Genomic DNA, 1,153,433 nt, shown 5'->3' with positions numbered 1-1,153,433 from the left:
GTAGGCACTTTGGTGCGCTTATGCACGCCCCTTACAGACCTCTTAGGAATGGGGTGAGGTCAACAGTAGATAGTCTGAGGTTAAAGTTTTGGGGGTTTTGGGGAAGAAACCACAGGGTCAGGTAGTGCATTCCAGGCATTGACCACTCTGTTGCTGAAGTCATATTTTCTGCAGTCGAGTTTGGAGCGGTTTACCTTACGTTTATATCTATTGTGTGCTCGTGTATTGTTGTGATTGAAGCTGAAGTAGTCATTGACAGGTAAGATATTGTAGCAAATAATTTTATGTACTACGCTTAGGTCAGACCAAAGGCGGCATAGTTCTAAGTTGTGTAAACCCAAAATGTCAAGTCTAGTGGCATAAGATATTCTGTTGCAAGCAGAAAAATGGAGGACACTTCTCGTGAAATATCTCTGGACTCTCTCAATTGTATTAATCTCTGATATTATTCCTCTTATTATATTCCTCTTATATGGAAGATTTATACCCTCTTTTCCCTTTTTCCTCTTTCTTCCATTTATTGGTGAAAAAAGCCACAACAAAAAAGTAAAAGATTTACAAATCCAGCCTGCCTTGCTCCGTGGCTTTATTGCAAAGCACAGAATGTTTCTTAAACATTTGTGGTGATATGAACACAAGGCCATTTGTAAAGCAGTATCATAGGAACCAGCTTATCCTTACTGATGTCCTCATGATTCAAATCAGGCATTCTTTTTAATAAGCTAACCAATGTTCATTTGTAATGAAAGTTTTTCAGCCACTTTTCTCCCCTGGGTTTTAGTTTTCTAAAGGGAAGGAGGAGAAAAATTTTAAAAAGGGGAAATTTATCACAAAGTAGTAATTTACAAAAACCCATTATCTTGCATCCCATTCATTTTCATTTAGTTTGATGAAAGAGAATTCTTATCTGGCCTTTTTTTCCCCCCAAGAAAAGAGAATTTCAGTGGCTATGCTGTTTTTGCACTTGTTTAGTAACGAGACACTCAAGATACATGTTTTTGCGTTTGTGTCTCGGTGCCCATGTCCTTCAGTGTATAAGGCATCTTGAATCTCCTTTAGCTTCCCATATTTTGGAAATCTTAATGACAGAATGTGTTAATTCCTCCTACTGAGTTTTAGATTAGAACTCAATTAGAACTGCTAGGTTGGCCAGAGCTGAGGCGAGGATAGGAGCTCATCCCATTCATTGGTGCTTGGGTGTCGAACCTGGGATGCCAACTTTCCAGCTGACAAGCACAGTGTCTTAATCACTGAGCCACTCTTTGGGATAAGATTCCAGAACAAAATATGAACAGCCAAGGAGACTTCAACATGATGAAAAAGTTTGTAACAATAGGACTTTCTGTGAACTCCCACACAGAAGTATAATTGAAGCCACCAGTAAGAGAAATTAAAAATAAAGTCTTAAACATACTTCAAACAATCCTGATGCAGCCCTCAGTGAAACTGAGTTTGATACCCCTGTTCTAACATATCCTGTATCAAGACCCTAAGACCCCAACATCCTCAATTCCAACTCTCTTAATGTCAAAGACTGGTGATCTTCATCTGTCCTTCATGGCATCTGTCCCAGAGAGGGGAAACTAAGTCCCCTAAGGCACCAGCATTAATGCTCAGAGCCTCTAGGGTATCAATAACCACCTTCCCCATACTTATTACTTTAGAAATTAGAACCCATCTTAATTTTAAAAAATCCAAGGGCTCCAACTTTTGGTATACATTCATTCAATGGAGCAGAATCTTTACTGATGATGGCATTCTATAACAAGTAATATATAAATTTAATAAATAAATGATTCAAGGCACAATGGGAAGCAAGTGTTTTTAATGACCTAGTTATATCCTTGTGGCTAGTTGCTGGATAATAGGTATATATAAATATTGGATCTGGAAGAATCTCAAGAAAGGTTCTTGAGAAAAGAAGAAAAGTGAAAAGATAGAAAAAAAGAAAAGGAGATATATAAAAGATCACTCCTCCTTTCTTCCAGACAAGTACAAATAATTTGGATTTAACTTAACATCTTCTCTGGTACTTCATTTTTTTTTTTTAAAAAAAAACTTTTCTTCTCATATGTCATCCCTGATCAATAACCAAATTGCAAAAACACATCATTCAGTCCTAAACAAAAGTCTACTAAAAGCTGCCAGATATATTAACATATTAGTCAATCCATTAGTCAATCTATTAGTCAATCTTATTAGTCAATCTTAATCAAAAATTCAATTTTGTTATCCAAATTTATCACTTCCTCTAAAAAATAAAGCAAAAGAATGATCTCCCCACTTATACATAGATCTTTTAAAGCCTTGTCATTCAGTCTTGGTCAAAAGGAAATCCAATTAACAGCTACCAGAAACCACAACATACATACTTTAACCCTGATCAAACAGATTCACTTTATAAACCTTTTTAATTTTATAAAGCTTGATCTTTAGTCCCATCAGTTATGAGTTCTTATCTTTTGTCTTTGCCTCCTTTCAGAAACTCCTTGACTAATTCCTCTTTATCTCCTTCCAGGCAAGAGTTTCCTTGGTTTCACACATTCCTTCTATAAATCCACGCTTTGCAAATCACTTGTCTGATTTATTATTTGTATATCCTCTTAATGATTAAGATATTAACTTGTTTAACTCCTACCCTCAAAACGAAGCTATAGAGCACTGCACACCAGAACAACTAGAACAAGAACACCTGAACGCCATCATTCTGCTAAACAAATAATTCCCTCAACACTGTCAAACTATTTACTAAGTCTGTATTACTATTAATCTTCTCATGGTTCCTATTACCCATCTCCTCCCACTTATGACTGTATGACTGTAACCTTTTTTTTTTTAAATTTGATTTATATGCCGCCCTTTTCCGGAGACTCAGGGCGGCTTACAATGTGCTAAGCAATAGCCTTCATCCTTTTGTATATTTATACAAAGTCAGCTTATTGCCCCCACAACTGGGTCCTCAATTTACCTACCTTAGAAAGGATGGAAGGCTGAGTCAACCTTGAGCCTGGCGAGATTCGAACCTGCAGTAATTGCAGGCAGCTGGTCTTAATAACAGGGTGCTTTAGACCACTGTACTACCAAGGCTCCTCAAACCTTGTTGCTGATATCCATAAGATTTATATTGACTGTTTCCCTACGACTATCATTAAGTGTTGTACCTTATGATTCCTGACAAATGTATCTTTTCTTTTATGTACTCTGAGAGCGTATGCACCAAGACAAATTCCTTGTGTGTCCAATCACACTTGGCCAATAAAGAATTCTATTCTATTCTATTCTATTCTATTCTATTCTATTCTATTCTATTCTATTCTATTCTATTCTATTCTTCTATTCTATTCGTAAATCCACTTTGGCATAATTTTCTGTGTTATAGTCTGGCATTTTAAAATCCATTTTCAGATACCCAGCAGATTTTTCCATACAAACTTTTGTAATCCAGCATTTTTAAAAATCTGAAATCCATGTTAAAGTCAATCTCAGGCTTTGTTTTATCCAATAAAATATGTTGTTCTTCTATATTGATTGCTATCATATCTAACAATCGTGTAAATAACTTCAGAGTAACTTATTCCAAAAACAACGTTATTTCTTCTATAGCCAAATAATATTGCTCATTGTATTAAAGGGTTTGTCCTCTAAGAGTAATATTTTGCCCCCTCTTATTTTCCAATCAACAAAACTTTCCCCCAGGAGAATTTCTTACAATTTTAGAGTTCATATATTTTTAAATGATTTTTAAAGATCCCACAGGAAATGTTTTTTCAAGTCCATCTAGCCTAGATCATTTTCCAAGATCCACATTTTAGTCCCCCCATTTGCTATTTTTCAAAAAAGTAAAGCTTTTCTTTTTAATCATTAGATTTGCGTTGGAGCTTTTATTCATTCAGGGTAGAAGGAGGTTTTCCTGCTGATGTAATACAGCTTGTCCTCCAGAAGGTTCTTAACTCCAAAGAAATATGTAATAAGCAGCTTCCTAAAGTAGTAAAATGAGGAAGTATCCTCATGTCTCTTTTGAAAGTGTTCTGACCTAGGCTTCCCGAGTCAGTAAAACACACAAGTAGTCCCAAACACCTCTTTTATTTTAACAGCTGTGAATTCTGTTCATTCACAGATGAGTCCCAAATAGTTGTAAAGAGTCCTTCACCCACCTTTATCTCCCTTGACACACTGCCAAAGACCTAATTGGCAAAGCCACATGGAGTTCAGAATCAAACAGAGCTTCAGACTTTAAACTGCACAGAAATAACAATGTTGCTTCCTGCAAAGGCCCACATGCCTTTGCTCCTCTTTTAAGTCTTATGGGAGGGGCCAATCATCTCCAAGCCCTACTCCTGAGCCATCCCTTTTGTTTTAGCTGTTCTGGCATCTCTGCGCATGCGCACACTGGGAACAGGCTCCCCTTGTTCCTCTGCCTTGCTGAGGTCCGACTCTGGAGGCTCCGGAGGCAGCACATTCCTCCCAAATGGCCCTTTCTCTGCCTCTGACGCATAGCCCTTGTCTGAGCCTTCCCCAAACTCCAGGACTGGCCCATGTTCCTACCCAGCCTCCTCACTGTCCAACTCAGCAGGCTGCTGGCGGACTACAACAAAAGATGCTGAACCATGATTTATGCAAGATGAATATTCCCCAATCCCCAGACCTCTCAAATCTGCCGGAGTACAGAGTTTTATGATCTTTTTGCAGGGAGATTCTGTATGGAGACAAACTTGTCTTCTTGTCCTCTTCTTAGTCCAGAGAGGAATTCTGATGAGCCAATCCTGACTCCTATTTTGGCCATGTTAGCTCTGCAAAGAGTTGAGGCATGCTCAGTTCACCATTGCTATCCTGGAAATTCTTATAGTAGCCTCTTTGCATAATTGCCCTTTTCCTACTTGTCTGATATTTAGTATATCAATTCCAACAGAAAGGACAGTAGTTCTGCATATATTAACAAATTTTGTCCCCTAAAGTACATAGTATCAAGAATCCAAAATTGAAAGAAGCCTAGCTTGAAATTCCTGCTTCAGTATGAAGTAAGGTAGGCAGATTTGATCCCATCATATTTCACATGCCTGGATATTTCATGGAATTTGCAAGGAAGAGATCTAGGATTCTCTAGTTATTCTTGAAAACCCTGTTTTCCAAGGTTTTCTTAAATACTTATTACATTTTCTAAAGACATTAATCTCCATAGGACAACAAAATTATCTTTAAAAACGAAGCATAAAAATATGTTTAGGGTTAAGTTAAATTTAAATTTATCTGCATATGGGAGAAAGCTGATTTTAAATAAAGTGTGCAGCAAAGTAAACACATATGTTGTATCTTAAAAATACAAAAACGAATACAAAATCCATATGGCATAAAGTAGTCTTACAGCACTGGAATTTGTTCTGGGTTTTCGTTTATATTTGAAAGTATATATTTCATAAAATTGTTCATTTTTGCATATACTGTTTGAATAACAAAGCATGAGGAATGAGGAATGCCTGTGTTTGTTTTAACTGATTTAAGGAGAATGGGAAATGTATACTGAGCTGGGCAATGCTAAATGAAAAAGATCTTGAAATTAATAGTTAATCACAATGTGAGCCAGCAGAGTGAGATGTCTGCAAAAAGGACATATTTTTAAATTACACCAATTTTGGGAAGTTAATAATGTTCCTCTGTTGTTGTGGGTTTTTTTTTTTTTTTTTGTTGGTTAAAATAGATTTTGATTAGTATGTCCACTCCAGGACAGGGTGATGTTTCCCTTGGACAACTCCTCAGATTCTTCCTCAGAGGTCAGCTCAAGGGAGGATGAGCTCATTCCTGGCATACCAGGAACTGGGTTAATTAATGACTCTGAACAGCCGGCCAAAAGAGATTTACAGGAGGCTTCATCTGGGGACAGCTTGCAGGGGAGGTTGGTCAGTGAAGAGGAGGAGAAGGAGCTGCCTTCCATGGTGGATCCAAGCGCACCCAGGGCAGGGAAAAGACAAGAGCAATGGAGATCAGCCAGATTACTCAGGAGGAGGTCCATCTGTCTTCATGGGCTGCACTGGACTATTGGCCATTGCCTTATGGACTAATCTTGGTCTGCTTGTGGATGGATTTGTTTGGGACAATTCTGAGGCTGGGTGAAGGGAATTGTTGGGGAATATTAATAAGAATATGGCTGAGAGAAGGCCATATTCCTACATTCCTGTTTCTCCTGGTTGAAAAACACCAAGACAACTTAGACAAGTGCCTAGTAGTCAAACTACCTAGGTCCTAGGCCTTTTGTGGCATGTTTTTAGACTGTAGCCACCACAGGAAACAAGCTGGTGTCAAAAATATTTGAGGAAAACCATGTATGTGCCTCAAGCAACCTTTCTAGCAGCACTCTGTCTAATTACTTACTGAATCTGTATGAACTAGATTTTTTAATCCTGGAGAGATTTCACCCTATGACTAAGAGCAAGATTTTGTTTTCTTTCTTTTTCATTCCGAAAGCCAGGTGCTCTTCTAGGAGAGATTAAAAAAGGGGGGGGATGGTGGAAGCCTTTGCCATACTCATCTTTTTGCTATTTAACCTCAAGGGGAGTTAGTCAATTTTCCAGAGATAGAAGGGATTAGGCTACAGCTAAAGTGTGAGTGTGTTGCTACATAACAAGGATTTCTAGGGAATGGATTGCTTAGAGGTACCTATTACAATTTTAGCCATGAGAAAAATTGACTAAGGAGATAATACAATTGTGCTATTTGAGTCAATAAAACAGACTTGCTATGTTTTAAAAGCACTACAACTAGACTGCAGAAATCTGGGTGAGCACTACATAGCAGCAAGAAGTCAACATTTTCCATATCTCTTTTTCCTTCCATTATACAGACGTTTGCAATTCAGATATGGTAACCCTGTAAATTCATATGGCACAAGATGCCCAATTGGATAGGTGCATTATGGCTTAACATGGCTGTAAGATTCTTTGCTTGTTTGCTTTTATGAATGTTCATGCAGCATGCTAAGACAATGGCTGGTTCTTCTGCTAAACAGTTAACCATTTATCTTAATTTTGGCATTGTGTAATGCACTGTGTGCACCATTAATTAACTTAAGGATAATCAGAGAATAAAGCCATGAAAACAAAACGCACTCTGCAACACAAAACAGGAACCAATTTACAGAAAGGCATGTTCCAACTGAATGTTATGAAAGAGCAACAACAAAAGAGTTTGATAATTGAACCAATTCCACAGAGTTGGTGGAATGCATGTGATCAAGGAGAAGTTGGACAAAGCTCTGTTAAAGACACTTTAATTTGGATTTCTACATTGAGCAGGGAAGTGATTGGAATAATTGGCCTAAATCGCCCTTTCTTTTTCTCTGATTCTGTGATCGGTTAAACACTGACAGTACTCCCCTTTCAATTAGTGCGAAGGCTATCCATTTAAAAGAATAAAAAGAGACTGTTTTCTTTTTCTGAAAAGTAACTCAGCTTTTATAAATTACTAGTTGTGAGTGCACACTGGACCAATTCATTCTGATGTGTGGTGTCCTTGGCATTCTCTGAGACTGCTTGTGGACATTTCGTGACCTAAACCAGGTAACATTTTCAATGTTAAGAGTGGGGTTTGCTCTCTGTTTAGTAATTTACCCTGTCAATATTGAGTTGTGCTCAATATTGGGGGAGTCAGTTGTTCTCTCCTTGATTAGGCTGTTGTTTACTGCTTGATTGTTTGAGTTGGTAGTTCCTTGTTTAGGATATTGTTTACTGATTGATTTTCTGATGTTAATCCTAGTGTTAATCCCTGCTTATCTGGATGTTGATTGCTGGCAAGGAGATATTCCGGTCTTTTTGTTTCAGTGAGGCTATATATAAAAGCCCAGAAATTATCAATAATCCTGTGGTTTTTTACATCATCTCAGTTATCATCCACCCTTGATAATAGTATAATTAGATTTGTAAAAAATCAAAAGAAGCAGATGAAGAAATGCAATTAGTCTGATAAAAAGTGGGAATGCTGGATAGTTCAACCAAGTGGATTAAAGGGAGAAGAAAAGGTTAATTGGGAGCAAGAATAGAAGGAAAACTATTAGTGAGGAGCTGGAATTATTTAGAACAGTGCTAGAGTCAGAAGCCTCCGTTGTACAAAAAGGGAACAGGGGACTGTACCTGGAAAAAAAAACAATAAAGAGAGAAATTGACACCAATTGAAAGATACACTGGAGAAATGTAATAGAGTAAAAATATATTTTTCTTTACAAAATGGTGCTTAAAAATGGCAGCCAACTCTTGTCTGGCAAATCTGCAGCCAGAAGATCATTAAAAAGATTGTGAAACTGGGATGATTAATTGGGACACTCACACATTAACATACTGAATTAGAAATAGAAATTGAGAAAAGATTTGTGTTTTTTTCCTATTGCAACATGGCAACCATTACTGAATGGATTCAGTTTGTGTCTGTTTTTCTTGGTCACAGAGATACAGATACAAGATGTATCTGGGGATTAAAATGTACGCTTCAAAAATCTACATTTAATTCTCCATCTGGGAATTTTGCATATCAAAGATCGGTGTCAGAAATAAAACATTTTTTAAGGGTATATTGGGGAATTCATGTTAATCATAGCGTACGCTGCTACAAAAACTCAATATGAAGGGACAGTTGTAGATGAACATGGATGCAAATTGAATTTATAGGTATTTCTTAAAACTGCCTCCCTCCCAACGGACTAGAATGCTGTTCTGCTAAACATAGATAATAGAATGAGACACGTCAATATTCATTGATTTTATTAGGGCCACTCCCATAGTGAATATGTTATTAAGCTGGTCTATGACTGTAATAAAGATTTGATTTATGTTCTGATATAATATGTAAGATTTCTATAAAAAATAGGGGAATATGGAGTAATTGTCCTAAACCCGCTACATGGAGACTATTCCCCATTCAGAACCTGGTTGAATGTATTTGAAATGATCAGAGGGACCAATACTTTTCATTCAAAGGAGAAAGCCTGCTCAATGAAAAAATAATAATCTCAAAACATTTCACTACTTTCCATTTAATCATACCTTCTGTTGCTTTCAATGGTATGTATATTTGTGTGTGTGTGTGTACGTTTGTGTCTGAAGATGTATATTGTATTTTTTTTTTATTAGCTGCAAGGTCACATTGTAAAAAAAGATTAAGTAAAACTATCCATAGTTTATATCCAAAGCTATCCATAGAATAACTAGAGACAAAATGTCAGCTCAGACATCCTTTTCAACCTTACAATTTATACATGTGGCTCTCTATACATGTGGCTCTCAATTGCATTGTTTGATTCAAAAGGAGGTCATTTTATGTGATGCCAAAGTTCTGATCATACATAAAACATGTTGGTCTGAAATGTGGGTCCCAGTGAGTTGTTCATCTTATATATGGCTCAAGGTAATGCTCTGTTTCTGTGCTATACATCTGGCACTGAAATAATATATATTCTATAGCCTCCGTGTTTGGTACACCACAAGTATGTGTACCTTTATGATAAGGGACTCGATTAAATCTTCCATATCTCACCATTGTGTCATGCAGCTCAAATCTCATATAGGTAAATAGCTTCCTAAGATACTTGGCATTTTAGTAATTAAATATTTTTTCAATTTAAAGTTACATTTATAGCAACTCATCCATGTCAGCATACCAGCCTTACTGGTTATAGGTTTTTCTGTCTTGAGTTTTTATATCAAGGATTTTCTGTGCAACAATGTCTTTACTGTTGAGCAGGTACTGCTAAACAAGAGACAGCAAACCCATAATTCCCAAGGTAATTTGCAAATTGTACTATCCAGGAAGAATTTAATTGATCTTAGTCTGTTCTATCAAGCACGATTTTGGGAGTCTATCAGTTTCCATAGAAATAAGTCTCCATCAATAATTATATACTCTAATGTTTGAGTGAGCCCAGAGTATATATATTCCCAACTCTCACTGTGGCAATTGGTGTCCTTCAGAGACCACGATAAAGGATGTTAAGGGTTTGGGCATCAAAATTGCAAATGTTATTAAATGTGAGCAAGTGTAAATTGATGCACATTGATGCATCAAGATGAGTAGTTCGCGAAAATGCGAACTACTCATACACATTATTATTAGGGGCAGTGCTAACAGTAACTGATGGGGAAAGACATCTTGGACTAATGATAAGCATTTTAATGAAAATCTTGACACAGTGTGCGTCTGCTGTAAAAAAAGATCACAAGCAGGTAGATTATGAAATGGTAGTGAAACTAGAAATGCTAATATCATGATGTCCTGATACAAATCAACAGTGTGACCAGATCTGGAATATTGTATTGAGGGGCAAATTACATGGGTTTTGTAATTTGTTAACTAACATTAGTTACTTAGTATTTTAATTTGATTTATTTTCTCTCTTTTAAAATGATGTTCAGGTTTATTAGCTTTTAACATTCCTAAACTGATAAACAAGCTGTACACGAGCGCCAGATAAGAAAAAGTTTGGGGTCTGGTTTATCTCTTTTGTAAACCCCAAACAACCTTTTTCTTTACAATTACGCCCCCTTTCACGTCAGACCTCATTTTAATGAATGTGTGTGATATTATGGGATGCAAATATGTAACATATTTGACTTCATGTAATTGATTGCCTATGCAAAGGGGAGATTACTTTTACCCTGTCCAATCAACTTTCCTCTTGCATTTTCTTTGTTCTGTTAACTATAAAAAGGAGGGAAACATGGGGTTCGAGGTTCTCTCTCTTCGTTTTGCTTATTGGGAAGGAGAAATGACTTCTATGAGAAAGGACCATATTCCCATGACAGAATATCATATTGCTAATGTTGACAATGTTCCCTTATCTATGGAAGAAGGTTAGATTAAGTTCCTTCTCTAGGTTAAGTTCCTTTATCACCAGGTAATAGTGTTTTGATATGTGGAAACTATCATATTCTTTGCATTACATGCCAGAAAGAACATGGCCGAGAGAGAGGGAGGGAGGGAGGGAGAGAGGGAGGGAGGGTATCAATGAATTAAATATGCTCCTTGTGATTGTTATCTACCTTCTGCCAAATCAATGAACTGTACTCATTTACCATAAACTCCCCCCGCAACCCCCCACACACTTACTAAGGATATATGTTAATTAATCAGGGATATGATAGAAAGATGTTTAGAGAGAGCATGAATTTAAGATTTAATCTCCATGATCAACATTTAGCAAGTCTATTTTTTTTTCCGTTAGGAAGCCATTTGAAGGAGCCTCTAACACTCACCTTCTGAGCTCTTGCTGAAAGTTCTGGAAAGTCAATAGTTGTGAAAGCATTTTAATCCCCCAAAGTATTTGTTCAGTGATCATTTTGCAAAGTGGCTCAAATATTAGCAAGTAGAGAGGAAGAGAGATTTCTGGCTTTTGGCATATTGATTTGAAAAAGAGTCTCAGAACTGTTCCTTCATTTATAGAGGGCATTTCTTAGATCTCGTCTGCAACACTAGAAAATATGAGGCTGCATAATTAAAAAGCTATGTCTTTGACATAAGTAATGTGAGAAGTTTCTTTTCCTCTCTCTCTCTCTCTCTCTCTCTCTCTCTCTCTCTCTCTCTCTCTCTCTCTCTATATATATATATATATATATATATATATATATATATATATATATATGAAACATATTCTAATAATTTGCCTTTTTAAAAAATGACAACTGCATTCAGATTCATTTAATATCTATATAGTTGCAAGAAACCAGGTGGGATCATAGTAGGAAAGATGGCTGTTCAGGTAGTTTGGAGTTTTCATAGATCATAGAATCATAGAGTTGGAAGGGTCGTTGAAGGTCTTCTAGTACATCCCTCTTTAATTTAAGATGGCACCTTAAACTGTATCTGATTGTGGGAGATACATTGGGAACTTTGCCTAACGCCAATTTACAGCCTGCTACATCTTCCCATTGAACAACTCTTCTGCTGTTGTGACCAGCCATCTTTTCACATATGTGCATACCAGGGGTAGGTTCTAAATTTTTTTTACTACCGGTCCTGTGGGTGTGGCTTATTTTGTGGGTGTGGCTTGATGGTCATGTGACAATTATTTAGGATTTAGCAGAGGTACTGGTCTACCAGGCTTTTAACTGCTTGCAGAGCTATACCGATCTACCCATTTATTTTTGCAGGCACTGGTCTACCCATTTATTTTTGCAGGCACTGATCTACTACTGTATTTTTGCAGGCACTGATTTACTCATGTATTTTTGCAGGCACTGGTCTACTCATTTGTTTTCTTTTAACACTGATCAGCTGTAGGGCGGCCCTTTGAAGCCCAGGGCAAGAGTTTAAACAGTTTTTTTTCCCCTCTAGCCATCAGCTGGGACTCAGGAGGCAGCAATAGATTGGGGGTGGGGCCAAATAAAAGGTAAGAATAACGTGGGGGGGCGGGGGGGCAGAACCGATTCGGTGACATCATATCGTCACCGCTACCAGCTCGGCAGAACCGGGAGGAACCCACCACTGGTGCATACACACATAAACACACGCACACCACACACATATGGAAATAATATAACTTATACAAAAACATCAAGTGCACGAATATGTGAGCACGTATATTTTTCAAGTAACCATTCCTTCTTTCTATCTTGTTCAGCTCTAATAGGTTTTACACACCTGTTTAACAATAGTGCTGCAATAATACAGTGGTTAGGATATTTATTTCCTAAAGGTTGCTAATTTAAAACCTGGCAGAATTTTTAAATTGCAATTTTCTTTTCCTGAATAGCTAGCTTTGCCCTGCAACTTTTAATTTATTTTTATTTATGTATTAAATTTATATGCTGCCCATCTCCCTGACAAGGCAACTTTTTTTTTTTTTACTTTTACATATTTTTATTTTATGACTTGTAAAATAGTTAAATGGTGCAGTGCTTCAGATTTGAGAACAAAAAAAAAGTGCTTCCGAGCACACAGGGCATAAATAACATGCTTCTTACAGCAGTCACCACTCCTTATTGCAGGAATGTGAGGCTGCTATTTCCATACACAATTCTGGTTTTTTCCTGACTTTACCATTCATGGTGACTAAATGGATTAGAAATCAGGATAGGTAAAGGTAAATGTTCCCCACATGCATATGAGCTAATCGTTCCTGACTCTAGGGGGTGATGCTTATCTCCGTTTCAAAGCCAAAGAGCCAGTGCTGTCTGAAGACGTCTCCGTGGTCATGTGGCCAGCATGACTAAATGGCAAAGGCGCATGGAACGCTGGAACCTTCCCGCCAAAGGTGGCTCCTATTTTTCTACTTGCATTTTTTACGTGCTTTCGAACTGCTAGGTTGGCAGAAGCTGGGACAAGTAATGGGAGCTCACCCCATTACGCGGCACTAGGGATTCGAACTGCTGAACTGCCAACCTTTCGGTTGACAAGCTCAGCATCTTAACCACTGAGCCACTGCGTCCCTTAGAAATCAGGATACCACCTCCCAAACTTCCTCACACCCTCTCCGTTGGGCTGTGTAGACTTTTAATTGGAGAGGGGTAGATATTTCTTTTATCATCCTCTCTTTCTTTATGACTGCAAATTAAAATTCCCAGCTGCCAAGTAGAGGGAGTCATTTAGGCAGAGCAGAGAATTAAAGCTGACTTTTTAAATAGTACGTAGGGATGATCTTGGGAGATAGGAAGAAGAGCACTAGACAACCATCATGCAAACAGTAATCAGCCCAAAGAAGGAAAAGAGAAGCAGGGAGCATCTCAGATGGGATTCTCCTTAGTTTTCTGGAACGTAGAAGTAAAGGAGGGGAGAAGTGCTTTCAGACATGCAAGATTCTGTGCTGTAACCTTACAGATTTAACAGATTAACAAAGTTGGAAGGATGGACTAGATGACTTTGTACTGTAGTTCATCTAGTCCAACCCCCTACCCAAGCAGGAGACCCTACACAATTTCTTTTTTTTTCCAATAATTTTTTATTTTTAAACAAAAATAAAACATAAAAACATCATCATTCCATACAGTTACAAACAGTATATTGATTGGTTTGTATCCTTTTGTGCTCCCTCCTCTCTTCAAAATATCACTATTTTAAGGTTATTTTCATATATAAAAAAAGAGAAAGACCCTGCACAATTTCTGACAGATGGCAGTCCAGGCTCTTCTTGAAAGCCTCCAGTGATGAAGTTCTGACAATGACCGAAGGCAACTTCTGTTCCATTGGTTGATTGTTCTCACTGTCAGAAAATTTCTCCTTATTTCTAGGTTGAATCTCTCCTTGATCAGTTTCCATCCATTATTCCTTGTCTGGCCTTCAGGTGCTTTGGAAAACAGCTTGACCCCTCCTCCCTGTGGCAGCCCCTCAAATATTGGAACACTGCTATCATGTCTCCCCAGGTCCTTGTCTTCACTAGACTGGCCATGCCCACTTTCTGCAACCATCCTTCATATATTTTAGTCTCTAGTCCCCTAATCATCTTGGTTGCTCTTCTCTGCATTTTTTCTAGAGTCTCAACATCTTTTTAATAGTGTGTTGACCAACACTGGATGCTGTATTCTAGGTGTGATCTTACTAAGGCTTTATAGAGTGGTATTAGTATATCACTTGATCTTGATTGTACCCCTCTGTTAATGCAATTTAGGATTGCATTGGCTTTTTTGGCTGCCTCCGCATACTGCTGGCTCATATTTAACTGGTTGTCCACTAAGACTCCAAGATCCCTCTCACAGTTGCTGTTATTAAGCCTGGTTTCACTCAGTCTATATGTGTAATTTTGCTTTTTCTTGCCTAAGTGTAAGACTTTACTTTTCTCTACATTGAACTTCATTTTGTTAGAGAGGCCCCAATGTTCAAGTCTGTCAAGATCCATCTGGAACTTGAGCCTATCTTCTAGGGCCGTGATGGCGAACTTATGGCACATGTGCCAGAGGTGGCACGTAGTGCTCTCTCTGATGGCATGTGAGCCGTTGTCCCAGTTCAGCTGTGCTGCGCAAGTGCTCGTGCCTCCCACCGGCCAGCTGGTCTTCGGATCTCTGTCCTGCATGCGCAGGGACGGAGTGCGTGCATGGGTGACACACATGCATGCACAGGAGGCGGAGAGCATGCAGGGGGGGAACCGCATGTGCATTGCATTTTTGGGGTTCAGGCGCACTTTGGGCACTCGATCCGGAAAAGGTTAGCCATCACTGTTCTAGGGTGTTGGCTATTCCTGCCAGCTTAGTATCGTCCACAAATTTGGTAAATTCCCCTTCTGTTCCCTCATCTAAGTCATTTATGAAGATATTGAAGAGTATTGGGCCCAGGGCAGAACCTTGTGGTACCCTACTGCTTCCTTAGTTGTTATTCCTAGTGTTAATACTCATGGTTCCTGTACTTCTTGTCTGTACCTCAAAGAGCTGAAAGTTTCATAGCAGTGTGGAGAAGTCAAGGTGCTCTTTGTTCCTTATGAACTGTTTTTTTCAAGGAGGACTGAGCTGTATGCATGCAAGGCTATCCCCTTGGGTGCAATAAAAGATAAAATAAAAATTACTGTAAATGGTTTGTGTACCTTGTAATGCATTTGTGAATATATGCCACCTTGCCTTTGTTTCAGGCAACAAAATGTCTTAAGCCAGCTCTGATAAATATCCACAGGCCAATAATAATTTTGCTATTAGCATACAGGATATGTTTTAACTGCTGCACTTCTTTCAATTACTTAAATGGTTCAGTGCCCAGTTTAAGCATCCTCTGAAAGTTATGTAGCTTTAGCTTTGTATTCTATTTTGTTGTTGTTGTTGTACTTGGTTTATTCACTAAGTTTCCATTTACAGCTCTTCTCCACATTTACTTAGTATTTTATGCTTTGTTCATAATTCTAGGATGCACACAGCTGATGTTAACTTTGCACTTTGTTTTGTATCCTAATTGTTATCCCATGCTACGCTGTTTTAACTTGGCTATTTTGTACATCTTAAATCTGCTCTTTAGTTGAATTATTTAGTTATGCCTTTCAGTGCTTTAATTTATGTGGCCTCAATTAGCTTTTTTTTTTCCTATTTGGATTTATCTAATTGCACATCCAATTAGCCAGAAGATGGAAATGAAGCCACTGTCACATCTTGCATCACCCGGTAAGAAAATATAGGCAATCCAGGGTCTCTGTGCAATTTATGGAGACCCCTCTAGCTTCCAAATCCCATTGCTGAAATGTGGTGGTAAATCATAAAAATAATTTTCTAGGAAGAAAATGATTGACATACTGTATAGTAGCTGTTAATATTTTTGTAAACAGTTTCCTGCAAAAAATAAGAGCAAAAGAAGAACATTCAGCTATATATATATATACAGTATATATCCTAAAATCATATCAAATATCAAAAATGGCCTGTTCCTGCTGTAAAGCCAAAGGGACTATTATTGTTAACAGCCTGATAAGGCTTTTCTGCATGATAGTTAAATGCACTTTTCATGCCCCCTGTTAGTACGTAATATTTGCCAGTTTCTTTTAGACTCAACTAATTCAGCTATGCCCTTATGTTTATTTCCTCTTCCTGCTTGTCTAATCTTATCCCACTTTCTGATATAGAGTTATCCTACCAGCATCTTTCTGAAACATGGCTACAACTTCAGAGAAGGGCAGCTAAGATGATCAAAGGCCTGGAGACTAAAACATATGAAGAACGGATTTGGGTTTGGCTAGTCTAAAGAAAAGAGTTAGGGGCGGGGTGGGCTTCAAAAATTTTATCAAGGGGTTATCTTCCCAGTTGCTGGGTGGGTGTGACCATGGTGGGCGTGGCCTGGTTGGCCTCCTGCACCACAGCAGTGGGGGCGTTTTTGCCCTCCGTTTTTGCCTGGAATATCTTCTTGAGCCTGCGGGAGGGTAAAAACGGTCTCCTCAGGCTCTGGAGGCCATCTGGAGGCTGGAAACAGGCCCATTTCCAGCCTTCCCAAACTTCCAGTAGGCCCATTTTTCACCCTCCCTGAGCCTCCTCGCGTGCCCTGCACTTACCTGCATCCAAAACAGGTCATGTGGGAACTCCTGGGAGGGGCGGGGCGGGATGGGCAGGGCCAGCCAGAAGTGGGATTTGGGGGTTCTCCAAACTGCACAGAATCTTAGCTAGAGGTTCTCCCAAACCCCTGCAAACCCCCAGCAACCCACCCCTGGTTAGGGGTGACATGACAGCAGTATTCCAGTATTTGAGGGGCTGCCACAAAGAAGAGAGGGTCAAATTATTTTGCAAAGCACCAGAGGGTAGGACAAGAAACAATGTTTGGAAATTAATCAAAAAGAGAAACAACCTGAAATTAAGAAGAAACTTCCCAACAGTGCGGACAATTAATGACTGGAACAGTTTGCCTTCAAAAATCATGGGTGCTCCATCACTGGAGGTTTTTAAGAAGAGACTAGACAGTCACTTATTTGAAATAGTATAGGTTCTCCTGCTTGAGCAGGGGCCTGGACTAGAAGACCTCCAAGGTCCCTTCCAGCTCTATTCTATTCTAATTAATTCCAATTCCAATTCCAATTCCAATTCTAATTCTAACTTGGGTTAGTTAGTTGCCATTGCACAACTATTCCAATTCTGAGCGGACCTGGCATTGAATATCAAGCTATCATCTGAAGTACTGAAGTGATTCAGGGTGGTCTAGATGCTCCTTGATGGTTCAGCCTTTCTTGATTTACACCAGCATATGCAACCTTGACAAGCATATGTGTTTGAGCCATTACAAATTTTCTGTCCAAATGATCTTTGATGGATCTTTGCATCTTGCCTCCTACTAAGTGTGGCAGCCATCAACTCACCAGAGTTGTCTATATAAACCAACCCAATGTTAGCAGGAAAAAGTGAGGAGATTATTATGTTTTATGTTGTGCTTCTTTCTAGTAAGTTTCAGTTTAGAGTGATGGATGCTCATCCCAGAAGGAGTAACTTTCTGAACAGGAAATGTGAACTTATAGACTTATAGGCTGCTTAAGAAATTGAGTTTGAGTAACAGATGGACTGGCTTCACTTTCATCATGATTCTGTTTGCAAACTTTACAGGATATTAATTCCATTGCTTCCCTTCCTGTTCCCAGTCAGTATGATAGTTATCAACCTGCAGATCAGTCTCAGTACAGAAGTCCTTTTTTTTCTATTTTCATCCTGGAATGGATTAAATTTCAAGATTTATAAGAGATAAATCTATCTCAGCATCTACTTCTGTCCTACTATTGCAGCACCATTGAGAGTGTCCTGACATATGGCATTCTTGCATGGTATGGGAGCAGCTCTGCAGCAGACAAAAAAGCTCTACAGAGAATCATTAAAACTGCCCAGAATATCATCGGACTCCAGCTACCAGCCCTGGATGACATCTTTGAATCTTGTTGTTTGAGGAAGTTGCATAACATTCTCAGAGACTCTTCCTATCCTGCTTACAATCTTTTTGGACTGTTGCCTTCTGGCAGAAGATACAGAACAATTAAAACTCGGACCACAAGTTTTCTGAATAGTTTTTATCCCAGAGCTATAATTGCACTCAACAATGAACTAAAGGGCCACCTTCAGTGAGCTGTTGGACAGTATTACTTGGTCCATTGTGTGGATGTTTGGGTGGTTTAGGGGTGGGGAATTGTGGTGGGTGGGAGTGTGTTTGGGGATTGTTATCTGTGTTGGACCTGGTCTTTGGGTGTTAAGTGAATTTTGTTGTATGGGTATGCTGTACAGTATATACACGTACAATGACAATAAAGTTATTATTATTATTATAAACATCAGTAACTAGTTATGTATCAATATTTTATCACTCTCTCCACCTTTGGGCCTCCTTCATAAGATAGGTACAGTCCCATTGGACTGTGAGCTGTACTATGGACAGAATGGATGCCCACTGGAAAATAAATCACATCACATTCTTACCTTTTCTCTGTGTTAAGCCGTTGAAATTATCTGTCACTGTTGTAAAACAACCACATTTTCCTCTGGAATTGTATTTTTAATCTACATTTAGTAACACTTTGATGGGCAATTCATGTTGGATGGATTTGCCCAGATGGATTTGTTTTTCAAGTTGTTTCCTTTTATTTCTAGTTTTTAAAATTATTTTGTGATAACTCCATTAATAAGATAAAAATATTAATCATGACTCTGTTTATGGAATTGGCACTTAAAAAGTGAATTGAGAAATATTGTTCTACTGGGTTTTGCCATTATGTCTTTTTTTTTTTTAAGGAAGAAAGCAGACTTAAATTAATGTCATTTAACCTCTAAAGTGTATAATTGAAGTCTTTAACATTTCATGTTTGTTTCATAAACAAAGACTTGTTCCAACCTGCATGGGACCTCAGGTCTAGAATTCACACTAGAATTAATTCACATGTTGTTTCCAGAATCTAAACCTAAAATATAATTAGTATTCTCTTTTATGAAATGTTATCAAACTTCCATTTTGGGATCTGGTAGAACAATCTGTAGAGCATGTAGGAAGTTAGCACCCACCCCTTTCCTGGAAGAGTGAAATATTTTAGGAAATATGAAAAAAGGCAGAATATTATATTTCCCTGGATGAGAAATGGAGAAGCATATTTTACAGACAAAGCAGCTCCCACCTTCCTGCCCTCCACCCTTTGTCAATGGGCCATTAAGGCTTGGGCCAGTCTATTCTACATAACAAAGATCTACCTCCTTCAGGCAGAGCCATAGTAGGAATTGCCAAAGATCCAACAAAGATAGGATTAGCCCTCTACACAATAGCAGCAGAAACTCACCATATGTGACCTGGGAAGCACATGTGACCATCAGCCAGCAAGGCTAGCTAAGACCCCCACCCCCTGGGAGTCTGACAACCAATCAGGATACTCTTTCGGGGCCCCAAGAAATGCAAAGCCAGAAAGAGCATAAAAACCCGTGGACTCGCTGTATTCCTTCCTTTTCTGTTCAGGAACTCAAGCCATGTGATCCTGTCCACCATTAAACCATCTTTCCAAGCAGTCTCCATGTTTCCAGTGTCTGTTTCCCCACTTGGAGCAGAACCCAGAAGGATGTTTCTTCCAACAAGCACAAGTACAGGAGCCCTTCAGGTTCGGTTGCATTCCATCCCTTTTCATCCTTGACATGATGACCAGTTGTCAAGAATGAAGGAAGTTGTAGTCCAAGAACATATGAAAATAGTCCAAGAACATATGGAAATAGTTTCCAAATAGAACATATGAATTCTACACCTTTGGCCTAATGGATATGATTAACCCAAGGGTAAGCAAACTGCTATCCTCTAGATCTTTTCAATTATTGTTCCTATAGTCCTTTGCCAATGGACATGTTGCCAGGGATTGAATTAGTTGATATTATAAAGGAATTATGGACTCAGAAGATTGTAAGGGCTGCCATATGGGCCACAAGTTTTCCAGATTCTTTCCAGCTCACCCATGTTACTGGACAGCTCAGTTTTGCTTTCATTGAAGGCATAATTACTGGCAACAAAGATGGGGAGGTCACAAAAATGTTTACCATGGTACAGAACTTTAGTACATAAGTCACGAGTCTTTCCAGGAACTGTAGGAGAGGAAGGCTAGGAATTCTGACTCCATTTTAGTAAATGTTTCGTGATGATAAGAACAGTTTGATAGTAGAATTAAAGATCTAGGTGTGATCAAGTTTGTGGGGTATGTTTAATTAGAGACTGAATAAATATTAGTTAAGATTCTTTGGTTTGGTTCTTGCATTAAGGAAGAAGTTGGATGTAGGTGACTCGGAGGCCTTTTCTGTGTTTTGTCCAGTGGTGGGTTGCCTTCGGTTCGGACTGGTTCGCAAGAACCGGTAGTAAAACCGGCAGGAGGCTCTGCCCACTGACCCAGACATCATCATAGGTGATCTGTGCATGCACAGAAGAGCACGTGTGGGGCGATGCGAACCAGTAGTAAAGGTAAGTAGAACCCACCCCTGGTTTTGTCCTGTTAGGAAACTTAGTCTGAACAATGGTGGTTTGTCTATGGGGCCTCATTTTGGTTGAATAGAGATCCTAAGCTTTGCTGTTTGCAATGAAACCTAACTTTACTTCAGATCAGGACTATTTACTTAATAAGCTGCATAATTGGTTTGAATAAAAGAGGGCTTAATAAGCAATCTTCTTTCCTCTAAACCAGGGGTTCCCAATCCCCAATCTGCAGCCCAGTGCTGGGCCATGGGCCATTGGGAACTGGGAGGGTGGATGAGCACAAAGCTCCATTTGTGCAAACAGCAGGTGTGCCCACGAAACCATCCCCCTCCCTCCCTGCTGCCACCGCTGCTGCCGCCAGTCTGTAAAGCCAGAAAGCTTGGTGTTGTGGCCCGCCAGCGGCCTCTGCGGATTGTTGCTGATCCTGACGATGGGGAGGCTGGTGTGGTGTTGCGCCAGCAGCCTGTGCAGCCAACGCTCGAGTCAGACAACGAGGAGGCTGGAGAAGATGTGATGCCAGAGGCAGGGATTCAACCAGGGCCTTCAGAACCTCCAGAGGCTCCTTTAAGTGAAGAGGATGAAGTGGAGGAGCCTCTTCTCAATGCATGGGCATGTAGAGCTGCCAAAAGGCAGGAGTGGTTACTCAGGAGGAGGTCTCCTCAAGAGTAAGGCTTGGGGCTAATTGGCCACTCCCTTAGCCTATTTAAGTTTGCACAAAGCTTGTAAAAAGCTGCAGGAAACAACGTTCGTTCGTTTTCTGATCATTGAGTTTGAATTTCCTTTGCAAACATTGCTTCTGGGCTTTCTGCCAACTCTAGTAAGACTCTATCTTATCTGTGGAATTTTGGGCAGGTTGTTAAGAACATTTTATTAACAGCCTGCATTTGCAAAAGACTGTGTTTTGAAGTAAACTGAGTTTTGTTCGGAGGTTGTGTGTGCTACATTCTTTGGGATCCGTAGCTGGGGCAGAACAGTTGGGGACCGTTGCTCTAAATAAATACATTCTTACATCTGTTCAAAGACCTGTGTTTGCAATAATTTTTTTCTGGTGGGAATTGTGTCCAATAATGTATGCTCAATAATTATGATTTAAATATAGTTCATGTCATTTATTTGATTTGATTCTGTCAGGCTCCAATGACTCTAGATGGTTCACAATACACCAAAATAATAACCAGAAAACAAAACCAGACTCAGACAAAAAAAAAGGAAGAGCAAATGGTGAACCTGGCAAACTCCCTAACATTTCACCAGCAATTGATTTCTGACAAGGGACTACCAAACCCCATAACCCAGAGCCTTGGAGATCAATCAGATCTGTATGGCTCCTCGAAACATCAACCATCCACATCTCTTGAGGAATCTCCTTTTAGAAGGCAAATGATGATACAGAAAAGGTGTACTTCTGGGATCCTGATAGATAGAACTGTTTAATCAAAAAAATCTAGAACATGACAACACTGTCAGTTCAAATCAGCTGGGCAGACAACCACAGCTGATAAGCAGGCTCTCAAATAAGGAGGTCCTATGCCATGTAGGACTTTACAGATCATAACCAAAATCTTGAAATGTGTCATGAAGCAAACTGGTAACCAGTGCAATTTGCAGAGCAGAGGTGTCAGTTGGGCACACCAAGGTATACCCATAAACTGCTGCATTTTGTTCCAGTTGAAACTTCGGAATAGTTTTCAAGTTTAGTTGTTAATATCCTCACTTTTTCATTCTGGCAAATGAAAGGAACTTTCAGTCTGTGTGCGCATGCATGTGTACGCACATGAATTGGGAATATTTGCTACATAAAATTTAATGTGAAAGAGATAATTCAATATCCTACAGCAGACCTTGGAGCAAACAATACCTAAATCTTTAAACGTGGAATGGAGATGAATGCTGTGCTGTGCTAATATTATTTGTCTATATCTCTTCCATCTCACCCTGGTGCAGTCTTTTCCGCTGCAAAATGAGCTATGAATCCTTTGATTTAGCCATTTTGGGAAGCAACCCATAAATTATAACTTAACTGTGGCCTTCCGATTGAAAATCCATACCAAATCTATTTGCAGATTTGGATAGATTTGTAAGTTTGGATGGTGGAAATGAATGAATGATTCCAATTCATCAGTTCCCAGCAGGATGAAGAGCTCTGTCTGGCTACTGCAAGTTTCCCAGTGATTTCAGTGAACAGAGAGCAAAGTGAAGGAGATGAGCAGGCTGAACTCGAGGGAGGGGTCAAATGCATCATCAGTCTCAAGTCCCTTTGCATCCATAAGAAATCTAACTCCAGCCCACCTTAAATTTAATTGATTTTTATCTACCGTCAACTCGCTTTGACCATTAGTAGTTCAGATTCTTCTAGAGAGCTTTCGCATACAATAAACCAATAAAAAGTGCAGAGAAGAGCAACCAGGAGGATTAGGGGACTAAAGACTAAAACATAGGAAGAATGGTTACAGGAACTGGGCATGGCTAGTTGGAAGTTAGGAAGCAAAAAGGAAAACTTATCACCTATCATCACTTAGGCCAACCTATATTGCACTCAGTGTTGTGGTCCGCCGGCAGCCTGCGGAGCTGGCAGCAGAGTTGGACAGTGAGGAGTTTGGGGAGGAACATGGGCCAGTCCTGGAGTCTGGGGAAGGCTCGGATGAGGGCTCTGCATCAGAGGCAGCGAGGGGGCCAGAGCCTTCTGGGAGTTATGTGCTGCCTCCGGAGCCTCCAGAGTCGGACATCAGCGAGGCACAGGGGGAGCCTGTTCCCAGTGCACACATGCGCAGAGCTGCCAGAAGGCAAGAACAGTTAAAACAAAAAGGATGACTCGGGAGTAGGGCTTGGAGATGATTGGCCCCTCCCATAAGACATAAAGGAGGAGCAAAGGCACATGAGCCTTTGCAGGAAGCAACTTTGTTCATTCTGGTCGGTTTAAATTCTGAAGCTCCGTTTTGACTCTGTGCTCCGTGTGGCCTTGCAAAGCTAATTGTCAATTAGGTCTTTGGCAGCGTGTCAAGGGAGATAAAGGTGATGCTTATCAGCCTTATCCTGAAGGACTGTGGCAGACTTCTGTCGGACTCTTTACAAACTATTTGTGACTCATTAAAAGCTGTGACTGAACAAAATTCACAGCCATTAAAATAAAAAGAGGGTTTTTGGGACTAACGGTGTGCTTTTTACTGTCTCAAGAAGCCTAAGTCAGAACACTCAGGTTCTATACGTTTGATCTCCTTTTTCCCCACTCTTAGCTGGCTTCTCTAATTTATCAGGAACATCTGAAAAATACTAATTACCTGAATTAATTTTATTGGGCTTTCTGAGGCGATGGGACTAAAACTGGCTGACCTGGTGGGTGGCTTAAATGGGTAACCAAATGTAGCAAAATAGTCTATTCATTCTTTGATACTTTTCCTTGGCTTTCAATACAAGCAAAGATAGTATTCTTGCTGATTGCTTCGTGTGAGAGATTGTGGGGAGGAGAATAGAGGGAAGAGCTAAGTCGGTTGACAACTTATCTCATAAATTGCAACTCAGTTCAGGTGGGAAGAAATCTGGGGAAAAGAATCTGAAAGTGTTCAGAGAGTCTCCGCGTTAATTAACTCATAATAAATAAGGCTGGGAAATTCCTCTTACAGGTTCCAAGGTTGTTGTATTTTACTCTAGATGAGCACTAAAGATACTTTATTGAAATCTGTGAAGTTGTTGCTTGCTTGGTCTTGCCTCATTGGACAGAGCTTGATAGTTAGCAGGAATGGGACTTTGTAGTATTATTGTGCAATGCTTTCAGTTCTTGGACATCATGTCCAGAAGGCTGTTGGGTTATAGCAGTGTTTCTCAAGCTTGGCAACTTGAAAAGGTGGGTCCAGTTCAACTCCCAGAATTCCCTGGCTAGACTTGTTGAACTTCGCACATCTTAAAGTTGCCAAGGTTGAGAAACTACTGGCCTATAGTTTCTATCTTGTTTTCTAAACAAGATTCAACAGCGACTGAGAAACCGTCTCACTATTACATTAGCCAGCTTTGATTCTGGCTTACTTTTTGGAGATCAGCCAAGATTGGCCAATTACCATTACTTACTGACTTCTTTGGGAAAGTTAGAATTATGTAAAGTGCAAAGTGAAGGTTCATGGGGGCTTAATGTACTTAGTGAATATTTTATTCAATAAAAATGTGTAAATTAATTTCAAATAGTGCAAATGAAAACACACATATGTTACATTTTTTTTCATTGAAATTCAATAGCATGAAACTCAGAGACTTTAGAGATCACAAAAATGAGGCTGTGGGATTCATTTTAGTCACAGGTTACCCCCTATTCCTATCTACATGACTTTGATTTTCAAGTGACTCCAAACTACTGGTGACATCTAGCTCCAAAAACTTAAGTCAATTCCCTTTTCCTAAATCTGATAATGGGTTGGAGTCAAGTGAACAAACTCAAATCACAACAACTTGATTGTACTGGCTACAGGAAAGCAAACTTATGTTGGCTTGGGTCTGAATGAACATAAAGGGAGGTGAAATAGACGCTCTTAAAGATTTCAGGGACCGTTTCTTGGGGACCTTGGAGAGAACAATGAATAACATCTGTCTTGTATAACTCTGAAAAATGTTTCTTTCATCTTGTGTTCTTCTAGACATTTTTTTTCACTAATTCATGTAAATAGGAACAACGCAGTGAAGATCCTGAGTATGACTGATAACTGATTACACCCCAAAGCTGAAAGCAACAATTTATAATGCAACAATTTTAAAAGGCATAAATTCCACTAAACAAAACCATGTCGGACTTTTGATATTACTTAAAGACCATTCGGTTATGGAAATATCTCTCTGCTGATCTAATATTCCTCTCGTACAAGTAGTAACAAATAAATATTTAATGATGTATTTAGCATGCTCCTTCCTTGAGTAATGAATGGAATAATGCATCACCTACTCCAAAAAGCCATGTGCATGTGTACACACACTTTGCTAAAGGCTGCTGACAGTGTGGAAAAATTTAGAAGGAAATTGCAATGGGGAGTACATCTGCTTTAGGGTAAAATTCAGAATGAATGAATGTGTGTGAGAGGAGGGTGTATAATGAAGAAATTACCCATGGGTGCTCCCTGTGGCCCAAGGCTATGAGGGAAGCAGAATTTCCCACTTTGACATGCTCAACCGCAGTCTTAAAGAAACTGAGTGAAGAACAAATAATTTATTTGGAGAAGACAGAGAATGACTGGGGACATTTTTTTTTTTAATTTGATTTATATGCCGCCCTTCTCTGGAGACTCAGGGCGGCTTACAATGCATTAAGCAATAGCCTTCATACTTTTGTATATTTATACAAAGTCAGCTTATTGCCCCTACAAACTGGGTCCTCATTTAACCTACCTTAGAAAGGATGGAAGGCTGAATCAACCTTGAGCCTGGTGAGATTCGAATTTACAGTAATTGCAGACAGCTGGTGTTAATCACAATGCTTTTAGTCTGCTGAGCTACCAGGCCTTGCTATTGGCAATTTTGCTAGATGTTGTGAACTGGTCATCTGGATCATTTGGCTAACCAGGGAAGACTTGTGTAACTGATCTGAAATTCAGGGAAGCCAAGAACATGTAAGGTTCTTCTCCCTATTGATAACAGCAATAACATGGCTAACTCACCAGATATTTACCTGGCCTTTAAGATAACTGTTGTGACCCAGGCAGTGGTGGGATTCAGGTAATTTAACAACCGGTTCTCTGCCCTAATGATTTCTTCCAACATCCAGTTTGCCAAACTGCTCAGAAAGTTAACAACCGATTCATACTGGTTGAATCCCACCACTGGACCCAGGCCCAAGTAGATATTATCAGACGCAATCAGTTCTAAACAAACAGACTTTATTAGAACAGTTGAGAATTAACTCATTCTCAGCATAGTCCAAACTAATTCAAAACAAATTCTTCATAACACAATTCTTCAGCCTTATCACCAACCTTGGTCTACTGTGGCAAACTGCCAAAGGCTTTTCTTGGCAAAAATTCAGAAGCAGAAGATGCCGACAAGAAATAAATGCAGCAAGACAAGAAACAAATCTATCAACGTTGTTTTCTGACAAAGAGCCCAAGAGCCATTACTGGTCTTTTAAGCCTTATGGGACGGGCCAATCATCTCTTGGCCTTACTCCTGTCGTCCTTTTTGCTTTAGCTGCTCTTGCCTTCTGGCAGCTCTTCTCATGCGTGCACTAGGAACAGGCTCCTCCTGTTCCTCTGCCTCTCTGCTGTCAGCCTCTGGAGGCTCCGAAGTCCTCATATCACACCCAGATGGTCCTGGCCCCATCTCTACATCTGGCACAAAGCCCTCATCCGGGCCTTCCCCAGCCTCCAGGACTGGCCCATGTTCTTCTTCAGCCTCCTCACTGTCCAACTCTGCTGCCAGCTCTGCAGGCTGCTGGTGGACCACAACAATAACATGCAGTTTGAAAAATAGTTACTTATATTTTGCACAGACTTCTCATGAAACCAAGAAGTTACTTGGTCAGGTCTATTTAGTTTAATTTCATATGACTATCAGTCCAGGGTATACTATGTTGGCCAAGAACATGAGCTCTGGGGCAGGTAATATATTACCTAAGTCATGATATTAATTGTCTAAAATATTTAGAGAAGGCAGCATATAAATGTACACACAAATAAAATGAGCAAATAATAAATTACTTAAATGCCTTAAGCATGCCATTGTAGGACAATACCAAGCTCTCTTATACCCAAGGGGATATGCAGCAAATGGCACTGAAATGATCATGAACTTGCAGTGATATTGTCACATACAATTATGTACAGGTAATTCTTGATGTAGAACATCAGTTGGGGCTAGAATTTTGATTGCTAAGCAACGTCATTGAGTCATCATATGACTAGACCCAATTTTTATGACCATTTTTACCATGGTTGTTAAGTGAACCACATGATTGCTAAGCTAATCACAGACTTCAGAGGATAATTAGATTTGCAGAAAAAACAATTATTATCAACCTGCCTTCCATTGAGGATCTGTATACTGCACGAGTCAAAAAGAGGGCTGTGAAAACATTTACAGACCCCTCACATCCTGGACATAAACTGTTTCAACTCCTACCCTCAAAACGACACTATAGAGCACTGCCCACCAGAACAACTAGACACAAGAACAGTTTTTTTCCTGAATGCTATCATTCTGCTAAACAAATAATTCCCTCAACACTGTCAAACTAGTTACTAAGTCTGCATTACTATTAATCTTCTCATCATTCCTATCACCCATCTTCTCCCACTTATGACTGTATGACTATAACTGTTACTTGTATCTTTACGATTTATATTTATATTGATTGTTTCCTGATTGCTTATTTGTACCCTATGACTATCATTAAGTGTTGTACCTTATGATTCTTGATGAACGAATCTTTTCTTTTATGTACACTGAGAGCATATACACCAAGACAAATTCCTTGTGTGTCCAATCACACTTAAAATAGAATTCTAGAATAGAATAGAAAAATTATATTCTATTCTATTCAAATCCAGCTTCCGCAATTGCTTTTGCTGGGGAAAAGCCAGCTGAGGTTGCAAAACATGTCAACCATTGTAAATGCAAGCTAGTTGCCAAGTGTCTGAATTGTGATCAAGTGATGCAACAGTGGTAACTTTGAGGACAGCTCTTAAATAACTTTTTCTGAGGCTGTTGTAACTTTAAAGCATCATAAAATGAATGGTCATATCTGGAGGACTATGCATTATTGTGCCCCAATGTCTCATGCGAGGACATATGTTTTACCATTTGTGTGATGATGTCCTCAGATATTACATCACTCCCTCTCACAACTGGCCACAGCCAAGTCATCGCAGGGTAAGAGTTACACTAATATCAAAGAAATGATGAAAAAGAATCATTAAAGAAAGGATGCAAAAGGAGGCACAAAATGAAATGTGAACGATCAAAATAAAAATTATTTTAAAATTATTTTAAATAATTAAATTGAATTGTTGAATTCTCCCATGGAAAATTGTCACGTAGCAAGTTGGCCACAATGAGTTGCCCCTTCGCATGTTGTCCTGGGCAAGTTAGCCTCAGTGAGTTGGCTGTGCCGAATTGGCCATGGTAAATTGTCCCATTCCATTCTCTATTGATGCTCATATTACACTAAGCCGGGCCTTTGATCCCATCCCTTCTCCCTCTCCCTCCCTCCCTCCCTCTAATTAGAGGAAACTTGCAAGATTGATATCAACACCATTAGACAAGCCAAACAAAGACATCAACTCCACAGGAAGACTAAAACAATCTTTATTGAGATTGGCTATATTTTATGTAGGTTTCCTAGATTTATTTATCCTAGGAAAGTATAATTAGGGAAGAGGCAATTTTCTTGCTACACTAATGCCTAATTATAGGTGGGATTAGAGAAGTGCTCTGTGGATATTTTAGGTTGATGTGGTGTGGTCTCTGGTAGCTATTTCAGTTGTCGGTTTGCAATACTCTCCTAAAGGAGGAGGATCTAATAGCCTGTACAATATAAAAACAAAACCAAGTAAAATATCTGGCACGTACAGTTTTGTCACCAAGAAAAGAACATGGACTTGTTCATGTTGTTAGCAGAATTCAAACTGAGTTTGGAAGAGACTTGACTATTTAAATGTGACTGGTACAGGCTGCGGCTTTAACACAGAAACTGCTCTGAGTTCAAGAGCTGATGTCCTATGGCAGGGGTTCCCAACTCCCAGGCTGCAGTCCACCATTGGGCCATGGCCTATTCAGAATTGGGCAGCGTGAGTGGCTGGCCGGAGCACACATGCAGCTCAACTTGTGCAAGCAACTGTCCAGTGAGCATTCGCACCCATGCATGCTGGCTTGCCACTCATGCAAGTTGAGCCATGTGCATTCATGCCAGCCCACCACTTGCACAAGGGGTGCATCAGGGGTGAAATCCAGCAGGTTCTGGAGAACCGGTAGCAGAAATTTTGAGTAGTTCAGAGAACCGGCAAATACCACCTCTAGCTGGCCCCAGAGTGCAGTGGGAATGGGGATTTTTCAGTATCCTTCCCCTGGAGTGGGGTGGGAATGGAGATTTTGCAGTATCCTTCCCCTGCCATGCCCGCCAAGCCACGCCCAGAGAACCAGTAATAAAAAAAATTGGATTTCACTATTGGGTTGCGTGTGCGTGCATGCACTGGCCTGCTATTCACATGACCCGTTCCCCTCCACCCCAGCTGGACCACCAAGGTTGGGGACTATAGGATCTCCTGGCAAGATCCCTTCAGATCCTATCCAATTCTCTTGAAATAAGTCATCTGTCAATTCTTCCTTCAGCAGCAATAAAGAGGTTTTTCTGTTCAATTCCGGGCCATTCAGTCAGAAAAGGAAAGGAAAGGAAAGGAAAAACTCTAATGGTAAATACAGCTTTTTATTATGCCTTTCTTATACCTTTAAGACACGGCATAAAGACACTCAAACCCATATAGCAATAACTTTAAACAACATTAAAATATTGAACTCTACATGATAATTCTCCTAGTAGCCAGCTGGGACTTATTCACTAGTCTTCTTTCATACACAGAAGATTAAGTAGCCTCTTTAAAGCTGTGATATGTTTTAGAAATACAGTTCATATTTAACTAAATTACAATAACATTTTGTCTCTATAAAATTTCATTCAGTAGTTATCCTCTCTTCTAGGTGCTTATTTTTTTTCTTCTGGGCTGGAGCTTCCCCTGTCTGGCTCATCTGAATCTCTCTCACTCCATCTCCGTTTCTTGACCTACCTACCTTGATTCTCTCCCTGAGTCATTGCCTCACTGATGGAATTGCCTGCCTCTGTCTATCTGGTTGACTAAGGTTTCAACAGCTCTAAAAACTTTTCTAGATACAAAGATAGGAAGATGCTATCTGCTTTTGTTAGATGCAGGAAAGAGAAATCATTAATGGATAAAAGGCTTTGGGGAGAACTTCATTTATACACCTTGCTTACTCAGAAATATATTTTGAGCAGTGGTGGGATTCAAATAATTTAACAACCGCTTCTCTGCCCTAATGACAGGCTGGGTGGGCGGGGCCATGGTAGGCGTGGCCAGGGGGGGTGTCAGGCAGCACTCAGCCTCCTGCACCCCCATGGGAGCAAAAATGGGTTGCAGGGGGGGCACCGCCCTCCCATGCCCCGTTTTGGGCCTAATAGGCCACCCTGCACCCCCCCTGGGAGCAAAAATAGGCTGCGGGAGGCCACATTACACACCCCGTGCCCCGTTTTGGGCAAAAACAGGCCTAGAAAGCCTCCATGAAGCCTCCTGGGAAGCAAAAACGGGCCTAGGAAGTCTCCCTGAAGCCTCCTGGGAGTGAAAATGTTTTGGGCCTAGGAGGCCTCCCTGCACTTACCTGGAAGCCAAAATGAGGCACATGGGGACTCCTGGAAGGGGCGGGGCAGGAAGGAGCGGGGTGGGGCCAGCCAGCAATTTAGCCACCGGTTCACCCGAACTGACCCGAACCGGCTGAATCCTACCACTGATTTTGAGCCAGAAAAGATGAGCCCTTCTCAGTGTTAGTTCCTAAACACTTTTCCTTTTTTCTGTCTCTTGTGCCACATTCAAACATGGGGCCCCTTACATTACTCTTAGATGGATGACCACCTATTCCCTAAATTAGCCTTTTCTCCTTCCATTAGTTCCTCCTTTCACTATCTGATCCGTAAACGAATAGTTAAACTCTAATTTTAGAAGTCATCCAGCCGTTCAATTTAACACAGCAATTGCCTCGGGGTGCATCAACTTTTAAATTATTTTATTTCTTCAAGTCTCTTGCCACCAAATGGGTTGAATAAATATAAACAGCAGGTTGGTACAGAGATAGTCATTATTATTATTATTATTATTATTATTATTATTATTTATTTATTTATTTATTTATTTATTTATTTGATTTGTATACCGCCCTACTCCTGAAGGACTCAGGGCGGTGAACAGCCAAACAATAAAATACATAGATATAAAAAAATTAAAAACCAGATAAAATCGAATTAAATAGTTTTGGCCCTGACAAATTAAAACACCCCAATAATTTAAAACAAATTAAAATTTACATATTAAAAAAGAGGGAAAGGATTAGGCCAAGCCCGCCTGGTGGAATAAAAAGGTCTTCACAGCGCGGTGGAAGGTGCGCAGGTCCGGGATCCTTCGTATCTCCGGGGGGAGCTCATTCCAGACAGTAGGTGCCCCCACAGAGAAGGCCCTCCCCCTAGGGGCCGCCAGTCAACATTGTTGGCTGACAGCACCCGGAGGAGTCTCTCTCTATGAGAGCATACCGGCCGGTGGGAGGCTGTTTGTGGTAGTAGGCGGTCCCGTAAATAACCAGGTCCTAAGCCATGGAGTGCTCTAAAGGTGGTGACCAAAACCTTGAAGCGCACCCGGAAGACCACCGGGAGCCAGTGCAGCTCACGCAGGAGAGGTGTCACATGGGAGTGCCATGTTGCTCCCATAACCACCCGCGTGGCCGCACTCTGCACCAGTTGGAGCCTCCGGGTGCTCCTCAAGGGGAGCCCCATGTAGAGAGTGTTACAATAGTCCAGGCGGGAAGTGACGAGGGCATGAGTGACTGTGTGTAGGGAGTCCCGATCCAGAAAGGGACGCAACTGGCGAATCAGGCGAACCTGATGAAAAATCCTCCTGGTCACGGCTGTCAAATGCTCTTCTAAAGACAGCCGTGAGCCCAGGAGGACACCCAAGTTGTGAGCCCTCTCCGTGGGGGCCAATGATTCGCCCCCAATAGTCAGCAATGGCGTCAACTGACTATATCGGGACATCGGAAACCACAGCCACTCGGTCTTGGATGGGTTGAGCCTGAGCCTGTTCCTCCCCATCCAGATCCACACGGCCTCCAGACACCAGGACATCACTTCAAGGGCATCACTATAGTGACTGCTGTATCATTATACTGCTGTTGTTCACTGTAACAACATGTTCTTTCCTGGTTTTACAAAAGGCTGAAATAATGTACTAAATGCGATTCAGATGAGGGAATAGAATGGGAACTCATCAAATTTTCAGGCAACACTAACCTGGCAGGAAGAACCTACATCCCAGGCACAAGATCCAGATGGATCTTATAGACTTGAACACTGGGTCCTATCCAACAAAATGAAATTCAACGTAGCAAAGAATAAGGTCTTACACATAGGCAAGGAAAACCAAAAGTACAAGTACAGATTGGCTCAGCAACCTGGCTCAGTATTAATAACTGTGAGAGGGATCTTGGAATCCTAGTGGACAATCATCTCAATATGAATCAGCAGTTTGCAGAAACAGCTAAAAAAGCCAATGCAATTCTAGTTTGCATTAACAGAGGAGTCAAATCAAGATCATGTGAAGTTCTAGTACTACTTTACAAAGCCTTAGTAAGATCACATCTGGGATACCACAAAAAGATGTTGAGACTCTGCAGAGAAAAGCAATGAAGATGATTAGGGGCCTGGAGGCTAAAACATATGAGCTGAAACAACTTGACTTCAGAAATTGTGGGTGCTCCATCACTGGAGGCTTTAAGAACAGACTGGACAACCATTTGTGTGAAATGGTATAGGGCAGTGATGGCGAACCTTTTCAGCACTGAGTGCCCAAACTGGAATGTACATGCACACATGAGCACGTGCGCATCGGAGCTCCATATACCCGAAGACCAGCTGGCTGGTGTGCATGTGTACGGAGCAGAGATGGTATTCAGCAGGTTCTGATCAGTTCTAGAGAACCGGTAGAGAAAATTTTGAGTAGTTTGGAGAACCAGTAAATACCACCTCTGACTGGCCCTGCCCCCATTTATTCTCTGCCTCCCAAGTCCCAGCTGATTGGAAGGAAATGGGGATTTTGCAGTAACCTTCCTCTGGAGTGGGGAGGGGATGGAGATTTTACAATATCCTTCCTCTGGAGTGGGGAGGGAATGGAGATTTTACAGTACCGTTCCCCTGCCATGCCCACCAAGCTATGCCCACCATGCCACACCACACCCACCAAGCCACATCCACAGAACTGATAGTAAAAAAATTTGAATCCCACTACTGGCGCAGAGGCCACCTGGTCTTTGGGTTGGGCAAAGAGGCATGAGCCTAAGACTCATGCATGCGTGCTGGCCAGCTGGTCTTCGTACGTGCTGGAGTGCCAGAAACCCAAAAGACCAGGTCTTCGGGTTTACGAAACCAGAATAGCAGCTTGTGCAATGGCACATGTGTCCACAGAGAGCTCTGTGTGCCACCTCTGACATGCGTGCCATAAGTTCACCATCACGGGTATAGGGTCTCCGGTGTGAGCAGGGGTTTTTGTCTCTGCAAAATCTTATACAATAGTTATCCTCTCTCTTTTTCTTCTAGGTTTTTTAATTCTTCTTTCTGGATTGGACCTTCCCCTATCTGGCTCATCTGAATCTACTCCATTTCTCCTCCTCTTGGCCTACCTACCTTGATTCTCTCCTTGAGTAGTTTCCTCAGATAGGAACCAGGAGGTCTTTGCACCTATGCCAATTTGTATAAATTTCCTGGAAGGTAAATAATAGATTAAAAAGAGCTGGAAATAATAGTAACAATAAATCTGAATAATTAATTCCTAAAAGTTCAAAATTTAAGAGTTGGGATGGAAACAAAGATATATTAATAAATAAATGAATTGACCAAAGCATCATATCCAATATTCAGAAAGCAACAATACTTCTTTTTTTCACATCAGAAATACTCTAGATAGATTGCAACCTTTAAGGAAATTTCTGAAAAGGAAATTGCTGGATGAAGAAAATTATTCAGGGAATTCAGTTATTGATTGCATTGAAAAAAGCTCCCTCTCTCATTTGTAGTGATTTTTAAAATGCTTTTTGTGAAAACTGTTTTCTTGTGTTGCCTCACCTTTGTTTAGTGAAGTAATTTACTCCATCCAGAATAAATTAGCAAAGTCATTATCACACCAGTGAAAACTTGAGCACAAGATTTCCTTTGGAAAGGATGCAAGTTTTGAGCGCTATTAAATCTTTTTCTAGCATAGGTGCTAATTAGATGTTTCTGCTGTTTACTCTGGAGATATTATGGCATCAAAATAAGAAGTCAGGAACTAAATGTCTATGGAGATTCTCAGTCATCCAGGTCATGGTTGTCCCAACGATCTTTTTTAAAGAGACAACTGGACTTTGTTTTTCTTTGAAGACGTGTTGCTTCTCATCCAAGAAGAGCTGAAGAAGCTTCTTCAATGAAAAGTGAAACATCTTCAAAGTAAAACAAGAAATTCCAATTGCCTCTTGAAAAAGCAACTTTGGGAGAGCCAGGAACTAAGAGACATTTGGGGAAGAGCAGTTGTAGTTAGTGAACCAGGTCTTTGGAGAAATGTCAAATACCTTAGAGCTTCTTCTCACTACTTTTCATCCTTTTTGCAGATTAATTCACTGATTGCTTCTATAGATAATCCAGGACAGAAGAGACAAACTGTGGATCGGACTGTTGGGACTTATAACTTAATGACATCTACAAGCTTCCAAATTCTGATCCTTGTTCTACACCAAAGGTCTCCAATTGCCTAAGGCCCATATTAACTGAGGGCTCTTGTTATATCTACCTTGAGATATCTAAATCCAGTTTCTGGATTATGATACTACTTTAATATATTGTTGCTTCTGGACTTGTCAGGACTGCTTGCACTTTACCTCCCCTCAAATATACTCCTCTTCTTCTACAGTTCACAGAGACATAGCAAGTTCAGATTTATTGCAGGTTCCTTCAATTTAGGAATAATAACAATAAAAAGGCATTGAGAAGCCCTAACAAATTCTTCCTTCTTCTCCCTACTTTGCATTGTTTTTCTTTTATAATTGTATTCCCCTATAAAATATTTGTTTGCCTAGAAGAAAAAAAAAGTTATTGCTACTGCCTGTTCCCTTGAGTTAAGCAGCCAAGCACAAAGCTTTTAATAAATTTATACAGATATAATTTGTTCCCAATTTCAAATACATTCTGACATTCCTCTTCCCCTCTGCAGCAAAGGACCAGCATTATAGAAGATTTACTCCAGGAAAAGCCAAGAAGCAAACTTTATAGAGACTTTTTGGCCACGAGGGATTACTCAACTCCCCTAATCCAACCTCTCTTATCTCCAAAACCATGGAATCATAAATTATCACCAATCAGGAACCAATTGGGGATTGTCAAATGCTGCTGTTAATTGATTCTACCAATTAACACTTTATCCAACAATTCTGATAAAGATTCCGTAGCTAATCAATTATTTTTTTTTTGATAGTGGGCATAGTACAGTTTCTAAATGAAAAGCCTGCTTTTTCATTTTAGTCTGCACTAATTAACAAGTTCCCCACCACCACCAAAATGCCCAGAAGAGAGAAAAAGATCTCTCCTTGTTTTTAATTGCCTTTTGACCTCCTCGGTTCTGCTATCTTCAAAGTTTCCTCATTCACTAGACAAATTAAAATGCAGTTGATGCTTGAGAGAGAGGGGGGGGGAGAGAAACTTTTTTCTTGCATTACTCCAGTTGTTTGGAGGAATTCTTCACTAGGCAATGATTTCAGTCTATTTTGTGCTTTCCAGTTAATATATGTAGGTGAAGGCATCCCAGGTGACCCCCGTGAAAAAGTTATTTAGTAACTACAGCCTGCAAACTCAGCATATCTGCCAGTTGTGATCTCTCTCTCTCTCTTTCTCTCTTTCTCTCTCTCTCTCTTTATCTCTCTCTCTGTTGCAAAGCAAAGAATTAACTGAAGAACCAAGGAGAAGCATTTTTGCAACCTACTGTGGTTTTTGTGGCTCTTTGATCATGCCAGGTCAGACCTAGATTCCCTGCTCGACACTTTCTAGGCAAGACAAGTAAACCAATCATAACAATCATGGTGGTCTCAGTGGCACCCCCCCCCCCAACATTTCATCCATGGTGAGTTGCACAAATGAGCGATTAAGATCTAGTCTTGTCTGAGACAAACTTCACTCCTGTGATTTAATAGATACAATAGTGTAATTTCTTGGCAAAAGTATGCCTTCTGGGTTTTTTTTAAAACAAAACTTGGGTTCAAAAATCAGTATTTCTGTAAGGTAGAAAAATGGAGACATTTGCTGTGGGTTCCTTGGTGCTCTCTGAGCCTAGTTGTTTTCTTGCAGATATTTCATTACCAAACTAGGCAAACATGGTTAGTGCATGGTTAGCAGGGAATGGCTAGGTTGCTCTCTTTTTTATATACTAGTCAGTGGTGAAATTCAAACATTTTCCCTACTGGTTCAATGGGCGTGGCTTGGTAGGTGTGGCCTGGTGGTCATATGACTGGGTGGGTGTGGCTTGGACATGTGACCAGGAAAACCAACTATCATACTTTACACCAAAAAAACCCACAAAAGTTATACAACTGACTCACACACAATGCAAAAGCCCAAAATGGCCCCTGCAACAAGCAGGAACCTCACAGAGTCAGAGAGAGCTCAAAAACAAACTATCACACTTTACACAAAACTAACACAAAAGCTACACAATCGACTCACACACAATGCAAAAGCAGCTGGACTTCACACAAAATGGCCCCTGCAACAAGCAGGAACCTCACAGACTCACAGAGAGCTCAAGAACAAACTATTTACTCAAAACTATTTACTATTTACTCAAAAACGAACACTTTACACAAAAATACCGGTTCGGGCAATAAGTAGTAAAAAAAATGCTTTAAAAAGGAAAAAAAAGTGCTGACAATCATGCGGCACACTTGATTGTCATAGCTGATTGTCGGAACCTTTTTAAAAAACTTTTTTAAATCATTTTTTTACTACCTATTGCCCGAACCAGTAGTAAAAAAATGCTAAAAAAAGTTTTTAAAAAATGTTCAGATGATCAGCTGTGCCACGTGAATGAGGGAACCTTTTTTTTTACTTTTTAAAGAATTTTTTTACTATTGGTTCGGGCGAACCAGTAGCATTTTCACTACCAGTTCGAGCGAATCGCCCCGAACCAGTAGCATTTCACCCCTGATACTAATGGCTTATCCTGTCAGTGTATGGAGTGTTCAAGGTGGTTGCTTGAGTAGGCTGTTTGTCTGAGTTGATAGTTCCTTAATGGTTTACTTCTTGATTGTTGATTTACTAGCATTAATGATGGTGTTAATCTCTGCTTAATGTTTATGGCTGGTGAGGAGGTGTTTTGGTCTTTTTGTTTCCTTTTTGGCTTTTTGATTGTCTCTTTTGCTTAGAGTTAATAACCATTATGGATACAACACAGTGGCAGTTAGTTCAGCTTGGAAAATGGTTGGTGCATATTTTTTTTAAAACAATTAATACACATGCTTATCATGAGTTCATTATAACTGAGTGCAGAATTGCTTGACACTTGCCTTATAATCAATAATGTATTTTCAATTTGAGTTGTCATAAAATTCTGTGTGGTTCAAATTAAATTAAATTCAGCCTCTATTTTAATTTATTTTTGAAACCACAGTCCTGGTTAGTTTTGCTTTGGTTGTTTTAGAAATAGTGTAGAAATTTATTATTTGAAACTCATTATCTTCTGGCCAGTTAATTTTATATCAACTTGACAAAAACTCAGTTGGATAGAATATATGAAGAATGTTGATGGGGAGGTAATATAGCAATAATTAACATAGGGGTTGGGAACCATGCTTTCTAGGTTTGCTGGGGATTTAACAACATCTGGAGGAGTACAGGTGCTCATCCTTGGTTGGTTTCCTCTTATCTTCCAAATCAATTCCCTGATATGCTTATTGCATGAAATTCAGCTATATTTGCAAGGTTACAAACTGACTGTTGACTGTTGATAGGGCTTTCTTTTAATTTATGAATTTCAGCAACATCTGGACAGCCGTGGATTGCTCACTTTGGGTAAGCCTTGTTCCAATCTTCCGAAACAATATGCTGTTTTTGTCCTACTGCAGTACATCAGTGTGCCTGGGAGTCACAGAATGATACAGGCAGTCTTCTGGTCCATACAGATGTGCAATTTCCTAATAATGAATTGAATGAGTGAAATACGTAGACAATTCACTGCAACTTTCATTTTTTTTATAAAGCAAACGGTGATATAATTTTCAGTATCTCATTGTCAGGCATTCATTGTTTCTTTCAAGTGTTTGAGTTTAAGTTTTCAAGTATGATAGAAGAAGTCGCTTGGTAATAACTGTTGTTGGATCACCAAATCCTAGACCAATTGGCAAAAATGTACAGCATATGTGCTAAGATATAGCTACACGCTGTCCCTTGATTAAGAATGTCCAATTTAAGGACAATCCTGAGATAAGAACCAGCTGCCTATTACCAAAAATGGTGGACGGCATTCTCTTTTCTTGAGCTGCAAGACTGCTGAAGTCATGCAATGTTTTCCACTGCACACCTTTAATATACAATCTGTTTTCAGTGGTTTACAATGATTCCTGAAAGCATTGCATGTCCTTAGCAGTTCATCAGCTTGAAGGAGAAAGCTGCCCACCATTTTAAGTAATAGGAGCCTGTTTGGAAGTATGAGTTCCAACTTACATAGAAATTTGAGTTAAAGACAGGGTTAGGAACAGAACTTGCTCTTAGGCCTGTGTAAGTAAGATGCCCCCATTGTTGGCTGCTATTTTTTTATGCTTATAAAGGAACAAAACAACATCATGAATGGAGTTTGGTAATTAAGGATGTGGATCTGGTCTGGGGAGATCAGACTGAAGTACTCACTTGATCACAGAAATTATTGGGTTAATTTCTCCCAATCACTCCCATAGGAGCTTCATAGGATCAAATTAGGAACTGTACTGTATATGCCACCTTGATTTTCTATAGAAAATGGAGGATGAAAAAGGAAGAAATATTATGGACATTAAAATGCAATCATCAAGAGACACTTTACAAAATCACTTTATTGAGGTAGTAGGTTCTCTGTCTCTGGAGTTGGTTAGTAGAAGTTGGATAGCTACCCACCCCCCTTCCATGGATAGTTTAATTAATTTTCCTGATTTGCAGAGAATTGGACTAAATCAGTGTTTCCCAAACTTGGCAACTTTAAGATGTGTGAACTTGAAGTCCCAGAATTCCTAGCTCACTGGATGGGTAATTCTGGGAGTTGAAGTCCACACATCTTAAAGTTGCCAAGTTTGAGAAATACTGGAATGGATGATCCTTAAGAAGAGCCGTGGTGGTGCAGTGGTCAGAATGAAGTATTGCAAGCTAATTCTGCCAACTGCCAGCAGTTCAATTCTCACCAGCTCAGGATTGACTCAGCCTTCCGTCCTTCCGAGGTCTGTGAAGTGATATATAAATCTAAGTGCTATTTCTATTGCTATTATGGTCCCTTCCAACACTGTTATTCTGTGATAATGTTTCTGTGTCAGCAAGGTGATGTGGACTCTTAGTGCTTATAGATTTTTTTTCTTACTCAAGTCACCCCCACCCTACCAGAATCTCAAGGAAAGAAAAGAAACTGTAGTTTGATCCTCTTGTATGATCCTTCAGTACACAGTGTCCTTTGCAGCCCAGGTTTCTCTACTCCAAAGTCTTTTTTTCCCCCTTACTTTCTGGGACTATGTTATCGATTTAAATTACTAAGAGACATAAGCCAGCAGGGGGACCCTTGTCTCTATTGCCCGAGGACGATGGGGTTATGTATTATAATGCATTGGGAAGATTGCAGATTTTATTTTATTTATGTGTGCAATTTGTATCCTCACTTTCTGCCTATACCGAAAGACAAGTTTCAACCTCTAGGTGATTTATAGTTCTCTCCATTTTCTCTCTCCAGCTCAATGTATGATTCTGTTGCAAGTGCCTCTAGAAATCTGCTCTTTTCTTGCCTCTTTTCTCCCTGTGCTGGAAGCCTCCAGCTGACTTTTAGTACCTCTTAACTTTCCATCATCACCTGCTCTGCCTCATCTTTTCTCCCCAATTAACCTTATGTTATTTTGTTCTCAGGAGCCAAGTAACCTTGTGCTGCAACAAAACCTCCCATCTGACGGTCTTCTTCCCTAGCATATGTATTTTATTAAACTTCCATTTCCATTTTTATAGACAGGACCATCTCAAGTTGTAAATTAAAAAGGCAGCTGGTAAAAAAAACCTTATAAAACTCTCATAATGTTTTTATGCATCAAGCTTAATTCTTATTGATTTTCCAAGCAGTGAATGGCTGTAAGCAAAAATCAGTTGCCCTGTTTTTTAATGAGTTTTTTTCCCCTCCCCTGCCTTGCAGCAATAATGTCCTGAGCCTAGGAATTTGCGTGGAACGAACAAGATTTTTTAAAAGTGTTGCAAATAATGTTTTACGCATTACAACCTTTTAATGAATCCTTGAGGTTGAATTTGAGCCATCTTGTGAAAGAGCAGCGCTTGTACAAAAACTAGCAGGCTAACTTAGCATAGCAGGAAGGCTAAAAAAGTGTCCACTTGATGGCATTCTTTCTTAGATGGCCAACGTGCATCTGGCTTTGCCAACTCAGCCTGTAGTTTTGGGCTGCCACCGCTAAATGAGATATTGCAGGATCCAGTCTGGGTCAGTCACCAGGACCAGGGGTTTAGTCTTCCAAACTTTCAGACTTATGCTGGAGCCCATCCTCAGGGAACTTCACTCTCAGAATGCACTCCAGCACAAGTCCGAAAGCTCAGAAGACTAAACCTCTGGTCCTGGTCACCAACCCAGATTGAATCCTGCAACAACATCCTGGGACACCTATATTCACCGTTAAAAAATTCTATTGGTTCTAGTTCAATGTTTTTCAAACTTGACAAGTTTAAGACATGTGGATTTCAACTCCCAGAATTTCCCAAATAGCAATTACAATGTTTAAGAAACACTGATATAGATGGAAGTTGTTTTATTTGCAAAGAAGAACCAGAGAAGTCTTATCTGGAATCTGCCATACACAGGTTGGTTACTTTGGTAAGAACTAAGGAATTTTAGGTCGGCAGTTCAGCAGTTCAAATCCCTAGTGCTGCGTGAAGGGGTGAGCTCCTGTTACTTGTCCCAGCTTCTGCCAACCTAGCAGTTCGAAAGCACGTAAAAATTGCAAGTAGAAAAATAGGGACCACCTTTGGTGGGGAGGTAACAGCATTCCGTGCACCTTAGTCGTGCCGGCCACATGACCACGGAGACGTCTTCGTACAGCACTGGCTCTTAGGCTTTGAAACGTAAATGAGCACCGCCCCCTAGAGTCAGGAATGACTAGCACATATATGGGAGGGGAACCTTTACCTTTACCTTTTAAGGAATCTAACCAATATACATAACTGTTCTTTGAGGATGCTCTTCACTCATCCTGCATTCCTTTGATTTGTTTTAAAGAATGCTTCAGTTTTCAGATGCAAGGAGTTTACCTGAAGATGCTTTGGGTGGATGAGATTTGGAGGAAGGAGATTAAGGGATTAGGACCAATTTAGTTGAAATGACTCACAAAAATGGTGAACACAGCCTTATAGTTACTTTGTTTTAAGGAATATTATATCGGTTTTCTCTTAGCATATAATAACAGTTCAATGATAGTCTTTTTCTTAGTAGTGATGTGGGAGAAAAGTGCCCAGTTTGCATAATGTGAATTTATCAGGTTTGTTCAAATTGATATGTGAGTCAAAATAGAATTATCCTTCCCTATCTGCATCCTTTCAGAATTTGTAATGCTTCTTCAAGAATTTGTAATACTTCTACAAGTATTGTATTTATAATACAATACTTGTAGTACTTGCAAGCACTTGTATTATATTATATTATAGAAAAATAACATATTCCCCAAAAATTCATAAATATTGAGATACATAAACATGAAAACAATTTTTTCTGTTTTGTAAAAAACCTCAATAAAGTTTCTATAAAAAAAAAACATGAAAACATATAAAAATGAACGTTGCAAGCAGATATTAGAATGAATGAGTTTAAATTTGGAGAAATGATTTATTTATTTATTTATTTATTTATTTATTGGTTCGATTTATATGTCGCCCTTCTCCGGAGACTCAGGGCGGTTTACAATGCGTTAAGCAATAGCCTTCATACTTTTGTATATACCTGCTTAGTAGGGCTTTGCCCCCCCCCCAAAGCGGTGTTCTTTTTTAATACAAAGTCAGCTTATTGCCCCCCAAACCGGGTCCTCATTTTACCTACCTCGAAAAGATGGAAGGTTGAGTCAACCTTGAGCCTGGTGAGATTTGAACTTGCAGTAATTGCAGGCAGCTGGTGTTACTTAACAGCACTTTAAGTCTGCTGCACCACCAAGGCTCTTAATTTGTTTGTCACTTAGGTACTTGAGACCCCAAAAGAATCTCTGGGAAAGGATCCCAGAAGTTTAGGTAACCAGAAGTTCTAATGCCAAACATTTTTTGAAACAGGACATCAATCTAGGGCTGGAAGGGACCTTGGAGGCCATCTAGTCCAACCCCCTGCTCCAGCAGGAAACCTTATATGTCTGGATTATTTTGGTGGAGTACATTCAGGTATGTGGACTTTAACTTCTAGAATCCTCAGCAATGTGAATGCTGGTAGAGGAATTCTGGGAATATTTAAAGTGACACATCTGGAAGTTACAAGCTTCTCTCTACTGGCATCTAATGATTATCCAAATTTTACAAGTCAGATCTGGTAACCCTGGGAGATACTCAGAGGTGGGTTTCAGCAGGCTCTGACCAGTTCTGGAGAACCGGTAGCGGAAATTCTGAGTAGTTCAGAGAACCGGTAGTAAAAATTCTGACTGGCCACGCCCCCATCTATTCTCTACCTCCCAATTCCCAGCTGATCGGGAGGAAATGGGGATCTTGCAGTAACCTTCCCCTGGAGTGGGGTGGGAATGGAAAATTTTACAGCATCCTTCCCCTGTCATGCCCACCAAGCCACACCCACCAAGCCATGCCACACCCACCAAGCCACACTCACAGAACCGGTAGTAAAAAATTTTGAAACCCACCACTGGAGATACTGCTGTAAAAACAAACTTCAAAATTTAAACAGTATAACTGTGAGTACAATGGCATATTATGCATTATCTTTCAATTTAAGCAGATATGCCAGATCTGAGCTAGGAAAAAAAAATCTCAAATCATTAGCTAGAAGCAACAAATATTTTCCATTATTAACTCACACCTGAGGACTTTAAGATTACCCTCATTTAATTAGATAGTATTGACATTTTTGCTTCATTTCATTTTCCCCCCTGCCTTTATTTTTGGTCAGCACAAAGCAGTGTATATATCCAATGTTCCCACCTCCTGTTTCCCCAACAATTGCAATTCTAGGAAGTGGATTGGGCAGAGAGAGAGAGAGTAACTAGCCCAAAATCACTTAGCTATTTTTCATGCCTAAAAAGGACTAGGCCTCACAGTCTCCCTATTTTTAACCCAACCCTACATAAAACCAGCTTTAAAAATGCATTGATCTTTGGTTGTAAGTTTTTTTAAGCACCACTTTGTAATCAAATTTAATATATTTTCAGTGCTAATATGCAGGAGCTAATACCACACTCATAAAACAAAATCAGGATCTAAGAAATAAGTTAAACAAATAAATAGAAAATAGTTGCTAAGATCTTAAAATGAAAACACCCGAAAACTCCTTTGAGCCTACTCATAGCCATTGCAAACAGATTCTATGATGAGGCTCTGTAAAACTATGATCTGAAATAAATGTGAAATATATTAATCCTAATATAACTTTGCATAATTTGAAATTAAATTTTCTGTGCTTTTAACAAAAGGTCCCCGAGTTTGACTTTAGTGGTGGGAAGCTCTGTTTACTGAATGTGTGACTGGTGGTTAGTTTAATGAAAGTAAACAATTTCTCCAGATAAACTTTTAAGAGAGATTGATACTGTAGAAAGTTAGCACTCACCTCTCCTAGAAGAATGAAATATTCTGAGAAATATTTAAAAAGCCAGAATATTATATTTCCCTAAAGGAGAAACATGTTTCTAAAGACAGAAACTCAGAGCCCCAGTTCCCTGCCCCCAAGCAGCTACTAAACTGAGGCCAGCTTTTAGAAATACAGATTTGGTAATCCATTACTCCCTGCAGCAAGGTCTGGGATTAGCCCTCAACCACAATAGGTATTGTCCAATAAGTCCCTTCATTGCATTAGCACACTTCAACCAAACTTGACCAAGACAAACATGACCTCACATGGCCCCATGGGAGTCTGACAACAGCCAATAGAATATGTGTTCTTGCACAAGGCAAGAAGCTCAAGGCAAGAAGCTCAAGGCAAGGCCCAAGAGAAGGTATAAAAACCACTCACTCTCAACTCCATGTGGTCAGTTACCCAGAATCACACATGCTTGGTGGTTCTGCTTCATCAATAAATGGACCCTTTTTCCAATCAGCCTCCAGCTTCCATTTTGTCTCCAGTGTCTTTTTCCCAGCTTGGAACTGAACCAGATGAAGATTTCTTCCAACAATTTGGCACCCCAAGCTAACCTGACCAATGGATCTGGTCCGGGTAAGCCTCCCTTGCCGGCAGTAGATCCATTGAGTCTCTGGATGACTCTGGGAGAAGGATTAGGACCATAGCTATATGCAGCCAAGATGATTTCTTGGCATTCTGGTGTTCATCAGAATTTTTTTGCAGCTTGGAGATGGCATCCATACTAAGATCTCATATTTAAAACATTCATTTCTTCGTTTGACATTTTATCTTTCCATTGGCTGACCAGCCAGGGGAAGTTAATGTCATTTCTTAAAAATGCAAAAAGAGGGATGATAATGATTTAAAGAGATTTATCCTGAAAGTTCTTTTAAGGTAAGAGAGAAAAGAATCGATGAATATTTTAGTATTGATCCTAAAAATTATTCAAGTATCTATTTCACAGCCTAAATCCACAAGGAGATAGTGACTTGTAATCTTCCCTGATCCTTGGTCATAGATGACAATCACAAGATCATGGGGTGGTACAACCAATCATAAGTGTGAGCTGGCTGCCAAGTCCCCTAATCACATGATACAATTTTTTTTTTTGTATCTGTGTATGTATTTGAACCTAAATTTTTTTGGCTTTTTTTTATAAGTCCACCAAACATAATACAATGACAGTTACTTCCATGCCATTTTTTTTGACAAGGTAGTTTGCTGTTGCTTTCTTCCAGAATGTTTTTTCAATTTATTGGGAGCAAATGTGGATGTTACAGAGCATAAAAAAAGGTTAGCAGGGCAGAGATTGAACTTACATTCTAAAACTGATGAAGTAGTAAAGGCATCTCTTTTTTCATTAACTTTTTTTAAAGCTCAAAAATCTTAAAGCAACACTTTCTTCTTTGAAAAACAGAATCTTGTTCTCAGGTGCTTCCTGACATAGCTGTTACTACGTGCCATTCCAATAAATGATGAGGAACAAATATTCCTTTCACTATACTTAAAGTAATTAAGGACAATTGCAATCTGTTCTTATACCCAAGTGGAGAAGTTTCCAACAGATTTTTATTTAACAATTAATATAACAATTTGCCAGATCAGAAATCTACCTGTAAAAGGATACAATTAAATGGAGTGGTCTACTCTAGTCCTTTAATCTCTAACTAATAGAGCTGAAAACTTAAATGTCAGTTCAGAATATTTATTTCAGATAAATGCTCTGATTATTTGCAGTATCTCTATATAGGTTCTGTCCATCTTATAAACCCCATCCCATTAGTTGTGTAGCACACCCCAAATTTTATTTCTTGGTCACACTCAAGTAGGACAGAGTGTTTCCACCTGGATTATAAATATAGAGATCACCTTCTAAAAGTGACATTACCACCAAATGTGCTTCCATTTTTCTCCAGCTTTTTGAGCTTGAAGGTTATGCTCCTGCTATAGTTTAATGCTTTTTTCCCCCAAAAGAGGGGGCTTAAAAACCCTCACCTTTTCCCTCTCTTAAGCTATAAAAGCTTATGCTATCATGATTTTCTTATTGCAAGCTCTGTGATTTTTTGGGGGGAGGCCATTAATAATGGAAGGAATCTCCCGAGAATAGCAATAAAATCATGAAAAGTTGGCAGGCCTGCTCACTCCTGTGGTGGTCTCGTTACAAAGTTTATCAGGCAGAGAGAAAGGTAGCTGCCGTTTCTTATCAAGACCCTGGAGAGGAGAAATGCAGATATTCCAGTGATGATTCCAATGGAAATCCGCCTTGAGTCAGGTGGAATAAGAAATGTAAATGAAGATTGGTCCAGTGAAATTGACCTGTTAGTTGGATGCTGCTGAAATGCCAAGCTTTGCTGAACCAGAGGTGGAGCTTAGCTAGATTAAAGGTACCTGATTGCCTGTTTGGTTAATGCTAAACAAGATAGAAACAAGATCCTACCCCAATGAGAGGGATCTTGGAGTCCTAGTGGACAACCATTTAAATAAGAGTCAGCAGTATGCAGCAGCTGCCAAAAAAAGCCAATACAGTTCTAGGCTACATAAAGAGAGGGAAAGAATCAAGATTACATGAAGTGTTAATACCATTTTATAATGCCTTGGTAAGGCCACACTTGGAATACTGTATCTAGTTTTGGTCGCCACAATGTAAAAAAGATGTGGAGACTCTAGAAAGAGTGCAGAGAAGAGCAACAAAGATGATTAGGGGACTGGAGGCTAAAACATATAAAGAACGGTTGCTGGAACTGGGTATGTCTAGTTTAATGAAAAGAAGGACTAGGAGAGACATGATAGCAGTGTTCCAATATCTGAGAGGCTGCCACAAAGAAGAGGGAGTCAAGCTATTCTCCAGAGCACCTGAGGGTAGGACAAGAAGCAATGGATGGAAACCAATCAAGGAGAGAAGCAACTTAGAACTAAGGAGAAATTTCCTGACAGTTGGAACAATTAATCAGTGGAACAACTTGCCTCCAGAAGTTGTGAATGCTCCAACACTGGACGTTTTTAAGAAGATGTTGGACAACCATTTGTCTGAAGTGGTGTAGGGTTTCCTGCCTAAGCAGGGGGTTGAACTAGAAGACTTCCAAGGTCCCTTCCACCTCTGTTATTCTATTCTATTCTATTCTATTCTATTCTATTCTATTCTATTCTATTCTATTCTATTCTATTCTATTCTATTCTATTCTATTCTATTCTATTCTATTCTATTCTATTCTATTCTATTCTATTCTACCTTACCCTACTCTACCCCACTCCATTCCACTCCACTCTAGTCCATTCCACTCCATTCCACTCCATTCTAAGATGAGATCTCCAATAATGTCTTTGTTTCAAGAACATCTACAGCATATCTGTTTATGGAAGATTGCAGTAGGGCTTAGGAACAATATAACTGTAGGTTTGGCTAGCATAAGTTTCCTTTCATTTGCTATCTCTCTTGGCATTTGGGGAAAGAAGGAGAACCAATAAACTGAAAGGTAAGAGGTCTCTTGCAATTGCCCATTCCCTAATTGGTCTTTCTTTGCTGACCAAGCTAAAGTTCAAATCTGTGGATGGCTCTGAATCAGAGCTTTGTTGCCAATGGAAATTATACTTGGGTGTGCTGAGCAGAGATTTCACATGTGCTGACTTAGCCGTTGGGACTCTCTTGGCCTCTTATCTGGCTCTCTTTCTGCAGAACCGTTTGTGAAATGTTCAATAATCTTGGGCTGCAAAGCTCTTGTCAGCTATGGCTTGCACACATTCTAATGCCAGCTTTGGTAGGCATTAACAATGAAGCTGGCAGGGTGGAGGGGGAACTAGAGACGGGGCCTTGTCAGCAGTTAATTAGGCAATGCTGCACACAGAGGAGCTCTGATCAGCTCCCAGAGCCCCATGAAGAGCTTCCCTTCCTATCGCAGAAAGCTGTCACTGCAGACAGCAATCTGTCCACTATGTTGTCAAGAGAAACCCTGGATACAAATGCTCACAACCTTTGCAAATTGCTCAGATCAAAATGATCTGGCAAACTAGAGGTTTTTGTTTGGTCAGTAGACTTAGGAACATAGAAACAAAGCTGAATGAATGTTGCTGGGCAGCAGTGGAAACCGAACACAGACATAATAGGGGCATTCAGAAATTCTTCCGTAGAATAGATGATGATGATAGATACTGTAGAAGCTCACCCTCTCTTACAATTTTTTTTTTTAAATTAGAATTCAAGATCATCCATAGAAATAGAATGCAGGAAGATTGAATGAACAGAAAGAAATATGTCATGACTCAATTATGGAGTTTGCTGCCAGCAGCTATAGTCGTGGTAGCCAATTCGTTTTGTTTTAAAAGGCACTGGACAAATTAATGTAGGATCAGGCGTTCAATGGGTACTAATATTGATAGTTGTTTATAGTCTTATCAGTTTATAGCAGACTGCCTTTGATGTTGGTTGCTGAGAAAGAAAGAACAGCAATTCTCCAGACCAGAATTGAGAATGTCCTACATACTGCCAGTAAGTAAGTAAGTAAGTAAGTAAGTAAGTAAGTAAGTAAGTAAGTAAGTAAGCAAGCAAGCAAGCAAGCAAGCAAGCAAGTTTATTGCTGTAATTATAGGTTATAACAGTGAAGGCTAACCTTTTTGCCATCACGTCCCAGGAGAGGGGGGGCGGGGGAGGGTCACACACGCACTTGCCCACATGCATGTGCACGCAACCCCACCCACCCCCACTCCTGGCACATGATGGCCTGATAGGCCCATTTTTCTTTCTTACCTGTTTCCAGATCCTCTCTATGCATCTGGGAAGGGCGAAAACAGCCTTTCCCACTCCCTTGGAGGCCCAGTTCCCAACTCCTGGTAGGACAGGAAGTGACATTTTTTGCTGTTCCCAGCCTCCAGAACCTCTCTAGGAGTCTCTAGGAGCCTCTCTAGGAGTCTCTAGGAGCCTCTCTAGGAGTCTCTGGAGGCTGGGGACAGGAAAAAAACATCACTTCCTGTCCCACCGGGAGTCGGGAAATGGGCCCTTTCAGCCTCCGTAGGGCCTCCAAGGGAGTGGGAAAGGCTGTTTTCTCCTTTCCCAGATGCATAGAGAGGATCTGGAGCCAGGTAAGAAAAAAAACCCGGCCTTCCCCACCACCCCCGAGGCCCTCCGGAGGCAGGAAACAGCCTGTTTCCCTACTTCTGGTGGGCCCAGAAGGCCTGAAAATCAGCTGGCTGGCACGCGCATGCGCCCCAGAGCTGAGCTGGCGTGCCCACTAATATGGCTCCGCGTGCCACCTGTGGCATGCATGCCATAGGTTCGCCATCACGGGGTTATAACCCCGTGATGGCAAACTGAGGTGGCATACAGTGCTCTCTCTGATGACATGTGAGCCGTTGCCCCAGTTCAGCTCCTCTGCGCATGCGCGCACGCCTCCCGCCAGCCAGCTGGTCTTCAGGTCTTTGTTGTGCATGTGCAGGGGGCGGGGTGCATGTGCAGCGGCCGTGCACGCATGCGTGGGAGGGCATGTGAGGGGGGTGGCTGCGCACATTGCATTTTGGGGGTTGAGGTGCTTTGGCCACTCGGTCCAGAAAAGGTTAGCCATCACTGACATATACCATAAAAATACAATAAAATAATAGTGGAAAAGTAAAATGCAGGCAGTTGACCAATATGTGACACATAATGCTGGATCAGACAGGCATATAACCTGTCTGATCAGGCATATAACCTGATCCAGCAAAATAATTCTAATATGCTTATTGAGTTATTTAGATTGAGGGCCATGCTTGACCTTGAAATGGTCAGACCAGAGGTCAGGTTTCAGGAAAGTGAAAAAAGACAAAGGCAAAAAAAAGTAGTTGGGATCAGAACAAAATAATTCTTAATTTCATGCAATGGAAATAGAAATGTAATTAAAATTATTCTGGTTGAATAGAATGGATATCAATATAGGTAGTCCTCAGCTTATGACCACAGTTGAGCCCAACATTTCTGTTGCTAAGTGAGACAGTTAAGTGAATTTTGCTTCACTTTACAACCTTGTCACAGTTGTTAAGCAAATCACTGCAGTTAAGTTAGAAACATGGTTGTTAAGTGAATTTGGCTTCCCCTTTGACTTTGCTTGTCAGAAGGCTGCAAAAGGTGATCACATGACCTTGGGATCCTGCAATCATCATAAATATGAACCAGTTGCCAACTGTCCAAATTTTGATCATTTGACAATGGGGATGCTGTAATAGTTGTAAATGTGAAAAATGGTCATAAGTCCATTTTTCAGTGCCATTGTGACTTTGAATGGTCACTAAACGAATGGTTATAAGTCAAGAGTACCTATATTCTCCATAGATTTGTTATTTCTTTTACTTATTGGCACATTTAAAATTATAACTGAATGTACATCCTACATTCAAGATGGACAGGAACAAACTGCTTATTATGCAGCAAATTGATGGGATGAGCCTCCACTGAAATTGCACTAGTGATGTCTAATTCAGCAATGATAAGGTAAAGGTTTCCCTTGCACATATGTGCTAGTCATTCCTGACACTAGGGGGCGGCGCTCATCTCCGTTTCAAAGCCAAAGAGTCAGCGCTGTCCGAAGACGTCTCCATGGTCATGTGGCCGGCATGACTAAATGCCAAAGGGGCACGGAACGCTGATACCTTCCCACCAAAGGTGGTCCCTATTTTCTACTTGCATTTTTTATGTGCTTTTGAACTGCTAGGTTGGCAGAAGCTGGGACAAGTAACTGGAGCTCACCCCATTACTCGGCACTAGGGATTCAAACTGCTGAACTGCCGATCTTTTGATCGACAAGCTCAGCATCTTAGCCACTGAGCCACCGCATCCCTCAATCAGTAATGATATCTATGTATTATTTGCAAATAACGGAAAATAAAAGGTATTTTTAAAGAAGCTGAGGAAGATGACAGCATTTGAAATACTTATAAAGAATCAAGATAATGTATTAGTACGTATTTACAAATTGCTACTTAAATATGATACAGAGACAGAAAAACTAAGCTAAAAAACCTGTATGATAAATGGGGCAAAACTTTCTAAAAAGCAATAGCAATGGATCAATGGGAAGACTTATGGGGGGAAAAAATCAATAAAATTCAAACCAAGTTACAATCTGAGGGAAAATAAGTACAAAATGCTATATACTGTAATTCCATCAACAATTGCAAAGTTATATAAATCACACAACAGTAAACACTGGGAATGCCATAACAAAGAAAGAACATTGATCTTCTTCGGAATATATTTTAAAAGCAAGTTCTCTTTGCTCAAACAGAGCAAGAAGCAGCTTAACAAAAGAAGGAGAAAAAATTGTTTGCCCAGCGGTATTGTTTTTTTTTTAAAAAAAATAACTATTTCCTCCTGCTAATTTTCCCACAACAGCCCTGTGAATGAGTTGGACTAAGAGACAATGACTGGCCCAAAGTCACTCAGTTGGCTTTCCATATCTAAGATAGAACTAGAACTCACAATCTTTTGGTTTATAGTCTGGTGCCCTAATACTACCAGACCAAACTTGTTTTCAAGATTAGAAGTTATGACAACTTTCCTCCTATAGGCACCTCTGCTATATCCACTGATGATTTTGCTGATGCAAGATTGGGGATGATGGTCTTTATTTCCGCTACTCAGGGAGTGCATTGTGGTTTTTTAAAAATCAACTTCTGAATTGGGCTACAATCGTTCTTTCGTAGAATCAGATGGGGTTGTTTTAAACGTTTAAGCTGAAGTCTTACGAAAAAATTTCTAGCAAAAGTTTAGCCCGTTTCTGTTTAAAGATATTGAGCAAGAAGATATTATACAGGAAAGCTATTTAGAAATATGGTAGAAATTTCTGTTTCATTCTATAGAAATGATTGGAAGCAGAGGATTAGTACTGTATATAGCCATACAGATTGGTAGCAGAGGATGGTTACATTAGCCATGAAAATCAAATAAAGTGTACAGTGTACACAATCACCAGGGGCCTAGCTACTTAATGGTTTCAACTGTCACAGGAAACTCTCCACAGAACATAAAAGGAACCATAGATTATAACCATAAAATGAAAAATAAACATGCCATCTACTGCAGGAGTGAAATGCTCCCAGTTTGGACCGGATCGCCCGATCCAGTAGCGATGGTGGTGGGTAGTTCAGAGAACCGGTAGCAAAAACCCCTCTTCGGCTGAAAAAATGCTTTTAAAAGTAAAAAAAAAACAACCCTCTGATGATCGCCAAAGAGGTTGTAGAAAAAATGACTTTTAAAAGGCTCTGACGATCCCAGCTGAGTTGCCTGATCGGCAGAGCCTTTTAAAAGCATTTTTTACAACCTCTTTGCCCGAAAAGATTGTAGAAAAAATGGTTTTAAAAGTAAAAAAAGAAAAAAGTTGACCACGCCCACTCAGTCACATTACCCCCCCACACCAAGCCACGCCCACAGAACCGGTAGTAACAAATTTTACATTTCACCACTAATCTACTGGCTGAATAATGCTGCAGTTGTTGCAGGGGTGAAATTCAGCCAGTTCTATCCGGCTCGGGTGAACTGGTAGTGGCGGCTGTGGGAAGCTCCTCCCACCCGCATGGACATCATTACATCACTTTTTTGCAACATTTTAAGCCTCTGCACATGTACAGAAGGCCTTGCGCATGTGCTAATGATGGCGTGTGCACATTTGCGAACCAGTAGGGAAGGTAAGTGAATTTCACCCCTGAATTGTTGCAATATAAAATATATTCTAACATGTATTCCAACAAGAGAATAACAGAATAACACAGTTGGAAGGGACCTTGGAGGTCTTCTAGTCCAACCTCCTGCTCAAGCAGGAGACTATTTCAGACGAAGAGTATTTGTAATGATTGAGCGCAAACCTGAACAACTCATCTTTCCCAGAATTTTGAAAGAATTCCATTGAAGGTAGGAGTGTGCAGCATTTTTAGAACTGATCTCTGTGGAATATATAAGGAATTGCATGAAGGATGCAGCTGGCTGTGGTTAGGTTAGAAAGCAGGTGTGACCAACATATATCTACATTTTTATAAAAGCTATTGGCTATGTAAGGATTCCCAGGATCAAACAGATAAAACACACAGCATTCAACCATCTTCTCGTGACATTTTAAAGATGGATGATAATTAGCTTCTCTGAAAGTTTAACTTTTACAGCTAGATTTGAGCAGCATGAAGCTTATCTGATTGCCACATCGTGGCATCTGCAGTATGCAACAAGTTAAACTGCTTTAAGACTCTAATTGCTTTGGCATTCAATGGCTAACTATTTCCCTGTCTGCAAAATAATGGTTCTTCGGATACTAGTGAAACTTTCCTTAGATAATGTTGTTTGTATAGCTATAACTACATTCCCCTTAGAGTTAATCAAGATGTTAAAATAAAACTTAGCTGGGAGTCTCTTGGTTAGCAAAACATTTATCTTCTTGTTTCGTCCTCTTTTTTTAATGAAAATATGCACAGGAAAACTAATCCTTCAAAGCATCCCCCACTGATAATCTTCAATAATGAACTACCAGGAACCCTGATTAGTATTCTTAAAACTACCCAAAGCTGCATATCTTCAGCGGTCTGAAATTGTCAAAATCCCACTTATTTTATCAGCCCTCATTATTTCTACCTCTCCAACTGCAACCTGCCAGCTTCTTAAGTTATTTTGGCTTCCTCCCCTTCTCTGTGAAAAACTGCATGCATAAAAATCTTATTTGTTTGTATACCAACTAATTCCCTAGAATTCATCATATCCAAACAAAGGATATATGTCAGGGAGATCACATGATAATCGTATCTAATCCTTATCTGCTCCATCACACCTATCATCCTTTTTCATATCCTTCTTCACCTAGCATCCTGAAAAGGAAGAGATCCCTAGAAAAGGAATATGCTCCATTACAGTGGTGAAATCTGAACCGGTTTGCTACCGGTTCGATGGCCACGCATGTGTGCTGCGTGGACGTGCACACATGTGCAGTACGCACCAAAAGGTGGCTTGGGAAGGTAAGTAGAACAGCAAGGGGGAGGGGTCATCTGTGCCATGTGATTTAGCTTAGCTAGAAAGTAGGATTTCCTGCTTTCTAGCAAAGCTAAACCGCACGGCACAGCTGATCATCGGAAATACCTATTCGGAGGAACCAGTAGCTTTTTTAAAGTACCAGTTCGACCGAACTGGTAGCTAACTACCAGTTTGACTGAACCGTTAACTTTTTAAACTGCTAACTACCAGTTCACCCAGACCGGTATCTTTTTTTTTTATCTCTACCGGTTTACCCGAACTGGAGTGAACTGGTAGCATTTCACCCCTGCTCCAGTCTCTCTCTTTGTAGTGTAGCTGTTCCAGACATAAGCCAGACAGTGAATAAAAGAAAACCTTGAGTTTTCAAAAGCAATACAAAATTAAATCCACTTTGCACAAAGGCCATGGATAAAAACTGCTATAAACAGATGGTGGGAGGGAGGTTCAAGCTTTAAATATTAAAAGATCCTTATTGAATCTGGGCACATGTTCATGTTGCTCTGTATCTTCTCTCATGGAATAGAAAATAAAAAGCTCCTTCTGGGATGTTCAGAAACATTTGTTTTGCCAAGTGTCAGAAGAGGGATCAGGTATGCCGGCACTGGGTTTTGTTTTGTTTTTGGATTCAAAGGCAATAAGCACAACTGTGAACAAGAGATTTTAAGCTTTACTATTCATTTAAATAAATAAATTTAAAAGCATAATGTAAAAAGCATACATACCGAGCAAGATGATATCCAAAGTTCTCATATGCTGTTCAGGTAAAGATAAAGTTGATGATCAAGAGTAAAAAAGGAATTAAGGTAAAGTAAAGGTTCCCCTCGCAAAGATGTGCTAGTCATTCCCAACTCTAGGGGGCAGTGCTCATCTCAAAGCCGAAGAGCCAGTGCTTCTCTGAAGATGTGGTCATGTGGGCAGCATGACTAAACACCAAAGGGGCATGGAACGCTGTTACCTTCCCACCAAAGTGGTCCCTATTTTCCTTTCGAACTGCTAGGTTGGCAGAAACTGGGATAAGTAATAGGAGCTCACTCTGTTCCACGGCACTAGGGATTTGAACTGCTGATCTGCCGCTCGACAAGCTCAGTGTCTTAGCCGCTGAGCCACCATGTCCCATATGCTGTTAAGAGCTCCTTAATAATGACAACAGAGATGCCTCAGTGCTCAGATCTGTGCAGGAGATCCCAACAGCAACAACCCCAAGGTTTTAATCAAAACCTGGCAGCATGACTTCATGGCCCTGCTTCCATGGTAATTAGATTACAAGATCTGACCCTGACTGGGTGGCACCTGATTCTAGGATGGGAATCAAAAGTCTGAAACTTTGACAGATTATGAAGATACCATCCCCCTCTTCTCTTTTATTCAGTAAACAAGAGTGAAAAACAAGCAGGTTAGCATAGAATGAGCTCTAAACTTCTAGACATTTCTTAATATGAAGAAGAAATCAAAATATGCCACTTAACGCCCCAAAATAATAACGGTCTTCCGCATGGCCACCACAAAATTATAACCACAATTTACAGCATTTCTCACACCCAAATCCTGTACTGATGTTCATCCACATTTTTCTTTCTTTGCTATATGGTTTGATTGCCTTTTTGTTATTTGAGAGATTGCTTTGTCGTATATATATATTGATACTAGATACCTTCAGCATTTTGAATTGAAGTGAAAAGACAAGATGGATGGATGGAGTGACACTTTAAACAGTGCTAGAAAGACAGAAAATGGAAAATCAGAGTTAATAGTGAATAAAATCTTCCAAGACAAATTCAACTGTTTTCAGCTGATGACAACAATCGTGATTAAATGAACTATGCTTAAAAGTGAAAGAAAAGGCCGAACAGCAGGGGTGGGTTCTAAATTTTTTTACTACCGGTTCTGTGGATGTGGCTTATTTTGTGGGCGTGGCTTGGAGGTCATGTGACTGGGTGGGCGTGGCTAGCTGGTCATGTGACCGGGTGGCCATGGCTATGTGTATAGGGATTAATCAGAGGGCTGAAAAAAGTCATTTCTGACAGGTCCTCGCACTTTTGACTGGTCCTCACACTTATGACCATCCTCACATTTATGCCCGTGCAGCATTCTTAACAACCATGTCACTCATTTCACAACTGCTTCTCTTCACCATGGTGACAAGATAGGGCAAAAAACGTAAAATGTGAGGACAGTCGTAAGTTCGAGGACTGGTCAAAAGTGCGAGGACCAGTCAAAAATAATTTTTTCAGCCCTCTGAGTAGTCCATATGCACAAAAGGACAACCCCCAGAGGGCTGAAAAAAGTGATTTCTTACAGGTCTTCGCACTTTTGACCAGTCCTCGCACTTATGACTGGTCATCATTTATGCCCATTGTAGCATTCTTAACAACCGTGTCACTCATTTCACAACTGCTTCTCTTCACCATGGTGACAAGATAGGGTGAAAAACATAAAATGTGAGAACAGTCGTAAGTTTGAGGACTGGTCAAAAGTGCAAGGACCAGTCAAAAATAACTTTTTCAGCCCTCTGAGTAATCCATATGCACAAAAGGATACAGCAATAGAGAGGGATGAAGGAAGGAGAGGGAAGGAAGAGAAGGGAGGAAGGAAGGGAAGGGAAATTAGAGTAGGAGTGAGGGTAAGAGAGGAAGAAAGAGAGGAGGAGAAGGAGAAAGGAAGAGGAAGTAGGGAGGAGAAGAAGAGGGGGGGGGGAAGAGAAAGTAAGAAGGAAAGAAAAGAGAGAGGTGGTAGGTTTGAGGAGAAAGATTGCTGTACAATAAAAAAGATGATAGGGAAGAAAGGCAACCCCAAACAAATATAAAGATATTAAGATAAAGAATGAATTGTTAAACTTTAAAGAATAAAAGAGAACAAATATGAATAAATGACAATAATTAGAAACACACATACAAACATACAATGTATTTTCTTTGAACAGAGTATTTGGCCGGTTTACAAACTTAAACAGTGTTTAGTCATTTCAATTAAATTTACAATTTCTATATTTTCTTTTTGCCATATTTATTCCTCATCTATTTTTTTAAAAAACCAATATTATCCTTCATCCTCATCTCTAATCTTAATCAAATTCAATTTTTCCCTTCTATTCTATATTATACCCCTTCCTATTGTCATCTATTTTTATATCCATCCTCACATTGGTTAATTATGTAATATTACAGTTGTTTAATACAAATTCAACATTTTAATATAAATCAATTAGTTACATAACTATCTTTTTTGTATATTAATCAATATGAACATGAATATTCCAATTATTTCCATGCAATCCAATTTCTTACAAATCAATTAATTATATTTACCAATAATAATAAACCAAATAATTTCCCCCATATATTCCTCCAAACCACAACTTAACATTTCTGCTTTCAACACAATATACAATGAATAGTATCTCAATTATTACAATTCCCTAGTTAAATAGAGCTTTTTTTCTTTTGTGTTTTAAAATCTTGAACTCTCCTCTTTTGCCCTAAATTTCCCATTGTTTGCACCTACCTTTTTTGGTGAGCAAAAAGAAAAAGAAATCTCTCCCTGCCTCATTTTGTCATGTTGCAGCAGAGCCTGCTTTACTTTCAGTTTCATTTTTTCCCTAGCATAGCTACTCATTTGTTTTCTTTTAACACTGATCACCTGTAGGGCAGCCCTTTGAAGCCCTGTGGCAAGAGTTTAAACAGTTTTTTTTCCCTCTAGCCATCAGCTGGGACTCAGGAGGCAGCAATAGATTGGGAGTGGGGCCAAATAAAGGGTAAGAATAACGCGGGGGGGGGAGGAGGGGCAGGGGGGAGAACCGGTTCGGTGACATCATATTGTCACCGCTACCGGCTCGCGGGAACCGGTGCGAACCGGGAGCAACCCACCATGCTGAAAAGCAAATATTAATAGAATATGAGAGACAGCAGTGTGATTATAGGCACTCAACAGATATAAATGAGTGAGATTACAGAAGGATTCTATATGGTCAATCAGTGACAGTGCATGGCCGCCATTTGCTCAGCTATAGACTTTTTTTATGGTACTTATGGAACTTATGGCCACTAGTGGTAGTTCTTAGCAGCCTCCCAAGTAGACCAGACAGAAAACACAACAAGATGAACAGTTGGCAGTTCACTTCCATCCATTGGCAGTTCACTTCTGACTATCCGGGACATAGCATATAAGCGATGCTTGACCAGGGTGTGCAGCATTGTCTGGGACACTACACATTCTCTTCACAACCTCTTTTCCTTGTTACTTTCTGGAAGGAGGCTTCGTGGTATCCGAAGCAGAACATGCAGATTCATTCACAGTTTTGTTCCATATAGTATCAATCAAGTTTCTTCTTTCCGATATATATTCAAGATGGACAGTGATTTATGTATATATGTAAATGTATTTATATGTTTATTATTTTAATGTGTAATTGTCTGCCCACGGTAAAAAATGACAAATATGTGTCTGTCTGTCTGTCTGTCTGTCTGTCTATCTATCTATCTATCTATCTATCTATCTATCTATCTATCATCTATCTAATTCTACTTTAGTGTAAGGCTACATTAATGGAACCTTGCACCAATTCTTATACCAAGATCTGGCATAAGGGATATTGCTTTTGCTACCAGGTGAGTCTTCTATTGCAACATTGGGTTACAAGCTAGGAGAAAAAAGCACAGAATTCTCACTGTAAGTCATGTAGTGCTAATTTCAAGGCCACATAGGGTTGGCTTTGAGATTTCAACAGAAGCTATAGGTAGTACTGGATTGCTAAAATGGCAACTTAACCAACAATGCCTGAGGCTTTGTTCAAAGGAGGTGCACTACGCCATCATTCAAGAGAAGATATTCTCAATTCAAACCCCTCAATTATGGAATTCCCTTCATATCCAGCCATTATTGATTCTGTGTCAACTATTTAATTTTCAGCGCCAGCTAATGACCTTCCTATTCTTTGAGGCTTCTGGCCAAGCTTATGCTGCTGGGTTGTTTAATATCTTGCTGACATTGTAATGAGATCATTTTGGGTTATAATTTGGGCAATTTTGTATGATTTGTATTGATCTATTTTCTTATATCCAAATATAGAATGAAAAGTAGGCTGGCTTTTTATCAATTAAAAAAAATGGTTTAAGATTTGCAAATTAGCTGTGAGATCAAAACCATTAAGCTGGAAAAATGCTAGATAGTAGTTAGAAGTCTGATCATTTAAGTCTTTGATGAACTGCCAAATGTTAGAACAGATTAGAAGAAAGAGAGAGAGGGGGGGGGAGAGAGAGAGAGAGAGAGAGAGAGAGAGAGAGAGAGAGATCTGAAGACTGCATTATATAAAGTGAGTGTATTTTTTAAACTCATGGATTTAAATTTACAGGAGAAAAGAAAAGGTTTAAGCACGCACACACACACATAGATATATCCAATCTAATTAGAGTCAAGAAAAAGGTGATTGAAAAGAAATGACATCATTGCAAATTGCCAGTGAAATGTATCCCAGCTTAATTTTGCTTAAGTAGTGTGAAAGCTTATCCACAAGACAAAAATATCATTAATTTACCAAGTACCCTTTGCAATGGATAGAGAAAATGTTCCTTTTGACTACAGGTTTCTTACCATGATGGGATATAATGTATATTGGAAAAAAAAAATGAATCTAAGCTTGTCTGCTTCTCTATGGCTGTAGTATATGAAGATCAGAATTGCTGGGGAAGTTTGGGCAGTAATGGGCACAGACTATTTTGGAAACACTAGTTTTATAATGTATGATTTAGCTCACAGAATGCCCCAAGTGTAATCTCCAAGATCTTTATTTCAAATAAATGTGGAGAGCTTGCATGAAAACAGCAACACACAAAAATAAAAAAGATAACTGGACATGTGACCAACTTTATTATGAAACAGCAGGTTTGAAAAGAGCAGACTAATCTGTCTGAGATTCCAGACAGCTATTGTAGCAAAGACTATATGGATTTCATAATTCTTTTACTAACTTAGTTCACACATTTTAGTAGCATTCTGTTCCCAGAAAACAGAGAACCTGCTAAGAAAATGACATTGCCTTCTGAGCCAAAGAAAGAAGCTGAGAGCCTATAGATATAATAATACCACCTTCCTTCATAGAGAAAGATTGGTCTAGTAACCAAAAAAGATCCACCAAAACAAGAAAAATATATAGCAACAACAACCAATAAAAAGGGGAGACTAATTAATACAGTTGGGTCTGGTTAAGAAAGCCAAAAGTGTTGGCTCCATGGTCACTGCAGAAAATAGCTGGCTAAACTAAAAAAAATATTAAAAAAAATGGCTGTGTGCAGGGGTGGGATTCAGCCTATTCAGACCGGTTCCAGCAAGCCGGTTGCTCCAACAATCAGCTGAGAGTGAACCAGTTCGCTCCGACGATCATGTGGGCCTTCCCGCCTGCCCCTGCGCTATACTGACCTTTATTTTCTTTTTCTTTTTTTTGAGGCCCAGCTGATAGGTGTGGCAGAGTGGATTGCCGTGCCTCAGCTGTTTTGCTCACCGGGGCTGCAGTTGAAGTTAAGTTTTAGACCGGTTTGGAAATGAACCGCTTGGGTGAGTGAAGCGAGCACACGCACTTATTTGGCGCGCTCAGCGAACCGGTTATTACACGGGTTGAATCCCACCACTGGCTGCATGGGTCAGAGAAGGTACATGAGGAGGCAGTGTGACACTGAGAGAAGTGTGTGGGGGGGGGGTGCACAAGTGCAGGGAAGATACATGGGGTGGCATGGGTCAGGAGCATGCATGGGAGCTGTACCATGTGGGTCAGGGAAAACATATGTGGCAGACAGCACAATTCAGGGGAATGTGTAGGGCCTGGCCTTGGCCAGGAAAGCTATGTTGGCACCCTTTCCCTTTCCCTTCCCTTCCCTTCCTTTCCTTTCCTTCAGGCAGATATATGGTTGCTGCTGAGTAGGGGAGGGAGCGGGGCATTGCAAAACTGGCTAAGAAACTGTCACAGAACATTGAAAATGAAGATCGCATGATTGCAGCAAAGCCAACAAGCACAGCAACAGCCAGTAGCAATGAAGCAACCACAACTTCCCCAAATTTTATTCCTGTAAGAATCATGGATTTTGGACACATTTTAAAAATTAGCCCATTTGAGGTACCTTGGTTCAAAAATTATTGCCATATAATGTGCCTTTTCACCCAGTTAAAGGGCATGACAGTGAGAATTTTAATAGTATATAGATAGATATTACAAGGAACTATTAATAGAGGGATTATATATATATATACTAGAGCTATTACAAGGAATCTTTTCTGAGCACCTTTAATACATATCGGCTTGCATATTTTGCTTCCGACTGATGTAGAAAAGGTTGGATCAAACTGACCTGCTAAGGGAAGGAAAGAGACTGATGGTAACTCTTCTTTTCCATGGCAGAAATGGCTTTTTGAGCCACAGATAGAACCGAGATAAACTTATTCTCTCTTGTATATTTCTCCAACGCATAGCTCAACATTTTATCTCTCCTGGCGGCTTTCCAGCTGCAGTCTCTGCTTCATAAAATTCCATGGAAGCCATTCAATTATATGGGAGAAACATAAAGTGATATTAAGCTTAATGGCTAGTGGACAGGATACAAAAACTATTCCTGGTTTCTCCTGATATTTTAACATCTCTAAAAGCTGTTCGCTCCTCTTGCAAAAATTGAATTGGCTGGTCTATCCTCTGGGGAAAAAATTTTCACCCTCTTCAAAGCATTTGCTGAATGAAGAATGGCACAGGTAACAAGTCTGTTGTGTGAGCTGCATGGGGTGCTGGTCTCTTCTGGTCCAATTCAAGATGTTTCATAAGTTTCATAAGTTTATTTGTCAAATAAATTTTTATCCCTTATGCACGCCCCTTACAGACCTCTTAGGAATGGGGTGAGGTCAACAGTAGACAGTTTAAGGTTAAAGTTTTGGGGGTTTGGGGAAGAAACTACAGAGTCAGGTAGTGCATTCCAGGCATTGACCACTCTGTTACTGAAGTCATATTTTCTGCAATCGAGTTAGGAATGGTTTACCTTGAGTTTGTATCTATTATTTGCTCATGTATTGTTGTGGTTGAAGCTGAAGTAGTCATTGACAGGAAGGACATTGTGGCAGATAATTTTATGTACTATGCTTAGGTTAGACTGAAGTCAACATAGTTCTAAGTTGTCTAAGCCCAAAATTTGGAGTCTGGTGGCATAAGGTATTTTATTGCGGTTAGAGGAATGGAGGACTCTTCTCGTAAAATATCTCTGGACTCTCTCGATTGTATTTATGTCCGATATGCAGTATGAGAATACAGACAGATGAGCTGTATTCAAAAATTGGTCTAGCAAATGTTTTGTACGCTCTAGTTAGTAGTACAACATTACCAGGGAAGAAGCTACGCAAGATTAGGTTAACAACTCTTAATGCCTTTTTGACAATGTTGTTACAGTGGGCTCGGGCACTACATGGCATAGGGCCAGGCTACTTATAGAATCATATTCATCCTGTTACACCAGCTGTTCCCATTTGGTCAGGAAGGGAAGGTATGTTTCAGACCCCATCAGCCAAAGTACTCTGACCTCAGGATCTAGGAAGAGAGCCTTCTTTTGTCCCCACCCTCTGGAACACTTCCCCCCCCCCGCCCCAGAGGTGAGGCAGGCTTTCAGGAAAGACATGAAATATGGCTCTGCGGCCTTGCTTGGGGCGGGGGGGGACAGAGTGGTGTCAGTGGTGGGAGTCAGCAAGTTTGGGCCGGTTTGGCCGAACCAGTTGCTAAATTGCAGGCTGGCTCTGCCCTTCTCCTCCTCTCCTCTTCCAGGAATCCCCACACACCCTGTTTTGGCTCCCAGGTATGTGCAGAGAGACCTACTAGGCTGAAAATGGGGCACAGGGGGGTAGCACAGGCCCCCATGGCCCATTTTTGCTCTGGGGGTTGTGCAGGAGCCCAAGTGCTGCCTGTCACACTCCCTGGCCATTCCCACCATGGCCACGCCCACCCAGCTGGTCATTAGGGCAGAGAACCAATTGTTAAATTATTTGAATCCCACCACTGGCCATACTGTTCTTGTAGCTTTAATATTTTATTACATTCCGCCCAGAGTCTCTCTGTGAGGGAGATGGGCTGACAGATAGATGAGGGGGTAGGGAAGAGATAGAGGGGGGGAGAAAGAAAGAGAGAGAGAGAGAGAGATGGTAGGCAGATATTAAATATATAGAATTCTGTCTTCTTTCACATCAGATTCAATGTCTATCTTTCTCCACAGTGTATCTGCAATTCTTTTACACATAAAGAACCCAAGCTAACTATATGTATCACCAGAAAGGCCTGAGAATCTACTTGTGAGATCAGCTCTATCAACTGTAGACCAAACTAGCAAAGAGTAAACCTTAAGCAACCTTGGAAAGAAAATGCGCTTATTCTGATTTCTTTTCCAAAACAATTAACACAACAGAAGCCTCCAAAGCTACATGCAAACTGAAACATGTTTTTAGACCAAAATCTTTTTAGAATTTTACACATTGTCCACCATTTGGAACAAAACAGAAATGTACATTTAATGGGGAGGGGGGAGTGTACTTAGAAAAAAAAGTATTTATCTGCACTTTGCTAGATAAATAATTGTGAGAAATGTACCTGAAAATACACAAGTGTGTTTCAGTAGATTTTTCTTTTTCCTTTTTCCCCTTCTGGTTGAATTTGCATGTTGATGCAGAAAGCACTGGTCAAAAAAAAAAAAGAAAAAGAAAAAAAGGGGGGGGGAGGAAATTGAATAAAAGAATAATGGACAGATTCACTTGTTTCCAGCCAGATGACTCATAAATTGATTACCCGTAAAATGTCACATCAAAAACGAGAGAGTAATTTTTCCACACCTTCCCCCTCCTTCTATAGATATATGTGAAGGATGAAATACACAAACAGTGTGATTTCAAACCTGTAGTGTGGTCATACAGCTTAGAAAAGGCAGATAAAATTCTGCAGAATGGATGGCTTCTTTTGGTCACTCACACTGACAGAATGTCCAAGTCCATAAAAGATCAGTAGGCCTGATCTTCAAACCTTGTAAGAATGCATTTCAAATGAGCTGGAAAAGCTAATGGTAGAACACTTGTTTTAGACAATCTGAGGTAACCTCCTGCGGTAAATGATAATGTAGCTTGAGTCAGGAAGGGTGCATGGTCTGTCCAAGAGGTGCTGTGTGGGTCCAGGAGAAATGCATGTGGGGGTGCCACGTGAGTCAGAGAAGGCACTTGGAAAGGTGCCTTGTAGATGAGGAAGGATGCATGAAAGAATGGTGCATAGTATGAAGGAAGGGTGCATGGAGTTCAGGTGCTATGTGGGTCAGGGAAGAGTGTGTGGGGAGTTAGCATTGGGTCAAGACGCATGGCACAAGAAGTGCCATGTGGATAAAAGAAAGCATGCAGGAAGGTAGAACAAATTGGGGGAGCATGTGTGTGCCAACGTGGGTCAGGAAACTTTCCTTCCTTCCTTCCTTCCTTCCTTCCTTCCTTCCTTCCTTCCTTCCTTCCTTCTTTCCTTCTTTCCTTCTTTCCTTCCTTTCCACGGATATACAAATAATTTGACCTGATGTTTACTTGCAAATCTTGTACAAATTCATTTCAAATAAGCTGAAAAAGGCCACAGCTAATGCCGAAACGCTTGTTTTAGACTAGAGGTGTCAAACTCAAAGCCCGGTGCTGGATCCATCCCACAGGGTGCTTAGATGTGGCCCATGGGGCCGCCCTGAAAACAGCGAAGGCTCAGTCTGCAATGCCTCTGCCAGCAAAAATGGAGCTCAGGAGAGCCATGTGCAGTCCTCCAAGGCTCCATTTTCAGTCATTCTCCCTCAGGGCCCCATTTTCAGCCAGGACAGCCTCCTGCAGCCCTCTGCCAGCAAAAACGGAGCTCAGGTCTCTGCTTTTGCTGGCAATGGGTTGCAGGAGCCTGTCCTAGCCAAAAACACAGCCCCTCTGAGCTCCATTTTTGCTGGCAAAGGGCCATGCCTACCCCATCTCAGCCACACACCCCACACACCCCAGGCCACAATCCTGATGTGGCCCTGAATGAAACTGAGTTTGACACCCCTGTTTTAGACAATCCCAAGCAATCTCCTGCAGTATCACCATGTAAACAATCATAGATCAATTGTCCATAAAGGCTTCTCTTTCATTGTAAGAATAAACTGGACTGGGGAAGATGGTCTGATTCAACAGGAAACAGATTCAGGTGTGTCTCTTTGAGCTTTACCTGCAGACAGGATCACTGGAGTAGCCAGATTAAAGGACAAAAGGGCTTCCAAGTGAGAACAGATGTTTCTAGGGAGTTTTGCAGCTGGACATCGTTTAAAGCAAAGCATTTCTACCTAATATTTATGTCCATGATGCCAAGAAAAAGTCTTCCTCCCCTTTTCATTGTTTCTTTTCCCCATCCTCTTGCTCCAGCAGACTCCTAAATTACTCTTTATTCCAAGCTGATACTGATAGGTTTAAGGCAGGGAAGATACATTGCCAAGCAGAGTTACAGATCCCATGACCATTTCCCCATAATCCAGAGCAGCTGGATATCCATCATTTCATTTTTCTTTTTGGTTTTTATTTAAAACAACAGCAAAACAAAACAGAAACTCCCAGCACATTCCTTTTTTTTTTTAAAGGGCAAAAAGTAATCTCAGCTTGGCCTGTGTTGTTATCCTTTTAAAAGCATTAAGTGCCCAATATAACATAAGAAAAATGGTCGTTGTACACTTTTCTGTAAATCCTTTGGCTGTTAAAAGGGAGTAAAAATGATGGGTTTCAAGAACCAAGGCATTGGTTTCCATTTGTATTAGGATCATTACTTTTATGGGGGGGGGTTACTACACTTTTTGGGGCACAGCCAAATCTTTTTGCCTTCCTTGTCTCCAGAGGGAGCTGAGTGTGACTTAACTTCTGCACTGAAATAAATACTGCAGGTTGTGGAAACAAAAGTTACAAAGTATAAACCTCAAATCTTGGAAATCACAGATGAGCAAGAGTAAAAAAGGAATTAAGGTAAAGTAAAGGTTCCCCTCGCACATATGTGCTAGTCGTTCCCGACTCTAGGGGGTAGTGCTCATCTCTGTTTCAAAGCCAAAGAGCCAGCGCTGTGCGAAGACATGGTCATGTGGGCTGCATGACTAAACACCAAAGGCGCACGGAACGCTGTTACCTTCCCACCAAAGCTGGTCCCTATTTTTCTACTTGCATTTTTTACGTGCTTTTGAACTGCTAGGTTGGCAGAGGCTGGGACAAGTAACAGGAGCTCACCCCATTACGCGGCACTAGGGATTCGAACTGCTGGACTGTCAACCTTTCTGATCGACAAGCTCAGCGTCTTAGCCACGGAGCCACTGCGTCCTCCCCAAAAAAAGGAATTACATAGTGCCAATTTTGTTTTTTAAAGTGAGCAGGTCAGGATCGACTTTCCCCCAAATGCAATTAAATATAAACAATTCACATTAATTAAAAAAAATACTCTCATATTTACAAGTTCCAAAAATAGAGCAGCAATATATTTAATTTTGAAAAGGGGGAAATTTAAATTCCTGGGGTCAAAGGTCCAAAGCTATTGGGCTTCATACTTGCGGGAAACGTGATCAGAACAGACCCTCCAAGTCCTCAGCAAGTCCTCATTTTCTGTAGGACTCAGAACTCAGAACATTTTCAACACATCTGTCTGTGTCAAATATTGACTGCCATCAAAGATCTGAGGGGATAGAACTTATTTCATGTTCCCTTGTTAATATGCTGTACATTTCTCTATTCTTCATGGCAGCCAAAGCAAAGATGAGAGATACCCTAGATTTGATGATACCAGAAAAGAACAGAGAAAAAATGGGTCGTAGAACCTCAAATACATAGTATAGAAGATGAATGGTGGGAATTCAACATCTACTGAATTTTTCAGTAGTATAAGTAGTATATTTTTTGGAGTATAAGATGCACCTTTTTCCCCAAAAAAAGAGGATGAAAATCTGGGTGCATTTTATACTCCAAATGTAGCCCTGCCCAGCCTTGCAAACGGAGATTTCAGAGGCTGAAAGAAGCCTCTGAAAGAAGCTTCAGAAAAAAAGCCTCAGAAAGGCTTTTATCTAAAATAATATGACAAGCAACAAAAGAAGAATCAGTAGAGGTTCTAACCAAACTATGATAACAAATCTGGAGAATGACACAATAACCAATAGATCGGAAGAGATTAATCTACATACCAATACCAAAGAAAGGAAATTGAACAGAGTACAGATAGTCCTTTAGAATAAAAGCCTCTGAAAGAAGCTTCAGAAAAAAAAAGCCTCTGAAAGAAGCTTCAGGAAAAAAAAGCCTCTGAAAGAAGCTTCAGAAAAAAAGTCTTTTTTCCTGAAGCTCTGTTTCGGAGGCTTTCAGAGGCAGAAAAAAACGTTTTTTTCTGAAACAGAGTTTTAGAAGTTTCAGAGGCAGAAAAAAAAGCAAGGCACAGAGCTCACAACCAACCAACCTGTTGCTAATATTCACCTCTGAAAACAGCTGATTGGGGGTATTCCAGGAGGCCAACCCACCCACCAATCAGCTTTTTTCTTATTTTCCTCCCCAAATACTAAAATCTTATACTCTGGTGCGTCTTATACTCCGAAAAATACGATATTTCTGCTCATAAGTTGTTCTATCCTGAAAAATCTTCTTTGCAAACTCTAACTTTCCTGTACTTTATTGTGTGATTTTTAGATCTGTTTTAGACCCCGAGATGAAAGAAAGAAATTGATTACTAAAGCAAATGTTTATGGAGATTCTCAGTCATCCATCCAGGTCATGGTTGTCCCAAAGATGTTTTTGGACTAATACTAAAGCAACTTCTCCTAATCAGGTGCCTTCTGGATATGCTGGATATCAGCAACAGGCTTGAAATTCTGAAAAGTCCTGTTGTCTCTGGATAGAAAGCATTGGATTGGGCAAAAGTCTCTTCATGCCTGGAGAAAGAGAGCTTCATTGAAATAAAGTGCATAAGGGAAGGAACGCAAAGAGATGAAAATCGCAAATCCCAAAGATCAAGAAAACGAGAAGAAGGCACCAAGGGATTGAAAGCTACCTTGAAAGGAAAGTTATGAATGATAGTACGATATCACTACTATAGATCAGTTTTATAGCCACATTCTCCCACCTAAGTGTGTTGGGTCTTGGCTTAAATGGCTTTAAAAGGTGATAAAACAAAGTCATGGAAGAAGGATCTAGTAATGTATTATAAGTCCTGATGTTTCAATGGAACCCCTACATCCTGAGACAGGGTAGATTTGAATGCTAATTGCTTCATTCATTGCTTGTGTATTTTACAGACCTAGTTGCCCATTCACTTTCGTCAAAATTACTGAAACATTCTTTAGTTCTCATGCACATATTCTTTGTTTTGTACTGAACTCATAATGCCAGTTATGCTATTTCTTTATTTTTATTCCAGTTTGCTCAACTCCTGAGAAGCCGAGTTCTTGGAAAATTGGAATATTCCTTCTTCTGAAGCAGGGCAGTGGGCATTCTCTGCCATGCTTCTTGTCTGTCCCTTTCAAGATTACCAGTCATTCCCTTTGGGGATCTAATATTCAGCACTGTTAATACAGGCGTTCATTTTGAGAGAAGTGCATTCGTTCAGATCTACTAACGGGATTTACTTTCCTTATAAACAGAATATGGCCGGTAGATAAGGAGGTAACTCACAGAAAATTCAGAGCAGCCAGAACTGTTTTAATCAGAATGGATGTGCGAGGGAACTTTGGGAGAAAAACTGGAGTAAAAACTGGAAGGGGAGATTAAGTCAGAGCTTTATTTGAAGGGGTGAGTGTAATACTGAGCCAGACATTTTCTTTGGCAAATTCTGACTTGAAATCTTGAGACTGGTGTAAAGAGACCAGACCTATCCCTGTTCCTCCTGATATAATAATGCAAAGTGGGATTATCACTCGGCAGTAGAGCAAGTACATGTCGTGCAGAGTCCCAATTTCCTGAGGTATGCTACAAAATTGAATGCTCACCAACTGATTTCTTTTCTTCCAAACTGGTGTCCTTTCAAGTCTCTCACACAAATATTTCCATAAATGGCTATAAAAATGCAAAACAACATAAAATAAAGGAGTGCAATATTACATTCTCTTTTTTATTCTCTCTCTCTGCTTAAAAATAATTTAAAAGAACGTAATGCATCATTTTGGAACTTCATGGAAGAGTGGTGGGGGAGGCTACCTTCTCCGAGATTTGTTTGATGCAGATCAGAGCAATAAACATCAGACTCCTTGTTCATTGCTGACAACTCAACACTTTTTGAGGAATCAAAACAAATTAGAAATCAGATTTTCGAGTTCTCTTGCATCTCCTGACAGTTCCTTGGGGGCATTTTTTCATGTATAGCCAAGGAGAATGGAATAATAGCCAAACCAGAATAGCAGGGTCAAACCAGAGATGAAGATAATTGTTTTAGAGTTTAATCTGGCAGAGGCAGGCATAAAAACACAGCGAATTGTGTTTTTAATGGAAAATCACTGGAACCTGGAAGCCCTAAAACTGAGAGACAATCTTGCTAAGGTTGATCTCAAGCTTATACTTTCCCATCCAAGCTTATACAGCACCTAGGCATGAAGATAGAATCTCCATGATGTTATTTGGTCAGTTAGGAGTGAAGATATAAACAGAATAATAGAGATGGAAGACTCTGGGAGATCTTCTAGTCCAACCCCCTGCTCAAGCAGGAGATCCTATATCATTCCAGATAAGTGGCTATCCAGTCTCTTCTTGAAAACCTCCAGTGATGTAGCACCACAGCTTCTGAAGGCAAGCCACTCTACTGGTTAATTGTTCTCACAGTTAGGAAGATTCTCCTTAGTTCTAAGTGGCTTCTCTTCTTGATATGTTTCCATCCATTGTTTCTTCTCTTGCCTTCTGGTGCTTTGGAAAATAGGTTGATCCTTTTTTGTGGCTGCCCCTCAAATATTGGAACCCTGCTGTCATGCCCTAAACATGCTGGGTATCACCTGCATATTGATGATACCTCAACTTGTGCTGTCACCGAGTGGTTTCAAGTAAACAGAAGTGGGGAGAGTTCTGAGCCTTGGAGCAACCCCACAAAACCAGAGTCATGGGCTATCCTCTCCTCCACATCAACACTGGCTGGAACTGGCTCTAGAGGAAGGTACATAATACAAAACAGTGCTGCCATTCCCAATCTCCAAACTTGACACAGGAGGATGCCATGAATGTTGGAGATCAGACAAAAATTGTTCCCCATGGTTGGGTCTATCAATGGCGTTTTGAGGTTTTGGGTGTTCTACTGCCTCTTTAAGGGATGGCAGAACCATCCTCGCTCTCAAAGAATATTTCACCACTGCCAGAACCCAACTACATATCACATCCTGGGAAGCCTTGGTCAACCAGGTGAGACATGGGTCTAAAACACAGGGGGGAAAACTAGTAGCCCCAAGAACCAAGATACCAACCAAGAACTGGGTTGGTTATCTATGGATGCTATAAGGTCAGACAAATGCTGAAATTTATCATGCTGACTGCCACAATGTAAGTCCTATTAGTGGTTTTAATTTGAGTTCTGTCAGCTTAACTCTTTGTTCATTCGTTTTCCACATTCCATGTCTCTCTTCACCTGTTACATTTCCTTCAGCTCCTCCATTAATCAGAAGAGTTTTGGGATCCATTGTCAGAATCTGAATCTAAGAGCCTTGGTAGTACAGTGGTCTAAAGCACCCTGTTATTAAGACCAGCTGCCTGCAATTACTGCAGGTTCGAATCTCGCCAGGCTCAAGGTTGACTCAGCCTTCCATCCTTTCTAAGGTAGGTAAATTGAGGACCCAGTTTGTGGGGGCAATAAGCTGACTTTGTATAAATATACAAAAGGATGAAGGCTATTGCTTAGCGCATTGTAAGCCGCCCTGAGTCTCCGGAGAAGGGCGGCATATAAATCAAATTAAAAAAATAAAATCTGGGCTCAGATTCAGAATCAGAGAAGGGGACCAACAAAGGGCAAACAGTGCCAGAATCAGATTCAGATGTGCTGACAAATGACGAGCAGCCATCTCCAGCTCTACCTGACCTGGCAAAAGAAGGAGAGCAAAACAGCAAACAGCAGACACAGTTGCCATTGCTCTCTAAAGAGGAGGGCATGAAATTACTACCCTCCCAACACAAGAGTTTGGTAGGCTGCAAAGAGAGTACAACAAAGGATGACAGATTTCTTATATGCAAAGAGTCTCGCCCCACTAAATTAGCTCCTTCTATTGAGCAGCAAGCACAAGCTTTTCATTGATGATAACCACCTGTTAACTCCCACTCCCTGTGCTTTGAATTGCAAACCTTGCAATCTTGAGCCTTTGACCCTCAGATTCTGCCTGAGATTGGAATCTATTCTTGAAAATTTATAGATACATACCAAGGCTACCAAACAAGCCTCTAGCTTGTTTGAATGTTTGTTTGTTTTTCCTTAATTTTATTGCATTTCTTTTTAAAAGTACATTGCTTGAAGGACCATAAGTGGACAGAAAATCAATTCATCAATACTTTTCATTAATAAAATGACTGAAATCCATTGCTCAGTCTCGTTTTATGTCAAATGTAAACATGTGTCAAAAAACCTCATGACTCTTCCTTCTCAGCAAAGCAAACATGGGACTGAATATTTTGATGGAAAGAAAAGAGGTCTTTCCTCTAACTATATTCTTCTGCTGCAGTGCTCTCCAGTTCATAGGTGACTTCAACACATATAGATTTGTGTGTACTTATACATGTACACACAGACTTAGAAATGTATGAATGCATAAAGCAGGAACTAGGGGGTGAGCAGCAGAGATAAGCAACCCACCTACCTCCTCATGCACAAAAAATCTCCACCGTACCTGCTTTGTCTAAAAGGAATGGTATTCAAGATTTTATTAGTCTTATGTACAAAGTTCATCCATGTTACTTCTATGAAAATAATTGCATCTTAAATGCCATTCGTTATAATGTGAGATTTTTTTTATATTAAAAAAATGTTGAGTTCAAACAACTGGCTTGAATACTTCCATCAGTGGCTCTGTGGCTACTTCATCCTTCTTCATGGCTCTCACACTATAATAAAGTCCTTTCAGTTCAGATGCTGATGTTATCTATGCTATCAACAGGAACTCAAGGAAGGAGCAGTAGCGTTTTCTCAGAAATAATACCCAGAAAGCCCTGTAAAAATCATGAGATACATTACCAAAAACTACAATGTAAACAGAGGAGAGCATGGACAGAGAAGATATCAAACTTCTTCAATGCCATAGTTTGATTTGCTAAATGAAGATTTTAATTCACTATGACGAATTGTCTAAGATAACCTAGGAAAATAGAGGAAAGTTGCAAAAAAAAAAAAAGATCTCAGGCCAAAAGAATGGGAGAAGCATGAGAAAGAAACTCAAAGCAATTCCACTTAATTACACTATATATAAGTTGGAGAACTGCTTGGATAGGTTTTGATTTATTCTCCTACAGGTAATACAGATCTTCCCAGAAATCCCAGTGGTTCTTATTTCCTGAGCATGCCAGCCTTGCAAAGCTTGACACTAACTAAGCTTTTGAACAAGCCTCTTTGAACTCATGGGAAAACAGTATGCCCAAGAGGACCGTGAATCTGAGCACCACAATTTATTCTATGTTTAGTAAATGAAATGGAAAGAGGTAGGCTGGCTCACAGAGAGATTGACTAGATCACTGACAGCATACGTCTACCTGAACACAGTGCAGTCATATGAAAGTACTGTCAATAGAACTTCCCATGTTCCTACAAGGGCATTATCTACACCCTCTACAATAGAATATAATTCTTTATTGGCCAAGTGTGATTGGACACACAAGGAATTTGTCTTTGGTGTATATGCTCTTGGTGTATATAAAGAGAATAAAATGCATTCATCAAGAATAAAAAGATACAACACTTAGTGATAGTCAAGGTTACTAATAAGCTATCAAATCATACTAGGAAACAAATAAAAACAATATAAATTGAAAGATACAAGAAACATGGTTATAGTAGTAACTGGAAAGAGATAGATACTAGTAAGGAAGAGAAGAATAATAGTAATACAGTCTTAGTAAATTATTTGACAGTATTGTTTATATACAACCAATAGGTTGGATTTCAAGTTATAAAATGTTTACCTAGCAAGAGGAGTTGGAGAGTAAGAGAACTAGAAGGCTGTTGCAATTAGTACAATTCAGAGCATTCCTAGCAGATAACTTTCTGCTTTGTGTTAGGCCCACTAAGTAGACCAGACCAGGAAACCAATTCCACAGAAAGGCTAACATTATTGTTGTTCAGTTTGGCTACAACAATAGAATCTTTGCAAATCTGATTGTGCTGTACCTCCTTCTCTTTATAGTTCAGTGAATTAGGAAGGATTCTGCCTAGGCCAATGCTATCTTGTTCTGGGCTTATTGTTCCCTTATGTACTCCCAAGAAACTATTGTCCTCTAGTGCTCGTGCTAAGCTGATCTTAATGTGCATTCTCAACCCTCCAGAAGTTCAACACCATGCCCATTTTTAGGTCCTTCATTGGACCCGGTTTGAGACTTCTGAGAAATTTAAGATGAAAGACCTTTAGACCTTCCAAGGGCAACCACATTTCCTCTCCTTCTTTTGGAGTATTTATGACTTCTGCCTTTTAAACTCGTAAAAATGAATGATGAAACTGAGAAGTAGGAGGAAAGCAATAACTCAGTGCTCAAAGATTACATGATCTTTTATTTTTATGTAAATTGGACTGCTCTCCCTCCAATGACGAAGAGGAGAAAATGTAAATTTCACATCAATTGCCTAAGAAATGTCAACTACCTTAAGGGCAAACCAGCTGTCTGCAGTATTCAACCTGCTGCCAGATTCTTGCAGGGAGCACATAGAAGTCCCTGGCTGATGAGGTGTGGAATCTCTTTGGAGCTTAACATCTCTCTTTGATCATTATTTTTTCTTTCATTCTTCACTTATATTGGAAAATCCCAGTGCTAAACTGTGGAATGGAAGCAGGATTGAGAAAAAAGAACAACAGTTTCCCACAAAAGAGTTGGCAAGAAATTAAAGATCTATTAGCTGATTGCATAGCTTTAAGCACATCCACTGATAAAAAAGTATTTGCTCATCATACGGTGCTCAAAATGATTTTAAAAAACAGTGAAATTACAGTTATCAAATATAACATAATAAACATTTTAAAAGCCTAAATTGAAATCTGCTTCAAGAGAAAGAACAAAAACTCCATACTGTAGATGCAAGATAGATCTCCTGAGACAGAGAATTATAATCTACAGTTTTCAAATGGACTATCTTAATTTAGATGTATAACTCAGTGTAAATTATAAACTATAGCTGTGAATTTGCAGATTATAGTAAAATATTGAGTTGTTTAGCCTTTGCACAGAAACCCTAAGAACCCTATTCCTATCTAGGCAACCAGTGTGATAACCAGAGTGAGATAGGTTCAAAATCAGGGTGCCCTTTTTCTGATGTGAATGCATGTCTTGTTTTACCTGTCTATATGTATCATTCCAGAGAGCCAGTTTGGTGTAGTGGTTAAAACACCTAAGTAGAAAAACAGGAGACTATGGGTGAAGTCAACTGAGTGACCTAGGGCCATGCACAATTTTTCAGCCCTAGAAAGAAAGTAATACTGAACACTTACAAAAAAACCTGTCAAGAAAAATGTAGAGACCCATACAGGCTGACTTGAACATTTTATATTTATTTATTTATTTATTTATTTATTTATTTATTTATTTATTTATTTATTTAATTTATTTATTTATTTATTTATTTATTTATTAGATTTTTATACCGCTCCCTCTCCCGAAGGACTCGGGGCGGTGAACAGCCAAAGTTAAGAACATACAATATAAACAATTAAAATACGTTTAAAACAGAATTAAATCTAAAATGGCTCCCCAATTTAAAATGCCTTATCCATACCCCTATAAAAAGACGAATTTAAAATTTAAAAATTTAAAATTTCCACATTTAAAAAGGGGGAAGATTTAGGCCAGGCCAGCTTGATAAAATAGAAAGGTCTTAAGCGCGCGGCGGAAGGTGCGCAGATCCGGGATCCTACGTATCTCCGGGGGGAGCTCGTTCCAAATCGTAGGTGCCCCCACAGAGAAGGCTCTCCCCCTAGGGGCCGACAGCCAACATTGTTTGGCCGACGGCACCCGGAGGAGCCCCTCTCTATGGGAGCGTACTGGCCGGTGGGAGGCTATTGGTGGTAGCAGGCGGTCCCGTAAATAACCAGGTCCTATTTATTTATTTATTTATTTATTTATTTATTTATTTATTTATTTATTTATTTATTATTTATTTATTTATTTAATTTTGTCGAGTACATATTAGATAATATATATAAATATAAGCATGAATTGAATACATAAAATGAGTACAATTAAAGGGAACATTAGGACAGGGACGGTAGGCACGCTGGTGTTCTTATGCACGCCCCTTACAGACCTCTTAGGAATGGGATGAGGTCAACAGTAGACAGTTTTAGGTTAAAGTTTTGGGTGTGCCAATGGTAGTTTGTTGAAATGACATAAAGATCACTCAGTGATATTGTTTTTATAATATAGGTAGTCCTTGAGTTATGAGCATGCATTCAGCAACCATTCAAAATTATAATGATGCTGAAGGAAAGGACTCACAGACAGTCTCAAAATTTAATAAGACTTTCTAATAAGTGGCTTTGGGTAATGAAGGAAAAGTTTTGGAAGCACAGTCAGCTCACTGCTGAATGAAGAACAATGATGGAAGAACATCCTTGCAGGAAATTCTCTTTGACAGCTTATACTTTGGCCATTCCCATAACCTGTCTCTTGACATCCTGAAATTATTAATTAGCTTTATTTTTTTTTTAGAACTCATACAGCAACTACTATTGCTTTGGATAAATGTTCCATATTCCCAAAGGGGAGGATAGTACTTTATAGTGTGTTTTCTTATTGTCTTTAGAAAGTGTGCAGAGAAGAGCAACAAAGATGATTAGGGGACTGGATGCTAAAACATATGAAAAATGGTTGCTAGAATTGGGAATGTCTAGTTTAATGAAAAGAAGGACTAGGGGTGATATGTTAGCACTGTTCCAATATCTCAGGGGTTACCACAAAGAAAAGAGGGTCAATCTATTCTCCAAAGCACCAGAAGGCAGAACAAGAAGCAATGGATGGAAACTAATAAAGGAGAGAACCAATCTAGAACTAAGGAGAAATTTCCTAACAGTGAGAACAATCAGTGGAACAGCTTGCCTGCAGAAGTTGTGAGTCCTCCATCACTGGAGAATTTTTTTAAAAAAAGATTCGATAACCACTTGTCTGAAATGGCATAGGATCTCCTGCTTGAGGAGGGGCTTGGACTAGAAGACCTCCAAAGTCCCATCCAACTCTCTTACCAGTATTATTTTTTCTGTTCTGAGCTGTGGTGGCACAATGGTTAGAATGCAGTACTGCAGGCTACTTCTGCTGACTATTGGCTGCCTGCAATTTGGCAGTTCGAATCTCACCAGGCTCAAGGTTGACTGAGCCTTCCATCCTTCCAAGTTGGGTAAAATGAGGACCCAGATTGTTGGGAGCAACATGCTGACTCTGTAAACCACTTAGAGAGGGCTGTAAAAGCACTGTGAAGCATATATAAGTCTAAGTTCTATTGCTATTACTATTGTTCTCTTCTCCTTTTTTGGTGTGTGCATGTATGTACACAGAGACATGGATACATACAACATCTCCCACCTATTTCAGGCCCTCCATGTGTCTCAGATGAAACAAGGGACATACTGTAGCACTCTGATTCCAACACTGAATATTTCTTCTTGAAAATTTCTTCACTGCTACTGCAATACTTTTACATACAGCTTAATGCCCTTTGTATAATAGTTATATCTGACCTATAACAATTTCAAAGGAAAGGGAGCCTTTCTTTTATTAGTTAAACATATGCTAGAAAAACATAATAACTTGTTGGAGTGCTTTGTATTTAGAAGAAGCCAGCTCATTCCCCTGCCCAGGCAGCCTACAAAATCAGTCCTAGAGAACTCCTGTTAGTTAGAGCTGATGAATCTGGGTTAGATGGATCGATAATCTCAGTATAAAGCGATTCTCTTGGTTGCTATAAGTTTTTATGAACAGTTTAAAATGACTCATATCGGTTGTATTGTGAATTAGCAGACAGTGCATGACCCAGGATTTTAATGTTCATGTGTATGCAATTTATATGCATGTGCATAAAATATATGATTCAGCTTCCTTCATCCAGACATTTGAAGCATATTAAATCTGACTTTTAAAATCAAGCTATTCTAAGAGAGAAAAGCAGAGATTTCTCACTTCCTACACTTATGCAGGATGATTGATAAAACACAATAAAAAGCACACTCAGTGGAATCGCATCAGCAGCCTGTGGCACCCTCTTTGTCACCTCTGTTTGGACCAGAAGACAAAATTCTTGTTACTCTAGAAATTATGTTCAATTTGAAATGTGTGCCTCCTTTATCAAAACAAACTATTCAGTATCCAAAATGGACAAAAGCAGACTGAGAAATTGTTCTGTTGAGGCAAAACTTTCTAAGAGAAGTTTATAGCATATATGCACTTAAAAACTTTTCTGTATTGAAAAGGACATGTTAGGAAAATAAATTGTAGAAACTATAAAAAGCAAAGAATGGGTTTACAGTAGTGTTTATATTCACTGAACTTCTCATATAAATAAATAGTAAAGACACTCTTGAGCCAAGCCTGATTCTTCAATAAATTGGCAGCATTATGAAAGTAGTTTGCCACTATATATTTTTTTCTGGGATTTATTTCTTACCAAAATAGCCAATAGTTCTGGTGCTCCAAAGAGGTTCACATCTAATCCCTAACCAGAACCAACTCTTCTTATCTTCTCAGATTAGCTAAATTCAACTAAAATATTGGATATGTGACTTTAATTCAAGCAATCATGAAATGTCTCCTTCTGTTGTTCTGCATAAATTTGTGACAATATTGTAATTCTTGGAAGGGTAACTTAAGGATAAGGTAGTAAGTGAACTGTTTTCTAACTATTAGATCTCTGTCTTGCTTATGTTACTTACTAGAGGCATCACTTGAATGGAAAAATTTACAGAATTAATCACTGTATAAACTCATAGTAGATGCAAAGTCAATGGATTAAAATGAGGCTTGGCCAAAATCAGGAAGGATAGAAGTAGATTGGTTTTTGACCATTTTATATCCCTAAAACAACAATCATTCTATTTGTGCCCTCATTGTGTCTTTCTAGGCATTTTTCTTTGGCTATTAGTTCATTGATATTTCAATTTGTGTCCTTCTGACATTGAAGGATTGGCCAGTTTCTGTGCTAGCATAATGCTAGGATACTGTAAAAACAAAAGCTCAGCCATGATCATTTCATTGTGTGACCTAGTGGGTTTCTATAAACATTTTCATAACTCCATCCACTTGGAATACCATTGCCCAATAGCATGGATAGTACTGTTAGACACACAATGGACAATATGGAATGGCCTTCGGGCAAATTAGCTTCTCAACCATTATGGCAGTCAGCAGGGCACCAAAAATTTTATAGATGAGGGGCTTACGTCATGTGTATTGATTCTAGACTACCGTTATATGAATTCTCTGTTTGATTTGGAGTCAACTTTGTATTTATAAGCTTTCTTTCTTGGCAAGTGCATCCAACAAGCTCATTTGATTAAAAGAGTTTGCTTTCAGCTCATCATGTTGGCACTTGCTCATTAGTGCCACATGGCTGTTGCTCAAATGTTGAGCCAGGTTTCTAAATCCCTCTTCCCCAGCCCAGGCATGGCTGTGTAATTATTTCTCTCTTTCAAAAGTTTAGAAAGTTTTTGAAACTGAATAAGCTTGTTCCTCTATTGGTCTCAATAGCAAGCAGCATTCAGTGCTCAGTGTAAGAGCACTTACCTGTAAATCCAGAAGTATTTTCTTTAAAGAATTCATGGGAGCAGGTTCATTTTTCGCTTTGGGAGGCGATAGTGGGGTTTTCTTCCCCTCTCCTCCTGCTGTCCTTTCTCTTTCTCTTTTTAATTTTTCAACAAATGCAAACTGGCTTTTCACTCCACCACCCTGAATGCTTGGGGACAATGCTATTTTCAACTGTGTGCATATGCATACAGATGTGCAATAGTGGCCAAAATTGTGGAAACCTTTTGGGAAAAGTGTATTTTCTAAACACCAGGGGGTTTTTTTTTTGGAGTAGTACCATAAAATTATATATCAATGGAAAGATAATTTAATCAAGAATGTAATGCAATAACTTTTATGAAGGATTTGCTATTAGAATAACAGTTACAGCATAAAGAAGAAAAGTGAAACACGTAGAAAAAACAAGATATACAAAAATTATCACCTCAACTAATACTTAGTTGGGTAACCTTTAGCATGAATTATGGCCTTACACCATCTTCCCATGGAGTGAACCAAGTCTTTTAGTTCTGCAGCTGTTATAATGTGAAACCAAAATTGAATGATTGAGTCTATTAACTGGGTTTTATTGCTGGGTCACTTCTGACTAACAAGTTTCTTTAGTCGGCTCCATAGATTTTCAATTGAGTTAAGGTCTGGGCTATTCCCAGGCCATTCTAGCAGTGGAATATGATTATCTTGAAACTCCAAACAAACAAACAAAAAATGGTGTTATTATGCATCAAACCTCAAAAATACACTTTCCCAAAAAAGTTTCCCATTTTGGGCACTACTGTATGTGCCCTGGATGCCATTCATCCTCAGAATATCCTGTAATAATGATACATATGGAACATTTCTGGGGGAAAGCACTGCTCTTCAGTATCAAATCTGTGTTATACTAAAGTAGTGGTAAACCAACCTTTGAATCATCTCCAATTTCAGAGTCTCTTTTTACTCTGATGTGAACAGTCACCAAAAATCAAGGAGAGCCTCAATTGGTTCATGCAGGAGGAAAAGACCCACGGGATCTCCTTTCTTAACCCGCTCATACGAAATGAAATTATTAGGCGGAGAAGAGCTGAATCTCTAAGCAGTGGCAGACTTGATGAGCACATTACTTTACTCCCAAACTGCATTTGAGGTCAAGCATAGTGGATAGGAGGGAGCCAATGGGAGGGGATGGAGGAAAGTTTATATAGGAATGGGAAAGCCAACCCAAAAGCACAAAGATGGTGGACTGGCTGAACAAGAGAAGATGCTGTGTGTAAACTGAAGGGATTTGTTAAGACTATGTGTGCAGGGAAAGATGGTCCACCCAAACAGCTGTCCTGAAATAGTCAGGCAAATCATTCCTGACTGCTCAAATCATAGTGACCTTGAGAGTGGTGGAATATTGCTGGTTTAACAACTAGTTCGGTGAGAGCGCGCTTAAGGTGCCTGCATGCAGTGCTGAAAATGGAGCATTTAGAAGCTCAGCTGCTTATCTTCCAAGTCAGCAACGGTAAGTAGACCAGTGAGGGGGGAGGGAAATCAGCTGTGCCATGAGATTGAGATGAGTTACAAAGCAGGAAATAAAGGACAGGATAGATTGGGGGTGGGTGGATGACCAACTGATTGTCGGCGCTACTGGTTCGCATGAACTGGTCCAAACCAGCTGAATTCCATCTCTGGACCTTGACAACAAAACAAATTTTGCATTTCTACAAATAATTTAACATTCTGGACCAAAGGAAATCTTCCTCGTCATGGAAGGATCAAGAATTGGAAGTTTATTCATAGATGCTAGGGCTTTCCTATCTGGTTTGCAAATATCTGGATGACGACTTGATGGTGAGATGCAGAGAGATGGTGGCATCTAATGACCCTCTGGATCTTTGTATAAGGTAGCCCTAATAAATATGTCAATATAAGTTGGGCAAATTTGAATATACAGAAATTCATCAAGTAACAGATGATACAAAGTTGGTCTTTGTGTTTAAGATCTGAAAGGGCCAGCACCATTTACAGGAGAGAATATTGAACTAGATCTTCAATGATAACTCAGATATGATCTCTGAGCTTCTGTTTGGCAGCTCCACAATTATCTTTCTGTAGACTATTAACATTTTGTGATCAATGGCATGATATTAAACCTCCACCCTAGTTCAAAGACGATGGAAAACTATTATACATTCCCATCCATTTACATAACTTATGAGTTGCATTTTCACTCAGTTTGCAACCTAATCCATTGTATCTACTGGAGTTCAGTACTGTTCTGACCTAGGCTTCCTGAGACAGTAAAAAGCACACAATTAGTCCCAAAAACCTTCTTTTTATTTCAACGGCTATGAATTCTGTTCATTCGCAGCCCATAATGAGTCACAAATAGCTGGTAAAGAGTCCAACAGAAATCTTTGGGATAAGGCTGATAAGCACTCACCTTTATGTCCCTTGACACGCTGCCAAAGACCTAATGGACAATTAGCTTTGCAAGGCCACACGGTGCACAGAGTCAAAACGGAGCTTCAGAATTTAAACTGACCAGAATGAACAAAGTTGCTTCCCGCAAAGGCTCATGTGCCTTTGCTCATCCTTTATGTTTTATGAGAGGGGCCAATAATCTCCAAGCCCTACTCCCAAGTCGTCCCTTTTGTTTTAACTGTTCTTGCCTTCTGGCAGCTCTGCGCATGCGCACACTGGGAACAGGCTCCCCTGTTCCTCTGCCTCGCTGATGTCCGACTCTGGAGGCTCCAGAGGCAGCACATAACTCTCAAATGGCCATGGCCCCCTCTTTGCCTCCAATGCAGAGCCCTTGTTCGAGCCTTCCCCAGACTCCAGGACTGGCCCATGTTCCTCCCCAACCTCCTCAATGTCCGACTCTGCTGCCAGCTCCGCAGGCTGCCAGCGGACCACAACAAGTACATATGTAAAAGGGACAGGGCTTCAATTGTGTGATAGGATCCTCATTTTGGTTATTTTTTTAATTTCCATCTTTTTTTCTTTTTTTTATTTGTTTATAATTTAAAATATACAAAAGAAAACAAGGGAAGGACAAGGGAATGAAAAAGGGTAGGGCAAAGGAAAAAAAGAAAGAAAAGGCATTGACTTCCAACTCCCTTTGGTGCAGTAGAATAAGGGAATAGCATCAAACCTCAACTTTTTATTTTTACATAGTAATATAAACTAGCCATTTCAATAACAACAAACCTATCTAATCGGTAAAACCCAAAATCAAAGTTTCATTTTTTTCCTATCTCAACCACTAAGTCCAGAAGTGGTTTGCAAGTAGAAACAAAAGTAATTGCGGGTTTTTTTCCCCTTTAATCAGTCATTTTAGCCATCTCTGCTAACTCCATAAACTTTTGCAGCCATTCATCCATTGTGGGAATTGAAGGACCCCATACATTTTAGCTATTTTAAAGCCCCACTTGCAAATGACCAAATGCAGTAGTCTCCGATGCTGAATCAGGCAACGGAAAAGCTCCTCATTATCATATATTTACCACAAAATAGTTAATATTCATAGCAGGAGTGTCAAACTCAAGGCCCACAGGCCACATCCGGCCCATGATGTGGTCGGATCTGGCCAGTGGGGCCGTTCTGGAAAATGTAAAGGGCCGACCCACATCGCTTCAGCCCAGTCTACCCAGTGCAAAGAAGAAACATTGGGCCAGCATGGCTTTGGCCTGGTCTACCCAAGGTGAAGAGGAAACATCAGGCCAGTGTGGCTTCAGCCCAGTCTACCCAGTGTGAAGAGGAAACATGCCAGCAGTTTGGGGAATGGTGTCAAGCTGGCCACACCCACCCAGTCAGCCACACCCACCCAGTCAGCCATGCCCAGTGAGTGGCGTCAAGATGGGCACGCCCACCCAGTTGGCCATGCCTGCCCGGTCCCCCAAGGTCAACCACAGCCCTGATGCGGCCCTCAATGAAATTAAGTTAAACACCCCTGATTTACAGAGAAGAGTTACCGAGGATTAACCATACATTCTAAAATTCCCCACAACATTCTGAGTTTCTGTGACAGGGTGAATCACAAACTAATCCATATGGTTGGAACTGCATGACAGGCTAGGCTAGACATTTGGATAGTTTGTGCCTCAGCATGTCATGCAAGCTTGGCTAATCCTTCCAGTTAAGCCATTTCCATAGATGTATCCCGTGTCTTCTTCCCGTAAACCTTCAATCTTTCGGTGAGCTAAAAATAAAGCTCTGGGTTAGTGTTCTTCTGTGGACTCTAGCTGTGTAAATTCATTCATTATGAAGACACAAATGTTAAAATATCTGAATGAAGCCTGACAATTTTTCTGCAACTGGTTGCTACCCAGAGAATGGTGCAGATCACTAGAAAGTGCCAGGTTTATGCTGGGATGAAAGAGTGCATAGGAGAAGGAAATATGGAAAACTGGACATTTTTGCAAAAAAAAAAAAATCAATGTGACTATTGAAAAAAATTAAAGGTAAAATGGTAAAATGAAAACGGAGTTCAAGGTATGCCAGGTAGCCTCAGGAAATGCCAAAAGCAAACTACAACATGATTCTTATTTGTTATATGAAAAAGTAAAGATACAAAAGATGTCGTTAACTTCACTGGTTTTCCCCCATCAACACAGTGCCTTTCTACTACTACTTGATATCTGCTATCCACTCCTTAATAGTGCCCTTTGTAATGATGATGTTTCAATGTAGTATAATGCCACTGAATTTGGCATTGAACTACCACCTTAACTGAAAACTGACCCAGCCCCAATGTGCAAACATTGCAAGCAAGATCACTGTAATTAAGGTACTGGTGAAGTCTGGCATGCAAACCTAAAACTGTGCCATCTATTACTTCCGTGCCATCCCTAAATCCCACCCCCCAGGAGTTCAGCAGTAGCCTGGCAATAATGGTGATCTCAGCCAAATTCCAAAAATCATATTATGTGTATGGGCTCTTCCTTTGAAGTACATGTAGCAATGGAGACAAATGGATTTGAGCTGCTGGGAAGTCCAATTTTCTGTTTCATCCGGGCTCCATTCAGCACTATTGCTGAGCCTGGCCCTCTTTTCTCAGCCTTCACTGATAGCAATAGCACTTATATACCACTTTACAGTGCTTTACAGTACTCTCTAAGCAGTTTACAGAGTCAGCCTGTTGCCCCCAACAATTTGGGTCCTCGTTTTACCCACCTCAGAAGGATGGAAGTCTGAGTCAACCTTGAGCCTGGTGAGATTTGAATTGCCAAATTGCAGTCAGCAGGCAGTCAGCAGAAGTAGCCTGCAGTACTGCACTCTAACCACTGCGCCACAGTGGCATGATAGTGAAATGTTCTCTGATAGTCCTGGCCTAGAGCCCAAGGTGTTATTTCCTGAAACTAACAATTTCCCAAGAAAAGACCATTCTTGAGCGGTCATTGAATTGCTTGGTATGTAGCTAAGTACAAGTTCATTTCCTACTGTTTACACTTCAGTGATCTACTATAATGGTATGTGGGAATAACCTTGGGAGGCCAGGGAAAGAAATGCTGCCTAGGGAATGAACAGATAAGAGGAAAAATACCCCACGGCTACATAATGGGAAGAGCAAGAGGCTCGGGTGGAGCCCTCCCTGCATAACCAGGCTGTAAAGGTAATAAAAGAGAGTTGTGCTTTCAGACTTGCAAGATTTTACTTTACAAGATAGTAGAATCAGCTTATCTATTTGTGTTTTCTCTCTGGTCTATCCATAAGGTTGACACCAGTCTTGCAAGTCTTATCTGACCCTTCCCTAGGCAGCATCTCTTTGCTAGGTTTCACAATTCCCACATAGCAATACAATTCCACACACCACTTCCCTAAAACAATGCTCACATTTTAGGTCACACAGTTCACAATTTACCAGGCCAACTGATTTTTCTATACCCCATTTTTTTCTTGCCTTTGACTAGATAAACAAGAGGTTGTCCAGTGCAAACTACACACATAATTAATGGTCACCATTTTTTGTTTTTTAGTTCACATCTGGTTCAACTGAACCAGTACTAGAAAATGCTTTAAAAAGTAAAAAAAAAGTTCCGACAATTGCACGTCGCTCAGTTGATCATCAGAACTTTTTTTTTTAATTTTGAAGCATTTTTTTTACTACCGGTTCTCTGGAACCAGTAGTTAAAAATGCTTTAAAAAGTAAAAAAAAAAAGCAGGAAATCCAAAAGCGCACATTTGGTGTGGATTGCGCATGCGCGCGCAGTGTGCATCTGGCATGTACTACACATGTGTGCATACCACACATGTGCGGCAGCAAACCGGTGGTGACTGGCAGAGGATTTCACCACTGTTTTACGGGTTGAATGGTCTATGCTAAAGGAACCCACAAACTGATGATCTTTGCTATCATGAACTGGCTATTATGTGCCGCATGCAACTCAGCCTCCATCTAGTTAGCCTACTGGCCCATAAACAGAAGCTGAAGCCTTTTTCATCAGGCTTTCAAATGAAGATTGAATGTGTGGTGAAACAAATGAGACAGTTTGGCCAGGATCAGGTTGGTCAGTTCAGAATTTCCCTTGTCATGTCTCAGGATCAGCCTCCCTGCTTGCTTCATCAAATACAGAGCCAGGACATCCATCAAATTCATTGAAAATTCCAAAAGTGCCAGACCTAAAACAATGCACACAATTAAAGTTACAGGAAGACTTTGTACTTGAGTATGATTGAGCAAAGACAGGAAATACATTCATGCCATTTCCTTGTCAGGAATACAATGACAGCAAATACATAGCTTGGCAATAAAGAAAGGAAACTGATTCCATATGCTAATTCCATTATAACATCATATCATTGGGAATTAGCAATCACTCATAATAAATGGATTTATGTTATTTATTGAATGTTAAAATTTAAATTGACCAACAAAGAAATAAAGGGAGACTAATATAGCTATTTCAAGCAATGGGTGGAAGCTAATCAAGGAGAGAAGCAACTTAGAACTAAGGAGAAATTTCCTAACAGTTAGAACAATTAATCAGTGTAACAACTTGCCTCCAGAAGCTGTGAATGCTCCAACACTGGGAGTTTTAAAGAAGAGATTGGATAACCATTTGTCTGAAGTGGTGTAGGGTTTCCTGCCTAAGCAGGGGGTTGAGCTAAAAGACCCCCAAAGTCCCTTCCAACTCTGTATTCTATTCTATTCTATTCTATTCTATTCTATTCTATTCTATTCTATTCTATTCTATTCTATTCTATTCTATTCTGTTTAGTTATCTTCAGCTAGCCATACCCTTCTGGGATTCGAACCCAGGATTCTGAGATTTGAACAGCTTGAAATCCCAGAAGGGTATGACTAGTTGAAGGCGAAAGGAGAAGCAGTATGATCTGTCCCGTATTTGGGTAGATCAGATTGTCCTGATACACCAGTCTCACCGGAAAAACACTTATTTATTGAATGTATTACAAGGGTTCTTCCATAATTTTAATATGACAACAAAATCCTGGGAGGTGGATTGGGCTGTGGGACAGTGATTATATTGTTTTTTGGGGTCCCAAGGATGGGCCTAGGAAACAGATACTGTATGTACATACATGATAAATGAATAGATGCAGACTATCAGTCCTCCAGAGTAGACCAGTCAGGAAACACAACCAGATGAGTTAATTCTGCTTTTATGGTAAGGCTAAATTAACAGAATTCTGAAAGTCTGAAAGTTCAAATCTCTCACAGTCGCTTTTAACAGTCTGATCAATTAGAGTAAGCCCTTCCTAAATTTCTTTTTCTGACTGCTAAGCCAGTGGGGGCTCTTCTCTGATCGTTCCCTAAGCAACATCTCTTCCCCTTGTCCCTCAAGGTCATTCCCACATACCATTAAACAGAGAGATACAGAGATATTTTTCTATAAAAAGGACGCCAGCATGATTGAGCCTGGCATTGGCAATATAGGTTGAGTAATGAATTTTTCTTTTAAACTGTTGAGTATATTTATTAGAAGACTATCTGATAACCCGGTGTTGCCCAGGTATTTATTTATCCCAATCCTGTATTAGACAGGAAGAGCAACTTCACCCTGAGACCTGATTTTGGTGAGAATTAAATTAGATAAAAATGTTTACCCTGTGCCCCCAGAAGCGTCAAGTAAACTGATACCACCTTGTTGTTTTGCTAGCTGATCCATGTTCATTTGGTGTGCTTTTTTCTGATCTTGATTTAGAAGCAGCTTCTTGTCTGTGATATATGCACTAAGCTGTTCAACATTGTAGTTCTTTTCTCGTATGTAATCTGCGTGAAGTACATCATGTCGGCCTCATAGTGGTGCAGGCAGGGAGAGTTGCAGTAATGTTTTATTGATCATGGCCATACTTTTGTCCTCAAGAATAATCAAAGCCTTGTTGAAAAGGCTGGACCAAACATAATTGCTAATGTTCGATTTTTCCCCTTACCAGAGGAAGCCCCCTTGTGGAGTACTGTGAAACCATTACCATAGCAACTCCACTGTGCTGCACAGTAGAAGCCATTTTAGGGCAGTACAGCAGAAGCCATTTTAAGGCACAACAAGCTGTATCTTAACAGAACACCCCCCCCCCGAGAGGTGTTAGGGGTGTCTTACCCCCCACAGTATTTTTTTCCAGAGAGTAAGTGATCTGTGTACCAAGTTTGGCTGTAATTGCTCAAGGCATTCCAAAGTTATGCTGGAACATACATACATACACACACACAGCCATTTATAGATAGATAGATAGATAGATAGATAGATAGATAGATAGATAGATAGATTATAGTTACATATATTTAACATAGTGAGGGCTGCCACTCTTACCAACTCAGACTGATAGTGAAGTTTAAGACCAGATAGAAATATTAGCACTGAACACTTCATTCCAAGCAGCAGAATTCAACAAGCTGGCAGGAGCTGGCAAAGCCATTTCTGTTGTATGAATTTGAGTGAAGTTTCCAAGTATTCCCATCAAGATTTGCACAAAATCATTAAAAACACTCTGTCTATCGTTTGGTTATCCTGTTCAGTAGAGCTGGCCGTGCATTGAACACAAATTAAAACAAGTGCTTTGGATTTTGCATGAGCACATATCTCTTCTATTCATTAAAGTAACAATCTAGTCCAGGTTTCTCTATAAGCTTGAGAAAAGGTGTAGTTGCCTTAAGGAATCAGTTCTTTAAGTGAATATAACTTTTATTATAGACCCAACATACCCGTCCCCCCAAGATTCATATAGAAGCTTGAAAAAAGAAAAGTCTGCTTTAATCTATGCTATGCTATGCTATGCTATGCTATGCTATACTATGCTATGCTATGCTGTGCTGTGCTGTGCTGTGCTGTGCTGTGCTATTTTTCCATTTATTTATTTAAAAGATTTGTATGGCTGTCCATCTTGGAGTCCAACTCTGGATGGCTCCTACATTACTTGCATTTGCCCTAGATCTGAAGTGCTTCTTCTGAATCATCTACAGAGTGGTTGAAGCCCAATTGAAATGGAGAGGCCTAGCTTGATTCTTTTTCATAGTCCCCATTAAATATTTCTGGAAGTGAAAGCTTTCAGAGGATCACAGGATACCAATTGTTTTAGATCCAGATGGCTACAGAGCAACGCTGTCTTCAAGGATGATTACTTCAGGGTTTGGAAAAGCTATGCAGTCAGTACAGCCACTGATGAGGGTTAATTGTGTAATTGTGTTTCTGCTGAAGTAAGCTTTCAAAGCAAGCAAGGAAGAAACAACTAGAGCCAATCCAGAAACCTAGAGCAATGAGATAAAGCAGCAATTGGCACATAAATCACGGTGTGCAGTGGTTAGACTGCAGTACTGCAGGCTACTTCTGCTGACTGCTGGCTGACTTCAATTTGGCAGTTCAGATCTCACCAGGCTCAAGGTTGACTCAGCCTTCCATCTTTCTGAGGTGGGTAAAATGAGGACCCAAATTGTTGGGGATAATATGCTGGCTGTAAACCACTTAGAGAGGGCTATAAAGCATTGTAAAGTGGTATATAAGTCTAAGTGCTATTGCTATAAGAAAAAATAAGGATTGAAAAAGATGTTGGGAGGCAGCACTGAAGAATAACCTAGAACTTGGAAGATTATTTGGGGATGAAAGGAGAATTTAGGAAAAACCTTGCCACTATAGAGCAAGGACAATTTGATACATGAAGTCCTTTTAGATTTCTTTCTGTAGAGATGGCTTAAATAGTTGTCTGAGGCTCAAGATACTTTGCTGGGAAGCTTCCCTCTGAAGTTTAATGACTTGCCACATGTACCACAGCTTGCCACATGTTCCAAAATCAATAAGCTGTTTTTAAAAGCTTACCATGCAAGCTGCACTCATAATGCATAGGTTTCTTTTTCTGAAAACTGGGATGGATGAGATAGAAATGATGTTCCAGTTGGTTGCCAACAATAGAAATTAGATCTTTTTTCTCAATGAACCAGATGACAGAGCTGAATCTGATTTTAAATTACAAGAGCCCAAGGCAGTTGGTGTCTGAGGCCATGAAATCTAGGACCCTTTACTGACAAGGGTCAAAACAGATCAAGAAGTCTCCCAGTGATGTCCTCTTGAAATGAATGGGAGATATGCAGGAGTTCTCCCCAGTTATTCTGCTGTTATTCTGCCATTTTTCAGAAGAATACACAGAAGGACTTCTTGGTGGATTTTGCTCTGTGGTGCATTGAACCCTATAGTACAGAACTGTTTCCCAATTCTGCTACCTTTATTTTTATTTTTATATATTTTATTTATAACACAACACAATATATCAAACACAAAACACAACTGTTTTGTTTACAACTGTTTACAACTGTTTCTTAACTACCCTGTTTCCCCCAAAATAAGACATCACCTGATAATAAGCCCAATCGGGCTTTTGAGTGCATGCACTAAAATAAGCCTTCCCCCGAAAATAAACCCTCCGCAAAATTATTTAAACACAGAGCTGGAAATCGGGTAAGACAGCAAGAGGAGCCCCATGTTGTTCCACGTGCCCCAAAATAATAAGACCTCCCTGAAAATAAGGCCAAGTGCTTATTTTGAGGTTCAAAAAAATATAAGACAGGGTCTTATTTTCTGGGAAACACAGTACCTTTATTGCACCAACCTGTACTGCTTCCTTACCCTTGCCTCAAAACAGGACCACTTCTGGATTTAGATGAAATATTAGCAAGTGACAACTTGCTTCAAACATCAGAAGAGACTGACTCACGTCAGACATATTGATTGGGTCTGCAGAGTTATCTTTTGTTGACAAAACATGTTATTTAATCTAAAATACATCTGACAGAAGACAGCTAAACAAACATTGGTGAAATTGGTTTTAAAATTTCTCTGGGTTCAAGGGTTAAGATAGGGATTTCACAAAAGAACAAACAGAGCAAGGGATGCCACAGAACTTATCTATTCATCTAGCTATGGCAAATTTCATTATGCCAAGGCCATTTTAAAGTTTATTGTGAAATGTCTGCAACCAGGAGACCGAGAAAAGCATTGAGAATTTTAGTCAAACTCTTTTGAGTTCTCTTGCTGTTTTACAGAGTGAATAACTTCACAGAAACCTAGAAAGGGATCTCAAATTAAGTCATGCCATTGGACTATTTAGTTTCCAATTGTTCATTCAAGGGCAGTGCAACTGTTTTCAAATCTTAGCCTTGAAGTGGCATAAGGGGACATGATCCAAAATATTGGATCTGATAAAAATTAAATTGGATATAATTTAAATATAATCACACTTAATTTAACATGATTATTCCCTTTTTTTAAAAATTATTTAATTTAACTTAATTATTATTATTATCTTGTCTTTGTTATAGGAAGTATTTCAAGTCAGGGGCAACTGGATCCCTTAAGGCAGAGGTCTTCAAACTTGGCAGCTTTAAGACTTGTGGACTTTAACTCCCAGAATTTTCCAGCCAGCATAGTCCACAAGTCCACAAGTCTTGAAGTCCATAAGTCTTAAAGCTGCCAAGTTTGAAGATCTCTGCCTTAAGGACTATACCCCAGGTTTTAGGGGCCATATATAACACTATAATGTAACCTGACCTAAACTGATTTCAAATAGCAGCCCTTCAGGATTTCAGACAGGGATCCCTTCTTCATCTACCCTGTTTTCCCCAAAATAAGACATCCCCTGATAATAAGCCCAATCAGGCTTTTGAGCGCATGGCGATAAGGCCAAGTGCTTATTCCAGGGTTCAAAGAAATATAAGTCAGGGTCTTATTTTCAGGGAAACACAGTACCTATAGAATCTGCACTGAATAAAAAATAGCAGTGTTTAAATTCCTCTTCTTCACATTCCATTCCAAGCATGCACCAATTCAGTACATTGGTGGGACTGTCGTGGTAATGTAGCAAGTAACTGGAGCCTCACATAGGGCAAAATAAGAGTTTAAATAGTACCCCTCATCGAGAAGAAGTTTTGGGTGACAGCTATTGGTAAGTGAATAAATTTGAGGCAGCTTTCATTATTGGTATTCTAGGTTGACTCAAAATGTAAGGAAGGAGGTAAATATGAATAACTTTTTTCAGTACACATGGGATGTTTTTTCATTATGTTAAAAGCCTAAGAGGCAAATTCAAAACCTAAAGAGGGTTAAATGGCATTATAAACATTCATTTTCTTATTAAGTGTTAAGTCCCTGCCAAATTGTTATTCAGTGAGAGAAAGGGTGGGTGGGGGAGAGAGACAGAGAATATACTGTTTAATACATGAAGCTGGCTAGATGTTCCCCAGAGTTAATTTCCAAGAAAAGAGATAGCAGTGTTTAGAATCAAGGCCATCCGCAAACTGCCTGACCTTGAAATTCTTGTCTATAAGGAACTGACTAAATAATTCTTCACTATTTGTTTCAGGATTTATACCAGAACCTACAGTATTAATATTGTCAAGGTATCTAATTATAGCATACAACAAAACAATAATCAAAGAAATCAAAAACATGTTGTTGAAAGTACCCTGGTTTCAACAAGATGCTGATTCCAATTCCAGTGCTAAACAATAGAACAACCAATTCAGAACAATTTAAAGATATGACAAAGGAATAAATAGCATTTGTCAGGCATTGAAATGTCTATGTTACATCTCCCTGGGAAAGGCATTCCTTAAATGGAACTTATAAATAAACTATAAACTTTTTTAATGCAACAATTGTCTGCTCCTCACCTAACAGAGAATAATAATAATAATAATAATAATAATAATAATAATAATAATAATAATAGACCTAGGCAAGCACTTAAAAACAATTGGTGCTGACAAGATCACCATTGGTCAGCTGCAGAAGGCCACTGTCGAGATCCGCTCGACACCTCGACCTGCTGCCGGGATCGAGGATCCAACCACTGTGACAGGCCACAGGAGTCAACTACGGGGGGGGCAGCAACGGGAACACCGGGAGCTGTTTGCGCTGTTTACACTGGTGACGGGGGGGTGTTTAGTGTAAGAATAGGCGGCCGGACACGGTGGCGGCCGGGAAAGGAGTCAATGTTTGCTTACCGCTGTAGCGTTTCCGAGGGCGGTGGCTCAGCAGCGCCTGCACGAAAGAACCCGGAAGGGCGGTGGTTAGCATACTTTGCTGGCGCGCTGTTTAAAAGGCGTTGGGAGGCAGCCACTCCCAACCCCGACTTTGTGTATTCCGCATACCGTCAGCTTTGCCGTGCAGCGTGTGAAGGACTGTGTACAATAAACCGTTGCAGCAAGCCGTGGCGACGCGTGTTCCTTTCACTCTCACACGGACACGCAACGCATCCTGACAGCCACCTTATTGGGATCTGCTCGCATAATCCGCCGATACATCACACAGTCCTAAACGCTTGGGAAGTGTTCGACTAGCTGGTTAATAGCTCAGCAGCTCGAGTCCTGATCAAGGACCTAGGAACTGTTAAGGTATCGTTGGAGGATGTAAGCTGTTCCGAGTAAGGTGGTTTTTTGTAAAGTCAAAATGCTCAAGTCCGGTAAATAATAATAATAATTATTATTATTATAATTATAATAATTATTATTATTTGGTTTATTGATATTGCTGTACCAGGAGATACCAAAGTCAAAGAAAAAGAACTGGAAAAAATCATGAAATATTGCGACCTGGCCATTGAAACTACACAGTTATGGATGAAACATTTAACAGTGATACCCATTGTCATCGGGGCACTTGGTACCATGTCCAAGAATTTTACAAAAGACATCAAGAAATTGCAGCTTCCTGCAATAACACCAATGGGACAGCAAAAAACTGCGCTACTCGGAACATCGTATATTTTAAGAAACTACTTTGCTGATACCTAGGACGCTGGCAGCAACCTGTATCAACCATTAGCATCAGTCAATGGTATTCATGATACATTTTTAAATGTTCAGTTGACTTAGTTTCATGTTTAATGAATAAAAGATATAATAATAATAATAATAAACCCCACTAAGAACATAAGAAGGACCTAGATGGATTCAGGCCAGGAAACAACAAATGCTTTTTCTGAATTTATTTATTTAGCATATGGTATAAAATGTTAAGGAAATCTACATACATAATAGACACAATGCAGTCCTGACAGCATGGATTGCTAGTTCATTATGTTTGGCGCTTGCTTGCCCATCCTTGGTGCAGAACAGGGGGCAAACTAACTTTATACCAGCTAATTAGCTGCACTCAGTTTGCTGGCTCTTCTGGGCTCCTTCTCCAGTCTCACCTCCCACCTCACCTCATGTCTTGATGCCTTGCATCCGAGAAGGACCAGCACTGGCTTCTGCTGTCTGCATATATGCACACAGCTAGATTTTTCCCACCAAAGTGGTACCCATTTATCTACTTGTAATAGTGCATATTTTTGACCTGCTGATTGGGAAGATGCTAGGAAGTGAGCAACGTGAGTTAATTCCATTTTATTGAGTTAGTCTTGAAATGTCGGAGTGCAGATCATTTCTGGCTGGTAGTTCCAGTATCATTAAGCTACTACACCACCACATCCCCCCCTCACTTTTTCTAAAATTGCCAGAGAAGTCACACGCACACATACACAGAGAGAGAGAGAGGGAGAGAGAGAGAGAGACAGACAACTAGGAAAAGCTTTCAGAGCAGCTCTACTGATAATTCTAGAGGATGCAGCTGCTTTAATGCCTTAAGAAGTGGGTTTCATTCATGACAATATTTTTCCCCAAAAGCTATTTCATATGCTTTGCATATTCCTCATAAAATAGCAGTCTTTAGCTTAACTTCTGCTTCTTGTGATTCAGAGTTTCTTCTTTGTTACCCAAAGGACTGGCCTGTTTTTCTTTTATTCGCTGCTTAGGTTCATATTTCACAACAGCCATCATGGATCTCCATTAACTGTCCACCCTCTAAAGGAGATACTTCTGACAAGCCCAAGGGGAACTGCAATTCCATTTTTCTTTCCCCCGCCCCCATACACACACTATGGAAGATGACTGGATTAGTGAGAGAAGCTTCATATTTTTTCAGCCTCTTCCACAAAGTTGTCTGCAGTGATTAAATCCAATCCATATTATTCTATAATTGAATAGTAGCCTATTTTTATTATAATTTATTATTATTCACTCACCAGTGAATAAGGCAGGTGATTTAAAGGCATTTTATTGCCTTAAAATATTGTTACTCAAACTCATCAACTGATAACTGATTCCACAAATCAAGACAAATATACATGCCCCAGGATAATGAAGAAGGCACAGAAGAGGCTGAAAACACTCAGGAACAGGGGTGAAATGCTCCCGGTTCGGACCGATCCGGTAGCAATGGAGGCGGGTGGTTCGGAGAACTGATAGCAAAAATCGCTAACCCCCCCATCATGCCCAGCTGAGCTGCACGATCATCAGAGGCTTTTTTTTTTACTTTTAAAAGTATTTTTTCTACAACCTCTTCTGACGAAAAAATGCTTTTAGAAGTTAAAAAAAAAAGCCTCTGATGATCGCGCAGCTCAGCTGGGATCGTCAGAGGCTTTTCAAAGCAATTTTTTCTGCAACCTCTTGGCCGAAGAGGTGGTAAAAAAATTGCTTTGAAAAGTCTCTGATGATCCCAGCTGACTTGCCTGATCGTCAGAGAGGCTTTTCAAAGCATTTTTTTAAAAAGCCTCTCTGACGATCCCAGCTGAGTTGCCTGATCGTCAGAGGCTTTTCAAAGCATTAGAAAAAATGCTTTGAAAAGTTAAAAAAAAAAGTTGGCCACGGCCACCCAGTCAATTTACTCCCCCCACCCCCACCAAGCCAAGCCCACAGAACCGGTAGTAACAAATTTTACATTTCACCCCTGCTCAGGAAGATAAATCTATCTCAGCATCTACTTCTGTCCTACTATCGCAGCACCATTGAGAGTGTCCTGACATACGGCATTCTTGCATGGTATGGGAACAGCTCTGTAGCAGACAGAAAAGCTCTACAGAGAATCATTAAAACTGTCCAGAATATCATCGGACTCCAGCTACCAGCCCTGGACAACATCTTCGAATCTCGCTGTTTGAGGAAGTTGCATAAAATTCTCAGAGACTCTTCCCATCCTGCTTACAATCTTTTTGGACTGTTGCCTTCTGGCTGAAAATACAGAACAATTAAAAGTCGGACTACATGCTTTCTGAATAGTTTTGATCCCAGAGCTATAATTGCACTCAACAATGAACTAAAGGGCCACCATCAGTGAGCTGTTGGACAGCATTACTTGATCTGTTGTGTGGATGTTTGGGTGGTTTAGGGGTGGGAAATTGTGGTGGGTGGGAGTGTTTGGGGATTGTTATGTGTGTTGGACCTGGTCTTTGGGTGTTAAGTGAATTTCATTGTATGGGTATATTGTGTATATACGTACAATGACAATAAAATTTATTATTATTTATTTTCATTATTATTATTATTATGTTGTAGGATGCAATTTGCATCAGTCACTGGGACCAGAGTTTTAGTCTTCTGAGCTTTCAGACTCGTCCTAGAGTCTATCCTCAGAGAACTTCTCTCTCACCAGAACGTCTGCTTTGGGCTATTCTATGGGACCTGATTCCCCCATTCCATGGGGAAAGATTATTGGATTCCTGTTCTTGGCAATGCATACTTGGTGACCTAAAACATTTTTTTTATCCTTCCAGCAGATGGTGATTGATGCTCTCCCCTATCCTTAGTTAGCAGTTCTGCCTTTCCTTTCTTTTTCCCTAGACAAGGAAAACGCAGATGCATCCCCTAATAATTCAGGTAGACATCCTGGTTGAATTTAACCTCTGAGTTTCAAGAACAAAGAACACAATGACAACAACCTTGAAAGAAAAGCAACTCAGAATGATATATAAAATAAGAGGAAACAAAACTGACCCAGTAAAGTAGAATCAGAAAGCAGCCCTTTAATGAATTTATTTCAAAGAATTTTAAGTCGTTAATCATAGACATTCAAACTAATTTACAAACTAAAGTAGACATATAGCATCCAATAAAACACAACCTTTCTCTACATACCATAGATTTATATAGTTGAAAGTTGAACCTTCTCAACAAACATGTATCAAAATTCTAAAGCCATCTAAAAAAGGATGATTGCAGGAAAACAGGAGTTTTAATGGAGAAAGTGTTCTTGAACAGACTTTGAGAGCTATGAGACTGTCACCGATAGTGACCTTTATTTATTTATTTAATTAGTTTGTTGAACATGTACAAGATAGCAGGTATGAATATGAATATGGACATGAACTAGGGAAATGAATACAAATAAATGGAGACAGTAGGACAGGGATGGTAGGCACACTGGTGCACTTATGCACGCCCCCTTTACGGACTTCTTAGGAATGGAATGAGGTCTATGGTAGACAGTTTAAGCTGTGAGGGTTTGAGGATGTAACAATGGAGTTGGGTAGAGCATTCCAGGCATTGACCACTCTGTTGCTGAAGTTGTATTTTCTGCAATTGAGTTTGGAGCGGTTTACCTTGAGTTTGTATCGATTGTTTGCCCATGTATTATTGAGGTTGAAGCTGAAGAAGTCATTGACAGGTAAGATGTTGTAGCAGACAATTTTGTGTACTATGCTTAGGTCAGACTGCAGGCAGTGCAGTTCCAGATTATCCAAGCCCAAAATTTCAAGCCTGGTGGCATAAGGGATTCTATTGTGAGTAGAGGAATGGAGTACTCTTCTCGTTTACCTTATGAAAGAGAGGTCATATCAAGCAAGCAAGAGGGTGGATATGATATAATTGAACCCCCACCACTTTGTAGTTGTATTCAATATTGTTGAGTGTACAAAAGGCTTCCGTGACCACCCTCTTCCCTCTTTCAAGCCCCTGTAGATATCGTTGGCCACAGGTAAGACCTTTTCCTTGACAATTGATAAACATTTTATATGAACCTGTCAAAAACAGGATTTCTTCAGAAGCTCATAAATTATTCTTGGGGTGGTGTGATACTTCAGTGTAATGGCCAAAAAACCATGTCCTTGTTGATAGACATCAACTATGAGAGCATAAGAGGCAGTATTGCATCCCCACCTTCAGTTTGTCATACTTTTGAATTATTAGCCTTTTTGAGAGTCCAAATCAGCACCAAAGCTTCAGGAGTCAGCCCTGTCAAGGTACGTCAAGCTAAGAAACAGATTTCTCAAGAATGCCTGGACTCTGCTTTATTGAGACAGGGTTAAAGTAACAGAACATTAAAAGTCTGTGTCCTCCCTCCCTCCCTCCCTCCCTCCCGCCCTCCCTCCCTCCCGCCCTCCCTTCTTTCCTCAAAGAGAGTTAAGGTGAGTTAATTCCTTTAAATTTCTTTCTAATGTCTTCTTCTCTTCCCAGGTTTAGTTTATGTTTTGCTAATTGCTGTTGCCTTTCTTCTCCAAGGTCCTCTCTGTGGACCTCTACCTCAAAATACTATTGATCAGTAAGCAATCATATTTCTATATGATGCTATCTTAACAACCCCTCACCTGACTTTTGGGGGGGTTTATTTCTAATCTGAAAGCTCTTTGTCATCACTAAATGATTGCCATAAGAAAACATTAATACTACTCATTTTAGCCATTATTAGAATTAGAACAGAATGGAATAGAACTGGAAGAAACCTTGGATATTTTCTAGTCCAGCCCCTTGATCAATCATGAGAACATATACCATTTCAGACAAGTCCAGTTGTCAGCCTGGTTACCCCCCCCGGGGGGGGGGGTAATGTGACTGGGTGAGCGGGGCCAACTTTTTTTTTTACTTTTAAAAGCATTTTTTCTACAACCTCAAGAGGTTGCAGAAAAAAATGCTTTTAAAAGCCTCTGACAATCCCAGCTGAGCCGCACGATCATCAGAGGCTTTTTAAAAAAAAAACTTTTAAAAGCATTTTTTCGGCCAAAGAGGTTTTAGAAAAAATGCTTTTAAAAGTAAAAAAAAAAGCCTCTGATGATCATGCAGCTCAGCTGGGCATGGGGGAGGGGGCAGGGATTTTTGCTACCAGTTCTCCGAACCACCTGCCGCCATCGCTACCGGATCGAGCGATCCGGTCTGAACCGGGAGCATTTCACCCCTGGTTTTGCAGCTTCTAAAATTGTTGGCTGAGCAGGGACAAAAATAGCCAGGGAAATGATTGAAGCCTTGAAATGGGCCGCTTGTCAGTCAACAGGACTGATAATTTACTACCAGCTTATCAAGTATTTAGGAGCCAAGGGCTTGGCAACACAAGGAAACCACAGAAATATACACATAGAATATAGTCCAAAGCACACATTCTGCTAGACAGAAGTTCCAGCATGACTCCAAAAACCTAAAAGATTAACCCTGTGGTCCCAGTGATCGACCCAGATTGTATCTATGCAGAATTGCTTAAGATAGTCACTCATATAAATCTTTTCAATAAATAAAATAAATAAAAATAAAGTAAGTATCAACTTATAATACTCTATGCAAGTAATTTTAATATGTTTGTACACACACACACACACTGTTTCCCCAAAAATAAGACCCAACCATAAAATAAGTCCTAGCATGATTTTTCAGGATGCTCGTAATATAAGCCCTACCCCCAATATAAGCCCCAGTTAAGATTCTCAGCTAGATGGATGCATTTAGTACCATATTTCCCCAAAAATAAGACCTAACCAGAAAGTAAGCCCTAATGCGTCTTTTGGAGCAAAAATTAATATAAGACTTAGTCTTATTTTTGAGGAAACACCTTATATTTTTCGGAGTATAAGGCGCACCTTTACCTCCCAAAAGGGGGTGAAAATTTAGGTGCGTCTTATACACCGAATGTAGCCCTGCCCACCCACTGGCTCCCACCCTTTGGCCTGTGCCTCCAGCAGTTACCTCCTTGCAAGCAAACAGCAGGAAAAAACAGCTCCTTTCAGCTTCAGCATAGGTTAATTAGCACAAGTTGATTAGATCCGCCTCCCGATTCTCAGCTGATTTGCTCTCAGCTGTTCTGCTGCAGGGCTCTGCTGCTTGCTGCTTGCTGGAATAGATTTTTTTCCCCCTAGCTATGCTGAAAAACGAAACTGAAAGTAAAGCAATCTTTTTGCTCCAACATGGCAAAATGAGGCAGAGATTTCTTTTTCTTTTTCCTCACCAAAAAAGGTAGGTGCAAACAATGGGAAACTTAGGGCAAAAGAGGGGAGTTCAAGATTTTAAAACACAAAAGAAAAAAGGCAAAAATAAAAATGGGAAAGGAGAAAAAGAAAAAGAAAATGAAAGAGAAAGATGATATACATATTTAGAATTGAAATATGAATAGTAGTAAGAAATAAATGGGAAATCATGATTGTAAAAATGAAATGAATAATAATTGGAATATTTTTCTATATGGGCAAAACTTTGGGTTATTGGTAGAGTTTAAGATGTGAAAATGAGTAACATAAAGGGGAAAGCTCTATTTAACTAGGGAATTGTAATAATTGAGATACTATTAATTGTATATTGTGTTGAAAGCAGAAATGGTTAAGTTGTGGTTTGGAGGAATATATGGGGGAAATTATTTGGTTTATTATTATTGGTAAATATAATTAATTGATTTGTAAGAAATTGGATTGCATGGAAATAATTGGAATATTCGTGTTCATATTGATTAATATACAAAAAAGATAGTTATATAACTAATTGATTTATATAAAAATGTTGAATTTGTATTAAACAATGTAATATTACATAATTAACCAATGTGAAGATGGATATAAAAATACATGACAATGGGAAGGGGTATAATATAGAATAGAAGGGAAATATTGAATTTGATTAAGATTAGAGATGAGAATGAAGGATAATATTGTTTTTTTTAAAAAATAGATGAGAAATAAATATGGCAAAAAGGAAATATGGAAATTGTAAATTTAATTGAAATGACTAAACACTTTTTAAATTTGTGAACTAGCCAAATGCTCTGTTCAAAGAAAATACATTGTATGTTTGTATGTGTGTTTGTCTAAAAAATTTAAAAAAAACATTTTTTTAAAAAAAAACAACCAAAAAAGGCAGGTACGTCTTATACTCCGGTGCATCTTATACTCCGAAAAATACAGTATATATATATATCAGGGGTGAAATGCTCCCGGTTCGGACCGGCTCGGGCGAGTAGGTAGTGATGGCGGCGGGCAATTCAGAGAACTGGTAGCAAAAATCCCTGCCCCCGCCTCCCATGCCCAACTGAGCTGTGCAATCATCAGAGCCTTTTTTTTTTCTTTAAAATGGCTCTGACGAGCCAAGCTCTGATGATCCCAGCTGAGTTGCCTGCTAATCAGAATCATGTAAAAGAAAAAAAACTTTTTTCCTTTTAAATGGCTCTGACGATTGCTTACCTTAGCTGCTGGTCGCAACGCCTTGCTGTAATCCCTGCAATCCATTGCATCAGCAAGCAACTGAATCTCCCTGCCTGCAATCAAGCAGGCAGGGAGTTGTGGATTTCAACTCCCAGAATTCCTCAGCCAGCAAAGCAAAGCTGGCTGAGGAATTCTGGGAGTTGAAGTCTACAAGTCTTAAAGTTGCCAAGATTGGAGACCCCTGTTCTATTGGGTAAGTTTTTTCCCCTTTGGGAGCTTTAAAAAAATAGTTAATTGGGGTTTTTTTTAGTTGTTCTTTTTTTAGACCTAGACATTTAAAGTTTAGGAAGTTTTAAATTTAGCTGCTTTTATATAAAAATAAAATAAAATAATATTTGTGCAGCTTTCTGAGATTTTGTGTGTTTCTGTAGTGTTTCACTCTAACTACACAAACACACAAAATCTCACAAAGCTGAATGTGGAATTTTGTGTGTGTTAAGTATGAAGGTTGGTTTTTTGGGCTTTTTGTGGCTGTGTGAGGTTCCTGCTTGTTGCAGGGGCCATTTTGGGTCTAAACAGCTGCTTTTATATTGTGGGTGAGCCAGTTGTGTTGTGTTGTGTTTTGTAGGTTAAAAAAAGGCAAAGAAGTGACATTGACTTGGCCACGCCCACCTGACCAACAAGCCACGCCCTCCCAGTCACCTTACCACCAAGCCCTGCCCACTAATTAAGCCACGCCCACAGAACCAGTAGCAAAAAAAATTTAGATTTCATCCCTGATATATATATATATATGTATACACACACACACACATACAGAATATATATTCTCATCTTGGGTGTTCTATAGTTCGATAAGTGAATAGGTTATACTCTGGAGAAAGTTTCCACAATTATTTTAAACATTAAATCTTAGTAAATAAAAAGATAAATATGAGAAAAAAAGCATAATCTTTACAAGATAAAGTTTTATTTTATTAATTTACTGTGTTATTTTGAGACGTGATTATATATGTTGAGGAGGCACATGCTATAAGTATTTATAAGATATAAGAGTGATGTTGGGTCACTAGTTCCCCTCCTCATTAAGCACTATTAATTAAAACATTCATTTATAGTCTTCAAGAAATGTCAAAGTTACTGAAGAAATGGTATAGAATTTTTTAAAGAAAAAAATAATGAGATCTAATTAAAATCTTTGAACTTGGAAACAAGCACAATCTTCCCCTATTCCTTTTTCATCTATCTTTTCCTGTTCATAGCATTTCTTTCAGGTGCATCATAACAGGCTTTGATCAAACTGATTCTTCCTAGTTGATTGTGTACATATACATATACATACACATACATACCAGGGGTGGGTTCTATTTACCTTTACTACCGGTTTGCAGCAGAACCACGCATGTGCGCTCACTTCACTCACACGCATGCTGTTCTGCACATGCGCAAAAGCGTTTTGATGACATCAGGGTCAGTGGGTGGAGCCTCCCACCGGTTTTACTATCAGTTCTATAGAACCGATGCGAACCGAGGGCAACCCACCACTGATACATACATACATACATGCATACTGTACATACATCCCCATTAGCATAGAAACTTGATTTGCTATATATTTATGGAGCAGATGAGAGAGAGCGAGAGAGAGAGGAAGAGAATAGAATAGAATATTGCTTATTGCTTAGCGCATTGTAAGCCGCCCTGAGTCTCCGGAGAAGGGCGGCATATAAATCAAATTAAAAAAAAAATGCTAACAAATACACTAAAGCAGGTCCATTGATCTAAGAAATCCAAGAGGCAAATTTTGGAAACCGTATAATGCAGGAATTGTGACCCAAACAATATCTATATTGTTACATGGGTTCCCATAGATACAAAGATTAAGTTATACAGATAACTGGAATGATAGAATGTCTTCATAATCTATATCCAGCCATGCAGTGGTGGATAACCAGTGGCCCTAGGGTTATATATGGACCTTGGAGATATTTTCAATCAATCAATACAGAGCCCTTTATCACAGTGAGCTGTGCCTTCATCTGGAAAAGGCTAGATGAGGAGGTTATGGAAAAAAAAGAATTCTGGAAGGAGAAAGGAAGAAAATAGAAAAGGGGAATCATAAGGAAAAGAAGGGATGTCAGGAAGAAGGAAAAGGGGTTGCCAGGTCATTCTTCCCACCTACAGTTTGCTTCAGCCTCAGTTATCAATTGGCATGAAACCCTTAATAAATATCACCCATCCCAAGGGAATGTATATCTTCATATTTAAAAAAGTCCTCATTTTACTGACCTCGGAAGGATGGAAATCTGAGTCGACCTTGAATCTGTCAGGATCGAACTCCTGGCTGTGAGCAGGGTTAGCCTGCAATATTGCATTCTAACCACTGTGCCACCACGGTCCCAAGGATTTCAGTTTGCCAAAAGGTCACACTTTATTTTATGACTAGTCCCTCCTTGGCCTTCCACTGACTCAGAATTTGGAAGTGTAGGAAAAAAGATACTGAAGGCAGGCTATTAGTGGTCGTAGTTGGATATGCACACACACAAACACAAACACACACACACAGAGATATCCTTTCATGGTGCTTTGAAAAGCCAAATTCAGTGTTCTGGATCTGCTTGTTTTTCAAAGATGGATTGACTGATCGATTATGTGCTGTCAAATCATTGTTAATTCTTAATGACCACATGGATATATTTTCTGCCAGCACTGGAACCTTCCTTACAGAGTTTAGTCTTCACATAATGTGTCTGAATTGTAATAATTTGAACTCCAATATTATTGAAGCTAAATGTGCAAAATAGATCATATCTTGGATAGGATGAAATAAATAATATGGCATTGGATTTCTCAAGCCATTGCTTCACCAGTCATCAAACTTTCATGTACATACAGGTGTGTGTTCAGGGTGATATAACACCATCTAGGGCAGTGTTTCTCAATCTTGGCAACTTTAAGATGAGTGGTATCCAACTATTAGAATTCTGGGAGTCGAAGTCCACACATCTTAAAATTGTCAAGGCTGAGAAACAGTGCTAGGCAGAATGCAAAACTAGCTTATGGTAGGTACAAAAGCAAACAGCTTAATGACCACAAAAGGCAGCAAGAGGTATGGAAAATTATCATTCTTTGCTGCCATCAAGTGGTGATCCAGATTTATGCAGTCTAGCTATCAAAGCCCTGCTTTTTTCTGCTTTTTTCATTGATTGATTGTGGTTTTAAATCCGTCTTGGTTCCTGGCAATATTTTTCAGAAGTAGTTCACCATTGCCTTCTTCCTAGGGCTGAGAGAAAGTGACTGACCCAATATCACCCAGTTAGATTCATGCTGAAGGCAGAACTAGAACTCACAGTTCCCTGGTTCCTAGCCTTGTGCCTTTAACCTCTACCCTGTTTTCCTGAAAATAAGACATCCCTTGATTACAAACCCTATCGGGCTTTTGAGCGCATGTGCTAAAATAAGCCCCCCTGAAAATAAGCCCTCCCCCCAAATAAGCCCTTTAAACGTGTGCGCAGTCGGTCCCCGCCATTTTCTCTGGTTAGGGAGACAGAGCTGGAAATCAGGTAAGGCATCAAGAGGAGCCCCGTCTTGCTCCACACACCCCAAAATAAGACCTCCCCAAAAATAAGGCCAAGCACTTATTTCAGGGTTCAAAAAAATATAAGTCTTATTTTCGGGAAAACATGGTATACTGAAAAGTTCATTGTCACATTTCCCATGTGAAGTACAAAACCAGATTTGTTTGACAGTCTATTTATCTTGATCTGGCAGTCTGATTATTTTAAACAACTTACACTTCTTACTATCGCTTTATCTATCTCTTTCTCCCTGTTTCATTTCCTAAGAAAACTGATGATGTACACAGCCAGGATTCTTCATTCCTTCTAGCTGAGATAGAATTGAAATCAGCTTTCGTAGATTGTGCTCTGAGATGCAAACTGCTTCTCCTCCACTTCTTCAGCTGTTAAATACGAAAGCCACACAAAGCACCAAATATATGATTAATGACTAGGAATCTTCAAGCTGGCAACATAAATTAGAGTGTTGGGCAGAACAAAACTTTGTCACAAATTGATTATCCGAGCCCCGCTTAGAGGCTGGTGGATGGAGCGAAAGCAAAGCCGTCCGGGTGTTAAGCAGACCGGCCGTGCGTGCATGTAGGGCCAGAAATGTTCATTATGTGACTGCTCAAGTGATTATCCACCAACAAAACCTGGGACTATTCCATTACTGTCAAACAGCCATAGCAGGCAAAAAAAATGCATTATGTATAAGCAGAATGTCAAGGTTTTCACTTGCACAAATCATCTGGAGGTATTTGCTTGGCAGCTCCTAGACTGTGATAGATCTGCTTTGTAGTGTTCAGGATTGTACCAGTTGAGCTGTGGGTTGCTGAAAGAGGAGCAGGATATCACTACAACTTGGATTATGTTGGCTTCTGGAACCCTTCTCATTCCTTGCTTCTAAAACTGCAGCATGAAAGTGTCGTCTTATGTATTTTGGGATGAGGTGTTTCAATGGTTTTTAATCATCAAGCAATTGTACTATAGCCCTTTAAGGAAAGCTGGCCAATAGAAATGCTGAGATGTTTGCACAGGCATGTTTGTCACCTGATAATAGCGGTTTAATTAATTAAACTTGTCAAAGTACGAACAAGCGATCATAGATCAGCTCAAGGTATTTATTTAATAATTAATCAGATTTATATAGCCAACAATCTCACTGAAGGTGACTCTGGGCTGTGCACAACAAATGGATAAAAACACATATACAACCCCTCCCCTCCCCCGATATAAGAAATATATAAAATTACATTGAAAGTAAATATTATAAATGGGGTGACAAACCTTTGGTGGATAAAAATAGCCAGCTCAACAATGGTGTCATCTATACTGTTTCCCAACTCCCTGGGACATCCAGGCCTGATAACAAAATTAGGTCTTCAGGGCCTTATGTCAGTATTAAAGGGGATAGAGCTAATCTAATTTTAGGGGGGGAAATGTTCCATAAGACAGGTGCCATGACAGAGAAAGCACATCTCCTGGGACCTACCAAATTTAGGCCCCATGTAGCACCAAAAATAGCAAATCCAGAGCCACTTAGGCTGATCAGGCTTCAGTTGAAGCCTATTGTTCCCCATCCAGACCAGAGGTGGGTTTCAGCAGGTTCTGACCAGTTCTGGAGAACCGGTAGTGGAAATTTTGAGTAGTTCGGAGAACCGGTAGTAAAAATTCTGACTGGCCCCATGCACATCTATTTCTGCCTCCCAAGTCCCAGCTGATCGGGAGGAAATGGGGATTTTGCAGTAACCTTCACCTGGAGTAGGGTGGGAATGGAGTGTCCCACCCCACTCCAGTATCCTTATCCTGCCACACCCACCAAGCCACGCCCACCAAGCCACAGCACGCCCACCAAGCCACACCCACAGAACTGGTAGTAAAAAAATTTGAAACTCACCACTGATCCAGACCCACTCAGCCTCCAGAAACCAGGATAAGATGGTTTCACAGCATTGCATCAATTTTCTGTCCCTCCAATCTTAGCTATTGATGATGGTAATCATGTGCCATCCAGCCAGAGTTGACTCTTAGTGACCATATAGATTTTCTTCAGGATGATTGATCCCTAACCTTATCCTTGAGATGTTCCAAAAGTGAACTTAACATTGCTGTAATAAAAGCAGTAAAATTAGCAATAATAAAAATTAATTGCAGATTAATTGCAGACTCGGATGTTAAATATTCTCTGTCTGTATATATTTTGCTAGGTCATATTTTGCATAAGCAGGGTGTCACAAGTAAATGCCTTATTCTCCAATATGTAAATAGTATATGAACGGGATATCAGGGGTTAATTTATTCTTCACTTCTTAATGTATTCATACTTCACCACTCCCATATCTAGCTCCACCCATTGTATATATAAGGAGCTGAACGCACCCATTCTTCGCTTCTATCTGTGAATATTCAGTGAATATAGAATGCCTTGTGTAAATAAAGAGAGATATATTTGAACTATTAATTCTTAAATGATTTATTGAGTCTGATCCTGAAAACATTGCAACAAGCTGGTAGCAGAGGATGGTTGAATTGACTCAATAAAAACTTAAATATGTCTAAGAGAGATAGGCCCAACACCAGGGCATACAGCAAAGAAATGGAAACGGATCAAGAAATAATCGATGAGTCCACAAATGCGATTTCGAGAGAATCTGAAGAATACACCACTGAAGACGAAGAAATAATAAATGAAAATGATGACCGAGAGGAAAACAAAATAGAAAACAACGAACTCAGGTCAGAAATAGTAAAACTGTTAAAAAGCCAGAAGAACGATGAAAGCCTCATCGCGAACCTCCAAGATATGCTGAAAAACAGCAGAGCAGCGAGAGAGAAGCACATCGCTACTGAAAAGCCAAAAGATTCAAAAATAGTGAGTGATACGATTACAGAAAAAAACGCTGTGAAGAAGAAAAACGGTGATCCCGCGCAAAATTTCGAATGGCAGCCATCTTGGTTTCAACAGACCTCCAGGGTGAGCGAAGCAGAGCCAATCAGAAAACTTGATTCAAAATTTCTGGCGCGAAAGACATTACTAGATAAAGAAAATGAAAAAGAAAAGTCAAACACCTCAGAAGGATCAGAATCGGAAAGTGAAGGTGATCCAACAGACACACAAATAAAGTCAGCAATGAAAACGCTTTTTGCTGCATTTGGACCGAAACTAAAGATTACCAAAAAATCAACTAGAAAGCAAGCGAGCAAACCAACGCCTCAAAATCTACCCGCTCCCATCCTGACGACGAGAGCACTGACGCCTGAACCCAGAGAGCCCTGCAGATACCGCCCCACACCGCAGATCGATGCAAGCACCAACGCTCTCAAGAGAAGAAAAAGAACAACCGCCATCATCAGGACTCCCAAGATCGAGCCGGAGACCGATTCATCTGAGGAGGAGCAGAGCGAGCGAGCCGCAACGACGAGAACCTCTCACGACGACTCCAGGAATGAAATGAGCAACGCGCATGCGCAGGACTACGCAGACGGTCCAGGAAGACATGAGTTGCTGAAAGGATCGTGCAGACTCGTTGCGAGCATCCCCACGCCGTTTTGTAATTTCCAGCATTTATGAGACCACGGACTACCCCCGGTTGTAAGTAATGGACCCAATAATGTCGGAAACTTGCCCAGTGACTTCCCAAAGCTGAGAATAGATGGCATTAATTTACAAGAATGGTATCAGCAGCTCCAGGTTGTCTTTATGAAAGAAAACTTACTGTTTTTTATCACTAATCCCCCCAAAAGACCTTGGACTCTAAAGTTAGACTGCTTACACCATAGAGCATTTTTCTTATTAATTTCTAGTGTATCTCCTGCAATGTATCACAGCATTAAGCAAAATCTGACTGTCTCAGAAATTATTCAATGCATGTTCAATTTATTTCACAGTGATAGTGTAGCTACTACCACAAGAATGTCTAAAGATTTCTTTTCTTCTAGGATAAAACCAGGGGTTTCCATAAGTGAACATTTAATATCTTTAAACAAAATTAGAGCTGAACTGCATTTAAGGGGGGAGGTGATTTCAGACCAAACGATGAAAAGTGTTATCATCAACTCACTTGACCCATCATGGGATAATTATATGTCACATTTAGACACAATCAATCTAGGGTACTTATCCATAGAAAGTCTATCCAATAAGTTAATAGCTGAAGACAATTCAAGGAGGAGTCGCTCTAACAACCACATAGAACACAAACCATATAGAAAGGTAGCTTTTCAAGAAAGATATCATGAAACATTTAAATGCCACAACTGTGGATCCAAGAAACACAATAGGAGAGATTGCCCCAAAATTCCAAAAGAAAGACATAGGTCAGAACACAGAAATAAATACAACTATAGACAGTCTTCCATTGATAGACATAGATATAGAAGCCCACCAAATCATAAAGAGCATAGAGGGGGCAGAGATAATTCAAAGGATAGAAAATCTGGTTCACTGAATGGACTAAACAAACAAGACAACACTAACATACAGCAAACTGAGAACAATAATTGGCTTATTGATTCTGGGGCAACTAATCATACCACTAATAATAAAAGTATATTATCTTCATTTGTAGAAGATAAATTTGTAATAAAGGTAGCTAACCAAGAAAAGGTCCAAGTAATAGGTAGAGGAAATGTAACCTTACCTGGCCTAGGAAAAATAGAGGGGGTATTACTAATACCTGAAATACCTCATAACATACTAAGTGCCATAAAACTAAGCAGAGATTCTGATATTAATATTGTGTTTTCAAAAGGAAAAGCGACTTTGGAAAAAAATAAAATAGATATAGGTACAGTAATGATTAAAGGAGGCCTACCTTATTTAATAACAAAGGAGAAATGGTTACACAACATTGATTCAAATATGGAAGATTGTATTGAACTCGATAATGGAAACATTAGTAACAGTGACAATGATGAATGTAAAGTAGCTCATAATCACAAGGATGCACATAATGAGAAAAAACCAAAAATAGGTAAGCCAATTCATGATGAGTGTGCTCATGTTTTACATAGGAAGTTAGGACATGCCAGTTTTCCTGTAGTACAAAAAATGACTGAACACGCAGAAGGTGTTAAAATAAAAAATTGTGAAAACTATTTGGAATGCTCAGTATGTAAGTCTACAAAACTCAAAACTAGTCCCAGGCCTAGAAAATCAACAAGGTCAACCAACAAAATTTTTGATTTAGTACACATGGACCTGGTTGGTCCACTAACTCCATCAATCACTTATAAAAAACGTTACTTCTTAACCATTGTGGACGATTATAGTCGTTATGGATTTGTTTACACATTAAAACATAAAGATGAAACTTTTCAGAAATTTAAAGAATTTTACACACGCGTAGAAACTCAACACAATATCAAAATAAAACAAATCATGACAGATAGGGGATGTGAATTCATGTCTAAGGAATTCTCCCAATGGCTGAAGGACAAAGGAATGTTACATTACACATCTAGCCCATTTTCTGCATTCCAAAACGGAATTGCAGAGAGAAAGAACTCAACATTACAAACCATGATTAGATGCACATTGGAAGATGCTGGCTTAAGCAAACAATTCTGGTCAGAAGCCCTACAATATTCCAATTACACACAAAATAGAACTTGGTCCAGCATTGTAAATAAGACACCATATGAAGTGATGTATAATAGGAAACCAAAATTAGCACACATGCACATATTTGGAGTCACTGCAGACGCACACATACCTAAACAATTAAGAAGAAAAGGAGAAAATGTGTCTAGAAGACTTAGATTTATGGGATATGAGACAGGTACAAAAGGATACAGATTCATTGATAATAATAACAAATTTATAGTTTCCAGAACAGCTGTGTTCCATGAACAGGCCAACTGGTCTAAAATACATCTTAATGAAATATTCCCAAGCAACAACACAGATACAAAACCCCAAGAAAAAAGAACTATAGAAAAGCAAAATGACAACAAACATAGAAACAAAACCAAAACATGGACAGTCAACACAAAATAAAGACAGATACATTAACAAAAAAGGAAGCAAGATATTTGCACGATAATAATAGTAAACCTGAAAAAACAATTAGAAACACCAGAAATCAAATGCCAAATAAGTACAAGGATTATATAATGCATATGAACGGAGAATCAACGACACCTAATACATATGAGGAAGTGTTAAAACTTCCTCCTAAAGAAAAAGAAAAATGGGAATTAGCAATGACAAAAGAGATGGAAAGTTTACAAGGATTAGATGTATTTACACCTGCAATTGCACCAAAGGACAAAACTATTATTGGCACTAGGTGGATATATAAAATTAAAAATTTAGAGGGAGGCAATACTCTATACAAGGCTAGATTAGTTGCACAAGGTTATGCACAGAAATATCCCGAGGATTATACTGACACATACTCCCCCACAGTAAGAACTGAGAGTGTCAAAACAGCTCTAGTTGTAGCATCAGCACTCCATCTCGATGTATTCCAATATGACATACAGACTGCGTATTTACACGCAAAATTAGATAAGGAAATATATGTAAGAGCACCTCACAGTCAATACACAAACAAGAATGAGACTTGGTTATTAAACAAAAGTTTATATGGGTTAAAACAATCTGGTAAACGATGGTATGATTGTTTAGTAAAAGTACTAAAAACTATGGATTTCAGTGCTACTACTGCTGATAACTGTTTCTTTGTTAAAAAGGGTGATGATTACATAGAATTTGTATTGATCTATGTGGATGACATTTTGTACATAGGTAAACATAAAGAAAGAAGAGAAACATTTGTAACAAAGCTAAATGAACATTTTTCACTGAAATCTTTAGGCAAAGTAAATAAGTATCTTGGTGTTCAAATTAGTAAAACTAAAAGGGGATTCAAGCTTTCTCAGAGAGATAAGATCATAGAGCTCTTGAACAAATGTAATCTAAGCGATGCCAAACCCTGTGACACTCCTATGCAGACTGACTTTCTAAGAAATGCAGATGAATCATCCCCTGAGTTCAAAGATAACACATTCTATAGATCAATCATAGGCTCCCTTCTTTACATTTCCAATTGGACCAGACCTGATATCGCTTTACCCCTCAATTTATTGTCCAGACATGTCAGCAAACCAACAATGTACCATTGGGAAGCTGTCAAAAGGATATTAAGATATTTAAAGAATACCTTAGATTTTTGTTTGTTATTAGAGCCTAATAATGTCAAGGAGCCAAACCTCACATGTTACGCAGATGCAGATTGGGCTGGAGACACTTCATGCAGAAAAAGTACATCTGGTTATATATTCCTCCTTAACGGTTGTCCAGTTTACTGGTACACTGGCAAACAAGATTTAGTGGCCACTTCAACAACAGAAGCAGAATATGTTTGTCTATCTAAAGCAGCAAATAACCTTGTATGGTTTAATGACTTAATTTCTGACATTTGGAAAAAACCTGCCTTGCCTTTTGTCATGCATGAGGATAATAAAGCGGCTATCGAAATATCTAGATCTGACGCCATTGGACAAAGGTCCAGACATATAGATATAAAATTTAAACATGTGAGACAGTTATCTCAGGATGGATTTATTAAAGCGGTGCATTGTGAGACATCAGAACAATTAGCTGACATATTAACAAAACCTTTGCCATCTAAGCAACATAAATACCTGACTTCTAAGTTATATGTTTTGTATTGTTCTGAATCTGAATGTAATTGGTGTAGCATATCGAATCGGCATTTAGAGGGGGATTTGTCACAAGTAAATGCCTTATTCTCCAATATGTAAATAGTATATGAACGGGATATCAGGGGTTAATTTATTCTTCACTTCTTAATGTATTCATACTTCACCACTCCCATATCTAGCTCCACCCATTGTATATATAAGGAGCTGCACGCACCCATTCTTCGCTTCTATCTGTGAATATTCAGTGAATATAGAATGCCTTGTGTAAATAAAGAGAGATATATTTGAACTATTAATTCTTAAATGATTTATTGAGTCTGATCCTGAAAACATTGCAACACAGGGTTTATTAAATAAACCACAATTGTCTGTGTTTGCATAAGATGTCAAACCATAAACTGTCAGGAAGTGTGAAGTCAGCGTACCTCTGAAATATTTTATCTCTCAGAAAGAGAATGCCATAGGAAGAAGAATTAAGCAGACACATAACCAAAAATGGTTATCAAATGGTAAATCAAATAAAAAAAAATGGATGTCTGCAAGGGGTTCAAGAAAGCAAAATGATAAGCCATGTGTGATGTCATAATCACTCAAATGATGCAATTTATATACTTGTGCCAGATATCCCAACATAAGTATGCAGTGACATTTATTATCTAATTATGTTATGGCATATATGTTGTGGGCATCATTGCAATTTTCTGGGATTACATAAATTAAAGATACCTTGAGTTACTTTGTATGTGTGTGTCAGTGTTGGGTTGCCCCTGGTTCGCACCGGTTCTATAGAACTGGTAGTAAAACTGGCAGGAGGCTCCGCCCACCGACCCCGACGTCATCAAAATGCTTCAGTGCGCGGCCCCACTGAGAACTGGTAGTAAAGGTAAGTAGAACCCACCCCTGGTGTGTGTGTTTGGAAAACACCAGCTGGGAGAAAAGCATTTTTGTTATTGTTGCTGCTGTTTGGTTCTTAAGTAGCTTCTGACACTTTGTGATCTGATAAACTTCTAGGGTTGTCTATCAGGAACTACTTTGAATATTTATAAGGTCATACCTGCATCATCAATGGTTACTTGCAGAATTTGCTATCCATCTCACAAGACCTGACAACGTGGAGATGCTTCAGGTTCCTTCTATGAGAAAATGTCATATAATGGATCTAGGACAGGGGTGTCAAAACTCACATCGTCACGGCATTGTCACATGACGTATTTTCCCCTTCACTAAACCAGGCATGGGCCGGGAGCTTGACAGCTCTGATCTAGGAGATATCCTTCTCTGTTGTAGCACCTGCTTTGGGGATAACCTCCTCCTAAACTTTAGATGGTTCAACTCTGTTACCCTTTCATGAGGCTTTAAAAAATTGGTCAAGATATTAGATGAACCTGGCTGGAAACTGGGGAGGTTGATCATGTCATATTTTGTCTTGGTTTGTGGTGCTAATGAGAGTCAGTTTTCTGTATGGTTTTCTGTAGTGCTTAAATTGCTGGCCTAAAAACCAGGTATGTTTATTGCCGGATGAGTTTCTACTGTCTTCTGACCTTGAATTTATTCTTGTCAGATAAGTTTCCCTTGTTTTTTGACCCTGAATTTATTCTTGAATATTGGTCACTTTAGGCTTCTTTTCTGAGGAAAAGTAAGGGATAAATAAATGGCAGTGACTGGATCACAGCAATGAATTCAAAACAGCCATCAACTCCTTTCACATCAGGGAAATGAAATAGCTACCGAAGACGCTCATGTAGTCTGTAGGGCTTTGAAAGTAATTTGGGAGAAAAGAAACCTATTCTCTGTAACAAGCCAGGCCATGGACATTACTTGATAGCAGAATCACAGTCCCAGAAGGACATGAATCCAGTTCTTGAAACCAAATTAAAGAGCTGTTTGCAATTCTGCAGTAGCATACATTGGAGAAAAAAAGATTTTTAGTTGACGTTAAACATTTCTTAGATTTTATTTTTTAGTAACCCTTATAGCTTTCCTGTGGAGGTCACAATATTGAGCTCCATGTTACTTAGACAGGAATGAAACCGACAAATGACTGTGACTTATCAAATTCTTCCAAATTAGGCAAAAAAATAATAATTCACAGGTCCTCATTTTAATATATGGCCCAGAATTCAGACACTACTCTGAATTTGAAGAAAATGCTCCAGCAGAACCAGTGGAATGTCAAGCTCAGAAGAAACAAAGCCAAGAATCACCTGATATGGATCAAAAACAGGCACCTCCTGAACAGCTGGAACAGTTAAATGATGATGACATCAGGCCTCTCATCCCCCACACCTGGTATGTAGATCAATGAAAAGAGCAAAGACATTCTATCAGACTCCTTGCCAAGCAAGGGTAAATCTCTTGATTAAAGGCAGGTAGCTGCAGCATGATTTAAGAGGCAGCTCTGACCCATGATCTTTTATTGGAATCAACTGACTCATCTGTGGCTCTTGTGTGAATTCTGTTTCTGAAATTTTGGGCTGGTTGACAACCCTGTCTTGGATCTTGGAACTCTGGACTGGATTTTGACTATTCTTCTGTGTGTTCCTCTTGAAAGCAAAACCATCCAAGCAAGTTCCTTTCGGAGATTCTATTTTGCTTTGTATTTCTTGTCTGTGGTTATCTTTTGACCTTGAGTAAACTAATTTCCATAGCATCTATGCATGTGAGTACATAATTGAAAACAGAAGCAGGACAATATTCATGGTTTCAGTTCCATGGCAAGCTTCATTTACTGATCTTTGATCAATCTTATGAAACACAAATGCTTAGCTTCCCTCTTGTTCCTTGTGATAGCAGGATGGTCGGGTCATCTGTGTAGGTTATATGACATACAGGGAGGATTTTTACCTCCAATCTGCAAGGAAGGACAGATATTCAGTTCTTTTAGTTTACATATATAAATATATATACATATATATCTAAGTCAACATCTATAATAATTTATTAAACTCAAAAAACATATCAGGGAAATGCAAATCAAAAGAAGCAGGAGAGTGATTGAGAAGGCTAGGTCCCAGAATTCCTGGCAGGAGGCATTCCATAAAGCAGGGCTGTCAAACTCCCAGCCCATGGGCCAGATGCGTCATGTGCTGGCCACACCCCATTTAGCAAAAGGGAAAAAAGTCCCACTATGTCACATAATGCTGCCATGATGATGTGAGTTTGACACCCCTGCCATAAAGGATAGGGCCTGGAGGGACAGGCAGAGACCACTAGGGGAAGATGATCCAGTCAGTCTCCAGAATCTGAACCAAGAGGAGCTTTAAAGGTGATAAGCAGCACCATGAATTGCATCCAGCTCAGCTGTTGGAAATATCTATTACATGATTGGTAGATATTCTGCTCCCAGTCATGTGGCTTACACAATAATTAAATTTAAATCTACAGACATAATGTCAAGGACCTTAGAGTACTCATCTCTAATGATCTAAGTGCCAGAGCCCACTGTAACTACATTGTCAAAAAGGCATTAAGAGTTGTTAACCTAATCTTGCGTAGCTTCTTCTCTGGTAATATTGTATTACTACCATGTTTTCCCGAAAATAAGACCCTGTCTTATATTTTTTTGAACCCTGAAATAAGCGCTTGGCCTTATTGCCATGCACTCAAAAGCCCGATTGGGCTTATTATCAGGGGATGTCTTATTTTGGGGGAAACAAGGTAACTAGAGCATACAAAACATTTGCTAGACCCATTCTCGAATACAGCTCATCTGTCTGGAACCCGCACTGCATATTGGACATTAATACAATTGAGAGAGTCCAGAGATATTTCACAAAGAAGAGTCCTCCACTCCTCTGTTCACAACAAAATACCTTATGCCACTAGACTTGAAATTTTGGGCTTAGACAACTTAGAACTACACTGCCTTCGGTCTGACCTAAGTGTAGTACATAAAATTATCTGCTACAATGTCCTACCTGTGAATGACTACTTCAGCTTCAACCACAACAACACACTAGCACATAATAGATACAAACTTAAGGTAAACCACTCCAAACTCGATTGCAGAAAATATGACTTCAGCAACAGAGTAGTCAATGCCTGGAATGCACTACCTGACTCTGTGGTTTCTTCCCCAAACCCCCAAAACTTTAACCTTAGACTGTCTACTGTTAACCTCACCCCATTCCTAAGAGGTCTGTAAGAGGCGTGCATAAGCGCACCAACGTGCCTACCGTCCCTGTCCTAATGTCCCCATTTATTCGTAACCATCTCATATATTCACAATCATGTTTATACTTTTATCTGTAATCTTATATATGCTTGACAAAATAAATAAATAAAATATAATAATAATAATAAGAGTTACATTTTGGGAGAAGCAGGTTCCTTTTCCAAAGCCTTTTCTCCTGAGAAACCAGTTGTCCACTGTCACTTTACATTCTGTTGTATTCATTCATAATTTCTTTTTATAGATTTTCTTTAAACAGAAGCATTTAACAGGAAAGTCATGTTTTTTTCCTCCCTTCATCCAGCCAGAGCTGAGAAACTACACACACTAGAAGCAATTTAGCATCTTGTTAAAGTTCTTTTTTTTTTTTAGAAAAGAGGGCAAGAGGGATATTTCCTAGGTATCTACTTCTCCTGGTGTCCTCCATCCAAGGGTGGGAGTCACATAATTTACCTACCGGTTCACCCAGCACTAAAAATGTGAGCGCTGGCATGTGCACGCTTGCTTCCATTGCATGCACCACCACCACACATGCACATGGCCTTCCACGCATGTGCTTTGCTCGCACAGACGGCTTCCACGCATGTGCATGGCTTGAAAATGTGGCTAAATAGGACACCATAGTGCCAGGGCAGGTGGGCAGGGGTGGGGGTGGGCGGAGGTGGGCGGGGGTGAGCCCCCCACAAGTTTTTACTACCAGTTTGCCCAAACTGATCTGAACCAGCTGAATATCACCTCTGCCTCCATCCCTCTTGAAGCTTTGTGGGATAAGGTGTCTTTGGTTCCTTCGGAGCAAAACATCTATTGGGAAATTTTCTATTGTGTATGAAACTTCACCTCTGTATTTGGAACTGGAGTCCTCCTGGATTTTCTTTGTTTGTTTGTTTGTTTCTATGACCTGCAGCTTTCCTGTCTCCTACAGCACCTTGGAAAATTTTGTATGGCTCAGTATGCAAACAGACAATTGATGGGAGAGTCTTCAAACTGAAGAGCCATCAAGATAATTACCTGAGTTTTTTCAGCATTCAATGACTTTTCTTCAGTTGGGATTGCTGTAATGTAGGAGTCTTTCCTGCCTTGCTTTCTCTCTCCCTCTGTTTTTCTCTTTTGAGAACTACCAGGAAAAATGCCAAGGCTTCATAAAGCTCTGTTATCCAACTATTTGAATTCTGTGAAACTCACTTTTTGAAAGAGCAAAGTGAGTTAATAAAAGAAAATGTGCACCTTTTGCCGCGCCCTGAAGACCCTCTTGTTCCAACAAGCTGGGCTGACCTAACATGAATATGAATTTTAATAGGTGTATGTCAGTTTTTAATTTGTGGGCCAAATTTTTGTATATTTGATTTTAATGGTTTTTAAATTTTGTAAATTTTATGTGTTTTAACATGGCTGTACACCGCCCTGAGTCCTTCGGGAGAAGGGCGGTATAGAAGTCTAATAAAAATAAAGTAAAGTAAAATAAATAAGTGGCTTGGATACAAACAGCTATTAGTAACTTTTTCAGAATGGGCTGTCTCTATCTACCTTTTAACATAATAGCAGAATAATAACAGAGTTGGAAAGGGACCTTCCAACTGTTCAAGCAGGAAACCTTATAACATTTCATACAAATGGTTGTCCAATCTCTTCTTAAAAATCTCCAGTGAAGAAGCAGTGGTGGGATTCTGCTGGTTCAGGCCAGTTCAGGTAAACCAGTTGTTAAATTGCTGGTTGGCCCCTCCCCTCCCCACCTTCAAGGAGTCCCCCCACAGCCCGTTTTTGCTCCCAGGAGGCTGCAGAGAGGCCTACTAGGCCCACATCAGGGAGCCGGGGGGGGGGGAAGAAGCCCAGCCCCTCATGGCCCATTTTTGCTCCCAGGGAGTGCAGGAAGCCAAGTGCTGCCTGTCACACCCCCTGGCCATGCCCACCATGGCCACACCCACCCAGCCACTCATTAGGGCAGAGAACTGGTTGTTAAATTATTTGGATCCCACCACTGTGAAGCACCCATAGCTTCTGAAGGCAAGCCATTACACTGGTTAATTGTTCTCACTGTTGGGAATTTTCTTAGTTCTAAGTTACTTTTCACCTTGATTAGTTTCCATCCAACTTTATTAGTTTTATTCCAACCATTTCCTTTTCCAAGCATCCTGAATAGATCTGATTCAATGGATCCTTCTCATGCTGCATTTTGATGCTGTTGAGGGTCAGACTCCCTACTGGAAGAGACGTGATAAGCATTTTCTGGATGAACATGAGGGAGAATCATCAACCTTATTTACATTGTGGTAAATGCATTCTAAATACTAGAATTCTTTCAACCCTAGGCAATAAAAAATGGTTATGAATTAAAATTGTACATGCCTGTGGTAGATTTATGCATAATTTAAAGCCAACACAACTTTTGGAACTTGATTTGGTATTTCTCACTATATTCAAGGCCAACCTTCATGTAAGGCCAACCTTCTCCAAACAATAAAGGAGAGTAGTTGAAATGTTGAAATGAAATCAAGGTTGAAATGAGGGGGCTCTTGGTGTTCTCTGAGCTCGGTTATTGAAACGTCTGCAAGAAAACAACCAAGTTCAGAGAGCACCCAGGACCTCTCTTTTCCAATCAGGCTCTCTTTTATTTTTGCAGCTTTCAAAATTTCCCACCAGCATGGCCAAAGGGAAATTGTAATTCTAGAGTATCAGGCATCAGTTAGGCTTAGGCTAACCCTAAACTGAAAATGAAATAAATGACACTTTTCTATTGAAATTATATGCTGCTGGTAAAGTACATGTTTGGTATAGAGAAGTTCTTAAATTCAGTTTCCACAACCAACAATCATCTATATGAGGCATAGAACTACATCCAATTAGGATAAACAATACTGACTTAGAGAACATAAAAAAGGAGAAGAAAGGAAATGAAAAGGAAGCAAGAGACAGAAAAGAGGAGTGTGGCTTTTTCCATATTTGTCTTTGGTGGGGGGTTGGACTAGATCAGCAGTGTCAGACTCGATTTCATTGAGGGCCGGATCAGGGTTGTGTTTGACCTTTGGGGGGCCAGGGTGGGTGTGGCCAGGGCAGGCATGGCTAGCTCAATGTCATCCGTGTCAGGGGCACCTGTGGTGGCCCAAGCGCTCTGCCAGTGAAAATGGGCTCCTGAGCTCCATTTTTGGCTGCAACAGCTTCCTGCAACCCTCTGCCAGTGAAAACGGAGCTCGGGAGGGCTGCAGTCCTTTGATGTTTCCAGGGTGGCCCTGGCGGCCAGATTCAAGCACCCCGCAGGCCAGATCCAGCCCTCGGGCCTTGAGTTTGACACCCCTGGACTAGATGACCTACATCTCTGTTAATCTGCCTAGGGCTCTTCCTTGTTGCATCACTGGATTCAGGCCCCCCAATGAATCAACCCCACGGTCCAATCCCCCCACCCATTCATGTCTTAGAGAGCTACAGCCACAGTAGACAATACTGGACTAGATAAATTGATTTGTTGGAATAAATTGTCTGTGAGGTTATATATTATGTTCAATAAGTTTGTTTTCAAGAAGAAGCAGAAACATCAATATGAGGGCCAGGGTTTGAGACTGTTCTGCAAAGAAGAATATCAATATGGATGATATCAAAAATTGCCAAGAGAGCCATTATTAAAGACTGAATGAGCTGTATGCCTTATGTCCCCTTATTGGCCATGACTTATCTTGCCTAAGTAGCAGGGCACAATTTCAGTGGTAGACCCACTGCAAAGTCCAACATATACAGTACGTATATATTTTGTTTGTGCACATAGGTTTTATTACTTTTTTTTAAATTTATTTCACAATCATAAAGACCTTGGAATGAAACAGAATAAAAATGCAAGCAAGCAAGCAAGCAGGTCTTGCTCCTCCCTCTCCATTTTTTTTTGAAAGAGATCATAAAAACATGACCTTGCTTACAGAATCATCAAAAGGTAAAGTTTTGTAACGGGCAGAGAAAAAGCAGTGAATTGCAAACAGGGGGAAATGCTTGTCGCTACTTTATCTTCATCTGATAATTCACTAGCCTATTTCAGCATTTGCTTACTGAAAGACAGGACATATTTGCTACCTCTCAAAGGGATTTTTTAAAAAAATTCTTGGATTTGCTGAATTATCTGCAGATGCAACTATAGGTGTGGAAAAACCTTGAGAAGCACAGTGAAGAGATGCTGCCTAGGTAAGAAGGGATGTCTTAGCCCACAGCGACATAAGAGGCTCAGAAAGAAGGTAGATTAGATTGGATTAGAATTCTTTATTGGCCAAGTGTGATTGGACACACAAGGAATTTGTCTTTGGTGCATATACTTTCAGTGTACATAAAAGAAAAGATACATTCATCAAGAATCATAAGGTACAACACTTAATGATAATCATAGGGTACAAATAAGCAATCAAATCATACTGGAAAACAATCAATATAAATTGTAAGCATACAGCAACAAGTGACAGTCATACAGGCATAAGTGGAAGGAGATGGATGATAGGAATGATGAGAAGATTAATAGTAATAATAATACAGACTTAGTGAATAGTTTGACAGTGTTGAGGGAATTATTTGTTTAGCAGAGTAATGGCGTTCAGGAAAAAACTGTTCTTGTGTCTAGTTGTTCTGGTGTGCAGTGCTCTATAGCAACTAAGGCAAAGGTAGCAGAAGGGACCCTAACTTCTCAGACTGTAAGGGAAACAATGAAAAATTTGTACTTTTAGCTTTGCAAGATTCTGTTAATGTAGTATTACAATAAAGGAAGAAGTAGCTCATCTGATCTGCTTCCCGTCTGGTCTACATGGGAAGACTAACCGCTAGCAAACTGCCCATTTGGGTAAAAGAAGACACAGTGCAGTGTCTCAATTAACAATAGAGGCTGATTGAAACAATGTCATTCCAAGGAAGTCTTCTTGGAAAGGAAATACTTGTCCTTTGAAGAACATCCCTGATGAGCTTTATTGAAGAAGAGTGTCAAGGAATATGTATTGATCTCTTTTCTGAGAAGGGCTATTGGCTAATCCAAGTCTCTTTCTAAATAAGGGTGATGTTGGTGATTAGGAGGGTGACTTATGGGATTCATTAACAGAAGGATAGAATCAAGAACACTTGAAGTGTTAATACCACTTTATAATGCCTCGGGAAGGCCACATTTGGAATACTGTATCCAGTTTTGGTTGCCACGGTGTAAAAAAGTTGTTGAGATGCTAAAAAAAAAGTGCAGAGAAGAGAAACAAAAATGACTAGGAGACTGGAGGCCAAAATATATAAAGAACAGCTGTTGGAATTGGGTATGTCTAGTTTAATGAAGAGAAGGACTGGGGAGACATGATAGCTGTGTTCCAATTTATTTATTTATTTATTTATTTATTTATTTATTTATTTATTTATTTATTTATTTATTGCGATTTATATGCCGCCTTTCTCCCTAGGGACTCAAGGCGGCTTACAAAATGACAATTTCAATACAAATCACAATACAATACAAAATTAAAATCAGTAACCCAATTAAAAAACAATTTAAAATTATACCAATGTACCCCCAAACGGATCAGTTTAATTGGCGGAAGAGCCACGTCTTCAGCTCGCAATGGAAGGAAAGAAGGTCGGGGCTGTCCTGAGCTCAGTGGGCAATCCATTCCAGAGGGTCGGGGCTCCCACAGAGAACGCCCTTCCCCTGGGGGTCGTCAGCCGACATTGTTTGGCCGACGGCACCCTGAGGAGGCCGACTCTGTGAGAGCGCACAGGACGATGGGAGAATGGCTGGAGATGGTTCTGCAAATACCCCGGGCCTAAGCCATGAAGAGCTTTATAGGCACCTTGAAACGTATCCGGAGTGCCAGTGCAGCTCGCGCAGGAGAGGTGTTACATGGGAGTATCTAGACGCCCCCATAACTACCCGGACAGCTGCATTTTGGACTAGCTGAAGCCTCAGGACATGGGCAGCCCCATGTAGAGGGTGTTACAGTAGTCCAACCTAGAGGTAACAAGGGCGTGAGTGACCGTGGCGAGGGCATCCCGGTCTAGGAACGGGCGCAACTGGCGCACAAGACGGACCTGTGCGAAGGCTCCCCTGGTTACGGCCGTCAGATGGTCATCTAAAGACAGCTGAGGATCCAGGAGGACACCCAAGTTGCAGACCCTATCAGAGGGAGCAAGGGTTTCACCTCCGATCATTAAGGATGGGACCTCCAGATCCCGGGATGCCGGCATCCACAGCCACTCAGTCTTGGAAAGGTTGAGTCTAAGCCTGTTCCTCCCCATCCAAACCCGTACCGCTTCCAGGCAGTGGGACATCACGGAAAGGGCATCCCTAGGGTGGTCAGGGGTGGAAATGTACAGCTGGGTATCATCAGCATATTGATGATACCTCACCCCAAAACCACGAATGATCTCACCCAGCGGTTTCATATAGATGTTAAAGCGCAGAGGGGAGAGAACCGAGCCCTGAGGCACCCCACAAGTGAGAGGCCTCTGGGAGGATCCCTGACCCCCCGCCCAAACAGACTGCAGATGGCCCGAGAGATAGGAGGAGAACCACTGTAAAACAGTTCCTCCTAACCCTATCCCCCTGAGCCGCTGCAGCAAGATACCATGGTCGATGGTATCGAACGCCGCTGAGAGGTCAAGAAGGACCAGGATGGAGGAGCAACCCCTATCCCTGGCCCGCCAGAGATCATTTACTAGGGCGACCAATGCCTTTTCCGTGCTGTGGCCAATGTGACCAATATCTCAGGGGTTGCCACAAAGAAGAGGGAGTCAAGCTATTCTCCAAAGCACTTGAAGGCAGGACAAGAAGAAATGGATGGAAACTAATTAAGAAGAGAAGCAACCTAGAACTAAGAAGAAATTTCTTAACAGTTAGAACAATTAAGTGGAACAACTTGCCTACAAAAGTTGTGAATGCTCCAACACTTGAAGTTTTTAAGAAGAGATTGGACAACCATTTGTCTGAAACAGTATAGGGTTTTCTGCCTAAGCAGGGGGTTGGACTAGAAGACCTCCAATGTCCCTTCCAACTCTATTATTCTATTGGATTGTATTCCTGCCTTGTCTTGTCATCCAGATCTGTACATCTTAACCTGACTGTACAAAGAAGTTACCTTATCAAGGAGCAGTGCTGCTGAGTGTGACCTCACCAATCGCTTATTTATTTATTAATGAAATTTGTACAGCTGCCCATCTTACCAAAGGTGACTCTGGGTGGTGCACAAGAATAGATAAAACAGCCAATATAAAAACAGGTACAAATCTAAAAGGCCACAGTAATAAATACCATAAATATTATGATCTGATAAACCTGACCTGGCAGGTCCATGAAACTGATACATGGGACTGTACTTATGCACTGTCAATAAGCAATGTGGAGACTGATCAAGGGTATTCTTAGCTATGACTCCTTTGTCGTTTATTTTTTTCCTGGTCGCTATGTATATGGCATCAATTTTGCATATTAGAGAAAAATCAAATCTTTTTTGTCATAATACTTCCTCATTCTTCTGTATACTTGTTATTGTTGGTTTTTTTTTTTCTTTTTGTATTTTGTATAGGTCTTGGAAACAAAATGAGTAACACAGGTACCTTCGGTATTTCTAAAAAGCATTGTCTTCCATTACTCTTGTACTAAATTAGTCTCTGGTGCAGTTTGCACCTGCTGAATATAAATTCTCACCAGCCAATGGATGAACTGGATTGGATCCCTTTTCATTATTGGAAACAAGCCTGTACAGTTAAAGGGAAGGGAACAAGAGGTAAGCAACTGTGAATTCTAATTGTGTAGGGTGTTTTGGCAAACATGCAGAACTGGCTTGCCATTGTCTTTTGCCCAGATATTTCCCCCCCCCCCCCCAATTTCCCAGTCTAGCTTATACCTCTGATATGTTCAAGTGATTCATGATCCAAGTCTTTCTCAAATTCACCCCTACTTAGTCTTTCACGATTACCCAAGGTAACAATCTTTTTTAAGCATTGGAAAAAGGAGGGAAATGAATGTACAAATTGTATTGCTGGATTGCACTACTATTAAACAGTTACAGAGTTGGAAGGGATCTTGGAGGCCATCTAGTCCAACCCCCTGCTCATGCAGGAGACCTATACTAGGGATTCGAACCACCAGACTGCCAACCTTTCTGGTCGACAAGCTCAGTGTCTTAGCCACTGAGCCACCTAGCCAAGCTACAGCAGGGGCATCAAACTCATGTTGTCATGGAGGCATCACATGACATATAACGACTTTTTCCCCCTTCGCTAAATCGGGGGTAGCTAGTGCGCGACACATCCAGCCCGCGGGCCGCAAGTTTGACACCACTGCACTGAATTTTTCATTGTATCCTGTTTCTAAGGGTGCCAGAGAGGGAGCCCACAAAAGGGGCAAAATATAAATCTTTTGATTTATATTCAAACAGGTACTGCCACTGAAGATGGAGGTTCCATTCCATTGTCATCAAGCAATCTCACAGCTCGACTCTAATAGGCTATGGTTGAAGGTATATAGCTACACATTGGACAAGGCAAAGAAACAGGACATAAACCACAAGAGGTAGAGCAAAGCTGCACCACCTTCAGGATATGAATATGTCTAAGTACCTATATAAGCCTGGCTGTCTAAGCAAAACTCTCTCTTCCCAGGAGCAGATGATTATTTCATTTCAGGAATTTATTTATTTCACATAAATGCAAGTAGTCCTTGACTTACATTTAGCAACCAAATTTGCAATGGACCTCCCAAAAGCTACTTAAGATCTAATTTCAAAATTAAGATAGGCCTCCCCAAAGTTGGCCACATGGTCTAATTTTGGGCAATTGGCAACCAGGTCACCTTTTCCAGTTGTTTTCAGCATCCCACATCATGTGATTACAATTTTTGATGGTTTTTTTTAACCATTTCTGATGTTAACTTCCAGTTTCCACCCATAAATGCCTATTGGGGAAAATTGAGTCACTTAATGAGTGTCACATTTACTTAACACCTATGCTATTTGCTTAATGACCATTGCAAAAAGTGATGAAGTCAGGTTATGTGGTGACCAGTTTAAGAATTGTAATGACTTGCAATCATAATTCCAGACTCTGTTACGGTCTTAGGTTAAAGACTAATTTTATTGCTGTAATTCTGATACAACTCAATTAAACTGTATTAAAAATGACCATAATAAGCCAATATTGGCATATAGGCATTCTTTTCTCTTTGCCTTGGCCAACAAATTAACCTTTAAGTTTTCCCATCCACTCCTATAACTTTGCAAGAAGAAGCCAAAGAGGATGGGTTCAAACTGATAGTTTGAATGGATCAGGTTTGGCAGGGATCTGTGGGCAATCTTATAGACATAGCTGAAAGAAGAGGTTTGTCTCTGGCATATTTACTGGCATTTTCTTTTATAGCTGGGGATTCTCAAAGTCCAGATTGCTTTGAGAATGAATATTTTGGGGAAAAGATGTAAGGATATTTAGGCTATAACTCAAGAAAACCCCCCATGTGGTATATATCAAGAGTACACAACATTTTTCAGATCAAGGACAACACCTATCCTGTCTACTAGGGGCACACTACACAAAGTTTGTAGTGCTGGGGCAAAACTACATTTCATTTAATTTCATCTATATCTAATTATACATTTAGAGAGGCAGTTTGGTATAGTGGTAAAGACAACAGGCTAGAAACTGGGAGATTTTGTGTCTAGTCCCATCTTGGGCCTGAAGCCAGCTGGGTGATTCTTGAGCCAGTCACTTTCTCTCAGCCCTAAAAGCAGGCAATGGCAAACCACTTATGAAATCTTGTCAGGAAAACTGCAGGGATTTGTCCAGGCAGTCCCTGAGAATCCTACAGGATGGAAATGAATAAAAAAGGGAAATTAATTTAGTTAAACATAATTAATATAATTGCTTCACAAGAATTTAATGTGGCCTTTTTTTTTTTTTTTTTGGTTGTGATACAAGAAATAATATACAAGAAGGGCTTTTTGAGGTTCATAATTGTGGAGGAATTATATGTTCCCATGGGACCTTAAGATAGGCACACCTGTTCTAGGGAATGTGGGGCTAGTAATTACAACTTTTCCTGCATGGAAATGAGGCTAATTTTAAATGATAACTCATTCAGTAGCCTAATAAATACATTAAGAAATAATATCTTACCCAGACAATGGTAATAGCCACTTGTTCCTAACATTACAATCAGCCAAATATTGTTCCTAACAATCCCAATCAGCCAAATATTACATTTTCATTTCTGATTTCTGGGTGCAGCTAACAGTCTCTGGGAAGTTTCCCTGCCCACAATTCGATCTCCTCCCAGCCAACAGTGTCACAACATTGTTGTTACTCAAAGAATGCCATTCTCTCTGAGGATGTCCTTTGCACAGACTTAAGTGAAAAAGATAGTGTGGAGTCCCATAACATATGTCAACCAGAATGTCAAACTAAAAATTGTGATGATGCATTTTTCATGGCCTGGAAATGTGTTGATGGGGATAAATGACACAACTGTTCCAGGGGAGAATAGTTACCCCCAAAATAAATTTTTGGGTGTCATAAGGCTTGCATGGCAACTTCCATATCTAAATCAGGATTTCTCAACCTGAGTCAAGATGTGTGGACTGCAACTCCCAGAACTCCTCAGACAGCAATCCTGTCTGGGGAATTCTGGGAGTTGCAATTCATACATCTTTAAGTGACCCAGATTGAAAAACCATTTAAACCAATCTTCTGTCTTCCACTGATTACAGATTAACAGAGTTGGAAGGGATCTTGTAGGTACTCTAGTTCAACCCCCCATCCAAGCAGGAGACCTTACACCATTTCTGACAAATGGCAGCCCAATCTCTTCTTGAAAGTCTCAAGTGATGAAACTACCACAACTTCTGAAGGCAAACTGTTCCACTGGTTGATTGTTCTCACTGTCAGAAAATTTCTCCTTATTTCCAGGTTAAATCTCTCCTTGTTCAGTTTCCATCCATTGTTCCTCGTCTGGCCTTCAGGTGCTTTGAAAAGTATCTTGACCCCTTCCTCTCTGTGGCAGCCACTGAGATATTGGAACACTGCTATCACGTCTCCCCTGGACCTTTTCTTCACTAGACTAGCCATGCCCAGTTCCTGCAACTGTTCTTCATGTGTTTTAGTCTCCAGTCCCCTAATCATCCTGGTTGCTTTTCTCTGCACTTTTCTAGTCTCAACATCTTTTTTATAGTCTGGTGACCAAAACTGGATGCGGTACTCTAGGTGTGGTCTTACTAAGGCTTTATAGAATGGTATTAGTACCTCACTTGATGTTGATTGTATCCCTCTGTTAATGCAATTTAGAATTGCATTGGCTCTTTTGGCTGCCGCTGCACAGTGCTGGCTCATATTTAGCTGGTTGTCCACTAAGACTCCAAGAAAAAACTGATTCATTAGCAGAATGGAAGTAAAATTCTCTTTTCAGTCTCTAAATTCCTTGTCTACACATCACCTCACCATCTGGTGGAAGAAGATTGGGACTTGGCATAATAGAAAGCACCCACTGTTCTTCAACTGATCTTTTTTTGGGAGGAGGAGGGAAGGTTGATGCAATTCCCTTCCCCATATGCACCCAATACCCTTGTTGGGTATTGTCTTAAGTAGCTGAGCATCAGATGCATTCCCTGTCTAAAACTTCCTTTCACATGTTAAAATCCATGCAAATGTATCATAATTAAAAAGCTTTGCATTTGTCACAACTTATATTTAGCTTGTGGGTTGTTCTTTTTTTCCTCCTGCCAAACTGACTTCTTTGATCAGAGAAAAAACAATATCTTTGTTCAATCCCTTATGGACTTTGTATAGTGCAGAGGAAAAAATGCACTAATGATTTATGATTTTGATGATTAGACAGGATAGATTATAGAAAGAAGAGAGTAATGATATAACTTTAGAGAAAAAGATAAATGTGTCATTGTACTTATAGCTGCTGTAAAAGAAGATTGCAAGCCTTTTTTCTTTCTTTTGGTTGTTCTTTTACCTTTTTTTTTCTTTTCTTGCAAGATTTCTTTCTTCTTCCTTTCCTTTTCTTACTTGATACTAATTTGCAATAGGTTTTATCTTCCTTTTAAACAATTTTTAATTATATGTATATGTATATATTGTAAAACAAAAATATCATAGTAAAAGCCACATTAAGAGGTACTGGCTGGCTGCTGATAGAGTGTTTTAGTCTGGCAGTCAAGTCTCCAGCTCGGTGTTTGCCAGATTGTCTTCATGGTGGGTGGCTGAATAAGAAAACAGCCGGCTTAATGCTTTGAAATGCTTACAAGCAGGGATGATGGCCTTCCTTGCTATTTGCCTTCTACATTTGCTGCCCAGGGATATATGCCGGCTGTATGAGGAGCTTCCATTTAGCTATCACTGTTAATAGCTATTGAAAAATCTCCTGGACCATTACTTTTTCTGATTTTTTTTTAAACTATCTTTTCCCATCTAATCAGCTGTTAATGTCAATGACACACACACACACGCATATTTTTTCGTGATATCCATGTTCATTTGAACATTGGGCGTTATCTAACAAAATGAAATTTAATGGTGAAAAAAGTAAGGTTCTGCATTTAGGCAAGAAAACCAAATGCACAGGTACAGTATAGCAATAGCTATAGTACTTAGGCTTATATAGCGCTTCAGAGTGCTTTATAGCCCACTCTAAGTGGTTTACAGAGTCAGCATATTGCCCCCCCAACAATAGGGGTCCTCATTTACTGACCTCCGAAGGATGGAAGGATGAGTCAATCTTGAACCAGTGAGACCAGAACTGCCAAAGTGCTGGCAGCTGGTGATCAGCAGAAGTAGCCTCTCTAGGAGTCTCTGGAGGCTGGGGACAGCAAAAAAGTCACTTCCTGTCCAACTGGGAGTTGGGAAATGGGCTGTTTCAGGCCTCTGGAGGGTCTCTGAGGGGGTGGGGAAGGCTGTTTTCGCCCTCCCCAGATGCATAGAGAGGATCTGCAGCCAGGTGAGAAAGAAAAACGGGCCTTCACCCCCAGGCCCTCCGAAGGTAGGAAACAGCCTGTTTCCCTACTTCTGGTGGGCCCAGAAGGCCCGAAAATCAGCTGGCCAGCACGCGCATGCATGCCAGAGCCGAGCTGCCATGCCTACTGATATGGCTACGCATGCCACCTGTGACATGCGTGCCATAGGTTCGCCATCATGGATATAGGTGATACCTCGCTCAATAGTAGTAATTATGAGAGGGATCTTTGAGTCCTAGTGGACAATCACTTAAATATGAACCAGCAGTGTGCTACAGCTGCCAAAAAAGCCAACACAGTTCTGGGCTGCATTAACAGAGGGATAAAATCAAGATCAGGTGAAGTGTTATTACTTTATAATGCCTTGGTAAGGCCACACTTGGAATACTGCATTCAGTTTTGGTCACCATGATGTAAAAAAGATGTTGAGACTCTAGAAAGAGTGCAGAGAAGAGCAACAAAGATGTTTAGGGGACTGGAGGCTAAAACATATGAAGAACAGTTGCTGGAATTGGGTATGTCTAATTTAATGAAAAGAAGGATTAGGGATGGCAAAATAGCAGCTATTCTTCAAAGCACCTGAGGGAAGAACAAGAAGCAATGGGTGGAAACTAATCAAGGAGAGAAGCAACCTAGAAGTAAGAAGAAATTTCCTGACAGTTAGAACAATTAATCAGTGGAACAACTTGCCTCCAGAATCTGTAAATTCTCCAACACTGGAAGTTTTTAAGAAGAGATTGGATAATTATTTGTCTGAAGTGGTGTAGGATTTCATGCCTAAGCAGGGAGTTGGACTAGAAGACCTCCAAGGTCCTTTCCAACTCTGTTATTCTATTCTATTCTATTCTATTCTATTCTATTCTATTCTATTCTATTCTATTCTATTCTATTCTACACTGTAATATTATGTGCTCTCTTTGGTCACTCTTGGATCTGCTGCTTGTATGTTTTGATGGGATGATCCTAAATTCTTCCATTGTAAAAGAAAGAGTAGGTTTTATTTCCCTTCTTTTATTTTATTTTTTTTAAATACCCCATCTGCTGCTGTCCTCTCATTAGTACTTTTATTTTTGTGTTTCTTGGTTATTTTTCCATCTTTGCTGTGGCTTTATAGTTTAGTGTGATTTGGACTGCAGCCATAGACTAGACGTTAATGTGTGTTTCCTTGGGAGTAATCTCCAGTAATCTCAATGGATAAATATATGTAGCTATTGGCTGATGCATAAATTGTCCTGTTTGGTGCACTCTCTATATTTTTAGTTCTATACCTATCTTCTCAAAAATTAAGCCCCATTAAGTTCAAAGGCACCAACAGCCATGTGTTTAAAGACAGTAGCCTAAGTCTATAATGATCTGATGGTGCAGTGGTTAAAGTGCAGCGTTGCAGGCAAACTCTGCCCACAGCCTGGAGTTTGATCCTGATGGGGCTCAAGGTTGACTCAGCCTTCCATCCTTCGGAAGTTAGTAAAATGAGGAGCCAGATTGTTGGGGGCAATATGCAAATAATACCAAGAGCCAATTTAGTATAGTGGTTCAGGCATCTGGCTAGAAACTGGGAGACTGTGAGTTCTTCTCCAGCAATAAATACTATGGCAGTCACATGACCTTGGGTCAGTCATTCTTTCTCAGTCTTAGGAAGGAGGCAATGGCAAGCAACTTCTGAGGAACCTTGCCAAGAAAACGGCAGGGACTTGTCCAGGAGTCAAGACTGACTTCAAGGGACAAAAGTAAAAATAAAAAAGCAATCTAAACAATGAATAACCTTGGACAAAGAAACTGGGACTGCACATAACATAATTCTAACCATTGATTGAAAAAAAAATTAGATGCATAACATCTATACATCCTGTAAATAGTACCAATATATCAGGGGTGGGTTTCACTTACCTTTACCACTGGTTCGCTGCACGCATGCTGTCCGCACATTTATTTATTTATTTATTTATTTATTTATTTATTTATTTATTTAATTTGCATATCGCCCTTCTCCAACAGGACTCAGGGCGGTGAACAGCCATGGTAAACATGTGCCGGGGCTTCCGCGCATGTGCTTTGCTCGCATGCGTGCCTTCCACATATGTGCCTGGTCTCGAAAACATGCCTAAATGGCACAACTTGGAGCTGGGGCGGGGGGGACGGGCCCACCTGCAATTGCTGCTAACAGTTCGCCCAAACCGATGCGAACTGACTGAATACCACCACTGCAATATATCCTTGCAACTGTTGCCATGTAGGGTCTTTCCCAGGGGTGAAATCCAGCAGGTTCTGACAGGTTCTGGAGAACTGGTAGTGGAAATTTTGAGCAGTTCAGAGAACCAGCAAATACCACCTCTGGCTGGCCCCCGAGTGGGGTGGGAATGGAGATTTTGTAATATCCTTCCCCCAGGACTGGAGAGGGAATGGGGATTTTGCAGTATCCTTCCCCTGCCATGCCCACCAAGCCACGCCCACCAAGCCACAGAACTGGTAGTAAAAAAATTTGGATTTCACCAGTGGTTTTTTCCCATGGTTCTCATTAGAACCAATTTCTTACTGTCCTCTGCATAATCTGATCCCAAGTTATCACTTTTATTTCCATGGATTTCAAAGTTCAGAAGAATTGCATGTACAGAAACAAGGGACTTTGTTCTTTCATGGGTTAAATTGTGTTTTTTGTGTCTGAATGTTTTAAAATTGAAATCCCTCTCTTTCTCAAGATGTAAAGGATTCTACTGCAGGTAACTAGGGAAATGTACTTGTCTGTCATATATGAGAAGTGTATTAACACTAGAGACTGACTTTCATCGTTATTGGAAAGCATTCGGGGAAAGAAATGAGGTACATAAGTTTCACATCATAATGCAGATCTACCTGTTTTGCACTTCCCAAACTAATATCAGAATCAAAACATGATTATCCTTTCATATTTGCATTCTCCTGAATACTGTGGAATAGTTTTCACATCAAGCAACAAGCATAAAATGCATGTATTGGGAAGGGTATGCAACCAGATTATTTTGAAATTTTTGGGGGCTTCAACTCCCATCAATTCCAACCAAGATGCAGGATTTTGGGTGGCAAAATCCAAAACATTTTTAACAGGATTGTACTGAAAGTTTTAAAAACAAGAATAACAATTAACACAAACTAAAACAAAGTAATATTTTTGAAGCACTTCATCTCCAAGTAGTCTCAATAAGTCTTTTCTTCCATTGATGGGAACTGCTTTCTTGCTTTTTTCCCAATCCATTCTGCTGTTGTAGACAGTACTCCATCTTGCAAGATCAGCAGAAGAAAGATGATTAAGGACTTAACTTTAAAGCATTTCTGAGATTGGGGATTGGAAATGGTGAGAATGTGAAAATATACTATAGTAAGATTACATCAACTCTACACAGAGCCACGGTGGCACAGTGATTAGAGTGTAGTACTGCAGGCTACTTCTGCTGACTGCTGGCTACCTGCAATTTGACAGTTCAAATCTCACCAGGCTCAAGGCTTTCTCAGCCTTCCATCCTTCTGAGGTTGGTAAAATGAGGACTCAGATTGTTGGGGGCAATATGCTGACTCTGTAAACCGTTTAGAGAGGGCTATAAAGCATTGTGAAGCACTATATAAGTCTAAAGGGCTGTGGTGGCTCAGTGGCTAAGATGCTAAGCTTGTTGATCAAAAGGTTGGCAGTTCAGCAGTTTGAATCCCTACTGCCAAATAACGGGGTGAGCTCCCATTACTTGTCCCTGCTTCTGCCAACCTAGCAGTTCGAAAGCACGTAAAAAATGCAAGTAGAAAAATAGGGACCACCTTTGGTAGAAAGGTAACAGCATTCCATGTGCCTTTGGCATTTAGTCATGCCGGCCACATGACCATGGAGACATCTTCAGACAGCGCTGGCTCTTTGGCTTTGAAATGGAAATGAGCATTGCCCCCTAGAGCCGGGAACGATTAGCACATATGTGCAAGGGGAACCTTTACCTTTACCTTTACCTTTATATAAGTCTAAATGCTATTGCTACACAGCCTATGGCAGATCAGGCATAGATGTGTGAGGCAACACAAACCTTCTTTGCTGCCATTGAGTTTTGTAATCCAGAAATAATAGCACTAGTACCTCTGACAAGTGAAATACATTTATACCAAAAGGTAATAGAATAGCATACTAATGCAATTTTACTTCGCAATGGAGAGTCCATACTATGTATGATTCTGTGGGCCTCATTTCCTGAAGAATACTGACTAGTTATTGAGAAGAAGCCTGGTGAGAAGTTATTGAGAAGGAGCCTGGTTTAGCTCAACAGACAGAAGCACTATAATCTAACACCAGCTGTCTGCAATTAAAGTAAGATTGAATCTCTCCAGGCTCAAGGTTGACTCAGCCTTCCATCCTTTCTAAGGTAGGTAAATTGAGGACCCAGTTTGTGGGGGCAATAAGCTGACTTTGTATAAATATACAAAAGTATGAAGGCTATTGCTTAACGCACTGTAAGCCGCCCTGAGTCTCCGGAGAAGGGCGGCATATAAATCAAATTTAAAAAAAGAAGAAAAAACAAAAATCAGGAAAAATATACAGGACTTGATGAAATGTTAAAGGAATGTGGGAAGTCTACAAGGACAAAAAGGAGAACAAGATGCCAATATTAGGTATATAAAAGGAAGCTGTTTAAGAACTGTTTTCTATGATCCCGGAAACTAAGACTAAAAATAACAGATATAAGCTACTTTCACTTAAAATGGCTGCTTTGGAGACCTCTGTTTTCACAAAATGGCCGCCTTAGTTCATTGCGACCAACTAGAAACATTGATAAACGAATTGACAATTCTAGCCATTGAGATGTTTCTTACCAGACCTTTATAGTGTACCATTTTTCTGGGCACTGTTAGTAGTTCCAAATAAACCATTGGGCTTCAGCCATGTCATATGTATACTTTCTTAGATTGTAGCCTATGAAGAACACAGATATAGTCTATTGAATGATATTACAATGAAATTATAAAAAAACTGCCTTCCATTTTTTTTTTGTTGTTGTTGTTGGTTGTTAGAAAAATCTTTTTTTTTTAAAATCAGTTTGGACAGGGAGACTGGCAGGGATATAATCCTGTGTGACGGGAAATTATTCAATATTGCAGTGGTATAATCCATTCTTAGTTTTTGTTTTGCATTTAAAATCATATCTTGTTTGGAATAAAACACTGTCACAAGTAAATGCCTTATTCTCCATTATGTAAATAGTACATGAACAGGGTATCAGGGGTTAACTTATTCTTCACCTCTTAATGTATTCATATTTCACCACTCCCATATTTAGCTCCACCCATTGTATATATAAGGAGCTGCATACGTCCATTCTGTGCTTCTATCTGTGAATATTCAGTGAATATAGAATGCCTTATGTAAATAAACAGTGATTTATTTGAATTTCTAATTCTCAACTTATTTATTGAGTCTGATCCTGAAAATATCGTAACAATCTGGTAGCAGAGGATGGTTGAATTGACTCAATAAAAAACTTAAACATGTCTAAAAGAGATAGGCCCAACACCAGGGCATACAGCAAAGAAATGGAAGCGGATCAAGAAATAATCGATGAGTCCACGAATGCAATTTCGAGAGAATCCGAAGAATACACCACAGACGACGAAGAAATAATAAATGAAGATGATGACCAAGAAGAAAACGAAATAGAAAACAACGAACTCAGGTCAGAGATACTAAAACTTTTAAAAAGCCAAAAGAGCGATGAAAGTCTTGTCGCGAACCTCCAAGATATACTAAAAAACAACGGAGCAGCGAGAGAGAAGCACATCACTACTGAAAAATCAAAAGACTCAAAAACAGTGAGTAATATGCTTGCAGATAAAAACGCAACGAAGAAGAAAACCAACAATCCCGCGCAAAATTTCGAATGGCAGCCATCTTGGTTTCAACAGACCCCTAAGATGAGCGAAGCAGAGCCAATCAGAAAGCAGGATTCAAAATATCTGGCGCGAAAAGCCTTACTGGATGCAAAAATGGAAGAAAAAAAATATACCTCAGAAGAATCAGACACAGAGAACGAAGAAGATTCAATAGACATGCAAGTAAAGTCAGCAATGAAAACACTTTTTGCAGCATTTGGACCGAAACTGAAGATCACTAAAAAATCAACAAAAAAACAAGCAAGCGAGCCAACGCCTCAAAATCTACCCGCTCCTATCCAGACGGCGAGAGCACCGACGCCTGAGCCCAGAGAGCCCTGCAGATACCGCCCCACGCCGCAGACTAATCCAAGGACCAGCGCCTTCAGCGAAAAAAAACGAGCGCCCGCTATCACCAGGACTCCAAAGATCGAGCCGGAGACTGATTCATCGGAAGAAGAACAAAGCGAGGGAGCTGCAGCAGCGAGAACCTCTCACGATGACTCCAGGAAGAAAATGAGCAACGCGCATGTGCAAGACTACGCAGACAACTTCGGAAGACATGAGATGCGGAGAGAATCATGCAAACTCGTTGCGAGCATCCCCACGCCGTTTTGCAACTTTCAACATTTGCAAGACCACGGACTACCTCCGGTTGTAAGTAATGGACCCAACAATGTTGGGAATTTACCCAATGACTTCCCAAAGCTGAGAATAGATGGCATTAATTTGCAAGAATGGTATCAGCAGCTCCAGGTTGTCTTTATGAAAGAAAACTTACTCTTTTTTATTACTAACCCCCCAGAAAGACCTTGGACTCTAAAGTTAGATTGCCTACACCATAGAGCATTCTTCTTATTAATTTCCAGTGTATCTCCTGCCATGTATCACAGTATTAAGCAAAATCTGACTGTCTCAGAGATTATTCAATGCATGTTTAATTTATTCCACAGTGAAAGTGTAGCCACTACCACAAGAATGTCTAAAGATTTCTTCTCTTCTAGGATAAAGCCAGGGGTTACCATAAGTGAACATTTAATATCTTTAAACAAAATTAGAGCAGAACTGCACTTAAGGGGGGAGGTAATTTCAGATCAAACGATGAAAAGTGTTATCATCAACTCACTTGACCCATCATGGGATAATTATATGTCACATTTAGACACAATCAATCTAGGATACTTATCCATAGAAAGTCTATCTAACAAGTTAATAGCTGAAGACAATTCAAGGAGGAGTCGTTATAACAACCACATAGAACACAAACAATATAAAAAGGTAGCATTTCAAGAAAGATATCATGAACCATTTGGATGCCACAATTGTGGGTCCAGAGAACATAATAGGAGGGATTGTCCTAAAATTCTAAGAGAAAGACATCGGTTAGAATATAGAAATAGGTACAACAACAGACAACCTTCCATTGATAGACATAGGTATAGAAGTCCACCCAACTATAGAGAACATAGAGGGGGCAGAGATAATTCAAAGGATAGAAAGTCTGGTTCACTGAATGGGCTAAATAAACATGACAACATTAACATACAACAACCAGAGAACAACAATTGGCTTATTGATTCTGGAGCAACTAATCACACTACAAATAATAAAAATATATTATCTTCATTTGTAGAAGATAAATTTGTAATCAAAGTAGCTAATCAAGAAAAGGTTCAAGTAATAGGTAGAGGGAATGTAATCTTACCTGGCCTAGGAAAAGTAGAGGGGGTGTTACTAATACCTGAAATACCTCATAACATACTTAGTGCAATAAAACTAAGCAGAGATTCTGACATTAACCTTGTGTTCTCAAAGGGAAAAGCAACATTAGAGAAAAACAGAACAAACATAGGTACAGTAATAATCAAAGGAGGTCTACCTTATTTAATGACAAAGGAGAAATGGTTAAACAACATTGATTCAAATATGGAAGATGACAATGAAATAGATAATGGAGACAATAGTAACAGTGACAATGAGGAACATGAAGTAACTCATAATCACAAAGATACACACAATGAAAAAAAACCTAAAATAGGTAAACCAATTCACGATGAGTGTGCTCATGTCTTACATAGGAAATTAGGACATGCCAGTTTTCCTGTAGTGCAAAAGATGACTGAACATGCAGCAGGTGTTAAAATAAAAAATTGTGAAAACTATTTGGAATGCTCAGTATGTAAATCTACAAAACTCAAAACTAGTCCCAGACCTAGAAAGTCAACGAGATCAACTAACAAAATTTTTGATTTGGTACACATGGATCTAGTTGGTCCATTAACACCATCAATTACTTATAAAAAACGTTACTTTCTAACCATTGTGGATGATTATAGTCGTTATGGATTTGTTTACACATTAAAACATAAAGATGAAACCTTTCAGAAATTTAAGGAGTTTTACAAATGCATAGAAACACAACACAATATTAAAATAAAACAAATCATGACAGATAGGGGATGTGAATCCATGTCTAAGGAATTCTCCCAATGGCTAAAAGACAAAGAAATGTTACATTACACATCTAGCCCATTTTCTGCATTCCAGAACGGAGTGGTAGAGAGAAAGAACTCAACATTACAAACCATGATTAGATGCACATTAGAGGATGCTGGCTTAGGTAAACAATTCTGGTCAGAAGCCCTACAATATTCTAATTACACACAAAACAGAACTTGGTCCAGTATTGTAAATAAGACACCGTATGAAGCAATGTATAACAGGAAACCAAAACTAGCACACATGCACATATTTGGAGTCACTGCAGACGTACACATACCTAAACAATTGAGGCGCAAAGGTGAGAACGTATCCAGAAGACTTAGATTCATGGGATACGAGACAGGTACAAAAGGATACAGATTTATCGATAGTAATAACAAATTTATAGTTTCCAGAACAGCTGTGTTCCATGAACAGGCCAACTGGTCTAGAATACATCTTAATGAAATATTCCCAAACACCAACCCAGGCACTAAAATCCAAGAAAAAAGGAATAGAGAAGAACATAGTAACAACACGCATAAAAATAAAATCAAAACATGGACAAACAGTCAACACAAAATAAGAACAGATTCATTAACTAAAAAGGAAGCAAGGTATTTACATGACAATGATAGTAAACCAGAGAGAGCAATCAGAAGTAGCAGAAACCAAGTGCCAAACAAATACAAAGATTATGTAATGTATATGGATGGAGAATCACCAACACCTAACACATATGAGGAAGTGTTAAAACTTCCTCCTGAAGAAAAGAAAAAATGGGAATCAGCCATGACTAAAGAGATGGATAGTTTACGAGGGCTAAATGTATTCACACCTACAATTGCACCAAAGGACAAAACCATCATTGGCACTAGGTGGATATATAAAATTAAAAATTTAGAGGGAGGCAATACTCTATACAAAGCTAGATTAGTTGCACAAGGTTATGCACAGAAATATCCCGAGGATTATACAGATACATACTCCCCCACAGTAAGAACAGAGAGTGTCAAGACAGCTCTGGTTATAGCATCAGCACTCAACCTCGATGTGTTCCAATACGACATACAGACTGCGTATTTACACGCAAAATTAGATAAAGAAATATATGTAAGAGCACCCCACAGTCAATACACAAACAAAAATGAAACTTGGTTACTAAATAAAAGTTTATACGGGTTGAAACAATCTGGTAAACAATGGTATGATTGTTTAGTAAAAGTACTCAAAACTATGAATTTCAATGCCACTACTGCTGATAATTGTTTCTTTGTCAAAAAAGAGGATGATTCCCTAGAATTTGTATTGATCTACGTGGATGATATTTTGTACATAGGTAAACATAAAGAGAGGAGAGAGGCATTTGTAACAAAACTGAATGAACATTTTTCATTGAAATCTTTGGGTAAAGTAAATAAGTATCTTGGTGTTCAAATCAGTAAAACCAGAAGGGGATTTAAGCTTTCTCAAAAGGACAAAATCATAGAGCTCTTGAATAAATGTAATTTAAGTAATGCTAAGCCCTGTGATACTCCCATGCAAACTGATTTTTTGAAGAATACAGACGAATCATCCCCTGAATTCAAAGATAATACATTTTACAGGTCAGTCATAGGTTCACTTCTTTATATCTCCAATTGGACTAGACCTGATATTGCTTTGCCTCTCAACTTATTGTCCAGACACGTTAGCAAACTATACCATTGGGAAGCTGTCAAAAGGATATTAAGGTACTTGAAGAATAGTTTAGACTTCTGTTTGTTATTGGAACCTAATACTGTCAAAGAGCCCATCCTCACATGTTATGCCGATGCGGATTGGGCTGGCGATACCTCATGTAGAAAAAGCACATCTGGTTATTTATTCTTCCTTAACGGTTGTCCAGTTTACTGGTATACTGGCAAACAAGATCTAGTAGCCACTTCAACAACAGGGGCAGAATATGTTTGTCTATCTAAGGCAGCAAATAACCTTGTATGGTTTAACGATTTACTTTCTGATATTTGGAAGAAACCCATTTTGCCTTTTATTATGCATGAAGACAATAAAGCTGCTATCGAAATATCTAGGTCTGATGCTATTGGACAAAGGTCCAGACATATAGATATAAAGTTTAAACATGTGAGACAATTATCTCAAGATGGATTTATCAAAGCAGTTCATTGCGAAACATCAGAGCAAATAGCTGACATATTAACAAAGCCTTTGCCGTCTAAGCAACATAAATACTTGACTTCTAAATTACATGTCTTATATTGTTCTGAATCTGAATGTAATTGTTGTAATATATCGAATCGGCATTTAGAGGGGGATTTGTCACAAGTAAATGCCTTATTCTCCATTATGTAAATAGTACATGAACAGGGTATCAGGGGTTAACTTATTCTTCACCTCTTAATGTATTCATATTTCACCACTCCCATATTTAGCTCCACCCATTGTATATATAAGGAGCTGCATACGTCCATTCTGTGCTTCTATCTGTGAATATTCAGTGAATATAGAATACCTTATGTAAATAAACAGTGATTTATTTGAATTTCTAATTCTCAACTTATTTATTGAGTCTGATCCTGAAAATATCGTAACAAACACATTCTCTTTAATGTGTTTGGAAAAGATACCAGCAGATTCCTTCAGATGTTTGAAAACTATAAACTCATTCAGCTCTCTACCCATAGTAGCTTACTTGGTTATTTTAATAAGATAAAATAATCTTTATTGTCATTTTTTTCCCCTGTGGGCACTCTGGCACGCATTAAAAATGAGATTCTGTTGCCTGCTCTCAAAAGTGTACACATACATAACACACCAAATCAAATTTCATTCAGATTTTCCTATAAAAAATCAATGCTGATTAACAAAATTTAGAATTCTTGTAAATTTGTTTTGTTCTTACTTGAGAAAGGTGCTCCATATATTTTAGTACTGAAGCACGGTGCTGCTGTCAACATGTAATATGCTATACAATTTATTTTAACAGAAAGAATGATTCCCTCCCAATATAAGCAACAGCAGCAGCAGATACAAAGCCATGGAAGCAATGGAAAGAATGAATAGCAACTAACAAACTGATGGTTATTATGTGCAGTAATTAATGGACACTAATGGCAATGCTTTTAATATTGATTTAGTTTCACTGTCATAAGTTTCATTTGCATAGCGGATGCAAATTCATACTCATTTGTGATTTGGCCTATGTTGGTTCCCTTCCTACAGATTGTGGACAAAAGCATCTAGGACTCTATTTTAGATATCATTTGAAGGGATAGAGGGATGAAATGGATGAAATCATAGCAAATGAGAGAGAGAGAGAGAGAGAGAGAGAGAGAGAGAGAGAGAGAGAGAGAGAGAGAGAGAGAGAGAGAGGATAGATAATAGACAGACAGACACACAGACAGATGATAGACTTACACAGAGATACTGAGAATTTCCAATTTGGCACTTAATTCCTTTAAAGACAGATCCCTTTAATCAAGGTATTTAAGCAAAGTTTTTCTTGCTTCATAAAATGTCCTTTACTCTATTTATTGGATGCAGAGGCTAGGAGACAGTCGTGGGATTCAGCCAGTTCACACCACTTCAGGAGAACTGGTTGCTAACTTTCTGAGCAGTTTGGCAAACTGGTTGTTGGAAGAAATCATTAGGGCAGAGAACCGGTTATTAAATTACTTGTATCCCACCACTGCTAGGAGGTCTAATGTCATCCTTATCTGCTTCTTCAACTGTTCCGTAGATACCTGTGTTTGATCAGAATCAGGTGGTTCTTGGCTTTGTTCCTCCTGAGGCTGACATTCCACAGATTCTGCTGGAGCCTCTTTCTTGATGTCTGCATTCTGGCCCATGACATGTTCAGAAAATATTCCTTGCCCTTCCTTTAGGTCACAGATATTCAAATTTTGCTGAACATCTACTTATAGTAGTCTGGAAACCCAGGACAGCACGGAAAGATTCTGCGGTAGTTCAGAGTACCAGAGTCTGCCCATCTTGCCCAAGGCACTTAATTTCCCCTGAAGCCATGCTACATCAATGCAGTGTAAGAAGTGTAAATGATGAGCTCTAGATGTACTGCACCATGCCAACTGGAAGGCCTGATGGCCTTTACTGTTGGCCACCAAACCCATTGCTACAAAAAAAAAAAAAAAACCTGGAACAGTCCACCAACAGAGGATGATGGGGCAGAAGCAATTTGCATAAATGGCTTTTTGCATGAACTAACACATTTTATAAATGCTGCATAAACAAATGTGCAGGTTAAGATATACTCAATTGACAACTGTCGCATTTCATCAATGCTTCCAACTAGTTGTCACCTAAACACTAAAAGTACATTCTCCAATATGTGTTTTAAGAGAATACAGGTTTACAAACATGTATTTGAGAAGCACATACTGTGCATTTATAAATAGTATCTAAATGTAGAATACAATGCAAAGCTTTGTACAAATTAAAAAGAGATCTATGTAAAACTGGGAGAAAATTGACTTGCAGATGAACACAAACAGACCTAGGGGCATAAAATAAAGTTGCCATATATTTTGATATAGGAGGGGATTTACAGAAATTGTCCAAAGGAATTCTACTGCAATACAGAGAACAGTACTGAATGGAGTCTAATCAGGGGTGGGTTCTACTTACCTTTATTACCGGTTCACAACGGGATCTGCATGTGCAGATCGTCGCTGATGACATCCGGGGTGGTGGGCGGGGCTTCCCGCCGGTTTTAGTACCGGTTCTTGCGAACCAGTCCGAACCGGGGGCAACCCACCACTGAGTCTAATACTATCCATTTTTCTATACTGAAAACATTATATAACTCTGTCATCTCTGTCATCTCTCTCTCTCTCCTGCTATCTCTTTCTCTATCATCTTTAATATTCTCTATCATCTATCTCTACATTTCTATCTCTAATTTTATCTCTATCTCTTTATCCAGCTCTATAATCTCTGTCATCTCTCTCTCACTCTCTCTCTCTTTTTCTATCATCTTTATCATCTCTCTCTCTCTCTTTCTCTCTCTCTCTCTCTCTCTCTCTCCCTCTCTCTCTCTCTCTCTCTGTATATATATATATATATATATATATATATATATATATATATATATATACATATATATATAAGTCTCATTCGTCGAAACGTCGCCAAGACACTTCCAATTTTACACAGGAGAAAACCCGAATAACCAAAGATCTACATACAAACACCCACAAAAACCTCAGAAAACACACACACACACACACACACACACACACACATATAATTTCTCTCTAGTTTTATCTCTCTTTATCATCTCTCTCTCTTTATCTATCTATCTCTATCATCTCTCTGTATCTATCCCTAGCTCTACTTTTACCACTATCTCTATCTCTATATCTGTAAAAGAACATTTTTAAAAGAATTACACATATTTGAGCCAAGTATCTCTTTGAATCTATTATTTACCCCTAGTGAATAATTCAGGGGCTTGTCCATGATCTGTTTCTAGCAATAACAGACTGCCATTGCTTTCCTTTGAGCTTTTTTTTTGGGGGGGGTGTCTTCCCAGTCAGGCCTACAATCAGGACTTGATTTGTCGAAATACAAATCAAGTCTAGATTTTGAGAGTTACTTGCAAAAGTTACCTGTTGGGCTATTTGCATTTGAAGGTGTATATTATTACCATTTTCATTAATTTTAAGATCTTACAAGACTTGAAAGAATGAAGAAGAGGGCCAATGCCACATTTCAAATGATATTATCAAGACAATTGTTTAACTTGGATTCTAGACTGGATTGCATCACTTTATACCTGGGCTGGTTTGATGGAAGGAGCAGGGCCATCTTAAGCTTTGAACAAATACCTTTGATTTGATGCAAACTAATGTACGACCAAAAAATATCATTCTGTAACAAACATATATTAAAAGAATGGGATATGTATAGTGAAAGCGTTCATCCAGACCTATAACTCCTTACTTCAATTCTAAGTATTTACTTCTATGAAACTAAATGTACAATGAGACCTCACAGATAACTTAAATAGACTATTGAATTAAAAATAAAACAAAGATGAAATCTTTTGACAATCTTTTTTGACATAGACTGAATCTTCTCATAATGCGATGAATGGATTAGTACTACTCGAATGTTTGAGCCTTTTAAACATAAAGTTTTAATATCTATTTTTCTTTGATTTGTCAATAAAGCTAGAATTCTTAGATTATGCTAAGATTCTTAGATTAAGCTACACTGTATTTGCTATTTTGATTCATAATTCATATTACATTGGTTATAGTTAATCACTGGATATTGACTTGATTTTAATAATGATCTGATGCTTCAAACTGATACTAGATATTTAAAATGCAGAATTAATTTTACTTTTAAATGTTATAATCTAAATTTATAATGCGTGCATTTCACTTTCCTATTTATCTTTTGTTTGATTACATCTTTCTGTTTTTCTATTCTTGAATAGAATATAGAATACTAATAATACTAATAAAATATAAAATATACAAAACAAAGTTTATTGGGAAATACTTTTTAAATGAAACAATTGTTTGATTATGGGTTTTTGTTATTATTATGTTACTTGTATGAAAGAGGTTAGGCAAACTGATGGTAGAAATTATCCATAGCAATGAAAAGATGCAAATTTCAGTCATAACTGTGTATGCCAATCCTGCAGTGCAGTCTGTTATATTCAATTCCCTCTTGAAACAAACTTTTCCAAGTATAGTTAGCCAGCATGATTAGCTCAGTGATATTTTTTTCTCCTGGATAAGGCTATTTAACAGTACTTTCCTAGCATGCTTCAGTTAATATAATATTTTGAATCATTTTTCTTTCCTTGTACAGGAAGTTCTCACTTAACGACCCTAACTGAGAGCAATTCCATCTCTAAACAAAGTTACAGCTCAGCGGGAAATCACCTGATGGCGACTGTGTTTACCAGTGGGAAAGAGACAAGATTAATCATTTTCACACCTTTTGCTTTTGATTGTCTTTTGACTAAGAACTCCAAGGTTCCTTCCAATTCTATTATTCTGTATTCACTTCTCTGCCATTTGGAATGCCCAAGTACTTGCTTATTGCCTTGTACATATTGAAAGCAATGCTACACAAAAAGCTTATTCTTTTGAAATCCCTTCTTCTCCAATCTCTCTTTGTGGTGGTGGTGGTGGGGAGGGAAGAAGCAAGCAATTTCTGTAGGAAATCTCTCCTTTGCAAAACCCTTTTTCATTGCCTATGCAACCACATTGCTTTCAATATGCAGAAAAGCAAACAGCTTACTTTCTTGAAATCCCTTCCTCTATAATCTCTCTTCTCTGTGTGTGATTTGTGGGGGGGGGGGAATAATTAGAGTTGCTTGCCTCTATTGCTTTTTTGGGGAGGAAAGGTGAGTAGGTTGATACATAAATTAACAAAGTTGTATGTTAACCAATACTCAAAGACGTAACCCAAGATTGGAAGATGTGAAGAGACCTGGCCCATAGAATAGTCAAGAGTTGGACAGGATTGAATGGATATCATCATCATCATCATCATCATCATCATCATCATGATCATCATGTTAATGAACAGGTACTGTAAATCTGATCAACAGAATAATTCATCTATATGGAACACTATTGCAGAGTGGATCTGTTTCTTCTAAAGACATCTGTAATGTTAATGTTAAGAACTATGGATATTTAATCACTCTATGGTTCTAGAATATACAATTTCAACATCTTGTTTTACCAAAATCCACTTAGAGCAATGTTTTTTTGGGAGATAGGGGTGCCAAAACTGGTATTAAATTTCTGGAATTCATTCTGCCTATGCCACACAATTGGCCATTTCCAGAAGTCAGGAACACGAGGAGGAATTCAAATGTTTTATAGGTAAATTATGACTTTGGAAAGCATTATGTGGTAATGAGGGCATTTTTTATGATAGTAGTATGCAATCTACACTAAGACCTTGGCTCTAATTCCATATGGTCTTCAGCCTAATTTGAAAAAAATAATAATAAACTACACCAAGAATTCACTTCAGGGTAATATATTCTTCTTGTGTTATCTTGTGAAAAAAAGTGCCACAGAAAGAGTTTGGGGGCGGGGGGAGGGGCGGGGAGAGAGATTTGAGGAAAAGCAAAAGGATATGGTGAAACTCCATACCACTTTGGTTCTGGATTTTCTCTCTTTACTTCACACCTGTCTGCTCTGGCCTCCAATACTGAGGGTATGCAACTGTTGTCAGATAGCTGCCCATTTCTGTTTTTGGACTTTTTCAGGGGGAGGAGGGTGCAATATGATGGGTGAAGAGTGATGAAAAGCCAGAAGTTAGAGCCATGTTATAAAAACAGCTTTTTCAAAGGACTGTAATTTGAAAATCCCTGCACTACATTTTATGAAACTTGACGTACCTCATATCCTTTTAATGGTTTGATTTTCTTGAAACATGCAATAGGAAAACAAAGAAGTTATTGTTTATACATTTATATTTCTTTTTTCCACTGGCTAACCTATAGGAGGGGGATATTATACCTGAAGCGTGTCTAGCTCAACCTGAGCCAGGGAAAGCAATTTTCAAAGCTCTACAAATTGCATTGGAAAATCTTGGCATACACCTAGCATCTGTAGCTGTAAAATATTCTCTGAAAACAGTTAGAAAGAAATCCTGTACTAGGATTTAGTCCTTTAAGAATCAGCACCCCATGTTAGCCAAGAATATCTGATGGTTTATTTGTCCTACTGCCCTTGTTATTGGCTGCTCCTTTAATGGGCATTTGGGTAACACTGAACAGCCATTTTGGAGGGATGGAATGCTAGACTTCATTCCCAAGGTCAAACAACAGCTGGACAACTGCACAAGCTACCACTGTTATTTTCCCTTCAGAACAGTTGCATTTCCCCAAATACTGATCTTTGCTTGATACCTGTTCAAGCAAAATAGCACTTTCTTTCTGGAAACTAGTGTTATGTCTGTCATCTATGGAGGTTCTCATTCATCCAGATCATGATTGTCCTAAAGGTGCTTTTATACTGTTGTATTTTACAGATTAACAGCATTGGAAGGGACCTTGTAGGTCATCTAATTCAACCCACTGTCCAAGCAGGACACCCTACACCAATTCTGATAAATGGCAGTTCCAGTCTCTTCTTGAAAGCCTCCAGTGATGAAGCTCCCACAACTTCTGAAGGCAAGCTGTTCCATTGGTTGATTGTTCTCACTGTCAGAAAATGTCTCCATATTTCTAGGTTAAATCTCTCCTTGATCAGTTTCCATCCATTATTCCTTGTCTGGCCTTCAGGTGCTTTGGAAAATAGCTTGCACCCTTTCTCTCTGGGGCAGCCCCACAAATATTGGAACACTGCTAGCATGTCTCCCCTGGTCCTTCTCTTCACTAGACTAGCCTTGTCCAGTTCCTGTAACCGTTCTTTATATGTTTTAGTCTCCAATGCCCTAATCATCCTGGTTGCTCTTCTCTGCACTTTGTCTATTTTCTTTTTTATTTTAAAGGCAACTGGTCTTTCTTATTTTTCTTTAAGACCTTTGATTAAGTCTAAAAGAAAAATCAGAAAGACCAATTTCCTTTAAAATAAAAGCACCCTTAGGCCATGCCATGTCAACAGCTAGACTAGCAGCCAATGCTGTCATCTTGATTTTCCTATGCTGGTTCTATGGATTGATGGTTGAATTTCTGCCCCCCAGAGTTCACTAATTTCCTCACAATCAACTCAATAGAATGATTATTTGTTTCCATCTTTTCATAAATCAGAAGTCTGCTATTCTTGAATCCAGAGTTTCCATTTGACCATTCCTGATTTATTTTTGTTAAAGTATTCCAAATTTCCCCATCCCATAGAAGATGCAGATTGTGGTTCTAACATCTGAAATAAAGACATTAAGGAAAGCAATTCTATCTCTTAAAATTTTAAGGAAGAAATATTCATTTTCCTCTGACTTGAAAAACACAAGAAAGGAGATCAGTTTTGAAAATATAGCAAATTTCACATCATGGGTGCCATATCTAGGAAGCCTCTACACTCACTCAGAATAGAACTGGAAGGAAACTTGGAGGTTTTCTAGTCCAAACCCCAGCTCAATCAGAAGACCCTATACCATTTCAGACAAGCAGCTGTCCAATTTCTTCTTAAAAAATCTCCAGTGATGAAGCACCCACAACTTCTGCAGGCAAGCTGTTCCACTGGTTAATTTTTCTCACTGTTAGGAAGTTTTTTCTTAATTCCAGGTTGCTTCTCTCCTTGATTAGTTTCCACTGATCGTTTCTTCTCTTGCCTTCTGGTGCTTTCAAAAATAAGTTGACCCCCTCTTCTTGGTGGGGTTTTACTGGGTGATCACTTCCAAGAGTAACTTCTAGGAGAAAAGAATGAAAGAAAATAACATGGCACAATATTGTTTAGAGTAATAATTGCTAAGAAAAAATACCCTTCCTGATGCTGTCTATATTTCCTTTTTTAAATAAGCCAATCCAATGAAAGCCTTCAACACTTTCTAGAGCAATGTGTTAATGATGTATAATGTAAACACTTCTCTCTTTTTTTGGTCCTCGGTTAACTGCCAACCAATTTCACTGATTGACCCTGAGTTTTAATGTTATAAGTCAGGGAAGAAAAGTTTAATGATCTTGTAAGAGTATTTTAAATGCTCTTGAAGCCCTTAAAAATAAGTTATGCACCTTTTTTGTAAACAAGTCAGCATTTGGAATTGAATTGTGTCTGCATTTTATGCAAATATTGTTTTGATTAAACATGGACATTTGCTTTGGTCACAGCATCCCAAGAAACTTTCATGTGTTGATCTGCAAGCAAGGTTATGTGGACTCCAAAATGCAAATGCAGGTTCTAACCCCTGTCTTGACCCAGAATAATGCATGAAAATCACCTGCTATTTTTCCCTAAGTGCAACTAAAATGACCTTTTATGCAACATGACATGAAGATTGTCAGATTCATCTGGTATCTTTTACATAGCTGAACTGGCAAAGACATTAAGCTTGCTGCTGGAATATTCCTTTTTAAAAAAAATAATTTTATAGGGTTTTTTATTAAATGTAGCAAAAATTAAAGCAAAGTAAACTAGAAGTAAAAGAGATGCAAAATAAAACTTTGGAAAGTACAGAGAAAAGAAAACAGATAAGTGTAGAAGAGGAAAAGAGAAACAAAGATAATAAATGTGTGGCTTTTAATCTTTATCACACTGAGCATAAACTAATATAATAACTTTTCATGCATTTCTATAATTACAAATAAAAAACCTCTTCTCCCCATAGCAGGGGAGGTATTCACTTACCTTCACTACCAGTTCACAAAAGTGAGCGCACGTGCCACCTCCACACATGCGCAGGGCTTTCCTGCATCAAAACCCCTCAAAAACAGGACATGATGATGTCTGGGCATGTGGGCGGAGCCTCCCTCAGCCACCGCTACCGGTTCTCCTGAACCGGATAGAACCGGCTGAATACCACCACTGTCCCATAGCCTACTATTATCAATCCACAATCCACAAATCTTTTCAGTTCTGGCTCAGTAAAATACCCATTAGGAATTATGAAAATGATGAATTAAAAACTTCTCTAAGGGAGAGACAATGACTGCGGCAGAATGAAGAGCTGATATGAAGACCAGCCCTTTCTAATTCTTCTCCAGACCAGAAGATGACTTGAGATCACCCACGAATGCTCCATACAGTTGCAGATTTAAAACTCTAGGAGAAAAAGTAATAATCGTATTCAAACTGTTGTTGGTGCCTTTGAATCAGAGGTGGGTTTCAGCAGGTTCTGACCAGTTCTGGAGATCCGGCAGCAGAAATTTTGAGTAGTTCGGAGAACCGATAGTAAAAATTCTGACTGGCCCCACCCGCATCTATTCTCTGTCTCCCAAGTCCCAGCTGATCGGGAGGAAATGGAGATTTTACAGTATCCTTCCCCTGGAGTGGGTGGGAATGGAGATTTTACAATATCCTTCCCCTGCCATGCCCACCAACCCACGCCCACCAAGCCATTTATTTATTTATTTATTTTATTTATTAATCAAATTTCTATACCGCCCTACTCCCGAAGGACTCAGGGCTGTGAACAGCCAAGATAAAATACAGATAATACAAATATTAAAAATCCCTTAAAATTATTAAATATTTTGGCCGAAACACAGATTAAAACACCAAATTTATAAAATCACGAATTAAAAATTTAAAAGAGGAGAGTTAGGCCAGGCCAGCCTGCTGAAATAAAAAAGTTTTGAGAACACGACGAAACGTGCGCAGGTCCGGGATCCTCTGTATCTCTGGGGGGAGCTCGTTCCAGATGGTAGGTGCCCCCACAGAGAAGGCTCTCCCCCTGGGGGCCGCCAGTCGACACTGTTTGGCCGACGGCACCCTGAGGAGCCCCTCTCTATGGGAGTGTACTGGTCGGTGAGAGATTATTGGTAGCAGAAGGTGGTCTCGTAAATACCCCGGTCCGATGCCATGGAGCGCTCTAAAGGTGGTAACCAAAACCTTGAAGCGCACCCAGAAGACCACCGGGAGCCAGTGCAGCTCGCGCAGGAGGGGAGTCATATGGGAGTGCCACGTCGCTCCCATAACCACCTGCGCGGCCGCATTCTGGACCAGCTGGAGCCTCCGGGTGCTCCTCAAGGGGAGCCCCATGTAGAGAGCATTGCAGTAGTCCAGGCAGGAAGTAACGAGAGCATGAGTGACCATATTTAACGAGTCCTGATCCAGAAAAGGACGCAACTGGCGAATCAGGCGGACCTGATAAAAAGTCCCCCTGGCCACGGCCGTCATGTGCTCTTCTAAAGACAGCCGTGAGTCCAGGAGGACACCCAAGTTGCGAACCCTCTCCGTGGGGGCCAATGACTCGCCCCCAATAGTCAGTGATGGCACCAACTGACTATATCAGGATGTCGGAAACCACAGCCACTCGGTCTTGGATGGGTTGAGCCTGAGTCTGTTTCTCCCCATCCAGATCTATGCCATGCCCACCAAGCCACACCACAGAACCGGTAGTAAAAAATTTTGAAACTCACCACTGCTTTGAATGGATACTAGGTTTGCATGTTCCCTTTCCAATCACTTTCAGAAATTGCTTATTAACTACTTTTCAGCTATTATGATCTTTTGAATCTCCACGTTTTATTGCACTGGTATAAAAGAAGTTTACAGTATATACACAAGTTTAGTAAAAGAAGTTTTATACACAAGTTTATATACAAGTTTAAAGACTTCATTTTTCTGGAATAAACAGCAAAAGTGTGATTAAAACTTTGAGATTGAACAGTTACAAATGGACTAAGGGTCCAGATAAGTTAGAAATAAGATTTTTAGAATTGACTATAAGAATATTCCCCATGGGGAAATGTTTTTGTTTTGAATCTTTTAAAAAATAGACTTTAAAAATTGGACATTAGAGAGAACTAGAAGTAGTTAAAGATTACAATTAAATGAGAAGAATATTCAAACTTCCCAATATGGTATGAAGCAACATATTTTAACACTGGGCATATTGAAGGACATTTTTAAATCTTGGACCCAGAAGTTAGTTTTAAGAGTGTCTGCCTCTATAGGTAAACTGAGTTTAAAAGATGCTATGGAAGGGGAACAAGTATGACCTGACATAATTGAGACTGATTGTTTTCCCCCACAAAACTTTATTGAATTTCAAAATAATATAAAATATAACAGAATTTTTTAAAGAGAAAATGGGGAGGGCAACAGAAAAAAAAAATAAACAAAATCAGAGGGTGCAGACAAAAAAGGAAAAAAATATAGAAAAAGAAGAATTTCCAACTTTCTTTCATACAGATACAAACATGAAATAGAATGCCTTTTAACCTAGAATAAATCATAATGCACAGTACTTCTGTAGTCATAAACAGTGTTAGTCATCAAATCCCCAGGTTAAAATGTCATTTCTTTCAGTTTCAAGCAAAAATTTTTGGGTACAAACCAAGCTAGACAAAATATTTCCTTTAATCAGAACAGTCACTTCACCATCTCCATTAACTTCACCATCCATTCTGCCATAGTTGGTATTTGTGAGCTCTTCCATGTCTGCACATAAAGAAACTTTCCTGTTGATATCATTTTTAAGAACCAAATTACATTATTTTTTTAATTTGTCCATCCATCAAACCTAGAAGAAAAACCTCTGATTTCAGTTTGAGAATTCTCCGAAGTAAAATACATATCTGTTCAGAGGATTTCTTAAGCTTTCTTACATGTCCATCAAAGATGATAAAAGGTACCTTCAAATTGCTTACATTTCCAATGTATGTTTGACAACATATCTTATATTGTATATCTTTGACAATTTATCCTGTGTTAAACACCAGCAATGCATTATTTTTTTAAAAAATGTTTTCTTTCAAATTATAATTCAGTATAAATTTCAATCCTTTACTCCATATATTTTCCCATTGATCAAGCATTATGTTGTGTCTAATTTTTTTGTGCATTTAATCATCCAATCTTTAACAGATTTATCTACCATATTCATTTTCAACACTAATTTATACATATTAGCAATAACATGTTCATCACATTTCACTTTTCTCATCCATAAATCATTTCACTTTTCTCATCCATAAAATAGTATTTTTCTTGTCCAGTTTAAATCTCTCTGTTAACCGAGCATAAGCAAACCTTCCCTTTCAAATTTTTTAGTTTTTACTTTAGGGTCTCCTTCAATGAAAGCCAATAAATCTGTATAAGTCAACCAGGTTTATTTAGATATCATTTCACTTCTTTAAAAAAGCTTTTTAGAGTGACAGGAATTTAAGATGTTATTCTTACTTTGCTAACTCTGCCCACTGTCTGGAGTTTGATCCTAACTGGCTCAAGGTTGGCTCAGCCTTCCAAGGTCAACAGGATGAGGATCCAGATTGTTGGGAACAATATGCTGACTCTATAAACCACTTACACAGGGCAGTAAAGCCTTGTGAAGTGGTATATAAGTCCAAGTGCTATTGCTATTTCATCTATTCCAAATGTTCATTATTTCATGCCTAAAAAATAATTTTGAAAAATTATATTGATTTTAACTTTGTCATATCATAAATAGTCATGCCATTCAAATCTGGTCCTTCCAACTCTAGACACCCAATCTTTCACCCATAGCATATTTTCATTTCAGACAATACCAATATTGACTGCAAAAAACTATTTCTCAATTTGTGTGATTGCCCCCCAAAAACCAAGAGTTAAATACAAATTGTTGCAAGAATGCCCAAGAAAAGAGGTGGATTAGTCTAAAAGATTTAAAATTGTACTTGTGATCCTCACTTATTACTCTTTGAGGAGATGCAATTCAGCAACATTTGAAAGGCCACTGAAGTCCTGCCTTTATTTTTCCCTAGAGCTTCTATCTAGATACACTGATAGCTTACAAACATTTTCTCTCCCCCACCGCCCATGTTTGCTTTCCCCCATGATTCACTTCTAATAATTTGGCTTACTCTGTTCAGTGCTGTGATCAGAATCCCCCAAGACCTCCCAACATATAAATGCAGAGAGATATGTCATAGAATCATACCCAACCCGAATTTACATTTTAGTTTCACACAAAAACCATAAACAACCAGACAATTATATGGTGGTGGTTAATGCCATGCTTCTGTGGAGGCCAAGCTATATAAAATGTCCCATGGGAATCTCAGGGCTAAACTCCTTGATGAGTTAAATAAAGATACAGATTACCTCAAGATGGATTCAACTTTTGGTAGACAGAGGGACTCATCTGTGTTATTAGTTGTTGCAATATTTTCAGGATCAGACTCAATAAAGATAATAGGAGTTAGAGCTTTAAATATATTTCTTTTTAATTATGATAGGCATTCTATATTCACTGAATATTCAAGGTAGAAGCAACGAGAATGGTGAGGGTGGCTCCTTATATATACAAGGGGTGGAGCTAGGAATGGGAGTGGTAAGTTATGAATACATTAAAGTCCAAAGAATAAGTTAACCTCTGATGTTCCATATATACATTATTTACATATTGGAGAATAAGGCATTTACATCTGACAAATCCCCCTCTAAATGCCGGTTCGTTACACAACACCAATTACATTCTGATTCAGGACAATATAATACATATAATTTAGAAGTTAAATATTTATGTTGTTTAGAAGGTAAGGGTTTTGTTAATATGTCAGCTAATTGTTCAGAAGTATCGCAATGTATTGCTTTAATGAATCCGTCTTGAGACAGTTGTCTCACATGCTTAAACTTTATATCAATATGCCTGGACCTTTGTCCAATTGCATCGGATCTGGATATTTCAATGGCCGCTTTATTGTCTTCATGCATAATAAATGGTAAGGTGGGTTTCTTCCAAACATCAGTGATCAGATCATTGAACCATACAAGGTTATTTGCAGCCTTGGACAAACAAACATATTCCGCTTCTGTAGTAGAAGTGGCTACTAGTTCTTGTTTACCAGTATACCAGTAAACTGGACAATCATTCAATAGAAAAACATAACCAGAAGTACTCTTTCTGCATGATGTATCACCAGCCCAATCTGCATCAGCATAACAAGTAATTTTTGGTTCTCTGTCATTATTGGGTTCCAACATTAAACAAAAATCTAATGTACCCTTCAGATATCTTAGAATTCTTTTGACAGCTTCCCAATGACACAAGGTTGGTTTACTAACATATCTTGATAATAGATTGAGAGGTAATGCAATATCTGGCCTAGTCCAATTAGATATATAAAGGAGTGAACCTATAACTGATCTGTAAAATGTGTTGTCTTTAAACTCAGGGGAAGACTCATCAGTGTTTCTAAGAAAATCAGTTTGCATAGGGGTGTCACAGGTTTTAGCATTATTTAAGTTACATTTGTTTAGGAGTTCGATGATTTTATCTTTCTGTGTAAGTTTGAATCCCCTTTTAGTTTTGTTAATTTGCACACCAAGGTATTTATTCACTTTACCCAGAGATTTCAGTGAGAAGTGTTCATTTAACTTATTTACAAAGATTTCCCTGCTCTCTTTATGCTTTCCAATGTATAAAATATCGTCCACGTAAATTAATACAAATTCAATATGATCATTACTCTTTTTTACAAAGAAACAGTTATCAGCAGTGGTGGCGTTGAAATCCATGGTCTTAAGTACTTTTACCAAGCAATCGTACCATCTTTTGCCGGATTGCTTTAATCCGTACAGACTCTTATTTAATAACCAAATTTCGTTCTTATTAGTGTATTGACTGTGTGGTGCTCTTACATATATTTCCTTATCTAATTTTGCATGTAAGTATGCGGTCTGTATGTCATATTGGAATACGTCCAGATTGAGTGCAGATGCTACTACAAGGGCTGTTTTGACACTCTCTGTTCTCACTGTGGGTGAATATGTATCAGTATAGTCTTCTGGATATTTTTGTGCATAGCCTTGTGCAACTAGTCTAGCCTTGTATAAGGTATTGCCTCCTTCTAAGTTCTTAATTTTATAAATCCACCTGGTACCTATAATTGTTTTATCCTTAGGTGCGATCGCAGGTGTGAATACATTTAATCCTTGTAAACTTTCCATCTCTTTTTCCATAGCTAGTTCCCATTTTTCTCTTTCTTCATGTGGAAGTTTTAATACTTCTTCATATGTATTAGGTGTTATTTGTTCTCCATTCATATGCATTATGTAATCTTTGTATTTATTTGGTATTTGGTTTCTATTGTTTCTAATAGTTCTTTCAGGCTTGCTATGGTTATCATGCAAATATCTAGCTTCCTTTTTTGTTAATGTGTCTGTCTTTATTTTATGCTGACTATTAGTCCAAGTTTTGGTTTTGTTCTTACTTTTGTTAATATTTTGATTTTCTGTTGTTCCTTCCTCGCAAGATATCGTATCTTTACATTTATTAGGAAATATTTCATTAAGGTGCAATTTTGACCAATTGGCCTGTTCATGGAACACAGCTGTTCTGGATACTATAAATTTGTTATTACTATCAATAAATCTGTACCCTTTGGTTCCAGTTTCGTATCCCATGAATCTTAATCTCCTGGATACGTTTTCTCCCTTTCTCCTCAATTGTTTAGGTATGTGTACGTCTGCAGTGACTCCAAATATGTGCATGTGTGATAATTTGGGTTTTCTATTGTACATCACCTCATATGGTGTCTTATTCACAATACTGGACCAGGTTCTATTTTGAGTGTAATTCGAATAATGTAATGCCTCTGACCAAAATTGTTTGCCTAAACCAGCATCCTCTAATGTGCACCTAATCATGGTTTGTAGTGTGGAATTTTTCCTCTCTGCAACTCCATTTTGAAATGCAGAAAAAGGATTGGACGTGAAATGTAACATTCCTCTATCCTTTAACCATTGGGAGAATTCTTTAGACATGAACTCACATCCCCTATCTGTCATAATTTGCTTTATTCTGATATTATGTTGTGTTTCTATACGTTTGTAGAATTCCTTAAATTTCTGAAATGTTTCATCCTTGTGCTTTAATGTGTAAACAAAACCATATCGGCTGTAGTCATCCACTATTGTTAGGAAGTAACGTTTTCTATAGGTAATTGAGGGACTTAATGGACCAACTAAGTCCATATGTACCAAATCAAAAATATTGTTAGTTGATCTGTTAGATTTTTTTGGTCTGGGACTGGTTTTTAGTTTGGTGGACTTACATACTGAGCATTCCAAATAATTTTCACAATTTTTTATTTTGACACCTTCTGCGTGTTCAGTCATTTTTTGTACTACAGGAAAGCTTGCATGTCCTAACTTCCTGTGTAAGATGTGAGCACACTCATCATGAATTGGTTTACCTATTTTTGGTTTCTTTTCCTTGTATGTATTTTTGTGATCATGAGTTATTCTGCACTCATCATTGTCACTGTTACTGACATTTTCATCATCTGCTTCAATACAATCTTCCATATTTGAATCAATGTTATGTAAACATCTTTCTTTAGTTATCAGATAGGGTAGACCTCCTTTTATCATTACAGTACCTACATTTGTTTTGTTCTTTTCTATAGTTGCTTTCCCCTTTGAGAAAACTATATTGATATCAGATTCTCTGCTTAATTTTATGGCACTTAGTATGTTGTGAGGTATTTCTGGGATTAATAATACCCCCTCTATTTTCCCTAGACCAGGCAAGGTCACATTTCCTTTGCCTAGTACTTGAACCTTTTCTTGATTAGCTACCTTTATCACAAACTTATCTTCTATAAATGAAGATAATATACTTTTGTTGTTGGTGGTGTGATTTGTTGCACCAGAATCAATAAGCCAATTGTTATTCTCATCCTGCTGTGTTCTGGTGCTGTCTTGTTTATTTAGCCCATTCAGTGACCCAGATTTCCTCTCTTTTGAATTTTCTCTACCCCCTCTACCTTCTTTGTAATTTGGTGGGCTTCTATATTTGTGTCTATCTGTGGAAGATTGTCTGTAATTATATTTGCTCCTATATTCTGGTCTATGTCTCTCTCTTGAGACTTTGGGGCAGTCTCTTCTACTATGTTCCCTGGATCCACAATTGTAGCATCTAAAGGCCTCATTATGTTTATCTTGAAAGACTACTTTCCTAAAAGGTTTGTGGTCTGTTTGGTTACTGGATCGATTTTTTCTTGAATTGTCTTCTGCTATCAATTTGTTAGATAGACTTTCTATGGATAAATATCCCAAATTAATGGTATCTAAGTGTGACATAAAGCTATCCCATGATGGATCAAGTGAATTGATAATAACACTTTTCATTGTTTGATCTGAAATCACTTCCCCCCTCAATTGTAGCTCAGCTCTTATTTTGTTTAGATTTATCAAATGCTCACTTATAGAAACCCCTGGTTTTACTCTAGAGGAAAAGAAATCCTTAGACATTCTTGTGGTTGTAGCTACGCTATCGCTGTGAAATAGATTAAACATGCATTGAATTATTTCTGATACAGTTAGGTTTGGTTTGATGCTATGATACATTGCAGGAGACACGCTAGATATTATTATGAAAAATGCTCTATGATGTAAACAATCTATTTTTAAAGTCCAAGGTCTTCTTGGAGGGCTAGTTATAAAGAATAGTAAATTTTCTTTCATGAAAATAACCTGAAGCTGTTGATACCACTCTTGTAAATTAATGCCATCAATTCTAAGTTTTGGGAAGTCACTGGGTAAGTTACCTACATTATTCTGTCCATTACTTACAACCTGGGGCAGTCCGTGATCTCTCAAGTGCAGGAAATTACAGAACGGCATTGGGATGCTTGCAATGAGTCTGCGCGGTTCTCTGGCCAGTTCAAGTCCTTCTGGGTCGTCTACGTAGTTTCGCACATGCGCGTTGCTCATTTCTTCTTTGGTGGCGTCGTGGAAGGTTCTCTCCCTTTCAGCTCTCTCGATCCGCTCCTCCTCAGATGAGTCGGTCTCTGGCTCGGTTTTTGGGGTTCTGGTGGTGGTGACGGTTCTTTTCTTCTTTTTGTGTGCGTTGGTATTCGATTTTGTCTGTGGTGTAGGGCGAAATCGGCATGGCTCTCTGGGCTCGGGCGTCGTCGCTTTCGAAGTCAGGATGGGAGCGTGCAGGTCTTGAGTCGCCGGTTTGATTTCTTGCTTCTTCGTAGATGTCTTGGTAATTTTCAGTCTTGGCCCAAAAGCAGCAAAAAGCGTTTTCATTGCTGATTTTACTTGAGATTTTGTTAAATCGTCTTCACTTTCTGATTTTGGATCATCTGAAGAGTTTGAGACTTCTTTCTCACTTTCTTCGTCTGATAGTGTTTTTCGCGCCAGAAATTTTGAACTGAGCGTTTTGATTGGCTCTGCTCCATTCTCTTTTGAAGTTCGTTGAAACCAAGATGGCTGCCATTCAAAATTTCGCGCGGGATCACATCTTTTCTTTTTAACAACTATTTTCTCAGTAGTCATCTCACTTACGATTTTTTGATCTTTGGGTTTTTCTTTAATGACGTTTTTCTCTCTCGCTGCTCCGCTGTTCTTCAGCATCTCCTGGAGGTCCGCGATGAGACTTTCATCATTCTTTTGGCTTTTTAGTATCTTTAATATCTCTGACCTGAGTTCGTTATTTTCTATTTCGATTTCTTTCTGGTCATTATTTTCACTCATTAGTTCTTCTTCTTCAGTGGTGTATTCTTCGGATTCTCTCGAAATCGCATTGGTGGATTCGTTGATCATCTCTTGATCAGTTTCTATTTCTTTGCTGTAGGCCCTGGTGTTGGGCCTATCTTTCTTGGACATTTTTAATTACTTATTGAGTCAATTAACCATCCTCTGCTACCAGCTTGTTGCAATATTTTCAGGATCAGACTCAATAAAGATAATAGGAGTTAGAGCTTTAAATATATTTCTTTTTAATTATGATAGGCATTCTATATTCACTGAATATTCAAGGTAGAAGCAACGAGAATGGTGAGGGTGGCTCCTTATATATACAAGGGGTGGAGCTAGGAATGGGAGTGGTAAGTTATGAATACATTAAAGTCCAAAGAATAAGTTAACCTCTGATGTTCCATATATACATTATTTACATATTGGAGAATAAGGCATTTACATCTGACATTAGTTACTCAAGGAATCTCTGTATTTACTGGCAAAATAAATCCAATTAATTTCCTTCCTTGCAAAGGAGGTTTAAGTAGAAAATATTTCTTTGCTTCTTTGAGATATTCTCAGCAATTCTAAGCTAACTCTTCCCTTTTAAAGATAATTGGAGAAAACTAATTTTTCATTTAGGTAAATAGAACACTTAGTATCAGTTGCCTTACTGTTCCTTGCTCCTTTTTATTCTATGTGGTGGCCCAGTTGAGATAGGCAATTATGATGTAATGATGTATATAATGAAATTTCGTAAAACAAGGAGTGGATGGATGGATGGATTGTAACTCCCTCCCTTGTATAATAACTTGGATCTGAATTAGACTATTGTGTCAGTATTCTAAAGGAAAAACCAGGAAGGCAGCTAAGCACTAAATATTTAGTTTATCATGAAGTTTATCTTTGATTCTACTTTCTTGATATGCTCACAGAGTATGGACAGAGTCCATTTCAGCCCATTCATCCCTCATAATATTGTGTAAACAGATATAGCAAACCAAATCAAGAAAGCAAATGGCAGCTTTTTGTAGGGCCATCTTAATAAACTGAACCTGCCATGATCTAGGCCCGTGATGGCGAACCTATGGCACAGGTGGCACGCAATACCCTCTCTGTGGGCATGCGAGCTGTTGTCCCAGTTCAGCTGATGTTCTGGTTTCTGCTGCACATGCGTGGGAGGTGGGGCGCATGTGGGGGGGTGCGTGCGCATGCAGGGGGGCGGGGCAGGTACAGGAGGGCTGGGCACGCATGCACGGGATGCAGGGCGCATTTGCAGGGGGCTCATGCATGGGGGTGGGGAGCATGCATGGGGGGGCGTGTGCATTGCATTTGGGGTTTCAGGCGTGCACACGCGCATTCACGCACATGCATGTGCGTTTTGGGCACTCGGTCTGGAAAAGGTTAGCCATCATTGATCTAGGCCAATCTTCCATATTTTGATACCTAACCAATGAACTGGAACTACAGTTTTTAGGACTGGACCTGCTGGAAGGAATGTGAAGCATTGCACCCATCTGTAGAGAAAGATTGCTATGGACTGACCAGACAGGCTTCCATGGGAAGCCAGAGGGAGTAATTTAAAAATAGGTAAAGCAAAACTTAACTTAAGATCTGCTTGGACTTATTACATATAATATCCCCCTTTTCTCTCCCCATGTCTTGCAGCTGCTGTCTCACCCACCCTTGTTAACTTATTACTGTGCATTCAGCTAGGGAGTACCCGCAATGAAGCAGAAAATTATTGGAGACCTTCATAGACAGCTCCATTTATGGAAGGAAGCAGCTGCAAGGCTTCATATCCATAATCACCACTGCTATGTGCATCTGAAAAGCTGTAACTATCTGTGTTGTGTTGGCTTCCAGAGAGATAGGGGAGATGGTTGCTGACAAGACATGCTAAACCATGTCATAGTGGGTGTATTCAAGGCAATCAATGAAGAAATATTTGGACCAGTTTCCTAAATTATGGTCCTTCCCCCTTCCCCTTCCCTTCCCTTCCCTTCCTTTCCTTCCCTTCCCTTCCCTTCCTTTCTCTTTCCTTTCTTTCCTTTCTTTCCTTTCCCTCCCTTCACTTCACTTCCTTCCTGTTCCTTTCCTTTTCTTTCCCTTCCCTCCCCCTCCCCTCCCCTCCCCTCCCTTCCCCTCCCTTCCCCTCTCCTCTCCTCTCCTCTCCTCTCCTCTCCTTTCCTTTCCTTTCCTTTCCTTTCCTTTCCTTTCCTTTCCTTTCCTTTCCTTTCCTTTCCTTTCCTTGGTATGTGATGAAAAGCAAACACAGAGCCCTCAAGTCCCAGCAGCAACTCAAAACCCATCATGAACAATTGGAGCAGTGGCCCTTTCATGTAAATCCAGCTCTTTGCCTGCGAGCTTGTATTGTTTTATGCAGCCGTTCAGGCACTGCCATTCATTCTTTATGGCTCTGTGTTCCCTTCCAGGGACAGTTGGCACTGAGAATTGGTGGCTCAAGGCAGCCTTATCTTGACAGTTCAGCAGCACTCAGGAATAAGCAACACTCTATCTATATTATGGGCATTGATCCAAGGCTGCTGAAACAACAGGAAGGGGTGGACTCCTCACTACCAAAGTACACGGTAATCTAGAGGGGACAAAGAAATAAACAAGCAGGGTAGAATTGCTGAAGGTCAGATTTCTTTTGGTAAAGTGTTTTTACTTTCCAAGAAGATCTTATCTTTTAGCTATATGGACCAGGATTGTATGGATTGATACATATCCCCTTTAGGTCACTGTGTTTATTAATAGAGTATCTATGGAGATTATCAACCATCATTTCTCATCTAAGAAGTTTCTTCAGTTCATTCAGTGAAGAAGCTTCTTGGATAAGAAGTGAAATTAAAAGAAAAACAACCGAGAAAATTAAATTACCTTTTGGAAAAGCACCTTTGGGACTATTAGTAGAGTAATATCCACTCTATCAGAGTATTTTTTTATAGAGTTCATTTAAACATTTAATTTGCCCCTTTCCTTTGTTTGCTTTCCTGTGCATGCTTTGTTTTAAACCAAAACTTTAAATTGATTCAAGGCATTCAAGTAACAGTGATCCAAAGTTCCTTCAAACATCTGATGGACCTTCTGCTTTGTAGAGTCTCATTTGTTCACTGTATAAGTGCAAAACTCTGCTTGGTATCAGGTATATTATAAACCATGTACTAACTGAGAGCCAGTTTGGTATAATGATTAAGGCATGAGACTAGAAACCTGGAGACTATGAGTTCTAGTCCCACCTTAGGCACAAAGCCAGCTGAGTGATCTTAACACAGGGGTGTCAAACTGGCAGCCTGCAGGCTGGATGCGTCACGCACAGGCCACACCCACCCCAGCTCCGTGAAGGGAAAAATACGTTGCGATACATCACGTGACATCACTGTGACGCTGCGAGTTTGACACCCCTGCCTTAACAGAATAACAGACTAACAGAATTGGAAGGAACCTTGGAAGTCTTCAAGTCCACCACCCCCCCTCCCTGCTCGAGCAGGAGACCCTATCCATTCCAGGCTGTCCAGTCTCTTCTTAAAAGTCTCCAGTGATGAAAGCAAGCAGTTCCATTGGTTAATTGTTATCACTGTTAGGAAATTTCTCCTTAGTTCTAGGTTGCTTCTTTCCTTGTTCAGTTTCCATCCATCGTTTCTTGTCTTGCCTTCTGGCACTTTGCAAACCTTGGGTTAGTCCCTTTCTTTTGGCCCTAGGAAGGAGGCAATGGCAAACCACTTTTGAAAGTCCTTGTCAAGAAAACTGCAGGGACTTGTTCAGTCAGTCTCTGAGAATCAGACCTGATTGAACAGAAGGAAAAAATATATTAATTACAACTATGCAAATATTCAAATACAAGAAAGCAACATCCTCTCACTTTCTGGGCATAGCTGCTTCAAGGCTCTTTTGGGTTGTCTGCATGCACAGGCACAGGCATAGATAAATACTTCCAGTGGAACTGACAGCAAAATGGCTAGATGTACATACATCTTATGGAAATCCTATGGGATTGCTCTGAGGGCAGCTGTGCAGAGCCTTCCAATAGATACAGTTGCCTGAGCACTTTGAGAAGTATTTTATTGATACCAACATACTCAGCAAAACATCCTTCAGATGCTTTGCACGGGCCTAATGATAATATACTATACATTTCTCCGATTATTATTTTTTTAAAAAGACAGTTATTATGTAAGCAGCTGTCAGCTGTCATGTATCATTCCCAGAGAAGCCCAACCTTGCCAATGAGTGTCCAACAAGCCAGCCAGCCATGAAAACAAATGGTCAATGGCTATGTCTTCTGCTTCTAAAAGTGAAGCAAAGCTGTCATGCTACTTCATTTTGCACAGCTCTGACTGTGCCCAATGCATCTGATTGTCATGCAACACAACCTATCAAATTAAATTGTGACTTCCTCACAGTTAGACAGAGGAACACGTGACTTGAAGAGCTACAGGCTACTCTTTTCTGAGGTGACCATTCATGTTGTTAGTTTTTAGTTCTAGAGAACATACATCACACATGCTTTCTTCGGCAAAATTCATCCAGGATATTCATCTATATTGGGCATACATCACATATCACACATCACACATCATACACATCATACATCACACATGCTTTCTCAAAACAGTGTTCTGACCTAGGCTTCCTTAGACAGTATATGGCACAAACTTAGTCCCGGCAAATCTCTTTAATTCACACAGCTATGAATTATTGTCATTCCCAGTTGAAAGGCTTACCAAACAGTCTTGCAAGGGAGTGTTTACAAACACCCACCTTACCTCCCTTGGGATGCTGCCAGAGAACTAATTGTCACATGCAGGGCAAGGCCAAACTTAGCACAGAGTCAAACAGAACTTTTCCACAGCTTTTACTGACCAGATGAACTAATTGCTTCCTGCAAAAGCTCACATCCCATTTGCTTCTCTTTTATGTTTTATGGGAGGGGCCAATCATCTCCAAGCCTTACTCCCAAGTTGACCCTGTTTTCTTAATTGTTCCTGTCTCCTGGCAACTCTGTGCATGCGCACACTGGGAACAGGCTCACGCTGTTCTTCTGCCTCGCTGCTGTCAGACTCTGGAGACTCTGGAGGCAGCAAAGAACTACCAGATGGCCTTGGCCCCCTCTCTGCCTCTTATGCAGAGCCCTCGTATGAGCTTTCCCCAGCCCCCAGGACTAGCCCAAGTTCCTCCCCAACCTCCTCACTGTCTGACTCTGCTGCCAGCTCTGCTGGCCACTGCCAGGCACAACAAACAGTTCCCTCTTTCTCATATCTGAGATTTCAGGCCACAATTCCTCTGTGTACTTTTAAGTGTACTGTGCACACAAAAACTTTGTAATAATCATTAAAATGAAACTGTCATCTCCTATCAGCAGTATAAGCTACGTTACCTTAATTTTCAGTGAGTTCAATGAGATTTTTTTTTTTAAAAAAAAGGAACAAATCCAATTTGATTTTCCAGGAATGAGAACCCAGCCATTTCTCTTTATTTATAATTCATGGATGTATTGTAAAGAAAATAACCCTCCTTGCTGAGACAGGAACCGATCTGCAGTGTTGGATAGTTTGCAGAGCTCAGAAAACAAGGTTTCTCTCCTTTGATGTCTTTTCTTTTTTTTTCCTTCCAGCAAAATCTCTTTCTGCTTTCCTTAAGAGGAACAAAAGACATCACAAGCAGGGTGTGGGAGAATGTGCAGCCAAGATTTATAAAGCAAGGAAGAGCCCTTCTGTGGAATTCAGAAAGACCACAATAAATATTTACTTCTATTTAAAGGAACCAGAATCACATTGGATAGATGGATGGCATATAAGTTTAACAACATGTAAAAAATAAAATAAAACCGATTCCAGCAAAACGTTTTAAATGGTAGATCTTGACTGATATGAAAGAAGTTATCCTCTATAGTCAGATTTACTAGTGGTGCTGGCTTTGGATGTGACTCTTGAACTTTTCTTTTTTTAAAAAAAAAGATATCTTGGATATCTTTATTTAAGACTAACTCTACAGTTTTCATGCATTTTCAATAGAATAGTATCCCCTCTGACCCTCTATTGAAGCAAACATTTGATTTTGAAGAAGCAAGATAGGAAGGGTATTGATGCTTTTGAACTTTGGTATCAGAGACAACTCCTGAGAACACCATGGACAACCAAGAAAACAAATCAATGGATGATGGAATAAACCCAGAGTTCTCACTTGAGGCACCAATGGCCAGGCTCAAATTATCCTACTTCAGACACATTATACAAAGACTCGGCTCTCTGGAGAAGGCACTAATGCTGAGAAAGGTAGAAGGAAAGCGAAGATGAGGAGGACCAGCAAAAAGGAGGATGCTAGTGATGAGTACAACTTTGGGAGATTTGAAATAATAGATTAGGGAAAGATTATCATGAAGAAAATGTATCTATATGGTCTTTAAGAGTCCAAAATGACTCGATGACATTTCCAGCAGTCGTGGCCAGAAGTATCTCCAAGGGTTGGGAAAAAAAAATGGAATTCCTGGGTAACATATTGCTTTGGGATTGCAATTACCAACTGTTGATTTAGGGATGTGGCCAATCTTTGAGAGGAAAACCTGACTTTCTTTGAACAGAATGAAATCTGCAGGAGACTTGGAAAATGGTTTGCTAAAAGAAGAGATTAAGAAATTAAAAGACACTTGCTCCTGGGGAGGAAAGCTATGGCAAATTTAAACAGCATACTAAAAAGCAGACACATGCCAACAAAAGTGTGTATAGTCAGGGTTATGGTTTTCCCAGTTGCAATGTATAGCTGTGAAAGTTGGACCATAAGAAAGGCTGAGCACCAAAGAATTGAGGCCTTTGAACTCTGGTGCTGGAGAAGACTCCTGCAAATCCCTTGGACTGCAAGACGATCAAACCGGTCAATCCTAGAGGAGATCAACCCTGACTGCTCTCTAGAAGGCCAGGTCCTGAAAATGAAACTCCAATACTTTGGCCACCTAATGAGAAGGAAGGACTCACTGGAGAAGAGCCTAATGCTGGGAAAGATTGAGGGCAAAAGAAGAAGGGGACGACAGAGAATGAGGTGGCTGGATGGAGTCACTGAAGCAGTAGGCGTGAGCTTAAATGGACTCCAGAGGATGGTAGAGGACAGGAAGGCCTGGAGGAATGTTGTCCATGGGGTCGCGATGAGTCAGACACGACTTCGCAACTAACAACAACAAAGGAAGAGAACTTCATTGAATACCTACTCAATACGAATATTGATAATGTTTTGTTCAGAATAGGAATAGCTATGTAGGATGCCATTATACAATCAGTAAGCAGTAGCTATTCAGCCTCTGCTTAATTACCTCCTGCAAAGACAGATCCTTCACTACCTGAAATGGTATGTGGGAGTGATCTTGGGTGAAAAGGAGAAGAGGTGTAGCAAAGGAAACACTCAGATAATGCTCCATCTGCTGCTGGTGTTGCAACAGCACTGCTACTAGGTGCTTAATAGGCAGATGAGTCCCTTTAGGATTGGAGGCCATTTCTAAAATTCCTTGGGGGGGGGGGAAGCAAGTGGAAGATTTGCATGATTGATGTCAATCATCAATAAGGAGCCTGGATAGCTCAACAGACTAAGCACTGTAATTTAACACCAGCTGTCTGCAATTAAAGTAAGATCGAATCTCGCCAGGCTCAAGGTTGACTCAGCCTTCCATCCTTTCTAAGGTAGGTAAATTGAGGACCCAGTTTGTGGGGGCAATAAGCTGACTTTGTATAAAAATATACAAAAGTATGAAGGCTATTGCTTAATGCACTGTAAGCCGCCCTGAGTCTCTGGAGAAGGGCGGCATATAAATCAAATTAAAAAAAAAATCTTGCAAGATAGAACTATGATGGAATTTCTCCTAACATTCAACAAGAGGCCAAGCATGATCCACCAAAAGGTAGAAGCCACACTAAAAACCAGTGTGGAATAGTAGTTAAAGAATTAGAAGTTGGTTCAGCCAATTTCCCGACAGAACAATTAATCGGTGGAACAACTTGCCTCCAGAAGTTGTGAATGTTCCAACAGAGGAAGTTTTTAAGAAGATGTTGGATAACCATTTGTCTGAAGTGGTGTAGGGTTTCCTGTCTAACCAGGGGGTTGGGCTAGAAGACCTCCAAGGTCCCTTCCAACTCTGTTATTCTATTTCAAGTTTGTCCTCAGCCACACTGAGTGACTTTAAAGCAATCCTTATCTGTCAGCCTAACCCATTTCACAAGATTGTTCAACATTTTTGTAAAGGAAAAATAATAATAAAGGGAGAAGCATTATGAATGCATCATCCTTGATGTCCCGGAAGGAAAGCAGGACATAAATCTGACAGTTAATTAACTAAATATTTGGAACTATTACCTCTATCTCACATGGGACAGTGGAAACAGCAGCAGGGGAATCTACTTGACTATTCTCAAAAATTTTGTGGAAAGTATTTGGAAGATGTGCAAAGCATTTGGGAATGAACACAGAAATGTTCACACAACATTCATTTCAATGGACATTACTGTCCCTTCATCAAATAACATGAATTCCTTTGTAAGTGAACTGGCAATCATCAAAATACAAATGTGGTGTTTTGCTATGGTGGGGACACTTGCTATTGTTAGGAGAGAGAATTTATCCCCTTGCAAAAGTATGGTAACCCAGGCCCTGGTCAGGTAAAAAGTACATTACAAGATACATTCATACAAGGAACTTTTTCAGGTGAGACCATGTTGGGCCTTCAGTTAGGAGGCAGGCAACAGAATGAGAAGTTTCCATTTAACCTTTAAGCCATTCTGTGATTTGACTTTTATTTTGTTTGTCTGAGGAGAAAATACTACCTTTGTTTTCGGTTTCTTTTAAGTGCAAAGTTCAAAGTCCCTCGGGGTTGCAGATAATCTCCAAGAGTTTTAGATGTAACTTTAGCATCTCTCCAAAGATTAGCTGCAAATTTTCACTTTAATATATCAAAAACAATAAGTTGTTAAGCATCTGGGAATCACTGGGACAATTATGTTTAATTGATTAATGGAAATCAAATCAAATCAAGTTTATTACAGTCACGCACCAGACACCAGAACAAATAAAAACACTCAAGGAATATCCAGTTAAAAATTCTAGAATAAAATAATAAATAACAGATAAAATCTATATTAAAATCACAATTTGGCATCCAATCTGTCAGTTACACATGGCCTAACAATACTATAATATCAATCCTTAAACTGTGAGGCCCGTAGTTATTAAATGCTAAAATGCAAAAAGAGTAGTAATGCAAAAGGGTTTGCTACATTAGTTGTATAAAATAACTATGGTGGATTAATCACTTGTTTCTGACAAATCTCCAGTGTTGCTGCACAGAATCTAGCCACCTGTGCTGTAATCGCAGTCCGTTCGTCCTTAAGCAGCCACTGGAGATAAGCAGTGTTGGAATGGTCAGGATACCTATTGATTATTGGAAGGATATGTTTTTTTTCTTAACATCTCTATAGAAAGAGCATTGAAGGAATATGTGTCCAATGGTCTCCACCTCTCCTGAGTCACAGGAAGCAGAGTCTTTCAATCAATTGTATCTTTTTATACTTGCTGTACAGGATGGCCAATGGAAGCGCATGGCACCATACGAGCGACAATGCTTTCTGATGGTTCACAGTCTCCAACTGGCTAAGATAACTGACAGGAGTAACAACATGTCTAATAGAATCTAGAGCCAGAAACAACGGAGTTTTCCCTAAGAACACTTTCCTCAAATCAAATGTACATTTCATCATGCCTCTACTTATTTTCTCCTGATCACACCTAATTTTAGAGAGCATCTTCAGTCTTTATTAGATTTTTATCGCACCTTTATTATTTTTTCATAAATCACTCAAGTGGTGAACATACTTAACTCTCTTTTCTCCTTTTCCCCACAACAATTATGTGAGATGAATTGGGCTGAGATGGAGTGAAAAATAATAAGATTAAAGATTGCTGCTGAGGAAATCTCTGGGTTCTCCCATGAGTTTGTTCCTGCTGTTGTACTTCAATAACCCTATTAAATCCCTAGATGTCTAGAGGTGAGACTTCAGGTCCTTCTTACATCTGAAAATTAAGAAGCAGAAGAGAAAAAAATGTCCCCTTCCCAGAACTGTTCCTTCCAACTAATCAGAGGGCAACAGTGAAGTGCCTTTAACAATAGGACACAGTTCTTTGAGAAGTTGGAACTTCTTGTTAGGCCTCAAAAACCAAGAACAACATGTGGTGAATAGTTTCTTATTGTTTACTCACAGAAAGAATCTTGCCAGACTAAAGAGATTATCTGCACAACTATAGATATATTTTGTAAACTGTTGGGGCTGTGTGTCCATCTTTGCTCTCTTCCTGCCTACCATTCCATTCTTGCCCTATGAAAGAGTCCCTCCTTCCTGCTACTCTGGACTACATTCCATCATACTTCTACTGCTTTAGGGCAGTACCCTCAACACTTTGGAGACACTCTAAAGAGTTGCTGTTTTTAATATGACAGCTATAGGAAATTATTAACTCAGGGGTGAAATCCGGCAGATTCTGGAGAACCGGTAGCGGAAGTTTTGAGTAGTTCTGGAGAACAGGTAGCGGAAATTTTGAGTAGTTTGGAGAACCGGCAAATACCACCTCTGGCTGGCCACAGAGTGGGGTGGGAATGGATATTTTGCAATATCCTTCCCCCAGGAGTGGGGAGGGAATGGGGATTTTACAGTATCCTTCCCCTGGAGTGGGGTGGAAATGGAGATTTTGCAGTATCCTTCCCCTGCCACACCCACAAAGCCACATCTACAAAGCCACATCATGTCCACCAAGTCACACCCACAGAACCGGTAATAAAAAAAAATTGGATTTCACTACTGAATTAACTGCATGGCACCTAATAGTATTTGTAGATCAAGATGTCCTCATCTTGAATTCACTTCTGATGGCTGCATCCATGAGGATTCTCTGAAACACCTTACCATCGGCTTCTTCAGGGAAGCTTTCTCAATTGCCCACAATTTCCCATGTGCTCTTCCATCCAGTATTCATCAAGGTCAACCTGCATTTCATTAAATATCTTTAATAAAACTATTCTTCCTTAATTTCACCCAGTATTTGGAATGATTCCCTCCCCACCCACTTGCCAGATAGACTCCAAATATTGACTTTGGCTCAAAAAAAAAATCTACCTTCAATGAAATAAATAAATGCACATGCTTTCGATCTCACTTGATCTGATAATACATTCTTGCCCTCTGAAAAAGTCCTGTTCTTGCCCTCTGATAGAGTCCCTCCCACCTGCTACTCTGGACTAATTCCATCACACTTCTACCGCAGTAGTATCAAATTTATGCATCACGCACAACCAAAAGAAAGCGGCTAGCCTATACCTAGAGAACCTGCATACATGTGGATGGCAATCTGCTTTTCCAAAGAAGACTTAAATCCTCTGAATTTCACTGAGCTTTTAACAAGGAGTACAGATGCACTGCTATTTATGAGATGTAGAGACACACATGTTTTATTCCAGAAGATTGATTTAATATCATTTAAAAAACAGTCAAGGCAAGAGCTTGATCAGTTATGGTCTTCTGTGCTATATGCAGAGCAGGAATTCAGGAACTGGGAAATATCTGAATTATTGAAAGTTGAACTAAGGATCTAACTAGCCATGGCGTTTTTCTTTTTCCTCTGCATTAAATGCAAGGGACACGCTCTCCATTTGGATCCTAATGAAGGAAAGAAGGCGTGTTTGAGAATAATGTTAAAAAGTGATTCGATGAAACTAACCTCTGCCCAACATTTATATAGCCTGGCTACGTAGCTCAGTGGCTAAGACACTAAGCTTGTCAATCAGAAAGGTTGGCAGTTTGGCAGTTCAAATCCCTAGTGTAGGTCTCCTGCGAGAGCAGGGTGTTGGACTAGATGATCTCCAAAGTCCCTTCCAACTCTGTTACTGTTATATGCAGCGCTTGCCACAGATTAGAAACAGTATACCACCTTTCTTCAATCTCAAAGCTTTTTTAATTCTTTAGGACTTTCATTCCCCCAATTCTCAGCTAATGTTTGCTTTGAGATCAAATTGAAAATCTCTTTGTTCTTTCAGAATTCTTCCCTGGTAAAGCAAGACTTTAGAAACAGTTGCCCAGAGGGGAAAAATGAATGCCTGCCAATCAAGACACTTCCCAAGCCAGTATGTCTTCAAACATGTCACTTATTATCTTTAGGAAGAGAACTAAACGTGTTTTGTTTTGCTTGTCATATCAAGCAAGTCTCAAGGTTACCTGGTGATGTTCACTGACCTTTCATCCCCTTTCACCTAAATAGTTGACAAGAAGTTTTCATGGGACTTTTTTTTTTTTACTCCCATGAAAACATCTTGCCAATTATTTAGGTAGAGAGTCTGCTTTTGTAATGGTATATGGGAATGGCCTTGGGAGACAGGAGGAAGAGCTACAGACTACAAAATGGTCCGATACGAAACAGCTGAGTCTATGAAGGAATCAGGGCATGAGAAACATCCAGAAGGGACCCTCCTTAGTTTCTTGTGTCAAGCCTGAATTTGATTGGGGTGTGGGATTGTTTGTATCCTTGGGCATTCTGACATGCATTCAGCTTGACACAGTTTGGAGCTGAAGGGTGGATGGAGCCTTCAGTCAAAACAGCATTCCTAACTGATGAGTCAACCACATTCCAATGTCTGGCTGAGCAGAGGAGGAGGAGGAGGAGGAGGAGGAGGAGGAGGAGGAGGAGGAGGAGGAGGAGGGAAGTTGCCAACCAGCCCTCAACTTGGTTGGACAATGTGACTGATAGTTTTGGAAACTTGAGAAACTGAAAGTTATATTGGGGTGAAAAGCCCCGGAACTTTAGTACTGGCTTTTCACCAGTAGCGCCAAGATGATGTATCTAAATAAATTTGTTCTTTGAGGAGAAGCAATGCCTCGGAGTTCGATTTGTGATGGGTGCATTACTTGGAGCCTGACATCTTGAACTGTAAAGGCAATGGAAGACAGATGTATCCGTTGGTGAAATAATAGAAACAGGGGAAAAAAAACACAGCATATCTCAGGCTCCTACAAGCAGAGGGATGGAGAGACTGGTGCTCACTCCTGAAATCACCTGGTAGGGATATGCATGAGCAGGAGGTGGTGTAGAGATTGAAGCTGGTGAGGCAGAAATTTCTGATCTCACCCCAGACAAAGCTGTTTTGAAAGAAGGGACAGAAGGGACAAACCTTCAAGGATGAGGAAGGAGAATTCACACAGCTATTGACTTGTAAGACTAGAGGAAGAGGCCCAAGATTCAAACCTCTGGACTATGATATATAAAAAGGAGGATACCTGAATGCTATTGCATAGAATAATTCTTGCATTTATGGCTACATAATTTTCCGTAAAAAACCTACTTGTCTTGTTTGCAAACTTTGTTTGCAGGGAGGGAATCTAATAATTGCATTGGGTAAGAAGCCCTGTCATCAACCTCCAAAGGCCTCTGGGCCACGACCTTCCACTGACTTCTTGTTCTACCACGTCTGACTCTCACTGCAGCATCAGTTGGAATACTTTAAAAAAATATTGCTTTTCTATTAATAATACAGCAGCACATAAATAATGGATGGGTAATTAATAATATGACCAAGTGTGTATTCCCACCGCAATTCATGGATGAGAATGAAATGTCAAACAGAGATTATGCAATGAATATTTGATGTTTTAATTTATTGTGTAATTTCAAAAGGGACAGTCACTTGGGTCTTTGATTGAGGCCACAATCTTAAGCACAGTTATATGGAAATGAGTTCCATTGGAATCAGTTGGATTGCATACACATACGCAGGCATAAACACAGATGGATCTAAGGGGACAAAGGGCTTGGGCAAATGCTCTGCGTGGCAACCAGGAAGGGGATATGGAGCCAGTGTGACTTGCATTCCTCTTCCTGACTAGAATCATCCACTTACCTATCCTTTCTTCACGTACCAGGTTGTGAAGACTTCAGAGGATAATTAGAACTGCAGAAAAAAACAATTGCTACCAGCCTGCCTTCCATTGAGGACCTGTATACTGCACGAGTCAAAAAGAGGGCTGTGAAAATATTTACAGACCCCTCACATCTGGACATAAACTGTTTCAACTCCTACCCTCAAAACGATGCTATAGGCACTGCACACCAGAACAACTAGACACAAGAACAGTTTTTTCCCCGAATGCCGTCACTCTGCTAAACAAATAATTCCCTCAACACTGTCAAACTAGTGTCTGCACTACTATTAATCTCCTCATCGTTCCCATCACCCATCTCCTCCCACTTATGACTATATGACTTGTTGCTGGTATCCTTACGATTTATATTGACTTTTTCTAATATGATTTGATTGCTTATTTGTTCCCTATGACTATCATTAAGTGTTGTACCTTATGATTCTTGACGAATGTATATTTTCTTTTATGTACACCGAGAGCGTATGCACCAAGACAAATTCCTTGTGTGTCCAATCACACTTGGCCAATAAAGAATTCTATTCTATTCTATTCTATTCTATTCTATTCTATTCTATTCTATTCTATTCTATTCTATTCTATTCTATTCTATTGAACAAATCTACCAGTGAAAATAGAACATAGAATCATAGGGCTGGAAGAGACCTCGGAGGTCTTCTAGTCCAACTCCCTGCTCGAGGCAAGAAATTTAGGTTAGATCTCTCTTTAATAAGCTTCCACCCATTCCTCCCCACCCCCAGTCCTCTGGTGCTTTGGAGAATGAGTCAATCCCCTCTTCTCTGTGACAGGCCCTCAAATACTGGAAAAGAGTTATCATGTCATCCCCCCATTCCCCAATTCTTCTCTTTGGTAGGCTGAGACACAATACAGAACTTCATCCACTCCAGAGGTGGTATTCAGCTGGTTTGGACTGGTTCTGGTGAACTGGTAGTTGAAATTTTGAGTAGTTTGGAGAACCGGCAAATACCACCTCTGGCTGGCCCCGCCCCTGCCTGCTGTCCCTTCCAGAACTCCCCAGCTGCCCCATTTTGGTTCCCAGGTAAGTGCAGGAAGGCCTACTATATCCAAAACAGGGTACGGAGATGCAGTGCAGCCCCCCATGGCCTCTTTTTGCTCCCAGGGGGCTAAGGGAGGCTTAGCCTGTAAGGCTGGGGCACCCAATCGATCTATTTGCTGCCTCGCAGCCTCCCAGCTGATCAGCATGGTGGGTCTATTGCTGCCTCCCAGCCTCCCAGGTGATGGGCTGGATCTTCTTTTGTTGCCCTGCACAGGAGAACGGAGCTCGGAAGCAGGTTAGTGGGGTGGGGAGGGAATGGGGATTTTGCAGTAACCTTCCCCTGCCATGACCACCAGCCACGTTCACCAAGCCACAACCACAGAACCAACAGTAAAAAAATTTGAATCCCACCATTGATCCAGTCCAACTAGGCAGTTTTAGATGGTCTTGCTATATGATTGCCTTGGTTAATAAGAGTAAAAAGAGGATAAATTTTGGGGTTTAGAAAAATTAAAAAAAAAAAAAAAAAAAGAAAAAGACTAGTACTGCCTGAAAGAAAGAGAGAGCATTTTCTCCAAGAATGTAATTTTGAGGCAAAGTGGAAAGAAGACCTTGCTAAGGCAATATTATCTGTAACGTAATAGTTGATATCTAAAAATATAAACTAAGAATTGATACCCAAGGTATTCCTTTTCCAAGTTCTTCCTAGTAAACAAATCAATGAGCTCAGGTGCCCAGAGCTATCTGGATAGTTCTAAGTCTTGTGTTTCTTCAGAAGGCAAAATCAACTTCTATCCTTACATGGAACATGCCTTTACAAAAGTTATTCCAAAGGGAATGGTGGTTAGTCATTGGACCAGTAGGTGGCTGTGAAAGGAAAAGGCCATGAAATGCACAAAGAAATGGATAGTACTTCCCCACAGCTGTGAAATCTCCATTTCTTCCTTCAAGGGACGCAGTCTGCAATAGCTCCATATGAAAAGAAGTCGAGAAAAACCTCCCAAAAGATGGCAGAGAAATAATATATTTATCTTCATCATCTAAACACTACAGAAACGACAGAGATTTATAGCTGCATTATGTTGAAAGCTTAAACCCTAGGAGCTTTATGAAGACTTTCACTGTGCCCAGTCTCAGGATTTTGAGAAATTTCAGGGTATAGTTCTTATTTCAATTACATCTTCACTTTACTAGGATATGAGCAGGGCATTCTCTTTTCACCACTCTTAAAAAGCTGGGAGGTGAGGTCTGATTGCTCACCATGAAAATTGCAGCTGTCCAAGGTGGACCAGGTCATCAAATAGACACTGCAAGAATTATAGAAATGCTACTTATTACAGTAGGGTATAATAACAGATTTTTGAAAGCCAGTCAGAGTTTCGTACTGCCATCTATTATACCAAAGATGGTACACAACCAAAGTACTCTGTTTTCTTTTCTCCTTCTTGCAATAAGCCATAGATCAGAGCAGTTCCAGGATCCATAGCAGAGGTGGTAGTCAGTGGGTTCTGACCAGTTCTGGAGAATCGGTAGCAGAAATTTTGAGTAGTTCAGAAAACCGGTAAATACCACCTCTGACTGGCCCCACCGACATCTATTCTCTGCCTCCCGAGTCCAGGTGATTGGGAGGAAATGGGGATTTTGCAGTATCCTTTCCCTGGAATGGGGAGGAAATGGGGATATTGTAGTATCCTTCCCCTGGAATGGGATGGGAATGGAGGTTTTACAGTATCCTTCCCCTGCTATGCCCACCAATCACATCCACCAAGCCATGCCATGCCCACCAAGCCACACCCCACAGAACCAGTGGTAAACCTTTTTGAATCCCACTACTGATCCATAGATTACACTTTCTCCATCTTCTGGAAAGAATGTAGGCTAATCTTTGTCTTACCGTCATGTATTTTTGTTTTCTCATTTCTAAACATGGATAAAGCATTTCCTTTTGTGCAGTATAAAGGTTGAAAACTAAGATTTTGTCCAATGTAGTAGCTTTTAGATTCAGTTCTAAGTAATTTTTTTTTTTAGCAAACTAGATTGGATTGCTATCTTCCCCACAGCAATTCATTAGAATCAGATTTATATAGAATAATTGGGGGAGGAGTCATTGAATACTGCCACTTTAGCCATAATAGATTGTATCAACACTAGAAAGTCTTCCAAGATTGTGGATTAGGAATGAGCAACTTTTCAAGTTAAAAATGGTGCAAGCTTGAAACAAAACTCATGTGTTCCAAGAGATTATGTTGAGGTCCAATCAAAACATGTTAGTCAAGAAACGCTCCATCCTGACCTTGAGAAAGGTTGCTCAGGATGTTTCAAGCTTCAAAAATAAAAAGTAAAGTAAAGTAAAGTAAAGTAAAGTAAAGTAAAGTAAAGTAAAGTAAAGTAAAGTAAAGTAAAGTAAAGTAAAGTAAAGTAAAGTAAAGTAAAGTAAAAATAAATAAAATAAAATAAAGTAGAATAAAGTAAAATAAATAAATAAATAAATAAAATAATAAAGTAAAGTAAAATAAAAATAAAGTAAAATAAAATAAAATGAAATGAAATAGAATAAAATAAAATAAAGTAAAATAAAATGAAATGAAATAGAATAAAATAAAATAAAATAAAATGATAAATAAATAAAATAAAGTAAAGAAAAGAAAAGAAAAAATAAATAAATAAAATAAAATAAGTACAAGTTGAGAATTTTGTTTCAAGATTGCAAGACTTGAGCCTTTTAAAGTTTTGTGGTGTTCTTCCTGAAGGAACAGAGCCAGCTTGACTGCTTCAACAGAATATTTTGAGGGGTGTACACAAAATTGTATAATTATACAATGAATCTCCCTTTTCAAAAAGAGAAGCCTATTCATCTGCTATTTTCAGCAAGGACAGGGCAGGATCTGACTCATATCAATCAGTGAACTTTAATAAGTTAAATTGTGCTGTTTCTTTTTTTTTCCTAATTGTTCCTTCAACATTCAATTTTGGGCCAGTCACTCTCTCTCAGCCCAACTCACCTCATAGAGTTGTGGTTGCGGGGAAAATAGGAGGAGGAAAGAGTATTATGTATGTTTACTGCCTTGAGTTACTTACAAAGTAATAAAGGTGGGATAAAAATCAAATAAACACATTTCTGCACACATATCTAATTAACAAAGATCTTTCTGCGAAACATTTTCTTGAATGTGATGGACCTTTGCATGTAGCATTCCCTAATATACATATTTTTGTGTCATGTGGCTTGTATCTTACAAAGTTATCTTACAAAGTTATTCAGGAATGGACAGCCTAATTCCAAAAGTTACATGTAGTTCTCAAGCCTCTTTGTTTGAAACACTCAGAGTACCTCTGATCATTACTAAAAATGAATGACATACTTCTTGGGCTACTGCAGCTGATAAATAGAAGCCATAAACCCTAGAAAATAACATGTCCTTATTGAAGAAATTCAAAGAAAACTTCCTAAATGCCCCCTAAACCCAAAAATAATATTTGCCTCATTGTCCTCCTATCTGTGGCTCTCATTCTCATGCCAAATCCTTAAGTTCAGACCTTGACCACTGACAAATGAGCCTAGACTGGGTGACTGCAACCTGCAGCTCCGGAGCCACATGCGGCTCTTTGGGCCCTCTGCTGTGGCTCCCTGTTGGATGATCCCACCGCTGGTTGGCCCCAACCCTCGCCCTCTCCTCCCAGTCCCACCTCGCCTGAGAAAGTAAGGGTGGCAGCCGGGGATGGAGAAGCGGCTGGGGCAGAGACAGAGAGATAGAGAGGAGGGAGGGAGGGAGGGAGGGAGAGAGAGAGAGAGAGAGAGAGAGAGAGAGAGAGAGAGAGAGAGAGAGAGAGAGAGAGAGAGAGATACAGAGAGATACAGAGAGATACAGAGAGAGGGGGGAGAGAGAGAGATACAGAGAGGGGGGAGAGAGAAGGAGAGAGAGATGTCAAAAGGGTTTTGTGGTTCCCATTGTTTTTTAACTGGTTCTCTGTCCTAATGACCGGCTGGGTAGGCGTGGCTAGGGGGAGTCATGTGACTGGTGAAAATGAGTTACGTCGAGTTGGCAACACCCACCAAGGTTTTGTGGTTCCCATTGTTTTTTAACTGGTTCTCTGTCCTAATGACCGGCTGGGTAGGCGTGGCTAGGGGGAGTCATGTGACTGGTGAAAATGAGTTACGTCGAGTTGGCAACACCCACCAAGGTTTTGTGGTTCCCAGTGTTTTTTTTTTCCCTGTGGGAAACGGGTCCAAATGGCTCTTTTGAGTGTTTAATGTTGCAGACCCCTGGCCTAGACTAACACCAGACAAGAACACTAGAACCAGCTTGGTCTAGTGTTTTTAAGGCATCAGACTAGAAACTGGAAGACTATGGAGTCTAGTCCCATCTTAACCATGAAAGTCAGATGGGAGGCTTTGGGCCAAGGACCAATGCGCCCATCTTAGGCCTCAAAGGAAAAGAACAGCAGACTGAGCTGGAAAGTGAGGTTAAATGTGTTATCAGTTTGGAGTCATTGCATTGCTACCATGCCAGCCTCCCATGAATTTGTTGACCCTTATCTAGTGCCAACCAACAGTGCACTAGCAGCTGTTAGTTGACTAGATTCTTGTATAGAGGTAGCAATAATAAACTCTTCTGTACTTTGAACTCGATGAATGCTTTGGGTTATTTGCGCCTGACATTAATCTAGTCAACTGCCTATGTTTTTCACAGACTATTTTTTTTTTAATTTGATTTATATGCTGCCCTTCTCCGGAGACTCAGGGCGGCTTACAATGCATTAAGCAATAGCGCAATTATAGAATTCACTTAGGTCTCTTGTGGCAATGCGATAGCTCCAAACTAAGGTCATGTTTAACCCCACCTTCTGACTCAGCCTGCTCTTCTCCTACATCCATGATGGTGAACCTATGACATGCGTGCCAGAGATAGCACACAGCGCCCTGTCTGATGGCATGCAAGCTGTTGCTCCAGTTCAGCTCCGCTGCGCATGTGCACATGCCTCCCACTGGCCAGCTGGTCTTCGGGTCTCTGCTGTGCATGTGCAGGGGGACACATCCGGGGGCCCGTGTGTGTATGCGTGGGGGGCGGGTCATGCATGCAGGATGGGGCATGAGCAGGGGTTATGTGTGCCTGTGCAGGGGGTGCATGCATGGGAGCCGCGCACGCACTGCATTTTGGGGGTTTGGGCGTGCATATGCTTTGGGCACTCGGTCCGGAAAAAGTTAGCCATAACTGTCCTACATCAAGTTGGCGGGGTATCTTTGGGTCAGTCGCTCTCTCTCAGCCAAAGTCACCTGCCAGGGTTGTTGCTATGGGGAAATCTGTGGGGGCACCAGCCCTCTGGAATGAGCTGCCCCTAGAGCTACGTCTTAGCCCCGACCTACGTACTTTTCGCCGTGCCCTTAAGACCCTCCTGTTCCAGCAAGCCAGACTGGCCTAATATGAATTTTATTGTGGGTGTATGTGTGTTTTAAATTTGCGGCCCAATTTTATATATTGATTTTAATTTGGTTTAAAATTTTATAAATTTATGTGTTTTAATATGGCTGTACACCGCCCTGAGTCCTTTGGGAGAAGGGCGGTATAGAAATCTAATAAACTTGAAACTTGAAATAGAGGAGGAAGATGTTCACCACCTTAAGCTATTTATACAAATAATAAACAATGTGGAATAAGAAAAAAATAAATAAAAATAAACAGGTTGTCCTGGGTTGTATCTGCAATCTGCTTTCCTGCTATTCCCTGATTCTAATCCTTCCCCCTGGAACAAAACCAAATCAATCTGCTTCATCTTTGCCAGGAGGCCTATATCCCAAGTAGCAAATGCACAGCCTCGTAATGCTGCCAAAGTTCACAATTAGCCTCCTCATAATTCCCTTATGTATTTTGAGTCCTGACGTGCTGCCATTCTTAACAAGTTCATCATACAAACAAGATTTATTAAGGGTAAAATGTCTCCTCCTGCATCCTGATGAAGCTGAATCAATTCAGCTGGCACAGACTGAAATACGAAACCAGCCAATCAGAGACCAAGGCAGTTAAACCCCAAGATTGCAAGATACCAGGGACCAAAAAAAAAAAAAAAAAGAGCAGGTCAGAAGGTTGTCTTGCTGATTAATTTGATTACTTATTTATTTACTGTATTTTTACTCTGCTACTTGGATTCTCAAGGGTTGACAAAGAAAATCCATACCTTAAAAAACCACACAGATGTAACCTAGTTGAACAACCCTATTAATCATCATCAGCAATATCATCATTATAGGAGAAGGAAACAGTAGTAGCAACTTATGCTTTGCCTTTTTAAACATCAGCAGGAACAGCAATATTAGTAATGGACAATTGGTACTCAAAATTAACTAGGCAAAATTCCCCCACTCTCATCATGGCTACCAGCTGTCTGTCTAGCAGTAAACATGTGTCTGCAAGAGACCCTCAAGTTATAGTTCTGTTCTTTCAAACTTGGTGCCTCCACATACACATAGAGCAAGTAAAGCTCTATGGCTACGGTTACTTCTAGATAAATGCCCCCCCCCTGTCTTGCTTGGATTAAATCCAGGGTTGGGATTCAGCCAGTTTGGACCAGTTTGGGCAAACCGGATGCTAATTTTACATCTGGTTCGCCGAACCAGTAGTTGCAAGGACTGGCTGGCCCCGTCCACCTCACCCCACCTCTCCCAGGAGTCTCCATGTGGCCCGTTTGGGATGCCAGATAAGTGCAGTGCCCGCACAGAAGGTGAAAAATGGGCCTACCGGAAGTACCGGAAGTCTGGAAACGAGCCCGTTTCCGGCCTTCAGAGGGCCTCCAGAGCCTGGGGGAGGTCATTTTTGCCCTCCCAGAGGCTGAGGAAAGCCTCCAGAGCCTGGGGAGGCTGAAAAACGGGCCAACCAAAGTCCAGAAATGGGCCCGTTTCCTGTCTCCAGATGGCCTCCAGAGCCTGGGGGTGGTCGTTTTTGCCCTCCGAGAGGCTCGAGGAAAGCCTCTGGAGCCTGGGGAGGGAGAAAACACCCCCCCCCGCCATGGTGCAGGAGGCTGAGTAGGCCATGCCCACCATGGCCATGCCCACCCAGCAACCGGGCAGAGAACTGGTTGCTAAAATTTTTGAATCCCATCCCGATTAAATCTCAGTTTTTATGACAGACACATAGAATCATGGCCTTGGGCAGAATCTCAACAGTGTGTACTTTAGCCCACTGTTCAAGACAAGGTTTGCTATATGACCAAGGTGTGATGGAATTTCCAGCTAGGCCACATGGAGGTGTTAAGAGCATGCCAAGTTTAGAGTTTTTGCATTGCAAAAAGTGGCATAGGCATGATTTGCCCCAGAATCCCTGCATAATCCCTACATATTGCTTAACACATTGTAAGCCGCCCTGAGTCTCCGGAAAAGGGCGGCATATAAATCTAACCAATAAATAAATAATAAATAAATAAGATAAGAACCCCTTATCTGACTGCTCTCAAGGGAATGCAGTCACTCTGGTGAGATTCTTGTAACATAGATGATTAAAAATAAAGCTTATTGTGGCCCTCAGTTATGTTGAACTACAAATCCCATGAATCACATCCAATGAATCAAATAAAAGAAGTTATGGTCCAAAACTTGTATGTATGTAAATGTATATTTATATGTGTATATAAATAGCCAGAGGTGTCAGTGGGAGTTTTAAAAAAAGGTAAGATGGTTGGCATAACCACTTGACTGACATCCTGCCTCCATTTTATATGAATGACACATGTTAAAAAGTAATAATGAATTGATCTTGTGCTTGTGCCAGCAATTGTGAATTTTTATTAACTTCTCTATGAACATTATCTTACAACTGTTGGATATACAGCATATAACAAAAGTCAGGCCCTGTAGACAATTTCTTCTAAATACTTCCATACCAGGGGTGGGTTCTAAATTTTTTTACTACTGGTTCTGTGGGCGTGGCTTATTTTGTGGGTGTAGCTTGGAGGTCATGTGACTAGGTGGGCGTGACTAGCTGGTCAGAGTCATTTCTGGAAGGTCCTCGCACTTACGACCAGTCCTCGTACTTACGACCTGACTCATTTGTTTGCTTTTAACACTGATCAGCTGTAGGACGGCCCTTTGAAGCCCCACGGCAAGAGTTTAAACAGTTTTTTTCCCTCTAATCATCAGCTGGGACTTAGGAGGCAGCAATAGATTGGGGGTGGGACCAAATAAAAGGTAAGAATAACCTGGGTAGGGGTGGGTGGGAGGGTGGGGGGGGGGTAGAACCAGTTCGGTGACGTCATATCGTCACCGCTACTGGCTCGGCCGAACCGGACCGAACCGGGAGGAACCCACCACTGTTCCATACATATTTCATGAATGACCTTTCAACATTCCCAAGTACAGTAACATTTTCACTAACGCCTGTGTAAATTTGCATGTGTATATGTATTTGCAATGCAGGTAAGGTTTTTATTAAATGATACACTATAATATTGAACTTAAAAAGAAGAGCCAAGAAAAAACGTAGACTATTTTAGATAGCATAAAAAGAAAAGAAGAATTAAAGACATATCCAGGGAAGATAAATATCTCTCCTCAAATTAAACCCTTACAGCAACTGTTATATCATAATTAACATTATGAATGTTAACAGTAAGAGAAATGGAACTAAAAATAAACTATGCAAAGAAAAAAATGAATTTGCAATGGTAACAAAAAGTTTTTCATTAGTTTTTTTCTCAATTTGTGTAAAAGACATGATATTCCTTTGGACACAATAAATGAATAAATTAAATATATATATATATGCCAAGGGTTACAGAGAACCAAAGACAGATATTTAACAAACATATGAGAAAAGCCTGGGTGTGGCTTAGGTTAACTGATCTGTATATAAGAGTTAGTTTGTCCTTGGATTTTGGTCTTCTGTGCTTCTGTGATTTCTGGTTATGACTTCTGTTTCTTGTCCTTATACTTGCTACCATGTTGCAAGAGCTGCATGGGTATTGTATACATGCATCATGTTTTATATTATTGTATATAAACAAGTTTCTTCTATAGATGAATCCTGCTGAATTATTTACTTGTATGCTGGTTGGATTGCTGCAAACTCTGACGAATTGTTCACCAGGATCCTAGCTGATAGATTAAAAATAATTTTACAAGAATTTATTCAGAAAGATCAATGTGGCCATTCCAGAATATTTTGAACACAAAGGTGCTTTGAAAAGACAACTGGACTTTCTTGACTTTATTTGAAGACATTTCACTTCTCATCCAAGAAGTTTCTTTAGTTCTAGCTAACTGGTGTGGAATGGAAAGGACTCTTGCAGTCAGCCATTTATTAACACTGTACAGAAATCCTTTCCATTCCTCACCAGTTAGTTAGAATTGAAGAAACCTCTTGGATGAGAAGTGAAATGTCTTCAAATAAAGTCAAGAAACCTGGACCTGGATGACTGAGAACCTCCATACACAACAGTATAATGGAAAACAATCTGCATTATTTTTTTAGATGCAGAGAAAGCTTTTGACAATTTGAATTGGACTCTATTTAATGTTTTGGAAGATATGAACTTTGCAGAAAATGTTATAAAATGAGTAAAATAAATTTATTCTTCACAGAAGGGACAAGTAGTTGTTAATAGAGATTTAACTACAGTGAAATACAGAAAGGAACAAGGCAAAGTTGTTATTGTTACCTCTTCTGTTTAATTTAGTTCTTGAAATGTTGAACAAAGATATAAGAAGAAAACAAGAGGAATGTGCGCATAAGGAATAAAAAAGAGAGCCTTTGCAGATGATTGGTGTTGGTTAAAGAGAATTTAAATATTTGAAAACTAAAATAATTTAGTGCATTAGCATTAACAAACAGAAGGTAAAAATGTTCAGAAAAATAAGAAGTTACAAGATCAGATACAATTGATGAATAGAAGGGATTCTAAAGTTAAAAACAAGGTAAAATACTTGAGTATTGATATTACAAATATGATTTTTTTATTTTTATTTTTTAATTTGATTTATATGCCGCCCTTCTCCGGAGACTCAGGGCGGCTTACAATGCGTTAAGCAATAGTCTTCATACTTTTGTATATTTATACAAAGTCAGCTTATTGCCCCCACAAACTGGGTCCTCATTTAACCTACCTTAGAAAGGATGGAAGGCTGAGTCAACCTTGAGCCTGGTAAGATTCGAACCTGCAGTAATTGCAGGCAGCTGTGTTAATAACAGGGTGCTTTAAACCACTGTACTACCAAGGCTCCTTATTGTTTGTTATTTCCAGAAAACAGAACAGAATAACAGAGTTGGAAGGGACCTTGGAGGTCTTCTAGTCCAACCCACTGTTTAGATAAGAAACCCTATACCACTTCAGACAAATGGCTGTCCAATCTCTTCTTAAAAATTTCCAGTGTTGGAGCATTCACAACTTCTGGAGGCAAGTAGTTCCACTGATTAATTGTTCTAACTGTCAGGAAATTTCTCTTTAAGTTGCTTCTCTCCTTGATTAGTTTCCACCCATTGCTTTTTGTCCTACCCTCAGGTGCTTTGAAGAATAGCTTGACTCCCTCTTCTTTGTGGCAGTCCCTGAGATATTGGAACACTGCTATCATGTCACCCCTAGTCCTTCTTTTCATTAAATTAGACATATCCATATCTTCATATGTTTTAGCCTCCAGTCCCCTAATCCTCTTTGTTGCTCTTCTCAAAACAATTTCAAAACAATTATGCTGAGATTTGGAATGAAGTTAAAAAAAATACTTTAAAATGAAAGAAAACAATTGCATTGTTGAGCATTTTTGTGATTAAGTTTAATATTTTGCCTAGAATGCTATTTTTATTTCAGACAATACCCAATTTGACATCCGATGTACCCATTAATAGAAGAAAGAGCTATCTAAATTTGTGTGGCAGGAGAGAAAAACAAGTTAAATGCGAAATGTTACAAGAAGTAAAATAAATAAAAGGACTAGGTTTATCTGAATTGAAATTATATTTTACAATTTGTTTAATATGGATGAAAGAAAGAATGTTGCTAAGAAACAGACGACTTCTGGAGTTAAAAGGACATGATTTGAGATTTGGATGGCATGGATGCTTATGCTATGACAAAGCTAAGATTAATGTAGATTTTAAAAATCACTTTATTAGACATGTCATACTGAGAATCTGGAACATATATAAACTTTGATTATGCCCCAAAATCATGGGTGAAATGCTACTGGTTTGGACAGGTTTGGCTGAACCTGTAGCAATGGCAGTGGGTGGTTCAGAGAATCTGTAGCGATATCAGCACGAGGCTCCACCCACCCTACCGGTCGTCATTACTTCCTGGTTAAAACCAGGAAGTAACCTTTTTTTTACCCTCTGTGCATGTGCAGAATGGTTTGCTCATGAGCAGAGTGTCTGTGTGAGCACGTGCACTTCCGAACTGGTAGGGAAGGTAAGTAGATTTCACCCCTGCCTAAAATACTTTTGTGGCTTTCAGCATAAAAGAAGCATTTTATAGAAGAGAATGATAAGTAATCATAAATGGTTAAATTATTTTGATATAGTGGAATTTTGTCAAGGAGAATGTAAAATAAAGTCAAGAGACGAGCTGGTTGTAAAACAATACACATGTGAATGTTTTTTAATGTCCAATTATTGTAAAGTAAATGAAAGAAGTTCTGGTTTTAAAAATTGTAAAACTGAATTTGAAACAGTATACATACAATGAACATGTTATTGCTAAAACATAGAAACTTTTTTTGAAATTTGAAACAGAAGAACAAATGAAAGAATATAGGATAAAAGGAACTAAACTTTTGGTTATAACATACAAATTGGAGATTATGTGGTTGAAAGGACTTAAATTTACATTATGTTATAGTCTTAAAGAGAATTTTTATAAAATGATGTATTGTTTATATATGTCACTGGAAAAAACATCTAGAATGCATAAAGGTAAAGGTAAAGGTTCCCCTTGCACATATGTGCTAGTTGTTCCCGACTCTAGGGGGCGGTTTTCATCTCCGTTTCAAAGCCAAAGAGCCAGCACTGTCTGAAGACATCTCTGTGGTCATGTGGCCGGCATGACTAAATGTCAAAAGCGCATGGAACCGCTTTTGCTGTTACCTTTCCACCAAAGTTGGTCCTATTTTTCTACTTGCATTTTTTACGTGCTTTCGAACTGCTAGGTTGGCAGAAGCTGGGACAAGTAACAGGAGCTCATCCCATTACGCGGCACTAGGGATTCGAACTGCTGAACTGCCGACTTTTTGATCAACAAGCTCAGCGTCTTAGCCACTGAGCCACTGCTTCCCTGGAATGCATAAGGGAATTTCAAATTTGTGCTGGAATTGGTAAACCACGAAGGAGGACATTTTATCATGTTGGTGAACATGCAAAAACCTAGAAAAATTAACAACTCAACTCAATTACATATATTAATACAGAAGATTTTAAAGCTTAATATGCAATTGAATAGAAACCCAAGACCTTTTGTTTGTGACTTGTGGTTAAACAGGTGGGAGGAAAAACACAGACTATTGTTATTATATATGATAAGTGCAGCATGATTATTATAAGCACAATGATGGAAATGATGGATCCAATGATGGCTTGAACTTTAACTACACTGGAGGAATGATGGTGAAGATGATAGAATTATTGAGGTGGCCAAATCAATAGTTTTATTTAGAGAAAAGACAATGTCTAAGTTAGAATGGAATAGAACTGGAGGGGATCTTGGCGGTTATCTAGTCCAGCCCCCTGCTCAAGCAGGACATCCTATACTATTTCAGACAAATGGCTGTCCAGTCTCTTCTTAAAAATCTCCAGTGATGAAACACCTACAACTTCTGAAGGCAAGCTGTTCCACTGGTTAATTGTCCTCACTGTTAGGAAGCTTCTCCTTAATTCCAGGTTGCTTCTCTGTTTTGTTTTATTTTTTTAAATTTGATTTATATGCCGCCCTTCTCCGGAGACTCAGGGCGGCTTACAATGTGCTAAGCAGTTTGATTAGTTTCCATCCATTGTTTCTTGTCCTGCCCTCTGGTGATTTGGAGAATAGCTTGACTCCCTCTTCTTTATGGCAGCCCCTCAAATACTGGAATACTCCTGTCATGTCAGTTTAATGCTGACTGGAAACCCCTTATTGACTTTTTGTGTGAAACAGAAGAAATATATGAAAAAAGTTTAAAATAAATAATTATAGAAAATATGTAATTCTGCAACCTTACAGTAAGAGATTAATTTACATTTATACTTACAGTTGCTGTAAAAGAAAACCGGAAGTCACTTCTTTACATTTTTTTCTTTTTTTTTTTTTTGTATACTTTTGTCCAGTGGTGAAATCTGAACTGGTTTACTACCAGTTCGCTGGCTGCGCATGCACAGTGCGCACCACACACCAAATGCGAGGTGTGCGTGCGCAGTGCACACCAAAAGGAGGCATGTGGTAAGTAGAACAGCACGCGGGGTGGGGGATCAGCTGTGGCGTGCAATCTTTTTTAAAAAAAACTTTTAAAAGTATTGCTTTGAAAAATAAAGATAAAGCCTCTGACGATCAAGCAGCTCAGCTGGGATCGTCAGAGGTTCTTTTTTTTTTACCTCTTAAAAGCATTTTTTCTACAACCTCTTCAGAGGTTGTAAAAAAAATGCTTTTAAAAGGCTCTGACGATCAGGCAACTCAGCTGGAATCATCAGAGCCTTTTAAAAGCATTTGTTCTACAACCTCTTCGGCGGAAGAGATTGTAGAAAAAATGTTTTTAAAAGTTAAAAAAAAAAAGCCTCTGATGATCACGCAGCTCAGCTGGGCATGGGGGGGCGGGGGCAGGGATTTTTGCTATTGGTTCTCCGAACCACCCAATGCCATCGCTACCGGATTGGGCGATCCAGTCAGAACTGCATTTCACCCCTGCTTTTGTCTTTGTCTTTTTTTTCCTCTCCCCTCTTTATATTCTAAATGTCACTTCTTATTAGTTTTTCTCTTGCTTCTTTAGAACTTTGATACAGCTATATTAAGTTAGATAAAAAGTCAAGGTAGTGACACCATTGTTTGACTGAAGCCCTTTTTCTCTGTTTAATGTACAGCACATGTAGAATACATGCAAAAAAGGCATCAAGCTTTTGATTTCACAGGCACAGTTATCATCCTGACATTTTTCACAGCTCTCCCCCACCCCTTATGGATGTTCCTGTTTGAAGTTATTTGGGGGGAGGGCATATTTGAGACCACCAGTTGTATACAAATTTATTTATTTATTTATTTATTTATTTTTAATTATTTATTATTTATTAGTGATATTTCTATGCCGCCCACTCTCCGAGGACTCTGGGTGGCTTACACCAAAGACAGTATACTAAATAGCATATTGCCCCCTAACAATCTGGGTCCTCATTTAACCCACCTCGGAAGGATGGAAGGCTGAGTCAACCTTGAACTGGTGAGATTTGATCCGCTGATCTGCTGAACTAGCAGTCAGCTGAAGTAGCTGCAGTACTGCACCCTAACCACTGCGCCACCTCGGCTCAGTGTATGAACTATCACTAAACAAGGATGAAAAGGATGTTGCACCTAGGAGGGAATAGACAAAAAAGAAAGGATAGGAAGGAATATATAGATCAGAGTATTGTCTTCACACAAAGATTGTGCAAATGAAGGTTTCAATCCTTGTTTGACCAATAGTGCAGGTGGGGTTGTGAGTGCCTCTTCTTTATGTTTTTCAATGACACAATGTTTTTGCTCCAGTTTGTGAAGCTGTCATTGCAAAATGCTCTGACAGGAGGCAGTGCAAGGAGCTTCCTTGTAACAGGCAGCATTAGCTCAACTTCCATAAAGACACATTCCTAAGTAGTTCCTAAGAACACAAAAGTGAAGGACCTTGATTTAGGCAACACATCTTGAGATGCCGCTAATGTGAATTCTAGTTGAAAACAGAAAGGGGGCTCATGTCAGCAATGCTGAGGTCTTCTCATGCTTACAGTTAATATTTAACAATTTAGCAATCGAAAGATCACTATCCCATTTAGGCAGATGTGAGTGTTCTCTGAGCTTGGTTGCTTTCTTGCAAACGTTTCATTGCCAAACTAGGTAACATCATCAGTGCTAGTAGGAGTGGGGTTTGCTCTTATTTTATATTCTAATGGCTTGCTCATCAGCACTCAACACCCTGATGGGCAAAGATTAATACCAAGATGAACGTTCCAGAAGCAAACAAAGCCCCGATCAAGGAACTGCTAAACAAGCTAACTATAAACAATAGCCCAAATCAAGGACCCACCAATGCCACTCCTACCAACACTGACAGGGCAAATGACTAGAATATAAAATGAGAGCAAACCCCACACCCAGCTAGCACTGATGTTGTTACTAGTTTGGTAATGAAACATCTGCAAGAAAACAACTAAATTCAAAGAGCACCAAGGATTCCCTAGTTCATCCCTGAACTGTAAATATTCTACTCTACTGGTAGATATGAGTAGTTTCGATGTTCTGTGATCTTACAACCCTTCCGTGTAGAAACTTGGCCTAGACACTGGGTTTGAGTTTGAAGAAGTTTAATCTGTACTCTAAGACTTCCTGAAAAAGATTTTTGGAGTCAAGAACTGCAGTTCTTCGAATCAAAGAACTCTGCCTGGTTGTGGGCTAAATGAAAAGAAGTTTCTTCCACTTGAACTTCTGGTCAATGCAGAACACCAGCTTTGCCAGTCAATATGGATGAGCCTTCTTGTACTAGGCAAGATACGGGAAACAGGAACCCTAGCAAGATTTACCTCAGGTACCTATTTCTAAGGGAGGAAATGAACAGAAGGAGGGACAAAGAAGCCACAGCAAAAATCCCAAGCAATGAAAGATGATTTAAGCATCTGAAAATGAGTGTAACATTTTCCCCATTTTATTTTTGTTGAATAGTAATTAAAGCACATTGTCAAGAAACTAAGCAACATCAATATGTGACGCACAGAGATGTGGAATAACAAGACTTCTTCTTCTGTCACTATGTTAGAACAGATTAGAGATAAATTTAAAATAATGAAACATCTGAGGCAGGAATCACAATTTTAGCAAATTGGGACAGATTTTATATTTTATCTTAACTGCAACAGAGCTACCATCAGCCACACTTATGATAGGGGGTAAATATTTATGTGTATATTATTTATCTCTCTTTTACTTTTTCATAGGTGAATATAACAACAATTAAAGAAAACCCAATTCATTTAAATGCATCAAGCAGCATAAAAACATTCACAGAAAAGGGGAAGGAGGAAGGGGAAGAAGAGAAAGGGGAGAAAAGGTTTAGGAGAGAAAAGAATTTGGGTCTAAGTCAATGAATTGACAAATGTAAACGTTAACTTGGTGTAATGCAGAATTGGAAAATTTTGCTCTGAGGGTAGCTGGCTATCCAAAGATGGTGTTGGTGTTGAGATTATTCTCCAACTAGATGAATAAACACACCTGGATAATGTGATGTTAAATTGGTCCCAAGATTCATTTCCATAGTGCACAAGTGGAAAGTTTACCAATACAATATTTTGTGCCTTAATCTATCAGTTTAACAAAAGGGTTCCATCACATTTTTCCACTGCTGACAATGTAGGAAATAATCATTCTTTTTTCGTACCAGCCTTATCTGAATTATCAGCATGTGCCTTTTGCTTACAAAATAATTGGAAAAAGTAAGAAAAAGCAAAGTCACTCTTCTCTTTGCACTATCAGAGAAGAACAAGATCCTCTGATAGTGATGGGTGTAATTGGGTGATCAAAATCCCATCCCTTTTTAATACATAGCACACCCATTGCCATAGGTGAAAAGGGCCAGGGTCAGGGGTGAAATGTTACCGGTTTGCTCCGGCTCGGGCAAACCGGTAGTGATAAAAACTACCGGTTTGCGTGAACCGGTAGTAAAAGAAAGCTACCAGTTCGGGCGAATTGGTAGTTAGCTACCTATTTGGTTGAACCGGCAGTTTAAAAAGCTACTGGTTCCTCTGAACCGGTATTTCCAATGATCAGCTGTGCCTCGGGGTTTAGCTTTGCTAGAAAGCAGGAAGAGCCAAGGTGGCGCAGTGGTTAGAGTGCAGTACTGCAGCTACTTCAGCTGACTGCTAGTTCAGCAGGTCAGCAGATCAAATCTTAATGGCTCAAGGTTGACTCAGCCTTCCATCCTTCTGAGGTGGGTAAAATGAGGACCCAGATTGTTGGGGGCAATATGCTAATGCAATATGCTAATATGCAATATGCTATATGCTAACTTTGTAAACTTTGTAAACTGCTTAGAGAGGGCTGTAAAGCACTATGAAGTGGTATAGAAGTCTAAATAATAATAATAACAATAACAATAACAATAACAATAACAATAACAATAACAACAACAACAACAACAACAACAACAATAATAATAATAATAATAATAATAATAATAATAATAATAATAAATTGCGCGCCACAGGTGATCCCCCCCTTGCTGTTCTACTTACCTTCCCAAGCCTCCTTTTGGCATGCAGCACATGCGAAAAGGGGGCTTGGGAAGGTATGTAGAACAGCACAGGAGGGGGGAATCTGCTGTGCTGCACTGTTTAGCTTTGCTAGAAAGCAGGAAATCCTGCTTTCTAGCAAAGCTAAACCCTGAGGCACAGCTGATCGTAGAAAATACCAGTTCAGAGGAACCAGTAGCTTTTTAAACTTCTGGTTCGACTGAACCAATAGCTTTTTTTTACTACTTACCTTCCCAAACATTTGGTGTGCACTGTGCATGCGCACACAGCATGCATTTGGCGTGTGGCGCGCATGCGCGGCCAGTGAACCGGTAGCAAACCGGTTCGGATTTCACCACTGGGCAGGGCTTTGTTTGCCCAATCACATCTGCTAAATAAGGACTTTCATAACTGGTTTGGGGTAATGAAGGAAAAAGTTTGGGAAGCATTGCTTAAGTTTCTTTGTTCAGTTAAGGTGCTACCCAAATCCAGACTCTGAGTGAGTCATAATACATAGAAATATAAAAACATTCCATGTACATGACAAATAGATCTGACCAGATCAAATGTGATCAACATAGAAAGCAAAGATCATGCATCAAGCAGGAGCTTCAATCACCCTAGTCCTGAGTTGGAGGATAATATAATACCAAAATCTTGGCTTTGCAAGGTGGTGATAGTAGCAAACTTTAATAGCAATAGCACTTAGACTTATATACCGCTTTACAGTGCTTTACAGCCTTGTCTAAGCAGTTTACAGAGTCAGCATATTGCCCCCAACAATTTGGGTCTCATTTTACCCACCTCAGAAGGATGGAAGGCTGAGTCAATATTAAAAGCTCCTTTTAGGTAAAGGTAAAGGTTTCCCAGCTGCAATCATGTCCAATTCTTGAGGGTGATGTTTAACTCAATTTCTTAGCCAAGGGAGCCAGCATTGTCCAAAGACACTAACCTGGTCACATGGTCAGCATGACTATATGCCGAGGTGCACAGAATGCTGTTACCTTCCCACAAAGGGTACCTATTTCTCTGTTTGCATTTTCATGCTTGTCAACTGCTAGGTGGGCAGGAGCTGAGGCAAGGATGGGAGCTCATCCCATCATGCAGCGCTCAGGTCTTAAACCCAGTCTCTCAGCTTTACCAGTTGACAAGCTCAGTGTCCTTAACCACTGAGCCATCACACTTTTCTTTCCTCCCTAAAGACTAGCCCAAAATAAGGTCTAGTTTCCTGAAGGAAAGGTAAAAGTTATCATATTATCAAACAAATAAGTTATCATATTATCAAATAAACAAGGACATTTTTTTAACAAGGGCTTTCCAAGAAGAATTAGCACTCCATCTAGGCCAGGGGTGTCAAACTCAAGGCTCACAGGCTGGATCTGGCTTAGATCTGGCCCGTGGGGCTGACCTGGAAACAGTGAAGGACTGGCCTGCAGTGCCTCTGCCAGTGAAAATGGAGCTTGGGAGGGCCGCACATGGCCCTCCTAAACTCCGTTTTTGTTGGCAGAGGATTGCAGGAGGCTGTCATAGCTGAAAACGGCCCTCGCGAGGGCTGAGTGTTTCAGGAGGCCATTATAGCCAAAAACATACCTCATGAGGGCCGTGGGTGCCCTCCCCCCCCCCCGGCAAGCTCCATTTTTGCTGGCAGAGGGTTGCAGGGAGCCATCGCAGCTGAAAACGGAGCTTGGAAGCCCATTTTTGCTGGCAGAACACTCGGGTCACAAGTGATGTCAAAGTGACCATGCCCATCCTGCCCCCCTGAGGTCAAATACAACCCTGATGCATCCCTCAATGAAATCGAGTTTGACATCCCTGATCTAGGCCTATATAGTCTTTCAACAGTAGGAAGTCTGATGCTTCCAGGACGCTCACAAATTCAATATATTGCTTTTCTCACTTGAAAGAGATTGAGCACTACCTCAAACAGCCCAGCACTATGGCATTTTTCTTGTTCTCACACTATACCAAAATGTATGCTCTGTCTCTTTAACAGCTACACCAGGTATTGATAACTAGTAGAGGTGATGTCATCTGCATCTACATCTGTTCTATATCCTGTTTTTTTTTTCTTCTTCTTCTTCCAGTTTGGCTTCCTCTTTGCAAAAGGCCAAACTGTCTCTCTGACCTAAACCATGCCACAAATAAAATCCTGTCTCTTTCATCATCTCTGGTCTGATTATAGTCTTGGGTGATCTGATTATTTTGAAAGATTATTCAGAAATAGCGTGCTATTTTATTCAATGAATCATACTCCTCTATTAGAGAGGAAATGAGGCTTGGTGCGTCTGCTTCAATGTCACTGTGTATGACCATCACTTCTTCTGCCTCCTTGGCCAGCAGAGTGTGCTCAAATCCATGCGCTTTGCAATGCTCTCCCATCACAGAGAACAGAGGCAGCGTTTTCATGTTAATGAAGCATCTCTTATATTTAAGATGTACTCGCTTTTCACAGGGAGAATTGAAAGTCCAGCTGTTCCCTCTGTATTTTAAAGAAGCGAATCTCTTCTGCCCTAACCTTTTAGTCCTCATCTTCATTCAGCGTCCCATAAAGAAGGAAGCCAGCCTCTTGATCTTATTTTTAATTTAAAAAGTTTTTAATTAAATATACAGTTAAAAACATTGGACATAGTGCGACTTCTCTGGTTCCAACCTTTCCATCATTTTTTTCCTTACAACAACTACAATTCATATTCAATATGTACCTTTGTACAATCTCTCAAAATTCAGCTACTTAAATCTCTTCGTCTGTAGAAATTACATTCAATACCAATACAATTCCTACCTATCACATAATACTAACATAATAATTCTCCAACTCTCGATTTATCAATTTATCAGTGGTTGGAGAGGAGCAGAAATGTCAGGATAGAGAAATATTAATAAAGCCAGCCTCTTAGAATAACAGAGTTGGAAGGGACCTTGGAGTCTTCTAGTCCAACCCCCTGCCCAGGCAGGAAACCCTACACCACTTCAGACAAATGGTTATCCAACATCTTCTTAAAAATTTCCAATGTTGGAGGATTCACAACTTCTGCAGGCAAGTTGTTCCACTTATTAATTGTTCTAACTGTCAGGAAATTTCTCCTTAGTTCTAAATTACTTCTCTCCTTGATTAGTTTCCACCCATTGCTTCTTGTCCTACCCTCAGGTGCTTTGGAGAATAGTTTGACTTCCTCTTCTTTGTGGCAACCCCTGAGTTATTGGAACACTGCTATCATGTCTCCCCTAGTCCTTCTCTTCATTAAACTAGACATACCCAGTTCCTGCAACTGTTCTTCATATGTTTTAGCCTCCAGTCCCCTAATCATCTTTGTTGCTCTTCTCTGCACTCTTTCTAGAGTCTCAACATCTTTTTTATATCGTGGCAACCAAAACTGAATGCAATATTCTAAGTGTGGCCTTACCAAGGCATTATCTTGATCTTGTGGATGTGAAATTAGGACACTGATGGTGAAGTTTGTCAACAATTTCTTCTTTTTTTCCCCAACAGCTATAGCAATAGAATTGTGATTTCAGTTTGTTAAAAAGTAAAAAAAAAAGAGGATGTCATACGTCATCGGCTGCTGGGACTATATCTCTACAGGATGGATGTCTATTGTGTGAAGAAAACTGAGATGAATATTAAGTGATTGGAGTTTATGGTGGAGAAAGGCTTTATTCCAAAAATAAAATGTTACAATACTGCACAGTGGAAAATGTAATTATCTCACCGTCCTCCTGGATCCACCGCCTTTTTTAATCAACAGTGACATCCTGATAAAAACTAATTGTTATTCTACAGCAACCGGTGACAAACAATCTAGTAAAAGTCTTCGAAAGACTAAACATTAGGCTGAGTGGGAACCAGAAGTCCCATCACAAAGCTACTACGAATTGCACTAGGCTCTCCAAAATTCTCATGACTGCCCATTTGAGCATTCTTTCTCCTTCTGCCAATCCCATTACAAAAAAAAAGTTCTTTTATATACCTTGATATCAGTCTAATTTAAGTGTCTTTCTTTGAAATGCCAAGTATTTGATCAGAATGATGTAGAAGATACATTTTTACTTTTTTTGTCATTGGAATGTTAAATTTTAATAGAGTCATTCATAGACAAGTTCATACTATATAAAATAATATCTTGGCCATAAACAGAAAGCTAACAGGGATGGAATTATCCAGGACCCTAGACAATTCTGTTCTACAGGATAGGCCCAGTGATGAAGAATGCATGCTTCTTGGGTCTCAAGAGATGGTGCTGTTTCCCAGAAGGGAGCTAGATTTTGTCCATCTGGGAAGATGGACAGGCAGTTCTGCAAGTAACCTGATACTGTGCCATGTAAAGTTTATTCCTATCATGTAAATTGCACCTGGGAGCCTACTGGGAGCTAGTACAGCTCATAAAGTGGTAGCATTGCATGGGCATATCAATGTGCACCCAGAACTGTCCATATTAGCCAACTGCAGCTTTCAAATGCTCTTCAAGATTTATTTATCCAATTTATATAGCTGCCCATCTTACAAAACACATTACTCTGGTGGTATGTAACAAAGATGAAACAAACAATCAATACAATTACCATCATCATTATTAAAAAATCATTAAGAACTGTAAAAAAGCAAAACAAAGCTAAAAACAAGAAATAACAGGTGATATTAATAATAATGGAGTCTCCACACTAGTTCACCAACCTATGTAGAAGATATTGCAGTTGTCCAACAAGAAAAGTGACAAAGGCTCAAACTCCAACTACTTTTTTTATCACATGTGATGGTCTTGTAAACATGCTAAATCATATTGGATAAATATAATAATGGTTATGCAGGAAATACTTAAAATGCAAATATTAATGAAACTTGAAGCCTACATTCTACATTAGGTATTATGGATAAATTGCCATTTGGAACATTATTTTTGTATATGATATCAGCTGCAAGGATTGTTGTTCACATTGTCAATGAACAAGGACATACATTCAATTTCGTAGCTACTAAGATTGTTGGATGAGCAGGTACAAAGATAACCAGAGAAATGATTGAAGTCTGAGAAATGAGTCCCTTGTCAGTCAACAAAGTACTGATTTACCATCAACAAATCAACAAATAAAAAGCCACACACAACCAGGCACCACATACTGTAAATACTATGCATAGAATAGCCCAAAGCACATGCTGGTGGAGAGGAGATCCCTGAGGATGGGCTCCAGCACAAGTCCAAAAGTTCAGAAAACTAAACCTCCGGTCCCAGTGATCAACCCAGATTGGATCCTGCAAGGATTGTGCATGCCAAATATTGGAAAGGAAAAGGAATACTGACAATGAAAGAACGGATTTTGAAAGACAGAAATTGGCAGAGATGGCAAGATTAACTGATTAAAGACAACGGTCTGGATAAGTTTATAAGAGAATGGAAGCTGTTTGTGGAGTTTCTGCAAGTTTAATAATGGACTGTTAACAGAGGGCATTGAAGTTTAAAATATATTTTTAGGGAGGTGAACAATTAACTTTTTTTTTATAGTGAATAGGTACTGGGTCAATTTGATTGATGGATAATAGATTTGTGTATTTGAGATATTTGTTAAGAGAATGTGATTTAAAGTAATTTAGCGAGTATAGATAAAAAAAATGTACAACCATTTGTAGACCCACAATGCAAGGGAGCAAACCTATTAGATTTGTGTGAGAGGCAGATATCAACATCCAACTAGGGTATAGGTCATATGTTTATTGTTAATTTTATATTTGTTGTATGCAAACTTTTCCTTTTTCTGTGTCTTGTTTGCAATTCTTGTTTTATTGTTTCTCTTTATTCTGTATTTGTATTTTATTTTTGGAAAAACAAAACATCTATTTTGAAAAAAGGAAGTGACTTAAGATGTGAGTGGCTGTGAACAGAGATTCCAATTGCAGGGAAGGATACAATTGTTGCACCAGATGGATTTTTACGAAGTCCTTGCTGGCTATGATCCTCAAACAGAAGTGTGAATCCAGATAGTTAAATTGTGTACCAGCTCCATATGGAACTATAGCCCCATTCAGAGTTAAAGACAGAAAATCTCTGAACCCAGGAAGTTCTAAAACCACTTTTGTCTTATGCAAAAACACAACCCAATGAGGTGGGTTGGGTTGAGAGAGGGTGGAATGGCCAGCCCAAATTCACCCACCCAGCTTCCATGACTATGGAAGGTCTAGAACTCACAATGTTCTGATTTCTACTTTAGCATCTTAACCTTTAGACCAAACTGGCTCTCGCTCTCTCATTTTAATAAAATTAAGATGTATTATAGATCCAAGGGCCCTGTGTGCAGAACAGAACAGAACAAGCATAGCAAGCTTATGTATATATCATAGGAATGTCTCTTTCTTAGTGTGTCAGCATCAAACCTTGATTCATTTATTGGCTATTTCTTATAACAGGTTCAGAGAAAGGCATGAAAATGAGCAGAGGAATACCCGTAGAAGCAAAATTCTATCAAGAGAGATTGAAGATTCTGGGAATGTTTCATCTAAAGAGTGAGCGGGAAAATGATAACATTTTTTTCCCTAGGGGAAAGGGGTATCCAGAGGCAGGACAAGGGCAGAGACACAAATTTCAATAGAATAGAATTCTTTATTGGCCAAGTGTGATTAGACTCACAACGATTTGTCTCCAGTGCAATAGCTCTCAGTATACATACAACAATAGTGATAGATCATTATCATAGTCATTGTAAAAATACATTCATCATAAAACTTTTGATACAACACTTAATGATAGTCCTGGATACTAAATAAGCAATCAACATAAATCATACTAGGATACTCGTTAAACAATATAAATCGTAAGATACAAGCAACAAGTTATAATCATGAGAAGATAAGGTTACAGGTCAGTGATGACTAACCTTTTCTGGACTGAGTGCCCAAAGTGTGTGTGTGAATGTGCGCGTGTGCCCCAACCCCCAAAATGCAATGCACATACAGCCCCTCATGTGCCCCTCACCCCATGCATGCATACGTGGCCCCCCCACATGCACCCCCCCGCATGCCTACACCCCCGCATGCGTCCCAGCCCTGTGCATACGTGCGCGGGCCCCCTGCATGTGCCCCGCACCCATGCATGCGCAAGAGACCCAATGACCAGCTGGCTGGCAGGAGGCACACGCACATGTGCAGCAGAACTGAACTAGGGTGATGGCTCATGTGCCCACAGAGAGGGCGCTGTTGCGTGCCACCTGTGGCACGCGTGCCATAGGTTCGCCATCATGGTTATAGTAATAGAGAAGATGAGAATAATGATGGTAATACTGCCTTTCTAGATAGCTTGTGGGAATTAGTTGTTTAGCAGAGTGATGGCATGGGGGGAAAACCTGTCCTTGTGTCTAATTGTTCTGACGTGCAGTGCAATTGAAGGTTTAGGAAAAATGTCCTAACAATAACAGTGGTTTAGTATTGGGGTTGTGTAACTGGAGAAGGGTTTCCCTTTTCTGGATACATTCAAGTTGGGGTTGGATGTCTTTGTCTTGGATACTTTAATTTGGATTCCTGATTTTGGATCCACTGAGTGGATATCATGGCTTCATTGCCCATTCCAGCTTTAGGATTCTACTTTGCCTGTGGGAAGGATCTTGTAATATATAAAATCTTGGTACTAACATCAGGGACAGGGACAGACATTTGCTTGAGAACATATATGTAAGATACTGTATGGTAGAAACCAGCATCCTTTAACCTGCCGATCAAAGTCCCTGGTGGGCTGGGATTTAGAGACTGTAGTGCCAAATCAATCAGCAGGTTATCATTTTGAGAGAAGCTGTATTAAAAACCAGCAAAGATTCCTTTGCATTAAGTTTAACACCTAGTGACTGCATACCCATGTAGTTTTCTTGGAGTGATTTTCTGTTGCCTTTTTCCAAAATATTTTCTAACTTCTTGGTTGGTCAAGCTTAATGTCCTCGAATTTCCTGGGGGGGGAGGGCAGGGTCTGTAAGTGCTAGCAATTCTAGTTATACCCAGTGGTGGGATTCAAATAATTTAACAACCAGTTCTCCTGAAGTGGTGTGAACTGTCTGAATCCCACCACTGGTTATACCTCTTGAGGTCAGCCAAAGCCAGCAAATGCTGCCACTTGCTGTGACATTACAAAAAGTGTGAATCATTTTTAGAGGACATAACTTCATGACACAGACTGTGGGTCCATTCAATAGCATTCCACCGTGGAGGAAGCCTTTAGGTGTTCCAGCTTTAAAATAGTGCTTTCCATCTTTTCCCCACATAAGTCTTGTTGTATGAAGAATCTATGATGACTCTTTCATCATCTCAGTGGTTAACATAGTCAGGCATTGATATATGCTGAGCTCCTAATAGCCAGTTGAAGCTGCAGCAGTCAGGTTACTGCCCTCTATAGCTTCTTGAGACTTGGCTGGACAATGGGCTAAACTAGACACATGTTTCTGTGGCACATGCCTATATATGCCTGATCCAAAAAGTATTGTTCAGGTCTTATATAGGCTCCTTACATATACTGATATAACAATCTTCTGGAAGATAAGTTTGGTTTGGTTCCTGACAGAATGATACTGCCCCACTCAGATTCAATGTACAACCTGGGGGCCCTGCTAGATTTGCAGCTCCTGCTTGAAGAACAGATGGCAGCCATGGCCAGGGAAACATTTGTATTACTCTGGCTAGTGCATCAGTTGCAGGGGTAGAATCCAGCAGGTTCTGACAGGTTCTGGAGAACTGGTAGCGGAAATTTTGAGCAGTTCAGAGAACCGGCAAATACTACCTCTGGCTGGCCCCAGAGCGGGGTGGGAATGGAGGTTTTGTAATGTCCTTCCCCCAGGATGGGGAGGGAATGAGGATTTTGCAGTACCCTTCCCCTGCCATGTCCACCAAGCCACACCCACCAAGCCACACCACACCCACCAAACCACGCCCAGAGAACCGGTAGTAAAAAAATTTGGATTTCACCACTGATCAGTGAGTCCCGTTTGTGGATTCAGATGCATTCTACATAGAACTGTTCTGTTATACCCATGTGTCCCCACTGCTTGCAAACTGCACTGGCTCCCAATAGGTTCTTTCTCCGATTGAGGAGCTGGTTACCACCTTTAAACTCCTGCATGTCACCTTCTCCCAGTAGAAGATGCCTGCATTTGCTCATCCCACATGCTTTGATAAGGTGGGCATGCTCCAGCTTGCTCTTTTAGATAAAAATGTACCAGGAACAACTTCTCTATTCCTTCCCTTCCTTTCTCTCCCCATGCAATATATGATGGATACCAACTCTGTTTACCAAAGAAAAACATTTTGTTGCTTTTCAAAGCTCTATCCGGTGTGTGTGGGAGGGGGTGGGGGAGGGCAGCACTTGAGATCCCAGCAGTGGAGTTGGGAGTTTCAAGAAGGCCAAGGGCTATAGATTGTCTATGAGATTTCTCTGCTCTTTTATGGAACGCTATGCAAACATGCAAACACCAATTATTTTGCAGCACACACCAATTTCTCTTTTCAGTACAACTTGGCTTTTTGAACAACACTGTACTCTGTTTCTAGTACAGATAACCAAATCATGGCTCTGAGCAATTGTCCAAATAGATATTTCAGGCGATGGCCAAGATAACATCAGGTATCTTGGCCTTATGCCTTCAAATCTAGTTACAGCTGTTGGCAAATCACCGTATGTCCTTCTCAAAAGACATTTTGACAGGCAAGCCAGCTCTTCCCAGCCTCTGTCTTTTGTCATTCATTTTGGCCCCTGAAATTTCTTTCAAGAGAAGGAAAGGAAAAGTCAAGATAGTTTCTCACTTTTTTTTTTTTTAACAGCTATTTCACACTGATGTTTAGGCCATGTAAATGGTCATTCTATTGCAAGTGTATGCCACATACATTATGAGTTTAAACAAAGAATGGCTATATGGTGTTTAAAACTATCGTTAAGGTTATGGAAAGCTTTGAACAAATATTTCAAATTGATGATCTTTCAGTTGAATCATCCCATGAATGCTGATTTGCAAATTTTAGCTGGAACCTACGTCAAGGGAATGAATCAGATTGGCTGAGTTTGGAGCATTTTGCAGCCTTTCAACACCCTTTTCAGATTTGATTTTTTACCCTGCGGATTTCTGAGGTCTTCCAGAAAGTAGTTAAAACATTAGTTTCATACAGGGTGGGATTCACATAATTTACCCACCAATTTGCCCAGCACCGAAAATGTGAGTGCGTGTGTGCACGCTTGCTTCGCTCACATGTGCCACCGCCATGCATGTGCACGGCCTTCCATGCATGAACTTTGCTTGCATGTGCAGCTTCCATGCATGCACATGGATTCCACACATACACACGGCTTCCACACATGCACAGCCTTCTGCACGTGCGCTTGGCTTGCACATGCAACTTCCACGCATGCGCACGGCTTGAAAACATGGCTAAATAGGATGGCATAGCGCCAAGTTGCTACAACCAGTTTGCCTGAACTGGTCCGAACCAGCTGAATACCACCTCTGGTTTCATACATGAAGAATGCTGAGAGCAGAACTGAGTGGCATGAGGTCTCTGATTTTAACAACAGGTTATATCCCTTTGTTGCTATCATTCTTTGGGAATGGAAGATTAACATGGGTTTAGACTCCGTATACTTTATCCAATCTCAGCTTCCTAAATGTGATCAGCCATAAGCCTTAATTTTGCTCTCTCTTTTCTAATGGAAGGGTATCTATACTTCTCTATTGACAACACACTGACAGCTGAACTGAATTCCCAAATAATAGCACAAGGTTAACTAATCTGCTGTGTGCTGTTGAGCCAAAATTCCATTTTTGAAAAATGAGAAAATGAACGAGGAATGGCTGGCAAACCAAAATGAATTCTAGGTACTGTTCACTGTTGAACAATGGTGGGTTTGAGGAGACGCCTGGACAAGACTCTTGCAGTGTTCTAGGGCAGAATGGGACAACTTGCCCCAGCCAACTCACCATGGCCAACTCACCATGGCCAACTCGCCATGGCCAACTCGCTACAGGACAACTCGCCATGGCCAACTCGTCTTGAGACAATGCTCTGCGGGACAATTTAACAATTCTATTTTATTATTTAAAATAAATACACAATTATTTTAATTTTTGCCATTCACATTTCATTCTGTCCCTCCTTTTGTATCCTTTCTTTAATGATTCTATTTCTTTGATATTAATGTAACTCTTGTCCCGTAGTGAGTTGTCCCGCGGCAAGTTGGCTGTGGCAAATTGACCATTCTAGGGTGAGATCCAGAAAAAATTTACTAAAAAAGATAGGCTGCAGGTGGACAAATCTATACATTGCAGATGTCTTCTGAGGAGGGGAGAGAGGAAGAGGAAATGAATAGAGAGAAAGAAACCTGACTGAGGGAGATTGCCAACAAGAAATAGAGAATGTGAGCAAGTATGATTAGCTCCTTACTTATCTCAAAGTAGGAAGGGGATTTAGGCATGAAAATAGAAATGGCAATACACATACATTTATTTAACACTCTACGTCGCATATATACAGAAGGAAAGTAGGTTACTTAGCAAGATTCAAGCCTCTGGTTCAAGATGGAGCGAGGCAGGAGTGCAGAGAAAAGGTTGTAGCTTATTTAATTGCAAATATACCTTTTTTTCGATGTCTACATGCCAGAAGGTAAAGTTAAAACAAAATATAGTGTAGTAATAAACTGAAAAAACATTAATATGAGATATTCCGTTTGCTGCGCCTTTGATTAAACTCACAACCCTGCGAGTTATGCTATGGACTTATAATTTTTTTTCTTCTGTAAAACCTATAAAGATCCAGTGGCATAAAGATTTAATAAACATTATAAGTACTAGTGATATAGTAATAATCACAATTTAACAGTTGGTTATTTTTTTCTTTTTGTCATGACCTGTGACATTAACAGAAATGATAGTCTGAATATTATATATGGTTGAAAGTACATCTGCATAATATTACGGCAAGTACATTTATGTATTTGTTTTATAATATTTATATAATATCCCAATCAACAAACTCTGTATGATGTGCAAAATTAAAAAAGGGAGGGAGGGAGGGAAGGAGGAAGATAGGAAGATAGGAAGGAAGGAAAGGGAAAGGGAAAGGGAAAGGGAAAGGGAAAGGGAAAGGGAAAGGGAAAGGGAAAGGGAAGGAAAGGAAAGGAAAGGAAAGGAAAGGAAACACCTTCCCCTCCAATTTCAACATTAACCCTACCCACATTTGTTAACAAACCCCAGTTTGATGTATAATATTTAAACTAGTCCTTTGGACTGCAACAAGATGCTCAGCCTTCCATCCTTCCAAGGTAGGTAAAATGAGGACCCGGTTTGTGGGGGCAATACACTGACTTTATATAAAGTAGAACACCGCTTAGGCGGGCCCAAAAAACCCTACTAAGCAGGTATATACAAAAGTATGAAGGCTATTGCTTAATGCATTGTAAGCCGCCCTGAGTCTCTGGAGAAGGGTGGTGTATAAATCAAACTAATAAATAAATAATAAATAATAATAAATAGATGCTATTCATTAGTGCAGTGGTGGGTTTCAGATTATGTTTCTACTGGTTTGCGTGCCTGCCTGCCTGCCTTCCACACATGTGCTTGGCCTTCCATGCATGCACTTTGCTCGTGTGTGCCTTCCGCGCATGTGCCAGGCCTCAAAAACATGTCTAAATAGGATTGCATAGAGCCAGGGCAGGTGGGCAATTTCTGCTACCGGTTCGGGCAAACCAGTCCAAAACGGCTGAATACCACCTCTGCATTAGTGTCAGTATCACCCCAGATGTGACTTGTAATGTGGGTCATATATGGTTTTAATTTATTTTTTTTTAATTTTGTTTGTAACCTGCTCAGAGTCATATACTGAGTTGGGCAGCTATGTGTATATGTATTGGAAAAAGAAATAATTATGTATTTTGCCTTCTTCCTGTTCCTCTTCAGATATTTTCCCCTTGTCCTTCACTCTCCTTCACTTTAGCACATCCATCTCTGGCACTCAGGGATTTTTATCTCACTTGTCAATGTTGGTTGTCCATGGTGACCAGTTATTGCTAATGGAAGTCAACCAATCACTGTCACCGCAAAGTAATCTATCATTGTTGATTAAATAAAGCGAGAAAATAGCTGGGTTCACATAACGTACCTAACCGGGCTACTGAGATTACTTTTCTTTTATTATTTTTGGCTAACTTCATATGCTGAACCACAAACGAATGCAAAAGCACCAAGTTTCTTGGTGATGCAAAGCATTGCCAAGAGTAACAAAAAGCTACCCAATGTTTAAAATAATCAGGGCTAGCCTGGGTAGATGCAGCTATATTGGATTATTAATTGACCTGAAAATGGGAACTATCAATAAAGAAGGAAAGAGACTTGTTTTTTAAACTTACAAAAGCCAGAGATTTTCAGTTAAACAACAATCATTTTTGATGAACATTTCAAACAAAAATGCACATGTACTTAAGATTTAACACATAAGAGGACTGCTGTTTCTCTAGGTTAGGGGTGTCAAACTCAAGGTCTATGGGCTGTATCTGGCCTGTGGGGTGCTTAGATCTGGCCCATAGGGCTTCCCTGGAAACAGAAAAGGACTGGCCCATGGTGCCTTTGCCAGCAAAAACTGTGCTCGAGAGAGCTGCCCGCGGCCCTCCTGAGCTCCGTTTTCACTGGCAGAGGGTTGCAGGAGGCCATCACAGCCAAAAATGGAGCTTGTGAGGGCCACGGGCAGCCTTCTCGAGCACAGTTTTTGCTGGCAAAGCACTCGGGCCACCACAAGTGCCCCCAACATGAGTGATGTCGAGCTGACCACGCCCACCCTGGCCACACCCACCCTGGCGCCAAGAGGTCAAACACAACCCTGATGCGGCCCTCAATGAAATAAAGTTTGACATTCCTGCTCTAGCTTAACAATGTATGGATCAATGCATGTCCATATTGCAAAATTTTACATATTAGTCTGTTCCATCATTTTCATTATTAAAAAACTCTATTGAGTATTCCACCTTTGTTATCATTTGCAACTTAACATAAAATGCTAAGCTTGATACACAGTTTTCCCTAATGTGCACTTCTAAAAATGTAAGTGCTCCCAACATACACATTTAAAAAAACATTACTGCTCCTAATACACACTTTTCAGTCATATCTTTTCCAAAAACACAATCATTTTTGGACCATTTCCCTCAAACACAAATGTTGGTGGACAGACATTTGAGGGGACAATGCTTACCCCAAATAAACATGTGAACTCTCTTCACCCAATTTATGAAGGCTTTTGCAGAGGCAGATTGCCTCAGTCTGATTCCACTGAAATCGTAATGCATTTTTCCTTTTATAATTCACCATCCTTATTGCTTAATACAGTAGGATTTGGAGCGGGGAATCTCCAGTCCTCAAGTTACTCCAAATATCCTTTTTCAGTTTTCTAGAGCTGACTTGGGTAAGGTCATCTTTTAAAATCTGGCAAGTATTTTTATGGATGTATAGGAGTTACTCATTTATTTAGAAGATTTGCATACAATAGTTGCTCAACATGGAGATTATGACTCTGGGTTATATAATCATAGGGCTGGTAGGTACCTTGAAAGTCTTCTAGTCCAATATCTTGCCCAAGGCAGGAGTCCTTATACCATCCCAGACAAATATTGCCTCCAGCAATAGAGCCCTCTCTCCCCCTCTCCCTCCCTCCCCACTCTTTTCTGTGACTGTTCCTCAAGTAATGGAAGACACCTATCATGTCATCCCTAATCTTTCTCTTTATTAGACTAGTTTCCTTAAATGGTTGGAAACTAATCAAAGAGAGAAGCAACCTGGAATTAAGGAGAAACTTCCTAACAGTGAGGAAGAGCTTGCCTTCAGAAACCATGGAAGCTCCATCACTGGAGGTTTTTAAGAAGGTTCTCCTATTCTATTCTATTCTATTCTATTCTATTCTATTCTATTCTATTCTATTCTATTCTATTCTATTCTATTCTATTCTATATTCTAATTCTAATTCTAATTCTAATTCTAATTCTAATTCTAATTCTAAATATGGTTTTTTTCTGCAGACTTCTTATCATCTTTCTTTCTCTGCTCTGCTCTCTTTCTAGGGTCCTCAGCATCTTTTTTGCATTATGATGGCCATATCTGGACATAGTATTCCAAATATGACCTCACTGGGCTAGTATAGAGTGGTACTACTATCACTTCTCATGATCTCGATACTATGCCTCTATTGATGCAGCCTAGGGCAGCATTGGCTTTTTTGGCAACTGCAGGATACTGCTGACTCATACTTAAGTGGTGGTTCACTAGGACACCTAGATTCCTCTCAGTTACTACTGTTGAGCCAGGTATGCCTGTTCTATACCTGTGACAAAGGTGTTTTTTCAAGAGGCAACTGAAGTTTTGGTTTTTCTTTGAAGATGTTTTGCTTCTCATCTGAGGAGCTTCTTCAGAGCTGAAGAAACGTCTTGGATGAGAAGCGAAACGTCTTCGAAGAAAAACCAGAAAGTCCAGTTGCCTCTTGAAAAAGTGTCTTTAGGACAACCTTGACCTGGATGACTGAGAATCTCCAAGTGCATTTGGGTTTTCCTGCCTAAGTGCAGGACCTTACTTTTCTCACCACTGAACTGCATCTTGTTGGATAGGACCCAATGCTCAAGTCTGTCAAGATCCTTCTGAATAAGTAGATTAAGTAGATTGAGTAAGGTGGTGCACATCAAATAAAAACTAGGAAAATAATCAATTGAACAATAAGACACCAAAACATCAACCAAAACTGAAATTCAAAACCAACATATATGCCAGATTTATCACTTGGAGATTACACTTGCCTTAAGATGGGCTCATCTGTCGTGACCCAAACTCCAAGTGAAAAACAACATTTCTTAAGTTTTCCTGTGATAGAATAGCTGTTGCACAGGCTTAAGTGTCTCATTTTCTCTTTTAAATCACTCTGATTTCTTCAAAAGTGAGTTCATAACTCCTGGATTTGGGATCTCTGCAATTTTGTGGTCTGCCTACTTTATTGATGTCATGATTTCGTTAGCCAACATTTCCCTTCCCAAAGACCTCATGAAATGGAAAAAAAAAAAAATCCCAGCTGCCAGAAAATTGCCTGTCCTTGCTTGGACCAATGGCTATCCTTCTAGAACAGGGGTGTCAAATTTGTGGCCGGCGGGCCAGTTGTGTCATGTGTTGGCCCCACCCCCACCCGGTTTAGCGAAGGGGAAAAAAGTCCTGATACGTCATGTGACGATGCCGTGATGATGCGAGTTTAACACCCCTGTTCTAGAATATCTTCTGGAATAACATCTAGACGGTTATGTGGACTCCTTGTAGAGTGATGGCATGGTAGCAATCAAGAGTTTTGGGTCTGCTTATTCTTTTAATTCTTTTAGTTTTGTGTTATTATAAACTGGCCTGAGTCTTTTTCTTTTTGGAATTGAGTGGCAAATGAATAAATGAATGAATTTAAACTCTATAAATTGGGGTTCAAAACTTGAGCACTAAAATTGTTCTTTGTCTCCTTTGTAAAGATGTCCTGATTGCTATTCAACTATCAGTTTTATAGGACCACATAGGAAGTGTGATAGTGGAGAGTAATTTTCATTAGTGTTGTTCTACACTAATAAACCTCTTTGATGGAGGAAAACATTATGATGCCATATCATACCAAATGATGAAGGCTGAATCACCACCCTAAATATAGGATTTGAAGAAAAAAAATAGGCTCCCCCACATGTGTGAAAGCCATCTCGCAGACACCATATGAAGGAAAGAAACCATATTAAAAAAAATGCTAAGCTGACTTTACCAGCTGATTTCAAATTTCAACAACAGTTCGTCTCTGCTGGAAAGGTGGAAATAAATGAATGAATGATCTTGTACCCAGACTGCCTTTGTATCTTCCAAACTTTCTGCAGAAGGGAATGGGATAAAAAGCGTTTAATGTCAGCCAGAGCTATTTGGAAGTTAATCTCCAGCATTCATATTAATTTTGGGAGCATGTCTAGTGTTGGAAAAATACCGTGGGAAATTTCCAGTTTACTCTGCATCAAGCACACGCCGAGTCAGTCTCTATAGCCAGGCCAGAACAAATGCACATGCCATTCAACACAGCTAGCAAAAAAAAAAAAAAGCTTGATGTTTATTTATTTAATATCAGCAAATGTCAAAATAGTAAAGTGGCAAACATGAGATAAAAAGGCAGGAACAGAGACATGAATAACAAGCAAAGAATTTACATTGTACCTCTCTCGATCCAAAACACAGAACTTTCTAGAGTCACTGGAAACATGGACAGTCCCAAAGGCTTTTAGCCAGTGCAGCTTTAACTCTTTTATATACATTAAAAAAAAAAAAACAGCAACAGCAATAGAGATGGAAAATAGGACCCCTGGTGATTCCTCTTCTATTTTACATAAAGAATCAATTTGGTGGATGGGGATCATGTATCCAGCAACTAGAGAGTGATCACCTGGGAGATCTTGCTTATCTAATTTGGCAGAAAAGCTGAATGAGAGATAAGGGCAGAAACTTAATATGGAAAAAGATCTACATTGTTTGAGTCCACGGCAGACTAGCTGCACTGCAAAGAGTTGATCCCTGCCATCTCCATTTGAAAAGAGCAAGTTAGCCCATCAAAATGACGCAATTACTGTATGAAATGGCAAACAGTACCTTTGCATCACAACTTGCTTTGATATTGATTCATCAGATCATGAACAACGGACAGCATATTTAATAACAAATTGTGTGCTGAGCAGGGCGGCTACATAAATTGATTAAATAAAAAACATAAACTAAATAGGTAACAGATCAATAAAATCACAGGCGTAGGAAAGACCTCTGCTTGGCTTCTGGTTTTGCCGCTATTCATCAGAAGAGAAAAGACTAGTCCAAAGGAAATATTAAGATAGCTTTTATGTGAACTCAAAAAGGGGGGATGGTTTGCCAGTAATGAAGATACCCATCCTTTGTCTTGATTCACACAGTCAATTCGGAGATGGTGGGGGGGAGTTGTTTTCTTGAGGTTGGGGAGGAAAAACAGATTCCCAATGTAACTTTCTTGCTACAGTATTAACTTATTAGACTTGACTCCTTGCATATGGAATATGCAAGGATATGGGAAACCAGCAGGATCCCAGCTGTGGAAGGCAGATGCTGAAAGAGAGCTGGTGGTGTCTACAGTGGGGTCACTTGGAAATGTTCCCAGGAAAAAGGGATGCCATTAAATGTTTGTATGTAAAGGAACACAAACTGCTGATGCTGTTGGGACTGAAATGTGCACGATTTGGCCACCTAATGAAAAGGAAGGACTCACTGGAGAAGAGCCTAATGCTGGGAAAGATTGAGGGCAAAAGAAGAATAGGACGGCAGAGAACGAGGTGGCTGGATGGAGTCACTGAAGCAGTAGGCGTGAACTTAAATGGATTCCAGATGATGGTAGAGGACAGGAAGGCCTGGAGGAACATTGTCTATGGGGGTCACGATGGGTCGGACATGGTTCGCAACTAACAACAAAAAAGATAGAGACAAAAAAATATTTGCTTAAGAGTTAGGTTTCAAGTGCTATAGTACAGGGGTCCCCAATCCCCAGGGTTGCAGCCCACTACTGGGCCGTGGTCTATTCAAAACCAAGCCCTGCGAGCAGTAAGCCATAAAGGTTGGGGACCACCACTGTAGTATATTGACACTCACCAAGTGATAAATTTTATTAAATCTACTTTTCATGGGACAGGACACTCCTGGTATTCCTTTTACATAACACTCTACAGAGGATTATGTGATGTGCTGTATGAACTATTACAATATCACATACATCATGATTCCATCAACATGTACATGATAAGAAGTATAGTCAGCTAATGCAATTGACCCACATTGCATAATGTGTGCCATGCACTCAATAACAACACGTTGGACAAGATGTTATTGTGGTTTCTACCAGAGCCCTACAGAATATCTTTATGTCAATTATTTATCCTGTGCCTTCAAATCAATCTTGCCTTCTTGTAACTAAATAGACAAATATATGTAGTTCTCTTGGCAACTTTTTCAGAAGTGGTTTGCCCCGACCTCCTTCCTAAGTGTGTGAGAGAGCAACTGGCCCAAAGACACCCAGCCAGTTTCCAAACCCTCCTAGAATTTAGCTTTTCTTGCAACTAGTCCAGCCCCTAAATACTGGACTAAACTAGCTCTAACAGTGACTATAGCATGTACAAATTATGAACCAATGGGCCTCTTGTCCCATGGTGGTTGCACAAATTATCCTGGCTAAAGATGCTCTCCCAACCTCTTCTGCCATCTCTTAGACAAGGTCCATTTGCTTGGCAGTTTGCTGTCTCTTAATTGGGTATATTCAATCTACAAATTATGAGCTGTCACAAGCTGTGCAACAACTCACATGCACAGAAAACAAAAACAAAGCAAGATAACGGCTACCTCATCACCATTTCACACTTTAAAGGAAAATAAAGTATTTGCATCTCTCCTTATGTACCCTTACTTCACATTACATTCATCTAATCCTCTGGAAAACAATCCCAGTGGTTTCTGGGGGAGGGCAATGGAAATTATCAATTTCTTCCCCTTTTGAAGACCATTTTTGGGGTCTGAAGCCTAGGAGCCAGGAGAATGAAGGTGGAAAATTTTCTGCAAGTGGCAAACAGTCCACACTATATACTTCACAAAGCTGCAGGACCTCAGAACAAATAAGCATTGCAGTGGTTTCATGTATAAACTCAGCTGTTGAACAGAGATGACATTATGGGATCTCAAGGATCAGAAGTTATTCCTGGAATAGTCTGAATAGTGTCCTTTTGATTTACCTTTAAAACAGGAAGAATTAAATTAAATTAAATAAGAATGGAGACATATGAGGGTGTGTGGGTATCTTTTCCTTCTGTCTAAGCTTTCTTTGGGGGATCATGATCATCATCATTATCAAAAAAAAAAATAGTGAATCAATAAGGAATCAATGACCTATGGAAATAATATAAAGAGTCTGAATGGAGATGATCACCACAAATACTTGAGCATCTTTCTGGCTGACAATTCCAAAACATCTGGAGCACCATTTGAACATCCCCAACATTGTCTAAATCACTTTACTTGGAATAGCTTATATCCTGTAACAATACCTTTAACACCACCAAACAACAGCATCTTCAATAGGTGGACAAAATGTCAAATCAGTCTAAACTGGCTGATTGTGCGTCTAACCGTAATAATGATAACAATAACCAATTGTGATTATAGCTCCTGGATCACTACCTAAAGGACTCCCTCAATATTTGGATATTTTGAATTCATCTGATCTGAACACCTAATTTTCCAAACAAGTACCCTGCTTAGAATTGTGTAGATCCTCAAAAGCTACAATGGTTGAAACCTAACCAAGATGAGAAGCAACCTAGAAGTAAGGAGAAGTTTCCTAACAGTAAGGGCAATCAACCAACGGAATAGTTTGCCTTCAGAAGTTCTGGGTGCTCAATCACTGGAGGCTTTCAAAAAGTGACTGGACAACCATTTGGCCAGGGTCTCCTGCTCAAGCAGGGGATTGGACTAGAAGGCCTCCAAGGTCTATTATTATAGAAGACCTCCAACTCTATTATTATTCTGTTCTATTCTGTTATGTTCGATTTGATTTGATTCTATTCTATTCTATTCTTAATTCTTAGGTCCTTGGTTATGATTTGAATTAAGTTTTCACCAGTCTTTGACTGTGAATCTAATTGTAGATTACCCATACAACAATATCATATTACAACTTGGTATATTTCCCCTAGAATAATCTTAGCGTTCCCTTTTGTATGCTGTCTATTTGTTAAAGATTTATGCTAACAACTCTCAAACCACTGCCTCCAAATAAGTTGTTTTGCCCGATTTGAATACCACAGCTGGATGCTGGCAGATATGGGTTTTAGATTGTCCGCTTTGCCATGCACCATGATTTATACATGACATATATCTTCTCAACAGACTATATTGTGGCTTCCTGCAGTGTGTGAACCCATCTAGAGAATTTTATGCCACACAAAAATCAGCACCCATCCACCCAAAATGGTCCACTGAGGGTATTTAACTTGTTGATGGTTTTCAGCAAAGCTTTAAGAAGAACCTACATAACCAGTGGGCTTGAAAGAAAATAATTGTCTAAGCCAACTTCCAGGTTTCTGAATGGAGACAGAGGAGGAAGAGGAGGAGGAGGAGGAGGAGGAGGAGGAGGAGGAGGCAGAGAGACTCTGCTTGATAGCAAAGAGTCTTGTTCAAGATGAAGGAATTATCTTATCATGGAACACAATGATATGAGAGCTGTCCTGCCAACTACTATAGTTGGGATCTTTCTCCAATGCATTAAAAGCTGCTTGGAAGATTGAGAATCTCATCATGTTTTCCATATAGATGAGTTTCAAGGTGAGAACTTCCTGCTGGTATCAGCCAGATTTCCCTAATCTGGTGCTCTCCATACATGATGGATTACTGTTCATCCCCAACAATTTGCATGTATGCTTATTGAAATGACTGGTACTGTAATCGAATGCATCTGGAGGGCCCTACCTTGGGAAAGGTTTCAGTATGCTGCCTACCCCATATTTCAGCTCCCCTGTTTTCTTTGTTAAGAGGAAGAAAAGCACACTGCTTAGGACCAGAATGTGCTGGTCATTCACGTATCATGAATAACATATCAAACTTCTTAGCTGCCTTTCCTAAAATGGTATAAAATAAATCATGTGTCGCAGTGATGGGTTTCAATTTTTTTTACTACCGGTTCTGTGGGTGTGGCTTGGTGGGCGTGGCATGACTTGGTGGGCGTGGCAGGGGAAGGATACTGTAAAATCTCCATTCCCACCCCACTCCAGGGGAAGGTTACTGCAAAATCCCCATTTCCTCCCGATCAGCAGAGAATAGATGGGGGCGGGGCCAGTCAGAGCCCTGAGTCTCCGGAGAAGGGCGGCATATAAATTAAAGAAGAAAAAAAAAGCTACCAAGGTTGAGAAACACTGTTCTAAGGGGATGAGCGTCACCCCCACCCCCGCACACGGCTGGCTTCTTTTCGCTTGTTCCCCACCAACCCTCCCGCGCTTTTTTGGGGGGCGAGTCCGAAAGAAGAAACGGGCCAACCCAGATGGGAACTCAAAAGCGAGGCGGGGCGGGGGAGGTGGGGGTGGGTGGGGAGGAGACCTGACCCGAAGACCCGCCCCGACCTCCAGACGAAGAGCGCAGTGCTTCCCCAAAGTTGGCACACCTGCCGGAGAGCTCGCCTAAAGCGGGCCAGCTGAGAGGGACCCGGGTGGGGGGGGAGGGGAAGAGGAGGAAGAGCGAGGGAAGCGCGGCGCCTCCCATTGCATCGCGCTCCGTGGTGAGGAGGGGAGGAGAAGCGGAGGGGAAGGAAGGGGAAAAAAAAAAAAACCACAGGGAAGAAGGGGCGGCGGCGGCGGCGCGCAGTTGACGTCGCCGGCTCGGTGCTGCCTCGGCCGCCTGGCAGGGCCGGCACGGAGCACGTAGAGTCCAACGTGACCGCGGCGCGCAAGCCCCGCAGCTGCCGCCCCCCGCTCTGGGCACGCTTCCCTTCCCTTTCCCTTTCCCTTTTTTTTTTTTTTTTTGCCTTCCCTGCCCAACCCTGTCAGCCAAACCGATCAAGCCAGCCAGGCAAGTTGGCCGCCCCCCCCTCCACTCCCCCCACTCCCCAGCCGCAGCCGCCGCGGCATCAACCGGCAGCAAAAGCGCTCCGGAAGGATCTGAGCAGATCTTCTTCCCGCAGGCCTGAGTGTGTGTGTGAGAGTGTGAGAGTGTGTGTGCGTGTGTGGTTGTGGTTGTGCGCGTGCTGGGGGTGGGGGGTGGGGGTGCTCCCGCTATGGCTTCGGAGCTCCCCGCTGCCGCCGAGGCGCTCGCCCAGCAAAGCGCGCCGCGCAAGGACGCCGCTGCAGCCTCTGTTTTCTAACCGGACTCGGCTTTACTGCTGGCTGGGGGTGGGGGGTGGTGGTGGTGGCGGCTCTTCCTCTTCTCTTCTCTTCCCAAGCGGCGACCGGGCCGTGGCCGAACCGGCGAGCGAGCGTGGTTCAGCTCCTTCCCTCCATTTGCCCCCCTCCCTCCCTTCCCTTTCCCTTCCCCTTCCCCTTCCCAGTCCCTCCGGGTCCCCTTCGCCTGGATATGTGGCTGCTACCCCCAAGATGGATTTAGCCTACGGGGTCGTGTGGCTGCTCACCGTGCTGCTGGAGGGCATCTCCGGACAAGGCGTCTACGGTGAGTGCAGCCGCGGCTTTCCTTCTTTTTTTTGTGTGGGTCTGTCTCTCTCTGTGTATGTGTGTTTATTCCCCCCTCCTGCTGTTTCCCTCCCCCCCCCCAGGAAAAAAATCGTGATGTCCTTGTAAGCATGCAGCCCCCCCTCCCCTGCTACCTCCCCCCCCTTTCCTCAAAGCTTCCTTCTTGGGCTAAGCTCCCAACTGACCCCCCACTTTCTCTCCGTCCCCGGCGGCGCGCAACAGTACGGTACCCAAGAGGAGCAGCAGCTTCCCCCTCCCCCCCCTTCCACTCCACTCTTCCCTGATCCAGAAGCCGGTTTGCTAACTTGGGGGGGGGGAATGTTTCGCGATTCCCGCAGGAGCGCGCTCGGATCCTGCTTAGCTGCCGTCTCTGCCACCGCCTTTTCCCTCTCCGGCATCTCTAACCCCCCCCCACCCCTCCACCCCACCGGTTCCTCCGCCGAGGAAGTGCGAGCGAAGGCTTCTTCTTCGGGAGAGTTTAGGTTGCTCTGCGCCGCTGTTGCCAGGAGCGATGGGGTCCGAAGAAGCCGAGCCAGGCGAGGGCGCCAAGTCCGGAGGTGGCAGAGCCAGATAGAAATAGTTTGTGTGTGTGTGCGTGTGTGTGTGGGCGCTGGGACCGGATTAATGAATGAATGAAAGCAGAAAGAGAGAAGGGGGGGGGGGGAGAGAGAGAGAGAGAGAGACAGAGAGAGAGAAGATGCGTTGTGCGGTGGTGAGGAAGAGGAACAAGCGCAAAGGGTACCTTTGCTTGCTTTTTCTGGCTACAAATGCTCCCGGGAGCCTTTGCCGTTTCGATCGGCGTGGGTGTCCTGCCCGAGATTTCCTCCCCCTGGCTCTAAGGATTTCTTGGATGAGCCTGCTGGAGCTTTTCCCTAGGCTAGGGGAGGGCTGGCCCCCTCCGTGGCTTATCTGCTCTCTCCACCCCTACCCCCCTTGCCATCCACTAGGCTTGCTCCAGGAGTAGGTTGCCTGGTCCCTTTGCCCACTGCCTCTTCCCTGACCCAGTGTGAGCCACAGGCTATAAAAATGAGTAACACTTTCCCCTCGGGGCATGTTTGTATGCCAGCAAGTTAATTTGGGCAGAGAGAGGGGGGTAGGGAGAGAGAGAGATATTGAGATTGGGGCCTGTTTGTAATCACACTGAACTGATGCCTGAGAACATGCCAGGGACCAGCTTTGCCCATCCACAGAAGGCAAAGATGCTTCCCTTGTTAGCAGGTGGAGACAAGGCTCTTTAGCATCATCCAGCCATTTAGACCCTGCGCCTACTTCTGTGAGATTAGCTCTGAAGCTTGAGTGGCGGGTGGGGGTGGGGTGAGGTGGGGAATTGCAATTAAACTTTGCAGAGCTATTTCTGGCATGGCATTTAGTATGGTGTGCATGCTTGGCATGGGGGGGGGGGCTGAGGAAGCACTGAGCATCCCTATAGAATACCAACAGGGAAGGCTTTCTCTCTCTCTCTCTCTCTCTCTCTCTCTCTCTCTCTCCCCCCTCCCTCCCTCAATCTCTCTTTCTATATATTTGAAGGAGGCTAAAAATAACCCTCGCTTACATTTCCAAACCGTGTTATGGAGGTGGGAATAAACTTGAGTTGGCAGCCAGGGGGAGATGGTGTTTAACCCTCTGGAAGCAACTGAGTGGGCATCGGCCTTAGCCGGGAAGCTGGCAGGGCAGTTTTATGCACAGCGGGTCGGCCCCCGTTGACCAATGGGTGCCCAATTTGAAGGTGGGCACCTGTTTGTGCCATGCAAATCCCAGGCTGACGTTAGTAGAGTGAGATGGGGAAAGGACTGCTCGTTCATTTCCTCCTAAGGCAAGTCAGCCAGCCAGCCTTGACTTCTGTGCCAGGTGTTCGCTGCGGCAATTGTGAGTCTGTGGTGTGTGTAGAAACGGCTTCCCCTTCGCGAAGAGACCAGATATTAGCCTCTACTCTACTCTACTCTATTGTCCCCTCTACTCATCCAAGTCCTCCTCCTCTCCCTCTGCACCTGAAAGGAGCTGCTCCCCAGCCTTGCTTTCCCTTCTAAAATTCATCCCATTTCCCTGGCAACAGCCTTCTGATGCAGAGAATGCTGGCTGTAGCTCAGATGGAAAGGGAAAGCCATCCCTGCTCTTCTTCCCTTGAGTTACTGACACACAGAGAGAAGAAATGGATTTTATGCATGTTTGAGGACCAAAGGTTTTGACAGGATGCTGGGTTCTGCAGCGGGAAGCAGGCACCGTTCCTTCCTTGGTTGCTTTAGCAGAAGCAGGAGAGAAGAGCTAAGCACGATCTCTTGCTTTTAGGTTTTTCCAGTGATTAAAAAAAAAAAAGACTTTAATGGGATGACCTGTAGGAAAACTTGCTTGATGTTTGCTAACGTGCTTGATGGCATCCTGAGGTTGCAATGCTTGTGCTAATATGTAACCGGGTGATCATTAAAGATGCATATAGAGAATGTGGTACGGAAGTTTTGAACTAGTTTCACAAGGTTTGGAGGATGTGCATGTGGGAGTGGACAAATACACAATGATTTGTCTGAACTGGGCTGCCTAAAGGTCCCTAGTTGGTTACACTGAATCCATAAACAATCTACCATCTGTTGCTTGTCTTTGTTGACTTTACAGCTCCTGGAAATCTAGAAACAGGATCTGTATTTTGGCATCACAGTTGACTTAGTATTTATATTTGATTCCTCCCCCCCCCAAACATTTTCAAAATTATTTGGCTCTATGTTACGCAAGGTTCTCCATGGAACGCAAGGTGCTCATTCAGCTCAATTGTTTTTCACAAAGAGAGCACAGCATGTGTTAGGCAAATGGCTAGGCATAAGCAAATGAGACTATGAGATTTCATCAGCTTGGTTAATGAAGGATGGGTTGGGTTTGCTATTGGTGTAATGTCTTTTTCAGTCAATTTGTTTGGTGCCAAATAAAGAGTATGAAAGAGAAGTGGCAGACAATATGATTAATTTTGGTATAGCCATGTGATTTTGCACATATATCTGGTCAGAATAATGCTGAACGTTGCCCTGTTGAGTCTGGAGATGATCTTGTGGGGCTTGATCATTTATATTTCACTCTTTCTTGTTGGTCTGGATGTGTGTGAGACAAAAAAGAGAGAAATATTAAAATAAGGAAGGAAGAGTTACATATATCTTGAATTTCATTTAGGTTCCACACTTCTGTGGACTTTTTGCACCCACATCCTTGCTCCTCCTTTTAAAACTCTCTTTTTACAACTCTGTAATCTCTTAATTTGGGGTAGAGTCAGGATGACTTGATAGAACTGAGTGTTTACTGGCCGGATGCCCTTCCTGACACCAAAAGGAGTTCACAGCAGATTTTTCTTTGCGCCTAGGAGAGAAACATCTTGCTCTGTCTGTTTGCATTTAGCATTAGCATTAGATCCTCCCACACTATGTAGCATATCAGGCAGCAAGGGATCTCCAGCATTTTGGATTTGGGGCGAGTACTTCAGTGTCTTCCTATGTGATTTTTTGAGTCTTTAAGTCTTCCATTAATGTTCTTCACCATGTATTTTGAGGGCGTCCTCCTGCTCGGTCGGCATCAGAGTGTGTGTGTCCATCTCATTGTCATCTTTAGGAGGGTGCTGTTTATATAGGTACAGTGAATTGAAATTTGGACGATTGTAAAGTTTCTTCTTAACAGATTGTTGGTTACTCTGATGTGCATAATGACCACATGGATAATGATGATTGTATTTAATTCTGGGAGTTTATAGTTCACTGCCTGCCTGAAGCATTTCTACTGCAGGAGGGAAATTGCGCTGAGCGTTTTCAGTGCTGCAAGAATGTCTAGATCAGCAGTGAGAAAGGATTGGAGGATGCTTAGATCTACTTTTCCAGCCTTAGGCATCCTTTTGGGAGAAAAGAAAGTGGAAAATAGTGTTAATGGGCATCCTTCTCCATAAACAGCAAACGCAACAGGGCTTGGATATTGTATCCAATGTTTGCATAATGTCCCATTTCCTAATTTCCCTAAGTGTGTAAAAACTCTAGGGGACAGTCTTTTACTGGGTCATATTCCTTGTGGAAAGGGAGGTTTGCACTTTTGCTATATGTATCTGTTTAAAGAAATATCCAATTCAAGCACAGAAGAAATGGCCATACACGGAGCTGGCCTTTCAAGCAGCTTTAATTAGCTACTGCCATCACCGAGAGTAAGTAGCATGTGCATAAAATCCCTGACATTTAGACAATATTTTTCATGAGAAATGAAATCAAAATACTTGTTTTGTATCTTTCACTCCCTCCAAAAGCTTATAGCTAATAGCCACCAGCTATCAAAGGCTGGCTAGTTAATAGGTGGAACATCTTCTATTGTATTCTGTTAAGGAGTCATGTTGAGTTCTGGACTAAACAAACAGCTAAGGAAAAAGTACCTGGTGGTTGCACATTCTTTGGGAAGTTCATGTTAACATCACTCCTGTCTTGAAGGATGCCATGCATGTACTTCATGTGCATGAGTCTCTGCTTGCACAATGCAAAGTTAACAGGGTATGTCTAAACATCATGCTACATTTTCGGTTTGTTAAAAAAAAATCACACTAATGCCCTAACAGATGAGCCCTATGTTATTTCATGAAATGACTTAGTTCATATAATATGCCAAAAATAATGGCTTGGGTTCCTACCAGAGAAACCATTGGAAAAATATGTCATTTTGTATAGAATTTCTCCACTTGTCTCACAATGAATGAGATTGGTAATTAGACAAGCATCTAAAGAGTATAGTTGGGGTGGGGGGCTTTGCACAACTCTATTTTTGCACCACTTGCAGCTGTTTCTGAATCAGGAGGCCCTGCTTATTGTTGATCCACTCTTGGATCAACTCTCAGATTCATGCAGTGTCCTCTACCTGGGGCTGCAGACCCTCTGGAAGCTACAGCTAGCCCATCATGTAATAGTTGTAACAAGTGCCTCCCAATTAACACACCTATTTTGAGAGAGGTGCATTGGTTGCCAGTTTGTTTCTGAATGCAGTTCAGTGTGCTGGCTGTTATCTTCAAAGCCCTATATGGCTTAGGACTTGGTACCTCCAGGATCATCTTCTTCCAATAAGTTTCTTTCCATCCAATAAATTCTTAGTTGAATGGACACCCTTCTCGTCGCATCCCTGAGTGATTCTTGTCATCAGGAACCACAGAGGCAGTGGTGGTATTCAGTCGGTTCAGAGCAGTTCGGGCAAACCGGTTGTGGCAACCCGGCTCTATGCCATCCTATGTAGCCACGTTTTCTAAGCCATGCGCATGCGTGCAAGCTGCATTCATGCAAAGCGCATGCGCGGAAGGCCACATTTTCAGTGCGCGGCAAACCGGTGGTAAAATTATGTGAAACCCACTTCTGCACAGAGGGATATATTTTCGGTTGCTGCCCCTTTCCTTTGAAATAGGATTCTACCTGAGATCAAGAGCCTTGGTAGTACAGGGGTTTAAGGCACCCTGTTATTAAGCTGGTTATTAAGACCAGCTGCCTGCAATTACTGCAGGGTTCGAATCTCTCCAAGGCTCAAGGTTGACTCAGCCTTCCATCCTTTCTAAGGTAGGTGAAATGAGGACCCAGTTTGTGGGGGCAATAAGCTGACTTTGTATAAAATATACAAAAGAATGAAGGCTATTGCTTAACGCATTGTAAGCCGCCCTGAGTCTCCGGAGAAGGGCGGCATATAAATCAAATTAAAAAAAAAAAACGTTAGCATCAATCCTGTGGGCATTCAAGGAGGTCACCAAGACCTGGAAAACACTCTGGAAAATGTTTTGATAGCCTGCTGCATCTGCTTCCTGTAAAAGGGATTGTTGTCATGACTATTTTTCCTTGGACTGTTAATGGACAAGACAGTTGACTATCATTGGCTTTGTTCTGTTTCCCTTGGTTATGTTTTCTATTTTATTTTCACATTTCTTGTAAACTGCTTAGAGACTTTTTTTTTTTACATTGAGTGGCATATAAATTATAGTGATAACATAAATAAAGCGGAAGTGGGCAAATTTTGGCTTGCAGGCATGTCTTAGTCCAGGGGTCAGCAACCTGCGGCTCTGGAGCTGCATGTGGCTCTTTCACCCCTGTGCTGCGGCTCCCTGTCACTCAAAATATGCATCACAACCGCCAATGTGCGACACCCGCCGGCACGAGATTTATTGAGCATTTCAACCCCCAGTAGGCCAACCATGGATAAATCCAAGAAAAGAAAAGTTTCAGAAGAAAACAGAATGTTTAATTCAACTACATATGCTAGTTCTGTGGCCGCTCAAGAAATAGTCAGGCACAGGAAGGGTTTTGTGGCTCCCGGTGTTTTCTTTTTTGTGGGAAAGGGGTTCAAATGGCTCTTTGAGTGTTTAAATTTGCAGACCCCTGTCTTGGCCTTATTTTTGGAGACCACCACTTCTAAGATAGTGCCGCTGCATTTTTTGGCTGAACACTAGAAATCAGCTGTGCACTTTCCCCTTTTCTTTATCGGTGTAGTGGGGGGGAACCCCACTCCTGAGATACAGTCTTTCAAAAGAACCACAACAGCCTCCAACAAAAAACACCTAACTTTCCAAACAATATTTTAAAAAGCCTGAAAGTGTTGACTCAGTACTACTATGTCTTCTGCTGCCCTTGGATATAACTCTTCAAACTGGTATGCTTCTGATGTAAGAGGGAAACGTGTGAAAGTTCTTGCTGAGAGGAGAATCCTGTGCATTTCAGAGGGAAGAAAGATTAGAATCAGTTAATTTTTTCAATTTCTAATTGACCAGTGAACACTGCTTTTTCTGTAGAAGCAACCCATTCCATGACAACATTTCTGTCAGGTATCTTTGAAAACGTTGCATCCTTGATCTGAATTGTCAGATAGCTTTTTAATCGGAGCAGAATGCTGGCAGATGGATTTTTATTTAAAAAAATAACATTTACTGAAAATAATCTAGGATCTTGACACAAGTATGAATATTATGATTAATATTTTGCCAGGGCTAAGAAGACTCAATCAGGGATTTTACTCTGCAAATAGGTACAAGGAAGGTAATTAATTTCTGACTCTGAGGTGCTTCAGTTCAGTTCAGGTTGGAGAGTAGATGGTAATTCGGTATATGATCAGTCCCTTTGATTCGGGAACGAGTTATGGATTCACCCAGTGCAATTGTCCTCTTTTACCTGGTTCCATTCAGTTTTTATGTTATTTGGTACAGTTGTTCTAATTTAAAACAACTGGAAGGGTCCAATTTGAATGAATCCAGTTTGGCCTAGTTACATACCCTCTCTTCTATTTTGGAACTCTCTATCTACAGTAAACCTTTATATTAACAAAACACATTTACTGTATATATCTAGCATGCTATGAACAAACAAATAGGCCAAATTCTATGGCATTGTGTGATGGCCTGGCTTCTTGAGCAAGCTATGCTAATGAATGGATTCCTCACAATGCATGAATCTCAAATGATGACCACCACCCCGATTTTAGCCCTAGTGCAACAGTGGGTAAGAATCCAGTTTGAGAGTTCCCAGATGGTCTTCTGTGCAAAGTTTGGATCAGCTCACACATGCTTATTATGTCTGCAAAGTAGAATGATTGTGTGCCTTTGGTGTCAGGGAATTCGTGACTGGCAGAGACATGGTAACAAGGTCAGCCAATGAATAGGCATAGCAACTAAGTCAGACAATGAGGACTGTTTGGAAACTGAAACTGGAAGGAGCCTGGGCGTGGCTCTGTAGCTCTGATTTGTGCTGAGAACTAAACTAGTCTGGTCTTGTCTGTCTGCTGAATTGAAACTGAAAACTCATCTCTGTTGTTCTCTCCTCTTCCTGTGTTTTTTTGCCTGTAACTCTCTACCACGTTGGACTAATCTGCTGTTGGTATTGTATGCGTTATTATGTATATAAAGAGAAGTTAATGAATCCTGCTGAATCAGTTATCTGTGTGTGCTTTCTGGATGTGATTTCTGCAACAAACTCTGACATTTGGCTTATGATGTAGAAGAAGAATGGGCTTAGTTGGAAGGTGGAGTTAAGTGTGCCATGAGTTTGGAGTCATCGGGTTGCCGTAAGAGACCCAAATCCAACCCTCCTCCATGAATTAGATTAATGTCAGGTGAAAATAACCAGAAGCATTCATTGAGTTCAAAGCACAAACGAGTTTATTATTGCTACTCTATATGAGAATCCAGTCAATTAATGTTCATAGCTACATTAGTGCTAGATAGGGGGCAATGAAATTCACAGGGGGAGCTCTTGTGGCAACGCAGTGACTCCAAACCGATGACACATTTAACCCTGCCTTCCAGCTCAGCCTTCTTCTCCTACATCAGGGGTGCCAAACTTGATTTCATTGAGGGCCACATCAGGGTTGTGTTTGACCTTGGGGGGGCGGATGGGTGTGGCCAGAGTGGGTGTGGCCAATTTGACATCACTCATGTCAGGGGCGCCTGTGGGGGCCCGAGTGTTCTGCCAGCGAAAACGGGCTCCCAAACTCTGTTTTTGGCTGCGACAGCTTCTTGCAACCCTCTTCCAGCGAAAACGGAGCTCGGAAGGGATGCATGCTCCATTTTTGCTGAGAAAGGCACTATGGGCCAGTCCTTCACTGTTTCCAGGGTGGCCCTGCAGGCCATATCTAAGCACCCTGTGGGCTGGGTTGGCTTTTGGGCCTTGAGTTTGACACCCCTGTCCTACATCACCGAAAGATTTGATTCTGGCTTATCCTGGATGAATGCTGCCTTGTTGATCACACCAATGCTACAGAGTGCTAACTTTTCTAGAGCAAGCACAAAAACTCTGATAATAATTTATTTAATTGGTAATATAAGTTAAATTAAGTGTGCAGACAGCCTAAGTGTGCTCTCTCTCTACATGGGGCTCCCCTTGAGGAGCACCCGGAGGTTCCAACTGGTGCAGAATGCTGCCGCGCGGAGGATTATGGGAGCGAGGGGGCGCTCCCATGTGACACCTCTCCTGCGTGAGCTGCATTGGCTTCCAGTGGTCTTCTGGGTGCGCTTCAAGGTGTTGGTTACCACCTTTAAAGCGCTCCATGGCATAGGACCTGGGTATTTGCGGGACCGCCTTCTGCCGCCGATAGCCTCCCACCGACCAGTACGCTCCCACAGAGAGGGACTCCTCAAGGTGCCATCAGCCAGGCAATGTCGGTTGGCGACCCCCAGGGGGGAGGGCCTTCTCTGTGGCAGCTCCTGCCCTCTGGAACGATTTGCCCCCGGAGATACGAAGGATATCGGATCTCCGGGTCTTTCGCCGTGCCCTGAATGGTAGAGTTTTGGGAAGAACACTGTAGCCCACAGCTACCAGTTATATGTAGCTGAGAGTTTACCTATTGCAAGATCTGGGAGCAGGAGTGGACACAAACGACAAACTGCTTCTTTGCTTTATTTTACAGAGCTTGACCTTTTGACCAGCAAATTGTCCTGCAAATATTGCTGTCATAGAACATAGAATCATGGGGGTTGAGAAGGAACTCATAGGTCTTCTAGTCCAATTAAAGTAGGAGCCTTATACCATTCCAGTCAAATGGTTGTCCAGTCTATTTTTGAAAACCTTCAGTGATGAGACACTCAAAACCCTGGGAGGCAAGCTATTCCACTGATTAATTGTTCTATCAGAAAATTTCTCCTTACTTCTAGGTAGGATCTATCTTTAACACACTTGCACTCATTACTTCATGTCTTCCCCACTAGTGATTTGGAGACATGGTTCCATTGTTTCTGTCTGTCCTGCACAATCGGCACTGTTATGCTTCAGGTCCCCTTGATTAAACAATATCATCTTGCAGGACCCAGTATGGGTGTCTTCTCTGTCATGGTGCCTGCCATCTGGAAAAACAAATCCCCAAATATTTGAACTGCTACTAACCTGTTAAAATGGTTCTAACTCAGTCCTTGGGATATGGTGCTTAGCAGAGTCCTTTAGGTTATATAAGGGACGCAGTGGCACAGTGGCTAAGATGCTGAGCTTGTCGATCAGAAGGCCAGCAGTTCAGCGGTTCGAATCCCTAGTGCTGCGTAATGGAGTGAGCTCCCGTTACTTGTCCCAGCTTCTGCCAACCTAGCAGTTCAAAAGCACGTAAAAAATGCAAGTAGATTGTAAATGCAGAGCCTCGATAGCTCTGCAGACTAAAGCACTGTAATTTAACACCAGCTGTCTGCAATTAAAGTAAGTTCGAATCTCGCCAGGCTCAAGGTTGACTCAGCCTTCCATCCTTTCTAAGGTAGGTAAATTGAGGACCCAGTTTGTGGGGGCAATAAGCTGACTTTGTATAAAATATACAAAAGTATGAAGGCTATTGCTTAACGCATTGTAAGCCGCCCTGAGTCTCCGGAGAAGGGCGGCATATAAATCAAATAGAAAAAAAAAAGTAGAAAAATAGGGACCACCTTTGGTGGGAAGGTAACAGCGTTCCATGTGCCTTTGGCGTTTAGTCATGCCGGCCACATGACCATAGAGACGTCTTCAGACAGCACTGGCTCTTCGGCTTTGAAACGGAGATGAGCAGCGCCCCCTAGAGTCGGGAACGACTAGCACGCATGTGCGGGGGAACCTTTACCTTTAGCTTAGGTTATATGTTATATGTTTGATGGGGAAGTGGGTTTTTATTGTCCCTCGGGGTACTGATAGTATTTTTTCCATATTGTGATGTTTCTTTCTTGTTTTTTTTAAAAAAAATTGTAAGTCCCTCAAAGTCATTGAGGTGTTGGATGGCCATAGAAATGTGTTTTATAAATAAATAAAAATAAAAAAGAGAGTGGGGAATTATCTTTGCTGCACACAGCCTGAAAGATTCAGGACCATTGCAAAGGTTTAGTCTTATTCTTGTGTAGTTTGGAGTATTTATTTATTATTCTTTTAAAAAGTATTTATTTTGGGACTTTTTAGTAATATCATGTCTTAGCCCCAGTGAGTATTGTATTGCATTGTAGAACCCTCATGTAAGGGTAGGAGGGTTGACATGCAAGATAACTTGGGATTTTACAGCTCCTTAGTGATATTTATACTATGGATTGGATCAGTTGGCCTTTGACCCATTCTGCTTTTCCCCCCAGGGATTCTGGGGATTGTAGTTCTGAGTAGGCAACTTGTCAGCCTGCAGAATACTCCCAGCAGTATTGCCCAAGCTTACTTTTTAAAATTAATTTTGTGGTGGAGAAAGGAATAAGATTATGAGAGATAGAAAACCAATATTAAATTTGAAGTATTCAAATTTTGTCTCGGCGTGATGTGAAAGTTATAAGTTCCTTTCCCCGAGTTCAACATCAGTTACAATACAACTCCACTCTCATTTTCTTTATCTGCTGGAAACGGTGGCTGCTCTGTGTGGTGCTGTGTATTTCTGGCACTTGTGGGAAGCTGAAAGCATTTAAAAGCTTTTAGAAAGCTGAACAAAGGGTCTATTTGTTTAGCATGCTCACTTTATTTTCTTGGGGGAGGGAAGAGAATCCACTTTTAAAATTACCCCTTTATCAAACCTAACATGAATGGTTTTTAAATCTGCATATATGAATTAAATGGAGAACAAACAGAAGCCTAATGACGCTTAATAATGAAGTGCTTGCTTTTCCATATTTTCCATCTTTTAATTCCAGCGGGGTTTTGGAGAGAAATATTGTAACTAAAAAAAAGGTAGATAGAAGAGGGCACAGCATGGCTCTAAAGGAGTCATTGTTGATGTAGGAGGGATAGCAAAATTGGGATCATTAATGCAACTTTGCCTGAAAAGGGTGGATACATTTAAAGTTCAAGAGGCAGTTCTCAAAAGACTGCTGGAGTCCCTCAAAGTCCCTGACGATGTGGGGTCAAACAATCCAAGCTTGATTAAAGTTTGTTGGAGGTTGTTGCCTGTCTCCAATCCAGCTGTTGTGGCAAAGATTCAAAGGCCACCATGGCTTGGACAACAAAGAATTAAAGCAAGGTGGCAAATTGTTGTACGTTTATACTGAAACTCAAATCAAGGGTTGACTACAGTACTGTTTCTCACAGCTTCTAATCCAACCTCCTGCTCAAGCAGGAGACCTATACCATTCCCAGACAAATGGTTGTCCAGTCTCTTCTTAAAAACGTCCAGTGTTGAAGCATTCACAGCTTCTGGAGGCAGGTCGCTTCACTGGTTAATTGTCCTCGCCGTTAGGAAGTTTCTCCTTAGTCCCAGGCTGCTTCTCTCCTTGATTAGTTTCCATTCATTGTTTCTTGTGCTGCCTACAGATGCTTTGGTAGATAAGTTGACCCCTTCCTCTTTGTGGCAACCTCTCAAATACTGGAATGCTGCTATCATGTCACCCCTAGTCCTTCCTTTCTATAGATTAGCCAAACCCAAATCCTGCAACCGTTAGTCATATGTTTTAGTCTCCAGGCCTTCAATCATTTTAGTTGATGAAGAGCATCATCATCTAACTATGCTCTTCTTTGCACTTTTTCCAAAGTCTCAACATCTTTTTCTAAATGTAGTGACCAATGACCTGTATCATGATTAATTTTTTGGCCCAGTTGTCACATTGAGAAGAATTAATACTGTTTACACGCATCATTTGTTTTTCCAGCTCTTTGTGAAAGTGAATCATTCTACAGGTACACCGGATTCAACTCTGACTAGTCTCTATTAGCATGACCTGTTGCAAAGGATCGTGGGAGTTGTCGCCCACAATAACTGTAGAACATTATGATGCCTGTCCCGATCTTATTCAGAAAATTCACATTGAATGGACTTCCCAGTGTTTCTGGCTAATGTCAGTGAGTGCCAAAGGCTTTACAGTACAAATCCAGTGTCAATATATTTACTTTGACTGCTTTAGCCTTTTGGGATAGGTGACAATACAGCTTCTTGTATGCTACAGGTCAGCAGCAGAAAGGAAAAACAACAATGGGGTAGTGATGTTTCTGTGTTGTGTGCCAAGATAGAGATTTCCCAGAGCTAAGGGTCTGAAGATAATTGAATGTTGAAACTGGATGTGTCCTGGTGTTAGATGGGCAGTTCTTACAGAAAGGGATTTTGCTTCTTTACATTGAACAACTTGGGCTTATACTATCCCACTAGATTCACATCATGGTGGCTGACGCGGCTAAAATATACATTTACAAATAAGATTGCAGAAGTAAGCAAGGTCCATCATAATGGCAATGAGCAATAAGAAGTTCAACTATTAACATCACAGTGTCTCTTCCTCTGCTGACTGCCCTGTCAGAAGAAACTCCACTTAAGAGCTTTTAACAGATCAGCCAAGGGGGATATTTGCAGCACCCCATTGTGCCATGCGCTACACAGGGATAGCAAGGTGGACAAGGTTATGCTTTGCTCCACCTAAATTAACTTTTTTTCTGCTTACAGGTAGAACTCAGATCAAGTTCTCTCAGCTGATGAGTTGCTCCAGAGTTGATATAAAGGGACCTTGGTGGTCTGTGGGTTCCAGCAGGGAGATTTTTATTTTGTTTATGGAGATCTGCAGCAGCTCTATTTCTCTTCATGATGATGTTGGCATGTAAAGACTGCTTCATCTGTTTCTTGAAATAATCCTTTTTGCAGGGCTTTTGGACTCAAGAGCTTATGAGCCAAGCTACAACCACCCATCCACCCATCTACAACCACCCATCCATTCACAAATTAACCAATGTTGAAATTGACCAAGTAACTAATATGTGTATGTGTTAATGTATTAAGACCTTAACAGACCTGCTTAGGTGCTTCTGTAACTAAGAACCAACATAGTTTCTGAAAAGTAGACTTCTCTTCAGGGGTACCTCCCTATGCTGGACATGTTCTGATGGAGACTAGTTAACCTATCTGTCAGAGATGTTTTTATTTCGATTCTCCTATCACCTCCCTGTGGTTCAGTGATTTGTCTCTGGTTCATATGAAGTTTTGATGAAAGTTTTGAGTCCTGTACATAAAATTGTCTTCCTTTTCAGGCTCATGTCTGAAAAGTATGCTGAGCTATTAACATGTTAATATGTAATTAATGTGTTGCAGTTAGTTCCTAAAGAAGCATATTCCTAGAATAATTTATTTTTGAAGAGGCCTCTCCTCTCCTCTTCTCCTCTCCTGTTTAAAAAATTAAAATGGATTAGTCTTTCTGTAGCTTTTCCAAAGATACTCAAAAAGATATTGTTGTGATACAGTAAAATGAAGGATTTCACCCAGAATGAAAAGAGGTACTTTCTGTGGTACAAAAGAGCCTTAGTTGCTAGGCCAGAACTGGACTGGATCTGAAAAGTAACCATAACCTTGCAGATGATATTCCCATTTCTCCTTAAAAAAATGAGAATTACCACTTCCTGCCTTAGACAGAATTCTCCAAAGCATCTTCAAGGGGAGTCCTGTAGATGTTGAGAACTCTCTCCTTCAATTTACAGAGCTTATAGCTGAGGCTAGCAGGATTTTAATTGTCTAAGGAAGAGGGCAGAGGGGAAATAGATTATTTAGAAAAGCCAGTCTTTTTACTAATCACACTTAATGTTAGCAGCGCCACAGCCCTCAGAAAACCAGGTCACAGGTTAGCTGTTTTCAAACACTTTGTCCATCATTAGGCCCAGGGAAAGCTATTTTTTTTAATGCCATGCTCCTTCCCCCTAATTTTTCTCTGTTGACAATTTCATGTTGCTTTCAATCTTCTCCAGCTGCTCATTCAGTGTGTTTGCATTCTCTTATGATGTTAGATGAGAATGTACATACTTTTCACTTTATGGTCTTCTTCAAATAGGCATCCACCCCAATACTTTTCCAATATTTGATGAATCCCACTTGAATGCATGGATGTGGTTGAGTGCAAGTTTGACTGAGAAGTGATCAGAATATGATCACCCAAATACGAAATTCTGCCCTTGATGGTTCTTTCAAGCCTATTGATGGGATCATGTATGTCAGAGGGATGAATTCAAAGCACTAATTTATAACTCAGTTGGAGCAAGAGGAACTACTGGATCATGCTTTTGTGCCCTTCACTAAGGCGCAGTGGTTAGAATACAGTATTGCAGGCTAATTATACTGGCTGCCCGCAGTTCGACAGTTCGAGTCTCACCAGCTCAAGGTTGACTCGACCTTCCATCCTTCCAAGGTCAGTAAAATGAGGACCCAGATTGTTGGGGGCAATATGCTGACTCTGTAAACTGCTTAGAGAGGGCTGTTAAGCACTGTGAAGTGGTATATAAGTCTAAGTGCTATTGCTATACCCAGGTAGAATCTGGTCTTCTCTAAGTTGGCACCTAGGCTTTGGAACTGCTGACTTAAAGACTGAACATTTACCCTTCCACTTTATTTTCAAGTCCTGAGTCAAAATATTTAATCACACTTTTCAGTGTGCTGTGTTTAAAGATCTTTATGCTAGTTTAATTTAAAAAATCAGCCAACAAACAAACCTCAGCAGTTGTTTATAGTCTGCTCTGCTGTTTCTTATTGTCGCCTTATTATGTTTTATTGATTTGGATTTTTTGTTTGGCTGGATGTGCCATTAACATGTTTGATTTTCTTCCCCTTATGTATGATTGCTCATCAGGATTCTTTTAAGGATGGATGGTTTAAAAGAGCTGAATAAGTCAGAAGCAGCCTGGTCATCTGAGAGACCCAAATAAACTGAAGCTTAACACATATTTCTTTTGTGGGACATGATGACTGAAGGACATTTTGTCTTGACAGAACCTTATTTTATTTTTTTCTGCTTTTAATATTTTATTGTAGCACTACTTTATTCCTTATGATGCATTTAAAGGGCAGAGTCTGCTTTCCAACCACAAAGACAGTCTTTTAAAGGAGAAAGAGAATGTGGGGAGAGAAGGAAGTAGCTAATCCTTAATAGTTTTAAATGTAGCATTCTTTTTTCATGATATATGAGAACATGATTTATATTACATCATAACTTATTTTTGTCTCCTTTCTTCCGTTGTGTGTGTGCTTTTAAGTTATTCTTGACTCTTGGCTTGGACAAATTCCTGAAGTTTTTTTTTTTAATAAGATTTTTGAAAGTGGTTTGCCCCATTTTATGACCTTCCTTGCCAGTTAAATGAATCAGTGCAGTTGGTAAATTAGTAACCTGGTTATTAAGTGAATCTGGCTTCCCCATGGACTTGCCTTGTCAGAAAGTTGCAAAAGGTAATCATATGACCTTGGGATACAGCAACAGTCATAAGTATGAACCAGTTGCTAAGCATCTGAATTTTGATCACATGATCATGGGGAAATGCTTCAAAGGTAGTAACTGTGAAAACGGTCATAAATCATTTTTTTCAGTGCCGCTGTAACTTTGAATGGTCACTAAATGAACTGTTGTAAGTGAAGGACTACCTGTACTTGTTGTGAGTAGTATTTTGGAGGTAAGAGTTGACCATCTCATTTTCCCATTGAAAGTTATTCTGGAAGCTATTATGTGTCTTTAAAAGTGCCAGAATCTAAGAATGCTATTAGACTTCTAAGTTTTTGTTAAATGAGTTTGTGAAAAATTTAGTTTTTGGTAGCTTGGTATGCTGGATATCTCACCCATTTGTGTGTGGTGGTGGTGGGGAGGGAGGGAGAGAGAGAGGGAGAGAGAGAGAAGGAAGGGGGGTGATTTGACTCACACATTATATCAAGCCTGTTTCATTGAATAAACTATACATAGTACCTTAAGCCATAAACCATGGAATTTGACCAGTGGTTAGGTTCTCTGAACATATATATATATATATAGACAGAAGACCAAACCAAGTGTAATTTGTTTGATGGATCCTATGATGGGGAACACTGAAGCAAGCCATGGGTGAGGATAGAATCTAAAGTGGGTGAGAACACACAATCTCTGACACCTCCATCCCTTTCCTGCAATCTTTCTAACATTTTCTTTCTCTTTCATTGCAATCTTGAAAGGACAAAACAATTCTTACCAGGTATCAGAACAGTTTTGAAAGTGGGTCAATGTCTATATGACTTTTTTTTGTAAAAACTCCTAACCTATTGAGGTTTTGTGGATATTGTAATACTTGTATTATGAAGTTCTAACTCGGAAGCACATTTCCGAGTTTATGTATACTCATGGAGATCTGGTACCTGAAGTTCCTCTTTCCTTATCCTTTATAAGCTTTTTTATAACAACTGAGAGAGACTTATGACCCCGTATTATTCTTTATCATTTTGATGTTAGAACAAGGTTTTGCAGCACAGGTAGTCCTTGAGGTACAACCACAATTGAGCCCAAATTTATGTTGGTAAGTGAAACATTTGTTAAGTGAGTTCCCCCTTTTTTGTGACTTTTCTTACCACAGTTGTTAAGTGAATGATTGGATTTGTTAAGATAGTAGCGTGGTTATTAAGTGAATCTGGATTCCCCATTGACTTTGCTTGTCAGATGGTCGCCAAAGCAGATCCTGTGTCACTGCAACCATCATAAATATTCTAATTTATATTTATTTTTTAATTAGCCTATAGGCCCGTGATGGCGAACCTATGGCACTTGTGCCAGGGGTGGCACGCAGAGCCCTGTCTGTGGGCACGCGTGCTGTTGCCAGACGGTCTTTTGGTTTCCAGTGCACGCATGTGTGCCGGCCAGCTAGTCTTTCTGCTTGTGGCATGCACGAAGAGGAGCTGGATGGTGCGCATGCATGCACTGGAAACCGGAAGACCAACTCTGATGCGTGCATGCATGCCAGTGGTGGGTTCTGTCAGGTTCCACCAAGCCGGTAGCAGTGACGATATGACATCACCGAACCGGTTCTGTCCCCCCCGCCACCCCGTGTTATTCTTACCTTTTATTTGGCCCCACCCCCAATCTATTGCTGCCTCCTGAGTCCCAGCTGATCGGCTGGAAGGAAAAAAAACTGTTTAAACTCTTGCCGCGGGGCTTCAAAGGGCCGCCCTACAGCTGATCAGTGTTAAAAGGCAGTGTGGTGGTAGACCGGTGCCTCCAAAAATAAATGAGTAGACCGGTGCCTCCAAAAATAAATGAGTAGACCGATGCCTCCAAAAATAAATGGGTAGACCAGTGCCTCTAAAACAAATGAGTAGACCAGTGCCTGCAAAAATAAATGGGTAGACCAGTGCCTCCAAAAACAAGTGAGTAGACCGGTACAGCTCTGCAAGCAGTTAAAAACCTGGTAGATGAGTACCTCTGGTAAATCCTAAAGATTTGTCACATGACCATCAAGCCACGCCCACAAAATAAACCATGCCCACAGAACTGGTAGTAAAAAAGTTTAGAACCCACCCCTGATGCACACGTTTCAGTTTAGGCACTCGGTGCCAAAAAAGTTCGCCGTCACTGCTATAGGCCATATCAACATACAGGTTGAAACACATATTACCAATAAAATTCTAAACAAACAATTTAAAATGAGAGTAGGGTAAAATACAATAGTTATAGGATAAAATACAACAATTTAATACATAAATATGTAAAATAGAATAAAATGACATAAAATTATATTTCTGTATCACCCCTGCAATCTACCCAGTCAGGCCCACATAGGCCAATTCTCAGTCAGACCATTTTAGTCAGAAATTGTGCTGTATTAAATGTCGTTTTCAGATTCTGGCCACACATGAGGTATATTGTTTTAATATGGGCCTCCCACTGGGCCATACGTTTAATATGTGGTTCTTATCTCCCCCCCCCTTATAAAAACAACAATCAGTTCCACAGATACATTATGTTCATTGTATGGGATAGAATGGAATCTCCCAAATCTAACAGTTGTATCAAGCTGTTCGAATCTTGCTGGGGTAAATGATAAATATGAACCAGTTGTCAAGCATCTGAATTTTAATCATGTGACCATGGGGATGAGGCAACAACAGTCGTAAGTGTGAAAAACTGTTATAAGTCACTTTTTTCAGTGTCGTAACTTTGGTCATTAAACGAAGTATTGTAAATCGAGGACTACCTGTATTGGGAAAGAGTTTCTCCATGCAATCTAAGCTTTGAAACCTGAGGATCAGTAATAGCCATAGGCCACAAAGCATCTGTCATAGATCTTAAGGATGAACCTTCAGTGAATTTAAAATAAAAATAGTTTTAAAGAAGTGGGAGGCCAATACTTTTAAAATAATAATGACATCATCCAGAAACAATATTTGCCTAGCTCAGGTCTTTGTGAAGGACTTGATAGGTGAATAAAAATGCCAAATCCAGTCTCAACACTGGCTGGCTGGATGACCAAACATACTAATAGATAACTTGTGACCTTGCTGGATTCCTCAATTATTTCAACAATGAGAGTGCTTCCGATGTACTTTCTTCACTTAAATTTTGTTCTTAAATTTTAGGGAGATATTCAGATTGAAAATAGCCCATGTTGAACTGTACAACATAAGTCAAACAGCAGTTGACCACAGTATTATGTCATAGTGCTTATTTATCTATCTGTCTGTCTGTCTGTCTGTCTGTCTATCTATCAATCAAATTTATAGGCCGTCCATCTTACCTCAAGGTAACTATTTGTGACAAGGTTTATGTCAGAAAACATTTTACAAAATTTACCGAATTTCATTTCCATAGGAATTGTGATTTCCAGATTTTGGATGCATTTTGTAAATTAGCCCATTGTTTTGCCCAGGTAAAGGTTACAGACACAGGAATTTTAGTAATATTTAGATAACAACTTGGCAGTGATGGTCTTATTGGTTATTGGCTATTGGCACACAATTTTTTGAGGGATGGTACTTAGAAATCTGCCCATTAACTAAATTTTCACCTGTCAATTATAAAAGGTCATACTGTTTGGATCTGCACATATACCACGTCAATACATTACAACATCCTAGGCTCTTGGGAAGAACTCAGTGTGAATGAAGGTCAACACCAGCTAAAAAATTCACAGCTATGGTTTCATCAGGGGTGGGTTCTACTTACCTTTACTACCAGTTCGCAACAGGAACGTGCATGCTCGCTTCGCTCATGCGTGCACGTGTGCTTGTGTACATGCGCAGATCACCCATGATGACGTTGTGGCGGGTGGGTGGAGCCTCCTGCTGGTTTTACTACTGGTTCTATAGAACTGGACCGAACCAGGAGCATCCCACCACTGGGTTTTACGTTGTGTATAGTAGACATAGTAGTAGTAGTAGTAGTAGTAAAGTGGCTGAAATCTTATAAAATATTCTACTCTTAAAAGAATTTAATGGTGTGGTGTGAGGATGTCATGATCTGAAAAGATTTTTAACTTCTTACCAGAAGTCTTATCAGATCTCAAGGAAGGATGAGATCTTGAGGATCTTGACAAGATTTTTTCATCATCAATGTTGTATGGTAAGGTCCTAGGAAAGTATATTCTATTTTCCAATCCTGGAAAGTAAATTATGTGCAATTGGATATCTCCTTTGGATGAAGCTTCTTGGATGAGAAGTGAAATTTCTTCTTCCTCCTCAAAAAAACAATCCAGTTGCCTTTGAAAAAGCACCTTTTTTTTAAAATTTGATTTATATGCCGCCCTTCTCCGGACACTCAGGGCGGCTTACAATGCATTAAGCAATAGCCTTCATACTTTTGTATATTTATACAATGTCAGCTTATTGCCCCCACAAACTGGGTCCTCAATACCTACTTTCAGATACCTACTTTGGTTTCCATGTTAAAAGGCCCAATAGGGTTTGAGGAAAAGTCCTTAACAGAAGCTATCTTTGGTGGCCAAGTGGCCAGTTTTGTCTTTGGTACTTTCAGCCAAGCAAGGTGGGTTTGTTAGTATTGATGTTCATGATGGATGGATATCATGGCCAGTCGAATCTCCTAATGCTTTAAGAAATGAGAAAAGGAGAGCGGGGGAGTTTGCTATGGACAAAGAGTTGAAAGAAGAAAGTAAAAAAGAAATCTGGGGGAATTAATTCCATGTAAGAAAAGCAAATAAATACAAAAGAAGCAGGCAATTATGCTCCCTTTTCCCCCCTCTTAGAGTCCGTTGGTTTCTTCCTCTTTGGGCTGTGTCTTTCGTGGTGGGGGGAGATCTGTCAGAGTCTGAAGAAAAAAGTTGAATGTGGTTATTGTATCATATTTTAACCCTGTACAATTCTGGATATTGTGCAATAGGAACCAAAGCAGCTTCAGGAGAGAACAGGGACCTCATTATGCCAGGCTGCAGTGCTGTGCATTTCTAAGTAGCTCCTGCGTTCTCCTAGTGCAGCCAATGACTCTGGCAAAAATTGAGGGAAACAACTGATCCTTCATTGCTTTTTAACTCTTGCCTTGCAAGCTGTGGCAGAGAATCATCCTTGAAGTGAGCACCGGGGCTCAAAGAAGGATTTACAGAGAAGTCAGATGATTGTGTGGCTAAAGAAAATATTCCGTCTCAGGGTTCTTTAGCTGATTTTTCTCATGGGAAGAGAGGGTGCATGGTGTTTCATCTTGAGGCACTGAGCTGAGCCCCAGGCCTAGCCAAAGGTTGCATTTGTATTTGCTTCTCTTTGCCTCTTTGTCTTTGTCCCTATCTGTCTTGGGAGATACCACAGGTCTGGTAGCAAAAGAGGGCTGCTGCAATTGGGAAACCATAGTAGGCATCGAGTCCCTAGTTGTAGATACAATCTGAAAAAGGCATGAAAGACCATGTTGTAGATTGACAGCTAAATGTTCTCTTGGGAAATTTTGGCAGTGGTGAGAAGGAATAATTTCCTCCCCCAGTAATTCTTTGATTTAGAATTCTAAGATGTCTATTCTGTGCCAGCTGAAGCTTCTCAGTTGTCTTCAAATTGGAGTACTACATTTGTTGTCTTACAGCAGTTCAGCATGAAACATATAACAATAACAATAGCAATAACAGAGTTGAAGAAAAAGAACTGTAAAAAATCATGAAATATCGTGACCTGGCCATCGAAACTACACGGCTATGGATGAAACATGTAACAGTGATACCCATTGTCATCAGGGCACTTGGTACCATGTCCAAGAATTTTATAAGATACATCAACAAATTGCAGCTTCCTGCAATAACACCAGCGGAACTGCAAAAAACTCCGCTACTCAGAACATCGTACATCTTAAGAAGGTACTTGATTGATACCTAGGACGCTGGCAGCAACCCATATCAACCATTAGCACCAATCAATGGTATTTGTGATGCATTATTGAATGTTCAGTTGACTGAGTTTCATGTTTAATGAATAAAGTAAATAATAATAATAATTTTATTGTCATTGTACGTGTATACACAGTATACCCATACAACGAGATTCACTTAACACTCAAAGACTAGGTCCGACACACATAACAATCCCCAAACACACTCCCATCCACCACAAATTCCCCATCCCTAAACCACCCAAACATCCACAAAACAGACCAAGTAATGCTGTCCAAAACTCACTGGTGGTGGCCCTTTAGTTCATTGTTGAGTGCAATTATAGCTCTGGGATAAAAACTATTCAGAAAACAGAAAATATTCCTGTTCTCCCCCTTTTAACTTTCTTGCAGCCCTGATTGTTAGGCAGACTGCTTCCTTCCATCAGGCTGAGCTGAAGAAAGCATCACATCCAAAAATTGTCAGTACTTGACAGCAAGTGTTAATGACAAGGTCACAATAGCTAAAAGAAATGGAGTTTTGTGTGATCTTCTCTCTTTAGACAGCTGGATGGATTTTTCCTTCTCTTCTTTGTCAGCTTTAGGGGCGATGTTGGCCTCAGAGATCAGTTGAGATGCTGGTGGAGGGGACATTCTTCTCATAGCTAGGGATGTAATTACTATTTTTGGTGTAGGGTCTGAACAAAATGATAATGAAAAGGGAGCATAGTTGTGCCATCCATACACATAGATAAGACTAGGATTAGCTCAGGGATGGGAAAGGTTGTGTTCATTTCCTGGGTTTTAGAGAGGAATATTGGGACTTTTAAAATTGAATCTGCATTAATATGCTCTATTCAGTGACATAGTTCAAGAGCAATCCAGTTGATTTTATGATTTGATGGAAAATTCCAAACAGAAACTTTGAAGTGATTCAAGACATCACATTGAATCAGATGCCTCCTAATGGACGAGGAAAGATTTGGGAACTCTGAAATATTTTTGCATGTACGCAAATGCAATTTTCCCTCCAAAATAATAAGTCTAATTCACAGTTTCTCCTCAACATATTAATTTTGGAACAGGGTGGATAAAAATCAATAATTTTTTTTAAAAAATCAAAAAAATCAGATTTTTTTGATTTAAATCGGATTTTTTTGATTTAAATCAGATTTTTTTGATTTTTATCAAATTTATTTTAATAAAAAACTTTTGGGGTAAAAATCTATTGTAAGATAGTTTTCTATTTAAGATACATAAATAATTTAGTTTATTCAGCATGAAATGGAGCTTAGTTATGTAGCATGAGGCTGTATATTCTGCAACACTGGGACTATGGGTGAGTCAACAGTGGGTCAAAGGAGTAGCGGAGATGACAGTTGCTCTTTAAAAATTATGATTTAAATCGAGTTGATTTAAATCAAGCCTTTTTACTAGTGATTTAAATCATGATTTAAATTGTGATTTAAATCAACTCGATTTAAATCAAATCCACCCTGTTTTGGAAGCAATATTTGTGCCAAGCACATCACTGCAAAACATGGAGACATAAACCTGATGAAAAATAAGTATGTTCTCATCTGCATCTTAACTCTGAAATTGCAATTTTGGTCAGTTCAGGTAAAAAAACATAAACTAAAATGAAAATCTCACTTATTCCAATCTCTTACTGCTACATTTTTAACTTATCTACTTTGTTGGGTGAAAATAGCTTTGGTACAGCTCTTAAATATACCCATTAAATTAATTATGGGTCTCCAGATTGCAAATGTTGGTGAGATTTGCAGAGGTTTCAAGGCTAAAACCAGACAGATTCCTGACAAGGCTTTTTGGTACACGAATGTACTTGATATTAGAATGCAACTCTAATTTGAAACTCACATCATATGAAGACTTAATTCATGAAACACGCATGCAGAGAGATATTATTTCAATAACTTGTTCAAATATTATTTATATCTTATTCAAATAATGTCATCTGAAAAATCATTTCCAAATGCTTGTAACAGACAGGCTTTATGGCTTGTTAGCTCTCTGTTCTTTCAGTAACCTTTCTGAAGACAAGTAAATGCTTTCAGATCCAGTGTTTAAAGGCTCTCTCCTCAAATACACATAAAGCAAGAAGTAGACTTTAAAAGTACAGGAGGCAAAAAAGAAAGAAAGAATAAAGACTGTTCAGTGTTAACTTATGGATGAGCAATCATTGCAGTATGATAGAAAATATGCTTTATGTGTATGCTAAAGATAAAGCAAATTAATAGTTAAATGAACAAACAAATACTGGTACTATGCTAATGATAGTATACAGGATGCAAAGCAAACACTTGCCAAGAGGTGCAAAGCTTGTTAAAAAATTAGGAGTATGTTAGATATTGTGGACTCTATCTTGCTCCCATAATATATTTGAGAATACTTCAACCTAGGAAAAGTACAAAACGTTCCATACTAGAAGGGAATCAATGAATGTAGCGTTTTGGATAGCTAGCTGACCTGCTAAGGCACTGAAGTCAGGTACCCTGGGAAATAGATACTTCTCAAGACCCCTCAAAACTTGGATGGTGGCCCTTTGGCATTCAAGAGTCTGGGGCAGCTAGTCTATGATTTCTGTGCACCAGGAAGAGGACTTTCCTTCCATTGCGTGTGTGAGATGGATTATGGGTGTTAAAAGGCAATTAGACAAATTCACAGAGAAATTAACTATCAGTAGTTAATAGCTGTGGCAGTTGCCTAACTCTTGAATTATAGGCAGTATAGGAAATAACAGTAGTAGATCACCTTCATGTTTTGCTTGTAAGCTTTCGAAGGGCATCTGATTGGTCTATGTGACAGAATTCTGAATTCCATGGGTCTTTAGCTTTATCCATTTTCAACTCGCTTATGTTTTCAAGGTTCTTATGACCAAGACCTTCAAGAAGAGTGTGGTCCTCCATAAGATGACCAAAAACATTTCACCTGTCTCAGTCATGCATATCTTTTATTTGATGAAATATTTTGTGGATTTTTGCTGATTTTCATGTTCAGTCAAAAGGCAGGCATATGTTCAGAAATGTCTGTGTTACTTCTAGAAATGCAGAACATGAAAAGTAGAACTTTCTATAGTCAAGAAAGAGCCTGCCCTGCATGGCAAATCTCTGAGTGATCTTATTGCTCATTGCTTTCACAAAACTATTGAAAAATAACTGAGATAACTGTTTAAGATTGGTTGGAGCACAGCTTCATTGCCTAGAGGGCCTAAAAATTAATATTAAGACTTGAGGTTTAGTGCATGTCAGTGTTTTTCCAGGGTTGTACAGCATGTCTTTTTGTCTGCAGTTTGTTGGTGAAGAAAGATGGTGGAAATTGGAGAGATATTTTCCCTACCAAGGATGATTAAAATTAAAATTAATTGGAGTGGCACTTGAAAAAGTGGGTGGGGCCAGAACAAAAACTTCATTAGACCTAATTTAATTATAAGTACATTATTGCCTGTATATTTAATTAATTTTCTTCTGTCAGAATAAACATTAGACAGTATTAAGCCAGAATTAATAGACTGAAGTTACCACCTGAGTCAAAGCATTTTGTCTGCAAAGAATTTACTACAGGACTACGGTTCAGTGATGGAACTTGTACTTGATTGTGCTGGGTCTCTAGAAAGTATTTAAAATATTCTCATGTACTATTAGAAAATATTTTCGTCTAAGATCTTGTAGAATTACTGGCAGTGAATATAGATCAGTAATCAACTGATTACATGTTATCAATGTTAATGTTTAGTGACCTTCTACAAGATAATCGCTCCCCAATCAGGGCCTTCAAGTCTTCTAATGGTGCATCCATCACTTCTGCAATTGAACCCATCCACTTTTCTGCTATTATCCTCCTCTTCTCTTTCCTTCCACCTTTCCCAGTACTGCAGACTTCTTGAGAGAGCTGGGTGTTTGCATAAGTGTCCAAAATATAATTTGGCCTGCTCATTTGTGTCTTATATGAGAGGCAATTTGAAATTCTCCAGATGTGTCGATGTATAACAGGGGTATCAAACTCAAGGCCCACGGGGCTGCTCTGGAAACAGTGAAGGACTGGCTCACGGTGCCTCTGCGCGGCCCTCCTTAGCTCCGTTTTTGGCCGTGACAGCCTCCTGCAGCCCTCTGCCAGCAAAAGTGGAGCTCCTGGGGTCCATTTTCGCTGGCAGAGGGCTGCAGGAGGCCGCTGCAGCCAAAAATGGAGCCTGTTTGCTGGCAGTGGCCTGCAGGAAGCCGTCACAGCTGAAAACGGAGCTTGGGAGGGTCACGCAGAGGCACCGTGGGCCAGTCCTTCACTGTTTCCAGGGCAGCCCCGTGGGTGACGTCGAGCTGCCTACGCTCACCCTGGCCACGCCCATCCCCAGCCTCCCGAGGTCAAACACAACCCTGATGTGGTCCTCAATGAAATCAAGTTTGATACCCCGATCTATAACATTCTACTCCGTATGACTAATGATCAAGAATTGTGGGAATCATAAGTCCCAAACACCTAGTATAGACTATCATGGGGTAAATTGATCCATATTCCTATTCAGGCTTAGTGCTGTTTCTAGAGAAGAGATGCTTGATGGCATTGAGGACATGGGGGAGAACTAGTAATCCAAAGTGCTTAAAGCCTTAAACTAATTTCACTTTCTCAGAGCTAAATTTATACTCACTTCATTAAAACTATTTGCAACTAAGGCATGTTCCCACCTATTAAATAAAGCTTAGTTAGAATCATGCAAATATAGCCGTTTAACTATGTAATATGGCTGCATGGAGAGCATGAAGTCCATATTTCTTTTTTTACTTCAGGTTGCTTGCTTTGTTTCAAACCTGGCAACTTCTGTCAGGAAGTAGGTACCAGCAGGCTCTGGCTAAAACATCTTTGCATGCAGTACTGGCTGAGGTTATCCTTTTGCCAAGTTGGATTAGTCTTCTCAATACTAGCTTGAGACTTTTAACTCCAGCTGGAAAAAACCCTTTGCCAAGAAACTGAACTGTTATGGCTTCTCCAGTGAGCTGATATTGATGCTGGGATGTGAGGAGGCCAAGCTTGTGCTTAGACAGCAGGTAGTTGGAAAGCTGTTATGAACAGCCATCTCTTCCCAGAGGCATATTTGCAAATAGGCCCTTTGTAAAACTAAAAGCAGTACAGAACCTAAATCATATTGCAAATCATAAATTCAGAAGGGCATTAACCTTAACCTATTTTTAACACCCTTCCTACTTCGGTCAGGGAACATTCCTTCTATGAAGGTTATGGGTTCCAGTCAACTCTTTAAAAGCAGATCAGACAAAAAAACCACTTTTATTGTCAAGCGATGATAACATAATCTTGCCAGTCTGAATGTGCTTTCCTCTTCCCTCCCTTTGTCTTTGTGAGAACTATGGAGGGTGTTGTCTGAAATATATACCGAGTCCTTCCCTGGACTCAGTCTCTTATATGAATGTGATCTTGACAATAGCCCAACTCTGTCCTTCTTCCTTCTCCACCTGGATGGTTTTTTAAAAAGAGGCTGGACAGGCATCTTTCATGGATGGCTAAACTATTGTTCCTACGAATTACAGAGGTTTGGACTAGAGGATCTTTGAGACACCTTGCAAACTCTATAAGTTCCATGATTTTATGTTTTTGGTGATTATACCCATGTGATGCTGGTACCATCAAACCAACAGTCCATGACTTCCTTTACGGTCAGTTTTATCCAAACATTTGTCACTGCATAATTGTTCTGCCCCAGCTACGGACCCCAAAGAATGCAGCACACACAAAGTCTGTACAAACCTTAGTTTACTAAATTAAATCAGTTTTTTTTCAAACAAAGGCTGTTAATTAACTTTCTTAACAGCCTACAAGAATCCAAAGAATAAATAATCTTAATCTTACTATGGTTGGCAGAAAGCCCAGAATCAATTTGCAGAGAACTAAGATCAAGGCACGAAGGAGAGTGAACAAAGTTGTTCCCTGCAAATTGCTTCAGTTGGCGTTCCTCCTTAAATAGGCTAACGGAGTGGCCAATTAGCCCCAAGCCTTACTCTCGAGGAGACCTCCTCCTGAGGAGCCACTCCTGCCTTTTGGCAGCTCTGCGCACCCGTGCATCGAAAAGAGGCTCCTCCTCTTCGTCCTCTTCACTTAAGGAAGCTTCTGGAGGTTCTGAAGGCCCTGGCTGAATCCCCACCTCTGGCACCACATCTTCTCCAGCCTCATTGTCCGACTCGAGTGCCAGCTGCACAGGCTGCTGGCGCAGCACCACATCAGCCTCCTTGCTGTCCGAATCAGCCACCAGCCACACAGGCCATGTACGGGCCACAACACCATGTGATCAAATGCTGCCCCCTTTTTAGATGAAGACACCTCTGTCCCAGAAATAAGATCAGCATTATTCGTCAATACAGGTAGTCCTCGATTTCCAACAGTTCATTTAGTGACTGTTCAAAGTTACAACGACACTGATAAAAAGTTAACTAATGAGCATTTTTCACACTTATGGCCTTTGTAGCAATTCCCATGATACGGGCCACAACAATAATGGCTTTGCAATTATCCAACTTGCTCAGACTTATTTTAATTAAAAAGCATACAGTACTCTCAGATAAGAATATATCTGAGCCTATCAAAGTTTTGTTCTCTGTTGGCAAATTACAGCAGAGCCTGAAGAATTAACATCCAAGGAGGTGTTTGCAGTTGACAGTATACAGGTAGTCCTCGAGTTATGACTACAATTGAGGCCAAACTTTATGTTGTTAAGTGAGTTTTGCCCCATTTTATGACTTTTCTTGCCTCAGTTAAGTTAAAAAGTCAGTAGCCTGGTTTTTAAGTGAATCTCGTTTCCCCATTGATGTTGCTTGTCAGAAGGTCGCAAAAGTTGATCACGTGACCCCAGGACACAGCAAAGGTCGTAACTATGAAAAGCGGTCATAAGTCACATTTTTCAGTGCCGTTGTAACTTTGAACGGTCAGTAACTGAACTGTTGTAAGTCGAGGACTACCTGTATACCCATGTGGTGCTGGTGCAAACCAACAGTTCATGCCTTCCTTTACGGTCAGTTTTATACAGACATTTGTCACTGCATTATGGCTTTGCAATTATCCAAGTTGCTCAGCCTTACTTTAATTAAAACACACACAGTACTCTCAGATAAGAATATATCTGAGCCTATCAAAGTTTTGTTCTCTGTTGGCAAATTACAGCGGAGCCTGAAGAATTAACATCCAAGGAGTGCTTGCACTTGACAGTATACACGGCGGTATCTGTTTATATTTTATATTCTGTAATATTACATGTGGGTTTTTTAAATTAGATGAATAAAGTTAATCTGGTCTGATCTGGATCTTGTCACTCCCTTATTAAGGGACAAAGTTGTTCAATATATGAAGACAAGCATACCTTTGGAGTCATTTCCTCCCTCATGCTCACTCCCCTTGCTCAATTTGACTACAACTGCAGCATTTTGGAACTGCATTTCTCTACACTGCAGTTGCTTAGAAATTCAGTTTTCCAGCCCATTAACTTGCTTCTCTACTGCTTGTGGATAGTGAGTGGGATCCAGGGAAGAGTTCCCCTGTGTCCTTCTCTGCTACAATTAATGATTAATGATCAGTAAAGAAAAGCCGAACAGACTCCGGAAAAGAGCTTCAGGGTTTAGGTTAGGAAGTTCAGAGTAAAAAGCCAGAACTGGAGAACTCGAATCTGTAAGTACTTGCTGCAATAAATGATGGTGGCTGATTCCAAATTGTGGAGCCAAGTGACTTCATTGAGAGGACTGTACCATTTGAAAAAATCATCATCATCATCATTTTTGACTAAGACAACTTCTCTCCAAAGGATAATGTAACACGCCACCCTGAAAGATTCTAACTCAGTTTTTCTCCTAATCTTGCTTTTTTTTTCTTCCATTTGTTTCCAAAACGTTATTAACTTTGGTAAAATGGTACATACCGCTTTAAATCTCGGTTAGTGGTGTCTGTTCTTCCTCATTGTTTTCCATTAACATTTTAATTGAGTTATAAAGTATTATAAAGTGCAAAATACAAAGTAAATAGAAAAGCAGTGGGGGGGTGGGGAAGGGGAAAGGGAAGTGAGGAAAGATAAGAAAGAAAAAGAAGCATTGACTTCCGACTCTTTCTGTTACAGTAAAATAAGGCATTAACAACATCAAATCACAGCTCTTCGCCTTTTCATAATAATATGAACAAGCCATTTCTATAAAGATCTATCCATCTAAATCAGTAAAACCCAAAGTCAGAGTTTCATTCTTCTCCACCTCAAGCATGAAGTTCAGAAGCGGTTTCCATGTGGAAACAAAAGTACTTATGTTCTTTTCTTTAATCAAAGTGGTCAGTTTTGCCATTTCAGCCAACTCCATCAACTTCTGCAACTATTCGTCCATAGTAGGAATCGAAGTGTCCTTCCATTTTTGTCCTTCCATTCTTCCTCATTGTTGAACTGTATCTGTATACTGCCGGGCTCTCGCATGAGAGTAGGAAGGGGACTTTCACACTGAGAGATACAAAAGAGCAGAGTTTAAATACAAGGAGAAGAAAGAGCTAACGGAAGGGAAAAAGATTATTAGCTTTCAGGTCACAAGAAACTTTGCTTCCCAGAAAAGATACGTTGACTTCAGGAACCCGAATCCCTGCGGATTTAATGTGTTGAGGCTGCCTGTGGCTGATCAGCCCGTGAGTTACTTGCTCAAGGCGATCACATTTTTATATCTCCACATTAACATTTTAATACTTGTCTTCATGGCTCCTGTTTTTTTTTTAACCTTAAAAGCTGCTGTGATTGATACATAAACCTGTTGCCTTGCCATATTTCTGAGACATGTTGATTTAGTCTGAGTTTCCTATTAGAGGCTTGTGCTTGGAGACAATAGGAATATCCATATTTACCTGCAAATACTTCCCATATCAAGAACTTGGCAATAGACCGTATTAGACAACTGATAGACAGCTTCTACTTGTTACAATCAGCAAGGTGAATTCCTTCCTTCCTTCCTTCCTTCCTTCCTTCCTTCCTTCCTTCCTTCCTTCCTCCCTCCCTCCCTCCCTCCCTCCCTCCCTCCCTCCCTCCCTCCCTCCCTGGACTGGCAGCAATACTAAAATATTTTTTGAAGGCAAATTGGTAGTACTATTATGGCAAATCATATTCTTTTTTGGTATAACATTACATACCAAGACAATTGCGTATGTGTGTGAGAAAGTTAATACTGTCTATCTGAATGTCATTGTTTGGTGGCCATTCCACAATGAAAGGAAAACCAACATGCCAGTATTTCTTTATTTTTAAAAATCTGGTAAATGCTAGAAAAGGCATGAAGCTTGAAATACCAAAAAACGTTCCTCCTTATTTCGACACAATTCTTTCTGATGTAGCTTATTAATGGATAAATGAGCTATGTTGAGATTGTCATAGGATACACAAATAAAATATGAGAGTGTTTTCTTTGCATTTATTTTTTTTCTTTCTATCATTAAACGCTGTTGTTATGGAATATGCTTGGCTCTGAAGTGTTGTTTTGCTGCCACGTTTCATGAAAAATTCCAAATTAGAAGTAAAAGTTAAAAATGGAAATGAAGACAGAACATTGAAATGAAGGGGGCGGCAGTCCTAATTAGTAACAAGTCGACTGAGCTTAACAAGGAGTGTCTGAATTGTAGGGAAGAGGTAGAATCTCTTAATCACTTTGGAACGCTCCAACCTCCTTTCAGTTGTAGCCAAACCAGCTCCCTTTTTAGTCTCTGAAGACAGAAATCGGGAAATGATGTTTTCTATCTGCAAAGGAAGAAGTGGCTTCTGTAGCTTAGCTCATGATTAAAAAACCCAATCCTTTTAACAAAACAAAAGGTAAAATCTTTCTCAAGTCGGTACATTGCCTGGTAATTGCAGGTAACCCCTCCCCTCCCAGGAGTCCCCACGCGGCCCGTTTTGGATGCAGGTAAGTGCAGGGCACACATGGAGGCTTGGGGAGGCTGAAAAACGGGCCTACTGGAAGTTCGGGATGGCTGGAAATGGTGGTCTCCAGAGCCTGGGGAGGCTGTTTTCGCCCTCCTGGAGGCTCAAGGAAAGCCTCCGGAGCCTAGGGAAGGCAAAAACATCCCCCCCCCACTGCCATGGTGCAGGAGGCTGACGAGGCCACGCCCAGCTAGCAACTAGGCAGAGAACCCCTTGCTAAAATTTTTGAAGCCCACCCCTGCAGGTAACTATCCTTATACAGATAAGTCTTCGCTTAAGGACTGCTGTTGTGGCCTGTCAGCCGCCGGCCCCTCCAGCAGCCGAATCAGAGGAGGAGGACGAGACGTGGGAGTCAGGGTCAGCATCAGGGCAACCTGAGAGCTTCGAGGGGGGAAGAGGGAATGGAGCTGACAGAAAGAGAGAGAGAGTCAGAGGCGGAGCCTGGGCCGTCCGTCAGCCCTCAGATGGAGAGTCAACAGCCCACAGGTCTGGAGGTGGTTGATGAAGAAGGAGAGGAACAGCTGGGTCTAGTGCCTGATGCATGACTGCGCAGAAGGCAGAGAAGGGGTGAGCAGTGGAAAGCCGTGGGCCGATCCTGGGGAAGGAAGAACCACTGCTGCTAACGAGGCCCCACCTTAGCTCTGGGGATAAAAGGCAGGGGGCAGAGATGAATAGATGTGGCAGACAACTATTAATCTTCCGGATGGAAGGACTTGTTAGCCTGTGAGATAAACTTTTTGACGGGACTGCCGGCATTCCTAATACAGGAATCTTTTGAGTTCATGTCAGAGGGTTTGTCATGTTTGGGGAGCTGGGTCGGAACAACTGTCCTGGTTAGTGATTGTTTGATGTTACATTAGCATTGAATTGAATTGAATTGAATTTATCTCATTTCTATGCCACCCAACTCCCAAAGTCACTTTCACATTTATGACTATTGCAGCATCCTCATGGTCATGTGATTGAGATTTGGGCACTTCCAACTAGGCATTAATAGCACTAGCAATACCACTTAGACTTATATGTCACTTCACAGTGCTATACAGCAGCGATCCCCAACCATTACAGCTTGCCAGCCCAGCTGGGTGGGGGTGAAAGGAGAACCAGCCCACGCAAACAGCAGGCTGGCGTGCAGGCACACTTGCATATTGCTCTGCTTGTGCAAGTCAGGCTGCGTGCATGCACGCTGTGCCACCGCCCATGCAAGTTGAACTGCGTTCTTGCACTGGCCAGCTGCTCGTGCAGCCTCGTTCAGAACAGGCCACAGCCTGGTAGTGGGCTGGGGACCCCTTTATAGCTCTAAGTGGTTTACAGAGTAAGCATAATCTGAGTCCTCATTTTATTGATCTCGGAAGGATGGAGCGATGGAAGGATAAGTCAACCTTAGTCAAGCTTATGACCATTGCAATCTCACACAGTTATGTGTTTGCATATGTAGGCTTCACAGCTGACTTTTGACAAGCAAAGTCAAATGACAAGCAAACTCAATGGAAAAGTTGGCAGTAAAATGACAAGTCATGGTCACATGATGTCTTGCTTAATGTAGTGACTAATGACCGCAGCAAAAGTGAGGTTGTAGGACTCTGTGACTACATGATGTTTTGCTTAGCGACCATGTTGCCTAAAGGCAGAATTGTTGTGCCCAATTGTGGTTGTTAAGAGGCACTTCCCCAGCCAGCAAAGCTGGGGACTGCTGCTGGCTGGGGAATTCTGGGAATTGAAGTCTGTACATCTTAAAGTTGATGAAGTTGAGAAACACTGACTTAGCTTATCTCGAAAAGTTAAGAGCCTTGGTAGTACAGTGGTCTAAGGCACCCTGTTATTAAGCTGGTTATTAAGACCAGCTGCCTGCAATTACTGCAGGTTCGAATCTCGCCAAGGCTCAAGGTTGACTCAGCCTTCCATCCTTTCTAAGGTAGGTTAAATGAGGACCCAGTTTGTGGGGGCAATAAGTTGACTTTGTATACATATACAAAAGTATGAAGGCTATTGCTTAACGCATTCTCCGGAGACTCAGGGCGGCATATAAATCAAATTTAAAAAAAAAAATATGTGAGAACTGTTTCTGAGACCATGAAACCAAATTCTGGGAAGATAATATTTGCAAGTGCCTCAAGCAAACACCTCCATAATTCACAGAGGTAGAAGAAGGGGAGGAAATAAAGGACAATGGCTGAGAAGGAGAAGACCGGTTAAGGAAGAGGACAGCTTCTCAGGTATCTCCAGATATTAATGATGGGAATTGTGTAGATGAAGGTGTTATGTCACGTCACATGGGCCCAAATCATGTAGGACTTGGTAATAACTGGCAAATCATACTTTTCTCATAAAATGGCAGCGTCTGCATACATTATGCTAAGACCATAGCCCACAATTTAATCAATTGCTTGGTTGAATTTGACTGGCGACAAAAAAAAAAAAAGTCATTATTTTTTTCTAAATGCAATTTCTAGCATTTTGCTTTTGATCATTAGATGAGGAAGCTTTTGTACCTTGAGAAAGGGACTAGATTCTGTCACCCCTTCTTTTTATGATTACCACCAAGCCACAGAGATTATTAAAGCTACAGATTGTTGGAGGACTGTTTGCATGAATGATGCAAACAGTACATTTTGGAGAGGCTATCCAAAGAGACCATTTGGAACCAGTAAATAACCATAGGCTTTTCTGTCTGCTCACTTGGAAAGATCATTTAACAGGATAAAAGAAGGGATCTTGAAGGTCTTCAAGTCCAACCTCCTGCAGGAGACCCTATACAAGTGATGGCTAACCTTTTCCAGACTGAGTGCCCAAAGTGTGCGTGTATGTCAGGGGTGGGTTCTACTTACCTTTACTACCGGTTCGCATCATGCCTGCACATGCACACCCTTTGCTCATGTGTGCGTATGTGCATTCTTTGGATGCACAGAAGCTTCTGGGCATGCGCAGATCAACTATGATGATGTCCGGGTCAGTGGGCGGAGCCTCCTCTCGGTTTTACTACTGGTTCTTGCAAACCGGTTTGAACCGGGGGCAACCCACCAGTGGTGTACGTGCGCGAATGCGTATGCAGCTGAACCCCCCAAATGCAATGTGTGTGTGGCCCCCATGCATGCACCCCACCCCTCCACACATGCACATACACCCCCCTCCGCACGTGCTCCCCCCGTCCCGGCAGAGACCCGAAGACCAGCTGGCCAGTGGGAGGCATTTGCGCATGCGTGGCGGAGCTGAATTGGGCAACGGCTCACGTGCCCACAGAGAGGGCACTGTGTGCCACCTCTGGCATGCGTGCCATAGGTTCGCTATCACGGCCCTTACCATTTCAGACAAATGGCTGTCCCATCTCTTCTTAAAAACCTCCAATGATGGAACACCCACAGCTTCTGGAGGCAAGCCATAGGTGAATAATATAAAACCTTGGCAAAGATAATGCCTTCTCATTCTACTGGGAGCTTAATTTGCTCAAAGGATGCCTTGACCCTAAACATTCCTATCGTTTGCTTATTACAAACAAGAGATTTTGATCTACTTAAAAGTTATTTGTAGTGCCTTTGTTAATATAGGAGTGTAATACATTTTTTTTTCTGACGCAGGACATTATGCAGCATTATCTTTGTTATGTTACAATAAAATGGGCTTCCTGCTGAGGAAAGTATCTTGACTTCAAAGGAGAATATTCATAATTGACCCAGATTACTTTGGAATGTAGATTTAATACACATAGTTTAATCCTTTTTACATCATAGCAGAGCTGTTCACTCGTGCCTCCCTCGTGCCTAAAACTGTTTGGGCCACCACATTTTACACAAGCTAAAGCTTCTGGATACTCTTCAAGGGTAGCATCATATAGAGTGAATTGCAATAGATCATATGGAAGATGACCAGGGCATGAGTGATGGAAAGAAGGTTTTGTCAATCCCAAACAGGAACAACTGGAGCACAACATGAATTTGACCAAAGGCCTTCTTAGCCATGACTGCCACCTTCTCCTAAAGTAAAAATTCTGAATCCAGGAGGAACCCCAATTATGTCCTGAGTCCATCTGGGATACTGCAACCCCTCCCAAGACCAAAAATGGCACACCCTAGATATAGAAGAAGTCCCTGCCCACAGCCACTCCCTCTTACCAGGATTCAGTTGAAGTCTTTTATTCCATCCGTCCATCCATCCATCCATCCATCCATCCATCCATCTGTCCATCCAATTTCTAGAGCTGCACATCTCAATCAATAATTCTGAGCGGCTTACAATTAATTAAAAAAACCTAAAATAAAATAAAACTATAGAAACATTTAAAACAATGAAAACAATAAAAAAGCATTCAAAATAAATACACACAGCAGCTGAGATAATTAGCCAGTTAGCAATAGAGCCAGGAAACGAGTCAGCATCCCAGGCGTGGAACACAGCCATGCTTTTAGAGCTTTAGGAAAAGCTAACAGGATTGGGACCATTCTATAATCTCCAAGGGAAGGATATTCCACAAAGTAGGGGCTAGTGCAGAAAAGGCCCATTTTCTCATCCCGGCCAGCTGATACTCTTTGGCTGATGGGACCTGCAGCATACTAAATCTGCTAGACCAGGGGACCCCAATCCCTGGGCCATGGCCTATTTGGTATCGGGTTGTGCAAGCTGCAGGCCAGTATGCACGCATGTGTGAGCAACTCAAGTTGCATGAGCTGCAGGCCAGCGTGTGTGCACATGCATGCACAGCTCAACTGGGGCAAGTCGAGGTGTGTTGGCACATGCGCGTGGCATCCCGCTGCTCACGCAAGTTGAGCTGCATGCACATTGCTCCACTGCTGGTGCAAGTCAACATCGCACCAGGCCAATGCTGGCGTGGCTTGGTTTCTGCCTCCCCCCACCCCCGGCCAGGGTGTACTAGATCAATTGGACGGATAGAAACTCTTGGAAAAAGTCGTCCCTCAGGTAACCAGTCCAGAGATGGTATTCAGCCGGTTCGGGCGAACTGGTAGCAGAGACCGCAGGTGCGCCCCCCCCGCCCTGGCGCTATGCTGTCCTATTTAGCCACATTTTTGAGGCCAGGCACATGCGCGGAAGGCACGCATGAAAGCAAAGCGCATACGTGGAAGGCTGGGCGCATGTGTGGAGGATGCATGTGTGCATGTGAAGCAAGCATGTGCATGCGGGGCGAACCAGTGGTAGAAATAAGCGAAACCCACTGCTGAACCAGTCCCAAGGGTTTGTTTTTGTTCCCAATCCAGACCCCCACAGTGTTCACGTACTACAAAAAAAGGCATCCACAGCATCAGCTACGGTATCTCACCAGGGTCAAAGATGTACAATTGGGTATCATTCGAATACAGACAATACCTCATCCCATGGTAATGGGTGATCTCACCCAGCAGCTTCTGGTAGATGTTAAAAAGGAGCGGAGACAGCACTGATCCCTGTGGCACCCTGTGATATTTAAGCAGCAAAATATCAAGGCAATATAAAGCCAGATAAAATCATAGCGAACAACAGCTTAAAAATTCAGAGTAGAATAATAATGGCAATAAAGACAGATTAATAACATTACAGTAAATACAGCATAATAATATGGAAAGAAATCGATAGAACGCGAGCAATTTTTAGGGCCTTGAGAAGAGGCTAGAAAAAGCTGGAGTAACATTCTAAACGTGGAACACATTTTTGTGCCTTTAAAAACAAAAAACAAAGTAGGATTGCAGGTACCTGCATCTAAAAGTAGATTGTTGCTAAATTTCTGCCTAAATTCTCTGAAGAAAATGAGCTCCTCTTAATATTGTTGCCACAATTGATGACCTCATCAGCAAATCACAAGAAACTGCAGAAAACTAATAACCTACCACTAGTAGAGAGCATTTAATTTTCAAAGATCTATTTGCATTGATGTGAAAATATTATCTGCCTGCAGTTTCAGTCCATGGCTTCTTACTTCTTGAATGGAAGTAAGGATTAATGAAACAATCCATTAATCATTATTTGGCTCTTAAACCAAATAAAGAACTTCAGGTATATGATTCATTTTTACAACAGGATAAATTTATTAATGTGTGAAATGATGGAGTATACCAACAAGGCTGGCAGACTGCATTGTATCCTAAATCATGCACCATCTCCTTATGCTTAGTCCTTGACTTAAGACCACAATTGGGACCAGAATTTCCATGGCTAATCAAGGCATTTGTTAAAGCTGAGTTGCACCTTATTTTTTGACCTTTTTTGCCACTGTTGTTAAGTGAATCACTGCAGTTATTAAGCAAGTCCAGCTTCTCCACTGACTTTGTATGTCAGAAGCCAATAAGGAAGGTTGCAAATGGTGATAACATGAGTCTTGGAAATTGCAACTGATGCAAAAGGCATGTGACTAACTGAGGCCCAAATTTTGATCACGTGATTATGGGGATGATGTGAAGTTTGTAAGTGTGAGGACCACTCATAAGTCACCTTTTTTCAGTGGTTACTTCAAATGGCCACTAAATGAAAGGTTGTAAATTGAAGACTGTCAGAGTATTTACAGCATGACTACTATTTTGAGACAACCCAGGAGTAAAATACAGGACACAGGGCAGGGGTGAAATCTAAAAATTTTCGCTACCGGTTCTGTGGGTGTGGCTTAATTAGTGGGCGTGGCTTGGTGGTCAGGTGACTGGATGGGCATGGCTTGTTGGTCAGGTGGGCGTGGCCAAGTCAACGTCACTTCTTTGCACTTTTTTAAACACAACACAACACAATACAACTGGCTCATCCACAATGTAAAAGCAGCTGTGCTAGACCCAAAATGGCCCCTGCAACAAGCAGGAACCTCACACAGCCACAAAAAGCCCCCCAAAACCAACTTTCACACTTTACACACACATAACACAACACAACACAACACAACAGTCTCACCCACAATGTAAAAGCAGCTGTGCTAGACCCAAAATGGCCCCTGCAACAAGCAGGAACCTCACACAGCCACAAAAACCAACTTTCACACTTTAACCACACACAACACAAGACAACACAACTGGCTCACCCACAATGTAAAAGCAGCTGTGCTAGACCCAAAATGGCCCCTGCAACAAGCAGGAACCTCACACAGCCACAAAAAGCCCCAAAAACCAACTTTCACACTTTACACACACACAACACAACACAACACAACACAACTGGCTCACCCACAATGTAAAAGCAGCTGTGCTAGACCCAAAATGGCCCCTGCAACAAGCAGGAACCTCACACAGCCACAAAAAGTCCCCAAAACCGACTTTTACACTTTATACACACAAAATTCCACATACAGCTTTGTGAGATTTTGTGTGTTTGTGTAGTTAGAGTGAAACACTACAGAAACACACAAAATCTCAGAAAGCTGCACAAATATTATTTTATTTTATTTTATTTTTATATAAAAGCAGCTAAAGTTAAAACTTTCTAAACTTTAAATGGCTAGGTCTAAAAAAAGAACAACTAAAAAAAACCCAATTAACTATTTTTTTAAAGCTCCCAAAGGGGAAAAAAACTTACCCAATTGAAGGGACAAGGCAGGCAGGCAGGCAGGCAGGCAGATAGAGCTGCTCACCGATGAGCTTGATTGCAGGCAGGGAGATTGATTGATTGATTGATTGATCAATTTAATTAATTTTTATACCGCCCTTCTCCCGAAGGACTCAGGGCGGTGAACAGTCAAAATAATATACATATAAAAATGTGAAATAAAACCAATTTAAAATAATTAAGCCAATTTGGCTCATCAGTTAAGTTAAAATCTTCAGCATAAAATTTAGACAATTAGAAAAATTTATGCCAGCCCGGCTTGGTGAAACAGAAAGGTCTTAAGTACACGACGGAAAGTACGGAGATCTGGGATCATTTGTATCCCTGGAGGTATCCTGTTCCAAAGGGTAGGTGCCCCCACAGAGAAGGCTCTCCCCGTGGGAACCACCAGTCGACATTGCTTTAGTGACGGTACCCTGAGAAGGCCCACTCTGTGGGAGCGTACTGGTTGGTGGGAGGTTATCGGTTGCAGAAGGTGGTCTCGTAGGTACCCAGGTCCTAAGCCATGGAGCACTTTAAAGGTAAGAACCAACACCTTGAAGCGCACTCGGAAGGCCACTGGGAACCAGTGCAGCTCGCGTAGGAGAGGTATTACATGTGAGTGCCATGTCGCTCCCAATATCACCCGCGCGGCCGCATTCTGGACCAGTTGGAGCCTCAGCGTGCACCTCAAGGGGAGCCCCATGTAGAGAGCATTACAGTAGTCCAGTCGAGAAATGACAAGGACATGAGTGACTGTGCATAAGGAGTCCCGATCCAGAAAGAGTCGCAACTGGCGAATCAGGCAAACCTGATAGAAAGCTCTCCTGGCCACAGCCATCATATGCTCTTGTAAAGACAGCTGCGTGTCCAGGAGGACACCCAAGTTGCGAGCCCTCTCCGATTCAAGATTCAAGATTCAATTGCTTGCTGATGCAATGGATTGCAGGGATTACAGCAAGCGAAGCAAGGCAGGCGTTGCAACCAGCGGCTCAGGATTCAGTCCAAAGAGCGAAGGTAAGCAAGCTGGAGGCTGGGGGGGAAGGGATTTCTGCTACTGGTTCTCCGAACTGCCCGCCGCCATCGCTACCTACTCACCCGAGCCGGTCCGAACCGGGAACATTTCACTCCTGACACAGAGGTTTTGTCATTACAAACAGTGGTTTATATACAAGATTTCTAAATATAGACATACACGTGGTAGGCCCATACCAGGCAGGCAATCAGTTGTCAACTCTACATGGAGAACTACAATGCAGATAGAACATGACGAGGAGAGAGATACACGAGGAGAGAGAGAGAGACGCCCTCTAATGGCCTCCCTTATATAGACAGCTTCTTAAAGCGGCAATAACCCTGCTGACTCATCCTCAGTCTTAAAGTGGCTGGTCAGCTTTAAATCTTTATTACCCTGACACTCCTCCCATTTAAAGCTGAATAGCTGAATGCTTTAACATATTCATGATGCTTTCTTTTTCCATTATGTCCTTGCCTCCTGTTTCGGTTCCTACTCTCATTGCTACACATGCTACTTGGTACCATTGGTACTTTAGCTGCTGGAACTACTCCTATGGTCAGTATCTACTGACTCTGTACATTCTGTCTTCCTATATTGTTCATGTTTTAGCAAAGGTTTTGTTATTTTTTTAAATCTTTCTTTGCTTTCCCCACTTCTGTCATCCCACTGTCTTCTTCTGATTTTTCCCAGGGCTTCCTTAAAGGCATCTGAAGAAGCTATATGGACTTCTCTGGTCAAAAAGATGCAGCATACACTTTAATGATACATGCTACTTTGCAGATATCATGAATCTCCAAAGTAGCTCAGCAAAAAGGTTGGTAATGGAGAAGACATGAGGGCCCTTGGAGAGGAACACAGCCAAAAAGTCTCTTCTTTTGCACATGGCAAAATGCCTCTTTCCCAGAAGGCCTTATTAGCATTATGTAGCTACAGAGGGAAAAGCAAATGTGTATATAGAAGAAATCTTGGTGTATCATTTACTCTGCCTTCTATATTCTAGTATCCCCCCCCTCACCAGTTTCTTCTTCATTCTCTCTCTTTCCTTTCATAGGAAATACACCTTTTTTCTATTTCATAGCTTTTACTATGGGGCTAAGTGGACATCAGGCTAACGCCCATCATTTTGGAAAGTTTTCAATACCGACTAGCTTCAAAGAGCCGTTCTCCCTGATTTTATCACACCATCTATTTTTATGGCTTGTATTTTTATACCTTGATGGCTGTTGTTTTTATTACTTTTATTGAATCCTATACCATGGATGTTTTACCCGTTTTATGTAAATCAAGACTCTTTTGATTCCAGCTGGATAGAAATGTGAAAAACAAACAAACAGCCTAAGATTGGTTGTATTTTTATTACACCTTGACGATATTTTAAATAAATGTATGTCTGCTTCAGGGGTTGCTAGTACACTGTAGTAATGTGGAGACTGCTCAGTGCATGCCAAGCTCCTGTTGCACTTGACTTTAATTTTGAAATATTTTTAATTTTAAATAAGAACCGGGAAGGAGGGATGCTGAAAACAAAATGCCAGCTTCAGACCAGGGTTGGGTTCTACTTACCTTTACTACCGGTTCACAACCCGGACATCCCGATGATGTCCGGGTCAGTGGGCAGAACCTTACGTCGGTTTTACTACCAGTTCTTGCGAACCGGTCCGAACCTGGGGCAACCCACCACTGTGTTCTGTCCCCAACCACACGCACACACACCAACAGACGTTCAAGAGTTAAAGACCAAACCAGCCGGCAAAATCCTTTTCCTTATGATAACGGAACTTGGCAACAACCTAGTGGCTGCCTGCCAAGAGTTTATTATTTATGAAGAGGAGAGATAACTTATCCCCACTTCTGATACATCAAAAGAAAAAGCTCAATAATTACGGAATTAATCAAGTCCAGAGATAATCCAGCAAAGTCTATAGCAAAAGTCCGGCAATGCAGAATGGCGTGGAAGCTTTCAGCTTTGTTCGTCACAAGGTTTGACTGGCCACCACGCTCCCTTTTATATCCTGTGGGGTGTGGTCCAGTGACTCAGCCTAATCTCGGGCATGCCTTTTCTTCTGTTGCGCGCGCTTATCTTTGCGACGCTGGCGTGGATCCAGCCAAGACTCATTACCCTCATCACTGTCCATCTGTGGCTGCGTGGACGTGCTTGGCCCCGGCCCTATCTCTTGCCCTTCGGCGGACACCGAAGGCATTGCCAGAGAGGAGGGTCCTGGAGAGGGAGGCCTTGCCAACTCCTCTCCTTCACTCTCGGAGTCCTCTCCTGCCGATGACATAGGCTCAGGTAACGGAGCCACAACACACTGCTCCAGACTCCTTTTTAAATTTAGTTTTACAATACCTTAGGTTCATGGTTCTCCCCTGATCCTTATGTGTTTGTGTGTGTGCCTTCAAGTCATTGACCCCTAGTGACCACCTGAACAGGTCCCTACAGTTTTCTTGGCAAAGTTTTTTTTTTTGGGGGGAAGTGTTTGCCTTCCCAAGACAGAGACAAAGAGTGACCGGCCCAAGGTCACCTAGTTGACTTTATGCCTAAGGAAGAACTAGAATTCCCAATCTCCTGGTTTCTGACCTGATGGCTTAATCCAATGCTTGAGTTTCTGGCATTAGGGACTTATTTCAGAGGAAAAATTGTCTTCCATGGATCGGGATGGGAGGGTTTTACATGCAACCTAGATCCCATGCATACACAGATGAAGCTTTCCTTACTCTCCCACTGTTTGTGCAGCCCGGTTCCTAACAGGCCATGGACTGGTATTGTCAATTGTCCAGGGATTGGGGACCCCTGACTTAACCATTACACCAAAGTGGCTTCCTTGGATTCCATGTTGTTGCTAGTTGCGAAGTCGTGTCTGACGTTGTCCATCGTGACCCCATGGACAACATTCCTCCAGGCTTTCCTGTCCTCTATCATCCCCCGGAGTCCTTTTAATCTCATGCCGACTGCTTCAGTGACTCCATCCAGCCACCTCATTCTCTGTCGTCTCTTTCTTCTTTTGCCCTCAATCGTTCCCAGTATTGGGCTCTTCTCCAGTGAGTCCTTCCTTCTCATTAGGTGGCCATAAACATCCTTAAAAAATAAAAGTGAATATAAGGAAGTATCCTAGGGGTTTGGATTGGTTAATGAGGAGCTTTCTCTTCTAATAAATGTATTTATATGACTTGCTATAGCAAGCATGGCAGCAATTTGAGTATAGTTGGCCTTCCCTCATCTCTTTCCTCCCCTACCTCTAGTGATTACTTGGTGCAAATGTTCACTCAGAACCTCCTTCCTTGCAATTTAACCTGCTGGTTCTGATTCAACCCTCTGGAGCAATAGAACACAGAACATAGAATAACAGGGTTGGGAGGGATCTTGGAGATCTTCTAGTCCAACCTCCTGTGCAAGCAGGAGATCCTATACTGTTTTAGACAAATGGTTGTCCAATCACTTCTTGAAAACCTCTAAATATGGAGCAACCACAATGGAGAATATGCTTATTCTCTATTTTGCATGTCAGCCTTTCAGATATTTGAAGTTATCTTACCTTTTAGTTAAACATATGAAGATTCTTGAATCATTGCTTATAGTTATGATTTTCAGACTATTTACCATCTTAGTAGCCATCTTCTGTACCTGTTACGATTTGTCCTTTTAGAACCATGGTGATAGAACTGAACACTGTATTTCATTTTGGGCTAACAATGCAGGACTTTAGTCCTTGTGGTTTGTAAATCCAGGTTCATGGCAAAACATATTGGGAGATTCCAGGGCAAACTAATCATGGCTTACTACAAGTATCAATCTACAATGTGTTAACTCAGTCTGTTTTAAACCCATTCTTATCCAATAGTAGCAACCACCCTTCAGAATTTTAGATCTTAAGCAGGGGTTGGGATCAGGGGTGAAATCCAGCAGGTTCTGATAGGTTTTGGAGAACCAGTAGTGGAAATTTTGAGCAGTTTGGAGAACCAGTAGCGGAAATTTTGACTAGTTCAGAGAACTGGCAAATACCACCTCTGGCTGGCCCCAGAGTGGGGTGGGAATGGAGATTTTGCAAAATCCTCCTCCCAAGAGTGGAGAGGGAATGAGGATTTTGCAGTATCCTTCCCCTGGAGTGGGGTGGGAATGGGGATTTTGCAGTATCCTTCTCCTGCCATGCCCACCAAGCCACGTCCACAGAACCGGTAGTAAAAAAATTTGGATTTCACCACTGGGTGGGATTCTACCGGTTCGGACCAGTTTGGGCAAACCGGTAACTCCGATGATCAGCTGGGAGCAAGTCAGTTCGCCCCGATGATCAGGTGGGCTCACCCGCCCATCCACACTATTTTCCTACCTTTATCTTCTCAGCTGATTCGCATGAAAGAGCAGATTGTCATACCTCAGCTGTGTTTCTCCTCCGAAGAAATGCGGAAGTGAAGATTTCTTCAAACTGTGCACATGCGCACAGCACAATCAGGCGTGCACACACATGAAGCGCGTGCGAAGCGCACGATCACTGAACCAATTGTTAAACTGGGAGGATCCCACCATTGATCTTAAGTCATTCCTGGTGTTTGAAGACAGTAAATGATGATACTAGATAATGCTGGTTTTAGTTTTACTTTTTCATTTCCATCTTTCTATTTTCTATTCTAGTAATCTGTGATTGTTGTTTGTTCTGGTTTCCCCGTCTAACTTTACAAAGGACATTGAGAAGGCATATAAATGCTTCAAATCTAAAAACTGCATAATGATACTGTGAGGAAGAGTACTAAAATGTATGCATTATAAGGAAAAAAGAAATCTGCATTTATATTTTATCCTTTCTGTTCCCAGCTGTGATCTTTCTGCCTTTGTTGAAAGTGATAGCTCCAAGTGATTATTTTGAGAAGTTGTCGCAGAGAGGAATAAAAATAATAATAATAATGTTGTGAGGAATAAACAACATCCTTGCATTGATTTTCTTTTCTCTATGGTGAACTTTTAAAAGTGGCAGTGTGCTTTATCCCATGTAGAGAGCTTTCAGTGTCATTAATTTCATACTTGTTAATGACTGGTTGCTTTTTGTAATGGGCTCATTACAGGCTGATAACTTGGGAAGGACACACCCTTCCTGACATTGGCAAGGCATGGGGATCACATTTTCAAGAAGGTGGTACAAATGGCACAACAGATCTTGATTATTTGCATGAATTTGAGAGCTGGATTTTTCAGCAGAGCCAGAAAAGATACTGGAGGGACAGCTTTTAATTTTTGCTTAGCAAAGCTTGCCAGACAAATATCCTTCTTTGATAAAGTGACTATATTAGTGGACCAGAGAAATATTGTGGATGTAATACACTTGGATTTCAGTAAGGCATTTGACAAAGTAGACCACAGTCTGCTTCTTGATAAGATAGAGAAATGTGGAGTACAGTACCACCACCAGATGGATTCACAGTTTTGGTCAATTGATTGACTAAACATACCTAACATGTAGTTCTTAATGCTACTACATCTACATGGAGGGAAACATGCACCCTAACCCTCAAGGTTCTGTTTTGAGCCTAGTACTCTTCAACAGCTTCATAAATGACCCACGTGAGGACATAGAAGGGGACCTCATCAGATTTGCAGATGACATCAAGCTGGGGGGAAATCATTAATACTTTGGAAGATAGACTGAAGATTCAGAAGGATCTTGACAAACTGAGGACAGTTTGTCCATATTCAAAATTTAAAATCTAATGGAACAGCTTGCCTGTGGAGCTTGTTGGTTCTCCAACTTTGAAGATTTTTAAGAAGAAGTTGAATAGCTTCCTCTGGAGAAAAGTTCAATTATAGAATGCTGAGCTAGGTGATCTTTATGGTGCCTTCCAACTCTATAATTCTGTGATTCTAGGACCTGGGACCTGACATGTACTGGGCATGATGTTAGAATAAGTTGGCAGTCAGTATGTCTGAAAGATTTAGAAAATAATATCGCCATTACTAGAATCTCCAAGTCCTGCTGGACTGATCACTCTCTCTTTAAATGTCAGTGTCTAGATAGGAAGTTCAATGGAATATTGTAGACCTATTGGGTCTTGATCTAAGTAATCTAATGTAATGTATGTTCAGGTTATAATGATGACTGATCAAAGTTAGGATGGCAATGAAAGAATAGTATTATGGGTCTCATAGTTCTAGCCATCACAGGATCCTTGAGGTCACAAAGTTGTAAAACTGGTGCTTGGCACTCAGGTCATGATTATGATGTTGACTGAGCCACTATCATGGGATTGTAATTTCTGACATTCCCTGCTCTTTTCCCACAAGCAAAGTCAATAGGAAAGCTGGCAGGAAGTCAGAAATTGTAGTCATTTGAGGTTCTCCCTTAATGACCCACATCATCTTCATTTAATAATGGCATCTGATACTGCCAGAATTGCCATTGCTTAGCGATGCAGTCTGTGATGTCATCCTTTATGAACACATTCCTTAGTTAGTGATGGCATTTCCAGTTCCAATTGCCATTGTAACCCAAAGACTACCTCTATCTCATAATCTTGCAGCCATATGGTTAAATGTGAGCTAGAGGATACTGTGTTTGTGCAATTGGATGAACAATTTCACTCAAAGGATGTTCATAAATGGTTGTTAGGTTTGGAGGGAAGTATTGACCGGTGTTACCAGGGCTCCATGTTTGTTCCTGATCTACTTAACATCTTTATAGATGATCTAGATAACAGAAGAGAAAGAATGTTTATCAGCTCTGCAAAAAGCACCAAGCTAGGGAGATTGCTTAATATTCTAGAGGACAAAAGCATGAAATTAGATTTTTTTTTAAAAAAAAGCTTGGGCACCAAGTAGGCCATAAACAGGGCTAGGAGAATTGCCTTAAACAAAAACAATAATATGCATCTGACACTCAGACTTTCAGTCTATCACAGAGAGATGATTTCTGTTAATTTTTAATCTGTGATCAAAGGCAGGAATTAAATTAAAGAACAGGCAATGGACTCAATAGGTAGGAATCTTTGGTGGGTGATGACCGCTGTCTGTGAAAAGTGTTCTTTCAATTGTAAGCATCTTGGAAAGATTATTATGACTTTCTTAAATGAGTTAGGGCAATGGTGAAATCACAGCTACTGCTAATGTTGTCAGCATCAGCATCATAAACAAAACACTATAAAAATTGCATGTTAACACATCAAAGGCAATTTACCAGATGGAGTTACGGTGATGCCAGAGGATCAGATCTGATATTTAGAACAAGTAACAGCACCACTCCTAGGGAGATCTTTGTACATTTTGAAATTAAGGCTTACAACTAATTCCTATCAAGAAGTGTGGGCTAGAGTGGATGGCAAATAAAGTAAAATTGACCCAGGAGAGTGGGGGTGGCATATGATCTATAGGTTTTTGCAGGTAGTGGTATGGGCTCCCTTCTTCTCTTTCTTTTTAAGGGTATACTCTTCGATTTATATCATATTGCAGTTTTCAAGCTGAAAATGGACGGGACCTGTGCTGCTGCTTTTCTGTAATTGTTTTTAATTTATATAAAGCCTCCATCCTCATGGATTTTTAGATGGTTTATGGATATTGAAAGAGCAATAGGAATGAAAACATATTTTAAAGCTTTAATAGAGTACATAGAACTATGCCCACACTCAAACACACACACAGACACATACATGCAAACACATAGATATAGGCACAGATGGCACTATCATTGGTCTCTGAAGGTTATCCAGAAAAACCAAGTTTTTATTACCTTGAAAGAGCCAGAGCCTTCTTTACCTCAGGGACCGAACTGTTCCATAGGAGGGAACTGGTACATCTATGGTTGGGCCTTCTTTTACCTACCTCCTTGGACAGGGGTCTCCAACCCCCGGTCCGTGGATCGGCACTGGTCTGCAGACCGGAATTGGTCTGCGACATGTGTTGTGGCCCCCCGGCGGCAAGCAGAGCTGGCAGCAGAGTCAGACAATGAGGGTGTTGGGGAGGAACTTGGGCCAGTCCTGGGGGCTAGGGAAAGCTGGGATGAGGGCTCTGCATCAGAAGCAGAGAGGGGGCCAAGGCCATCTGATTCTTATGTGTAGCCTCTGGAGTCTGACAACAGTGAGGCAGCAGGAGCCTGTTCCCAGTGTGTGCATGCGCAGAGCTGCCAGATCACAAAAATAATTAAGAAAACAGGGTCGACTTGGGAGTAAGGCTTGGAGATGATTGGCCCCTCCCATAAGATATAAAAGAAGAGCAAACGGGACGTGAGCTTTTGCAGGAAGCAATTAGTTCATCTGGCCGATTCAAGATTTGAAAATTCTGTTTGGGCCTCTGTGCCAAGTTTGGCCTTGCCCTGTGTCTGGAAATTAGCTCTCTGGCAGCGTTCCACGTGAGATAGGCGGGTGTTGATAGCCTTCCTCTGAAAGACTGTTTATCAAGCCTTGTAGACTGTAAATGAAAGTAATTTACAGTTGTATAAATAAAAGGTTTCACGGGACTAAGATTGTGCTTTATACTTTCTAAGGAAGCCTAGGTCAGAACAACATGCCAGAAACTAGGTTATGCAAACAAGCGAAGCCCCATCTGCGAGATGCAGACAGCATGTGAAACCATGCCCCCTCTGATCCACAGAAAAACCTCTCTCCGCACAGTCCGTGGTGCCCAAAAGGTTGGGGGCCTCTGTCCAAATAGATAAGGGACCTTAGTAAGCCTCCTCTGGCCATCTGGATCAGAACAGCAGGCACTATTTGGGAATAATTGTGGTTGGAAGTGGCTCTGGGTATCATAAAAATGTCATTTAAAGGTCGCAGTTAGGTTTGAGATTTCCATTTGCCAAGGTAGAATAAACCTGATCCTGATATACAAATTATTTTGGGATAGATAGCATGGAACTTAGTGTGGGCATCTGCTGAGATGGGGTGGGGCAGGAGGGCAAGAAGTCTTCATGAACATGATGTCAACTAGATAATGATGAGTTGGCACATGTGATGCCATTGTGGCTTTGAAGGGGCATGTAGCATTAAGAAGTTTATGTGGTAGGGGTGTTCATCACATTTTTTTAAAAGTCTTTATTTAAACCTTATTGAAAAGAGCTTTATTATTTGTTTGTTCTACAAACTTCGCTTACCCTTGGGTGAGAGAGTTTCTGAGATTCATTCAACCCCTTATAGCAGGGGTGAAATCCAGCAGGTTCTGACAGGTTCTGGAGAACCGGTAGCAGACATTTTGAGCAGTTTGGAGAACCGGAAAGTACCACCTCTGGCTGGCCCCAGAATGGGGTAGGAATGGAGATTTTGCAATATCCTTCCCCTAGGAGTGGGGAGGGAATGGGGATTTTGCAATATCCTTCCCCTGGAGTGGGGTGGGAATGGAGATTTTGCAACATCCTTCCCCTGCCACACCCACCAAGCTACACCAAGCCACACCACGCCCACCAAGCCATGCCCACAGAACTGGTAGGAAAAAAAATAATTGGATTTCACCACTGCCTTATAGGCCCTTATATATTGTAAATCTATGGTGAGACTCTTTGGAGTCTCCACTTTGTTGGGGATACCTGTGGTTTTAAAGATAGGTAGCTGGTAAGTGATAAAGAAAGAAGGCAGGTACTCTCCAGTAAAAGTTTACATCCTGGAGCATCCAGTAAGTCACTGTACAAACCAGAACGTGGGGCTAGATAGTCCTGTAGTTGCTTCAACAAGGCTTTCCTTACCTATATTGATAGAGGATATTTTTTTTTTGTTCCAAATGTAATATGCCCAGTTATTAACCTAGTCCATGATTGGACAACAGATTCTGAATTCAGCTATCTCAATAGGTAAAGTCTCCTTTGACCCAAGCTTAATTTCTAGTGACTTGATGGACACGTCAGTTTGGATATGGTTTCTCGTTGCCATCTTTTGATCTGCTGTGGTGCAGTGGTTGGAGTGCAGTACTGCAGGCTACTTCTGCTGCCTGCCTGTTGCCTGCAATTTGGCAGTTCAAATCCCACCAGCCTCAAGGTTGACTCAGCCTTCCATCCTTCTAAGGTGGGTAAAACCCAGATTGTTGGGGGCAATATGTTGACTCTGTAAACCGCTTAGAAAGGGCTGTAAAGCACTATGAAGCGGTATATAAGTCTAAGTGCTATTGCTATTGCGGGTTGTTTTGCCTAACCCTGATATTCTTTAGATGGGTAGCATCTCATTTAAGTGCTAACTAAGTCCATCTCTGCTTAGTTTTTGATATGAGCCAAAGTTTTCTAGATGTTACCAGCTAGCTGGTCTACCTGGGACTTAAATAGGTCACAGCTGAGTCCTCAACTATGCCACTTAAATAGCCTGTGAAATGCTTATTTCCAAGTCCTCTGGAGTTTGCTGAAATCTGTCCACAGTTTCTTCCCCTTCCCCTTGTTCTCTATAACAACTGAGTTTCACTCGTAACTTCACCAAGTCAGGAAAAAAAAACCCCATGAAAAGAATAAAACTAGTGCCTGATTTGTACAGAATCTTTCTTTGTAGCACATTAATTAAGAAAGAAGCCCCATGCCACTTCACTTGAAGCTCTAAGTAAATGCTGCTAGCAAACATGGAAGGAGTAACAGCATCTTAGCTTTTTATAGCACATTGTGAACACAATTGCTCTGCAGAGCCTCAGCAAGCACAAGAGCTTGAAATGTATATATTTTCAAGGGAAATCAGTTTTGTGTTACCATCTCTCCCTTTTCCATAACATTAGAGAGAATCAAATTGGGATTATTTTAAGAAAAAATTGTTCTTCACAATGCTATGAGATCCGATTTTAAAACTCTAGAGGTTTAATGTTTAAAATAAGCACCCTCTTACGCAAGTTCTAAATAAAGATTGCAAACGTGACATTGCAGGCAAACAAATTTAGGTGGAAAATATTCGTAATTCCGGTGAGTACATCTGGGCTATTTCATGCAGTATCTGATGTATGGAAGCTGTTGTGGCTATTATATGGCTTGAACTTATTTAGCTGTCTTATTTGAAATAATGGAAAAATAATATTTTTTTCCCATTTTGTGTGGAGGCCATGCATTATACTTTTTTCCCACAATTTGCTAGTAAATCTTACTTTAATAACTGACAGTAAACTTTGATCTTGAAGCATTTGGAGCTGAGCATGTGATTGTAAACTCTGTGGTCTGTTAAACTACAGCTAAACCTGCTATTGTACCTGGCCAAATTAAATGGGCCTTTCTGTTCTCGGGGTGTTTGGAAAGAAATCTGAGTACTTCTTTGCTGCTTGAGTGGGGCAGAATTGTATAGTAGTCCTCGTTTAACGACCGGTTGCTTAACAACCATTCAGAGTTATGACAGACATCCCCAAAGCTATTTATGACCCCTTTTCAAAGTTCCTACAGCCATTCCCCCTTCAGCAGTCATGAGATTCGGTTTGAGTAGTTGGTGACCAGCTCATATTTACGGCCGCATCACTCAGTTTATTTATTTATTTATTTATTTATTGGTTCGATTTATATGCCGCCCTTCTCCGGAGACTCAGGGCAGCTTACAATGCATTAAGCAATAGCCTTCATACTTTTGTATACACTTGCTTAGTAGGGCTTTTGCCCCCCCCCCCCACAAAGCGGTGTTCTTTTTTATACAAAGTCAGCTTATTGCCCCCACAAACCGGGTCCTCATTTTACCTACCTCGAAAGGATGGAAGGCTGAGTCAACCTTGAGCCTGGTGAGATTTGAACTTGCAGTAATTGCAGGCAGCTGGTGTTACTTAACAGTGCTTTAGTCTGCTGTGCCACCAAGGCTCTTTACTGGTTTTTAAAGCTTACTTCCAGTGTTTAGCAAAAAAATGCTCATCGGGGAAAATTAGTTTGCTTAATGACTACTGCATTTGCCCAATGACGACTATATTCATTTAATGACTGCTGCAAAAAAGGTCATACAATTGGTCATGGTCACACGGTGACCTGCTTAAGAACTGTGATGACTTACAACTATAATTCTGGGCACAATTGCAGTCATAAGTTGAGGACAACCTGTAATGGTTAAGGGAGACCTTGAATTCCAGTCCCACTTTAAACACAAAGCCAGCTGAGTGACATCACTCTCTCTCATCCCTAAGAAGCAGGCAATGACAAACTACTTCTGAAATCTTATTTATTTATTTATTTATTTATTTATTTATTTATTTATTTATTTATCAAGCATATATAAGATAAGTATAAACATAATTTGAATACATGAAAAGAGTAAGTAAAAAGGAACATTAGGACAGGGACGGTAGGCACGCTGGTGCACTTATGCACATCCCTTACAGACCTCTTAGGAATGGGGTGAGGTCAACAGTAGACAATTTAAAGTAAGAAAACTGCAAGGACTTATCCAGGTAGTCAACACTGATTTGAAGGTACAAGTGTGTGTGTGTGTGTGTGTGTATATATATTCACTATTGAAATATGGGAGTTTTGATGGCAAGCGACTATTTCCACAACTCTTAAGCAACCCTTACAGTGATATGGCTGGAGTCTTGGGCTGGGAAAATCTTGGTTTGAAACTCAGTCAGCCAGAAAGATTAAGGGTGACCTTGAAACATCCTTCTAATCTGAATGAAGACTGTCCCATATATGTGCTTCTGAATGAAGCCTTGGTTGCAACCTCTTATTGTGTTTGTTTTCAGTAATGCTGTACAAGGCACCAGGCCAAGAATTTCAACAGCATTTCAGGTTCTTTATTTTTCTTAATTCAAATGGCAGATATGTATTGTATGTTGATGTGCATGCATGCGTGTGCACACACACACACACACGTTTGCATGTATGATGCTCAGGATGCCCACTTCTGTCTTGAAAGGGAGTGAAAAATATCCTTTCATGTGATTCCAGGTCATCGATTAATTTTAGAGTTTTACTGTCCCATAGTGTAGGGCAATGCTTGTCAACCTAAACAACTTTTAGATATATCTATGACGATTCTCAGTCATCCATCGTGTTTTTCCAAAAAGAAGGCCGGGTCTTATTTTCTTTTGACCCCTGAAAAAATGGCTAGGCTTTCTTTTTGGAGGGTTCTAATTATTGACTCACCTCGTGGCGGTGGCACTGACAGCCCCGACCAGCAGGAATCCGCCACTGGCCTACTTCTTCTGCAGCCACTTGCCGCCACTCGTACGGATTGCCCCAGCCTCCATTTCGCCTTCAGATGCCTTCCAGCAGGCATCTGAAGGCGAAATGGAGGCCAGGGTGATGTGTACGAGTGGCAGCAAGTGGCCGCAGAAGAAGTGACTGCAGAAGAAGGTGAGGCAGGTGTCGAGGTGTGTGAGGCCTGGTAAGTAAGGCAGCTCCATCCCCCCCGTTCCCACCTTAGCTTATTTTTTATCTGTGTGCCTTGCCCCACCCCCTGCACTCCGGGGTTGGCGGGGTCTTAATTAGGGCTAATTTTGTGGGTGGGGCTTAATTTGACCGCATGCGCTCAAAAACGTGATAGGGCTTCTTTTCAAGGTGGGTCGTCTTTTTGGAGAAAGATAGTAGATCATGGTTGTCCCAAAGTTACTTTTTCAAGAGGCAACTGGACTTTCTGGTTTTTCTTTGAAGATGCTTTGCTTCTCATCCGAGAAGCTTTTTCAGCTCTTGAAGAAGCTTCTTGGATGAAAAGTGAAACTTCTTCAAAGAAAAACAAAGTCCAGTTGCCTCTTGAAAAAGCAACTTTGGGACAACTTTAAGATATGTGGACTTCGAGTCTCAGAATTCTGCATCCAGTATGTTGGCTGGAGAATTCTGGGAATTGAAATCCACACATCTTAAAGTTGCTGAAGTTAAAAAACACCTGTCATGGGAAAGGATGAAATCCAAAGCCTATTGTTATGGCTTCTGCTCAAGATCCCAAAATATCTCTTCTTTTTACTTTACTTCTGCCTCTTTTGTTATTTTGTGGAGTGGTGATACATCATCCACATGATGGATGCTTTGTTTCTCCAGTAGCTTTTGCTCAGTAAATGAAAGGGGATGAATATCTGGAGAGAGATTGCATTATAATATCTGCCACGAATCTGTGGCTGGCTTTATGTAGACTATTGTGTGCTGTGGATGGAAGGGAGAAAGAAGAGAAAAGGGAAAAGATACGACACCTGAAGGGCTTTATATTATGGGTTACCCATTATATTAAGCTATAATGTAATTCTGGTTCAATTTGGACGAATCATTTGTAAGCAAATAAAAATGATCAGAAGAGAAATTTGGAACACATCATCGTCCTGAAGCCCCCTCCCCACCAAAAGAGGTTAGTCCCTAATTATTTCTAATCTGTGAGGTCCAACCCTGAGCTAAAAAAATTCTCTTCTATTGCTGCCTTTTGTAACCTATTCAGTAAATCCTTGTTAAACAACGCATGGCTTAATATGATGTGAAACTAGTCTAAAAAATATGTAGTCCACAAAGTGATTCGATTATTTCAGGCTCATTCTTAAATTTATTTTCCTTCACTTAACAACAATCTCAGCAGATCAATAGGTGATTGGCAGTTTTTCAGACTGTTCCTACTGACAAAAGAACAGAGCTGGGCCAAACTACAGAATTTATTTATTTATTTTTTTGGAGATCAAATGATACTACTTAGAACTGTCCAAGTTATCTCTGGATGTAGCTAATAGACAAAGCCATATTTTGAATGCTGAATGTCCCCCCAGCATCATTCTATCCAAGGAATCCTCACCAAAGGTTGTATGACAGCCTGTGGAAAGCTGACATTTGTGAGTGAAGATATCCTTTGAACAGACTGAGTTTAAAGCAACCCATGTGTTCATCTTCCTTATTTCTCTTGCCTTGCAAAAAATGGGCCTTTGATCTGATCCAGCAAGTAAGAATTTTGAGAACACTAAGAAAGTCCAGCAAATTTTTCCAAAAAGGTCAAATGTGCATTGAAAGTTACCATAGTAGATGCTTTGTGATTTCTTCAGTGACTCTATAATAATGACTGTTCAAAGTAAAATTGAATTGTCACTTTGGTCCAGTTCAAGCACTTCTGACCTCTCTACAACACTGACCTTCCACCATACTTACATGCACACATTGAAAGACAGCACTTTTCTTTGTGTTGAAGTGTTGACTATTTCCATATGTATAAATCAGAGGTAAAATTCAGCAGGTTCTGACAAGTTCTGGAGAACCGGTACCGGAAATTTTGAGTAGTTTGGAGAACCGGCAAATACCACCTCTGGCCTGGCCCCAGAGTGGTTTGGGAATGGAGATTTTGCAATATCCTTCCCCAGGAGTGGGGAGGGAATGGGAATTTTGAAGTATCCTTCCCCTGGAGTGGGGTGGGAGTGGAGATTTTGCAGTATCCTTCCCCTGCCATGCCCACCAAGCCACGCCCACCAAGCCATGCCCACATAACTGGTAGTAAAAAAAAAAAAATTGAATTCCACCACTGGTATAAATGGACTCCCCTAAGTCTTAAATCTAATCCAAGATTGGAGCTCAGATAGTTCTCCATGAAAAAAAAAATCATGATTCTCTTAACCCTTGGAAAAAATCAGTTGAATGATTGCCTTTAAGAAATTAGAACATAGAACCAGGGGTAGTCTCTACTTACCTTTAGTACTGGTTCACATCGCTCTCATGTGTGCACGCTCTTTTTGCTCGCACGCAAGCACGCATGCGCGCTCTTCTGCGCATGTGCAGATCACCTATGATGACGTCCTGGTCAGTGGGCGGAGCCTCCCACTGGTTTTACTACAGGTTCTTGTGAATCGGTTCGAACCGGGGGCAACCCACCACTGCATAGAACAGAGAATAAAATGATTTGAATAGACCTGGGAGGTCTTTCCGTCCGATATAGTTTATGTGTGGGGTTACGTGCGTGCATGCGCATGTGTAAATTAAATTTCTGGGGAGAAATTTCCAGCTTGTAGGACTAATAATTCTCTTCTATCCTGTTCAGTACTTGATCCTACTTAACTAGAAAGACAATTTTTTTAAAAAAATAAATAAATAAAAATTAGAGCATTATCTCCATGGTGCAGACATTAAGGGTGTCATCCTCTTGAGTGTTTTCATTCCATCTTCAGAAAGCTGTGCTTCCAAGGGAAGATAATAGCATTGCCTTAGTTTAGCCCTGATCCATTCTGACTAATTGTGATTGAATGCTAAAATTGTAACAGAAAACCAGTCTAATTATTACACTTAACGATCGGTGTCAGAGCTTATGTTCAGCACTGTAAAAATAACTAAAGCTGCTTTTCTCTTGAAAATGGAACTTAGGTGTTAAGAAGCTATTTTGGCCTTAATGTTATGGTGATGTTTTTTTGCTTTGTTTTTGTTTTTTTCCCCTTGGAGAAGTTGAGCTTCTTTCTCCCCCCTCAGGAATTCTCAAGAGGATTCGGTTTATTGTCTAGCATGTGGGATTTCTAATAGTATTTTTTGATTATTATGAGTAGGGCCTTAGGACACCTATCCATTTATGTCCAAGGACTTTTCCTATGTTTTCTTCATTAGTTCTAATTTATTTCAGCCAAGTTCAAGAGGCATAGCTTTTCTTTTGAATGAAGATTTTCAGTGGGATGAGCATTGCAAATTGTGAAATATAATATTTATATATATTAAATAAATATAATATATATATATACCCTGTTTCCCCCAAAATAAGACATCCCCTGATAATAAGCCCAATCAGGCTTTGGCGTGCATGGCAATAAGGCCAAGCATTTATTTTAGGGTTCAAAAAAATATAAGACAGGGTCTTCATTTTCAGGGAAACACGGTATGTGTGTATATATATTATATATATATAAAAAGCAGATCTGCTGAATCAAGTTGAGGATCTTCTGAATCCAGTCTTTTCCATAAGCCTTTCAGAAGCTTACAAACAGAAGACGGAGACATAGCTCTCTTCTACTAATGTTCTTCTTCAACTACAGGTAGTCCTCAACTTATGACCACAATTGAGCCCAAAATTTATATCATTACGTGAGAAATTTGTTAAGTGGGTTTTGCCCCATTTTACGACTTTTCTTGCCACATTTGTTAAGCAAATCACTGCAGTTCTTACATTAGTCACACGGTTGTCAAGTGAATCTGGTTTCCCCATTGACTTTGCTTTGTCAGAAAGTCGCAAAAGGGGATCACGTGACCCCGGGACACTGCAACTGTCATAAATGTGAGTCAGTTGTCAAGCATCTGAATGTAAATCACGTGGGAATGCTGCAACAGTCATAAGTGTGAAAAAAGGTCATAAGTCACTTTTTTCAGTGCGGTTGTAAATGAACTGTTGTAAGTCGAGGACTACCTGTACAGTAGGATCTGAAGCCCTGCTTCTCCAACATGGAGGGATACTGAGTGTTCAAGATTGATAGCCCCTCTTAGACCTGCCCACCTGCCTTCTGCCTCTGATAGCCTCCCATCGACCAGTACGCTCCCACAGAGAGGGTCTCCTCAGGGTGCCGTCGGTTAGACAGTGTCGACTGGCGACCCCAGGGGGAGAGCCTTCTCTGTGGGGGCATCTGCCCTCTGGAACGAGCTGCCCCCGGAGATTCATCAGATTCCCGACCTCCGTACCTTTCACCACGCCCTTAAAACACTATTATTCCATCAATAATGGCCTAAAATATTATTTTAATGGGTTATTTTATTTTAGATTATTGGCCAAACTATTTAATAATTTTAAATTGTTTTAAAATTTTATATGGTTGGTTTTTTATCTTGGCTGTACACCGCCCTAAGTCCTTTGGGAGAAGGGCGGTATAAAAATTTAATAAATAAATAAATAAATAAATAAAATTAATGGGGTCTCTTTAAAAACCATCTCTGTTAGTGGCCATCACTACATATGTTGCAATTTATTCCACAGATTAATTATGGTCATATGAAGTTCTTCATTTTGTCTCCTTCCAAACAGCCTTTGATGAATGTCATCAGATACGTGTCCAAAGATGTATCTACAAGATTATTCTTTCTCTGCCATTGTTTTGTCTGATTGTGAATGTGTATCCAGAAATAGACTGCGCTGGATTTTTCATATGATTCCTCAAGTAAAAGCACATGCAATTAAAATAATTGACACGGCAGCTCTACCATGATAAAATCGGACTGAATCTGTAGTTTGTTAAATAAAAAAGTGTCCAAATCAATCTTTCCCTTCCTGAAAGTTTCTTTCCCCATGAAAACTTATTTTTTAAAAAAAGAAATATCATTTCTGAAGTGCTTCCATTTCTTTCAGTGGTTTTTTACTTTTTCTGCTGCAAAATACAAGGGGGAATGAGTTGGATGGTGGTTATTGCATAATAATCTTTGTAGCCTCCATGAGTATCTATACTGGGGTGAAATTCACTTACCTTCCCTACTGGTTTGGAAATGTGCGCACACCGTGTGCGCGCTTCGCTTGTGCATGCCATCATCTGGGCATGCGCAGACGCTTAAAATGTCACAAAAAAGCAACATCATGACATCTGTGCAGGTGGGCGGAGCCTCTCACAGCCAACGCTACCAGTTCTCACGAGCTGGAGAGAACCGGCTGAATTTCACCCCTGATCTATACTTTCTGGTTGGAATGAGCCCGAAGTGATAAGTTCTCTAATGTCTTCTTTGGAATGTATCTAAACCAGGGGTGTCAAACTGCAATCCTGCAGGCTGAATCTGGCCCATGGGATGCTTAGATCTGGCCCGTGGGGCCACCCTGGAAACAGTGAGGGACCAGCCCGCGGTGCCTCTGCCAGTGAATATGGAGCTCAGGAAGCAGCCCCCCCCAGCTTTGTTTTTGCTGGCAGAGGGTGGCAGGAGGCATTCACAGGTGGAAGTGGAGCTCGGGAGCCCATTTTTGTTGGCAAAGCGCTCGGCCTGCCACAGGTGCTCCGGACAGGAGTGACATCAAGCTGTCATTTCAGACAGTAGCATTTGTTTGGGATTACATTTGTGTGTATATCTGTATGTATGATATATACACAAAAGCACACACACACATATGTATACATGCACACACACACAGATCCACAGAGACACACACACTCAGACACAATGCGTATGTGTGTATATATATTGAATACACACACACACATGCATATAAACACATGCATATATCCATATACAGTATATAATTACATTATATAATTAAGAGCTGTGATGGCACAGTGGTTAGAATGCAGTATTGCAGGCTACTTCTGCTGACTGTTGGCTGCCTGCAATTTGGCACTTCGAATCTCACCAGGCTCAAGGTTGACTCGGCCTTCCATCCTTCCAAGGTCAGTAAAATGAGGACCCAGATTGTTGGGGGCAATATGCTGACTCTGTAAACCTCTTAGAGAGGGCTGTAAAGCACTGTGAAGCAGTATATAAGTCTAAGTGCTATTGCTATTGCTACACATATACAAACATGCACATATGATATACCCATGTCTACACATACTATACATATACAGTACATACCTGAAAAAGTGTAATTTCAATTTCATGCTTTCTCTCTTTTCAACAATATTTTATTGCTTTAAAGATTAGCTTTATGAAAATTCTCCCCCTCTCTTTCCTTCCCCTTTTCCTTATCTTCTGAAGAGGGATATCTTCTGCTGAATTACACCTGGTGTGCACATCTGTAAAAAGCATTTCATTTATAGTAGCTATGTTTTTATATCAAGTGGGATATTTGGAATTAGAAAGAACATTTTTATATTTAGGTCTCAGAATGCCAGAATAAAAGGTTGTAAACTCCTGGAGTTAATTTTATTGTTTACTTTGTCGCCCTCCCCCCCCCCCTTTTATTCTTTTTGTTTTTTTAAAAGCAAGATGAATAATACAGGCACAAAACTTCCAGAAGAAACAGGAAAGCTAATGAGAAACTCCAGGTGATATGTAGTTATTTTACCTCCGTGATGTGCTCTTTTAAAACATTCTTGTTTTACTGTCACAGATGGCAAAGTTAAAATTAAGTAGCAGCAAACAGTCAGAGAATTTGGAAGAAACCAAATCTTAATTGGCCCCACAGATTGGCTTGTTGAATTGAGGTTGCAATGCAGCAAAATTGAAAAGCAGGTTGTAAGGGTTTTAGCAAATGTCTCTGGGTATCATAGACAAAGTCAGGATACAGAACTAAAGAGAAAATATTGCAAATGTAGATACTTGTGATTACAATGGTACTGAAAAAAATGACTTACAAATAGCCCTTGTACTTACAATCATTGCAGTATCTCCACAATCATATGATCAAAATTCAGGGACTTGGCATCCAGCATATATTTATAATGATTGCGGTATTCTGGGGTCATATGATCACCATTTGTGACCTTCCCAGCTGGCTTCTGACAAGCAAAGTCAATGGGAGAAGCTTCATTTGCTTAACAATTGTGTGATTCACGACAACTTCAGTAATTCAGAGGCGGTAAAAATGGATGCAATTCACACTTAATCATCTTGCTTAGCAAGGAAAATTCTAATCTCAGTAGTGGTCATAAATCAAGGACTACCTCTATAATCTCGGTAAATTATTGAGAACCCAAGCAGAAATAACGTGCCTCTCTTTAAATGTTTCAAAAGTGAATGGAACACATCTCCATGTCACTCTTTTCTAGAAGGTTGGGGGAAAAAATCCCTGTGGATCTATATGGAATTAGGGAATGGCCCTAGGATTTTGGATGTGACAGTTTCTCACATTTGATTTATTCAACTGAGAATAAAGTTATACAGTGTCATACAGATTAACAGAGTTGGAAGGGACCTTGTAGGTCATCTAGTCCAACCCACCCACCCCCTGCCCAAGCAGACCCTCCACCATTGTTGACAGTTGGCAGTTCAATTTCTTCTTGAAAACTTCCAGTGATGAAACTCCCACAATTTCTGAAGGCAAGCTGTTCCATTGGTTGATTGTTCTCATGGTCAGAAAATTTCTCCTTATTTCCAGTTCAAATCTTTCCTTTGTTCAGTTTCCATCTATTATTCCTTGTCTGGCCTTCAGTTGCTTTGGAAAATAGCTTGACCTCCTCCTCTCTGTGGCAGCCCCTCAAATATTGGAACACTGCTATCATGTCTCCCCTGGTCCTTCTCTTCACTAGATTAGCCATGCCCAGTTTCTGCAACCGTCCTTCATATGTTTTAGTCTACAGTCCCCTAATCATCCTGGTTGCTCTTCTCTGCACTTTTTCTAGAGTCTCAACATCTTTTTTATAGTCTGGTGACCAAAATTGGATGCAGTACTCAAGGTATGGTCTTACTAAGGCTCTATAGAGTGATATTTAGTACCTCAGTTGAATTTAGGGGAGCCCATTCATAATTCTTTCACATAGGTTATTGTGAAAATCATAAATTCCCAACCAGGTAGGAGCAACACAGCAAATGGAATTATGACTTAGACACAGTGGCAGCAATAAGATTTGGCTATTAAGGGAATATCACCAAGGGAAACAGAGGTCAGTTCAGAATGAGGGTAACATTTTCTCATAGTAAAGGCTTTCAAAATGTTCAGAGACAAAATTGATGGCATGAAGGAATGGTACTTTTCAAACCCTCAGAAAATGTCCAGGGTGAGTAATGAATGCATTTAACTCAGTCATACCTGGAGAATCTCATCCAAAGGTGAGGTCAAGAGAACCGCAACAAGTGGTAGTTGCATTCTGATTTGAAATCCTCTCCAATGTGTGATGTGAAGACTATTTTGAAAATGCTCTGATGTTCCTAATTATTTTTCCTTTTGTATTCTAATTTATTGAATGCACAGGGAACTCTGAATATGCATGTGTGCCTTTCTGAAACTCTGACATCATTCCTCAGTCAAAGGAATGGAATACATTTGTTGACTTTGCCCTGTCCTCCATGTTGCAGCAGGTGGCAGCATCTAGTCAGCTTTGGGCGAGCATAAAAAACTAAGCACGATCACTCCTAATTACTATGTAAATGGGAAACTATCAGGAACTTCCAAGGTGATAGAATAGATGGGAAAAAAGAATTTCAGAAGTAATGACAATCTACATCCATATTGTTGCCAAGAAGTCCAGATAGACATGTCCATGAAGGTACCAGAACTTAATTTAAGGGAGGGTTTCCTTTCAGTTTCTCTTTACCCTAATGGTATCTTCTCCTGCTTTGGAATATTTTCACAAGATTCAAACCCAATGAATCTCTAGCTTTCTTCAGAAGATTGGGTTAGTTCGATGGAGAGGTGGGTTGGGCTATGCTGTTATCTTTCCTTTTTCTAACCTAAATGGGTATGCAGCAGTAGTGGTTTTCACTTACCTTCGCTACCAGTTCGGAACTGGGAGCATGTGTGTGCACGCGCTTGTTTCACTCGCACGCAGCACTTCTGCACATGCGCAGAGCGTCCGTGATGATATCCGGGAGGATGGGCGGAGCCTCCCGCTGCCACCGCTACCAGTTCACCTGAATTGGGGCGAACCAGTAGAAACCCACCACTGGTATTCAGGATTGGCTACAAATTGAGTGGTAAACTCCATTTGTTAGAAGGACAGCCTGATTGCAGATTTTGAATATGACTATCTAATTATTAGGTTACCTTTCAGTTAAATATACCTTGTGGGATGTCTCTTATTTAATGTAAAGTAAAGTAAAGTAATGTATGTATGTATGTATTTAATTACTGTATGTATGTATTTAATTATGTATGTATGTATGTATGTATGTATGTATGTATGTATATGTATGTATGTAACCAAGGAATGTTGGTTCTGGTTAGGAAAACTTTTGAACAAACACACGAGGACTCATTGCTTGATAATTGTATGACTTCTCATGCAATACACCATAATATGATTTGGTTGAGGTTTAGAATCTTCTGTAAAATCAATCATTTCCTTACTCAAACCTTCATTAAAAAAAAGTCATAGCTTAGTTCCTATATGAATCCAGTATTTCAAACTACCATGATATATCTATTGATTTGCTGGAGATCTAACTTACTGCTTCCTTAATATCAACGTATTTTGGAATATAAGATTATATTCTTTCTCCAGAAGAAGAGAAATTTTATAACATTTGAATAGATTGGTAAATTGTCATAATGGAGAATAGCAAGTGTTTATTGCTGCAGTTGTATTCAAGATTCGTGTTTGTTGTGCATGGTGGTGACTGGTTTAGTGCCAATCAATAGCAAGTCAGTTATGCTGCTCTTTTGGTTAGAAATCCATATCATTAGGAGAGTAGAGATTAAGTTCCTTGTTGGAGGAAAATGTAACTTGTGAAGCTACCCTCTGGGCAAACAGATGAGACCTGTTCTGGTCTAGTGAACAAAGTATCACAGTTGAATTGGAGAGACGGATGTGGCTTCAAATCACTGCTCATCCATGAACTTCCCAGAAAATAGAACAGATTTAGACACTGAGATGAATCATGTGATGTAATGCTCTAAGGGCCATTTGATTTTGGGCTACAGGGAGAAATGTGGTTTAAACTAATATATAAACATATTTTTAAATATTCCTTTAAACAAGAAAAATGTTGCCAGCACTCATCAGTTATCCTTTGCACTAGCACTCCAGATTCCAAAATGTGCAATACATTTGCTTCTTTTTGAATAATTGGATGTTCCTGGTACATTTTGTTCCTGCATTAAAAAGGACTTTTGATCTTTTTGTTATTTGGAAAAAAATAATCGAGGATTTTTCAGCAACATCCCGGAGTGAGGATGGTACGTTGCTTTCACTGCCATTCATTTCCACAGGAAAGGCAGAGGCGCAGAAATCACCCCACATAGAATGCCGCAGCAAAAATCAAGTTCAGAAATACTGGATGTGGTCAACAGAAGAACAATCAAAGTTTAGTGCAACATTCCACTCTGTACTTTCGAGAAAAAAACCCATAGTCATTAAAGAAACTTGTTTTGTCACACGTCATTATATATAATAATTCCCTCAACACTATCAAACTATTCACTAAGTCTGCATTACTATTAATCTTCTCATCGTTCCTATCACCCATCTCCTCCTACTTATGACTGTATGTCTGTAATCTTATTGCTATATCCTTATCATTTATATTGATTTTTTCCTAGTATGATTCAATTGCTTATTTGTACCCTATGACTATCATTAAGTGTTGTACCTTATGATTCTTGATGAATGTATCTTCTCTTTTTATGTACACTGAGAGCATAGGCACCAAAGACAAATTCCTTGTGTGTCCAATCACACTTGGCCAATAAAGAATTCTCTCTCTCTCTCTCTCTCTCTCTCTCTCTCTCTCTCTCTCTCTCTCTCTCTCTCTCCATCCATCCATCCCTCTCTTTCATCTATCTATCATCTATCTATCATCTATCTATCATCTATCTATCATCCATCTATCTATCTATCTATCTATCTATCTATCTATCTATCCATCCATCCATGTCTATCTGTCTGTCTGTCTGTCTGTCTGTCTGTCTGTCTGTCTGTCTGTCTGTCTATCTATCTATCTATCTATCTATCTATCTATCTATCTATCTATCTATCTATTACCATGGGACTGAAGCCTCTCCCCTTCTAGGTGTTTTAAATGTCATCTCCCATAACCCACAATGGTTCATTGTTCATAATTGTTCACAATGGGGGCTTATGAGTTGGTAGTCCAAACCTTTAAAAAGGTGCCCATCCCTGATTAACTCTGAATTTGGTATTATCAGCATTTGAAGCATGTTCTGCAAGGGGGAAGTAATTGCCTCTGGTGTCTCTAATAAGGTTTAGTGCAAATTAGACCATCGAACAGCTAACTTTTGTTCTCCCCTGGCTAGCAGCAGCTGTCCAAGGTTTCAGGGAGCTTCTTCCCTCTGCTCCCATTTAGAAATGCCGGAAATTCTGAGCCTTGCCATGTAAAACTTGTTTTCTTGCCAAAAATTATCCTCTTGACCAAGATTTGATTAACGTGAAAACATTCGAGTAGTTTAAAAAATGGGAAATCACAGATCTGAAAAAAAAAAAAAAACCACTCCTCCTACACTTGTGCAAACATGCACACCTAATTTATTATTGCCTGAATGGTAAGTCAAGCATTCTGAAAGGGAGAAAATAAAAGACTTTCTTGTTTTTTTCTGGCATCTCGGCTGTGTTTTCATCCCACTCTCTTCTCTAAGCGGCTTTAATCTATCTGCTATGTATAAAACCTTGTAATTGGACTGCAGAGCTGCAGAGTTCTTTAAATAAAAGCACATTTTAGTGGATTTTGTGGTTTGCAGTTAAAACTGCCCCTCAGTCATTACACATTGAAGCTACAAATCAGTAGTAGGTTCCACTTACCTTCACTAATTTGTTTGCGCACAGCACTTCTGTGCATGCGCAGAGCCGGGTGGGTGGGCGGAGCCTCCCACCACCGCCACTACCGATTCGCCCGAACCGGGGTGAACCGGTAAAAACCCACCACTGCTACGAATGCATTTAAAGCTCGGTTTTCTGTTTTCCATTGTATTTGCCCTTTCCACAATGGCCTAGCTGAGGGCAGGGAGGATTTGGAAAAGGCTCATAAATCCTGATCTTATTAGAGTAGAATAGAAAAAGTAACTTTGAGTAAGATGTTGAAGTGAAGGATAATTTGCCGATGAATTTTGGCTTTTTTTAAAAAATGAGGGAATGCAAACAAAGTAATACTAATACTTTTTAAAATAGGGTACTATGCTAAAAACATTAATGACTGTCTGTTTACCTGTCACTGAGTTCTTGAGCAGTGGGCAATCAAACCTTTGGGTACCAGGGACTGGTTCCATGGAGAGAGATTTTCTGCGGACCAGAGGAGGCATGGTTTCACATGTTGCCTACATCCTGCAGATCGGGCTTCACTTGTTTGTGCGGCCTGGTTTCTGGCATGCCGCAGCCCGCTTTCAGTCCATGGACCTGGGGTTCTGTACCCCTGTTCTAGAGAACCTCAGGTCTTCCAGAACCACATTTCCATACATGATAGATCAATAATGATGCTGTGAGTGATAACTTGGCCATCACGGTTAAATTTTCTGTTATTTCATATTTCTTGACTGCTTCCCATTCAAACAAATCTCAAAGAAACAAGCAATGGAATTGCATAATGGCAGTAATCATATTAAAAGAGACAACATGCAGATATTTGAATAGTAATAACAGCAGTTAAAATGCTGAGGAGGAAAATCAAAACGCTGTAGGACCATTCATACAACACTCATAGAAAAGGCCTGAATGAAGATAAAACTTCAATAGACATTTAGTAGATATTATAGCAGATGCCTCATGAATTTTAGGTGGGAAGAGGGTGCATTTCAGTGTTGTGCCTGCAAGTAAAGACAAGATGGCATCATCATCATTATTATTAGCCACCCTTCTTTTTGTACTATAGAAGGCACCATACATAATGCTCCTACCTCCTATTTTCCCCACACTTCTCCAAAGTGGACTGGTCTGAGAGAGAGTTACTGGCCCAAAGAGCTACCCTGTTTCCCCCAAAATAAGACATCCCCTGATAATAAGCCCAATCGGGCTTTTGAGTGCATGACAGTAAGGCCAAGCACTTATTTCATGTTTGAAAAAAATATAAGACAGGGTCTTATTTTTGGGAAAACACGGTATAGATTATTTTCATGCCTAGGGGAAGCTTAGAATTCATGGTCTCCCAGTTTCAAGTCCCATACCTTAATTACTAGAGGTAATCCTCAATTTACAACCACAATTGAGCCCAAAGTTTCTGTTGTTAGAGAAATACATGTTAAGTGAGTTTTGCCCCATTTTGCAACCTTTCTTTGCCACAATTGTTCAGGGAATCACTGCAGTTGTTAAGTTAGTAACACAGTTGTTAAGTGAATCTGGCTTCCCCATTGACTTGGTTTGTCAGAAGGTTGCAAAAGGTGATCACATGAGTCCAGGACACTGTGACCGTCATAAGTATGAGTCAGTTGCCAAGCATTTGAATTTTGATCACGTGACCATGAGGATGCTGCAATAGTCGTAAGTGTGAATAATGATCTTGAGTCACTTTTTTCAATGCTGCTATAACTTTTGAACGGTCATTAAACCAACTGTTGTAAGTTGAGGATTACCTGTACACACAACTGGCTCTTAATAGTCTACAGCCTATTAAACTATCAATCCTGGCACATGGCAGCAGAACTGCAATGATCTAAGGTTTATCTTTGAGCAACTAAGGAAGTCTGTTAGATACTTTGATTCCAAGATGTTAGGAGAAGAATCTTGAATCTGCTCTGAAATATCTGAATATTTCAGATTTATCCTTTCCGTAGAATGTTTCACATGTAGCTGTTTTATTCAGAGGACAAAATAAATATGTTTCCTAGTTCACACACAACTCTTGTGTTGAATGCGTTCTAATATAATTTTAATTAGCACAGTTTGAATTAGAATAGAACGTTGGGTTTTGGTTTAATTCTGCCCCGTCTGAGGATTTCAGACATTGTGTAAGACGCAGGTACCCAAAAGATCTCGGCACTTAGTCAAACAAGTTATTGTCAGGACCTTGGACAGCTCAGTGAAGGAAGCTATAGGCTGGGTTAACCCTAAATACAAGCACTTTTTTTCAGAGTCTCAGCTCAACTGAGGCCTTAAGAAGATTGAAGACATAGAAAAATCTGTCCCTGTTTGCTCTTGAATCTTTAAGACTCCCTGACCCAGGGGTGTCAAACTGGCTGCCCATGGGCTGGATGCGTCATGCATAGGCCATGTCTACCCCAGCTCCCTGAAGTGAAAAAAGTCATGAAACATCACATGACGGCAACGTGACGCCGCAAGTTTGACACCCGTGCCCTAACCCCTTTTCAAGCCCAAGAATCCTGCATGGTGAAAAAGTCTGAACTGAGCTTTCAGAAAATAGAAGATCTTTCCACGGGAAGATAGGTTGTTTCTCTCAAATTAGAATTTCTTTGAAGTTTGAATCCCAACTGAGCTCTATTTCCATGGACATGATCATCATGGTCCAAAATCTCACTCGAACTGATACTTCCTCTCACAATCTTCTTCCATGACCCAGAAAAACAAATGCCACATCAGGTAGTTCTGTGGTAGAAAATACCATTAAGTTATACTGAACTTGGATTAAATATATATTGTAAATAGAGAATTCAACCTTTTCAATGCTATTATTTGTTTGTTTGTTTGTTTGTTTGTTTATTTATTTATTTATTTATTTATTTATTTATTTATTTATTTATTCAAGCACATACTAGATAATATATATAAGTATAAACATGATTTTTAAATAATTTTTTTTATTTTTATGTTTAAACAATACATCATTAATTATTCAGTGTGTCATATGAGTACATATTTTCTGTCATCATATTCCTCCTTTACCATAATTTTTTTACTACATTTCTATCTTACTTTTACATTTTAATTTAATTTATTACAGCAGTTTTTTCAAATTTCTTGCATTTATATTAATGTTTATTATATCTCATCGCTATCCATTGATAGAATTGCCCCCATATCCTATAATACTCCGATTCTTCCTTTCGCTTAATTGCCAATGTTAATCTATTCATTTCTGCACATTCCAATATTTTCTTAATTATTTCTCCTTCTATAGGGATTTTTTCTGCTTTCCAATTTTGTGCAAATACAATCCTCGCTGCAGTTTATTACATGTATAATCAGATATATATTTTCTTTACTATATTTCTCCAGTAAGATACCCAATAGGAACAGTTCAGGTTTTAAATCAATATGTTGTTGTATCATTTCCTCTAACCATGTTCGAATTTTTACCCAATAGTTTCTCCTTCTGGACATGTCCACGACATATGATAATGCGATCCCGGTATCTGATGGCAGTATAAACATGATTTGAATACATGACATGAATGAGGGAACACTTACGTTAGCTTCACTGGGATAAATGATTTCTCATTTAGAAATGAAATTATCTTATAGGTTATGTTCTCTTAATCATTGAACTACCAGTATCTTTGAGAGATGACCATCATAACAAATACAGAATAGTTTGTCCTATTGATGAATAGTGGGTAATCATTAAAAAGATTTTCTTGATAAAAAAAAAATCTTCTTTTAAATCACATCCTCTTGAGTTTAGCTCAACAAATCTGAGTTTAGAAAACAAATCTGGTTCATTTATGGCCGAAAAGCTTTCTAGATGTTTGGTGAATGCCGTAATATCTCCCATTCTCTACTCTAGGCCAAAGCCACTAGCCTCTTTAACATATGCCTCACTGGATCATTTGTAGATTCATCACTATTTTGTTACCCTTCTGTAGGCATACTCAGTTGGTCAATAATTTTCTGAAAATGTGATGAATTGAACTGGACAGAGTTCTATGGTATGGCAATAGAACACAATGGAAACATTACTTTCCGTGAGAGAAACACAGTGCTTTCTACAGTATTAGCATACTCAAAGATTGCATTAGCTCTTTCTAGGAGCTGCAATACATTTAAATAACACTTGTAGAAATATTGATTATTTGATTACAGCAAAATGTGAATGGTTCATTAGATTTGCATTATCTGTTCCGATAATAAACTCCTATATTGTCAACAGCCCAAGAGTATTTGTTAGCAGGAAGATATCTATAAATAATTCACACGTGTAAGTGCCTTAATTATTGTCTTTCTTACAGTTCATCAGGTCTGTGTCCAATTTTCTGTATTGTATTGTCGTTCTGTTAAGGGATTCATTTTTACTGGCCCATAAATTGATAATGATCACCTCATTTTTTCTCATTTGTTTCTAAAGCTCATCATATCAAAATAGTTATCTCCGAAACCATTTACTCTGTAAAGAATGCTGAATATTTTGCAAAATACAAAGGTGTGCAGGTAAAGTATGCACATCAAATTAAGCTCATTTCATTTAGTTTTCTTTGAAATATTGGTACTTATTCCTTTTGTTTTCCTCGAGTTTTTGGGATATGTTCAATAAGCAAAATTGATATTAAATCTTACTTTGAACCCTTATCTTGGGCCCTCCCTGCTCTGGATTATAGCTTTCATTTTATTGTTCACAAACTAGTGCACTCCTCAGCCACTGAAAATTGTGCATGCCTGTTTAGAGTCAACTCTTGGCCTATTAACATTTTTTTTACATGTATGCATTTAGGGAGTGGCGTGTAACAATCCTTACAAGAATTATATCCCCCATGTAATGTGTATTAGTGGCCAGATGGCTTATTTGCTATAAGTACTCTGGTACTAGACTTTTTTCTTTAGCGGAATTGACCAGATATGTTCCCAAGAGGACCACCCATTAAAGTTTGCCTACCTGAAGTTTTGTGGTCTCAGGTCATGGGTACTCAATAGCTCCTATTAATCATTTCATCTGTAGGTTTCTAGGTACTGAACTGAGAATGGGGAAAAAATGAGTGACATTTCTGAAGGATTGTAGGTATCTCTGAGTTTATGTGCTAAAATTTGACTTGCAATGTTTCAGAAGTTTTCTTCTCCTAGAAGGTTTTGTTTTTGTTCTCTAGATGTTTAAAATTTATTTCAAACTTCCGTTGTTGGTAATTTTGAACTTGTTTTCTTGTAGGTAATAGAAGATGTGTTTTTACTGGTCTTGTTACTCTTACACTTGGCTTTATTACTTCATAGCATTTGAAGAACTCTGTTGGGAATGGATTCTTTTTGAAGTCTTCCCTTAGGATTGAATGCAGCTGTGGAAAGCCAGAATGTGCAGACAACTAGGGATGATTGTATTATGAAAAATGGTACATTCACATATATACATTGGCCATCTGGTAACTCAGTAAAGCTAGGAATACCACAATCTATTCATTTTTACTTTAAAATAAATTTCAAAAGCAGATTTCCCGCCTCTAATTACATGAGATCTGGAACCCCCTCCCACAAATTATATTTAAACAAATTCTAGTGTCTTGAAGGCAGGATGGGGAAAAATAAGTCTAATCTACTGCTGTGCTAACATATTTTAGACTGGAGTTGTTGAAGATTCTTTTCTTAAAGGCCTTTGGTGTCCCCAGTGAGAAATAGAATGGAATAGAATGGAATGGAATGGAATGGAATAGAATAGAATAGAATAGGATAGGATAGGATAGGATAGGATAGGATAGGATAGAATAGAATAGAATAGAATAGAATAGAATAGAATAGAATAGAATAGAATAGAATAGAATAGAATAATAGAGTTGGAAGGGATCTTCTAGTCCAACCCCCTGCTTAGGCAGTAAACCCTACACCACTTCAGACAAATGGTTATCCAACTTCTTCTTAAAAACTCCCGGTATTGGAGCATTCACAACTTCTGGAGGCAAGTTGTTCCACTTATTCATTGTTTTAACTGTCAGGAAATTTCTCCTTAGTTCTAAGTTGCTTTTCTCCTTGATTAGTTTCTACCCATTGCTTCTTGTTCTACTCTCAGGTGCTTTGGAGAATAGCTTGACTCCCTCTTCTTTGTGGCAACCCCTGAGATATTGGAACACTGCTATCATGTCTCCCCTAGTCCTTCTTTTCATTAAACGAAACATACCCAGTTCCTGCAACAAAGAATTGGTTGAATATCTTTGAACATCCCATGCATAGCGGTTCCTGGGTCTAGGCTTGTCCTCCAGGGCTTGGATTTGACTTGGAATTGCAGCAAAGGATGATATGAATTGTCTCTCTGGCAATTGGCCAAAAGTTGGCAGCTGGCCAAAGGAGCCTTGGGTAGATCAGGTTTAATCAACCTCAAAGTTTCTACATCTGCTGGAATACTAATTAGGCTGTCAGGCCAGCATGCTATTAATAAGACAAGGGTATATTGATGATGCCACATTTCAGTCATAAATACAGGGTGTATCAGGAGCTGGGGAATAAAGTGGGGTGTCAGATTGGAAATTACATGTATTATAAAAATAGTTCAGGACAGCAATTAGTTGTCAAACTTGTAATAACCTGAGATTATCTGTCTTGACATGAAAATGATGTTGAATATGGAACAAGAAGCACCGTTAACTACTACACATTCTATGCTTTTTTCAGTGAATTGTTTGATTGGTTGCAGGGTTTGTGTCTTATGGGTGGTTGTTGCCATATATCAAATAACCCAACTGACTGCTTCTTCTTGATTTAGGTTAAAACCAGATGACTTCATTTTGCTTGTAAGCCTTTCCTTTCTATCACTGACTGGGAGGATTTAGCTATCACTGGAGTTTCAGGACAATGTTCAAGTCACAGCTTGCTTAAAATGAGTATGACTTATTTAAAAGGTCTGCAGTGAATATGAAGTCAGTTTCTAGGCAAAGGACTTTTTTTTTTTGAATCTTTAAACAAGATGAGCTTGTGACAAAGATGGATTTGAAAACCTGCTGGCTAGGGAAGGAGAGAGAAGACTAATTGTGGTAGCTGATTAGAGCAGGTCATAGCTGGATACAGAAGGAAATGTTCTGCTTTTCTGCTGTTGCTTTTCATGCTAAATGTCTGCCTTCTTATTGTTGAAGGAGACATTCTTGACTCATAGTGGCTATATGGAGAAATCCCTGCAGTTTATTGGCAAGTGTTCATACATTGCCACAGCCTTCTTCTTAGTGACTGGCCCAATATCACCCAGCTGGATTTATGCCTCAGACACAACTACCCTGTTTCCCCCAAAATAAGACATCCTCTGTTAATAAGCCCAATTGGGCTTTTGAGAGCATGCGCTAAAATAAGCCTCCCCCCAAAAATAAGCCCTCCCCAAAAATATTTAAACGCAGAGCTGGAAATCAGGTAAGACAGCAAGAGGAGCCCCATCTTTCTTCACACGCCCAAAAATAATAAGACCTCCCCGAAAATAAGGCCAAGTGCTTATTTCGGGTTCAAAAAAATATAAGACAGGGTCTTATTTTCGGGGAAATACGGTAGCACTAGAGACTTCCAATTTCTAGCCAAGGGCCTTAAACCACTATACCAAATTGCTTCAAAACATTAAATTAGGGTCATGAAAATGGTTTTCTGATATCTACATTTGTTAAGCCTCTTCTGCATAAGACTGAAGCGTGATCTAGATCCTTTAAAATATCTGATTGGAAATCCTGAAGCAGAACTGGGACTTCTGTTCCTGTGAGATAGATCTGTTTGGATCTATTCTTCAGTATCGTGAGATTTTATTGTGGGACTGAATTACTTGTCAGTCATTTCCTAGGAGATGTTAATTATGGCTGCAACAGGGATTTGGATTTTTGTTGTTTTCATGATTAATTGTGTTCTAGGGTTAGGGTTAGCGTACACTGTTGTGTTGCATGTTCCCCACTACAAAATAATGGGAAAACTGCTTTATGTTTTCAGTAATTGCAGCCCCAAACTCTGGCCATACCAAGAATTTCAGGGGCCATAAAAAAGATTTCAAGAAGGCTATGGAACTCAGTCACAGGTTGCTTTTTGTACTGATATATTGGAAAAGGTGTTTTCTGAAATCAGCCAACTGTAACCATTTAGTGCATTGTTATTCACACACAGTAGTTTGGATTGTATTTGCATATACACTAGCTGGATCTTAATGCAGGCTAAATCAGCACCCAGCATTAGCATAAGTCATTCCTTTTTTCTGCTTCTTTCACAGGGAGCCTAAAAATTCCAGAAATAATTGGCAGAAATAGCCGCTGCCTTGTTCCTAGGACTAAAGGTCAGGGACTAACAGGATTTGAACTCAGTCTTCCAATTTGTAGTCTGTGCCTTAATCAGTACACTAACTGGCTCTGTCAATATGAGGTATACCGATGTAAATATAGAAACTATATTTCTTACATGTCCTTGTTTTGAGTGAAAGAAAAAAAGACTGGCTAGATTCAGCATTTTTTTAAGGAATGTTCTCCATAGATGTTTCCCGAGTTAGAACTGATACCTTTAGGTGGCACTGATATGGGTGTAGGTTTACTCATATTGTTATTGGTATTAATAGTCCTATGCCTTCCATCCATATTATTGCATTCATTCATGACATCTGGCTGGAATGTGTCCTATAAGTGAAGGATTATAAAGATGGCCTCTAGAGCAGGGGTCACCAACCTTTTGGACTTCAGGGACCACTAAATTCATAATGCTAAATCCCGCAGACCACTAATACAATCTGCCTTATGATGGGCTGGGTAGATGTGGCTAGGTGGTCATGTGACTGGGTGATCCCCAACTCAATGTCACTCACATCGAGGGGTGCCTCGCTGGCATCTACTCACTTCTCTCCTCCCAGCTTCTCCTCCCCTCCCCGCCCGGGCTCCTTAGGGCCCCAACAGGAAGCAGTTGTTGGAGCTAAGCAGCCACCACGAGAAAGAATTGGCAAAACAGCTCAGTTCAATTTGGATCTGGCCGAGAAGGAGGCTCAGCAGAAGCACCTCACTGAGGACTATGAGCATAGGCTTTCCAAGCAGAGGGAAGACCTGCTGAAGTGCAAGGCCAGGTACAGGCGCCTCAGTGGGCTGAGATGGTCAGCCAGTTCCAGGCCATGATGCAGTCCCACTGAAACAAGGCCCTCTGGCTCTTTACCACCAGTGGCACTTCCCTCTAGCCTTCGCCCAAAGCCCCGCACCAGGAGGCTGAAGCAGACCCTGAGTCAGAATTTCTGCCCCCCTCCGACCCCCACAAAAAGGGGGAGACTCTCTGCAGCAACACAAACGTTCATTGCACATATCCGGCCCAGCGGCCGTAGTTTGAGGACCCCTGATTTAGTGCAATATAAAAAATGCAAATAACTTTTCTGAGGACCACCAAAATTTTCTCGTGGACCACCAGTGGTCTACAGACCACCAGTTGGTGACCACTGCTCTAGAGGCAGCCCATTTCTGTATTTTATGGAACAAAAAGCTTCAGAGTTTCATTGTTATTTTTTTTTTTTAATCTTTCTGATTCCAATTTAGTCTAGATTGATCTGAGTGGACATGGCTAGGCAAAATTTTCAATATTGTAAATCAGGTTCATTCAACCTTCAGCAATCATGATCATTTAGGTTCCTCTTCATTGCAGAAACATTGTTTTATGAGAAGGAAGTCATTAATGACACAGATTCATAGAGTTGAAAGGTACCACTTAGGCCAGGGGTGTCAAATTCATGTTGTCATGGCGGTGTCATGTGATGTATTGGGACTTTTTTCCTCTTTGCTAAACCAGCGTGTGACACATCCGGCCCTCAGGCCAGGAGTTTGACAGCCCTGACTTAGGCCATCCAAATAACAATTTCTGTAAGGCCCAAGCCCAAAGAAAACACAGTGAAATCCAATCCAATCCAATCCAATCCTTTATTTGCTTAAACCCAATAGACAGAATCTTGCTAAATTAAAGCTATAATCTAACCTACTAGATAGATTCTGAGAGATTCTAGGGTGTGGTTCCTCTGAATTTCTTTCTCTTTTCCCCATCCTTCGGACTGCACCATCTCTTAATCTGGGCCTCTCTATGATGAAATTTACTCCCTCCTCTGTGAAACATCTTTGTGGCCAAAACTCCTTTCCACTGATTCTTCAGATGCACATTACATTATATCTTCCTAGTAAACAGCTGTCTAGTGTCTGCTTGAATATATCTACTAAGCTAGAAGAGGTTTTCTCTGGTTAACTGCTCTTACTCCTATAAAGCCTTTTATCCTAATATTCAACAGAATTCACTCTCCGATAACTTTAGAGAATAACTTTATTCTCCAAAGCACCTGAGGTTAGAACAAGAAGCAATGGGTGGAAACTAATCAAGGAAAGAAGCAACTTAGAACTAAGGAGAAATTTCTTGACAGAACAATTAATCAGTGGAACAACTTGCCTCCAGAAGTTGTAAATGCTCCAACACTGGAAGTTTTTAAGAAGAGATTGGACAGCCATATGTCTGAAGTGGTGTAGGGTTTCCTGCCTAAGCAGGGGGTTGGACTAGAAGACCTCCAAGGTTTTTTCCAACTCTGTTATTCTATTCTAGAGCATTAAGGCTGTACATAAATGTCAATTAATGTTCAGAAGGATTTGCTATTTTGCTGATTCCTAGTCCTTTATTTCTCAGAACATCAACAACGTCTTCTTTCCTTTTCTTCTTCTTTTGCTTCTAAGCCGAGTATGTTGCTGTTTGTTTTCTTAATTTATTTACAGTAGGCACATACTTGACATACTACTTTTGATGCTTCTCATTCCCATATCAAATTGATGAGAATTCCAGTCACTTCAATAACATCTCAACATAACATAGACAATTTGAATTCCATACAGCTGCAGTGCTAAAGAATGATATACTTTTTTTTTGTTTTTTCCTCCTCTCCTATCTCATTGTATTAGAATTTTGGTCCTCCAGTCGAACTGATTCACAAACGGGTGGGTTCTACTTACCTTTACTACCGGTTCGCAATGGGATCGTGCACACTCGGTCGCTTTGCTCGTGCACGCGCCTTGCTTCTGTGCATGCGCAGATTTCTTCTAATGAAGTCAGTGGGCGGAGCCTCCCGCCGGTTTTACTACCAGTTCTATAGAACTGGTCCGAACCGGGGGCAACCCACCACTATTGCCAGGATACCCAGGACTGAAAAAAACATACCCATTTTCGTAATCCATAATGTATGTATGGAGTTGCCTGTCATGAGGAATGATTTTGGGGCCACCAAATTACATGCTTTTAAAAGAAAGAGAGGTAAATTTATAAAATTCTCAATAGATGTTAGTTGTGATCTTTCTCTATATTAATCTTCCAATGTCAGTGGTAGTAGGCTTGTCAATAGACTGGACAAACACATGAAGAAAGGGCATTTTGGTGCAGGAGAAAATTAGAACTGCTGCATTCATTCTTGTTCACATTTTTTTTTCCCTTGGCCTCTTGAGGTACCTGGTTGGCAAAGTGTAGAAACAGGTAGTGAGATCTTACGGAAATTTGTACAGTTTGAATATAGTTATTCATATACCAGGTAGTACCAATTTTGTTTAATGGTTAAGGAAATGGACAGTGACCAAGGAAAGCCAGATTTAAGTCTGCCCTTAGCCATAGAAGCTAAGTAGATGCTGTGTGAAACAGAAGCTTCAGGCTAGTCACTTTCTCTGGTCAATCTATCCTACGTATTTATTATAGGAAAATTGGAGGTGAGAGTGGTATGTATGATGCCTTCAGCTTTGGAAGAGAAGCAGAGCACAGTTTAGGAAATAAATGCATATTTTTGACTACAAAGCCATCCTGCTTGATAAAACAGGTGAGTCATAATATAGCACAGGACCAACTGCTGGCAAGCCATCACCTTCATGTCCTGCCTGTGAGCTTCCTCCCTTTGACACCTCTGGCTCCCTGTGGTTCACATCCAGTAATGCAAGCTGTTGAGATCCAGGAACAGCAAGAGAGCCAGCTCTGTGTGAAACGCATGTGCGGTTTTTGCTTCAATCAATGCAAACTGTCATACTGCCCTATTTCCCGTCTTTTCAGTACATCAAACAGCCCATCTCCAATTGCTCACAGCAACTGACCCTTTTAGCTTTTCATTTGTGATCCAGCTCAGAGTCAGATGTTTCTTCATGCAGTGCTGGGAGTGGGAAGCGCACCATAATTCTAGCATCAGCACTTACTTTGACAATTTATGGTTTTTGGGATTGGAATGTCTTTGCTAAGGCCTACCAGTTTATTCCTAAACCAAGCTCCTGAGGTCAGTGTCTTTTGCCGTTTTGGCTAAGGAGAACTGTCAAGTCTGATCCTGACAGTGTAAAGACCGCCCTGAGAAATCAATTCACATTGTAATTCCTCCATACATACATACAGCAAGTCTGTTGACGAAGCAGATAACTGCCTCTGACAAGGGTCTTCTAATCTCTGCCCTCAGATGACCTGCATTAAATAGGTTTTCCATTTATTCCACCGAGGGAGCAAAGAGGGGAGTTGGTTCAGCAGGCTTAGCTAAGCACCCATTGCCCTTAATTTCCCTGAACTGTCAACAGATGTAGCCGGTTTAAGCAAATATGTCTCGGATAACACTTTTTGAGAAAAAGGGGGGGGCAGCATGCAAGACCATATATAAAAACCAGAGGTGGGATTCACTTACCTTCCCCACCGGTTCGCAAATGTGAGCGTGCGTGCTCACTCGCTTCACTTGCACGCGACTCCTCTGCACATGTACATGGCCTTCTACGGATGTGGAGTGCTCGCACAGTACATCTGAGCGGGTTGGCAGAGCCTCCCACAGCTGCCGCTATCAGTTCGCCGGAACCGGACAGAACCGGCTGAATCCCACCTCTGATAAAGATCCATTGAAGGTCCTCAAGTTCTTTGACGTCTCCTTAGTTGGAAGTAGCTGGTTCAGGTCAGGAGTTGGTTCTACTTACCTTTACTACCGGTTCGCAATGGGTCCGTGCGCGTTCTGATGATGTCAGGGTCGGTGGACGGAGCCTCCCTCTGCTTTTACTACCAGTTCTATAGAACTGGTCCAAACCGGGGACAACCCACCACTGGTTCAGGTTATAATAACCTTCAGATACAGCAAATCTTGTATGGGGAGCATGGAAGGTGACTAGTTTTACACTGCACTAATTGTTCTATCACGGGGCTGTCAAAATCGCAGCCTGCGGGCTGGATCATCACGTGCTGTCCACGCCCACACCCGGTTTAGCGAAGGGGGGAAAAGTCACGATACGTCACATGATGCCGCTGTGATGATGCGAGTTTGACACCCCGGTTGCAGTGTCTCAAGGTCATGTGATCCCCTTTTCTGACCTTCTGACAAGTAAAAGTCAATGGGAAACCCAGATTCACTTAACAACCGTGTTACTAAATTAAGAACTGGAGTGATTTGCATAAGAAATGTGGTGAGAAAACTCGTAAAATGGAGCACTTAACATAAATTTCTCACTTAACAACATAAATTTTGGGCTCAATTGTGGTCGTAAGTGGAGGACACTCTGTATTTCTTCGTCGTCCTCCTATTTTTCCCACAACAGCAACCCTCTGAGGTGAGTTAGGCTGAGAGGGAGTGACTGGCCCCAATTCACATAGCTGACTTTTTCATGCCTAAGGTGTGACTAGAAGTCACAGTCTCCTGGTAATTGGTCCAAAGTCATCCAACTGACTTTCATGCCTAAGGTGAGACTAGAACTCACGGTCTCTTGGTAATTGGTCCAAAGTCATCCAGCCGACTTTCATGCCTAAGGTGGGACTAGAACTCACGGTCTCCTGGTAATTGGTTTAAAGTCATCCAGCTGACTTTCATGCCTAAAGTGAGACTAGAACTCACAGTTTCCTGGTAATTGGTCCAAAGTCATCCATCTGACTTTCATGCCTAAAGTGAGATTAAAACTCACAGTCTCCTGATTTTCAGGCTTGTGCCTCAACCACTAGACCAGTATTGGTGAACCTTTCCGGCACCGAGTGCCGAAAAGGGAGCGTGTGCATGCCAGAAACCGGAAGAGCAGCCCCCTGGTGCGCACATGAGTGCTGGGCGGTTGCTCTTCTGGTTTCCAGATCTCCCACGCATATGAAGACCAGCTGGCTGGCGCGCCAGAACCCAGAAGAATAACAGGTGACAGCTCACGTGTTCGGAGAGATGGCTCTGTGTGCCACTTCTTGCACTCATGTCATTGGTTTGCCATCACTGGTCTAGGTTAAAAGAAGCCAATTTGTACAATCTATAGAAGTAATGGAATTCAAGCCATTTCTTTTCTCAGCTTTATCTTGATCAATATTGAACCGTGTTGGCTTTTTCAGTGTTGTGGATTATGCGTAATATAATTATCAAAAAACGGGGAATTAATATTTATTAAAAAAAAACTTCAATATTTTACTGCGGCACAGTATGGGAAGAAGAAATTTGAAGATGACTTCTTAGAACACCTGCAAGTTATTTCTTCAGGAAGCAGTTTATCTCCATGTACAGTACACCTACTCTCTTTTTATTAAAAAATAGTTTCCTTTATAATAATCATGTCTGCCTGTCTATCAGGTGGGGTGTGTGTGTGTGTGTGTGTGTGTGTGTGTGTGTGTGTGTGTGTGCCTTTACTATATATATCCCTAACCATAACATGATTCCAGATGACTCTGAAAGGCTTACGCTAAAAAAACCAAAACAAATCCATACAATAAAGAAAAAAGAAGCATGTCCAAAAAAATGAAAAAAATACAATACAGTATACCAAAAAACTCTATTACATAATTAATTTAGTAACAGCTATTCTGTTATTATTTAAAATTATATCCTATCCTCCTAATACAATATTGCAGCCTCCAAGAAGTATTAATAGTAATGTTAATAAAGCAATCCTTTTTATTTTTTATTTTTTTATTTTTCGTTCTATACAATTTAATCTGTAATGAAATACAATCCAATACTGTGTTTCCCCGAAAATAAGACCCTGTCTTATAGTTTTTTGAACCCTGAAATAAGTGAATGTGCTCTAAAGCCTGATTGGACTTATTATCAGGGGATGTCTTATTTTGGGGAAAACAGGGTAGTAGTAATAGTAATAATAATATTGCTTATAATGTTAATCTTATATATATCTATATATACATTTAACACTATTTTATTAATCATTCTTAATTATAAATTTATTAACTTCTGCTTCTGTTTTCTAACCATTTATAAAATAAGTCCCATGTTAAATAATACTCTGATTCCTCTGTGTCCTTAATTCTCATTGTTTACCTGTCCATTTTGGCATAGTCTAGTATTTTCTTTATTACATTTTCATCTATAGGTATGCTTTCGTTTTTCCAATTTTGTGCATATATAATTCTCACTGCTGTTATTACATGTAATATTAAATATATGCTTCTTTTGTTGTATTTCCCCTGTAATATACCTAGTAGGAACAATTCTAGTTTTAAATCTATTTGTTGTGCTATCATTTCTTCTAACCACTTTTTTATCTTTAACCAATATTTTTTTGCCATTGGACAAGGTCCACCACATGTGGTAATAGGACCCCGGTATCTGTTTACATTTCCAGCACTTTGGCGATATGTTTTGGAACATCTTTGCCATTCTTGCTGGTGGCAAATGCCATCGGTAGAACATTTTATAAAGGTTTTCTTTGTATGCTGTTAACAAAGTTAGTTTGTAATTTTGTTCCCAAAGTTTTTGCCAATTGTCTAATTCTATATTGTATCTAAAGTTTTTGGCCCATACTATCATAGTTTCTTTTACATGTTCTTCTTCCATTTTAAAGTTCAATAAATAAAAGTTATAAATTTTCTTTATTAATTTATCATCTGTCCCTAGGAATATCTGATCTAATTCTAGGGGTTCTGCAATGCTTTTTAAATGCAATCCTTTTTAAAAGATGCAGATGACTAAAAATAGCAGTTGTTCATCTTAGTTAATAATAGTAACAATCCATGCAATTAGAAAGATGTATCTGCTCAGTCTAAACATAGTCCAGCATTCCTAATTCAGACCAGCAGACATTCTTCTGAGATTTCAAGAACAGTTTTTCTGCATCTCCTTACAAGTTATTAGACAAAGACTGGGTCTGATATTCTCTTCATAAAAATCCCACATTTTGCTTCTGAACTACCTTTAGCAAGAGGAAGTTGACAGCAAAGGAGTTTGATCTAGTGCTGTGATGGCGAACCTATGGCACATGTGCCAGAAGTGGCATGCAGAGTCATCTCTCTGGGAATGCCTTTTCTGTGGGGGCACCTACTATCTGGAACGAGCTCCCCCCAGAGATACGGAGGATCCCGGATCTGCGCACCTTCCGCCGCGCTTTAAAGACTTTATTATTTCACCAGGCGGGCCTGGCCTAATTTTCTCCCTCTTTTATAAAAGATTTTTAATTTTTAAATATCTTTTAGTATTTTATACATTCAATTTTAAAATTGGTTTTAAAAAGTTTGGGGTTTTAAATTTGTCGTGGCCAAAATTATTTAATTTGATTTTATTCTATTTTTAAATTTTGTATGTATGTGTTTTATTGTTTGGCTGTGCACCACCCTGAGTCCTTCGGGAGTAGGGCGGTATAGAAATAAAATAAAATAAAATAATAAAATAAAATAAAATAAAATAAAATAAAATAAAATAATTAAAATAAAATAAAATAAAATAAAATAAAATAATAAAATAAAATAAAATAAAATAAAATAAAATAAAATAAATAAAATAAAAATAAAATAAAATAAAATAAAATAAAATAAAATAAAATAAAATAAAATAAATAAATAAATGCGAGCCATCGCCTGTTGTTCTTCCAGGTTCCGGCGTGCTGGCCAGCTGGTTTTCACATGCACAGGAGCGCCGGAAACTGGAAGAGCAGTCACCCGGGGTGCATGCACGTGCCTGATAGCTACCCTCCGGTTTCCGGCGCATGCATGCGCACTGGCCACCTGGGCTTCCAGTTTCTGGTGTGTATGCGCGTGCAAAGATCATCTGGCCAGTATGCATCTGCATGCTGGAAACCGGAAGATCATCTTCCTGATGCGCACATGCGTGTGCTGGGCAGCTGCTCTTCCAGTTTCCAGCACGCGCATGCATGCTCCCGTTTCAGCACTCGGTGCTGAAAAGATTCACCAACATGGCCATAAAACAAACTGCTTAGGTAGAGTGTCACCATGGACATGCTAATGACAGCCATTATCTGTCATATTTTATACAGATAGATATACACACATTCTGTGTATTTGAATATCTTCTCCAAGACCTTCATTGCTAGTAAAGAACTCTTTTTTTGATCTAATGATCTAATTTTTGTCCAGGTTCAACTCACTTTTTCTGATCAGGTCCTGCCTCTTGGGCAGCACTGCCCTTTTGTGTTATTCAAAGGCTACCCAAACAGTGTGCACATCTCACTACTAAACAATAAATCTTGGTTAAGCTGCTATTAAATCACTGTATGGCTTAATATGTCTCTGAACTCAGTTGGAGGGTCCATAACTGTCTTGGGTGTCCTATAAATACATGGACGTCAGGTACCAGAATTCCCACACTAGTATAATAATTGGAAATGCTTCTGTAACACTTGGAATTAAGGGAGAAAAACCTGTTGTGGTCTGCCAGCAGCCTGTGCAGCTGGCAGCGGAGTCAGCTAGCGATGAGGCTGAGGAAGAACATGAGCCAGTCCTGGAGGCTGGGGAAGGCCCGGAGGAGAGCCCTGCATCGGAGGCAGAGATAGGGCCAGGGCCATCGGGGAGTGATGTGCGGACTTCGGAGCCTCCAGAGTCTGACAGTAGAGAGGCAGAGGAACAGGAGGAGCCTGTTCATAGTGCACATATGAGAAGAGCTGCCAGAAGGCAGGAGCAGCTAAAGCAGAGAGGACGACTCGGGAGTAGGGCCAAGAGATGATTGGCCCCCTCCCATAATGCTTAAAAGACCAGCAACAGCTATTGGCCTCTTTGCTGGAAAACAACTGTTGAGATATTTGCTTTGTGTTTGGATGTATTTCTTTCTTGTCAGCATCTTCTGTTCCTGAACTGTTGCCAAGAAAAGCCTTTGGCAGTTTGCCTAATTATCCCAAGGTCAGAGATAAACTGAAGAGTGGTGTTTTGAGAACTTTGCTTTCATTCAATTTGGAATAAACTGAGAATGAGTTAATTCTCAGCTGTTTTAATAAAATCTTGTTTGTTTTTGGAACTGTTTGCATTTAATATTAACTATGTGGGCCTGGGTCACAACAAAACCAGAGTTCTGATGGATCTAGAGCAGGGGTCAACAACTTGTGGCTCTGGAGCCACATGTGGCTCTTTCATCCCTCTGCTGCGGCTCCCTGTCACCAGTCAGCTCCACAATTCATAGGGCTTTCAGTTAGAATAGGTAAAGGAAAAAGGATGCCGCACTAGGAGGAGACACTATGGTGGGGGGAACCGGACTTCCTGTTGGCTCCAGAATTGAATGGGGGGCTTCCGGTTAGCGCCTCTGTGGCTCTTTGGGTGTTTAAAGTTGCCGACCCCTGATCTAGAGTTATACAGAAGATGTTGTTGAGGAACTTAAGTGAGATTCTTCAGAAAGGGGTATCCTGATAGGTTTTGTTACTGTATATCTTGCTGAAGGTTTCTCAAAGTAATGCAGTATTTTTAGGAATCTTTTTTCTACTTCAGAAAAGGATTTTTTAGAACATAGGTTACTTTGGGTTTCAACAGCTCTCTAGAATTCCTCCCAAGGCTGACCTGGTAACAACTCCCATTTTTACTATCCTTTTAATCTTTACTTCACTCTCTATTAATACTTGAGAATATTGGGGAATTTACTTAACAATATTTAAACATTTATTTTTCAGTCATAGCACTATCTATATTTTCCATGACTTCCTATATTGGTAGATACTGAAAAGCTAAGAAAAGTTAGACCTGGTTAGTTGGGAAAGCACCAATTTGGAATTAAAAAAAAAAAGAACTAGAAGAAAACAACAGCCAACCATTTCTAATTGTTGCCAAGAGAATCTTTCTTTGTAGTTACTAGATGTTAAGCTCAATTTGAAGAAGCATTACCTTACAATTTGTTGGAACACATAAAAATAATTTATTATTTTGGTGTTGTTTTTTTATAGCTACTGGATTTGCTATTGGAAAACCCTGGCAAACTAAAGTACATCTTTCTTTAGATAAATGGTATTTAAAAGTGGCTTTTGAGTACTCTATTTCTTACTCAATTCAAGAATGTGAGATAACATTTTCGTTAAGTGCGTAGAGCCAAATTTGGGGAGGCTTGGGAGATATGAATCTGGCAGGTGTCTCCTATTCTGTTTCATTATGGTTCCCAAGTTGGCTTTGTCTAATGTTACACTTCTTATGTCTGCCTTCCAGTGAAGATGGGACACTTTCCAAAAGCGTATTGCCCAAATTAATTCACAATGTTGCACACAAAGAAGTCTACATAGAGAGATAGACTGGAATCATGGTTTTGATGCTGGACTACATCCAGTGGTGGGATTCAAACAATTTAACAACTGGTTCTCCACACTAATGACCGGTTGGGTGGGCGTGGCCATGGTGGGCATGGTCACGGGGTGTGACAGGCAGCACTAGTAACCGTTGTTAAGTGAATCTGGATACCCTATTGACTTCGCTTGTCAGAAGGTTGCAAAAAGTGACCCCAAGACTCTGCAACCATTATACATATGAGTCAGTTGCCAAGCATTTGGATTTTGATCACATGAGCATGGGGATACTATCAATGAGTTAAGTGTGGAAAAACAATCATAAGTCAAATTTTTCCAGTGATGTGGTAACTTCGAACGGTCCCTAAATGAACTGTTGTAAATTAAGGACTACCTATAAAATACATTGCATTGAGCAACCAGAAGCTGAAATATATCATAATTCTATTGTCTTCCATAATAGCTCCCTGAATTCAGGAGGAAAAAAAAATGATATGTGAAAAAGAAAATAATCCTGAGTGGAACCAAAACCTATGTCTGCAAGAGCACATTGCTAGAAAGGATGTAACTGATGATTGATACTCATTTTGATTATCTTATCTTTGCAGTCTACTGATGGAGTAGCTGATACTGTTGAAGCTGGTGAGGGAAACAGATAACATGCCACAGTCATCAGCTGACTGCAATTCAGGCAAATTCTCACATTTGTCATTTATATTCTAATGATGCAACACTCTCCTTGAAGCTGCAGGAAGAAAATTGGGACAATTAAAATGTGTGTATTTGCAGAATGAACTTGGGCTCTACTTAAAGATCTCCTTGAAACTCCTCCTGCAAGGCACTTGCAGAATTTGCAATAGTGGCGAATATCTGTAGCTCAAATGTAGGATGAGGGTGAAGGTTCATTATCTGAGCTTGTGGGTTGGTTTCCGAATGCTTCATTACCAGGCTAGATAGTATCTTCAGTGGAGTTTAGGGATTGTCAATGTTAGACTAACACTGTTCTAACACTGACATCCCCTAAACTCCACTGAAAATGTTACCTAGACTGGTAACGAAATGTTCGGAAACCAACCCACAAGCTAGGAGTATGAACCTGTTCCCTCAGTTGCAGAATGTTGATGATCCTTCATGGCAACAACCATCCATTTATTTGGCCATCTCTTGTCTAATCTTAGTTAGCTTTAACCGTTTCCCCCTTCACATAATTTTGTGTGTCCCTAGCTACTTTGGATCGTATAAAATAATAGAATAGCATAGCATAGCATAGCATAGCATAGCATAGAATTGAATTTTTTATTGGCCAAGTGTGATCGGACACATAAGGAATTTGTCTTTGGTGCATATGCTGTCAGTGTACATAAAAAGAAAAGATATATTTGTCAAGAATCATAAGGTACAACACTTAACGATAGTAGGGTTCTGGATGTTGCTCTAATCCAGAAAAATCATTATTTTAGGAACCAAGTTAGATATATTGTGGCAATTGTGAACTCACCTTTGTAAAATTAGACTTTTAAAACGTAATCATGGAGTGAAAAAGAGATTATTTGCTCTCCTGGTTGGTCTGCTTTTCCTTCTTGTGCTTTTTAGTACAATGCAACAATGTTTTGGTCATTTACCTCCAAGCAATGTTGTTAGTTATGTTAGAAAACTGCAAAATCCTGAGACGTCTCCAGTTAAGAAAATTTCTGTTGACCGTGCCTTGAACTTTCTACTGAAAAGAAGGAGCCAATTCTTTGCCAAGTGATAGCGGATGATCCAATTGTGCAAGAAGGGATGCTCAGTGGCTAAGATGCTGAGTTTGTCGATTGAAAGGTCGGCAGTTCAGCGGTTTGAATCCCTAGTTCTGTGTAACGGAGTGAGCTCCCATTACTTGTCCCACCTTCTGCCAACTTAGCAGTTCGAAAGCACGTAAAAAATGCAAGTAGAAAAATAGGGACCACCTTTGGTGGGAAGGTAACAGCATTCCATGCGCCTTTGGTGTTTAGTCATGCCAGCCACATGACCACGGAGACGTCTTCAGACAGTGCTGGCTCTTCGGCTTTGAAACAGAGATGAGCATTGCCCCCTAGAGTCGGGAACGACTAGCACGTATGTGGAGGGGAACCTTTACCTTTAGCGGATGATCCAATTGTGCAAGAAGACTTCAGTAGAGCCTGTTTAAATGAGCCTAGAATCCTGTTTTTCACATTGAACCACTTGATCCTTATAAACATCTCTCCCATCCTTCCAAGGACATTTTCACTCTGGTGAAAAGACTTTGGAGATCTGTTTCAACACTAAATGTGGATGCAACATTCATTTTTTCTTTTTTTTTTTCTCTTCCTTTTCTTCTGTCCAGCTTGATGGTTTCTCTAGTTCAGAAAATATATTCTGATGCAATAATGGGAAACATATTCTCTTCACTGACTCATTAGTTCAAGGTAGAGTTTAAAGTATGGATATGTACAATACATGGGGGAAGATTAATTTTTCTCTCCCCAGTGGTGATTTCATTCAGATTCTTTCCTGCCTCCTCTCTTCCTGTGCAGCAAGTCCATTTTTAAAGGGGATGGTTTAATTTGGATTCTTGCACTGAGCAGGGGGCTGCACTTAATGGCTTAAAAGGTTCTTTCCAATTTTACAATTCTGAAGTACTTTTCAATATGGAGTACTTTTCAAGTACACGGATTTAAACTTAGTGAATGTGATTGCCTCCACATAATTATGGAGCAGTGCATTTTCACCATGTTTTTATTCTTCACTCCCCTCACCCCCATTTTTCTAAATTAGGAATGATGTGGGCAGAATATTAGCTTTTGCATGTTTTGCCAAGAACCCCATTCAGCAGATCAAACCCCATTTGAGATCTTTTAACATATAATATAACAAATGTGCATCCTATATCATTCTTGCATAAGAATATAACAAGTAGGTTCTTACAAGTCTAGTAGAGAAGGCCATGGAGATGCATTCTTTGGGCAGGTAACCAGTTATTTGCTAATCAGTAAATGTAATGTCAAACTGTTTTAAGTTATATTTTGAATCTTCATGGTACAGGAGATAATGTATAAAGCGAAGGCAGGTGTTCAATTAATATTGCATCAGTTTCAGAACCCAGTGCAACATGAGAACATGTGCAAACCTTCATTTGGTATTTATTTTTTATTGTTTTGAAAATATATGCTACTAGCTGATAACCCAGCGTTGCCCGGATATTTATTTATCCCAATCCTGTCTTTGAGGTGATTATCTGCATTAACAGGCACCTCCCCCGACAACTTGCCCTCTTTCCTTGAAGCTGAGGGCCTAGGGTGTTTTTTTTTTTTTTTAAGAACCAATCCCCCTTACCAGTGGGAGCCCCCTTGTGGAGTATTGTGATGCTTTTACCATGGCAACTTCACTGTGCTGTACAGTAGAAGCCATTTTAAGGCACAACAGGCTGTATCTTAACAGAACTTGAATCCAAAATGCACACTATCACTGTCGAAAGTACTGTGATTTGACACTATAGATATAATTCATTCCTACAGCTCCAACTCATTCCAGAGTTATGCTGGAACACACACACACACACACTGAGGGGTGTTAGGGGTGTCTTACCCCCACAGTATTTTTTTCCAGAGAGTAAGTCATCTGTGTACCATGTTTGGTTGAAATTGCTCGAGGCGTTCCAGAGTTATGCTGGAATACACACACACAGAGCCATTTATATATAGATAGATAGATAGATTCAAGAAGATAAGGTTGTCAATATTCCTCTCCCTGTTGGCTGGGCTACATTTTCTCCACTTCTTACAAGATGATACAGTTTAAAGCATTTCTTGTATTGATTCCTGATTGTACACTTGGATATGGGCCCATAAATTTTAAGAAAGCTATTAATAAAATGTGATATCTTTTTTCCCCTACTTCAAGTTGGCATCTAACTGCTATCTGATTTCCTTAACCCCAATTCTGCTTCTCCATTCATAGGGTTTCTAGTTATGTTTACTAACATGTTTGGACAGAATAAATTAAGAAATCAAATAACTTCAATTTGATCCACTCTCTTCAGTTTTGGGGATGTGGCATCTTAATTAGGAGGTGGAGAAATTGTTTTTTCAATTCTCATCTTCCAGATTTATTTATTTATTTATTTTACAGAATTTATATGCCGCCCTTCTCCTGAAGGACTCAGGGCGGCGAACACAGATTAAAAACATACAATAATAAAAACCTACCAAAACCAGATTAAGATGTATATTAAAAAGTGGTCAGTTTTGGTTATTTGTATTATATATTATGTGACACCATAATTAAGGGACTTTGTTAAATATGTTATGCTAAAAAAAAAAAAAAAAAAAAAAAAGACCCACCAAATACAAACATTGAGCTTTCACAAGCTTCATTTCATCTCATCAATTAGGCTTATCCTATATGGGCTGTAAACATCCAGATGGCCACTAGGTGTCAGTAAATAATCATACAACATTCTTCATACTTTGCTGTTATTTGACAGCCATCTGGATTTTTACAACCCAATTGCCAAGGGACCCCCTAAGTTATATATAATAACATACGGCCAGGCTACCTTTTTAAGACTTTTTTTTTGAGCTTTCACAATAAACTGTAATTCTAAATAAAAATATGTCTGACATTGATGTTTCCCCAGTCTTTGGAGGAGACAGTTGAGTGACAGGAAGAAACACATTTGTTGATGTTTCAGAATTATTTATTGGACTATGAACTTGATAAAAAGCTTCTCCAGATATTTTCATCCAGAAAAGTCACTCAGTATCTTATTCCATGTGCTTTTCTTTCTTTGAGAAGTAGTGGCCCTTATTTAGTTACTTTTTTTTAAAAAAAATGCACATATGTGACGTAGATTGGTATGAATAGCAATAGCAACAGCACTTAGACTTATATAGTGCTCCACGGTGCTTTACAACACTCTCTGAGCCATTTACAATAACAGCCTATTGCCCCCAACAATCTGGGTCCTCGTTTTACCAACTTTGGAAGGATGGAAGGCTGAGTCAATATTGAGTCGGTCAGGATTGAACTTTGGGCAGAGTTTGCCTGCAATGCTACATCCTAACCACTGTGCCACCATGGCTCCATGAATCATAGGGAGTCCCAACGACTCCCAGGAAGAGACCTAAGACACTCATTAAACTAAGTTCTAAGCTTGGACTACTACTACATGTGTTTTTGAACCTCCAGAACATCAGTTATTGGGGTGTAGGTCAGTGGTGAAATCTAAAATTTGTTACTACTGATTCTGTGGGCGTGGCTTGGTGGGGAGTAATGTGACTGGGTGGGCGTGGCCAATTTTTTTTTACTTTTAAAACCATTTTTTATATGTAAAACCATGTAAAAAAAAATGCTTTCAAAAGGCTCTGACGATCCCAGCTGAGTTGCCTGATCGTCAGAGGGTTTTTAAAAAACCCTCTGCCGATCAGGCAACTCAGCTGGGATCGTCAGAACTTGGATCGTCAGAGGCATTTAAAAGAAAAAAAAGCCTCTGATGATTGCGCGGCTCAGCTTGGCATGGGGGGCAGGGGCAGGGATTTTTGCTACCAGTTCTCCGTACTGTCCGCCGCCATCGCTACCTACTTGCCCGAGCCGGTCCGAAACAGGAGCATTTTACCCCTGGTGTAGGTAAAGTCTACTTTAACTGAATTGTAATACTGGGGACATTTACAAGAGGAAAGAAAGAGAAGTAAGAGAGAGGGAAGGAGGAAGGAAAGGAGGAAGGGAGGGAGCTAGGGAGGGAGAGAGGGAGGGAGGGAGAGAGGGAGGGAGGGGGAGAGAGAGAAGGAGGGAGAGAGAAGGAGGGAGGGGAAAGAAGGAGGGAGGGAGAGAGGGAGAGGGAGGGAGGGAGAGAGAGAGAGAGAAAACTAATTTATTTTTCCACCAACTTTCCACCAACTTTTTTTTTTTTTTTTTTTAAATTTGATTTATATGCCGCCCTTCTCCGGAGACTCAGGGCGGCTTACAGTGCGTTAAGCAATAGCCTTCATACTTTTGTATATTTATACAAAGTCAGCTTATTGCCCCCACAAACTGGGTCCTCATTTAACCTACCTTAGAAAGGATGGAAGGCTGAGTCAACCTTGAGCCTTGGAGAGATTCGAACCAGCAGTAAATTGCAGGCAGCTGTGTTAATAACAGGGTGCTTTAAACCACTGTAGTACCAAGGCTCTTTTTTGTTGTTGTTACAGACGTTTCTTTGCACCAGTAATCTCTTCTCCATTTCGCTCCCAGAGATGTTCTGTGAAGAGATAAAAGAAGTATTCTGATATTTACCTCTTTTAACTAGTATTAATATGTATAAATGCAGCAGAAAGTCTGCTGACCCTTCTTACTTCCCAGGATTAGATTCACAACTAGAGAAGAGAGCGGTGTGTGCTTTGGTTATGATTTGGAAAAGGTGCTTTAGTATCTTCAGGACTGTGAATGCAGCACCCTTTTAAACCAGCTGCATATTTGGTTCAGGTTTCTGTATAAGGCTGAAAAAAGACAGGGTTGCTTTGATGAGTTAGTGAGTCACTTAGACAGGCGTGTGCCAAGTTCAGATTCAAATGTGGACCATATTTCCCGGGTGAAAATTAATAGTTTCTTATTTATTCCTCTGCTATAGGTAGGAAGAACAATATTTGTGGAACGGTGTGCTAAAAATAGTAGAAAACTCCACCATTCAAATAGTGTCTCTTTTGGGAGGCCATTCAGCTTTCAACAGCATTACCATTATGTGACTGACTTATTGCAAACCTTGAGTCACGATGCTGGCAAAGATGGATTTATTAACTTCACCCTGAAAGTCAGCTTCTCATAAGTCATTCAAGTCTCCGATACTCAAAATCAAAGATCTTAAAGCAGTTAAGAACATCTGCTTTAATTAAGGCCTCAAGGAGGGTTGGCCTCCTTCTTTGATGGATGGTGGAAAATGAGGCTTGTGTACAAGAAGATATTGTTTTTTTTAACCACTCGTTTTGGGCTTGTTCAGATAGCTTCTTTATACTGAAAAGAATAAAACAAAACGTAGCAGAACCAACAAATCAACGTCCCTGTTTGAAGACGAGCTACTGAAGATAAGAGGGAGCTACCATTTTGTAGTTGCACTGGATATTTATTTAATGTTTCATTTTACCACAAGATGTATAGTGATGATGTAGCAACATGGGAGGGGGAGGAGCTGACAAGATTTTTTTCTTTTAATATTAAAGGTTTTGGGGGAATCATTTCAAATGAATGAACGAAGGTTATCAGAGTCATAGCTAAGTACTGTCCATATGCTAAATCCGGAGCAGGGAGCAATTGTGGCTAAGAGACCTTTACATAGGATGTGTCTTGCGTGATCATTGTGCCTTGTCTTCAACTGGGAGGCCCCTCAGATGGTCACTCACCCTAGTCACCTCATTATTGGACTGCTTCAGTGTGCTGTCCATGGGGCTGTCCCTGAAGACCATCCAGAAGCTACTGATGGTTCAAAAGTCAGCAGCCCAACCAGTAATGTGCATTTCTTGTTATGTTCATGGGTCATCACTGTTACATGAGCTTCACCAATTTCCAGTTGACTTGTGGGTAAAATTCAAGGTGTTGGTTGTTTACAGTAGAAGTACTTTACAGTACTTTTGTGATGACCCAGGGCAAAGCATGGAGGCAACATAGCCAGCTGATAGTTTGAACTCCCCTTTATTGTTCCACCTTTCCTCCAAACATTCCCAAGTTTATTAAGTCCTAGAGCAAAGTGCTCACACATACCACCAGCAGTCTCTGGCTGTGAGTAGTCCAGCAAAACGCCATTAGCACGATGGCTTCAAGGCAAGAAGTCCAGCGAGGCAAAGGGAACAAGGCAGCAACAAGGCAAGAAGTCCAGCAAACTCCAGATGTCAACAATGGCACATGAAACTCCACAAATTGAGTGCTTGTTCCCAACAAGCACCCTTCCCCATAGCATCTCTTTAAGTGTCAGTCCCCAGGTGTGCCTTGTGAAGAGGAACGGGGCTCTCTCTTGGAGAGAGGCTGCTCCTGCCTCCTCTCCACTCTCCGTGTTTGGGAATCAGGAGAGGGTCATCCTTGCTCATCACCTGAGCTCCATCGTTCCTCTTGTCCACTGCCTGTCCTCTCTCCCCCCCCCTCTCAGTTGTCCTGCACTTGGCAAGCCATCCCAGGCCCGAGGGACCCAGGGCTGCCTTGTCCTGCTCCTCCCTGCGTTCCTCCGGAACCAACGAAGCCGCACCCTCAACCTTTGTCGGCCCCAGCTCCGGCTAGTCCTCCATGGACTCGGACTCTGACTGGGCCTGACAACTTTATAGCCTAAAGCTTGATTACTTGAGGGCACACCCATTTCCAATAGTTTCTGCAATCTACCACTATCACATCAGTTACATAGTTTCTTCTTGTGGAAAGCGTGTCTTCTCTGTTACTGTTTCTGCCCCTCTGGGATAGCATCACCCCAAAAATATGTAGGTTGCCCATTCGTCTGAGGTTTTGGAAGGTCCTTAATACTTGGCTGCGTTCCCAGGACTCAGATTAAGGTACTGCTGGGACCTCTGTTGAGCTTTTTATTTCACATGCATGCCAGGGAGCTGCTCTTCTGGTTTCCGGTGCTCTTGCGTGCATGCTCCCATTTCGCCACACAGTGCCAAAAAGGTTTGCCAACATTGGTATAGAGTCTCCTGCTTGAGCAGGGGGTTGAACTAGAAAACCTCCAAGCAGGGGTGAAATCCAGCAGGTTCTGACAGGTTCTGGAGAACGGGTAGTGGAAATTTTGAGTAGTTCGGAGAACCGGCAAATGCCACCTCTGGCTGCCCCCAGAGTGGGGTGGGAATGGAGATTTTGCAGTATCCTTCCCCTGCCATGCCCACCAAGCCATGCCCACCAAGCCACGGCCACAGAACCGGTAGTAAAAAAAAATGGATTTCATCACTGCCTCCAAGGTCCCTTCCAGCTCTATTATTATTATCTATCTTTAACTGACTGGGTTAATGGCACTGTAGAAACCAAGCTGAGAAGATGCTAAGGACCAGTTCTGCAGCACCATGGACATAATTATTTACAACTTTGCAAGACAGTTCCAGGAGCTGTGCTCACTATTCCTGATTCCCTTTTAACTGGGCTGTTTGGCAATGCTTGGCTCTGTCATAAGTTGTTCCCAAAAAAAGGAGCGAATTATCCTTTGAAGACACAGACGCCCTATATCTCTGAGGTTAGGGATGTCACATGTTCTGTTTGAGATGTCACATTTCTGCATCTGCTTTCCTTTTATCCCTTGTGTCTTTTGATTATATTTAATCTTTTGACCGCTTTGGTTGTAATGCCACACTCTCTCCCTTTAAACTTTCTAGAAAGGATCTGTGGCTGAGGTTTTTGATTTCTTTTATTTATCTGGCGGTCCGGAGACTGACAATACAGCATGCAAAAGTTCTGTGGGATGGGAGTATGGAAGAAAGGAAGGAAAGGAAACAGACGTTCTTCGTGCAGCAGCAAAAAAAACAAGATAGCTGCACAGAAATGCTCCCTTCCGATATTAGTGTTGCAATAGTATCCCCTCAGCAAAGTCCAAAATAATGTGCTGAAATTGGACAGTTTCTGGTCACTGAATTGCCTATGAAGCCTATATCCAGCATATGGAACGGAGACCCATGGAGCAATACACATTTGATTTCCAATCCCATCTGATTTTTACCCCCCTAAATTAATTAGTATTATTTTTAAAGGTTGCTGTGCTTGACTAGGTCACTTAATCATCCATAAGAAATTGTGAATGGCTGCAGGCCAGTAGTTTGCTTGGAAGTATGCCCATCTGGCCAGAAAAACAAAAAGAGAAACGATTTCCTGGGTAATAAGGGACATCCTGTGGACAAATGGAGATGACAAAAGTAGCCATCTTACCATTTTGCGCCTTTCATTAGATGAATGATTTGTGATTAGCTACCTCCCTCAGGACAACCAGTGTGGGGAAAGTATCCATGCTGAAGTATCCATAACATGCTCTTAATTTTCTAAATGTGCTTAGCAACCCTAAATCTGAACCCTAATCTTTCTTTATACAAGAACAGATGCTGTTAGATCTAGCTGCAATTAAAATAGTGCAGCTGAAACTTCCACCAGCATCGTTCTGATATGAAGGAAGATCAAGCAAAGATGTACATGGGAATAGGGAATGCTTGGCAGAGCAGTTCTGAACTCTACAAAACAGAAGAAAAAAACCTTTACAGCATTAAAAGGGATTTGTCTACTTTTTATTGCTAGTGCAAACCACTCCCTAGTGTTTTGGTAGAACCTGCTGATGGAGTTCTATCTTTTAGGTTTTCCTATGTCGGTGATGAAGCGTCCTTTAAATGGAAATCTTTAATTTCCATTTAATATTTAGTTAGTTCTTTCTGCTTGAAAGCAAATTCTGCTCCAGTTGAGAGCCTTTAGAATTGAAGAAAATTAATCCTTGTCCCTCTGCTATTAACTAGGGAACCAAAAACCATTGGAGGTTCTTCTGAAGAGAATTTGCAAACTCTATTGTTTGACCAAATAATACATAATTATTTAATACATAAGGCAGAGGGTGTTACTGGTCCCCTTTTCTAAGAAGATCTATCTAGTAAGACCTAGAAGAAAATCCTTCACCATGCTAGCTCCTTCCATGTGGAACATCATTTCTGTGAAAATAAGATTGGGCCTTCACATTGACAGTCCTTTGAAAGACCCTGAAGACGTGGTTTTGCCATTGGGCCTGGGGACCCCAGGGTGATGTGGAGACCAGGGCTGGGTTTCACTTATCTTTGCTACCGGTTTGCTTGGCAGATCGTATTTGATGACGTCCAGGCGGGTGAGCGGAGCCTCCCGTCACCGCTGCTACTGGTTTGCCCGAACCGGGACGAACCGGTAGCAACCCATCATTGGTGGAGCTCATCAAATGGTTGGTTTGATTGTTGTCACCAGGGGTTCCTTGGCTTTTGTATAGGGTTTTACTTTTATAAACAACCTGGAGTCACCAAGAGTGAGTTGGGCAGCTGTATAAATTTTGTTAATAAATAAAATTAAAAAATAATTGCAAGTATTCAATTAACTCTTATAGCATGTGTGTGTATGTGTGCATTTGCACATGCATGTCCTCTCTCTGTGTATGTGTATGTGCATACGTATGTATTGTTGCATTCTACAGTACTGTAGTCTGTGAAAGTCTTGAGTGTGATTTTGAGTATAGCCTCTATAGCCACTCCAGAATTTGCAACCAAATCATAATTTTTACTATGAGAGTAGACGACAGTAATTAAATTCATGGGGAGTAGTCAGATTAGCTATTATTACTTTAGGGTAAGAGTAGTTACATTGGCATTAAATGTAAATCAGATTTTGTTCTAGCTCCACCTACTCTTCTTTTTAAACCCTTTTCTGTGTTTTGGACTATTGTCCACTGTATGTCCTTCAAGGCTATCTATATAGCCCTTGGTCTTTCTAAGTGATCTTTAAATGATCTTTAAAGCAGCCTCAGTTGTCAGCTGCTTTAAAGATCATCAAATGACAGATGTGAATATTTTAAATGGATGTCTGTCTAGCCGCATAACTAATTGTGAGGGTAGCCGGCCTAACTCTATGGAAAAACTGGGTAATTTTTGTGTAAACAAGAAGAATCAGTTCTCAGATTTGCCCTAAATTCATATGCCCCTGTCCCATCCCCAACATTGGATGTATGAAAGTAAAAGGTGCAAGGAAGATTACAAAACTCTACACAATGTGACAAACAGCACTGAGAGTAAAAGACCTGTTCCTGTCATTCTCCTAATATCTGCAAAGGAACCACTGCCCGACATTGAACGTGTTAGTAGTTTTATGATCCCGCACCTCTCCTTCTCTCCTTCTCTCCCTCCCTCCCTCCCTCTCTCCTAGTCTATTGATTGGATGGACAAATCATCCTATTTTTAGTTTGTATTTCTTTCTTACAGCCATTTGGCTCAAATATCGAAAGTTGAGAATGTTATTTATAATTTTGGCAAAATGTCCATTTAAATATATATTTATTGATTTCTCTCAAAATATGAATTTTTATGTAAGCTTTCGTTTCAAAATATACATTTAATACTGCATTTTGCTCTCCCCCCCCCAGCCATTAATTGCTTGGAACATTCCAAGCTTAACAGCTAAGGGATTACTGAATTCCTATCTGATTATTCCCTCAGGAGATGCAAAGCTGCTCAGCCCATATTGAACTGAATTCTAAACAATCACATTGGTCCCATGTTTCAGCTTTTTGATGGTGTTCATCCCCTTGGGGAAGTGGCTTAGTTAGGTATTTATGAGTTAAAATACATAGATCAGTCTGTAGCTAGTATTTACTAGTAACTACACATACCCAACCGTTGGTTACATAACCTTTTGTGAAAATTATTTAAAATTAAAATACAGCTTAATTTGATTTTGTGTGAAGTGATTCCTAACGTACAAATCCTTTCCCCCAAAATGCACTTTTTTGTACAACTTTCTTAAAGATGTCTCACAAGGTGGCAGCATATAGCTGCCCTTGACTTAGATGCTAAGCAGAATCAGACCTAGTTAGTTCTTGACGGAGGACAGGCCTGGGACTTACCTGTGAATCTCAGAGCTAAAGGATAAACTGGAAAAAAAACAACAACAGTGCCATAAAAAATGTCAGCGGCAATCCACGTTTTTTTTAGTACTGCCAGGAAACCTGATTGGATGCAGTCACCAGGAAATATGCTTGGCTTGAGTGCTTATTTTGTTTGTTTCTAAATATACACATTTGTATACATAGCTTCTCGCAAAGCACAGATTTTCTTTGTTGCTAAATATATATGCCAGTATATGCAGCTTCTCTCAAATTACAGATTTTGAATGCAAGTTTTGAGTTTATTTATATCGAGTATACTACTTATACACAGTATACTATTAAACTGCTAGTTTCTGGCATGATGGATTCCATTTTGGTAGCACTACTTCGAGAAGAAATTTACACGAGTTTTCCTGGAATTCCTTGTGTGCCTGGTTAGTTGTCTGTCAGTACCTTGGATAGCTCCGGGCAGAATTCAGAGATAGTTTAAGTTCACTAACAGTCTTTCTATCATCTTCAATGGAACAGATATAATGTTCACCTCATGCTTTGGATTGTAATTGTCATAATTGCTTGCTAGGTTGATGGGAGCTGTGGTCCCAAAACATATTGAGGAAGCTAGGTTCCAAGACCTTGTGTTATACAGTAACGTGGTATATGTGGCTTAAGAATTATTAGATAAGTCTGATTTATAATTAATAATAATCTTATAATCTTAGTCTTTGGAATACAGCTTCTATTGATTTTAGCCACTGCAACCTGAGATAATCAACACATCTGGAAGATACCAGAGTTTGGAAAGGTGACCTAACTTAAACCTTTGCTTGATTGGGATTAAATGTCTCAATTTGTCAAGCCATTGGCCTCAAGAAAGAAGGGCTACTGTATTAATTTTATCCTGTTGCAATGTAAAAAGCTTTCCTCCTCTTTTCCTCCTTTGCTCTCGTTGTGTCTGATTTTCAGAGATTAGATTAACACCATTAGTTCTGTACAAAAACCCATCAGCTGCCTAAATTGCCTTCTTGTGATGACAGTTTAGGTGAGCCGCCAGGGCTTTTGATGGGATCGTTTATTGTGCTTTATTAATTCCAGGCAATCTAAACAGAGAGGATAGATTTCCCACCAATAGCTATTTCCACATCATTAAGGATAAAAAAAAAATAGAATTTGTTTGCACATTTAGGACCAATTTTTGACCGTAAGAACATATTGTTGATTAACTATGTAAAAATGTCTTACTTGGTTTGGTCTTTGGAGAAGGTCAGATTAGGAGCCTTTTCACTGGTGTGCCAACAGGGAACTAGGGAGTGCCCAACTCTGCTTGACATATTTTATCTCTCTTCTGATCACTGCAGAGTCTAATTCTACTATTGAAAGGGTCCCAATGTTGATACATGTAAATCAAATTAATTTTTAAATTGTAGCAGAAAGTAGGGCTTCCCGAGATAATGGAGCACTGAGAAGTTTGAGATGAACCAAAGAAATCCTTATTCCCTCTTCAGTTATACCTGACTCTAGGGGGCAATGCTCATCTCCTTTTCCTAGCCAAGGGAGCCAGCATTGTCTGAAGACACTTCTGTGGTCATGTGGCCAGTACAATTATATGCACAGAATACTGTTGTCTTCCCACCAAAGTGGTACCTATTTATCTACTCGCTTTTGCATGTTTTGAAATTGCTAGATGGGCAAAAACTGGGCAAATAATGGGAGTTCACTCCATCATGTGGTGCTCGGGTCTTGAACTCAGGCTGTCAGCTTTTCAGCTGACAAGCTCAGCATCTTTAACTGCTGAGCCATTACACCCCCTGTGTGTATATGTGGCAGGAGAGAATTCATGGAAGGTAGGTAGGTGTGGCATTTCAGTATTAATGAAAGCAGAAATGTGCAGTCAAGGTCATATAAAACTCTTTTAAGTACCTTCAGTCTGGTCTAGTTATAATGTGCTGTGTAGCGATATGAAGACATTGGAGATGGAGTGGCATAGCCAGAACATATATAGCATACATACATATGTAGATACATACATATCTCAGCCATGTTATTGCAGATGTTTCATAAATTGAAAGTTCAAAGAGTGGGTTTTCTAAGGTCATCTTTTAGTCTGCATGTTTTGGATGATGACTTTCACAGTCCTTGGATAGTGATTGTGCTGGCTGGCTGGGATGGATAGATGTTGATATCCCAAACTTCTGGTAGATGCAGTTCCATAGTTTTCATGGTTTATAGCTAAAACAGTAATTTTATAGTTCACGGGTCTCCTAATACTTCAGCAATGATAAAGATTGAGCTAAGTTTTATAATTTATATGGAGATACCACTGAAAATGTCAGCTCTTTTTCAAACCTCTATTTTCCTGTGTTTCCTATTCTACATAATTTACAAAATGGGAAATCAATAGCGTAATGTCACAATTCTAGATGGCTGTCTTTCCCAACTCAACATCTGCAGATGTGGATTAGTCCATATTTCTCAGAACTTGCAGCCAATATATATGTATGTCCAGAAATCCAGAGACCCATACTTCCAGTTAGTTCTGAAGATTGCCTTATTGATAAAGCCTAATGCATTTTATAAGTTGGTGGGGGATGACATCTTTGCATTAAACAATTTGTTAGCAATTATAATTCCTGTCTCTTACATGCCAGTTTCATCCAGGTGTGACTCATAGTTCTGACGTATTTGGTTCTCTGATCCCTGCAGTTGGATAATATAAGAGCTGTTTTGTTACACACTAAGAGCTGCCGAATTTGAGGAATTTCTCACTTAAATGTGCCACTGCACTTGACTCCACCAAATTTTTGCCCTGCATGGATCATATTCAGATTAGGTTGTTTCTTTCCTTCTCTTCTCTTCTGTTTCCTCAGTTTCCTGTTCTGGGCAATCCATTTCTTCATGGATGATATTCAAACCACAGGCTAAAGCTTTATTATGTTGGAGAGAAAAGCTGCACTTAATTACAGCCTAAAATCCAGAGCTGGTAGTTAATGGAGATGAGTTCATTATTTTTAGCCCAGGAGGGACTTTTAAAATTAAGCTTTGGTTGACACAATTTCTGTTTTTAATGCAATTATGAAATGAAAAGGATCTGAAAGTTATGGGTGAAGGAAGTTAGTACTCCCCGGTTAATAGTCAATAACAAATACTCATAACCAAGCAGTCTGTCTTTGATAAGTCTGAACAAATATTAATTGCATTTGGAAATCCTAAGGGAGAAACTTGGATTCCAATATATGAAAATGTGATTCGGTTAAACTGAGGCAGCTGAGTCGGCACAGAGTTGCCTTCGCTGGGAAACACGGAACTTTTGTTATTTCCACTGAAATAGTTTTACTTTTGGGGCCAAGGAACCTTTTGAAAACCTCTCAGTTGATCACTGCATTCTGGCATCATTTCACCAAAGCTTTGTTTCCTAAGCAACGGTCACATTCCAACATCCTGCAATTCAACTGCTTAGAATCTTCCTTGAAATGGAAATAAATCAATTCCTGTATGAATATGTCATGTCGCCGTGGTGGAACCGTGCGCCTTTTCAAATCCTTTCTGGAAATGTGCACCAATGTTTATTTTCACAGCCCTGTTCTTGACTTTCCCCCTTTATCTTCTTTTCTTTTTCTTTTTAAGCAACAATACATCCTGAGCTGCTTGGCAAATGAAATGCAAGTGAGTTTTGAAGACAGATGGACGGGGCTCAGTTGGAGAGGGAACTTGGGGCCAAGGACTAGAGAGGATGCTATTAAAGCATGAACAAATATGTGCTGTCTTGGAAAATACCATCCTTCAGGGTGGCTTGGAAAGGGAAGATTGAGAGCAGGTGCCTGGCAACTTAAGTGTGGGCCTTCTTCCAGTTCATGATTATTGGTTCCATATTTTACGGGCTACACCAAGATAGGTGTCTCTTTTATATTATGTCCTTGAAATCATTTCTGCACTGAAACAGCTGGCATGTTAATATATTAAAAAAAAACCCACTACCAGTTGTTAAAATGATGTCTTGGCTGCTGCTACATACTGTAGGGTATTGGGTGTGTGTGTGTGTGTGTGTTGTGTTCAGCGAAAGGAGGACTTTTTAATGTGCCTCTTGATATCCAGGGTGTGGGTACTATGCTGGCTGCTCAAGAACAGCAGAAGACTCAGCAGACTAATGACCGTCCTGCAGGATTTGGTTGGCTGACAGGACTGGATAATCCTGTTAGTTCTTAGGGACTTTTTGGTGGCTTTCAGTGTTTTGACCAACACATTCTTCTGGGTCAACTGACTGATTGTAGCTTGTTTCTTAAACTTTGGCAGCTTTAATTTCAATTCTCAGAATTCTCCAGCCAGCATACATCGGAGCACACAAACAGAAGTTCTAATACACTTCTGTGTATTAGAACAGAGATACTTATCTCTCTCTAGCTATTTCTGTTTCCCATTTATAGGCAGTATGTAGCCTTCTGAATCTCTAACCCTCTAACCCTCCCTCTGGTGAAAATCTAAGTGGCAGCATGAGCTACCAGTTTTGGGTTACTTCGTCAGCTGGAAAGTTACTTTGGGAAAACAGCTTGTATCTCAGTTGATGTAGACCAGATGTGTTTGAAGTTTGTGATGATTCACAAACTTCACCTGCAGAATCTGTTTATTTCAGCCTATGATTTGTATTAGTCATCTGATTTATATTAACCAATGTTGTACCATTCCCATCCAATGGAAAACTGAGCTTGTAGTTTTTTATTCACCAGAAGTGTGAATAAGAGATGACTCTTATTTTATTTATAGTTGATTATTTACCAAAAGCAATATAGGGGGATGAATACATGCAACATGATTGACCCTATAGGTTTTAAAAAAAAATATTGGATATTGATTATTCTGGAAAACCTTTTCAAATCTGGCGTGCTAATTAAGGTGTTTGGATGGGAGATTGGAGGGTAAATATGGAAGACAGTCTGACATTTGCTGTGCCTTACACTATTATCTAGCTCCTTTTCTAGTGACTAGCCAAAATTAATCTACCTATTGCCCCCAACAATTTGGGTCCTCATTTTACTGACCTCAGAAAGATGGAAGGCTGAGTCAACCTTGAGCTGGTGAGACTCGAACTGACAAACTTGCTGGCAGCCGGAGATCAGCAGAAGTAGCCTGCGGTACTGCATTCTAACCACTGTGCCACTGCAGCTCTATATTTGTAAGCTAGTATCTTGCAGATATGTTATTGCAACCATGAATGATAGTATAGTCAAGCATTTCTGGAGGATACCAGGGTGAGGAAGATTTCAATAGATTGCACTCAAAAGTGTATATGGGTGTGTGTGTGTGTGTGTGTGAACCAGTAGCGTATATGTAGTGTGGTGTAGCGGTTCAGGCAACAGGTCACAAGCCAGGAAATGGTGAGCTCTAGTTCCATCTTAGGCAGTGACTTTTGGCCAGTCACTCTCTCTGTCAGCCCTAGGAAAAAGGAAGGACAAACAGCTTCTGAAAACCTTACCAAGAAAACTGAAGGGATTTGTCCAGGCAAACAATGATAAGCCCATGGCTTAGGCCCAGGCTATTTGTCAGACTACCTGCAACCAGCGTCAACTTCCCATCGCCTGGTGCGCTCTCACAGAGAGGGCCTACTCAGGATGCCGTCGGCTAGACAATGTCGGCTGGTGACCCCCAGGAGTAGAGCTTTCTCTGTGAGCGCCCCCACCCTTTGGAATCAACTTCCCTTGGGGCTCCGGTTGGCCCCTGACCTTTGCACCTTCCACCGTGAATTGAAAACCTGGCTATTTATGTCCCCCAGCCTGGACTGATGGGGTAGTATATTTTAAAATTTTATAAATTTTTAAACACTTTTTATATTTTTTGTGTATATTTGTTGATTTTAATAGTTGTTGGTTGATTGTTGTGTGAGCCGCCCTGAATCCTTGGAGATAGGACGGCATACAAATTTTATAAATAAATAAATAAATAAATAAACACTAGGGATAATAATAAAAAAACTGATTTGAAGACGCTAATTAACTAATTGGCAATGAAAGAACAACTAGTTTAGAAAAGAATTTCTATTATAATGTTAATGAGCTAGATGAACTTCTAAGATTTTGGTTTGCCACTTCCCATTCCCTCTAGCTGCTAACTGTCCTAGGGTAATTTAATTAAAGAGTTTAAGAATCCCTACCAAAGTCTGACTCCATACTGGAGTTTATCACTGATTTATTAAGTATCATTTAGAATTAGATTCATGTTGGACACAGCTGCCTTCCTTCATCAAAATCAGAACTAGAACTAGCTAGATGCTACCCATAAATCTTTCCCCTGCAGAGGCCTTGGTGGGGAAGGGGGTAGGAAAAAACCTATTCCTTTCATTTCTCAATAAAATCTTCCTGGCCTTTGGGGATAAATAATTGCTTCTTGTTTCTTAAATTCCACTGCCAAAATAAAAGGCAAAAAGAAAACAAAACAAAAGCACTCTGCATGAAAATGATAATAAAGATGTTGATAATGAGGTTAATGAAGGGAATACCAAAAAAAAAAAAAAAAAAAAGGAATAAATTCTCCTAATTTTCCAGTTGATGCATATTGTTTCAGCTCTTTGATCTCCTTATTTATTTACATATTTGAATGACTACAAGATTTAACCAATAACTTAACACCAGAAAACCTTAAAGTTGCTGGCTCCAGATGTTAGAATAACTTTCTCTCTTGTTCAGAGGTCAGGAGCTGAAACAGTGTGTCTCAGACTTGGCAACTTTAAGAGGTATGAAGTTCAACTCCCATAATTCCCCATGCTGGCTGGGGAATTCTGGGAGTTGAGGTCCATACACCTTAAAATTGCCATGGTTGAGAATCACTTCTCTAGAACCTTCCATATTAATCACTTGATATGCTCACAGTTGCTGTTACGTTTGCCCATATTCCATCTGATGATTCATTCAGCTGATTTATTAGACTGTAATTGGGACTCTGGAAAGAGTACAGAGAAGAGCAACAAAGAGGATTAGAGGACTGGAGGCTAAAACATATGAAGAATGATTGCTGGAATTGGGTATGTCTAGTCTTGTGAAAAGAAGGGATGACATCAGGGGTGGGTTCTACTTACCTTTACTACTGGTTTGCAACAGGGCTGCACATATGCGCTTTCTTCACTTCGCTCGTGCGCATACGTGCTCTTCTGCGCAAGCACAGAAGCATTTTTATGACATCAGGGTCAGTGGAGCCTCCCGCCGGTTTTACTACCAGTTCTATGGAACTGGTGCGAACCGGGGGCAACCCACCACTGGGTGACATGATAGCAGTGTTCCAACATCTCAGGGGCTGCCACAAAGAAGAGGGAGTCAAGCTATTCTAAAAAGCACCTGAGGGCAGGACAAGAAGCAATGGGTGGAAATTAATCAAGGAGAGAAGCAACTTAGAACTAAGGAGAAATTTCCTGACAGTTAGAACAATTAATCAATGGAACAACTTGCCTCCAGAAGTTCTGAATGCTCTAACACTGGGAGTTTTTAAGAAGAAATTGGATAATCATTTGTCTGAAATGGTGTAGGGTTTCCTGCCTAAGCAGGGGGTTGGACTAGAAGACCTTCAAGGTCCCTTCCAACTCTGCTGTTATTCTATTCTATTCTATTCTATTCTATTCTATTCTATTCTATTCTATTCTATTCTATTCTATTCTATTCTATTCTATTCTATTCTATTCTATTCACATTCACATTCACATTTAAAAATAGGAAACAGTCAAGCATGTATAACTACTAAAGATCTTTGCAAGACTGGAAGGTTATATAGGTCTAATTTATCCTATTTGGATAAATACAAGCCTCCTGCCTTGAAGAGGTGACAGAGATGCAAGCTCTCCTGGGACTAAAATGGCAAGGACTAAAAATGTCAAAATGGCAGCACAAATGTGCAGTCTTGGACACCCCATTGACTTTTTCACCCTCCGAGATGCCCCTGAAGCCCCTGTGTGATATTTCAGGTCAGACACTATCAAATATCATTCCGTTGTAACTCCAAGCGATGTATTTACTTTCTCTTCTGATTATTTTAGCCTTGTATTTCCACAACAGTCATAGTGATTTCTAGTCATTGAAACCTATTGTACGATAGGTAATGTTATGTGTCCCTCTGACTGGTATTGTTTACTCAAGTGTGCTGTGACATTCTTCTTCTGTTACGAATGAAAGCCTTTTTTAATTTATTTTTTTAAAAAAATCACTTAGTACCAGTTTCTTTAAAAAACAAACAAAAAAAATAGGAGAACTCATGGACTAGATAGGGGATTTCCTACATGGAAAACAAATGTTCTACTTCTGAGTCACGGCCTTTCCTTCAAGATATCCCAGAGCTATTTTGTCCATTATCCTTCTTTTGCAGTATATCTAATGAATTTTATATAATCCCCTTTTATAGAATCCTACTTTGGACTAAGCTAGATTTAGCTCAGTGGGGCTTCTTTTGAACAGATGTGTATAGTGATATCAAAATAAAATTATGTTGAATACTACAGATTCAGGCATTGCATTTGTGTGCCCCTTAAGAAGGGAGAATTTCTTCTCTCCAAATTAGGAACAGTAGTTTTTGAGAATGGATTTTAAGCATTTATATAGCCTATCATAGCACTTAAACCAGGGGTGCTTAGATCTGGCCTGCGGGGCTGCTCTGGAAACAGCAAAAGACTGGCCTGTGGTACAACTGCCAACGAAAATAAAGCTTGGGAGGGCTGCCCTCTGTGCATGGCCCTCTGGGGCTCTGTTATTGGCCGTGACGGCCTCTTGCAGCCCTCTGCCAGTGAAAATGGAGCTTGGGAGCTCAATTTTCACTGGCAGAGGGCTAGCAAAACAAACTAACAACAAAACAAAAGGAGAAATGTTTCCCCTTTTGCATTTGAGCATGCAAGAAGGGACAGGAAAAGGAAAGAGGAAAGAAAAAGAAGGAAAGAGGGGAAGAGAACAAGGAAGGAAAAATAAGGAAAGAGGGGAAGGAAGAAGAAAGGAGAATGAAGAGGGAAGGAAAAAGAAGAAAAGGAAGGAGGGAGGGAGGGAGGGAGGAAGGAAGGAAAGAAGGAAGGAAGGAAGGAAGGAAGGAAGATTGTAGTGAGAGTGAGTGAGGATCTGAGGAAAGTCCTGCCTTAACATTTGGCCACCACAGGTGGCCCCGACACGAGTGATGTTGAGCTAGCCATGCCCACTCTGGCCACATCTACCCTCATCTCTTCTCAACAAATATTGTACCTTTACAGGGAGGATACATGAGATGAGGGTGTGGCTAACTGATGAGGCCTTATAAGGCTGAAATAGATCTATCTTAGTCTCCCAATGGGCAGCAAAGGGTCTGCTGGCTGCCAGAAAAAGAAAAAAAAAAAAGCCCAGAAACTAGTGAATTGTGATTTCACTGAACTAGGGCTGCATAATATCTTGGTTTACGTAGGTAGAACCTGGTTAAAGAGACATACACATAAAACCTACGAAAAAGAAAGAAAAACAAATATTGTACCTTTACAGGGAGGATACATGAGATGAGGGTGTGGCTAACGGATGAGGCCTTATAAGGCCGAAATAGATCTAACCCTTACCTTTCTCAGGCTCTGGATTGGGAGAGACCAAGCCTGAAATAGCTTGGATTTGGTTGAGTCTTCAGCTAATGATTGTTAATATTTGCTTAGCAATGGTGACTGTCAGGATTGTGATTGTTAAGTGAGGCAATCAGATGATGTCACACTTTATGACTGCATCATTTAGTGGCTGAAAATTCCAGTCTCAGTTGTGATTGTAAGTTGAGGACTACTTGTTGTAAGAGCTATTGCACAATGGAAAAGATTGCCTGAAAAGATAGCGAACTCTCTTTTCTTGGTGGTGTTTAAACACAGGCCAAAGGACCATCAGTCAGGGTTGCTGTAATAGAGGTATATGGAAATTCTCAGTCATCCAGGTCAAGGTTGTCCCAAAGGTGCTTTTTCAGGAGGCAACTGGACTTTCTTGTTTTTCTTTGAAGACGTTTTGCTTCTCATCCAAGAAGCTTCTTCAGCTCTGACAGGATAGTGGGGAATGGAAGGATTTATATCCTTCCATTCATTTGCATCCTTTTAGAGGTTCATTGAAGCACTTGGAGGTTTATCTGTGTCCTCAGGGTCACTTGAGCAGTGCTGATGGTTCCTGTCGTCTGCAATTTTTTCTCTGGAAATCTGTTCATACTCTCACACCATTTGAAGGGTGTTCACCCCAGGGGTGAAATCCAGCAGGTTCTGGAGAACCGGTAGCGGAAATTTTGAGTAGTTTGGAGAACTGGCAAATATCATCTCTGGCTGGCCCCAGAGTGGGGTGGGAATGGAAATTTTGCAGTATCCTTCCCCTGCCATGCCCACCAAGCCACACCCACCAAGCCACACCACACCCACCAAGCCACGCCCACAGAACTGGTAGTAAAAAAAATTGGATTTCACCACTGGTTCACCTCAAACTGGACAGCTGTCGGCAAGGAATATAAATCCTTTTATTTCCCACCATCCAGTCAGAGCTGAAGAAGCTTCTTGGATGAGAAGCGAAAAACAAGAAAGTCCAGTTGCCTCCTGAAAAACATCTTTATGTTATAATAGGGGTTTCTGGACTGGAGAACTGGTCCAGGAACTGACTGGGGAATTTGGGAAACTGAAGTCCACACATCTTGAAATTGTTCAGTTTGAAAAACACTGGAGAAGATGGATCATCCATACATTATTATCTGAATTAATTCCTTTGCCAAATTAAAAGTGGATTGTGTTGATGGAACAGGGTTCATTGAAGCCTACACAATGATCCACCTTTCCCATATTCCTGCTATTTTATTTTTTTATTATATTAACAGGGTAGAGAAAGCTTTGCTTGCAAGAATTGTACCAGTGTAGGTGCTGCCATTATTCTTATCCAACAAATTATGGGAAATCAATGTAAATGTAGCACTGCTTTATATTTCAGCTGTACATGCACTGCCATCGAGGAAGTAAGAGTTATGGTCTACCAGTGTGTTGTAGCTCATCCAAGTTATATATGTCAACTGTGCCAGAATGACTTACATGGAATGAACTCCCTTCGCTGAACATAAGGGTAGTGGGAACTTTGTTATATTTGCTTACATTCTCCAGATTTAGCTTCACGGAATGACACCACAGGGACCGCTACAGTTGCCAACAGAGCTGGAATAATTTGCCCTTTGTTGTTTTCAAGTCACAGTTTTCATATCCATTTGTCAGGATAGATTACTGGCTCTTTGCTTGCTTGTTTGGTTGCAATCTTTTTCCTTTAGCAACCACTGTTCAGTTTGTGTCATAAATGAGTCACAATAATTGTGAGCCAAATGCCCATCACTCTAATATGTGATGAAAGCTTTCCTACTGCAGGGGTATCTGGGCATAAACAGGAAGATACACAATGCAGGATTGTGAGCACATTTGGCTTCCTAACCATCTCTCAATAAGAAACATGGAGACTCCATAGAGCCATCATGACAAATACTCTCCATTCAATTATCTGTCCCCTTTTAAAATCATATGCGCCAATAAACATTGCTCTCTCAAAACAATGAGGTCTCTAGAGTAATGTGTTGATTTAAAAACGTACTAACTCAGATGAGACTCCCTTGGTAGCATTTTGGCAAAACCTGGTTTTTTCTAAAGCAACCAAGTTATGACATAATTGGCAATAATAACAACATCAATACAGTGTAACTGGGCTCCCGGGAAAGCATTAACAGCTGGACAGTCCTGAGTGAAGGCAAAGCCATAGCTGATATATCCTTGACCTATAAAATTAGGCAGTTGATGTCTCATCCTAGTACTTGGAGATGGAGATGTTTTGATGGGGAACAACAGACTTCAGCTGAATCCTGGACAAGACTGAGTGGCTTTGAGTTTTGGAATTTTTTGTTTCTGTGAGTTTACCATCTTTAGTACTGGATGGAATATCACTGACCTAGGCAGATCAAATACACAATCTACGAATCGTTCTAGACTCATGATTCTTGCTTGAGGCCTCCAAATGCCCTTGCGGATTCACAAGGGTTTCCTTGTTGATAACCTTTTGCTCTAGGAAGATATTCCGCTTCTCCAAAAATTATGTTGTACTCTGTCTAGCTGGCAATCCTGAAGCCTCCAAAATGGCCCCAGCCATTAAGTACCTACTCTATGCATTTGTCAGATTATCTTTTATGATGAAACCCTTGGACTATTCTGAGTAAAAGCAAAAAAATGGCTTGGAGAAATTGTTTGGAACGTCAGTACTGGTTCTGCCTTTCGTCACGTCATAAATAGAGTTATTTAAAGTCAGAGTAATTTCATGTTGCTGTCATATTTCCCAATTCATATTTCTGAAAGTCACAGCTGTTCCTGACAAGGACAGAAACAGAGTAGGAAAATGCCACTCTATGGTTCATGAAGGAAGAATGGATTGGAAATGAAACAAATAATCACATATTCAATTTCACAGGGTAAGAAAATTCATTCCTAGGTGAGAATGGCAGAGTCAAAAGTAGCACATCTTAAGGATGCCATGTTGGTGAGGCCAGATTTTTGGTAGTGCTTTCTTCTAGTTAGAACTTGATAGTGGAGAACAGGTAATCACTAGAATTGTTGGACTTGTCACACATATCCAGGGGAGCCCTGGGATTAGGGAGTGTGCTTTCAGTTTTTATATTCTGAAATTGCTGCAAAGACCCATGACTCACTGTGGTATATCAAATGAAGATCTTATGGAAGACCTTTTTTTGAACCATCCCAAGAGAGAGCTTCAGAGATCTCCAGAAGAAAGGAATGTGTTTGCCCTTTGCTTCAGAAGGTACATCTGCCTTCATCATATGCTACAAAAGGCTCCTATCTAGGTATCTTTTTCTTGAAATAGAACTTCTTACCAAATCACAGAAATTGTTAAAATCTTGGTTGCTGTTTTTTTTGGTTTCATATGATTTGATAGCAGATTGACTTCATTCAGGGCTAGCCTTAGAACAAGAGGTACCTCTCATCTGTCCATGGTGCTGATCACCTGCATTGTCTTTTGTACTTTAAACATCTCTTGTAGGAGAAAGTTGGGACAGAAGATACTCTGTTCCAGCATCCTTCAGATCTCTCACCTACTTGGCTTGGTATGTAGATTATGCTTTCTCAAAATGGGTGTATGTCCTTTATCAAGAGGCAGCACATTTTTTCCCTGTTTTTATATTCAAATGTAATATATTGTGCTTTAGGGCCATATGCTTACTCCTGAAGTGTACGGTTCCAAAGTCACCCCCAAAATTGTCATAAAGTCACAATTTAAATGCAAAGAAGAGTAAAATTTTAAAATATGGGCAATAATCTTATTAATTATATTTATTTAATTAGATGAATTAAAGTGGCAAGAAACATTTGATTATATATGTTTATTTTATATCTTGGTCATATTGACTTCTTAGAGTGCAGTTCAAGGATAAGTGTAGACTTTGACCCATCTCTATTTCTCTGTCTCTCTGTCTCTGTCTCTCTCTGTCTCTCTGTCTCTGTCTCTGTCTCTCTCTCTCTCTCTCTCTCTCTCTCTCTCTCTCTCTCTCTCTCTCTCTCTCTCTCTCTCTCTCTTAGCCTATAATTTGTATTTTGACAATAATTTGCTTTTAAAAGACGTATTGGTAATGCATATTTCAATGTGGACGTTTCCCCAAAGCATCACTTAAATCCGCATTTAAAAATGAATTTTGGTTCAGTTAAACTTTTGAGAACTTTTATCAGGTGAATTGCTATGCTCTGTTTCAAAGATGGATTCCAGTATTTCATATAGAAGTTCACAGAGGTTGAAATCTTCAAAATATCCCTGCTTTCAACCGTATATACATGTACACACATATAGATAACATTGTTAAAAATAATTAATTCTCTGACTAGTCTCAAGGCACATAAGGATGGTCTGAGATTTTTATAAAGCGCTGTATTCAGAAAGCAGCTAAACAATTTAGGTAGAGAGAAATGGAAGAGTCACAGACTTATCAGTAGGTGAGGAAGAAATATAACAGGAAAATAATAATTTTTACAACCCTGGAGCAGTGTTACTTTTTTTTTTCTTCTATTTCTCAAGCATCTATCCAGAAGCAATATCAACTGAATTCCTGACTCATTACTTTCCTGTGCCTATTTATATTTGTGATTTCCCAGACCAGCTTCCTAAATCTATATCTATATCTATATCTATATCTATATCTATATCTATATCTATATCTATATCTATATCTATATCTATATCTATCTGTATAACTGAATAACAGAATTGGAAGGGACTTTGGAGGTCTTTTAGTCCATCTCTTGCTCAGGCAGGAAACCCTAGACCAGTGATGGCTAACCTTTCTGCTGTCATGTGCCAAAAGTGGGGGGAATGCAGGGGGGTCGTGCGCATGCGTGCCCACACCCATAATTCAATGCACCCCACCCCCCCATGCATGCGCGCGTGACCCATCCCACGCTCCCCATGCTTTTAGCCCAGTGGGCAAAGTAGGCCTGTTTTTCACTCTCCCAGGCTCCAGAGGCTTTCTTGGAGCCTGGGGAGGGTGAAAATGGCCTTCCCCACCCTCCCGGAGGCCCTCTGGAGGCCGGAAACAGCCTGTTTCCCGACTTCCAGTGGGCCTGGAAGGCCTGAAAATCAGCTGGCTGGCGCGTGCATGCGTGTTGGAGCTGAAGTAGGGCAACACTCGCGTGCCCACCGATATGGCTCTGTGTGCCACCTGTGGCACGCTTGCCATAGGTTCGCCAACACAGCCCTAGACCATTTCAGACAAATGGTTGTCCAATCTCTTCTCTTCCAATATATGTCTATGTCTATATCTCATCTGTCTTTTATATCTGTACATATAATGTGTGTGTGTGTGTGTGTGCATGCTTCCTTCCAGTATATAAATGTCCAGGATACTGATTTAAAAACCAAGAAAAGTGTAATAGCAAATGCAGAGATTTTGGGATTATGGCATATCTGGCTCATCACTGTTGAAAAATATGTTAGTATCTATGAGCCAGGATTCAGGTTCTATGAGCCAGGATTCAGGAATAAATAATAGATCTTCTTACTTTTATGACTTAATTTAATTACTGGCTTTTTACAGTCCAAGCTTGGCTAGAGAAGAATATTGCAAAGGAGTCAGTGATTTGAATGCCCAATTTAATGATTTGAATGGTCATTTTAAAGATGCAAGAATCTTTTTTATTCATGGTGGTTCCAATGCATATTATTTTCTTCTTGCTCTTTCAGTAAGTCAAAAGATTCTTTATATGATGTCTATTAGCTTTGAAAATGATCAAGTGTCCTGAAAACCACTGGTCACCAGCTTACTTTTGATTTTTTTAAAAAATCTGGATGGAATATCAGGCTTTTCCATCATGTTCTACCTGATAGCTTTCCTGGTTAATTCCTTGCAAAATGGGACAACCATAGATAATCAAAAGAACCATATGAACTTTTAATTGTCCTCAGATGGAATTTTATATAAGATAAATAACAAGGTCAAAACATCTGGGTGACAACATGGGGGAAAAAAAACATCTAAGGTTGGCAATGCTTCAGTAGGTCAAACGTTACAGTATAAAGTGTAAGAGTTTCCAAGAAGTTTCCAAGATACCCTCAGTATGCCAGATGTCTAAAAGAATCCAGAAGAAAAAAAATGGAGAGAAGAATGAAAGAACATGATTGATGTTATGAAACATTCTGTAGACATCCAGATCATGACCTTACATATAAAGATCTTCCATCATTTACTGAGAAGGGGAAAAAATCCAAGAGATTCGCCTGTGTCTATTTTTGGAGATAAGGGATCTAATTTGTTTCTCTGCAGTGTTTCCAATATTTTATCTAATGCCTCTACTTTGGAATAGGCATGTCATGAATAACAGCTACATCTCCTCTCCACCCTTCTGTTTTTAAAATTAAATTAGCCTTAATGAGGAAGACATATCTATCAATCCTTTTGAACTGATGAGTTTGCTCAAGACATAATTATCAATTTCTTTTTTTTTAATTTATAAACTTTATTAAAACACATATAAAAAACATTTACAAAACATACAGCGTATAAGTAAATTTTCTTCTTAAAGCAATATTTCTTAGTGGTTCTTCAATTAATACAGTTGTGATTTTCCCCTTATGTTTAGCCTAGTAGTTTTTCCCATTCCCTTTTCTCCCCCCTCCTCTTTTTTTCCCCTCCCCTTAGAATTTCTTAACAATCTTTATATTTGAATTATACTTTTGTTTTGAAACCCCTGTTCATGTTTACTTGCCCATAGGAAATTATTAATATATCTATTTACATCTTTATTCTATTTTTCTTGCACCTATATATCTTTATTAGCGACGTTATACCATAGGTACCATTTGTACCATATTCTATAGTACTCTGTCTCTTCTTTTTCCTTAATCTCTTTTGTTAGTCTATCCATTTCAGCACACTGTGTGATTTTATCTGTTAACTCTTCTTCCGTTGGGATTTTTTTTTGTTTCCAGTTCTTTGCGTATGTTATTCGAGCTGCCGTTAGAATATGTATTATCAGGTATTTTATATCTTTAGGATATGTTTTTGTGAAGATTCCTAGCAGGAAAGTTTCTGGTTTCATATCTATTTGTAATTTTGTTATTTGTTCCAACCATTTCTTGATGTTAGACCAAAACTTCTTTGCTGCCGGGCACGTCCACCATAGATGGTAAAAGGTACCCTGCAATTTTTTGCTTTTCCAGCATAATGAACTATTCTTTGAATGAATTTTGGCCAATCTTGTGGGTGACATATGCCACCTATAAAACATCTTCAGCTGGTTCTCCTTGTATGCCACCGCTAGTGTTAATTTTGTATTCATTTGCCATAATTCCTCCCACTTCTCCAAATCTATTGTATATTTAAAATTTTGCATCCATTTAATCATTGTATCCTTTACTGTTTCCTCCTCCATCTTATATCGCAATAGAAAATTATAGATTTTACTAATTCATTTCTCTTGTGAGTCTAATATAATTTTATCTAGTTCTTGTTTCTCTCTGTGGATTTCATATGTTTTTATGTGTTCCTTATATTTGGATTGGATCTGTGTGAAAATCCACCAATCTATTTCTCTATTTAACTCTAGCTCCAATTGTTGTTTGGTTTTCAGCTTCCCTTGGTAATCAATTAAGTCTTTATATTTAATTATATTTTTGGGTTCTGTTAAATTTGGGTGCCTTACCGCTTCTGATGGTGATAGCCAATTCGGAATTTTTGTATAATGTTGTTTTTTAATTTTTAGCCAAATTAGTAGTAGTGTATTCCTAATTGTGTGTCTTTTAAAATAACTGTGTGTTTTATATCTTTCATCCCATAAAAAGGAATGCCATCCCATTTGCAGTTCGTGGCCTTCAATTGTTAATATCCTGCTGTTTTTTAATTCCATCCAGTCTTTTACCCATGATAACACCGCCGCTTGATAGTAGAGTTCCCAATCTGGGAGTGCTGCTCCCAAGAACAGAATTATCAATTTCTATTTCTCTATTTCTAACAGTTACAATTAAAGAACACCCTTGAATATATTTGATTTTTACTGACTTCATATATGCCAATTCTGTGGATGTTTGTGGATTGTCCTCTGCAGAAAACAGAGAGAATGTCTATGGAGATTCTCGGTCATCCAGGTCATGGTTGTCCCGAAGATTTTTCAAAAGGCAATTGGACTTCCTTGTTTTTCTTTGAAGATGCTTCGCTTCTCATCCAAGAAGCTTCTTCAGCTCTGACTGGATGGTGGGGAATGGAAGGATTTATATTCCTTGCAGACAGCTGGTCATTTGCATTCTTTTAGAGAGTCATTGAGGCCACTTGGAGGTTTATCTGTGTCCTCATAGTCACCTTAGTGCAAATGGGTGTAAAGCCTTCTTGGAACTTCCAAAAGGACTGGATTGTAGACTGGAGATACTGTAGATGATGTCATATTATCTATCTCTAGTCTAGAGGGAACAATCTTTAATGTGTTGTATGATTGGATAAGTGACTGATGTGATGTTACTGTAAAATGCAGTTCTGCATGTAAAACAAAACAAATCTGATACCTAATAAGCATTTGGTCTATTACAATTTGCATTGTTTTTGCAAACTTCCAAGGGTGACCTTGTAATGTAGAATGGAAGAGCCTAATTTAAATAAAATATTGTGCAAGGTGAAGGCTATCACATTAAGGAATAGACTCATCTACCTTTCTTCAATCAGTCAATTTTAGTTACAGCCAAACGGCACCAATGCGGGAATATCTAATTATATATGAAATTTCTTTTTAAATATGGGCAAACATCTCCATCTGTTTGCACAACGGCTTAAACAAATCTGTCACTTTGTAGGATTTGATCACCTACAGTATTTTCATTCATCTGTTTGCCAGGTTTGAATTGTAGACATTTGAATACAGGGTCAAATGTAGCCTATCTTTATAATTTCGTGTTTCTCTTTGACCATCTGCAAAAATGGTCAAAATGAAATGTAACGAACTGAAGGAGAAATGCAATCCTTACTAAATGTAAATTGAATTTTGTCTGAGCAATAATATCAGGGGGGAAAAAATAAGAAAGCAATCTTTTTTTTTTTTTTACCTTGATTTAGATTTGGGTTTGAGCTTCTTGCTATTTTTATCCTTCATGCAGTGGATAATTGTAAAGTTCAATAAAACATTCCCTCTTGTCTTTGCAGTAACTTTCCCATTTCTTTATTAGTAAAAATGGGGGAGGGGGAGCAAAATCCAAACTTCTATCGTTCTTGACAGCCCTCTAGAGAGAAACAAAAGAATTTAATTTCCTCACTGTGTCTAATGCACAGTTAAATTCTACAGTGAATGAACCTATTCATCAGAACGACCCAATTTGAAAATTAGCTGGGTGACATTTGCAAATGTGGGGGGGGGGGAGGAGGGGGAGGAGGAAGCAAGCTCTTTAAAAAGATCTTTGGGGGTGGGAGATCATGAAGTGGGGTTCACCCACTTGAAATATGATACACTACAACAGGGCTAGGCAACTGTGGCCCTTTTACAACCTGTGGACTTCAACTCCCAGAATTCCTGAGACAGCCAAGCTGGCTCAGGAATTCTGGGAGTTGAAGTCCACAGGTCATAAAGGGGCCATGTTTGCCCACCCCTGCACTACAAGAATCAGGTAATCAGAAGGAACATACAGTAGCAGGTCTCGTATTGACACTTTTGCCCCCCATCCAGCTTATCCATTTCTCAACAAATCCAGGTGGAAGACTAGAAGAGTCTTGACTTACAACAGTTCATTTAGTGACTGTTCGAAGTTACAACAGCGGTGAAAAAAAGTGACATGATTTATGACCATTGCAGCCTCCCCGTGATCACGTAATCAAAATTCGGATGCTTGGCAACTGGTTCATATTTACGACAGCTGCGGTGTCCCAGGGTTGTGTGATCACCTTTTGTGACCTTCTTTGGACAAGCAAAGTCAATGGGGAAGCCAGATTCATTGAGCAACCATGTTACTAATTTAACGGCTGCAGTGATTCACTGAACAACTTGGCAAGAAAGGTCATAAAAATGGGGCAAAATTCACTTAACAAATGTCTCACTCAGCAACAGAAATTTGGGGCTTGTGAACCAGATGTCTCTGAAGCAGTGCCATCCCATCCAGAACCAAGATGGAAAGTCCCCAGAACTAGAAGTCCAAAAATCCAGAACCACTTGTTTATGAAAGAGGTTCTGCTGAAGTCTCATTCACTACATCCAGGCCTCCACAGCTTCCAGGAACTGAGGCAGAACTTCCATAGCATCACTCATGATATGGGATTGAGATATAAAGCTGAGTGACATCACCACTCTGATGTTACCTCACCCCAAACTTTCAGACAAACTCCCCAAAAGTTTCATGTATATCAACTCGCGGCATCACGGCTGTGTCACATGATGTATTGCAACTTTTTCCCCTTCGCTAAACCAGGTGTGGGCATGTCCAGCATGTTATGCATCCAGCCCATGGGCCGAGAGTTTGACAGCCCTGATGTAAATATTAAACTGGAGGGGGGAAATATTGAGCTCTGTACCTCTTCAGAAAAGAGGGGCTATAGGCTGGAGTTCTCCCTACCTTTCACCTCTGACTGGCACTGATCCAGAAGATGGGGGAGAACCAGCACAACACCGTGCTACACATCCCAAAGTCTCAGAGTAGACCCAGAAGGATACCATGATTTGATGGTAACAGAAACCACTGAAAGGTCAAGAAGGACAAACATGGATGTACCATCCCCATCCCGCTCCTGCCAAAGATCAACCAAGAATGAAATCAATGCCTCTTGTTTCCAAAAACCCAGCCCTTTTCCTTGACCAAATCAACTCAATTCTTTTTTTTTTTTTTTACTTCTTAAGGATAACAATCCTGCAAAGCTGGAATTGATTGAGGATATAGAAGTCTGTGGGACCAGATGGGAAATGAAATGTAATAGAAGCTAAGAAGGCACATGGGGGAAACACATTGGGGGATTGCTCTTAAACTAAATTTGACTTGAGAGTTCAGGAAAGTTCAGGAGAAATAGAAATCACTTGTGGAAAGTGTATAAGCATAAATTGTCTTGAGTTTCAATTGTCATTTCTATTCATTCTTATTTCAGTACTTAAATCTTGCGTACTAGGTTTCTGCAAAGGGGTGCTTCCTTTTGATAAAAGGATTTTTGTTAAGCATCCATTTGAAAGCTCTTTGCAAGATAACAACACCATCTCCCATTTCTAATGAAATGAACTGCTGTGTTGTATCCACCTAACTTCTTGGGCAATTTCAGTTTTGAGATGAGTCTCCTGTGCATGAGCTAAAACCTCTTCTGATGTTCCAATCAACCACAGTTGTTAGTAGAGTTCTCTACTTTTTCAATGCACGATGGAACTGCCAGCTGAAGCTTTGATGCAGCTAATAGCATCACCTCTATGCCTGGAGGAGGTTAATTGCATCACTTTTAGGGTGTGAAGTACCTCACTGAGACAAATCACAGCTGTTTTGCACACCCCTGTTGGGTGCTCCTCCATTTTGCATGTTACCCATCTTTAAGATTTTTAAATGGCACAAGACACCAACTTCAGGAATAAACCCTTATCAGGTGTGGCATTTGACAGAGAGCTTCATGCTTATTCTTGGAAGCAGAGTACATAATTATATCATAAAGCTTTTTGAGACTCCCAATTTTACCATCTGGGAGAGAGTGCCATCTAATAACCAAGCCTTTCAGTGGACTGCAGAGTGATGGAGTGGATGGAGGTGAACTGACCTGACTCAAAGCTGTGAAGGGAGGATTTATTTCAAAAATGTTGATTTTGGATTTCTGTTGCTTTTTCTTTGCTTCAAGAATGGTTGCAGGAACTGGGCATGGCTAGTCTAGGGAAGAGAAGTGATAGCAGTGTTCCAATATTTGAGAGGCTGTCACAGAGAGGAGAAGGTCAACCTACCATATTTTTCAGAGTATAAGACGCTCTGGACTATAAGATACACCTACCTTTTTTGGTGAGGAAAACAAGAAAAAGAAATCTGCCTCCCAGCAATTTTGCTTCATTGCAGCAAACAGCTAAGTCTGCTTTACTTTCATTTTCGTTTTCAGCATAGCTTGATTAGCACAAAAAAAAAAAAAATCTGCTCCCAGCAATTTACCTCCTTGCAGCAAGCCTCAGAGGCCTCTGCAAAACAGCTGAGAGTCGGGAGGCCGATCCAATCAACTTGTGCTAATCAGGCTGTGCTGAAGCTGAAACCAGCTGTTTCTTCTTGCTGCTTGCTGCAAGGAGGTAAACTGCTGGGAGGCAGAGGCCAAAGGGTGGGTGGGTGAGGCTACATTTGATGTATAAGACGCACCTAAATTTTCACCCCCTTTTAGATATGGAAAATACGGTATTTTCCAAAGAACCCGAAGGCCAGACAAGGAATAATGGATGGAAACTGAATAAGGAGAGATTCAACCTGGAAATAAGGAGAAATTTTCTGAGAGTGAGACAGTCAACCAATGAAACAGTTTGCCTTCAGAAGTTGTGGGAGCTTCACCACTGGAAGCTTTCAAGAAGAGATTGGACTGCCATCTGTCAGAAATGGTGTAGGGTCTCCTGCTTGGGTGGGGGGTTGGACTAGATGACCTACAAGGTCCCTTCCAACTGTTATTCTGTTAAAACTACACCTTATCCTTCATCCAAATATTGTCAATGATAGTGGTTTATAATAGTGCTTAAGAAAGAAATGATTAAATCCATGTGATACTTCAGCATTGCTTTTGTGTCTCAGCTTCACCTCTTTGCAAATCCCAGCATATCTGTGTGCATCTTTCAGCAGCTCTATCTCTATCTCCGTTCACCTCTCTATCTCTCTGAATATTCACTTTAGAGCCCTAGTACTCCTCCATTACCCAAAATTTTTGTTTTTCTGATCAATAATTGTTACATCAACCTTGACTCCTAGGAACCGAAAGAGTCCCTGCAGGGTTCTTGGCAAAGTTTCAGAAATGGTTTGTCATTTACTCCTTCCTAGTCTGAGAGAGTGACTACCATGTTTTCCCAAAAATAAGACCCTGTCTTATATTTTTTTTGAGCCCTGAAATAAGCATTTGGCCTTATTTTCGGGGAGATCTTATTTTGGGGTGTGTGGAGCAAGATGGGGCTCCTCTTGCTGTCTTACCTGATTTCCAGCTCTGTCTCCCTAACCCTAACCAGAGGAAATAGCGGGGACCGGCTGCACATATGGTTAAATATTTTCGGAGAGGGCTTCTTTTCGGGGAGGGCTTCTTTTTTGGGGGGAGGCTTATTATAGTGTCATTTTGAGGGTAGGAGTTGAAACAGTTTGCATCCTGGATATAAACTTTTCAACTCCTACCCTCAAAACAACGCTATAGAGCACTGAACACCAGTACAACTAGACACAAGAACAGTTTTTTCCCAAACGCCACCACTCTGCTAAAAAAATAATTCCCTCAACACTGTCAAACTAGTTACTAAGTCTGCATTACTATTAATCTTCCCATCATTCCTATCATCAATCTCCTCCCACTTATGACTGTATGACTGTAACCTTGTTGCTGGTATCCTTACAATTTATATTGAACTGTTTCCTAATAGGATTTGATTGCTTATTTGTTCCCTGTGACTTTCATTAAGTGTTGTACCTTATGATTCTTGATGAATGTATCTTTTCTTTTATGTACACTGAAAGCGTATGCACTAAGACAAATTCCTTGTGTGTCCAATCACACTTGGCCAATAAAGAATTCTATTCTATTCTATTAGCGGATGTGCTCAAAAGCCTGATTGGGCTTATTATCTGCGGAGGTCTTATTTTCAGGGAAACACTGTAGTCCAAGGTCACCCAGTTGGCTTTTATTGTCTAAGTTGGGAGAATAACTCAGGTTTCTAGCCAAATGCCTTTATCACTACACAAAACTGCCTTTTGTATCATTATAATGGGTGTATGTTTATTTTAATATGTGGGCCAAATTTTTATATATTCAATTTTAAATTGTTTTAAATTTTGTAAATTTATATGTGTTTTAATATGGCTGTACACCGCCCTGAGTCCTCCGGGAGAAGGGTGGTATAGAAGTCCAATAAACATAAACAACATAAACATACTTGGGTCAAAACATTTAATGATGTCAGAAGAAATAATATTTACTTTGAAAATTCTAGGAACCGAGGACCTAACAAATCTGATGTCAATTTTTCGTCTTCTGTTGCTGCTTGCAGTTGGCAAAAAAGTAGAATTTGATAAAATACATATCAAGAAACGTGTTTTGGCATTTTACAAAAAGTACGTTTTCTAGTGTTCTGTGTTCCTTTTGCTTGAGCGAAAGAGAATTATCATTTTTAGTGGTGCCATATTATCATTTCTGGTTGTTGTTTTTCATAGCAATGTACTTTTACAGATTGATTTGCAAAGTTGAGTGAAAAGGTTATATATGAAATATTATATTTCCATTAATGTAACTTTGTGAAAACAAGTTGCTTCTCTTTTAGGGTCATTATTTCTTTGTGTTTGTTTGTTTTTTATTATACCATTTTACATGCAGACATTCTCTCAAAGATGCTCAATGCCCAGTGTGAGTGAAAATGATGTACATAAATGTCAGTGAGGTGAAGAATTTAGCTCCATGTTTACAAGCTAAAAAGCAATAAATACAAGGAAACTTGCAGAGAAGAGAGATCTATTTAGTAAGGCAAGAATGAAGATACATTCATAAACAGAAAGCATCAGAAACAAATGGAAATGATCCTTTAACCTTTCTTTCTACTCACACTGCTTGATCAGAAAGTCAAGGTAACTTTGTTAGTCTTCCATTCCTAAGCAAAAAAGGCAGCCTTTTGCTTCACAATCACATCTGTAGACTGTTTATCCAAAGTCACAAAGAAACACTGTGAAATATTTGGAAAGTGCCCTGAAGCAGCTGTAGATTGATCGTTTGAGTTCCCTGCTGATCTGTTTGTTTATGCAATTGATAAGACATTGCTTTTATTACAAATACGCAATCAAGCTTTTGAAGGAAAACCTCTGCTGAAATCAATCCTATTGAACATAATTTCAGACTTAATTATGCTCTGGAAAGCTGTTCCTGCACACAGCCCCATATCTGTAGATACCTACAATGTTCCACAAAAACATGTGCCTTGGAGTAATAAGGGATTGAACTAGGCTTCCCCCGTGTCATGCTTCTGAGTCTGGAATATGAATTCTGGAAAAGATTCCAGAAAAGATTCTTGAAGGAACTGCTGTCCCAAACTCAAACAAGATGTGGATTAATCCCAAAACAAACTTTTCAGAATTTAGAGAGCAGTTCTTTCATGCTGTCCCACTGCAGCGAATGAGACTGGGAAACTGAAGCTCAGTCCAACAGGTATCTACCATGAGCCACGGTGGCACAGTGGTTAGAGTGCAATACTGCAAGCTATTTCTGTTGACTGCTGGCTTCCTGCAATGTAGCAGTTCAAATCTCACCAGGTTCAAGGTTGACTCAACCTTCTATCCTTCCGAGGTGGAAAAAATGAGGACCCAAATTGTTGGGGGCAATAGAATAGAATAAGAATAGGAATAGGAATAGGAATAGAATAGAATTTTTTTATTGGCCAAGTGTGGTTGGACACACAAGGAATTTGTCTTAGTGTATATCTCAGTGTACATAAAAGAAAAGATACTTTCATCAAGAATCATAAGGTACAACACTTAATGATAGTCATAGGGTACAAATAAGCAATCAGGAAACTATCAATATAAATTGTAAGGATACAAGCAACAAAGTTACAGTCATAAAGTCATAAGTGGAAGGAGATGGGTATGGGAACAATGAGAAGATTAATAGTAGTGCAGACTTAGTGAATAGTTCGACAGTGTTGAGGGAATTATTTGTCTAGCAGAGTGATGGCGTTCAGGAAAAAACTGTTCTTGTGTCTAGTTGTTCTATTGTGCAGTGCTCTATAGTGTCGTTTTGACGGTAGGAGTTGAAACAGTTTTATGTCCAGGATGTGAAGGGTCTGTAAATATTTTCACAGCCCTCTTTTTGACTCGTGCAGTATACAGGTCCTCAAAGGAAGGCAGGTTGATAGCAATATGCTACCTCTTAGAGAGGGCTGTAAAGCATTGTAAAGCGGTATATAAGTCTACTCTAAGTGCTATCTTCAGAAAAGCTTATCTACCCATACAGCACTAGATGAATCAAAGTTTTGACATTGTATAAGGACACTTCTTGTCTTTTTAATCCTGAGGATTTACAACATTGTAATGGTGATGCAGAATTTTTGAGTAATCCAGAATAAAACAAATTTTAATTAAGCCTATCATAGAAAGGAAGTATTTCAGGACTGAGAAAATTTCAAAGAATTTATCAACAGTATTCTTCTCAGTGGACAATGGCTACTGTTTTATGCTAGATGTTTTTATTCTAGTAAGTATTGAAAAGTATTTCTCTTTTTTAAAAAAAAATGTGTGTGTGTGTGTGTTCCCCAGAAATCATCTTTCTCTCTGAGATCCCTGTATCCTTTTTAGAACATTGTGTGCTATAAACAGGGTAGCAAGTTAAGGAAAAACAAACGAGAAAGCCACACTTCCAGCAATTTATTCTTTGCTGTTTCTTATTACATGGTGTTAAGAGAATCTCATTAGCATGGATCCATATTACCCCTTCCTCCTTAGGCTTGCATGCATGGAAGCAGAGGCAGCTTTTGCATATGTCCCACTTTGAAAAGGATCAATGCTCATTTGTAACCAATAGGCAGTTTTGTTTATTTAGTGCAGGAAAGACAGCATTTGACAGCATTTCCATTGTCACAGTTAATTACATCACAACAGATGAGACTCTTCCCCTGGAATGGAAGTGTGGCCTGTCTGATTTGAAAGGGAAGGAAGAGGAAAGGGTGATCATTAAAAGGAAAGCCTTTGGCTTGGCTCGCCTATTTTTCTAGTGCAGTCTAACCCTGAAAGAGGGAAATTGCTTTATCTCATTTTCATCTTACAGCTAAGAAGGAAATCAGTCTCTTCTTTCCTTCCTCTCATTTTATGGCGAGGTAGACCAATCCAGAGAAGGTAAATGGGATCTATTTTATTTAAGAATATGAGGAAAAGCCAATAAAAGGCAAAACACTTCTTTTGCTTTAAGTAGTTGCATGTAGAACATCCAGAGGCAAAGAAGATAAAAATATAAAATTAATCCAAACACAGACATCATCTGAAAATTATGTCCAACATATATGTGTGTGTGTGTGTGTGTGTGTGTGTGTGTGTGTGTGTCTGTCTTTGGTTATTCGGGTTTTCTCCCGCATAAAATTGGAAGTTCTAATTTTACACGGGAGAAAACCCGAATAACCAAAGACCTACACACACACACACACACATATATATATAAATGGCTCTGAGCATATCACAGAATGCATTGATCTGCTTCTGTCAGCCCCAATAGATACACCAGACCATGAAATCAATAACTGCACAGAAAGTCCAAATTTACCTTTATTGAATTGGACTGCTATAACAGAATTTTGTGAGTCTGATCGTTCAACAATTCTTCTTATACCCTTATAGTTCAGTGAATTAGGGAGGTGTTTTTCTGATCTGGTTCCAGTGGTGGGTTGCTACTGGTTCGCTCTGGTTTGGGTGAACTGGTAGTCGTGGCGGTGGGAGGCTCCGCCCACCTGTCCGGACGTCATCAAATACCCTCAGTGCATACATTAGCGAACTTATAGCAAAGGTAAGTGAAACCCACCACTGTCTGGTTCCAAATGTTATCTGGATGTTCTGGGCTTAAAAAATGTTCCAGCTCCCTTGACTTGGCAATGAGTCCCACATATCTCCACCAAGGTCATCCTCCTTATTCTCTATCCATACCAACATAAAAGCAATTCTGATATAAAAAAGCTCCACCTTGCATAAAACACCAAAGAATTGGACTGAGTTTGTGCATCAGCAATAATCCCCAGAACACAAAGCATTGACTAGCAGGCCCAGAAAAGAAATTAGCACAGTCCTTAGCTAACTTTTTCTAATTTTCAGAGAAAAGGTGTCATTTGAAAAGGTGCTTAAATCGTGGTTCTTTCCTACATCTCTAGGTGTAACATCTTAAGGACATGTTTGGAGTTTAGATGAGCCATTTAAAGAATGATGTGGGAAATGAACCAGATGTTTTCTATAGGAGAAAAAAAATCATACCCAGCCATAATTTTTCCCCATAAACCCGCATAATCAAGCATTAGTTGGTTCTGCAGAAGGAAAGGTTTAAGTGAGCTTATGATTCCGCTCTGCTGTGAATAACAATAATATGGTTTCCAGCCTTCTTCCTTAATTTATTTGTAGTGCACAAAAGCTGCCTTCTTTAAGAAAAACATAAGTAAATGAAAATGAGATCTCTGTGATCAGCTGGAGACCTGAGTCTTGCATGACCAAACTCAGAGATTAGTCGTTAAACCAGATACTGTTTCATTTCTCAATAAACTGTGAAAGGTAGGTCAACAACAAGAAGGAATCAGCCTCAAAGAACTCTAGCTAAGAATGTAAAGGGGTGTGAATCAAACCAAGTAATAATGAGAAGGCTCATTTTAAATCCCTTCTTTTAGGGATGGTCATAGAGTTGATTTTTCTCACTTGCATACCCCGTTCTTTGGAATAATTGACCTCCCATGGTTGGACCAGGTTCACCCTATTGATCTCTATGAAAGCTCTTAAAATCTGTCTTTTAAAGAGACAGATTTTTAAAACGAGAGACCTGAAAGTTGAGCTAATGTGAGCAGTGACATCCCTCACCTGGAATTATGGTTTGTGTTTTGATGTTGGCATGCTTCTCAGACGATGGACCTTTTTGTAATTTTCCTTACAATTTTTAATAATGATCTCTGTACTTTCTTTTGCTTTTTAATCTTTTTTTAACTGAAAAAAGGGAATGTAAACTGCTTAGAGCAGGGGTGTCAAACTTGTGGCCCATGGGCCGATGTGTCATGCACTGGCCACGCCCACTCCCAGTTTAGCAAAAGGGGAAAAAGTCATGATATGTCACAAATTTGACACCCCTGGCTTAGATGATGCGAGTTTGACATCCCTGGCTTAGAGTCTTTTTGAGATGGGAGCAGCGCATAAGCACTGCTAAATAATAGATAAATAAACCAATTTGAGATGAGACACACAGAATTGCTTCTTTCCTTCCTTCCTTCTTTCCTTTCTTCCCTCCCATCCTTCTTTCCTTGTTTCCTCCCTTCCTTCTATTTACCCACAGTATCTCAACCATCTCAATACCAAAACATTCTTGATGGCATAAAACATTACAAAGCTAACCCCAACACAATGTAATAATGAATAACTATATCATAATCAGTATTAAAAAGAAAATATTTTCCCCTATCTCCCCAAACCCTAAGAATAAACCGAAAACATGCACCCATAGTTCAGTTAGCTGAAACCACATTAACAAAACAGCATTATTTTGTTCATGGAATTGTCACAACGTAAAAACTGCACATACCTTTGAGGGCTGCCATCTCAATCAGGAGAGGGAACCAGGAGAAGGAAATTTCAGCATGTCCTATCTCGATGAACTAACCAATCAGGCAGAGTCAGTTCTGGCCAGTTATTGCATGATGTGTCTGCACCTTTTATACTTTTAAAAGTAGTGTCTGACACCTTAAATTAAATCTCAGTTAGAGACAGTTGGGGACGATTGTTTCTCTTATACTGCAACTCTTTGCACATTTGTGTAAACTGCTTTTATTGGCTGATATTGAACGCGGAATGTTGGATTGGATCAACCTTGTTGCAATTCATTGAATAATAAAAATGGAAGGGTGTATATTCCATGTATACTCCTATTCCAAATATTGCCTAGCTAAGTAATTATTTGGCTGATCAGACCATGATCAGGCATGTCTTGTCTGTCAACTTCTCAGACCTATATGGTAGCATACTGTTCTCACTTTGGCAACTTTAAGATGTGTGGATTTCTAACTCCAATCCCCTAGCAAAGCTGGCTAGGGAATTGAGGGAGTCCGTCTGCCTGCCTGCCTGTCTGTCTGTCTCCCCTTCCCTCCCTCCCTCTCCTCCCTCTCCCTCTCTCTCTCCCTCCCTCCCTCCCTCCCTCTTTTCTGTAGCCACCCATCTCAGCAAATGACTCTGGTATCTTACAATTCAAAACATATATTATAGTTATATTTTAAAAAAATGTTTTAAAACAATAAAAACAGTAAAAAAAAAACAACCTTAGAACAGAAAAAGAACCCCCATTAAACTTGGTTTTTAGAGCTGTAGAAAAGGCTAACATAGTGCAGGCTATTCTAATCTCCAAAGGGAGGATGCTCCACAGAGCAGGGGCCACTGAAGTTGAAGTTCACACATCATAAAGTTGCCAAGGTTGAAAACCTCAGCTGTAGCTGTAACTTTGTGCTCCTGTGATATTTATACCTTTTTAAGACAAAGGTAGTATCCCAAAATGTTTTAGCCTACAACCCCTTGCGATTAACCATCCTGACTCAGGACTGGTAAAAATTAAAATCTAAAACACCTACGGTAGAATATTGCAAGGTTTCCTTAAAAAAAAATGACTACATGAGATCAATTGCCCGTGAATGTTCTCCCTTCAAACTATTGATTTACTTTTTCCTTTATACACTTGTGCCTTTACTTTTGGCTGGGCAACGATATGATGTGAACGCAGAATGTTAAAAATATATGGTAAGAACAGTGATAAAATGACGTCCCACCCAAATTACTCCCTTCCTAACCCGTCAGACTGAGAAAATGTGTTGGGATGAAACCTTCTAGAATTCCAGGTAGCACAGTCATTTACTATGAATTTTGGAGTTAAAGGCTAATCTATACTGACGGAACCAAGCTGGGGAAGGCTGATTTTGTGGCTCTCGAAAGGATTTTAATTAAGGCTTATATCAGAACTAGGGAAGTAGAGGAGAGAATGAAAACCTAGATGAAGTGTTAGGTATGGCTGTCCTACAGGGAGACCACTGACCTTAAATTTGCCTGAGGTGTATGTCCATTGAACTATTACCTTGGAAGAAAGGGTGGCTATTTTAAATATGTATTTCTTATCGTTCAATGCACTTGAAATGAAGTAAGGATAGAGATAAGTTCCTGGAAGCTTCTCTTCAGTGTCTCCATGGATAAGTCTTCTGGGATAATGTTATTCTGTTATTCTACCTACAGGGCTGAGCTAAAAATAGAAGAGGCAGCATATTACTTTCTGAAGAGGAAAAAAATGTTGAAAATAGGGCATGACTTCTCTTCATAGTAATCACATACACACACACACGTACACACACACACACATGTACACACCATACAATTGGCAAAGAATACACTTCACCCTGCAACTTTTAACGTAAAGCAATTTACGCAGACACTTCACAAGATGATATAGAATTGCACCAAAATGCCACGCAATGACTTGGAAATAAATGCGAGCAAATAACAGAATAACAGAGTTGGAAGGAACCTTGGAGGTCTTCTAGTCCAACCCCCTGCTTAGGCAGGAAACCCTACACCACTTCAGACATATGGTTATCCAACATCTTCTTTAAAACTTCCAGTGTTGGAGCGTTCACAACTTCTGCAGGCAAGTTGTTCCACTGATTAATTGTTCTGTCAGGAAATTTTTCCTTAGTTCTAAATTGGTTCTCTCCTTGATTAGTATCCACCCATTGCTTCTTGTCCTGCCCTCAGGTGCTTTGGAGAATAGCTTGACTCCCACTTCTTTGTGGCAGCCCCTGAGATATTGGAACACTGCTATCATGTCTCCCCTAGTCCTTCTTTTCATTAAACTAGACATACCCTGTTCCTGCAACCGTTCTTCATATGTTTTAGCCTCCAGTCCTCTAATCATCTTTGTTGCTCTTCTCTGCACTCTTTCTAGAGTCTCAACATCTTTTTACATCATGGCGACCAAAGCTGAATGCAATATTCCAAGTGTGGCCTTACCAAGGCATTATAAAATGGTATTAACACTTCACGTGATCTTGAGTCTATCAATATTTATATTGATATTGAAGACCATTGTCAAGCACCAGGGAAATCAGGAGATCCAGGCTTTTCAGATGTGTATAAAGGTTTATTACAAGGTTAATCTCTATTCAAGAATCTGAACTACTAATGGTTAAATTTGGCTGTACATAAGGAGTTCACAGTGGACTGGATTTGGATCTCTTGTGGGCACGAAGAGACTCATAACTGATGATACATTTGACTCCTCCCTTGGGCTCAGCCTAGTCATCTCCTACACGTTTCATAACATGTAGAAAGAAGATGGGGTCAAATTATTCTCCAAACCACCAGAGGGTAGGACAAGAAACAATGGGTGGAAACTAATCAAAGAGAGAAGCAATCTGGAAACTTCCTAACAGTGAGAACAATTAACCAGTGGAATAGCTTGCCTTCAGAAATCATGGGTGTTCCATCACTCAAGGTTTTTAAGAAGAGACTAGACAGTCACTTGTCTGAAATTATATAGGTTCTCCTGCTTGAGCCGGGAGGTTGGACTATTCTATTAGTCCTACTGGTTCCCTTCCCTTCCCTTCCCTTCCCTTCCTTTCCCTTCCCTTCCCTTCCTTTCCCTATCTCCCTATCTCCCTATCTCCCTATCCCCATTCCTTATTCTATTCTGTTCTATTCTCCTACATCCATTTGGTCCAACAAAGTTCTAGTATCCTCATGTGGATGCGAAAGGAGAATTCTTTGAATCAATACTTGATCTATCTTGAATCTACTTGATCTAGAGAAGATCCAGATTGCTTCATTTCCCAAATAATTTATATATTGTCTCTCTTTTCTTTTCTCTCTTTCTTCCCAGTATAGTATGGTTATATCTCCTGCTGTGGCAGTGAGGTTTAAACTTGTTTGAAATATATTTGTTTGGGAAGAGTCAAAATTAGATAAATAGCCATAAAACATTGAAACTTGTTACCTAAAACTGGAGCCCAGCCACTAAATATCCACAGAAGAGTTACAAAGGTACAGAAATACAGATGGTACAGAAATTGTAACTTGCTTTCTTCTCCACAGGCCTCCTGTTTATAAAGATATTGCTGGTGGGGGGGAAATGGTTTTCATGAACTATGCCAAAATCTAAATTTTTCCCCAGGATGAATTGTTTAATTGATTGGTGTCCAAGAATTATTGCCTGGTGAAAGCTGGATTCTTTTATCCCTTTATCCCAGGTTATTCCACCTTGCTTATGGAGAACAAACCACTGCATTAAGATTGAAAAGAAAATGAAAATACATTTGCAATGTATTGAAAGAATAGGCAAATGAAAACAGGAAAGAAGGCAATAACATGAATCATACAGCTAAAGTTTTACTAAAGAGGTAATTGCAATATATTTCACTAAAATGACTAAATTAATAACATGGAAATTGAAAGCATATCTAAGTATCATTAGTGACAACATTATTAATAAAAAATAATAAAAAGGTGTATTTATTAATTAAATTAATTGACTAGTCCATCTCCTGCCGCCGCTGCTACCGGTTTGCCCGAACTGGGGTGAACTGGTAGCAACCCTCCACTGGACTATTGGACTGAATATAACTCTATATTCAGTTAGAACCATTCTCTACTTAAGTCTTACAAAGCATTTTAAATATCTACACATTAAACCTTCAGTGGAGGCTCAGAAGAGGGTATGCAAACATAGATGAATGAGTCACAAAGTTATTGAATGAAGTTTTGAAGAACAGGGATTTCCTCATTGTCGAAGTTATCCCCACCAGATGGATTCTCAACTGGCTGACCAACCATACTCAGTGATAAGTATGTCCTCAGTGAAATTAAATCTACACACAGAGAAGCATGCAGTGATGTGCCTCAAAGTTCTATGTTAGGCCCAGGACTTTTCAACATCTTCATAAATGATCTACATGAGAGAATAGAAAGGGAACTCATCAAATTTACAGACAAAACCAAGCTGGGGAGAATAACTAGCACTTCAGAAGGACCTTAACAGACTTGAACACTGGGACCTATCCAACAAAATGCAAGAGAAAGGTAAGGTCCTAAATGTAGACAAGAAAAACCAAATGCACAGATATAGAGTAGATGGAATCAGGCTGATAAGGGGTCTGGAGGCTAAATCGTATGATGCATGATTGAGGGGACTAGGTATGTCTGGAATAAGAAAGATAAGTACTAGGGGCGATATGATAACTGTCTTCCAGTACTTGAGAAGCTATCATGGAGAACAAGGGGTTGACCTATTCTCCAAAGTGCCTGAGGGCAGGACAAGAATGTATGGAAGATTATCAAAAAGAGATCCAACTTAGAACTAAGGAGAAATCTTCTGACAGTGAGAACAATTAATCAGTGGAACAGCTTACCTCTAGAAGTAGTGGGTACTCCATCACTGGAGGTTTTCAAGAAGAGATTGGTGTGGACAGCCATTTGTCAGAATAGTATAGGGTCTCCTGCTTGAACAGGGGGTTGGACTAAAAGACTTCCAAGGTCCCTTCTAACCCTATTATTCTATATTCTAAGAAAAATCAACTAATAGATCGATCTGCATATTAAGGAAAGAATCTGAAGGCCTTGGGTTAGGAGTAATCTAGCAGCTTGCCTTCCTAGAACCAGAAAAATAGAATTTATTTTTTCAGTATTTTTGGAATTATTTTTTAGTGATAATAATATGTTATGCTTCGTTTGGCCACCATATTACTACTTTTACTTCCAAATTTAATTAGTTGCTACTTCTTTGGATCCCATTGACTGCTGGTGATATCCTAAGATCGCCCAATTAAATTAATACTGTAGGGGTAAATTTCCAGTTTCTTTAATCTCTGCTTCTTAATTGACTTTCTCACATCTGGCCTTGCCCTTCAGTAATTATATAATAGGTTTGACCTTTCTAAACATTTCCTTTTTTGCACCAAGCACATCCCCCCTGCTCACTAGATTGCCTAGGTAAAAATGTACTTTTCACATAGATTCACAAACTCACCCTCTAAGAAAAGACATTAGAAATAAAATTAATATTGAACAATATAACAAAGCAAAATATAGATCAATGGTCACTTAATACATATTGATTCTTACAGCTATATTTCAAAAGCAATGAAAGCTAATGCTAGCTTAGCAAATAACAGAAGCTAGAATACCTCATATTTGTATCCCATATGTTCTATTAAATAATTTTCTTACATCAAAGTATTACATTAGAACAGCACAATGTGAGAATAGTAATGATATAACAATGTTACTGCATCTAGTTGTTTGTAAGAATTCCAGTAAGACCTAACCAGTTCTAAACCCCTCCTACGATCATAAAATTGTAGGGCTAGAAGGTATCTTGGAGGTCTTTTAGTCCAACCCTTACCCAAGGCAGAAGTCCTTATATAATCCTGGACAAATGATTTTCTAATCTTTTCTTGAAAATCTCAAGTGATGGAGCATCCACAAAAATGATAACTTGTCTGGAGGTTAAATCGTATGATGAACAGCTAAGGGAATTAGGTATGTTTAACCTAAGGAAGAGAAGGCTTAGGGGAGACACAATAGCAGCCTTCCAAAACTTGAAGGACTATCACAGGGAAGAGGCCATTGATTTATTCTCCATAGTACCTAAAGGCAGGACAAGAAGCAATGAGTGGAAGTTTGTCAAAGGGAGATCCAACCTGGAAATAAGGAGGAATTCCCTGACAGTGAGAATGATTAGTCAATCGAAGATAGGATTACTACAAAGATAAATGCAATTGAAAGAATTGCTTAATTTAATTATAAGGACTAATAAAGAATGGATGATTATAGCATGCTTAGAGGGGTTTGCCTCTGAAGACCACTCGGAAGCTTCGTTGGTCTAGACAGCAGCATAAATGTTTCGAGTGTCCCTCAGTTCATGTAGTAACATCTCTGCTCTGCCAACTACAAAGATTGTAAATTGGCTTCCAGGTAGAATTGAAGATGATAGTTGTAATGTTTAAAGCCCTTAAACATTTAACCTGGAAATAAGGAGAAATTTTCTGACAGTGAGAACAATCAACCAGTGGAACAGCTTGCCTTCAGAATTCATGGGAGCTTCATCACTTGAGACTTTCAAGTGAATCAAGAGATTAGACTGCCATTTGCCAGAAATGGTGTACGGTCTCCTGCTTGGGAGGGGGGTTGGACTAGATGACCTACAAGGTCCCCTCCAACTCTGTTAATCTGTAATCTGTAATCCCTTCACGTCTCAGGGCCTGGCTACCTGTGGGACCCAACCTGTCTTCAGGTCCCATTGTTAAAATTATGTCATCTGGTTGGACCTTAGTGGCTTAATTTTTCTGTGGTTGCCTTGAACTATGAGATGGTATATTTCCTGAAAGTGCATAACCTGGTATTGTTGTTATTTAGGAAAGCTCTGGAAATATGGCTCTTTCAGCAGGCTCTAGAACGGGATGATTTGTGACACTGCAGTGATATTGGCATCTTATTTCTTGATTCTTGGTGTTTTCCTTCCTCAAGCGAGCAATCTTGGCCAAAGAACACTGCGTGTAAACCTCTGCTGTGTGAGCTGCATTGGATGCCAGCTTGTCTCTGGGTCCATTTCAAAGTGTTGATCATGGCCTTTAATATTCTACATGGTTTGGGGCCAGGCTACTGATACAGCTTCCCCCATCATATCAGTCTACCTCAAACAGGCAGGCAAGAAGGTACTGTATATTGTAGATCCTGTCAATTAAAGAATCCCAACTGGCAGGGCCAAGGAAGAAAGCTTTCTCTGCCATTGCCCACACTTCTGGAATATTCTCTCCCCTCCCCATGAGACAAGATGGATCCCTAAACTCCTGTCAAAAATATTTAAAAACCAGGCTCTGTGGCCTAGCTTGAAGCCATGGGGCTGGTGAGTGCCCTGAATAATAAATAAATAAATAAATAATTTTATTTCTATACCGCCCTTCTCCCGAAGGACTCAGGGCGGTGTACAGCCTATTTAAAAACACAAAAAACACGACAACAATTTAAAATTTAAAATCATTAAATAATTAGGCTCCAATTAAAATCCCAGAAATTTAAAATACCCCAATTTAAAATGTTATGTTAATAGCCCTGCCTGGCGGAACAACAGGGTCTTCAGAGCGCAGCAAAACACCCGGAGGTCGGAAATCTTTCGTATTTCAGGGGGCAGTTCATTCCCTGAAAGCCATTGATTTTATTATTGCCACATTTTGAATTATTCTGGCCCTATTTTACATTTTTATATTCAGTTTTTAGATGTTAACATCATATTTTTTTTTAAATTTTTTATTTATACATCACCCAGAGTCCCTCTGTGAGGGAGATGGGTGGTTTGCAAATGTGATAACTAACTAACTAACTAACTAACTAACTAACTAACTAACTAACTGACTAACTATAGATTGGTAGATCAATAGATTGATATATGATAATTACTTTTTTCTATTTGTTTTATTCTTTCAATATGTCACCTAGACTTATTGGGATGACTGAGGTGGTTTATAAATCATTGAATAAATAATAAATATTCATCGCATGTGTATTACTCCTTCAGATTTCATACTCAGATCTCACATGTATAGACATTATATGATATATTGTCTTTCAAACATTTCCATGAATGTAAGGCATTTGTCAACTATTTTTTTCTTGCATCTTTCAGCATCTTTCATTTAGCAGCTCCGTGTGGTTCTTTAAAGCAAACTTTGGTTAAGGCCATGATTCCTTAAAGCGAGACTTTTAAGTTCAGTTAAATTAGTCATGTGCAAATTGTTTCAGTCTGGAAACAAGTGTTCTCTGGAACATTCTGTTCCCCTCTGGATCATATTGCATCTTCTTTGGGAACATTCCACCTGGATGAATGTTCTGTAGTTCTCCATTCCTCATTTAATACAGTTTTTAGTTCAAACCATAGTTTCAAATGAACTCTTCTTATCCAAAGTCTCCTAGTAAACTTGATTCCTTATTCATGCTCATCTCTAAAGCATGAAACACACCACTGTGTAAAGTGCATGGGCTACCATTTTAATTCTGGCACAATTCGAAGGTGCTGGTTGTCACCTCAACGATTTGTGATTGGATTACTCAAGGGACCATTTTTTTCCAAGAGTTTCTACCTGTCCAATTCAAATGGTTTTAGGGCCATACGCACTATTGGATCGATGTCACCCTCACTATCACTGGTTTCCAAGTCCTCGGTGGGAGGGGACTTCTCCTCCAATGGGGTTACTGGGGTCTTCAGTACTGTTGTGGTCCCCGGGACCGTTCTGCTGTGGGTCAGATGGGTTTTCTGGTAGACCCCCATTCTTTACTGCTAGATCATGCTGCAGATGGACATGCTGCAGATCCCATCAGCCAAAGAACATTGAAAGACAACTAGAAGATGGACTTTCTATGTTGTAGCTCCTGTTTTATGGAATATTTATTTATTTATTTATTGGTTCGATTTATATGCCGCCCTTCTCCGGAGACTCAGGGCGGCTTACAATGCGTTAAGCAATAGCCTTCATACTTTTGTAAATACCTGCTTAGTAGGGCTTTTGCCCCCCACCCCCAAGCGGTGTTCTTTTTTATACAAAGTTTATTGCCCCCACAAACCGGGTCCTCATTTTACCTACCTCGAAAGGATGGAAGGCTGAGTCTACCTTGAGCCTGGTGAGATTTGAACTTGCAGTAATTGCAAGCAGCTGGTGTTACTTAACAGCACTTTAACAGTACTCGGTCTGCTGCGCCACCAAGGCTCTTCTCCCTTCAAAGATAAGAATGGGCCCAAACCCTACTGGCCTTTCATATGGTTTACAAAATTGGCTATGTACCCATCCCTGGGACTCAGAATGTGTTAATAGCCCCGTTTCTTGGCTTCTTTACCTTTGGTTGGTTCACTATTTCTGCTGCTGTATTTATTTATTTATGGGCTGTTTTTATTGTTTTTAATTATTTTAACTGTTTTGGGATTGTAAGTCATCCAGAGTCACTTGGTTGAGATGGGTGTCTATAAAAATTAAATAAATGAGTTAAAATGAATGAATGGATGAATGAACAAGTGAATAAATAAATGAGTTTTCATTCATGTTTCACTTAATCCAGACCTTAATAAAACTATATACTATCAAAAACAGAACAGTGGTATGAGATACAAGCAATTGTTTGGTCTTCAGTATAACAAAGAAATATATTCAGACTTAATTTCACTGCCTCCAGTCTTCTTCAGCCATTGCTTTTTCTCACTATTTTTATAGGCCCCTTTTCCAATATCCTGTCATTTATCTCCAACATCACTATTGGAGAATATAATCCCCCTGAACAAAGATCTTTGCTCTCCTGACAATTGCCAACAAAATTGTTTGCTTTGTCCAAAGTTTTGCTAGATTGACCTAAGATTAATTGCCCTGGGCTGGTTTTATGAGGGTGAATGGGCTATCAAAATGATAGATAGGTAAATAAATATATTAAGCTAGCAAGCATAAGCAAGGTCTTGAGTAATGCTGAGGGCACAGATCTGAAAACTGTGATAGTTTTCAGTATTTTAAAAAAGCAGGTTCATAGAAGTACCACCAATCCCTCCCACAAAATTGTGGTTTGGTATGAATGGTGCTATTTTCAAGCTTTTTCCTAATTTTATCTTAATTTTTATTTATTAATTTAATTAATTTATACAGCTGACTGATTCACATACCATAACTGTCAGTAGCTAATATCCAGATAAAAAATGATTAATAATAATAAAAAAAGCAGGAAATATCATCCAAGGCCAACCACAATTGTATAACCCATATGGAATGAGCTCCTCAAACATTGTAGCTCAATGACCAGGAGAAGAAATGGGTTTTTATGTCTTACAAGGTTGGGGCTATATCAGTTTTAAGCAAGTATCCTGTTCTATAGGGCAGGTGCCATGACAGAAGGAATGACTTCTGGGTCCCATCGAATGACATTGTTTTATAGAGGGGACCAGGAGCATATCACTCTGCCACTCTGTCAGATGGTATTAGAGGTATAGATATGATTGTAGGTTGACTATTTCATAAACAAATTGTTAGAAAAAATGTTGTTTTATTAAAGTACAATGAGGTACCTATCAGCGTTCCAGAAAAACCCCAACTCCAAGTAAAGACGCAGAAGCAAGCATTTTCCAAAGTTCTCTCTTTACTAGAATTGGCAAACAGGCACATCTGGGAAAACCTGAATCTGAAAAGCCTGGGTTTTCCTTCAGTAAGCCTTAGTAAGACCACACTTGGAATATTGCATCCAGTTTTGTTCACCACAAAAAGATGAGACTTTGGAAAGAGTGCAGAGAAGAGCAGCAAAGATGATTGAGGGACTGGAGGCTAAAACATAATAAGAATGGTTGCAGGAATTGGGTCTGTCTAGTCTAGTGAAAAGAAGAACTAGGGGTGACATGATAGCAGCATTCTAATATTTGAGGGGTAGCCACAAAGAAGACTGGGTATTTTCCAAAGCATCAGAGAAGGCAAGACAAGAAACAATGGATGGAAACTAATCAAGGAGAGAGCCAACCTAGAACTAAAGAGAAATTTCCTAACAATGAGAACAATTAACCAGTGGAATAGCTTGTCTTCAGAAGTTGTAGGTGCTCCAACATTGGAGACTTTTAAGAAGAGAATGGACGGCCATTTGTCTGAAATGGTATAGGGCCGTGATGGCGAACCTATGGCACGTTAGCCACAGGTGGCACGCAGAGCCCTCTCTGCGGGCACTCGTGCCATCGCCCCAGGTCAGCTCCAATGCACATGCATGCACATGCTCCCATTGGCCAGCTGATTTTTGGGTCTCTGCTGCATATGCGGGGGGCAGGGGACATGTGGGAGATGCGTGTGCATGGGGGGGTCAAGGAGGTCATGCACACATGCACGGGGCGAGGGGAGTGTGGGGGAGGGGTCGCACATGCATTGCTTTTGGCACGTGACTACAAAAAGGTTAGCCATCACTGGTATAGGGTCTCCTGCTTGAGCCGCGGGGTTGACTAGAAGACTTCCAAGGTCCTTTCCTACTCTGTTATTCTGATATTTGAATGCTCAGATTAAATCTGTGGATATGTGGATATCTGAGCCTTTTCTGTTTTCCTTTGCCCCTGGTACTTAAAATCAAAATTAGTTTGTGGGCATTTATGTTCCCAAGGCATGAAAGGTAAGGTGTAATTAGGTGTACACACATAGAATAGAATAGAATAGAATAGAATAGAATAGAATAGAATAGAATAGAATAGAATAGAATAGAATAGAATAGAATAGAATAGAATAGAATTCTTTATTGGCCAAGTGTGATTGGACACACAAGGAATTTGTCTTTAAAAGACAAGATACACTCGTCAAGAATCACAAGGCACAACACCCAGTGACAGTTATACGGTACAATAAGCAATCAAATCATACTAGGAAACAATCAATATCAATATAAATCACAAGGATACAAGCAACAAAGTTACAATCATGCAGTCACAAGTGGGAGGAGATGGGTGACAGGAACAATGAGAAGACTAATAGCAATAATAATGCAAGCTAATGTGAATAGTTTGACAGTGTTGAGGGAATTATTTGTTTAGCAGAATGATGGCGTTTGGGAAAAAATATTCTTATATCTAGTTGTCTTGGTGTGCAGTGCTCTATAGAATTGTTTTAAGGGTAGGAGTTGAAACAGTTTATGTCCAGGATGTGAGGGGTCTGTATATATTTTCACAGCCCTCTTTTTGACTCATGTAGTATACAGGTCCTCAAAGGAAGACAGGTTGGTAGTAATTGTTTTTTCTGCAGTTCTAATTATCCTCTGAAGTCTGTGTCTGTCTTGTTGGGTTGCAGAACCAAACCAGACAGTTATAGAGGTGCAGATGACAGACTCAATAGTTCCTCTATAGAACTGTATCAGCAGCTCCTTGGGCAGTTTGAGCTTCCTGAGTTGGCACAGAAAGAACATTCTCTGTTGTGCAAGGAAGGCAAAGCAAAAATTCAAAAGATTACAGGACTGCATTTATTTATTTTTTATTTTTTTTGAATTGGAGGGATAGGTGATGGTTTGGTTGTTTTAACAAAAATACCTTGTTTTGGGAAGGTCAGAGTGGTTGGAAAAGACTGAGAGTGAGAAAGAATGAGCACAGAATGAACAGAAATACATCTGATGACATTTGCAGGACTTAATTTCCTAGGGCAATGAGGACCTAATCAAAAGGATCACATCTATAATTAGCTGATTTCTACTGTTCTAATTGGGTCCATATCTAAGATGTTTGGCTATGTAAATGCAAAGCAGAAAAAGAAACTGTCCCAGGATTGTACGTGCATTGTCCTCCAGATTCTGCACAGATAGACCAACCCCTAATCAACAAGATTATGCCACCTGTCCTTTCTTTTTTTAAAAAAACTGAAGATATTCCCTTCCCCAACTATTGAACATGTGGGGACAGAGGTCATCTTCTGTTACATTTTCTTAGAATTTATTTCATAAATTGCCCAGTTCTGGATATTTGGATGTCTGGACACAGCTTTTTGCCTCTGGGGTCCAGCAGCTTATTCAGGTGAATCATTCCAAGCAAAAGGATGACAAACTGGGGGCATTGTCAGTGAAAAGGATTTTGCAATAACAAAGAAGGACAAGGTTGCTAAGCAACTGAGGGGAGGGATGTGATCTGTTTTGTTAGGTTTGTTTGTTTGTTTGCCTGGGACTTATCTGTCACATAAATGGTTAATTTTGTTGTTCCTCTCACTTCTTTTTTACAAATCAGAGCAGAGCACTTCACAATCAGCATAGCTGAAGAATCTTGAAAACCAGTGGTTGTCAAACTTGGCTATACTTTACTCCTAAAGAGCAGAATTAATTTGTGCTCCCTCCCCCTGAGGTGTCTTAGGGAGTTCTTACCCAAGTACTAGCCAGGTCAACTCTACAGAGCTTTTTTCATGATCAGCCAAATTGGTTTATAGCGCTATCTTCCAGATTTCAGGTTGAGATACTTTAGAAAAGTTCAATATCTATGGAGATTCTCAGTCATCCAGGTCATGGTTGTCCCAAAGGTGCTTTTTCAAGAGGCAACTGGTTTTTCTTTGAAGACATTTTGCTTCTCATCCAAAAAGTTTCTTCAACTCATCCAAGAAACTTCTCGGATGAGAAGTGAAAGGTCTTCAAAGAAAAAACCAAAAAGTCCAGTTGCCTTTTGAAAAAGCACCTTTGGGTCAGTGGTGGGTTTCAAAAACGTTTACTACCGGTTCTGTGGGTGTGGCTTGGTGGGCGTGGCAGGGGAAGAATACTGTAAAATCTCCATTCTGTCCCCAATCCAGGAGAAGGTTACTGCAAAATCCCCACTTCCTCCCAATCAGCTGGGATGTGGGAGGCAGAAAATAGATGGGGGCGGGGTCAGTCAGAATTTTTACTACTGGTTCTCCGAACTACTCTGCTACCGCTTCTCCAGAACTGGTCAGAACCTGCTGAAACCCACCTCTGCTTGGGTTTAGAACAGCTTGTTTAGTCAATCTATTGATCATTGTCCATATACTTGCAATGTATTATCGTCAGCCCAAATCAATCCACTGCAGGACAAAGGACTTCGCATTGAAAGTTTCTTGACCATAATCTAGGATGCTACCTGTGTGTGTGTGTGTGTGTGTGTGTATGTGTGCGTGTGCATGTGCATGCATGCATTTGAGAAAAAGAACAAAAAGAGAGAGAAAGAGAAAGGAGGAGGAAGAAGGGATGGGGAAGGGAAAGAAGTTGAAGAGGGAGGAGGAGGAGGAGGAGGAGGAGGAGGAGGAGGAGGAGGATAGTTACAGGATAGAAAAAAATGGCACATAAATTTGGATTGATGCAAAAAGCTGCAAAAGCACTGAACAAGGAAGATGTTTTGATTCTTTGAAACAGATGTTTCCAAAAATAACAGATGCCTAAATTAAGAAAGGCATTTTTGTTGGTCCACAGATCAGATATGCCATCAATTACAAGTGGTTTGAAGAGCTGTTAGTGGGGCCAGAGAAAATGCTGGAAAGCATTTGAGGATGTTGTTATGGATTTTCTTGGCAACAATAGAGCAACAAACTATATTCAACTGGTTGACAAACTTCTTATAACATATAAAACCATGAAGTACAACATGACACTGAAGATTCATTTTCTGCATTCATATTTGAACTTCTTTCCCAAAAATCTAGGGGCAGTCAGTGATGAACATTGTAAAAGTTCTTACCTGGAGATTGCTATGATGGAAAAACACTCGTGGGCAATCGGAATTCATCAGTGCTGACTAACTATTATTAGACACGGTAGCAAGATGCATTGCTACAATACAAACAAAAATCAGCAGCAAAACATTTTAGCCCTGTTGAACTCATGCAACATGTTGGAAATATTATGTGATTAAATACATTATAGCCATTAAACATTCATTTCATATTTCTCAAGATTCCTTTGTAGTACAGGCATTCTGAAATTATATTTATGTTTAGTTTGAAGTCTAATCATAACATTTTCAGGAAGCAAAACCTTTGGGGGAAAAATTCATTATTCACAGTGCAGATTGTGAAAAGAGGTAGAAGAAATTGTAGATCAACTATTCAGCTCATGCAAGAAGATCACAGAAATGGATTATAAAGAATAAGATATCAAAATGATTCACTGGAACATCTATAAAAATTATCATATGGCAGTAATGGAAAATTAGTGGGAAAATAGAGTTGGAAAAGTAGTTGGAAATTAGCAGGTTAAAATATTGTGGGATTTCTGAATACAAACTGATAAAGTCTTGGTGCACAGATTTAACTGTGGTTGAAAAGAAGGAAGCGTTGATTTGTCAATACTCTTCAATACCAGAAGAGAAAAGAAGGAATTGAAGATAACAAGTTATCAAGATGTGAAACTTGAAACAGAAAGATTGTGGCATAAATTTGCTGTGGTTTTTGACACACTGGGGTGCCATGCCAAAATTATGGTTGATCACATACTCAGCCAGATGTTAGGCTGAATTTGCCTTTGTTTGTCCACTTATTGAATCCTTCCCAAGGACCAAGAGATAGGCAGATGTTATTTGATGGTGCTCAAGTTATCACTGGAGGATGTATTCTATTCCATGTAAATCTGCCTTTTGTTGTTGACTGATGATGATTTTGTCAGTATTGATGGTGTTCAAGTAATCTTCCAGATGTTTTCAAATTGCACCCAAGGCACTGATTACTATTACTGCCTTTGTTTTCTTATTCCACAGTCATTCTACTTCTATTTGCGAGTCTTTGAATTTTGTGATTTCCCCCCTCCCCCTTCTGTTCTGATCTGATCTCCAGATCTTGCAACATCCACTCTCCAGACCTTTTTGTCTTTCTTATCAACAATTGTTACGCTTGGAGTGTAATATAGCAGGTGCTTGTTTGCTTGAATTTTAATGTCCCAAATCACTTTTATCGTCTACCTTTTTTATTACTTTGTCTATTTTGTTATTCTGGGTTACAGACAAATAGTATGTCTTGCAGATATTCCAATGTACCATTGTTGCTACTTTCTCATGCATACGTTGTTGTTTGTAGTCAGTCTGGGTCGTCTTCTTGCAGCAGCTAACTAGGTGGATCCACAGTTTCTTCAGCTTCTTTGCAGAGGCGGCATTTGCTGCCTGTTGCTGGCTTCTCAATTCTAGCTTTTTATGCATTTGTTCTTAAGGCTTGGCCCTGTGCAGCCAGAATTAACCCCTTCTGGATAGCTAAAATAGGCCTCTTAGGGAATATGCAGAAATATTTTCAATTGGCTTTAATTAGGTGCACCACCACAGGGGTGGGCTTCAAAAATTTTAGCAAAAGGTTCTTTACCCGGTTGTTGGGTGGGTGTGGCCATGGTGGGCATGGTCTAGTTGGCTTCCTGCACCATGGTGGGGGAGGGGGCGTTTTTGCCCTCCCCAGGCTCCGGAGGTTTTCCTCGAGCCTTCGGGAGGGCAAAAACAGCCTCCCTTGGCTCCGGAGGCCATTTGGAGGCCGGAAACAGGCCAATTTCCAGCCTTCCTGAACTTCTGGTAGGCCTGTTTTTTGCCCTCCCCGAGCCTCCGCACACGCCCTGTCCATAGGGACTCCTGGGAGGAGGGGCAGGGTGGGCGGGGCCAGCCAGGAGTGGGATTTGGGGGTTCTCTGAACTGCACAGAATCTTAGCTAGAGGTTCTTCTGAACCACTTCGAACCCCCAGCAGCCCACCCCTGCACCATCATTAAGAGTATAAAATCCTTGCATTAGCTAGTTTTTAACATAAAACAAAGAGTATCAGCTTTGTCATTTTGCCATTGCTGGGTTGTATTCTGTGTGTTTCATGGCTGTCCTGGAAGCAGGCTGTCCTGGAGCAGCAGGCAACAAAAGTATCCTTGGGAAATGGCTTGGGCTATTTATTTATTTTTAATTCCAGGATGCATCCATTTCTCTGAATTTGCTTCTGCATTGTGGGAAGAAATATCCTTCTGGTTCAGTTCCAAGCTGGGAGAAAGACACTGTAAACATGGAGGCTGATTGGAAAGATGGTTTAATAATGAAGCAGATCTACATGGGTGGTTCTGAGCAGCTGACCACATGGAGTTGATAGTGGGGTTTTTTTATACCTTCTTTTGAGCTTTGCACTTGAGCTTCCTGTTCCTGTGCAAGAACATGTATTCTATTGGCTGTTGTAGGGATTACGTAGGGGCCATAGCTGACTCTATAGGTTGTCTGTGCTCCCAGGTTTGGTTGAAGTTTGCTGAGAGTGATGCAATGAAGGGACTTGTATTGTGAAAGAGTGTTGAGTAATTCGTATTGTGGCTTAATGGCTTTCATCCTGTTTTGGCTCTTGAGTGAGGGCTAATCCTACCTTCTGCCTTGGTTCAGACTTTGCTGCAGGGAGTTTCACAATATCCTATCTTGAATGGATTTCTGCCTGCAGTATTTGCTTTGCCTATGAATAGAGCTATCTCTTTATCTCTTAAGTGCTGACATCTGCTGTGGGCTATTAAGGAAAGTGCCTCTGCCTCTAAAAAAACATGTTTTTCCATTTCTCCCTTTGGGAAATATAATAATCTGCCTTTTTAAATATACCTCGAAAAATTTCATTCTTCTAGAGGTGGGAGGAAGTTTCCCACAGAATCATGTGTGAATAATTTCCATCTTGTACATCTGACCTGAAAATTATTTTCACGCTTTATGAAGTGTGAACAAACTATGGTCAGTTTTTTCACACTGGCCAAGCCCTGTAGGCAGTCTCATTTTCTTCCTTCACTCTCTCCCTGGGCAGGTGAGCCCAAGATGTTGTTTGTGGCTTTAGTGTTTTCTTAATTGCTGTATGGTTTGCCGCATTACGAAAGCTGGTGAGAAATAAAGACGAAAGAGAGGGAGAGATAGAAATGGGTCAGATCCAATTAAAGCTGAAGAGAATTAATAACACTGAATTGGCATGTTTTTATTTAGAAACCAGCACATCTTTAAAAAAGAGAGGCCACATGAGAGAGGGGAGGGGGTCTGGGGAGGAGTAGTGTTAGCTATAAATGTGTATGGCCAAATCACTGGAAAGCTGCCAAGGAGAAGACAGTTTAATTTTTAAATTACAATCATTTTTTAAAAAAATCCTGTATCCTTTTTTTCTTTTTTTCTTTTTTTTTTTTTGTTAGCAAAAAAATTCATGGTAAGAGTACCAGGTTTTCAACTAGAAACAAACTCTTTCAAATCTAAGGCCACACTTGGAATACTGCATTCAGTTTAGGTTGCCACGATGTAAAAATATATGTCAAAGGTGGATAGAATGTAATTATCTTCCCACCGCAATGGTACCTATTAATCTACTCACATTTGCATGCATTTAAATTGCTAGGTGGGCAGGAGCGGGGACAAGGAATGGGAGATCACCCCGTTGCATGGTGCTCAGGTCTCAAACCCTGACTTCAGTTTTCCAGCTGACATGCTCAGCATTTCTGAACCGTTGAGCCATCACAGGAACACCAAATTAATTAATTAATTAATTAATTTATTTATTCAATTTATATGCCACCTTTCCCCAGAGACTCAGGTCGGCTTACAATGCATTTTTTAAAAAAACCATTATAAAACCATTAAAAAATTAAAACCCATTCACACCATTCATGGCCGGATCTCACAAGATCGCAACAGCAAGATCAACAGCCCCAGGCCTGCCAGAAAAGCCAGGTCTTCACCGCTTTTTGGAAGGCCAATAGGGCTTGAAGTAATCATATTTCATCCAGTTTTGGTCACCACACTATAAAAAAGATATTGAGATTCTAGAAAGAGTGCAGAGAAGAGCAACAAAGATGATTAGGGGACTGGAGGCTAAAACATATGAAGAACGGTTGCAGGAACTGGGTATGTCTAGTTTAATGAAAAGAAGGACTAGCGGAGACATGATAGCAGTGTTCCAATATCTGAGGGGCTGCCACAAAGAACAGGGAGCCAAACTATTCTCCAAAGCACCTGAAGGTAGGACAAGAAGCAATGGGTGGAAACTAATCAAGGAGAGAAGCAACTTAGAACTAAGGAGACATTTCCTGACAGTAAGAACAACACTTGGAAGGATGGAAGGCTGAGTCAACCTTGAGCCGGTCAAGATCTAACTCCTGGCAGTGGAAGGCAGAATTAGCCTGCAATATTGCATTCTACCCACTGTGCCACCACGGCTTTGGAAACGCCATTTCAAGTGCCAAGGAAAAATGCTTATCATATATGGGTGTCCACCGATGAGGGCATGCAAGCCTTCTCCCTTTGCTAGGTGTGTTTTGACATCGCACACACTTAACGAGACTCGTTGGGCCTTGGTGGCACAGTGGTTAGAATGCAGTACTGCAGGCTACTGCCAACTGCCAGCTGACTGCAATTTGACAGATCGAATCTCACCAGGCTCAAGGTTGAGTCAGCCTTCCATCCCGCTTGAGGTTGGTAAAATGAGAACCCAGATTGTTGGGGGAAATATGCTGACTCTGTAAACTGCTTAGAGAGGGCTGTAAATAATAAATATACTGCGAAGTGGTATGTAAGTCTAATTGCTATTGCTATGAAAGGAGCAGCGCTTGTGTCAGAACAGGACAAGGGTGTGTTGGTTATGTTGATTACGGTAGCTGGATCTCATGGATACCTCTGCTGTCTTGCTAAATTAATTAAAGCCAGTTACAAGGTGTTTCTTTTTCATCCCCACTGAGGTTAGATGGCAGAGTCCCTGGGAGGCACCTTCATAATTCACTATTGGAAGAACCACATGCTTTAGCAAAATCTTATATCAATAGATAAAAATAAATGTAAAAATCCAATGATGAGGAAATTGGTCCAGCTTAGACACAATGTTTATGGCTCTCCTGAAGTTTTACATTTTTTTAGGAGTAATTGACCATTTTTTTAAAAAAAATTTGATTTATATGCCGCCCTTCTCCAGAGACTCAGGGCGGCTTACAATGTGTTAAGCAATAGCCTTCATACTTTTGTATATTTATACAAAGTCAGCTTATTGCCCCCACAAACTGGGTCCTCATTTAACCTACCTTAGAAAGGATGGAAGGCTGAGTCAACCTTGAGCCTGGTAAGGTTTGAACCTGCAGAAATTGCAGGCAGCTGTGTTAATAACATTAAACCACTGTACTACCAAGGCTCTTGGAATACTGCATCCAGTTTTGGTTGCCACGGTGTAAAAAAGATGTTGAGACTCTAGAAAGAATGCAGAGAAGAGCAACAAAGATGATTATAAAACATATAAAGTTAACCCATTCCGTGACTGCTCAGGGGCTGCCAGAAAGAAGAGGGAGTCAATCTATTCTATAAAGTACCTGAGAGCAGGACAAGAAGCCATAGATGAAAACTATTCAAGGAGAGAAGCAACCTAGAACTAAGAAGAAATTACCTGAAAATTAGAACAATTAATCATGGAACAACTTGCCTCCAGAAGTTGTGAATGTTCCAACAAGGGAAGTTTTTAAGAAGAGATTGGACGACCATTTGTCTGAAATGGTACAGGGTTTCCTGCCTGAGCAGTGAAAGGTCCCTTTCAACTTCTTCCAACTTATCCTATCCTATCCTATCCTATCCTATCCTATCCTATCCTATCCTATCCTATCCTATCCTATCCTATCCTATCCTATCCTATCCTAATTCTAATTCTAATTCTAATTCTAATTCTACTCTACTCTACTCCTTCATTCAGAAATTTGCCATAAAAAATACCTGTTCCTTTAGAACAGGAGTCCACAGCCCCTGGACCATGGGCCACTACCGCACTTTCAGCCATTCAGAACCAGGCTGAAGTGGACGAGTGCATGTGCCATTTGCACATCAGGTGTGTGTTCCTGCTGCTCGCTCAAATGGAGTTGCATACGCACATGCCCGCTTGCCTACCATGCATATGGAATAATCCCCTTTCTTCCCTGCCGGTCCGCAAAGTGGGAAAGGTTGGGAAACTTTGCTTTAGAGGAATGAGGCATTATAATAGTAAACCATTAATGTTTGTACAGATAAGAAGCATTTGGAAGCAAACTGGAAATAAGAGGAAGTAGAATAAGACATTTTTTTTTTTTAAAAAAAAACTGATCTATTAAAAATTGCCAGGAAACAAAACATGTAACCCATTAAGATATACACTGCTACATCACAAATCTGCGGCAGTGAACAGAATATTCTAGTGTATGTCATTTTTCTGCTACATAATTCACCAGAAGGATGCATTTGGGAAAACCGAGTTTCAAAAAAAAAAGTTTTGATGCTCTTAAAGAATGCATACTTTGGCAAACTGCTTTGTTAAGGTAGTCTGGCAATCCTCAAACTGCCTCCCTCCAAAGTATTGGGAACATTAGATTTACAGTTTAAAATTCAGGCAGTTGCTACCCAAACATTTGGAGGGAGGCAAGTTAGGGAAAAAATAGGCTACATTTTCTATCATAGTCTTTTGTATTTTATTACTTTAATTTGCTAAATTAATTAACAAAAGAAAAAATACAATAACAGCAGAGAATTAATAGATTAATATAGCTTCAAATTAATTTTATTTATTTAACAAATCTATAAGGCTGCCCAACTTGCACATGATCTTGGGCATTTTACAAAATTAAAAATCCACTTTACAACAATCCATAGACCTCCCTGCTTCCTGTGGCAGAGACAAACAGACTCAAACCAACCACTTCATGAGCTCCATATCAGTCCAGTTTATCATACATGATAGTGTATCAGCCAGGTCTTCAGATCCTTCTGGAAAAGTTGGAAGAGGGAGAACAATCTGGGAGAGTGATGCTAATAAGAAAGAGGGGTCCAGAAAATTATCTTACAAGCTGCAGAACTCCCAAAAGTTTAAACATGTTTGTTCCTTGCCTCTTTGTCAAATGTACTAACTGGAATATCAGGAAACAACACTCACCATTAAGTCACTGCTGAAAATCAGGTGTAGATTTTTCTTTCCATTGGTAATTCTTTTAGCCAGCTCCTATTCCTGAAAATTAGGCATCCCGTGGGCTACCTGATGGACCTGGTCTGAATCTGGTCTTCTGTACCATATTCATAAATAACTTATACAGGGTAATGAAAGAGATGCCCAGCAAATTTCCAGATGAAACTAAACTAGTGGAGGTGGGTGGGTAAAATTTCTATCACTTGCAAAAACAGCTTCAGGGCTCACAAAGTTCTTAATAGACTCAAATATTGGGCTCTATCCAACAAAGTACAGTTCAGTTATATGAAATTGATATTTGTTGATTTATTTATCACATTTCAAAATTGCCCATCTCTCTCACAGAGGGTCTCTGGGTGGTATACAAATCAAATATTAAAACATTAAAAACAGTACATGAAATTTAAAAAGAGGCAAGGATGATTGAAATTCAATATTAAAAGTTATTTAAAAAGGAAGGGAAGGACTTTCAAGATGCCAGCCAGCCCCATGTCTGCATGCTCTTCTGTGAGTCCCAAATAAGGCACAGAGAACTATACATCTGTCCAAAAAGCCAGGAGAGTGAGGGCTCATCTCACTTGTGGGGAGGGTTAAAACCAGTGGTGGAATTCAATTTTTTTTACTACTGGTTCTGTGGGCGTGGCTTGGTGGGCATGGCGTGGCTTGGTGGTGGAAATGGCAGGGGAAGGATACTACAAAATCTCCATTCCCACCCCACTCCAGGGGAAGGATACTGTAAAATCCCCATTCCCTCCCCACTCTGGAGCCAGCCAGAGGTGGTATTTGCCGGTTCTCCGAACTACTCAAAATTTCCGCTACTGGTTCTCCAGAGCCTGCTGAATAGCACCCCTGGTTAAAACATCCCAGACGGTGGGACAATGGCAAAGAACGCTCTCTTCCTGAGCCCTACCACTTAGAATTCTTTAGCTGATGGAGTCTGCAACATACCTTCCTTGCCTGACCAGCGATAACTACGTAGGGGGGGAAAATGCAGCATGGGTACAAGTTAGGTAATAGCTGGCATATCAATAGTAGTTGTGAGAAGGAGCTAGGTATGCTGGTAGACCATAGCTTAATGAGCCAGCAGTGCAGTGTAGTAGCCAAAAGAGACAAATATTTAGCTGTATCAATGGAGGTATAATGTTGATACCATGCAAAATAATACTTCCATTCTAGTCTGCACTGACCAGACTTCATCTAAAATACCTTATCGATACAAGAAAGGTGATGAGGAGCAGAAAGAATCCAGAGAGGTATGACAAAAGTTTTGAGGGATTTGAAGTTTAAATCATGCAATAATTCAAGGAATTATTTAAGTTAACAAGGCTGCCAAGGGGGAGATGTGATAGAAGTCTTCCAATACCTGACGGACAGTCCTAAGGAAGAGATAATTAAATTATTTTCCATTATTCCTGAGGGTAGGATTAAAACTAGGAGGAATCCAAAGGAAGGGAGGCTCAAACTTGAAATAAGTGGGAGTTTCCTGACCTTTACTTTACTTTACCTTATTTTGGATTTATATACCGCCCTACTCCCGAAGGACTCTGGGTGGTGAACAGCCAAAAGATAAAACACACATAATACAAAATTTAAAAAACAATGTAAAAGCACATTAAATAATTTGGCCCATACAGATTAAAACACCCCTATTGTTTTAAAACAAATTTAAAAATAACAATTAAAAGGAAGTTTGGCCAGCCCAGCCTGTTGAAATAAAAAGGTCTTGAGGGCATGGCGGAAAGTGCGTAAATCTGGGATCCTCCGTATCTCCGGGGGGAGCTTGTTCCAAATGGCAGGTGCCTCCACAGAGAAGGCTCTCCCCCTGGGGGCCGCCAGTCAACATTGTTTGACTGACGGCACCTTGAGGAGCCCCTCTCTATGGGAGCGTACTGGCTGGTGAGAGGCTACTGGTGGCAGAAGGCAGCCTTGTAAGTCTTGAAAACTAGTGGAACAGCTTGTCTCCTGGAGTTGTGACAGCTTGATTCCATTCTTCCCACAAACAACCCTTTTTGATCAGTGCATCTTGAAATCATCAATTCATTTTTATCGTTAGGAAAATGTCCACTAAAGGTGGATTTCAATTTTTTTCTTAAAATGTTTTGTTAAAAATATTGCTCAGAAAAGCCTAAGTTTAACTCTATCTTATAATTCAATGGAGAGGAGAATTTAACAGACCAGGTAACTAACTTATCTCTGAAAATTCAAAGACCAAGAAGATCAATAAATAGACAAACAAGTGTTGATGCAGGTTCATGAATTGAAACAGAGGCACACTTTGAAGTGGTGAATTCAATCTGGTAAATTCAAAACACTCGTTAAAGCCTTTTGAAACAGGGGTGAAGTCCAGCAAGTTCTGACGGGTTCTGGAGAACTGATAGTGGAAATTTTGAGCAGTTTGGAGACCTGGCAAATACCACCTCTGGCTGGCCCCAGGAGTGGGGACGGAATAGGGATTTTACAGTATCCTTCCCCTGGAGTGGGGTGGGAATGGAGATTTTGCAGTATTCTTCCCCTGCCACACCCACTAAGCCACGCCCACCAAGCCACACCACACAAACAAAGCCATGCCCACAGAACGTGTAGTAAAAAAAATTGGATTTCACCACTGTTTTGAAGTTCTTCATAGATTTGATGGCTTTCCTGCTGCTATTGTTACAGACACTATATAACACTACAACTTAAGTCCTATACATGGAGAATGTTACGATAGGTATGTTGAGTGTGATGGTAGGCGTTTTTGATCTGAACAACCAGTCAATGAGTTTTATCATCTCATTAAACTCTCACCTCTGACAGCTAAGGTTTATTTTCACTTCCTTAGTTCTTAGTTTCTTGAATATGGCCATTCACAAGCTTTAACTCTCTAGTAATAGAAGTTTACTTCTGGGATGGTCTTGCCAACACAAAACTGGGAGCTCAGTTCAGTTCTCAGTGACCTGAATATCAGCTCCAAGCTAAGCAATCTGTTATGTACTCTTGGACCAAACCTTACTTTGAAAATCTGCATGTCTCAAGCTGGATTAAATCTCTTGACCCAAACAAATCAGGGCCAGGTTCATGTTTATAGGCACCATTTCAAATGCTTTGCTGATTCACACAACCGTAGGCCATCTGTGCCAAGGCTGAGTTTCAGATGCCACATTTTCTGTTTCAGTTTCTATCACCTGCTTATCTCTGGGTGTTGGGTAGCTTTGGGTGCCAGCTGCTTCTGCTGCCTTTCCTAACCAGCTAACACACATAATCAACTAATTGCAACTCTGATGCAAATGAGTCCTGCTGGCCATTCAGGAAAGGCCAAGAGTGCCAATCTTCCTAATGATCAAAGGCTGCATTAAATAAAGCCAAGGCAATGGCCATCCTTTAGTGTCATGCCAATCCTGTTGCCCCCAAAAGCAAGTTAAAAATCAAGAGCTTATTTTTAAGCATTTTAAAAAAGGTTATTTTGGTGTTGGAGCAGGACACCTTCTATCCTGGTTCAGTCCAATTTAAGTTTTTTGCCGGACAACCCATAAGCTGTTTTCTCTGCCTTAGAAATATGTGGAGCAATTTCTTTAATGCAGTTAAAGCTTTGAAAGTATCCAGCTGAAACTTGGCAAGGTCAGTGATCTCTAAAAGATTACCATCCCTGTTATTTCCATCTGATTCTGCCAAAAACAAAGCTGCTGCAGGCATTTTAATGCTTCCCCATTATAGCCTGTGAACACTGAATCACAAATCTTGAATTGGCTTAAAATAAATCCATTTCCCTTTTAATCTCAAATGGCGGACTCAAATCAAACCTTTTCCAGATCTTGGATCTCCATTTGAATTAGAGGTCTAATTTGCATAGGTCTAATGGCACATTTTAAAAGCAGGCAGCAAATAGTCTTTCCTGGAATTCTTACTAATAATATATCTACTTGGGTCACCTTACTCAAGAAAGAAGTGGAAGGAAGACTTAGAATGGAGGTCTCAGCAGCAATTCTAAGCCACTGCCCAATTGGATGATCAAATTGAAATAGTTTTCTTTGATTTTGGAGACTTAGTCTGCTGACAAGAGTCCAGAACCTCTGCATTTTTTAATTTTGTTTTTGTATCGAAAAGTAATTGTCAGGGTTCCAAGTAACACCCCCAATGAAAGAAGACTTCAACGCTTGAATTTCCTCAAAGTTCCATTTTATTGAAGATGTCATATTGGCACATCTGGGAAAACCGAATCTGAAAGCTTCCAGATTTGCCCCACCCAAAAGTCCCTGCCCAGCACCCACATGTCCATCACATGATCCATTTGGGCACCATCCAAAACTGAAGATACCTCCCAGTCACCTCATGCAGCTGCAGGGCACCTTGGCCTTGACTCTCTGAGAAAAGAATGTTATTTTGACTACATATCACCTATACTCTATACAACCCCCCCTCCCAATTTCCCACAGTAGAAAATGTGGCAGGCCTGAAGGCCCAACTGTAAAAGATGGCTTCCAGGTCTGACAGTAATTTGGAATGTGACACCTTTAGAATTCCGATTGAATTCTGAAATGCACAAGTTTCTTACTTTTGAAAAGTGAACATGAGAGTGCCACAAGCTTTCTAGGTGTTACTATGGTCTGTCATTAATCTAGAATAGGACTGTCAAACTCCCTGCTTGCGGGCCAGATGTGTCATGCAATGGCCACAGCCACGCCCAGTTTAGCGAAGGGGATAAAAGTCCCGATACATCCCATGACACCACCGTGATGACGTGAGTTTGACACCCCTGATCTAGAACTTGGTTGTTGTAAATCAAATTTATTTTACCCATCCCCAAGTCAGCACAGAATGACAGAATGAAATAGGAAGTAGACAGGGTTTTGAACTAAGAGTTGAATTGTATTTGCATTTATAAGGCTGCAGTGAAAACTTCATTCTGTTCTGGGTATTATACCTCCCATCTGTTTCCTTATGTCTGAACTTTTTTTATGCAGCATTTTCCCCTCCCACTACTGTTGCCAAATGTACTGAGAACGGGGGTGGGGGGTTGAGAACTGATGTAATGAAACAATGTAAATTAATGAAGTAAAAGTAAATTGAAACACAAATTATTTTATTTCATTTCTCCTGCCTATAGTATTCCCTCGATGTCAATTTATTTTTGCAGCGACTAGTATGCAATAGGCTAAACAAAGGAATAAATTCACAAGGACATACAGTGAGTTTTGTGGCTAAATTGTTATTAGGGTGCACTTAAATATGGATCCCATCTTCATTAGCAGCTTTGGGTTCTGTTTATGTGACATTCTGCCCTACAACTTAGTAAAATGGAATAAAATTAGGATGTAATGTTTATGTAACCATTTTGGCTCAACTGCTGCATTTTAACATGGGAAATGTCAATGCCAAATTACTTTACCTAAATATTCATGAAATATGAAATGTTTTCCTGTAAATGCACATATTAAGAAAACTAATGTCTACACTTAGGCTAAAATATCAGGCTGCTAGAAAAGGGAAAAGTGTACATTTCTTGCAAGCAGCATTATATTTGTCTCATATTTGTGGAAATCGGTCATAATTTTGTAGTTACTTCAGTTCTGTTGTTATACATAAAAATAGATGCACAAGTCTAGTTTAATGAAAAGAAGGACTAGGGGAGACATGATAGCAGTGTTCCAATATCTCATGGGTTGCCACAAAGAAGAGGAAGTCAAACTATTCTCCAAAGCACCTGAGGGCAGGACAAGAAGCAATGGATGGAAACTGATCAAGGAGAGATCTAACCTAGAACTAAGGAGAAATTTCCTGACAGTTAGAACAATTAATAAGTGGAACAACTTGCCTGCAGAAGTTGTGAATGCTCCAACACTGGAAGTTTTTAAGAAGAGATTGGACAACCATATGTCTGATATGGTATAAGGTTTCCTGCCTAAGCAGGGGGTTGGACTTGAAGACCTCCAAGGTCCCTTCCAACTCTGTTTATCCTATCCTATCCTATCCTATCCTATCCTATCCTATCCTATCCTATCCTATCCTATCCTAATCTCAGGAAGAAGGAATAAAACTTCATTTGAAAAAAGAATAAAATTTCAGAGGATAAATTTGTGTGCAGAACCATGGATAGAGTTCCATTTCCCAGTCCTTTAATAATCCTTTGCCTGTCAACCACTCTTTGTGGATTCCTCCAATTACCATTATTTGTTCCAGGAGTGGGAAAATTCTTGGATAAATTGCAGAACAATTGAAGGATGGGGAGGTCTCAACTACAATCTTTTCCAGGTAATTGTACCAAGAAAAGACAATAGTTGGTATAGCAATTTTTTAAAAAAGTCCTTGTCAAATATCAAGAATCATGTTGACATAAAGCACTTTTGAATGCCTAATAATACCCAAGTTATAGTCATATCAATGGGGATAAGATACTTTAGCTCATACCATGACCCTGATTGTGGTCATTCAACATCTGGAGACCTAGTTAGGTGCTACAAAATCTGGAGTGATCCCTACATGAGAATTCTGGATAAGAGTCATTTAAATGAAGCCTGTATCTTGCAGCTGAGTGCAAATGCTGGCTGGAGAGAAATCTTGGCTTATGTGGGAGCCTGTATATAGGGCATTATAAGCGCTATTTCATGTCTTGTTTAAAGAATTCATTCATTCATATGAAAACCACACTCCTGCAAACATTCCCATTCAGCATGTACACTTCTACAGAGAAAAGATGCAATTTGATTACTATCTCGCCACAGTCATATTCATCTTCTAGTTTTATGATGCCTGAAGAAGGCTTGCATCTGACGAAGAGAGAGATGAATCAAGAAAGAACAAATCCTCAATTGAAGCCTCTTTAAACATGAATACCTCTATTTTTCTCCAAATGCTGAAACAAAAAGAGAAAGGGTGGATGGGTGGGTAGGTTGGGGAAGATCTAAATCTTATATTCAGTTTCATATCATCCCCACAAGGAACACACCATTTGGCCATGCCTTGGCTAGTTTGCCATTTTCCTATTGTGGATCTTCCATGGGAAGGAACAGGCCCTGATATTCTGGATAAAGTCCAATCCCAAATGAACTCATTGCTTCATTGGGTTCCAACTGTTCTTCCTCAATGCCTTGGAGCTGTGGCCACTATCTTCTGTCCTGGATATGACATCCCATTTCTCAGCCTATATGCAGTCTGCCTTGGTTTAGATTTATAAGGACAAACCTGAGGCAGATTTGTTCACATCACAAACATTTTATTCATTCGTCATAGGAAGCCCACAGGTCAACAAAAATTGTTTTCTAAAAATAGCAATTCTCATCCAGTACTGAGAAAATTTGATTTCTGTGAACATACTTCATGGTTGCTTTAATGTGATGTGTTTCTTCAATGTTTCTTAGCAAACAGCTGTGGGGAACACTTTAATTATAAAGGATACCTTTGATCGGCAGTAATAATACAGGCATTCAATAGCTGTGCTGCATACTGATTGTCTGTCAAGCTGTGCTAAGTGCATCTGATCTGAACACATAACAGGCAATCATGCCCAGTTTGGGATTTTGATTATCTGATAATAAACTGCTAAAAACCTCACCCGTAGTCTTGTCTTCATCATATATGTTCTGCTTTGCTAACAAGTCACATTTGACAAATTTCCCTTTTGATCAGAAAGTTATGAATAGAGCAGCTGCTTGGCATCAACTTGAATCAAGTAAATATTTGGGCTGAAGTACGAGATTGGAGATTGTCAAATATTGTGTACAGTAATGTAGATTTGGCAGCTGGCATGGAAGTAATCCCAAGGATAGATTTTTGGAACATGCATAGCTTTGGGTAAATTGGAGATTGCATCTGTCATAAATCAAACATGGTAGACTGCCTTCAGGTGGTGATGGGCACCCACCATGGATTGAAAGGGGCAGTTTAGGCTTGGAGACAATTCTTCTGCTTTGTGTGGCAAACCAGTCTGAGGTAGACAAGCAGGGAGTTTTGTGACTTTTTCCAAACATATCCAGTGAAGGGAATCCACCACTTCGCTTGATCTTTGCTTCTACTTTCAAACTGTTGTGGTGAATAATTTTTTCCTCACTTTCATGAAGAATCTGCTTCCCAGAACCTTACCAAGAACAGGATTTAGGGTTTTTTGTGTGATATCTTTCCCTGTATTTGAAGAGCATTCTCATATCTCTCTTCAAATCTCTCTTTACAAGATGAAACATGCCCCTCTGCTTCAGCAGTCTCTCTTCACAGGACTTAATGTTTACTGTATTCCCCAATCGTCTTTCTTACCTTTTTCTGAATCTGTTGAAAATTCTTCCTGTGATAATTGTTCCCAGAACTGGATATAATATTTTATTATTATTATTAAACTCTTCCAAGTTTTTTTTATCACATGTATGACTCTCAAACCAGGCAACCTGTGCATTTGATTTCGATTGTGCAAGTGATACACATTGCATTTTGGGGTTTACTCCTTTGCTCCTTCCACAGGTTAAAAAAAAAATCATATTTAGAGCTAAAATATAGGATCTCTATACTACATGTCTCCTGACAGACTAAGAATTACTGAAATAATATATCTGAGATACTCTGGAAATTTAGGCACCACATACTAAGCAAACTCAATAAAAAACCCTCCCTCATGTCAATCATACGTATTATGAAATGCTTCTGGTAAAACTTAAAATCTCTTCATTGGGGCAATGCATGGACAATGCCACAATTAGGCTATTTTAGACTAGAAGTAACATTTTTAATACTTCCTTTGTTTAGTAATATACTTCCTGTTCCTACTGCTTAATGGACTTTTGGATTGGTGCCCCAAATTTCAAGTGACACCATTATGAATTGTGGCAACATTCTACATAACTTTAACAGGTGTTTTATATAATATAATATAATGCAATATAATATGATATAATACTCTACTCTACTCTACTCTACTCTACTTATAATAATGGCAAGTCTGTTTAGTCTATTGGTTAAGGGAGCAGGCTAGAAACAAGAGACCAGAAGTTCAAATCCAGCCTTAGACTTGAGCATGAAAGCAATGGGTGACCTTGGGCCAATCACTCTCTCTGACAAAGAGAGTGTGTTACCTCACAGCAGAGGGGGTTGTTGTAGGGAAAAGAGGAGGAAGAAGAAGTATTAGATATTTTCTCCACTTTAAATTGTTTATAAAAATAAAAAGACAGGATACAAAATAAATAAATAAATAAATAACCAACATATCTATTTTTCTATGTGCAAAAAGGAAAAAAATCCAGATTTTTTTTTTAAATCTCTTTTTATTAGTAAAAGACTGCATGGCCTGGTGGGCCTGGCCAGGGTGGGCCTGGCCATCTTGACGTCACTCATGTCGGGGGTATTTGTGGTGGCCCGAGCGCTCTGCCAGTGGAAACAGGCTCCCAAGCTCTGTTTTCAGTCGTGATGGCCTCCTGCTGCCCTCTGCCAATGAAAATGGAGCTTGGGGGGTACATGTGGCCCCCTGGGCCCCATTTTCAGCCATGACAGCCTCCTAAAGGGTTGCCAGTGAAAATGGCCAGTGAAAATGGAGCCTGGGGGGCATGCACAGTCCTCCCAAGTTCCATTTTTGCTGGCAGAGGCAGCAGGCTGGTCCTTCGCTGTTTCCAGGGTGGCCCCTTGGGCCAAATTTAAGCACCCTGTGGGCCGGATCCAACCCACGGACCTTGAGTTTGATACCTCCTGGTATAGTTTATCTGCTTGGAGACTACATGTTACCGGAATACTACAGTTACAGTTTGTTATGTGATTTGGGTGCACCAGCCTGTTTCATGCCTCAGAAGAAATGTCTTGAAAAATATATGAGATGAAAAATATCAGAGGAACATGTTCTGATTAATATCAGCAAAATAGCAAGCTTCCATATAAGTTTGTTGGTTTTTTGTTTTTTTTTAGAGAGGGGTGTGTGAGGGGCAGCACACAATACATTGTCCCAATCACCTAAGGACAGGAGATCCCTAGATAAACTGAATGTAATATCCCTGTAAGCCAATTTCAAGATCTTATTGATGTTGTGGCCTGAGAGTGCGGAAATACAGATTTAACCCTCTTACAGCTTTTAAGAGACAATGTAATTCATCAGTCCTCTTAATGGAAGTGGCATACTGATAGACAGATTACCTGGCTGAACATGGCCTTTGTAAATCCAATTTGAATATATTAGTTATAAAATTGTAGATCCCACAATCATTTGTTTAGGCAGATGATAGGAGTTTGTACCATTCAGCCCACATCTGTAAGAATCCTCCTCTTGCCATGTGATTTGCTCTAGCATCCAAGCATGAATTAAGCCTACTGCCCATTGATTAGAAAACATCCATCTTTCAGAAACACTTTCCCCTCATGCATAGATGCAGAGGAACAGCAAGGAAGCTGAGATACCTGCCCATGTTCTAGGTTAATGAACCTACTTATAGGAAGATAAGTTTGATTTAGTTTGAAGGTTGTCTTCAGTTTTGTTTTGTAGAGCTGGTAAAATTCAGCCTTTAAATGCCTGAAAGCATTTTTGCTTTGCAGCAAGTCAAAAATAAGATTACAAGCCTGCTTGATAGCCTCCTCAGTTTGGCTTGATGGCATTCCCTGTGGTTAGATTGTTCCACTCCAAAGCAGGTATATGGAAATGATGGGATTTGACTGTTTGCATTTGGTCTATCGCTTGCTGCTGGGAAGTTCAGGATAGAAAGGGATGTTTCTATTTGTATTAGTCTAATGGGAAATCATGAGACAGAACAATCTGCCCTAGGGCTTAGGATTTTATTTGTGAGGAGATTTCTTAAGGCCCTGTCACATAAGCTGCCATTCTTTGGCATAGAATTCTGCAAAGCAGAGCTTTGAAGAGGAAAATAAATGGAAGCAAATTAAAGGCACACTCTCTGAACCCAACTCACCTCACAGAGTTATTGTGGGGAAAATAGGAAGAGGAAGGTGTGTTGGATATGTTAGATCTCTGGAACTGTTTGTAAAAATTATAAAGATGGGATATAAGTAAAATAAATAAATAGTTGCTACCATAGTAGCTACCAGGGGTGGGACTGAAAAAATTCAGCAACTGGTTCACTGCCTGGTTGCTAGGTGCTAGGTGGGCATGGCCATGAGGGTATGTTCTTCTTGGCCTCCTGCACCATGGGGGGGGCGTTTTTGCCCTCCCCAGGCTCCAGATGCTTTCCTTGAGCCTCCAGGAGGGTGAAAACAGCCTCCCCCGGGCACCAGAGGCCCTCCGGAGGCTGGAAATGAGCCCATTTCCAGACTTCCGGTACTTCTAGTCAGGGTGAATTTGATTTAAATCAAACTGATTTAAATCACGATTTAAATCACTAGTCTAGTCAGTAAGGTTTGATTTAAATCATAGTCTTCTACATAAAGACTAATTCTTGCTGGTATAACTTTAATATGCAAGTAGATGAAGATTTTTAGAATAACAACTTTTCATATTAGTTTTTTTATCCCCAGTTTAATAGGTTAATCATTCATATTTGAACAACTTTTCTGTTGTACTTAGGAAGGAGAAAAATAATCATTACCTTAATAATAACAATTTAAATAAATTTATTCAACTGAAACAATAACATTACAGCATATGTTATTTGCTTAAACAAATATCCATGTTTGTTAACTAATTTGGCTAAACAAAATATATATATTTTAAGAAACTTAGACTGCCAGCCCAGCCTACACATGAAAAACTTAAATACTGTCCTCTGTAGCTCACTTGTCATCTTCATCTTCTTCTTTGTTCATAATCTGGAAAAGAAAAACAAGCTTTCCTGCTTTATCGGGTCCCAAACGATTTCTCAATTTAGAATGAATGAGTCCAAAGGAAGAGAATATTCTTTCAACGCCTGCAGAAGAAGCTACTGCTGTTAAAAGTGAAATCATTACATGAACAATCTCTAAATCCAAGTGCTTAAGTGACTTCCACCAGTTCACTGGTGTGACTTTCTTTAAAATATCTTCAGCAAACATATATTTCTTGAATGGTTCCCCCTTAGCTTTGAAGTTTATTATAGTTGGCATTACAGATGGATGATTGCTGGATACCCATGTCATAGCTAACTCCTCTTCCTCAGCACTTAAGTTTTGACCCTGATACTGGATATTGACAATATTTGCCAAAAAAGAGCTGGAGACAGTACTTGTCCCATTCGTTTTTTTAATGCTTGTAATTTAATTCTGTCCATGTGTAGTTCTGTTTTTAAGTGTTCATTCAGTTCCTTCCAAATTTCAACAGCATCAGCAATAAAACAGCTACTTTTCTGTATTTTGTTTAAAGCTTCAGAGATGGGTTTCAGGATGCTCAGCATATGTTCAACATTTCTCTTAAGCCCAATGTTGAAGATTTTGGCCGTGACAGTGCCATCTATTTTATCTCGATTTTCTTCACAAACTGTCATCAGAATAGGCCAGTTCTTGATATACTGCTCAAAACAGTCCACCACAGAGTTCCATCTAACATCTTGTGGGAGCGTTAGCTTGGTTCCACCCATCCTTTTCAGAGCTGCTGCAGCAAAATGATTGTTACGGAAGTATTTAGCAATTTCAACAACATTAGTCTTTATTTCTGGAACACTTAAGTCTTTGGCTAAGAGGTGCAGCAAATGAGCACTGCAACCATATGTTACTAGCTTTGTATTCCCTTCCTGATCTTCTAAATTTCTTCTCATCTTGGATATATTTGCAGCATTGTCTGTGACCAAACTGCGTACTAGACATTTGAATTTTTGTTCACATGTTATTATAGCTTTTACTGCCACTTCTTGTAAGTATTCTGCTATGTGTGCATTTCCTGACATATCAATTGTTTGTGCAAGGAAGACTTTCCCTTCTTCTGTTGTTATACAATAGGATCATTGTGGACATTACTCCACCCATCAATACTTAGGTTAACAAATCTACCCTCCAGAGCTGTTGCACATTGCTCCATTTCTCTGTCATACACTTTATCCAGCAGTTTCCCTGCAACATCTGCTCTGCTGGGTGGACTGTATCCTGGTCTCAGTGACTGAACCATATTAATGAAATCTCAGTCAGACGGAAAGAAGAGTTCGTTGTATAAACAAACTGGGCAATTTTTTCATCAATTAACTCTTTTTCTAATCTGCTAGTTTTTATCACAAACTTATCTATGGTGGTTCCAGGAGGGAAGGGTTTTTTCTTTCTTTTAGGTGATAGTGATATGTGGCTGTGGGTGTCTGATGATGATGATGCTAATGAAGCACTATCCTGGATGGATAACTCTGAAACTGTAGAACAGGAGGATGGTGATCTTGAAGGTGGATAGTTTCCAGAATCCATGAATTCCCCTAAACAAAAAAGTCAATGCTGTTATTTTATTGTTTATACAATTTCTGCTTATTGTACACAGCACTGCCCCAAAAGGAATATTTGCTTTTCTTCATAACTGTACCAAATGACAGTAACATGCAGTAATAATAAGAAATATAATTTTGCTTAAACATGATAGTTCAAGGCAGTCTTTAGAAATATGGTTCAATAAAAATGTTTACCAACCTGAAGATCCTGCCTGTTCAAATGTGTTTCTTTGGTCATCTTCATCACAGCACTTCTCATGCTGTTGCCTCATTTGGGCCACCAGGCCTTGCATTTCTTTGTTGCAGTGTTTGCAGTTTGCACGCATGCCTGTCTTACCAATAGTAAAGGAACTTCATTAAAATATTGCCAAACTGGGTCTCTTTTATGGCCTGCTGCCATTATAGGTTATTTCCTCCAAGGAAAGAATGTGATAAACCTCAGGTCATACACACAAAAAGATCCAAAGACTTGTCTGTCTGTGGCTGTGCAGTATTGTGCTCAAAAAGTTTCACTTTCATTTTGTACTGCTTGTCTGCTTGCCCCTTCCTCCTCACACTTAGTTTCACTTTCTTCTTGTGCAGATCTATTCCACTCCAAACAATCAGAAAAATATTGTTTCTATTCTATTCACTGAACTTCTTGAAACTTAGCACTGAAGGAGTTGATTCTGTATTCATAGGTTTGTAGAACAATAGGATTAAGGTCTTTTTCTCAACTCTGTTCATGTTATAACATTTTTGCTGTGAAGAAGAGGCATGTGATCTCTGCTGAGTCAAATTCAGTTTTGAGAACTGCAAAAGTAAACCAAGCATCTGTGATAATATCTTGTAGGCATAGAAACTGCCCAATAATCTTACAAAAACCTCTGGAAGAGCATGACATTGTGAATGGATTAATGGAATTTATTTACCAAAAAAATTAAACATATACAGCCTTATTCTACATAATTAAAAAAACTAATCTTTATTTCATGATGGAATAACCTTTGGATGGTAATATATTTTCCTCAAAAAGCATTTTATTTTAAAAAATCCGATTTAAATAAAAAAAATCCGATTTAAATAAAAAAAATGTTTTTTTTGATTTTTTTAAAAAAATCATTGATTTTTATCCACCCTATTTCCAGTAGGCCCATTTTTCACCCTCCCCAGGCAGCAGAGGCTTTCTTCAAAACTCCAGGAGGGCAAAAATGGTTTTCCCCAAGCTCCAGAGGCCCTCCAGAGGCCAGAAACGGGCCCATTTCCAGACTTCCAGTACTTCCGGTAGGCCTGTTTTTTGCCTTCCCAGAGCCTCCACATTCACCTACCTGGCATCCAAAACAGGCTGCATGGAGACTCCTGGGAGGGCGGCGTGGGGTGGGTGGGGTCAGCCAGTCCTTGGAACAACCGGTTCGGCAAAACAGATTAAAATTAACATCCAGTTTGCCTGAACCAGTCCGAACTGGCTGAATCCCACCCCTGATTACTGCTGTTCGTATTATGAGAATTTCTGGAAGAGTCGATCTTAATTAGTTTTCAGATTAGTTTCACAGTATGTTTTGAAATTTTTCATTCTTTAGTTGAGATTTTAATCTTTGCTAACTTCCTTGTGTATTCAAGGGAGTAGGGAGTTTAATATAAATAATAAAGAGTGTGTTATAGGAAAGACAACGGAGACTGGGATCACCCATTATAATAAATCATGACTTACTGATTCAGTCAAAGTTGTCTTGATTTAGAAAACACAACAAGTCCCAGGATACCATAATATGGCCAGGTGTGATGTTTATGCAAAGATGGGAACATGCATGTTCCATAAGGAGAAGGGAGAGCAAATGAGAAATGCTTGTCTTACCTGGTTACATGAAATGTGGGGATGCAACTATATAAGCTGTGTGTGTGTGTGTGTGTGTGTGTGTGTGTGTGTGTGTATAAAGTTTTGTCTTATTGTGTAAGTCCCAGTATTAAGTAGCATCAATAATAGGTTTATGGGGATTTTTTCTTTCTGAGTCTCTTTCTTTCTTTCTTTCTTTCTTTCTTTCTTTCTTTCTTTCTTTCTTTCTTTCTTTCTTTCTTTCTTTCTCAAGAACATATTAGGTAATATATATAAGCATGAATTGAATACATAAAATAGATACAAATAGAGGAAACATTAGGACAGGGACGGTAGGCACGCTGGTGCGCTTATGCACGTCCCTTACAGACCTCTTAGGAATGGGGTGAAGTCAACAGTAGACAGTTTTAGATTAAATTTTTTGGGGTTTTGGGATGAAACCACAGAGTCAGGTAGTGCATTCCAGGCATTGACCACTGATTAGAATCTTTTGTGTCCAGTTTGTTAAATCATAATGTAACTTACCTTTGTTAGGGGTTAGATTTTACTGAAGTCTTAAGAAATTGAGAAAGTTGTAAAACATTGAAAGATGATAGACTATTATTTTTATATTTTTTGATCCTGCTTTTATTATTGTCACAAATAAATGCCTTATTCTCCATTATGTAAATAGTACATGAACAGGGTATCAGGGGTTAACTTATTCTTCACCTCTTAATGTATTCATATTTCACCACTCCCATATCTAGCTCCACCCATTGTATATATAAGGAGCTGCATACGTCCATTCTGAGCTTCTATCTGTGAATATTCAGTGAATATAGAATGCCTTATGTAAATAAACAGTGATTTATTTGAATTTATAATTCTCAACTTATTTATTGAGTCTGATCCTGAAAATATCGTAACAATATGGTAGCAGAGGATGGTTGAATTGACTCAATAAAAACTTAAACATGTCTAAAAGAGATAGGCCCAACACCAGGGCATACAGCAAAGAAATGGAAGCGGATCAAGAAATAATCGATGAGTCCACGAATGCAATTTCGAGAGAATCTGAAGAATACACCACAGACGACGAAGAAATAATAAATGAAGATGATGACCAAGAAGAAAACGAAATAGAAAACAACGAACTCAGGTCAGAGATACTAAAACTTTTAAAAAGCCAAAAGAGCAATGAAAGTCTCGTCGTGAACCTCCAAGACATACTAAAAAACAACGGAGCAGCGAAAGAGAAGCACATCGCTACTGAAAAATCAAAAGACTCAAAAATAGTGAGTAATATGCTTGCAGATAAAAACGCAACGAAGAAGAAAACCAACAATCCCGCGCAAAATTTTGAATGGCAGCCATCTTGGTTTCAACAGACCCCTAAGATGAGCAAAGCAGAGCCAATCAGAAAGCAGGATTCAAAATATCTGGCGCGAAAAGCCTTACCCGATGCAAAAATGAAAGAGAAAAAAATATATACCTCAGAAGAATCAGACAGAGAACGAAGAAGATTCAATAGACATGCAAGTAAAGTCAGCAATGAAAACGCTTTTTGCAGCATTTGGACCGAAACTGAAGATCACTAAAAAATCAACAAAAAAACAAGCGAGCCGACGCCTCAAAATCTACCCGCTACTATCCAGACGGCGAGAGCACCGATGCCTGCGCCCAGAGAGCCCTGCAGATACCGCCCCACGCCGCAGACTAATCCAAGGACCAGCGCCTTCAGCGAAAGAAAACGAGCGCCCGCTATCACCAGAACTCCAAAGATCGAGTCGGAGACTGATTCATCGGAAGAAGAACAGAGCGAGGGAGCTGCAGCAGCGAGAACCTCTCACGATGACTCCAGGAACGAAATGAGCAACGCGCATGCGCAAGACTACGCAGACAACTTCGGAAGACATGAGATGCGGAGAGAATCATGCAAACTCGTTGCGAGCATCCCCACGCCGTTTTGCAACTTTCATCATTTGCAAGACCACGGACTACCTCCGGTTGTAAGTAATGGACCCAACAATGTTGGGAATTTACCCAATGACTTCCCAAAGCTGAGAATAGATGGCATTAATTTGCAAGAATGGTATCAGCAGCTCCAGGTTGTCTTTATGAAAGAAAATTTACTCTTTTTTATTACTAACCCCCCAAAAAGACCCTGGACTCTAAAGTTAGATTGCCTACACCATAGAGCATTCTTCTTATTGATTTCCAGTGTATCTCCTGCCATGTATCACAGTATTAAGCAAAATCTGACTGTCTCAGAAATTATTCAATGCATGTTTAATTTATTTCACAGTGAAAGTGTAGCCACTACCACAAGAATGTCTAAAGATTTCTTCTCTTCTAGGATAAAGCCAGGGGTTACCATAAGTGAACATTTAATATCTTTAAACAAAATTAGAGCAGAACTGCACTTAAGGGGGGAAGTAATTTCAGATCAAACGATGAAAAGTGTTATCATCAACTCACTTGACCCATCATGGGATAATTATATGTCACATTTAGACACAATCAATCTAGGATACTTATCCATAGAAAGTCTATCTAACAAGTTAATAGCTGAAGACAATTCAAGGAGGAGTCGTTATAACAACCACATAGAGCACAAACAATATAAAAAGGTAGCATTTCGAGAAAGGTATCATGAACCATTTGGATGCCACTATTGTGGATCCAGAGAACATAATAGGAGGGATTGTCCTAAAATTCTAAGAGAAAGACATAGGTCAGAATATAGAAATAAGTACAACAACAGACAACCTTCCATTGATAGACATAGGTATAGAAGTCCACCCAACTATAGAGAACATAGAGGGGGCAGAGATAATTCAAAGGATAGAAAGTCTGGTTCACTGAATGGGCTAAACAAACATGACGACATTAACGTACAACAACCAGAAAACAACAATTGGCTTATTGATTCTGGAGCAACCAATCACACTACAAATAATAAAAATATATTATCTTCTTTTGTAGAAGATAAATTTGTAATCAAAGTAGCTAATCAAGAAAAGGTTCAAGTAATAGGTAGAGGAAATGTAATCTTACCTGGCCTAGGAAAAGTAGAGGGGGTATTACTAATACCTGAAATACCCCATAACATACTTAGTGCAATAAAACTAAGTAGAGATTCTGACATTAACATTGTGTTCTCAAAGGGAAAGGCAACATTAGAGAAAAACAGAACAAACATAGGCACAGTAATAATCAAAGGAGGTCTACCTTATTTAATGACAAAGGAGAAATGGTTAAACAACATTGACTCAAATATGGGAGATGACAATGAAATAGATAATGGAGACAATAGTAACAGTGACAATGAGGAACATGAAGTAACTCATAATCACAAAGATACACACAATGAAAAAAAACCTAAAATAGGTAAACCAATTCACGATGAGTATGCTCATGTCTTACATAGGAAATTAGGACATGCCAGTTTTCCTGTAGTGCAAAAGATGACTGAACATGCAGAAGGTGTCAAAATAAAAAATTGTGAAAACTATTTGGAATGCTCAGTATGTAAATCTACAAAACTCAAAACTAGTCCCAGACCTAGAAAGTCAACGAGATCAACTAACAAAATTTTTGATTTGGTACACATGGATTTAGTTGGTCCATTAACACCATCAATTACTTATAAAAAACGTTACTTTCTAACCATTGTGGATGATTATAGTCGTTATGGATTTGTTTACACATTAAAACATAAAGATGAAACCTTTCAGAAATTTAAGGAGTTTTACAAACGTATAGAAACACAACACAATATTAAAATAAAACAAATCATGACAGATAGGGGATGTGAATTCATGTCTAGGGAATTCTCCCAATGGCTAAAAGACAAAGGAATGTTACATTACACATCTAGCCCATTTTCTGCATTCCAGAACGGAGTGGTAGAGAGAAAGAACTCAACATTACAAACCATGATTAGATGCACATTAGAGGATGCTGGCTTAGGTAAACAATTCTGGTCAGAAGCCCTACAATATTCTAATTACACACAAAACAGAACTTGGTCCAGTATTGTAAATAAGACACCGTATGAAGCGATGTATAACAGAAAACCAAAACTAGCACACATGCACATATTTGGAGTCACTGCAGACGTACACATACCTAAACAATTGAGGCGCAAAGGTGAGAACGTATCCAGAAGACTTAGATTTATGGGATACGAGACAGGTACAAAAGGATACAGATTTATCGATAGTAATAACAAATTTATAGTTTCCAGAACAGCTGTGTTCCATGAACAGGCCAACTGGTCTAGAATACATCTTAATGAAATATTCCCAAACACCAACCCAGGCACTAAACTCCAAGAAAAAGGGAATAGAGAACATAGTAACAACACGCATAAAAATAAAATCAAAACATGGACAAACAGTCAACACAAAATAAGAACAGATTCATTAACTAAAAAGGAAGCGAGATATTTACATGACAATGATACTAAACCAGAACGAGCAATCAGAAGTAGCAGAAACCAAGTGCCAAACAAATACAAAGATTATGTAATGCATATGGATGGAGAATCACCAACACCTAACACATATGAGGAAGTGTTAAAACTTCCTCCTGAAGAAAAGAAAAAATGGGAATCAGCCATGAGTAAAGAGATGGATAGTTTACGAGGGCTAAATGTATTCACACCTACAATTGCACCAAAGGACAAAACCATCATTGGCATTAGGTGGATATATAAAATTAAAAATTTAGAGGGAGGCAATACTCTATACAAAGCTAGATTAGTTGCACAAGGTTATGCACAGAAATATCCCGAGGATTATACAGACACATACTCCCCCACAGTAAGAACGGAGAGTGTCAAGACAGCTCTGGTTATAGCATCAGCACTCAACCTTGATGTGTTCCAATACGACATACAGACTGCGTATTTACATGCAAAATTAGATAAAGAAATTATATGTAAGGGCACCCCACAGTCAATACACAAACAAAAATGAAACTTGGTTATTAAATAAAAGTTTATACGGGTTGAAACAATCTGGTAAACAATGGTATGATTGTTTAGTAAAAGTACTCAAAACTATGAATTTCAATGCCACTACTGCTGATAATTGTTTCTTTGTCAAAAAAGAGGATGATTCCCTAGAATTTGTATTGATCTATGTGGATGATATTTTGTACATAGGTAAACACAATGAGAGGAGAGAAGCATTTGTAACAAAACTGAATGAACATTTTTCATTGAAATCTTTGGGTAAAGTAAATAAGTATCTCGGTGTTCAAATCAGTAAAACCAGAAGGGGATTTAAGCTTTCTCAAAAGGACAAAATCATAGAGCTCTTGAATAAATGTAATTTAAGTAATGCTAAGCCCTGTGATACTCCAATGCAAACTGATTTTTTAAAGAACACAGACAAATCATCCCCTGAATTCAAAGACAATACATTTTACAGGTCAGTCATAGGTTCACTTCTTTATATCTCCAATTGGACTAGACCTGATATTGCTTTGCCTCTCAACTTATTGTCCAGACACGTTAGTAAACCATCACTATACCATTGGGAAGCTGTCAAAAGGATATTAAGGTACTTGAAGAATAGTTTAGACTTCTGTTTGTTATTGGAACCTAATACTGTCAAAGAGCCCATCCTCACATGTTATGCAGATGCGGATTGGGCTGGCGATACCTCATGTAGAAAAAGCACGTCTGGCTATTTATTCTTCCTTAACGGTTGTCCAGTTTACTGGTATACTGGCAAACAAGATCTAGTAGCCACTTCAACAACAGAGGCAGAATATGTTTGTCTATCTAAGGCAGCAAATAACCTTGTATGGTTTAACGATTTACTTTCTGATATTTGGAAGAAACCCATTTTGCCTTTTATTATGCATGAAGACAATAAAGCTGCTATCGAAATATCTAGATCTGATGCTATTGGACAAAGGTCCAGACATATAGATATAAAGTTTAAACATGTGAGACAACTATCTCAAGATGGATTTATCAAAGCAGTTCATTGCGAAACATCAGAGCAAATAGCTGACATATTAACAAAGCCTTTGCCATCTAAGCAACATAAATACTTGACTTCTAAATTACATGTCTTATATTGTTCTGAATCTGATTGTAATTGTTGTAATATATCGAATCGGCATTTAGAGGGGGATTTGTCACAAGTAAATGCCTTATTCTCCATTATGTAAATAGTACATGAACAGGGTATCAGGGGTTAACTTATTCTTCACCTTTTAATGTATTCATATTTCACCACTCCCATATCTAGCTCCACCCATTGTATATATAAGGAGCTGCATACGTCCATTCTGAGCTTCTATCTGTGAATATTCAGTGAATATAGAATGCCTTATGTAAATAAACAGTGATTTATTTGAATTTATAATTCTCAACTTATTTATTGAGTCTGATCCTGAAAATATCGTAACAATTATTTTTATAAATAACTCAAGGTTCTGAACATACTTAATACTTCCTCCTCCTCCTATTTTCCCCACAACAACAATAACCTTGTGAAATGAGGGTAACCTTGGGCTAAGTAAGACATGTATGTTTTCTCTTTCCAATGCCTGCCTAGCAATTAACATGAATGCAAGAATCCTGCGTTTCAAACAATCTTTTTACCAGAATTTTGCTTCTTTGCAAGAATTAAAAAAAAGGTCAACATTATTTCTGTCAAATTATATTAAACACATTGGAGAAAATGTGGAAGGAAATATTACCATTGCGTTAATCCAGACCAAGGACACTAAAGCTCAAAAAAAATGAAAAGAGGGAGATTTTTCCCCTTAACTGGTTCTCTCCGGTTCCTTACCAAATAGCAGCTCCATAATGAAAGTTAATGGCTAATTGTATTGTGTTAATTAAACTGAAAATGTCATACGACAGCTTGAAGAGGTCCAGATATTATATAAGGTTTAATCCATCATCTTTATGGGTTCTGGAAAGTGGAACAGAGAAATGAACATTTTCATCATTACTTTTTTTTTTTTTTTTTACAATTGATTTGTTGATCTTGCAGTAGAATGAAAAACCCAAGGACTGTATAATTAAACAAACCCTTAGCATATTGGGGGCAATAAAATTTGCATGATCCCTATTTGATACAGTTGCTATGTCATCCATGGTTCTATTGATGCTGAAAAAAAAGATATACAGTTTAATTACCGCTGGTGGTATTTAACTTTTATACTTTTATTTTATGCTTGGATTTATACTCCGCCATAATCCAATGACTGTTAGCAGCCTACAATGAAGACAACAGAATGACAATTTAAACATCTACATAGAACATCAACATAACTGACAACAAATAAAAGAGGAAAAAAGCATGAAATTTGCACGGTAAATTAAGTCAACAAAATCATGAAAGATGATTTCATCTAATTATAGAGATGGTATATTTATGGTAATCAATAAGTATTGGAAATGTAAATTTCTATACAAGAATCTGTAAATATTTTCTATTTTTACTCTCTGATTATTGGTGTATATATATAGGGATATTTTGGTGATGTTACACCGTGATAGAAAAATTATTATACATCTTAAAAAAAAAATCACAAAAGATGCACTCTGGAATAATGGTTTTTAATTGCTTCTTAAAAAGCAGTAGGAATGGGACAACTTTTATCACCATTATCAGAAATGGTGTAGGGTCTCCTGCTTGAGCTGGGGGTTGGACTAGATGACCTATAAAGTCGCTTCCAATCCTGTGAATCTGTTATATCTGTTATCTCTGTAAGAGCCATTTCCTATAGCAGTCCTACCTAAGTTCATCTCTCTTCACTTTCTGGAAGGGTGGTACCTCTAGCAGCTCAGCCCTACAAGATCTAATAGATTGGGATGACATAATTGGGAGAATGGGGTCCCATTGATATCCAAGTTCCAAGCTATAAACCATTAAGGACTATAGTGTAGAGCTTGCAGATGTCATCTGTTCCCAGTGTTGAGAGTTTGTAAATACATAGTCTGCTGCATTCTGGACTAGTTATAGTTTCGAAATGCTCTTCAAGGGCAGTCCCGTGTAAAGGTCATTGCAGTAATCTACTTGGATGGTAAGGGCATGAGTTATTTCAGCTAGAATAGAATAGAATAGAATAAAGTAGAATAGAACAGAACAGAACAGAATAGAATTCTTTATTGGCCAAGTGTGATTGGACACCAAGGAATTTGTCTTTGGTGCATATGCTTTCAGTGTACATAAAAAGAAAAGATACATTAGTCAAGAATCATAAGGTACAATACTTAATGATAGTCATAGGGTATAAATAAGCAATCAAATCATACTAGGAAACAATCAATAAATAAATTGTAAGGATACAGCAATAAGTTACAGTCATATGATCATAAGTGGGAGGAGATGGGTGATAGGAACGATGAGAAGATTAATAGTAATAGTAATGCAGATTTAGTGAATAGTTTGACAGTGGTGAGGGAATTATTTTTTTAGGAGAATGATGGCGTTTGGAAAAAAAAGTCCTTGTGTCTAGTTGTTCTGGTGTGCAATGCTCTATAGCGTGGTTTTGAGGGTAGGAGTTGAAACAATTTATGTCCAGGATGTGAGGGGTCTGTCGATATTTTCACAGCCCTCTTTTTGACTCGTTTAGTAAACAGGTCCTCAATGGAAGGCAGGTTGGTAGTAATTGTTTTTTCGGCTCTTGCATCTTTAGGTGCTCTTGCATCAGGTAGAATCTCAGTTGCTGCATCTGCTCAAGTTGGTTAAGTCTGTGTGCTCTCCTAGTAAGAATTGTGGGTCCAGGAGCATCCTAAGATTGCAAACCTGCTCTTTCAAGGGAAGTTCCTGCCCATCCAGAGGTGAAATTGAGGTTAACAGAGAACTCATTTTTATGAGCAGTATCTAATTGCTGCAGGATCCAATCTGGGTCGGTCCTGAAACATTATCCTGAGAAACATATATTCACCTTCATTCGTGAATATCTGTTTGCCACTATGATGTGAAGAACTTTCTACAATTGTGGAAAGAATTTGTACTGTGTTCTGGAGTGAATCAAAGACCAGTTTCTGATGGATAGCTTTGATCTACTGGTCATTGGAGCTGGAACTGAAATCTGATTAATTATTGTCTGAGTGCGCACAGTGTGACTATGTGAGACAACCCAGGAGCAAATACAGAAAACAGGTTTGTATTTCAATAGTGGTTTTATCTACAAAGAATATATACATACACATATTTTAGTCAGACCTCAAACAAACAGCAATCAGCAATTACAGCACGGAAGCACACACTGAGAGAGAGATACGCCCAACAGGGCCTCTTCTTATTACAGAGTCTTAAAGTGATATCAGCCCCCAAACCTTTGCTGACTCATTCGCAGCATTACATCATTGTAGCAGCTGGTCAGTTCTTAAATCTTTACACTGCAAATTATTAATTAATACAATAATAATATTTAGAAGTTGCTCAGTTCCAGAATGACTGTAGGCAGCTTACATTTAAAAAGTGGAGATAGTCCTTCCTTGAATTATGACCATTTGTTTAGCAATCATTCAAAATTATGACAGTGCTGAAAAAAGTTACATTTCATAAACAATGGACTGAAACTATTTATTGTGCTATTACATTTATCCCTCTTTTCTTGCAGAAGCTCAGGTTGGTGCACTTAGTTCATCCTACTGTCATATCTTTTATTATTTACAACATCTCTGTGGAGGTGAGATTAGGCTGTTAGGCAGAGACTGGTTGGAAATCATCCACTGAGTGCAATGGTTTAGTGGGGATTTGGACTTGTTTCTTTCCATTCAGCTGCAATTCCTTTAACAATGATATCATCCTCTCTTCACATCAGGGTGCATATGTACAACTGCCTTTCAGGATGCTCTCCCCCCCCCCGCCTCCCCCTCCCACACACACACAATGGAGTGGCAGCAGATCATGGGAATAGTAATTGTAGTGACTGAGTTGCCACACTGAAAAATGGAAGACAGTTTTACATACTCTTGAAGTGACAGCTTCCACCAAGAAAATCAAATCTCAAATGCATACTAGGCAGGATTAATGGACCCATATTTCAAACGTATGGCAGAATCTCCTGACATTTCTTGATTTAAAACTTAGCTACTCCCTTCTCTCTCTCTCTCTCTCTCTCTCTCTCTCTCTCTCTCTCTCTCTCTCTCTCTCTCTCTCTCTCTCTCTCTCTCTCTCTCTCTCTCTCTATATATATATATATATATATATATATATTCTGGCATGACTCTTCTATTGTGTGTTCTATTTAGCAATGCCTATTGTAGATGCCTGCTATTTTCCATATCATTGGGTCCTTTTGGTCAGTGGGAAGGAAGGAAGGAAGGAAGGGAAGGAAGGAAGGAAGGAAGGAAGGAAGGAAGGAAGGAAGGAAGGAAGGGGGAATTTTATGACAGTGAAAGCAATCAACCAATGGAACAGCTTGCCTTCTGAAGTTGTGGGAGCTTTATCACTGGAAGCTTCATCACTGGAAGCTTTCAAAAGGAGACTGGACTGCCATCTGTCAGAAATGATGTAGGGTGACCCAACCTGCTTGAGTAGAGGGATGGACTAGATGACCTACAAGCAGTGGTGAAATCCAACTTTTTTTACTACTGGTTCTGTGGGTGTGGCAGCGGAAGGATACTGCAAAATCCCCATTCCCTCCCCAATCCTGGGGGAAGGATATTGCAAAATCTCCATTCCCACCCCACTCTGGGGCCAGCCAGATGTGGTATTTGCTGGTTCTCCGAACTACTCAAAATTTCCACTACCGGTTCTCCAGAACCTGCTGTATTTCACCCCTGCCTACAAGGTCCCTTCCAACTCTGTTAATCTGTAAATTTGTAAACGAAGGACGGAAGGAAGGAAGGAAGGCTCTCCAATTTTTCTGATTTCAGTTTTAGAGAAATTACCCATCAAATGCTGCTTGCAGTGCTTCAAATACACACATGAATAAAAACTCACCTGATCCTTTGCATGGATTGTTTGGACTTCAATTCCCATCAGCCTCAGCCAACATTGCTAATAGTAAAGGCTTGTGGCAAACATAGTTCAATACATTTGGAGAACACCAAGTTGCCTATTCTTAAACAATGATCAACAATCTCTCCTGGTTTGTGGGTTATACTTGATAATCATAAGAATTTCTATACTGTTTTCTGTTGAACTGATCTGGTAGCACTTTTTCAGTCTAAGAAAAGGCAGAGCTTCGTGAATTATCAGATGCATGGTAGTCTAAATTGATGTAGGTATTAAATTGGGATGAAATAGGAAAAAAATTGGGAAAGTGACATGGTGGTTATTCAAATGGCAGTTACATCTGAGACCAGTTGCACATACTTGACCAATTAACAATTGAGTTAAAACTTGTCATGTTTGTCAAGACATTCTGTGAAAGTGGGTCTGAGGAAGTGCTTTGACAGTTTGGGTCTGTGAGGCTCAAAATATTGTCTCTGATAAGATAATAATTGAAAACTATTGGTTATGCAGACTTAATTCTGCCAAACTAAGGGCATCTGATATTCCTTTTGGTTGCACTTAGTTAAATTAGGCCTCCAGTTATTTTCCAGAGCGGATCTTTCCTTAATTCTTTGTCCATTCCTTTTTTCTTTCTGGAGCTGAACAAACATTCTTAATTAATCACAAAAGCATAAAGAAACTAATTGCTAATTAGATCCTGGTCCTGAACCCCCAACACTGTTAGTTGCAGGATGATCTCATTTTGACCCAGAAAAGCTGATCGCAAACCATCTATTAAGTTAGCGAAGGAGAGGGCGAACACATTTAGTTTTTCCTACATTTGTACGGCTGTTGAGGATTCCTCCAGCTGATGAGTATTAAAAACTTATGACCTGTGACATATGGTGCAAGTAAATTTACTTTGGAAAAAAAAAAAGAATTAGCCTGGATTATTTCACAAGAAGATGTGAGATATGGGGTCTTTTATCATCCATAAAAGGCTGTTTTGTTTTGATTCTTCTTTAATGGGCATGATGAGGTGGTTGGTTTATTGGCATTGTTCTACATAATTACTATTGTGCAGAATTGTCAGACCAGTTGTTATGCAGCATCTTATTAAGGTGTGATTGCCTCTGCACAGGCTAGAATTGCCTAGGACCAGCTGAGCATAAGCCAAGAAAAAGACGGAGTCCTCTTTTTCTCTTGGCGAAACCAAATCTCGCCTGCATCAGCTAGTCTGTAGTAGTTCTTTTGATCCTGGAAATAATTATATGTGTGTCCTGGACCGCAGCTGAAGGAGCAGGATGAGAAGATCCAGTGCAAGGCATCTTGTATGCTCTTTTTTTTGATTTGCATCAGTGCTTTATTCTGAACCAGTGAAGTGCACCGTTCTCACATTTAAGACACCAACTGGCCAGTGGTGGAATTCAATTTTTTTTTACTCCTGGTTCTGTGAGCATGGCTTGGTGGACGTGGTGTGGCTTCATGGGCATGGCAGGGGAAGGATACTGCAAAATCTCGATTCCCAACCCACTCCTGGGAGAAGGATACTGCACAATCTCCATTCCCACTTGGGCCATCCAGAGGTGGCATTTGCCAGTTCTCTGAACTACTGAAAATTTCCTGCTACCGGTTCTCCAGAACCTGTCAGAACCTGCTGAAGAGGACCCCTGCAACTGGCACCATAGGCTCCACAGAATGACCACACAGTTTATGGAGTTTCATTATTTCTTTTTTTTTTTAAAGCAAAAACTTCTAGGTGATTTAGAAGTCAGTCATGGCAAGCGTGGTGAAAATCAACATACTCAGATAGTCCTTTCTGTTAATGTTGAATGTACTGTGGAATTAAATGCAGGATCCCAAAGCAAATGATCGAGGCTTACTGCAGTCTTTATTGGATAACATGTACTGATGGGTCTCCCTCCAATGAAGGAATCCACTCATATTTATACATTCAGAAAGGCAGAAAAGATTCATGCATAAGTAACTGATAATGTAAGCATGCATAATAATTATGTTTTATTTATTAAGAAAATATGTGGCTGCCCAACTCATTCATAGTGGCTTACAGAAATAAAACCCCAAAACAAAACTCAATAAACCTGACAACAGCTATCAAACCAACTCTTGATGGACTCCATATCACCCTGAGGTCTACAGGTCTGTAGGCAAAAACATGTCTTCAGTGCTTTTCAAGAGTGTCAAAGTTGGGCTCAAAACTTATTTCTATAGGGATGATGTGCCTCAAAGAGGGAGCCACCATAGATAAGGCTCTTTTTATGGCCCCACTTGATGGACCTCCTTAAGAGAGGGGACCTATCTATTTATAGGTAAAAGATCTCAAGTTACTGTAGTGTATGTAATGCACCTCAGTTCACTTCCTGCACCAGTTTTCCTTCAGAAACTTTTTTTTCCATCAAACTGTTGGAAATGTGATTATAGGAGGACTACTGCAAGAAATTGGAGGGAAACATCTCCCATAAATCAAGTAGAGGGAGCAGTTTGGGAATGCCAAGCACCAAAAGAAAAACATTTCCTATTGCAAATCTGGGGGATTGTTCTAATAAGATAACAGACTGTGGCTTTATCTCTCGATATATCAACTTGATTTAATCGATTCCACTCTTATTGTAGGAACTGATTTTTCCCACAATACTAGTTAACACTCTAGGACAGTGGTGAGGGGAAAAAATATTTTGCAGTTGCTCAAGGGCTTGCTTCTCTTGTTGAGTTTGCAAAGATTCAGGGTTGGTTGTTTCTTGGGTTTTTTATTTATTGAAGCAAAGAGAAGAGGTCAGGTAGCTCTTTGATGTTCTCTTCAAATATCCTTTGGCTGAGTGAGGAAAATGTTCCCTACTGAGAGGTGTGGTGGACACTGAAAAGGATATGTTGCCCTGTCCAACCGAAGCTATTTATCTTTGTCTGCCGGGAACATGAATCAACTTGTCTGCAACTTCTTTTGCTAGCACATGAGACACTTAGCCAATGAATGCAATCCTGGCCAACTCATGAAGTCTTAAATTCAGCCTTGTTTTATCTCCTTGTGAAATATCACTCAGCTGGCTTTAAACATCATCCACAGCATAAAAGTATTCCAAAACAAGGAGAAATGAATTGATAGGAATTTTCATTCCTGTTTCTTCCATTCCTAAGAGTTGTGCACTCGATACAGATGTGGGATTCCTTGTCATAATACCTGGCATCTTCTCTCTGGCCTTGCTGTGGTTCTTTATTACTTCTGCTGCCTTCAGGTTCTACATTTATTCACATTGCATAAATATGGCTGGTTACATTTTGTAGTTTGGTTACTTTTCTAGTGCTCCCTAGACAGGTAGCCCAAGTTGCATTGCCTTGTTTTTTACTCAGTAGATACGCCATGCCAACAAATGGCTTGGAGCAAATTTTGCTAAGCCAATTGAAATTACTTATAAAACCATATGCACATGTATCCCTAAGCACCAGAGGTGGATTTCAGCAGGTTCTGACCAGTTCTATAGAACCGGTAGCAGAAATTTTGAATAGTTCGGAGAACCGGTAGTAAAAATTCTGACTGGCCCCGCCCCCATCTATTCTCTGCCTCCCAAGTCCCAGCTGATTGGGAAGAAATGGGGATTTTGCAGTAACCTTCCCCTGGAGTGGGGTGGGAATGGAGATTTTATAGTATCCTTCCCCTGCCATACCCACTAAGCCTCGCGCACAGAACCGGTAGTAAAAGAATTATTAAAACAATGTGGTAAGTACATGTGTAGAGAGAGAGAGGGAGAGAGCATAGAAAATAATATTTGTATCTTAATGCTGATTTGTGGAGTCATTGGTGTTCAATGAGCTTAGTTGTTTGCTTGCAGATGTTTCATTACCCAACATACTCAGTGCTGGGTAATGAAACATCTGCAAGCAAACAACCAAGCTCAGAGAGCATCAAAAACTTACAAAGATAGGAAAACTTGCATGGAATGAGAACTAGGAACAATTTTTTTGCTGTATGTGAGAAGAAATTGGACCAGAAAAGAAGTTATCTCCTTCCCGCTGTTCACAAAATATGTTGCATTTCAGTCATATCCAGTTAGCCACTTGCTACAGTAACTGGAAAGGATTTGAAGTATAATGCAATACTTTATACTACACCAAACTGAAGAAAAACTGGGCAGAAATAGGAATTGTAGTCCAAATAATCCATATAGCAGCTGTGTGGAAGGTTGGCCTAGAAGTTGATGGAGCAAGGAACTTGGGCAGTCAAGCATAATGACCAAGGTATTCTGGGAGTTGAAGTCCACAGGTCTTAAAATTGTTGAGGTTGAGAAATATTGACTTAGACAAACCAGTCAAATCTATGGTCCTACAGATAGTCCTCGACTTACAACTGGGTTAGGGTTATGATGGACCCACCTTGGGGATACTTATGACCTGGATTCAAAGTTCTGAAGGTGTTCATGTGACCGAATTTAGGGTGCTTGGCAACGCAACCACATTTCCAACAGTTTGCAGCATCCTGTGGTAACATAAACAAGTATTTACAACAATTTTGCCCAAAACACACACTTACAATTTTTGGCAAAATAATGTCCTTGGCAAGCTATGTTTGCTTAATGGCTGTGGATTTGCTTAACAGCTGCAGTTGTTCACTTACCAATGGCTGCACAAAAAGGTCATAAAATTGGGTTGGTCATGTGACTGACCCATTTTTTTACTGTCACAATTTATGACCATGATGGTCAGGTTCCATTAGGTCATAAGTCGAGTGGTGAAATTTAAATTTTATTTACTATCGGTTCTGTGGGCGTGGCTTGGTGGGCATGCTGTGGCTTGGTGGGCATGGCAGGGGAAGGCTACTGCAAAATCCCCATTCCCTCCCCACTCCTGGGGGAAAGATATTGCAAAATTGCCATTCCCACCTCACTCTGGGGCCAGCCAGAGGTGGTATTTGCCGGTTCTCCAAACTACTCAAAATTTCCGCTACTGGTACTCCAGAATCTGTTAGAACCTACTGGATTTCACCCCTGGGGTTACCTGTACAATGTGACTTTCTCATTGCCATTTTCTTACAATTGCTTTATTTATTCACGGGAACAGAATCTGTGTGGCGTCTTTTGAATTTTCCGGGAACAATAAGGAAATGAACTCTTCCCAAAAAGCTTATCCATCCGCAGAAACTCTGCGTAGCACATAGCTACAACCTCTCTCCTGGCATTCAATCATGTCTGGCTTCTTTCAGGAGGAACTAAATTAAAAAGGATTTGCAGGTGTGGAAAGAAAGTGACATTTAACGTTATACCGTTATGCGAGATCTTCTGAACCATTACAGGAGAGGCGATTGTGGGAGCGATGAGAGTCGCAACAGTAACTCAGCCTAATACTCTTGATTGGGGAATATGCCTTTGATCTTTACTCTTTTCTGACTGAACCATTTGTCTCAATCAATTGCACTGCATACTTTTCAACTGCAGAAAGAAAGGTTTAGGTGAAGATGTCAGAAAGAATTCATCTTCCCAAAAGTGGCCAGAAAAGAAGATGTGCGTGCGTGTGTGTGTGTGTGTGTGTGTGTGTGTGTGTGTGGAGCAGGGAATAATAGATACGGCAATATCTTTATTTCTGTGACATCTGCATGCGGGTTATGTGACTGGATCGGTGATGTGATTTGTCACTGAGCGTAGTCGCTTGATGTGCCAAACTTTGGGGCAGAAATATTAGCCTAAAATTCTGCACTGCAGCCTTGAGCGCTACATGGAAAATCCAACTGCCATAACTAAGTTTGAGGGTGTTCTTATTACAAGCAGCTGCCTTCCATCTGCTCAGCTCTCCTTTAATGCAGAGGCAGGCAACATCTGCTGGGGGTGGTACCCTAAGTAAGTGTGCAAGTCTTGGAAGACTATGGATAGGGCTAGAATAAAACAGAACAGAACAGAACAGGATAACAGAGTTGGAAGGGACCTTGGAGGTCTTCTAGTCCAGAGGTCAGCAACCTGCGGCTCCGGAACTGCATGCGGCTCTTTGGGCCCTCTGCTGTGGCTTCCTGTCAGGTGATCCCACCATTGGCTGGCCCCGCCTCTCGCCCTCCCCTCCCAGTCACTCCTCGCCTGGCCTGAGAAGGTAAGGGTGACGGCAGGGGATGGAGAAGTGGCCAGGGCAGAGACACCGAGATACAGAGAGAGGGGGAGAGAGAGAGACATAGAGAGATACAGAGGGAGAGGGGAGAGAGAGATATGTCAAAAGGATTTTGTGGTTCCAGTGTTTTTTAACAACTAGTTCTCTGCCCTAATGATCGGCTGGGTAGGCATGGCTGGGGGGGGGGGGGATGTGACTGGTGGAAGTGAGTGACATTGAATTGGCTACGCCCACCCAGATTTTGTGGCTCCCGGTGTTTTCTTTTCTGTGGGAAACAGGTCCAAATGGCTCTTTGAGTATTTAAGGTTGCAGACCCCTGTTCTAGTCCAACCCCCTGCTCAAGCAGGAAACCCTACACCATTTCAGATAAATGGTTTTTCCAATCTCTTCTTAAAAACTTCCAGTATTGGAGCATTCACAACTTATGGAGGCACATTGTTCCACTGATTAAGCAAGAGATGGGTTTTAAATATGTAATGTTTATAAATGTACACATTTTAACTGACCAGCCATCTCAGTTCCCTGAGCAGGTTGGGTTGTTTTTTTTTTTTTTTTAATGCAATATTATACAATTCAGTGTAAAAATAGCATTATGCCATTGAAAACCACAGGAATTATATTGAACACAGCAGGTTAAAGTCATAAACCAGCTAAAGTGGTTTCCTAAAATGCATGGGAAAATGAGGCTTTCATCTGGAAAGGGACAAAATACACTCGGCGAGTCTCTCAGAACAGGACATTTCACAGCTAGGATCTAAAAGACCTTTAATTTGTTGTCGCCAACTTTATCTTACTGGATGGAAGCATCTGGAGAAAAGCCTCCATTTGAGATCTTTGAGTTTGGGTAAGTAAATTGAATCTATTTGAATCTACTGAAATAGGTGGCCAGCCAGATGCTTCCAAGCCGAGAAGAAAAACAGTACAGTTTCACCAAGTGGCATTCTCATATATGCCGTTTCATTGTTACCAGTAAAGGAGAATATTTGTAGTTCAGGGTTGAAATGAGGGGTCTTTGATGCTCTCTGGTTGTTTTCTTGAAGATGTTTCATTCCTCACCCAGATAACATTACTTTTTAAGCACTGAAGATGATGATCCCAACTGAGTTGCCTGATCAGCAGAGGGTTTTTTTTTCTTTTAAATGCCTCTGACGATGCAAGCTGAGTTGCCTGATCGGCAGAGGGTTTTTTTCTTTTAAATGCCTCTGACGATCCAAGCTGAGTTGCCTGATCGGCAGAGGCTTTTAAAAGAAAAAAAGCCTCTGCCGATCATGCAACTCAGCTGGGATTGTCAGACCCTTTTGAAAGCATTTTTTTACAACCTCTTTGCCGAAAAAATGGTTTTAAAAGAAAAAAAATGGCCACGCCCACCCAGTCACATTACCCACCACCACCACCAAGCCACGCCCACAGAACCGGTAGTAACAAATTTTAGATTTCACCACTGCCTAGTTGGGTAATGAAACATCTGTAAGAAAGCAACCAAGCTCAGAGAGCATCAAGGACCCCTTATTTCATTGCTACCCAGTTTTTTCTTCGCAGTGAAAATAGTTATATACATGAAAACAATCATATAGTCCTTTTTTTAATCACATGAGATATTTGAAACACTGAGGTTTCAAGTGTTTTACCTTTTAGAAGGTTAACAGCTCAGTTTCCTGGTCTTTCTAATGTTCATATAATAGTCAGTGTGAAATATATATATATGTGTGTGTGTGTGTGTGTGTGTGTGTGTGTATGTGTATATGTATATGTATATGACTACACAAAAGAAGAAAATATAATGAACAGAATGAACAGAACAGAACATAAAATATTAGTAAGTAAACTGAATGTATAATTGTCATCAAATGTAAAATGAATTATTTCATTATGTAATTAAGTGAATATACTTTATATACAACTAATCATATCATATTGGGAAATAATTGCAAATTTCATAACTATAAACATTAACATTGATATTCCCACTATTTGTCATTATAAATAGTATAAAATAAATACACATAAACTTATGAAAAAAATATTTTAAAAAAATAAATGCTAAAAATAATGAGTAAAAACAAACAGTTCTAGCTTCCATCCCATTGTGGCCAATTGGTGATTATATCCAGTTAAACATTAAACTAGCTTCTGGTTACCATCTTTACAATAAATATTTTTTCCTTTAAAAACAATAATCTAAACACAGTATATAAAAGGAAACCAATGTTGCTGAAATTAGCAATAGTAATAGCACCTAGATTTATATAAAGCTTTATAGTGCCTTACAGCTCTCTCTAAGTGATTTACAGAGTCAAAATCTGGGTCCTCATTTTACTGACTTTAGAAGGATGGAAGGCTGAGTCAACCTTGAGTTGGTCAAGATCGAACTCCTGGCAGTAAGCAGAGTCAGCCTGCAATAGTGCATTCTAACCAATATGCCACTGTGCTCTTGAATTTAAATTTGGATAATATAATTAATAATAAATTGAATTAAATTTGAAATTAGTCAAATTTCTATTCTGTTTGTATTCTATTAGTTTTTCCATTCATGCATATTCACCAAATTTGGTTTTCTAATCTGATACTGCCAGCAAAATGCACCTTTTCCAATGGTAGTCCAAATTTGTCCTTGTGGCCATCAGCATACATTTTACTAGACTAAATGAATTAATAATTTTAATTCATTTGTTCTAGAAAGATTCCTGGTAGAAAAAAAAAATTGAAAAAGGTTTCAATTCACACTTTGTTTTTAAGATTTTTTTTAAAAAATGTTGTCTATTTCTTTCTAGTACTTTCGAACTTTTGTACATGACCACCACATATGATAAAATATTCCTTCTATATCAAAACATTTCCAATATGTACCATGTTTTCCTGAAAATAAGACCTACCACAAAAATAAGCCCTTGCCTGATTTTTCATGCTGCTTGCAATTTAAGATGTACCTCAAAAAGAACCCCTAGTTAAGATCTTCATCACGGGTGGGGGTGGGGCAGTGAGTGTGGCCAACTGACATTGCTTGCATTGGAGGGGGGGCACATGTGGGGGGGAGGAATATTTCTATACCTCCCTTACTTCTTTTTTCCCCGAGCAATTGCTGCTTGGCTCTTTCGACGAATGCAGAAGGAGCTGAAATGGTAGAAGCCGTCTGTTCTTCCCTGGATCGATTTCAGAGGCCGCTGCCATCACTGGCCCCAAGGCCCAACTACTGGGCCTGCTGCACCTGCTGTTGCTGGGGGCTGGTGGTGCCTGAGCCGGGCTGCTCTTCAGCCAAGCCAGCAGGCGGAGGGAGCAGCCCCCTGAGTTGTCCATGCTGCTGCAATGCAACCTGCCGCTGCCCTGCCTGACCTTGGCTCTGTTGCTCTTGTGGCACCTGCCAATCAAGCTCTCACCATGCCCTAGCCTCTGCACACCCTGCTCACAGGCCCTGCTACTGCTGGGCCACTTCTAGACTGCTTTAGGTGCTGTATTGTCCATGGAGCAGCTGTCCATACTGCTGCTGGCATCACAGGGGCTCTTTGCCCTCCTGGCTGGGCTGCTCTCGGCCACCCTAGTGGCTCCTGCATGGCATGGGGCAAGTTGGCCCAGATCTATGACCTTAGGAGAATAAAGCTAGCCTGTACCACCCAAATGTGTGTGCGGGGGTGCATGTGTGTGACTGGCATCAGAAAAGAAGCTCCAAGTGTCCACCTCCTTTCATCCCAAACTGGAAGAGCCATACAATGAGGGACTGCTGGTCAATTTGCTGCACAAATAACACCTTTACCAGTTTCTCCCCTTCACTCATGCCACTCCCATTCCGAGAGAGAGTGCAAGCCAGCCAAAAAGCCCCGTCAGGTGTTCCTTGTGAGGAGGGATGGGGTGACCTCCTCCCAAGTAGCCTTGCAGCCCTTCTCTTGGCTTGCCTACACTCCCCTCTCCTTGACCTTGGATCGAGTGGAGGGGGCAGCTGTCCCTCATCACAGGAGATCTGCTGCCTATCAGCAACATTGCTTGTCAGCCAATCCTCCCCTGTGTCTTTGAAGGCAGGCAGCTCTCCGTCTAGTTGACCCTCCCCCAATAACTGGGGGGGGGCTGGGACAGTATAGTCCTCAGCCCCTGGCCTCCCCTAACATGCCAACGGAGAGGTACCATCCCTGTCAGACGATCATGGTTCCAACTCCTGCTCCTCCTCCTCTGAACTGGGCTCCGATAGGGCCATGTCATCCCTGTGTTTCCAATCAATACAGTCCTGAGCTTTCTTTTGCCAATTGAGCTCACAATACTTGCTGATGTCTCTCGGCCTCCCCGGACCCTGGCTTGCTGATGCACAAGAAACACGCTCGAGCCGGAATCGGAGTATCTTGGTTTAATCGGCAACAACAGCTCTCGGTGGAAACCGGATTGCAAACCATACAAAGACGCGGCTGCTGGGAGCTTGTAATAGTGTCCTTTTATAGAGCGAGCGCCAAGTGCTCCCAGCTGGGGCGATTCAAAGTTCCCGCAGCTGTCATTCCGGCCGCGCAGGGATGACGTCATCCATCCCGGGTGTTGCCGGAGTCGTGTTGTTTGCAGATATTCTTCTATGCCCACGCGTCCCCATCAAAACCCCGTGCACAGGAACGCCTAGCCGGTACGCTAACCCCTCCACCAGCACCCAGTGGCCCATGTCCACCCCCCCATCGAGCGCGCCACTCAGGCTGCAGCGGCTGGACTCGAGTGCTTTGCTGCGGTTGGTGTCGATCGCGTCGTGCCGCTCGACATGCGGCTCCCCTTACCAGGTGTCTGCCTGTGGGGAAAGAAGAGGAGACATATCCGTTAGTAATCTCATTTGTGGCGCACCTTATGGGGATTGTTTTTGTGGAATCGTCTTATGAGTCGTGGGGCATTTATATCACCCACTGGAACCCATGAGGACTCTGTATCAGGATATCCTGTCCACTTTACTAGGTATTGCAGCTGGCCCCTATGATGCCGAGAGTCGACAATGTCTCTAATTTCGTAGTGGGACCCCGTTACTGGACCTGGGGTTTTGTACACTGGGTCGGAGGCTATGACAGCCGGCTTCAATAGGCTAGAATGGAATATAGGATGGATTTTCCCCAGTAGAGAAGGTAATTTCAACATAAATGTAACTGGGTTTATCACCTTTATGATGGGAAAGGGGCCTATGTATTTGGGCCCTAATTTTTTACTTGGTAATCGCAATTTTAGATACTTCGTGGAAAGGTACACTTGGTCCCCGATCTGAAACGGTGGACAGGCGGTTCGTTTTTTGTCCGTATGGGTTTTATATTCATTGGATGCCTTTCTAAGAGCTTCCTTTACGAAAGGCCACACTTTCTGCAGGCCGTAGGACCACTCGTTTGGAGTGGTGGGTTTCGGAGGGTGGAGATCTAGTTCAGGGATAGCTGGGAAATCTCGTCCCATGACAATCTGGAAGGGAGTATACCCGGTACTGCGATTTACAGCGTTATTGTATGCTGTTTCGGCGAAGGGTAAGTAGTCCACCCAGTCGTTTTGTTGGTATGAGATATAGGACCGCAGATAACGTTCCACCATGGCATTGGCCCGTTCCGCAGCCCCGTTCGTACTCGGGTGGTAGGCGGAACTCAAACCTTGTGTTGCTCCTATGTCATGGAGGAATCCCCTCCAGAATTTAGCCGTAAATTGGACTCCTCTATCCGATATGATCCGTTGGGGTGCCCCGTGTAAGCGGTAGACATGTTGAATGAAGAGTCGGACCAATCGTTGTGCCGACGGTAGCCCTTTACAGGGAATAAAGTGGGCCTGCTTGGAGAAGAGATCAAGTACTGTCCATATCACGGTATACCCTCTACTACTCGGAAGTTCTACAATGAAGTCCATGGAGATTTCATCCCATGGTCTATTCGGTTCGGCTACGGATTGTAGTAAGCCCAGGGGTTTCCCCGGTCTTGGTTTAGAGATCGCACATATGTGACAACCTCTGACGTATTGGTCAACATCCTTTCTCATCTTTGGCCACCAGAATTGCCTTCTGACTAGATGCAGGGTTTTCAAAAACCCAATGTGTCCCGCGGTTTTCTGGTCATGACAACGCCGTAGGACTTGTTGTCGTAATGCACCGGGTATATATAGTCTATCCCCCCACCACGCTAGCCCATCCCGATGGGTTACAAGAGGGCGGTTGTCACGCAACCATTCATCGGTAGCCAGGGCCTGTTGCAGTGCCGATATCCAACTACGGGTTTGTCGTGTTCCCAGAGCACATGCCTCGGCCTCTATAGGAGGGAACAGAGACTGTAAACCTTCCGCTCTTTTGCTGTGATATTGGGGCATGCGGGATAAGGCATCAGCTAGAAACAACTTCCCTGCTGGTTTGTACTTCATAGAGAATCGGAAACGTTGGAAGTATTGCGCCCACCTGACCTGTTTTGGAGACAACCTGCGAGGCGTCTGGAGTGCCTCTAGGTTTTTGTGGTCTGTCCAGACCTCAAACGGCTGTGTACTGCCCTCCAAAAGATGCCTCCAGGTTTGTAGCGCCCATTTCACTGCGAAGGCCTCCTTCTCCCATATAGCCCAATTTCTTTCCGTTGTTGTGAATTTCCGTGAGGTGTAGGCACAGGGCTTTAGGACACCGGTTTTGTCTTCCTGCAGAAGGACAGCTCCAATGGCCACGTCACTTGCATCGGCTTGTACCACAAATGCCTGTGATAGGTCCGGATGTTTCAGGACAGGCTCTTTGGCGAATAGGCGTTTGAGCTCCTCAAACGCTTTTTGGCACTGGGAGGTCCACGGTAATAGGTATCCCGGTCTGGGCTTTATTCCAGGCTTTACAAGTCCTTTTGTTCGTAACAAGTCGGTGAGGGGTAACGCCGTCTTAGCGAAACATGGAATAAACCGTCGATAAAAATTTGCGAAACCCAGGAAGCTTTGTAACTGCTTTCGTGTTCGTGGGGCTTGCCACTCCAACACCGCCTCCACTTTTTTCGGGTCTATTTGTATCCCGGCTTCATTGATACGGAACCCAAGATAATCTATCTCTTTTTGATGGAATTCACACTTTGACAGCTTAACAAACAACCGTGCTTCCAATAATCGGGTTAGTACCTGTCTGACTAATTGAATGTGTTCATCCATTGTCTCCGAATAAATGAGGATGTCATCCAGATACACCAGGACCCCACGATACAAATAATCGTGCAACACCTCGTTTATCAGTTGCATGAAGACGGCGGGGGCACCCTGCAGACCAAAAGGCATCACTAGAAAGTGGTAGCTGCCGAGGGGACTGTTAAACGTGGTTTTCCATTCATCCCCCGGGCGTATTCGCACCCGGTAGTAGGCTTCACGGAAGTCTAACTTCGTGAAGATTTTTCCTGTAGATAGGGTCGTGAGCAAATCGGCCATCAAGGGTAGGGGATACAATGGTTCAATGCAAACAGCGTTCACGCCTCGGTAGTCCACGCATAAGCGTAAACCCCCGTCTTTTTTCCCACGAAAGAGAACCGGGGCGGCTAGATGCGACCGACTGGGGCGAATGAAACCCCTCGCTAGATTCTTATCGATATAGGAGCGTAGTTCTTTCAGTTCCGCCGGGGTCATTGAATACATCCGGGGTTTAGGTAGCTGAGCCCCGGGTTTTAGTTCTATTCCACAATCTGTGTCCCGATGCGGTGGTAATGTGTCACATTCTTCTTCACTAAATACCTGGGCGAGGTCGCTATACACTTGAGGGTACCGGGGCTCTGGTAACATCTCCGCATGCAACCCAACACAAGACTCTGCTGTTAGTGGAATCCTCACTTTGCGATACCCTCCCTCCCACCAGATATGGGGTTTCCATTTGTCCAACCATGCAAGACCAAGGATGATTGGCTCTATCATTTTCGCTATCACTATAAAACGAATCCGTTCTTGATGGTCGCCTATGCGCAGAACCACTGGTTCGGTTATGCTAGCAGTCGGCATACCCCCTAGTAACGTTCCATCTACTTGTTCAAATCTGATGGGCGAACGTAGGCTTACTACCCGAAGGCCTAGTGCCTCTGCAATGGATTGCCGTATAAGGCATCGGGTGCACCCAGTATCAATCAATGCCTCCAGAGTGCACTTCCTATCGGTTGTGGGATGCTGTAAGGTGACTGGTATCAGGAAAGGATGGATGGGGTCACTTACCATCGGATCTTGCGTTTCATCGTCCTCACCACTGTGGTCCGAGGGGTCAGGAACACGGGCCGTTCCAGGTGAACCACTCACAGTGGTATGTGCTGTTGTATCCAATAGGGAGGTATGGGTTGCCGCTCTGGACCGTTCTGATGGTCGTAGAGAGTGGTCCCGCGGGCTCGGTCCTGGCGGCCGCGGGGTGGACATCCGTGGTGGTGGTAGAGGGCATTCAGCTGCCCGATGCCCCTCCTGGTTACATCTGAAACACCGGAACGGCCGTCTGCTCGACTCGCCGGGACCAGTCTCCAGCACTGGGGGTGGCCTGATACTACTCCTGTCGCCGAATCGCCCGCCCCACCCTCGTTTTGGTTGGTTCTGGATGGTGGTCCGGGGTCTGAACTCACGCAACCCCACATCCAGGCTAACTGCCGCTTTGTACCAGTCCGACAGGCGAGACCCCAGTCCTCGATACACACAGGCCTGGCGTATCTCTCTGTCTAAACCTGATTGAAACTGATGAATCAGAAGGCGTTCCGGCCAGGACCGCAATTTCCCGGCCAGATTGCGGAACTCTTTAACATAGTCCTTGGCCGGGCGGCCCCGCTGTTTGAGGTTTACCAGTGCTCCGTCTATAACTTGTGTTCGAGTCTCGTCCTCAAAACGACTCCTTAATGCCTCTAGGAACAGTCCCAAGTCCGTTAGTTCACGTGCGTGTTCGCTATGCAGGTCGGCCACCCAGTCGGCTGCTTCCCCTGTAAGAACAGCTGTCACCGCAACCACCATCGACCATTGCGAGGGGTACAACCGCCCGTACAGATCCATGTGGCTGATTATTTGACTGAGGAACAATGCCACCTTTTCTGCTGACCCGTCAAACGTAGCTTGTACGGGGGTAGCCCCCAGGGGGTCTGAGGGGTCCACACCCCGGGTCCCCACATCGGCAATGGCTCCGGTTGGCGGGGTTGGGTTGGTCTTTGCCTTGCATCGCCCTGATCATGTTGACTATCCGTGGCGTGAACCACTATCCTATCCCTACCGGGTCGTGGAGGAGCTCTAGTAGGTGCATGGAGACCCTCCCCCCCGGTGGGCTGAATGGTACTGCCTCTCCCTGGGGGTTGGCGCTCCCCGCTGGCCCGTCTCGTGCGTTGTTCCAGTTTAAATTTCGGACTGGCGAGGCGGGGTCTGATGGCCCCAGAGCCACTGCTTATGGCCCCGCCCCCCTGCCACATCTCAGAGGGGTCTCCACCGGGGGCCCATGGCTGCCAGGAGGGTGCGTCCCGGAAGCTAGCCTCCCCGAACCTATCTCGTAGAACATCCATGGTAGTTGCTCCTGGGCCCGTAGAGTAGCTCCAGTCCCCTTCCTCTTCTTCAATCCACTGCCGCTCCCTCCAACCCTGGAACTGAGCGCCAGAGTGGGGTGGTGTTTGCACCCGCGTCCCAGGTAGGGCGGAGCTGTGCCACCAATGCCCCGCACTAACTTGAGTAGTCGTTTCGAAGCCTTGTGGTTCCTGACCCCCCTTCCGTGGGACTGCTCCAGTGCCCTCCTTCCGCGGCTCCTGTTGCTTTGGCCTGACCACCGGCTGCTCACTGGTCTCCGTCGGGTTGGCGGCGGTAGCCCCCTCGTCCTCCTCCTCCTTCCCCTCAGGGAACGTCTCCTCAGGCAGGGCGTCCGCGCCCTCTGCCATAGCGCTCCGCTGCTGAGAAACCCAGTGAGTAAGAGGAGCCGCGTCTTCCTCTCGGCCTCCCCGGACCCTGGCTTGCTGATGCACAAGAAACACGCTCGAGCCGGAATCGGAGTATCTTGGTTTAATCGGCAACAACAGCTCTCGGTGGAAACCGGATTGCAAACCATACAAAGACGCGGCTGCTGGGAGCTTGTAATAGTGTCCTTTTATAGAGCGAGCGCAAAGTGCTCCCAGCTGGGGCGATTCAAAGTTCCCGCAGCTGTCATTCCGGCCGCGCAGGGATGACGTCATCCATCCCGGGTGTTGCCGGAGTCGTGTTGTTTGCAGATATCCTTCTATGCCCACGCGTCCCCATCAAAACCCCGTGCACAGGAACGCCTAGCCGGTACGCTAACCCCTCCACCAGCACCCAGTGGCCCATGTCCACCCCCCCCCATCGAGCGCGCCACTCAGGCTGCAGCGGCTGGACTCGAGTGCTTTGCTGCGGTTGGTGTCGATCGCGTCGTGCCGCTCGACAATGTCATCGATCCATCTTCTTTTAGGTCTCTTTTGGAGATGCTTTTTATCAAGTAGGATCCATTCAATGACTGCCTTGGTCCACCTGCCATCAGTTCTTCTTGCTATGTGACCAGCCCATTTCCATTTCAATTCTTTTACTTGGAATTTTACCAATTTATATATAAGTCCTAATATGTGGTCATGGTCTTGTAAAAGTGTTTCAGTTTCTGTCATTTGTCTTAAAAAAACCACTCCTTTCCTAAAATAGTTTTTTTTTTATTCTTCCAACCATCTGCAAATACATCAGCTATGGTAAATTTTGGGCTTTGCCGAATAATTCTTTCTGTGTTTTTAGTCTGTATCTACAGTCTGGATAGACTACATCTATATACCGTGTTTCCCCAAAAATAAGACCCTGTCTTGTATTTTTTTGAACCCTGAAATAAGTGTTTGGCCTTATTGCCATGCGCTCAAAAGCCCAATTGGGCTTATTATCAGGGGATGTCTTATTTTGGGGAAAACAGGATAGGTAATTACACATTTGTACAATAGTTGTCTTCAGATTAAAAGACATTTGAAAGCAAAGCAAAAGACGAGATGACTAGATTTACTGTTTTTGTGGAATTCCATGTTTTTATCAAACACTGTCGTGTAATATACCCTTTTAATTTTTTAATCTTCTTTCCTTATACCAGAAATCTCTGGGAAGTTGTCTAAATTTATACCACTTAATATTGCATTCTGCTATTTGGGTCTAATTATCCATGACAAACAGCTTCCATGATAATATAATGAAAGCCCATCTCCATCTTTTGAATCTTTTAAACATTTTTGTTTTCCTTTCAAAATAAATGCATTGGGTATTTTATTTTATTTTTTGCCAATCTTGCAGATTTTTTTTTTCTGGGATTCAGGTTGGTGCCATTTAAAACAATTCTTTTCAAAAGGTAATAGATTCATTTTAATGGTCACGTTTCTTTCATACAACTTTTAGTTTCACTCGGGATGCAATTGTATCAGAATAAGAGAGTTAGAAGGCACCTTGGAGGTCTTCTAATCCAACCCCCTACTCAATCAGGAAACCCTACACATTTTTTTCTAATTTTGTTTAAAAAAATAACATGGTGTAGTTATTTTGAAATATATCAAATGCAGTTCCAAGTATTTTACTTGGGTTTTTTGTTAGTTGGATTGCCCTAACAAAAAGTTTCCTCTTTGTGGGTTAATTGTCCCATTATTATCTCTCTTTTTTGTATGCTAATTTTATACTCTGAGAATTTCGCAAACCCTTTAATTGTTTTCATCAGCTGTTTTATTGCATGTTGAGGTTGCATAAATGGTTAGTACTCCATCATCCGTGTAGCATTTTAATTTATAGTCCTCTCGTTGAATCTTAATGCTGGGAGAAAGGCATTTCTGAGATCCGATACAAAAGAGGTCAGATGTTGCGGGAATTAGATGCATTTTTTTTAAAAAAAATATTCCGGTTATTCAAAAAGTATTTGTTGGAAGTGAATTTGTTTGAATGCCTGGCAGGTGCCAAAACATAGGACAAGGTTTAAAAAAAAAAAAAAATAGGTTGCAAATGGGATGAAAATACAGTGTTCAACTCTAATAGGAATATTTTATTCTGGTGACAAATCTAATACAAAATAAAGCATTCAGCTAATTCAAATACACAGTTCAATCATCTGTTCATTGTGCAATATAAATCATCTGTTTTTAAAGCTGGTTCATTAAAATCTTGTTTGTTTTGTACAGTCATAGATAGTTGTTCAAAGTGATGCTAATTTTTCCCCTGCCTTTGCAAAATCCTATTCTATTGCTTAACCCTTTACTCTTCATCTATGGTTAAAATTCAGTTTGTTACTTCTGCCCATTTCTATGTATTGATGTTTGTATAGATTCTATGTGTACAGGTAATCCTTGACTTACAACAGTTCATTTACCGTGTTTCCCTGAAAATAAGACCCTGTCTTATATTTTTTGAACCCCAAAATAAGCACTTGGCTTTATTCTTGGGGAGGTCTTATTATTTTGGGGTACGTGGAACAAGATGGGGCTCCTCTTGCCGTCTTACCTGATTTCCAGCTCTGCGTTTAAATATTTTCAGGGAGGGCTTATTTTCAGGGGGAGGCTTATTTTAGCACATGCGCTCAAAAGCCTGATTGGGCTTATTATCAGGGGATGTCTTATTTTCGGGGAAACAGGGTAGTGACCATTCAAAGTTACAACGACACTGGAAAAAGCGAGTTATGGCTGCTTTTTGGAGTTATAACCGTTGCGGCATCCCCATAGTCACATGATCAGAATTCAGACATTTGGTAACTGACTCATATTTATGACGGTTACAATATTACAGGGTCATATGATGACAGTTTGTGACCTTCTGGCAAGCAAAGTCAGTGGGGAAGCCAGATTCACTTAACAACTGTGGCAAGAAAGGTCATACAATGAGCCAACATTCACTTAAATATCTCGGTTAGGAACAGAAATGTTGGGCTCAATTGTGGTCGTAAGTCGAGGACTACCTGTATTCTTTCTCTTGGTATAGCTTCATGTAAAACCAATACAGTTCATGGCTCCAAACTGATTTGCTAGATGTTTGCTCAGTTTTGCCTTTTCCTACTGGGACTCAATCTAAAAGTTCTGCAATAAGCAATATCCTCGGATGTAGGCATTAGGCAATTTCCCCTTTAGCTGCAACAATCTGCCTTTATCCACCTGTGATAAAAGTGCTGAGTTTCAAAGCTAAGCATTCCAATGCTGAGACTTGGAATAGGGGATCTGATTTTGTTTATACGTTTCTTAATGAAAATGTTACTTCCGATGTTATAATTAAAAGGAATGTGCTTGTTTCATCAGCAAGATAAAGATTCCTTTGAAATAAGCTTGATTCTGGGTGATTGGAAATATCCAAGTTGCCTTTTTTTTACAATGGTACAAAGGTTGTCTGAAAATTGTCTTTTTCTAAGGTATTTTTGTACTTCTCACCCTAATCCGCCGCTCTGAAATTGTTCTGCCACGTAGGCCCTAATACGTCCTAACCCTGCTTAACATCTTGAGATTGATGTCATCTGAATTGTCCTTAATTAGAGGTAATGAATAAATTAGAAGGAGATTTTTGGAAAAAGTCAACTTGAAGATGAGTATTTTTGAGCTAGATTTCATTAGCGGCTCTTTCCTCTGGTTCCCTTGAATTAATAGTAATTTTAGTGATTCCTCAGAAGTCATTTTGTTATACAGTTTCCCCCAAAATGCCAGTTTGGATGTTTAAATTTTCTGGTTTTGTGCAACTTTCCACATACAGCACATGCTCATTTTTAGCTGTATAATTCAGGATATTTTAAGGGTATTCAAATTTTGACCATAGAAGCCCGAATCAAATAAATACAGCTCATTGTTGTCACCTATCATGATGCTTGATTTGTTTGCAGATTTCAGAAATCCACTCTGATTTCTTTGATATCTTTAAATCAAGTGAGGAAAGAAATTCAGAAGACAAGGGTGAGCATAATAGAAGGTAATATTTGTAGTTCAGGGCTGAATTGTGGAGTTCTTGGTGCTCTCTGAGTTGCATGTTTTCTTGCAGATGTATCATTACCCAACTATAATGTTTATTTATTTATTTAAAACATTTATATAGCTGCCCATCAGTGGTGGTATTCACTTACCTTCTGTTCTGCCCCAGCTACAGACCCCAAAGAACGCAGCACACACAAAGTCTGTACAAGCCTTAGTTTACTAAATTAAAGCAGTCTTTTTCAAACAAAGACTGTTAATTAACTTTCTTTACAGCCTACAAGAATCCAAAGAATAAATAATCGTAATCTTACTAGGATTGGCAGAAAGCCCAGAAGCAATTTGCAGGAAACTGATAAAAGAACGAAGGAGAGTGAACTAAATTGTTCCCTGCAAATTGTCTCAGTTGTCGTCCATCCTTAAATAGGCTAAGGGAGTGGCCAATTAGCCCCAAGCCTTACTCTTGAGGAGACCTCCTCCTGAGGAGCCACTCCTGCCTTTTGGCAGTTCTGCGTGCCGTGCATCGAGAAGAGGCTCCTCCTCTTCTTTCTCTTCACCCATGGAAGTTTCTGGAGGTTCTGAAGGCCCTGGCTGAATCCCCACCTCTGGCACCACATCTTCTCCAGCCTCCTCATTGTCTGACTCGAGTGCCAGCTGCACAGGCTGCTGGCGTAGCACCACATCAGCCTCCTCGCTGTTGGAATCAGCTACTAGCTGCACAGGCTGCTGACGGGCCACAACACCTTCGCTATCGGTTCGCAAATGGGAGTGCATGCTCTCTTCGCTCATGTGTGCCACCTCTGGACATGCACAGGACCTTCTGCGCATGCGCAGAATATCAGAAATCGGATGTGCTGACATCCGGGCGGGTGGGCGGAGCCTCCCACAGCCACCGCTATCGGTTTGCCCGAACTGGATAGAAATGGCTAAATACCTCCACTGCTGCCCATCAAATATTGAACCCTCAGTGTCTCCCAATTAGCAATAAAACAATATTAATAATGAAACACAATACAGAAATATACTAAACCCATAAACATTAAACACCTGGCGTCAGAATGAAAGATCTGACATACAGTCTCTCAGAAGATCTCCTCACCCACCTCAACCCATGTCAGAATTTGGGAGAAATGCCAGGTCTTCAGTTTTTTATGAAAGACTAGGAAGGTGGAGGTCTGCCAAACTTCAGGGGGAAGGGTGTTCCATATGGTAGGGGCTGCTATTGAAAAAGCATGTTTCCTAATTCCCCATAAAATGATAATATTTAAGGATTAGAACCGCAGAAAAAACAATTGCTACCAACCTGCCTTCCATTGAGGACCTGTATACTGCACGAGTCAAAAAGAGGGCTATGAAAATATTTATAGACCCCTCGCATCCTGGACATAAACTGTTTCAACTCCTACCCTCAAAATGACGCTATAGAGCACTGCACACCAGAACAACTAGACACAAGAACAGTTCTTTTCCAAATGCCATCACTCTGCTAAACAAATAATTCCCTCAACACTGTCAAACTATTTACTAAGTCTGCACTACTATTAATCTTCTCATCTTTTCATCGTTCCCATCTCCCATCTCTTCCCACTTATGACTGTATGACTGTAACCTTGTTGCTGGTATCCTTACGATTTACATTGATATTGTTTCCTGATTGTTTACTTGTAACCTATGACTATCATTAAGTGTTGTACCTTATGATTCTTGATGAACGTATCTTTTATTTTATGTACACTGAGAGCATATGCACCAAGACAAATTCCTTGTGTGTCCAATCACACTTGGCCAATAAAAATTCTATTCTATTCTATTCTATTCTATTCTATTCTATTCTATTCTATTCTATTCTATTCTATTCTATTCTATTCTATTCTATTCTATTCTATTCTATTCTATTCTATTCTATAAGAGCCGAGGTGGCACAGTGGTTAGAGTGCAGTACTGCAACTACTTCAGCTGACTGCTAGTTCAGCAGATCAGTGGATAAAATCTCACCGGCTTAAGGTTGACTCAGCCTTCCATCCTTCCGAGGTGGGTAAAATGAGGACCCAGATTGTTGGGGGCAATATGCTATTTAGTATACTGTCTTTGGTGTAAGCCGCCCAGAGTCCGCGGAGAGTGGGCGGCATAGAAATATGACTTATAAAATAAATAAATAAATATTCTATTCTATTCTATTCTATTCTATTCTATTCTATTCTATTCTATTCTATTCTATTCTATTCTATTCTATTCTATTCTATTCTATTCTATAGGGACTAGGGCAAGTGTAAGGACCTGCCTCCGCTACCTTCTCAGGAAAGCATGACTCGCGAAACAATTTGCATTTCAAAAGGAACTTTTACTGAGAGACAGTGATTGCAGGGACATCAAGCGGAGTTTGAAATTTCCCTTCAACCCCCCCCACCCCCACCCCAATGCCCTATGTATACCGGTAGCCAATAAAATGCCGCAAAAGTGTTTTGAGAACTCTGAGGCTGGATGGTGAGAAGAGGTCTTCCTCGGGGCTTTGTGACCTTGAGTAACAGGCTGAAACCAGCTGAGAGGGAGCCTGTCCAGATGGCCCATCCCCCCTCCCTAATTCCCATGCAGTTATGGCAAAAGCAAAAGCATGCAAAACATTCAACTCGCAAAGTATGCTTCACTGGAGTGGTATTCACTTACGTTCGCTACTGGTTCGCAAATGTGAGCCTGCTCACACTCACCTCCGTGCATGCACAGGGCCTTCCGTGCATGCGCAGAGCATCAGAAACGTGGATAAATGGGACATGATTACATCCGGACGGGTGGGCGGAGCCATCCGCAGCCGCTGCTAGCAGTTCGCCCAAACCGGATAGAACTGGCTGAATACCACCACTGATATCTACTCTATCTAATTTGGTAGAAGGAGTAGTGAAACGTTGTCCAACAGATAACTTACTCTGTATATTGACTTGCTCTGATGAAGTTACCAAATTAGGATATGAGATCTGAAAGCAAACAACCCAAGCTCAGACAGCACCAAGAAGTCTAAAGGTGAGCATAATATTGCCTGCAGATTGTTTGTGGGGGGGGGGGCACGTTATATAATTCTGTGGACCAATCTGAATATTGAAGTTTTCCTCCAAGCATGTCTCTTCTCACCTTCTCTGCCACCTGGCTCACTTACTTCTCGGACGCTGCGGCAATGCTTTGATTAATGCTTTACATTTTCTCAGTTGCAAGACAAATATTATTATTGGGTGTCATCTCCCCACCCACCTTTTTATTGCACATCAAGGGACTTTTCCACCCAGGGGTGCTATTCAGAAGGTTCTGACAGGTTCTGGAGAACCAATAGCGGAATTTTTGAGTAGTTCGGAGAACCGGCAAATACCACCTCTGTCTGGCCCCAGAATGGGGTGGGAATGGGCATGAAGGAGTGGGGAGGGAAAGGAGATTTTGCAGTATCCTTCCCCTGCCACACCCACCAAGCCACACCACGCCCACCAAGCCACGTCCACAGAACCGGTAGTAAAAGAAATTGAATTTCACCACCAGTTTTTTTTGTAGTTATTTCAAGCTGTGACTTGAGCAATAGGGAACTCACTATTGTTTTATAATGGCTTAGCCAGAGTTCACTAAATGTCCTGGTTTTAGTCCCTGCCCTGACATTTCAAAAATAGGGAGTCTGTGTAGATTTTTTTTTTAAAATGTATTTTCTTCTGTTTTATGCCCAATAGAATCCACCCCCCCTCACATACATAACTTCTGTAGCACACATGATCCACACCGGGTTAAACCTGGACTGCAAATTAACTCTAAATTCTATAGAGTCTTAGTTAATGTTTCACATCCTGTGTTTCCCCCCACCCCAAGGATTAGAACTCAGCCGCCTGGTGAAATTAAGACATGTGGAGGGCTCTTACTTTATTTAATGATGATTGAATCTTGTAATCTCTGCATCTACAACAGGCAATCAGGAAGTCTGTCCCATCGACGGCAGCCAGGTTTTCATTATGGGTTGTGTAAAAAAAGAAAAGAGGATGAATCCCATCATGCCGACTCCTTAATTTTATTGTCCTCATTAAAGCGTTTTGCTCGTGTAATGAGCAAGATAACACATTTCAAGCAGCATATACTGTATAATGAAAAAGGAAAAATAATGAAAAGTTAATTTTGTGTAAATTAAGAGGAAAAATACCTTGAGTTAAAATTAAAAAATATAAAGTTTCCTTCCGGGGATTTTGGAGATTAATAATGCGGTGATGAATGCCATCCTTATCCATTAATACTTTGCAGGGGGAAAAAATGTTGCTAAATACATGGCATTTTCCCAACCTGCAAGAATATATTTATTTAGGAGCTGTATGTATACGTTTATATGTACACACAAACATACATAGTGAAATTTCTTCAAGTGCATATAGGTAGTCCTCAATGTACGACCACAACTGAGTTCAAATTTTCTGTTGCTAAGCAAAATATTTGTTAAGTGAGTTTTGCCCCATTTTATGACTTTTCTTGTCACAGTTTTTGTTGTTAAGGGAATCAATGCAGTTGGTAAACTAGTAACACGGTTTTTTAAGTGAAACGGATTACTCTGTTGATTTTGCTTGTCAGAAGGTTGCAAGAGGTGATCACATGACCCTGGGGCACTGCAACCCGTAAATATGAGTCAGTTGCCAATATCGGAATTTTGACCATGTGATCATGGGGATACTGCAATGGTCGTAAGTGTGAAAAACTCTCATAAATCACTTATTTCAGTGATGTTGTAACTTTGAACGGTCATTAAATGAACTGATGTAAATTGAGGACCACCTGTATTTACTATTTCCTTCCTCCAGCTGTTTTCATCCCCCAGTTTCACCCTAACCCCTGGAATTCCCCAGTGGTTTCCTATCCATGTAGTAATCAGCACTGACCTTGCTTAACTGTTGAAGACTAGCGAATATTGGTTAGGTTTTATTCCCTGCTGAAAGATGATTATTGTTTGCAAATAGCAACAGCACTTAGGCTTATATACCACTTTACAGTGCTTTACAGCCCTCTCTAAGCGGTTTACAGAGTCAGCATATTGCCCCCAACAATCTGGGTCCTCATTTTACCGACCTTGGAAGGATGGAAGGCTGAGTCAACCTGGAGCTTGTGAGATTCGAACTGCCAAATTGCAGTCAGCAGAAGTAGCCTGCAGTACTGCACTGTAACCACTGTGCTACCGTGACTCTTACAGATAGTCACTTAGCAACTGTTTGAAATTACAGCTGACCCCCCCCCAGGATTTATGACTCAGTTCCAAAATTCCAACGGCTATCCATAGTCACATGACCATATTTTAGGTAGTTGACAATCGGCCTGCATTTGCAGCTGTTTGCAGCATCCTGCAGTCACACACCTGTTTTTAGACATTTTTGTTAAAAACTAGCATTTACTTCCTGCTTTATCCAGAACCAGCCAATGGCGAACCATTGATTCACTTAATGATAAGCATTTACTTAGCAGCGGCGTTAGTAGATTTTTAACCATGGTGTTTGCTTAATTATCGCCACAAAACAGGTCATAAAATTGGGTCAATCACATGGTTGAGCTGATTTATAACGGTCATGATTTATGACTGTGATGGGTAGGGTCTATTATGGTCATAAATTGAGAATGACCTGCATTGCAGTGTTCTTTTCCAGCCAGTCAAGGAACCGTGTCTTTTCCAAGGTATTCCATGTCGCTCCCATTCTACCATCCTAGTATCTTCACTTTCTTTTAACAGGCAATCCATTTTCCTTGGCCATTGAGCATGTCAAACACTGCCGGTTTGTTGTTTGTGTTAGAAATAAATTTTACCAAGTTTGTTTCTGAGCCAGAATGAAGACAGTTGCTTGAATGTGAGCTGAACTTTATTTCCAAGATTACGGTGGCTGCCCAGAGCCCTTCCCCAAGAGCTCTTTATAGGGAGAAAGACATGTGTGAAAGTGTGCCCACCCTGTAGGAATTCCAAGAAAGTGAACTTAGCTGTGTTTCCTAGAGGGAACGCTCAGACAATCTGCTTGGTTGCAGTTTCTGCTTATTTAGTATTGCAGTTGGAAATGGCAATCTCATCCGAGAAAGGATCTTTTGTTATTTAATTAAGAAGATCTCTGTTCACTTGGATAGGCTGGTGCTTTCTGCCACATTATAATCTTTGTCTTGAATCCACTGAAATTTCTCACCTTGTGTCCCAGTTGTAATTTTTAACCCTTTGTACCACAGGTGAGTGTCACATACTGTTACAACCGGTTCGCCCAGCACCAGAAATGTGAGTGCGCGCACCATCCATGCATATGTGCGGTGTCACAAAACATGGCAATTCACTCGCACGTACCATCCATGCATGTGTGTGGTATAAAAAACACAACAATTTGCTCACACACACCTTCCTCACATGCGTGCAGTGTCAAAAACACAGCAATATAGGACAGGATTATGCCCAGGTGGGTAGGCAGGTGGGCAGGTGGACGGGTCGCAGGTCGCAACTACCGGTTCGCCTAAACCAGTCTGAACCGGCAGCAGCCCACCACTGCTTTGTACTGATAAACAGTAAGAAAACTGTAGAGGTAGTTCTTGACTTATAACCACAATTGGGACTGAAATTTTAGCTGCTGAGCAATGTGTTCATAAAGGAAGGCATGACATGACCACATTGCTCAATGACTGCAATCCTGGCACTTCCAGCTGCTGTTGTTATTTTTTTTTTTTAATTGAAAAGTTTTTACAAACATTTTAACCAAGTTTTAAGCCCCTCCTCCCTCCCCATTGCCCCTCCCTCCCCTCCCCCTTCTCTCCCCCTCCCCGACTTCCCAGAGCAAGATACAGGGTATTTCATTTAGCAATCTTAATCTAACATATGCTAATTATCTAAAATCCAGCTGCTGTTGTTAATTGATAATTTCAAGTTGTTAAGCGGAGGGAATCCCAAATAAGGAGCATACCATTCTTTCTCCAACTAGTGTGATTATTGCCATTTAAGTAAATTTCCTTCTCCAGATAATTATGCTATTTGGAGAAGGAATGGTGCACATGATTTGGAGAATGAGGTCTTCTGTGAGAACAGGGCTCCTGACATTTCTCCAAATAGTGTGCCCTATTTGGAGACCCGAAAGAAACCAGAAGGTTTCTGAAGGTTTCTGAAACATGGGGAGCATGACTTGGGGTATGCGGCTTGAAAATGGCGCAAGGTAGCAAAGTTAGCACAATTTTGGGAGCTCCCAAAAAAATGTTTATGACTTGGACTGAAAGGAATTTGGATCATACTGAGAAGACCAGCGATGGAAACAGATTTATTTGTTTATTTGATTTCTGTGGCCACCCATCCCAGCAACATACTCGAGGCAGAGTACATCATAAAAAACAATTAAAACCGTATGGAATAAATATATATAGCACCAGTAAACTTGTTACTATTGGTGTTAATACAACAAGGAAACACATTCGGCCTCTTGGCGCACTCGGGCCCCCTGCCTGGTTGCACATAGAAGATGTCAGCCTACTATCAACCTTACCAGGTAGATTAGTCAGGAACACAACCAAATGAACTACCGTGTTTCCCCGAAAATAATACCCTGTTTTATATTTTTTTGAACCCTGAAATAAGTGTTTGGCCTTATTGCCATGCACTCCAAAGCCCGATTGGGCTTATTATCAGGGGATGTCTTATTTTGGGGAAAACAGGGTAATTCTATTTTATTGTAAGGCTACGTTAACAGATCTTTGCAAGTCTGAAAGAACAATTCTCCCTCTATCTCCTTTATAGCCTGAGAAACTAGGGAGGGTCTCACTGACCCTCTTTGCCCTGCCCTGTACAGCTGCAGGCTCTGCTGCCTCTTATCCAATTGTTCCCTAGACATTCTCCTAAGGTTTTTCCAACATACCATTGTATCTATTGCACCTAGATAGGCAACTTTGAACAGATGTCTGACTATTTACTGACAAGAGAATATATAATTTATTAAATCTTTATAACTTACTATTCTGTCTCTGGCACTAAATATTTATTTTTGTTCCTTAGTGGCAATTAGTGGTTTCATTTGGTCCATTAACCTTAATCATATAACAACAACAACAAAAAGGCAAAATAGCATCAACAACAATTAAAAAACAAATGTTGTTTGTACATATCCCCCACTCAGTCTTCCTAGCTCAAACTCTTTGCTGATGTCAACCCTATGAGGTAGTCCGTACTAGGAAACCATAGGTCTGGATGCAAATGCTACTTGTATTATAAGGTTATAGTAACCGAATCTTGCAAATCTGGATGTTTCTCTCTTTTCGCTGCCTTTACATTGAAGAGAACTAGGGAGAGTCAAATCTGAGGCATCTTTTCAAATTACATTCCTTGCTTTGAACTCAGATTTCTTTTCCCATTGTCTTGATTGCAGCTCGTCTTCCTATTCCTCAGTTATTCCCCCAGTCCATTACAACTGATGAGTTTTCCTTCTGCTTATCTTTACAGCCCCACCCACAGTGAGGATTATACATTCGGGCCTCGCCTGTAACATTGAAGAGGAGCGGTATTCAGAAAGAGTGTACACCATCCGTGAAGGGGAGACCCTGGAGCTGACGTGTTTGGTTACAGGCCATCCCCGGCCACAGGTGAGCCTCCTGCTGTGATGATTTGCATGGTCTATCCACCCTGATTTTCTCTTCCATAGGTTTTTGTTGTCTACCTTGGGTTGCTACCTCAGAAAATAGAGAATTGGCCACAGAAAGCTACTGTATGTCTTCCTAGGGTGATGATAGCAAGATTTTTCTAGGATGTTTTGAGATATACATGGTAATATTAATGTAGAGTTAAAGTGTACTTTAGGAGTGACATGGTGGCTCAGTGGCTAAGACACTGAGTTTGTCGATTGAAAGGTTGGCAGTTCAGCGGTTTGAATCCCTAGTGCCACGTAACGGGGTGAGCTCCTGTTACTTTTCCCAGCTTCTGCCAACCTAGCAGTTCGAAAACACATAAAAAATTCAAGTAGAAAAATAGGAACCACCTTTGGTGGGAAGGTAACAGCATTCCGTGCACCTTTGGCATTTAGTCATGCCGGCCACATGACCACGGAGACGTCTTCGGAGAGCATTGGCTCTTCAGCTTTGAAATGGAGATGAGCACTGCCCCCTAGAGTCGGGAATGACTAGCACATACTGTATGTGCGAGGGGAACTTTTATCTTTTAAGGTGTACCTTGATTGTACAAAGAATGATTTGTACAGAGTGGATCCAAATATTTTGAGGTAGAGACTCTGAATTCTCCCATTCAAAACCAAGTAAGGAAAACAGGGAACAACACTGGAATTTTCTTAGAAAGGGAATATCGGTGTCCTGGAAGAAGGATTTCAGCTTTTTCAAATCTCACAATGTCCTTTATATTACCTCAGGCCTTTTAATGCTGTTGTATTTCTGCTACTGTGTGGTGTTTTAAGGAATTCTGTGTTTATCTCTGCTCTTTTTTCTAAACTGCCCTTTGGATTGCTTTTTAATAGCATTTCTCCAGTTTTCTTGAGTGGAAAAAGTCGTGGTTTAATTGCTTGTTTGGTGCTTATTTTTGTTGACCAGAGAGTAAGTGTTTCTGAATGCTCATTTCATTGAAAACTGTAAACAGTAGCCGTAAATGGTCAGCATTAAAGAGCAACTAAATGAAAATGGGTGAATTGTGACCACAGTGCCTGAAAGCAAGAAACTCTAAGTAAAGAGAATTGTGCTTATTTTAACTTTCCTTTTTTTGTCTCAGTTCTGCATTTTTAGATGTTTTCATGCAACAAAAATTGCACTGAATAATGATGTTTTGGCAGACAACTTTGCCTTTCGTTCAGTATTGCCCTTAACACACACAATATTGTGTACATTTTTTAAATTCTGTAGCCATTGTTTTGATTATGGTATTACCTTAGGGTATTGAAAGAAGTGTAGAAATCTTCTGCATCAATGAATCAATGAACCAAGTTTATTTATTAGATTTGGAAGTGCTAACTAGATTAATTTACATTTAAAAGCTAACAGAAAACACAACAAACGTAAAGGAGTTTATATTGCTCAGTCTGAATGGGGCATATTGTTATTGATATATTTCTTAGTTTATTAAGATTCCTATCCCCACTTTTCATCCAAGAATTCATGGTGGCATTCATGTCCATTACTTTTTCAATCTTATTTCAGAGATTTAAGAGGGCAATCACAGCAGAACCATCCACTGAAAAGATTGAACATGTTTTATTAGAGGTAGTCTTTGATTTACAATTGGGACCAGAATTTCTCTTACCAAGCAAGTTTTTTTTTTAAGTGAGTTGTGTCTCATTTTACAACCTTTTTTGCCATGGTTGTTAAGTGAATCATTGTAGTTGTTAAACAAATCATGCAGCCATTAAACAAATCTGGCTTCCCTCATTGACTGTGCTTGTCAGAAGATGGCTGGGAAGGTTACAAATGGGATACTGCAACCATCATAAATATATACTAATTGCCATTGGCTCAAATTTTGATCATGTGATTATGGGAATTCTGCAATGGTCATAACTATGAGGACCAGTCATAACTAAGTTTTGTTAGTACCATTGTAATGTTGAAGGGTTGCTAAATGAATGGTTATTAATCAAGAACTATCTATATGCCTTAAATGTTCATATTACTGGGAATGTTCCTTCTGAAGCTGATTTAAAGAACAAACTTTGAATATGTTTTGCCTTTATGTCATATTAAACATGTGATCAAGTCAAAGTATTGGATGGCCTCGTCATTTCATCTGCTGAGTGCTGGTTGCAAACTTTTTAAAAAAGCTAAATAATCATAAGTTCCATTCTATGGTTTTAGAAGCAAAAGGTTCAATCTAGTTTAAAGATAGACAGTTGAGAATATAAATTCAACCCACACATTGTAGATTGTCTTTTTAGCTGTCCTGTTCATGGTTTACATTGATCCGATCATTTGCCTATTCTTAATTTCTGATAGCAACTAGAAAAGACTGACTGTCCATTAAAGTGGAACTAATTATCAAAAATCTCAGTTTGTTGCCAAAGTCCATGGCCAGTTTTAATTGTCCTTCTGTACATTTTGTGCATCCTATCAGGCTACACATATATATATAGAGAGAGAGAAAAAAACTCTGTACACAGTTCAGAATTTGCTGCCTGGACTTATTTCTTTCCATCCACTATAAATGAAATAGGAATGAGATACACGTTCAAAGCTAACGGGATTTGAGGAACTAAGTCTCTTGATACATCAGGCTGACTCACTAGTCTTGACTTCAGCTAGCTCAGGACATTGCAAAGTAGCTGGGCACTCACATTCAATAGTAAGCAAGGTCATAGACTGACTGGCAATCCAACATCTCTTTTGATAATAGACAAAGGCATCAAGTAGAAATGGTATCCAGGGGGAATTCCAGAAGCACTCCAGGGGTCAAGTGACTGAGGTCCCAGAAAGCTATTTAGAGTCCATGGCCAATGCATAATTACTGTTTCAGCACTGACATCAACAATGACTACTTTTCTTTTACAACGAAAACCCTAGGCTGGCTAATTATGAAACTAAAGCTCTTATGAAACCAAGTCCCAACTGCCAGGCATCTCAGAAGAATTTTTAACTTGACCTTAGTCCAAAGGCCAACAAGCCACTCTATCTTGTGAGTCAATCTTTATTTACTCATTAGAAGATTTAGTCCATTATATTATATCCATTACGTAAATTCTATACCTACATCTGATCGTGCATAACCTAGAAAGCGTCTTTTATCCCTTCTCAACCAATCCCTTGTTCAGTTCAACTCTCCCTTATAAAATGAATGAGTTGGTTGACATGTCTATTCCCTGCATTCTTTGAGGTTCATCTTTGCTTTAGAAAGTCCACATTACTTTCCTCCTTGACAAAACAGCACACAATTTTGTCAGCTGCTGTTATATATTTTGAGTATGGATTTAGTGTTTTTCTGGAATATTGCCAAAGTCAGGAGAGGTTTGGTGTTTGTCTGGAACAGTGCTAAGACCACGTCCATCTCCTTCTGAAATGTGTTAAATCCGTGTCCATAAAGAGCCCAACTATCCAGAAATATCATCTGACAGTCAGGCTTTCATTGAACAGAGCCACACAAAACACTTGCACAAAAACAGTATGAGTAGAACAATGAACTAGCTGTGTTTAGTTGTCCCAAATGTGCTTTTTCAGGAGACAATTAGACTTTCTTGTTTTATCTTTTGAAAACGTTTCCCTTCTCGTCCAAGAACCTTCTTCAGCTCTGATAGTGTAGTGGGGAATGGAAGGATATATATTCTTTGCAGACAGTTGGTCATTTACATCCTTTTAGAGGGTTGTTGAAGCACTTGGAGGTTTATCTGTGTCCTCAGTGTCACCTGAGTAGTGCTTCTGGTTCCTGTGATCTGCAATTTTTTTCTCTGGAAATCCATTCCTACTCCCACACCATTCAAAAGGTGTTCCCTGGGGATGACTGAGAAGCTCTACAGACTTTTAGCTGGTTTAGTTGTGTCAACATTGATCTCCTGATCAGATCTAGTCCTTTTCAATAACAGTGCTTAGGAGATATTCACTTATCGGCTGGCAAAAACTGATGCTGATGTTTCTTGGAATCAGTTAGAGCAGAAATGTAGTAGAGAATACTAAACAAGGAAGCTTGGATAGAAGTTGCTCATTAACAAAAGGTAAAGAAGAGTTAATTTTGAGGGAGATTTTATCTGTATTTGGTGAGTTTCTGAATGCAGGTAGTCCTCAACTTACAACAGTTCATTTAGTGACTGTTCAATGTTAAAATGGCACTGAAAAAAAATATTTATGACTGGTTTTCACATGTACGACCATTGCAGCATCCCTATGGTCACATGATGGTTCATATTTATGACAGTCGTGGTGTCCCAGGACTGTGTGATCATTTTTTGTGACCTTCTGACAAACAAAATCAATGGGGAAGCCAGATTCACTTAACAACCATGTCACTAAATTAACAACTGCAGTGATTCACTCAACAGCTGTGGTAACATGGAGGAAAACTTACTTAACAAATGTCTCACTTAACAACAGAAATTTTGGGCTCATAAGTCAAGGACTATCTGTATTTCTGAATGTTTTTTCTTGGACTAACTACCAAACATCCAGCATCCTAGCAACTACAGGGTGTAATCAGAGAGCCCTTAAGAGGAAAGAGGGGCTAACATTCAAACTTAAACAGTGGCACTTGTCTAAAATATGCAAAGCGGAAGAAAAAGAAAGAATAGAACTGACCTTACAAAGTATATTTAAACATTCAGCATAAACATAGATTCAATTTAAATAAATATACCTATGCATTCTAAACTGGATAGGAAGAGAACTGGATATCTGGCAGAATACATGGTGATTGCTTATCTGATTTAAAAGCTATGAATGCTGTGCTACATTTAGATATTTCTAGGCATTGCTGGAAAAAATCAGAAGAATATAGTGAAATATGCTGTGTATCAGTGTTTGCATACAAATGCTGGAAGTCTGCAGGCTGATCTTGGAAGCCATTATTGACATACTGGATATAACTGAAATCCAGACAGGGAATCTCCTGGTCCCTCAGATGATGAAAAGTGGCTAAGAGACAAAAAGGAAATAGCAGAGAAGCTGAATAAATTCTTTGCCTCCATCTTCACAGGAGAAAAATTGAGGGAATTCCTTGAGCCCGAACTCTTCTCAGGAAGAGAATCAGATTAACTGAGCCAAAAAAAAAATGTAATAAGAAAGATATGCTAGGTTTTATGGCAAATTGAATGTCAACAAAATACCAGGCCCTATGCCTAACCTTTTTGCCGTCGCGTGCCAAAAGCGGGGGCAGTGGGGGGGGATTGCACATGCACGTGCCCACACCCATAATTCATTGCGCCCCATCCCCCCACGCATGCGTGCGTGACCGCCCCGCTCTCCCCCTGCTTTTGGCACGCAATGGCACAGTGGGCCCGGTAGGCCCATTTTTTGCCCTCCCCAGGCTCCAGAGCCTTTCTAGAAGCCTGGGGAGGGCGAAAACGGCCTTCCCCAACCCCCTAGAGGCCCTCCAGAGGCCCTGAAACAGCTCATTTCCCGACTTCCAGTGGGCCCGGAAGGCCCAAAAATCAGCTGGCCAGCTGTGCGTACATGCGTGCTGGACTGAGGTAGGGCAACGCTTGCGTGCCCACAGATATGACTCTGTGTGCCACCTGTGGCACACGTGCCATAGGTTCGCCATCACGGCCCTATAACATCCACTCAAGGAACCAGATCCTGATGAACACCCACCTAAAGAACTTAAAGCTGAGATTGCAGACACTTTAATTAAAATCAATCAATCAATCAATAAGAATAGAGCTGGAAGGGGCCTTGGAGGTCTTCTAGTCCAATCCCCTGCTCAAGCAGGAGACCCTATACAATTTGAGACAAGTAGATGTCCAGTCTCTTCTTAAAAACCTCCAGTGACGGAGCACCCACAACTTCTGAAGGCAAGATGTTCCATTGGATAATTGTTCTCACTATTAGGAACTTTCTCCTTAATTCCAGGTTGCTTCTCTCCTTGATTAATTTTCATTCATTGTTTCTTGTCTTGCTTTCTGGTGTTTTGGAAAATAGATCTTCTTTGTGGCAACCCCTCAAATACTGGAATACTAATATCCTGTCACCCCTAGTCCTTCTTTTCCCTAGACTAGCTCTCTCTATGTTCAGCCCCCATGGTTGAGGATTGGAAGATAACCAGTATAGCTACAATTTTTGACTGACTGGGAAATTATGGGAGTCTACACATCTTCGAGTTGCCAAGGTTGAGAAGCACTGGCTTAACTGCTAGGCCCTGAAGACATGGCTCTGCCATTGGGCTTAGGAGTCCAACAGTGGTGGATAGCTTTTCCAGTGACTTTGTTGATCTTGACAGAAAGTTGAATTTTGCTGCTGACTGTGGTTATTATTTTCAGGTGTTTATTAAAGGCTATGTATTTTGGTCTTTAAATTGTTTTTATTGGGTTGTTGTTTTTAGCTGTTATGAGCTGTCTAGAGTCATTTATTTGAGATGGGCAGCCATACAAACCAAATTAAATAAATAAATAAATAAATACATACATACATACATACATACATACATACATACATACATACATAAACATACATAAAAAGGGGGGCTTTTTATCAGGTCTGCCTGATATGCCAGTTGCGCCCCTTTCTGGATCGGGACTCCTTGTGCACGGCCACTCATGCCCTCGTCATGTCACGCCTGGACTACTGCAATGCTCTCTACATGGGGCTCCCCTTGAGGAGCACCCGGAGGCTCCAGCTGGTTCAGAATGCGGCCGCGCGGGTGATTATGGGAGCGACGTGGCGCTCCCATGTAACACCTCTCCTGTGCGAGCTGCATTGGCTCCCGGTGGTCTTCCGGGTGCGCTTTAAGATGTTGGTTCTCATCTTTAAAGCGCTCCATGGCTTAGGGCCAGTATATTTGCAAGACCGCCTGCTGCTACAAATAACCTCCCACCGGCCAATACGCTCTCACAGAGAGGGCCTCCTCAGGGTGCCGTCGGTCAGGCAATGTCGGCTGGCGGCCCCCAGGGGGAGAGCCTTCTCTGTGGGGGCACTCGCCCTGTGGAACGAGCTGCCTCCTGGAATACGACTGATCCCGGACCTCCGTACCTTCTGTAAAGCCCTGAAGACGTTTTTATTCCACCAAGCCGGCCTAGTCTAAATGGTTCTTAATTGGGATTTTAAATTTTATGGACTTGGGGGTTTTAAATTGGGAAGCTAATGATTTAATTCTTTTTAATTATCTTAACTTTTGTATTTGTATGTTTTTTAATTTTGGCTGTTCACCGCCCTGAGTCCCCTCTGGGAGAAGGGCGGTATACAAATTAAATTAATAAATAATAAATAAATAAATAAATACATACATTTGTTGTTGTTGTTAGTTGCGAAGTCGTGTCCGACCCATCGCAACCCCATGGACAATGTTCCTCCAGACCTTCCTGTCTTCTACCATCCTCTGGAGTCCATTTAAGCTCACACCTACTGCTTTAGTGACTCCATCCAGCCACCTCACTCTCTGTCGTCCCTTTCTTCTTTTGCCCTCAATCTTTCCCAGCATTAGGCTCTTCTCCAGTGAGACCTTCCTTCTCATTAGGTGGCCAAAATATTTGAGTTTCATCTTCAGGATCTGGCCTTCTAAAGAGCAGTCAGGGTTGATCTCCTCTAAGACTGACCGGTTTGATCGCCTTGCAGTCCAAGGGTCTTGCAGGAGTCTTCTCCAGCACCATAGTTCAAAGGCCTCAATTCTTTGGCACTCAGCCTTTCTTATGATCTAACTTTCACAGCCATACATTGCAACTGGGAAAACCATAGCCACATACATACATATATACATATATACATACATACATACATACATACCAGTTCCGCCCGGTTCCGCCAAGCTGGTAGCGGTGACGATATGACATCACCGAACCGGTTCTGCCCCCCCGCCCCCCCACATTATTCTTACCTTTTATTTGGCCCCACCCCCAATCTATTGCTGCCTCCTGAGCCCCAGCTGATGGGCTATAAGGAAAAAAACTGTTTAAACTCTTGCCGGGGGGCGGGGGGGCTTCAAAGGGCCGCCCTACAGCTGATCACTGGTAAAAGGCAGTTTGGTGGTAGACCGGTGCCTCCAAAAACAAATGAATAGACTGGTACAGCTCTGCAAGCAGTTAAAAGCCTGGTAGACCAGTACCTCTGCTAAATCCTAAAGAATTGTCACATGACCATCAAGCCACACCCACAAAATAAGCCACGCCCACAGAACCGGTAGTAAAAAAAATTAGAACCCACCCCTGATACATACATACATACATACATACATACATACATACATACATACATACATACATCTATTTTGGTGAAGATAGTGGAGAATGCTATTGAAGATAAAATTAACAAACATTTAGCCTTATCATTGCAGCATTACTAAGGGGAAGTCCTCGACTAATTTACTACCGTAGATATTTTTGAAGGTGTTGATGTTGTGTGAATACTTTAAGGGCAAGCCAGTGCATATCACTTACTTAGATTTTTCTAAAAGCCTTTGATAAAATCCCTCATCAAAGATTTTTTTTCAGTAAGTTTAACAGTCATGGAATAAAAAGGTGGCTCTGCTTCTGGATAAGTAGCTAACTGAAGAATAGAGGTAAAAGAATAATTCTTACACAAAATGTGAGGTAAAATTAGTTGGGTCTCCCCCCCCAATGTTTTGTCCCAAGTCCAACAATTTTTAACATTCTTATAAAGCATCTGAAATTGCCCATGATTGGTGGAATAGCCAAGTTTGCTAATTACACTACATTATCTAGAGTAGTAACAACAGTAAGGAATTGCAAAGAGCTTCCATGAGATCTCTGCACGTCAGAGGAGTAGACATCATCAAAATGGCAGATGACATTTCACATGAGCAAATGCAAAGTGATGCACATTGGTGCCAAAACCCTTAACTACTTGTACCAGTTAATGGGTTCATAGATAGTAGTGACTGATAAGGAAAGAGATCTTGGAGCAAATGGAAAAGAGCTTATTGAAAGTGCCAGCCCAATCTGCTATTTTAAAAAAAAGGACAACAGCATGTTTGAGATACTAAAAACGGTACTCACAATAGAGATGTCAATGCCCTGGTATACAGGACATCAATGATGAAACCACTTCTGGAATATTGTGTACAGTTCTGATTGTTGCACCTTCACAAGAGTATTGTGGAGCTAGAGAAGGTTCAGAGGGGGATAATTCAGAGAATAGCTTCTCTATGAGCAATGTTTGCAATGTTTGGAGTTTTTTGGTCTTCAGAAGAAGTAAATGAGAAGGGATATGGCAGCCTATACAGAATTAGGCAGGGTGAGGATACCATATTTTTCGGAGTATAAGACACACTTTCCCTTCCCCCCCCCAAAAAAAAGAGGCTGAAAATTTGGGTGTATCTAATACTCCGAATGTAGCTTTTTTGAAGCTTTTTTTCAGCCCTAATGAGGCGCTAGCAAGTGAAGAGATCTTCCGTCCTTTGCCTGCTCCTTCCGACTCTCAGCTGTGCTTTAGAAGTTTTTTTCAGCCCTAAGAGGCGCTAGCGAGTGAAGCGATCTTCTGAGCTTCGCCTGCTTTTCTCATTGCTTCTCTCTCCAAAGATCAGCTGTGCTTTAGAAGCTGTATTTTATCCCCAAGCAGGGGATGAAAAGCGCGTGCATGCTCAAAACCAGCAAACTAATGTGCTGAAGCTGACCAGACTAAGGACGCTAGCCAGATGAATACCTGGTAAGCAGGTTTTTTTCCCCTATTTTCCTTCCCAAAAACTAAGTTGCATCTTATACTCCGGTGCATCTTATACTCCGAAAAATATGGTAAGTGGACAAGGTGAGGCTAGTTTCCCCTTCCCAAAATACTAGAACCAGTATTATATATATTTCTTTTTGCTGTACTGATTCTTCCAGAATCTCCATTTGGCACCAGTGGTCATCACATCAAATTCCAAGTTTGGATTTCACATTCTGTAAACACACAAACGTACACACACCCACATAATGTGAAATCCAACCTTGGGATTTGCTGCCAGGAGGTGTGGCACTGGCTGTCAGTTTAAAAAATGGGTTGGAGTCATTCATTGAAGTCAGGAGGATCAATGGCTATTAACACTGGTGGCAATGACACCGTGGGAAGGCCATCTGATGGAAGATGTAGTGGATTTATTTATGCAGTTGCTTGGTTACTGTTAGGCTTTGTACTGGACAAGATAGACCAGAAGTCTGATCCAGCAGGGCACTGTTTATGTTTTTATGACATTTATTGTGAAGGCAGGGGAACAAAGCTTCAGTAATTGAACAGTCCTTATCCTTAACTTGCTTTGTACATTATCAATAAGCACAGCACAATCTCTTGGCATCTTGTCTGTACCAAGATAGTGATAATGGGGCAGCAAAAAAAATTATACCAGTGTAATTTTCTTCTAAATCAAGAACTAGTGGATAGTACTTTAAAGTAGTTTGATAATAAGTTTGTGAGTTTCCAGAGTTCTGATAATGCTTTGTTCTACTAGACCCTGGAGGTGGTGCCTTTTCCAATCTCTATGAGTATTCAGTCTGCAAGTGGCTTCCTCAGACCCCATAGCTTGGTAACGTTGGAGAAAACAACCTGTTGCTCTGCAGTTTGCTAGCACTAGTTGTTAATGGAATAATTGGAAATTGCTTTAAATGAACTGCTTATTGTTTTACTCTCTTCAACAGCTGGCACATATGCCAAGCACACATCAAACATGACTGCAATGAATGATCATGTACCAATTCATTTCAAATTATAACATCGTGATTAAGGCAAACAATTCATTTCAATTATAGTAGCATGATAATGTGTTAAATTCATTACAAACTAGACAGATCAATCGTTAAAAAATAACTTAAGCTGAAGTCAGATTCAATCAGGCTTTCCGGTGTAGATTATCCATAATGTGAAAGCATCGGAAGAGGAAAATTTCTTGCAACTAGCATTTTTTTCTAAAAAAAAGATGGCTAGGTATCTAAAATAAACACTAAGAAGATCAGGACGTAATAAGCTTCTCTTGAAACTTAGTGTAGGGTTGTCCAGAGAAGGGACAGAATCAAAATGGAGGAAGTGACTTGATGACTGAAGTCCTACTTTTTTTGATATGTGTGCAACATATGCTCAACCAACCAGTGATGCCTACCATTTTGATGATACTGACCTTCTTACCTAAATTTGGTTACAAATTCTTTTTGGAGTAAATTGTATATATATGTATATGGTACTGTCCATGGGGTTTTCATGGACTCACTGGAGAAGAGCCTAATCCTGGGAAAGATTGAGGGCAAAAGAAGAACGGGACGGCAGAGAATGAGGTGGCTGGATGAAGTCACTGAAGAAGTAGGCATGAGCTTAAATGGACTCCAGAGGATGGTAGAGGACAGGAAGGCCTAGAGGATCGTTGTCCATGAGGTTACGATGGGTTGGACACGACTTCGCAACTAACAACAACATATGTACATGTATATGCATATTCCTAAAGAACTTTGTGAAATGCTTGAGCAACATTAATCTTTTTCCTCTGAAGTGAGTTGCATTTATTCTATGACTTTTACACAATGATGAATACATCCTCAGTGTTCATTTTAAACATGAAAATGATGGAGAGCCTTTTTCCAAAGGTTTCCCCAGTGAGTATCTAAACTTGCAGATCATAGAGACAGTCCAGGAAGCAGCATTGTTGAAGAGGAGGCCGCCAAATATAAAACTACCCTTTGGGGGAATTCTTTTTTCTTACCTTAGTATCACTGCATGAGGAGGAAAATCGTACTGTATATCTTCTGTATTACTGCATTATTATCAGGAGTCTGCAGGATCTAAAAGAAACATTGTTCTGCCATGACATAAATTTTAATATGTGTATGTGGCATCACTAACATATGGATAGAAATGCAGAGATTATGGCACAATACCGGTTTCATAATTTCCATTCCCTTGATTCCCCCTTACAGATGTCAGAAGTATATATGCATAGGATCATCATCTTCTTTTAATGACCCCATAATCCAGTGGTGAAATCCAAATTTTTTTACTACTGGTTCTGTGGGCGTGGCTTGGTGGGTGTTGTGTGGCTTGGTGGGTGTGGCTTGGTGGGCGTGGCAGGGGAAGGATACTGCAAAATCTCCATTCCCATCCCACTCAGGGGCCAGCCAGAGGTGATATTTGCCAGTTCTCTGAACTACTCAAAATTTTCGCTGCTGGTTCTCCGAACTGCTCAAAATTTCTGCTACCAGTTCTCCAGAACCTGCTGGATTTCACCCCTGCCATAATCCCTTGTGGGGTAGAGTCAGGGCAACTGAATGCAACCAAGTGTTTACAGGCTGGATGCCGTTTTTGTCACCAATACGGAGTTATATTCAACAGATATATTCTCATCGTGCCCAGAGAGACAAATATCTGCTTCCATCTAGGATTGGACTCGCAGGATACAAAATTGATCATAGTATGTGTGTAAAGGATCGTGGACATTTAGTTGCTCACAAAGTGAATATGAACTAGCAATATGTAAAATTTTAGTTTTATCACATGGAAATCAGTCCCGCTGTATTCAGCAATGTTCATACTCTACCTTGTCTACAATTCCCAAATCTGGGCAATACATTTTAAGAGAAATTCAAAAACAGTAGTTTCAGAGAAGGACAGTGAAAATAAATATGAATTTGGAGATTAAAACCAATGGAGAGAGCACTAATCTGATGGACTTGAGGTGATAGGTTGGGATGAGATCAGTGGTGGGATTCAGCCAGTTCGCACCACTTCGGGAGAACCGGTTGTTAACTTTCTGAGCAATTTGATGAACTGGTTATTGGAAGAAATCATTAGGGCAGAGAACCGGTTGTTAAATTATTTGAATCCCACCACTGGATGAGATGCTTGAATATTTAAAAAGTCACAGTTGTATATTATGGAAATTATCTAATTCTAAAGATTGCTCTGCAGAAGAACAATGATCAAAGAGGTAGTGACTATCCTTCATTAAATACATTTGAGCAAAGGCTGAACTGTCAACTGTCAGAAATACTTCAGTGTGGATTAATCTACCGAGCAGAGAATTGCCTTCTGGCCTGATACTCTGAGACTGTCAATGAAAGAAAACAGCTGAGTTTATGTGACTATTATACTCACAAAAAACTGATACAAGTTTTTTTTTTTTTTTAACTATGTTACTCCAGGGTTTCCTTCAGGTGGGGGATGGGAGATTGTGCCTTCAAGTCAGTCTTGATTTCAGGCAACTACATGGAGATGTCGATAGAGTTTTTTTCAGCAACATTTTCAGCTGTTTTGCCATTGGCTTTTTTTTTTCCTTCTATATCTAAGAGACAGTAACTACTCCAAGAGTACCCAGTTGACTTTCACACCTAAGTTCTGCTGTAAACACAATATTAAAGCCAGATATTTTCCACCTTTGTTGGAACGCTCAATAATTTTGGAAGATGATTAATAACAGAGTGGGCAACACAGTGGTTCAGTGGTTGAGATGCTGGGCTTGTTGGCTGGAAAGCCGGCAGCCCATGTTCGAGACCTGAGCACCACACAATAGGGTGAGCTCCCCTCATGCCAATATAGCAGTTCAAAAACATGCAAATCCAAGTAGATAAATAGGTGCCACTTTGGTGGGAAGGTAATAGCTCTCTGTGATGTCATGCTGGACACATGACTACGGAAATGTCTTTGGACAGCACACACTCAACGGTCTTGAAACCGAGATGAGCCCTGCCCCCTATAGTCGGAGTAAATAACTATAGGGAGTAAAACTATAGACCACTACGACTAGTTGAGTGAAATCTGCAGGGTCTTCTTTACCTTTTTTTTTAAATCAATTATAGAATATCACAAAATTAGTTAACTTCTCTTTCCTGTCAACTGTTTTTCTGCTAAACATCACCAAATACTTTATCCTTTTAAAGTATACCCAGTTGAGCTTTTATATAATAGCAGCTTCCAGAAATCTATATCTCTGACTGCAAATCATACATAATTCTTACTTTAGCAGAATACTGGCGCAAGGTGTGGGAGTATGCACCAAAATAAAAAAAAGCTTCATTTCTGAAACACAAATCTAATTCAACATTTAATTTAAAAAGAATTTATAGATTGTAATTGGCGCACATAAATTACTTCCTCATCCAAAATTTGGGTTTCTCTTAATAACATTTTTAAAATCTTAAATACTCTCTGTTTTGTTGTAATAAGGGTAGTAGAGTTTTAAATTTGATAGAACTGCTATTGTTTATTCTGATTTGTTATTTTTATGATACATGTTATTACAATAACAGTTAAGGGTACATATAATATTAATCCTATGTTACATTAACAGAGGGATAGAATCAAGATAACATGAAGTATTAGTACTGCTTTATAAAGCCTTAGTTAAGATCACATTTGGAACATTGCTTCCAGTTTTGGTCTTATAAAAAAAGATGTAGATACACTGAAAAGAATGCAAAAAAGAGCAACAAAGATGATTGAGGAGCTGGAGGCTAAAACATACAAATGGTTGCAGGAATTGGGTATGTCTAGTCTAGCAAAAAATAGGGCTGGGGTATCATGATATCGGTGTTCCAATATTTGAGGGGCTGCCACAAAGAAAGGGGGAGGGAGGTCAACCTATTCTCCAAAGCACTTGAAAGCAAGACAAGAAACAATGGATGGATATTTATCTATCTATCTATCTATCTATCTATCTATCTATCTATCTATCTATCTATCTATCTATCTATCTATCTTTCTATCGGTTCGATTTATATGCCGCCCTTCTCCGGAGACTCAGGGCGGCTTACAATGCATTAAGCAATAGCCTTCATACTTTTGTATATACCTGCTTAGTAGGGCTTTCGGGGGGGGCCCTAAGCGGTGTTCTTTTTTATACAAAGTCAGTTTATTGCCCCCACAAACCGGGTCCTCATTTTACCTACCTCAAAAGGATGGAAGGCTGAGTCAACCTTGAGCCTGGTGAGATTTGAACTTGCAGTAATTGCAGGCAGCTGGTGCTATTTAACAGCACTTTAGTCTGCTGCGTCACCAAGGCTCTTGGTTAATCAAGAGCCTTGAAATGAATCAAGGAGAGAACCAACCTAGAACTAAGAAGAAACTTCCTAACAATGAGGACAATTAACCAGTGGAATAGCTTGCCTTTAGATGTTGTGTTCTGCTCCATCACCAGGGGGTTTTAACAAGAGACTGGAGAGCCACTTGTCTGGAATGGTATAGGGTTCTTGTCAGGGTTCTAAGTAACACCCCCAATGAAAGAAGACTCCGAGGCTAGACATTCCTCAAAGTTCCATTTTTATTTTTTTTAAATTTGAGTTATATGCCACCCTCTCCGGAGACTCAGGGTGGCTTACAATGCGTTAAGCAATAGCCTTCATACTTTTGTATATTTTTACAAAGTCAGCTTATTGCCCCCACAAACTGAGTCCTCAATTTACCTTCTTTAGAAAGGATGGAAGGCTGAATCAACCTTGAGCCTGGCAAGATTTTATTAGAGATGTCATGTTGGCACATGTGGGAAAACCCGAATCTGAAAGCTTCCAGGTTTTCCCCAAAAGAAAGTCCAAGTCCCTTCCCCTGCACCCACATGTCCATCACACGGTCCAATCGTTGCACCATCCCAACTGGAGATGCCTCCCAGTCACGCCACTCCAGGTGCAGGCCCAAATGTCCTTGACTCTCAAAGAAAGGAATGTTATTATGGCTAAATCACCACTGTATGCAATCCCCCTTCCCAGTTTCCCACAGCTCTAAGTGTGGCAGATCTAAAGAAGATCTAAAGAAAAAGATGGCCTCCAGGGCTGACAGTCCTGCTTGAGCAGGGGCTAGACTAGAAGACCTCCAAGGTCCCTTCCAGCTCTGTTATTCTGTTAATCTAATTTTATTTTTGAAAAGTCATGTTCAATTTTATATAATATGTACATTTTTCTAGTTCTCGTTTTTGTTTGTCATGATCTCTTTTCTTTTTACAAAAAGGTTACATTCAACTCTGTGGTACCATTACATGGTCCTCAGGGAGAAGGGCAGTATAGAAATTCAATAATAAATAAATAAATAAATAAATAAATTACAGACCTTCCTTTATAGAAATGTTCTCTGTTGTATAAGTTTCTTTATTTATTTAACATATGGTCATGTATTTTATACACAAGAAAATGTGTATATATAATATTACTTTTAAGGTTACTTGAAACATCATGTGTTGAACAAATACAAAACGAAACTCTCTTGTAAAGAATGGGTAATGATATGGGAATTGTGAATACAATCAAGAAAGGGAAATTGGAATATTGGAACATATGGTACTCAACAAGAAATATCAACTGCTTTAATTATACAAGGAAAGATTCAAGGGAAGCCTAATGCTGGCAGATGGTTCATATCCTGGCTGAAAAAGCTATAAACATTGGTTGGCAAAAATGCAACATCCTTGTGCAGTACAGCAATGTCAAAAAAAAAAAAAAAGCATTGAAAATCAAGTAACCTCATCAAGATAATGTCTTCCAATTTTTTAAAAAATGAAGTTTACTGCTTTTATGCCGCCTTGCAACGTTTAAAAAGTGCAAAACTTTGTAGACAAATACCTTGATTTTCACATTAATGTCAATTTAGATGGACAGATTTGTTTGCACTAGAAACTTCAAAAAATAATAATATTTATTCGTCATTTTATTGATTTATATAGCTGCCCAACTCATGAGAGGTGACTCTGGGGTGGCATACAATAGTCAGTAAAATGATACATATATAAAATATACAAGACTTTTTGAAGTATCCAATTGGATTATTTTAGCAACGCTTGTATCCTATCTCCATGATGATGAATGTGGTTTTCCTCTAACATGTCTATTTTCCCATCCGTGGTTCCTTGAAAGAAAATGATTTCAGTTCATTTTACCAATTTATGGAGTTATTTTACTTCCTTCTGCTCAATCATTGATAAATGAGATAGAGAGTCTCAGTCAGTGGTGGGATGTTTCCGGTGATCGCACGCTCCGCGCGTGTGCAGTTTTACAAATACTAACCTTCTGTGTTACCACTTGAGAGTAACACAGATGAGGCACAACAATCTGCTCTGCCGCGTCAATCAGCTGAGAAGATAAAGGTAAGTAAAGCGCAGGTGCAACCTGATCGTCAGAGCTAACCTGTTCGCTCCCAGCTGATTGTCGGAGCTACCAGTTCACCCGAACTGGTCCAATCCCACCCCTGGTCTCAGTCATCTAGGTCATGGTTGTCCCAAAGGTGCTCTTTTTTTCAAGAGGCAACTGGACTTCCTTTGTTTTTCATTGAAGACATTTCACTTCTCATCTAAGAAGCTTCATCAGAACTAATGAAAAGCAAAGAAAGTCCAGTTGCCTTTTGGAAAAAAAAACAACACCTTTTTATTGATAACTTCTGCTGATCCTCTATATCCAATTATCAGCTAAAGGAGAGAATAAGCAGCTATGTTCTGGCAATGGATTGTTTTGAGTTGTTGATGAAAAGAACAAGCTTGTCGAGCACAGTATGAAGAAGGCTGAATTTTGAATCTGGGGTTTGAATCATTTCTGAAGCTACCCTGTTTCCCCCAAAATAAGACATCCCCTGATAATAAGCCCAATCGGGCTTTTGAGCACATGCACTAAAATAAGCCTCCCCCTGAAAATAAGCCCTCCCTGAAAATATTTAAATGCAGAGCTGGAAATCAGGTAAGACAGCAAGAGGAGCCCCATCTTGCTCCACATGCCCCAAAATAATAAGACCTCCCTGAAAATAAAGCCAAGCGCTTATTTTGGGGTTCAAAAAAAATATAAGACAGGGTCCTATTTTCGGGGAAACCGGTACTGGTTTGGTTCATACAGTCTCTCGCTCCTGATGCAACCATTTTCCGAATTGGCTTATTGCATTGAATAATAAACCGATGAAGCAGACCGACCGAGAAAAAGAAAGCAACACCTTAAATTTAACATTAATGCTGTAAAAATGTTTTGTATGCTGTGCAAACATCTTTAATCTGTTGTGTGAATTAAGCTATTGACCAACGCTCACGGAATCTCCTCCAATAGCACAACAGCTTTACCTGCAGTATGGACTGAAAGGACAAGTTTGCACAAGGGTTTATAGTAGAATATGAGAAGTAGCATTTCTTGTAATTTGTTTGCTTATTTAGTTTGATTTATATGGCTCTCTTTCGACGCCGACTCTGAGCAGCTAACAAAGAGATAAAAACGTTATTCATAATAGCAACCTAAACTCACTAAATATACAACACCTGTAAAGAACTGCAAGGTAAATAAATAATGATCTGTGAATCAAAGACCTATTTTCAGAGTCCCCAGGCAATTTCTTCTGGATCTTGTTAAGCAGCAGTACCAAGGCATTATTACAAGCTTTGTTGGCACAGCATCACAGAACAAGTGATCCTCTCCCCAGGTCAGTTGTGGCATCGCAATTCCTAGGATAATTTTGTTGGCTGGATGATGGCTAGGTTTTAACTTTTGCTGACAGAATAGAATAGAATAGAATAGAATAGAATAGAATAGAATAGAATAGAATAGAATAGAATAGAATAACAGAGTTGGAAGGGACCTTGGAGGTCTTCTAGTCCAACCCCCTGCTTAAGCAGGAAACCCTACACCACTTCAGACAAACGGTCATCTAACATCTTCTTAAAAACTTCCAGTGTTGGAGCATTCTCAACTTCTGGAGGCAAGTTGTTCCACTGATTAATTGTTCTGTCAGGAAATTTCTCCTTAGTTCTAGATTGTTTCTCTCCTTGATTAGTTTCCACCCATTGCTTCTTGTCCTACTCTCAGATGCTGTGGAGAACAGCCTGACTCCCTCTTCTTTGTGGCAGCCCCTGAGATATTGGAACACTGCTATCATGTCTCCTGTAGTCCTTCTTTTCATTAAACTAGATATACTGAGTTCCTGCAACCGTTCTTCATATGTTTTAGCCTCCAGTCCCCTAATAATCTTTGTTGCTCTTCTCTGTACTCTTTCTAGAGTCTCCACATCTTTTTTCACATCATGGCAACTAAAACTGGATGCAGTATTCCAAGTGTGGCCTTACAAAGGCATTATAAAATGGTATTAACACTTCCCGTGATCTTGATTCTATCCTTCTGTCCATCACTACTTCTTGCCTTAAAAAAAAAAAAATGAGGGAGAAATCATGAGGCTTCCCTAGGATTTCATGCCAATCATTCATGTTAGAAGGAGCAGCCCTTTGAAATGTAGCTTACACAAACATAGGGAGAGTTACTTGACCAGAAAAAAAAATAGACACAGTTGTATCTGGGTCTATAACTACCTCCCTCTGGAGTTGATTGGATGGGTCAGTTAACTCATATCTGGAGTTAGAACAGCATAGTACTTGATCTTTTTTGACCCAATTATGAGAACAATGAGAAACAGGTATGTTTCTATGACAACTAATAGACTACTTAATGGATGAAATTGTCAGCAACCTGCTTAACTTAATAAGCTAGGGTGCTGCAAAATATAATTTACCAGTGTCTTTAGTAGTGTATTATAGTTAATGGCTTTTAAAAAATTAAAAACAAAACTCACAAGAAATAGTGTATTGGAGAAAGCATTACTTAGACATTTAGTTCCCTGATACTCTGATAGTCCTGTCTTTGCATCAATTTAAAGTGCATAAGAAATGGAAATTGGATTATATTAACCAGGTTACCTTCCCTGATCTGAGGCCCCAACCCCCAGTTATGTTGGTTCAATCTGGTACCCACCTAATATTTTGAATTTTAATCGGACATGAAGAAAAAAAAATCCTAACTAGAGGATTTGTTCAACAAGAGTTGTTCAACATTTTGCCTTGATAGATGAGGGACTCAATTGACTGGTGATTACTCCCAATACATTACATTTATTTTCCAGATGGCCATTTGTCAGTGCAGTTCTACAATGGGTAGAAGGTTGGACTAAACCAGACGTTCTCAAAGCATCCATCCATCTATTATCTATCAGCTATCATCTATCATCTATCATCTATCCATCCATCCATCCATCTATTATCTATCTATCTATCTATCTATCTATCTATCTATCTATCTATCTTTCATCTATCCATCCATCCATCCATCACCTATCATCCATCTCTCTCCCTCTCTCTCTCATCTATCTATCTATCTATCTATCTATCTATCTATCTATCTATCTATCTATCTATCTATCTATCTAATTTAATTTATTTCCCACCTAGCTCCCAATGACTATAGGTGGCCACAACAACTAAAACAAGGAAATACAGTGATAAGTGCTCCCAGTGATATTAGCAGACTAGTTATCATACCAAAAAATCTTGGATGGCACTTGGAAAATCTGTGCATTCACAAAATTTCTGTCTGTCAGTTATATAGGTCAAATTGCATGGATCTGCACATATATGCTGATATATTACCATATCCTAGGTGTTTGGAAATAACTCAATGCATATGAAGACCAATATCAGCTACAGATCTGGCAACTGTGAATTCTTATTTTTGTGTATACATTAATAGTAATAATTAAAATGCCAAATCCGGTCTAATTATCTGGCTGACCGTGCAACAAACCAGAATAATTGGTTTGTCTTGCTGAACTGCAATCATTGTGATGGGCAACTCCCCTAACCAACCCAATCATAAAACATTATGTGACCATGTTGACTTACAAAGGCAATTACAGCAGTTCCAGTTACTTTCCTTAAGCAAATCCCGCACAGTTATTAATCACACAATTTTCATTTGTATAAATCACGTGATTGTGGTTTGCAAGCTCTGGCTGGCTTCCCCATTGACCTTGCTTGTTGGAAGTTAGCACTGAAGGTTGCAAATGTCAACTGCATGACCATGGAAAGTTGTGACATATAATTGTGAGACAGTTGCCAAGGGTCTGAATTGCGATCAAATGATCATGGGATTGCTATGACAACTGCAACTATGAGGACCTGTCATAGATCTCCTTGTTTAGTGCCATCATAACTGGTTGCTGAACAAATGGTTGGTAAATGAGGATTGCTATCCTATTACTACCATATTAATAATAATATGGAGAGAACAACAAAGATCTTGACCAACCGCTTGGTCAGTGAGTATAGGTCTTAAGTGTAGGCTGAGAAAAAGTGAGGAAAATTATGTATATATAATGCATTCATAAGGCTCCCTACTCATGTTTTCTCCACAACATCAGTTCTGTGAGGTATGTTGGGCTGAGACAGAATGGTTGATAATCACCCAGTGAACTTCTTTAGCTTGATCTCTGTACTCCTTGTGCAACACTTTAATTACTATTACTTTACAATTACTTTCTAAAATGACTCAAACAGTACAGATAGAATAGAAATTTGATCTAAATCTATTCCTCCCTCTCGAAGTAAGCTAGGCCCCTGATTGTTAACATACAGAATGGAAGCAAAATTGAGGTTTTTTTCCACCGGGCTTCCAGTATTTAATTTATTGGGATTGCTGTTCCCACATGTTACCAGTTGGGTTTATCTGTTTTTTTTAGTTCTTTTAATGATTTTGAGATTTACAAATCTTAATGAACCTTATGACTGGGATGACATACCAATTGTGCAAAATGAAATAAAATATGGAATAAATCATAGTTTGATTGACAGGTTTGTTTCCTTGCTGCAATTAAATCAATGTACAGAACACTCCTTCCTCCATTTTTCCACACAACGATCTGAGAAAGCAACTTCTGGTTGTGACTTTACTTGACATATTTGATATACTTGCCCCTTATCACCCAGTTTTCATAGCTAACGGTGGTCCAGCATTATCATCTCAGCTATCTTCCTCTTCCCTTTTACCTTATGTTCCCATTCTTTCCTGTTCCCTGGAATCCAATTTGAGAAACCATAGACTTTGGCTAACTAAGAGTTTTATACTGTTTTTTTACGGCATTGTAAGCTGCCCCAATTTGCATGATAGTGAGATGGTTGTATAAATTTGTAAGTGTGGGATGCGGTGGCCCAGTGGCTAAGATGCTGAGCTTGTCGATCAAAAGATTGGCAGTTCAGCGGTGTGTGCCTTTGGTATTTAGTCATGCCGGCCACATGACCATGGAGATGTCTTTGGACAGCACTGGCTCTTCGGCTTTGAAATGGAGATGATCACCAACCCCATAGAGTCGGGAACAATTAGCACATATGTGTGAGGGGAACCTTTACCTTTAAGTAAGTAAGTAAGCAAGTAAATAAATAAATATCATCAAGTCCAGAGCTTTGCCAAATCAGAACAACCTGCCATTTTTCCTCATGATCTTATTCTTCTTCAAGAAACCATTTTTTCCTTCTGGGTTTTCTAAATTACATGAAGGCAAAATCAGAAATGCTAAACTAGAAAGGGAACCCAAATATAAGAGAGAAGTAGGAATTTGGTTTCCCACCCAATCTTACATTAAGTGTTTTATCTATTTATTTACATGCCCATAGCCTCCAGCTATGATTTATTCATTTATTTATCAAATGTATTGGCCAGCCATCTTATTACAGGGTAACTCTTATTTCCTGTAGTAGAAGCAGGGAAAGGTAGATAATTATGTCATAGATAGTTGTAAAGCGTGAAATTGCATAGGAAGTTGAAATGTCTGCAGAGACATTGCTGATCTCTGCAAGAGTCTGCCCTCAGTTGCTCTTTAAAGAGCTTCTAGAATGGGGATTTATTTATTTATTTTTATTTATTTTGTCAAGTACGTATTAGATAATATATATAAGTATAAACATGATTTGAATACATGAAATGAATACAAATAAAGGAAACATTAGGACAGGGACAGTAGGCACGCTGGTGCTCTTATGCACGCCCCTTACAGACCTCTTAGGAATGGGGTGAGGTCAACAGTAGACAGTCTTAGGTTAAAATTTTTGGGGTTTGGGGATGAAACCACAGAGTCAGGTAGTGCATTCCAGGCATTGATCACTCTGTTGCTGAAGTCATATTTTCTGCAATCGAGTTTGGAGCAGTTCACTTTAAGTTTGTATCTATTGTGTACTCATGTATTGTTGTGGTTGAAGCTGAAGTAGGACATTGTAGCAGATAATTTTATGAGCTACGCTTAGGTCATACTGAAGGCGGCATAGTTCTAAATTTTCTAAGCCCAGAATTTCAAGTCTGGTGGCATATGGTATTTTGTTGCGAGCAGAGAAGTGAAGGACTCTTTTTGTGAAATATTTCTGGACACACTCAATTGTATTAATGTCCGATATGCAGTGCAGGTTATAGACAGATGAGCTGTATTCGAGAATTGGTCTAGCAAATGTTTTGTATGCTCGGGTTAGTAGTGTAATATTTCCAGAGAAGAAGCTACTCAAGATTAGGTTTACAACTCTTAGTGCCTTTTTGGCGATGTTGTTACAGTGGGCTTTGGCACTTAGATCATTAGATATGAGTACTCCAAGGTCCTTGACAGAATGAGGGTCACCTACAAGATTGTGTCCACTCAGCTTGTATTTTGTGTTCTGATTCTTTTTGCCAGTGTGTAAGATAGAACATTTGTTGGTTGAGATTTGGAGTTGCCAATTGTTTGATCATTCTGACACAAAGTCAAGGCCTTTTTGAAGGGTAGCAGCATTGTCGGTGGTGTTAAATAGTTTTACACCACCGTCAAAGAGAACACAGTTGCTTATAATATGATCACAAAGGTCATTTATGTAAAGTATAAAGAATGTTGGTTTAGAATGCTGCCTTGGGGGAACACCGCTGTTAACAAGTGCAGGATTTGATAGGGCACTCCCTATTTTGACCACTTCTTGTCTGTTTGACAGGAAGGCAGCTATCCAATTATGTAGGGGTTCAGAGATGCCATAGGATTTTAGTTTTAGAAGTAGCTTGTTGTGTACCACTGGCTTTACCAAAGTCTATGTAAATTGTGTCTATTGCTTTGCCCTGATTGCTTTTTGTAGTCCATATTTATTTCCAGAACCAGACTTCCAATTCAAAACAGTTCAGATTCAGATATACATATATGTATTTGTGTTTGTGTATGAGTGTATGCGACAAATAAGGCACATACATTTCCTTCAATCATACATTTTAAATTGGTAGAATATCTTTTTCCTAACCACCATTTTATACATGAGAAGCTATGCTTATCTGAAACATTTGACAACAAAGTTCATGCATGTTTCTCCTTAGTGTCTTGTTTATAATAATAAATATCCATTGGAAGACTCCAAAACAAGAGTAGAACAATAGGAGAAACTCAAATAACAATTGGAAATATAAAAAATGCAATCAGTATGAACTACACAAATGACAATGTAGAAGTAATGATAACAAAACTGGTACAGCCAGCATTGAAATAGCCTATGAACTGAATCTCCCTCCTGACAAGAAGAATTAAGCAAAAATTATAGCATATGCAAAATTACCAGTAGAAAGACAAAAACTCTCAGCTTTGAAAGTAGTGTCTCCAAAGGACCTGGCAACTATAATGAAGGATATGAATAAGATGTTTGCAGGGATTAAAGTCACATATATTGAGCAGGCCAATCAACTTGCCTACAGAATAACCGAAGAAGTGAATACTGATGTTAAAAACCAAAAGTAAAATCATACTTCCCAAAGTGGAAGATCAAACTGGAAGACAAGATAAAGAAATTAAGATCAGATGTGAGTAATTTAAAGAACATGAAAGAGGAAAAATGGAAGAATGTAAGGATCCAGACAAGCCTAATGAGAAAATATTGGCTTAGCATCAGAAAAATGGAAGAAGCTTTGAAAATCATAAAGCAACAAATACTAGCGAATAGCTGGGAAAATTGAACACTATAAGACATGAATCATCCAATTTAAGCAAAACCAGCTATTGCAATCAAACCAGAGGAAATTCTACCAAGGTATAAATGGCAGTAGAAATTGGAAAACCAAACAAAAGGAAACAAACAAAAAGGAAACAATCCAGTTTTAGAAAGCACTATGGGGACTCAAAAAAACTGTAATAAAAATGCTACATGAATAAAAGAATCTGAAAATGAAATTCATACAAATCAAATGGAAGATGTCATAATAATAGCAGAAGTGGTTACAAATCAAGTGAAAAGGATTAAAAACTGACATCTCCTGGAAAGGATCAATTCATGGTTTTTGGTTCAAAAAATCTGACTAATTTATATCCAATTATAGCTAAAGAGCTTAATCAAATATTGCATAAAGGAGACATCAGCAACTGGTTAATAATTGGCAAAACATATATGATTCAAAAAGTTCCATATATAGGGACAATACTAGGAAGCTATAGGCCAATAACATACTTGCCTACAATGTTTAAATTATTCATAGGAATCATAGTGAACAACATCCACAAATATTTAGAAGAAAACAATATCCTCCCAATAGAACAGAAAGGAAATAAAAAGAAAAGCAGGGATAGAAAAGATAATGGTTTTGGAGAATTGAAAAAAAAATCTATATGTGGTCTGGATTGATTATAAAAAGACATTTGATTCATTACCACATAATTGGAACATTCAATGTTTGGAAACAACTGGCGTCAGTAAAAACATTACAATGTTTATAGAAATAATAATGACACAATGAAAGATAGAATTGTTGGTTGGAAATGAAAAATACGGTCTTGTCAGCATTAGGAGAGGCTTCTTCCTGGGTGACTCATTATCACCCTTATCATTTGCCATTGCTATGATCACCCTTTCAGTGATTTTGATTTTGAAGATTAATTTGATTGATTAAGAGTTGTTAACCTAATCTTGTGTAGCTTCTTCTCCGGTAATATTGAATTGCAAACCAGGGCATACAAAACATTCTGGTAGACCAATTCCTGAATACAGCTCATCTGTCTGGAACCCACACTGCATATCAGACATTAATACAATCGAACGAGTCCAGAGATATTTCACGAAAAGAGTCCTCCACTCCTCTGCTCGCAACAAAATACCTTATGCCACCAGACTTGAAATTTTGGGCTTAGACAACTTAGAACTTCGGCATCTTCGGTCCAACCTAAGCGTAGTACATAAAATTATCTGCTACAATGTCCTACCTGCAAATGAATACTTCATCTTCAATCACAACAATACAAGAGCATACAATAGATACAAACTTAAGATTTGTATCAGTGCCAAACTTGATTGCAGAAAATACGACTTCAGTAACAGAGTTGCTAATACCTGGAATGCACTACCTGACTCTGTGGTTTCTTCCCCAAACCCCCAAAACTTTGACCTTAGACTGTCTACTGTCGACCTCATCCCATTCCTAAGAGGTCTGTAAGGGGCGTGCATAAGTACATCAATGTACCTACCATCCCTATCCTAATATTCCCTTTTATTTGTATCCATTTCATGTATTCATAATCATGTTTACACTTTTATCTGTTATCGAATACATGCTTGACAAAATAAATAAATAAAAAATAAATAAATAAATCTTAGTCATAAAAAAAAAAACGTAATGAAATCTCTGCTTTCCCCTGCAGAGCACTCTATCCCTTGAAGTTCGACCGGCCTCTATCCTCCTAGCTTTCCAGGTTATGCTACTGATAACCTGGTTTTCACCCAAGTGCTGCTATAGAGTGAAACGGATGAAAGGGTTTAACAAGGATGTCAGAAGCTTAACTTTGGTGCCAGGTTTTTAATCTTTATGGTGTGTATGTGTGTATGTGTGTGTGTGTGTGTGTGTGTGTGTGTGTGTGTGTGTGTATAACATTGCTATTTTTATTGATGTTTTAATTGTTGGTTGGGCGCTGCTCAGAATTCAAGATAAAAGGAGTAGCTATATAAATGTTTTAAATAAATAAATAAAACACAGAGTAGATTGTTCCTGGACATGGGGGTCAGTGTGTTGAGTTAGAGCCTACAAAGTGGTTACCTTGATTAATAGCTTGTCTCATCCATCAGTTAGGTCTTTATTTATTTTCTTGTAATGCTGTACTTTTAATTCCTATTAGCTGCTTACAATCGGTATGATAAGTTGACCATATACATTGAATAGTGTAAACCTGTCACCTGCCCTTTGTGAACCCACCTCTCTGGACACTGCTATGCAAGAGAATAGCTCAAAATTACTAGGGAATTTCCATGGACTGCATCTCTCCACCCCCTTTTTTTTTTTTTTGATTTATATGCCGCCCTTCTCTGGAGACTCAGGGCGGTTTACAAGGCGTTAAGCAATAGCCTTCATACTTTTGTATATTTTATACAAAGTCAGCTTATTGCCCCCAGAAACCGGGTCCTCATTTTACCTACCTTAGAAAGGATGGAAGGCTGAGTCATCCTTGAACCTGGTGAGAATTGAACTCGCAGTAATTGCAGGTAGCTGGAAGCTAAATACTACCTTTAATAGTAGCATTAGTCTGCTGTGCCACTCAGGCTCACCCTAGTCCAGCTACTACCCCATGGTGGCTTTCTTAAACTATTTCCAAGAAAGTAGGGGGGGAAATTTCCTTGATATATATGCCCCTCCTAGTTTCAGCCCCAGCTTCCACCTAACTGTTATGTTTGTTTCTGTGACAAATTGATTCCTTCTTGTTAAATCTCATTTCCTTGTTCCACTTCTAATCAGACATTAGTTGGGTGTTTAAACAGGGCACTCCTTTTATTTCCCAAACCTAACATTCAGTCCAAAAGCAATTTATTATTTCATGCCAAACCCAATTGATGACAATTTTTCTTGGACTTGGTCCATCATAATCACATTATGCCTTCATTAGTGGTGCATGTAATAAAAGTGAAATCTATAAAATACAGCCTCCCTAATGGCATTGCACGAATAGCTGCACACAAACCTTGTTAACACAGTCCAGAGTGTTATGCAGAGTCAGGTTTAATTAACTACATGTGAAGAACAGTAAAAAACAGAACTCAAACAGATCAATGTGTGATATCAGTGCTAACACAAAAGGGTAAAATAAAGCTGTGCCAATATATGTAGGTACTATAAATCAGAATTCTAGTGAATTATGATGCATGCTAGGGAGAGATTTCTAAGGAATTTCTGAATTCACTGGAACAGTATTGTTCAACCTTAGCAACTTTATCATGACTGGACTTCAACTTCCAGATTTCCCCAGCCAGCATTCTGCCTGGGTAATTTTGAGAGTTGATGTCCAGACATCTTAAAGTTGCTAAGATTGAGAAACCCTGTATTAGAGTATAAGGAACTAGCAAATCCTTGGCTCATTTAACAATGTGCATTGTTAAAGCAACCAAAAATACCTAGAAGAAAAGATTTTCATGTTCTATGTTTCAAAACAACAAAAACTTATTATGGTCAATGACCAGATGTGGGTACAATTTAGTAACTCTATTACAGGAGGAACCAGTAGTAAAATAATGGTAGCTGAACAATTTACATAGATGAAAGGAAAAGTAAAACCAGCAGGTAAGGGTACCCGATCATATTTCAAATATTTCAAATATGCAAGGTAACAACAATTGCAAGAAGTGTTTAACTGTGAAGTAAGTCAAAAAGCTATAGTGCTGTATGACAGTCTAATAAAGTATTAAAATACTAATATATCAAAACATTTAAATAATTAAAATGTGGAAATCAAATGCAGGAGTGTATACTAAAATAATAACCTGGGATACTTCTACCTGGGATACTTTGAGCATAATTGATGATGTTTACTTAAGTCCTACTTAGTTATTTATTGCAATCATAATTTAGGGTTGTATAAGAGGAGGAAGAGGAAGAAGAAGGGAGAGGGAGAAGGAGAAGAAAAAAGGAAATAATTGAATTGCAAGGGCATTGAGCTATCAGGTTGAGTCTGAAGTTATCTGTTTCCTAGTTCTAATAGCTACAGTGATAAATTTACCTATCATGTGGGTGATGTCATGATTTAAGTCTGAAATCCGAAAGGTATAGAAATCATTCTCTCTATCATTCACAGTAAAAGGGGAAATATAATGTTGTTTTGATGATCCCTGTAGAAGTTACAGTAAAGGAAGACATGAGAAATTGTTTTGATTTTTCTGGAGCCTCAAAGGTATGTACAGTACTCTGGGGTACAGGGATATTGGTATTCTTGCCATATAAAACTATTAATGGGAGCACATTGGGCCTAAAACAAATGATTTCCACAACTTAGAGGCTCTTGAAGCTTCTCTACTTCTCTATTATAATGTCTGAGATATGGAATCAAATATTGCTTTAAAATCCAGAAAAGCTACTTAAGAATAGAGACTTCAGTTTCTGGATATGCTTCTTAATCAGTTGATGTTAACTTAAGAACATAGTCTACTGTTGAGTGCCCCATTTGAACCTATGCCTGCTGTTCTCTGAGCAGGCCTTTGGTTTTAGTCCATTCAGGTAGGTTCTGGTGAATAGGTTCCTTACACACAAAAGGGTGGTGGGTTTATGGTTAGTAATAGTTCCAATCTATAAGAAAGGCAATGAAGGGGATCTAGCTATATCCCCTTCATTGCCTTTCTTACAGATTGAAACTATTAATGCCAGCCCTTAATCTCCAGGGATATGTATGAAGAACAAGAGCTGTCCACTAGATGCAATTCCATTTGAGCAGTTCAGGGAGAATGCAGTTCCCAGTTTAAGAGATTCAGTAAACTTGGGAACTCCAGAGGGAGAGCCTGGTGGCCAAGTCTGTAGTATGGCAAGCCTCAAGAGTTTGGTAATGTTTGCTTGGTTAGTCTCTCGGTACAACTTTTTGAAGTGCTCATCCCATATTTGTACAGAGACCTGGTTATCAGGCCTTCTAGCAGAGTTCCCAACGCCCTGAGCTGTAACTTGCCATAAAGCCTTTTTTGCCACTATATTAAAATAGATGTTGAAACTTCAGAAAGAGTGCAGAGAAGACCAACAAAGATGATTAAGGGACTGGAGGCTAAAACTTATAAAGAACAGTTGCAAGAATTGGGCATGTCTAGTCTAATGAAAAGAAGGACTAGGGGTGACATGATAGCAGTGTTCCAATATTTAAGGGGTTGCCACAAAGAAGAGGGAGTCAAACTATTTGTCAGGGTTCTGACCGATGCCCTAATTAAATCATGAGCCTCGAGCCAAGCTTCAAAAGAAATCCAGTTATTTATTAGGAGCTTTATGTCTGCATATTCCCAAGTGAAGCCAGCTCTAACCCCACAAAATTTATGCCCCAATCATGACCCTGTTTCCCCCCTCCCCCCAGGGTGTGTCATCAATCACATTCGTAACGGAACAATTTCGCGGGATGTAGAGACCACTCCCCTCTGATGCTGTGCGTAACTCTGGGAGACAACCTTGAGAGAGATAAGTCTGGCATGTACATCTGCCTTTGGCTGCCATGCTGTTTTGTCGGTTTCCCATCCCCCCTTGCCTATGGCAACTCGAGAGCAGGCCAGGGATGCTTTGCGAGTTGCCATTATTCTCCAAAGCACCTGAGGGTAGGACAAGAAGCAATGGGTAGAAACTAATCAAGAAAAGTAGCAACCTAGAATGAAGGAGAAATTTCCTGATAGTTAGAACAATTAATCAGTGGAACAACTTGCCTTCAGAAGTTGTGAATGCTCCAACACTGAAGGTTTTTAAAAAGAGATTTGACAACTATCTGTCTGAAATGGTATAATAATTCCTGCTTGAGTAGGGGATTGGATTAGAAGACCTCCAAGGTCCCTTTCAACTCTGTTGTTCTGTTAATATTGATAACTGGAATTGATGAAGTGTTGTTAGAGGTTTCTGAAGGCTTTTTCCTTTTTTTTTTTTTGTTCTTTCTTGACTCCCCCTACAAATGGGGAGTTGTTAAAGCAACAACCCCCCAAAAAAAATCTGGGTTACAAAAATTCTCTATTTCAAATTTCCTCTCACCACAAAACAAGAGGTTTTACAACATTTATGGATCAATGGGATCAGCAAATTTGTTCTAAGTTTTGCCATCCAAATACCAGTAAAGCTGTCCTGAAGTGAGACACATTAATCAATGAAAATATGTGTGCATACACAGGGAACAAGGAAAAAGAAGTTCAGACGTGGACTTTTAAATTGAAACAGTAATTCTTCTTTAATCTTCACCTGAATAACATTCAGGGAAAGTAGGGACCCAAATATGTTGATTTTTCCAAAGGGCTGAAGAAAAGTTCCCATTTTTCCAACTTGTGGCTCTCATCAGCTCCTTTGCTCCATTCATGCTTGATGGTTTGCAGTCAAATAAAAGAAAATGCTCCAGTCACAAGTGTTTCCATTTGAAGTGACATAAAAGAATGGATTTAGAATAATAGAATAAATGAATACAAGAATTTAAAGAGACCTTGGAGATCGTCTGGTCCAACCCTCTGCCCAGTGGATAATAAAATCTATAACATTCCCCACAAACAGCCCTGTAGTCTCTGTAGAACATTTTCAGTGAAGGAGAGTCAATCACCTCTCAAAGCAATCTGTTCCACTGTTGAACAGTGGCTTACAGTTCAGAATATTTCTTTTTCTTGAAGTCCAACTGAAATCCTTTTCCTTGAAGCATGAACACATTGCTTTTCCTCCTGCCTTTGTAACAAATGAAAAATCTTGTCCTCTGTTCTACATGACAGCCCTTCGGATACTTGAAGACAACGATCGTGGCTCCCTGTAGTCCTTTGTTCTTCAAGCCAACATATCCAATGTTTCAATCATTCCTCATACATTTGCTTTCCCAGAGCTCTTATCATCATACTGGCTCTCCAGTTTGCCCAAGCACTTCCTAAATTACATTACCCAGATTGGACACACCATTCCAGATATTTCGGACCAAAATAAAATAAAAAGGAACGATGATCCCAATGCTGTTAAGATTTGGACTAGGGCTTCCTTTGTGAAGGGTTCTTATGTCTTCCACTGGGATGACATTCCTTTTTAGTTAGCTGATGTTGTTCTATTTCTTTGGTTTTCAATTGGTATGCCACCCAGAGTCATTGGGAAGTTGGCTGGCATTAGAAATGTGAATTGTAAACAAACATGGAAAGATACTTCAATACTTTTTTTTTTTTTTTTTTGCTGCAGATTGGCTCTTTTGCTGAGAATTTTTTTTCTCAGATGAACTAATATGGAAACAGATTTAGTAAAGATTTTTATTAAAAATAATCAAACCTTTAAAAAAAACTTGTTCAGAAAAAAGAACATTGTTCTTTTTTCTGAACAATTCAAGGCAACCTTAAAACCAAAGTAAAACACTATTAAAAGCTTATCCCAAAAAAATGAAATGATGCCAAAACTTGGAACCCCAGACCTACAAATATTTTAGCCTACTTGAAATACAGGTAGTCCCCAGTTAATGATCATTTGTTCAGTGACCATTATGATAGTGCTGAATGAGAAGTAGTTACTACTGACCCAAACCCCCTATGATAACAGGATCATGATCTGGGCACTTGGCAACTGGTTTGCACTTATGATGGTTGCAGGGAAGGTCACAAGTCACTCAAGTACTGTAAGTTTCCCCTGTCAGATAACATTTATCCAACTCCTCTGAGGTCACGTTTCACCAATGACTCTGTTAGGAGGTCACCAGTTCATCTATTTTTAAGAGCTTCCCCACAGGTCTAAATTACAGTACTCTAACCAATGGGACCAGCAGCATCACAAAGAGCAAGACAGAGGAGCATTACATTTCAGCAGATCCAGCTGACTATTCCCTTCCCTATTCTGGATGTGTTTGGTATTTCATATTATGTTTTCCCATTCTTTAGCATTGGTTGGGTTTGACAATTATGAAGGAAACTAGAAGTATCTCAGGAAATGATCATTCTTCTCTCCCTACCCTCAAAAATTGGAAATGTGTAGCATTAGCAATGGAATAGCACTTAGACATATGCATATACATATATACATACACATACATACATACATACATACATACATACATACATACATACATAGTTCTTTAAAGCACTCTCAAAGAAGTTTACACATGTCATCACATTTTCCCCAACAATCTGGGTCCTTACCGACTTCAGAAGGATGGAAGGCTGAATCAACCTTGAGCCACTCAGGATCAAGCTCCTGGCAGTGGGCAGAATTATCCTGAAATACTGCATTCTAACCAGGGGTGAAATGCTACCGGTTTGGACCAGTTTGGGTGAACCTGTAGTAAAAAATGCTACTGGTTCGGACGAACTGATATTTCCGACGATCAGCTGGGCAACGATCAGCTGTGACGCATAATTTATATTAGCTAGAATCGTCAGATATCCTGCTTTATAAGTAATCTAAATTGCGTGGCACAGCAGATTTCCTCCCCCTTGCTGCTCTATTTACCTTTGCAGACTGGGAAGCCTTCAAAATGTTCCTTTTTTTAGCACTGCGTGGGCTCTCCTCAGGCAAAGTGCGCACTCGGTAGCAGACTCACAGAACCGGTAGCAGCCTTCAGAGGATTTCACCCCTGATTCTAACCACTGTGCCACCACGGTGTAAGTAATTTTCATGTCATAGGGAGAGTTCTACAGCTTCTCTGTAGTTGGAGGCTGCAGTTGTGACACACCAAAATAGCCTGCAAAATATTTTCCCAACACTTTAAATCAGTGGTGTTCAGTATGGTGCATGTAGCTACGGACATTCCTTGGCATTCACCAGTCTCTCTGTCTAACCCAACTTGGGGTTAGTTGGTTTCCACCCAGCTATGGAAACACACATGCACACATTTTGAATAAAAAATAAAGAGGAAATTGGCATGTTGCAAGAAAAGCTCTAGTTTTCTGTACACTTTTTAGTTCCATGAGTGTTCCCCATGGGCTACATAGGCATTCTTTGAAAGTTAGGAGAATGTTAATTGGTTGAGACCAAGTGTTCAGATTGGACATCTGCTTATGACTCAGGAAGGTTGACTCAGCCTTCCAGCTTTCCGAGATCAGTAAAATGAGGACCCAGATTGTTGGGGAAAATTTGCTGACTCTCTAAACCGCTTAGAGGGGGATGTAAAGCACTGTGAAGCGGTATGTAAGTAAATGCTATTGCTATTGCTATTTGACCAATAAAAAGTTTATATTGGAAATAAATGTTAGGTAAAAAGCTGTTTGTCTTCTAAAAAGTGGATATGTGTGAAAAGATAGACTCAGACAGCATCTATTTTGGGAATATATGTATAATATTCTCTAAAAATTCTGGAGTTACTCAGTGGTAACTTGTGTATTCCTGCCTTTATTCATGAAGTGTCTCTCGAGTAGTCCTTGAGTTATGACAGTAATGAGCCAGTGCCTTCAGGGATCTGGCAGGCAGGATTTGGGGGTGGGGGATAGGTAGGTGGGTACACTGCAGTGTCTCTGTAGTCAGTCATAACCACAGTGGTGCTGCAGACATAACTTTGAAATGGGGTCAACTGTAGCTTTTGAGGGGAGGGTCTATTGTAACATCAAACAATTGTTAAATGACTTTCGTACCTGAAGGGCTACCTGTAATGGTGTCATAAGACAAATATTTGCCAACTCACCAACAGAAACTTGTTATAACGACTCTGAATTTTTTTGTTTTGGGGACAAATCTTTGCTAGTTGAACTTTAGAGTCAAACCATTTTATTGACTACAGTAAACATGTTTACTGCACAGTTTCTGAGGCAATCTTCAGTTATGGAAGCAGCTCCTCTTCAATCAATCCTATGCAGTTATTATTTTTAATAACTGTAGCTTTTAAAATGTGCCATATAGCTATTTTCAATGTAGCATATGTGTCTCTGCAATGTTTAGTGTTAAAAAAAAAAACTTGAATGTTTTTAATGCAAAATAATTTGAAAGAAAGAGATACACCCGTCTCCCCCTCACACCATACCTTTCAATCAAAAGAAAACAATTTTATTTCATAGATTTGTAATGGTGCAATTAGACATAATGATATGTTCAAATGATTACATGTATGAAAACTAATTGCATAATTGGGGATAACTCTGCTGATGAGGTAAATATACAATTAGCTAAAAAAGAATTCTGGGGGAAAAAAACAAGAATTGACACAAACTGCCAAGTGGAAATTAAGGTTGTGAAGAGATCAAACTAAATGTAAATGCTGGATTATGTACAGGTCTTCAATGATTTAGTTGAACGTCAAAGCATTTATCACAGAAGACAAAGGACCCAGGAACCTTTAGTGAAAGTATGGCTGTCATTGATAGGGTAAGACTATTGACATTTATTTCCAACTAATTTTTTCTTAATGTCTAATCTCTCACTCAATATATTACTGAGGAACAGCTGAAGATCTTTAGTGTTTTATGACATACATCAGGGGTCTCCAAACTTGGCAACTTTAAGACTTGTGGATTTCAACTCCCAGAATTCCTCAGCCAGCAAAGCAAAGCAAAGCTGGCTGAGGAATTTTGGGAGTTGAAGTCCACAAGTCTTAAAGTTGCCAAGTTTGGAGACCCCCGACATAGATAGATAAAACTTTTAGGACATCTACAGTAGTTGTTGCTGGCATCAAGAGGGAAAAAAATCAAAAGCTTAAATACAGGAATATAGTGGGAACATGAGATGTAAGAAGCATAAACATAAGAAAGCTCAAAACAGTGAAAAATGAAACAAATCAACTACATATTGATATCTTACGCATCAACAAATTGAAATGGATTGGATGTCCCACATTTTGAAAACATGACAGTGGGGTGATGTGACAGTTTTAAGTTCAAGGACCAGCCAGAAATCACTTTTTTCAGTGTTGTTGTAACTTTGAATGGTCACTAAACAAAGGACTATCTGTATGAATGAAGAGTTCCTTCAGGCAAAAATTTGTCATGGGATTATTTCTCCTATAGAGGCCATAGGAACTATGACCTTGTCCCTATTTATGCTATTCCTCTGTTACTTTCCTCCTTTTTTTTTAGTGCTATTACTTTTTAAAGGTTGGCAACCATCAATGTTATTATTTTATTTTATTTTATTCATATTTTTCACTTCTTCTGACAGTCTACAGTACTGGGGATTGAGGGACTTTAGCTATTTAATTTCTGCTGCAAATTATTTTTCCAGGAATTATTTGTTGAACAAATGGGTTTCATTCTTACCACTACATACACAACCGCAATTGTTCTAGGCTACATCCTTCCATTTATTACTGCTACTGGCAAAACAGTTGATCTCCACTGGATTTATCCTTGTTTATTCTTTTTTACTGAATCATTGGTTACAATATTACCTTTACACACACATACACACACAAACACACACACAAACACACACACGTGTATGTGTAGATATAGGTATAGGTATAGGTAAAGGCAGTGATGGCTAACCTTTTTGCCGTCACATGCAAAAGTGGGGGGGAGCGCAGGGGGTTGAGCATGCGCGTGCCGACATCCATAATTCAATGTGCCCCCCCCATGCATGCACGCACAACCCCCCTGGGGTCCCCCTGCTTTTGGCACGTGATGGCATGGTGGGCCCGGTAGGCCTGTTTTTTTGCCCTCCCCAGGCTCCAGAGGCTTTCTAGGAGCCTGGGGAGGGCAAAAACAGCCTTCCCCACCCCCCTGGAGGCCAGAAATGGCCCATTTCCTGATTTCTGGTGGGCCCAAAAATCATCTGGCTGGTGTACGCATGCACACTGGAGCTGAGCTAGGGCAATGCTCGCGTGCCCACATATATGGCTCCGCATGCCATAGGTTCGCCATCATGGGGTAAAGGTAAAGGTTTCCCCTGTCTGGTTGTATCCAACTGTAGGGGGCAACACTCATCTTCATTTCTTAGCTGAGGAAGCTAGTATTGTCTAAAGACCCTTTCCGTGGTAGTGTGGCCAGCATGACCAATGTCGAACGCTGTTACTTTCCCACAAAAGTGGTACCTATTTAACTACTTGCATTTGCATGCTTTTGAACTGCTGGGTTGGCAGGAGCTGGGGCAAATAAAGGAAGCTTAACCTGTCGTGTAGTGCTCTGGTCTTGAACCCAGGTGGTCAGCTTTCCAGCTGACAAGCTCAGGGTCTGAGCCATTGTGACCTTTGGAGATGATAGATAGATAGATAGATAGATAGATAGATAGATAGATAGATTATAGATAGATAGATAGATAGATAGATAGATAGATAGATAGATAATAGGTAGGTAGGTAGGTAGGTAGGTAGGTAGGTAGATAGATAGATAGATAGATAGATAGATAGATAATAGGTAGGTAGGTAGGTAGGTAGGTAGGTAGATAGATAGATAGATAGATAGATAGATAGATAGATAGATAGATAATAGGTAGGTAGGTAGGTAGGTAGATAGATAGATAGATAGATAGATAGATAGATAATAGGTAGGTAGGTAGATAGATAGATAGATAGATAGATAGATAGATAGATAGATAATAGGTAGGTAGGTAGGTAGGTAGGTAGATAGATAGATAGATAGATAGATAGATAGATAGATAGATAGATAATAGGTAGGTAGGTAGGTAGGTAGGTAGATAGATGATAGATAGATTGATAGATGATAGATAGATAGATAGATAGATAGATAGATAGATAGATAGATAGATAGATAGATAGATAGGATTTTTCCACCTGCTGCTGTTTCTGTATCCTGCTAATGTTGCTGCTAATCATCCAGAACTGTTTATTCAACAAAGTTTATATAGCACCTAATGATCACCATCCATAACTAAAGCTGCCCACATTTCCCAATCTAAAACAGCCCAGTGAGAGAAATTAATGAGGTTTTCTTCTGGGATTTAATTGAAGCATGGAAAGCCAGAGATGTTGGCAGATCAAAGGAGATATGGAAAGAAAGGCATATTCTATCATTACTTTTGGGGGAAGTGGGTAGGTAAAAGACTATTCATCTTATTGAATGAGGACAGCTAGAAATAGAACGCACATTTCTTTTTCCCTGCATAGCATTATATAGACAGAAAGACTCTGATCATACGAATGCAATATTCTGCTGGAAAAATATTAAATGATGGTCTAAAATACTTTCCTGTCCTTGTTACAGAATTGCATGAGTACATGATTATAGGGGGGTTCAGAGCGTACAAATCACTGGAAAACTGGGTATTTGAAGTCCCACCTTTTTTTACATGCCTGCAGTGCATGTGGTACATGTACAAATGGGGTGGACTTCAGTCGCCAGGTCACATTTTAATATTCTGAACACACCGACAGATATGAATACAGCATCAAACTCAGCATCAGTCCTGCCCTTTATTTTTCTTTAACAAAAGTGGCAAATAATTCAACATAAGAACTAGCTTAAGAAATCATGCTGCTTTGTATTGCAAGGGAAAAAAAATCGATAACCTCTGAGTGCCTTACAAAGGACAAGGTAGCAGGGAGGAAAAGTGAAAGCTTTGAAACAGAGTTCTTGGGAACTAGATTTAATTTGAAGAGGTAGAGTAGAGGCCAAGAAAACATGTCAGAGGTGCTGATTGGAGAATGGCTGAGATAGCCGGCAGTCTGACACTTTCTGTCTCTAAGGGCATGAGTTCAAATTATGGAGGGAGGACAGATGACTTTTATGTAGGCTTTTTCCTCTAAGACTCTAATCCGGCTACCACGTGTGCAGTGGCAAAATTCTGTGTCGCTGCAATGTCCACAAGAAAAAAATTGGTTACCGAAATATAATATCAACTGGTGCCAATTTTTTGAGATGTATAACAATACATTTACCCACATACTTACACGCATGTAAATTAGGTTTGAGATCATGTATTTTTATAACAGAGATGTTATTCACAATTAATGTCAGAATTAATTTTAATTTATTGTATGTCTATTGCTGGTCCTGAGAGCAGGTCAGAATGGATTCTTAGCAGTGGTCCTGTTTTGTAGTCTAACTTTCAAATTAGATTTAGACTCCATCTCCTTCTCCAGATCCAAAAAATAGGAAGATCCTATCTGGAGGCCTTTGGAAGCATCTTTGGACGAGCCACTTAGCAACAGAATGAAAAACTTTTCACTTTGGATAGTGATTCTATCGAAAAAAAAATAACTAAAAAAGTGATTCTACAGTTAGGTCACAATTGATGTGAGTTCAAGTAGTGTGATATTCGATTTAGTACAAGTTGTAAATTGATAGCAAGTTGTATTTAATACTTCCTGAAATTCAGTTAATGTGAGCCTAGCAGGATTAAACATTGTTAATCTTTATTAGACACTGTCAATTTTCAAGAAAACACTTTGGAAATAGTAGACTCTTCAGTAAGGCATTTGATAAAGTAGACCACAGCCTACTTCTTTGTAAGACAGAACAGTGTGTGGGATAGACAGTACCACCATCACCAGATGGATTTGCAGTTGGCTGACCAAGTGCACTCTGCATTTGGTCCTCAGTGGAACTACATTTACATGGAGGGAAGCCTGCAGTGGGTTATTGTAGACCCTTGGGGTTCTATCTTAGTCCCAATGTTCCTCAACATCTTCACCTGGATGAGGAGATTGAAGGGACGTTTATCAAACTTGCAGATGATAGCAAGCTTTGGCAGGGGGGTTGCTAAGATAAACTCAAGATTCATAAATATCTTGACAGACTTGACCATTCAGCTATATCCAACAAGATGCTGTTCAGTGGTGAGAAAAGTGAGTTCCTATACCTAGAGAGGAAAAAACAAATATACAGGCATAAAATAGACAATACCTGGCTTGACAGTAGTACCTGTGAGAAGGTTCTAAGTGTCCTAGTGGACTATTGCTTAAGTATGAGCCAGCACTGTGCCAAATAAACCAAGGTATTACATCAATATCATGAAAAGTGATAGTACCACTCTAGACTGCACTAGTGAGGCCACCCTTGGAATGTCACTTCCAGTTCTGTTTATCACAATCCAGAAAAGATGCTGAGACTCTAGAAAGAGATCAAAGAAGAGCAACAAAGACTATAGGGGTCTGGAACGGCTAAGGGAACTAGATATCTTTAGCATAAGGGAAAAACTTAGAGATAATGTGATAACCATCTTCCAATACTTGAAGGGGCATCACAGAGAAGAGGGCATCAAAAGGCACCTGAAAACAGGATAAGAAGCAAAATGTGGAAGCTAGTCAGAAGGAGATCCAACCTGGAACTAAGGACAAACTTCCTGACAGTAAGAACAGTTAGTCAGTGGATCAGTTTATCTCCTGGAGTTATAGGTGTGCCATCACTGGTGCTTTTCATTGGGTAACCATTTGTCTGGGATGGAATAAGAACTCTGCCTTGGGCAGGGGATTGGACCAGAAGACCTTCAAGGTCCCTTCCACCCCTATGATTTTGTCTGTGCAAAATGAAGAAAATCTTTCCATCAGAAGAAAGCAAAACAAGCTAAAAGATGAAGAGGTCCGTTATTACATTTGAACAAAAAAAAAAATGATGTGATTGAATGACATGAATGTGATCATAGCAATGCTGAAACAGGTCTAGATCAAGGGTGTCAAACTCGCGGCCCGTGGGCCGGATGCATCATGCACTGGACACACCTACGCCCAAAGGGGAAAAAAGTTGTGAAATGTCACGTGATACTGCCATGACGACACCCCTGGTTTGACACCCCTGGTCTAGATGGTGTAATGCCTGAATCTATGATATGCAATATTATAAAACATCCAGGGGAAATAATAGGAAAATATAAAGTTGCATCAGATTTTTCTGGTTTGCAAATATCTACCAGGAATAGAAATTTACTATGATAAGAAACAGTATATTTTAACTATATGGATTGAAAGTTACAATCAATATTTATACTTTATTAATATACATTTAAAATTAATGTCAAAACTTTTTCATTGCCTATTTCCATTGATTTGTAATTAATTGCTGTCGGCCAAACAATGTCGACTGGTGGCCCCTAGGGGGAGAGCCTTCTCTGTGGGGGCACCTACTATCTGGAACGAGCTCCCCCCGGAGATACGGAGGATCCCGGATCTGCGCACCTTCTGCCGCGCTAAGACCTTTTTATTCCACCAGGCGGGCCTGGCCTAATCTTTTCCCTCTTTTTAATTATGCAAATTTTAGAATGATTTTTTAAATGATTGGGGTTTTAATATGTTTTGGTCCAAATTTGTTTAATTCGATTTTACTTTGTTTTTAAATTTTGTATTTATATATTTTTACTGTTTGGCTGTTCACCGCCCTGAGTCCTTCGGGAGTAGGGCGGTATATAAATTAAATAATAATAATAATAATAATAATAATAATAATAATAATAATAATAATAATAATAATTAATAACAACAACAACAACAACAACCATATTTTTCATGGAAATACTACTTCAAATTCAGGTAGTCCTCTTTAGTGACCACAATTGGATCTAGTAACTCAGTTGTTAAGCAAAGCAGTCACTAAATGAAAGCACAACTATGCTTTTGATTTGACTTTTAATCTTTTCTTCACTTTACAGACTTGCACAAATCATAAATGAGGCAATCGCTAAATGACTATAGTACAAATTTGAACAATGCAATCATTTCACGGGATTCATTATCTAATAAAGGAGACTTAGAACATAAAACATAGAATAACAGAGTTGGAAGGGACCTTGGAGGTCTTCTAGTCCAACCCCCACTTAACTCAACAGTACTCAATATTTTCATCTGAAAACAGTACCTCAACAGTATTCAGTATTTTACTGCCATCTATTTTGTGAACTGCTTTTTCGAGATCCTGGCTTGTCATTGTGTAACTAAAAATCAGCAGATAGAATAAGTAACCCTCTTATTTACCAATAACATCTTTGGCAATTTCAGCTGCTTGTTTGCTAGTAATGATTATAATGATACAGTGATTATAAGATGATCACCAGATAGCTTTATGGAGTGTAAGATTGAGGTTGCATTTTAAAACCAGAAATTGTCCCTTGATTTTGGGTTTCTGAAATTAGAAATATATTTGGATTCTCCCTCCTCCCCTCCTTTTTTGATGAGAGATGATAAACATGGTTTCCTCCAGTTTTTAATTCTGTTAATTTATTCCTGTTTCCTTCTACCTTCCTGCTCAAGCCTACTAACAGAAAAGTATTAATGGATCAGCAACAAGAGACAAACAAAATAGCAAGAATAAGATCCCATTTTTCTGAATTGTTTTCTAGTTCTAAAAACTTGAGTTATCATCTCATGACCAGCTTCTGAACAAGGGAATTCTGGGCATTCATCCATTATAGTGGATTTAGCTACCTTTGCACAACACATCTGCATGTGGGTGTATGAATGAGCTCATATATGTACACACCAGTACGTGCCCACATACACTCATTTATGTGGATGCTGTTTCAAGTGAAATACTTAATCGTAAATTCACAATTGATTATTCATTATGAGAAGCCCTAAATCTGAGTCAATAACACCTCTTAATGTCACAAGGGAACAAATTAGACGGAAAGATGGATAAACTGCCTTTTTACATCATTCAGTGGGTGATATTAAAATCCTTGTCATTATAACATTTTTTTTTAAAGAAGCTTTAAAGTGGCTCATTACTTAAATGGCTAAAATGAGTATTGTCAGAATGGTTTTCTGGTAAAAAGGATCAGGAAATTTCATTTTTAACTGCTAGCTTTTCTTTCTTCTTAATGTGATCATTAAGACTCTCCGGTACTTTTCATCTACCTCTTCAAATCCAAACGTTCTTTTGCCATTTCTTTGTGCTTCTTTTTTTTTTCTAGCTCACGTAATGACCCTTTTTTTTAAAAAAAAAAGAAAGAAAGAAAAGAAAGAGGAGGCGGGGAACAAGAAGGTCAGGGTTATTTCTGTAATTCAGACAGCAATTGACAGTTATTATTATAATTTTTTTGGTCATTTTTTTTCAGTTCATATTTTTTTTTTCTAATTTTAAAAGGAGCCTGATGGTGATGCTGCATTTTCAGCAGGTGGCAAGGCAACATCAATTATCACCAAACCTGGGAATGCAGTAGCCTGCAGATAAGGATGATGATTTGGAGAAAGCATTAACTTAGAAAATGCTGCATTTTTGAGTGATTACGAAGCCAAAAAGCCCTTCAGCTCAGTGAATGATCAAAATGCATGTATGTCTCTCCCAACTTGTCATCTCCATTGTGGGGCCTCCATAATCATGAGCTGCTTTTGAGAGAGAGAGAGGGAAAAAAGATGTCACTTGTAGAGCTGTATTTCAGGAATAAAGAAATAGAAAGCCTCCATTTTGTCCTTTCTCTGAATACTTTCCTTGTCAAAGTGTCAGAATGAGTTATTAGAAACCTGTGGCTATATTTTGAAAGGCTGATAAATTGGCAAAAGTTTTCTGCATTACGTGGAATTTCTGTTCAGCTGGAATTCCACTGAATTGACTGTTCCAAGGTTGTGGTTGTTGTTAGTTATGAAGTCAGGTCCGACCCATCGTGACCCCATGGACAATGTTCCTCCAGGCTTTCCTGTCCTCTACCATCCTCTAGAGTCCATTTAAGTTCACGCCTACTGCTTCAGTGACTCCATCCAGCCACCTGTTGTCCCCTTCTTCTTTTGGCCTCAATCTTTCCCAGCATTAGGCTCTTCTCCAGTGAATCCTTCCTTCTCATTAGGTGGCCAAAGTATTTGAGTTTCATCTTCAGGATCTGGCCTTCTAAAGAGCACTCAGGGTTGATCTCCTCTAAGACTGACCGATTTGATCACCGGTTTGATCACCGGTTTGATGTACTCACAGGAGTTTTCTCCAGTACCATAGTTCAAAGGCCTCAATTCTTTGGCCCTCAGCCTTTTTTATGATCCAACTTTCACAGCCATATATTGCAACTGGGAAAACCATAGCCTTGACTATACGCACTTTTGTTGGCAGGGTATGTCTCTGCTTTTTAGTATGCTGTCTAGATTTGCCATAGTTCCAAGGTAAGCCTTCCCAAATGTAATGAAACTTGCTGCCTAAGCAGAGGTGGGATTCTGCCGGTTTGGACTGGTTCGGGCATACCGGTAGCTCCGATGATCAGCTGGTAGCAAACTAGTTCGTTCCAACAATCAGCTGAGCCCGCCCACCGATCCCTGTGTTATGCCTACCTTTATTTCCTTTGTTTGAAGCCCAGCTAATAGGCACAGCAGCACAGATTGCCGTGCCTCAGCTGTTTTATTCACCGGAGCTGCAGTAGAAGGTGCTGTTTTCAAATGTAGTGCATGTGCGTGCAGATCACCTGTTTGGCGATCCACAAAGCGTGGATGAAGTGAACCGGTTGTTACACTGGTTGAATCCCACCACTGTACCTAAGTAAGTGTCTATCTTACTGTCTTCAAAAAGGGAAAGCAAAATGGATGCTATCTGCCTGTATGCTACATATTAAGCCTTTTAGGGCATAGGGCAGTGATGGTGAATTCATGACATGCATGTCAAAGGTAACATGCTACATTTTGGGTGACATGCCAGAGATCACTGACACCCAACAACAATTCTTGAAAGTACGCTCTATTCCTATATGATTTTTTAGTCCCCACATGGCCCATTTTGGATGCAGGTAAGTACGGAGGCTCGGGGAGGGTGAAAAACAGGCCTACCGGAAGTTTGGGAAGGCCAGAAATGGGCCTGTTTCTTGCCTCCAGAGGGCCTCTGAAGACTGGGGAGGCTGTTTTTGCCCTCCCAGAGACTCGAGGAAAGCCTCTGGAGCACAGGGAGGGCAACCCCTCCCCCCCGCCATGGTGCAGGAGGCCAACTAGGCCACACCCACCATGGCCACGTCCACCCAGCAACCAGGCAGAGAACCCCTTGTTAAAATTTTTGAAGCCCACCCCTGGTTAGGATGGAGGGAGGATCTTTGTCTGGAGCAAGGAGGGTTAATTTGGTCCTAATAGAATTAGGCAAAGAAATGAACTGGGTTTGACCCAGGTCATATCTAAAAGAAAGGTGGAGTAAAGGAAAGGCTGAAGCCTCCATTTTGCTGAGATTTATTTTCTTTACAATGTTATGATTTTTAAAATGTTTTCATTGACAAGAAAAAAAAAGTTTAAAAACACCAATAGTTAATAGTTTCATCTATTAACAATGAAAATTACTTCTAGTCCATCTTGTTACACCCATGGATATTATGTTGATACTGTGTTGAATCTTTTTAGTGACTGATCTATTCCTTCCTTGAATCTTAAAATTAATTGCCAACACAATCAGGTTTATACCAATAATTGTCACCTGCCCATGTAATATTCTTTTAAATACTAACTCATCATTTTCACTTTAGGACTTCGATCTCATATAGATTTTGCTGAAGAAAAAAGAACCACTGAAAACTGAATTTCTGAATAAGCATAGATAGACTTTTTTTTAAAAAAAAAAATTATTATTATTATTATTTTTAATTTGATTTATATGCCGCCCTTCTTCGGAGACTCAGGGCGGCTTACAGTGCGTTAAGCAATAGCCTTCATACTTCTGTATATTTTATACAAAGTCAGCTTATTGCCCCCACAAACTGGGTCCTCAATTTACCTACCTTAGAAAGGATGGAAGGCTGAGTCAACCTTGAGCCTGGCAAGATTCGAACTTACTTTAATTGCAGACAGCTAAGTAATATGTTAGAACATGGAACATAGAATCATAGGGCTGGGAGGGACCTTAGAGGTCTTCTAGTCCATCCCCTGCTCAAGGCAGGAGACCTTATCATCCCGGTCAAATGATACAGAAGTACAGATAGCACAGATGTGTAAAAACTTCTACTTTCCCCATCTGCATATATAGATGTATAAAACCACAGTGGGTGATATGTCTTTACTACTGGTGTGAAAGCATTTTTGCTGATTCCTTTTATTTCATCAATATTTTATCTCCAAAATATGGGAGAAACAGACTTCATGCTATTTCAGATTACAAATCACTCCAGGCAAATGTATTAAATGCAATGGTCTGTCCTGTTGTAGGTGCTAAACAGCAAAGGGTCTAGAAATCTGCAGAAAACTTCAATATCCTCTTATTCCTTTATTCTCATTATATAAATTTACTAGCAGCAAAAGAGCTACCTATTTGGGTAGCAAGTTCCTTACAGCTTTATTCAATCAATCAGAATAGAGCTGGAAGGGACCTTCCAGGTCTTCTAGTCCAGCCCATTGCTCAAGCAGGAGATCCTGTACCATTTGAGACAAGTGACTATCTATTCCCGTGATGGCGAACGTATGGCACGCGTGCCACAGGTGGCACGCATAGCCATATCACTGGGCACGCCAGCTCAGTTCTGGCGCACATGCACGCACCGGCCAGCTGATTTTTGGGCCTTCTGGGCCCACCAGAAGTAGGGAAACAGGCTGTTTCCTGCCTCTGAAGGGCCTGAGAGGGGCGCGGGGGGGGGAAGGCCCATTTTTCTTTCTTACCTGGCTCCAGATCCTCTCTATTTATCTGGGAAGGGTGAAAACAGCCTTTCCCACTCCCTCGGAGGCCCTCCAAAGGCCTGAAACGGCCCATTTCCCAACTCCCAGTGGGACAGGAAGTGACATTTTCTGCTGTCCCCAGCCTCCAGAACCTCTCTAGGAGTCTCTAGGAGCCTCTCTAGGAGTCTCTGGAGGCTGGGGACAGCAAAAAAGTCACTTCCTGTCCTACCGGGAGTTGGGAAATGGGCCGTTTCAGGCCTTTGGAGGGCCTCCGAGGGAGTGGGAAAGGCTGTTTTCACCCTTCCCAGATAAATAGAGAGGATTTGGAGCCAGCTAAGAAAGAAAAACAGGTCTACCAGGCCATCATGTGCCAGGAGCGGGTGGTGGTGGTTGCACGCACATGCCAGGGCAGGGCGCATAGAATTATCAATGTGGGCATGCGCACACGCAACACTCCCCCGCCCCCCCTCTCCTGGCATGCGATGGCAAAAAGGTTAGCCATCTCTGATCTATTCTATTTTTAAAAACCTCCAGTGATGAAGCACCCACAACTTCTGAAGGCAAACTGTTCCACTTATTAATTGATGTCACTGTTAGGAAGTTTTCCTTAATTCCAGGTTGTTTGTCTCTCTTTGATTAGTTTCCATCCAATCAGGGGTGAAATCCAGCAGGTTCTGACAGTTTCTGGAAAACCGGTAGCGGAAATTTTGAGTAGTTCGGAGAACCGGCAAATGCCTACCAAGCTACGCCCACAGAACCGGTAGTAAAAAAAAATGGATTTCACCACTGCATCCAATGTTTCTTGTCTTGCCTTTTGATGCTTTGGAAAAGAGGACCAAGGAGCTATCTTGTACCGCATTGTCAAAACATATTGTCAAACTGGTAATCTGAAAAGATGACTTAATTTAATGAGAGTTGATTAGCCCCAAAAGAAATAGAGAATGAAAATACAGGATAAATAGAGAAATACTGGATTAGAAAATGCCAGCTTTTCATGAAAAGGAGAATGCCATTTCTTTCAGAACTGTTGGGAGGCTGAGATGAAGCTGAATTCTAAGCAGTTGCATACACAGTTATGCATAGGGAGAAGCAATGAAAAAAATGTCAGTCCTTTAAGGATCATTATCATTATGAGAATCAAGAATAACAAAGAGGCAAGTATTACTTTTTAACACACATACATACATTATTAGAAGGGATAAGCTTCTGTGAACTGAGCTTCAGCCCATTGCTTCAAATGCATGGAGTGGCTTAACTGATATGGAATTTAAATACATTTGGATGAGATACTGTAGAGGTGAAAGATAGGGTTGTTATGTAGATGAGGATTTTGTGGAGGATAGATTTCAGGTACCTTATCAACTAGCAATTGTGTGTGTGTGTGTTTAAATTGTGTTTGTTCAGAGTTTCTGAGATAGCCTGAAGCCTATTGATGTGTGTAATCTCAGCTGTCTCATATTCAATTATGCTGGTGTAGTTTATTTGTTCCAAAACTGCTACTTACTTTGAGAATCTGTAATGGAATGTCTTGGGAAGTTGAAATGTTCTGCTACTATTTTGTTCTCGTTCTGAGTTTTGATGTCAAATCTGTGTGCAATCGTTTTTTTGTGCAGTCTGACTTGTTGTCTTGTTATATATTCTAGAGGAGTGTTGTTTCCAAATGATGGTACATTAGAGGAAGAAAATGTGTTGGCACCCCTAACCTTGTGTGTGAGTTTGTTGGGACCTATGATGATATGTTGGTGTATACACCAGGGCTACTTGCTGTCAGGGTTCCAAATAACACCCCCAACGAAAGAAAACTCTGAGACTTGAGTTTCCTCAAAGTTCCATTTTATTAGAGATGTCATATTGGCACATCTGGGAAAACCCGAATCTGAAAGCTTCCAGGTTTTCCCCACCCAAAGGAAAGTTCAAGTCCCTGCCCAACACCCACATGTCCATCACATGGTCCAATCAATCCACCGTCCCAACTGGAGATGCCTCCCAGTTCTAGCCGTCCAGGTGCAGGGCCAGATGTCCTTGACTTTCTGAGAAAGGAATGCTATTATGACTATATATCACCCTGGCTCCATATAATCCCCCCTCCCAGTTCCCCACAGTAGTAAATGTGGCAGGCCTGAAGATCCAGCGAAAAAGATGGCTTCCAGGCCTGACACTTGCGGAGTCTGCTTCTCATATTGTCTTGCTGCTGCTTGTTGTTTATGAGAATGTGTTTTAAGTTGGGTGGTTGTCTATTTGCAACAAGGGACCTGTTACTAATGGTATGAGAATCTGTAGTGTCATTTTCCATTATGGATTGAAGTTTATTAATATATTTGAGTGGTTTGTTTTTGGAACTATAGATGAAAAGCAGCAGTGTCCTATTTTTGTGCTCTGTCTTTTAATAAGTCCTCCTTGGGAATTGATTGGACTCTATTGATTACTGTACTGATTTTGCTGTGTTGGGAATTCATTATTCTGAATGCCACCATACAGTAACATGGCTTTCCTCCTACAGTACCTACTATGAGAGTCAATGTGATTAAAATTAAACAGTCTGTGAGATTATGGGATTGTTTTGTTGCCATACAGGAAGGTTACAGGGAGACTAGAAGCATGGAAAATTCCAGGGACAACTTTAGGAAGCTAAAAGAACAATCTTCTTTTTGGGTGGAATCATTGAAGTTAGTTTTGCTTCATTGAGATAGTGAGATCTCCATTTTACCTGCAATTTTAAACTTAATCAAAAGAGTGAGTTGCACCTGACCAAAGTATGCAGAAGTCCTTCCTGATCTTTCCTTATTTCACATTTGTGAAGAATAGGAACAGAAATGAAAGAGGGGGTCATTTCCCTCCCTTTCTCCTTAATTCCTCCCCCCCCACAACCAAACAATTATCCCACAACAGCTTAAAAAATAAGGGCCTTTGGTTGCTTTTAAGTTTTTTGGGGGAGTGGAGGTATTATTTATTTATTTATTTATTTATTGGTTCGATTTATATGCCACCCTTCTCCGGAGACTCAGGGCGGCTTACAATGCGTTAAGCAATAATACTTTTGTATATACCTGCTTAGTAGGCCTTTCGGCCTCCCCTAAGTGGTGTTCTTTTTTTTTATACAAAGTCAGCTTATTGCCCCCACAATCCAGGTCCTCATTTTACCTACCTCTGAAGGATGGAAGGCTGAGTAAACCTTGAGCCTGGTGAGATTTGAACTTGCAGTAATTGCAGGCAGCTGGCAGCTAAGTGCTACTTAACAGCACTTTAGTCCGCTGCGCCATCAAGGCTCCTTAGGTAAATTGTGGGAGTGGCAATGGGATCAATTTGTCTTCTTGAAGATTTCCATGCCTATTTTGACTCTTAAAACAAAAAAATAGCAGGGGTGCAAGCAGGTTCTGACAGCTTCTGGAGAACCGGTAGCAGAAATTTTGAGTAGTTCGGAGAACTGGCAAATACCACCTCTGGCTGGCCCCAGAGTGGGGTGGGACTGGAGATTTTGCAATATCCTTCCCCCAGGAGTGGGGAGGGAATAATAATAATAATAATAATAATAATAATAATAATAATAATAATAATAATAATAATAATAATAATAATTTTATTTCTATACCGCCCTTCTCCCGAAGGACTTAGGGCGGTGTACAGCCTATTTAAAAACACAAGACAAACATCAATTTAAAATTTAAAATTATTAAATAAATTTGACTCCATTTAAAACCCCAGAAATTTAAAATACCCCAATTTAAAATTATCATGTCAATAGCCCGGCCTGGCGGAACAAATGAGGAATGAGGATTTTGCAGTATCCTTCCCCTGCCATGCCCACCAAGCCACACCCACCAAGCCACACCATTTGCCAAACCATGCTCACAGAACCGGTAGCAAAAAGATTTGGAATTCATCACTGAAAAAAAAAGGTTCCCTGCCCATTTCAGTTTTGGCTGAGCTGCAGTCTGTGATCTCTCAAATACTGCTCACCTTCTGGTTTGCAAAGTTTCATGAGTTCTTCCATCAGTGATTCCAGTGGGCCATAGCAGCAGATCAGAGGATGATAAAAGATGGACTTGGATAAAACGACAAGAATTTCAAGAAAAGAGACAAAAGTGGTCGAAGAAAACAGGAGTTAGAACTTTATTTAGGGGGCTTAAGGAATGTGGAGTGGAAAAATGCAAAAATAATTTATCTGATCGCGGTTAAATAATGACTTATTATCTTTGGTTCTGGTTATTAGTTATCTTGATTGGGATAGTGTTATTAGAAGATATGTCCATCTGGGTTCAGTTCCAACTGGGGAGAAAGACACTGGAAACATAGAGACTGCTTTATGGTTTAATGGTGGACAGGACCACGTAGTTTTGAGGTCCTGGGCAAAAAAAGCACATGGGTGAGAGAGAAAGAGAGAGATTTATACCCTCTGTTGGGCTTTGAATTTGAGCTTGTATTCTGATTGGTTGTCAGACTCCCATGGGGCCATGTAGGGGTAACTTTGTAGGTTGTCTTTTGAGCTCCAGGCTTGGTTGACACTTGCCGGGTGATGATGTAATGAAAGGGCTTTGGGCAATTCCTGCTATGGCTCTGCCTGAAGAGGTAGATCTTTGTTATGTAGAATAGACTGGCCTTAATGGCCCATTGACAAAGGTGGTGATGTGGGGCTGAGTTTCTGCCTTCCTTTTAGGGGAAATATTCTGCCCTTTTAATATTTCCTAAAATATCTCATTTTCCTAGGAGAGGGGTGGGTGCTAACTTCCTATAGTGTTTTATGTGAAATGTTCAACTGGGTGTAATGGTTTGCAATATTCACATTGTTATTTTTGATATTTAGATAGTTTTGATGGAATGTGCACCTGCAGGAGTAGAAGGAGGAACTTTTGCCAATACAGAACTTTCCCAGACAAAGGCCCAGATTAAGAGACCGTATAGTCCTCAGATATGGGGGTGGGTGGAAGAGGTTCAGGGTAGCCACACCATAAAAAGAATATATCTAACAGGTAAAAAAGTTATCGCTTTAGTTTGGCAAGATTCTATCCGTTAGGTTTAAGCAAATAAAGGATTGAACTTGATTGGATTTCACTGTCTCATCTCTGGGTTTGGGTCTGACAATAAGGGATTACTATTTCTGGTCGTGTTTAATAGCTATTAATTTTTTGTAACGTTCAATTGTTAATTGGGATTAGATTTTGATTATTAACTAGAGGGATGAGAGGATTTAGTTTAAATGGAAAGGGGGATTATATACTTATGTTGTTAGGTATTTTTTGCTAATTTTTGCTGTACCTTTGCTGATTAATAAGGAGAACTGAAGATTTAGAAATTAGCTTATAGAAAATGGGGTGAGATATGGAATAAAGATGTACTTGGTTGTACTTTAAGAGACAATGATAAATTCTTAAATATTGAATATACTTGCTAGGGATGAAGGGAGATATTTCTTTTTCTTGTTATTTCCTTTTTTGGGGGGGGTATTTTCCCCATATGTTTTAATACCTTTATTATTTTAATTTTTAATATTTTAATATTTATTTTCTTCCATTTTTAACTGCATTTTTCATGTAGGTTCTTGTGTTGCTTAGTTATGTTAGTAAGTTAGTTTTACATATTTAAAATAATTATTAACAAAATTTGTCCAATTTTGGGCAGGGAGTTGGACTAGAAGACCTCCAAGGCCTTTTCTATGAATCTATGAATACTTAACTTATTTCACTGTTATTGCAAGTGTCTGATATCTAGTCTGTGAATCAAGATGCTGCATGCATCTGTCATGATGAGTTGTATAGTACTGATGCTTGTACAGTTGTTATTGTTAGTTGCGAAGTCGTGTCTGACCCATCGTGACCTCATGGACAACGTTCCTCCAGGTCTTCCTGTCCTCTACCATCCCCTGGAGTCTATTTAAGTTCACGCCTATTGCTTCAATTACTCTATCGAGACACCTTGCTCTTTGTCGTCCCTTTCTTCTTTTGCCCTCAATCTTTCCCAGCATTAGGCTCTTCTCCAATGAGTCCTTCCTTCTCATTAGATAGCCAAAGTATTTGAGTTTCATCTTCAGGATCTGGCCTTTTAAAGAGCAGTCAGGGTTGATCTCCTCTAGGACTGACCGGTTTGATCGCCTTGCAGTCCAAGGGACTCGTAGGAGTCTTCTCCAGCATCATAGTTCAAAGGCCTCAATTCTTTGGTGCTCAGCTTGTACAGTACTGATGTCTATTTATTTAATCCCCTTTTAAAATCAACTCGGTGAGGTACAACCACCTGGCCAGTATTTCTTTGCTGAGATATATTGTTTGAAAGATTAATAGTAGGATGAGAGACCAACAAAAAGACTATAAGCAAATCTGTGAAGACCGAAAATCCCAGAAGGCAATGGCAAAATACTTCCATGAAGTTGGCAAAACACTGCATCGTTGTGTCCACGAATTCAGCAGGAGTCAAGCTTGAATTGTCAGGTATCATCACATCCGATGGCACAGAATTGCAGAATTGTTCTTGCTAAAATGTTCTTTGGGCTCTCAAATAATACCTTATTTGATATTAAGTAGAGGAATATTGCTTACGATATCCTTTGCCAGTGGAAACATTTTTTTCTAAGCCTCTTCTTTAGGCTCACTAAGGCCTGGCTTGAGAATGACGGTGTCATGTTTTCTTGATGGTATATTCCTGCCTTCATTCATTCTATATTGAATGAAATTCATTTTTCTTCATTCCTATCTTAAACAATCAGTATTGTCAACTGAAAGATGATTTACTATTGGAATCATTCAGTATTCATGTTTGATTTAAGCTAGCGATTTAAGGTCCTGGTTATTTTGCAGTCATTTCCATGTAAAATCAAGGAAGATAACATATCTCCATGCTACCTTTACATATTTATCATTCTCTCTGCATGATCTTGTGATAAAGAGAGGTCAGCTGTACTGTTACTCTCTATGGGCCGTCAGTGTCTTCATGCTGTGTCATTTGCAATAGGCATTTTCTGTCTATACAACTGTTTATAAACTGATCTACATTATATCCTGCAGTTTGCAATGATGAATGTTAAGTTGGGTGAATGAGGACGCAGCAAGCCAGGCAGTGAGTGACAGCAGCTCTTTATTGTAGGGTGAGAACCCAGCAACTGACCAGGGGAAACAGCTCCCTTTATATACCTTGCAGCTGTGGTGGTCAGCCAATCAGCTGACAGTCAGTTAATTCAAACTGCCCGCCCAAAATCTACATACATAACAGTGAACAAGTGCTCTGGGTTGACCTATATATATATATATATTCTTTTCTATATTAGAGGGTAGATGTCAGTTTACAAAATTTAGCAGACATTTAGTTGGATTCCAAACAAAGTAAATTCCTTCAAAATTATTTTAGTAGTGTGATATTTAGCTTGTGCAACCTGGGGTTTCAAAGGAAAGAATAAATAAGCAAATATTCCAACCCCAGGGTTTCAATATGAAACGATGATCTTTCATAGATTTCCTTTTCAACATGTCTCGAGGCAGAACATGTATTTCTGCATTTAATGGGGGGGGGAAAGGTGTTGTAAACTATGTGATTGAAAGTCAACTGTAGTGACAAGTCTTTACAATCCATGAAAGATAGAGATATATAACAAATCTGATGCAGATACCAATGGGAATGGAGTTAGAAGATTCATTAAAATGTTCTCCGGTGTGATTAGAGAAAGCAACAGGAAGAACAATCCAATAATATCCATGATGTTAGGTTAACAAATTGCCAAACTTGGAAGGCTACAGAAATTGATGAAATCTCAACAGAAAAGTGATAAGCAACAGAAGATGAACCCAGGATTTCAATGTATTTAAACTATGCCAGCAGATTTGAACAATGAGCAGCATATTAAAAGAAGTCGTGACTATCCCTATAGACCAAAGATTAAAAGAAGTCAATCTGCATTCCAGTACCAAAAGAGAAACTAAAAATTTCACAGCAAAATTAATCTCATATGATATCAAAAGTAATGCTTATTAGGATCAACCAGGGGTGAAATCCAGCAGGTTCTGACCAGTTGTAGCAGAAATTTTGAGCAGTTCGGAGAACCGGCAAATACCACCTCTGGCTGGCCCCAGAGTGGGGAAAGAATGGATATTTTGCAATATCCTTCCCCCGGAGTGGGGTGGGAATTGAGATTTTGCAGTATCCTTCCCCTGCCACACCCATCAAGCCACACTACGCCCACCAAGCCACACCCACAGAACCGGTAGTAAAAAAAAATTGGATTTCACCACTGGGATCAACCAACTCAGTTTTGAAACCTGCATGGAAGGGGACATGCTAGATTTTAAGATGGCTTTAGAAAAGACTGAGGAATAAGAGACATGATTGTTGATACAAGTTAGATAATTGAGAAAGCCAAAGAATACCAAAAAGAAGTCATTATGCCCTTTGTTGATTATAGAAAGCTCTTTGTGTTGATGCATTTATGCTGTGGAATATGCTTAACACAATAAGATTCCTAGTACATCTCAACATCCTTGTGTGTAATCTATACACAGTATAGGCATAATCTGGTGAGACAGCTTGGCTTCAAATTGTCAAAGGAGTGTGACAAGGCTATATACTCATCCCTTATTCATTCAGTTCATACAGGTAGTTCTTGACTTATAGACATAACTGAGCCTAAAATTATATGATGACACTTCAGCATATACCTCTCCATATGGCAGGTCGGAGGAGGATGAATCAGTTCCAGGCACATCTGGAGGGGATTTGGTCAATGGCTCCAAGCAGCCACCTGAGAGTGATTTGGCTGAAGCACAGTTGCAGCAGGACAGCCCTGAGGCTTCAGGTGGGGAAAGCAGTTGCAGCTGGACAGCCCTGAGGCTGCAGCCGGTCAGCGATGAGGAAGAGGAACTGCCTTCTGCCCCTGATCCGAGAACATGTAGGGCAGAAAAAAGACAGAAGCAGTGAAGGTCAGACAGATTACTCATGAGGAGGCAGACTCGCTCCTCTTGAAGGGCTGCACCAGAAGGTGGCTATTTAGCACAGCAGACAGTTGGAGGCAATGCTGGGAACAATGTATTCTTGCTTTGAACTTTGGATTGTGTCTCTCTTCAGCTTTTGTCCTTGTCTTGTCTTTGCCTGTGGATTTGCCTTGGGAATTTGCTTTTGCCTAGTGTTGGCTTCATATGAGTAGCCTGTGGAACTCATTGGGCTGGTGCCATCACAGGGAATTGCTGGGGAATACCAATTTAGGCTCGGAAGCCTTAATAAAGACTCCTTGTACTCATGGTATGTGTGCATGTGTGTGTGTGTTCATGAGTAGGAAAGCACAACTTATGATCATAAATTGTTGCAGTAATGTCATGATATCGCATAACCAGATTTGAAGCAAACAACCTTTTTTTTTACTATTGTTGCTAAATTAGCACCACGGTAATTAACTGAATGCCAGAGTCATTAATCAAATCCACTCCCCCCTTTTTTATCATAAATCAGCAAAAAAGTCACAACACTGCAAGCAATAGTGAAGGTGAATGGACTGCCACATGCCCAAAATTTAATCATGTAACCACAGGGCAGTGCATGTCTACAACCATTGTAACTCATAAAACAGTTCATAAATAGCTCTGAGGATGTCCATTGTCACTTGTTAATTAATTGATGGGTTGTAAGTCAAGGACTATCTATATGTTGAATTAAGGGAATCTGGATTGGAATAAGACATTGTGGTTCTAAAACTGAGGAAGAAATGTCAATAACCAGTGACATGCTGATGACACTACTCCAACAGCTGAAAATGCAAAGGGTATGTAAGGTCTGCTAATAAAAGTCAACAAGAATAGTGGGAAAAATGGTACTAAACTTATATATGAAAAAAAAAAAAAGACCAAACCAATGACAACAAATAGAACAAAGAGCTTTAGAACTGATAATGAAGATATTCAAATGGTCAACTATCAGCATTAGAGGGACAGGCAGACAAGAAATAAGCAACAGACTAGTGCTTGGAAGAGCAGGCATGAAGGCCATGAAGGGGGGGAAAAATCAGACAATTATGATGTGACTTACCTACAAAGATCAGAAGATTGCAAGCAATGGCATTCCCTGTTAGACTCTGTGAGAGCAAAAGGTTAACTCTGAAGAAGCAGAAGGACGGTGATAACATAGAATTATGATTTATATTCATTCATTCCAGATACAGGAACCTGCTTTAGAACTGCTAAGGAGTTATTGGTGAATAGCTTTTACCTTTTAGGACTGACTATCCATAGGAAAAGAAGCAGCATTCAATAAATACATGCCACTGACCAGCACATGATATCATAAATATGAAAGTTTTAAAAAGATATTCAGATATCATGACATGTTTTGATTTGCAAACTCATATAGGTAATTATTTTCCTTCGACACTCTTTGAAAGAAGTTGGAATCTGTAGAAACTGGATAGAAAGTATATTTATGCATTTATAGAAATAGAATTTATGTAAATATGATTGGTACGAAGGATAGTGTTACCAATATGGAAAAGCTGTAATGAGTATAAATTTGTGTTTTGTGTTTTAAATGTTAGAAAATTTAATAAATTAAAAAAAAGAAAAGAAAAGAAAGCATATTGATGCATTTAAATTGTTGAAGAAGACTACTAAGAATGCCATATGTAGCTGGGAAAATAAAAAAAAAAAGTTGGATGATAGGACAAACCAATTCTATACTTCTCACTAATGGCAAAATGACTAGGCTCAAATTATATAATTTTAGACATATTTTGCAAATACCTAGTTCTCTTGAGATGTCTATGATGCTGGGAAACATAGAAGGAAAGACAAGAGGATAACTAGCAGCCGAGCAGATAGATTATTACAGCGGATTATGACTGTGGGTAATCTGAGGGGTCAGGTTGGTGATAGAACACCCTGGAGAAGGTCTATCCATGAGGTCACTACAGAGCAGTGCTGATAAAATAGCTTATAATGAAATAATGTGAATAAAATGAATCAAATCCTTGCACTTTTAGTGAGGAAAACATAAACAAGTGAAGATACCTCTGCTTTATAAGAGAAATGGTAATAGTATCTAGAACTCTTTGTGACTCCTCTAAAATTTTGGCTGTGCCTCTCAAAACCTCTCCAAGGTATCTGCTGAATAATAATCATCCACCAGCGGCATTTTGGAGGCTACAAATTAGATCACTGTAGGCCAAACTCATCAGGCCTGGTTCCTGACCTCCACAGATGGTCATTTGTGATGGATGGTGGAGAATCACTGTACCAGTGAACCAATCTCTTCTGCACAAACTCCATTTTATGTCATCCAAAACGTAAGAATCCAAGTAAATCACCCACTGTTTCCATTTATAAGTTGGATTTTTAAAAACCCGAATGAAATGCCTTATTGAATCATTTCACCATTCTTCACTGGTAAACTCTAAACCTCAGCGGTTATTCCAAGTTGTAGTTCCCATGCATGCATTTAGTAGGACATGCATAAAGCAGAAGTTGAGTAGCAGAGGGGGAAAAAAACCCACAAACCTTCTGATATTGTATTAAGCATTTATCCGACAGGACATTCCTTGTTCAGATGATTTAAAACTGCTTATGACAAGAAGTTTAATAATAGAAAATGCTGACAATCTGAAATATTGGCGGGCGGGTGGGGGGGGAATCCCCCTTCTAAGACTGGCTGTGTCACATGTATGCTGGATTATTTGGCAGAACCCATCTATCTGTTTTAGGAAGGGCTAAGAATTTGACACCTAAGTTTCTCTTAGTGAGAGTTACCAAGATAGGGTGTACCAACCCCACCTTGACTAATTTTGCTTTGTGCAAGTCTCTGTGAAGATACAGATAATGCAAACTATTTGATGTAATGTTTCTCATGATGGTAATTTTTATTAGATTGCCTGTGGTCATAAACATTGTGGCAAAGCTGACATCTTTTTAAAGGGAAAGGCTTAAGATGATTCCATTTCCTGGAAGGCACTGCAATTCCTGAGGATGGGTTAGAACTCTGGTTACAATCATTGTGAGGGTTTCATGAGCATCTTAGAATTCAGAAGACAATGTGTTTTTTTGAACGCAAGGTAGGGGTGCAATTAAAGCTCACATCACATAAGTCTAAATGGGGAACAAACCCTGGAGTGAGTTTTGAGAGATTGGTAAGCGTATGAGTCTGGCTCTTTGTCAAAATCTTACTCTAATCCCTGTGTTGTTTATTAATTATTTAGTTTTATTCTTTAATGGGGAGTCACACAAATTCATCTATCATTTTAGGAAACTATGATATTGCAAACTTTGAGAACTAACCCCTCGCATCCTGGACATAAACTGTTTCAACTCCTACCCTCAAAATGACGCTATAGAGCACTGCACACCAGAACAACTAGACACAAGAACAGTTTTTTCCCGAATGCCATCACTCTGCTAAACAAATAATTCCCTCAACACTGTCAAACTAGTTACTAAGTCTGCATTACTATTAATCTTCTCATCGTTCCTATCATCATCTCCTTCCACTTATGACTTATGACTGTATGACTGTAACCTTGTTGCTGATATCCTTAAGATTTATATTGACTGTTTCGCTATGACTATCCTTAAGTGTCGTACCTTATGATTCTTGATGAATATATCTTTTCTTTTATGTACATCGAGAGCGTATGCACCAAGACAAATTCCTTGTGTGTCCAATCACACTTGGCCAATAAAGAATTCTAATCTAGTCTAGTCTAATCCCATGCATTCAATAATTGCCAAAACCACAAAGTTTTACAGATACTGTATGGAATCTCTTTTGTGCCTATAGAGCTGATAAGCAGACCAATTTAAGTCCTTGCCATGTGAACCCTGCCAAATTTATGTATTTTTCTATTCAATTTTACATGTGTTATTTTTTTTAGCCGCAGAAAAATTTGCAATTTTATTTATAATGAAAAAGTTTGGATCCTGTTTTCCTAATGCACATTTTTGTTTTCAATGAAAGACTCACTTCAGTTCTATCCGAACAGGGAAATACCATAAAATTTGGTATATAAAAAATGTATTTCATTAGTGTTATGTTGATTCTAGACAACTTAGTTCTGCTGCATGCTTTCAGACCATGTATTGCTGTTAAATTCAAAACGGTAAATAACAAAACAATGATATTAGACGTCTTAGAAAACAAGCTGAGTTTTCATTCCCTATCAACTCTAAATTTGTGCATAATTAGCCCATATTTGATGGAATTACATTGAGTTAGTCATACGTAGCTTTCTTTTTCTGTATCTTAGTAAAATAATTCCATGTCTGCTACTTGAAGACTTGATGTTCTCCCAAATGTGATGTTGTGTGTGCTGCTGTAGCATGTTTCTTGGTGACAAAAAGGAGAGAAGGACCAGCTAAAGTAACACTCTTTTTTGATGCTTGCTCAGATCAGGTGGACAAAAACAGCAGGAAGTGCCTCTGACCGGTTTCAAGACTCAAGTGTTTTTAATGAGACCCTGAGGATCACAAATATACAGCGACATCAAGGAGGGCGTTACTATTGCAAAGCTGAAAACGGCTTGGGCTCACCAGCAATCAAGTCAATAAGGGTAGACGTATACTGTAAGTAAATTAATTCCAGAACTCTCTGTTACTGAGTTATATTTTCTCTGCTGCATTAAACCAGGAAGGCATTGAAGTTGGCAGTCTGGAATAAAGCAGTTATCTGTCAGCCGAGTTGTCAAAATGTCAAAGAAGTGGCCATTCCTTTTTAGGGGGGAATTTGAACATGGCTGAAATTTATCTTCTGAGAACTTTGAACTCCATATCTAGCTATCACCAGTTTCACAGTGTAAGGGGAAGATTGATTGATGTATCATGCCAGTAAGAATTGACACTAGTGAAATTCCCTCAGGAGTAACACTTTTGTCTTTCATAGTCCTGTTTTTGGAAGGCTTAAAATAGGATCCGCTAGCCAAGTGCTAAAGCCGAACCTCTGGTGAGGTTTCCAGATGTTCTTTCCATCTGATGTGTTTTACTTGAGCTTTCATTCTTAGACAATAAATCAATAAAACTGTCATTAATGACAGTCCTAATCTCTGGAGAGAACACCAAGAGAAGTGCAGATATGTCTTTTTGTTCCAGGAAAGAAATGGCATAAATCTGGAGTTGTTTTAACATTCATTTACTAGCAATGTTTCTGTATGTCTGTGTGCATCTATGCACATATACACTTAAATATTGTGGTGTTATACAAAACCTTTTTCCAAAGTGTTGGGTTTCTAAAAAATACTTTTCTCAGAACCTGTGAATCAATTTACTATATTAATTAAATTAAAGCAGTATTTCTCAATCTCAAATATGTGGACTTCAGTTCCCAGAATTCCCCAGTCACCATAGGAGATTCTGGGAGCTGAAGTCCATACATCTTAAAGTTGAAGAGGTTAGGAAATGCTGCATTACCACACCCACTAAAGAAGACCTAGAAATGGTCATATGCAGCTAAAATAAAACAAATCATGGGCTTCTTTAAATAAAACTTAGCCAAGTTATACACAGGGCATCTTATCTTTGATTATATAGGCAGTCTTCACTTAACAACCTTTTATTTAGCTTAAAAAGGTGGCTTGTGACCAATCCTTGCACTTATGACTATTGCAAAATCCTTGCAGTTATGTGATCATGATTCCAGCATTTGGCAATTATCACATATTTGCAAGAATAATGACCTGCCAAGGTCATCTGATTGTCGTTTATGACTTTCCTAGCCAGGTTCTGATAAGCAAAGTCAATGGAGCAAGAGGTCACAAGTTAGTCACATGATGTCTCACTTAAGAACCATAGGTGATTTAGTTAATGACCACAATCAAGACTGCTGGAACTACCATCACTAAGCCAGAAGTTCACATGATGTTTTGCTTTACAACTTTTTCACTTACTGACAAGAGTTGCTGGTTCCAATTGGGGACATTAAGTAAGGACTGCCTATATTTATAAAGCAATTTCCTAGAACACACAATGTCCTGGTCTTTGCTTTCTTCCATTGACTTCCACAGGAAAAAAAAAACCTCGTTCATCCAACAGGAGCATTTCTAGGGCAAGGGAGCAACTTCTAAGGAGAAAAAATAAAAGGGACCAATTAATGATTAAATAAGTATCTTCTTGGTGATTCTTATCCCTCTACCTGATTAGGCCGAGTTAAAAAAAAATCACATTGGCTGAGATGTGGATTTAGGTAGGTTTTGATCTTAGCAAATCTTGTGCTTTGAAGAATTGTCACATGGACAGTCTATTTTATTTTAATAAATTAGAAATAATTAAACAAAGCTTGTGTGGTTACTCCTCAAATATTGCTAATTTCCTAATGGTGGAATTAAATATTATAATTTGGGAGTGATGTTTGTAAGGGCTTGGGGACAGTGGGACATATCCACAGACTGCCAGCAGCCCTGAATCTTCAGATTATACATGAGATGAGACTTGTTCTGGTACTGTGAACTCAGAATTCTGTAAAATTTAATTGGTGTCCTTGTAGCTAGACTTTGGTTGAATGGTTTCAGGGCTTGAGATATCACCTGTCCATCAATGATGTGAGACAATATTTGGGAATCAATATGACTCAGCCTATAGGACACTCTTTCTTCTTTCAACAACATTGAAAATTCCTGTTTTCCTTCCTTTAAGCTTCATTCACTTATTAACCTAAGCCATTTGAGTTAGAGATGGGGGAATTTTATACATTTTTAAAAGGCAAAGAAGCTTATTAGAATAACAAAGGTAATATACTTTTTTTAAAAAAAGGGAATTCTAGTCTCAGACATATTCCCTGTTCAAAAGAAGTAATTGAGTAGATTTTGAACAAAAGGAGCATTAAGGGATCCCATAAGAACATATTTTTTTTCTTAATCTTTTTGTGCTACTGATCCATGCAAATTCACAAGACCAGGAATCATGCTGTGTGTGGGACACAAAGCAAAGAATGGGAAAGAATATGATTAGTACTACGGGAGAGACCAACTCATATCTTGGGCTCTACCATTTGAAGGTGTAATTGAAGACTCACCTGACTGAATGTGCTTTCATATCAGGAAATAAGAGCATAAAAAACATGGTAGCATGAGGTTCGCCTTGCTGGATCAGGCCAAAGCCCATCTTAATGTACCATTTTGTTTCTCAGAACAGCCACTTAGATACCTCTCAAGTATTCACAAGCAGAAGAACTGTTTTTGATCTCGAATTGAGGCACATGAGTCACAAGTCTAGTAAACTCTTAACAAACCTGACCTCTGTGAATTTATCCAATCCCCTTTTAAAGCCATCCAAGTTTCTTAACTATCCCTGTATCTTGCAATGAATTCTACCAGTTAGCTCTGTACAGCGTAAAAAGTGCTTCCTTTTGTCTGTAAATAAAATGCTGAGGAATAAAAACCAGCAAATCAGGAGGAAAGGTTTAGATCAGGCATGTCCAACCCATGACCCATGGGCTCCATGTGGCCTGGACACTAGATATGGCCTCACAAGTTCATAATTTTTAACACTATGTGATTTATATATATATAATATATATTATACGTACCCCAAGACAATTCCTCTTCATTCAATGTGGCCCAGGGAAGCCAAAAGGTTGGATACTCATGGTTTAGATGATTTAACAGATTAAGAGAGTTGGAAGGGACCTTGTAGGTCATCTAGTCCAACCCCCCACCCAAACAGGAGACCCTACACCATTTTTGACAAATGGCAGTCCAATATCTTCTGAAAATCTTTCAGTGATGAAGCTCCCACAACGTCCGAAGACAAGATGTTCCATTGGTTGATTGTTCTCACTGTCAGAAAATTTCTCCTTATTTCTAGGTTGAATCTCTCCTTGATCAGTTTCCATCCATTATTCCTTGTCTGGCCTTCGGGTGCCTTGGAAAATAGCTTGACCCTCCTCTCTGTGGCAGCCCCTCAAATATTGGAACACTGCTATCATGTCTCCCCTGGTCTTTCTCTTCACTAGACTAGCCATGCCCAGTTCCTGCAACCGTTCACTGTATGTTTTAGTCTTCAATCCCCTAATCATCCTGGTTGGTCTTCTCTGCACTCTTTCTAGAGTCTCAACATCTTTTTTATAGTTCTGTCTGTCTATCATCTATCTATCTATCTATCTATCTATCTATCTATCTATCTATCTATCTATCTATCTATCTTTCTATCTATCTATCTATCTATCTATCTATCTATCTATCTATCTATCTATCTATCTATCTATCTATCTATCTTCCTGACAAGCTAGTTGCCTATATGCATGTATTTGTTTGCTTGATGGATCAATATTTTTTCATGTGGTCTAGTGGGATACTGCAGGTAGTCTTGACTAACTTGAAGTTAAGATGGAGCCAAAAATAGATACAATCCAGATTCAAAGTTCTGATAGCCCACATGCCCACATTTGCATTTTTGAGTGCTTGGCATCCGACCCATATTTATAGTCCTTTGCAGCATCCCACAGCCACGTAACTGTGATTTATTATTATTATTTTTTGACAGAAACTGTCAGAGAAAAAACTGTCCCTGTCAGGAGGAGGGGTCAAACAGGGGATTAGTCTGGAATTGTTACATAGAAACAAAAGAGCAAGGTCCAATACCCTCCCTCCCCTTTGAATCCTGCTGAATCTTGTTCTTCTCAGGGATGAACTGCCAGTCTGGGAAGGTTCCTGTGAAATAGGCAATAGAACAATAAGGTAGTTAGTTTAAACTCTTCAAGTCTGGGTCTTGTTGTGCCAGAGAGAAACCAGCATTTACTTCTGGTTTCCAGCCAACAACACCCATTGTTGACAATGAATTTGCTTAATGACTGGAGTGTTTGCTTAACAACCATGGATTCTCTTAATGATTATCATAAAAAATGTTGTGAAATCAGGCCAGTCACATGATGGCCTGCTTAATGACCAACATGACTTATGGCAATAATTCTGAGCTCAATTATGATATAAGTCAAATATTACCTATACCCAACACATGCATGCTGTTCCAGGAAGAAATTGGTGGACAAATATCATAGAATCATAGCACTAGAAGGGACCTTAGAAGTCTTCTACTCCATGCCACCCACCCAAAGCAGAAGTCCTCATACCATCAATGAATCATGAATCAAATGCAGTATGTTGAATCAAATACATTATATTGGATTTAAATGATGTTCCTTGTACGAGTGATTGAAAGACCATTGTTTATTTTCAAGGGTGGGAACTTTTAATAATTCCAGAGAGAATCTACTTAATTCTCAGTTCCATCATCTATTATAGGCTCCTCGCTCCACCCAAGTGAGCCTTCTTCTTGCCAATGCTGTTGTTAATAAGAATAATACCATTATTTTTAACAGTTTTTAATGGCTTGCTGGAGCTAGGAATCAAGACATCTGTCTCATGGGAAAAAATGTCCTAGAAATGATAACACATTCATACACTTCCAGATACTCTTTTAAGGACAGCTCCATGTAGAACATATTACATGAGTCCATTGAGGGGTTACTAGGATACAGGACATGAATGACCATGAGCAAAGTCTCCTGATCTATGAACAGGTGCAGCTGTTCAAATGTCTTCTGGCCATAACTACCATTTACTCTTTGAGCAGAAGTTCTGAGTTTAGTAGGACCCCATTAAGTAGCACAACCGGCACCAAAGATGGCATAGTCCAAAAGCAGCAGTACCCCAAATCCAGAGTCACTCAGGCTTGCCAGTGTTCATTTGAAACCTCATCCAGACCTTCACACTCTCCAGACATTGAGATGAGACCTCACCAACATCACTTAATTCACCAGAGGAAGAGATCAGGGGTGAAATCCAGCAGGTTCTGACAGGTTCTGGAGAACTGGTAGCGGAAATTTTGAACAGTTTGGAGAACTGGTAGCGAAAATTTTGAGTAGTTTGGAGAACCGGCAAATACCACATCTGGCTGGCCTCAGAGTGGAGTGGGAATGGAGATTTTGCAATATCCTTCCCCTGGAGTGGGGTGGGAATGGAGTTTTTGCAATATCCTTCCCTTGCCATGCCCACCAAGCCACGCCCACCAAACCACATCACGCCCACCAAGCCATGCCCACAGAACCAGTAGTAAAAAAGTTTGGATTTCACCACTGGAAGAGATGTATAACTGGGTATCATCAACATACTGATGATACCTCACACCATGGCAACACGTGTTCTCATCCAATGTTGAATAAGAGCAGAAAGAACACTGGGCCCTATGGCATAGTAGGGACTAAAAGTGGGATCTCTCTCCATCCCCAATCACTGCTGACTGATAATGATCCTGAAGAAAGGAGTTGGTCCAGCAAAATACAGTGCAATTCACCCACCCTGCAGCTGGTCCATAAGGATATAATGGTTAATAGTATCAAAAGCTGCAGAGAAGTCAAGCAGAGCAAGGATGGCCATCATCCAAAGCACAACTATGGTAATTCTACTGAGTCACGAATCCTGATCAACAGGGACCAGATATCTGTGTCATCCAGGGTCTTCTGAAGTTGTTACACAACCACCTTCTCAACTACCTTTCCCTCAAAAGGGGAAATTGGATAGTAGAAAAAAGAATGTTTAGAATGGTGGGATCTCGTAACATGTCTCTTGAGTCCCATAAGATGACAAAACTGTACTTTTTAATGAAACAGCCATTTTTTTTTCATGCAATGTCTCTCTTCCTTTGAGAGATTATCTACTGGAGATAAAAAAGAAAACAAAGCCTTGTGTTCTTCTCAATAAGTGAGGTTATACAGCAGCCATTCCCCCCCCCCCTATCTCATTATCCAGGAAAGGCTTTGGATAAACTTCCAGTGTATTCTGTTAGTCTTTTTCTACTCAAGTTGCAAGGGCCCAGAGTTGAATGTTAACAAGGACACTTGTGAATATTTTTGCATACAACTGGAACAAAGTGATGTGAACAGATACACTACTGAATCTTTTTACATTTCCCCCCCTGCATTGTGTTTTATCAATGCAAATCCAAAAGAAAAGAACAAAAGATGCAAATCAGCTGACAGGACTAGAAAACGCCACACGCTGTGTATGTAAAGCTGTCTGCATCAAGATGAGCAGTGAAAACAAAAAGAAGAAATGAAAGAAATGAAAGGAAGGGAAGGGAAGGGAGGGAGGGAGGGAAGAAGGAAGGAAGGAAGGAAGGAGGAAGAAAGGAAGGAAGGAAGGAAGGAAGGAAGGAAGGAAGTCTCACAAATCCATTTACACACAATTTCAGTCATCCTGACATCTCAAAATATGAAGAGAAATACAATAGGAAAAGTTTGCTGACAAGGAAACCCTCCTCCTGTTAGAGTTTCTTGCAAAAATCAAATCCAGAAGCACACACAGATAAACTGATGCAGCAGGATTCATTAACTTCTTTATATTCACAATAATACATGAAGTAAATTTACAATACCAACAGCAGATTCACAGTTTCATTTCAGCTCAGATCAGAAGACCAGTTTACACACAGAGTACAGCAGCTCAGAGCTTAATATACATTGGTTTCAGTTTCGTTTCTCTGCAAAGAATCAGAAGCTGCAGACTAAGACACCCCCTGGCTTCAGTCTGTCTCAGCTCCCAATTGGCTGACTTAGTTGTTAAGCCTATTCATTGGCTGACCTTATTACCATTTCTTCTCAGTCACGAATATTCTGACAACATCCAATTACAAGATCTGATTTGCAATGAGTGAATTGCATTTGTGTCATATAATCTAGGCTGAACCAATATGTAAGAGTAACATGTGGGCTTGGTGTTTATTTTTCTCTTTTGAGTCTTTTCCAGAGAACAGTCAAAAATTCTCAGCAGTACTTTTTCCCAAGTGTGCAAGTGACCTTTTCATCAGAAGGTCAATCTGCCTTTTTCTGTGAGAGTGATTGATGGTTTCTATCATTCCACATCTATCCTTCCTGTAACATCCAAGAAATCCTCCCTTTTCTACTATATACACCCCATGCCTCAGTCTGATCATTCTCATGTTATTGGCAGCTGAAGATCACCAGTTTTATTATTATTATTTTTAAGAATGACACATCACTTTGTATTTATAAGGCCCTTAATATACTTTATGTCATTCAAAGGTAATCAACATTTTCAGGCAACACAGTATCTAGTGACATTGAAGAGGCCAAATGATTTTAAAAAGTAATAAGAACGATGATTCAAATTGCTATAATCTAGTTCTTATGAGACTGAAGATGATTCTGTACAAATTCCTGGAATGTCTCATACACAAAACCAGTCCTTTTAGACATGTTTATGTGAAGGCATATAATATTATCAGATTATAGAATTTGTCTGATGCCATTTAGAATATTGACTGCCCAGTGTAATAATCAAATTAATTTGGACCATTAAACTTCAGAGAATTTCCATTTTTCTGAGTTCCGATTCAAGTCAAATGCCTCAATTCAAATTGGCAACTGGACATAAAACGAAATTCTAGAAAAAAGACATCTTTGTATTTGAAACAATGATGCAATTTTATATTAAAATAACATAGGTGGGAGAAGGAACTTAATTTCCTTACAAATTCTGATTCATTTGCTCATAATGATTAGCAGCAATTATACCTACTTTCCTGCCGTAACTGGCCCTGAGTGTCAAGCCCATTGTTTCGCTCGACAACATAGGGAAGGGAAGGAGGAGTGAACCTGCCTGAATGCAGAGCAGGGTGTCGTTTCACAGGGTGTGGTGACAGTGGCACTGGGTGTAGGCGGCTGGAGCTGGGAGAAAGGAGAACGTCGGAGAAAGGAGTAGAGGGGAATGATATCAACGGGGGATGCTGTCACGAGACTGATGCGGAGGAAGGGCAGCTTGTTGGAAAGCATTCCACAGCTGAGGAAAGCCCATATGATCGTTGGGGGTATGGCGGGTGGGCGGCGTGGCTCTACAAAAAGCACTGAGAGGCAGATGCTCTTAGCGCCGACTTTGAACTGTTTGAGCTCAGCGTTTCCTCAGATCTAGAGACTGAGTAGCTATCTAATTGGGACTGATCAGCTTTCCAGGTAACTGAGCTGAAATGACTTTTTTTTTTTCTCTATTGTGGTGCTCCACTTTTCAAACTGTTTTTTCAAGGAAATTCACCTAGCATCTACTCTGCTGTCTTTTTAATTTTTATAGACCGATAACACACTACTCTGTTTATTTTCAACTCCACTGTTGTGTTTTGGCATCATCTTTGCAGTTGGTAGATTGTTGTTGTTTTTTTTTCTGATTGTTGGAATACAATTGCAATACAAACTCTAGGAAAGCCTGAAGGGTGGGATATGCATTTCATATGCAATGAACAAATCAAAATGATAATTGCAAGAGCTATGTGAATTAGCAAAGTTCGTTTAACAGATTTAACAGATTAACAGAGTTGGAAGGGACCTTATAGGTCATCTAGTCCAACCCCCCCCCCCCGCTCAAACAGGAGACCCTACACCATTTCTGACAAATGGCAGTCCAATCTTTTCTTGAAAGTCTCAAGTGAGGAAGCTCCATCAACTTCCGAAGGCAAGCTGTTCCATTGGTTGATTGTTCTCACTGTCAGAAAGTTCCTCCTCATTTCTAGGTTGAATCTCTCCTTGGTCAGTTTTCACCCATTATTCCTTGTCTAGCCTTCAGGTGCTTTGGAAAACAGCTTGATTCACTCCTCTCTGTGGCAGCCCCTCAAATATTGAAACCTCAAATATTGGAACACCAAAAGCCAGTTGAAGAATCAATGCTTGGCTAAGATTTGTAGAAAGTCTATGGTGAAAAGAAATGTCTGTTAAAAAAAGAAGAAGAAGAAAAAAGGTGTAAAAAGGGGAAAACTTCTTTCCCAGAGACTTCTGGGCCTGACTTTGCAATCCTCAAAGTAATTTCAGATTATGCTGCCAAAATTTACTGGCAAAAACAGCTAGTTTTTTAAAGCATAGTTTTCACTAAAATCATAGCCACAATAAATGCATTAAGTCTCTGAGAGCTTAACACAATCCAATAGCTAACACCTATCTCCTCCCCTTTTCCCCCAAACCCCCAGGCTGAAACATTTTGGCCCTTGTATCCTGGAGATGCCATTGCATCAGAGAACCCACCTGCTGGAGCTCCTGAAGGGCATGATAATTGGTTAAGAAAAGAGTGGTTTCTATTCCAGACCAAAATAATTGCCAGTCCAAAATAATAGAATTTCTGTGCAGGATAGGAGATCTAAAAAATTGGCTGGGTTAGGAGAGGTTATAATAGTTTTAAGAGCTCTCTTCAAGTATTGATTGGTGGCTATTAAGTGATAATAAATATGTCCAGCTTTATTTTTGTCATCTATGAATCCAACTTCCAGAGCAAGAAAGTAACACAGCTCGCTCTGATCTTGCCCCAATATACAGATTGTCCTTGCAATAAAAAGGTAAAGGTTCCCCTTGCATATATGTGCTAGTCGTTCCTGACTCTAGGGGGCGGTGCTCATCTCCGTTTCAAAGCCGAAGAGCCAGTGCTGTCCGAGGAAGTCTTCGTCTTGTGGCCGGCAGGACTAAATGCCAAATGTGCACAGAATGCTGTTACCTTCCCACCAAAGTTGGTCCCTATTTTTCTACTTGATTTTTTACATGCTTTCAAACTGTTAGGTTGGCAGAAGCTGGGACAAGTGATGGGAGCTCACCCTGTTACGCGGCACTAGGGATTCGAACCGCTGAACTGTCAACCTTTCGATCGACAAGCTCAGCATCTTAGCCACTGAGCCTCCACATCCCATGTCCTTGCAATATTGGATGGGAAAAACACCTTTTCTGGAACAAGGAAACCACTGCAGGATATGGGAGGCAAAATAATGTCATTCTCTCTGCACTCAACCCAACTCATGTTGAAAATGATTTTTGTAAGAATGCAAAATTTTCATTCTCATTTCACAAGGATGCACTGGCCAATTCCCTCTTGCTATACAGATCTGAATGTGTGATTCTGTTTGTTCTCAAGAGCAAGTTAAATCTCAGAAAATTTGTCTCAGGCATGTGCCAGGAATTAGCTTCTTCAACTCCCTTCTCCTTTATTCCTCAGAGACCTGGTCATCATCATTTGGAAAACAATTCTAACTGCAACAGAATATTTTGGTATTCTTCTCTGTCAAAAATGTCTCTCAAAAACAAACAGACTTTTTCCCCCAGCATATATGGCACTTTATAGAATAAAGCATATGAAATAGCGATAGCACTTAGACTTACGTACCACTTCACAGTGCTTTACAGCGCTCTCTAAGTGGTTTAAAGAGTCAGCCTGTTGCTCCAACAATCTGAGTCTTCATTTTAACAACCTCAGAAGGATGGAAGGCTGAGTCAACTTTGAGCCGGTAAGAATCAAACTTCTGACAGTCAACAGTTAGCTTGCAATACTGCATTCTAACCACTATGCCACCACAGCTCTAAATGAAATGACATATCATTTGCCCTGAGGACCTAAGAGTCAAAAGTCCTATTGGGAAAAAAAAAAAAGAAAGAAATAAGAAAACAAGAAAAAGAAAAGGCACTACTGATTTTAGATTAATGTAAGCTTGCATTTAGTATTTCTTTGAGGTTTGGATGCAGACATTCATGTTGGATGCATTTTCAGATAGCATTAAGATAATCAGAAGAGCTTTGCCCTCTGTGGGATCAGAAGAAAAACAGGCTCCAACTAGCCTCCTTTTCTGTATACTCGAGAACCAGTTATTCACTAACAACTGACAGTTATTACTGCTGGTCAGAAGCAACATTAACTGTTTTAATTAAGCAAAAGAAGATAGTCAGGTTTTTTTTTCCACTTGGAGAATCTAGACTTGTTGTTTGAAACAAAAAAAGAAAAAAGAAAGAAACTTTGACTTTAGGTTTCATTTGGTTTGTTGTAGAAATGGCTAGTATTTACTTATTAAAGGTAAAAGTTTCTCCTGTCCAGTTTTGTGTGATTCTGGTGTGTGTGTGCTCATGTTAGTTTCTTATCCAAGGGATCCAGTGTTGTCTGAAGACATTTCCATGATCCTGTGGTCACCATGACTATACTTAGAGGTACATGGAATGCTGTTACCTTCCCACTGAAGTGGTACCTATTTATCTACTCACATTTGCAGATTTTTGAACTACCACAAATTCCCAAAAATAAGACCCTGTCTTATATTTTTTGAACCCTGAAATAAGTGCTTGGCCTTATTGCCATCGCTCAAAAGCCCGATTGGGTTTATTATCAGGGAATGTCTTATTTTGAGGAAAACAGGGTAGGTGGGCAAGAATTTACTAATTAGGAGAAGTAAAAGTCTAATCCTCCACATTACTATCCTGACAAAAGTTAGAAGTTACTGCTTTTTTTACCCTTTTCTTTTTATCTCACACTTTCCTCCCTTCCTTTCCCGCCTCCATTTTCCTTTTATCTTTATTTCTATTTCTATTTCATTTTCAGATAAACTTCAATTTTAAAAAATAAAATAAAATCAAGTAGTGCTGGGCAGATAAATTCTTCTTCTTTTTTCTTCTTCTTCTACTTCTTCTTCAACGTGATGACCCAAAATGTGCTTTCAACGTTCTTCAAAGGATGGAATATCCTTTGTACAACCTTAACAATGATGTACTAAAAAGACACGTATGAATGTTTGATCTTTCCTTCTGCAGCCACTCTCAGATATTCTGCAGCTTCGTCGACTTCCCATGCTTCCAATAAATCCCATGGAAAGATAGTAAGAAAACTCCTTCTTGCTATGGAGTTTTTCCATAGCAGTGCTATTGGCACCATGAATGAGCAGATGTGGTCTTGAGAAATAGCTGGTTAATTTCTGCTTCCCTTGGAAAAATGTGGAAAAATCAGCTACACAAACATTTGTTGATGAATTTTGAAAGATTATTATATTTTGCTAGGAAAAAAAGTGATGTCAGGGTTCCAAGTAACACCCCCAACAAAGGCTTGAGTTTCCTCAAAGTTCCATTTTATTAGAGATGTCATATTGGCACACCTGAGAAAACCCGAATCTGAAAGTTTCCAGGTTTTCCCCACCCAAAGGAAAGTTCAAGTTCCTGCCCAACACCCACATGTCCATCACATGGTCTAATCAAAGCACCGTCCCAACTGAAGTTTCAGCCCTCCAGGTGCAGGGCAAGATGTCCTTGACTTTCTGAGAAAGGAATGTTATTATGACTATATATCACCCATGCTCCATACAATCCCCCCTCCCAGTTTCCCACAGTAGTAAATGTGGCAGGCCTGAAGATCCAATGAAAAAGATGGCTTCTAGACCTGACAAGTGATCCATTCCTTTTCAGAAAGGGATACTGCAACTGCATGGTTAATCTAGGCATTGATAAGTCCTAAGGAAGGAAAATGGGAGTGGGAGAACATACATCTCCAGATCAACCAAGTCAAAAAATGTTCAGTGTGGGGACTTCCTGTTTGCTGCTGGCTGCCGCCAGACGTTCCTTAGGGATCGTCAGCTTCCACTGCCTGTTAGAGCCGCCTTCACAACGGAACGGCGGCTCGAAAAAACTCCGTTCCCATGAGGAAACGGAGATAGAGCCGGCAGGGGTGGGTAGAACTCTCTGCAGAGTCCCAAAAGTTTTTCTTTTACTTTTGGGATGGAGCGGATGAGATGCCCCATATCCCCAGCCGTTGCTCCGGGCTTTGGGAGACCTCTGCTAATGCAGAGCCAGGCGTCAAAAGCAAGCTTGCGAATTTGACAGATTACTCAAAGAAAATGTGAGCTGGACCTGTAATACTGAAGCGCAAGTATTTTACTTATCTTTTAAAAATTACTTAAGAGAATAGAGGAAGAGAAAGAGGAAAAAAGTTTCTTTTTAAAATGGCGTCTGCCGCGGCTGGAGAAGAGTTTGAGAGGGAAAGTTCTTCCGTTTTTTATTATTACAATGTAGCGGAATAAATACCACTGGCTACATTTGTAGACAAAACTCCGCTCCTGTTTTTGTTTTTCTCTTTTTTCCCTGGAGGCTTGAGTGTTGCTGGCTGGAAGTCTTTTGTCTTGTTTTTTTTTTTTTTTTCTTCTTCTAACAAAGCCTGCTTAGGCGGAAACATGGCACTGAGGCTTGTGAAGTCAGACAAACAAATAGGTGGGGGGGATTCCCCCACCAAGAATTTAAAGCAATATGTTTTAACTCTTCAGTCCCAGAAACCTGATTTTAATATAATAGAATTTCTCTTAGAGGAGATTGAAAGAAGGGATGAGATTGTGAATCAGCAACTTGAAAAATTTAAGCAGGAAACTAAGGAATTGGTGAAATCCAAGTTTGACTTTTTGCAGCAAAAAATTTTAAAATTGCCAGAATTCATGATTCGGTTGGATACAAATACTAATTTACTAGAGTCAAAAATGGATGAAATTCAAGATAAATTGGACAATAGATTTCAAAAAATTGAAAATGATTTGTTAAATATTCAGGATTATAGTTCAGAAGAAAAATTTAAAATGGATGCTGACCAAAAGTCTGGTAATGTAGAATATCTGGAACAGAGGATTCAAAAAGAGGTTCTAAAGATACAATATAATTTCACAGAATATGCAATAAGACTTAGAGGTTTGCAGGAAAATAACAGAGATGACTTAAGGAAAATATCTTCTGAATTTCTAGCTGGGATTTTAAAGATTCAACCTGAGGAAGTGTTTTGTAGGATTGACAGAGCTTATCGAATAAACTCTTGGACTGCCAAGCAAAGGCAATTGCCTAGAGATGTGGTAATCTATTTTTCAGATAAAGAAATTAGGAATAAAATTGTGCAAAATTCCTTCAATTCTAATTTGCAATTGTATGGAAGAAAGATTTGGATTTACAAGGAACTCCCACCTAAGATATTAATGGAAAGGAAGAAATTTGGCTTTCTGGTGTCTGAGTTAAAAAGGAGAAATATTCAATTCCGGTGGGACGTCCCAGTTGGTATTATATTGAGATATCAAGGAGAAAGATACCAGTTAAATACTGTTGAAAGGGCGGAAGAATTTTATCAAAATAGGTTGAAAATGAATTTAACGTCTTCAGATATAATACAGGATAAGCAGAAGGAGCTGGAACTAAAGACAGAGACTGTACCAGATAAATTGCCTTTGGATTTATCGGATACCCCAGCTGGATTATCTACAAATTTGAGAGAAGTGCCATCTGATTTTAATGTGATGACTTATCAAGGCAAGGACAAGCATGGAAACCAATTAGAGGATATACAAGGGATAAAAAAGAAATGCGAGACACAAAAAATTAGGATGGAGGTCAAACCCACAAAAAGAAAACAAAAAAAGAAATAGGTTGTACAAAAATAGAAATTTCTAACCCAAGCAACAGTGAAGCCAGTGATTTTAAAATATGAATGATTATGTGAAAACATAGAGGAGGCGACATATTGGTCAATATCATCCTGAGGATAGTGGCAGATCTCTGCATTGCCGTAATTTTGGGACATGGAAAGAGCCTCAAATTGATGGTTTTGAATTATCTATTTTGAAACTTCTTTTTGTGTTGATAAATATATTATAATTATCTTGAATTATAAGGCAAGAGAATCACATTGGGACATGCAGAAGATCGGGTTGTTACCCAATACGATGATGGAAATTAATAATCCTGATGAAACCCACAATTATTATTATATGGAATACAATTATAATGTCACTCGGGTGGTTGTTTTTACTTTTATATATATAAGAAGATGTTTACTACTGATGGGGGCAGATATGATTGGAGATCTTGAATAAACTGTTGCATCCGCAAGCTATGTCACCCTATTATGGATGTTGGTTTTAACAATCCAGTGGAAAGACTTCAAGAAGATATTATATGGACTATAAATTTAAAGTTATTGTCTTTTCTTTTTTTTATTTAGATATAATGGAATATATATATATATATATTTTTAAGTAGTGTGGGCAGTGAATTAAAGATATCAAGAATTGTTGTGTATGGTAAATTTGTAAGACAGTGGGTGAATAAGCTAGCTACAGACTGATTAGTTTAAGAAAAGGGATTTTTAAGTGATACATTTAGGGGAGTGGAGGAAATGGATAGAGTGGAATAAATGTTAAATTAGATTTTATGGGGAGCCCGCTTTGAAATGTTATTAAAGTAGGACTTATTGTATAGTTTTAAAGTGGAAGGTGGTTTTGAATTGTTGCAATAATGCATAGATATAAAACACTATTATGCTAAATTAGAGTTATTTTATAATAGTTATAGTATAATGTGTTTGTTTTTTTTTTTTTGTTTTTTTTTCTCTTCTTCTTTTCTGAAATGTATGGATAAAGGGGGATTTATAATACTTTTAGTAAGTAAAGGTCAGTATTTTGAGGAGGGAGTAAGTAATCTGTTATGAATTAGGGTTTTTTTTTGTTACGAAGAAGTCACAGGGGGGGAAGGGTGGGGGAGGGGGGTTAGGGAGGGGGGGGGAGGGGGGGAAAAAGGGGGAAAAATTTGTATTTGAAAACCTTTTCAATAAAAAAAAAATGTTCAGTGTTTTTTCATCTGGAGAAAAAGGGCCTGTTTTGGATCCGAGAAATAGAAACATTGAGAATAGATTTACCAAACTAGAGACATGATTTCAACATGAGCCATGGTGGCGCAGTGGTAAGAATGCAGTACTGCAGGCTACTTCTGCTGACTGCTGGCTGGCTGCCTCTCACCAGGCTCAAGGATTGACTCAGCCTTCCAACCTTCCAAGATGGGTAAAACGTTGGGGGCAATATGCTGACTCTGTACACTGGCTTAGAGAGGGCTGTAAAGGACTGTAAAGCGGTATATAAGTCTAAGTGCTATTGCTATAAGTGCTATTTCCATCCATGCAAACCCATCACATTGGAACTGAACTTTTATTATATTCCGTGCTATATTGCCTACATCTCAATGAATGTGTATAATTCTCATTATTTGATGGACTGCAAAAGAAAAGGAATGCTATTATTTTCTTTTTAGATCTATGATTTGGGTGATTGAAAACTTTGCCTTGCAGTGGAAGCCATAGCTGTATTTTTTGGGTGTGGATCTTCTGTGTTACCGTATCACTTTCCTCCATTACCAAGAAATCATGAAAACTGTAGCTTGCAGTAAATTTAGCTGGAAATGCCCAACAATGCTTACCAAGTATTAGTTACCAAGAATCCCTGAGAGAGGAAACAACAGCCAAATCAGTTTAATGATGCCATCTAAGGCATGTTTGCCTGAGAATATGCTCTCTGACCCTTCCTTCTATGCCCAGAGAGATGGAACTAATAACCCCTTTTATATGATACAACACTCAGTTTCTCTGGCTTTCCATGAACATAATCTAGAGCACTTCCAGTAAATGTCCCTGCAGAGACCTATAACTCTCTCCCACTTGCAGCAATTAAGATCCAATTCAGGGATTGGAAATATAGTTCAGCTTTCTCATTAACGTCCTTTCGGAGGTGAGCTTGCCTGGGATTCTGAAACACTTCAAATTGTCATTGCAATGCTGCTTGTAATGTCTGTCCCAGGTAGCTCCCAATAGAATAAAGGGCATATTGTGAACTATCATTAAAGTTCTCTTAGCATCCTTCCATCTTTTCTGCTCAAGTCAGAGCAGGTAAGGGTGTGTGTGGGTGAACCAGCTTGAGAATAGCAAAGAATATGGAATCATAAAGTTGGAGAGGGTCATTAGACTATTGAGCCCAAACTTCTGATCAGTACAGAAATCTAAATGAAAACATCCTAACACATAAGGTCTTTTACATTTGCTGGAGTAGCAATAGCAATAGCACAAAACTTAGATACAGCCCCATAGTGCTTTACAGCCCTCTCTAAGCAGTTTACAGAGTCAGCATATTGCCCCTAACAGTCTGGATCCTCATTTTACCAACCTCAGAAGGATGGAAGGTGGAGCCAACCATCAGGATCAAACTCCAGACTATGAGCAGAGTTAACCTGCAATACTGCATTCTAACCACTGCACCACCATGGCTCCTCATTGAGAATCCATTGAGATTCCCTTGATATTTGAACATAGATCTTTTTAACATTTATATGTTATTGTGTTTTACTAATATAGGTGAAATGCTAATATATATTGCTAGTCCATGTATGATATGCTAAATAAATAACATGGATGCAATCCATCCATTGAGAGGATTTCATCTCTCTGAATAATTGGTCCCAAAGCTGAACTGCTCTTGTTAGGGATAGCTTTGTTGTGTTTTCTAAAACATCGATTCAGAATCTGCCTTCTTGTAACTTTTTTTTTAAAAAAATACTTACTTACATTATTGGTAAACTGGCCCAATCAAAGACACATGATGGGGTACAGCAGAGAACACCGATGAAAAAGCCCTTAAGGGTGACAAAATCAACAATGCTTAATCAAAATATTGATCTGAACCTGCCTTTTTGAATGAGAGAAAACAGTCTTTTTTCATGTAAGACATTATTTCAGGCATTTGAAAAATACTTTCATATACATTCTGTCTCAGTCATCTCTTGTCAAGGCCGTACATTGGTTGCTCCTTCAACCTTTTGTCAAAGGACTTAGTTTCTAATCCCCATATTTGTTGCCCTCTTCTGAACTAGTTGCAATCTCTTTAAATCCTTCTTAAAGTGTGAAAAACTAAACACAATAACCAAGGGGTATTTGACCAAAACAGAATAACAGGAATGGTTACTACGCATTGTTTTGAAATTTATTTCTTTTTTTATAAATATTTTTGTCAGCACTAGGATAAATTACAATTTTTATTATTTTATATCATACATTATAAATTATATTTCTACTACTGTAGACAAAAAAATGTATTTGCTGTCTTTGTTACACATAACTGCTGGCTCAGTTTGTGGAACTTTTTCTCCACAAGTAACTATTATCCCAAAATATTTTTTTCAAGAATATTTATTTAATTTAGTACTTTACTTTACTTTACTTTACTTTACAAGTAATTCAAGATATATATATATATATATATATATATATATATATATATATATATATATATATACACACACACACACACACACACACACACACACACACACACACACATATATAATACTTCTTCCTCCTCCTATTTTCCCCACAACAATCCTGTGAGTTGAGCTGAGTTGAGAGACTGTGACAGGTGTTAACCCAACTGACTTTGATGGCAAAGGTAGGACTAGAATTCACAGTCTCTTGGTTTGTACCCTAACATCTTAACCACTCACACTCTCCCTCTATTAAATGTTAATAATATTTACCTGTTATCAAGCTAGGAATCCCCTAATTTACAGCTTGAAAATCAATATTTATTTCCTACATGAAGAACCATGCATGTCTATATTGTAAACTTATTTATATACTCTTAGCTGATTTTGATTTTGATTTTTAATGTGTTTTAATATGTGTTTAATATGTATTTTAACATGTTTCTTACTTGGATTGAGATTGTATATCTTAATTGTTGTGAGCCGCCCTGAGTCCTATGGAGATAGGGTGGCATATAAATCTAATTAAAATAAAATAAATAAAATAAATAATTTCTCTAGCCTGTTGAGGCTATTTTGAATTTTGAGTGTAATTTCTGTCTTCCAGGGAAGACTTAACCTTTCAGGAACAGAGTCACAGAAGTGAAGATATTAGTAATTATTATGTCCACCTCTTCCTCCAGGTCATTAATAAAATATATTAATGAGTAGAGGATCCAGTACTGATCCTTATGGTATCTTACTTGATATTTCTTTGCAATCTGATAAGAACCATTGACTCTTTGTGATTTTCAAGCCAGCTATTGTATATATCTACCTAACGGCCATGATATCCAATCACATTTGGTAGTATAACATGCTTTGGAGTATTTTGCTAAAGTCCTTGCGGAAGTAAAGTTGCATTATGTCTACATCATTCCCATAGTCTATTTAGAAATTCATCTCCTTAAAAAAAAAAAAAAAATTAGCGCCAAGGTGGCGCAGTGGTTAGAGTGCAGTACTGCAGCTACTTCAGCTGACTGCTAGTTCAGCAGATCAGCGGATCAAATCTCACCGGCTCAAGGTTGACTCAGCCTTTCATCCTTCCGAGGTGGGTAAAATGAGGACCAAGATTGTTTGGGGCAAGATGCTATTTAGTATACTGTCTTTGGTGTAAGCTGCCCAGAGTCCTCAGAGAGTGGGCGGCATAGAAATATGAATAATAAAATAAATAAAATAATAAAATCAATTTAGCAAGATTTATTCTTAACAAATATCTATTGACTTCTGATAATTAGGATTGTGCAATTCTTTAGATGTAAAGGTAAAAGAGATGTCCACATTTATCTTATGTGGACATTTAATTTCATGTATATTCAATTTTTGTCTGTTTACCTGTCCATTTACTTTCTTTTACTTTTCAGTTGTACATATTTGCAGGGAGGATTATTTTGTTATACTGGAAATAGCTGGGTTACTCGGATGTAACCTAAGAGACGGAACAAAACCTGTAATTGGCAGGGACTAGATGTTTCTAATCTTAAAATGGACCTATCAGAATTTGCTTGAACAATTTAGAGCTGAGAAAAGTCTTTATAACTTCCAACCAGTGGTGGGTTGCTTCCGGTTCTGTCTGGTTCTTTAGAACTGGTAGTAAAAGTGGTGGGAGGCTCCGTCCACCTGCCCATATGTCATAATTGACAATCTGCACATGCACGCTCCTGTTGCGAACCGGTAGTAATGGTAAGTAGAACCCGCCCCTGCTTCCAACTCAATAAAATCTTTACTGTACTCTTGGGAAATCCATCCTTGATTTAGGCTTATCTTGATTTAGGCTTATCTCAATTTGTTCTTTGGTTTCTGTTCTCTCAACAAACTTGATTTTGAATTCTGAACTTGCATTGGACTTTTGACCAAACAATTAATTTGATAGCTATATTGTAATTGTAATCCAGATAATGAGCTGCTGCTTAGGAGACCAGGATATAAATATGCAAAATTTCATCTCTTTCCTTAAAAAAGTAGTTTATAGCAGCAACATTTTCCCACTTTTATAATTGGTGGTCAATGGGGCCAGAGAAACTCTGGGGAAATGAATATGGCAGGTACAATTATAATTTCCTTCTGCACACATGCCCTTAACCCTGAATCATACTTAGCCAGATGGTCATTACTCCTCTTCTAACTTGTCTTGCATAGTTATTATGAGAATAAAACAGGAAATGATGGAAGTCCATCATTAGGGGTCTTCTGGACTACAGGTACATCAGAAGAGTAAGGGTGGCATAATGATTAAGACACTGAACAGGGTGAAATATATTGGGGGACATTGAACCAGTCATTCTTTCTTAGCCAAGCCAACCCACAGGACTGTTGTAGAAGAAATGGGATATAGAAATCTAAATAATAATAATTATTATTATTTTGTATATTTTTTTAAAACAGAGAAACATACATTTTTTCTGAATAGAGTATTGACCGAGTCAAAATTCATACAGCTTATTTTTCCCAAATTTAATTTATATATTTCAATTTCTGCCATTGTATTCCTTTTCTACTTTTCCCCTTTTCATCTTCATTTTATGTTTAATATATAATCAATATTGCCATCCGCTCTAACCTCCTAATCTTAATCTTAGTTCATTTCATTCTTTTATTTCTCCCTTTATCACATATATTTTTCAATATTTCTTTATTCTATTGAAATTCTTTAATTTACACAGAATCCTTTTAATATTTGACACTTATATCTTAATCTCCATTGTTTTCTAAAAGTGGACCAGATTATCATGTCATATTTCATTTTACCATTTTAACAATAAATTTCTTCAAATTTGTTTTCCACATCACCTTTTTTAAATACAAATATATTATTCCATTTCCATTTCATTTAGGTTTCCATTTCACCTTCTAAATAAATCCCTTTGAAATAAATCATTTTATATTTCACAATTTATACCATCATGTCCAATCATCTTCCCTCCTAAGTAAATAATTTCAAATTCTCATTTTATATTAAAATAAATCTATCTTCCATTTCCATTTCATTTAAATTTCCTTTTCTAAATAAATCATTTTATATTTCACAATTTTATCATTATTTCCAATCATCATCTTCTTAAATAAATAATTTCAAATTATCATTTTACATTACCTTAAGTACAATTTTTCCCAATCCTAATATTAATACAATTCATTTGATCTATACATAATAATCATTTCAATTTCATTTAACTTTCCATCTCTTCACCTCTTCTAAATATATCATTTTATATTTCACAACCATAATTTTTCTGCATTCTACCATTCACTAATTACTCCTTTTAACCATTTTCTCCTGATCCATCTAGAAAACCATCTCTCTAAATTCCCCTCCTTTTGTTCCATTCTCTCATTTTCTTTTTGTATAGTTATTATATCTTTTCCCGTTTCCTTCTTTTAACTTTTAAGTCCATTACTCGCTTATGTTGTCCTATATTCCCATCTGATCTATTTCCCTTTTCTCTTTTCACTTTCTTTGTTTCCCACTGTTAATCCCAGTGTAATAATTTAATGTTTTTGTCTCTAGTCTTTTCCCTTTTTCTTGTTTTTTATATTTCTTTCTACCCTGTCTATTTTTACCACTGTTAATCCCAGTGTAATCATTTAAATGTTCATCAATGTCTTTGTCTTCAATATTGTTTTCTTGCTTTTCTTTGGTAGGCTGTTTATCCAATTGAATATGTTCTGACAAAATTCTTGATTTCTTTCTGTACAAGTCAAGTGATAGATGCACCATTTTAACCATCTCAATTAATTCCTGCCATATTTTGACATTCTAATTAAGTTTTGAGTCCAATTTAAAATTTTATTATCAAAGTCAAATAGCTGAAAAGAAAACAAGTCCTCCTTAAAACTTCTCACGGCTCGTTACTCAAGATCATTATGGTTTTTTTTTCCAGATTTCAAAATATTCAATGTAGTACTTTTTTCCACCAGTAGATCTCTCTCCAATCCACAAGTTCAGATCAGCAACTTAACAATGTATCCATTTTGTGTATTAAATCCACTTATCTGATATTTTTCTAATTTCTTCTTTCTCTTCTTAATTTTTATATATTCCAAATCCAAATTTTACACTCCAATTCAAATCCAATTAAAATATCTTACAGGGCTTTTCTATTTTAGATTTTTCTTTATTTCTTCCTTTAAAGTTGAAATCTTTTCTTAAAGTTTATATCCAATCCTTTTCACCTATTTTCTTTCAGGTTTCTTTTTCTGTAATACTTTTAAGCTCTCCAAATCCAATTTCCAAGTCCAAATATCAAACTCCGTTTTGGGCTTTAGTGTTTTTACTTCTTTGTTCTTCTCCCTCCATTAACATTCCCTGACACTAATTAGCTGCTATTTCCATGCCGGGATCCTTTTAATTTTTTTAAAAAATGTTTCTTTATAACCTGTGAGTTGGCCAATCACTTATCCAATACTAATACTCCATCCAAAACACTGCTCCTGCACTATTCTTAGCCCAATTGCCCCAGCTTCATGATAGACGTAATGGCCGCCGGCCCTGCCATTGGATCAAAGATTTTTCTCCGACTTCCGAGGAATTTGCCTGTTCCTCCTAGTTGTCCAAGTTGCCTCTCCTTCTTCACTGTCCCTACAAGACGGTTCCGGTCCAAAAACGACACCCCCCCCCCCCAATAGTGGCTTGTCTGGCTGGATTTTTGCCAAGCTCATTGGAGCCTGCTACTTTCCAGCCAGTCTCGCTGCGACACTTCTGGTTTCTCAGAAATCTAAATAATTATATCTATGAATGATTCCCAACTAATTTGTACCCCATCTCCCATATACTGGTCCTAATAGCAACAATGGGGTGAGCAGTTTGACTCAGATTAGATGATACTGCTAGAGAAGGAGATAATTTTTCTTATCCCATTTTATTAGTGAAAATATGTCTCATACAGTGAATATACAGAATAATAGAATTAGAGGTCTTCTAGTCCAACTTCCTACTCAAGCAGGAGACCCTGTGCCATTCCAGACAAATGGTTGTCCAATACCTTCTTAAACATCTCCAATGTTGGAGCACCCACAACTTCTAAAGGCAAGCAGTTTCCCTCATTGTTCTCACTGATAGGAAGTTTCTTGATTCTACATTGAATCTCTCTTTGTTAAGCTTTCATCCATTAGTTTTTGTCTTGCTCTACAGTGCTTTGGAGAATAGATTGCACTCCTCTTCTCTGTGTCAACCCCTCAAGTATGGGAACATTATTGGGTACAGTATATCTAGTCTTTGTTGACTAGATATATACCCAGTTTCCACAACTGATCATCATACAATTTAGCCTTCAGCCACTTAATCATCTTTGTTTGCTCTTCTCTGCACTCTTTATAGAGTCTCAACATCTTTTTTGTGTTGTTGTGATCAAAATACTGGATGCAGTAAATGTGCAAGTATGGATTTATTAGTGTAGTGTAAAGCAATACTAACACTTCACGTGATCTTCACAATACTATCCCTCTATTAACTCAGTCTATTTCTCCATTGGCCTTTTTGGCAGCTGCCGCACACTTCATACTTAAGTGATTGTCTATCAAAATGCTTCTGGATCTTGAGCCTATCTTCTAAAATGTTGGCTATTCTTCTCAGCTTGGTATCAACTGCAAATATGATGAGTCCTCCTTCTATCCTCTCATCTAAATCATTTATGAAGATGTTGAAGAGTACTGGGTCTAAGATAGAACATTGTGATAACTCCACTGCATTCTTCCCTCCATGAAAGCTTTCTGCAGATGGGAATGTCCTTGCAGGATGGGCAGGAGGTCCTTCAGCTTGAAAGAAAAAGAAAAAGTGCATCCTTTCTTACAAGTGTGTGTTACAAAATATAATGGCGATCAGCAGGGGAAAGATGGATCCCGCCATTTCCTCTGATTTCCTCCATGCACCCCAAAATAATAAGACCTCCCTGAGAATAAGGCCAAACACTTATTTCGAGGTTCAAAAAAATATAAGAGAAGGTCTTCTTTATATACACACACATATACACACGGTATATGTGTGTGTACACACACACACACACACACACACACACACACATTTATTTATTTATTCATTTATTTATAAGTAGCTATATGTCTCCTTGCCATATAACCAATGGCAATCCTAGTCCTGGAGATAGTAAATCTGAAAGGCTTGCCTTGCATTCGTTGTGATGCTCATTTAATTAGTGCTGTTAAATTTTAAGAGAATTCCATACGTTATTAGTTGTGCATGTTAGCAGTAAGATTTTTCTTTCTGGATGCACTTTCCTAAGATCTGTGTCCCCCCCCCCCCCCGTTTTAAAAACTGATGGGACAGCAATTAGCGCAATAAAACATATTCATTAGTTCTTTTTAAAAACGGAGTCAAAATGCAAATGATCTCTCCAGCCCATTAATTTATATCTTTTTATCCCAGTATTTAGCTGTCATGAACAAGGCTGCTTTTGTCAGACCTCTGGCTAAGTTTACAACTCTGTTCAAACAGGGACACTGTGTATGGCTTTGGGGACCAAACTATTATGAACCATCTGCCCATATTCTGTATCTTGAATGATAATAGAGAGGGTGGAATCGGGTTGTAAACAAAGTACTTAGTCTACATCTCACGAACAGCCCAGGTCAATGATAAATGTCTGTCTGTCTGCCTGCCTGCCTGCCTGCCTGCCTGCCTGCCTGCCTGCCTGCCTGCCTGCCTGCCTGCCTGCCTACCTACCTACCTACCTACCTACCTACCTATCTATCTATCTATCTATCTATCTATCTATCTATCTATCTATCTATCTATCTATCATCTATCTACTGTGTTTTCCCAAAAATAAGACCAGGTCTTATATTAATTTTTGCTCCAAAAGATGTCTTTTCTGGTTCTTATTTTGGGGAAATACGGTACTAACTGCACCCATTTGGCTGACAATCTTAACTGGGGCTTATTTTGGGGGTAGGGCTTATATTATGAGCATCCTGAAAAATCATGCTAGGACTTATTTTCTGGTTGGGTCTTATTTCCAGGGAAACAGGGTATCTATCTATCTATCTATCTATCTATCTATCTATCTATCTATCTATCTATCTATCATCTATCTATCTCAAAATGTAGCTGAAGAAGTTGAAAGCAGTCCATTTGTTTCATACACACCAGGGGAAGGAAAATAGGAGAAATGTGACGCTTCACACTTGTGTTGTGATTCCTGCCCTTTCCAAAGGGCAGGAATCACAACAAAAGTGCGAAGTATCACATTTCCAAAGGTGGGCCCCTGTGGTGAGAATGAAACCTTTCAATTTATTTTCTTGCTTTTGTTACCTGGGCCCCAACAAGAGATGTAAAATTAATCTTCCATTTCTTTTTGGCAAAAACACAGCTTCTATCATAGCATGGCTAATGGCAATTAATAGAGTCCAGCTAACACCTTGTTCTCTTGAAAAGCGAGTGCATCAGGGAGATGAGTTACTGTTTTTAAAATAAAGTGTTGCATTTACAAATGTCTTAGAAAAAAGTGACTAGGTAAAGTTGGAGAGCAAAAGACAAGAATTGCAAGTACCACATTTTTCAGACTATAAGATGCACTGGTGTATAAGACCACACTAAGATTTCGAAGAGGTAAGTAAGAAAAAAAAGTTTTTGCCCTCCCCAGCCCCCAGGAGCACTCTGCAGGACTTCCAAACCTTCTGCCCGCTCCATTTTTCACAAAAATGGGCCCATTTTTCATCCGTTTTTGCAAAAAACAGGGTTTGGGAAGCCTGCAGAGTGCTCCTGGGTGCTGGGGGAGGGCAAAAGCGCCCCATTTTTGTGAACAATGTGCCCGTTTTTCACCAAAACGGGGGCATTTTTGCCCTCCCCAGCCCCAGGAGCACTCTGCAGGCCTCCCAAACGGTCTGCCCACCCCGTTTTTGCAAAAAATGGGCACATTTCACAAAAAGGGGATGAGCAGGGCGGCGCTTTGGGAGGCCAAAAATGGCTGTATTTGGTGTATAAGATGCACCAACATTTCCACCCTCTTTTAGGGGGGGAAAAGTGTGTCTTATACTCCGAAAAATATGGTATTTAACTTAATAAAAGCTTCTATGAAGGTACTAAATTTTGATTTATGTCATGTTACATTACAAACATACCATTTATATCCAGATAGTCCTCAATTTATGATCACTTTTGGGACCGAAATTTTGATTGCAAAACAGTATAGTTGTTAAGTGAGTCATCACATAACCGGACCCAATTTTACAACCATTTTTAATGAAGGCATTAAGTAAATCATCACAGTTGTTAAGCAAATAACATGGTTGAATCTGGCTTGCCTGATTCACTTTTTTTTAAGAAGTTGGCTGTGAGGGTCACAATTCATGATCACAAGACACTGCAATCATAATCATCAGATGTTGATTGCCAAGGACATGAATTACATTCACATGACTATAGGATCAGTGGTGAGATTCAGCCGGTTTGGGCTAGTTTGGGCAAACCAGTTGTTAAATTGCTGACTGGCCTCTCCCCTCCCCTTCCAGGAGTCCCCCTGCATCTCATTTTTGCTCCCAGGAGGCTGCAGGAAGGCCTACTAGGCCCAAAACGGGGCATGGGGGTGTGTGCACACACCTGTGGCCTATTTTTACTCCGACGGTGGTGCAGGAGGCCGAGTGCCTAATTAGCAAAGTCACCATCATGTATTTGAAGCACAGAATTGAAGATAGCTAGGGTTATGTTCCAGCACTCATTTTTATATCCCAAATGTTGTGAAAGGGACTGAGATCTTATAGCTTGGTGCCCCATTTTCCGTTTCTTTTTCTTCTTTTTTTGAAACTGTAACAAAAAAAGGGGGGGGGGGAATCCACAGTAATATAATATTCATCTGTGAAGAGATTCAGAGGAAGAAGACTTATTAAAATCTTCTGCCGTATTGCTCTGGTGGGTATAAAAACCTAAATAACCATAGACAAGTTTCATTTTCACACTATCTCTCTAGAACCCTGGTTTGCTGTCAGGAGTTATAATGGGTAGTTAAATCGTATAACTGATCAGTGGCTTAAACAGAAGAGACTATCTGTAGCTCAAAGTTGAACTACAGAGTCCTTAGTGCTCTTTGAGTTTGTTTGTTTGTTGTTGTTGTTGTTGTTGTTTTTTGCTTGCAGTCATTTCATTATCAAACTACAAATAGTCCTTAAGTTATGCCCATTTGTTCAGTGACCATTCAAAGTTATGATGTCATTGAACAGAGTGACTTATGATTAGTCCTCTACATTCCGGCCATTGCATTGCCTCCATGGTCAGGTGAATTGCCAAAAAAGGAATTAAGAGTTGTTAACCTAATTTTGAGAAGCTTCTTCTCCCCCGCAACATTGTACTGCAAATTAGGGCATATAAAACCTTTCCCAGACCAATTCTCTAATACAGCTCGTCTGCCTGGAATCCGCACTGTGTATCGGATATTAATACAATTGAGAGAGTCCAGAGGTACTTCATGAGAAGAGTACTCCACTCCTCTTCTCACAACAGAATACCTTATGCCACCAGGCTCAAAATTTTGGGATTGGAAAACCTAGAACTACGCAGCCTACGGTCTAACCTACTGTAAGTGTAGTACACAAAATTGTCTGCTACAATGTCCTACCTGTCAATGACTACTTCAGCATCAACTGCAATAATACACAAACACACAATAGTGTCAAGGTAAACTCGATTGCAGAAAATACGACTTCAGCAAGAGTGGTCAATGCCTGGAATGCTCTACCTGACTCCATTGTTAAATCCTCTAACCCCCACAGCTTCAACCTTAAACTGTCTACCATGGACCTCACCCCATTCCTAAGAGGTCCGTAAAGGGAGCGTGCATAAGCACACCATCCTGCCTACCATCCCTGTCCTACTGTTCCCATTTACTTGTACTCATTCCTAGTTCATGTCCATGTCCATGTTTATATTTATACTGTTATCTAGTACATGTTCAGCAAATTAAATAAACAAACAAACAAACAAACAAACAATACATTTGCAATGTTCCCTGCCAGATTCCCCCAAAATCAATGGGAAAGCAGGCAAGGAAGGTTACAAGTCATTTAAGTAAATCTCCACCTCCCTGACCTTTCTTCACTTCCATACCCTGTGCCCTCTTTCTCAGTCTCCCTGCACTCGCACACATATGTATATCCACCAGCACCCTTCGTCCCAGACCTCCCTGCCCTTGAATACTCCCAATGCCCTCTTTTCCCAGCCTTCCTGTTCTTGCACACACCATACCCCCTCCTTCCCCAGCCTTCCTGATTTTGCAATTCATCACAGCAACCCCCCTTCCCCATCTTTGGCCAACTCCCAAGGTCATTCTCACATTCCATTACATCTTGGGAAGGGATGCTGTGCTTCATCATTTTGCTGCCCATGTCTTCCATTCCCTTTTTAGCTTGAAGGTAAGCTTAACAACACATCACTAAAATCAATTCTAACAATATTCTAGAGCCCGTGAACTCAAGGTAGAAATAGTGCCAGCCTCTTTGAAGGAGAAGAAAACTTTGGGGAAGCTAGAGGCCAGATTTCAGCATTGCATTAATATTTTCTTCTTCCAGATCCTCAAGGCTAGCCGCATGTCAAAGGGGAAGCTGGGTATTAAAATCTACAGAAAGTTAGCAGAGGTGATGATGTTTTTAGTAAGTTAACTATGTCAAAGTTTCTTTAAAGCTCGGGGGGACAGAGTCTCCTGCCACAGATGGATGGACAGACAGGGGAGCAAGAGGACTGAACGTTGGGGAAACTTAATCGCCATATTTGACAGGGGAGGCTTGGCTGGACTTTTAATGGAGGCCTCCCTCTGGAGCCCGACACAAATCTCAGGCATTGTTCCAAAGAAGAAACTAGTGGATTATGATAGGTCCAAAGAGGGCGATAGAAAATGGACTAAGAATATTGGCATTCTGTGAAAATGTCTCTTGTGTTAGAAAGGAAATAAAAGGAAGCAAATTTAAACTCTGTGTTTCAACCTTTTGTGTGTGTGTATGGTGCTAATTGATTCTCTAAGGATCAGGGAACTAGAAACCAATGATTGCTTTGTTTTCTTTTGTTTTTTTCTCCTGATGATCTGTAATTATTCAGAGAATTAGATTGTTGTCTCCTGTTGTTCCTGCTGCCCTTTTTCATCACTCAACAGCACTCCAGCTTTTAGGCTCATCTTCCATAAGTATTTAGCTGAATAAAGATGGGCCCCCTCATAGCAATAGGGGAACCCTGAACACACTTTGACACTCATATTTATATGTTTGCTATATTGTCCACTCCTCCCCACCAAGAAGGACTGGCACACCCCACCCAGACAAGCTGGCACACTCTAGATAAGATAAGAAGTACAAAAATGACCTCCAGTGGAGGTCCTCCAAGGACATTGGGTATCATCTCAGGGACATTAGATGTCACCTGAGGAACTTTCCATGACCTTGAAGGCCTGCAAAGGCAATGGTGACATTGACACATAGATTGTCAATAAAAAAACATTAGATTCCTGGTCAATAGATCTGGTTAGTTTAATTAGGTAGTTAAAGTTTATTACAGGCAAAGCCTCCTGTATTGGTCTATATCACAGAGAACCTCTCTTCAGCATGATGAGTCATGCTGTTTGGATAGGATTTTCAAGGTAACTAAAATGTGCCAGATTGAGAATGTCTGATTTAGATTTGAAAGGAAGAATTCACTCCTCAACTCTAGCTTAAATTAGGGTAAATCCTTCAGAAACCTTATTATTGCCTTCAGTTATAGCGTTTAGTTCCTTGAGTACATTGTTGGTTTTCCTCTATCGTATAGACCAGGGGTCTCCAGTCCCCGGTCCGTGCCAGAAACTGAGCTACACAAACAAGCAAAGCTCCATCCGTGTGATGCAGGCAGCACATGAAATCATGCCCCTTCTGGTCCATGGAACCTCTCTCCACGGAACCAATGGTGAAATGTAAAATTTGTTACTACTGGTTCTGTGGGCATGGCTTGGTGAGGGGCGGGAGGGGGGTAATGTGACTGGGTGGGCGTGGCCAACTTTTTTTTTTTTTTACTTTTAAAATATTTTTTTCTACAACCTTAAGAAAAAAAAATGCTTTTAAAAGCCTCTGACGATCCCAGCTGAGCCGAGCGATCATCAGAGGCTTTTTTTTTTTTTACTTTTAAAAGCATTTTTTCAGCCAAAGAGCTTGTAGAAAAAATGATTTTAAAAGTAAAAAAAAAAGCCTCTGATGATTGTGCAGCTCAGCTGCGCATGGAGGGGGGCAGGGAGTTTTGCTACCAGTTCTCCGAACCACCCGCCGCCATCATTACCGGATCAGGTGATCCGGTCTGAACCGGGAGCATTTCACCCCTGCATGGAACCTATTCCATGTTAGGGGCTGCTGATATAGACATTGAGCAAATACTGCAAAAAGGCCACTTCAATGGTATTTTGCTATCAAAAGATAATCACAGATGTGTATACCTCCCCATATGCATTAAGAAGAGTTATTATTCTAAGACTTCTTTTTTACTTTTATTTCATCAAGATGAATGTCAGAATTTTCAGTGACCTTATCTGGACTCAGAAGCTGAGCAGGTTCAGTCTAGTTCGGGGGGGGACGGGGGGGCGGGGGAGCAAATTGAATTTCTTCAAGGTCCGGATCAGTATTATAGTTCTCCTCCGTGAGCTGGCGGGGGAGGGAGAAGGGACGGATGCCTTCTGCAGCACCCTGTCGGCCCCCTTGCACTCCATTTTGGCCAGCAGGGTGTTGCAGGAGGCCGTCCAGGCTGAAAACGGGGCACAGGGTGCCACACCACCCCATATCCCATTTTGGCCGGCAGGGTGCTGCAGGAGGCCGTCCAGGCCAAAAATGGGGTGTGTGGGGGCTGCTGGGAAAGCTACATGGACACATATCCATGAATTCAGCAGAAAACAAGCTGGATGAAGATGAAGCATCATTTTTTAATCACAGTGAATATATATATATATATGATGGTTGCAGTGTCCCGAGATCATCCAATCACCTTTTGTGACTTTATGATAAGCAAAGTCAATGGGGAAGCCGGATTCACTTAACAAACGGGTTACCAACTTAACAACAGCAGTGATTCACTTAGCAACTGTGGGAAGAAAGATCATAAAATGGAGCAGAACTCAATTAACAAATGTCTCACTTAGCAACAGAAATGTTGGGCTCAACTGTGGTGGTAAGCGGAGGATTACCTGTATACCGGTATTCTAGGAGAAGATTATTGTCAATATCTACCTGCAAGAAAGAATGTAATAAAATGAATAATAATAAAATTTCTCACCCTGATCTTATTTCTTGGCTTACCTGCATTTACTTAAGCTTCTAAGTCTAATGGCTCCTTCAACATAAATTCATTTTTCTGTCTCTTCTTCAAGATCCTGTTTCATTATGGCTACAATCAGAGGTGGGTTTCAGCAGGTTCTGACCAGTTCTGGAGAACTGGTAGCGGAAATTTTGAGTAGTTCGGAGAGCCAGTAAATACTACCTCTGACTGGCCCCACCTCCCGAGTCCCAGTTGATCGGGAGGAAATGGGGATTGTACAGTATCTTTCCCCTGCCACGCCCACCAAGCCACACCCATCAAGCCACATCCACCAAGCCACGTCCACCAAGCCATGCCACGCCCACCAAGCCACACCCACAGAAACAGTAGTAGTATTTTTTTAAACCCACCACTGGCTACAACTCAGGTGTGGTCTCTCCAGATTTAAGTAAATTTAACTGAGAAAGTTCACATTGAAGTTTATTGCCTCGTACAGCCAACATGGATAGCTGTGCGGGTTGGGTTGTTGTTGTTGTTGTAAATCCTGAAGAGAAACTTGGTTAGATCACTGAATGGAGAGGCTTTTATTAATGGGAGAGAACCTTGGCATTTTGTGCAAGTCCATTCTCGCCAATACTTGTCATTAATAGCAAACTCAGAGGCAAGCATCTTGTTAGTTTGGAAGAAAAATCGAACAATCTATAAAGAATACAATGGTTCTTCTATGTTTGAGGAAACACCCTGGGTGTTCAGATATTAGCAGGCTTTGTAAGATTTGACCATGCTCATTGACTATCAGGTAGCCTAGAACATTGAAAATACCACTTGGAAAATTAATAATGGCATGGGGTGGATGGGAGTAGGGTTAACCTGAATTGGCTACCTGATTAATATTGTTCATTGGCTGGAATCCCTAGATCAAAATAATTTGTAACGTGTCATACTATATTCTAGATCCCTTGGAATACTAGTTTTATGTTGTAATTTGGCTTTGTCAAGGTTCTTTTTTTATCTTCCTGGCACTTGCCATAAGACATTTTATCTTATGAATGGGATATGCTTTGCACATGAATCTATTGTGAAATATACCCTGCTGACGAAGAACTGAAGTCTGGGAAGTTATAAATCAGCCAAGGAGCACATCAAAAACTGAAATGCACCCAGTGAATTTTATGGGCTTAAGACAGGCTTCTTAAACTGCAGTGCCGTGATCCCCCTAAAATCAATGAATTGGTGTCATACTCACACAAATCAAACAAATGATCTGTCCATTGATCTCGCTGATCTCAACTCACATTTGGTAGTTATGAGTTCTGTAGAGGTAATGTGTTCAAAAGTCAAATATTAAATGAGCTAATGACTGGAAGGAAACCAATTTAGAAGATATAAAAATATGCTTATTTTCAACCACGCTGGATAAAAATAACTAATATATTAAAATGTATCATTGATACATTGAATTTGGGACATGAAAATGTTGATAACAATTCAAATTGAAGGATAGCAGTATAACCTTCTCCTAAGCTGGAATTCTCAAGATGTGTGAAAAGACAATTCCTATAATTACCAGGGGGTACTATATTTATTGTAAATTATTGAATTTATTGTCCAAAAACAAGACAACCAAGGCAGACAAGACTTCACTAGAGAGATAGAGGAATGAATCAATTGAAAACTTTGAAGGATCTCTTGTAAAATCTCATTCCTTGACATCTGAAGGGGGACTCTCAGCAAAATAGCTATTTTTATTTCTTAAGAAATGAAGACATATTTAAAGTTGGTTGGATCTCACATTACGTCTTCATCATGATTCCATTTATAAAGAAATCCATGAATATTGATTAGTTCTTAACAAAGCAAAAACAAAAAAACAAAGCAAATTAAAAATAATATTCTCAGCCATTTTTTCATGCCAAATTCATGTGAATTTGGGCTAATCCTCTTTTTCAACTATTATCACCATGTTTGGAAACACAAGGATTCAAAACCAGACTTTTCATATCTAAGCACACAAACGTCCTGCCTGAATGAACAAAGGAGTCAGTTTCATTGTTTCCTTGTTACTATCTTTTTCACACACACAAAAACAGAGATAATCAAGGTTTTTTTAGTCCTGTTTTAATCTTTTGCTTTCTTCTTTCTTTGTGTTCCCAGATTTGGATGATCCAATTGTGACAGTCCACCAGAGCATAGGTGAAGCAAAAGAACAGTTTTACTACGAGAGAACTGTGTTTCTTAGGTGTGTAGCCAATTCCAACCCTCCTGTTCGGTACAGTTGGAGACGAGGGCAAGAGGTGCTATTACAAGGATCCGACAAAGGTGTTGAAATTTATGAGCCCTTCTTTACGCAGGTAGGGATCAAAGTACAGTCATATTTTTGTCATTATTTTTCCCCCAGGGCTGTTTTATATATAAAATAATCATATTTCCTCTACAAACTATGATGTCCATTACAAAGTAAATTGTAATTTTTTAAATAATTTCATTACTAAGTGGTATTGAGGATCATTTAAAAATTTCTGCAATCTGGACCCTTACCGGTAATAATGCCCAAAATGCATTTTTTAATTTTTTTTAAAAAAAAATACTGTGATGTCTTTTGTGCTGAACAAGGTATCTATATAGGACAAAGGAGTACACATTTTAAATATACAAATATAGGGTGGCACAGTGGTTAGAATGCAGTATTGCAGGCTAACTTTGCCTATAGTCTGGAGTTCGACCCTGACTGGCTCAAAGTTGACTCAGCCTTCTAGCCTTTCGAAGTTGGTACAATGAGGACTCAGATTGTTGGGGAGGGGGGGGATATGCTGACTCTGTAAACCACTTAGAGAGGGCTGTAAAGCACCTTGAAGGGGTATTTAAATCTTAAGTGCTGTGGCTATTGCTATTTCTAGAGTGAAAAACATATTATAGTGGGGGAAATGCTTGTAATTTTTTCCCATCTTAGAAAAATTACTCCCACAATGAGCACAATAGAACCATTGTGCTCAAAAACTATTTAAAGAATCTGTGCTTGCCACGTAGTCCTGAGTTCCACAGATTAGAAATGTATTTCTCTATGTACTATATAATGGCAACAGACATACTTATAGGCATAGTTAGCTTTAGGTAAAGTTAAAGAAGACACCCATGTATAGCATACAAAGAACTGCAATTTGCACCGTCTCACCTCTCCCTCTCCTTCTCCCTCTCTTCTCTCTCTCTCCCTCCTTCTCTCTCTCTCTTTTCTCCTTCTCTCTCTGTCTCTGTCTCTCTGTCTCTATCTCTGTTTCTCTGTCTGTCTGTCTCTCTCTCTCTCTCTTTCTCTTTCTCTCTCTGTCTCTCTGTCTCTGTTTCTGTCTCTGTTTGTCTCTGTCTCTCTCTCTGTCTCTCTGTCTCTGTCTCTCTCTCTCTGACTCTGTCTCTCTGTCTCTGTCTGTGTTTCTCTCTCTCTCTCTCTCCTCTTTCACCCCAGGGCAAAGAACCACTGATATCCACTCCTAGAAATCTCAGATTTGCCCACAAGAGAATATGTAGCAAAAATGTTTCAATTACTTTTGCTGAAGTAAGAGAGGAAATGGGTGCAGCTTTGCTCCGTTCTTCCCCTATGAGTTCTGCTAGCCTACCCTGACTTGCCACAGTGCTGATCTGGGATCCAAAAAGTAACCAACCTAGGTTATAAAATCCAGCAAGAAGTCTCATAGTAGCTCCTCTTTGATGCAGGTGGCGATTTAAAAGAAGGAAGCAAGTATGAATTGTGCCCAAGTAGTCTGAGAGACTGCCCTTGTTTTCGTTTTCGTTTTTTTTTTTACGGGCGGTAAGGAATAGCTTGATGGTCTACCATTATTCGTGAATGGCTAAGACACTCAACATTGCATGCTAGACTTAGACATTGTAAGTGTACAAGCTATCAGGGCCATGAACAAGGACTGGACTCTACCTACTTCTTTGCCAACTCCTGGGATCAAGTCATAAGAATCTGTGAAAGGAAACAAATGAGATGCTGTGTGTACAATCAGCACCCAAGCACAAAACCACTTGCAACTTTTGTAGATAATTTTCAACTAATGGATTGGAAAGCCCCATTGCTTTTGTCCTTTATTATACTTGACAGCTTTATATTGCAGAGAAATGAGGAGGTTGGAATTGTAGGGTGAGAAGGGATTTGACTCTTTATCTCTCTGTTCTATTGCACTAATCACCATCTGAGTAAAATAATAGGAAAGTCATGCTATTCTTTGTTCATTTTTTGCATCCTGGATTAATTAGCAGGACCTATAGAATAATATCACATACATATAGAGTTAACTCAATAGGATTTATTTACCTGTGATTATCCCAACATAGGGAAAACTGCTTTCAGACTTAATCTGTAAAGTAATCGTGAAGGTTAAGTATAAGAGCCAGTTCTGTCTAGTTGTTAAGGCATCAGGCTAGAAAGTGAGAGACCATGAATTTTATTCCTGCTTCAGTCATGAAAGCCAGCTGGGTGATCTTGGCTTAGCCTGATTCATTATGGAGAAAATAAGAGGAGAAAGGAGTATTGGATATGTTCCCCACCTTGAGTTATTTGTAAAAACAATAAAAGGTGGAATACATACATACATACATCCTGTCAGGCCTGGAAGCCATCTTTTTCATTGGATTTTTAGGCCTGCCACATTTACTACTGTGGGAAACTGGGAGGAGGGATTGTATGGAGCAAGGGGGGATATATAGTCATAATAATATTCCTTTGTCAGAGAGTCAAGGACATCTTGTCCTACACCTGGACGGTTGGAGCTGGGAGGCATCTCCACTGGGACAGTGTTTTGATTGGACCTTGTGATGGACATGTGGATGCTGGGGCAGGGTCTTGAACTTTCCTTTGGGTGGGGAAAACCTGGAAGCTTTCAGATTCAGGTTTTCCCAGATGTGCCAATATGACATCTCTAATAAAATGGAACTTTGAGGAAACTCAAGCCTTGGAGTTTTCTTTCATTGGGAGTGTTACTTGGAACCCTGACACATACATACATACATACATACATACATGCATACATACATACATACATAGTATTGAATACAAAGTATTGTTCTAGAATCTTGCCATCTAGATTTCTACTTCTGCCCATGTGAACAAAAGAATACTGGTGAGTCAAATACAGGAAATTTCCAACAAATATTTGATCACAAGCCAATAAAACAAGCAAACAAACAAACAAACAAAGAAGGATTCTGGGAAGTAAAAGATAATGTTTAATGAGATAGAAAGCAACCCATATCCTTTATCCACACTCTAGTATTTCTATACAGTATCAATGGAACTCAGAGCCAGGAAAAATTATGAAATGTTGGGTCATATATTTCTTGCTTTACCTAAGTAGACATCTGAATGTGGATGGAATAAATGTTGCTGTGAAAGACCTTATGTAGTTATTCTAGAAATTTACATATTAACTATCTCAGGAAAATATATATATGCATAAAGTTGTTTGAGATTAGCATATTCTATGACCTGAGAGAGAAAATGCATTATTTTACGCTCTGCTCAACAAACAAATCCCAAATTATTGAATATTAGACAAAGAAGACTATAAAAGGAGAACATATACTGAAGTCAGTTCTGTTGCATGTAATGGATACCTCAGATTTTTCCCACCTTGTTTGTTGTTTAGCTATATCTGTTGAATACATTACTTTACCAGCTTTGATATAAGTATGCATAAGTGACTTCATTATATAGATGCGGGTTATGGTAATTTTTGAGATCTTTTCATACAAGTTTTGGCTCTTTTAACCTAGCAGTATAATAATAATTTAGTACAAAAAACAACTTTTTATTTCACTTTATTTCAAAAATGCTCATTGTACACTCAAGGGAGAATGTATCTATTAAGGAATATGTGCAGAGTAACCCTTGAGTAGCAAGGTTGTGCACATGAGAAACGGCTGAGAGTGATCGTGAATAAGCACTGTCAATCCAGATCATACACAGATAAAGATAGTTAACTTGTCAATCCAGGGATATTCCAAGAACAAAGTCTTCTTACCGGTTGTTGTAGTCATATGCAATATAACAGTTCTTTTTGGAGTTGCAAACAGGAACAAGTACAGCAGTAAAACAATCAGTAAAACAGTAGAAAACAACAAGTAGCAGTGATCAATCAGTGATCATGCAGAGAGAACAGGTAGAGAGGAGCAGAGGTAGCAATAATAATGCAATAAGAAAAAATAAGCCATGATTCAAGCTTCTTCTTAAATATGTTGGCTACAGAGCTAGCCAATCAGAATACAGTATGATGCAATACAGCATTACAGTCTTAACACTATACATTACATTTTGACTGCAAACATGCATTGATGGTTTATATATATTGCCAACCCAACCAGTTAGGCAATAGCCATTCCCTAACAGTATCTTATCAAAATACTCCTTGGCATCATTACAAAAATTGGGACCAGAACTTCCATTGCTAAATGATGAGGTTGTTAGGTAAGTCCAATTTTACTACCATATTTTTCCATGGTCATTAAGTGAATCACACATTTAAGTGAAATCAGCTTCCTCCATTGGCTTTGCTTGACAGAAGCCCCCTGGAAAGGTTGCAGATAGCAATGACAGGACTTCAGGATGTTGTAACTATCATAAATACATGTCAGTTGCCAAGCACCCAGATTTCATGAACTTTTAAAATAATACTTATCTTAAATAGGACCATATGAAGACTTCCAAGAAAAAAAATAAACATAGTAGAGAAAGGAAGAGAAAATGAAAATGCAATGGAAAGGATCAGAAGCTCAGTACTCATAAACACAATGCCATTTTGAAGGGCTTAAAGCAACTTCTCATATAGCCATTCAGTTGAATTGTTAGTTAACAATTGCTGTTAGTTAATAATTAACAGCAATTAATTAAATATTAAAAGGGACGTGGTGGCTCAGTGGCTAAGATGCTGAGCTTGTGGATCGAAAGGTCGGCAGTTCAGTGGTTCGAATCCCTAGTGCTGCATAACGGGGTGAGCTCCCGTTACTTGTCCCAGCTTTTGCCAACCTAGCAGTTTGAAAGCATGTAAAAAAATGCAAGTAGAAAAATAGGGACCACCTTTGGTGGGAAAGTAACAGTGTTCCATGCACCTTTGCCATTTAGTCATGTTGGCCAGATGACCACGGAGATGTCTTTGGACAGCGCTGGCTCTTCGGCTTTGAAACGGAGATGAGCACTGCCCCCTAGAGTCAGGATCAACTAGCACATATGTGCGAGGGGAACCTTTACTTTTAATTAAATGTTAGGGAGCATGATGTCTCAGTTGTTAAAGATGCTGAGCTTGCCAGCTGGAAAACTGACAGCCTGGGTTCGAGATCTGAGCGCCCCAGGATGGGGAGATCTCCCATCCTTGCTCCAACTCCTGACCACCTAGCTGTTTGAAAGCATGCAAATGTGAGTAGATAAATACTGAATTCTACTGGCACAAACCAGAGGTTGACATATTCCTATTTTTCTTATTTCTTTAGTTTCTTTGGTTTAGTATTTTTTTTATCTTTTTTTTTTGCACTTTAAATTATGTTGCTTACTCTGAAAGAAAATAGCACAATAGGTGAGTATGGGTGTCAGATGTATAAGTATGTGTATTTTATGTCTGAGGCTGTGGCTGAGTCAATCTTGAGCTGGGATCGAACTCTTGGCAGTCAGCAGAGTTAGCCTGCAATGCTGCATTCTAACCACCGCACCACCACATCATGGCAACATTCTGCTTTCACAATTAGAAAGAGTATATATATCTATGACTACCAGTCTTTAGAGGAGAGTAACTGAGGAAAGAGAGGTTGTCCTTATGTCTTTATTTGAGGCATCAAAGACACCATGATCAAAACAAGTTGCTCATCTAGGTTGTTTATCCTAAGAATGGCATTTTTGTTTGGTATTATTTTCAACAGAAGGGATGGGCTGGTGGGCTAATGGATCTTCCTAATTAACTGCGTTGAAGCACTTTCAAGAGATTCTGGTGAGAGATTCTTATGTGATAGACATGAATCTTAGGTTGTGAAAAGTCCAATATAACATTTGAAGGACCCAGATCTTTTCTTGTCCAAGGTTCCAGCCTGATGAAACTTTCCTGTCAAATATAGTCCAATGGATTTGATTAGCCCAGTCTACACAACCAAAGTTAAAAGAGGCAAGGCGCCACTCCCGCTAACTATAGTTAGGCTATGGTCAGCCTGAATCATGATTTGGGTCAGGTTACCAATCAGGTAACAGTAACAGTATTTGGAAGGGACCTTGGAGTTCATCTAATCTAACCCCCTGTTCACAGAGGAGACCTGTACTAGAGATTTGAACCGCCGAAATGCCGACCTTTCTGATCGACAAGCTCAGTGTCTTAGCCACTGAGCCACCTAGTCAGGTGGTTTGTCATAGGGATTGAGCTCAATCATAGGGATTTAAAAGTCATAGGGATTGAGTTTTAACTTAATATTTCACTGCCATGTTGCAATTTTCTTGTTGTTGTTGTGGAAATGGATGCAAATAGGCCAACCGATTCTTCGTGAGCGTTTAATTAAAACTGAAGGGCTCCTTGTGAGCCAGCATTCCTTGCCTAATAATGCCATGATACGGAAATGCTTATTATTATCTCCTTTATTAGATAAGTTCTCGCTGGGTTATATGATGTGTCACATTAAATTAGATTCCATTTTGCAAAGTGTTTGGTTTTCAGGTTGCTGCCTGGGATTCATTTTCTGCTTTGAATTTAATGAACAAATCAAGTTGCCATGTTGATAACTGAAGGCTTATCACTAACCTTTCTATATTTACCAAAGGTCAGCTTGAATTAGTGTCTCTCTCTCTCTTTCTCTAGGCAAGTAGAAGATAGAATAGATGTTTATAAAAAGGACAAGGTGTAAATAAAGGTTTAGGAATTAGACTTGCATTTCCCACGTATTCCTGTATAGGTTGCCTTAAATCTCAGTGGTATATACCTTGCATTTAGAACAAAGCAGTTAAAGATTTTATAAAACCTTTCTCGCATTCAGTTGCAAAATTATCTTAAATTTAGAGGAAATGATATAGAGATAGGTAGAAGATAGGTAGAGATCGAAGGCAGAGATAGAGATGATAGAGATAAAGATGATGATAGATAGATAGATGATAGATAGATAGATAGATAGATAGATAGATAGATAGATAGATAGATAGATGGATAGATAGATAGATACAGTGGTGGGTTGCTACCGGTTCACCCTGGTTCTAGTGAACCAGCAGTAGCGGCAGCGGGAGGCTCCGCCCATCTGCCCGGACATCATCAAATATGTTCTGTGCATGCCCAGAAGTGACACATGCATGAGCATAGTGAGCACGCACGTGCGAGCGAACCAGTAGCAAAAGTAAGTGAAACCCACCACTGGATGGATGGATGGATGGATGGATGGATGGATGGATGGATGGATGGATAGGTAGGTAGGTAGGTAGGTAGGTAGGTAGGTAGATAGATAGATAGATAGATAGATAGATAGATAGATAGTTGATAGAAAAAAAAAGAGAGAGAAAGAGCAACATGGAAGAGAGTACCCTAATCACACAGAGTGACTCTGTTTATTCTGAGTTGCACATTGTAAAAATCAGTCTATGCTTTAATACTGAATCTTGCAGAATGAGACTGTTGAGAATAGCAATAGCAATAGCACTTACTTATATACCGCATCACAGTGCTTTACATCCCTCTCTAAGCAGTTTACAAAGTCAGCATATTGCCCCCAACAATCTGGATCCTCATTTTACCAACCTCAGGAGAACCTGATAGCAATGGTGGCAAAATGTGGGCTGGACTATGTTACCATCCTATGGATATAGAGGACATCCAACAAATATACATCCATGGTTTTGTATAAAGCTGGTAGAAAGAATCAAGTCCCATTTCTGTAATGGTATGTGAGAATGACTTTGGGAGATGGGCAGGGGAGGGTGGAGAGCCACAACCAGGGAACAGTTAACTCACAAAAGGAATATAGGAGTGGCAAACATTTCAGAAGGGACCCCCTCTTGTTTCTTGGTCTGTAAAGGTGATGGGGTGAAATGTACTTTCAGACTTGCAAGGTTCTGTTAATGTCATCTTACAATAAATGTAACAATAAAGTAGAAATAGTCCCTCTTATCTAATATTCTATGTTTCCTGTCTGATCTACCTCACAAGGCTGACAATACCATACAATTAAATAACACCATTAAACAACAACATCTGCCTATCTGGGTTCCTTGGGAAAGATTAATTAGATGGATAAAAATCTAAACTTCTGGCTGATTTTGTGACCAACCATAATAATTTGATTAAATGGAACAATTGGAATAAATGAAGTTTATTGAATGTACAGGAGACAAAACATGAATATCAAAATAATGCAATGAAAACAGAAACCGAATGTTGGCAAGGAAAAGCATTACATACTAAATTTCCACAAAGCTTTGTCAGGGAGGTGGATAAGATTTTAACCTTATAAGCAATGGCTTATAACTGGAACATTTAAAAGAAAAAAGAAAAGAAAACGTTGGCTGTCAAGAGCAAGCTATTCAAATTAATGCAATCAAGGACTGAATTGAAAAATCATCAAAGTGCAGATTGTCCAAAGAAGCTGAAGAAACAGTAGATCATATACAGCTCATGCAAGAAGATTGCACAAACTGATTATAAACAACAATGCAATGGTCTCCAAAATAATTCACTGGAACATCTATACAAATATCAAGTGCCATAATGAAAAATTGGTGGGAACATAAGAGTTGAAAAAGTAGTTGAAAATAAGCGGGTTAAAATGTGGGATTTTGGAATGAAAACTGGTGAAGTCTTGGCTCATAGCACATCAGATTTAAATTGTCGTTGAAACAATCAAAGTGTGGATAATTGTGCCAATACCCAGGGATAGTAGAATACAAAAGAATTGGAGAAGATCAGAATGACAACATTTCCATCTATCAATTATAGAATACTACACTGCTTGGATCTGAACATATACCATGCTCATACTGTATATTAGGACACTCTATGTTCTTGGAAAGAACTCGATTTGTACTAAGGCCATCAAAAGCTAAAGAACTGGCAGTGGTGATTTCACTTTGTTATGTATATAGTAATCATATACATAATCTACTTATCTTGGGTTTTTAGGAAAAACTCAATAGGTGATAAAATGCCAAAGCCAACATCTCAACATCTGTCTGATTGTGTGAGCCACAATAATAATATATCTGTAAGAATCAGCAACTACTATGCCATGTAATCCAGGCATATAAAATCTCATTCAATTGAGGTTATGAATGGGGTCAAGAATTTATTATATCCACTAGAATGACCAGGCCATGAGTTCTGTGGCTTTAGGACACTGAAGAATCAAGGGTCAATTGAAAATTAAATTTGAACAAAATCCAATAGATCAATGGATCAGCACCTACTGGAATGAAAAAATAGTTTGAAAATGAGACACTATATGCAGTGTCTTATTCTCCATTCATAAAATAAGGTTTGCTTTATGAGATATAGCATGCTTTGAAATTAATATTTTGAAAAAGAAGTAACAATAATAGTCAAAATATTATTTAAATGTAATGCTTGTACATTTATTTTTAAGTACCTTGAAAATAGAGGAAAATTGTCTTATTAATGAGTGCATTCCAAAGCAAAACAAACTGGGTAGAAACAATTTTGTTTGGCCCTGCGACTAATGTGATGTATTCTTCTAGGAATAGGAGCTATTCAATTCAAAACTATTTAGTTTCACATCTCAGTGGTGCAATACAATTCCACAAACTGCTAGCATACAGAGGGAGCAAAAAGGCCAGCCAATTCCAAAGTAAAATTAGAGCTGATCCCCCAGTTTAAATTCAATCCACACTGTGAAAATTTCCACCATTTATTAAAATATTTTTCAGCCAATTTGAGTAATTAGACTTATTATGCCTAATGGCTTAATTAGCATAAACACAGCTAATGCAATCTCATAATTGAGCACTGCAATTACAATATGGAATGATTATGAAAATTATTGGGGGAGTTGGGGGTGGGTAACATGATTATTGTCTAATCTGGTCCCAATCCTGCCAATACAGTTGATAATTTCTCACTGTAAATTAAAATATTTCATGTTCAAATGTATTGATTTCAACAAGTGCTATGCCAAAACGTTATTTTGCATTTTGATTTTAACCATTCTCATTCATGGTGGTAAAAAAGACCAAACCACTGGTGGAATTCTTATAAGAGGGTTCTGGAATGCTTGCCCTTATCATACTGAGGAATGTCCGCAATTATTCTACCTCCTTGATTATGCAATCATATCTATGGTAGTCAACAATCTTCCTACGATAACTTCTCACATTTCATAGGATCAAGAGTATATTGAAAGGGATCTTGCAGATCATGTGACCTAATGCTCTGAACCAGTGGTGAAATTCATTTTTTTTTACTACCGGTTCTGTGGGTGTGGCTTGGTGGGCGTGGCAGGGGAAGGATACTGCAAAATCTCCATTCCCTCCCCACTCCTGGGGGAAGGGTATTGCACAATCTCCATTCCCACCCCACTCTGGGGCCAGCCAGAGGTGGCATTTGCCGGTTCTCTGAACTACTCAAAATTTCTGCTACTGGTTCTCCGAACTACTCAAAATTTTCGCTACCGGTTCTCCAGAATCTGTCAGAACCTGCTGGATTTCACCCCTGCTTTGAACTAAGCAGAATTTACTACTAAAGCATTCCCTACAGATAGCTTCTCTGGCTTCTATTTAAACACTTCCTGTGAAGGAGAGCCAACCACTTCCCAAGGCAGTCTGTTCCATTATTGAATAGCTCTTATCATTAGGAACTTTTTTTCTTGCTGCCTAATTAAAATCTATTTCCTTGTAATTTAAATCCATAGTTTCTTGTCTTTATTTCATAAACCACCCGATCAATTCTACTCCATCTTCTACATGACAGACCTTCTAATGCTTGAAGACAGCTATGGCTCCCCATGGTTGTTTCCTCATGCTAAATGTGCTCAGTTCCTTCATGGCTGCTATCCTCCATGAAATGCTCCAATTTCTCAGCACATTGGGCACCATGCCAAAAAATATTGGATAGCATTAAAAAATTGGCACATGGACAAAATGTCTATGTGTCAATTGCAAAAGGCCACACTGCTTGGATCACACATACATTACGCTCATATATTAAGATTCTCAGCCGTGACTTCACATTGTTGTGAAAAGATACTAATTGTGTAACTATAATACTTTATTAAATGTATATGCTATCACATCATTAGCAACTCTGGACAGTTTACAATTATTACAGATAGTTAAAAACAAAGAACAATACAAAAACAGTGGAAGGAAAAAAATACAAAGGAAAAGAAAACAAACCCAGAGCAGGGGAAAAAGAAAGAAAAACAATATCAATTGCCCTCACCAAAGGCCTACATGAAGAGCCAGGTTTTTAAGGTCCTTCTAGATACCAGCAGGGTGGGAGATATTCAAATCTTAAAAGGGGAATGACTTAATTCGAGAGGGCAGATGCTGCCACAAAGAAGGCACACTTCTGGGAACCCAATAGATGGCATTATTTAGATGGTGGCCCATGGGATGCACCAACCCTGCCAAATCAAACTGGTTGGGCAGAAACTTTGAGAGATAAGCCATCCCTCAATTACCCAAGCCTATGCCCTGAAGAATATGAGGCAATATATTATCCCACCCACCCCCAATTCATCTCCTTACATGCTTGCCACCGCTCCATCTTACCTCTGTTAGCCTATTTTCAGAGTTGGGGATACATTTGCAGTATAGCAAACCCTAGGTTCATCTTTCAATTGTTAACATCTTAGGGCTCTCTCTGTGTCACCTCCTGCTCCATCATCAGGATAATTGTTCAGGAATAGTTAATGGCTTGGAATACAACTAACTGCTTGGTTATCTCTCTTGGTCAAATGACCCAGTGTGGATGTTTTGGAAAGCTTTGCAAGTTGTCAGTAGAACTATTATTAAGGGCTTGGAAAGGATTCTAGATGCCATGTCCTACTGGCATTCTTTACCTTGTTATACTCTAAAAAGATAGTGTTTTATCTTGCAGCATGACAAATGATGTGCTCCTTTTGAGAGTGCTGTTTTCTCATGGACATCATGTTGCCTTCTCTTGGTCCAACAAATGAACCTCAAATTTTGAACTTGCATGTACTTTCAAATGCCTTCATATTTGGGGATTAATTTGACTTATTTCACTTTATTAAAAATGGCTCTTTGTGTTTGATGACATATGATAGAAATCACTGTCTCGGGAAAGCTTTCCTATGGTAAAGAGAGGGAGCACAGGAGCAACAATCGGCAAACCTTGCCTGGTGTTGAACACTCTGTCTAAAAGTAAGTTGACCTACCTAGGAAACCATCTTTAAATTAGAACACCTTGATTTCTGCAACTTCAGATTACAGGTAGTCCTCAATTTACATACACAATTGGGATTAGAATTTCCATTGCTAAGCAAGGTGGTCGTTAAGTGAGTCATATTTGATTTTATGACCTTTTTCCCATGGTTGGTTAGCAACTTATTGCAATTGTTAAGTGAAGCATGTGACCGTGAAGCAAATACAGCTTCCTCCATCAACTTTGCTTGTTGGAAGCCAACTGGGAAACTTGCAAATGCCAATCATCTGGCATGCTGCAACTTTTGTAAATAGATGCTAGTTGCCAAGCGCCCACATTTTGATTGTGTGACTGTTTGGAATGCAGTTACGGTTGTAAAGTGTTAGAACAGGTTGTAAGTGACTTTTTTCAGCTTTGCCGTAGCTTCAAACTGTCGCTAAATGAATGGTTCTATGTCAAGGACTACTATCCGTGGTTCAAACTCTACTTCAGCCTGGCCTCCTTCCAAAGATGCAACAAGCAATGTATATTGAATCTTCAAAGCAGCCTTGTACATTTCAGAGCACAAAGCACATGCATAAGTCAATAAAATTGATTTGATGTGACCTGGATGGCTTGCTTCTGCCTTTTCTTTGCCTGTGCCCCTGCTGATTTCCTCTTGTACAGCCATAGCTCCATTGTGTCCAAACATTGTGGTCACAGCTGCATTGTAGTTGGCTGAGAAAGCAGTGGCATACGAAAGAATCTGTGTCTACTGAGGAAGATACAATTTCTAGCACTGACTCACCTGCTCGGGTCTACATCAGACTTTCTCCTCCCAGGGATCAAACAGAAAAAAAGAGAACTTCCCTGTAAAATACCTTTCCATCTCCCAATTCCTTTCTACAGTGTCAGAGCACAACTTATCTTATGAACATCGTTCCTTCCTGCCAATTCTATCTCAAGAGGACCAGATTCTCCTTTTCCTACTCGGTGATCAGGGTGGATAAAAATCAATGATTTTTTTAAAAAAATCAAAAAAATCAGATTTTTTTTATTTAAATCAGATTTTTTTGATTTAAATCGGATTTTTTTTTTATTTTTATCGAATTTATTTTAATAAAAAACTTTTGGGGTAAAAATCTATTGTAAGATAGTTTTCTATTTAAGATACATAAATAATTTAGTTTATTCAGCATGAAATGGAGCTTAATTATGTAGCATGAGGCTGTATATTCTGCAACACTGGGACTATCGGTGAGTCAACAGTGGATCAAAGGAGTAGCAGAGATGACAGTTGCTCTTTAAAAATTATGATTTAAATCGAGTTGCTTTAAATCAAGCCTTTTTACTAGTGATTTAAATCATGATTTAAATTGTGATTTAAATCAAATCCACCCTGTCGGTGATCATACACACCCCCAGCCTAAAGTGAATTGGTGCACCAGAACAGCCAAGAAACAGGCACAGGTCCTCCAAACACTAAAGATAAAGGTTCCCCTTGCACATATGTGCTAGTTGTTCCTGACTCTAGGGGGCGGTGCTCATCTCCATTTCAAAGCCGAAGAGCCAGCACTGTCCGAAGACGTCTCCATGGTCATGGGCATGACTAAACGCCAAAGGCGCACTTTCCACCAAAGGTGGTCCCTATTTTTCTACTTGCAATTTTTACGTGCTTTCAAACTGCTTGGTTGGCAGAAGCTGGGACAAGTAACGGGAACTCAGCCCATTATGCGGCACTAGGGATTCGAACCACTGAACTGCTGACCTTTCGATCGACAAGTTCAGCACCTTAGCCACTGAGTTACCATGTCCCTTTAAAATTTAAAATGGGCGCTCAACTCACTCTCTATGACTTCAGAGTTACCTTACCTGGATTCACCAAAATCACACCCCATTTTAAAAGCTTGCAGGATGGGTAGGGGGGGGGGTTGGTTAGTGCTAAGAAATTGGATCGATAATTCCTCTGCTTAAAAGATTAATATCCAAGTGAAATTAAATGACCATATCTTGGAATCTGGGATTTGTATTGAGCTGTATGTGACTTGAGGCTGAAATCAAACTTGCGAAATTAACCCAGACTGATTGTGTTAGCAGATTTTGAATTGCCTGGATACTAACATCAGGTGACAATTTGTGTTTGTCTTTCCTCCTAATCAAAAACCTACTAAACCTTTTGTGCAGACAGTGGTAGCTACATTACTGTACAAAAAAAAAAAAAAAAAAAGAGCTTACATCAGGGAAGTGTTCATTTTAAAAGCCTACACTGGAAAAATTAGTGTTAGATTGGAATGATTGTGGAGGAAATTTGCATTTAAAACAAATTCCCAGGCATTTTATATTAAAAGGTACATAAATCAGGGGACAGTGTGTCCAGGGCAATTTACAAATATAAATGAATACAGATTGTTTCTGTGGATTAAAAGGAAGAAAATAAAAAAGCATTAAAAAGCCCAGTGAAGTGAATTACTTCCCTTCTAATGCAAGCATTAAAAAGATCTTGGTTTTTACCGGCCTGCACATATCCTGTGCTGTAACCTTGTTCTGAGTACAAAAAAATCTCAATATAAGAATAGAGCAACATCATTCTTTCGGCCAACTAAATAAATATTCTGGCTTCAACTTCATGCCATTTCTAGATTCTCCTCTAGATCTCATTATAGCTTGTTATACCGTATTTTCGTAGTATAAAATGCACCAGCTTATAAGATGCACCTACCTTTTTTGGTGACGAAAACAAGAAAAAGAAATCTACCTCTGCCTCCCAGCAATTTTGCCTCTTTACAGCAAACAACAAACAGCCTGCTTTACTTTCATTTTCATTTTCAGCATAGCTTGATTAGCACAAGGGAAAAAAAATCTGTTCCAGCAATTTATCTCCTTGCAGCAAGCAGCAGAGGCCCCCACAAAACAGCTGAGAGTTGGGAGGCCAATTCAATCAACTTGTGCTAATTAGGCTGTGCTGAAGCTGAAACCAGCTGTTTCTTCTTGCTGCTTGCTGCAAGGAAATAGCTGCTGGGAGGCAGAGGCCAAAGGGTGGGGGGCCAGTGGGTAGGCGGGGCTACATTCGGTGTATAAGACACACCTAAATTTTCACCCCCTTTTAGGGGGGAAAAAGGTGCATCTTATACTCTGAAAAAATATGGTATTTTAAACAAACAAAAAACAAAACAAAACACTCCTGTCTTCCTGAACAACGACAAGTACAATTTCCTGAACAACAACTCCTATCTTCCTATCTTCCAGAATGGTACATTACATTGTACATCTGTACTCACAATCTGAGATAACTTCCATCTTCCATCTTCTTGAAAGTATTTTTTAAAACACTGATAAACTCACTTTATATTGAGAAAAGGGGTTTTATCACTTCTTTTTGGTCATTAAAGTGCCCTTTTGCAACACATACCTCAGGTGTCTTTTGCTCCCTCAGTAGAATTTCTCTGGTAGCTTTTAGTTTTCAAGCTACACACAAAGACCTTATAGCTTCTTTCTCTGGTATCATATATGTTGGGATGAAGTGAGTGGTAGAATTCTTTTTTTTCCCTACCGGTTCTATGGGTGTGGCTTGCTGGACATGGTGTGGCTTGGTGGGCATGGCAGGGGAAGGATACTGCAAAATCTCCATTTCCACCCCACTCTGGGGGAAAGATATTGCACAATCTCCATGCCCACACCACTCCGGGGGAAGGATATTGCAAAATCTCCATTCCCACCCCACTCCGGGGCCAGACAGAGGTGGTATTTGCCAGTTCTCCAAACTACTCAAAATTTCCGCTACCGGTTCTCCAGAACTTATTTATTTATTTATTTATTTATTTATTTATTTATTTATTTATTTATTTATTTATTATATTTATATACCACCCTTCCCCCAAAGGACTCAGGGCGGTAAACAGCCAAGATCAAATACATAAATATAAAAATTAAAAACAATTTAAAACCAGATTAAATACTTTGGCCCATAATTTAAAACATCCCATTAAAATCCAATTTAAAATTTAAAACTGTTAAAATTAGGCTAGCCCGGCTTGCTGGAATAACATGTCTTCAGGGCACTGCGGAAGGTGCGCAAGTCCAGGATCCTCCGTATCTCCGGGGGCAGCTTGTTCCAGAGGGCAGGAGCCCCCACTGAGAAGGCTCTTCCCCAGGGGGTCGCCAGTCAACATTGTCTGACCGACAGCATCCCGAGGAGCCCCGCCCTGTGGGACCGTACTGGCCGGTGGGAGGCTGTTGGTAGCAGAAGGCGGTTCCGAAAGTACCCAGGTCCTAAGCCATGGAGCGCTTTAAAGATGTTAACCAACACCTTGAATCGCACCCAGAAGACCACTGGGATCCAATGCAGCTCGCGCAGGAGAGGAGTTACATGGGAGTGCCCCGCCGCTCCCATAATCACCCATGTGGCAGCATTTTGGACCAGCTGGAGCCTCCGGATGCTCTTCAAGGGAGCCCCATGTAGAGAGCATTGCAGTAGTCCAGTCGGGAAGTGACGAGGGCATGAGTGACTATGCGCAGGGAGTCCCGATCCAGAAAGGGACGCAACTGGCAGATCAGGCGAACCTGGCCACAGCCGTCCTGGCCCCCCTGGCCACGGCCGTCATATGCTCTTCTAAAGACAGCTGCGAGTCCAGGAGGACATCCAAGTTGCAAGCCCTCTCCATGGGGGCCAATGACTCGCCCCCAATAGCCAGCAATGGCACCAGCTGGCTATATCGGGACGCCAGAACCACAGTCACTCAGTCTTGGAGGGGTTGAGTCGGAGTCTGTTTCTCCCCATCCAGACCCGCATGGCCTCCAGGCACCGGGACATCACTTCAAGGGCATCATTGGGGTGGCCTGGGGTGGAGATGTACAGCTGAGTGTCATCAGCATACTGATGGAACTGCACCCCAAAACCACGGATGATCTCACCCAGTGGCTTCCCATAAATGTTGAACAGAAGGGGCAAGAGGACCGACCCCTGCAGCACCCCCCACATAAGGCGCCTCGAGGACGACCTCTGCCCCCCTGCCAACACAGACTGTGACCGGTCAGAGAGAAAGGAGGAGAACCACCGTAATACGGTGCCCCCAGCCGCCAGCCCCTCCAGCCGGCGCAGCATGATACCATGGTCGATGGTATCAAAAGCCACTGAGAGATCTAATAGGACCAGGACAAAGGAACAACCCCTGTCCCGAGTCCTTCAGAGATCATCAACCAATGCGACCAATGCCGTTTCCGTGCTGCACCCAGGCCTGAAACCGGACTGGAACGGGTCTAGATAGACAGTGTCATCCAGGTGCTGGGGAAGTTGTCACGCAACCACACTCTCAATAACCTTCGACACAAAGCGAAGGTTGGAGTCTGGACGGTAATTCGCCAAAACAGCCATATCCAGAGAAGGCTTCTTGAGGAGGGGCCTCACCACCGCCTCTTTCAAGGCGGGAGGCAAGAAACCCTCACTCAACAAAGCATTAATGATCCTCTGGAGCCAGCCTCATGTAACCTCCCGGGAAGCCAGCACCAACCAGGAGGGACACGGGTCCAATAAACATGTGGCTGTGCTAAGCCTCCCCAGAATCCTATCCATGTCCTCGGGAGCCACAGAGTCAAACTCCTCCCAGATAATATTCTCAGGATCTGCCTCCATCATCCTGTCTGGATCCACCCAGTCAGAGTCCAAGCCTTCCCAAATTTGAGCGATTTTGTCATGCAGATACTGCACAAAATCCTCAGCTCAACCCTGCAAGGGGTCTTCCCGCGCTCCCAGATGGAGGAGGGAGCGGGTCACCCTAAACAGGGCGGTTGGGCGGTTATCTGCAGACGCGATAAGAGTGGAAAAATAATTAAATTTTGCCATTTTTATCACCATAGGTAGGTCTTAATATGAGACCTCACCAGTGTCCGATCGAATTCGGAATGGCTGGCCCTCCAACAGCTCTCCAGGCGTCTTTTCTGGCGCTTCATTTCCCTCAGTTCCTCGGAAAACCAAGGAGCCAAGTGAGTGCGATGCTGGGTCAGAGGCCGCAAAGGCATGACATGGTCCAAAGCCCCAGCGGCCGCCCTATCCCAGGCAGCCACCAGGTCTTTCGTCGGGCTGTGAGCCAGAGCCTCGGGGAATGGCCCAAGCTCCATCTGGAACCTGTCAGGATCCATCAGGCGCCTGGGGTGGAACCACCTTATTGGTTCAGCCTCCCTGCGGCGGGGTGTAGCAGTTAGAAAGTCAAGCCGGAGGAGAGAATGATCTGACCATGACAAGGGCTCAATAACTATATCCCCTATATATAGATCATTCACCCACTGACCAGAGACAAAAAACAAGTCCAAGGTGTGTGCCCCCATGTGAGTAGGGCCATGAACTAACTGGGTCAGGTCCATGGCCGTCATGGAAGCCATGAACTCCCGAGCTGCCTCAGATGTTTCCCCAACGGATGGCAAGTTGAAGTCCCCCATGACCAAGAGCCTGGGGGTATCAACCGCCACCCCGGCAATAACATTGAGCAGTTCGGGCAGGGCCGCCGTCACACGGCAGGGAGCCAGGTACGCAATCAGCAGGCCCATCTGTGTCCTATGACCCCACTTCACAAACAGGGACTCACACCCGGCTATCTGAGGTACAGTGGTCTCCCTCAGAGCAAGTCCTTCCTTTACAAGAACTGCCACCACCCCCCGCCCCTCCGCTGCGACCTCGGTCGATGGAATGTGCGGAAGCCTGGTAGGCACATTTCAACGAGGGGGACCCCCCCCTCTTCACCCAACCAGGTGTCCGTAATCCCCACCAGGTCCACACACCCCTTCTGAACAAGATCACAAATGAGGAGGGCTTTATTTACCACGGACCTGGCATTGCATAACATCAAACGAAGGCCCGGGCCCTGAGGGTCTATGCAACCTGGGGAAGGGGAAGAGCATTGGCGGCCGGAGCGCGCCACTGCTCGAAGACAGCAAGTGCACGCCCCCACCACCAGATAAGACCCCTGCTCCCACCAAATCTGCGCCTCCCACCCACAGTACTGATGGAAAAGCCCTCATCGGTATGAGCTATAGCCCCCTCCTTGACCCCGAGCCCCGCACCTGCCATACCGTGACCCTTCGCCAGACCCAGCCCTCCCGCGGGTTCTCCCCTGAATCCACACAACCCACCCCACTCCCAGAACCCTTTAAAAATCTTATTTAAAAACTTCCCCAGAAAACCCCACAACCCCCTCCTCGCAACATGCCACCTCTCGGGATTCCAAAATCCGTCATCAACTTGTCAGTACCTGCTGAATAGCATCCCTGGGTGATGCCATTCTGCATAGCATTAGTCATGGTCAGAAGAAATTAACCTAATATTAAACTATTCTGTAACAGTCTACAACAGAGGTGTCAAAGTGGCGGCCCACAGACCGGATGCCTCATGCGCAGGCCACGCCCACTCCGGCTCCACAAAGGCAAAAAACCCTATCATGATACATCACATGATGCAATCAAGTTTGACACCCGTGGTCTACAATATACTCTACAACAATATATAGATATTGATCAATCCCCTGCCCCAAATTAAGAAGCATTCAGCCCATTCATGCATTAAAAAAATATTAAAAGTTTGACTTTTGATTCTGCTGAACCTACGGCCCACATTTTAAATATTGTAGCTGTAGATTTTTTTCTTTTCTTCAAATTCTTGCAGTATAGTGGTTTAGCAGAAGCAGTGTCCTTGAATCATGGCATGAAAGGCTTCCACTATTGGTTAGCAAGAAGGCTGACAATTACACTGAAGAACAGTGATTCCTGGGCCTGGGAAGTTTGAAATCAATACCCATAACTCTTAACTGTAGCAGATACATTGGGAACTAGGATTTCTCAGGGCAAGGATTCTGGAAATGTATATAATCAACTGCTACCTAACATAAAATATTGCAAATATAAAGCACAGTTTTTCGTGTGAGATTTGCACAGCCTTAGAAGTGTTTCCAATTTAGTCTTAGTGGACAATAAATACTTCTTACTACCTCTGCTGTATCAAATGTCTCAAAAACTGCTATAAAGTATAAGACATCCAAGAGGGAAACTAGCATCTTGTTCACATATTCATCTTGTTCACATATTCCATTAAGATACTAAATGGTTTGTTTCCTTTGGGTTGTTTAAGTGATTTGTTTTCTTTTGGATTAAAGACTGAGTGTTTCTAAGTGATTATTTCTGGTTTAGGCTCAGGTGTGAAACAAAATATTATGATTTGGTTAAAAAGCCATAGTAAAAGCAAACCATTGTTTAATGTGATGTGTAATTCCACTTCTTTGTTTGACTCCAGTAACTTTCTCTCTCTTATTCAATGCAGCATTTTTTTCTTAAGAAGGGAAATTGACATAATAGGAAAAGGACTCAATAAGGAAAGGAGGACATTTGCAGTGCTGATGTGCCTTTGAGTACCCAAACTTTTCCCCAAACTTCAGTTAGAGACAAACAAGAAAAATAATCTCTGCTTGGAAATAAAACAATCGAGCCAATAAATATTTTGATTGGATAGGTTAAGACATAGGTTTTTCAAACTTGACAACTTTTAAGATATGTGAACTTCAACTTCCAGAATTCCCAAGCCATAATGGGAAAGTGTGAGAGTTGAAGTCCATCTTAAAAGTTGCCCAGTTTGAAAAAAACACTGCACTAAGGTCATTGTCCCACAACTTGAGGCCCACCAGATATGTTGGCATTCAACTCTCTTGGCAGTGTGAGATGCTTTGAGTAGCAGTTTCAACTATCAGATATATATTGATGGTCATGCTCATTTGGTTCTATGAGGAAGTTATTTGGTCAATACAGATTCGGGTTCAAAAGGTTGTTTTTATTATTTACAAATATATACATGCATACGATAATGAACAGGGTGTCCTGTTCATTTTTTTACCCTAACTGTATGACTCAGATGTTGAGAGGAGAGAGAAGTTCATGTGTTGTCTCACTGAGATATAGATGAGAGAGAGAGGGAAAAAAAGGGAAGATATCCAAGTGGTTTCTAGGTAAGAGTCCAATAAGAGAGTTCATTGGCTGATATAGTCACATGTGATGTCTGTAAAGACTTAACCCCTCTAGTCTCTGGTGCATCATATGCAGGCAATATCTGACATCAACATATCTGGAAGATGCTAAATTGGAGAAAGTTGCAACATGGCTATCCTTTTAGAATAGATTGCCTTCATGTATTATCCTGCATGTTCTTTCTTGAATTATAATAATTATCTTGGCCCTATGGTAATTTTTCTTCTGCTGGATGCAGGGTGAAACCAAGATTCTGAAGTTGAAGAATCTTCGACCTCAGGACTACGCCAATTACAGCTGCATTGCATCAGTCAGGAACGTCTGCAATATTTCTGACAAAATGGTGTCATTCCGTCTTTCCAACAAAACAGGTATTTTGGACTTTTTTCCCTCTTCTGTGTACTGAACCTTTTTGGGAGGAGGGTGATGTAAAATAAAATAAAATAAATGATGGTGGCATATCTCTATTGCATTGCATTTCCATGCTACAGATTGGTTCTTATTCAGCCATTTATATTGCATATACTATAATGGCAATACTATAATAATAGTAATATGTCAGGACTGGGGCCCTGACTGTTAACAACTGTTGAGTCTGACATTTCCTCAGTTGCTGTGTATTTTACGTTTTGCATTTATGATGAAAATTTGTTTTTCATTTACTTTAAGACTGTTCACTGCCCAGAATCACTTATCGAAATGATCATCCTTACAAATTGAATAAGTAAATAAAATACTGTGCACTTTAATAAACTTCTGAAGTGTGTTATTATTGTAAGATATCTTAACTAATATTTTCCCCTGCTACCTTTTCTACTGCTACCTATTCATTCTCTATCTCAGTGTTCCTTAACCTTGGCAACTTTCAGTTGTGTGGACTTCATTTCCCAGAATTATCCAGCTAATATGCTGTATCATTCATTCATCTGTACCTGATTTTTTTCACATTTCCGTTTGGAGGATGGAGCCATCTAATGCCATTACAACTGTCTCTGTATGTGATCAGGGTTAGAGTTAGGTGTCCTTTTCAAACATGATTTTAGGACAGATATTAGGATTGTTTGGAAATGCCTGAGATGGGAAGGGATGGGATGGGATCATAAGGAGATCTAGGATGATGACCAAGAAAGCTGGATTAGAAGTATGAGCCCAGTTCAGTTGAAAGTTGGGGGAATATTGAAGAAGAACATTCTGCAAGATGAATGTGGCATTTCATTCAATGCAACAACAAAGGGGAGTTTCTACAATGTCCTTCTCTGTGGAACATCATTCTTGTGATGTCTTTCCCCTAAGAAGCAACATGTGCTGACATAACTCTGAGCCCTGATGGTGCAGTGGTTAGAATGCAGTATTGCAAGCTAACTCTGCCCACAGTCTGGAGTTCAGTCTTGATGGAGATTGAGGTTGATTCAGCCTTCCATCCTTCTATGGTCGATAAAATGAGAACCCAGATTCTTGGGGGGAATATGGTGACTGCTCAGAGAGTGCTATAAAACATTATGGGTTGGTATATAAGTCTAAATGATAGTGCTATTTTCCCGTTCATGTTTCAGTCTATCCCAAAATTATGGCTTCTCCATTATTGAAGATTTTCAAGAAAATATTGGACAACCTTTTGTCCAGCATGGTATAAGGACTCCTGTTTGGTGCAGGAAGTTGGATTGTAAGAACTTCAAGGTCACTTCAAGGTCACCCTTTGCGGATAACCTTTCCTCCCCCCCCCTTTTTTTTTGGGGGGGACAAACTGGTCTGGTAAAGCTGGATATAATAGGATTTATTTGTTACAAGGCAGAAAAATACTGTATCTTCTTGCTTAGTGTTAAGTTTATCATTCCATTTCCCCCTGAAAATTAATCTGTAAAAATTTGACTAAAGAATTGCTTTGTACGGTATGTACCAACTAAAAATGAAATTTAATTACATTTCTCTCAGAGGAAGAATATGTATTCAAGAGGTACCAAACCAGACTGCACTGTTGCTAGTAATAATCACACAATCTTCCTGACTAATGAATAAATTGTAATGTAAATAATTAAATCAAGTCTGCCTGACTAGTGATTTAAATCACCCTGATTTGTTAAGGTAGTTGTTGCTATTTAGTTCAATTTTATTACATGTTCTGTCTTCTTGTGCCCTTAAATTTCTATGTCCGTAAGGAAGTTGATATGAAAATCACTTTTTCTTACTATTTCTATCAAACATCAACATCACCACTAAGCTATTGCTAGCAGCTCTTCAGGATCCCACCAGAAATAAATGTCCAGAAATAAATGTCTGTTGAGATCCTCAGTCATTCAGGTCATGGTTGTCCCAAAGGTGCTTTTTTCAAGAGCCAACAGGACTTTCTGGTTTTTCATTGAAGATGTTTTGCTTCTCATCCAGGAAGCTTCTTCAATCCAGAAATAGAAGTGATACTGTGGTGCATACAATGCAGGGGCGGGTTTCAAAACCTGTTGCTACCAGTTCGCTCGTGGGTGCATGCACATCCGGGCAGGTGGGCAGAGCCTCCTGCCACCACTATCAGTTCGCCAATACATTGTCCCTTGAGATGGCTTTGATTCAGACCACATGGGGTCCTAAATAGCATACCTTAAATAATCTAATTGGTAAATTCATCTCACCTTCCCCAGCTCTTTATTATAATCCAGCCTGAGTTAATTGGTACAAAATGTTTTCTTTGGGAAGGATGGGATGTTCAAAACATGAATCACCAGACAAACTTACCAGATGCTCCCTTCTACCAACCCTCCCATCCTCTGTCTTAAAAAGACCCTTTTTTCATTCGATAAAAAGGAATGAATGTTTTGTTAATAAGCAACTATTAGGTTGAATGTTAATCTGGGTTAAATAAAAGCACATTTTGTTTTGGAATGGACTGAACTCCTGACTTGATAAACATGTTGATTTCAAAGTGACAGTACAGGAAATAGTTTCCTATTGGCTTTCAGATCTTTTTTTTTAACCTTCCCAATTTGGTGTATGTACCTTGAAGTTTCGAGTAGTCTTCCATCTTGCTTAACTTGGTGGCTCAGCAGACTAAGTGCTGTTAAGTAACACCAGCTGCCTGCAATTACTGCAAGTTCGAATCTCACCAGGCTCAAGGTTGACTCAGCCTTCCATCCTTTCGAGGTAGGTAAAATGAGGACCCGGATTGTGGGGGCAATAAGCTGACTTTGTATTAAAAAAAAAAAAAAAAGAACACCGCTTGGGGGTGGGGGCAAAAGCTCTACTAAGCAGGTATATACAAAAGTATGAAGGCTATTGCTTAATGCATTGTAAGCCGCCCTGAGTCTCCGGAGAAGGGCAGCATATAAATTGAACCAATAAAAATAAAATAAATAAACTGTTTAAAAACAGAAGTTCATAAATGGCCATCAAGTTATCAGCTGACATAAATGCCGAAAAGGCCCCAAAAACAATTAAAACAATTTTAAAAAGGAAGCTGCCAGGAGAAACTTTTTATGAGTTTCCTACTTTGTGCCTAAAGTGAGATTTGGAAGGTTATCTGGATTTTGCATAGTACAGATTGCACATTGGCTTTGCCAAAAAATTATTCTCTCTGGATTTCTTTATAGTGTCAGAAAAACAAAGGTACTGTATGAAATCTTCCAGCTTGCAAGGCTTCAGTCAGGACCTAAAGCTAGGTTAGCGGGAGAATATATAACACAAAACCTACCCAATTTATCTTTTGGGAACTGATTCCTAGTGAGTACATAATTCAAATACAGGAAGTCAGTCCTCAACTTTCCACAACTGAGCGCAGAATTTATGTTCCTAAGTGAGAAATTTGTTAAGTGATTTTTGCCTCATTTTATTGGTTGTTCAATTAGTAACACGGTTATTAAGTGAATCTGGTTTCCCCATTGGCTTTGCTTGTCAGAAGCTCACAGAAGATAATCACATGACCCCTGGTCACTGCAACCATCATAAATATGAGCCAGTCTGCAAGCATACAAATGTAAATCACGTGACGATGGGGATGCTGCAATGGTCATAAGTGTGAACAATGGTCATAAGTCACTTTTTCCAGTGCTGTAACTTTGTAACTTTGAATAGTCACTAAATGAAATGTTGTAAGTCGAGGACTACCTGTATTCAGCAAAATTACTTAAAGTTTATAGATTTATAAGAAGCCAAATCCAAAGTCTCTTAGGTGGCATAGAATTAAAGCAGCATAAAACAGCATTAGAGGTGAAGGTGCTGGCCTAAAACCCAGGAGACTCTGAATTCTAGTCCCACGCTAGGCATGAAAGCCGCTGGGTGACTATGGGCCAGTCATTCTGTCTCAGCCAGTCTCATTTCACAAGATTATTATTGTGTGGAAAATAGAAGGCAGGATATTTCATATTACAATAAATTTAGTTAGCCACATATTAATTTTTATGGTTTTTTTTTACCCCATTTAGTGTTTTTAGATTTTTTTTGATAGAATATTTCTATTGAAGCACCTGGCCTACCCCAATATGGGAGGGAACATACTGCTTCCCTTTCGCCTTTCAGCTCCAATCCAGGAGCCCTCAAGCAGTCGCATTCACAACAAACCATTTTATACCAAATTTATATTTCGCTGATAAAGAAATAAAGGGAGACTAGTATAGATCTATTTCAAGTTATTTAGCTCTCATCGGCTAGCCATACCCTTATGTGTGTGTGTGTGTATGTATGTATATGTTTTTTTTAAAAAAAATTGTGTAGTTTATATTATTTAGTTGTTAAAATTATTAATTATAATTATTAATTGTATTATGCTGGTCCATGACTATAATAAATATTTGATTGATAGGAAACAGGAGTATTAGGCATGTTCATAGCTTTGAGTTGTGTATATATGAAAAGGCAAGATAGCAACACCACCACAAACAATGCAAAACCATATAGCACATTGAGGGGGAAATGTACTTAAATGGCAACTGTCTATTCTACAGTAGTCAGGATCACAAATTACTCTGACTTCTAGCCTTTTTGAAAAGCCAGAGGTTGGATGTTTATGATCCATTGCACCAAATAGCTGGCGTTTATCTTCCTTTTTCAGTTCTTTGATATTTAAAAAGCCCCAGTACTCATTTTACGACAGTGTTTCTCCAATATCAGAATTCTGTGATCAGATGTTATTCCCAAGAATCACTGAAAAAAAAAACCAACCCAAGTATGTCAATAAACAGCTGTATACGCTCATTAACACTATACAATTTAAGTGTTAAAGTACAGAAAAATGGAAAACTTTTTGGCCACCTTGGATATTGGATAAAGTTTCTCAACCTTAGCAACTTTAAGAAGTGTGAACTTCAACTCTCAGAATTCTCCAGCCAGAATGCTAATTGTTTTTTGTATTATTCGTCAAGCATGCATTTTAAGACAGATACAAGTGTAAACATAATTATAAATACATGAAATGGATATGAATAAAAGAAAACATTAGGACAGGAACTGTAGGCACGCTGGTGCGCTTATGCACGCCCCTTAAAGACCTCTTAGGAATGGAGTGAGGTCAGTGGTGGGATTCAATTTTTTTAACAACCGGTTCTGTGGGCGTGGCTTATTTGGCTGGGTGTGGCTTGGTGGTAATTGACCGGGTGGCCGTGGCTATGTGTATAGGGACTACTCAGAGGGCTGAAAAAAGTGATTTCTGACAGTTCCTCGCACTTTTGACCTGTCCTCGTACTTATGACCAGTCATCATTTATGCCCATTGCAGCATTCTTAACAACCGTGTCACTCATTTCACAACTGCGTTGCTTTATGTGACTGGGTGGCTGTGGTCATGTGGCATCACTTCTTTGCCCTAATGACAGTTTGCTGCAATGGTCATAAGTGTGAAAAATGGTCATAAATCACTTTTTCCAGTGCTGTTGTAACTGTTGTAAATCAAGGATTACCTGTACAAAAATACAAAAAGCTTCTTTGCTTGCAAAAAGCTGCCCTAAATACCAATCATTAGATTAGAAATACCTGCAAACTGGAGTTACAAATCAGGGAGGGTACCAGAGCACCTTGAGGAATTAAAATAGTTAAAATGCAATGATAACTATCAACAGCCAACTCTTGCTCATAAAGTGAAACCCTTTAGCAGAGAGGTCATTTAAGCTCTCCAGAATGAAGCACAGGAGCAAACAGAGTATCTGTTGCTTGTTAAACCAATGACCAGAACAAGTAGACACAGGAACTAGTCAGATTTCCGAAGCTGCTTCTTTTCAAGAACAGAGATTAACATTTTTCCTTCCAAACAAAGCTGAATAGGGAAAATTATCTCATCACTAAACACAGGATTAAAGATCACCAAGCACAGAATTAAACTTCAGCAAAAACCAGTTTTAGACCAAAAGTCAGAAAGGGTATGTAAATTCATGTTTGAATGTCAATCTTTCTAGCTAGCCAATAAGCCTTGCTGAATGTCACTCATCTTGGTTCCTTGTCATTAAAAGCTTCTGCTTCGTTATTCAATTATTTCTTCAAAGTGCTGATCATTGCACCCTGGCTGGAAGAACTCCAACAGGGGAGTATTTCCTCCCAACAGCAGTGTAAAAAGCTTAAAACAACCCTTCCCCTTTAAGAAAGTCAAGCAAAAAAAAAAAACCTCCGAGAACCTCGGGAACCAGAAGCGACAGTAAGTTTAGGCTTACTGCTGGAGAAGCAGTTTCTGTAAGCAGGGCAATAAAAATTAGGCTAGGAAACAACACCGAATGTTGTAATTCCTTATAGGATTAACCCTGTAAAGTGGAAAAAAACAAAAGGAGATTTCTTTTAACAACCGATTCTCCGAACTGCTTAACTACTTAACTACTTAACAATCAGTTCTACCAAACTGGTGCGAACTGGTAGAATTCCACCACTGCGTGAGGTGTAAGTAGACAGTCTAAGGTTAAAGTTTTGGGGATTTGGGGAAGAAACCACAGAATCAGGTAGTGCATTACAGGCGCTGACCACTCTGTTACTGAAGTCGTATTTTCTGCAGTCTAGTTTAGATCAGTTTACCATGTGTTTGTATCTATTGTGTGCTCATGTATTGTTTTGATTGAAGCTGAAGTATTCATTGGCTGGTAGGACATTGTAGCAGATGATTTTATGTACTATGCTTAGGTTATACTGAAGACGGCGAAGTTCAAGTTGTCTAAGCCCAAAATTTCAAGTCTGGTGACATAAGGTATTTTGTTGCGAGCAGAGGAGTGGAGGACTCTTTTTGTGAAATGTCTCTGGACTCGTTTGATTGTATTAATGTCCGATATGCTATGCGGGTTCCAGACAGATGAGCTGAATTCAAGAACTGGTTTGGCAAACATTTTGTATGCCCTAGGTTGCAGTTCAATATTACCGGAGAAGAAGCTATGCAAGGTTAGGTTACTGCCCACTGCCTAACTACTATCCTTTGGATTTTGTTAAGAGCCAGAATTCACTTCATTTAGCATTCATGTGCCTCTGTTGACCAACAAGGCACATGTGCAAAGAGTCAATCTAACAAATATGTAATGATTTGTGATAATGTGGCAGATGTCCCAGTGCCAGCACCATATGCTTTTCCTTGAAACCCACATATTAATCTTCAGCTTTGATTTGGAAACTCAGAGTAGACTTTTTCTTCTGAATGTTTATCTTAGGCTCACGTATCAGGGCTCATTTCTAACCTACAGTGTGTCTCACCTTCATCTATCATCTGTCATGTTTCTGCAAATACATGAATCAGAAAACACATTACTTCTAGGCTTCTTTCATTTTAAGGAAGGAAAATTTCTTGTCTTAAATAGCCTCCTTACCAGTGGTGGGTAGCAGCGGTGGCGGGAGGCTCCACCCACCTGCCTGGATGCTTCTGCACATGCGCAGAAGCTTTTGCACAGCTTCTGCGCGCACCCACAAGCAAACCGGTAGCGAAGGGTTTTGAAGCCCGCCCCTGCTCCTTACCAAGGATTATCTTCCAGTGTATATCTGCTTCTCTTTTTGCATAGTATGAATACATTTTAATGCTAAATGTCTCTGATGAAAACCACCCACCCATTTTGGTCATTCATATTCATTAGTAGTATGCCACAATTCTTCAAGGGAAGAAGGTATGCTCTATTTTATACATTGTATGAAAGCATGCTGTGGGTATGCAAAATAGCTGTCAGGTGGTTGTTTTCTAATGTCAAGATTCTCTGGATTAAGCAGAAAAAAAAACAATTAAGCAGATGCCCTCAGAAACAAATCAAATATAATGGAGTTTTACAATACTAAACAGAGGTGTAATTGGATTCATTTACACCTACCTAATTCACCAGGATCAGCTGCAGCTTAGCTATATTTACAGAAAGTCAACCATCTGCCCGGTTGCACTGTATGACACTGAATGCTGGGCAGTAGGACAACAGGGACTGAAAGCTATCTCCATGCCATGGAAATGCGAATGCTCCATTGGATATCGGGCATCTGCCTTCTTGACCACATCACAAAGGACACCATTTGACACCATTTTGGCGTGGCACCAATTATAGAGAAGATGAGAGAAGACCGACTCTGCTGGTATGGACATGTCCTGAGAGCAGCACCTACTGCCATTGCCAAGACTGCCTACCAAGTACAAGTCAATGGCTGGCGATCTCACGGGCATCCAAAACAGATGGCAAGTCATCATCAACAAAGATATACAAGCTGTGGGCCTGCGCCCTGGAGACTCAGCTGACAGTGCCAAGTGGCATTCAATGATCCAAAAATCTGACCCTGCACTTGCGGGAATATGCTAGGAAGAAAAGGAGGAGGAGGAGGAGGAGGAGGAAGAAGAAGGGGAAGAAGAAGAGGAAGAAGCAGTTTAGCTATAGCTGTTGGGCTTGACTTTAAGTTACAATTGATTCTGTATCAGAGACCCAAGAATGAACAACATTATTATAAAAGTTGTTCTCAGCTGTTTTGTCCTGCTTCTCTCTCAATTTTTGTGCCTTTTTATCATAATCCTGCATAAAAAAAAAATTACCTTTCTGAATACTTGCTGTTTTGTCCATATATTAAAATGAGATAGATGAATTGGCCAAAAGGAGATAGATGGATTGGCCATATTGATCATGAATATACTTCCAAGACTATTTCTCTTCACTCACTGTGGCCGAGGCAAGCCAAAGGTTCAGACATCCATGCTTTAAAATATAGCTATTTAATTATATCACAAATATTTGCAGAAGGAAAGTATCGCTTATCACTTGAAGGTTTTTAATGTAGCGCGAGGGCACAGAAGGTCACAGTAACTATAGCAAGAGTTTGCATCTTATGGGATTCTGTCAGCATTGGCCTAGAAATGCTGGGAATAACAGTTCATCGCCTTCTAGAGTATCATAGGTTGCCTGTTTTATTAATCCTACGAGCCATTGTGGCTCAATGATAAGAATGCAGTATTCCAGGCTGACTCTGCCCACAGTCTGGAGTTCGATCCTGACCATCTTCCATCCTTCCAAGGTTGGTAAAACGAGGACCCAGATTGTTGGGGGCAATATGCTGACATGGTAAACCACCCAGAGAGTGCTACAAAGCATTATGTACAATTGTATTGCTATGATTAACTGCTTCAGAGGAAGGGTAAGTGAAAAAAAAAAATGACTTCCTGGTCAATGGAAGCTAAAAGCAAGCTGTTGCTGCTATAGCTTTGATCACATACTCAGAATGGGCTAATCATTTCAGAATAAGAGCAGAAGAGGTGGGATGCCTCACTATGTCACATGTGGATCAGGATTCTAAAGCTGAAGAAGGAAGACCAATGCTAGACCCCTTTTAGAAGGAAGCCCTATGTCTATACACGATAGAAAATAAAGGTAAAGGTTCCCCTTGCACATATGTGCTAGTTGTTCCCAACTCTAGGGGTCGGTGCTCATCTCTGTTTCAAAGCCGAAGAGCCAGCGCTGTCAGAAGACGTCTCCATGGTCATGTGGCCGGCATGACTAAATGCCAAAGGCGCATGGAATGTTGTTACCTTCCCACCAAAGTGATCCCTATTTTCTACTTGCATTTTTTTTTTACGTGCTTTTGAACTGCCAGGTTGGCAGAAGCTGGGACAAGTAACGGGAGCTCACCCCATTACGTGGCACTAGGGATTTGAATCGCTGAACTGCCGACCTTTCGATCGACAAGCTCAGCATCTTAGCCACTGTGCCACCGTGCCCTTCTTACATGACAGAAACGTGGTTGCAAAACCAAAGTGGAAACAGGAAAGGAGGTTCTTTTCTTCGGAATCGAATTAGAGAAATGAAAATTATGATAATGGGGAATTGAGGCAAGGAGGGAAGAGAGGAAAACTGGCTAGATATGGCAGTGGTCCCCAACCTTTTTATCGCCGCGGCCCGCTGAGCGTGCGCAGGGGTGGGGGCACGGCCCAGGAGCTTTTGCGCACGGCCCATTGCGCACGGCCCAGGAGCCTTTGCGCTGCAGCGTTCATGTCCCCCGGCCGCTGCGCGGCCCGGTGCCAGGTACTCCACGGCCCGGCACCGGTCCGCGGACCGGGGGTTGGGGACCACTGAGATATGGGATGTACAGGTAGTCCTTGACTTATGACCACAATTGAGCCCCAAATTTCTGTTGCTAAGTGAGACATTTTTAAATGTACTTTGCCCTATTTTATGACCTTTCCTGCCACGGTTGTTAAATGAATCATTGCAGTTGTTAAGTTAGTAACATGGTTGTCCAGTAAATTCTGCTTCCCCATTGACTTCTCTGGTCAGAAAATCACAAAAGGGGATTGATCACATGACCCCGGTACACTGCAACTGTCATAAATATGAGTCAGCTGCCAAGCATCTTAATCTTGGTCATATGACCATGTGGATGCTGCAGTGAATGGTTATGTAAGTGTGAAAAACAATCATGTCACTTTTTGGTGCCATTGTACCAACAATGGTGTAGTGACTGTACGAACAGTCACTACACAAACTGTTGTAAGTTGAGGACTACCTGTAATTGCCCTGAGATCACAAAAGTACTTAGTGAAAGATCCTGAGACTACAAGGGCAGCTTCTAGCTATGAAATGTTTCCTTCTCCTTGTTTAAAACATTCCTGGGGTTTTAGAATCTGATGGCTATGGCAGGTTCTATGGAAGTTAAATGAATTGACAAAAACATTTTGTATCCCAGGAAGTAGAAATGGATGGTTCTGACTTACACTGTCTCACCTTGTTGAATTCAGTATTTGCTTCATTGCAACACAATGTACAGATCACTTTCACAGATAAAGTGAGAATGATGTGCAACACAAACGTTATCTCGATAAGACACAACAAAAACACACTTCTTTTTTTTTAAAAAAAAAGTATATTTGCTTGTTTGCAAAAAGCATTGTACTTTTTAAATTGCCTAATAGTGTGTATGTGTTTTTTTAATGAGTGGACTATAATGACTACAGATCGTTTTTGTTGATCAACTCGACAGAAACAACAACAACAAAATACACTTGTTTGGGTACAATTCTAGTGTACGCATTTTGAGATGCTCTTTTCCTTCTGTTGGCGCCTAGTCTGCAACAACCTTTCCTGTAGTAGACTACTATGCAGTGTACACATTTGTCTGGTCCTTCCTTCCTTCCTTCCTTCCTTCCTTCCTTCCTTCCTTCCTTCCTTCCTTTCCTTCCTTCCTTCCTTCCTTTCCTTCCTTCCTTCCTCTCTCCCTCCCTCCCTCCCTCCCTCTCAACCTCTCTCCCTCCCTCCCTCCCTCCCTCCCTCCCTCCCTTCCTCTCAACCTCCCTCCCTCCCTCCCTCCCTTCCTTCCTTGGTGGCATCTATTTTTCCTTTGGTTTCTCCTGCATAGAAGAGAGATCTTAACTTGTGACCATCATCTTATCCTTCCTTGCTAGAACATCTTCTTGAGATGATAGATGGTTTTAATTGGATCTTTAGGGTCAGTGGCTCTCAGCTGAGCCCTGCAAGCAAGATCTACAACCTTTCTGCTCCCTTTGCCTCTACTGAGTTTAGCTGTTGTTTCATGTGAGAGCTTAACACTTCTTTTATAGAAGGGGATTGATGATAGTCCAGCAGCTTTGCAGACTAATAAATTATTAATAAAATTTGTTAGTCCAAAAAGGCTCCTCTAGACTCTTGTTAACACTTGTTTTGAAAACACAGCGCAGGTGAATTAAATACGTTGCTCTTTCTACTGAGATTGCAGTTGGTCTTGTGATGCTATGGATGAAAGGTTCCTTTAGGACAGTGGTGGCGAAACTTTTACTCACCGAGTGCCGAACAGGTACACACTTTGCACGCTTTGCATGTGTGTGTGCTATCTGCCCTAACACATGGCTCCTCCCATGTGCGCTGCCCATGCAACCGCACCATCTGCACATGTGCACGGCTTTTACATGCGCCCCCATGTGCTGCACATGCAACAGCACCATCTGCACATGTCTGTGACTTTCGTGTGGCTCCCCCTGTGCACTGCATGCCCAATCGTATCATCTGCACATGTGTGTGGTTTTCATGTGTGCAATGCATGCACACAAACACCATCTACGCATGCGCACACTGCACGCAAGTACTCTCGCTTGCATGCGCAAACATGTGCACATGCGCAGGAGAGCTCCAAAGATCAGCTGGGTCCCCTGAATTGCACGCATGCACACCGGGGGCCCAAACACCAACTGGGGCGCGCATGCATGCGCAGCTGTAGGTGAGTTGGGTGACAGCTCATGTGCCCAGAACAATGGCTCTGCTTGCCACTTTGGGCACGCCATCACGGCTTTAGGATGTGTGATCTCCTGAAAAGTGATGCCTTGTTCAATGAACCTGTACCACAAACAGTCTTTCTCCCTTTGCTATTCAGATTGAAAAAGTTTGCCCTGGCTTTCACTCTCTTGATTCAGGATCAAGATATTCAATCGAACTTTTCTTCTTAAAAAAGGGTAGAAGATCATCCACTAAGTAATGCTTTCAAGAATTGTTTAATATAGTTTGAGCAGCATGTCCATGCAGATGTATTATTTATGTATGGCTGTACAATGGAGACATAATTTCTTCGAGCAACAAGAAGTTGCTTAGCTCTGAAACTCCTTTAATTCTCGGTTAAGGAATATATATATTAAAAAAAAAGATTATTACTTCTTAATAAGGAAAATAAAATGTATTATTACTAGGGAGAAAAAAAATAAAAAAAATAACAAATTACTGATATACCCAACCTTTCATTGGTAAGGAAATATGTCATTTGACTGTTGACCATTGGGTTGGTCTCTCATTCATACCTGATGTGGTAATCTCCATTTCTCTCAAAAGAAAAAAAATTCCTCTCAAAAGCTGGGATATCCCAGTTTTGTTTCGGAGTCCAAGAGAAAAATAGGAGAAAATAAGGGGGATCCTATGTCATAGCCGTCTCCAGCTAGATTTCCCCAAATGTATTGTGATGGTAATTTCTAGCATTAAAATAAAAGATGATGTTGTCAGGCCTGGAAACCATCTTTTTCTTTGGATCTTCAGGGCTGCCACATTTAGTGCTGTGGGAAACTGGGAGGGGGGATTGTATGGAGCAGGGGAGATATCTAGCCATAATAACATTCCTTTCTCTGAGAGTCAAGGCCATACTGCCCTCCACCTGGAGTGGTGTGACTGGGAGGTATCTCCAGTTGGGACGGTGGATTGATTGGGCCATATGATGGACATGTGGGTGCAGGGGAAGGGACTTGGACTTTCTTTTGGGTGGGGAAAACCTGGAAGCTTTCAGATTCGGGTTTTCCCAGATGTGTCAATATGACATCTCTAATAAAATGGAACTTTGAGGAACTTCTAGCCTCGGAGTCCTCTTTCGTTGGAAGCCTGACAGATGTTATATGAGAATTCATGGATGCAAAGATATCTAGGGGCATGGAAATAGAAGTTGTGAAATATCTTACAAGTATCCACTGAAAAAAGTTTGAATAGTATTTATATATTCATTCCAGCCCTGATCTTTTGGCTTCTTTAGTCTTTCAATACTTTATCAATAAAGGCTTCCTAGAATATAATTCCTTGGAAATTATATGTAGCTCTTGGATCTTCTGCACCCTTTTACTGGAGAATGATATTTTCCAAGAACGTTTGTGCTATGTAACAAAATCAGAGGAAAAATTAAGAAATTTGATGGCTCAGTGCTTAAAGACTAGAAATCTGACAGACCAGGTTTGAGACCCAAGAGCCAGGGGATGGGATGAGCTCCCATTACTTGCCCCAGCTCCTGCCAATTTAGCAGTTCAAAAGCATGAAAATGCAAGATAAATAGGTATCACTTTGGTGGGAAGGTTACAGCATTCCATGTGTCTCAGTGTATAGTCATGCTGGCTACATAACCACAGAAATATATTCCCTCAGCTAAGAAATGGAGATGAGCATCACCCCTAGAGTCAGACACAACTGGACAGGGGAAACCCTGACTTTTACTTTTTGTGACTGTGTATCAATGTGTACAGTATATGGAGAGAGAGAGAGAGAGAGAGAGGGAGGGAGGGAGGGAGAGAGGGAGAGAGAGAGAGAGCCTTCAGACAGTGACATGTATCTTTTAAAACAGTTTCACTTTTATTCATGTACAAGATTTTAGTGCAAACATTATAGCTTTTTTTTTTAGAATAGCAGTATACATTTCTCTTTTTTTAAATAAAAAAAAGTACCTTGAGAATAAACATTTGGAAAACACATTAAAAAAACACCATTTAATATATTCATCTTTGAACATATTAAATGGGAAATGGTATGGAACTTACTGAACAAGGGCAAAGATGTTGCAAATCAAAACCCCATTGCTTAGCTGGATTGTACAGCACACTTAATTGATATTTACACTGTGTGATAAGCTTGAATGGCTTTATCCCTTTTAGGGATTCTGTGTCTATGTATGTGGGCTTTTGTTTTTGGTGACCTACCCTATTTTCTGACCCAATCACATTTGGTTCTTGGCATATATTCTAATAATGCAGCAAATGGGTTAATTTGACAATCTGGTATAATGTAATGGTGCCAGCTCAGCTGTTTAGGCCTGCATTTGCTAACATGGCACAAATGCTGTCTCTTGTGTCTGGTTGTTCTGTCGTTCTCTTGACATTTCCTTGTGTAAAAATGAAACGGGTCCCCACCCTGCCTCTTTTGATTGATGCCCAAGCTCATCCATAAGCTCTACTGGGGAATCTTTGCAAACCTCTGAGGTCTGTCCGCTGCTAAGCTTCCTTTGCTTGATGTGCTGCTCAGTGGATGGCAGGTACTGGAGCGGGGGCAGCTCTTTGGCCTCTGCATACGCTCTGTGTCAGAGGCAATTACTGCCGGCATTAATAAGAGATCTGGTCTTCCGTCTGGCAAGCGAGAGGCATCGCACTGGGTCACGAACGGCAAGATGCTGCTCTTTTCACCTAACTGGTGCCATTGCTCTTCATTCATGGTGCCTGCCCTGCTGGGGAAGAATATATGCTGGCCAAACATTGAGAAGCAAGAAATATGAGGCAGCAGGCATCCTTCAGGGCTGTTGGACTTTAACTTTCACCATCCCTAAGTAACATGGTTTGCAGAAGAAGGCTAGCCAAGCATAAAGGTAAAGGTAAAGGTTCCCCTCACACATATGTGCTAATCGTTCCCGACTCTAGGGGATGGTGCTCATCTCCCTTTCAAAGCTGAAGAGCCAGCGCTGTCCAAAGACATATCTGTGGTCATGTGGCTGGCATGACTAAATGCCAAAAGCGCACAGAATGCTGTTACCTTCCCACCAAAGGTGGTCCCTATTTTTCTACTTGCATTTTTTACGTGCTTTTGAACTGCTAGGTTGGCAGAAGCTGGAACAAGTAACGGGAGCTCACCCTATTACGCGGCACTAGGGATTCGAACCGCTGAACTGCTGACCTTTCGATCGACAAGCTAAGCCTAAACATACTTCCCACAAAAATGACCTTTGGGAAGTATCTTTAGCCCACAGCCTCCCATCTATAATATGTCAGTAAACCAGTGGTGGGTTGCCCCCGGTTTGCACTGGTTCTATAGAACGAGTAGTAAAACTGGCGGGAGGCTCCGCCCACTGACCCCGACATCATCAAAATGCTTCTGCGTATGTGCAGAAGAGCGCGTGCACGAGCAAAGCAAGCGCGCGTGTTGCCCCATTGCGAACCAGTAGTAAAAGTAAGTAGAACCCACCCCTGCAATAAACATACTGGTCTACTTTACAGGGATGTTGCACAAATGAGTCCAAGTGACCATAGTGATTTGTTATTATGGTTCATCACACAGTCAGCCATATGTTCAGAATGGATTTGACGTTTTTATCCAATTATTGAGTCCTTCCCAAGGGCCTGGGATAAGCAGAAGTGGATTATTGGTGCTGTTAAAGGTATGGATTTGGCCTTTTTATCCACTTATTATGGTTTGTCACACAGTCAGCCAGGTGTTTAGGTTAGATTTGGCATTTTTGTCCGCCTATCAAGTCCTTCCTCAAGGACCTGAGATAGGCAGATGTGGATGTTTGATGGTGTTAATGGTGTTGCAGGATGTGAGCTCTTCTGAGTAAAGCTGCTTTTTGCAACTGACTGATGCTGATTTTGTTAATGCTGATGGTGTTCAAGTGTTGTTCAGGCTGTTTTGGGATTGTACCCAAGGTGCCTATAACTATATATATTCCCTTTGCTGTCTTTTGCCACAGTCCTTCTGCTTCTATTTGTAGATTCAGCAAACATACTGAACGATTTCATGGAAGGAACTTTAGAGGTCATTTAGTCCAGAGTATATTGTAGATATTGTAGATATATTAGGGACACGGTGGCTCAGTGGCTAAGATGCTGAGCTTGTTGATCGAAAGGTCAGCAGTTCAGCAGTTCGAATCCCTAGTTCCGCGTAATGGGGTGACTTCCAGTATCTTATCCCAGCTTCTGCCAACCTAGCAGTTTGAAAGCACATAAAAAATGCAAGTAGAAAAATAGGGACCACCTTTGGTGGGAAGGTAATAGCGTTCCTTGCGCCTTTGGCATTTAGTCATGCCAGCCACATGATCACAGAGATGTCTTCGGACAATGCTGGCTTTTTGGCTTTGAAACGGAGATGAGCACACCCCCTAGAGTTGGGAATGATTAGCACATATGTGCGAGGGGAACCTTTACCTTACTATGTTGTAGATGCAGATAGTAGAATTCTCAGTCTGGCAAGACTTTGTCTATAGATAATGACAATGATGATGTTATCCAATCAGTTGTATCCAACTCTCGGCAATTCTATGGGCCAGGTCTCTCCATGTGATGTCTCCTTTGGACGACTCCTCCAACGCTTCCTCAGAGGGGGGACGAGATCATTCCTGGTACGATAGGAATTACTGACCCTGAACTGCCAGCAGAACAGGCTTCAGTTGGGGACAGCTTGTAGGCCAGTGAAGAAGAGGGGGAGGAGCTGCCTGCCATAGTGAATCTCAGAGCACACAGGGCAGAGAAGCGGAGGTCTGCCAGATTGCTCGGGAAAAGGCCCTTTTGATGGGCTGCACCAGGAGCTATTTAGCCCAGGAGGCAGAGGGAGGCATCGCTGGAAGCAACATGTGTAGGTCGTCGCTGTGTGCTCGTTTGTGTTTCCTGAGACTCTGAATTACTATAACTCATGAGCTAACATGGATGTACTTTCAGTTTTGCCTTGGGGCTTTATGTTTGATTATTGGACTTACTGTTTGAGCAGCGTGCTGTTTGTGTTATGGACTAATTGGCCATTTCCTGGGGAATTAATCTGGGCTTGCTGGTGGCTGGCTTTGGTTGGGACAGACATAAAGCAGGGTGAATAGAACTGCTGGGGGAAGACAAATAAAACCTCCATAAACCACACTGACGTGTGAGTGAGTGGGGCAGCATACTTCACTCCTTCTGATCTTGCACTACATCTTTGATTTTTTTTTTCTTCTATGCCTTGGCTGGTGTCAGCTTCGATAGTGTCCAGCCACCATGTTATTTGGTAGTCTGGTTTCCTTTTACCACTAACTCCTCCAAACATAATTGCTTTCTCCAGCAAATTCCCATGCATGGCATGGCCAAAATAAGTGAGACATAGTTCTGTGATTTGTCTTTCTCATGATATATCTGGTGTTATGCTCACCAGTATTTGCTTATTGGTCATCTTTGCTGTCCAAGAAGCATGCAGGACCCTTCTCCAGCACCAGTCTATAGGTATTAAAAAATAAGAGCTTAGAAGATTCACTACATATCATTCTTGGGTTTGGGCCTAACATCAATCTTGCCAAACTAAGGATTCAACAAACTGCATCTACAATATACTCTGTGAACTATTATGAAGAGGCTGTCTTCATCCTCTTTCTCTCACACATAATATTCAGACTCGCTCCAGACGCCATTAGATATGTTGTTACTCCTGTCAGCTATCTTAGCCAGTTGGAGTCAGCAAACCATCGGAAAGCATTTTCGCTCACACGGTGCCATGTGCTTCCATCGGCCGTCCTGTATGGCAAGTATAAAAAGATACCATTGAGTAAAAGACTCTGTTCCTGTGGCTCAGGAAAGGTGGAGACCGTTGGTCACATACTCGTTCAATGTTCCTTTTACAGAGAGATTCGGGGAAAAAAACATATTCTTCTAATAATTGCTAAGTATCCTGGCTGTTCCAACACTGCATATCTCCAGTGGCTGCTTAAGGACAAACAGTCCATAACTACAGCGCAGGTGATTAGAATCTGTGCAGCAGCACTGGGGATTCAACAGAAATGTGTGTCTAATCCACTATAGTTATTTTATACAATAAGTGTGACAAACCCGTTGCACTGCTTATTCCTTTCCCTTTTTAGTATTAAACTGACTATGGGCCACACAGTTTATGGATCGTAATTTTAGAATAGTTAGACTATGTATAATTGACAGACTGGATTTTATCATACATTTTAGCTATTATTTATTATTTTATTCTAGAATTTTTAATTGTATATTTACAGTGTGCTTTATTTGTTCTAGTCTATGACTGTAATAAATTGAATTGATAATAAATTGAATTGATTGGATACCCAGACTGAGTTGTCTTTTACACCTCTGGTGTAAAATGCACCCCCTCCCTCCTGGAAATCCACCTGCTTATATTTAATCCTTCTTTCATTACATTTGTACCTCACTTTTCATCTCAGAAACATAAACTACAGGCCGAGCATGAAGCACACAATCATGGCTGCCATCTTGACTTTATTTTTTTAATCACAGATTTCCTCATGAGCAATCCAGTTGGCAATACGTCAACACAGTTTGTGTTGTCATTAGAGGATTTTGTATCAGACAGTTTCTAAGTGGATCGGGCCTACTGCTTTTCTTCAATTTGTTTGCCTTTAGTCAGGCCTTTGTTGCTTTCAGGATATAATGGCATGATTTTGGTTTGTGTGTGTGTGTGCATGTTGCCTTCCTGTTTACTTAGTATCAGCTAGACCTCTTAGGCCCTTTGTACATATTTTCTCCCTCCAAGACATGCCATCTATCATTATCCCCCCACAGTTGTTATTTCTGAGTGCTTTGGGATGAAATAGGCACCATGCATTCTTTTTTCTCTACCGTGGCCCTCTTTGACCCCCTCCTTCCCCTGACGCACAACAAGCTTTCATCTGAAGCATTCTGAGACCCATTAAACTGAGCAAAGCTGCGGTTTTTAGCTGAGCATTATCTTTTGTTCTCCAAGCTTTTGAGCTCTTCTTTGTAGCAATCAAGTGTGTTGGTGGCACATAATTTTTAGAAAGGGCACAAGCCACACACAGTATGGGGTAGGAAGATGCCACAACCTGGCCATTCTGAAGACTGTGTCTTTCTGGGCATCGGTTGAGGCAGACCCTAATCTGAAGACCTTCAAAGCTATGTTTCTTCCTAAAGAAAACAGCACAGTTCAGCCAATAGGCCAGCAATGTGCGTCAGACAATGTTTGTTCATAATTTGTCACATATTGTTGGGTTTTTGTTTTTTTTTAAATCTTCTGGGCCCCACACATGTCTTACTTTTCATCTATCAGTAACAGCAATTTTTTCAGCAGGCTTGGAAACAAATGGTGAGAGAAGAAGAATGATTCCTCCTTTTCTACTTAGAAAACAGCGACATTAAACTTCTGAAGATTTTTGCCCCAGCTGGTCATTTCAAGAACTGCAACTTATCTGAGCTTTTGTTTTCTTTTTTTCCTTCTTGATCCCATTTTTTTTCATTGCATGTCCGTGGTTAATCTAATCATTGCTCAGGTAGCCTCATTGGCAGGGTTGCATGACATTGGACTATAGAGTAGTTTCATACAAATGTTATCAAATAGTTTAAAGTTTGGTGTGTCACATAAAAATCACTGCTGTAAGGTTCCATCCTTTTGGCTGTTAAGTCTGAGGGCAAAGAAGGGCACATTATTGATTGTGTGAATCATTCCAAGAGTTTAATAAATGCTTTAAATAACTGGTTATAGGCATCTGATTGCTGGCCTATGTTGGAACAGAAGCTGGTCAGATATTACTTTGTGATGCTTTGGGATCTGAATTCCTATACTGTTCAAGAATTGAAGTATAAGGCATGCTGGAAGTGTGGGAATGGTAGTGGGACATACTACCACCAATGGTGGATGTGCCCCAAAGCAGCCAAATATTGGTCCAAGGTTCGGAACTGGATAGTGGTCCTTTCGGGATACCCCACAGCCAGCTTCATATATCCTCATTCTGTCCCAGAGCTTGGGTAAAAAGCCAGATCTTGATGACCTTCTGGAAGGACAAGCAGGTGAGCACCTGCCAACTCATTGAGGTGAAAGTTTTCCATAAGGTATGAGCAGGGGTGAAATGTTCCCAGTTTGGACTGGCTCAGGCGAGTAGGTAGCGATAGTGGCGGGCAGTTCGGAGAACTGGTAGCAAAAATCCCTTGCCCCCCAGCCTCCAGCTTGCTTACCTTTGCACGCCTGCCTTGCTTCACTTGCTGTAATCTCTGCAATCCATTGCATCAGCAAGCAACTGAATCCCCCTGCCTGCAATCAAGCTCATCGGTGAGCAGCTCTTTCTGACTGCCTGTTTGCCTGCCTGTAAGTTTTATTCTCCTTTGGGAGCTTTTAAAAAAATAGTTAATTGGGGTTTTTTTTAGTCGTTCTTTTTTTAGACCTAGCCATTTAAAGTTTAGGAAGTTTTAAATTTAGCTGCTTTTATATAAAAATAAAAATAAAATAAAATAAAATAAAATAATATTTGTGCAGCTTTCTGAGATTTTGTGTGTTTCTGTAGTGTTTCACTCTAACTACACAAACACACAAAATCTCACAAAGCTGTATATGGAATTTTGTGTGTGTAAAGTATGAAAGTTGGTTTTTTTGGCTTTTTGTGCCTGTGTGAGGTTCCTGCTTGTTGCAGGGGCCATTTTGGGTCTAGCACAGCTGCTTTTACATTGTGGGTGAGCCAGTTGTGTTGTGTTGTGTTGTGTTGTGTGTGTGTAAAGTGTGAAAGTTGGTATTTTTGGGCTTTTTGTGCCTGTATGAGGTTCATGCTTGTTGCAGGGGCCATTTTGGGTCTAGCACAGCTGCTTTTACATTGTGGGTGAGCCAGTTGTGTTGTGTTGTGTTTTGTAGGTTAAAAAAGGGCAAAGAAGTGATGTCAACTTGGCCACACCCACCTGACCAATAAGCCACACTCACCCAGTCACTTGACCACTTAGCCCCATCCACTAATTAAGCCACACCCACAGAACCGGTAGCAAAAATTTTTAGATTTCACCCCTGGGTATGAGCAGCCTCAGAGAAGGCACGCTTCCAAGATTCTACTAGGTGGCAAAATTATAGAGAAGGAACTTAAAGCATGCTTCCCCTATCCTATCAGACCTGGTAGAACAGGCAGATACTCTCATGGAAGGGCAGTCCCACATCATGATGTAATGAATGTGCATTCCCTATTTGAGCTGGACATTAGAATAGAATATTCTTTATTGGCCCAGTGAAATTGGACACACAAGGAATTTGTCTCTGGTGCATAAGCTCTCAGTGTACATGCAAACAACAAAGTAATATAATCATACAATACCAATAGTAGAAGATAATAGACAAGATGAGAAGGATAATAGTAACACAGCCCTACTTTACTACATTATATATATACTGTGTTCCCCAAAAATAAGACCCTGTTTTATATTTTTTTGAACTCTGAAATAAGCACTTGGCCTTATTGCCATGCACTCAAAAGCCTGATTGGGCTTATTATCAGGGGATGTCTTATTTTGGGGAAAACAGAGTATTACATTACATTACTTACTACATTACATACATACTATATTATATTATCTACCACATTACTACATTACATACATACTACATTAGGATGCTGTATAGCAATAGCATTCAGGCTTATACTGCATACCTCCCTATAGTGCTTTACAGTATTCTCTGGGTGATTTACAATGTAAGCATTATTTGTGTATTGTCTCCAACAATCTGGGTCCTCATTTTTACTGACCTTAGAAGGCTGAATCAACTCGAGTCCTATCAGGATCAAACTCCAGGCTGTGGGAGGAGTTTGCCTGCAATACTCGTATGTAATTTGCATCATGATGTCACTGTCAGAGATGGTATTCAGCTAGTTCAGATTGGTTCGCCCGAACCGGTAGCAGATTTAGGCACGATTTTGAGGCTGGGTGCATACACGGAAGGTGCACGCGGCAGCAAAGCACATGCGTGGAAGGTGTGCGTGGCAGCAAAGCGCATGAGCGGAAGGCCAGGCGCATGCGTGGACGGGGCGCATGTGAGCGAAGAGAGAGAGAGAGTGCACTCACATTTGTGAACCGGTAAGGAAAGTAAGTGAATACCATCCCTGGTCACTGAATGTGTGCCATCAATCCTAATTGGATGTAGACATCTGTGATTAGACTTCAGTGCTCAACTCCATGATCTTATAATTCTATTAAGTAAGTAAGCAAGTAGAAGGATGTAGGAATTAGGCCTGTGAGGAGGAGGCTGGATTTGCTTCTGCAAGATGCTGTTTTCCTTAACAAGGAACACTCTGTCACCGATGCCTCTTCTAGCTACACAAACAGTTGGATGAGTCCTCGGGAGCACTTAAAAGAGAGCAGTACAGCTGCTTTGCTTTGCTTTTAGAAATAGGGGAGAGTGTTGGATTGCTTTTTTTTTATTTCCTTTATTTCTATTTCCTATTTCTAAACCACTCATTTCCCTCAAAATGCCTTTGCTGGACTGTGTTTCAGTCTAATGCTTTTGTTGCCTCACCATCAAATATCAAAACTGCACAGCCTTAGTAGGAACAGCAGAATGAGTTCAGGGAAAGGAAATAAAGGCAGTGTAAGAACATAAATCTTATGAGGAAAATGTGAAGGGGCTAGAAGCTGAGCCAGTAGCTGGAAAAGAAAAGGGAATACAATATCACCCTCCAAAGCCGGAAGGTTTGTCATGTAGGAGAGGACAAATGCTCCTTTTCAGTTGATCCAGAGGACAGGAATAAATTTAATGAGCTCAAGTTACTGAGAAGAAGGATATTGACACAATAAGAGCAACTTGCCGCTGAAACCAATAACCTTGAACAGTAATTGTTCTCCTTTTCTGGAGCCTTCAGGTGAAGGTTGAACAGGCATCCCCTGAAAACTAATTTGTACTATAGTCTCCTTGCCTACGATCTTTTTCTTCCATAAAGTGTTATTGATTCTTTCATTATCTATACCATTCATAGATTTGTATCTGTCTAGGATTTTTTCCCCTCTCCTGATCAGTAAATACATGGGAAATGTTATTGAACTAAAACATTCACATTCCTTGCAGGTGTATGTGTGTGTGTGTGGGGGGGGTTATTTAATTTATTTGGAAGGGGAAAATAGTGGCTCCAAAATATAAATTAAGTGGCATTTCTCACAATGCAATCATGTTGGAGTCAGTGATAGGGCTATGCACTACGTTGGAGTACGGAGAATGGAATGAACATAGTATCTGGCCTGCCATGTGTTTAATTAGCTATATGGGCCTGGGAAATGACATAGCTATTTTAATGAGTTGCAGGCAAGTGATTATTTTCAATCTCCATGCACCTGAGGAGATATTTTAAGAACTGAATTAAAAATGTTACCTTGCCCTATTCCATGGGTGTCAAACTTGCCACATATAACGTTGCTGTCACGTGATTTATCACAATGCTTTTTCCCTTCGCGGAACTAGACGTGGATGTGGCCTGCACATGACACATCTGGCTCAGTTTGTCACCCCTATTGCCCTATTCAATAATAATATATCTCTTTACTATTAATGGTGAACTGGGACTGATTTATCATTGTGGTCTGTTTACAGCCTCTCCTTCAATCAAGCTATTGGTGGATGATCCCATTGTGGTGAACCCTGGAGAAGCCATCACTTTGGTTTGTGTCACAACAGGTGGTGAGCCACTCCCAACCCTAACCTGGGTACGATCTATTGGTACCTTACCTGAGAAGATAATACTGAAAGGTGGAACGCTGACCATCCCTGCTATCAATTCTGATGATGCTGGCACCTATAGCTGCATTGCCAACAACAATGTGGGGAATCCAGCAAAGAAGTCCACCAACATCATTGTCCGAGGTAAGAGTTTTCTACAATTATACTTATTTATCATCAGATTAAGCAGCTGTGGGACGATTGGACTGGATTTTGCTATAAAGGTCTTTTATCCTCTTAACATCATATACTAAATCCTTCCACTTTTTTTTTACTAGAACATATTCATAAGAATTAATATGCTGCTATGTTTTGAGGGTTTTTCTTTTCTTTGTTTTTAAAAATGTCTATGTCCATAAGAGATATTGTTGATTTCTGCTTACTTACAGAGACAGGTTATCCACAGAGTTTTGTTTAGTAATGCAAGAAACTGCTGTACAGGTCTACATTTTAATTAGATCGTATCCAGATTGTTCAAATATACTTCACCTGAGACTACCCCAGATAGACTGGTAGCTAGTGAGAAATAGAGGGATGATGTGATGAAAGATCTGTATGAAAGATCTGTAATGGTTGTTAATTACTTCACAGGCACAATTTAAATCCATAAATGGCTTGAACTGATCATCCAAGGGACCGTCTTTCCTATTTGAATTTGTCTGAATGTTAAACTTTGCAGGGGAGTTTTCTCCGAAATACCCCTATGACAAAATTCTATCTAATAGAAGGCCCCCCTTCTGTAAAAATGCACCTTTTTTTTTTGCTAGACTTTTAATTATTAATCATCTTTAGTATTAATTTTAAGGATGATAATATTTTTTTTGCTCTTTTTAATGGAAAGGTAGTGTGTAAATTGATTAGGTCAATAATATACCCCAAGACAGTGGTGAAATCCAAATTTTTTTTACTACAGGTTCTGTGGATGTGGCTTGGTGGGCATAGTGTGGCTTGGTGGGCGTGGCAGGGGAAGGATACTACAAAATCTCTATTCCCACCCCACTCCAGGAGGGAGGATATTGCAAAATCTCCATTCCCACCCACTCTGGGGCCAGCCAGAGGTGGTATTTGCTGGTTCTCCGAACTGCTCAAAATTTCCGCTTCCGGTTCTCCAGAACCTGCTGGATTTCACCCCTGCCCTAAGATCATTTGGGCCATATCATCTGGCAGTAGCCTTCCAAGATGTTAGGCCAATGTTTTAGTGAAACTAACTAGAAGATGGTGAAGATTAAAACTGAGATTTTTTTACATGAAGAGCATCTACTATGTTGCATCCCTATGGCCAACACATTCTGGATGATATTTTAATTTAAGCCATCTCTTTATGAAATCTTCATACTCAGTTTACCATAATAAGCAACAAGGTTATGTTGTTGCTGTTGCATTGATATGAGGGTGAACTGCAGCTTTCTCATTTAAGACCAACAGATCATTGCAAGGCAGAGGTAGATTTCAGTAGGTTCTGACCAGTTCTGGAGAACCGGTAGCGGAAATTTTGAGTAGTTTGGAGAACCGGTAAATACTACCTCTGGATGGCCCTGTCCCCAACTATTTTCTCCCTGCCGAGTCCCAGCTGATTGGAAGGAAATGGGGATTTTGCAGTAACCTTCCCCTGGAGTGGAGAGGAAATAGAGATTTTACAGTATCCTTCCCCTGGAGTGGGGTGGGAATGGAGATTTTACAGTATCTTTCCCCTGCCACGCCCCTCCAAGACATGTCACGTCCACCAAGCCACACCCACAGAACCAGTAGTAAAAAATTTTGAAACCCACTGCTGCTGCAAGGTTGTCCTCCAGACATTTTTTCCTCTCTTGCATGAAGGCAATTTAAGAAAACCAGCTTTAAAGCATCCATGGTTTGCTATCCTACAAGCCTGAAGTTAGGGTTGCTTGCCTGCAAATTTCGTAAGACTGAAGATATTTCCAAAGCGATCAGAACATGGTTTCTCTTCCCTCTGGGTATTTTTTTAGGCAGCATTTCCTTTCTCTCTCCCCCCCCCCCATTTATTGTAGACTGTGTGATTGTGCTAAATATGTTTGTTCCTCACCTCCATTCCACTTGGCACAAAAGCAAAAACACCCTTTATGATGATTCTGCAATGAGGCACTTTAGGCACTTAATGGCAATGTAGATTTCTGCAACTATATGTTCTTCTCTCCAGCTATGATTATTTCATGCCTTGGAGTCTTGTTTTGCTCTTTCTGCCCTGCTACCCCCATCATCTGGGCAGTGGATTGCTTGCTTAGGTCTTTTGCAAAAGGAGAGTTTTGAATTATTTCAGTGTGAGACTCAACATCGATAACATGATTTAGATAGAACAGTTTCCATCCATTTCCCCCTGTTTGATGGTTAACATCCAGATTTTAAAGTTTGTAGTAGATCAGGTTGATAACACTGAGACCTGGGGAGACAGGGAGAAGGTGGGGGATTGACAGGTTGTGTGATGTGATGGATAGATTGGTGGATGCAGTCAACAGAGAAGCAGATTCAAATCCCTAATAATGCATGGAAGCTACTGCCATAAATTTAGCTAATTCCCACCCCACCATCCCATTTGTTCACTTCTTTTCAATATAAAGATCTTCCCCACATTGGCAGGGATGGACTTTTTGTCCTGCCCTCCAAAGGAGAGGACAGTCAAAAATTGCTGCCTAACAAATTATCTTTGCCACATCTCAAAAATTAGGTTAATAAGTCCTGTCATATAAGAGTGGGGGGTTATTGCACCATTTATGGTGTTATTGTTGGGAATGGGAAACAGAGGTTGATTCTCCCCCTTCACTGTTGTCTTTCTCCCCCAACCCCAAGTATGGAGTCTTAGCTACCTTTCGTTATGGTGATCTCTGGCTTTACCTGCCACTGAGGAGTGTTGTTGCTGCTGCTGCTGCCCCATGTGTAGCAAGTATTATAGCCTTGAAGGACAGAGGAAAGGACCATTACCTAAGCAATTCAGATAAAGAGGAAAGAGGAAAGAAGGGAAGCACGCTGCAACTTGAAAAGATTGATGTCAGCCCTATAAAATAGATCAGACTAAGAAACAGTTACTGTGCAGACCTAAAGGTAGTTTTATTAAAACAGCTATAGTAACTTAATCTTGCAACTCTTTCTTGACCTTGACTCTTCCATTGGTGTCTTGGTAACTGATCTTCCTCTGTCCTTTAAAGTCATGTTGTATACTCACTACATCATGAGAATGTAGTGAGGTAAGGGTTGCACAGTGGTTAGAAGCAGGGGTAAAATCTGACCGGTTCGGCCCGGTTCGGCTGAACCACTAGAGATTATTGGCATTGGTTCACCGAACAAGTAGTAATTACCCCTCGTTGGCCCCACCCAGCTGGTCGTCACTCACCTTTTCCGGCCACTCAATATTCAACAGAATTCAATGTTAAATGCAGCAGAGAGATTGCTAACTTTTCTCCCTCCATTCAGAACGGAGCTGTTGCAGCCTGTTCCTATAAGGTAGTCCCCAGGAGGGAGGGGGACGGGGGAAGCAGCTGGAATGGAGCCATTTTCATGAAAGGCAGGAAAATGGGGAAGGGGATTTTCCTGCCTATCATCCATTCCTCAATCTCAGCACAGACTGAGGAAAAGATGGTAGGCAGGAATATTCCCCTCCCCATTTTCCTGCCATTCGCGACAAGGAGTGGCTGGGAGGGGAGGAGCTGGTGAGGACCCCCTCGATGTGAGTGATGTCGAGTTGGCCACACCCACCTAGTCACATGACCTCCCCCCAACAAATCATGCCCACAGAACCGATAGGAATTTTTTTTTTTTAATTTCACCACTGGTTAGAAGGCCGTATGGCAGACTAATTCAGCTCACTGCCAGGAGTTCAATCCTCATCGGCTCAAGGTTGACTCAGCCTCCCATCCTTCTGAAGTCGGTAAAACGAGGCCTCAGATTGTTGGGTCAATATGCTGACTCTGTAAACCACTTAAAGCAGGGGTGTCAAACTCAATTTCATTGAGGGCCACATTGGCATTGTGTTTGACCTCGGGAGCCAGGGTGGGCGTGGCCAGCTCAACATCACTCATGTCAACGCATGTGGTAGCCCGAGCGCTCTGCCAGCAAAAATGGGCTGCCGAGCTCCGTTTTCATCTGTGACGGCTGCCTGCAACCCTCTGCCAGTGAAAATGGAACTCAGGAAGGCCAGATCTAAGCACACCATGGGCTGGATTCAGCCCCCTGGCCTTGAGTTTGATACCCCTGAATTAGAGAGTACTGTAAAGCACTATGAAGTGGCATGTAAATCTAAGTGCTATTGCTATTTTCTGATGGGAGGGAGCAGAGGAAAGCAAGCAGCAGAAAGACAGTAGGGTTTCCTTTCTGCTCTTCTCTCCCCTAATAACAGTTGAAACAGCCAAGGCTACCAATAGCAAATTTGGTTGCGCCTGTGTTATCCTCAGCAGTTAAAAGAGAAATGGACCCAGAACTATAGAGCCACATGGCTGGATGGAGGAGGATGCTCCGCCAGCAAGCCAATTAGAGCCCTGCAGATCATTGGCATATTGTACTTGAGGATCCACCTCCATGGAAAACACAAAGTTATATAGAGGAGATTTGTTCTGTGTTCCACAAGGAAACCTTAATTTTCTTCCAAATGACTTTGTCTCAGGCTGGCCCTAAGATGAAGATATTGTGTCAATCATTGGCAAATAATTGATAAAGAGGCTATCTCAAAGCTGAGGAAAGGAAGCTGTGGGGCTGATTTCAGAGTAAGATTGTGTGAATGATATCCAGTCGGCTTGCATGGAGCACATCCTTTGGTGGAGACAAAACTCTCTTCTTCTGCATCCAGTTTTGGCTGCCACGATGTGAAAAAGATGTTGAGACTCTAGAAAGCGTGCAGAGAAGAGCAACAGAGATGATTAGGGGACCGGAGGCTAAAACATATGAAGAACGGTTGCAGGAACTGGATATGTCTAGTTTGATGAAAAGAAGGACTAGGAGAGACATGATAGCAGTATTCCAGTATCTCAGGGGTTGCCACAAAGAAGAAGGAGTCAAACTATTATCCAAAGCACCTGAGGGTAGGATAAGAAGCAATGGGTGGAAACTAATCAAGGAGAGAAGCAACTTAAAACTAAGGAGAAATTTCCTGACAGTTAGAACAATTAATCAATGATATGACTTGCTTCCAGAAGTTGTGAATGCTCCAACACTGGAAGTTTTTAAAAGAGGTTGGATAACCATTTGTCTGAAGTGGTGTAGGGTTTACTGCCTAAGTTGGTCTAGAAGACCTCTAAGGGTTGGACTAGAAGACCTCTAAAGTCCCTTCCAACTCTGTTATTCTGTATTCTTTAACACAGCACTTTGCTTCAAGGAGATGGATCCAGTCTGATCCATATCTTCTGTTCAGTAAGATGGCTACTCTGCTCTATAGTGTAGAATTTTGCTGCTTTCTTTTGAAGGGGAACTTTGATCAAAGCTCTGATGAATCAAAGTACCTCTTTGAAACTCTGTCAGATCCTGTGAAGTATAGCTACGAGAACCATCTGAGATGTCTTGAGGAAATGGCTGGACAACAAAGCCAAAGATATGTATAGCGTCGCAGAGATAAGCGCACACAACAGAAGAAAAGGCGTGCCAGAGATTAGGCTGAGTCACTGGACCACACCCCACAGGGTATAAAAGGGGGTGAGGTGGCCATTCAGACTCTGTGACAGACAAAACTAACTACTATCGAGTCACATTGCATCTTTGGAAACAACATTATCGGCCTTGGATTTATTTTATGAACTGGACAATTCTTGACTGTGTATATTTTGTTTATGAGTAAAGTTCTTGGCAAGCAGCTACTGGGTTGCTGCCAAGCTTCTTATCGGAAGAATTGGTTGTCTGCCAGTTTATTTAACCCACGGCTGTCTGTTTGTGTGCGTGTGTGAGACGGTATTGATCCTTAATGCTTTCCATTTTTGCTTTCTTGTGGCTTGGACTCCCGCTGCCTATGGAATCTGGTTGAATCACATTGTAGAACATTGTATTCTGATGAAGCAAATTTATTCTTCTATAAAAGAAAAGCTTGGTGATGGCAGGACTGGTTGACTATGGCTAAAAGCCTACATCGGTTTTCAAGGAAGTATAAATTGGTAGCCTTCTCAAACCTGGCACACATACACATACACACAGGTGGATTGGGATTACAATACCTAAAATCCTAAACTAGTGTGACCAGGAGTTTTGGGAGGTGCAGTTCTTACACATCTGAAGAGAGCCCAGTTGGGAAATGTTAGATTGTGGTTTCCAAAGACTGTTAGAATTCTCTAACCACCCAGCAATACAACCTCTTCCTCCCTATCCAAGCATCCTCAAAAGTGTCCAGTTTTTAAGCATTGTAGAAGTCAGGATAGATACATTGTTTCCAGTGGTGGGTGTTGTGACCCAGGCCCATGTAGTTAGTATTAAATACAAAACAATTCCAAAAAAACAAACAGATTTTATTAAAACAGCTGAGAATTAACTCATTCTTAGCGTATTCCAAATTAAAGGAAAACAAAGTTCTCAAAACACCACTCTTCAGTTTATCTCTGACCTTGGGATAATTAGGCAAACTGCCAAAAGCTTTTTTTTTTTTTTGGCAACAGTTCAAGAACAGAAGATGCTGACAAGAAAGAAATACATCCAAACACGAAGCAAATCTCTCAACGGTTGTTTTCCGGCAAAGAGGTCAAGAGCCGTTGCTGGTCTTTTAAGCCTTATGGGAGGGGCCAATCATCTCTTGGCCCTACTCCCAAGTCGTCCTCTCTGCTCTAGCTGCTCCTGCCTTCTGGCAGCTCTTCTCATACGTGCACTAGGAACAGGCCGTTTCTGCCTCTCTATTGTCAGCCTCTGGAGACTCCGAAGTCTGTGCATCGCTCCCCAATGACCCTGGCCCCATCTCTGCCTCCAACGCAGAGCCCTCATCCAGGCCTTCCCCAGCCTCCAGGACTGGCCCATCTTCTTCCTCAACCTCATCGCTGTCCAACTCCATTGCCAGCTCCGCAGGCTGCTGGCGGACCACAATAGTGGGATTCAACCAGTGTAACAACTGGTTTGCTGAGCACGTTCTTTGAAAACAGCTAGAAAACTTACCTGCTACTGCAGCCCCAGTGAGTAAAACAGTTGAGGTATGGTAATCTGCTCAGCCGTGCCTTTCAGCTGGGCTTCAAAGAAAGGAAATATAGGTCGGTATAGCGCAGGGGCGGGTGGGCGGACCCAGCTAATTGTCATAGCGAACCAGTTTGCTCTCAGCTGATCATCAGAGCTATCGGTTCACCTGATCTGGTCCAAACCGGCCGAATCCCAACCCTGATTGTTCCTCTGTTGATCGTTATCCATTTCTATAATTCCTTGTCATTAGTTATGGGATCAGTTTGCCTGTCCTTGACTTCTTTGATTAAAAAAAAATTGTTCACATCTTCCCACTTCCTTCTTACACTTTTATGTAATCGATATTGCTGAGAAGGACTGGTATGTAATTCTTCCAAGCACCTTCCATAGGTGTTGCAAAATAGGATTCTAGTCTTTTCTCTTTTCTAGGTGAGTTTAGGAGAAGTAAGCTAATTACAACATAAACTGGGGAACGCATGCCCTGAAGAATTAATGTTGTACAACGTTTTTTTCCTATCAATTCTCATTCAATTTAATGAGAAAGAAATTACTTTGGAATTGCTTTCAAGGTGAAGAGAGACTATCTGTGAAATTCTCATACTCAGAGTTTGGTGTTCTAAGTACTTTGTTACAGGGTGGACAAGATTGATGTGTGAATATCCTATATTTCATTGTACAATCTTTTTCTCTAACAATTTGCAGCCTTTCTTGCTTTCTCTCATTCAGTTAAATCCCAGAAGAAGACATCATCATCATCTGCAACCTTTCCTATCTTGCTTTTTTTCCTGATTAGAGAGTGAGAGCAGCCAGGAACAAGAAAATGTTTTCTGCCCCAATGATAGTCAGCTTAAAAATGCCACAAACAAAGAATATAATTCTTAAGAGCACTAAAAAATAAGATAGAAAAACAGAAACCTTTTTCATAATGAAAGAAAGCCATTGAGAATTAACAAGTAGATGTTGGCATAGAATTAAAAAGTAGCTGATAACAGCTCTTCTGAATCTAACAGAGAATTGGTTCACCAGCCTATTTACACAAGGGTCAACTGGATGGCAATGGAAAGTGCACAAAACTATCAAACTAAGAGAATCCTCCTGGTGATATTCCTAAGTGAATGAAGTCACATAAACATGTCCCAGGATAATATTGCAGGATCCAATCAGGGGAGGTCACTGGGACCAGAGGTTTAGTCTTCTGAGCTTTCAGATTCGTGCTCGAGCCCACCCTCAGGGAACTTCTCTGTAGCAGAAAGTGTGAGGGAAATTCCCTGAGGCTGAGCTTTAGCACAAGTCTGAAAGCTCAAAAGACTAAGCCTCTGGTCCTGGTGACTGACCCAGATTGGATCCTGCAATATTCCTCAGCAATCGCATTCAGAGACATGCTGTCTTCAGTTTTAGATCTTAGTTTTATCTTCTAGATCAGGGGTGTCAAACTCAAGGCCCAGGGGCTGGATCCGGCCTGCGGGGTGCTTAGATCTGGCACACTGAACCATTCTGGAAACAGAAAAGGACCGGCCCACGGTGCCTCTGCCACTGAAAACAGAGCTCGGGAGAGCAATGGGCAGCCCTCCTGAGCTCCGTTTTTGCTGACGGAGGGTTGCAGGAGGCTGTTGCAGATGAAAATGGAGCTCTGGAGCCCGTTTTCACTGGCAGAGCTCTTGGGCCGCCACAGGTGCCCTAGACACAAGTGCCCACCCTGGTCACTTCTCCCCCACACCCCCAAGGTCAAACAGAACCCAGATGCTGTCCTAAATGAAATTGAGTTTTGCACTCCTGTTCTAGATATTTTATTAGAAGAGTACTCAAATCTTCTGCTCGAATAAAATTCCCTATACCATCAGGCTTGAAATTTTAGGTCTGGATAGCCTTGAACTATGCCGTCTACGTTCCGACCTATGCTTAGTTCATAAGATTATTTACCAAAAAGTCCTACCTGTAAATGAGTACTTTAATTTCAACCATAATAACACAAGGGCTATCAATAGATTCAAACTCAATGTAATTTGTTCTAATCTTGATTGTAGGAAATATGACTTCTGCAATAGAGTAGTAAATATCTGGAACACTCTACCTGATCCTGTTGTTAATCTCGCTAACCCTCATATCTTTTACCTTAAACTGCCTACCGTGGACCTTTCATGTTTCTTAAGAGGTCCCTAAGGGGGCGTGCATAAGCACACCAGCGTGCCTACCATCCCTGTCCTACTGTCCCCATTTATATATAATCATTCTATGTGTTTATGGCTATGTTTTGCCTATTTATATCCTTTTATTTGTGCCAATTTTTTTTCATGTGTCCATGTCTATGTCTGTACTGTTACTTGTTTCCTTGTATTTGTTGACAGACAGACAGACAGACAGACAGACAGGCAGGCAGGCAGGCAGGCAGGCAGGTAGGTAGGTAGGTAGGTAGGTAGGTACAGTGACTAGTAGCCATGCATATCTCAAAGTCACCATTCACCTTGGTGGTTTATTTATTCTGCTATTTATTCATTGATTCTAATTGCTTCCTGTCTTTCCTCCAGGAAGCTCGGTGCTGTATACTTGGTTGACTCACTTCCCCCATTTTAGCATCATGACAGCCTTGTGAGGTAGATTAGACTGTGAGTTAGTGACTAGCCCAGTATTTTCCAATAAGCTTCAGAATTGTATGAGGATTCGGACTGTGTTATCTCCAGTAGAACATACTATTATTTTGAATTCTGATTGAGTGAGACCAGACCTCTCTTTCACTTTTTTTCCCCTGTGCAACGTCTTGTGCAGATATGCAGTATGTCATATAGCTCTGTGAATATTATTCTCAAAGAGAATATATTCAGTTAAAGCCCTAAGACCCTCGAGAATTGCTTCAGTAAGCAGGAGGCTCAAATAAACTCCTGGATGTATTTTGTGGATGAATTCCTTTTGGTTGCTTAGAATTCACCTATTGGATTAATGTGCCCAAATTCAGTAGCTCATTGGAAACTGTCTTCCATTCGACCCGCTCCGTCAAATCCAAAACATTTGTAACATGGAAACGCAAACTCCTTCGCAGTGGAAACTTTTAATAACTGGTGGTTAATCATTCACTGGAGGACACTCCCCATGTAGGAAAGGCCTTGGCATGATTATTTTATGAGGGTTGCCATCTCTGTTTGCACTTTATTTTCCAATACGTTCCATTTTTGCTCAGGATGACAAGTTAAAAAAAATACAGCTTCCAGGAAAGTGGGAGGTTAGGTGGATAACCAGCAAAGTGAATTAAAAATGGAAACCACTATTTTCATCACTCCTTCTTCCCCTCTCCTTTGAGGATTTGCATTCATAAGGCAACTGGTATATTTAGTACTTCATTAGATGAGCTGTTTACTCCAAAATACGTTGGCACTTATGAAATAAACAACATTTGCAGGCACTTCAGAAATTCTGTTTCTCCTGCTTTATTTTGTGTCTCATCTCATTTCTTTAAAAGTGGCATAGGAGGTGTGACCTTGCAGCAGATTCCTGTAGGGCAGAATGCACTTCCCGTGGCTTCAGATCTTTCCTTTGTTTAATTTCAGTTAAGATAAATTGCTGCAGAATTTACATCTGCTTTGGTTGACTTCATGAAGGCTTTTATCAGAAAGTGGATGGAGAGGATACAAGGTCCTGGATCTCTTGAACTTTTGGCATCTTTCAGTGGCTGGACTAACATTCCCTTTTGGGTCATTTGTCAGGATGCTATTTTATAATGATTCTTATCCGTTTTGTCAAGCCATCTAGAAGATAGAGCTGGGGACCTACAGTTCAACACCTAGATTGTTGACCTGTTTTGTTCTTGTTCCCCATACTGTTCAGGTACATGGAACTACTGAAGGAAGGACATTTGGAACTGGTGCCATCAGAACTGTATGCTGATGATACTAGACTAGGTTTTTCTTTACCATTTGAATCTATGGAATTGATCCGTATCTTTAAATGTTGCCTAACTTTCAAAAATGTCTAGATAAGGAAGAGGACACTTCAAGCACTATGATAGTATCTGTGAGTCTATGATTCTATAAGTACTGAATGAGTTCAGTGTTTGAAAAGAACAAAGGAAACTGACTCTATTCAGGTTTCCCTGAGATATTGTGTGTGTGTGTGTGTGTGTGTGTGTGTGTGTATCACTCACACACACACACACACACACACACACACACACAATATACACATATTCCCTCTGTTCCCCTTGGATAAAGATTTCATGAGTCATGGAATAATAAATGAGCCTTTCTGCATATTTATTCATAGCAACTTAAGCCTGAGCCTCGTGAGATTAAACAAAATATAATTAAAATTCTATCCTGATTTAGAAAAAATAAAATACCCTGCATCACCAAATGTAATCTTCAAATGATGAGAAGCTGGGAAGAGGAAATGAAAAAGCTATGAAACTTGGCTGATCTTAGCTGCATCTCTGCAGCCTCAAAAAGAAGAACAAGGGAAATTATATATCTTGTCATTCCTTGTGCCTCTTGCTCCTATTCCTCATTGAAAAATGAATAAATTAAAGCTCAGAAGTGAAGATTTCTTCATGAAAGTTATATTTCAGAAAGATAAAAAACAAAGAGCCCATTATTGAATTGTTGTGACTTTGTTTCTTATTCTTTCCAGAAAGTGACAGATCTATTTCCCTTATTGCATCTTCTTCAAAAATATTTCTCTTTTTCCTCCTTTCACTTCTGGATAGCAATAGCAGTAGCACTTAAGACTTACTGCTCCACAGTGCTTTACGGTCCTCTATAAGTTTACACAGTCAGCATATTGTCCCCAACAATCTAGGTCCTCATTTTACTGACCTCAGAACGATGGAAGGCTGAATCAACCTTGAACCAGTGAGACTCGAACTGCCGGCAGTCGGTAGTCAGAAGAATTAGCTTGCAATACTGCATTCTAGCCATTGTGCCACCATGGCTCTTGGTGCTATTCTACTAACTCTAATATAATTTTAGTGGTGCAAATGTTCAGCAGGTTCAAAAATCTATATGAACATCTCTACTCATTCCTTCCTATACTGTATGTGATGTGCTGTATATACAATTCTAAAGTTGTGCTTCGGTGCATCACTTTCTCTACTGCAAAAGCAAAAGGCTAATTGCATTCCAGATTGCATAAATAGCTCAAAGAATGCTAATTTGGTCCATTTATATTAAAGTGCCAATTATACAATGTTGTTCCTTGCCAAACTTTCTAAAAAAAAAACCAAACCAAAATTACCTGAAAATAAGACATATTCAGTGATTCCTTTTGAATGAATTTTGAAACTTCATCATATATTTATGTGTATCCCCCTCTCAGTCCCACCCAAAAAAGAAAATGAACAAAGAATGATTATATATGTCTGTCAGAAACAAATCTTTCTCCACGCTTTTGCCTAAAACAAATAGAAAGTTTATTTTTTTATCCTGAAGGTGGTGAATGCTTTTAGCAGCACTGATGTTATGCCCTTACTGCCCTTAGGAACGGAAAGGGGAATATTGGTCCACAGTTTCAAAGAACTACTTCATACATCTTCATTGAAATCTGTCAACTTTGCCATTTTTTTTTTTCATTTTGGGTAGATCATTGCAATGTGCTTTTTGTAGAACTCGCTTTAGGAAGGATCCAGCTATACTCAATGCAAACCATCTAGACTTGATGCAAACTGTGATAGTTAAATTGCTAACTGTACAGTATACGTATCAGGGTCATATTTTACCCATCTTGAAATAACTGCATTGGTTACAAATTGTTTTGGAGTGCAATTTGAGGCGTTGGCTTTAAAAATTAACCCACTAAACCAGCGTTTCTGATTTATACATTCTGAGAACTTTAAGTAAGGACTTTAATTCCCTAGCCAGAGTTTCCCAGGCTGGGAAACACTTCTCTAAATGAATTGGACCAATCTACTAGAAGGATTGCATGCTTCAGTGTGATCCTGCTGAAGAGAAATCTGTCCAAGCACTAAAGTCAGAAAGACACTATTTCATCAAGACCTATTTCATAGAACATATGAGTTCTATCAAATAGAACCACTTGCTCAGTGAAGAAATCCCTTAAGCCAACATCTGGTCCTTGTTTGAAAAGGGGAAGGGAGTCTTCAACTTGTTGTATAAGAAAGTCCTTTCCATGCATTACTTCCAATTTTTGAACTTTAGAGATTTGGACTTCCCACTTAGTACCCATTCTTTCAGTTTTCCAAAATGAAGTCAACACCTTGTTCAGATAGGCTTTTTGCTATTAGCTGATGTTTGCGTGTCTATGGAGATTCTTAGTCACCTAGGTCAAGGTTGTCCCAAAGGTGCTTTTCTAGAAGGCAACGGGACTTTATTTTTTCCCCCTTGAACTGAAGAAACTTCTTGAATGAGGAGCAAAACACTTTGAAGGAAAAAACCCAAGAAAGTCCAGTTGCCTTTTGGAAAAGACCTTTGAACTGATGTTTGCATATTTCTAAAAGGGTTTTACCAGTAATTAGTTGAGTAAATCCATGTGTACTTGTATGCTTGTGAATATTGTTTTCTATTCTTTTTCTATTCTAGAAATGAAACACAGGACACAAAGGGAATATTTAAAAATGTGTACATAACATTATATTTATGTTGAATTGAATACTTAATACAACTTGTGCTTTTTGGGCTATGGATTAGGTTTGATATGTATTAGGTTAAAATCACACACACCTCTTACGTTTCCCACTAGAAGCCCTGAGAAACAAACATGACATATTAAAATCAGACATTTAGAGAATGATGACCTATTTTAGAATGATAAATATGAGTCAGCAGTTTTGTCAGCAGTGCTGCCAAAAAAGCAAATGCAATTTTAGGTTGCATCAACTGAAGAATGCTATACACTGAGTAATGATACTAAATTACAGGAAGTATTTTTTTTCTTTTATTCTGATTGGATCAGTGCCCACCCTTAAGTACTGTATCAATTTATGAACATCATATTTTAGGATTCAGAGAACCTGGAACAGATTCCAAGAAGGGCAAATGGGATTATTGGAAGCCCAGAAACTTTTGACAAAAGATTGAAATAGTTTGAAATATTTCATCTTTAGAACAGAGGACTGAGAGTAGATGGGATCCTACTCATCCAAGAGTTGAACCTATATTCTACGTAAGAAGGTCAAGACCTGTCTCAAAGGTCCTTTTTCAAGAGGCAACTGGGCTTTCTGGTTTTTCTTTGAAGACATTTCATTTCTTATGCAAGAAGCTGAAGAAGCTTCTTGGATAAGAAGTGAAACGTCTTCAAAGAAAATCCAGAAATCCAGTTGCTTCTTGAAAAAGCACATTTGGGATGTGATAGAGAAGTGTTCCAAAAGTCACTGAGTACACAATTCTGCATCTACTTCTAAGAATAACCCAGTCTGAAATGAAGACGTATAATCAGGCTTGTAATGATACAGAGAGACCTCAGGTTTAAAATTCACAATCCCCATCCCAAGGTTGTCGGCCCATCAAAAGAGCAGCATCAAAACAGGCAATCTAGCATCTGGGATGTTGAAAGCCAACAAATGAGATTTTAATCACTCCCTTCATTACTTTTTTTTTTTTTACTTCAGCATCATCACCACAATCATTATTATTATTATTATTATTATTATTATTATTATTATTATTATTATTATTATTCAGGATGCACGAGAGTATAGATGCTCATGAGGGCAATCCAGCCAAATTGTATTTTATATCTATAGCTAGTGATGGTCCTATCATTTAAATGAATTTTAAAATAAGAAACCGTACTTGCTCTGTCATTACAAATTTGGGACATTATTGGGAGAGGATGATAATGGGTTTGACACATTTTGTTACAACGACCAAAAAGTTATCAGAAAGGTTGTGCATGCTTCAAAAACAATTGAGCTTTCAGAATGGAGGAGCAACATCCCCTGGCATTCATACATACATACATACATACATACATACATACATACATACATACATATTATATTTCTATCCCACCTTCTCTCCAGGAATCAAGATGGTCTTCATAGGGCTCCCTTCTCCATTTTCCCTCCAAAATGAACCTGAGTCTCCCTGGGGTTAGACCTGAGACACTGTTCTGTCACATAGATTTTGTCTAGTTCAGTTTTTTGCATGAGCCTAAATAAAGATGGGATTGTTTTAATATGTGTCTTAATGTGGCTGTTTTAATTAGTCATTTCCTTAAAGCAGCTATGTGTGTTTACCACTTTGGGTGTCAAGGGAGATACACAAAAAGTGATAAAAGAGGAAGTAAAGAAGAAGAAGCTATGTGTACATTAAGCCTATGCAGAAGCTTTTTAAAAAACAGAATCAACTGTTATAAAGAGGTCCAATGCTTCTGTGTTCATATGAAGTCCACCCTTACCTGCTTTAATAACTTTCAAAGCATTTCAAAACCTCAGTAATTAACAATTCCACACACAGAAAGAAAGAAAAAAAGTATACTCTAGAATTACAGAGAAAGATACCGTGTTTCCCCAAAAATAAGACCCTGTCTTATATTATTTTGAACCCTGAAATAAGCACTTGGCCTTATTGCTATGTGCTCAAAAGCCCGATTGGGCTTATTATCAGGGGATGTCTTATTTTGTGGGAAACAGGATAGCATTAAATTTCCTTAATAAATGAACTGATGTCTGACAAGGTAGTTGGAAAAAAGTGACTATAGCTTTATAGCTCATAAACCTGTGCATATTGATATTACTCAGTAAATTGGGGAAGGGTGCTTAAGGCGGCAATTATATACCACCTTGCCTGGGTGGATGGCAAAATAGAACATAAGTTGCTGGACAAGACAAAATTGTGCCTAGCAAACCTGAATGAAAGTGGTATTATTTATCTCCTGAGCCACTCAACTCACCTTGCTCATCTGAACATAAGATGCCATCAGAGTGGACACTCTTTCAGCTAGTTATTGATTCCTGCCACTTCTCCCCTCTCTCTCTTCTCTACCAACTGTTTGCAAAATCTTTTTTTCCAAAAGAAATGCAGTAATATGCCAAAGAGCCAGAGATACAAATCAGGACCAGTATTTTAAACAGTATACAAACTCTTACTGTATTGGGTTAGTTCTCACTAGATAGAAAATTGGAGACATATAGTAATTGGAGACAATAAGTAGGTAGGTAGGTAAGTAGGTAGGTAGGTAGATGAGAGAGAGGGGAGAGAGAGATATTTTATTTATTTATTTAGTGGGTGGCATCTACATAGGTCATGCAATCACTGATATTTATTTATTTATAAAATTTGTACGCCGCTCTATCTCCAAGGACTCAGGGCGGCTCACAACAACAATCGACCAAGCAACTGTTAAAATCAACAAATATACACAAAAATATGAAAAGTTTTAAAAATTTTAAAATATACTACTCCATCAGTCCAGGCTGGGGGACATAAATAGCCAGGTTTTCAATTCATGGCAGAAGGTGCAAAGGTCAGGGGCCAACCGGAGCCCCAAGGGAAGTTGATTCCAAAGAGTGAGGGCGCTCACAGAGAAAGCTCTACCCCTGGGGGTCGCCAGCCGACATTGTCTAGCCGATGGCACCCTGAGTAGGCCCTCTTTGTGAGAGTGCATCGGGCGATGGGAAATTGACGCTGATTGCAGGTGGTCCGACAAATAGCCTGGGCCTAAGCCATGAAGGGCTTTAAAGGTTAACACCAGCACCTTGAATCTCACCCGTAGGGCAACCAGCAACCAATGCAAGCCACCAGGAGAGGTGTAATATGGGAGTATTGGGTCCCTCCCGCAACAACCCACGCGGCCGCATTCTGTACCAGCTGAAGCCTCCGGGTGGTCTTCACGGGCAGCCCCAGGTAGAGAGCATTGCAGTAGTCGATACACATTTAGTTTAAATAAAGCATAAACCACAATAAAAACACCATAATATGGAGGCATAGAATGACAGTGAGATAGAAAGATGTTATAATGGGGTATCTAAGAAAGCTGACCATCCAATTGCTTCTGGTGTAGTTGTGATGAGATCATCCCAGGTGCCTTGAATTTTCCTCAGGAGATATTCTTGAACTAGATAGATAGATGATAGAGACCGAGAGACAGACAGGTAGAAAGAAGACAGACAGAAAATTATACTGTAGGTAATAGACAGAAATACAGAAAATTGGAGACACTAGACAGACAGATCTGTTTTCCCTTGTATTCAGAGCCTCACTGAATTAAATGTACAAGCTTTTTAGAAATAGTGCATCCTGGGATTGCTAAAACCTATTCCTCAAGAGCTCTCTTCCGATTGAGTTAAGCAGAGAAGACTGAGAAACCATTCAGAATCTATTTTGCTTCTCTGTCTTACTACAGCCAAGAAGGTTTCAGTAATACAGACTCAGATTTCATGGCTGCAAGAGAGCTAAAGACAGTCTTGGCACCCCATTCATAGGCATAACAGATGCAGAATGGGAAGCTGTCACCTCCCTTCCAATGGACAAACATGGACATGCCATGGCCTTGAACCTGCCACTTATCATTTGCTCTAGCTATAAATTCTGTATTTTATTCGGAAAGAACAAGTCATTAATGTAATAGTAATCCTATATTTAGGCTGGAGCCGAAAATGCCAGAAACCTGCCACAACATCAGCAGAATGGGTGTTTTGTTGCCAGTTTTTTACATCTGTTGTATACAAACAGCAGAGACCTTTCCCAGATTGTTATGCTATTCCATTATACTATTTCATATGCTCCAGTATTTTTGCTTGTCCCCTTCCATAATAAAATGGATGTCCCTAATGCCTCTTTGTTTTTTTGTTTTTCTCAAGAGAAATAGGTGCTATTTAAAGATTACTCTCGATTCGGTTGGTTGTTTTAAAATGGCGTGGCCTTCTCCTTTGAAATGCCAACAATAGCAATAGCACTTAGACGTATATACCACTTCATATTGCTTTACAACCCTCTTTAAATGGCTTACAGAGTCAGCATATTGTCCCCAACAGTTTTGAGTCCTCATTTTACTGACCTTGAATGCTGATTGAATGCTGACTCAACCTTGAGCCAATCAAGCTCAAATTGCTGGCAGTGGGAATGCAGAGTTAGCCTGCAATACTGCAATACTGCAGACTAACCACCACACCATCACAGCTCATAGATTAGATAGATAGATGGATGGATGGATGGATGGATGGATGGATGGATGGATGGACGGATTAAAAATTCATCTCTGAGGTAGGAATATTCAAGATTCTGTAAACAAGTTCCCTTTATTTAACTAGTTTATATATATGCTATTCTTCCTTTGAATCCAGAGCTTTGGGTTAGAGCTACTTTGGCCTCAGAATTTAAAATTCCAGATAAACCCTAATCCAGATTGTGCTACTATAATTTAGGAGCACAATAGCTCAGCGGTTAAAGATGCTGAACCTGTCAGTTCACGTTCGAGACCCAAGTACCACACAATAGGGTGAACTCCCGTTACTTGCCCCAGCTCCTGCCCAACTAGCAGTTTGAAAGCATGAAAATGCAAGTAGATAAATAGGAAGGTAACAGTGTTCTCTGAGCCTTGGCATATAGTCTGGCCACATGACCACAGAAGTGTCTTCAGACTGGCTCCCGGTGAAGAAACAGAGATGAGAACCTTCCGCTAGAAGGAAGACATGACTGAACAGCGGAAACTTTTACTTTTTTAAATGTGGTGTTAAAACGCTGAAAATATACCATTGCAATTTTAATGGGGTTTAGCAAAACGCAAAGCAAGAAAAAATAGGTGTATTGAGCTATTTTGGGGGGGAAAGTAGAATAAAAACGTCACCCTGCCCTTCCAGTAAAAGCATCCTGTCACTGCCATTTCTTCTGCAACCTTGGGATTTATTTATGTTTTTGTCAGCTCCATAGTCTGAAGAATCCAGTAGCATTTCTATTTGTCAGAGCAAGTGGATGCCCTTCCTGTGACCTCCAATTAGCTCTTTGGTGAAACTTCAAGATGTTTCTCAACCAGATCTAACTGTTCTTTACTCTTAGGCCACAGTGAAGAGAAAAGGACTGCTAAATCAGGCTGAAATCAGTCTGACTGATTTAGGCTTTTACCTTCTAGTAGCAACCTTTGAAGATTTCATCGGAAGCTTCAATACTAAGTCTAAAAGCGGCACATAATATTTCCTTAGGAATGACCTTAGATCAGTGGTGAAATTCATTTTTTTTTTACTACTGGTTCTTGGGCGTGGCTTGGTGGATGTGGTGGGGCTTGGTGGGTGTGGCTTGGTGGGCGTGGCAGGGGAAGGATACTGCAAAAACTCCATTCCCTCCCCACTCCTGGGGGAAGGATATTGCAAAATCTCCATTCCCACCCCACTCCTGGGGGAAGGATACTGCAAAATCTCCATTCCCACCCCACTCCAGGGAAAGGATAGTGCAAAATCCCCATTCCCTCCCCACTCTGGGACTAGCCAGGTGGTATTTGCTGGTTCTCTGAACTACTCAAAATTTCCGCTACCAGTTCTCCAGAACCTGTCAGAACCTGCTGGATTTCACCCCTGCCTTAGATACTGAGTTTGGTCTCAATATCTAGGATTCAGAAGTATTTGATGGTCCACTTTGGTTTAAAGCCAAACTAAATTTATCTGAATGAAAGCCATTCAGGATTTCCATATTGCCAATCTGGAATGCCCTCAACATTTGTCCTTCAAAATTATATTGACTGTAAAGATAGAAAGTAGTAAGTGTTTTGAAGTGCTTTATTTTAAAAATCAACTTAAAAATAAATGAAAATAACTTAGTCCCCTTTCTCATGCTACAAACCGAGAGTTGAGAATGAAGAGTCTTACAATACAAAACTGCCTATTTAATTTCATGTGCCTCAAGAAATTAAAGCATGTATAGTCAGAGAAGACTGTTTTCCAATAGGATCACATGATCTCAATGAGTGTGATGGAATATAGTAGTAGGGAGGGAAGGGAATGTAGTAGGGAGGGAATGCATTTCAGTGGAGTAAGAGACAACTGAGTCCAGATATTTTGTGAGAGATAAAGAGAGCAAACACAGTTCTTCCTTAATAGTTCAAACAGTATATGGTAGATTCAGGTAGTGGAGTGTTTAGTCTGGCAAGATTCTGTTTATCAGTGTGAAAAAAATAAATTTACTCAGCTTGGAAGAATCAAGGATCTTTACTGAGTACAACGACAATTTATTTTGTGAACCTTAAAAAATTAAAAATGATCCCAAGGGCCCCTTCAAGGCAATGCATTTCCTTCTGCTTTGTCCTTATCATTCCTCCAATCAGAGAAAATATTTTCAGCAAACCTTGTAAAAAATGGTAACCAGAAATCATGGGAAGATATTAAAAATGGTACCCCATAAGTTTCTAAGCGTAAGCTAGGAAATAACAGACTATCAAGGATTTACTGGTAGTCCTTGACTTACAACTATTCATTTAAGGACCGTTGGAAGTTATGATGGTGCTGAAAGAAGTGATTTCAACCAATCCTTGCACTTATGACCATTACAACATCCCTGCACTCAACATGATCAAAATTTGAGTTCAGTTGGTATATATTTATGACAGTTGTGAATCACAAGAATCATGTGATCATTACTTGTGACCTCCCCACGGGGTTCCAACAAACAAAGTCAGTGGAAAGCCAGGTTTCCTTAATCAAGGTTTGCTTAACAACCATGTGATTCACTTAACAACCATGAGAAAAAAGTTCGTAAAATCAGGGATGAGTCAATGACCACATCACTTAAAGACAGGTTCTGGCCCCAATTGTGTCTGTAAGTCAAGGGCTACCTACATGTGAATAGGAGGGAAAGATCTGTTACAAAGCAGCATGTAAGAAACGTGTCGTAAAATTCATCTAAGCTTGTCCTTTGGAGAACTTACTGATTTTTTTTTAAGCTATACAGTATAAAAGCTGTCTCCTGAATCCCTCTTTCTGTCTGTCCATGTGTCCTTTTGTTTGAAGGAGCTCTTCTTACCCATTCTTCCACCTTTCTGTTTCTCTTTCAATAAACACTACTATTTGTAGTGGCTAAAGTGTTTTCTGAGGTTTAACACAGAAGCACAGTTTTTGCAGTTTACAATGTGTCACAGCAAGACTACAAGAAGGCTTTGTGTGATGGGCACAGGCATGGGCAGTGGTTAATGCACAGAATAAATGCTACATGCAGACCTCAGTGGTATCTTAGCAAATGGCACCATCTGGCTGATGTTTTACAGGCTCAGAAGCTAAGCAAGGTTGCTATGGTTCATACTGAATGGGGGGCCACGGGAGCTCTCGAATTCTAAACGTTGAAAAAAAAAAAAAAGGAGAAGGCGGCAGTGGCAAAACTGCTTCCATATTATTGCCAGGAAAACAGCATAGAAGCATAGAAGCAGAAATCATGCTTAATTCATAAGAATATAAGAATAGCCTTGCAGTATTAGGCAAAGGCCAAACTTAATGAAACATTATGTTCCTCAGCCAATCTGATGCATCATGGGTGATGAGAAATAACTCTCTCCTGTTGTTGTTCCCTTGCAATTGGTATTTGGAGTTATTATATCCACCTACAGAGGAAACATTGAATCTTAAGACGAATAGTTGTTTCTGGACCTATCCTCCATCAATTACCCATGGAAATGCGTTTTCCATCACCTTATGATACAAAGCTTTTTGTCAGTGGTGAAATCTTCCCCGGTTTGCGACCGGTTTGCTGCCCATACATGCACAGTGTCCGCCAAAGGCACACTGCGTGTGCATGCACAGTGCACACCAAACACACACTGCATGCACGTACATGCGTAGTGCATGCCAAATGCACACTTTGCACGGAAAAAGGAGGCTTGGGAAGCTAAGTAGAACAGCGAGAGGGGGAATAGCTGTGCCGCACAATTTAGATTCACCAGAAAGCAGGATTTCCTGCTTTCTAGCAATTCTAATTCACGTGGCGCAGCTGATCATCGGAAATACCAGTTCAAAGGAACCGGTAATTTTTATCACTACCGGTTCGCCCGAACTGGTGCGAACCGGTAACATTTCACCGCTGCTTTTAGTGGTCTGGACAGGTTCTACATTGATTGGGGTCAGGAGTCTTCTACACATAGTCCTTAACTTCTGACCATTTGTTTAACAGTGGTTCAGAGTTATGACATCACTGAAAAAAATTACTTACAACCTATCCTCAATGTTATGACTATTGAACCCCCCCCCCCAATCATATGATCACGATTTGGGCATTTGGCAACATCCTGAAATTACATGGTTGTGATTTACAGTCTTCCCAGCCAGCTTCCAGCAAGCAAAGTCAATGGGAGAAGCTAGCTTCATTTAATGACCATGTGATTTGCTTGACAACCAAAGTAAAAATGGCTGTAAATGGGTCCAGGCACATCATGACTTGCTTAATGACCACATCGCTTAAGCAACCAAACTTCCATCCCTAATTATGGTAGTAAGTCAAGGACTACCTTTATAGTCAAGTTTGGTAAAGAGCAGTAGAAAACATATACTGCTCATTTACAGGAAATTGTCACGGCCTTATCTGTTTCCAATTAAGCAGTGCAAAAAGCACGAAGATGACTGGAGGAGCCATACATTCACAGAAGCAAGTGAAATGATCCTCAGTTTGGAAACAATAACCTACATTTTCCTTAAGCAACATGAATGTACAATAGAGCACAGCTGATAACCTCATAGAACACAACATTTAATGTCCCTGCAATGAAGGCCATCTGCAAGGAACAGCACATAGACTGGTTATTTGGATCCAACTCTGTATTTTCCTTCCTTAGTGCTGGTCATATCAAAAAATTGCAGCCAGAGTTAAGGGGTTTTTTATGCATCCCTTCACTTCTGCTTGGTAGTCTTACAGCCCTCTGCAACTCTCGATCAGTTCTCCAAGCCACTGGAAGTGCCTTTGCAGATTCTCAGTCATCTAGGTCATGGTTATCCCAAAGGTTCTTTTTTTTCCAAAAGGCAGCTGGACTTTGTTTTTCCTTGAAGATGTGTCACTGATGAGAAGTGACACATCTTCAAGGAAAAACAAAGAAAGTCCAGTTGTGTTTTGAAACTGTTTTGGAACAATGGAAGCTTGTACATCAGTCGTCTTCTGCATGATTTTGCCAGAGAAAAGGGAGGTGCCTCAGATGCCAAGTCTCAAAACAGTAGTTGGCCTCACCTAATGGAGTAAAAAGTTTACTGGCCTTTGTCCTTGGTCATTCATTTTCTAACTATTATGTCTAAATGTATTAACATAGTTATTACCATTGGCATGTGAAGAGTTAGGTCTGATGAGAAACAAATGAGTACTTATTTAAAGAAATTAATGCCTCTTCCCCAATTCAGTCACATTTTGCCGAAGAATCAAAGGAAACAAAATTTGTGAAAGAGTCTGTTTCCAGAGATAAGTTTCCAGTGTTTTAATGGGTTTACTAAGCAATAAGTCTTCCTTAGAGCCAGAATGAAATATTTCAGGCTAATTTGCAATTTACGTTATTAATGATCAAAATCCCTTCTTCCATTCCAGTGCTTCATAATGATCATTTCATACTCTCCACTGAAGGAGGGGGAAACCACCAAGACATGTATCATTCCCAATTTGTCACACCAAATTTAGCTGAGGTCTCTTCTCTCATCATTCCAATACATTCATGTTTCAGTTTATGTGTTCTGTACTGCATTCTACTTCATAGAAAATGTCTAAAATTAGTTCCAAGATTGGTATAACAGGCATTTATTCCAGCTTTCGCTTAATTAAGCTTTGGCTTAATTTCTATTATATACATCTACATCTCTTTCACAACTTTGAACACTGGACCTAATCCAACAGAATGTTATTTAGGTGTAGTAAATAGAGGTGGGTTTCAGCAGGTTCTGACCAGTTCTGGGGAACCGGTAGCAGAAATTTTGAGTAGTTCGGAGAACTGGTAAATACCACCTCTGACTGGCCCCGCCCCCATCTATTCTCTACCTCGTGAGTCCCAGCTGATTGGGAGGAAATGGGGATTTTGCAGTAACCTTCCCCTGGAGTGGGGAGGGAATGGAGATTTTATAGTATCCTTCTCCTGACACACCCACGAAGCCATGCCACACCCACCAAGTCATGCCCACAGAACCGGTAGTAAAAAAAATTTGAATCCCATCACTGGTGTTGTTGTTAGTTGCGAAGTTGTGTCCGATCCATCACGACCGCATGGACAATGTTCCTCCAGGCCTTCCTGTCCTCTACCATCCTCTGGAGTTCATTTAAGCTCACACCTACTGCTTCAGTGACTCCATCCAGCACCTCATTCTCTGTCATCCCTTTCTTCTTTTGCCCTCAATCTTTCCCAGTATTAGGCTCTTCTCCAGTGAGTCCTTCCTTCTCATTAAATGGCCAAATGTAAAATCCTCTATCAAAGTTGGAAAAAATTCAATTATAGATACAGAAATGATGAAACTGGGCTTGATGAGAAGAATCTGGGAGTCTACCAGTGTGGAACATGAGGAAACAGTGTGACGCAGGAGCTAATACAATGTTGAGTGTCATAAGATAATCGTTATAACCAGATCACGAAATATGTTAATTCCATTGTAGTCTGTTTGGTGAGACTGTATTTAAACTACTGTCTCCTAAACATTCCATTTAAAATGTAGATGGAAAAGCTAATACAAGTTAAGAGGGTTATTGTGATGATAATAAGAGGATCTGGGAATTACCCCTATGAGAAAAACATAAAAGAAACAAAGATGTTTATCATGCAAAACAAAAAACAAAACAAAGAAAAAAAAACAAGGGGAAGTAACTATAGTGGTCTACAATTATCTAAATTATTTCATTCAAGAGGACAGAAAATATATCAGACTTCTTTCTGGAAGTCTGAAATACAATTGCTGAAAATATTAGTTTCCTAAGGCTCTTCTAATTTGCTCTGTTACTATTCAGTATGAGTTACAAGTATTCCTCGACTTATGACTAGTTATTTAATGACCGTTCACAGTTACAACATCTGTAGGAGATGACCAGGCTGAGCCTGAGGGAGGGGTCAAATGCATCATCAGTCATGAGTCCCATTGCAGCCACAAGAGATCTAAGTCCAGCCCACTTTGAATTCCTTCTACTCTGCCTTTCGCCTATTTCCTTTGGCTGTTGGTAGTTCAGATTCCTGTAGAAAGCTTAAGCTTGCAGTAAATCTTCATACTCATTTGAATTGCCTGGATCTCCTGGTGCTAGACAGCGCCTTCAGACAAGGTGTTTTGGAGCCTTTAAAGCACTTCTGGTCAGTGGTAGTATTCAGCCAGTTTTATCCGGTTCGGGTGAATCAGTAGCGGCAGCTGCGGGAGGCTCCGCCCGGACGTCATCACGTCCTGTTTTTGACTCTCTGTGTATGTGCGGAATGTTCTGCATGTGCGCTCACATTTGCGAACTGGTAGAGAAGATAAGTGAATACCACCCCTGCTTCTGGTCATCATAAAATGTTGCACTGGCTCCTGTGCACTCATGACACATTTCGGTCAGCTCACTTTTGTAACTGGTTGCAGAATTTCACAGTCACATGACCAGGTGGTCCTGCACATGACCTGCAGGACCATCTTCTGCCTGCCTCCCACCACCCTGTGCACTCACTTAGGACTGCCCTCCTCCGGGTGCCATCGGCCAGACAATGTCGGCCGGTGGCACCCAGGATGAGGGCGTTCTCTGTGGGCACACCGACCCTCTGGAATGGGTTACCCACGGGGCTCCGGACGGCCCCCCAACCTCCGCTCTTTCCGCCATGACCTGAAGACATGGCTTTTCCAACAAATTTGCTGATCTGATGGGTGATTTTAATTGGGAGATTTAATTGATTATTTTAGAAGCTATTTTTATTGTTTTCATCGTTTTAATTTCTGTGAGCCGCCCCGAGTCCTTTGGGAGAAGGGCGGCATATAAGTATAAGAAATAAATAAATAATAAATAAATAATGTGTGATGCTTTACTGTTGATTTCTGGCATTTTTTGCCAGTTTTCAGCAAAAATCTCCGATTTGCGAGAATTGGTTTGCGCTTTCAACCACGTGATTCAGACTTATGACTGGGCAATTTGCTTAATGACACCAGTCATAAGGTCAAGTCTGGTCATATGACTGCCTCGACCTAAGACCATCATGATTTACAACCAAAATTCCACTCACAATTGTGGGCATAAATCAAGGACTAGCAGTACAGTATATGGCAGTTGGTTGTTACTTTGTGAGGAAAAAGTAATTATTCTATATGTAGTATCATATTGCTCATTCCCTGTTAGGTCTAACCTTTTCCAGTATTTTATTACTAAAGAATGTGGTCATATCCTGTCATAGATGCTTCTTGTGGTGAAAATAGAAGGAACAGAATCTAGAAAGAAGTTATTTCTGTGATCTCTCTCTCAAACCTGCAGAAATTCTGCAAAATAAATTGCAGCTAATCAACTTAATCCTAGATAAAAAAGAAAGTGCTACAATACTACACTTTAAAAAAAAAAAAGATCGAGTTATCTTGCTTTTTTTCCCCCTTTGGTCCTCCTTTTTTTCCAGTTATCTATTTATTTCCAAATAATCATTTATAAAAAATTAGAGGTACCAACCTGTGTAAATCCTTCAACAGTATTTGCATTTAAATTGAAAATGTGAATGCATCTGGTCTAATAAAGTGCCAAGTAATTATTTGATATTTAAAAGTTTGGAGATGTTCTGGTAGGATAATGGCTCACCACTTAATTGTTCTGACAGTTTTTGAAAGTTATGAATTGATTAAAGTTGAAGAGTGAACAAGGCTTCACAAAAAGCAGAGTAGAAAACTCCTGCTATCTACAAGGACAGATGATTTGAAGGCATTAGCGAATAAATGAATTGTGATGCCCTGGTTTAAGCATACTCCCTTTGTAGGGTTCCATGTTTAAATGTGCATTGTTTTAGCACCTAATAAAGATTTGGAATCTAAGTAATGAATCTGGACAATTCAGAGGGATGTGTTCAGCATATAAAAGTCCCCATATTTCAATTCCTTATATCTTCCGATAAAAGGGTTCAGCTGAGAATGTTTCCATATCATATCTTGGATAATATAGGAGGAGGAGGAGTGGCAGAACTTGTTGGGGTCCCTATATTGTAGGGATACTTGTAGAATCCCTACAAGTGGACTAAGTCCAACCTCCCCCCACTCTGAATTCCATTGATCCTTTTCTTACTCCAAACCAGTGGTGGGTTGCTCCCAGTTCGCCCTGGTTCAGGCGAACCAGTAGTGGCGGCGGCAGGAGGCTTTTCCCACCTGCCCAGACATCATCAAAAATGTTCTGTGCATGTGCAGAAGCGCCACGTGCTTGCAAAGCGAGTGAACGCACCCACGCGCTCCCGATAGCGAACCAGTAGCGCCGGGATTTGAATTCCACTACTGCTTCAAACAGGTGCTAACAGTTAGTTGAGAAGATTCCTGTGCACAGGGTGTTTAGCAATGAATCAGTTTAGTTGATTCATTGATTTAATTGATTTAATTGATTAATTGATTTAATTGAAAGAGCCTTGGTGGCACAGCAGACCAAAGTGCTGTTAAGTAGCACTTAGCTGCCAGCTGCCTGCAATTACTGCGAGTTCAAATCTCACCAGGCTCAAGGTTGACTCAGCCTTCCATCCTTTCGAGGTAGGTAAAATGAGGACCCGGATTGTAGGGGCAATAAGCTGACTTTGTATAAAAAAGAACACCGCTTAGGGGGGGCCGAAAGCCCTACTAAGCAGGTATATACAAAAGTATGAAGGCTATTGCTTAACGCATTGTAAGCCACCCTGAATCTCCGGAGAAGGGCGGCATATAAATCAAACCAATAAATAAATAAATAAAATTGGACCTTCAATTTGGACTGGTTATTTGCCCCTGACAGATGGGTGTTAAAGTCAGAAAAACTAGTACCAAACTAGCATAGTCTTAAGAGAAGAAGAGGAGTCCAGCTGGATCAGGCCAAAAATCTACTGTCCAGAATTTGTGTCACAGCATAGCTAGCCATATGCATCCTACAGGTACATAAGTATCCTGTGGGGACTGTAACCTTCTTCTACAATTGCTCCTTAGAATAAGGTATTCCATAAAGCGTGCAAATCATTTTGAATTGGATTCGCAACACCGATTCAATCTGAAATATCATATTGTTTCAATTTGAAACATCATTTTTATTTGGAACTTCAAAACAATGTTATTTGGAATATCAAATCTTCAGATTTGTGCAATTCCATTGTTCAGAAAACAAACTGCTTCCCTGTATGTACAAAAGTAATTCATCTGTCAGTTCAAATTGATTTGATTCAACTAATTAATTTAATTTGGAGATTTGATTGATTTGCCTTTCAGTGAAATTTCCAGACTGAATCTTCTCACAGTTCAATTTTTAAGGGCATGTCCTTTGACTCTGGAGAAAATGCGCACCCATCAGGATTAATCATGTCGTTGAATAGCTGTTCCAAAAAATGCTGAAGGAAAAACTTCTATTTTGCCAAGGCACAGAGCTATTGGAAGGCAACTGGGCTTCAGAAAGTCAAACTAAAATCAACTTGTACTTTTTGAAACAAAACAAAACACTGGTCTGACCTTCTAGATTCTGGATTTTCAATTTTATAGATCAATAGGAAATGTCTGCCTAAACAGAGATCCCCTCCCTAAGTGAATAGGTAGAGGAAGAAAACCTGGGCTGGTCTGCTCACCTTTCATCTTTTTTCATAAAATCAGAAATTTATACTGACTGTTTCCCTATGACTATCATTAAGTGTTGTACCTTATGATTTTTGACAAATATATCTTTTCTTTTATGTACTCCGAGAGCGTATGCACCAAGACAAATTCCTTGTGTGTCCAATCACACTTGGCCAATAAAGAATTTTATTCTATTCTATTCTAAAAATGTGAACATGCTTCGCTCACACGTGCCACCTCCGCACATACACACGGCCTCCTGCGCATGCGCTTTGCTCGCACACGTGGCTTCAACGCATGTGCACGGCTTGAAAACGTGGCATAGTACCGGGGCGGGGGGGGGGGTGACCCACAGGTCTCTACTACCGGTTCGCCCGAACTTGCTGAATATCACCTTTGTATGAAGTAGTATATAAGTCTAAGTGTTATTGCTAATGCTGTCTCATCTCTTGCACTCCAAAATTGAGACTTCCTTAAATCTAGCCGGAAAACTTTTCATCCAAGCTGAGGTCTTGAATCAAAACCTTCATGTTTCAAAACAGTCCCTCGATGTTACTCCGCTGGCGCTGAACTCATCTAAAATGTTTGTCTTTTAAGAGCGCTGTTTGGGATTGTGTTTAGAATTGGCGTTCTGCTCAGAAATGACTGTAATTTCTGAAGGTCTGAACTGACGCATGCTGCTATGCCTTTGCAATACCTGCGGTGCCTGTACATTTTGGAAATAGATTATTAAATAGAAACCAGAGGTCTCCAGAGTTCTCTCTACTTTGCGATAGCTACCCTGAAGTCCCTGATGCTTGACTAAAGAAAAGCATGAATAATTTGTTGTCACTCCTCCTTAGTTGTAAGGGAATATTCAACTTTTTCCAGCTATTCAGTCGCTGTGCTGGGTTGTGCTTTATACTAGGAAATGCTAAGCTAATGCCTCATGAGAATGGCTTTGTTTCTATGGTGCTAATAGGTCCTGCTTTTACTAGGATCCTTTGAACTAATGGAAATGGGAATAACAATGAGAATTGCTATGCTAGCCTGTCAGCTGTCATTTACTGTGGGCTGCTATTATTTACGCTTTAAAATGAAACATGGATCAGCCTTTGTATTTCATTGCTTCCTTCATGCAATGGGGATGTCCAAATGTTACATTTAATCAGAGAGTTCTGATAATTTAATGATGGGGTATTTTTTCCAATAAGTCGCTAAGTCCAATCAGAAATCAGGCGAGTGATATATACATCGCAGAAAAGGTCTTAAGGAAGTATTTTAAACCAGGGGTCTCTAACCTTGGCAACTTTAAGCCTGGCGAACTTGAACTCCCAGAATTCCCCAGCCAGCAAAGCTGGGAGTTGAATTCACAGGCTTAAAGTTGTGAAGGTTGGAGACCCCTGGTTTAAACCATGCAAGGCAGGAAAAGTAGTGAATGCACATTTGAAACGAATGTGTGCATGTCTTGTGTTGCTATATATTTATCTCAAGCTTACATTTAGCTGAAGCTTGCTGGTACTCAGACCTTAAATCTGCATACATCCAGTAGAAAGCCTCAGGCCCCAAAAGAGTATATCAATAGATAAGCATGTAGAAATGACCCCAACGTATCTGTGACTAAGCTTTTGTAAGTCTAGCATGCTGCTTGCAGCATCAACAAGCCAAACGCTTAGAAGCCAGGCATAAAACTAACAGCTATTGCTGTCTATCATTCCTGACATCTGGTATTCCCAGATCTACTGTCTCTGAACATGGAAATTTCTCTTAAATTCTTATTCGGAGCCTCAATAAGCCTCAGTGTGAAAATGCCCATCTCTATTCATTCACTGAATGTATAAGACTGTACTTGTGCCCACTAGCCCTGCCTGTCCGCAACATCATTACACATTGCACGCACCCCAGATGTCATCCACAATTCATCAGAAAGGGACTCATTTCATTCATATGAATGGAACCTTTTCAGATTATAATTGGCTATAGGGTGAATAAGATGTCCTTCAAGAAAATTCCATTCCCAGTGAATGTTACCTGGTTGGCTTTTCTTGTTACATACTATAAGGCTGTGATGGCAAACATATGGCACGTGTGCCACAGGTGGCACGCGGAGCCCTCTATGTGGGCACGCGAGCAGTTGCCCAGCTCAGCTCCACCACGCATGTGTGCATGCCTCCTGCCAACCAGCTGATTTTCGGGTCTCTGGTGTGGGAGCGGGGCACATGCAGGAGATGCATGCGCATGTGGGGGGTCTTGCATGCATGCATGGGGGCGGGAGAGGGTCTCACGCACATGCGCAGGGGTGGGGGGAGCGTGGGGGGAGCAGTGCACCCCTATTCCAAAACTAGCCACGGGGGGGGTACGGCATGCCCCCCTGCAGCCTGTTTTTGGTCCCAGGAGGCATCAGGCCCAAAACGGGTGCATGCATGGGGAGGTGGGGGAGCATGGGGCTCATGCACACATGTGCAGGGGGGTCACACATGCATGTGCAGGAGGCATGGAGAGGCAATGCATTATGGGTGTGGGCACACACACTCGTGACCCCCTGTGCTCCCTCTGCTTTTAGCATGCGGCAGCAAAAAGGTTAGCCATCACTGCTGTACGGTTATATTGGTCTATAAAAGTATAATGAACTACAAGCCTTCAGCTCTAATAAAGATCCCAGGATAGCAGCACCCATGCCAATGGAGAAGAATCAGATTTTTTCCCTCCCTATTCTTCGTCTGATGTCTCTCCTTCTCCATCACCGGTGAGAGAGAAGTTTACAAGCAGTGGTTCTCAGAAGACTAATGTCAGTCATGTCAACAATCAATGATCACATGGCATTAAGGCATGAAATGCAGGGTGAAAAGCCATTTTTCAGGCAGGACAAGAAGCAAAGGCTTTGAATTGCTATGGTGTAAGACCGTGACGGTGAACCTATGGCATACATGCCAGAGGTGGCATGTAGAGCCCTCTCTGTGGGCACGTCCACCATCACCAACTGCTCTTCTGGTTTCTGGTGCGCTGGTCTTTGCAGGCACCGGAAAATGGCCTGAAAAACAGACAAGAAACAGGCCATTTTTCAGGCCATTTTTGGTGCAGTGGCCAGCTGTTTGTTGGGTTTCCGGTGCTCCAGCATGCACAGATGGATGTGCATGCACACACGTTCTGATGTGGGCACTTAGTCCCGAAAAGGTTCCCCATCACTGGTGTAAGATCTTCACATATCAAGAGGCAACATGTATGTGGTTTCATTCTAGCTTGCAATGAAGCTTTCGATGTAGCTACACGATGTTGTGTTTTTGAGGGACCCTAATAAAATCCAAAGAGCAGGAACTGTTCAGAGAGATAGATAAACCAAATTTGAACTCATGGAAAAATGTGGACGTGCAGAACAGGTTGAAAAACAAAGGAAGCCACCAGATCGGATCTGGAGACTAGTTGCCAGAGGTAAGAATTACCACAGAATTGGTCACAAAAAAAAAACAATTGATCAAGATCAGATCCAAACTAGAAGCAACCAAAGGTAAAAAAAATTAGCAATTAACTGCAAGACAGCAAGTCATATTTAACCAAGTAATGCAACAGGTCAACAAAAAGACGGTGAGGCATGGAACGGAGGAAGGAGGTTCATGTATGCCTCAGTGGTGTGTCTGGAAGAAAAAGGAATGAGTTATAAATGGAGAAATTTGTAATAGTCTTATCTCAGAATTGTACTTTGAAGAAGAAGGATAGGACATCCCAAAGGTGCTTTTTCAGGAGGCAACTGCACTGTCTTGTTTTTTGCGTGAAGACGTTTTACTTCTCATCCTACAGTAGTGGCCAAAATTTTGGAAAGCTTTTGAGAAAAGTGTATTTTTGAGGTTTGATGGCTAATTACACCACTTTTTTTTTTTTTTTTGAGTTTCAAGATAATCATATTCCACTGGTGGAATGGCCTGGAAATAGTGCAGACCTTAACTCAATTGAAAATCTATGGAGCCAACTGAAGAAACTTGTTAGTCAGAAGTGACCCAGCAATAAAACCCAGTAAATAGAAGCAATCATTCAATCTTGGTTTCACATTATAACAGCTGCAGAACTAAAAGACTTGGTTCACTCCATGGGAAGACGTTGTAAGGCTGTAATTCATGCTAAAGGTTTCCCAACTAAGTATTAACTGACATGGTGATAATTTTTTATATCACATTTTTTCTATGGTGATAATTTTTGTATATCTTCATAAAAGTTATTGCATTACATTCTTGATTAAATGATCTTTCCATTGATATATAATTTTATGGCACTATTCCAAAAAAAGTGGTGTTATTAGCTAGTTTTAGTAAAATACACTTTTCCCAAAAGGTTTCCATAATTTTGGCCACTACTGTAGAAGCTTCAGCCCTGAAGCTTCTTGGATGAGAACGGGTGAAATCCAGCTGATTCTTATACGTTCTGGAGAACCGGTAGCAGAAATTTTGAGTAGTTCGGAGAACCGGCAAATACTGCCTCTGACTGGTCCCACAGTGTGGTGGGAATGGAGATTTTGCAATAACTTTCCCCTGCCATGCCCACCAAGACATGTCCACCAAGCCACACCATGCCCACAGAACCGGTAGTAAAAAAAATTGGATTTCACCACTGGATGAGAAATGACATGTCTTCAAAGAAAAAACAAGAACGTCCAGTTGCCTCATGAAAAAGCACCTTTGGGACAACCATGACCTGAATGACTGAGAATCTCTACAAACTTTAAGTAGGATAGGAATGGAGAGGGATGATATTCTCAGGAGACTTCTACATACAACCAAGAAAACAAAGAAATGGATCATTGAACAAGATTCTCTCACCCAAGGCATAAAGGAGCAGGATCCAATTATGCCACACATTGTGAAAAGACCTAACTCTCTGGAGAAGGGTTTGTTGCTGGGAAAGGTAGAAAGTAAGAGAAGAAGAGGATGACCAGCAGCAAGATGGAATTACCAGTTACAATGGTAATGAGTGTTTGATTGGAAGACCTGAAAGACCAAGTTAGCAAGATTGACCAAGTCAATCTATGGGGTTACTAGGAACTCACAATTACTTAATGACACATTAATCATCTCATAATTATATTGTTTCCATCCATTAGTACAGATTTTTTTTTAATGCATGGACTGACAAGCTTTTAAGGAGGTTGAGCATATTTGGAGTGTAGAGAATCAAGCCTTCCAAAGATGCAATCTATCACCTCTCAACACAACATTATCTTTTGAAATATATAATTAAGTAACCAGTCTCCAATATTATTTTCAAAGAATGGTTTTTATTCCCTGAAGGGCCCAGTGGAAGAGAGCATTCTTGGAAATAAAAATCATGCTTGGGGCTGGCGTTTTTCTTTGAAACATGCTTGCTTCTATTTTAGAGAAAGACAGAGAGAAAAGCCAGGTGGGACTGATAGCCTGCTGGACATCAAAGGAGATGTTTACTCCAACAGCCAGATGTCAAGTAGAAAGAGGGATTTTCCCTGTAGACAAGGCAAATGGCAAAAGCAGTGTTGCTACACTGCAACCCAAGCTTTGCCTTCTTACATGCAGGTCATGACATCACATGCAGATGAGTGGTGCGGTGGCCTAGAGGTGGAGTTCTCACCTCACAATCAGGAGGCTATGAGTTTGATCCTAGGTAGAGTCAGTTATTTCTCTCTCTGGGCACATTGATAATATATCTGCTGAATATAACTCCACATTGGTGAAGGGCATCTGGCCAGTAAACACTCAGCTCCATTCAGTTGCCCAGACTTCACCCTGCAAGGGATTATGGGGTCGTTAAAAGAAGATGACGACATTGCATGCAGATCCATTGCGATAGGAGACTGCTGCTCTTTTCATTTGAAAACTTCAGATCCTGCAGACACCTCATTTTCCCCCCCTTCCTAACCACACTGCCTGAAATGCCATAGATAGAATCTGAGTTTTCAACAAGGCTGCTTGTTCTGCTTGCACAATTAGATCTCCCCATTAGGCAAAAAAACACTTAAAATTTGCTTTTGAAAATTCAGGCTGGAGCTCAAAAGAGCCTTGGTAGTACAGTGGTCTAAAGCACCCTGTTATTAAGAACATCTGCCTGCAATTACTGCAGGTTTGAATCTTGCCAAGACTCAAGGTTGACTCAGCCTTCCATCCTTTCTAAGGTAGGTAAAATGAGGACCCAGTTGTGGGGGCAATAAGCTGACTTTGTATAAATATACAAAAGAATGAAGGCTATTGCTTAGCGCATTGTAAGCCGCCTTGAGTCTCCGAAAAAGAGCGGCATATAAATAAAAAAAAAAAAAAAACCAGGAAGGGTGAAACCTGAATCTATTCAACCCTTGGAATTGTGGATTATTTCTTTTCATGTGCCTGGGAAGCTGCATAAATACCTGAAGGAGAATAAAATCTTCACCCCTGGTCTTAAATCAGTGCTAAAATAATATCTGTTAAAAGTTGGGGAGCTTGTTTACTTGGTTTTTAGTATATGATTAACATTTGATGGGCCCTCTCCAGTGGGGGACAGTAATTGGAGACCATATTTATATTGCTGATTTTTCAATCAATCATTATCTAAATATTTGCTTGCTATTGCTCAAGCTCTTGACAGATTGCAGATGTTACCCATGTTACCAACACACTGAGTAAAAATGTGACATTTCTGTCTTCTTATTAAGAGATGGAGGATTGTACCTCTGGGTGAGAACTGTGATGCCTCTCAAAGGATTTGTCCCAGTGTGCACTGCTGTCAGAAAATGTGTAAAATATCCATGATTATCTTCAGAATGATGTTCTTACCCAAAATGAAGAGCTGATCCCTAGCCTTACTGTTTGTAGTGACAGTATTGACTGGGAACATATCAGCTTACTGCACAAGACAGACAAACATTTAGCCACGTCCTATTTTTATCTAGGTCTTCTCCTCCAAGGAAATACCAGAAGGGAAGCATTCAAACCAATACAATGTCTTAGAATCTGACAGGCTGTGGCATGCATGACAACAGTGCTAAATTTTGCATTTCAGTGTTTGTCATCTGGAGCTTGCATTTTTCCTGAACCTTTACTTAACAAACTGTCTAGCCAGGGTCTTCCTCCTCATGGGTATTTTCCAATGTTAAGCAAGATGTGAGGGACATGTACAACCAGAAATTATGTAAAGACTGTTGCTGGCACAAAGATTATGTGAAAATAGCATCTCTAAAGCCCAGTGTGTCTGCTTAGACTGGTAGCTCGTATTGATTAATTGCATACACACATATAAACAAAGACACACACACACAACATTTTATCCTTTTTTTTATTTTAAGCAACACCTTTCAGAGAGGAAAATAAAGGTATTGTGAGGTCATCATATTGTTATCAACTATTAAAACTTAATACTTTCAAAGAAAGTTTTTCTGTAACACAAAAAATAGACTAGGTTGTATCAGTGCCACTGGCAGCAATATTTGCTAAAGTAGGAAGAAAATTAAAGAAGCTGTTGACCAGTGGTTTGGCTTCCAGGTAGAGAGAGAAGGAGAGAGGGAGAGGGGAGAGAGGGAGGGAGGGAAGGAGAGATCCTTCAGACAGTGACATGCCATAGTTCAACTCAGAACATAACTACTATGATGTACTTTAACCAGGCTGTCCTTGAAAACCACTCAGAAGCTTCAGTTGACCCAGAATTCAATGACATAGACGGCATGCCCTCATGATATCTTAGCTTCATGAGCTTCACTGCTTACCAGAATGCTTTTGAGTGTAATTCAAGGTGCTGGTTATGACCTATATAGCTGTCAGCCCCACTAGGGAGAACAAAGCAGGAAATCCATTTATAAAAGAGACTAAGCTATTTAACAGCCATTGAGGCACAATGGTTAGAATGCAGTACTGTAGGCTACTTCTGCTGACTGCTAGCAGTTTGGCAGTTCGAGTCCCACCAGTTCAAGGTTGATTCAGCCTCTTGAGGTCGGTAAAACGAGGACCCAGATTGTTGGGGGCAATATGCTGACACGCTAAACCCAGTGATGGGATTCAGCCAGTTCGCACCACTTTGGGAGAACCAGTTGTTAACTTTCTGAGCAGTTTGGCAAACTAGTTGTTGGAGGAAATCATTAGGGCAGAGAACCGGTTGTTAAATTACTTGAATCCCACCACTGTCTAAACCACTTAGAGGACTGTAAAACACTGTGAAGCAGTATAGCCATAGCAATAGCACTTAGACTTATATACCACTTCACAGTGCTTTTACAGCCCTCTCTAAGTGGTTTAGAGAGTCAGCATATTTCCCCCAACAATCTGAGTCCTCATTTTACCCACCTTGGAAGGATGGAAGGCTGAGTCAACCTTGAGCCTGGTGAGATTTGATTTACCAAATTGCAGGCAGTCAGCAGAAATAGCCTGCAGTACTGCATTCTAACCACTGCGCCACCGCATCTCTATAAGTTTAAGTGCTAATCACTGCGCCACCACAGTATATAAGTTTAAGTGCTATTGCTATTTATTGAGATTGGCTATGACAGTGATGGCTTTTTGGTGCCAAGTGCCCAAAGCACATGCGCCCCCCCCAAAAAAATGCAATGTGAGCACCCCCCAAAGCACCTTGCCCCCCACACATGTGCCCATGCATGCGCGCATGTCCCCTGCTCATGTGCCCCGCCCCCACCCACCCATTTTTAGCTTCCAGGTTGGTGCAGGAGGTCTTCCAGGCCCAAAATGGGCTGCGGGGGTGCAGGGTGCATGCACAGGGGTGCTCACATTGCATTTTGGGGGTTCATGTGTGTACACTCAGCCCCCTGCGCATGCATGCACACATCCCCCGCATATGCCCCATTCTACGCACATGCATGACATTGGCCTGAAGAACAGCTGGTCAGCGGGAGGCATGCACGCATGGGTAGTAGGGCTGGAGCTACGGCTGGCGTGCCTGCAGAGAAGGCTCTATGTGCCACCTGTGACACGCGTTCCATAGATTCACCATCATGGGGCTATGATAACAGAATCTTGCACATCTGATTGTGCTGTACCTCTTCCTTCTCCTTATGCTGTTGTGAATTAGGGAGGTGTCTGTCTGAGCGTCTTATGAATATTTGCTGCTTAAGATATGCTTCATCTACTTTTGCCTAGGTAATGGTTCCTGCATATTTTCATCAAGGTTATTTTTCCTTGCTCTCTAAAAAAAAAACCCTCCATTGTGGAGGGGTTGGTTATCTGAGGGAGTGCCTATATCTCGTGATGTGTGGTACAAAATGACAGGATTGGCACCCTCTGGGTATCTTCAATTATACAATGTTATCTTTCCAGACTCAAGAAGCCTACTTTCTACTTTGTGACGACTGCCTTCTAAAATGAGATTCCCTCTAATATCCATTGTGATTCCTTACTCCTTGGCCCCAGTGGCATCCCAGAAAGTCTTAAAGTCTTGGTTGTTCTCTCAGGCTTTGGAGTACGGTAGTTGTGGCTCCTGTCAAATTGTTTGAGGGTGTGTGTGTACACTAATTAGTCAGGGGCCATCCGTTTTTCTTCTTCATTCTTTTTTTTTTATATAATTATTAAACAATTTCACATAGCCTCCCAACTCACACATAGGTCAACAATCATTGTATTGTATTTGCTGTTCTGCTTGGTTTTTTTATTGTATCCATCCAGAGACAGTTGAGATTTGGACAGCGCCTAAATTGAGAAAGTAAATTGAGTTAAATTAAATTAAATTATCCTTCTGTTGTTTAACCTAGAAGGACTGTCTCATGTTTCCCTCTGTGGGAAATGTATCAAGTGTGAATCCAAAAGAAGATCTTAGTCTTTTTATCCCTATCCACAGCTGTTGAATTCAACTGTGCCTACTTTGCAATTTTCAGAAAGAAAATGTAAATTATTATGTTTCAGATGGATTTTGGAATTGATTGACTGTTCGTGTTGCTCGTATGGAGAGGGTGCTCTCTATGGAGAGGACACCAGATTTGTTACAGCTTTATTTGGATTGTTTTCTACTGCATTTTTTTTGAAATGGTTCTATTGTAATATCCATATTTTAAGATTTATTCTTGTAAACTATCTATAGTTGGACATAAAGTCTAACATGTTTTGCAGGAAGAAGCAGCGTAGACTTCAAAGCATGATTCATTTGCAGAAGTGATTATTATATTCAAAACCAGTTATCTCACCAAATTGGTCATGACCTCTCATCTGTGTGCAAATAGGTCAGTGTTGCATCAAACTCATTTATATTCTGCTTTACCCATTTTAGCCTTGAAGAAAGGACGGTTCTGGATCACGCCTGACCCATATCATAAAGACGACAACATTCAGATAGGGAGAGAGGTCAAGATCTCGTGTCAAGTGGAAGCGATTCCCTCTGAAGAGCTCATGTTCAGTTGGTTTAAAAATGGCCGACCACTGCGCAGCTCTGAAAGGATGGTGATTACTCAGACAGATCCTGATGTCTCTCCGGGAACCACCAATTTGGACATCATCGATTTGAAATTCACGGATTTTGGGACATACACATGTGTTGCAGCTCTGAAAGGTGGTGGCATCTCAGATATCAGCATCGACGTCAACATTTCCAGCAGCACAGGTGAGGGTGTTTCTGTAACTTCCCGTAGGAATTGTAGAAATTCAGTGCCAGTTCTTTTAGGAAGACAGCAAGCTTTCTGAAAGAAAGCCAGGTCATTTTTCCCCTCAAAACCCAATGGTATGAGCAAACTGCAGCCATCAGCCCAGAGGTGAAATCTACTTACCTTCCCAACCGCCTTCCCAACCGGAAGTGCACTCGCCGTGCATCACGTGCGCACGTGGACCCTCTGTGCATGTGCAAACCCTTCTGTGCATGCACAGACAGTAAAAAATAGGTTACTTCCTGGTTAAAACCAGGAAGTAATGATGATCGGGCGAGCCTTGCGCCATCGCTACTGGTTCTCAGAACCACCGGCCGCCATCGCTATTGGTTCAGACGAACTGGTCTGAACCGGGAGCGTTTCACCCTTGCATCAGCCTAATTTCAATACCCTTTCCTCTTCAAACTAATTTTATGGAAAATACAATCCACCTTCTTCAGTGAGAGTGAAAGAAAGAGAAATAAACTTGGTCTGTTGTGTGGATGTTTGAGTGGTTTAGGGGTGGGGAATTTGTAGTGGGTGGGAGTGTGCTTGGGGATTGTTATGTATGTTGGACCTGGTCTTTGGGTGTTAAGTGAATTTTATTACTTAACGAAATTCACTACTTTGTATGGGTATACTGTGTATACACATACAATGACAATAAAATTATTGTTGTTGTTGTTATAAAGTTTGGGGGGGTGGAAATCAAGTTTAGAAAAAGAGAATAGGTTGTCCTTCTCCTTCTTTATGTGTCATTAGTCATTGGCAATCTTGCAAATTATTCCCCAAAGCATAAAGACCCTGTTACACTCCCTGGTTAACCATGCAGCTGTTTTCACAATGGATTTTTTTTTCCCAGTCTCCTTAAAAATACAGGCAACTAACTGATGGAGATTTTGCATTCAAAGCACACATGCTGCCACTGTGCTGTGACCCTTCAAAATACTTCCACATTGATGTAGAAATAAATATGAGAAACATTTGAGGATCTGAAAATAGATTTGCTCATAGGAGTGGGGGATATTGTTGCTTGGTGGTGAATTTCATTTCAGTTCTAGCAAAACCTATTCCAAAAGGCAGAACATGTGTATCTCTGTATGTGTGTGTCAAGCAAAGATTATTAAATGTCTGGCATATGATGGATGAATAATAGTGGCTTGTGTTTGTCTTGCAAGGCTGAAGCAGAGAGGGCCATTTCTTCTGTGGAGTGTTTCTCCTTCAAGAGAAAGCAACCAGTGCATTACTTTTTCTTGAAACAGATTCATTTGGAAGAGCAATTGGATATATCAGAAGAATCCATCAGATGGCTGTACCTGAAAGCTTTTCATAGCTTCTTCAGCCAGTGATAGATTATGCTACTCACTGGATTTGGTGCTCCACCATGTGTAAAGAAAAGTCAAATGAGAGAAAGAGGAAAACCAATGCATGTAGGATGTTAATACTCTCAAAACAGTTGTAGGATCACCTTGGTCATAAAACAATTGTGGATATCTCACTATGTATGTAAAATCATTACTAACTTACCAAATCCATGATAACAATTATTTTGTTGTTATTAGTTGTGAAGTCGTTTCCGACCCATCGCGACCCCATGGACAATGTTCCTCCAGGCCTTCTTGTCCTCTACCATCTTCTGGAGACCATTTAAGCTCACGCCTACTGCTTCAGGGACTCCATCCAGCCACCTCATTCTCTGTCATCCCATTCTTCTTTTGCCCTCAATCTTTCAACCATTATTTAGCTATGGATTTATATACATTATATTTTTGTTAAATAAATTCAAAATAACTAACAAAAAAAATTATATATCATGAAATGAATTGGGCATGCAAATGTATTAATTCTGTTAAAAGCAGTCCTCCAGTCCTGCAGTCTAATTAGTTCCAATAATAAAACCTAATTTCATACCTTAAAACGATGAGCAAAATCTAACAACGGAGCATAGAACTTCTAGCCATGTCCAAAATTTGATGGGAAAAAAAAGGGGGTTATACATGCAACATACTAACTGTTAGGTGAGGACATACACAGATCCTGGAAGTTAGAGACATTTAAACATGCAACATGCTAACTGTTAGCTGAAGAAATACATAAGACCCGGGAAGTTAGAGACTTGACAAGATACTGTACCCTGGAGACTGAAAGCAATGAAGAAAAATGATATTTTTGCTGTAGATAAATAGCATTCCCAAGGAGACATCCTTTCTCCTGGGTGTCCCATTTAAGTATTGTCATTGAGCCCTTAACTGCAGGCATGTTGTGGAACTCTGAAAAATCTCTCAAAGATGAGACTCAGTGATTGCTGTAGAAGGTCACAGTCAGTCCCAAAACATCCATTTACCAGGAAATAATCTACAAATACATCCTGACACCTCTCTTAACTCTGCAGGATTTTATATGTCACTTCACCTTACCTTTGTCCTTTTGCTTGGCAAACGGGCATCCTCTCAACACTCCAACTCCCCCCCTCCAGTTTCTATTCTTGTCTATGTGACTCGGAGGCATTCTTCTAAATAAATATGCTACCAGAGGCAACCATTTGGCTTTGTAGAATGCCAGCTTACCTTGCATTTTTTTCATTTTTGAAATCTATCATCCGTCTATCTTTTGGTTCAGTGGTGTTTTGACCGAGGCTTCCTTAAAAAGCACAAAGCAGAGTCTTGGTCCCGGCAAAACCCCTTTTATTTACACAACTGTGAATTCCTTTCATTCACAGTCAGCAAGGCTTGGCAAACAATCTTTCAGAGGAATATTTATCAACACAATCCTTATCTCGCTTGGAAAGCTGCCAGATAACTAACTAGCTTCCAAACGCAGCATAAGGCAAAACGTGGCACAGAGTCTCTTAGAGTCATGAACAGAACTTTCCACTCTTAAAACAACCGAATGAATGAATTGTTTCCTGCAAATGCCCACTCCCCATTCGCTCCTCTTTTGTTTACTATGGGAGGGGCCAATCACCTCCAAGGTGTGGCTTTACTCCCAAGTCGACCCTGCTTTCTTAGTTGTTCTTGTCTTCTGGCAGCTCTGCGCATGTGCACACTGGGAACAGGCTCCAGCTGTTCCTCTGCCTCACTGCTGTTTGCTCCTTCTCTGCCTCTGACGCAGAGCCCTCATCTGAGCTTTCCCCAGCCCCCAGGACTGGCCCATATTTCTCCCCAACTTCCTCACTGTCCGACTCTGCTGCCAGCTCTACTGGCCGCCGGCGGGGCACAACAAGTAGACTTGGAAATGTGTAATAACAGATTTACCATTTCACCCCATGCATAATCCTTCACCTAGCTTTGTGTTGTCCATTTGTGCTGGCTGCCTGCCCTGCATCCTGTTTTGTGCAAAAGGGGTTCTAAAGTCACTCCTCAGCATCTCATTTAAAATACTGTTGAGTAACAGACTTGAAATCATGTGAAAATTCAGCCATCCCAAATATATAAGAGGAAGCTTTTTGTTTGTCTGAATTCTTCATAGCTTTTGCATCTGATTGTTAAAGCCGATACATCAACCCGGTTAAACAAGGTTGCTGCCCAATACTTCAACTGGATTACAGTGTTGTCAACCTTGGCAAGTTTAAGGTGTATGGACTTCAATTCCCAGAATTCTCCAGCCAGCCTAGCTTAAACTTGCCAAGTTTGAGAAACACTGAATTAGATTATTTGGAGATATATCATTTCTCTCTGCAAGCAAAATACCATTTGCCTCCATCTTGTTTTTCAAAGATGTTACTTCTAATTTGAAAATAAGTTTCCATAGTCTATCAAATATATTTTCATATTCTTTCACATTCGGTCTTTAATTTGGATAGGATAGATTAGGGTGGGTTGATCTCCTTTCAACTAACTTTTTTTTAATCTACAAAAGAAATTTGCCAATTAAATGTCACTTTCTTATTAAACAGTGGGTCTCTGGCCCTTCTGGTAGACTGCTGTGTGTGCTCTGGGTAACTTTGACAGGGTGTGAAAGGAACAATCTTCTTCCTTTTTAGTTCAAAAGTGCTTATTACTGATTTTTTTCCCCTTAAAGTTGTGTCTGTTGTCATAATAATAAAAGTAATTTTCTAGTCTATATAATTAATGACTCAAGTCAGGGCATTTTCAAGCTGCAGGCATTCATTTAAAAAACATCACTTTTAATATTGCCATTTATTGACTGGGAAAATGCCCTTTTTAATTGAGAAGTTTTGTTGTTGTTGTTTTCTTCCTTTTATCTCTGGAAACAAACAGAAGGAGATGAAATCCAGGGGTTTTGCAAAACATAGTTATGTGTCTTTTTTAGGCTTACATACAATTGTATGGTAACGATGGCTGCACAACCTGGCAACTGAAGCCCTGTCCCTTTTTAATACAAATGACACATATTTCTTTAAAAGGGCCCACTGTTTTGGCATTGTTGACCTCTCCCAATGGATGCTCTGGACAATTTGCCCTTTGTTATTTTACTCGTGACTCCATTTGGTTATCTTGTTAATTATGATTCGTCACACAGTCAGCCAGATGTTCAGACTGGATTTAGCATTTTTATCCACCTATCAAGTCCTTCCCAAGGATCTGGAATAGACATAGGTAGATGTTTGGTGGGGTTAAAGATATTGTTGCTGGATGTAAGATATTCCGAATAAAGTTGCCTTTTGCAACTCATCATCATCATCATATTCCTAGTATTTTTTCCCCCTTATAGATGCAGTGTCTGCATTTTGGATAACAAACGCCATCTTGCATAATAAAACGCAGCACCCAGGTCTAACTGGGTGAGCTGCCTTTTGTGACTAACCGGTGGTAGTATGTTAGTGCCAATGGTGTTCAAGTGGTGCTCCAAACCACCCATCTGTATCAGAGGTGGGATTCATTTACCTTCCCTACTGGTTCACAAATGTGAGCGCGTGGGCATGGCCTTCTGCACAGGTGCAGTAATCGCGCATTACGTCCGGGCAGGTGGGCGGAGCCTCCCGCAGTCGCCGCTACCGGTTTGCACAATCCGGAGAGAACCGGCTGAATCCCACCACTGATCTGTATTTTAGAGGAAATCTGGGTGGTGTACCATAAAGTATTAAAAGCAGAAAAACAATATACAAAATTTACAGTGGCAAGGAATATTAATAATTGACTAAAAGGAAGGGAGATCTATTATCATCAATAATCAATGGGCAACATTGTACTATAATGCAATGTCCTTCTTTGTGTGGTCAATTTTGTCCAGCATGTTGTTTTCAACAGTGCTCACAAGCAGCAATATTCTGCCACACAATTGATAGCTGATGTTTTAATTTTAGTCTAGGAGAATAGGAGTTGGATAGGTTGCTGGTTTTTAGATGAACCGAATATGGCTCTTGCTGCTTTTGTTTATATATCTTTTGTGTTTATTTCTATTATGGAACTGCAGGAGTAGCACTATAGTTAAAACTATTTTTCGTGCTTCAGTGTTGTACCACAGCAAGATCTAAAAACTAATACGATCATCATAAAATCAAGGCAAGTTCTTTGATGAAGAGCATTAACGTAGTCACATTTCAAGGAGAAAAAAGAGAATAATGTCTGCATTCTTTCTGTAGTGTTATTTTACTTCAATATATTTGTTTTAATCAGTAAAGATCTCGGTAAACATTTTTTTTATTTCTCAGTGTAGCAGATTGAGTAGACTGAGAAAACATATAGATTGATGGACTAGAAGAAAATACCCTATTTTTCTGGATTTGGATTATTTATATATTTCTTTATTTATTATTAATGTATTTAGTTTGAAACTACCTATCCCACTAATGCAGTGACTCTGGGTGGCTTACAATATAATAAAAAAAGTTAACAATTGCAAAAAAAACCAGTAGCAATTTCTAACATTATTAGAAGGATATTAATATTGGAATAAAAAGTTAAAAATAAAAACCAATTGATTATTAAATCTTCTCTATCCTATCAGTCAACCCCAATGTAACATCCCTGTTGGGGCCTCAAGCAAAGTAGCAGAACATAGTTTTAGACTTTTCCAGAAAGCCAGGACTGTGGGGGACAGATTTCACCTATGACAGGAGAATATTCCAGAGTGTGACGGCCACAACAGAAAAGGCTCTTCTTGTTAGGCACAAGAAAACGGGAAGTGGGACAGACTTCAAAAGTACGAGGAGTTTATTTCATACCACTTCTATATACACGAATCTGATCTACTAATGGTCAAGGCAAATTGGCCTAGATAAGAGTCTACAAAATTATGGGAGGCTGGACTTAGTTCTCTTGTGGAAGTATAGCACAGGTGTCGGCAACCCGTGACTCCTGAGCCGCATGTGGCTCTTTGACTCCTCTCCTATGGCTCCATGCCAACCCGGTTGTGTGACCTACTCTCCGCCCTGAGACACTGGCCCAACCCGACCGTGACTGACGCCAACCTTGCTAAGGTTGGCAGGGTGGGAATAGGATCCGGGAGGAGGGTACAACGTAAAGGGAGACAGGTCTGCAACTGAGGAGCGAGTACGACCCTTCTCCTCCACCCCCTGGCCAGCTGTTGTGGAGATATCCTCATCAATCGAGCGGCCAGGCTTGTCCAAAGCACAGCGTAGGTGAGCAGAGTGGGCGGGTTGACTGGCTGATGGGTGAACATCTTTGGCAAGGGCACTCCGGCTTTCTCTAAGTCTGATTCCCAGGGTGGGTGTGCGAGGTTCGGTGGTGCCAGCCCCCTTTTCCAATGAAAATCCCCCGTGTGAGATTTAAAGCCACCCAGATAACACTTTTCAATCAACGCCGCCACTGGCAATGCTCCGCTCACTTGAGGAGAGTATCCTCACTTGTGCGCATCCTCCGGGCCCCACAACAGCCAGCCAGGGGGTCGAGTGAGGAGAAGGAGGAAGAGGCTCATCTTCAGGTCAGCCGAAGGGAGGGAGAGGAAAAGGAGAGAAAAACAGAAATGAAAGGGAGGGAGGGAGGGAGAGAGGGAGGGAGAGAAAAACAAATGAGAGAGAGAAGGGGGAGAGAGAGAGGGAGAGAGATGGAGAAATAAATGAGAGAGAGAAGGGAAGATGGAGAGAGAGAGAGTGAAACAAATGAGAGAAGGGAGAGAGGGAGGGAGAGGGAGAGAGAAATGAGAGAGGGAAAAGAGGGAAACAAATGAGAAAGAAAAGCGGGAGAGAAAGGAAGGAAAGAAGGAAGGAAGCAAGAAAAAGAGGGAGAGGGAGAGGAAAAAGAGAGAAAAACAGAAATGAGAGGGAGGAAGGGGGGGAGGGAAAGCGAGAGAGAGAGACCTATTTCCCATAGAAAACACTGGGAGCCACAAAACCTGGGTAGGTGAGGCTGGAGAGTCATGTAACTGGGTGGGAGTGATGTTGAGTTGGCCACGCCCACCCAGGTTTTGTGGCTCCCGGTGTTTTCTTTTCTGTGGGAAACAGGTCCAAATGGCTCTTTGAGTGTTTAAGGTTGCAGACCCCTGGTATAGCAACTCCAAACTGATGACACATTTGATCCTGTTCTTGGGCTCAGCCTGGTCATCTCCTATGTCCAGTTGCAGGCATTGGGTTTGTCTAGGCTAGTGAAGAGAAGAACTAGGGGTGACACAATAGCACTGTTTTAATATTTGAGGGCCTGCCACAAAGAAGAGTGGGGTCAACCTATTTTCCAAAGCACCAAGAGGCAAGACAAGAAACAATGGATGGAAACTAATCAAGGAGAAAAGCAACCTAGAAATTTCCTAACAGTGAGAGCAATTACCAGTGGAATGGCTTGCCTTCAGAAGTTGTGGGGTTTTTAAGAAGAGATTATCTGGAATGGGGTCTCCTACTTGAGCAGGGAGTAGGACTAGAAGACCTCCAATGTCCCTTCCAACTCTGTTATTCTGTAAAAAGTATTGCCCTTCTTGTGGCCTTTTGCTTTGTTCTCTTGAGTGTCTGTTTTCTGATAAAGCAGAAATTATTTATTTTGTGTAATGCGCACACATCAGACTTAGTGCTAAGAAGGGGAAACAGGCACTTTTTGTCAAAATTATAATAATTGTCAAAATTATTTGGCTACCACTGAATTACTACACCTGGGAAAAAGAGATAACACTATTTCCTATTTTACTTCAGGCAAACAAATGTCTTAAACAGGCTCTCAGTGAAGACTGAAAGAGAGATGTGCATGCTTCAGTGTGTATTTGGGAATATTTATTTATTAAATGTATTTATTTATTCATTAAACTTATATGCCACCCATCAAGGCAACTCTGGGCAGCTTAAAATACAATAAATATTCAATATAGTGGAAAACATGAGAATGGTGTGTATGAGAGAGACCAGGTAGGTTGATCGAAAAGCCATTGCACATTGATAAAGATATGCAGAATTTATATTACCTACAGTGTTATCTGATTGATGGAAAAATGATAAAATTGACATTGTGATTTCCAATGTAATAAAATCAGAACATAACTTCAAACATACATGGATTGTTATACATTCTCAGGAATATGATTTATTTCACCAAAACTGCCAATTTAAAAAGGAGACGAGGTCAGATTAGGCCATCAATGAACCATGCGCACAGAGAGCTGTGGGTATTCATGTGCTTTCCCCATAATAAAGTAAATAAATATCCCTCTTAAAAAATGATACTCAGAGAACAGGCAAGATTATGCTCTCTTCCTTGTTCCTTACATTGGGTTGTGCATAACACTATATCAAAATATATTCAGATGTGAAATCCTCTTTACTGAATACAAACCATTTTGCATCAATGAAAAAAGGGTGGGTGGTTGATTTATTTGTTTATTTTTGCTACTCACCCTCCTACAAAAAGATTAGCTATAAAATAAGGTAATCTCATAGAAGGTAATTAGATGAAGAATGGTTGCAGGAATTAGATATGTCTGGTTTAATGGAAAAAAGAACTAAGGGTGACATGATGGCAATGTTCCAATATATAAGGGGTTGCCACAAAGAAGAGGGGGTCAATCTATTCCTCAAAGCTCCTGAAAGCAGGATAAGAAGTAATGGATGGAAACTAATCAAGGAGAGAACCAAGCTGGAAAGAATGATAAATTTTCTGACAGTTAGAACAATTAATCAATGAAACGGCTTGCCTCCAGAAATTGTGGGTGCTCCATCATTGGTTGTTTTTAGAAGAGATTGGGCTGTCATTTGTCTGAAAAGGTATGGGTTCTCCTGCTTGAGCAGTGGGTTGGACTAGAAGATCTCCAAAGTCCGTTGCAACTCTGTCATTCTATTATTCTGTCATACTCTTCCAGAGATGGTTAAATTATGCCTTATAATGTCCGATTATGCATTCAAAGTCACAGAACTCTCACGTACTAACCATTTCATTTCCACTTCTTGTTTTCTTCCTTTCCTTTCCCCTTTGCGCCCATTTGAAGTTCCACCCAATCTGACTGTTCCACAAGAAAAGTCACCCTTGGTCACCAGAGAAGGAGATACCATTGAACTGCAGTGCCAGGTGACCGGGAAACCCAAGCCTATCATCCTCTGGTCCAGGGCAGACAAGGAAGTTCCCATGCCAGATGGGACAATGCAGATGGAGAGCTATGATGGGATCCTGAGGATTGTCAATGTCTCAAGGGAGATGACAGGGACCTACAGGTGTCAAACCAGTCAGTACAATGGATTTAACATCAAGCCAAGGGAAGCATTGGTACAGCTGATCGTACAGTGTAAGTCCCTATTCCCTTTTACTCCAATTTTTTTTTTTCTGCAGTAACATTGAGTTTTAAAATAATGTTTTGGGGATTTCATTTTAATCAACAGATTCATATTTCCCTGTTGTGTAAGATTGTTGAGTTGTTAGTCTTCTGTGTGAAATGGGCATTTGCAACACAGTCCTCTGTGAAGCAAGTGCATACTGCAATATTTGGGTATCCATAAAGCAGGCATGGGGGTACTACAGCCCTTTTATGTCCCGTGGACTTCAACTTCCAGAATTTTCGAACCAGCATGGCTGGCTCGGGAATTCTGGGAATTGAAGTCCACAACTCATAAAGGGGCCATAGTTCCCCACCCCTGTCATAGACGAACAATTGTCTTTGGCTAAACTGGATTTAGAGTTTTGGTTAGTTTGATCAGGGAAGAAATTGGTGTATGCTGGCATGTGAAGGGTATCCCTTATTCTTCCCTGAATGGAAAAAAAAAATATTTAATCAATTTGCTATTAAGTCATGCTGGCATTCATTGGCAGGATTCACTTGTCTTGACAAAAGTTATTGTTATGTTTAGCTAACATGTTTTCTCCAAACAATAAACTATAATATGGTTTACAATGGTAGCTAGATTTGTACAGGATGCTTAGATTTTGCCTGGTTTCCCAAAGATTCTGAAATGCAAATTATACAACTTCATTTTAATCTAATTGAACATGCTATGTAAATCTCACCAGTAAATCACAGAGTGATTTAAAAAAAAAAAAAAGCACTAAAATGCTGTATATCAATCTTGTTTTAATGTAAACAGGTTTTATTTTTTTTAATTGCAAGTTCTAGAACTGTTTTAATTCGTCTGTTCTTGGTCACAGCAAACTAACTGGTAATCTTGATAAAAGCTTAAGTATTAGCAAATGAACTAGAAACCATATAATCATATGCCTGAAGAGTTATCTGAAGTTAGGCACATTATCCTTCTATATATGAGTTTAATCTGGACTGTGAATCTAAAATGGAGATCTTCCAGCTTCCCCTCTCAAGTGAAAATTTGCCCTGACAAAATGTGCTGATGGGTCAAAACTGTTCAGTCCTAGCTTGAAACTTCATTAGAATAATTAAAGAAGACCCAGTCCCTTGGCAAACCAAAGATTGATTATGGGTCATCAAATTGCTGCTGACTCAGAACAAACAAGGGACACGGTGGCTCAGTGGCTAAGATGCTGAGCTTGTTGATTGAAAGGTCGGCAGTTCAGCGGTTTGAATCCCTAGTGCTGTGTAACGGGGTGAGCTCCCGTTACTCGTCCCAGCTTCTGCCAACCTAGCAGTTTGAAAGCACATAAAAAAATGCAAGTAGAAAAATAGGGACCACCTTTGGTGGGAAGGTAACAGCGTTCCGGGCACCTTTGGCGTTCAGTCATGCCGGCCACATGACCACAGAGACATCTTCGGACAGCACTGCCTCTTCGGCTTTGAAACGGAGATGAGCACCGCCCCCTAGAGTTCCCTAGAGTCAGGAACAACTAGCACATATGTGCAAGGGGAACCTTTACATTTACCCTTTACAGAACAAACACATATTATAGAAATAATTTCTTCCTGTTGATCTCTCCTTAACCTGATCGTTCAGGCTTTCCCACTGTGCGTTCAGAGCCCCTGTAACTCTGAATGTAATCTTGTAATCTTGCTGCTGGCTGTGCTGTTCTCTTTCCTTCCACTGAGTTTTTCCCAGCTGAGTTTTTGCATGATGTGGCCAGAGTAGGATAATGTGAGCCTAGTCATTTATGGCTCAAATGAAAACTCTGGATTGGTTTGTTCAGTGATCCATCTGTTTGTTTTCTTGGCTATATTCTCAGGAGTTTTCTTCGACTTCAAAGTTCAAAGCCACCAATACCCTTCCCACTTTGCTTCTTCAAAGTCCAGCTTTTGCTTCCATAAAATGTTGCGGCTTGAATGATTTTGCTCTTTGTAGGTATAGAGACATCACGGTTTTGGAATTTCTTTTCCAAGCTAGCCAATGAAATATTTGTTTTTGTCTTGCTGGAAGGGTGCTTTGAAAACCTATGCCTGGAAGAAACAAAACACGAGAAAGTGGAAATCGGGGAGAAATGTAGGTAAAATAAAAGAGATAAACTATCAGAGAAAAAGGATACGGACATATGCTTTTCTCTCATGATAGTAGTAAACATTTAGAGCATAAACCAGGGCTCCAATTACTGGGAACTAGGCTGAAAAAAAAGCAAACAACTTGTTATTTCCTTCTAGGCTCCTGCGAGACCCTTAATGAGTCTTCTGATGCTCTCCAGGTGTCTTTCTCTTCAACTCCCACAGTCGAACTTCTAGCCCAGAGGTGTCAAACTCGTGACCCAGCGGGCTGGATGTGTCATGTACTAGGCCTGCCCCCCCCATTTAGTGAAGGGGGAAAAAGTCCCAATATGTCACGTGATGCTGCCATGATGACGCGAGTTTGACATCGCTGTCCTAGCCAGTGGCTGTGCTCACAAGGGATTATGGAGGTTGAAGTACAACGTGTCTGACTAAGACAAGATTTGGAGAAGAATTGCCAACTTCGTCTACGTATATGCAGGAGTGGGCTGCTGGGGGTTCACAGAGGTTTGGGAGAACCTCTAGCTAAGATTCTGTGCAGTTCGGAGAACCCCCAAATCCCACTCCTGGCTGGCCCGCCCACCCCACCCCGCTGCTTTCAGGAGTACCACGTGACCTGTTTTGTATGCAGGTAAGTGCAGGGCACGCGCGGAGGCTTGGGGTGGGTGAAAACCAGGCCTACCAGAAGTTTGGGAAGGCCGGAAATGAACCTGTTTCCGGCCACCAGAGGGCCTCCGGAACCTGGAGAGGCCATTTTTGCCCTCCCGGAGGCTCAAGGAAAGCCTCCGGAGCCTGGGGAGGGCAAAAACACCCCCCCACACACACCGTGGTGCAGGAGGCCGACTAGGTCACGCCCACCATGGCCACGCCCACCCAGCAACCGGGCAGAGAACCCCTTGCTAAAATTTTGGAAGCCCACCCCTGCGTATATGTGTTGAGTTCATACAAGACATTAGACCTAGGTTAACCAAATGCAGTGGTTGTGTTCATATAAGATGTGCCCAGCCAATGAAATTAGGACATTATTATGGATAATATGCTTCTCATATGTTCAGATATCAACTGGCTTCCCACAGTGGGTTTTACCATGGATTTCCAAATGCTGTCTGCAAATAGTCCTGATTCCAGAATGTTTTTTTCTCTCCAAATTATGCTTTTTAGTGTGCAATTAGGCCACAGATATCTTGAATGTTACAGTTCTCCATCCTTCACCTAAAGCCCTTTCAGAGAAAGAATATAGTGAAAAGATTTCAAGCCTTCATCAAACAACTGACACACACACATATATATATGGCCCCATCTTACAAAAAGTGGGGTTGTGTCCCTACTTTGTTTCTCTTTGAATTAGCTTACGGCCTCAATTCTTCCATAGCTAAGGACAAGGACTCGGTATTCTTTAAGAGCCTTGAAATAGAATGTGTAAAAATAATTTAGAACTGTTGTCTTAGAGTGCCTCAAAGGGAAGGTTGGTCTGAACTTTTGCTTGCTTCCTTAGATAGCTTATTCAATGAAAAAAAGAAAAAGAAAGAGAGCTGTTTTCTCTCCTTCTCCATTAAAATGGTTATTTAGGCAGATATTTTGCTGCTTGCAAGAGAGGAGACGCTGACTCCAGTAAGGCTTTGATAAGGGTTCTTGAGGTCTCTGCTAAAAGCTTAGCCCAAGGTAACATAAACTGGACTTCAATTTGATTTAGGTATGTGAAATATGGGTAAAGCACTGTATGTACATGTAAATATTGTTTATGGGTTCCGGTGGCTTTTTTGACAGCTTTTATAAAATGCCACAATGATTCCAATCCAACTAATATTGCAAGGAAAATCATTTAGGATTGTGAAGGCGAACCTATAGCACACGTGCCACAGGTGACACACAGAGCCCTCTCTGCGGGCACACAAGCCGTCACCCCAGCTCAGCTCTGCCATGCATGTGCATGCGCTTCCTCCTGGTTTTCAGGTCTCTGCCGCGCATGTGAGGGTGGTTGTGTGTACATGCATGGAGGGGCACATGTGGGGGTCACACGCATATGTGGGGGCGCATGCAGGGGGTCACACATGCATGCACGGGGGGGGGCAGGGCAGGGGCAGCGGGATCACGGGTGCTTATGGCACTCGGCTCCGAAAAGGTTAGCCATCACTGATTTAGGAGCTTATTCCAGCATCGGTTTCTTCTGTTGTTTTCCTTGCTGCTTAGAAATACTTTTAAAAATGGCTTTGTTACCAAAGCATCAGCGGTAGTAAGTGTTATACAATCTGGCTGACCTTATCCCCAAAAGAGTATGAAAATTTTTATTTTCTTTGTTTTTGACAGGTAAAGGCATATTTAAATTCAGTCCAGGCTTATTTCCAATGAAAGCTAGGCTGTGTAGAGCACCTTATTAAAATACTCTTTCTTTCTTTCTTTCTTTCTTTCTTTCTTTCTTTCTTTCCTTCTTTCTTTCTTTCTTTCTTTCCTTCTTTCTTTCTTTCTTTCTTTCTCTTTCTTTCTTTCTTTCTCTTTCTTTCTTTCTTTCTTTCTTTCTTTCTTTCTTCCCTTCTTTTTCTTTCTTTCTTTCTCTTTCTCTCTTTCTCTCTCTCTCTCTCTCTCTCTCTCTCTCTTTCTTTAAAAAGGAAGCAATTAAATCAATTTCCATCTGCAATAATGCTGTCATTAGCTATGGATAGAATACAGGTAGTCCTTGACTTACAAAAGTTTGTTTAGTGACTGTTCAAAGTTACAGTGGCACTGAAAAATGTGACTTATGACCATTTTTCAACATTACGACCTTTGCAGCATCCCCATGAACACATGATCTGAATTCATATGCTTGGTAACTGGTTCATACTTCATGATCGTTGCTGTGTCCAAGGTCATGCGATCCCCTTTTGTGACCTAGTGACCAGCAAAGTCAATGGGGAAGCCAGATTCCCTTAACAATCATATTACTAACTTAACAAATGCAATGATTAACTTTACAATTGTGGCAAGAAAAGTCATAAAATGGGGCAAACTCACTTAAACAAATGTTTCACTTAGCAACATCAATTTGGGGCTCAATTGTGGTTGTAACTCGAAGACTAACTGCGGTGGTGATATTCAGCCGGTTTGGACTAGTTCGAAGGAACCGGTAGCAGCAACTGCGGGTGGGGCCGGCTCCCCACCCCCCACCCCCACCCAGCCCCCCACCCCCCACCCCGCCCCAGTGTAATACCATCCTATTTAGCCATGTTTTCAAGGTCGGGCGCCTGCACAGAAGATACACACATGAGCAAAGTGCATGTGTGGAAGGCCAGGCACATGCGCAGAATGTGTTCGCGGGGTGAACTGGTGATAAAAAATATGTGAAACCTACGTCTGACTACCTGTATATCATAGAATTTTACAATGGGTTTCTTAAAGTGTGGGGAAGGAGTATATAGTTCATGGTTATTATTTTGTAAAAAAAGAGAGGTAAACTAAAACCATTTTAAATGTCAATCAAATCATATATCTACCTTGCAAATAAAGCCCATTGCTTTGGAGTATATATCCATAGAATCACTCACTGAGACTAAAAAGAGATAATGGATATTTTTTTTAAAAAAAGAAAAAAATTAATGATTCCAACATTTTGTACAGGTAGGTTTGTTTTTTATGATTCCTGCAAGCCAAGAAGAAACAAAATTAGATCGACTGGGAATCATGATGGGAACCTTTCCGTCCTCCCCCAACATAAATCAAATGTGAGCAGGAATCATTCTAAAAAAAAATATCAAAAGGTGTCCAGTCATTCTCAATGACTGGATATCGATCCATTGCTCAGCTTCCTGGAGTCCCGGGGACCCTTATTTCATTTACCAAAGTCACCCCTTTTTATAGATAGATAGATAGATTTAGCCAGGTTCTTCCTACGTAAACCAAGATTTTTATGCAGCCCTAGTTCAGTGAAATCCCAATCCACTAGTTTCTAGGCTTTTTTTTTTTTTTCCCCAGGCAGGCAGCAAGCACCCTGCTGCCCATTGGGAGACTAAGGAGCAGGGTGCTTGCTGGCTGCCTGGGAAAAAAAAAAGCCTAGAAACTAGTGGATTGGGATTTCACTGAACTAGGGCTGCATAAAAATCTTGGTTTATGTAGGAAGAACCTGGCTAAAGAGAAATACACATAAAGGCCTACGAAAATAAAAGAAAACATACATACATACATACATACATACATACATACATACATACATACATACATCATTCCATTATGCTTGGACAACTTATAGCATACTCCTCAAGAAGACCACCTTTCAGATAGAAAGGAGCCAGGATGTTGCAGTGGTTAAAATCAGTATTGTGGGCAAACTCTACCCACAGGCTGGAATTTCATCCTGACAGGCTCAAGTTGACTCAACCTTCCATCCTTCTGAGGTCAGTAAAATGAGAATCCAACTTGTTAGGAGTAATATTCCGACTTTGCAAACTCCTCAGAGAGTATTGTAAAGCAGTATGGAGCAGTATATAAATCTAAGTGCTATTGCTATGAACTGCAATTTTGTCTTACCCAGCCATTAAGCTATAAAGTATAATGGATCTTTGAAGTCTAATATATCTGAAAGGGGGCAGGTAATCCAAGAACTTCCGGAACTAGTGTAACTTGATATATTGAGATGTTGAACGATGCCGCAGAAATAAGGTTATTGCACATGAAAGTTGTCCTGCAACAATTTGTGCTGAAGGATATTGGATATATATATTTCACACAATAAATGTGAAAAGATCCAGGATCTCATCTCATTTCAAAGAAACACATATTCTTCAAATGTTGCAGACCCATCCACTGGAAATAGTCTTACCAAGTCTTGTAAAAAGAAAAAGGAAAAAAGGAAGACATGCCATAGCATATTTTGTAGAGCATCTATTCATTTCACTGAGGCTTATCCACTGGATGAGGTCCATTGCTCTCATCTCACTCTGATAAAAACACAACAAACCACAAGGGAGGAATTAGCTTGATATCACGTATTTCTAGAGTTTGGATCGGATTTTGTTTTCAACTCTTTGTTTTTTCACATCATTGCTAATGAGTTTGGGGGAGGGGTGAAAACGGGGGGGGGGGAAAGCTTCATGCAAAAGCAATTGCATGCCTCTCTTTTATTATCCTGGAGAGCACCTACAGTAAAAATTAAAATACCATCAAGCACAATATAATGAAGTGTTTATATCATGTACCTTATCAGGAAATCATAGAGAAAAGAAAAACAGTAAGTGATTCCTTTTTTTTTATTGAAAAAGTTTTACAAATACATTTTCTCCCCAATTTCCCCCCCACCCCCCCTAACCCCCCCAGCCCTCCCCTCCCCCCAGGACTTCCACAAAATATAATCCAAATCAAAATCACATTTTATAAAACTTGAACCCCTCCACCCCCTGTATATTTTTCACATCTTCACAAAACAGTAAGTGATTCCTGACTGGAGTGATCCCTTTGAATTGATGAACACATTTGAAATAGATAGATGATAGATAGATAGATAGATAGATAGATAGATAGATAGATAGATAGATAGATAGGGAGGGGGAGGGAGAGAGACACAGACACACAGACATATATATCCAAATTGATGTAATTAAAAGAAAAGTAACTGTCAAAGGAGCATTGATATTGTTTGTTTAGTACTTAGAAACCATCTCTGTCTTGTACTAAGACCTGTGAGTAAGTTCATATCAGTACTTCACTATTTTCTGTTCCCACAATCATCTCTCATGGAGCCTAGCTTATTTTGTAAAACAAACATGGCAACAGAGCACTTTGGTTTGTAATACCATGTTTCCCCGAAAATAAGCCTTCCCCGAAAATATTTAAACGCATGTGCAGCCAGTCCCCGCCATTTCCTCTAGTTAAGGTTAGGGAGACAGAGCTGGAAATCAGGTAAGACCGCAAGAGGAGCCTCGTCTTCCTCCACGCCCCCCAAAATAATAAGACCTCCCTGAAAATAAAGCCAAGTGCTTATTTCAGGATTCAAAAAAATATAAGACAGGGTCTTATTTTGGGGGAAACATGGTATATGTATCTCTGAGTTAATATTAAGATAGGTGTGTGGATGGATGGACAGACAGATCATAACTTAAAACACCTAGGAAGAGAAAGAACAGAAAATGTTGAGGCAGAAACTTGCCAATATTTCCCAAGCTAGTCTCCTACACTTAGGAGAACAGGATTCAGATATTTTCAAAAGATAACTCATGCAAAGGGTGATAATGTAACATTAGATGGATTTGGTGCAGGGTGGGTTCTACTTACCTTTACTACCGATTTGCAACGGGAGCACACATGCATGCGCTTCTGTGCATGCACAGATCCTCCATTATGACATTTGGGTGGGTGGGTGGAGCCTCCTGCCGCTTTTACTACCGGTTCGCAGAGCCACCACTGATCTGATGTATGGAAATGAAGCTTACTCGATGATTTTTGAAGACAAAGAAGAAATGCTCATTCTTGTCCAAGTTTGAATGTATGTGTTGTGTTTTATTTAATGATTAATTGTAGTATTATAGTGATTTCTCCATGGTGATTTCAAATGGCAGAGGTATATTCTTCATGTAGCACTTGCACAATTGTAAATTAATTGTGAATATTTAGGAAAATGAGATGTCGATCCCTTTTAGGATATTATCCATGTATTATCCAAAATAACCTATGGAATAGTTATTCTGATAAAACTTATTATTAGAGAGGTAATGGCTGATTGTAACAGGTTCAGAAGTCTTTTGAATGGACATTGTGAAGAAATAGCCATAAAGACATAAAGAATGCATATTATATGGTAGGAAAAAGAAGAGAAAAACAACAAAATCTGTAGCCGACATACTGTGAGTATTTGTTGTATCTTTGAGATACTGGTGTCAAACTCAGTATGAATAATTTACCTTACTGAACAGTAATTTGCAAAAATATAAGTGACAGGTTTCTTTTCCTAGCCAGGTAAGCTGCAATAAGTATATTCTTACATGTTTATATGTTCCAACTATGTCTTTTTGTTGATCATACTAATTGGCTCTTGCATTGCTCTGATTGCTTTGCAATGCATGAAATACAGCTGAAGTTCAGGTTACCTGTGTTTCATCACAGTGTGCCATGAAAAAAAGCCAATTCAATCTTAAATTGCATTAACAGAGGGATACAATCAAGATCAAGGAGGTACTAATACCACTTTATAAAGCCTTAGTAAGAGCACACCTAGAGTACTGCATCCAGTTTTGGTCACCACACTATAAAAAAGATTCTGAGACTCTAGAAGCAGTGCAGAGAAGAACAACCAAGATGATTAGGGGACTGGAGGCTAAAACATATGAAGAACATTTACAGGAACTGCCCAGTCCAGTGAAGAGAAGGACCAGGGGAAACATGATATCAGTGTTCCAATATTTGAGGGGCTGCCACAGAGAGGAAGGGGTCAAGCTATTTTCCAAAGCACCCAAAGGCCAGACAAGGAATAATGGATGGAAATTGAACAAGGATAGATTCAACCTGGAAATAAGGAGAAATTTTCTGACAGAGCAATCAACCAATGGAACAGAAGTTGCCTTCAGAAGTTGTGGGAGCTTCATCACCGAAAGCTTTCAAGAAGAGACTGGACTGCCATCTGTCAAAAATGGTGTAGGGTCAACTTGGGCAGGGGGTTGGACTAGATGACCTACAAGGTCCTTTCCAACTCTGTCAATCAGTATCTGTATTTGATAAGTTAATGGCCTTGTTTTGTTACAGCGATTGGAATCTCATAAAGATTATCCCCAAGGAAGTCACCAAGGAAAGAATTTTCATCTAAAGTTAATATCAGGAACAGAGTAACTATTGATTATCATCAGCATCTTGGAGAGATCTCACTCTATCTACAGCAATGGGGAAAAAAATCAGTCTGCCAGAAGTATTGATAGAATAATGTAAACAATTTAATTAATTGTGCCTGCAAAGGGTATGGCTTTCAAATTGATTTGTGAAACTTAGAAGTTTACAAACAATAAGGTTTTCACTCGCAGCAAAGAATTTATCATTTTGCATTTCTAATAATTGATGCTGGGGCAACTCAAACCAGAGTAAGTATTTAGTGTGAGAGTATATTGTACTAGGCTAAAAAGAACAAAACAAAACTATAGTGTTACCAATATCCGACAGACTAATAGAGATGAATAGAGAGGCATAGGAAAACAGCAGAGTAAACTTACTGTAAGGAATGTATGTCTGTCCATCTCCAATAAAATAAATTATCCATCTTTAAAAAGAACAGACTTTTGAGTACCAGGTGTTCCTGGGAAGGATGTTGTCATCATAATTTGCATAGCTCTGGCTGTTGTTGAAATTAAATGTTGAACTTCATCCAAGGTAGGCAATCCAAGGCTTTTCATCCCATGAACTCATTGGTGCTTTAATGCAGCCCCATAGTCTCTTTCACAATGTGCCATTGAAATGAGGATTGTATCCCATTGCAAACCTACATGAACCTCTTCTTTGATTCAGCTGTAACATTCATCTTATGTCTGTTCTTCTATGGGGTCTTGGGTCTATAAAACAAGGATGAGCTTTATAAAGCTGTGCTGTGTTGAAGACGAAGGCCTGAATGGTCTATTGAAGAATAGATGCTGTACTAGATGAGTAAGAATAAATATTTTATCATAAATCATACCAGAGGTTTGGTGACTGCCTTTTTTGGGTACCGTATTTTTTGGACTATAAGATGCCTTTTGCCCCCCTAAAAGGGGGTGAAAATTTATGTGTACCTTATACACCGAATGTAGTCCCGCCCACCCACTGTCCCCCACCCTTTGACATCTGCCTTGCAGCAGTTACCTCCTTGCAAGAAAAAACAGCTCCTTTCAGCTTTAGCACAGGCTAATTAGCACAAGTTGATTGATCGGCCTCCCGACTCTCAGCTGATTTGCTCTCAGCTGTTTTGCGCAGGGCTCTGCTGCTTGCTGCAATGAGGTAAATTGCTGGAGCAGATTTTTTTTTTCCTTGTGCTGATCAAGCTATGCTGAAAATGAAAATGAAAGTAAAACAGGCTGCTGTTTGCTGCAACGAGGCAAAATTGCTCAGAGGCAGAGGGAGATTTCTTTTTCTTCTTTTCCTCACCAAAAAAGGTAGGTGTGTCTTATACTCCGGTGCGTCTTATACTCCGAAATATACAGTAATTTTCTGCAGCAACCGGCATTAAGTCATGACTCAGGACAGTTATTAAGTTAACTGTCATGATGTTCCTTTTCAAGATGAACAGCATAATGCAAAGTACAGGAAAAGTCTAAGATGTCTTAAGCAAAAGAAATTCAAGACAGGAGCTAAGGGAACAAAAGAAGAAATCTAAGGTAATCTACCTTACCTAATCTACCTATAGTCATTCACTATATATATTACTCTTAATTGAGAGCTTTATTTCATCATTTGAGTGCCTGACAAGAGATAGCCTCTCTGTGCACATCCAATACTGGATGCTGAAAAGTGGAGATATTTTTTTAATAAAACCTCCTGCTCATGCGAATCATCCCTGCATCAACTCAATAAGTTCAGACTGCTCCAGGAGCTGTTGATTCAGTTCTACAGAGGAATTATTGAGTCTGTCATTTGTACTTCTGTAACTGTCTAGATTGCTACAGCAACCAAACAGGATAGATACAAACTTTAACGGATAGTTAGGACTGCAGAAAAAACAATTGTAACCAGTCTGCCTTCCACTGAGGATCTGTATACTGCACTGGTCAGAAAGAGGACTGAGAAAATATCTACAGACCCCTCATACTCTGAACATAAAGTGTTTCAACTTCTTCCCTTTAGGGCACTGCATGCTCAAACAATTAGTCACAGAGACAGGTTTTTTTCCCCTTGTGAATACTTAATAATTACCACAAAGATATTTACCCACGTAGTAGAGTTGTATTACTATTCTCATCTTTCCGACTCCTATTGGTGTCTTATGGCTATACGCCTATTGGTATCTTATGATACTTTGTTTGTATGTGTACTAAGATCTTCTGCACTGGAGACAAATTCCTTGTGTGTCCAATCATACTTGGCCAATATTCCATTCTATTCTATTCTAGTCTATTCTATTCTATTCTATTCTATTCTATTCTATTCTATTCTTTCTCTCATTTAAGATCTTGAGTGGATGATATTTAAGTAGTCCATCAGATAGTTATTTAAGACATTTCTGCATCAGTCATATCTCCAAAGCCTTCAAAGACGAGACTGTGCAGTACCTAAGATAGCAGCTTTAGTGATAGTTACTCAATCCAAATCTAGAAGTGGAGCTCGAAGGACCAAACGAGGGCTTCCCTTCATCGTTTTAAGTATTATCTCAATATTACAGTGCTCTAGTTCAAGTAATTGGTAAAGCTAGAGACATTGTTGCCCCCATCTTTTGAAATGATGTCCAAATGCCATTATTGAATGATTTATTTTCATTCTTTTTACCTTTCTTCCTTCACAGCAGGGGATCAGATTTAACTAGGTTTCCTCCGCTGCTTTCACCCTTCCTTTGCACATATTAAAGACTCCTCTTTTGCCTCATTTATTTGTCAGTGCAAACCTATTCATTCTCTCCTTGTGATCATTATCATCCTGTTTTCTTATTATTAAACAAGATCTTTTTTTCATCTTTCTATGTTGACTTTTGACCCTATTGCAGAGTTAACAACTTGTTTCATTGCAAATACTCCCTTGGTGACCAAACAAAAAAGAGAGAAAAGATAATTCTTATATTAAATTGACTTTCTCTTCTTCTTTCTTTATCTCTGATAAACTGCTTTGCTCTTGAATTCTTACTGTAGGGATTTGAATAGGTAATGAGGAGACTTGGTTGACTTCAAAGCTTCTGATTGAAAAATATATGGAGTTATGTGCAAAATCCTGTGATTCAACAATTGAGAGATTACTTCTGCTATTTCAGAAAAAGATGGTGGTTTCTTGGTTATCATGCTATGTAGAAAATAAAAATAAAAACTCACGATGTGTTTTCTTTCTATAGTTCTAGCTCAGCTCTTGGATGGAGGAGGAAAGTGTTTTTTGAGAGATACTTGCATGTTTCCCAGGGGTGCTTACAATTAGTTTCTCTAATGCCATGAGTAGCAAATAGTGCCTCTGAGCTAGTCATATGAGACACAAAAAGGTTTGGTTGCATCCTCTTGTAAACTTAATGGTTGGATAAACATCCATTGAGTATGTGCATTCACTATGCATTTTCATCCATTATATAGTAAGTCATAATTTTGTTTTGGTTTTGGCTCAGCCTGATGTGTGAACCCAGCCCTTGTAATTTGTAAGCCACAGCTAATTATTAAAATTGCATGTGGATAACCAGGATACTGTGATTTCTTTGACAAATTAGAAATAAAACAAACCAAATCATTTCATTTCGGTATATCAGAGAAAATAGAAAACCCCATTTGCCCCAAGAAGTGTTTCTTAATTACAGTCATATAAATGAAGACAAAACACTTCTACGGGTAAGCTGGATTTGAACAACAGAAAAAATAGATTCATACCATTATGTCATATGTATTATAATTGTCACATCCATACATGTACATAAGAGCAAATGTCAACCAAATAGGAAAAATTGTGAAAATCTGTTTCTTTAATACTGAGACATAAATTTTGTTAAGTGAATCAGATTGCAACATGTCAGTTTTAAATATAGATTATTTCCCTTCCAAACTATGAATTTCATCCTCTTAAAATAGTACCTTCTGTGTTAGCATCTCTTCCCACTTTCAAATCTGATTTGACAAAGCTATTTCAAAGAAGCCTTTTATGGTAGAATAAACATTTTGTATATTTTACACAAAGCTACAGTGCACTATTATTGTGAATTAAGAGATTCCTTAATAGGACATGCCATAAAACAATAAAGTAATGCCAACATTTTAATTTCCTCCCTATCCAATTTACCCTGCTTTAACCAGTTCTATAATCACTAACAATAAAATTACTATTAGGTAAAGAAAGCACTTCTTTAATAATAAATTTAATAAGGGATGTGGTGGCTCAGTGGCTAAGATGCTGAGCTTGTTGATCGAAAGCTCAGCAGTTCAGCGGTTTGAATCCCTAGTGCCGCGTAACGGGGTAGCTCCCATTACTTGTCCCAGCTTCTGCCAACCTAACAGTTCAAAAGCATGTAAAAAAATGCAAGTAGAAAAATAGGGACCACCTTTGGTGGGAAGGTAACAGCGTTCCATGCGCCTTTGGCATTTAGTCATGCCGGCCACATGACCATGGAGATGTCTTCGGGCAGTGCTGGCTCTTCAGCTTTGTAGAGATGAGCACTGCCCCCTAGAGTTGGGAATGACTAGCACATGTGCAAGGGGAACCTTTGTCTTTAAAGAAGGCATAGATTGCATGGGACTCTATGGCCATAGATTAATCTCTTGTACCTTAACCCTCCTTCAAATAACTCAAAACAGCTGCTACTAATCCTTGGAAAGATTTTCAGTTTTGCAGGCCAGGCAAAATTGTATAGGCCAATCTTCAGCAATCAATCCAGACCCAAAACTATTTCCTAATCCGAAGAAGCCCCAGTGCTTTTTTTTTTTTTTATCTCTGAAGTTCTCGAAGATGGTACCACCACAATTTGTCAGTAAAATGCTGAGAATCCATGGAAGGGCTATCCATTTTTTTAAAAAAATGCAAAAAAAGAGGTGCAGGATGGACTATTTCTGCTGGCTTTAAATGGAACTCTTCCAGAATGCTTTTCATTAAGTATTTTAATTAATTATCAGGGCACCACTGAAATGTATTTATTTATTTATTACATTTAAGGCTTCCTGACCAGAACAACTCTGGGCAGTTTAACTTACAAAAGAATAATATCAAGCAACATCTTCCTATCCCAGGTCCTTGGGAAGGAATTGATAGATGAATAAAAGTGCCACATCAAGTGTGAACAATTGGGTGGCCGTGCAACCAACCATAATGGCCCCACTATGGATACATCCTTGATGTGGGGGAAGGACCTGTTATGTGCTAATAAGTTTGAGAGCTCTGCGGGTAATAGTGTATTCTACCAAAAGGGTCATACATGCCAAATAGGTCTTCATGGAAGAGCCAGGCTAAATATATGCATCAATCCACTTAATATGGTGAGAAAACAGAAAAAAGAATCCTATATTGGATTTGTCATCACTTGGGTCAACAATGACTTCATCTGATGTTAGATTTCTTGGCATCCATTGACAAGTGAGCAACAGGATTTGGGATCTATAGTTGGGCAACCAAGGCTTAGCCCTGTAGGACTACTGGAAGAAGAAGAACCACAGTGGAAGACAAAAATATACTGTGTTTGAAAATCCTGTCATTATGGCCTGCTGTTATCAGAACCAACAAGGTGGGTCTTCTTAAAGCAAATATTTGAACTGTAGAAAATAATTCATCCAGAATTAAATAACCTAGCTGACTAGCTGATCAAAGGAGATCCATTACCAGAAATAACATATACAAAGATGCACAACTAGAAAAGATCAGAAGAATTATGAACATGGGAAGACCCAAAAACAATAATTGAATACTAGAAGAAACTCAGATAACAACAATTGGAAATAGTTTGCATGAACTATAGAAATGATAACTTAAAAGAGGTAATAACAATGGAACCAGTACAGTCCAGCTGAAACAACCTGTAAACTAAACGCTTGACAAAAAGAATTAAATGAGAAAATGAGAAAATGACAATTCAGAATTACCAGTATTTACTGATAACAAGACAGCCAACATTGAAAGAAATGCCCCCAAAAGATCTGGCAGTTATAATGAAGGATGTGAATAAAACACTTGCAAGGATTAAAATAACATCTATCGAACAGGCCAATCAGCTTGCCTATAGAACAGCTATGGTAGATACTGAAGAACAAATCAAAAGCAAAATCATATTCTATCCCAAAGTGAAAGATCAGACTGAAGGTCCTGATAAAGAAATTTAAGATCAGATGCAGGTAATTTAAAGGACCCGAAAGAGCAAAAATTGAATAATGTAAGGATCAAGGCAAACCTTATAAATAAATATTGGTTCAGCACTAGAAAGATTGAAGAAGCTTTGAAAATCATAAAGCAACAAATAACAGCAATAGCTGGGAAAATTGAACGCTATGAGACATAAATCTTCCAATTTAAGCAAAATCATCCATTTCAATCAGACTAGAGGCAATTCTACCCAAGAATAAATGGCAATAGAAATTCTGAAAATGGAAACCCAAACAAAAGAGAAACAATACAGGTTTGGAAAGATCTATAGGAAACTCAAGATATATACAGCCAAGATGTTGCAATTAAGTTTGGATTGGATGTCCAAATGTACCATACTCATCATCAAACAGAAAAATAGTGAAAACTGAAGAAATAACATCAAGAGTCTGGATGAAGATGACTGCTACAAATTAATTGGGAATCCTTCAGGCTGACCACATCAAGCAGATTGAAGTCAAGAAAAAGTGAATACATCAAGAGAATGTATTAGAAGTGAATACATCAAGAGAATGAAGAAGATCTTGAAGTCCAAACTCATTGGAGGAAATATCGTCAAGGTAATAAACTCCTGGGCAATTCCAGTCATTCCAGCTGGAATAGTGGACTGGAATCAAGAAGAACTAAAAGCCCTAGATAAAAAGACCAGAAGAATAATGACAATGAATCATGCCCTTCATCCTTGCACTGACATTGACAGACACTATCTACCAAGGAAAATAGTTGGACATGGAATGTTTTAAGTGTATCAGATAGTTAAAGAACAAAAACAAAAACACACAAAAAAAAGGATAGGAAGAATATCTGAAGGACGGTGAAGAAGATGGGCTGAAGCTAATATACCAGGAAGGCTTACTGAGTACTGGAGAGACCAAACTGGCCTACAGGAAAGACCAAATGAGAACAGAATGAAGGCATGGAAAGACAAAGCATTACATGGCCAGTACTTAAAAAAAAATAATAGTAGCAAAAACAGATGATGACAAGACCTGGCAATGGCTAAGAGCAGGAAAGTTGAAAAAAAGAGACAGAGGGGCTAATTCTGTCTGAGTAAGACCAAGCCTTAACAAACGCACATACAGTCAGAATTGAGAAGACAGGATGCATGGATTTATGGATAGATAGATGATAGGTAGATAGGTAGATGATAGATAGATAGATAGATAGATAGATAGATAGATAGATAGATAGATAGATGATAGTAGTTAGAGGTAGGTAGGTGGGTAGGTAGGTAGATAATAAATAGATGATTAGATAAATAGGTAGGTAGATGATAGATAGATGATAAACAGATAGATAGATGATAGATAGATAGATAGATAGATAGATAGATAGATAGATAGATAGATAGATAGATAGATCTGAGCTCCACAAAGAGAGAAAAAAACTAAAGCTCACAATCCAAAATGAGCAAAATTAATGATGTGATTATTAAGCCAAATAGATTAACTCTGACATTTATAGAACTTGAAAGTTGTTTATGTGCAGAGATCTGTGGAAATGTGCAAGTATTAACAGAAAGTATAAATTTGCACATGTGGGAAATAAATTGTGTACTCATTTGGTAAGCCAGTGGCTAATGAACGGAACTTTTAATTCTCTTTCCAGCATACATATGCATATACATTTATTTTTTAAAAAATGAAATGATTTCAAGATTATTATCATCAGATACTAAGCCTCTGCCAATTCTAAGCAGAGTGCGGAGGAACAGCTGCTAAAGCTATATATTTATTTTAAATATTTATTGTGCAATTTTAATGAAACTTCTAAAGACGTTGGCAAACATTTTAGAAAAAGTATGTCAACAAAAATTAATACTAATAGCATCAGAAGACAGCAGGAAAAACATTAAATAAACAGATAAAATAAAACATTTTTTTCAAATTGTTTCAATGAAAGAAACATCTGGATATATTTAGGAAGGCTTTGGTGATATATTTTGATTGGTTTTAGATTTACATAAAAGGAAGCTAAAGGGTGAGGTAATAAATCCTTTTCGTTTTCGTTTCACACTAATTCAAATGTGCCTTCAGATGAAGATGATAATGTAAAGAAAATTGGTATCAAAATTTTACAAAGTAAATATCCTGGTCAGGTGTGTGAAATGTATAATGGAACCTGGGAACCAGGAACTGGAGAACTGAACTAAATAAAGCATAAACCAGTTATGTTAAATCAGAAGTTGAAGCTCTACCTTTTTCAGTAGTTCTGTAGAATGAAACATGATGTGGTAGAACCACAGGTAGAACCACAGGCTGAAGGGAAGGGTTCCCTACCAAGATATATTCTATTACAAAATAAATAAATAAATAAATAAAAATGTTGAGGCTTGGGGGGGGGAAGTGCAAAGAAGAGCAACTAAGATGATTAAAGACCTGGAGACAAAAACATATGAAGAATGGGTTCAGGAATTGGGTGTGGCCAGTCTAGAGAAAAGAAGGACTAGGGGTGACATGAGAGCAGTGTTCCAGTATTTGAGGGGCTGCCACAAAGAAAAGGGGGTCAACTTATTTTCCAAAGCACCAGAGGGTAGGACAAGAAACAATGGTTGGAAACTAATCAATGAGAGAAGTAACTTGGAATTAAAGAGAAAGTTCCTAGAAGTGAGGACAACTAACCAGTGGGACGGCTTTCCTTCAGAAGTTGTAAATGCTTCATCACTGGAGGTTTTTAAGAAAAGACTGGACAGCCACCTGTCTGAAATGGTATAGGGCCGTGATGGCGAACCTATGGCATGCATGCCACCTGTGGCACGCGGAGCCATATCAGTGGGCACGCGAGGATTGCCCTAGCTGAGCTCCAGCGTGCATGCATGCACTGGCCAGATGGTTTTTGGGCCTTCTGGGCCCACTGGAAGTCAGGAAACAGGCCATTTCCAGCCTCCGGGAGATTGGGGAAGGCCATTTTTGCCCTCCCCAGGCTCCTAGAAAGACTCTGGAGCCTGGGAAGGGTGAGAAACGGGCCCACTATGCCATCACGTGCCAAAAGCAGGGGGAGCATGGGGGGGGGTCGCATGTGCGGGGGGGCGGGGCGCATTGAATTATGGGTGTGGGAATGCAAGCACGCGACCCCCCCCCGTGCAACCCCCGCTTTCGGCAGGCAACATCAAAAAGGTTAGCCATCACTGGTATAGGGCCATGATGGCGAACCTATGGCACACATGCCACAGCGAGCTCTTCTCCGGCACACATTTGGGCCTTCTGGGCCCAACAGAATTACAGAAGTAGGGAAACAGGTTGTTTCCTGCCTTTGGAGGGCCTCGGGGGTGGTGGCGGGGAAGGCCCATTTTTCTCTCTCATCTGGCTTCAGAGCCTCTCTAGGAGTTTGGGGAGGGCGAAAGCAGTCTTCCCCACTCCCTGGAGGTCCTCTGGAGGCCGAAAACAGCCCATTTGCCAACTTCCGGTCCCCCCTCCTGGCACGCGATGGCAAAAAGTTTAGCCATCAATGGTATAGGGGCTCCTGCTTGTGCAGGGACTTGGACTGGAAGACCTCCAAGGTCCCTTCCAGCCCTATTCTTATTGATTGATTGATTAAAGTCCATTCAAGGAAGGAAACATCTGAGATCAAACACTTTCCCAAGGGAAGTCAGATACAGTCTGGCAAGGTCCTTGCAATATGCGTGATCAACAATAAAATATCTGTTTGGACCTGTCCATACGTGGTCCTGGTTGCTTGCACCAGATACATAAGAGCCGAGGTGGCACAGTGGTTAGAGTGCAGTACTGCAGCTACTTCAACTGACTGCTAGTTCAGCGGATCAGTGGATCAAATCTCACCGGCTCAAGGTTGACTCAGCCTTCCATCCTTCCGAGGTGGGTAAAATGAGGACCCAGATTGTTGGGGGCAATATGCTATTTAGTATACTGTCTTTGGTGTAAGCCGCCCAGAGTCCTCGGAGAGTGGGCAGCAGAGAAATAATAATAATAATAATAATAATAATAATAATAATAATAATAATAATAATAATATTATTATTATTATTATTATTATTATTATTATTATTATTATTATTATTTATTGGTTAATCTTTAGTGAGATTCACAGCCTTTGAGGCTGGTTAATAGCTCAGCAGCTCGAGTCCTAACCAAGGACCTAGGAACTGTTAAGGTATCGTCGGAGGATGTAAGCTGTTCCGAGTAAGGTGGTTTTTTGTAGAGTCAAAATGTTCAAGTCCGGCAGATTTAGAATTTCTAAATAGCGGGGTAGCCCTTTGGGTATTGCTCCGAGGGCTCCAATTACAATCGGGACAACACACAATTTCTTTTTCCACAGTCGCTCAACTTCAATTTGTAAGTCCCGGTACTTTGTGATTTTTTCTTGCTGCTTATCTTCAATTCGTGCATCACCAGATATTGCAATGTCAATGAACCATACTTTTTTCTTTTCAACTATTGTTATGTCAGGTGTGTTGTGGACCAAGTGCCTGTCAGTCTGAATCCTAAAGTCCCACAAGATCTTGAGTTTCTCATTCTCTAAAACTTTCTCAACCTGATGTTCCCAGTGGTTTTTGCTGTACTCAAATCCAAACTTCTGGCACAATTTCCAGTGAATGATCTTAGCAACACGGTCATGGCGTTGTAGGTAGTCAGTTTGTGAAATTTTGCTGCACCCACTGATCAGGTGGTCGACTATCCCATCTTTATTATTATTATTTGTCATATATCAATCTAGATTATTTCCTCATCTATTTTAGTATTAGCTACATTCAGGGTGCAAAATCCAAAGGTCCAGGAATGCACAGAATGCTTGAGTAAGATCCCCTGAGTCCATCTCACCCAAATGTTGCTACTGTATAATTGTTTATAGCACAAAAATGGAAACTACTTAATGCACAGTGAATTATTAAATACATGATATTAGGATAAAGTTAACCTGAACTGAATCAGTCAGTTTCTGTCCTGGTCCCTTCTTTGCCCCGCCCCCTCTTTTTGGGAGGGTAACCCTCAACATACTTCTCAAAGGACTGAAAATTCTTATTCTCTCCTGGTCTAACCAAGCTAAGTTTTGGCTATGTGTTTTGAATTAATCCATTGTGATTTATTCAATGATACTGTGGCCAAAACAAGCCAGGGCTTAATACCAATATATGATCTTAGCCTCTTTTTGGGAGCTATGACTCTCCAAATTGACAACAGGGGTCTTTCTTACCTCAAGTAAGAGGTGGGGGAATTGATCTTAAGTCATTTGAACTCAATGCAAGAACTGTTCTTCTGGAACTTCAAAGCATTATATGCTTTGAATGCACATAATGAATATGTATTGGTGTACATAATGATCTTGTACAAAAGTAAATCTAGGGTAGATTGCATCTGGGATTTAAGCTCCTTCCCATCACCCGCACTTTCCTTTCCACTACAGTAAATGACTTCATTGCAAAGACAAATTTGGCTTGCAAATTGCAAAACATTGGATATGCTCCTCTCTAAACCCACCCACCCCCCAAATCTGTTGAAACAGATGAGATCTGTTGGCTTAGAAAACAAACAAACAGCAGCACACAAACAAAGCAAGAGTTTGTGTCACTCTATACAGACAACTCTCTTCAGTGAGTAAATATTGGAGGCAGGGATTCTTCCCTCCTCTCAAGCCGTTGTGTGCCTTTATTGGTGTCACGTTCCTGCTCACAAGGGATATGCCCACAGTATCCTCCAATGGGTAAGCAGCAGAGAATTATGGCAATGGCTATACCGCAGGCACAATGTGTTAAGGCAAAAGTGTCCACAGAAAGTGGTTTTAAAAAAGTCAAGATGACAGCCACAGCTGTGGAGATCCTGGCTCCACTCTTTTTGGCATGTGATGCCCATAAAAAATGGACAGAACTGTGATCACATCATTGAGCCTGCCACCTTGACATTTTTAACCACAAGTTGTGGATTGTCCTGTGCTCAGGCCAGCCCCCACAATAAGGAGCTGGTAATACAACAGTGCCTGTTCTATCTATCAAGTAGGCATCCTGGCTCACAGTATTTTGTGCAATCAAAGTTAAATCACTCCCTATTTATGAGACTTAAATAAAACTTGGTCCACCCATTATATTAACTGTGATTTGTTTAACCATGAATTGGTGGCTAAGCCACAACCTGCTAACCTGCTATATTTGTTAAACCCCATAAGCCACATTTTATAAACCAAATGGGCTGAATCCAGGGCTGGGCTGCTGGGGGTTTGCAGGGGTTTGGGAGAACCTATAGTAAGATTCTGTGCAGTTTGGAGAATCACCAAATCCCACTCCTGGCTGGCCCTGCCCACCCTGTTCTGCCCCTCCCAGGAGTCCCCATGCGGCCTGTTTTGGATGCAGGTAAGTGCAGGGTGTGCACGGAGGCTGGGGGAGGGCAAAAAACGGGCCTACCGGAAGTTCGGGAAGGCTGGAAACAGACCTCCGGAAGTCCTCCGGAGCCTGGGGAGGCCATTTTCACCCTCCTGGAGGCTCAAGGAAAGCCTCTAGAGCCTGGGGAGGGCAAAAATGACCCCCCCCCGGTGGTGCAGGAGGCAAACCAGGCCACACCGACCATAGCCATGCCCACCCAGCAACCAGGGAGAGAATCCCTTGCTAAATTTTGAAGCCCACCCCTGGCTGAATCCATGCAATTTGCTGAGCTTCAAAACCCAATCATATTATAGGTTAGTATCAAGCCCTAACGCAATGTAAGAGATGTAAAGTTTGAAAGATTCTTATATCACAATTATGTTTCTAAGCATCTTCTGAGACCTTTCTTTGTTCTCTGATTTTATGTTAGTTCCTAGCAAGGTGGAGGGCTTTATAACCCCATACATCCCTGGCCCTCCAGTTGCTAGAAAACCATCTAAGCCCAAAATGGCGAACCTGTGGCACGTGTGCCAGAGGTGACACGCAGCGCCCTCTCTGATGGTACGCAAGCTGTTGCCACAGTTCAATTCTGCTGCACATGTGTGCACGCCTCCCGCTGGCCAGCTGATCTTCAGGTCTCTGCCATGCCTGCACGGGGGCGGGATGTGGGGGCATGCACACATGCGCGGGGCAGGGCACATGCAGGACCTATGTGCGCATGCGTGGGGGGGCATGCCGCATGCACGGGGCCCGCACACGCATTGCATTTTGGGGGTTCAGGCTCATGCATGCTCATTCACGTGCACGCACGAGCACTTTGGGCACTTGGTCCAGAAAAGGTTAGCCATCACTGATCTAAGCATTATGGTCTCACCAAAGACCCTACCATATAAGATCAAAAATACAGTGTTACAAGCCTTAGAATAGCCTTGTGCTATTAAAACAAAAAACAAAAATGCTCCCTGCCCCCAAAACATGTGGAAAATTTAAAAAAAAAATGTTCATGTGCACATATGTTTCTGTTTGTGTCATTGTCAAACCTACCCTGTCCTTTCCCCCCCCCAAATGTTTTGAATGCAATCACCAGGTTACCCATGTAAATCTTATGACTGCCAATGGTAATTATTATCCATAAGGCTCTGACTTTTCAGCATAGAAAATGCCAGCTAATGCATTAGATAGTTTTCAATTGGTATTGCAGGGTCCTGCCTAACTCGGATCATCTGCATTGATCACAGAGGTAGAAGGGATTAAACAAAAATAGATGCAAGTGCTCCTTTACAAGACATGATAGTATTCTTCATGCACGCAAGTTCATTGTTCAGTTGTAAGGGTTATAATGACATTCAGATATTTTATGATTTACACTATTAGATTTGTAACTTGATTAGAAATTTAGGGAAGGCAGCAGAGCCTATTTGCTCATTCCTCATTTCTGCTTCTTTATGTAACTGTATTGATCCATCCAGATTTGATGCTATCAATATATTTGCAGTGATCCATTTCTGAGCTAGGAGTGACTAGGTAATAAAAAGGCTTGATTAATTTTTCTTAATGTTAGAACTCAGGAGAGGGAAACAATTTTCCTTTTTGATATGGACTTGTTGATTGACACTTCCCAAACTAATACGGAAAAGAGAATGCAGCTCTCTTTCAGCCTTTATGTGTCTTTCAATGTTGGATTACATTCTTCCATCAAAATATACATACAAATATGTCAATGTAGGGGAAAACTCTGTATAAAATGTATATATTTGGTTATCAGCTTGCCCTCGAAAAGACTTGGCTTTGGAACACTATATTCCCCCAAATGTACATGCCATTTATTGTGAACGTTTCATGGAGGAAAAAAAGAGAAAAATATGCAACTGGATGCAGAAAGTTCTTGCTTCTAAATGTGTGAATGTTGTTGAAAGTGAAAGTGACAGATTCAATTATGGAGCCTTGCTTGGTAATTTAGAGGATGCTTTAGAAATCTAAGTGCTTAGGTTATTACTAAGCAACTATACCAGACCAGGTTGGGAGTTCTATTATACAAATAATGCTTTCCCTAGAAACCAATGGCTTTAGAAGACAGTGGTCACTGGATGCCTTTATAACTCTTACGGATGACTGAAATCCTGCAGATCCCCAGATAGAAATTCTTATAGATCAGAAATGGTGCCAGGGAGCAGTGTGATTGTTCTATCTCTAGGAGGAAAAGACCTAATGGGAGCCCAACTGAGAATATTGCTTAACGCATTGTAAGCCGCCCTGAGTCTCCGGAGAAGGGCGGCATATAAATCAAATTAAAAAAAAAAAAAGTCAGTGAAGATGCTTATCATGGGAAGAGGACAAGATACAAAGCGAAATAGTTTGCATTTACTAGGAAAATCTAAAGCAGTGCAGGATCGGAAGATGTGGAGAGACCTGGCCCATAGAATCACTGAGTCCACGACTGAATGGATATCATCATCATCATCATCATCATCATCATCATCATCATCATCATCATGAAAGCCTGATCAGAATCTGAGATAACTGAATAGAGTTGATGGCTGCATTCACACTTTGTGCTAAGCTCTAAAGTGGTTGAGTTAGTAAGGGTGTCCTTTGTATATAATGTTTTGTGGCTTAATTTATCTGAATCCAGCTTTGGTGTATTCAATAAACTATTACACTTGGGGCTGCTCTTCTTCAGATAGAATTGTTGCTGTATGCTTTAGGGCAGTGTTGGCGAACCATTTGGACACCGAGTGCCCTAACTGCATTCGCGCGCATGTCCAAACTGAAAGGTGTGCGCACCAGAGAGCCGAAGACCTGCTGGCCGGCGGGAGGCGGGGTATCCCAACACTGGATGTGGCAAGAGGTAAGATCTTTTTCTTTCGTGAGCTTCTGTTTTGTCGTTTACAGGGAAACAGAAACTCACAAAAGAAATGTCATGGAGATCTGACCTGGGGCAACAGCACGCGTGCCAGCAGAGAGAGCTCTGTGTGCCACCTCTGGCACGCATGCCATAGGTTTGCCATCATGGCTTTAGGGTTTAGCCACTGTATCCAGGAGGGCTTTTGCTTAGATTTATCTGATACGCCAACCGTGCCCTTTCTTAGGCCAAGAGTCATTTCTCAGTTATCTGTAGCTTACTCTCCTTGCATGTGGACTATTGCAGTACAGTCTATAAAGGGCTGCCCTTGAAGATCACTTGGAAGCTACAGCTTGCCCAAAATATGTGGCACAAACAGTTACGGGATTACCTTAGTACATTCATGTAACACCGCTGCTATGCAAATTGCAGTGTTTACTAGGAAACTCCCAATTAAAATTCAAGGTGCTGGTTGTCATCTACAAAGCCCTTATCTGAGGAAGTACTGTTCAGTCTTTATTTCTGTCTGTCCTATAATGCCTGACCAGGAATGATCCTGATCCCATCAATTAAGCAGTGTTGTGGCCCGTCAGCAGCCAATGCAGCTAGTAGCTGATTCAGACACCGAGGACACCACTGGTGTGGTGCTGTGCCAGCAGCCTGTGCAGCTGGCACTTGAGTCGGACAATGAGGAGGCTGCAGAAGATATGGTGCCAGAGGCGGGGATTCAGCCAGGGCCTTCAGAACCTCCAGAAGCTCCCTTAAATGAAGAGGACGAAGAGGAGGAGACTCTTCTCGATGCACAGAGCTGCCAAAAGGCAGGAGTGGCTCCTCAGGAGGAAGTCTCCTTGAGAGTAAGGCTTGGGGCTAATTGGCCACTCCTTTAGCCTATTTAAGGAGGAACGCCAACTGAAGCAATTTGCAGGGAACAACTTCATTCACATACTTTCGTGTGTTGTCTTGCTTATCTTATCAGCTTCCTGCAAATTGCTTCTGGGCATTCTGCCAACCACAGTAAGTTTTCAGTTATTATTCTTTTAATTCTTGGCAGCTGTTAATGCAGTTAATTAACAGCCATTGTTGTAAAAGACTGATTTATTTATTAAACAAAGGTTTGAACGGACTTTGTGTGTGCTGCGTTCTTTGGGGTCCTTAGCTGGGGCAGAACAAGCAATGCCATCTGATGGGATCTAGGAGGCATGGCTTCTCTAGTGCAGTGGGTGCCTTCTGGAATAGTATCCTGCGAAGGTTCAAAGAGCGTCAACGCTACTATCATTGAAATGAGCTTGAAGACCTGTCTTTTTCCATGGATTCTGGGTTAGATTGAAGTGCACATCCACCTCAATTGGATATGTTTCATATGCTTGTGGTACATCTATTCCTCGGTTAAGTCATTTTCCCCCCTTTTTATTGATTAAATGCATTGGGTCTCACTTTTAATGTGTGTAACACCCATCCAGAGTCTTGGTAAGTTGTATGTGGCTTTATAAATTTAAATTACAAATAAACAATAACTACGTCTTAATGAGAAGTATGAACCCAGTTAGTGCCAATTCAGAAAGTTGTAGTTAAAATATGACATGGCACAGTATGTGAACTATTTAGAAAGTTGATTTATGTGTGCTCTGTATGTCCATAATGAGTTGAAAAGAAGTTTCTTTACTAGGCGGAATATTTTTTTAAAAGTAGGCTATATTCAAAACCTCAAGAATGGATTCTTGTACAGTGTCCACTAGGGCTAGATAAATTTCAAAAATATTTTGAAATAAGTGCTGTATACTAATGTAAGATCAGCATCTGACAGAGGTTCTTTAAAGCATCCCATTCTCAGAAAGGAATGACTTCATTAAAATCAATGTGACTCTTTAAAGCAGTGTTATCTTTCTTTTACTCCCATGTGGAGAGGAGCTGAATAGAATAGAATAGAATAGAATAGAATGGAATGGAATGGAATGGAATGGAATGGAATGGAATGGAATAGAATAGAATAGAATAGAATAGAATAGAATAGAATAGAATAGAATAGAATAGAACAGAACAGAACAGAACAGAACAGAACAGAACAGAACAGAACAGAACAGAATAGAATTTTTTTATTGGCCAAGTGTGATTGGACACACAAGGAATTTGTCTTGGTGCATATGCTCTCAGTGTACATAAAAGAAAAGATGCATTCATCAAGAATCATAAGGTACAACACTTAATGATAGCCATAGGGTACAAATAAGCAATCAGGAAACAATATCAATATAAATCTTAAGGATACAAGCAACAAAGTTACAGTTATACAGTCATAAGCGGAAGGAGATGGGTGGTGGGAACAATGAGAAGATTAATAGTAGTGTAGATTTAGTAAATAGTTTGACAGTGTTGAGGGAATTATTTGTTTAGCAGAGTGATGGCATTCAGGAAAAAATTATTCTTGTGTCTAGTTGTTCTTGTGTGCAGTGCTCTATAGTGTTGTTTTGAGGGTAGGAGTTGAAACAGTTTATGTCCAGGATGTGAGGGGTCTGTAAATATTTTCACAGCCCTCTTTTTGACTCGTGCAGTATACAGGTCCTCAATGGAAGGCAGGTTGGTAGCAATTGTTTTTTCTGCAGTTCTAATTATCCTCTGAAGTCTGTTTCTGTCTTGTACAGATACATGTATCTTGAATGGTCAAATACATGCAATCTGAAACACTTTTTCCAAAAACATTTCAAAATCTGGAAAGCTTTTGTAGCCATTTGTCTCTTAGCTTTAAGATTCTGAGCTATGAAGAGTAGTGAGTCTGCTTAGGGAGGTGGCTGGAAAGAAATTGGGCTCTGCTAAGGCTTCTGAATATATTTTATCTCTAGCTTTCTAAATTTTGCATCCTAGTGTGCACCAGTTGCAACCATCAGGCCCTCCAAACAAATCTTCAATTTCCTAGCTCCAGACCGTTAATCCCTTGTTCATGCCCTTTCATACAAGCTCCAACAGCTTTGTTTTGGAAAATTGCTAATTAGAGGCTTATCCCTTCTTAGACATATTATGCAGGTTGATTGCAGGAGCTGATCTCATAAGTTTCTGTCTCTGGGGATTGTGCAGAAGTAGAGATGTGTCCTTCATGCATCTTCCTCTGGAATGCCCCTAGATAGTTTGGTTTCATTAAAGAGGTAATTAGCAGCTTATGGCTACTCCAAAGGGCTATCTTGATTTTATTTTCAATCAAGCACAGTCATTCAAAAGAACATTCTCCTTCTTACCTAATGGCTAATCAGTCCCAAGTGCAAGTGAGATGGGGTTGCTTTTGGCTTCTAGGTCAAAATATGCATCTAGTTAGCAAAACTCCTAGTTTGTATGTAAGACGCAAATAGATTTCTCTAAAGAATGATCTGGAGAACCAAGTGTAGCAAAGTTAGCCATTTGTGAATAGGACAGAGAACAAAAGATGTAATAAACCCATGAGGATATATGGCTGAAAATATTCCCATCTGAATTGTACTGTCTGTAAACATGCACAGAATTTCACCCTCCCTGAGTGCCAAAGGAAGTAGAGCATAGATAGAATACTATGTATCAAGTGCAAAGAACCAGGAGCACTCGCTGAGTTCAAAGCACTAAAATGTTTATTTTTGTTACCTTTTTTTGTTATTTTGTTACACTGGAATTGGTATGGGACAATTCACCATGGCAAACTCTCCACAGCCAACTCCCTCAGGACTTAAAATAGACACCTAACATCAAAAAAGCATAACAAAGAATGTTCTTCCTGCACCAACTCAGAAAGCTCAGACAGCCCAAAGAGCTACTGATACAGTTCTGCAAAGGAATTATTGAGTCTGTCATTTGTACCTCTACAACTATCTGGTTTTGCATAGCAACCAAACTGTGTTGAAGACTTCTGACTTCATCACAGGTTTCAACAGATAGTTAGGACTGCAGAAAAAAATAATTGCAACCAATCTACCTTCCATTGAGGGCCTGTACACTGCATGAGCCACAAAGAGGGCTGAGAAAATGTCTACAGTACAGACCTCTCACATCCCGAACATAAACTGTTTCAATACGACGCTCTAGTATAGGGCATTGCACAACATCAAAAAACAATCAGACACAAAGACAGTCCCCACCCCCCATGCTATCACTCTGCTAAACAATTAATTCCCACAACACTGTCTATGCCCTAGGATGTCAAACCACCTAATAAGGCTGTATTACCTATTATTCTTCTCATCTTTCCTATTATCTATTGCTTTAGCTTCTTATGACTATAACTTTGTTATTTGTATCTCATGATTTATGTCGATTGCCTTATTTAGTATCCTATGACTATCACTGAGTTTGTATCTTATGATTCATGATGATTGTATGTCATGATTATGATCATGATTTAGCGCTTGTTGCTTATATGTACACTGCGAGATTATGCACCAGAGACAAATTCCTTGTATGTCCAATCACAATTAGCCAATAAAGAATATTTTATTCTATTCTATTCTATTCTATTCTATTCTATTCTATTCTATTCTATTCTATTCTATTCTATTCTATTCTATTCTATTCCATTCCATTCCATTCCATTCCATTCCATTCCACTCCACTCCACTCCACTCCACTCCATTCCATAGAATTATATTGTGAGTTGATACAACATGTTGTTTTGTTGTAAACTACTTACAGATGGAGTTAGAGGCCTGTCTGGGTTACAATGTATCCCCTGCCAGAGCACTTAATGATCCTGGCCTATCTATCTGCCCAAGTTCAAAAATTATTCTTTACAGCCCAAGTTCAAGAGATTTTATTAAACTGCAGAATAGGAAAGAGTCTTTTAGGTCATCAAGTCCCCTGTTAGTTGCAGGAATAGAAATTAAAACGTATCTTGACAAGTGGCTGTCTAGCCTTTGCTTGAATCCTTGAAATAAATGAAGTTCACTACATTTCTAAATAATTGATTCCACTGTCAAACCACTGTTCCTGCTAGGAAGATTTTTTTCCCCAACATTCAAAGTTGTAGTCCTTTGTTTTCACATTCTTCCTCTTGAGATTTCATGTCTCCTTTGCTGTCTATTCCTATCTCCTGTTGTATCTCTTGTAGCCTGATGGCTCAGATTTGATTATCTACTTGAAATATTCCCTAGTGCAATCTTTCTGTGCCACTGGGCAGTATTGAAAATTTATGAACAAGTTATGAGTATCTAGCAAAATGGCTGCCATGGCGATGAAACATGTCTTTATCAGAATAACAGAATAACAGAATTGGAAGCAACTGTGGAGATCTTCTAGACCAATCCCCTGCTCAAGCAGGGTATCCTATATTATTTCAGACAAATGGTTGTCCAATCTCTTCTTAAAAACCTCCAGTATTGGAGAACCCACAATTTCAGGAGGTAAGTCATTCCATTGGACACCCATTAATTGTTCTAACTGTCAGGAAATTTCTCTGCTGAACCCCCCGGGTCCAGGAAGGTGAACATGGGCCAAGTCAGGATCCAGCTGGGAGGCGGTTGCACAATGCATCCCATGCTGAGTTGATTGAACCACTCCGGTAGGCCCACAAGTGATTGGCTTTGCGACGGTGGCTGGAGAACCCACTCCCAGGAGTTGCTGGGTTCTGGAGGTCTTGGTGTTCTCCACTCATGAGCCTGGGCCTGTCCCGCTTGCTCCCATCCAAAGTTCCTGCAGTGTGGCTCTGATCTCCAATTCCTGGGGCAGCGCGGCTCCCACAGAGAAGGAACTAATTGAGCAGCTTGCCAGGGTGCCAGCTCTTTGGGCCGGGCACCCTGCTTCGGCAGCCTCCACTGCCAGCACCACAGACTCGGAAGGGGAGTAGATGGCAGTCCTTGTGGTTCTCTCCATGATCGCCGCCTTTTCCTCCATCTTCCCTGAGTCTTTACGCCACCTGAGGGTCAGGTCAGCATTCGGGGCTCAGGACTCCGGACAGCACCCCAGCAACCGGGGAGCTGGGTTGAATTTTTTAAAGGAGATTTGGGTTAATGTCAGGGTTCCAAGTAACACCCCCAACTAAAGAAGACTCCGAGGCTGGCAATTCCTCAAAGATCCATTTTATTAGAGACGTCATTTGGCACATCTGGGAAAACCCGAATCTGAAAGTTCCTGGGTTTTCCCCACCCAAAAGAAAGTTAAAGACCCATCCCCTGCACCCACATGTCTGTCACATAATCCAATCAATCCACCGTCTGAACTGGAGACAGCCCCCAGTCACTCCTACCCAGGTGCAGGCTGAACGTCCTCGACTCTCAGAGAAAAGAATGTTGTTATGGCTATATATCTTCACCAACTCCTTGCAAATCCCCCTTCCCATTTTCCCAGGCACTAAATGTGGCAGCCCTGAAGTTCCAAAGTAAAGATTGTCTCCAGGGCTTACACTCTAGTCCCCTAATCATCTTTGTTACTCTTCTTTCCAATATCTTTGTTTATAGTATGGTGACTGAAATTGGATGCAATATTCCAAGTGTGGTCTTACAAAGGCATTATGAAATGGTGTTAACACTTCCTGTGATCTTGATTCTATCCCTCTGTTAATGCAGCCTAGGATTCTGTTGGCTTTTTTGGCCATGCAGCACACTGCTGACTCATATTTAAGTGATTGTCCACTAGGACTCCAAGATCCCTCTCACAGTTACTACTATACATTTGGTTTTCCTTGCCTAAATGTGAAACTTTACTTTTCTCACCATTGAATTTCATTTTGTAGATAGGGCCAGTGGTGAAATCTAAAATTTGTTACTACCGGTTCTGTGGGTGTGGCTTGGTGGTGGTGGGTGGTAATGTGACTGGGTGGGCGTGGCCAATTTTTAAAAAACTTTTTAAACTATTTTTTCTACAACCTCTTCTGTGAAGAGGTTGTAAAAAAATGCTTTCAAAAGGCTCTGACGATCCCAGCTGAGTTGCCTGATCGTCAGAGGCTTTTTTAAAAAGCCTCTGCCAATCAGGCAAGTCAGCTGGGATCGTCAGAGGCATTTAAAAGAAAAAAAGGGTTTTTTTTTCTTTTAAAAGCCTTTGACAATCCCAGCTGAGTTAGGCGATCATCAGAGGCTTTTTTTTTTACTTTTAAAAGCATTTTTTCCACCAAAGAGTTTGTAGAAAAAATGCTTTTAAAAGTAAAAAAAAAAGCCTCTGATGATTGTGCGGCTCAGCTGGGCATGTGGTGGGGGGCCAGGGATTTTTGCTACCGGTTCTCCAAACCACCCGCCTCCATTGCTACCAGTTCAGACGATCCTGTCCGAACCAGGAGCATTTCACCCCTGGATAGAGCCCAGTGTTCAAGTCTATCAAGATGCTTCTGTACTTTGAGCCTATATTCTAGAGTGTTGGCTATTCCTGCCAACTTGGTGTCATATACAAATATGATGAGTTCACCTTCTATCCCCTCCTCTAAATAATTGATGAAGATATTGAAGAGTACCAGACCTAAGACCTTGGGATACCAGGCCTTGGGATACCCCACTCCATACTCAACATGTAGATGCAGTTCCATTAAGGACTACACATTGAGTGCAGTTGGTCAACCAGTTACAAATCCATCTGGTGGTGCTGTGCATCCCACATTTATCTTATCTGATCAGGGTTCCACTATTCTTAATAGATTTCCAACATGCCTTCAAGTATCTCAGCTTACCATTTCTGGACAAGTAGGCATATTTCCAATTAAAGCACTAGGCTGCAAGCTCCATGTCATTTTAATTTTCTGAGAATGTTTCCAGGAAATATGCAGGGTTAAAAAGCATTTTTCCAAATAAATAATGCATCCCTGTGAAAAAAAAAGTTGCTTTGCTTGATGATCTTCCCTTTCATGTATTTTTTTTTTTAATTCAGAGATTTAAACAAAATACAATCTTGTGAGGTTGAAAAACTCAGCAGTTGCCCAGAACAACAACTATTAATTTGCTCTGGAGAACAGCCTCTAGGAAAGTTTAAATAGTGGATAGCTCTGAAATATCATACTGGGAAAGTCAAAGCCTAATTATGTTCCTTTCATCTTCTGTCATGGCCAGGGACCAGGTTTCGTGATAGACCTTGGCAAAACTTGAAAGAGCTAAGAGTATTGGACCTGTTTGATAAGTCATTGGGAATACCAACTGTGGATAAACAGGGAAATTAAAAAAAGAAAAAGAAAAAACAGTACTGTAAAAATGGCAAAAAAGTATGACAAAAGAGGAAAAGAACACTGCTGTATAGTTGCCAATAAAACAAAATTGGTATATCATATAGTCAAGCTTGGATAAAAGAAGATTGTATATTTACATGTATTTCTTTGCAAATTGTGTGCAAAGTGTGACTGAAAGAATATTCACCAGTTTATTATATGAAATTCTGCCTATCTTCTCTCCATGTACGTGTTGTTATTAAACAAAGGTATGTAATATGAGTATTGTAACTTGTAGATTTAACTGGGTAGCTTAATGAAAGATTTATTGACTTGCTCTGAGAATTGTTATTGGGATATGCTAAAAGGCAGTGAGGCATGGACAATCAATAACACATGACAGAAAGACAGCAGTGTAGAAATCTGGTTATGCCATCCATTTTGCTCTTGCAAGAGAAATGGAGATAAAGTGAAACTAAATTGCCCTATCCATCAGGCAAATGTGCCATTACCACGGACTAAACAATAAGCAAAAGATGTTCTATTTTGTTTATTCATACAAAGTTGAGCCTTTTTCCATTGTGACTGTTAACTACGACTCCATCCACTATTTGGGAATTTTAATCCATTAAATGTACGTAAATAATATGTTTCCTACCGAAGCCTGAATACAGATGGCTAAAATATAGGAGAATGTGTAAGTGCTTCACATTATATAAACGTATTGCTATTACTGATGATGGTCACATAAAAATGCTTCTTTTGCACTTCCCATGGCAATCAAGAAGCAAAACCATCATTTCAGAAATGAATCCAGAAACCTGGTGGGAATTGGGTGCTATTGTGACCAATTTTGCACAGTGACCTCTCCTCTTCTTCCCTTCCATCCCTTTTTCCCCCTTCCCTTGTTTCTGGTTGAAATCTAAAGAGATTGACCCATTTTGTGACTCTGCAGTATTCTCATCCAGAATCTTATGAGATGTTCAGTTTCTTGATAGACTGATTGATCAGTTGATTATGTGGCATCAAGTCGGTGTCAACCTTAGCATCCACATAGATTTTCTCCAGGAGGATCTATTTCTAACTTTGTCTTTGAGGACTTCCAATGGTGTATTGATCCCCATTGTAACCAAGTCAATCCACCTTGCTACTGATAGTTCTTTTCTTTCTTTCATCTTTGCCATCATTGTAGATTCTTCAAGAGATTCTCTATTACAATACAAATGTTTGGGTCCAGTACCAAACTTCTCCAGATATTTGTTGTTGTTGAAGAACCCTGTTAGCAATTTCACAACATTTGAAGTGGTATTTAAAAATAATTGTCACCTGAAAACCCTGCATTAATAATGCTGTGGTCTCAAACCTGCTGCTCTTCAATTGCTTTTGAACTACAATTTCCACAATTCCAAGATACTGTGGATTGGTGTGGCCCTTGGCTATAATTGCTGAAAATATTTGGAGCGATAATCTTGAAACATCTATTAGGATGCAGAGTGATGTTTTAGCTAATTAAGTAGATTAATTTTTTTGATCTTTCATTAATTGCTTTAAGAATAACCACAAAGTTAATTTCATTTTGAAGTCCTGAAAGTTCCAAATGTTGTGCTTGGATTCAAATTTTATTCAAACATTAATTTGGAAGATTATAAGTCTGTCCTCCTTTCTACTATGCACTGGTGCAGATGAATACCGCCCTCTCCCCCCGAATAATACCATGTTCAGATATCATAGGAATTTAAACACACAGCAAGAAGGAACACTAGAGAGGCTGTGTCAATGTTCCAGAAGAACCCAACTCCAATTAAAAACTCTGAGACAGGCATTTTCTCAAAGCTCCATTTATTAGAGTAGGTACACTGGCATATCTGAGAGTTCCGGGTTTTCCCTCAGTGAATCAGAATCCCAAATCCAGCCATTGCACCCATCAGTCCATCACATGGTCCAATCACCATCCACCCATTTTGAGACACCACTTCAACCATTCCTTCTCCAGATGCAGGACTGCCTTGACCTTGACCAAAAAGAAGAATGCTATTTTGTCTAACTACAACCCCGCTACTAAATCCCCCCCCCCATAATTTCCCAAGCACAAGAAAGTGGCAGCATGGAAGCTTCCGGCGTTAATATGGCTTCCAAAGCTGACAGCTACACAAGCTTGGGATAAAAAGGCCTTAAGGGATAAATTAATTTAAGGCACTAATTTAATCTCATTTGTCCCCAAATTTCAAATTGGCTCCTTCTTAAATTTCCTTTTAAAAGAGAGAGAAGGATTTACCCCAGGGGTGAAATCCAGCAGGTTCTAACAGGTTCTGGAGAGCCGGTAGTGGAAATTTTGAGTAGTTCAGAGAAGTGGCAAATATCACCTCTGGCTGGCCCCAGAGTTAGAGTTTAGAGTTTAGAGTTTATTGGATTTCTATACCGCCCTTCTCCCAGGGGACTCAGGGCGGTGTACAGCCACATTAAAACACATGAATTTATAAAATTTAAAACCAATTAAAACAAATATATACAGTTTGGCCCTCAAATTAAAACACACATACACCCACTTAAAATTCATATTAGGCCAGTCCGGCTTGCTGAAACAGGAAGGTCTTTAGGGCACGGCGAAAAGTACGCAGGTCGGGGCTAAGACGAAGCCCCATCTTAGTGGGGTGGGAATGGAGATTTTGCAATATTCTTGCCCCATGAGTGGGGTGGGAATGGAGATTTTGCAATATCCTTCCCTTGCCATGCCCACCAAGCCACACCCACAGAACTGGTAGGGAAAAATTTTGGATTTCAGCCCTGATTTACCCTTTTGGCCCCACCCACTCCCAGGTGCTCTGGGAACTAGGTATTACTAAGAAACCATAAAGCTCATGTGTGCTCGCATTTGTTTCAAAAAAGTTGGTGCATCTCCTTTTTTAAACCAAAACAAGGTGCTTTCAAATTATTGAATGCAGAAAATACTGTCATAAGCAAATGCCAATGAATTTAAATTGAAAACTCCAAAGGGACATAGGAAATTGTCTGATGACAAGGTATGCCATTATCCATCAAATCCTGGGCATTGTATTTATTGATTGATGGAATCACATCAAGGTCTCAGGAAGGAGTATTTAGTACCTGGAAGAAAACACTCAATGTCTCTGGAAATGTGTAGAGCATCTTTTAACTTCTGAGCAATAGTATTTAAGTGCTGCGTCTAAATACTCAGCAAGAAAGAACATGGTATAGTTCCTCAACCAGGGATCTGCTATTCAGATATTTGCTATGTGAGATCCTTCCATAATCCTATAAATACTATGCAACCACATCTGGGAAGTGGGGAGCACAAGCTGATAAGAGCAAAGTCACGGTACTATCTATATGTATCACATCACAAAGGTGTTCAAAAGGGGCAAAGATTGTGGCACAATAGTTGCATGCTATGCTATTAACAAAAATAGAAGCAGATCATGTGGGTATAGCTGCAGTAAACATTGGGCTCGTCACCAAATAGCTTCTATCTGCCTAGTCACGTGGTCAATCGCAAGACATTAATTAACCAAAAATCAACCTGGTCTGTTTGTTGCCTCCATTAATTTTGAAGAGGGGTTAGGGTCTAAGGGATTACTTAACTTCCCACATCCCCCACTGCGCAAAATATTTCAGGGTTAATTTTTTATTGTCTTTATTTATCAAATAAATATGCTTTCAACCATACAGGGCACTTTTCTTGTTTACTATTACTATTATTATTACTGCTACTATTATTAATATTACTATTAATATTACTATTATTCTTCTCTTCCTTACTAGTATCTATCTCTTTCCACTTATTACTATAACCAGGTTTCTTGTATCTTTCAATTTATATTGTTTTTGTTTCCTAGTATGATTTGATAGCTTATTAGTAACCTTGACTATCACTAAGTATTGTATCTTTTTATTCTTGATTAATGTATTTTATTCTCCTTATGTACACTGAGAGCATATACACCAAAGACAAATTCCTTGTGTGTCCAATCACACTTGGCCAATAAAGAATTCTATTCTATTCTATTCTATTCTATTCTATTCTATTCTATTCTATTCTATTCTATTCTATTCTATTCTATTCTATTCTATTTATTCTATCTCTAGATCAGTGGCATCCAAACTCTTAAACTACAACCAACCATCTTTTTATTCTCTAAGAATTCTAGCATACCCTAAAGGTGGAGTGGCAAAACTCTGGTATAATTAGAAATAAATCTGATGTCAGAAGTCAATGCTTTGCTACATGCTTGATCCCTGTTTAAAAAAATGTTAATGTTTAAGAAATCAGAAAATGTGTGTGTGTGGGGGGGTGTTATTGGTCGATGCAGAATGTTTTTGTAGCAGTTTCAGAACTCAGTGCTACCACAAAGTAGAAAGATGCCAAGCTCAAAACCCTTCACCAAAAATCACCTTTGAGTTTGACCTTTAGCAACAGCATCTTTTTATCACCCAAGGGAAGAGCAATCAGGTATAATGCCAAATAAGCAAAACTGTCACAGTATCTGAGACTTTCAAATCCAGTAGTGCCTGGTTAAAACACCATTTCCACCTGACACACAAAAGTATCACTTCTCTTAAACTGAACAGAAGAATGCTTCATGGCCCAGCTGACAACCGTAAGTTGAAGAACAGAGAGGCCAGTGTGGGAAAGGAAAAGGAGTTAGCATTTGTTCTGCATTTCTTGGGGACAGGAAAATGGGCAATGCGTCATGGGTTTCCACGCAAGGCTGATTACTTAGGGACAACCTTAGGAGAAGAAAAAATGGATTCCTGATTTCTCTGCCCTGCAGTGATCTAGCAAGGTGTGACTGAAATCAGAAAAGAACTGACAATGCAGAAGGAAAAAAAGAGAGAGTTTTGTTTCTTTAACCTTGACATTTAGTTTGAGAAATTAAAAAAAAAAACCAGGAATTTAGGGGATAGTGGGTTAAGGGAAATGTTTGAATGGAAGCCGACCATAATAGAAGAAAAGAGCTGGGGGAAAAAATCCTGAAAGGGTCAGAACAACGGGATACCTTTGTGCAGATTTACCTTTGCATACAAAGTACTGAAAATAGTAATAATCTCAGTTAATTATGTAGCACAGAGGAAAAGAGACATTGAAAGAAGCAGCATTAGTTTTCATTGAATCCTAAAATAAGAAGGCAATTATTAAATGCAAAAATCAATTTGCTTTTGAGCTGATCTCGTATAAAGGTATAATAGCCTTACCTAGTAGATTTAGCAGAGAATAGTAGGAGTTGTGTCTAGATCAGATTTCTTTGAGCAAGTATGCAGGGGAAGGAGGGTGTTGTCTAAATATATTTGAAGAGAAACTTCCATAAAGATATATTTTCATGTATTGTTCTTATTCTTTTAACTACCTCAAAGGGAGGGTGAGCAGTCTGGGATTCTATAGTCACATTTTTCACTATGTCATTTTTTTTTTTAAATGTTGGTCTAGACATCCCTTTCAGAAGTGGTGGCATGCAAAACTCTCATGTAAACTATAAAATAAGATGGGTATGATACAAATAGAAGAGAATATTAGTAATTTAGGCTTGAACCGTGTGTCCTTGGTGTTCTGGTGTTGAGCCTGGTTGTTTTCTTGAAGATGTTTCATTACTAAACTAAGTAACATCATCAGTGCTAGAAGGGAGTGGGGTTTGCTGAGAGTGTTCTTGGTAGTTCCTTAATTAGGCTGTTGTTTGTTGTTACCTTCTTTGGCTGAGTGGGTAGTACCTTGATTGGAACATTGTTTACTTCATGATTGTTGGTCTAGTATTATTATTAGTGTGTGTGTGTGTGTGTGTGTGTTAATCTATGTTTATCTGTAGATTCATGTGATCTTTTTTGTTTCTTTTTGGCTTTTTAATTGTGTGTTTTGAATGGTATGTAGATGTTGTTTATCCCTGTGTGCCTGTTGATGGCACAGCTCAGAGAGCACCAAGGACCCCACAAAACGAATATGAAAAAAAAAAAAAGCAGCACAAATCAAATTTCAGAACTTCTCTGAACAAAAGTGAAGGATAAGATCATGACCCCCAAGTCTGCCTGGGAATATGGTGTGGCTTTATCCATTTTGCTTTATGGTTCTTATCTATTGCTCTTTCCCTCCACAGACACATCAAGTACTAGGGCTACACGGGCCTTTAGTTTCAAGAACAAAAGCTTGGTTTAGGAACACCATCTGGAAAAGGCACATCTGCTCAAAGTCTGTGGCTTTGTTGAAGCATTGTTCTGCCTTTGAATCCAAAGCGCAATCCTGTTGGGTCTCTGGCCAGTGAAAGATTGTTTTCCCCTGAAAAAGATAATAAAGGAAGCATAGGACCAGCTTTGGCATGGGGGACTTTTGTTTCATGAACCCAGCAGGACCATGAAATTTGCACTATGCTCCATTTCTAAAACTGTGGAACATAAATTGTAAGCTCAAACCTGCCGTTCTTTATCCGCTCAGACCAATGTTCTCTTAACACTGGCAAAATCATTTTACAGCAGCTGTGATTTTTCTGTACCTATTTTTTTGGACTAACAAAATAGAAGTTATTCCTGGTGTGGATGCTTCTGACTTTGACAGAAAAGTAGGCTTGTAGTCAGCAGAGCCTGATTGCTGGTTCAGGCCAAAGGATAATATAATTCTACTCTCAGAATGGTCAATCTTATTGAATGCTGGTATGGTGTGGTAGTTAAGACTGTGATCTAAAATTAAGAAGAGTTTGGTTTAAGTGGCTCCTGAGAGACTTTGGGCTAGTCTCTCTCCCTCCCTCCCCCTCTCTCTCCCTCTCTCTCCCTCCCCCCTCTCTCTCTCCCTCTCTCTCCCTCTCCCTCCCTCTCTCCCTCCCTCTCTCTCTCCCTCCCCCTCTCTCTCCCTCCCTCCCTCCCTCTCTCTCTCTCTCTCTCTCTCTCCCTCCCTCCCTCCCTCCCTCCCTCCCTCCCTCTTCATAGAGTTCTTGCTGTGAAGTTAAAATGGAGGGAAAACTCCATGTAAGTCATCTTTATCTCCTTTAAAATGGGACACATACCTAACAATTAAAATTAAAATCTAAAAAATGATAGGGAGCATTCTGACATGGCAGAGTCCAACATCCTTCTTTTAAAATTAAAGATTTCCCCTGTCCAATCATGTCCGACTCTCGCGGGCGGTGTTCATCTCCATTTCTTAGCCAAAGGAGCCAGTGTTGTCCAAGGATGCTTCTGTGGTCATGTAGCCAGCATGACTATACAGCAAAATGCACAAAAACGATGTTACCATCCCACTGGAAGTGGTACCTATTTATCTAATAGAATTTTCATGTTTTTAAACTGCTAGGTGGGCAGGAGCTGAGGCAAGAACGGGAGCTCACCCCATCATGCAGTGCTCAGATCTCAAACCTAGGCTGTCAGCTTTCCAGCTAACAGTGTCTTTAATCACTGTAAAAATCACCCCCCTACACACACACACATCCTTCTTGTAGTCTCCAGCAAATGGTATTTGGACTCATTTTGTCTCTATGGTGGAAACCGATAAACAACCATTGTGACATTTACTTATTTACTAACTTCATTTCATCATTCATGAGTATGATAATCCAATATCAGAAGTGCAAACTAGGCTTGAAATTTCAATAATAATAAAATTATATCATTGTAAAACCATAAAATCATTGCACTTTAAGAAAAATGAAGTACAGCATTGCAGGTTCAATTAAAAGCCTGGTGCCCCAAATGCATGAGACTTGGAACAAGCCATAATTAAACCATGGAAACCATGGTGCCCTTTGAGTGTGGTTATTTGCTTGCAGATATTTTGTTAAGGTAAAGGTAAAGGTTCCCCTCACAGATATGAGCTAGTCATTCCCAACTCTAGGGGGCGGTGCTCATCTCTGTTTCAAAGCCGAAGAGCCAGCACTGTCCGAAGACGTCTCCGTGGTCATGTGGTTGGCATGACTAAATGCCAAAGGCGCACAGAACACTGTTACCTTCCCACCAAAGGTAGTCCCTATTTTTCTACCTGCATTTTTTACGTGCTTTCAAACTGCTAGGTTGGCAGAAGCTGGGACAAGTAACGGGAGCTCACCTCGTTATGCGGCACTAGGGATTCGAACCCCTGAACTGCCGACCTTTCGATCGACAAGCTCAGTGTCTTAGCCACTGAGCCACCACGTCCCTAATATTTTGATATTTATTTGATATTTAGATATTTTGTTACCAAACTAAATAACTTCTTTAGTGCCACACAGAAAAGTAGTTGGCTCTGAAGAAATTATCTAGTCTGGTAATGTAATGTCTGCAAGCAAGCCATTAAGCTCAGAGAGCACCAAAGGCTCCATAGTTTGTTTTCAGTAGAAGAGCAACTTATATTTACGTACCTATCGGTACGTAATTAAAATTTGTGGGAATTACCCTATTAGGTAATAGCATACTTTGGTTGTATCAAAAATGTCTTTTCTTGAGTTGCTGCACAGTGGTGAATTCCAAGAAATTTAGCTGTATAGGCCAGAGTAGGGAGGTAATAAAACACTTTGCAGAAAGTCAAGGCCAGGGCAAGACATTTTCATGTTTTGCTGAGAAAAGTACAAAATATGTTATTAAGAGAGACAAATTTACTCAAGGGCATCTCTACTTTTTAAGTAATCATTTTGTTTCATTTGATTTTGATTTCCTATAAATAAGAAATAATAATGTATCACAATAACAAATCACATTAATTAGAGTGCAGTAATAAATCAGATTAATAAGCATTCAGGTCCTCATGATGTAATCTTACTTTATGATTATTGGAGTCTAGTGCTAACCATGATTTGCTGAACGGTTTATTAGAATAAACCACAGTTTCACAATTTCAAAGAACATGCTGCCCAAGCCTTCGGAACTGATTTACCAAACTAAAATGTGAGCAGGAATATATGCTGTTTTTTGTAATGTATTCCTCAAATATGTGCAATTTAATTGAAGACATACACACAGCGAATGAAGTGGCACTTGTAAATTTATGGTTTTGCTCAGACAAGAGCTACTAAATTTATCTCAAATTAGTTTTAAGGCTGAAAGCATATGGTTGCAATCACAAAATATGCTCAACTGGTTGCTGAATTAATCCCATTTCTGGGTTCCCACAATTCACTGAATCATACATTCAACAAATGGGCAAAATTCACACGCCATGCTAAAGTACAAAAATTGAGGTTAAATTATCAAGTTTAGTGGTTTTGCAAATACAGCTGCTACACTTTTAGGTGTCTGATAGTGTATCTCATGCCAACCCTGCCTAAAATTTCCCTGATTCCTTTGAGAAAACACCTACAAAATGTGGGTTATTTTTCTTCTATTACATTCTGAATTCAGTGAAAAACTATCATTGTAAGGAACTACAGGTGACTCGCACGCTGCTTGAAGAATTCTTTTCCAAAGCAAAAGACAGCAGTTTCTCTGGGGAGAACCAGAAGGGTTCAAACTGACAAAAATAAAAGTTATGGCATGTCATAAACCTTTTCTACAAGCATTGTGACATCACATGCATTTTCAAAGGGGATGGAGCTTGCAGCAGAACACAGCTTTCATCTTTAGGATAAAAGCAACAAGATCCTGCAGATGCTATTGCAGATAGGTAGTTTGGCTTGCCAAGTTACCAGCCCTATCATATGACATGCTTGTGTGCTTCCCAAGGTGTGACACATAGACCGTGTATTTCATTCTTAACATTGATATTCCTATGAGCATACACTGAAAGCATATTCTATGCAAGTAGATAGATAGGTACCACTTTGATGGGGAGATGAGTTGGTGCTCTGTGCAGGTAGTCAGATTCCTGATGGCTCTGAATCTTCCCGGTTGCGGTACCTGTTTGTGAGGTGGCTCCAGGAAGGGAGGGCGCTTTGAGTGATGCTGCAGGAAGAGCTGCTCATCTTTCTCTCTGGTGCAAAGCCAGCTCACCCTCCTGTGACGCAAGTGCGCAAGCGTGTCCTATAACAGGGCCGGTACCTTGGCAAGCTAAACTATTACTCTGCAATAGCATTGTGGTCTCCTGGCTACTGTAACAATGCCATACATTAAAAATAATAATAGCTCCATACCGAGCATTGGGCTTAGATGCAAATGTTTGATCTGGTAGCTTCCTAGAGGTGATGCTTTGGCATCCATCCCAGTTTTCATAGTGAATATGAATGGAATGTTAATTAGTGAAAGAGAGTAATTCAGCCAATGAAATCTGTTCAACCCATGTTTTTAGATTACCCTATATGGTTAAGTAGGGCATTTCACATGTGTGTTCTAAACCTACACTTTTCACAGTCCCCATAGGAAAAATGTACCCCAAAATGCATATATTAAGAGGAAATCAGCACAAAAGTGGGCATTTTAAAAAAAAAAGTATCATCCTAGAGGAAAAAAGCCTGCAATATACTCCTTTGCCAAAAATGTGTATACTAGAAAAGGTGTCCCTATTTTAATTCCTGCCAAAATGTGGTGAAATATATTCTGGATTCCCAGGAGGGAGGGGCTGATTTCCAAAGGGCAAGAAGGCAGCAGAGCTTGGAAAGTTTGGGACATAAAAAAGATCTATAATAGTTCCTCCCTAACTTTTCCTAGAGAACTTGTAGTTATGCAAATGGTTGCTTTAGTCTGGCAAGATTCTGTCTATAGGTGAAGAACAATAAAGGAAACTGCTCTTAAGTGACTTCATGTGTCATTCTTGGTTCTTAACCCAAAATCAGAAATAGTAGGCCTTAATTGATGAAAATATTGGCCCAAAACAGAACTGACCATCACTGGGGAGATAAAGAGGTGGATGCCTGCTTCCCATATTTAGTGTGAGTTTGTGTGAGTTTTGCATTTTACCTCTCCCAGCATATCATACAGAAAAAGATGTTCTGTGCAGAGAAGGACAGACTTGCCATTGGAATCTGTCACTTAGCTGATGATGTTACAAATGGCTATCCTATCTTACAAGCCTTATACATATGAACCCCGTTAGGAAGAATCAATGGCAGGTAAAAATTGCAAACCCTGGATAATTCCAATTTGTGAGAAATTAGGCATAAGTGATTACTGCTCAGTTGTTGCATTATCTAAATTACCAGCAAATTGCTCTGTGAACTTTTGTTATAAAGAAAGGCCATCACAAATGCTTGATTCCCTCTATTTGTGTTTCATAGCCCACAGTGCCTTTCTACGGTTCTGGTTTTAGTTGAGTGACAATCGCAGTGCCGCGATTCAGAGCAAGGGGAATGTTGCTGGATTTGCCTAATGTATCCAACAGTTCCAGATAAGCAGTTTCTAGAAATTCACAGTTGTGCCAGTTCCCTTCCTTTGTGCCCATCATTTATGAGATTCACTGTTACAAGATGTGATGGCACAGACTCAGATGGCTTTTACAAGGGATTAGATACGTTGATGGCAGAAATGAAGACGGCAGATTAAGCATGAGCCAGCAATGTGATGCAGCTGCCAGAAGAGCCATTGTGGTTTTGGGCTGCATCAACCGAAGTATAGTGTTAAGATCATGGGAAGTGCACTGCTGTATGCTCTACTAGTCAGACCACATCTGGATTATAGTGGCCAGTTCTGGTTCCCACAAGGGATATTGAGGAACTGGAAACAGAGAAGAGTAATAAGGATGGTTAAAAACTGGAGGCTAAATCCTACAAAAAGCTGTTAAAAGAACTTGATATGTTTTAGCAGCCTTGCTAAAAGATGCATTCTTAAGCATATGCAGAGTGCCAAACAAATACAGACTGACTTAATAACAAGTCCCATTCAAAAAAAGAGACATGATCGTATTACGCAATAAACTTAGCTCAGCTAATCATGAATGTCAACAGCCATCTATTGTTTAAAGTAAAAAGATATATTTATTATGAAAGGTATGGAGTAGCAAAAGCTTCAATTCTATCTAAGCTACATCTTGAAGAGAAAGGGAGAAGTGTCCATTGTCTCTTATTAAACATACAGGCTCATTTAATTAATATTTGGTCAAGTGTGAACAGATACAGGGAGAATTTGTGAAGACTCTTCTCACCTATTTCTTGCCATTTTTTTCTGATACAATATAAAAGAAAATGTTGCAGTCTGATGAAGATATACCCCAAACTGTTCATGAACAAGTAATACAGTAGTGGCCAAAATTGTGGAAACGTTTTGGGCAAAGTGTATTTTCTAAAACTAGCAATAGCACCACTTTTTCTTTCTTTCTTTCTTTTTTTTTCTTTTCTTTCTTTTTTTTTTTTTTTGGAGTAGTACCATAAACTTAGATATCAATGGAAAGATAATTCAATCAAGAATGTAATGCAATAACTTTTATGAAAGATTTACTATTAGAATAGCAGTTACAGTATAAAGAAGAAAAGTGAACCACATAGAAAAAAACGAGCTATACAAAAATTATCACCATGTCAGTTAATAGTTGGGTAACCTTTAGCATGAATTATGGCCTTACAACATCTTCCCATGGAGTGAACCAAGTCTTTTAGTTCTGCAGCTGTTATAATGTGAAACTAAGATTGAATGATTGCTTCTATTAACTGGGTTTTATTGCTGGGTCGCTTCTGGCTAACAAGTTTCTTTAGTCGGCTCCATAGATTTTTCAATTGGGTTAAGGTCTGGGCTATTCCCAGGCCATTCCAGCAGTGGAATAGGATTATCAAGAAATTCCGAAAAAAAGTGGTGTTATTAGTCATCAAACCTCAAAAATACACTTTTCCCAAAAGGCTTCCACAATTTTGGCCACTACTCTATATTCTTTTTGAACTGTATATCCTCTCTTACTGTTGATCTTTGTGTCTATCTGGGCAACGATGCAAAAATTACATGGAGCAGGAGAGAGATCAAAATTCACAGTGCAAGTGAGCCTCCAGAATAAGAGACTTGTTTTTCCACATTTCATTGCTTCAGCATATAAACTAATCAGTTCAGAACAAAATCTGTCTTTGCAAGTAGCTGATTTAAATAAACCCACATTAAAAAAAATGGTGATGTGTGTTGGACATAGATGAAGGGAAGAGTCTTCACAAATTCTCCTTGTATCTGTCAAAATGTAGTTTACATAGAAGTGATGCTTTGCTGCTCTATGCATTTCTTAATAAATCTACCCTTAAATAATAGCATTTTAAATAATGCAAAGTGCACTGTTTCAGTGTATATGAAATCCAGCAGCTTGAAGTCTGTAATGATTTAATAGATTACTACAATTTTTGACATTGCAAGTTGCCCAGTCGCTTGATAGTGAGAGGGCCAGCCTATAAATCTAATAAAATAAAAAGTAATAATAAAATAAAATAATCAATTAAAATGATATAACTTTGCTATAGAAGTCTGGGCCACATTTATTCCATCCCCACCCCTCCCACACACACAAACTCTTTTTATTTTATTATAGAATAAAAATAATACTTTGTAGAATATCAAGGATAGTACAGTGGTATCTATGCAATAGAAACTGGAAGTAAAAGTAAATTTAAAGTAAACTTTTCAAAATAGAAAATTTCTATCAATGTTAAATATCATTTCTAATAATATTCTAATGAATATTTATGTGTGTGTGTGCACATGTGTGAACATGTGTGCACATGTGTGAACATGTATCACTTCTCCTGCAGGAGCTGCATTGACTGCCGATTTGCTTCCGGGTGCAATTCAAGGTGCTGGTGTCACCTTTAAAGCCTTTCATGGCTTGGGACCAGGTTATCTGAGGGACCGTCTCTTGCCGGTCACATCTACCTGACCCATCAGAGTGGGGAGGCAGGGAATGCTGCAGGTCCCATCCCCTAGGGAGATACACCTAATGGGACCCAGAAGAAGGGCCTTCGTGGTGGCTCCCTCTCTCTGGAACATCATTCCCCCAGAGATTAGAATAACCCTCACTCTAGCATTCTTCCAGAAGGGGCTAAAGACCTGGTTCTGCCAGAAGGCCTGGGGAACCGAGAGTGGGATGGAGCCCATTAAATGGCTCATGTGATCTGCTGTCGCCGGGGCAGAGGGTGATTATATTATATTATATTATATTATATTATATTATATTATATTATATTATATTATATTATATTATATTATATTATATTATATTATATTATTATATTATATTATATTATATTATATTATATTATATTATATTATATATTTGATTCTTTTTTATTAGTTTTATTGTTTTAAGTGAGGTTTAATATTCTGTAAGCCGCCTTGAGTCGCCATGTGCGAATAGGGGGCAATATAAATTCAATAAATAAATAAAATATACTGGATTTCTTATCATCAAAAAATAAATTCATGGTCCATTGAAATTGATATTTTGCCTATTTTGGAAATCTACTCCTATGCTGTTGTTTAGAAGAAAAGAAATGTTGGTCCTCTCCACTGGCCATTATGAAATGATTTCTGAAATGTTATCGCTTTTCCTGTGCAGGCTAAACATAAGCTTTTCCTTCAAAGTTTACTCATAGTTTTGACTTTATAGACTTCTTTGCATTGAAGACTTCTCTGTGTCCTTTGAAAACGCAGTTGGAAGTTCATTTGAGGGAATACTGCACCCTAAAAATAAACTACTTTCAGTTTTTCAAAGCAAAGTCTAGGAAGGATTACGCATTTTCATTCAAAACCAGAAGGGATAAGAGTTGAATATAAGTTTGCCATTTTCCCTTTATACTCCCAACACAATCACAACTATCATCTCTGAAGAGCATGAGTGGGTACTTTTAGGATGAGAGGAACATTCACTCTTGTGTAGTTGCTGAAAGGTGTTCTGAGGAAATGCATTAAAAATATGCCCTCAAACAAAATATATCCATATACACAATAATTTCCCTTTTCTTTAATACTGAAATAAAGTGATTTCAATCAGATGGTGTCATAGAAATGGGAGGAACCATTTAAACAGAATCTGGTCTTAATGCAGGAATCCAAATTAAATCATCTCAACAGATGGCTGTCTAGCTCTTACATCTTGACAGATCCCTTGAAGGCAACCCACCTCAATGCTAGTAATTGGTTCCACTGTCAAACTGCTCTTTCTATCAGGGAATTTTTCTAATGTTCATCCAGAATGTACCTTCCTGCAACTTAGATCATTATTCTACGACCTGCATTCTGGAATACGGAGGACAGCTGTAACCTTCTTCTGTGTGACACATCTTCAGACATTTATATCTCCCTTCAGGCTCCTCAAGATGAATCATGTTTCATTCCTTCAGTCTTCCCTCATTCGATTTAGATTCAAGTCCTATAAAAACAAAAGCTAAAAGCTTTACAATTTTGGGTTCATCCATGCTCAGGAACATGTACAGGTAGTCCTCGAGTTATGACCACAATCGAGCCCAAAATTTAGGTTGCTAAGTGAAATATTTTGTAACAAATGAGTTTGCCTCATTTTACAATTTCTCTTGCCACGCCTGTTAAGTGAATCATTGCATCTGTTAAATTAGTAACATGGTTGTTAAGTGAATTCCCTGTTGACCTTGCTTGTCAGAACTTCACAAAAGCTGATCACATGACCCTGGGACACTGCAACCGTCATAACTATGAACCACTTGCTAAGCATCTGAATGTTGATCATGTGACCACGGGAATGCTGCAAAGGTCATAAGTGTGAAAAACAGTCATAAGTCGCTTTTTTCAGTGCCGTTGTAACTTTGAACGGTCACTAAATGAACCGTTGTAAGTCGAGGACTACCTGTGTTGCTAACATTACAGTAAGTTCAGCCACAAGTCTTTAAGGAATTGATCAACTGCTTTTATTTAATACTTACCTTTTTTTGTAATTGGAGATGGTATGGAATAATAGCAGCAAACTATTTCTAGATCTTTTCCTTTAAATCTCTTCTGTCCCCAAAGTCACTTCACCAATATTGAGTAAGAAATCATCGAATCACAACTGTATCTTTTTTCATTTTTTTTAAAAAAAGTAGAAATAGCAAGTTAAAAAGGCTAATATCCCTCTGAAAGAAAAGGCTGAACGATGTAGCACAGGGGTGTCAAACTCAATTTCATTGAGGGCCGCATCAGGGCTGTGTTTGACCTTGGGGGGCCGGGGTGTGTAGCCAGGTGGGGGGCTGGGGTGTGTGGCCAATGTCACTCATCGAGGCTCTGTTTTCAGCCCTGATAGCCTCCTGGAGCCCTCTGCCAGTGAAATCGGAGTGCGGAGAGGTAGCACGGGGCCTCCCCAGGCTCCATTTTCACTCACAGAAGGCTCCACAGGAGGCCATCATGGCCAAAAACAGAGCCTGGGCAGGTTGCGTGCAGCTTTCCTGAGCTCTGTTTTCACTGGGAGAGGCACCACAGGCCAGTCCTCTGCTGTTTCAGAGTGGGGCCGTGGCCAGATGTAAACACCCCATGGGCCGTATCCGACCCATGGGCCTTGAGTTTGACACTCCTGATGTAGCACTTTCTCCTCAGGTAATATCTGCATTATTTTCTTTGAGGTTGTAGAAAAGCTGTAAAAGTTAGGAAACAGTTTTTGAGTATTTTTTCCATTGGCAATGCTTACATAAGTCTGTCATTTCTTTTCTCTCACCTTTTGCCTACATCCTTTCATTTTTATTTTCATGCCTTCATTCACCCAGTTGGAGTTACACGCCACTCCATGGGTTTACTTGCATTGTGGAAACATGTTTTGTTTTCTTTCATTTTTTTTTTCCTTTCCGGGGAAAAAAAGTTTTATTTTTCTTTTCTTTCGACCACCACTGACCCTGGCCAAGAATGCAAAGTGAAGTGATTGTACCAGCATCCAATGATGCATTACTATTTTAGAGCAATACGTCTCCACTATGCAAACTACCTCAACCAAAGTATGAAGTATGGATGGAGAAATAATGCATAAAACATGGGCTACGGAGTGAGCTATTTTGAAGAGCCATAAATTATGCAGGCTTCATGGAACTTTAAAGAAGTCTGTCACTGTGGCAAATCATAGTCTCTTGAGAACAGATCTCTCTCTCTCTCTCTCTCTCTCTCTCTCTCTCTCTCTCTCTCTCTCTCTCTCTCTCTCTCTCTCTCTCTCACACACACACACACACACACACACACACACACACAACCCCCTCATACACACAACTTCTCTTGACACACATGCATACATGTCTCTTTGTGATTTGTGGCTAATTCAGCAAATAAAAGGTGCACATTTACTCAAAGGAAGTTTCTTAGATCTTTTGTTGTTTTCAAATAATTTGAGAATGCAAGAGCAACACCACATGGACAATCCCATGATACTCTGAGCGGTATTTATTTAGCCAGATAAAATATTCATGCTGTATGTAATCTGACGGCGTAGCTCATTATCCTTCTGGTGTATCTTTCACCACAGAGCTTCTTCCTCATGTTTGGTTCCCATGCAATTAGGTAGCTTGTCAAAGCATTTGCATTGAAATTGGCCATTAGATCACCTGGGTACATAAGGCTGCTGTCATCGTAGGAGAAGTTCCCATGGGAATCATAGCAGCCCATATGGTTGGTGACACTTTGCAACACTGATGGATTAACATGGGCAGCCAATTACAGCAACAAAAACACACACGCACAAACACCAAAAATCTATTGCGAGCAAATCACCTACCATCCAATAATATACAAACAGCCATACTATTCCTTTTCAGCCTGAAGAACGCAGCCAATCCCGTTCCTTTAACAGATGTTTTAGTCTAATTCACCATAGTCCTTCTGTTCTTATAGATAAAGAACAGAAGGATTATGCTGAATTAGACCAAAAGCTTGCTCACACAATATCCAGTTTCCAGAGTGGGTGGGTTTGGGGTAAAATCAGGAGCGAAATCCAGCAGGTTCTGACAGGTTCTGGAGATCCGGTAGTGGAAATTTTGAGTAGTTCAGAGAACCAGCAAATACCACCCCTGGTTGACCCCAGAGTGGGATGGGAATGAAGATTTTGCAGTATCCTTCCCCTGCCATGCCCACTAAGCCACGCCCACCAAGCCACACCATGCTCACCAAGCCACACCCACAGAACCAGTAGTAAAAAAAAATGGATTTCACCACTGGGTAAAATTCAGAATAAATGTGATCCAGAGGAAAAATGATTTTGTTAAGTGGATAGATGAGAATGAGGTGAGAAATACTGTCCTGTCCTGACTACACATTAGTTTGTGTGCAGCTCAACATGCAGCTAAACCCACCTATTCTCCAATAAAACAGACTGTGTGTGTAGATCTGAATGCTTTATTGAACAAACAGGATATGGTGAAACGGGGGAAAATAGGGATACATACAATGAGAACCAAATACAAGATAGAACAGTATCAAATTACTTCTGAGCATAACAATTAATAAATGCAATCAATTTAAATCTCACCAGCGATGCTCTGTGTGTGGGATGTGGGTTTGTCCTTGGATGACCATGTACCACAGATTAAGACGGATTCTTCTTGTGCTTCTGTCTTCTCCAAATGCTAAAGGAAATGGAGTCTGGCTTCCCAGCATGCACTTGTTTTGAGAGTGCGAGAGAATGGGTAAAAGGGTGGGGTCTGCTTCAAACAATATACTTGGTATTTGTCATTCCGGCCACTAGATATGGCTAGAGAGCTAAAACCATATATAAAGATCATACATTGGGGCATATTTGTCCCTCAAGCCACTAGATGGGGCTAGAGAGCAACAACGGTATATAAAGTTCGTATGTTGGGGCATGACAAATGCAGAAGACTGAAGCATGAAGCATTCATGAAGCACAAATAATGGGCATCTACTTATAAAAATATCTGTTTTCCTTGAATGAATGATTTACATAAATGCAGATTACAAAATATACTCCTATTACATGGGAGAAATTACAGAATAGCATAGTTCATTGGATTTTTATGATGAAAGATGGAGGGAATGAGTGAAGACGACAAGGGTGAAGAGAGGTTTCAAATGTGGAGCAGACCATTTATTGGTAGGGGAAAGAAAAGTGAAAGTAGAATGAGTAGAATGCAGAAGAAGAAGTGTAAATCTTGCACAAATATATATTAGAAGATCCCAAACAGAATCAAAGTAAAAAGGGACATAAGGAAAAGGGACATGGAAACTACTTTGAACTCAGCGAAAAGAGTTGTATTAAGTGGTACCACAGTGAAAGTAACAGTGATTAGGAAATATGAAAAATTATGCTTTGGAATGATGTTCACATAATCAGTTTGCAAGGATCTGATGCCACATTTACTTTCAGAATTGCTATGACGGAACATAGGCAGTGAAATGTAACCATAGGCAGTGAAATGTAACCATTCAAATTATATTAGCCAGAAATTAATTTACCAATAAATAGCAGCCATGCAACATTTATGTTGTATAATTATAAAGGAGCTGTTTGTTAAGTATGCCTGGAAATGTATTTGGCAGCATTCTGGTTGAAAATAAACAGAAACTGACAATGAGCAAAATTTTGGAAGGGTTTTGGTGCAGGGTTCCCACAACTCACTGTGTATGTTCACAGTGGTGGGATTCAACCGGTGTAACAGCCGGTTCGCTGAGAGTACGCTCTGCGCACATGCAATGCGTTTGAAAACAGCTCTAAAACTTACTGGTGTAGCAACCGGTTCACTACACACGTGTGCCAAACACGTGCTCTGCACGTGTGCGGTATGTTTTGAAAACAGCTCTAAAACTTACCTTTTACTGTAGCCCCGGTGAGTAAAACAGCTGAGGCACGGCAATCCGCTCTGCCACGCCTATCAGCTGGGCTTCAAACAAAGGAAATATAAGTCGGTATAACTCAGGGGCGGGTGGGCGGGCCCAGCTGATAGTCGGAGCAAACCGATTCGCTCTCAGCTGATCGTCGGAGCTAACGGTTCACCCGAACCAGTCTGAACTGGCTGAATCCCACCCCTGGATGTTCAGATGATCTTCAGAGGCCATTGAAAAATGAACAAATGTGAGAAAGGGAATATTTATTGTATGCTTGTTAGTTTAGCAAATGTATGATACAGTGAATAGCTTTAGAATTATGGAATATGTTCATGAGTGCTATCTCAGATATGTATAAAAAGGAAGCAAAGCATGTATGAACATGAATGAAGTGCTTAGCAAATGATACAATACCAAAGAGGGAGATTATGTAGCAAGCATATGTGATATTCTGTTTATGGATGAATGTTCAAAAATCGTTGTTGTGACATAAAGATCAATTTACTGGAGAAACGAATTTCATATGTATAGGCAGACAATGCTGAGTTCTTATGTACAGGTAGTCCTCGACTTACAACATTTCATTTAATGACCATTTAAAATTACAATGGCACTGAAAAAAAGTGACTTGTGTTGTGGCCCGCCAGCAGCCTGCGCGGATTGTGGCTGATCCCAACGATGAGGAGGCTGGTGTGGTGTCGCGCCAGCAGCCTGTGCAGCCGGCACTCGAGTCGGACAGTGAGGAGGCTGAAGAGGACGTGGTGCCAGAGGCAGAGACTCAGCCAGGGCCTTCAGAACCTCCAGAGGCTCCTTCAAGTGAAGAGAGTGAAGTGGAGGAGCCTCTTCTCAATGCTCGAGCACGCAGGGCTGCCAAAAGGCTGGAGTGGCTACTCAGGAGGAGGTCTCCTTGAGAGTAAGGCTTGAGGATAATTGGCCACTCCCTTAGGCTATTTAAGTTTGCACACAGATAGTAAACATTGCTGGAAACAATGTTTGGTCCTAGGCAGAGCATTTTGAGAGTGAGTTTTTTGTTACAACTTGGTTTCTGGGCTGATTGCCAACTTTTGTCGGACTTTGTTTAATCTCTGTAATTCATAGCAGGCTGATAAGGACATTTGTGGTTAAAGCCTGCATTTTGAAAGGGGTCTGTTTGTATTAAATGGAGTTTTTGGAGCTGTGTGTGTGTGCTACACTTCTTGGGACCCGTAGCTGGGCAGAACAACTTATGACCATATTTCACACTTGTAGCATCCCCATGGTCACAAAATTCAGATATTGACAACTGATTCATATTTATGACGGTTGCAATGTCCCGGAGTCATGTGATCACCTTTTGCGATCTTCTGATCAATGGGGAAGCCAGATTCACTTAACAACCAGGTTACTAATGTAACAACTACAATGATTCACTTAACAATTGTGGCAAGAAAGGTCTTAAAATGGAGAAAAACTCACTTAACAAGTGTCTCACTTAGCAACATAAATGTTGGGCTCAATTGTGGGTTCATAATTCAAGGACTACCCGTAAAAACCTCATTTGTTTGTTGTATAGGTGTATAACCTATGTGTACTGTGAAATTAAAAGATATATATAGGTCTGAAAGTACAGGTATCAAAGTAGATGAGTTTTCAAAAAAGAAAAAATGGAGTGGACAATCACTAATTGTTAAATGTGAAAAGAGAGAGCAAGTTAATTTGTGTACCTTGATAGAATGTGTATTGAAGATGGGGAAATGAATGGAGTAATATAAGGAGGCAAAAACTGGGAGAACATTAGCAATAATATGTAAAAATGGCTGCCTATAGGACAAAGGTGTCATACTCAAGGTCGTAGGTCGAATCTGGCTGGCAGGGTGCTTAGATCTGGCCTGTGGGGCTGCCTTGGAAACAGTGAAGGACCAGCCCGCGATGTCTCTGCCAACAAAAACAGAGCTCGGGAGGGCCGCATGCAGCCCTCCCGAGGTCCGTTTTTGCTGGCAGAGGGTTTTAGGAGACCATCGCAGCCGAAAATGGAGCTCAGGACCCTGTTTTCGCTGGCAGAGCACTCAGGCCACCACAGGCGCCCTGACACGAGTGACATTGAGCTGGCCATGCCCATCCTTGCCACTCCCACCACGCCACCCCCCACCCACCCCGAGGTCAAACACAACCCTGATGCAACCCTCAATGAAATCGAGTTTGACACCCCTGCTATAGGAGGTTGCTTTTGCTCAGTTCCAGAAATAGATACGTAGGAATATTGGAAGAAACATAAAAGTAAGTTGAGTGCAGTTAAAATGAACTACTTAAGAAGTTGCTTGGCCAAACTTAAAGCAATAAGGTCAAGAATGAATGGGTCCTAAATGAAAGTGGCCTGAATGTAAAAGTGAGCAACCACTACAAAAGAAGTACATAGAAATGATTTGGTCTTATAAAAAGAATAAATCAGGATCAAATCACAAAAGCAGGAAGTGAGAGTGGGTCAAAAAGGAGAAGACCAGAGAAGTTGCATAGGGTTTATGAGCTTCTCAAAAAAGAACAGGATAAGTTTAAATCACAAAAGACAACGTATAAAACAGTCTATGGAATGATAGAAGCAAACTTGACCATTATCAAATTGTTATGCAGTGTTTCAACTTCCAAGACAGAAGAATATCTCTATATATAAAAACCAAATACCACTCACCCATCACAAAATCTCACTGTAAAGCCTACAAACTTGATGAAATTTGGCACATATGTTCCTCTTGGCTTTTAGGTGCTTGCTAAGAAAGGATTTTTCAAAATGACCATCAGATCATTAGTATTTCATATACAGTATTATATTCACACACTCTGATGCTAAGCAGCTAGACGTTCTAAGCCCCCTTCCCACCTGAAAAGAACTCTGTTCCAACTGCCAGTTGCCGTATATTAACATACTCTGATGCTATCCCTTCGTTAAACTGAGAGTGGGCGTGTCCAGTATGTGACTCACTGGCCTGTGGGCTGGGACATTCTATTCCCCCTCCCTCTCTGTTCCAACTGCCAGTTGCCTTATATTAACACACTCAGATGCTTTAAGTGTCAATTTATCATGCCCAATCACATAGTTTCATAGCGAAGCACGGTCATCCAGCTAGTTACTCTATAATAGTAAATAAGGTTTCAACCCTGGAGCTCAAATCTAAATATTGCTTGATTCCTAGATTGTGCTGTAACTTATATTCATAAGAGCTTTTTTCCCCCCACATCTGCAATAAAAGCATTTTATGTATCTGACACTCATCCTTGAATCTTCCATAGCTAAGCTTCTGACTATGCATTGTATTTCGAGAGAGAGATTTATTATCATGCAGGATGAAGCTGTGATGTGCATACATTCAAGAGAAGCACTTTTCACTATTGCTGGGGGGCGGGGAGAATTGATTTTGTCAGTATACAATCATCTTCATCGGGACCAGCAAAGTTATAGTTTGTCCTCCTTCCCTGGAACTGAACACCCAAGAAGCATCAGATAGATTACAGTGAAAAACAAAATTCTAAACTAAAATGGACGTAGTCTAATCTTTTGTTCTTCTATTCAAAGGGGAAATAGAGGGAAAATCCCATCTATAATTTAGAATAGAATAGAATAGAATAGAATAGAATAGAATAGAATAGAATAGAATAGAATAGAATAGAATAGAATAGAGCAGAGCAGAGCAGAGCAGAGCAGAGCAGAGCAGAGCAGAGCAGAGCAGAGCAGAACAGAATAACAGAGTTGGAATGGACCTTGGAAGTCTTCTAGTCCAACCCCCTGTTCAGGCAGGAAACCCAATGCTATTTCAGACAAATGGCTATCCAACATCTTCTTAAAAACTTCCAGTGTTGGGGCATTTACAGCTTCTGGAGGCAAGTTGTTCCACTGATTAATTGTTCTAACTGTCAGGAAATTTCTCCTTAGTTTGAACTTGCTTCTCTCCTTGATTAGTTTCCACCCATTGCTTCTTATTCTGCCTTCAGGTGCTTTGGAGAATAGTTTGACTCCTTCTTTGTAGCAGCCCCTGAGATATTGGAACTCTGCTATCATGTCACCCTTAGACCTTCATCAAACTAGACATACCCAGTTCCAGCAACCGTTCTTTATATGTTTTAGCCTCCAGTCCCCTAATTCTCTTTGTTGCTCTTCTCTGAACTCTTTCTAGAGTCTCCACATCTTTTTTACATTGTGGCGACCAAAACTGGATGCAGTATTCCAAGTATACCAAGGCATTATAAAGTGGTATTAACACTTCACGTGATCTTGATTCTATCCCTCTGTTTATGCAGCGTAGAACTGTATTGTTGTTTTTTGTGCTTTATAGAAATGAGACAAATTCCTATTACAAGCATTTAAAATTAGGGACAATGTGCCTACATCCACCCAATGTGTTTATGCTGTTGATTCACACTTCTGGGTCAGCATTTCCAAAAGGTGTGGAAATTGCAGCTGGTTCCAGATGCCTAACCAATACTTTCAACAGCTGCTGTGTGAACACAGCTAGGTTTTCATTTTTTTCCAGCAAAAAAAAAAAAAAAAAAAGCTAAATATGGACCCAGAGTTTAGCTTGCATTTAACACAATTTGGAAAGGAGCAATTTTTGTTTGTTTTTGTTTAGTTTAGTTTCTGAAGCAATTATGTTCTTGCAGGGATTTATAGAGCAAATCCGCTTAAGAACTGGGAAGAACATGATATATGTTCTGGAAAATTATTTTCTGCCTTCAGCCTTTGAAAATTGTAGTGAGGAGTTCTAAGCATGCCTGCTTTCCAACAGTCAGAGATGTAGTCTTGATTCTCCCTCCCCTCCCCCATGTTTAGTGGATAAATAGACTATAAGCTTTCAAATCCTGTTTCAGAGTCTCTTCACATGTTATTTTAAGGGTCACAGTTGATGGTAATGGCAAGCAAAGCAGGGGTGAAATTCAGCAGGTTCTGACAGGTTCTGGAAAACCGGTAGTGGAAATTTTGAGTAGTTAGGAGAACCGGCAAATACCATCTCTGACTAGTCCCAGAGTGGGGATTTTGGAATATCCTTCCCCGAGGAGTAGGGAGGGAATAGAGATTTTGCAGTATCCTTCCCCTGGAGTGGGGAGGGAATGGAGATTTTGCAGTATCCTTCCCCTGGAGTGGGGTGGGAATGGAGATTTTGCAGTATCCTTCCCCTGCCACGGCCACCAAGCCATGCCCACAGAACCGGTAGTAAAAAAAAAATAGATTTCACCACTGAAGCGAAGGGCAAGGAAAGACCATGCACCTGTAGGACACTGTGGTTGAGTATCATTGTTCAAAGGTTTGTAGGCATTATTAAGGCACAAATTTATCCTTATTATAGAAGGCCCATCTGACAGTTAGGGTTGCTATCTATCATTAATATCATAACCTTGATTGTTGAAATAGAAAATGTGTACCTGCTGAATATTTCTTATTGTGTGTATCTGTGTGTGTACACGTGCCTTCCTGGGAAATGCCTAGACAAGCACCTGCAGTTTTCTTGGCAAAATTTTAGAAGTGATTTTCCATTCCCATTTTCCTAGAGCTAAGAGAATGACTGGCCCAAGCTCACTCAGTGTACTAGAACTCACAGTCTCCTGGTTTCTAGTCCGGTGGCTAAACCACTACAGCAAATTGGTTCTGTAACTCTTTTTTTAAAGTACTTCCCTAAAGACCAAAAGTTTTATAAACTTCTTCATTGAATGGGTTGTTGCTTTTTTAAACATGGTTTGTTGAACAAGGCAAAATGCCCCATTTCACCCATCTCATTAAGCCAAAACTACATCTACATGGAGGGAATTAAGCAGTGGGATACCACAAGGTTCCATCTTGGCCCAGTGCTCTTCAATATCTTCATAAATGACTTAAATGAGGGAATAGAAGGAGAACTCATCAAATTTCCAGATGACACTAAGCTGGCAGGAAGAGCCAACACTCCAGAAAGTTCAGGATCCAAAAAGATCTTGACCAATTTGAACAATGGGCCTTTTCCAACAAAATGAAATTTAATGTAGAGAAAAGCAAGGTTTTACACTTAAGCAGGAAAAAAACCAAAGGTACAAGTACAGATTAGGTGAAACCTGGCTCAAAAACAGTAACTGTGAGAGGGACCTTGAAGTCCTAGTGGACGATTACTGAGCCAGCACTGTGTGGCAGCAGCCAAAAAAGCTAATACAATCCTTGGTTGTATAAACAGAGGCACAGAATCAAAATCACGTGAAATATTAGTACCACTTTATAAAGCCTTAGTAAGGGCACACCTAGAATACTGCATCCAGTTTTGGTCATCACATCGCAGGAAAGATGTTGAGGCTTTGGAAACAGTGCAAAGAAGAGCAGCTAAGATGATTAAATGCCTGGAGACAAAAACATGAAGAACGGTTGCAGGACTTGGGTTTGGCTAGTGTAGAGAAAAGAAGGACTGAGTGGTCAACTTATTTTCCAAAGCATCAATGGGGCAGGACAAGAAACAATGAATGGAAATAAATCAAGGAGAGAAGCAACCTGGAACTAAGGAGAAACTTCCTAACAGTGAGGACAATTAACCAGTGGAACAGCTTGCCTTCAGAAGTTGTGGGTGCTTCATCACTGGAGGTTTTTAAGAAGAGACTGGACAGTCATTTGTCAGAGGGTCTCCTGCTTGAGCAGGGAGTTGGGCTAGAAGACCTCAAAGGTTCTTCCAGCTCTATTCTGATTGAAAACAGGTCACTTATAGTCTTAGGACAACGTGTGAACCTGATCATTATATCTTCCTCCTTTGCAAATCTCCTTGTGAGGTAGGTAGGCTCCCTGCTTGCCATTTTAAAGCTGAGTCACAGATGTTGGGGTTTTTGTTTTTTGCTGGGAAGGGAGCACAGACATTCTGTATCATTATTTTAAATAAAGGAGCTGTTGATTTGGCACAAGAATGAGTCTTTCAAAAGTGCAAGATATGAAATAGTGCAGCTTCTGAGAAATAGCCCAATGCAATTCTTAGCTAAGATTACTCTGATATCAGCAGCAATGTTTGTAACCTCTGATTGAAGCAGACCTGAAATTACTCTGTCGCCTGAAGAATGAGCAGCTGAGAAACCCAAATCGCTGTACAGTAATGTTTTTGAAGGGGAAAGTAAGGGACTAAAAGGACATTTTGTTTTGTTTTTTCTCCTCCTACGTACTGCTCTTATGTTTGATATTTTGAGGCCAGGAAACCAGTGATTATAATCTGCACTCTCACTCCCAAAATATCAGCCTGGGAACAATATTGGTAGCCGGTTATTTGCATTTTTTTTTTAATTTGATTTATATGCCGCCCTTCTCCGGAGACTCAGGGCGGCTTACAATGCGTTAATCAATAGCCTTCATACTTTTGTATATTTATACAAAGTCAGCTTATTGCCCCCACAAACTGGGTCCTCATTTAACCTACCTTAGAAAGGATGGAAGGCTGAGTCAACCTTGAGCCTGGTAAGATTCGAACCTGCAGTAATTGCAGGCAGCTGTGTTAATAACAGGGTGCTTTAAACCACTGTACTACCAAGGCTCTTTTATGTGTGTTTCTCATTGGCTCTTATTGGCTGTTAGCCATTCATTTTTTCTTTGAAGGTAAATCTTGGGAGATTCAGGCTCCCCATTTAGTAATAGACTTTTTCCCGCGTGACTCCTTAAAAATTACTAATTACAACAATAATAGAAATGATGATGATGATGATGATGATGATGATGATGATGATGATGATAATAATAATAATAATAATAATAATAATAATAATAATAATAATAATAATAATAATACCTGGAGACAGCAGAAGAGAAGAGAAAGAACTGGAGAGCTGACAAAATACAAAGACCTGCAAATAGATATAGAATGACACTGGCAAAACAAAAACAAAAAGCAAACAAAGGTAGTACCAATAGTAATAAGTGCCTTAGGTGCAATCCAGGGGTGGGTTCTACCTATCTTTACTACCGGTTCTCAACAGGACTGCGCGCGCGCTCTTCTGTACATGCACAGAACATTTTGATGACGTCAAGGTCAGTGGACAGAGCCTCCCACCGGTTTTACTACTGGTTCTATAGAACCGATGCAAACTGGGGGCAACCCACCACTGATGCAACCCCAAAACAACTGCAGCATTGCTTGAACATCATCGGTGTTGACAAGATTGCCATCAGTCAATTGCAAAAAGCAGATTCACTCAGAATGGCTTACATCCTGCACAATACCACTAACACCATCAAACATCAACAGCTGCCTATCCCAGGTCCTTCGGAAGGGTTTGATAGGTGGATAAAAATGCCAAACCCAGACTGAACATCAGGCTGACTGTGCAACGAATAATACCAGCATCAGCCTTCTCAGCCTCTAAATGGATTAAATGGCAGGTGGTCCTTCAGTTGCAACCACAATTGAGCCCAAAAGTTACGTTGCCAAGTGAAACATTTGTTAAGTGAGTTTTGCCACATTTTACAAATTTTCTTGCCACAGCTGTTGAGTAAATCATTGTATTTGTTAAGTTAGTAACATGGTTGTTGTTAAGTGAATCTGGACTTCCCATTGACTTTGCTTATCAGAAGGTCGCAAAAGTTGATCACATGCCCGGGACATAGATCGTCATAAATATGAACCAGTTGCCAAGCATCTGAGTTTAGATTGTGTGACCATGGGGATGCTGCAATGGTCATAAGTGTGAAAAACAGTCATAAATCAGTGTTGTTGTAACTTTGAATGGTCACTAAATGAACTGTTGCAAGTCGAGGACTACCTGTACAATGCTGTTCTGAGAAAGCGTTCAGAAACTGTTTCCCTTATGAGTGCAGTCTAGTCTCCTTCTCCTTCTCCAGCCTTCATTAAAAACTAATGTTCATATTTCATTAAATTAAAAATGTATTATGTGTATCCTTTGAACTATACTCTGCAAAATAGTATTACTTGGAGAAAGTACTAGTTTAGTTTTCATGCTCATCACAGTCTCACCTAAATTGGAGTAGGGGTCTGACATCGGAATAATAATCTACAGAAAAAGAGCGATTTATCAACAAAATGGGAATGATGTAGCTTTGAATAGAGAAAAGAACTCTCCAAAACTCAGAAAAACAAAATTTTCATCCATACCTGCTGATATCAACCCCCTGCAGTTCTTTGCTTCTTTCAGAAGTTAAAGTAGCCTTCCTCCACTAAAATTTTATGCATCCTTCAGCTGAACAATGCTCTATAAATACAATGATTCAGATTCAAATTCTTATTCAGCCTAGAGGATCATTGGCGGTTGTTTGATCAGCCATAGCCTTTCAACCTAATCTCCTCTAGGGTTGTTCAAAAATTAATCTGAAGGTGGTATCCTAAATGTAACCAAGCAGAGTTGATGGGGGAAATCTGGAGATCAAACCTGGAATAAGATTGGAGATGATTCAGAAGGAAATAATAGGTAAAAGGTGATTCAAAATATGAATCATACGTGTAGGCTTAGAACAGCAACTTTTACATAAGATGAAGAACAGGGTAAAATGATTAAGAGCGAGAGAAAAAAGGTGCTAGGGCAGGGGGATATAGACTCTTCCATGCATAAATGCAGGTATGTTCCAAAAACAGATTGCGAGTTGCTATGGAAACAGCACATGAATAAACGCATGGAAATTCCTATCTTAAGTGTGAAGATTGGTTGATTAGGCTAGCATTTTCTGTCTACAATCTCAGGCAGAGAAAGGTCTTTTATGGTTTTGTACAGGGGTAAAATCCAATTTTTTTCCCTACCGGTTTTGTGGGCATGGCTTGGTGGGTGTGGCAGGGGAAGGATATTGCAAAATCTCCATTCCCACCCCACTCCAGGGGAAGGATACTGCAATCTCCATTCCCTCCCCTCCTGGGAGAAGAATACTGCAAAATCTCCATTCCCACCCCACTCTGGGGCCAGCCAGAGGTGGTATTTGCTGGTTCTCCGAATTACTTAAAATTTTTGCTACCGGTTCTCCAGAACCTGTTAGAACCTGCTGGATTTCACCCCTGCTTTTGTAACTCAAAAACTTGGAATCCTATGTACATAATATTTTGTTGAGACATACCTCACAGTCCCTCCCTCAATTTATAACTTGTAGAGAGAACACAGGACAAAGAATTGGCTGGTCTTTAATTTTCCATTGTGGCCCAAAGTTCAAGTCCTGTAGAGATATAAGGATAAGGAGAGTTCAGGTTTCACCCAGGAGGAATTTTAACTATCTCTGTTTTGTTTTCCAATCCAGAGGCTATTGACTTTAATCTCAGAGCATAAATCATATTATCTACTTTACCTTGTAGCAGCAGATACAGAACGAAACGAACTTATTTTTAATAGTTTGGTTCTCTAGAATAGCAAGGCATACACAAATTAGTTTGATGGGATGTCTGCAGTGCACAACTGCAAATTACTTTTGCTGAGCCAGACTGTTTCCGGTATGATATTTACTAGGTTGCACAAAGTGACTTAGGTTTGCTTCATTGAATCAATATGTACCTTGGAGGCAGATTCATTTTTCCAAAATAGAGGTCACCAGATTACCTCAGTGAAATAATACAATGGTCTCCAGCTGTTTCAAGACGCTGCTGCAGGAGAAGGTTCATTGACCTTTCTTCTCCATGCTTATCAAAGTGCTTCTAGATTTGGCAGCTTTGGGATTCCCCATAGAGTATACTTCGGTGCATCATGAAGCCATTGGTGAGACATATGGAAGAGAGCCATCTTCTTTCCTCCAAAGAGGGGTGGAGAATTTGTGGTGGGTGGGGGGGTGTTTGGGGATTGTTATGTGTGTTGGACCTGGTCTTTGGGTGTTAAGTAAATTTTGTTGTATGGGTATACTCTGTATACACATACAATGACAATAAAGCTGCTATTATTATTATTATTATTATTATTATTATTATTATTATTATTATTATTATTATCATCATCATTATTATTATTACTATTACTATTATTCTCTTTTATTCATTAAAAATGAAACTCAGTCAACTGGATATTTAAAAATGTGTCACAAATACGATTGACTGGTGCTTATGGTTGATATGGGTTGCTGCCAGCGTTCTAGGTATCAACCAAGTACCTTCTTAAAATATATGATGTTCCGAGTAGTGCAGTTTTTTGCAGTTCCGCTGGTGTTATTGCAGGAAGCTGTAATTTCTTGATGTATTTTATAAAATTCTTGGATATGGTACCAAGTGCCCCGATGACGATGGGTATCACTGTGACATGTTTCATCCATAGCCGAGTAGTTTCTATGGCCAGGTCGCGATATTTCATGATTTTTTCCAGTTCTTTTTCTTCGACTCTGGCGTCTCCTGGTACCGCAATGTCAATAAATTGTACATTTCGGATTTCGACAACTGTGATATCTGCCGTGTTGTGTTCCAAGTGACAATCTGTCTGTATTCAAAAGTCCCACAAGATCTTCACCTTCTCATTTCCTATAACTTTTTCCACTTTATGTTCCCATGACTTTTTGGATACAGGAAAGTTGTATTTTTTACATAATGATCAGTGGATTAATTTAGCAACTCGGTCGTGTCTAATCAGTTTGTGCGATTTTACTGCATTCACATATTAAATGTGAAACAGTTTCGACTTTGTTGTTGCAAAATCGGCAGTTTGGATTGTCGGTGGATTTTTGTATCCTTATTATTATTGGTTAATCTTTGGTGAGATTCACAGCCTTTGAGGCTGGTTAATAGCTCAGCAGCTCGAGTCCTAACCAAGGACCTAGGAATTGTTAAGGTATCGTCGGAGGATATAAGCTGTTCCGAGTAAGGTGGTTTTTTTATAGAGTCAAAATATTCAAGTCCGGTAAATCTAGAATTTCTAAATAGCGGGGTAGCCCTTTGGGTATTGCTCCAAGGGCTCCAATTACAATTGGAACAACACATGATTTCTTTTTCCACAGTCCCTCAACTTCAATTTGCAAGTCCCGATACTTTGTGATTTTTTTCTTGCTGCTTATCTTCAATCCGTGCATCACCAGGTATTGCAATGTCAATGAACCATACTTTTTTTCTTTTCAACTATTGTTATGTCAGGTGTGTTGTGGACTAAGTGCCTATCGGTCTGAATCCTAAAGTCGCACAAGATCTTGAGTTTCTCATTCTCTAAAACTTTCTCAACCTGATGTTCCCAGTGGTTTTTGCTGTACTCAAATCCAAACTTCTGGCACAATGTCCAGTGAATGATCTTAGCAACGCGGTCATGGCGTTGTAGATAGTCAGTTTGTGAAATTTTGCTGCACTCACTGATCAGGTGGTCGACTGTCTCATCTTTCTCATTACAGAGGCGGCATTTGCTGTTGGTGGTAACATGTTGAATTTTTGCCTTCATGCAGTTTGTGGCTAGGGCTTGTTCTTGAGCTGCCAAAATAAAGCTTTCTGTTTCTTTTTTCAGTACTCCTGATCTTAACCAGTTCCAAGTTAGTTTCTGGTCAGCTTTACCTTCAATACTTTTCAAGTATTGGCCATGCAGAACTTTGCTTTTCCAATTTTCAGCTCGCTGCTCAATTACTTCTTTCTTATATGCTGCTTTTGTTTTAGTTGTCTTTAAAAGGCCTCCTTTATTTACTTCCTTAATCATTGGTTCTTCACTTTTCTGGATGTAATCATTCAAGCTGCGTTGTTGTTGTTGTTGTTGTTGTCAAGCTGTGTTGTTGTTGTTGTTGTTGCTGTTGTTGTTGTTGTTGTTGTTGCTGTTGTTGTTGTTGTTGTTGTTGTTGTTGTTGTTATTATTATTATTATTATTATTATTATTATTATTATTATTATTATTAGCTTGTCAGCAATTTGGTGATCTCTGAAATTTCCTAATGGTGAGAACAATTAACTACTAGAATAGCTTGCCTCTGGAAGTTGTGAGTGTTCCATCACTGGAGGTTTTGAAGAAGAGATTGGACAGCACTTGTCTGGAATTGTGATAGGGTCTCCCAACTGTGCAAGGAGTTGGACTAGAAGACCACCAAGGCCCCTTCTGACTCTGTTATTCTATGTTCTATGTGTTGTTTTGCTTCCTCCACAGTAGTTGCCAGGTCTGTTGGCAAGTGATCTAGAGGAAGCTACGAGGTGGCTGCCTTTTGCTCTCCACCATATTTTTCAAAGATATCTGGCTTGAAAGCAGTTTAAGTCCTAACTGAAGAGAATATGTGTAGCTCAGGTTGAACTGTGGAGGGTCCTTGGTGCTCTCTGAGCTTGGTGTTTTCTTGCAGGTGCAGATGTTTCATTACCCAAGTAAGTAACTTCTGATGATGTTACCTAGTTGGGAATTGAAATCTGCAAGAAAACAAACCCCACCGTTTAAATTCTCTCACCATTCTTCTTAGAAAAGGCTAAGTGGGGCTGGGCTCCAAAACACGAAGTGGAGCAACATGATCATTTCACCCATGGAAACCATGATGTTTCATTCAAGAAGCTATATGCTTCCTTCAGACCATTTTTTAATTTGATTTGGTCTTTGCCTTGAGGGGCGAGGGACTTTCCAAAACCACTAGAGAATTCCTGGAAGTTTGGCATTAAGACAAACCAGCCATTAATTGGACACCGAGAAGTAAACATATTTACACATCAGGATTATAGAATAACAGAGTTGGAAGGGACCTTGGAGGTCTTCTAGTCCAACCCCCTGCTCAAGCAGGAGACCCTATAACATTCCAGACAAATAGCTGTCCAATCTCCTCTTTAAAAGTATCAATGATGGAGAACCCACAACTTCTGGAATGAAGCTGTTCCGCTGATTATTTGTTCTCACTTACAGGAAATTTATTCTTAATTCTAGGTTGGATGTCTCCTTGATAAGTTTCCATCAGTTACTTCTTGTCCTGCTCTTGGGTGCTTTGGAGAATAAGTTGCCTCCTTTTTTCTCTGTGATAGCCCCTCAAATATTGGAAAACTGCTATAATGTCATCCCTATTCCTTCTCTTTGTTAAACTAGACACACCCAGTTCCTGTAACCATTCATCATACGCTTTAGCCTCCAGTCCTCTAATCATCTTTGTTGCTCTTCATTCAAGAGAGATAACAAGAAGCTAAGATCAGAACATATCCCCTCCAACAGCTGATCCAGATAAGAAGGGATTAACACTAGACAAGCAGAAAACAGTACTCTAATCAAGGAACTACCAAGAGTAAAACGACACCCCACAGGCCGGGAAAGCTATTGGATATAAACAGGGAGAAAACCCCATGCTCCATACATTTATGCTGTTGCAAAATTGCATATTGAAATATCTGCAAGCAGGCAGCCCAACTCAGAGAGTACCAGTGGTGGGATTCAAAATTTTTTATTACCCGTTCTGTGGGCGTGACGTAGGCATGGCATGGCTTGGTGGGCGTGGCTTGGTGGGCATGGCAGGGGAAGGATACTGTAAAATATCCATTCCCTCCCCACTCCAGGAGAAAGTTACTGCAAAATCCTCATTTCCTCCTGATCAGCTGGGATTCGGGAGGCAGAGAATAGATGGGGGCAGAGCCAGTCAGAGGTAGTATTTACTGGTTCTCCGAATTACTCAAAATTTCTGCTACCGGTTCTCCAGAACCTGGTCAACCTGCTGAATACGACCTCTAGAGAGTACCAAGGACCTCTCTATATACCGGTATTGTATTTTATTTTAGACTGGGTAGCTGCTGCTAAATCTATATCCACCTACCACCAGAAACTTTTTGAAAAGGAGATTATTTAGTCACCCAGGTTACTCTAGATGACCAATCTTATATATGAGTGCTTTTAACTGTAACCAGTGGATTAAAAACAAATGATTTGCTGTCTTTTGCACTTCTTCATTGATCTTCTGGTAGATTGTTCCTGAGAACCACATAAACCACAATTATTTACTTTCTTTTTACTTGTTCAGTTTGAGACATTTCTGATTATTTACTTTAGGTTTTTGTTTCTCTGTAGTAAGCATAAATCATAGGGCCTGGACAGAATGAATGGCTTTTTGTGGTGTGTTAATATGAGAAGCAAGTACACAGCTGTAGTGATTTATCTGGATGTAGCGAAAGGTAGTATTTATAGATCCATTATTACATAATAGGGTACAGTGGATGAATCTATTGTATGCATTTTATGCTGCTGAAACCCGGAGCACTAGATGTTGGAAGATTGTCCAAGGGAGGGTTGATTAGAGTTGTAATTCAGAACTATCAAGGTTATGTTAACCCATCTAGGTTTGGGCTAATGGTAAATGGAAGGTATTAGAATGCTGATGAATGTTTGCCAAGATATCCTATCCGTGAGCCCAAGATTTCATCCGTGATGGAGATTATATTTTTGAGACATTGGGGAAATGTTCTTCTACAGCTATAAAAAATCTTGGTGAGCTATGGGACTGTATGAGACTAAAGGGCTGAAGCATTGATCCAAAGTATCAATGCTTCAGCCCTTCAGTGGATGAATGCAAAGTGAAAATTTGTGGAGTAATATTATGGGTTCTATTGAGCAGTGTAGTAGCCTAGAAGTGGAGCTCCCACCTCGCAATCAGGAGATTGTGAGTTCAACCCTAGGTAGTGGGAGATATTTCTCTCTCCGGGTACGATGCTTTACTGTTTATTTATTTGGATTTGGACCTCGGAATTTTGCAAGCCACAGTATTCCCTACTGACATTCTATGGAAGTGACATTTGGACTTTAAAGAATAGGAAGAGCAATGAATGCCTTTGAACTTTGGAGAGGTTGGGGAAGACTCCCGAGAGTCTAGTGGACAGTCAAGAAAGTAAATGGATGGATCATTGAACAAATCAATTCAGAGTTTTTGTTTGAGGCATAAATGACCAGATTCAAGTTATCCTACTTCAGGAGCATTATGCAAAGACTCAGCTCTCTGGAAAAGGCTCTAATGCTTGGAAGAAAAAGAAGAAAAGCACCACCAGCAGCAAGGTGGATGTGTACATCATTAAGAGACTCAAAAGGACAGGTTAGAGATAGATTATTTTGGACTAAATCTATGGGGTCAACACACCGATAAAAATAAATATTACTTGTTTGTAATACATTTTTAGAAAAATCAGTCAGCTGTGTATGAAAGGCTGTGAAACTATTAATTGAGCTTTGTAGGAAATGATGCCACCAGTGGCAGAGGGAGGGGGAGAGAGAGGGGGAGGGAGAGACGGAGAGAGAGAGGGAGGGAGGGAGAGAGAGACAGATGGAGGGAGAGAGAAGGGAGAAAGGGAGAGGGAGGGAGGGAGAGAGAGAGAGAAGGGAAGGAGAGAGAGGGCGGGAGAGGGAGGGAGAGAGGGCAGGAGAGAGAGAACGAGGGAGGGAGGGAAGAGAGAGGGAGAGAGAGGGAGAGGGAGGGAGGGAGAGAGAGAGAGAAGGGAAGGAGAGAGAGGGCGGGAGAGGGAGGGAGAGAGGGCAGGAGAGAGAGAACGAGGGAGGGAGGGAAGAGAGAGGGAGAGAGAGGGAGGGAGGGAGAGCAGGAGGGAGGAAAGGAGGGAGGGAGAGAAAGAGAGAAGGGAGGAGAGAGAGGGGGAGGGAGAGACAGAGGGAGGGAGAGGGAGGGAGGGAGGAGGAGAGAGGGGGAGGGAGGGAGGGAGAGAGAGAAGGGAGAGAGAGGGGGAGGGGGAGACAGAGGGAGTGGGAGGGAGAGAGGGAGATGGAGAAAGAGTGAGGGAGGGAGGGAGGGAGAGGGAGAGAGAGAATATATTATTATTACTGTGCTGAAAATCAGTCTTGTGGTTTCTTTTTCTTTTTTTTTTTTCTCTCTCCCTCTACTGCAAATTTGCTTTTCTTTTTCTCAGGGTGATTGAGGATTTCTGTCAAATCTCTCTTGTTAGCAGTTTTGAGCTGACTTTATTGCTGGAAATGGGAGAAGCTGCTGCAGCTGACTTTTTTTTTTTTTTTTTGCTATTAGCCATCTTTTCATCATTTATGTCTGAAAAAAAGGAATTATCTTTTCTTGGGATTTCAACAGAAGTGGGGAAAACCCAGGAAAATTAGAAGAACCAGATTATAGGATTACATTCTCACCACCCCGGATTAAGCAAAATAAGCATCTGCTTAGAGCACCAAGGGAAAGGGGACGCCACGGAGTTCTTTCGCCTAGTTATCATTCCATTAACCCTTTCACTACCAGCTTCAGTGTTTTGCATTTTTTCCTCATAACCTTCCCCTTATTTCCCTTATAGAGTTTGCATGTTCCCCTATCATTTTCATTTAAACATTGATTAAAAACTGTTGAAAATTTGCCTTTCCCCCCCTCTTATCCTATTTGTAAGTAAATAATATTCTTACATTGCTTGTTGTTTAGTGTTGAACATTTTTAAAATTTATTTTTGATGTAGTTCAGAGGTGGTATTCATGCAGTTCAGACCGGTTCAGGCAAACCGGTAGCAGCAACTGCAGGTGGGCCCACACCTGCACACCCGCCCCGGTGTAATGCCCTCGTATTTAGCCACGTTTTTGAGGCCAAACGCATGTGCGGAAGGTGCATGCACGATCAAAGCGCATGAGCGGAAGGCACGTGTGCATGCGAAGCAAGCATGCACATGCGCTGCACACCAGTGGTAAAAATATGTGAAACCCACCACTGATATAGTTCTGTATAGTTCCTTAAACATAAAGGTAAAGGTGATCTGTCCCCGTCCACACACACACACAAACACAGCCAGCCGAGGGTTAAGGAAGCACTTGGAACACACCCAGGTCTTTATCTCCAACTTGGCAGCGATATACACACCATCTGCCAAGTGCTTTTATTGCCACAGAAACAGAAAGATAATATACTCAGCGTACAAGAGTCCAACAGAAAATAATATTCCTCTCAGCAGTTTCGAACGATGCTTTAGTGACTATCCAAGGTTTATTTTTGTTCGTCACAGGGATCACTGGCCACCACCCTCTATTATATAGTCTCTGGGGTGTGGTCCAGTGACTCAGTTCTAATCCCTAGCACGCCTCCTGAGCTGCTGCAATCGTTTATCACGCCTTCGGAGGCATGCATCCAGGAATGATGTCTCTCCTTCACTCTCATCCGAGCCGCCTGTCTCCCTGCTAATCTCCTCTCCCTCAGCCGGCACCTGAGACAGTGCCAGAGGGGAGGGGCCTGGACAGGGAGGCCTGGCTGACTCCTCTTCCTCATGCTCGGAGCTTTCTTCCTCCGATGGGATAGGCTCAGAGGGTGGGGCCACAACAAAAGGTTTCCCTTGCACATATGTGCTAGTTGTTCCTGACTCTAGGGGGCGGTGCTCATCTCCGTTTCAAAGAGCCAGAGCTGTCCGAAGACGTCTCTGTGGTCATATGGCCACCATGACTAAACGCCAAGTGCGCACAGAACGCTGTTACCTTCCCACCAAAGGTAGTCCCTATTTTTTCTAGTTGCATTTTTTTACGTGCTTTCAAGCTGCTAGATTGGCAGAAGCTGGGACAAGTAACGGGAGCTCACCCTGTTACGCGGCACTAGGGATTCAAACCGCTGAACTGCCGACCTTTCGATCGACAAGCTCAGTGTCTTAGCCACTGAGCCACCGCATCCCTAGTTCCTTAGGTAGATCTTAATCTGACCCTGATTCTCACACAACTGTTGGCCAATTTGTAATTTTAAAAGCACATAGCATATGTCATTCTCTGGAAAAAACAGAAGAGTTTTCATCAAAGCATTTAATAACTGATAATAAAAATAAAAACTAATATATAAAAAGGAATTTTTTTTTGCATTGAATTAATTCATTGAAGAACTTGTCCAGGTGTGCCCTATGCTGTTTAGTGCATCTACACTGAATCTCAACTTTTCATAAAGAGAAGAAAAAAAACTGCCTAGAGAATTACTTAAAATTTATTGTCTTTTTTTTTTTTTTTTGTTAGATGAGGAAAGGGAAGGGAAAAAGAATAAGAGGGAACTTTAATCAGCCTCCTCCTGAGGAATCCAAATGACCTGTAACTCTAGGCACAGTGGAAATCATCAAATCTCTTGCCTGCCATTCAAACTGGATCTTTGTAACATAACTGCAAAGGTCTTTGCTTCACTGCAGGCAAAGAAGTTCTGGCCCATTAATAGCTTGAAAGCAAGTAAAAAATGGGGCAGGTTCACCATCATGAGATGGCAGGCTGATTCCCATGAAAGGTAGGCCAGAAACCTAGACTAGCTAATAATTGCCATTTCCAAGGGGGAGGGGCTATTTGAAAGTTTCACTTTCCTTGGAAATGGTAATGCAGCTCGTTTGCTCAAGTGGGTAACATCTGGATCTCGTTGCCATTGGTTTAAGAAAAATAAAACAGAATAGAATAGATTAGATTAGAATAGAATAGAATAGAATAGAATAGAATAGAATAGAATAGAATAGAATAGAATAGAATAGAATAGAATAGAATAGAATAGAATAGGGAGCTGAGGGAGTTGCTGCCTTTCACCAACGGAGGAATAGACCATCTAACTTTCCTAAGCCCTTTCCATCTGGGCTAGCCACCGTGAGAGGGTGGCTTGGATTCTTACCTCCAATTTTGATGAACTGACACGGGACTCCTCCCACTGCAGTGAGAGGGCAGTGGAGTCCAGCCTACCGGCTTTGAGATCCATCTTGCTCCAATACCTTAGACTATTTATCAAAGTCCTGACCAGACTTTCTCCCTCTCATCTATGTATGGCTTATACCTCGGCATACCTGCTTGCACTGCGAGATGCCCCCCTCTCGCGGCGATGGCCTTCTACATTATCAAAGGCCTACCTTAAGGACGGGCTTTGGAGCCCTGAGAGGTGGCATGTTTCAAAGTGGGGATTAAGGGTTTTTTTAATTAGGGTTTTTAATAATTTTTTAAGGGGAACCGGGAGGACGACCAAAGGGGATGGGGGGGGGGTAATCCACCAAGGTCAGAGCCAAGCCCGGCACAGGGTAACGGTTTGGAGGACATTGGACAAGGGAATGGGGAGGGGGCAGAGGGCTATCCCAATGAGGGAAATACCATCAGCACAGTGGTTGGGAGGGGCAGATATGGCGGGAACAGGGGGCCACATCATGTGTTGGGGACGCGCACTCGCTGTTTGAGAGCAATTGCGCACCCCGGCCCCCAAGGCTCCCCTCGGATACTAGGTGGCTTAGATACTCAGGACCTGGGTCTGCGGCTGATGTTGTGCAACGCTAGGTCTGTGGTAAATAAGGCCCCCCTCATTCACGATCTTATCCAGGAGGGGGGAGCGGACCTGGCAGGTATTACGGAGACCTGTTTGGGACCGGAGGGAGGAGTCCCTCTGGTCGAGATGTGCCCACCAGGTTTCAGAGCATACCATCAACCAAGAGCCCAGGGGAGGGGCGGGGGGGTGGCGGTTATTATTAAAGAAGGTCTTGGTTCGAGGGAGACCACTGTGCCTCAGATTGCCGGATGTGAGTCCCTCTTCGTGAGATGGGGTCATGGGGTTCAGATGGGCTTGCTGCTTGCGTACCTGGCTCCCTGCCGCGTGGCAGCAGCCCTGCCTGAGCTACTCGACATGATAGCCATGGTGGCAGTTGATACACCCAGGCTTATGGTCATGGGTGATTTCAACTTGCCATCCGTTGGTGAAACGTCTGGGATGGCTCGGGAGTTCATGGCTTCCATGACGGCCATGGACCTGACCCAGTTAGTTCATGGCCCCACTCACGGGGGGGGACACACTCTAGACTTGATTTTCGTCTCTGGCCAGTGGTTGAGTGATCTTGTTATAGGGGATATAGACATGGAACCCTTGCCATGGTCAGATCACTCACTCCTTCGTCTGGACCTTCGTACCGCTACACCCCGCCGCAGGGAGGCGGACCCAATTAGATGGGTCCGCCCCAGGCGCCTGATGTATCCTGATAGGTTCCAGACGGAGCTTGGGCCAATTCCTGATGATCTGGCACACGACTCGGCCGAGGACCTGGTAGCTGCCTGGGATCGGGCGGCTGGTGGGGCCTTGGATCGAGTCGTGCCTTTGCGGCCTCTGACCCGGTGTCGATCCCTCGCGGCTCCTTGGTTCACTGAGGAGCTGAGGGAAATGAAACGCCAGAAAAGACGCCTAGAGAGCGGTTGGAGGGCCAGTCACGCTGAATCTGACCGAACACTGGTAAGGTCGCATATTAAGACCTACCTAGTGGCGATAAAGACGGCAAAGTTTAATTACTTTTCCGCCTCTATTGCATCATCAGGGAATCGTCCGGCTGCCCTGTTGAGGGTAACCCGCTGCCTGCTCCACCTGGGAGCGTGGGAGGATCCCTTGGAAGGCAGGGCGGAGGATTTCGGACAATACCTGCATGACAAAATCGCTCAGATCCGGGGGGACTTGGACTCTGACTGGGTAGATCAGGGCAGGGTGACGAGGAATAGTCTTGAGAATGTTATCTGGGAGGAGTTTGATGCTGTGACTCCCAATGATGTGGACAGGATTTTGGGGAGACTTAGTGCGGCCACATGTTTACTGGACCCGTGTCCCTCCTGGTTGGTATTGGCCTCCCGGGAGGTTACACGAGGCTGGCTCCAGGGTGTTATCAATGCTTCGTTGAGTGAGGGTCACTTCCCCGCAGCCTTGAAAGAGGCGGTGGTGAGGCCTCTCCTCAAGAAGCCATCCCTGGATCCGGCAATATTGGCCAACTACCATCCTGTCTCCAACCTTCGCTTTCTGGCGAAGGTTGTTGAGAGTGTGGTCGCGCGACAGTTTCCGCAATTCCTGGAGGAAACATCCTATCTGGATCCGTTCCAGTCTGGTTTCAGGCCTGGACACAGCACGGAAACGGCATTGGTCGCGTTGGTTGATGATCTCTGGAGGGCTCGGGACAGGGGTTGCTCCTCTGTTCTGGTCCTGTTAGACCTCTCAGCGGCTTTTGATACCATCGACCATGGTATCATGCTGCACCGGTTGGAAGAGTTGGGGATGGGGGGCACCGTGTTACGGTGGTTCTCCTCCTTTCTCTCCGACCGGTCGCAGTTCGTGTTGGCAGGGGGGCAGAGGTCGACCTCGAGGCCTCTTATATGCGGAGTGCCTCAGGGGTCGGTCCTCTCGCCCCTTCTGTTCAACATTTATGTGAAGCCGCTGGGCGAGATCATCTGTGGCTTTGGGGTGAAATACCATCAGTACGCTGATGATACTCAGCTGTACATCTCCACCCCAGGCCACCCCAATGATGCCCTTGAAGTGATGTCCCAGTGCCTGGAGGCTGTATGGATCTGGATGGGGAGGAACAGGCTCAAGCTCAACCCTTCCAAGACTGAGTGGCTGTGGTTCCCGGCATCCCGATATAGTCAGTTGACTCCATCACTGACTATTGGGGGCGAGTCTTTGGCCCCCACAGAGAGGGCTTGCAATCTGGGAGTCCTCCTGGATACGCAGCTGTCCTTGGAGGAACATCTGACGGCTGTAACCAGGGGGACCTTTTATCAGGTTCGCCTGATCCGCCAGTTGCGGCCCTTTCTTGATCGGGATTCCCTGTGCACAGTCACTCATGCCCTCGTAACCTCTCGCCTTGATTACTGCAACGCTCTCTACATGGGGCTCCCCTTGAAGAGCACCCAGAGGCTCCAACTGGTCCAGAACGCAGCAGCGCGGATAGTGACGGGAGCAGCGTGGCGCTCCCATGTAACATCGCTCCTGCGTGAACTGCACTGGCTTCCGGTGGTCTTCCGGGTCCGCTTCAAGGTGTTGGTCATCACCTTTAAAGCGCTCCATGGCATAGGGCCTAGCTATCTTCGAGACCGCCTACTGCCACCGACGACCTACCATCGACCCGTGCGCTCCCACAGAGAGGGCCTCCTCGGGGTGCCATCAGCCAAACAATGCAGGCTGGTGACCCCCAGGGGGAGGGCCTTCTCTGTGGGGGCACCCACCCTCTGGAATCAGTTGCCCCCAGAGATAAGGAGAATCCATGACCTCAGTGCCTTCCGCCGAGCCCTTAAAACCTTCTTTTTCCAACAAGCCGGGCTGGCCTAATTCTTTTTAAGTGTTTTTAATTGTTTTGTTTATCGTTTTAATTAATGGGGCCAAATCTATATATATATTTTAACTGTATTTTAATATTTGTAATTGATGTTTTTATTTGGCTGTTCACCGCCCTGAGTCCTCAGGGAGAAGGGCGGTATACAAATTCAAAATAAAATAAATAAAATAAAATAAATTCTTTATTGGCAAGTGTGATTGGACACACAAGGAATTTGTCTTAGTGCATATGCTCTCAGTGTACATAAAAACGATACATTCATCAAGAATCATAAGGTACAACACTTCATGATAATCATAGGGAAACAGTCAATATAAATCTTAAGGATACCAGCAACAAGGTTACAGTCATGCAGTCATAAGTGGGAGTAGATGGGTGATAGGAAAAATGAGAAGATTAATAATAATGCAGATTTAGTAACTAGTTTGACAGTGTTGAGGGGATTATTTGTTTAGTAGAGTGATGGCGTTTGGAAAAAACTGTTCTTGTGACTAGTTGTTTTGCTGTGCAGTGCCCTATAGTGTCATTTTGAGGGTAGGAGTTGAAACAGTTTATGTCCAGGATGTGAGGGGTCTATAAATATTTTCACAGCCCTCTTTTTGACTTGTGCAGTATACAGGTCCTCAATGGAAGGCAGGTTGGTAGTAAATGTTTTATTTGAGTTATGTTATTTATATATTTTTATGTCCATCTCATTTTTCCATTTCTAGGATGTGCTAACAAAAAAAAATCCTCATATATAACATTAAAACCCAGTTAAATAGCATTCTGTGACTGGCATCTGAATTGGTGTGTTCATTGAGTAAGAGATAAGGGTAGTGGAAGTCATATCTTGGAATCTGAGATTGGTTAGAGAACCTCTCTTCCTGCTTCTTTGATTGGGCTCCTCATTTCTATTGGCTTAAAGTTGGTTTCCCCAGCTGCACACTTAAAACTATTGGGATCTGTTGTAGCTTCAAAGATGGACACTAAAGCATGTTAAACCCATGCTTTATTCACTTCCTTGATCCCTTTGGAATGGCTTCTTCTGCCTTCTTAAGTTTAGAATAACAAGAGTTGGAAGTGACCTTGGAGGTCTTCTAGTCCAACCCCCTGCTTAGGCAGGAAACCCTACACCACTTCAGACAAATGGTTATCCTATCTCTTCTTAAAAACTCCCAATGTTGGAGCATTCACAACTTCTGGAGGCAAGTTGTTCCACTGATTAATTGTTCTATCTGTCGGGAAATTTCTCCTTAGTTCTAGGTTATTTCTCTCCTTGATTAGTTTCCACACATTGCTTCTTGTCTTGCCCTCAGGTGCTTTGGAGACTAGCTTGACTCCCTCTTCTTTGTGGCAACTCCTGAGATATTAGAACACTGCTACCATGTCTCCCCTAGTCCTTCTTTTCATTAAACTAGACATACCCAGTTCCTGCATGATTCACGTCATAATGTAATGCCTTCTAATGGTGATGCAATGGTTGTATTTTCCCTAGTTTTCCCTGTGAATACCAGACTCACCGGAGAACTTTATATGGCAACCAATTTTTTTATGTCAAGTTATTTTTATTTATATATAAGCATTTTGAATAGTGTGTTGTCCCATCATTCCGGGAGGGGTGACCGGGAGGATTTTCTATCAGGTTCGCCTGATTCGCCAGTTGCGTCCCTTTCTGGATCGGGACTCGTTACGCACGGTCACTCATGCCCTCGTCACCTCCCGCCTGGACTATTGTAATGCTCTCTACATGGGGCTCCCCTTGAGGAGCACCCGGAGGCTCCAACTGGCGCAGAGTGCGGCCGCGCGGGTGGTAATGGGAGCGTCATGGCGCTCCCATGTGACACCTCTCCTGCGCGAGCTGCACTGGCTCCCGGTGGTCTTCCGGGTGCGCTTCAAGGTTTTGGTTACCACCTTTAAAGCGCTCCATGGCTTAGGACCTGGTTATCTACAGGACCGCCTACTACCACCAATAGCCTCCCAGCGGCCAGTACGCTCTCATAGAGAGGGACTCCTCCGGGTGCCGTCAGCCAAACAATGTCGGCTGGCAACCCCTAGGGGGAGAGCCTTCTCTGTGGGGGCACCTACCGTCTGGAATGAGCTCCCCCCAGAGATACGGAGGATCCCGGATCTGCGCACCTTCCGCCGCGCTGTGAAGACTCTTTTATTCCATCAAGCAGGCTTGGCCTAATTTCCTCCCTCTTTTAATATATAAATTTTAAATCTGTTCTTAAATTATTGGGGTGTTTTAATTTGTCTGGGCCAAAATGATTTAATTTGATTTTAACTGGTTTTTTAAATTTTTGTATTTATGTATTTTATTGCTTGGCTGTTCACCGCCCTGAGTCCTTCGGGAGTAGGGCGATATACAAATCAAAATAAAATAAATAAATAAAAAAATAAAATTCCATTTTAAAGAAAAATAAAGAGAGAGAGAAAGTAACAGATACTGTACATTGATAGTAGTAGTAATAATACATAGTAATTATAACCATATTTATAATTATAGTAGTATAATTATATATATATATCATTCTATTAATTATATTAGCTTACTTACAGTTATAAACAACATTCCATGTTAAATAATACTCTGTCTCCTTTATCTTTTATTTTCAATGTCAATCTATCTATTTCTGCACAATCCAATATTTTCCGAATTATGTTTTCATCTCGTGGGGCATTCTCATTTTTCCAATATTGTGCAAATACAATTCTTGCTGCTGTCTATACAGTTGGGGTGTTAAAGCTCATATTCAGCAACTTGAAATTAACTTGGAACTGAATTGATAGCAATGTTTGTGCATGTTTTCTTCTTTCAATCAAGTCTCCTTCAGGTTGAGTTCCATTACTGGTGATTTTATTATTTAGTTATTTAAATTTGTTGTGTGCCCCCCAACACTCCAGCAGATTCCAGTGGCTTAAAAAAACACAAAACTGAAAAATATAAAACAACACAGCCAATATTAAAACAACCACAATAAAAATAAGAAGCCACAATAGATGTTTCACAAACACATTAATGTCAGATCTGGGACCAGAGCCAGGCCTTAAGTGTTTTCTGTAACTCTGGGAAAGGGTGTGTGTGTTTGTGTTATGTATGCCTATTCCAGAGAGCAGGGTCTGTGACTGAGAAGGTTCAAAGCACCCGAAGGCCAGACAAGGAATAATGGATTGAAACTGAACAAGCAGAGATTCAACCTGGAAATAAAGATAATTTTTGTGACAGTGAGAGCAATCAACAAATGGAACAGAAGTTGCCTTCAGAAGTTGTGGGAGCTTCATCACTGGAGGCTTTCAAGAAGAGACTGGACTGACTTCTGTCAGAAACGGTGTAGGGTCTCCTACTTGGGCGGGGTGGGGGGTTGAACTAGATGACCTACAAAGATGACCTTCCAACTCTGTTAATCTGTTAAGGCATGGCTCTTTAGTCCTACAGGATTCCAATATTAATATCTTTGGTGTTTAATACAGAGGACCTGGAGCACACCCACTCTGCCAGAACATACTGAGCGGGCAGAGACAACTGGAAATAGGTGCTCCCCCAGATATTCTTCTTAGAGACATATCATAGAGATTGGGGAATACAGGGGTTTGTTTTGGTCTTCCAGAATATTTTTCTACTTCCCAAGCTAATTTATTAATTGGTAGCCTCCCATCTCATTTCTGAACTTTTTAAAGATCAAATTCAATTTCAGTTACTCAAAATCTTAGTTATCACCATTTAGACTCCCATGGGTTCTTTTCTTAACAGTACACAGTTAGAATGACTCAGACTCAAGAGAGACACAAAAGCATTGGACCTTGGACAGCTGGTTTCTTTATATTTTACATTTTTATATAGGGTTGGGGAGATGTTTGGTTTTGTGTAAATATCATATAAAAATGATATGTGAATTCTAGCTATATTCTATTGCTGTGTCTATAAAATTACTTAGACAATTATTTCTATGATGTTACACTCTATACTATTACTATAACTATGCTATTACTATTCTACTACTATTATCTAATACTCTGTTACAATTTGCTATATACTTTGTTCTATATATTGTAAGGGACGTGGTGGCTCAGTGGCTAAGACATTGAGCTTGTCGATCGAAAGGTCAGCAGTTCAGCGGTTTGAATCCCTAGTGCCGCGTAACAGGGTGAGCTCCCGTTACTTGTCCCAGCTTCTGCCAACCTAGCAGTTTGAAAGCACATAAAAAATACAAGTAGAAAAATAGGGACAACCTTTGGTGGGAAGGTAACAGTGTTTTGTGCGCCTTTGGCGTTTAGTCATGCCAGCCACATGACCATGGAGACGTCTTCGGACAGCGCTGGCTCTTCGGCTTTGAAACTGAGATGAGCACCTCCACCTAGAGTCGGGAATGACTAGCACAGATGTGCAAGGGGAACCTTTACCTTTACCTTTTTATGCTCTATATTACTGGTATGCATCAATGTTTTTTTTTTTTTAAAGCCTGTTCTGTCTTAAGTTCCCTCTTTTTGAGATTTCTTCTTTTTGTTTTAATGGCCAGCATGTAGAGTTCTTGCACCTTTTTATGTTGTGTTCTGTCTTGCTGGATCTCTATACTTCTTGTTTTTCCTTTTGGACCGACCGGCCTTCCTTTGGCTGCTGTACTCAGTTTACTGGTGGCTGCAAAGCTCCAAAATATACACCTTCCTCCATTCTCCTCCCACACCTGTGTCAAGGTAGCAGCTTCATTGGCAACTCTGCCATGTTATCCTGAGGAAGAGAATAAAATGGGAGGGAAAGAATGCAATACAAGTGCCTTCAATTTTTTTCAAGCAATCTACTCATCTGCATGGACCAAATGTAACTTCTAAATGGTTTTCAAAAACAGTTCCATTAACTAATCTTTTGAGGTGAAATGATTGGTAAACTGATTAACTTGGGAGTTTATAGTATAAAATATAGTATTTTATACTATATTTAGTATATCTGACTAAATTAGTCAGATATGAGGGAATCAGGGCAGGAGGAGGTGTGTGTTTGCTGTGTCCCCTTTTGTTCACCCCACCTCATTCTTTTGCCTTGCAGACCCACCTGCTGTTGAGCCAACGTTCCTTGAGATTCGACAAGGCCAAGGCCGAAGTGTGACCATGAGCTGCCGGGTGCTGAGGGCTTACCCAACTCGGGTTTTGACCTTTGAGTGGCGATTGGGCAGCAAGCTTCTTCGGACGGGAAGATTTGATGCTCAAGACTCCACAGAATATATAATCAGGAGCCTATCAAGGGATAGTTATGGAAATTACAGTTGCAACATCATCAATGAGGCAGGGGCTGGCCGCTGCAGCTTTCTCGTGACAGGTAGGCCTTCTACATGCTTCCCAAGTTGGTGTTGACACCATATAGAAGTTGAGATGTCTTAGGATGTATGAGGTCCATGTATAATTCTGTAGTCAAGCAGTGGAGTCTGATGTGTGTGTATGTGTTTAGGGAAAGAGAAGAACAAAGAGCAAAATAAAGCTTTCTCTGTATAAAACTATTGTATGTTTGCTATGTTTGTAAGTCCCTGCAAGATCTCCATTTCTGGAGACAAAAACTACTACTGTGTTTCCCGAAAATAAGACCCTGTCTTGTATTTTTTTGAACCCCGAAATAAGCGCTTGGCCTTAATTTTCGGAGAGGTCTTATTATTTTGGAGCACATGGAGCAAGATGGGGCTCCTCTTGCCATCTTACCTGATTTCCAGCTCTGCATTTAAATATTTTTGGGGAGGGCTTATTTTAGCGCATGCGCTCAAAAGCCCAATTGGGCTTATTATCAGGGGATGTCTTATTTTCAGGGAAACGGGGTATTACTATCAAAACATTAAAACATTTGGCCTTTATCTTAATAGCATCCTTACGTTCAGCAGTCCAGTTTAAATTCATGCAATACATTTTATCCAAAACATTTAAAAATTATTAATAACTGCATTTGCAGAACTAATGTTGTACACGCTCGATTGATTTTCATCTTTTTGTGTGCATGTTTTAGCATGTTATGTGCACACATGACATTTTACTGATTTATTGAATGGTTGATTGATTGACTGATTAATTGATTATGCATCACCACGTCAACATTGACTCTTAACGATTCACATAAATAAACTTCTTTCAGAATGATCTGATCCTTCTGATCTCCCAGTGATGCACCAAGGGCTGCAATAATTAAGCCCATCCATTTTGAGGCTGGTTGTCTTCTCCTTCTCTTTCCTCCCATCTCACCAGCTAGATCTTTGTATAATGTGTCCAAAATAATGATCATTTGAGAATGGTCATATGTGCTTTGTGTGAGAACTCTCAAGATCCTTTATTACAAAGGAAAAAAAAATAAGTTTAATTCAAGTTGAATATAGTAGATGAATCCACCCTATCTGTTCCCTTAGAAAAAGGTGACTGATGTTTTCATACACTAAAAAAAAAAAAAAAAAAAAAAAAAAACCAATAAATTCATTCCACTCCTGGCTGGGGCCAATCTGGCTCCTCTATTCAAATCCAGCTATTATGATGAACAAGGAAGATATTCCACTAATCTATAACATATGTATGTCTGATATTCTTCCTCCCCTGCTTCCTTCTTTGTCTGCTTTAGGTATTTATTATTCTGTAAACCATCTGCTAGTAGATCCTTTGGGGTCAGTTTATTGTTTTAAACAATCATTCCTTTGTGACAAAGATTATAGCTGTTGTCCTTGATAGTATGATGATCCATGAAAATTTCACTTCATCTGCCTCCTCTATATTTTGGTTATCTGTTAAATGACATTGCTATTAAAGAATCTAAATGAAGATTAATTTCAGTTTTCTGTTTGACCGTGTATAAAACTTGAGTGCATTAAATTAGCACTTAAGGATAACTTCAAGAACAGCAACATAATCTACCATTTATTTCATCCTATTTCCAACACCCATGTCAATATATTTGGGATACCTTCATTTCTGGGGTTTGTGGCTCCAAATGACATGTTATTTTACCTCTTTCAATGCAATGCAGATTCAAAAAAATTCAAATATATTCTGTTAAACTCTTTCTCCAATTAAGTGACCTTGATTTTATTCTAGCAAAAAAAAATGTGTTATCTTCCTTTACTTAAAATACAGATATAGCAATAGAACACGTTTAATGTCTTACCCTATACCCAAATATTCCCAAAAGTAAATTCCTGAATTGTCCAATTTTCACTATTGGGAATTCAAATATTACTTCCTTGCTGTCTCCTGGGGTTCATTCTCATGAGCCCAGTCAGATTTCTACTTATTTAACAGCTATGATTCCCTCGTAGCTTAAAACTAAGCATTCAGTTACCAAATTTAATATAACCAAGAAGAGTACCTCAAGGCTATATATTTAGTTTCTCTTTGTACATTGCCAAGTTTTCAATATTGTAAATATTCTGGTATGTATTTTCATCAGGTTATGTTTCTCTCATCCAAACAGAAGCATCAGATGTTTCTTTTTTTTCCCATATTTTTTTATTATTAACATATATATATATAAAAAAGAAATTAACATACATAACATACATGAATCATAATTTATAATATATAACAATATACAGAATACAAACAATCAACAAGTGCTCCCCCACCCCTCGGGATCATTCCTGCTTCCAGAATCTTAAAGCTTCTTCTGGTGGTGGTATCCCTCTTCCTCCAGAAAACACATATATTAGGAACTGTTTCCAGATACCATTGAAATCGTTTACCTTCATTATGCCCCTCCTTACTTTAATATTGCAAGTCAATTTATCATTTATGGCAATATCCCATACCTCCTTATACCATTCTTCCAAATTATAAACACCTTATATCTTCCAGTTCCTAGAAATCATTAGCCTTGCTGCGGTCAACAAATTTATTATCAATTCTTTAGTCTCTTTTTTACATTTTATATCTTCCAATAGTGAGAGGTATGCTACTTTTAGTGCCTCTTCTACCTTTATTCCTACAATTTCTTCTATCTCCTTAAACACCATCTTCCACAATTTTTGCACAAATTTACAATCCCACCACATATGTAAATATCAGATGTTTCTTAATTCTTGTTTCAACAACTACCTTGTACTATTCCCATCTTCTATATGAGGGTGAATTGCTTTGTAACATGATAATAAAGAAGGAAACATTGATCTCATGTTTGCGTATGAAGACAGATCTTATCCTGTTATTTTTTTAACAATTTCAAGTCGTATATCTGAGAGCCATGGTGGCACAATGGTTAGAATGCAGTATTGCAGGCTAATTCCGCTGATTGCCAGCATTTCGATTCTTACTGGTTTAAGATTGACTGATCCTTACATCCTTCCAAGGTCAGTAATATGAGGATCCAGACTGTTGGGGGTAATATGCTGACTCTGTAAACCACTTAGCTCTCTGTAAAGCACTATGAAGCAGTATATAGGTCTAAATGCTAGTACTAGTGCTAGTACTAATGCTAAACCTTCTCCAGACATTTAGCCGAAACAAGGCACTGTATTTAAGAAACATGGGGTAATGCATGCTAGCTTTATCTCCTCTTTTTTCCATATTCATTGTATTGGTAAATTTTGAAATGGCGTCTAAAATCATTAACCTGACTAGAGCTTGAACTAATCTCAGATGTCTGAGAAACTAATCCAAGATTATCTCAAGAGTCAATTCGTTCTACACTGTTTGTTCTCTTTAGCTGACTTTGTTGACAATAATAAGTTGACAATTAAGTTAAAATGAAGAAAAAGTGCACTGCACATTTTAACCACGTCTTCTTTAAATGCAAAAGCATATTGAGAATCTGACATGGCTCATCTTTGCAAATAAATTGTATCTTCTTGTGAAGACAGATGCATTGATTGCCCTCTAAATCTTTCTTGGCCATTGATGACATCTCTGTAAAGGAAGATTTGTCTACAAGTTATTAGCTTCCATTTTTCAGAGTAAATGAAAGGTTCTGGCTATAAACTGGTAGGAGAAGTTACATATTTTATGTGGATCTGAAGTTTCAGTGCATTATTTTCTTTCTTTTTTTCCTGAGGATAGCGGAGCATCATTATATCTTCCTCTCTGAACCATGAATCTGTCACCTTCAACACTGGACAGCCGCTTGTCTGGAATGGTATCCAGGCGGATACCATTCCATATCTGGAATGGTATAGGGCCATGTTGGCAAACCTATGGATCGCGTGTGGGAAGCGGCACGCAAAACCATCCCATGAGGGGTGGGTAACCTCACTGGCTCCTCTTCCGCATTCCTGTGCACACACGTGCACCAGTCAGCTGCTCTTCTGGGAGCGCCAAAACCCAGAAGAGCAGCGTTCCATCGCGCATCCACAAGCCGGGTTTACATCGTGTGCATGCACGATGGCCAGCTGTTCGTCGGGCACACATTCACGCTGGAAACCAGAAGTTTGGGTGCCAGCTCGCACATGCGCGACGGACACTGCTCTTCCAGGTTTTGGCACTCCAACGTGTGCAAAGGCCAGCGAGGCCAGGATGGTTTCATGTGCCATTTCTGGCATGCAGGTCAGCACGTAAAGGTTAGATGCTAACCTTTTATGGTGACATAAAAGGTTAGCAATCACTGTTACAGGGTCTCCTGCTTGACCAAGGGGTTGAACTAGAAGACTTCCAAGGTCCCTTTGAGCTCTGCATTAAAGACTGTTAAACATTCTTTTAAGATGTACTTATTTAGTTTAAAGTTTTCAAAGTTTACCTTTAATAAGCACCAATTTGCCCAGTCATTTTGTCATGTCAAAGCTGTCACAATGTAACTTTTGGGGCAAGCAATATTTCTTTACATTTCAGGTGCCTTATTGAAGAGTTTTATCTTAAAGGAAAATCAGAATGGCCAACATTCTTGAGTTAAGGCCACACTTGACCTTTAAATCATGCACAGTAGTAATATTTAAAAAATGAGCAAGAATCAGATCAACGCAGTGAAAGTAGGCATGACAAGTTGAATTTAATTCTAAGCCTGGATTTAAAGCCATTGGGGTTTAAAAATCACACTCCCCATATTTAATTGATTTCCCTTTGTAATATAAAAAATATGATTTGCAGCAAATTCTGTAGGAGCTCTGTGGGTTTTATTTAAGGCTTTGGGAAGCCACATATGTCTGTAGGGCTACAGATGGTGTATCTCTGTAATAAACATTTTCGATACGGAGGTTGCATAATTTAGCCTTCTCCAACAGGGAAAATCTAACAGAAATGGGGATTTCAGCTTCCAGAAAGCCCCAGCCAAACTGTCATGACTGAATATTCTTGGAGTTTAAGTCCATGTATCTGAAGAGTGTCCTGACAGAGGAAAATGGATAAGTTTGAGTTCTGCCGCCTATTAAAGTTAATGTATGTCTGTAGTCATTTAGATGTCAAGGAAACATTTATTTATTTATTTATTTATTTATTCATTCATTCATTCATTCATTCATTCATTCATTCATTCATTCATTCCCCCAGTTCTAAACTACTTCTATTCACCAAAGAACAGATTTTTTTTTTGTTCCCTATTTATTTTAGGTGGAGAATTTCTCCCTGCCAAAAATAAAATTTTCAGCTACAGGAAAGAATATAGTTTACAGCAGGGGTGTCAAATTTCATTGAGAGCCGCATCAGGGTTGTGTTTGACCTTGGAGGGCCGGGGTGGGCATGGCCAGGGTGGGCATGGCCAATTCAACATCTCTCCTGTCTGTGGTGGCCCTCCCAAGCTCTGTTTTCAGCTGCGACGGCCTCCTGCAACCTTCTCGGCCCTCCCAAGCTCCGTTTTCGCTGGCAGAGGCACCACGGGCCACTCCTTCACTGCTTCTAGGGCAGCCCTACAAGCCAGATCTAAGCAGCCTGCAGGCCTTGAGATCGACATCCCTGGTTTAGAGAAACAACAGTTATTTCAGATATGATGAATTTCAATAGGAGCTTCAGGTGTAGCTGCCTCAAAGGGTTTGGTCATTTTTACATAAAATAACACCATCAGCACCCAAATTAGGTTTGGAACAATACCCTAAGACAACAGTCCCCAGCTTGGCAACCCGATGTGTTTGGGGGAGAGGGGATGGTTCTGTGTGAGTGGCAGGCACGTGTGCACGAGCATCCACAGCTCCATTTGTGTGAGCGGAGCTTTGCACTCTTGACACGAGTGGAACTGTGCATGTGCATGCACTCCCCTGCCATTTGTGCAGCCTAATTCTGAACAGGCTTCAGCCTGGGGGTTGGGGAACCTGCCCTAAGATACCAAAAGCAAGCAAATTTTAAAAAATAAACTAAGATACCAAAAGCAAACAAAAACTTAAAAATAAACCAAGTTTACAATGCAATGTGAAGGCAGTTCCTGGGTCTTTAGGTGATCTTATCAAGCATGTTGAGTAACCCTGTTCATAAAATTAAGTCCAGTGTAAGAAATAGAATTATGCCTGTAAAGAACATAGCCTAAGTAACTCCATTTTTACGCTTCTCATGACCTAAGATAACCCTAAGCTAATTAACTGTGTAAGAAATTAAGAAAGGGGAAGGATCAGTGGTGAAATGTAAAATTTGTTACTACCGGTTCTGTGGGCGTGGCTGGGGGGGGTAATGTGACTGGGTGGGCATGGCCAACTTTTTTTTTTTTTTTACTTTTTTAAAGCATTTTTTTACAACCTATTCGGCCGAAAAGATTGTAGAAAAAATGCTTTTAAAAGTAAAAAAAAAAAGCCTCTGATGATCATGCAGCTCAGCTGGGCATGGGGGGTGGGCAGGGATTTTTGCTACCTGTTCTCCCAATCACTTGCTGCCATTGCTACTGGATCGGGCAATTCAGTCCGAACCGGGAGCATTTCATCCTTGGGAAGTATGTATGACGTCTTTTCTGAGAAAACAAAGCCATAAACTTGGTTAGTACATTCTGAGTTGGGTCAGGCTGACTGAAGCTTATTTTAATAGTAGGAAGGAAGCTACCATGTTCCAATTAATTGTTTTGTTAAGGAAATGTGTGAAGGGTATTTCCATTGGGGATTTCTAATCCGGAAATATGATGCTGAATAAGTCAAAACTTTATGTAACATCCTATAAACAATGATAAGAGGGAACATTTTAATCCCAGAGCTATAATTCCACTCAACAATGAACTAAAGGGCCACCATCAGTGAGCTATTGGACAATATTACTTGGTCTGTTGTGTGGATGTTTGGGTGGTTTAGGGGTGGGGAATTGTGGTGGGTGGGGGGGTGTTTGGGCATTGTTATGTGTGTTGGACCTGGTCTTTGGGTGTTAAGTGAATTTTGTTGTATGGATATACTGTGTATACACATAAAATGAAAATAAAGTTATTATTATTTTAAAAAATTGTTTTTCTGATTGTTCGAAAATGTATTTAAACCAGTGGTGAGATGCCCCTGGTTTGGACCGGTTCTATAGAACCAATAGTAAAACCAGTGGGAGGCTCCGCCCACTGACCCCGACGTCATCAGAACGCTTCCGCGCATGCGCAGAAGAGCACGCATGCGCGAACCGGTAGTAAATGTAAGTAGAACCCACCCCTGATTTAAACCATGTATTCAGACCTGTAAGATGTTCTCTCTCTTGGGAGAACCCTTTTGCAAAAGCTTCTGATATTTCTTTCTCCCCCCCTCTCTCTCTCCCTCTCCCTCTCTCTCCCTCTCCCTCTCTCTCCCTCTCTCTCTGTCTCTGTCTCTCTGTCTCTCTCTCTCCCTCTCTCTGTCTCTCTCTCTGTCTCTCTCTCTCTATCTCTCTATCTCTCTATCTCTATCTCTCTCTGTCTCTCTCTCTCTCTCTCTCTCTCTCTCTCTGTATATATATATATATATATATATATATATATATATATATATATATATATATATATATATATATATTTTCTTACTTTTCGTAGGTTTTATGTGTGTTTTTCTTTTAGCCAAGTTTTTCCTACGTAACCAAGATTTTTCTACAGCCCTAGCTCAGTAGAGTCACATCCACTCGATTCTGGGCTTTTTTCTTCTGGCAGCCAGCAGGCCCTATGCTGCCCTATTCTGGCTCGTTAGCCATCATCAGTAAGCCACACCCACATCTCATGTATCCTCCCTGTAAAGGTACAATATCTATTTACTTACTTTTCGTAAGGAAATATGTATTTTCTTATGAAAATATATATTTTCATATATACACACACACACACACACACACACACAATAAATCTGCTTTTTACTTGTTCGTGGTCTCCTCATTTTTGAGAGGTTTATTTTTTTTTTAAACCTCACATCCAGCATCTTCTATTGGGTCCAGTTTGAAACTGGATCTTGATCCTTTCGCCATCTTACCTTCCTCAATCCCCCTTTGACTCCCACTCAAAGCATCAAATTGGTGGATTGCCAAAACCCTGCCTTCTAAGCACCCGTTAAAATTTTTACTTAATTGTAAATTATACATAGAATATTTTTTTTTCCTATGATGGATAATGGAAACACTTACTGGCCTTATTTTCTCCCAGGACAGAGTGTTCCACATCCTTTATTATTGATTGGTGGTGGTTTTACAGGTTGAAAAGAAAGTTTCTGACACTACCCCACCAAAAACTGGACCTCTAGTTTTGGGTAAGATATTTTTTTTTCTCTTCTAAGAGGTCATTTTCATTCTCAATTCTCCACATGAAATGCAAACTTCTTTGCATTTCATGGAGGATTTATTGTTAATGTTAATGTTAGTATTGCTGTGAGAGGAACAAAAAGTGACCATCAATCCATGGAAATCTTTGCTTAGCCTTTGCCCCAGGTCCACCTCTTTTCTAGGGGTAGAATTGGTCTGCAGTTCTTTCTATTAAAGGATGGTCCTCTCTTAGGGAACCAAGCAATGAAGGGAGTGGCATTTTGCTGCTACTTTAAAGCTGGCCATTCTCCAAAATACTTTTTTTTTTGCAACCTTTTTCCCCCCATCTCCATCTGACAAGGTGGACTACAGCCAAGAAAACCTTCTGCTGCAATAAATCCATTAGTCTTCCGACTCTTAGCAATTTTTGTTACAACAGGACGGCATGACTCTTCCTTTTCCCTATTCACCTTTTACTTTATTTCATTTTTTTAAATCTCCTTCAGTGATGTTCCACATAATACATTGGAGCTATTTTTCCCCATTTTGCATCCTCAGAAAAATATACAGCGAGAAATCTCTCTCAGCTTTTATTATATATTCCTCTTTATAAATCTAAGGAAAACAGGTTAAGAACATAATTAGATTTCTAGACCATCTATTTTCCGTCTGTTCTCCCATCCTGTTCTAAGAAGTCATTTCAGGAATCTCACAGATTGAGAAATGGCATTGTCCTTTCTTTATTCTTTATCTCCATTAAGCATTCAGAGATGTACTATTGTTATAGTTAATTATGGCTAATGCTGCAAATAGATCCATGATGCATGCATGACTCTTCATCTTTCAAATGCTATGCAAAAGTGGCTGACACTGTATATTAGTGGGGTATCATCCATAAATTAGTTCAGTTTTACATCATAAAGTAAATCAATCAAACCTCAATCATTTTGACAATGAGATCAGATTGGAAATATGAAGGTAACAAATAGTTTTGTTTTGCTTTCTTCAAATCTGAGAGGCATGAGAAACAAATCCAGCTTTCCCCCTAATTTTTACAGCAGGAGTGGGCAATTTGTGACTTTTTGTCTACATGCAGCTCTTACCCCAATGTCCACTGGATTGTTCTGACCTAGGCTTCCTGAGTCATTACAAGACACAATTAGTCCCAGCATAGCATATTTTGGCTGAGTTTTCAGCATATTATCCCACTTAACTCCCCCTTTTATTTGGCTGATTAACAGCATTTTTTTGTTTTGGCTGATTAACAGCATTTTCCTCCTTGATTCCACCTATTATTTGGCTGATTTCCAGCATTTCATTATTTGGCTGATTTCTCAGCATATTGTCCTCCATTAACTCCAACTTCTACTCTACTAACCTATTAAAAATTTCTTTTTCCACATATTATCTTTTAATCCACTGTCTCAACTATACTCTTCCAGGGTGTATCCCCATTTATTTCTTAATATTAAACATTCCCAATATATATTAAATATAATCGCAATTATAATTTCCATCTGTGTACCTTAATACATCATCTAAAATCATTGACAATCATAATTATCATCCACTTTGTTATCAAATTAAAACTAAAGCATGTTACAATAAATTATGCTTTTATAAACATATCACTTTTAGTCACCTTGACTTCCCATTTCTATTTTTATAATATTTCTATCTTTATTTACCATGAACACTTCTTATTTTTATTTGAAGCTCATTTAAATTTTGAATCATTTAAACAATTAAACATCCAAACATTGCTATCCAATTTATCTATTTTGCTTCTTCTTTTCCTTATCTGTCCATGTGCATTTCAATTCAAAGTCAATACTTCCATGCTTAAAACTCTGCATATCTTTTTAATTCCATTATAAAGTCTGCTTCCAGTAAAACATCAGCTTCTCAACTTCTGTTGCTGCGCCAAAACTTCTGTTGCTACACTAGTTAGTTAAAAATTTATTAAACATTGTATCTCTTCTTTCTTTGTAAAACCATCAAACGACAGAATAGGGATCTCCAAAGTTCAAAAAAACATAGTTCTTTTCAAAGTAATCCACAATATGTAGCAAGTCAAATAGGTTCTTTTCACTTTCACTTAGTCACAGTTTCAATTGCCATTTTGAAACATTTATGTAGCAATCCGTTTGATCTCTTTGTCTGGCTTTTAAAGGTGGCAAATCCTTAGTTCACGTTTTTCTTTTCAAGTTCTCAGTTTTAATAAAAAAAAAAGTTCAAATATCCAGCTTTATTTAGTTAATAAGCAATTCTCTCCAATCAATCAGTGGTGAAATACAGTTCTTAAAGGGCTTAAAACTTCTTTCCTTTCCCCCCCCCAAAAAAATCTTCAAGCCCCTCAGATCTTCAGCCGCTAAGTAAGTCTGGGGGTCTTATTTATAAATATCCTCATTAGCACGTTGTTTCTCGCCTGGGCTGGTGTCACTCACCCAGCTCCGAAGCGCTTCATCCTTTCTTCCTTCTTCCTGCACTTTGCTTATCCCGATTTGTCACAGTCTTGACAGCCGCCATGGCTGCCGTCCCCCGCCACTGACTTAGAGGGTTGCCTCCTGCCTCCGAGGAACTTGCCCATTCCTCTCAGCCGCCCAAGGGGTCCCTCTCTTTTCCCCTGCCCCTTCAGTGGGGAATTTCTTTCAGTGTTAAAACCTCCTGCCCCTGCACTTGAAGTTTATTTTTAAAAGTGACTTGTAGGATTTCATTGCGTAATCTCCTTGTTGTAAAATAAACTACAATGTCTCTTGGTAGATGTTTCTGTCTGGCCACCCATGAATTGACACAATAAATTTTGTCAATTTGTCATTCAAAATTTGCTTTTTGATCTTCCATTATCTGTGCAAATGCTTCTGAAAAGATCTCTCTCAAATTCTCTTGCTTATTTTCCTTGAGGCCTCTTATTCTCAGAGCAAATTCCATGTCTCTATCTTGTATCATTATCACATCCGCCTCTGCTCTTTTCATCTTGTCCTGGACCTCCCCCATTTTATTTTCCAAGTTCTCATTAGACTGCTTAATTTCTTCCACTTTTTCATCTATTGCTTCAATGTGTCCTGCCAATCCTTGTACTGCCATAATAATATCTTCTCTAATTTCTTGGTTTCGTTTTTTGAATAGTCTCTTTGACCTGAGCTATTTCTTCAGCAACTTCCTGAGTTTGCTCCTGAAACATTGAAGCAATTTTTTTTTCTGTAACAGAGGCTTGTGTTTTGAGGGCTTCCTGCAACATTTCAAATGTTAATATTGTTAGTTCCGTTGGAACAGAGACAGATTGCAATCTGGACGTTTGAGCTGGCGAAGTCCCAGCACTTTTGGGACAATAGCCTTAATTTGTTTTGAAGCCATTTTTAGTTTCCAATTTAAATTTAATCAGCTGCCAGAACAATAGATCCACCAAATCCAGAAATCAGTCTTTAAGTAATACCAATCCTTTAAAAAAAAAAAATCACTGCTGTAATCTTTGATCTTCTCCTTTTAAAAAAAAAAAACCAAACACAAATCTCTAATTTTGAACGGGGCTGCCAACACCAAAAGAAACTTTCCTTTTTAACTTTCGCTTTCACACCCCATTAAAGCTCAATTGCCATCTTGGTTTCACTTTCTCCCCTTAATAAGTCAGAAGGAAGTAATACACATTTGGAGTTAAAGTTCAGTACTTGCAGATCTAATCTGTCCTGAGTTTGCTCAGCCTGCTTCCGAATGATGTTTATTCCAAGCATTGTTTGCAGGGGTGATTGTGTCATCGTCTTCTGCTTGAAGCAGAAATATCCCGGATCCGGAGCTCTGTCGGGCTTCCAGGGAGCTCTCACCCTTCGATCCCCAGAATTGTTTCTGGGGCTCCTTGGGGAGCTCTACCTATGCCCATCTGTTCTCTTCCTCCCCTTCTCCCGGGGATAAAGTTTTCAGGCCACTAGACAGCTCATTTGCACTGTTCTAGCGGCTTTACAAGATTGCGGGGCTGGCGCTCAAGAAAAGAGCATCCTCAGCACCTGCGGTGCCACCGGAAGTTTATTCAACCTAAAGATCTTGCAGGTTGTTTGTCTTTGGTGAAATCTGTGGGTGTTTCCACCAGAACTTCTTTACCAGTGCTGAGTGGAGCCTTCTTCCATTGACCCAAACTAATTTAGAGACAGCCATATGGCTTTGAAAAAGCAACTGTTACCTCACTGCCAAAAATCACTTCATTGGATTGAATTTATTTCAATTCACACAGGTCTATCAGCAAGCAACCAGTTCCAGCAAAGAGAAGGAAAGAGAAACCCCATACAGATTCCTCAATAGATTAACACCTCAGGTTTTTGACCCTCCACAGAATAAAGATCTCTGGTTCTTCATTTATAGGGTGAAAAGACATGTTTCTTAAGGTCCACCCACAGATTTTAGAGACTGCTCCAAGATACATAAAGAAAGGAAGGATGTTAAATGGACTGTAGCCTATTAAAAGTACACATCTCACAAGTTTTGCTCTTGGAGATGACAAGGAATGATGTGACAGCAGAAGGAAAGCCTAATTCAATTAATCCCATACAAAAAGAATAAGAAAATCCCACTCAATTAACTGCAGACTATAATATTGTTAGTTCCTTATTTATCAGTTATTCAAGTGTTTGATCCATCCATAAACTTGTTAGACTTACAAGCTCTAGTTTAAACAGAGTTGCATACGTTTTGTTCCTTTCACTTCCATCATCTTGCCAACCCAGACACTGCCCTGAAACGACAGGACTAGATTAATCCCTTGCCCCTTAAATCTTTCCCTGTATTCAAAATTCTCCTTTAAGTCTTTAAAGCTTCCACTAAATTGATGCTACAGTTCTTTTCAGAAGTGCTTTGTTGCATCAGCTTGGATGCTGCTGATATACCAATTACAGGGTTTCATGTCTGTGCATGCTAAATCAGAAATGCCGACCTGGCGGATTCCTCAGAAGCGTTGTATAGTACAGAAGTGACATCCAAAAGGGGTCCAGATTGGTGATTAATTTTTCTGTGATGTTTGTAATTGGCTGCTGGTTCCAACAGTCTATTGCAGGGGTGTCAAACTCAAGGCCTGGGGACCGGATCCAGCCCACGGGGTGCTTAGATCTGGCCTGCGGGGCCGCCCTGGAAACAGCAAAGGACTGGCCCACAGTGCCTCTGCCAGTGAAAACAGAGCTTGGGAGGGCCACAGGAGACCTGCCCGAGCTCTGTTTCACTGGCAGAAGGTTGCAGGAGCTCCGTTTTCACTGGTAGAGGGTTGCAGGAAGCCATCACAGCCGAAAGCAGAGCTTAGGAGCCTGTTTTTGTGGGCAAAGTGCTTGGGCCACCACAGGCACCCCTGACACAAGTGATGTTGAACTGGCCACGCCCACCCTGGCCATGCCCATCCTGGCCCCCCAAGGGCAAACACAACCCTGATGCATCCCTCAATGAAATCGAGTTTGACACCCCTGGTCTATTACCTGGTGCATTGAACATAGACAGCTGCAAAAATCACCTGATCTGCACTGACCACCTGAAGCAGACCTTGAGAAATAGCCTTCCCTCTTGTGCAAGAGTGTCAAACTGGTGGCCGGTGGGCTGGATGCGCCACACACAGGCCACGCCTACCCCAGCTCTGTGAAGGGGAAAAACTTTGCAAAACATCACGTGACGGCAACGTGACACTGCGAGTTTGACACCGTGCTCTTGTGGATTGCTCTTAATCTTAATCATTGCCCAGATTCTGACAAGTGTTAAAATGGGACTTGATTTTCCCATTGGATATCATGGGAAAATATTTCTATATTGCTTTTTATTTTATTTTATTAACAGAACAAAATGAAATTGCACTGAACAGCAGATGGACTCAATCATCTAAACAGCTCCTTCTAATTCTATGGTTTGCAGACAAGCTAGTATGACTGGGCAAAATACGAGTTATGTTGGTTCAGGAGCTTTCCAGCCACAAGCTTATGCTTAATTCTCCCATTGCTAGGTATTCACATACAATGAAATAAAATATGTTAGCATGCTACAGCATTATGAGGAATAATGTGTGTAGGTTTCTGTAGACCTTTAGAGTTTCATGCTTTGAAGAAGTCCTATTATAGAATGGCGTTTCAAGAAGGATTACAGAAGCATTGTACTACAGGAGCCTGTAGTACAGTGGACTAAAGCACTGTTATTAACATCTGCTGCTTGCAATTACTGCAAGTTCAAAGCTCACCAGGCTCAAGGTTGACTCAGCCTTCCATCTTTTCAAAGGTAGGTAAAATGAGGACCCAGATTGTGGGGGCAATAAGCTGACTTTGTATAAATATACAAAAGTATGAAGGCTATTGCTTAACGCATTGTAAGCCGCCCTAAGTCTCCGGAGAATGGCGGCATATAAATTAAAGCAAGAAGAAGAAGAAGAAGAAGAAGAAGAAGAAGAAGAAGAAGAAGAAGAAGAAGAAGAAGAAGAAGAAGAAGAAGAAGAAGAAGAAGAAGAAGAAGAAGAAGAAGAAGAAGAAGAAGAAGAAGAAGAGAATTACCAACTATTAGCAAGGAGATGAGGATCACCAAATAATGATCTTCTTTTTCACTGTACTACCATCTAGGACACAAGTGTCAAACTTGCCATGTCACATTGCCATCACGTGACATTTCGCGATGTTTTTCCCATTCGCAGAGCTGGGGTGGGCGTGGCCTGCACATGATGCATCTGGCTCACAGGCCGCCAGTTTGACATCCGTGATCTAGGGTCTTCTGGGTTTTTGCAGCCTAGATCTGGTAGTCTTATCCTAGAGTAGTTATTGTAAGGTAGCAGACTCGGTTTACACATTCCACTAAAATACAGCTGGTCCTTGTCTATGGAGATTCTCATTCATCCAGGTCATGGTTATCCCAAAGTTGCTTTTTGAAAAGGCAACTGTTCTTTGTTGTTGTTTTTTAACTGGACTTTTACCTTTCCAAAAAGCATCTTCAGTACAGCTAGTCCTGTTTAGCAACTGCAATTGAGCCCAGCAAATTGGTCATTTAGCAAAGTGTTGCTAAATGAAACATCCCAATATAATAATAATAATAATAATAATAATAATAATAATAACAACAACAACAACAACAACAACAACAACAACATAACAATAGTTGAAAAGAAAAAAGTATGGTTCATTGACATTGCAATACCTGGTGATGCACGAATTGAAGATAAGCAGCAAGAAAAAATCACAAAGTACCGGGACTTGCAAATTGAAGTTGAGCGACTGTGGAAAAAGAAATTGTGTGTTGTCCCGATTGTAATTGGAGCCCTTGGAGCAATACCCAAAGGGCTACCCCGCTATTTAGAAATTCTAAATTTGCCGGACTTGAACATTTTGACTCTACAAAAAACCACCTTACATCCTCCGACGATACCTTAACAGTTCCTAGGTCCTTGGTTAGGACTCGAGCTGCTGAGCTATTAACCAGCCTCAAAGGCTGTGAATCTCACTAAAGATTAACTAATAATAATAATTTTATTTCTATACCGCCCTTCTCCCGAAGGACTCAGGGCGGTGTACAGCCTATTAAAAGCACAAGATAAACATCAATTAAAATTATTTAAAATTATTAAATAATTCGGCTCAATTTAAAACCCCAGAAATTTAAAACACCCAATTTAAAATTATTATGTTGATAGCCCGGCCTGACGGAACAACAGGGTCTTGAGTGCACAGCGAAATACCCAGAGGTATTTCGATATTACTTCAGCTTTTCTTTATTTTGCAGACCTGCAAAAGTGACAAATGTGGGTATTACCGTATTTTTCGGAGTGTAAAACGCACCTGAGTATAAGACGCACCTACCTTTTTTGGTTTTTTTTTAAAAAAGTGTTTGTTTGGTTTTTTTAGACAAACACGCATACAAACATACAATGTATTTTCTTTGAACAGAGTATTTGGCTGGTTCACAAATTTAAACAGTGTTTAGTCATTTCAATTAAATTTACAATTTCTGTATTTCCTTTTTGCCATATTTATTCCTCATCTATTTTTTTAAAAAAACCGATATTACCCTTCATCCTCATCTCTAATCTTAATCAAATTCAATTTTTCCCTTCGATTCTACTGTATATTATACCCCTTTCCATTGTCATCTATTTTTATATCCATCCTCACATTGATTATGTAATTATCATAATCAATGTGGGTTAATTATGTAATATTACAATTGTTTAATACACATTCAACATTTTAATATAAATCAATTAGTTATATAACTATCTTTTTTTGTATATTAATCAATATGAACATGAATATTTCAATTATTTCCATGCAATCCAATTTCTTACAAATCAATTAATTATATTTACCCATAATAATAAACCAAATAATTTTCCCCTTATGTTACTCATTTTCACATCTTAAACTCTTCCAATAACCTACATAGTTTTGCCCATATAATCCTCCAAATCACAACTTAATCATTTCTACTTTCATTGCAATATATAATTAAAAATATTTCAATCATTACAATTTCCCTAATTAAATTTAAAATGTTCTAGCTGTTATCCAAGCTATAATTAATCCTTTTTACTTTCACCACAATATACCATTAAAGGTATTTCAATTGTTACAGTTTATACTTATTCATATTTCTAAAAAAAATAAAAAATAAAAAGTTATCATTGTCTAGATTTCAAAAATACAAAGACAAATGTTCCAATTAATATTCATTTCATTTTTACAATCATGGTTTCCCATTTATTTCTTATTACTATTCATATTTCAATTCTAAATATGTATAACATTTTTCTCTTTCATTTCTTTTTCTTTTTCTCCCCATTTTTCTTTTTGCCTTTTTCTTTCTCCTTTTTTTCTTTTGTGTTTTAAAATTCTTGAACTCTCCTCTTTTGCCCTAAATTTCCCATTGTTGGAACCTACTTTTTTGGTGAGGAAAAAGAAAAAGAAATCTCCCTCTGCCTAATTTTGTCTCGTTGCAGCAAACAGCCTGCTTTACTTTCAGTTTCGCTTTCAGCATAGCTTGATTAGCACAAGGGGAAAAAAATCTGCTCTAGCACTCTATGCAGCAAGCAGCAGAGCCCTGCGCAAAACAGCTGAGAGCAAATCAACTGAGAGTCAGGAGACCAATCTAATCAACTTGTGCTAATTAGCCTATGCTGAAGCGGAAAGGAGCTGTTTTTTCTTGCTGTTTGCTTGCAAGGAGGTAACTGCTGAGAGGCACAGGCCAAAGGGTGGGGGCCGATGGGCGGGTGGGGCTACATTTGGTGTATAAGACGCACCCAGATTTTCACCCCCTTTTTGGGGGTAAAAAGGTGCATGTTATACTCCGAAAAATATGGTAATTATAAAGCTATAATCATTATCATAAGTGCAAATGATGTCTGAGGCAGTTTATTTATTTATTTATTGGTTCAATTTATATGCCGTCCTTCTCTGGAGACTCAGGGTGGCTTACAATGCGTTAACAATAACATACTTTTGTATATACCTGCTTAGTAGGGCTTTCGCCCCCCCCCCCCCCAAGCGGTGTTCTTTTTTTACAAAGTCAGTTTATTGCCCCCACAATCCGGGTCCTCATTTTATCTACCTCGAAAGGATGGAAGGCTGATTCAACCTTGAGCCTGGTGAGATTTGAACTTGCAGTAATTGTAGGCAGCTGGTGCTACTTAACAGCACTTTAGTCTGCTGCGCCACCAAGGCTCATGTTTGCTAAACGAAGACTATTTGTATTCCAAACACAGTTGACAAAACAAAGGTATTGGGGAGCATAGGCATAATGTACATTTTTTAAAAAATTTACAAAATACTTTAATGTTGATTGTGTCATGTGAACCAAGCCACTGTATCCTGTTAATTATGATTTATTACTTGGTGTATTATCTGAATTTAGCCCATTGTCATTTATTCAGCAAGCTATGGTTAAGCGTAGCACAATGTGTTAAACTAGGCATCGTTTCAATTAGCAAATATTCCAGCTTCATTTATTCATTCCTATTAGAGGATCTATACCGTAAATTGACTTTCATGGCAATTTATCATTGGGAAGATGGTATAATTACATCTGTTCATCAAAGTACATCCACACTGGCCTCTTTAAAATGAGCATTGTTAATATGTAGCATTTTACAAAGTATATAATTAAAAGAAACTCTTAAAATACCAGTTTAAAGCAATTATTGAATTGCCTGTTTATTCTTCCTAAGGGAGTGCATTCCATCAATGTGGGGCCATTGCTAGAAATAGATCATTTATAACAACCTCAGTCTCCTATCTCTTGCTCAGTAAACAGCAGGGATCCTTCATTGGATTAAATCCGAGCAGGCTCATTTGGATGCACATAGTCTTTCAGGTGACATGATCTGCAATGATTTAGGACTTCACAGGCAAACTTAACATTTTAAATAGGACGCAGAATCAAATAGGCAGCCAGGGCAACCATTACAGAATAGCTGCATCTGTTTCTCATAGCAAGTAGCAGCATCCAGCAAATCTGAGCTGATTTTCAAACAGGGCTTAGCCTGCTATTACTTGGATGGAAGACCATTAGAAGTATCCAAAAATAAAGACTGGACTGGAAAAACTATTTTTTTCTGTATTATTGTCCAGTTGCTAGTCCCTTCCCCCAAATGTTGAAATCTGATGGAAACTAGCAAGCATTCTGTGGGAGCCCCTGCCTTATGAAGCACCCTTTCCAGGGGTGGGCTGCTGGGGGTTTGCAGGGGTTTGGGAGAAACTCTAGCTAAGATTCTGTGCAGTTTGGAGAACCCCCAAATCACACTCCTGGCTGGCCCCGCTCACCCCACCCTCCCCTCCCAGGAGTCCCCACACAACCCGTTTTGAATGCAAGTAAGTGCAGGGTGCACACAGAGGCTTGGGGAGGGTGAAAAATGGTCCTACCATAAATTCAAGAAGGGGAGAGCCTCTGGAACCTGGGGAGGCCTTTTTTGCCCTCCCTGATCACCAGCCCTGTCCCTGACTCATGAACTCTTCCTAACAGTTCTGATTTGGGCAAGACTTTTTGTGTCATGTCTGAGCAGATACTTGGCTAACACATTTTGGTTGTCTGCTTTTGCTGTGTGGTTTGCCAGTCTATGAGTTTGCTTAAGAGTATATCTGCCCAACTAGGGGGATCACCCCTCTGGATGGATCTGGATCAAATTCTGATGGATCTCAAAGAGATGAGAGGGATTGGACCCTGTTGATATTTGGAGGGAAAACCACCAGCCAAATCAAGAGATGTAAACTAGATCAGGAGCTTGGGAAAATCTCCAAGGAGAAAGGAATAAAGAACAACTCTTCTGTCCTTAGTAAGAAAAGTCATCAGGAAAAGCAGTCACTAGGACCTGAATCATATTTAAAGGAATCTTCACTATTATAACCCTCGGTGGCGCAGTGGTTAGAATGCAGTACTGCAGGCTACTTCTGCTGACTGCCAGATGCCTGCAGTTTGGTAGTTCAAATCTCACCAGCTCAAGGTTGACTCAGCCTTCCATCCTTCCAAGGTGGGTAAAATGAGGACCCAGATTGTTGGGGCCAAGATGTTGACTTTGTAAACTGCTTAGAGAGGGCTGTAAAGCATGTGTAGTGGTATATAAGTCTAAGTGCTATTTCTGTTGCTACTTATGAGTTCATGTGCTATGGCCTAATTCTTTCTGCCCAGCAAAAGAGGCCATAAAAGGGATGATTTCATCTTAAAAAGGGAAGTGAAATCACACTTCTCTTGACACATGTGGGGTCAAGCAATTTTCAAAAGCACCTGAAGGCCAGACAAGGAATAATGGATGGAAACTGAACAAGGAGAGATTCAACCTGGAAATAGGGAGAAATTTTCGGACAGTGAGAGCTGTCCAACCGATGGAACAGCTTGCCTTCAAAAGTTGTGGAAGCTTCATCACTGGAAGCTTTCAAAGAGGGACTGGACTGCCATCTGTCAGAAATGGTGTAGGGTCTCCTGCTTGAGTGGGGTGGGGTGGGGGTTGGACTAGTTGACTTACAAAATCCCTTCCAACTCTGTTAATCTGTTAAACATTATGACCTACACAAGAAAACCATAGTAATGCGTGCAGGAGGGGAACAGAATGGGCAAACAGAGGGGAGGATTATTATTTAGTTCATTTCTGGCAGGGTTTTTATTTTGTTTGTTTAAGAAGGTTTCTTTTTAACCATTTTACCACTCCTTTCCTTTAGCCTTGTAACGCTAAGAGGAAAGGTTTTCAAATGCAAAAAAAAAAGATCAGGGAGAGGCGATTTACTGCAGGGAGAAAGCCTGTCTGTTCTTTAAGCAAACAAGCAAAGAAACAGCTGGGCTTGTTTGTTTTGCTAAGCTAGAAGAAAAATACTTTTCTTCCCTGTGGTGTGGTGGGCGGTGCTTGAAAGGCTGGAGATTGCTGTGAAAAAAAAAAACGAAGGGAAGGTTTTCATAGGTTTTCTTATTTCATCCTGCTTTCCTATCGTTTCGAGGCCTACCCGATCTCTTCTTGGAAATTCATTATACAGAGAAATATGAGCACTTTTGAAATTTTAAGAAGAGGTGGGAACATTCTTATGAATCAATCAATCAATCAGAATAGAGCTGGAAGGGACCTTGGAGGTCTTCTAGTCCAACCCCCTGCTCAAATGGAACCTATACAACCTATACAAAAAACCCAACCCAGCCAAAAAAAACCCCAACATCTGTGACTCAGCTTTAAAATGGCAAGCAGGCAGCCTACCTACCTCACAAGGAGATTTGCAAAGGAGGAAGATATAATGATCAGGTTCACACGTTGTCCTAAGTTTATAAGTGACCTGTTTTCAATCAGAATAGAGCTGGAAGGACCTTCGAGGTCTTCTAGTCCAAACCCCTGCTCAAGCAGGAGACCCTCTGACAAATGACTGTCCAGTCTCTTCTTAAAAACCTCCAGTGATGAAGCACCTACAACTTCTGACCACAAGCTGTTCCACTGGTTAATTGTCCTCACTGTTAGGAAGTTTCTCCTTAGTTCCAGGTTGCTTCTCTCCTTGATTTGTTTCCATCCATTGTTTATTATCCTTCCTGCAAGTGCTTTGGTAAACAAATTACCAAATTTGTTTACCAAATTACCCTTCTCTTTGTGGCAACCTCTCAAAAACTGGAATACTGCTATCATGTCACCCCTAGTCCTTCTTTTCTGTATACTAGACAAACCCAAATCCTGCAACAGATCTTCATGTGTTTTAATCTCCAGGCCTTTAACCATCTTAGATGCTTTTCTTTGCACTTTTTCCAAAGTCTCAATAACTTTTTTGTAATCAGGTGACCAAAACTGGATGCAGTATTCCAGCTGTGGTCTTACCATGGCTTTATGAAGTGGTACTAATACTTCATGTGATTTTGATTCTATGTATCTGATTATACAACCAAGGATTGCATTGGCTTTTTTGGCTGCTACCGCAACTGCCGGCTCAGGTTTAAGTAATTGTCAACCCTCTCACAGCTACTGTTTTTGAGCCAGGCTTGGTCTAATCTGTACTTGTACATTTTTGGTTTTTCCTGGCTAAGTGAAGGGACCTCACACAGTAGTTATCAAAATGGGCCTGGCCAGCCACAGAAGGCAAACTGATATGGTTTCTCCCTGCCATCCATCCAGGGAAAATCTTATGCATTTTGTTTGCCTCCCCACCCCCACCCCCTTTGTAGGTTGCTTCTAATACAAAGGACAGAGGTGCAGCCCACTCTTTCTTTGAAAAAGCAGAAAACTGCTGCCAATTGGGTCTGATCTATGAGGGACTATGTTGCCCTTCCTACCAGGAACAGTTCATGTTGGCTTGTGAATGAGTCTTGGGCATTGCCCCTACCAAACTTCTCTGTCAGAGTAGAATACAATAGAGTGGAGTGGAGTGGAGTGGAATGGAATAGAATGGAATGGAATGGAATGGAATAGAATAGAATAGAATAGAATAGAATAGAATAGAATAGAATAGAATAGAATAGAATAGAATAGAATAGAATAGAATAGAATAGAATAGAATATTTATATATTTATATATGCATAAATAGTTGGAGAAGAAAGTACAAAGAGTGCCAAGATCAAGATAAGTTACTGTAGTCCTCTCTTCTGCCTTGATCAACTGATACTTGGAATACAGCATCCAGTTCTAGGTATGACATGTTAGGAAGGGTACTGATGACCTGGAATATGTCAAAGCAGAAAAATAAGAATAGGATTGGAAAGAAAGGTGATTGTGGAACAGCTGGAAAACATACATGCCCGGAATCTGTTAGTACCAACATTTGTACGATTTGTACAGGTGGCCATCAAGTTCCCTGTAAATAGCCTGCTACACTTTCTTCTCCTCCAAAAAGTCAGAAAATACAAATAAATCTCTTGTCCTTTTTTCAACCATAAGTGTATTTCAGTATCAACCTGCAAATTCCTCAGAAAATAATCTGCCTGAAAAATCTGCATGGTTTTATGTGCATTTTTTATAAATATGCATAGTTGTAGTGACTTTTCCTGATGAGTGCATTTTCCCCTTTAAAATATTATGCCTCTGTTCCATTGTATTCTCTAGTCTATGATTTTTTTTGTGTGTGTAGATATTTGCTGAGCTTGAACAATTTTCTGTTTGCATCTGTATGAATGCATGAAAAATGGAATGGTGTAGTTGTGCAAAATATTATTTCCTCAGATACAGTCCATATATGCACTTTGTCATATAGACTTGAATCCAGACTAAGTATGGTATAAGGCTAATTATGAAGTGAGTGAGTGATGACATTGCAGCATCTGTCTTACTGACGGTGTAAATGTTACAAGTGTGCTGACATCTTTCAGAAAATAAGATGTCGATATAAGCTCCAGAAATAAGAGAGAATGACAGAAAGGGAAGGGAACTAGTGACAAATCTGACAATGTGTTGCCTCAAAAGGATGGAATGGTGGTAAAAGAGTCAGAAAAAAGGTAGCACCGTTCGTGTTTTTCTCCTTGTCAGCCAGGAGGTGTCACATTTGCTTAGCTTTGACCCTGAATATTACACGGTCTTTTATGTTTTACACGAACTTCATACTTTACTTATTATAGATCACTTAAAATAAGAAAGGCAGATAGAAAGAGAGAGAGAGAGAGAGAGAGAGAGAGAGAGAGAGAGAGAGAGAGAGAGAGAGAGGGAGGGAGAATTAAAGAAAGGTGATCCATGCCTGGTTACTATTTTTACAGAAGAGCTTCCATTGTGTGTATGTTATGTTAGGTAATAAGAAAATTGATAGTGCAAAAAATATAAAGTTGCTGAAAACAGAATCTAATTTTCAGTTTTAATTATTCTCCTAAATTGAGCCTAGAGATACAGAAATCATTCTTTCTGCAGATAATCTGGAAGTATGAATGAATTTCCTCCCCCTACCCCCAATTACATAAGCAACAAAAACAGAAACAGTCGTTTCATTTATTATCTCCTGGAAGGCTGGAGACTAAACTATATGAAGAATGGCTGCAGATTTTGGGTCTGGCTAGTCTAAAGAAAAGAAGAATTAGGGGTGACATGATAGCAGTATTTCAATATTTGCCACAAAGAAGAGGGGTCAAATTACTCTCCAAAACACCCGAGGGCAGGACAAGAAATAATGGTTGGAAACTGATCAAAGAGAGAGGCAACCTGAAATTAAGGAGAAATTTCCTAACAGTGAGGACAAGTAACCAGTGGAACAGCTTGCCTCCAGAAATCATGGGTGCTCTTTCACTAGAGGTTTTTAAGAAGAGACTGGACAGTTACTTGTCTGAGATTGTATAGGTTCTCCTGCTTGAGTAGGAGGCTGGACTAGAAGACCTCCAAGGTCCCTTCCAGCTCTATTCTATTCTAAATTCTATTCCTCTTTATAAAATATAAATTGTACAATAATGGGCAATGAGTTAAATAGCATATTTCAGACTATCTGCAACTGGTGATAGCTTATTGGCTAAAGAGAGTGTGCTTAGGATCTATAAATTGAGTGCTTGCTTTCATAAAGAAGGAAAGTAACATTCGAGGAAAGACAGCCATAATTTTTTCCACATTTCCAAGATTGCAATTATAAGATCACAGCAACCTTCTATTGAGCAGTTCTGCCTTTGAACGCAAGCCTTAGATGTATATTAGCCACCATGAAAGTTTTGCGCGGAAAGCCAGACAAGTATATAGCAAGGACAGGAACTCATAAAAGAAAGTATTATAATCCTTTGAGAATAGTTTTGGCTTTCCAAGATACTAGCCCTCTGGGTCTCAAAATCAGCTTTTGGGGCTCATCAACACACACTGACAAGCTATCTAACCTTATGAAGGGAATTCCTATCAGTGTCCCACTTGAAAAAAGAGTGATGAGGTTGTACATTTCCTATTCTTCCTTTACTTCCTAATCTACTTGCATGCCTTCTGAGCCTTTGGGAGTATGCCCTGCAAATAAGTTCCTTATCCTGCTGCTCTCCAAATGCTCCAGACCTGAATTCCCACAATTCTCTTAACAGGTGCACCAATTTATTCATGATGTCTCAACTGTTCAGGATCAACTAAACTGTCAGTTGCAGCAACTGCCACAAGCCACTCAGTCCGGGTGATACTCATTTTGCCATACACATACTGAAAAACATTTGAAGAACCATGCCTCTGGGCTCTGACTCCTTATTAAGTTGGTCACATGCAGTGCTTGGATTCACCAGTTGTAACAACCGGTTCGCTTTGCGCGCCCTCCGGAGGCGGGAAATGGGCCTTCCAGTACTTCCGGTAGGCCCATTTTTCGTCCTCCCCAGGCTCCAGAGGCTTTCCTGGAGCCTCCAGGAGGGCGAAAACGGCCTCCCCCGGGCACTGGAGGCCCTCCGGAGGCCGGAAACAGGTCTGTTTGTGGTCTTCCAGTAGGCCTATTTTTCACCTTCTCAGAGCCTCTGCGTGCACCCTGCACTTACCTGGCATCCAAAATAAGCTGCGTGGAGTCTCCTGGGAGGGGCGAGGTAGGGTGGGCAAGGTCAGCCAGTCTTTGGAACAACCGGTTCGGTGAATCAGATTAAAATTAACATCTGGTTTGCCTGAACCGGTGCGAACTGGCTGAATCCCACCCCTGGTCACATGAGACGTGACCTGTACAGTCTGTATGCAGAGAATGAAAAGGGCCAGTCCTTTCATTGATTAAGGTGAAGTTTTCATAGCAGATGTTATAAAGAGATAGCCAATTGTCAATTGTACTTGTATTGACAGGGAGGGAGAATGTATTGTATCAAGTGCCAGAGAAACCTGGTTAGCCTTGGATGCTCTGCCTTGAACATGAAGGAGGGAAGCAATTTATTGTGCTGACTGCAAGACAATGAAATCCATAAGCTCTCTGCTCTAGAGGAGGTTGTGGTTGACTCTTTCCCATTTCACTTCCTGAATATCATGCTTCTACAGCAGAATGTCAATACATCTGACAGGACGTCTCTAAACATGAAGGTGTCTCAGAGGCATTGTAGCCAATAGTTCCTGAATTCTCACTTCTTCTCTTGAATTAAGCTGCACCCTGTAACACACCCAGAAAAGACTGTGCATCCTTAAAAATTATTCTCTTCCAACCTCAAGTTTTGAAGGCCCGGAGAGAGAAAAATGGGCCAAGACTTTATTCTCCATAGAACCTAATCATATCTTTCTTACCGAGTGTGTCTCCGTATGCAAATGCTGTATCTTCCCTGAGCCATTTAACAGACAAACACATAAACAGTGGAGTCTTATTTCTCCGCCTGCAGATTCCTCACCAAATTGGTAATTACGGGAACAAACGAGGCTTTGAGACTAGAAGCTTCTTATCCATCAGGAGAAGGTAATGGTTTCCCGCCATCTGCTAGAATATCATCCTCAGTTCATTTCCTCTATTGCACCCTGTCATGGTAATTGCTGCATGTCTCTCTGTATTTATGGCAAATGCATCGAGTGTTAAACAAACACTCATAACATCTATTAAACTTTTTTTTAAGTTCCCATCCCGTCTATACCAAAGAGATTTACAATTGGGGGAAAGAACTTTGTGAGCTCTTGGAGAGAGTTCACACTATAATGATTGAGAGACCAGCTTCAAGTGATTAAAATTTTACTCATCTATATATATATCAAAGTGAAAACCACTCACGCATTAATCATAAATCTCCAGAACTGTAAAGCCTACAAACTTGAAATTTGCCACATATGTTCCTCTTGGCTTCTAGGTGCTCACTAAGAAAGGATTTTTCGAAATGACCATCAGAGCATTAGTATTTCCTATATTATTATTAACACACTCTAATGCTAAGGAGTTGTACTCCCCCTCCTCACCTGAAAAGAAATCTGTTCCAAATGCAAAACACAAGCAGAGGAGTTTCACTTTCAGTTTTACTTTCACAGCAGCAAGCAGCTTTACTACAGAATAGTTGAGCTAAGCCACGCCCAGCCTCCTTCCTGTCTCCTTGCTCACACAGCAAATACTGTTTGAGTTTCCAAACACCCCTCAACTGGGGTGAAATGCTCCCGGTTCGGACTGGATCGCCCGATCCGGTAGCGATGGCTGCGGGTGGTTCAGAGAACTGCTAGCAAAGATCCCTGCCCCCCCCTCATGCCCAGCTGAGGCACACGATCATCAGAGGCTTTTTTTTTTTACTTTTAAAAGCATTTTTTCTACAACCTCTTCGGCCAAAAAAATGCTTTTGAAAGTAAAAAAAAAAAAAGCCTTTGATGATCGTGCAGCTCAGCTCGGATCGTCAGAGACTTTTAAAAGCATTTTTTCTACAATCTGGCCAATTTGGCCGAAGAGGTTGTAGAAAAAAATGCTTTTAAAAGTAAAAAAAAAAGAGTTGGCCACACCCACCCAGTCACATTACCCCCACCAAGCCACGCCCATAGAACCAGTAGTAACAAATTTTACATTTCTTAATATGAATTAAGAAATTGGAGATACAGATAAATAGGAGAGATCGATCAAGAATAGAACAGCAATGAAATGCTGTGGAAAGCCAACTAAACTAAAATAACATAAAAGTAAAATATCCCAATACATCATTAAAGGTAACTCTTTCTGTCCTCCAGCTTGAGATCTCTCTGTACAATCTGCAGTGAGGTACAACAGCAGTGAACTACCTAACAAGATGCTTAGGAAAGTTAGCATGCAGATATTATGTGTTTTCAATCACATGTTCAGGTACAGTACATGTTAAGATTATCATTATCTGAGGTAGAAAGAAATAAAATGAAACGTTTGTAAGGTGGGGAGATGTGAATCACCATTCCAAGTAGACTTGGGTTTTGATTGCTTATTTAGTATCTTATGACTATCACTAAGTGTTGTATCTTATGATCCATGATGAATGTATTTATGATGACTATGATCATGATTCATCACTTACATCTTTTATGTACACTGAGAATTTATGCACCGAAGTCAAATTCCTTGTGTGTCCAATTACACTTGGCCAATAAATAATTATATTCTATTCTATACTCACCAACATCTAATGGACTCAGAGACTTGACTGTTATTGGTCTACTCTAGGCCTTATGTATATGTGGGAGGGGGAGGATTTTCAATGCTGTCAGCTTCCCACAAGGAAACTCAGTGTGGAAGCCAGCAATAAGTTGGAAGTTGCTCCGACTCCCGCTGCTTTTTTTGCCCGCCTGTGATCATTCTGTTTCTCTATTTAGGTAAGAAAATATATCAGAAACAATGGCCCAAAGGGGCATGGGTTGCCTAGTTGAGTATAACACTTTCATGTATCGTGGTTCTTTGAGAAATGCAGGTTTCTCTCTCCCTCCACCCCACCCCATCTCACATCCTTTCATTTGCATTACTCTGTTGAACACAACCAACTTTGTTCCATATTGATTCTCCTGACAGTTCAGGTAACAGCTTCGTTACTTGAGCAATGTGATGCTTTTTCTCCCTTGCCCTGTGGAGACTGCACATTCATCATCAATATGAGATGCCAGAGAGAGATAAGATATCTTCTGAAGCAAATAGCAATTGAAGTTCTCCTGCCTATGCTGACAAATAGCCATGTAGGTCTCCATTCAAGGCCAAGCATGACCATGATATTTTCACAACAGGGGCAGAGTTTCCCAAGAGAAGAAAAGTTCTCATGTCCATATATATAAAGGTAGCTTAGGTATCCACCCTTATATCTGATATCAACTAGTTTCATGAAGACCCAGATTGTTGGGGGCAATATTCTAGCTCTGTAAACCACTTAGAGAGGGCTGTAAAGCGGTACATACGTTTAAGCGCTCTTGCTATTTCATGGAGCCATTTATCGCTCCTGAAACTCAGCAGCCAAAGAAACTCCTGGGACATCCTTTTACCAAGAGTATAACTTTACTGAAGATTTCATATGGGTACAGAAGTAGAAAAGCCAGTTCTAACGATTTCACATGCAAATGTTGTGACTTAGGCTTACTGAGTCATTACAAGACACAATTAGTCCCAAATAAACCTATTTTATTGTAACAGCTGAGAATTACGTTCATTCCTAGCTGAGTCCCAATTAGTTACAAAACAAGTCCTTCGGAAGAAGTCCTTTCGGATTATCACCAACCTTTATCTTCTTTGACACCCTGCCAAAAGCCTTACTTGGCAAAGCCCCACGAAGTTCAGAAACAAACAAGAGACGCCAACTGGAAACAGAGTCAGCAATATTGCTTTCCTGCAAAAAGGCCCAAGTGCCTTTGTTTCTCTTTTAAGCCTAATGAGAGGGGCCAATCATCTCCTAACCTTACTCCGAGTTGTCCCTTTTGCTTTAGCTGCTCTTGCCTTCTGGCAGCTCTGTGAATGTGTGCACTAGGAACAGTTCCTCTGCCTCTCTGCTGTCCGACTCTGGGGGCTCCGGAGTCCGTGCATCACTCCCAGATGGCCCTGGCCCCATCTCTGCCTTCAGTGCCTTCCCCAGATTCCAGGACTGGCCCATGTTCCTCCGCAGCCTCCTCACTGTCTGACTCCTCTGCCAGCTCCGCAGGCTGCTGGTGGACCACAACAGCAAACAGCATAGGAAAACTTACTCTTTCTCCCCCCTGGACTTCCTATTGTCCAATTTCCACCAGTAATTTGCACTCGCTTTGTTTTAGTAATGGTCTGTCTGCCTTGGGTGTTCCCAGCTGATGACCTCGGGTATTGGGTCCATGTCAGGCTTCCAGTCGGCACACTTGCATTCCAAATTTCCCTCCCCCCCCCCCATCCCATTACTATTGTCTGGTTGCTAGCAGGGCTGCATAGTGAGGCAACCATGACAGATTGACTGGTAACACGCTTAGCTTTCTTTTCGGTCAAAAAGGCCTACCAGAACAATCAATCAATCTAGAGAGAATGTCCGTGTAAAAGTTTGAAAATGCATTCCCAATCCCCTTTAAACTCACAAATTTTCTTCACCAAACGGTCCATCCAATATGTGTCTGTAATCTATCACTCGTAATTCGTACTGATCGCATAAACTAAGTTGTGTTAGCCAGCAGCAATTAATGTAGTGTAAAATCTGGCAAAGACTCATGACTCATGACTCATGACTTCTACATTTATTGCTGACTGGAAACCTCTTATAGGCTTTTTGTGTGAACCAGAAAAAAAAATGAATGTATGATTTATGGTTCTGAGGATTCGACAGAATATAGAAAAAAAAGAGAGTTATATTGTAGCCATAGAGCAAAAGTGTCTATGGAGATCCTCAGCCATCCATGCCATGGTTGTCCCAAAGGTGCTTTTTCAAGAGGAAACTGCACTTTTTTTGTTTTTCTTTGAAGACGTTTCACTTCTCATCCAAGAAGCTTCCTCAGAGCAAGAGGTAAATTTATAATTTGACTTATAACTGATAAGTTATATGAACTTATAACTGTTGTTAAAGAAGATCAGAAACAATTTTTTTGAATCTTTTTTCTTTGCTATTTTCTTTTTCCTTTTTTTGCAGTTTTGACTTTTCATATCTTTTTAAATATTTTTAATAAAATTGTATACACAAATAATAAAGAGCTTAGTTGCAACTTTTAGAACCTCCTCCCCAAATGTTGCCACTGAAATTTGGCATTAATAGATGTGATTGTCCAATAACCCTTTCTTATATTCCTCCATCCTTCTTTCTTCTTCTTCCATCTTTTATTTTCCTCTTCTGTCATCATGACAGCTGCCTTGACTATCAGCCCATATTGTCAGCCCTTTAGGGTAGATTTTGAAATTAATCTAAATGGGTCTAAAACTATTTTTATTAGAACAGCTACAGTTATAGATTTTTTCAAAACTGCATGTTTTTCCCTCCACCCCCTTTGTGTAAATTAGGGAGGGCCTATCTAAGACATTTTCTGAAGTTTGTTTCTTGGACTGAGTTTAAACTGTATTTTTCTGAATTTGTGTATTATTTGTGAACATTGCTTCAGTAATAGATCTTCCCATTGCCCTTCAAGTCCCCCTATACCTATCTCCTTCTCACTTGCCCATTGTTACCACATTTTCTAGCCATTTACCTTCCAACTCATGCATATCCTGTGTTTTCTTGCCATCCCGTCAAAACATTATTTCATGTATAGAACCACTGGAATAATAAATATAAGAATATCTGAAAAAGAAAAAAAAAAACATTATTTCATGTAGTCATTTCTTTAGCACCATCCCTAAACTTAAAACACAGGTTATTGATCATCCAACTTTTGGTATTCTTTGCATACTGTCTGATGTTACTTGGTGCTACCATGGATTTGCTGCCCTTGGTTTGATGGACTGGCATTTGCCAAGGTGAGGCTTATAGATTTAGAAGGTATTTGAAAGGAACTGGACAAATTCAAAGATCAAACTACCCATAGCTACTAGTTCGAATGGCTGTTTGCTATCTCCTGAGTTGCAGGCTTTGTACATTAAATATATAATGGAAAGTGCGGGTGACCTTGGAGAATGAGAGAAAGAGATGCTGCTTAGGAAACAATTGGAAAAGAGAAGCAGGAGTGCCTAGTGGCTTAACATAGATGTTCTCAAATCCCGGGACAAGCACTGGTCTGCAGTGGGCCAGAAACTGGGCCAAATGAGCCAAGCCCCATCTGCACATGTGTGGGATCTAAACAGCATGGGAAAACACTCCCCCTGGTCCATGGAAAAGCCTCTCTCCACAGAACCGGGCCCTGCTGCCCAAAAGATTGGAGGCCTCTGGCTTAATGGCCAGAGAAACAAACTTAAGAAGCAGCCACCCAGGAGTGAGATTCGACCGGTTCGGGCAAACTGGATGTTAATTTTAATCTGGTTTGCAAAACTGGTACTTGCAAGGACTGGCTGACCCCACCCACCCTGCCCCGCCCACCCCAGGAGTCTCCACGCAGCCCATTTTGGATGCCAGGTAAGTGCAGGGCCCATGTGGAGGCTCTGGGAGGGTGAAAAACGGGCCTACCAGAAGTTCCAGAAGTCTGGAAATGGGCCCATTTCTGGCCTCCGGAGGGTCTCCCAGAGGCTCGAAGAAAGCCTCCGGAGCCTGGGGAGGGCAAAAAAATGGGCCTACTGGAAGTACCGGAAGTCCAAAAATTGGCCCGTTTCCAGCCTCTGGAGGGTCTCAGGAGCCTGGGGGAGGCTGTTTTTGCCTTCCCGGAGGCTCAAGGAAAGCCTCTGGAGTCTGGGGAGGGTGAAAATGCCCCCCACCCCATGGTGCAGGAGGCCGAGTAGGCCACGCCCACCATGGCCACGCCCACCTAGTAACTGGGCAGAGAATCGGTTGCTAAAATTTCTGAATCCCACCTGTGGAGCCACCCTAATGGATAGAGCATTTAAAAGTGGCAGCAGGAAGTTTGTACTTTGTACTTTGTTAGTGTACCCTTACCATAAAGTAGAATTAGTTCATCTAGTCCTTTCTCCTATTCTCTGTTGTCTGGGAGGGCTGACAAATATCATCTGCTGGGAAGCAGCAACGGGAAAAGACGGTTATTCTCTGTTGTTGCGTTATGCGATTCCTAAATGTATCTGGTCGAACAACATATGATGCAGAAGATAGACTTGGTAAGCGGTTGGCCTCATCCCAACTCAGGACTTTTCTATATTGTTGCATAAGGAAAATTGGGAAGAGAATATTGTTTTGTGAATATTCAGGGTTTTTTATTGAATATTTGAAATGAAGAATCAGCTTCAGATATTTAGGCAAAGGCAAAGTAAGAACAGCTGGGGAGAATATTGGCAGTTATTCAACACAGAACTGGGGGAAAAAATGTTGGTTGTTGTTCTCTGTACTTCCCCTTCTTGACTTATACTTGTACATTTTATTACCTGTAGGCAAAGCATATGCTCCAGAATTCTACTATGACACCTACAATCCATTGTGGCAGAACCGAGCCCGTGTGTATGCCTACAGCCTGGAATGGACCCAGATGAATCCTGATGCTGTGGACCGCATCCTCACCTATCATCTGGGGATCCGGCAGGTGAGAACTTCAGGTGCTTTTCCGAAGGACCATTTTTTCGCTAACCAATATTGCTCTGCTTTTGTCCCTTGTTTTTCACGGAGCCTTTCAGTCTGGATGGCAGTTAGATAAGAGATATTTTTTTGCTGTGGTGTAGAAAAGATGGCTCACTCATCTGTAAAATCAATTTGCACTTTGCTAGGATGCAGGACAGAGGTGGGGGACAAAAGGTATTTCCCCTGTTCAGCCAATATGGAGATGCAACAGGCAAGGTACAAATATAATGCCAATTGCTTACAAAGCCTGCCATTTACAAACTTTCAACTGAAGTTTGTATGAAAAAAAACTTCTCTTTGGCATCCATTATATTTTGAATGTCTTGATGGTGCAGGGTGGGGAGCATCCCAAGAGATATTAAGACTTACGTGGAAGGATGCCCAAATGAAGATTTCGTATTAGAAATTGTTTGGCGTCAATGGACAGATTTCATTACTATTCCAGCATTGGATCTCTTCCTATTGTTTGGTTAAGAATGGGGGATATTAAATTACATCTCATAAGGATTCAGGACAGAGGTGTGTGGTTCCTAAATCCATAATTAGTTTCTAGTCAAGGCAGGCAGAAATTAGAGGCAACCTTGTATTTTGAAATGTCAGTGTTAAGCATAATATTTATTTACAAGAAAATATTTGGATCCTATGTAAGGACACAGGTATGCTTACCTCAGTGCTTTTGAAATGTGCTCTTTTGTCCAAGAAAGACAAATATATATATATATATATATATTGGGCACAAAAGCTTTACAGATATTTTTACAGATTAACAGAGTTAGAAGGGACCTTGTAGGTCATCTAGTCCAACCCCCCACTAATAGAAGAATATTGTATGAAATTAGGATTATTGTGAGCAATAAATATTTTACAATAGCCATGCCCCTTATGGAAACCCAAACTTGTTCCTGCTCTTACTCCCAGTTAAAAAGACACATTATACATTTAAATTATTTAGAATAGAATAGAATAGAATAGAATAGAATAGAATAGAATAGAATAGAATAGAATAGAATAGAATAGAATAGAATAACAGAGTTGGAAGGGACCTTGGAGGTCTTCTAGTCCAACCCCCTGCCCAGGCAGGAAACCCTACACCACTTCAGACAAATGGTTATCCAACATCTTCTTAAAAAATTCCAGTGTTGGAGCATTTCTTAAAGTAGCATCCAAATGAGTTTAGTTCAGCAACAGAGATCTGTATTGGCTCTCTTTTTCTTGTTCTAGCTTCCAGTCGATGGGGAAGTTTGCACAGAAACAAATGAAATCACCCTAGGTTTTGCCAAAAGTCACCATCTACCCTTTATTTGACATCCTGCTTGTATGATGCAACATTTATTTGGCAATGGTACTGCAATCTTAAGGGACTCAGTGGCTTAGTGGGTAAGATGCTGAGCTTGTCGATCGAAAGGTCAGCAGTTCAGCGGTTCGAATTCCTAGTGCCGCGTAACAGGGTAAGCTCCCGTGACTTGTCCCAGCAAGCTAGCAGTTCGAAAGCACGTAAAAAATGCAAGTAGAAAAATAGGGACCACCTTTGGTGGGAAGGTAACAGCATTCCGTGCACCTTTGGCATTTAATCATGCCGGCCACATGACCACGGAGACATCTTCAGACAGCGCTGGCTCTTCGGCTTAGAAATGGAGATGAGGACCGCCCCCTAGAGTCAGGAACGACTAGCACATATGTGCAAGGGGAACCTTTACCTTTACCTACTGCAATCTTTAAAATCTTAGTATGTACCTGACTAATTGGAAGCCGGAAAAATATAGGCAAACAGGCTACTCTAAAAAGACTTGACTAATTTACTCAATGTTCTTCTTAGGTTGATCTAGTACAGTGCTTCCCCATCTAGTGCTCTCCAGTTTGTTGAGACCATCAATTCAGGAATCTTTACCAACATCTCCAAAGAAAATCTGATAACTGCAGTCCATATACATATCAAAATAACCATATTAAGGAAAAATACAGTGTGATTTAATGTGATATGCAAATCAAATTAATCCCCCTCAGGGTTTTGATGGTTCTATGGTGACCTCATAGATATGCTGTAAAGGCCAATTGTGGGGAAGTAAAGAGTAGAAGGGTCGATGTTTTTGAGCTTTCCAGATTCATCTGATTGATTGATTGATTGATTGATTGATTGATTGATTTTATTTCTATACCGCCCTTCTCCTGGAGGACTCAGGGCGGTGTACAGCCTGATTAAAAGCACAAAGACAGACAAAAAAATTAAAATTATTAAAATTATTAAATGATAGGCTCAATTTAAAATCCCATTTTTAAAACCCAATTAAAATCTTTACCTTGATAGCCCAGCCTGGCGGAACAACAAGGTTTTGAGGGCACAGCGAAATACACGGAGATCAGAGATTTTACAAATTTCTGGGGGCAGCTCATTCCAAAGGGCAGGATTGTCTACTATGTGACCCAGAAAAGGTAAAGCTTTCCCTTTTCTATCCCAAAGGTGGTTTTTCAAGAGGCAACTGGACTTTCTGGTTTTTATTTGAAGATGTTTCACTTCTTATCCAAGAAGATTTTTCAGAGCTGAAGAAGCTTCTTGGATGAGAAGCGAAACGTCTTCAAAGAAAAACCAGAAAGTCCAGTTGCCTCTTGAAAAACTATCTTTGGGACAACCATGACCTGGATAACTGAATATCTCCATAGACATTTTCCTTTTCTTTGTTCTTAGCAGAGGGAGCTAGCATTGTCCAAAGACATTTCCATGTTCATGTGGCAAGCATGACCATACACCAAAGTGCATGGAACACTCTTCCACTGAAGTGGTACCTATTTATTTATTCACACTTGCATGCTTTCAAACTGCTAGGGAGGCAGGAGGTGCAACCCAGAAGGCTGGACTAAATGGTCCTTTGCCTCATCCATAGCATTTTGTGTTTCTTTAGTCAGCTTAGAGCTAGATAAACAAAAGGCAAACTGAATGTATAAAATGCAGCTTTGGGATGAGAAGAGTGTATGGATTGTTAGGCAGAAACTCAAGAGGAGCTGTTCTGTTTTTATTAACTGGGTTATAAAGTTTACATTCGGCTGCCTTTTGAATCTACTTTATCGGCCAGAGCAAGTGTACATGGTAAATGAATCATTCCATATCTAAGGAGCAACATGAGTACTTTGATTTTTATTTTTTATTAATCATAAAGGCTTCATAAGTAGTACCTGTGAGTTCCTTTTTCTATTATGGTGGGACATGCTAAATGTTAACTGAAGCTTGTGTTTGAAAAATAGGCCCCCGGGCAAAGCTTACAAGGCATTATCAAACAGCACTTGTGAAGATAAGCAGCTTTTGAATGAACTGACAGATCCATGATGGGAAGTTGGCTTACCTTGGCTCTTAAGGCAAGCTCAGATCTCAAAGGCCGCAGCAGGATTTGTGTTCCTTGGTATCTGGTATGAAATTTCAGGAATTTTGCAACAGTTCAATGTGTGCTTCTTGCTGCTAATGATATATATCTCTTAATGGGGCTGGTTGAAAAGGAGAAGCAAATTGTTTGGTCTTGTAATCAATCCACATTGCAAGAAATGGACTAGCTGTGTGTTCTTGTCAGAAACAGCATTTTCTAGAATAGACAAGCTGCAGGGCAGAATAGCCACTGTGAATCTGTGAGATTCACTGAAGCTGGTGATGTGCTCTAAGTATCAAATGATATTGATGGTTCATTTATCCAGAAATCATTGCCTTTGGTTAACATTATTCAGTGCCGTAACAACTGGGATTATTATGATTTTCAGTGAAAGGTTTTGGGCTGGTTGATTAATTAATTAAATTGAAATGCAGTGATTAGATGAGAATATCTATCTGAAGGAATATAAATTTTTTACTTAAGCTGAAATTCCATTATTGCTGAGAGAAATTAGGTCCATAACAACTGTAAGACTCCCAGTTCCAGTTATGGAGAAAGTGATCTGCCCTTATAAGGTGACAATCCAGACTGGAAGCTTGCCCCATTCTTTACTCAGATTGCCATGATGTTGGCAAGATGTCAGAGAGGCAGGAAAAGCAACGTGGCAAGTACTTATCAGTTAAGGCTGTTTTTGTTCTGCTTCTAAATATTAGTGAGAGAGAAATTGGAAGAATAAATACATTCTGATATCAGTAGAAGAGAATATTTGTAGGTCAGGTTGAACTTAAGGTCATTGGTACTCTTTGAACTTGGTCATTTTCTTGCAGATGTTGGGTAATGACATGTCTGCAGGAAAATAACCAAGCTCAGAGAGCACCAGGGACTCCACATTCTAATATGCTGGACAATACAAAATGTGGTTTCTCTCTTATTGGGATATCATAAACCCAGAAAAGCTTTCATTCTTGAGAATGCTCAACTTCAGACTTTCCATAAGCCACAATCAAGTTTGCTTTGCTCATTCTTGGCAGAGAAATCTAGCATTAAAAGTGGTTTAGCAATTAGGAATCAAGAATGTTCTCTTCCAGAATCTCTTTTCAGAGCATTAATCCTTGTGTTGGGCAGAATGGAATTAATATATTTGCATTGAGTTGTTTATTATCACATCTTTACTAATTTCCATCTGTAGTCACATCTTCCTCAAATGTCGTCAGCAGTTAATTAAAATTCCGTTGATGAAGCCATTAAAATATGCAACCTTCATTTCAAGGTCTGAAATGTGTCAGCAAGTCAAATTGAGTGTGGGCCAAACAGAATTTGTCTGTGTCATCTGGTCATGATTCAACGCGATTAGATAACTTGCTTAGCATATCACAAAGCCAGAATTAATTGTAGTCTGTTTTCAGCTCAGAGTAGCAGGTAGGTGTTATCTCTATTTAAGAGCTTGTAGGATCCCTATCAATCCCAATTATTGCATTAGTCAATAATAATTGCATTTTCTAAAAAAAAAAACAAAAAAAAAACGTGTGGTCATAGGACCTGCTGGGAGTGAACTACCGGCTAATTCAGAATGGAGTACAGCAGTGGCCAAAATTGTGGAAACCTTCTGGGAAAAGTATATTTTTGAAGTTTGATGGCTAATAACACCACTTTTTTTTTTTTTTTGAGTTTCAAGCTAATCATATTCCACTGCTGGAATGGCCTGAGAATAGCCCAGACCTTAACCCAATTGAAAATCTATGGAGCTGACTAAAGAAACTTGTTAATCAGAAGCGACCCAGCAATAAAACCCAGTTAATAGAAGCAATAATTCAATCTTGGTTTCACATTATAACAGCTGCAGAACTAAAAGATTTGGTTCACTCCATGGGAAGATGTTGTAAGGCTGTAATTCATGCTAAAGGTTACCCAACTATTAACTGACAGGGTGATCATTTTTGTATATCTCATTTTTTCTATGGTGATAATTTTTGCATATCACGTTTTTTCCACATGTTTCATTTTTCTTCTTTATCCTGTAACTGCTATTCTAATAGCAAATCCTTCATAAAAGTTATTGCATTACATTCTTGATTAAATGATCTTTCCATTGATATCTAATTTTATGGTAGTACTAAAAAAAAAAAAGTGGCATTATTAGCTAGTTTTAGAAAATACACTTTTCCCAAAAGGTTTCCACAATTTTGGCCACTACTGTAAATACTGGGCGGAAGAAAGTTGAGCCAGTATTTGTCCTCTCCAAAAAAGGGACGCCGCTTACTTTCTAAACTCTATAAGGTGATGACGTATTCGTTCTCTTCTGCCTTTTTTCTTTTAACTTTTCCAAACCCTACTTTATAGTAGCATCAGACTCTTTGAAGAATAGAGACTCCTTTCCCCCATCTCCCTCCCCCAGCTTTCTCAGATGACTTTTGTGACATTGTACAGTCAAGTGGCAGTTCCAAAAAGTGGCAGAAAATCAGACTCTTCTTCAGTACCTGCCAGCTCTTTAAGTCAAGTCCCCACAGTGGCAGCCTAGAGAGCTGCCCGACAAACTGTAGGCAGAGCGTGATCATTTTCTGCCACTTCACAATGCAGCCCTTCTTGATTTCAAAGGTGGCTTTATTGCTGCAATATCTTCCAGAGTCAGGGTGTTAATTAGATGCTTTTCCCTGTTGACACCTGCTGAGAATTTGCTGAAAGATAGCTTGCCCTGTGATGTGTTCAAGATGTCTCTAATTGCAGACACATTTGAAAGAAAGCAGCTTTTCCCCCCCTTCTACCTTCCGCACTGATGGAAACCAGAAAAATAAGAGGATGTATGTACGCTAAATAGTAACAGCTTGATCTGTTTATTGGAAAGGATTTCTCTTGCTCCGTGGCTGCAAGCATCTCCAAAGTCTTGCACATAATGTTAAGCTTGAGAGATATAAGATAACTTTTATTGTCATTTTTTTTTTTTACTGTGAGCACACCGGCCCACATTAAAAATGTTGCCTGCTCACAAGAGAAAGTATATATCTACCCAAACACTTACATAACACACATATACACATGGTATATACATACATAAATATATACCTGCTATATTCATACATACATAACAAGGGGTGGTATTCACTTACTTTCACTACCGGGTCGCAAATATGAGCGTGCGCCTTCCACACATGCTCAGAATGTCAAAAACATAGATAAATGGGACATCCGGGCAGGTGGGCGGAGCCTCCCACAGCCACCGCTACCAGTTGAATATCCCCACTGATACATATTGTACAGACACACACACACACACACACACACACACACACACACACACACACCTTCTTTTAATGACCCCATAATCCCTTGCGGGGTGGAGTCTGGGCAACTGAATGGAGCTAGCAGAATGTTTACTGGCCGGATGTCCTCCCTGTTGCCAATGCGGAGTTTTGTTCAGCAGATATATTCTCTTTGTGCCCAGAGAGAGAAATATCTGCCTCTACCTAGGATTGAACTCACAGCCTCCTGATTGTGAGGATTAAACACACAGACACACGCACACACACGCACACACACACACACAGAGAGAGAGAGAGAGAGAGAGAGAGGTTGATGTTCTATGGAACAAAACTGATTGAATAGATGTTCTGCTTCGGGTACCATGAAGTTTGCTCCTACAAGGTAACAAGGAAAACAAGACATGAAGAGGATGTGTAGCATCCCAGACAATCCTGCGGATTCTGCTCAAGCATCACTTATGTGCTACAGTATGTCCTGGATAGAAGGAAGTGAACTACCAATGATATTTTCTGCCATCCTCACCACTCTCTGCACTGACTTCCTGTCTGAAGCAGTAGTGCTTCCAAACCAGACAGTACTGCAATATGACAGGATGCTCTCGATCATCCCTCTGTAGAAAGTTATAAGGACAGGGGAAGGAAGATGATTTTTTCTCGTGCGACACACAAAATGCAGGCGCTGCTGCACTCACTTTCCCAGTTTGCAGTGATCATCTATTAATGATTACACACTCCATGTACAGTTATGTTTGCTTTGTATGCTTTTTCTCTGGGGAAAGGGGATCAAGAGCTGTATTGCCAGATACCTTTCACTAGGATAGAGTTCCATGGAATGTAATGGAACAATATGGGTGCATAAAACTGCACAGCTTTAAGGATTTTTGCAAGATTCTCCACCATTTTACTTTCTTACCATCTTACTTTACTTTCTGTTTGGAGATATAGGTTGCTCGCTCTATCTCACACCATGGCGCTAATGCATTAGGAAATTTGCATTCTCCAAAAGCAGATCCTTACAACTCCCAAGAAGGCTCTATGAGGTGAAACAGCATATGGGGCCATGAACAAGACCTTTTTTATGTGCAATGAGTGAATTTCAATTTTCAATTTCTAATTCAATTGAATGAACTGAATTTGATGAATGTGGATTTGCTTTTCCAATACGGATGAAAATAGAATCTCAGTAAAATGCTAATGGGTTTGGGATTAACCATAGAATGTGTAGGATTGTCTTGCCTTTTGTGGTATTTTACAATAATTTATTCAGCAATCTGCAGCTTATCTGGATTCCCACTTTAATTTAAACACTAAGAGAAGATTTTTTTTTAAGATTTTAAAGTATAATAGCTCCCTCTTTCACTTTAAAAATCTTAACTAAACTTCAAAACATTACCATTAAAAGCTTAAATTCTCAAGGAATAATAATAAAAGCTTAAATTCTCAAGGAATAATAATAACAAGCTTCTTACAAGAAAAAAAAACCCTTTTCTGACACTGAAAATGGGTTTGTGATGACAAGATGGCTGTCTCTACTGATACCACGAAAGCACCTTATCATTGGTTTCTTTCTGGATTTTTCTTTACTTTATAAAAACAGAGAAAGTAAGGCTAGGAAGATGCCTTGAAGATCATCAAGTATAGTGTTTTTTAACCTTGGCATTTTTAAGACACATGGACTTTAACTCCCAAAAAATTTTCCTGCCAACATGGTGGATGGGGAATTCTGAGAGTCGTATTCCACATGTCTTGAAGTTGTACTAACGAATGCTGATTCTTTGTTGATCTTTCAAGATCAGCTAAGGTCAACTCAGTTCTGTCATCTAATGCTAATGGAACAGCATTAGGATTAGAGAACTCTTCATAACATTCAGCTGCATTGTCTTATACAACCATTACAGACATAACTACAAGTGAAGAGTTTAATTTCCACTTAACTTGTCAATCACCAAGACCAATCTTTTAAAAATACCTTTCTCTTTGCTTTTTTTTCTAAATACTGTTTGTTATAGTATAATAGTATCTTAAAGATTGAAGAGGAATTTGGGTCTCAACTGAATTTGTTTTCCGCATTTTGGAATTGTGTTTTAAAGTATCCTTATGGATAAAACCTTCAGGAACATTAACTTATTTGTTCACATTTTTTCTTCTTCTTGTTCTCTTTCTGTTAGTTGGTTATGTTTAAAACTAAAGTCTCTCTTGAGATACATTTAAGCTCTGATGTTGTCCACATAGTTTTCTTAATAACAGTATGGAATAGTTTGCCATTACTTTTTAAAAGTTTTTTTTTTTTTTTACTTTCTAATCTAGTTTATAGCCCTGAAATTTCCCAAGAGTCTCCATCCAAGTATACATTGGTTCAGACCCTACTTAGTGTTTTTTTTTTTAATCAGTTATAGTCAGGTAGATATTGCTACCTATTGGGATTGTCTTTGCTCATATGTATATGCTTTAAAATTTATTGCATTTTTATGACTGTTTTAGACCCCCTTATCAATTCATTATATACAACACAGAGTTCAATTTGCTGTTTTCAAAAGGAATGATGAAGATATGTTTGAAAATACTTTATTGGACTGGATCCTTCTTATTCTTATCTTTTAGCCCAATTAGACCACCTACTTCAGGTTAACATATGTAGGGCATCAATCTGGTGCCCTTCAATAGTTTGCACCAAGAATATCTATCCCCTATTTCCTGGCAGCAAAACTGGAAACGGAGTCCTAAGAAATCTGGAGAGCAAAATATTAGGAATTTTGTCTTAAAAGAAACAAAAGGAAGTGATGATCTATTACATCATTGCCATTTATGCTGTCAATAAACTTTCTAGCTGAAAGGAATTCTCTAGTGAGGGATAGATTGATGTAAATCTACTCACTTTTATTATCCAGTGTTCAAATGTATGTGCGTGTGTGTCTGTGTACGGATATATGTGTATAAATATCCGGGGCCATTCTGTGGAAGACAGGAATTGTATGTGCATTTGAAACTATATGAAGTATCCATGGATCTTGGTGTTTTGTGTGTAATGTGTGTGCATGTTTCTGTGTGTGTTTGTGTGCATGCTGCACATACATACATACACATACATACATGCTTACAATCAACTTTTTCATGCTTACTTAAGGACAGAAGGGTTGTGTAATTGGCAGAAGGATTGTGTAAATTTGCACTATTGGGAGCACAAAAGGCATCTCTTCTGGATAGAGAGAAAAAGCCAAAATTCCAAGTCACTTTGTGTAGTTTTTAAAATTGGGGTGTTTTTTTAAAAATAAATAATGAAAAATAGCTAGCCTTCGTTCCTACTAATTATATCTTCATTAGGAACTAAATCTACATTCAACAGATGAAATTCTTTTATATATGTTGCTTCTTGTTTTATATATTCATTTATTTATATAGCAGGTTCTTTATGTTTCATCAGGTCAGTGTTAACTGTTACTACCCATATAGACAGACTTCTTTAAGGATGATCTGTTTGTAAGTTAACTTTTTGGATTTTTCTCCTCCATTGCACCCATCATTATCATAATCAAGTCCAACTAACTTTGCAGTTCATTGTCCTCTTTTTCTCTTTTCTTCTGAATTGTAGACTTCTCCAGAGAGCTAGATCTTCACATATTATGTCCAAAGCAGTGGTGGGTTTTAAAATTTTTTACTACTGGTTCTGTAGATGTGGCTTGGTGGGCGTGGCATGGCTTGGTGGGCATGGCAGGGGAAGGATACTGTAAAATCTCAATTCCCACCCCAGTCCAGGGGAAGGTTACTGCAAAATCCCCATTTCCTCCCAATCAGCTGGGAAGCAGAGAATAGATGGGGGCGGGGCCAGTCAGAATTTTTACTACCGGTTCTCCGAACTACTCAAAATTTCCACTACCGGTTCTCCAGAACTGGTCAGAACCTGCTGAAACCCACCTCTGGTCCAAAGTAATATGATTTGATCCTAGTCATTTATGAGAGTTCTAGATTGATGAATTTAATGCTCATTCTGCTTTCTTTTTTGGGTATCCATGGTATTTTCAGGATACCGTGGATTTCTTCTCCAACACGAAATAGTATTATTTATATCAATATTTATTATTTTCCCCTTCATCTTGTTTTTAAGGACTATGCATTGCAAAACATTTAATAGTGCAGCTTTCCAAAGAATATTAACTCAAATAAAGTACTTTTTCTTAAACATTAAAGGACCCACATCTTTTTCAAGGCTTGCATAGTTGTTTTGAAAAGTATCTAAACCTTTATTAACATGCATAACCACTTCATTTCGCTAGGGACAACTTTTGAAGCAGCCATATGAATCTTGCGAAAGACATAGCTGCTTTAATGTTTCAAAGGTAAATGTTTCAATTACGATAATGGGCACTTTGTGGAGCCCTTCTTCAAAATCGTTTACACAGGCCTAGCATTGTTTATATTCTCAGCAATTTTCCTTAGAAACAGAAATTAAAATAACAGCAGGTACCCAATGGATGGGACTTTTGTAGGAAGAGCTCCTATCTTGGAGCAGTCTAGGTGTCTCTTACCCTAAGATCTCAATCACACTAACTGGCAGAAAGTCCCATTTTTTATTTTCCAAGTGATGGGATTTAGATTATTGTGGAGTATTTTGACTCGTTTATCCAGCCTTGATAAGAGCCTAAACATTTTTTCTCCATGTACATGTATATATACAATGCTGTTCCTGGCATTTGCATCTGAAATGGTATTTGCATAATGGCATCATCAAGGACACAGTCATTTTGATACCATTGTTATTGACTGTAGATACTACTAGGTATCTACAGCTAGAAAATGTTTGTCAGATATATTTTTGTCCATTGATGAGTTTGGTCAATTTGATATTTTCACTTTTTTCAAATGTATCCAAATTCTTTTTTTTTTTTTTTTTAAATTGCTGTGCCTTAGTAATTTTTCCATTTGTTTTCCTCTGTCAGCATACTTCATTTGATATACAGCATACTTTTACTGGAGAATTGTTCCTTTCTTGTTTTCTGAAAGTATAAACGACCTCTCATCAATTACTCTGTTCATTTATGTCAGCACTTTATTCAAATATTGTTGTTATCAAAAGGAGCCAAGGTCACCCAACTGGCAATCAATCTTGGGTTCTGCAAAAACAGTCCTTTAGACTGTTATGGGATTCCTGCCTTTTTCTTCATATGCAAAGTGTTGTAAGATCCCAAAATGTACTTGGGTCACCAGAGAGACCCAAGAAGAGGCTTGGAAAAAACATCAGCTTTTATTTGTACAAAGAAGAGTTGAGTAGACCATACCACTACATACAGACAAAGAGCATGCAGTGAAAGGCCACACCTTGGGGAAAGTATGGCGTCCTTTTATACCTTCAGAGACATCAGCTTAGTACCCAATTCTGGCCCCCGGCCCATGCCTTCCTTTGGCAGTGGAGCAAGGAACAGGGAGTTGAGTGCTTAGCAACAGATGGCTTGGGTGCTTAGCAATACAGGTATTTTCCCGATGTAACCCTGCCAAACCATGACATACACTGCTTCTTGAGATATCCACCAGGCACAAAATTGTACCAAACCCCCCCCCCCCCCCCCCCAAGATAGCAGAAGTTAGATCACTGGTAGAAGCAAATGGCAGAGGCAAAGCAATTCTTACAGAAGCAAAACAGCAAGTCAAACCAATTATATTGACTCTACTATTATGTCCCACTAAGTCTACCTATTCTATTATTATTATGTCCCTTCAGTGTGAATTCTTAGTATTGTTCTTTTTTTCCCAATCATGGTAGCTCTAAAGTTTTAAAACTATTCCACTAAACAATTCCTTTGAGAGTGGATCTGATTTTCCATCCTAGAAAAAAAGGATAAATGCTAGCAATACACAAAGTTCAACCAGCAGTCATACTTTCTTTAAGTAAAAGAAAAGACCAAAAAATAAAAAAAATAAAATCCACAGAGGGCTTCAGGATTACATTTTCTTTCAACTTGAATCTTTTAAGGCCTAGCATATTTTCAATAGCCCTGGGTACTTACAGATGAAATAATTCTTTTGTAGAATGACCAGCTCTTCACATGATTCTATTCCACCTTCGATCACTTACCTATCTCTGTTTCTATCTGATCTAGCAGTTCTTTTCTCAGGTTTAAAGATTCTGGGGAGAAAAAAAAAGGCCAGACTAGAAAACTTAGTAATAGAACAAAGCAGATATTGAGGAGAAAGATCCTGTAGACTACATAGGTAGCAGCGATTGAAGCTGTGGAATTTCAGTCAAAAAATGGTCTAAAAGGCGCTAGGGTGAAATCTAGAATTTCTTGTATGCAAAGCGTGTCAGTGGCTTAAAACCTAATGTTTTACAGGAATTTGTTGTTTAAACCAGTGTTTCTCAACCTTAGCTTCTTAACATCTTTAAGATATGTGAGCTCCAACTCCCAGAATTCCCCAGCCAGCATGTTGTCTAGATATCTACCAATACAAGTCTGGAAGAAAGTGCAGATACTATCATTTGTTTTATTTTTTTTATGTATTCCTATTTTTCAACTTTTAAAATGATCCTCAACACAGCTTACATTAACTCCAGAGTTAAAATGGAATCTAAACTGGTGTGATTTCCCAGAATGCATTCATATGTACTCTCTCTGGTGTACAATGAATAAATATACATTTAACCATGTCTTTCTCTGTATCCCTTTCCCAAAATCCATACTCTTATCATATAGTATTTTTTTTTAAAATTTGATTTATATGCTGCCCTTCTCCGGAGACTCAGGGGGGCTTACAATGCGCTAAGCAATAGCCTTCACCCTTTTGTATATTTATACAAAGTCAGCTTATTGCCCCCACAACTGGGTCCTCAATTTACCTACCTTAGAAAGGATGGAAGGCTGAGTCAACCTTGAGCCTGGCGAGATTCGAACCTGCAGTAATTGCAGGCAGCTGGTCTTAATAACAGGGTGCTTTAGACCACTGTACTACCAAGGCTCTTCAGTATGGGGCAGCTGTAGAACAATGAATGGTTTCTCTTAAAATCAGGGCAGATTACTACCTCAACAATAAGATTCATGCCCCTCCAGGCACATTCAGTATAAAATTACTGTTGCAATTTATTTCTATTAATGATTTAAATTAGAAATTATGTCTACTAATTGTGATTGAAATTCTGAAGGCCAGCCACTGTCATTAAACCATTTCTCAGTTTCTTGCCCAGAGAAATTCTGAGCACTTATTTTCTTTGATCTATAAATACAGAGAACTAGGGACACGGTAGCTCAGTGGCTAAGACGCTGAGCTTGTCGATCAAAAAGTCGGCAGTTCAGCGGTTCGAATCCCTAGTGCCGCGTAACGGGGTGACCTCCCATTACTTGTCCCAGCTTCTGCCAACCTAACAGTTTGAAAGCATGTAAAAAATGCAAGTAGAAAAATAGGGACCACCTTTGGTGGGAAGGTGATAGCGTTCCATACGCCTTTGGCATTTAGTCATGCCGGCCACGTGACCATGGAGACATCTTCGGACAGCACTGGGTCTTCGGCTTTGAAATGGAGATGAGCAATGCCCCCTAGAGTCGGGAACAACTAGCACATATATGCGAGGGGAACCTTTACCTTTATAAAAACAGAGAAATCTTTTTTTGTAAATCACGAGGAGACAGTTTACAAGCTACATATAGCCACTAACTCTTTCTTAAGGTTTTTAAAAAGAAAATAGCCCCTCCGTATTATAATCTCTGACAAATGAGTAAGATAAATGGTGAAAATTAAAACGGAAAGGCATATTAAAAAGAATGTTAAACAGGGTGTTATCCCATTCACCGAGAATGGGAAATGTCACCAAGGGAGCATTCTGGAAAGTGAACAGAAGATCACAAAAGCCGCAGAAATATGGAATTTCACTTAGAAAAGGAGTTATTTGGATCTGCACAATATCCAAGAGACATATATAGAAATGGAAAAGGAGGCAAGGACTGTGACCTGCAAAATTGGTCCCAAGTAGGTGCCATGCTTGTGTTTCTGCCTAAAGGAGGACCACAATTACACCTGCACCAACTACAAACTGACTCCATTCCTGGAAGAGTAAGAGGAGTGGATTGTGGCCTGTTGAGCTGTATTTAGATTTTAATATTTAATCAATTTATATGGCTGCTTATCCGAAAGACATGCAGCTCACAATATTGAAATAAGTAAAAACATGAGGGAAGGATATTGCAAAATCTCCATTCCCACCCCACTCTGGGGCCAGCCAGAGATGGTATTTGCCTGTTCTCCTAACTACTCAAAATTTCCGCGACCGGTTCTCCAGAACCTGTCAGAACCTGCTGGATTTCACCCCTGTTATATACCAAATACAAAACAAAACCCATAGCTACGGGGGGGGGGGGGGTGGTTCATAAAAGATAACCATTAATCATTATCTTTCCTGAGGACTTTCTGGACCAAAAAAAAGCATGTTTCAAAAAAAACCTCACAGCAACACATGAAGGAAGATATTGTTCCCAGTCTTAGCAGAAGCAAGAAACAGACTCCTTGTCACAAAAAAAACCCTTTTTATTTACCTCTTGTGAATTAATGGCATTCACCCACTAAAAAGTCCAGGCAATAGTCCTTCAAAGAGTGTTAACTGCTGTAACAGACCTTATCAGTTCCTTGCGATAATTGCAAGGCCGTGAGCTCCCAGCTGAAAGGTTGCAAAGTAAGTCCTGGCAAACAGTCTTTGTGGCACGAAACACAATGAGCAAAATCTTCAGACATACAAACGGTTGTCTCCTACCACTCCCCTTTCCTTCTATTTATTCTCCAGCCAGGGAGGGGCCATTCAGCGTCCACGTGTGCTTTGCTTCCCGAGTCGACTCCTTGTCCTCCATTGTTCATCTCTCCTAACAGCTCTGAGCATACGTGTATCCGGAACAGGCCCCAGCTGTTCTTCCTCCTCACTCATATCAGCCTCCAAAGGCAGCTGCCTCTCAGGTGGCTGGGAAATGTCAGACAGCCCTGGCTCTATCTCTCAGATGCAGAGCATCCATCAGAGCCTTCCCCAGACTCCAGAACTGGCCCAAGTTCCTCCCCAACTTCCTCATTGTCCGAGTCTGAGTCTGGCGGGCCATAACAAATATTACTATAAAGAAAAGAGCAGCTTTGGAGGAATATGGATATAACTTAGAGGACCAAGAGAACCAGAAGTTGGTCCCTTGCTTATCTCAGGAACAATCTGACTGCAGAGAGCTGAACAATCATTTTCAGACACTCTACTGGAGGAAGATTCATAGAATTGTAGAGAAGGGATTTCACCCAGCGTCCCACTAACAGGAAAGAGAAAATCAAATTTTCCCTGAAATAAGCAATTCAGTGACTCTCGCCAAAAGGAAAAGGCATGTAATAGTGATGGGTGACTCACTGCTCAGAGGAACAGAGTTGGGAATCTGCAAACCAGACATGTTATCAAAGGAAATACATTGTCTTCTAGATGCGAAGATCCAAGATGTGACTAAGAGGCTGATCAGAGTAGGCAGACTTTCTATTGATTTTTCTTCATACTGATCACTATCCCTTTCTTCTGTTTCATGTTGGAACAAATTACACTGCCAGAAAGAGCTGGGAAGAATATCTAAAGACTTAGAGGAGCTGCGTAGAAAGGGAAAAGAGTTAAGAGCACAGTAGTGATGGGATTAAAAAAAAATTTACTACCAGTTCTGTGGGCGTGGCGTAGCTTGGTGGGTGTGGCTTGGTGGGCATGGCAGGGGAAGGATACTGTAAAATCTCCATTCCCACCCCACTCCAGGGGAAGGATAATTGCTTGTTTAAAGGAACAGTGTTGTCAAGAAAACTGGATTCCTGAATAACAATCTTCACTACCTATGGGAAGGGATTCTGGCAAGAGGTAAGATACATTTCACAAAGACTGGATAGAATGTCTTTCAAAGACATCTTGCTAAGGTCATCTGGAGGGCTTTAAACTAAAAATGATGTGGGGTGAGAAATCATCTAGAACTACACCCTCCCCAAAAACCAAATCCATAGCTGCTGGAAAAAAAATCATAAAGGCAACCATTAATCATTATCTTCCCTGAGGTGTGTCTGGAGAAAGTAGAAACATTTGCTTTTTTTAAAAAAGTCAGATGAAGTAAGATATTGTCACAGAGAAAACTGAAGCCTTGTGGGAATATGGAATAATAAAGACCAAGGAATAAACCTTACAAGGAAAAAAATATACCATGAAAAATGGTATAGCTGTATAACATTATGCAGAACATGAGCAACAAGCAAGAAGAACATAAATTCATAATACAGGATCCCAAATACGATATTGTGGCTATAAGTGAAACTTAGTAGGATGGATCTCATGACTAGAATATAGTACTGGAAGGATAGAATTTGTTCAAAAGAAACAGAACCCCAAAAAAGGAGGAGGGGAAGTTGGAATGTATAAAAAGACTGACTACACTTTTATGTAAATTAATGACAAGGAAACTATCCAGGAGCCTGGATAGCTCAGCAGACTAATGCATTGTAATTTAACTCCAGCTGTCTGCAATTAGTAAGTTCGAATCTTGCCAGGCTCAAGGTTGACTCAGCCTTCCATCCTTTCTAAGGTAAGTAAATTGAGGACCCAGTTTGTGGGGGCAATAAGCTGACTTTGTAAAATTATACAAAAGTATGAAGGCTATTGCTTAACGCATTGTAAGCCGCCCTGAGTCTCCGGAGAAGGGCGGCATATAAATCAAATTAAAAAAAAAAAAGTGTCTGGTGAGTATTAAGGGAAAAAGAAACAAAAATGAAATTGTTGTGGGTAGATAATGCAGGCCACCCAGATATAGGCGGTCTTTGCAAACCAGATGGCCAAAATGTCTAGGAAATACAACACAGATAGATTCACAGTTGGCTGAATATCCAATGTACGGTCATTAATTATCTATGTAGAGATGGGGAGAGGTATGCTGTAGGGTACCTCAGGGTACTTACCTGGGCCTTGTACAGGTCAACATATTTATAAATGACTTAGATGACAAGAGAGAAGTTATGCTTATAAAATTTGTGAATGACTAAGCATCCAGATACAGGCTTATATTTCAAAAAAAACTCTTGATAGTCTTGATGTTGTCCAAAAAATTGTTACTCAGTGGTGAGAAACATTAAGGTTCTGCTCTGAAGAGAAAAAAAAAACAGGTGAAGTAATAGAAGATAGCTGGTATCTGATTTAGACAGTATACTTGCAAGAAGAAACTGGGTGCTTTGGTAGACCACAGATGAAGCATGAGCCAGCAATGTGCCACAGATGCCAAAGAGTCAATGAAGTTTTGGGCTGCATCAGTAGAGACACAGTGCCAAGATTACAGGAAATGATAGTATCTGACAGCCATCCCATTGGCAAATGCAGCAAAAGAAACTCCTGGGACATTATTTTACCAAGAGAATAACTTTACTGATACATAGATAAGCACAGCAGAAAGCAAAGCCAGTTCTGCCTTTTGGTGTGAAAAGCTGCATAGTTAAAATCCCCCTTTTCCCCCCTGGGCCGCCCACTGTCCAGTGTCCACCAATCCAATGCAGTCTCTTTGTTTTGGGGAAACAGTCTGCTCGGCTCAGAAGGCTCTCATTGTCTGACCTTGAGGTGTCGAGCTTCTCTCAGGCTACAGACGGTGCCCATGAATTCCTCAATTCCCTCCCAGCCACCCATAAATTTCAATCATTCCTCCTCCCTCCCCGGGTTTCTGTTTTTCTGGCTGCGAGCAAAAGTGCAGAGCGAGTCGGCCTTGACAGTATCACTCTATGCTACAGTGGTCAGACCAGACCTGTAATGTTATGTCCAGATGTCATTGCTCCAATTGAAAAAAAAAAGCATGTGAAAAAATAGATAAGAGTATAGAGAGGAGTGACAAATGTTGGGGGGGGAGGCTTGGAAAGTAAATTTGACAAAGAACAGTTAAAAGAACATGGCATGTTTAGCCTAAAGAAAAGAAGGCTCAAAGGAGACATGACAGCGATCTTCCAATATTTGAAGGTTGTCACAGGAAAGAGGTTGTGGATTTATTCCCCGGTTCACCAGGGCTGCTATTCAGCAGGTTCTGACAGATTTTGGAGAACCGATAGCAAAAAGTTTGAGTATTTCGGAGAACCAGCAAATACCACCTCTGGTTGGCCCCAGAGTGGGATGGGAATGGAGATTTTGCAATATCCTTCCCAGTGGTGAAATCCAAATTTTTTTACTGCCGGTTCAGTGGGCGTAGTTAGACTTGGTGGGCGTGGCTTGGTGGGCGTGGCAGGGGAAGGATCTCTGCAAAATCTGCAATCCCATCCCACTCCAGGGGAAGAATACTGCAACATCCCCATTTCATCCCCACTCCTGGGGAAGGATATTGCAAAATCTCCATTCCCACCCCACTCTGGGGCCAGCCAGAGTTGGTATTTGCCAGTTCTCTGAACTACTCAAAATTTCTGCTACTGGTTCTCCAGAACCTGTCAGAACCTGCTGGATTTCACCCCTGATCCTTCTCCTCGAGTGGGGTGAGAATGGAGATTTTGCAGTATCCTTCCCCTGCCACACCCACCAAGCCAAACCACACCCATCAAGCCATGCCCACAGAACCGGTAGTAAAAAAATTTAAATTCCACTACTGCGGATCACCTATAAGTTAAGAAAAAAACCAAACCAAAACAATAGGTGGAAGCTTTACAGTGAGAGATCCACATTTGAAATAAGGCAAAATTTCCGACTGTGAGACCTGCTAAGCAGTGAAACAGACTGAAGTTATTCTTGTTGTTTTTTTTCCTGGAAACATTCAAATTGCCTCTAATAGATATTGCTTATTATGCCATCTTGTTTTTTAACATTAAACTAATAAGTTGTCTGTTAGTGATTGGTTGCTATAAGGACTTTGAGAGCAGAAAAAAAGGCTCTACTCGATTAGGCAATGCTATTTTGGTTACTGTGATGTGATTCTTATTAATTCTGGGATTGGTGGGGCTTTTTATTAGTTAAATTGGGGCACTATTCTTCAATTTGTGATGTTGATAACTGCAAGCCCCATGCTATTTTGCTTTTAAAGTGTCTTCCATTAAGATTTGTTGCTCCAGTAATGTTCTTTTTACTTAGAAATGAGGAAGTCTTAGATCTATGAAGTCCTGCTAGAAGCTGTAGATAATAAATATATGCTCTGTTCCAGAGTTGGTAGAGCCTCTCAGATATTGCTGAATTGCACTTCTCAGCATCTCCGATAGTTGGCTATGCTAGCTATGATTGATAGAAGTTCAATAACATCTCAGAGTCAAAGGTTTCAAGCCCTGTGTTCTGTGAATAACGAGTTTATTGCCTCATACAACCAAAATAGCATCATCCAAAGGGAAAAAGGAAAATACCAGCAATTTCAGTAAAAATTGTAGATTTACAAAGGGCTTTAAAAAAAATGTTAGGGATCAAAAATCCTGAAAAGAGGTATTCACAAGAACATGGTAAGCCAATTATTTATTGGTTTAATTTGTTTTATACTCTGTTTTCTGTAGGACAGTGATGGCGAACCTTTCGGCACTGAGTGCCGAAAAGGTTACGCGGAAACATCACGCACGCACACCCTCGTCGAGCCTGCGTTCCAGAAAAGCCGAACTTCCGGGTTCTAGTGCACATGCGTGCACATCGATCAGCTGGCTGGCACACATGCACAGGCCAGGTGCACTTTCAAAACAAGCATCAAATGGGGAAGCTTAGCAACAAAGGTTATAGTGCAATCCCACAGTGCCTATTCTTGATCCCTAAATGATGATGAAGACAGTCTCTAGAAATAGGACCCTGACTCTCTATGGCAGGCAGAAGTAACACATAAAATGTGGTGAGTCAAAAATCACAGCGGTGAGAGAAACAGATGGTTCAAGAGTCGCAGTTTTTCAGAGAAAAGACCAACTGGCTTCAGAGGAACCTTAGCAGAGCCGTCAAAAATTAACTCCGCTTTCAAAATCAGCCAGCAACAGATTCAGAGCTGTTTTTAAACAGGCATGGTATCATCTGAAAAGAAACAGGCTGCCAGAGACTCGTATATTATATGCAGCTACCTAAACCACTGTCAGTTTAATCCCTTCTTAGCCTCTCATGAAAGCCTCCAATTAATGTAGCTTTTTTTTTCTTTTTTTCTTTTTTTTTGGCTTTTGAGAAAGAAAGCGGCAGCCCTCCCAATTTCCTCACTGCAACTGTTTCACTTCCATTTAGCGTGTTTTGTAAAAGCCATACAAACAACAGACATAGATCGTGGCTTTTTGGGTCCATTGGTATTGTTAATTAACTGGCACCTTGACATCCAGGTTTGGCTGGAAGTGTTGGTCCCATTCCATTAGCTTAAACAAGATGTTTTGGGACCAAAGGGTTTTTCTGCATGTGAAATCAGTCTCCAAACACATAGAAATTAATGGTTAGGCTATTATTCTGGATAATACTGAAGGGATATAAATTGCCGTGATCCATTGTCTACCTGTAGCTACTGTACGGCTATGGTAACATATTAAGCTGCTCAAACCCCCCATGCATATACATACCTGTTCAGTTGTTTAAAAAAATAGGAACAGGATTGTGATAATTCACTCTGCCATTCAGCTCCAGGATGTCTGTTTTCTGTATTTCCCAGGCAGTTCCTGCATGCATTTGCCCTTAATAAGACAGGGCCTTACTGCAGTGGTGAAATCCAAATATTTTTACTACCAGTTCTGTGGGCGTGGCTTGGTGGGCGTGGTTTGGTGGGTGTGGCAGGGGAAGGATACTGCAAAATCCCCATTCCCTCCCCACTCCAGGGGAAGGATACTGCAAAATCTCCATTCCCACCTCACTCCAGGGGAAGGATACTGCAAAATCCCCATTCCCAACCCACTCCAGGGGAAGGATACTGCAAAATCTCCATTCCCTCCCCACTCCTGGGGGAAGGATATTGCAAAAATCTCCATTCCCTCCCCACTCCTGCCGATCAGGGAACTCAGTTTGGATCGTCAGAGCCATTTAAAAGAAAAAAAACTTTTTTCTTTTAAATGGCTCTGACGATCCAAGCTCTGACAATCCCAGCTGAGTTGCCTGATCAGCAGAGGTTTTTTTAAAATCCCTCTGACGATCAGGCAACTTAGCTGGGATCGTCAGAGCCTTTTTTACATGGTTTTTACATGTAAAAAATGGTTTTAAAAGTAAAAAAAAATTGGCCACGCCCACCCAGTCACATTACCACCCCCCACCAAGCCACGCCCACAGAACCGATAGTAACAAATTTTAGATTTCACCACTGGTCTAAATGCTATTGCTATTGCTATACATTCTACTGGCAATTGAGTAAAAAAAAAGACTTCAAAAGGCCAATTTTTTTGTGCACAAAACAATCATCTAGAATAGAATAGAATAGAATAGAATAGAATAGAATAGAATAGAATAGAATAGAATAGAATAGAATAGAATAGAATAGAATAGAATAGAATAGAATAGAATAGAGTTCTTTATTGGCCAAGTGTGATTGGACACTCAAGGAATTTGTCTTGGTGCATACACTATTGGTGTACATAAAAGACAAGATACTTTTTTCAAGAATCATAAGGTACAACACTTAATGATAGTCATAGGGAACAAATCAGCAATCAAATCATATTAGGAAACAGTCAATATAATCTTAAGGATACCAGCAACAAGATTACAGTCATACAGTCATAAGTGGGAGGAGATGGTTGATAGGAACGATAAGAAAATTAATAGTAATGCAGACTTAGTAACTAGTTTGACAGTGTTGAGGGAATTATTTGTTTAGCTGAGTGATGGCGTTCTGGAAAAAACTGTTCTTGTGTCTAGTTGTTCTGGTGTGCAGTGCTCTATAGTGTCATTTTGAGGGTAGGAGTTGAAACAGTTTATGTCCAGGATGCGAGGGGTCTGTAAATATTTTCACAGCCCTCTTTTTGACTCCTGCAGTATACAGGTCCTTAACGGAAGGCAGGTTGGTAGTAATTGTTTTTTCTGCAGTTGTAATTATCCTCTGAAGTCTGTGTCTGTCTTGTTGGGTTGCAGAACCAAACCAGACAGTTATAGAGGTGCAGATGACAGACTCATCTACAGAATCTACAGAGCATTCTTTTCATTTCCATAGCCTGGGCATGGCCTGGACGGGATGTAGCAGGGCAAGTGCTTACATTTATATGAGTGTGTGTACATGTGATACTTAAGCAATTAAGCTTATTTAATAAAGCTTTTCTAGGTTAACTGGGCTGGCCTACTGTATGTGCTTGCATTCCCCTGAGAATTCCCTTACCGCGTAAGATTCTGAAATCTTGTCTCTCTATTGATTAATTGAAAAATGTATAATACTTTTGTTCAAAAAACACTACAGAATTTGTTTCCCATACTGAATTAATTTGTCATTTGGACCAGAAAAGCATCCATCTAGAGATAATTGCACACCTTTGTTCAATAACACAACTGTGCTGTGTGTCTAAATGCAATAATTCTTCAAGCTAAACATACAGAGTTGTTTCAACAGTCCCTTAAAGGATTTGGTTTCTAACCTGGCTGTCAAATTCTCAATATGTATTACTTTATTGGTATACTTGAAATAAAACAATCAGTTTGAATGAAATGGAACAGAAAAAAGTGAACATATAGCCTCTAACTTCAACAGACTTCTTTTAAAGAAGCCACAATACATTTCTGCCTCTTTTTCAGTTTTGATCTAAGGCAGAGATGGGCAATTTGGTCAGCCAGATATATATATTCAGATATAGGGCCAAGTTTCCGCCCCTAGAGCCGGAAACGACTAGCACGCATTGGCGATGGAACCTTTACCTTTAACTGTGACAAGTCCCATTCCAGAACCTGGTTTACTAGGAATATTGGAATGCCATTGTCCTGAATCGTTTACTTCATTGTTATGCAAATATATATAAAAATGGATTACAGCAAATAATGGTGCTTAAGAACAGGAGGAGCCTAAGTCATAAACAAATACCAGAAACACATGGGACCAATGTTACCAGATAGCTCAGGTAAAGCAATTCCATTTTAACAAGACTTAATCTAAGCTTTGGTTAAATAGTGTAATTTATTTATTTATTATTTACATTTTTATACCGCCCTTCTCCCAAGGGACTCAGGGCGGTGCACAGCCATACTAAAACATGTATATCTATAAAATTTAAAAAACAGTTTAAAACATATTCAATGATTTGGCCCTATATTAAAACCTAAAACACCCATTAAAATCCATTCTTAAGCCAGCCCAGCCTGTTGAAACAGAAGAGTCTTAAGGGCACGACGAAAGGTACGTAGGTCAGGGATCATACGAATCTCCGGGGGCAGTTCATTCCAGAGGGCAGTGAATTGATGCAATGAACCAGTGGTGGGTTCCTCCCGTTTCCGCCCGTTTCCGCCGAGCCAGTAGCAGTGACGATATGATGTCACTGAACCGATTCTCTTTGTTCGGGAGCTGCCCCCCCCCCCGTGTTATTCTTACCTTTTATTTGGCCTCACCCCCAATCTTTTGCTGCCTCCTGAGTCCCAGCTGATCAGCTAGAAGGAAAAAACTGTTTAAACTCTTGCCGCGGGGCTTCAAAGGGCCGCCCTACAGCTGATCAGTGGTAAAAGGCAGTTTGGTGGTAGACCGGTGCCTCCAAAAACAAATGAGTAGACCAATGCCTGCAAAAATACATGAGTAGATCAGTGCCTGCAAAAATAATTGGGTAGACTGGTACAGCTCTGCAAGCAGTTAAAAGCCTGGTAGACCAGTACCTCTGCTAAATCCTAAAGAATTGTCACATGACCATGAAGCCACACCCACAAAATAAGCCATGCCCACAGAACCGGTAGTAAAAAAAATTAGAACCCACCCCTGCAATGAACATGAATTTGGTCAAGCTCTGGAAGACAGCAGAGTATGGGGGGGGGGGCTGGTGTGCTATGTCCATCGGGTTGTGAACAGTCAGACATGATTTAGCAACTGACCAACAACTAAGCTTGCTTCCCTGCCTCAAGACCATCCAGACACTGATTCATGCTTTCCATAATATCTCCAATTTATCTGGAGATGGCTCTCGGTAACTGAATGTTATAGCGTAGTGAAGATAAGTCACCCCAAACAGATTATTTTCCCCTGTGATTTCCAGCTGAAGGTGAGGTTGAAATTAACTGCGTTGTTTAGAGACAATGGTTTGGACAAGTTTATAAGAGATTGGGAGCCATTTGTGGAGTTTCTATGAGTTAAGTATAATACCAGACTGTTAACAGAGGGATTTGAAGTTTATTTTTGGGGGGGGGAGAGGGGTTAACAGCTTTCCTACAGTTAACAGGTATTGGGTTGACTTGATTGACAGGCAATAGATTTGTATATTTGGGGTATTTGTTAAGAGAATGTGAAGTAAAATTTAGAAAACATAGATGGAAAATATATAACTATTTGTAGACCCCTAGTGCAAGGGATTTGTAGACCCCTAGTTGCATACATTTGTATGTCAAACAAATGTAATAGACTCCCCCCAATCTATTACATTTGTTTGATATACAGGCATCAGCATTCAACCATGTGGAGATTGTATGTTTGCTGTTAATGTTATATTTGTTATATACAATTTTTTTTCTTTTTTTGTGTGTGTATGTCTTATCTGTATTTTTTGTGAATGTTTACAGAATTTTTTTTAATTCTGTATTTTGTATTTTATATTTGGGGGGGGGGAAAGTTTCATTAAAAATGCACCTTAGGGAGAATTTTTTTAAGACACACACACACATACACACACACACACACTTAAAGAAACATTAACTCTCTCCTGAATCCTGGTGGGACATGCTTCTGGTCTTCAGGTGAAAAAGTTCAGAAATAGGATGCAGGATTGCCCAAGCTATGTCTTGTATGATACCTCCTCACAAGGAGTTTCCAAGGAAGAGGTCTCCAGAGAGAGGGAGAACCAGGACTGAGCTTTAAGAACTTAACTTAAAAAGAAAAGCAAAAAGAAAAACAAGGATTTGACTATAGAAAGTTTTAAACAGATTAAAGGCTTTGAAAACATTGGAATATTTGATTTTTAATATTGAGACTTTAAAATTAAATTTGAAGTAAATGTATTTTTCTGGAAAAGAAAAATTATTTTTAATATTGGCAATCTAATGAGAGACATAACGAAATAAGCAACTTATAACAGTGTTCAGAGAATTTTTTAGGAATTGCATTGGGGCCTCAAATCATTGTCAGCTGGGTTGTCTGATTTTAGGAATAGTCTGTTCCCAGTTGAACCTGTTAAAACAAAATAAATTATAACAAAATTTATCTGAGAATGGGAAGAATTTGTCATAAGATATACACACAAAAACAAAAAACAAAACAAAAAAAAAAAAAGCACCCACACCCAAATCAGATGAGGCTTTAAAAGTTAAGAAAAAAACAAGAATGCCAATCCAAGAGATTAATTGAAATAATTTCTTTTTGCTGGACTTACAAAACAGACTTTTAAAGTTAAGAAATTTGAGACAAGGATTAACCATCATTTGAATGGGTTAAAGAGTAGGCTTTACCCAAAACAAAACAAAACTAAATTGGTATATTTAATTGGGGCTAAAATGGGATGTGTTTATTTTGGACTTTTGGATATATGAATTTTGTGCATTAAATTTGCTTGTCCCAACAGTGCTTTTTCAAAAGGCAACTGGACTTTTTTTCCTCCTCCTCCTCCTCCTCCTCCTCCTCCTCCTCCTCCTCCTCCTCCTCCTCCTCCTCCTCCTCCTCTTCTTCTTTTTCCTCCTCCTCTTCCTTTTCTTCCTCTTTTTCTTCTTCTTCCTCCTCCTCCTCCTTCTAAAAGCACATTTTGAAGGACCATGACCTGAATACCTGAGAATCTCCATAGACATTGAATTTGCTTATAGTTAACAGGCTTTTGAAGGCTTTTTCCATACAATTTCTTTATGTATCCTAACCTGACAGCATCTAAAGTAGCTTTGTATCTAATTATCTTTTCACTTAAAGTTAAGAGATCTGTGGATCTGTGTGAGCTTTCTCTTTTTCGATTAGATATTGTCCCCCTTTGTCATATTAAATTTCAGTCTTTTGTTTATACCAGAATACCAAGGCCACTATATGCCTTCTAAATGTGATTTCCTTACGGTTAAATGTTGAGATATTAAATGAATAGGTTTTGGTTATGGAATAAAGAGTTTTATATCTTTTAATTAAGAGGAGGTGAAAAAATAGTGAATTTATTGGATTTGATTACAGTTAAGAGTTGGGTTATGGAATAAAGAGTTTTATATCTCTTAATTAAAAGGAGGTGAAAAGATAGTGAATTTATTTATATTTGTTGTGATGAGTTTTTTGTACTTCTGACCCACAAAATTTAGAAAAGTTGAGTGGGCTGAAACCAGGAGCACAGAAGTCCATTCAGGCTAAACAGGCTGAATAAATAGAGAGATAGAATCAAGATCATGTCAAGTGTTAATACCACTTTATTTATTTATTTATTTATTTTATTTGGTTTATATGCCGCCCTATCTCACAATGGACTCAGGGCGGCTCACAACAATAAAACACAAGCCACAATAAAAATAAAGACTAAAATCTAAAAAATTTAAAATTAACCCATTTAAAACCCTTAAAACCCCATCATCAGACCAGGTCAAGGGATTTGAAAAGCCAGGTTTTTAATTCCCAGTGGAAGGTGCGAAGGTCGGGCGCTAGTCGGAGCTCCAAGGGGAGTTGATTCCAGAGGGTGGGCGCCCCAACCGAGAAGGCTCTACTCCTGGGGGCCGCCAGCCGCCACTGTCTAGCCGACGGCACCCTGAGTAAGCCCTCTCTATGGGCGTGAACCGGGCGATGGGATGTTGTTGCTGGCTGTAGGTGGTCCACCAAATATCCTGGTCCTAAGCCATGTAGGGCTTTATAGGTCAACACCAGCACCTTGAATCTCACCCGGAGGGCAACCGGTAGCCAATGCAAACCGCACAGGAGGGGTGTAACATGGGAGTATCGGGATTCTCCCATCACAACCCGCGCGGCTGCATTTTGCATCAGCTGAAGCCTCTGAGTGGTCCTCAAGGGCAGCCCCATGTAGAGAGCGTTGCAGTAGTCAATCCGTGAGGTGACCAGCGCATGAGTAACTGTGCGTAGGGCATCTCGGTCCAAGTAGGGACGCAACTGGTGCACCAGACGTATCTGGGCAAATGCCCCCCTGGTCATGGTCATTATCTGGTCTTCTAAGCTCAACCGTGAATCCAGAAGGACGCCCAAGTTGCGCACCCTGTCTACAGGGGGCAAAACTTCACACCCTATAGTCAGCGATGGCACCTCTCCCCTGAACCGAGATGCCGGTACCCACAGCCACTCGGTCTTGGCCGGGTTGAGTTGCAATTTGTTTCTGCCCATCCAGACCCATCCAGACTTTATAATGCCTTGGTAAGGCCACACTTGGAATACTGCATCCAATTTTGGTTGCCATGGTGTAAAAAAGATGTTGAGACTTTAGAAATAGTGCAGAGAAGAGCAACAAAGAGGATTAGGGGACTGGAGGCTAAAACATATAAAGAACGGTTGCTGGAATTTGGCATGTCCAATTTGATGAAAAGAAGGACTGGGGTGACATGATAGCAGTGTTCCAATATCTCAGGGGCTACCACAAAGAAGAGGGAGTCAAGCTATTCTCCAAAGCACCTGAGGGCAGGACAAGAAACAGTGGATGGAAACTAATCAAGGAGAGAAGCAACCTAGAATTAAGGAGACATTACCTGACAGTTAGAATAATTAATCAGTGAAACAACTTGCCTCCAGAAGTTTTAAATGCTCCAACAGTGGATGTTTTTAAGAAGGGATTGGACAACCATTTGTCTGAAAATGTATAGGGTTTCCTGCCTAAACAGGGGGTTAAACTAGAAGACCTCCAAGGTGACTGACAACTTTTATTTCTTTGTGATCAGATGTGTTGATCACATTTGTATAACCATCTCACATGGCAATTCTAGGTGGCATACATAATAAAACAAAATATATATAAAAAAACATTAAAAGCCACAATTTAAATTAAAGTAAAAACAAGAAAAAAGATAGAATGGTTGCAAAACATAGAAAGATCCTATCCAGTTAATTGTCATATGGACATCAAATAGGATCTACTCTATCATGGGATCTCCAGCCATATTTAGGGGGCTTTTTAGAAAGTGGTAGGGTTATGTTATGTTATGTTATGTTATGTTATGTTATGTTATGTTATGTTATGTTATGTTATGTTACGTTACGTTACGTTACGTTACGTTACGTTACGTTACGTTACGTTACGTTACGTTATGTTATGTTAATTTTATTTATATACCGCCCTTCTCCTGAAGGACTCAGGGCGGTGTACAGCCAATTTAAAAACATAAATATACAGACATCATCATTAAAAGTAATTAAAATCAATTAAATGTTTCGCCAAAATTTAAAACCCCAAGTTAAAACTCCAATTTAAAACCACTTAAATAGACAGTCCTGCCTGTCAGAACAGTAGGGTCTTAAGGGCACAGCGAAAAACCCAGAGGTCAGAGATTGTACATATTTCCAGGGGCAGTTCGTTCCAAAGGGCAGGAGCTCCCACTGAGAAGGCTCTCCTCCTGGGTGTCACCAGCCAGCATAATTTGGCCGATGGCACCCTGAGGAGTTCCTCTCTGTGGGAGCGAACTGGTCGGTGGGAGGCTATTGGTGGCAGAAGGCAGTCCCGTAAATGCCATGGAGCGCTTTAAAGGTAGTAACCAACACCTTGAATTGCACCCGGAAGACCACTGGGAGCCAGTGCAGCTTGCGCAGGAGGGGTGTTACATGGGCGCAACGAGTTGCGCCCATAACCACCCGCGCAGCCGCATTCTCAACCAGTTGGAGCCTCCAAGTGCTCTTCAAGGGGAGCCCCATGTAGAGACCATTACAGTAGTCCAGCCGGGAGGTGACAATGGCATGTGTGACCGTGCATAGGGTGTCCTGGTCTAGAAAGGGACGCAACTGGCGGATCAGGCGAACCTGATAAAAAGCCCCCCTGGCCACGGCCATCATGTGCTCTTCTAAAGACAGCCGTGCATCCAGGAGGACACCCAGATTGCGAGCCCTCTCTGTGGGGGGCAAAGATTCACCCCCAATAGTCAGCGATGGCACCAGCTGACTATACCGGGACGCCGGAAGCCACAGCCACTCGGACTTAGAAGGGTTGAATCTGAGCCTGTTTCTCCCCATCCAAACCTGCACGGCCTCCAGGGAGCGGGACATCACATCAAGGGCATCGTTGGGGTGGTTTGGGGTGGAAATGTACAACTGAGTGTCATCAGCGTACTGGTGGACTCTCACCCCAAAACCACGGATGATCTTACCCAGATCAGGGGGATCAGAGAGGGGGGAATCTCGCAGTGCAATTAGCTCTGCCGCCAAATACATCCACTGAAAGTCCAACAAGGAGCTGGCATCCGGGTGGGGTCCAATAAAAGTTCTGCAACAGAAGATGGAAAATCCATGTGGAAAAACAGCTGGCCTCCACTGTTCTCCCACCTCCAGTGGGAAGAGTTTTAAGCCTTTGAGCACATCTGGAGGATCAATGTCCCAGTCACCCTCTCACCGTGATGGTCAGATGGTCGTGACTTTAGAAAATTTGATGGTCCACCTCCAGCCTTACAATAGCGTCCAGTGTCCAGAAGCCGGCTCCCTCAGCACCCACATGACTGTCCAGACCATATCAGTACATGGGTTCAATAAGAATAGAACATCACTTGTGGAGACAAATCGATGATAATCCTACGATGATAGTCCTATGGGAGGGGGATTTTCTGCAAAGGGGGAAATAAGTTCGTAACAAACAGAATCTGTGGGCAGTCGTCTAAGAAGCCCAAACCAGGCTAAAAAGAGCAGGGGGGGAGGAAATACCATCCAGGCAGCCAATCCATAGGCCCTCCTCCGGCATCTCCAATTCCCAGAGTTTACTAACCCGTTCAGCCATACTGCAGCCTCCAAGTCCCCCATCACATTGGTGGTTTGTTAGTCTCTAAAACGGCTGCAGGGCATGTTAGCCATCGCCCTTCTGTCCCCTCCGCCAACATTGTTCTTCCGCCCCATCCAGCCTCACCCAGCGGCTGCCATTTCGCCGGGATAACCTCCACCGACGCCGGCAAACACCTGGGCCTCCAGTACACCCCCGGCACCCACGGAACTTCCGCAGATCTCCGAGGTAACCCTAGGCCAGATGAGAGTCTTCTGGCTGGCATCGTCCCACCGCCAATTCGGCCCGCTGTTGTGTTCAGCTGTTGCCGCCCCAGGCATAAAAAAGCCAGAGCAACCGGCCATTGGTGCCTTCAATCCCGCAGCCCTTAGTGTCTGTGAATTCTCTCCAGCCATGATGTTTCGGGGGACAAAAATGTCCTCAATAGGCTGGGGGAGAGTTCCCATCACCAAGGGTTGGGGCTAAGATAACAAAGACAGCCCCAACGGACCCCAAAACACCTGAATCCATCCCAAAGTCGGGTGCGGATTCAGGGTAGCGTCGCCATCTTGCGCATGCTCATTCCTACGGCTTTCATCTGAGGGTATCAGATGAAAGCCAGATCACATCAGCTGAGGGTATCATCTCAGATGGATGATCTTCCACAAGGGGATATCAATGGAAGAAAAAGCTTTCTCCCTAGGTCCCAACAGAAAAAAATCCTTGACTGATGGGACCTGAAACCTGCCCCTCGTGATGGACCAAAATTATGAAGTCTATAGAGATGGAAGAATGGGATCTTTTTCAGAGTATGTGCTAAAGCTGAACTCCCAGAGGGGGAAAAAAAGCTCTCTGAAGTGAGTTTCCCTACTATTCACAGCAGCTACCTCTTCTTTCTTCAGGTTCAAGGTGGTCATGATATTCTCGTTGCTTCAAATAGCATGGATGCTTTGTCTTTGTCCTCCTGTGAATTGTCTACTTTAATATTAACAAAACCAGATGCTCATGAAAAAGTAAAATACAATCTTAATTTATCCTATGAGCTTTATCCATCATACTTACAAATCTTCAGCATCCATTCCAACAGATCAACAAGCAAGAGCAAAGCTTTTGTGCTGGCTGGTTGTGATGTAAATGAATGCATAAAATGGCATCCACATGATCTTGATCATTGCCAAATTAATGTAGTACGAAACCTGCAGATTGTTTGGTTAATAATCCATAAAGTGCAGTAAAGCAAACATCTTCGTACATAAAAGTGGGATTGGAATGTTCTGCATTTTAGCACAAGTATGAGAAAAGAGACGAGCAAGCGCTATGGGGGTGCTTGTTTTTCGCCTCCCATAGTGAACAGCTTCTGTTTATTACTAAGGGGGAAAATGAAGCATTGCATATGGGAAAGGGAAATGGGGCTGTGGGAAAAGAACAAGGAAAATCAGAGAAGGCAAAAATTAAGGGTGATAATAGTGATGGATGTTGATGATGACATCAACAAAATAGTTGCCTTCTATTTGGGAAGGACCATTTTGTGGGTATGTATGTCCCTTCTCCAAAAAGAACCTTGTGTGTAATGCTATGTTCAGAACTATAGAGAGATTTTTTGGACATTCCTTTCTTATTAGTTAAGACAACATGAGTTCTTTTTTAAAAAAATCTGCAAGTCCATCCTTGTCAACATGAATTGTTTTGGAAGACAACTGTTAAGGTTCCAAGTAATACATCCCATTCAATAAGAACTCCGAGGCAGACAAGTTCCTCAAAGAACATTTTACTAGGACATATTAAATTGGCATATTCTTGATGGAAATCCAGCTCTGAGTTGGCACCAGTTTCCCCTCCAATTAAAAATAAAACTTCATCACTTTCCCCCCAGAATCTCAGTCACATGGTCCAATCAGCATACAGTCCAGTTGCAAGATGACCTCACTCGCCTCCCTGCAGACACCTGCACGAACGTCCTTGATTCCCAAGGGAAAGAATTTTATATAGGCTACAACACCCCAGCTAAACTCTACACCCCCCTCCCTGGCCCCATCACTCCAGGCTGTATCCGCCCTGAAGCAGTGAGAAAGGAGAAAAGAAACCTCCCTATAAACTACAAAAAAGAAAATGGCCACCGTTTTCAGCCAACTTCAGGGTTGACAACAACATTTGAGGAGCATGACAAAATTGCAATAAAATGCAGAGTGTTAGTTTGTTAACCAGGTAGCATTCTATGAATATCAGATTCCTACCTTTACCTTTAGGGCCACTGCCGTTTCTTCAGAACCACAAGCAGACATGTTCAAGCAAGACAAATTGAGAAGCAAAAGAGATTGTTTTCTGAATTCTGGCCACATTGCCACTAGGCATGTTTCAGCACAAGCCCTAAACTTTAATGGCTTCTTCTCCCAAAGTAATAGTAGGATTGTTTAACAGTTAATTCTGCCACAAAACTCCTTTGGAAATTAACACTACTGTTACATATCATTGTGCCAGGAGACGTGTGGGCAGATATTACTACCGAGACAATTTCATTCTTGCCCTAAATAAATCTTCATAATGTACTCTTAACTCAGCCGACTGAAAATGCCCCATCGATTTGCCAGGACTGGGGGACATCTATTATTTTTGTTTCAATTATTTATTAGGCCAATCCCCTGCCTTTTCATCCATGCAAATAGTTTCCCCACCTTGCTAACCACAGTCCAGGCATGTCATATAAAGAATCTGCTTTATAGGTTAAAATAGTAAGCTTCTATTTTTATGCACAAGTCAGCTATTTGATATCTGGCAAGCAGACAAGCAAACAAAAACCTCTAATAGTATTTTCCTGAAAGCACCAGGACTTTCCAGGGACCTTCTTTAGAAATAATGATCTAATGAATAAATTGTAAATTGCACCAGTTATATCTTGATTAGTGGGAAGATATTAAAAAATGTATTGTCCATGCCAAAGCTACTGGAAGCATATCCGATCAATTCTTCCTAGCAGCTGGAATGTTCCATGTGTTGGAAACAGGAGAATGGGTATCTCACCAATAAGTATATTGGTGAGTAATAATTATAATAAGTATATATTAAGTGTTTACCGAGACACCTGGTCTACCCCAACATGTGGGAGGGGGCATTCTGCTCCTTTTTGCCTTTCAGCTCCAATCCAGGAGCCCTCAAGCAGTCGCATTCACTTAATCTTTCCCCTGGCTCAAGCTGATGAAGGGAGGAGATGTGGCAGAGAATAGATGGGGGTGGGGCCAGTCAGAATTTTTTCTACTGGTTCTCTGAACTACTCAAAATTTCCACTACTGGTTCTCAGTAAAACTAATAAAAAGAGAGACAGTAAAACTAATAAAAAGAGAGACAGTAAAACTAATAAAAAGAGAGAATAATAAATTAATAAAATAACATAATAAAATAACCCCCCATCCCCTGCCCCGGTGACAATATATCACATGAGCCATTTAATGGGCTCCATCCCGCTCTGCATTGCCCAGGCCCGCTGGCAGAACCAGGTCTTCAGTGCCTTCCGGAAGAGTGTCAGATTTTAATCTCCAGGGGGATAATGTTCCAGAGAGAGGGAGCCACCACGGAGAAGGCTCTTCTTCTGGGTCCCACCAGGTGCATCTCTGTAGGGGATGGTACCCGCAACATTCCTTTCCTGCCCACTCTGGATATATGGAAAACTGAATAAAAAGGTTTGTAAATTTGTACTACAAGGCACCATGCAATGCAGAAGAAGCAATCACTGAATTGCTCGTTAGGCATGCTGGGTAATCATACAAGCAGGAGGATAATTACGGCAATGCTGGAGAAGGCTAACCTGTCCTGCACTCAGACAAATGCCAGTTTTTCCTTTCCCACTGTGAGAGTTGCATCTCTTTAGCCATGAGTAGAAAACACTCCAGATTCCATTGGAGATGAATCATCTGATTTCAATCATTCTTTCTTGAAATTCTTAAACAGCTCATGTCAATCTCTTGGCTGTTCATTGAAAGAGCAGATACTGAATATATGTCAAGCGATTCTGATAAGCTAGCAAGTTATTTGTGAAATTTCAAATCTTCTTAAGTCTGAGACTTTAGAACAGAGGTCTTCAAACTTGGCAGCAATAAGACTCATGGACTTCAACTCCCAGAATTCTCCAGCCAGCATAGCTGAAGTTGAAGTCCACAAGTCTTAAAGCTGCCAAGTTTGAAGACCTCTGCTCTAGAAAGAGTGCAGATAAGAGCAACAAAGAGGACTAGGGGACTGGAGGTTAAAACATATGAGGAATGGCTGCAGGAACTGGATATGTCTAATTTAATGAAAAGAAGGACTGGGGAGACATGATAGCAGTGTTCCAATATCTCAGGGGCTGCCACAGAGAGGAGGGAGTCAAGCTATTCTCCAAAGCACCTGAAGGCAGGACAAGAAGCAATGGGTGGAAATTAATCAAGGAGAGAAGCAACTTAGAACTAAGGAGAACTTTCCTGACAGTTAGAACAATTAATCAGTGGAACAACTTGCCTCCAGAAGCTGTGAATGCTCCAGCACTGAAACTTCTTAAGAAGATGTTGGATAACCATTTGTCTGAAGTGGTGTAGGGTTTCCTGCCTAAGCAGGGGGTTGGACTAGAAGACCTCCAAGGTCCGTTCCAACTCTGTTATTCTATTCTATTCTATTCTATTCTATTCTATTCTATTCTATTCTATTCTATTCTATTCTATTCTATTCTATTCTATTCTATTCTATTCTATTCTATTCTATTCTATTCTGGGAGACCTTCCTCCAAGACTCCAACCTTACTGCAGCTGCATTCTTCACAAAAGGCTTTTTTCCTGAATATTTTTTTTAAAAATATACTCTCGTAGGAACAAGTCAGGGACATTTGGTTGCTCAATCCAACCCATCCAGTGAATCTGTTGGAACAATTAGTACCTAAAAGAATGCTCTGATATGCAAGTCTTGTAGAGTTGAGCAGGCTGTAAAAGTATGGGATATGTTTCAGATATGAATATAGGTAGTGCTCAACTTAATTGAGCAATAATTGGGAATTTCTATTGCCAAGCAAGGCAGTTGTTAAATGAGTCATGCCAATTCTATGACTCTTTGCCATGGTTGTTAAGGGAATCACTCCTATAGTTATGGGAATCACAAGGTCATAAAGTGAATCTGGCTTCTCCATTGACTTTGCTTATTAGGAGCCAATTAGGAAGGTCCCAACTGGTGATCACATACTCTGGGATACTGCAACCATCGTAAATGCATGCTGCTTGCCAAGTGCCCGAATTTTAATATCATCAACATCATCATTGTTGGAAGGGACCATGGAGGTCTTCTAGTCCAACCCTCTTCTCAAGCAGGAGCCCCTATACCATGTCAGATAAATGGATGTCCAGTCTTTTCTTAAAAGCCTCTGGTGATGGAGCACCCACAACTTCTGAATGCAAGCTGGTCGATTGTTCTCACCATCAGGACATTTCTCTTTAATTCTAAGTTGTTTCTCTCCTTAGTTAGTTTCCATCCATTGTTTCTTGTCTTGCTTGCTGTTGCTTTGGAAAATCAGTTAACCTCCTTTTCTTTGTGGCAACCTCTCAAATATTGGAACACTGCTATCATGTCACCTCTAGTCCTTCTTTTTGCTGGACTAGACATACCCAATTGCGGCAACCATTCTTTATATGTTTTAGCTTCCATCCCTCAATCATCTCGTTTACTCTTCTCTGCATTCTTTCCAAAGTCTCAATATCTTTTTTATATCATGGTGATCAAAACTGGATGCAGTATTCCAAGTGTGGCCTTACTAAGGCCTTATGAAGCGGTACTAACATTTCATGTGACCTTGATTGTATCTCTCTGTTAATGCAACCTAGGATTGTGTTGGGTTTTTGGGGGGGTTGCTGTCGCACACTGCTGGCTCAAATTTAAGTGATTGTCTACTAGGACTCAACAATCCCTCTCTCAGTTACTGCTATTGAGCCAGATTTCATCTAATCTGTATCTGTACATTTGTTTTTTCTTCCCTAAGTATAAAAGCTTGCTTTCCTCTGCATTGAATTTGAATTCCCTCATGACTGTGAGAATGCTAGAACTACAGTACAATTAGTGTGAGGACTAGGTGTAAGTAACTGTTTTCAGTGCCATTGTAACTTCGAAAGTTTGCTAAATGCATGGTTGTAAGTCAAATATTGCCCGTATTCTATATTTACTCATACTCTACAAGTATACAAGTGCTAGTTTTCTGTCCTGTCTTTTTTGTGACACATGCACAGCAGTTAGCAGACAAGAATGATGGAATTAGTTGAAAAACAATGAGAAGATACACTCCTAAGAAAAGGAAAGGGGGGCTCCATATCATAATAAAGATTAGAAATGAGGGAGAAATCAACAGTTGCATGCCATTATCAAGAAATGTGTTTTTCAATTTAATATATATATATATTCAGAAGAATAAAAGTTACACAAAAATGCATTATATTAGAGCCTATTGCTTTCATGGAAGCAGATCTGATACAAAAAAAGCAGATAAAAGTGTGCATATTAAGAGAAATATGCATGAAGTTCAGCATAAACATTTATGCCAATTTAGTTCTTAAAAACAGATATGGAAGTGGGATGGAATGCAGTTTAAATTGAACAACTAAGGAATAGAATGAGATAAAATCTTACCAATCGGTTCCTTCCAAATAGATTTTACCTCTGTTTTGTTTTTCAAGCAAAGGTTTTATTCGTTTCTTTATTTAGTTTTTGAAATAGTAACTGAAAAAAAAGAAAAAGAAATTTTATGCATTAAACAGATTCGGATTTCCTTTGACATTCATAAAAAGGATCAAGATCTTACATGAGTCGCCCACATCTAAAGTAAAGGTCAATGGCATGTTCTCTGCTACATTTCCACTATTTAGAACTAAACAAGAATGTCCACTTTCACCCTTGCTTTTTAATATCTACATGAAACCTTTCTGACTTTGCTATTGGACAACTTAGAGAGATAAGTACATAACTCAGCTGAACACAAATTGGTTTTATTTCTAGATGACATTCTTCTCTCTCTCTTTTTTCCTTTTATCCTACTATTCCAGTGTTGATTCAGATGCCTTTAATAAAATAGCAGGGTACTGGTCCAAATCAGAATTGATGCCAATAGTGTGAAAATATGGTTACCCAGTCATTTAAGGAATAATAATTCCACATTTCTACCAAATCCATTAAATATCTAAGGATGCGGTATAATTAAGTAGCATGCAATATAAATAAAATATGGAGGGAGGTTTCTTCAGGTATTGATAGATGGGAGTCATTAAACCTCAAGCTATGAGGAAAGATGAACACTCAAAGAGAATATTACTTCCAGATTAATTTGTATCCTGAGAGACATTCAGTTCATATATCTGGAATATATTTTGAGAAAAAGATTCTTTGTTTAGAAATTTTCTGTGCAGTTCTTCAACTCCGAGAATATCTTTACAGAAAATGAAATTACCAATTAATGAGGAAAGCCAAATTAAAAGGTAAAAAAAAAAAAGAAGGTATATCCCTCATGTGTATTGCAGTACTCATAATAATATAACTCATAATAGTATAACTTCTTTTTTCTGTTTTTTGTTTTCACTATGTTTCAAGCACTTTTTATGTGTTTCTTTTTCTCTTTGAGAATATATTCATTCCCATTGTTTTTCAAGCAATTGATGGAAATTTTTGCTCTAAACAGCAAGCCAGCTTATTTTAGCAGAATGAGTCTTCATTGGAACCAACAAACACTCAATTTTTTCTTCAATTTTCTTCTGTTTCCTTTCTGTCACCTAAACTGTCATCACCACCCAGAGTTGCCATATCAGGGAGATGGGCAGCATACAAATGTAAATAAAAAAGAAGTGAGTGAGTGAATGAATGAATGAATGAATGAATGAATGAATGAATGAATGAATGAATGTCTTTACTTTCCACCAGCTATGGATTACTTCCAATGGTTTATAGGATTTTCATCACCCAAACTAGGTAACATCATCTTTGCTCTCAGTTTATATTCTAGTGGCTTGCCCTGTCAGTATTGGTGGGAATGGTCTTGGAGGTTCTTTGGTTGGGCTGTTTACTGTTGATTTCCTCTCCTAGTACTAGGTTTGATCTTATAGATCAGCCAAGGTTGACTTGATGCTGTCAGTTGCTGTGACTTTGAACCATTATCCTAAACTAAGTATATTTTCCACTTCCCTTAGTATTTTGGTTCTTCACAAAATTGTGCCCAAGACTGTGACAGCAGCAAGAATGATCTCTGGAGATTTTCTACCATTATGTTGTTTATTTTGATGGCAGATGTTCTAGTGACGGAATACATTTATTTAAAACAGGGTAAACTAGAAATATGCCAGAGAGAGGTGGGAATGGGTGAATATATACATCCAATTGCTAGAGTTCTTTGGGGAAAAATAGGATTGGCAACCAGTTATATTACTGTTTACATAACACTGTTTCCCATCATAACATCTGTTCCTTTTTCAGTACTGCATAGGTAAGATGCATTCATCAAATTATTTGATGTTTATTTTAATGATGTCTTCAGAGTTAGAGTTAGGAAAGAGATGGAAATAGATGCATTTTAGAAGAATGGATAAATTTGATGTCCTTTCCCCCTTCATCCCACCCACCCCTTCCCAGGTAGGGAAGCTGCCTCACAACAGGGAGCAGCAACAATCCCACCTGATCCCTTATTCATGTCTTCAGTGCCTTATTCTTACCAGCAATGACTTGATTACATGTTAATAGATTTCCTGGGTACTACAGTGATATAAATAATCACAATCCCTTTGTGATGAACTTTGTGTGCCTTTTGGAAACTTCTTGTTTCATGGGAGAGTCTTTGAGCAAAAGGTCATATTTTTAAATAGCGATAGCAATAGTACTTAGACTTATATACCGCTTTACAGTGCTTTACAGCCCTCTCTAAGCGGTTTACAGAGTCAGCATATTGCCCCCAACAATCTGCATCCTCATTTTACCCACCTTGGAAGGATGGAAGGCTGGGTCAACCTTGAGCCTGGTGAGATTTTTTTTTTTATTGAAAAAGTTTTTCAAATACAAATTTTTTCCCCTTTTTCCCCCCCTCCTCCCTAACCCCCCCTCCCCCTCCCCTCCCCCTGTGACTTCTTCATAATAAAACCCAAATTCATAACAGATTATATAATACTTTACCATCCCCTTTCTCCATCCCCATATACTGACCCTTTATTTCTAATAAAATTATCATATCCCCCTTATACTATACATTTCAAAATGACATTCTACTATAACATTATATAATAACTCCTAATTTAGCATAATAATAAATCAAATCTTTTATGTATATTAATCTAACATTTCAAAACAACCTTCCGCTATAAAACTATATAATAAATCCTAATTTAACATTTATTCAGTTCATAGTCTACCCATTTCCTTCACCCTCATCGTTATATCTCTTAACTCAAATCTTTTACATATATTCATATCTAAACATAAAATCCCTTTTCTTAAACTAAACAATCAATAAACTAACCTGTCTCCACCCACTTTCCTACAAGACTACCATACTTAATAAATCTTAATATCTTTATTCTTCTGCCCACTCCCCTAAAAAATATTCCCTTATGTAAATAAAATCCTTGTAATCCATATAATATCTTCTGTAATGTCTTTCAGCTGGATTGTAAACTCCATCACCCATGTTAGGGTAACATCACATCCTAATTCCAACAGTATGTTCGATATCTTCAATTACCATCTGCCCCCATCAATAGCAAATATCTTCATATTAAAAAAAACAACAACCACCCGAGTGACTTTATATTTGTATTCCATATAGTATATGTAGAGGTGTCTTTTATCCAAATTATTAATTCCAACCACCGTAATAGGGTAACAACCAAATCTTATGCGTGCCCCAATCCCATAACTCTCTTGCCTTGTAACTCAGCATAAACGTAGTATATTTATCAAAGAATCCGAAAAAAAAAGATAGTTCCAATCCATTCAATTTAAGGCCCTTTTCACATCCCAAAAGTACAGCACTGCAGAGGTCTGTCACTCTCCTCAGGATAAAATAAACCAATACTTTGCCAATTATCTTTTCATATATTCAATCATCTCTTAAATAACTGGCATTACACTGTTGTTTAGTTTAAAAGTTTTTGTTTTTGTGAGACTTGCTTCTTCTTTTCTTGACTTTTTGTGGGTTGGATCTCCATCCTGAATTCCTTTCTGTAAATTGTATATCGACTATTTGGTTTTCATGCTGATCTATAACTTGATCTTGTTGGTTTTGCTTTTGTGGCTTAAATCTTTCTGGTTCTATAAATTGTATATCAACTGATTGATTTCCATGCTGGTTTGTGACTTGATAAGTCGTTACATTAGAATCCGGAACCGCCTCTCTTGTATTAAATAGTTCAGCTGAGACCTCTGAAAGAGAATCCAAAAGCGGCTCATCTGTAGAGACCTCTGTAACTTGTTGTTTCTTCATTACTTCCATCTCCTTCTGCTTTTCTTGAATTTCTATCTCTTGTTGATTTTGCTTTTTAAGGACCTTGTAGTAAAATTCTTCCGCTTTTTCAACAGTATTTAACTGATATCTTTCTCCTTGATGTCTCAATATTATACCCACTGGAACATCCCACCTGAATAAAATATTTTGTTTTTTTAGCTCAGTCACCAAGAGTCCAAATTTCTTTCTATCTTTTAACATCTTAGGCGGCAGTTCTTTATATATCCAGATTTTTCTCCCATACAGTTGTGGAGTAGAATTAAAGGATTTTTGCACAATATCATTTCTTATTTCTTTATCTGTAAAGTAAATCACCACATCTCTAGGCAGTTGCCTTTGCTTTGCAATCCAAGAATTTACTCTATAGGCCTTGTCAATTTTACAAGATACCTCCTCAGAATGAACCTTAAAAATCCCAGCCAGAACTTGAGCAGATATTTTTCTTAGATCATCTCTGTTATTTTCCTGTAACCCTCTCATTCTAACCGCAAATTCTGTGAGCCTGTATTGCATCATTACAACTTCTCTTTCAATCCCTTGCTTTATATCTTCTGCATTGTAAGTCTCGTGACCAGCTTCCTTTTTAGACTTTACTTCTAAACTATTGTCTTGAATATTTATCAAATCATTTTCAATTCTTTGTATTTTATTGTCCAAATTATAAATCTTATCATCAACTTCCTCCATTTTAGACTCTAATAATTTGATATTTGTATCCATCTTTATAACAACTTCTGAAAAAGCATTAGTCACTGTTACAATCTTTCGTTGCAGATTATCATATTTTAGTTGTATCATTTCTTTAATTTCCTGCCTTAATTTTTCAAATTTCTGGTTCACAGTCTCATGATATTTTGCCATTTCCTCCTGAAGAAATTCTTTTAAATTAAAACCATTCTGCAAAGTCTGTAGGCTCAGAGCTTGTTCAGATAATTGTGGATGGGGGAGCACCCCCCCCCACTGCTTGTCTGTCAGGCTTCATTAACTTTAACACCATCCTGCCACACAAAAAATCTCTTTTTTAAAAAAGAAAACTTTTCCCCAAACAAGATCAAATACAGATCTCCAAGAAAAAAGAAACTTAAAATGGATATTTTCCTTCTAGTCTAGCCGGCACTGTATATTTCGCTACTGTGTAGCTTATTACGGAAGGACTTTCACTTTCTTCTCAAGCCTCAGCAGTCGCCATTTTAAACTTATTTTTTCCGTTCAAATAGAAACACTTGTAAAATCATTAAAAATACTTGCGATTAGGGTCCCAAGTACAAATCTCGCTCTCTTCAATTAAACCATCTGTTATTTTATTAATTGATCCAGTCCCGGCGCCTAGCTCTGCAAAAAAAGCAGAGTCCTCCCGAAGCCCGGAGCATCGGAGAGGGAAAATAGGGAGCCCCGCTCTGCTCGTCCCCAAGAGCAAAAAAAAACTCTGGGGACTTCGCAGAGGGCTCTACCTACCCTCGCCTGCTCTGACTCACATTTCCATCAGGAAATGGAGTTTTTCGAGCCGCCTTTCAGATGTAAAGGCGGCTCTTTACAGGCAACGGGGCTGGCGGTCACGGAGGACCGTCTGGCGGCCGAGCCTGGTGAGATTTGAACTGCCAAATTGCAGGCAGCCAGCGTTCAGCAGAAGTAGCCTGCAGTACTGCACTCTAACCACTGCGTCACCTAGACTCAGGGCACTTATCCTTTGTGTGTCAGAGTTGAGTTGAATGCATTTCAAAGTTGAATGGCCCTTTTTTTTGTCTCTAATCTCCTACCTTTTCCCGTCTTATTTATTTTTCATTCAGAATAAGATTGCCACGTATATAGCCATGTTCATATTTAACTGGAGCTATACCTAGCAAGAACATACCTAGTAAGCTTCAGAGAGGTAAAGCAACAAGCTCAGCAGAAGTATGTTCTGTGCATGCTTCAGAATATGAGAAGGGCTTCAGAGCAGCCAGATGTGATCAAACTTAGCCTAGATTTCTAGTAGGGGAGAGTGCATTTCAGAAAAGCAAATGATGACTCAGTTCAGGTAGGTTGTGTCAGAGAAAAAGGGTGAAGATGATTCCTCTCTAGTTCTCAAAATATTTATGGACTGTTAGCATGCTTTAGTTTGGCAAGATTCTGCCTATGGGTGAGGAACAATAAAGATATCCGCTTGGAAGAATCACAACATGTCTTTCTAGGTTTTTTGGAGCCGGACACCACTCTCAGCCTTCAAAGAAAAATGAACACCTTGCCACTCTGCACAATAGGCACACAGGGGTGATTGGATGAAGTGACCCTCAAAATAGTTTACACAACCCTAGTAGCCACTGTGTTACTAATTCTGTGATATTATAGATCAATAACCTGAGAGAAGAATCACAATCTGAGTCTTCAAAAACTTACTAGTGTACTGTAATTCAATGTGGCAAGAGGGGATAATTAAGTACATTCAGAATAATTTTATTTAATTAATTTTAATTGCAGCCATTAAAATACATTAAAATTGAGTTTTTGTTTTCACCAAGTCCATTTCTTTGTCTTGGTTTCACCACTTTTGGGTAGATAACAATGGCACAGCATTGAAAGGTCAAGTATGACCCACAATCTGAAAAATATGACCTTTCTAATTAAGAACTTTGAAAATACGTATTTTCTAAGGCATCGCACTTAGAGAAATGAATATATCAAATTAAATAAAATTTATATTACAAATTACGCCTTGTACAAAATTATCTTTAAAAGGTGTTTCAAACAAACAAAAAACCTCATATATAGTTCATGATATAACATCAAAATTGTATAGAAAAAAAGATCTGGAAAACAGTTTGAAGAGATTACTCCAAGTTTTCTTTCTTGCCCTTTTGTTGAAAAGGCCTAAATCATATTTTTACAACAGTTCATTGCTGCAAATCTGGTGCTGATTTATCCTACTGGTGTTGTGAACTAAAGTCTTTTGTCATCACCCATGTACAAAAATTCACAATTCTTTAAATCTTGATAAGTTTCAGATATTGAGCACACAGTCTGTTCGAAAATAGACATCCTTAACCCACAGCACTTGCTTTAAAACCTTGTTAACAGTCCTGTGGATTTCAGCGGTGGTGAATAATAGGACAAGTCCAGGCCATGTGAATTAATGAACTCCTGAATTACATTTGTAACAGCAGTTCTTTGCAGCCAACATTTATTAAAGATTCTCTGAGGTGTTAATATATTCGGATCAAAATGACCCTGCCAGAGAAAATTATTTAATATCCTATAAATTCACTTACTGTGGTATGAAGGAATAAAAATAGAAAGACTCATAAGATGCAGAGCAAAAACTAAATTAAGGATCTCCAACGAAGAGCTGTCTAACCTCTGCTACATTCAGGGTAGGAAAACCCACCATATCTTAGTGAAATTAACCATGAAAGTCAACTGGGTGACCTTGATCCAGTCAATCTCTCTCAGACCATCCCACTTCACAGGGTTGTTGTGGGGAAAATAGGAGGAGAAAGACGTGTTGGATATGCTTGCCACTTTGAGTTATTTGCAGAAATAACAAAAGCAAGATACAAGTAAATAAATAAATAATCCATCTTCAAAAGACTTGATCCTTTTCAATTATGGTCCTGCTCCTTTGAAATAGCTTAACTCCTACGGCATCCACTCTTACAACATTCTTGGACACCTATTCAGAAAGCCATTTGGGGATCGACAAGGTCATGATACTGTCAGAATATTCATGAACTGGCAGAGACATGGTAACAAGGTCAGCCAATGAATAGGCATAGGAAATGGATCAGCCAATAAGGGCTGCTTAGAAACTGAAACTGGAAGGAGCCTGGGTGTGGCTCTGTATTAAGCTCTGTGCTCAGCTCTGAAACAAGTCTGGTCTAGTCTGTCTGCAACTCTGAACTGAAAACTGTTCTCACCTCTGCTGTTGGTATTGTATATTTATCTTCATGTGTTATATTATGTATAAAGAGAAGTTAATGAATCCTGCTAAATCAATTACCTGTGTGTGCTTTCTGGATTTGATTTTGCAACAAACTCTGACAGCTGCCCCAAAGGGTGAGTGTGTTTGATTATTTATAATTTTATTAATTTATTATTGTGTTTAATTTCTGATACTCATTCTGTAAGCTACACAGAGTTTCTGGAAGATCAATACCATCTAAACTGTATGTGAGAATGAATGGAGAACAAACTAATAAATAAGCATTCCACTATCAAACAATTTTTATTATTGGGACATGTTCAAAGATTCAACTAGAATCAGGCTTCCTTTAACTTAAATCCATCTTGATAATAAATGCAGTATCATACCCAAATACTAAAAAAAAAAAAAATCTAAGTAATTTTTCATTTGTATCAAAGCAAATGGTAAGTTCAGATTTATTACACAAGAGCTCTTGTGGAGCAGAGATCAGGTGTGTTCAGATTTCTCTTGATAAATGGACACGTTTATTCGACTGAACAAAGGTGGATCCTCCCATAAGATTAGAAGAACCCTGAATGCAGTTTGAAAAATTTCTTATTTTTACTTGGTTACATAAGAGGAAGTTAGCACAGAGTAGATATGGTATAGAAGCTATAAAAATACTTATGTATGCCTTCTGTAGCTTGGATCACATGTTTAACCCAATGGGCTTGTGGTTTCTGATGGAACTTTGCACAATCCTAAAGGCCCGGCTTAGGCCTGAACTTTAATTCTGCAATCTCAACATAAGAACTTTTTAACCAATGGTGAAATCCTCTGCGGGTTGCCCCTGGTTCGCTGCTCACGCATGTGTGCTGTGCACCAAACATGTACTGTACGCATACATGTGCAGTGCATTCCAAACGCACGCTGCACATGCATGCGGATTTCATGGCAAATGCATGCTGTGCATGCACGCATGCGCAATGTGTACTAAACACACAGAAAAAGGAGCCGTTTGAAGGTAAGTAGAACAGTGAGCAGGGGAACAGCTGTGCCGCGTGATTTAGATTTGCTAGAAAGCAGGACTTCCTGCTTTCTAGCGAATATAAATCACGCGGCACAGCTGATCATCGGAAATACCAGTTCAGACGAACTGGTAGCTTTTTTTTACTACCAGTTCACCCAAACTGGTAGCTTTTATTGCTACCTGTTCACCCAAACCAGTGCGAACCGGTAGCATTTCACCTCTTTTACCCAATCATCAGAGTTATCAGAATCCTGATCAACACTCTTCCTAGAATCATTTCTAGTCTAGTGTCTATATGTATCAAACCACTGACATTGATTTATAAAGTAATCTGACAGGACACCAGACATACATACAATAACAACAAATTTGAGATCATTTCTGTCTGATTAACCAACCTATTTTCCATATATAATAGCATAGGCTGGCCTCTTCAGTTCAGTGCCAATCAATATTTTCATATTTCTAATCATGCATGCAAGAGGGCTGAATGCCAAATTAAAAGAAAAAAAGAAGCTATATCCTTCATGTGTATCACAATTTAAAGTTTATTAAGTAAAGACATACAATTAGTAACCACATGTGATTTTAGAAACTGAATAAAACACGTTGATCCAGAGTATAAACTCGGGGGTGGGGTGGGGGGAAGCTAATACAAATCCATTTTGAAAACTTTGAAGGAGTTATATCAACTCCTTCTTCTCAGAAGAAAATAATGACTTCTGGATTTTGTCAACTTTGAGTTAATGCAGAACAAACTAATCTATGGGCCAAGAAATCTTTGTAATTTGGTGAAGAGTGGATGGCTGTTGATAGGATTTGTGTAGATCAGCCTTCCCAAAACTGGCAAGTGCTCCTACTGTCATGCTGGCTATGTATTCTGAGTTCTGTAGTCCAAAATATCTGAAAAGTGTTGGGCTAAAGAAAGCAGGTATAGAAAAAAGTCCAGTGGAAATTCTGTCAACGATTTAGAAATGCAACATTTACATCTTGAAGCTGAATATCTACAATATGTGGTATTTTGCTTATCTTCAACAATGAACTTTGAGATGTAGTATCTATATGGGGGTAGGGAAAATGTATCTATTTTAAATTATAGAGTGATCCTTCCAGCTTAAAGATATGGAGTGGAAAGATTTTATGGGCTCTGCCTTTTGTTCTTATGGATCAAATTTGACAAATGGGATTGTTTTGTCTGGCTTGCATTTTGGTTCCTTGTGCAAATTAACATGGAACAAAGCAGTTGCTGAATGAGTTTATTTCTTTAAAAAAATACATACACAGCTATTTCTTTCTTTATTGGCAAATCTATAATAATAAGTTACATTGGTGTTCTTCCTATATCAGACTGAAGAAAACATTCCATCACCGAAAGACAAAAACTGCCAAGAACGCTTAAAATATATGAAAAATATTGAATGGGTTGCCTCACATTTATTTTCTAGTAACATTGATAGAACAAAGGAACTGCTGCCCTGAATCAATGTTTATGCTTCTATTTGTGATAAGATTGGAAATAAGGAGAAAAATTCAGGTTAGGTAGAACAATATAAAAGAAGGAATATAGAGCAGGAGGAAGATCAACAATCGTAAACCAGAGAATAAGTTTGTATGTAAAGTTCCTGTACTTTAAAATGATGACAACTATTTCCCAACATATTTGTTTGGTCCCCATTTATTTCAAAGGGTGTTTCCCAAAACAACAACATATTGTGGTTCTTGTTGATCGACTTATATTTAATTCAATCTTTTGTATACATTTTTCAGCACCAATTGCTGTTGCTCTAATTTAGATCAGATATTCTCCTCCTGATTGAGAAAAATAAAAGAAACTAAAAGGGCAAAATCATTCAGTGATCTTATATCTCAAAAATTAGTTCACCAAAGTCTGGTGGTGAGAATTTACAAATTTCAGCTATATTTATGTTTGCTTGTTTATTGTTGCATATGTCATCCTAGGAGTTTGCATGACTGCATGTGTCTCCCGGAAAAAAATTACCAACTCCAGTTTTCCTGTGTCTTCTTCTAGGCTGGACAGCAACGCTGGTGGGAACAGGAAATTACTGTGAATGGGAAGATCCAGAAAGGAGAATTAATAACCTACAACTTGACAGAACTCATCAAGCCTGAGGCTTATGAAGTTCGCCTGACACCAGTCACTATTTTCGGAGATGGAGATGCAACCATTCGTGTAATCAAGTACAGTGGTAAGGGGATAAATCAGAGTTTTTCTTTTGCAAGAGAGAGAGAGAGGGAGGGCTTGGGAACATAAGTCCCAAAGTCTGACTTCCAGCCTTCCAAACCTTGATGGGAGAGGTTGGGGCATCTTGGGTTCTTACAGGGCCCTAATCTAGTCTGATAAATTGTCCCTCCTATTAGTTTGTTTGTTTTTTTAATATTGTTAATGTGCAAAACAGAAGCAAGCAATTCCTAGAAGGATTCATCTTTTATGAATTGAACGCTTATAATCATACATATATATTCATATCAGAGTAAACAATTACATCATTCAGAAGTTTATTATTATATTAAAGTATAAGCTGTTCAGTTAAAAATGGAAATTAAACATGTAAATGTATCCATGGAATTCACATTTCTTAGTAGTCTTTGAAACAATCTACCAGGAAAATGTTCAAATACAGAAATATTACTCATTATGTGTATCATGACCATACACTGTTTCATACATTTGTTCACTAAAATTCTCCCTTGCTTTTTTTAGGAGCTCATGAAATTCATTCAACCTTGACTTTCTCAGTTTTTATTGTTGTATCCACCCATTCATTCTTTCTTCATTTGTTTTGCTATACTGTCCTCTTTAATTCTGTCTATATGGGAAACTGCTAGATTTATCTATTGTACTGTCCCTTATTTTAGTATTCAGTTCATATTTATTGATTACACATTCATTCTTAACCTAATTTATTTTTGTTTTACCACACACACACACATTTCTTGAGTATCTCATTCCCACTGCATCCAATTTACTTTTATGTTTGTGGTAACAAACCCAACTCTCATTCCCATACAACTGTGATGGCGAACCTACAGCCCTCTTTGTGGACATGCGCGCCATCACCAGCTGCTCTTCTGGCTTCCAGCGTGTGCATGCATGCCGGCCAGCTGGTCTTCGCACATGGCAGAGTTCCGGAACCCAAAGACCAGGTGGCCGGCACACGCATGCCTTCAAGTTTCCAGTGCTTTGGTTTCCATTGCTCTGGCACGCATGCATGCGTGTTCCAGTTTGGGCACTCAGTGGCGTCCACGTACATTCCGGTTTGGGCACTTAGTGCCAAAAAGGTTCTTCATTACTTCCATATAACAAAGCATACTCTTATATGTTGTCATTTTCATTTCTTTGAACAGACATTCTTCATGCTAACTTTCTAACAGCATTTTCACATTTTCACATTTCTCCTTCTACACTGCTATTTTTATAAAACCTTCTACACAAGTTCTACTTCATCTGTCCTTCCAGATCAAAACTTGCAATTGGTTACCCCATTTCCCCTATTAAACACAGCTTTTATCTTTGATACATTAATTTGCAGTTCCACATTACATGGAGTACAATCTAACATATTGAAACCCATTTTGGTTCTCAGCCAGTGATACAGCATTCACATCCCCAACTACCTGTGTCTTTAATATCACTATAAACATTATTATATAGCCAAGAGGATATTGCACATACTTCAGAGAGTAAGTTAGAAAGGAATGTAGGCTTGAAGGCGAAGCTAAAAGGAACAAAAAGGGGTCCTTTAGCTCTATCAATATAAAAAAGAAGGGATGACCGTGCTGCTTGGAGAGAATGATGGGACAGTAAGAAGTAATAGGGAACATACATGGCTTTTCAACTCCATTTCAGAATTCTCCCCAAAGGAGATTCTGTGATTCTATGTTCAAATGAAATTAAGTGGGTAGGGGATTTTTGGTAAATAAGAAGGTGATTAGGAAGCACTTTGGTACCATAAAGAAGTTAAATCTCTAGATTGAAACAAATTACAGCTGATAGCCCTGAAGGATCTGGTGGATATCATTCTGGAGTTCTTTTCTGTGATCTCCAAGAAACTACAGTATGTGAGAATTGATTTGGTGCCAAATGATCAGAAAAGCTCAAATATTTCTGTCTTCACATAAGGGGAAAAAAAGAGGTCACTGATAACTACAAACTGGTCATCTTCTTGATGTTGACTTGCTAAAGTGTAAAAATCTTGTTTACACACTGCCTGTTTAACGTAAAACTGTATTGCTCTTCCCAAAGTTAGCATATTTTCTCTCCTTTTCATCAGTTTTTGCCAGACCTCTTCCCAAGTGTACTTGGGAATGATTTATTTTTAAATTTATTTCTCATTGCTGTTTCTGTGCCACTGCATTCCATTACAGCTCAAATCGCCAATGTCGTTGTATGTTTCACATTCAATTTTGTTGTTTCTTTATGAAAACAATAATGGGATTCTTTCAGTTGTCAAGCACAGGAGGCAATCTGCATGCATACATTAAACAAGTCATTTTCTAAATTAGGTAACAGCAGATTCCAGCAATAATTTATCAAGTTAACCCTTGAAAATGGGAAATGTTTGCAGTGGTTAATAATCAAGGACATATCAACCCATCTTAAAACAATATGGGGGAAAAACAAAGAGGCAGCCAGCCATATTCCATGGTTGTGAGGGTATACACTTTCTCCCCAGGAACTTATCAGAATGTGAAGTGGGTCTGTATCTGTGCCTTTATATGTGTGTGTGAGTATCTAGGAAAGCCTAACTAGGATGGATGCATGATGCTTCTGTGTTGTAGCTATATGTTTCAGCTCTTCCCCCATATGTTCTGTCCCCGTCTCACACACACACACACACAAACAGACAGCCGGGGGTTAAATAAACTGGCAGACAACCAATTCTTCCGATAAGACGCTTGGCAGCAACCCAGTAGCTGCTTGCCAAGAACTTTTACTCAATAAACAAAATACCCACAGTCAAGAATTGTCCAGTTCGTAAAATAAATCCAAGGCCGATAATGTTGTTTCCAAAGATGCAATGTGACTCGATAGTAGTTAGTTTTGTCCGTCACAGAGTCTGAATGGCCACCTCACCCCCTTTTATACCCTGTGGGGTGTGGTCCAGTGACTCAGCCTAATCTCTGGCACGCCTTTTCTTCTGTTGCGCGCGCTTATCTCTGCGACACTGCCGGGGATCCAGCCAAGACTCATTACCCTCATCACTGTCCATCTGTGGCTGCGTGGACGTGCTTGGCCCTGGCCCTATCTCTTTCCCTTCGACGGACACCGAAGGCATTGCCAGAGAGGAGGGTCCTGAAGAGGGAGGCCTTGCCAACTCCTCTCCTTCACTTTTGGAGTCCTCTCCTGCTGATGACACAGGCTCAGGTAACGGAGCCACAACACCATGTTGCATCTCTATGTTAACGTGGATCCCCATAGTGGAAAACACAGGATAAGACTGCATTTATCCTACTCTGGGTGATGTGACCAGTAGGAAAGATGGCTTAGAACAGGGGTGTCAAACTCAAGGCCCGGGGGCCAGATCCGGCCTGTGGGGTGCTTAGATCTGGCCTGCAGGGCTGCCCTGGAAACAGAGAAGGACCAGCCTGTGGTGCCTCAGCAAGTGAAAACAGAGCTTGCAAGGGATGTGTGCGGTCCTCCTGAGCTCTGTTTTTGCTGGCAGAGGGTTGCAGGAGGATATCGCAGCTGAAAATGGAGCTTGCAAGGGCCGCGGGAGGACTCCCAACTCCATTTTTGCTGGCCGAGGGTTGCAGGAGACCGTTGCAACTGAAAATGGAGCTCGGGAGCCTGTTTTCACTGGCAAAGCACTCAGGCCACCACAGGTCCCCCCAACACACGTGATGTTGAGCTGGCCATGCCTATCCTGGCCATGCCCACCCTGACCCCCAATGTCAAACACAACCCTGATGCGGCCCTCAATGAAATTGAGTTTGATACCCCTGCCTTAGAATAAAGCAATTAGTGGACCTTCTTGGCCATTACCCAATTACTCAACCATAGGATGTATTTGTATTTTGTTTTGTGTTTCTGGAACTATTTTTCTCACAATTCCAAGTTTTGCCCCATTTCTGAATTCAGTCTTGCTTTTCCTAGCTTCTCTCTCTACACCAAATCTGGTCCTGTTGTTCCAATTTCTGGAGATACAAAGTCCTGAGCAATTTTACATGGTTTCTTTCCCACATTATATTTCTTTGAAAAGAATAAAAAAGTATGTTACTTCAACAAAGATTTAAAAAACCTAGCAAATCTGACCAAAAAGGGGAAAAAAAACTTTTAATATAATGAGTTCCATTTGAGCTAGTGTATTTCTTGATAATAAAAGATTAGAAAATTTGTTCTTGGTTGGTTTATTCCAAGAAGATTTGACTTAATATCCCTCTTGAGTATGAATAGTGAAAATATGGGTGATTAGAGAGAATTTGCTTTTTAATTTAACTCCCCTCTTTTCAATACTGCTGATGTAAATGAGTAAGTGGAACAATCTTAAAGGCTTTACTACTTAAGAAACATCAGTTGCAATTTTAATTTTCCAATCTTCTGCTTAGAGCTGGTGCTTGATGTAAATAAATAAAAACTGAGAGGAATATTGATCTCAAACACAATTGTGCATATCCATTATATTTAAAGGGAATTCATTAGATGCTTAAATCCTAGTATTTTCAATACAATTGGGAACTAAGTTATAAACTTTCTTTTTTTTTCCCCTCCACCTTGATTAGAAAACCTGGCTTTTTGCAAAGCCCAGATTGTGATCCTGTTCAGGGCCTCTGGATCTGCTGGTGCACATAAACTCAAGGCTTTTCTTTCTACTATTTTTTTAAAAACTTTTTATTAGTTTATAATCTAAAATACAAAAGAAATAGTGGGAAAATAAGGGAAAGGAAAGGGGAAAGTGTGCAGGGGTGTCAAACTGACGGCCCACAGGCCGGATGCATCATGCGCAGGCCACGCCCACCCCGGCTCTGCAAACGCAAAAATTGCAATATGTCACATGATGTCACATGATGCGATCGAATTCGACACTATAAGACAAAAGGAAAAAAGAAAGAAAAAGCATTAACTTCCCCAACTCCCTTTGGTGCAGTAAAATAAGAGAATAGCATCAAACCTCAACTTTTTACTTTTAGATAATAATATAAACTAGCTATTTCTATAACAACAAACCTATCTAATTGGTAAAACTTCAAGCCCTTTTTCTCACACTCTACGATTTCTTTTCCATTCCGCTTGATAAGACAGCCTTTCCAGACAGAAAAGGGGGGAAAATCTGATTGTAATTTAATCATCTGTTCTCACAAAACAGACTGCACCAGACTGCACCAACTGCACTGAGTAGCCATCCCAAACACTCCATATGCATGCTACACTACAATTTTTTTTTTTATTTGATTTATATGCCACCCTTCTCCGGAGACTCAGGGCGGCTTACAATGCGCTAAGCAATAGCCTTCATTCTTTTGTATATTTATACAAAGTCAGCTTATTGCCCCCACAACTGGCTCCTCAATTTACCTACCTTAGAAAGGATGGAAGGCTGAGTCAACCTTACCATTTCTCAAATGCTGCTATCTAAACCTACAGTCCTACTATTTTTTCAACAATCTCATAGCATTTATGACTTGACACATTTTTCTTTGGCCACTGACATTGATAGAACTTGTTTCAATTCTACTTGTTTTTATAATTAAGCCTGTAATTTAATTCCCTATATGTATTAACCTATTCCATTCCATAAGATCAGAGCAATTTAGTTCAGATCTATTGTATCCTTCTTCTTAGTGTCATTGATCATTTATTCACTGTCCATCATGGCTTTAGTCCATCAACGTTTTCACAAAGCATTTTACTATTAAATAAAACTACATTGTGAGATTTATCACATCTAACAGAATAACACAGTAGGAAGGGACCTTGGAGGTCTTCTAGTCCAAACTCAAAGCTCAAGCAGGAGACTCTATACCAGTGATGGCTAACCTTTTTGCTATCGCGTGCCAGGAGGACGGGCAGGGGGGTCGCACGTGCACGTGCCCGCACCCATAATTCTATGCACCCCACCCCCACGCATGCATCCATGACCCCACACTCCCCCCCACACTCCTGGCACACGATGGCCTGGTAGGCCCATTTTTCTCTCTCACCTGGCTCCAGAGCCTCTCTATGAGTCTGGGGTGGGCAAAAACTGCCTTCCCCACCCCCACCTTTGGAGGCCTGCTGGAGGCCAGAAACGGCCCGTTTCCCAACTTCCGGTTGGACAGGAAGTGACTTTTTGCTGTCCCCAGCCTTCAGAGACGCCTAGAGGCGCTCTGGAGCCAGGTGAGAGAGAAAAACACGCCTTCCCCACCCCCCATCCCCAGGCCCTCTGGAGGCAGGAAACAGCCTGTTTCCCTACTTCTAGTGGGCCCAGAAGGCCCAAAAATCAGCTGGCTGGCGCATGCATGCGTGCTAGAGCTGGGCTCGCGTGCCCACTGATATGGCTACGTGTGCCACCTGTGGCACGCACGCCATAGGTTCGCCATCATGGCCCTATACCATTCCAGACAAATGGCTGTCCAGTCTCTTCTTAAAAGCCTCCAGTTATGGTGCAACCACAACTTCTGAAGGCAAACTGTTCCATTGGTTAATTGTTCTCAGTGTTAGGAAATGTTTCCTTAGTTCTAGGTTGCTTCTCTCTTTGGTTAGTTTCCATCCATCTTTCCTTGTCTTGCCTTCTGGAGCTTTGGAAAGTAAGTTGACCCCCTCTTCTTTGTGTTCTATAAGCCCCATATAAAGATAGTATTCATCAGCTAAGTCACATTCTGGCTAGTATACCACAAATAAAAATGAAGCAGATTTTTCATGTTTATCTTTGCAAACCAGGATATCTAATCTAGAGACTATATTGCAATCCAACATATTTTTGGCAACATCCCACCAACTGAGGAGGTTCATATAGTGTGCTGGCATATTCTCAGGTTATGAACTCGCTAATTTCTTCCTTAAAAGATACATAACTATCCATACAAGTGAACATTTTAAGTCTTTACAAATGAGACATATGAAAGTCCAAATTATCTTCTACTAACATCCTTGAAGGAGAGACTCCATCCTTAAATTCATATCTCTTTATATGCTTATATACATATGACTTTACCAAATACACAGATTTTGAACATTATGTCCTTAAGAAAGTTGTAGAAAAAGTCTTTTGGTGGCCAGAGACTGCACTTAAAATTTTATGGAAGAGCCATGAGTCAGAGCAGAGATGTATGTCCCCAAACAGTAAGTACTGTGCTTGCATAATCCCCAAGCTATTTATCTGAAATTTAACAGGATTGATCCATTCCACAGGGAAATGCCTACAAACCATGGCAAGAAATGAACATTTGCATTTTTAAAAAAATATATTTAAAGATGTCTGAAATCATTCATGTGACACTACAGCACTTTCAAATTTCATCTGACACAGAATATTAGGTTCAGAGATTCAGGCTTACAAACTGAATTAGATTTTACACCCGAGTCAAGATTTCCTTCTGCAACATTTTAAAAAAGAAAACTTTCTTGAATGCATCTTTTATAACATTATAGAAAATCAAAGTCTCTGAACTTTTTGATATATCCAAACCATAAAATCTACAGTCTAAGCATTACTGAAACGATGGCAGAAATGGCGGAATACTGGGGTGATTGTTTAATTCAAATCGTCACAATCAGTGACAGAGCTATTTGTGAAGAAGAGGTATGTGGCTAGTTTAGCCAAAAGAATCCTCTCACTTCAAAGGCAGTCGATTTCGGCATACAGTTTTGAGAAGTCAAAAAGGGACAATTGTCTTTTTTAAACCTTTTTTTTCCCTTCATAAAATCGTTAAGACAATGTTTGTTAAAGCTGCAACTCCTTGATCTAATTTTTTTTATTTAGCAATAGCAATAGCATTTAGACTTATATACCTCTTCACAGTGCTTTCCAGCCCTCTCTGAATGGTTTACAGAGATTGCATATTGCCCCCAACAATCTAGGTCCTCATTTTATTGACCTCGGAAGGCTGAGACAACTTTGAGCTGGACAGGGTCAAATTCCTGGCAGTTGGAATGCAGAAGTACCCTGCAATTCTACTGCATTCTAACAACTGCGCCACCTCAGCTCCTGTTGTTTCTATCCCACCTTTATTACTATTTATTTTAATAAATAATTCACGGCAGTGAACATATGCAATACTCCTTCCTCCTTCTAGTTACCCAGCTGGCTTTCAGGAGAAATTAATAATATTCTTGATTAGAAGCATTCACAAGTTGCAGAACAGTTGAATGATATCAAAATGTTGGGCACTACTGGGCAAACCCCCATCCTTTAAAAATATGGGGTCACACACATTGCACATATGTAAGAAAGGGCTTAATTTGATTGCCCAGTGGAGCCCACAATGTTGAGCTTGTTGACTCCACTGTAGGAGAAGAGGAGTCATTAAGTGTTCTGAATCCAAGCTTCCCATTTTATCAAAGAACTTTTTTAAAAAAAAATAGAGCTGATGTTGTAGTGTCTGAGGAAATAATTGGGAGGTAGAAGACTGACTAAAGAGATCCATGAACACTTTTTCTCACTTGTTTTCTTTGCTAGAAAACAAAGACACAGTGACAATCTTGAAAGCTATATAACATGCTATTTAATAATCTCTGTCTTTGGGCCCCTGAGAGCTGTCTTCAAGCATCTACACCAAGCAGTCTTCCAATATGCTCCAGTTTTTCTCTCTGATCTTAGAAAGGCATTCCTGGTGGCATAAGAAGGGAGGCATTTATACCCAGGGGGACATAACTTCTGAGATGAGGCTTTTGATGCTGATACTCATGATATGCCATCCCATTTGTTTTACAGATGGGATGTATAATATTTTCTAGGCTGCGGTCCCCATCTGGCTTTTGAGTGATGTGCTTAGGGACCTTCTTCCAAAAAGCGACATATGGAAGTGAATTTGTGTTCAGCTAAAATTCAAAAAACACACCGGTGCATGCATGCATGCTCACACACACAAACACAAGCCAAATAAGTGGAAGGAATATAGCTTACATCTGAGTAATTATATAACTGCACTGTAAGTTCTGAGTTGAATTCATTGGCATATGGAAAGATGGATGATCTATGAGCATCTATTTATTTTTAGACTCCAAGACTTATCATTCCATGCAGCATGGTATAGTCAATGGTGAGGAACGTTGGGAGATAGCAATAGCAATAGCACTTAGACTTATACATACCTCTTCGCAGTGCTTTTACAGTCCTCTCTGAGCGGTTTACAGAGTCTGCGTATTGCCCCCAACAATCTGGGTTCTCATTTTACCAACCTCAGAAGAATGGAAGGCTGAGTCAAGGCTTGAGCCTGTCAGAATCAAACTTCTGGCAGTCAGCAGAATTAGCACAATACTGCATTCTAACCACTGCACCACCACGGCTCTTACAATATATAGTATATGTCTATGGAGATTCTCAATCATCCAGGTCATAGTTACCTCAAAGGTGCTTTTTTCAAAAGGCAACTGGATTAGAGAGATAGATAGAGAGGATCATTGGTTTGAAAGAGGGATAAAAGAGTCCATCTATGTTAGAATTGAAGAGCCCTTCCTCAACAAAAGGGGAGGAATTGACACCACCTATCTTTTGTCTGCAATGCAGTCCTTTCAGCAGTTCCAAAAAGATTCCACTATCATTTGAACTCTGATTCAGCTGATCATGAGGGCACAGATAAATTCCCAAGTGGCCACAACAGTTCTCAGAGAGACAATCCTTCCATTCCCCACCACCACCATCCTGTCAGTGCCTATCCTTTCATCCCCTCACCATCCAGTTGCAACTGATGAAGCCCCTTGGAGGAGAAGCAAAATATCTTCTTCCTCAAGGAAAAAAAACCAGTCCAATTGCCTTTTGAGAAAGAATCTTTGAGAGATACAGTATAGATCCCTTGAAGAACCACATTACCTTCAATTTCTTGGCACATCCCAGTTAGTTAAATCTGTTCTTTGTAATATTTGGACCTGTAATGTAATACTTACCTGCTCAAACACACTGAAGAATCCCATGGCAATCCTTGAGTTTGCAAAAGAACTTTGAACTTAATGTGATGCTCTACTTGCAGGTTTTCTTTTTCTTCTTTTTCTCTTCCAAAACAAGCAGCTATCTTGCTTGCAGAATGACTCACTTTAGTTTGTGTCACTTCTATGTGCAATTATGACTTTATTTTTCAGGACATTAATGCCTTGATTCATGCTCTATAGTGACAGATTGAAAAGAGAAGAGCAAAAGAAAAAAGATTACTCAAATTCACAACTGGGTTGTAAACACTTAGCGAAGTCCTGCTTTCATCTAGTATTTCATTTGAATTCTTTCACAGTCAACTTTCACTCTATCGCTTGAGTTTATATGGATTCACTGCCGCAAAGCAGGTGTTAGCCAAATATTGCCTCCTATCATCTCTTTAGCAGTACTGCAATCTCTCCATTTGGGGATCATAGAATCAAATCCTTTCTGAATATATTCTAGAATAAGTGGATTAATGTATATGATTAGTTTTCCACTTCAATGAGTTACCATCTTCCCTCAAAGCAATCAGTTCACTTTAAAGAATACAACTATGGTTATACTCAAAGAGATGCCACGAAAGGAACAAAGAATGGGGTTGGGAAACGTTTAAGAGTATGGTAGTACAAATGTTTTAAATAATAACTTAGAATGAAACAGTAGAAGACACTTCAGAGGAAAAGCTTCTGGTGCAGTCACATAAAATGCCTATTTATGGAGCCTTTTTAAGAAGTGAGCAATCTCCTTCTCCCTCTCCCGGACTATTACTACTACTATACTTCTACTTCTCTTCCTTTTCCTCTTCTTCCTCCCCTTCCTCTTCCTTCTCCTCCTCCTCTTGCTTCTTTCTTCTTCTTCTTCTTGCTTCTGCTTTTTCTGCTTCTCCTTCTCCTCCTCCTCCTCCTCTTTCTCTAATTCCTCTCACAAAGCAAGAAAAAAAGTACAATCAATCAGTGTACACAATATAGTTCCATCCTTTGGCATGTTTATTCCAACCTTGGCCTTCCCAAAATTAAGTGTGCTCTCCCACCTCTGAAAGGTTGCCCAAACCTACTTTCAGGGAAGGAATCAAGTGGCACCTGGACTCAACCAGGCCAGTGGAAGATCTCATTATCATTTCCCAGCCTCCTGAAATGGAAAACAGGGGGAATTAAAAGCTAATTAAGAATAATAAAAAGCAACATGACTAGGTTCACATAACATGCTGCAAGGGTTAGAGATTCCTAACATGCTGCAGTTAGAGGTTTCAGATATGAATTTTTCAGCTGTACTTGGAAATGCCAGAGACAGAACATAGAATGTTTTACACACAAAGCAAGAAGAGATCTTTTTATATTAAAAGTGAGCCACCTTTGATCCCTGTATAGGACCATTTAATTTGTATTGGCCATCAAATCCTCCTAGACAGGATGCATTATTATCTGGCCTATAAACCTTTAATTCTTAATAATACAATCCCCATTTTTAGCTTTCTTACCCCAACTCAATCATATCAAAAAAAAAAAAAAAAACCCCAACCTTTTTTTTCTCCCTCTGAAACACTAGAATCACGGAACCAGGCTTGCCAATTCCAACAGGGATAACTACAAGCTAAAAAGTTTCTCTAGACCTTGGAAGCTCAGACTGAGAGTTCTGTCACTTTCATCAATTCTTATTTTCCCATCATGACAACTATTGCTTGCTACTTTACCCACCGAGTGATTCTTGAACCTGGACCAAGGATGACAGAAGGCTCTCCAAAAGCTACCACTTCTGAGCTGTTACTCTTCACCTACATCCCTCTTGTGCTACTGGCATGAAACATATATATAACTAACCTCTGTTGAATTTGTTTTCTGTTCCTGTCAATCATCAGGAGTTGATTCTTGCTTGCCAACCCATCCATTTGGCTCTGGTTGCTGTGTTGCAAACAATATGAATATTGCAGCACTGAAGGTTAGCCATTAACGATAGTTTCTCTCAAAGCATCCAAGTTTGTCGACAAAGCAAATGTCACTCAGTGCAGTTCCCCACAATTTGGAGTCAGAAGAATGCCAAAAATGAAACGTTTCTCAGCAAATGAGAAGTAATTGTGTTAGCAAACACAGGGAGGCCTGTCTTGAATAACTGACTACATTTTCTCAAGGCAAATTATACAGGAAGCGAGTCGCTGATTATTCCTCTTAAATAAAGGAATGTAAGAGGGAAAAGAAAAAGATAAAATGGCAATGAAGTGAAGCTAAAGAGTGCTTTCAAAATAGCTTTGTGTAAATTAAATGTTGGCCCATGTGTGCTACTCAAGTTGGAGCATGCACATCATGAATTTATTTATTTGTTATTTATCAAATTTAGATACTGCCTATCCCATCTAAGAGTGACTTTGTGAGGTGTACAACTACAACATAAAAACCATAAAAAATACATCAACTAAAGGAGCCAGGTGAAAACAAAAATATTAGGGTCAAAAGGAAGGGATTGGGGAGAGGGGTGTTTCAAGGCACTAACCACCCCCAGGATTCTGCCCCACTCTGTGAGGCCCATGGGAATTGGCAGAGCCAAGTCATCCAACTCTTTCAAAGTTGCCAAGAAATGTATTTTGGAAACAATTCTGAGGCAACGTTCTGGTATACAATGTTTTACCTCACCAAAAAGCTGTCCCGCTATTAGGATCTAGCAAGAAGATTAGATTCTGGGATTGGATGGTCCTGCTTGCTCCTATTTTGGATCCCATCTGCTGAAGAATTTCAGTGGCAGAGTCTAAGGGAAGAGACTTCTATGCTGTGGCCCTCCCTTTGGAATGTTCTCTTCATGGGGATAAGATCAAACCTCACACTCCTGGCCTTCCATAAGAGCCTTAAAACCTGGTTCGGCTTGTTGGCCTGGGGCCCCGATAGGAGCCACTATTCTAGGGGTGGCTGATGAGGTAGAGAGAAGATCCCCACCCATCATCACCTCTCCTCTTGCTTTTTAGTCACTATTTCAGCTTTTTTTATAATTGCCTTGTGTTCACTGGTGAAATCAGTGATGGGTTTCAAATTTTTTTACTACCGGTTGTGTGGGCATGGCTTGGTGGGCGTGGCATGGCTTGGTGGGCATGGCTTGTTGGCGTGACAAGGGAAGGATACTATAAAATCTCCATTCCCACCCCACTCTAGGGGAAGGTTACTGCAAAATCCCCATTCCCTCCCGATCAGCTGGGACTTGGGAGGCAGAGAATAGATGGGGGTGGGACCAGTCAGAATTTTTACTACCGGTTCTCCGAACTACTCAAAATTTCCGCTACCGGTTCTCCAGAACTGGTCAGAACCTCCTGAAACCCACCTCTGGGTGAAATCCAATTTTTTTACTACCGGTTCTGTGGGCGTGGCTTCGTGGGTGTGGCGTGGCGTGGCTTGGTGGGTGTGGCAGGGGAAGGATACTGCAAAATCTCCATTCACATCCCACTCTGGGGCCAGCCAGAGATGGTATTTGCCGGTTCTCGGAACTGCTCAAAATTTCCACTACCGGTTCTCCAGAACCTGTCAGAACCTGCTGGATTTCACCCCTGCTTGTGTTGTCTTTTTATTATGTTGTAAGCTGCCCAGAGTTGTTGTAACAGTGAGATGGGTGTCGTATAAATTTAAGAAATAAACAATAAATATTTCTTGTAGGATAAGATTCCATACATTCTCTTTGTTTCCTTTGGATGAACAAGAATCAAATAAGATGAGGGCCTTGACAATGAAAGTTCTCTGTTCAAATCCTCACTCACCCCTACCAAGGATCATAGAAATACCCTTCTAAAACACTAAAAAATAAAAGCTCAAACAAAATAGTGTTTGTTTTTAATACATCAACTGTCTCCTTGTTATATATCTCCTAGGTTTTCTTTTTCTCTTCTTCTGTTCCTTGTAACAGCCAACTTGTATTCACTATCTGCTAAACATTCTGAAGTCCTTCTGGATATTTGGAACTCTTGCTGATCTACAGTATCCCTGTGTTCTTACTCCAATTGTTCCCTATCTACAACATTGTGGAATTTTTCCAAATGTGCTAATGTCTCTCTTTGGGGGATATAGCTTATAGTTTGGATCATGGTGACATCTTGTTCTAACATGGAAATGTAATTTACTGGTTGTCCTTCAATCAGTCATTCTGATGTCTACTTTTCTAGGATAAAAATGGGTTCATTATTATATGTACTGTATTACTCTGTTCCTTGAAAGAGGAGAGGTGTGTGTGTGTTTATGTATATATACATACATACACACATACATACATACATACATACACACACACATACATATACATGCAAGTCTTAGCGTATTCAGGTCTTTTCCCATCTAAGATTGAGAGTATCTTGGCGATGTTTCGACGAGGTCCCACTCGTCATGTTCAGGCTGGTGCCTTCGGCTTCATGCCTGTGCGAGCAAAGCATGATCGGAGCTGCCGTCTCTCTATAAATACTGGTGGGGAGGTGTGGGGTGCTGGCTTTGTTGCTGTGAGCAGGTTGGTTGCCTGTGTTGTTACATCTTGATTAGTTGATGGAGTTGATGTTTGCAGATTAGTCGGCTGTTTTGTAACATCCTGTGTGGGTGGGGTCCTTGATGTGTGCCCGTTAGTCTTTTGTGTTGTAACGACTTGGGTAATGGGCTGGGTAGTTGATGTATACATCCCCACCAGTATTTATAGAGAGACAGCAGCTCCGATCACGCTTTGCTCGCACAGGCATGAAGCCGAAGGCACCAGCCTGAAGATGATGAGTGGGACCTCGTCGAAACATCACCAAGATACTCTCAATCTTACACGGGAAAAGACCTGAATATGCCAAGACTTGCATACCTCTACCCGTGAAAAACTACGAAAACATACATATACATATACATATACATATACATATACATATACATATACATACATACACACACACACACACACACACACACACACATATATATATATTAAATAAAATAAATTCCTATATAAGTTGCCCACTGCCGAACTTTTTCCATCAATGATTAAATATATAGCTTTTGAATATTTGATAATATTGAAAGACGAGCTGTATTCTTGCTATTATTATGCTAATGCCATTATTATTCTTGTTTTTTTCCCTTATAACATATCCTAAACGCCTTATAATTGTATATTTCCTGCCTCTTACCAAGCACAACAAATTAAAAAAAAATCTATAAATAATTTTACATGTTTTGCTTTAAGGAAAATCTAAAAGGCACAATATTAGAAAATTTAGAATACCATTTGTTAAGATATGGGAATAATAATTTGAAATGTAAATAAGAGCTGGGAAGAAAATGTATTTGTATGTTTTTTTTTAAACTCTTAATTATTTAACAGTCTCTGCAACCCAAAGACTCTCCCAATGTAAATTATTATTCTGGTGGAATAAAGAAAGCTAAGCATAATCCGGAGAGAATTGTTGCAGGAAAGTACAGTGATTTCCACTCTGTTTCATTCCTTGAGGAATCCTAGGAATTGTTAAAGGATTATTTTTCACCTGGGCTAAATGGCTGGATGACTAGCTACAAAACAAAATAGAATTTATTCATGGTACTCTCCAAGTTTGGTGGTTTTTTTCTAGTTTCATTACCCAAACTAGGTAACATCATCAGTGCTAATTGGGAGTGGGGTTTGTTCTTGTTTTATATTCTAATGGCTTAATCTATCACTGTTGGTAGGACTTGGTTTGGTCTAAAAAAGTGACCGTTTGAAACTATGGTTAAGTCTGTTCACATGTTATGAAATTAAAGAGTTTTCACTGTGTCTTCTGACTGCTAGATGATCTTCATGGATGTGTTCCGCTAGTCTTATCCCAGTTTGTCCTACATTGCGATTGTTACAGTCATTACACTGTATGTTGTATTCACTCCTGGTTTTTTTCTTTTTTTCTTTTGAGGCTACTAAATCTTAGGATGTTTTGGAGGGCTTTAGTTGGTTTGTGGACTGTGCTGATGCCATATGGTTGTAATAGTCTATTAGCAGTTTCTGAGATGTTTTTGATGTATGGCAATGTTATCCTTTTTAGAATAGAATAGAATAGAATAGAATAGAATAGAATAGAATAGAATAGAATAGAATAGAATAGAATAGAATAGAATAGAATTCTTTATTGGCCAAGTGTGATTGGACACACAAGGAATTTGTCTTGGTGCATATGCTCTCAGTGTACATTAAAAGAAAAGATACATTCGTCAAGAATCATAAAGTACAACACTTAATGGTAGTCATAGGGAAATAGTCAATATAAATCTTAAGGATACCAGCAACAAGGTTACAGTCATACAGCCATAAGTGGGAGGAGATGGGTGATAGGAATGATGAGAAGATTAATAGTAGTGCAGACTTAGTAACTACTTTGACTAGTAACTAGTTGAGGGAATTATTTGTTTAGCAGAGTGATGGCGTTCGGGGAAAAACTGTTCTTGTGTCTAGTTGTTCTGGTGTGCAGTGCTCTATAGCATCATTTTGAGGGTAGGAGTTGAAACAGTTTATGTCCAGGATGCGAGGGGTCTGTAAATATTTTCACAGCCCTCTTTTTGACTCCTGCAGTATACAGGTCCTCAATGGAAGGCAGGTTGATAATAATTGTTTTTTTCTACAGTTCTAATTATCCTCTGAAGTCTCTATCTGTCTTGTTGGGTTGCAGAACCAAACCAGACAGTTATAGAGATGCAGATGACAGACTCAATAATTTCTCTGTAGATCTGTATCAGCAACTCCTTGGGCAGTTTGGGCAGTTTGCAATTTGAGTTGGTTGTGCTATATTGTGTTGAGTAATCAGGCCCTTTTTGATGAAGCTGGGATTGATGATCTGTTTTCTGACATTCAGAGTAGCTTCTGTTTGTTGGTGCTCAGCTAAATAATGTCCTTACACAGCTTCTCTTGTGGAAGATTCAGTTATTACTTTGGTAGGGAGCACTTGGTTGGTGTGGGTGGTTTTTCAGTAGACTTGTGTTTCTAATTTGCCATCACAGTCTCTGCTGATAAGGATATCCAGGAAGGGTAGAATCTTTTTCTTTTCTTCTTCCCTTGTGAATTTGGTTCCTTTGAAGATGTTGTTGATGATATCATGTGTATTCTCTAGCTGAGTGTGTTCTCTAGCCACTAGAATATAAAATGAGAGCAAACCCCACTCTGGACTAGCATTAATGATTTTACCTAGTTTGAGTAATGAAACGTCTGCAAAAAAACCCAGCCAAGCTCGGAGAATATCAAGGACCCTTCATTTCAACGCTGAGCTACAAATATTTCCTCTATCGGAATTTATAAGCCTAATAGTTGTCTGACCCTGATGGAATGGCACAAATAGTAGGAAAATCAGATACAAAACATCTATCAGTATGCAATTTTTTTTTTATTAATTTTAGGATCTTATCTTTTTCTTTTATAGCTCCAATGAATCCACATTTACGTAAGTATTGGAAATATCTTGTTGCTATATAAATTAAATTTAGATCTTTCTTACTATTTATACAGACTCTGTATAGAGTGCAAGGGGGAATAATATATCAGTATATTGTATAATATAAACTTGGGACTCCACAATATAAATTTTGAAAAGATATAAAGGAACAAAAGGAGAGATTGAAAAAAGAAAGAACAACAACAAAGCCCAGACAAGGGATGAATGAAAGCTCCAAACACTTCTTCAGATCCTTATTTTTCCTTTCATCTGGGGAGGAAGAGAAAGCTGGAAGCCACACTTTTAATATTTTTGGCCTACTAGAACAACAGGGAGTATGAACAATGATGTTATTATGTCAATCGAATGGATGGTATAGAATTTATTAATATTTAGGGATGGTCATGTAGAAGAAGAGTTTTAGATGATAAGAATGGTATTTAAAGCATCTGCTTTTCCCATTAATTCTCTCTAATAAGAAAAACCTATTTGGTTTCTGCAGCATTTTTGAAGTTTGTACCTTAAGTCTCTGCAAATAAGGCATCCACGTTGCCACTTTAGAATTTCTCCTTCCCTTACTCAAGTAAGAACATCTGTCTGTTCTTTTGGGATGCAAACATATTTCTAGGGGCCACATATACATTTTCAGAGACTAAGGCTGCCCATTACTAGATTAGGACTGAAAGCAAAAAATTGACCAGATATGTACCCTGTTTTCCCCAAAATAAGACCTATCCTGAAAATAAACATGTTTTTACGTGTGTACCTAATATAAGCCCTACCCCCAAAATAAGCCCTACTTAAGAGCCTACACAGCAGCTGCCCGCTCATTCTGTCTGGTTGCTCATTGTGCCGTGGCCACGAGGTGAGGCAGAGGGGAGGGAGCTGCCCCACACGCCCCGCTCTGGCTTACCTCAGGGCCCCTGCACCCAGGCCATCCATGCCTTGACACCTGCCTCGCAGTGGCAGCACTAGCAGCCCATATGGCTGCTGGCCCACTTCTTCTACTTGCTTGTGGCCAAAATGGAACAGGAAGCCAAGTGGTGTGTTAGGGTTAGGGCCACTCACATCCCAACACCTGCGAGGCTAGGCAGGTTTCAGGATGTGAGTGGCCTGGCTGTGAGTTATGAGGCAGGTGTCAGGATGTGAGGGCCCCTGAGGTAAGCTGGTGTGGGGTGTGTGGGGCAGCTCCACCCCCCACCTTGCAGTGGCAGCACTGGCATGCCGCACAGCCTCCTTCCCTGCCACAGGCAAGCAGAAGAAGTGGGCCTCCTGTACAGGGGGAAAATTAGACATCCCCGGAAAATAAGCCCTAGTGCTTATTTTGGGGCCCAAAAGAAAAGCAGCCCTGGTTTTATTTTCAGGGAAACACAGGTAGTTAGGATGACTGACAGCTCATGAAAGTTAACAAAGGACTTCCTTGCTCTATACTGTCTCCTTCCATATGTTTGATGAATCCAAAGGAAACATGGGAAATAACGAGAACCCCTGATCCATCTAGGCATAGTCTAAACTTGTTGGTTAAAAGATATAGAGCAGAGATAGACAATGTGTGTTCCTTCCAAATGTTTATCCCCAATTCCTATCAATTTTAGCCAGAATGGCCAGGGATAAGAAATGGTGGAATTTGCAAGACAATTTCCAAAAGACCATGTTGTCCATTCTCTCTTTGAAGTTATTATTAATGCATTTGCACTCACACAGAGGTTGCCTTGAGGCTAAGGCTAAGTTTTGCAAATATTCCTGAATTCAGGCAAAATCTCTGGCAAGCTCACAACTCTTTTTATATTTCCCCAATTATATCATCCCTACCGTTTCAATAGAAAGATAATTTAATACCGCTCTTCTCAGAAAAGCTACAATGGGTGCTGACTCCTTTAGCTGTCCAATAACTTTCCCATTCTAACCCAGTTTGGGGCCCACATCCCAAAACTAAATTTGACAATATTTATGAAGAGACTCATAGCAAACATTTCCCTGTTAGTTGTATTAAAATGCTTTCTTATCTCCCTTGATGCTACTGATCCAGCATGTTTCTAACCCAATTGTAGCACTTCAGTGATAGCTAAATTTTCATAGGCCTCAACTTTAAAGTTTAAAGTTTAAAAGTTTAAACTTTAAAAGTTTCATGCCTCAACTTTAAGAGAATTAACTTGGATTTCTGCTACTGTCACAAGTAGTTATGAAGCTTTAAGATTTTTATTGTTTTATTGATTATTTATTTTTAACCTTCTTGATCACTGTTTTATTGCTCGGAGCGGGGCTACTTAACAAATAATTCCATGTTTATAAAATCTAAACTGGAACATTGTGATTACAAAGTAGTTTTTTAAAGAAGAAGAAAGCTTAAAGCCTTTTTAAACTGGTAACTTGAAATGATTATTTGTATGAACATGTGATTGATCTGTTAACAGGAGAATTCCACTGTGGCTTCGAAGATGGCAACATTTGTTTATTCACCCAAGATGAAAAGGACAACTTTGATTGGACAAGACAAAACATTGTCCTTCGAGACACAAAATACACCCCAAACACTGGACCCAATGCTGACCGGTCAGGTTCCAAGGAAGGTAGAGTGTAACTCTCAGCTGGGTTTTGCGATGAAAAATAGGATATGCCTTTCAACAATCAATAATCTACTTCTGATTCTGCCCGTATATCAGACTCTTTAGTCTTCTTTGAGAACAAGCCAGAGATAAACCTGTATATCTGAGCCTAAGTTTTCCATTCTGTTCAAACTTAGAAACTATAGTTACATGCTTCAGAATGTGGACATTTACTAAAATAACATCAACTTCAAACTAAAGCTATTATGGCTGATCTCCAAAAAAAAAAAAAAAAAAACTAAGCAGGCTCAGGTATGGCTAATATTTGGATGGGATAGTTTAAAAAAATCTTGGAAATTGGCAATAGTGAAATACTTCCATATTAATGGTAAAGAAAGTATCTTATTATATTTGTATAGTGACCAAAATTTAAGAAAGAAATGTGAGTCTTTACCTTTTTAACATTTATTGATAAAGTGATTTTATTGATCTAACTTCTGAAGGGAGACTATTCCACAAAGTAGGCAGAATGTAGGAACATAGTATCTGTGGTCAACACATGCAACATCACACAAAAAATGAAGAATGATTGTCAGCTTTTCCAGGGGTTGTGTGAGTGTGATGGATTGATTCTGGTATGAAAAGGTGGTCTATAAGAACTTCATACATGAATAAAACATTAAAGAAAAAATATTTAAAATGGTAGATTCCCTTCTGTTTAATTTGTACCTATCTGAGCTTCCTGATTCTTTTCTATATTTTGTAAGTTCTGTTATATATAAGCTACATTGATTTAATATTAGCCATATAAATAGTAGTAGTCATACAAACATCTGCCCTTTACAGATCAACCTTTGAAACAGCTGTAGCAATTTGCTACAGGCAGCATCAGTTCATAATAGTATTTAGACTTATATACTGCTTTACAGTGCTTTACAGCCTTCTCTAAGTGGTTTACAGAGTCAGCATATTGCCCCCAGCAATCTGGCTCCTCATTTTACCCACATTGGAAGGATGGAAGGCTAAGTCAACCTTGAGCCTGGTGAGAATCAAACTGCCAAATTGCAGGCAGCCAGCAGTCAGCAGAAGTAGCCTGCAGTACTGCACTCTAACCAGTGCACCACTCATAATATTTCCAGGGTACTTGAAACCTGAGCTAAATAGCTTTGTGACCCAGTTTGAGGGTTTCCATAGGTATTGGGAAAAGTGCTGTACTAGTAAGTCTTCATTTTACTTATGTGCTTGTATTGTGAAGTCTGGGCACTGTTCCCCAGGCTCCAGAGAAAGATGTTTCTCCTTGTTAAATGTGGCATATCACCATTTCATGTTATTGTTTTTTCCCTTCTAGGATTTTTCATGTACATCGAAGCATCCAGTCCTAGAAAAGAAGGTGATAGAGCAAGACTCATTAGCCCAGTTTTTAGCATTCCTCCCAAAAACCCATATGGAACCACGAATACTGCGTATTGCTTCAGTTTTTATTACAACATGTATGGCCAACACATAGGTGAGTAACCATCATCTTTCATCACTGTTGCAAAATTTAAAAAAAGTTAAGAGAGTTTGTTCATTTTCTTAAGATAGCAATCAAACTACTGTCTGCATGTCTGAGTCCCAGCAACTCATCTGAATGCTAATGAACTTCAGGAAAAAAAAATCAGATTGTTATTGGGTCTGCTTCATCAGAGTCTGATTCAATTCAAGTCTCTACTGAATATTTCAAAATTGGCCTTTGATTCTAGATGTGCGATACATATGAATTCAATACATATACCTTCTCATAATATGCTTTTCTGTGATCTAAAGTCCAAACAGCTCTAGCATAAGAAGTACCACATTATCACTGTAGCCTACAATACTTGGTTAATGATCCTCCTAATTACCCCAAATTTCTCCAGACCTTTCCCAAATGCGGAAATCAAATTTCTTTATTTGGGGGAAGGTTTGAGGGTTTTAAAGGAAAATTAGGGCTGTAAGTCTTAGGGAAATTTAAGGGAACTTTGAGATCTTAGAAAACCCAATCTCCCTAACATTAATTGGTTTTTCCCAAAGAGTGAATGGCTTACAGAGCAAAATGTAATATTTTGCAAAGTTTAGGATGCCAATTTCAACCATCAAAAATGGAAAAAAGAGGTATATATGGATGTCTTAATTTTTAAAGTGCACCACCCCCACCCCCACCCCGCTGTAAGAAATTATTCATTCCTTTTTTCTAAGGCATTATTGAAGGATGTCACATCATTCCATCAAGCAAGTCTTCCACCAAATGCAACATACATTCATTAATTCATTCGTTCATTCATTTGTTCATTCAATTTATATGGCCATTACTCTCAAACAAGTGTCTCTCAGCAGCAAACAATCATAAATATCACAAGGCATTTGGCATTTTTTTTTTATTCTTTGCAAATGAATTGCAATCTGTATTATCAGACCAGGAACACCATCAGGTTTGACCAAAAACAATGTATATCCCATCAGAAATATTTCATTTTAGCTTTGGTTGGAGCCCCTCTTTCATCTTCTATAAGCTCAGTGTTTCTTCATTCAAGCTTGTTCAAAGATCCCTTTCAGACCTTGGCATCGTTGGGGCTGATGGACCACCATCATATAAATGAACATTCGGAGGGGAAATGAAAAATGTTGCTAAATGGGCATGTTCCTTTTAATGCATTTTTAGAGAATAGAACATTTCACTCCAAAATTGCCCAGATGGTCAGGTTGAGTCTTTATGCTTTCCTCAGATGTCCCCATAGATACGTTTGGTTGAAGGACATATTCTGTGGATATTGGAACTATTGGATGAAATTCTTTCTGATTTCAAAACGAAACAAACGACATCAACTGTTGGTTATGCTGCTATTGCTGCTGTTATTACATTTTCCAAACTCACATCTTATATATATATTAAAAAAAATGAGTTTATTATTATTATTGTTTATTGGTTCGATTTATATGCCGCCCTTCTCCAGAGATTCAGGGTGGCTTACAATGCATTAAGCAATAGCCTTCATACTTTATATACCTGCTTAGTAGAGCTTTTGGGCCCCCCTAAGCGGTGTTCTTTTTTATACAAAGTCATCTTATTGCCTCCACAATCCGGGTCCTCATTTTACCTATCTCAAAAGGATGGAAGGCTGAGTCAACCTTGAGCCTGGTGAGATTTGAACTTGTTGTAATTGCAGGCAGCTGGTGCTACTTAACAGCACTTTAGTCTGCTGCGCCATCAAGGCTCTGTCAACCTTCCCTAAATTAGCGCAACAGAAGTACTCCACTAAAATAGAAAAATGGAATAAATTGACACTAGAGTTGAGGCAAAGTCTTATTCACATGATGTAGGTAGAGACTGGAAACTTTTCTTTCCCTAAACTTTCATTAATATCGCTTAAGCTTTTGTGTTTTATGTCTCATACATTTTAGTGTTGTTTTTAATAGAGGTTTTCACTGTACCTTGTCAGCTGCCAAGACCCATTAAGGGAGTTGGTGTCATATAAATGTTTTACATAAATAAATATACACCCTGTAAAGAAATCAGGGCAGAGCTGATCACGGCAAACTAAAAAAAAATCCCTGGTGTGCAGCAGGATATTTGGGGATGGTATTATAACACAATGTCAAGGTACAGTTTATTCTGTATTTAAAAGATTTAAATTATATAATCAATGGTGAAAATTAACTTCTCCTGAGCTGACTGCATTTTTTCACATTCTGCCCACAACATAATTCTGTTTCGTTTTAGATGGGGGAGGGTGTTATTTAATATCATTAATTGTCTCACATTGCTGCTAAAAGCAATTAGAGGGAATAAAGGTCAATTAAAAATAAACCAAACAGAAATTAAAAAAAAAAAAACATAGCAGAAACTAGTTGCTGCATCAAGCCATAACACTGCAGAGTAATTCTCCATACATCATTCGTGATCATTCTAGGAAATTAAATGATGATCACAAACGACCAAAAGCACAACATGAAAAGGTGGTGGGAAATAGGCTGTTGCTGTCTCGCACTTGCCTCCTGCTGTATTAGAAAGTACATGGCTTTAAAAATAAGCCCGTCTCTTTTTAATCTCGGATATGAAAATGCATTTCACCTAAACACATTTTATGGTGCGTTCTGGAAATGTCTGCAAGCCCTCTTAAATGTGGGAGGGAAGCAATTCAGTCATTGAGAGGCTCTGTTGAAGGATGCCTTTCTTTACCAATCTGAGGGTGGGAACATGAATGGTCAAGAGGATTGTCTTGAAAATAAAATCAGTGGGCAGAAAGCCATTGAAATGTAGCCTTTGGAGATCTTTAACGTTCAGGACCAAAGAGTTGGATTTTTCCTGCCAATATATTCATGTCATTGAGAACTTTCATATCATATATACATTTGTAACTAAGGCTTTCCACCCCATGCTATTTTTTTTTTCAATACCTTGGTTGCATTTCTTATCATTAATAAGTTGAAGGTATCTCTCACGTCATACTCCCCAAAACAAGTATAGGAGGTAGTGGTGGGTTTCTACCAGTTCGCCCCGGTTCGAGCAAACCAGTAGTGGCGGCGGCAGGAGGCTCCGCCCACCCGCCCGGATGTCATCATGGATGCTCTGTGCATGCGCAAAAGATTCTGCAAATGCACAGAAGTGCTGCGCACGAGCAAAGCAAGTGAGCGCCCTCACAGTTCCGAACCAGTAGCGAAGGTAAGTAGAACCCACTACTGATAGGAGGCAGTTGACTATCAATGAAAATATAGCCTAAAACCAGACAGTGGATTAATTTAGCAACCAGGCTAAATCTTGTATGAATCTAGCCACTGTGAAGTCCCTTCGGGTTTACTAATTGATTGTTTTGCCTCTTTCTTCAATATATATTGAAGAAAGCTAAATACAATCCTGGCAAACAAAAAGTTTCCCCATAAAACTAATTATTACTATGTCCCCATAGACATAATAAACGAATTATTATTTAATATATGTTTAAAGACTTTTTGCTACTTACATCATGGGTAGTAGAAATAATGCTTTTTTCCCCTTATAGTTGCATTGTATAGTAGTTCTCGATATTTTTTTTTTTAATTTGATTTATATGCTGCCCTTCTCCGGAGACTCAGGGCGGCTTACAATACGTTAAGCAATAGCCTTCATACTTTTGTATATTTATACAAAGTCAGCTTATTGCCCCCACAAACAGGGTCCTCATTTCACCTACCTTAGAAAGGATGGAAGGCTGAGTCAACCTTGAGCCTTGGAGAGATTCGAACCAGCAGTAAATTGCAGGCAGCTGTGTTAATAAAGGGTATTTAGACCACTGTACCAGCAAGGCTCTTTATGATTTATGAGCAGTCACTTAATGGAATGCCCACAAAATTTCTTATGACCTGATTTTGAACTTACAATGTTCACATGTGCATTCATGCACACACCCTCATCATCATCATCATCATCATCATCATCATCATCATCATCATCACCACCACATGATTACACTTTGAGCTCATGGCAACCGTCTTGTCTTTACAGCTATTTATAGCATCCTGTGATCACATGACCATGATTTTTGATACTTTTTACCCGTTTCCACCATTTACTTCTTGGGGTATCACAGATTCCCTTAATAACTGTGCTATTCACTTAGTGACCATGTCATTCACTTTAAAAATGCTGCAAAAATTATCATAAAATTGGGTCTGGTCACGTATAACCTGCTTTATGCCTGCAACAATTTACGACCATAATTCTGGGCTTAATGTCAGTCCTAATGTGAGGGCTGCTTATAATTGCAACTAATGCTGGGCAGAGAACTTCAATATTGTTTTTACAATCTTTATTTCATATGTTTCTCCTCTGAACATTCCTGAACCCCCCCCCCCCCAATATATCCAAATTCTACTCATGTTGGAATGTGTCCCTCCATATGCCTTACAGAATTCAGTGCTGCTCATGCTATTCGCTCTAAAAGAGAGAAAGGGTTTTTTTTCCCAAAGAAAATTATCTAAATGTCACAACTGAAATGCAGGAAAGTGCAAAGAACTCATATCTTCCCTACTTTGAATCATCACCTTGTCTTCCCCCATCCAAAAAGCTATTTGTAGTATCCAGCACTCTACTCCTTCTTAGAATATGTAATCCTCCTTTGTCAGGATCATATTCTATGCATGTAGCCTAGCGGATGGTGATTCATACAAGGTTACACCAAACTAAATTTATTACGGTTGTTAAATTTAACAACAGAATTTTCTGGGGTAAAGCACGGGACTTGGAGGTGAGGCAGAGAATACTCTGTGAAATGGAGCATCTTGCTTAAGCCATATTACAGTGACTCCCTTCGGTGGAACAGAAAAGCCAGACATTGCAAACCCATTGAAATGAGGCAAACTCAGAGCTTGCCACAGAGAGAGACAGCCAGCAAAGTAATGCACAAAAAGCCAGAATATTCTAGAGGCTTACATTATGCTGAAATCCATACTCCAGTGCCTCATTAAACTGACTTCTTTTGGCTTTTGAATTTCGCTTTTTTTTTTTTTTTGGGTTCCACATCTTCCAGTGTGTTTCAACCTCCTGATATTCTTGCTGTTTTCTTTATTTTTCTTTAATTATGTATATGTGTGTGTCTATGCTCTTTTTTTTTTAAAGGCACATTAAATGTTTATTTGCGGTTAAAAAGTCAGACTTCATCAGAAAATCCATTCTGGTCTACAAGTGGGAACAAAGGACAACATTGGTTTCAAGCTCGTGTAAATATACATCCAAATTCATCATTTCAGGTAAGAATCGATAATGGCTGTCCCATAAAAAGGGTCAAAACACTACCAGTAATCATAATTTACCATGTTTCTTAATGAAAAACTGATTTTATATTTTCTGCACATGTAGTTTGCATGAAATCTGTAAAGTTGCACTAGGTGCCACAACTGTATGCAACTGCCGCATTGTGATAAATACAGTAAAATGTGTTGTTAATGTTGTTCAACTAAAAATGTACATTCACAGCAGAAACAAAACCTCAATCAATTCTGAGTGTTTCTATTTACATAATCTTTTTCCGTGAAGAATTCCAAAATAGAGAAAACTTCAATCAATGCAGCCCCGCTCTATGATGACATATAAAGATAGGTCTTTTATCGGAGCCTCTGTACCAGACAAAGTTGATGGGGCCAATGATGGATTTTAAAGATAAGCACTGACACATTGAAATTGGGATTTTATCAGGATCTGTTAGGTCTCGAGACCTGTGAATCTGTTGACATTTGTGCTTATCTGATGAGATGTACTGTCAAAATTGTCTTGGGCAAATCTATCAAATTTGATTTCATTCAGGGCTGTTGTTAGACATTTTTGTTTCTTTCATTTTTCCATTCTATTTCCACATCAGGTTTTTATAAAAAAAAATAAAAATCCCCAGAACATCTGTATGCAGTTTGGGCTCTCCTCCTCCATAAATACGTGTGGTTTTGCATACACTTTTCATTGTCTGTGTCTTTTTGAAAACAATTTCCTCAAATTTAATTATCTTAACTTTTGTATTGTATGTATTTTAATTTTGGCTGTTCACCACCCTGAGTCCCTTTGGGAGAAGGGCGGTATACAAATTAAATTAATAAATAAATTAAATTAATAAATATAAAGCATTTTTGTGCACCCATTCCCTAATAGGAATATATTTCAATGCATTATCTGAGTTGCAATTCAGAAAGGTATAAATATTCAACTTAAGGCTGTATGTGTATATCCCTTGGTATATAGACCTGAGACATACCAACTGAGTAAATATACATTAAATGCAGTCTAAATGAGCTGCTTCCTTCCCTCTTGCAGTTAAGCACTATCAGGCGTTGATCTAGGTTCACCTACCAAAACTGGATCTTCCAAAACAGGAGTGATCAGTAATCCATCTAAGTAACATTTCTGTGCCAGCACCCCACAGTTCAGGAAGTTGGAGCAAAACGCTCATTCAAAATAAGGCAGATAATAATAGGAGCAGCAGATAGTCTCACTGTCACTGCCTGGACTGACTTGGAAATATCCACCTGGAATATCTCCAGTAATTGCAGCATCTTTAGCATTCTTTTCTCTCTTACTTTTTAATATCATTTTTCTCACTCATCATTTTCTCTCTCTCTGAGAGAATGTTAATCAGACACATATATACAGCAGATGGTGGTGGTGGTGCTGCTGCTGCTGCTGCTGCTGCTGCTGTTGTTGTTGTTGTTGTTGTTGTTGTTGTTGTTGTTGTTATTATTATTATTATTATTATTATTATTATTATTATTGGTTAATCTTTGGTGAGATTCACAGCCTTTGAGGCTGGTTAATAACTCAGCAGCTCAAGTCCTAACCAAGGACCTAGGTATCGTCGGAGGATGTAAGCTGTTCCGAGTAAAGTGGTTTTTTGTAGAGTCAAAATGTTCAAGTCCGGTAAATTTAGAATTTCTAAATAGTGAAGTAGCCCTTTGGGTATTGCTCCAAGGGCTCCAATGACAATCGGGACAACACACAATTTCTTTTTCCACAGTCGCTCAACTTCAATTTGCAAGTCCCGGATTATTATTATTATTATTATTATTATTATTATTATTATTATTATTATTATTATTATTATTATTATTATTATTATTATTATTATTATTATACAGGTAATCATCAATTTATGACCACAATTGGGATTGCAGTAGTAAGACATTGTGGTTGCCATTTCAGGCACCCCATATAACTGGACCCAATGTTTTGTCTGCTTTTACCACTGTTCAGTAAATCATGTGGGCCAAATCATGTGGTCATTAATCAAAACTATTCTCCCAAATGGGTGTTTTTCTTTTTTGTTGGAAACTGGCAAAAAAGCTGAAAACCAAAAAACATAGTTAATTGCAGTCATATGACTGTGGGGCATACAACCGGTTATAAATGCAAGCCAGTTGTCATGTTTCAAAATATGGTCATGCTACTATGGTGGGCATGACATTTAATGACAGCCAGAAGTGCTATACGGTTCTTCAGAACTGAAGAAGCTTCTTGGATGAGAAGCAAAACATCTTCAAGAAAATCCAGTTGCCTTTTGAAAAAGCACCTTTGGGATAGCTGAGAATCTCCACAGATATATACAACTCATAAAACACCCTTTCTGAGGTCATTTACTGTCTGATTGTAAATTAAGGACTGCCTGGTTTGTTGCCCAGCCAGCCAGAGGTTGAGACTGCATTTGGCAGTTTTATTCACCTTATTAATATTATTATTAATAAGAATATTAATATTATTATTATTATTGCTGGAGTAAACTATTAGATTCAGTCAAGGGCAGGTGAAAACGTAATAATGCAAATCCTAGCCAAGGTCCTAACAATTATTACGGTAGCATCTGAAATTCCAAGCTGGGCATTTCTTTGTAAAATTAGGGTGTTCAGGTCTGATCAATTCAGAATTTGCAAATGCACATTTAGGCAAGAAAAACAAAATGCACAGGTACAGTATATATGGTACCTCACTCAATAGTAGTAACAGTGAGAGGGATCTTGGAATCCTAGTGGATAATCATTTAAATATGAGCAGTGTGCAGCAGCTGCCAAAAAAAGCCAACACAGTTCTAGGCTGCATAAACAGAGGGATAGAATCAAGATCACGTGAAATGTTAATACCACTTTATAATGCCTTGGTAAGGCCACACTTGGAATACTACATCAGTTTTGCTCGCCATGATGTAAAAAAAGATGTTGAGACTCTAGAAAGAGTGCAGAGAAGAGCAACAAAGATGATTAGGGGACTGGAGGCTAAAACATATGAAGAACTGTGGCAGGAACTGGGTATATCTAGTCTGATGAAAAAAGGACTAGGAGTGACATGATAGCAGTGTTCCAATATCTCAGGGGCTGCCACAAAGAAGAGAGAGTCATGCTATTCTCCAAAGCACCTGAGGTTGGACTAGAAGACCACCAAGAACCCCCTTCCAACTCTGTTATTCTATTCTATTCTATTCTATTCTATTCTATTCTATTCTATTCTATTCTATTCTATTCTATTCTATTCTATTCTATTCTATTCTATTCTATTCTATTCTAAATGTTGAAGTAGCCCTATAGTTATAGCTCCAAGGGCACCAATCATGATTGGTATAACAACAGATTTCTTTTTTCCATAAGCATTCAATTTCAATCTGCAAGTCCCAGTTTTTCATAATTGTTTGGGTTTCCTTTTTCTCAACCATAGCATCACCTGACCAGGGCCGGATTTAGATGAAAAGAGGCCCTAGGCTATTCCACTTATGAGGCCCTTTCACCTATAGTGAAAGTGTAATTTTAATTTTGCTAACAATTTGAATGTAGGCCCCTCTTGATCTTGAGGCCCTAGGCTGAAGCCTAGTTAGCCTATAGGAAAATCCGGCCCTGCACCTGACACAGTCATGAATCAGATGTTCTTGTGACTTTTCAGTGACTGTTGTATCAGGCAGGTTATCAGCAAGGTGCCTTTCTGTTTGGATTTCAAAGCCACGTAATAACTTAAGCCACTCATTTCCGAAAACCTTCTCAACTTGATGTTCCCATTGGTTCTTGCTACATTCAAATCTAAATCTCTGGCAAACTTTCCAATGAATAATGTCGGTAACTCGGTCATCACAGTGCTTATAATCAATTTGTGAAAGTTTGCTGCAACCACTGATCAAATGGCCATTTGTTTCATCAGTTTCACCACAAAGATAACAAATTGTTTATTACATGATGAATTCTTGCATTCATGGAATTAGTCGACAGAGTTTGTTCTTGAGCAGCTAAAATAATTCCTTCAGTTTCTTTCTTTAACAGGCCTGATTTGAATCAGATCCACATGGGATTTTTATCAGCTTTTCCTTCTAAATCTTCAAGTATTGACCAGGCTTGTTCTTTCAATTAACAAATTGGTTTTCTATTGCTTCTTTTCTATATTTGCCCTTCATTTGTTGTTTTTAAAAACCCTTCCTTGATTGACTTTCTTCAATAACGGTCCTTTGCTTTTCTTAATATAGGCATTCTAGTCATGTTTTTCTTTCTCCACAGTTTACTGCACCTATAGGAATCATCTGTCCCTTGGCTCTTGGCAAATATAGCCAATCTATGTTGCTTTTGGGGTGAAGAGCATTTTATATTAGTTTTCTTGTTTTCTGCTTCAAGTTATTAAGTTCCATCTGGATCCAATCAACTGTTTCTGCTGTATATCATATAATGGGACTACCCAGGTAGCTTTATTGATGTTTCCAGAATTTAGGTTTATTTCAAAAATTTTCAGAGTTGTTTAATATATCAGACAGAAGTACTTTCTTTGACTTGGTTCTGTAATAAGTCAAAACTTTATTAAGCTCCCAAATATTTGTAGCCTTCTTTTGTGCTACTGGCTTTATCATATCTTTATTATCAAGCTATGATCCATCACCTTCATCAATTTTGCCTGCCTTTATGATTATGTCAATGCCAGATTGCATTCCAATATTTTTGCTGAATTCTTTTGTGCTTTTTAGCAAAGAATCCAATGGCACCTTCATTTTTCCAAATAGTCAACCATATAAAATAAATGTGAAATTTTTACTCGTTTTTTTTGCCAATTCAGCAAAAGATACCGGAGATACGGAAGATCCTGAATCTGCGTACTTTCCGCCACGCTCTTAAGACCTTCCTATTCCAGCAAGCTGGCCTGGCCTAACCTTTTTCCCCTTTTCTTTTAAATTGAAAATTTTAAATCTGTTTTTAAATTATTGGGATGTTTTAAATTTGTCTCGGGCTAAATTGTTTAATCTGGCTTTATTTCTGCTTTTAAATTTTGTATTTATGTATTTTATTTTGTGCCTGTTCACCGCCCTGAGTCCTTCAGGAGTAGGGCGGTATATAAATCTAATAAAACAAAAACAAACAAACAAATTCATCAAACCATAGTTTGTTTTGTTCAAAATTGATATCAGTGGAACTATTGGTAGTATAAAGAGTAACGGTTATAATGAGTCACCTTGGGGGAAAAAAAAACCCCATTTAATTCAACTTTCCCTAACTCCTTGCCCGTTAGCCATTGGCTTCGTTTGCCAACCCTTCATTGAAGTATTCATAAATTGCCAAATGTTTTTGCTGATTCCAAAAAAATTGAGCTTTTTTTCAATGCAGCTAGTAGAACAGAATTGAATTATTATTATGATTTGTCACACAGACAGCCAGATGTTTAGAGTGGCTTTGGCATTTTTATCCACCTATTCAGTCATATTTATCTGAAGAGAGACCTCTAGAGGACTCTGACATTCAAAGTCTAAAGTTACCTACTGATACTATTACGAAGTACTAACAAAATCCTGCCTCTTTATACTGTAAACTCCCTGAGAAATAAATCACCCTATGCTGCTTTGTGTCCATACGGTCCTCCTGCAATTCAGTTGCTGACCCTTTGTTTTAATGGGAATCCTGACTGAACTACTGCTTTGGGTCAGTCTGGGAACAAAATGCAGATCAGTTTCAAAAATCAGGACTATTGCTCAAGGTCATATTATCCATTTTAAAATGCAAATTGGCGCAGCTCAAAAAGAGTATTGGTGGGAGGGAATGGATTAAAAATAGAATTCCTCCATCAATCTATATGCTGAGCACCATTTCCAGAGTACCATTATGAGACGAACATTGCTTCCTGAGATTCCTCTATAATCATTCCTCTACATCATCTCTAACAGCTCAAGCCAAGCTGTGCAAAATCCGTCCCCCGCTCCCCAATTTTTGATGCTTAAGAACTATTCAACTAGAATGTGTATCCTAAATGAGCTGAAACATGGACAGATCTCTATTACAGTGGCATTCCAACCATCACTGCTAGAACATGAGAAAAGAAAAATCAATCGAGGGACATGCATAGCTATGTAAATCAGAAAACATAAAAGCTTCTTCTGAACTGAGCTGATGAAAGTTTCAGCTTATGATTAAAAGGATGTTCCCTATAGCTAACAAAAGAAGAAGAAAGGGAAAGGGTAGTGGGGGGGGGTGGATGCGGCTTCAGAAAATGAAGAGGAGAAGAAGAAAAGAAATCCTCACATTTGCTTCCCTTTAGAATAAATTGGGTATTTCCAGCTCAACTCTTAAAACTCCCTATAATAGAAAACATGGTATACTGATTTAGATCCCAGTTTCCTTTCCTGGTTCTTTTTCCTGTGCCCTCCATCCATACCCCTCTCTCCCCAAAATTGTTTGGGGATAATCTGTGGAAGCTTTGGATCACTTGCAATTATTAAGGATACAGCTCCCAAATCTTGAGCTGCAAATGACAAAGGAAAATTTGATCAGGGGCCTGTGGTGCAACCAAGGGAGTCCTCTGATCTTTGGCAGCAAATATCATTGTTTTATTTTATTTTATTTTATTTGTTTGTTTTTTGTTTGTCAAGAACCTATTAGGTAATAAGTATAAGCATGGATTGGATACATAAAATAGATACAAATAGAAGAAACATTAGGACAGGCACGGTAGGCACGCTGGTGCTCTTATGCACGCCCCTTACAGACCTCTTAGGAATGGGGTGAGGTCAACAGTAGACAGTCTTAGGTTAAAATTTGGAGGGGTTTAGGATGAAACCACAGAGTCTGGTAGTACATTCCAGGCATTGACCACTCTGTTACTGAAGTCTTCCAACTTCCTGCTAGCTTCCCCATTAAGTTTCTTTGTGGGAATCTTGCAGGGAGCATTGCATATCTTCCTTCCTTCCTTCCTTCCTTCCTTCCTTCCTTCCTTCCTTCCTTCCTTCCTTCCTTCCTTCCTTCCTTCCTTCCTTTCTTCCCTTTCTAGCAGGCAGGTAAGTGACTGCTGCTGGGTGGGGGAAAGATTGCAAGACTGGCTGGGAAACTGTTACAGAACAGTGAAAATCATAGGTCACAGATTTGGGGCCCATTCTGTAAATTATCATAGTTGAGGTACATTGGTTCAAAAATTGTTGCCCTATAATTTACTGTTTTCTTCAGTTAAAGGTCATGACAATAATTTTATTAGTATATAGATAGTGTGAAGTCTCACAAAATATTTCAAGAAATGGTCTATATATTCTGAGGAGGTCAGGTTAAGCATAAATAATGATAGAGGACAAGACAGGAGGGATCATCTTGAAAAAAAGAACTGTCCGATGGTTATTCATCATACTACCTCCAGTCCAAAAACTGTACCCCTTTCTCATTAAATTATTTTTACCGTAAGTAACAGCAAGTTTTGGAACAACCAGATCTACTTCTTAAGAGCTGCCTCTTACCCCTTTCCCACTTTGGTTTCTTATGTGTCATGCATGTAAAATCCATGACTAATTTTATATAGTTATATTATGTTATATTTCCGAGTTATATTTCCCATATGTGAGCTACTGCATTGGAGTTTTCTTGTCAGAAAAAAAAAGAGAGAGAAAGAGGGAAGAGAATTATATTGACAGTTTTGCTAACAAATTGGTCTGTAGAGTTTTCTCCCCAGGAACTCCTGATTCTGCAAAGTTCCTTACAAGTGCATCGATCCGAACTGGGGCTCTGTAACATGTCTCTCTGGAGTTGGGGACAATGTGTGCATTCATTTTGCTGTTTCTGCTGCTATTTGTGGGTTGGTTTCTGTTTTTGTTTGCAAAGACAAGTAGCTTTACATTCCTTCCTTACCCTGAGGAATAGCTAATTGGGTACATGCACAATAGAAATTAGATGGACAAATAGTATGCACAATGTTTCACCAGGAAAATGGTTATTGTACATCCCACTGGGGAAATTTTGCATCACTCAAAAATATCCTTAATTCCCTCCACTTAAATGGAGGCTAGCAGGGTTGATTTATCACCCTTGTATTGGCCTGAGGTCTTAATTTATTTCATTCATGTGTCTTAGACATAACTGAGGTAGGATTTGATTTCAATAAGAATTTGCCACCTTTCATGTCCTTAAAATTTCCAGACTCAACCATATAGGTTGTGGAGTAATTATAAACTGAAAATGCCCCTGAGGATGTTTAAACTGCATTACCCCTCCCACGAACTTCATCTATGAGGTGAAGCAGGGCTGTTAATTCATGGGTATTAACCAGGGGTGAAATGCTCCCGGTTCGGACTGGATCGCCCGATCTGGTAGCGATGGAGGTGGGTGGTTTGGAGAACCGGTAGCAAAAATCCCTGCCCCTCTCCCATTGCCCAGCTGAGCCGCACAATCATCAGAGGCTTTTTTTAAAAAAAATTAAAAGCATTTTTTACAACCTCTTTGGCCGAAAAAATGCTTTTAAAAGTAAAAAAAAAAAGGCTCTGATGATCGCGCGGCTCAGCTGGGATCATCAGAGGCTTTTAAAAGCATTTTTTCTACAACCTCTTCGGCCGAAGAGGTTATAGAAAAAATGTTTTTAAAAGGAAAAAAAGCCTCTGCCAATCAGGCAAGTCAGCTGGGATCGTCAGAGGCTTTAACAAAAAAAGAAAGCCTCTGCCGATCAGGCAAGTCAGCTGGGATTGTCAGAGGCTTTTTTTAAAAAAAGAAAGCCTCTGATGATCGCGCGGCTCAGCTGGAATCATCAGAGGCTTTAAAAGCATTTTTTTTACAACCTCTTTGGCCGAAGAGGTTATAGAAAAAATGTTTTTAAAAGGAAAAAAAGCCTCTGCCAATCAGGCAAGTCAGCTGGGATTGTCAGAGGCTTTAAAAAAGAAAGAAAGCCTCTGATGATTGCGCGGCTCAGTTGGGATCATCAGAGGCTTTAAAAGCATTTTTTTACAACCTCTTCGGCTGAAGAGGTTATAGAAAAAATATTTTTAAAAGGAAAAAAAGCCTCTGCCAATCAGGCAAGTCAACTGGGATTGAACCTCAGTCGAAGAGATTGTAGAAAAAATGGTTTTAAAAGTTAAAAAAAAAAAGTTGGCCACGCCCACTCAATCATATTACCCATCACCACCACCAAGCCACGCCCACAGAACCGGTAATAACAAATTTTACATTTCACCACTGGTATTAACTTTATGCTATAATTAGTTATCTTATCTATTAAATACTGTATATATTTAGCATTTAGAGTATTGGTGTATTGATTAAAACAACAGGCTATAGAAACCAGGTGAATGTTAGTTCTAGTCCTGTGTTAGGCACAAAACCAGATGGGTGACCTTGGGCCGGGCACACTCTCTCAGCCTAGGAAGAAGACAACACAAACCAGTTCTGAAATCTTGCCAAGAAAACTACAGGGATTTGTCTAAGCCAGGGGTGTTAAATTCAAGGCCTGAGGCCCGGATCCGGCCCATGGGGTGCTTAGATCTGGTCCATAGGGCCACCCAGGAAACAGCAAAGGACCAGCCCACGGTGCCTTCTCCAGCGAAAATGGAATTTGGGAGGGCTGCATGCTCCGTTTTCGCTGGCAGAGTGTTGCAAGAGGCTGTCACAGCTGAAAATGGAGCTTGGGAGCCCATTTTCACTGGCAGAGTGTTGCAGAAGGCCGTGGCAGCCAAAAACGGAGCTCAGAAACCCATTTTCACTGGCAGAGCGCTCGGGCTGCCGCAGGTGTCCTAGACATGAGTGATGTTGAGCTGGCCACACCCACTCTGGCCACGCCCACCCAGCCCCCAAGGTCAAACACAGCCCTTATGCAGCCCTCAATGAAATCGAGTTTGACACCCTTGGTCTAAGCATTTTCCAGGAAGGCATGAACGCACACACATGCACGCACACACACACAATATAGATACAGATTTTCTATTTCAACAACGAAGTTGAAATAGATCATTCAGCTTCTTTGTGTTCATCTAGTATTTGGATTTTTGCATTCCAGAACCGGTTGCAAGACTCCGTTCAGTTTCTCAGTTCTCAGTTTCTTCAATGAGGCCAGCCAGTAGCTTAACTTTGTTCTCTTTTGAGCCATGAGCAATGCTACACTTCAGCGCTAGTCCTGCAAACCCATCTGTAAATTCAGTTCAGCCTACTAAATATTGTCTCAAAATTAGAATAAGGATTAGTCTGGAACCTGAAATTTGATGGGGTTTATGTCCGCTAAATGGTCTATCATCTCTGCTACATACAGTCCATTTGGTTAAAAAATAAAAAATAAGCAGCTGCAGGCAATTTGTTGTTCCTCTATTATAGCCTGTAGGCCAGGGGTGTCAACCCAAGTCCTGAGGGTCAGATCCGGCCCACAGGATGCTTAGATCTGGCCCATAGGGCTGCCCTAGAAACAGCAAAGGACCAGCCCACGGTGCCTCTGCCAGCAAAAACAGAGCTCGGGAGAGCCATGTGTGGCCCTCCCAGGCTCGTTTTCAGCTGCCATGGCCTCCTGCCATCCTCTGCCAGCAAAAATGGACTCCTGGGCTCCCTTCTTAGCTGCAACAGCCTCCTGCAACCTTCTGCCAGCGAAAACAGAACGTGCAGCCCTCCCGAGCTCTGTTTTCACTGACAGAGAGTGGCAGGAGGCTGTCATGGCTGAAAACAGAGCTTGGGATCCGAGTGACTGCAAGCTGGCCATGCCCATCCTGGCCCCCAAGGTCAAACACAACCCTGATGCGGCCCTCAATGAAATCGATACCCCTGCTGTAGGCAAATATTTCCTTTAACTGAATCTTGAAATAGCACAAATTGCAAATTCAAATCGAATCATACTCTCTTCAGCTATCAATTCTCCAGTTCAAAGTGGATCAGAATGATGTGCACAGGCATGGTAGGTGAACAGATTGCAAGTAGTCAGAGAAAAGTCACTCAGTATACTCTTAACAATAAACTATTGCTTGTTATATTGAACATTTTGCTTTTTTTAAAGCAGCATTGACACTTGAGGGAGAGGACCAACAGTGTGAAATGGTCATAAGAAAGTTGAACTAAAAATAGTTAAAAGAGGTATTATGTGTAAGTTTCATGAACCATTTGATGATTGATATATAATAAATAGACCCCAAAAACTAATTGCACGATGAAAAAGATTCAGTATTGGCAAATATTTTTCCTTTCTGTTATCTGTTTTCTTCATGACAGAAACTGATTTACATCCAAAATCCATAGAGTCAAGCAACAGCTTTGTAATGTGTTAATCACTTTATTTGAGTTCTTGATCAAAGCACTTTTTCTGATAAAATGAAATTGCCGCTTAACCATAGTTTTGGATTTTATAATGCTCACCAAAGCACTTTTTCTTTGCTCATGAATTTAAAAAGGTCTTACATTTGCCAGGAACATATGCAAGTGATTGCCAAATATTTCCTGGAACAGATATGCCATGTTTGTCTCCAGCTGAGTTGTATAAATAGGTAAAAATCCATTCTCAGTCTTTGTTCGTAGTGTTTTCTTTTTAAAGTAGAAGTATTGATGACCTACCAGTCCTTTTTTACCGTCTTCTGCTCAGATGCATAGTAATAAAAAAAATGCAAATCTGTCTGATATTGTTCTTTGATATTTAAGATTTCTCTGATGTAGACTTTTTGATGCACATTCCCTTGATGTTGCTTGTTTTTTTTTTCCAGCATACTTTTCAAGTAGTTTACCCCCTCAGTTGTTAGTGAGGAGTCTTGGTATGGATTTCAGATAATTTGAGACAAAGCTAGGCAGTCTTAGCGAGATATTAGCTGGCTGGAGGAAAAAGAAATAAGAATGTGTGAGTGTTTTACAGGGAGAAGAGCAAATGACACCACACACAACATGAGTAACATAATCTGCATGATTTGGGTATTGGCATGGATGATGTCATCATGTGTCACCATGATTTCTACCAAACATGTATGGTGAATCCTTTTCCCTCTCATCATTTGATTGAACAGTGATTGGAAATTAGACAGATTTTTCCAATTATTAATGTCAATTGAAAACCTCACTATTCCCTGGAGGGCAGCTGATCAGGTTTGTGCAAGAGAAATTTTTAGGGTACTTAATATTTGTTTCCAAAGCCATACTCTTTACAGCAGATGACAGCATCTTGCTCCTTCCTGGGTTTTACCATGCTACCTGTGTCAGGTCAACAATCAGCAAAAGGAGACCACGTTCTGATTAGAACATGTTCTTAACTTTTATCAGAGCCTGGAAATAATTCAGCAGTAATACGGATCCACTGAAAACCCACAAACCTTCATATAAGTATTCCCAGACTTGTATATTTTCCTTTCATTAGCAGGTGGCGGTCTCAACTTAAATTTCAGTGTTGCCACTAGTCAGACTAGTTTCAGGTTTTTTTAATCCTAATTTTAACGTAATTCAATGTAATTCAATTATAGAAGCAGGATAATTTTTTTAAGTAAATAATTCCAGCATTTTAAAATGCCTTCCCATTACCACATCTTCCCACTTTAAGAGTCCAATTTTCTGTATTTTTAGAAATTTATTGTTTTTCTCTCTTTATGTCTTTTCCTTCCAGTCTGGTATTTTTCCCAGAGTGTTTAATAGCTGCTTTAACAAATAATTCTTAGCAAATAGTTCTTAATTAGTCCTTGGGGTTGGCTTTTAAGTAAAATGGAATTCTTTCTCCCAGTTCCAGTCACTGTTCACCTACTTCGCTCCAGCACCAGTCTTAGTTGTTCCTCGGTTATCCTAGCTTTGTGGCAGCCATTTTTAGGCTGCCTCTTCTCCTCACCATGGCTGAGAGAGAAAGAAAACCCCAGGTCAGTCAGGAGAGCTGTGACTCTTCATGACCTCACAAGGCACCCCTCTTTGCTTCACTGCCCCTACAGGGTTGCTTTGGCTCCTTTTGGAGCCCACCAACAGGGAGAAAAGACCTACTCCTCATGTCCAATCTTGCCGCAACATCAACTGGAAACCCCCATCAGTTCAATCTTGACTGGCTCAAGGTTGACTCAGCCTTCCATCCTTCCGAGGTCACTAAAATGAGGATCAGATTGTTGGGGGCAATATGCTGACATTTGTAAACCACTCAGAGTGTTGTAGAGCACCATGAAGTGGTATATAAATTTAAGTGCTATTGCTATTGGTAAGAAAAGAGAACCAGCAAAGCTTAGATTGTTGTGCAAATGCAGCTGCTAGATTACTTGAATAAGCATATTAGATGAATGCAGCCACTCTGTTTGACCATGTATTGCTCCTATAATGTATCTTCCTGTTTTTTTCTTTCTGACTTCACTCTTATTGAGAAACATGAAACAAATTTAGGGTTTGAAAATACTGAAAATAAAATCACTGTCAGCACAGCTGGGACATTCAGTTCTCTTATCCCCCTGCTTCAACCAATCTTCATTTTACATTCTACAACTAAATGGGAAGGAACATAAACCTCCTAGTTAATTTTAAAGAGTGTGAATCAGAGTAAATCTCTGCAGCAAATTTGATCAGCACAAAAATTAAAATGTTTTTATATTGTCTTTGATATACTGAAAAACATCCTACATTTATTTTATGTTTTCCTTACCCTCATGTCATCAGCAAGGGTTTTTCATCTAAAGAAGGCATATGAATGCTTTACAACAATCCCTGATTCAAAGGCAAGGATAAATTTTAACAATAGTAGCCCCTATGGTGACTATTTAGTGCTTCTGGGAGACCATCAGTTTCATGCTGATGAAAAGAGAGCAATTCAATGGCAGGGATAAGGCTTTTAATCAAACGCAATTTGGCATTTTGCAAATCTTAGATGTATCCTTTTTGGTCACCACTGAAAAGTCACCAGCATTCCTTGCAAGAAATGGATTGCTATTCATACTGCACAGTAAGCCAGAATTGTGAATAATTCTCGTTCATTAGGAAATTGCAGATTGTAACTCGAGGATGAGCAATCTGTGAACCACAAATAGACTCACTATTCTTTTCAAACTCCCTAGAACAAACCCAAACTTTTCCCCAAAATCATTTTATAGCTGCTGATGTTTTCTTCTATTAATCTGGCTGAGACAGTCAGGGGTGTCAAACTCGATTTCATTGAAGGCCGCATCAGGGTTGTGTTTGGCCTCGGAGGGCCAGGGGGTGGGGGTGGCCAGTGTGGGCATGGCCAGCTTGACATCACTCGTGTCGGTGGCGCCTGTGGCAGCCTGAGCACTCTTCCAGTGAAAACGGGCTCCCAAGCTCCATTTTTGGCTGCAACAGCCTCCTACAACCCTCTGCCAGTGAAAACAGCTCGGGAGGGCCGCACATAGCCCTCACAAGGTCTGTTTTGGCTGCAATGGCCTCCTGCAACCCTCTGCCAGTGAAAACGGAGCTCAGGAAGACCGTGCACAGCCCTCACAAGCTCCATTTTCCCTGGCAGAGGCATCACAGCAGTGGTGCATTGCTCCTGGTTCGGTCCAGTTCTATAGAACCAGTAGTAAAACCGGTGGGAGGCTTCGCCCACCCGCCATGAATATCATCATGGGTGATCTGTGCATGTGCTCCCGCTGCAAACCGGTAGTAAAGTAAGTGGAACCCACCCCTGCACCACAGGCCAGTCCTTTGCTGTTTCCAGGTTGGCCCCACAGGCCAGATCTAAGCACTCCACAGGCTGGATCCGGCCCACAGGCCTTGAGCTGGACACCCTTGTTCTAGAGCAGTGTGTGTCAACTTTAGCAACTCTACGATGTTCAGACTTTAACTCCCAGAATTCCCTAGCCAGCATGCCTATCTGGGCAATTCTGGCAGTTGAAGTCCTTACATCTTAGAGTTGATAAGGTTGACAGAGAGTCATTTGTTACTCTGGATGCCTTAGATGAGGTAAGCAAATAAGGAAATATGCCTAGAAAACTAAGACTTGCTCATGACACCTTCAAAATGAAAGCAGATGCTTCTCAGCAGGGCCCAATTCCATCAGATCCACAAGCCAGAAAATAGAGGTGCCCTCAGAAATGTGCTATGGAAAACCCCAAGTGTCTACCTGACACTTTTCACATATTTCCCAGATTCAAAAGAGTATGATTCAACTTCAAGTATGGGAAGAGTTTGGGAATACAAACAGCACTAATGAATTCCTGGAACTCCAATGTAGTATAACTTAAAGCACACAAAGTACTTGCTGTATTATAGTGTGGAGAAGGGTTCATCCTTTCTTTTATTAGGTTCATCATGAATCCTAATTAACAGGGGCAGGCAAACCAGTTTGTCACTGAAGACCAATTTGTATGTTCTGCTTCCAGCTCTGCTTTGAACCCTATTCTTGGAGACATTACTCATGGGTAGAACATATGATCTGCATGCAAAACGTTCCAAATTCAATCACCACCCAGCCTCTGACAGACATTAAAAATAAGTATCTAAATGTAGCAGGCTATATAAGGCAGCTTCCTGTTAAATTACTTGAAATTAACTTATTTTAAGGCCTGAGATGCAAAGATCCAAAAAGGTGAAGTGGCAAAGAAAAGAGAAGTGACAGTAACCTCCAGCCTTTCTAAAGCTATAGCTTGCTATTGCTAGAGACACTGAGGGAAGAAAAAATGAACCATTATTCTTTGTCTAGCCCCATGATCTGCTGAACCTTTATAATCAAGAATCATGTATCCTCAAATGTATATTTTTCATCTTTCCTCACAATACCTTTTCTTTTTGTGATGTTACCTTTCAATTACATGCCTGTTGGAAAAGTTTGTATATTTAAGAACTTTTGGGGTTGGATGGGCTGAAAACTGGAATGCAGTGCTTCAAATTAATAAAAAAAAAATAATTTGATTGTTGGCATACCCTACAACTTAGATCTGATGTGTATATTTACATTGGAATGCCCAGCTTCCCACTAGTGAACATCAAATATTTTGGAAATACCTCTCTATTGTAAAAGATTGGTTATGCACCCAGCTATAGCTACAGCCAAGTTTAGACACAAGATGAGGAATAGAATAGACTAACAGAGTTGGAAGGGACCTTGGAGGTCTTCTAGTCCAACCCCCTGCTTAGGCAAGAAACCCTACACCACTTCAAACAAATGGTTATCCAATATCTTCTTAAAAACATCCAGTGTTCGAGCATTCATAACTTCTGGAGGCAAGTTGTTCCACTGATTAATTGTTCTAACTGTCAGGAAATTTCTCCTTAGTTCTAAGTTGCTTCTCTCCTTGATTAGTTTCCACCCATTGCTTCTTGTCCTGCCCTCAGGTGCTTTGGAGAATATCCTGACTCCCTCTTCTTTGTGGCTCACTGGCATCCTTCAGTCTCAAAAGACTATGGTATTGTGCTCTTTGTGGCAATGCCTGAGATATCAGAACACTGTAATCATGTCTCCTTTAGTCCTTCTTTTCATCAGACTAGACATACCCAGTTCCTGCAATCGTTCTTTATATGTTTTAGCCTCCAGTCCCCTAATCGTCTTTGTTGCTCTTCTCTGCACTCTTTCTAGAGTCTCCACATCTTTTTTACATTGTGGTGACCAAAACTGGATGGAGTATTCCAAGTGTGGCCTTACCATGGCATTATAAAGTGGTATTAACACTTCACGTGATCTTGATTCTATCCCTCTGTTTATCTCTCTGTTTAGGAATAGTAAGAGAAGGTAGGACTCAAACTTAATGTCATGAAAGATGGTCTGCACTGGGTGCGGCCAGTGCAGAAGATATTTACCACCTTCCAGCCAGTCACAAGGACTTACATTGCATAGTGCTGTCCTTTATGTGCCTGAAGAGAGTTGCAAGATCAGTTGGGATGGAAATTTTGGAAGACTTTGAAAGAAGGAACTTTAAAGTGATCCAAAAAAATAAGAGAAAAAAATAAGTGTAAAAAAAATAAGAGAAAAAAATAAGAGGAGGTAGGAGTATCGAGTTATGTTCACTGCCTTATTTGTAAAAATAATAATGAATGTGGAAAACTAACAAATTCAGACAGACAGACAGACAGCTTCTGGAGATAATGATGCAATTTTTCATATGACATTTTACACCCTTAGGATTTTCAGTAGTACTGATCCCTTGTTTCAAACCTTCTATTTATGGTGCAAAACTATTTGAGATTCTAGCAGGGGTGGGTTCTAATATTTTTTACTACCGGTTCTGTAGGCATGGCTTATTTTATGGGCGTGGCTTGGTGGGAGGGTAATGTGACTGGGTGAGCATGGCCAACATTTTTTTTTTTTACTTTTAAAAGCATTTTCAGAAAAAAATGCTTTTAAAAGCTTCTGACGATCAAGCAACTCAGCTGGGATCGCCAGAGGCTTTTAAAGGCATTTTTTTTCCTACAACCTCTTCGGCAGAAGAGGTTACAGAAAAAAGTGCTTTTAAAAGTAAAAAAAAAAAAAAGCCTCTGATGAGGTGGTCGGAGTAAGCAAGCGGCGACCGGGCCGGGGACCAGTTCAGGGGCATGGCCAGCCAATGTTATTACCGGTTCTCTGAACTACTACAAATTTTTACTACCAGTTCTTGTGAACCGGTGCAAACCAGGAGCAACCCACCACTGGATTCTAGGCTACCTTTAATCAAGGAGATGAAACATCCAGATGTCCACTAGATGCCAGCAAACATTTTTTCCTGTATCTTTTTGTGGATATCTAGTGGTCATTCAGTATTTTGCAGTAGAGATATGGTGATCCATTTACTTACAGAATAACAGAGTTGGAAGGGACCTTGGAGGTCTTCTAGTCCAATCCCCTGCTCAAGCAGGAAACCCTATACCATTTCAGACAAACGGTTGTCCAATCTCTTCTTAAAAACATTGGAGCACCCACAACTTCTGGAGGCAAGTCCTTCCTTCCTTCATTACTTACTTACTTAATTTTGCTTAAAAGATGAATCTGGTGTACTCTACCTTATTTCCCAAATGTCTCAAAAACAAAAATCTTTTGGACTCATCAGCTATGCCTGGAATTATGCTCCAAATTAGTGACATAATGGTATTTGGGAAGCTGTGAATGGGATTAAATATTGTCCAATTGATTCCTCTGTCCTATGTTAATTCTTTGTTAATACCAAATTATTCCCCATTTCATTTTATGGAATTATCCTCAGTGTTTAGTCAATTTAAACTGGAGGGAGGAAATCTCAGTTAATAGTTCAGTACAAATACCATTCCTGCATTGCTTAATTCCTGTTATCTCTGCAAAAAGGCCTTTGAAGTTGTTACAGAATATATATATTTTTGTGTGCCAGACTTAATGAATACAACAATTAAACACTTAAACTGACCATGTTGGCGTCCCATAGGGCATCAGGAAAAGGAATGTGCAAAAATGACATAATTCTCATCACAGCTGATCTAAACTTGCTACCTTTTCCAGCAAATGTCTTAGCCTTGCTTAAACAATTGAACTAGGAGGCAGGAAAACAGCAGAATGGGACAACTCATCAGGACCACCTCACCACAGCCAACTCATTTATTTATTTATTAGTCATATTTCTATGCCGTCCACTCTTCGAGGACTCTGGGTGGCTTACACCAAAGACAGTATACTAAATAGCATATTGCCCCCAACAATCTGGGTCCTCATTTTACCCACCTCAGAAGAATGGAAGGCTGAGTCAACCTTGAGCCGGTGAGATTTGATCCGCTGATCTGCTGAACTAGCAGTCAGCTGAAGAAGCTGCAGTACTGCACTCTAACCACTGCGCCACCTCGGCTCTTAATCTGTGCTACCTCGGCTCTTAATTCTCATCACAGCCAATCCACCGCAGCCAAGTCGCCATGGGACAACTCACTTAACAATTCAATTTAATTATTTAAAATAAATTAAAATAATATTTTAATTTTTGTCATTGGCATTTCGTTTTGTCCCTCCTTTTGCATCCTTTCTTTAATGATTCTATTCCACTATTTCTTTGATATTAGTGTAACTCTTGTCCCACAGCGAGTTGTCCTGCGGTGAGCTGACCATGGCGAATTGGCCACAGCAAATTGTCATAGACATGAAAGGCAGCAGGGGACCTGCAAACATTTCAGATCAAGTCACTTCCCTTCAGCATTTTAACTGGAGTGGACCACTGAAGCTAATCAGCACTTGAGGCATCTGAGAGCATACTGTGGATGTTCTGACAAAATGACTGCTAATGGGCAGATTGATATTTGTGGAATCCTTCATGCCCTCTGAGCTTGGTTATTTGCTTACTCACTTTTAGTTACCTGACTAGGTAACATTTTTAATGGTCTTCATTAAACATCTTCAAGCATACAGCCAAGTTCAGAGAACACCTGATGAGACTAGGTGACTGTCAGCCCTGTAGACCATCTTTCTCTTTGGATCATCAGGGCTGTCACTTTTAGTGCATAGGCCTGCTGTGGGGAAAATGGGAGGGGTTGCATGGAGTGGGTAGAAGTATATACTGTAGCCACAACAACATTCTTTCCTCTGGGAATCAAGGACGTTCAGCCTGCACCCGGAGAGGCGTGACTGGGAAATATCTCCAGTTGGGACGGTGGATTGATTGGACCATGTGATGGGCATGTTGGTGCAGGGGAAGGGACTTCGACTTACCTTTGGGTGTGGAAAACCCAGGGGCTTTCAGATTCGGGTTTTCCCAGATGTGCCAATATGACACCTCTAATAAAATGGAACTTTGAGGGAATGCCTGCCTTGGAGCCTTATTCGGTTGGGGGTGTTACTTGGAACCCTGACATTGATCACTTTGTCATCCAAAACGTAGAGGAGGGAACTAGAGAGTCAGCTATACTGGACTTCAGTCTTACCAGACATCTCTTGCTAACAGAGATGAAATAACAGAAGGGGTTGAAGTTATGGGAACTTTGGGAGAGAGTTACCACATAATGCAGGCACAAGTAAGTGAACAAAGTCAAACTAATGTCTTAGACTTTGAGAGAGCTGACTTCAACAACTAAAAGAGAGTTTAAGAAAGATTCCATGCATGGAAATCCTAAAGGATCAGTGATGGTTTTCAAGAAGAGATTGAACAACTATTTGCTTGGAATGGTATAAGGCAGTGTTGGCAAACCTTTTCGGCACCGAGTGCCGAAATGGGGCCACGCGCACATGCGTGCGCTTGTCAGAAATCTGAAGAGCAGCCACCTGATGCACATGCGCATGCCGGGAAGATGATCTTCCAGTTTCTGGTGCATGCATGCGCCCCGGCCACCTGGTCTTCCGGTTTCTGGTGTGCATAGGCATGTGAAGACCAGCTGGCCAGGGCGCATGTATGCACCGGAAACTGGAAGATCATCTTCCCAGTGCATGCATGTGCACCAGACAGCTGCTCTTCCAGTTTCTGGCACTCCCATGTGTGTGAAGACCAGCTGCTGGCACGCCGGAACCTGGAAGAGCAATGGGCAATGGCTTGTGTGCCTGGAGAGATTGCACTGTGTGCCACTTCCGGCACGCATGCCATAGGTTCACCATCATGGGTATAAGATCTCCTGCTCAAGACAAGACACTGTTTGGTAAGGTATAAATGGTGTAAAACCCCCGAGAAAAGCATTTGACAATGTTTACTTTTATGACATCTCTATAAAGTCTTTAATTTTTTTTCATTCTAGTGTTTTTAATCCATTAAAAAGCATCAATAAATGGGAAAGTATGGCAATACTCTCGTATTGAAATATATTCTCGGGAATGCATTTTAACTGTTTAGTTTCATGACCTTGAATCAAAAGTCTGGATCCATCTGATAATTTCAAATTGTGAGCCACATTTTGCATGGAATGTTTTCCACCCTAGAACTTTGAATAAAACATATATCAAACTTTTATACATCACTGAGACACATGTGAACTCTGACAACATTCAGTAGCAAACAAAATAGTAATAAAAAATTCAGAAAACTCTAGAAAGGAAGCAAACAATCATAGTACTCCGTGTTTGTTAGCCTGGGTATAGGATTTAGCATGTTCTGTAAGCAGTATTTTTTTTTATTTTTTATTTTTTTGGTAGAATACAGGATGGAGAGTCAAGTTGATAATTGAACAATTAACTTGGAATAGGATTTGCTTAAAAATCTTTTGGGGAACAAAAACAATAGCTATCTGATTAACACTTTCATAGAACAGACTACTAAGCAATGTTCTGAAGTAGGAAGTAAAGACAATAGCAAGTTTAAAAACATTTTCATTGGGGAATGAAACATTCTTGTGTTTCAAAGTAAATTAACTTGTAATCTAGCTAATTTTGCTCTTGTGAAAATAGCATATTGATTTGATGGCTAAAAATCATAAATTTCTGTTTTCAGATAATCAAGGATGTATAAACGTGTTGCAACTTTAGACAAAAGGTTTCATACATCTCTGTTACAAATATCCTAAATTTTCTATAGGTGCGGATGATTATGAAATATCTTTGATTTTTGTTAGTTCGGAGAACAGAAGAATATTCAACAAGACATTCTATTTTCATCGTATTAAAAGCTCCTCTCGTGTCACTCATGGATTTGATTTTTTAATGTGTGTTATTTTCTTTCCATTTCAGATTGTTTTTGAAGGCATCCGTGGCCGAGGCATTGAAGGAGACATTGCTATCGATGATATCTCAATTGTGGAAGGAGAATGCACAAAATCGGATTATGTAAACAACCGTACGTGGGCTTGTTAACCTCTCCCAATCTAGTGTATGGTTTTACTTTCAAGCTGAAGGAAATGAATTCTTGGGCTGTACAAAGCTTCAAAAGAGTTTTGAGCAATAGCAATAGCATTTAGACTTATATACTGCTTCACAGTGCTTTACAGCCCTCTCTAAGCCATTTACAGAGTCAGCATATTGCCCCCCAACGATCTGGGTCCTCATTTTACTGACCTTGGAAGGATGGAAGTCTGAGTCAACCTTGAGCTGGTCAGGATCGAACTGCTGGCAGTTGGCAGAATTAGCCTGCAATACTGCATTCTAACTACTGCGGCATCACGGCTCTCAAAGCAATGCTTTGAGGACACACCTTTAGTTCATGAAGCAGGGCAATTCCTGACTTGTCATGAGTGAAGCAAGACTTTTGCACTGTTTCACAATCACCAAAAGATAGCACGCCATGTCCCCATGCATACCAGTTTCTGGAATGAATTGGGCAGCCTAATTGGAAAGGTGACTAACTGCTGTCTTTCCTCCTTTTCCTTGTTTTGTTTAGATATACCTTCAGAAGCAGTCAGGACACTGCCCCATATACGGAGTTTCCCCGTTTTTCTTCTTGTGTCTGTCTTAATTCATCAGAGGTGACCTTATTCCGGCAGAGGCTACAACACAGATGTACCACCCACTGGCATGAAGAAAAGGGAACATTTTTAAAACAAACAAACAAACAAAAAACTACCAAAGATTCCTCCACTGACTGATGACTGACTCAAATAAAGATTTTTTTAAAAAAGTATGCATATATATATATATATATATATATATATATATATATGCGCACCTTGGGGGTTTATTAAAAAAACAAAAGGAATGAACAAACAAGCAACTGCAGGTAAATAAATGTACCATTCTGGACGTGAAGGAGAGAGGCCTTCAGGTGCTCTTGTGGTGAAGGAGTAACAAACGAACAACAGGAGAATCAAATGACACCAACACACACACACACACCTACCCCCACACACCCCAACCATTAATTGGGAGAACTCTTGTCAAAAGAGCTATAGAATTTCTTGTCAAAGCACAAAGTCATGGCTTGTTTTGTTTCAAAGACTAGTTTGCTTGTTGCCATGGAACCTTAACGGCCTGCCCCAAAAGAGATTTCATAAAAGAAGAGAGCAAGAGCGAGCATGGAGGAGAGAGAAAAAAAATCCCTTCACCTCACTGTCAAACAGGGTATGAGAGGAGCTGGCATTTCCCCCACCTTCACCTTCCACACTAGGTTTTTTTAAGCGTCGAGTTCAATCCAGCGGCAGGCAGGAAGCAACCCAAGGCACCGGAGTGGTTGAAGACATTCTGCTGAAGTTCCTCATGGCAATTGCTAGAAACTATACGTGGTCTCTGCTTTGCATGTGTTCTGCTAAGTTCAGGACATATTTATGGTGACAAGAGCAACGCTGGCTAGTCTAGAGTTTGCTTGCGTGGCCACTTAAGCATACCTGACACTCTCCCCTGTGGTCTTCTGAACCCCAGCCCACTTGCCCTGGCCCTGCTCCTCCCACATCCCACTCCCAGTGAACATCGTTTGTCCTCATCCGGGGACAAAAAAACCAAACTACCATCTTTTTTCTAAAATGCCATGGAAACCAAGTGCCTTCAATGATAACAAGCCTGAGAAAATGGGGTAGGGGGAACATACACACACATGTGCACATGCAAAAAAAAAAAAATTGTTCCAGCAGACAGATGCTTGTATAGCTCCAGTGAGGTTTGCAGTTCCATAAAAGAAAAATCATCCTCTTTTTTTCTAAAGCAAAGTAGTAGAGCAAAGCTACCAACAGAGGAAGAACTTAAAGACACAGGAAAGCTACTTCTAGAGATGGATTGACTTGAACAAACGGCATCAAGTCCTTCTGAGTTTCAGCTCTTTCATCACAAAGCTGTCGCCAAAGTTATGGCTCTTGGGTCATCTGATGCAGAGGAAGTGGCTTCAGTTGCAACTTGGGAAATGGATCGGTCTGTATTTTTCAAGTTTCAAAGGGGGGTACATTCGTGCCAGAAGGAGAAGGAGGAGGAGAAGGAGGCAACAATACTTGGCAATGGTGAATTTCAATGCAGAAACACCGGCGTGCATGTGCGCACAGTTTTTCCATAGTCCGACCTCTGCTCAAAACGAGATTGATCAAGAAAGGTCACAGCGCATATAGGAAAAGTTAAAAAAAAAAAAAAGGAGAGACTCTCTACGGCAAAAGGCAGGCCAGCTGATCTGGTTTCATTTCCAATCACGGAGAAGATAAGGCCTCTGCCCTTTCATCAGACTCTGTGCAAATTGTGAAATATTATTTTATTATTTTAGCAAAATTTAAAAAAAAATCACTTTTACAAAAAAATAAAAATAAATAAAACCTGTAAAAAATATTTTCAGCTACCTGGCTCCATCCCATACCTATCTCTTTAGCCAATTTTCCAATACACTGTAAATTTCCCTTTCTATGAGTTGGTAATGAAAATTTGAAAATCTTTTTTCCGTAAATTATCTCAGCTTTTAACTTCATTAAAAAAAAGAGAGAGTTTTGTCTAAGCAAGAGTTATTATTATAATTATTATGGTTATTATATGTTCTTTCAATACCCTAGGATGAAAAAAGGGGAAAAAAACTTATATGCAAATAATTCGGATATTAAAAGAAAACAAAAGTATAACATTTGAAGAATATTAATATTAAAAAAGCACAAAGAAATGCAGTAAAAATGATGAGGCTTGGTTTTTTTAAAAAAAAATCTGTAGAAAAAAAGTTTGTGCTGATGATTCAGTAATTCAACTGAAAAAAGATAATTTTACAACTATGTTCAATAAAGCTTATTTCCAGGTAAGGCATGGTAAGTGGTGTTTGTGTTTGTTGAATGCTTCAGATACTCAGCAGTCATCGTGTAGTTTGCTTCTGTTATGTTAGATCAAATATTTCAATTATTGAAAAGTATTTAAAAGGGTCCATTTGTCAGATGATTGGATTCTACCAGTGGGCAAATTCCTTACTTCCCTCACCCTGAAATCCTGCATGTTCTCTTCAAATCATCTGTATGAAATTGCAAAATGGAAGAAAAAACATATTTTGGAAATAGAGTTTAGATGTAATGAGGATAGTCTATTGTGTGATAGAGCATAGAATCCATGAAGATCATAATATAGCCTGAAAGTAAAAAAAAAAAAAAAAAACACTATTTTTTAGCATCCCATTTCCATAATACCTTTCCAAAAATCCATGCCTACCAGCGCAAGACTGTCATCGTTTAAACTGATCACTACTGTCCTATCTATTAATGCTAATACGTTTGCTGAAGATTAGCAGATTCAGGTTCATAAAAATGTTAAAGATACTGGAAGAAGAAAAAAATGTAAAAAAACCAGCTCAGTGGCATGGAATGGTGGCTGGCTTAAGTAGGAAAAAAGTAATTAGCTGTAATTTGATGCTCAGTACACGGGGAACTGTGAAATAATCAGTTTAAAAGGCAATGTCATGTAATAACCAGCATTTTATGTCCAACTAACATTAGGCTCTAATTGATTGATTGAGTGATGGATTAGTGATTGATTGATTGATTGGGTCTGTGCCATCAAGTCAATGTCAGCTCTTAACAACCACATTGATTGTCAACCTCACAAGTAGATAGGAAATATGACAAGATGAATTAATTATACTTTATTGTAAGGCTACATTAACAGAATCTTGCAAGTTTGAAAGTACACATTTCTTACCATCTCTTTTTAACACTTGATAAGTTCAGGAGGATCCTTTCTAAGTTTCTTTTTCTGCCTGTTACCCAGTTGTAGGCTCCTCACTCTTATATCTGATCATTCCAAGGCATCAACTTTTGCCCCATCTTCCAAGGTCATTCTTACATTCCATTACATTGCTAGACTTTCACTAGGATGATTTGTACCAAATTTGGCCCTTCATGTCTTCCAGTGGTGCACCATTGATCCTGTCAATTCCCTTGAAATACCTTATGCCACCAGACTCCAAATTTTGGGCTTAGACAACTTAGAACTACACCGACTTCAGTCTGACCTAAGCATAGTACATAAAATTATCTGCCACAATGTTCTTCCTGTCAACGACTACTTCAGCCTCAACCACAACAATACACGAGCAAATAATAGATACAAACTCAAAGTAAACCACTCCAAACTTGATTGCAGAAAATACGACTTCAGTAACAGAGTGGTCTATGCCTGGAATGCACTACCAGACTCTGGTTTCTTCCCGAAACCCACAAAACTTTAACCTTAAACTGTCTACTGTTGACCTCACCCCATTCCTAAGAGGTCTGTAAGGGGCGTGCATAAATGCACCAGCATGCCTACCATCCCTCTCATAATATTACTTCTTACTTACTCTTTTCATGTATTCAAATTATGTTTATACTTTTACCTGTTATCTTATATATACTTGACAAAATAAATAAATTAAATAAATAAATAAAATATAGGCTTATCCCGAGACCTAGGCCTTCATATAATGTATCCAAAATATAATTTGAGCCTGTTCATTTGTGCCCCAAGTGAGAACTTTGGATTGATTTGTTGGGTTTGGTTTAGTTTAGCTTTGTTTCATTTTGTTTCATTCATTATTTATTTATTATTTATTATTTGCTACCTAGGCTATTTTCAGATGTCTTCTCCAACACAAAAAGTATACAAACATCAACATCTTTATATCCTATTTCCTCAAAGACAGTAGACAGCTTCTACTGTCACAGGGAAAACCATTGCCTGCACAGTTGTGATCTTTCTTGATACAGACAGATCACAAAGTCTGAAAATATATACATACATACATACCAGTGGTGGGTTGCTCCTGGTTCGCACCGGTTCACCAGTAAAATTTGTAGTAGTTCGGAGAACCGGTAATAACATTGGCTGGCCATGCCCCTGAACTGGGCCTGGGCCTGGTCACCGCTCGCTTACCCCGCCCACCTCATCAGAGGCTTTTTTTTTAACTTTTAAAAGCATTTTCTACAACCTCTTCAGCAGAAAAAATGCTTTTAAAAGTTAAAAAAAAATGTCTGATGATCACGCGGCTCAGCTGGGATCGTCAGAGGCTTCTAAAAGCATTTTTTTTTTGCAACCTCTTAAGGTTGTAGAAAAAATGCTTTTAAAAGTAAAAAAAAAAAAGTTGGCCATGCCCACCCAGTCACATTACCCCCCCCAACAAGCCATGCTCACAAAATAAGCCACGCCCACAGAACCAGTAGTAAAAAAATTTAGAACCCACCCCTGATACATACGTATATATGTATGTATATATGTATATACACATACATATTTTAAGAGATTCATTGCTATCTTACCAAGGGCTATTTTGTGGTGTATCTTTTTTTTTTTACTCCTGGCTCCTATACTGTTAATAGACACCATCTACCATTTCAATGTCTTCATTGTCAGTTCTAAACCAGGTTGCTATTTACATGTCATCATTAATTTAATCGTCTTTGTATTATTAATCCTATTTTTTTCACTGTGATCCTTGCCTTTCATTACTAGAGCTTGCAGATTGATTGCATTTCTAGCTATTAATTTACATTTAATTCATGCAATTTAGATGCTGCCTGCCTCCAAATAACTGTGTGGCTCACAAAATAACAATAAAATACAACACAATTCAAAAACATCACCAGCAAAAAAGTAAAAGCAGATTTAAAAAAAAAAAACCAAAAGAAGAGAATATATGTAGATCAGGGATGAACTATGGAATCCTTGGTGTTCTCTGAGTTTGGTTGTTTGCTTGCAGAAATTTCATTACCCAATAAGATAACATCATCAATGCTAGCAACTCCACAGCCATTAGCACCAGTGAAGTTACCTAGATGGGTAATGAAATGTCTGCAAGCAAACAACCAAGCTCAGAAAGCACCAAGGACTGCATAATTTTTTTAAAAAAAGATGGCAAATCTGACCAACAGAACTCACAAGGTGATCCAACCACTTTAGTCCAAGGCTTGGGAGCAGAAACAGGTCTTCAAGATCCTTCAGAATGCTATCGGAATCAGAGTCACGTGAATTTCAAGGAGAGCTTCATTTCAGAAGATAGTTGCGGCAACAAAATAGCATCCTCAGTATAGCACAGGTTATTGGTGCTTATTTCTCCAATTTTAGAACGACACTCATTCTCTTCAAATCCAGCTCCTCTCAATTTTGCGTACAGGTTGAATAAATAAAGGGAGAATATATAGCTTTTCTCATTTGATCATTATGGCACCATTTTTTTCTCAGTAAAATGGTATTTATTTCACTTCAGGTCTTCCATGAAAATGGGGAAATAACATTGTTCCATATTGCTTTCATAACTAATTCCTTTCATTCATTATAAGAAATGCATTTACTTGCCCCTTTATTATAAATAGAAATTGATATGGAATGAATTGATTCTCAGAATTGTGCAGGTTGGATCATTCTTACATCCTTTATTCCAAGAAAACTCAGAAAAGTCAAATCAATGGATCTCAACCTTCTAAGCCATGATTTCACAGTTACAAGGCTAAGGCAGAGATATGGTACATAAGGAACTTTTTGCTCTTGATCAGTATCTCATCGTGGGCACTTTTAAGATGCATAGATTTCAATTTCCAGAATTCCTGGCTGGGGAACTCTGGGAGTTGAGATCCATGCATCTTAAGAGTTGCCAAGGTTGAAAAACATTGCTCTAGAATCTTCTAGCATTTGATGGGACACAATTCCTTGCCAGATTTGATAGATTATTTTTTCCGTCTCTTACTTAATTTACTGAATTTAGGAGTTTCAGTAATTAAGTCTGGCACACTCTGGTCAGAAATCTAGGCCACATACAGAAAGTCTTAAATCTTCTTTATGCTTCCAACTCCCATTTATTCACAAAATAATAACAGTAGTTACTAGTTTTCCTTTGCAGAATGTATTAAGCAATAGTTGAAGAATCATCTGTCAAGGATGTTTCACGATAAGTTCCTGCACTAGTCCAAAAATTGTTGACCAGCCTAACCCTAGCCTCCAGTCTAATATTGCTGTGTTTATGTTAAGGAGAGGAATTGGTAAGAGCATTGGATGGTTGAAAACATACTGCAAACTAAGCCTGGACTTGAGATGGGGACACATTTTTGATACAAGGTTAAACGAAAATAGGACAAATCATCCTAATTTGTCAATTCCATTCATAAAGGATGGAATAGTCATTGGGGTACTGAGCAATGAAGTTTAGGGTTTTTCAATCAGACAAGTGATGGGGAATGTTTAAGCAGCAGCATCAAACAGACATAGATAAGAGAGAGGGATGTGTAGCCTTTAGGTTATGACCATTAATTCAGCAAGCATTCAAAATTATGATGGTGCTGAACAAGGTTGATTTATGAGTGGTCCTCAAGGCTATGGTCTTCACAGCATCCCCACGTTCATGCAATGGTGAGTCAGGCATTTGGCAAGCTGCTCATGTTTCTGATGGTTGCAACATCCTGTAATTATATGACCACCATTTGCAAACTTCCCTGACAGCTCACAAGAAAAGTCAACGGGGAAGCTGACACAAGATCACAAGTCATTCTGGTAAACCATTCCTGTTTCCACAAGATGGTAGTTGGATAGATAGCTAGATGCTAATTAGTTAGCTAGTTAGATGGCTAGCTAGAAAGTTAGATAGCTAGACAGATAGATAATAAATAGGGTGTATGTGTGTGCGCGAATTTAAGTGGATTAAACCATATTGTTCATTGTTGAGTTATAGAAAATAGAAAATGCTTATTACAGAAGAACATTATGCAGTTTCAAATCACAGGATGCAATTATTTCTCCTGAAATTTCAAATGCAAGATGAATATGCTTCTAAGCACTTATCCAACTGTCTACACTCATGCAACATACTTAATTTGGTTACTGAATTAATCCACTTTTGATGTTTACATAGTACACTAATTTCTAAACAGACTTAACAGGCTGGGCTTGTATTTTATGCTAAGTGAAAAACCAAAACCTTGGGATTAAGAATAATTGACTTGTTATGCCATTAAAGTTATATTGAAGGCTTTAAGAGGAAAAAAGTATAGGGAGGAGATGGAGGAGGAGGAGGAGAGAAGGAGGAGGAGGAGGAGGAGGAGAAAAAGAAGAAGGAGGAGGAGGAGGAGGAGGAGGAGGAAGAGAAAAAGAAGAGGAAGAAGGAGAAGGAGGAGAAACAGAGGAAGAAAAAGAGGAGGAAGAGGAGGAGAAAAGGAGATGGAGGAGGAGGAGGAGAGAAGAAGGAGGAGGAGGAGAAAAAGAAGAAGAAGAGGAAGGAGGAGGAGGAGAAAAAGAAGAGGAAGGAGGAGAAGGAGGAGAAAAAGAAGAAGAAAAAGAGGAGGAGGAGGAGGAGGAGGAGGAGGAGGAGGAGGAGGAGAAAAGGAAGAGGAGGAGGTCTCTGGTGTTGATGTCTCTGCAGTATTCTAGAGCTTTCCTGGCTTTCTTCCAACGTCATAAAAGGACCATGACATTTTCCTTTCTGTTTGTCATCCCATGGAATTTAAATCAAGGGTGGTAAGCCTGGAAGGTTACAGATCACTGAAATGGTGATGGTTTAATAAAAGAACTCTTTCATCACCTTCTAATTAAGATAAGTGCAATAGCTCTCTCTATCCCATGCATGAGCATTTCATTGCAGATTTACTTTCCTGAAGTGGAGGGGGATGGAATAGAAGGCAAATTCTGTTCCATTGCACTGAATTAGATTGGCCCAAAACCACAGAGGAAAACGTTGGTGCAGCAGCGATCTGATTCCCCCAATTCAAGCAGTATTTGTATGAATATTATTTCATCAAAGTGTTCTGACCCAGCTCCCCAAACATGACAAACCCTCTGAAGTTAATTCAAAGATTCCTTTATTAGGAACGCCAGCAGCCCCAGACAAAAGTTTCTCTCTCAAAGCAGACTAACAAGTCTGTCTGGCCAGGAGATGAATAGTTGTCTGCCACAACTATTCACCTCCGCCTTTTATCCCCAGAGCTAGGATGGGGCTTCGCTAGCAGCGGTGGCTCTTCCTTCCCAAGGATTGGCCCACAGATTTCCACTGCTCTCCTCTCCTCTGCCTTCTGCGCATCCATGTGTCAGGCACTGGACCCAGCTGTTCCTCATCAGCCACCTCCAGACCTGGGGGCTGTTGACTCTCCATCTGAGGACTGACGGACGGCCCAGGCTCTGCCTCTCTCTCTCTCTCTCTCTCTCTCTCTCTCTCTCTCTCTCTCTCTCTCTCTCTCTCTGCTAGCTCCATTTCCTCTTCACCCCCAGAGCTCTCAGGTTGCCTTGATGCTGACCCTGACTCCCACGCTTCCTCCTCCTCTGATTTGGCTACTGGAGGGGCTGGCAGCCGGCAGCCGACAGGCCACAACACAAAGGGTGAGTTACCTGTGGACCAGGCAAATGGTGGGGGAGCAGGGGTCTGCAATAAAAATCATGGGATGGTGCTATGGTGACTTATAAAATGGTAGAAGAAAGCAACTGTGTTAAAATACTTCATTGAATGGAATTTCCAGCTCTAGAATGCCATTTTGGTTCTTTCTTCTACAGATCAGCAGGCAAGCAAGTTGTGGGCTGCTTCCCGCATCTGGAGCCTAACAATTCCATTATTTGACTTAAATTGTGTAATGTGGCGTGAGAAATGGGGCTGGATAAGGGAGGCCTCTGCTGTATAGCAGGAGGCTGGAATAGATTATCTCAGGGGGTGCTTCAAGGCCTCTAATCATCTGAGAAGCCAGAAAGTCATTATTGTCTGCCTCCAGGGTTTACTTGGCCCTGCCACATTAATTTGGCTCTGCAGGTTATGGGATGAAAATTCATCCAAGGACCAAATGGAAATCAGCAGCCTTGAGTTAAAATATTGCACACTATTGCTGGCCAATTAGCTTTTGTGAGTCCAGAATCTGACACACTGTGCTCATGTGGTGTGCTAGTCAAGCACTATCAGTGTTTCCTCTGAATGATCACTGTATATGCACTTTGCTATTATATTCTGCTTCATTTACACAATAATCCCCTGCAAGCAGATCTTCTCCCGTAACATCAATTAGGCGACATTGGAGGAGATGTTTTCAAACTTCGCTGAATAGAGGTCTAACTCAGGATGAAAGTCATTTTTTTATTATGGCACTGGGCCAGAAATGAGATTAGTTAAGACCCACAAACCAGTCCCTTTCTTTTTTATTTGGTGGTAAGAACATCTCTTGATGCAAGATCCCAAAAGGATGTCCTATTTCAGCTACTAGAGGTGAAATTGTGGATGTGCATAAGGTATCTCTTTTGAGAAAAGAGGGGTCAGATCTGCCATCACACCACTTCATCCCTGCTTCACTTTGATGGCAGCCTGCCATAAAATGGGGTGGGAGGAGGATGCATGGAGGAGAGATGACAGGAACCAGAAGTGCCAACCAGAGACAACAGTTTTTTATTTATTTATTTATTTATTTATTTATTTATTTATTTATTTATTTATTTAATCTAATTTTTATACCGCCTTTCTCCCAAAGGACTCAGGGCGATGCACAGCCAAAGATAAAACAAACACATATATAACATTTAAAAGCAATTTAAAAACATATTAAATAATTTGGCCCCAACATCATTAAAAAACAAAAGCAACCCATTAAAATTAATGTTTAGGCCAGACCAGCTTGTTGGAACAATAACGTCTTGAGGGCACGGCGTAAGGTGCGTAGGTCAGGGATCATCCATATCTCCGGGGGCAATTCAATCCAGAGGGCGGGTACCCCCACAGAGAAGACGCTCCCCCTGGGGGTCGCCAGTCGACATTGTTTGACCGACGGTACCTTGAGGAGTCCCTCTCTTGGGAGCGTACTGGCCGTTGGGAGGCTATCGGTAGCAGAAGGCGATCTTCTAAGTACCCAGGTCCTAAGCCATGGAGCGCTCTAAAGATGGTAACCAACACCTTGAATCGCACCTGGAAGACCACTGGGAGTCAGTGCAGCTCGAGCAGGAGAGGTGTTACATGGGAGCGCTGTGTCGCTCCCATAATCACCCGCGTGGCCGCATTCTGGACCAGTTGGAGCCTCCAGGTGCTCTTCAAGGGGAGCCCCATGTAGAGAGCATTACAGTAGTCCAGACGGGAAATGACGAGGGCATGAGTGACCATGCACAAGGAGGTCACTCTCAATCCAGAAAGGGACGCAACTGGTGAATCAGGCAAACCTGATAAAAAGCCCCACTGGCCACAGCTGTCACATGATCTTCTAGAGACAGCCACGCATCCAGGAGGACACCCAAGTTGCGAGCCCTCTCTGAGGGGGCCAAGATCTCACCCCCAATAGTCAGCGATGGAACCAGCTGGCTATAACGGGATGCTGGAAACCACAGCCACTCGGTCTTGGAGGGGTTAAATGATCCAAGGACACAGGCATGGGAACAGAATGTGAATGCCCCCCAAAGAGGTGCCAAACTGTTACCAAAGCAACTAATTTGAACTTTATTGGACACTAGTAAGATGACCAAGGGGGTGGGCCCGGGAGAAGGGAATAGCATCAGCTTTATGTGGGAATCTTCAGATCTAACTTTCCTATGCTGTAACCACTTGGCTTTAGTAAAAGTATATCTTTCTCTATACATGGAGTCAAGGGTCTTTCTTTCCTAAATGCCCAACCTGGGACAGGTCTGGCAGGAGGCTTCTGAACAGATTCATCATCTTTCTTTTCTTTTCTTTTCCTTTCACTTTTTATTTTTTAAAAAAAATATTTTTTATTGAATATTTTACATTTTTAAAACCAAAAGCATAATAGAAAAAGACAAAAAGAAAGAAGAAAAAAAAGAACATACACATACACCAAACGGTAAAATACAAAACATAAATAACAACATGATATAATATTTTACAACTTTCTGCATCGACAATTATCTTTACTTTTAAATTCAATCTTCCTAATCATTCTCTTATTCTTGTGTAACCATATTGAGCATTCTTATAAACTAAATTGCTATATATACTTACATCCTATTTATTAACATAGTCAATATTTTATCCTTTCCAGTATTCAATACTCTTAGATTCCAATTAATCAAATTTCAATTTACAGTTTTATTTCTTGTTTTGATTTCTATTTTCTAGCCACGTATAGAATCTATTCCTTTATATAGAATCTACACTTTATAGTAGTCCAAATCATCTCTTTCTTTAATCTCCATTGTCATTTTATCCATTTCCGCACATTCGAGGATCTTTTTCATTGGGTGGTGTATTGATCTGTTTCCACATTTGCATCAGAGCAATTCTGGCCACCGTTAGTATATGAAATGTTATGTAGTACAAACTTTTCTCCATTTTCTTATCAATCATTCCAGGGGTGAAATGTAAAATTTGTTACTACCGGTTCTGTGGGCATGGCTTGGTGGGGGGGTAATATGACTGGGTGGGCATGGCCAACTTTTTAAAAAATTTTTTAACTTTTCAAAGCATTTTTTCTACAAATGCAAAAAAAAATGCTTTGAAAAGCCTCTGCCGATCAGGAACACAGCTGGGATCGTCAGAGCCTTTTCAAAGCATTTTTTTAACCACCTCTTCTGCTGAAGAGGTTGCAGAAAAAAATGCTTTAAAAGTCTCTCTGATGATCCCAGCTGAGTTGCCTGATCATTTTAAAAATGCTTTCAAAAGTCTCTCCAATGATCAGGCAACTCAGCTGGGATCGTCAGAGAGACTTTTAAAGCATTTTTTTAACCACATCTTCCCCGGAAGAGGTTGCAGAAAAAAAATGCTTTGAAAAGCCTCTGAGATCCCAGCTGAGCCGTGCGATCATCAGAGGCTTTTTTTTTTACTTTTAAAAGCATTTTTTCGATGGAAGAAGTTGTAGAAAAATGCTTTTAAAAGTAAAAAAAAAAGCCTCTGATGATTGTGCGGCTCAGCTGGACATGGGGGGTGGGACGCAGGGATTTTTGCTACCGGTTCTCCGAACCACCTGCCGCCATCACTACCGGATCGGGTGATCCGGTCTGAACTGGGAGCATTTCACCCCTGAATTATTCCTAGAAGAAACAACTCCGGTTTAAAATCAATCTTTTGGAGTGTAATCTCTTCTAGCCACCTTTTTATACCGAAATTTTTTATACTGAAATTTTATAACACTGGGGCACATCCACCACATGTGGTAGTAGGTTCCTAACTTATGGCCATTTTTTAATTTTTTTCTTTTGATAACTTTATTCATAATAAACTTAGTGGTAAGTGCATTAAGTCAGTATGTACATAAGCAAAGTCATGCACTTAGGCAGGAAAAGCCAAAACATAGGTACAGATTAGGCAGTGCCTTGTTCAACAGACAGTAGCAATTTTGAGAGGGATTTACTTGTCCTACCTAGTGGACCATCATTTAAGTATGAGCCAGCACTGTGCTGCAACTGCCAAACCCCCCCCCCCAAAAAACTCCAAAGACACTGTGGGCTTAGGCTGCATCAACAGAGGGATATCATCAAGATTATGAGAAGTGATTACTGCTTTATATCACACTACCAAGCTCTTAGGTGGAATACTGTGCGTAGTTCTGATCACCATAATTCAGAAAAGATGCTGATGCAACATGTGCAGAGAAGAGCAACAAAGATGATAAAAGGTCTGGAGGTTAGATTGCATGATGAATGATTGAGGGATCTAGATATGTCTAGCCCACAGGTGTCAAACTCACCACATCACATTGCCATCACATGACATATCACAACGTATCATTCGCACGGCTGGGGAGGGCCTGGCCTGTGCATGACTCATTCGGCCCACGGGTTGACAGTTTGACACCCCTGGTAGGCTATCAAAGAGTTAAGATTAGTGGGGATATGATAGCTATCTTCTAGTACTTGAAGGACTGTCACAGAGAAGAGAGGATTGACTTATTTTCCAAAGCACCTGAAAGCAGGACAAGAAGAAATGGGTGGAAGCCTGTTAAAGAGAAATCCAACCTAAAAATAAGGAGAAATTTTCTGACAGTGGAGAAAAAATAATCACTGGGATGCCTTGCCCCACAGAGTAACAGATGCTCCATCCCTGGAGGTTTTAAAAAATAGCCATTTGACCAGGATGATATAAATTATCCTAATTTGAGCAGGGGGTTCGTCCCTTCCAGTCCTATGAGTCTATGTTCTATGTCCCATAGTGGTATATATTTCTGATAGTATCATGTATCTTTTCATAAGCAAACAGAATTCCTCACCCTTGGGATTACTTAATAAATGAACAAGACAGGTCCAATTTATTGATATGCAAAGCAAAAATCTAAATAGAATTCTTCATTCCTGATCCCAGAACAACATACACAAGCCAATTGCTGTTCTGTGCCTATGTTTCAAGCAGGCTGATCCCTCACAGATGGGATGCTTCTGTAGCTTGTGCTGCAAGTGTTAACAACACCTAAGACTGCCATGTCAAACAGCTGCTTCATCTAATTCCACGATGGGAAGAGCTGCTGCTGTGTTGTGCACCGAGCAGTGTTAAAATGAGTAAATCTCTTGATAAAGATGGTTAGATGTTGAAAGAATTCACCGATGTGTTCAGCAATGACAATTCAAAGGAGCTAACCAATATGTGGTCCCAAAGGAAAACATTTTACCCTAAATCACCTCCTCTCCTATGGGTTTGGTCCATTTAGTATACTGGTAGAGAAGTATGGATAAAGCATAAATCCTCTTTATTATCAACAAAGCTGAAATCGCCAGGACATGCTGCCTTAGCAGTGTGAGGAAAACCCTCAGGGATGATTCACACCCTGGTCAGCACTCCTTTACTCTCCTACCATTGGGCAGGAGATATAGAAGCATAGCCAGCTGAACAAATAGGCTGAAAAATAGCTTTTATCCTTGGGCCGTCAGTCTTCTGAATGCAACATAAGACCATAATTGGGTTAAATATGATAGACTTGCAGGGCCAGTGCAACGTGCAACATGTTCATACCAGTGTAATATAATATAATGTTATCAGAGGTGGGTAATCACATAATCTTAGCAACGGTTTTCTGCTCACTGAAAATGTGCATGCGCTTTGCTCGTGTGCACTGCTTGCGTACATGCGCATGACTTAGAAAATGTGCCTAAATAGGACGGCGTAGCACTGGGACAGGGGACAGGCAGGCCTACCCACAGGTCGCCACTACCGGTTCACACGAACTGGCCCAAACCGGCTAAATACCACCTCTGAATGTTATATACATATATGTATATGGGAATGTGTGTTAGGTATTACTTATTTGGGTTTAGGGATTTCCTTTTCTTTTATTTGAATTTATTCTGAGTTATTGAGATGTATTCTGTGGTGTTTTTTTTTTGGGTGGGGGCTGCACCAAGGGAGGCTCATTCAATCTCATTGTACACATGTTGTGCATTGACAATAAAGGTTTGATTTGATCTGATTTGAAATAAGGAGAAATGTTCTGACAGTGAGAACAGTCAATGGAATAGCTTGCCTCCTGGAGTCGCGGGTGCTCTATCACTGGAGGTTTTCAAAAATAGATTGGACAACCACTTGACTGGGATGGTATAAGACAGTGATGGCTAACCTTTTTGCCATCGCATGCCAGGAGCGGGGGGGAGCGCGTGCACGCGTGCCCACACCCATAATTCAATGTGCCCTCCCCCCCCACACGTGTGTGTGACCCACACATGCTCCCCCTGCTTTTGGCATGCAATGGCACGTTGGGCCCAGTAGGCCCTTTTTTCACACTCCCCAGGCTCCAGAGGCTTTCTTGGAGCCTAGGGAGAGTGAAAACAGCCTTTCCCACACCCATGGAGGCCCTCCGGAGGCCGGAAACAGTACATTTCCCGACTTCCGGTGGGCCCAGAAGGCCCAAAAATCAGCTGGCCGGCGCATGCATGCATGCTGGAGCTGAGCTAAAGCAATGCTCGTGTGCCCACAGATATGGCTTCGCATGCCATAGGTTCGCCATCACGGGTATAAGGTCTCCTACCTTGAGCAAGGGTTCGGACTATACAATTCCTGAGGTCCCTTCCGGTCCTGTGATTCTATGTTCTATGTTCTAAATCTCATCAGAACAAATTCTTAAGAAGCACCCTAAAAATAGGATTAAAAAAAAAACAAAAGTCTCTAATTTCAAGGTTATATATAGTTCTCCTCCACAGATTTCAATTCCTGTGCAATGCAATCCCCCAAACAACAGAAAGTGAAAGTCAGGGGGGGAAAGGAGCAACATTTGGAGTAAATAAATGGATGGCCAAGTGGCCTAGAAAAGAGATAAGTGACTCTGAACTGGAAAAAAAAAGTGAGAGGGGAGGGAGGCTGGCAGAAAATGATCTCCAGAAATGATGGGGGAAATGACTGGGAAGATGTCAAAACATCCTTCCCTAGCTTTACATGGATAGATTTATTATTATTTTTTTCAAGAAAATCTATCAGCTGCATGAATTTCAGTTTGTTTTGTTAGAGCTGCCACTAACAATTACTTGCTTGAGTTGAGATGACCCCACTCTCTCTTGGGTAAGTGATATATGTCTAAATCAGACCCATTTTGCCTGGTCATGAAGCATCATGAACTTTTATCATCCTATCTCTGTATACCAAATTGAGCACCCTCAGGATAAATGCTTCGGGGATCTCTAGTCAAAGCAATGAAATTTGCAGTTTCACCAGCACTAAATTCTGCTATAAGTCAAATTCAGTTAGAAAACAAATCAGCAAAGCTTTTCTTTTTTTTCCCTTAGGCAGTTGAAGACTGAACATCCCAGTTATGGATGTACTAGCTCTAAGAACTTCAATTTCCTCTTTAGGTATTATGTTTTGAGTTAAAAAAAAAAAAAAGAGCCTTGGTAGTACAGGGGTTTAAGGCACCTTGTTATTAAGCTTATTAAGACCAGCTGCCTGCAATTACTGCAGGGTTCGAATCTCGCCAAGGCTCAAGGTTGACTCAGCCTTCCATCCTTTCTAAGGTAGGTGAAATGAGGACCCAGTTTGTGGGGGCAATAAGCTGACTTTGTATAAATATACAAAAGGATGAAGGCTATTGCTGAGCACATTGTAAGCCGCCCTGAGTCTTCGGAGAAGGGCGGCATATAAATCAAATTAAAAAAAATAATAATAAAAATTAAAAAAAAAAAGTAACTGAAAGCCAAGTACTATCTCCGCTGTGTTGCATTTTTTGGCTACTACTGGGACTTCAAGAGAGGAGGAGGGGGGAGGGGAGGAAGAGAAGGGGGTAGGAGGAGGAAATGTCACAAAATCCCTACTGAGCAGGATAGGCTCATTCTATCTTAACCTGTCATGGAAAGACTTTTGTGATTCTTTAAGATGACTGATGAATATCACTTTCTAGTCTCTCCCTCTCCCTTTCCCTCTCCCTCTCCCTCTCTCCCTCCCTCCCTCCCTCTCTCTCTCTCTCTCTCTCTCTCTCTGTGTGTGTGTGTGTGTGTGTGTGTGTGTGTGTTACACATACAGACTAACAGAGTTGAAAGGGACATTGTAAGCCATCTAGTCCAAACCCCCACCCCACCCAAGCAGGAGACCCTACACCATTTCTGATCGATGGCAATGCAGTCTCTTCTCGAAAGCCTCCTACAGCTTCTGAAGGCAAGCTGTTCCATTGGTTGATTGCTCTCACTGTCAGAAAATTTTTCCTTATATATAGGTTGAATCTCTCTTTGATCAGTTTCCATCCATTATTCCTTGTCTGAAAGGAATAATGCTTTGGAAAACAGGTTGACACCCTCCTCTCTGTGACAGCTCCTCAAATATTGGAACACTGCTATCATGCCTCCCCTGATCCTTTGCTTCACTAGAGTACCCATGCCCAGTTCCTGCAACCATTCTTCATATGATTTAGCCTCCAGTCCTCTAATCATCTTTGTTAGAGTGCACCTCACCTGAACTGGAAAGAAAATGCTTTAACTAAATCCAGATAAGAGATCCCAAAAAATACATGGATACCAAGCATTGGGAATGGGAATGGAAGAGGTATTGTATGCTATTCTTCAATTCTTCAATTGAAGAATTCAATTGTATGCTATTCTTCAATTCTTCATACTCTGTGCATTCAATCAAAAGAATGCACGGAGTATGTGGAACAAAGAAGCAGAATCGTAAGTCCTTATTTATTCTATTTATTAATTTTTTATGCCTTCTTTACAAGATGACTCTGGCAGCTTACAACAGGAAGGATGTTATGATTTAATAGGCATTTCTAAAACTTGGTAGGACCTATTTGAGACTGGTTAATTTTAATACAAAAAGCTCAGCTTTTCCCCCAAATCAAGTGCGGTCTTCCAAATATATTAGCTGTTTCTCTTCAAAATTACAAGTGATATAGTATTGTGATGGAATGTGTACCTCCAGCAGCAAAAGGAGAGGATTTGGCCAACACCAATGCAGAGAATTTGCTGTATGTTCATTGGGTACAGGTTCAATCCCTGAGCTTTATCTCCAGACAAAACTGTAAATCTGAAACATTGGATAGCCTTGACAATCAGTGTAAACAAGCCTAGTGGACCAACTCCCTGAATTATTATAAGGCACTTTGTGTGTTTCCCTCTCCTAATTTTCCATTTCCTCCCAGACTATTCCTTAGCTTTCTCAAAGGTACTTTTTCAAAAGGCAACTGGACTATGTTTTTCCTTGAGGAAGAAGACATTTCCAGTCATCAGTCATTCCTTACTTTTCTTTACTGAGCCATTGGTTCATATACAGTACCTGCAGAATAATCCGAGCAGATAAAATGGACAGAATTCAACAGTGATTAATTTTTGTAATGGTGTTGGGGCAAAATGAGGGCTGGACTGGTTATAAAATAAGGGAAAAGCCCATTACGTAGGTTGAAGAGCCGTTATGGGTGCTGTGGTGGATTGAAGGGATGCAGTTGCTGTTTAAATGGGGAGAGCATAATATTGTGGGGTGTGATGAAATTTGCACCTGGAGAATGTGAGATGGGGGTTGGTAACACAGAGCCGATTCCCAGAGAGAGGCCCAAATGAAGAGACTGAACAATCCTCAGCTGGATAGGGAAGGGGAGGGGAAGAGGTTCAAAGCAACCACACCCTAGAATCTCTTGGCGATACTATATGTCTAGTATTTAGAAAGTTACAACTTAGTTTGACAAGATTCTGTTTATTAGATGTAAACAAATAAAGGATTGCATAGGAGAAGGAATGGCAGAACCTGGGGGTAGGGTGAAAATGGGGATTAATCTTGAATCCCTACATAGCCACAGTTAAACTAAAGCCACCCTCCCCCCTTGAATGCCATTGATCTTTATCTAAATCTAGCCAGGTGCTGACCGTTAGCTGAGAAGATTCCTGTGCATAGGCTTTTAGCAATAAATCAGTTTAATTGAATCTCCACGTGCGGATCTGGTCTTTCGTGCTTGACAGATTGGTCTCTGCTTGCATTTCACTGTCTGGGCGTGGGCCTGATAAATAAAGAGCAAATGAAATAAATATAATAAGAATTGTTTGACTACAACTACTAGCATACACACAGAACAAATACATCTCTAAAGACTTTTTTCCATGGAAAAAGCTAAAATATTTCTGACACCTCATATATATCTTCATTACCCAACCCTGGAAACTCTTCCTTTATTTTTGCTTCAGAAAAGTGCTGTTCATCTTGGCTAATAAATCTCCTCTATGTTTCATAAATGGTAATAATATATTGCAGATTATCCTTACAAGAGGCTGAATGTGTCCTGAATGATCTTTAAACCCCCTCTCTAATTTTCATTAGTGGACCAGTCACTGGCTTTCGAAGCAAGATCTGCCATAGTAATGATTTATCACACTAAGCTTGAATGATTATCATTTACAGAGAATGACCACACAATAAAAAAAAATGTAGGATTTAAACCAAGGAAAAAAAGTCAAGGATTTTCAGGAAGTGCATAGAAAGAAAATACTGTAGATCTTTCTGTGCAAATCCGCTTAGGAGCAGCCTTATGATTTTGGCATAAAATCCAGCAGATAGAAATGGCCTGCACAGGATCTTCTTGGATGAGGCTTCAAAGAATAACATAAGGAACAGCAGTGTGTATATGTTTGTGTCAGGATTTTGGCGAAAATAATAATTACACTGCTTGCAATAGCTAAACAACAAAAGACAAAAACCCTTTAATTTCACATTTAGTCCACATCACAAAGGAGAACGTGTCCACTTATTCATCCTAGCAGAGTCGGATGAATGTAGCTTTAATTGGGAAGTACTACAACATTTGGCTACATAGAAAAAATATGGTCATTATTTAGAGAAGGTTGAAGGGATGTTACCTTTATCCTTGCATTATAATCTGAACCACATAGAATTGTTATTCAGGAGAAAATAATTTCAACAGTTGTCCAGTTTGGAAACTGGGAAAAAAGATGCCAGACAATGTTGATTATGCTTTTCTCCCCATCTCATAATCTGGAATATATGGTCATCCAGTAAATGAAATAATTTAATATTTTCAAGCATTGTCTTTCTTTGTGAAATGCATTTCTACCTTATTCTACTCCTATTCAGCCAGAAAAGGTATCTAACATACTGAAAATATCTTAACCCCAAATCAATGAATGCCCCTTTCTAGTGGTTTTATGTGGAAGTTAAACAGGGTAGAGGGGTGAGCACTAAGAGGCCCAATAATGGAGTGCCTGATGGCCTGACCTCTCTCCTTTGCATCCATTAAGTGTACCTGTCCATTGTACTATTATTCCTTCAACTTCTAACCCTTGCTGGTAGTTCAGAAGGATAATATAGTCCACAGTATCAAAAGCCATGGAGATCTCTACATGAACAAGGATAATTATGCTTCTTCCACAGGAGATTCATAGAGCAACTAATGAGGTTTTTACTCCATGCCAGTCTAGATAGGCAACTGCTGTCCCTCAGAAGGAAAGATTGGAGATAGATTTGTAGTTGTCCATTACTTGTCTAAGACTTACTTTCTGAGGACTGGGAGTACCTTTTAAAAGCTACTGGAGTCTCTCCTTCCCTCAAAGTAATACTAACCTTCTTCCAGATCCTATTTCCTTCTTATCCATCATAACGAGGAGGATGAAGCAGGGGTCCAACGTACAGGTGTTAGAGCTATTACCACAAAGAGCTTTGTGTGCTTTCTTGTCAAAAACCTCCCAGATAACATCCCAAGACATCGCCTCTGTCTTAACAGATTTCATCCATCTGGCAATGCAAATGATTTATCCATGGGAGGCTCAACCAGACAATCACAAGTTACACTAATTGAGTCATTTGGCCTGTCTTCAAAAAGGGGCTCTAAACAGTCCAATTGGCTGACATTCTACCGATGCAACAATGGCAGTGGAATAACATCACTACCACAATGTAAACTCAGATTTGAGGTTCGTTGATCGTGCTCATTTCATCCAGCATCCACTCCAAGCAAGTCTTCACCTGTTTCATTTCCTGTGGCTCCACCAAAAATTAAGAATTCCTTGGGAGAGGCCTGCAGGAAGGCATTATTCAATTATTATTCTATACAGGATCCTTTTTCTAGCCTCCTACATATTTCAGAGTAAAAGCCTAGTAAAAACCCTCAAAAAGCTGCCCTGCAATTCCCTGAGCACCGTTTGAAAGTCCTCCATGTCTATCAAATAACTTAGGTGACCACCTTAGTCAGCCTGCAAAAGTTAATGGGTCCAATTAACTGTCATCCATATATGGCTAATAATTAATGGGGGGAAAAAATCCTTCAGCACCAGGTCACATTTCAGCTGCTAAGAGAGAAAGGCCAAATTTAATCCAGCTATGTGAGTTAGGATTCAGAAGAAGCATATTATTGCCATGGAAACCCTGCATACATGGCTCTAATCCCAGAGAATGGAAGTTTAAATCATTCCAAAACCAACAGACTGGATAATCCCATAGTTGCCCTAGCAATCAGATTATGCACCTCAGGAATGGAGTACACTATGCAGCTGAGAACACGGGAGGACCTTCAGATTGTGCCTTTGGCTCAACCTCATATATCTTTACACATGGTTACCTGTGGGACCATGTCCTTTGCAGTGATCAGGGTCTCCCAATTCAGAATTGCCACTTTTCCTTTCATATTGGAAGGTGGAAACTGATGCCATGGGCAAAACCTTGCTGGGCAGATCTCAATGAGGGGAAGTTATTTTAGTTTTGCCTGCAACTTTCTCAACTAGATCTCCCTGTGTGTTGTGGTCCATCAGCTGCCAGCAGAGCTAGCAGCAGAGTCAGATGAGGAAGAGGTTGAGGGGGGAAGCTTGGGCTGGCTTTGGACCTTTGGAAGACTCTGATGAGGAAGCAGAATCAGAGGCAGATGAAGAGCCGGGGCCTTCCATCCTCCCCCAGGTGGAGAGACAGCTGTCTTCAGGGCCTGAGCTGAATGAGGGAGAGGAACAGATGGGGCCCATCCCAGATGCATGTATGCATAGAGAGGAAAGGAGAGGTGAACAACGGAAAGCAATAAGCCAGCTTTCAGGGGAAAGAAGATATAGATGCTAGCCAGCCCTTCCCTGGCTGGGAAATAAATAGTGTACATCAATCATGTCAGATTCCTCTGTCAGAACCAGGTTTGTCGGGACTAATTGCTCTGTATTTGAGGTGCCAATGGAATTTCCCTGCTGGGAAATAATAGGGAGTGAATTTGCCTCAGCTGATGTGAACAGAGACTGTTCTTGCCCTGTTTTTAGAAGGGGAAAAAACTTTTGTGACTCATTACAGCAGCAAGAATTGTATTTGCACAAAATTGGAAGACAGAAAAAAATCTGTCAGAAGGTGAAGTAATGAAAAAGATTTTACACTGTGTGGAAATGAATAGTTTAATTTTAAGATTAAGAGATAAAGAGGAATCAGTGTATTTCAAGGCATGGGGAAGATTTTATATATGGTTAGAAAAGAAATATGAAGATAAGAGGATAGATAAATGATTTAGATAATAGAAAGTTAAACGAGGGAGAGGATAAAAAAGAAATAGAAACCCAAATGATACCAGAGTAAATGAAAAAGGGGGATGAGAGGGAGGGGGGGAAAGAAAGAAGATTATAAGAATAAATGTATAATTATGATGATAATACTGATAGATAGAATAAATCTGAAAAGAAACTGAAAGAAAGTATATATGATTAGAATACAGGAGTTGCTCAGATACCAAACAAGGAGAATATTCCACAGCAAAGAAGATAGAAAGGAGAGAGGAGGAGAGGGTAGGAAGAGGAGAGGGAGGGAGAGGAATGGAAGAAAGGGAAAAGGAGAGGAAGGAAGGGTAGGGGACAGGAGTAGGAGAGAAGGTGAGAAGGGGGAAAAGAAGAGAGGAGAGGAGTGGGGGAAAGGAAGGGGAAGTAGGATGAGGTAGGAGAGGAGGAAGGAGAAAGGAGGAGAGGAGAGGAGGGAGGGAAGGGAAAGAAAGGAGGAGAAGAAGAAGGTTTGTTGCGAAATGAGGGAAGAAAGGGGTAGAAGAGCAACTCTGAATGTAATTAAAATGCCTTATTTTAATGCTTTCTTTAAGAAAAACATGTATCTGTATGATTAATTATGTATAAGAAAATGTCCATTTTATATTATGTGTATAAGAAATAAAACTGAAAAAAACTTTTCAAAAAAAAACTTTTGGTTTTGTTTATCCAATGTGAACAAAGACTGTTCCTGCTCTGACTTAAATAGAAAAGGGTTTGTGTTACTTGTGAGTAAGCGGTTTCTCATTGCTTGTGAAGGCTGGATCAGAACACTGTGCTAGAGATATTACGAAAGCTGTCATGCCGTCTATTTTATCCAGTTTGGGAATATGAATGCCCATGCCACCCAACCCATCCTTGTTACTTCCCTATCCCTCCCCCCACCCCCAAATGTTTCTGTTTTTCTGCTTCATTCTCAGGAAACTTTAAAACCTCTTTAAAATTTATTTTGGTTTATTTTTGAATCACCTTCCTTGATGGTGGGATCACTATTTCCCCAGTTCTCAGCAAACTGATTGGCAGCTTCCACCTTCTAATTTAGAAATACCTTCAGAAAAGATTCAAAGGTGCACATGTTTCAAGAATACAGGCAGTCACATTTCTTGCTTGCCATGTTGTCCAGGAGAAAGCAAACAGCTAGAGGGGAAAAAAATGTAGGAAAACAAGTTGTGGACATAAATTGCCTGAGTTGTCGATCACATTACAAAAGAGCATCATTCAAGCAGGAACTGCCCCTAGTCTAGCGAGAAATGCAAGGTTGTCACGGAAACAGCAGCATTTTCCTTAGAGAAAACAAGGAAATGTCTTGACAACAAGCAAAGCATAATTAAAAAAGCTTAAACAACATTAAAATTATAAATGTCCCACTAAAGCTCTTAGGCTTTAATTCCAAAACAAGCCAGTAACAAACAAATAGCAGTTGAACAATAATAATACTCAAGAATTCCTAGCATTCTTCCTACTCTGGTTGTGAGTGACGGATTTTAGACTAACTCAGAATCTTGAGAAACATTGTCCTGAGCAAAAACAAATCACGGTAAACCTCAGAATACCTAAATGCCTCAAACTAATTGTGCTTTGGGGACAAAAGCAGTAGAAAGAGAAAGTTTTAAGAAAAGTTTTAAGGACAGGCTTTAAAAGTTGAAAATAATTAGGTGATTTAGTACTATTTTGTAGAGATTAAATAGCAACCAAGACTTCTCAAAATTAAATTCTGTGAGTGAAATGGGGGGGGGGGGAAGTGAACCGAAATGTGATAAATAAATAAAATCAAATCTCACATTTATCATTGTCATACTTAATAATTGTTTTATGAATGACCACTATCTTTAGGCCTCACCCTAGCCTGTGCTTCCTGCACTTCAACTTTTATTGATTTCAAAATAACTGTTAAAAGTTTGTAGCTCCACAAGGTATTTTTTTTTTGTTTCATTCTTTCACTTCTAAAATGCAGCATTATTCCTTGAAAGTGATAGCCAGAAGGGCCAAAAAACAAAGCACTCTTCTGTACAATTTTCAGCTTGTAAAATTTAGTCAACTCACAGCCACAACGGGCAGCAGTAATTTTAAGAAGGGTACAAAAATAACAATAATCATGAAATAAGGACTCAGCTCTTACCTGGAAGGAATCAGCTCTGCTTATTCTGCTAAAGAGTACATTATGAACCATCCTGTGAAAATCAGGATGAAAATCAGAGAAACAATTTAGAGGATAGAATCGATACTTGGCATTATTTTAATTAACAACCAGAGGGCACTTGATCCTGTCTTCAGTCAATTTAGAAGACATTATATGGTGATGAAGTGGGATTTTATGATATTATCTGTTCATTTCCACCTGTTTATCTCTCATAGAAGATTTATTTAAAGGACGATGGAAGCACGTTTGCTGGATTCTAATACTGCTACCAGGCACCGAGAATCCCTACATGGGTGGCATGAACACCTCAGGATCAGAAGAAAGTTTTCCATTTATCTTAAGCCCAGGCCATCTTAAGCTTATTTAAACCTCCTAAATGAAAGCATTGATAAATGGAAGAAGATAGTTAGATTCATCACGGGTCCCAAATTGCTTCTGCAGTTTCCATTCATTAAAATTGCTTTTAATTTCTCTCTGCACACCTCCCACACCCTGAAAAATTATACTCACTGGTGAAGTACAGGGTTTTTACACTTCTTTTCATTATGAGGGATCCAAATCATACCTTATTCTGTATTATTATTTCTCCAGTAATCAATAATCTTCCTAGCTGCACACCCTTCCATTAAACCTCAAAGGAATCCTCTTCGGAATGTTTCCAGATCAAAATGCCTCAATTTGTGACTTCTTGTTTTATTGTTGGACCATATCTAAATGTACCATTTGTGACCCAGGAGTAAAGATGGCAGGCTCCTTATCTTGACCATCTACATGGGCAATGGGAAGGGACGATATAAATACAGCAAAAAGCTTTTGCATGGTGGAAATAGGAGTCCTAATTTCATTTGTCAAGAACAAACTATTTAGCTAGGTCGTTTACTAAATGTTTTGTTAAGAACCATTCACTGCAAATTTCTCCATTAATAAGATAGGCAGAAGTGAGGTGGGCAAAATTCAAATGGAAAGGAAGCAAAATTGACCATTTGAATTTCCTAACTCCAGCTGGTTGTCTTTCCTATCTGGATTACCTGGGAATGTTAACATCAATCTTGCAAATCTGAAAGTACCAGCCTCCTGCTTCTCTTTTACCAAGCAATAAGTTAAGGAGGTTCCTTTCTGAGTTTCTTTCACTACCCATTATGCAGCTGAAGGATATACTGACTCTTATCTGATGGTTCTGTAGGCAGCATTTCTTCCCCTAGCCTTGTGATGGCGTACATATTGCACATGGAACATATGTGCCCGAAGTGGCACGTGGAGCCATGTTGCCTTGCACATGTGGTGTCGCCCGTTCCTCTTCCTGGTTTCTGCCATGCACGCGCATGTGACGATCTGGCCTCTGTGCATGCAGCAGTGCCGGAAACTAGAAGAGCTGGTCTTCCGTTTTCTAGCATGAGCATGTGCACTGGCCAGCTGATTGGCAAGTGCACATGCACAGCAGTAACCGGAAGACTTGCTGCCTGGAGTGCATGTGCGTGCCACAAACCGGAAATACCTTAACCCCTGGGCAGCTCCTCTTCCTGGTTGCAGCTCTGATGAACACACGAAGTGCTCCCTTTTCGGCACTTGGTGCCAAAAAGGTTCACCATCACTGCCCTAGCCCCATCTCTCAAGGTTATTCCCACAGACAATATTTCTTCTTCTTCTGTGTCTAGATCAAACTTTAAACTGCCAGAATGAAGCCACCTTTTTGGCTTTGTCATTGGCCAAAAATAAGTCATTATCGGTACATGTTTCTGGTAGCAGCCTGGGATTATAGTACTGTGATGGACAATGATCTAATTCGAGTGGGTTTATATGGCACACATTTTCTCCATACCAAAGCGGTACTTTGCTGCATCTTAAGACAACTCTTCTTGTACCTTCTGCCCCCTTCTCAAGCTCCCTATCCTTCCATACTGCTGTATTTAATGATTTGAAGGACGTGCTATGCAGAAGAATTCTCCTGCATATGTTTTGTAGGCTGTTCTTATTCAATTTTCTGAAAGGGAATTTGCTTTTGAAGTTTATTAAAAGGAAAGAGGGCATTTCAGTGAAACTCGTAAAAGTGGAGTTCAATGCTGTTATATTTGTTTAGTTATGATGTGACTGAGAGATGAGTGTGGAAGTCCTATCCTTCACTGATTAACCACCTCTGACTTCCCTCACTTCTATTAAAAGTGAAAATAATGTGTGGCAACTCTTCCCAGGGGGAAAATAATGTGTGGTAATTCTTCCCAGGGGTTTTTTTCAAGGTTGAGAGGGATGAGCAGCTGAAAGAATATGGGGTGATGAATAAAGAAAGAAATAGCTATTTTTTTATAGATTCAAACGTGGCTAAGGGAAATTCTCAAAGAGGGATGGAGAGAAACAGAAGTCTCTTTTTCAGTGGAAAAGAAGAAACTGCAAGGCAGATTTCAACATATTAATTGAGTCTCCAACAGTCAAAGCTTTGAATTCTACAACAAAGATGTATTTTAGAGCAAAGGTATAAATAAATGAATTTTGACGTTAATTCCACAACCCTGCCAGAAAAAATTAGCATTCTAAATTTGTCCTAAACCCTCTGACTGCCCTGCCACCTCCAAATTATATTCATGAAAATACTTTCCAGATTATTTATTATTTTAGGCAGTTTTACATCTGAAAAAAGCTTGTGGCATTCACTTTCTTGTGGACCTCAAGCTAGCAAAATGTCTCACCCCTGGAAAAAAAAAAGTATGTCAACCAGTGGTGGGTTGTTCCCGGTTTACAAGAACCGGTAGTAAAAATTTCTAGTAGTTCGGAGAACCGGTAATAACATTGGCTGGCCACACCCCCAAACTGGTCCCCAGCCTGGTCGCTGCTCGCTTACCCCACCCACCTCATCAGAGGCTTTCTTTTTTTTACTTTTAAAAGCATTTTTTCTACAACCTCTTCGGCCGAAAAAATGCTTTTAAAAGTAAAAAAAATAGCCTCTGATGATCGCGCAGCTCAGCTGGGATTGTCAGAGGCTTTTAAAGGCATTTTTTCTACAACCTCTTCAGCTGAAGAGGCTGTAGAAAAAAAATGCCTTTAAAAGCCTCTGGCGATTCCAGCTGAGTTGCCTGATCAACAGAGGCTTCTAAAAGCATTTTTTTCTGCAACCTCTTAGGGTTATAGAAAAAATGCTTTTAAAAGTAAAAAAAAAAATGTTGGCCACGCCCACCCAGTCACATTAAATGACCCCACCAAGCCACGCCCACAAAATAAGCCACGCCCACAGAACTGGTAGTAAAAAAATTTAGAACCCACCCCTGATGTCAACCATAAGTTCAGTAGCAGATGGTGGGTTTCTTCCAGTTCACCCCAGTTCAGGCGAACCGGTAGTGGCGGCGGCAGGAGGCTCCGCCCACCTGGCAGAACGTCATCATGGATGCTCTGCGCATGTGCAGAAGCACCGCGCACAAGCGAATCAAGAGCACACACGCATACTCTCACAGTTCCAAACCGGTAATGAAGGTAAATGGAACCCACTGCTGAGTTATACTACTACTGTTTCAGGTACTGTATGATTTCTTGCCACAGTTAGGAGACTCAGAGCAAAGTGGTTTTTTAAGGAAATCTCAAGCACCACCCTTTCCTGTCCTGGCAAATTTCCTCCGTTTTTGGTGTAGTGAATTGCATGGAGATAAAGTCAACAAGCTGGGCTGGTAGGACTGCCCTGAACTTTGAAGAGACACATCATGGTTTTGCTTCAATTGTCACCAATGGAAAGGATGGTTAAACATGCATTTGTTTTTTTGTTTTTCATTCAGATTGGTGGTTCCACTTACTTATCAAGTAGATTGTCAGCAAGCCTGATTTAGAATCCAAAGAGCTTCAAAGGGCAGGTGGCTCAGTGAATATTCCTTACCTTGAATACCAGATTGTCCAATGGAAACAAAAAAGTAGAGTTATTGACCTAGGCTTCCTTAGAAAGTATAAAACACAATCTTAGTCCCAGAAAAACCTCTTTTATTCATACGGCTGTGAATTATTGTCATTCACAGTCCGAAAGGCTTCATAAACAGTCTTTCAGGGGAATGTTTATAAACACCCAACTTATCTCCCTTGGAATGCTGCCAGAGAACTAATTGCCAAACGGAGGGCAAGGCCAAACTTAGCACAGGGTCAAGCAGAACTTTCCAAAGCTTGAACCGACCAGATGAACTAATTGCTTCCTGTAAAAGCTCACATCCCCTTCGCTCCTCTTTTAAGTCTTATAGGATGGGCCAATCATCTCCAAGCCTTACTCCCAAGTTGACCCTCTTTTCTTAATTGTTCTTGTCTTCTGGCAGCTCTGTGCATGCGCACACTGGGAACAGGCTCCCGCTGTTCTTCTGCCTCACCAATGTCAGGCTCCGGAGGCAGCAAATAACTACCAGATGGCGTTGGCCTACTTTCTGCCTCCGACTCAGAGCCTTTCCCAGACTCCAGGACTGGCCCATGTTCCTTCCCAGCCTTCTCACTGCCTGAATCTGCTGTCAGTTCTGCTGGCCACTGGTGGGCCACAACAGTTATTTCATATGTCTCATGAAAACCCAAAGCAGAAAAATGGGGATAGAATTTCTCCAGCTTGCTTTTCCATTTCTGTGTGTGCCAGGAATCTCAATTTGCCTAAATCTCTACCTTCTCCTCCTTTCCCAAAATTAGCATATAAAACTGTTCAAAATGAAAGATAATCAGCAGTACAACCCTGCTGTTGGCCACCTTAAAGGCTCAAGGCCAAATGCTTTTGCGCTGTTTGCTCTTCTAAGGTGCGTGTCAATGGTGTATTGGCAGTCTGAAAAGGAAAGCTATAAACAAAACAGTCCAGTAAGATCTGATTTATCTCCCTCGCCACCTCCCAATTTATCCTCATTTATAGGAATAATTTTTTTTCTACTAAATTTCCTTTGGCACCAAAAAGGAAGAGAGAGAAAGATGAGGAAAGAGAGAAAAATACAGACTAAATGAAATGGAAAGGAGATTCTGAAAGAGTACCCATTTCAAGATAATCACGTCAAGCATAGGACAAACAGAAGTTCCACATGGAATGGGACAACCTGCCACAGCAAACTCGCCACAGCAAATTCACCATGGAATAACTCAGCACAACCAACTCACTGCAGGACAACTTGCCACAGGGCAATTTAACAATTCAATGTAATTATTTAAAATAAATATATATATTTTTAATTTTTATGATTCACATTTCATGTTGTCCCTCTTTTTGCATCCTTTCTTTCCACCATTTCTTTGATATTAATGTAATTCTTGTCCTGCAGTGAGTTGTCCCACGGAAAGGCAGAGGTGCAAGGCAAAATTCCATGGCATGAAAGCAAAACGTGGATCTGTTTAAGTCAGAGCTGTGTATGAGGGTTGTTCAATGCAGTTAGTACAAGGCAGAGAAATCAAAAAGAAAAAGAGAGTTTGGTGTAGTGGTTAAGGCAGCAGGCTAGAAATCAGGAGAGTTTGAGTTCCAATTCCATTTTTTTAAAAAAATTTGATTTATATGCCGCCCTTCTCCGAAGACTCAGGGCGGCTTACAATGTGCTCAGCAATAGCCTTCATCCTTTTGTATATTTATACAAAGTCAGCTTATTGCCCCCACAACTGGGTCCTCAATTTACCTACCTTAGAAAGGATGGAAGGCTGAGTCAACTTTGAGCCTTGGCGAGATTCGAACCCTGCAGTAATTGCAGGCAGCTGGTCTTAATAACCAGCTTAATAACAGGGTGCCTTAAAACACTGTACTACCAAGGCTCATTTTTGGCACAAATCCAGCTGGGTGACTTTGGGCGAGTCACTCTCAGCCGAATCGCTCCACATGGTTGTTGTGGGCAAAATAAGAGGAGGAAGTTGTGTTGGATATGTTCACTGCCTTGAGTTATTTGTAAAAACAATAAAGGTGGAAATAAATAAATAAATAAATAAATAAATAAATAAATAAATAAATAAATAAATGTGAATGAGTGAATGAGTAAATGAATAGAATAGAATAGAATTCTTTATTGGCCAAGTGTGATTGAACACACAAGGAATTTGTCTTGGTGCATATGCTCTCAGTGTACATAAAAGAAAAGATACATCCATCAAGAATCATAAGGTACAACACTTAATGATAGTCATAGGGAACAAATAAGAAATTCATGAATGAATGAATGAATGAATGAACGAACAAGGCAATAGCAAGTCATTTTTGAAATCTTGCTAAGATAACTGCAGGGACTTGTCCAGCTGAACAAATAGTTGTAATATTAGGACTACCTGTATTATAAAAACAGTGTCATTGAATAATCTTTTTGTCATTTCAACCAATTACTATTGGTAATTTTTATCAATTATTTTCTTAATGAAAATACTCTAGGAGTTTTTTGAATATATTTCTGCACACGTGCAATCTTTAAGTCAATTTAAATGTCCCTCTTGTGATGGGTAATACATCTATATTATATAACACTTGTTGATCCAAAAGTGTCTAAAGGCTGAAAAACATTAAGAAGTCTTTTCCTAAAGTTATTAGAAAAGGAAGTATGTGAATGTAATATCCTTTCAAAGAGTCCAATCACATTTTAAGCAAGATGAATATTTCCTTGTGTCCTAGAATTATAAACCCACTGGAGACCACCGTGTGGTCTCCTTGTGAGGAGCAGCTGTTTGAAGCACCACTTCTTTCTCTGGTAATCCCTGAAATATACAAATTACAAATTACTTTTGATCATTTCCACACATAATTACAATCCTATTGTCCCTCTCCACTCTTAAAGTTTTTGGAAATCCCCTCAACCCCTCTTTTAATTTTCATCTTTCTTAATCTTCAGATCCATAAACCATCAATTCAAGTTTATTTCTTTTCTTTTTTTTTGTAAAAAAAAGTCTATATAAAGTTTCCAGTCTTTGTTGTTGTTGTTTGTTCTTTGACCAGTTTGGCCAGTTTTGCCATTTCTACAAATTCTGTCATTTTCAGAATTCATTCTTCTGTGGGAATATAATTATTCCTCCATTGCACAGATGGCTGTCTGAAGGCTTATAAGAATCTTAAATCCAAAATTTAAAGTTGTTCCATTACTGCATATGTGCCTTGGGGAACCAGCCTACTAAAATCCATCTTGGCTCCTGAGGTGAAAAGCAGCTACATCTGCAATGATATGTTCACTTCTTTCCTCAGTGTGTAAACAGACTTATGGTGCTTGAACCGGATGAGAAATTAAAAGCATCAGTCAAAAGGCAAATCCCACAAATTTGTCCGAATTCAGCAACTAGCTGACTTATTTCTGGTGTGTAGGTTATGGGATTCCCAAAGGTGCTTTTTCAAACGGCAACTGGACTGTCTTTGTTTTTGCTTGAAAATGTTTCGCTTCTCATATAAGCTTTTGAAGTGAAGTTTCTGAAGTGAAGAAGCTTCTTGAAGTGAGAAGCAAAATGTCTTCAAGCAAAAACAAAGTCCAGTTGCCTTTTGAAAAGCACCTTTAGGACAAACATGACCTGGATGATGGAGAATCTCTATAGACAGATTATGGGATTCCAATCCAAAAAAGGACAATATTTGTAGCTGAAGGTTGAAGTGAGGGGTCCTTGGTTCTTTCTGAGCTTGGTTGTTTTTTTGCAGTCATTTCATTACCCAAACTAGGTAACATCATCAATGTTAGCACGGAATGGATTTTGCTCTCAGTTTATATTCTAGTTCAGGGGTGGGCAAATGTGGCCCTTTTACAACCTGTGGACTTCAACTCCCAGAATTCCTGAGACAGTTTGGCTGTCTCAGGAATTCTGGGAGTTGAAGTCCACAGGTTGTAAAAGGGCCACATTTGCCCACCCCCTGTTCTGGTGGATTCCAATCACAAAACCAAATCCCATTCTTACTAGAAAATGACCTTATTTTTAATAATATATTTGTTGTAGCTTGCCAGCTGCCAGCGGAGCTGGCGGCAAATTCAGATGATGACGTAGTTGGGGTAGAATTTGGGCCAGTTCTGGAGCCTGGGGAAGGCTCTGATGGATGCTCAGCATTGGACACAGAGACAGAACCAAGGCCGTCTGGCATTTCCCAGCCACTGGAGAGGCAGCTGCCTTTGGAGTCAAGGATGAGTGAGGAGGAGGAACAACTGGGGCCTGTTCCAGATGCACCTATGTGTAGAGCAGATAGGAGAGGTCAACAATGGAGGACAAGGAGTCAGCTCGGGAAGCAAAACAAACGTGGATGCTGAATGGCCCCTCCCTGCTGGGGAATAAATAGGAGAAAAGGGGAGTGACGGTCGTAGGAGACAACCATTCACATTTCTGGAGATTTTGCTTATTGTGTTTCGTGGGACAAAGACTGCCTTGCCAGAAATGAGGTTTGTTTATTTGAACTGACTTAATTTGCAGCCTTTCAGCTGGAAGCTCACAGCCTTGCAATTATCATAACAAGCTGATAAGGCCTATTGCTTCAATTAACTCCTTGCAGGACTCTTGTCTGGACTTTGTGGGTGAATGCATTTCATTCACAAGGTGTAAATAAAGAGGGGTTTTCCTTTGCGAGGAGTCTGTTTCCTGCTTCACGAAGGCTGGGCCAGAACAATATTGAGAGTACCCTCAACTACCTTCAGCAGTTGGGTGGTCTAATTATAGTAACTGAGGATTACAGGGAGTCCTCAACTTATGACCATCATTTAATGACGTTCAAAGTTATGACAGCATTGCAAGGGGCTGTCCTTCACTTCCTGGTAACATGGCTAACTGAACATAGGCAACGGGACAGATATCCGATATCTGCCTTCTAACTGAAGGGATTGGAATCAGGGGTGGGTTTTTTTTTTATTTTATTTTTTATTTTGTCAAATACATATATATAAGTATAAGCATTTATATAATATATAAATAATATACATATAATATATAAGTATATTACCTTTTGTTGAGGTAATATATATAAGTATAAGCATTTATATAATATATAAGTAATATACATTTAATATATAAGGATATTACCTTTTATTGAGGTACTATATATAAGTATAAGCATGAATTGAATACATAAAATGAATACAATTAAAGGGAACATTAGGACAGGGATGGTAGGCACGCTGGTGCTCTTATGCACGCTCTTAGGAATGGGGTGAGGTCAACAGTAGACAGTCTTATGTTAAAGGTTAAAAGTAGACAGTCTTAGGTTAAAGTTTTGGGAGTTTTTACTTTACGATGTCAGCGTTCCAAATTATGATCTCTTTCAGCGCTGACATAAAATCACAGAAGGACTTGCTTTAATGCTGAGATGAACTTTCACCTAGTTCCTGGCTCTTCAGCAGATAGCGTTACTTGTGCAACAGAGGGAGGGGGGGAATTCCTGTGAAAAGAAAGTGTATGAGACGAAGAGATGGATCTGGATGGTGGCCAATGAGACATTGGGGTTGAAGAACGGAAAGGGAGGGGTTGGAAGGAGGTGCCAATCTTGGCTGCATCAGAGTCCAGGCATGTCGTTTGTCTATTCTTAAATAAAGAAAAAAGAATTATTAGAGACTTTGCGTTTGAGAATGAAGTTTATTTAAGATAGCAACAAAACCTGACATACTACTGGTTCGCATCGCACCCGCGCAGATCACCTATGATGACATCCGGGTCAGTGGGCGGCGCCTCCCACAGGTTTTACTACTGGTTCTTGCAAACCAGTCCGAACCAGGGGCAACCCACCACTGATTGGAATCCCATCAGCTCTTATGACCCACCCGGTCCGGGTGTGTTGAAGAACTTCCCCTTGGGAACCTTCAATACAGATGTAAGCCAGCAGATTGCTTTAGAAGTTGAACTCTGAAGCTATCTGCAGCCAAAAGCTGGGAGGGGAGGGGCTGCAATCTGTTCGGGGGTTGAAGAAGCCATCGTTTGGAAATTCACCGGTTATAAGTCCACTTTGATATGCCCATGTATTGTAACATTCTGCTGCACAAGCTACACTGATTACCAGTGATCATAGGTGCAATTCAAGATTTTAGTGGTATTCTATAAAATCCTTCAGGACAACAGAAGGATTGAATTTCTGCCGTTACGTTTCCCCTTCTAGTAAGATTTGACATAGTGAGCATACTTCAGGTTCCATCTTTAAGATATTGTTATTTGGTGGCACAATGCCTGCCCTTTGAAACATTATCTTCCCAGAGGAGTCAACGCTGCCATCCCTTAAACTCTTTTATCCCTTGAACCTGTCTTGAAAACGTAGCTTTTCCTCCAGGTGCTAGTTAAGAAGTGTGTGAAAATATTATTCCGGAACTGTTATTACTGTGTTTCATGTCTTATTCTCTGAGTTATTGTCTTCTTTTGTATTGTATAGCTTTTAACGTGTATGCCATTCAGAGTCATTATGAGTTGGGAAGCCTAGTAATTTCATTTTATAAATTTATTTATTTAAACCTTGTACATGGCTGCCCACCTCACTATTGTAACTGGTAAAAGTTGGGATTCAGAGACACTGTTTTGCATGGGTTCTCTTCCTTCCTAAAAGAATAATTCCAGTCAGGATAATTTGGAGATGAAAGCTTAAGCTCTGGAGTTCAGCTTTTTTTCATATTCAATATTTGCCTGAAATTGCATCCTCTCATCTGGGATCAGATGTCAATATTTTGATCTTGACCTCAAGCCAAACCAAAGATGTAGTAGAAATTTGGATGTGGTACTTGGAAGCTGTTTTCAACTGGTTGAGACAAAAGAGATTGCAGTTGAATTCCAGCAAGAGGGAATTACGATTGGTACAGAAGCCTTCTGGTTTCAGGGAATTTCCACTTATTGCTCTTGATGAATTTGGATTCCCCAGAAAGTGCTAGAGTGTAATCTGGCTGTTTTCCTGGATTTACAGCTCCTACTGGAACAATCCAATGAGGCTGTGAGTTACACCCATTTCTGAACTGAAAGGGAATGAAGGCAGTGACTCAGTCTTTTGTGATCTGACAGTTTTATCACTGCAATTTAGTCTATGCAGGGCTGTCTTTGTGGGTCCTTGGTGCTCTCTGAGCTTGGTGGCTTTCTTGCAGATGTTTCATTACCAAACTAGTTAACATCATCACTGCATTTACGGTAATGAAACTTCTGCAAGAAAACCAATAAGCAGCAAGGACCCCACAGTTTATTTCTGATCTACAAATTTATCTTCTAAGGGCTGCCTTCTGGGTAATCACCCAGAAGAAGGACAATTTCATCCAATGCTTTCATTGCCACTGAGATTCAGAGGTCCACAGGGATATGATGGAAATATCTACCTTATTGGTGGAAATTTTGCTATGAACAATAATGGCCACAAGTCATAGGCTGATCAGGTGATGATCTGCCCTGAAAAGGATTAATGTTAGTGTTCTCCATTTCCATATCACATCTCATCTGCTCTGAGATGAAAACTAGATCAAGTGTGTCTTCCCTATATGAGTAGGACTCAGTCTCAATCTCAGTTGGGGAAAAGTTTTGATTGCCATGGAGGTTATTTATCCTGAGCCATTCCAAATTCCCACACCAAAGCATGGAGACTGAAGTCTACAGGACCATGAAACTAAGGAAATCCAGCAACAACTCTGCTGTGAAATCCAACAAGTCATGTAGCTATAAAACCGGATGGGCAGCACACTAGCGCATCATTTGCCTATCCCTGGAGCATAGCTTTAGGTAAAAACATTCACATTTAGTTTCCTACAGAGCAGGGTGTCTGATAACAGCCAAGATCTCATGAATGATTATTGCCGGTTCTCTTCTGGAATCACAGATGCTCAAAAATGCTATATCTTGGAGGATAGATCTCAAATAGGGCAACACACCATCCTTTCTTAGCCAAGTCTATTTTTTTTTTAATTTGATTTATATGCTGCCCTTCTCCGGAGACTCAGGGCAGCTTACAATGTGCTCAGCAATAGCCTTCATCCTTTTGTATATTTATACAAAGTCAGCTTATTGCCCCCACAACTGGGTCCTCAATTTACCTACCTTAGAAAGGATGGAAGGCTGAGTCAACCTTGAGCCTTGGCGAGATTCGAACCCTGCAGTAATTGCAGGCAGCTGGTCTTAATAACCAGCTTAATAACAGGGTGCCTTAAACCCCTGTACTACCAAGGCTCTTGGTAGCTCTATTTTCTCCTCCCTAATCAAATAACAGGAGGATCCTGGCCTTATTACATGCAGAAATGTAACTGGCATTAACTAACAACAATTTGAGGCCAAGGTCACCAGCAATTGGCTTATAACCTAGCTCTTTCATTAATATGAAAGCTCGAGAGGGACAATGAGCTAATTCCATGAGCAAAACACAGTTTCATCACCCCGCTTGAGCTAAAATGCTCAGTGAGGAGTTTTGCAGAAGGTTAAATTTATAGCATAAGAATTCCAGAGTTATTATTCTTTCAAATGCTATATCTATGTATAGGCAATTTACAAAAGCAAAACTTTTGACTGTTTCTTGGGGAGTTTTGAGATAGAAGGAAAGAAACTTCCCTCTTTAGTGAAAGTGGGACAGTCTGCATTAGTTGATTGCTTTGATAGCTACTATTCATTTTATCAGTATAATGAATTATTTGATTGCTTGATTGATTCACACCTACCCCAAAGTTCTCCACATCAAAAAGAACACTCTCACAAATACTGACAGGCCAAGCCATAAAAATAAGACCAAACTCTGTTCTCTTCTAGCACTGGTGATGTTATCTAATTTGGTAATGAAACATCTGCACCAATCTCAGAGAACACAAGGATCCAAAATGAGAACAGAGCCTGTCTATCCATTTGATCCAAAAGTCTGAGGAAGAATCTCATGTCACCAATCCATATAAGAAGAATAGATAAGAAGAATAGATACTCATTCTATGGTGAATAAATTAAATAATATTTTGAAGAGATGTTTTGGTCCCACTTTGTATCTTGGGGGTTACGGGCTGGAAAACAGGCTTGAGAAGACCTAGGCCTCTTGTTCTGACCTGGGCTCCCTTAACAAGCAGGAGGCAGGAATTGATCCCAGCAAAACCTCTTTTATTTATACGACTGTGAATTACGTTCATTCACAGTCATCAAGGTTTGTCCAAACAGTTTTTCAAAGGAATATTTCTCAACACATCTTATCTTGTTTGGCAAGCTCCCACGTAACTTGTTTCCAACTGCATTACAAGGCAAAACTTGGCACAGAATCTCTCAGAGTCACGAATGAACGAATTGTTTTCTGCAAAAACCCACTCCCTGTTCGCTCTTCTTTTATTTCCTATGGGAGGGGCCAATCACCTCCAAGGTGTGGCTTTACTCCCGAGTCAACCCTGCTTTCTGAGTTGTTCTTGTCTTCTGGCAGCTCTGTGCATGCGCACACTGGGAACGGGCTCCAGCTGTTCCTCTGCCTTGCTGCTGTCTAGCTCCCGCTCTGCCTCTGATGCAGAGCCCTCGTCCAAGTTTTCCCCAGCCCCCAGGACTGGTCCAAGTTCCTCCCCAACCTCTTCACTGTCCAACTCTGCTGCCAGCTCTGCTGGCCACCAGCAGGACACAATACCTCTTTAGATGAACTATCAAGATACTGATAGACATAAATTACCCTTGTGTTTTTCAATTTATCCCTAATTCTATATCTCAGGGGGGTGGAAAGAGGGAGGAAAAGAGACAACAGTAGCAAGAAATAACTGCTGCAACTTTCAGATTGTCCTGGATGGTGGAGCAGACCTGGTCATAGGTAAGACCCTTAAAACATCTTTAAGCTGATCATTCAATCTTAAGAAGGCTGAACCCCCCAGAGTTGTTTTTCTAACTCTTCTACCTGAGCCTTTATTTCATAAGTAGAAATTAGAGCTGTGCTTCAGATGTGAACAAAGCCAGAATCCAAAGTAAATTTGATTGACATATAATATATATTTTTATTCACCCAAGTAGGCCTAGTCTCTCTTTTCCAGGTTAAAAGTGCTTGTCCATCAGAAATAATGAAACCTTATTTATATAAAAACAAGACAGGAGAAAGGAAGGTGATCCACTGATTAACAGCTCTGTCCCCAAATCATACTCTTGCAAAGCCATCATCAGCTTCTTGAGAGGGATGGAGATCTTATGAGAAAAAATATTTGCTGCATCCCGTTATTTTTAAATTATCACATGCATGTTAGTTGTGCGGTGATGTTTGTGATATGTGTTAACTTCTATTTTCATTTTATTAAAGAGGTGGGTGAGTTAATCTTTTTGTATTTTTCCACTCCTCAACTCCTAGTAGTCATTTCTAATTAATTTATTCACTCTGTAATAAATATATTTCTATGACAATGCCACACCTCCTCTTCTTATATGGGACAAACATTCCTGCAAATTTCTAAATGTTAAGAGTTCTAAATCTAGATGTTGATCTAGATTAATATGATTTTGTTTTGTAAATAACAGGAGGGTGGAGTTTCTGATCCTGAAATTAATTCAGACTGTACTGTTCCCAAAATGACATAGATGGATTGGGTCATTTACAAAGCTCTTCATATGGCCTTTGGAGCAGATTAGGTTGTTTCTGTATAGCTTTCTTGGAAACTTTCTGTGGAACCAAAATTTAGTAAGAATCCTCTACCCTCACATCAATTTAGAAGGGCTAAATTCAAGGATAAGAGGAGGAATCTTTTTTAAATATCCAAGTTATCCATTTTTAAATATCCAAGAGCCTCGGTGGTGCAGCGGACTAAAGTGCTGTAAACTGCTAGCACTTAGCTGCCAGCTGCCTGCAATTAGTGCAAGTTCGAATCTCACCAGGCTCAAGGTTGACTCAGCCTTCCATCCTTTTGAGGTAGGTAAATTGAGGACCCGGATTGTGGGGGCAATAAGCCAACTTTGTGTAGAACAACACCACTTTGGGGGGGGGGAAAGCCCTAATAAGCAGGTATATACAAAAAAGTATGCAGGCTATTGCTATAATGCATTGTAAACCGCCCTGAGTCTACGGAGAAGAGCGGCATATAAATTGGACTAATAAATAATAAATAAATAAAGTTCTCACAAGTTCTATCCAACATGGAATGAGAGGTGTATGAACACACTGTCTCTATGCTGGATCTAAGATCTCTTTTAAATCCGGATCTGTGTGCTGTCAGAGAACCCAGTCTCCAATATCCACTGTCATAGGAGTATGGAAGAAGGAAATAAAGGGTATAACTTGGAACTGAGAACCCACTAGGAAACAACTAGTTCTGACCTAGACATATTTTTCATCCAAACATGTTGGTTCCACTTCAGAGTACAACAAACGACTGGAAGATCTCATCCTCTCCATAATTTAAATCCCTCTCTGAAGCTTACAAGAAGAAGATAAGGCTGATACTCATTCAGTGATAAAAGATTTTCAAGTACACAATCACACTTGTTTGCAATGTGCTGCCATTCATGATGGTAACCGGAGCAGGGCAAAAATGTGCTTTCTTCAGTGCAGAGAAGATTAGCTACTTGATGAATCAATAATTCTATTTTCAGGGGATGCTAATGGCAAACCATTCGGTAAAAGCTCAAATGGATAGTCTTTTATTTTAGTATGACAGATTTTTAATAAAGCAATCTTAAAAGCAGCAGTAATTGCCCCCTAATATTTGTTTTTCAAAAAAAAAAAAAAAAGAAAGAAAACCAGAGGGCTAACCATATCTAAATATTCCTCTTCAAGGATTGCAAAGTGTTTTTATAGAGGTTGGCATAGCGAAGAATAATAGTTCACAATGGAAAGGAAATGACTGGAAGGATCTCAATGGTACAAAAGAGAGGTAGGTTACATTCAGAAGGGAAAGCTATGTTCCATTTTCCCTGTTTGTGTTTTCTGCCAAAATACTCATCAATGCTTTTATGTCTTATTACTAGATAGTTCAACAGTGAGCGTGTTTTGTTCTTTCAGAAGGGAACTGTTGCTAGTGATGGAGTTAGCTGAGCAGAGTCTTGCAGAGCTGAGACCAAAATTACCCAGCTCAAATTCAATAAAGAATGTTACATACACAGCAAGAAATGCAATTCTCTTTCGGGATAAGCAGCATTACACAAAGCACAGGAAGGAAGGAAGGAAGGAAGGAAGGAAGGAAGGAAGGAAGGAAGGAAGGAAGGAAGGAAGGAAGGAAGGAAGGAAGGAAGGAAGGAAAATTATAGGCATGAATAAGACAAAGATCAACACTAAGTCTATTCACTATTTTTGACACCTTTGGTGCCTTTGAGTCAATGTTGACCCTTGGCAATTACCTGGACAAGTCCCTGAAGTTTTCTTGGCAAGATTTCAGAAGTGGCTTGCCATTGCCTCCTTCCTTAGGCTGATAGACAGTGACTGGCAGGGTCATCTAGCTGCTTTGAGCTTAAGGCAGAACTACCACTCACAATCTCACTGTTTCTAGTCTGTTGCCTTAACCACTACACCAAACTGTCTCTCCTAAGTCTATTCACTAGATTTCTCAGTATCTTTCTGTCCTTGCAAACCAGTCTTGCCTCCGTACATCACATTTGTTTTTCAATCTTTTTGATGATCCCATCAGTTCCCCCTGAGACAAGCATAAAACTAAAGGGTTTCCCCTGTCCGGTCATGTCCAACTCTAAGGTGCTGTGCTTATCTCTGTCTCTTAGTCAAGGGAGCCAGCATTGTCTGAAGACATTTCCATGGTCATGGGGCCAGCATAGCTATTTGCCAAAGGTGCACAGAATCATCTGAAGCGGTACCTATTTATCTACTCACATTTTCATGCTTTTGAATTGTTAGGAGGGCAGGCACTGAAGCAAGTAATGGGAACTCACCCTGTCATGTGGCACATGGGTCTCAAACTCAGGCTGTCAGTTTTCCAGCTGACAAATTCAGCATCTTTAACCACTGAGCCATCACATTCTTTGGGGCAAATATTCAGGTTAGGAAATTTGCACTGGACAGATAATGCCTCGGCCACCAACTTCTTTCCCCATCTGTGCTAATACTATACTGACTGTTCACTTCTATATATTGATTCACAAAAACTTAGGAGTCTGATGGCAGTTGGTTTTCTCGACAGAAGATTTTATAATTTTATCATGAGCTTATACAATTCACACTTTTAATCAGTAATTTAGTCAGAAAATGTGCCCTGGCTAACCCTTCCTGTTCTTTTTGTGAAAACTGAACAAGTTTGTAGACTACAATGACCATCGGCATGTTCAAGCAAACATGGCTCCCCTCTTACAGTATTCATCCACTTTTATTCCAGACATACTTCTTAAACACTTCTCATTTAACCTGAAGATAGGCTTAAGATACAGAAGGATCTTGACAGACTTGAACATTGGGTGCTATCTAACAAAATGAAATTCAATGGTATAAAAAGCAAGGTTCTACATTTAGGCAAGAAAAACAAAATGCACAGGTACAGTATATGTGGTACCTCGCTCAATAGTACTAACTGTGAGAGGAAGTCCTAGCGGACAACTATTTATGACTATGATATAACTATGAGCCAGCAGTGTGCTGTAGCTGCCAAAAAAGCCAACACAGTTCTAGGCTGCATAAACAGAGGGATAAAATCAAGATCATGTCAAGTGTTAATACCACTTTATAATGCCTTGGTGAGGCCACACTTGGAATACTGCATCCAGTTTTGGTTGCCACGATGTAAAAAAGATGTTGAGATTTTAGAAACAGTGCAGAGAAGAGCAATAAAGATTATTACGGGACTGGAGGCTAAAGCATATGAGGAATGGCTGCAGGAACTGGATATGTCTAATTTAATGAAAAGAAGGACTGGGGAGACATGATAGTAGTGTTCCAATATCTCAGGGGCTGTCACAAAGAAGAGGGAGTCAAGCTACTCTCCAAAGCACCTGAGGGCAGGACAAGAAGCAATGGGTGGAAACTGATCAAGGAGAGAAGCAACTTAGAACTAAGGAGAAATTTCCTGACAGTTAGAACAATTAATCAATGGAACAACTTGCCTCCAGAAGTTGTGGGTGCTCCAACATTGGAAGTTTTTACGAAGAGATTGGACAACCATTTCTCTGAAATGATATAGGGTTTCTTGCCTAAGCAGGGGGTTAGATTAGAAGACTTCCAAAGTTGCCCCCTTCCAGTTCTGTTCTGTTCTGTTCTGTTCTGTTTTTTCTTTTCTTTTCTTTTCTTTTCTTTTCTTTTCTTTTCTTTTCTTTTCTTTTCTTTCTTTTTTCTTTTCTTTCTTTTCTTTTCTTTTCTTTTCATTCTACTCTACTCTACTCTACTCTATTATTCTATTCTATTCTATTCTATTCTATTCTACTCTACTCTACTCTACTCTACTCTACTCTACTCTACTCTACTCTATTATATTTTACTTTTAAGATTCCACTGAATATTCAGTTCTCACATCTGTGTAAGAGGGTAGAACACACTCTTCCAATCATTTTTACTTCTCTCAATAAGTGTTTGTTTCTTACAACAGACTAAATATTACTACTATTCTACCTCTGTACCACTGTTTTTGTATCTTAAAATTTGTCGCTCCATTTCCACATTGCAGCAAGCTACACACTTTCATCTACATGCTCTAGTTTTTTTGCCATTTATATTATAGTAATAAATTGATATGCTGCCGGACTCCCAGCTTGCACTGCTGTTAGAAACATGCAAAGGATTCTACTGCTTTCATCAAAATGATAAAAGCAGCATGGCGGCATCACACCAGAAGCGCTCTCTCTCTCTCTCTCTCTCTCTCTCTCTCTCTCTCTCTCTCTCTCTCTCTCTCTGTGTGTGTGTGTGTGTGTGTGTGTGTGTGTGTGTGTGTGCGCACAATGCCATAATTCATGCAGTAAAGGAGCAGTTAGGACACTGCTTTCATCAATCAGGCTGCTCAACAATCAGGTTGCTGATTGTTTCATTTTTTAAAAACTAATAATTTTTAGAAAGCAAAGGTCTCTCACAATAATGCCCATATTATATTAACAACAATAGATCTATTTCTTCCTTTAGGATTGAATTGGCTTGGTAACTAAGATATTTCTTGAAACTCTTTAAAAAAGCTTCTCAGTCTCCCGAGAGTTTGCTTCTGGCTCATAAAGCTGTGGATTACATGAATATTTTTGTGCTACCCCCTGTAAATTGTATTTTTTTTTATATCAAATATCATGGAACAATTGGAAGCTTTTAAAATCATTGAAATTAAAATTGCATCATTGTTCAAGGGATTGTGAAAAGTAAAGTCTTACACATAGGCAGGAAAAACCAAAAGTACACATATAGACTGGGTGAAACCAGGCTTAATAGCAGTAACCGTAAGAGGGATCTTGGAGTCTTAGTAGACAACCAGTTACATATGAGCCAGCAGTATGCAGTGGCAGCCAAAAAAGGCAACACAATCCTAAATTGCATTAACAGAGAGATACAATCAAGATCAAGTGACGTACTAATACCACTCTATAAAGCCTTAGTAAGACCTAGAATACTGCATCCAGTTTTAGTCACCACACTATCAAAAAGATGTTGAGACTCTAGAAAAAGTGCAGAGAAGAGCAACCAGGTTGATTAGGGGACTGGAGGCTAAAACATATGAAGAACATTTACAGAAACTGGCTAGTCTAGTGAAGAGAAGGACCAGGGGAGACATGATAGCAGTATTCCAATATTTGAGGGGCTGCCACAGAGAGGAAGAGATCAAGCTATTTTCCAAGGCACCCAAAGGCCAGACAAGGAATGATGGATGGAAACTAATCAAAGAGAGATTCAATCTAGAAATAAGGAGAAATTTTCTGACAGTGAGAACAATCAACCAATTGAACAGCTTGCTATAGGAAGTTGTGGGAGCTTCATCACTGGAGACTTTCAAGAAGAGAAAGTCTGACAAATGGCAGACTTTCTGACTTGGTGTAGGGTCTCCTGCTTGGGCAGGGGGTTGGACTAGATGACCTATGAGGTTCCTTCCAACTCTGTTAATCCGTATCTAAGTCGCAATGTAGCACTAGTTACACTAGTAATGTTTTGAAAGCACTAGATATTATTAAAAAGTTTTTAAAAAGTTTAAAATGTTTAGATTTTTAGTTTTTATCTATGCACTCTGGTTTTCTGTTTTGGAATTTGATATACCAGAATTTTATCTGGACCAGATAAGAGACATTACTGAGTTGGGTGACTTTAGAAATCTAACAAACAAACATTAAAATAGCCTCTCACGATTTTTAACGTCCTATGTTTTCATCCCAGCTAGCCAATGCCTCAAAGGAGTCCTTGCCCTGAAAAATCATCCGACTTTTATATTTGGGTTGTGTCATCACACCCAAGAGGGTACAGCTTATAGTGTGATCTCACAATTCTACCTTCATCATTCTGATGAAATTCATAAAGTCCATTTTGCTTGTTCATGCCAATGGTCATTGTAGTTTGCAAGCTTGTTGCTCCAATTTTCACAAAAAGAGAAGGAAGGGAAAGGTTTAGCCCTCCTTTGGTGGTTCCTTCTATAATACAACCCCCCTGCATATAATAATGTAAGCTCTTGAAACATGATGGATCCATTTGCTATTATACAAATGATTGTGAGTGTTTGATGGATTTGTCCTTAGCAACTCATCTAATTATAGCATAGAATAACAGGGTTGGAATGGACCTTGGAGGTCTTCTAGTCCAACTCCCTGCTTAAAGAGGAAACCCTACACCACTTCAGACAAATGGTTATCCAACATCTTTTTAAAAACTCCCAGTGTTGGAGCATTCAGAACTTCTGGAGGCAAGTTGTTCCATTAATTAATTGTTCTAACTGTCAGGAAATTTCTCCTTAGTTCTAAGTTGCTTCTCTCCTTGATTACTTTCCACCCATTGCTTCTTGTCCTGCCTTCAGGTGCTTTGGAGAGTAGCTTGACTCCCTCTTCTTTGTGGCAACCCCTGAGATATTGGAACACTGCTATCATGTCTCCCCTAATCCTTCTTTTCATTAAACTAGACATACCCAGTTCCTGCAACCGTTCTTCATATGTTTTAGCCTCCAGTTCCCTAATCATCTTTGTTGCTCTTCTCTGCACTTTTTCTAGAGTCTCAACATCTTTTTTTCATTGTGGCAACTGAAACTGGATGCAGTATTCCAAGTGTGGCCTTACCAAGGCATTATAGAGTGGTATTAACACTTCATGTGATCTTGATTGTATCCCTCTGTTTATGCAGCCTAGAACTGTGTTGGCTTTTTTGGCAGCTGCTGCACATTGCTGGCTCATATTTAAATGGATGTCCACTAGGACTAGGTATCTTTATCTTTAAAGTTACCTGCATAGAGGACATACAACAATGGTTTGAAAGAAGAGGCTGGGTTGGAGTGTTGGCACTCCAAATCAGAGGAACGTAGAAATAGATTTCCTCCATTGATGGTAGTCTTTCTTCTCTTTAGAGGCCCAGAGCTTTCTGCTGAGAAAGAGATCATGCTGAGTGGAACACATTTGTCATGCTGGGACACCCAAGGTGGTTGTTGACTACCAGGCTGAGTAGATTTGTACTATTGACTTTCTTTCTCACTCAGCCAGAAATCATCTAATCCTATTATGGCAGGGAAAATAATGCATAGATTTCATCCTGTAATAAATCATAAACCAGATTGGATTTACAATAAGCTGTGTGGATCAATGCAAGTAAAAAATAGCTCAAGGCTAGGTTTTATTGGTGGCAAAGATGCATGGGCAACATGACCTTTCCAAAGATATAATTGTTCCTTTGTGGTTATCAGAAACAGGGTCAGGCAGTGAGTTTTTACTATCCATTTAAGCTTACAAAATGGAAGCATGTGGTATTTTCCACTAACCAGTGTAAAATTCTTTCCTACGGAAAGGCTGGCTTTGAGAAAAGTACAGAAACATGCTATATATAGACTGATATCCAGAAATGAAATATCCAGAGGTATTTCACGAGAAGTGTCCTCCACTCCTCTGCTTGCAACAGACTATCTTATGCCACCAGACTTGAAATTTTGGGCTTAGACAACTTAGAACTTCGCCGTCTTCAGTCCGACCTAAGCATAGCTCATAAAATTATCTGCTACAATGTCCTACCTGTCAATGACTACTTCAGCTTCAACTACAATAATACATGAACACACAATAGATACAAATTTAAAGTGAACCGCTCCAAACTTGATTGCAGAAAATACAACTTCAGCAACAGAGTGGTCAATGCCTGGAATGCACTACCTGACTCTGTGGTTTCATCCCCAAACCGCCAAAATTTTACCCTTAATTTAAAACTTAATTTTAACTGTCTACTGTTGACCTCACCCCATTCCTAAGAGGTCTTTAAGGGACATGCATAAGCGCACTACCGTGCCTACCATCCCTGTCCTAATGTCCCCTTTTATACATATCCATTTCATGTATTCATCCTCATGTTTATACTTATAACTGTTATCTAATACCTGCTTGACAAAATGAATGAATGAATGAATGAATGAATGAATGAATGAATGTGGTTTATAGTGGTTTATAAAGCGGTTTAGAGTTGCTGGATAGATGCCTACAGAAAATGAGATTTACAGCCTTTAGTGGTAATTCGTATAAATCCCAAGGCACAACATTAAAGGGGAGGACATTTTTTTTAGATTGGAAATTTGAGTTGTAAAGCCAAAAATTGTAACAAAAGTAGTAGTATCTTTCACTGTTTCCAAAAATAAAACTCAGAAACCTCATTCAGAGAAATTTAACAGAAATTTTCAAGCATACTGAGAATTAGGTCAGGGAAACTTTCCAGGAAATAGTTGTACCAAAAGCCTGTTGAGGGAAAGCAAATTTCAGCAGAATATTCCACTTAACACTACCAATATTCCACTTAACACTATCATCGGCCAAGTTTCTGAAATTGCAGAAAGTGTAGGAAGCTTGAAAATCAGGTGCTCAGTCTAGGCAGAAGGATTTCCCGACTAGTGTCAAAAAATGTTCCATTTCGAAGTGTATATTCCAAAATGGAGTTTTTCTGGAGCCAAGGAGAGCTTTGTTAATTCACTGGGTCAGCTAAACAAATAAAATAAACTGATTGGGATCAAAACACTTCTTCATTGGTGCTGGAGACAAAAAACTTAAATCCCTGCTCTTGCCTTATAAAATTTGGTGCTTAGGCAGCAATTATTTGGCTAATCTGTAAAATCAGATTTCAAAACCAGGGTGACACTTTGTACCAAAGATTAACACAGGAATTGTCTACTTTGGTCTCTGCTGCTCTGCAAATGGGCAGGAAACAGTATTGCAATAATCTTCCTTAAGGATTGGGACAATAGGTTTCTCACTGCCACCCACACTGCCCATTTTCCATTGGAGTCAATTAACTAACAATTTAAGATTAGGAGGCAAAAGTGTCATCATAAATCCAGTCCAAATTCAAAAGGAGTTCCTTTCTATAACCAAACTTCCCTGGGAAAATTCAAGCAATTTTATCTGGCAGATCCCAGGAATAATCCTCACGGTGACTTTGCAGATGTGTTTCTTCACTGTCTCTTTTCCTGAAGCTTCTATGAAAGGGGTTTCTCAGGGATCTACAAGCAGTGAGAATCCATACAGGCATGATCCATTCTAGGCACTGATTTCCTATTTATTCTATGCATTGACCAAGACTTTAGGGACAATTCCAGCCTTCTTCTGAAATCCAGCTAGATCCAGTGGTGGGATTCAAGTAATTTAACAACTGGCTCTCTGCCCTAATGTTTTCTTCCAACAATCAGTTTTCTTCCAACAATCAGTTAACAACCGGTTCTCCCAAAGTGGTGCGAACTGGCTAAATCCCACCACTGGCTAGATCCATCAGGTGTCTGGTACAGACTAATCAAACAACTAGAAAGAGCGCAGAGAAGAGCAACAAAGATGATTAGGGGACTGGAGGCTAAAACATATGAAGAATGGTTGCAGGAACTGGGTATGTCTATTTTAATGAAAAGAAGGACTAGGGGAGACATGATAGCAATGTTCCAATATCTCAGGAGCTGCCACAAAGAAGAGGGAGTCAAGCTATTCTCCAAAGCAGGACAGGGCAGGACAAGAAGCAATGGGGAGAAAGTAATCAAGGACAGAAGCAACTTAGAACTAAGAGAAATTTCCCGACAGTTAGAACAATTAATCAATGGAACAACTTGCTTCCAGAAGTTGTGAATGCTCAAACACTGGAAGCTTTTAAGAAGATGTTGGATAACCGTTTGTCTGAAGTGGTGTAGGGTTTCCTGCCTAGGCAGGGGGTTGGACTAGAAGACCTCCAAGGTCCCTTCCAACTCTGTCATTCTATTCTATTCTAAGTCTTACCTCCCTGCACTAGAGAAAAAAATCCAAGACTAACAACAGCAGTAGTGATCCATCCACAAGGGTCTGAAAGTAACCTCCCTCCCAGTTCTGCACCACTCTGCCACTACTGAAGATTTTTTTAAAATAGATCTGGTATGTGACTCACCCCCATCCCTCTATAGTTCAGCCCTCAGTGAGCTGGGTCAGATCCATGGTGACCATAAACTTCCAGATGTTTCTATTTCTTGTGCTCAGAAAGGGAAGACTGAAGTCGCCCCCCCCAAAATCATAAGCCTCAGGAACCCAATTGCCAACCTGGTTGTGGCATCTAGCAGCCCAGATATTGAGGTAAGTATATAGCAAAGAAACTGCTGTAGAAGCAGCAATCTCATCTGATTCTTAGAGCCCCAAATCCAGCACAGTGTGTCATATCCAGATATCAGCAGAGCAGTGTCTTTGAAAACTAGCAGAATCTCCTAAATAACAAAACCACTTCCCCATCCCTATCCTGGGATTTTTGCCATATTCAAAACCTGTCTAGTCATAGCTGTGGTGGCACAGTGGTTAGAATGCAGTACTGCAGGCTACTTCTGCTGACTGCCGGCTGCCAGCAGTTTGGCAGTTTGCTCAAGGTTGACTCAGCCTTCCATCCTTCCGAGGTGGGTAAAATGAGGACCCAGATTGTTGAGGGCAATATGTTGACTCTGTAAATGACTTAGAGAGGGTTGTAAAGCACCGTGAAGTGATATATAAGTCTAAGTGCTATTACTATCTTCAAAATTGGCATCCCTCTTCTTCACCAAGCCAGGTCTCAAAAATTAGTGGAAGATCAAAATTATCATTCCCCTAAATTTAACATTTTTCAATTAAAAATTCTGTGCTGAATTTAAATATTGTTTACTGATCTATTCTGGATTAAAATAGACACAAATCAGATGTGGGTTATAATTTACTTGTATGATTCAGAAATCCATCAATAAACATCTTTACAGCTGGGAAGAGAGAAAATGCATATAAAAGCAAAAGAACAAAGTCATCTAAATAATTTTTCCTTTTCTTTGAAAAGAGGATAATTGAAAAGACAATAATTTACAATAACAACTTGCTTGTTTCTCCTCCCTTAACCTTCTCAGTCCATTACTTATCTAAGTATAATAATATTTCTTGTTCCATTATACTGATTTGCTTTGTAAATCTACAATTTCTTTTACAACAAATTCATCTTTTTGCTTTGGGTCATTAATCTCTGTTATTTCTTCCAAAGTGAATACATCTTTAATTGCTGACAAATGTAACATCATGGCAAGACCAGGAGTGTTTGACATACAATTGAAGGGTAGCAGAAATAATGTTCTCTGAAATATTGACCAAATAAATTGGCAAATAAACTTTTTTCAATAAAAAAGATTCAAGGGCATCCAAAAACTGACTCACTATGTTTTAAATGCAGGTGATGATTGATGAACTCAAACGGTTGCCTTCCCAAAATACGTTGACTTTATTTCTATAGTCACTTTCCTGACATAATTGTAAAATACACACTGGGAGGAAAGCTTCTGTTGTTTATATCTCATTCTTCTGCTGGAACTTGTTTATGCAGGTTCTCCTGAGGGGAAGGAAAAGAAACAGAGAGAGGAAAAATGCATAGATAGATTCTGCTGCTTTCTTTCTAATGGGCTGCTTTTTTCTTTTGTAATCCTCTACCTATTCCAAGTCCTTTTATCTTTACTTTTTTTTATCTCTCATTTGTCCGACATGTCCCATTGTCTCTGTGTCAACATTATTTACAGTTCAGATTTAGTTCCCCTCTTTCATCCATCCTTTAGTTCTATGTTTCATTCCCTTTCATTTCATTCTGCCTCCAAAATAAAACAAATTCTGATTTTCTCTATGTATTTGTCTTGCCTTATACTGCATTAGAAAATTGTTGGGTAAATGGGTCTAAGATCGTACGCTTGCTGTCACAGAATTGTACATAATATCATTTGTTATTTGATATCAGTATTTCAGTATCTGAGGTGCTGACACAAAGAAGAGGGGGGTCAACTATTCTCCAAAGCACTTGAAGCCAGGACAAGAAGCAATGGATAGAAACTAATCAAGGAGAGAAGCAACCTAGAAGTAAGGAGAAATTTCCTGGCAGAACAATTAATCAGTGGAACAACTTGCCTCTAGAAGCTGTAATGCTCCAACACTGGAAGAAGAAATTGAATAACTATTTGTCTGAAGTGGTATAGGGTTTCCTGCCTAAGCAGGGGGTTGGACTAGGACCTCCAAGGTCCCTTCCAATTCTTCTCTTCTCTTCTCTTCTCTTCTCTTCTCTTCTCTTCTCTTCTCTTCTCTTCTCTTCTCTTCTCTTCTCTTCTCTTCTCTCCTCTCCTCTCCTCTCCTCTCCTCTCCTCTCCTCTCCTCTTCCCTTCCCTTCCCTCCCACCCCACCCCACCCCACCCCACCCCACCCCAGTGGTGGGTTCTTCCTGGTTCAGCCCAGTATGGCCGAGCCGATAGCGGTGACGATATGACATCACCAAACCGGTTCTCTTTGTTTGGGAGCTGGGCCCTCCCGCCCCCCCCATGTTATTCTTACCTTTTATTTGGCCCTGCCCCCAATCTATTCGCTGCCTCCTGAGTCCCAGCTGATCAGCTAGAAGGAAAAAAACTGTTTAAACTCTTGCCGCGGGGCTTCAAAGGGCCGCCCTACAGCTGATCTATGGTTAAAAGGCAGTGTGATGGTAGACCAGTGCCTCCAAAAACAAATGACTATACTAGTGCCTCCAAAAATAAATGGGTAGACCGGAATGCTCCAAGAACAAATGGGTAGACCGGTACAGCTCTGCAAGCAGTTAAAAGCCTGATAGACCAGTACCTCTGCTAAATCCTAAAGAATTGTCACATGACCATCAAACCACACCCACAAAATAAGCCACACCTACAGAACTGGTAATAAAAAAAATTAGAACCCACCCCTGTCCCATCCCATCCCATCCCATCCCATCCCATCCCATCCCATCCCATCCCATCCCATCCTATCCTAGATAGCAGAGCAGTCCCATGCAGAGCACATCACAATTGTTCATTTGAGGCATAAGGAGGGGATGAGTGACAATATTGTCAATACTTCTTGTTGCAGGGCAGACATGTATTAGTGATGAACCACTAGTGATGAAAATGGCAACGGCATTTCTGGACCCAACTTCCACTCAGTGTTTCTTCAAGTGAGTCCAAGATCTGTGAGTCCAGAACAAATCACAGATCATGGATCTTTTAGGAAAGCACAACCCTATCAAGAGCTAATATTGAAAATATCTTAGAATTAGTAGAATAACAGAGTTGGAAGGGACCTTGGAGGACTTCTAGTCCAACCCACTGCTTAGGCAGGAAGCCTATACCATTTCAGACAAATGGTTATTCAATCTTGTCTTAAAAACTTCCAGGGTTGGAGCATTGACAACTTCTTGTTCCACTGATTAATTGTTCTAACTGTGAGGCAATTTCTCCTTAGGAAATCAGTTGCTTTCTGGATTATTTATTTATTTTTATTTGTTTAAATTTCTATACCGCCCTTCTCCAAATAGGACTCAGGGCGGTGCACAGCCTAAGTAAAAACAAAGCATACAAAATTTAAAAAACAGTATTAAAATAATTAGATATTCTGGCCGTAAATTAAAACAACCCAATTTAAAACCAATTTAAAATTCAGCTCAAGCCAGCCCAGCTAGTTGAAATAAATAAGTTTTCAGGGCCCGACGAAAAATCCGGAGGTCTGTTATTATACGTAACTCCGGGGGAAGGTTATTCCAGAGGGATAACAGCCACTTCATCCTCTTTGAACTGAATCTCAACCTGTTTTTCTCCATTCCGATCTTCACAGTATCCAGACCTGGTTTAAAATAAATAAAACACCTGTGTGTTTTATTTGGCCTGGGGTAGAGACATGTATGTGGGTGTTATCTATGTATTGATGATACTATAATCAAACCACTGAATGGCCTTTATCAATGGTTTCATGTAAATATTAAATTAAGTGTGGGAAAAAGTTCAGCCCTGAGGCACTCAATGTTGGAGTGCCCAAGAGCTTGACCATTCAACCCCCTCATTTACTGGAACAAACCACTCAGAAATGAACAGAACAGTGCCTCTAATAGCCTACACCAAGTTCTTCTCACTATCTCATCTCCACAAGAGTAACAGATTCAAACCTTTCTCTGAGAATCTCAAAGCCATCATCCTGGTCAGGCTTTGGAGTCTGCTCAGCAGCATCTCCGGAGACTAGAATATATTTGTGCAGTGATATTTTTATTTATATTTATTTACAGTGCAGTTTATAATTCAGAGTACAGGTAAGTCTCAGCCTGCAACCATTTGTTTCGCAACTGTTCAAAGTTTCAATGGCACTAAAAAAACCTCTTACAACAGATTTTCACACTTAACAATCATCGCAGCATCTCCACTGTCATGTGATTTAAAAATTGGTTGCTTAGCAACTAGCATGTATTTACAATGATTGTGGCATCCCAGAATCATGTGATCACCATTTGAGACCTTCCCAACCAGCTTCTGACAAGCAATGGGAGAAGCCAGCTTTGCTTAATGGTTATATGATCTACTTGACAACGTCAATGATTTGCTTAACAACCATGGCAAAAAAGTTATAAAATAAGACAGAACACACTTAACAACTACCTTGCTTAGCAGCATAAATTCTGGGTCCCAAGTGTGGCCATAAGTTGAGGACTACCTGTACACTAGTCATCATGTCAGAATGGAACTGGGGAAACTCAGATTCAAGTCCCCTACCTCACCCAAACCACAAAGCTCACTGGGTGATTTCTTTCTCAATGCAGTTTTCCATACATCGTCATCATTCGTGGGGATCATATTAAAGACCCTCCATCTCTTGTACATGTTACCTTGAAATCTCAGAGAAAACAGGCCAAAAAGTACAATAAGTGAATAATCTAGAGTAAAAAGCGAAGGTACTATAAGGAAAAAAAAATGTACAAAAGCATATATCATCAGTAATAATCAATGGAAAATTGCTTGCATAAAATACCAAATATGCTTTTTCAAAAGGCAACTGGATTTGGTTTTTCCTTGAAGATGTTTTGCTTCTCATCCAAGAAGCTTTTTCAGCTTCTTACCGAATGATGGAGCATGGAAGGATTTATATTCCTTGCAGTCATCTGGTCATTTATACTCTTTCTGAGGGTCATTGAGGCCAGTTGGACGTTTTTGTGTGCCCTCAGGATCACCTGAATAGTGCAGATAGGCGTGGGACCTACTTGCAATTGCTAAATGGACCTGGATGACTGAGAATCTCCATAGACGCTTGCATAAAATGTGCAATGCGAGCGCAAAATATTAGGAGATGATGTGAAGAAAAGTATATGGACTTTTACACGGAACTTCTGCCAAATTTACAAACGGTTGGTTGGAAAAATGGTAAATTGAGCCAAAACAAACCTGACAGATTGGCCCATCTGTTCTTGGATCATTTCTTAATTAAACACCAGACAGTAATGATGAAGAAACTTCTCCCAATTTCACCATTCTTCCACTCGTTGCTCTGCATCACAACCTCACTCCCATCCACATATAGCAGCTTTGGCACAATGCCATTGTCATGCCCATGTTTTCTAATTCATGCTTCTGCTAAGATGGCTGCCACAGGAATTCAAATATAGTAACAGTGACATCTGGTCATTTAAAAAGAAATTTGCAGGCAACTGCTGGACCTCCTACTCAGCGGGATTTCAATCAACCTGTTTCATCTAAATAGCCCGTCACCAAATTCCATGCAGTCAAGCCCCATAGGCCATTGTTTACTAACTGAAAAAGCTCTGTCGTTCTAAAAAGTGAGAGACTTTCAGAAAGCGGCCAGCTTACAGAGCTAATTTGTTATTTGGCTAATTGGGGAACAAAATGCCTACTCAAGCAGCAGCCGACCAAAATAGAATGGATTTCCATTCTTCTCATCTGCTTTTAGAATCTCTGAGGTCTTCTTTGAAATGCCATTTTTCATCACGCTCAGCTTCGCATGACAGGCGAGTTTAAAATAAATAAATGTGTAATGCCACGACAAGTCATTAAAGGCCATCTATCTCCAGAAATTGCTGGTTAAGAATGAAGAGAAGCAGGTAATATTCCATAAGTTTAATTTATAAAGGGCTATAAATCTGATTAAATCTTTGTACATGATTCTGTTGACAGATCTGGTTTTATAGCATGAAATGAAATTTAAAAAAATCAGAACAATGAATCAGAGTGAAAGCCCCAAAGAAGAATGAAATCACGCGGAGGTTAGAGAAACCAAACATTTTTCAAAGGAATAATAATCTGAGCTGAAATGGGAAATGAGGTTTCAGAAAAAATATCAAAAACCAGAAGGTAGACCTCTTCTGGCAGCTTTTCAAAGGAGAGTTGAAATATTCAGTTCAAAGATTTATTCCCCAAGGTTTGGGTTTACTATTCTGCTAAATACAGTACGGAGTGTGTGATTTTTTTTTTTTTTTGGTGTTTCTTTAGTTCTCTGTGGTGTCTGCAATAACTAATGTATTTATTATATAGTCATCTAGTAGCAGGATGGAGCACACAGAGTGCAGAGTTGAAGGTCTCAAATTTTCTATCTCAGATACTTCCTTCTCCTCTTGTTCTATACACTCCACTTACATCTCCTGCCTTGGTGTAGCAGTTTCAAGCTCGTAAATATATCTATACCAGTGGTGGGTTTAAAAAATGTTTACTACCGGTTCTGTGGTTGTGGCTTGGTGGGCGTGGCTTGGTGGGCATGGCAGGGGAAGGATACTGTAAAATCTCCATTCCCTCCCCAATCCAGGGGAAGGATACTGTAAAATCTCCATTCCCTCCCCACTCCAGGGGAAGGATACTGTAAAATCTCCATTCCCTCCCCACTCCAGGGGAAGGATACTGTAAAATCTCCATTCCCTCCCCACTCCAGGGGAAGGATACTGTAAAATCTCCATTCCTTCCCCACTCCAGGGGAAGGTTACTGCAAAATCCCCATTTCCTCCCAATCAGCTGGGACTTGGAAGGCAGGGAATAGATGGGGACGGGACCAGTCAGAATTTTTACTACTGGTTCTCCGAACTACTCAAAATTTCTGCTACTGGTTCTCCAGAACTGGTCAGAACCTGCTGAAACCCACCTCTGATCTATACCAACAAAGTATAAGTTGTCCATTTAATCATACTCATAATTGCAGTGAAAATTAAGCTTCATTCTCTGGTGATACTGCACCTCTAAGACACTTTCAGAATAAAATGAGGGACAAGAAGTTTAGGTGGGAACAACAACACAGTTCTGATGTCCAAGACATGAGAAGAAAGTTTTTCACAGAAAGTCCATCCTAATTAATTCACTATAACTCTGGCTAGGAATTTCCTCTTACAGTTTTCAAGATGCTATTTTACCCGAGACTACCATTAAAACTATTTTTTTTTCCTGAAATCCATGTAGTTGCTTCCTTGATTTCCCAGCTACATGGCAGCTTCCAGCCAACATCTTACAATTGGTGATCATTATTTCTGGTTTTCTCCAACAATATTTGAAATAGAGTAAGTTATACTGTATGATTCTGAGTAATCCTCATGACATTGTTCGGGTTTAAAAACAATGACTCCCAAATTATGTGGCCAAATTAGATAGGTTCACCCATATCTAAGTGTTTTCCCCAATGTACCCATTTCCACTACAATTATTCTTCTTTTTGGTTGTCTTCACCTATCTGCGCTGCACTTACTCAATTCTACAATTCATAGTTTAACAGATTAACAAAGTTGGAAGGGACCTCATAGGTCATCTAGTCTAACCCCCTGCCCAAGCAGGAGACCCTACATCATTTCTGACAGATGGCAATCCAATCTCTTCTTGAAAGCTTCCAATGATGAAGTTCCCATAACTTCTGAAGGTAAGCTGTTCCATTGGTTGATTGCTCTCTCTGTCAGAAAATTTCTCCTTATTTCCAGGTTGAATCGCTCCTTGTTCAGTTTCTATCCATTATTCCTTGCCTAGCCTTCAGGTGCCTTGGAAAATATCTTGACCCCCTCCTCCCTGTGGCAGCCCCTCAAATATTGGAACACTGCTATGATGTCTCCCCTGGTCCTTCCCTTCACTAGAGTAGCAATGCCCAGTTCCTGCAACCGTTCATCATATGTTTCAGCCTCAGTCCCCTAATAATCTTGGTTGCTCTTCTCTGCACTCTTTCTAGAATTTAGAGTCTCAACATCTTTTTTATAGTGTGGTGACTAAAACTGGATGCAGCATTCTAGGTGTGGTCTTACCAAAGCTTTACAGAGTGGCATTAGTACCTCACTTGATCTTGATTGTATCCCTCTGTTAATGCAATTTAGGATTTCATTGGCTTTTTTGGCTGCCGCCGCACACTGTCAGCTCATATTTAATTGGTTGTCCACTAAGACTCCAAGATGCCTCTCACAGTTACTGCTATTAAGCCTAGTTTCATCCACTCTATATGTGTTCTTCTGGTTTTCTTGTCTTAAGTGTAAGACTTTATATTTCTCTCCATTGAATTTCATTTTGTTAGAGAGGGCCCAAATATTTAAATTTTTCTTGAAAAATCTACTTTTAAAAAAAGGCAGTAAAACATTTATTGGAAAGTATGGCTGGAAGTTGAATTAGTGCCTTTAAATAAGTCATTATGTATAGATTGTGCAATGTATGGAAACTAATCAAGGAGAGAACCAATCTAGACATTATATCACCCCAATCAAAATGTTGTCCAGTCTACTTTTGAAAACCTCCAATGATGGAGCACCCACCACTCCAGGAGGCAAGCAATTCCATTGATTAATTGCTCTCACTGTCAGAATATTTCTTACTTCTAGGTGGCATCTGTTTTTAACAAGTTTCCATCCATTACTTCTTGTCCTGCCCTCTGGTCCTTTGGAGAATAAATCAATCCTTTCTTCTCTGTTACTTCCCCTCAAGTATTGGAAGACACTTATCATGTCCTCCCAATCCTTCTCTTTGATAGGCTAGGCATACGTGGCTCCCCTCAAAACTTTATCATTGGTCTTCTGCTAGAGCTTCATTTTTACAGGCATTGGAGCCCTTAATGCTTTACTATAATTTTGCTTCCTGTATCTTCTGATTTGTACTGCTTGTCTCCAGTTATTTCTGCCTGTGTGGCATGGTCTAGCACAGGGGTGTCAAACTCAAGGCCTGTGGGCCAGATCCGGCCTGTGGGGTGCTTAGATCTGGCCCACAGGGCTGCCCTGGAAACAGTGAAGGACCGGCCCACAATGCCTCTGAAAATGGAGCTCTGTTTTTTGTCGGCAGAGGGCTGCAGGAGGATCACCCCAGCCCCACCTCGGCTACCACAGATGCCCCAACATGAGTGACGTCGAACTCACCACACCCACACTGGCCATGCCCCCCATCCCACCAAGTGAAACACAACCCAGATGCAGCCCTCAATGAAATCGAGTTTGACACCCCTGGTCTGGCAGGTCTCCCTAGAACAGAGGGAATGTTCTAGATCCTCTCAATTAAAGAATTTGTCTTATGGGTTCCAGGAGGCATACCTACTCTGTTGCAATTCCTGTCCTCTATAACAGGGGTGCCCAACCTGTGGATCATGGCCTGCTACTGGGCTGTGGCCTATTCGCAACTGGCATACTTGCATGAGCAGCAGGCACCGCCGCTTGCAAACCCATTCTCATGAATAGTGGGCACCGGTGCTCACAGCCCCCACTTGCTCACACAAATGAAGCTGAGCATGCACACACATGCCCCTTCTGCCCCTTCACACAAAACCATCCCCTCTTCCCCTCCCCCCCCCACGATGCTGAACCTCCAACCTGGAAAGGTTGGGGAATGCTGCTCTACAATTATCTCCCCCCATATTTGTGTGACTCCCACACTTGTGTTATTCAGGAATCTATTGAAAATTTGGTTGTTCCCCCAGACCTTGGAGACAGATTGATTGTGGACCCTCCTTTTGTCCTTTTGCCTCTTTTGTTTTCTTTTGATTGGATTTGTTTCAGTCTTGCTTTGATTATTTGCTCTTCTATATCTTCTATATGCATATGGATATACTGTACAGGTTCCTAGTTGTAAGCTGCCCAGAATGGTTTGGAATTAGCCTATAAATTGGAAAGCAATGTTATTCTATTTATTAAGGACTGGCTTTTGGAAATGTGTAACTTATCTTTTTTTGTGGAAAAGACAATATTTCCAACTAATCAAAGAAAGAAGTAATATGTTCTTTTTTGGCCTACAATTTTATAGCCCTGTATTTTACAATTTCCAGGAAATGCCTGTACTAATCTCTTACACCAAAAGCAATGAAGAGTTTCATGACATTTTAAGGACCATTAAGAAAATTACTGTGGCATAAACTTCATGGCTTACAATCTCTTGCACTCGGTGAAACAGACTCCATCAAGTGCATTGTTTTTCTATTATCCTTTCCTGCTTTTTTGTCAGTGCAGGAAATTGACAACTCCAGCAGGACATCATTGGAAAGAGGGGGGAGGGCTCTTAGTTTCTTCAAGGGAATTTGCTCTTGCCGCCACCTCCACCCCCATGAGAGAAAGATATCTCAGGCATGATAAATTTAATCTAGTATGTTGGTTTTTATTTAACCAAGGCATAATAATAGATAAGGAGCTTTGCGGGATGAAACTAATGGCTCATCTATTCTAGTCCAACCATCTATATCTCAAGACTAAAGGCTATTATGATTGCTTGTGCCTAGCAATTGGTATTCAGTGGCATTCTTCCTACCTCTAAACATAGAGCCACTGCAAGGTTCAGTAAAAGGTTCAGTCACTCTAGAACGAACTAATTTGCTTTGAACAATCTCTTGTTTCAGAAGAACATAAAATCTTCTCGGAACACCACAGTGATAACAAATAGCTCCTAATGAGCCTGTGAGCTTGTTAGGAATGTTGTCTTCTAATTGTGTACCCTGTCTTCTCTCTTTAGAGTCATTCAGTTATTATCTGAACTTCATTAGGAAGCAAACAACAGCTGCTTCTCAGAGAAGGGTATCAAGGGGCTTGTGGACACAATGACGCCTTGAAATATCCCTTCAGACAGTTCAAGGAGGTGTCTGTACATTCCAAAAAAGAGATGAAATTGTTTGGTACCTCGCAGGAGTAGCTGCGATGGAAGTCAACGTGGTGATATGATGTGTGTCAAAAAGAGGCAGGGATTCACGCAATGACTATTTTGACTTATCCCCCGTGGACATCCCTCAGGTCTAATTTAACTGTTTGTATTCTGTGAATAATTCAGGTGGCTTGCTTACACTATAAGCACCTATTAACTAAGGCTGAAGGTTAGATGCAGAGAACCCTACTGGCCTGGTAGTGTTGCAGAATAGGGAGATATTGTAATTCTATCACAGATTCTTTAGGTCAGGGCTGTCAAACTCGCAGCCCGCGGTCTGGATACGTCACGTGCTGGCCACGCCCACGCCTAGTTTAGCAAAGGGGGGGAAAGTCCCAATAAGTCACGTGATCAATGGTGGGATTCAAATAATTTAACAACCGGTTCTGTGCCCTAATGATTTCTTCCAACAACCAGTCTGCCAAACTGCTCAGAAAGTTAACAACTGGTTCTCCAGAAGTGGTGCGAACTGGCTGAATCCCACCACTGCACGTAATGCCACCATGATGCCGTGAGTTTGACACCCCTGCTTTAAGTAATCAGTGAGGACTGTATAACAGCAACAACAACAATCACAATTTTTAACGTTGTCTAATTAAAAATAATTCAAGGCAGCATACAATAGGTTAAAAATCACACACCCCCAAAAATAGAACTAAATAGAATAATATAGACTTGGAGGCATAAGCTAGGGTTCTAAAAGCCACAGGTAAGTCTGATTGATAGCCATACTTCCTTCAAAAACATGTATCGTGCAAACAAATGAATTAAAACTTTAAAACAAAGGCGCTATGGGATTTCTTATTTCAATTTTTAATAAAACAAGCCAGGCAGCATCAGATTTTTCACAAAGAAACATTGTTTTCTGGAAGTTCTGGAAGCACCATGTGACTTGGAAACTAATACAAAACTGGAACTCCAGATATTGATACTTTGCAAGGTTTCAAAAGTAAAAAATTACAGCTGTTTTTTTCTCTTTCTTTGGACCTCTTGCTTAGTGCCCAAATAGAACTCACTTAAAAATAGAGCTCACTTAAAAACCAACTAGAACCAAAGATGATTATGTTCTTAGAAAGATGAGCATCTTCTGAATTTATTTTATACAGTACAAACAGCCTTTCTGTTGTTTTACTTTTCTTTCTAATATGGAGGAAGAGGAGGAGGAGGAGGAGGTGGTGGTGCAAAAGAAAGCAAGGATAGTAACAAGCCTTAGATTCAATTCTAAAACATCTTGAGCACTACCTGAACACCATCGGCAGTGACAAAATCATCTTCAATCAATTGCAAAAGGCAGCTTTACTTTGAACAACTTACATCCTATGACGCCACTTTTAACATCATCAAACATCTACCTATCCCAGGTTGGTGGATCAAAATGCCAAATCCAGTCTAAACAGCTGGCTGACTGTTTGACCAACCCTAACAGTAACAGACAACTTATTATGACTGCCCTTAATGAAAGCCAACTGGACTCAAGCAAAGTCTTATTGGCTAATCACACAGGGCACAGTCATCATCATCATTATCATCATCTATGCTGTTCAGCAATGGCACCAGAAATACTTTTGAGCCAGCCGCAATGCCAATTGGTGGCATCATATTGAAGGTAGATGAAAGCCTAACTTTTATAATACTCCATTTGATTTAGCAGTTCCCTACTAGTTTGATAATGGTCCTTATAAAAAGTATTTTGGAATAGTTGATTGGAACCTGAATATGAATGAGCAGTGTGATTCAGCTGTAAAGAAAGATGCAGTTTTAGATAGATATATCATCAGAAGTATAGTGTCAAAATTGCAGGACGTAATAGTTCATCTCCATTCTTCTTGGGTCAGACTGCACCTAAAGTATTGTACTGAGTTTTGGGCACCACACTTTAAAGATGATTCAGGAAAACAAGGAAAATAATGAGGAGACTAGAAACTCTATTAAAAGTTGAAGAAGTTCAGTCTGTTTAGCAATAGTTTGTTAGTTTGACTTCTCCATCCTCTATGTCACTGGCTATAATGCTAGAATTTTTCAAAGTCCATTTTCAAATTCTTAGCAAAAGTTCTTCAAGGAAGCCAGATCAGAATACAACTCAGGCCCTAAACATATAGAATTCTTTATTCCAAATCAGGAGATCACTACTGAATAATAACATGGGGCTGAACTACCAAATGGCAGCAAGTGACTCTACTTAGCCTAGCTTGGCCAGTCTTGGAAAAGCCAAGCATGGTTGACCCATTCTCCAAGAGTCCCTCTTGACTCAAAAGACTCTTTATTTTGAACCAGTGATGAACTAACAAATTATAAAGGTAAAGGAGCAAAATGAGAACAATATAGCAATATATCCACCCACCCTTTCCCAAATTCATTAGGACATAATCAATCATCAGACTCTGGGGTTGATTTGTTTCTTTCACATCTATTGCCCCTTACTAAAAGGAACAATCATCCCATGTGATAAATTTCAGAGGAATAGCTATGGATGTTTCTTGAAACCTAAATAACTATCAATTCTTTTTGCATCATTTTAAAGGTTTCCAATTGCATCACAGCAAAGTCTTTCACGAATTAGAAGTCACATAGTGGATTGTCATTTGGAAGATGATAATATTGAGAGAAGAGAGACAGAGAAAATCTATTGGACCAAAAGCAATGCAAGATTTTCTGCATCTAAAAAAATCTCCTGAGGTTCCCCCCACCCCAAAGAGAGAGTTCATCTCAAATTCTAAGTTATAAATCAGCATTAAGACACCATTTGAGGACCCAGATTGTTGGGGGCAACAAGCTGGCTCTGTAAACCGCTTAGAGAGGGCTGTAAAAGCACTACGAAGCAGTATAGAAGTCTAAGTGCTATTGCTATTTCAATGCAGGTCTTATATGAACCACATTTTACCTATCTCCTTTAATCAATGTCTCTCATTTTATGAGTGGGTTGACTGGAAACTGTGGGAATTGAAATCCAATGCATGTGTATGGCAACATGAACAATGAGACTTCTCCAGCTCTTGAGTTTATTCATACATTTTGGATGAAAAACTGTGATTTAGGGATTATCATCCCAACACCAATTGCATAGTACTGTACTGATATGATATTGCTGAGTTTAAAAATTACCTCACGAAGATGCTTTATTCCAAGGCCCACTTTTTTTCTTTTCTCCTTTTTTGAAAAAAAAAAAATCTTGAATCATATTTTTAGGAGAATCACATAGCAGAAAGATGATGAGCCTTCATCAGCCTCAGAACTGTCAAATGGCTGACACACAAGAGATCCCTGCTTGACTGACAGCAATCCATGCTTAAATTTCATTTGCATAAAAATAGAATGCTAATTCACGCCGAGTGAGGTAAACGCTCGCTATGCTGTCATTTGGTGCTTTGAAGCTTTAAATACATTTTGCAATCAGGAAATTCATATGTGCTGATTGATTATGACTTCTTCATGATAAAGGCATTGTTTAGAAGGAGGGTCCTTGTCTTGTTTATACAGTTGTGCTTCAGATGTTGCTTCATCACATGTGTAATGATGAGCCATTACAACACAAGAAAGTACTTCAGACTGTTTTACTTAATGAATATAAGTAGATTGGCTCTAGATTGGCCTTTGTCTGGCTCTTATGCCAGTTATTGCTAACAGTTGTCACTCATGTCACTTTCCCAATGTCTTATTATATTTCTAATTCACCATCTAGTATAGATTCGATTTCAAGAAAGTGATTTCCAAAAAACTGAAGAGGAACTTTGAATTTTCAGGATTCTATTTTTTCACGCTTACACATAATGCCATGCAACTTGGCAACTGAATATTGACGTTTCTCTGTGTATATGTATTTAATAATGAGATGGACAATCTGCTGTGCATGTATGTCTGCCTCTCTATGTATACCAGAGCAAGAAGGTAACACTAAACTACTTTATTGTATTGTCTATAACCATGATGGCGAACCAGAGGTGGCCCGTAGCACCCTCTCTGATGGCATGCAAGCTATCACCTCAGTTCAGCTCTGCTGCACATGTACACACATGTCCCACTGGGCAGCTGGTCTTCAGGTCTCTGTTGGGGGAGAGGCGCATGCAGGGGGCCATGTGAGCATGTGCAGAGGGTGCGTGCGGGGGCACAGGAGGGTGGGGCACATGCAGGAGGCCGCACGGGCATGCACAGGGGAGCAGGGTGCATGCAGGGGGCCACACGAGCATTGCATTTTGGAGGTTCGGGTGCGCGCACACATTCACACGCTTTGGGCACTCGGTTTGGAAGCTATCACTGGTCTATAATAATAGTATCTTATAAGTCTGGTTGTTCTTTACCGCTTCCTCCCAATCTTATACTGCTGTGAGATTAATGAGGTGTCTGAAATTCTTCATCCTCCTATCAGATTGTTTTGGGATTGAGTCACGCCTCTTACCTCATTGATCTAGGAACAGATCTGGCTTATTTGTATTAAAATCGTCTCCTTTACTCCCTACAATGTATTGCATATGGTCCCAGATCTCCCTTTTTTGGTGGCTTCCTAATTTCTCAAGGTCATGCTGCTGAAATTCACCAGGTTTTATAAATAACCAGTAAACTCCACTTATATCCCAACTGCAATATCCATTCTTAGCTACTGGAGTGTGAATGTGGTCTGCTGGTTAAGTTGTTGTCCTAGGATTAGAGCAGCATTTCCCAAACTTGGCAGTTTTAAGATAAGTGCATTTCAGCTCCCATAGTTGGCTGGGGAATTTGGGGAGTTGAAGTCTACCCACCTTAAAGCTGCCAACATTGAGAAGTACTCAATGTTGGCAGCAATGTTGGCAACTCCTGGTGCTTTCTTTCTCGATCTGCCATGCAGCACCTTCAAAGACATTCCTGTGATACTCCAATCCCCTCAATTCATCTTGTACATTGTCTTCTCCTTCTTATATTTCCTTCAATCATGTCAAGCAGAGTTATTTTTTCCGCCCTATCATTCACTTGTATTATTTGCTCAAAATATGTGGATCACTTCCTAAACGTCTCAAGGAAGCTATCAGCCTTTAATACTTCCAGGACTCTATGATTCTTCTTTTCCTTGCATTTCTCATTGTGCAGGTTTCATAGCTATATATTGCCACCCCCCAAAAAATAAAAATCCATTGCTTTATTCTGATCAGAGTTATCATAGAGATACCATTATTCTTCATGATTTTGACACTACCTTACTCTTAAGATTAATTTCCTCTTTAGTTTTCCACCAGGCTATCTTTATCTCTTCTTGAACCCGAGAGTAAAACTATCTATCACTTTCACTATTTTTGCTGACATCTGTGAATTCACTAACTATGCTTGTTGACATTGCCTTTATCTTCTTAATATTTGACGTGAACCTAGATTTTGCATTTTCCATTCTTACTTCCCTAATGCCAAGATCGTCTGAGTCTTTACTTTCAGCTAACAAAGTAGTATCATTTGCGCATCTCAATTTATTACAGTTTCCATCTTCATTTTTGAGCCCTAATACAATTTCTTCTAACTTTGCCATGTTCATAATGTGTTCACAAATTAAATAAATATGGGGACAATAAATATCCTTGTCTAACATCCCCTAGGAGACTCTAATGCAGAACTGGCTAATAATAAATCTTCAGGATGTCATACAGGTGCTTTGTCAATCCCGTTTACAGTTGGAAAATGAATCCTTGGCTTCCTGCATGCAAATAACTGAGTCAAGGACAGGTTTTATGTTCCCCCCCCCAGACTCTAAAGGTATGCTCTGGCATTTCAGAGTGGTCCATCAGTTCTCCCCCCCCCCACAGCATTATTGCTAGGTCCTACCTACTTTTGTTGACTGCTTCAAAGCTCCGCCTCTAATACTCTTGTTTATACATTTAGCACTTTTATTTATGGTTACTCTGATCCAGGTGATGTTTCTCGCATTTTCTCTAGGTTTTCTTTCCCTTTTCTAATCTCCCTTATTTCTTATTTCTAGTGAAGAGAAGGACCAGGGGAGACATGATAGCCATCTTCCAATATCTGAGGGGCTGCCACAGAGAGGAGGGGGGTCAAGCTGTTTTCCAAAGCACCTGAAGGCCAAGGCCAAGGAATAATGCATGGAAACTGAACAAGGAGAGATTCAACCTGGAAATGAGGAGGAACTTTCTGATAGTGAGAACAATCAACCAATGGAACAGCGTTGCTTCCGGAAGTTGTGGGAGCTTCATCACTTGAGCCTTTCAAGAAAAGATTGGACTGCCATTTGTCAGAAATAATGTAGGGTCTCCTGCTTGAGTGGGGGGATGGACTAGATGACCTATAAGGTACCTTCCAACTCTGTTAATCTATTGAAATGGTTTGGCTTCTAAATAAATATTTTAGCAAATATATTTTTAAAGAAGAGGGTACATATGTTACAAAAAGCCTGCATCACGTAAATATAGTACACAATATTAGAGAAAAGGAGACTTGGAAGACTGCACTTAAAATATCCTGGGAAAAAAGTGAGAAATTAAGAAATTAAATTTCTTAATGATGACCTATAAGGTCCCTTCCAACTCTGTTAATCTGTTACCTCTTTTTTTGGGAGCAGGAGGGAGACCTTGTTATCTTGTGCTGTTCTTCAGTGCTCTGCATAATGTTCCTTATTTCAAAAGGATAGGCATGTATTATAAATGCAACCTAAAATAATCTTCAAAGATGCCTCATGCTAGGCGAAATGATTGCAAAATTAAGTACAAGAATATATGTTGTTAAAAAAAGCACTCTCTCTGTCTTGTGTTTCCCAAAAATGTATAATGGATGTTTTTTGCAAACTCCAGCTGGGAAACCTAAGCTTAAGCCTCAAAGACACACCATGACTGGACTTGTTTAAAAAAAAAAAAAGTGTATGAACTGTACTTTGATTGTAAGACTGGTGATCCAGACAAAGCCCGGGCTTCTCATATTTGTTGTATAAGGTCTGCTGTTGCTGTTATAGCTTGACTTGAGGAACCTGGAACTCAGTGCCATTTTGCTCTCCTAATGATATAGAATAGAATTCTTTATTGGCCAAGCATGACTGGACACACAAGGAATTTGCCTTTGGTGTATATGCTCTCAGTGTACATAAGGAGAATAAAATACATTCATCGAGAATAAAAACACTTAGTGATAGTCAAGGTTACTAATAAGCTATCAAATCATACTAGGAAACAAATAAAAACAATATAAATTGAAAGATACAAACAACATAGTTATAGTAATATGTGGGAAGAGATAGATACTAGTAAGGAGGAGAAGAATAACAGTAATACAGTCTTAGTAAATTATTTGACAGTGTTGTGGGAATTAGTTGTTAAGCAGAGTGATGGCATTCTGGGAAAAAACTGTCCTTGTGTCTACCCGGTCCTTGTGTGGACCCGGTTTGTGGGGGCAATAAGCTGACTTTGTATAAAATAGAACACCGCTTGGGGGAGGGCAAAAAGCCCTACTAAGCAGGTACATACAAAAGTATGAAGGCTATTGCTTAAAAGCATTGTAAGCCACTCTGAGTCTCCGGAGAAGGGCGGCATATAAATCAAACTAATAATAATAATAATAATAATAATAATAATAATAATAATAATAATAATAATAATAATTCTGGTGTGAACAGAATATGGTGAGAACAGAAAGATCACATTATAGAATGTTTCCTCTGTCTAATATTGCTGGTTTCTCTGCTAAAAATAAAAAATCAATTAAATAACCAAGTCTACCGTCAGCCATGAAACTAGTGCCATGTGATGATAACCTGCCAATACCAAAGCCATCATAGAAATGGAACTTAAATGAAATAGGCAAAGATAGCAATAGCACTTAGACTTATATACTGCTTTACAGTGCTTTGCAGCCCTCTCTAAGTGGTTTACAGAGTCAGCCTATTGCCCCCAACAATCTGGGTCCTCTTTTTACCCACCTCGGAAGGATGGAAGGCTGAGTCAACCTTGTGCCTGGTGGGATTTGAACTGCCAAATTGCAAGCAGCCGGCAGGCAGCAGAAGTAGCTTGCAATACTGCATTCTAACCACTGTGCCACCAAGGCTCTTAAAGATGCTGCAATGTATGAACCAAGCATGGACAGTGACAATGATTCAGGCATTGAACACTGTGTATTGAACACTCATAGACTTATCTAGAATAAAGAACAGAATAATTGTCCCACAAATGGAAATTCACAGGAATGACACAACGGTCTGAAGCTTTCTGTCAGAGCCTCTGTTACTTGGCTGATCCAACATCTGAAAGGTGAAGTCCAAATGTATATAGAGCCTGAAAACCTATTTAACAGAGGTATGAAATTAAGAATATTTGCACATCTGAAAATGGTCTATTTGGAGAAGGGGGAAGGCCTTCTTTCTCTATTGCTGGGAATGAAAGCTAACATCCTAATAGTCCTTTTAACCTGGGGTCTCCACTTATAGTTCATTTGTTCATTTTCACTTCCAGGCACCTCACATGCTTTCCACCTCAGTTTTTATGCTATCTAATCAAGAAACGAGATAGGTGTAGCTGAGACTTTATGGTTCACAGCCTTGGTAGGAGATTGGGTGTGGGGGGTGGGGGAGAGACAGAATGTATTAAAGGATACACTTACGTACTTTTAATGGGGATAAAAGAGTTCAGGATGTTATGGAGTAATGACATTTTCAAGGGAAAACAGGGCACTCAGATAGTCTTTGTTAATCTATTAAAATGTGACCAATTATCTGGTTCTGCCAGTGGGCCTGGGGAAAGCAGTATGGATGGAGCCCATTAAATAGCTCGTGTGATGTGTTGTCGCCGGGGCAGGGGGTGGGTGGTTATTTAATTATATTATGTTATTATATGATGATTCTCTTTTGTTAGTTTTATTGTTTTATATATAGGGTTTTTATATTCTTGTAAGCCGCCTTGAGTCGCCATGTGCAAATAGGCAGCAATATACATTTCCTTAAATCAATCAATCAATCAAACAATCAATCAATCAATCACAAATGCTTATGCATTCCACACCTACACACACATGCTCTCTTACAAATCTGACCAGATAATGCATGGGGGTTGGGGAAAAACAGGAATTCTTAGTAGATATGTATGGCAGCATGGCCAAAGTTTTTATTCCTTGTCAGCCATACTCTTTTGGCATTCCATCACACACCATTTCCACTGTGTTTTTATTATCCTGTTAGAGTACTGGGTCAAACATGACCTACTGCACGGCACTTAAATTGTTAACCTTCTTTTCTCTATTGCTGTCCTTTGGACCTTGTCGGATTTCACAGTTGAATTCTTTATCTCTTCAACTTACTTGTTCCTGCATTCTTCTCTAGAGTGATCAAAGTTTGGTTCTTCTGCTCCATCTCCTTTTCTCAACCTTTTAGTTCCTGTAAAATAGCTAGAAAAAGAGAAAAGAGAGAAGGGAATACCATGTAGCCAACTGACAGTGATTATATATTATACATGGCAGGACATATGAAAAGCCATCAAAAAAACAAAATGAAAAGTTGGTAAGAATATTAGCCAAGATTAGAATTGGTGCTAAATATTCCAGAAAATATTTCTAGGGTCATTTAGCCAATCAGAGTGTGTTGTGGCCCGTCTTCAGCCTGTGCAGCTAGTAGCTGATTCCGACAGCAAGGAGGCTGGTGTGATGCTGCGCCAGCAGTCTGTGCAGCTGGCACTCGAGTCAGACAATGAGGAGGCTGGAGAAGATGTGGTGCCAGAGGCAGGGATTCCAGGGCCTTCAGAACCTCCAGAAGCTTCTATAAGTGAAGAGGAAGAAGAGGAGGAGCCTCTTCTCGATGCATGGGCGCGCAGAGCTGCCAAAAGGCAGGAGTGGCTCCTCAGGAGGAGGTCTCCTCGAGAGTAAGGCTTGGGGCTAATTGGCCACTCCCTTAGCTTATTTAAGGAAGGACGACGACTGAGGCTATTTGCAGGGAACAACTTCGTTCACTCTCCTTCGTGTCTTGATCTTAGTCCTCTTATCAGTTTCCTGCAAATTGCTTCTGGGCTTTTTGCCAACCGTAGTAAGATTACGATTATTCTTTGGATTCTTGTAGGCTGTTAAGAAAGTTAATTAACAGCCTTTATTTGAAAAAGACTGCTTTAATTTAGTAAACTAAGGTTTGTACAGACTTTGTGTGTGCTGTGTCCTTTGGGGTCCGTAGCTGGGGCAGAACAGAGTGAGGCACTTATCAAGGCTTTGTTCTAATTACTGAGTACATAAAGGGATATGGGAGGTGATATTTGAAGCTGTCTAATACTAGCTCAGAAAAATTTGGGAATTGTCTACTAGATCTACTGATCTTCCTATGTTGTAATTTGTCAGATGTAAATGTCTTATTCTCTAATGTGTAAATAATATATGAACGGGGTATCAGGGGTTAACTTATTCTTCACTTCTTAATGTATTCATAATTCACCACTCCCACTTATAGCTCCACCCATTGTATATATAAGGAGCCACCTACACCCTTTTCCTTGCTTCTATCTGTGAATATTCAGTGAATATAGAATGCCTATTGTAAATAAAAGGAAATATATTTAAACCTTTAACTCTTACTAATATTATTGAGTCTGATCCTGAAAATATTGCAACAAGCTGGTAGCAGAGGATGGTTAATTGACTCAATAAAAAACTTAAAAATGTCTAAGAAAGATAGGCCCAACACCAGGGCCTACAGCAAAGAAATGGAAACAGAACAAGAAATAATCAACGAATCCACAAACGCAATTTCGAGAGAATCCGAAGAATACACCACTGAAGACGAAGAAATAATAGATGAAATTGATGACCAGAAGGAAATCGAAATAGAGAATAACGAACTCAGGTCAGAGATATTAAAACTATTAAAGAGCCAGAAGAATGATGAAAGTCTCATCGCGAAACTCCAAGATATGCTGAAGAACAGCGGAGCAGCGAGAGAGAAAAACATCACTAATGAAAAGTCTAAAGACCCAAAAATAGTGAGTGATATGACTGCAGAGAAAGTCATTACGAAGAAGAAAAACGGTGATCCCGCGCGAAATTTTGAATGGCAGCCATCTTGGTTTCAACAGGCCTCCAGGGTGAGCGAAGCAGAGCCAATCAAAATGCTCAATTCAAAATTTCTGGCGCGAAAAACGTTATCAAACAACGAAAATGAAAAAGAAGATTCAAACTCCTCAGAAGAATCAGAATCAGAAAGTGAAGATGATTCAACAAACTCCCAAATAAAATCAGCAATGAAAACGCTTTTTGCTGCATTTGGGCCAAAACTAAAAATTAACAAACAGCTACCGAAGAAGCGAGCGAGCAAGCCGATGCCTCAAGACCTGCCCGCTCCCATCCTGACTACGAGGACGCCGACGCCCGAACCCAGAGAGCCCTGCCGGTACCGCCCTACGCCACAGACCGAAGCAAGCATCAAAGCCCTCAGGGGAAGAGGAAGAGCAGCCGCCGTCGTCAAGACTCCCAAAATCGAACCAGAGACCGATTCATCTGAAGAGGAGCAGAACGAGCGAGCCACAATGGAGAGAACCTTCCACGACGACTCCAAAGAAGAAATGGACAACGCGCATGCGCAAAACTACGCAGACGGTCCGGGAAGACATGAACTGGCGAGGAGACCATGCAGACTCGTCGCGAGCATCCCCATGCCGTTTTGCAATTTTCTACACTTGCGAGACCACGGACTACCTCAGGTTGTAAGTAATGGACACAACAATGTTGGAAATTTACCCAGTGACTTCCCAAAGCTAAGGGTTGATGGCGTTAATTTGCAAGAATGGTATCAACAGCTCCAGGTTGTCTTTATGAAGGAAAACTTATTATTTTTTATCACTAGTCCCCCAAAAAGACCTTGGACTCTAAAAATAGATTGTTTACACCATAGAGCATTTTTCTTAATAATATCTAGTGTGTCTCCTGCAATGTATCATAGCATTAAGCCAAATCTGACTGTTTCAGAAATCATTCAATGCATGTTTAATTTGTTTCACAGTGACAGTGTAGCTACCACCACAAGGATGTCTAAAGATTTCTTTTCATCTAGGGTAAAACCAGGGGTTTCCATAAGTGAGCATTTAATATATTTAAACAAAATAAGAGCTGAGCTGCATTTGAGGGGGGAGGTGATTTCAGACCAAACAATGAAAAGTGTTATTATCAACTCACTTGATTCATCATGGGACAATTTTATGTCACATTTAGACACTATCAATCTAGGATATTTATCCATAGAAAGTCTATCCAATAAATTGATAGCAGAAGACAATTCAAGAAGGAATCATTCTAGAAATCACACAGAACACAAACCATATAGGAAAGTAGCTTTCCAAGAAAAATATAATGAAACATTTAAATGCCACAATTGTGGATCCAGGGAACACAATAGAAGAGACTGTCCCAAAATTTCAAGAGAAAGGCATAGGTCAGAATATAGAAACAAATACAATTATAGACAGTCTTCCATAGATAGACATAGATATAGGAGCCCACCAAATTACAAAGAGAATAGAGGGGGCAGAGATAATTCAAAAGATAGAAAATCTGGCTCACTGAACGGGCTAAATAAACAAGACAACACTAACATACAGCAAAATGAGAACAATAATTGGCTTATTGATTCTGGAGCAACTAATCACACCACTAATAACAAAAATATATTGTCTTCATTTGCAGAAGATAAATTTGTAATAAAGGTAGCTAACCAAGAAAAGGTGCAAGTATTAGGTAGAGGAAATGTAACCTTGCCTGGTCTAGGAAAAATAGAGGGGGTATTGCTAATACCTGAGATACCTCATAACATACTAAGTGCTATAAAACTAAGTAGAGATTCTGACATTAACATTGTTTTTTCAAAAGGAAAAGCGATTTTGGAGAAGAATAAAATAAATATAGGCACAGTGATGATTAAAGGAGGCCTACCTTATCTGATAACTAAGGAAAAATGGTTGCATAACATTGACTCAAATATGGAAGATTGTATTGAAGTAGATGATGAAAATATTAGCAATAGTGACAATGATGAGTGTAAAACTTCTCATGATCACAAAGATGCACACAATGAAAAAAAACCAAAAATAGGTAAGCCAATTCATGATGAGTGTGCTCACATCTTACATAGGAAGTTAGGACATGCTAGTTTTCCTGTAGTACAAAAAATGACTGAACACGCAGAAGGTGTTAAAATAAAAAATTGTGAAAACTATTTGGAATGCTCAGTATGTAAATCTACAAAACTAAAAACTAGCCCCAGGCCAAGAAAATCTACTAGATCAACTAACAAAATTTTTGATTTAGTACACATGGACTTAGTTGGTCCATTAACTCCATCAATCACTTATAGAAAACGTTACTTCCTGACAATAGTGGACGATTATAACCGCTATGGGTTTGTTTATACATTAAAACACAAAGATGAAACATTTCAAAAATTTAAAGAATTTTACAAACGCATAGAAACACAACACAACATCAAAATAAAACAAATTATGACAGATAGGGGATGCGAATTCATGTCTAAAGAATTCTCCCAATGGTTAAAAGACAAAGGAATGTTACATTACACATCTAGTCCATTTTCTGCGTTCCAGAACGGGATTGTAGAGAGGAAAAATTCCACATTACAAACCATGATTAGATGCACATTGGAAGATGCTGGCTTAAGCAAACAATTCTGGTCAGAAGCCTTACATTATTCAAATTACACACAAAATAGAACATGGTCCAGCATTGTAAATAAGACACCATATGAAGTGATGTATAATAGAAAACCAAAATTAGCACACATGCATATATTTGGAGTCACTGCAGACGTACACATACCTAAACAATTAAGAAGAAAGGGAGAAAACGTATCCAGAAGACTCAGATTTATGGGATATGAAACCGGTACTAAAGGGTACAGATTCATTGATAACAATAACAAATTTATAGTCTCCAGAACAGCTGTGTTCCATGAACAGGCTAACTGGTCTAAATTACATCTTAATGAAATATTTCCAAATAAATGTAAAGGTACAAAATCTCATGAAGAAGGGATCATAGAAAAGCAAAATATCAACAAAAATAAGAACAAAACCAAAATTTGGACAAATAGCCAACACAAATTTAAGACGGACACATTAACAAAAAAGGAAGCAAGATATTTGCATGATAACGATAGTAAACCTGAAAAAACCATTAGAAACACCAGAAATCAAATGCCAAATAAATACAAGGACTACATAATGCATATGGATGGTGAGCCAACAACACCCAATACATATGAGGAAGTGTTAAAACTCCCTCGTGAAGAAAAGGAAAAATGGGAATTAGCGATGAAAAAAGAGATGGAAAGTTTACAAGGATTAAATGTATTTACACCTGCAATTGCACCTAAGGATAAAACAATTATTGGTACCAGGTGGATATATAAAATTAAGAACTTAGAGGGAGGCAATACTCTATACAAAGCTAGACTAGTTGCACAAGGTTATGCACAGAAATATCCAGAGGACTATACTGACACGTATTCCCCCACAGTAAGAACAGAGAGTGTCAAAACAGCTCTAGTGGTAGCATCAGCACTCAACCTTGATGTATTTCAATACGACATACAGACTGCGTATCTACACGCTAAACTAGATAAAGAAATATACGTAAGAGCACCTCACAGTCAATACACAAACAAAAATGAAATTTGGTTGTTAAACAAGAGTTTATACGGGTTAAAACAATCTGGTAAACGATGGTATGATTGTTTAGTGAAAATACTTAGAACCATGGACTTCAACGCTACAACTGCTGATAACTGTTTTTTTGTCAAAAAGGATGATGATTACACTGAATTTGTATTGATTTATGTGGATGACATTTTATACATAGGAAAACATAAAGAGAGAAGAGAAACCTTTGTAACCAAACTAAATGAACATTTCTCGTTAAAATCTCTAGGTAAAGTAAACAAATATCTTGGTGTCCAAATTAATAAGACTAGAAGGGGATTCAAACTTACTCAGAGAGATAAGATTGTAGAACTTTTAAATAAATGCAATTTAAACAATGCCAAACCTTGTGATACTCCTATGCAAACTGATTTTCTAAGAAATACTGATGAATCTTCCCCCGAATTCAAGGATAACACATTTTATAGATCAATCATAGGATCACTTCTTTATATATCTAATTGGACTAGACCAGATATCGCCTTACCACTCAATCTATTATCCAGACATGTCAGCAAACCAACAATGTATCACTGGGAAGCTGTTAAAAGAATTTTAAGATATCTGAAAAGTACACTAGACTTTTGCTTAATATTAGAACCTAAAGACAATAAAGAACCAAAGCTTACATGTTATGCAGATGCAGACTGGGCTGGAGACACCTCATGTAGAAAAAGTACATCTGGTTATATATTTCTCTTAAATGACTGTCCAGTTTACTGGTACACTGGTAAACAAGAACTAGTGGCCACTTCAACGACAGAAGCGGAATATGTTTGTTTATCCAAAGCTGCAAATAACCTTGTATGGTTTAATGATTTAATTTCAGATGTTTGGAAAAAACCTGTTTTGCCTTTTGTTATGCATGAAGATAATAAAGCAGCTATTGAAATATCTAGATCTGATGCCATTGGACAAAGGTCCAGACATATAGATATAAAATTTAAACATGTGAGACAATTATCTCAGGATGGATTTATTAAAGCAGTGCATTGTGATACCTCAGAACAATTAGCTGACATATTGACAAAGCCTTTACCTTCTAAGCAACACAAATATTTAACTTCTAAGTTGTATGTATTGTATTGTCCTGAATCTGAGTGTAATTGGTGTTGTATAACGAATCGGCATTTAGAGGGGGATTTGTCAGATGTAAATGCCTTATTCTCTAATGTGTAAATAATATATGAACGGGGTATCAGGGGTTAACTTATTCTTCACTTCTTAATGTATTCATAATTCACCACTCCCACTTATAGCTCCACCCATTGTATATATAAGGAGCCACCTACACCCTTTTCCTTGCTTCTATCTGTGAATATTCAGTGAATATAGAATGCCTATTGTAAATAAAAGGAAATATATTTAAACCTTTAACTCTTACTAATATTATTGAGTCTGATCCTGAAAATATTGCAACATAATTAATGATTTCCATCAAATGTGGTGAATATCCAAAAAATTCATAAATAGTAGCAAATTGTGACCAGTGGCAGTTAATTTTCAGCACCTTAAGTCTCCCCCAAAAGCAGTGAGATGTAAATTAAAAACTAAAAATGCACTGGGTTATCTCAGAAAATTTGTAAAAATAATTAAGGCAGGATACAAATAAATAAACACATACCAGAACCCTCCTTTTGGTGCAAGATCTGTTAAATTTGATTTTATAGACTATTTGAAAACTTCTAATGAAAAGAAACAAAACCACTTCATGAGGCATCCTATTCCACATCTTGACAACTTCTATGATTTGGAAATTCTTAAAATCTAATCTGAATTTAATGGTAGTTTCAACTCACTGGTCCTGGTTCTGCCTTCTAAATCAGCTCCCTCTTTTATAAGATAACCCTTTAAATAGTTGAAGACTATATCATAATTCCTTTTGGTCTTTTCTCCTGCAGGCTAACTATAGCTAATGCCAACTTGCAAAGCATCCTGGCCTGCTCTCGAGTTGTCCTAGGCAAGGGAGATGGGAAAATGGTGAAGCAGCATGGCAGCCAAAAACAAAAGCACATTACAGACTCTCAAGGCTGTCTCCCAGGGCTACCCACAGTGGCCAGAGGGGAGTGATCTCTACAACTCACAAAATTGCTCCACTGGCAAATGTGACTGATGACACACCCTGGGGGGGAGGGGGAAACAGGGTCAAGCCAGAGCCATAAATTACGTAGGGTCAGAGTTGGCTTCACTTGGAACGTGCCGATATGAAGCTCCTAATAAATAACTGGATTTCTTTAGAAGGTTGACTCAAGGCTCATGATTTAATTAGGGCATCCATTGGAACCCTGATACCTAGCTTGCTTAACCATTATTCATAAGACTTTGTTTCCAGTCCCCTCAACATCTTAGAAGCCCAGCTCTAAACTCACTCCAGTTTGTTAATGTCTTTTTCAATGGTAGCTTCCAGTTGCCATGTAGAATTCCATGTCTCATTCCAGTGGAAACTAACCAATGCAGAGTACAGAGAAACAGTTACTTACTGAGGTCTGGACTTTATGATTCTCTTAATATATTATAGCTTCTACATTGCACAACTCTCAATGACTCTATGTGGCTTACAACAATCAAAGAAATGTGCTGATGAAGTGAGGACTCTCACTCTTTCTAACTAATACAACCCTAAGTAAGGTTTATATTTTTAGAAGCTGGATCATACCTTTGGATTATATTTAATTTGTGATTCACTTGAATACTCAGGTGCTTTTGCCATGTCTTCCTGCTGAGCTGTGTCTTCCCTACACTATATTTGTGCATTTTCCCCTCCCCAGATACAAGATGTCAGATTTATTCTTATTTATTTCATCCTATTTGTTTTGCTCCACTGTTCAGATCTGACTAGATCTTTTTGAATCTTTTCTACTTTACTAAGTGTTAGCCATCCTTCCCAGCTTTCTGTAATCTGTAGCTTTTATAATCACCTCAACCCTCTATCCAGATCATTAATAGAATTTTTGAATTGCACAGGAACAAGGTCAAATCATATATCTTCTCTCACCTGGTGCCTTCCAAATGTATTAGATGTCAACTCCTAAGAGCCCCAGCCAACATTTCCTATTGACTAGGAATTCTACACATTGAAGTCCAATGTGTCAGAACTTCAGTTTCTGGAAGGTTACCTTAATATGTCCAAACCAAACCAAATTTAAAAGAGGAAAATAGAAAGTAAACACTATGGTTTCCTCTCTGTGGCCCAACAGCATGTTTTGCAACAATGCACATTTTAAAAAAGAAAGTTGTATCGCATGCTAGATGCCCTTCCCTACTGTAGCCTGCTGTTCTCTCACATGTAGGCCATGCTGATAGATATTGAAAGCTAGCCAAATTTCAAGTTGGATTTACCAGTCCCCTCACATTAATTAGTGCAACTATTCTGCTACCACTTGGAAATTTATGAGGATACACAGTTTATGAACTAGTAAATTAAGCTTCGAAGAATGTAGGTCCCTCTGAGTTACTCTGGCTCCTTGATCTTTGTTTTGAATCATAATTAGGAAGGGATATTTATAAATAGGCTGCCGGTGGCAGAATCACTCAACTTGCAGTAGGGCAGCTGTAAATCCATTGTGACTCTTGAGATGATGCCCCATGACTCATAGATCCAATGGCTTGAAGAATTATTGTGGCTATAATTAGCAATTAATTCTTGCATTTCACTGTACCAGAGGACAAAATTTAATGACGAATGAGAAAAACAAAACAAAGAAAACAAGGACCAGTCAGATATTTCTGGTTACATTGATGCCATGCAGTTATGTCATTGACACTTGTTGGCCACCTCCATGGATGCTAATCATATGTGAACTAGGTCCATTCTTAAACCATGAATAAGCCTGTGAAACACATTGGTGTAAACTGAAGACATTTTGAAGATGTATAATTCTAGCCACCAATTATACTACTCTGAACTTCTGATAAATGCAACTATAATAATGTAGATAGATGTATGTAAGAGAGAGGGAGAACTCGTTATCATATTAGACTGAGAATGCCCTTAAAGAATCTCTTGGTCTAAAATTAAGATGACTATAATAATCCCCATTTTGTTGAGACTGTTCTATTTCAAGAAAGGCATTCTAAGTGGTACATAACCTCATAAACCAGAAAAGTGTCTTAGTTTTCAGGAAGACAGCCCCAGGTTGCCAGTATCAGCATCGGTATGTCCAACAGGAGACTCGCTCAAGCAGCAATAAACTCACCTTACCTGAGCAGCTGTGCAAGAAACAATTTTGTTGTCCACAGTTCACCATGCCTGCACAAGTACTTGATTGCTTAAAGTAGAATGGACGACAGCAGAATGGAATGGCACAGTCATACAAATGGCAACAGACAACCTTTCTCAATAGTGCCTTGGTATTATTCCATTATGAGAAGGAAGGACTCACTGGAGAAGAGCCTAGTGCTGGGAACAATTGAGGGCAAAACAAGAAGGGGATGGCAGAGAACGAGGTGGCTGGATAGAGTCTGTCAGATGTAAATGCCTTATTCTATAATGTGTAAATAGTATATGAATGGGATATCAGGGGTTAACTTATTCTTCACTTCTTAATGTATTCATAATTCACCACTCCCACTTATAGCTCCACCCATTGTATATATAAGGAGCCACCTACACCCTTTTCCTTGCTTCTATCTGTGAATATTCAGTGAATATAGAATGCCTATTGTAAATAAAAGGAAGTATATTTAAACCTTTAATTCTTACTATTATTATTGAGTCTGATCCTAAAAATATTGCAACAAGCTGGTAGCAGAGGATGGTTAATTGACTCAATAAAAACTTAAAAATGTCTAAGAAAGATAGGCCCAACACCAGGGCCTACAGCAAAGAAATAGAAACAGAACAAGAAATAACCAACGAATCCACAAACGCAATTTCGAGAGAATCCGAAGAATACATCACTGAAGACGAAGAAATAAGAGATGAAAATGATGACCAGGAAGAAATCGAAATAGAGAATAACGAACTCAGGTCAGAGATATTAAAACTATTAAAAAGCCAGAAGAATGATGAAAGCCTCATCGCGAACCTCCAAGAAATGCTAAAGAACAGCGGAGCAGCGAGAGGGAGAAACATCACTAATGAGAAATCTAAAGACACAAAAATAGTGAGTAATACGACTGCAGAGAAAGTCATTACAAAGAAGAAAAAATGTGCTCCGGCGCGAAATTTTGAATGGCAGCCATCTTGGTTTCAACAGACCTCCGAGATGAGCGAAGCAGAGCCAATCAAAATGCTCAGTTCAAAATTTCTGGCGCGAAAAACGTTATCAGACAACGAAAATGAAAAAGAGGATTCAAACTCATCGGAAGAGTCAGAAACAGAAAGTGAAGATGACCCAACAAGATCCCAAGTAAAGTCAGCAATGAAAACACTTTTTGCTGCATTTGGGCCAAAACTAAAAATTACCAAAGAACCACCGAAGAAGCGAGCGAGCAAGCCGACGCCTCAAGACCTGCCCGCTCCCATCCTGACTTCGAGAGCGACGACGCCCGAACCCAGAGAGCCTTGTCGATTTCGTCCTACACCACAGACCGAAGCAAGTGCCAACGCCCCCAAAAGAAAAAGAAGAGCAGCCGCCGTCGTCAGAACTCCCAAGGCCGAACCACAGACTGACTCGTCTGAAGAGGAGCGGAGCGAACGAGCCGCAATGGAGAGAACCTTCCACGACGACCCCGAAGAAGAAATGAACAACGCGCATGCGCGAAACTATGCAGATGGTCCGGGAAGACATGAACTGGCGAGAGAACCGCGCAGACTCGTTGCGAGCATCCCCATGCCGTTTTGCAATTTTCTACACTTGCGAGACCACGGACTACCTCAGGTTGTAAGTAATGGACAAAATAATGTGGGAAACTTACCCAGCGACTTCCCAAAACTAAGGGTTGATGGCATTAATTTGCAAGAATGGTATCAACAGCTCCAGGTTATATTTATGAAAGAAAATTTACTATTTTTTATCACTAGTCCCCCAAAAAGACCTTGGACTTTAAAAATAGATTGTTTACACCATAAGGCATTTTTCTTAATAATATCTAGTGTGTCTCCTGCAATGTATCATAGCATCAAACCAAACCTAACTGTTTCAGAAATTATTCAATGCATGTTTAATTTGTTTCACAGCGACAGTGTAGCCACCACCACAAGAATGTCTAATGATTTCTTTTCATCTAGAGTGAAACCAGGGGTTTCTATAAGTGAGCATTTGATATCTTTAAACAAAATAAGAGCTGAACTGCATTTGAGGGGGGAAGTGATTTCAGACCAAACAATGAAAAGTGTTATTATCAATTCACTTGATTCATCATGGGATAGTTTTATGTCACATTTAGACACTATCAATCTAGGATATTTATCCATAAAAAGTCTATCCAACAAATTGATAGCAGAAGACAATTCAAGAAAAAATCGTACTAGCAATCACATAGAGCACAAACCTTTTAGGAAAGTAGCTTTCCAAGACAAATATAATGAAACACTTAAATGTCACAATTGTGGATCCAGGGAACACAATAGAAGAGATTGTCCCAAAATTTCAAAGGAAAGACATAGGTCAGAATATAGGAACAAATACAATTATAGACAGTCTTCCATAGATAGACATAGATATAGAAGCCCACCAAATTACAGAGAAAATAGAGGGGGCAGAGAAAATTCAAAGGATAGAAAATCTGGTTCACTGAATGGACTAAATAAACAAGACAACGCTAAAATACAACAAAATGAGAACAACAATTGGCTTATTGATTCTGGAGCAACTAACCACACCACTAATAACAAAAATATATTGTCTTCATTTACAGAAGATAAATTTGTAATAAAGGTAGCTAACCAAGAAAAGGTTCAAGTATTAGGCAGAGGGAACGTAACCTTGCCTGGTCTAGGAAAAATAGAGGGGGTATTATTAATACCTGAAATACCTCATAACATACTAAGTGCCATAAAACTAAGTAGAGACTCTGACATTAATATAGTTTTCTCAAAGGGAAATGCGACTTTGGAAAAGAATAAAATAAATGTAGGCACTGTGATGATTAAAGGAGGCCTACCTTATCTGATAACAAAGGAAGAATGGTTGCATAACATTGATTCAAATATAGAAGATTGTATTGAAGCAGATGATGAAAATATTAGCAACAGTGACAATGATGAATGTAAAATATCTCATGATCATGCAGATGCACACAAAGAAAAAAAACCAAAAATAGGTAAGCCAATTCATGATGAGTGTGCTCACATCTTACATAGGAAGTTAGGACATGCCAGTTTTCCTGTAGTGCAAAAAATGATTGAACACGCAGAAGGTGTCAAAATAAAAAATTGTGAAAACTATTTGGAATGCTCAGTATGTAAATCTACAAAACTAAAAACTAGTCCCAGGCCAAGAAAATCTACTAGAACAACTAACAAAATTTTTGACTTAGTACACATGGACCTAGTTGGCCCATTAACTCCATCAATCACTTATAGAAAACGTTACTTCCTGACAATAGTAGACGATTATAGCCGCTATGGGTTTGTTTACACATTAAAACACAAAGATGAAACCTTTCAAAAATTTAAGGAATTTTACAAACGCATAGAAACACAACACAATATCAGAATAAAACAAATTATGACAGATAGGGGATGTGAATTCATGTCCAAAGAATTCTCCCAATGGTTAAAAGATAGAGGAATGCTACATTACACGTCCAGTCCATTTTCTGCGTTCCAGAACGGGATTGTAGAGAGGAAAAATTCCACTTTACAAACCATGATTAGGTGCACATTGGAGGATGCTGGCTTAAGCAAACAATTTTGGTCAGAAGCATTACATTATTCAAATTACACACAAAATAGAACCTGGTCCAGTATTGTAAATAAGACACCATATGAAGTAATGTATAATAGGAAACCAAAATTAGCACACATGCACATATTTGGAGTCACCGCAGACGTACACATACCTAAACAGTTGAGAAGGAAGGGAGAAAACGTATCCAGAAGACTCAGATTTATGGGATATGAAACTGGCACCAAAGGGTACAGATTCATTGATAATAATAACAAATTTATAGTTTCCAGAACAGCTGTGTTCCATGAACAGGCCAACTGGTCTAAATTACATCTTAATGAAATATTTCCAAATAAATGCAAAGATACAAAATCTCATGAGGAAGGGACCATAGAAAAACAAAATATCAACAAATATAAAAGCAAAACCAAAACTTGGACAAATAGCCAACACAAAATAAAGACAGACACACTAACAAAAAGGGAAGCAAGATATTTGCATGATAACAATAGCAAACCTGAAAGAGCCATTAGGAACAACAGAAATCAAACACCAAATAAATACAGAGATTACATAATGCATATGGATGGTGAACCGATAACACCTAATACATATGAGGAAGTGTTAAAACTTCCTCATGAAGAAAAAGAAAAATGGGAACTTGTCATGAAGAAAGAGATGGAAAGTTTACAAGGATTAAATGTATTTACACCTGCAATTGCACCTAAAGATAAAACAATTATTGGTACCAGGTGGATATATAAAATTAAGAACTTAGAAGGAGGCAATACTCTATACAAAGCTAGATTAGTTGCACAAGGTTATGCACAGAAATATCCGGAGGACTATACTGAAACGTATTCCCCCACAGTAAGAACTGAGAGTGTCAAAACAGCTCTAGTGGTAGCATCAGCACTCAACCTTGATGTATTTCAATATGACATACAGACTGCGTATCTACACGCGAAACTAGATAAGGAAATATATGTAAGAGCACCTCACAGTCAGTACACCAACAAAAATGAAATTTGGCTGTTAAACAAAAGTTTATACGGATTAAAACAATCAGGTAAAAGATGGTATGATTGTTTAGTAAAAGTAGTTAAGACCATGGATTTCAATGCTACCACTGCTGATAACTGTTTCTTTGTCAAAAAGGGTGATGATTACACTGAATTTGTGTTGATTTATGTAGATGACATTTTGTATATAGGAAAACACAAAGAGAGAAGAGAAACTTTTGTAAATAAGTTAAATGAACATTTCTCGTTGAAATCTCTAGGTAAAGTGAACAAATATCTTGGTGTCCAAATTAATAAGACTAGAAAGGGATTCAAACTTACTCAGAGAGATAAGATTATAGAACTTTTAAATAAATGCAATTTAAACAATGCCAAACCTTGTGATACTCCTATGCAAACTGATTTTCTTAGAAATACTGATGAATCTTCTCCTGAATTCAAAGATAACACATTTTATAGATCAATCATAGGTTCACTTCTTTATATATCTAATTGGACTAGACCAGATATCGCCTTACCACTCAATTTATTATCCAGACACGTCAGCAAACCAACAATGTATCACTGGGAAGCTGTTAAAAGGATTTTAAGATATCTGAAATGTACACTAGATTTTTGCTTAGTATTAGAACCTAGTGATAATAAAGAACCAAAGCTTGCATGTTACGCAGATGCGGACTGGGCTGGTGACACATCATGCAGAAAAAGTACATCTGGTTATATTTTTTTCTTAAATGACTGTCCAGTTTACTGGTACACTGGTAAACAAGAACTAGTAGCCACTTCAACGACAGAAGCGGAATATGTTTGTTTATCCAAAGCTGCAAATAACCTTGTATGGTTTAATGATTTAATTTCAGATGTTTGGAAAAAACCTGCTTTGCCTTTTGTTATGCATGAAGACAATAAAGCAGCCATTGAAATATCTAGATCCGATGCCATTGGACAAAGGTCCAGGCATATAGATATAAAATTTAAACATGTGAGACAATTATCTCAGGATGGATTTATTAAAGCAGTGCATTGTGATACTTCAGAACAATTAGCTGACATATTGACGAAGCCTTTACCTTCTAAACAGCACAAATATTTAACTTCTAAATTGTATGTCTTGTATTGCCCTGAATCTGAATGTAATTGGTGTTGCATAACGAATCGGCATTTAGAGGGGGATTTGTCAGATGTAAATGCCTTATTCTATAATGTGTAAATAGTATATGAATGGGATATCAGGGGTTAACTTATCCTTCTATTCTTAATGTATTCATATTTCACCACTCCCTCATATAGCTCCACCCACTGTATATATAAGGAGCCACCTTCACCCTTTTCCTTGCTTCTATCTGTGAATATTCAGTGAATATAGAATGCCTATTGTAAATAAAAGGAAGTATATTTAAACCTTTAACTCTTACTATTATTATTGAGTCTGATCCTAAAAATATTGCAACAGAGTCACTGAAGCAGTTGGTGTGAGCTTAAATGGACTCCGGGGGATGGTAGAGGACAGGAAGGCCTGGAGGAAAGTTGTCCATGTAGTCGTGATGGGTTGGACATGACTTTGCAACTAACAACAACAACAACAACAACAACAACAACAACAACAACAACAACAAATTATTCCATTGATCAGATTCAAAAATTCTTCCCAGTGGAATGGGGAGATGGAGAACAAAGAGAAGATCCATTCCATTTTCCAACCATTTTAAAGAGATATATTGCTTGTTAATCATCCATTAATATGATTTCAGCTAGTAATCATTTTGTACACACCATAACAACCCAACAGAGAATAAGAAGTATTTGGAAATATTGAAAGCTGCTTCCTTATTATGAGAACCTTTCAAACATTAACTTCCTTTCTTTAAAAAAAAAGTTGCCCAGGACTCTTGAGAAATTGAGTTATGGATTAACATTAATAAGCATGTGGCTTTATACAAATTAATCTGTCCCCTTTTTACTTTTGAAATGAGATCACCCTATGAGTAAGGCTTATCTTGCTGGCTGTATAAATTATTGGTTATAGAAGGGAACTGAAGTTTTAAACAAGTTCACTTTTCTTTGGAAAGAGTTATAACTTCTTATAGGCTTGAAACCTACAAAAGTTTCAATCTATATCATCATCTATATTGCCTGATCAGATATTGATTGCCCTGGAGACTCCAGCTGTTGCCAAAATCCTCTAGATCGGAGATTGGTAACTCTTTTTCTGCCAAGAGTTCCATTTCCTCAAAAAACCATGTTAAGGGTTATATTGTGAGCAGTTCTTTCTCTTTCAACTTATCTCATTTTTTTCTCTTCCTTTCCCCCCCCTCTTCATATATCTTCCAAGCAACAGGACAGAGACCTCTTCACATAGATCTGAGTTGATATTTTATTTATTTGACATCCCACCTTTATTATTTTTTAAACAACTCAAGGTGGTGAACATATATAATACTCCTTCCTTCTTTTATTTTCCTCACAACAATCCTGTGAGATGACTGGGCTGAGAGAGAAGGTGTTTGGCCTAAAGTCACCCAGTCATGACTTTCATGACTAAGGTGGGACTAGAAATCACAACCTCCTGATTTCTAGCCTGGTGTCGTAACCACTGGACAAATCCAGCAGGAATGTTGCAGGAAGTTTTTGAAATTACACTGTTGGTTGCAGATTAACCTATAAACCATAGATTTGAATCAGTGGTGGGATTCAAATTTTTTTATTACTGGTTCTGTGGGCATGGCTTGGTGGGTGTGGCATGGCATGGCTTGGTGGGCGTGGCTTGGTGAGTGTGGCTTGGTGGGCACCCACCAAGCCATGCCCACCAAGCCATGCCACGCCCACCAAGCCACACCATGCCCACCAAGCCATGCCCACAGAGCCATTAGTAAAAAAATTTGAAACCCACCACTGATTTCTCCTCAACGTAGTCTATTATCCCTCTCTTTTTAGGTTTCTGATAATGACTATGCCTCTCTCTTTCACAAAGCAGTTATAGAAGAGAAGGTGAACAGACTGACATAGTCACAGCCGGTGAGACATTATTAGCAAAGGTATGAAACTGAAAAGATAAAATCATATAATTACTTGACACCTCCAAAAATCCTAGTGTGTGGAAATGATTCCAGGGGGAGATTGGGGAAGAATAAAAAAAAAAAAACCAACACCAATAGGTTTACATTCTGCAAAACAACTGAAGTTGTCTGCTGTATTTGTTAGGCAGGTAGTTTTTTTAAAAAAAGAGAGAGATCCTGTTTCTTCACCACTACTGTAAATCATTAATCTTAGAAATGGCAAAAAAGCCACCAACCCTTCCCCAGCCTCATCTGCAGCTTGTAAACATGGAAAGCTAATTTAACACCAATAATATGCTATGTATGAAACCGAGGTGTAGACCCAAATGCTATGAACTCTCTCTTTCTCCATGTGACCTTTCAGTGATGAGAAGAACACTTCCCTTCCTGGTCTCTGACATCAAAAACACATCTTGCAGCTGAGAGAAATAGTTATTTTTGGGAGTTCAAAATCACTTTGAAAGAGGAATTGACGGGAGGCAGGGAATGGGCCATCAAAACATTATGTGTAATGAAGTGAGATTACAGAAAAATACAAAGGGTAGAGATTAGGGGCTATATTTTCCAAGGGAGGAACTATAGAAGAAGCACAGCTAAATAGTCATGATAAGTTATTTTCTTCCTTCACCTCCCACCTTCCAACACAGCCAAAATGAGGCTAATCTTATCAGGTGGTAGAAGAGCATTTTTCCTTCTCCGTCAACAGCTTAATTATCATTCAAGGTGCTGATGGCAGCAGGCTTTATGGCTTCAGCATAAATGGAGCTTTTGAGCAAACAGCTCCCCAAACAGTCATCAATGTGCTAAGAGGCAGAAAAGGTGAGCCAGGGAGATAAATGCTGTTTCTTGAAGATAGGCAGGGTCTCGGGCAATTTTATAGATTTAGATTGCTGCTGCATCTGGTGCACTTGACAAAAGACATTTGGGGGGCCTTGTGATGGAAATACAGTCATAAACACAAGCACTCTTTTTTCAGGTGGCTGAGCCTCCGTGGGGGAAGCCAACATACGTGACTCTTCTAGGAGCATCTCTGAAAACCTGTAAATTGCCATGAGGTTGAATTTCCTGCTGGGCTTATGCTGCAGCAAAATCAACAGAAAACACTGAGGAAGAACACAGAAGGCAGGAACTGGGAGAGGAGTAGATGAGGCATGGATATGTTGGGTAGTAGTGTCATTTCTCTGTCCTGGGTGAGTGACTAGGTTTGATAGCAGCAGGAGATTAAACAGATGTCCTCTCTATTCTTCTCTCCCTCCCCTCTTCTATCCCATTCCTTTCTCAAGCAGGCAGGAAAGTGGCTGGATCAGGAGCTGACCACAGGAAATGTTTTATAAAGCATTATATGTTTTATGGTATTTTATATGTCAAAAAGTGTTTTTTAAAAAGCTACATCTCAATTCAATGGGAACCACAGGTTGCAGATTTTGGACATATTCTGTAAATTAACCCATCTGAGGTAAATTGGTTCCAAAATTGTTGCTCTACTGTTTCACTCAGTTAAAGATTATGGGAATGGAAGTTTTAATAGTATCTGGATGTCAGAGGTACTATAGACTTACGACTTCCTATTTATGAGTCCACTGATGATACTTTCTTGCTCAGATGAAACAGAAAATAATATCCCTTATAGATCTGTAAATTGCACAGGTGACAGAATTAGGTATATGTATACATACATTTAGGGATGCAGTGGCTCAGTGGCTAAGATGCTGAGCTTGTCAATTGAAAGGTTGGCAGTTCAACGGTTCAAATCCCTAGTGCCACGTAATGGGGTGAGCTCCCGTTTCTTTTCCCAGCTTCTGCCAAGCTAACCGTTCAAAAGCACGTAAAAAATGCAAGTAGAAAAAATAGGAACCACCTTTGGTAGGAAGGTAACAGTGTTCCATGCGCCTTTGGCGTTTAGTCATGCCGACCACATGACCATGGAGATGTCTTCGGGCAGCGCTGGTTTTTCGGCTTTGAAACAGAGATAAGCACCGCCCTCTAGACTCGGGAACCTTTACCCTTACCTTATGCATACATTTATATGATTTATATGGCCACGTATCTCAAAGCAATGACTTCAATTGTGTATAAAGTTAAAACAACAATTAGAACAACAATCCAAATAATGTCTAAAGATGCAAAACAAACAAATTCCATTATACAATAAAAACAACATCATGTGGTAAGCTCTCTTAACCTCCCAGTCCAAATCCTGAGGGAAGAGTCATGGCTTTAATGAAATCAATAGGGTTAAGGTCACCAAGATCTTCAAAGGAATGGTGTTACATAGAGGAGGTAATCTAACAGAGAAGACATGATTCTTTGGTCCAATAGGAGAACACTATATAATGGAAGGGACCTGGTGCATGAATCAGTGGGGTGGGCAGAAACAAGACAGCTGGTCCTGAAAATAGACTTGTCTTATGCCATGTAGCACTCCTCCAAAGGTGGGATTCAGCTGGTTTGGGCCGGTTCAGGTAAACTGGTTGTTAAATTGCTGTCTGGCCCCATCCCCTCCCTGTCCCACCCCTTCCAGGAGTCCCCACACACCCAATTTTGGCTCCCAGGTAAGTGCAGGGAGGCCTACCAGGCCAAAAATGGGGCACAGGGGTGCGGCACAGTCACCCCATGGCCTGTTTTTGCTCCCAGGGGGGTGAAGGAGGCTGAGTGCTGCCTGTCACACACCCCTGGGCACACCCACCATGGCCACGCCCACCCAGCCCCATTAGGGCAGAGAACCGGTTGTTAAATTATTTGAATCCCACCACTGCAGTGATGGCTTGCCCCCTGTTTGGACCGGTTCACAAGAACCAGTAGTAAAACCAGAGGGAGGCTCCGCCCAGTGACCCCAACATCATTAGGAAGCTTCTGCTCATGAGCGAAGCGAGCGTGCGAGTGCGGCCCCATTGCGAACCAGTAGTAAAGGTAAGTAGAACCCACCCCTGCACCACTGCACTCCTCCCAAAAGCAACCACTACATAGGCCTACCCATATGTCATCTCCAGGAGAGATAGGGATTTAAAACACCGGTAGTAAAACACCTAGCTCCAAGGACCCTTTCCACTTCCTCTGGACCAACAGGTTCAAATTCTTTCCACACAACAGGATAAGAATGCATTTCAAGGATCTGCCTCAAATATGTACAATTCTGAGCAAATTTGAGCAACTTTATCCAATATTTATTTATTTATTAATCAAATTTCTATACCGCCCTACTCCCGAAGGACTCAGGGCGGTGAATAGCCAAGATAAAATACAGATAATACAAATATTAAAAATCCCTTAAAATTATTAAATATTTTGGCCGAAACACAGATTAAAACACCCAATTTATAAAATCACGAATTAAAAATTTAAAAGAGGAGAGTTAGGCCAGGCCAGCCTGCTGAAATAGAAAAGTTTTGAGAGCACGGCGAAATGTGCGCAGGTCCGGGATCCTCCGTATCTCTGGGGGGGAGCTCATTCCAGATGGTAGGTGCCCCCACAGAGAAGGCTCTCCCCCTGGGGGCCGCCAGTCGACACTGTTTGACCGACGGCATCCTGAGGAGCCCCTCTCTATGGGAGCGTATTGGTCGGTGAGAGGCTATTGGTAGCAGAAGGCGGTCTCGTAAATACCCCGGTCCGATGCCATGGAGCGCTCTAAAGGTGGTAACCAAAACCTTGAAGCGCACCCGGAAGACTACCGGGAGCCAGTGCAGCTCGCGCAGGAGGGGGGTCACATGGGAGCACCACGTCGCTCCCATAACCACCTGCGCGGCCGCATTCTGGACCAGCTGGAGCCTCCGGGTGCTCCTCAAGGGGAGCCCCATGTAGAGAGCATTGCAGTAGTCCAAGCGGGAAGTAACGAAAGCATGAGTGACCGTGTTTAACGAGTCCCGATCCAGAAAGGGACGCAACTGGCGAATCAGGCGAACCTGATAAAAAGTCCCTCTGGCCACGGCCATCATGTGCTCTTCTAAAGACAGCCGTGAGTCCAGGAGTCCAGGAGATGCCTGGAATGATGATTTTCACAGCGGCCACCTACCCTTCTTGCCCAAGAAGGATTTGGTCACCGCTGGCATTTTGCAGATACGATATCAGTTGGAAAAGTAACTGTTTTGTTGCCCTTATCACCAGAGGGTAATACCTAGGAATGACTCTTGCCTATGCTTTCTCAGGCTTGCTCTTTGTTTTCCTCCAGTATGCTGCAGGCATCTATTATGCCACTTCATCTCCTGGAGTTTCTCTATAAGCCAAGAAGCTCTCTGGGTTCCACATGCAGACAGAATCTGTACAGATGAGATCTGATCCAAATAACTAAGGTTTGGAAGTGCCCTTAAGCAATCTGACCTAATCGTCTGGAACTTTATTCTGAAACTTTTAAAACTGTGCTTTAAATCTTATGTTTTCCCTCTCTCTCTTTTTTTCTCCTTAGAAGGAAACGTATCTGACCATCGCTGTGCTACTAGCAGAAGAAGAAAGCTCAGGATAGATGAGGAGAGGGTAAAAAAGCACTTAACTGATTTAAATAATTCAAGTCTCCAAGGCCAGATGAATTATATCCTAAGGCACTGAAGGACCTAGCAGAGCTGTCTGCAGAACTGTTAAATGTAATTTTTAAAAATTACATTTAAAATTACTGGAGAAGAATTGTGAGGTTCCAGAATGCTGGAGGAAACAAATCTTGCCCATATCTTTAAAAAAGAAGACTAAGACTCCAAGAACTACCTGTAATGCAGTTACTAAAAAGGCAAATGCTATCTTGGGTTATATTAAAAATATTATAGATTCCAATATATGGGAAACAGTTGTTTTCCTTTACTCTGCCTTAGGTAGATTCCACTGACAATGATAAGTCCAGTTTGGAGTACTCCATTCTAAAAAGGAGATCAACAAACTTGGAACAAGTTTCAAGGAGAACTACCAAGATACTGAGGGGACTGAAAACCGAGTCCTATGATGAACAGTTAAAGAGGCTGAATGAAAATATAGAATAAAATAACAGAATTGGAAGCGACCCCCTGCCCAGGCAGGAAACCCTACACCACGTCAAACAAATGGTGTTATCCAACATCTTCTTAAAAAATTCCAGTGATGGAGCATTCACAACTTCTGCAGGCAAGTTGTTCCATTGATTAATTGTTCTAACTGTCAGGAAATTTCTCCTTAGTTCTAAGTTGCTTCTCTCCTTGATTAGTTTCCACCCATTGCTTCTTGTTCTACCCTCGGGTGCTTTGGAGAATAGTTTGACTCCCTCTTCTTTGTGGCAACTCCTGAGATATTGGAACACTGCTATCATGTCTCCCCTAGTCTTTCTTTTCATTAAACTAGACATACCCAGTTCCTGCAACCGTTCTTGATATGTTTTAGCCTCCAGTCCCCTAATCATCTCTGTTGCTCTTCTCTGCACTCTTTCTAGAGTCTCTACATCTTTTTTATATCGTGGCAACCAAAACTGGATGCAGTATTCCAAGTGTGGCCTTACCAAGGCATTATAAAGTAGTATTAACACTTCACGTGATCTTGATTCTATTCCTCTGTTTATGCAGCCCAGAACTGTGTTGGCTTTTTTGGAAGCTGCTGCACACTGCTGGCTCATATCTAAATGGTTGTCCACTAGGACTCCAAGATCCATCTCTCAGTTAAATATCTAAAGTATAGAGTGGAAATGAACTTGTTCTCTCTAACTCCAGAAGATGGGACCAGAAAAACCAGAGGATTGAAACCACAGGGAAGTAGATTCAGGTTAAATGTTAGAAGAATTTTGACAGAATAATCTTGGAATATCGAACATAGAATCATAGGGCTGGAAGGGAACTCAGAAGTCTTCTACTCCAATCCTCCTGCTCAAGGCAGGAGAATGTATACCATCACAGTCAAATGGTTGTCCAGTCTATTTTTGAAAACAACCAGTGATGGAGCACTCCCAACTCCAGGAGACAAGCTATTTCATTGATTAATTGTTCTCACTGTCAGAAAATTTATTCTTCTCTTTAACAACTTCCACCTATTATTTCTTGTCCTGCTTGAAAAATCTTGGAAATCTTGGAAAAAGATATTCAGGTACCGAGATGTCTCAATGCTTACAAAGATTAGAAACATGCAAGTAATGGTTTTCCCTGTGACATTCTACAGAAGCAAAAGGTGGACTCTGTAGTAGAAGGATAGAAACTGTACTGATGCTTTTGAATTTTGGTGTTAAAGAGGATTCCTGAGAATACTACAGATAGCCAAGAAAAGAAGCACATGGATAATGAAATAAACCCAAAGTTCTCACTTAAGATACAAATGGCCATGTACAAATTATCCTACTTCAGACACATTATACAAAGACCTAGCTCTCCGGAGAAAGCAAATAAAGCTGGGAAAAGTGAAAGAGAAGAGAAGCAGAGGTCAACAGCAAGAATAGAATAGAATAGAATAGAATAGAATAGAATAGAATAGAATAGAATAGAATAGAATAGAATAGAATAGAATAGAATAGAATAGAATAGAATAGAATAGAATAGAATAGAACAGAACAGAACAGAATAGAATAGAAAATAGAATTCTTTATTGGCCAAGTGTGATTGGACACACAAGGAATTTGTCTTGGTGCATACACTCTCGGTGTACATAAAAAGAAAAGATACATTCGTCAAGAATCATAAGGTATAATACTTAGGGAACAGATAAGCAATCAAATCATATTAGGAAACAGTCAATATAAATCTTAAGGATACCAGCAACAAGGTTACATTCATACAGTCATAAGTGGGAGGAGATGGGTGATAGGAACAATGAGAAGATTAATAGTAATGCAGACTTAATAGTTAGTTTGACAGTGTTGAGGGAATTATTTGTTGAGCAGAGTGATGGCGTTTGGGAAAAAACTGTTCTTGTGTCTAGTTGTCCTGGTGTGCAGTGCTCTATAGCGTAGATAGACTCAGTCACAGCAGCAACAGGTGCCCTGTTGGAAGACCTGAAGGACCATATTGTCATTGACAATCAATACTGACTTGATGGCACATCAACATCATCAATCAAGAATTATCAACCAGAGGAAAAGGTTTCCTTGTGAAGTAGTGTAAGATGTTCACATTTATTGGAAGTCTTCAAACAGTAGTTGGATAGCCATCTGTCCAAAATATTTTAGTAAAACCTACATAAATCAGAGGCTTGTATTAAATTCTCCACAAGGTCTTTTCCAACTCTATAACTATGAATCTATGAATTAAAGCATGATTCAATTACCAGTTGACCCACACTTATGAATACGGACAAGAAAAGGAAAAAAAAATGTTTGTTTATTCTAGAGCATCGCCCATATATTAAGCCTCTAGTTTTTCACTTTTGCAAATGGAGTTGCAGTTTGGATGAAGGCTCTATAATATATACCATTTTTATTCTGTCATATTTTGGTCCTCTCACAGACTTTCAAAATATTAATTTAATAGTAATATTAAATATTTTCTTACCCCATGTGTCACTTTGTTACATAATAGTTAATAAAGGCATCTCAAAAGACTGGCATCATCTTTTGGAATTGTCATCTCAATGTTATTTCCTCTGGCAGCTGTCACTGCATTCAGATAGCAAGCTACAAGCATCTCGTGCTGGTTCTTTATTCAGGAGTCGGTAAAATTGTCCAATCAGATTGTAGAAGCAGATAATTGAAGCAGATACTTGCTTCCAGTGTACAGTAGCTGGGTCAGTTGCCATGGGATACATACCCTGGGTTCACACTATGTATTAAATCAAAATAGGTTTTGCTTGCTTAGAGGTTAGTGGATTGAGCGTTATCTAGCCAATGGCTGTTTATTCAACAAATCGTGTTTAGGGTATGCATGAAACAGGCTGAACAATTCACATTTCCATGATCTTTTCCTTCAGAAAAGACAGAAAATCAGCAAGGACTGATTTTCAGATAGTACAGATAGTCCTTGAATTTAGTGACCATTTGAAGTTACAACGGCACTGTAAAATGTACTTATGACTGTTTTTCACCCTTCCGACCACTGCAACACCCCCACGGCAGTGGTGGGTTGCCCCCAGTTCGGACCGGTTCTATAGAATTGGTAGTAAGACCAGTGGGAGGCTCCGCCCACTGACCCTGACATCATCAGAAGCAATCTGTGCATGCTCGCTTTGCTCACTCGTGCACACGATCCCATTGCGAACCGGTAGTAAAGGTAAGTAGAACCCACCCCTGCCCCACGGTCACATAATCAAAATTCAGACACTTGGCAACTGATTCATATTTATGATGGTTGCAGAGTCCTGGGGTCCTGTGATCACCTTTTGAGACCTTCTGACATGCAAAGGCAATGGGGAAGCCAGATTCACTTCACAACCATGGTACTAATTTAACAACTATAATGGTTCACTTAATAACTGTGGCAACAAAGGTCATAAAATGGGGCAAAACTCACTTAACAATTGTCTCACTTAGCCACAGAAATTTTGGGCTCAGCTGCGGTCATACGTCGAGGAGCATCTGTAGTAAAAAAAAATAATACTATGGCCGTCCTCAAAATATCCCAAATTGTCACGCTTTTGATATGCAGGAGCTCCAACTCTCTGATTTTCATACTGGTTTAGAATCAGTAGTGAAATCCAACTTTTTTTACTACCTGTTCTATAGGCGTGGCTTCATAGGCGTGGCAGGGGAAGGATACTGCAAAATCTCCATTTCCACCCCACTCTGGGGCCAACCAGAGGTGGTATTGCCGGTTCTCCGAACAACTCAAAATTTCCGCCACCGGTTCTCCAGAACCTGTCAGAACCTGCTGGATTTCACCCTGTTCAGAATTCTGGGATCTGTAGTCCCAACCTTTCTAAAAAAGCAGAAAGTGGATTTGTTTCTTTATTTGACCCTTGGATTCCTGTTTCCAAAATGCCCCCCTCCCCCCCCCACACACACATATTTCTGAGATTTAGCATCTTTCTTCCCCTTTTAAGATATAATCTCATCTTTTACTGAAGCATTCCAAGCAAACTCTTTTTGGTCAGTCCCAGAATGTTTGTTTAAAAGTATTTAGGATTATTATTATTTTTTTAAAGCAACAGTGAAATCTTGCCATCTTTTCTCCAGGCTTAAAGGAGAGCCTAGGATCCTCATACTGGCTTGGCGACTTCCAAGCATACAAAAACGAGCTGTAATCACTCACTTTCCGCTGTTCCTCTCAGCCCAACTGATGGCCAATTTATCCTCGGTAGCATATTTACAAGCCCGTCAGCTGCATTGAAATTCCACACCAGGGTTGATGCTACATCACCTCTGCAGTGCTATAGAATTTAATTGAACCAGAACAAGGAAGCTCTGATGAATGGAGCTTGCTGGCAAGCCATGGAAGGCACACAGGGACAGAATTTCAATTGCTAACTTCAAGGATTGTCAGAGCACAGAGAAGCAGTGAGGGGAGAAGACAGGAACTCGGGGAGCTACATGTCAACACTGCCCTTATTTATTCTCAATGTTTGAGAGGAGAGCCACAAACATGTCTAATGAGAAATATATATTTACTCATCCCATCTGGACTTCAGCACTCCAAACTCTTCCAAGGCACCATCAGATTTATACGAACAGGCATGTTCATCTATAGGTTGAGTACAAGGAAGGAAATGAGGCCAGAAACAAATTAAACAGGGCACATGCTATTATTGTATCGCTCCAGCAGGCAGACAGTAAAATGAGAAGATGGCCATTTACTGCACGGATTTATAAAATTATTTTCTAGATTTACATCCCAACTTTCTTGCAAAAGCTCCAGGCGCTGTATGCAGCATTTTAATGTAGGATTGAATCAGAATCCTTCCTTGCCACCCCCGCACCAGTTTGCAAGAATCTTTGATCCCTATGAAAGAGGCAGTGTGGGTAGTAAAAGAATTTTGCAAGGGATTTGGGTAGCGGGCGAATCACCTTAGCTTGACTGTTTGGAAATGAGTCTCATTTTATTCTTTCTAACCCAGAAAGGAAGGAAAAATGCAAAGGGCTTAAGAATTTATCTGTCTGTCATTCTATGCTGGCTGTATATCTCTGAAACTTGAACAGGACCAAATCTGTTCATGAGGAGAAGCCAGCAAAGGAAAGATTGGCTTTTTTTAAAAAAACGAGTCAAATCTGTCTCGGGTCCGGGAAGAAAAATAATCTGGGAAAAAAATCCCAGTGCATCTGGACAAGAGAAGTAGATGGGCAGCTGCGTTTGAGGGCTATTCAGCCCATCGCTCCTCCTTCTGGGTCACATTGTCCAGAATGGAAGAAATACAACCTGCCCTATGTTTTCCAACCTGCAGGTGCTAATATACAGATGTTCGTGAACGCCAACAGAAAGATACATATATGAGAGAGAGGGAGGGAGGGAGGGAGAGAGAACAGATGCACACTTAACTTTGTGATAGAATGTATTGCTTTTTTACACAAAGGATAATATAGATGCTTCCTATGGCTGCTGCCAGTAAAGCAATTAAAAAGCATTCCAGGAGCCATGCTCTGAACACTTTCCCTTGGTTTTCCTTAACAAAAAAAAGCTCCTCACCCCCCCCCCAAATACATTGTTCCATATTAAAGAGATGACGTGACTGAGAAACATGATGTAGTCATCTGGTCATTTTTCAAGAAAGTTCACATTTTGAAATGTTGCCATTGCAGGAAAATTTTTCAATTCTAAATCAGCTTTTATATTCCCACAGTTGTTTGGCTATTGAGAGCAAACAAGTCCAAATGGGAACCCCATGTAGTGTAATCCTGTTTGTTTACAAAAACAAGTTTAACTTCCGTGCAATGCACCCAAGTGTATGAGCTCCTCTCCTGCTTCCCTATGCTGAATAGTTCAAGAAAGCCATTTATGATAATTCAATCAATTCATAACAACCCGTATTTATTAGTTATGGGTAAGATAGTGATTAGGCAAACCCAGATCTGCAAAATCAAGACTTAGCAACTTTTATTGGCCATATACGATCTAAGATTGTAGCCTGTGCAAGATAGATAGATGATATGAGTAGATCACCCCATAAAGTCTTATGAGATCACATGAAATTACCAAAAATTCCAGCTTTTAGGAAATCACCTCAGACTCCTATGATTTCACTCTCATGTGACTTCAGAAAACTTAAACAAGATAGTCTGAGATTCTACCTTTTTTATTTACATTGTGTCAATGGGCATCATGTAGCTTCACTTTGGCCTAGATCACTGCACACATATTTCATTTTTATTACATTATATGCATCAATTTCACAATAAATAAAAATAAATAAATATTGTTCCACACATTCAAAATAAAGCCAGAAAAAACTGTAAAAGGTTTCCACATGCTGATACAAGTGATTATGTTTCAGTAATGACTCTGGTGTACGCATAGAGTTTCCCATTTGCATTGATTGTTGCAGTAGTCGTTTGTGAAATGATTTGGTAGTACTATCTGAATGGGGCAGGGGTGACAGAGAAAAGTGTCAGAGACAAAATTCCTACTTTGTCTGAATCTCAGCCTTTTAGTCACTACCCTTCACTTTCTCTGCTGCTTGTTTCATGCTTCTTGGTTTCCATTTATTTGCTCAACTACTTTAGCAAAAATAATCATACCCATGACAAGGATACAGATAGGCAAACCTTCAGAGTTCCATGAAGATTGGAGATGACTTCCTCATCTGTTTCATCATCAGTCACCCTCCAGTGATCCTTAGCTTCATTATTAATGAGGAGAAAGATAGCAGCCATAATGTCAGTTCTGCTGTCTTCAGCTCCTGCCATCTTCAGCTTCTGCTATCAAAAGCTAGGGGGAAGAGGAGCCGAGGGGGACAAATGGACAAACATGCATGGAAATGTGATGGGAAATAGGGTGGGGGATGTCAGCTTGATGAAGACCAGGAAGGCACGAAACCAGTTGGTGCCAGTACTCAAGGCCATGCACCCTGAGAATGGAATGTGGATTGCCCCAAGCATAGCAATTCTCAAAACACCTATGCAGCTTTCCATTGGCTGAAGATGAACTGGTCAAAGAGGGGAAGGTAGGGTTGTAACCTTTTGCGTAGGGATCTTAATTCTATTAGTTCTAGCCTGACTTTACTGTAACCAGCAACCTTTAGTAAAAGAATCTACAGTATCAGTTCACCAAAATGGAGTTGAGGGTCTTTCTTTCCTAAGGGACCTGACTGGGGTAGGTCTGATACATATCCTCTATCATAAGCCTTACTCGAAGTCCCAGTTATAGCACCAGTTCTGATGTTTGGTGCCATATTTCTGTTTTATGCAGTACTGAAATGAATAAAGTAATTCTGTTGAATAGAGTCTTCCATATAATGTCTGCATCTCAGAGAAAAGGTCGCACTCTGAAGCTGAATAAAGACAAAGCACCAGCAATTCAAGCAGAAATATCTTTATGTCTAGAATTATGGGATAAGATGTAGAGGGAAGAGAAGTAAGCAGCACTGGGAGAAATACAGAAGGTGGTGATGTATGTCAAAAATCAACAATATCATATTGCTTTAATGAGGACTGAGTGGTGCACCCCAGATTCTGTGGATGCTAACTATGCACTAACAGCCAAAACACTAAAAAAACCCCACAGTTCGTATAACACAAAATGTTCAAAACTCTGTCTCTTCGGCTTTCAATGGATCTCGTGGGAACAATTCAAGATGCTAGATTATGAACAGTAATGTCCCTTTTAATGGTTCAGGCCCAGCTTACCTAGAAATTTCTTCTCCATCTGTCCAGTCATGTTACGGATTCCAAGATTGCTCAGAAAGATTTCACAGGGTTGCAAACCCTTAATATTTGTAATAGGGTTGAGCAGCAATACTAATTGAAAAAGGAAAAGGAAGTTTGAAGCGCATATGGACCCACATGTAACACCTTGGCAACTCTGCTTCAGAGTCTTTACTTGGTGTTGGGGTTTTTCTGGAACACTGACACTTAAATCAAACACCTTTTTACAGAACCATGCAAGAAAGCTACAGAATGAGGTTGTGTAAGTCCAGAACAAGATACAGGCTCTTTAAGAAGTTGGTGGCAAACAGGAGAAAGTTACATTAAATATATAAATTTTGGGGAAAATATTGAAATAGAGAAATGGGATTTATTAAGGAAGAAATAAAAGGAGGAGGAGTAACAAAAAAAAGTCACTGAAGAAACACCGAGATGACACACGGAAGGACTGATGTATTATATGTTTGTTTGTCTTTAAAAAAAAACAAAAACTTTTTATATATATATAAAAAGAAGAAGTTGGTGGCTCATGCCACAAGTTCCCTCTGTGGTCTGCATCAATTTGTTCCTCTTTCAATCCCATTCATGGCACAGTCTCTTAATTTTTAGGAGGTTTATTGTGTGATGCATATTTGCTGCTGCTTGTATGTCGAGCTAGGAAAAACTTCAAAGCAGAACTTTGATTAGATAAGCCTTTGATCAAATCTCCCAGAATAAATCAAATTTGGGGAAAGAAACAGAAGAAGGACCTGCTTCAAAGAAGCAGATGAAATCTGAAGACTACAAAACAGATTATAACCTTCTGAAGGCCCTCACAGATTCAGTGTTATGATGCTTTTGGATTATTATAAACAATAGTCATGCTGGAACTTCCACATTTGGAGAATTCTGACAATGTAGCTGAGTGATGAGATGAGTCCTCTGATACTGATAAGAAAAGGAAGTAGTTCAATGCTGTTTAAATTCTAAATAGGTAGTCCTTGACTTGCAACCAAAGTTGTTCCAAAGTTACCCAAAGTTTGGACCCCTCAAAATGTACTTATGATCTGGTTCCGCAGTCACAATGGCTCTCCCCTATGATCATGTGACCGCTTTTCACACACTCAGCCAACTGGCCTGCATTTCCACTGTTTGTAACATCCCACAGTCACATGATTGAAGTTGATGGTGCTTTTGCCAAAACCAGTGTTTGGCAAAAACACTCCATAGGAAACTTTTGGTTCACTTAACAACCATGGTGTTCGCTTAACAACTGCAGATTTACTTGATAACCATAATGTTTCACTTAACAAACATCACAAAAAAAGGTTGTAAAATTGGATTGGTTACAAGATGACCTACTTTACGACTATCACAACGTATGATCATAATGGGCAGGCTCCATTACGGTTGTGAGTCGAAGGCTAATAGTATACCCAAACTTTTTGAGTAGATAAGGCAAATGCTGCTTTAGTCTTGGTTCAGTTTCTCCATTGTGGCCAGCAACAGAAAATAATAGTAGTAGCATTTTACATATCTGTCCTGTACCTATCAATACAGCTACAATTCAACCCATCTGCCAATACTCTGATACGGGCCCAAAGCTGATACGTCTAATATCTAAATACTTCCTTTTTAATTCTGCATGATTGGGGTTGAAAACTCATGACAATAAGTGAATTGATGCTTTGCTAACTCTTATAGAAGCCAGTGTCTATGTTTATTCCTTTAAGTTTTGCTATACCAAGATTCTGTGAATCTCAAAACTAAAATAGAATCAAATTGGTTGGATCTTAATTCAATCATTTTAGTTTAGTTTCGGTTTCTTCTTCTATTCATTTTTTTTTCTTTTTTACTTTTCTGTGTCCTTTAGTAAATAATATAATACAATGGCTCAGTGGCTTAATGACACTGGAGATGGACTTTGCTCCAGCGGTTGAAGTCTTAGCACTATGTGGCAGGGTGAGCTTCCCCAGGGGTGAAATGCTCCCGGTTCGGACCAGATTGCCCGATCCAGTAGTGATGGCCGCGGGTGATTCGGAGAACCGGTAGCAAAAATCCCTGCGCCCCCCTCCATGCCCAGCTGAGCCGCACAATCATCAGAGGCTTTTTTTTTTTTACTTTTAAAAGCATTTTTTCTATAACCTCTTAGGTCAAAAAAATGCTTTTAAAAGTAAAAAAAAAAGCCTCTGACGATCCCAGCTGAGTTGCCTGATCATCAGAGTCTTTTAAAAGCATTTTTTCTGCAATCTGTTCGGCCGAAGAGGTTGTAGAAAAAAATGCTTAAAAAAAAGCGCCTCTGACAATCAGGCAACTCAGCTGGGATCGTTAGAGCCTTTTAAAAACATTTTTTTTACAACCTCTTCGGCTGAAGAGGTTGTAGAAAAAATGCTTTTAAAAGTAAAAAAAAAAAAGTTGGCCACACCCACCCAGTCACATTACGCCCCCCAAGCCATGCCCACAGAATTTTACATTTCACCACTGAGCTCCCCATCACTCACCTCAGCTTCTGCCCACCTAGCAATCCGAAAGTATATTATATATGAGTAGATAAATAGGTACCACTTTGGTGGGGAGACGAGCCAGCACTTTGTGCAGATGGTTTGCGCAGATCTTGTTGGTGCTGGACCTTCCTGGTTGCAACACCCATTTGATAGGCAGCTTCGGTGGAGGGAGAGGGCCCTGGATGACACTGTAGGAAAAATGCCCATCTTTCTTTCTTGTGCGGAGCAAGCTTGCCCCCCGTGGTGCACCTTGGAAGCATGTGAGTGTGAACCAAACAGGACTAGCAGTCTTAGGCAGCCAAATTACTCCTCTTTGTCAAGCATTGTAGTCTCCTACTTAATGTACCATCACCATATGCTAAATAAGTAAGTAAGTAAAAAATTGTTTTTATTACATTTTCTCCCCTTTTTCCCCCCCCACCACCCACCCCAAACTTCCAAACCTCCCTAACCCTCCCTAACCCTCCCCTCCCCCCAGACTTCCACACAATATACTCATATCCGATACAAAACCCCCCTTAGTATAAAACTTGTATAAAACTTGAACCCCTCCCTCCCCCTTATAATTTCTCTTTTTATCTTCATTACATTAAAAAATTTCTAATACATTATTTTCAAGTAAAAGCTATTTGATACTTCCTAGTTTGATATTTGTTCTGAACATATTCTATCCACTTTTTCCATTCCCATTCATAAGTCTCTTGTGAACAATCTTTTAAGTATGCTGAAATCTTCGCCATCTCTGCAAAACTGGCCATCTTCAAAGTCCATTCCTCAATAGTGGGCAAGGCTTCATTCTTCCAGTATTTACCTATCAACAATCTTGCTGCTGTTATCATATACAATATCAATTTTGTTTCACCCAATGTAAAACCCTTAACTATACCCAATAAAAACAGTTGTGGAGAAAATTGAATTTTTTTCTTCAAAACATTCTGCATGACCCACCAAATTTTTATCCAAAAAGCCTTAACTTTCCTACAGGTCCACCAAACATGATAATACATAGCATCCAAACATTCACATCTCCAACATTTTGGCTGAACATTAGGGTACATACATGACAACTTTTTGGGATCTAAATGCCATCTATAAAACATTTTATAGAAATTTTCCCTCAGGTTCTGCGACTGTGTAAATTTAACATTCTGAACCCAAATTTTTTCCCATGTTTCCAACATCACTGATTCTTCGAAATTTTGTGCCCACTTAATCATACAGTCTTTAACTAATTCAGTTTCTGAGTCCCTTTCTAGCAAAACATTATAAAGCCTTTTGATATGCATTGGACCTTTCTCCCTTATATGTCTAACCAATTCTTCCTCATGCAACATAATACCAGTTTTTTGGTCCTCTTTCCATCTCAATTGTAATTGATTATATTGTAACCAAGTTAAATTAATCCCTTCGTCCAACAGTGTCTGCAATGTCTTCAGCTGCCATCTGCCCGCATCTGTAAAAAGAACCTCTTTATATAAACCCCCCCGAGTGACATTATATTTGTATTCCACAAAGTATGACCAAGATCCAGCCATAGCGGTATTTTATAATCCCATTTGAATCGATGCTTCTTCCAAACTCTCATCAAAGAGTCTCTAAGTATATGACTTTTAAATACTTTATCAACTTTGTCATCGTAAAATAAGTAAGCGTGCCATCCAAATTCAAGATCTGTAAGTAAAAAATTGAATCACCGCCTTCCTTGCAATTTCCTCCTCATATGGATAAATATACTGCTCAAAAAAATAAAGGGAACACAAGCAGAAGACATCCGAGATCTGAATGAATGAAATAGCCTTATTAAATACTTCGTTCTTTACATACAGTAGTTTATACACTGCTCAAACATACAAAGTATTTAATAAGGCTATTTCATTCATTCAGATCTCGGATGTCTTCTGCTTGTGTTCCCTTTATTTTTTTGAGCAGTGTATATCCAGCTCCTTCAATCTTCATTCCAAACACTCCATTTCTAGTTCCCAATCAGCTTTCAGCCCATCTCTGAAGTTCTTCCTTTTCAATTTTAAAAACCTGCACACGAACAAGGCGTAATAGAGTATAACCATTAGTTTCCGTGATTTGAATCAAGAGTCCGATAGCAGTTTTTTCAGTTTAACTTAATTTTATTAAAATACATAACATTTTAAAAAATCTTCATCAGATTCTTTCAATGATTTGGATATCAGTGGTGGAATCAGTGGTGGGATTCCAAATCTTTTCCTACCGGTTCTATGGGAGTGTGCTTTGCGTGTGTGTGCAGCACTCAAAAGACTGCCCTCGTTGTCAGCGCTGGTGAGCTGAGCTTTTGTTTAGCTCAGCTGAGGCACGGCAATTCACTCTGCTGCACGAATCAGCTGAACTAAAAAACAAGGGACTATAGGACAGGGAACGGCAGGAGCAGGAAGGCAGGGCCAGCCAGAGGTGGTATTTGCCAGTTCTCTGAACTACTCAAAATTTCCTCTACCGATTGGCCCGAACCTGTCTGAACCGGCTGAATACCATCTCTGCTGTACTTCCATCAATTGTATTCAGGAAGTAGGGAATACAAAAGAGAGAGATGCCATTTCTCCATCAGCAACTGGTAGCACCTTCTAGCATTACCCAGCTATTGTTGATTCAATAGAAAGCCGATCCTCATTGCTATTATAAACAGGAAAATGATAGCAGTATGACTGTAAAAGACACTATCATTAGTGGAAAACCTGCAGAGAGAGAGAGTGTGTGTGAGTGAGAGAGAGATTATGTGTGAGAGATTTTGAGTTAACTTCTTGTATTTTAACAACCAGATACGTATATTTTAAAATGGCATCATCTGATTGCTTCACAATTAATTACAAAAGTGCACTTCCTTGCTTTTCCCCCTCAAACAATCAAAGTAGTAATTAACTCTGAGGGGAAAAAAGGCCTGTTGGGAGGACGGAAGCTAATTAAGTCATGACTTGATCTTGGATGTACTAGAAATCAAAGCACAGCACTGATGGATTAAGAACAAGTCATTCACTCGGCTCTGATGGGACTAAAGAGAGACTTTAGAGGAAGGGCCAGCAGCATCACTTTTGGCCTCAGGCACTCTCTAAATGATACTCATAGTCACAAACAAGTGTAACTTGTCAAAAAAAATATTAAACTTTCCAACTTTCTACTAGGTATAATAAATGGACAATACGAAAAGGAAATAAAGTATTTAATCATTCATATAATAACAGCAGCATGAATAATTTTTGCACAAAATTGGAAGAGTAATGACATACCAACAGAAGATAGAGTAATTAGTAAAATCATGCAATGTGCAGAAATGGACAGACTCACAAAGGAATTACAAGAAAAAGAAGAACATGACTATTATTTAGTATGGGAGAAGTGGTACATTTGGTTGGAAGATAGAAAAGGGAAAAAAGATTAGGAAGTGACTGGAACGACCTAATATAGGGATAGGAACACAAACCACTAATGCAGGTTAACAGTGAACCATAAAGATAGATATAAGAGAATAGACCAAAACAAGGAGGAGTCAAAAGCACAAATAAGAACATAGATTACAGTTGCGACAACTTTGATAAGATGTATATTGAATTTTTGTTTACCTGTTCTGTATGTTTTGTTGTTACTTGTTTTGTTTTGTTTGTATTTTTAAATAAATTATATATATACATACATACTTTCCAAGATTCCTGTGCTATGTATGAAATCTCACGAGAATATCAATATCTTTTCAATCAGAATAGAGCTGGAAGGGACCTTGGACATCTTCTAGTCCAACCCCCTGCTCGAGCAGGATACCTTATACCATTTCAGATAGGTGGCTTTTCTTAACCTTGTGATGAATCCCCTAAAACTTCTGAAGACAAGCTGCAATTGTCAAGGTTCTGACTGATGAACCCAACCAATTCAGCACTCCAAGACTTTCCGCTTTCTTAAAGATCTGTTTTATTGAGTACCTCATTTCAGCATGGGTGAAAACAAAACCAGCTCTAAATATTTCCCACTGTTTCAGTATAATTAAAGAATAGATAATTCCCTCCCTCATGGTCACAGGTCACATTGTCTAATTAGGTGTTCTGGCATCTCCTTGGCAACTCCCCTCAGTCTCTGGCCAGCACTGGTTGAGATGGCCTTGGTTCCCACAGCATGGTCTGTTGTTGTTGTTGTTGTCTGGTCTGACATTCCAGACTTCCCTCCTCCCACACTGTGTGGCAATCTGAGAAACGGAAAAATGGCTGCAGCAGACCTGATCCATTTCGAAGCTGACAGCAATCTTGTGAGAATTCAGAATTGATGTATGAGGTCTTAACAGATTTCCAGGTGAAAACATAGAATCCTTATTTTATTTTTTTTTATTTGATTTATATGCCGCCCTTCTCCGAAGACTCAGGGCGGCTTACAATGTGCTCAGCAATAGCCTTCATCCTTTTGTATATATTTATACAAAGTCAGCTTATTGCCCCCACAAACTGGGTCCTCATTTCACCTACCTTAGAAAGGATGGAAGGCTGAGTCAACCTTGAGCCTTGGCGAGATTCGAACCCTGCAGTAATTGCAGGCAGCTGGTCTTAATAAGCTTAATAACAGGGTGCCTTAAACCCCTGTACTACCAAGGCTCTTATGAGGTTTGGGCAATGAGAACATGCTACTAGAAGAGGTTTCAGGACCACAAGTCTTGAGTTTCTTGATCTGCTTAAAATGACAATCTCCAGGTCAGAACATAGTTCTTTCCTTCAGAAATCATCCATTGCTCCTTTCTCCTTCTTTGTATTACTTATAATCATTTGTCTTCTCTGGGTTTAAAAGGCCTGAAAGAGTGGTTGTGTAATCCTGCATTTCTGAATTTTAGGAGGAAAAAAAAAACATATTTGCTGACCTCTTGTTTCTATTATACCAAGGCACTAGATATAATGTGGTTTTAACAAGTCTATATGTATCCCCTGATAGTTCTGAGTTGCACTTGTAGTGATTGAAAATGAATTTGCAGAAGAATTGTGAAGGCAAAGGACGTCTGATGATTGTGTTAGAAGACACCATGTTGCCACTTTGCTTTGGTCTTCATAGTAAAGAAACTACACTGATTGCAAAGCAGCTTTGAGAGAGTTATTTACTCAAAGCTTTGTTAAGACAAAGCACCCTTTAAAAGAGCTACATGAGCCTTGTATTTTGCTGGGTGTGCTAGCCAAATCTTTGTATTCTTCACGATTAGAAACAATAGGCAAAACTATGGCATTTACAAAACAAGCACTACCATGATCAAAGCAATTGCTTTATTTATATCTGAAGGATTCAGAATGTAATGTTTTGAGAAACTCTGAAATAAAACGCACAGATATTTATTCCTCATAGGAATCATTGATGTTTCTTTGATTTCTCAGAAATGCCTTGAAAAACATTTCTACCTGAGTTCCATATCATAATGAGCACGAGACACAATAGCCATCATTCATTTGAAGTCCAAGCCAAGTGTGTCTTTTGAGAAGAACTGGCACATAGCTGGCTACAATTTCTGTTTCCAAAGTCCGAGTTAAAGTTAACATTCTTTTCACCCGTAGAGATGAATTTTAGCCAAAAGGAAATGTGCATAGAGACAAGTGAGTTTCCTGCTGCTGAGAAGTGCTAAAGCCATTACAAGGACAGATTATTTAAATTTCAAGAGCAGAACATATTAAATAGGCTCTTCTTCTCGGCTAATCATTAATACATGGCAGTCAACCTGGTGATCTGTTGACAACTTTTAACACGGAAGCATGATGGGAATTTCCCTTGAGCACCAAAAACTACATAAGACATCCAAAGGAAGAAAAAGGCCAGTTTAATTCTGAAAAAAAGAAACAGCTTTCACAGTGAAGAACAAAAACAAAAAACCTACAAGGATTAACTATACAATAAAGGCATAAAATAGATTTTGAAGACACCTACTTTCTCTTGACATAAGACACATCCACCCAACAGAGTATAAGAATATTTCTCATTCCAGGAGGGATACAAAAATGACCCTTTCCCAATCTTTGTTAACATTTTGTAGAATTTAAATTGATCTCACAGTGAGATCTTGATACATCATTTCATGGATAAAATTGCTCAAATTCACACAAGTGGATACATAGGATGTTATATTCATTTGTTTTGGCATATTTATTCTGTTAAGAATGATGACCTATGGTGTGAATGTGGGCAAGATGTGCATCCCACTTGGTTCTTTTGGGAAATGTGGGAAATTAGAGACTGTATCTTGAAGGCAGTCAATGTCTCATTGAAAGAGAGGTAAAATGTCCCCTATGTTGAAAGATGAGGTAATATAATGCTTTATGAAGGGGCCCACTCTGAATCTGACCAATCTTGATAACTATCACCAGTATTCATCCAATGTTGGGTTCCAACTATCATCCATCTTAAAGGAAGCCTATTTTGTGGACCTTCGCAGTAATATTCAGAATGGCATTGGATGGAAACTATGCTGATTACCTGATAGATAATCTAGATTAGGTTCTAAATGGGAGAAGTGGATCCTTCTTGGTCCTCTTAAACAGTTCAATGCTTTTCAATATTATTAACCTTTTAGGACACTTGCGAGGTTGTTAGTTGAGTTTATTGTTCATTTAGGTGTATGATAGTAGAAGAGAGGTCACTGAGGTAATTGCCATGTTGAGGATATGACAGAAGTCATGACATGAAATATGAAGGCTGTTTGAATCCCTTACCTAGTTCAAGAAGAGCCTGTAGTACAGTGTATTAAAGCACTGTACTGCTTGCAATTACTGCAAGTTCAAATCTCACCAGGCTCAAGGTTGACTCAGCCTTCCATCCTTTCAAAGGTAGGTGAAATGAGGACCCAGATTGTGGGGGCAATAAGATGACTTTGTATAAATATACAAAAGTATGAAGGCTATTGCTTAATGCATTGTAAGCCGCCTTGAGTCTCCGGAAAAGGGAGGCATATAAATTAAAGAAAAAAAAAGAAAAAAAAAGAATCCACAATTACCACTTCATAATCAGTCTCTGTTTAAAAATCCTGAGTCTTTTCCATTATTGAACATCTATCTATCTATCTGTCTGTCTGTCTGTCTGTCTGTCTGTCTGTCTGTCTGTCTATCTATCTATCTATCTATCTATCTATCTATCTATCTATCTATCTATCTATCTATCTATCTCTAGCTAGATAGCTACATAGCTACATAGCTAGATAGCCAGACAGTATCTATCACATTTCTATACCACTAATCTGATCTAAGTGACTCTATTATCATTAGGACACTTTTCTTGATCTCCAATCAAAATCTATGTTCTTTTAATTTAAACCTATTGCTTCTTATCCTTATTCTTGGACAACTGTGAACAACTATGCCCCATCTACTATAGGACTTCACTTCAAATCCGTGATGATAGCTGTCAAAGCTGTCTGCTTTCTTCTCCAGGCTAAATATATCCAACATTTTCAATCATTCCTCATATATCTTTTCTTCAATGCCACTTATTGCTTTGGTTATTCTCATTTGGATATTTCAGTTTGTTATTCCTAATATGCAGCTCTCAGAATGGGAGGCAATATTCTAGATGAAAGTCTGATTGAAGAGGAGTAATAAAACTTTGAAAAGGTATAATATTGTATTTGCCTGCCCTTCCTTTCCTTTTTTTTTCATTTTTTCCATTTGCATCACATTTTGAGTAAATTCAGTTGGTGACCCACCAAGATACATGTATCCTTTTCCCATAACTTCTACCAGGTATGTGTGTCCCTCTCCATCCCCTGTCAACATTTATGAATGTGCATTCATCCTTATAGAAATTCATCAGGCTGCCCATTCCACTAGGGAGGTTGCTACACAGCCAGAAGACTGGTACAGCAACAAAAATCCAAGCTGATCCCTAGAATTCAATTTAAGGAAGAGAATCCCACACCCAGCGATTTGTGAAGCAGCACCCCTGGAAGCCACAAGACACTTCCGAATGACAACTCCTATACCCCCATCCCTACTGTTGATCAGGAATCTGATGAATTTGATGATTGGCAAAAGGGAATGTATGTCGAGATGGCAGAAGTAAAATTCAGGCCTCTGCAGGCCCGTGAGGCTATGGAAAGTTCCAAAGGAAACCACTAGCCTGTGGGTTAGGCATATGACCAAAACCACAGAAGGTGTGCTTGAGTATTTTTATTATTTCTATATCAATATCTGAGGGACGCGATGGCTCAGTGGCTAAGACACTAAGCTTGTCAATCGAAAGGTAGGCAGTTCAGTGGTTCGAATCCCTAGTGCCGCGTAACGGGGTGAGCTCCCGTTACTTGTCCCAGCTTCTGCCAACCTAGCAGCTCAAAAGCAAATAAAAAATGCAAGTAGAAAAAATAGGGACCACCTTTGGTGGGAAGGTAACAGCGTTCCATGTGCCTTTGGCATTTAGTCATGCGGCCACATGACCATGGACACGTCTTTGGACAGCGCTAGCTCTTTGGCTTTGAAACGGAGATGAGCACCACCCCCTAGAGTCACGAACGACTAGTACATATGTGTGAGGGGAACCTTTACCTTTACCTTTATGCCTTACCTGTTGTGTGCCTGCTTCTTCTTATGTAAGTAAGTGAAAACAATAAATGTATAAATAGGGAGGATCCATCTTTATTCAGCTGAGTAAACATGTTTGGCTTATTAAGACAAATCTGGACTCCATCTTTTATTTTTTTACCAAGTCACACCTGAATACTACCCTGGAGTCTCGGCCTATGTTACACACTGAAACAAGCTGAGCACATTTCTGAAAGATGAATCTTTCCTTCCAGATTCAACAAGGTCTTTGTAATACATCCAAGTCAGTTCTCTCATCTATGATTATATCATGGACAGGAGAAGTTTTATTACAGGTTGCCCAGTACAGTACCACTAGCTAAAAGCCAGAGCCTCCAAAGGGCTCTGATTCTGCATTCAAGTAATTTATAAAATGTCAATTACAGGATCTAGGATGGAGCCTTGCAACATGCTTCTCAACATATATTTCCAGCTAGAAACAATTCATTTATTTGTTTATCCAGTTTTGTCTATTTTTAGTGGTAGCATAATCCAGCAAACTTTTTTTCTCATTTTCTACTAGAATCTCATGGGAGATTTTTCTGAAAGTTTTCCTGAAATGAAAGCACATTACATCTGCCATATTTTACACTCAATTCAACAGGTTGCTTCATTAAAAAAATAGAACAGATTGGTTTGGTACAATTTATGCATGATAAAGGTATACTGATTCTTATATGGTATTCATTCTGATATTCACAAACCATTTCCTGACTTATCTATTCTTATCAAAATCAAGATGACCAGTCTGTACTTACATGATTCTCCTCTTCTACTTTTTGAGAACAGTAACATTTGTTCTTCTCCAGTTCTCTGGCATTGACCCATTGTCTGTGATTTGTAATATCTCAAAAAGGGGTTCCTTCATGGTATCTATGTGCTCTTTCAAGACTCTTAAATATAATTGTCTCATCATGGAGACTTTAATTTGACTTCGTAGCCAGATACTCCCTAACCATCCCTTTAGAAACTACAATTCAGTAGCAACTTTTGGGAAAAAAATGTGACAGCTGCATCCAAAGTTCTCAGGGGACATACACCAAACAGGGATTTTAAATTCTATATTTTGTCTCAAACAAAACATTGCAATCAAGGGGAAGAAAGCTTGGCTAAGTGTTGTTTGATCAGTTGGGAATCATCTCCACTGAAGTGCCAATTCAGCTTTCAGACAAATCTTAGCTTCTCATAAAAATCCACAGTATTAGGAAAATAACCTATTATTGGTATAAAAAGCAGGTAATCTGTATGCTAGACATGGATTGACAGTTTGAGCTTCCAAGAGGGCCCAATTTTACCTGAGTTTGAAATTTAATTGAAAAATAATTCAATTCAAACCAAATCCATCAGCTACAATGAGAAAGGATCAAAAAGTTTGCAACTGGCTCATTTTGGAACTTCATTTATATTTTGGAATATAAGATGGACATAGCAGGAATGGTAGACAATTTGGATGGCATTAAGCCTGTCAAGCTTCACTTGGATATATTGAAGAATTTCACAGCAATACCTCTGTACCTCTTTTAAGGCAGAGATACCAGGGATGAAGAAAAGAGAGCACAGCAGAGTCCAAATTGTCCAACAGGAAGCAAAAATTGGACTGAATCAATGCAGAAACATATTCCAACTTTAAAAGAAAACTTTGAAAACTTAATTTTTTCAAAAGAAGACTTTCCGTATGCTTTTCGGATGGAAAGCTTGGCATAACTTGGAAGAATGGCACGTTCTCTGGAGCAGATGCTTTGCTGCCTTCTCACTTGGGTATTTTGGAAAGGGAAAAAGGAAGATTAACACAACCTGTTGGCAAGCATGGTTTCTCTTGCTGAGAACCTCTACCTGGCTGAGATCATATTTGGATAGAACCTACTGACAAATCTCTTCTGGCTGGAAAAAAAAAGTGTCTGGTAGCATCTTTGTAAACTAACAAATTTTATTAAAAGGCACAAACTTTTGCAAGTTACATCTTACTTTATCAGATGCTTGAAATAGTTAAATTGGTACAATCTTATTAAATTGAGCTGAGGGGAGAAGGTGAGGGGAAAGGGAGAGGAAGATAGGCTGATCAGGTTACATAAAATAGATTAGAAATACCTTATCAATAACAACTGTAACGAGGTCTGGCTTCTGTCGCTGCCAGACGGTCCTCCGTGACCGCCAGCCCCGTTGCCTGTAAAGAGCCGCCTTTACATCTGAAAGGCGGCCCGAAAAACTCCATTTCCTGATGGAAATGTGAGTCAGAGCAGGCGAGGGTAGGTAGAGCCCTCTGCGAAGTCCCCAGAGTTTTTTTTTTGCTCTTGGGGACGAGCAGAGCGGGGCTCCCTATTTTCCCTCGCTGATGCTCCGGGCTTCGGGAGGACTCTGCTTTTTTTTTTGCAGAGCTAGGCGCCGGGACTGGATCAATTAATAAAATAACAGATGGTTTAATTGAAGAGAGCGAGATTTGTACCTGGGACCCTAATCTCAAGTATTTTTAATGATTTTACAACTGTTTCTATTTGAATGGAAAAAATAAGTTTAAAATGGTGACTGCTGAGGCTTGAGAAGAAGAAAGCCGAAAGTGAAAGTCCTTCCGTAATAAGCTACACAGTAGCGAAATATACAGTGCCGGCTAGACTAGAAGGAAAATATCCATTTTAAGTTTCTTTTTTCTTGGAGATCTGTATTTGATCTTGTTTGGGGAAAAGTTTTCTTTTAAAAAAAGAGCTTTTTTGTGTGGCAGGATGGCGTTAAAGTTAATGAAGCCTGACAGACAAGCAGTGGGGGGGGGGTGCTCCCCCATTCACAATTATCTGAACAAGCTCTGAGCCTACAGACTTTGCAGAATGGTTTTAATTTAAAAGAATTTCTTCAGGAGGAAATGGCAAAAATATCATGAGACTGTGAACCAGAAATTTGAAAAATTAAGGCAGGAAATTAAAGAAATGATACAACTAAAGTATGATAATCTGCAACGAAAGATTGTAACAGTGACTAATGCTTTTTCAGAAGTTGTTATAAAGATGGATACAAATATCATTGGTGGTTTCTAGCTGCTTGTGAGAATTTTCTTCAGATTGGGTATGCAATATGAGACAGTTAGCACTCTTGTATCATTGTTCAATATTGGCTGCAGCTTATTAATAATGTCTTTGAATAGTTTGGGCTAAGAAAGAATGGTAGGTAACCATCAGTGGTGTTCTGTTGTTCTGTTTCTGTGACATTCGGTTCCTCCCTGGGAATTGATCTGACTCTATTGATTTGTCTATTGATCTCATTGGGTCGGTAGTTTGTTCTCCTGAATGCCTAGTGTAATCCCACTAGTTCAACATCACTCTTAGGCGGGTCAAAACAAATGTGGTTATTGCATAGAAACTGGCTACAGATGATAGATTTGGTGGTGTGGCTGAGTGGAAGCAAGAAGCATATAGAGAGCGATGGCAAACTGTAGTTTCCTGTATTACAATATTGTCTTTGTGAACACTGTGTAGTTTTACAGTGTCCTCAAGGAAGTGGACTTCTTCAGTAGGTAGATCTAAACTGAGGTTATGATTAAGCCAAAGTTGTTGAAGTTATTATGCTACTTGGTGAGAGATTTGTTTCCATGATTCCAGATTCTGAAAACATCGTCAGCAAAGCTCAAGTTAAGAAGGGGGTGAGATTTAGGAATATGTTTATCTAGGTCAGCCATGAGGATATCAGCATATTGATGAGACATGTATGTGCCCATGGCTGTGCTACTGACTTGCAGTACATACTATTGCCAAATGTGAAGTAATTATGAGTTAGTATAAAGTCACAGTCTTGTGGCAAGTCTATTTCGGCATCAGAAATTGTATTCTTCATGGCTTAAAGTCCATGCTTACAGTATATGGATTGTAGCTATACAGTACTTCTTGGTGGCTAAAATTATGTTGTTAGGGAGATTGACCCACAATCTAAGGAGATTTAAGGAGATGACTTGGTAGAATACGGTGTCGGAGACCTCTACCTTATTTATTATGACTCCTTTGTTAGATTAATTATGAAGCCATTGTTATCATTGAGACCTTGGATACATTTTGTTCTGTTCTGATGATATTGTTACATAAAGAGAACATTTTTTTATTGATGATTGTAGCTTTAGCTTACTGGTGAAAGCATTCAGTGTAAAAAAATCCAGTTTAGTGTTGCATTCATCCGAGGTGTCTGCATAATGTTATTTTTGTTGTATAATTATTGTTTGTTTAGTGCATTTAGGTTTTGGTGTGATCTGTGGTTGTATGACTTGCTTTTGTGAATTGATGTAACTTTGCTGCCTAGAATCCATGGGCTTTCAGAGAACCAGGCAGGTTGGCACAGAGAACTGGCAAGCTTGGCACTTCCTAAAAGTGACCCCACATCCCTGGTAGGATTCAGTTGTGTCAAAGTTGTGACTATCTAGAAATACTTTACGACAGAGAAAGTAGAAATAGGCTGACACAATGAGATACAATGTCGTATAAACTAACCACAGAGACAGATGCTGACACAGAGCAAACAGCACCCGTGGCTTTCTAATGATTAGAAGAAACATTTGGGGTCCCCTCTGTAAATGTAAACTTAACATTATTCACTGTTGGCAAGAGATTTACACTGATCCCATTTGTTCCAGATGTAAATGTAGCATTTGATCCAAGAAAGCATCCTTGAATGTGGTACACAGAGTGCTGAGAACTGAGTTGGTCTCTGAATTGTATTGCCAGGAACTACCCAAAAGTATTATAATTATTCAACACAAAAGATAACAAAGTTATGGTTTGTATGTGGCCACATTCAGGAACTAAAGAGCTGATAATATGAATAAAACCCAAAGCCATGTTATTCTTAAAATCATAGAATTCACAAGTTAGAACCAATCTTATAGGCAATCTGGTCCTATCTCCTTCTCAGTAGCAGAAGTGTACCATCCAGGTTCCATTTAATCATTTCCCATTATGGAAAACCCACCATTGGTTCACCGATTGTTCCACTGTTTAACAGCTTTTATGATTCCAGCCAATACTCCTCTGCTGGTTTGAGATTTAGAAGTACTAATTCTCATTGATTGACTACTGATATCAGTATCAGAGAACTTAACTCCATGTTTCTTAACCTGGGTGACTTGAAGCCAGCTATACTGGCTGGGGAATTCTGGGAGTTGAAGTCCATACATCTTCAAACAGCCAAGGTTGAAAAACACTGACCTGACCCTTCAGCATTCTCCAAAAGAAGAAATGAAGAAGCAAAATGATATAGTCCAAAAGCAGCAGGAAAGCCCCTGAATCAACAGAGAACTTCATCAGTTACAAAGCAGGTTATTTGTCTAAAATTTGATCAAATCAAAGCACCTTTCAAAGTCTAGCATAGTCCTGGGAATAATTTATATATATATTAAATTATATATATATAATTATATATATAATTTTATGTGTTTTATAATTTTATGTGGCTCAGAAGGTTAATTCAACTGGCTAACATGCAGGAAGCCCAAGTTTGAATCTGAGTAAGAGTATGGCTAGCTGATGAAAATTAAAAAGCTTGAAATAGATCTATACTAGTCTCCCTTTATTTCTTTACCAGCAAAATATAAATTTGGTGTATATATATATATATATATATATATATATATATATATATATATATGTATATGTAAATTTTCACGGGTATATATGTGTGTACAGTTAATATCTCGGGTTTCTTCCCGTGTAATTGTAAACATATCCTTAAAAGGGTAGTAGCGACGTTTTGACGAAATCGCATTCGTCATCTTCTGGCTAATGTTCTCGGTTTGGTGCTTAAACACCAAACCGAGAACATTAGCCAGAAGATGACAAATGCGATTTTGTCAAAACGTCGCTACTACCCTTTTAAGGATATGTTTACAATTACATGGGAAGAAACCTGAGATATTAACTGTACACACACACACACACACACACACACACACACACATGTGGAGTTTCTATTAGGTGGTCATAGCCATTATTTTTCTTCTTTTTTTATCTCCTTCCACTCCCTTCCCCTACTGACATCTCTCCACCCCTCCTTTGTCTTGGGGTTAAAGAAGAATTTTGAAACACATTTTCTTCTTCATCTATATCATTCAAGCAGTACATGAACTCAATTTATCAGCGGAGAGAATAAATTTGTTAGTGTCAAAGCTCTGTTGATATTTTGGTTTTCTATTAAGTATCTCTTTGTTTCATTCTGCCTTCAATTGTTTCTATCTTTCTCTTTCCTTTGACCCAATCAGCATCTGAGGGAAAATACACCCACACATATACACATCCTCTGCTCACTTGCAGACTTCATCCATATGGGAATTACTACGAAATAAACTATGTTTGGGCTCGTTTATATTTGCCATCTCTGCCAAAGGAAAATAAATAGTTGCAATGCATCTTTTGGGGAAAAAGTAATATGAAACTGATTTACCTTCTTAAAAAATGTTGCTTATTTATCAAAAGCAAACACTGATTTAACGTTGTGCTCATGGGAAGAAAAATGGATCTGTTGATTTAACTTGTTCTTTCAGCATTCCCAGCAAAATCAGTTCAATGCAGTTGACTTAGAAAAAAGGATTGAAAATTAGGTTTTCCTCCCCTTTTAGTAATTATGGAAAACATGTGCAGTTTATTGCATGCAGAGCCAAAGGCTTTGTGAGTGCTTCTAATCTCTGCCTTTAGTTGTCTGTCTTTGGGAAAGAAAATATGCAGGAATTCAAATACAACTTTATATGTAATAGAATTTATGGTGTACAAGTTGTCTCATAGCATTAAGTACATGAACTGTATGGATTTTGCTAGATTCCTTTTAAAATGAATTATGCAATGCTGTATTTGTTTCCTATAATAATTAAACTGGATGGAAACCTCCACATTCAGTTCCCTATAGGCAGTAAGCAAGATATGAATCATATATATAGCATGAATTATAAATAAGAAGGCAGTCCTTCTTTTCTTCATAGCATTAGAAGTTAGTTCCTTCAGAGGACATCTATTCCATTTCCTGCTCAGTGCAAGATTAACTAAAGTATGAGAGTCTCTGAAAACCACCAGTAAAGGGAATCAAGTCAAATCCTAAGGCAGCTTATTCCACTACTAATATCACTATCAGAACTTTCGTCCTAATAAGTAACTTGACTCCACCCTAAAAATCCTGGACCTGCCTTCTGGGACAATGAAACTTTCCCCACTCTGTATTTCAACCTTTTAGTTATCTGAAAACTACTGTCATTTCACCTTGAGTCTTCTCTTCTGGAGCCTGAAGGTATCCAGTTCCCTTAATCATTTCTGATAGGCAGTGGTGGGATGCTGCCGTTTAACAACCGGTTCTGTGATCATGCGCTTTTCACGCGCCTAAGGCACTTGCGTGCAGTGCTGAAAATGGAGCATTTAGAAGCTCAGCTGCTTACCTTCCAAGTCAGCAACGGTAAGTAGAACAGAAGGAGGGGGGAATCAGCTGTGCCGCATGATTGAGATGAGCTACAAAGCAGGAAATAAAGGACAGGATAGAGCGGGGGCGAGTGGGTGGGGCCAACTGATCATTGGAGCTACCGGTTTGCCTGAACCGGTCCGAACCGGCTGAATATCATCTCTGCTCATAGGACTAGGTTTCCATTCTCCTTGCCATTTTGGTGGCCCTCCTCTCAAATCATTTCTTTGTTGTTATCCTTTTTGGACACAGTATTCCAGATACAGCCTGACTGTACAGTACCTGTACAGGCAGAGTACAATGAGACATATTTCCCATGTGGTCTGGACTCTACGTTTCTTTTAATGCATTCCACATAACATTTGCCTTTTTTAGCAGCTACATCACACAGTTGGGTGATGTTCAACTTGCAGTTTTCTAAAACATTCAGATCCTTTTAAACCTCAATACTCCTGCTTGCCTTCGTGTTGAGAGGATTAGCTTTGACCTCACTTTTACCTGGGGAATGCCTGGTTGGAGACTCCTTTCATGTGCCCATTAATGTGGCCTCTGAAGTGGTACCTATCTATTTACCTGCGATTACTCGCTTTGAACTGCTGTGTGGGCAGGTGCTATAGCAAATGACAGGAGTTCACCCTGCCATGCAGCAGCACTTGGGTCTTGAACTCGGGCTTCCTAATCATCAACCCAGCATTCTAACCATGTGAGCCATGTGAGCTTAGTGCTCCTGCTAAGCCATATCTTTTCCTTTCCTTTCCTTTCCTTTCCTTTCCTTTCCTTTCCTTTCCTTTCCTTTCCTTTCCTTTCCTTTCCTTCCTTCCTTCCTTCCTTCCTTCCTTCCTTCCTTCCTTCCTTCCTTCCTTCCTTCCTTCCCTTTTCTTCTCCCTAGATGCAGCATTTTAGATTTCTAATCCATTATGGACTCTGAATTGTTATGAGCATGCACATTCAAAAACACATTGAAATATTAATTTGAATCTTTTAGAAAATACAGGTTACTCAAGAAAGAAATTAGAAGAAAAATATATGAATGAACACTTGGAGAAAATTTGGAAACTGTATTGAAGTTGATTGAAAAGTTTTAATAAGTACCACCATGGAGATAAGTAGAGACCACATGATGTCATTGGGATCCAGCTAAAAACCCCAGGAACAACCTAATTTGGTACAGATCATTCTGGGTGACTGTTTAAACTTTAAAAATTTGAGTGTTGATGTTTTGTCAGTTCAGCAATGAAAAAGCTAAGGGGCACTACTGTTTAGGGCATCATTTGAAGTCTAGATAAGCTTCAGGATGCTCAGGGTTTTTTTTAAAAAAATGGGGGTTACAGCAACAGTATTTCCAAGTCCAGTATATTGCTCCTTCAGTTAGAATTACTATTATTACCATTAAGTGCATCTTCTGCTGGTTGGCAATTTGCATTGTGAATTGATTTAAAGCATCCCTCCCATCCTACTCAGCTTCACACATCCTGTATCTGTAATCCTGTCTCCATAGAAACAGGCCGTAGTAGCTTTCACTTGAAAGTGATCATCAAACTTGAAACTCCAGCACTACCTAAATACTGGGGCCACTAGCAAATACACAAGCCAGTGACTACTTGAGAATCAAATTCCTACCTGCAGATCACATGCCTCAAGAGAAGTTTTTTTTTTTTTTTTTTTAATTTGATTTATATGCCGCCCTTCTCCGGAGACTCAGGGAGGCTTACAATGTGTTAAGCAATTGCCTTCATACTTTTGTATATTTATACAAAGTCAGTTTATTGCCCCCACAAACTGGGTCCTCAATTTACCTACCTTAGAAAGGATGGAAGGCTGAGTCAACCTTGAGCCTGGTGAGATTCCAACTTACAGTAATTGCAGACAGCTGGTGTTAATCACAATGCTAATAGTCTGCTGAGCCACCAGGCCCCTCATTTCCAAGAAGGAGAAGTGGTTCTCCTTCTTGGAAATGAGGATTTAAGAGAGCCTTGGTTGGCGCAGCAGACTAAAGCACTGTTAAGTAACACCAGCTGCCTGCAATTACTGCAAGTTCAAATCTCACCAGGCTCAAGGTTGACTCAGCATTCCATCCTTTCGAGGTAGGTAAAATGAGGACCCAGTTTGTGGGGGTAATAAGCTGACTTTGTATAAAAAAGAACACCGCTTTGGGGGGGGGGCGAAAGCCCTACTAAGCAGGTATATACAAAAGTATAAAGGCTATTGCTTAACGCATTGTAAGCCGCCCTGAGTCTCCAGAAAAGGGAGGCATATAAATCGAACCAATAAATAAATAAATAAATTTGAGTACTCTGAGAAATCAACAAGATACTGTATATATCTTTGACCTTTTGTCATGAGGATATGTCATCTGATTCCTTCGTTAAGACTCTTCCTACATACAGAACTTCCAGCAAGCATAAGGCTGCAGGTAGGTCTAGAGAAACAGCAGCCATCCAGATGTTTTGGGCTAGAGCTATTACAGTTCCTTGTCATTGCCCAATATATAAATCTAAAATTTATATTGAAGTCATCCCCTCCTGTTTGATAACATCAGTATGCTGATGATACCCAATTATATCCTTTGATTCTGGGCTGCTTAGGTGAAGCTGTTAAGGTTCTCTCCCAGTGGATGGAGAAGTACCAGCTCTGATTCAGTCCTACTAATCCAGATCTGGTGATATTCTAAATATGACCTTGGATGAGGCGGCATTACTCCATTCAAGAGTGGTGCACAATTTTAGGGGTCTTCCTGGAGTCACAGATCCTGCTTGATTAAAAAAAAAGTGGTAATTATAGCCATGAAGGCCGTTGTCCAGCTTCATCTGATGCACAAATTGCACCATTCCTAGAGCAGGGTCCCCTTCAGTCACTACTCCCACCCTGATCACCTTACAATGTGACTATTGCAATGTACTCTACTTGGGCTACTCTACTTGGGGCTACACCCGAAAAAGCTTCAGCTCATCTAGAATGCAACTGCCCAAGCAGAAATGGGCATACCTCAGTATGCTGATGTAACACCTCAGCTTTACAAGCTGGTTGCCAGGTTGCTTCTGGGTGTGATTCAAGATTCTGTCACTACCTATAAAGCCCTTCTAATGGAATGTATGGAGGATCCAGAGCAGGGGTTCAAACTCAAGGCCCGAGGGGCGAATTCATCCTGCAGGGTGCTTAGATCTGGCCCACAGGGCCAACCTGGAAACAGTGAAGGACTGGCCTGCGGTGCCTCTGCCAGTGAAAATGGAGCTCGGGAGGGCTGCGTGTGGCGCTCCCAAGCTCTGTTTTCACTGGCAGAGGGTTGTAGGAGGCTGCCCCAGCTGAAAACAGAGCTTGGGAAGCCATTTTTGCTGGCAGAGTACTTAGGCCACCACAGGTGTCCCCCAACACGAGTGACATCATGATGGCTATGCCTACTCTGGCCCCCCAAGGTCAAACACCTGATGCGGCCCTCAATGAAATTGAGTTTGACACCCCTGATCTAGAGGAATGAGGGAAAGACGTGCCACTTAGAAACAATCAAACGTTTGACAGGCAGGAAGCAGGAGCTCCCAGTGGCTTAATGGTCAGAGGAAGAAACTTAAGAAGAACCCACCCTAATGGATCAAGCCCTTAAAAGTGGCGGCAGGAAGTTTGTACCTTCAGACGTGCAAGACTCTGTTAACATAGTCTTACAACAATATAAAATTAATTCATCTTATCATGATTCCTGTCTGGTTTATCTGGAATGAGGGCTGATAGCCCTACATGGCACAAATCCTGATTACTTGAGGGGCCACCTGTTTTTCATAGTATCTGGCTGGTCAGTTTGATCTGGCAGGGTTGGTGCATTCCAGGTCCCAACAATTAATTCCATCTTTGAAGACCCAGGAAGTACAGCTAGACCTCAACTTACAGCAGTTCATTTAGTGACTGTTTGAAGTTACAATGGCGCTGGAAAAAGTGACTTATGATTGTTTTTCACACTTATGACCATTGCAGTGTCCCCATGGTCATGTGCTCAAAATTCAGATGCCTGGCAACTGACTCATATTTACGACCGTTGGAGTGTCGTGGAATCATGTGATCACTTTTTGTGACCTTCTGACAAGGAAAGTCAATGGGGAAGCCAGATTCACTTATCAACCATGTTACTAACTTTGTCAGGGTTCCAAGTAACACCCCCAACGAAAGAAGACTCTGGGGCTTTAAGTTCCTCAAAGTTCCATTTCATTAGAGATGTCATACTGGCACATCTGGGAAAACACGAATCTGAAAATTTCCAGGTTTTCCCCACCCAAAAAAAGTTCAAGTCCCTGCCCAGCACCCACATGTCCATCACATGATCCAATCAGACACCATCCAAAACTGGAGATGCCTCCCAGTCATCTCATCACAGCTGTAGGACAAGGTGGCCTTGACTCTCGGAGAAAATAATGTTATTATGACTACCTATCACCCACACTTCATACAATCCCCCCTCCCATTTTCCCACAATAGAAAATGCTTGAAGGCCCAACTGTAAAAGATGGCTTTGAGGCCTGACAAACTTAACAGCCACAATGTTTCACTTAAGAACTGTAGTGAGAAAGGTTGCAAAATTAGGCAAAACTCTCTTAACAAATGTTTTACTTAACAACAGAAAATTAGAGCTCAATTGTGATCGTAAATTGAGGATTACCTGTTTACCTTCTCTAGAGCAGCAACTGCCCTCTAGAATGAGATTGCTTGTGAGATTCAAACAGCCCCACCTGTCAGCACTAGAGGAAATGCAGCTTGAAGTGCATTTGTCTACAGTGGGACCTGGCCTGCCAACAGGCATTCGAAACACTAAAAGAAATGTTTGCAAAAGAACCGGTCTTAAAGCATCCTGACCCCGAACAACCCTTCGTCATCCAAGCAGATGCCAGCGATGTGGCAGTGGGGGCTGTGCTACTCCAAAAGAACAGCCAAGGGAATCTACAACCTTGTGCCTACACATCCCGCAAACTCACCGACACAGAAAGACGATGGACGGCGTGGGAAAAGGAAGCGTTCGCAGTGAGATGGGCGCTGTTGACCTGGCGACACCTGCTAGAAGGAGGCCAGAGACTGTTCGAAGTTTGGACTGACCATAAGAATCTGGAGGCCCTCAGGACCCCACGGAAGTTGTTGCCCAGGCAAGTCCGGTGGGCCCAATACTTCAATAATTTCAACTTTGAGCTGAAGCACATCCCAGGGGGGAAAAACTTTCTGGCCGATGCCCTCTCCCGAATGCCCCAATACAACAGTGAGCGGGAGCAGGTAGTGAATGCCATCATCCCCTCTGCCCAAGGAGTAGGTCAAGTAGTCACCAGACGGCAACGTCGCAACCAGCATGGCCAATTAGCAAGTGACTTAATGACAAGACTCAAAATGGAGACATTGGCGGACCCCTGGTTCCGAGACAATCAACATCTCTTGACAAAAAGGGATGACCTAGCATGGAAGGGGACAAAACTCTATGTCCCAGAGACTCTACGCACCCTGGTTCTCAAGAGGAGCCACGGCGTTAAACCAGCGGGGCATTTCTGATAACTAATGTTTTCAGTACTAAAAGTACTGAAAACATTACTTTTTGCCCAGGGCTATGGTAAGAACAACTGACACCCCTTTTCCTCCTTTCCCTTGTTCTCATCTGGGTTTGTTTACTTTGGCAGTTTGTATTCTGTTTTGCGTTTTTTCTACCGTTAAAAAAAATGTATTTTTAAATATTTTTTTAATGTTTTTAAAAATTTATAAACTGCCCAGAGTCACTGGGAGTCAGGTGCCATATAAACTTATTATAGTTGGTCATAAAGCTAGCCGGATGTTCAGACTAGATTTGGCATTTTTATCAACCTAGCCTTCCAGACAACCTACATTAGGCAGATGTTGTTAATTGCAAGATGTAAGCTATTATGAGTAAAACTTTTTTTTTACAATGGACCAGTGGTGAAATTCAATTTTTTTTACTACTGGTTCTGTGGGTGTGGCCTGGTGGGAGTTGCAGGGGAAGGATACTGCAAAATCTCCATTCCTACCCCACTCTGGGGCCAGCCAGAGGTAGCATTTGCTGGTTCTCTAAACTACTCAAAATTTCCGCTACGGGTTCTCCAGAACCTGTCAGAACCTGCTGGATTTCACCCCTGCAATGGACTGATAGTGATTTTATTAATGCTAATTGTGCTCCAGATGTTTTTGGATTGTACCCAAGGTATCTATTACTATCGCAGTCGTTCTACTTCTATTTACATATCTTAGCATTTTGTGATTTTCTTCAGTTCTTTCTCTTCTATTCTATCTTCAGATACTGCTATGTCCACTATCCAGACTTTTTGTCTTTCTCATTGACAGTTGTTATGTGGCAGGCAGTTGTCTGTTTGAGTTCTAAAGTCCCAGAGCACTTTAGCTTCTTCACTTTCTATTACTTTCTCTACTTTATGGTTCTCACCAGTTCTTGCTTGCATGCAAACAGCATTTCTTGAAGATCTTTCAATGCACCATTGTTGCTATTTTGTTGTGCTGCTGTTTAGAGTCAGTCCATGTGATTTGCTCACAGCACTTAACTAGGTGGTCCATTGTTTCTTCAACTTCTTTGCAGAGGCAGCATTTGCTGTCTCATGCTGTTTTTTCAATTCCGGCTTGGTAAGGATTTGTTCTTAAGGCTTGAACTTGTGCTGCCAGAATTAGCCCCTCAGAGGGGAACTAGCCCCTCTGTCTTTTTCTTCAACTTTCCTGCTCTTAGCTATGGTCGGGTCTTGTTATCATCTTTACCTTCTAATTTTTCATGTACTGGCCATGTAATTTTTTTTTTTAATTTGATTTATATGCCGCCCTTCTCCGGAGACTCAGGGCGGCTTACAATGCGTTAAGCAATAGCTTTCATTCTTTTGTATATTTTATACAAAGTCAGCTTATTGCCCCCACAAACTGGGTCCTCATTTCACCTACCTTAGAAAGGATGGAAGGCTGAGTCAACCTTGAGCCTTGGAGAGATTCGAACCAGCAGAAATTGCAGGCAGCTGTGTTAATAATAGGGTGCACTAAACCACCGTACTATCAAGGCTCTGTACTATCAAGGCTCTGTACTATCAATTCTTTGCCTTTCCATGTGTCTTTTCTATTCTTCATTTGGAACATACTGAATGTGCAGAAAAGAAAACACAAATATCAAAATAATGTAATAAAAAGAACACAATGCTGGCAAGGAAAAGCATTACATGGACAATTTCTACAAAAGTTCGAGGGGAAAATGGATAAAAATAAAACCTGACCAATGGTTTACAACTGTAACATAAAAAAAAAAAGAAGGTTTGATTTTGACTACTTAGGAGAAAACTATTCCAACTAATGAAATCAAGGCCAGAGATTTAAAAACCATAACATGAGTCAAAGTGCAGATTATGCAAAGAACGGAAGGAATAGTAGATTGTGTATTTCGCTCTTGCAAGAAAATCGCACAAGCTATAAAGAAAACATAACACAAAATGTTTTGTTCCAAAATGACTCAGTGGAACATCTGTAAAAATTGTCATGTCCCATTAATGAAAAATTGGTGGAAACACAGAGCTGAAATAGTAGTCGAGAATGAGCAGATTAAAATACTGCGGGATTTCCAAATACAAACTGGTAACATCTCAGCTCATAACACACCATGCATAACTGTGGTGGGGATAAAAATGAAAGTAGATTATGTTCCATTTTGCAGAGAAGGGGATACATATTTTTTTTCAAGGGAAGGGGCAACATGGGGTGGAGGCGAATGTCTGATCCTCAAGCAGCTGCCGACCTTGTTACTCCTGTGAAAAGTTCTTTGATGCCAATTTAAGTTCTGACAGTCTCCATCTGTTTCAGTGAAACTTCCTTTTAATTGAATTATGCAAGTTATCCATGGCTGAGCCATTAAGAGAACAATGAGTGATGTGATTCATTAGCAGGGCTCAGTTCCTATGTGTGCTGTTTGTTTATCCCTTGTGATTCTTCAAATTTCTATTATGGTTTCACTGTATTCTATATGACTTACTGTCAATGATTTACAGTGTGACAGTCTAGTTATTTTTCATGTTTGGGTAGAATCATCCTACTGGGACTACTAGCATATTCAGCTGCTTTTCTTTAAAACACAATAATCTAGCCAATAGTTCAACCCCTCCTTTAAACGGTCATTTCCTATTTAAGATATGCACAGAGAAGTCCCAGCAATTTCCATTATAGCTTTTTGATCGCAGTTCAGTGATGGAGTGTGTTATTTTTGCTTCCAGAAGAGCTTTCGGATGTCTTTGGATAAAACATGGACTTGGAGAGCAAGCAAATGAATCTACAATTTGGTCTTAGTGAACTGATGCATACAAAACTATTCCAGGCTAGTAGTAATGATCTGATTCAACATATCCCAACTTATGGAGAGATAAAGCAAAACTCTGTTACCCTGGTTTAGTCCATTACCTGAATTAGATGAAGAGTTTTAGTCCTCAAAGTAGAGTTGTCTGGAAGTTGACTCAGGTCAACTGAACTTCTTTTTTTGTTGGCTCTCAACATTTTGCTGCTTATCCAAGTAGCTTCTTCTGTCTCAGCAAGTTGATTAGGAGAACCCCAAATATGTCCTCCAGGGAAGTTTCATTTCTCACCTAATCTGGATAGGATCATTAGGTGAGTAGGCAGAGAGTGGTTAGGATGTAAATGTTCCAACTCCTAAATCCTTTACTGTAGCTGTGTCATTAGCTGATGGAGGATATGATTGAATTAAGATCCAACCATACAAATTATTGAGATAATAGCCAAGCTAGTAACGAGTCCTAGAGAATTAATCAAAACATGATCCAGAATTATGCACATATTTCATAATAATGATTAATTGGAAGAAGCAACTGCAATGAGGTTGGCTACATTCATAATATACATAATATGAATATATTATTGTAAATAAAAATCAGTAAGTAATCAAGGCAAAATCAATGGCAAAAGATATATTAATTCAAATTGGACTAAAGATGATAAATTTGAATACTTGCTAGCTCCAGTCCTAATTTAAACATGGGAAATATTTAAGCTTAAATTACAATAATATCACATGTATATATTGGTGGAAGCTCAACATTCTTGGATGCTTTTCTGATTCAGATGGAGGGGCCAGGAGTGCAGAAGACAACTTGCAATTTATTTCAGAATGGACAGTAGATTATCATGTTCTTCCATTGGACAATTGTCCAGCTACTGAACTTTCCCCCTTTCTATTCCAAGAAAGCAATTTTTAAACACTTTCAAGATGATAGAGATAGATAGATAGATAGATAGATAGATAGATAGATAGATAGATAGATAGATAGATAGATAGACAGACAGACAGGAGAGGGAGGGAGGGAGGGAGGGAGGAAGGGAGGAAGGAAGGAAGGAAGGAGAGATATTTGTGCATGATTGTACACACACAAACTGAACTTCTATATACACAGTTAAAATATCAAATGTGCTTAAATGCAGACAACAGCAAGCTGTTAAATAACATCTTGTCTCACAGGCCTGTTTGCCTCTATTGTCTTTTAGAGCAATTTCTACCAGGAATGCTGTAACTGAACAAAAATTACAATTGTTGTCTTTTTAAAGTTAGAGGGTTTCTGGTACAAGTCAGCAGGAATACTTTTAATTGCTATTTTTGTTTCCCTTTCCCTGTGTTTTTTTTTTTTTAAGTCCTATACTTGGATCACAAAGTCCTATAACTGAACTTTAAAAAAGCATAGGAAAACATAAGTAACAAAGGGAGATTGCAGGTGGGGAGAAGAAATTAAAAATTGTCTTTTTTGCAGCTTTTGTATTGGGAATTTTATATTTGCAAGACAAATGTGCTGTTGCAGCGTTCCTGTCAAGATAACTCTAAATTATATTAGAGACCATGGTAACCATTGATTCACTTTGAGGGCCATTCCTGCCTCAGCAAAATAAACCAAAAACACAGCCTGCATCAAACTGAAGAGCCCTATCTGAAATGATAGAACACACATAACTTGGAAAGATGCACTTCAGAAAATTGTGGCCAGAAGTGCTTTTATGGTGAATAGGGAGGATGAATAGAGGGTGATCTAATTTGTTGCTGCCCTCCAAAAATGATTGCTGGTTTGCTCTGGCAATTGGACAGCCAAGCATTGTGGATAAGCTCTCAGCTGCTGGGTGAGAATTCCACATACAGAATTGATCATTAACAAGGCTCTGTCTCTAATGCCTACCCAGCTAATATTTCTGGATGGTGGAAAGACCTTTAATTGCATCCCTAATGCTGATATAAAGAGCTGGATGGGATAGTGCAAGCGCTGAGCAAAACTCTCCAATCTTTTCCTTCAAAAAGGACACCCAATTTCTAAGCATAAAGCTGTTCGCTTGTAACAGCAAGCCAATTTGTACAGAAGTCTCTTCTGGCTTTGGCAAACCTAAGAGGAGAATAAGAGGAGGTTGCAAGGTGATGCAAAGCAGCTTGTTGAGGTGAATTGCATCAGCTCTTAGCCTTCAGAAAGAGAATCATGTTGGCTCCACTGTGGAGAGGCTTTTCTTGAGATAAATCCAAACCACCACCACACAGACCCGATATTTTTTTAAGGTTAAGAATCCGGAATGAACAAGTTAGAAGTCTCGGTCCCACTTAAAAGCTCTAAAACCACTTTTCCTGTAATTCCTGAAGCCATATCTGAATAGTTACCAAAGGCTGATACAGCACCATGGTTTCTTGACATTTTGAGGTAGTAAGCACACAAAGCATTTAGGGCAAGCCTTGGAGAGGTTTAACATAAATACACACACATACACAAACACACACAAACTGAACAAATTTCAGCTCTGCCTATTTGCATTATCACTTTGGCCCTTGACTGTCAGAAGATCTTGCGTGCATTCCCCGGCCATCTAAGAATTCATCATTTCTGGATTAGGAGGTGATCCTTCATCTCTAATATTCATGAACCTGAATTTAAAACAGCTTTGGAATTTGTAGTGAGAGAGAATTACTGGTAGATATCAATGCTTTATGATTAGAACTGGTTTACTAAGAACTAGGTCTTTTCAAAATGATCATCTATGTCCCCTTGATAATATACTATTCATCCTACCGTTTTAGGCATGTAAACTAGGGTATATGCTTTAGTCTTGACTTTGCAGGATAATTTTTGCATGTATTACAATAACAAAGTTGTCCATGGGGTCGCGATGGGCCAGACATGACTTCGCAACTAACAACAACAACAATAATGAAACAAGGAGTGCAAGATTGGAAGAAGCGGGGAGATCTGGCCCATAGAATTGCTAAGAGTCAGACACAACTAAATGGATATCATCATCTTCATCATCATCAAATACCTAGACCCAAACTGACATTCAATAAAATATGAGATGAATTTCCACTTACTTTTTAAATTCACGAATTTGGTCATGTTCCCTGGCTTTTTCCTTCTTCTCACTACAGAAATGTCTCATATGCTTTCAAGAGAAAGGGGTGTTTTTTCAGACCGAAAAGTATATACTCTTAAAAATATGTGCTGTTATCAGATGCAACTTCTCTGGTAGCAGCTACCTGGACTGTCTATGTCATCATAAACAATATGGCATGTTTATACTAGAATTCAAAGACGTGATGCAAACTCAGCTTCAGAGCAGAACTTCATGCTATTGGAGCATGCTTAACTTGCTTATATATTTTCAAAAGTGAGTCATTTTATTGTCCTAAGGCAGGATGAACACTATTTAGTGTTGACTGATTCTGCCCACTGATAGGGATTCGATCCTGACTGGGTCAAGGTTGTCTTAGCCTTCCATTCTTCCAAGGTTGGTAAAATGAGGAGCCAGATTGTTGGGGACAATATGCTGAGTGTGCTATGAAGCAGTATATAAATCTAAGTGCTATTGCTATATACACGTTTTCCAACTAGTGTTTGTTCTGCCCTACAGTGAGCATAAAATCTGCTTCCGGCAAAATTCTTTATATCCCTCAATAAGATCAGTAGAACTGCATGCCAGCCACTCATTTAGAGTACAAATATATGATGTTCAAAAGCTGTTTTATTTTACAACTAAGAACAAATCAAATCAAATCTTTATTACAGCTACAGTATAAGGCCAGCATTCAGATGCAAGTAAAAGAGGTAAAAATGAAAATATATAAGGCTAAAAAAAAGAAAAGAATAGTGCAAATGTTTAGACTCAAAAAGTGAATGGTATGTTCAGAAGTGCAGATTGAAGTACAGGTACTCCTCGAGATACGACCGGTCACTTAACATCTGTTCAACATTGCAACAGTCTCTCCAAAAGCTATTATATGACCCATCTAAAAGTTACGGCTGCTACAGCATCCCTGTGGTTATTTACTCTTATGAGCAACATACCATGCACTCATCCTTGGGCTGCATGGCTGCCTCCCGGAAACATCTGCCATTTTCAGTGAGCCAACAATTGCTTGCAGAAATGGAGCTGGCTTTTAGAGCTTCCTGCCCTAATCATCTGGCAGATGGGAGACTGAAAACTTCTCCTGCTCTTGCTAGGCTTTGGGAAAGCCATCCAACTGCATGGTGTTGTGGCCTGTTGGCCACTGGCCCTTCCAGCAGCTGAATCGGATGAGGAGATGGAATAGGAGCTGGGGCCAGCATCAAGGCAATCTGAGAGCTTCGGGGGGGGGGGAGAGGAAATGGAGCTGTTTGGGATAGAGACAGAGGTGGAGCCTGGGCTGTCCATTAGCCCCCAGATGGAGTGTCATCAGAGGTGGCTGATGAGGTAGAGAAAGAACAGCTGGATCCTGTGCCTGAAGCATGGATGCACAGAGGGCAGAGGAGAGGAGAGCAGCAGGACTCTATGGGCTGGTCCTCGGGATGGAAGAGCCACAGCAGGTAGCTAAGCCCCACCCTAGCTCTGGGGATAAAAGGCAGGGGGTGGAGACAAATAGGTGTGGCAGACAACTATTCATCTCCCTGTCGGTCAGCCACTGCTAGTCCGAACTACTGAATCCTGTCTGGAACTGTATTGGATTTCTTTCTTGGAATCTGTGGCACTGAGAGTTGGGCACGCCTTTGGAGTGTGTGTGTGTGTGTGTGTGTGTGTGTGTGTGTCTGCTGCTGAGAAAAGAGCCAGCGCACTTTCCAGGACTTATGTTACAATCGCTATTCCTTTTAACCACCTCATTTGCTCATGTTACTGTATGCCTGGAAAGATGGTGTCAAAATCTGTAAGTTATTTATCTTAAACTTACTGCTGTCCTTGCATATGGGGGACTGGCTTCCCTGAAGAGCAGGAGAGAGCAGGAAAGACTTGAAGTCTCCCATCTGCCAGCTGATTAGGTTAAAGCCCCAGCCCACAAGCTCTGCTTCATTCTTTTGCAAAAGGCCACCAGTGGATTCATCACTCAGCTTTCTCCCCAGTGCATAAAAGCAACAAGGCTTCTCACAGCCATGCATGGAGGCTTGTTTAGAAGCCTCTTCGGCATTGGACCATGGTACTGAGTCTTAATCTAGTTGGGCTGGTTTTGGCTTTGCAAAGCTTTTTGCTGCTTTCTGTCTCATTTAGTGGCTGTCACTACTTGCAACCATAATGGGCAGGCTCCATTATAGCTTTAGATCGAGGACCATCTGTAACCCAGAAAAAAATTATCTGAAGATTGGTCATCCAACAGAAGGCACACATAGAAGGCACACTTTGTGAAGAAATGAACACAGCATATTGTTTAAGGAGTCTGATGAATTGTCTCCACAAGGATATATTATATAGGGGAGATCACGGAGAAGTTGATGTAGGGGAGTATTTTTATAGCGCCATCAGGTTGACAGAAGACAATGCATCCTGCACAGCTGAAGTAAAAGCTCAGCAAAATTATGAGACTGTGATAGATGAAAGATAAGAGGCCGATATATGGTATATGGAAAACAAATAAATAATATACTGCAAGTGTAGAAATCAGACTTACATTGATTTGAAAATCAGTCCCAAATAGATAGATAGATAGATATAGATAGATAGATGATAGATGATAGACGATAGACGATAGACGATAGATAGACAGACAGGCAGGCAGGCAGGCAGACAGACAGACAGACAGACAGACAGACAGACAGAAGATGGAGGGAGGGAAGGAAGAAGGAAGGAAGGTAGGTAGGTAGGTAAGTAGATAGATAGATAGATAGATAGATAGATAGATAGATGATAGATAGATAGATAGATAGATAGATAGATAGATAAATAGATAGATATGGATGGATGGATGGATGGATAGATAGATAGATAGATAGATAGATAGATAGATATGGATGGATGGATAGAAAGAGACAGAGACAGAGACAGAGACGGAGACAGAGACAGAGACAGAGACAGAGACAGATATAAATGATGCATCTGCATTTTCAAAGTCTAATGGGTAAAGGCTCTCTAATAGGAGTCCTAGCAAGGGAAGTTTGCTAATTACTTTAATCGGGCTGATTTAAAGTAGCCTTTAAAAACAAGTGGGGTCACTCTCCTTGGGAAAAATTATAACTTTAGTCAAAGATTAAAATTATTCAGTTTTAGCATCCATGGAAACCAAGCCAACTTCAGTGTAATCTTGAGACTATATGCATAGCTCTAAGAGACTGAGTATTTTCAAAGTTATGAAGCTTTCTAAAGGAGCTGGGAGGTAATCTTGATTATGAAGACTTGCAAACTTCAGGGATCAAGTAGACTCTTTTCAAATGAAAAAAAATCTCAGGTTAGCTGAAGAGTTACGCAGATAAATACTGGTGAGATCTCTAACATGTTATCTCTAAGATACTGAAATCTGAAACAGCACTGCTAAGTATTTACAAGTGTGCACCTGCTTGATAGCATTCCATTAATTGTTAATTATGAATTTTATGATAATTTCATGCAAATCCTAGGGCTTTTTCCTAATAATTTATTACTCTTTTTCCTCTGAGCAGAAAGAAGCCAAAGCCTTCAATGTCCTTGTCATTCTACCTGGGAGATAGAAATGATGACAGCATTATCTATAACTAAAAGAGCTAGAACCACTTGAAGAGGTCAGTAGTGATGGGTGTGGTAATGAATTGGGGGACAGGGGGATTGGATTATTGGGTCATGGATCATGTTGAAAAGTAGAGGAACGAGAATACATTCCACCTTCATCCTCTCTGGATAGTGACAGTTCCAGAGAGATCTCCCATGGTAAGCATATCTCAAAGTGGTTTTGAACTGGTGGAACTGAATGAGAACAAGCAACTTTTTATCTGTGGAGGAATTTCCCATGGTATTAAATCAGGGGCAGATTTAAAATTAACAATGTTGGAATTCATTGTTAGAATGTATTTTGTATTGCAACAACTAACACTGAGCCAAGGTGGTGCAGTGGTTAGGGTGCAGTACTGCAAGTTACTTCTGCTGACTGCCGGCTGCCTGCAATTTGGCAGTTCAAATCTCACCAGGTTCAAGGTTGACTCAGCCTTCCATCCTTCCGAGGTGGGTAAAATGAGGACTCAGATTGTTGAGGGCAATATGCTGACTTTGTAAACCATTTAGAGAGGGCTGTAAAGCACTGTAAAGCGGTATATATGTCTAAGTGCTAGTGCTAACTACAGAATTATTCAGCCAGCAGATGGCAGTGTTTAGTGTACATCTATGGTTATAATCTATGGTTTCTTTATGTTCCAAGAAAGTTTCCTGTTTCCTGTTACAATTAATATAGTTGAGCAGTAAGGCACATGGTGACTGTACTCTTTGTTTGCTCTGTGTGGTGTTAGAAACAATTTCTAACAAACAAAAATGAGCAAAAAGGGGGTCTCTGAACTGGGATGTTTATTTCTAAGCTGAAAGAGAAAGAACCAGATGGTGGTGGACAGCTGATTAGTGAAAACTGCCTGGTCCTGAATAGTGTCGGTTTTTTGTTGTTGTTGTTGTTCAACTCATTCCAATAATTTTGAGTAGAGTTATTTAGCATACAGCTATTAAGCACATTCATGGGTATGTAATTGGCAGGATCTAATACTTTGTTTTTGTAGAACAGGGTAGGAATGGCATGACTGTAGCTATTAAAATAAACCCAAACTTTTAATGAGGATGAAGCTGACAGCCAGCATTGAAGACAACCACTTATTCTTCTCCCTTAATAATTCTTAATAATTCCACAGCACAACTAAGGGGATCATGTTGTCTTACTGGTGAATATAATAAAGTGACAAGTAGGAACCTTTCAAAGAGAGTTCGAGACATACTGTGGTTACCAGCAGAAATAAAATGGTAAATATAATGCCTTTAAGGTGATGAGGAATCTGTTGAAAATAAATTGAGTAAAAACTATGAAGACTCAATTAATGTTTTATTACATATATAAATCTTGGGCTTCTCTATTAAGCGCCATATGGATTTATTAAATTTTGTGTGGTTTGAGGAGCACACCAGAATTTTAATAAAAAAGACAGATTGAATCTCATCAAATGTTAATAATCCTTAAGGAGGTCAATTAGATTGTCTGTGACATGGGCGAATATTAGAAGAGAGTATCAAAGAATCACTAATATGTGTTAGAAAACATTTAGCAGCGAGAGCTGTGCAAAATTAGGGTGCTTATTCCCTAATATTCCACACATATCATTCCTGGATTCTGTATATGGATAGTCCTCAATTTACTACAACTGAGACCAGAATTTCCATTGTAAATCATTGCTGTGATAAGTTGAGTCAAACCCAATTTTGCAACAATTATTACAATGGTCATTAACTGAATCATGTCATTAATAGCAATAGGACTATAGCAATAGCAATTAGACTTATATACTGCCTCACAGTGCTTTACAGCCCTCTCTAAGTGGTTTACAGAATCAGCATATTGCCCCCAACAAACTGGGTTCTCTTTTTACTGACCTCGGAAGGATGGAAGGCTGAATCAACCTTGAGCCTGGTGAGATTCGAACTACCAAATTGCAGTCAGCTGGCAGTCAGCAGAAGTAGCTTGCAGTATTGCATTCTAACCACTGTGCTACTGCAGCTCTTTAAGCAACTCACATGGCTATTAAACAAATCCAGTTTGTCCAATGGACATTTTTTTGCTGTTTCCAGTTTTACACAATTATTTATATGAAACGTTTGCCCTTTGCACACTGTAAGAATGCTTTTCTTTATAGAATCCACTGATTTCTGCATAAAAGGTAGCAAACCATGGTCACATGATTGCAGGATGCTGCAAACGATTATAAATGCAAATCATTTACCAAGCACCTGAATTACAATCATGTGACTCTAGGGATGGTGCAATAGTCGTAAGTGTGAGTAAAGAACATAAGCCACTTTTTCCAAGGCTGTTACAACTTCAAATAGTTGTTAACCAGTTCTGCTGTCCACCCCAAAAAGCAATAGCAATAGAATTATATACCACCCCATAGTGCTTTACAATACTCCTGGGATGATTTACAATAATCTTGGGGGATTTACAGCACATTGTCCCCAACAATGTTGGCAGGAATAGTGTTGGCAGGAATAGCCAACACTCCAGAAGATAGGCTTAAGATACAGAAGGATCTTGATAGACTTGAATGTTGCACACTATCTAACAAAATGAAATTCAATGGTGAAAAAAGTAAGGTTCTACATTTAGGCAAGAAAAACAAAATGCATAGGTACAGTATATGTGGTACCTCCTCAATAGTAGTAACTGTGAGAGGGATCTTGAAGTCTTAGTGGACAATCATTTAAATATGAGCCAGCAATGTGCAGCAGCTGCCAAAAAAGCCAACACAGTTCTAGGCTGCATAAAGAGAGGGATAGAATCAAGATCACATGAAGTGTTAATACCACTCTATAATGCCTTGGTAAGGCCACCCTTGGAATACTGCATTTAGTTTTGGTCGACACGATATAAAAAAGATGTGGAGACTCTAGAAAGAGTGCAGAGAAGAGCAACACAGATGTTTAGGGGACTGGAGGCTAAAACATATGAAGAACAGTTGCAGGAACTGGATATGTCTAATTTGATGAAAAGAAGAACTAGGGGAGACATGATAGCAGTGTTCCAATATCTCTATTCTCCAAAGCACCTGAAGGCAGGACAAGAAGCAATGGGTGGAAACTAATCAAGGAGAGAAGCAAACTAAGGAGAAATTTCCTGACAGTTAGAACAATTAATCAGTGAAACAACTTGCCTCCAGAAGTTGTGATGCTCCAACACTGGGAGGTTTTAAGAAGATGTTGGATAACCATTTGTCTGAAGTGGTGTAGGGTTTCCTATCTAGGCAGGGAGTTGGACTAGAAGACCTCCAAGGTCCCTTCCAACTCTGTTATTCTATTTCTATTTCTTTCAACAATCTGGGTCCTCATTTTACTGAAGGATGGAAGGCTGAGTCAACCTTGAGCCTATCAGGATCAAACTCCAGACTGTGAGCAGAGTTAGCCTGCAATACTTCATTCTAACCACTGTGCCACCAGGGCTCTTGCAAAACCGCTACCTGATGGCTGTCTCTTGGTTTCTACCCTTTTGGAGGATTTTATTTTGCAGCATTGAATCCAGGACAATTCAGGAATTAGCAAACATGGACTTATCCCATATTGTCAACGATTCAACAAATCTGTACAAAGTTTTCTTGCAGAGATGCAGCTACTGTGTTCTTCATTTGGGATAGAACATTTGATTCCCCACCTGTAGTGATGTAGTAAGTTTCTAAAAGATGTCTACAGATTTGTCATGTTAATGGAAAACATTAACTGCCAATGCATGGATTCTCCAAGAATCTACCTTAAAATATCTTACCTTATCTAATTTTGGGGACTTGGTTGAGTACAGGGAGTCCTCAACTTATAATCATTCAGTGATCGTTCAAAGATATGACAGTGTCAGCACTTCAACCTGCATTTACTCTAGTGCTGACATAAGAAGAAGAAGAGGGGCCAGCTGGCAAGAGGATGCTTGACACTTCACCTACTTATTTTCATTGAAGATAATATCCCCTAGGACAGCGGTTCTCAACCTGGGGGTCGCGACCCCTTTGGGGGTCAAACAGCCATTTCACAGGGGTCGCCAAAGCCCTCTCTCCCCCCCCCACGCCTTCACTCACCCTCACTCTCTGCTCTGTTGGATCGCCGGCCGTTCGTTTACCCCGCCCACTCCCAATCTATTGCTGCCTCCGATGGCTAGAAGAAAAAAAACTGTTTAAATTCTTGCCGCGGGGCTTCAAAGGGCCGCCCTATAGCCAGTGGTGCAGCCGAACTGTTTGTTAAATTGCTGGCTTGCCCCACCCCTCCGCACCACTATTTATTGCCAATAAATAGTGGTGGGCGAGGGGCGGGGGAGCCAGCAATTTAACAAAGGGTTCGGTGTTTTTTTTGTAATTTTATTGGCCCACGGAGCTTCAGCATAGGCTAATTAGCCCTTGCTTAGATCGGTTCCCGACCCCCAGCTGATTTGCTCTCAGCTGTTTTGCTCAGAGCTCTGCTGCTTGCTTGGAAAGAGTGCAGATTTTTTTCCCCCTACCTATACTGAAAAACGAAAGAGAAAGTAAAGCAGGCTGTTGGCTTTGCACGTTGGGAAATTAGGCAGGCAGATTTCTTTTTCCTCACCAAAAAAGGTAGGTGCAAACAACGGGAAATTTAGGGAAAAAGAGGAGATTTTAAAACACAAAAGAAAAAAAGCTCTATTTAACTAGGGAATTGTAATAATTGAGATACTATTAATTGTATATTGTGTTGAAAGCAGAAATGGTTAAGTTGTGGTTTGGAGGAATATATGGGGGAAATTATTTGGTTTATTATTATTGGTAAATATAATTAATTGATTTGTAAGAAATTGGATTGCATGGAAATAATTGGAATATTCATGTTCATATTGATTAATATACAAAAAAGGTAGTTATATAACTAATTGATTTATATTAAAATGTTGAATTCATATTAAACAACTGTAATATTACATAATTAACTAATGTGAGGATGGATATAAAAATAGATGACAATGGGAAAGGGTATAATATAGAATAGAAGGGAAAAATTGAATTTGATTAAGATTAGAGATGAGGATGAAGGGTAATATTGGTTTTTTACAAAAATAGATGAGGAATAAATATGGCAAAAAGGAAATATAGAAATTGTAAATTTAATTGAAATGACTAAACACTGTTTAAATTTATGAACCGGCCAAATACTCTGTTCAAAGAAAATACATTGTATGTTTGTATGTGTGTTTCTAATTATTGTTATTTATTCATATTTGTTCTCTTTTATTCTTTAAAGTTTAACAATTCATTCTTTATCTTAATATCTTTATATTTGTTTGGGGTTGGCTTTCTTCCCTTTCATCTTTTTTATTGTACAGCAATCTTTCTCCTCAAACCTACCACCTCTGTTTTTTCTTTCCTTCTTACTTTCTCTTTCCCCCCCCCTCTTCTTTCTCTTCCTTTCTCCTTCTCCTCCTCTCTTCCTCCCTCTCTTACCCTCACTCCTACTCTAATTTCCCTTCCCTTCCTTCATCCCTCTCTATTGCTGTATCCTTTTATGCATATGGACTACTCAGAGGGCTGAAAAAGTTATTTCTGACTGGTCCTCGCACTTTTGACCAGTCTTCGAACTTATGACTGTCCTCACATTTTACGTTTTTGCCCTATCTTGTCACCATGGTGAAGAGAAGCAGTTGTGAAATGAGTGACACATTGTTAAGAATGCTACAATGGGCATAAATGATGACCAGTCATAAGTGCGAAGACCGGTCAAAAGTGCGAGGACCTGTCAGAAATCACTTTTTTCAGCCCTCTGGGTAGTCCCTATACACATAGCCATGGCCACCCGGTCACATGACCAGCTAGCCACACCCACCCAGTCACATGACCTCCAAGCCACGCCCACAAAATAAGCCACGCCCACAGAACCGGTATTAAAAAAATTTAGAACCCACCCCTGGTTGGGGGTCACCACAACATGAGGAACTGTATTAAAGGGTCGCGGCATTAGGAAGGTTGAGAACCACTGCCCTAGGAGATGAGAGGGAGGGGGGGGCATTCCTGGGAGCTTAGGTAGTAGATATGGGGAGAGTGATTTGGAAGAAGGCCAATGAGATGCAGAGATTTGGGGAACGGAAAGGGAGGGTCTGGGGTCAGGAAGCTAGAGCTGGCTACGCCACGATCGGGGCCAGATTGTCGAGCTTAATAAAATGAAAGATTTCTTCAAAGACTATCTGTTTGGAAATGCAATTTATTTTATTTGAAGACGATATTGAAACCTGACAGACAGCACTGAAAAAAGTGACTAACTCATGATCATTGCAGAATTCTCACAGCCACATGAAACAACTGTAATGATTCGCTTAACAACCCTGACCCCCCCCCAAAAAAGGTTGCAAAATTGGGTGCAACTCCCTTAACAAACATTGGCAATGGAAATTGTGGTCTCAGCTGTGGTTGTAAGTCAAAGTCTACCTGGCAAAAAAGGTTGTAATGGATGTAACTCACTTATCAATCACCTTGGTTAGCAATGGAAATTATGGTGTCAGTTGTGGGTGTAAATCAAGGACTATCTGTATTATGGTATTATATATTAATAATACCATTTTAATAATACTGTATTATCTGTAAATGGTATAGGATTTCCTGCCTAAGCAGGGGGTTGGACTAGAAGACCTCCAAGTTCCCTTTTAACTCTCTTTTTCTATTCTATTCTATTCTATTCTATTCTATTCTATTCTATTCTATTCTATTCTATTCTATTCTATTCTATTCTATTCTATTCTATTCTATTCTATTCTATTCTATTCTATATTTGGTCTTCACTTTATCCTAAAGGACTTTCCTTTAGAAAAGAGTCAACATTGTTGGGCACACTTGTTCTAATTCTTCCTTAATGGGATTCAGTTCTTGTTGCAAAAATATTTTTATGTGTGTTTCTATTTCCTCATTTACTGCCTTCAGTTGCAACTTACGACATCAATCACAGGTGTCTACGGTCATCTTTTTCACTGATGGGTTTCTATCATTTGTGTGACTGATTTAGGCTGCAGGTAGAAACTGTAGCCAAAAGTAATGCTGGGCACTGCTAGGCAGGAAAGAAATAGTAGGAGAACAGCAATAGCTAGGATATTCAATGGCACAGAGAGGGATGAAAAAATAAACCCAGAAACTGATAGGAAGGAAGAAATATTTATTGGAGCTCCATTTTTCTATTTATCTATCTAGTTTGTGGCAATTCATTTTAAAACTTTTACTATATTTCTTTTCTTTAAAAGTTAATCCAGTTTGACACAATCATTTCTATGAAACATTTGCCCTTTGCAGACTGTAAGCATGTTTTCCCTTATAGAATCCATATTCTTATCTCTAAAGAACTGGTCACCTATTCATGCCTTCCAGCGCTGGCTCTCTTTAAATGATGTGCTGTGTTACAGTTAATACCTGTTACAGTCTGTTGCTTTTATACTGTAAGCTGCTTTAGGTTATCATTTAAATAGAAGAGTGGGATAAACAGAATGGTGTAGAATTAGCTGCTGCAAGGCAGAGTTGAGAGTGCCTGAATCAATGTACTCCCTAAAACGATTAGCATGAAAGGAGATACATACATGTGGAGTCCTTGGGGTTCTCTAGTTTGGTTGTTTGCTTATAGATGTTTCATTAGCCATCTAGGTTAGGGGTCCCCAACACCCGAGCCACAGACCGAGACTGGTCGGCAGCCTACCAGATACCGGGCTATGGAAGTGAGTTGAGCCCCATCCACGCACACATGGGATCCAGGCAGCACATGAAATCATGCCCCCCACCCTCCGTCCACAGAAAATCTGCCCTCAATGGAAAAGATTGGGAGCCACTGATCTAGATAAAATCATCAGTGCTAATGTTTGTCATCCAGTTTTGGTCACCACGATGTAAAAAGGGGCTTCTCAGGGTGCCGTCGGCCAAACAGTGTCGGCTGGCGGCCCCCAGGGGGAGAGCCTTCTCTGTGGGGGCACCTACCATCTGGAACGAGCTCCCCCCGGAGATACGGAGGATCCCGGACCTGCGCACGTTTCGTCATGCTCTCAAAACTTTTTTATTTCAGCAGGCAGGCCTGGCCTAACTCTCCTCTTTTAAATTTTTAATTTGTTTGATCTTATAAATTGGGTGTTTTAATCTGTGTTTCGGCCAAAATATTTAATAATTTTAAGGGACTTTTAATATTTGTATTATCTGTATTTTATCTTGGCTGTTCACTGCCCTGAGTCCTTCGGGAGTAGGGCGGTATAGAAATTTGATAGATAGATAGATAGATAGATAGATAGATAGATAGATAGATAGATAGATAAATAAATAGATGTTGAGACTCTAGAAAGAAGAGAAGAGCAACAAAGCCTGACTAGGTAGCTCAGTGGCTAAGACACTGAGCTTGTCGATCAGAAAGGTTGGCAGTTTGGCGGTTCCAATCCCTAGTACAGGTCTCCTGTGTGAGCAGGGGGTTAGATTAGATGACCTCCAAGGTCCCTTCCAACTCTGTTACTGTTACTGTTACATGATTAGGGAACTGGATGCTAAAACATATAAAGAACTGTTGCTGGAACTGGGTATGTCTAGTCTGATGAAAAGAAGGACTAGGGGTGACATGATAGCAGTGTTCCAATATCTCAGGGGCTGCCACAAAGAAGAGGGAGTCAAGCTACTCTCCAAAGCACCTGAGTAATGGGTTTCAAAACCCGTTGCTACCGGTTTTCTCATGGGTGCGTGCGCACTCACGCGTGCTGCTTCTGCGTATGCCGCCGCCGCTACTGGTTTGCCCGATCTGGGGCAAACCAGTAGCAACCCACCACTGATCTGGGGGCAGGACAAGAAGCAATGAGTGGAAACTAATCAAGGAGAGAAGCAACCTAGAAAGGTTTAAGGAAAAATTTCCTGACAGTTAGAACAATAATCAGTGGAACAAGGTGGCGCAGTGGTTAGAGTGCAGTACTGCAGCAACTTCAGCTGACTGCTAGTTCAGCAGATCAGCAGATCAAATCTCACCGGTTCAAGGTTGACTCAGCCTTCCATCCTTCCGAGGTGGGTAAAATGAGGACCCAGATAGTTGGGGGCAATATGCTATTTAGTATACGATCTTTGGTATAAGCCGCCCAGAGTCCTCAGAGAGTGGGCGGCATAGAAATATGACTAATAAAATAAATAAAATAAATAAATAAACAACTTGCCTCCAGAAGTTGTGAATTCTCCAACACTGGAAGTTTTTAAGAAGAGATTGGATAACCATTGTCTGAAATGGTATAGGGTTTCCTGCCTAAGCAGGGGGTTGGACTAGAAGACCTCCAAGGTCCCTTCCAACTGTGGAGAAGATATAGAATATTCTATTCTATATCCTCTCCAGCAACCAACACCAGATAATCAGGAGTTAACACTAGACAAATAGTCAGATAACACCAGATAAACCATCAAAGCAAAAAACAATACCTTATTCAAGGAATTATCAAGGAGAAAACCACATCCCTACCAGCAATGGCACGACAAGCTACTGTGTATACAGAGAGCAAAACCCTACGCTCATCAAACTTTTATCTAATTCTATAATGTAAGCAAACAACCAAACTAAGGTCTCCACAGTTCAACCCTGAGCTATGTTTATTCTCTTCTATTGGAAATACATAAATGTATTTTTTTAATAGTGACAACATTTCTTTTATCAAGCCTAATGTCCTTTGATGCATTTCCCCCAAATCCACACAAATGTTTCATGCATTTCTATGCCCAGGGTAGATAAATATTTTCAGGCTGAATGCTATTTTCAGTCTTTAAAAACCAGACTGAGGGCTGCTTTATAACAAGTGAGTGAAGCTAGAGGGGTGTGTGTGAGAAGTTTTTTTTTGGGGGGGGAGGGGGGAATCTAAATGTAAAAATAATTACAATTACTTTGCTTTAATTAAATATAGTTATCATGATTACCCCTGATGCAGTTAATATTTTGGGGGGTTTTTTAACATTAAAATTATATTTCCACAGCGATTTCCGAAAAATGATGATACTCAAGTTTTGGGGAGAGCATCTGTAATTCTGAGACTTCAGGCAATGCACCTCAGCCTTAATTTAGGATTGCATTCCCATAATGACATGGATCAGTTCATTATTTCATCATAGTAGAGAAGCATAACTACCCTTAGTAACCAATACTGGTCAAGGACCTGTTAGGGTGTCGAACTCAAGGCCCTGGGGGCCAGATCCAGCCCACGGGGTGTTTAGATCTGGCCCATGGGCCCGCCCTTGAAACAGCAAAGGACTGGCCCACGGTGCTCTGCCAGCAAAAAGGGAGCCTGGAGGGACTGTGTCCAGCCCTCCGGGGCTCCGTTTTTGGCCATGCTGGCCTCCTGCAATGGTGTGCCAGCAAAAATGGAGCTCAGGGAGGCCGACCTCCCGAGCTCCCTTTTTGCTGGCAGAGGGCTGCAGGAGGCCGTCATGGCCCAAAACAGAGCCTGGAGTGACATTGATCTGGCCACACAGCCCCTAACTACGCCCCCCCCCCGGCTTCCCCAAGACAAACACAACCCTGATGCAGCCCACAATGAAATCAAGTTTGACATCCCTGTGTTAGGCTTTCAGCCTATCTGGTTCTCTCATTCCCTAACAAGCTACACAGAAGCACTTTTTATAATGTTCCTCATCAATGTTCTTGTTAGGTTCTCAGGTTAAAAATTAATATATTGATGAAACTTATGTATTATCACAAGACAGTTAATTGAAGATGACAAGGCACTGTAGAGAACACATGAAAGGGGAGGAAGGAGAGAGACCATGAATTTGCAAATAAAGTTGGGGGTTCTGTTAGGCCTAACCACATTGTCAACCATTTTGCTCAGAGATGCCCTCTTATTGTATAAGGGGTTTCATTTTGAATAAGATGGGAAATAGTTCTTGGGTCCAGGAGAAAAGTCTTTTCTACTATGCCTTTTGTCCTGCCAGACAACAAAGGGTGGGGGCATCCCAGTGGTGGGATTCAAAATTTTTACCGGTTCTGTGGGCGTGGCTTGGTGGGCATGGCCAGGCGGTGTGACAGGCAGCACTTGGCCTCCTGCACCCACCTGGGAGCAAAAATGGGCCGTGAGGGGACACGCCCCCATGCCTTGTTTTGGGACTAGGAGGCCTCCCTAAAGCCTCCATGCACCCCTACACCCCATTTGGGGCATAGGAGGCCTCTCTGCACTTATCTGGGAGCCAAAATGGGGCATGTGGGGACTCCTGGAAGGGACGGGGCAGGAAGGGGTGGGGCCAGGCAGCAATTTAACTACCAGCTCGCCCAAACCAGCACGAACCAGCTGAATCCCACCACTGGCCCCCACCCTTTTGGTCTTCTGAAAGGGCCTGAAAACCTGGCTTTTCCAAGTGGCCTGGGGTCCCAAAAGGAGTGCATCACTGTAAATGGATTTGATAAGACACCACCTCCCTCTATATGTATCTTGCTCCCTTCTTTCTCATCTTTGTCAGTTTTAAGATGATTTGATGTTATTTTTTTTATTTATTTTTATTGGTTTTAATGATTGCAGGTCCCCTAGAGTCATCTCTAGGTGATATGAGCAGTATATAAGTTAAATAAATAAATAAGACCCTTCATGCAATTACGATGGGTATGTGTAACTCAAAATTGTCATGTTAGAAGTCTCTTAACTTGCTTTTGGGGTCACTGATGTTTCATTACCCTACTAGGTGACATCATCAGAGCTGGAAACTGCATGTGGCTCACAAGCCATTGGTTATGCACTGTGGGTTTAGCATAAAGTTAGGCAACCTTGTGATTCTTTTCCCTGGATGATGAAACTCTCATAATCCTTTGTTATTCGTCATGCCGTCTGGGGCTGATGGAAATTGTACATAATCATAAATATCTGTAGAACACTGTGTTGCATATTATTGGAAGGAAGGAAGATCAGCAGCAGAGGGCATACTTCATAATTCAGAAGCCCCACCAAATTGCTGCAGAAAATTGTGACAGTTGCATCATTTAGCCTTCTCCCCCAGGGGGAGAGCCTTCTCTGTGGGGGCACCTACCATCTGGAACGAGCTCCCCCCAGAGATACGGAAGATCCCGGACCTGCGCATGTTTCGCCGTGCTCTCAAAACTTTTCTATTTCAGCAAGCTGGCCTGGCCTAACTCCCATCTTTTAAATTTTTAAAATTTTTTAATTTGTGATTTTATAAATTGGGTGTTTTAATCTGTGTTTCGGCCGAAATATTTAATAATTTTAAGGGATTTTTTTAATATTTGTATTATCTGTATTTTATCTTGGCTGTTCACCGCCCTGAGTCCTTCGGGAGTAGGGCGGTATAGAAATTTGATTAATAAATAAATAATAAATAAATTTAGTGTGTGCTTTACTTTATCCGGTCTTCTGTTTCAAAGTCTGTATTCTTTAGCTCTGCAAAAATGGACTTGAAAGTACATTAGATATATGTTGCCCGGGGAAATTGTCCAATGAGAGAAATGGCATGGATAACCGCAGAAGGTCAAGAAAACCATTCCTTTCTCTTAAAATGTCACTTTCTATCATAGTTTCTTTTTTGAAAAGCAAATATTTGCAATTTTCATATTTCCCAAAGGGATATTTTATAATGGATCTGATCATAATGGATTTCTCTCCTGAGAGATGTAATCAATTCAAACTAATTGATATTTATGGTTATAATTTTTCTTTTATATCATATAATATTTCTACCTGGTTTTAATTGAGAGAGCCGGGATCAGCAGGGGTCAGCAATCTGCAGCTCTGGAGCCACATTTGGCTCTTTCACCCCTCTGCTGTGGCTCCCTGTCACTCAAAATATGCGTCACAACCACCAATGTGCGACACCAACCGGCATGCGATTTGTTGAGCTTTTCAACCTCTGGTAGGCCAACCATGGATAAATCCAAGAAAAGAAAAGTTTCAGAAGAAAACAGAATGTTTAATTCAACTACATATGCTAGTTTTGTGGCCACTCAAGAAATAGTCAGGCACAGGAAGGGTTTTGTGGCTCCCGGTGTTTTCTTTTCTGTGGGAAACAGGTCCAAATGGCTCTTTGAGTGTTTAAGGTTGTAGACCCCTGGTCTAGTGGTACCAGGGTAGAAAGCAGAAAACTGTGCCACCTTAACCATGAAAGCCAGCTGGGTGTCTATGGGCCAGTCTCAGTCTAACTCACCTCACAGGGTTGTTATTTTTTTTACAAGTTTTATTTGTTTTATTTATATCACATTCAATTTTCATCAAACAGTGAAACAGTCTGAGTACAATTATATTTAAGTAGTTATAATAACAACACTTTGTTGTGGTATTCATCACCATAACAATAACAACAACAACAACAACAACAACAACAACAATAATATACTAACATAATAATATAATAACAATAATACTTAATATCATCTTCTTTAACAACTCTCTCCTTTAACATTTCCTCTTTTTGTATCTCCTCCTTTCTAACTTCTGTTTCTGTTGTCTAGTAATTGATAAAATATGTCCCATATCAAATGATATTCAGTTTCTTCTTTGTCTTTAATAATAAGCATTAATTTATCCATTTCTGCGCATTTTCTTAATTACATTCCCCTCAGACGGGATCTCCTTATTTCTCCATTATTGTGCAAATACAATTCTAACTGGAGTTAGTATATGCATGATCAAATATGTAGTCTTTTTGTTATATTTTTCTGGTAGAATGGGTTGTTATTGTGAGAATAGGAGGAGGAAGGCATGTTGGATATGTTTGCCATCTTGAGTAAAAATAATAGGAGGGATGCTTGATTGATCTTATAATTGTTGCCTGAGCAGAATCATTTGTTTGAGATTGGCGCCTATAGAAATTGAATTAAATAAATAGATGATATCACTGTATTTTTTATCATATTAGCACAGGTAAACAATTCATTAAAACATCCAGGTTACAATTTAAGCCTTGATTGATCTTATAATTGTTGCCTGACCAGAATCATTTGTTTGAGATTGGCACCTATAGAAATTGAATTAAATAAATAGATGGTATTGTATTTTTTATCATATTAGCACAGGTAAACAATTCATTAAAACATCCAGGTTACAATGGCTGGAGTTTATAGTCTTTGCACAGGGAAAAGAACTCTGACTTCAGGCAGAACATTTAACATTCTTGATTGTTAATAAAAACTAAAAGTTAAATAATAATAATAATAATAATAATAATAATAATAATAATAATAGTAGTAGTAGTAGTAGTAGTAATAATTCTAAATTTGCCGGACTTGAACATTTTGACTCTACAAAAAACCACCTTACTCGGAACAGCTTACATCCTCCGATGATACCTTAACAGTTCCTAGGTCCTTGGTTAGGACTCAAGCTGCTGAGCTATTAACCAGCCTCAAAGGCTGTGAATCTCACTAAAGATTAACCAATAATAATAATAGCAACAACAACAACTTTTTACATGGGCATGGCTTAAGATGGGAACAGAAGGTTTAATACTCACTGCTCAAGAACAAGCACTACAAACTAATGCCATGAAAGCAAAGATACAAAAATCTACCAACAATCCAAACTGCTGACTTTGCAACCACAAAGTCAAAACTGTTTCACATTTAATATGTGAATGCAGCAAAATTGCACAAACTGATTACAAAGCTAGACACGACCACGTTGCTAAATTAATCCACTGGTCATTATGTAAAAAATATGACTTACCTGTATCCAAAAAGTCATGGGAACATAAAGTGGAAAAAGTTATAGAAAATGAGAAGGTGAAGATCTTGTGGAACTTTCGAATACAGACGGCTCGTCATTTGGAACACAACACACCAGATATAACAGTTGTTGAAAACCGAAACGTACAATTTATTGACATCACGGTACCAGGAGATGCCAGAGTCGAAGACAAAGAACTGGGGAAAAAAATCACAAAATATTGCAACCTGGCCATCAATCCTACACGGGTATGGATGAAATATGTAACAGTGATACCTATTGTCATCAGGGCACTTGGTACCATGTCCAAGAATTTTACAAAACACATCAAGAAACACATCAAGTTTCATGTTTAATGAATAAAAGACATAATAATACTACAACTACTAACAACACAACTCTTATTCAAGTGATTTTAATCAAGATCAGCGATGGGAAAAAGTACATAACCAATACACAAGATTATTGTGCTGCATTCAAGTTAATGGCAAGAACTGGAAGACTGGCAAACATTATTGCTGGCAATTGTAAAATTCAATTCTGCCTACTAGCAAGAGGACAAAGTGGAGTAACAATTGGAGGATTATCAATTTTGAATCACAATGTCTTGTAAGTCAAGTAAAGCATTTCCTTTTGCATAACATTTACCATAACTCTAGAATAGAAAATGTGAATGCTTCATTTAATACAATGGAAACCTATTAATTGGCTTTTTTGTAACAAACATGCCATGCAAACACAGAAATTTGCGTAACTGTTAATTACAGTTCCATCCCATTTCAGAGTACAAACAGACCCAGTATGTCCCCAACTTTGACCTTGTCAGCACGCTGTAACTAATACGTATGCAGTATTTATTTACTTAATTATTTATTATATGCTTTTTTTTTCAAGCCAATGCTCTGAAGAAAGATAAGTACCAGTGTTATTAAACACCATAAAATATAGAATAAAGCAACGTTACTCATTTCTTGAATGTTTTAATTATGGAAAATCAAAGGGTGAAGGAGGGAGCGAGGTTGCACTTCTTTTAAATATGTAGGAGATAGTTGAAGGCTGCTTTCAGCTTGTTAAGATTTGAAAAGCTTAATGTGCACCCAGCAGTGCCTGGTTCTTGGCACTAAAGCTTCTTCGTTTCTAGGGAGCCTCAAATAGTTGAGAAGCCAAAGAAGTTCCTCTGAAAAGGTCCTAGAAGTTTTTCAAGGTTACGCAATCTCATGTTCCCTTGTGCATAATTGTAGGCCTCCAGCCCTTCTATCATTTGTAAGTTACAAATTTGAAACAATCAATATAAATTGATTCCAGCCTAGTGATGCCCTCGACGTAATGTCCTGCTGCCTAGAAGCAGTATGGACCTGGATGGGGAGGAACAGACTCTGACTCAACCTGCCAAGACCGAGTGGCTGTGGGTACCAGCATCTGGGTCCAATCTAGATATTCCATCATTGACCATCGGGGGTGAGGTGTTACCCCCTGTGGATAGGGCCCGCAACCTGGGCCCGCAACTGGTGCAGAATGCAGCCATGCGGGTTGTGATGGGAGTGTCCCGACATCCCATGTTACACCCCTCCTGCATGGCCTGCATTGGCTACTGGTTGCCCTTCAGGTGAGGTTCAAGGTGCTGGTTATTACCTATAAAGCCCTTCATGGCTTAGGTCCGGGATATTTGTCGGACCCCCTGCAGCCAGCAACAATCCCCAACCGCCCGGTGCATTCCCACAGACAGGGCCTCCTCAGGGTGCCGTCAGCTAGACAATATCGGCTGGCGACCCCCAGGGGGAGGGCTTTCTCTGTGGGCACACCCACCCTTTGGAACCAACTTCCTTTGGAGCTCCGGATGACCTTCGCTCGTTTCGCCGTGATTTGAAGACCTGGCTATTTCGTAGCTTGGACTGAAGAGACGGGTTTTCTTAATAGTTTTTAAACTGATTTTAAACTGTTTTAATTCGGACTTTTAATTTTATATTGTATTAGTGACATTGTGTATTTTACTGTTGTGAGCCGCCCTGAGTCCATTGGAGATAGGGCGGCATATAAATCGCATTAAACTTAAACTTAAACTTAAAATCTCCATTCCCTCCCCACTCCTGGGGGAAGGATATTGCAAAATCCCCATTCCCTCCCCACTTCTGGAGGAAGGATATTGCAAAATCTCCCTTCCCACCCCACTCTGGGGCAAGCCAGAGGAAGTATTTGCCGGTTCTCCGAACTACTCAAAATTTCCTCTACCAGTTCTCCAGAACCTGTCAGAACCTGCTGGATTTCACCCCTGCTCCAGTCCCCTAATCATATTTGTTGGTCTTCTCTGTACTCTTTCCGGAGTCTCAACATCTTTTTATAGCATGGTGACTCAAACTGGATGCAGTATTCCAAGTGTGGTCTTACCAGGGCATTATAAAGTCATACTAATACTTTGTGTGATTTTGATTCTATCACTCTTGCAAACCTTCTCCTCTGTCTCTGTCTCTGTCTCTCTGTCTCTGTCTCTGTCTCTGTCTCTGTCTCTCTCTCTCTCTCTGTGTGTGTGTGTGTGTGTGTGTGTGTGTGTGTGTGTGTGTGTGTGTGTGAAAGAAAGGGGGGGAGAGAGAATGCTTCAGTTGGAAGCATTTTCCTTTTAGCCCATTAGACTACATCTTTTTCCCTGTAAAAAGGAGGCCTTGTGTTACACAACACTCAAAATTCTAGGTATGTCAAATAGCTCCCTATTGAATGATTCATTTTTAAAAAATCTATCCATTGCACTGCAGTTTCAGATCCTTCTTCCTTATCTATTGGATAACACAATGGGAATGGAGAGAATTTTGGAGGGATGGTTGCTTCTGATTTGTCATTTGCTTAAAATGTCTTCCTCTTATTGAAAATCTGTAGTGTTTCTTGAGAGTGACATTTTAACACATGGTGATATTGTTTTATGTTTTCTTGGTGGGTGGAAGAGTTTTATTGTTTCTTTGTTTTCAAAAGTCAGGCATGTAAATTTAATAAATTGGTATTAGGATGATGATGACGATGATGATTAGCCATCAAATCAGTGTTGACTTTTAGTGACCACACAGATAGGTTTTCTCTACTATGATATGGGTGTACCACTGTAACTGAGTCCATCCATTTTGTTGCTGGTTGTCCTCTCCTTCCCATTGCATCCATCTTTCCCAGCATTAGAATCATCTCCAGAGGACTCAAGAAATCTTTGCATAGTTTACACAAAGTAACTTCTTATTATTTCCTTCCTGGGTTTATTTTAACAGATAATGAGTTATCATGGATGATGATATAAATTTAATCTCTGTTCTAAATAGCCTTGGGCCAATCTTGGGCTCTTACCCCAATCACAATGGATGAGGAGATGAGTCCCTTCAGACACACACTTGACCAGGTCTTTAGGGCCTTACAAAGGCTTGCAAGGCCAACAAGCCTTGCAGCAAGACCAAGAGCCTTGGTAGTACAGGGGTTTAAGGCACCCTGTTATTAAGCTGGTTATTAAGACCAGCTGCCTGCAATTACTGCAGGGTTCGAATCTCGCCAAGGCTCAAGGTTGACTCAGCCTTCCATCCTTTCTAAGGTAGGTGAAATGAGGACCCAGTTTGTGGGGGCAATAAGCTGACTTTGTATAAATATACAAAAGGATGAAGGCTATTGCTGAGCACATTGTAAGCCGCCCTGAGTCTTCGGAGAAGGGCGGCATATAAATCAAATTAAAAAAAAAAAAAGGAATGGTCCAGGGGACAGATGCTATGATTGAAACATCTTTCTTTAGATGTTTGCAAGCCACCAGCCAATGCTTTCTGAGCTATATCAAACATTTGGTCATGATTACAGGCCCATCAGATTGAAACCTTTACGAGCCTGGGGCTCCGTTCTACAAGCCCTCAGGCTATAACTTAAAAATCGTTGTATCACCAAGCCAATTATTCCAACAACCAACATCTCAAACATATTTCTAAACATTCGAATACACGTATAAAGTCGTGCATTTGGCAGAGATGGCAAAAATGTCATCATATCTTAAAGACCATTCAACGAAAGATATATATCGGAATGGAGAAGATGGATCGACTATATTCAAAACAAATATCAGACTAAGAAGATTCATATAGCTTATGAATGAAACATTTTTAATCTTTAGTTTATGTTTATAGGGTTTTGAGCTATAAGGAGTTAAAGACCTAGAGAGAATTTGAAGTCAATAATTTGTTAGCACATTTTAGTTTTATGTTTGTGAATGCTATACCCTGTGCTTGTTCTGGCAAGTCTAGGGGTGTGTGGGGGGGGATGGGTGGGAGGGTAAGGGGAGAGGGAGGGGGTGAGGGGGGAAGGGGGGAGAAAATGTTTGTATTTCCTATAAAACGTTTCAATAATAATAAAAAAAGAATACAGGTATAAAACTTTATGCAATTCTCCCAGAATATGACTTCTTATCTTGCCTTTTCTCAAATTTGATATGCATGGAAGGATCTGCCTTATCAACTTCTTCATCATAATGCTTTTAAATAGTATTGTGCATAATTATTTTATTATAGATTCAAAAATTCCTTTGTGAATGTCTTTTTTAGGGGGAAGATTTATATAATCCGAAGAGAAGCCAAGCTATGTGTATTTCTTTTTTTATTAAGCCATTCAACTCAGCAGATTTTCTTTTGGAAACAGTTTTTTTAATATTTAATTATTATATGAAGCAAAAAGTACATTTTCTGTCTATATTAGAAAGAAATACTACTACTTAAAACACGAAAAAATGGTATCGAAACTTCCCACATCAATTTAGCATGGCAAGGCATTCAGATAATTGCATCTGATTGTTGTTGTTGTGGGGGAAATAGGAAAAGGAAGGAAGGAGTATCAGATATGTTTGTTGCCTTCAGTTATATATAAATTGATAAAGGCAGAATAAAAATCAAATAAATAAGTAAACACATTTTACATCAAGGCTTGCCTGTTTTTCACATCCATCTGAATGATACGGGAAACAATATAACTCTTTTCATTTTGGGTATCTGAAATAGCTTCAGTATTATATCTCCTATTCTATCCTTCCTAATGTAATATTTAATAAATAGCTCGTGCCTTATCTTAAGCCCTATTAGGTACAACAAAATAATGTTTTATTATTACCTATAGTTATTTGGGAGAAAACATACCCTGGAATCAAACACACAGAACTGTGCATGACTTTATGTTGCAAACAGAGAGTTTGACCTGCTAAAATCACAAAAAGGGGCGGCGTGGCTCAGTGGCTAAGATGCTGAGCTTGTCAATCGAAAGGTCAGCAGTTCAGCGGTTTGAATCCCTAGTGCCGCATAATGGCACTAGGGATTCAAACTTGTCCCAGCTTCTGCCAACCTAGCAGTTTGAAAGCACATCAAAAATGCAAGTAGAAAAATAGGGACCACCTTTGGTGGGAAGGTAACAGCGTTCTGTGCGCCTTTGGCATTTAGTCATGCCGGCCACATGACCACGGAGATGCTTTCCGGCAGTGCTGGCTCTTCGGCTTTGAAACGGAGATGAGCATCGCTCCCTAGATTCAGGAAAGACTAGCACATATGTGCGAGGGGAACCTTTACCTTTATCTTTAATCACAAAAATAGCAGGCAAGGTCCACAGGATCCAACAGTTTTGGCCAAATGATAAAATGAGTCTGCATGTTGGGTCATGACATATAGCAAAGAGACATAGTTGCATTATGCCATTTCAATGCTTATTTCATGATTCGTCTCCCTTACATCACCCTTTACGCTTATGGTAGATGAGAAAGGAAATTGCTATTTCTGCTAATGTTGCAAGCGTTTCCAGGGTTAAGAACAAGTTTTAATTTGAACTCTATCTTTAGCCTGAATTGGTACCTAAATTGGAACTTGTTCGTTCAAATGGGCTGCCTGTTAAAAATGGCAAACAGCATTGTTCTTTTTTTAAGCCAGCAATCACTAAAGCTGTGCAATGCTTTCAGGAACTGCTAAAAACCATTGAAAACAGGCTGTATAATTTTTTTTTTAAAAGATCCAGCTCTGTCAAGCCCTGTAGCTGAATCAGACCTTTGCCTACATTTCTAAACTTTAGGTCCACCCAGATCCAGTGAAGCAAGCTCTCTGAATTCTAAGTGCTATGCCATTTTTCTTAAATTTTAATGTAGATCCACTAGTTTCATGGAGTGAATGCTAAACTTGTGTCTCATTTGGAAAGCCTTGCTCTGAGCTGTCTACATCCAAAAGAGACAACCAAGGGACATTTTAATTGGTATGAGCAAAAATGATAACCTGTGATTACCATTATGATGAATCAGATCTGCAGGGAATTAGCTTCTGATGCCTAAGATGAAAAGTGCAGGGATAAAAAAAGCATTATTTAAAGTACATAAGCATAGGAATGTGTTTGAACCCATTAAAGTAGGTGATTTGGGAACATTTAGGCACCTGTCCATAATGTAGAAGAAGGCCAGCTGTCCCATTTCTTAAATATTTCTGAAAATTACTAGGAGCTGATCAGTGGTGGGTTTCAAATTTTTTTACTATGGGTTCTGTGGGTGTGGCTTGGTGGGTGTGGCATGGCTTGGTGGGCATGGCTTGGTAGGCATGGCAGGGGAAGAATACTATAAAATCTCCATTCCCCCACCCCAATCCAGGGGAAGGTTTCTGCAAAATCCCCATTTCCTCCCAATCAGCTGGGACTCGGGAGGCAGAGAATAGATGGGGGTGGGGCCAGTCAGAGGTGATATTTACCGGTTCTCCAGAACTACTCAAAATTTCTACTACCGGTTCTCCGGAACTGGTCAGAACCTGTTGAAACCCACCTCTGGAGCTGATATATCCAAATCTGATTCTTTAGTGTTTGTCAAATGTTACTTGATGTTAGTGCCATGATGTCATATAGAACAGGGATCTCAACCCCCAGGCTGGGCCTTGACCCATTTGGAATCGGGCTATACAAGCTGTGGGGGGAAGCATGCACAGAGAGAGAGAGAGAGAGCTCCATTTGTGTGAGCAGCAGGTGCACTTGCTCAAATGGAGTTCCATGTGCTCACACACACACTTACCACTTGGACAGAACCATCCCCCCACCCCACACCCCCAACGTCAAGTTGGAAAGGTTGGGGACCACTGATATAAAATTTGTAGAAGAAAACCTACAGGACTGGGTTTTTTTTAAAGTCATTTATTTGGTTAGTTTTGCTGTCATTGATGTTCTACTCTACTCCAAAGACTTGAGAGGCTGACAGCAGTTAATAAAGAATATAATTTATTTATTTATTTATTTATTTGTCATATTTCTATACCGCCCACTCTCTGAGGACTCTGGGTGTAATATTGGCAATAGCAACATTAATATTAAAACCATATCGCTAATTTGATGATGTGCCATATAAAGTCAATGATCTTAGCACCGACATACATTTTCTTCAGGACCATCTGTGCCCAGTCTGGTTCTTTAGCTTTTTCAATGGTGCCCCATCAGAGCTATAATAGAATCATTCTGGTCATTCTGTTCTTTCTCCACCCACCTTTCCTAGCATTATGGACTTTTCCAGAGAACTATATGTTTGCATAATGTGTTCAAAGTAGGAAAATTTAAGTCTGTCCCAAAGATGCTTTTTCAAAAAGCAACTGGACTTTGTTTTTTTTTCCTTGAAAACATTTCACTTCTCATCCAAGAAGCTTCTTCTCATTGGTTCTACTGCTTTATGAATTCACAGATTATTCAATCCCATCCAATTTCTCAGTAGATATTCTTTACAAACATTACTTCATGTTGCCACTGCTTCTGTTGTACAGATTTCCTATATTTTTCTGTATCACATATATTTTGTGCAGCTTATGTTGTTATCTACAACGTAAATTTTTCCTTCATGCAGGATGATTCTTCTATGCAACTTTACCTATGTTTGTTTCATTTGTTCAATTTATATGGCAACTCATTCTTTAGGGCCAGGGTATTTACGAGACCGCCTTCTGCTACCGATAACCTCCCACCGGCCAATACGCTCTCACAGAGAGGGCCTCTCGGGGTGCCGTCGGTCAAGCAATGTCGGCTGGCAGCCCCCAGGGGGAGAGCCTTCTCTGTGGGAGCACCCGCCCTCTGGAACGAGCTACCTCCCGGAATACAGCTGATTCCGGATCTCCGCACTTTCCGTAAGGCCCTGAAGACGTTTTTATTTCAGCAAGCCGGCCTGGCCTGATAGGTTTTATGGGTTAGTTTTTAATTGTATAGTTTAGGGTTTTAAATTGGGAGGCCGATTAATTTAATTTATTTTTAGTTATCTTAACTTTTATATTGTATGTTATTTTAATTTTCGGCTGTTCACCGCCCTGAGTCCCTTTGGGGAGAAGGGCGGGATATAAATTCAATAAAATAAATAAATAAATAAGTGAGTTTGGGTAGTAAACAGGGGTTAAAAGCATCACAATACAAAAGGAATAGCATAAAAATATCCTACGTGGCACCTGGGGGCAGACACATATCTCATATATTGTACTTAGAACAGACTCATATACAATCTTGATCCACTGCCTGGGGAAGAAATAGATCTTCAACAAACTGAAGTAGAGGGTCCTGAATATATCCAGTTCCTAGGCCATGCCATCAGAGGTGAGTTCTACTTACCTTTACTACTGGTTTGCAATGGGGCCACATGCATGTGCTTACTTCGCTCGCACGTGCTTATCCGAAGTGTTCTGATGATGTTGGAGTCAGTGAGCAGAGCTTCCCACTGGTTTTACTACCGGTTCTATAGAACTGGTACAAATCGGGGGCAACTCACCACTGCATGCCATGCTATGTACTGTGTGTGTATGTGCGTGTGTGATGTGTGATAGATAGATAGATAGATAGATAGATAGATAGATAGATAGATGGATGGATGGATGGATGGATGGATGGATGGATGGATGGATGGATGGATGGAGATAGATATATATATAAAACATCCCTATATATGCATTAGTATTTTTGCAGCTTTCCTTACCAGGCATGATGTAGCTGTAGTCCATATGTTTGGTGGACTAGTGGATATCATTACTGATTTCTTTTATATCTCTGTTTGACCATTAAATGATAGCACATTTGGTAACTTTCACAGTACACCATGATCTGTTCTTCAGTGATGTGTAAAAGGATTCCCTGCTGAAAGAGACATCATCAGCCAGCTCTCCAAAGAAATGCACTCAATAACTCCTGATGGCCAAGCTGAATTGTGTAATGGAGATGCAGAAAAGCATGACAGCCACAATAGGCAGAACAAATGTACTTGACAAGCCACTGGATTCGAAACAGCCAAGGTATATGTTTCCTTTTGAACTAGATGACACAGCTCAGCTTAGCCTCTAAGTTGTTGGACTCTGAAAACTGCATTGTTCAATTGTTGAAAAGAACTTAACAAGTCATGCTTTGTGCCAGCCAGAGCAACCATGACAAGAAAGCCAAATTCCTCAAATGGTATTGTGCTGAATAAAACAATAGAAAGAACTGACCCAATTCAACAGTTAAGTGCCAAACAGGGGAAAGTATAAAACTTAATAAAGAAGTACATGTCACAAACTGGTTACAGAGTGCGGTGGCACAGGCAGCTTTTGGGGGCCCTAGAGTAGCCCATGTCACACCCCATGTTTCATGAGCTATACTGGCTGCCAGTTTGCTTCTGGATGCTATTCAAAGTGTTGGTTGGTGATTAAAGTCCTTCATGGCATGGGTCCAGGTTACTCATCCCAATGGATTTGGCCCACCATACCCTTGCTGGCAGAGAGACATGCTGCCGGCCCCATCAGCCTGAGAATTCCAGCTGGCAGGGTCCAGGAGTAGAGCCTTCTCTGCCATCACTCCTGCTCTTCGGAATATCTTACTTTTCAGAGTGAGGTCAGCTCCCACTCTCCTGACCTTCCGTAAGAGCTTAAAGATCTGGTTCTGCCCATTGGCCTGGGACTCCAATGGAGGAGCATCATGCTGGAGGTGGCTGATCGATTAATAACTGATCCCATCTCCCACCCCTGCTCATTGTACTCCTTCCCTTCCAATCTTTTAGTTATAGTTGATAATTTGTATTTTAGGTATATGGAGGGATGTGGTAGCTCAGTGGCTAAGATGCTGAGCTTGTCGATCGAAAGGCTGACAGTTCAGCGGTTTGAATCCTAGTGCCACGTAACAGGGTGACCTCCCGTTACTTGTCCCAGCTTCTGACAACCTAGCAGTTCGAAAGCACGTAAAAAATGCAAGTAGAAAAATAGGACCATCTTTGATGGGAAGGTAACAGCGTTCCGTGAACCTTTGGCATATAGTCATGCCGGCCACATGACCACAGAAACATCTTCGGACAGCACTGGCTCTTCGGCTTTGAAATGGAGATGAGCATTGCCCCCTAGAGTCAGGAACGACTAGCACATATGTGCGAGGGGAACCTTTACCTTTACCTTTATGTACATGTTTTTGTATTGTTTTATTCTTTTTAACAGAGTCGCCACAGGGTGAGATGGGCAGCAAGCAAATTTAATCAATAAATTAATTAAAAATAAATAAAATTTTGGTGAACAGATGAATGCATTTTATTTTGTAGCCTAATCGGGTGCTTTGGGAAACACACAAGCAATTTATGAATGCATTATACATTTCCACGTCCCTTCACCTGCAAATGGTGTTGGCATATTACATCTGCTTCCAGAAATATGCGTGTGAGCTGGATGGCATGGCAATTAAATGAACATATAGCCAGTTTGAAAATCTTACACAGAGAGTGCTCATAAAAATTTCTTTTGAAAATGGAGAGAAGTATCAAATGGAGTACCACTGAGATCAGTTCTATGTAGTTAGTCCTCAATGTTTTCATTAGTGTGATTCAGTTATGAACGTATCTTTTCTTTTATGTACACTGAGAGCATATGCACCAAGACAAATTCCTTGTGTGTCCAATCACACTTGGCCAATAAAAAAATATATTTTATTCTATTCTATTAATGAGTCAATATTTTCATTAATAGTTGAAATGAAGAGATAGAGTCTTGTGCATGATTTTAAACTGGGTGGGATGACCAATCAGTTAGAAGACAGAAATAAATGTTTTAAAAATTATTTATTTATTTTACTCCAACACTGGAGGTTTTTAAGAAGAGAGTGGACAACGATTTGTCTGAAATGGTATAGGGTTTCCTGCTTTAACAGGAGGTTCATCTAGAAGACCTCCAAAGTCCCTTCCAACTCTGTTATTCTGTTATTTTGTCATTCTTGCTTGGATTATACTAGGAATTGATGGCTTCATGAGATCAGGGTTCATTTTTTAAAAAAAATGTAATCTGATTTTTACAATGGTTGTTTTAATTGTATTTGTTTTTTCTTACGTACATTTTTAAAATTACTATAAACCACTGGGAATAAATATCATCTTGATAGATTGAAAAAAAATGGGATCAAAGTAACTGATTGAAATTGAAGGGAGATATCTATACCACTTAGATATTCCTAAGTGGTCTCCACTTAGGAAAGAGAAAAGAAGCGCCAAGCATAGGATGGGAGGCATTGGCTTAGTTATAATTTTTTTGTGACAAAGATCTTGGAGTAGGAGTTGACTGCATATGAATCAACTGATCATGAGCCAGTTGTGTGATGTGCTTGCAAAGAAGGCAAATGCAATTTTAGATTGCATCAATAGAGTTATAATATTCAAGTAATGAAGTCATTATTTTGCTCTTGCCAAACCCCTGTCTCAAGTATTTTATCCTGTTCTTGGCACTATTCTTTAAGGCAGATTCAGAGAAATTGGAACACAGGCAAAGGCAATGAAGATAATCAGGGGATTAGAAACTAAGCCCTATGAAGAGAAATTAACTTTCTTGGTATAACATATCTACATAGACAAGTCTATCATTTGGCGTCTTAGCCTTAAAATGTATGAAGGGCAGTATGATAAAAATATAGAAAATTATTCATGAATGGAAAATGTCAAAAGAGGGAAGTTTTTCTCTTTGTCTCACAATGGTACAACTTGAGGTCATGAACTTAAATGAAATGCAGGGAGATTTCAGGTGCAGGACAAGCAAAAGTAAATGTTTTTGTTGAATGCTTAAACTAAGGAATTGGCTGTCACAGTTTTGACAATGACAGTTTTATTCAAGCATCAGCAATAATATACTGGAGCTCTTTCAGAATTTTTTGGCATACTCTGTCACCCTTTATTTGCCTCGATGCTTCAGGCATTCTTTGTAAAATATCAGTTCAGTCACAAGTACTGTAATGCCTTTCAGTTGTTACACTGAAGGCCAACCTAAATAATTTATTCTGCAATCTCCTTATCCTTTATTAATTTCTGATTTCTTGCTTTTTCCTCTTCTGAATGGCATTGGAATAACCTCCTCCTCCTGTTGTTGTTGCTCAAGGCAAAATACTTGCACCTCCTCCTCCATAGTTCCTACACAACAACATTGACTGATAGCTTGACTAGAAATGATTACTACCATAAAGTCATGCAGTGCACTTCCAGGGCCAAGAGTGAGCTTGAATCTGGATCTCTACAGTCCTAGTCTAAAACCTAAACTATTATATTTCCTCTTTTTTCCTATGCCCTTAGATTTTTTTTTTCTGAAGTAACTTTCTGTATATCCTCTAAACCAGGGGTCTCCAACCTTGGTAATTTTACAATTTGTGTGGACTTCAACTCCCAGAATTCCTCAGCCACTGTTGCTGCCTGAATTTTGGCAATTGAAGATCCCAAGTCTTAAAGTTGTCAAGGTTGGAGCCCCCTGCTCTAAAAAATGCCTCTGTCATATATTAGCTTTTTCCTGCCCCTCTACAAAGAAAAAAATTGTTTAAATATTAAATCATTGAAGAACTTAATTCCTTCACATTTGGCCATGAAGGAATGGCATCCTGGTGCCTACAAATAATCCTTTAGGATTATCCCGGGCTTGAGGATTTGAAACCAGTGGGAACTTTCTCTCTAAATGTGGTCCATTCTGTCTACATTTGAACCAACTTGATATTCAAATTCTGCTTTAAACCCATATTTTAATCTTTGTTTCTTGAAGTTAGACTAAAGCTGCCTAAAACTCCCAGTCGGAACCACTTTTAAAATTTGAAATGTAACGGAGTAGATAGAATAGTAATAGAGACATAGAGCAGAGAAATTCAAGAAAGTATGGGAGATCAAAACACACCCCTAAGGCTGACATCCTCTCCCAAGTGTCTTCTCTGTTAATCTTTTCTGCATGTGTAGAAAAAGTATGCAGACCAAAGAGTGATTTGAGTTTATATCAGTTAGTTGGTTTGTACTGCAGAGAGATCTCAAATGTCATTGATGTAAGATTACAGATTAATTATAGATTAACAGAGTTGGAAGGGACCTTGTAGGTCATCTAGTTCAACCCCCTGCCCAAACAGGAGACCCTACACCATTTCTGACATATGGCAGTCCAATTTCTTCTTGAAGGCCTCCAGTGATGAAGCTCCCACCACTTCCGAAGGCAAGCTGTTCCATTGGTTGATTGCCTCACTGTCAGAAAATTTCTCCTTATTTCTGTAGGTTGAATCTCTCCTTGATCAACTTCCATCCATTATTCCTTGTCTGGCCTTCGGGTCCTTCTCTTCAGTAGACTAGCCATGCCCAGTTCCTGTAACCGTTCTTCATATGTTGATGATGATTAATACATTCTCCTTGATAAAGTATGTTTCATCACTTCCAGACCTTGACCAGCAGTTCCAAAAATGTGGAAGAATCTTCAGTGCATATATACTGCACATGACCCTCTCCTGTCATTTCCAGCAATTGACTAGAAGGCACTTCTTGCATGCCCAGAAGACTCCTCCACTTGTTCGGATTTCATGAATTTGCATCAATTGCAACAGAACAAGAAAGCAGCAAGTTGATTTACACTTGGAGAGCTGCATTGGTTCTTGAAGCAGCTCTTAGAGCAGGGGTGTCAAACTCGCAGCCAGCGGGCTGGATGCATGATGTGTTGACCATGCCCATCCCCGGTTTAACAAAGGGGGGGGTTGCAATACGTCACATGATGACAATGTGGCACCATGAGTTTGACACCTCTGTCTTAGAGGTAGCTTCACTCAATCTTCAATACATTGAAAATCTGCATAGTCCTGTTTTCTTCCCTATTACCTTTTACAGGAGATCTTTGAAAACACAAGTCATCAAAAATAGGATTGGTTTTTCAATCCCCAAGTTCTGAAACAAGCCAGTTAGGATGTTGTCTCTTTCATCATGTAGTAATGTCTCAAACTTCTAGCCTGAAACATTTTTGTTCTTTAGATAGCTGGGATAGGGCCAGAAGGGAGACGAAACACAAAAATCAGAGAAATGTCAAAGGGATATAGAGAACAATCCAAAGACTGGGTTGATCATGAATTCATTGTTCCAGGGCTAACATGACATTTTTCAAAAGAAATTATTACTTTGGCCGATGAGAATAATGCAATATAAGTTCAAGATGCATGGAAGTTAATGAAAAAGATGAGGGTGAAAACTGGATATTACAGTGAGGAAAAACAGCCATGTGAAATCTGCAAAATGAATTCAGTATTAAGAAAATCTCTCTTTTTTTTTAATCAAACTAACATTCAATGGAAGTATTCCTGCTCTAATGGCACCTTACAAGACTAGATTGTCTGTCTGTCTGTCTGTCCATGTGCAGTGTAGTGTAGTGTGGCCTTGCACACACACACAAGCACACACACACACACACATTGTCTTGTTGGATCAGACCAACATCTGCATTATTTTTCCTATTTTTATATCTCCTTTCAGTTTGATAAGAAAACCGCCAGAGAAATTTTCTTAAGTGAAGGGTCAGGCTTCAACCGAACCCTGGCAAGATTGAATGGGCTTGAGGGCCCTCTGCTTCTAGGGCTGAACCATCTTTGGTGCTAGATGGAGTTGCACTGCCCCAAACAGACCCTGTGTGCAATTTGAGGATCCTTCTTGATTCATGATTCCTACTCAAGGAACAGGTGGGAGTCATGAGTAGAAGGGCCTTAGCATAACTTCATGCATCAAGGGGTCCCTATTCATGGTTACTACATGGTTATACAAAAGATTGGTCAATTGGTCAATAACAGAGGTGGCTCTGTTATTATTACCATCCCCCTGTCTCTTATTCTCTTTTCCTGTTTTTGTTCTGCTTTTGTAATTTTTAAAGCTCTTTTAATAATTATATATGATGTAGGTCATGATTGTTTTATTTATTTTATTGTTTTATTGGATTGTTGTACCCCAGCCAAAATCACTTTCCATGAGATGGGTATCCATATAAGTTTGATATTAATTTTACCCAGCTATGTGAACATTTTGTTCCTATTCCTATTCATTGCAGCACTGTAGAAACGTTTTCCTACAGTTAACCTTTTCTCGTTAGTCTTCATTCTTGAATATGTAGCCTTGTAACTTTTCAATATGTACTTTTAAATGAGTGTTAATCAATGGAAGCTGACATCTCTTGGCTATCTCAAATGCCAAAGCTGCTCTGAGAAGAGAAACAACTTCGGAGATGTTGTACAAGGATACAACATAAATATACTTCGGATTTTAATTTAAAAATTGTCAGTATTTTGGTCTTTCTAAAACCACATACAATTTCACCCCTCATCCAACCCCCTGAAAAAAATTGGCAACCCATTTCTAGCCTTAGGAAAAGCAATAAAGAACTGAGGTGGAGATGCAAGGAATAGAAATAGGAATTGGAGTCAATAAGTATTGTGGATTCTATACAGGTAGTCCTCAACTTACAACAGTTCCTTTGGCCATTCAAAGTGACAATGGCACTGGAAAAATGACTCATGACCATTTTTCACCCTTACGACCCTTTCAGCATTCCCATGGTCACATGATTTACATTTGGATGCTTGACAACTGACTCACATTTATGAGGGTTGCTGTTGTGGCCCGTACGCGGCCTGTGCAGCTGGTGGCTGATTCCGATAGCGAGGAGGCTGGGGTGCTGCTGCTTCAGCAGCCTGTGCAGCTGGCACTCGAGTCGGACAATGAAGAGGCTGGAGAAGATGTGGTGCTGGAGGCGGGGATTCAGCCAGGGCCTTCAGAACCTCCAGAAACTCCCTTAAGTGAAGAGGACGAAGAAAAGGAGCCTCTTCTCGATGCACGGGTGCGCAGAGCTGCGAAAAGGCAGGAGTGGCTCCTCAGGAGGAGGTCTCCTCAAGAGTAAGGCTTGGGGCTAATTGGCCACTCCCTTAGCCTATTTAAGGAGGAACGCCGACTGAAGCAATTTGCAGGGAACAACTTCATTCACTCTTTTTCATGCCTCGATCTTAGTTCTTTGCAAATTGCTTCTGGGCTTTCTGCCAACCATAGTAAGATTAAGATTATTTATTCTTTGGATTCTTGTAGGCTGTTAAGAAAGTTAATTAACAGCCTTTGTTTGGGAAAAAAACTTATTTAATTTAGTAAAACTAATGTTTGTACAGACTTTGTGTGTGCTGCGTTCTTTGGGGTCTGTAGCTAGGGCAGAACAGTTGCAGTGTCATGGAGTTGTGTGATCCCCTTTTGTGGCCTTCTGACAAGCAAAGTCAATGAGGAAACCAGATTCACTTAACGATCGTTAAGTTACTAATTTAAGAACTGCGGTGATTCGCTTAACAAACGAAAAGTTGTAAAATGGGGCAGAACTCATTTCACAAATTTACCATTTAACAACATAAATTTTGGGCTCAATTGTGGTCATAAATTATAAAAATCTAACAAAAAATCTAACAAATAAATAAATTGAGGACTACCTATGCTTTACTCTTCAGAAGTGGCTTTCCATACACACACATCTAAATGCTGGGATAATATCAGGTGACTGCATGTCAGAAGCTTAATTTGGAATCAGGTGTTTGTTTTTCTTTTTAATAGTTTTAATATAGTTATTATTGTTTTAATTTCTGATTGGGGGCTTAGTATAAGATGGGTGGCTATATAAATGTTTTAAATAGAGAAATAAGTGCAAAGTGTATTGCGATCTTGCACATTTTAACAAAATTTTCTTTAAAAAGAAGAAGCAGGATCTCAAATGTCTGCATAGTCACTGTGGCAAAAATACAAGCATTTTCCCAAGATTTCAGTTTCTCTTGGCTTGGATGACCCCAGAGAAACATATACTCTTGGCATACTTCACCTGTGTTTCCCATATCTCTCTGGAACACCCACACAACCAAAATAAGACAGCACAGCATATAATCTAACCCTGAACATAACTCTTATAGGTCTGCTGTCAACCCTGAAGGTAGCTAGATGGTGGCCATCTCACTATTCTCCTTTCTTCAAAGCTTCAGTGCTGACACAGATTGGAGATGAGGGATAGGGAGGGGGATGTAGAGGTAGCTGGGGTCCTATAACCAAAACAACATTCTTTTCCCTGGGAACCAAGGTCATGTGTGCAGGTGGTTGGGAGGTGGACACTAAGATCATCCCATGTCTGGACCATGTGCTGATTGGATCCTGTGACTGATGCCTCTGGGAAAGTGACAAACTTCTACTTTTAATTAGGGGGGAAACTGGCGGGAACTTTTAGATCTGGTTTTCACCAGCATCATGCCAATATGACATGCTCCAATAAAATGTTCTTTGAGGAGACCTCATGCCTCATAGTTCTTTTGTTCGGGGGGTGGGTGTTGGTTGGAACCCTTCCTTTTCTTGAACATCTGAAAAATTAGTTCCAACCAGGGCCGGATTTTCCTATAGGCTAACTAGGCTTCAGCCTAGGGCCTCAAGATCCAGAGGGGCCTACACAGTGTGGGATTCTGGGGGTTCTAGGTGGCTCGGCCGAACCCTTTGTTAAATTGCTGGCTCCCCCGCCCCTCCGCACCACTATTTATTGCCAATAAATAGTGGTGGGCGAGGGGCGGGGGAGCCAGCAATTTAACAAAGGGTTCGGTATTTTTTTTGTAATGTTATTGGCCCCCGGAGCTTCAGCATAGGCTAATTGGCCTCCCGGCTCTCAGCTGATTTGTCTCCGCTGTTTTGCTTCCTTCCAAAGAGTGCTGATTTTTTTCCCCCTAGCTATACTGAGAAACGAAAGTGAAACTGCTTTGCTGTTGCTGCAAGGTTGGAAAATTAGGCAGGCAGAATTCTTTTCTTTTTCCTCACCAAAAAAGGTACGTGCAGACAATGGGAAATTTAGGGAAAAAGAGAACAGTTCAGGATTTTAAAACACAAAAGAAAAAAAAGCTGTATTTAACTAGGGAATTGTAATAATTGAGATACTATTAATTGTATATTTCTGAAAGCAGAAATGGTTAAGTTGTGGTTTGGAGGAATATATGGGGGAAATTATTTGGTTTATTATTATTGGTAAATATAATTAATGGATTTGTAAGAAATTGGATTGCATGGAAATAATTGGAATATTCATGTTCATATTGATTAATATACAAAAAGGTAGTTATATAACTAATTGATTTATATTAAAATGTTGAATTTATATTAAACAACTAATATTACATAATTAACCAATGTGAGGATGGATATAAAAATAGATTACAATGGGAAGGGGTATAATATAGAATAGAAGGGAAAAATTGAATTTGATTAAGATTAGAGATGAGGATGAGGGTAATATTGGTTTTTTACAAAAATAGATGAGGAATAAATATGGCAAAAAGGAAATATAGAAATTGTAAATTTAATTGAAATGACTAAACACTGTTTAAATTTGTGAACCGGCCAAATACTCTGTTCAAAGAAAATACATTGTATGTTTGTATGTGTGTTTCTAATTATTGTTATTTATTCATATTTGTTCTCTTTTATTCTTTAAAGTTTAACAATTCATTCTTTATCTTAATATCTTTATATTTGTTTGGGGTTGGCTTTCTTCCCTTTCATCTTTTTTATTGTATAGCAATCTTTCTCCTCAAACCTACCACCTTTCTTTTCTTTCCTTCTTACTTTCTCTTCCTCCCCCTCTTCTTCTCCTCCCTACTTCCTCTTCCTTTCTCCTTCTCCTTCTCTCTTCCTCCCTCTCTCTCCTACTCTAATTTCCCTTCCCTTCCTTCATCCCTCTCTATTGCTGTATCCTTTTATGCATATGGACTACTCAGAGGGCTGAAAAAGTTATTTCTGACTGGTCCTTGCACTTTTGACCAGTCCTCGAACTTAAGACTGTAAGGTGAAGAAAAGCAGTTGTGAAATGAGTGACATGGTTGTTAAGAAAGCTGCACGGGCATAAATGTGAGGATGGTCATAAGTGTGAGGACCGGTCAAAAGTGCGAGGCCCAGTCAGAAATGACTTTTTTCAGCCCTCTGGGTAGTCCTTTTGTGCACATGGACTACTCAGAGAGCTGAAAAAGTTATTTCTGACTGGTCCTCGCACTTTTGACCAGTCCTCGAACTTACGACTGTCCTCACATTTTACGTTTTTGCCCTATCTTGTCACCATGGTGAAGAGAAGCAGTTGTGAAATGAGTGACATGGTTGTTAAGAAAGCTGCACGGGCATAAATGTGAGGATGGTCATAAGTGTGAGGACCGGTCAAAAGTGCGAGGCCCAGTCAGAAATGACTTCTTTCAGCCCTCTGAAAAAAGTCTATGCACATAGCCACGCCCACCTGGTCACATGACGAGCTACCCACGCCTACACAGTCACGTGACCAGCTAGCCACGCCCACCCAGTCACATGATTGCCAAGCCACACCCCCAACTAAGCCACGCCCACAGAACCTGTTGTTAAATATTGAATCCCACCACTGGTGAAAGGGCCTCATAAGTGGAATAGCCTAGGGCCTCTTTCAATCTAAATCCGGCCCTGGTTCCAACAAATTCTTGTTCCATATCAGGAACAAGATGCCTTGTTGGATACTTTATGCTAAAGTACCAGAACTGGAAAAGAGGAGCACTTCTTAATAGTGTATAGATACCCATTTTGGTGGAAGAAATGGTCTGCCTTTCAAGAGAAGCCAGGTATATCATCCCCAAAGAAAATATCATTTGACACCCAATTCTCCTTCTTCTGATTATCCAAAAGCTTCTGCAAAGAAAGCTCCAAGATATCTTCTCATGGCCACAAATTGATAATTACACATGTTATCTTAAACTGCCAAACTGATAGATTTATTCTGCAGTTCTACAATTGCATTATTTTCTGTGTCCATCCCTTTTTTAAAAGACCCTTCAGATTAATGACAGTTTAAGTCAGTAGCAATAATTCACTCGGCCCATCAAATTTCATAAACTAATTATATATTGTATGATTAATAGGGGTGAGCCATGTTTAAGATCTGATTGAGAAAAAGTGCTTAGGAAAGCACAGGAGAGTAGTGGCAGCATCTGTCTACAATTCATTAAAACAGCCATGTCTATTTCTAAGATTGTACAGCTGCAATAGAAGCTTCCTTACAACAGCTGTGCAGTCCTAGAAACTGATGCAGGCACTCTGGTGTGATGCCAATGAAGGCTGCATTTGCATTCCTGAGACACCTTTTCCAAATGGAATTTGAAATGTTACACAGACCTAATTAATTACCTGCCAATTAATTTCTCAGAATGGCTGTGATTCCCAGCTCTCAAAAAAGCATGACAGAAACACACACGCATACACACACACACACACACACACACACACACACACACACACACACACTAGCACTAGTGGTGAAATCCATTTTTTTTACTACTGGTTCTGTGGGCGTGGCTTGGTGGGCGCTTGGTGGGCGTGGCAGGGGAAGGATACTGCAAAATCCCCATTCCCACCCCACTCTGGGACCAGCCAGAGGTGGTATTTGCTGATTCTCAGAACTACTCAAAATTTCCGCTACCGGTTCTCCAGAACCTATCAGAACCTGCTGAATTTCACCCCGCCTAGCACTATACTTTATGTACAGTTCCTGCGCACAATGCATGGCACTCCTAACATATCAGAGATTGTAATGAGGATTTGTAGGACATGTGGGAAAAAGAATTGTGAAAATGATTCTAGGATCATAGGTGAGTTTGGCCAAAGCTTGAGCCAATCCAGGACTCAGTCTGGAGTCAGCAGCAGATTGAAGCTCTTTCTTCCTGAAGTTCAGCAGAGCTGACATAAAGCAAAAACAACATACCTAAATCATGCCAAACTGTAATGTTGTTAGCTTTGGCTCAGTATATTGTGTGAATATGGCCACTGTAATGTGCAAACCATGATTTATGGCTTGTTCTATGAAGTCAGCCAGTTTAGTTTTAATCCCCATACTATTGGCATGCAAACCATGACTTAATGTAATAGGTAGTTTAAGACACGCCATTTGTGAAAAATTATTAAATGTTATGTTTTTGTACTTCACACTGAGTTCTCTTTCACTCCTGTTTATCCGAGCAGGTAGTGTTTTGTTTTTGAAGCAAAAAAGTTTCTTTTTATTTGATTTTAATGTGCTTGTGGGAGCGCCTCCCCTGCCCTCAAATCCACAGTTGGCCTGCATGTGATTATGATAAAACTGACATTTACCAATAAATGTCTCATTCCATCAGGATGCTCTGTAACCTTTTCTGGGTGTGAATTTTTACCACTCAGACTGTTGGTCCTGAACTGATAAATTGCTCTGCTCGCCAATGAGCTATTACAAGGGTCATTTAAGCACCTTACTTTCTTTTACATACAAGTCAACCCCTTCCAAATGCCAAAACCTCTTAGAGGTATCAGAACAATGAATCCGGATGGATGGATTGGTCTGCTCAGGTGGTGCAAAACTGCATTGAAAAGATCAGAGTGTTTCTTTTTATGGGTGGACTTAAGCTGAAATAAGACACTTTCCAACTCTCCCTGCCTTTTACCTGGAATCAGGCTCCGGGGATTAAAAATGCAATCATTTCAGTAAATGAATCCAACCAATAATGAGAAGAATTAATGCCTGTCTTGACATTATGGTTTTCCCTATTTTCAGCAGCAAACAACCCATATAAAAATAATACAATTAAGGGTGAAGGTGACTGCTTAGAAAAGAGTTACTGGACCATTTCTAAAAGAAGACAATGGAATTCTAAAGTCAGAAGACTTAAGTTTAGAGGCTAACTGCAGAGAATCTAATCTTAAACTGTTGGGTTTTCCCAGTTCTTGTCCATTTTGGGGGATATAAACACATTAGATTACTTTAGCATCTTTTTTCAACTCCACCTATTTCAACAAGCAGTAAACCAGTAGTAGCAGCGGTGGGAGGCTCCGCCCACCCCCCAGACGTCATCACAGATGCTCTGCACATACGCAGAAGGTTCTGTGCATGCACAGAAGTGTCACGGGCAAGAGATGCAAGCGCGCGTGCACACACTCACAGTTCTGAATCGGTAGCGAAGGTAAGTGAAACCCGCGACTGATAAATATGTACATAATATATACATTTCAGAGAGACTCATCAAGTTCTGTTTTTTTCCTGGTATCCCCCAAATTCTTTGGTGCAACTCTTGCCTCATACCTTCCACACCATGTTCAAATTTCTTTTAATGTGATCAATAGCGATAGGAATAAAAGGCCCTTCCGCTGGGCCCTTAAAACCTTCTTTTTCCAACAAGCCGGGCTAGCCTAATTCTTTTTAAGTGTTTTTAATTGTTTTGTTTATCGTTTTAATTAATGGGGCCAAATCTATATATATATTTTTAACTGTATTTTAATATTTGTATTTGATGTTTTTATTTGGCTGTTCACCGCCCTGAGTCCTCAGGGAGAAGGGCGGTATATAAATTCAAAATAAAATAAAAATAAAATAAATAAAAAATAAAATTTAGGCTTATATGCTGCCCTAGAGCGCTTTACAGTATTCCCTGGGAAGTTTACAGTATAAAAGCATTATTTGCATATTTCCCCCAACAGTCTGGGTCCTCATTTTACCGACCTTGAGAGGCTGAGTCAACCTTTAGCCCTGATTGAACTCCAGGCTGTGGACAGAGTTTTGCTTGCAATACTGCTGCACCGCCAGGGCTTAGTGGTTAAATGGAGCAATCGCATTAACTATAGCTAACTCATTTATCTTTATTTTAATTAATTAATTAACTGTAAATTAATTTCTATTTGTTTCTGCCCTGTTTTGTGGAGCGGGGTCTGAGCACACCATTCAAAAGTCAGATGTGACCTTTAGACTACAAAATTTACCTAACTCCTAATCTCATTCAAAAGCTTTCTTAAGTAAGATGTGCAAAACTCCTCATCCTGAAGGGACACACATCCCATCATCTTTGGGCTACAGAACCAGGAATGTTTGCTGCTTTGGCAAGACCACTGAGTCCATCTAAATATGCTATTCCTGGTATGTGATGTTTTGTATACATACAGAGAAAGAAGCACTCTTGTAATCTTTGACTTTTAGGCTTGCTGTCAAACATCAGCCATAATACTAATGACTGTTCTAAACAATATGCAGGTTGTATTATATGAATGTTTATTTTATATGTGAAATTAGGACTGAAATATTTCTGCACCTATATTGGTTCTCACTGTCAGGAAGTTTCTCCTTAGTTTTAGGTTGCTTCTCTCTTTGTTCAGTTTCCATCCATTGCTTCTTGTTTTACCTTCTGGTGCTTTGGAAAATACATTGCCCCCCCTTCTTTCTGGCAGCCCCTTAAAAGCCTGTTGCCTATCCATGGTTCACCGAGGAGCTGAGGGAGATGAAGCGCCAGAAAAGATGCCTGGAGAGCGGTTGGAGGGCCAGTCTCGCTGAATCTGACCAAACACTGGTAAGGTCGCATATTAAGACCTACCTAGTGGCGATAAAGGCGGCAAAGTTTCATTACTTTTCCGCTCTTATTGCGTCATCAGATAATTGTCCGGCCGCCCTGTTCAGGGTGACCCACTCCCTGCTACATCCAGGAGTGCGGAAGGACCCCCTGGAAGGCAGGGCTGAGGACTTCGGACAATATCTGTATGACAAAATTGCACAGATTCGGGGGGATTTGGACTCTGACTGAGATTCAGGCAGGGTGGTGAGGAATAGTCTTGACAATGTTATCTGGGAAGAATTTGACTCTGACCCCTGATGACGTGGACAGGACTTTGGGGAGACTTAGTGCGGCCACATGTTTGCTGGACCCGTGTCCCTCCTGGTTAGTACTGGCTTCCCAGGAGGTTACACGAGGCTGGCTCCAGGGAATTATCAACGTTTTGTTGAGTGAGGGTTACTTCCCCACAGCCTTGAAAGAGGCGGTGGTGAGGCCTCTCCTCAAGAACCCTTCCCTGGACCCGGCAGTATTAGCCAACTACTGTCCCGTCTCCAACCTTCGCTTTGTGGCGAAGGTTGTTGAGAGTGTGGTCGCACGACAGTTTCCACAATACCTGGAGGAAACGTCTTATCTGGATCCATTCCAGTTGGGTTTCAGGCCCGGGTACAGCATGGAAACGGCATTGGTTGCGTTGGTAGATGATCTCTGGATCATCTCTGGAGGGCTCGGGACAGGGGTTGCTCCTCTGTTCTGGTCCTGTTAGATCTATCAGTGGCTTTTGATACCAACAACCATGGTATCATGCTGCGCTGGTTGGAAGAGTTGGAGATGGGGGGCACCATGTTATGGCGGTTCTCCTCCTTTCTCTCGGACTGGTCGCAGTTTGTGTTGGCAGGGGGGCAGAGCTTGACCTCGAGACGCCTCAGATGTGAGGTGCCTCAGGGGTGGGTCCTCTCGCCCCTTTTGTTCAACATCTATGTGAAGCCCCTGGGTGAGATCATCTGTGGCTTCGGGGTGAAGTACCACCAGTACACTGATGACACCCGACTGTACATCTCCACCCCGGGCCACCCCAATGATGCCCTTGAAGTGATGTCCTGATGCCTGGAGGCCGTGCGGATCTGGATGGGGAGGAACAGGCTCAGGCTCAACCCATCCAAGATTGAGTGGCTGTGGTTTCCGGCATCCCGATATAGTCAGTTGACACCATCACTGACTATTGGGGGCGAGTCTTTGGCCCCCATGGAGAGGGCTGACAATTTGGGCTTCTTCCTGGATACGCAGCTGTCCTTGGAGGAACATCTGATGGCTGTAGCCAGGGGGACATTTTATCAAGTTCGCCAGTTGTGGCCCTTCCTAGATCGGGATTCCTTGTGCACAGTCACTCATGCCCTTGTCACCTCTCGCCTGGACTATGGCAATGCTCTCTACATGGGGCTCCCCTTGAAGAGCACCCGGAGGCTCCAACTGGTCCAGAATATGGCAGCATGGGTAATTATGGGAGCTGCCTGGCACTCCCACATAACACCTCTCCTGTGTGAGCTGCACTGGCTCCCAGTGGTCTTCCGGGTGCGCTTCAAGGTGTTGGTTATCACCTTTAAAGTGCTCCATGGCATAGGACCTGGATATCTTCGAGACTGGCTGCTGCTACCAATGGCTTCCCACCGATCTGTGCGCTCCCACAGAGTGGGCCTCCTCAGGGTGCATCGGCCAAGTAATGTAGACTGGTGGCCCCCAGGGGGAGGGCCTTTTCTGTGGGGGCACCTGCCCTCTGGAATCAGCTGCCCCCAGAGATACGAAGAATCCAAGACCTCGGTGCCTTCCGCCGTGCTCTGAAGACCTTTCATTTTCAGCAAGCTGGGCTGGCTTAACACATTTTTAAATGTTTTTAATAGGTTTGTTATTGTTTTTTAATTATGGGGCCAAACGCATATATATCTTTTTAACTGTATTTTAATGTTTGTATTTATGTTTTTACTTTGGCTGTGCACCGCCCTGAGTCCTCCGGGAGAAGGGTGGTATATAAATCTGATAATAAATAAATAAATAAATAAATAAATAAATAAATAAAATCACACTCTTGGACAAAGCATGTGAGCCATTTCCTCCTTTCAGTGGTCCATGAAAGTGCATCTATAGTATGTAGATAATAAAGTTGAAAAAAGGTGAATAACATTTTTACAGAACTATAGATATGTTGAGGCTGGGTGTGATGAGGAATGGCTGGGTGGGGAGGGGCCAGGCGAGGCACCCCTTGATGTGAGTGACATTGAGTTGGCCACGCCTATCCAGTTACATGACCATCAAGCCATGCCCATGAAATAAGCCACACCCACAGAACCAGTAGTAAAAAAATTTAGAACCCACCTCTGCATTGTTTCACAAAAGCATGTCTTCTTCAAACCCAAAGGATATATTGCCAAGGACTAGCTGACATCCTTAATATCAGAAAATGGATCTCTTATAGAAACAATTATTCAGTGTCATTTACCCAGTCTAACTTGACAACTTGGCATTTTGGATTACATTTTTACTTTAAAGTCATTAGTTATTATATCCATCGCCTATGAGAAAAACCATAGATCTTGCCCAAAGCTACCAGTAATGACAATGGAAATTATATATTTTGTGCTCAGGGAGATGTTGACTCTTTGCTCAGTCAGTTTTCAGAAAATCATGGGCTTTATTTGTGGAGGAAAATATATTTATCCAAGTAGGAACTGTTTAACAAAAAGTACACACACATACACATATATACATATATACATATATACATATACGTACATACCGTGTTTCCCCGAAAATAAGACCTTGTCTTATATTTTTTGAACCCTGAAATAAGCGCTTGACCTTATTTTCAGGGAGGTCTTATTATTTTGGGGCGTGTGGAGCAAGATGTGGATCCTCTTGCCATTTTACCTGATTTCCAGCTCTGTGTTTAAATATTTTCGGGAGGGCTTATTTTCGGGGGGAGGCTTATTTTGGCACATGCGCTCAAAAGCCCGATTGGGTTTATTGTCAGGGGATGTCTTATTTTCAGGAAAACAGGGTACATACATAAACACACACACACGTCATTACTTTCTTCTTTATTGTGAGAAGTTATGTCCAGAGAGATAAGAAAATCAGAATGAAATGAAAGGGCTAAGTGGAGGCCTTTAGACTTAAAGCCAAATCAAAGTTGTCATTATAAAAAATTATCTTCCAACAAATAATTACATTCTTTGAAATTACATTCTTTCCACAGAAATTGGCTATGCAACACTTGCATTTGAGATCAAAAGCCTCTGTAATAACATATATATATATATATATATATATATATATATATATATATATATATATATATATATATATATCTTCCACAAATGTTTACATTCTTTGAAAGTATGAGTATGGGAACTGAAAATGCAATGTTTACATTTGAGATCAAAAAATTCTGAAATAACCATCAACATCTGTCTGATTATGGCTGCTGACCTGTAGCAGTTATCTGGATTTTGACAGTCAAATAGCACACTTGCATTTGAGTAAATCTGGTACTCAAATAATCCATGTTCTTTACTCAAGCAGGAAACAACATCAGGAACAAGAGAAACATGACATTATAGAGTCACATTTTGTTTTGTTTTTTAATTACTCTAACAAGATATATTAGTTTTAGATGTTTCCCCAAGTTTTATTCAATTATTGTTAGAACTTCATTGCCAGATTTTTCTAAAAGTGATTCAATAATAATTGTGATGTGATGTAAATATGTCTCCCACCGTGAAATAACAAAGGTAAGATATATTTTAGCAGATGAAAAAAATGTAAACATTGTTGATATGCAGGTAGCCCAAAAGCAAATGCACACCTAGAAATCCAACAAGGCTTTTATTATATTTCTTTTTTTAAAAAAAAATTGCACAAGACTAAGCTTTATTCTCAAATAAAATTGGGCAGAAAGGATGTCATTTAAAATGTATATGTCGAAAAAGCACAAAAGAATGACATATTATTGTGATAAAAGAAAATAAAAAGCAGTGATTAGGCTGTCAAGGCATATTCCTGATAAGGCAAAAAAAGAGCATGTAATGGAACCATATGTACATTCGGAAAACACATCTTCGTAATATCTTTATAAGATCCTAGCAGATTTAATGAGTACTATGGTTTTCTTCAGAAGTGAAAGCAATCCAAAGGCATAAAACTAAAATGATCGTTAATTCTGGGTCACTAAAATATAAGTTTATCATCAAACAACCCACAACTACAGAATTTGTTCTGCAAAATTTACACTGTTGTGACTATCATTTAGCATGGTACCTTGGCTATGGGAATGTCTATGGAGATTCTCAGTTATTCAGGTCATGGTTGTCCCAAAGGTGCTTTTTCAAGAGGCAACTGGGTTTTCTTTGTTTTTACTTGAAGATGTCTTGCTTCTCATCCAAGAAGCTTCTTCAGCTCTGACTGAATGGTGGAAAATGGAAGGATTTGTATTCCTTGCAGTCATCTGGTCATTAGCACTCTTTCTGAGAGTCATTGAGGCCACTTGGAGATTTATCTGTGCTCTCAGGGTCATCTAAATACTGCAAATGGATGTGGAACCTTCCTGGAACTGCTGAGAAGATTGTGCTGTAAACAGGATATCAAGAGTGGTGTCATATCCCTCTCCCCTTCTGTTGAGAGAGGGTTTTTCAGTTTTAACATAGATGGTCTCTTTAACTCATCTTTCAAATGAGCAGTCCTCTCTGTCCAGAATGTGGACTTTGCTGTCTTCAAAAAACCTTTGACAAAGTGACCTTTGTCTTTCAAATGCAGATGCACTGCCTTTGATAGCTTTGTTCTTCTATGTTGTGCCATGCATATGTGAAGTGATTGTTTTGTTTCTCCAATGTACAGATGTACAGATGTACAATGTACAGATCACTGTATTTTACTGCATATATCACTTTGCTCAGTTTGTGTCAGGGTGTTTTATCCTTGGGATGGAGAAGCTTCTGCTTTGATGTATTCTTGGCTATGTGAGTTGGAAAGTCCAAGTGCCTGGAGGTAATACTCAGTGACAGTTCCTGTCAATGGAAAACCATCTAACCTGGAAGCTCCAGGTTGCTGCAAAAATAATTTCACAAAGTTTCCTCTGGAGCAGAAGCTGAGTTCATAATTGGTTCAATTTCTCAAGCTGCTTACAAGCATTATGGCATCCTGAAGATACAGGAGGTGGTACTGATATCAATCAAGCAAAGTTTTCACAGGTGGGAGGGTTCTTTGTAATCTTGATTAATAAAGATGCTGTCCTGTTCTCATCAAAATAAGCCCCTCAAATTTGTTCCTATTGCAAGGAGGCATATACTATATTTGAGTGGTTAACTGAATATATTTTTCTCTTGGAAAGAAAATGTCCATTGGTCAGAATGGAACATTGTACTGAATGAACTATAGGAAATTCACTAGTCACATTTCTGAATTCCTCAGCCTTACTCTGTGTAATGTATTTTTAAAAAACCAAGGATGCTTTTGTTTTCCCTTATTTCCCTTTCATCTTCACTTTGTCAGACATCTAAATTAGGTCCATTTATTTTATTGTGTAATAGCTTTAGCTTTGATTCAAACAAGGACTATAATCCAGTTTATCATGCACGATGATCTTGAAGTTAAATTGATCCAATTGTCCTAGAAGGCTCTTCCTCTAGACTCCAGTTCTACAATGACAAATTCAAAGAATTCACAATTATTAGAAGAAAGGCCTTGCTGGGTATTAATGTAGTTTGTATCTCAGAATAATCTAAAATCACTTCTATGTTTAGCTATGAGTAGCGGATATTGAACTATTTGACTTTTGATCTAGTATATAGGAACACAATGACTTTTGTTGAATGAGGCCCAGATGTCCATATCTCTCTTGATTTGATGAATCCTTTGGAGGACCCATCTTCATGGGGCTCCCCTTGAAGAGCACTCGGAGGCTCCAACTGGTCCAGAATGCAGCCGCGCGGGTGGTTATGGGCGCAACTCGTTGTGCCCACGTGACACCCCTCCTGCATGAGCTGCACTGGCTCCCAGTGGTCTTCCGGGTGCGATTCAAGGTGTTGGTCACCACCTTTAAAGCACTCCATGGCATAGGACCCGGGTACCTTCGAGACCGACTTCTGCCACCAATAGCCTCCCACCGGCCAGTTCACTCCCACAGAGAGGGTCTCCTCAGGGTGCCATTGGCCAAGTTATGTCGGCTGGCGACACCCAGGGGGAGGGCCTTCTCTGTGGGAGCCCCAGCCCTGTGGAATTAACTGCCCCCAGAAGTGCATAAGATCTCCGACCTCCGGGTATTTCACTGTGCATTCAAGACCCTGTTGTGCCGCCAGGCCGGGCTATCAACATGATAATTTTAAATTGGGTGTTTTAAATTTCTGGGGTTTTAAATTGAGCCAAATTATTTAACAATTCTCAATTATTTTAATTGATGTTTGTCTTGTGCTTTTAATAGGCTGTACACTGCCTTGAGTCCTTCGGGAGAAGGGTGGTATAGAAATAAAATTATTCTTATTCTTATTCTTCATAAGACAAACCTGATATATAAAAAAAAGAAAGAAAAAAATAAAGGTAAAAGTTTCCCCTGTCCACTCAGAGGAAGAGGAAGAGGAGAGGAGAGGAGAGGAGAGGAGAGGAGAGGAGAGGAGAGGAGAGGACAAAGCTTGCATATTGCAGGAACAGTTCCATTTGTATCTCACATTGTCCAAAAGATCTGCCTGCCCCAACAACAATGGACTTTGGATTTATATCAGGAGAGGATGGTGTGCTGGGTTTATATGTCATGATCCTCTTTTCAAGCCTTTTTCCTCTAGTTGAGGTGGATGGTGGATGAGCTTCAGCAAAGTTTGATGTAGCAGAAGGGGAGGGGAATGTACCTAAAGAGGAGTATGATGCCCCCAATGGAGAACTAAGGGAATCCCTCTGAAAAATTATAATTCAGGTACGAAAGCAGTATCCAGACCCTCTGCAGTTAAAAGACTTGTGACAAGTGCTTTGATACATGTATGTTCATGTTCCCTGGTACCCAACAGAATTATGTAACAGACTTATGGCCAATAACTTTCCTTCTATATATATACAAATCAAATACAAAGTTTCAGTGTAACCTAGATATGTTTTTGTGATATGCCACCCAATTGGGCAGATATAAATTAATTGTTGGGGCGCATCATGAATTCTGATCAGCTGAAACAATTGCAAAGAGAAGCAGCCCTAGTCAAACCAAAGTCCCACCATTGAAACTGAGTTGGCACAAGTAAAGCCAATGATCTGACCTAAGCATAGTACACAAAGTTGTCTGCTACAACGTCCTACCTGTCAATGACTACTTCAGTTTCAACCTCAACAACACACAGGCAAACAATAGATAAAAACTCAAAGTAAATTGCTTCAAACTCGATTGCAGAAAATATGACTTCAGCAACAGAGTGGTCAACGCCTGGAATGCTCCTCCTGACTCAGCTGTTGCATCATCTAACCCCCACAACTTCAACCTTAAACTGTCTACCGTGGACCTCACCCCATTCCTAAGAGGTCCGTAAAGGGGGCGTGCATAAGCGCACCAGCTTGCCTACCATCCCTGTCCTACTGTCCCCATTTATTTGTATTCATTTCCCTCATTCATGTCCATGTTTATACTTATACCTGTTATCTAGTATGTGATCAACAAACTAAAGAAAGAAAGAAATCAAGTCTGTCTTAGTGGTAGCAGTGAAAACCTTGGGTCCAATTAAACTAAATTAGCATAAAATATCTGCTTGCTGCAAAGACACAAGGAGCATCCCAGAGAGCCTGATAACAGACTTTTATTAAGTATTTGGAAAACAAAGTTCCAAAACTAGCATACCTATAGTTTTAACCAGTCCCCCTGTGGATGGATTACTGCTGGAAATCAATAGGAATCTTGAAACCTCAGTGGTGGGGTGGCAACAGACAGAAAATATTGTAAATTATAGAATGACCTCTATGACTGAATAAACTTTAGAACTGAAATCAAAGGCAATTCTCTCTTCCCCACCCCCCAAATTGGATTCTCTCCAAAACTGTGGACTTCAGTTCTTAGAATTCTGCAAACAGCATGGAAATTGCTAAGAGTTCTGGAAACTAAAGTACACAAATTTGGAAAGCATCCAAAGCTGGGGAAGGTTGCCTTAAGGAATTCAATTTTTCAGTGTAACCTGACAAGTTGAAGCTACTTGCTAATCAGTTTAAGCAGATAACTCAACTTCTAATGTTATATAATTAGCATTGGAGAGGCTTTTTCTTGCATTCTTCACACCATGCTTAATTATGAAAATCTCAGCCATGTTTTCTCCTTAAATAAACTTTTTCCTCCTAACTGTAAAATTCCAGTTTTTGTTGTTTTTCATAGGGAATGTATTCCAACTCCTATCTTGCAGTCTTACTCTTTTTGGCAATTGATGTATGGTTGTTTTTTTTTTTAAATGACAATAAAAAAAAAGATCCTATCTGTTCTTTTGCTTCCCTTTTAAGGGGTTAAAGAAGAAGATATTCAGCTAAGAAACTATCTAGTACTAAAAGCAAATGCTATTCTGAGTTAGCTTCAACTAAGACAAAGTCAGCAGAGAAACTATGAGATTTGCATTTAATATTTGATGGCCTAGTAACTTTTTAATAGTCCTGCATGAGCATTTAATTTAGATTTAATAAAGCAGCTAGTCTATTGCAATTAAATATCAATTGATAGTTTTTAAAAGATCTCTTTCTGAGGTTTAATATATGAGATAAACCTGACTTGGTATTTAATTAAAACATGGAATAAAAGCAAAATGAGATTGTGAAGATGCAAACAAGGTTTTGAAAGAAACCTGATTGAATCCCCAGATATCACCAAAATGGCATCAAATGTGATGCATTAAAAATGCAAATCATTTCTCAGGTGGACATTGAAGTTTATCAGCTTATAAATTGTAATATTTGCAAGAATGATTGAAATCCAAGCCAAGCTGAACTCAGGTGAGTCCCAGTTTGTTGATGGCAAATGTATCTACTTCCATGTGAGTAAGGAGACTTTTTTCTCCTTCTTCCATCTTTAGCATTAACTGGAGAAAGCAGCTGAACTGGAATGAAACACCCATAAAAACCAATGGACCACAGCTCTTCAATTCCTCCATATCTCTGGCATTTTTCTACCCCCATTGAGAGAAACAGAAGTAGAGATTCTTTTTCAAGCAATATAAGGTTGTCAGATTTGGACTGCACCAATCCATCCATTACACAATAGTAACATTTTTTTTTTTTTGGTAATGCTTTTCAGTTAACAAGTGGTCATCTGAATTTTAGTAGCCGTTCTAATGGCAAGGTTGTTAATCTTCTAGGACCACAAAGAGCAAGGTTGAGGTCCCTGCTCAATTATGAAACATATTGGATTAGTTCAGGCTGAATAATTTCAGGCTGAATTGACCAGGAACAACAGTTTCCCCTAGATTGCTAGCCAAGTTACCATATGGACAACTCTATGGGTCCTATAGCAAGGATGCCCAGCCTTTTGAGAACCAAGGCCATAGCTAGCCTTTGCTCAGATAAAACTTCCAAAATAGATGCAATGGTCTGTAGAAATAACCTTGAGGAACAAGAGGAAGAACCACAATCAAGAAAACAATCAGATGAAAGAAGTTTGGGTCCAAGGCAGAAATATAGTTTGAGAAAGTGTCTCAGGCTTGACCCTAGTTCTCTTGAACATAGGAGGAAAGGAAAGTGCATTGGGACCTGCAAAATCCTCTTACAGTAATCTTATAATAAAAGTAATGTTAGCATTCGTAGCTTTGGTTTCCTAGTCTTGTCTAGATTGAAGGTCTGATAACAGGAGGCAGCATGTTCAAGAAATGGGTGCAATTAGTACAAAAACTACTGTAGGTTTGATTTATTTTAAAATACTTTAAGGTTAATTAGAATTACCGTATTTTTTGGGTGCACCGGAGTATAAAACACACCTTAGTTTTTGGGGAGGGAAATAGGGCGGGGGGGATTCTGCCTACCAGGTATTCATCTGGCTAGTCCCAGCACATTAGTTCGTTCGCTGGTTTTGAGGTTGGGGCTGGTTGGGGGATCAGCTTCAGCACATTAGTTCGCTCGCTGGTTTTGAGGTTGGGGCTGGTTGGGGCTGTGCTTCTAAAGCACAGCTGATTGTCGGAGGGAGCAGCAATTAGAAAAGTATACAAAGCAAGGAAGATTGCTTCCCTCGCGTTGGGGCTGAAAAACAGCTTCAAAAGCTCAGCTGATCTTCAGAGGGAGCTCCAGTGATTAAAGCAGGCAAAGCACGGAAGGGGTAAGAGAAGGCAGCAGCTGTTCTGGGTAGTCATTTTGGGCACCGCGCAGGGTTACATTTGGAGTATAAGACGCACCCAAATTTCCAGCCTCTTTTAGGAGGAAAAAAAATGCATCTTATACTCCGAAAAATATGGTAAGTGGATTTGATTTGACATTGAACATTTAAACTCAATATTAATTTTTGGAGCAGCTCTGGAAGCCACACCTGCAATTTCAAACTTTGATATCTCACACTGTGACCTGTAGGTGAGGTAGGAGAAAGTTTAACAAACAAATAATTTTTTTAAAAAAAGGTACACTTTTTCCCAAGATCACTTAAACACTATTGTATTTTGTTCCACTTGTTTTCGTTTATGGTTTATTTACTGCAAAGCTGCCTTAGCGCAGGGAAAGAAATTAAACATTAGCAATTTTCCCTGTTATTGCTGGAACCTTTAAGAATTCTGCCAGCATGAGACAAATAGGAGCATGTGAAAACCTGTAAAGCCGCAAGAGTTCTCAACACCCGAGAAAGAAGAGATTTTCCCACCCTTTGTTACAGGTTTTTAAGCGATTTTATGGCTATACGATATGAACGTTTTCAAAGGATTGTTTTTATACACATGCATGAACTATAAATGGTTTTAATTTGTTTGGGGATTGTTTCAGTGGTGGGTTGCCCCTGGTTCGGACCAGTTCACAAGAACCGGTAGTAAAACCGGTGGGAGGCTCCTCCCACCGACCCCAACGTCATCAGGAAGCTTCTGCACATGGTCAGAAGTGTGTGTGGGCACGCGCAAGCGAAGTAAAAGTGCATGCGCGGCCCTGTTGCGAACCGGTAGTAAAGGTAAGTAGAACCCACCCCTGGATTGTTTATTAAAGAATTTGGGGTTATTTTAATCAATGAAAGAAGAGTTATAAACTTAAATTGGCTTTTTTTAAAAAAGGATATTAGTATAAAACCTTTTACTGTCTGTATTAGTATGGAAGTTTTTGGTCATAGATTAAGAAAAAAAGTGTAGCTACAGTAAATCTAAATTAACAGTGGTGGCGCAGTGGTAAAAATGCAGTATTACAGGCTAACACACTGCTCACTGTTAGGAGTTCGATTCTGACTTGCTCAAGGTTGACTCAGCCTTCCATCCTTTCCAGCTCAGTAAAATGAGGACCTAGATTGTTGGGGACACTATTTTGATGCTGTAAACCATTTAGACAGGGCTGTACATTACTATGAAGCAGTATATAAGTCTAAGTGCTATTGCTATCTTAGCCCTGTTCTTTATACCTCTTCCTTTATATGTTTCTATCCTTTCTAATTATTTTTTAAATCCATGTAATGGATGCATATATACCTTTATACATTGCCTTTTATTTTTAATTTTTTTCCATTTTGGGGGGGGTTGTGGGTGAGGAGAAACTCATCAATACCATTCAACATGAATTTCTCCATCTTGTCCAATCATTCACACTTCTTTCATGCATTATTTTTTATTGCTTGATCCTAATTCATTCTCTCTTTACGATGACACCACCTCGGTACTTCTCTGGTTGTGATCCTTCAGTTTTCTATGCAATCTACATTCATCACCGATTTCATTCTAATCTAAACCCTTTCTTTTTGTTTTACTGCACTTAAATTCCTCACTGCCACCCCATTCAATTTATGTTAAGGCTGCTATCAAGTGTATATAACACAATAAACAGAAGTACACTGTCACACTATTTTCACTTCCTTAGAAAACATTAATTCCTCACAACAGATCATGTGCTACCTACTAGGTTTTTTTGGCCAATATTTGCCCTGACTTTCTCCATCCACTCTCCCATCTTTAGTTAATATTGTAAATCATCTCCTCCTCTGCCAGTGGTGGGATTCAATTTTTTTTACTACCAATTCGGTGGGCGTGGCCTGGTGGGCATGGCATGGCATGGCGGGCATGGCGTGGCTTGGTGGGCGTGACTTGGTGGGCATGGCAGGGGAAGGATACTGTAAAATCTCCATTCCCTCCCCACTCCATAGGAAGGTTATTGCAAAATCCCCATTTCCTCCTGATCAGCTGGGAGTCGGGAGGCAGAGAATAGATGGGGGCGAGGTCAGTCAGAGGTGGTATTTACTGTTTCTCTGAAGTACTCAAAATTTCTGCTACCGGTTCTCCAGAACTGGTCAGAACCTGCTGAAACCCACCTCTGTCCCCTGTACATATTAGCTTTTTCTCCCCATGTTTCTCTTGAGGAATAGGACAAAGCTTGACTGTATTAGAGGTGGGTTTCAGCAGGTTCTGACCAGTTAACTACTACATCACATTAGCTCACTGTACATTATATTGTGCTCCTGGCCAAAAAGACAAAAATCATGCTGCCAATGCATGTTGCCTTTCAAATGCAAAATTAAATTAAAACCTTCGAGGTCACACTGCTTATTAAAGCTAGTCTGTTCTTCCCATTTTCTTTCTATGTGGAAACATCAGGGGGCGGCTTGGCTCCTGGCATTTGATCAGCACCAAAGCCAGATCAATAAGTACCTTTTAAAATGTAAATGTGATTCTGTCTCAGACATTTCACTTAACAAGACACAATGATGTTTCCTGAAGAGGTTGAACATCAGAAACCAGAATGGGAGTGAACAAAGATTTGTTTGAAATTGCCCATGTCAAACTCTTTGCAAAGCCAGTTGAAAACAATGTAAACCATGCAGCAGCTCTGTCCATATCTTGTAGCTATCCAGAATACAGTTCCAAAATTATCCTCTTTAATAGACAGCCGGGACCACATGAGGATGTTAGCAAGACATCTGTGAACACTGCATTGAGTGAGATATAAAATATAAAATAAAAATGATATAAAAACGTTGAGACTCTAGAAAAGGAGTGTCAAACTCAAGGCCAGGGAGCCAGATTTTGCCCATGGGGTGCTTAGATTTGGCCCTCAGAGCCACCCTGGAAACAGCAAAGGACTGGCCTCCGGTGCTTGCCAGTGAAAACGGGTTGCAACAGGCCATCGCAGCCGAAAATGGAGCTTGGGAACCTGTTTTAGCATTGCAGAGCATTCAGGCCACCACAGGAACCCCCAACACGAGTGACATTGAGCTGGCCACACCCACCCTGGCTATGCCCACCCCGGCCCCCCGAGGTCAAACACAACCCTGATGCAGCCCTCAATGAAATCGAGTTTGACACCCCTGCTCTAGAAAGAGTGCAGAGAAGAGCAAGAAAGAATAAAACACCTGAAGAAAGGTTTCAGGAATTGGATTAGTCTAGTTTAATGAAAAGAAGGACTAGGTGGTGACATGATAACAGTGTTCCAATATCTCAGGGGTTGCCACAAAGAAGAGGGCGGTCAACCTATTCTCCAAAGCACGTGAAGGCAGGACAAGAAGCAATGGATGGAAACTAATCAAGGAGAGAACCAACCTAGAAATCAGGAGAAATGTCCTCATAGACATTTACTTAGAACAGTTACTCAATGGAAGGGCTTGCCTTCAGAACTTGTGGGTGCTCCATCATTGGAGGTTTTTAAGAAGAGATTGGGCAACCACTTGTCTGAAATGGTATAAGGTCTTCTGCTTGAGCAGGAGGTTGGTCTAGAAGACCTCCAAGGTCTCATCTAACTCTGTTATTCTATTAAAATACTTTGATTCAGTATATTCATAGAATATGCTTCACCTTGATAGTAACTCATTTTCTTGGTGCAATCCACTGAAACATAAATCAATCAAAAATTGGATGCACAATATGCTGAGCCGGAAAACACTATGTTTAGCATTTTATATAAACATATCAGCTGGGTCTCTAACTGATCTGCTGGAGGGAACACAACAACTAACTTTAGCATTCCTATTTTGCAATCTGTCTTAAAGTTGCTTGGTGACATGAAAACAGAGGGAAGGTGCTAAGCAGAAGTCCCTTGCTTCATTGAAACAAAGGAAGTCAGCCAAATGCATCGGGAACAGTCAAGCAAGCACAGGATCTGCTCCCATGGAAGAGATGCAAGAATAAACAGGTAATATTAAAGCCATCCACAGGATTGACAAATGCATGTTACACTGATACACTGCAAGACTCACTCTTTTGGTTTGTAACATCACAATACAAAAAGGGAAGAACATCATCTCATCAGTGAGATGCTGCATTCAGCATTTGCTCTATTAAGTCACATTGCAGATACCACATATTAAGATGACAAAGAAAGACCAATGGGCTCTTAAGAGGATAATAGAAGACCAATGGACCCTGAAGAGGACAATGGAAGACCAATGGACCCTTAAGAGTATAGAGTCTTTGATGCTCTCTGAGCTTGGTTGTTTGTCTGCAGACATTTTATTACCTGACAAGGTAACATTTTCAGTGCTAGAACCAGGGGTGGGTTTTACTTACCTTTACTACTGATTTGCGTCGTGCCCACACACGCAGATCGCCTTTGATGACGTCCAGGTCAGTGGGCGGAGCCTCCCGCCGGTTTTACTACCGGTTCTTGCGAACCGGTCCAAATCGGGGGCAACCCACCACTGGCTAGAACAGAGTGGGGTTTACCAAGAAGAAAACAATGCCCCCACCATACTAACAGGGCAAGCTACTTTAGTGCACGTAAACAGAGAACAAAACCACTCCCTTCTAACATTGAAGATTTTATTTAGTTGTGTAACAAAATGTCTGCCAGCAAACAACTAAGCTCAGGGGGCATCAAGGACAGTTTAACTCTGAGCTACAAATATTCTCTTCTATTGGAACCTTAAGGTTTTGTCCAAAGAGGCATGAAGGAAAGCATATCAGATCAGAACAAATGTGCCCTGTGCAAGTGCTCTGCATTCAAATACATTTTTATTTATTTTGTAGCTTTAATTTATATAGCTGCCCATTTTGCATTGATTCAGGGTGCTAAAGATAAATTTAAAACATCCTTATAAAATAAGAAGTAGCAAAACAACCAAGACATATAAGAAAAAAGAAACAAAAACTCATCGACCATAATTAACAAAACCTCATACTCACCTAACTTCCTAATCCCCATGCCTGCAGCTACCGGTACCTCTTAAGAGCTTCCAAAACAGTCAGTAGAGATAGCAATAGCCCTTAGACTTATATACTACTTCACAGTGCTTTACAGCCCTCTCTAAGCTGTTTACAGAGTCAGCATATTACCCCCAACAATCTGGGTCCTCATTTTACCAACCTTGGAAGGATGAGTCAACCTTGAGAATTAACCAGTGAGAATCGAACTGCTGGCAGTCAGCAGAATCGGCCTGCAATACTGCATTCTAACCACTGGGCCACCATGGCGCTTAAAGCCAATCTAATCTCAGAAAGTTGTTTAAAAGGTCAGAGCTGTTGGGCTTGAGCTGAAACCTATTCTTCCCATCCATATTCCCTGTTCCTCACAACCCCAGCTTCCAGACATCAGGATGAAACTTCCAGAGCCCTGTTTGAGAGGGCCAGGGTTGTGATGTACCACTCAGTTTCACCAGCAGGCTGTTGAAACATCTCCCAATACCACTGAATGACTTCATGCAGCAGCTTCTTTTAAATGTATATTTTATCCCTCAAAATTTCAAAGCAGGCTTTTAAAGTAACACCTAGAAAAATGAATGTATTTTATTATAACACATGTTTTTGTTACCTACTCCATTCCCCATCCCCCATCCCCCATTTGTTTCTACCCATCCACTGATGTAGATAGACAGGGGGAGAGAGAGAGAGAGAGAGAGAGAGAGAGAGGAGGGGGGAGAGGGAGAGGGAGAGGAGAGGGAGAGGGGGAAGGAGAAGGAGAAGGAGGGAGATGGAGATATATAGATATAAATAGATATATGCACACACACACATTTATCTGATACAGAAATAGATATCTGTATCTATATCTATATCTATATCTATATCTATCTATCTATCTATCTATCTATCTATCTATCTATCTATCTATCTATCCACACACACACAATACACAATTTTTCCTTGAACCCATCTTGGTTTTATCCAATCACTGAAGAGCAACATGCAATTATCAACAAAGTATCTTTTAGCCTTTTCATTTATAATTAAACCTACTTCATTTCCATGCATGTATTCAACAACACCAATCCACCAGGTCAACCCATCTTTATTCTGATTAATTATGGTCTTCCACTTTGTCTTACTTTCACAGTCACATGAATCATAGCTATTTTTCTTTCCTTTCCTTTCATTCAGAAATACCTAGTCTTTACCATTTAAATAACTTCAAATAGCAATCTTCCACATCATTATATTGATCCATAAACCTCATCGCTGCTATCGTGTCCTCAGTCAGTTGAAGCTTTCACATGATTTTAATAAGATGACGAAGGCATAGTCTACATTATGAGCTTTAATCTCTGCTGTGTGCAGCATTCTCTGCTATTAATACGGGCAATAATGGTTACATGTGGCACATTTGGACCAGTTTGCTACAAGTTCAAGGAGAAGCCCCCTTTTCCCCTGAGTTTGTTCACACTGTTTAAAGAAGCCTATGAAACACACTCTTGCTTGCATGCCATCAGAGGTAGATGTCTACGGAGATTCTCAGTCATCCAGGTCACAATTGTCCAAAAGGTTCTTTTTCAAGAGGTTTGAAAGAGGGGTCAAAGAGGCCAACTACATTAAAATTGAACAACCCTCTCTTAACGGGGGAGGGGGGAATATGACACCACCTATCTCCTGTTTACAACACAATCCTTTCAGCAGTTCCAAAAAGGTTCCACCTATTTGCACTATTCAGGTGACTCTGAGGGCACAGATAAACCTCCAAGGGGCCTCAAACAACTTTCAGAAAGAGTGCAAACGACCAGATGACTGCAAGGAATACAATTCCTTCCATCCTCCACCATTCAATCAGAACTGAAGAAGCTTCTTGGATGAGAAATGAAATGTCTTCAAGGAAAAACAAAGTCCAGTTGCCTCTTGCAAAAGCACTTTTAGGATCAGAGATAGATGTACATTGTACTAATCCACTGGTTATATTCAATTCTGTCAAAACTCTATGGCTTTCTGTACACAGCTATTGCAAGATTTAATACAATCAAGGCAAGATATAGTATTTTTTTTTTAAGAGATGCTGATATTGAATGCAGCTTTCTCAGAAGTTGACTGGCCTTTGTGAATTTTTCTAGGGAAGAATGCTGGACTGCTGATTACTGGCATACGGGCTGCAGCAGAGTCCACTTGTAACTTGATTAGATGTTACAACCATTATTTTGCTAAGGGTGTTTTTAAAGTCACTTTTCTGGTCAATAAATTCTGTTGTGTACGGGAAGAGGCATATGGAGCTTTGCAGAGAACAAGCTTCTCTGCTGGATTTCTAGATTTCACCGTGTGTTGTCCACTTCCATTTTGCCCCAAGACACTCATGAAACTTGTCCTTCCTCTACACATTTATTGAAGAGGCCTTAAACATGAGCACAGTTTTCCATGCTATTTTCTTAGGGTTGTATACATGTTCAAATAAATATGAACACTATTTCATTGCAGTACTCCTAGTTGAACATTTGAGCTGGATAGCAACCTATGGGCGTTGGACCATATGTCACCACGTATGGCCACACAATTCCTAATGGGCTACTTTACTTCAAGACAGTGCTGCTGAAATCCTTGCCTCCAAAATTCATGACAAAATGGCCAGATGGATAGTATCGTTTATTGTCTTTTTCATCCAAAATGTTAGTTCCAGTTATGACATTTTCGCTTAATGGGACTGAGTCCTGTGGCTTTCCAGCAAATCAGAAGTTCAGTTGTGACCTTCAACAATTTAAAAGTTGCCTACCCCGGTATGGGTACTCTTATCAACATGAAATTCTAACTAGCTGCTCAGAGTGACTGGTCATAATACATTTAATAAAATAAAATGACAAATAAAATAAAATCCTGTTCAGGTGAATACTAGTACTGGGCAATAATGAACAGCATTAGAACTATGTGGTGAAGAATGCATTAATCCAATGCTGTCTGTCCTACAATAGATAGTCATGCACAAATAGCAGGAATTATTCAACATTAATGTTCAGTGATCTTTTTGAAGTCCATGTCCCATTACAACTGAGCCTGACTGCCCATGTTAATCTTAGCTGGTTAATCAAGACTAAGGAAGTTTCAGTAAGCCATGGACTACCCAGTATAGAAGACAGTAGCCATGCTCAATTTACTTAAATAAGAAAAATAAACAAATAAACCCATTGGTGGATTTGTTACGTTAATAAATATCGGTTAGGAAACTTGGAATTAATGAATCTTACATTTGATTTCAACATGGGTCTCAACTACTGTTCCCTCTTTTGGGGGCAGACCCTTAGATATTGGAACACTGCTATTGTATCATCCCAATCATTCATTTCATTAAACTAGCCCAGTGATGGCTAACCTTTTTGCCATTGCGTGCCAAAAGTGGGGGAAGCGCGGGGAGGTCGCCCACGTGCATGCCCACACCCATAATTCAATGTGCCCTGCCCCTGCGCATGTGTGTGCCACCCCACTTTTAGCACATGATGGCCCGGTGGGCCCAGTAGGCCTGTTTTTCATCCTCCCCAGGCTCCAGAGGCTTTTTAGGAGCCTGGGGAGGGCGAAAACAGCCTTCCCCACCCCCACAGAGGCCCTCCGGAGGCCAGAAACAGCCCATTTCCAAACTTCCAGTGGGACCTCCCAAAAATCAGCTGGCCAGCGCACACATGCGTGCTGGAGCGGAGCTATGGCAATGCTCGCGTGCCCACTTATATGGTTCTGTGTGCCACCTGTGGCACCCATGCCATAGGTTCGCCATCACAGAACTAGACATACCCAATTCCCACAACCATTCATCTTATGTTTTATTTTCCAGTCCCCTAATAATCTTTGTTGCTCTTCTCTGCACACTTTCTAGAGTCTCAACATCTGGATGCAATATTCCAAGTGTGGTCTTACCAAGGCCTTGGTATTGGTAAAACCAGACCTACTGGTATTAACACTTCACATGATCTTGATTCTATCCCTCTGTTAATGCAACCTAGGACTGCGTTGGCTGTTTTGGCAGCTGCGAGAAACAGTACAAACAAAGAAAAAAGGAAATAAAAAGATAATTAAAGCCATGGTGGCGCAGTGGTTAGAGTGCAGTACTGCAGGCTACTTCTGCTGACTGCCGGCTGTCTGCAATTTGGCAGTTTAAACTTCAAACCTCACCAGGCTCAAGGTTGACTCGGCCTTCCATCCTTCCGAGGTGGGTAAAATGAAGACCCAGATTTTGAGGGACAATATGCTGACTCTGTAAAACCACTTAGAGAGGGCTGTAAAGCACTATGAAGCAGTATATAAGTCTAAGTGCTATTTGCTATTGCTAAAGAAATGACCACCGCTCTTGTTTACAGTATCTTATCCTTCCTCCTTCTCTAAGATTACATCACATAGTTCCTCTCTGTTCCCTATTCACCCTTTAATTCAGAAACTCTAAGGTTCTATTATTCATAATGATGAATAGGATTGGCTTAAATAAGCTCTTAAGATGACTCATAATTATCTTCAGGAAGACATCCTTTTTTGTGCCAATTTTACATATGAATGCTTTCGTTAATAAATCTTCTATTATTATCATCATCCTTATCTTCATTTTAAATATTTTTATTTTATTATTACTTTTCTTTCATGATGTTTTATCAAAAATGCGCATATGTTGCCTTAAGATGCCTTGTGTCATGGAAAGCAGTAAAGAAAGCAATTTAATGACCTAAATAATAGAAAATTGTACCTCATCTGGAATAATTCCCTGGCTTCTATCTTAATCTAACCAAAACATACCTCTTGTTTGTTGTTGTTATTCCTTATGATATCTGTCTCTTTACTATGCAGATGATGGTGTTTCAGTAATGGATATGGCACATATTTTTACATTGTCAGCTCCATTGACTTCTCATCCTTTCTTTTTTCCCCAGTTTCTGTAACCAAAATAGAGAAGGGAGAGGCATCTATTCTTCCCCCATTCCTCCTGTTTGTATCACCCATGTAATTTTCACATTACAAAAAGAGAGCAGTGTTAGTCTATGACAGCCAAATATTTTCTGACTAACAAATATTATTAAAAGATGTAAGCCATTGTGAGCTGCAATTTCATTGTGCCAAAGCCACATTAAAGGAGCAAGTAGATGTGGTGAACATTTCACGATAACACCCCAGCTCATTCAATGGTTGAGTGTTGAGAGGCCAGTTGATTGTGCCAAATCACATCTTTCAATTAAGTTTTTTTTATATTACACATTGTATCTGAATGATGATGGATAAATTAGATGTTTATTAAATCAAGCTAATAGATTTTAATTGACAATTATCCTTTATTTATATTTTATTTTCCTTTGATGCAGTTTTCTAATATATGGCATCAAGTACTCTAGATGTTAAGTCTTTCTTGGAGACAGGAAATTTTTTGTCAAGAACATATATTGATTGAGCTACTTATGTCTGCTATTCAGCTTCATTAACAAGCTTCTTTGCTGGTCCTTCACTCTTGGCAGGGGAAGGGCAGCAGAGGAATAAAAATAGTGTTTAATTGGACCATCAATAAAAATATTATGTGCCGTTTTGGTGATTGAGAATATCAGCAATGCAAAAATCTGAAGAAAGTTCCTTTAAATCAGGGGTCTCCAACTTTGGTAACTTTAAGACCTGAGGACTTCAGTTCCCAGAATTCTCTAGCCAGCCATGCTGGCTGGGGAATTCTGAGAATTAAAGTCCCAAAGTATTAAAGTTGCCAAGGTTGGATACCTCTGATTGAAACTGTCAGACTAATAGAATCTGTATGTTAAAAACACCAGCTGGAAACAACTTGTTCCATAAAACTCCTTCCCCAAAGAGTAGACTTTTCTCAGATTAAAAATAAGCTTCTGCTGAATGTGCTATTTCAAAGACACTAAGTGTGTACTGGTCCAGGCACCTGAAAGCAGGATAACAAACACACGTCGAAGATGGAATGCTGTTCCGAAAAGACAGTTGTCTTTTCAGATGTATCATGTCAGAGAGAGCGAGATGAAAAGGGCCATTGTTTGTGGAGGAAAACAATATGTTGCATTGAACTTTTGCATCAATATTGTATTTCACTGCAAGAGGCAGCAAGAATTAGAAGCATAATGCATCTATCTATCTATCTATCTATCTATCTATCTATCTATCTATCTATCTATCTATCTATCTATTTCCCTTCAGGAAGGGACATAATTGTATGTTGTGTTACAATGTGCCAGAATTGTATGTTGTGTTACATTTTCTTCTATCGTTTAATCATTTATTTTTGCACTTGCTTTTTCAAAAATATGCTATGAGCTTCCTTTAGTCTTTGGCACAAATATCCTGATATAATATAACTCACCACATACAATGTGCCAAAAAGACACTTTGGACTGATTTGAAACAATGGAAATATATTATATTGATTGTTTCCTAGTATGATTCGATTGCTTATTTATACGCTATGACTATCATTAAGTGTTGTACCTTATGATTCTTGACGAATGTATCTTCTCTTTTATGTACACTGAGAGCATATGCACCAAAGACAAATTCCTTGTGTGTCCAATCACACTTGGCCAATAAAGAAATCTAATTCTAATTCTTTTTTTTTTTTTTGGGGGGGGGGGGGTTTGTTCTTTCTTTTTTTTTTTTTGAAAAACCTTTTTCAAGAAATCTAGTTCTAATTCTAATATCAGTCCAAACTTTTGCTTTTAACCATGTAAAAACTGTCTTTCTCCAGCTTACTACATAACTACTGTATGTAGGAATTAGAACATAGAGTAATAGAGTTGGAAGGGATCTAGTCCACCCCCCTGCTCGAGTAGGAGATCCTATACCATTTCAGATAAATGATTGTCCAGTCTCTTTAGGAAAAAAAACCCTCCAGTGATGGAGCACTCGCAACTTCTGAAGGCAAACTATTCCATTGGTTTATTGCTCCCACTATCAGTGAATTTCTCCTTAGTTCTAGGTTGCTTCTCTGTTTGATAAGTTTCTATCCATTATTTCTTGTGTTGCCTTCTGGTGCTTTGGCAAATAGGTTGACCCCCTCTTCTTTATGGCAACCCCTGAGATATTGGAACACTGCTATCATATCTCCCCTAGTCCTCCTTTTCATCAGACTAGAAATACCCAATTCCTGCGACCATTCTTGGAATATTGTACTGGATACAGTATTCCAAGTGTGGTCTTACTAAAGTTTTGTAAAGTGGTACTAGAATTTCCCATGATCTTGATTCTATCCCTCTATTAATGTAGCCTAGGATTGCGTTGGCTTTTTTTAAAAAAATTTTTTTAATGAAGCTGTTGTGGTTATAAAAGTTGAGAATATCTCTGAACATGAAGAGCTCTTTTTCATATTAGCAGGATAACTAAAGCCAGTTTCAACAACCTTTTGATTTGGGTGTTCCTAAGTCAGACAACCTGTTTTTCAAACCGGGGGTGGGGGATGGGAGTGAACCAATTCAGAACTCAACAGGTGTAAAATTTGAACTGAGTCTGTGAATGCTCCTCTCTGTAAATTTTCCCTCCAGATGAAAATTGTATTTAAGCCAAGCGAGAAAGCTAGGTCAGAAGTAGAAATTGCAGAGAAATATGATATAGATGTATTTCATATGAACTGGCCAGATAGTAATCCACTAGGATTTGCAAAAGATTATTGCAGAGCATTTAGCTCACGTGCAATATTAACATGCATATTTTGAGAGAAAATATAATTTGAATGCCAAAAGTAAAAAAAAAAAACATGATCTGGTACATTCCATGGTATCCATATCAATAAATTCCTAAACATTTGAACACCCTTCCAATATGTGCTTCTAGGCAAGTATCAAAAGTTTCATTACAGTAGGTATAGCTAATGGCATGGGATATGTGGCCATTTAACTCCACCAAGTTATGTCATGTCCTATCAGCTTTTTTTCCCGACAGGATAGAAGGCCACAGGAACACCCAAGATTGGTTACTAGCTATGGTGAAATGTGCCTCAGTTACTATGGCAGTTTGTCCAAGCATGGAAGACGCAGCATGACTTGATCTGCAAATATTCCGCACCTCACCCTGAGCCCTGAGCATATAATAACTTGTGGCAGAAGACTTGTCAGTAGCTTGTTGTATAACTTGTGGCTGTATCAGTGTCTCATCTGAATAAATCACACACATGACTAAGCACCAGATGGTAGTGAAATACAACTGCCAAAGGAATGAGCTATAAAGTACCGTTGTGTGTTCCTCTTCTCACAAGTTGACACAGTTCCTTGCTGCAGTGTTTCCTAACCATAAACCTAACCCTAACCCTCAAAACGATGCTATAGAGCACTGCACACCAAAACAACTAGACACAAGAACATTTTTTTCCCAAACGCCATCATTCTGCTAAACAAATAATTCCCTCAACACTGTCAAACTATTCACTAAGGCTGCATTACTACTACTATTAGTCTTCTCATCATTCCTATCATCCATCTCCTCCCACTTATGACTGCCTGACTGTAACTTTGTTGCTTGTATACTTACGATTTATATTGATATTGATTGTTTCCTAATATGATTTCATTGCTTATTTGTACCCTATGATGGATGAAATGCTACCAGTTCACTCAGGTTTGGGTGAACCAGTAGCGGCAGTGACACGTGACTCATTGAACAAGTACAGACAGCAGCGCGAAGCTCCACCCACCCACCTGGACATCGTTACTTCCTGGTTTTAACCAGGAAGTAACCTGTTTTTGACCCTCTGCACATGCACAGAAGGTTTTGCACATGCGCAGAGGGTATAAAATCAGATGTGACAATGGCCTACATGCGCATTTTTGAACCGGTAGGGAAGGTAAGTAGATTTCACCCCTGCCTTATGACTATCACTAAGTATCGTACTTATGATTCTTGACAAATGTATCTTGTTATTTATGTACACTGAGAGCATAGGCACCAAAGGCAAATTCCTTGTGTGTCCAATCATACTTGGCCAATAAAAAATTCTATTCTATTCTATTCTATTCTATTCTATTCTATTCTATTCTATTCTATTCTATTCTATTCTATTCTATTCTATTCTATTCTATTCTATTCTATTCTATTCTATTCTATTGTTCATGGAAACATATACCTGGCTAAAAGGAGGCATCATTTTATTTGCTTGCCCTTATTCAAGCAACGGTGATCCTTCAGTGTTATTTTTTTTTTCTTTCCAACATTCAGAGTCCTATCAAATGAATCACATATTTGTAACTTTGTTATCTGACATGTTATTCCTTACTATTTTTGCCTCTGCCTTCCCTTCTCCTTGCTTTTGTTTTATGTTATTTTGGGTATGGATCCATCCTTTTAAAGGATATTATTCTGCAATGTGCTTCGTCCAATGAATTGTGGTACCAATCTGACTACCTTTAAACACTTCTTGGGGAAAAAAATACAACAATTCCAAACATAATTGTTAGTTTCTCAGAAAGACTGGTTGCATAGAACAAGCCTTCATGATGGCGAATTTCTTAAAAAAAAAAAAAAGTTTTATTAAACAGTTTGTCTTTAAAAACAACACAAAAAACAATCACACATATACAAAACAAAACATGTCAAGACATAAAGTATTGAACATTACATAACATTAATGGTAATTTTACAGCATTTCGTATCGACTTACGTATTTTGCTTTTGTAGTTCTCTATTCTATCATTTCTATCTACTAGTACTACTCAATAGTAGGATATTCACATTACTCCAACATATATATATATATATACACATTATAATATTCATTGTTTTTATCTATACATTTATATTCATTTATATTTAGATCTCTTTATTTAATGTTGTTCAGTTACTTTAAGTTTTATCAATATTAAGTTAAACATTTCTTGTTCTGATTTCTGTTTTCTAGCCAACTGTACATTTTATTCCATATTTCATAATATTCTGAATCCTCTCTCTATTTCAACTCCATAGTCATTTTATCCACATGATGGTGAATTTCATTGATAAGATATTATCACATCAACATAACTGGCACCTGCTTGTTTTCAAAAGTACCCGAAGAGAATTTATCTAGACAGGAACTTTGATTGAGTAGTTAAACAGCTCTGAATCCTCATGTTTCACTTCTCATCCAAGAAGCTTCTTCAGTTCAGAAGAAGCTTCTTGGAGGAGAAGCGAAACATCTTCAAGGAAAAAACAAAGGAAGTCCAGATGCCTTTTGAAAAAGCACCTTTGGGACAACCATGACCAGGATGACTGAGAATCTCCTTCTTTATGATCTTAGTTCAAATCAGGGGATCCACACCTGTCATTAATCTTATCATCAGTCTTCCTAATATAAATTGTAAGCAATGGATTGGTGATGAAGCAGGCTATCAAAAGGCTACTTTCCTTCCCCTATTAGGATATGGATTCATCTTCTTCCATTATTTTCTGTGCCAGGAAACCATTTCCTTGATTTGTCTACTGCATAGAATAAACATCCCTCTTTGATTTATCCATTGCATGCACCTCTTTACAAACACTGTCATTGAGAGGGGAAATCTGTTATTTGCAAGGGTATTTGCGGGAAATGTTCACCACACGAAAAAGCCATCAGTGATGCTTGTAAAATTTATTTGTATTATTCTTTACAGCTCAAAGAGAGCTGTAAAGATGGACTGGCAAAGATGAACTGCCATAAAACTTTATTTCTAACCAATCATGCTCTAGTGATGGGTTTCCCCTACTGTCACCAGATCTCTGCACTATAGTTGGCTAACATCATTACAGCACAGCATCTCTACAAAGGAGGAGACAAGTTAAGGTGGCTTTCATGATTCTGACTAGCATGTTCCCAAAGCCCATGTATATCGCCTAATCATTTATAAATAATCTCCAATCTCTTCCTCTGTCACCAGTTTCTTAAATAAAGTTGTAAAATGACTTGGCCAGGAGTGAGATTTTAAATTGACAAAGCCTCTGAGAAATGGCAACAGAAGATAGATGATTACCCACCGCAAAATGCCTAGTAGACAGATAGGGTGATCATGGAAGTGTTCTAGAGCTGAGATGAAGTTACTTTTTTTTTTTTTTTAGAAATGAAAGCTTTAGGAAAAGAAAGCTAGAAAGTGTTATAAAATTTATTTATTGGGAGTAATGTGGGATGAACAGAATGGATTTATCTTCAGTGATGAAAAACCTGCTACTAGTGTGGTTTTTTTTAAAAAAAAACCTCCAGAGCCTTACGCAGAATTTCTCACCTTGTCAATATGAAGATAGGGCAGACTTCAATTTCCAGAATTCCCCAGCCAGCTCTGGGAGTTGAAGTGCACCCATCTTCAGGTTGCTGGTCTAAACATTGGAAACTTTGTCTTCCCGTGATTTGCTCCATCATATCACACAGACCCTTGTTATAACCAATGAAGTGATATGTCATCAATTCAATGGACGTGACAGTTGGTGATCTAAGATGTTACAACCACAGGCTGATAAAGCTTAAAAATTGTAGCTTGGTCTACAACCCGGGTTTTCCATAATAAGACTAGCCTGACCAGTTCTAACATTGCAGTCTTTTGATCCATGTTGATTCTGTCTGTCCAATAGACTGATTCTTATTTGGTAATAAAATAAGAAGTTGAAGAATAATTCAGATGTTATGTAGAAGAGAATAAGAAAGAAGAAAAAAAAACCCGATGGGAAACAGATACAAAATAACCTCTTTTTTCTGGCACATACTGCATACAAATAAACAAATAAAAATTTAAGAGTGAAAATTCTTTGCAATTCACAGCGATGAACTAAAAATAAAGCTGTTGAGGCTTTAATTTCTGGGAAACCTGAAGAATTTTAAAACACACTTACGCATTTTAGAGGCCGTATTTTAGTACTGAAATATTTGGAACATAAAAGTCCATCTTAGGGCAGTTCTATGGATGTCAGAAATATGTTATGAATGATCAAGCCAGATTTATGTTTTTCTTAATTTGCTTGTTCCAAAAGTCTGAAGCATCAGAGGAAGGCATATATGGATTGCTTTGAAACAGGCAATTAAATAGATTGCGGGGGAAATCAACCCCCCCACCCCAAAATATAAACAAAAGAGTGGAACAGTAATAAAGAAAAACCAAGGGTTACTTCCGAACATCTGTTTCCAATTTGCAGGGAAGGAGCACAATTGAGTGACAGCCCTGCATGGACGTTATTGAAATGAATTGGAGATGAAAAGATCACAGTGTACTGTATTTCTATCCATGGGTTTAAATGTTTTTCCATCTGAAGAAAGCCACCTAAATTCCCATAGTGGGCAAAAATCTTTTAGATTGATTTAGAAATTTGTTTTCCCAACCATCCTTAAATATTGATGGTTATTTGCAATATCAATTGGTTTTGGCTGGTTTTTAAACTTTGTGGTGGAGTTGCAAATCTCAGAAGCTAGCAATAAATGTCAATAGCTGTAATGTTTGTAATAAACTCAATCTTTGCTCAAGGTAGTCTCGATAGATTTGTATAAGGGCATTAATTTATTGGCAGATTATGGCCATCACGTCTAATTATTCCCACACATTTTGGTGCAACACTACCTATCATTCATTTAGAAACCCTGAATATCATGTACCTGCAGCTGTTTGGTAGTTCGTTTTCAATCAATATATGCATGGGAATATAATGATTCCTCTGTGGTTTTAGATTTAAACACAGATAAACTTCCAGGCTGGCTAACGATATCTGTAAGGGAAATGAGGCAGCTAATAGATTAGCTGAAAAGTGATAAAGCTCATGGGGATGACCTTGTCCTTATTACAGTATTCAAAAACAGCAGTGATTGGTGGGCTGCGACACCAACAGCACCATTTACTTATATTGACAATTCAGCTCACATTCCAAAAGCTTTGGGAATGGCAGTTTAGCCAATCTATAAGAAAGGCCAGAAGAAAAATCCTGCAAATTACCAGCCACCTAGGTTCCTCAACATAGTCATCAAAATATACACCAAACATTTATACACAAAACTCTGACTGGATAGAAGCCAATAGTAGTATAGCAGAAGAACAAGCATAATTTAGAAGTCTGTAGAGATTCTCAGTCATCCAAGTCATGGTTGTCCCAAAGGTCCTTTTTCAGGAGGCAACTGGACTTTCTGGTTTTTTCCTTGAAGACATTTCTCTTCTCACCCAAGAAGCTTCTTCAGCTCTGACTGGATAGTGGGGAATGGAAGGATTTATATTCCTTGCAGACAGCTGGTCATTTGCATCCTTTTAGAGGGTCATTGAAGGACTTGGAGGTTTATCTGTGTCTTCAGGGTCACCTGAGTAGTACTCCTGGTTCCTGTAGTCTGCAATTTTTTTCCTCTGGAAATCCATTCCTACTCCTACACCATTTAAAGGGTGTTCATCCCAAATTGTATAGCTAAAAGTCTGTAGAGATTCTCAGTCATCCAAGTCATGGTTGTCCCAAAGGTCCTATTTCTGGAGGCAACTGGACTTTCTTGTTTTTTCTTTGAAGACGTTTCACTTCTCATCCAAGAAGCTTCTTTTTCCAAATTATATAGCTAAACATCTATATATAGTATATCTCTACAGTCTCCTTGTGTTTTTGATCTCTCACACAAAACCCTTTCAAATCCATTAAATTCTCCAATGCAACAGGACATCCTGGCAGAATATATTAAATTGCTTCCAAGCAATTCATTATGCTATTTAAAAAAAAATATTCTAAAATTGGCATCTTTGAAATTAAAGTTATTTATCTTCTAATCAAGGTTATAACTCAAACTTTGCAGACAGTCAAGAATATGGATTGTCTTCCTCCATCCCTTTATTTTAATGTTCTATCTGCACACAGATTGACTGTGGTTGCTTTGTTTTGCTACCTGGATTCCTTTTGTTTGTCTCCTTTCTACTGACAATAAAACAAATTTGCTTGGTGGAGACCCCACCCTGGAAAAGAAATAACCCCCTCTTTGCCTGGCTCCTAGCATTTACATCTAAAAATATAAACTTCAATGATTCATCAAAAGATGAAGTCATGTGCACTTGCTCAGAAAAACAACTTTTCTTTTTCACATGAACTGCTTAAAGAATCAACCTGAAGAACAACAAAATCCGAGCACAATGATCTCTTTGCAGCAAAAGCACGAAGTCTCCATCAACGGGATCCAAGCACATGCGCAGAGTGGTACCTACAAATAAGATTAGCAACCAACCAGGAAGGGGTATATTTTGCTTTTTAAGCTACATTGTGAAGTCTTCATAAACAAAAAGACACAAGAGACTGCAAGTCACAGAGTGCAACAATAAAGAAACAATTTTAAAAGAACCACAGCATACCAAACCAACAGAGTCATTGTTTTGCTTTTCAAATGCTTTCAAAATCAAAAAGTTCAAAAAAAAAGTCAGTCTAACCAAAGCAAACCACCCCCATAAAACCTTTCTGAGAGAGGGGGGGGAGAAAGAGAGAGAATAATTAAACTGCATTGATGATGGCTTCTGATTCTTTGTGATGGAATCAATTTCATAATGCCTTTGAAGATGGAAGGCAAGCTCACTGTGCATAGTGAAGCATCCCCAATTTCAGAATCAACAGGAACCAGGAGCGTGCAGAGTTCATTCACACTATACACCCACAGCTCAGCTTGTCAAGCTAACCAAATCAACATTGTATGAGTAGTTTTTCTATTTACATCATTTGATGGTGAACCTAATCACAGTAGTGCATGCTCACGCACAAACCCTTTGATGTTTCCTCCAGTTTTCCATTTGCTTTCCTTTTGAAGGCAATACACATTAACCTACCCAATCCAGCTTCCCCTAGGAATTTTAGAAAAAGCAGCAGTAATTTATTTTCCAGCAGCCAGGCAATTACAAGATGATTTCTCTTCTGTTAGCCAGAGCACTGACTTCATGCTGCATATGCTGTGTGCTATAAATGAATGTGGCCTCAGAGGCAGTGTACATTATTTGTCCCAGCCAAGGCAACATCATCATTGATCATGGGTAAAGCTAGGAAGACCATGGCAGGTGGGACTGGGGGAGTTTGGAGAGTCCTGAGGGGATGATAGTGAATCCCATTGCAACTCTGATGATACCTGAGGTAAATAAATCCATGTGCAGGGTCATTCATTATGAGCCTCACTCAGCAGTACTGCTGAGGGACTGAAAGTGACAGCCAGGAAACCACAATTGTTTGTTTGTTTGTTACATTTCTATTCCACCTATCCAGGGGTGGGTTCTACTTATCTTTACTACTGGTTCGCAATGGGACTGCATGCGCGCTTCGCTTGCGCATGCACCTTGCTTCTGCGCAGATCGCTTCTGATGACATCAGGGTCAGTGGGCGGAGCCTCCCGCTGGTTTTATTACCGGTTCTATAGAACCAGTCCGAACTGGGGGCAACCCACCACTGCACCTATCTCACCTAATGACTCTGGGCAGTTTACAGCAGCATAGTTGGTCTCATCCAACGTACCTTTGTCATATGATATAGGCCAGGAATCATCCCTGCATGATACGTTCTAGTCTGCGATTGGTATAACTGAGATGAGCTTCTGTTTTAGGGACTGCCATCAACTTCATTATTTTATTTTATTTTATTTTATTTTATTTTATTTTATTTTATTTTATTTTATTATTTTATTTTATTTTATTTTATTTTATTTTATTTTATTTTATTTATTTTATTTTATTTTATTTTATTTTATTTTATTTTATTTTATTTTATTTATTTTATTTTATTTTATATTTTCTGTACTGTCCATCTCCCTCAATTTTTCAGTGGGAGTTGGAGAATGAAATGAGGATAATTGTCTGTTCCCCAGGCCTCCATGGCAGGTCCAGGAACTCAAGCAAAGGGAGACAAATTCCTGGCAAAATGAATCACTCAACCGAGGCAGTATCGAGACATAAGTGGTAGTGGTTATGGGCTTCTCAGAACCTGAGAAAGTGGATGATAATTTGCAAAATTTTATTTGCTTAATTGTTTGCACATTCCTCCATTATCAATTAAACAGTTAACCACTCCATCTGTTGTTTTCTTTTTTCTCCAAGAGAATAAAGAAATTCCAGCCCTAACAAATTCAGAGATAATGTAATGCTAAAGTGCCTCTGGACAACTGATAACATTTTGCTAACACAGCCTCTCTCCTTAATCAACCAGCCAGGACTTTGATCTCATCTTCTACAATAGTCTAAACTCAATCTATGGTCTACAAATAAATGAACCCTTTTCCAACAGTGACCACAACATGATTGACTTTTGTCTCAATTTATGTCCTTACAAAGGCGATCATAATGACAGAATCCCAATGTAAGTAAGTATAAGTATAACTTCTAAAGGACCAACAGGATCAAACATTTTTCAAATAACTAAGCTTGTCCTTTCCATTTTGGGCCTACTGTTCATGATTGGGAAGACACGGTTGAAATCTGGGTGCTCCCATGGTCATCATTCAACCACGCAGTTCACAGCTATGCTCATATTTTCTGTCATGTAGGAGTACCAATAGAAAATTTTTTTTATTCTCTGTTCTTGTTTTTTAATTCATTCCCAAATGATGAGCTCATAGCTCATCCTCTTGTCTGGCAGAGCTGAGTTTCGTCAGAATTCTGATGAGGGATTTCGTTATACAGTATGCTTTTGGAAAATCAGAATATACAATATATATGTGAAATCCTTGTCTCCAATAGAAGAGAGTATCTGTCACCCAGAGTTGAAACTATGGACTTCTTGACACTCTTTCATTACCCAACTAGGTCACATCATTAGTGCGAATGAGTGTCGAGTTAGTTTGCCCTGTCATTTTGGGTGGGGGTGTAGTTTTTTCCTGGGTGGTTCCTTGATTAGAGTATTATTTTCTTCCTGATTGATGCTGATTCCTCCTTTTTTGAATGTGGATTGCTGGAGAAGATGCATTGTAGTGTTTTTTTTCATCCTAAATTGTTTAATTGTCTAGTAAATAAGGTTTATCTCTATGTGTCTGTTGATGACTGATTTGTCTGAATGCCAAGCTTCCAGGAATTCTCTAGCAGTTTTGGATTTGCCTTGGTTGTTAAACTTGTAACCCTTGTTTACATGCTTACTGAGTCCATCAAAAGAGTCTAAATGCTTCTGGTAATTATGCCATGAGTATGAGAATATACTTTTTCTTCCAGATTAGTAGCGCTTATTCTTATTCTTATCCCTTTTCCACATTTTACCCAGATAAATATTTCTATAACCTCTGCTCTCTTAAACTAAATGTAAGGCACTTGTTTATCCTTGGCCTTTTCACCCAACCAATATAGCTCAGGTTATTGCTTTCAGATGGTATTTTCTACCAGCACTTCCTTTTTCTAACCTCAATCAAAGTTATAGGAGCAAATCCAAAATAAGTATAATGTTTTCCTCTTTCTTTTTTCTTTGAGGAATGAAAGACAACCTTAAACTTAATACTGGCATCAGTCTGAAGAGGCCTAAGCCTTCTGAAACTCGGGATTGATTGATTGATTGACTGATTGATTGAATGAATGAATGCATGAATTGATATGCCATCCATTTCACTATATAAGTGATGTTGAGTAGTTTATAAATAAAAAAGTCATAAAAACCCTTACAAAAATATAAGAAGTTAAAAAGACAGAAACTAACTACCAACCAGCCCCTGAGTTGCCTACCACTGTTGGATCCTATATTAGTTAGCAGAGCCAGACTTTTAATAATCTTCTGGAAGGCCAAAAGAATGGGGGCCAACCTCACCTCCAAAGTCAAGATGTTCCATGTGGAGGGGCCATGGCTGAAAAGGACCATCCAAAGCATCAGGAGAACTTTGTGAATAAGTGTAATATCTTTGACTTCCACTGATTGTCTGATGTGTTCGATTGAATTCTTTGCTTGGAACCCAAATAGAGAAAAAGAAGGTATCTGATCCTTCTGACACTAGAAGCAGAAAGCATTTGTTCACGAGATCAGTGGTAGGCAGCTTACTGAACTAATACAGATTTTTAGTATGAGTATTTGTTCTATTAGAAGAATGTCTCATACTAAGGAGTCCATGGTTTGAATCAGGGCTCTTCTTACAAAAGAAAAGCATTACTTCCAGAGATGGTATTCAGCCGGTTCAGACTGGTTCGGGAAAACTGGTAGCGGCATCACATTTTTGAGGCCAGGCATATACACGGAAGGCACGCATGTGAGCAAAGTGCATGTGTGGAAGGCCGGGCACATGTGTGGAAGGCGCGCACGAGCATGAAGTGAGCGTGCCTGCACGCAGGGCGAACTGGTGGTAAACATTTCTGAAACCCACCGCTGATTACTTCAGTAGGCCCATGCTCACAGAAAATAAAATGCAGAGATAAAACACAGAGATAAAGTCAGCACAGGAGTTCATAGAATTGGATTGTAAGAAAGCAGGATTCCTTAGTAGATCTCCTGCAGAAGAATGTTTCTCCTTTTATAAGTTGTTCTAAGTGTGCCAAACAAGAAATACCAGGAGGACCAACAAAAGCATCATGTCATCAATGAATAAAAATACACACAAAGAAAAGCAACCCATTTGCATTATTGCTAAAGCCCTAGCTAAATTGCTATTGCCGAAGCATGTTTGGATAGGATCTAACATGATAGCATTGGTAAGTTAATTAGATAATTGCTGAACATGCTAATTGATTTTTAATTAGCAAGAACAAAGCTTGCAACTAAACTATGCCTGAAAGATAGCTTCCTCATTAGGAAACTCAAGAGCATGTTAGAAAATGTAGAAAACATGTTTGCAGAAGTATGTTTGATTAGGATCTAACATGATAGCATAGGTAAATTAATTAGATAGTTGCTCAACATGCTGATTGATTTTTTAACTGCCAAGAACAATAGCAATAGCACTTAAGCTTATATACTGCTTCACAATGCTTTACAACCCTCTCTAAATGGTTTACGGAATCAGCATATTGCCCCCAACAATCTGCCCCCTCATTTTACCAACCTCAGAAGGATGGAAGGCTGAGTCAACCTTCAGCCGGCAAGAATCAAACTGCTGGCAGTCGGCAGAATTAGCTTGCAATACTGCATTCTAACTACTGTGCCACCATGGCTCTTTTTGTGACAACAAAGCTGGCAGCTAAACTATGCTTAGAAGACAGCTTCCTCATTAGGAAACTAAAGAAAGCATGTAAGAAAAGGTTGTTGAAAACCATGGAGGATGCACCTTTTCAGAGGGTTCATGACCTCCATTCTTTTATTTGGGGGATTGTTGTGACAAATAGATAACTTTCTCCTCAAAAGATCATTGAAAAGAAACCTGCAGGCCAAAGATCAGGTTGCAGAACAGTCTAGGAACTCAACCCATCACAAAATATTTTTTCCCTATTTCCAAACAAACAAACAAACAAAAAAGGATGCACTTCTCTGATAAAAGCTGAGAATAATTACTTCCCTTCAACTCCCTGTGCAATCAGTTCTGCATACAGTATACAGGTAGTCCTCAACTTACAATAGTTCGTTTAATAACCATTCAAAGTTACAATGACACTGAAAAAAGTGACTTATGACTGTTTTCACATTTATAACTGGTCACATGATCAAAATTTGGATGTCTTTGACTCATATTTATGACGATTGCAGTGGCCCGGGGTCATGTGATCATATTTTGAGAACTTCCAACAGGCAAAATCAATAGGGAAGCCACAATCACTGAACTCACTTAACAACTGCAGTGATTCATTTAACAACTGTGGCAAGAAAGGTCTTAAAATTCATCTAACAAATGTCTCGCTCAGCAACAAAAAGGTTGGGCTCCATTATAGTCATAAGTCACCAGCTCAAGGTTGACTCAGCCTTCATCCTTCCGAGGTTGGTGAAATGGGGACCCAGATTGTTGGGGACAATATGTTTTGTTTTGTTTTGTTTTGTTTTTTTATTTTGATTTATATGCCGCCCTTCTCCGGAGACTCAGGGCGGCTTACAATGCGTTAAGCAATTGCCTTCATACTTTTGTATATTTTATACAAAGTCAGCTTATTGCCCCCGCAAACTGGGCCCTCATTTTACCTACCTTAGAAAGAATGGAAGGCTGAGTCAACCTTGAGCCTGGTGAGAATTGAACTCGCAGTAATTGCAGGCAGCTGGAAGCTAAATACTACCTTTAACAGTAGCATTAGTCTGCTGCGCCACTCAGGCTCCTGTAAACTCTGTAAACCACTTAGAGAGGGCTGTAAAGCACCGTGAAGTGTTATATAAGTCTAAGTGCTATTGCTATTGCTAAGTCAAGGACTACCTGTACATCAGGAATGGCTGCAATCAAATCCAGTTCTGGAAAGTCTGGAAATGACTCTGGTTTGTCCAGAAGTAGTTCAAATGAAATCAAAAGGCTCAATTTAGATCAAGAAGAGAATTAATTGCTCCAGTTTGGATTTGTTTGATGGGATAATGCATATCAAAATATGCAGAAACCAGAGGGGGGTTCAGGTTTTTGCTTCCTTAGAATCTATTTTTTAAAGTTTATGTAACTTCAAATTTTTAGGACAAAATGAGAATAAATCTGTAGCAGTAGTGGGCGGTGTTGCCCCATGCTGAATAGAAGTTGGTTCTTTTTGGTTTTATTTTTTTTCTTTCTCAAAGTCTAAGAGAGAGCTCTAAAGAATTAACTTCATTATATTTTCATGAAATAAACCATGAGAACAAGGGCAAGTTGGTTAGCTAGTGCAGTTCAAAAAAATCATTATTCAGCCATGTTCAATATGAAAAAGTGAACAACAATTTAATTTTAATTTTCTCATCCTTTCAGATCCGCAGAAAGGTAGTCATAACTACAATATAATGCATGAGAACAGAAAAGGGGGGGGATCAGAAAATAGCACCAGGATCCTAGCACAGGGGTGGGCAAATATGGCCCCTTTATGACCTGTGGACTTCAACTCCCAGAATTCCTGAGCCAGCTTGGCTGTCTCAGGAATTCTGGGAGTTGAAGTCCACAGGTTGTAAAAGGGCCACAGTTGCCCATCCCTGCCCTAGCAGGATTTTGCTCTTTCCAGCTTCCATCTCTTCGTACTAAACTTCAATCATATTTGAGTTCAATGGCTGATCATTCCCACTGGTTTCCTTCAAGAGCTGGCTGAAGAATTCTGGGAGCTGAAGTCCACAAGCCTTAAAGTTGCCAAGTGTGGAGACCCTGTGCAACAGTATAACATTAATTTGATGCTTTCCAGATTTTTGACATCAAGTCTAACAATAATTTGATACTGGTCCTGCTGGCTAAAACCATATAAATCTGGAAATCACCAATATCACTAACTCTCTTTTTCTCAACTATACAACTCATCATTAAAATATGAAAATATACACAGAAACTCAGACATGCATGCAAACTGTTCTTTGCTATCAATATACAATCTTTTTTTTGAGAGAGAGAGAGAGAGAGATAGCTATCCTTAGTTTGTTCTTCGACCTCATGAAGATGAGCCGCAATAGCTGGTTATGCTAATGGATGGCAATCTTTCTTTTGTCTGTGGTTCAGTTGCCATTAAACTAGATTTTGTGGTAGGTTTTGTGTGATAAGAGTGGATTTACTGGGATTTTTATTATTGGATTTTATTAATCCTCTATCAGGTAAGAGAAAGAGCATTGAGAGTAGCATGTCACACATCAGAAGAGGTGACAAGAGCAAATGTGGAAGGAGGTGCAATATAAATAACTACTGTTAAATATAAACAGCTCAGTACTTTGTGGGTGGGGATGAAGATGATGGAATTCAACTTTATAAGCACTTCATTTCAACACCTATTGACTACTACAGGCAATCAATATAGAGATAGTTATCAGCAGCAGAGCTCCGCATTTTTATCTTCTTTCCTTGGCTAGAGAACTGACTTTGCATATCTCTACAATATGCCTCTTATTGTTTAGACTATTTTTTTAAATTATTATTTGATTTATATGCCACTCTTCTCCGGAGACTCAGGGCGGTTTACAATGCGTTAAGCAATAGCCTTCATACTTTTGTATATAATATTGTCAGAGCTTTCATCATTTCCTTCTTTCCTCCATCAATTCAGTCTTCTCTTTCTTCTATCTCGGATCTGTGCAGCTCAAGCACATCTTTGACTCACTCTCTCTTTTCATAATTGAGGATAGTGCACTACTTGTAGAAAATGACCAGGCTGAACCTGAGATAGGGGTCAAACACTTCATCAGTCATGAGTTCCTACAGCACACAAGAGATCTTAGTCCAGCCCACCTTGAATTCCTTTCTTACTCCTGCTAATTTCCCTTGATCATTAGTAGTTCAGAGTCTTGTAGAGAGCTTAAGCCAGCAGTGAATCTTTATACTCATTTGAACTGCCTGGATTTCCTGATTTCCCCGTGCGTGATATACTTTTAGTAATTGTAGATAAACTTAAGTAACTCAAGCTTTCCTATTGCCCTGTTATTTTTCTAAATAAAACCTATTTTTATTCGTTTTTCTTTCATGCAAACACCAGTTTGAGGAGTGTGTTCTTATAAAATATATACTTCTAACTTTAGCATTTCTTTTTCCATGGCTTCTTTCTGCTGTGTAAAGATATCTGCTACCCAGCAGCTTAGTAGGTTCAACACTCTACAAGCTATAAAGAGAATTCTAAAATAACAATTTAAAAATATAACTACTGTCCCATAAAAAAAAAAGGATAGAATAAGTGGATCATATTATGGGCAAGCATTACATTTACCTTGAATATCAATTGCTGAATATTCCAAATAAGAATGTGCAACTTTAGGGGACTGAGAAATATGATTTCCACCATCCTTTAACAATTTTTAGTGGTTTTGCTCATTCTGTTGTTTGTATTTAGAACATAGAACATAGAATCATAGAGCTGGAACAGACTTCTGTGGTATCTCTACCTCAAGGTACAAACCTTATACCATCCTGTTCCAATGGTTGCCCAGTGTATTTTTGAAATCTTCTATTGATGGGGCACCCACAACTCTAGGAGGCAAGTTATCCATTGGTTGTTCTCACAAATCTGAGAAATCAGAAAATTTCTCCTTATTTCTAGGTTGGGTCTCTCTTTAACAAGTTTCCATGCATTACTTCTTGTCCTGCCCTCTTGTGCTTTGTTCCCTTTTCTCTGTGATAGTCCCTCAAGTACTAGAAGACAATTATCATGACTCACCCCCCATCCATCTCTTCAATAGCTAGAAAGACCTAGCTTCCTCAACCATTTAGCCTCCATACCCTTTGTCATCTTTGTTGCTTTTCTCTGCACACTTTCTAGGGTTTCAGCATCTTTTTTTGTACTGTGATGACCAGAATATATGGAAAATATGTTCTGTATTTTGTGAGTGCATCCATGTGTGCATAGGTGTGTTAATCCTACATTCTCCTGCTGCAGCAATACATTTATAATCATGGAGCCAAAGTGTGCAGGGACATAAAAGTGGAGGCAATTTGCCAATGGGTCTAGATTTAGACTTAGACCTTTAAATGAATCATGTCAAAATGCCTGAATTATTGAAGTGGGCTTGCTTGGATGACAGCCAACTGCTTCTCTGTTTGCCTCTGTTTCGTATACTTGCCTCTCCAGAGTTTTTGGGTGTCTTTCATTTACTTGGCTGTGCCCTCCAAACACACTAAATTATGCAAGAAAGGATGCTATGAATAATGGAAATGGTGCTCCTGGCACAAGGTGCAAAAGTAGAAACAAAGGTTTTAGGATGGAGGTCATTATTTGGAGGCATTTATGCTCTACCAGCCAGGAGGAAAACATAACATGACAAAAAATATTTCTACTAATGGAAAAAAATATAAAGATGAAGGTTTCTGGTTGTGGGATGGTCTGTTGTGGATGCAAGTGCTTTTTGCAGACAACAAATGCCAAGAGTGGGATATTCATTGCTTTACTCCCACAGTCAAAGCTTGCAAACTGCAGCCTGGAAGGCAGGAGGCATGGCAGAGATCAGCACCTTCTTCAATCTGAAAGCAATGGAATATAAGCACACCCAGGTAGATGCTTTTCTCCCAATGGAAAGGTGAATAGAAAAAGAAAAAAACAATTACCACTCACTCTCCATTTCCAAGAAGTAGAAAGGAGAGCCCACTCCTAGCAATTTTTCAGTGGTTTTGCTCATTCTGTTGTTTGTACTTAGACTTTAGAATATAAATCCAATATAGCTTGAAATGACCTATCAGTGGATTGTAAGGTAAAGGTAAAGGTTTCCCCGCACATGCGTGCTTGTTGTTTCCAGCTCTAGGGACGGTGCTCATCTCCATTTCAAAGCTGAAGAGCCAGCACTGTCTGAAGATGTCTCCATGGTCATGTGAACAGCATGACTAAACGCCAAAGGCACACGGAATGCTGTTACCTTCCCACCAAAGGTGGTCCTTATTTTTCTACTTGCATTTTTTACATGCTTTCGAACTGCTAGGTTGTCAGAAGCTGGGACAATAATGGGAGCTCACCCCGTTATGTGGCACTAGGGATTCGAACCACTGAACTGCCGACCTTCTGATCGACAAGTTCAGTGTCTTAGCCACTGAGCCACCGCGTCATAGTAGGCATCTCCATATGAGTGATGTGCCAGGAATGGAACATTTCTTATAAAAGGAAAGTCTTTATACTGACAACTAAGCTTCCCTCTTACAGATCCTTTTCTTGTACAGTATTCTACTATCATTAGTTGACTGGCTGATTTCCATAAGGGAATGACTCTAGGCTGGTGACATATCCTCTTTTTTTTCTCTCATATTATTCATATTTCTCATATTATGAAAAGTCCGTTATCTGTGCCTTTGCCTTCACATTCATCTCACCCCTAACGGTATTGAAATTAAATTTAAGAGAAAGTCCCATTAAAAATGGCTGAAAACTAATAATATAGTTAAACAGGAAGAAAATGTGCAACATTGCAACATCTTTTTTATCTGAGTGGAATAGTCTGGATTTGTTTGTTTGTTTGTTTGTTTGTTTATTTTCCTTTCATTGTAAGGTTACTTTACATTGTAAGGTACCATGTAAGGTACTAGATGGTACAAGGTCTCATGTAGATCATGATACCTTGTATTAGTTCAATGCAGATTTCAATGCAGTAATGTTGAAATAATTAAGAATGGTTAACATTCTACTATTTAAAAAGCGTAAAGAATGAAAGAAAAAATAAATAAAAATTCTTAAGCTAATTGCTTAATATTAAGATCTCCACTGAATTGTTACATAGTGTTCATTACCAGAATTTCTTGTTAGTTGCATCAGTGATTATTTATTTACATCATTTATCTCATCTCTAAATCCATAATCCCTGAACAGTTATAGCAGAGATGGCGAACCTTTTAGGCACCAAGTGCCCAAACTGTGCATGTGCGCATGCACAAACTGAAAGGTGTGTGCGTGAACTTGTGCATGTGCGGACATGCAAGTGTGCATGTGTGGACATGCGTAAACATCGCATGCATGGACATGCACACATGCATAGACATGCACACATGTGCAGCAGAGACCCGAAGACCAGCTGGCCGGCGGGAGGCGGGGCATCCCAACACCAGCAGCATGGCAAGAGGTAAGATTTTTTTTTTTTTGTGAGCTTCTGTTTCGTCATTTGCAGGGAAACAGAAGCTCACGAAAGAAATGCCATGGAGATCTGACCTGGGGCAACAGCCCGCGTGCCAGCAGGGAGGGCTCTGCATGCCACTTATGGCACGCATGCTATAGGTTCACCATCACGAAGTTATAGTATTAAAGTAATAATATCCCCCTTCTTTGAATCCTATCAGCTTGCAGTTGTGAAAGATCTGTTTGGCTTTGTCACTTGTCACCTTGGAAGCAAATCAGGTGACTATAGTGGCTGTGAGCAGAGGCATTGAAGGTAGGATAGAGATCAGCAATGGGGGCAGTCAATTTCACACCTGTATAGTTTTCTGCTGATTCAAGATGGAAAAGCAGAATTTGAACTGCTCAATGGGGAAAGCCCACAGTCCAAGATGCTAACCTTATCCTGAGTCTCCTCACTTGTTTGTATAAATTATTATTTGCCTGTTCGTTTGCTTAGAGAATCCTTCATTGTCTTCCGAAACCAAAAATCCCCACCCAAATGTAGAGATGAGAAGCCACAAATGAACCCCAAGCAGTTCAAAGTAAAAATGCAACGGAGCAGAAAGAAAATGTAACTTACATTTCCATAAATAATAAATGAACGTATTTCAAAACATTCCTCAAAGTGGAGAGCCTTCAACGTGTTCAAATACAATATGTCCTCTGCCATTATTTTAACTCTTAGGAGTAACATGTTAGGGACCAGAAGAGCAGTTTAGGTATGCTTTGTATAGGCAAGAGCCTTGGTACTACAGTGGTTTAAAGCACCCTGTTATTAACACAGCTGCCTGCAATTTACTGCTGGTTCGAATCTCTCCAAGGCTCAAGGTTGACTCAGCCTTCCATCCTTTCTAAGGTAGGTTAAATGAGGACCCAGTTTGTGGGGGCAATAAGCTGACTTTGTATAAATATACAAAAGTATGAAGGCTATTGCTTAACGCACTGTAAGCCGCCCTGAGTCTCCGGAGAAGGGCGGCATATAAATCAAATTAAAAAAAAAAAAAAAGATACACCAACAACAATCAGGGACATTAGGCTTAAAGCAACCAAGATAGTGTTGGTTAATTTAATTTAATTTAATTAATTAATTTAATTTAATTAATTTAATTTAATTAATTAATTTAATTTATATGCCGCCCCTCTCCGAAGACTCAGGGCAGCTCACAATTGAAGTCATATTCATTTTTATAGGCATCATGCATTCAATTATACATTATTATATTTAATTATACATTACATTTATTATACATTATTATACTATATTATTATGTCAGTGGATTCATGACTGACAGAGACATGGTAACAAAGTCAGCCAATGAATAGGCATAGCAACTGGGTCAGCCAATGACTAGGGCTTAGTAACAAGGTCAGCCAATGGGAGCTGAAACAGTTTGGAGTCTGGGCATGGCTTAACTCTGCAGCTTTTGATATTGTATATTTATTTCATGTGTTATTATGGATATAAAGAGAAGTTAATGAATTCTGCTGAATCAGTTACCTATGTGTGCTTTCTGGATTTGATTGCTGTTGCAAACTCTGACATATTATAATACACTATATTATTATAATATTATACATTAATGCATTATATATTCTATTTAATTATACATTAAGTGCATTAATTATAGTTTAATCCATTTAAAAAATGATGGGGGTTTGATTGCATGGTGACCACTGCCATATTGCCTTTTTTGAACCCTTCCTGAGGACTTCCTTGCCAAAAAGTTTTCTCACTTGTTAGTAGTGAGTGACTGCACAGTGATTACAATGCAGTATTGCAGGCTAACTTAGTGCTTAGTCCAGGAGTTCGATTCTGAGCAGCTGAGCACTGCTTAGTCCAGGAGTTTGATTCTGAGCAGGTTGACTCAGCCTTCCTTCCTTCCAATGTGGGTAAAATGAAGACCCAGATTGTTGGGGAAAATATGCTGACTCTATAAACCACTCATAGAGTGCTGTAAAGCACCATGAAAAGCACTATGAAGTGGTATATAAGTCTATGTGCTGTTGATATTTCTACCACTGGTTTGAATTCCAATGATAAGGACCTAGGCAAGCTGATGAAAATCTTTAGCCAAAGCCAGCCAGTTTTTCATTGAACTAAATAGACATTTTTTGAGTTGCCTACTGTATATAGTATATCAGACTTCTTTGTTTTGGGATTCCTCCATTGAATGTACTATTTAACTCTTTGTTATGTTTAAATAAGGAAATCAACCATGCCTGTTCTTTGGCAGGACAGATTCTGAAGCTGAGGATCAAATACTTTGGCCACCAACTAAGAAGAGAGAAGTCCTTGGAAAAGACCCTAATGTTGAGAAACATTGAAGGCAAAAGGAGAAAGTGACATCAGAAGATGAGATGGTTAGATAGTATTATCGATGCAATGAACATGGGCTTTGGCAGACTCGGATAGACAGTGGAGGACAGGGGGCACTGGCATTCTGTGGTCCATGGAATCTCAAAGAATAAGACACAACTTAACAACTGAATAACAACAAGTCAAGTTATTCTCCAAAGCACCTGAGGGTAGGACAAGAAGCAATGGGTGTAAACAAATCAAGCAACTTAGAACTAAGGAGAAATTTCTTCACAGTTAGAACAATTAATCAGTGGAACAATTTGCCTCCAGAAGTTGTAAATGCTCCAATACTGGACGTTTTAAAGAAGAGATTGGATAACCATTTGTCTGAAATGCCATAGGGTTTCCTGCTTAAGCAGAGGGTTAGACTAGAAGACCTCCAAGGTCCCTTCCAACTCTGTTATTCTATTCTAAGTTGCTTAAATGCTCAAGGTAACCCTATTTAGCCACTGCAATTTTGAGCATTCCAACAGTATTCTAAAAACCTATTTCACTTCTTTTGTTATAACTCAACTATGGATTTTTTTTCCTTTCTTTCTCTTTACACATATGTTTGATTGAGCCACCATGAGACAGACAAAATCATGAACAAGAAGTCTTTCTCTCTCTCTCTTATTTTTTTCTTCTCTTCCATTTCGAAAAAAATTGTTCTGCAGTTTTCTCCCATCAGTTGTAATTTAATTGGAAAAAGGGATCATTTGATTTGAAATATTTTAAAGGGAGAATAGAATTTTGATGACATTCTCATTGGGGAAGTCTGGTGTTCTTCATTTTATTTTGTAATAATATGGCCAACCGGTGAGAATAATGGCCCTGTCTTTCATTGAACATTTTTCTTCCTACTCATCTACTCTCTCCCAATTTCCCATTTTCTCATAATACCAAGAGAAGCCATCAAGGCAGGAGGGAACATCTCCCATAGGATTTTCAGAAGCAATCTCTACTACTGATGAGAAAATGTTGAAAAAATGTCCTCCTCCAAAACGTTGGGAAATATGTGATTTCCCCAATGCCTTTGAACATAATGTTGGTGGAGAATTTTGAAAGGCTATTTGTGTCCATCCCCAATCCAAACTTCCTTTCCATCTTTGGAAGGGAAATACAACAACTCCTCATTTAGAAATATGTTTTAACAAATGGGAGAAAAAAAGTTTAGAAAGTTATCCAGCTATTAGTCAATAAATTAATCAATACACAAATTTTATTGATTTATTTATTAAATTTATATAACGTCCTCCCCCAAATTTCACTGTCAGGTGACTCTAGGCATCAAATAACATTCTATTGCAAATGAAATGTTCATTCAGGAACAACAGACATAGACACAATATGATGTGCCCTGTAAAGAATCAAGAATTTATTTTAAGTCTGAAAAGGGAAGAATGCAAAATAATTAAAGCATTCTTCTGAATGGAGCCACCTTAGAATGAAAGGTCACTGTAATTAAGGGAGCCAAGTTAGTTACAAGGAGAGCTCCTTAACAATTTCTTGAGCTCCTGAGGTAGATTACAGCTTTGGCTTGAAGGGTTCTTTCTCTCATTTTCCTTTTGTTCCCACTTCTTGAAAAAGGATTTTTCCAAACGTCTTGCTAATTACTTATTGTAATTAGTCAGTAGTGAAAAAGAAAGGCCGAAGTTTTTCTCCTGAGCTGGTTGAAGCCATGGCTGAATTCTTTCTCCTTCATTTCATTAGACACAACGTTATGGTTGTGTTGTGGGGGTAATTACAGCCCCCTATTTTTCTGTTCTCAAGGGCCAGGCAGGGCTGATTCTTTTTATAGATGCTGCAAAAATGTAAGCTACACACCATGGCAGATTCCAAATATAAATATTATTCCGACAAAGAATAACATAGATAAACAATGAAGGTGGAACTGTTGGAAATAGGAGGTGTGAAATATTGCATATTAGTCTGCTAGAATCAACATTGCTGTCTTGAATCTGGTATGCTTATTTTTAAAAAGTGTTGCTTTAATATAGAAATGGGAAATTTCCCAGATTCAAATTGCAAAGTACTTCAAAGTTCTTGAAAGGGGGGGGGGTTGCCTTATTGTGTTGTTTTTTTATTCCATCTCTTCTGGAATGAACTTCTGACATATGCAAGATAGTTTTAGCATCTTTGTTTTATGAAAATGTACTTTGGCTTGGCTACTAAATTATTAGGGAGAGTAATACAGGAAGCATCTAGTTTGATGCTAGATCCTGACATATTTGGAGAAGAAGTGGGTTTTTAACACAAGACTATTTTTTCCCATTTTGTAATAGAAACGATTATGATAAACTTCCAGACTCTCTGAAAATCTTTGCATTGTTAACACTTAGTGTGGTATTGTAGCTACTGTAAGGTGTTGGACTATGATTTGGAGAGATCCAGATTCATATTCACTCAGCCATGGAAACTCACTGGATGTCTACAGCCTATTCACTCTCTCCAAGTTCAACTTCTTACAAGGTAGCTGTGGTGGGGATTCCAAAAAGGCAATGGTGGGATTCAAATTTTTTTACTACCGGTTCTGTGGGCGTGGCTTGGTGGGTATGGCAGGGGAAGGATACTGTAAAATCTCCATTCCCACCCCATCCAGAGGAAGGTTACTGCAAAATCCCCATTTCCTCCTGATCAGCTGGGACTCTGGAGGCAGAGAATAGATGGGGGTGGAACCAGTCAGAAGTGGTATTTACCGGTTCTCTGAACTACTCAAAATTTCCACTACCAGTTCTCCAGAACTGGTCAGAACCTGCTGAAACCCACCTCTGCCTATAGGTTGCCTTATGCTCTCAGGGAAAAAAGCAAGCTATAAATTACCAAATTCGCAATATATACAATGGTAAAACACATTCATTTGTCGTGAGGCTATCAGAAAAGAGCTGGGAATCCTACCTCAGCTTCTCACTTTGATCACAATCAAATTAAATTACGATTAAATTGTCAGGATTCCAAGTAACAGACCCAAAGCAATCAAAACTCTGAGGTCTAGAGTTTCCTCAAAGTATGAATTTATTAGGAATGTCATATTGGCACAGCTGGTGAAAACCCAACTCTGAAGGACCCGAGGTATCACCACCCAAATCAAAACTCAAAGTTCTTGCCCCCAGGTCACACATCCATCACATGGTCCAATCAGGTCGCAGTCCCAACTCCGGCTATCTTTTGTCCATGGTAGAGTGTCCTTGGGTCCCATGGGAAAGAATGTTATTTTGGCTACACATCCCCCAGCTATCTCTATCTCCCCCTCATGTTCCCACAGCTCCAACTGGCCTTGCTGTGGCAGCCCTGAACATGTTCCCAAAATGGCTTCAGGGCGGACATAAATTGTTCTATATATTTAAGCTTGAGATTTAGTCCTATAAATAAATTCAGTGATCCTAAATTGTGGTACTTATCTTCCCAAAAATGTTACGACAAAACAATGTAGCTTTATTGCACAATGTAGCTTGAGAAGCAGAAATGAAAGACCTTTTTTTGACAATTCTCCAACATTTGAAACAATAATTGTCGCATACAGGCAGTTCTTGATTTACATGAGCAACTGAAACCAAAATTTTGATAAATTTCCATTTTGTAACAAGTGACTGCATTGCTTAGTGATGGCAAGACTTGGTTGCTGTTGTTAACTGAATCCCATGGAATCCCACAGCAACTTACTACCGGCTTCTCACAACCAAAGTTAGTAGGGAAGCTGACAGAAAGTTGTAAGGCCCAGGCCGGTAGGCAAGAAGGTGACTGCTGCCAGGTGGAGGAGGAGTGAGGGACTCTGGGTGAGAGTGCGCAGGAGGTTTTGAGACAGTCAAGTTTTGTAGCCCGCCAGCAGCCTACGCGGATTGTGGCTGATCCCGACAATGAGGAGGCTGGTGTGGGGTTGCGCCAGCAGCCTGCACAGCCGACACTCACGTCGGACAGTGAGGAGGCTGAAGAGGATGTGGTGCCAGAGGCAGAGACTCAGCCAGGGCCTTCAGAATCTCCAGAGGCTCCTTCAAGTGAAGAGAGCGAAGTGGAGGAGCCTCTCCTCAATGCTCGAGCACGCAGGGCTGCCAAAAGGCAGGAATTGCTACTCAGGAGGAGGAGGTCTACTCAAGAGTAAGGCTTGAGGATAATTGGCCACTCCCTTAGCCTATTTAAGTTGCACACAGCTAGTGCGTTCTTGCTGGAAACAACTCATATTTTATTATCAGAGTATTTTGGTTTATCATATCTTGTTTTCTGGGCTGGTTGCCAACCTTTGCCGGTCTTGTTTATTCTTGCTACTTAATAAATTTGATAAGGACTGTTGGTGTGTGTCAATATCCTTTGAAATCCGGAGCTGGGGCAGAACATTAAGGGAGGGTCCTGGGGAGGGTACAAAGTTGTGAGAGAGGATGAAAAAAGAAGCATGAGGGTGGGAGGGAGGGTGCACAAGGGTGAGTGAAAGGGTCAACAAGGGAGCATGAAGGCAGGCAAGGGTGAATGAGAGAGTCAGATAAGGTTCACAAGGGAACATAGGAGTGCTGTACAGATTGGAAGAGTAGGTGAGGGTGGACAAGAGTCAGGGACTTCAACAAGGGTGTGCAAGTGTGTATGGGAATGCAGCAAGTTTGCACAAGGGTTGGGAGACAGTGTGAGGCAGTGCAGCAAGGATGCTCAAGAGATCAGGAAAGGTGGGCAAGGCTGAACGGGATACAGCAAGGTTGACTGAGTATGTGGAGTGACTTAGGGAGTATGCAAAATCTTGGAAACTATAAGAGGAATTTCCCAGCCTCTTTTATACTGAGTTGATGATGGTGGAGTCTCTTGTAATGCCTTGAAATATGTTTTCCCAGATTTCTCTGTACATCAGCTATTAATACCTCTAATCCACCCACTCTAAAAATAACATTTTTAAAGGGTTCTTTTTTTTTTTTAGTAACAGCTCTTTACTAACACTTCATAAGCATGTTATTGCATAGACACAGATATTTTATTTTGTGGTACTGTCTCCCCCAATTATTTGAAAATTTATGAGAACCCTAAATATGTCAGGCATGAAAAATCAGGTCCACATGTGAAGGTCTGATTAAACTGATTTATTGCTAATCATGCCTATCAGTGGTGGGTTGCTCCTGGTTCGGTCTGGTTCTTGCGAACCGGTAGTAATGACAGCGGGAGGCTCCGCCCCTCCCAACATCATCACTGACAATCTGCCCATGTGCAGAATCGTCAAATTCATTCAATCCACTGGATTAAACTAAATTAAGTAGGGATGTTTGAAGCTCAGTACACTGTGGAAGTCCAGCTATTGTCTTTGTGATTGTGTGAAGTAGGCCATTGTGTTAAGGCACCCTGTGTATGTGCGTGCTCTGGTTGCAAACTGGTAGTAAAGGTAAGTGGAACTCACCCCTGATGTCTATCCTATAAGAATCTTCTCAATTAATGGTGAGTACTTGCTTGGGGTTAGATAAGGATTAACAGAATTCAAAGGAGTTGGACTTAGTTTGCTTGTGGGTACCTAGAGATTCTAGGCTGATACCTCTTTTAATTCCACCCCTAGGTTCTGCCACTTCTTTTCTTAAGAAATATCACCTTAAGATTTCATGAGATTCTTGGGGAAATTCAAAAATCTTATTAGATTTTGCAAGAGATTTTGTCATACCCATAAGAACTAACCCTAAATATTAAAATGTTGTGAATATTTCAATATTTTTATTTACAAAATGTTTTATTTGGGTGGGATCAGGTAGTGCTCCAGGAGATGACATGTATGGGCGCTGCCCCGATGACCCATCAGTTAATTTATCTAGTTCAGTATAGAATTATGTATTTTGCCAGTGATTTTCCTGTCAGTAAAGGATTTTCCTGTTAATCTGTTTGCTGATTCTATAATAATAAAGACAATGAAATCCAAGAAGTAAGCCTGAGACCTTTTGCACACAAATCCCTACCTTTGAATACCCCTCTGTTTCAGCAACAGATGAAGCATAGGCTAAATTCATTCAATCCACTGGATTAAACTAAATTAAGTAGGGATGTTTGAAGCTCAGTACACTGTGGAAGTCCAGTTATTGTCTTTGTGCATTGTGTGAAGTAGGCCATTGTGTTAAGGCACCATGTGATTCAATTATTTGGCCATCAGGAATGTGCAGGTCAAGTTGCTTTTAAGAAGAAAGCAAAACAGCAGTACTCTTCATTACTCATTTTGTCCAACTTCCTTCATAATCTTTGAAGGGACACACCTGTCAAGCCTCTGACATGCAGTACCTGATCAAGATTTATACAGGCTTCCTTAATCCATTTAAATGCCAAAAATTAGGAGTTAAGATTATGTAATCTCAGGAACTGAAATTGGAACTTCCAGCCCTCTTTTATTAGTAAATATATTAAGGTGGCATCTCTTTGTAGCTTTGGGAATTTTTTCCCCTGGACCATTTGCATGACAGGCCACAAATCCATTTCTTTGATTAACCTTTAACAAATTCTCCCATATGTTAATTGCTTGTTTAAAGATCCTCTTCCTCCCCTCTCAGCTTCAACCCAATCTCTCCCATGACATTACAAAGGAGACAATGCTGCTTTCTTCTCTCATTGTAGAGAACTCTGTTGTCTTCATGGGGTGGTGCTCTTTTGTCAAGGGAAATCCAAGCTGTGCTGCGCAGAGTTATTAGGCACAGCATGGTATGTAAATATAGCTGCCGTGTTTTGTTAACTTACGCAAGGATTTCACATGCTGTATGAATCCAGCCAGGCTCTAGCCATAAAATAAAAACATTCCCAGCAGAACTGTGGCTTGGTTTTACTTACCTTTTCTTGTCCGTCCTTGTCTCTTTCTGTTTTGACTACACAAGCATATTCATGTAGGTTTCTAGTCAGCAACATGGAACTTACTTGCCACTGCCTTCTTCCAGATTTCTTTTTAACTTTCCAGCCTATTCTACAAACCTAGTTATTCTCGTGGGCATCCATTCAGATATTAACCATGTGCATCCATGCTTTCCTCTTTAGAGAACATTCAAGGTCAAGTGGATTCTATCACTTCCTATGAAGGAACTTCAGTCCATTGCTTGGTCTGTCACTCTAAGCTTCACAATTGTAAAGCTGGACTCTGACCAGCCAAACACTCCCTGCCAACTACGTTTTTGTGCATCTAGCTCAGAAGTCTTTCACACGCACAAAACATTATGTCACTATAACTTACCTCTTGGTGACAGTGCCACTAAATTGCCTACATATCCATTTCTACAGTTAGGCTCCCCTCCCCGGCCCCATTTTAATTTTAAAAAATCATGTAAGAGTTATACCAGTTCTCTGACAGTGCTGTAGTTTTTGTTACATAAAATAATAACTTTTTCTAACTAAATGTGTTTTAGGTGTCTCCATAAATAGAAAAGGGATGTATTCCACATCGTTTGTCACAGTTTAATTATGTTAAGGACAGCTCTTTTGCATCTAGAGGAATATTTCTCAACTTTGCAACACTGAGATGTTCAACTCCAGAATTCCTCAGTCAACCATGCTGAACAGGGGATTCTGAGAGTTGAAGTCTATACATCCTAGAGTTGCTAAGGATGAGAAATTCTGATCCAGACTATAATAGTAAAGGCACATACACAGTGGCCGTCTGCCCCATTGTGGCTACTTTGCTCCAACAATTTCTGAAGGACAGGGATGGGCTTTGTTATCCTCTACTTGTTCCAAGCCACTGTGAATATGATCTCTGCTACATTTTCCTGCTCCATGTTGAAGAGTGTTTTCTATATTGTGCCAGTTTAAGCATTGCTATAAGTCCAACAATGCACTCTTTCATGAATTTTTCAAGGAACTTGAGACAAAAAGGTTTTATCAAAGCTCCAGCTCAGAGAAGGAAAAATAGTAATTAAAAACACTTCTGTTGGCTTTTGGCTTTTGGCTTCACTTATATTCATCATACCATTCCTACAGTCACATTATCATTATTCAAGTGTCTGGGAACTGTCTCACAATCACAACTAGTTGCAGCATCCTGCAGTCATGTGATCATAATTGACAACTTTTTTTGCCAATTTCTAACAAAGTTTCTTAGCAACCATGACAATTGGCTTAACAATCATGGTGACTTGCTTAACAACCATTTTAAAAATTGTTGTAAAATCAGGTCTGACTTGACTTATGGACTCAATGACTTATGACAGAAATTCCGGTCTCAGTTATGGTCATAAGCTGAAGACCATCTGAATGTTATAACCACTATACTAGTGAGAATTTCCCGTAACAAAAGTTGCAGCAGAATAGATCTTATTGAGTGAAATCTGGAAAAATGCAAGAAAGGGGTATTTATTTTAAAGGCACTTTTGTCCTGCACGCATGTGCATTTTGATGCTTTACAAAAATTGATTGACATTCCCCAGCATAGAAAGATGGTTGGGCACAGCAGTGGGCAATTGCCCAATGAAGGAACTATAGTAACCAGCAATCTAGATTGAACATCTGAGAAGTCACTGATGACCAGAATGAATTTTTCCATACCAGCATTAACACAGGCCAAAAGCGGCTTAGGGGCACAGTGTGGATATAGTAAATTGTCCACCAAGGTTACCTTGTGACATTTTACTTCCTGAGGCAGAGAATAAATGTTGCCCCTATCTAACCAAGTCAAAGAGTTTAAAATGAGCTTAAAAGAAACCAACTCGTTTTTCACCTGAACCAAAAACAATAAAATATCCACTCCTTTTTCTCATACCTGGATGTAAAAAGCACAAAACCTTTAAGTCACCAGGAATTTGCTGCCCTTTCATGACACCTAAAGTCCCTTGCCTGAAGCCTTTACCTCACTCTAAAAGTGGGGAATCTAGGACTTTATGCAGTTCCAAATACATTTTATGATTGAAGCACAGGACCTCCTCCAAATGCAGTTTCAGAAAACGTATAACACAATTTCTGGCCAAATACGAAGGCTGCCACGGGGTACAAATGCTTCTCTCAGCCCCCTGTGTTTAGCCCTGCCAAAGCACTTCAAGAACAGATTGCAAGAGAATGGCTGGATGCTAGAAGTGTAGTTTCCCACTCTTTGGGAGAAATAAATAGCACTAGCAATAGCACTTAGACTTACATGCTGCTCCACAGTGCCTTACAGTTCTTTCTAAGTGGTTCACAGAGTCAACATATTGCCCTCAATAATTTGGGTCCTCATTTTACTGACCTCGGCAGGGTGGAAGGCTGAGTCAACCTTTAGCTGGTCAGGATCAAATTCCTGGTTATGGGCAAAGTTTAGCCTGAAATACTTGTTCTGCCCCAGCTATGGACCCCAAAGAACGCAGCACACACAAAGTCCATTCAAACCTTAGTTTACTAAATAAACCAGTCTTTTACAACAACAGCTGTTAATTAATGGCATTAAAAGCTGCCAAAAATTCAAAAAATAATAACTGAAAGCTTACCATGGTTGGCAGAATGCCCAGAAACAATTTGCAGGAAGCTGATAAGATAAGCAAGACAAGACACAAAGGTATGTGAACTAATTTGTTCCCTGCAAATTGCTTCAGTCGGCGTTCCTCCTTAAATAGGTTAAGGGAGTGGCCAATTAGCCCCACGCCTTACTCTCGAGGAGACCTCCTCCTGAGGAGCCACTCCTGCCTTTTGACAGCTCTGCGTGCCCGTGCATCGAGAAGAGGCTCCTCCTCTTCATCCTCTTCACTTAAGGGAGCTTCTAGAGATTCTGAAGGCCTTGGCTGAATCCCCACCTCCGGCACCACATCTTCTCCAGCCTCCTCATTGTCCGGCTCGAGTGCCAGCTGCACAGGCTGCTGGCGCAGCACCACACCAGCCTCCTCGCTCTCTGAATCAGCTACTAGCTGCACAGGTCATGTATGGGCCACAACAATACTGCATTCTAACCACTGGGCCACAACAGCTCATAAATATAATAAACACCAAAGGACAAGGATTTCTTTAGCCCTTAAAATATATAAGCTGTGCACCCTTAAAGGCACAGCCTAACCAAAAGAATTCTTCCACAGATTTCACCCCTTAAAAAAACTGGGAAAAACAAAAATTGAAAGCATTCTTATTTGCATGATACAGCCCTGTTTACTTATTACATTATTGTCTAAATTGTCTATCACCTTCTAAAAATATAAAGTGCAGCCCCTTGTCTGTTAATAGCCAATAGTTTTACATCAGTCAATGTAAGAAGGAGATGAATATTTCAGGTAGGTCAGAGGACTAGAACATGAATTCCAGACTACCTAAGAAACCATTTTAGGCCAATAGGATTGGCCTGCCTGCCCCACTTTCTCTGGCACAAGGGGCATGCTAATAAGAATGCTTTCAATTTTTATTCTCCCCAGTTTTTTGAGGGGAATGAAGAGTGGATGAATTCCTTTGGTTAGGCTGTTCTTTCAAGGGTGCACTCAGGTGTGGGCTGCTGGGGGTTCAACAGGTCTTGGGGAAAACCTCTAGCTAAGATTCAATGCAGTTCAGAAAACCCCCAAATCCCATTCCTGCTGGCCCCACCCACCCCACTCTGCCCCTCCCAGCAGTCCCCACACAGCCCGTTTTGGATGGAGGTAAGTGTAGGGCATGCGTAGAGGCTTGGGGAGGGCAAAAAACAAGCCTACTGGAAGTTTGGAAAGGCCGGAAATGGGCCCATTTCTGGCCTCTAGATGGCCTCCGGAGCCATTTTCACCCTCCCGGAGGCTTGAAGAAAGACTCTGGAGCCCGGGGAGGGCAAAAAGCTCCCCCTCCCCACCATGGTGCAGGTGGCCGACTAGGTCATGCCCACCATGGCCACACGCACCCAGCAACCGGGCAGAGAACCTCTTGCTAAAAATTTTGAATCCCACCCCTGGGTGCACTGCTTATATTATTATTTTAAGGGATACAGAAATCTTTGTCTTTTTGATATTTATCAGCCAAGGAATCGCAGCTGGCATTATCCAGGAGAAGACCCTTTACAGTCATGGCTCTCACCCGCTGGAACAGAGTGTCCCTCAAGGTGAGATACACCTACAGCTTTTTGATCTTCTGAAAGGCTCTACTGATTGGCCTGGGGCCCCAATAGAGGCATTCCATTCTGAAGATGGTTGATTAGGAAAAGATTCCCACCAGACCCAGTTTACATGTTGGTGCTTTTTACCCAGTTTGTTGTTAATTTTAATGTTCTGATTTTAAATGCTATTTTTTTAATGTTTTTAATAATCTTATTGTTTTATATTCTTACTTTATGATGGTATAAACTGCCCAGACTTGCTTGATAGTGAAATGAGCAGCATATAAATTTAATAAATAAAAATAAAATAAACACCTTTTTTGTAATAGCTGCACAAATTCTTTTCAATTCTTGCTTCTCCCTCTCTCTCGCTATGTGTGTGTGTGTGTGTGTGTGTGTGTGTGTGTGTGTGTGTGCAAACATTTAATATGAAGGAGCAGATCTTTGTTCATATTGTCAAGAGTGCCATCTTGTCTTTTTGTACACTTGACTCCCCATGGAAGTCAATTCCAAGGACCCACGGAGTGTGGACTGGTTATTGTATATATTTTCCCCACACATAAATGTCTTAGGTTACACTAGTTCTCAGGCTGATTTGTAAAGATTCAGGCAAAAGCTTTAGATTGCTATCAAGCAACAAAAAGCAGCAGAGATTTGCAAGAACGCTTGGGCCAAGCCTCATCTGAGCCAAGACTAAAAGTAATACTTTGAACCGAGCCTGAAGCAGAAGCACTAAAATGGTATGTTTCTCCATTTTTATTCTGCCTTTTCCAACCTGATTGTAAATGTCTATGTGACCTGGTAAAAAAGGCTTCCTATATCCCAGGAAATGTTATTTGAGCTTCTGGATTGTACAAATCGAGTAACCCATTCCACCTCGTGCTTGACGGTTACACCTTCATCCTTTGCAGAAACCTCGACACTCGTTTTGATGGTACCATTTTCGAAGTCCACATACGTTTGCGCAGAATCTATGTTGACCAGAGCTCCCTCACCCAGGAATTCTTCAATACACTCATAATAATCATCACTGTTGCTAGCATGGGAATCTCTTTGCTGACAGCACTCTTCCTGTGAATTATACACACTAATATCTGGGCAGCATGGATTTTTCACACAAGGGGTTAATCTTTCAGTTTCAAAATTCTGTTTGGGACCCAGCAAACAAAAATCTTCACCCATCTTGCTTTCAGCTGCAGTAGTACAAAGTTTGGCTTCTCTTCCTCCATGTTGATGAGCATCTGCATAATTTTCAATAATCCTGGATTGGGTTTGATTTGGTGAACTTTTGTTGACATTTTCACAGCCTCTCAGATTCATCCGAGAGAGATCTGGAAGCTCAGTTTCTCTTGCCTTTGGATGACAGCTTGATAGGACTTCATTGGAAATATTGTTGACTAAGACTCCTTCTTTGGGGGAAAGTAAGACAAAGGTGTCCCAAGTACAGTCTTGTCCTTTTTTGAATGAATGGTTGGAAACATCATTTAATGCATTTCTACCCATTTGTTCTTCATGTCTATTCACCAGAAGATACTGATCTGAAAGTTCTTTCCTAGGAATGGTTTCATCTGGGGAATTTTCTTCCAGGACACTGCAGTCATCCATGCATATCTGCTCTTGGTATATGTCATTCTCAGTCTGTACTCCCATTTCAGCACTATAGTTATGTTCCATAGTACCTACTGTTTCTTCTCTTCCCTTGAAACACCTGAGAATCTGGTTCAATAAAGGTTCAGAGTATTTTAATCTTTCTTTCTCTTCCATTCTCCTATGCCACATGATTTGGTCCCAGCAGAGAACAGTGGCTACAGTGAATCTTCATTGGCTTTTTAAGCCAATGAAAATGTCTTTCCTACCCTCCTGCCTTGTTCTCTGTGGACCAATGTTTGTCTCTACTCACGAAAGTAAAACTAAGAAACTTGAGGACTACTGTTTTCCTTTGTAGCGTTCCAGATGTCCAAAGTCTTGGCCTTATTCTTCCTGACTCATTGCCCAAACAGTTTCTAAGGTTTCATGGTTCTTCTGTTAAATGTTTTAAACTTCTGCTTTCATTGTGGAATGGTGTCTCTGCTTTTCCCTCTAACTGCCAAGTGGCAGTTCTGGAAGGTTCTAGAGATTATTACCATCATAGTTATGACATCACAATGGCCTTTCATCTCCATCTCTGGAGTTGACAATTAGTTTTACTAGATGGAAAGCGGGATAGTTCTCTTCTTCACATACTAGGAGCACATACTCTTTTCAGAAAACGTTGATGGGCATCTGATACTGAAGGAGCAAGAAGCAAACTATATGATTTCTCCATTTCATTAATGATTTGAGGATACCATGAATATATGGTATTTGAAGCATTGAAATGCTCGTCTAAAGGCTGCTTTTAAGCTTATCAATATCAACACTGACTCCCAGCTATTTCATTGAAGGGCAAAAATGATGGTGCAATAAAGGAAAACATACATTGTACAAGCAAGAGTATAATCATTTTCATCTATAAATTTTAAATTCCGTTTTACATTAGAAAAAAAAATCCCATAGGAGATTTGTTCCATTTTATTCTTTCGAAGGACCAAGAGAAAAATGGGGACAAATAGCCTTTCAAAATACTTCACCAACTTTATGTTAAATGGAATTGACCAAATGACAATGGAAATAGGGAATTGTTAGTTTGTTAGGCTTTGTTTTGTTTCTGGCAGGGATCATTGTTCCCTTGTACTGAAAAGCCCCCTAACTCCTTACTATGCATTCAATTAGAGTCCAACTTCATCATATATCACTTTTCAAAAAAATGGCTAGAGACTCTACTTTTGTTTCCTTGCATCATTCACTCTAATACCAGAAGTTCTGTAACTAATTCTCTCCAATAAACATAAGGTTGTCTGTCTGTCTGTCTGTCTGTCTGTCTGTCTGTCTGTCTCTCTCTCTCCCCTCCCTCCCTCTCTCTCTCTCTCTAGAATGATTCTTTTTCATTAAAACCTTGATTTTTATTTTTTCAAGAAATGTACTCAATTTACAACCACAGTTGAGCCCAAAATCTCTGTTGCTTATCAAGACAGTTGTTAAATGAGTTGTGCCCACTTAACAAGCTTTCTTGCCACAGTTGTTAAGTGAATCATTGTAGTTGTTAAATTAGTAACACAGTTGTTAAACGGCTGTAGCTTCCCCACTGACTTTACTTATCAGAAGGTTGCAGAAGGTGATCCCACGATCCTGGAACACTGCAACTGTCATAAATACAAGTCAGTTGCCAAACAGCTGAATTTTGATTATGTGACCATTGGAGATGCTGGAAGGATGAAAAATAGCCATAAGTCACTTTTTCCAGTGCCGTTATAACTTTGAATGGACACTAAATGAACTGTTGTAAATCGAGGACTACCTGTATATCAACTTCACAAATGACTCTGGGTGGTTCATAATCCCAGACAATTAAAAAAAACCCACCAGCATTAAGTACAACTACAAAGACATTTAGTAAACATAAATGGAAACCACAAAAGCCAAGGGCCTTAAAGATCATTCTCAGTCAACATATTCACCAATATTGGGCTCCACTAACAATTCAGCTCTAACTTACATAAGAAAAGCAGGTTTCTATAGCCTTCCAGTAGGCTAGTAGGATCAGGGTTGAAGAAATCAGGATATAACTACAAGATCAGGGGTGAAATCCAGCAGGTTCTGACAGGTTCTGGAGAACCGGTAGCGGAAATTTTGAGCAGTTCGGAGAACCGGCAATACCACCTCTGGCTGACCCCAGAGTGGGGTGGGAATGGAGATTTTGCAATATCCTACCCCCAGGAGTGGGGAGGGAATGGGGATTTTGCAGTATCCTTCCCCTGCCATGACCACCAATCCACGCCCACAGAACCGATAGTAAAAACAATTGGATTTCACCACTGTACATGATGATATACTACAAGAAACAAGGCATGTCTTCTGGGTTCCATAATAAGTTCCCATTTTCCATGAGGGGATACAAAGCATGTCCACCTTGCCAGATGTGACAGAATGTACAGAAAGAACCGGATACAGGTAGACCTGCAAGTAACCTGGTCCTGCACCACACCAAGTTTTAAAGTTGGTAGCCTTTCTTTGCAACTTATTCAGGAGAAAAAATATATATAAGCAATCAGGCTTCTGCTCTGCTGCATTTCTCATAGGTCAATCCTCTTCCTAGGGGTTCTTTTTTTAAATGTTAGCACATCTGCTTTTTTGGGGGGGGGAATAAGAATGGATAGGTCTGGGGTCAGGTGAAAAATAAAGGCCATAAGCCACATCTAAATGGAGAGACAGAACTTCTGAATTGTCTGTCTCTCTGCAGGGGATGAAGGAGAAAGAAATGAGTCACAAGAGACTAAGGTTCTTTTTCTCCCTTTTGTCCCTTGTAGATAGTTCTCCCTTAGTCCTTTGCTGACTATTCTTTTTTTTTTCTTTAGACTCTAAGGAGAAAAAAAAACCCATGGGAAAATTCTCTGCAAAAGACTAAGTGAAAAAAAAGCTCTCCATGAGGGACAACATTTGAAAAACTCAACTTTAGTCCCTTGTGAAGAAGTGTTTTTTTTTTTGTTTTAATTTCTCTCTTATGTTAGTTTGCTGCAGGACTATCATCCCCTACCTAGTTGGTGGTGGAACATTTTCCTCTGGCTGCCAGAAGGACTGCCTTTAATAATTATAATGGAAAGTTTGGATGAGCTTGGTGGACAAGAGGAAGAGAGGCAGCCTAGTAAACAGTCAGATAAGAGAGGCAGGAGCCTCCAGTGGCTCAATAGTCAAAGAAAGAAATTTAGGATAGACCCATTCTAATGTATTGAGCCTTTAAAATTGGCAGTGGGAAATGTGCACTTTCAAACTTGCAAGAGTCTATTAATGTAGCCTCACAATAAAGTAGGATTATTCATCTCGTTGTACTGAAGAGGCTCCAGGTGCTTGCAGAGAGAGTCTATCCAGAATCACAGTGTGGATTTTGAGCCAACAGGTCCACTACTGACATGGTATTTTCCCTTAGACAGTTGCAGGAAATATGCAGGGAACAAAGACAGCCACTTTTTGTAGCCTTCATAGATCTTACGAAGGCTTTTGACTTGGTTAGCAGGGACGGCCTTTATAAAATTCTCCCCAAGATTGGATGTCCACCTCAGCTCCTCAACATCATCAGGTCCTTTCATGAGGAAATGAAGGGCACTGTAGCTTTTGATGACTTAACATTAGATTCCTTTGATATTCGAAGTGGAGTGAAGCAGGGCTGTGTCTTCGCGCCAACTTTATTCGGGATCTTTTTTGCTGTCATGCTGAAACATGCTTTTGGAACTACAACAGAGGGTATTTATCTCCGGACTAGATCAGATGGAAAACTCTTTAATCTCTCTAGATTGAGAGCAAAGTCTAAAGTCCAGCTGAAATGCTTACAGGATTTCCTCTTCGCTAGCCATGCTGCCATCACTGCTCACTCTCCTGAAGACCTTCAACAATTTATGGACAGTTTTAGCAAGGCCTGCCAAGACTTTGGACTAACAATCAGCCAGAAAAAAACACGAGTCATGGGTCAGGACATGGATTCACCTCCCTGTATTACAATCTCTGCACAAGAACTGGAGGTTGTCCATGACTTTGTGTACCTCGGCTCAACTATCTCTGACACTCTCTCTTTAGATACTGAGCTGAATAAACATATTGGTAAACGCCCACCACATTTTCCAGATTTACAAAGAGAGTATGGCTTAATAAGAAGCTGACGGAACATACAAAGATCAAAGTCTATAGAGCCTGCATCCTGAGTGCACTCTTGTACTGCAGTGAGTCTTGGATCTTTTACGCATGGCAGGAGAGAAAGTTGAACACCTTTCCTATGAGCTGTCTCCGACATATTCTTGGCATCACCTGGCAGGACAAAGTTCCAAATACTGCAGACTTGGAACATGCTGGAATTTCTAGCATGTATACACTATTGAAAAAGCGACATCTATGCTGGCTTGGGCATGTCATGAGAATGGCTGATGGTCAGATTCCAAAAGATCTCCTGTATGTCCCTGAATTAGTGCAGGGAAAGTGCCTCAGAGGGAGACCACAGCTGCGATATAAGGATATCTGCAAGAGGGACCTAAAGGCCCTGGGAATGGACATTAACAACTGGGAAACCTTGACCCCCGATCGTTCAGCTTGGAGGCTAAAGACGCAGCATGGCCTTCTCCAATTCGAATAGACACTTGTTCGGCAGGCTGAGGCAAAGAGACAGTCCCGGAACCAATGAAATCTGCGGGCTGGGCAAGGGACAGAATGTATCTGCCCTCAGTGTGGAAGGGATTGCCACTCTCGAATTGGTCTTTTTAGTCACACTAGATGCTGTTTTAGGACCTCTTTCCAGAGCACGATACCATAGCCTTTTGAGACTGAAAGATGCCAATGAATGAGTTCATCTAGTCCTGTTTCTAGCCTGATTTACCTGGGAGAACTGACTCTAAAGCAGACTATTGTTGGCCAGAAATAAACCCTATCAGGTATACTGCAATTGTGATATTGATGTCACCCTTTCTTGTCTGTTATTTCAAGAGAAAACAGGCATCATTCTCCAACTTGATATCCTCCATATATTTTGGAGTACAAGATGGTCTCTGGAGTTGTCTTCATCATACAGTTAACGTATTGTGTAGTTTAGGGTCTGATACTAAATATTCTCATCATCAAATGGACACATTTATTCCCTCTTTATTAGAAAGGCAAGATTCATGTTCATTGGGATTCTGATATAGGGTCTCTTGCTTGAGCACGATTGCAGTAGAAGACCTCCAAGGTCTCATCTGATTCTACTATTCAATATTCTGGATGGCTCTTTCTGTTCCAGTAATCATGAGCAAAACAACTAGAAGAAAGATGGAGACAGAGAAGTACAAGGAGACACTTTGCTCTAATGAAAACCATGAGCATTTTGGAGACTGAGAAAAAGCATGAAAAAGCTCTGATGATGAAAAAAAAGATCAGCAGATTATAGCGTGGAATAGGCTGTTTAGTCCGCTGAATCCAACCTCCCCTGCTTAATGCAAGAATCTGTTTTAGTACTTCCAGTAGGCGGGTGACAAGTTATTTCTTCTATGGCAATTAGTTCCACTTTCAAGCTGCCTTTTTTTTCCTGGGAAACACAGAACCGATTTGCCACTATTTCCTTCTGAACAGTTTTCTTGATTTCACCTTGGAATTTGATGGTGGTCTCCTAAAGCAGTTAATTTTCTTTTCTCCTTTGAGTCCAGCCAATCTTCTTCTCTCAGCCCATTACTTCATGCACTATTAACAGTGCTGTGAATCTTCAGAAATTAATTTTGTGAGAATGTCCACTTTAAATTATTAGGAAACCTTGCTCTCTCTTCAAAGGTTTTTCTAAGATTCCAAAAGCCTCAAGCCAGATTCTCTTCACTCTCATGCTAAGTGCTTTTTAGCTCTTCTCCTTTCCTCTCCATGCTTTATAGTCAGAGTGATTTTTTTCCTTAATTGTCTCTGGCCAGCAAAGTCCCCAGACCAAAAATAAGAATAGAATAGAATAGAATAGAATAGAATAGAATAGAATAGAATAGAATAGAATAGAATAGAATAGAATAGAATTCTTTATTGGCAAAGTGTGATTGGACACACAAGGAATTTGTCTTGGTGCATATGCTCTCGGTGTACATAAAAGAAAAGATACATTCGTCAAGAATCATAAGGTACAACGCTTAATGATAGTCATAGGGAAATAGTCAGTATAAATCGTAAGGATACCAGCAACAAGGTTACAGTCAAACAGTCATAAGTGGGAGGAGATGGGTGATAGGAACGATGAGAAGATTAATAGTGATGTCCCCAGACCAAAAATAAGATGGCTGTGGATATTCCCAAGACTCTTTGTGATTTTATTTTTATTTTTTTTTAATTTTTCTTCTTTCCAACCCAATGGAATATTGGGAAAATATGATAAAAAGGAGTTCCGGAGTCTGCTCATCCTTCAGTGGATAATTCTCCAAACAATGAACAGGATTTAGTGTCAGAAGGAGAGTGTGAGTTCTAAAATTGCTTGCATGAAGCTGGGGGCAAGAGAACAACATTCCAGAAAAAATCTGCCCAAGGCATTCCTGAGAGATAGTTGGACAGCAATTTGGAATGCTGCCAATTTTTCCACTCTTAAGCCCATATCCCTTCTGCCTATGTGATCAAGAGTGAGTGGCTATTAAATATTTGGGAAGAATTCCAAAAGCTTTACTTAGTAGGCTTTCGCTGCCAGACTTATTTTACTGCTTATAATGAAAACTATCAATCAAGATAGCCATTTAAATTATTGAGTGCTATTTTGATTGCATCTATGTAAATGAAGGCCCAAGAACAATTGGCTTCTGCTCATAGAACGCCTTCTTCTTCTATCCTAAAGGTGCTTTTCAAAAGGCAACTGGACTTCCTTGGTTTTTTTTTCCATGAAAAAATTTCATTTCTCATCTAAGGAGCTTCTTCACTTCTGAACTGAAGAAGCTTCTTGGATGAGAAGCGAAACTTTTTCAAGGAAAAAAACAAGCAAGTCAAGTTGCCTTTGAAAAATGCCTTTGAGACAACCATAACGTGGATGATTGAGAATTTCCATAGTCTTCTTCCTCTACATTACTTTGCACAAAGAATAAAGAATTTTGGGAATCCCTACTTTGCTTGACTCAGCCCTGAACTAGTTAAAAAGCTTTTCTTGAATAACATTGCCCAATTCCAAAGCCAATTTCCCCAATAATGTGCCAAACAACTTCTATCATCCCTAGCTCCTCATGTCATATCAGAAATCTCTGAAGAATACATAGTTGCAGAAGCAGGGTGTAGACCTTTTCTATTGTTTTCATCCCTGTGTGTGTGAGGAAGGAAGGAAGGAAGGAAGGAAGGAAGGAAGGAAGGAAGGAAGGAAGGAAGGAAGGAAGGAAGGAAGGAAGGAAGGAAGGCAGTGAAAAGGACAGGCAATCCTACAGAGTACCCAAATAGATGAGAAAATGCTTTCCAACTTGACATTAAGAGACCTTCTTTGAGAAGTAAATTAGAACCCAAGGCCTTCAAGCATGTTGCTTTTAAAAGAAACACATTAGAAATAGGCTGTAATTCAGCACTTCCAGGAAGAAAGATATGCTAACTTTCTATTTTTCAAAGAATATCTAACATTCAAGTCTCTCAAATCCACTGGCAGGTAGTGAATCACTTTGGAAGATGCAATTAAAAATAGATTAATAGTCAGCAAAGATGAGTCTTTTACCAACAAGGCCAGTGCTACAAGGCGAAACCACAAGTGTCAGAGTAAAATTGCTGTCACAGGTTGAGCAGCGCAAGCATTTAAATAATTCTCTCTTTCTACTTTTGCCTGCTTACCAGCAGGGCTACTCCCACAGTACGTACAACTGAGCACATAATTTAAGCTAAGATTAAGTAAGGAGAGCTAAACATGTATTACACTCTATACAACAGTTGGACTCAATGGTGGTAAAATCCAAGTTGAGGGGAAGATGCTGAAAAAGAACAGCTAGATCTTTAATTTCTTTGATTAAATACATTTTAGGCTCCCATCTCTGTTTTGAAAACTTACAGCCAAGGCCAGTGGTGGGATTCAAATAATTTAACAACCGGTTCTCTACCCTAATGATTTCTTCCAACAACCAGTTCACCAAACTGCTCAGAAAGTTAACAACCAGTTCTCCTGAAGTGGTACGAACTGGCTGAATCCCACCACTGGACAAGGCCAACACTTAAAGTCCACTAATTCATAATTTTAGAGTTTCTGGAAACTTAAAAGAATTTGTAGACAATTAATAAATTCATACATACATACATACATACATACATACATACATACATACATATGATATTTTTGTAGTCAGGGTTTTTTCCTATGTAGATCAAGTTGTTAAATGGCCATAGTGGGATGATATCTCAAATCATCACTTTCAGGCTTGTCAGACATTTTGTGTTGTTTGTTCTGAGACTTATGGGAGACTGGGATAGCACTATTTCTGTCTTTTTGGACTTCATCGGCCAGCCACACCCATATTTTATGACTCCTCCCTGTAAAGGTCAAATATTTATTCTTTTCAATTCATAGGTTCAAATCTATGATAACAACTTGATCTACATAGGAAAAAACCACCAGATATTCATCTGGCTAGTATCCTTAGCCTGGTCAGCTTCAGCACATTAGTTCGCTGGTTTTGAGCACACGTGTGCGCTCACACGCTCGCACATGCTGGGTTGGGGATAAAAACAGCTTCTAAAGCACAGCTGATCATCGGAGAGAGAAGCAATGAGAAAAGCAGGCAAAGCCTGGAAGATCACTTCACTCGCTAGCGTCTCATTAGGGCTGAAAAACAGCTTCTAAAACACAGCTGATCGTTGGAAGGAGCAGCAATGAGAAAAGCAGGCGAAGCGCGGAAGATCGCTACATTTGCTAGCACCTCGATAGGGCTGAAAAAAGCTTCCCAAAAGCAACATTCGGAGTATAAGACGCACCCAAATTTTCAGCCTCTTTTAGGAGGAGTGTGTTTAATACTCTGAAAAATACAGTACTTTTCTGGGATCTTTCCTTTCATGTTTTTGGTATTTCAAAAAGTGCTGTAGGGTTCTGTTGTTATGAAATGATTACAAGAAACGCTTTGAAAACTCTTAGTTTGGATTACAGTCTAAGATTACAACAAACCAGTTGATTACTAGATCACAGCAAAAATACATTCTCTTAACTGCCATACAATGGATCCTCTGGATTGTTGCAGCTGAAATCTGTAAGCCCTTGTGTAGATTTGTGTACCCTAAGTGCATCTTTTGACTATTTTATGAATCCCACCTCCAGTTCCCCTTCATCCTGAAGGTCCATCTATTAATTGGTGGAATGGGTTGCCTCCAGAAGTTGTGGGTATTCCATCACTAGAGGTTTTTAAGAAGAGATTGGGCAGCCATTTGTCTGAAATAGTTCAGGGTCTCTTGTTTGAGCAGGGTTTGGATTAGAAGACCTCCAAGTATCTTCCCAACTCTGTTATTCTTGAATCCAGGTAGAACTTCTCTCCCCACAATTAACTATCAAGACAATCACTGAACCAAGACCCCAAGTTAGAGAAAGCTTTGTTGAGGGAGGACAGATTTGCAGATTGTATCAAACAAAGGGAGATGTCAATTTGCAAAGCTTTCAAGTTGCCATGAGCAGGAGGGAGGGAGAACTGAAGTGAATTCCATACATTCTTCCTGACCTCAATCAGAAGGAGGGTGTTAGGTTTCACAGCCAGCCAAAGTGGTTAATTGGAGAATGTGATTTATGACATGGCCAGAGAGGCGGGGAGAGACAGGGTCATAGGGGAACGTAAATCTACGTGGGATCAGTCCTAACTGCATCCGAGTATTGCCAGAATGTTGCTCCTAATAAATGACTGTATTTCCTTTGAAGTTTGGATCATGGCTCATGAATTAATTAGGGCATCTTTCGGAAACTTGACAGGATAATTATAAGATTTCTGGCAAATCTCAACCACTGTCACCCAGTATGCATTTGTAGTTATTGTATTGATTATATTAGCATGCTATTTTAAAAAAAAAAACATAATCTGCCCAATAATTAGATACTGATTGTTATTGGAGATGTATACTTATTTTTTTTTAAAAAAATAAGTAAAGTAAAAAATAACTTATTTTTTTTTAAAAAAAATAAATTTAAAAATCCAAAAGCTCATCTCTTTGGTATGCTCCCTGTCATACATCATGATCAACAAGAGTAGCTGAGTTTTGCAAATCAGCATCACCATTCTCAGAGGCTCATTCTTGCTTACTTACTAATTTTAGAGGCCACAACAATATTTCTAGCTCAGGGACACTTGATTTTTACAAATGTAATTGTAGAAATTTTTACAAAATTCCTTGTTAAATGAAACTCATTCATTTTCAGATTAATCTTTAAATTTTTAAAAGAGGGATCCTTTGAAAGAAATTTCATAAATGTCTACCAATACACTGCATATATCTCCAAGTTAGTGGCATGCAGACAATAGTATGTGTCAACTCCGAAGCGAACCTGGCTGAAGCCATCTTGTGCTGCATCATAGTTGCCACAAAGCCTGAGAGATGGAAGGGAGGGGGGAAGTAGATAGCCTGGTTACAATTAAAACAAAAAGTTTTCCTGTGGGAACCAAGGTCATTGAAACAGGTGGCTGTTGAAAGATGAGAAGAGTCTGCCTTCCATCTTCATTGGACAATGTGACTGGTGACACCTGGGAGGGGGGAAGTTTTATTCTTTTTATTAGGTGAAAACCACAAGAACTGTCAGAGTTGGTTTTCACTGGCTGTGCCAATATGATGTATCCAATAAACATGTTCCTTGAAGAATCTACCTGCCTCGGAGTTCTGCTTTCAATGGGTGCATTACTCGGAACCCTGACAGTATGTTAATATGCAAAGTAATTTTAGGAGTAAAGATGCTAGTTTGCATAGAATAGTGAGAGCCTTCCTGGGGTAAAACTAGACTTTTTGTGCACTTGTGGTAGAGTGGATAGAACTGGCTGGTTTTGTCCTTAACAGGGAATGCTGGATATTGCACAAATATGATAAAGTTGATAAATTACCTTATATCTTCTCTATTTTATTTAAGAGCTTTACAAGAAAGATTTGATTAACCAAAGTTATGTTGGATGGTAGAGGTCACCATTTATGAGCTCATCTAATGACAATCATGGCATATGGGAAATCACAACTTGGAATGCAAGAAAATTAAATGACTTAACCACTGAAAGAGTGTGTGTGTGTGGGGGGGTATGTCTAGTGTGTGTGTGTGTCTAAAACTCTGAGAAACGGGAAGGAATTAATAGATCTGGCCTTATCTCAAATGGAATTCATGAATAGATGCATGGATATTAAAATGGTTGCAATTTAAAGTAAAAGTGATGGAATTGTCTGAGGATATCACTGAGAAGAAATGCTCTCAAGGTTAAGTGGTAGGTTTAAGGAACAAAAGCAGTATATGAATTGCAGGCAAACTCTATCCACAGCCTGGACTTTGATCCTTAAGGGGCTCAAAGTTGACTCAGCCTTCCATCTACTGAGGTCAGCAAAATGAGGACCCGGATTGTTGGGGGCAATATGGAAACAATGCTTTGACATTGTAAACTGCCCAGAGAGTGCTGTAAAGTACTATGGGGCGGTATCTGAGTCTAAAAGCTATTGCTATTGCTATGAGTTACAATACTGTATTGGTGTAGTGCAGAGGTGGGATTCACTTACCTTCCCTACCGGTTTGCAAATGTGAGCGCTTGTTCGCACACACCACCTCTGCGCATGTGCATAGCCTTCTGCGCATTTGCAGTAGTTGCGCAATAGATCTGGGCGGATGGGCAGATTCTCCCATAGTCGCCGCTACTGGTTCGTGCAGTCCGGACAGAACTGGATGACTTCCACCACTGGTATAGTGTAAGCAAAGTTGCTTTGTAAGATTAGAAAGGCATGTAGTGAATGGTATTGGTGTAAATATATTTCATTTTCTCTTTTTCTTACTTCTATCCTAAATTCCTTTGACTTACTAATTTTTATTCATTTTCTGTGCTTTGCGTAACTTGTCATCCCGAAATGGCATATGTGTGTACTTATATGTAAATTACCTTAAAATAAATATTTACATGTATTTCAAAGAGACATTTTAAATGTTTAAAGCAGGGGTGAAATCTACTTACCTTCCCTACCAGTTCAGAAGTGCACATGCCGCACAAATCCTCTGTGCATATGCAGAGGGTAAAAAACAGGTTCCTTCCTGGTTAAAACCAGGAAGTTAAAACTGGTTAAAACAAGGAAGTAACGATGACCAGGTGGGTAGGCGGAGCCTCACTCTGCCATCGCTACCGGTTCTCCGAACCACCCACCGCCATCATTACCGGTTCGTCCGAACTGGTCCAAACTGGTAGCATTTTATCCCTGTTTTAAAGAGATCTGTCAACCCTGAAGCTGACCTGGCTGTAGGCTTTAGTGCTGCCACAACTGGAGCTGTGGGAAAGGGAAGGGGAGTAGAGATCGCTGGGGTGCTGTAGCCAAAATAAAACACTTTCCCTTGGGAACCAAGGACATTCCCACCAAGTGTCCAGAAGGAGGGTGCTGGAGTCATCTAGCAATTGGACTGTATCCTGATTGCACCACGTGATTGATTGTTTGGAGAAAGTGAAAGAACTTTTACTTTTAATTAGGTGAAAACTGCGGGAACATTTAGAGTCAGTTTTCACCAGCTCATGCCAATATGACATGTCCAATAAATCTATTCTTTGAGGAATTCCACTGCCTTGGAGTTTTGATTGCTGTGGGTGTGTTACTTGGAAGCCTGACAAGATCTGTTAATTTTAAAGGTCTTTTAAACAAGCCTTTTCATTTTAAAAAGCATTCCATCTTTACAAGTTTGGTTAAATTAAAATCACTCCCTGCAGTAAGAAATTCTGCCACAAGAAGGCAACTGAGAGCTGATTTTATTCAGTTTGCTTCCTTATCTGTTAAATCTGTGATGAGATTATTTTTTTATATGAAAAGGTATATACAGAACTAGGGTTTCTTTACTATCCCTCTTGGTGGCCAGGGATTGATCGATATAATTGATTTCCCAACTGTTTGGAGGATCAATAGAACTAGTCACGTGTATACATTTTGGGTGGGTGGGTGGGAAAATGATACAAGTAGAAAGTATATCTTACAGATACACAAAAAGGGAAAATAATACAATGAGGGAGAATAAGGATAGGTGAATAATTCAATATCCATTCTTCAAGAATTCACACATGAGACAATTTCACGAACAATCTATTGTTGTAAAAGGCACAGAGGGAAAGGCACATTATATAGAAATACATATTTTAGAAACTGTGCAATGTTTCTGTGTGTGTATATGTATAGTGAATGTGTGTGTGTGAGAGTGTGTGTGCATATAGACATGCATATATACATGTGTATAGTGTACATATCTATAACATGCATAGACATCATATATTAAGCTATTCATTTATCTGAGGGAAGAACTTTACTGAATCAGTAGAAAATACAAATTTTCTGTTCCATATATTAATTCAGAAACAGCATATTTAAGCTCCTTCAAGCTTCTCCAATGAAACAATCTCTTTCCATCATTTACCCATCTTTGTGTAATTCCATGAACATGGATTAAATTATCTAAACCATTGTGGTGGTTGGATTGGGTGAATAAAAAAAAAACAACAGTCCATACAATGGCTGTAGTCTAGTAAAAGTAATTCAGTGTTAAGGAAAATATCTTCTAAAGATATTTTGGACAATTGTTTTTCCCAGCATAAGTTTTTACACAGTCAGTGAAGACAAATGCTAACAAATCTGATCAATTCAGACACAAAAGGCTGCAGAAAGGAAGCCAACTCACACAGATAGTCTAGGGAAGGGGTGTCGAGGTTGATTTCATTGAGGGCCGCATCAGGGTTGTGTTTGACCTTGGGGGGCCGGAGTGGGTATGGCCAGGATGGGCATCACTAGCTTGATGTCACTCATGTCGGGGGCCCCTGTGGTGGCCCAAGCGCTCTGCCAGAGAAAACAGGCTCCCAAGCTCCATTTTCAGTTGCAGCAGCCTCCTGCAACCCTCTGCCAGTGAAAATGGAGCTCGGGGAGGGGGGGGGCTGCGCACGGCCCTTGCTAGCTCCATTTTTGCTGGGAGAGGCACTGTGGGCCAGTCCTTTGTTGTTTCTAGGGTGGACCTATGGGCCAGATCTAAGCATTTCTGCTTTGGCATGAAGCCTGAAAATCAATTCATCACAGGAAATGACACCCCTGGATGGAGCAATCATTGGTATAGTCCTGATCTCTGGACAGCATTAAGGGTAAGTGGCAGAATAGGATCCCAGAAAAGTTGGAAATGAGCTGCTGCAGCCAAGACTTGCATTTTAAAAAAATAATTATTTATTAAGAAAATTTATATGACCGCCCAACTTACCTATGTCAACTTTAAAATGACTTCGGCCGAAGCCATATTTCCTTCCGCTTCGTTTCTTAGTTGCCAGTCTTGGGGGGAAGTTAGAAAGGACTGGAATGCGGTGTCTGAGTCCACTAGACAAAACATCGGCCAGATGTAGCGTGTGAACCAAGGTCATGGCAATGAACATCTGCTGAGAGCGAGGGGGAGCTACTGCTGGACTGATTGGTTAATGTGACCTAAGACACATGAGAGGGGTGGAAAGTTTCTATTCTTTTTATTACTCTGAAGCGTGGAAATTACTCAGAGATAGCTTCACCTTTCTAAGTGAAATTCTCACAATAGAATTCCCTATGCTACCAAGCTTAAAATTTTGGGCTTGGACAAACTGGAATTGCACCACCTGCGGTCCGATTTAAGTATAGTTCACAAAATTGTTTGCTACAATGTCTTGCCTGTCAACGTCTTCTTCAGTTTCAACCACAATAGTACACGGGCAAACAATCAATACAAACTCAAGGTAAATCGCTCCAAACTCGATTGCAGAAAATACGACTTCAGCAACAGAGTGGTCAACGCCTGGAATGCTCTACCCAATTCCGTTGTTACAGCCTCACACCCTCACAGCTTCAACTTCAAATTGTTACGTGGACCTCACTCCATTCTTTTTTTTTTTTTTGCAAAAAGTTTTTTTTTATTTTTTCCCAAACATACAAATTACATCCTTTTGGAACAGAGCTTTGATCCGGTCATCACTTTGTTCAATTTTTAACAAAATCTTTAACAAAATTTTATCTATTCTATTTTGCCATAGCACTTATTTCTAAATCTTAGATCACATATACAACTAATACCATCTTAGAAAAAAATTAACACATATTTACTTAATCAAAACAATAACCCTTCTATTAAACCACCTTAATTCTTAATTCAATTAATAACTTATAAAACAACAATTTTTACCCTAAATCCTCACTATTGACAATACAATTCAAACAATAGATACAAACTCAAGGTAAACTGCTCCAAACTCGATTGCAGAAAATACGACTTCAGCAACAGAGTGGTCAATGCCTGGAATGCTCTACCTGACTCCATTGTTAAATCCTCTAACCCACAGCTTTAACCTACGACTGTCTACCATGGACCTCACTCCATTCTTATGAGGTCGGTAAAGGGGGCATGCATAAGTGCACCAGCGTGCCTACTGTCCCTGTCTTACTTGTCCTCATTTATTTGTATTTACTTCCTTTATTTATATTTATGTTCATATCTATACTTGTTATCTTGTACGTTTGACAAATAAATAAATAAAATAAATGAATAAATAAATAAAATACGTGCAGATATGGTGTACTCAATAAACTGTCTTCCAAGCCTGAATGGAGCTTCTGAGTCCTGATTCAATTGGGTTCATTGCTTGGAATCATGACACAAGCCACTTGTTAGACTTTGTAACATCCTGGGTCCCCAAGCCTGCTGACAAAATCATCTCTTCAGGGCCCAAAAGAGTGTCAAAGTGGAGACAATCTTTTCTCCATGGGGATGATGTTCTATAAGCAGGGAATAATCACACAGAAGATCCTTTTTCTTGGTTCCCACTAAATGAACTTCCTTAAGAGAGGGAATTCACTAGTTAAAAGGCAGGGCTTAAACTAGGAAGCCCCAAATCCAAGCCAGAATGGGTGACAGTTATCTTGGCAACATTTCTCAGAAGTAGATGGCCATTGTCAACTCTCTGGAGTTGAGAGAGAATGACCTGCCCAAAGTCACCCAGCTGACTTCATGCTGACTAAAAGAGTCTCAATATCCCAGTTTCTAGCCTGCTGTCTTTAATCATCACATCAGATTGGCTCTTTGTTACATTCATTCATAGTGATTCTACATTTTCCAAATGCATTGTGATCTCTATAGAGTTTTTCAGATCAGGCTACATATTTTAATTATATTCACTTCCACTTCCTTCAAAGCAGCCTCATTTCATTTCCACAGGGAATGTAGAAAAATAAAATAATCTATTGTATCAATCTGTATGCAACATTTGGGGTATTTTAACACAAGAAGCTGAAAAACACCATTGAACATACATTATCAATATTTTTGTTGCAACTGTTTATTCCTGTTTTGGTTAAGGAGTTCTAAATCTATGTCCTTTTTAGGACCTGGCATAAAACCAGTAGATTTCCCAATGAATCAATAGCTTCAGGTTTATGTTCCTCTTCTGAACATAATCTGAGAAGTTAATATTTCAACAGATTTGTCCCCTTCTTAATTTGCACTATAAATTAAAAGGATTTCTATAAGGTAAGAGTGAATCCACAGGAAGCCTAAAACCAGCTAACAGAATGGATGAAAATTGCTCTTTTTTCTATCTTGAACAGATCTATAAAGTTCACTGCACTCAGAATATCTTGCAGGCCAAAGATTTACCCTGGTGAGTTTCACTGAGAAAGGTTGAAAGGTTAAATGGCTTTACACGAGATGCCCTGTATCTCCATGGCAACGGAATTAAGGCATAGTCAGAAGTAACAAGGATGTCAGCATCACAACAGTGGAAAACATTAGTAACTCATATATAGTGGCTATTGGGAAGATGTTCTAGAGTGGAATAGCTAGGTGCCCTGAGATTTAATCCAGATTTCCTCAAGGACCTGCTCATGAGGAAATGATACTCTCATCAGAACTATCAGGACAAGCTACTATATATAAACAGGCTACACACATTGATGCTTTTATCTAGTTAGATAATGAAATGACCACAAGCAAACAACCAAGCTCAGACAGCACTAAGAACTCCACAAATAAATATTATTTTACATAATTTTGCCTGATATAATTGGCCCTCTTGTAATGAAAGCCAGGTAAAGTTTTTGGGAGGTGTTAGGGCAGGAGTGGGATTCAGCTGGTTCAGACCAGTTCAGGCAAACCAAATGTTAATTTAATCTGGTTTGCCAAACCAGTAGCTACAAGGACTGGCTGACCCCACCCACCCTGCCCCAACCCTCCCAGGAGTCTCCACGTGGCCCATTTTGGATGTGAGGTAAGTGAAGAAACCACACGGAAGCTCTGAGAGGGTGAAAAATGGTCCTACTGGAAGTCCAGAAACAGGCCCGTTTCCCACCTCCGAAGGGCCTCCAGTGCCTGGGGGAGGCTATTTTCACCCTCCTGGAGGCTTGAGGAAAGCCTCTGGAACCTCCAGAGAGCAAAAAATGGACCTACCGGAAGTACCAGACGTCTGGAAATGGGCCTGTTTTCGGCCTCCGGAGGGCCTCCGGTGCCCAGGGGAGGCCGTTTTTGCCCTCCTGGAGACTCAAGGAAATGCTCCCTCCCCTCCATGGTGCAGGAGGCCGAGTAGGCCACTCCCCCATGGCCACGGCCACTCAGCTACCGGGCAGCGAACCGGTTGTTAAATTTTTCAATCCTACCCCTGTGTTAGGGGATGGTGAGTGTGTGTGTGTGTGTGTGTGTGTGTGTGTGTGTGTGTGTGTGTGTGGTGGCCTAGCAATTAAGATAGTAGGCTGTCAACTGGAAGGTTTGAGACCCAAGCACTGCATGATGGAGTGAGCTCCCATCACTTCCCTCAGCTCCTGCCCACCTAGCAGTTCAAAAGCATGCAAAAGCAAGTAGACTAATAGGTACCACTTTGGTGGGAAGGTAATAATATTCCATGCACCTCAGCATATAGTCACACTGGCCACATGACCATGGAAGCCTCCTTGGACAACACTGGCTCCCTCAGCTAAGAAACGGAGAATGAGTACCACCCCTAGAGTTAGACCTTAGTGGACAGGGGAAATCTTTATCTTTTCAAGTTATAGTACCATTTGCAAATTAGCAAGCTAGATCAAATTCCCAACAGAATTTCAGGTACTGTTTTTTTTCAATAGCAAAACTCAGTTCCTGTAATGTAATGTCTACAACAACAGATAGTGCCAAATTCCCATTCATCGACCACATGACTGAGAGAAAGCAAGCATGCATCTTTCCATTAAGGCTTTAGGGAGTTTTATTGCTAGACATTTATTCTCATTTCATGTCTCTCTGTGCTAAATTAAATAATTTTCCAATATCATGTGCCTTCTTCTTAATCAAATTTACCTTTTAGCATCTTATTCAATTGGCACTCTTTATGCCTACTTTATCTGGCAGACATCTAATCTACTTCTATATTATCAGTCTATTGTCCTTTGATTGAAGATGACAGTATATCATCATTCCAATGTCCACTCGTGTGCCCAAAATCCAGGAAAAAAATGTAAAAGGTTTTTATTGTTACTAGGGTACTGTAACAGAATCTTGAAAGCCAGCTCAAGCAACTCTGCAGATACAACTTTATCTAGTGTAATTAAGACAGAGTTACTCTCTTTCTCTTTTTTGGACTCAGGAATCTTTTCCCTAATGGTTCTGCTCCCTCCTTTGCATTCCCAGGATCCGTTAAGTTTTATGTTAGAACAAAACAGACCATCATGTTAAGCCATAATGTGTTTTACATGGGTAAGGTAAAGGTAAAGGTTCCCCTCTCACATATGTGCTAGTCGTTCTTGACTCTAGGGGGCGGTGCTCACCTCCGTTTCTAAGCTGAAGAGCCAGCTCTGTCCGAAGATGTCTCCGTGGTCATGTGGCCAGCATGACCAAAAGCACACAGAACACTGTTACCTTTCCACCAAAGGTGATCCCTATTTTCCTACTTGCATTTTTTACATGCTCTCGAACTGCTAGTTTGGCAGAAGCTGGGACAAGTAATTTATTTATTTATTTATTTATTTATTTATTGGTTCGATTTATATGCCGCCCTTTTCCGGAGATTCAGGGCGGCTTACAATGCATTAAGCAATAGCCTTCATACTTTTGTATATATCTGCTTAGTAGGGCTTTCAGCCCCCCCTAAGCGGTGTTCTATTTTATATAAAGTCAGTTTATTGCCCCCACAAACCGGGTCCTCATTTTACCTACCTTGAAAAGATGGAAGGCTGAGTCAACCTTGAGCCTGGTGAGAATTGAACTCGCAGTAATTGCAGGCAGCTGGTGTTACTTAACAGTGCTTTAGTCTGCTGCACCACCAAAGCACCCCGTTACACAGCACTAGGGATTCAAACCACTGAACTGCTGACCTTTCGATCGACAAGCTCAGTGTCTTAGCCACTGAGCTACCGCATCCCTTTTTTACATGGGTATAGCATGTTATTTCAAATAAGAAATTGTCTTTTGTTCACTTTGGTTTGGAAGATTGTGAGAACCCATTACGCAAAACTCAAATGATAAATATAGTTTTAAATATGATACATAAATAAATAAAGGGAAAAAACCCTCTATTTTTTGTGACCTTTTCTTAACCCAGCTGCTCAAATTGCTGCCCTTTCTTTGGAGAAAAATTACATGTCGAATGATCTAAAATGTCGTGAAAGTAAACCTTCCACACCACTAATTGTTCAATTATTGCACCTTATAGTGGCCACAGCACCTGCTGAGAAGCTGCTATTCTTTTTCCCCTTACATTTTTAGTTTCCCCAAATGCAAATAAATAAAAGGGCACTTTTTAGCCCAGCCTTCCCCAATTTGATGCTGCACAGAGGTTTAGGACAACTCAACACAACCAACTTGCTATGGCCAACTCGCCACGGCCAACTCACTGCGGCACAATTTGCCGCAGAATAAGAGTTACACTAATATCAAACAAATGGTGAAATAGAATCATTCAAGAAAGGATGCCCAAGGGGGACAAAATGAAATGTGAATGACAATAATGAAAATCATTTTTAAATTATTTTAAATAATTAAATTGAATTGTTGAATTGTCCCACGGCAAGTTGGACGTAGTGAGTTGGCGAGTTGTCCTGTGGCAAATTGGCCATAGTGAGTTCACTGTGGTGAGTTAGCCATGGCAAATTGGCCATGGCAAGTTGCCCATAGTGCGTTGTCCCATTCCACCGTACAGATGTATTGAATGGAATCTCCTAAAATTCCTAAAGAATAGCAGCATCCACGGAAAAGACAAAACATGCAAGAAGGCAGATGCAGCCTCATGAAGGATGCCCCACCCCTTTTGTGCATAGCCAATGTTCATGACGATTAAGCATTATGGAATTGTAGTCCATCATGCCCAAAGCTGATCTCATTGGGAAATACTCTACCGGCTCTATTAAAATGATGTTCTATATGCCAACATGCAGCGAAAGCCAATCTAAATCTTCTAGGGACAGAAATGTTCTGTATCAATTAATTCTTTGTCCCTGCTGTTCAGTTTAAATGTTTATCCAGAAAATCTGTGAATTTAATGTCAAGTAACTCAGTCCCTTTCTTTGATGGATGCAAACCGTCTCTTTTGTACAGTTGTTCATTGAACCAGCTGCAGACATCCTGACTAATAAAACCAAAGCCTTCCCTTTTACACCACTCCTTTAGCCACACATTAAGCTCTGCTACACGCTGGCCTTTCCCTTTTTGTTCCTTATATACTGGTAAAACCTCTGAAAAGATAAGCCTACAACCTATCCTACTAGTTCATACCCCAAACTCTGGAAATCATTCTGCACAGAAAGCACATCTTTTTGGGACAGATCATTTGTGCCGAGATGTATAATAGCATCAACATCACAGTCCTTACTGGCATTTTTGACTATTTTAAGAATATGCCTTTTGTCTCTGCTGGCAGTAGCACCTGGCAGACACCTGACTTCATAATGTTGATTATGGCTGCATAATTCAAAGCCCTTCCCCTTCATATATGTGTGAACAGTAACACGCTTACAAAGGGGGCAAGATTTCCATGCTACCACAATAACTATCTTGCCTATTTTTAATCTCCTTCCTTGGCCATTGCTATACATAACAGAAAATGACACCAAACTCACCTTCTGATTTAGGTTTGAACAGAAACTGGGATGCCCCTACTTGAGTGCACAATGGCAATGTTTTTTAAGCCTAATTTTAAGCCTAATTTTCCCATTTTAAACATAACACAGGCAGACAAAATTAAAAGCAGGAAAGCAAAATAGATTTCACTGCCCCAAGTTCATGGAAAACCTTTTATATAAGCATGTTCTGCAGTTCAGCTCTTGCCAGCATAGCTTTTAGCAATGTATTTTTTTTCCTGCCTTATGGTGGCTAAATAAAACTTGAAATGTGTAAAACTAAATACTAATATTGAATGCTGATTTGTTTTTTTGTGGGGGGCTTTCATGCAGTCCTCAGTGAGAGGCAAAAAAAAAAAAAGAGTTTGAGCAGCCTATTCCACTTCCAGCTGTATTTTTAATGGCAGCCTCGAGAACTACATTTTCAAATCCCAGACCTAATTATAAAGCAAACCCGATGAGATAACTGAGTTTGGATAAATAACATCCCACTAAGGAACGGGCAGGAAATTTAGCGCTTTAAATCACTTCCTTTTTAGTGTGAAGCAGCTCTAGTCCATTTTAGATGAGATCAGATATGTGTGCATTTATATATTGCCCTTCCTTATAAAAGGCAGAAGTTTGGAGATTTCATCAACCCCATTTCATCATCCTCATCCTGAACAGCCAAAGTTACTTATTAAAATAAATTGTTCTAAGGTTCAGACTTGGACCTGAAAGTTGTGCCTTTTACATTTCCAGCTGTCCTCTGTAATGTGAAAACCCAGAGGATTAGTTTGTTTGATGAGGCAAGAACTGTTCCATGTATACAGTGGCATTCCTTATTCAAGTATTAGTTACTTGGCTAGTCCTGTTCAACAATAGATATGTTATTTATTTAATTTTATAGCTAGACATGCCCCAAAGCAACAAAAAATACACCATACTTCATGCAGCTGAAAAGAGGGAGGGAGGGAGGGAGGGAGGGAGGGAGGGAGAAAGGAAGGAAGGAAGGAAGGAAGGAAGGAAGGAAGGAAGGAAGGAAGGAAGGAAGGGTAGGAAGTTAGCACCCACCCCTTTCCTAGAAGAATGAAATATTTTAGGAAATATTAAAAAGACAATATTATGTTTCCCTGGATGAGAAATGGAGAAGCATATTTTAAAGATGAAGCAGCTCCCACTTTCCTGCCCCCCCCACCCTTTGTCAATAGGCCAGAGGCAGAAACTCAATCCCCTCCCATCTTTGTCAATGGACCATCATCTGCAACACAATAGGACCCATCTAGCAACAGAAACTCACCACATGGCACCTGGGAAGATTACATCAGCCAGCAAGGCTAGCTAAGACCCCCCACCCCCTGGGAGTCTGACAACCAATCAGGATACTCTTTCGGGGCTCCAGGAAGTTCAAAGACAGAGAGGGCATAAAACCCCGGGGACTTGCTGCATCTCGGCCCCTTTTTTTCTGTTCAGGAACTCAAACCATGTGATCCTGTCCACCATTAAACCATCTTTCTAAGCAGTCTCCATGTTTCCAGTGTCTTTTTCCCCACTTGGAGCTGAACCCAGAAGGATATTTCTTCTAACAGAAGGAAGGAAGGACTTTCTGATTGATTGATTGATTTCCTAATACCCACCTCACACATCATGACTCCTGGTTATATCAGGGACTGTCTATTTTAACTGGCTTTGTAGATTATGCAGAAAATGTACTTAGCTTAACATACATTGCATAAGTGTCAGTATAAGAATATATTTTGCTGACATTCTGCTACATTTATAGCATAATATAAAATATTATTGCTTGTCTTTAAAGTCCAACATGGCTTTTAGGATCCAGGTATTAGAAGAAATGCCTGTTCCCCAAACCACCTGCCTGTAGTTTGAGACCATCTCTGGTCATCCTTCTCCAGATGATCTCAAATATCCAAATTAAGGCTGGCAGTAATCAGATTTTTTTTTTCAGCATTAGAACCCCGTTCCAAGAGTCTTTCCAGAATAGCTCCCTTGGTATGGCTTACCAGATATCTTTGCTGTCTTCTTTTCACTAAGAGGGGAAAGTAAATAAATAATGTCTGCTTTTGAAAATGTACAGTAGTGGCCAAAATTGTGGAAACCTTTTGGGAAAACTGTATTTTTGAAGTTTGATGGCTAATAATACCACTTTCTTTTCTTTTCTTTTCTTTTTTGAGTTTCAAGATAGTCATATTCCACTGCTGGAATGGCCTGGGAATAGCCCAGACCTTAACCCAATTGAAAATCTATGCAGCCGACTAAAGAAACTTGTTAGTCAGAAGCGACCCAGCAATAAAACCCAGTTAATAGAAGCAATCATTCCATCTTGATTTCACATTATAACAGCTGCAGAATTAAAAGACTTGGTTCACTCCATGGGAAGACTTTGTAAGGCCGTAATTCATGCTAAAGGTTACCCAACTAAGTATTAACTGATGTGATAATTTTTGTATAACTCGTATTTTTTATGGTGATAATTTTTGTATATCTCATTTTTTCTACATGTTTCACTTTTCTTCTTTATACTGTAACTGCTATTCTAAAAGCAAATCCTTCATAAAAGTTATTGCATTACATTCTTGATTAAATTATCTTTCCATTGATATATAATTTTATGGAACTACTCCAGAAAAAGTGGTGTTATTAGCTAGTTTTAGAAAATACACTTTTCCCAAAAGGTTTCCACAATTTTGGCCACTACTGTATATTATCTGTGGGGGGTTTTCTTCCCAATGCGGGTTATAGAGTACAGCTATTTTCTCACAGGGGAAGAAAAAACAATTTATGTTCTTCCCACCTCCATTAAAAATTGTGCATTAAGAAAACTCAGCTGATATATGATTGTGGACTGTTTTCTCCCGCATACAGATGAGTATCCCAGCCATTTACTGTTAGAAGTCTTTTTTAATCTGCAGCTTGGAGAAGGACTAGGCTAAATCTCCTGATTTAGTCAAACCCAGTCTGCATTTTTGTCGTACCAAGTCTGGCAGGAGGGTTATTTAAAACCCATGAACCAATTTCTCAATTGAAACAAGGATCTGCCAACAGAAGAGAAAAAGCTATTTGAACCCCTGCATGTCATAATAACCATTTCTGTTACTGTAACTGCATTATTGCTTAAATGCACAGAATACCTTTTACTCGTTTTAGGCCTGTTTCTCAACTGCATTTGATAAACCAGTCCAGATAGCCCACGTTAGCCCACAATCCATCGCTGCTTTCTAGTTTGAACTATTGGTATATAGAACTCCTCTGAAGATGATTCAGAAACTACCCTTCAGGATACGATTGCTAGACAGGGATCAAATGTTATAATAATATTATTCTAGTGCTTCTTCAACTACCTCGGTGGCTGATGCAGATAAGACTTCCTTCATTTTCAGTACAAGAACTGGGCACATTATCAGATTAATCCGATCTGAGAAAAAAGATCTCAAATGATGAGGGGAAGGAACTTATCCAACACAACTAAACTGTAGATCCATCAAAAGAGGGACATTAGGCCTTTCTAAGGCCATGGGCCCTTCTTGTATGATGTACCAGAATGCTCTGATGCTTTTGCCCCCATGAGCATGGCCTTGTCTAATCTCTTAGTTATGATTTAAACAGTCTTATCCAGTTCTTTTCTCCAGCGCAAAGCTCTAGCCAACAGCAAAACTCAGGTAGCCAAGAGATTCAGTGCAATGCATCATTATGAGAGAGGCCAGAGGAAAGAACATTCGTTTCAGCCATCTCACTGCATGTCAAATGTGAGTTTTATCTACTTTTTTGTCCACTGAAGTTAACATACTAACTGAAATCCAGCAATCATTCTTAAATTTCTATTTGAGCTTCAGGTCAGCTGTTTCCCTTGAGCTAGGGACCACTACTAACTCTTTGTCCTTCCGATGATGAAATAAAATCATCAGAATTGGTGGGGCCTAGTTAGGAGATCCTTTTTTGTTTATTTTTCCATTTTTATTTCTTTATTGCTTTTGGGAATAGAATCATGGAGTCCTTAAGAAGCAAACAATCCCATTTCTACCCTCAAACATACTCCCAATACATACAATCACTCAAAATGCCCGCAAACAATATTGCTAAAATTCGCTGCTTGAGAAGCTCTCCTCTTAATAATGACCTGGACAAGGTAACACAGGCCATTCTGTGATAAGTCCCTTATTATGGAACATGCTTCTCCTGAGGTCTGAATGGTGGCTCCTTCTCATATTATAGAAGATTGCTGCCACCTGCCCTTGTCATCAGGTGCCAGTTGACTGGTTGTGAGATTGGTTGACTGGTATCTGAATCTACAGTTTACTTAAAATATTGTGGATTTTTTTCAGAAATACACAAAATAGATGATAGAAGATAGATAGATAGATAGATAGATAGATAGATAGATAGATAGAGTGAGTTAGATTGATAGATAGACAGATAAATAGATAATATATGGATAATAGCAGAGAGATTAGACAGACAAACTGATAATATAATGGATAGCAGAGAGATTAGGTAAATAGATAGCAATAGCAATAGCACTTAGACTTATAGACTGCTTCATAGTGCTTTTATAGCCTTCTCTAAATTGTTTACAGAGTCAGCATATTGCCCCCAACAATCTGGGCCCTCATTTTACCGACCTCGGAAGGAAGGCTGAGTCAACCTTGAGCCGATGAGATTTGAACTGTGAAACTGCAGCTAGCAGTCAGCTGAAGTAGCCTGCACTGCTGCACTCTAACCACTGCACCACCTCAGCTCTAATGATAGATGATAGAGATAGATAGATAGATAGATAGATAGATAGATAGATAGATAGATAGATAGATGAAGAGAGATATCTACCTTTCTGTCCAGTTTTGGCAGTATGACTTGGGGGTATTTTTCAAGGTCTTGGTGGAATTAACTCTGGAATTTTTTTTTTCTGATTTCCTAATCTTCCAGATACCTTCTGCAGTGATTCCTCCCCTTATTTTGGATTTGAAAAAAAAAAATAAAAAAATAGCACCATTATTTCTCAGTCATTTGATGGCGTTATGGTCTTGACTGCTGTGGAGCCTCCCTAAAATTTAATGTTTAAGAAGCCTCAAAGAAAGTCATCTATGAGTTATTGTTTGCTATTGTGAGAAAAAGTCAATTTAGTGTAGTGGATTTGGGCACCAGTTTAGAGACAAGAAGATTGTGAGTTCTAGACTCTCCTTAGGCATATAGCCATCAGGGTTACCTACAGCCAGTGACTTTTTCTCAGTTCTAATAAGGAGGACACTAATCCTAACCCAAACTCTTGGCTTGAGTTAATCCAAGTAATACAGCAAGAAGACAGAAGTGTTTACTGCAGTGTAATTTATAGTCATTCTTTATAGACCCACAAAATCATTCTAGCCCCCTCTGGCATAATTCTCCAGGATTTATTTTTAACTTTCATATCTGTGACTGTAACCCACACAAGAAAATATGAAAATATTCCATGACTCTTGCAGTGTTCTTCAAATTTAGAATGATTTGGTCTTTTAAGACTTCTTTCTCTTTTTTTCCTTTTTTTCTTGAAAACTACTTTTATTACAGGTTTATTAAAAAACTGTCTCTGTAACCACAACAGCATCAGAAAATGATAAAAGATAAACTATTCATATGTCTGGTTCTCCTTTCTCTATATGACAATTGCATACTTATTAAGTTTTCAACATGTCCACTCCACGGATTTCATTTCTTAGCAGGCACTGGATAAAAATAACATTGCTTTTCTACTTATTAATAAGTCAGGATAGGAATAATTGTCTAATTCATGAAACAGATTTTCACTCCTAGTACTTAGCAGTCTTCTGCTGCTTCTAAGGATGACATTATTTTTCTGTAAAATTCAACAAAGACAGACAAAATGCATAACAAGTTAAAAATTAGAAGAATTTGTACTTGTTATACATTTAGAAAGATTGGTGACTTTGCCATGGATCTTCCTTTCTAACAACTGAAAAATATAATAGAATTGCTGAATTTGTTTTTGGAAAAGTAGTTCTTTTCAACCTGATATGCTAAAATTCTCTTGAAATGCCATTGTTTTTTTGGGGGGGAGTGTCCTCCCAATGTATCTTTTAAAAAATCTTTCTGTGGTTGTGAGACAGGGCCTTCATAGAATTTATCAAGAAAATAAGCTCCTGAAATTAAGCTCTCAAAAGTTTTCTTCTCTGTAAAAGAGACTCCAGTTTTCCATTTTATTTTTAGACCACTGAAGAATTTCAATTTTTTATTGCAGTTTATTGTTGGAGATAGCAGAGGCACTGATATATATATATATATATATATATATATATATATATATATATATATATGTATGTATGTATGTATGTATGTATGTATGTATGTATATATATACACATATATACATACATACATACACACACACACATATATATATGCATATTCTTTCTAGCCAGGTTTTACCTACGTAAACTAAGTTGTTCTGCAGCTCTGGTTGTGTGAAATCTCATTCACAAGCTTCAGGGCTTTTTTTCTGTTGACAAACTGCAACTCTGTGTTGCTCTCTGGTTGCAGTTTGTCAACAGAAAAAAAGCCCTGAAGCTTGTGAATGAGATTTCACACAACCAGAGCTGCAGAACAACTTAGTTTACGTAGGGTTTCTGGGCTTTTTTTTCTTTTCTTCCTTCTGGCAGCCAGCAGACCCTTTGCTGCCCATTGGGAGACTAAGATAGATCTATTTCGGCCTTATAAGGCCTCATCAGTTAGCCACACCCTCATCTCATGTATCCTCCCTGTAAAGGTACAATATTTGTTTTTCTTTCTTTTTTGTAGGTTTTATGTGTATTTCTCTCTGGCCAGGTTCCACCTACGTAAACCAAGATATTATGCAGCCCTAGTTCACTGATTTCACTGAACTAGGGCTGCATAATATCTTGGTTTACGTAGGTGGAACCTGGATAGATAGATAGATAGATAGATAGATAGATAGATAGATAGATAGATACTTCACTGTCATCAGAATGACGCATGCAACATTGCAATGCAAGCCCCACCCATTTTGGCATGCATGTCGCATTAAAATCCATCAACCAATCAATCAGAATAGAGCTTGAAGGGACCTTGGAGGTCTTCTAGTCCAACCCCTTGCTTGAGCAAGAGATCCTATACTTGCACACGTGCTGTCGCCCCAGCTCAGCTCTCTGTGACATTTCTTTCATGAGCTTCTGCTTCCCTGCAAATGACAAAGCAAAAGCTCACGAAAGAAAAAGATCTTACCTCTGGCAGAGCTGCCAGTCTTGGGATGCCCAGCCTCCCGCCAGCCAGCTGGTCTTTGGGTCTCTGCTGTGCATGCAGTTTGGGCACTTGGTGCCTAAAAGGTTCACTATCACTGTGCTATACCATTTCAGACAAGTGGCTGTCCAGTCTTTTCTTAAAAACCTCCAGTGATGAAGCATCCACAGCTTCTGGAAGCAAGTTGTTTCACTAATTAATTGTTCTAACTGTCAGGAAATTTCTCTGTAGTTCTAAGTTGCTTCTCTCCTTGATTAGTTTCCATCCAGTGCTTCTTGTCCTGCCTTCAGGTGCTTTGGAGAATAGCTTGACTCCCCATTCTTTGTGGCAACCCCTGAGATATTAGAACACTGCTATCATGTCACCCCAGCCCTTATTTCATAAAACTAGACATATCCAATTCCTGCAACTGTTCCTCCTATGTTTTCGTCTCCAGGCCTTTAATCATCTTAGTTGCTCTTGTTTGCACTTTTTCCAAAGTCTCAACATCTTTTGTGTAATATGGTGGATGCAGCATTCCAGGTATGGTCTTGTTAAGGATTTATAAAGCGGCACTAATACAAAACATGATTTTGATTCTATGCCTCCGTTTATACCACCAAAGATCGAATTAGCTTGTTTGACTGCTGCCACACACAGCTGGCTCATGTTTAAGTGCTTGTCCACTAGTACTCCAAGGTCCCTTTCACAGTTACCATTTGTGAGCCTGATTTTGCCTAATCTATACTTGTACCTTTGGTTTTTCCTGCCTAAGTATAAAACCTTGCTTTTTTCCTCATTAAATTTCATATTGTTGGATAGAGTCCATTGTTCAAATCTGTCAAGATCTTTTTGGATCCTGAACTTATTTTCTGGGCTGTTGGCTATTCCTGCCAGCTTAGTGTCATATGCAAATTTTATTTTATTTTTTTATTTTTTAGACAAACAAACATTTAATAGATCAGTCATTCCTTCCATGTGACATCTTGGTGTTGTCTCCAAACCTTCTTCTTTTTGTTATTTCTTCTATCTTCATTCTCACCAAGGCCATTACAACAATTCTTCACTAACACAATATTCTAATTGTAGCATTTTTATACATAACTATTGATTTACTTATTTGTATCTCTTTTTCTAACCACTGGTAAAATTGATTCCATATCTTAAAGTATTCTGAATCCACTCTTTCTATAATCATCAAAGCTAATCTATTCATTTCTGCACAATCTAATTTTTTTTTAATTACTTCTCCTTCCAAAGATATTTTCTCTGCTTTCCAATTTTGTGTGTAAACAATTCTTGCAGCTGTTATTACATGTATAATCAAATAAATATTTTCTTTACTAATTTTCTCTGGGAGGATACCCAGTAGGAATAGCTCTGTCATTCATATTTATTTATTTATTTATTTATTTATTTATTTGTTTGTTTGTTTGTTTGTTTGTTTGTTTATTTATTTATTTATTTATTTAATTTGTCAAACATGTACTAGATAACAGGTATAGGTATAACCATGGACATGAACAAGTAATGAATACAAGTAAATGGGGACAGTAGGACAGGGACAGTAGGAACGATGGTGCGCTTTATGCATGCCCCCTTTACGGACCTCTTAGGAATGGGATGAGGTCCACGGTAGACAATCGTAGGTTGAAGCTGTGGGGGTTAGAGGATTTAACAATGGAGTCAGGTAGAGCATTCCAGGCATTGACCACTCTGTTGCTGAAGTCCTATTTTCTGCAATCGAGTTTGGAGCAGTTTACCTTGAGTTTGTATCTATGGTTTGCCCGTGTATTATTGCGGATGAAGCTGAAGTAGTCATTGACAGGTAGGACATTGTAGCAGATCCAGCCACTTGATAAATTTTCACAAGCCATCCTCTGGGAGCTTGCTGATACTTGTCTCTCCAGAGCTACCTATCTTTCTGCACCACAAGGAAGTTCTCCCTGTGATATTCTGCCTCAACAGAAAAGAAATTTGTATGACTCTACATCAAACGTTTTTTTGATGCACAATAACACAATTCTTCTTTTCAACTGGAATGAATGTTGCTTACTTTTATATTTAGAAGCATACACTTAATAAGAATCTTACAGTGCATGTATACTGCAGTTGAATCAAGTAAACCCTCGAATTTAAGCCAAAGATGTTTGGATGAAACAATGAAAATAGAGTTATTCCTTGCTTACCAACTACCTCCTTCAGTAACCATTTAAAGTTACAATGGTGCTGTCCCTCAATCATGTAATTGCCATTATAGTCAGTATACATTGTCCTGTGTCTGACCTGTTGTTTTATCCACCCACCTTGCAAAGCAGAGTGATTGGAAAGGAAGGGATTACAAAAGAGTAAGCAGGCCCATGGGGAATACACATCAAAAGCAATGTGCTGATGTCAGCTGATATCAAGTGTGCTGTACAAAAAGCCTTGTGTATTCCCCATTGTGGGTCTGCTTACTCTCTTGTAATCCCTTGTTTGTTTGTTTGTTTGTTTTGTTTGTTTGTTTTATTAGATTTATATACCGCCCTACTCCCGAAGGACTCAGGGCGGTGAAAAGGCACAAAATAAAATACATAAATACAAAATTTAAAAGCAGAAATAAAACCAGATTAAACAATTTAGCCGGAGACAAATTTAAAACATCCCAATAATTTAAAACAGATTTAAAATTTTCAATTTAAAAGAAAAGGGGAAAAGGGTTAGGCCAGGCCAGCTTGCTGGAATAGGAAGGTCTTAAGAGTGCGGTGGAAAGTGTGCAGATCCGGGATCCTCCATATCTCCGGGGAGAGCTCGTTCCAGATAGTGGGTGCCCCCACAGAGAAGGCCCTCCACCTGGGGGCCACCAGTCGACACTGTTTGGCCGACGGCACCCGGAGGAGCCCCTTTCTATGAGAGCGTACCGGCCGGTGGGAGGCTATTTGTGGTAGTAGGCGGTCCCATAAGTAGCCAGGTCCTAAGCCATGGAGTGCTCTAAAGGTGGTAACCAAAACCTTGAAGCGCACCCGGAAGACCACCGGGAGCCAGTGCAGCTCGAGCAGGAGAGGTGTTACATGGGAGTGCCATGTCGCTCCCATAACCATCCGCGCGGCCACACTCTGTGCCAGTTGGAGCCTCCGGGTGCTCCTCAAGAGGAGCCCCATGTAGAGAGCATTGCAATAGTCCAGGCGAGAAATGACAAGGGCATGAGTGACTGTGTGTAAGGAGTCCCGATCCAGAAAGGGACGCAACTGGCGAATCAGGTGAACCTGATGAAAAACCCTCCCGGTCACGGCCGTTAAATGCTCTTCTAAAGACAGTCGTGAATCCAGGAGGACGCCCAAGTTGTGAGCCCTCTCCGTGGGGGCCAGCGATTCGCCCCCAATAGTCAGCGATGGCGTCAACTGACTATATCAGGACGTCGGAAACCACAGCCACTCGGTCTTGGATGGGTTGAGCCTGACCCTGTTTCTCCCCATCCAGATCCACACGGCCTCCAGACACCGAGACATCACTTCAAGGGCATCCTTTCCAATGAATGCAAATATAAATATTAATCCCCTTCCTGTCAATTATACCAGCCTTGAGGTGAGCAGGGGAGTGTTAGGAAATAAACAAAAGTCAAAAATGGAGAACTGACTAGTCTTGTCAGTTTCAAGCCAGCTATCCCAGCACCAGAGTGAGCATTCCAAAGTGAGGAAAAGAAAGCACAATCACAGTCCTTTGATTTCCCACTTTAGCAAACACTTCACTTAGGGACAGAGATGTTGGTTACATCTCAAGGGCAACTTGTATAATGCCTTAATACTCGTTTCCCTACTTGACCAAATACAATTGAAGCTGGGGACAGAACAGTGGTGAAATCTAAAATTTGTTACTACCAGTTCTGTGGGCGTGGCTTTGTGGGGGGGGGGTAATATGACTGGGTGGGTGTGGCCATTTTTTTTTTCTTTTAAAACCATTTTTTTCTACAACCTCTTTGGTGAAGAGGTTGTAAAAAATGCTTTCAAAAGGCTCTGATGATCCCAGCTGAGTTGCCTGATCAGCAGAGGCTTTTTTTTCTTTTAAATGCCTCTGATGATCAGGCAACTCAGCTTGGATCATCAGAGGCTTTTAAAAGAAAAAAAGCCTCCGGCGATCAGGCAACTCAGCTTGGATCGTCAGAGGCATTTAAAAGAAAAAAAAAGGGTTTTTTTCTTTTAAATGCCTCTGACGATCCAAGCAGAGTTGCCTGATCAGCAGAGGCTTTTTTTCTTTTAAAAGCCTCTGACGATCCAAGCTGAGCCGTGCGATCATCAGAGGCTTTTTTTTTTTTACTTTTAAAAGTATTTTTTCAGCCGAAGAGCTTGTAGAAAAAATGCTTTTAAAAGAAAAAAAAAAAAAGCCTCTGATGATTGTGCAACTGGGATCAGCTGGGCATGGGGGGGGCAGGGATTTTTGCTACCGGTTCTCCGAACCACCCGCCTCCATCGCTACCAGATCAGGAGATCTGGTCCGAATTGGGAGCATTTCACCTCTGGGACAGAACAAATGTTTATCACTGTGCTAAAGTAATTCAAACTTAGTCATTTGTAAGAAAGGTAAATAAAAGGTGATTACTTTGGCAAAAAGTACAGCAGCATGTTTATTCATCTCTACAATTGCCTCTCCAATGAAGAGTAAGGCCCACTAGCTTTATGATTTCCAAGTTAATTGTTTGTAATTGTACCTCTCCAGTTATGTATTCATGTCTCCTAATACTCTAGCCCAATGTTTACAGTGACAAAATGTCAGGATAACTAAATTGATATGGCAATTTTAATTTTAAAGGTACAAAAAAGATGAAGAGATTGTGAAGACAAAGGATATACCCAAAATGGCCTCCTGCTTATTTTCTTCAATGACTGATTATTAAGGACATGTGTAATTGCAAGAACTGCAGGCAGCAAATAAACTTTCCCTTTCCTAGCATTACAGCAAAAATGCTATAATGAGGAAAAAAAGCGTAAAGCCTTGTAAACAGATGTGATTGCGAGAACAAAATGCTTCTACTAATTTATCCTTTTTTGTACCAAAATACACCCAGTACAAGTAGCAAGCATAAAACCAACAATCCATTATACATCAAGATTGCATGTAAGGCATGGTAAGCAGGGGTGGGTTCTAAATTTTTTTACTATCGGTTCTGTGGGCGTGGCTTATTTTGTGGGTGTGGCTTGGAGGTCATGTGACTAGGTGGGCGTGGCTAGCTGGTCAGAGTCATTTCTGGAAGGTCCTCACACTTACGACCAGTCCTCACACTTACGACCCAACTCATTTGTTTGCTTTTAACACTGATCAGCTGTAGGACGGCCCTTTGAAGCCCCGCGGCAAGAGTTTAAACAGTTTTTTTCCCTCTAGTCATCAGCTGGGACTCAGGAGGCAGCAATAGATTGGGGGTGGGACCAAATAAAAAGTAAGAATAACATGGGGGGTGGGAGGGCAGGGGGGGAGAACCGGTTCAGTAACATCATATCGTCACTGCTACTGGCTCGGCTGAACCGGACCGAACCGGGAGGAACCCACCACTGATGGTAAGTGTAAATAAATACCACTTTATTAACTAGAGTAAAAATATTGTCCCATTCTCACCAGTTTTGAACTGGATGGAATTTATTTTGAGTTCCCAGTTAGAAAATCGATTTCTGACTTATAGGAAAAAAAGAGTATAAAGTTAACCTTCTATGTTTTTCACAAATGTGATATTTTCCCCCCTTCATTTTGTTGGTGTATAACAACAATAAGGAGTATGTCTGTGCATCCAGTTCTCATATTCTCATACATACATGTATGTTTAGATGTAGTTTAGTTTAATATGTTCAGTATGTATGTTTACACACATATTTTTTTATTATTATAAGCTACCTGCATCGTTTGAATAGTCTGTCTACTGAGATCCAGATGTTCTTCATATTTTAGCATTTAGGAAGGTGATGAAGACTGTGGTTTTCCACTAAATGTTTGAAGCTGAAAATTTTAGACATGTGAGACTAGGTCTAGGTCACCATATCTAAAGGCAACACAGGCATATAAGAAGGGTGGACAAAGCCAGGAAGGAAACAAGTCACTAAGGGAACAAAAGGATTAAAAAAGTTGGGACCAAGTACAGGGAAAGACTCCTCCCCGAACCCCACAAACTATGCAAGGACTTTGGGAGATAAAAGGGGCCCTGAAGCCACCTACACCTTGGGTCGTTTCTGGATCCAGACTTGGTGGCTTCCATCCCTCAGGCTAGTGCCTGGCAGCCTAACTGATAAGTGTGGATGAGACATAAGTGTGTATGTGACAGAGGAAATAGATATTTATTTATTTTATTTATTTATTTGGTCAAATTTATATGCCGCCCTTCTCCCGAAGGACTCGGGCGGCTCACAAAGGATTAAAACCATAGAACAGTAAAAATAAATTAATTTAGATAAATTAAAAATACAAAAATTAAAACCCATATTAAAACCAAACTAAAAACACCCCGCAGGTCAGGCGATTTGTTTAAAAAGCCACATCTTTAGGTCCTTGTGGAAGGAGCGGAGGTCGGGAGCCGTGCAGAGCCCGGTGGGTAAACCATTCCAGAGGGTCGGCGCGCTCACAGAGAACGCCCTCATCCTGGGTGCCATCAGCCAACATTGCCTGGCCATCAGCACCCAGAGGAGGGCTGCCCTATGCGAGCGCGCTGGTCGGTGAGAGGCTGGCAGTAGGTGCTCTGCAAGTACCCCGGGCCCATGCCATGAAGGGCTTTATAGGTAAGCACCAGCACTTTGAAGATATGCTTTATAATCTGTAAAGTTTGTTGTTATTTTATTGTTATTCACCAGATCTCTGTGTATTCTAAAGAACCGTTTATGCCTCAGTGTTCGGTTGAAAGTAATTTGAGTGTGGCAATTTTCAAGGGCTGTGAGCGTGTGAGTGAGCGATCATAAGCTGAACCTGAGAGCACATGTTTGTGACAGTGCTGGACTGTTTATAATTTTATATTGTTATAGCAATAGCACTTAGATTTATATATTGCTTTACAGTGCTTTACAGCCCTCTCTAAGCAGTTTACAGAGTCAACATATTGCGCCCAACAATTTGGGTCTTCATTTTATCTACCTCAGAAGGATGGAAGTCTGAGTCAAACTTGAGTCTGGTGAGATTTGAACTGCCAAATTGCAGGCAGCCGACAGTCAGCAGAAGTAGCCTGCAGTACTGCACTCTAACCACTGCGCCACCATGACTCATATAAATGGTGGTGCAGTGGTTAGAATGCAGTAATGCAGGCTAATTCTGCTGACTGCCAATTACCAGCAGTTTGACAGTTCAGTTCTCACCAACTCAAGGTTGACTCAGCCTTCCATCCTTTTGAGGTTGAGAAAATGAGGACCCAGATTGTTGAGGACAATATGCTGACTCTGTAAACCACTTGGAGAGACTATAAAACACTGTGAAGCAGTATATAAGTCTAAGTGCTATTTGCTATTATTCAAATTAACTTTTTTTTTTTTTACTCCTTCCTATTTCAGTTACAATTTTAGTTTTGACTTCGGTTATACAGGCACTTGAATTTGTTGCTTTGGGAAGTATGATTTTATGTGAACCGCCCAGAGTTCAACAGATGGAAATGGGACATAAATTATACGTAGATAGCTGGATGATAAAGTTATAACTCTGTATACATGCATTAGAGAAAGACAGAGAGAAGAAGAAAGATTCCTGTCTTAGCTTCTAATTTTGGCAGACTGTCCCCTTGGCAGAATTATTTTTCTGGACAAATGGAAGAGTTTACAAATACAGGTTGTCCTCAACTTAAGACAATTAAGGCCAAAATTTATGTTGTTAAGTAAGAAATATGTTAACTGAGTTTTGCCCCATTTTACGAATTTTCTTGTGTTGTTTGTTAAGTGAATCACTGCAGTTGTTAAATTAGTTACACAGTTGTTAAGTCAATCTAGTTTCCCCATTGACTTTGCTTGTCAGAAGTTTGCAAAAGGGGATCACATGACACTGCAACAATCATAAATATGAGTCAGTAATGTAAATCACAGTGACGCGGTGACTCAGTGGCTAAAATGCTGAGCTTATCGATTGAAAGGTCGGCAGTTCAGCGGTTCGAATCCCTAGTGTTGCGTAATGGGGTGAGCTCCTGTTACTTGTCCCAGCTTCTGCCAACCTAGCAGTTCAAAAGCACATAAAAATGCAAGTAGAAAAATCACATGACCATGGGGATGCTACAACGATCATAAGTGTGAAAAATGGTCGTAAGTCACTTTTTTCAGTGCTGTTGTAAATTTGAATGGTCACTAAATGACTTGTCCTAAATTAAGGACTATCTATATCGACGACCATCTATGGTATGACTAATCCATAGCTTTGAGAATGTCATCTAATTTGGCTTCTTTAAAAACATATTTCCCATAAGTGATCATAGTCCAGTTTTTTTCTATGTATAAACATATGATTTACAAAGAAAAAAAATTGAAGAAAGGACTGCAGAGGTGCGATAAAAAAAATTGTTGGGAGGTAAACTTCAATGTTTCTGCTGCTGAGCATACTTTTTATGGTGCATAGACAAGTTGCAGGAGGTGAAAATCAGATAGCAGTTAAAGAAGTCCCAGGAATGTGTTCCTCAATTCAAATCCTAGATCTCAAATTAAAGCAAAGCTTCTTGCAAAGCTTTCCAAATTATAGGAACAGTAACTTAGAGCTGTCATTTAATTAAATCCTGTCTCCCGTGGCCATGATGATTTATAGCGCTTGCTCTGACACCCAAATTAAGAAAGACAAATCATCCACCATCTCCTTCTTGAGCTGATAAGTGGTGCAGATTCTCTTCATTTCCCACCAGTGCACCCTCCCATCCTCAACTTTCTCCACAAAATGAAGAGCCATTTTACACATTCGGTGTTATATTTTAACATCAGAGAAATTGAGAATGTATCACTTAAGACATTCAGGGTTAAATTACAAACAAGGAAAGAATAGCAACAGTTGTCTTGTTTTGTTTAAAAGCTGAAACTGAGAAGATATAGCTGGCCGAGAAGATACAGCTATAATGTCTTTAAAACATCAGAAATCAGAAAATACCAGCTTTCTTGTATAGTTATGGGTTCCTGTGCAAATATCAAACAGATAATTGTTCCTCCTGTTATGTTTTGAGCCAGGGGTAGAACACTATGATTTTCAGACATGTAAGTTTATATTACATTTTTAAAAAGGAGTGTGGTAGCCTTGAAGTTAAGATGCCGGGTTTGTTGACCAGAAGGTTGGCAGTTCGAGATCCAAGCACTGTGTGATGGGGTTGGCTCCCATTCTTGCCCCAGCTCCTGCCAACCTAGCAATTTGAAAGTATGCTCACCTCATATTATGACCCAGGTGGTCACGGTTCGGCAGGTTTCCAGAGAGTTCTCTATTTCTCTTGGGAATGGTTAAACAAATGGCCCTCCACCGACCAGTAAGACTCCACCCTCAGTCCTCCAAACAACAGCCCATAGATTACCCGGCAAGTCCACAAGGCAAAAGTCCAGGCATAAGACGAAGGCAGTTTCGAAGGCAAAGTCTTCAGGGCTAGGGCAAGACAAACAACAGGCCATAAAACAAAGGGGTGTCCAATGCAAAAGCAGTTCCAAGGGCAAAGTCTTCAAGGCTAGGGTAAGACAAGAACAGTCCTCAAAGCAAGGTAAAGCAGTCTTCAAAGCAAGGCAAACGACATCATCGAAGCAAGGCAAAAGGTCTGAGTCAAAGCCAGGAAAGTGTAATCCGAAAACAAACACTTGTTCCTGGCAAAAGCCCCCTCCTCACGGCCTCTCCTTAAATTCTACTCTCCATGTGAACCTCGTGAGGAGGGGCAGGGTGTCCTCCTCCCAAATAATCGGTTCACCCTGTGCTGACTTGCCTCCTCTCCATTTTCCGCGTTCACGGATAAAGCAGGGGGGGAGGCATTTGTTCACCTCTGGAGCTCTGCAACTCTGCCGCTCCACGCTGCCTGCACCATCTCTTCTTCCCTACCTAGTCTTCCAAGGCCAGAGGGATCCGGGACTGTCTTGTCCTTGTCCCCAGGTGGTTCCTCATGGGCCATAGGGACTATGCCATCCCTCTCCATCAGCTCAGGCTCCCACTCCTCCTCTGCCTTGGACCCTGGCTCTGACAGGGCCATGACACCCCAGTGTATAGTCATGCCAGCCACATGATCATGGAAGCATCTTTCTAGTTCTCTTGACTAGGAAACAGTGATGAGCACTGTCCCCTAGGGTCAGACACAACTGCACAGGAGAAACTTTTACCTTTTTATTACATTTTTAGTACAAGAAGGCACATGGTGCTTTCTTGTATATATATATATTTTACCACAAATTTCTTATGAGCTAGGTTGATCTGAGAGCGACTGGCCCAAGGTCACTCACTGAATTTTCATGGTTAAGGTTGATCACAACCTCTGTTTCCCTAGTACCCATCAAACACTTTAACCATTACGCTATATTGGTTCTCTAGAATTCTCCAGTCCCGTATAACCTGAAGCATAGAGAGCTGTGGTTCAGCTGTTTAATCATCTACATGAATGATAACTAGCAGGGTGGCTCAGCAGACTGATAGCATTGTGATTAACACCAGCTGTCTGCAATTACTGTAAGTTCGAATCTCACCAGGCTCAAGGTTGACTCAGCCTTCCATCTTTTCTAAGTGTTCTGTCCCCAACCCAACGCACACACACCAACAGACGTTCAAGAGTGAAAGACCAAACCAGCCGGCAAAATCCTTTTCCTTATGATAACGGAACTTGGCAACAACCTAGTGGCTGCCTGCCAAGAGTTTATTATTTACAAAGAGGAGAGATAACTTCTCCCCACTTCTGATACATCAAAAGAAACAGCTCAATAATTACAGAGTCAATCAAGTCCAGAGATAATCCAGCAAAGTCTATAGCCAAAAGTCCGGCAATGCAAAATGGCGTGGAAGCTTTCAGCTTTGTTCGTCACAAGGTTTGACTGGCCACCACGCTCCCTTTTATATCCTGTGGGGTGTGGTCCAGTGACTCAGCCTAATCTCGGGCACGCCTTTTCTTCTGTTGCGTGCGCTTATCTCTGCGACGCTGGCGTGGATCGAGCCAAGACTTATTACCCTCATCACTGTCCATCTGTGGCTGCATGGACGTGCTTGGCCCCGGCCCTATCTCTTGCCCTTTGGCGAACACCGAAGGCATTGCCAGAGAGGAGGGTCCTGGAGAGGGAGGCCTTGTCAACTCCTCTCCTTCACTCTCGGAGTCCTTTCCTGCCGATGACACAGGCTCAGATAACGGAGCCACAACACTAAGGTAGGTAAATTGAGGACCCAGTTTGTGGGGGCAATAAGCTGACTTTGTATAAATATACAAAAGTATGAAGGCTTGTAAACTGCCCTGAGTCCCCAGAGAAGGGCAGCATATAAATCATTTTTTTTAAAAAAAAAATTGTAGTTAAGTCATGGAAGAACAATTTGCAATCCTAACAAAGACGTATCATGCAAACCCTCCTTTGTGCCTCCCACCAAATCTACCATAATGTTGAGGGTGGAATCTGAACAATATTAATTATGGAATCCATTTAGAAACAGATGCCCAGTAACTATGAGAAAATATATTTGAGCAGCTGGCTGATTGGGCATCAAATGAGCTGGGGGTCATGAAGTTTGGCCTGAAATTGCTGGAAGCAGAAAGAGCTAACAAAAATCCATAGGAGCTTCAGGCCCTTTCTTCTGAGTGCATGTCACCGAGTTTAATCCCTGTTAAAATAATCTGAGGAAGAAGAAAAGGATAACATGAAATAGCTAGATAACTGAGCTCGGATTTATAATATTCAATTTAGCTAAAACATATAAAGAACGGTTGCTGGAACTGGGTAGGTATAGTTTAATGAAAAAAAGGACTAGGGGTGACATGATAGAAATGTTCCAATATCTAAGGGGCTGCCCAAAAAAAGAGGGAGTCAACCTATCCTCCAAAGCACCTGAAGGCAGAAGAAGCCTGCCTCTGTTATTCTGTTATTCTGTTAAGTATTGTCTGAGGAAGCTAATAGGGCATGAAAAACTGAAGGTGGCTTTCTTTGGACACTGTTGAAGGCAGGCTTAAATGAACTTCATGTTTTCCCAATGGGATGTCTATGGTGTGTACTGGGAATTTCTTTATATAACCATTCAGGAATTATACCATCAGACTGAGATGCAGTGAACAACCTATAGTTGAAGATGGTCTGAACATCTACACCTAATGGCACTACTGTGACTAGATCAATTCAAAAGGTACATATCTCTCTATATACTATAATGTCTCTCTCTCTCTCCCTCCCTCTCCCTCTCTCTCTCTGTCTGTCTCTCTCTCTGTGTGTGTGTGTGTGTGTGTGTGTGTGCGCGCGCGCGTGTGCGTGTATGGGTGTGTGTGAACCTTTGGTAGATGATATATCCAGTGGTGGGATTCAAATAATTTAACAACCGGTTCTCTGCCCTAATGACTGGCTGGGTGGGCGTGGCCATGGTGGGTGTGGCCAGGAGGTGTGACAGGCAGCATTCGGCCTCCTGTACTCCCCTGGGATTAAAAATGGGGTACGGGGGGGACGCATGCCCCCCACACCCCATTTTTGGCCTAGGAGGCCTCCCTGCACTTACCTGGGAGCCAAAATGGGGTGCGTGGGGACTCCTGGAAGGGGCGGGGCAGAAAGGGGCAGAGCCAGCCAGCAATTTAACTACCAGTTCACCTGAACCAGCCCGAACTGGCTGAATCCCACCACTGGATATATCCACAAAAAACAGAGAAGACAATTTCCCAGAATAGCTGGACTTCTTTGTGGCAGATACCCACCCATAAGATGCGATATGGCACTGGGGACCTCCCTAGATAGAATTTGTGTTTGCTGTGTTCAAGAGAAACATAACTCCTAAAGGAGCATTTTGGAGATTGAGCCAAAAGCCCCTACCCGAAATATAATCTCCCAGGGAAACTACACCATCAGATCAACCATCAGATACATAGGAGGCCAAGGAGCACTGGTAAACTGGGAAAAGATATGAAGATGTGAGCAGAGCTTTCAGAAAGATAAAGAAAGTAATTCCTCACTATATTCATGAAATATTGTCTCTTTGTTCTTTCAGAACCCCGGGCTTTTATCATCCTATATCCTAATGGCCTTGCTGATTTCAGTTTATGATGTGCTAAATCCAGTTAAATAGCAATTGCACTTAGACTTATATACCTCTTCACGGTGCTTTACAGCACTCTCTAAACAGTTTACAGAGTAAGCATATTGTGCCCACAATCTGGATCCTCATTTTATTGACCTCGGAAGGATGGAAGACTGAGTCAACCTTGAGCCAGTCAGGATCAACCTCCTGGCTGTGAGCAGAGTTAGCCTGCAATGCTCCATTCTAACCACTGTGCCACCATAGCTCCTAATACTTGACGTGGTCAACCAAATACTTTTCTGCTATCTTCAATGACATTATGCTCTAATTTGACAAATTTATAAAGAGATATAGTAACTCCTCCTCTCTTTAGGCCTGTATTTGCCTCCAGCACTATCGATAAACTAATTTGTGCTCCAGTGTAATTGTGTCCTGGTCTCCAGTTCAAACATCCCCAGAGAAAATTCTCTTATGTGTCAATACTTCCACCAGCTCTGTGTGCAAAGATAGGTATTGCAAGGGATGGAGTAAGAAATGCTATGCATTATCCCTCCCCGCCCCCCCCAGGCCCCCTTCCATGTTCATTTTCAATGATCCATCCTGCCTATGCTAGTAGAAGTTCTTTATCTTTAGAAAGATAAAAGTCAGGAATTTACAGCCTAGAGAGGGTTGTTTTTTGTTTTTTTTTTGTTTTTTTGGTTCTTGAAGAATGGAGCTGGCTGGAGTGAAGAGATGCTGTGTGACATGTTGTTTCTTTGTGGAAGAAGCTGACAGTTTTTTTTCCTGTAAGGCAATGAGCTAAAACACAGAGAATCTAAAGGAAAAAAAAAAAGCAGCTGAGCTGAATGTGTCTGTAGCAACTGGAGATAAGATGCCATCATGATCAGGAGAAGATTTGGTGGCGGTCAAACAGTCAGGGCCTAACACAGCCCAATGGAAGCAGGCCTTTAGGCCAAGAATCTTCTAACAAAGTTGGCATGGGAGGTCATACGTATTTTCCAGTGGATAGGCCACTGAAAACACTTTGTGGCTATAAATAGTACAGTGACTGTAAAAGGTTCTTGAGCAGATGATTGTTGAGAAACATGTAACCAACCAAGAGGCGTTCGCAGAACAGATCCTGTAGAATTGGCTACAAGTGGCAATGACCCATCAAAGAAGTTCAGTAGCACAGAGTCACTGCCAGGAGCGTCACAGGCTAAGACTGGCTGGAGCTTCCTAGGAGTGTGCAGCGTAAAGTAAAAGGCAAAAGTAAGAGCAGAGAAGAGCTAATAATAGGCCCGTAGGTCAGTGGTAGGTTTCAAAATTTTTTACTACTGATTCTGTGGGTGTGGCTTGGAGGGCATGGCATGGCTTGGTGGGTGTGGAAGGGGAAGGATACTGTAAAATCTCCATTCCCTCCCCCATCCAGGGGAAGGTTACTGCAAAATCCCCATTTCCTCCCGATCAGCTGGGACTTGGGAGGCAGAGAATAGATGGGGATGGGGCCAGTCAGAATTTTTACTACCGGTTCTCTGAACTACTCAAAATTTCCACTACCGGTTCTCCAGAACTGGTCAGAACCTCCTGAAACCCACCTCTGCCGTAGGTGGAGTAAATCTCATCAAGCCTTTAGCTAGAGTCAATCCTAATGCTTCACAGAGGAAATTTGGAGAGAATATGATGAGGGAATTATGCTACCGTCCTGTAATTAAAGTGCCAAAAAGCTGTCCAATTCACGGGGCTTCTCCACTCGTCTGGTTCTGTGCGATACCATCCCCAGTTACTCTCCGTCATGTAAGATAAAGTCTAGGTAGAGATTACCAGCTGGAGGGAGGCAGCTTCCGCAGCTCATCCAGGAGGATCAGCTGATGATTCATCACTGGAACTAATGGCAGAAATGCTTCCCTAATAGCTGGAAATCATCTTGCATGAGAAATTAGATGCCCATAAAAGATTGGAGGAAATGACCTGTTAAACAGAAGAAAGAGGCAAAGAAACAACAGAAGCAGATGGTAGCTTGAATCATGAATCTAAGAGGAAGCTGAGAAAAGATAAGGTGGAAGCTGGGATGCAACCTTAAAGGGTTGCAGTTGGTTGAGAAGTCCTGGGGTATTTGAAGAAGGCCAGGCGTTCCACCTTAGGAGAACATTTCACCATGAACAAAAGAGGATTTTTTTAAAAAAAAAATTAACAATAGGCAAAGAACTAATTCAAATTCTGCTATGTTCCTCCCTTCACCACCATCCCAAAGCACAAATTAAAAATATGCCAGACTGATACCATAAGTAGGAAATGACAAGAGCACATACCTCTCAGTGCTAATGGGGAGTTTTCTCACTCTCTCACTTGTTCTGCTGCTTCCATCTGCAGGAAAAGGGGGGGGAATCTAGAGCATAAAGGGAAGGAAAATGCCCATTGGTAGTTTCCTTGGAGACAAAAGAATGCAAACCTGGTTATCAGTAGTCCTTGGAGCACCATTGGAAGAGATGGACCACACATATTAACAGTTCTCTCTCAGAGTGTATGGGGAGGGAGCAGATAGAGAACATGTGGACAAGGAGAGTGTGCTTGAACTGTAAAGGGACAGAACAAGAAATGTTATTAACCATGTCTGGAACAGCTTCCATGTTGAAGTTATAACAAGGAGATTGAATGAGGAAGCTAATTTACTCTGCAAAGACCAAAAATGTCAGCAGCTAGTTGAGAGAAGGAGATATACCGTAATAGGGGGAAAAAATATGTAGTTTAGAGTCGCTGCTCTCTGAGCTTGACTGTTTGCTTGAAAACGTTTAATTACCCCACAAGGTAACATCATCAGTCCACAGGGATTTCTCCTGGGCAATTTCCCAGGTGGGGAAATTTCCTCAGCCTGTAAATGAAAGATTGCAAAACTGTCACATGTCTGGAAAAAGCTGGGAAATATACCCCGAGCCGCCTTAGCCAGTTCATTTTCCCAAGAGCAAAAGGCTGTATAACATTTTCCTTTGACTGTATGGTCTTTCAGTGAAATTATAAACTGTTTGCTTGAAAGTACTGTTAATACTGAGACCCTTATTTTAGAATTTTGTGTTGAACCTTGAGGAGAGGCACTCCGTAGAGACCTCCATAGTTTCAAAGAATTGAGAGCAGGCCTGCTGGCTACAGGCAATCCTCGACTTACAACCATTCATTTAGTGACTGACGTTACAACAGCACTGGAGAAAAAGTGACATAACCACTTTTCACATGACTGTTGCAGCATCCCCAGGGTAATATGATTAAAATTGGCAACTGAAATGCATTTATGATGGTTGCATTGTCCTGTGGACATATGGTTACCATTTGTAATCTTCCAAGACAGCTTCCGAAAAGCAAAGTGGGAAAGCGAGAATCGCTTAAAACCCACATGATTCATTTAACAACTGCAGTGGTTCGCAACAACTGTGACAAAAAAAAAAAAAGGTTGTAAAATGGGCCAAAAGTCACTTAATAACTGCCTTGCTTAGCAACTGAAATTTTGGGCTCAATTGTCCTGAGTGGAAGACTACCTGTATTAGAGACAACGTCTTCCTTTGAGATTCAACTGAAGTGGCTGTAGGCGACTGGAAAAATATTTGTACAATGAAGGACAGGACACACACAACAGTGGCTAATTTAAAGGCTAATCAAAGTGAACAAAGGGGAGAGTAACATAGGATGGCAACTGCTAACCAGGTTTAGAAAAAGGGTATTAAAAGAGAATTATAGAAATCTCCAAGGTTAATTCTCAAGTTTTATTGCTAGATTTACTATAGTTTATGGCTATTCCTGATTTAATGACAACAAAATGAAGGTATTCCTTCTTCCTGACCATGTAACATTATGTGATCATATGAGTCTCCATAGCACGAGTGTCAAACTCAAGGCCCACAGGCCGGATTTGGACCGTGGGTGTTTACATCTAGCCTGTGGGGCTGCCCTGGAAACAGTAAAGGACTGGCCTGCAGTTTGTCTGTCAGTGAAAATGGACCTCGGGAGGGCTGCATGCGGCCCTCTTGGGCTCCATTTTTGGCCGCAACAGCCTCCTGCTGCCCTCTGCCAGCGAAAATGGACCTGGGGAGTGTTTTTGGCCCCCTGGGCTCCTTTTTGCTAGTTTGTTTTAGGGCTAGCAAAACAACTGAAAACAAAGCAAAATGAGATTTTTTTCCCCTTTTGCATTTTATGAGAATGCAAGAAAGAAAGGAAAAGGAAAGAGGAAATACAAAGAAAAAGAACGGAAGATGGGAAGAGAGCAAGGAAGGAAAAATAAGGAAAGAGGGGAACAAAGAAGAAAGGAGAATTAAGAGGGAAGGAAAAAGAAGAAAAGAGGGAGGGAGGGAGGAGGTGGAGGAAGGAAGGAAGGAAGGAAGGAAGGAAGGAAGGAAGGAAGGAAGGAAGGAAGGAAGGAAGGAAGGAAGGAAGGAGATTATAATGAGAGTCAGGGAGGGTCTGAGGGAAGTCCTGCCTTAACACTTGGCCACCACAGGTGCCCCCAACACAAGTGATGTCGAGCTGGCCATGCCCACCTGGCCATGCCCATCCTGGCCACGCCTACTCCAGCCACACACACACACACTGAGGTCAAACACAACCCTGATCCGGTCCTCAATGAAATCGAGTTTGACACCCCTGCTCCACAGTAACAAAATATTTTTGCAAGATAATATAATAGGGTTACAACCCCAGTTCTGCTATGAGCCTCTTGGAAAGTTTTCAAAAGTAGCAATAGCACTTAGACTTATATACTGGTTCACAGTGCTTTTACAGCCCTCTCTAAGTTGTTTGCAGAGTCAGCATATTACCCCCAATAATATGGGTCCTCATTTTACTGACCTCAGAAAGTTAGAAGAGTGAATCAACCTTGAGTCAATGAGAGTCAAACATCTGGCAGCCGGCAGAATTATCCTGCAATACCGCATTCTAACCACTGCACCACTCCGGCTCATTAAAAAGGGGGAAAGGAGTTATTGTATCAAAAAGTAACCCATCAAGGATTGTAAGTTTCTCCTTCCCAGTATTTTCTGCTGAAGAAGCTGTACAATTGTGACCTTGTGTGGTCAAATAGTCATACTAAGAAAGAGAGAAGAAGGAAAAGAATTCTAACTCAAGGCAACAGTACATGAAGGCTTTTTAAAAACTAAAAATAGAAAGCCAAGACAAAGCGATCGCTCTTTGCCACCCCATGACTTTTGTAAGAAATTTTCAAACCCTGCCTCCTTTCTCTTCTCCCTCTAATTTAAATCCAGCTTTCAGCTTCTGAAATAGGGTGACTTTAAAGCAGAGCACAGGGGTTGAGACGGCATTAGCATGTTTAACTTGGAGAAGACTATTCTGACAGGATAGAGTCGTGATTATGCTCTTAATACGGCTATCGTGTTGGAGAGGGCAAAATGCTCTCTTACTTGGGAGAAGGTGATGGTGGAGCACAGATTAAGCATAATCATGCAATGTGCTGCAGCTGCCCAAAAGCGTCAGTGCAATATTTGGCTGCGTCAACAGAGAGATTGATTGAGATGGTGAGAAAATTATACAGGGGTTCCATTGTGTGCTGCACTGTTCCCACTGCACCTGAATATTGAGTCCAATTCTATTCTATTCTAGTTGCTACACTACAAGAAGGATGCTGAGCTATTGAAAAGTGTGCAGAGAAGAGCAACCAAGAGAGTGAGGGGCTCAGGGGCTAAATCGCATGAAGAACAGTTAAAAAAACTGGGTATGCTTAACCTACAAAAGAGACGGCTAAGGGGAAACATAATAGCACACTTCTGATACTTGAAGAGTTATCATGAGTGTGGATTTATTCTCTATATAGCTACATAGAACTGGACCAGATCAGAAAATCAAATCCATAAAAAGATGAGATCTATCATAACAGAATCTTGCAAGTCTGATTGTGCCTTTCCTTCCCTTTTTTTCTCATATTGTCTGTACTGTGGCTTCCTGACATACATACATACATACATACATACATACATACATTACACACACACACACACACACACACACACACACAATTTTTAAACAGATTTAACAAAGTTGGAAGGGACCTTGTAGGTCATCTAGTCCAACCCCATCCCCCTGCCCAATCAGGAGACCTTACACCATTTCTGACAAATGGCAATCCAGTCTCTTCTTGAAAGCCTGCAGTGATGAAGCTCCCACAACTTCTGAAGGTAACTTCTGTTCCATTGGTTGATTGTTCTCACTGTCAGAAAGTTCCTCCTCATTTCCATGTTGAATGTCTCCTTGTTCAGTTTCCATCCATTATTTCTTGTCTGGTCTTTGGGTGCCTTGGAAAATAGCTAATATTTCTCATGAAGACACTGAGATGTTTTGGGAGGGTCTATGACAATCTGCCACAGCCAACTCGCCCTGACCAAATTGCCACAGCCAACTCACCATGGCTAACTTGCTTCAGGAAAAATTGCCACAGCCCTCTCACCACAGGATAACTTGCTGCAGGACACTAATATTACACTAATATTAAAGAAATGGTGGAATAGAATCATTAAAGATAGGATGCAAAGGAGTGACAGAATAAAATGTGAATGGCAAAAAATTAAAATATTTGTTTATTTATTTTAAATAATGAAATAGAATTATTACATTGTCCTGCAGGGAGTTCTCCCATGACGAGTTGGCCATGGCAAGTTGGCCATGTTGAATTAGCTGCAACAAGTTGGCTATGGTGACTTGGCTGCAGTGAGTTGACTGTGGTAAGTTATCCCATTCCCGTTTTGGGATACCTGTTTTTCTGAGCACTTTCCACGGTTTGACATGATCAACTCAATCAAAGCCATATATATATAGTCTGGGATGGCTCCACAGGTCCCAACCAAATCATATTCAAACCAGCCACAAAGATGAAGCCCTGCCACCTGGTGGAGAAAAACCGACCATACTCCCGAAGCCAAGCAATAAACACATACTGGAACTCCCAACCAATCAGAATGAAAAGGTGGAGCCATCCCAGACTACCAGCACCAGATTTGAAATAGTAACGGCAGTTACTGCAAAAGACTCCTCACATAAGCCTGATGATGGCAGATGAGATTCTGTCGAAACGTCGCTTCTACCCTTTTAGGGATATATCCACAATTACACGGGAAGAAACCCGAAATATTAACTACACACACACACACACACACACACACATATATATAAAATCAATGAAGCATATACTGATGTTTTTGTATTCTTTGATATTTTTTTCAATGATCCAGTATGCATCAGCAATAATGTCTCATGTTCCTTGGCTTTTTCTAAAGCCAGCTTTAACAACTGCATCTCTTGTTCCATGTAGGTCTCTAATCTGCATTGGATGATCCTAAGCATTATTTTGCTGGCATGAAAAATTAAGCTCGTTGTGCAAAAGATTGCACACTCTGTTAAGTCTCCTTTTGGGAGAAGGAGTATTTAAAAGTAGATTGACCTCTCTCCAGATTTACGGGCATAGCTTGGCTAGAACCTTGGCTGAGTCTTCTGTTGTTTTCTATATTTCAATAGGTATTCCATCAGTTCCTAAAGCATTCCAGCTTTTAGTACTAGAGAATCCTGTAAGTAAAGAATATCTTCTAAAATCTAGGATATTAACGTCTCTGCTCTAGAGCCCTTCAATAGACTCCTTTCATCTTCTTTTGATTTTCTTTGAAGCAGTTATTAGCTATCCATTGGCATCCTTTAGTATACCAATTTGAAGTTGAACTTCCTTCTAAGTTCAGAGAACTCTTGAAAGACCTTCCTTGTTTTTCCATGTCTGTTTCCATCTTCAGCGTCTTTAGAGATGTGGTAAAATTAAGATCTAAGGTAAAATTCCTTAGATCATCTAAGTGAGTTGGGGGCAATCAACTAGAAATTCATTCCATCAAGTAGCCAAACCCAAGTTGTACAGTTTTCAGTAATAATCAACATTTTGAATTTCACCCAAAATGGAGGCAAAGTAATACTTTTTAGTAAATATAAAGTTCTTTTTCAACTCTTCCATAAATAAATATGTCTACTGAATCTTTATCCTGGTCTCAATGATCTAAAGGACCTTAGTAAGGGTCAGGGGTGAAATGCTCCCGGTTCAGACCAGATCGCCCGATCCGGTAGTGATGGTGACGGGTGGTTCGGAGAACCGGTAGCAAAAATCCCTGTCCCCACCCCCACCATGCCCAGCTGAGCCACACGATCATCAGAGGCTTTTTTTTTTAACTTTTAAAAGCACTTTTTCTACAACTTCTCCCAACAAAAAAATCCTTTTAAAAGTAAAAAAAAAAAGCCTCTGATGATCGCGCGGCTCAGCTGGTAACGTCAGAGACTTCTCAAAGCATCCACCTCTTCGGCCAAGAGGTTGCAGAAAAAAATGCTTTGAAAAGCCTCTGACGATCCCAGCTGAGCCGCGCGATCATCAGAGGCTTTTTTTTTTTTACTTTTAAAAGGATTTTTTCGTTGCCTGATCGGCAGAGAGGTATTTTTAAAAGGATTTTTTCGTTGCCTGATCGGCAGAGAGGTATTTTTTAAAAAGCCTCTCTGACGATCCCAGCTGAATTGCCTGATCATCAGAGGCTTTTCAAAGCATTAGAAAAAATGCTTTGAAAAGTTAAAAAAAAAAGTTGGCCACGTCCACCCAGTCACATTACCCCCACCACCACCAAGCCACGCCCATAGAACCGGTAGTAACAAATTTTATATTTCACTCCGGTAAGGGTATTCACAGAGGGAAATACTATAATCAAAAAATTAAATGGCAGCCACAGACATGCAATCAAAGCCTCCATCTTGAATTTTTTACTCACCTCATGACCTTGAGCCTTCAAAAAGTTATGCTTTCAGTGGGTGACAATAATTTTTGTAAAAGTAGTTCTTCTTTACTGTCTGCCTCATTTAGCGACCATTCACATTTTATGACAGCGATAAAATTTTTTTTACAATCAGTCCTTGCATTTATGACTTTTGCAAATCTATAAAGCAAAGGAAAACTGAAGTAAGTTGATGAGCATAGTCGTGGTTTCACTTAGCAACTGCTTGCCATACGAGCTGAGTTACCTATCCCAACTGTGGTTGCCAAACAAGGACTATTCTCCGTGAAATAGATCAGGGGTGTCAAATTCAAACCCGTTTTTGGCTGGCAGAGTGCTTCTGGAGGCCGGGGAGGCCAAAAATGGGCCATGCGGAGGCCCTGTGAGGTTTCTGCATGCCCTGATTTTGGCTTCAGCCTGTGTCAAACACCCACCATGACTACGCCCACCTCCAGCCATACCCACCATGACCATGCCCACCCATCCCCGGCCATGCCCACCATGACCACCCCCAGCCCTCCGAGGTTAAAAACAACCCTAATGCAGCCCTCAATGAAATTGAGTTTGACACCCCTGAAATAGATTGTATAATGTATAATGTAAACCCAACCCTCCCTGAACCAAACCTAGAATCTTCAAGGTTTGCCTCAGAGGTGGGTTTCAGTAGGTTCTGACCAGTTATGGAGAACCGGTAGTGGAAATTTTGAGTAGTTCGGAGAACCGGTAGTAAAAATTCTGATTGCCCTGCCCCCATCTATTCTCTGCCTCCCAAGTCCCAGATGATCGGGAGGAAATGGGGTTTTGCCAATAACCTTTCCCTGGATTGGGGAGGGAATGGAGATTTTACAGCATCCTTCCTCTGCCACGTCCACCAAGCCACACCCACCAAGCCACACCCACAGAACCGGTAGTAAAAAAATTTGAAACCCACCACTGGTTTGCCTCCACCAAGATTTGTTGGGGGAAATAAAGGAAGGAGAGAAAGGTTGGCACGATCCTCGATGTCAGATGTCTAACATCCCATTTTATTGTAGCATTTATGTATAGCAGGGGAAATGAGTGAAACAACAAAAAAGTCATCTCCAAATCAAGATTCATTTCTTGTAAAGTATTCTTTTCCTGTTATTAATTATGATCCAATTGAAATCCCTAATATTAATTATTGTTAACATTAAGAAAAATGTCTAATTTCTGTCAGGTCTGTCCTGTCATCCTTGAATGTAATTATCCCTTATCTTTCAACACAGCCAGGCCTGGCTATATAATTATAGAAATGCATGTTTACTGGAGGGTGCATAGTAAATTCATAAAAATTAATATTGTATTTATCCTTCTACATTTAATAGTTACAAAATGAGCCATGGATTTTCTGGTTGCTGTTCTGGTCTTTTATTTTATTATTTTATTTTATGTACTTTATTATTATTTTTTGCCTGTGATTTCTCTCAGGACAAAGGGATATGCATTAGGAAGAAATTGAATAGATTATATAGTTTTGATATGCGTGGGTTTTGCTTTTTTTTTTTTTTTACTTTATGATCTAGAGCAATAGGCATGCAGAGATGCAGATTAAGAAAAGAAATGCCAACAGTCCATTTAGTTGGGATATTTGCTGCTGATAACATTCTCATTTTAGATATCCTGAAAACATTGATGGTATTCTTATCCAGATTGTATCATATGGGGATTGGCAGTCATTGTAGATAAGAGTCATATTCCCAAGTGTTCAAAAATCTTTTGCAGTGGGATGATAATGAAGAATGAGCATTTTATGAGCGCTGGTGGCACAGTGGTTAAAGTGAAGTACTGCAGGCTACTTCTGCTGACTGCTGATTGCCAGCAGTTTGGCAGTTCAAATCCCACCAGCTCAAGGTTGACTCAGCCTTCCATCCTTCTGAGGTTGGTAAAACAAAGACCCAGATTGTTGGGGGCAATAATGCTGACTCTGTAAACCACTTGAAGAGTGCTGTAAAAGCACAGTGAAGTGGTATATAAGTCTAAGTGCTATTGCTATTGCTATTTTATATTTATATTTTTTTCTGTTGAAAAAGTCCAATCAGGCAAAAACTGCTCCAATGCTTTAGACTCCTTCAGAACCAACTCAAGCTACATCTAAGCAGGTCTGATGTTTCGTAATCCACAGGGTTTTTATTTCTAGCTTTAATCCTTTTAATTCTGGGACTTTCAGAACCAGATTTATGATCATGTACCAGTGTTTGTCAGACATTCATTTAAAAAGTGCAAAGTCTGTGCCAAAACGATACATTTTCTAAGGAGCAATAAATAATTGCATTTTGGAACAGATTGTATGTATGGAAACTGTGAGTTAGATTGAAGGGAGGGGTCAAGTAAGAACCTAGCTTGGAGTCATTGCACAGTTACAAACAGCAGAAGCTTGATTGCCCCTAAGATCCATCAAGCCTTATCTGGTTGTTCCCAGGGAAAGGTGAGCAGTCTGATGGGATTCTTATAACATAGGTGGCAAATAATAAGATTATTGATGTAGGTTATTCACAATTGACTCAGGTTGCTTGCACCTGGGCCTTATCACCACCTTCATCTCTCATACTCCAAGAGAAGAGAGAAAATTGCCAGGATTGAACCACAGGCAATGACTATGAGGTAGTGGAAGCATTGCTATGATGTCAACAGGGGATGGACAGAGAAGAAATTTGGAATTTGGGGACCACGGTGCTTCATTTGGTTCAACAGCAGACTCAGAATGTCCAGCAGCCAGCAGCCTGGGAAGCTGCAGTACCTCCAGCACTTCCAATCATACAGAAGAGATTGGCCAGAGATGTTTGGGGGAGAAGTTGACAAGATAAAAACCTTTGTCATTCAATGTGAGTTGTTTATGGGAACCCAAGCTGTAGGATTCTCCACAGACTCTACAAGGGCGTCCTTTGCATAAACTTTGTTAAAGGAAGTTAGCAGGCAAGTAGGTGCTGCCAATTACAGCTGGCAATGATTTGGTCATGGACAATTACCAGAGAAGGTTTCATGGATCCTGGGGGAGGGCAAGCTTATGCCATTTGCAGCTGCATAATAACTCCAAGCTAGGTCCTTGCTTGACTTTTTCCCTCCAGCCTAGCTAACAGTTTCTCTACATTTCCAAAGATATGAAGATGCTTCATTGGTATCTGGATTAGTAAAACTGGATCTTGGTTAAAATAATATGTTTTTATTTTTAAAAAGAAAAGAAAGAGCAAGAGCAGGATTTAACTTGCACATCCTTTTTTAGTTTTGAAATTTGAAAACCATTCACAATTCTGAAATATATAACAATAATAACAAATAATCCCAGTCTTGAATCTATATGCTTTGTGATTTACACATAAATTAAACTGTTATAAATAAATTGTTTTTCCTTGTCTGCAAGCTACCTAGACATTTTCAACCACTGAGTTTCCCTTGTACAATAAAGTATAGCCTAAGTAGAATACAACACAATGGGGACATTCTCAGAAAAGGTATGGTGTGAACTAAGTCTACCTCCAAATCACTTATTTTGAAAAAAAAAAAAAGATATACTGCTTTCACAGAAATGTATGACACCTTTTCTCTGGCAAACACATATTCGCGGTGGGAAATGAAATAACCAAGTTCAGAAAAATGAATAAAAAACATGATATATACAAGGTGCTTTAAAAAAACATCAAATTTGATTACTCTGTAATACGCTGTACAATATTTCTTTATCCTAGGCATCGCTGAGCCTGTTCAAGCAGTAAATATATGCACTGGCTTTAAGAGTGGGTTATGCTATGTAAACTGCTATTGCACAATGTTGTTCAAGGTGTCAGGCTTGGTGACATATAGAGACAAGTGGAGACGTACAGCAAAGTTACAAGAACAATGTCAGATTATACTTCCCTTCTCACTCCTCCATAGCCAACATGGATTGTACATAATGCTGCTGCTTCTGTATGCCTCCCCCACACAAAAGCTTTAATGTAGTATTCTTATCATGTCTTTAGTTGCAGATTGACACCATAAATCATTGGGAGAAAGTGTTCTATCTATCTACATTTCTATCAGTCTTCCCGACCAGCTTCCTTTAAGGCACTTTCTCTCGTCACCCAAGTAATGCTTATAAGGTTCTTCCAGCCCATTAGGAAAAGAAGAAAAATCAGAAATCAGTTTATGTCTTAAATCAGGGGTGTCAAACTCAAGGCCCAGGGGTCACTTCTGGCCCATGGGGTGCTTACATCTGGCCCACAGGACTGGCCTGAAAACAGGAAAGGATTGGCCCATGGTGCCTCTGCCAGCGAAAATATACACGCCCGCCAGTGGTGGGTTACCCCCGGTTCGCACCGGTTCTTTAGAACCAATAGTAAAAGCGGCGGGAGGCCCCACCCACTGACCCTGATGTCACGAAAATGCTTCTGCGCATTTCTCTTCTGTGCATTTTCACGCATGGCCCCATAGGTAGTAAAGGCAAGTAGAACCCCTGACGCCCGCCCCCCGAGCTCCGTTATCACTGGCAGAGGGCTATCAAAACAAATTTAAAACAAAACAAAAGGAGAAATGTTTTCCCTTTTGCATTTGAGAATGGAAGAAGGGACTGGAAAGGAGAAAGGAAAAGAGGAAAGACAAAGAAAAAAGAAGGGAAGATGGGAAGAGAGCAAGAAAGGAAAAATAAGGAAAGAGGGGAAGGAAGAAGAAAGAAGAATGAAGAGGGAAGGAAAAAGAAGAAAATGGAGGAAGGAAGGAAGGAAGGAAGGAAGGAAGGAAGGAAGGAAGGAAGGAAGGAAGGAAGGAAGGAGATTATAATGAGAGTGAGGGAGGGTCTCAGGGAAGTCATGCCTTAGCACTTGGCCACCACAAGTGCCCCTGACATGAGTCCCATGTCATGTTCACCATGGCCACATCCCCGGCCATGCCCCACCTCCTGACCCTCCAAGGTCAAATACAACCCTGATGCAGCCCTCAATGAAATCGAGTTTGACACCTCTGTCTTACATCAAGGTATATATTCACAGTGAAACTCTTCAGAAAGAACAACCATTATCAGAGATGATATTCAGTCGGTTCAGACCGTTTCGGGCAAACTGGTAGCAGCGAACTGGGAGTGGGTCCAGTGTTCCAGAAGCTCTGACTAAGGGCGAGGTGATTTTTAACTTTTTTTTTATTTTTGACATGTATCATTCAGTAACAATGAAGACAAACCATGTTCCTTAAGGTTGCAATCTCATGTAAATCAAGTCACAAATAGATAACAGACTAGGAGATGCATCTCCAGAAACGTTTTATTTTGTTGCACCAGGAGAGTCATTAGAAGAAGCAATAGTTTTTGTTACAAGATTGAATTGTAAATAGAAGTCAAGTTAATTTAGATAAAGATGTAAACTTAAGATACAGATATTTAGAAGTAGAAGGTTAAATAGGCTAGAGATACCAATGCAGAAAAGTTGTTATTAGTATTGAAATTTTGATATGTTTGTTTTTGGTTGTTTATATTTTTTGGGTTTGTGTGTATGTGTGTGTGTTTTGTTTTGTTTTTTGCTTTTTTTATGTATTATGGCAGTGATAGTGAACCTATGGCACGCGTGCCACAGGTGGCACACGTAGCCATATCAGTGGGCACGGCAGCTTAGCTCTGGTGCGCATGCGCGCACTGGCCAGTTGTTTTTCAGGCCTTCTGGAGGCTCTGGGGGCTAGGGATAGCAAAAAACATCACTTCCTGTCCCACCGGGAATTGGGAAATGGGCCCTTTCAGGCCTCCAGAGGGCCTCCAAGGAAGTGGGGAAGGCTGTTTTTGCCCTCCCCAGATGCATAGAAAGGATCTGGAGCCAGGTGAGAAAGAAAAACGGGCCTACCAGGCCATCACAAGCCAGGAGCGGGGGGGAGGGGGGTTGCGCGTGCATGCGCAGGACGGGGCGCATAAAATTATGGCTGTGGACACGCATGCATGAGAAACCCCCCCGCCCCCCCCTTTCCTGGCATGCAATGGCAAAAAGGTTAGCCATCACTGTATTATGGGTTTTTTTTCTACTGTGTATTTTAATCTTTGGAAATTTAATAAATATATTTTTTTAAAAAAAAGAAAAAAAGAAGAAGAAGCAATAGCAAAAGCAACTCCTATTTAGTTCCTCTTTTTGCCTCTGTCCTGCATTTTCCTGAGTGGAATACTCTTAGATTCTTTTCTTCAGACTGATTTCTACAGTAATAAGGGAATTACTTCTTTCTTCTTTTTCTCACTAGGAGAACAGAAAGCTCAGAGATGCAAGCTTTCAACCGAGCATGGAACCTCCTTAGATAAACTGTCTCTAGATACCCCTAATGGCTTTGAGTACACTCTATATTTTTGCTCAGCTAAACCACATGATGAACAATTATTCTGGAGGCTGAACCATACAATGAACGATTGAGAAAGCTAGGTATGTCTAGTCTAATGAAGAGAAGGACTAATGGTGATATAAAAACAGTCTTCCAGTATTGAGGGGCTGTCAAGAGAAGGGGTCAACCTATCCTCCAAAGCACCTGAGGGCAGGACAAAAAGTAATGGGTGGAAGATAATTAAAGAGAGATCCTACCTAGAGCTATGAAGAAATTTCCAGATAGTAAGAACAATTAATCAGTGGAATGGCTTACCTCTGGAAATTGTGAATGCTCCATCACTGGAGGTTTTCAAAAAGAGATTGGTCAATCATTTGTCTGCAATGATAAGCAGGGTTTCCTGCTTGAGCATGGGGTTGGACTAGAAGACCTCCAGGATCCCTTACTCTATGTTCTACATTGTAATTAATCCAATGAGTGAACTGATTGAAATATTAGAGTTATCACAACATTTAGTCTATTAAAAAAGACAGAAGACCAATGCTTATCTAACCCAGCATTTTTGTATCACACAGTTGCCAATCAGATCTTTTTAAGAGTCTCAGCAACACAAACAGGAGGGCTATAACTCAGCATTGTTCTCTATTAACTAACATGTAACACAACTCCTTGGAGGTTTGGGGGATCCTCTGTTATTCCAAAAATCGGAGTCTCTTTCTTTTATGGGTTTTTCTTGCTAGTGAAAGAGGATAAGTGGACAAGACCAATCACAGAGAATAAAAAGTCATCTCGGAAATAATCTTATATTTTTCTGCCCATAGTGAACTTTCCGAACACATAAATGACTTTCCAACCATTTATTCACTTTCATACAGTCCAAGAAAACCTCATAGAGACTAACAATTTATCAGTATTACCCAGAAAACAAGCAGCCATTGAGACAATTAATTGGCAGGTCCTGCATTTGGACTGCAGTTATACCCTTGGACTTATGAGCAAGAAATGATGCCAAAAAGGCTCTGAGGAGGCAGAGCTTCATAGATTCCCCCAAATAGCAAGCATCAATAATAGTTTTTTTTCTCCTTCTGACAGATTCATTCATTTTTTTTAGATCCATTGCGAGATGCATTATTTCTGAAGCTTTTCTCACTGAACTGAATCATGAATGATAGAACTGACATCAGATGTTGAAGGGTTTGACTTAAGGGCATTCCACCACTGAAAGTCATCAGAAAAATATAATCGAATAGGTACCTTTTCAGGAAAATTCTAAATTTCTGTCATCATTTCTACATATTCAGGAAAAATTGAGTTAGGACAGACATGTTCACTGGCCCTTGCCTTATGCAATATATTTTAGTCAGTCATTGAAGTCCAACATTTTATTACATAGACTAGTTTTAAAATCCAGATGAGGAAGACATATTTCAGAGATTGTAAAAATTTTACTTGCAGATGAAAATCCTAAGATTTACAATGGTCCAATTTTTAACAATGACTATAAAAACAAGGCTTTGAGTTACAAATCAATGAGTTGGGGTTGTAGGTCTATTAGGTAATATTTATTAAACATGTTACTGTTTAACTAACCCCAAGTTTATAGTTGTAACTTGCTTTGGGGCCTTTTAAATAAAATTGAACTGAATGTAACACAACCTAAGGAAAGCAATTGCAAGATTTCCTGAATTATTTTCCCTACCCACTTAGTATAAAATGCCAGCTGGAAAAGCAAACCCTAATTGTTTTTCTTAATGTAAGATGAATATGGCGGAATGACTGAAAAAAAGTGCTTTATAGGCAGGTTTAGTCTCGATAAGTTGCCCAAACAACAGGTTCCATATATGGAAAGGCACCACACCTGTAACCTGTTAAATTTGTTCTGAACACAGATCTAGGGTAGGAAGAAGCAGGAGAAACTTCCTGCAACTTCAAAGGGGTGCTAGAACTCTGTTCATAAATAGCCCTACTGACAGGTCACAGACCTGAAGGATGGGTTGGGAGGTATATTCAGGCTACTTCTTCTATTTCTCTGCACACTGTAAATCAGACTAAGAGGAATGAAGACAAGGTCCAAAGAGAAGCAGAAGGAAGAGCTAAATCTCATTCTCAGTTGATACGGCAAATGAATGGCCGTACCAAACCCTTTGTCACCATTGAAAAACAATGAAAGCAGCAGAAAACCTGTAATTCATTCAGTAGTGGCAGAACTAGCCACCCAAAGCTGGTAGAAATTTCACAAGTTACATCAGCTTTCGGGTGTAGCATAGAACTAGTGCTTTCTCAAAAACTTTTCAGAAAATGCCAATCAGGCATTACATGGGCAGATGCCCCTACAGATGCCCAGCGTCTGTTCACTTTTGCAGCCGAAGTCAAAATGATCATGAAAGGCAAGATTACCAGAGGGGAGCCAGCCTAAAGCAGCAAAAAAAAGTGGGGGAGCTGGACAGATTCCCTGCTGCATCAGGAATTATATTTTCAAAGAAGGAAGTTAAATCATGTCCATCGCAAAAAAAAACCTGTGTTGGGAGAATAGATTAGACAAGCACTACTAAAGAAGACTTTAGATTCACTAAACTATTTGTTGGAGATGGGATGAAGGCGTATTCATGAGGATATAGAAGCCTTCTGGGCAGGGGTGGTTTCTACTTACCTTTACTATCGGTTTGCAATGGGAGCGTGTGCACATGCGCGCTTCTGTGCATGCACACTTCTGAGCATGTGCAGAAGCTTCTGCGTATGCGCAGATCGTCCATTATGATGTCCAGGCAGGTGGGCGGAGCCTCCCGCCACTTTTACTACCGGTTTGCAAGAACCGGACAGAACCAGGAGCAACCCACCACTGCTTCTGGGTAATTACTTATTATTATCCCTCCAAGAATAATGATTAGGTTCCCAGAAACTAGTTGGCCACTTGTTGGTGATGGGCAATGATATGAAACCAAGCATCCAAATAGTCTTTATATTTTAAAAAAAACTTCACCCCTATGAGTGGTATGTCTCTCCCTCAATCTCAGGTCCTCTTCCATAGACCTGGGAGTCTGAGAGTTCTGCGGAGTATCTTAGCTGTTCCTAACATTATTCTATTTGGGACAGAGAGCTTTGATGTCATTCCTGGGATCTGTTGGAGCCACTCTTCCAGTTTACATCCCTGATTGTTCCTACCACCTTTGGATTTACTTTTCTACATCCTCTCTAGTACCTCCTTCAGATCCTGGTACTTTTTCAGTTTCTCATATGCCTTCTTCCTGATGTTGCTATCACTTGACACCATTACATGCATTGCCACCACTGTCTTCTAGTCTTTTTCTACTTACCATAATGTCTGACTGATTGTCTAGTACCTGCCTGTCTGTCTGGATCTGGAAGTCCTACAGGATCTTAGCCCACTTATTCTCCACAACCTTCTGTGGAATCTCCCATCTAGACTTGGGAGGGTCTAGCTCATATACTATGCAGATGTTCTTGAACAGAACACCAACTACTTGGTTGTGCCACTCATTGTAAACTGTTCCTTCCTACATCTTACACCCTGCCACTCAGTGGTGGGTTCCTCCTGGCTCGGTCCAGTTTCGCCAAGCTGGTAGTGGTGACGATATGACGTCACCGAACCAGTTCTGCCCCCCCGCCTCCTGCCCCCCTGCATTATTCTTACCTTTTATTTGACCCCACCCCCAATCTCTTGCTGCCTCCTGAGTCCCAGCTGATGGCTAGAGGGAAAAAAAACTGTTTAAACTCTTGCCGCGGGGCTTCAAAGGGCAGCCCTACAACTGATCAGTGTTAAAAGAAAACAAATGAGTAGCCCATTGCCTGCAAAAATAAATGGGTAGACCAGTGCCTGCAAAAATAAATGGATAGACCAGTGCCTCCAAAAATGAGTAAACCGGTACAGCTCTGCAAGCAGTTAAAAGCCTGGTAGACTAGTTCCTCTGCTAAACCCTAAAGAATTGTCACATGACCATCAAGCCACGCCCACAAAATAAGCCACACCCACAGAACCGGTAGTAAAATACTTTAGAACCCACCCCTGCTGCCACTATATGTTGAACTATATCTGAGACCTCTCTGTAGAGTCTGTACCTCAGGTCCTGTCTACTATGGTAATCCCTGCTCTTCTACGGATCTCGGTTTTCTATAATCAGTGCTTCAATACTGTCTTTTGGTCTACCCCTTTCCAGATGCTGATAGGATTTCCCAATGTCTGCCACCTCTGCTATCTGTTGATGGTACATCCCATGAAGGATCTCTCTCTTTAAACTCTATAAAGTTACACTGTGAGAGTCTAGCAGTCTTCAAAGAATTCGTAAAATCATAGCATTCAGGGAATAATTTAAATCAAAGGTGGAAAATACATACAGTGCAGTTGCCATGATCCTAAATATCACTGCCAAACTTTGGCAGCAAAACAACATAATTTAAATCAGGGGTCTTCAACTTTGGCAACTTTATGACTTGTGGAGTTCAACTTCCAGAATTTCTCAGCCAGCAAGGAAGCTGAAGTCTACAAGTCTTCAAGTTGCCAAGGTTTTAGACCCCTTATTTAAGAGATATATCTTCTAAGCAATTTCACAATTTCATTCTAATGAATGTAAATCCTTAAAATGTGTTGGCCAGGACTGGTTACAATACTCTAGGCGAGTCATGAAATGTAGACAACAGCGGAGCTAATCTTTCCTCTGACCTAGGAACTCTATTTCTATTGACCCTGCCTAAAATTGCATTTGCCTTTTTAGCATCCACATTGCAGTATCAGTTCATACGTGACTGTGATCCATATTAAAACAAAAAACCAAATAGTGATATAAAATCTCAGTACTTATTTGAAAAGAATACCTTAGTCTTTCTTTGTAGTCATTTTGTGCTATGGGACAAATTAGAATTAACACAACTGATCTTCAATTACCCTGTTATGCTTCCAGTGGATATGTAACCAAATGTGAATAACTTCCCTTCAATAAGATCTATTTATGCATTGGTTTGCTGCAATCATCAACTAGATTCATTAGTATCCTTAAGCAGTAACCAAGAGTGACCACCTAGCTCATTGTCTGCCTTGCTGAGCTGCTCTCTCCACATTTATCTTCTGGACTCCCCATTGATTTTCCTAAATGGCCATGACTCATGGAAGGTTTCCAAGTTGTAAGCAATAATCCAGCTGGCAAAGTGAATTCCTATCAGCAAATCTACATATCTCCTGTTTTGTGTTTGCAGAAATGCTGATAAACATGACAAAATAATTCTCGAAGCCACCAAATCTGTCTGAAAGGAAATAGCAGTTGATAGAAAGATCAAGTCATCTTCTATTCTGTTGTTATTCAATAAATGGAAATAATAAATTGGAAATAAACTTCAAATAAATTGGGAAGGATGCAGAAAAGAGCAACACAGATGATTAGACAACATGGAGGCCATGACATAGGATCAAAATACAAATAGAGGAAATAACACACCAAAAGATAGAACTAAGACCAGAAAGCTTCTTATTAGGCATAGTGAATAGATACTATGAAAAAGAAACAACCTATTTAATTATACATATGATAACAGCAGCACGAATACTATACGCGCAACACTGGAAGAGTAGTGATATACCAACACCAGATAAAGTAATCAATAAAATTATGGAATGTGCGGAATTAGATAGACTCACAAAGGAATTACAAAATAGGGAAGAACATGACTTTTACTTAGTATGGGAAAAGTGGTATAGTTGGTTGAAAGATAGGAAAGAGATGAAGCAATAGGAAGTAAATAAAATGACCAAATATAATATGATGGAAACAAAGAACAAACATAGGTTAACAAAGATCAGTATTAGATAGATAAAAGGGAATGACCAAATAAGGAAGAGTCAAAATATAAAGAGAAATGTATATTATAGTTGCGACAAACTGGACATGTATTGAAATGGATGTTTATATATTTTTATGTTTTGTACGTTTCATTGTTCTGTTTAGTTTATACTTATAAATAAAAATTGGAGAAAAAAAATAAAGAAATAGTACAATTAAAAAAAGAAGAAGAACAGTTGCAGGAATTAGGTATGTCTAGTCTAGTGAAAAGAAGGACTAGGGGTGATATGAAGCAGTGTTCCAATATTTGAGGGACTGCCACCAAGAAGAGGAGGTCAACCTATTTTCCAAAGCACCAAAAGGCAAGACAAGAAGCAATGAATGAGCAACCTACAACTAAGGAGAAATGTCCAAACAGTGAAAACAATTACCAGTGGAACAGCTTGCCTTCAGAAGTTGTGAATGCTCTATCACTGGAGGTTTTTAAGAAGAGATGGAACAGCCACTTATCTTGAATGATATATGGTCTCCTGCTTGAGCAAGGGGTTGGACTAGAAGACTTCCAAGATCCCTTCCAACTCTGTTGTTCTGTTTTCTGTTAATTGCATGGTGCATGCACACACACACATACATACACACACACATTTATTTATTTATTTATTTATTTATTTATTTATTTATTTATTTATTTATTTATTTATTTGATTGATATGCCGCCCTTCTCCGGAGACTCAGGGCAGCTTACAATGCATTAAGCAATAGCCTTCATACTTTTGTATATACCTGCTTAGTAGGGCTTTGCCCCCCCCCCCAAGCGGCCGCAATAAATCAGCTTATTGCCCCCACAATCCGGGTCCTCATTTTACCTACCTTGAAAGGATGGAAGGCTGAGTCAACCTTGAGCCTGGTGAGATTTGAACTTGCAGTAATTGCAGGCAGCTGGTGCTACTTAATAGCACTTTAGTCCGCTGCACCACCAAGGCTCTATACACACACACACACACACACACACACACACACTCATGTATTTTCCTATTTCCAAAACCATTTTCCTTTTCATGTTCCAAAAATACAATGCCATTTTAGTGGCAGTTTAAAAAATGTGTATTCAACAGCACAAGCTCCTTCTGATAGATGGATGGCTATATACGTTTGCCTAAGAAATAGACAAATCTATTAATTCCAAATCTGTGTCATTTTCTTTTTACACAACTGTCCATTCCATTCAGCAGCCACATTAATTTGTCATTGGAAAGGATACATTATTTCAACATGTCCGCATAAATGTATTTTAATTTACATTGCAAACGGTTAAATAATGTTAAAACACTATTTTGTATCAACATTATGAATGACTATATGTCCTAAAAATGTATGCTTCGATGGATATTTTTTTCTTCTTCCAAGTTTAACCAAATTGCATTTTCCTGCAACTTTTGTTTTAAACATTGATGTTCATGCATTGAGAACATCACATTTAAAGAAGTATAAAATCTGGTGGTTTGTTAATTTTTTATCTATCCTTTTCTCATTTCGTGTCATACTCTGCTAGCTTGAATGTGGATTTCTTTTACAATAGATGCAAAGCAGTGGTGCATTGCTCCCGGTTATGTCCGGTTCTTGCAAACTGGTAGTAAAAGTGGCGGGATGCTCAACCCATCCACCTGGACATCATAATTGACAATCTGCGCATGTGCAGAAGCATGTGTGAGTGCGTGAAGCAAAGGCGTGCACGCTCCCGTTGCGAACCGATAGTAAAGGCAAGTAGAACCCACCCCTGATGCAAAGTTAAGGGAATAAGCAGACCTGCAGAAAGTTACTCATTAACTCATATATTCATAGAACTGGAAGAACCTTGGAGGTCTTCCAATCCAGTGTCCTGCCCAGAGCAAGAAACCTCATGCCATCCTGGATAATTATTCAACTTTTGTAGGAAAAACTCTAGTGATGGAGCATCATGACTGCAGTAAGCAGGTTGGTCTACAGCTTGATATCATTCAGATTCAGAAAATTTCTCCTTCTTTTGAGTCTGGATCTCCCTCTTAAAAGCTTCCAGCCACTGATTCTTATCCTGCCTTTACATGCTGTGGAGAATAAATTCATACCCTCTTCATGGTGACAGACCTTCAAGTGTCAAAACACTGCTATCATGGGTCTCCTTAACCTTCTTTTCATGGAGCTAAAGATATCCAATTCATTTAACCATTCTTCAGAGAAAGTAGGCCAGCAAAAATACTGGCAGCAGAAGTGGCAAAGCTCCAGGAATACCAGGGCTTACATCCAAACCTGTTATTGCTTCATTTAGATAGCCTTAGTTGTTAAACTGGCTTTAGGCAGCACAGCTTTCATTAAGAAATAAAAGTACAAAATCATCTGTAGTTGAACCAAGTGAAAAAAAGATGCAAACATGGCTAATAGATAAATTACCTGCTGTTTGGGCAGTACTGGGCTTCAGGATTTGGTGATGGTGGTCTAAGGAGCAGGTTTACAGACATTTCCCCAGCAACTGTTGCTGGCACCTTCAGAGGCAAAGTGATGGCAAACCTTTTCAGCACTGAGTGCCCAAACCAGAACACGTGTGCATCAGTGGTGGATTGCCCCCGGTTCGGACCGGTTCACAAGAACCAGTAGTAAAACCAGCGGGAGGCCCCACCCACCACCCCAGATGTTGTCATCAGTGATCTGCGCATGCGCAGAAGCTTCTGCGCATGTGCAGAAGCAAGGTGCGTGAGCGAGCGAAGCGAGTGCTTGTTCACGATCCCGTTGCGAACCAGTGGTAAAGGTAAGTAGAACCCACCCCTGGTGTGCATGTGCACACCCCAGAGTGTCGGGAACATGAAGACCAGCTGGCTGACGTGCGCATGCTTGTTGTTTGGGCATTTTTGGCCATTTTCAGGCCATTTTGGGGACCATTTTCAGACTGTTTTGGGGGCCGTTTTCAGGCCATTTTTCACGCTGTTTTTCAGGCCATTTTCAGGCTGTTTTTTAGCCATTTGTGGGCCATTTCTCAGGCCAAAACCAGCCCCAAAATAGCCTGAAAACAGCCCAGAAAACAGCCTGAAAAATGGCCTATGTTTTGGCCATTTTTCGGGCCGTTTTCTGGCACTCCAGTGCCTGTAAAGACCAGCTGGTCAACATACATGTTTGCACCAGAAACCAGAAGAGCAGCTGGTGATGGAACGTGTGCCCACAGAGAGGGCTCTATGTGCCACTTCTGGCATGCATGCCATAGGTTCACCATCAGGCAAACCACAGGAAATAAACAGTGGAGTATTTAGGTGTCTGTCTTTTTAAATGGATGTTCTGACTCCTGATTGGCCTTTTTGGTGAGCTGGTTTCTGACTAGTGAAGGTTGGTGAGGGCTGGTCTCTGATTGGTTCTTTATGTCCAATCTTGATTGGTTGTTTTTGGTGTTGTTGTTTCCTGATAGCTTCTTTGCTCATGCCAGCTTCCTACTGGTCATTTTTTATTCCCGATTGGTTCTTAATTTGTGCTCAGTTCTGGGTTCAGAAACCAGCTGTAAAACCTTACACCAGTATATTATCTGCACTTCCCACCCACTTGATTCTGTTTAATGTATTTCTACTGGGGGAAAAAAATCTCATTGCAAAAATGAGAGAAGTGGTCCCTCCAAAATCCAATGTTCAATTTTTGTAATTCTCTGTATGAGAACAAGCTGCTCATTTAAAGGGTCAGAACCTGAAGAAAAGAAATAGTTGTTCTGTCTTGTTATAAATGTGGTAATAAAGCCTGAGTTCTGCCAAGGATAAAGTATGGGTAAAGGTTTCCCATGTCTAGTTGTGTCTGACTCTAAAGCAGGTATCCTCAACACCCAAGCTGTGGCCCACTACCGAGCCTTGAGCCATTTGCAACCAGGCTGCAGAAGTGGTGGTTGAGCGCGTGTGCATATATGCATTGCATCTTCACATGCATGAGCAGTGAACAAGCAGGTATGCACGCACTCCATTTGCATAAGTGACAGGCGAATATGCCCACCGCTTGCACAAGTGGAGCTTGCCTGCTGCTCACATGGAACCATTCCCTTTCCCCCATCTCCCACCAGTCCAGAAAACCAGAAAGGTTGGGAAACTCTGTTCTAATTTCTTAGTTGAGGGAACCAGTGTTGTCTGAAGACACTTTTGTGGTCATGTGGCCAGCATGACTATATACTGAGGCACATGGAATGCTGTTACCTGCCCACCATAGTGGTACCTATTTATCTACATGCATTTGCATACTTTCAAATTGCTAGGTTGCCAGAACCTGAGGCAAGTAATGGGAGCTCACTCCATTGCACGGCGCTCAGGTCTTGAACCCAGGCTGTCAGTTTTCCAGCTGATAAACTCAGTGTCTTTAAATACGGAGCCATTGCACCCCTTCTGCTAAGGATACTAGACTAAAAAATTTAGTTCCCAGGTTCCTTGGGCCAAAAGATGCAAAACCCCACTTAAGTTGGGCTACAGGGACTGTGTTACTGTCAGTTTCACTTTCTTGTGCCAAATCTATTTTTCATCATTTGGGTGGCCCTGTAATGAACTGATATTTATTTCTGAACTGTGCAGCATCATTTGGTTCATGGAAATTTTTGAAATACATTTTTACCTCTGTGAATTAACAAAGTTTACAACAAATTGTAAAGTCCAAACAACTACTTATCCTCTGTTGCTGACGTTCACATGGTTTGGAGAGAAATAAGTCACGCAGCAAATTTTCAGATGCTGGAAAGCCAGTATTTGGATGTATACTATTATTAGCCCATTAATAACTATATTTTTCTAATAGACCTCATCAATTGGAAAACCTGAAATTAAACAACATCAACAATAGCTTGGGCTTTCTTTATTGATTCCATCTTCGCAGCAAATGGAGGGATAAAATTATTTTTGCTCATTTGAAAAAAGATTAGTGGAAGGACTACTCTTCAAGTTAATAGACCAGAGGACAAAAAAATTCCCTTGCCGCTACTTTTTAATTATTTTCTATGCTGTTTTTATTGTCTAAATTAGATTGCATGCATCCTATCCTTTCTCATTTAGAAAATAATTTAATTTTGTTGTAGTTAATCATAAATATGATTATGATTATGTGCCATCAAATCGGTATTGACTCTTTGCAATCAAATAGATAGATGCTCCCCAGTATGTTCCCAACCTGATCCTTCAGGAATTCCAATGCTGCACCCATCACTTCTACCACCAATTCCTTTCACCTTGCTGCTGGTCTTCTCTTTCCTTCCAGCCTTTCCAACATTTTCAAGAAAGTTAGGTCTGTGTTTAATACGTCCAAAATAAAATTAGACCATTGACATTTGTGCCCTGATTATGGTTGAATACTGGGTCCAGTTTTGATCACCATGAAACACAAAAAAGATTTTGAGACTCTAGAAAAAGTGCAGAGAAGAGCAACAGAGATGATTAGAGAATTGGAGGATAAAACATACTATGAAGTTGCAGGAACTGGGTATGTTTAGTCCAGTGAAGGGAAAGACTATGTGTGACTTGATAGCAGTCTTCCAATATTTGAGGGGCTGTTACAGAGACGAGGGGGTCGACCTATTCTCCAAAACACTTGAAAGCAGAACAAGAAGCAATGGGTGGAAACCAAACAAAGAGGGAAGCAACCTACAGCTAAGGAGAAATTTCCTGACAGTGAGAACAATTAATCAATGGAACAGCTTGCCTCCAGAAGTTATGGGGGCTCCATCACTGGAAGTTTTTAAGAAGAGATTGAACAATTATTTGTCTGGAATGATATAGGATCTTCTTCCTGAGCAGAGGGTTGTGCTGGAAGAACTTCAAGGTCCTGTCCAACTCAGTTGTAGTATTACAGTTACTAATATCTTTGATGGTTCTTTTGTTTGTTTTCTATGCTGTCCATGGTACCATATTCTCAGGAGTCTTCTTCAAAACTGAAGTACATAGGCATCAATATTCTTTCTGTCCATCAGAGTTGCACTTTCGCTGTCCTAGTGGGTCATAAGAAAAAAACACTTACCTAAAAAGTTCTGACCTTGTAGGCAAAATATATATTCTGGCATTTGAACATTTTTTTTCAAGGCCTTCATGGCTACTCTACTATGATTTCAGACTGAATTAACCATCAAACTCATAAATTCCTCAACTTAGATAACTATAATGTGAAACGTTTGTTCTCAATATCTAATTTTGTCTAATATTTTGATTCTTGTATTTTCTGTTATGGATTGTATCAGTAGAGGGTAAACCAATTTCATTGTATACATGATGTACAATGACAATAAAGGTTATTATTATTGTTGTTGTCACTATTATTATTACTATTATTGTTATTATCACTGACTACATTGTCGCAAAGCTAATTTCACATGTAACACTAAGATGCCATTATCGCTAAGCAATAGAGGAAATGAACAGTGATTAAAAGTAGATAGAAATAGTGTGCTTGTCTGCCTTTATTTCTAACATATGGATCCTTATTGTCAATAGGTTAATAGTACAAAACTTTCTGAAATCCCTTCCACTTCATGATTTTTAAACATATTGGCATTCTGCTCTCCTCTTTTACGCATAAAAATCCAAGAATAGGGTGAGGGATAGGAGTGTGTACTGCAGATGTTACTGACTTTCTAATTTTATCATTATCCAGGATGGCGTTTAGGGTCTAAGAAAAGCTGGATTCCATCTGTCTTCAAAGAAGGAATATCAAAAAGAAGACAAAGAATAAAGAGAACAAGAACAAAGATAATGATTGTTGGTGTATATGTGTGCATTAGAGTCAGTGTTGTCACCTGGTAATTGCCTGGATAAGTCCCTGCAGTTTTTTGGCAAGATTTTTGAAGTGGTTTGCCATTACCTCCTTTCTAGATCTGAGAGAAAGTAATAGTCCAAGGTTGGCTTTGTGCCTAAGAGGGAACTAATACTCACAATTTCTAGCCTGATGACTTAACCACTACACCAAACTGGTTCTGTTCATAAAATAGATAGGCCATGCTAGAGTTGATTGAGTGCAAGATATGAAGGAACTAAGCAGGGGTGAAATCCAGCAGGTTCTGACAGGTTCTGGAGAACCGGTAGTGGGAATTTTGAGCAGTTCAGAGAACCGGCAAATACCAACCTCTGGCTGACCCCAGAGTGGGGTGGGAATGGAGATTTTGCAATATCCTTCCCCCAGGAGTGGGGAGGGAATGGGGATTTTGCAGTATCCTTCCCCTGGAGTGGGGTGGGAATGGAGATTTTGCAGTATCTTTCCTCTGCCACGCCCCCCAAGCCACGCCCCCCCAAGCCACACCACGCCACACCACGCTCACCAAGCCACGCCCATGGAACTGGTAGTAAAAAAATTTGGATTTCACCACTGGAATTAAGTCAGGTTTGCCTAGTCATTAGGCTAAAAAGCTTTTTAATAGACTTCTACATCTACAATAGATACGTCCTTCTTGTTGAGTCGAGAAAATCTGAGAACTCTGTGTAAGCATGCTTATAGCTTGGTGCTGTCCATATTCACGTTGCTTATCCACCCTCTCCAAAAAAAAACCCACCCTTGCTCTGTTTTAACATTACATAGTTATAATGGTGTTATAAAAGTTCATAGCATGGACTTAATTTGAAAAAAAAAAGATTCAAAGACAGCTTAAGAAATCCGAGTGTATGGAAATGAATGGCTCTCCAGGGCACCTCCAGGCCTTTCATGAAATCATTTCACTTCCATTCCATAAATGTCTCCATTTACATAAAACTCCCTGCAAATAATTAAAGTTAATTAAGATGATTTATCACTCAAAGGTAAAGCTGCCTTATCAGCAGGAATCAATCCACTAAGCAAACAAAGGATTAGTAGTCAGGAAATCACCAAGTCCCTGTACCATTTTGGATACAAAAACATTTTTTGTATGATGTCTCTTGTTTGAACTCAGTGTTCTGTTTGCAGATTAATTGATGGCAATTAGCTAATCATTCTTCTTTAGCAGAGCAGTGGGTGACACTACACTGTAGGAGTGATTCATACATAACTGCTTTTGCAGTTCTTATATATATTATCAACCATGAGCAAAAACTTTTTGTATGCATCAGAACAGTTTGAGAAACTGTTTCAGGTTCCTGAAAGGTGTCTGGGATACTAATTACCCAGAGGTGGGTTTCAGCAGGTTCTGACCAGTTCTGAAGAACCGGTAGTGGAAATTTTGAGTAGTTCGGAGAACCAGTAGTAAAAATTCTGACTGGCCCCGCCCCCATCTATTCTCTGCCTCCCAAGTCCCAGCTGATTGGGAGGAAATGGGGATTTTGCAGTAACCTTCCCCTGGAGTGGAGTGGGAATGAAGATTTTACAGTATCCTTTCCCTACCATGCCCACCAAGCCACACCCACCAAGCCATGCCACACCCACCAAGCCACACCCACAGAACCGGTAGTAATAAAATTTGAAACCCACCACTGTAGCTACTTTACCATAAAATAGCAGTACAGGTAGTCCTTGACTTACAAACAATTGCTGAGGCACCATTCAAAGTTATGACTTACCTGAATCAAGGTAGTTGTGATCTGGTTCCAAAGTTCTGCTGACGCTAACCTAGCTTCTGTGGACATGTGACCACACTGCAGGTATTTTGCCAAAAACCAGAAGTTGTTTTGTTCATTTAACAGCCGGTGCAAAAATTCAGCTTGATCACATGACCCACCCAATTTATAATTGTTATGACATGTGAGCATAATGGGCAGTCTCCATTATGGTTATATGTCGACTTACCTGTGCTATCTTGGTTAATTGTTCCTGCATTATTAGCTAATCACCTAATCACCTATATTGGCGTACTGAGGAGTTCTTCTGAAAATTGATTTCTTTCCTTGCAGAATTAAAGTACAGGATCAGCTACCGTGACCCCAAACCAGGTTAAAATTGCTTGATAAATTAATCATCCAGAATTTTTTGTTTAGGACCTAAATGCTATGTTCCATCCAAATTGTCAGCTTTAGAAGCCATATTAGGCCGGAAGCTTCCATGCTGCCACCTTCTCATATGTGGGAAAATAGGAGGGGGGATTTAGGAGAGGGGTTATCTTTAGACGTAATAGCATTCTTCCTGTTGGCCAAGGTCATTCTGCATCTGGAGAAGGAGTGGTCGGAGTGATGTCTCGAGATGGGACAGATGGTGATTGGAGCATGTGATCGACTGAGGAGTGAGGGGATGGTTTTGGGGGTTTTGATTTACTGAGGGAAAACCTGGACGTCTCAGATTCGGGTTTTCCCAGATGTGCCAGTTTATCTATTCTAGTAAATAGAACTTTGAAAAATGCTTGCTTCAGAGTTTTTACTTGGAGTTGGGGCTTTTCTAGAACGCTAACACTGGTAAATACTGTAAATCTTCAGAAAAACCGTTTGGGTTGCAAGATTCCATCCCGTCCATGAAAGCCTTAGATACAGCTCCCACAGATCACCAAAAGATTTTATCTAAATATAATTTTAAACATGACAGAAGGAGAAACTTATTATATGCATGATCGGAGAGAACTCATATATTGACTCTGATTAATTTTAATTAAACAAGTTACATCAAATCAAATGCAGTTTTTGTTCTAGCACTTCCAACATATTTTAGAGGGATGCCCTTGGGCTAGAAAAAGATTGCCACCACTTATTTATATAGTGTTCTTGAATTATTTTAGAAGTCACGATGAATAGGAAGTAGAGGAAGCAATTTCTTACTTATAAGATGGCGCCATTGTGATTTTATGTTTTATTACTAGCTTTTCACATCTTAATTGGAAGGCATCAGGAGCCAATCCAGTGGTGAAATTCAATTTTTTTTACTACTGGTTCTGTGGGCGTGGTTTGGTGGGTGTGGTGTGGTTTGGTGGGCATGGCTTGGCTTGGTAGGCCTGGCAGGGGAAGGATATTGTAAAATCCCTATTCCCACCCCACTCTGGGGCTAGCCAGAGGTGGTATTTGCCAGTTCTCTGAACTATTCAAAATTTCTGCTACTGGTTCTCCAGAATCTGTCAGAACTTGCTGAATTTCACCCCTGAGCCAATCCCATAGTTAATTGCTTCATGCATTAAATATTAGTAGTATAGCCTTTATTGTCATTGTATATCATATATACAACGAAATTGGTTAATTTCAAAAATTAATTTTATAGTCAAGAATCAGATCTCTACTTCCTCATATAACTTGCTGCTCAGATACCAAAATATTAGCAACTGCATGTAGATTCACCATTGAGTCCTGCTCTACAATTTCTTCCTTAGCTATTCAATTCTGTTCTATTGCATGTCATCTTGAAATAGGGGTACAATTTTTAAGCAGTTCAATAGTTCGGTTAGTTGGAAAGGCTTTCTGATAAAGCTACAGTAAAAATTGTAGTTCAATAATAATTGCATGTAAGCACTTTACCTTAACTGTATTTTTCCAATCTGTAAGAAGCGCTGTAATACAATTTATAAGAACGTCTTGTGTTCTATGAAGACTACATTCCAACATTCAATTTATCTGTGAGAACATTTGAGTTCAGTGGTGCACAGCAAATCTAGAAAAGATGGAATGCTCCAGATCCCTTCTATTAAACATGGCCATTTTATTGGGCCCAGGATTCATGCCTTCTCTGTGGCGGTGCCTGAATTATGGAACAGGATCACCCCAGAAATGTGGATGGCCCTGCCAATCTTAATCTTTTGTAAGGTCCTGCAGACCTGGTTATTTTCTCATGTATTTGGACCAGAAGGTTAAGCATCTGAACTACATCTGAACTAGATTGTGCTGATGAGTATATGCATAATTTTGTATTTATTTATTTATTTATTTATTTATTTATTTAGTCATGTTTATATAGTGTATATTAGAGGTGGAGACCCTTTGAAGGCTGTATGCAACAAAATTTCATTTTAATGTATGCCGATTAGTGTACATTCAGAGTACAGACAATAAAGTTATTCTAAGCCTAAGCAAGCCCAGTACTGATGTTGTTTTATAATTGGAATATATTATTCACTCAGGCATATTAGGGTATTGTTTGTCATTGTTGGTTTAACATTTGTATATCACCCACAGACAGAATTGTGAAATGTGTGGCCATATAATTTATTTAAATTATTTAGGTACATACTTGCATACATTTTTAGTAGGTATTTTCGAACAATTGGAAGAAGATTCCATCTTGTGCATAGTCAGTCTCTGGATTATAGAGATGATCTGTACATCAGATGAAATTACTCTTTCAAGTGACCAAATGAAGGTTGTTGAAAAAGTGGTGAAGAATTAAATACAGAGCATTCCAAAAAACAAAACAAAAAAAAACCAGAATCTCTTTCAGTAAGGGTTCAGGTCTAATCATGGGATTCATGAATGTGAACAGTATGTTTAGTTTGCTATGGTTTGTTCTATGTCTCATTCACTCCATTTAGTTTCTGATGGCTTCAAAATTTCTACAGTCTCTTCAACTTGATCTATGATGGCCGTTTACAACTGAGGGTCATGAATATACAGATGACACATCATCCCCATCTGAGAGATGACTTTTCCTAGCACATTCAAATGGATATAAAATGATACATTGGTAAGAATTGTGACACTGAAGGACTTGATCACATCCCATAACTATTGATTGGAACAGCCCATTCAGGGTCAAAATCATAGCAAAATGGTGTCCTTACTTACCAATTTTTGCAGTGATCCATGAATGTCATAGGAACAAGAATACATCATTCCCCCATTCAATTCTTACCAATGTATCATTTTATATCCATTTGAATGTGCTAGGAAAAGTCATCTCTCAGATGGGGATGAGGTGTCATCTGTATATTCATGACCCTCAGTTGTAAACGGCCATCATAGATCAAGTTGAAGAGACTGTAGAAATTTTGAAGCCATCAGAAACTAAATGGAGTGAATGAGACATAGAACAAACCATAGCAAACTAAACATACTGTTCACATTGTAAAGACTACATTGGTCTCTGGTGGCTGTGCTTGATATGCCATGCTCCTTCTGAAGCCATAGTTCCAGTGGTGGGTTGCTCCCAGTTCTGTCCAGTTCTTTAGAACCGGTAGTAAAAGTGGTGGGAGGCTCCGCCCACCCACCCGGACATCATAATTGATGATCTGTGCATGTGCACGCGCGCCCCCGTTGCGAACTGGTAGTAAAGGTATGTAGAGCCCACCCCTGCATAGTTACCTCCTGGACCCATAGCTCACATTCAAGCAGCAGACAAAAGCTATGGCCAGAAGAACATCAGATTTGGCTGCTATGCCAATTGTGGCTGTATCTGGACCAGGAAATCCTACAACAATATCCTACAATCTACTCATGACCTCGTTATTACTTATATGGACTATTGTAGCATACTCTGTGTAGAGCTGCCTTTGAAGATAACTTACCATATATCAGTTTTGACTTGCATTCTTTAGATAATGGTGTCTATGGATATGTTTGGCCCATCTCGATGTCCTCTCGTGTCAGAAGCCCTAATAATTTCTTTCTTGGAATAGTTTATGACCCATAAGAGGAAGCTGTGGGAAAGCTTTGACTACTGTTGTCATTTATATTATTATTAACTAATATAGCAATAGCAATAGCACTTGGACTTATATACCACTTCATAGAGCTTTTACAGCCCTCTCTAAGCAGTTTACAGAGTCAGCATATTGCCCCCAACAATCTGGGTCCTCATTTTACCCACCTCAGAAAGATGGAAGGCTGAATCAACCTTGAGACGGTGAGATTCGATCTGCTGAACTGCAGCTAGCAGTCAGCTGAAGTAGTCTGCAGTGCTGCACTCTAACCACTGCACCACCTCGGCTCATAATATTTTATTATGGGGTATGGGAATTGTGGATTTTTGCTTTTGTGAAACACCCCAGCATCTATACTGATTATAATGGGATGATGATGATGATGCTGGTGCACGCAGAATAAGTCTGTTCAATAACCCATTTGCTCATCTAACTGGAAAAATCAACTGCAATTCCCCCTCCCATTGGCTGAATGTCCTTCATTACTTGTAAGAGCCCATCTTCATGGGATTTGCTTTTTTATTACTCTGTGGAACAGCTTTTTTAACCTGCCTTTTTTTAACCTGCCTTCTCAAACAGTTAGACCTACAATTCCTAGAATCCATGCTGTCTCACAACTCTGGGAATTGTAATAACATGGCCTAGGCTCGGGATATTTGGCGGACCATCTGCAGCCAGCAACAGCTTCCCATCGCCTGGTGTGTTCCCACAGGGAGGGCCTACTCAGGGTGCTGTCGGCCAGACAGTGTCGGCTGGCAACCCCCAGGGAAGGAGCTTTCTCTGTGGGTGCAACCGCTCTTTGGAATCAACTCCCTCTGGAGCTCTGGGTGGCTCCTGACATTCGCTCTTTCCGCCATGGGCTGAAAACTTGGCTATTTCACCTGGCCGCCTTGGACTGATGGGGGTTTTAATCTGGGTTTTATTGAATTTCTAAATTTTAACTTGGACTTCTGTTTTAATGGTTTGTCTGTTCTGTTTTAATTGGTGTGAGCCGCCCGGAGTCCTGTGGAGATAGGGCGACATACAAGTCCCAACTAATAAAATAAATAAATAAGTTGGGAACAGGTTGGGAATGTCTGTAGTAGAAAAAATGCTCAGAGTAGCACCTTTTCAAGAGGTTAGATCGGTGATCTAAGACCCTAAATGATGCCTGTCAGTTTCAGGTTACTTTGGGGGAACAAAACCAATTCATTCCTAAATTTGAACATAATGACAATAAAGTAATGCAGTTCTCTGTCTCTTCTCGGTAGCAATAAACTATGCTCATGACTTGCCTATGCTCATGGCTATGCTATTGTTGAGATTGCTGCGGTGCTCATCTTAAAGTAGAGAGAGAGAGAGAAAGAGATGGGTTGGAGGCGGTAAAGGGGGAAGAGGAGTTTAATTTTGTATTTTTGTGATTAGTTGCTTATTAATATTCATAACTGCATTAGCCCATCAGGGTAAATTGACTTAACGCCATACAAGAACCACTAAAAGACAAGGAGGAAGAGTAATTTTAAAAATTAATTTAAAATAATTTCAGAGAGTGCCAGGGGGAGGGAGGTACATTAGGGGATGAGATTAATATTCTCAGCATTCGGTAACTATCCTCTCACTTGCAAGTGCTATTTGTAGGGACAGAACATGAAATCCATCTACTACCAGCCAAACATCATCTGGTAGACCTTCAAAATTACCTCCTTCCCTTTGGCCTGCTGCAGGCTTAAAATTTTGACTGAGAAAACTTATTCGGTGTTCGCTGAATAATAAAAGGTCATCCAAGAAAATATCTCCACTCCATTGATATGAGAATCATTGGGGGGGGGGGATGCAGCATTCAAAAAGCTATTTGCAGATAGATGGCCTTTGGCTATTTTGAAAGACTACAGCTCTCATGTACAATTCCATGTGATATTTGATCAGAAAATATGAAAACATACTTAGATAAAGTCTCCTTTAAGATGACTACACAAACACACACACACACGACAGAAGGAGAGTATGTATCTCAGGTTTTGGTTTTATATTGGTCATTGACCAAAAATGTTAATTTGCATTTATCCAAATACTAATCAGATGTTGTTAAATAAATAAATAAATATAAACCAATCCTAATTCATTCTTGTCTCAGTTGGTCCTCAGAAGACCCTCCAGATGGTGATTTATGCCTTACTCACCTCACAGTTGGACTGTTGTAATACCCTTGAAAACCCTTGAGAAGCTAATGCTGGTCCAGAATGTAGCACCACAGGCAGTGTTGGGCATATCTATGTTCTGTCAGCTGCTCTAGATGGAAGTGGGCTTCTGTGTGCAACTTAAATTGATGTTTGACACCTTAGTGGCACAGGGACCTGTAATCTGAGGGATTGCCTATCTCATATTGGGAATATTGGGCAGAATTGCTGCATTTGGGGGCCCTTCAATCAAATTATATCATCTAATGTCACCTATTAGTTCCCAAGAAGCACACCTTCTCTCTTGTGGTGCCTATCCTTTAGAATGGCATCCCCTTAAAGATCTATGTAGTTCTCACTCTGATGATCTAGAAGACTTTTAATAAAATGTACCTATCATCCCAGGCCTTGAGACATGATATTCATGGAGTCCCATTGGGTCATGTCTGGAAGAGTGTATTTATGTAGATGCTTAAGATTTATTATTGTTATTGTTGGATGCAGATCTTTAGATTGGATTTGGCATTTTTCTCCTCCTAATGCAGCAGTGTCACACTCACTTTCATTGAGGGTCACTTCAGGGTTGTGTTTGACCTCAGGGGGCCAGGGTGGATGTGGCTGGGGTAGGCATGGCCAGTGTGGGCGTGGCCAGCTCATCGTCAATCATGTTGGGGGCACCAAACCATTTCCTCCCGAGCTCTGTTTTTGCTGGGAGAGGCACCGCAAACTAGTCTTTTGCTGTTTCTAGGGCAGCCTCACAGGCCAGAGCTAAGCAGCTTAGCTAAGCAGCTAAGCTGGACAGGCTCACGGGCCTGGAGTTTTTGTCCTAATGAGTCCTTCCCAAGGATCTGGGAAAGGTATCATTATAGGATGTAAGTTGTAAAATCACCTTTTGCAATTGACTGATAGTGATTTTGTCCATGCCGATGGTGTTCAAATGGTGCTCTGGTTGTTTTGGGATTGCACCCAAGACCCTATTCCTATGATACTATCACTTCAGGCCATTCTCCCATTTCATTTTTGGACAAGCATCACCATTTTGCTCATTTTCTAAATGCAGGTTCCCACCTGTTTTTTGCTGTTGTTTCAAGGATGACAGTGATTTAGTCTTGGTATATTTTCACAACCAGCACCTAATCCGGGTTATAAATCATTCTGAAGGATGCTTATTTCTGCTTGTCACTTAGCAGGAAGATGCTATTGAAGTGACATGCAGTATAACGTGCAATTCAAAAACAAATTTGTGGCTGATGATTTTGACATATATTATTTTTTCATGACTTGCTGATGGAGTCAGGTATTGGGTTGGAGGAAAAGAATGCCAGTAGATTTGTCTGGCAAAATAATTGTTTTTTCCTTCTTTAAAGGGCATGTCAATGTTTATTATTATTAATATTAATTGCATTTGTTTTGCCCCTATTGGTGCTATATTCTTGAAAATGAGCGCTAAGAATTTTTCTTGAATAATGATTTAAAGCTAGCTTTTAAACTCTTCCTAGAACAACAACCAAAAAGCTATTTTATTGAAACTGTTCTCTATTTCAGTTGCCATCATTTTGTCATTCTCTGGTGTGACTAATGAACACAAGCCAGCAGATGACTAAATAAATATAAAGAGATAATGTCATGCAAAAAAGATGGAGGCAAGCAAAAAAGAGAAGGAGAATTTTTCCTTGTCATACTTTAGGGCCCAATGAGTCATGCAATGAAAGAGAATTATGGGAGGTTAAGAACAGATAAAAATGTATGTTGACATAATACAAAGCACAACACAATTTCCTTATTGACAATATGGCAAAATATAGCTTGGGCACCACTGCTGACAGTTAGGTATCCCGAGATTCAGATGTGACCTTGGCTTTAAAATTCTTCCTGGAGATGTATGTCTTGCTATTGTGGGAAGCTGAATGCTAATTCGTGATATAAAGTAGAAATAGGTTTTATGACCCTTTGGGATCCCCATATCAAAACAATTTACCTTATGTGCAGCCAGAATCTGAAAAGAACATTTAACACAGCACAGTCCTTAAGCAAAATGGTTCAGTTGAGATCAGCATATGTGGGACTGATTGGGGTAGACTGTAAGGGTGATACTGAAATATAATTTTATCGTATTTTATTTATCAATATACTAAATTGTTGTATTTTATTCCAAGTTCATTTTAAACTGTATTTTATTCCAATTCCATTTGAAATTGTATTTTATCCAATTCCATTTGAAATTGTTTTTACCAGATTTTAGTAATAATTTGTGTCTGGAACTCTGCACTTTGATGTGGCCCAAGGGCTAATCAATAAAGAAAACTAAACTAAATAGGTTTTAAATGGTCTACTTCAAGAAGAATTATTTCACTTCTTATGATTCCAAACTGGTCACCTTGTATAGTCAGATGCAACATTGAGTATTTGCAGACCATATAAAATATTGGGGAAAGGTAAATATTTATCTCTGTTTTTCTCTATTTTTTCCCAACAAATGATTGCTGATCCAGGCTGTAAGGGAAAAAAAGCAAAAGCTATGGGTTTTAGCCTGTGAGGTTCACAAACACACACACACACACAATACAATCCTCTTTCAGCCACTACCATATTAACATTTCTGCTTGCCTACATCCATCACAACATTGTTGATGAGTTCTTCATGCATTCCATTTACCAAACATAATTATTTCAAGAGCTGATATTGAGGTTATCCATCAAGCCATTAATGCTGTACTGTTCCCTAATGGTTGCTTAGAACTAGCATGGATCGCTCCTGATGTAACAAGGAATAACAATTTATAATTCTAAATGCCGATTTTCTCATTGGAAAGGCTGAATGGCGACAATAAAACCACTCATGTTTCCCCACCTTGAACATTTGAAATCATGTTGAGTTCATTTGCCCCAAAAGACAAAGATTGCTCTATGCCTATGGCAGATTTAAAGCAATAATGAAATAATGCAACAACTGGATCAAGTGATATCTAAATCAACTAAGGGCCCATAAAGAACCATTGGACTCTGGATTAAATAAATTAGTTAGCCAAAAGGTTGCAAGATTGTCTGTGAGAAGAACAAAAGTGGCCCTATGTAAAGTTAGAAGAAAGAGTTCTATATTTTAAACAATTATACATGAATTATACTGTTCTGCAATATTCATATATGCCACTAAGAATCTGTATTCTTCAAGGCTTGCTTTGTCCACATTTCAAGATGTTGGAGTGCAAAATGTGTGTGAATATCTATCACCTTTCTATCCAATTCAGAAGTAGTTTGGCCTCCTTTGAAAGAAGCTCTTCAGTGACATCTAAGTATCCTAGTCATCCAAGTGCTACTTTGCACCAAATCCAAAATACAACTAAAAGCAAAACATTGCCAGAAAAGACACTCCCAAAGCTAGGCTATAATCTAAACTCTGGTGCAAAAGTAGAATGCTTTGGAGATACAAAGAGATGACCTTCAATATTATCCCAAATAGAATTGTTGTAGACCACTTTTGGATTAAGCAAGCTATTTTAACTGGCCACCTAGCAGTTCAAAAGCATGCAAATGCCAGTACATTAATAAGCATCACTTTGGTGGGAAGGTAACAGTGTTCTGTGCGCCTACCATGCTGGCCACATGACCCTAGAAATTGTCTTCGGACAATGCTGGCTCCCTCGGGCAAGAAACGGAGTTGGGCACAGTGCCCTAGAGTTGGACAGGACAGGACAGGAAAACCTTTACCTTTACCTTACTTATGGATTTATTTATTTAATCAATGTATTGGGAACCTTGATTGGTGTTCTAACCAGTAATAAACAATTAAAACAATAGAAAAAACATACAATCATAACGTAAATATATAGCACTTATGCCAGGAACAAACAAAGCCATGTAAGATTTGCCAAAGTGAGTTTTCAAAGGCGTGGTTACAATATTTCTTTGCTAAAAATAGATGTGTAATGAATCTCATCTAGCTGCTTCTTTCTGAAGCTGCAACCTAGAGCTTTGGACACACATACACACACGCGCACGCACATATACACACAAAAATAACATTTCTAGGTGGACAACATAAGAGTGAAGAATGCAAAGCAATCCAGATAAGATACCCTGCAGGGATACCCTGCATCCAGATAAGAAAAAGTTAGACACAAGTGCAGGATGCGGTAGACTTGACTTGACAGTATTATATCTGAAAGGGATATTGACATCTCTCAATTGTGTTAAACATGAGCCAGCAATGTGATGCAGCTGCTAGAAAGGCAATACTATATTGGATGTAGTAATACAAACATAAATCATGGGAAATAATTGTTTCACTCTATGTTGGGCTGCTCATATCCCATATGGAATATTGTAGTTATGGTCAGAATGGTTCAAAAAGCACAATGACAATTTGGAGCAATTTAAACCCAGTACAATAAGAAAAAAAATAGAATGAAACTTAAATGGACTTTGCATTTGCTCTTTTGGGTATAAAAATGAGAGAGGGACATTGAGAGAGACTTTCAAGATTCTGTTATTATTGTGGCCTGTCTCATAAAGCAGAGTTCCAGTCTGTTTCTTGACCAGGCCTACCTCACAAAGCTAAAAGATTAGCCTACAGAAAAGATAAGTAAAAGGGGATACCCTAGCAATTTTTCTGAATCAGTATCTGAAGCACTTTTGTGGCCTGTTGGCCGCTGGCCTCTCCAGCAGCCGAATCAGAGGAGAAGATGTGGGAGTCAGGATCAGCATCAAGGCAATCTGAGAGCTCCGAGGGGGAAGAGTTCCCTCTTCCCCCTTGGAGCTGGCAGAGAGAGAGAGAGAGACAGAAGCAGAGCCTGGGCCGTCCGTCAGTCCTCAGATGGAGAGTCAATAGCCCCCAGGTCCGGAGGTGGCTGATGAGGAAGAGGAGGAAAAGCTTTGTCCAGTGCCTAATGCGCAGAAGGCAGAGGAGAGGAGAGCAATGGAAATCTGTGGGCTGATCCTTGGGAAGGAAGAGCCACCGGCTGCTAGTGAAGCCCCACCCTAGCTCTGGGAATAAAAGGCAGGGGAGAGAGATAAATAGATGTGGCAGACAACTATTCATCTCCCGGCCAGTTGGATTTATTAGCCTGTGGTGAGAGAGAAACCTTTTGCCGGGGCTGCTGGGACTCCTAATGAAGGGATCTTTGACTTACCTTCAGAGGGTTTGTCATGTTTGGGGAGCTGGGTCAAAACAGCTCCCACAGCTGTTCTGTCCCACGTATCTGTCCCACAGATACAGAAGTATATTCATTCCCTTAGGCAGAATTATGCACAGAAACAGATTCAGGAGAAACTTCCTGATTATATGAATTATTCATCAGAAGTCAGACCGACACATTAAGTGATAAATCCAATTTGCCAAAAGTTCTCCAACAGAGATTAGATGGTCATTTCTCTGAGATGCTGAAGTGGATTCTGCACTGAGCTAAGAGTTGGGCTAGAAGAGTTGGGCTAGAAGTGACTTCCATAGTCACTTCTGTCTTTATGATTCTATACTATTTCTACACTGGAGGAGGTAGGGACCAGGGGTGAAATCAGCAGGTTCTGACAGGTTCTGGAGAACCAGTAGTGGAAATTTTGAGCAGTTCGGAGAACCAGAAAATACCACCTCTCCTCAAGAAGCCTTCCCTGGACCCGGCAGTGTTGGCTAATTATCGTCCGGTCTCCACCTTCAGTTTGTTGCGAAGGTTGTTGAGAGTGTGGTTGCGTGACAGCTCCCCCAGTACCTGGATGAAACGACGTATCTGGATCCGTTCCAGTCGGGCTTCAGGCCTGGGTACAGCACGGAAAAAGCACTGGTCACATTGGTTGATGATCTCTGGAGGGCTCGGGACAGGGGTTGCTCCTCTATCCTGGTCCTATTAGACCTCTCAGCAGCTTTTGATACCATCGACCATGGTATCATGCTGCACCGGTTGGAAGAATTAGGGGTGAAGGGCACTGTATTATGGTGGTTTTCCTCCTTTCTCTCCAACCGGTTGCAGTCTGTGTTGGCAGGGGGGCAGAGGTCGACCCCGAGGCCCCTCATATGTGGGGTGCCACAAGGGTCGGTCCTCTTGCCCCTTTTGTTCAACATTTATGTAAAGCCGCTGGGCGAGATCATCCGTGGTTTCGGGGTGAAGTACCATCAGTACGCTGATGACACTCAGCTGTACATCTCCACCCTGGACCACCCCAACGATGCCCTTGAAGTGATGTCCCGGTGTCTGGAGGCCGTGCGTATCTGGATGGGGAGAAACAGGCTCAGGCTCAACCCATCCAAGACCGAGTGGCTGTGGTTTCCGACATCCTGATAGAGTCAGTTGACGCCATCGCTGACTATTGGAGGCGAATCGCTGGCCCCCACAGAGAGGGCTTGCAACTTGGGTGTCCTCTTGGATTCACGGCTGTCTTTAGAAGAGCACTTGACGCCCGTGACCGGGAGGATTTTTTATCAGGTTCGCCTGATTCGCCAGTTGCATCCCTTTCTGGATCGGGACTGCCTACACACAGTCACTCATGCCCTCGTCACTTCCCGCCTAGACTATTGTAATGCTCTCTACATGGGGCTCCCCTTGAGGAGCACCCGGAGGCTCCAACTGGCTCAGCGTGTGGCCGTGCGGGTGGTTATGGGAGCAACATGGCGCTCCCGTGTGACACCTCTCCTGCGCGAGCTGCACTGGCTCCCAGTGGTCTTCCAGGTGCGCTTCAAGGTTTTGATCACCAGCTTTAGAGTGCTCCATGGTTTAGGACCTGGTTTACGGGACCGCCTACTACCACAAACAGCCTCCCACCGGCCGGTACGCTCTCATAGAGAGGGGCTCCTCCGGGTGCCATCAACCAAACAATGTTGACTGGCGCCCCCAGGGGGGAGGGCCTTCTCTGTGGGGGCACCCACTATTTGGAACGAGTTCCCCCCAGAGATATGGAGGATCCCGGATCTGCGCACTTTCCACTGTGCTCTTAAGACCCTCCTGGCCTAATTTTCTCCCCTGTTTTAAAAATACTTTTAAATCGAAATTTTAATCTGTTTTAAATTATTGGGATTTTTAATTGTCTCGGGCTAAATTATTTAATCTGGTTTTAATTATGTTTCTAACTTTTGTATCTATGTATTTTATTTTGTGCCTGTTCACCGCCCTGTGTCCTTCAGGAGTAGGGCGGTATATAAATTTAATAAAAACAAAAAACAAACAAACAAACCACCTCTGGCTGGCCCCAGAGTGGGGTGGGAATGGAGATTTTGCAATATCCTTCCCCCAGGAGTGGGTAGGAAATGGAGATTTTGCAGTATCCTTCCCCTGCCATGCCCACCAAGCCACGCCCACCAAGCCAAACCACACCCACCAAGCCACGCCCACAGAACCGGTAGTAAAAAAAATTGGATTTCACCACTGGTAGGGACTTATTATAGGAGGCAGAAAAGTCTCCCCTCCTCCAGGTAAGAAAGAAGTTCTGCTCTTTCAATTCTTCTTCTTTCTGAAAGTTTATTTCTCAATTTGCTCTCCAAGGGCTGAGACAGATGATGACTGAGATTGTCTGCAAAACTGACTAAAAGAGCCAGATGGCATTGATTTTATTGCTTAAGTGTTTTGTTTGCAGGAAAGCTTTGCACAAACCTCTTGTGACTCCCTGTTCAAGAGCACCACATGAGATGGGTTGGCTGCAGTGAAGTAATTTCCGGATCTCAGAAATTGTAAATTTAATTGTTCTCACTATTACACCAACGCTCCACCCAGAACATCAGGTGACTCAGTGGAGAATGTGTGACAAATGAACAAAGCTTCATCTAGGCTAGTGAGGAACTCAAATCCCAGTAGGGAAGCATTTACTTAAAAGCACTTCCATTTGAACCAGTTGACATACAGTTTTGGGGTATAGTTGAAGCCTCTCTGTCTGTGCCACTGAAAATAGGTACTTAAAGCAATGTCTTTGGCTTTTTCTTGACACACTGGGTGAGTGAAAAGGACAATGGGATTACTCAAGAAAATGTGGACTTACTGCTGAGCTCCTATGATTGGGAAAATTGGATCTCCCAAACTGAAATTCTGCACACAAGTATTTGCAGCCTCTAAAATTTGTGTTATACTTAGGGATTGTTTGAGAAGGCGGCCAATACATAAAACTTTTTAAAATTAATTTGCATTAACAAAGCTAGACAAATAGAGTATATATATATATATATATATATATATATATATATATATATATATATATATATATATTCATATATATATATGGAAAAAAACGATTAAAGAAGGGAAAAGAAAGAAATGATACTTAAATAAGCTACCTCCATCCTTCTTTATAGCATTTACAAAGAAATCCACTATCCCTCCTGCATTCTTAACATCCTTTGAGCCAGTCGTGGGTTTTTTTTTTTTTAATTTAATTTATATGCCGCCCTTCTCCGAAGACTCAGGGCGGCTTACAATGTGCTCAGCAATAGCCTTCATCCTTTTGTATATTTTATACAAAGTCAGCTTATTGCCCCCACAAACTGGGTCCTCATTTCACCTACCTTAGAAAGGATGGAAGGCTGAGTCAACCTTGAGCCTTGGCGAGATTCGAACCCTGCAGTAATTGCAGGCAGCTGGTCTTAATAAGCTTAATAACAGGGTGCCTTAAACCCCTGTACTACCAAGGCTCTACTTTCAAAAACTTTTATTACCATTTCTGTGGGTGTGGCTTGGTGGGCGTGGCTTGGTTGGCATGGCAAGGGAAGGATACTGTAAAATCTCCATTCCTTCCCCACTCCAGGGGAAGGTTACTGCAAAATCCCCATTTCCTCCCAATCAGCTGGGATTTGGGAGGCAGAGAATAGATGGGGGTGGGGCCAGTCAGAGGTGGTATTTACTGGTTCTCTGAACTACTCAAAATTTCCGCTACCGGTTCCCTAGAACTGGTCAGAATCTGCTAAAACCCACCTCTGCTTTGAGCCCTTTTTCAATTTTTTTTCAATCATCAAATCCAGAAATCATCATTTCCATTTTTTCCACTTTCAGTAAAAAAAAAACCATAAATGTTTTCCAATCTTTTATAAAAGTACTTAATATTTATTGTTTCGTCCTGGCCAAACTAGTCAGTTTTGCCATCTCTGTCTACCATCTACCGTCTTCACAATCTATCCCTCAATTGTGGTTATTTCAGTATTTCTCCAGCTTTGTGCATATACTAATCTTGCTCAATTACCAAATATAAAATCAATCTTCCACAAGTCTTCTCTAATTGACTTATCAATAAGTCCCAATAAAAAGAGTTCTGGTTTCATCTCAATATTAATCTTCAAAATGCCAGGAGATAGATGTGTTCAGCATGTTGATCTTATCTCATCTCATTCTTATTCATTTGCAACACATTCACATTCTCCTCCTTCCCATTTTTGCAGATGGAGAGGCACAAATCTTCAGGTCACAACTAGATTCCTATTATCCTTAGCCTTCAGAAAATTTTTTTTAAAGTAAACTTGCCCAGAAGACGGGACAAGGTATAAAACACCTTATATTAAATTTTTGCTAATCCAGTCTCAGAGGTTTACAATCTAGTGCTCCAGAGGTGATATTCACTTACCTTCGCTACCAGTTCACAAATGTGAGTGCTCACATGCGCCATCTCCATGCATGCGCAGGGCCTTCCACGCATGCGCAAAGCATCAAAAACGGGATGTGATGATGTCCAGTCGGGTGGGAGGAGCCTCCTGCAGCTGGTGCTACCGGTTCTCTCAATGTTGTGGCCTATCAGCGGCCGGTGCAGCTAGTAGCTGATTCCGACAGCGAGGAGGCTGGTGTGGTGCTGCGCCAGCAGCCTGTGCAGCTGGCACTCAAGTCGGACAATGAGGAGGCTGGAGAAGATGTGATGCCAGGGGCGGGGATTCAGCCAGGGCCTTCAGAACCTCCAGAAGCTCCCTTAAGTGAAGAGGACAAAGAGGAGGAGCCTCTTCTCTATGCACGGGTGCAGAGCTGCCAAAATGCAGGAGTGGCTCCTCAGCAGGAGGTCTCCTCGAGAGTAAGGCTTGGGGCTAATTGGCCACTCCCTTAGCCTTTTTAAGGAGGAACGCCAACTGAAGCAATTTGCTGGGAACAACTCCATTCACATACTTCGTTTCTTGTCTTGCTTATCTTATCAGCTTCCTGCAAATTGCTTCTGGGCATTCTGCCAACCACAGTAAGCTTTCAGTATTATTCTTTGAATTCTTGGCGGCTGTTAATGCAGTTAATTAACAGCCGTTGTTGTAAAAAACTGGTTTATTTAGTAAACTAAGGTTTGAACGGACTTTGTGTGTGCTGCGTTCTTTGGAGTCTGTAGCTGGGGCAGAACACTCAAACCAGATAGAACCAGCTAAATACAACCACTATAAGTGCTCCTAGAATATACGGAGGCCAACCTCAGGATGCTTCTTAGAGACTACCATGTTTCCCCAAAAATAAGACCCTGTCTTATATTCTTTTGAACCCCAAAATAAGTGCTTAGCCTTATTTTGGGGGAGATCTTATTATTTTGGGGTGCATGGAGGAAACCAGGGGAAATGATGGGGATCGGCTGCGCATGCATTTAAATATTTTTGGGTAGGGCTTATTTTTGGAGGGGCTTATTTTAGTGCATGCGCTCAAAAGCCTGATTGGGCTTATTATCAGAGGATGTCTTATTTTAGGGGAAACAGGGTACTTACAACCCTGATTTTCTTAGTGGCTAAGGTGTTGGCATAAAAACCAAGAGACTATAAGTTCTAGTCCTAATTTAGTCATGGAAACCATCTGGGTGACTTTGGATGAGGCAGCCTCTCTCATCCCAACTCAGCTTACAGAGTTGTTGTTGGGGGAAACAAGAAAGAGGAAGGAGTATTAGGTATATTCAGCACATTGAATTATCTGTAAAAATAATAAACATGGAATATAAATAAATATATAAATAAAAAAATCATGCCCCTGGCTCTCAGATAGAAACAGGTCTGTCTTTGGCTATCTCCAAGTTATGTCAAAAAAGTCAAGATGACAGCCGCCATGGTTTGATCGAACATTTATTTCTGTATGTGCTTTGCATAAATTAATAGAATTCCTTATTTAACCTTCAGGATTTTAAAAGAGGATGGACATTGTGTTATAATTGGCCATCTTCCAGGGTGCACATCTTTTCTAGGAGTATATTCACTTCCTTGCATTTGCACACAGGTGGCAGCAAGAAAATTAAGATTAAGGAAAACTTTAAGAAAATTAATATTTATAATTCCCTCCAGGTGTTGGTGCAATATTCTGTAGAGGTTTCCTATTATACAATGGTTTTTTTAAAAAAGCTCCTTACATAGAAGCAAATAGAAAATGGATAACGGAAGCACCCAGGTTTCATTCGGTTGCAAGGGAAAATAATTATGGTGTTTCAGTATATTATTCAATCAAGGAAAGGAGTGTATTTGCATTATTAACCTCTGTTGAAATCCAAGGAAATTCAATTTATTTTTAACTCCTTCAATTAAGTTGTATGAAAACCATTCTTTCTGCAAAAAAAAAAAAATGGATGCAGCATGAATTATTATGAATTGGGCACGCTGTTGCTGATGACTAATAAGTTCCTGGTTCAAAACAGAAATCTGGCATAAATGCATGATTCACATTTGTGTCTTTCTTCAAACTAAGCCTGCAGATAGAGGAACAATGATAAGAACTTATGCATAAATTATTTGTCCTGTCAGGGATGTAAGCCTGACAGTCATCCCTCCTTGCCACAATTTTTTCCCCTAAGAAGATAATGATGAGTAGTTTGTTAGAGCGCGACGAGGTAGTTACCGAATTTAGAGCAAGTTATTGTTTGAAAGGTTGTTGTTTGATAGTGGCAATCAGAGACAGAGAAGGAGAACTGCTTAGAATAGAGAAGAAGGTTACTCTGTGAGGAAACAGAGAATGTGACAAACTAATTAGACATCGAGAAGATGCATCCTAAATACAATCCAAGGCTGCATTAATAGAAGGATAGAATCAAGATAATGTGAAGCATTAGTACCATTTTATAAAGCCTTAGTATAGTCATATTTGGAATACTGCATCCAGTTCTGGGCACCACAATATAAAAAAGATGTTGAGATTCTGGAACGAGTGCAGAGAAGAGCAACAAGAATGATTAGGGGGCTAAAGGCTAAAACATAAGAACTGTTACAGGAATTGGGTGTGTCTAGTCTGATGAAAAGAAGGAGTAGGGTGTGACAGCAGTGTTCCAATATTTGGGGAGTTCCTAGACAAAGGGGGTCAAACTTTTTTTCAAAGTACCAAAAGGCATGACAACAATGGATGAAAACTACCCATGGAGAGAAGCAACCTAGAATTAAGGAGAAATGTCCTAATGGTGAGAGCAATTAACCAATGGAATAGCTTGCCTTCAGAAGTTGTGGATGCTCTAGAGGCTTTTAAGAAGAGATTGGATGATCATTTGTCTGAAATGATATAGGGTCTCCAGCTCGAGCAGGGGTTTGGACTAGAATAGGGGTCTCTGGACCATAGCCTGTTTGAAACCAGACCACGGGAGAGATGGGCAAGCATGCACAGGCAAAGCTCCATACGCATGAGTGAAGGGCCCTCTGCTCAAGCACACACACACCCCACTTGTATGAGTGAAGCTTTGCATGCAAGCCTGCTGTTCAGACAAGTAGAGCTTCATGCACAAGCTCAAGCACCTCCACTTGTGCGCGAAGCTCCATTTGCATGAATGGACGGTGCGTGCACCTGCCGCTCATACAAATGGAGCTGTGGGCACACATATGCGCCTGCCGTTCACATGACCCACCCACCCCCGCACCAAGATGGAAAGGTTGGGGATCGCTGGACTAGAAGACCTCCAGGGTGCCTTCCAATTCTATTATTCTATGTTCTTTGTTCTAAGATTATCTTTTTTTTTTTTTTTGCTTATCTAGATCCTGCAGCAGTAAAGGGGAGAATGGCTTGCTGGTCTTCAAAGGGGGTTACTGTACTCATGGTTGTGATCAGAAGACTTCCCGGGTTGCCAGGCCAAGCATAGCCTCAGCATATCAGTTGGCAGAGACACATGAGTTGGTCTATATATCAATTTGTATATGTCATTATCATTACTAAGCCATATATATACACAAAAAAATATACACAATATACACAATCCACAATTACACGGGAAGAAACCCAAAATATTAACTATACACATACACACACACACACACACACACACATATATATGTATCTTTTTTCCTTTTTCGTAGGCTTTTATGTGCATATTCTTTCTAGCCAGGTTTTACCTACGTTTTACCTACCTAGGGCTGTAGAACAACTAAGTTTACGTAGGTAAACTTAGTTATATATATCTATATATATATAAACACAGATATATATATCTGTGTTCCACTACGAAACTATGTGATCGGGCTTGATAAATTAACACTTACAGCTTGAAAATTAATGAGTAGTTATGATTGGCCTCTCCTCTCCCCTTCTCTCTCTCAGGCTTGCCCCACAAAAGCCTCTCCTCCCCTATCCCCCTTCCAGGGGTGAAATGCTCCCTGTTCAGATCAGATCACTCAATCCGGTAGCGATGGAGGTGGGTGGTTCGGAGAACCGGTAGCAAAAATCCCTGTCCCCACCATGCCCAGCTGAGCCGTGTAATCATCAGAGGCTTTTTTTAAAAAAAATTTAAAAGCATTTTTTCTACAACCTCTTCGGCTGAAAAAATACTTTTAAAAGTAAAAAAAAAGCCTCTGAGGATCCCAGCTGAGTTGCTTGATCGGCAGAGGCATTTAAAAGAAAAAAACCCTCTGCCGATCAGGCAACTCAGCTGGGATCCTCAGAGGCTTTTGAAAGCAGTTTTTTACAACCTCTTCACTGAAGAGGTTGTAGAAAAAATGGTTTTAAAAGTAAAAAAAAAAAATGGCCACGCCCACCCAGTCACATTACCCCCCCCACTAAGCCACGCCCACAGAACCAGTAGTAACAAATTTTAGATTTCACCACTGATATATATACACACATACAGTTTTCTTTTGGGACATATCTATATTTTCTCCTTGGTTAAATGGTTTGAAGTGGCAACCGGCTACCATATGATGCTACTTTTATTCCTTCCTCCACGTATTTTAATCCAGATGCTGTTATCATGCAGCTTTTATTCCTTCCTCTGCTTATTTTAATCCAGATGCTGTTAGCATCCTTTGAGTTTCTTTGCAGATGTGAATATTTTAACAAGCGGTGCAACTTCCTTTCCCTTTTTATTGCTTCTGTTCTTTGGGAAAAAAATATATCCAAGAGGTGTTGCATTCCAATCATAAGAAATATCCCACCAGAATTCAGTTATTAAATCGTATATGGCTTCCTGTAAAATATAATTTTGTTTTGTTTCCAAACCATGAAGAATAATGTAGAAAGAATGCAGGCAATAAACTCATTGAATTATTGTTCTTTGTTTTTTTGTTTTTTTGTTTTTATCCTCTTATTCATTCATAAACACACACACAGCCCTAGGCTGTGCCAATTTTCATTTTCTTATGAACTGGGTGCTCCATAATGCCAATTCTATTGGGACCTTAACATTGTAGGTTGTTAAGTAAGATTATGAACTTTGGAACACAGTATGATGAAACTATAATCGTGAATCAATTCAATTTATTAAATAATATTTGAGACTTATGGCATAGGGGGCAATCAAAACAGGCACTCCCGGTTTTGATAATTTATAGGGTATATAGCACAATGAATATTAATAGAGGAGAATATTTGTAACTCAAGGTTGAAATGAGAGGTCCTTGGTGCTCCTTGAGCTTGGGTGTTTTCTTGCAGATGTTTCTTGCAGTGGCAAACACTGATGATATTACCTTATTTGGGTAATGAAATATCTGCAAGAAAACAACCAAGCTCAGAGAGCACCAAGGACCCCTCACAATGAATATTAGAGTTTAATGGCCTATAAGCAATCAAATAAAAAAGTAATAATCTATGAGAATTTAGCAATCAGCTCTAGTTGGGAAATGCCGGAAAATAAAACTAAAAATAAAGACATAACATTAAGGCTTTTTATTATAGCAAAGAAGAAGAAAAGTCTAAGGCTACAGCCAGCAAAAAGAAAACTAAGGTTTCTTGTTCCAGCAAATATAGCAAGAGATTTAACATTAGAAGAGAATATTTGTAGCTCAGGGCTGAACTATGGAGTCCTTGATGCTCTCTGAACTTGACTGTTTCAATATCCAGCCATGTAACATAATCAATGGGGTTTACTCTCTTTTTTTATACTGGTAGCTCAGCCATCAACAGGCATAAAGAGATACACAACATCTGCATATCATTCAAAAGAGACAAACAAAAAGTCAGCAAGGATACGAAAAGACCAAAGCACCTCCTCATCAGCACCCGGATAAGTAGAGATTAATATCAATATTATACTAGATCAACAATCAAGAAGTAAATACCCTAATGGAGGAACCACCAACTCAAAACAAGTTAACCGTAAGCAACAGGTTAATCAAGAAGTCACCAAGAACACTTGAACCAAAACTGTCAAGGCAAGCCGCTATGAAACCTCTACAAAAACAACACCAACAACAACCAACTAACCTCAGGGACCACCAAGGACCTCCCAAATTTCACATTCACACACACATATGTATATGTGAGGAGTTCTTCAATATGTTGCAGGGCACAGCTCAAACAGGGAATGAAAAAGGGTTGTTTTTCTGGTAAGAAACAAGGGGATGGATTTCTGATCTGATTTCTGATACTGCTCAATAGCAATAACTGTGAGGTGGATTTTAGATTCTTAGTGGACAATCACTTAAATATGAGTCAGCAGTATGCAGCAAGCAGCCAAAAAAGTCAACACAATCCTAGGTTGCATTAACAGAGGGACAGAATCAAGATCATGTGAAGTATTAATCCTGCTTTATAAAGCCTTAGTAAGACCATGCATCCAGTTTTGGTCACCATATTATAAAAAAAAAGATGTAGAGATTTTGGAAACAGTGTAGAGAAGAGCAACAAAGATGATTAGGCTGGAGGCTAAAACATATGAAGAACGGTTGCAGAAATTGGGTGTGTCTAACCTAGTGAAAAGAAGAACTAGGGGTGGCCTGATAGCAGTGTTCCAATATCTAAGAGGTTGCCATAAAGAAGAGGGGTCAACGGTTCCCAGAGCACCAGAAGGCAGGACAAGAAACAATGGATGGAAACTAATCAGGGACAGAAGTCAACTAGAACTACAGTAAGAAGACAATGAGAACAATTAACCAGTGGAACAGTTTGCTTTCAGAAGTTGTGGGTGCTCTTTCACTGGAGAGTTTTAAGAAGAGACTGGACAGCCACTTGTCTGAAATGGTATAGGGCCATGATGGCGAACCTATGGCATGCGTCCCAGAAAAGGCACACAGAGCCATCTCTCTGGGCATGCCAGCCATTGCCCATTGGTCTTCCGGATTCAGCTGGCCTTCACACGAGCATGCACACTAGAAACCAGAAGACCAGGTGACCAGCACGTATGTGCATGCCAGAAACTGGAAATTCAGCTCTTCCGGTTTCTGGCGCTCCCACGCATGTGCACTGGGCAGCTGCTCTTCTGGTTTCTGGTGCTCCGCCCTGTGTACACTCCCATTTCAGCACTCGGTGCCAAAAAGGTTCACCAACACTGGTATAGAGTCTCCTAGAGTCGGCCAAAGAGGTTGTAGAAAAAAAAAATGCTTTTAAAAGCCTCTGACGATCCCAACTGAGTTGCCTGATCTTCAGAGGCTTTTAAAAGCATTTTTTTTTTGGTCGAAGAGGTTGTAGAAAAAATGCTTTTAAAAGTTTTTTTTAAAAAGTTGGTCATGCCCACCGAGTCACATTATCCCACCCCCACCAAGCCACGCCCACAGAACAAATTTTACATTTCACCACTGAAATGTAAGAAATGTTTCACAACATAAGCAAAACAATATTTCTACACCGGTTGCCCGTTGTCTAAGCAGTCCTATTTACTCCTGCAAAGCCCATATCCTTTCCCCAATTCAAATGTTTTTATTGGTTTATCAAAATATAAAACACAGAAGTGCAAAGAAAATAAAAATAATGGGAAATTAGGAGAGGAAAGGAGGAAGGTAAAAAGTGTAGAGGAAATAGGAAAACAAAAGGAAAAGCATTGATCTCTGGCTGATTTTGATGCAGTAGAATAAGGTCGTAACATAAAACCTCAACTTTTTGCTTTTATATAATCATATATACTAGCTATTTCTATAACAACAAACCTATCTAATCAGCAAAACATAAAATCAAAGTCCAGAAGTGGTTTCCAAGTAGAAACAAAATTAACTGTGTTCTTTTCTTTAATCAAAGCAGTCAATTTTGCCATATTTGCTAACTCCATCAACTTTTGCAGCCATTCAACCATTCTGGGAATCAAAGTATCCTCCCATTTTTGTGCATAAAGTATTCATGCTGCCGTCAGCATATATAACATCAAAGTTCTAAATTTTTCTTCAGGTTCTTTATCCATTAAGCCTAAGAGAAAAGTTTCTGGTTTTAGCTTTATATTCACTTTAAGAATTTTCTGTATTAAGAGGTGAATCTTATTCCAATCCTACTCCACAAGACTCATGGTGGTGCAGTGATTAGAATGCAGTATTGCAGGCTAATTCTGCTGACTGATGACTGCCAGCAGTTCAGCAGTTCAGCAGTTCAATTCTCACTGGCTCCAGGTTGACTCAGCCTTCCATCCTTCCTAGGGCGGTAAAATGAGGACCCAGATTGTTCGGGGCAATGTGCTGACTCTGTAAACTGCTTAGAGAGGGGGAAAAAGCACTGTGAAGCAGTATATATGTCTAAGTGTTATTTTATTTATTTACTTATTATTTGGACTTATATGCCGCCCTATCTCCGAAAGGACTCAGGGCGGCTCACAACACTAAAACACACAAAGTTCAATTTTTTTTTATTGCAAAAGTTTTACAATTACATTTTCACCCCTTTCCCCCCCCCACCTCCCCCCCAAACTTCCCATCCTCCCTAACCCTCCCTAACCCTCCCCTCCCCCCAGACTTCCCTATAATATACTCATAACTGGTAAAAAGAAAACACAACAAAAAAAAAACCCATAATATAACACTTATATGTAAACTTGAACCCCTCCCTCCCCTGTATAATTTTTCTCTTTACCTCATTACATTAAAATATTTCTAATACATTATTTTCAAATAAAAGCTATTTGATACTTTCTAGTTTGATATTTGTTCTGAACATATTCTATCCACCTTTTCCATTCCCATTCATAAGTCTCTTGTGAACAATCTTTTAAGTATGCTGAAATCTTCGCCATCTCTGCAAAACTGGCCATCTTCGAAGTCCATTCCTCGATAGTGGGCAAAGCTTCATTCTTCCAGTATTTACCTATCAACAATCTTGCTGCTGTTATCATATGCAATATCAATTTTGTTTCACCCAATGTAAAACCCTTAACTATACCCAATAAAAACAGTTGTGGAGAAAATTGAATTTTTTTCTTCAAAACATTCTGCATGACCCACCAAATTTTTATCCAAAAAGCCTTAACTTTCCTACAGGTCCACCAAACATGATAATACGTAGCATCCAAACATTCACATCTCCAACATTTTGGCTGAACATTAGGGTACATACATGACAACTTTTTGGGATCTAAATGCCATCTATAAAACATTTTATAGAAATTTTCCCTCAGGTTCTGCGACTGTGTAAATTTAACATTCTGAACCCAAATTTTTTCCCATGTTTCCAACATCACTGGTTCTTCAAAATTTTGTGCCCACTTAATCATACAGTCTTTAACTAATTCAGTTTCTGAGTCCCTTTCTAGCAAAACATTATAAAGCCTTTTGATATGCATTGGACCTTTCTCTCTTATATGTCTAACCAATTCTTCCTCGTGCAACATAATACCAGTTTTTTGGTCCTCTTTCCATCTCAATTGTAATTGATTATATTGTAACCAAGTTAAATTAATCCCTTCGTCCAACAGTGTCTGCAATGTCTTCAGCTGCCATCTGCCCGCATCTGTAAAAAGAACCTCTTTGTATAAAACCCCCCCGAGTGACATTATATTTGTATTCCACAAAATATGACCAAGATCCAGCCATAGCGGTATTTTATAATCCCATTTGAGTCGATGCTTCTTCCAAACTCTCATCAAAGAGTCTCTAAGTATATGACTTTTAAATACTTTATCAACTTTGTCATCATAAAATAAGTAAGCATGCCATCCAAATTCAAGATCAAAACTTTCTGCATTCAATATTCCAGCCTTTTTACTTCCAAACCAATCACTTGTTAAAGTTAAAGCTGCTGCATCATAATATAACTGTAGGTTTGGAAGTTTAAGACCTCCTCTTTCTGGAACATCTTGCATAATTTTCAATTTCACTCTCGGCTTTTTCTCATTCCAAACAAACTTATTGAGTCCAGTTTGCCAGACTTTCAATTGTTTATCGCTTTTAAGCACCGGAATCATTTGAAACAAAAAAAGAAATCTTGGCAAAATGTTCATCTTAACTGCCGCTATTCTTCCAAGTAGAGACAGCTGCAGTTTTTTCCAAGTCTCCATGTCTTTCTGCACCTCTCGCCACAACACCTCATAGTTATTTTGAAACAATTTCATGTTTGATTCTGCAACCTGAACTCCTAGATATTTTACCTTAGGTACAGTCTCAAAACCTGCCCTTCTTTCAAGCTCATGTTTACGATCTTGTGTCATGTTTTTAGCTATCATTTTAGTCTTTTTTGGATTCAGTCTAAAACCTGAAACTTTACCATAGTCATATATAATGTCCTTCATCAGGATTATTGATTCCATTGGTTGTGATAGGGTAACAACCAGATCATCTGCAAATGCCTTTATTCTGTAATCCTCTTGCCTAATCATTATACCTTTCAAGATATTAGAGTCCCGTATTGTGTTTAGCAAGACTTCTAGTGTTAGAATAAATAAAAGTGGGGACAACGGACATCCCTGTCTTGTTCCTTTTTCAATTTTAAACTCTGTTGTTAAACTTCCATTAATAATAATCTGTGCCTTTTGCTCTTGGTAAATTGCTGAAATCGCCTGTATAAATTGATCCCCAAAATCCATCTTTTTTAAAGTCTTTAATAGAAAATTCCAATCCACTCTATCAAAGGCCTTCTCAGCATCCAGAAAGACCAGCACTGCAGGAATCTGTTTATTCTTCTCAAGATATTCCAATAAATCTATTACTTGCCTTACATTATCCTTCATGTGTCTGCCCTCGATAAATCCCGCTTGATCATCATGAATCACCTTTTGGATTACTGGCATCAACCTGTTGGCTAGTACTTTCGCATAGATTTTATAATCTGTATTCAAAAGAGATATTGGTCTATAATTCTCTGGTTTTTTAGGACCGACTTGTTCTTTTGGTATCAAAGATATATAAGCAGTTGTCCATGATGGGGGTATTTTACCCCCTTGTTGAATATTGCAAAATAAATCTCTGAGTTGTCCCACCATTTCAGCTTGCAAAGTTTTGTAATACACTGCGGTCAAACCATCCGTGCCAGGAGCTTTGGCTATTTTTAACTGTTTAATTGCTACTATTATCTCCTCCTCTGTTATAGGATAATTCATTCTTTCCTTTTGTTGATCAGTAATTTTTGTAAGTCTTTTATCATTTAAATATTTTTCTATAAGTCCATTCTGCACCTCCTCTTTGGCATATAGTTTGGTATAATAGTCCACAAAAGCTTCTTTAATTAATTTTTGTTGAAAAATTTCTTTCCCTCCAATATCAATACTATCAATAGTCCATATACTTTGTTTTTTCCTCAATGTGTAAGCCAACCATCTGCCCGGTTTATTAGCGTTACAAAATGTGTTATGCTTCGCATATTGTAAGTTTGTTGCAACTTGTTCCGCCATAAGCATTTGAAATTGGTCTTTCAAAAGTTTTATAGCACTACGTATTCTTTCATCTGTTGGATTTTTAATGAGTAACTGTTCTTTATTCTTTATTTCTATTTCCAGTTCAGATCTTTTCTTTTGTCGAAACAGTCTATGTTTAGAGTTCATGTAGATAAGTACCCCTCTCATATAAGCTTTACTTGTGTCCCACACAATTTCTATTGGGGTACCTTTATTCAGATTTATTTCAAAAAATTCTTTCAAATGCTTTTTAAGTTCTGTTGTGTTTTTTTCATATCTAAACAAGTTCTCATTTAATCTCCAAGAACGTCTCTCAACCTTATCCATCTCAATTTCTATCCATACTGGGCTATGGTCAGTCAAAGTTCTTGGAAAGATCTTTGTTCTTTTTGTCTTAACAAGTAAGTCATCTGTCAACAAAATGAAGTCAATCCTAGAGAAGGATCTGTGTCTGTCAGAAAAAAAAGTGTAGTCCAATTCTTTTGGATTATGTATTCTCCAAACATCTTTTAGTTCCATATCTTCTTTCATGTCAAAAAAGGTCTGTGGTAATCTGATCCTAGACTTTGCCAAACTCTTTTTATCTAATTTAGAATCAATTACTCCATTCCAGTCTCCCATAATTAAAATAGATCTGTAATCCCATTGCAGTATTTTAGTATGTAACATCTTATAGAAATGGTCCTGTTGTTGATTGGGAGCATAAATTCCAATCAGAAGAATTTGGCCATTTGCTGTAAGCAATTCAATTGCTACAAACCTACCATCTTCATCTGCTTCTATAACTTTAGCTGTTAACTTTTTATTTACATAAATAACCACACCATTCTTTTTTTGCGAAGTTGAAGATATAAAATGTGTTCCTAGTTTGGAGTTTATCAAGTATTTTTGATCTTGAGTTGTGATATGCGTTTCTTGTAAACAAATTATATCATTATTAAATTGTTTCAAATATGTAAATAGTTTCTTCCTTTTCTGTGCTGAATTCAACCCATTAACATTCCAAGATAAACACTTAAACATCATCTCCCTCTTTCTGGAGCAAAGAGCAGAATAATTGAAGATCATCCGAAAGCTTCGATCTCGCTCCCCCCATGGCTCCAATCTCTTGTGCAGTACTCTTAACTGCCTCCTTGTCTTGTCTTTCCTGTTGTTGTTGTTGCTTTTGTTTAAGTAACTTAGATTGAGCTCGAGTTATACGTTGGTCCTTAACTTCAATCATCCGAGTCGGGTCCAAAATTGGAGAAGATTCCAGCAAAGGCTCATCCAGAAAACCTCCTTCTGCACCTTGCATTTCCTCTAATTCCTGTTTAGACTGTTCTTGCAATTCTCGTTGAGGTTGCTTCTCTTCACTCTCCTTAATCTCCAAAACTGTAGATGTACGTGGAGATGGTGTTCTTTCCTTAAGAATAGTAGTGTAGAAGTGCTGTGCCTTCTCCACGGTATTCAAACGATATCTTTCTCCCTTATATCTGAAAATTATACCAACTGGGGCGTCCCACTGGAAAGGTATCTGTAAATTTTGCAATTCCTTAACAAGAAAACCAAATTCTTTTCTAGCTTTCAGCATTTTAGGAGGTAATTCTTTATAAATTCCAATTCGTGAGCCCCCCACTTGCACAGAAGTATAAAAGGATTTTTGCAGGATATCGTTTCTTATTTCTCTATCTGTAAAATATATGACCACATCTCTAGGTAATTGTCTTTGTCTGGCCACCCAGGAATTCACTCTGTAAATTTTGTCTATTTTGTGAAAAACCACATCAGGATTAACTTGTATAATCTTGGCCAGGGCCTCAGAACAAACTTGTCTCAGATCCTGTCTTTCCTCCTCTCGAATTCCTCGAAGCCGTATAGCAAACTCCATTGCCCTGAATTGTATCATGACAATCTCGTTTTCAACTCTTTGCATTTTATTGTCAACATCAGCAATTTTATAATCATTGTCTTTCATCTTAACATTAACTTCTGATTTAAGTTCTTCAACTTTAAAATCAACTTTCCCGATAAATTCTGCCAGGCCAGATGCCACTTCTGATATTTTTTTGGTCACCTTGTTTTGGTTCTGTTTCACCATATCTTTAACTTCATTAATTTCCTGCATAAATTCCTGATGTGATTTTTGAAGTTTATCATCTATCTCCTGTTGAGATTTTTGAAATTTATCATCCAAAGTTTTAGAAATAAATTCTTTTAAATCTCCCACATCAAATTCTTTTTTCTGAGTCTGTAGCTGTTGAGCAGGGGGAAGCTGCGTTTCATGTTTGTGTGTGGGGGATCCCCCCCCTGTTGCCTTCCCTTCCTGCTTCTTTGAAGCCATCCTGCCACGTAGTCTAGTTTTTCTAAAGAGGGAAGTTCCTTTTCCTTTCCCTCCTGCACAAAGACTTCTAAAAAAGTCCCCCAGATTTGATCAGGTAAAAGCTGAAGTAAAGCAAAGTCAAGTATTGAAAAGGGAGAAATTTTTCACTTGTTTCTCTTATTACAAACAAGGCAACTTTGTAGCAACTTGGAAACTTTGTAACAAAGCAAGATAACTTCACCAATCCACACTCGCTGGCTCGTTAACTCTAAGGCTGAGCGCCATGTTTTTTCAAAGCACTTTCACTCATTCGCATTTTTCTCAGATTAAAAAATCAACAAAGCGCTAATACTTGCGTTTCCAAGTTTCAGGGTTCAGATAGTTTCGCTGTTTATTAAAGCTGGTTCTTTTCGCTTTGAGTTTCCTGCAGCCGGCTTGTTCTGCAAAAGCAGAATCGTCCCACGTCGCCCGGAGTTTCAACAGGTTGGGAGGGAGCCGCGCCTGTTCTCTCCCCAGAAACAATTCCCTGGGGGGTTACAGGGGCTCGACCTGTGCCCTGCAATCTCTACTTCAGCAATCCTGAGGATTTTGAAGTTTTCGAGCCGCTTCTGGATCGCGAAGCGGCTCTACAGGCGGCGGGGCTGGCGGAGCTTCAAAAGGCACCGCCGTCGCCGAAGACAGGGAAACCGGAAGTCACAAAGTTCAATTTTTAAAAATACCCAATAAAACTATAAAAACCATTAAAATCCCCTCTAAAACCCCTTCAGTCCAAGCCGGCCAGGCGGAATAGCCATGTTTTAAGGCCACGACAGAAAGAGCGAAGGTCAGGGGCCACCCGGAGCCCCAGGGGGAGCTGATTCCACAGGGTAGGTGCACCCACAGAGAAGGCCCGCTCCCTAGGGGTCGCCAGCTGACATTGTCTGGCCGATGGCACCCCAAGGAGGCCCTCCCTGTGGGAACACACTGGGCGATGGGGAGCAGTCGCTGGCCGCAGATTGTCTACCAAATACCCTGGGCCTAAGCCACGTAGGGCTTTATAGGTGATTACCAGCACCTTGAATCTCACCCGGAGGGCAACTGGTAGCCAATGCAGGTCCTGCAGGAGAGGTGTAACATGAGAGTGTCGGGACACTCCCATCACTACCCGCGGGGCCAGATTCTGCATAGCTATTGCTATGTCTTTGCTTTGTCACATGTCCACTATAAATGGTAAAAAGTTCCTTCTTTACATTTACAGTTCCAACATTTATTGGAGGTACCTTTATGGCTAAGGAGATTCTCAGTCATCCAGGTCATGGTTGTCCCAAAAGTGCTTTTTCAAGGTGCTTTAGAGACGAAGAAGCTTCTTAGATGAGAAGCGAAACATCTTCAAAGGAAAACCAGAAAGTCCAGTTGCCTCTTGAAAAAGCATCTTTGGGAGGTACCTTTATATATTCTTAACAATTTGTCCAGTATTCGATACCAACAGTACATCATCTTATATTTTTTTCTTTTAAATCATAATTTAATGTGAATTTTTAGACCTTTCATCCACATGATCTCCCAGCAATACACATATCCTTATGTGAAGTTCTTACTTTTTCTTTCCAACTCTCACAGGATTTGATGTAAAGTTTTCCTAAACAAGTCCAGCATGCTTCAGCAATACAGTGTTATGAAATGCAACCTATCTCATGCAAGCAGCTTACCACCCAGCTAACACAATGGTTCCCAAAACTAAATTTCATATGAATTTATTTAATTAATTTCTCCTATCAACCTTATTTCCATCGCCAAATATCATTTATTTACTTGTTTATCTAATTTATGTAGTCACCCATCTCACAAAAAGTGATTCTGGGGGCATACCATACTTACTTAGTATTTTTCTTTACTAGCTCTCTTCTGTAGACTGTAAAGATAGATAAGAACACAACCCGATCATTTGGCTTCTTCGGTTTCCTTCTTAGAAATTTGAAGTTTGAAATACTGAAGGTTTAATTGATTTAGCCCATCTGTGAATGAGCAGAAGGAGATATCAATTAATGAGCTTGATGAACTGTGGCAAATACATACTTAATTGTTTTCAGGCTTGAAGACAAACATGACGCACATTTTTCAGGCCATATTTGCACCAGAGTCATCCATTCGTCTTCACATTCCCTTCTATTGGCCAACCCAAAAAAATGTTTGATTCCAGCCTATTGAAGCAAAGGATTGGGTGTGAGGGCAGGGACATGATAACTGTCCATCACAGGGGATTGACTTATTCTCCAAAGGATGAGGGGGCAGGACAGAAATAATGGGTGGAAGCTTAAAGAAAAATCCAACCTAGAAGTTAGGAGAACTTTTCTAACAGTTATTAATTAATCAATAGAATAGCTTGCCTCCTGGCATTGTGGTACCCTATCAATGGAGGTTTTCAAAAATAGCCTGGACAACCATTTGGGTTAGTATAAGGTCTCCTGCCTTGAGCAGGAGGTTGGACTAGGAGACCTCTGAGACAGTGGTGGGTTTCAAAAATTTTTACTATGGTTCTGTGGGCGTGGCTTAGTGGGCATGGCTTGGTGGGTGTGGCAGGGGAAGGATACTGTAAAATCTCCATTCTCTCCCCACTCCAGGGGAAGGTTACTGCAAAATCCCCATTTCCTCCCAATCAGCTGGAGAATAGATGGGGTCAGGGCCAGTCAGAATTTTTACTACCAGTTCTCCGAACTAGTCGAAATTTCCACTACCAGTTCTCCAGAACTGATCACAACCTCCTGAAACCCACCTCTGCTCTGAGATCCCTTCCAGTTCTATGATTCTATGTTCTTTGTTCTTATTCCTTCCTTGGATTCACAAGTTAACCAAGAACATGCTATCTATTTAGAAGTTAGACTTGTTAAGGAGCTACCCTGAGGAACATCTGTTAAGTCTCTTGCAAGGTTGAAATCAAGCAGGTTCTGACAGGTTCTGGAGAACCGGTAGCGGAAATTTTGAATAGTCAGAGAACCGGTAGCGGAAATTTTGAGTAGTTTTGAGAACTGGCAAATACCACCTCTGGCTGGTCCCAGAATGGGGAGGGAATGGGAATCTTGCAGTATCCTTCCCCTGGAGTGGAGTGGGAATGGAGATTTTGCAGTATCCTTCCCCTGCCATGCCCACCGAGCCACACCCACCAAGCCACACCATGCCCACCAAGCCATGCCCAAGAACTGGTAGTAAAAACAATTGAATTTCACCACTAATCTCTTGGTTTCACTTATTTAGTGTGGCTTGCTGCTTAAAAACAGGTTGCTTTATATTTCTTTTCATAATCATCATGAAGAAGTCATACTGGGCAACTTCAAGAAATTCACCTGTCATTGTTAAACTCCTATTAACTCTACCAATAGAAGAGGATATTTGTAGCTCAGGGTTGAACTGTGAAGTCCTTGGTGCTCTCTGAGCAAACGAGATAAATCAGCCATCAAGAGAGATAAACAACATCTACCTACCATTCAAGAAAGACAATCAAAAAAGCCAAAAAGAAAATAAAAAGACCAAAAGATTCCCTTGCCAGCAATCAACACTCAGATAAGCAGAAATTAACACCAAGGTTAATACTAAACCAACAATCAAGCAGTAAACAATACCTCCAATCAAGGAACTACCAACTCAGACAAACAGTCAAACAATAAACAACAGCCTAATCAAATCACCAGCAAAACCACTCCCACTAAAACTGACAGGGCAAGCTGCTAATATATAAATTGAGAGCAATCCGTTCCCTTCCATCACAGATGATATCTAGTTGAGTAATGAAACATCTGCAAGAAAACAATCAAGCTCAGAAAGCACCCAGGACCCCACAGTCCTATTAATTCTGTTCACTTACTCACTCAGTGAATGAGAAGAGATTTTGGTCTTTTTTCCCTCCCCATGAAATGAGAGTTCTTACTATATATGGTACTAGCTGGATACTCGTGCTCCACTACGAAACTATGTGATCGGGCTTGATAAATCAACACTTACAGCTTGAAAATTAATGAGTAGTTGTGATTGGCCTCTCCTTTCCCCTTCTCTCTCTCAGGCTTGCCCCACAGAAGCCTCTCCTCCCCTATTCCCCTTCTCTCCCTCAGGCTGGCTCCTATCCCCTTCTCTCCCTCAGGCTTGCCCCACAGAGGCCTCTCCCATCTTATCCCCTTTTGTCCCTCAGGCTCGCCCCACAGAAGCCTCTCCTATCTTATCTCCTTCTCTCCCTTTCAGGTGGGGAGTAGAATATCTAAACTCCTAGCCCACAGGTCGAATGAGTCATGCACTGGCCACGGCCATGCCTAAGTAGCAGTTGGAACAGAGTTCTTTTCAGGTGGGGAGGGGGAATAGAATGTCTAACTCCTTAGCATCAGAATGTGTTAATAATAATATAAGAAATACTAATGATTGGATGGTCATTTCAAAAAATCCCAGAATCCAAGAGGAACATATATGCCAAATTTCAAGTTTGTAGGCTTTACGGTTCTGGAGATTTTGTGATGATGCATGAGTGGTATTTCGCTTTTATATATATATAGATTGGAAATAACATCCTTTATCCTGGATGCTGTAACGTACTCCATCTCACTCATTCTGTGAAGCGTCTAACAATAGCAATAGCACTTTCTCTACCCACCTATTGCTTATTGTGGGAGAATTGACACTATATATTACTCTGCAATAATTACTCTACAGGGTTGTTAGCAGATATACCAAACACATCACTTCTTAATACAATAATATTGTTTATTAGAGGTTTCAATAGCTATACTGTTCAGTATCTTCATAGCATTTTAGAGAGGATGATTTTCTGCATTGAGTTTTAAAACATGTTTAACAGTTTTCCCCTATCTGGTATTCTTTAAGTCCGTGGACTGCATTCCCATGATACCAATGATGGCTATGTCAGCTGAGGAGGATGAGGAAAGTAATCTAATACATCTGGAAAGACCTATGAAAATTCTCAATCATCCAGGTCATGGTTATCCCAAAGGTGATTTTTTTTCAAAAGGCAACTGAACTTTGTTTTTTCTTTGTAAACATTTCGCTTCTCATCCAAGAAGCTTCTTCAGTGCTGATTTCTTAGACAGAACTGAAGACACTTCTTGGGTGAAAAGCGAAACATCTTCAAGGAAAAAAAACAAAATCCAATTGCTTTTAGAAAAAAAGGCATCTTGGGGACATTTGAAGGGTCCTTATTGGGAAAATAGTTTTGAGTTTTCCAAGGAAATAACAGGACCTTAAGCTACAATGCTGGTAAGTCACAGTAAACCAGTTTAAAAAGAGATCCCAACAGAGGGGGGGGGAAGATTGCAATAGAATTATGTAATTCCAGCTTTTTTTCCTTTACCCATTCTATTAATCACTTGGTGACAGAGCATAATGTTGCCTTTAGACCTATTTTTGCACTGAGCCACAGAGGGATCTTCTCCAGCTGCAATAACTGTTTGTTAGGCCCACTTGCTCCCAGTATGTGCTTGAGGGAAATCTCTTCCTCTTATTGCCCATCCACTGCCTTCCTATAATTGCTCATGGAAGGGCTTTTTGGAAAATCGAACCAGGCACGTTTGGAGACGTCAGTTCTCTTTGCATTCCCTTTAGCTGCGTTAAGCAAGACTAATGTGGGTTGAAGAGGTCTCCAGCAGACCAATTAAACCATTACCGCTCTCTGTAACTCTGCAGTATTGGCTTCATGAGCACGAGAGAATTGTTTAACTGGGACAGAATGGGGATGTGTGTTTCCAGTGCAGGATAGTTAGTGGAGAGATATATTGGTCTTTTACTCACATTTGCTAGGTTTTCTTCTTTATTGGGGGAAAAAAATCACACTTGGCCATCTCAGCTTCTTCTGTTGTTCAGAAACAGGTGGAACATTGAATCAATAGAAATAAAATATTTGCCTTGATTCCCATTAGTGATTATTACTTTAAAAATGTTTTCAATGGATACATTTTTGTCAAATGGACAACATCTTTGAGAATCTGTGTGTGTTGTGTGTGTGTGTGTGTGTGTGTGTGTGTGTGTATTCAAAGCATTTTGTAAGTCGTGCAGCAATCATATAAAATCCTATAAAATAAGTCATTGTGATGATTTCTTTTTATGGAGAGATTCTGAGAATATTGTCTTGCTTAAAACAATATCAGATATGAGAATCAGAACTTCACAAGTTGTACCTTAGTGTACAATATTAAACCACACTATTAAACTTTGCAGCTTGGCAGCCTGGTGAGGGGGAGAGGGGAAGTTGAGCTGCATGTGTTTGCTCTGGCCCGCCACCCATGAAAGTCGAGCTGAGTGCATGCATGTGCATATCAGTCCACCAGTCGCACGGCCCGGTCCCAAATGGCCACATCCCAGTAGTGGGCTGAGGCCCGGGGTTAGGGACTCCTGACTTAAGCTATCAAATTGTTTGCTATTAGAATTCACTCTATAGAAACTCTAGGGTTAGGGTTAGGGTTAGGGTTGGTTTCAGATTTCAGACTTCTTAGAATCAGCTGGACAAATACCTGCCTGTTTTCTAATATGTGGATGATGTTCTAATTCTTTCCCTGTCTCAAACTGACCTTAGGAGAGCCCTTAGTGAATAGAATAGAGGTGGGAGGGACCTTGGAGGTCTTCTAGTCCAGCCCCCTTGCTATATCATTTCAGATAAGTGACTGTCTAGTCTCTTCTTAAAAACATCCAGTGATGGAGTAGCCATGATTTCTGAAGGCAAGCTGTTCCTAACTAATTATCCTCACTATTTCTCCTTAATTCCAGGTTGCTTCTCTCTTTGATTAATTTCCACCCATTGTTTCTTGTTCTGCCCTCCGTTGCTTTGAGGAATAATTTGACCCCCTCTTCTTTGTGGCAGCCCCTCAAATAGTGCACTGAACCAATTTTATACTGAAGAGAGGTTTGTCATCCATTATAAAAAAAAACCAATCAAAACAATTATAGTTTCCAATAGCCTTAAAAACAATTACTATATAGAGACATTGGACCATAAGAAAGGCTGAGTGCCAAAGAATTGAGGCCTTTGAACTATGATGCTAGAGAAGGCTCGGGGGGTGAAATGCCCGGGTGTCATTACTTTTTAACCAGGAAGTAATGTGTTTTTTACCTCCTGCGCATGTGCAGAAGGTTTTGCACATGCACAGAAGGTTTTGTGCATGCACAGAAGGTTTTGCGCACGCATGTGATATGTGCAAGCGAAGCAAGTGCACACGCGGTGCGTGCGCTTCTGAACCAGTAAGGAAGGTAAGTAGGTTTCACCCCTGAGAAGGCTCCTGCAAGTCCCTTGGACTGCAAGACAATCAAATTGGTCAGTCCTAGAGGAGATCAACCCTGACTGCTCTTTAGAAGGCCAGATCCTGAAGATGAAACTCAAATACTTTGGCCACCTAATGAGAAGGACGGACTCACTGGAGAAGAGCCTAATGCTGGGAATGATTGAAGGCAAAAGAAGAAAGGGATGACAGAGAATGAGGTGGCTGGATGGAGTCACTGAAGCAGTAGGAATGAGCTTAAATGGACTCCAGAAGATGGTAGAGGACAGGAAGGCCTGGTGGAACGTTGTCCATGGGGTCGCAATGGGTCAGACACGACTTCAAAACTAACAACAACAATATAGATACACAACCAACAGAACAAGCTAGTTGCTTGTTCTAGAAGTATTTTTTCAAGCTTCTAAAGCACGACTGGCTGGGGAATTCTGGGAGTTGAAGTCCACAAGTCTTAAAGTTGTCAAGGTTGGACACTCCTGCAATTGATATCAAACAACACATATCAACTATACCACCAAAGCAGCTTAGAGAAGCATGGTGGCCATACTAAGATCTTTAGAAACCAGGATATATATTATCTAACCAGCAGTCCGCAGATTATTGTTATAAAATCAGCAGCACCACTTTCCTATGGTGTACATTTGCACTCTGGCATACAATGCCAACCATATGAAAAAAATATAATCATACTTCCTAAAAGTTATATTCTCTACACCCAGTGCTATACTTAGCCTAGAAAACTAGAAGTGTCTGCAATTAATCATATCTTACTGGCACAGTACCCATCTGTGAAAATTTTAAATCTAGATGATATATAGCAATAAGTAACAAACTGCTGCACTTTGGCGTGACCCCTGACTTCCTTCTAAATATGGGTTACAAGAAAGCCATGAACTTATTTAACAAAGAGGAGAAGGTGTTGAACTTTAACAAAGCTTAATAGCAGCCACTAGCTTATATTGCCTCCTCTGTGACTTGAAGAAACCACAACCTGTGTATTATTTATTTAATCTTATGCCAATGTTTCTCAACCTCAACACATTTGAAACGTGTGGACTTCAGCTCTCAGAATGCTTGGCTAGGGATTTCTAGGAGTCGAAGTCTACATATTTCAAACTTGCAGAGGTTGAGAAACAATGTCCTGTACCCATCACCAATGGGCTTTTTCCAGTACCTTGTATATCAAATTGTTGTAGTTTTATAATACAGAAAGAACTAGGCCAAAATTCTTCTCTTCAAAACACCTAATGTAGCAATAACAAAGTCAATCATCTATTTGTTTGTTTTTCAAACAGACAAGATAAAAAGGTACAACAGAAAGCCAATTCAGAGTATGTGTCAATATTCAAAGTTTGATTCAGGGCTTTTGAACAGGTCAAGTCCCCATAGCTAGCAGTTCTTAGATACAGAAAATGATAAATATTGGGACAAAACTATACAGAGATTCCTAGTTGTTTAGAAAGAATACAACACAGCACTCTAAGAATTCACGGGTTGAAATCTACACCTCCCACATGGGTATGAGGCAGTGGTGAAATCCAAATTCTTTTACTACTGGTTCTGTGGGCATGGCTTGGTGGGCGTGGCAGGGAAGGATACTGCAAAATCTCCATTCCCACCCCACTCCAGGGGAAGGATACTGTAAAATCCCCATTCCCTCCCCATTCCTGGGGGAAGGATATTGCAAAATCTCCATTCCCACAAAACTCTGGGGCCAGCCAGAGGTGGCATTTGCCGGTTCTCCTAACTACTCAAAAATTCCGCTACCGGTTCTCTGAATTGCTCAAAATTTCCGCTACCGATTCTCCAGAACCTGTCAAAACCTGCTGGATTTCACCCCTGGTATGAGGTTTGCCAGTGGTTGCTCCCCGCACATGTCACATCTTTAATTAATGTTCTTGTTAGATCTGATATTTTATGCTGATTTTCAACCGTGTTATTGTAAGTTTGGTACTGATGAGTCAGTACAAAATGCTTGCATCTAACCACTATTCATCTTTTAATTGTACTCTAAGAATTATTTGCTTTGCTTTAGATTATAATGTGTGATCCAAGCCATTGCGGTTGGTTTATTTCACATTTTGTCAGATCCATGTATCTGCCAGTCTTCAGGGGAAGGGTGGGGCGTGTTAATTACTTCTTTCCCTATTACTTTCTTTCTTATATTTATTTATTTATTTATTTATTTATTTATTTATTTATTTAGTTAGTCCAATTTATATGCCGCCCTTCTCCGTAGACTCAGGGCGGCTTACAATGCATTATAGCAATAGCCTGCATACTTTTTTGTATATACCTGCTTATTAGGGCTTTCGGGGGCCCCTAAGCGGTGTTGTTCTATATAAAGTTGGCTTATTGCCCCCACAATCCGGGTCCTCAATTTACCTACCTCAAAAGGATGGAAGACTGAGTCAACCTTGAGCCTGGTGAGATTCGAACTTGCACTAATTGCAGGCAGCTGGCAGCTAAGTGCTAGCACTTAACAGCACTTTAGTCCGCTGCACCACCGAGGCTATCCTGTATCCTGCAATATATTGATTTATAACTCCTAGCCTGGCACCTAAGCGCCCTGGCATTTTCACACCTTTTGAAGAATGTAAAGGGAGGGAGGGCCGTGTGGATCCCATTGCTTGAGAGCCGGTGGAAGGATGACCCTGGGAAAGTTCCCTTATCACTTTCTCAGAACAGCCAGTACAATAACATCTTTGCACCTATGGATTGGCTGAGTCTACATCAGACTGTTGGGAGGGGTTTCTAATTCCTTTGTTCTAACTGCATGGCCTGGGGGCTCTCAGAGCCTGCTTTCTTTTTGCCCTGCTATCACCTCTATTCAATAAAAGGTTCCCTTTGAAATGCCCAGTTTCAAGAATCTTTACGTTCTTGAATAAGGGGGAGAGGCTGGGCCTTACATGCTTGCTTGCTTGCTTGTTTGTTTGTTTGTTTATTTGTTTTTATCCAGCCTTTATAATTTTTACAATTAACTTAGTTTGGAAAACATACCTAATTCTTCTTCCCACTCCTAGTTTCCCCACAACAACCCTGTAAGATGAGTTAGGCTAAAAGAGAGCGACTGGCCCAAAGTCACCCCATTCAGAATATAGAATTTGACAGTTAAAAATGAACACCTTAAATTGATGAAAGTCCATGAAATTGTTGCAATATTCATATTGTTGAATGAGTATGGGTGCATGATCATTTTCAGATGAAACCTGCCTTTGGCTTATGAAATGTATGCTAGGATTATGTTTCAAAATGAGAGCATGGGTGGAACACAGAAGTAGGTGGTAGACAAGCAAAGAAAAAAGAAGAAAAGTTAATCTGTGTTAATGTAATTGTGGTATTCTTGTGAGTATATTGCATTAATTACAATAATTTTAATTAGGTTGGTCTCCATGCATTCAATAATTTCACCTTTTGGACACATTAAAAATTATAACTCAATGTGGCAATTTGGTGAGGCTTTGATAACCAAACCCAGGGCACATTTGGTCCCAGGACCTTGTGCCTATAAAGGATCTCCTCAGTAACTTAACAGTGGAAGAATAGAAGAAGAAAAGGAAGAGGTTGCTTTTAGTGATCTTGAGGCTGTCCATGGCACTCCCAACACCTTTGAGAATGCATACTTGGATCCACATTCAAGGAATCCTCCAACAATGAAAGAATAACTGAGCCATACTCAGTTCCAAGAAGTGTATGGACTCAAGTAAGAGCAAGTGGGGGAAAAAAACCAATCAGTGTCTGAATCCTTTGTGGACAAAGCTTTCTTTATGAGTAGAACACAAAAAGGAGAACCTCTGTGCACCTGCAGCTGAGCATCTTGGAGCACTGAGAACCAAGATTTAAAATTTCTTAATTTCAGAAGCTAGCTAGAAGAATCTGTTCATTGCCTGTTACTTTGCTATGCCTTGTAGAACATAGAGTAATAGAATTGGTAGGCACCCTTGAGTTTTTCTAGTCCAAACCCCTGCTCAAACAGGAAACCCTGCACCATTCCAGACAAATGGCTGTCCAATCTCTTCTTGAAAACTCCCAGTGATGGAGCATCCCCAACTTCCAGAGGTAAGCTGTTCTACTGATTAAGTATTCTCACAGTCAAGGAATTTCTCCTCAGTTCTATTTGGATAGCTCTTTAATGATCTTCCAGCCATTATTTCTTGTCTTGCCCTCAGGTGCTATGGAGAGAAGGTTGACCCTTATGTGTCAGCCTGTCACAGAGAAGAAGTGTGTGCTGACTTAGTCTGGACATTATTTCTGGTAAATGTTTACTTGTAAGATTGAGACAAGGCTTGGATTCCTTGCAGTTCTACTGTTTGTTTGTTTGTTTTATGTTTTATTAAATTTGTATACCGCCCTACACCTGAAGGACTCAGGGCGGCGAACAGGCACAGAATAAAATGCAGAAATACAAAAGTTAGAAACAGTTTAAAACCAAATTAAATAATTTAGCCCAAGACAATTAAAAATCCCAATAATTTAAAACAAATTAAAATTTCAGTTTAAAAATTTAAAAGAAAGGGGAGAAAATTAGGCCAGGCCGGCTTGCTGGAACTGCTTGATTTGATTCAGTTTGTTGTTGCCAATCAGTTCTACCAATAGTGCTTTTTTTTTTTCTGAACAAGATCCGAAGAAAAGACCAAGCATTCTGGGTGCTATCCATGGTCCTTATTCTATCCAACTTCTAGAACTAACCTTTTGATGCTGACTCTGTGTTCCTCTGTGATTGGGTTTGCAGCCCAATCCTGGTCAATATCTGTCTCCTGACAGTGATTAATTTTCACATCCAGAATCTACACATCCAGCTAACAATTATCTCTATTTAAATTCAAAGAGAGCATACTCGTAGAATTGGGAATCCAAATTGCACTGAATTCAAATGAAGATAAGATAAATGTTAGCAAAGCAGAAGATAAGACAAAAGAAGCTTCAAAGAAGCTTATATATAACTTTCAAGCTTCTTTTGTCTTAACTTCTGCTTCATATCCATATAACTGTATATTTATGCATATAACTATAACTTCTGCTTATTTACATATAGCATCTCGGTTGTTTAATCATTTATTCCAGAAGGGTCTGCCAGAGATGGATATTTAGCTCACTTTCACAAGACAAAAGTTGTCTACCAATCATTTTTGAAAAGCAGCCTGATGACATTTCCTAACAGTGAAGGGATGTATAGAAGATAGGCTCAAGATCCAGCAGAATCTAGATAGCCTTGAACAAAATGCAGTTTTTGTTCCAACAAAATGCAGTTATCCAACAAAATGCAGTTCGCTGGTGAGGCAAGTGTGGGTTTACACTTAGGTAAGAAAAGCTGTCTTCCAGTATTTGAGGAGCTGTCATTTTCTCCAAAGCACCTGAGAGCAAGACAAGAAGTAATGGATGGAAATGTATGAAAGAGAGATCCAACCTAGAACTAGGGAAAATTTTTCTAACAGTGAGAACAATAAACTAGTGGAACAGCTTTTGCCTTCAGAAATTGTGGATGCTCCATCATTGG

The 1,153,433-nt window shown here is 40.1% G+C and overlaps 1 protein-coding gene and 5 long non-coding RNA genes across 8 annotated transcripts; 2 read left to right on the top strand and 4 right to left on the bottom strand.

Annotated features, from left to right (window-relative positions):
• The first annotated feature begins 54,546 nt into the window (after positions 1–54,546).
• On the top strand, positions 54,547–69,691 carry LOC117675012 (uncharacterized). The gene is made up of 2 exons (XR_004594091.3): positions 54,547–54,584; positions 68,284–69,691. It is a non-coding gene; the product is annotated as an uncharacterized LOC117675012 (long non-coding RNA).
• A 143,936-nt stretch (positions 69,692–213,627) lies between these two features.
• Positions 213,628–814,787, top strand: MDGA2 (MAM domain containing glycosylphosphatidylinositol anchor 2). Of its 3 annotated transcripts, none has more exons than XM_034433314.2 (17): positions 213,629–214,452; positions 416,927–417,066; positions 476,375–476,549; positions 510,209–510,405; positions 531,611–531,743; positions 555,545–555,814; positions 594,495–594,824; positions 604,168–604,461; positions 685,123–685,392; positions 717,756–717,904; positions 765,822–765,999; positions 783,230–783,250; positions 785,656–785,811; positions 787,136–787,294; positions 792,401–792,531; positions 813,950–814,055; positions 814,596–814,787. In XM_034433314.2, the coding sequence occupies exons 1-17, from the start codon at positions 214,380–214,382 to the stop codon at positions 814,682–814,684; spliced, it is 2,871 nt and encodes a 956-aa protein (XP_034289205.2). In that variant the 5' UTR covers positions 213,629–214,379; the 3' UTR covers positions 814,685–814,787. The 3 variants fall into 3 exon arrangements, with proteins under 3 accessions (XP_034289207.2, XP_034289205.2, XP_060549963.2); XM_060693980.2 differs by lacking the exon at positions 213,629–214,452 and adding an exon at positions 216,196–216,338; XM_034433316.2 differs by lacking the exon at positions 783,230–783,250 and having other exon boundaries at positions 213,628–214,452.
• LOC148116363 (uncharacterized) lies at positions 652,454–660,181 on the bottom strand. The gene is made up of 2 exons (XR_015733483.1): positions 660,125–660,181; positions 652,454–652,876 (listed from the first exon to the last, which is right to left on the bottom strand). It is a non-coding gene; the product is annotated as an uncharacterized LOC148116363 (long non-coding RNA).
• LOC117675030 (uncharacterized) lies at positions 804,188–805,291 on the bottom strand. Its single transcript, XR_009623105.2, has 2 exons — positions 805,202–805,291; positions 804,188–804,288 (listed from the first exon to the last, which is right to left on the bottom strand). It is a non-coding gene; the product is annotated as an uncharacterized LOC117675030 (long non-coding RNA).
• An 18,525-nt stretch (positions 814,788–833,312) lies between the features above and the next one.
• LOC117675011 (uncharacterized) lies at positions 833,313–835,165 on the bottom strand. The gene is made up of 2 exons (XR_004594090.3): positions 834,993–835,165; positions 833,313–833,418 (listed from the first exon to the last, which is right to left on the bottom strand). It is a non-coding gene; the product is annotated as an uncharacterized LOC117675011 (long non-coding RNA).
• Positions 835,166–1,077,848: 242,683 nt separating this feature from the next.
• LOC117675009 (uncharacterized) lies at positions 1,077,849–1,084,454 on the bottom strand. Its single transcript, XR_004594088.3, has 2 exons — positions 1,084,398–1,084,454; positions 1,077,849–1,078,524 (listed from the first exon to the last, which is right to left on the bottom strand). It is a non-coding gene; the product is annotated as an uncharacterized LOC117675009 (long non-coding RNA).
• Between the last annotated feature and the right edge of the window lie 68,979 nt (positions 1,084,455–1,153,433).

This window comes from Pantherophis guttatus, chromosome 1, assembly GCF_059756535.1.
Source record: "Pantherophis guttatus breed Tessera chromosome 1, ASM5975653v1, whole genome shotgun sequence".
Taxonomy (NCBI): Eukaryota; Metazoa; Chordata; class Lepidosauria; order Squamata; family Colubridae; genus Pantherophis; species Pantherophis guttatus.
This window is presented reverse-complemented; position numbering and strand designations above follow the sequence as displayed.

Bases quoted from the DNA above. Each gene is read 5' to 3' on its own strand.
- MDGA2 (XM_060693980.2), top strand. From the start codon at position 216,251: ATGGGGAAAGGACTGCTCGTTCATTTCCTCCTAAGGCAAGTCAGCCAG. The intron at 216,339-416,926 runs GTGAGTCTGTGG...TTATCTTTACAG, and splicing joins AGGTGTTCGCTGCGGCAATT to CCCCACCCACAGTGAGGATT. The intron at 766,000-783,229 runs GTAAGGGGATAA...TTTCTTTTATAG, and splicing joins TCGTGTAATCAAGTACAGTG to CTCCAATGAATCCACATTTA.